This window comes from Pelodiscus sinensis, chromosome 7 (genome assembly GCF_052426305.1).
Source record: "Pelodiscus sinensis isolate ZL-2025 chromosome 7, ASM5242630v1, whole genome shotgun sequence".
In the NCBI taxonomy this organism is placed as follows: Eukaryota; Metazoa; Chordata; order Testudines; family Trionychidae; genus Pelodiscus; species Pelodiscus sinensis.
In genome coordinates this window covers 75,600,685-76,567,500 of record NC_143058.1, presented here as the reverse complement: position 1 = coordinate 76,567,500, position 966,816 = coordinate 75,600,685, and the positions used below count along the sequence as shown (strand labels likewise).

At 43.3% G+C, this 966,816-nt stretch overlaps 2 protein-coding genes and 1 long non-coding RNA gene across 14 annotated transcripts in view; 1 reads left to right on the top strand and 2 right to left on the bottom strand.

Moving 5' to 3' along the window:
- The window catches only part of NRP2 (neuropilin 2), a 131,212-nt gene extending 106,198 nt beyond the window's left edge, over nucleotides 1–25,014 (bottom strand). For 5 of the 6 annotated variants that reach the window (XM_075934330.2, XM_075934329.2, XM_075934331.2 and 2 more), the window contains exons 1-2: nucleotides 24,508–25,013; nucleotides 4,387–4,564 (exon numbers count right to left, since the gene is read on the bottom strand). In XM_075934330.2, the coding sequence (XP_075790445.2) occupies nucleotides 4,387–4,564; nucleotides 24,508–24,580 (251 nt within the window). In that variant the 5' untranslated portion in view covers nucleotides 24,581–25,013. Of the gene's footprint in view, nucleotides 1–4,386; nucleotides 4,565–24,507 lie in introns of all 6 variants that reach the window. The other variant, XM_075934328.2, reaches the window with a different exon arrangement.
- Nucleotides 25,015–69,781: 44,767 nt separating this feature from the next.
- On the bottom strand, nucleotides 69,782–687,830 carry PARD3B (par-3 family cell polarity regulator beta). 7 transcript variants are annotated; one of them, XM_075934321.2, is made up of 24 exons: nucleotides 687,577–687,829; nucleotides 687,371–687,497; nucleotides 640,052–640,153; nucleotides 491,021–491,192; nucleotides 457,724–457,833; nucleotides 413,009–413,100; nucleotides 403,497–403,583; nucleotides 398,957–399,082; nucleotides 394,597–394,949; nucleotides 393,093–393,232; nucleotides 391,453–391,581; nucleotides 366,219–366,404; nucleotides 356,003–356,173; nucleotides 350,253–350,382; nucleotides 343,266–343,371; nucleotides 341,739–341,854; nucleotides 317,689–317,733; nucleotides 261,091–261,297; nucleotides 259,346–259,583; nucleotides 207,639–207,749; nucleotides 189,499–189,801; nucleotides 142,167–142,302; nucleotides 113,925–114,004; nucleotides 69,782–74,096 (listed from the first exon to the last, which is right to left on the bottom strand). In XM_075934321.2, exons 2-24 carry the CDS (start codon nucleotides 687,488–687,490, stop codon nucleotides 73,736–73,738), a joined length of 3,621 nt encoding a protein of 1,206 aa, XP_075790436.2. In that variant the 5' UTR covers nucleotides 687,491–687,497; nucleotides 687,577–687,829; the 3' UTR covers nucleotides 69,782–73,735. The 7 variants fall into 7 exon arrangements, with proteins under 7 accessions (XP_075790436.2, XP_075790440.2, XP_075790439.2 ...); XM_075934325.2 differs by lacking the exons at nucleotides 687,371–687,497; nucleotides 687,577–687,829 and adding an exon at nucleotides 529,287–529,355; XM_075934324.2 differs by lacking the exon at nucleotides 207,639–207,749 and having other exon boundaries at nucleotides 687,371–687,830.
- LOC142830256 (uncharacterized) lies at nucleotides 70,431–87,053 on the top strand. The gene is made up of 2 exons (XR_012905407.2): nucleotides 70,431–70,535; nucleotides 86,810–87,053. It is a non-coding gene; the product is annotated as an uncharacterized LOC142830256 (long non-coding RNA).
- Nucleotides 687,831–966,816: the final 278,986 nt, after the last annotated feature.

Below are 966,816 nucleotides of genomic sequence, written 5' to 3'. Positions count from 1 at the left end.
CAGCCGCAGAACTCTGTCCCCACAAAATGTATAATTCTAAATACTTCATTTTAGATTTAACTAGCATGAATAAAAAACAGACCATTTATTTCATAACTATAAACACGTGATTTTAATTGTATGTATCGCATAATTTAAAAATTAAGGCTGTGTCTACACTGGCATGAATTTCCGGAAATGCTTAAAACAGAATACTATTCCGTTTTCAGTTTTTCCGGAAAAGGAGTGTCTACATTGGCAGGCTGCTTTTCCGGAAAAGCCCTTTTTCCGGAAAAGCGTCGGTGACCAATATAGACGCGCTTTTCTGGAAAAGAGCCCCAATCGTCATTTTCGCGATCGGGGCTTTTTTGCGGAAAAGACTACTGGGCTGTCTACACTGGCCCTTTTCCGGAGCAGTGTTCTGGAATAAGGACTTATGTCCGAGCAGGAGCAGAATAGTTTTTCCGGAATAGTGGCTGATTTTGTACAGTAGAGCATCGTTGCTTTTCCGGAAATTCAAGGGCCAGTGTAGACAGCTCGTAGCTTATTCCAGAAAAGCGGCTGATTTTCCGGAATAAGTGGCCCAGTGTAGACACAGCCAAACTGTTTATCAGAGTGTGTAAGTAAGGGCTGGGGATAGCAAGTGATGGACAGGAGGAGAATAGAGAGGGCGGGGCTTCAAAGAAGGGGCGGGGCAGTAGATCTTCGCCTGTTCTGAGATTTAAAAAGTGATCTTGGGTGTAAAAAGGTTGGAGACCACTGCCCTAGAGAGCAGCTTTGTCTCACAAATTGATTCTAACCAAAGTCTCCCTCCAGCTACAGCAAACAAACACAAACTTTTTTTTTTTGTAAGGCTACAAAACTGCTCACCCACTAAAAAAAACAACTTGGAAAACTTAGCTGCAATAGTGACTAGGATTGTAAAATCCCATTTAATTCACTAATAGGTTAAACATAATTTTTAACTTGTTAACTGGGTAACTGCCTCCCTGTGGCAGGCAGGGAGCTGCTCCAGCCACCACTGTTTCATCAGAACTGGTATCTTTCACTCATGAAAGGCATGTCTAAACTACAGGTTTCCTTCCAAAAGGAGATATGCAAATTTGGTGCTAATTTGCATATCTTCTTCGCTTTTTCAAAAGTGAAAGTAGACACTGGACACTTGCCCCAACTCAGCGCCTTGCTTCCTATTGCCTAACACGCTTTGTCCACCTCATCCCTACACCCCATGCCCTTTGACCCTTTAACATCTGACCCCTACAGCCCATGCCAACACTTGACCCATGACCCCATCAGCCCTCACCCAACACCCCTTTGCCCTCGCCCCACCCCACATTGCCCAGAGTGAGGCTGCCCCTCTAGAGAGTGTGGCTGTTACTGCCACGCGGGCAGAGGGAGTGGCCGTTGGCAGCATGCACTCCCTCCCCCTTTGCGCCCCCATGGCTAGAAGGGGGGACGCAGAGCCCTGCCCAGCCACTATTACCAAGGGGTGAGGGAGGTGCCTCCTTCTCCACCTTCTCCTGCTGCTGCCTCAACCCCAGCTCTACCACCAGCAAAAGCAGCCACGTGGGCATGGGGGGTGGGGAGTGGGGAGCCCCGGCCGGCTGCAATTACCGAAGGGGAAGGGAGGTGCCTCCGGCAGCCTCCTCAGCCCCAGCACGGCAGCTGGCAAACGCAGCCATGAGGGCAGGGGGAGCGGCCATTGGTGGTATGTGCACTCCCTCCACCTTCGTGTCCCCTCCCTCCCCAAGCGCGAACGGGTTGGCGGGGAGGAGGAAGGAGGGGAGGAGGTGTCACCTTCCCCACCTCCTCCTGCCACTGCCTCACCCACCATGGCTGCCGGAGCTGCGCTACTGTGGCTTGAACTCGGGCAGCCGCCGCAGCCCAACAGCTAGCAGTGGTGGACTGGCAGTAGGAAACCTCTGGTTTAGCTTGCCGATTAGCCATTCTCAACACTAACTGTGACAGCTGGTGACTCCTGCCACAACTGTCTCCTCATCCCCATTTTAGAGATGGGAAAAACAGGCACCGAGACAGGGAGCAACAGTTTCTGGGCCAGGCTTTAGGCACTGAGCACCTGCAGCTGGGGCCAGCTTTTCCAAAAGAGCTTGGCTCCGACACAGATTGCAACAGGGCCAGATTTCCAGAACCTTCCAACACACTGGCTTTGTTTGAGAAGTTGGTGCTGCCTGGGGGTGCTAAAAACTTTTACAGTATTGGCCCTAACTTACCCAAAGCAACAGAATGAGTCAGTGACAGAACCAGGACTCTGAACTCGTAATCACATATCAAACGCCTCTCTATGTACTGACAACTAATATTACCGAGCTCTTAACAGGGGTTTCACCAGTAGATCTCCAAGTGCTTCACAAGGGAGATCAGTTCCCGTTTTATACAAGGTCACACACCAGGGCAGCCCAAACACGCCATATTAAAACCCTGATCATGTCCCTCAGTATCTTGGTTATGTCACCGGTGCTGACAGTGTGCTTCCTGTTCTGGGTTCCTGCTTTTTCCCCTCTCATGTACATGGGTCTGATCTTGCAAAGGGCTCAATTTCCTCTGCGTTCACCAACTTCAGCACTGGTTGGCTCAGGGCCGATGCATATTTAATGGGGTCCCATTCTCAGCCTGTGTAAAGCAGCATACTTCCATTGAAGCCAGCGAAGCTATGCTGATGTACACCTCCTGAGGAACTGGCGCCACAATTATTAATCTTCAAAAAATTCACCTAGGATTTTGCTAGACTTACCAGCCAGAAGTCTAGCATTATCTGGAGTCAGTAGGCCTGACCCTATAATCCAGGCCTGAGCAAAATATGGTCTGCGGGCTGTATCCAGCCAACCAAGCCACCAGATCTGACCTGCGGAGGCTGCGGGGAGCCCCAGGCAAGCTCCCCGCCTGCCTCACCTTACCCGCACGCCGCTCAGAAACACGACTGTGGGCCGGTCTTTCTTTAAAAACTGTGAGTCCGGATGGGGGTGGGGAAAGCGTTAGGAGCTGCTCCTGTCTCCAGCACAATCCCATTGGCTGTTTTCTTGCCAGAAACTGGCCAATAAGAGCTGCCCGTTTCAATAACAGGTAGCCACAAGCACAAGGGGCTCTAGCCTGTGCTGAGCGAGGCAGGCAGGGAGGCTGATTCAGGAACCTCTTCTGGCTGGTAAGTCTCCTGGCAGAGCCAACCTCTGGCACCCCAGGCTCTCTCTTCCCCAACCCTCTGCCCCCCACTCCTACCCCCTTCGCCACATACCCAAATCCTCTGCCCCCTCCTATATCCATGTACCCTCCCGGATCCAGCACCCCAATCCTCTGCCCCAGATCACAGTCCCCTCCTGCCCTAGCTCACAACCCAAATCCCTGCATCCCCTCCTGTATCCCAATTTCCTGCCCTAGGTCACAATCCAACCCCCTGCATCCCAATCCAGTGCCCCAGATCACAACTGCCTCCTTCACCTAAACTCCCTCTCTTGCCCCAAGCTCCCTTCTGCTCCTACCTCCATCCCAAACTCTGCACCTCCTTCATTAATATCATGGAAGAGTGCGGTCCTCAACCATTTTCCAAATTCTTGGAGTGGCCCCCCATCAAACATACAGCTGGTCCCCGAGTTGTGAATGGTCAACTTACGACCGTTCGCAGTTACAACCGAAACTATCGTAAATGGCAGACCCCGAGTTACAAACGCGATCCACACTTATGAACAGCGCGGTCGCGTGTAACTCAATGGGGTCCGACTTACAAACAAACCAAGTTACGACCAATTGCTTGGTCCGTAACCAGTTCGTAAGTCGGAGAAAGGCTGTATTGCCCACCCCTGCTATAGTCTCATATGTGGATACTTTCATAAATCAAAGGGAATCTGCGTGTGAAAAAACTCAGCCCATTTTAGGAGACCCTAAACTTTTCCACATTTCAAACATCCCAATAGTTGGTCATGGGCTCCCCAGGGTATGTACTGGATTATACATCCACAGAGACACATCATTAATTCAGCCTTCCATGGTGCCCACTGATGCTGTTAATTATTTACTAGCTGCTAATTGATTTTCCTGGATATCCCGCTTCCTGATCTCTCCTTAAAAATCACAATTCACCAAGTGCAGCAGAATCAGCAGCAGGACAGGAAACCAAACTAATACTTCCCATGAGCCAAGGAGCACTATGTATCAGATACCGGAGGCTGGAATTCACTTTCCCTTTGCGTGTGACGGAGTCACACAACAGCCTGCTACAAGGTAAGCCAGACACCTGCTTACTTTGAAGGACGGTGATATAATGAGGTATGCTTAGGAGACAGGAACCGCCACTCAGTTTCCTGTTTCTGGGAATGATTGGTCCTCATGTTACTAGATTAAGAGAGGAAGAAGAGCAGCTTATCTAGTAAAGAAGAAGAGGAGGGAGGCTCGTACTTGCAGTCATGTTTTTCAATTTCAAAGTGAGGGTTGAAGTTGAGGATAATCTTCTGATTTGCTTCCGGGGCGTAAATGATCCACTCACAGTTCTGGTGGGAGGGGTAGTCCTGTGGGTATCCAGGTGAAGTGATGTAACCAGCCTCCTTCGAATTCAAACGACCCCCACAGGACTGAACTGCAAAACAACCAAGAGAACAAGTGGCTGAAACTGGCTCCGGAACTTCAAAAACATGGCCATTTACACCTCTGGCTGTCTGAGAAAGGCCTTTTACAGAGGCAGCACAGTCTGCAACTACAATTATTATACACAGTATTCCCTCCCTCCTCCCCCGCCACACACAAACACATGCCATATTTCAGATAGACTAGAAAAGAGCCATAAATGTTCCTGCCTACACAACTGCAGATTTATTTAAAAAGGGGCAGTGAGATATCAGATCATTTGGAGCTGCTTTTATTTTCTCCCCTCTGTTGGCTCCTTTACAAGCTTTCTATGGCACTCTTCCATAGAAACCACAAAGGCACTGTACAAACATTGCTGGATGAAAAATCACAATATTCTCCTGCAATTTAGGGAAGTAGCATCATTCTAACATTGCAGGGAAGGAAACGGAGACACGGAGGGTTAAGTGACTTTTCCAAGTTCGCACAGGAACATATCCCTGATCCCTGTCCTATGCTTTAAACCACAAGACAGTTTTTCCACTCCCCTCTTCTAAGTAGCTCTCTTCTCTGATTTGTCTCTCTTCTCTTGAAATTCTTCACGCCAGTGAAGCAGTTGGAATTGCAGACTCTGATAATCAACAATGGTGGTTTTGTGGCCCAGAAATGGCCTGGTAACAATTACATATTGAGCAAAGAAGCACTTTCAGCTTTGGGTAATAAAAGGCCCTAGAGGACGATTTCATCTTCAAAAAAACATTTAATCTTATGAACACCACAAATCTGATTTATTATTTCATTACTCACTGGGAGGAAAATCTGCATTACAGAGTCAATTGATAACATACTAAGATTCCCAACAAAGTCCCTTTCTCTATATTTTACATTCCTTGATTACCCCAATCCCAGGAGAGCCACCACCACTGCATGCCACAGCTGGCTCCATCCAGTTGATGGTGCTGCTCTCTAGCAATCCAGTGGGGGTTGCCAACCAGATGATGCTAAGCCAACAGCATCAAGTGGCCACTATAGAAAATGCTTCAGTTGCCTTCCCAGATGCAGCCAGTATTCAGCCAATAAAGAGTTAATGTCATCCTGTAGCTTGATCCCTGGTTCAGAGACGGGCTGCTTCCTCCCTGCCACTCCCAGCCCAAACTAGAACAATGAAATAGAGACAGTGGGAGCAAGTGCATGTGTGTGTCCAGTCATTCCTGAGCTTTAAACCAGCCCTGTTAAGGGACGGAGTGACCTCAATTGTCACAGAAGCCACCCCCCACTGAACTTGTGGGATGTTTGTGAGTAAAGGCTGAAATGGTTCAGCCCTTGCGAAGGGTTTAATGTAATAACCACAGCAAACCGGGAGGAAAGAGCCAAACAAAGGGGGGAAAAGGAAATGCCTCCGAGATTTTGTGCTGCTGGCATCAGTCATGCTTCAATATCACCATCTGCATGAAGCAGCAAGGCCTTGTGAATTATAGATTGCCTCTCAGCAGCTACCCCACAGGACCGGATCTTCTGCGCTACAGATGCAGTTCAGTAATTCCCCAACCTGGCAATATTATTGTCTGCAGCATTGCCCTCTTAGACAAACAAACAGCTTGTCCAGTGCTCAGATGCATAGGGGAAAGAAAGGGTGCGTGCATAGCACTTCACAATAGCTGGACGGTGAGGCTTTAAAGCCATGCCACATCCACTCATTTCAGCTCTGATGTGCAAATCTGCATTAGATCCCAAAACAGAGCCAGGGCATTTCCTTTAATGGAGATGTACAATCTTGTACTCACTGACAAAGCACAGGAGGGAGTGTGATCTCTAGCACAGATGAACAATTACACCAGGTCTTACACAAAGGCAGAGATAATTAGCCCATCACAAATGAGCCCACTTCTGAAAGTTACTCCCGCGCCTCTTTAAGCAAACCAAATTACATTCCTCTGGGTGCTGAGTGCACTGTATAAACCACAGGACACCACTCATACAGGTTTTGTAACATCTTGTTAGTCAGTGCCACTGGAAATTTAGGCTTATCCTTTGGGAAGATTTAAGGCCAAGATCCTTAGCTAGTGCAAAATGGCCTAACTCCACTGATGCCAATGGAACTACTGTGACTTATGCCAGATGAGGATCTGGCCTTAAACGTGTCTGAGTGTGGAGCAGCAGCTGTCCTGTAGGCTGCAGAGGGTGTAATTTTCCAATTTGTATGCTCTTCTGCCAGCTCTTGGCAGGAAAATCACAGCCTGGTAATCACCTTGCCCTGTGCCAGTCTTTCTGCAATGAGAACCGTACAGCCAGCTCATGCTACAACTTAACTTGCTGCCTCCTCTCTGCAAATTCTCCAGAAAAAGAAAAAAAATCCATGTGCAGTGTACAGACACAGAAGTGAACAATAGGGACAGGAAGCCGCCTCAAAGGAGGAGGGGTGTTCTGTCCTCCCCACAAGGGAGTAAGCCCTTCCTTTGACACAAAATAGGGCTATTTTTATCTCCTCCTACTTTCCGATATTCAAAATTATATTCCACCTTAAAAATAACTCTCTCCTCATGCCTTCAAAGGAATTGCTGTGACTTTTTCCTTTCCCAAATAAGACGAAATGTATGACAAAACAGTTAAGAGCTAAGGACTCATAAAAACATCTGGTTTTGTTCCGCAGAGAGCTTGCTCAACACTAAAACATTTACAAACGCACATTCTTGCGCAGATCCCTTTCTCTCTCTTCTGAAGCACATGCACCCACATGTGGCTATGTGGATTTTAGACAGATAGGCAGACTCAGAAGCATGCGCATGCCTGAGAGAATTCATCTGTCTGTCGATGCTGAGATATAATATGTGTGATTCACACTTTACTCATGTACACACTTCCACACACACTCATAAAAATCCACACACAATTTGCACACACTCACACTCTAACAGAGATAACGACTGTTTTTCTTGGAAAGGGTGACACAATGACAAATTCAATCCTTCCACTCCTCATCATCTTCTTTACAGCTTTCTCAACATGCTTACCCACTAGACTGGTACTGCCAACTAATCAGAGGATTCCACCAACCTTACTCATGCTGAACTGTGTGACTATTCAAGGGGTAGTACCAATTAAATCAATAAGACCACTCATGCATGAAGAGACTCTATCACGTGAACATGGGTATAGAATCTGATCCTTCTTTCATTCTTGGTACAGAAATCTACTTTCGCTCCAAATCTTAGGGTCATACATTGTCATGTAAACTCATATGAGGTAGATAGGACAGGACTGACCAATTCCATGGGCTTGATTCTGGTCTCCCACCAGTTTTAACCCTTAGTATTTTCACTGATTTCAGGGGAGATAGTACAGTAAAACTCCATTAGTCCGGCATCCAATGCTCCGGGACTCCTGATGGTCCGGCACCATCAGGAACCCGGAAGTGCTGGGGCAGCCGGACAGGCTTCCCCCATTCAGCTGCTGCTGAAATTGACCAGCAGCTGAATCGGGGAAGCTGGGAGCAGAGCAGCTGGGGTGCTGCCGGGTTGGTCCCGCAGCCCCGAGGGGCAGTGCTATGGGACCAACCCGGCAGCACTCCAGCTGCTCTGTCCCAGGCGTCCCCAAGAGCAGCTGGGGTGCTGCTGGGTTGGTGCTGTAGCGCCGCCCCTTGGCGCTGCGGGACCAACCCGGCAGCACCCCAGCTGCTCTATTGCAGGCATCCCCGATTCAGCTGCTGCTGAAACTGACCAGCAGCGGCTGAATCAGCGACGCCTGGGGCAGAGCCAGACTATCGTATGGGGGGGCTATGAGAGATCTGGGGTGGCATCCCCTCCCACCCCACTCCAGACCCCTCAGAGCCCCCCCTTCTGATAGTCCGGCATATCTGATAATCCGGCACCCCCTGGGTCCTACAGGTGCCGGATTCTCGGAAATTTACTGTACTGATATAAACCGGGTAGGTGAGATCAGAATCAGGTCCACCGTTTTACACCCGAATTTCATTTACAGTTACAGTCTAAAAGGCGAACTGTAACTAAACAGAATGAAACAAGCAAACAGATGGGGGTGGAGAGCTGCATTTTTCAGCCCCATAGATACTAGGGAGTTTGACTATGTTTCTCTTTTTTACTGTGACTCACTTGCTACTCTAACTGAGCTGGGGCTGCCATGGCATTCCATCCTTAGCAGCCCCTCTGAAATAGAGAGAGTTGCAAGGAATATACACGGCGGCGGCGGCTGGTTCATAATCAGTGCTTATATACTATGATGGGAGATATTAACATCAGCAAGATGAGGCCTCATAAAGCAACCTTGCCTGACCAAATGGCCATGGAGGGGGATAGACAATTTGATGCAAGTGTCACTCCAAGTTCCAGTGGATAAATGCCCTCACCACAAAAATTCATCACAAAATGGTCATCCCTTGTGGGCAGCACCACTCTGAAAACTGAAATTACAGAGTCCACTTAAGCAGCATTAACTAAAGGGGGCAAGTTTGTGTGTGGACAAGGCCTGAGTTGCCCTTCCCACCCTGGAGTCTGTCTATGCAGGTCAGGACTTGAGGCACATGGGCTGGAAAGGCTGAGGGAAGAGGGCAGGGCTGGCGCTTGAGCACTGTATGGTGTTCAGATTAAACAGAAGACATCAGTCTTCAGTGCACTTTGGCAGCTTTCGCCAGCCTTAAATACACTTAATAAAATTAAAATGAAATGTTAAATATTAGCCAGGTCTGTTAGGGGCCTGGCACATTCTTCCACTCAATAGCTAAATGTGCTGTTTGGAACCAGCTTTCCTGATGCTACCACCAACCCAGGCTTGCTGGAGGAGGGGAGCTAGATCGAGGGTGGCGGGTCAACCCAGCCCCAATCCCTAAGAAACTCCTCTAAACTAACACTTTGCTCTGGCTAGGGTAGGGGCAGTTAGGAGAAACCTCTTCTTGCTGAAATTCACAGGGTAAGATCAGCCCCTCACATGCATGTGCACGCTACTCCCTTTGAAGTTGGCATGGCAAGCATTACACAAGCAGATCAAAGGGTCTCAGGGATCTGCCTAAGCGATTATCTGAGAGGGCCCTGATGTGAAATCTTGAGCAAGAGGGTGTTCTCCCACTGAGTTTTCTGTCAATTAAACCCCACCAGATTTTGCTGACATCACAAGAGTAGGGCTCAGTGCATCCTCTGATCTTGACTGTAAAAAGCAAAGGCCAGTCCCAAGTGTAACTTAAATGAACCCAAGCCAAAGTGGGGCTTTTCAAAACAACCACACATGCTGCAGCCGCTCAGAGTTAGTAGCTTCCGACATGAAACCACCAATCTATCTTTTTGATTTGCTTGGATGTATTTGGTTACGATGCTTTCGTGCAAAAATAGCACACGACGTAGGAGCAGCTCCTGCTCTCATACCAATTCAAGGAAGGAAACAGCGCTGAGACATTCCAGCACTGGATAATCAGTGAGAGATCTGCTTGCAAGAAGAGCATGGAGCAGCCTAGGAAAACCATGACCAGCACTTCAGAACTACCAAAGAAGAGGATGCTACCCAGAGGTCCTTTGGCTGAACTCAGTGCATGCTCGTGTAATCCACACACCTAGGCTATGTCTGCACTGCCCCCTCGTGTGCAAGAAAATATGCAAATGAGGCAAAGCGGTGAATATCGCTGTGCCTCATTTGCATACTTAATGAGCCACCATTTTTGCACAAGGGTTTTTTTTTTAAAAAAGCGGCAGAACAGCTCTTGTGCAAGAGGGGTGTTTTGCACAAAAAGGAGCCGTGTAAACGGCAAAAGCCCTTTGCACAAAAATGGTGGCTCATTAAGTATGCAAATTAAGTGTGGCGATATTCACCGCTTTGCCTCATTTGCATATTTTCTTCCACAAGAGAGGGCAGTGTAGAGGTAGCCCTAGTGTGGTTCACAGTCCCATGGAGTGGCAGTTACAGTCAGTACTAAGAGCACCTGGCTTAATAGCTCAAGCTGTAGAAACTCCTACACTAAGCTCCAGAGGTCCCACGTTCAAATCTGCCTGGTGGTTGTTACACTGGGACAGGACTTTGGGGTGTAACTTAAAGCCATCTCACTGAGCAGACATGAATGATCTATGAAGTTCATGTACGTAACCTGCAAAGTCCCAATGCTTTGATTTAAGGAGCTCCTCCCACTAGCTGGGTGAGACACAGGCTGTCAGAGTCCTAGGAGAGTGAGAGTCAAAGCTCCCAGTAGCCAAATAGGGAGCATCTGCAAAACTTCAGGGCTTTCCAAACCAAAAGTTGCAGCCTCAGTTTCTGGAATGCTGCCCCTACAAACTGTGCCTGCATCTAGCCCACAGACAGCAAGTCAGCTTTATCTTGGTCAGAGATCTAAAAGTGTAACCAGTTAGACAATAAGCTGCTGCTTAATGGTTCCAGTTAACACTTAAACTCCCATGGGCTGCGGGTGGGACTGGTGGCCAGAGATGCCAGGAGCCCATGGCCAATGGAGCCAGTTCTGCTGGCAGTCTGCAAAGCAAGCAGCTGTGGAGACCAGAGGCCAGCAGGGCCAAGAGCCCACAGAGGCTGGCAGCCCAAGGGCCAACGAAGTTGGTGGGGTTGGCAGCTCACGGGGCCGTGGTCCCATGGAACTCGTTTAACCATGGAACTAATTTAAATTTTAATCAGGTAGGGTCTGTCTACACTACAGCACTAATTCAAACTAACTTAATTCGAATTAGTTAATTCGAACTAAGCTAATTCGAACTAGTGCATCTAGACCTAAAAACTAGGTCGAATTAGCATTTTGCTAATTCGAACTAGCATGTCCACACTGAGTAGACCCTGAACCGAGGTTAAGGATGGCCGGAAGCAGTGCCGACAGGGCGTCAGATTAGGACTCAGAGCGTGGAGCTGCTGTCTCAGGCTAGCTGAGGGCTGTGCTTAAAGGGACCCGACCCCCACCCCGGAGAGACAGTTCTCAGGGGTTCCCCAGTAGCAAAGCAGTCCTGTCTTGGATTGCCCTGAGTGCCCACACTCAGCACATCACAGCACTCGGCCATCAGCCCAGCTGCACTTGCCGCAGGCTGCCATCCGGGGGAGGGGTCAATCAGGGGGCTGCAGGAGAGCTTCCACCCCAAGGAGCCCGCAGAGCCACCCGTCCTCCCCATCGGGGGCTCGTACCCCATTCCTCCCTCACCTCCTTCCACTTACCCCTCCCTAGCCCCCCTTCCTGATGTACAAAATAAAGGATATGTGTGTTCAAAAATAGAAACTCTCTTTATTGAACAAAACTCGGGGAGACTGGGAAAAGGAGGTGGGAGAGGGGAAGAGAGAGGGTGGGAGAGGGGAGGGCAACTAAAATGATCAGGGGTTTGGAACAGGTCCCATATAAAGAGAGGCTAAAGAGACTGGGACTTTTCAGCGTAGAAAAGAGGAGACTGAGGGGGGATATGATATGATAGAGGTCTATAAAAGCATGAATGGTGTGGAGAGGGTGCATAAAGAAAAGTTCTTCATTAGTTCCCATAATAGAAGGACCAGAGGACACCAAATTAAATGAATGGGTAGCAGGCTTCAAACTATTAACAGAAAGTTCTTCACAAAGCAAATAGTCAACCTGTGGAACTCCTTGCCGCAGGAGGCTGTGAAGGCTAGAACTAGAACAGAGTTTAAAGAGAAGTTAGATAAATTCATGGAGGTTGGGTCCATGGAGTGCTATTAGCCAGGGTGTAGAAATGGTGTCCCTGGCCTCTGTTTGTGGCAGGCTGGAGATGGATGGCACGAGACAAATGGCTTGGTCATTGTCTTAGGTCCATCCCCTCCGGGGTAGCTGGTGTTGGCCACTGTCGGCAGACAGGCTACTGGGCTAGATGGACCCTTGGTCTGACCCAGTACAGCCATTCTTATGTTCTAAGCTCAGGGCTCAGGGTCGGGGATCTCACTGGACCACCCTGATTTTCATGCAAACCTGCTCCTGGGTGGCCAGGCTGGCAGCCATCCTGCCCTAGACAGCCACCTGTGCCTAGTGCGGACGTTGTGGATGAGGTCCACGATCTCCGCACTAGACCAGGCGGGCGCCCGCCTCTTGCGGCCCCGGGCAGGCTCCCAGGAGCCGCCAGCCTGGTCCCGGGAAGAGGCGGAGGGCTGGGTGGCAGCGGGTGGCTGGCTCGTGCCATGCCAGGTGCAGGGTCTGCTGGCTGGGTGCTGGCAGGCTTGCACCTGGCATGGGAACCATAGCCAGACTGTGACCCTTTAAGGGCTCCGGGGCCGGGAGGGGGGTAGAAGAGTTTCCCTGGTGGTGCCCAGAGTGGCCACCAGGGAAAGCTGGGGAGGGCTAGCCTCCCACTAGTTCGAATCAAGTGGCCACAAAGCCCTTAATTCAAACTACTTAATTCGAACTAGGCATTAGTCCTCGTAGAATGAGGTTTACCTAGTTCGAATTAAGCGCTCCGCTAGTTCGAATTAAGTTGCATAGCGCCTATTAAAGTTAATTCGAATGAACGTCTGTTAGTTCGAATTAACTTTGTAGTGTAGACATACCCTTACAGAGTTATTGTTTTTAAGAGGTTTTTACATCCGTAATCTGGGTTAGGAATCTCTCTCAAATGCATCAAGTACTCTCAAATTAGGAATAAATGAGACCAAAGAGCAAGTGTTCCCCATTTTCCCAGCCCGGGAGAAAGTAGGATGTGAGATGTGGGCTCTGAGATCTCTGTCTGAGGGCAAGGAGACAGGAGAAGAGAACGCGGAGTTGTTGCTCACTGGCTCCTTCCCTTCCAGCTGCACTCCTCATGTACTTTTACAAAAATGCCATGCACGCTGCAGCCTGTGCTCCTCTCCCTTCTTCCTCTCAGGACCAAAGATTTCTGCTCTTCAGAATGTCACACAAAGGGGAGATGCCCTAAAGCAGAATCTCTAAAAATGTGCTTAGCATCCACCAGAAGCCAGTTCTCTCTTCCTCCCGCCCCTGCTCCTCCCATTCACTGCAGCCCCATGGATCAACTGCTCCCCCAGCCTCCCAGTGCCTACTGCCCACCACAATCAGCTATTTCATGGTATGCAGGAGATGCTGGGAAGGGAATGGAAGAGATAGCATGGGATGAGAAGAACTTGGGGGGGTGGGAAGTGGGGTAAGGGCAGGGCTTGCAGCAGAGTGGGAACAGGAAGAGGCAGGATGGGGTGGAAACTTACAGGAGGGAGTCAGGTGGGGGCACGGCCTGGGGCAGAGCTAGGGGATTGAGCATGTCCGGGTCTGGAGGACACTGGCGCTAAGTTTGTTAGTATTACTTATCACAGCCCCCAGCTCACTACTAAGTGTGCTATGAAAAGCAAAGATCACTTTTCACATCATTATTTTTATTACTGGGGCCGGAACAAGCCCACATAAATAAATTACAATGATTTGGATGCGTATGTGGGAATATTTAATTAACGTTAGGAAAAACAAATACAAATTTTAGGAAAAGGTAACAGCGCAGCCACCAAAAGAGGCCACCAAAATTTCATGGTAAGAGCCTGTGCCTTAAAGGCTCCTTTTCATGCCAGCAGGTGTACACTTACAGCTCCGTGCGGAGAGGATCCTGTCAGACTGTGCTCCCCTTGTGACGAGCAAAGCGCCTTCTGTTCCCAATGACATGAAGGACAGTGGACGGTGCTCAGCGACTCCTAAGGTTAGACTTCGAGTCTGCAGTTCACCAAAGTATCCCCATTCAGTAAAGCACTTACGCATGTAGTTAAGTCCTGTTAGAGTCAAATGGCTGAAACAAGTCTTACAGGCTGCATCTACACTGCATCTACACAGGAGATATCCCAAAATAGCTATTCTGCGTCTTTTGAGCACGCCCGTTATTTCAAAATACTGTGTCACAAGCTCACTATTCCGACATCCCTGTAAACCTCATTCCACGAGGAGTACGGGACATTTCAGAATAGCGATTTATTTTGAAATAAGTGCTGTGTAGACAGAGCCAAATTTCAAAATAAGCTATTTCAAAATTGAGTGAAGTAAACTATGCAATTTGCGTAGCTCAAATTGCGTAGTTTATTTCAAGCTATGGGTGCAGTGTAGACGCACGCTTGCTGAATAGGGCTTGGGTAGAAAAAACTAGTGTCCTAATGTCCTGGTGGATTCGTTATTATGAAACCATCCACGGTGCTTTAGAAGTATCTATCTAGGTTTTTATAGGAGCACCCATCACAGAGCTACCTGAGCCACTACCATATGATAAAAACCTCACCCCGGAGAACTTCCAGTCTAGGAGCATGAACAGAGATCAAACTCTACACGTGGTATCTGTGATTTAAACACTGCTTACTGATCTGTCAAAGAGACAGCCAGCACAGGAGAAAGCTAATAGGGTTAGCTATTTTAGCCCCAATAGCGGAGGTCATATTTAACTGAGGTGTCATATTGGTCTGATTTCTGTTGTGGGATAACGTTTCAAAGGCTTCCTGAACAACTTCCTGATCCAGATATACACGTACATGTAAACATACTTATTTAGCTATACAGCACCTTCTGTAAAACGATCGCTAAGTGATTAAGCATGTGCACAAATTGTGGGGGATTTTATAAAATGGGAAGTTCCCCAGATGCCATCCTTTCCCGTCTGAGCCCAAGCTGCTCTTAGAGTTAAACCACAGCCACAGCTAAGCTGATTTTAACGGCTATGTCTGTGATCTGAACTAGGATTTTGTTTTATTCCAAGTGACTTCAGCCTGTCACGAGACTGCCTCATAAAAACTCTGTCTGGGCTTAAGCAAAAAATAAATGAGGCAATCCATCAGCCTAGGAATGCAGCCATTTGACCACTTCCTAAGGCAACTGGGAAGGGATACAATATATTTACTTACTTGTACTGGACATCAGTGAACAGTGAACTCCTGGAAACTAATCAAATGGAACTGTTCCCTGTGAACTTTTACAAGGAAAAATCTTACTAACTTTCTTTTAAAAGATGCTAAAGATTTCCAATCTTGTACCCTTCCTTGCTCCCTTAATCCAGGGAAGGAACTTAATAGAAACCTAACACTGGGACAACTAGAAACTGTTCCTTGAAAATCACTGGGCCAGAACCTCAACTGGTGTAAATCAATGGAGCTAGACTTATTTACAGCAGCTGAGGATCTGACCCCCTAGTCTTTACAAATTCTCATTTTGTTTTTAAAAATGTTACTTTGATGAGATTTTACATCATAGCCATTTCACATAATGCCACCTACATTAAGCTCATTATTTGTCATCTGATATCACAAACAAATGCAATTCCAATAGGGCAACTGATCTAATAGTGTTGATTTATATTTATGTCCACTCTTTTCCGGGCCTCACTGCAAATGTAATTCTGGAGCCATTGGTGATAGGTCTGGAATTACAATTCATAGCTACTCCAATTGTCATTTTAGTAGAAGAACAAACAACATTACAACTTTCAGGTCAATGAGGAAAAAATAGCAGCTGTTTCCACTTGCTTTTGCATTATAATTCCAAGCAACTGAAATTGTATAAAGGCCTACTACTGTTTCAGAGTGATATCTAGCACCCACAGAGTGATTTTCACGTGTAGATCTCAAAACACTATGCAGAGGTGGGGAAACTGAGGCACAGTGCAGTGAAATTAATTGCCCCAGGTTGCACAGCAGCACTTGAAGTCAAACCCAGGTCCCCTATCCACTATGTTTCTGGGACAGAACATGTAATAAGCAAAATAAATGTGATCCGCCACCCACTTGATAAAAGGCTTGTTTGGGGATGGTGAAAGACAATTAAGAGGCAATTGACCTTCATGAATTAAGGAAGGGACCCATGCATTCACCTGGGATATATGTGTAAAGAGCTTTGAGCTCTTCTGATGACAGGTGTTATATAAACTTTTAATTTTTATTAAATGATTGCTCGTACTACAATGCCAAAAAGGAGCCTGCACTTTACCCATGCAGCCCCTATCTCCGTAACACCTTCCAGGATCATCTGTCTTATTTCCTTCTGTATCCAAACACTTATTTTTTGCAATTCCAATCCAGTCAAGTGCAGTTCCCTTCCTCCTCCTCATGGGGCCAAGCTCTCCAAGAAGATGCCTTATGAGAAGCTGTTCAACGGCTTTACACTGAGCATTTGGCACTGTGTCGTCCACCAGGCATGCCAGTGACGTGCTAATGTGTACCACCCCACTGGAGACTATCCCCTACTATAGTCTTCCTCCACTTTTCTGGATTAGTTCATGATTCTTTTATGGAGACACAGGAGGGGGTGATATTATTTAAGAGCCTTGCTGGGCAAAAGCTATTTTGTGTTTTGGACGGCTCTCTCATATGTAGCAACTGCTAACCCTTAAAACCAGAGAAGAAGTTATTACGCATTCTGGAAAATGCCTTAAATACATTGCTCCCTGTCGAGCAAACATTCAGTGGTCAGGGAGGAGGAAGGAAAGGAGCTGAGGGGGAGTGGATGAGGGGGTGGGGGTGGCATGCATATGGATGTGGAACTGTGCACATGACAACATTTCTTTACATCTCTCTCTCTCCCCCTTTCCAACTCCGGAAGAAAGAATTCCAGGCCAGAGCTAGATTCTGAGGGATCCCTCTAAGAAGAAACACAAGTAAAATAAAAATGAATGGTGCCTGCATGGAAGCCTCATGTCTCATTAACCCTATCATTTAGACGTGGCCAGAGAACGAACAGTGGCTCAGAGCCAGGTTCTCAACCATTGAGTTCAGGATGTCGGAATAGGAACTACCTGTATCACTTTTGTCTCACCTAAATAGAGGGGCAAATCAGAAAAGACTCAAAACACAAGTTGTTCAAGCTTTGGGTCCTATTTTTCTTGAATCCTCAAGTCTGAAGGGGGAAGAACAATTCAGAGAAAAACTCCACCCGCTTTTATTAATGTGTAGGTTAACTTTGCATGCCAGCTAATACAGTCTTCATCATGATCCTTCCCCACAACACTTGAATCACTTCCTCTACATCCCTCTGAAAAGGAACAGTTCTAAAAAACTATTTTTAGAAAAACTAAAGGCCCAAATGAAAATCCCTGCCACAAAACAAAATGCGCAGAGGAAGTCAAAATGATAGCAAGTCATCTGCACTTTGTAATAACACTGAGTCCTTGTTTAACAGCCAGAATTGTGGCCCAATCCTACAAGCCCTTAAGTAAGTAGTCCCACTGAATTCAACTGGAGTTCTTGTGTGAATAAAGGTTTACTGGGATAAGTTCTTGTTTTTGAAGGAGAGAAGAACAGACGGATCAATCTGGACCAACTCCTGAAATCCCCTTTCAGACAAAACTCCCACTGAAGTCAGTTCTTGCGTCTATCACTGCACAGGGAGAAAGTCTGGAGAACAACTTGGACCTTTGATTCTGAGGATGATTAAAACCATGCCACAGTAGGCCAAACCACTGCAAAACTCTGCCAGCAGCTACTCTGATCTGTGGGGATGCTGCTACCACAGTTTCAACCAGAATAGAAAGGATTTTGAAAATAACCTAGTTATTCCTTCATTATAATTAAAAATGTGTCAAAGGGCCCCTGTATGATGATAAAACTGGAGCTGTTCATGCCTTCCCTCCACTCCCTAGCATGTACATTCTCTCATCTTTCCCTGCTTTCTGGATGAGAGACCCCAAGCAGGAAACCCCAAGATGTGAGGGTTGCCTCTGCCACTTCACATCACAATGGAAGAAGGCTTAACAGCTTACGGTTTTCTCTAACACGCCCCCTGCCCTTACTGCTAAATGACGGCTTCAGTATTTCAACTTCAGATCGGATCACAGCGTTCAGATACATACGATGTATTTATACAGCACAGCTGGTCTGTCAGAGGTCACATAATTTGGCAGCCATCCCAGTGCTTAAAAATTAATTTTTCCTTATTAATACAACTGAGGGTCCCACAGGATAAGATCCCAGCCTTATCTGAGCCTGACAGCATCCTAAACCCTGTGAAGGATGCTTTCTCCTCTAAGGCTATCCGAAATACAAGACCGCTGTGTCCTGGAACCCAACTGCACCGGATCTGGTTAGGAAACCAATCCAATGGCCAGTGCAGAGTGACATTTTTGAAGTGGGGGAGAGCTACGTTCTCCAAGCACAGCCTCCCAAAACTGAACTTTCTGATCTCAGTCCTGTTAGCCCGGCACAATGTACTTAGAGCACAGAGTAAATAACGGGTGGAGGAAAAATGTGGAAATGGAGATGGGAAGTGTCTCTTAGAGCCCTCTGGGGGAAAGCATGTCTGCCTGCTACAGCAGATGCCACAAATGATGATAATTCTCTACCAGAAAAAAAGTTAGAAAAACAAATACCCCCTCGACATGGGTTATATTCCCTCCCTGAGCACATTACTCATATGTTTTAAAGAAGCTCCTGGCAACTGCTGGATTCCAAGCCTAAAAATCCTCTCCCCTCCAGTAAGGTTTCAGCTAATAGCACAAGATTTTAAAAAGCAAAGCAATGTGTGCGTGTGTGAGCTGCCCACACATGTGTGCATGGAAGTGGGTTGTTGGTTCTGCTAGATTACAGAAGTCATTTCTAAAAATACCAGCTTTTAGGAAAATATTTGAAAGTCTTTCCAAGGGAGCATTGCTCAGAGCTGCATAAACATCATCTGAATCATTCTGTACTTGGGTCACTCAAAACCTTTACTTTCTTATTTGATTGCTTCTGCAACTAGCTGAGGAAAGATGAAAAAAAACACACAGACATCAAGCCATCAGATTTATCTTTCTAGGGTCTCCAACCCACTCCTGACATAGTTATTGTTTGTCTACAAACAAATTGCCAGCTGCACTGTTTATCTCTTACAGTAAAAATTACTGCAAGAGGTGGGTTTTTTCCTTTGTGGATTATCATATTATTGTCTATTAAAAAATCTCTCCTCTATTTACCTCCCGTGGGGGATCTTAAAGAGGAACTTTCATAATGGGGAAAAGCTTTCAAATCAGACATCAGACTTCCAATATAAATCCATCCACCACCTCTGACATGTTTTTCTTACAATGTTTGCTAATTACTAAAATTACTTGTATATAAATCAGGGTGTGAGCCATGTCACAGTTTATCTTCTCTTATTGGATTACACAGTGATGTCATATTCCACTATTTTTGATATCACAACCATTTCCTTGACAGCAAATATTCTGATGTCAAACAGGATGAACTTAACTGCAAATGCAAACAGCACCAGCGGCTGGGGAGAGGAGGAAGGCACTCGCCCAAATATTTTTATTAAACTGCCTGGCACGAGAGAACAGTAATGGGATTCAGAGCCCTTCACCTCTAGAAACCTGATTCTGTATCTGCTCAAGGACATGAGGGCACACAGCACCTAAGAGTATCAGAGTTGTGGCTGCTCAGTGCATTAGAGCCAAGGTGCTAACCTAGCACCTTATGCTCAATCTCAGCAAGGACCACGTGTCAATAGTCAATGGAACTCCTCATGTGAATAAAACAAGGATTTGGCCCTGAAAGCTGTGACCATCCAATTCAGGGAGATGCTGAACACCCCTTCCACCAGAGCTCTCCCATCTCCCTAGTGGTCAAATAAACTTTTCCTAACCACCCCCGTAAATTCCAAACCCCCTCTAAATTCAGTTTCTGGGGAAAAGTACTGCTGTATATAAGAACATAAGAACGGCCATACTGGGTCAGACCAAAGGTCCATCCAGCCCAGTGTCCCATCTGCCAACAGTGGCCAATGCCAGGTGCCCTAGAGGGAGTGAACCAAACAGGTACTGATCAAGCGAGCTCTCTCCTGCCATCCATCTCCACCCTCTGACAAACAGAAGCTAGGGACACCCACATCTGTGGACTTGTTATACTGAACAAGGGTGTCCACCCACAATATCCCCTTTCAGACTGTGACAAAACCCTTTCCCATAGGTGCAGGTGACTGCATAGCCTGTCTCGGGGGAGAGGGAAGCAGAACTTGCAGGAGGGATCTGTGGATTTCTTCACAGGACCTTTTTTATGAAAAACAACTTGTCAGTTAGTACCATCTGATCCACAACAAAGGAAATAAATGTCTTCTTTAGGCGTGCTGTTAGGAAAGTTTAGGGATAACTGCGTTGACAGAAAGGTCCAGAAAAGGGATGAACACTGTCAGTCAGTCATGGGCACACTTCCACAAATCCCCACCAGGGCATCAAATGATGTCAGTTAGATGATCTTATAGTTGGGGGAGGAGGGCTCTCTGGTAGGGAGGGTCTATGTGTACATTTTCCCTCTAGCAGTGGGTGTAGTTTTGCCCTCTAATATCAAGAGACAGGGGGAAAGAACCTACTACTATAATCAGCTCTAGATCCCTTTCACCTGACAAGCCTGGTCATTTTGGAGCTGAAGGGCAGTTGTCCCACCCTGCAAGTGTATTTCAGTAATGGTGTCCACTCCCTGCAGCACAGATAGGAATTAGGCTGAGGGGCTGTGTCCAGACTCAGGGGTTTTTTCGGGAAAAGTAGCCTTTTTCCGAAAAAACTTCCCCTGCGTCCAGACTCAAGCCGCGTTCTTTCGAAATTAAATCGAAAGAACGCGGCTTTTCTTTCGATGGCGGTAAACCTCATTTCACGAGGAAGAACGCCTTCTTTCGAAAGTTCCTCTTTCGAAAGAAGGCGTTCTTCAATGTAAATAGGGCTTCTTCAAAAGAGAGCATCCAGACTCACTGGATGCTTTCTTTCGAAAAAGCAAGCCGCTTTTTCGAAAGTTCAACGTGCAGTCTAGACGCTCTCTTTCGAAAGAGGCTTGCAGTCTAGACATAGCCAGGCTGTACTGGCTAAGTGAAGGGATGTCCACACTTCATCACCCCTACTAACTGGCAGACGGTTCAGAAAAGCCCATGGCTGAATGGGCAGGGACTGTGAAGTCCCACACGCCCCCCTTAGAAGTATTCTGTCTGGGTCGGGCTTGGGCACGGCGGAAAGCCTGTGTTACCACAACCTGCCCCAGGACAGAGAGCAGATTTAGTTCCCAGGGCTGTGGAAGCTGGTGCCTAGGTTTCATAAGCACTAAATTCACAGAAAAGAATACTAAATAATAGCAGAAGAAACTCAAGGCGCCTGTGTGAACCCTGCCCTTTGGTCGAAATGAGCTAGTTGCTGCTAGCATGGCACGTCCCTTGAGGAGATAGCACTAGGTGCGTGGACATCCCAGCCACCGCCATGCTACCCAAACTAGGCTCGGGCTCCTCGGGCGGGCGAAGAATGGCAGCTCAGCCGGCCCGCGCACACGGAGCGTGATCACAGCCCCGCTCTCCCCAGGTGGGTTTTCTAGAGTCCCTCCGCGCAGCTAAGCAGCCGCCAGACTTCCCCGCTCCCGCGGAGCAAATGCGAGCCCCGCTCGCTGACTGGGGGGGCGGGCAGGCGGGCCCCCTCCTCCGGCAGGCAGAGACCTGGAGCAGCAAGGGCTGGTGGCCGGGCGCGGGGGAAGCCAGGGGAGGTCCCCCCCGGCCAATGGGCTTCCCTGGCTGAGCTCCCTCGCCCCCGGCTTAGGCGGGGAAGCGCCGTTCACACTCGCTATGGAGCTGCTTGGCCGCCTTGCTCGCTGCTCCACTGGCCCCAGCAGATGGATCCCGAGTGGGGGCGAGGCTGCCTGGGCACGCCGGAGAGGCAGCAGCCTCCGGCCTGCGGGGGAGGGAGGGTTAGCGCCAGGAGGACCAGGAAGCCCAGCCTCGCTAGAGGAATGAGGCGGGGTGTGTGCTCAAATGCGGATCCCGGCCCCGGCGGGCTGCCGGCCAAGCGGAGGGCAGCCGGGGATCTGATGCAATGTGTCTGGGAGCCATCGCGGGGGGATGCTGCATTTCCCCAGTTGCTGTTCCACACACACACACACCCTCGGGCCCAGCTGGTCCAGGATCACACACACACACACACACACACCCCTCGGGCCCAGCTGGTCCAGGATCACACACACACACACCCTCGGGCCCAGCTGGTCCAGGATCTCACACACACACACACACACACACACACCCCCTCGGGCCCAGCTGGTCCAGGATCCCCACCGGGGGCAGAGGCTCGCCCCAAGAAGTGCCTGGTCCAGGATCCCCACCGGGGGCAGAGGCTCGCCCCAAGAAGTGCCTGCCACTCCCCCTGGCATCACTCCTGGTTCCCCCCCAGCAGCAGCAGCAAGCCCCTCCAGGCCTCTGCGCCGCCCTGCGCTTCGCAGCTGCAGAATCGACCCTGCGCTGGAGACGATGTGCAGGGTTTCGCTGGACTCCCCCCCCCCACACACACCCCGTGGGGCTGGCGGGAGTGTAACCCCCATTTAAAGGGTTTCCCTTAAAAAGTTTCGCGCCTGCTGCAGGTTGCGCTGGATCCTGCCCCGCGACGCTCCTGGCCCGGGGCGGAGGGGGGAGCGGTTAACCCGGAGCAAGGCAGGCGGAGCCTCGGTGCAGTAGGTGTCCGCCCTGATCCTGCTTCCCGCTGGAATCGCTGGGAGCAGGATCCGGCCCCGGCCCAGAGAGAAGCCCCACGTGCCCCGGGGAGAGGCGCAGACGGAGCGGGCCGGGGTGCGCTCGCTGCATTTCTGCGCGGCTGGAAGCTGGAGCAGCCCCGGGGCGCTTCCTAGCCTGCAGCCCCGCCCAGGGGCCTCGCTGCGCTTTCACATCCAACCCCCTCACCATCCTGCGCCCCAGCCCGACTTGACCGCCACGCACCGCAGCGAGCAGGAGCCGAGCTTCAGCCCGCCCGCCAGAGGCTCGCCACCCGCCCGCGAGAGCCACAGTGGCAGGGGCCCTAACGCGTGTCACGCAGGCTCCTCTCTCAATGCAATCATTATGCCCACTGGCATGCAGCGCGCCTGAGCGCGGAGCCGCGGGGTGGCTGGTGCTAGCTCAGCCTAGCCCCCCGCCGCCCCCGCTTGTCCGCGAGTTGCACGTGTATTCTCCCGAATACTGGCGAGACCCTGTAGGACAGGTGAGGTTTGTGTTTATTTTTGCGGGGATTCCCCCCTCGCGATCTACGTTATCAGGGTTTCACTCACTGACCAGCGGCTAATTATCTGGCCAGATCGCCAAGGGAATAATTAAACGGAATGATTTTAGTGCGCCCTTCAGCAGTGAGGAGGGGTGTTGCCACACTCCAGTCCCTTCAATTACACGGCAGCCCACACGTATTTACTGCATGTAATAATTAAACAGTGGATCGGAATGTGATTGGAGCCTCTTTGTTTCCCTTCTCTCAACACAATTTGTCTTCATCCCTCCACTCCTCTCCCCCACCCTCTCCCACCCCCTAGCCCCCCGCTTTTTAATTCTGGCAACTGCTTAGGGCCGAATTCCATCCAGAAAAGTTTCGAACCACTTCAGAGGGATCCTGAGACCTCCGAGGTCCGCACTGTTTGTTTTAGCTAATAAAAATGTATATGCACTAGCTTCTCTCCCTGGAAACGCAGACACTGAAGCTGGGGAGGGAGGGAAACATCCCTAGCTGCTCCAGAGTGGTGCATTTTATTAGACACTAAGCCCAAAAATGATCTTCTGACCGCCATGTGGGCTTTTTGAACGCCACCCCCGCTTAAAAACATACCAACTTTTTCATATGCAAAAAGTAGGTTGCTTTTCTCCCTTGCCCATTCATGCCTTATTTAATTAGACTGGGTAAATGTATCTACAACCGAGTGGCTATAAATTATTTATGCCTCTCTGGCTGGGTTGGGAAACAAACTCAGGGGAGATAGGTTCTGCTTCAAAACATTTAAAAAAATCCCCTGAAAACTGTAATGCGAAGGCTTTGTAGTTTTTTTTCAAACCCCTTTTGATTTATTCCATATGTGACATCTGAACACAGCCAAAGCCTGTCTCCGTGTGAGCGTGCTTCAAAACAGAGACACCCAGCCCTCACCACGCTACAGCCAAGGGGAGAAAAGTTGTGTTTCCAGCAAGGGGACAGAGTCCTGGCACTAGCGAGGCAAGCCTGCTGCTGACTCGTGTAACGGGAAAAGGCCAGCTCCTTCCCTGCTTCCCTGCTTGCTTTCAAAGGCAAAGGGTTAGCATGTACCGCTGAGAAAATTAACTTTTGTGGGTCTTACCTGCTTCTCCTAGCGCTCCGGGTCCAGGCAGGCACAGCGCTAGCAATCCCCAGACAAGAGGCAATGGATCCATTTTAGGGGAACGAGGGGGCTTCCCTCCCCGCTGGCTCCTAGGGGCTTTCCTCGGAAAGCGGGACTGCACCCCGCGCCGTAGAATTTCCTCGGCAAATGTTCCTAGTTGCCTTTCGCTCCTTCCCTTCCTCCGTGCCGTGGCGCCCTGCCTTCCCCCGCCGCCGGCGGGAACCCCCTCGCCGAGGAGCAGAGCCCAGACCCGGGAGCTCGGGCAGTGCGAGGCTGCTCCCCCGACCGAAAAGCACCCGGCTGGTGCGTGCGGCTGAGCGCCAGCCCCTCAGCGGGTCACTGCCTCGGACGCGCCTTCCTCACCCCCGAGAGCCAGCGGCAGCAGCGGCTCGCCCCGGGCATCGCACCCGCCCGGCGCTGGGCTGGCACCCCGGCTCCCCGGCGCTGGGCTGGCACCCCGCTCCCTGGCGCGGCTGCGGCTCCCCCGCTCCGGGCTGGCACCCCGGCTCCCCGGCGCGGCTGCGGCTCCCCGTTGCCCGGGAGGTGCGGGCGCGCGTCTCTCCCGGGAGAGGCTCAGGCGCGCCGGGCTGGGAGCCTGCCTGTGCCGCCCGCCCGGCTCCTCGCAGCCTTTTCAGGCCGCCGCGCGTGCATGTCAGCGCCGAGAGGCAGAGCTCTCCGCTTACACGCTCGCCCAGGGCCCGCCCCTCCCGTGCGCCCCACTGCGCGGCTCAGCCCGCGCCAGCCCTGCAGGGCTGCGGCACAGGGGCACCTGCCTCGGCCGGGCCACCCCCGCTTCCCCTCGTGGGAGAGGGAGGGGCTGCCTAACCCCCGGTAGGACCTGGCCCCTGGAGCTACTGGACAGCCCCCCTCCCGCCAGCAGTAACAGGCTGGGAGGCAGATTAGCTTCTGCCTCCCAATGCCCAGACAGGCAGATCAATGGTCCCTCCAGCCCAGGAAAGCATCTGCCAGGGGCTCTGGCCAGCTGCTCCAGAGAGAAAGAACCAGCAGAGCAATTGTCAAGTGACCCAGCCCCTGCCCTCCAGCCCCAGGACCTGGCACTCAGAGGCTAGGGCCACCCAGAACATGGGGCTGCGTCCCTGGCCGTCAGGGCTAATGGCCATTGATGGATCTATCCAACACTTCCACTGGCTGAAGGGATTTTGCTTGAAAGCACAGGCAAAATAAATACAGGCAGAACCACCAGGTTAAGCCCATGTAGGCAAAGGCAGCTAGTTATATGGGCCCTTGGTGCCTGTGTTCCATCAATAGTCCAGACTGTGGGCTCAGCTCAACCAGCGGCCCCTGGCCCCACGTTTCAGGGAGACGCAGCCTGAGGAGTTAGTGGGGGCCAGGCTGCCAGCAGCAGCAAGCAACCCATCCCTAGCCCACACTTCTCTGTCCCATCCCATTCCACCCCTTCCCACGAGGCCTGCCCCACCTGTTTCCAGCATCCATCCAGGAGTCGATAGCACAGAGTACAGCACAGCGGGCGAGGGCTGGGCTGATTACTACCACTGGCACTAGGCTCCCCTCACTGATCCCCATTAACCTTCTAGACCATCCCCCGAACCATGGGCACTGGAGTGCTTGCCCCAGTGTATTGTATGGATAAGAACATAAGAACGGCCATACTGGGTCAGACCAAAGGTCCATCTAGCCCAGTATCCTGTCTACCGACAGTGGCCAGCACCAGGTGCCCCAGAGACGGTGGACCGAAGACAATGATCAAGCCATTTGTCTCCTGCCATCCCTCTCCAGCCTCTGACAGACAGAGGCCAAGAACACCATTTTCTCCCCTGGCTAATAGCCTTTTATGGACCTAACCTCCATGAAATTATCTAGCTTCTCTTTCAACTCTATTATAGAGGGGACAGCTCTGCATGGACCCATTCCAAGTACCACCAAAAATTATGCAAACTTAGTGCCCATGCAAGCCATTGGTGCACCATTCAAAAGAGAGATGGGCATATGAAAATGTAGTGACTGCTCTGATGTAACCTCAACTATACCCAAGCTTTGCAGTATAATATAACCATTATAATGCTGCAGCAGATGACCAGATGAGACAAGGTCAGCATCTAAAGAAAGTAACTGTAGCCGTAAATTCATCTGGCATCCTGGTTTAAATCAAACCAAAACACCCAGACATTAATTACTCTTTTCCTTATACCATGAAAGAAAAAATGTTGCTGTTAAATAATTACATAATAAAAAATACTTCTATTTTTCATAATGATCAGGAAAGCATTAACTAATAATTAGTAGATTTTAAAAAAGTAACTACACGTGCTGATGTGTAAATACTTTTTGGAATTTTTATGGGACTTTAGCTAGGCATGAAATGGAATTGTTAGTTCAAGAAAAACCAGCCACACAAAAAGCAAAGACAAGCCAGTTGAAGAAGAGGAGAAAGGAACACAGGAAGCAGTGAAGAAACATTTGTCCTGATGATATGGTGGTCACAACTATTCTAAGAAGTAGACAATTTATGCCTAATAATGATTTTTTAAAAAGATGAAAACAATGTTGACACAAAGCCCCAGGCTAACCATTTTTGAAACTCTTCGGCTGGATTTTTGAATTTTAGGATGAGCTGGTGGGTTCCAAGGCTGTCTTACTTTAATAAACATCATTACCACATTATCACAATGGCTGTAAACAGCAGCAATAGCCAAAATGATTAAAATAATGACACCGTTCCAGGGCTAGTTTTCATTTAGGTGAGACTCCATGCAGAAGTAGGACACACAAAAAATGTTACATGGGGACACATCAGGACAAGAATTTCTTATGCCCATGGGCAATTCTGAGGGCAAATTGCTTTCCTATCTGCATGTGCTGCTGGAGGGGGAAATCCAGTGCTTCCATTATGTAAGAATCCCTGTGACTGTTTCCTTTGCCCATGCTTTACACTAGCCTTATATAATACAAATTAAACACTCTGGGTGCGTCTAGACTGGCAAGATTTTGCGTAAATGCGGCTGCTTTTGCACAAAAACTTGCCAGTTGTCTACACTGGCCGCTTGAATTTGCGCAAGAGCACTGACTTTGTAATGCATAAAATCAGTGCTTCTTGCGTAAATACTTTCACGCTCCTGCTCAGGGATAAGTCCTCTTGCGCAAGAATACTTGCATAAGAAAGCCAGTGTAGACAGGCACCTTAATTTTTTGCGCAAGAAAGCCCAATGGCTAAAATGGCCATCGGAGCTTTCTTGCGCAAAAGCGCATCTAGATTGGCACGGATGCTTTTGCGCAAAAGCACTTTTTGCTCAAAAGCATCCTTGCCAATCTAGACTCTCTTTTGCGGAAATACTTTTAACAGAAAAACTTTTCCGTTAAAAGTATTTCCGCAAAATCATGCCAGTCTAGACGTAGCCTCTGAGAAAATAAACATTCTCTTTCTCATTTCATATACATTATATCACATAGGTGGCAATGATAGCTACATGAAGAATCCCATTTATTCTACAACCATGTGATAAACTGATGTTCTTTCACATCTTTAACTGCTTCACCTGCACTCTGTTCCCTGATCTAAAAGCAAGACTTTTAACATACCAAACTTCAGAGCAAATTTCAAAGTAATTTTTTTTAAATAGCACAAAAACATTGAGTCTCACCCCAACCTCAGTGTAGAATCTCCATCCAGATTACGATGACTAAACAGGCCATACTGGCAGTTCTCATTGGACCAGTAGCAGTTTTAAGAGTAGGTACTTCTCAGTCCTATTTGAGCCCAGGTATTCGCTACAAATTTAGGTTGGTATGACTCCATCTCTCAGGAATATGGAAAATCCTCATCCTGAGTGACACAATTATACCAACGAAACTCCAGTTGTGGACAGCACTATGTCAATGCAAGGGTTTTTTTCCATCAACTTAATTATTGCCTCATAGGGAAGTGGGTTACCTTTGCCTATGGGAAAAGCTCTTCCGTTTGCATAGACAGTGTCTTCACTAAGCACGATAGTGGCATAGCTGCACTGGTGCAGTTGCAACACTGTAAGTGTACAGAAGCCCCGAGAGCTGAAATTTCAGGCTAAGGGTACAAAGTTGGAGTAGACCCCAAAATCATGACCACAGATGTGCAGAAAAGTATTCATAAAGTTGTTTAAACAATCTAGTCTATATTTCCTATCACTCAGAGGTCTGTGTGTGGTAATTTAAGGTAACCTGAGTTTACTTGAGGTCGATTAATTAAAAAACAAAACAACATGTACCAGTTAAAAGCATTGGTTACCAAACAGAAACAAAATACATAACAGTGTGTGGGGCATAAAAGTTTCACTAGAGTTTGTTTGCGGTGATGGACATAACTTACATGTGCTCCACTTTATAATACCATCTGCACACACACACACAAATAGGTATTGATTCGGTTACCATGAACATCAATAAGACCCCGATCCTAAATGCCAGATGCCTACCTCTTAGGTTTAGGCACCAAAGTCCACTTACAGACGTCACTGCCATCCATAAGACTCTTGCCAATTCTTATACATGCGTAAACTGACTTAGTGCCTATGTTCTTGCAGTGAAAGTTTTCCCAGAGCCTAGGTTCCTGTCTCTGAGTATGTGCACTGCCACCTCCCCCTTGACATTCGGACCCCTGCCTGCCACCTAAGCCCCAGAGCGATTCAAAAACCAGGCAGGGGAAGATAGATTTTTGCTCACCTGCCTTTTGGGTCTCGATTTGGCAGGCATTGTCAAGGACTACCTGTTCAGACCGATCCTCTTTGATACCTCATTCTGAGTCTTCCTCTTAGGCCTGATCAAATTTCCACTGAAGTCAATTAAAAGATTCCCATTTTACTTCAATGGGAGCAGAACTGGGTCCCATATTTATTGCGTTTCCAGTTTGAAAATATGTGAATATTATTTACTACTTGCTAATGGTTAGATGACTAGCAAAGTAGCAAAGTGTGATTTTTAGAATATAAATAGTTCTCACAAATCATAACACAGATATCAGAGTGCTACCGAAATCCACAGAATGAATCATTCCTCTCTTGAGATGTGTATCAAAAGAGCATAGAAAAAGGAAAGGTTACCAAGCCCTAATCAGAGAGAGAGCCGACTTTGCTTTGGTCCTGATCTTGCAGAGCTTACAGTATATGAGCAAAATTCCCATTGACTACACTGAGTGTTTTATCTAAGAACAACGAGTTGTCCTGTGGTACTTTTAAAGACTAACCAAAATATATAGAATCAAGAGGTCATGATTCTATATATTTTGGTTTGTCTCTAAGGTGCCACAGACTAACACAGCTACCCCGCGGAGATTTTTTTTTATCTGTCTAAGGTTTGTCTGATTGCGTTCTTTACAATTTGAGGGAAAGCAATATTTGTACAGGAATCGCTAACATCATTTTTCACTGTAGCACCACTCATCTGCCACTGAGTGAGAAAGGACGGTAATAAAATATTAGTCATCAAATCTGAAATTAGCTGGTGCACCCTAATGAGTTCTCCCCATCAGTTTTTGGTATCTCTTCATGGTCTCTACCCACCAGTGGGGGCTGCCATGGATTTAATATCATACCTGGATGTATTCTTTCCAGAATGTGCTATTTTTATTAAAGACATAGCATTGCCCAATTCTGAAAGCTTCACTTTCCACCATGTGACTTTAGGAGATGAAGCAAAAGTTGATGGCACCTACTAGTTTGGAGGTAGGCAGGGGTGGGTCAAATATCAGATGTGAACCAAAAGCCAATGGGAGCTTTGCCATTGATTTCAGCACAATATGACCTACTTTGAGCTGAAGCTGTTGAGTCCTAACATAGATTTAAAGGTTAGAAGGGAGGGACCACCAGAGCATCTAATCAGCTCTTGTTCACAACAGCGTCTTTGCTGTGGCTCAGTGCAAAATTTAGGGCTGGATTTTGCAAGCTCACCCACATGTAGAACCCCACGGGAGCTCAGCACATAGAAGGCTCTTAGCATCAGGCTCATTATGCTATTTCTCTGGAATTTTAAAGGCTCAACAAGTGTTCACCAGACATAGTAGGGATGGCAACATTTTTTCCATATTTGACTATAAGAAACATCCACAAAACCTCACTGAAAATGAGACAATATGTAATTTAATTGTAGTTTAATATATCATTTATTGCACCAGCTGCATTAGATTTGGTTGAAAGAATTTCACAAAGCATTGGTTACAGTTTAGATACAGTGGAATTCTCCCCCTCCCACTCCTCTGTAGCGGAGAACATGAGCCTCCTCAAATATTGGCTCTGCCTTATTTGTTCTGCTCCTGGCCAAAGGGCCAATATAGGTAGGTTTTCTCTGGAACACTTTAGCGCTGCCCTTTCCCCTAATTATCTCATCTTTTCAACTAGCAGTCATCCAATCACTTTCCTTTGGCACAGCAGCTTTCTCCCTGACTGATGCCATGTACCATCAACTGTCCAACAAGAGATGCTAGTAAGATAAGCAACCTTCAGCCTTACAACAACACCTTTCTTCACACATATTTAAAAAATTAATCAAGGATGTGTCGTGTATTTTTATACCATTCTCAGGGCCCCAGAGCAATGAGACAAAACAGGCTGTTTCCTGCCGCTATATCAAGACAAATTTCCTTCGGACAGTGGACAACATTACAAAGCAAGCAAACAAAATGGCAGGGCTGAAACACTGTTAGAATTCAGAATAAAAATAGATACCTGGGCCTGCATGAGGATATAAACAGAGATTGTGCCAACATTAAGTGAGAGATGGAGCAAAGATTCTGGGGCAACACACGTAGTTGTCAGAGCACAGGGCTGGGCCAGGAGACCTAAATTCCCTTACTGACTCACCTTGGGCCTGGAATTCAATTTTCCCATTACGAAATAATGCTTCCTTTGTAAAGTACTTTGAGATCCACAGGTGAAAAGCGCTGTACAAGTGCTAAATATTAATTATTACTATTAGTATATCATATCTGTGACTATGTCTCAATTTACGGCCACAATTAATAATTAACTAAGTGTCCTATGAGTTTATGAATTTAAATAGGGTCAGCAGCTCATTTTGGAAGTTGTACACCTAGAAACATGTACATAGAAACATGAATACAATTTGTGAATCAGTGTTTCTATGTGGATACCCTTTGAGTTAGCAGTTTGGTTATTGTTTCACTGCCAATGCAAGAGCTGCTAATTTGAGTCTGAAAATAGTGATTGAAAGGGCAGGGTTGGGGACGTTGACCTTTTGCTACTGAAAATGCTTCAGAGTGGATCAACTCACACCCACACTAGTTATTAGTTCTCAGTCTTCCTTGCAATACTTATTCCTACACAGTTTACTAAAATGCCATTCAAACTTCAGTCTATCGGGTTGGGTCCACCCTCCCCACTTGCTTTGTTAATAATAAAGTTCCTTGTTTGGGGATAATACCCTTATTTTTTGCTTCCCCATCTTTACTGTTTTTAAAATACAACAATGCATACATTTCCCACCTCTACTCAGACTCATCTTTATTACCCATCTTAGGGCATTCCTCTGTTTTTCCTTCCAGCCCTGAGCTGTAATGTACCTGGGAACCATCAGGGGGCAGCTGTGACCAAAAAAGAACACAGCAGAGAAAACAAAGGGGAAAGGAAAAGAAGCGACTAAGAAGGAAATTAAGGAAATACAGTCAGGCAAATCAGGAAAGACTTGGATGAGGAATATAAGGAAGAAAATATAAGAAGCGAAAAAAAGAATAAAGAAATCCAGAAAGAGAGATGAAGAAAAATAATCAGAACCACAACAAGGGAATGGGAAAATGAACCAATAAAAAGAGATGTGTGAGAGAATAAAGAAAGCGAACTAATAGAGTTAAAATACATAATCGGATTAGCAGAGGGAATGATTCATCCTTGCTCTAGGAGATGTATCTCTCTCTGAGAGGACTTTAAACCCTGAGGTTCCACTCTCTGAGCTGGGCTGTTCAAAGCCTGCTCTGAGCTGATGTGTCTGGGAAGGGTTTGTGATACTAAAGAAAAAAAGCTGCATCTTCAGAGTTAATAAAAAAGCTTTCAGACTTCGGCAAGCTGACTAAATTAGGCTGCGAATATAAAGGTGCCGTATTATTTCTCAATTCAGCAGCTCTGTGAAAGGAGGGAATGGATTTCTTTTGAAGCAGCTGCAGTATAATCCAGGGCTTTCGGGTATACTTCAGCCAAATGCGCTCTCTTGGTTTCAGCAGGTTAATTTCATTAAAGACTCCATCCACTGCTTTAATGGGATCCCCACTGGGTGGGTGCATTAGGCAGCAACAGCCCCAGTGGGACAACTGTAAGCTGGTGGTTTGCATGAGAAGTGGAATGAAGAGGCAACAGGGAGCCTGGGATGCAGGGGCTGGCTATTGTAATAGCAAGCAGGACCTGGAGCTACACTGATGGTTAATGTGGTCACTGACCCAAAACCCCAGGTCAGACCAAACCCTAGGGAGGTTTGGGTCTCGATCTGAACTTCCCTACTGCCCCAATCTCCTCATGAGGAACAAAGTGGTTACAGTGTTTCTTTAGTTCTCCTTTCTCTGTAGAGCAGCAGCTGCTGTCAGGAAGTGATGTTTACCCTCCAGGGATTGTTTTCTGCAGATGATGCAGGGGTGGTGATGAAGGGGGTTTCCCTTCTGAAATCTGACTTCCCCAATTCCCTGAAAGAGGGGACATTTGAGTTTACCCAACCAAGGGCTGCAAAAAGAAGTTTCCAGAAACCCAAGGACCACAGTGAGAGCCTAATCCACAGCAGGGATGTGAATTGTGAACCCATCTACATGACTGACATGCACAGTTGTATCCAGCAAAGAGACCTTTGTTACTCTGTGGGGATGGGACTTGAGCCTGCCATCCTTCCCTCCCCAGGAGGAGGGCTTAGCCCCTAATCCACAGCAGACCCCACCCCATTACCTCATTTTCAGGACATCCCTTATCCCACCTTCTACTGGATGTTGGCTGTCCCATCACTCCCTGTGACGGCAGGACTTGAACCCATCACCCTACCTGCCCCAGGCACACACATCCCTTATTTACCTGGGGATTGGGGAGGTGGAAAGTGGAACACACGGGGTGCCAGCTTTCAAGCTAGCCCCCTGCATGTACTGGCTCCCAAGAAGCCACCTCCCCCGTCCTCTCAAGCAGAGGCAGCAGCACGGGGTGAGGGCACGCAGAAGCTGGTACATGTGAGCAGCCAGCTATTAAGATGGCTCCCCACAAGTATGTGGGTGGGGGAAGGCAGCTCTGCAGGAGTGTAAGTGTGTGTGTGTGTGTGTGTGTGTGTGTGTGTGTGTAAACATACAACTGATGTGAAATTGAGCAGTTACACATTTACCTAAATAAGCGCATTTTACCATCCCTAATCCAAAGACTAGGCTTCCAATCATGTCCCCACTCTTTGAATCAGACCCTCATTTGCAGGAAAGGGGGTACATAGCAGCAGGCCCACTGATGGGGGAGGAGCAAAGGAGGCAGCTGCCCTCAGGCCCGGTGATCTAAAAGGGCCTGAGCTCCCTGCCACCGCTACAGCAGAAACAGCAGCTGCTGGAGCCCCAGGCTTTCTATATCACTGCCAGAGCCCACAATGGCCCATGCCGAGCCGAACTGAAGGGCTGCCTGGGTCTCCACAGCCAGCTCCTCTGTTTTAATGATGAGGAAGGTCACTAGCCACACCGCAGTGTTCCTTGATCCTCCGTTTATCTTCTCCTGCCTGTGAGTAACGAGGGTCTGACTCTGCTCCCAGTAGTGTCAATGGCAAAACCTCCATGTGGCAAATTGAACAGGTATAGGACTGGGCACCTAGACAAGTACAGTCACAAACCCAGGGCATGATCCAAAGCCCATTGAAGTCATGAGATGGTGGCCATCCATTGGTGCCATGGAGATTTGTCTGAGAGGGGTAGCCATGTTAATCTGAATCTGCAAAAACAACGAGTCCTGTGGCACCATAGGGTACGTTTAGACTGCACAGCTATTTCTAAAATAGCTATTCCAAAATAAATTATTTTGAAATAGCACGTCTATGCTGCAGGGAAGCCCCAAAATTAGTCTGAGGCAGGCTTCTCTAATGTAGATGTGCTATCTCAAGTTAAAGCCCCAGGAAGCACTGGAGAGGAATAACTTAGAATAGCCCCGATGAGGGGCTATTTCGAAATAGCAGCAGTGGAGCATCTACGCACGCCTTATTTTGAAATAGCTATTTCGTAATAGGCGTTGTTCCTCACAGAATGAGGTTTTCAGATTCTGGAAAAGGCTGTCCATTATTTCGAAATTATTTCAAAATAACAGAATGGCTGTGTAGACGCTCGCATTGTTATTTCAAAGTAACGCTTGTTATCTTGAAATAACGGTGCAGTGTCGACGCACCCTTAAAGAATAGTACATTTATTAAGGCATCTGATGAAGTGGGTTTTATCCACAAAAGCTTATGCCCTAATAAATCGTTTCTGAGTTGCCACAGGACTCCTCATTGTTGCTGAGATTTGGGTGAGACTTGCAAACACTACAAAGCAGACACATTTGATCACTGTAAGCAAGGCTACTTTTTTAATCACCTTCAGATCCCTCCTTAAAACTCTCCTTTGCTTTGATGCCTACTAAAAATGCTAACAATTCGGCTGCTGGTGTGCAGGGAACAATACTATCATGCTGACCAATATTGTCTCATTGTTTCCTTGTGCTCCCTCATCTGTCTATCTCCATCTGTTGTCTCTTGTCTTATACTTAGATTGCAACCCTCTTTGGGCCAGAACTGTCTTTTTGTTCCTTGTTTGCATAGAGCCTAGCACAATGGGATCCTGAACCAAGGCTGGTGCCTCTAGGCACCACAATAATACAAATAATAAGCCACACCATTGGCTTCAGTAGGGCTGTTCATGGATGTAAGCACTACACATGGGTAGTAAGTGCTGTTGCAGAACTGGTCCCTAACTGCATAGTATTACAGGGGGGTTGCTAGCAATCCCATTATCACACCTCTTTAAAACACATGCATTCCTAAACCACATTATCACAGGGTCATTTCAACTCCCTCCTGCCTGAAACTTGGCAAACAAATTCCCAGCCAGAAGCAATTTATTCTTTCTTATAAACAAAATGTCATTACCATTATTTTGGCACTTGGTTTGATAGATCCTGGCAAGAAAATACATGTGTGTATTTAAAGATGCTTTTTCTTTTCTTATCATGTTTTAGCTTTTGACCTCTCCTCTCCTCTAATATTCATGCACATTCTGCAGTGTATTCTCTTTGTGATGCAATCACATAGCTCTTTCAGCCATGAACAGGCTTCATATACATCCCTCTGGCAGATCATACACTCACTCTTCTGGACCATTAGGATAGGGGATCTTTTAGGTTCTGGTTTCTTCATATGATTTTTTTTAATTATTTCATTTACTATATACATTTTTATTATCTGAGATACAGCAGCACCTCAAAATTATTGGGATTTCATTCTGTTCAGCACTGTACAAACATCAAATAAAAGACAATCACTAAGGTTGTGTCTACACAGCACAGTTATTTCGAAATAACAATGTGTGCGTCTACACAGCAATTCCGTTATTTCAAAATAATTTCGAAATAACAGATGGCTTATTTCTAAACCTATAAACCTCATTGCACAAGGAATAGCACTTATTCTGAAATACCTGTTTTGGAATAGCAGTAGTGTGGACGCTCCACTGCTGCTATTTCAAAATAGCTCCTCCCCAGGGCCATTCACTGTACAGTAATTACTCCGCAGTGCCTCCTGGGGCTCTAAATCCATGTAGCACATCCACATTAGGGAAGCCTGCCTCGGACTAATTTTGAGGCTTCCTTGCAGTGTAGACAGGCTATTTTGAAATAAGCTATTTTGGAAAAAAATTCCAAAATAGCTTATTTCGAAATAAGCGTGCTGTGTAGACAGACCCAAAGAGTTTACAATTGAAATAGGCCAAATAGAAACTAATAGCCAAACAACACAAATGTGACATATGCATAGATTATATATGCAACATTTGCTGAGACTGCAAAATCCTGGGGCAAGACCTGTCTTTTTGTCATGTGTGTGCAGTGCCTACCACATATGGGGTCTTTATCTAAGCTGAGGCCACACAAATACAAAAAATAACAGGGGGAAAGTACAGAATGTTATTAGTTGATAGTTATGTCACAGGATACATCTACACAGGGCTAAAAGATCTGTGGCTGGCCCAAGTCAACTCACTCAGGCGGGTAGGGGTCAGGCTCCAGGTCTGAAAAAAAATTGCTCTGCAGATAAATCCAAGCCTGAAACTCTTACACAGCACTTTTTCCAACACAGAGTCTGGGCCCGAGCCCCAAGAGACTGAGTCATCTGACCTGGGCAAGATGCAGCTATGCTGTGGGTCTTTTATCCCTGGGTAGATGTATTCACAGAGTACGAGACATTTTCCAGCTTCTCAGGGAGGGCTGGCGCACGCCCTGAGAATTACACAGTCTAAGAACCAGTTAATTTCAGAGTAATAGGATGATCAGATTACCTAGTCTGTCTCCTGTTTATCACAACAGGTCCCTGCAAACCCAACAACCAGAGCTATACCAAGAGCTACCCTCAGCAGATTCTGCAACAGGAAGAGTACAGGAAGCCCCAAGGTACAAACGGTTTTGCTTTCCTTCTATTCATGTTTTTTCATGAATAAACTAACCTTCCCCCCCCCCTCATTCCAGCCTGCAAATATCAGATTTAAGAGATTTCCATCCGCTCTACTGAATACTATGCTGTTTGGAGACGAGTTTCATCATTAAGTACTGCCACAAGCAGCAAAGGTAAAAGGCAACCAGTGAATTCCAAAGGGAGCTGTCCATAGGCCAACGAACCCAAGAAAGGCCCTTCACACCGTTGGTAAAAGAGGGGATGACAGAGGGGAGAAGACCCAATCAACCAGATTCGAAGTTAGAGTTAGCATGGACCTTGAGCCAAAACATGAGTCCCCCTCCCCCAGGTGTTGGGAGACTTCAGTCTTGCATTGGGAGCTGACTTCGCAGCCTGAGTCTGCTCATTATACCCGTAATGGCACGTGACATCGACTCTCTGCTGGGCTCTGACAGGAGATGGTTTTAATGGGTTAAAGATTCCCCTCATAAGAGTTTCTCTGAGATGCGCAAGACCCTTCAATCAGGCCTCGAATATTATGCGCCGCCCACGCACAGATACTTAAGTGCTGGTTAGCTTCCCATTATGTCTTCTCTCCTGCTCCCCCATCTCACAGGCGCTGAGAACTCACGCCCTTCTGGTCAAGGTGGATGGCAGGTGGCTCCCAGTCCGTGCTGCTCACTGCCGAGTGGCTCCTTCCCCATCAAAGGAGCGAGCGCATCTTCTCTTCACATGCCTAGGCTCATGTTCTGCCATGGATTCTTTTCAGCAGAACTTCCCATTGAGATGAACGGTGGAGCCTGCTTAACACTCAGTGGCATAACGTGGCTCCTGGCATGGAGTACGAAATACAAAGTTCCCTAGTGGGCTGGGATTGGGAACCACACCTGGTTCTCTCCAGGTTATTGTGTGATGGGCCCCATGTTTTCTAGTCCAAGCACATAAATCTGGCTCCAAAGGGAGATGCAGGCACTTGGCCCCTCTGAAAAAACTCAGGCAACTCATTTAAGACTATTAATATGGATTTAGAGGCCTAGTTTTAGATGCTCACATTTTAAAATGTTGCCCATAAGTGCTTGGAATTTGTAAACAAAAATAAAATAAAATTACACCTAAGGGAGAAAGGGCGCACTGAGAGGAAGAAAGTTAAGGCACTGGACTGGGAACCGGGAGAGCTGGGTTTAATGGCCACAGACTCTCTAATGACTTGGACATGTCACCTGTGACCCAGACCAATTGAAATCAATCACCTCTGGGTTGGACCCTTATTCCCAATGTGGCTCAGTTCCTCATCTGTACAAGAGGGATAATAATCCATCCTTTCTTGCCTAGTGTCTGTCTTTCTTTGACTGACAGCTTCCAGTGGCAGAGACTGTCTCTTGTTCTATGTCTGTATTGCACTGGACACAGATGCTACTGCAACACAGGTAAGAACAATTGTAGTGTCTTTGTAGAACCTCCTCTCTCTGTGAGAGGTTCCATGTGTCAGCCATGGTTGTCATACATGGAGGGTTTGGTCACTCTGTGTCTGGAGTGAGCGGTGCTATGAGCCTTGCTATCAAGAATATATGGAGCAAAGTTGGTATGAAACTCAATGTCTTGTGGGTGTGTGCAAGCTTGATGGTAACTGTGGGGATCATTATCATCAGAGAGACTGAGGAATGGCAGCTTTTAGTTAACAAATGAAAAGCTGTATTTAAGTCTCTTTTGCCACATTGTGATGGCAGTGAATAAAGGCTTTTTAATATACTTTACAGCTGCTATTTCATAAGTTTTCTGCCTCACAATAGTCTCTGCAGTTATGAGTGGGAAGTTGTTGCAAAAGCGCTTTGTTTTTAACACTCCTATTGAAATAATACATATTAATTGCTTCATTCCTGAGTTTTTTGTTATGGTGGAAAATTTAGGAAGTGGCGGGTGGGGTAAATTATAAGTCAGCAGCAGCTGGGAGGAGGGCTGGGGAGATAGTGAGAGCGGAGCAGGGTGTCTTGGGAGAATAATGAAAGAAGAGACTGAGACGACTCACTAGACAGACTTCTGAGCAGCATTAGAGTGCTGGGGGAAGGAGGTAGAGCATAGAACTGCAGCACAGGGGTTATGAACAGAGTGGGCAGCTGGCGTCACAGGACAGAGGTTAAAAGGCAGGAGCTAGAACAGAAAGGAGAAGTCAGGTGGGGTACTGGGATCAAGGAGCAGGGGGATGCCAGAGACCTGACTGGGAGAAAAGCAGCTAAAGGTAGAAGGGAGGACCTTTATTCTGCAGCAAACAAAAATCAATATCAGTACAAAAAAAAAAGAACACTAATTAATAATAGTAGGAACTTTCACTAGCAGGGCTCAGAGTGGTTTGGAAAGGTGGGCTAGTCTTAGTAATACCACTGTTTCGAAGATGGAGAAACTGAGGAACAAAAATCCTTATATGCACCATGCAATTATTGGCACAGTGGTCAGAACACAAATCTCCTGATTCTCCCACTACCAACAATAGAGCACACTAATCCCTATTCACTTTCATAGAATCATAGAACCATAGAGCTGGAAGAGACCTCAGCAGGTCATCAAGTCCAGCCCCCTGCTCTAGGCAGGACCAATCCCAACTAAATCAACCCGGCCAAGGCTTTGTCAAGCCGAGACTTAAACACCTCTAAGGATGGAGACTCCACTACTTCCCTAGGGAACCCATCCCAGTGCTTCACCACCCTCCTACTGAAATAGTTTTTCCTAATATCCAACCTGGACCTCTCCCACCACAACTTGAGACCATTGCTCCTTGTTCTGCCATCCGTCATTACTGAGAACAGCCTCTCTCCATCCTCTTTGGAACCTCCCTTCAGGAAGCTGAAGGCTGCTATCAAATCCCCCCTCACTCTTCACTTCTGCAGAATAAACAGACCCAACTCCCTCAGCCTCTCCTCATAAGTCATATGCTCCAGCCCCCTAATCATTTTGTGCTTATGAATTATTGTGCTCCTAATGAGAGGAAGAATTACTTGAGTGGTGTTTAGATGGTGCTGTTGCTAGCACAGATGCAATTGCTGGTCATTGACTGGCTGAATATTGCTGTTCACCCCCATTGGTATTTCCATTAAAAAACATTGCTAAACTTCTTTTTTTGGGGGAGGGGGGGAGAGATGCAATCTGTTTCTGCAATTACAGTTGCTAAGGAATTGGAATTGAAGTCATAGTCATATTACTGTAACTCATTACAGCTACTAATTGGACACTCATCTGACAAGCACCTTATTGCTTAACTGGGAGAAAGAAGACAATTAGGGACAAAACAAAATTAAACAACTCCTTATGGCTAGAGGTTCTAGCGCATAATGCTTTGCATTGTTACACACTTGGATATTGGGAGGCACCAGCTAAGCCTAGCCTTGGGCATTTGCATCTACATCTCTGCTGCACTAGGATGCTCGTAGAATAAACCCAGGACTAAATTTCAGAGGGCCAGAGGATTCACAGCAATCACTGACTTTGCTGGGGGCTGTTGGTTTGCAGCCCCTCTGCAAGCCAGATCCCAAACTGCTTGTGGCTATTGAAAATGCAGTTACTAAAGATCTTCCCTTATCCTCCCCACCCTGGTAGTGGTAAAATAATCTGTTGTTTGTCTGTAATTGATCAAGCATGAATATCCAACTCTACAGTCTTATAACGAACTAATCACTCTACATCAGGGCACGTGTTCTGAGCTATGCGAGACACAAGCAGCTGTCATTCCAATGGATATTAATTTATATTGTCGCTCATTCTCGTTCTCTATGCACAGATACACAAAGGGAATGGGATGCCAGCGGGAGCTTTACATGAAGACATCTGTATGAAAGGCAGACAGTATCCGCACTGGAGAGATTGCACCTGGACTTTCTTTTTACAACAGCATAACCAGTTGCTTCCAGGCTCTCTGCTTTGTTCCACATATATTTTAGTTTCCTCCCTCATTCCCACCTCGACCAATCATTGGAAAATGAGATTCCAGTAAGGAGGGACTTCTGTGCAACATGTAAATGGAAGTCAGAATTCAGGGGTATTCTGTATTTGATCCAAATTGGGGTGGGTGGGGGACAGGAGGTGGGAGTGAGGCTAGGAGTGGAGACAGAGGAGTCTACTATTTGGAATCCAGTAGAGTCCAAAAAAGAAAATGGCTCCTCAGAGACAGAAATGTTCAGTATGCCTAGATGCTGACTCCACTCCAGAGAACTTCTGAGATCATAGACTCTTATAAATGTAGTGATAGAAAGGACTTCCAGAGATCACCTCCCATGGTGAAGCAGGACCAAATAACCCTAAACCATCTTTAATAGGTATTTGTCTATCTTGTTCATAAAAACCTCCATAGGTCTACAATCTCCCTTGGGAACCTCTTCTGGTACTTAGCTATCCTTAGAGGTAAGAAGTTTTTCTTAATATCGAACCTAACTCTCCCTTACAGCAAATTACGCGGATTACTTCTTGGCCTATTGTATGCAAAGATGGAAAACTCTTGGTCACTGTTTTCTTTATAACAGTCCTGAACATATTTGAAGACTCCTATCAAATCCTCTCTCAGACTTTTTTTTTCAAAATTAAACACACCCAGTTTTTAACCTTCTCTCATAGGTCAGGTTTTCTAACCCTTTAATCATTCTTGTTGCTCTCCTCTAGATTCTTCCAGTTTGTCATCTTTTATAAAGTATGGCACTCAGAACTGACACAATATTCCAGTTTTGGTATCACCAGGGTATAGTATATCAGTTGTAGCCTTGTAATTGTGTAAATAATAAGTCAGTTAGTTATAATGAATGCATGTTATAGCAAAAGGTTTGGATTAAACTTAAACACAAGGGGTGCGTCTAGACTGGCAAAATTTTGCCAGCTGTCTACACTGGCCGCTGGAATTTGTGCAAGAGCACTGACTTTGTAATGTACAAAATCAATTCTTCTTGCGCAAATACTCCGATGCTCCCGCTTGGGAAAAAGCCCTCTTGCACTTGTGCAAGAGGGCCAGTGTGGACAGGGAAGAACTGTTTGTGCAAAAAAGCCCCTATGGCTTTGTGACGGGAAAGCCGATCCCCGCACTCCACCCAGCTGGCTGGCAGGTGCCGGCAGCTGGGGAGGACCGGAAATGGCCGCAGTGGGGGGTCCCGACCCGGGAGACCTGATACGCGGGTGACAGGCGGGGAAGGGGAGGCCAAAGCTCTGACGATTGTCGGCGGCCCAGCGGCACCCGTCAACAAGGGTAATGCTGCCGCTGCCACAGGCGGACAGGGGCTGACTGCCTGCGCAGGTGCAGGCGAGCAGGACACCCGGCGGGAGGGCACTAGGACCCAGGACGGGCTTCTGGGCACGGTGAGCATAGGAGGGCGGGACACCGCCCGGGACGCCCAAAAGGGCGCACGCGGAAGCCAGAAGGGGGGAGGAGAGCAGGGGCTGGCTGTGCTCTCACCCCCCCACAGGTGGAGACGGCACGCTCGGAGGAGCCCCGAGCCACGGTTCCCCCAGACGCCGAAGCTACTGACGGCGAGGGACTCGCAGGGGGGGCACGGAGCAACCTGACAGCAAGCGCCCAACCCGGCCGGGCTAGGGGCCGGCCAATAACAGACCAAGCAGCCAAACGGAGGGCGGCGGCGTGTCCAGAGACCCGAGACGGCGAGAGTGAGCCGGGGATTTACCTGGAGAGACTAAAAAGGGGAGGGGTGCCGTAAGGCAGGACTGCACAGACCTCGCCAGAGGCTAAAATGGCGATCGGGGTTTTCTTGTGCAAAGTCGCATCTAGACTGGCCACGGATGCTTTTGCGCAAAAGCATCCGTGCCAATCTAGACGCGCTTTTGCAGAAATACTTTTAACGGAAAAACTTTTCCGTTAAAAGTATTTCTGCAAAATCATGCCAGTCTAGACGCAGCAAGATGTAGGCCTCAGACAGGCCAGGCAGCTTTGTTAACTTAGTGTCAGCTCTGACTGATGTTATCATGTTCTGATGTTAAAGCAAAGGGATGGAATATTTTAATACATAATGATATTAATATTAGGCAAGGCCTTGTAATAGATAAAAAGAAGTTTAATGTTGAAAGACTTTGTAACTTTGTTAAAGTGACTAGAAATACCCTTTTGTCCCATGCTGCAATTGTGTAAATGTATTGTTTGTGTGAATGAGAGAGAGAATGTTTTAGGAGAGACAAATGTGATGGACACTGCATGCCCAAATGGTCAAAGGATGGGCCAGAGACTCAGAAGCTCCAAACAATTATCAACTAAGTGAAAGCACATTGAACATGCAGACTACCAGGGCAGATTGATGATTTTGCTGTTTTGCAAAGCGATTACTGCTCATAATCTATCATCTTTCTCCTCAACATTTTACAGATGAGCTTATACTCCAGGCCGGTATCGCCCTTGGCTGCCATGTCTCTCCACTTGGCAAGAAAATCAAGCATTTGCTGGGTAAGACTGCTTCTGGACTCCTCTGGCTTCTTCACAGTGGCAGCAGTTTTATGTTTGTTGAACTTTGCTAAAAAGCCATAGTAATTGGAATCATTATCTTTGATTTTGTCCATTTCCCATGGCTCTGAGTTGACAGCATACTTTAACAGATCTGAGCAGAACTGTTGTACCTGCATGCAGTGCCTAATTCTCACCTTCACCCTTTCTTCCTGTATGATGTTTGTTTTGACCCTCTCTCTAACCAGTCCATGATCTGACTGTATATAGACAGCCAATTCTAAAATGTCCATTACATCTGTAACCAGTTGCCTCTTGTCCACCAGGACATAATCAATTTCCTTTCTTATTACATCATTTAGCACTCACCACAAGTCCATTGCCTTCCAACCCTCTTCTTGAAGAAGGTGTTCATGATATATAGACGTGAGGCTTCTGCGTAGTCAACCAGCCTTTGGCATCTTTCATTTCTCATACCCAAGCCATATTGTCCAATGTCGTTTTCTCGTTCTTCTACTACACCCATCTTGGCACTGAAGTCATCAAGCACCACCATGTATGTTGTTTTAGTCTGAAGAATCCTATCAGGTTCTCCATAGAACCTTTCCATTTCTTCATCTTCTGCAGTGGATGTCAGTGGAACAAAATGCAGCGTTTTCGTTGATTGCAAACTTTCCACCACTGTGAAAGCCCATCTCTTTAACACCAGTACCCTTCCGGTAATGCTGTATGGCTGCGAAACCTGGAACACGGCACTTAAAGAAGAATTAAAGCTGCAAACCACCCAAAGAGCAATGGAAAGATGCATAGTGGGTGTAAGTAGGCTACAGCATGTTACTATCAATGATTTGCGCACAAAAAACAGTGTCAACGATATCATCCAAGTTATGTACAATCAGAAAAAGAGATGGACTGGCCATGTAGTGAGACAGAGACAGCAGATGGACATATAATCCATTGGTACTGTGCAAGGGCCCCTCTTACCCAGGCCACCGCTGGAGCTAGCCTCTCACTCCCAACCCCAGAGTTTGGGGTTTGCAGCAAGTCTCTGCAGTAGGAAGCCCGGCCACACCTCCTCGGACTCCTTCCCTGGCTGTTTCTGTTCTAATGCTGGAATGAACTGCTCTTTAACCTTTGGCTGCCTGTCTCTCCTTCACCCCTCTTCCATCCTCTCACTCTCTCCCCCTGCTTCCAACTGCTGAGGCTTTTAAAGGTCTTCAGCCAGTCAACAGAGAAATCAGCTGGCCCCAATCTGCCTGAGCCAGCTCCTTCCCAGCTGCATCTAATTCTCCTGCATCCCTCTGCTTCTAATTACAGGTTTTTACCCTTTTGGGGCTGCCTTTCCCCCCCTCTGCAGCAGCTCTCTGGCCTGACCCTGCCACAGTATCCACAAGACATAAAAAAATCATGAGGAAGGCCTTCAGCACGTTGGATGGTTCCTTTATGGAGGATTCATGGAATGATATGGACGAGAACCACACAAAACTGGACGGCGTGGGAAAAGTTGCAATCTGCATTGGTGGTGAGACTATTCGCATTGATGAAATCACAGATCTTCCAAGTATTTGTTAAGTAGCAAAGGGTGATTTTGTCTGACCCTGCCCACTTGAATACATCAACTTATTTCAATATTATTGAACCTGTCCCTTCCCTATTCCGGCTTGTGTCCCTTCACCTTTATTGTTATGTTAATTGTGTTAAGCATTCGGTCACAGTTTCTCATTTCAATGAAGACTGAAGCAAAATTTGCATTAAAAACTCTCTCTGCCTCCTTGGTGTCATCTGTCATTAGCACTTCTTACCCTCCAAGTAGTTAAGATACACACTTTTCCATCTTCTTTCTCTAGCTCCTAATGTTTTTATGGAACTTCTTCTTACTATCTTTTAACTCATTTTGTGCTTTAGCCTTTCTTCTTTTGTCCCTATAAGTTTGTGCTTATTCTTTTGTACTCCTCCATATTTCTATTTTTTGTAGGATTCTTTTTTGTTTTTAGGATCATGAAAGAACTCCTGATACACCCACATTGGCCTTTACTTGTCTGTCCTTCACATCTGGGTAACTTGCAGATGTGCCTTCAGCAAATGGCCAACTCTCCTGGTGGTCTCTTAGATTTTCTTCCCAGTGATCATACCTATCGGTTTGTAAAGTTTCCTTTTTTGAAGTCCATTGTCCTTATTCTGCTGCTCTCATGTCACACCTTCCTCTCTTTTGAGTTTTAGAACTAACTCTATACAAATCCATTCACTGTAACTTCCAAAGAGAAAAAGGAGGAGGAACGACTCATCCTCTGCTACTCTGTAAACTCCATGACCACATCCCCCCACTCCGAGGAAAGCAGCAGCCAAAGGCACAAGCTTGTGAGTCATTGCTGTCTGTTGCTTGTTACGCGACAAAAACAATATGTGACCCAATACAGAAACAGTTGGCTCCCAAATAGCCATGTATGTTTGTTTAGATTTGCAAACAAGGCCTACCTACCTACAGCTGCGGCCAGTTTCTGGTGACTCCTAAAACACATCAAGCACCACTACAGGACTCACAAAATATTAAGAGAGACATTAACGCAGACAGAAACTCTTTGGCTAGATACTTGAGTGTGACTTTAAGCAAGTCTCCCAGCTTCCTTAGCAGAAAAAGAAAATGCTTATGCCTCTCACTGGGTGTTGTCCTGAATAAACACATTGTGTTAGAGAGCTCTTGCTACTGGAAGTGTCATCTGTCCAATGAGACACAAAATTAAGCTCATTACTATCTGTGGTTATTAAGGATCCCAGGGGATTGTTCATACGTGTAGAGATATTAGTCCCAATGCGCTAGCCATATTCCAGCATGGGCCACATTACATTCTGCCTACCAGTAGTAAGGGGATTCAATTTTTTTTTCATTTGTCATCTTGAACTGTTGAGTTGCATTGCTGGGCACTATTAAACACCTGCCATGTTTCACCCTAGAGGCAGATGAACCTTATTATCATTTATACTGTGGTAAGACCTAGATGCTCCAATCAAGGATCAAAGCCTGTACTAGCAGACACTGTGTAAACATCTAACAAAGAGAAAGGCCATGCTCCCAAAGATCCTACAATCTAACCAAAGACATGGAGAATAGTGATAGTAAGCCATCCTCCTATACTTTGGGCAGAAAGGCACTGATTCTATAAATGTAAGATGTTGTTATTCAGATTTCTCTACAATTTTTCAAGACTCACACTGGGGATACATTTTGTCGCTGTGAGGCACAAACTTCTTATGTCTGAGCTATCAGAGTTTTCTTTGCCAAATCTAAATCCCTTGCTGCTTCCACATTATTTGCCTGACTTCCCACTGCCTTGTATCGAGTGAAGTCAGGACCTGTGCCAAATAGATGTAAAATGCTACTATTGGGGTGAATGGAGAATTGGGATGTGATTCCCCCCCCTGCTTTTTACTCATATAAATGATAGTAGAGATGCAGGGCAGGGGGAATTGAGCATATACAAGAATTCATTCTGTATTTCCTCTTTCCAGAGTTTACAGTTGCTGAGGAGATGACAAAATGCTCTTTCTTTTTAACTCCCTCTTCAATTTTTTTCTGCTTCTTGGAGAGTTTCGACTGCAGATTTCCCAGGGCTGGTTGTTGGAGTTACCCTTTTATAAACAGTAAACAAGCCAAGACAGGCTGTACAGGGGCCATGTGAAATGTAAGCAATTCCCCCACCAACTATCAGAAATATTGCATTGGAGCAGAAACCATGTTTGTAGTGCCTGCTCTGTGCCTCTATGCTGCAGTCCCTGCTTAGAATGGTTAAGGATCAACAGCAGCCAATGTTGCTGGGCTAGACTAACCCTCCTGAAATACAGAGCGTCTAGCATGTAACCTAGGAACGCAATGCAGTAGGCTGGTCTAGGCCAAATGGGCCTTTCTGTAGGCTCCCTCAGCCCAGCCTTTTTGTGTATAGCGATCAGCTCAAGCAAGGACAGGCTGTATTTAAAAGTCTTCTCTTTCTTTTTCCTTTTTGTGGCTAGATGCAGGTCCCCAGCCAGGGCTTCATCTGGAATTGTCTACGTTTCAGACTATCCGCTCACTAGCATCAGTCTACAAAAATGGTTTTCAGTCACACTATCAGCTATCAGAGGCCTTCAGATCTCTGTCTCATTTAACATCCCAAAGCCAAGATAGGAGAACATCACATCTTCTGTTCCCCTATCATTCAGTCTTTCCCCAGGAAACGTGTATTCACCAGATTCTCTGTTCCATCACCAACCTCCTGGGTCACCCTCTCCCTCAATTAAGAAATATTTTGAAAAATCACAAGGCACACGAAAGTTCATGTTAGGGGTTGAAAATCCTTTGGGCAGGGAAACTTTTTATCCACTGTAAAGTGCCAAGCACAATAGAACCTCAGAATTATGAACAACGGAGTTACAACTTAACTGACCGGTCAAACACACACCTCATTTGGAGCCAGATGTACGTAATCAGACAGCACCAGAGACAAAAATTCCCACGAAATCCCCAATACAGTACAGTGCTGTATTAAATTTAAGATACTAAAAAAATAAAGAGAAAACAGCTTTTACATCTGCACAGTAAAGTTTCAAAGCTGAATTAAATCAATGTTCAGTTTTAAACTTTTGAAAGATCATAACGTTCAGCATTACAAATATTTCAGCCTTATGAACAATTTCCATTCCCGAGGTGTTTGTAACTCAGAGGTTTTGCTGAACTCTGAAAATGGTCACTAAGGCTTGGTCTGCACTAGAAAATTAGGTCAATTTAACTACTTCACATGCAGCAGTAAACCGGATGGTTCAGATTATTTCTGACAGCTGAAGAGTGACTAAACATGCTACCTTTTCTTCCCAGCCTGTGTGTCAGCAGGATAGTGCAAGTAGCAAAGGGTTCAAGCATTCACGAGTAGCCTTGGTAATCCAATCGCCACAACACTGTGCTCCTACCAGAGACCAGAAAATTAAATGAAAAAACAATTGCAAACAAAAATGACATTGTAATGGCTTATTCTGCATCTCTTCCAAGCCAGAAGCAAAAAGCAGCATTTCAGTTAAGCTATAGCTACTGCATCTGTTCTGCAATTCAGACAAGCTGAGCATTCTTCAGAAAGCAAACAGCCAGCAAAAAAAATGTGAAGGATAAAGTGGTGTTTTAATATATGTTTTCAGATTTAATTATCTAAACTGCTAGACATAACCTAGGCAATTCCTTTGGGTTTGTCTACGTGGGAAAATGTAGTGGCATTACTATATCAGTATAATTATACCATTATAACTCCCCCTGTGAACACTTATTCAGAACTGTGACTTTTTTCAGGTTTGCTGAATCTGCCTTGGAGTGCCAACACATTATTCCACGTAGCTTGCCCACTTGTACTTTGGGAGCATTAATGTTTACTTCTCTTACAAGAATGTGTGAAGTTTATTTCATTAATATACATTTAGAACGTGGTTTGAGATCCTCAGAAGAGCAGCGCTTTAAGTGTCAAATGTTGTTATTGCTCACAGATACTATGACTGGATGGGCCGAATACAGTTCCATGAAGGGTCATTTTTGCAGTTCATCGCAACACAGTCCGAGGGAATACATATATGACCTCTAATCCTGCAAACTTATACACACTCATTCTCCCTTGATGCACGATGGGACTACGGCAACTCATGCATAAGAATTTACAGCAGGAAAGCATGGGTTGTTAGCTGCTGCAGACCACTGAAAGATGCAAAATGCTATCATCGAGTCAAATTATATACTTTCCCAGTGAACTGTTCCAACAGGATAATTATTACCCTCATAAAAAGAAAGAGAAGGGTGATACCGTACATCAAAATGCAGGCACTACAGCAGAGGCCTCTCTGTAACAATTGGCAAGTCCCCTGCGAGAGGCGAAGGAGTCATTTGAAGAGTCCCGCTAAATACAGGATTCTCACCAGATCAAGCCAACATTACGGAACTGTGGGGTCCCCTTCTCTGGGGCTCTTGGTTTGCTAATAGCTACACTAGCAGAGAGATCCAAAATCAGAAGGAAAACACCAGACTGCCTGCTAGTGAGAACAGATGACTGAAGCGCCGCAAGGGGAGGAATTGGAAGACACTCTCAATACTTGCCCTTTCCCGCCTTTGCTGATCCGCAATCTGTTACCGAATTAGAATCAAACTTCGCCTGGCTCTCTGAAGTCTCTCTGTATGACGGTCTGGTCTAAGGCTAATGAGCCGATCAAAGGGCCTCTTTTGCTCGGGCTTGTGTGCAGGGGGACCCAGATGAATACACTTCAGAAACACAAGGCACTCTGTGATGCCCTGCACACGGGGGAGGGGCAAGGGGCGAGGGGACAAAGAACAGAGTCCCACCCGGACGGACGGTGTTTGCCTGCAGCAGCAGATTAGAAGGGAGCTAACTGAGACAGGCGAGGGGGCTGGAAGGAAGGAACTTTGCAGGGAGGCTGCCCGGCCAGCTGCTAGAACCCCATGCCGGTGTCAGGGAGGGATTTCAAAGAGGCAGCGCGGAGAGGCTGGTAGGTGGGAGAGTGACACATTCTGACTCTCCGCAGTGGGGATCTTGTTGTTGCCATCCGTTTCTGGAGTCTGCATAATTAAGAGTGGCTGATCAAAGTTTCGAAGAGACAGCACACTTCTCTTTCCTGCTCTGTCACAGCGGCCACTTCCCATTCAGAGGGCGCACGAGCCAGCCTCCCTTTGTGTGCTTGGCCCTGCTCAAAGACCAAGCTTTCCTGGTCATCAGATGTGTTTATTGTCGTGGAAATCTCATTCTCCCTGACCTGGCTGAGTGTGATCAGCTTCCTGGCTTTGTCTGGATTCAACTGACTGGAACCCACTGCTCCTTCAGCTGTGCCTACCGTACTTCCTGGGGCTGAGCTGAGGGGATGTTTGCCCCCTCCGGAATGGAGGAGGTCAGGGCATCACCTTCTTGCCATCCTCACCTGGACACACACACCCCCTTTGGGGGGCCTGACATCAGTTATTCTTGATCAGCAGATGTGCTTTGCTTTAGCACATCCAAGAGGATTTTGCAGCGGGTCAAGGCTGGTTGAAGGAAGCTTCATCAGGAACAAGGTCCATATATCATCACCCTGCATCAGAAGGACAAATTGCCAAGTCCTCGCAGCGTTTAGTATTAAGTGGAGGTCATGTGCCTCTGGCATTGATCCGGCATGAAGCAAAAGGACAAACTCGCTCAGAAGGGCCCCTGGGACTGTAAGCTCTCCAGTCACACCCCTCTCAGTGAAAGCCAAACCGATGATCCCCAAACCTGCCTAGTGGGAGTCCGGTGGTGGCTGTCGCTCAGGAGTTTGGTTAATAAACGGAGTATCTAGGGGAGATTCCAGTGCAACCCAGCAGCAAGGAACCAGTGACTTGGGGTTTACCCAGAACTCACTCACACTATCTGAGCCGCTCTGCAAAATCAATACTGGACTTGAAACTCTGGGAACCAAGTTCCAGGCCCCGCCCTTCCAACCAGGCAGCAGTACCATGAGCTTGGTATTCATAACCCAGCATCAGGTTCTACCATGTTTTCCTCTCCCCCGTCTAGAGAGCAGGATGCTTACTGGGTTCCAGTCCTGCCCCAGGGAAAGGAATGTGTGCATGGGAACCAGGCAGGCAAGGTTTCCAACACCAGCGCCTGGCTCTGGTTTTAAAATCTGCAAACTTCTCCTTGTTTTCCCTTATTCTCCCTTCTGGGGTTTAACAGGTCAGTGCAGGGATAGCTAGCGAGCAAACTCTCCACTGTGAAACTTGTGGAAGTCTCCCATTCTCACCTGATGCAGCTGGACAGACTGGCGGCGTTTTTAACCATTGTCAGCTAACACAGTGGGGTAAGAACCCATCACCACCAGGAGCTCCGCAGTCATTGCTGCCCCGTTGGGCTCTGTGTACCAACAGGGTGGGTGAGCATGGAAGGTTTTCAGAAACCCGATACATTCCTCATCATTTAGCCCAAGAAATGTTTGCTTACCTGAGTTGGGTCAGCCATCCAGGATCTCTGTGTATCCAGAGACTGACCCCTGCACTGAGCGGCTGCTGCTTGGTTTAATTTCACTTCTTGAAACTCCAGGTTTTCCGGGAGTTTTGTTTTCCAGTGATATTAATTAATCTTAAAAAAAACCCCCAAAAAACCCTGCAGAACAAGTGCATATATATTCTTGAGATCGCAAGAGAATGATCCGGGCTCCACAATACCAGTCTGATTTTTTTAACTTGTTCTTTTCCTGCACTTACCCTCCCACAGTGTTACATTAGCAATCAGGCGATAAGGACACACTGAAACATCTTCATTTGAGAATGCTCCCAGAGGCGAGAGATGTGAACAGAGCCCACACCCAGCATGGTCATTAAATAGCATGTCCCCATAAACATGCAGGACATAAAATGCATGCAAGACTCATGAGCACAAAGACAAAGGCACACACACTTTACATAGATATGCTCCACTGACTCCATACACCCCCTCCCCCCCCCCCAAATTAGAATCACTAGCTAGGAAAAAAGGCAGGCCTTAGTGCACGCCAGATGATTTTACACTCAGTAGGGGACTTAACATTTGGTAGTTTGTGCTTAATTAACATGTCGGAAATCTGTCTGCCTCCAAGTGGATCCTAAAGGCGTGACTGTGTGCTCAGCTTGAATTAGAGCTAAGTCATGTTTTCACACTGGAATGGTGTTCCATTTTGTGAGACCAGACCGTATCACACTTGGTATGGTGATGCAGGGAAGGGTGAGCAATAGGTTAAGCAAAGCCCTGCTCATTGGTTAGGTTGATGTGGACCTATTTTTAAACAAAAGGGGTAATAAAGTCATGTGGCCAAGTAAGTTACTTGGCAGCAAGACGATTAATGTGAATTTTCTAGTTACATGAAGGCTGTGTCTAGACTGGCAAGTTTTTCCGCAAAAGCAGTTGCGGAAAAACTTGCCAGATGTCTACACTGGCCACTTGAATTTCCACAAGAACACTGATGATCTCATGTAACATTGTCAGTGTTCTTGTGGAAATACTATGCTGCTCCCATTCGGGCAAAAGCCCTCTTGCGCAAATGCTTTTGCGCAAGAGGGCCAGTGTAGACAACTGAGAACCGTTTTGCGCAAAAAAGTCCCGATCGCGAAAATGGCCATCGGGACTTTCTTGCGCAAAACCTCGTCTAGACTGGCACGGACGCTTTTCCTGCGCATCCAGAAATATAATTTATGCTATCATGTGCCGAAAGTGTCTGTCTGCTATGTACATTGGACAAACGTCTCAGACACTTTGCCAAAGGATCAATGCTCACAAAACAGATATTAGACAGAATCACAAAGAAAAAACAGTTTCTTGCCATTTCAACCAGAAAGGACATTGTCTCAACGACTTGATTACCTGCATCCTGCTTCAAAAGCCTTTTAAGACTGCACTTGAAAGAGAATCCTCTGAACTGTTATTCATGCTTAAATTCGACACTTTACACCTGAGTCTGAATAAAGAATCTAATTATCTTACTTATTACAAAGATAGCTTCCCCAATTATCACCTCTAATATCATTAGTTCACAGACATTTACCTCCCCCCTCCCCCCGCATCTCCCTTCTGTTCTGAAATTTGATTTGTCCTTTTCATATGTGTTCATTTTTTTAATTGTATCCTTTGGTATATATGGTTGTGACTATTTTCTTCCACTATTTGATCTGAGGAAGTGGGTCTGGCCCACGAAAGCTCATCACCTAATAAACCATCTTGTTAGTCTTTAAAGTGCTACATAGTCCTGTATTTTGTTTCTGCCAATCTAGATGCTCTTTTCCGCAAATGCTTTTAACGGAAAACTTGTAGATGTAGCCAAAGTGTTTCCAACTGTGGGATAAGATCCAACAGGACTTGGAGAGCCCCCTACTCACATCCTCCACTCCAGTCTCCCTCCCACAGCTCTCTGCAAAGCCCACATCCCGCCCTGCTAAACAGTGTCATTACAAGATAAACACCAAAGCTAAATTCAGCAATAGTTCCCATACTCCCGCTTCCACCAGCACAGAGCAGGGCACATTGCTTGCACAAAATCAATACTAATAATTAAAGGTCTGCAAAGCTGCTAGCTGACAGAGGTTGGTCTCCTTTAAATCAATGGTCACCATCCAGTAGATCAAGATCTACCAGAAGATCTTGGAGCCTCTGTCAGGTGATCCTGACTGGTTTGGCGGGGAAGCTCTCAAGTTCTGGTACTTCCGTTGCCCCTTCACCTATTGTCATGCTGCTCCTACCCTCTGCCTTGGAGCTGCCATTTGGGAGAGCTGGAAGGGTGAAGGGGGGGCACTGATGTCAGGGTGTCCCTCCTCCCCTCACTCCGTACCCTTGGGCATCCCCTCCCATAGTCCGAACCCCTTAGCCCAAGACCAGAGCCTGCACCCCAACCCCTACCTCAACCCGGTGAAAGTGAAAGATTTGGGGAGAAGGGGGATGGAGTGAGCAGGGTGAGGCATCTGAGAAGGGGTGGAGCAGGGCGAGGCCTCAGAGGAATCCAGGCAAGGGTTTGAGGTAGATCTAACATTGCACTTAAATTGAAAATGTGATCTTGCAGTTAAAAAGGTTGGAGACCCCTGCCTTTAAATCGATGAGCTTGTTTTTTAATAGACGTGCTTGTATTCAGAAGCTAAGTGCTCACACCAGAGAGATCCTCAGCTCCATTCGTGGCTTTGCCACTGACCAGGCTTGGTGCCGATGGGCAAGTGCCTCAGGTTTTCAGATGGAGTCTCTGTGGCAGAGTGCTCAGCCTGAGGCACCTTGGGCCTGGTTTTGCAGCAGTGCTGAGTACTCACAATTCTGGATAAAGTCAGTGAGGACTATGGGGGCTCAGCATCTCGGACAAATCAGGCCCAATTGTTTCAGAGTAGACCTCTCCAGAACTGAGGCACTGCATATCAAAGACTACTTTGGGAAGTACTGGCATAAATCCCTCAGCACCACCAGTTTCCTTGCCTATAAAATGTACAGTACACCATCTCCCTCTCTCAAAGGGGTGTTCTGAGGCTTGAAAGCCTGATACCCTTTGAGGTGATGGCTGCCATCTTGGCTGACACCTGGAACCTCTAGAACTAAACACAAGTTCTACACAAGCTTAAGGTCTGTCTCGACAAAGCTCTGACTGGGATGATTTAGCTGGGACAGGTCCTTCTTTGGGCAGGGGGCTGGACTCAATGACTCCTGAGGTCACTTACATAAGAACATAAGAACGGCCGTACTGGGTCAGACCAAAGGTCCATCTAGCCCAGCATCCTGTCTGCTGACAGTGGCCAGCACCAGGTGCCCCAGAGAGGGTGGACCGAAGACAATGATCAAGCGATTTGTCTCCTACCATCCATCTCCAGCCTCTGACAAACAGAGGCCAAGGACACCATTTTCTCCCCTGGCTAATAGCCTTTTATGGACCTAACCTCCATGAATTTATCCAGCTTCTCTTTAAACTCTATTATAGTCCTAGCCTTCACAGCCTCCTCTGGCAAGGAGTTCCACAGGTTGACTATACGCTGTGTGAAGAAGAACTTTCTTTTATTAGTTTTAAACCTGCTACCCATTAATTTCATTTAGTGTCCTCTAGTTCTTCTATTATGGGAACTAATAAATAACTTTTCTTTATCAGCCCTCTCCACACCACTCATGATTTTACAGACCTCTATCATATCCCCCCTCAGTCTCCTCTTTTCTAAACTGAAAAGTCCCAGTTGCTTTAACCTCTCCTCATATGGGACCTGTTCCAAACCCCTAATCATTTTAGTTGCCCTTTTCTGAACCCTTTCCAAGGCCAAAATATCTTTTTTGAGGTGAGGAGACCACATCTGTACACAGTATTCAAGATGTGGGCGTACCATACTTTTATACAGGGGCAGTAAGATATTCTGGGTCTTATTTTCTATCCCTTTCCTAATAATTCCTAGCATCCTATTTGCCTTTTTGACCGCCGCTGCACACTGTGTGGAATTTTCAGAGAACTGTCCACGATAACGCCAAGATCTCTTTCCTGATTTGTCGTAGCCAAATTAGGAGCTCCTTGCAATGGGTGCACACATACACCGCCTGCCCACATGGCAGGTAATCATACATGTTACACTCAATGCAATAAACAGGATAGCCCCCACTCTGCTGCTGGGCTTCTGTCTCCATGTTTGTAATGAATAAGTTTAAGTATAAACTGGGATTCTTTTTAAACTTCTGGAGTATAGATTATTCTAAGAGTTATGTTTTAAAGAAGGACAGAAGTCACTAGTGCCCTCTAACCTCCCCCTCCAAACTCTCCTGTTAGCTCTCCCTGGTCGCTGAGTCACAGGCTTATATAGCTCTGGTAGCCCCTCCCCCTGACTGAGCTCAGCCAATTAACAGAGGCTTCTAGATTTCATACCTTTTAGAAGCTCCTTCAAACAAACAAACCAAACAAACAAAGCAAAGAGACAAACACAAGCTCAGCACACAGCAAGTAACTCCCCCCCACACAAACACACACTCCAGACAGCCACTTACCACAAGGGTCCCGTTTTTACTCCTCTTTTGCCTGGAGAACTCCCTCTCCAAACTCTCCTGTTAGCTGTTCCTGGTCGCTGAGTCACAGGCTTATATAGCTCTGGTAGCCCCTCCCCCTGACTGAGGCTCAGCCAATTAACAGAGGCTTCTAGATCTCAAACCTTTTAGAAGCTCCTTCAAACAAACAAACCAACCAACCAACCAAAGAAACACAAGCTCAGCACACAGCAAATAACTCCCCCACACACAAACACACACTCCAGACAGCCACTTACCACAAGGGTCCCGTTTTTACTCCACTTCCAACCCCATGAGTCTATGATTGTAAGCTGAGGGCTGTCCCTAACTTATCCCTGGGAACAGGGCACAGAGCAGGTACATTGTGTAACACACAGGCCAGTGGGTCACACAAAGCTCACTGGAATTAGGGTTGGTTGAGCAAAAAACAAAAACAAAAACAAAAACAAAAAATCCCAACCCCCCCCCCCCAAAAAAAAAGAGTCACTGTGTCTTTAAATCCCCAGGCTCCCCACTCCCCCTGCCCCTGCCAGATGCGGCAGGGGAGGAATGTCCCAAGCGGCCTTCCATCTGAGAAAAACAGAAAATACCAGACATTTTACATGTTCGGTACTTTCTGTTTCTTTTACCGGACAGAGGCCACAAATACCAGACTGTTCGGGCCAATACCAGACACCTGGCAACCCTCACCAGAGTCAGTGAAAAGACTCCCATTGACCTTTGCGGGCTTTCATCAGGGTTCACCAGCTCTGTAAAGCCACTCAGATCTCAGAACAGAAAGTGCAATGAAACCACAAATCCTTCCTTTTTGTATTTGGACTTCGCAGGTCTGATTTACAAACAACAGAGAAGAACTGAAGCGCTGAGAATGAAAGGCAGGTTTATTAACCAAAGTGCTCAGCATCTTGCAAACCTATGCTCTTTGGAAGGCATAGGGCTAGGCCCACCATTACCCTGTACTGTACCTCATATTGAGAGATAGCTGAGTGGTTTGAGCAGAGGCCTGCAGGGTTGTGAGTTCAATCCTTGAGGGGGCCATTTGGGGTAAATCTGTCAGGAATGGCACTTGGTCTGGCCGTGAGGGCAGGGGAGTGGGCTTGATGACCTCTCAAGGTCCCTTCCAGCTAAATTAAAAAAAAATGTATCCAAGTGCCACTAGGTGTAAAATACTACCAGAGCAATGAGATTTCACACCCATCGAAATTGCTGGCAAGGGGGATTTGGGCCCCTAAATTACAATGGTATAGAAGTAGTGAACCTGCAAAGCATACAGGTTAATAACTGGCCTGCAGGATCTTGCTCCAGGTCAAGCTGTCCATTAGTCAGAGGCATTCCTCATTTAAAAATGCAGCATGTCAGTCAAGCCATCCAGCTTAAAGCAATAGCAAACTGAAGGCCCACTTGCCCAACACCAGGCCTTCCTTAAACAAGAAAATGATGACCATGTAAACATCACAAGGCTACCATGGATTAATCCCCTCAGCAATTTACACCCTTTAGCAAAGCTTATCCTACAGGTCTGGGATAGAACTAGAGATCACTTCTTTTTCATCATCAGTGTCATTCACTGGAAATAATCCAGATTTTACACCAAAGCAGAGAGCTTCAAGAGTGGGAGAGCCATGCAATCACATGGTTGGCCAGCTATTCTCTAAAGACACTTTTCTAACTCACTTTAACTGGCGCATTGTACCCTCGTACAAGTACTTTCAAGTTAGACTTCACGTTTCTCAACTTTCTTCTAGAAAACCTGTTTTATACAGAAACCTAATTTAACAGAAGCGATGGCATCTGGTCAATTAGGAATTTATATCAATCTTTGCAGACAGCTTTTCTAACAAAAAAAAAAAAAGACCATCTATGACATGCTGGATAAACAAATCACCCCCAAGAAATGGGATTTGAGCCAGAAAAGAGGACCAGCAACCTCAGTCTGTAACACAATAAAATAATTTTATTAAGATACTATTAATGGTACCTCAATGACTGTGAGGCTGAGAAATAGAGAGATTGAAGGAGTATAGATGTGGCAAAAGTTGTACAAAATATTGTATGTATATGGTGGGCATGTCCAGTCACATAAGAGTATTGGGACGCGCTTTGTAACCAAATGTCGCAAACTGTTGGATCTTCATTACACATATGAGCCTTTGGTAACCTTCCTGGGACTCCCTCATGGAAACGGTCACACAAAAGGGAATGAAGAACTAGCCTCTTATCTGCTAGTAGCTGCTTGACTATTGGTAGCCTTTCCTTGGAATACTTCTAGTACTTCCGACCATTGAGGAAGTAGGGGAGGTTGTTATGAAAAATAAACAAACTAATTATGCACCCAGCAAAGCAGACATAAGACAGATAAAGACTTAGCTATTTGGTTCTCTCTTATTTAATACTCAAAGTATATTCACCTGGAAAAGGGCCAACATGCCTTTCCAATTTTTTTCAATATTAATAAAGCCCTGCAAATCTGTGCATAGCTGCATTATAGCCACAGGTCATTTTTGCAGATGCAAATGTGGATATGAAATTTTGTATATGCGCAGGGCTCTAAATATTAACATTGGATAGACAGACCTGCTCTGTTAAGTATGTGCCTATAGTGATTTTAGTCTATTTAATAAAATCACTAGACATGACATACTACAGGTGGTGCAGAGATGCTCATTCTCTAATATGGTGACACTCTTAAGCAGAAAGATCTGCTGTCTTTACTCCTATGTAATGTCTCTTTAAACTAACGCTCACTCGTGGCAATTATGACCGCTTTGTTGCTTTGTATTTTGAGGGAAAGCTTTGTCAGCTTGTTAAAACTTGCTAAATAAAAATGCAGCAGGTGACTTTCCCCCCACCATCATGTGTAATCAAACTGACTGTGAGCTCAAAAATGACTGGCCTCCTAGTCAGGCAGGGCAGGGGCCAGGTGCGAGAGGGAGAGCGACAGGACTCCAGGACGCAGAACCACTGAGAGAGCTGCAGCTGGACACAGCAATCTAGGGGGAGGGAAGGGGCACCCATAGTTCCTTGAACTCCTTAAGATGTCAGGTAAACTGATGCAATAGAAAGGGGAGAGCTTAAGCCGCCAGCCCAGCCAGTCAGCACTGAGACTGCAGGACAAGAGACTCTGAATGTTGCCTCAGCTGGCCCAGGTGTGGCTCAGGTCACCAGTGCGGATCACTCTAAGGACTCTGTCCCACCTCTTCCTGAGGACTTCCCAGCAGGCAGGCTAGAGAGCATGTTCCCACCACCGTGAGTGGAGGGAGGGAAGCAAGGAAAAGGGAAAACAAGGAAGTCAAACCCCAATGTCCACACTGACTAAGGACAAAGGCCTAGATGGGAAAAATTCTCCCACCTTAGAATCATAGAATCATAGGACTGGAAGGGACCTCGAGAGGTCATCGAGTCCAGCCCCCCGCCCTCAAGGCAGGACCAAGCTCCGTCTACACCATCCCTGACAGATGTCTATCTAACCTGTTCTTAAATATCTCCAGAGAGGGAGATTCCACCACCTCCCTTGGCAATTTATTCCAATATTTGACCACCCTGACAGTTAGGAATTTTTTCCTAATGTCCAATCTAAACCTCCCCTGCTGCACTTTAACCCCATTACTCCTTATCCTGTCCTCAGAAACCAAGAGGAACAAATTTTCTCCTTCCTCCTTGTGACACCCTTTTAGATATTTGAAAACCGCTATCATGTCCCCCCTTAATCTTCTTGTAGCTCTTCTCTGTACCCTTTCCAATTTCTCCACATCTTTCTTGAAATGTGGCGCCCAGAACTGGACACAGTACTCCAGCTGAGGCCTAACTAGGGCAGAGTAGAGCAGCAGAATGACTTCACGAGTTTTGCTTACAACACACCTGTTGATACAACCTAGAATCATATTTGCTTTTTTTGCAGCAGCATCACACTGTTGACTCATATTCAACTTGTGGTCCACTATGACCCCTAGATCCCTTTCCGCCATGCCCCTTCCTAGACAGTCGCTTCCCATCTTGTATGTATGGAACTGATTGTTCCTTCCTAAGTGGAGCACTTTGCATTTCTCTTTATTAAATCTCATCCTGTTTACCTCTGACCATTTCTCTAACTTGCTAAGGTCATTTTGAATTACGTCCCTATCCTCCAAAGAAGTTGCAACCCCACCCAGTTTGGTATCATCTGCAAACTTAATAAGCGTACTCTCTATCCCAATATCTACATCATTGATGAAGATATTGAACAATACGGGTCCCAAAACAGACCCTTGCGGAACTCCACTTGTTATCCCTTTCCAGCAGGATTTAGCACCATTAACAACAACTCTCTGACTACGGTTATCCAGCCAATTATGCACCCATCTTATCGTGGCCCTATCTAAGTTATATTTGCTTAGTTTATCAGTAAGAATATCATGCGAGACAGTATCAAATGCCTTACTAAAGTCTAGGTATATGACATCCACCGCTTCTCCCTTATCCACAAGGCTCGTTATCCTAGCAAAGAAAGCTATCAGATTAGTTTGGCATGACTTGTTCTTCACAAACCCATGCTGGCTATTCTCTATCACTTTATTACCTTCCAAGTGTTTGCATATGATTTGCTTAATTACCTGCTCCATTATCTTCCCTAGGACAGACGTTAAACTGACCGGTCTGTAGTTTCCTGGGTTGTTCTAATTCCCCTTTTTATAGATGGGCACAATATTTGCCCTTTTCCAGTCTTCTGGTATCTCTCCTGTCTTCCATGATTTTTCAAAGATCATAGCTAAAGGCTCAGATACCTCCTCTATCAGCTCCTTGAGTACCCTGGGATGCATTTCATCAGGACCTGGTGACTTGCTGACATCTAACTTTCCTAAGTGATTTTTAACTTGTTCTTTCTGTATCCTATCTTCTAAACTTACCCTCTCTCTGTTTGTATTCACTACGTTAGGCACACCTCCAGACTTCTCGGCGAAGACCGAAACAAAGAAGTCATTGAGCATCTCCGCCATTTCCAAGTTCCCTGTTACTGCTTCTCCCTCCTCACTAAGCAGTGGGCCTACCCTGTCCTTGGTCTTCCTCTTGCTTTTAATGTATTTATAAAAGGTCTTCTTGTTTCCCTTTATGCCTGTAGCTAGTTTGATCTCATTTTGTGCCTTTGCCTTTCTAATCTTGCCCCTGCATTCCCGTGTTGCTTGCCTATATTCATCCTTTGTTATTTGTCCTAGTTTCCATTTTTTATATGACTCCTTTTTTATTTTGAGATCATGCAAGATCTCCTTGTTAAGCCAAGCTGGTCTTTTGCCATATTTTCTATCTTTCCTACACAGTGGAATTGTTTGCTTTTTGGCCCTTAACAACATCCCTTTGAAATACTTCCAACTCTCCTCAGTTGTTTTTCCCTGCAGTCTTGCTTCCCATGGGACCTTACCTACAAGTTCTCTGAGCTTATCAAAATCTGCCTTCCTGAAATCCATTACCTCAATTGTGCTGGTCTCCCTTCTACCTTTCCTTAAGATCGTGAACTCTATTATTTCATGATCACTGTCCCCCATACTGTCTTCCACTTTCAAGTTCTCAACTAGTTCCTCCCTATTTGTTAAAATCAAATCCAGAACAGCTTCTCCTCTGGTAGCTTTTTCAGCCTTCTGAAACAGAAAGTTGTCTCCAATGCAGTCCAGAAACTTATTGGATAGCCTGTGCCCCGCTGTGTTAGTTTCCCAACATATGTCTGGATAGCTGAAGTCCCCCATCACCACCAAATCTTGGGCTTTGGATAGTTTTGTTAATTGTTTAAAAAAGGCCTCATCCACCTGGCTAGGTGGCCTGTAGTAGACTCCTAGCATGATATCACCCTCATTTTTTACCCCTTTTAGCTTAACCCAGAGACTCTCTACACAGCTATCTCCTACGTTCATCTCCACTTCAGTCCAAGTGTGTACATTTTTAATATACAAGGCAACCCTCCTCCCTTTTTTCCCTGTCTGTCCTTCCTGAGCAAGCCGTACCCTTCCATACCAACATTCCAATCGTGCGTCCCATCCCACCAGGTTTCTGTAATACCAATTATATCATAGTTGTATTTATTGGTTAACAATTCCAGTTCTTCCTGCTTATTACCCATACTTCTCGCATTTGTATATAGGCATCTAAGATACTGATTTGATCTTGCCTCCCTGTTGTGCCCTGACCCTCCTTTCTCCTTGCTATTATAGGCCGTAGTCGCCCCCATTTCCAACCCATCTCCCAGTCCCGCACATTCAGCACTTATCTGTGGGCTTTGCTCACCTGTCCCCGTCGAACCTAGTTTAAAGCCCTCCTCACAAGGTTAGCCAGTCTGTGTCCAAACAAGGCCTTCCCGCTCCTGGAAAGGTGAACTCCATCCCCGCCAAGCAGTCCTTCCTGGAAGAGCACCCCGTAATCAAGGAAGCCGAATCCCTCCTGGCGACACCATCCTCGCAGCCAGGCATTCACCTCCAGGATGCACCTCTCTCTGCCCGGGCCCCTACCTTTGACAGGAAGGATCGAAGAGAATACCACCTGCACCCCAAACTCCCTCACCCGTACTCCCAAAGCCCTGTAGTCACGCTTGATCCGCTCAGTGTCACACCTGGCAGTATCATTTGTGCCCACGTGGATGAGTAGCATGGGGTAGTAGTCAGAGGGCCGGATAATCCTCGACAATGCCTCCGTAACATCTCGGATACGGACCCCTGGCAGACAGCATACCTCTCGAGATGAGCTGTCAGGGCGACAGATGGACGCCTCCGTTCTCCTCAGAAGAGAGTCTCCAACCACCACTACCCTACGTTTCCTCCTCGCAGTGGTGGCAGGAGACTGCTCAACCTTGGTGGTGCAAGGCCTGGTCTCCTCCACTGTGGGGGGTGACTCCTTGTCTCCTGCAGAAAGTAAAGTGTAACGGTTATGTAACAACACAGTGGGAGGGTTAGGAGCAGGGGTGGAACACTGCCTGCTGCCGGAAGTAACCAGCTGCCAGTGCTCACCCTGCACCACCGCCTCCTCCATAAGTGGCTGGTCAACAGTCCCACATCCTAGGACAGTGACCTCAGTGGACTCCACAGGAATACTGTCCTGGAATTCCTTATGGCCTCGAATGCTCCTCAGCCTGGCCACCTCCTCCTGTAGCTCTCCCACCTGCTGCCTGAGAGAGACCACCAGCAGGCACCTTTCACAATGGTTGTCTCCTCCAGCCTGGATATCAGTCAATGGGAATTGCAAGCCACAAATACTGCAAGACCACACCAGGACCTGGGTAGAGGCATCCATGCTCAGGTTCTCTGTCTGGATACAGGCACAGGTGGAGGAGACAGGAGAAGTACTGGCACAAGCGCTTCGGGTCTTCATCACCATCAGTCACTCCCTCTGCTCAACTCCCTCTTCAACTCCCCTGTCTGCAGTCCCCTGGTCGCTCTGCTCTGGCTTTTTAAAGCCTGCTTGCCTAGGTCAGGCCTGCCCCCTTCTGAGTCACACAGGGTCTGAGTCACCTTAACTTAGTGTTTTCCCTGCATTCAATTTGGCCAGCACCAGGGGGATCAGACTCTATAGGAACCAAACCTCTCAGAGGATCTTACCTTCTCCACAGGGTCGACTGTCACGTAGCTCAATTAGTCGCAGGAAAGTAGAAAACTCCAAAGAGGCTCCTCCTTGTACTCACGTATGTGGTCCTGGAATATCTCAGCCCTCAAAGGACTCAACTCAAGGAGACTCCTGGTGGCAAAGCCTGAGGTGGTCTCTGAGATTGCCCTGCTCTGCATCCTGTCCTACCTAGCCGTTGTCATGGTCTCTCTATGAGGTCACCGCCTCCCAACCCCCTTCAACCAATAAGATGAGGTTCTGCAAAAGGCCCTTGTGATGTCACTGACACACCCACCCCCGCCTTGCTCTTTACGGTGGGGAAGGAAGAGGGATGACGTGGGACAGGAGAAAGACACAGGGATGGAGGTAATGGGGCAGGCAGGGGACAGTGTGTAGAAGAAGCGGATTGGGAATTCAATTAATGATGTTTGTGATTTTGTCTTTATGTGAGCTAAGTATGTGGGTCCAAGCAATATTGAACTTTGTAATGTACACAGAGTCAGCCTACACTAGACACCACCATGTCAAAGAAAGAAGGATGGCAGAAATTGAAGGAGGCCAGAGAAAGAGCAATGACAAGCTGTAGTGCTGAAAGCTACTCCTTCTCTCCTAATGTTTTTTCCCCCCATTAAGGCTGGTGGTGAGGAAAATCCAGGAAAATAGCAGCTCAAATGAACCTGCTGCACCTGATGTAAAGGAATAGCCTCCTGTCTCTGTGACTTCTGTAGCTGCAGTCTCACCTCACTCCTCTGAAGACTTTCCCAGTGATGATAATAGAAAAATATCCTTCTGCAACGATCCAGGCGAGTGGGACATGACTTCTCAAAATCTCATTGCATATTGGACTGAGAAGGATCCCCAGAATTTAGATGCTAACTTTTCATTGACAAAGCAAGAATACACCAATCAGAATCAATGTTTGCATTCGTGATGCCCTAACCAAAAGATTAGCAAGAGAGAATGGCTCATCTATTCACCTTCAAAAAAGGAAGTGTACTGGTTTTATTGCTGCCTGTTTTCTGATTCCAAAAAGTGGGAAATGTTCCGGCTTCATTGATTGGAACAATACCCCATGCATTACCAGTCACACACACTGAGTGAGCAGTGTACATTGTCAGGTAGCTGCTACAGAACCCGAAAGAAAATTAGTGGTAGAATTGAAACGCAAATTGAAAACCAGTTTTGGGAAGCTCGTGCTTCTTGGAAGAAAATTCTCTCGTGCAAAGCTGAAACCATAGTTTTTCTTGCCAACCATGGTCTGCCATTTTGTGGCTCAGATGAGACTGTTGGATCTAAACACAATGGACATTAACTTGGTGTTCTAGAGCTAATTGCAAAGTTCGACCCTTTCTTAGCTCAGCACATCAGTGAACACTCAAATTGTGGAAAAGACCATTCATCACATCTATCAAAGACTAATTGTAATGGATTCATTAGATTGTTGGCAAAGACGACACTATCTACATCTGTGTCGGAAGTACCCAGATACTCTTCCAGTAGAATTTAAGTAAAGAATTTCTTCAATTTGTGGAATTCTCATCACTCTCAGTTAGAGAAAGAAAAGATGGCGAAAGCGTATCTATTTGTATGCACCCAGTTATCACTGAACCCAATGAGAGAGAATGTTTCCCATATGTTGAAACTGCATATTACAGTTGTATTTGTCACTAATGATCAGTAACTGTAGTGAAGGCTGTTCCTTCTCTCTTCTAACAAGGGTCTAAAATGTCCTCTGATCTGCCATGACTCAAGAACACCTCAGTGCTTTGTCCCTCTTGGGCACCGAGAATGAAATTGTCAGGTCTTTGAATTACAATGACACAATTCATTACTTTGCAACAGTTAACGCTAGGAAAACAACATTTTTTGAAGAATTTAGTAAATAAATGTTTTAATTTTATGCAAATATGATGACTTAATAATTTGTTTTGTGATATGTAATTCATACTGAGGCCCTTCCCTGCCATTGGCCCCTCATAACCTGACTGTGCCCCATTTTGCCAGATCCCTAGACATGAATATTACATGTCTGAACTGGGCTCATTGTGTTTAGGAGAAAACTGCTGGGAGCATTTTGAACAGGAAAACTGGATGTGGGGCCAATAGGGGCCAATATGCAGCGAGGCATGTTTCCTCTTTTATTTTCAAGTCACCTTTTCAAACCTGCTGCTCTTCTGTATGCACAGAAAAACATGGACATACCCAGGCTCTTAAAGCATGAGGTTTCTGCTTTTAAAATCTAAGCTGCAATTTAAAGCAGCACTTTGTGGGGCTTTTTAACCCCCCTTCTCCTCCCCACCCCCTTGGATTCACAGATGTGACGCATGAAAAACTCCAATTCAGCAGAGCAGCTCCTAGATTAAATCACACAGTGTAGGTGAGGCTTGGCAGAGTAGCCGACAGCTCATACTAATAGGACCAAGAATTCAAAGAATGGGGTAGATTTTAATGTGAGTTTATGTTTCTTCTAATGAATTTTAATGGCAGCTTTCACTACTGCTTCTATGATTCATAAGAGAAAATTAAAATCCTACCTTGAAACTTATATGACAATGCAGTTAACATCTTGCGGTTTCTGGCATTATCTCTGAGAACCTTTCAGTCCCATTTCTATGGTGCATTGTTTTCCTCACAAAACATATTTTAAATATAAAACATTGAATGCTCATTGCTTCTTTATAGCATTTTTATTCATTACCTGCTGGAGGCAAAGGGCATGGGTTTTATATAGAATTCTCAATTGAATGTCTTATTTTGGAGTTTTACTCGACTGGACATGTTTCCCAAGAAATTATTTTCTTTCAGATGCAGATGTTCTTCTGGAAACGTGATGCAAGCCAGTTTCCATTTAGGGCCCCTCTGTGCTAGATTTTTTGCTGCAAGAAGGGAGGCTGGGTGGCCAGTTTTCGACTGGAATGGGACCCTGAGAGCTTCAGTCAGCACCACTAACTGGACTGTCAAAAGTCCAGCTCATGGTGCAATTGCGCTAATGCAGACTCCCTACCTGTCTTGGCTCTGCAGGCTCCCAGAAACTGTAGCATGTCCCCCCTACCAGCTCCTACACATAGGAGTAGCCAGGGGATCTGCATGCTGCCCCCACCCCAAGTGCCAGCTCTGCAGCTCCCATTGGCTGGGAACTGTGGCCAATGGAAGCAGCAGGGCAGTGCCAGAGGACAGTGCTGCGCACAGAGCCACCTGGCCTTGCCTCCGTGTAGGAGCTGGAGGGGGGCTTGTCTGGAGCTTGAGATAAGTACCCCCCAGAGTCTGCATGCCTGATCCCCAATCCCCTGGCTCTCCCAATCCCAGCCCAGATCACCATCCTGCATCCCAAGCCCCTCAGACCCAGCACCAGCAGAGTCTGCACCTCCAACCAGAATCATAGAATCCTAGGGCCGGAAGAGACCTCAGAAGGTCATCAAGTCCAGCCCCCTGTTCAAAGCAGGACCAACCCCAACTAAATCAACCAGCCAGGGCTTTGTCAAGCCAGAATTTAAAACCTCTGGGGATGGAGACTCCACCACCTCCCTAGGTAACCCGTTCCAGTGCTTCACCACCCTCCTAGGGAAATAATTTTTCCTACTATCCAACCTGGACCTCTCCCACTGTAACTTGAGCCCATTGCTCCTTGTTCTGCCATCTGTCACCACTGAGAACAGCCTCTCTCTAGCCTTTTTGGACCCTCCCTTCAGTAGTTGAAGGCTGCTGTAAGGGTGTGACGACGCAGTCGGGGTTCCCCCGTTCCTGCACCCAAGAACAGACTCGGCCAGTCGTAGACTAGAGAGGGGTTTATTGTTCCTTCAGGATACAGCACAGCACATATGTGATGTGGCTACAGGGGCCAGGGCCAGGATGCCTCAGACCCTAGGGTTAGGGGTCCATCCCCCTATGCCCCCAGCTTATTCTCTTCTCTCCATGCTTCCCAGACAGCCACTGCCTCCCTCCCAGGCCCTGCCCCTCCAGCCAGGTGCTGGTCTCCACCTTTCTCCCTTTGTCTCTCTCCCTGGGAGGCTGAGCCCAGGGCTGCGTCTACACTGGCACCCATTTCCGGAAATGCTTAAAACAGAACAGTTTTCCGTTATAAGTATTTCCAGAAAAAGCACGTCTACATTGGCAGGATGCTTTTCCGGAAAAGCCCTTTTTCCGAAAAAGCGTCTGTGCCAACGTAGACGTGCTTTTCCGCAAAAAAGCCCCGATTGTCATTTTTGCGATCGGGGCCTTTTTGCAGAAAATTCTACTGGGATGTCTACACTAGCCCTTTTCCGGAACAGTTTTTCCAGAAAAGGACTTTTGCCCGAACAGGAGCAGCATAGTTTTTCCGGAAAAACACTGACCATTTTACAGCAGATCGTCAGTGCTTTTCCGGAAAAGCAAGCGGCCAGTGTAGACAGCTGGCAAGTTATTCCGGAAAAGCGGCTGCTTTTCCCGAATAAGTGGCCAGTGTAGACACAGCCTAGGTGTTTGGGTTAATACACATTTGGGAGAGTCAGTGAGAATCTCACATCACAGCGCAGGGGGACCCTGGGTTACAGAGCAGACAGTCCCCCACTACGCCACAAAGGGTGAGGGGCGCCCAGCACCCTGTCCCAGCTTTGGTCCCCCTTCTGTCCTTTGAACCCCTGTCCCTGCCTGGAGCATCTTCCTACACCCAATCCCCTCATCCCCAGCCCTATTCCAGAACCTGCACCTCCCCCACCCTGCACTCCAATCTCTTGCCCCAGCCCAGAGAAAATGAGTGAATGAGGGTGGGAAGAGTGACAGAGGGAGGGGGAATAGATTGACCAGGGGCGGGGCAAGGGGTTTTGGTTTTGTGAGAGTAGAAAGCTGGCAACCCTCGCTGTGAGCACTGCTAGCACTGGCTTTTTGGATGTGTGGCTTGTCAAGCACCTTTTAGGCCCATGCCAAAGTTATTCCTCTTGTACACGGTGATCACAGCATTGTCCCCAGGAGGGATATTGGATATCATGTAATTGAATAGTCGTGTAACCGTATGCAATCTCAGCGGTTCTAGCTGCATGACTCATTAAAATAGATGAGACTCGCTTGGTTAAAACCCCACATATTTCTTTACGCAAAGAGGAAGCAGTGATGGAAGCATGATGCAGTTTACGCCCTGTGAGCGCAGTTCCCAGGGCAGTAGAGTGCTGCATTTGGGAAAACTTGGAAAACAATTTGCCTTGCTTCTCTGGCAACTACATTATTTTGAAATAATGATTATTGTGTTTTCTACTCTGCCTATGCCTTCTAACTATCTCTAGCTAGCTCTCCGGTTATCTTTAGCAAAGGGGGAATTTGCAACATGCATCAACACTTTATCTACCATCCAGCTTTAGCTAAAAGTCCCAATTCTTTGACTGGAGACCTTTCAAAATTGGTGTCCGTGTGGATCAGAAGGTAATGTGTGCTAAGAAGAGCATCTTCCAGTGGCCAGGCGTCGCATAGCGGCTCTCAGTTTCACATCTTCATGGCCCTTGAGAATTCCACACAGACTTTTTTCTGGCCAATATCATCCCTGCCTGGAGTTGGTTGAATAACAGGAACAGTTCAAAATACAAGATGCAAGGTTCCAAAATAAAATCTTTCACCACATCCCCAAAGTTCATTCTCTCTGGAGTCCTCTATCACATCCGGAGCTCTTGTTCTTTTCCTGGCTGCTGTTCACAAAGCCACTCCTAGCCGAAGCTCAGTTTTCTAGGTCTGCCTTCCAGCTTAAAACTCTTCTTCTAGTCAAGGGTCTCCTGCTGGCATCCCCTCTTGCTGCAATTCCTCTGCAGCCTCTGCTACATCTTCCTTTATAAGATTCAGGTGCCTGCTTTTAACCCAGCTGGGCAGTATTCAGTCACAGGTACACTGGACCCTGTTCCCTCTTAAAGGGGGTCAGTCAGCAGATGACAGGAGTTAATGTGTCTGTGAAAAGTGCCATGGGATCAGGACGTTGGTTTTATAACACATCTGGAATGTCCAATAGCAGAGCATCTCCTACAACACTGCTGGGGCACTCATTCAAAGCTGGCTCTCAAGGAATCAAAGTTAAGTGTAATGAGTCATTATAACCATTTCCTGCAGCCATGCCAGATTTTCCTTGAAGTTCTCCCATAAATCCTGACCACCCCAGATCACAGACCAAGAAACTGAAGCCTTCAGAAGTGCCAAGAGGCAAGAGAATCAATATGCAAACAGATGGTGGTTTATAGTCTTAAAGCCTTTATTTTAATGCAAAATAAAACAGGTAAAATTTATATAGTTGCATATAACAACAATGAAAAATCATTTGTGGTACCAATTTTTTTATTTTCAAATTTGGTGTTGAACCCTCAGTGCCCCATGATTTCACAATATTTTGTATTCAACACACACAACCAGAGTCAGGTAAAAAAGCCAAGACCAAAGAGAAAAGCGACGGTTCAACAAAACATCCTGGTTTATATGTTGATAGTAAACAGGTCTCCATTTTGGGAGGAGCAATTCCATTTCAGTGGAAGACCTCAGGATCAGGAGGCCCCAGAAGAGAAATCAGATGGGATTCACTCAGATTTCGGAAAACCAAATCTTTGCTGATGCTTATGAAGAGGAGGAGGTAGCACTTTCGCTCTATACAAAAATTAGGCAGCATGTGACGCTATTTCTAGTTTGTGTGAGCTGGTGTTTAGGGCTATGTGCATTATTTAGGGAACAAGGGTTGTTTTTATTCTTGGGTCCCTCCCTTTTCCCCCAGAGTCATCTTATAATAGTAGTTATCACAGTGGTAATGTTTCCTCACGGACCAATGTCAGTGGATCACTAGTGCTTGGTCACTCAAAGTCACGGATTTCTATTTGTATCACTAAATCTTTCACAGACACAGTCCAACTGCCCCTTCACCAGAATCAGAAAGCAATGTGGCAACTCGGCCAACCCAGCCCAGCAGCGTGGGGAGTCGCAGCAGCCCTCCTGGCATGCAAGTAGGTTGCTTGTTTAATCTTGACTCCCACTACTGTGCACATGTACAGTGTTCTGGCTCCTGCAGTAACCAGGGTTATCCTTGCAAACTCTCACGGCAGGAAGGTTTTTGCTGGATTGGCACATTTTTGATGAGGGAATGTGAGGCAACTATGTGTCAAGAGCATTTCAGACACATAACACTCCAAAGCATATGGACATATGGGGAAAAGAGCAACCTGTTACTTAACGGCTCTTTTAGATTTTGCAAGTGGTGTATTTTCAACTGTCAGTTGTAGCACCTCGTGAAATTTGCACGGTACATATTTTCCACAATATGGTGCTAAAGTCGTACATTTTACATTGCACAGAAGCAGACTATATCTACAGTTGTTATATATCATACTTTACAAATACTGTACCTCTACAAGATATTAAATCAGCCCAGACGAGCCCCCGTGATTAATGAGATGGGCTGTAATACCTTTTGCTTCTGTCCCCCAGCAAGGTCAGAAGTTTTCTCCTTCATAGCTTCCAGCTGTATATGATGCATCCATATATATTATATTAGTGTCTACTTCTTTCTATTTTTAAGTTTCTTCTGTGTTACCTGTTGGGTAAGATTAACAACTTGCAAGGTGCTTGTTTGATCTGTGCGCCCAAACCAAGTGGTGCCATTGCAGTCAATGGGAGCTTTCACAGGAGGCATCAGGTTACATAGAGACAACTGAGCAAGCCCTTCAAAGGCCATAAATAACCCAGAAGCTGTTTCCATCCTGGTTTTATTTGGCCCTGGCTCATGAAATACTGTAAATGAGTTCTGTAAGCTGTGCTGTGCAGAGGAGCATTTGAAGGGTTAGTGGGTAATGAATGATAAGGCAGTAGCTTATATCCAGAGCTGTTCTTAATTGTGGTCAGGCTTGATCAAGCCACTGTCACAAATACAGAGTTTCTTTACAGCTGGATCAACTGTATTTGGGGATGTATTAAAAAAAAAAAAAAGGAAAACATTTTAATTCACTTTCACTTCACTTTAGGTGGACCTTCATGCTAGCAGCTATCCTAGGGCTACCAAATCTTTATTAATTGGGTATATCACAGTACCACCCAGTACAGAAAGCCTGTTCAGCGATGCCTGTGTGTGGCATATACCCTACACAGTGTTGTCGAGTGAAACGGGAATGCATCTGATGATTGGAAGGGCCCTTTCTGAGTGCAGCAGTGTAAACCGATGAGACCCAGATTCACCATGCACTCTAGAGATCAAATGAACCCTTACCAGGCCTGACAAAGGGATACACACCCAATGAATTGGGAGGGGACCTGTGTAATGAATCCTGGTACATGTGCTGCATACCAAATGGCGTGAGCCAGGCCAGGTCTGAGGCCTCTTTCTGAGAGGAGAGGGTTCAAATTAGCTTCTGATGCTTCCAAAGCCAGAGCTTGAAGAATTACGGATGCTCAGAAGCTACTTAAAATGTGTTTCCAGTTCCAGGCTCTGTGGCTCCCTAAGCGGTACTTAACATGACAAATCACTGAGAGAAGCATCCAAGCAAGTGAAACCTGCTTAGATTGGGTAGTAAATGTCTGTGGGCTGTGAAGTCGCATGGCTGGGAGGGACATTTCAAACTGCCTCAGGGCATCTTTAACTTCCCCTCTAAGCCTGTCAGGCCACCTCCTCTTCCTTCTGCCCTAATCCAATGTCTTTGGAGAACTGGGGGAAAGAGGCTAGATCCCTCTCCTACATTCTCTCCCTCTCTCCCCATTTGTCCCTCTCCTTGTCTTCTCTTTCTCCATCAACCTCAGCTTCTCTCCTCTCCTACGTGTTTGAAAAAGCCTTTATTGTTTCAAACCATTCTCCTCATTCCTGGTTTCTTTGTACCCAGCTTCTAAAGCAATCTCTCCTCTCACATACTCATTCTCCTCCCCACTCCCTGTTGCTTTTAAAAGCCTAAAATCTCCTCTCCCCTCCCCTGGCAGGTCACTGCCATGCAAATTGGCGTTTGGCACTTAGCACGGAATCTGCACTGCCAGAGGCTGAGTTTCCTTTCTTGAATGCAGTGGGTCCTGCATGAACAGGTGAGAATTCCCAGGGCAGGAGCCAGGCACGGTCACAGCAGGTGAATAGGACAGACGCTTACAACTACAGATTCAGAATTAATTAACTGATATGCCAGAAGACACCTTTATGCAAACCTGAGGAGAGTGGGGGCAAATAGTGGATTTGCCCTGCCTGATCCATCTGAATACTTGATGGAGCAGCATCTTTAATGGCCCTACCGTACTTCACGCCTAAGGCCAGGCATAAATAGGATTAGCTCCACTAAAGTCCAGGAAGCTACACTTATTGACAGCTGCTGAACATCTGCCCCCAGGCGTTGCGTTTAAGAGCTGTGCTCTGTATGAGACAGACACACGGGTACAGACAGACAGACTTTTTTTCAGATGGTGCCTCTTCCCCTAATTATCTTGTAAGGTAGTTTTATAAATACTCTCCAAACTGCCCGACAGCTGATGAAGATTATTCCGAGTCCAACTGTACCATTAGCAATATGCAAAGCAGATAAACTTGATGCAGACCTACTCCAAATATGAGGGCTACCAGATGTAAGCTCCAGCAAACAAGCAGAAAGAGGGAGACAGAGGCAAGATTAAAAAGCAGGGACTACGGCATTCCCCAAATTTTAAACAGCTGGTTAAAGTGGGAGATGAACAGCATGGAAATCATGTGTAAACTCACTGCTGGACGTGGCACAGACTATACAAGATTCTTTGCTCCTGAGAACAGCCTTGCAGGCAGGGAGCACTGTACTGCATACGTGTCAGGTCACGAGAAGGCTTCTCTGATATAATACTCCTGTGGTGTGGATCCAACGTGGACTCTCGTGCTAATACCACTGGTCTTTTACCGACGGTGTGCTGTGTGCCTGTGTAGCTATATGTGGTAAATCGCCCTGAGCTGTACTAACAGTCACACTTACTTTTTAGCCATAACTTTCTATTTTTAACTGGTGTTAAAACATTTGACTGTTAGGTAACTCACGTACCTAAAAGGCACTGTATCTTAATTTGATATGGCCCAAGATTCCTATGAACCTATTCTGAGGCCGGATCAGTAAGAACGATTCCAGTTCATGTGCCATCCCTACATGCAGTTAAGCTTGTGAGGACCAAAAGCAGGAATCCTCCGACCCAGCCCATGCTGACAAAGTCCAGTTTTAGGCTATACAGCTGCAGTCATGGGATTCTTCTGCCTGGAATCCGGCTGTCTATATTGGTATTGGTCCGGGCTGCTCCCACGCTGTCTGGTTCGGCTCGTTTCATTGTAAGCTGGCACTCTGTGCATCTGGGGAGGTGAAGGTGGGACATCCTGACGGAGGGGTCCCTTGTGCTGGGTGGTTAGGTGTTGGGCTGGGTAATACGGGGGGTATCGCAATTCTGCTGCCCTCAGATCTTGTGCGCGAGAGTAGTTTCCTTTAGAGGGGTGGACAGCAGGCTGCCCTCCTTGGTAGTATGGAAGATCTCTCTCTTTGTACATCACCCGTGGCCCTGTTAAATACTCCATGGGTTCTGCAGGTCCACACCTGGGGAGGAAGAAAATACATCTAGATAAATAAAGCAAAATTCCAAGCCAGCAACACACTGTAGTTAAAGTTCTGCATTTAATGTGGGACAGGAAATACCAGTGACTTGACCTGATGAGTCAAAGCAGAGCTAGAGAGTGAAAAAACCCTCCCAGCTGCATGCTGCAGTATCTCTAATACACAGGACACTGGGCGCAGGGGTCCTGCGATCATCATGGCCCATCAACAAAGGAAGAGCCCTTCAACTCACAAAGCTGGCCTCCTTTCATCCATTTGCCATAATGGAAACAAAGACCTTTAAACAATGTGTGTATGATTGTGTCTTATCTAGCCTGAGGATAAACAGATGAGTTTGGGCTACAGCTTTGCAAATCCCGTAAGCCTTCTGTGCACAAATAATCACACCTTCCAGCCTTGGCTCACTTTTTTCTTCTAATATGTCAGACTGTGAAATTCTCAAAACACTGTAGTGGGAAATTTTGGAACTCCTGGAAGAAACACCAGGGCTGTTAGGATACAGTATTTGTGTTTAATGGGCTAGCCGCCAGTGAGGTTTCAAAACCCCCCTGTGAGTTGGAGAGTCTGATGTTAAGCCTGTTCTGTAACTTGTCTGCATCCGTAAGGGTTTGGCAAGCGCTGGTGCATGTGAAAAGCAGCACGTGATTATGTAATCCCAGCGGATGTTCTATAAAGTCCTCTTGTACCTTTCTGTCTTAAATTCCATGATTTACGCTAATGAGGGATTGCTAGTTCTCCTCAGCAGTTTAATGTGTGATACTTCTAAAAGGCAAAAATAATCCTTGTGCATAGATATGTCACCGCAGCATCTCTTACAGGTCAGCACAATTAGCAGTTTTACCATCGTGGCTGCAAATGTCCTTATACTTCACTAGGGCAAAAACTTCCATTGACTTCAGTGGAATTTTTTGCCTGAGTAGAAGCCCAAGGAAGGCTTCAGGTATTCTAACCCAAAGAGAAGTCTGAAAATGTGAATCAGTAACACCTGCTCTGGGGCACAGGACTGAACTCATCAGCTGTTTCTTTAAATACATTGATGTGGATTTATTAAGCTAATCTCTATTGTAAAAGATATGAGGTGTCCAACTGGCTGCTGATGACTTGCACTTCCTCCACCAAGTCCTCTCTTCTCACACAGTGCTTTTATAAGCCTGCCTCTCATTTCTTAACCCATGCTCCCCTCCCAGATGCCATCGAAAATTGTTTTGTATGAAGTGAAACACAACATGTGTTTTTCTGCTGCACTCGTTTAAGCCCATGGGGTAAATCACAGACATAGGCAATGAACAAACATTATCTGCCTTGAAATGAACCTACAACACTCCCCCTGGAATCGCTTAGTGCAAATGTTTCCTGTTTAAAATGGAAAGAGAGAAAGGAAGAATTCCAGGCCTTGGACTTTTAGGACCCGATGGTCCCCAGAGACTTTTTGCTTTAAAAACACAACATTATAAAAGACAGACACTCCTGGTTTGTTCAGGAGACAGTCCAGGCAAAGTGCTGAAGAGGCCGAAGCCACCCTCTGAGATACTAAAAGGACTCTTAACCCACATGTGTTCAGACAACTGGCGCGTCTACTCTCACACATAGGCCTGGCCACAAAGTCTCACTTCCGCAGCAAGCCGCAGGACTGCTCTGGGTGTTTCTATCAGAGGGGGTGAGAATGATGACGAGCCAGCCACACTGTGCATGGCTACTGGAAGCTTGTCAGTATGTGCAAGAGGAATTAAAAGCTGAAGCAGTTGTAACTCAAGTAATAAAGGGAACAAACGCGTGTGTGTCATACTTGGCATTTGTTTCCAAGATCCGAGAGAAAAGGGTGTTCATCAAGCTAATGCTCATATGTTTCAATATCATTTTTCTTAGCTGTTCTCATTAAGACAGAAATATTACTAATTGTGTTTTTAAAAAACTCTAAATGATGCAAATGTGCCTAGGACAGATGCACAGCCCAGTGGGAGCCTGAGCCATTTTGAATTGGACCCTTGATACAAACTCATGATGAACTCATGATGTTAAAGTATTTTAAATGTAATGGGTGGGAACCAGATTCTGTCAAAGCTGCAATGACAGCTGCTCTGGGAACAAGCAGTCATGCATCACTGCTTGCACCCTCGTGTCTCTTTACTCTTCAAGGGTCTGGATGGCAAAGGCAGCACGTTATGTGTCCACACAGCGGGGAGGAGGAGAGGAGGCTTTGGACAGAGAGGGAATGGCTTCTTTTCAGACGTGTGACAGAGTAACATTTGGGAATGAAGAATCCAGATTCAACCACAGAAGTACTGAAATGAGGTTTGATGGCCAATTTTCCCCATGCAGAGGGGAAGTCCCTCTTTGGGGGGTGAGTACAAATGGATGAGCTATGCCTGTGGGGCCAGGGACTGTCAGTTGGAGGATGGGAAGGAACGGACGGGGTCAGGCATGATTCCACTCCGAGAGACCCTTTGGAAAAGCCAGCGTGTTACTATTTCTGCAGCTTCCTCCACACTTTGGATAAAAGCAGCGCACACTTAAAAGTCGTCTCTGAGGGCCAGGCCTGGGGAGGCTATCGGAGCCCTGGCAAGTCTGCTTTGCTGGCAAGCCTCAAGGAGAACGATCTGAGGAAAACTCAACAAAGAATTCTTTGTGGATGTGTTAGCCCCCTTGCCTGGATCCCTTCCTCAGGGATGACCCAAGCCATTGTTCCTATTTCTAATAAGCCCTGGATGGTGAAACTGAACTGTTCCCTGATGATTCATTCTAGATCATCTTATGATCCCTTCTGGCCTTATGCTCCATGTTTCTACTACTCCCCTCCCCCCACTTCATGCTTGTTAGATTATTATGTGTGATTTGCTCTCAGATCCAGGCTGCTGGCATTAAAGGGAGCCAGAGAGTGGTTCAAAGTACTCTGGAGCCTCCACTCCCTACCTCATGTTAACGTTAACCAGCAGTTAAAAATGTGTAAGACTTATTTTGTATAAGTGCACAAAAAAAAAAATCAGCTTTTTAAGCCTCTACACTCCTCCGACTCACACACCAACCTGCGGCATCTTAAATGTCGTTCCCAGGAAGAGCTGCCCTCACAAGAGTAAAGGAAGAAGTGGGGGCAATTTCCAGGAATGGTGATTCCAGAGGTGAATGCATTGCTACTTTGAAACACCTCAATTTTCATCTGACCTTATATTGTCTGCTTGTGTGTGTTATTACTTTTCTTTAAAAGAAACCCCATAAGCCAAACCAAACACCTTTGTAATTGCAGCCCCTTGGACATGGTGTTCATTTCTGAGTAGAAGCAAAACAACTCTGCATTTTCTCTTGGCACAGGACCTAATGAAATTCTTCCCTCCCTCCACCCGCTCTGTTTTTGTTAGCTCCTGGGGGGGTTCAGAGTTCAGAACGCTGGCTCACACCTCTCCGGTGACCCACAGATTGTGGGTCAGATCAACAACTTGAAGTGGAAAATCGCTGCTCTATGGGACCCATCCAAACCTCACAAATTGGGTCAAGCGGGTCCAGCCACTCCAAAGGGCCTGATTAGGAGCATGCCCTTTAGGAGCACATGCTGAGTGAGAGCTGAGCGGACCCTCAGCTGTTTGCTTTCTGGTCAGTTGTTTGACCTAGGGACCAGTGGGCTTAATGGCTGGCTGCAGATGGGGAACTTAAACAACAGCACGGAAAGGAGATGATCTTGTAGTTCAGTCTTTTACTGACTGGCTCACTTGTGCATTTCCCAGTGAAGAGCAAAGATGCAGGACCAGCTAAGTTACTATAGTTCTTGTCAAGGAAGTTGCAGAAAGAGAGAAGGGCAGGAACATGGTCTTCAAGGAAGGAATCAAACAAAACCTTTAGCACAGCCTGAATACTCACTCCCCAAACAGTGACAAGATGTAGGCAATGTGTCTTTTAAAAGCCTGTTTATTGAATTGGGATGATGGGACATACTATTCCCCACTCTCAAGGGCATGTCTAGACTTGCTTCCACTTTCAAGAGAAGATATGCAAATTTGGCACAAATTTGCATATATTCTTCCAATCGCTTTTTCAAAAGAGGTTCTTTCGAAAAATAAAGTAGTCTAGACACGGTTCTTTCGAGAAACCCCTTTTTTGAAAGAACTGTTCTTCCTAAAAAAAAAAAAAGAGGTTTACATGGTTATTTTGAAAAAGGGAATTTGCATATCTTCTTTCCAAAGTGAAAGCAAGTCTAGACGTGCCCTCAGAGAGAAGGTATGGCACAGACAGAGGTCATGCCAACTTCCCCTCATTCCCTGATAACTTGTTTCAATCCCTAACCTATTGGTTCGGAGCTGTGTTGGTTGACCTTTAAAACACTGATCAGGTAGGAATTGCGATCCATTTCTGTAATTAGGAGCCCAATAGAGCCCTTGTTTTAAAGGTAACCTGCAAAGGATGATTAAAATATTGTGCCTGTGCCGTTTGCTGCTTCTTGCTGATGGATAAAGAAGGCCTGAAGATGTTTTTCTTTTCCAGTTTGTTTTTGTGACATTCCCTGGCTTTGCTATGGATCTCTGAGAGCTTTCAGGGCTGTTTACATGTTAACTGAAAGGAGCAGAATCCTTAAGGAAGCTCTTGTTTTTCCAAAAAGTTAATTTAGTGATTAAAATTAAATGGGTGTCATTGAAAAAGTTGCATATAAACTACAAATAGCTTTCCTTCCCACTTGCTCAACTTCTGCTTTCTTGGGTCTTGTGATGTCCCCATTTCAGTAATTCTCCAGTTATCAGAGTGAGAAAATGTTTCTTCTGCTCTGAAGAGAAGTTCTTATTGAGATACCCCTCAAAGAGTCACATACTCAGTAGCTAATGGAAACCTACACTTGGCTGCATCATCTTTTGCATCCTTTTTGATGGAAAAAGGATATGCAAGACTTTGTCTTTGTTTGACGTGTAAAACCTTGATCAGTTAGGAACTGTGATCTATTTCTGTAATCAGGAACCCAAAAGAACCCTTGTTTTAAAGAATGATTAAAATACTGCGCCTGTGCCCTCTTCTACTTTGTCTACACTGGCACTTCTTGGGCAAACTTGCTGTTCAGGAGTGTTTAATAGAATATTCCTTCCCCCAAACCAATGAAAAACGCTGCTGTGAACAGGGCTTTGTCAGCAGGATGAGAAAGCGGGTGCAGCTCAGGGAGCAGTGAAAGTTTTGGTCAGCGGGAGAACTCTCTCTTGCCAAGAAAGAGCAGCTATACTGCGTGCCTTTCAGCAGCATAGTCATTCCACTAAAAGCTGTGTGGTGTAGCCATAGACTGCTTAGAGAGATCCTGGGTGATCGCTTGAGGCTACAAAAGCCATGATGGGAGTGCTCAAGAAAACAGGGTCATAAAGGACCCTGCATCACAATGGAGCGATACATATAAAGGGCCCTAACTACATTGAAAGGATATAAAGAAGATAAAAACCAAGAACAGATCCAGGAATGAAACGAGGCAAACAATCTTACAACAACATACAAAGTGCTTCTTCTGAGAGTTTGCATTTAAAACTACCTCCAACTTATATTTTTAAAAATCCTGGTTGCAATGTAGTCGGTCCCTCTCTCTCTCTTTCGCTGATATTTAAGGTCCTGGCCCATAGCAGAAAAAGCAGTGCTGGCTCTAGGCGGTAGCACCAAGAACTTCAATTGCTGAATATTCAGTGTGCACATGTAAGTGGTATAAGTGCCCCTGTAACTCACACATATAGCTAAAAAGTTGATGCAGATTTTAAAAAAGTCACTGCATTGTTCGTGGTTTCATTAAAATCTGTCATTTTGCAGGCTGGTTACTCCTAAAAACAAATGTTCTGTGCCATTTCAAACCAACATGTATCAATGAAGATAATGGTTTTTGCATTTAAAAAGCTGGAAAAACTCCCAAATGTTATATCGTAGCATGAAGAGGAAACTGCAGCACAATGCTCTGTTGTAGCTGCCAGTGAAGACGCTTGTACCTCTCAGTAGAAGGCAGATGTCTAGCAATGTCATGCTAACCTCAAACATACCACACACAGATTATTTATGGGCTGAGCTGGTGGAGGTGCTGTCTCCTCCTGTTCTTTTATCAACAATGCGTGACTACAAAATCAGATAACGTAAACTGATACAATCCTCAAGTCTCATGTAGCACACGCCATGCAGAGAGAGCTGTTTTTAGTTGGAGGACTGTGTTTGGAATTCCTTCCACGACAGGTTTCCAGTTACCAGACCCTCATCCCTACTGCAGGCATGAATGTGGTTGGACAGGGTTAGCAGAACACTTTGCAATGGATATTACATAGCTTTGATTTCTATAGGCTTTGCAGACCCATAAAAATAATGATCATTCATGACCTATATTACTGGAAAAAATGGAAAAACACCTACTTTTGCTACTTGTATTTGCTTTGGATTGCAAGGAGAAAAGGTACATCACAGTTTGCTAGGAATTCAATCAGGGATATATTACGGACACAAAGCAGATACCTAGGGCCTGATTCTCCTTTCACAGAAGCTTTACACTGTTGAAACTCCTCTGACTTCAATAGTTACCCTAGACTGGAAAAGGGCAAATCTAGTGCCCATTTATAAAAAGGGAAATAAGAACAACCCAGGAAACTATAGACCAGTTAGTTTAATTTCTGTGCCAGGGAAAATAATGGAGCAAGTAATTAAGGAAATCATCTGTAAACACTTGGAAGGAGGCAAGGTGATAGGGAACAGCCAGCATGGATTTGTAAAGAACAAATCATGTCAAACCAATCTGATAGCTTTCTTTGCTAGGATAACGAGTCTAGTGGATAAGGGAGAAGCGGTGGATGTGGTATACCTAGACTTTAGTAAGGCATTTGATACGGTCTTGCATGATATTCTTATCAATAAACTAGACAAATACAACTTAGATGGGGTGACTATAAGGTGGGTGCATAACTGGCTGGATCACCGTATTCAGAGAGTAGTTATTAATGGCTCATAATCTTGCTGGAAAGGTATAACAAGTGGGGTTCCGCAGGGGTCTGTTTTGGGACCAGCTCTGTTCAATATCTTCATCAACGATTTAGATATTGGTATAGAAAGTACGCTTATTAAGTTTGCAGATGATACCAAGCTGGGAGGGGTTGCGACTGCTCTGGAGGATAGGGTCATAATTAAAAATGATCTGGACAAATTGGAGAAATGGTCTGAGGTAAACAGGATGAAGTTTAATAAAGACAAATGCAAAGTGCTCCACTTAGGAAGGAAAAATCAGTTTTACACATACAGAATGGGAAACGACTGTCTAGAATGGAGTACGGCAGAAAGGGATCTAGGGGTTATAGTGGACCACAAGCTGAATATGAGTCAGCAGTGTGATGCTGTTGCAAAAAAAGCAAACATGATTCTGGGATGCATTAACAGGAGTGTTGTGAGCAAGACACGAGGAGTCATTCTTCCGCTCTACTGTGCGCTGATTAGGCCTCAGTTGGAGTATTATGTCCAGTTCTGGGCGCCATATTTCAACAAAGATGTGGAGAAATTGGAGAGGGTCCAGAGAAGAGCAACAAGAATGATTAAAGGTCTAGTGAACATGACCTATGAAGGAAGGCTGAAGGAATTAGGTTTGTTTAGTTTAGAAAAGAGAAGATTGAGGGGGGTTATGATAGCAGTTTTCGGATATCTAAAAGGGTGTCACAAGGAGGAGGGAGAAAACTTGTTCATCTTGGCCTCTGAGAATAGAACAAGAAGCAATGGGCTTAAACTGCAGCAAGCGAGATTTAGGTTGGACATTAGGAAAAGGTTCCTAACTATCAGGGTAGTCAAACACTGGAATAAATTGCCCAGGGAGGTTGTGGAATCTCCATCTGTGGAGATATTTAAGAGTAGGTTAGATAAATGTCTATCAGGGATGGTCAGTGTTTGGTCCTGCCTTGAGGGCGGGGGACTGGACTCGATGACCTCTCGAGGTCCCTTCCAGTCCTAGTGTTCTATGATTCTATGACTGACCCTAGCGTAAGAGTTCATCGGCACAGTTTTTGCTACTCCAACAAGTTTTGAATACACTTCAGAAACTAGTATAAAGTGGTAAATTCCAAAATATATGTGTACACATTAAACCTCTCTGGTCCAGGACTCTCTGGGTCCAGCAACATCCATGGTCCAATAGGATCACAGATGTTGCTAGACCAGAGAGCCCCTGGATAAGAGAGATGCTGGGAGGTGTTGGGAGTCTGGTGGCAGAGGGCCTGGCAGCCAGGAGTCTGGCCAAAACCCGGAGCAAAGCTGGTCCAGTGGCCAGGGGCTGCTGGCCAGGAGTGAAGCTGGGTTGGGGGGGGGGTGGTGGCAGCTGGAGGACAGCTGGGACCAGAAGCCAGGTGGGGGGTGAGGGGTCTGGCATCAAGGGGTCCAGTGGCTGGAACCAATCTGGCAGCCGAGAGCTAGGCCAGGGTGGGAATGAATCCGGTCCAGAGGCCAGGAGCCCTGGCCAGGGCCAGGAGTGGAGCCGGTCGGGTGGCTGGGGGGCTTGAAATGGAACTGGTCTGGATGTTGGGAGCCCTGGCCAGGGCCAGGAGCAGAGCTGGTCTGGTGGCGGGAGTAGAGCTGGTCCTACAGACAGGAGACTGGCAGCGGAGTTGGTGGCCAGAAGGGGAGCCTAGTCAGGCAGTTGGTGTCCCTGCGGAGAGCCCAGAGACCTGCAGCAGAAGGGCTGGAATTGATCTCCTTTGGTCTGGCAAGCTCCCTCGTTTGGGACTCTCAAGGGTGCTGGATCAGGCAGGTCCAATCTGTGGTTGGATCATATATGGGTGCTAATATTGGTATGGTAATAGCAGAACAAAAACTGTGTACAGATCAGCCTTAAGTGACTGGAAAATCAATCCATTTTCTCTTTGAAAGCATATCATGGTTAGCCACTAACCAACCAAAAATATTAGAGATGACTGGACACCAGCAAATGCTTGTCAGAAGTCTTATGAAAACAGCTTCTGTTTGCAGGGCACATTTTAAGGAAACTTGATGGTTGGCAAACATGAGGCAGAAAAAGAAGGACTTGGGTGGACAACGGTACCACAGGTGGATTAAAAGGATTATTCAGCCACAAAGAGATTGTACAGAAGAGATCGCCATCGTTGTAAACCTTCTGTAATGGAGACACCACAGAAGCAGCAGCAGAGGGACACATTTGGAGAGGTGCTGGGCACCCCGAGCTCCCACTGAACTAATTAGAAGTTGAAGATATTTATTAGGTGCCCAGGGCCTCTCAAAATTGAGCCCAAAGCAGGGAATTTAGGTCCTGATGACAACACAGACCACACAGACCAACAGAGGCACAAAAAGAACAAAAAACAATTAATTTAGTGACCTGATGGAATGTTTTAAACTTCTACCATGAGATGACAATAACACAGGTTGTATGATGTCCCCAGGGAGTGTAATGATCCCTTTTGCATAGATGAGTACCACTACAATGGCAATTGTGCTAAGCCGCTTACAGACAATAGGAACAAACTGTGCTCTATTCTGGCCAGCATTAGAATTTATGGAGGGATTTTCACAAAACACTCAGCATTGGCTAAACTCTGCTCCTATTGAAAGTATGTGTGAAACACCTATTGATTTCAGTGGAAGGACTTGAACCACCTTCTGAAAATCCTCGCCCTGTGTGTAAAAGCCACTCTCCTTGTCTACAAATATCAAGAGCCATGATAATTAAGTAATTAGGTGAAAAACCAAAAAAAAACCTCCAAGCACAGTGGTTGGTATTCTGTAAGTACCTGATACAGATACAAGACAACTGCTCTGTAATCTTCCCTCGCTTGCTCCCTCTCATTTTGTTCATATGCTCTCGAGCGTGGTAAATCTCCTCTGGTGGGGTATATGGAATAAAGAACTGCCTATTGAGCAAGACATTTCTATTCTGTGATCTTTTCAAGCTTATAGGGGGTTTTAAATAGATCAGAAATTTAAGTGGCAAGTCATTACCACATATGTCATTTCAAATGTTCCTCATTATTCGACACTGACTAATGCCTTGTGAGTCATTAACCTCTTGGCATCAGCAGCCCAGTCTCAATACTAGGTAGTCATGTCTCTTGCACTGAAAGCCCCCACATGCTATCATGTGAAAGGCCTGGATTAGATTTTCAGGTCCCCTTGGCCTTTTGTTTCCTAGATCAGCGTGGGCTAGATGCTCACTGTAGAGACAAAAGTCCTCAGCTTCTTGTAAGCCTGTCTTGCATCACGCCGCAGTTAACTTCTCTGACCATGCAAGGGAGTTATGCTCTAATGGGAATCCTATCAACGTGTCCAAACATTGTAATGGATCCTTACCACCAGTGGGCAAGTGTGAAGCCAGGGGAGATTTTGTGTCTGGAGGGAAAAAAATCAAGTTATATTCCGAGTATAGAAAAATCCATTTTTATATAAGGAATCTTGTATTTTCAAACCTTCAACAAATGAAGTTTATGTAAGGGGTTTATTTTCAGGATTATCAGCCCAATACAATAAAAGTCACTTATTTTCTACTAATTGTTGAAGGGTTAAATCAAGCTCAAACATCTCAAACTGACAAAAGAAAAGAAACTTCAGGACCCAGCTGAATATTACATTTAGATTTGGACTTGCACCCAAGGATAACAAATACTGAACAGGTGCAACACTGCTACACTGTGAGTGATGTTACACCAAAGTCTCTCTGAAAGATGTTATTTATATTCCATGAGCCGCTAGGGGCTTCCATTTAATATTAGTCCCCCACTGTGTTAGGCACTGTGAGAGATTGCCTCTGTCCCCAAAAGATCATGGTCTAAAATGACAAATCAGACAAAGGGTAACAGAAGGAAAGAAAAGCAGAGAGGGGAGAGGTCAGGTGATTTGACCAAGATCACACAGCAAGTCAGTAGAAGACCCAGGAGTCGAATACAGGTTAGTCCAATATCCTACTCAGTCCTGCTGCTTTTCTGGGTGCTGCAAAGATAGAAATCAAAGGCCACAGCGTGTTTTTAAAAAGGTAATCCCAATGCCCCATCCACAATTTCTTCTATTAAAAAGGCATACACTCAGGCTGTATGCAATGTCCAGAGCCGCACGGGAGCTATTGCTGTATATATAATAGTTTCTCCGTTTGCCTGTACATTCGCTGAACTACAAGTATCCAACTCATTTTGTACAGAGCTCTAAAAGTCTCTAAAACCAAATTCCATTCCATTCGTCATGTGGAATGAATTTAAAGCACAGTGATTATTCAGCTGTGCTGTTAAAATGGTTTTCATCAAATAACAGACATCATTAAAAGAGTCTTTCTAAGTAATAACAACCGAAGCTAAAGTTTTCACTACTCCACCCTTGGGATCTGAACATCCAGTCTGATTTTCAGCAGGCTACTACAACCTGTAAGATGCGTTATTAATGTTGTTGCCAAGCTTTTTTTTAAATCATCCTTCATCTAAATTAAAACACTTAAAACAGCCCTCCCCACCGCCGCCGCCATGATAAAGGGTGGTTGTCAGCTATACCTCCCATGACACAATCTGGGAGGGAAAAATCATCATTCAATACATAAAGGAGATATCTAGTTGGAATAATGGTAGTAGGTTATTTCCCCCTCCATTTATTTTTGTTTCTAGATTCAGTTAAACTCACTGAGATATCCTATTTTGTTTTTCCTTCTGTGCAGTAAAACCAACGCTCAAAGTCCTACGGAAGCTGACAGTGGCTTTGCATAAAAGCTTTTCTGGTCTTTCTTTAGATGTTATTTCAACCCACATTGGCTCCAAGCCTCTGATTTATTGATTTGTTCCTGAACAACTCAAAGAAACTGTAAATCCATCCTTTATTCCCTATGTCTAATTTTGTTTGATTCTAGACTTTTACTTCTACCAGCATAGGGTATTGTTTGTACAGACTCTAGATTTCTCAGCATAGTATGCTCCACTAATGCTCCACTAACCACCCCTTCTTCAGCCAATCAGGAGACATCAGCTGCAATCATTTACATCTAATGGTTTATAACAGAAGTGACCGAACCTATAATTTTACAGCTGCAGTTAAGACACGTACAACATGTGTCAATCTCCATATTTGTGAAGGCGAATCAGGTAATTATACCTGACAACTACTCCCTTTGGATCCACAAGCGAGGTTAAAACTTTGGGGGGTGGGGTCCCTCATGTTTGGCCCAGATATAACGGGGGTAAGTCCTGAAACCATTGCACACCTGTGACCTGGAATCTCCTAGGCTGAGAGGACAGGAATGCTCAACACAGCGCATAGAGTTGGCATAGCTACGACAATGTGGGTGCAATCACCCCTGGAGCGGGGGTGCTTTTGGGCTCTTTATGTTAGCTTTCTTCTTCAAACCTCCCACTGCTACACTAGCCTCAGTGCAGCTGCTTCTGGGGAAAACCTGTAGATTGGACACTATCTTGCTAAAGATTTTACGCTGCCTACAGAACTACCCTTTTTATATTGCTGCCCATCACCATAGTATCTGACCACCTATTTCCCAGTGGACTTTCAGGGAGTCTCTGCCATTTGTCCCTTTTCTGGCTCAAAATCGAGGAACAAGGCTTGGCGTTTTTACCATCTGATTCAGATCAGACCAAGTATAGCCCTCCTGTTACATTAGAGAGAGTGCTGTACACGGGGGGTTTAAAGAAAAGTGCCAGTGTAAACACCACCACCTTTCATGGAAGGAGAATGGTCAGTGGACCAGCCTAGTCATGGATCCAAGCTCTCTCACATCTCAACCCTTCTCACACCTACAGGGATGCAGGAAGCCCTGGCACAGCAGAGCTCTGAAGATCTGTCAGGACATGGACTACTTGGGGTGCCTTTCCAATCCTGCCCTGTTCCTTTCCACTGCACAACTGCAGTTGAGGAAGAACCAAGATATGTCCCCAAGGATTGCAAAAAGTTTGCTAAAAGTAAATGTATAATACTGACGGGATTCAGAGCTAGAAGGCTGTAATCCTGTTGTAGTGATATAGCACTACTAAAAGGTTAACCCGTTGCTCTGTGGAATGGGTTGTTGTGTCCTGTGTCTGTCTGAATTCTCTGTCTCTTCAATGCCTTTTATAAATACTGTATGTAATTAATTTTTACCAGATGTTAAGCAGCATGATGGAGTGTGATCTTATCATTCAACTGTATTCAGTGGTTTTCCTTGTTTACAAAGTTCTCACTATTCTCTAAAATGGCAGTATGGGATGGTTTGCTTATTTGATTAGATTAAGAACCTAATTCTGGTAGCAGAAAGCATACTGTACTGAAGAGTGAGAAATAGCAGTGAATCCATTTAATTCTTAAAATCCCACCTCAACACATACAATGTAATAGCTTTCTCTGTGTGCATCTGACACACACACACATCAATGCATTGTTAATTTGAGACTAACTGCCCAAAATTCAGGAAATTCAAGATATAGTTCCCACAAGCAAGTGTAACTCAGCCCGTTGTGCATATGTAGCATTTTACTATTCATGGCATTAATTGTAATGCTTTTAGATATATATATGAGCAATGTGGCCTGTTCACAGATGTGAAAACCATAATTGCTGATTTTTATGCTCTTAATCTCCACATTAACCTAGCGGAAGTATTTTCTACATTTTGTTGCACTTAATTTCCTTATTTAAAAGAGTACGATGGAAATATAGAGATTGGTACATATTCCTAGATATTAAGCTGCATGCACGGGATCTTTCCCTGCAGACTGAAGAGGTTCATGCCTTTCGGTCCATATGGTGTAACAACCAGTGAATATGTGCAGGACTGAACACACTGGTCCCGGACACATCTTCCAGTGCCTGTTCACCTTGGATAGCCTCACTGATCTCTCTTTCATGTGCCAGGTGTACACCCTCTGACCCACTGCATATGTAAACCTCTATGCCGAGAGCAGAAGTAGGGTTTGCCCAGAAGTGAGGGAAATAGAAGAAAAAGACCCTCCTTAGTTGAACCTATTAAGAATCTGGAATATATTTCAGAGGGGGTTAAAGAAGGAATCTCTCCATTTGGCCAACTAGTATGTAAAGAATGTAATTCTAATATTGAAACAAATAGTTTACATAATGAATCAATCAAAGAATTATCTTAGCTCCAGTATATTTAAATCAAGGAAATCATCACTGACAATAAAGACCTATTAAAATAGCTCATTTTAAGCCACAGTTACAAGGCTGCTGATTCACTAATGAATAACAAAGGTCACTTCAATACAACAGAGTGCAATGTATTTTTAGACCTTATAGTGCAACATATCTTTGTGCAGGATGTTTGTAAAAAGCATCAGGGTGCTTCCCAGAGGGAGGTAGAGTAGAAAGAATGCTTTACCATGGCTGAACACAACAACTCTTCCAGAGGCAGGAAGGAGAACAATGCAATGAACTTTGGAACAAGGTGGTATAAATTAATTGTGGTCTGATCAAAAAATTTTAATAAATTTTGGATTAAGCCTTTATAAAGGGAAATTATATTAAGAACATAAGAACCAAATATATTCATGAAATATCTGTATCTAGAGAGTCCCAAGCCAATACTGATCATTAAGGCTCAAAATCAACAACCTAATGGAGAAAGTATAATCCTCAAAGTACTAGATTTGGATTAATAAGAAAACTCATTCTGCATTGAGAAGTTTTGTTACATTCTTTTCTTCTAAGAAAAGAAAGACTCCAGTAAAATGATTTTCATACTTTCAAATAAAGTTTCATTAAACTCTGGAATTCTGCATGCAATCATGAAGGAACAGGATATTGCACTTAATGAATCTTAATTACATTTATTGAATGTTGTATCTAATTTAATTAAGAACACAGGTATCAGACTATTTCAGTATGTTGACTCTGACAGTGGTCATTACTAGATCCTTCTGAGAAAGTTTCACAAAATTGCATTGTGGACAATTATGGCAGAACCCACCAAATAAGGAAGCTTTTTCCAGCTTCCTTAGTTAGTTGTTGGCTTATTCCCCAAAACATAAATTGAACCTGAACAAAAACAAAAAATGAAACCACAGATTTCTAGAATACAAATCTGCAGTAAGAAGAGGATCCAAAGCTGCAGTGCCATATATCTCAATGGTACAATCTGTGTGTGCTATTAGAAGTTATTAAAACCCAGTTTTAGAGATTTTAAATATGAAATCTTGAGATGAGCTAACATGGCAAAATTGAGATCTTGATTGAGCATCCATCCCCAAGTTCTAAGGTCTGAGTTTTGGGAATCAGTAAAGTTCATCACAGAAATAATTATCAGCTGTGACATTTAGACTCAAGTCTTTACTCTTCCAAAGTTTAGGTGTATTCTGACATGGTTTTTACTCAGGCCCATCTGTGGCTACGTCGAGACTACAAGCCTCTTTCAAAAGAGAGCGTCTAGACTGCAACCACTAAAGTCTGGATGCTCTCTTTTGAAAAAGCCCTGTTTGCATTCAAGAATTCCTTTTTTCAAAAGAGCACTTTCGAAAAAAGGCGTTCTTCCTCATAAAATGCGGTTTACCACAGTCGAAAAAACTGCCGTGTTCTTTCGATTTAATTTCAAAAGAATGTGGTGGCAGTCTAGACACAGGGGAAGTTTTTTCGAAAAAAGGCCACTTTTTTCGAAAAAACCTTGTAGTCTAGACACACCCTGTAGGACAAACATCGTAAATGCTATTTCCAGTAGAAAAGTTTAAATGTTCAATCCTGCCACCCTCTTTTTTGAATAAGCAAAAGATCAAAATACGGAACATTCCACATAATACCAATCACTTGATAAGCACTTAAAAAGAACCTTCTTGCTGCTTTCCATATGGAAATAGGACAAGAAAGCATTACTTTTCTAAGACTGCAAAATGGTTCTCTGTGTACCAAAGAAGTCCTTTTAAACTTTTAACACTTCTGGTGCAAGCTGATGCAACTGAAAATTAAAAGTCTAAGGAGAAAAGATTAGGGTTAAGGGTTTTTCATTGATTCCCCCCCTCCCACCTCCACACTGGGATTAAAGTGATTTCCATTGTGACCGAACACAAGATGTAATTATAATTTCCATTTATATTTGTGGACTGTGTACAAAAGTGTAATAATGGACAGTCGAACATTTTCCATTGTCCATTAAAAAAAGAAGAAACGTTTCTGATGAAATCTCAGTAAAACCAAGGAACCACTGGAGTAATCTCTCACTAACAGAGCTTTCCTTAGATGTTTGATAACAAAAGAGAAGGGAGAGCAGCCAGCTCGTCACACAAAAGACTTGCACTAAAATGACATTAGGGTTGACACTTGCTCCAATAATATCAAAGAAATTCTGCATTAACAGTGCAAACAAGTGGATACATAAATAGTCATAGAATTCAGCAAATAGTTGGTTTCATTATTGTTTACAATGTGAAATGGAAAATACTGCATTAATGCAATGTTAAGGAGGCACAGTTCAAATGGAAAAAAAAAAAAAAAAAAACCAAACGAAAAACAAACCAACAACCCAAAACAAAAAGCAAACTAGGAGATGCAAATGCTAAGTTTCTGTGAGTAACACTCACTTAACCATATTGCACCTCCTGTGAGTTTTATAATATGCACACAGGCCCTCTATTTTCAGATTTCATTGTTACATTTCCTGGGAATTTGTCAGTGTTTCGTACTTTTTTTTTTAAATGGGCAAAAAAGGATGCAAAAATTAACATTACAGTTTATTGGGTTAATAGTGAAGAATAGGTGATAGAAAAAAGCAACAGAGGAAAAAATAAGAGTACTGAAAGTAAAAGAAATTCAATATGCATGTGTATATATATGTCTTCCACTAATTGCCTTACTTTAACAGGGAGCATCACGTCTGCACTTAGTCTAGCTTATTATTAACATAAACACCTCTCTACCTAATGTAATGAATTGGAGTTTCTTAATAAATTAATATTTTCATGTATCAGTGTTCCAAATTTCAGTGAAATTCTATTAAAAAAAGAAAAACAGTTTTATAGAACCAAGGAATTTTTCAGTAAAAATCAGTAAAAACTGAAAATGAAAGCTTTTGGTGTGCATTTAGGCTGGCATTTTTCAAAGGCACCTAACAGAGTTAGGTACCCAATTTCTATTGAATATCAAACTTTTAGTTAAAGTTAAGCCTGTGCTGAAGTACTTTGTTGGGCCTAAAATCCAAGTTGTTAGCCCTAGCTCAATTCCAACTGGTAATTAGATATGACTTACAAAAAATTCCTAGTACTTTCAGTTGGACAAGCGCTACAAACTCTTGGGTAGTATTAGTGTGTATTGCTAAACAACTTTCACATTCCTTTGCCTTGGTGGTGGCATTATAGCCACATGTAAAATGATCCTGGGTACAATTTTCAGAAATGCCTTAGTAACATAAGTGATATTGGAGATGCAAGATGTACTGTCGAATATCTGTCATTGGATCAACTTCTGTTGATGACAAAGACAGGCTTTCAAGCTTATATGGGAGCTCTTCTTCAGTTCTTGGCTTGCAAAAATTCTGGACAAACAAGGACTACAACGATACTGAAAATAAGTGAGGCTGAACAATTGTATTCTTGATATATGTAATTGTAAAGTGTATTGACTATTTTGGGATGTTTAGATTAAAAGTACTGTGTAAATGTCAATTTTTTGTACATTAGAACCTTCTTGTGTTCATTTTGTATAGTTTTATTTTGATTTTGCTCTGTATCCGCAGTATGAATTATTACTTGCTATTGGTTGTACAGCATGACAGTACATTTACACCTGATTGGCTGTGTTATTTTTAACTGAAACTCCATACAGTCTTGGTTTTTATATATATATATAATATATATATATAGCTTCTCTGTTTTTTAATAAATGGAGTCAAAATTCATAATCAAAATGACAAACCAGTCTTAACAAAAGGGGTGAAATACTGGCTTATGAACACAATGTGCTGATACATTGAGCCATATAAAAAGTCATTCTCATAGATTTTCAACTGTGAAAGCCCGCTGAGATTGTTTTTGCTTGCCAGATTTTGTTGCATCCTATAGCAGATTGTACTGCTAAGTTCCTTTTGTTGACCTCAACAAGAAAGGCTGTTTTTTGTCTTTAAATGACAAAAAGCTTCTATTATTAAATATGTGAGGACCTCCTCCCACTGACTCCAGGCTCACGGTTAGCATAGGGACTTTTTATATAGCCTTGCTTCTGCTAGTTCTTCTCTTTTCCACCATGCTTAGCTGCCAATTTCCAAAATTCAGTCTGACAAAACCTAACACAGTGCACATTTTCCTTGTCGAATTACATCTGAAGTGGAACAAAAATGGTAGGTAATTCACTTTCTATTAAAGCGTAACACCCTCCTTCTCTCACTTCCTATGGCTGTTATATAGTGGACATGTTTCCATGTTCTGCTTTATTTTTTCAGCTGCTGCAAGAGTATGGGATATCAATTACGTTGTGCACCGAGGATGCTGACCAGAGGAACAGCTCCCAGCTCACATTACTTTTCACCTCTCTATCAGTGGCTGTAACATTTAAATTAATGCCTATTGGAGTCTTCTCAAAGCAGCGCTCTCTCTCCCTTTTTCCATTAAATGGAGTGGATTAACTCTTTTAAAAGTAATATTTACCAAAATGGGATACTTCCTGCTCAGCTTTTATCACACTAAAAAGGAGCACTATGCTAGCAAAGTGAGGCTTGCTGTAAAATAGATTAAAATCAGTAGCAAGTATGAATTTTGTTAACACCTACTTAATCAAATACAGTTGTATTTTAACTTTGCTCCACGACACATCAAGATTTTAAGTGCAACAAGATACTAACACTGCTTAAAGACTCAGTTAATCTTTTAATTTATTTACTGCTTCCAAAATGTTATTTAAAACTCCAGAATAATGGCATATGTATTATATATGCAGACATGTTTGAAGTTTTTATTGGCATGAATATGGCATGGCCTCATTACTTATTAATATTAGTTGTGGGGAAGTCAGAAATGAGTTATGCAAATTGTCCTAAATTAGGGTCAATGAAGCCTTTATGCTATTTCACACCATTGTATTTTGTTTGTGTCACATTTTGAATAAAAAATTTAATTGAATTTTTTGTACAGGCCTCAAAAAACAAAAGAATTAATCCAAAAATACATTTAAAAACTCAAGAAATAATCCAAAACTTTTGGATTAGAAATGAATGTTGCATGGTACAGGAAAGCAGGGATTTTAATGTCTGTAATGGCATAATGGAATACGGCATTTATTGCCACCTAAGAAGTCAAGAGATACGGGATCTTAATATTGTTGGTCCAATACTGTTACTGATCTGAATTAGGGATGTTAAATATCGGTTAACTGAATAGTCGATTAACCTCTTGAATTCTTATCGGCAAGTCAACTAGTCTATAGTCCCCAAGCAGCACCTGTCTGGGGGAAAGGGGTCTGAGCTCCCGGACCAGGCATGACCCGGAACTGAACCGAGCTGCCTGCCTACCTGGCTCCTAATATGCTTTAAATACAGAGCTGCCGTGGGGGTAGGTCCAGGACTCAGTGGAAGCTGGGACTGAGCCAGCATTCTAAAAAATTTACTGAGAAGAGGTGTGTGTGTGCATAGAGGGGGGAGAGGCGGGGGGGGGGGGGGAAGGAAGGAGAGGGAGGGAATGCCTGTAGTCTATAGCATTAACCTATAAGCTTTTGCTTATCCATTAATCGACTATACTTTTTCAGTCCAGTTTTAGTTTATTTATATTTGGGGAAAAGATAGAGGGAATGCTGTTGAAGATTCTTTTGTTCAAAAAACCAAATAGTTGTTTGAACGGTTGGAATGCTAGCAGTAATCCTGGGTTGGTTGGCGGAGTATAGATAAGAAAATCAAATGTGTAAATCCTGTGTGTTACATAGCTCCAGAGTTTAGTTCATTGTTCTGGAATTTACTGCAGAGTTGAAGAAATGAAGGATTTTATTGCAGGGATACATTTAGGCCTGATCCAACACCTCCTGAAGTCAGAGGGACTATTTCCAGTGATTTCAACTACCCTTAGTTCAAGCTTTTTCTATTACTCAGTGTAAGTATGACAGAAGCAGATTCTTAGCAAAGACCACATTTGGATACTATGCTGATGGGTGTAATAAAAGAACCATGGATGGATAAACGGAAGAAGAGAAAGATGGATGAAAAATAAAATTTAGAAAACTGTCTTGACATGTCAGAAAACTGTCTAATAAGTTCAGAGAAATACTGCACTACCAACTGCTTTTACTATTAACTTCTTTAGCAATCTCTCTCGATCCCAAATTAACCACCTTTAAATCACTAATAAATCTCTCCCCACAAAGTGGTCATGGCTGCACTGAGATCACCAATAACAGCATAACTCTCTGATAACACTATTTTTTAAATAATTAAATCACCAGATCTGTTCTGTGAAGATTAGATAAAAGCCAGGTGACAGGCTGAGGTTATGAAAACCAACAGCACCCTGCCTTGCTCATGGACAACACCACTGTAGTGTTTGAACAGTTGTTTGTTTATTGGATCTTGACAGAATGGGAAAGACATTCATGGATTATACTGCTAGGAGTTTGCTGAAGAATACTGATGGAGCGAGCTACAAAGTGGGGCTTGACTATGTTGTGTGTCACAAAGGTATGTATTGCTGGACTCCTTCCTTCTGCCTCTGCTAGCTGTTTCTATCAGGTATTCCTGCCACTTTTCATTACTGAAGGCCTGTCTCTCATCTTCACCTCCAGGTCTATTTCTCTAGAGAAAGTGAATCTCAAGAGCTTGGGCTGGCAGAGTTGTCTTTTCCTCCACTTATTTTAAGGGAACCTCAAGGCAAAACACAGTGCCACTTCCTTGCTTTAAAAGTCCAAGGTCTTGGCTGTTTCAAATTTAATTTATAATTCAGCTTAAGCAGCTATGTTTTCTGCCTAAGTATGCAGATCTCCTATTTATGAACCATCCTGTTGAGTTTCCCAGTCTGTTGGTCTCCTAGGCAATTTCAACATCCACGTTGATAATGCAGAGGATACACATCTGCATTTCGTAGCACATCTCATTCCCCAGGTTTCACTTAGCATGTCACTCTGTTGATATATTCTGTGGGACATACTCTTTGTTTTTTAATTTGCATTCACTTATCTGTTTTTCACAGATCCTTCATCTCAACCTAAAACGTTTTCTACTGACACTTATTTCTTTCATTAATGTTTAGTTCCTGAAAATTTGTTTTGTTCTTGTACTCGCTGGAGGGCTGGCTAATGCAGCTTTTTTTTTCCGGTTAATGAGGCCACATCGCCATAATTTCACTATGTATAATATAATATTAACTCAAATGCCGCTCTTTGGAGACAGCCTTTTTCTAGATCTCTCTTTTTTTTTTTTTTTTTAAGCAGAATTTAGTACCTTTGTATTTACCGGGAGGTCTTTATGCTTTGACATACACTAAATTCTCTACAAGACTCATGCTTTTTGTACACGTGACACTTTAAAGAATATTTATTTATCCCAACTAATATCTACTTACGACCTCGGCCAGCTGTTTAGTTTCAAAATATTAATTGACTTTTAAACCATTCCATATTGCATCAACTGGCTCTTCGCTGAGAGCAGTTGAGTGACTTTATTAGAAAAACCGACAAAACCCAACTCTGTCAGCCCCCCTCTCCACCTCCAAAGTATTCTTCTGGGAGATCTGTTCTTTAGTTTTTGTTTTTTTGTAAGAAATATCCCTGTTCCCGTAGCATTTTCTTTGCTAAATTTTCTTTAGTTACTCCCATGGAAATTGCAGGGGTGGCCTGACAGCTGCACTTCATGATTTGATGTCTTGACCCTTGACCTTCTTGACTTTCTAAAGAATGCCTTTCAGTATTAAAGACCTAATTTGGCTTCGATAGGAAGTATCTTGTTAATTTCAACTAATGTTCCACTGTAAGGAAGCTGAAATTACTCCCAAAAACAAACTATTCACTTTCAAGTTCTACTATAAGATCTTCGTAAGTATGATCCTGTTTACAATCTTTAACTCCTCTTTTTAGACGAGAGTTTTGGAGAAGTCATGTCTGCTTAGATGCAAGCCCATTTTGAGACAGATGTGTAAAATAAACAAGAACCCCCCCTAAATTATTGCCTGCTTTTTTATACCTGACTTGAAGACACTCATTATTTAAGATAATAAATACACTTGTCTATGCACTTTTGGGGATTAGATTTTTGACAGTGTTTCATAATAACTTAGAAGCCATCAGTGTGAAACTGTGTCATGATTTCACCATACAATTTTGCATTTACCAATATGCAAAAATGAGAGAATCTCTATGTTTCAGCTTTGTATGGTTAGCATGTATTGGCATGAGGAATTCCATTCAGGATTTAGACTCTGTCCTCCTAGAAGTATGATGACATTCCTGATGGTTCTGGCTTTTTGGAAGCTTTTGTAGTAATGAGTTTTATTACCTGGCAGTGGCAAGTACAATAAGTTCAATTGTTAGATTCTAGTATGATTTTGGATTTAAACTAATCTTTAAATGAGCATATCAGCTCAGTTCCCCAGCTAGTGCTCTCTCATGGAGGAACAACTTCTTTTTTCTCTGCATGTATTTCATCTTGGCTGTTTTATTGCAACTTTTTTCCTAAAGGTCCTTGAGTAGGACCAATATTCCCATTAAAACTGATTCAAAACGCACCTGTCAGGTCTTTAAAACCAACTACACATATTTCACTTATACAGTAATGAAATCATTGCACGGAAAGCTCTCAGATTTGAAGATTTTGCAGTATTTTCAATAAAGGGGGTCATCATATTTAAAATTATACCTATCTTATCCAAGTTATTAACAATACAGGTCATTAAAATTGAAAATAAAAAAGATATCAAATGTTCCATTATAAATGCTTCTCATTTATTATTGACACTTGATTTGGCTTGGACAATTAAGTTAGGTTATTCACTTTTGCTCATAGTTAGTTCTCGTTATATTCAAATTCTGATGTTATATACTAACACAATCCTCTCATGTTTAGGTTTGCAATACTGAAAGTGACAATTAAATTCAAACATATAAAACAAATTTCCATTCATAATGCATTCTGGAATTCCCTTCTCTCCAATCACCTTTTTACACATTTAAAAAAAATACAATTTAAATTCTGGGCCTAAATTAAGTTAACAGTATGTCAGTGTTGCACTTTACAATCCTTGTTGACGCCTTTGTTATGCTAAGACTGGTTTGTTTTCTTTTCCTGGCTTTTCAAGACAATGGGTGGCTAAGTTTTGTAATTACCATGAACCTCTAATCATTGGGTACTTTTTTTTTAAACCAAAGGCAGATTGGCATTTATAATCTAAAATTAAATGTTATTTTTGTAAACTCACATTTAATTAGCACAGTTAAGTGTCCTTTCCTTGACTTCAGAAGCATTTTAATTCTTATAAGAAATACCGTCCTCATCATAATATTTTTTCTGTTGTATTGTAAAACCAAGACATGATGAAACAGAAAACAACAACAACAGAAAGGAGCTAGGCAGAGTGGAGATCAGATAAATATCATACTAGAATGACTTCATGAGACCATGACAAAAAATACAATGAATAGAAGTGTGAGCCTTGCTATGAAAGAACCCTCCTTTTGGGAGCAAACATGGAAGTCTATACAAACATTACAGTCAGGAAACGGACACAGAGCTGGTATCAAAGGAGGTTCCAAGGTTCTAGATACTGAAGAAAAAAAGTTACTTATTAAGGATGTTAAGTATCGGGTAACTGACTAATCAAATAGTTGATGCATTTTTGCATCGACTATTCAATTAGTCGATAGGGCGCCTCTGCCTTTGAAGTGTAGCAACAGCCATTCTGGAACCAACTCTACCACTCCCACCTCTACGAGCAATGACACCTCCTGTATTAGAAAGTGCTCATGAGAGGAGTCCCTGAAAAGGGTCTAGGACAGGTGGCAGGAAGGCAGGAGGGAATGAAATGGGATAGAATAACCCACTCCTACCATGTCTAGTATCCAGGGGTCTGATGTGATCTGGGACCAAGCATGGTAGAAGTGGGAGAAACGATTGCCAATGGGAGGAACTGGTTTGGGGACTGGAACTCCTCCCTTGGGCGCATCTTCAAAATCCCGACTTGGGCCCCTGCTGATTGGAAGGAGAGCCCGAACCACGGTCAGAATCGGACTTCGACCTCCTTCTATTTCTTCCCCCCATCATTGTTGTGGCCTCTCCTCCTGTTAGGATCAGGCTTATATTCCTGCTGGTAGGGCTGTGAGGGGGGACTACTATTGAAGGGATGCCTCAGAGGAGTCAAGTATATATCCCCCAAAGACTGCAGGGTGGCCCTTGAGGCTGTGCAGCTTTGTGTCAGTCTGCTCTGAGAAGAGTCCAGCTACCTCAAAGGGAGGTCCTGGATCATGATTTGCACTTCTGGTGGGATGCCCGACACTTGCAACCATGAACGGTGCCACGTTACTATGCCAGTAGACATTGTCCATGTGGTGGAGTCTGTGGCATCCAAAGCTGTCTGCAGAGCCATGCATGAGATGACGTTACCCTCCTCCTGCAGAGCTCTGAACTCTTGACAGGAGTCCTGCAGGAGGATATCTTTAAAGTTATCAATGGCTATCCAGGTGTTATAAGTGTACCCTCTAAGCATCGCTGGCTGATTGATGATGAAATGCTGCAGTCCCCTCTTGGCATTTGCCTTTCTGTTCAGCAAGCCCAGTTTCTTGGGCTCTTTACTCTTAGGTGTGGGGCCAGGCTAACCATGCCTTTCTCTATGGTTGGCTGCCTGGACAACCAAGGTACCTGGGGTGGGTGTGCATATAGATGTTCATGCCCCAATTGTGGGACAAAATAGCGCCACTTTATCTCCTTCTGAGTTGGTAGAATAGATGCTGGGGTCTGCTACAGGTTCTTTGAAATTATGGTCACTGTCTTGTTGAGTGGCAGTGCTACCCTGGCTGGAGCATCAGCCATGATGCTATCGACTATTGGGTTGGTTTCCTCCATAACGTCCTCGGCCTGGACCCCCCAAATTGCCGAGAACAGGAGCAAGTCGAAGAGGCCCTTGACCACACCAACTCAGCCGCTGACTCAGAAGAGTAGTTGGAAGCTACCAGGGCGGTGCCACTGACAACAGTGAGGGGACTGGTGCCATGGCTGGTGGTGTGACACTGCTGTAGCCAGCAGCCTCTACTCATTGTATAATCCCAGTGCTGGTGACTGCACCAGCAGCAGGTGACAGGGTGCACGGCCTGGCAGAGTGAAAGCCGGTGTGGTAGATGGTGCTGCTAGTCTTGGTGACAGCCTGGTCACCACGGCCAGTGCCGGAGCATTCACGCTCTCCCCGACCTCTGTCGTCGGTGCCAAACCCAGTGATGACATCAGCTCAATGAGATCCCAAGCTGCGTCGAAAGCATCTGGCATTGAGGGCTGTTGGACATCTTTCATAGTTATGTCTTGTAGTGCTGGACTAACCCCCTCCGTGCCAAGATTAATTGGTGCCCCACTGGCACAGGAACACCAAGACACTGGGGGGGGGGGGAGGGAAAGGGCTTCCGAGTGTCCCTCCTGGTGCTGCACTCTATGCCCATGTCTAGAGGGGATCTACCCCAATGGGTCCTCTTCTTTGGCACCAGTGATTGAGAGTGGTCTCACGAAGAGGTGCTCTTGTTCAGTGCTGTCAAAGGCCTCAGGGCACCCATGGCCTTGCACACTGATCCTGGTGCGCTCCAGACCACCAGTGCTGACTCCAGTGCTGGTGGTTGCAGGGCAGATTCCATCAAGAGGAGCTCGAGTCTGGAATCTCTCTCCCTTTTAGTTCTGGGCTTAAAGCCCTGGAAAATCTTGCAGCTGTCTGCAAGATGACCTTCTTCCAGACACTTTAAGTAAGCGTTATGGGGCTCACCACGGGGCACAGGTTTGGAACACTTAGAACTGGGCTTGAAATCATGCGGCCACGGCATCCCCTCCCCAAGAGCAAGAAACAAAGCAGGAACTCCTGCTGACTCTTCATCTACTAACTAACTAACGTAAACACTACAACATTAAGAACTATCTACAGATAAGCTGAGGGTAGACTTGCCAAGAAGCTGAGATCGCTCCAGCTACCATCGCAGAGGTAAGAAGGAACTGAGGAGGTAGAGGGTTAGCAGGGATATATATACATTGATATAGTAGTGCCACTGCAGAGGGCTCCCCAGCTGGCTCAATGGGTACCATTGAGGGAAAACGCTTCTGACACCCGAGCATGCAGTGTGCGCACACCTGCATGGAATAGACAGGAGCAAGCACTTGAAGAACCACCTATCATTTTAATCTTTTCAGTATCAAAAAAAAATATTTCTACCCTAAGGAAGTACCCTGGAGTACAGGGGTCAGCAGGCATTTTCTGTTCTACTCAACCTCTATGCTGGACTGCAGCTGGAGTGACTAATGGTGGCGCCTTATTCCCCAGTGTCTTGCACACTGTAGAAGGGGTCCCTGTATGGGACCAATATATGTTAATGCAGACAGGGGACCAAGTAAGGGGTCACGGGACCAAGGTACATGGTTCCAGTAGCCAGACTGCACCAGTGGTATGGAAAAGCTGCAGTCCTGCATCTTGGCTCCAACTGAGGATACTGTACTTGACTGTTTCAAATGGTTCTCCTTGAATGATTGTGCATATACATCCCTCACTTTTGCCCAGTTATACCATTATGAGGTCCTTGTGCACACTACAGGTTGAAATTCTCTAATCCGGCACTCTCTGGACTGGCAACATCCATGGTATGGCATGATTTTAGTTAGTCACATGTTCACTTATCCTCGGTGTAGCCAAGTTCCCCACAGTCCCATAAAGTTTGTTTTCAGCCACCAGTCCTGGCTCAGTGTTGCTATTTAGCTCTAATTTACCCCAAATGTCTTCTAAGAGCCCGGCAATCAATGGAAGTGTTAGTAAAGCTGCTAAACAATACAGACCTCCCATGGTTTGGCAAATTCTCTGCTTTGGCACCATCAGGCCTCGATGGTGCTGGACTACAGAGGTTCAATCTGTACAAATTTTAACCAAGTGATGGAAAACGATGCGGTAACCTATCTTTTGCCATGGTTGTTTCTACATAGTAGGTCGCCCATAGGAGTGAGGTAGAGTCAGTGATGTCATTCAAACAGGAGAAGAATATATATCAAAATATATTAACACTGTATCACTAAGATATAGGATAGAGTGGTCAATGGGAAGTGATTAATTGTCACTTATCCCAGGATAGAAAATCGCTTACATTTCTACAGAAATGTTCAGAAAAAAATAAATGCAGCTAAATCTGAGTTACTTCAACCTCAAGGTTAACATTTAAAATTCTATGATGACTGCAACAGGCGAGTATATTCTACTGAACATCAAAAGGTGACAGAAAGCTTTGTACAAATGCATGAGATATACTCAGTAAGACAGCCTTCATGACTGAACAGACCTCTGATAATTCTCAAGACATGTCTGGACTTAGATTAATAAATTATTTCAATACGGATAAAGATTTGGCAAGAATTTGACACACTTATAAAATATAACCGATGGGTTATTCTGTGCAGTTTCCTTTGTCCCAGGTTGTTGCTATCAAAGACCCAGTGGTGCCAAAGATCGATATTTTGAATGCTGAATGTAATATCATTGCCATCCTCTTGCATGTGCTACATCCAGCGTTGTAGTAAGGAAATGGAAATCCAAGGCAGTGTGTAATGCAGATATGAACTGAAGAGATAAACAATGGAAAAGAGAAGAGCAGATAATTTGTAAGCACTAGGAAAGTGATCAGAAGATAACTACGTAGAACACCACAGGAATGATATCATAGGAAAGACTGATGTTTTTAGGTTAGCTGTGTATCAAACGAGAGCAGTTTGCAATTAAATGCCAGTCAATACAAATCAAACACAAAATGTAATGGATGAACCACATGGCAGTTCTATTCAAGGAGGTAGCCATTTTTAATTGACAGATAACTTTTGTACTGATGCAAGTTTCATGAATTTTAAAGAATTATTTGCATGAAAAGAGGGAAGTTGCCTTGGACAGTGGTAGTGAGAGGCAATTCCAGGAGATGAAGGCAGCATGGAGAGCAGAGGAGATGAGAGCCTAAGTTATGAAATGACAGGTGCGGAGGGGAAATACTTGCGGTACACAAGGGAAAAGCAATGGAGCTGCAAAATAAGAGCAGACTTCACAATTTTGAAAAATAGCAATTAGCTGGAACTTGATGAGGAGGCCAGTGTAGCTTGACAAAGAACCTGCACTCCTGTTTGTTTCCTTGAGGGCCTCCTTTATGGGGGGCAGCTGTTATGGAAACTTTCTTTTGCTCAGAATGATGGGAAATAGCTTTTGTCTAAGGGTGTGTCTATACTGCACCCCTACCTCGAAATAAGATATGCAATTTGCATTATGCAAATTGTGTGGCTTATTTCGAGGTAAATTCAAAATAGCTTATTTTGAAATGCCCCTTAACCCTCTGGAATGAGGGTAACCAGGACATTGGAATAACCTGCCTGTTATTTTGAAATCTATTTTGAAATAATGGGCTGCTTCAATAGATGCGGAATAGCTATTTTGGGGTACTTCCAGTATCCCAAAATAGCTCTGCAGCGTAGACATAGCTTTAATGATGGTGAACACTACTTCACAAACTGTCGTACAGGGAAGGGTCCAGCCGCTTTGACAATGCTGTCTTCATGCCTTTAGTGAGAAACTTAAACAGCTCAGTTCTTTTCATTTGTCCAAGGTTAGGAGATGAGTTGATCACAGTGTACAAGCCTGACCAGAGATTTCTTTAATTTAGCCAAAAAAGGCAAAACATGATCCAAAGTCTGGAAGTTGAAGCTAGACTAATTCAGTCTAGAGATGTGAAGGACTAGTCAACTATCTGATAAGCAAATGCTTATTGCATAGTTTTCTGAATAGTCGCTTCCTCACCCCTTGCTGTGTCTATCAGAAAGAGGCAGCAAGAGGGGGGAAGGGAGTATACTTCCAAGTGGCAGCGCCACATAGACCCTAGGGCCAGACCCCAGGCTCCACGCAGCACTGCCACTTTGCTGCACACGGCATTTCAAAGTGGCAGAGCCATGTGGAACCCGGTGTCAGCTGGGGACTTTCCCACTGACCCCGGGATTCATGCAGCACCACCACTCCTGATGCAGAAACTATGGGGTAAGACTCCAAGACCTGCTTATTACTATGCAAGACAAGACTAGATGATCAGAATGGTTCAGTCTGCCCTGAGAAGCCCTGAGAAGCTGTGATGCCTCTTGTACTTACTGACCAAGGGAATGCAAGTTGCACAGTGGATCCTGAACTGAGGCTCCTGGCAATGCAATGGCAATGCAGTATGCCTCCACTGTGCTCTGGAGCCAGTTCATTCATTAAATCCATTTATAGATTTCACATCTTTAGAGTGCATATTATATTGAGTATAAATGCTCTTGTGAATGTCAAGTGCTGTTCTCCTTGGCCACAGAAATGATCGATACAATCCGAATTCATTTTTTACTCTTTACAGTTATTTTTAAATGCTCTTTTTGCCACAAATGCTTGTTCTTGGATCACATAAAGAACCCCAAAGAACTGAAACATTTGTCCACTGGTTTAATGACATAAATACTTCTCAGGTGAAAGAGAGAGATGGGTTATTAAAAGTAAAAATTTTCTGGCTCCTCATATTATGGGAACCGACTGGCTAAGTAGCAGTTCAACAGAAAAGGACTTGGGGGTTACAGTGGATGAGAAGCTGGATATGAGTCAACAGTGTGCCCTTGTAGCCAAGAAGTCTAATGGCATATTAGGGTGCATTAGAAGGATCATTGCCAGCTGATCTAGAGAGGTGATTATTCCCCTTTATTTGGCATTGGTGAGGCCACATCTGGAGTACTGTGTCCAATTCTGGGCCCCCCCATTATAGAAAGCATGTGGTTGCATTGGAGATGGTCCAGCAGAGGACAACCAAAATGATGAGGGGAGCACATGACCTACGAGGAGAGGCTAAGGGATTTGGGCTTATTTAGTCTGCAGAAGAGAAGAGTGAGGGGGGATTTGATAGCAGCCTGCAACTTCCAAAGAGGTTCCAAAGAGGATGGAGAGAGGCTGTTCGCAGTAGTGAGGGATGGCAGATCGAGGAGCAATGGTCTCAAGTTACAGTGGGGGGAGGTCTAGGTTGGATATTAGGAAAAACTATTTCACTAGGAGGGTGGGGAAGCACTGGAACGGGTTACCTAGAAAGGTGGTGGAATCTCCAATCTCCAATGCTGTCAAGTCCCAGCTTGACAAAGCCCTGTCTGGGATGATTTAGTTAGGACTAGTCTTGCTTTGGGCAGAGGGCTGGACTCGATGACCTCCTGAGGTCTCTTCCAACGCTGGGATTCTATGATAATTCCCATATAGCACCCCGAGGAGCATAAGAACCAAGACCGTCTCCTTCTAACAGGGAGGAATTAACACTGCTTAATAATAACATTCAGTCAGCACTACTGAGCCTTAGTCCTGGAGCATCACAGAACTATTGAGTGCCAAGAACTATCTTTCTTGCAAAGCTTCATGTTCTGCCTTTACCATTTTGCTTCCCTTCTGGAGATGATCTTGCACAGTGTAGTATGAGATGGGAACCTGTCACTAGCCTGCCCCAGGATCACACCAAGAACTCAGTAAGCAGCATTTACTTCTCTTGATGTTTTTAAATAAAGCCCATAACCTGGTACTAGCTTTGGTAAAAACTTGACCACATGAGTCAGGTGGATACTGATTAAGCTACTCACATATTAAAGATTGTTTCAAGGCTGTTGCTGACTTTTTTAAAGAGAGAGAAATATTTCAACTTTCAATTAAAAAAATAACCTTACATAGAACAGATCCTGCCCTGAAATCAGCAGAGTTTTATCACTGAACTCAATAGGAACAGGATTACACCCATATATTATAAATTCTTTGCTTCTTTTGTTGAAAAGGCACGCACACTTACAGAACGCCATTCTCTCCAATTCTGCTGGGAAACAAATATCACGAGCAAATGAAGCCACTTTGATTTACAGCAGCTAAGAATCTGACCCACTGTACTTTGGGTCAGCTACTGAGCACTCACAGGAAAGGGTGATGTAAACATGAGATCATAAGGCCAAGTGATATGGGTGTTTAAAGCTGGGATTTGAACTGTAATGAAAGATACAGCAGCAGAGCTTAGGCATGCTACCAATGACAATCATGCATTCCTTGTCAATAGCCTTGCACACCTTCGCAGATGAATGGCATAGGCACAGGAACGAGGAGTTCGGGAGCTCCCGGCCTAGCACACTGGGTTTTCAGCTGCTAGTCCTGGGCTCTGGGTTCTCCACTGCTGTCCCGTGTTAGAGCCCCACGTGCCAGGAGGCAGCAGAGCCCTTGGTTCGTGCAGCAGTAGCCAAGAACCCAGCTCCCAGGGTCCCGGCAGTTGGCCCCGTGTGCTGGGGCTTTGCTCTTGGCCTCTGCTGGGGATGGGGAAAGACAGGAGTAAGGGGACTCAGCACCCAAAAACTGTGTCACTGCTCATGTGCCACTGCTGAATGGGTGCCCATGAAAGGTACGGTATAGTTTTCAAAGTAATGTGATAGTAACTCTAGTTCTCTCTTGCCTATTTCAGAGAGATGCCAAAGCTTTCCTATTCATTCATTCCAATCTCTCATGCCCTCCAACAAGGCTCTTGCTTGTTGCCAGAGAGCAGTAACAGTTTTATTGCCTGGGCATCTAATTATTCCAGCTATTGTGCTGATTTTTTACCCAAGAGAAACCAGTCACAGCCCAAGATTGGATGCCTTCATTTCTGTTGCAGATGTATTCTCCCTTCCTCCCTGGGAATTTTGAAACTTGGCTTGTCTGCTTGATGAATTTAGGTAAGTCCTACATGCTGGTGACACTTTTATAAAGCTATGTAAGATTAGAAATGGGATTAATTTGTTAGGAAATGGTCTCTGCAACCCCATTCCACCCCCACTTTCTAGTCCTAAAAGCCAGCTGATTACATTCAATTCCTCCCTTTTGCATTGATTGGCTGCTCAAAGGACGGTGAGAAGGATGTTGGTCATTTATGGTCGAGTCAGACAGTCCACCTTTTTTACCAATTTCCCACAATGTGCAAGTTGATCTCTGTGATCATACTGCCCAAGATGAGCTATGGGGAAACATTAGCCTATTCCACACAGCTAATTAGCAGGATTTAGGGATGGGCCAATCAGGCTGCAGTCAAGCAAAGGGCATCGGAACGAGGTCTCTAATGGAGAATGTGAACAGCACAAACTAACATGCCAGCAGTGTGCAGGTGGGACATGCGGCTACACATCCCTTCCAGATCAGATGGAAACAGCACTCTCCCTCTCCCACAGCTGTTAGTGGTTTGGCTGAAATTCAACAGCTGGATGCACAGCAAGTGAATACAGCTAAGCCCAGAAAAGGAGGCAGCAATACTGGGGAAGAGAGGAAAAGAAAATACACTGAAGAACATGCCATCTCCATAATATCACCCCCCAGGAAGGACTTCTATTGACCTTAAGGTTTTGTGCTGCTGCCCATTCTTCATAATATCCGAGTGCCTTCATTGTAAAATAGATTAGCAATCGGAGGGCAGATCTGCCAGAGGTTTTGGCCTTGGTGTTCCACTTGGACTCATCCGTACTTCTGGATATTCAAACAACCAGCTCTACAAAAGTCCTCATTTCCATTACTAGTTGCCAGGAAGTCTGCAGTCTATTCTGCTGGATTCAGACTCTGCCCTGGGGACCTCTGGGCTTGGTTACTACACTTCTCTGACTCTCAGAATCATAGAATGCTAGAACTGGAAGGGACCGTAAGAGGTTATCGAGTTCAGTCCCCTGCCCTCATGGCAGGACCCAGTACTGTCTAGATCATCCCTGATAGACGTCTCTTAAATGTGTCTAACCTGCTCTTAAATATCTCCAGAGATGGAGATTCCTCAATCTCCCTAGGCAACTTATTCCAGTGTTTCACCACCCTGACAGTTAGGAAGTTTTTCCTAATAGCCAACCTAAACCTCCGTAGCTATAGTTCAAGACCATTGCTTCTTGTCCTATCCTCAGAGGCTAAGAAGAACAATTTTTCTCCCTCCTCCTTGTGACACCCTTTTAGATATCTGAAAACCGCTATCATGTTCCCTCTCAGTCTTCTTTCCAGACTAAACAAGCCCAATTCCAGTACTCCAAGAAGCACAGGATCATTGTAAAATAGATTTACAAACAGAGGGCAGATCTGCCAGAGAATCCTGTACTCTGAGGATCTTTCAAAAAAGGGTGGTTTTTTCGAAAGAACCGCATCTAGATGATGGTTTCGCTTTTGAAATACCTTTTTTCAAAAGAATGCTGACACGCAATTATGCAAATGAAGCACGGGATATTTAAATCCCCGCTTCAATTGCACTTTTGATTGGCCTAATTTACATCCCTCTTTTGAAAGAGGGATATAGTGTAGACACAGCCCCTCTTACCACCACACTTACAAGAGCTATTTACAATTGGTTCAGAACACAGCAGCCCAACGGTTGAACACCACATGCAATCGAGAGCACATCACCCCGACACCCTGCTCTCTCATTTATGGAAACACTATGGAAGCAAACTATTGATATGGTCTGAACTCTGCCAGAGAGGGTGCTGAGGCCAAAAGGTACTGACACCCCAATGAAAGTACAGTGTGCCTCCCTTTTTACAGAAACTCGGAGGGGTAGCCGTGTTAGTCTGCAACTTTAAAAACAAGTAGTCGTGCAGCACCTTAGAGACGAACAAAAATATATATTTGTGAGCAAAACCCACTTCATCAGATGAGCCCTCTTTACAATGATCCCCAACAAAAAATGATGACAATGTTCTAAATTCCCTGTTATAGCCAGCTGAACACTCAAAGCCTGTTAAGGTTTAGGGTATGGAGTCTAGTTTCCACTAGCTACACTTGAGGTATTGAGAAAAACATGGGGAGATTAACGGCTTGAGTCAGATAGAATTACTCAGGAAAAAACAATTGGGTGCCATTGTGAGTGGCCCACAGGAATTGCCTAAGAAGAACGTAGCAGCAGTTACAAAAGCAAACAAGACACAGAGTGCAAAAAGAATAGCATGAAAATATTGGTGAAAACACTTTAATGCCATATGAAAGAATAATAGCTGTTCTTGATTTGATTTTAACAAATAGGGAGGAACTGGTTGAGCATTTGAAAGTGGAAGGTAGGTTGGGTGAAAGTGACCATGAAATCATAGAGGTCATGATTCTAAGGAATGGTAGAAGGGAGAAGAGCAAAAGAGAGACAATGGATTTCAGAAAGGCAGATTTTAGTAAACCCAGAGAGCTGGTAGGTAAGGTCCCATGAGAAGCAAGACTAAAAAGAAAAACAACTGAAGAGAGTTGGTAATTTTTTAAAGGGACATTAGTAAGGGTCCAAAACCAAACTATTCCATTACATAAGAAAGAGAGAAAATATGGCAGGAGGCCACCTTGGATCAACCAGGAGATCTTATATGATCTAAAAATAGAAAAGGAGTCTCATACAAAGTAGAAACTAGGTCAAATTACAAAGGATGAATGTAAGCAAACAACACGGGTATGCAGGGGCAAGATTAGAAAGGCAAAGGCACAAAATGAGCTAAATCCAGCTAGATGCATAAAGGGAAACAAGAAGATATTCCACAAGTATATTGGAAGCAAGAGGAAGACCAAGGACAGGGTAGGCCCATTGCTCAGTGAAAAAGGAGATACAATAACAGGAAACTAGGAAATGGCAAAGGTGCTTAATGACTTCTTTATTTTAGTTTTCATCAAGAACATGGATGGTGACAGGATGCCTAACATAGTGAATGCTAGTAGAAATAGGGTAGGTTTAGAACAAGTTAAACAATTACTTAGAAAAGTTAGATATCTGCAAGTCACTAGGGCCTGAATACTCAAGGAGCTGATAGAGGAGGTATCTGAGCCTTTAGCTATCATCTCTGAAAAATCATGAAAGTCAGGAAAGATTCCAGAAGACCGGAAAAAGGCCAATATAGTGCCCATCTATAAAAAAGGAAATAAGAACAACCCAGGAAACTACAGACTAGTCAGTTTAACTCCTGTACCGGGGAAGATGATAATGGAGCAAGTAATTAAGGAGTCCATCTGCAAACATCTGGAAGGTAATAAGATGATAGGCAACAGCCAGCATGTTGAACCAACCTGATAGCTTTTATTGATAGGATATCAAGACTTGTGGATAAGAGAGAAGCAGTGGACGTAGTATATCTTTGACACAGGTCTCGTGACCTTCTTATCAATAAACTAAGGAAATACAACCTAGAAGGGGCTACTATAAGGCGAGTGCACAACTGGCTGGATACTAACTACCCTCTGAGAATGGTTAATAGCTGAAAATCCTGCTGGAAGGGCATAACAAGTAGGGTTCCTCAGGGATCTTTTTTGGGACTGGTTCTGTTCAATATCTTCATCAACGATTTAGATGATGACAGAAAGAGTACAATTATTAAGTTTGCAGATGATACCAACCTGGGAGGGGCTACAAGTGCTTTGGAAGATAGGGTCATAATTCAAAATGATCTGGACAAACTAGAGAAATGGTCTGAGGCAAACAGGATGAAGTTTAATAAGGACAAATGCAAAGTACTCCACTTAGGAAGTGTAGTCCCCTTACTGAAGGTGCCTCTGACTTTTTCTGGGAGGATCCTGTGTGCTGCAATCTAGCCCTAGGGACTACAACTCCCATGTGCCCTTGAGGAAACCAGGAAGAGAAGGCTTGTCTGGGCATGTGGACAGAGGGTCTCAAGAGTCTGGGGGCTCTCCATTTTGGGACAGAGGAGCCAGGCTGCAGTGGAGGAGCCTTATCCAGTCCAGGAACTGTTATGCTGCAACTAAAGCCCGGGACTGAGAGCCTTTGGGACTTGGATCTAGCAGGCTGCTTCTGGGGCAGCTGATTGCCCAAGAGGGGAGAGACACTGGCTGTGCCTGTGGCTCAGAAGGACTACACAACAACCAGCACACAGGAGGAGGCTGTAAGTAAATAGGTTCTTTGGGAAAGTGCTGCCTGGGACAGACCTCAGATATATAGACCAACTCTGGGCCCAAAGACAGGCAGAGTGTCCAACCCAGGGAACCAGTACTGCTGGCATTTGGTGGAGCCTGCTTTGCAGCTGGCTGCACTGCTTGGACTAACACACACACAACCAGGGCTGGATCACCCAATAGGCAGACTAAGCACATGCTTAGGGCACCAGCAAAGCAGGGGCACCAACCCCAACCCACCCCCCCGAGATTTTACGGTATAGTATTGTTTTTATTTTGAATGACATGGGGGGGAGGGGCATCATAATCTTTTCAGTGCTTAGGGCCTCTAAAGGTCTTAATCCGGCCCTTCACACAACCTACAGAGAACCTCCACTCCAGCTGCAGATCTTCAAGCATGCCCACGCAAGCAAGTGTCTGGAACTCTGAGTCCAGAGGAGTGCACACTCGGGGGTGGGATACATGGTGGCAGTGAAAATGCCAGCTAGATAAGTCCCTGTTACTTCTGTGTACTTTGTTAATTGATTTTATTCACTGTTAATCTGTTAAACCCTGTTTCTTTAAGTTGTTAAGTAAAGGTGTATTCATTCTAATGTAATCAATTAGATGGATATTATTTATAATTTGTAATTTGTTGTTCTGGAGTTAGATCCAGATTATTGCTGGAATAATTTTATTCCTGTAGGCTCCCAAGGCACACCATTAAGTGTGTACAGGGCCAGCCAGGTGGAGGCACCACCACTGTATATTCTTTATGAGCCAGGGACTGCAGCAGGGGAGTGAATCCCCAACTAAACAACATCACCAGTGGGGTACTCAGGATCTCCTTTTATGTTAAAACCATCAGGTGCCCAGGCACACCTGTGAGTGTGACCTGCTCATGAGTAACCTGGGGAGGAAAAAGGGAGTTACAGAAGGACCAATCAGTTTCACACATACAGAATGGGAAGCAACTATCTAGGAAGGAGTACGGCAGAAAGAGATCTAGGGGTCATAGCGGACCACAAGTTAAACATGAGTCAACAGAGTGACACTGTTGCAAAAAAAGCAAACATCATTCTGAGATGCATTAACAAGAGTGTTGTGAACAAGGCACAAGAAGTCATTCTTCTGCTCTACTCTGATTAGGCCTCAATTGGAGTATTGTGTCCTGGTCTGAACACTTTTACATTTCAAGAAAGATGTGGAGAAATTGGAGAAAGTCCAGAGAAGAGCAACAAAAATGATTAAAGTTTTAGAGAACATGACCTATGAGGGAAGACTGAAAGAATTGGGCTTCTTTAGTTTAGAAAAGAGAAGACTTAGAGAGGACATGATAGCTGTTTTCAAATTTCTTAAAGGATGTTACATGGAGGAGGGGGAAAAATTGTTCTCCTTGGCCTCTGACCTTAAATTGCAGCAGGTTGGACAGTAGGAAAATCTTCCCTACTGTCAAAGTGATTAAACACAAAATAAATTGCCAAGGGGTGCTGTGGAATCTCCATCACTGGAGATATTTAAGAGCAGGTTAGACAGATACCTGTCCGAGATGCTCTAGACCAGGTCTACTCAACTTTGGAAGCCCCGGGAGTCACAATGATACACACAGCACATGCTGAGAGCCACATCTTCAGTGTGGTTGCATATATGTGCAAATATACGCAAATAGCTTATTTCACACTGACGGGCATGAACACAAAGCACTTCCTACAATGCCCTGGCACTTCCAGCACCTCCTCCCGGGGGACTAGAAACACTGACACCCTGTATGTGTCTGTTCCAGCCATCCCATCCACTTGTGTTTTTCAGTGCTCACCCCGCCTGGGAGACGCCTTGCCATTGTGGAGTGTGTTTCCAGTGGGGGCCATGTTCAAAAGATCCCACCTGTGGACCGCGTGTTCAGCCCCTTAAGCCCAAACTGCACCGCGGGCCGCAAAGAAACGGGCCGCGGGCCACATGCGGACTATGGGTTGTATGTTGAGTAGTTCTGATCTAGACAGTGCTTGGTCCTGCTGCGAGGGCAGGGGACTGGATTCGTTGACTTCTTGAGGTTCTTTCCAGTTCTGTAATACTATGATTCTATATTTGGATTAATTATGGTCACCCTATCCCAAAAAAGACATAGCTGAAATAGAGGGAATTCAGAGATGTATAATGTAAGTGATTAGAGGCATAGGAAGACTACCATGTTATAAGAGACAGAAAAGAATAAAACTGTTTTGTTTGGAGAACAAATGAATAAGAAAGAAAATGAAAAAAGAATGCAAAACAATGAATAGCGTCAAGAAGGTTTGTTGCACACTGCTGTTCAAATTTTTCTCATATTTCAAGAACAAGAGGATGATCAATTAAATTGAAAGACAGTAATATTTAAAACTGATAAAAAGGGTTTTTTACTCTACATGTACTTAACCGGTGGAACTTTCTGATGAAAGGTATAACTGAAGACAAGAACTTAGTAGGATTGAGAAAAAAGAACAGGAGAGATGTATGGATAATGAGAACAGGAAAAATAGAAAACATTGCTGGGAATCAAACAACACTATGCAAGCAGGGTTGCTATAGCGGTGTTAGTCGCAGGATATGAGAGGCAAGTCGGTGAAGTTTTTACTGAACTAGCTTGTGTTGACTGGAGACAGACATTTCAAGCTTCAAAGAACTTTTCTTCAGGTCCTTTGAGGCTTTGCAGTTTCCTCCACAGTAGAAGTAGGTCCAATAAACAATATTACTTCACCCACCTTGTCTGTTTAATATCATGGGACCAACGTTACTGCAAACCTCCAATACAAGTCACCAAAAGGCAGTCATTAAACCACAGATGCATTCTGTGCATTAAGCGACACAGCACACATTAAAAAGTTCTTACTCAAGTCCAACAATGCTGAAGTTTGAGAGACAGCTTTTCTTAGAGAGGTTGAATTATTTTCAAGCAATGAAATATTATTTATATTCTAGTTCATAGCAGCATGCCATATTACATTAAGGTTAATCAGCATTTGCCCTACCACCGTTAGAAACAAACAGTCAAATGGAAAAACTAGAAGAATAGATGTAGCTACAATGCACTCATTTATTTCCTAAAAACACCCACTGATGTGCCATGATCTTTGGGTCCCCAGGAAACATTGCACAGATGATTATCTCACCAACATATAGGAACACTTGCTCCTCCACATATCTACCTAAGAGCCACTGTCTCACTTAGCATGTTTGGAAGGTAAATATTCTCTATTTTTGTTTTCTTCCCACTGCTGTAACCTTTCTTCATTTCTTTTTCTAGCTTGGTGATTCTCACACACTGCTATTATAACTATAGCTCCCACAAAACGTGGACTGTAATGTTTGAAAGGCTCCTCTTTACCATGCCCTGCTGATTCCAGTCTACAGCTGTTCATCATCCATTCGATAATAATAATAATAAAAGTCTGAAAATTCTCTCCTGTTTCCAGTGGGACCAAGTTACAATATAAAGCTACCATATTGGAACAGGATTGCTAGTCCTTCCCGTAATGGTGGCACTATAGGAGCTGTCAGTCCCGCAGTACAAACTCCTCACAGCAATGATCCGTCACTATCAGATATTATTTTAGCACTATAAACTTGGTCACAGTTATGCCCTGCTAAGACCGGCTATAACTCTAGCACAATAAGCTTCCTCAACGTCATGTTCTTTCCCTGTGGATCATGACTCTTGCTGACACGTTCAATGAGAACAATTTTATTTTTTTAAATCAACTGTCTAAATTATTAACACAGTGATAAAAATGGCACTAAATCATCTGCAGAAGGCAGCGAGAAAAAATTGCACCATAATCTCTCATTTCAGAACCAGACAGCTGTTTTATGCAGATTTCCCTAAAAATAGTAGGGAGAATCAGTGCATGGGGAAACCTTAGTGATGTACCTGGGTAAGGATGCATATTGCCTTTCCATCCCTTCAAAGTGGAGATTGTGTGAACTCCCATCTGGACCTTTTCCAGACACCTGTGGAGAGAAGAGTAATTAGAGATGAAGATCAATTATACACCCCAGTTACTGACAATGCATCTCAAAATGATAATCGGAGAACAAATGATGTAGCAGCAGCGTGCCAAAATCAACAAAAGAAAGGCAGAGGCTCGGAGAATTCACAAATCCCTTTCTTAAATCTTATCACTGCTCAGAAGAAAGGGTTACGTATCAAAGGACTCTTTAGAACAGGTACTGTCCTCAGTGCAGTTCTTTTGGCAGTAGGCCAGCAGAGATACTGTAAACTTTTTTGGTTAGTCTCCCATGCAATTCAGTAAAATTAGGAGATAAACCTGATTATATAAAAGCATCTCTTAATATTGCTGAGTAATGCATTCATTATTCAAAGAAAAGATGAGCTTACATACTAGGTCCACATCTGTTTATCATCTATTGTCGATTTTTCTACAGTAAAAAAATGTGCTATAAACAACCTTTGCTTTCATTCATAACACAAATCCAGCAGCTTTGCTGTTGTAAAACTGAATATCCAACAGGGATGTCAGTGCAATTGTCATGCCCGAGTCTAATTTCAGAAGTGAAGCTCAGTGAAAACATCAGCTCTCTACTTGGTTTGTTTTCAAGATGGCAGCTGTAGTTGGCTGGAGTCTGAAAACCTAACAGGAAGACTTAAACTAAGGTAGAAATGCTGAACTTAGATGCTTTTAGCTCACCAGAGTTCTCCCTATTTTACTCACTCGATGCCTGTTGATGGTCCAAGTGTTAAGAGCTTTGTTAAAATGCAGCTATTATTCTTTTCCATCATAAATGCAGAAAGCTCACTGACTGCATTCAGTGTATCCTACATTAGTATGTATTCGTATTCTGGCACTGCTAGAATCAGCAGTTTTATAAAGCAATACACCATGAGACCATTTAAAATTCCCTTCCCCCTTTACAAATTAATGGCAGAAGGGAAGATTCAATGCCTTTGCAAACACTTGTTAACAATGCATTAAGAAGAAAAGAATAAATCACACTAGCCTTTCTGTAAACGTCTGAAGGCAAACAAACCAAAAGTAAGATGTTTTCCACATTCTACAGGTTAGGGCTCCCTCCTGTCAATCTTGTAATTTATGCATAATACATCGGTTTAAAGAGATTTCAAATCTGTGGGGATGGAAAATTTGTGCACTGAATTGTAATTAGTCTTACTTACCTGTACACAATGTTTTCATGTACAATATCTCTTCGGCAGAGATCCATTGCAAAAAAAAAAAAAAAAAAAAAAAAAAAAACCAAGTCCAAAGCAAACAGATGTATTATCAGATTAAGTTGCTAAGCAGGTTTCAGGAATCATTGTAGACTAGCAGCCTTATACCAAGACTCTACATCCTAATATTTGGGAGTTAATATTAGTAATAATCCAACCTTTTGCTAAGTGAACAACTTTTTCTGGAGGGGCCCTTGACTAATATCTCCGATTGAATCAAAATGGTTAGAAGACCTTAAGAGGTTGATGAGTACCAGAAAATAATCATCTCTGATTTGAAATGACCCTACTTTAACAGTGCCTCACTTAGGGAAAATAAATCACTGTCATAGATTTCCAAATGTGGGTAGAAGGCTAAACAGATTATTTTGTTCATTTTTCCACCAGAAAAAGTGACACACATTTTACACCACAAATGAGTATAAAAATTCACAGTCACTTCAGCTGTTCTCACACTTCTAATTTGAGCAGTTTGGTAATTTTCTTTAAATAGCTAAGTACTCTGGTGATAGACAAACCCAGAACTTTTTGGTATGTTTTGAGGAAAAGCAAAGCAAAGAAAACATATTTAAGCTTTTGTTTACTGAGCCCAATAATCATGTAAAATACTGCCTCCCTGCTTGATGCAAGACAGCGGATACAAGATAAATTGTACACGTGACGGTTAATTCCAAATTCTACACCAGAATGCAAGTTTCCTGGTGATTACTTTTCAGCCTAATAAGTGTAATAGCAGTCAATGTACAGCAACATGAAATGATGACATTTACCAGGTGTTTACCAAGAAAAACTTATGTAGTCACTATGCAAGTAAAAAGTACTTACATTAGATGTGTGCATTGTAACAACCTGAAGCATCAATTTTCTGATTGTTTCTTACAGAGAAAATAAAATCAGATGCCTCCTGCCAGTTCTGTTTGTGTATGTGCTCTGAGATACAGTTGCCATAGAAACTAATTGTGGCTACAATTTCATAAATTTGGCTCCACATAGCTGATGAGTACATTCCTGTGAATCCCTTTGACATTTTATAGGTTTTCATTTTATTTTGGAGGGGATTTTGTTTTACTTCCTTTTATCTTGGGAGGCCCAGGTGGGGTGGCCGGGAGATCCTGTAGTTGCAGAATAGCCTGCTCAGCACTCACTGTACAGTGGTGCTGGGCCAGCCTGCCTGTTCCAGGCATTGTGACCTAGCAAACGGGATTGCAGTCCCTTCCACCATGATGAGTGGATCAACCCAGTGTGACGTGTGCACCAGGTCATAACACCTGGAGCAGAGTCCAGCCCCACTGGATGGAGATACTACTGTGAAGTTAGTTTTTTGTTTTATTTCACGTTATTTCAGTTTCCTGAAAAACATGAGGTTCTACTGATGGTTCTTTGCATCCACCACAGAACTGTACAATAAGCTCAGAGAGCAAATTCTGTGTCTTTAATTAAAGACTCGGCCATCCCTTCTCATTTCCTTTTTCCATCTGTCTACACGTTAGTAAAGATGATATATTGCTGAATTAAAAGTAAAATGGCTTCTGAAAGAAGACATTGACCTGATGCTCTGGAAATGTCTGCTTCTTTAAATTCTTAGCTATGTTCTGGAAACACTATAAAGGATGGTTCTGTATCAACTCTCTTTGGGATTAGTTAGGCTAATAATCTGCTTTAGAAGGACTAATTTAATAAGATCAAGCACCAAGTAGTAAGAACAAAAGTTGATCTGCAAGTCCAAACACTGGTACACAATCAATTTTAAACACAGTATTTGCTTGCCTTAGATTAACTATAAATAATTAACTATATTAACTCAGAAAAAAGATTGGAGAGGCCACTATAGACCTCTGCTCAATTTATAAAAGAGGTTAAAAAAAAAAAGCAAGCAAAATACTAGGATGCAAAAAGAATGGGATAGAGAATTATGCAGAAACTATTATAGTGCAATTAAATAAATTAGTGGTATGACTGTATTAGAAATGGTGAAAGTACTGGAAGCACATGAAGAATTGAAAAGATCAGGACTGAGTTTAGCAAGAAGATGAAAATTTGAGAGGACAGAGTAAACAAACTGTATACAATAGGTATATTAAGCATTTTTATTTACTCTCTCAAAATGCAAGAGAAAAGGAGCATCTGATAATTGCCTCTGTTTGAGACTAGAAAGCAGATTATATAGATCGCCTGTCCAATCCCTACATTCTTCTGTCATGTGCCAGGTAGATTTCTTTTCTGCATAATTAGGAATATTCCTGTACATGTATCGTTTTCCTCCACTTATATCTGCCGTTAGCAAACAAGGGTTTTACTGTAAAAATAACTCACTTTTGGAAAATGCATGGCAATTCCTCTGCACCTTTTAATCAAAATAATGCCAATATAGTAGAGGAAGATTAAAACACAAAATGAAGAGATGCATGGAGGCACTCTGACTTCTAATTGTTCAAAATTCACAAACTTTCACGTGGGGCTGATCGAGATAAGCATAAGATACTGCTGTAGTAGAGCACACAATTTCCATGGGCAGGTGGAATTTGAATTTGATTGAAGGAGAAAAGCTGTGAAAAGATCCATATTATATGTGCTATAATTCAACCCACATTGAGAATGTGAGTATAATTGGGGGGGAGGAGGGAAGAGATGTAAATTTAAGCTATGGCCCTGTCAACTATAATTGTTGTATGGTACTTGATCTGAGATGTCTAAGAAGAAGAAATGATCAGTTAGTTGCACATAATTTCCTAACTCTGCTAATTCTTCCAAGGCAAACTGCCCTAAAACTAAAAATTAAGTAAATATACACATATAGTCTAAACCCAGCGAACAAATATCTTTGATCAGCAGAAGGTCTGTGCTGGAATGACAAGACATGAGTTGTCAAGTGCCAGCAAGTGTTGTTACGAACTGACTGTTAACTGGGTATCTGGAAATACTTTCTTGGTGTTAAAAAAAACCCAAAAAACCAAACCAAACCAAACCAAACCAAAACAAAAAGAGGATGGCTACAAGCACACGGACACTTACTCTCTTTCATGCTGAGAGTGAGACTGGTTTGAAAACAGTCATCTTACTTCTTTTGCTCAGGAAGGATTTAGTTTCATTTATTCTTGTCCATACTTGACTTGTCATTGGGTCTGTTCTCTGAATTCATCATAAGTTTAGGGAAAAGAAATCTACTTAGCCAGGAACTATTTGGACTATACCATTTAACATGGGGGCAGTGAGCATTTCTGGTGTTGGCTGGGCATTTTTTGTACAAATACATTATATATTTACACAGAGAGTCCATTACATTTCTTAATGTAGGGACTGTCTATGTATTTGTGCACTGCCTAACGTGAAGGGGGTCTTGGGCTATCATTGGAGTCCCAAGGTCTTGTCTTATTCTCTTCCCATAATTCCTCACTCTGGATGGCATTCTACTTCTCTCCTAGGATCTACCTAGACTACCTGATAGATCTTGATTTCCCTGGTGAGCTATTGGAGGACCCGGATATGTCCTTTCAGCTGGCAGTTAGAATGGAATTGTAACCCAGTGTAACCCAACTCTCATGCTAATTGAAAAATCCCAACTTCCAGTGAACTACACAAGATCAGCTGAGGAGCAGAGGCAGAATTTTAAAGGGGCAGCTGGGGACTCCACAGCTGATCTCCAGTTCCACATGGCATTTTACTAGAACCCGGGGTCAGCTGGGGACTCCCCAGCTGATCCTGGGTTCTGGGGAAATGCCGTGCAGAGCCCGGAATCAGCTGTGGAGTCCTCAGCTGACCCCGGGCTGAACTGCCCCTTTGAAACACATGGAGACGGTGTTTCTAAGGGGCAGCTGCCGCACAGCTGATCCCTGGCTCAGCTGTGAGGTGGCTACTCCTTTGAAACGCCACCTCCGTGCATTTCAAAAGCGGCAGTGGAGACTGGGGTCAGTTGGGGAGTCCCCAGCTGATCCCGGGCTCTGCCTTGTGCTGCCCCTTTGAAGCACCGCAGCGGCACTTCATAGGGGCAGGGCAGCATTAACACCCGCGATTAATGCGTTAAAAAATTTAATGCGTTAATCCTGGACTTTGTTAATTGCAGGTGTTAACCACATGTCAATTGAAAGCCCTAATACAAAGCCTTTACCTGGGGAGGGGTAGATCAGATGTCTGTAGGACACACACAGGGCTTACCTAGCCCACAAGGGTGATGGGAGACTTAATGGGTGGGACCCAGCACATGAGTCCTTAGACTTTCAATGAGACTTGTGCTCCTACGTTATTTGGCTTTTTTTGAAAAATTCACCTAGTATCTTCACAGCACCCTGAGCTCTGTGGACAGAAGTCTGGGAATAAGCACAGCATGCTATATGCTTTACTGCTTTGTACATTTCTTGTTAAAGGGCTTGCTCCAGATGCCTGTCTGACCTCCCTGCTTAAAGCTCTGCTTTTGTCTGGGAGGACATCTAATCACAGGGGTTGCAATTCATCATGCAAAAAAGAGCCACGGTAAAAGGAATTTGCTCTTTGACCTGCAGGTCTCCTCTCTGCTGAGACACACTTGGATTTTGTTTTCTATTAGCTGAAAATTGAGAAAAACTGAAAGAGGTAAAAATGAATTTGCCCCTATTTCCTCCTTGATGTTTTGTACCACAGATCAAAATTCAAAACTCACCAGTTTTACCTTCAGAATTTTAACCATTGACACAACTGTAGTAAATGGACATTAAAAAAACCAGCATTTGATTTGATACGTTCTTCTTTTCTAGACAAAGCAGAAGAAAGGCGTTATACAGGGAGAGGATTTGGTGAACTGAAGGAGTTGGCCTAGGTGATCTAACAAGTCTTTTTCATCCCTGGATTCTCTGATACCTTCATTACTATGTCTTCCAAGACCTTTATCCATGTTCTTTTTAATTTTTAAACCAAAAGGCAAACATTTAAATTTAAAAATTCTAACTGTGTTCCTAGTTCAAAAGAGTTTTTCTGATGTTTTCCTTACATTCAGAAAAAGGGATGTATTTTGGTTTCCTGGTTTTGCAATGGAAAGTTGAAACAGTGATTTTGCGTTATTATAACACTCATCATTTCTCCCTCTAATTTAGATGGTTTTTAATAAAGCTCCATTGATTTCACTGAAAGAAATCCCTCCTGGCAAAAGCAGAACACACACGCTGATTGCTAAATATGCAGCAATTATCATATTCAGCAGCACACTTTAATATCTTATTTATAGATGTATCTATCTATAATTTGGTTTAATTAAGTTGCATTGATTTTAATGACAGAAGCAGTCCTCAAAGAAGGGGTTATATGATCCCATCAATACCACTCTGCCATTGTTTGGACATAGGATAGCATCTTCAATACTTTTCCGTTGTATGCTCTTTCCTTTTTCAAGTGGCTATGATGGCAAACCCAAATGACGTTCAATGGGAAAATCTCAGAATCACCTCTATTTTACTGAGATCACTTTTACATTCCACTTACATGCTAAACTGACACACACAGTAATTTTGGAGAATGAAGACAGAATCAGTGCTTTCCATGTCCTCATGGACCTGACTGTGGCTTCTGAAGAATTTCTTGCATTTCTTTCTACTTGAGATGTAATTTTGAGTGTGTAATTTTATATTTGAGTTTTTAAATTATTATATGATGTCCTGAGTGTCTTATGTTGGGAAGGCAACTAATTCTTACTCTTTGCATCTCTTTGACAGCTCAAAACAATGAATACGTATTTTAGGGACTTGATTCAACCAATGGCCCTGTGTGGGTTGACCTCTGCATTTGCACAGAGCCCCGATGTAGAGTCAAGGCCTCATATATTTTTAAATAATGCTCACTGGGTTCAGGTTTATTAGGTGCCAAACATTCTGGACTGATCCAGTGAAGTACTTAAGCATATTGGACCACAAGTTGAATATGAGTCAACAGTGTGATGCTGTTGCAAAAAAAGCAAATATGATTCTAGGTTGTATCAACAGGTGTGTTGTAAGCAAAACTCGTGAAGTCATTCTGCTGCTCTACTCTGCACTAGTTAGGCCTCAGCTGAAGTACTGTGTCCAGTTCTGGGCGCCACATTTCAAGAAAGATGTGGAGAAATTGGAAAGGGTACAGAGAAGAGCGACAAGAATGATTAAAGGTCTAGAGAACATGACCTATGAAGCCAGGCTTCATGAACTGGGCTTGTTTAGTTTGGAAAAAAGAAGATTAAGGGGGGACATGATAGCGGTTTTCAAATATCTAAAAGGATGTCACAAGGAGGAAGGAGAAAATTTGTTCCTCTTGGTTTCTGAGGACAGGACAAGGAGTAATGGGCTTAAAGTGCAGCAGGGGAGGTTTAGATTGGACATTAGGAAAAAATTCCTAACTGTCAGGGTGGTCAAATATTGGAATAAATTGCCAAGGGAGGTGGTGGAATCTCCCTCTCTGGAGATATTTAAGAACAGGTTGGATAGACATCTGTCAGGGATGGTGTAGACGGAGCTTGGTCCTGCCTTGAGGGCGGGGGGCTGGACTCGATGACCTCTCAAGGTCCCTTCCAGTCCTATGATTCTATAATATGCTTATCTTTAAGTCTACTTGTAGTTCCATTGATTTCAATGGATCTACTCGCAGGCTTAAGTTAGGTGTGCGTTTACATGCTTGACTGAATTGGGGACAGAGCACTTTGCTCTTTGCAGGATGAAAGGCTATGACATTAAAACTGTAGTAACACCTCCTTTGCCCCCCAACTATTTTTGACAATGTTTGTCATAGTTTGAACAACATAAAACTCTTCTTGAACTAATCCTGAGAACTGAGATAAGACCTGTCTCTCCCCTCATGCTTACTTCCTTTTTTCAATAAAACAGGAGCCATACATGTTCTCCGCCCGTTGGGTGGTTTGGGGTGGCCACCCAGGCCCTGTGCTTTGGGGGTCCCATGGCATCTCCTCAACAGTCCTATGGATGGGATCTCAGAGGATCTGGTGCAGGCAGCAGCTGGGGTTGGCCCTCCCCGACTCACTGCAGTGGTGGGAGCTGGGGAAAGCAAAGCAATGCAGCCCACCCCCCAGCCTGCTGCACTCTGCTTTACTGCAGTGGTGGCAAGCAGACCTGGCCCAGGCCCTAGCCCGCTGTGTTCCCCCAAGTGATGCAGGGCTTAGGGGAACAGAGGGGAGCAACTTGGGGCCGGAGCACTCTGCTTCCTGCCACTGCAGTGGAGCACAGTGGGTTGCTCTGGCTCCTGCTGCCACGGTCAGTGCAGGGGAGCCTGATCTTTGCTGCCGTCCAAGTCAAACTTCCCAGGTAGCCCCCCAGGTGACCCTCTGTTCAAATTAGTACACAGGAGCTACACTGATTAACCTTGTTGACAATCTGGCTCAAAATGTTTAGGACAGCAACTATTCTGGAAAGCTTTAAAACATTACGTCTCTCAATCTCAATGTATCACCCACTCTTTGTGTGTATATATTTTTCACGCAGGGTGATAAATAAGCACTAGTTTTCTAAATCACTGCATTTCAGAATGCATCACCATTAATTTTATAAGAATTATCCATTTTAAAGAATTATCCACGTTAAAATGCAAGGGCATGATCTCAAGGAAGAACTCCAAGGCAGCTATGCTAGCGCGTTTTCAGTTTCTGGTCATCATTTTTCATTCCCTGATTATCACTAGAAGCGTTGATTAATAGTTATGTTCATGCTGCTAGAATGCATTTCCCTTGGGTGAAGAAAACATTATTGTATAAAGAAAAAAGATAATAATCACACCATCCTTCCTCTTTCCCATAAAAAATGCACAGAGACAAGCACATCAGAGTTACTGATGATCTTGGTTTCCCTGGTTAGTGGTTTTGAACAGTTTTGTTTAAAAGATGAGCCAAAGCAGTCAGAACATTAATTTGACGATCAGCTTGCTAGACAATTAAGTGTTTCTTAATCTCATGAGCCCTCTTCTTTTGGAAAACAAACAAGAAAGAGATATAAACAATAGGGCTTAGACAATGGTGTCATTGATGTACAATAACTTTGTTTTCAGTATCTATCTTGCTTAAAATCCCCAAACCACCAAGAAGCTTCAGTGACATCTGTGCATCAAACTTGAATCTAGTAGGGCTGATTAACTTAGTGTTTGTTTTTCCACCTCAGTAAGGCTCTTATTCATTGAGGTGAACTCATGATTTAGATTTAGATACAGAGAATAATACTGTATAAAGACAATAGACAGACACTACAAGCACAGATGGAAACTTTAAAGGGGGAACAGGCTGTTCCTATGAAGTGGTTGTGTTTAAAAACATGGCAATTGCTGTAGCTAAATAGAAAACGCGATCTCATCATTTGCCATATCTCCTATAAGCAAGCAAAGGGAATTCAGCAAAGGAGAAAAAGAAGTTATAAGAGAAAACAAAAAAGGATCCCCACTCTGAGTGGATATTCGGGTTTCTGAATCTCCATTGAACAATCCTTGAGAGCTATCAGTTTCCTTTATCCATGCGAAACAAGATCATTTCCTGGCCCCTATCTTTCTCCCTGGGTGGCTTCCCATTAATCCTATAATGTATTTTTGTTCATTCTACCTCTTAATTGTCTTTAATGAACACCAGATTGGTAACATCCATACTCACAATACTTATTGCTCACAGTTAAAAGAGAGAAGCAGAGACCCTTCAAATAATTATAAAAATGTTAATACTCCCTTCATCCCTCCCCCCAAAAGGTCAGTATCATATCAGCATTATCTTTTTCTAAGCCAGTAGGTACATTTCAATTACTTCAGCATGGAAGCAGATCAATTCACAAAGTCTTATCATAAAGCTCTCAGAGGAGGAACCATTTAATTTTGGCTTTACTTTTTTGGGGGAGGAATGAGGCCAAGGGGCACAGGCCAGCTCCCTTTTAAGTATGTTACAATATAGTGAGAGCCAGTTCTTTGCATCCTTCAGAATTACCTTAAATCTAACTCTTTTTGTTAGCCTATGATTGAGACTAAGCCCCTTTTTGCTCCTCCCCAGTCTGCATTCTTTGCTTTTCTCCTCACTGTAATTAGTTTACAAGACTACTTATCCACATGATTACTGCTTTTAAATTACGGTCTTCTTTTCTGCTACTCCAGTTGATCATCTTGCATCATTTTGCCTTGCTTGCTATATACATAGTTCTATACAGCATTTTCTCATTATGTTCTCTCTTAATAAAGCATTTTGAAATCCTTTGTATGAGAGACACTGTATGGAGTAAATTGAATTGAATTTTTTTCTCCAAGTCAGGGGCTTTTCAGCATCTTTCTTCAGCCAAGTGACTTCAGCCAAGTGAGCAGAGTTTACAGCACCCAATCCAATATGCAATGGCTACTCTTTGCAAGCACATGCACAATCTTTCATCTTTACTGGGGAGAATAGGATTGTAAAGTCAGAAGCTGGGGAGCAAACAGGAAAGCACCTCATGATTTATATCCATTATGTAGATGGCAGATTAAAGTCTCCAGCCCAGTTTCTGCAGCATTTAATGATCAGAATCCAACTCTGATATTCTGCCATATCTGCCTGCATCTGCTGTTGATGCTGGATGAAAGGGAGGGTGTTAGAGAGCGAGGAAAACAGAAGGGCATGGAACAAAACTTCAGCGCAAGTGGTGGAAATTGACAGTGAAAAGCTTTCTTCAGTTAGGCAGACTCACAGGGGAGAGAAAGCCTTTCATTGTCTATAAAATCGTGCCTTGCTGGAGGTCCTCAAGAGTGGAAGAGGTAGCCTAGAGGCAGTAAATCTCTGACTTGTATTATTACATTCTAAACACTTAGCTACTGTATCAAACAGTGCACTTCCTCATGGAAGAAAAAGAGGAAGAGGAGGAAAATCAGAAGAATGAAAAAAAGCAAGCTGATAAAAGTGGAAAAGAAACCACCTCCATAACCCCGCCTTCTGCCCAAATAGCTCATGTTAAAGAAAACAGCAAACAGTTATCATCAAATTGTTAAAATTTAACCCCAACCCCTTCGATTGTGATTTAACAGCACACTGGAACAGCATTTTTAGAATTTCAATGGTTAGTCTGCACTACAGAGTATTAAATCCACCGTAATCCTGTTAAACACAGAGATGACTAAAGAGAGTCTCTCTCTTGAAATGGCATTATGACAAAAGCTCTCCAGACTGCAAATTCAATATGGCTAAAAAAAAAATCCCTGGATTAATACTGAGTAAACTGCATCAGCATAAGCAGGTTTCAAGAGCAGTTGCTTTCCATATGTTCTGGCATCAGGTTCTTTTGGATTCCATGGTACCAGTCTGCAAATGCTACAGACATTGTTTCTCTTGGTTGCAACTGCTGTTGGGTGGTGACCTTCTTTTCTTGCTGATACCAGTTGAGCAGTTGGTATAGTTTCTCCGTGATCTGGTACTGTCTGTTGTTTGCTGGTACCAGATGGATACCAGATGGGGTATTGTGGGCAATGCCTTCCCTGTGTTCCAGTTCCAAAATCACTGCTGAGAGGGTCAGTCTTGTCAGTTCGTTGACTCCTAAGTGGCACGTCAAAGCCGTATTTTGGAAAATTTCAACATCTGTTTCTTACTCTGAATGACCTTAAAATGTTATATTCATACTTCCCTTTACCTAGGTGTTACTATACGCCTGCAGGAAACTACAACCCTCCAGCAGCTTGCAGACATAAAACTCATTCATTGCTAATGGCAGCTCCAGAAGCTACCACCTCAACTACTCCTGTCAGGACTGAATGTGAAGTATAATCAATATATTATTTTTCTGTGATAGCGCCACAATATATAAGTTCAGAGATACAGTAGGGCAGCTTTCAAACAGTACTTTTAGTGGCAAAATGGAATAACAAGAAAACAAGTTTAAGTGTGTCAGGGATACCTTAATACTGAGCACGAAGCATAAGAAGGAGAAGAAAAAAAGAGAAAAAGCGGTGGAAGAGACCCGTTATGAGCATTAATTTTTAATTTGGGTCTTTCAAGATGTTAACCTGATTGTCAAACTGAAGAGAGAAGTAAAAAGGTCAGTTACTGGTTCTGAATGCTGTTTACCACAATTCCCTCCAATGCTATTTTGTAAGATTTTTTTTTCTAAGTTTACTTAAGAAAGGCATGCTTAGTTAAATTACCTATACACTCAGCAGTAGAATAATGTCTGATGGAAAATATAGCTGACATCAAAGCATATTCCCCACCCCCCAATTTGCTTCATAGAGAAGTTATGATAAACAGGTTATGTGTTCCCTAAGGTTACCATGGAAACTCTTTCTTTTCAGGCCATCATTTACAAAGGTAACATTTGCATTAAAAAATGATGGAATTTAATTTTTTTGTTAGACTCAAGTGGGGTCATGCTACCGTACAGTATAGCTATTATTTCAAACTTGGGAACATATGTTGAAGGGAAAGATCTATTAATCCCTATAAGCACCTGGGTGACCAATTACTGTTTAATTGCCAACTTGACAGGTATCTCCCTGGCAAATTAATGGAAAATACTTTGAAAATTAGCTTCTAAGGCAAACAGAAATGTTAATACCAGATCTGCTAGTTGGTAGCCACCAAACAGTACTTTATTAATTCCCTGTGTACTCATTCCTCAGGAAACATGGAATTAAGAATGTCAAAATTTTGTTTTGCTGATGGCAGGAGAGATATGTAGGGCACGGTAGGGCATGGTCATGTACTCTGAATTATACATGTGTATCACTTTTGTGGCATATATGTTGTAAAATTAAATGTAATTGAAGTAGAGGGATCTATGTTAAATAGAAGCACCAGTGTAGAGTGACTGCAGAGTTACGCTTTGCTTACCTTGTTTTGAATGACCTAGGGAAAAATGGGACTTCTGACATTGACTTCGCTTTGGTTAAGATTTAATCCTGATCTTTATCCGCTACTGCTGCAATTTGTTCTTAGGAATACCTTAATGTGTAAAACTTATCCACTCCTGTTATAATCAGGAATGCTGACCAGCACCTGGTGACTAAGGGGTTAACGCTGTGCATAGCCAGGTATCTAATCAGTCAATAACAATGCAGGTAGGAATTTCAAACTGGGCCAAAGGAGTCTTTATCTTTCCCTCCTTTGTCTGAAAAGCAGAGAAGTTTCTTCCAGGTACTAAGGGAGATGGAAAACACTTCTCTCCCCAAGAAAGGACTTTTTACAATGTGTAAGTAGGGAAAAGTTTAACTAGTCCATCAGGTTTTGCTGTTTTTCTGGTTTGGGAATTTGGAACTAATGTCTGAGCTGGTTAAGTGTTTGGTCTTTCTTTGTAACTAAGTTTTAACCCATGGGGTTCCTTGAGAATCTTTATCAATTAGTGGTTCTTTCCATCTAGCCACTTTACTATGCTTGCATTGTAGTTTTGTTTTGATAATAAAAGTTTTTTTTTTTCTAATTAACTGGTATTGGTTGATTTGTGTGTCCTGGAAGGTCTGTCTGTCCTCTGTTTTCCTAACTCCAAGCAAAACGGAGGTTGGGGCGGGGGAGAGTTTTACCTTAGGGAGGAGGCTTCCCATGTGATCTCTTCCCTGGTTTTCTTAGAATTACTCGGGTGTTAGCAGCAGATTTCCCAAAATCCAGGTATTAGGATTTTTGGGGGAAGTTTTTGTACCAAAGCCCGTTAAGACAAGGTTTTGGGGGTGTTTCTTGCGGGGCCCCACTTCTGCATTTGTTATGTTAGAATGGGGAACAGCCTTGATAACTCTACTTTTTGCCTCCATGTCCCAAAGAAACTACTCTCATGTTAACTGAATATGTTGAATAATCTACAAAGGGACACATATTTATGACTATATTATTCACAATAATGCAATGTATAATAATTATGACAATCATGACTTTTGGCACAGCTGATATAAAGCTGAGACAGTTAAGAATAGAACAATGTATTCACCATCAAAACTGGACTAAAGACTATGTCAGCAGAAATCCTGCAATACTCCTTTTTTTACAGTCATACACATGAATAGCAGATACTGATGACATTAATATTATTGCAGAATTTAATATACTGTTGGGAACTATTGTGGAGACCTAGCGCTTTGGAGTTAAGCTATTATACACTATGACCACTTGGACCTTAATGGAGATATAGAATAACATAGAATCATAGAAGATTAGGGTGGAAAGAGATTTTAGGTGGTTATCTAGTCCAACCCCCTACTCAAAGAAGGATCCATTCTGTAGCGGGGACCCCGACACTAGATGCAATACTCCAGATGTGGCCTCACCAGTGCCGAATAGAGATATCTGCTGGCAATACTCCTACTAATGCACCCCAATATGCAATTAGCCTTCTTGGCAACAAGGGCACACTGACTCATATCCAGCTTTTGATCTACTGTAATCCCCAGGTCGTTTTCTGCACAACTGCTGCTTAGCCAGTCGGTCCCCAGCCTGTAGCAGTGCTTGGGATTCCTCCATCCTAAGCATAGGACTCTGCACCTGTCCTTGTTGAACTTCAGATTTCTTTTGGTCCAATCTTCCAATTTGTCTAGGTCACTCTGAACCCTATCTCTATCCTACTGTGTTATTTACCACTCCTCCTTGCTTAGTGTCATCCGCAAACTTGCTGAGTGCCAAAAGAGGAAGTAACAATGGTTCTTCAAGGTGTGTTTCCCCATGGGTGCTCCACTTCAGGCGTCCGGCTCGTCCCGGTGCCGCAGGTCAGAGAGTTGTCAGCCGTAGTCCAGCCGGACAGTGCATGAGCGGGAGGCGTCGCGCGCCCTTTGCACTGTTTCTGAGTGCATACCCAGTCCGGCTCCCACCAGTTCCTCCTAATCGGTAAAGATCTGAAATACAATAAGAGGGGAGGAGGGTAGGTTGTGGAGAGCCCACGGGGGGACACACCTCGAAGAACCGTCGTTACTGCAGAGGGTGATTAACTTCCTCGTCTTCTTCAGGTAGTGTCCCTGTGGGTGCAGGACTTCTTGCATCAATAGGCCATTGTGAGAGGGGTCCCTGAAGAGGAATGGGTAGGAAGGGGTGGTTGGGGGAGGAGAGAGAAAGGGAATCGTATAGCCTGATGTGATTAGCTCTCGAACCCAACCGTCAGTGGTGATGGCAAACCACCCGTGTTGGTAGGGTTGTAGCCTGTGATGAAATAGGTTCAATGGTGGCTTGTGGGTAAGAGGAATGGTCTGCAGTCCCTCGACTGTCCTGTCAAATTAGCTGCCTGGTGTTCTGGGTGTTTTTTTGGAGTGGTCTTCCCTGTTGTTGAGGGTCATATGGTCTAGACCTCTGTGTGGGATAGGAGAGAGGTCTCTGTCTGGTATATGGTGTATATCTTTTTCTGTGGTAAGGTGGTGTGTACATCCCAAGGGTTCTGAGCGTTGTTCTTGTATCTTTACCGGAATGCAGTACTTGATCTGTTCTTTCCACAAACAATCTCTGTCTATCAAAAGGGAGATCCTCAACTTTGGTCTGTAACTCCTTGGGGACTGCTGTCTATTGGAGCCAGGAGGATCTGCGCATCACTACAGAAGTAGCTGTAGTGCGTGCTGCTGTATCTGCTATGTCCAGGGCGATCTGCAGCACCACTCTTGAAGATGTATAGCCTTCCTGTACTATGGCATTCAGTAGCTGCCATTTATCCTACGGGAGATGTGGAATAAGGGCTGTCAGTTTTGTGTAGTTGTCAAAGTTATGATTAGACAATAAGACCGCATAGTTTGCCATTCTGAGGGTAAGCGTTGTGGAGGAGTAGACCTTCCTCCTGAAGAAATCGAGTCACTTCCCTTCTTTATCAGAGGCCAGATTTCTATACTGGGGAGCCTTTGCTCTCTGTTGGGCAGCATCCATTACCAATGAATTGGGCTGAGGATGCATAAAAAAAACTCTATGCCTTTGGATGGCACAAAGTATTTCTTGTCTGTTCTTCTGTTTGTTGGTTGAGCAGAGGCTGGAGTTTGCCATATCTCATCAGCAATTTCTAGAATTGCCTCGTCCAGGGGTAATGCCATCTTGGACTTCTGGGAAGGCTGAAGGTTTTTCAGGAGCTTGTATTGTTTTTGTTGTACTTGAAGGAGTTGTTCCTCCTGTGAGTTGGCCACTCTTTTAAAAAGATCATGGAATTGGTGCAGGTCATCTGTAAGGGATGAATCGCCGGGAAACACAGCATTGTCTGGGAAGAGGATGACTGGTCCGTGGGTGATTCATAGACTGGTTTTGCTGTGTTTGAGTAGTCGGAGGAGTAGATTGACGTGGTGGTAGTGTGTTTCCTAAAGGTGTGGGAGGTCTCGTGGGCGCATCTGATGATGTAGGCAGTCTACTATGAGACCGTTGGCTTGCATGATGGCTAGGGGACCTGGAATGTGAGCATTTGGTAAGGTACTGGTGGCGACTGTAATAATGGTCATACTCATGGTGGTGTCTTGGGCAGTAGTAGAGTGAATAAGTTTTCCTGGTGGAGTGATAGTGTCTAGAAGAAGATGATTTAGTTGGTGACCTTGGTGATCTACTCCTTGAGTGCGACTGGTACCGGGATCTCAGGATAAGGTGAGTACAAGTACTGGTGTGAGTAGCCGCGGTGATGTTCCACTGATCTGGAATGGATGTCGTGATGGAACCGCACCGGAAGTGGGGATGGAGATTGGGGATGCGGTGAGAAAGCTGATGCTCCTGGACTCGGGGATGGTGTTAATACCCTCCTAGATTTATGTCTCGCCTTTTGGTGTATTGGAGGCGAATATTCTTGCTCCTGCGATGCAGTCTGAACTAGTGCTGCTCTCGGTGCTGCGTCAAGAGGATCTGGTGCCGAGGGGCTCGGTGCTGGTGTTACAGGCAGAGCTGTGGGGCTTTGTGCCGAACTTCTCTGCGACGAGGGAGACCTCGGGTCTGCAGTTGGTGCTGAGAGGGTCGGCGCCGTGGGCGGTGCCAATGTGGTTGACGCCGCTGTAGGTGGAGTAGGTGCTGCTGGCCGTGGTGCTGAATGCAGTGCTGAGACAGACAATGCCGATGATAAAGCTTGTCTCCTCGGTGCTGGTGCCGAATCTGCTCTGGGTACCACAGGCACCATCGATGCCGAGGCTTTGGATAGTGCTGGGCTTGGTGCCGAGGTACTCCAGCTCGTGGGATGCTTTTCCGTGGGAATTCACTAGGTGGAATGTTTTTAAATTAGATATTTGCATTGTTGAGGTTGCTCCCGATGTGCTGGGATTATCTCTCACACTCAGTCTCTTAGAGGACAAGTGGCGGGGAGGGGATAGTTTACTTCTTGCTGTGGGTGGGTAGTTATGTCTCACCTGGTCTGGTGGCTCTGGCACGGAGGCACTAGCTTGCGGAGGCTGCAGGGCCTTATTGAAAAGCAGCATTTTTAGCCGCATTTCATGGTCTCTTCTGGCCCTCACCGTCAGCTTGGCACAATGTGGGCATTTTTGAGGAATGTGCCCTTCTCCCAAGCATTTTATACAGCTCAAGTGCCCATCCAATGTGGGCATCGGGTCTCAGCACTCTGTAAATTTTTTTGAAGCCAGGTGACCCCGGCATGGTTATAAGTATGGAGTAAAGGGTTCTATACAGAGGGAATAACAAAAAATGTATTTTTTAAAACTCTAATAACTATATTAACTAATTAACTAACTGTATGACTAAAACTATTACTAAAACTATGACTACAGCTATCTAATACAAATTTTTTTCCCCTCGGGTCTGAGGAGACGCAGTTCGTTCTGCCTGCGACTGTGGATGGTAAGGAGGCACTGGTGGGAGCCGTACTGTGCACGCACTCAGAAACAGCGTGAAGGGCGTGTGACGCCTCCTGTGCATGTGCAGTACGGCTGGACTACGGCTGAGAACTCTCTGATCTGTGGCACCGGGACGAGCCCAACACCTGAAGTGAAGCACCCACAGGGACACTACCGGAAGAAGAACCAACTAGTCATCCAGATCACTGTTAGTAGTAGGAATAGAACCCATATCCTTCTGCTCTAAAAAGCATTCAATCCTTTACCACTCGAGTTAAAGTAGAATTTCATTAGATATTACCAGTGGGGGACATATGACCTTCAATTCAGCAGCAGCACAGAATCCCCATGACAGTGGTCTGAGAGACACATTCACATTCACTAGACCATTATTTAAATCAACAGAACAGAAAAAGGTAGCAAAAACATAAACTGTGGCATTTGACATGCTAATTGCCAAATAAATAAATGGTTGATCAGCAAGAATCATAAAAAGACAAAAGTCAGCTTAACATCATAGTTGATCCCTCAGATCATGTTACTTTGAACAAGTGTCTATTCTCATGACTCACACAGAGTCCTTTATTTGTAGTGGTAAATTCCTAAGCACAGAGACTTAAAAAAAATCCAATTTACTAAAGCATACATAGACATTCAAGAAGATTTTTAGAATTAGAAATGCAAACACAAAAAGAATTCACTAGGTGGAATGTTTTTAAATTAGATATTTGCATTGTTGTGGTTGTCATGTTAGACTTAGGCTATCTGAAACAAAAAGAGTGAGGTAATTCCATTTATTGAACCAACATCTGTTGGTGAAAGAGACAAGCTTTTCTGCTTCACAGAGCTCTGTGGTGACCTGAAGGAAGAGATCTTGAAGCTCAAAAGTGTCTCTCTTTCACCAACAAAAATTGTTCCAACAGAAGATATTACCTCATCCACCATGTCTCCTTTTTTAATGAGATCACATTTTCAGCAAAAAGTGCTCCTTTTTCCTAGCTCCCAGGGACAACTGTCGTTCGTCACAGAAATGTGGACTGAAAATTGAAAAAGAGAACAAGTATCCGAGAGAAGAGCCACAGTCATGTATCAGCCTGACCTGGTAAATGGAGTTTTCTTCTCCATTTGGGTACTATATTTTAATGCTGTCTTGTCATTAGACTAGTGTCTGCACTAAAATCCTTACATTAGAACTGATACATTTATCCATCCAATCTCTCAGTGTCTGAGTCATTTACTTTATATTTCATTCTAAATAATTATAACAAAGTTGCTTGTTTGTTGAGAAAAAAATCAAGTCTCTATATATTCATAGATAATTGCTTATGCACAACATCCAGTGATACATTCTAATTACTTTTCACATCTTTGCAGTGAAGAAATCTTGAACTCTTTAGTGTTCTCAGCTGCCTGACAAGAGCATCATCACAATACTTTTAACACTCAGTGCCACTGGACTTGTGGCTCTGATGTAATTTAACAAACAGTTCTGCAAATGCATTTTGCAATGAACATTTCCTTCACTAAAACTGTAAAAAGGTAAGTCCAAAAATTATTTTGAAAATATATTCTAAAATATCTTCAATAGTCACATATTTAACAATCACTATTTTATTTTTACAAATCATAGAGCTGTACTTTGGCACACTTTCACTGAAATTGTTGCTCTGTGTGACCCAACTCATTTTGGCTTCTACTTTATTCCATGAGTTCTGTATAAACCACTGTGGGCTGCTGCACTGAGGTTATTCTGAAAGCTGCTTTCAGTTACCTTAAATGGACAAAGTTTTGAAAGTCTTTACTCAAAATGCCTATTGATGTCAGGAAGCGTTCCTAAATAACAACTGCAGGAATATGGACCAACATTCTCATTGTACAGTAGCTAAGTAATAATTTCCTGGATCTTCAGTGAGACATGTTAGGGAACTTGACAGAGCAGTATCACATAAAAAATAAAAACATACAACACAAGAGATATTTATTTAGACCATTGCTAGAGTTAGAAGCCAAATCATAGGGTTTTTTATACATACAATATATATTTAATATTAAAAGTAAAGCCCTTCGCAACATCCTACCATATGGGAAGCTGACTTTGAGCCTTCATTTTGGTCTATCAGACCCCAACCTAAGCGCCACATGCTCCTTGCAGGGCAGAAGAAACTCCACTCACTCCCTCGTCCCCAGACCAATCAGGGCCTGGAGGAGGGGGAGCACGCAAAGTTTCCTCTGTCCTGCCTCTGCCCTGCAAGGAATGTGTGGTGCTTCTAAACGCTGCATGCTCCCCTGCCCCCGAGCTCTAATTGGCCTGGGGACAGAAGGGCGAGCATGTGAAGTTACCTAGGGGGAACCTCGGGGGGGAGGGGGAAAGACTTCACATGCTCTCCCACCCCCAGACCAATCGTGGTCTGGGGGTGGGGAAGCAGAGAAATATCCCAGCCCCACCCCTTCTGCTTGAGGCCCCGCCCCTTCCAGTGCAGCCCAGAGCCACTTCAAACAATTTCTGAAGTGGCCCCCAGTAAAAAATTATTGCCCATCCCTGGTGTAGATCATCCCTGACAGTTGTCTGTCTAACGTGCTCTTAAATATCCCCAGTGATGGAGATTCTACAAACCCCCCCCCCCCCCCCATGGCAATTTATTCCAGTGTTTAACCACCCTGACAGGCAGGAAGTTTTTCCTGATGGTCAACCAAAACCTCCCTTGCAGCAATTTAAGCCCATTGCTTCTTGACCTATCATCAGAGGCCAAGGAGAACTTTTTTTCTTCCTCCTCCTTGTAACGTCCTTTTAGATACTTGAAAAGTGCTATCACGTCCCCTCTCAGCCTTCTCTTCTCTAAACTAAACAAGCCCAATTCTTTCAGTCTTCTATCACAGGTCATGTTCTCTAGACCTTTCATCATTTTTGTTGCTCTTCTCTAGACTTGCTCACAACACTCCTGTTAATGCATCCCAGAATCATGCCTGCTTTTTTTTGCCACAGTGTCACACTGTTGATTCATGTTCAAAACTGGACACAATACTCCAATTGAGAGGCCTAACTAGTGCTGAGTAGAGCAGAAAATGACTTCTCTTGTCTTGCTTACAATACTCCTGTTAATGCACCCCAGAACCATGTCTGCTTTTTTTTTGCAACAGTGTCACACTGTTTTGTCTCATGTTTAACTTGTCATCCACTATGACCCCTAACTCGTCTTCAGCAGTACTCCTTCCTAGACAATCACTTCCCATTCTGTATGTGTGAAACTGGTTGTTCCTTCCTAAGTGGAGTACTTTGCATTTGTCCTTATTATTCTTTATCCTTTTTATCTCAGACTATTTCTCCAGTTTGTCCAGAATATTTTGTAGTCAGAGTTGTGAGAAGTTGTATTTGAAGCTGTCTTATGTGGGGCATTGACTTGCTGGAGGTCAGAAACTGAGCTGTTGTACAAGGCTGGAGTATATTTCTGCAAGGGGAAGGGAAGGTTCAAAGAGAAATAGTAGCTCTGGCAACTTATTCATGAAGACTCAAAATTAAAATCCCAATCCTCTTTTAACTTCTCAGTGATTCATGCTCTATCGTATAAGAGGCCAGCCTAAGAAGGGGCATATTTATAAGTGCATATGCAGACACACACTCATGTATAGAAACAAGTCTTAGGGGGTAGCCGTGTTAGCCACATGCTGGATTTTCTAAGAACCACTCCACACATGAGTAAAAACAATGAGGAGTCCTGTGGCACCTTAAAGAGTAACATTTTATTTAGGAATCAGCTTTCATGGGCAAAATCCATGAAAACAAAGTGAGTTTTTGCCCTCAAAAGCTCATGCCCCAATAAATCTGTTAGTCTTTAAGGTGTCACAGGTCTCCCTCATTGTTATTACCCATATATTGAGTGATTCTTAAACAATCCTGTAGGTGGCTGAACTAGAGATGGTTTGTTTAAAAAACAAAACAAAAACAAAACCACCTTCTCAAAAAGGCTGCTATCTTACCACTCAGATAAACCACATGGCCCCACTAGCAAACACAAACCCACAAGGTCCAAGCTTTAAAAGGGCAATTTTTCTGCACGCAGAAAAAATGTACCCCCAATTACAGGCAAATGCCTGCTAAAGCATACAAGTGCTTATGCATCCCATAGCATAATCACTTATTCAGTAACTCCACGGATCATCAAAATCACCAATTAGATGTTTGTTTTTGATGTCCCTTAAACAATTTAAGTTCAGTGGCTTTGTTTGTACTTAAAAATTATAAAATAAACCTCTATGGTTCTTAATAATAATCAACACATACAGCAGCTGTCATGTTTTTTGTGATATTGTGCTCAAATTCTCAGTTTGGGAGAGACGAGATGATCATTCACTAACTGCAAGAGATATGACCACTGCAGCATGTGTTAATATATTAAGTTCTCTCGAGTGTGCTGGGAGCTCTTTAAAGATGACTTCATCCATAAATATGAGAGTCATTGCTGATGTGTCAAAGTTGTAGTCAGCAGTAAGCAAAGTAAAGAAACAGGATATTGTTTGCTTCCGTGTATTTAAATCATTTACTTGTAGGATATAAGAGAGAGACTTTAATATTTGCTCTCCTTAAACTCCAACTTCTACATTTATATATTGCAAAAAGCAGTATCTTGAGTTTTCAGAATAAGCGACGCTACATATTATTGGAACTCAACATAGTTTTTAAGGCATGAATGCTACCCCTATGGAGTTTATTAAGATGGTATGTAACAGTACTGACAATGTAAGCTAAGAGCCAACAGCATTTCAGATTCTGCTCTGGTTTAGATATGCTGTGCCTAATTAAATGTGGGCATAAGTAGGAGTGACTCCAAAGAAGGTTAGGGAATTATTCATACTTACCACTGCTAATCGGGTGAATTTGGGTCTTCCTGTGTGTCCTTTCTGGAACAGTTTTTTTTTTTCATATGAGGTTTGACTAAGATTTTACCACAACAATCTTCTTCCATTCCCCAAAAACCAGAATCTCATTGCTTAGGGCAGATGACATCGTTTCTGAATTATCCCAATCCCAACTCTTCACAGGACAGACAGAATTGCAGGAAAGTTCTTGATTGGTAAAACACATTTTAATAGGAGGTTTTAATCTTCATTATTAATAGGATGCTTTTGTAACACCACAAATATTTCTGAATGCTAGTTTTCAAAGTTGCTTAATTCTAAATGAGTTTTCTTTTCCACTAAAAAGAATTAAATTGCATCCAACTGTGCAGTAGTCAGTAACGGTTCAGAAAATCTGGAATTCATAGGCGCTCTCCTATGGTTTTCCATAGTATATAAAATTGACATTTCTCCCATTGCACTAGAAGTCAGGAATGTTATTATTCTAGAAGTTGGAATTTTGGTTTTTAACCAGGATCCAACACAAACGTTTGTGGTTTTTGGGAACCTAACCTGCTCTAAACTCAACATCCTGAAGCTGGAATGAATTGCTCATTAAAACACAAAAAGCTCCTTTTCCACTCCAAAGTAAGTATAGAAGCTTTTGACACGATATGGAAAAATAATGCAGTTCTCAAACTTCCTTTTCTCTCTCTGATTTTTTTGGTTTGGACCTTTGCCAGACGCACAACAAACTGCTTGGCCTTTTACACAAATGGGTATGATTTTTTTTGTAACCTTAATTGGGAACTGACAAAACTCAGTACACTGCATATTTGCTTGAATCAGAACCTGTTGATAGATAGTATATTAAGGCCTGGTGCACAGATCTGAGTAGAGATCAGATAGCTGAAGAATGGAATTTTCCCTTTCATTTTCTGTCAACATATAAAGCTCATTTGTAAATTAGGATAAAAAATTATAAGATCTGCTGTGTACAAGGTATCATATAGAATATTGTCAGGTTGCTGCAGTTACCTACAGGTGAAAAACCACACTCAATTAGTAATGAGTTCTATGCAGTCCTTGGAAGAACATGATCAAAACAAGGCTGTGGGAAGAATTTAATGTCAAAGTGAAGACAGAACTGAAGTTTTAAGTAACAGGATTGGTATGAAATCTGTGAAAAAATCCAGGTAAATCCTCAAATAGGTTATTTATTCTGAGTTTTTCAAACTTGTGAACTGTCTCTCTCTCATGTGCACACACTTTATTGCCTTATTAAACATTCCTTTTCCCTAATTTTTATTTTCTTGTTTTAGTGAAGCAATGGGAAAGACAGCGCCCATAAAATGCTCCTGCTGTAACTCCCTCCAATTCCTAATGGGAGTGTCTTAAGTCCCTATTGCCCATCTCTAACACAGTTCCCTTTGATCAGCAGGCTCACTTTAAGTCAATGAGATTCTTTAATGGGCTTTGATCAGGCTCTTAAACCAATATGCTCATGAAAATGTGCATTATTTAACTTGCACACACATGCACACACTTACTGAAATGAGAACCGATAGTCTCCAGTAATGCACCCAATCTATTACCAGTGGACTTCAGTTTTATCAATGAAAATAAAGCAACATACATTTTTTCCTGTTTACTTTCTAGTCAACATCTCTTTTTACTTAATTGGGCCTAGAGAAGTAAAAAAATGTTTCACTTTAAACCATCTAACCCTTATAAATCTGCCTTATGTTTTCTTCAGAGTTATGAAGTTGGAAAGAGAGACAGAGACAGAGGGAGGGACCAACCAAAGAGCGAAAAACCAAACAAAAAATAAAAAAGAAACAAAGTATCCGGAAATAATTTTGAAGTTTTATGCTAGATAGCTCAAACTGTGCCATATAAATGTATCTTTTTATGTAGACATGCTAAACTGAATTATTCAGCTGTTCCTTAGAAAAAGAAAAAAAACATACTGAGGAGGGAGAGCTGAAAAAGAGCGAGGGAACAAAAATATATACAACAACAAATGAGAAGAACAGAGGCGAATTGAATGAAGAGAGACTAGCAACCTTATTTAAAATGAATTTTTGACCTTATTTTTAAAACATTTATGGATCCCAATTGCCTGTCATGAGATTATGTTCCCTTACAATGCTGGCTTTTCAGCTGGCTCTGCACTTTAACTTGATTTATCCCATTTTTTAAAAAGTGGATTGTTAGAAATACCCTTTCCACCAGAAATTGTCCCATTACAGTGTCAGCTAAAGGCCACTTGTCAATGTCAGCTTTATAAGATAGAAATGTGTGGCATGAGCTCTCAGACTTATTTTTGGAGGATAATCCCCAGTGTCCATCTCTGAACCCACTGCTTTGCTGTGGACAGTGTCTTCTTAAATTATTGGATGTTATTTTCTAATTTATCTGAATATTTCATTAGATGGTTTATAGTGATTACAGCAGCTGCTGCACATTAGCAAGACATCTTAAAGGAAAGCGGGCTTGGGTATCATGCTGACTGACAAAAGCATAATATTAAGCTTACCTAGTATTAAAAATACATCAGGAGGCCTCTCCTCTTCTCCAGCTGTGAGAAGAAAAGCCCATGAAGCTCATAACAGCAGGATTTCCTCCTGCTCAGCTGCCTCCTGCCTCTTTAAGGGAGAGATCTGACTAAAGTGAGTTTTTATTTATTTACAGTGATGGAATTAGTCATCAGATTGTCTCTTTGCTGGTGAATAGAGGCTGAGTAAAGCAGCTGTTACTCATACCAGCAGTCTAATGGCCCTAAATCAGAGGGCTGCTCTTGAACTACCAACAAGTGTGAGGAGAAATGGAGCGGCAGCCACTATTTTTCCTGAACCAGCATACGGGGCAATAGTGAACGGGGGAGGGAAAGACTGAGGGAAACAGGAGGTTTCACTCGTATAGCCTCCCAGTTGTTGGCACTTTTTAGACAAGGTCAGGTGTCTTTGAGACCTTACAAGTGACTTCAACTGGTTGAACTATTAAGGTGTTGCAACAAACTTCTGCCATCAAGGTAGAGTATAGAACAAACAATAGATAGCAGGTCTTCCTCTCAACAAAAACAGTTAAAAATTCATGCCTTAGAAAGACGAAAAGAAATAATTTTGATGCCTCTAATATTAATCAATCAAAGACTGAGAGCTTTAAAGCTCTCTTGAGTACTTTGATTAAGGACATCTTGACTCACAGGAAAAACGAAGCTTTGGAAATCAGTGATCTTTGGGCATTACATTTAATAGAAAAGACTTAAAAGGGATTACCTGTAAGGGACCTTTGTGAATCTTTGGAAATTATATTGGGCCATAAATCTGAACCTCTTCGGAAGGGTAATAAAGCCTTATCAGTTTCAGCTAAGAAATAGAAATCCTCAGTTTGCTCTAGGTACATCATTGCCCAGGTATGAAGACACTGTCAAGTCACTGATTATTTCTTTAGCCTCTGTCTTTGCTAGACAGACATTTAATTTATATTATAAATTTTGTTTGTAAACAGTTTTTTTAAAACAAAGAATGGAAATGTAATAGATTTTCAAATTTGGTTCACTGACTCCAACTCCACAGACTGCTTGGGATATTTCTGAAATTAACTCAGGAAAATTGTGGCTTTATACAATGTCACACACACAATGTAATATACATTTTGTGATTGTGATAAAGCCACATTCTGCTTTTTGTTTTGTTCTTTTAGGAACATAAGCACAGTGACTGAAGATTTCAATTCTTTATTCTAACGGATAAACTGGCAAGTTTGGGGAATAGTGGAAACACTGATGATATTAATACAGGTTGGACCTCACTGGCCTGGCACCCTTGGGACCTGAGCAGTCCTGGATGAGGGAATTTGCCAGACCAGGGAAGAACCCCTGTCTCTGTCTCTCTCAGCCTGCCGCCCCTCCCTGCCACTGGCTCCTTCGGCCCCAATGTTAGCCAGGTAACACAACTTCCCCGGCTCCGCTGCCATAATTGCTGTTCCAGCCCCACTACGGGCATGGCAGGCCTGGGCCCGTTGCTGTGGCCCCAGTTCCACTGCCAGCCAGTACGCTGCGCCAATCGGGCTGCCGACCTATGGCAGAACCAGACAGGCTTCCCCTGCTGGGATGCTGTGGCATGGCCTTATTTCCAGCCAGGCATCCTTAGCACAACCCCACTGCTGGGTTGGCATGCACTGACTGCACTGACCTGTGCTTATAACATTATATTATACTTGAGTTCTAACAATTTTTAAATTATTATATGTTTGTTTTTTAAAATAATGTTTGAATTTGGCTTAAATTGCAGCATGTTGTACAGCATGCCAGAGATTTGCATGCCTGAATATTGGTTGGCTTCATTTATTTTTAGAGACAGAGTGCACACCTGGAATTCTTGCTCAGGAAGAATTCAGAGAACTGCAGGACTGATTCCATAATGGTCTCCTATGATATTAAGATAAACCATATATGTAAGGCATCAGAGGGGTCAGGAGCACTGCATTCAATTGGTGGCTCTTTCCCACACTTGGATGGTACACCTCTGTACACTCACTGCACTTTGTTCCCCACCATTCATAGCTGTAATAAAGGGAAAGGGTTATTTTCCTACTAGATATGTTAATAGACTAAACTCAATCCTATTGGGAAAGTACGGTGAGATCCTCTGAGTGGAGGCTCTACAAAAGGGCAAGGTATTAATTTTTTCACTTAAAAACAATGTGACCAGGGGACACAAGGGCAGTATCTGGCCCAGACTGTAAGGACCCCAGCACCGGTATGAAAGGGAAGGATGTAAGTAACCTTGGCCCCCACACTTGTGCCTCCGTATTTCCATATAGTACTCAGACACAATTTGAGTCTGTCAATAGCAATAGCAGGATGAGCAGATGGACCATACTGCATCCTCCTAAGAGATCTAGTGCAACCATGTGTGCCTCAAGATTTTGGGAGAAATCATGCTGTCTGGGAACCTTCTTGGAAGTTGCCTCTGGGCCAGTGCTTACATCTAATGCCAGGTCTACACTACGGGAAAAAGTCGACCTAAGATACTCAAATGCTACTACATGAAGAGAATAGCTGGAGTTGATGTACCTTAGACTGAGTTTTTGCAGCATCCCCACTGCAGGAGGTGGGGAGGGGGGACATCAGCGGTCAATTTAGCAAGTCCTTACTAGATTCACTAAATTGAACCTTGGAGATTGATCACCACAGCATCGATCTCCTGGTAAGTGGAGACAAGCCCTAACAGCAGGTAGACATGACAACATTTGAAATGTCTCACTTTCAAGTAGAGTTTAATTGATATAAATGATTTGTTTGATGGGCTGGAGTTACTTACAAAATCCAAATATTCATGTGAAACTGACATAGATACAAAGTTTCTGGAAAACAAAACCAAACCAGCCAGTGTCTTCTGCAAGCTTTCCATATGGCAAAAAGATTTGCTGATTAGCATTTTGCCGCAAACCTACCCAGTATTGATCATAATCAGATGGCCGTGTTCTCATCTCATCATCCTCATAGAAAGGTAAGCCGTCTCGCCTGGCTTGATGATATTCCTTCCGTAACTTCTGGATGCGGTCTGCATTCCCAACAGCTGGACAACCACTGGAAAGTAAAATAATAAATTACATATGTACACTGCCCATCCCCCATATAATGCTGGTACAATGTGATAAACATACGAGGCAGCTCCGATCCTCTCACCTGTATTCTACACATGCATTCCTACGAACAATCACATATGGCTACTATGTTTAAATAAACAACAAAATAATTATAAACCACAGAAATATTTACTTTTTCACTCTAAATATGGAATCTTCCTTGATATTGCATTTGGCTGAGGTAAACAATGCAGGCATTCAGATCTGGAGCACTACGAGCCTTTTAGTCTAATATTTCATTAGCTCTCCGGGATAGGCACAAACAGTTCTATACCATAAAAGAGGTGGAAAACCCAACCTCAATTCCAAAAAAAAACCTAACTAGCTTGAGAAATAGAAACTCTAAAATTATGATATTATTACATATGAAAGAGTAGCATCGGGTAATTTTGAATGTTTGTAAAATGTATTTGACCGTAACACTGTAAAGACTTACGTATGTGCATAACTTTATGCACGGAGACTAGTTGCAATCGAGTCAACAGAATGACTCAATGCATGTGTTCAGCACATGCATAAGTCTCTGCAGGAGTAGGGATGAATACATTTTACAAACATTTAAAATGGCCCGATGCTTCTTTTCCATGTATAATAATATTACTATTTTATAGGTTGACTTTTTTCCTGTTTCCCAGGGTTAGAACATTAGAAGCACTGTCTACATACCTATTTTTAGAGTACTAGCACAAACCCTGCTTGTCCAAGTCTATGGAATGTTTCTAAAACAGATATTTTGCAACATACAGTATATGGGACTGTAAGAGGTTGTCTGTAAACGAGAATAAGATTTTCTCCCAAGACCTCTGAGAGTGAGGGATCATTTTCCAAGATGGGTTGTACATTGTGTATAATGCACCAGAGGGGTCTGAGTTATGGACTATAGGTAATAACAAGTGGAGTTCTGTTATTTTCTCTTTTGGGTCTATCTTGAAGTAGTTCATGTCTGGGTACTTTTTTGGCTTTGTGACCATCTTGGAAAATGATTCCTCACTCTCAGAGGCCTTGGGAGAAAAGCCTATTCTTGCTTATAGACAACCCCTTAACCTGAAACAAATTCTTTCCGGTAACCATGCTACACAACCACATCATAAGTATCCAGGAACCCAGCCCTGCAACCAAACACGATACCAACTCTGCCCACATATCTATACTAGCAAATTCATCACTGAAGCCAGCAACATAAGCTACCAAATCAAAAGGTCATTTGACTGCATATCCAGTAATTTGATCTATTCCATCAAATGTCAGCAATGCCCCACTGCTATATATATTGGACAAACTGGATAGTCTCTGCAGGAAAGAATCAATGGATACAAATCAGATATACATAAAGGAAACATACAGAAACCTATTGGGGAACACTTTAATCTTCCTAATTACTGTTTAAAAGATCTTCAAGTGGCTGTCTTGTCACAAACCAATTCTACTAGCCAGATACACAGAGAAGCATTGGAATTAGAGTTCATCCGCAAATTCAATTCTCATGCTAATGGACTCAATCATGATGAAGGATGGCTGGGACACTAGCTACCTAACAGTCAATGAAGGTGCAAACAGCTCTTTGTGTAGATTCCTATGTCAGGAAGGATACTATCAATTGACTTTGATTCTTATTTGCTTCGTTTTAACTACCCAATCTTTATGTACTTACTGATTCCCTCTACCTTCCTGATTTTATATACCCTCTGCTCCCTGTATTCCATACCTTCCTTTTTTCCCCTCCCTCCCCTCCTTCTCTCCTATTTATTTTGGGTCTGCACATCCTAAACTCAAAACTCCGGTTTTCTGAAGAAGTGGGCCGTGCCCACGAAAGCTCCTGATACCATCTACATGTTTTGTTAATCTATAAAGTGGTACCAGACCATTTGTTGATTTTTTCTGTACAGACTAACTTGGCTACCCCCTGAAGTTCCAGGAAAATATAAATTAAAGATGCTTTTGAAAGAAAACTTACTCGTTTAATAAAGGCTGACCTGAGCAGTGTGCCCTATCTTATGCCTAACGTATGAACAATAAGCATAGCCTTTGAAGATGAAACCCCCTGAAATTTTTCTATCAATGCCTTTAAAGAAATACTTGCTTTTTAAGGCCCTCTTTATATTGGGAGAAAACTTAGAGCTATGCTAGTGTAGCATAAAACAGTTTCACTCACTCTGGAGTAATGGAAGATGAATATGATACCTTCTCCAATGCTCATGCAAGTTCTGAATTTCAGCTTGGCTCCTGACAATTATGTGAATATATGAACCACATTCAAACTCACCAGATGAATTCAATCAGTGCTGTGCAAATATCGCATACATAATCTATTAGTTTACCCCAAAGAAACTGAAGCATTGAATTCAGGCAGAATGAAGTCATCAGTAATAAAAAAAGAAACTGATAAGGCAATATTAAAAAAATCCACAATTTTCTGACATTTGCAGGGAAGATCATACGTTGCCTGTAAACTATTCCCCCATCTGCCTATAAATACATAATTAAAATATGGGTTTGATCAGATATCAGTTCTCAAGTAGGAGAACAGTAGAAGAATACCAATTCAAATGCTTAGGATGCATGTCTGCTTATGCTGAAAAGCCTGACCTGACAGAAGAAATATATAAACAATCTGCCAGTAAAAGTCAATTTATATTAAGCAGACCCACTGGAATGCCTCACTGAAGTTTGTGAATGCAGGAGACTGAATTACTGCAGGCGCAAAATGTACACTTTGGAACTCACCTCCTGAAAGAACTAAAAATTACCACAGACTTTGTCACTTACACAATTTACTGCATAACTTATTTCATTGACTTAGCTTCTCACACGATATGTTCTTCACATACAGAGTGAGACAATGCACCTCATCTCACACATTCACACACAAAAAAATTAAGGCAGCTATGGAGTTGTTACCTGGTAAGAAAAGATTTCAAATGAGGTGCCCACTCCATACAAAGCCAGAAGACTTTCAGATTTCAGACTAGCAGATTTCAGAACGATTTTCATTAATTTAATGAGACTGAATCAGAAGTGGCTGAGGTTGGCGTGAATGACAGAAATGTAGGCTTGAAAGGAGCCTGCAGAGGTAATCAACTCCAGTCCCCTACCCTGAGGCAGGTTCAAATAAGCCTAAGTCATTCCTGACAGATGATTGTCCAGCCTGATCTTAAATATTTCCAAGATGGGACTTCCTCAATCTCTTGGAAGCTTTAGTGCGTAACTGCTCCTATAGTTTGGAAGATTTTCCTAACCTAAAACTCCCTTGCTACATATTAAAACATTACCTTTAGTGGACCTGGAGAACAACTGATCTCCACCCTCTTTTTAACAGCCCTCAACATTTTGAAGACTTGTATCAGGTCCCCTCTCGGTTTTCCTTTTTTAAGATTAAACATGCCCAGTTTTTTTAACCTTTTCTTATAGCTCAGATTTTCTAGATCTTTTAACGTTTTGATGTTCTGTTCTGAACTCTCTCCAACTTGCCCACTTCTTTTCTAAAGCGTGGTGCCCAAAAGTGAATACTGCACTCCAAATGAGGCCTCACCAGTGTCAAGTAGAGTAGGACAATTACCTCAGTGTTTTACACACACATTCTGGGATGATATTAGCCTTTCATACAACTAGATCACATTGCTGACTCACATTCAAGTTCTGATCCACTATAATCCCTCGACTGTTTCCAGCAGTACTGCCACGTAGTCAGTTATTCCCCATGTTGTAACTATGCATTTGACTTTCCCCTCCTAATGACAGCGCTTGAGGTTATTTAGGCTTCTGTTACTCTGGAAGAGTCAGTAAGCCCTGAGAAAGAAACTGACAGGGAGCATCTGCAGCACCACTCTTTGTTACTGGCAGATGAAGTCGGGTATGTGGTCAGCACTGGATCAGCTGGCTGTCACCCATTTCTCCTTTCTGTCATCACACCTCTATTCAAAGTGCCTCTCTAGTGCAGCATGCACTGGCTCCTGTATCCCACAGGGAATGTGGAGAGGTGCTCACTCAGAACGAACAGACGCTGGCTACCAGAAGACCTCACCCTGACACATGAGAGCACATCAATCGGCAGTCTGTTGGAAGACCCTGAATCCAGGGGTGGAGGCAAAGAGGGTGAAGAGAAAGGAAGACACTGCTGAGGTGATTTTTGTACCTTAGGTGTCCCTGGGGTGGGGTGAGAGTTGAAATATACCTTCATCCCCACTTTTATAATCTTTTTGGAAGGGGAGTTGCACTAATACTATGCAAACAGAAAGTTCTTTCACACCACATTTGCTTTATTCATGACGTTCATCTCTGTTGTCTGTGGGGCTTTGTTTAGCTTGATAGGGTTCAGAAGGAGGCATCAGGAGGAAACACATGTGTACCTTGTGTCACTTTGTTCTCCTCACAAAAACTGTGAAAACAGCAAGACATTTTGTACCATGTTTGGCTTGTTAACAGTTGTGTGTGTTTCATGGTCACAGAATAATTTCATGCATAGATTTTTCAAGATTTCACATCTGTTCTGGCTTCATACAGAAGCCACAATACAGCCGGGAGGAATGCATGCAAGGGCTGTGCATATGGCTCCTAAGGGGGAGTCCTGGGATCCCCTGTAACTGCAACCTAGCCCACAAATCAAAATGAGAAGTTTGCTGTATGCCAGAATGGCTACCCTGTTGTGTTTCTGTAAAGTAACTCTTTCATAGGGATAGGCAGCAGCAGCTGGCCTAAAACTCAACCAGGAGGGGCAGTAGGTTGCTGCTTTTAGTTTGCAACTACTACCTCTACTGAGCTGCAATAGAGGGCAGTTTGGTCACCTGCTCTTGTCCATGCTTGGTCCCATTCCCATAAAATAGGAGCTGGGAGAGTAGCATGAGATGGGACCTGTCCATACCAGTTGGGAGAGATTGGCTGCTCTGCCCTTCAGTTGCTGCTGCTGCTGAGGCAGAAGTGCTCCTCCCCCAGCCAGACAGCTCTGTATGTGGAGCTCTGAGACCCTGGCTGGGCGAGGCTGATTCAGCTGCGAGGCCTTAGAGGGAACCTGGCTGTTGCTGGTAGTAGGGGGCCTGGGTTCACTTCCAATTCCTCCTCAGATGGGACCAGAGAGCTGTGGTACTTGACTCTTTCCCCAGCATGCCAGAAAGTCAGTGTCACAGTGGTGACCAGCAAACAGACCTGCCTGCCCTGTTACCTCAGAGTTGTGCTTTCACATGCTTCTCCCACCAATGCCCTCTTTTCACTTCCCATTCAGGAGGGTATTAAGAGTTTTTTGCTTTGTTTTCCTGAGACAGAGCATAACCTTGCTCTCTCCTCCCTTATGAGGTCTGAGTGATGCACAGAAAATTCGAATACATACGGTCCCTCGTGTGTTTTCTGTTATGGATCAAAACAAGGTAGAAACGTTTGTTTTTACCTTTTTCAACTCAAAACATTTCAAATACATCAAAATGAAATGTTCTACACTTCAACATGAAACCAGTTGAAAAAATCAAAATGGCACATTTCAAAATACTGGAAACTAAATTTTATGAGATTGCCATTCCATGAAAAATTGCAACATTTTCCTTATTTGGGATGTATTATTATTTTTATTTTGAAATTGTGCAATTCCAATTTTTGGCTTGCTTTGTGGCAGCTTCTCAGACAGAGTGTGTCCACTAGACGTCTGCCACCCAGTGCATTCTCCAACTGAGACTGAAGATTACAAATGGCATTCACAATTTTGCACAAAGATAGCATTTGAGACAATTTGGGGGCATGTAAAACAATATTACATTTTATTCCATTGACTTTCTTTCTGAAGCGTTCAGTGGAGCTAGAGAAACCAGCATGATAATAGCGTTTCACAACATGACACACAAGTTAATTTTTTTTGTGGCATCGATGCATCATCAACAACATTTAACATGTATTTTTATGGCTTAGATCTGGCACAGAGATTTCAATGTCACTTGTTCAAGTAAAAAATGCCATTTTTATATCATGCAATGTCTTATTACATGTAACAAGCTGGGGAATCTACATGTACAACTTAAAAATTCTGATCGATATTATGAATTTGGCATCATGAAATTGCTGTATCACAGAATGCTGGTTTGTGTAGCCATCATGGCTGACAGGAGGGTACACAACAGACTTAGGACAATGGAGGGAATCTAACTCTAATGACTGTATGGTCACTGGTCAAGAGCAGTATCCTGGACAGCTCCCAGATGACTTCAACCTCAGGCTTAAGACTGCTCTGTAATGGTTAGGAAACTGTGAATGGGGAAATCATTGTAGTGTGTTTTTTACATAGAATTCTATATTATTCATGAAATTAAGTACAGAGCAATAATTTTAGATTCCTGTGCAAAATTATGTGTCACATTATTCATATAACCCATAGAGGAGGCTGGAGTCCTAAGTGTGTTTAAGCTATGGGGGTATTCTGAGGGTTCATCATTAATTCCAGGGGCTGGGCAATAGGCAACTCTTATGGGAGGGTGCTAGACAGAGGATCTGCATTTTAAGAGTGTGCCTAGAGCCCGCAAGATAGGGACAGTGCATGTTCAGACTCCAGAGGTCTCAGATACCTAGGCTACATCTACACTGCAGGCTGGCTGTGCAAGAACTTTTTGCAGACGAGATCTTCCGCAAAAAGTTCTTGCACAACAGCGTGTCCACACTGACATGTGCTTTCACAGAATGGCCATCAGAGCACCTGTGCTTTTTCCGATAGGGGTTTCTTGAGCAATAAACCCGTTGTCTGTCCACACATGCCTTTTTGCGCAAGAGCTCTTGTGTAAAAAGGCTTATTCTGCATAGAAAGAGGAATAACTCTTGCACAAAAAGCCCTGTCTTCTGATGATCTACTGTACTTTTTCTTGCACGAAAACATGCTTGTAGTGTGGACACTGTGAGTTTTTGCACAAAAACTCTGCAGTGTAGACGTAGCCCTAGGGATTCAATGGATGGGTCCTTTCACAGCCCATTTAGTGGCCAAGAGGAGACTCTCAGCTAGATTTGTGTCTTTGCACTTGTTGAAACACACTGCAAATTACAAACAAATGCGGCCTGTAAGGAGTCAGCTGTATCATTTAAAGACATACTCAGACATTTCTAAAAGAAGATTTCCTTTCTAGCGGGTTTCCTATATGTATTAATATTGCAAAGGTTTTCTTTTCAGTCATTTACCTCAGGATCTAATTTTACTCGGTTGACTAGCAGCCTATAAGCAACTTGGGGGTTACATTTTTCAACAATTGTGAAAAATGAATACTTTGCTGAAGCTTTCATTCACAAATGAATAAAATACAAACTGAATCTCATGTTGATTCAAAAGAGTGGGCTGAATCTTCCATTCACTACCTTTAATAATACAAAACTAATTATATTATAGCTATTGAAGAGAATATGCTGCCTTGAGCATGCATATAGATTATAAAGAAATACAATAAACCACATATACATTAGCATTGTTCATCTATTTCACCTCTCATTTAAGACGTCAAGACCAAAGCATTTCAAAGGATACAGTATGATGCCAGCATTTATTTCCATTCACCAAAATGTTACATTTTTTATCAAGGTATTTTAGCAACCTCAATAATAGAAAGAGAAAAACGGTTGAAAAAAACGATAAAATGAAAATCCGTAGTGAGAACATAATTCTACAATATTTCAACTTTCATCTTTGTCAGCCACTGAAAGAAAGATAGTTTAGGAAGCAATGAGCTTTTGTTATTGACATCTGCACTTGAGTAAATGAATGATATTCCAATAAAGGACTTGTCAGAAAAATTCTCATTGACAATTCCAGAACCTGCAAGATAACAAAGCAATATCTTTAAGTTTCATATAGAGACAACTCAAGTTTTAAGGATATACATCAGGCATTTACAAGCAAATCTAGGAAATGTAAATCTTTAACATTTTAAGCCATGGAAATTCCATGAGCTTGATGGACTCTGTAGAATTTGCCTTTCTGCTCTGAGCATGTTACCTTGTGTATTTATGTAATTACAGACATTGCCAATATAAAAGGGGGCTACAGCAGCATGCTTAATTTGGCAACTCTTGGAATACATGTTGGATTCTGGGACCAGAGTCTGGAATTCCACTTAACCATTTGCATGGGGATATATTAAGAGGTGTGTCTATACATAGGCTGATAGACAAGAAGCAGATAAGTACATGCATAATGCTATATCTATAAACATGCCCAAATACATATAAAGCTGCATGCATGCACAGATAATTAGAAGAAAAACAAAATCAGAGATTACAACTTAATTTGTATGTTTAAATCCACATACTAAAATTTCTGATGAACATCCTTGACTTATAATTTGCTCTATAATACCTAAAACAAAAGTCATAAAAGTTGCTCTGCCAAACATATGCTGTCACCTTTCAATTCTGCAGACTAATATAAAAGCACTACAGCCACTTAGATCCAAAAGGTCAAAACCTCCTAAAGCAGCACATGACCATCATTTGTCTGGATGTAAATTGAGCCCTACTGACCTTATAACATCACTGCTGACCATTTGACATGAGGAGCTTAGTGAACAGTAGGTATATAATATTCTTAGGCTCTTGTGGATTCAATTTTTTTTAAGTTCTTTCTTTCTTAGTCTTACCAGGTCAATTAGCTGTACAATTAACCTTTTCCTGCTCAAACCAGTTGACAATGTGTTCACAGGAGCCTTATGGAATTATTTCAGACTGACAGATAGAGTTTCCCCCAAAAAACTGTTTATAAATCATCTTTGTGATTGGATACGAAGAATCCATTATTTTCCCCTCTTCCTTGTGACCTGCAGCACCTTTTCCTATTTGTGGTGCCAGATGGCCCAGACACTCAGGCTAGGACCATCTCTTCATCCAGGGCCACATTTTGTCTCAATTTTTATTTCTTTTACAACTTGTAGCTGATGATCACAATATGATATGAAAATGAGATGTCAATCTCCTTTTGCCTTAGAAAAACAAAATTATCAAACAAAAGCATTAACCTCATCATAAACAGGTATACAACATAGTCTGTAACAGGAAAAACTTAAAAACAACAGTCTGGTAGCACTGTAAGGACAACAAAACATGTAGATGGTATCATGAGCTTTCATGGGCACAGCCCACTTCTTCAAATGTCATCTGAAGAAGTGGACTGTGCTCACGAAAGCTCATGATACCATCTACATGTTTTGTTAGTCTTTACAGTGCTACCAGACTGTCTGTTGTTTTTAAGTTTTTCCTGTTTCAGACTAACTCGGCTACCCTTCTGAAAGGTATAAAAGAAAGAGTCATATGTAATTCTAATTAAAGCTGATTATTTGTGATCAAGTGGGAGGGAAAGACAATTTTTCAAAGACATTTCTTGTGCGTAACAAGCATGTATTCCTTGTGATGGAAAGTGATTGTTTTGTTCTGCTAAATTTAATATGCCTGTTAGGGGAAAGCAATCACTAGATTTTAATTAATAAAAAAAGTGGCTTACAGTTCAGTCTTGTTAATGGCAAAGCCTGAATTTCTGGCATATGAACAGTTTACTTCTGTCTTGTTGATCTGAGATTTGAATGTGTCTCAGAAGCGTTAAGGAGAGAGGCAGATTAGGAACTCGGATGCTGACAACAACTGAACTCTCCATAAACAATACACAGTGAAAATAATGAAAAACAGACTTTCCCGGCATTTTCAGTAGCCTCTAGACAACGCAACAGTTTCTGGTTTCTTTGGTAAAGATTATATCCATTATGCTTTTTATCCATCATGATAAAGTCACATGCTAGGTATAATTGAGGGCCTTCTCTCTCTGAGGTAATTTCTTTTGGATTTACAAGGCACAAGTACTTAAATTGCCATTTCTGGCACTTTGTATTAAAATAAGGTTTTGTTCTTTTTTTCTTTTACTGTAGAAAAGCAGCTGGCATACTTGCGATGTATAGGTCACATCAGCACAGTGTGTGCATTTTCAACCCTCCCACCCCATTTACAGCCATTCTAACAATTCAACAAAGCAAATGCTGAACGCTAAATCGTTGCAAGGAAACAGTTATATTTCTTAATGGTTATCATTCCTGTATACAATTGGCAACTAAGTTTTTCTAAATTTTTTGTTTTTCTGCTCTAGAGTTTGTTAACCATTTTTTTAAAAGGCAGAACAATTAAACAAAACATTTTAAAGAATTATGGGAAGAGGCTCCCTTCCAGGACATTTACTACAAAAGGCAAAAGTGGAAGGATTCTTGGGTGACAGTGCACTGCAGTGTTAATTTCTGAGCGCTCATGTGAAGTATGGGATTGAGGATTTGAGAACTCAATCATAGCGAGCAATGCAATTCATATCCTAAAATACATTTTGCTGAAAACAACAAACCTATGGCTGACTTTATCTTTTATGTCAAAGAAAACACCTCTTCAAGTAATACACAAGGGACTACATTCTGCTCTGTTACATACATGCAAATCCACACTATTTGTAGACCAGCAGGAACTAACTCAATGTATGGTTTCTTTCTACAATACCTGGCCTATACAGAAAATATTGTACATTTAAAATGTCACCAATGAAGTTTCCTAAACTTAAAAGTTACAATTTACTGAGTTTGTAACCCGTCCAAGAAATAATTTACTCCACTCTTCTTAAAAAGAAAAAATTATTCCCTGCCCAAAATGTTGGGAGAGGGAGAGGAGAGAAGATAGATCATATGGTCAAAATGCATCCTTATTATAAAGTGAGTTTTTTAATGGATGATTACTACTGGGATAGCATTAATCTAGTATTAGGACTTTTACGGGAAAAATACAAATGCAATTTATCTCCTTAACTGTCAGCTGCATTTCTAGAGCTTTAAAGTCTGTAGCTTCCAGGGGCCTTTTGTCTTTCTGCCATGGCAGGAATATCTTGGACAGCTGTAAGAGCTTTGTAAGCTATCTTTCTGAAAATCCATTAGCTAATTCAAGGAACCTAATTAGAGCTGCCATTTTGATGGAGCATACTGAATGCTTAGTACAAACTAGTAACACTATCAATGTTTATTACAAATCACAAGAACCAAAGCTCTCAGAATCACATGATTATTATTAATGGCCAAATACACTGTATTTATTAAAACACATATAGTGTAAAACATTTATACAAATATACCAAGAGCACACACTATAGAATCATAGGGTTGGAAGAGACCTCAGAAGGTCATGGAGTCTAACTCCTTGCAAAAAGCAGGATCAATCCCAACTAAATCATCCCAGCCAGAGCTTTGTCAAGCCGGGACTTAAAAACCTCTAGGGATGGAGATTCTACCACTGCCCTAGGTAACCCATTCCAGTGTTTCACCACCCTCCTAATGAAATAGTTTTTCCTAATATCCAGCCTAGACCTCCCCAACTGTAACTGGAGCCCATTGCTCCTTGTTCTGTCATCCCTCACGACTGAGAACAGCCTCCATCCATCCTTTCTGGAGCCTCCCTTCAGGAAGTTGAAGGCTGCTGTCAAATCCCCCCTCACTCTTCTCTTCTGTACATTAAATAAATCCAAAATCGCTCAGCCTCTCCTTGTAAGTCATGAGTTCTAGCCCCCTAATGATTTTTGTTGCTCTCTGCTAGATTCTCTCCAAAGTGTTCACATCCTGTCTGTAATGGGGGGACAAAGAATTGGACACAAAATTTGAAATGTGGCCTCACCAGTGCTGAATAAAGGGGAATAATCACTTCCCTAGATCTGCTGGCAATGCTGCTATTCTAATGCACCCCAATATGCCATTAGCTTTGTTGGCTATAAGGGCACACTGTTGACTCATATCCAGCTTATTTTTTTCTGCACAACTGCTACTTAGCCAGCAGTGCTTGGGACTCTGTACTTGTCCTTGTTGAACCTCATCAGATTTCTTTTGGCCCAATCCTCCAATTTGTCTAGGTCACTCTAGACCCTATCCCTGCCCTCAAGTGTATCTACCTTTCCCCCAGCTTAGTGTCATCTGCGAACTTGCTGAGGGTGCAATCCATCCCCTCATCCAGGTCATTAATAAAGATGTTGAACAAAACTAGCCCCAGAATCGACTGTTGGGGCACTCTGCTTGACAGACTCAACCAGACTTAGACGTTCATCACTACCTGCACAGCCAGATAATCTAGCCAGCTTTCTATCCACCTTTCAGTCCATTTATCCAATCTACAATTCTTTAACTTGCTGGCAAGAATATTGTGGGAGACCACATATCAAAAGCTTTGCTAAAGTCAAGGTATATCACATCCACTACCTCCCCCATCTCCACAGAGCCAGTTACTTTGTCATAGAAGGCAATAAGTTAAGTCAAGCATAACTTGCCTTTGGTGAATCCATGTTGACTATTCCTGATCACTTTCCCCTCATGACCAGATAGAATAAATATATTAATAAACATGGTAAAATGAAAGTAAAATTTAAGGATAATTTTATATAAACTGTTGAAAATGAAAGTTGCTTCCTTTGGTGATATCTGTATGTGCATTAAAGAAAGCAAAGCAGGCTAATGGTTATATATTTTTTATGTTTTTACTGAGCAGCATGCTGACAATTTGGAGAGAATTTTGTGCTTCCCTCAAGAATGCTCCCCAGCTGGAACCATTTTCCAGCTTCTCTTACATCAAGCACTCCAATCACCATACTGTGCAGACATTCACACACATTCCAACATTGCACTGGTTAGGGCGTCCAAAAATTCAAAGAGAATTTGCACTGTTGAGATGTAACTGAGTTTTGCTGCTGACAGCAACAAAAACGGTGAAGGGAGCCAACAAATAAAGACATCTGGAGTAATGCTCTCCTACGCTTCGCTGTATAACAAGCCAAATATAATGAAAGAACAAATCTGGACTATTGAAAAAGTAGTGGATATATTGCCTGCTCCTATGAACATCAGCGATTGAATGAGATTAGGCTGTACTAGCATACATGTTGCTTGGTAAATAAAAGTAAGTTATATGGAGACTTCGAATCCTTACAATCTGAAATTCAGACAGGCTGATATTATTTATTACTCTTTCCAGTTGATGTGTATCTTCACATACATCTAATTTTGTCTACCTTCTACCTTTATGTACCACCAAACACTGAAATTATACAAAAAGGTTTTGAATTCAGATGCAACATGGATGTTCAGAGATATGCTTAATACATATATCACTAAAGTGGGCTTAAAAGAGTTACTCCCCTGGTGAAGTTGCAGTTCAAGGGACTGAAACCTTGCGCTTTGCCATGGGTGGTACAGCAAGACAAATTCATTTAAGCTGTCAAAATGATAAGGTCCCGTTTTCAAGCTATGGCTAACATCTACGCCTGATCACAGGTGTACACATGACAGACGAAGAACTTTCTCTCCAACTGAGGCATAAACAGATTTCACGTCAGGTCCAAACATTGTCTCGAGTGCATGTTGCATATGCACATCTTCTAGAAGCAACAACAAAGAGGCATTGCCGTAACAGCACAAAGCCATCTTTGTATAATGCACTGCCCAAGTACACCACAACCAATGATTTAGTTGTACTCCAGATGGAAAGGGGACTCATTCAGTTTTTACCAGAGTTGTTGACTCGAGTCCCACGACAAACTCGAATCCGACTTATGTCGCCTAGGTGAATCAACTTGAGACTCGACTCAGGTTCATTGTTTGTGACTTGAAACTTGACTTGAGACTTGCTAATTTTGTTAAATCGACTTAGTGAAAAAATTGTCTGAATATGCCGATACTGATGGCTTGTACAAAAATGACTTGACATTTTTAAAATTAAGACTTGAGATTCGACTTGGGACTTGACTCAAAAGTGACTTTAGGGACTCGAGACTCGAACTGTAGTGACTTGAGATTCGACTTGGACTTGACAATGACGACTTGAAGACAACGCTGTTTTTTACATCATTAGCTTCTTACATGTGTTAAATTTAGTCAGTGGTCAGTGCTTAAGACACCCCATAAATAGTGTAGAGAAAGGAACAAACCATACACTTCGGTTTGGAGTTGGAACTTACCCCAAATGGTTAGATCCAGCATTTTGGTTCGGAGCTCTCTCTAATGCAGTGTTTCCCAATTGGTGCTCCGGGGAACCCTGAGGATCCGCGAAGCGAAAGCAAGGGTTCCGTAAAGAGCTGGCACTCCCCCGCCCTCTGTTAAAGAGACAGAGCCATGGCGAGGGCTTTTTTTTTTTTTTTGCTCAGCAAAATGTGGCAGGGTCCCTTTTTTTTTTTTTTTTTAAGGCAACTATAGGGGTTCCATGGCCAAATAAAATTGGGAAACACTGCTCTAATGCATATCTTTCAGTGGGTCTTCCTCTCCTTCTTAACTCTTTCTTCTTCAGTAATACCCGATCACACTGTTTCTCTGACCATCCTTAGGAATACGATTTACAAATCTATCTTTCCATGCTTGACTTCTCTGTTTCTCCCCTCATTCCTACATCTCCACCTGTCTTTCTGACATCTGCTGGATGCCTTACAGGCTAGGATGCCAGCCTCATCCACCCATTTGTTAGCTTTTCATACCAATTCTTCCCCTAGATGCGCCTTACACATAAATAAAAGTCTTCTCTAGTATGTAAAGTGACAGCTTCCCCCACCTTCACAGCAATCCTGGAGACCCGTCTCTCCAGAGATGGCCATATAGCAGTCAGTCAGTTAATAATGGCTGGATTGTGAGGCAAATCGGGATAGTATACACATCCTTTATTTTTTTTTTGAAAGTTTTAAAATGCTAGTGGATATAGTGCATAGTTTATTAGAAATAACTTCATTAAAATATTCATACTGGAAAGTCAAGCACTTGAAAGAGATCTCCAAAATCAGACAAAGATCTCTATGTAGTTTCTCTCTTTCACCAACAAAAGTTGATCCAATAGAAAAAAATTCTCCCTCTTCCCACTCGCTTGTTTATTGAGTACATGAAAACTGTAAGGTTTATAATTTGGCCAAATTGGGGTAAATTTTTGGGGGCTAAAACACATCACTGACACCCCTGCCAAATTCCAAACCCTGATTCAAAGCACAAAGGCACTACAGCTTACCCAATACTAAATATGGTTAATTCAATGTATTGTTCTCTAATCTCGTTGCCAAAATATTGATAGATTGAAAGAACTCAATCTATTTAACAAAGAGAAAGTGAAGGAGCAACTTGATTAGACTCTATATAGTATCTGCATGGGAAACAAATATTTAATATGGGGCTATGCGATCTGTCAGAGACAGGATACAACATGTCCAATGGGTGGAAGTTGAAGGTAGACAAATTTAAACTGGAAACAAGGTGGAAATGTTTGCCTGTGAGGGTAATTAAGCAATGGAACAATTTACAAGTATTGTGGTGGATTCTCCATCACTGGCAATTTTTAAAATCAATATTGGATGTAGCCGGGGTGACGTGCATGGGGTGGGTGGGCGAGAGAGGCAAAGGGCAAAGCCTCTGGGAGGCCCCAGGAACTAGCAACGGGGGCGGGGCTGGTGCTCATAGCAGTATGGGCTCCAACTAACTCAGCTTCCCCTCCTGGCTACACTGGTCCACTTCCTGCTGGGGAGTGCATGCAGAGCGGGGGAGGAGTGGTTCCACCCCTCTCCCAAATGACATGGCCAGGGGAGCAGAGCGGGTTGGGGGTCTCGTGCCTCTGGTTCCCCCACTATTGCTAATGAGAGCTGTGAGCCCTGCTGCTGGCACCAAACCCTGGCTAGCCCCTTGGGCTGCATGGGTCGGGACAAGAGATATGAGGGAAGAGGTGGGGTGGGGCAGGGCCTTGGGTGGAGAGGGAGTAGTCCCTTCACTGCGCCAGGCTGGAGCGGCACAAGAAGTCACGTGTGGAGACCAGTGATGTGGCCTGTGCCCCATCACCCCTGTGTTCTAGGAATCATTTTGGGGGATTTCTATGGCCTCTGTTATAGAGGAGATTGGACGACAATTCCTTCTGGCCTTGGAATCTGTGAAAACAGATAAACAATTTTAACTTTTCAAAAAAAATCAGCCTAAGGCAGACCCCAACATGGGAAATTTTAGTCTGAATGGTTAAAGTTCCACCAAGTTACAAGCAAATGAAAATAGGATCTTATAATGGAAAGTGTCACTAGCAGCTCTGCTTATAACAGTGGTATATATTTGACTGTCTGATACTTCCCCCACTCTTCATATGTGAGCTGTCTTCTGAGATTGTAAGTTTCATGTACCAGGAACGGTGTCATCTTATATTTTTGTACAACATCTAGCACAATGGAGCACTAACCTCTCAGCACTATGTACTATAAATATTTCATAACATCAACAAATCTGAGGGCTGGCTAGGTGAGCAGGTAGCACTCCTCTATGTGTTCCATGAGAAACTGCAGTCAGCTTAATGAGATAGCTAATTGACGAGTGCTACTTCCTTCACTTGTCCATTAGGATAAGTACAGCACATAGATATCTCACCCATCAAAGACAAGAAAATGCATTAATTTTGGACTTCTTAGAGCTGCTAATAAATCTGACACTGTCTGGCAGTTTTCTTCATTTCCTACCATTTGACAGATACTGTGATCACAAGTTACAGAGAATGTATTTTCCTCTGTGAAATTATCATTCTAATAAAACTAGCCAGAAGGAAACATTATCAAGGTACAGAAGCAGGGTATTATTTTATTTTATTTTTAACTTTAGGAGGCTACTCTGCAACTGTCTGTTGGTGGGAGCACAATATAAATTCATAATCCTGCACTGTGCTGTATATATGAATTTATTATAACAATAAACATACCAGGTGCCTGGTTTTGCAGCAAAGTTAGTATTCCTCTCACAAAGTCAGCCTGGTTTTAGACAGACCCCTTACAGTAAATCCCTGTGACTTTTTTTCCTTCTCTTTCTCAAACTGACATTTGTGTGAAATCAAGCAAATTCTTCCTCATAATTTTTCATTACTAATGGCTTCTTTTTGGTACGTGCGTTTGAGAGGAGGGAAGGCAAAGGGCAGGAAAATCAGTTTTAAGTGCTCTGCAAATGATCTTCCTGAATCTGGGCCCCATAAATCCTATCAAATGTTATATTTCATCAATAGGCTGGAAAAGCTTTTTCTCTGCAATGATGAAGCCCAGCTTTAGAATTTATGGTTTCATTTTAGAAATGGACTATAAAAAGAGGCTGACTTAGCTGTCTATCAACTGAACCTGACACTAGCAAGTAAGGTGTGGGCTCTCCAAGTGTTTGTATATATAATTGTGGGTATATCAAATCACGTATGTGCATGCATATATACCCACCTTTTTAACAAAAACTGTTCTTGTAAATGCAGAAAGGTTTGGTAATGATGATGACAGACTAATCTTGTGTGTCATAAGAATCTCTGTTCTCTAGTGTCACACTTTTTTTCATTAACTAATAAGTGTATCATTCTTCCTAAAATCCCTCCATTCAAACTGATAATAATGCTTATGGAAATATCACTTTTGACAAGAAATATCTCCTTTGATCATTGTAATTTCCTTATGAATTTACATTTGGAAGGGCTCTAGCTAGCTAAATCCCAGAGTTGCTTGGTCAGATACCCTGGTGATGGGGATGATATCTGAATCCAAGTGGAACAAAAGGGAAAAACAGTCTAGATTAATTCTTAGGTAGGATTATCATCACAAATTACCATGATCTTTGCTGCTCAGCTCAACCTGAAATGTAAGTGTTGGTAGTGACACAAAGCCTATGGGTCTTGTTTATTGTAACATGATGGAAATGTTAGCCTTTGGGAACACATCTGAAGCTGAATACTGAATGTTAAAGAAGACTTACAGAATGCTGAAGTTACATTTATTCCAGGCAAAGAATCAGAAAACAAAGAAATGATCTCTTCTCTTGCTGCTGAGGTAAAAAACTAGGTAAAATTTAATACTGAAAACTAATTTTGGAAAATGTGAAGGGTTATTAGGTAATTTCCTAAATAAGCACTTAAAACAAGCTGCTGATATTGCTCATTTATTGTCAGTAATGGGATATGCCACCTGTGGCAATGGGCATCCACTTCTCCAGTGTTAGCAGGCAATGTAGCATATTCTGAATGACACCACCTGCCACCACGGGAAGTCTTCTCATAGAATTTAATAAAGAGTTAAGGCTAAAATTGTCCCTTGACTTTCCTATAGTGCAATTGACTGAAGTGGGGTTGCAAGGAGTGTACATCAGGGCAGAACTGAGTCCTTATACATTAGACACTTTGGGTTGGATTAAGGATGCCGTGCTACCTTATTGCTGGGAATGACCTTTATTTTATCATCATATATGGACCTCAGTCTGAAGTTTTGTATTTACATTTACATCTGTTTCAGTAGTATGTTTCTAGTGAATACAACTTAGTATTTGGACAGGGACTGTCTTTTCATTCTGTATGTACTGCACAATGGAGTTCTGCTTTATGACCCAGGCTTCTAGGGATTATCATAATACAAACAATAATAATATGAAACACAGTATATTGAAATGCAATAGGTGATACCCTAAAATATAAAAATGGGTGATGCTGCCGCCTCTTTTATTTGAATGAGATTTCTTGTTACCAGAAGACTCCTTTCATTGGTCTTAACCAGAGGATTCAAGTAACATGTCTACTGAATGGTATATTTCTTACTGCGGGGATGGATATTGGCACTACCCAATAACAAGTACAGATGTGGCTGTGAAAATATAATTATAATTTTAAAAATATTTTCAGATTCCAATAGAATGATCCAATTTAACATTAATATCTATGACCATTAAAAAAAATCCCAAGATTAAACAGTGTCTCAGGTAATTATAAGTGAAAGGGCTGTACAGGGGAGGAGTAATAATTTTGGAAGTGCAAGAAATATACATCCACGTTTTCTCTCTTTCCCTCATAGTATTTTACATTTGTTTTTGTTCCAAGATTTCACTTTAATCATGTAATTCAGGTCTTCCTGACTGCTCATGCAATTTCCAGTACCTAAATTAACTTTTCTTTAGGCAAAATTCCCTGTCTGTCAATGACAAGAAATGCACCATCCACATTTTCTCAATCATTTCATTCCTAATTGACTTAATTTTTCTCCTGTTTTCTATCTTTACACCTGTTTTTCTTTTATTTCTCTCAAACTTCACCCCCCTCTTTTCATTCTCTTCGTCCATTCCTTCACACTCAGTCTCGCCAGCACTATCATCTCTTCTTTCCTCCAGTTCTAGTCCTTAGTTTCATCAACAAAAACTAGACCTTGTTTATAATAGGAAATGTATAGTTCAAAAGTAATAAGATATACATAACCTTACTCTTCTTGGTCTCAAGTTTGAATCGGATTGATCAATTGTGACCAAAATTCACTACCATAATATGGTTTTTCAGTGCTGTTTATGTGAAATGCATTGCTTGTCTTATTCCAGTTTCTATGAACAGCATACTTGCCTAACTACAGGCTTCTGGAAATTTCTCTGGCCTTGAGACTGTTTACAAAACCCTAGGATTTTCAGTAGTACAAAACATAAAATAAATGATTATTATTTGTACTGCAGTAGTGCCTAAAAAGGCCTTCCCTGCCCCAAAGAGTTTACAATCTAAGCATGATACCACAGGCAGATACAACAGACAGATGGCAGAGCACAAGATCATGGTGAATATGGATGGAGCAGTATGTTTGACAGTGATGTTGACTATATCAGAAGAGAAAGGGAGAGAACGGTCTTGTAACAAAGACAGTTCATGAGCCTGAGACCCCCTGTTGTCTGGATTCTCTTTGAAGTCTACCATTTTCTTGAGAACCTGGAAAAAAAACAACTGTGAGGAAGGGTCAGCCAAGAGTAGGGTATGGCAGCATGTCAGGGACCCCTCCAATCTTGCACCCTTGTAGCAGCAAGAACAGACTCTGCCAGCCAGTAGAATAGGGAGGGTTTATTGCTTCTCCAGGGTACAACACGCCCCCTCAGTTTAGTCTAATCCCTTCATGTTTTCCAGCCAGAAACTGCCTCGCTCCCGGATCAGGTGGCTGTCTCCGCCTCCCTTCCTTTGTCTCTCTCTCTGGGAAGAGTTTTGCTAACTGCTGAGGCTGGGACTACATGTCTGGGCCAATACACATGTGGGTGAGTCAGTGGGAATCACACACCACAGCGCAGGCGAACCCCGGGTTGCAGAGCAGACAGCACCCCCCCCATGTCATATTGAGTCTCAGGCATTTCAATTTCCCAGTGTAGGTAGTAATGATGGACAGATGCGTATAACACAACTATCAATCTCAACAGAAAAATTAAGGACCAAACGAGCATAAAAATGGATCAAGGCTTCCAACTTCAGAGTATCACCCACTAAGGAAGTTCCTGCAGAGCTGGTTGGATGCACTTTGGCAGGTTGGATTGAGGGAATTTGCACTGCTGACCATCGGTTCAATGAACAGAGAACATCATTGTTTAGTGCTATCTATCCAGTATTCTTCACAAGCAGTAATTGTAGGGAAGAAATAAGGCTGGGCCATAAAAACTGTACATCCAGACTGAAAAATAATTGGTATCAGGTTTCCATCTGATGTATTTTGTAATGACCAGTGGTTTAAAATCCCAAAAGAAGTAGATTATTACTGTCTAAAGCACAATCAACTTAACATTTCTCATTTCCCTGGAAACCCATTTTTCTATAATCAAATGGATTTCTGATCTTATTAATATGCAAAATTACCCTCCTTCTCTTTTCATCTGATATACTATTTCCTATGAAGTAGTCATTAAGACTGTTCCATCAATTGGCTCCATTTACAGGAAAGAGCAAGAACAGAGATACCCTCACCAGCTTGCACTTCTCCAATAGAAAGCCAGGGACATACTGAATATATGCGTTTTAAATATACCCTGAAACTTCAGGGGCACAGTCTGGAAATCAAGCCTGATCTTGATCCTATGTGCTTTCTCTAATTTCTTAGGCTGTTTGGCACCATCAGTTTTGTATTTTATTCCAGATTTCTGCTGTATATTTATTAATATAGGAAACAAAACAATGCACATGAAGGAGACAGCCACAGAACTCATATCCATGAAGGAAACACAAGAAAATGTCCAGATTTGCATCGTAATACTATGATCACTTGTAAAATGTTGACCTGATTCTGTGCCTGGTAAAAACAACAGCAAAGGTTCCACAACATCAGGCCCTATGAGAACTGTGTCAAATACAAGTTTACCACTATGAGCAGAACATTACAGAATTATTCAGTACTGACTATGGTAGTCATGGAGACAATAAGGAAGTGCCTATGGTTCACTCATCACACTAACTAAATTACCAAATGCTAAGGCAGGATCAGTCAATTTTTTGCCCTTTAAGGCTGTCTAGACTGAAGGCTTCTTTCAGAAGAAGTTTTTCCGGAAGAGATCTTCTGAAAAAATTTCTTCCGAAAGAAAGTGTCCACGCTGCAAAAGTGCATTGAAAAAGCAATCTGCTTTTTCGAAAGATAGCACCCACACTGAATGGATGCTATCTCGCATGTAAGCTGTGATTACTATGGGCAGAATGGCCACCAGGACACCTGTGCTTTTTCCTCTTTCCTCTTCTTGTGAATGAACTTCCTCTTCCCCCTCCACACATGCCTTTTCTCGAAGGAGTTATTTCAGAAACAGACTTCTTCCTCACAGAAAGAGGTTTACCAATGTTGGAAAAAACCCTCTGCTCTTTCGATTTTTTCCCCCAAAAGAATGCAATTGCAGTGTGGACGTAATTGAAGTTTTTTTCAGAAAAAAACCTCTGTAGTGAAGACATACCCTTAGAGAAAATACAAAAGGTGCTATATCAATGCGGTTCAACTGAGCATTTCAACAACATACACTCATGTGGGTGCAATCTGGACCAGTGGGCAAATTTCCTTGAAGAAAACAGATCATATTGCAGTGCTTGCAAGAGGTATAAAAACAGAATCCTGGCAGAACTGTATTTCAACTTTTCATTTAATTAAAAGGGAAATAACATCCTGAAGAATGTATTAGCTTACTCAGGTATTTCATAGCTGTTCCAGAGGATTGTGGTCTTCATCAGAAAACCGTTTTGAAACTAGCTTCCTAGAGTTCTTATCTGCATCTTGTCATTGCTTCTTGGCAGGAATATATGCTTGGATAGTAGATTTTATAATTCAGATATGCACTCAGTGTGCTTTTTTATGAATTCTTAAAAACTGCAACAAGATTATGGGTAAAATACTGGTTCTGTGGAAATCAATGACAATGACAAAGTAGCTAAACACTCACTGTATTGCTAGCTTGAGCATCAGCAGCTCTTGAGTGTCAATGATGGGTCAAGCTCAAGTGTGAATCACCACTTACTGTGTGTGTGTGTGTGTGTGTGTGTGTGTGTGTGTGTGTGTGTGTGTGTGTGTGTGTGTGTGTGTGTGTGTGTGTTCGTGTTCGTCCACAGGAGTCAGGTTAGGGGCAGCACTTGAGCTATACATCAAGCAAACACTGCAGTGAAGACGAGCCCTAAGATTCACAATGAACTTTGTGTCTGGAATAGAATAAATCCAATTCAACTCTCTCCTTGTTTTTTATGCTGTAGGTCATTTTCCAAAAGATCAGCAACAGGTTACCTCAGTCTGCTATTGCAGGAAAACTTACATAAAGAGATGAATTTCACAGGACGCCTAATATGCAGACTCATCCTGGTCTCTAGTTGTAGGTACTTCCAGAGACAAGAAGGGACTTCTGTGTGGAATGCTCCACATGATTGGGTAACTTTAGCTTGGAGATTGTCAGCTGTATGATATTGTTTAATCATAGCTGCTATGATGGAGTACCCAGAAGAACAGAGACAGAGAGTGATGCACACACAGATGGTGTCGGGACCTAGCCCATTAAGAGATTTAAAGATCAGAACAGACGCACTGAAAAAGATCCAGAAATATCTAGGTAGTCAGTGTAAGGTGCAGTGCATCACTCATATGCACTTGGCCTTAGTCTAAAGCCCATGATACCCCATCACAGTCCCCAAAGTCTAGATTAATTCTGTGCACAGACTCCCCTCTCACTCCTTTGACACTAAGCATTTTCACCTAGACTGGGGATTGTCTCAGAGATCAGTTTAGAGTAGGCAAAGTCCATGAATTAATGAAGTCAGGAGATAGGAAAAAATTATATTTACCTATCTCAATGGTGAACTGAGAAACTACTGTAATATTTGTTAATTGTGTGAAGATCCTAAAATGACAGACTCTCTCTACAGAAGCACTATTAATTATTTTTATATCTAATGAAAACAACACAATTCAGAAAGAAGGATTCATACTAAATCCAACACGGTCTGCCCACTGAGGGGCTTTGTTTGACTTTCTTATTTTTGAGTAGTGCATTGCTCATGTTGAAATCTTCCAATGCACACTACACCATATATACTGTAAATCACTACCAAGGAAAATATTTTAATTAATAAAGACTTATTAATCTATTCACACTTAATTAGATTTTCTTACTCTCTACTGATTTGGTAAAACCCTTTAAAAAGTATTTGTCCATAAGGAATAAATGAGTGCTACATTGGAGGATACCAGCATCAACAACACTGATGGACAATCCAATACACTGTGCAACCATTCCCCCCCCCCCTTTACATATAACTGCGCATATCAGTGTGATAGTGATGCTTTTGCAAAGAGGGTTTGACAACAATAGAGAGTCCCCTGCCTGCTAAACAAGAAGTGACAACTCCATTTGAAAGCTGTCCCTGGATGTGTTTTATGCACAGAAATTATCTGTGACAGTTCAGATCAAAATAGAGTTTTCATTTCACATGGGAGGTAAATGGACGATAGAATGGGTTACTTTAAATGCTATAGTCTAGTCCAATTAACGTTGCAGACAATTTCTGATGAATTTCCTCTGTATTACTATTTCAAAACTTTGAAAAAAAACATAAAACTCATTTTCCCCAATAGCATGACTTTAAAAGAATAGGTCAAAAGGTAAAAAATACAGTTAACAAAAAACAGTCCTGCAGGAATATGGCAAAAAAAGCTCAGGTTACACTTATCTGGCTGTGAAACTAATGAGCACAAAATGGAAAAGAAAACATCACTTCATCATTCTTTACATGGAGATCCCAGGGAATAGTGGTGAAATCCGGATCCCTCCATCGGAGTTGACAGGAGTTTTACCATTTACTTCAATGAGATCAGGATTTTATTTTAGGATTCAGCCTTCACAACAGACAATATGAGTCCATAGGCAACAATTATTTTCACTTCAGGTTCCATAAAGGAAATCCACACCATCTGGAGTAGATAAAGGTAACAAGGACACAATTTGCAATTTTTTCCAATGTCAGATCTAATGGTTCATTTTTGCCTCTGATATTGAATACAAATTTCTGTGTATTCTGGAAAATTATACCTGCTGATTTTCAAAGATACACATTCTTAAGCACCAGTGTGCTATTTTAGCTGAAATAAGAGAACAGAGTTTCAAATCAACAATGACTGCACATGTTACTACAGTGTGGCCATTCCTTTTCCTGTACTTTATACCACTGCAATTACATGTTTACTATATAAAGCATTTATTAACTACATTTATGAGGATGACTACCTGCATTCTGATCCTGGGATATCTTATTTCTTTCCTGTACACGTGTGTTCATGTATATTACTTTTAAATCAACAGGTTGATTTTCTGACCATTTTAAATAACTATTCTATTAAAGCAAATTACACAAGTCAAGATTTACCCCTGCATTGGTGAAATTTTGCACTAGTGCATATTGCAGAATAAGGCTCACTATCATCTTCTTACCTGCCAAGCAGAGTTGGTGTGGAAATTAATGTTTTGTATATTGCTTTTAAGATGTAATGTGCTACATAAACACTACGTATTATTATCAGATAAGTGCTAAAACAAGTGAGTTAGATCATCCAAAACAAGTGCCAACAAACCTTATGTCATGTATTTTATGTCACACTTTACAGAAAATGTATTCTGAAATTTTTTGAATAGAAACATTTTTTCTTGGTACTCTTTTATGTTTTTCTCCATCTGTACAATTAGACAGCCTTAGTTACCATGGCTAGACCTCAGACTCAGAGAAGGAAAAATGAGAAAATATTTGAAAACATTTTTAATATATACCAGAGTGGGAGCAGCTAATTTAGACCCTATCATTTTATATGTATATAGCTGGGATTTTGTTTCCCAATATGCCTTATTTTACATTTATCTACACTGAATTTCAACTGCAACTTTTTTGCCTACTCACTGTTTTGTGAGCTCCCTTTGCAACTTTTTGAAATCCGCTTTGAACTTATCTTGACTAATTTTGCAAATTTTGCCATTTCACAGTTGTTACCTTTTCCCAGAGCATTTATGAACAGGTTGGTTTCAGAGCAGACCCTTATCTTATGGCTCACCACTATTTACCTCTTTCCATTCTGCAAACTGACCACTTAATCCTACTCATTGTTTCCTATTTTTTATTGATTCATGAGCACCTTACTGTGTTTAAGAGCCTTTGGGGAGGGGTCTTGTCAAAAGATGTCGGAAAGCCTAAGTATACTATATCTACTGGATCACCCATACCTACGGTTGTTGTTCCCCTCAAAGAATTCTAATACATTGTGCTTCACCAATTTCCCTTTACAAAAACCATATTGACTGTCCCCAATAAATCATGTGCATCTAAGTGGGCACACCATGGATAGAGCCATTATGATATCTGTACAGAGGCATTATGATATTTTCTGTCCCTTTCCTAATAGCTGTTAATACTGTTCGTCTTTTTGACTGCTGCTGTGCACTGAGCAAAGTTTTTCAGAGACCTTTTGATGACGACTGCAAGATCTCTCTCTCTCAGGTAGTAACAGCTAAAATTTAGAAAAAAAAACCAAAAAACCACCTGAACACATTTTTTAAAATGGTTTTTTCCCACAGGACATATGTCAAGGCTGTTCCCCACTCTGGAACTCGGAGTGCAGAAGATGGGGTCCCGCAAAGAGCTCAAAAAGAAAAAACACACCTTTGCCTCTACAGGCTCTGCTTACAAAATCTCCCCAAAGTCAGAGATTCCTTGCTCTGAGAAATAAACAGACAAGTTGCCACCAAACCAGCAGTGAAAACTTGAACCCATCCCTGGGGTACCCCAAGCTCTTTTGCCCTAAAAGAGCTTGAAAAAAGAAAAATAAGCTGTAGTCTCGAGTAGCTGACCTTAGTCTGAGACAGACAGACAAACCTCTAGAACACAAAAATCAAATAATCACCTTTAAAAAGTGATTTTTATTACAAAACAAAAAATATACTTTATAAAACATACTTGGTTGCCAGATGTTACAGAGCAACTAAGGAAAACAAATTAAAATACAGAGGACAATCTCTGGAAACAATGCTAGATGATAAATGGGGAGGGGAGACAGATTCACACAGAGCAGTTCAAACCAAACCACAAAATAAAGAAAAATTACCTTGAATGCAAATAGATTCACTTCCCCCCCCCCCCCTTTACTTACTTCCAATCTTCTCTTTGTTCAGTCCACTTCCATACCCCGAATTCCTTGGAGGCATGGTAGTCCTGCCTGGGTTTAAATCATTCTGTCTCTCAACTCCTGGTTTTTCTCCCCCAAACAAAAAGAAGCAGGAAGGATACCTTACAAAATTCAAATTCCAACACTCTATTTTGATTGGTTCTCCCGGCCCCGTGGTGTTGACCCTTGCTAGCTACCTGAGTTAAACCCCTTAGTGATCAGGTGCTGGTGAGCACTTCTCCTCTCCATTACAGCAGGGCTACTCAACATGCGGCCTGTGGCCCATTTGTTTGCGGCCCACAGTGCAGTTTGGTTTTACGCGGGGCTCAACACACTGCCCACAGGTGGGATCCTTTGAACATGGCCTCCGCTGAGAGCACATTTCACAACAGTGCAGCTAGGGTTGCCAGATAGTTTCAACAAAAAATACTGCACACACTTGACATTACATCACAATCTGCATTACATCTTATTTAGAAAATACCGGACATTTATATTTTCTCAATTCGTTTCCCAAACAGAAAGCTCAAATACTGGACTGTCTGGTTCAAAACTGGACACCTGGCAAACCTAAGAGCAGCATCTCCCAAGCGGGGTGAGCATTGAAAGATGCAAGCGGATAGACTGGCTGGAACAGATGGGTACAGGGTGTTGGCGTTTCTAGCCCCCATGGAGGAGGTGCTGGCTGCTTAGCCTTGTGGGCAGAGCCCGAGAGGTGCTGACTGGCTCTCACTGGCCACGTTTGGGTCTGGTGGCACGGCTTAAGGCTTAATCTTTGTATTCTTGCCCATCAGTGTGAAAGAAGTTATTTGCATATATTTGCATGTATATGCAGCCACACTTAAGTTGTGGCCCTCCACATGTGCTGTATCATTGTGGACCCGGGAGCTTCCAAAGTTGAGGAACCCTGCATTACTGCATATGTATCTGCAATCTAACACTCAAATGACCCCAAATTTGGGTCCCAAGTACTACTGTATACTCTCCTGGTACACCAAATTTCAAAGTCAATCTTTAAAGAGGACTTGTGATAGCAACACCACTATAATGAAAGTTGTATCACAAGTCCTCCTTAAAGATTGACTTTGAAATTTGGTGTAGCAGGAGAGTATACAGTAGGATTTGGGACCCAAATTTGGGGTCATTTGAGTGTTAGATTGCAGATATATATGCATTAATGCAGGGTTCTTCAACTTTGGAAGCTCTCGGGGCCACAATGATACATTATGGAAAAAGCAGGAAAAAGCAGGAATAAATTAAAATGCTATATTCTCTAAAGGGATAAAGCATGCAGAAGATATGATACCTCAAGTCTTTCACTAGCCAAGAACTGAATACGGTTAGTCTTGAATCCGTGGGAAGGGATAGATTTTTCACATCTAGGAAAATACATTTTTGTATGAAGGTTTTTTTTTTTTTTTTTTTTTTTAAATAGAGGTCAGAAACTGTACAGAGATTTGGCATATTTGAAATAGTGCTAGCAGAGATGAATTAGTGGACAGAGTGCAGGTTAGATGATCAAAGACACAAAATAAATATTGTCACGTGGGCTCATCTGGTATGTGTGGGAATAGTTAGTCTAGATCAACTTGGTTTGGTAAGGACAGACTGAGCTACTGTATATCATTGATAAAGAATTGGCAAGTTCGCAGTGGCACTCCAGAATGAAAATTAGATTTCTGCCTGTTCAGCTGTGGAATCAGAATATGTTGCTAAGGAGCACAAGACTTTTCAAGCTTTGCAAGCAAGGAGGTCAAAACATCAACACGGATGCAGACAGTGGCATTTATAGAGAAAAGAAGGAAAAGATCAACTCTCCCCCTTTATCCTCCCTTTTCTGAAGCAGCTGCATAAATACTGTATAAAACATAAAGCAAGTGTCTCTTGTATTCATTCCAACCAGGTATAGCAATAACTGAAAAAAAGAAACAATACTTTCTTCAGATGAGGGACTGCAATCTGTTTGCCTGTAATTTGTGTACTTACCAATCAATAACAATTAGAAGCAGGCGCTTTGCTGATTTAATGGTGTTCCCCAAGCTTTCCTACACTAACCCATACCTCTGTCACATTATTATGGAAGTAGCTGCTGATTTGTAAAGCAAGGACTTGCATTGCAACTAGCTTCCTCTATCATTACCTGAGAACTGAGCAGAAGCACTTCAGGTTCCCTGGTTAGCAGAACATTTACTGCATGAAAGTGCTCAATTAAAGCAGCCCTTTCAGACAATTACTGCAACTGAGACACGGGAAAGAGCCCCAAAAGTGTAATGTGCTTTCACCTCTTCATCAAAGCTGTACATTTTCTAGCTGGGAAATAACAAAGCTACACAAGAATAACCAGGTTATTCTGTTTTCAATATTTTCTTTAATTCTCTTCAGTCATTTACACAGTCACCCTATAATTGTGTCCCCAAATAGCAAACTTCTAGACTGTCCTAAGACTCATAATTTGTTTCCCATAGATTTTATGTAGATACCATCATGATTATCTGAGGCCGATTCCCGTTTATGAGGTAATAACCATTTCCTGGGCTGAATACTACTCTAAGGCTTAAGGGAGACATGTTTATGGTAGATAACTAAAGTATATCCTTCAGTGTTAGAGTTTAACACCACACTAATAGAAAACACCCACAAGTTACTATTGAATATTTTAATTTCAAATTAAAATGTTAAGTGAACAGAGAAAATCAACCACAATGATTGACTGTCAAATGAATGAAGGAGTGTTTGAAATGTTAAAGCACTTGTTTGGCCCTTTCTTGCTCCCCCCATCCTTCCTACATCTTCTCTACAAGTCAAGAAGAGCTGAGCACACACCTCACTGAATTGAGAGGAAAGAGCATGGATTTTTCTAATGCAAACAATGTAAATACAACATCTCACTGCCATTCTGCGGCGAAGAGGTTTGCCAGCTTGTGGAACAAGAGAGGATCAGGACAGAGATGGGAGGAAGGAAATGCGCCAAAGACTGAATGAGCTTCTCCGCCTCCCCCACCTCATTATGCATTACCATTTCAGACGTTTCTTAACCTAGATTGCTTTGCTTTTTTTAAAAAAATAAAAAATTGTTTTCATATTAAATTTGAGAGTTTTTCTCCTTCAGCCTGAAGGAGTGACAAAGAGAGGCAGTCACCTGTTTTGTAGATAACTGGACAGTATAAAATGTTTAATGTGAACACTCTCTGTTAGGGTATGTCTACACTACAAAGTTAATTCGAACTAACAGACGTTAGTTCGAATTAACTTTGATAGGCGCTACACAGGCAAACCGCTAGTTCGAACTTAATTCGAACTAGCAGAGCGCTTAATTCGAACTAGGTAAACCTCATTCCACGAGGACTAAGCCTAGTTCGAATTAACTAGTTCGAATTAAGGGCTGTGTAGCCATTTAATTCGAACTAGTGGGAGGCTAGCCCTCCCCAGCTTGCCCTGGTGGCCACTCTGGGCACCACCAGGGAAACTCTTCTGCCCCCCCTCCCGGCCCCGGAGCCCTTAAAGGGGCACGGGCTGGCTACGGTGTCCGGGCCAGGGGCAAGCCTGCCAGCACCCAGCCAGCAGACCCTGCACCTGGCATGGCACGAACCAGCCACCCACTGCCACCCAGCCCTCCCCCTCTTCCCGGGACCAGGCTGGCGGCTCCCAGGAGCCTGCCCAGGTCCGCAAGAGGCGGGCGCCCACCTGGTCTAGTGCAGACATCGTGGACCTCATCCACGACCTCCACACTAGGCACAGGAAAGTGGCCGTCTAGGGCAGGATAGCTGCCAGCCTAGCCACCCAGGAGCAGGTTTGCATGAAAATCAAGGTGGTCCACTGAGACCCCCGACCCTGAGCCCTGAGCTTAGAATGGCCGTACTGGGTCAGGCCAAAGGTCCATCTAGCCCAGTAGCCTGTCTGTCAACAGTGGGCAACACTAGGTACCTTGGAGGGGATGGACGGAAGACAATGACCAAGCCATTTGTCTCGTGCCATCCCTCTCCAGCCTTCCACAAACAGAGGCCAGGGACACCATTTCTACCCCCTGGCTAATAGCACTCCATGGACCCAACCTCCATGACTTTATCTCACTTCTCTTTAAACTCTGTTCTAGTTCTAGCCTTCACAGCCTCCTGCAGCAAGGAGTTCCACAGGTTGACTATTTGCTTTGTGACGAAGAACTTCCTGTTGTTAGTTTGAAGCCTGCTACCCATTCATTTCATTTGGTGTCCTTTAGTCCTTATAATATGGGAACTAATGAAGAACTTTTCTTTATGCACCCTCTCCACACCACTCATGCTTTTATAGACCTCTATCATATCCCCCCTCAGTCTCCTCTTTTCTAAGCTGAGAAGTCCCAGTCTCTTTAGCCTCTCTTCATATGGGACCTGTTCCAAACCCCTGATCATTTTAGTTGCCCTCCCCTCTCCCACCCTCTCTCTTCCCTTCTCCCACCTCCTTTTCCCAGTCTCCCCGAGTTTTGTTCAATAAAGAGAGTTTCTGTTTTTGAACACACGTGTCCTTTATTTTGTACATCAGGAAGAGGGGCTAGGGAGGGGTAAGTGGAAGGAGGTGAGGGAGGAATGGGGTACGAGCCCCCGATGGGGAGGACTGGGCTGGCTCTGCGGGCTCCTCGGGGTGGAAGCTCTCCTGAAGCCCCTTGATTGACCCCCCCCCTCCGGATGGCAGCCTGTGGCAAGTGCAGCCGGGCTGATGGCCGAGTGCTGTGATGTGCCGAGTGTGGCACTCCAAGCCAGGACTGCTTTGCAAGCGGGGAACCCTGAGAACTGTCTGTCCGGGGTGGGAGTTGGGTCCCTTTAAGCACAGCCCTCGGCTAGCCTGAGACAGCAGCTCCACGCTCTAAGTCCTAATCTGATGCCCTGCCGGCACTGCTTCCGGCCATCCTTAACCTCGGTTCAGGGTCCACTCAATGTGGACATGCTAGTTCGAATTAGCAAAACGCTAATTCGAACTAGTTTTTAAGTCTAGATGCGCTAATTCGAATTAGCTTAGTTTAAATTAAGTAGTTCGAACTAAGTTAGTTCGAATTAGTGCTGTAGTGTAGACATACCCTTAGTGTTTAAAAATGGACTCCAGAAATCTAGGCTGCATCATGATATACAGATACCTGCTACTGGGTTAGCTGAAGCAATATGACTTTCCTGTGTTCCTGTCTCCTCACAGGAGGCCTTGCTTTCTCTGGGATACAACCCAGAGTGTGGTTATAAAAAAGCTCTTTTGCTTTCTGTGGCAGTGACAGTCCCCGTACAATGGCCAAAGTTCTACGGGCCTACTAACATCAACAACAAACCTGCTGCAGAACGCCATTCACCTGGAAGAGAATTTGTGCTACTGAGTCAAGCCTCTCGCCAGCAATTACTTTTGTTGCCATATGGTGCCAGGCTTCCCTTTGTAGGTGCAAGCACTCAAAGAGGTTCAGTTCCCAGGGTAGCTGCTCACTTATCACTTGTAACATCAAGTGGGTAGGCCAGAGCTGACGAGGAAATAAGAGAATGATACCACACTGCTTCTTAAAGTTTGCTGTGACCCTTTGGACCATGGGCTGTATTAATGACACCATGAACACTGGTCAAAAACAACATTTCTAAGTCCACCATCAATTGCATGCACCGAACAATTGCCAGGAGGTATCTTTCCACTTACCAGTTTTTCCATAACTCTCCAGACATCCAAATTTTGTTGTTAGCAACATACAGTAATGACTACATTTTACAACTAGCTAGATTCTTTCATTTTTCTAATGATTACAGGATCCAATTTCTTGATGCTGTTTATATTTGCCATTGATACTATTGCAATGTTGCTCAGTGTTTGCTTGGCTTTCCATCAATGACATCTTGACACTGACAGGGTCCTAAACTCTGCTCAGGAATAATAAGGTTTTTCCATTGTTCTCTCCTAATGTCACACACTTGACCCTGCATAAAGATGCCATCTTGTCTCTGTTGACTCTCACAGAGGGTATGTCTACACTACCCCGCTAGTTCGAACTAGCAGGGTAATGTAGGCATACTGCACTTGCAAATGAAGGCCGGGATTTGAATTTCCCGGGCTTCATTTGCATAAGTGGGGAGCCGCCATTTTTAAAACCCTGCTGGTTCGAACCCCGTGCAGCGCGGCTACACGGGGCTCGAACTAGGTAGTTCAGACTAGGCTTCCTATTCGGACTAGGCTTCCTCGGAACGAGGTGTACCGGTAGTTCGGAATAGGAAGCCTAGTCCGAACTACCTAGTTCGAGCCCCGTGTAGCCGCGCTGCACGGGGTTCGAACCAGCGGGGTTTTAAAAATGGCGGCTCCCCGCTTATGCAAATGAAGCCCGGGAAATTCAAATCCCGGGCTTCATTTGCAAGTGCGGTATGCCTACATTACCCCGCTAGTTCGAACTAGCAGGGTAGTGTAGACATACCCTGAGTTCTAATCAGGTGGTTCCTATTAAAGTCCTAGCCCAGGATATAGAAGGGTTTGACTGATTCTTTGAGACAGAGGAAACTATGAGCTGGGGCTGACTGGTCCTGCATGGAAAATCCTACCGAATAGCCAAGCTGGGGAGAAAGCTTAGGTTGAAGTTTATGTTTTGTTATTGAGTTAACAATAAATGTAAGCCCCAAAAGGAGGTAAATTTGCACCACAGTAAATCCAGTATCTGTCTAGTCTGCTCAGAACTCTACCTTACTTACAGACACTTAAAGGCATGTCTCCATTTCAGAATTAACTCAGCTGACTGACACCCAGGTCTGTGCATTCAGGTTAGCAGCTGCACGGCAAAGCTGTCACTGTATTCCACATTCTGCTTTGCTCACTTCCGTGTGTTGCTAGAACTTCTAGGCGCAGATTCCTTGGTTCTCTGTGCTGCAGTAAAGCGAGCTCTTCTAAGATTCTCTCTCAAAGACTGTGGGAGAATGTGTATGCTATTCTGGGTGTATAGGGTGAAATTATGGGAAAACACTGGAGGACTCAGGTTATTTAGCATGCGTCCTCACTAAAAAGCTGTCACCAGAAAAAGTAGCTAGCTAGCTCAGATTGAAAGCACCGCCCACTAAACATTGGTCAGAGATTTTTGTGTGTGGACAGAAGTGTTACTAGTAAGACCCAAGTAAGAACTTGGTCAACTCTGAAAGTGAAGATATACCTGGCAGTCAAGGTCCTATCCAGAACTCCAACCAGCTAAAATATATATTTTTTGCATTAAAGATGTAATTTAATTGTGTTCTCTTTTCTTGGAATCTCACATTTCTCTCATTCAGATCCATTTAATACATGGCCACTGATATCACTCCTCTTTACCAAGTCACAGAATCACAGAACCACAGAGCTGGAAGAGACCTCAGAAGGTCATCAAGTCCAGCCCCCTGCTCTAGGCAGGACCAATCCCCACTAAATAAACCCAGCCAGGGCTTTGTCAAGCCAAGACTTAAAACACCTCTAGGGATGGAGACTCCACTACTTCCCTAGGTAACCCATTCTAGTGCTTCACCACCCTCCTACTGAAATAAGCTTTTCCTAATATCCAACCTGGACCTCTCCCACCAGAACTTGAGACCATTGCTCCTTGTTCTGCCATCCATCACTACTGTGAACAGCCTTTCTCCATCCTCTTTAGAATCTCCCTTCAGGAAACTGAAGGCTGCTATCAAATCCCCCCTCACTGTTCGCTTCTGCAGACTAAACAGATCTAGAAAGTCACATCCACTGACTTTCCCATGTCCACAGAGCCTCATCATAGAAGCTAATCAGAAGTTACCTCATCATAGAAGCTAATCAGATTGGTCAGGCATGACTTGCCCTTTGTGAATCCATGCTGACTATTCCTGATCACTTTCCTCTCTTCCAAGTGCCTCAAAATGGATTCCTTAAGGATCCCTTCCATGATTTTTTCAGAAAGAGAGATAAGACTGACTGGCCTATAGTTCCCTGGATCGTCCTTCTTCCCTTTTTTGAAGATGGACACTACATTTGCCTTTTTCCAATCATCCGAGATCTCTCCCAATCTCCACGACTTTTCAAAGATAATGGCCAAAGGCTCCTCAATGACATTTGCCAACTCCCTCAGTACCCTCGAATGCATTAAGTCCGGACCCATGGATTTGTGTACGTTTAGCTTTTCTAAATAGTTCCTAACCTGTTCTTTACCCACCAAGGGCTGTCCATCTTCATCCCATCTTGCGTCGCTTAGCGCATTAGTCTGGGAGCCGACCTTGTCCGTGAATACAGAGGCAAAGAAAGCATTGAGTACTTCAGCTTTCCCCACATCCTCTGTCACTAGGTTACCTCCTTCATTCAGTAGGGACCCCATATCCCTCTCTGATCACCTTCTTCTTAACATGACTGTAGAAACCTCTCTTGTTATCCTTCACATCCTTTGCCAGTCGCAATTCCATCTGCGCTTTCGCCTTCCTGATAACCCCCCGGCATTCTCGAGCTATACATTTAAACCCCTCCCTGGTCATTTGTCCAAGTTTCCACTTTTTGTAAGCTTCCTTTTTGTGCTTAAGTCTAGGAACTACTTCTTCACATTTGTTTGTCTTGATCTCTCTGCTGTCTTAATCACAGCCAGAATTTTCTGTCTACCTACCCCTCCCCTATATACTTAACCAAAAAAGGCATCGGACAGCAAGAGTAACAATTGTGGGGATGGCCTTGAGAGTAAGGAAGGAGACAGAGCATGTAAGGCAGGCATGTAACTGATGGAAGGGAAAGACATGGAAATGTTGAGTAAGACACAGTCTGCTGTTTGTTTCTATGTTCAGGGAAACAGGACTTTGTATCTTTGTAAATAGACAAGGCAGCATCAAAGCATAGTGGTAGCACCCAAGAGGTGCGCACTGCCCCACTGTGTCTCTGCCAAAATTTTGATTAATAATTAGGGTGCTCTCTCATGGCCCCTCCCCATTCCTCTGGGTGGCCCTCTCTCCACCCTCCGTGGGCACCAGTCGCAACAAAGAAAATATGTAACTTACATCATCCATGGCTTCTCCTAATGTAAACAATCCTGTAAGTCAGGCAAATTGGCTAGCTCATTGGTGTAATGGGGAAACAACTCCCAAGGACTCCAAGATAAGAAGAGGGGTGAGAAACCAACTAGATATTACTTGAGAATAGAATTGTGAATTTTCAGTTCACTGACATTAAACATTTTGCAGGAGTATATCAGTTTTGATTCAACTTGCATTGGGAAAGGTTTTTTAGGTGCATTGAAATTTCCAGACAAAACAACAGAGACAGAGACAGAGACAGAGACAGAGACAGAGACAGAGACAGAGACAGAGAGAGAGACCTCCTCTCCCAAATAGCTAGCAGTTCAGGCATTCACATATTATGTGAGAGAGTCATGTCCTTATTTTTCACAAAAAACTTCAAAAGGCCTCAGTTTTGTCCTGATGTGGAACAGGAACATTTCTGAAATCTGAAAATTTGGGACAGGAAAACGATTTCCTGCCTAGCTCTAGTTGACAGTTACAGAGTTTTAATAATTTTCTCCACTTTTGATTCAGAATTAGGTTTATTATTGTTATTTAGGATTACAAACATCCCAGAGATGTGTTGGTCTGTTCATTGTTCAGCTATTAATTATGAAAAATATAAGGAAAACTATATTTCCATGCTGCTCATCTACTAAGGTAGATTTTCCTGTTCAAGAAGAACTGTTTAGTTAAATTACTAGCCTGTTAAATGGAAATACCAGAAGCTATTAGAGGCTTGCACTTTCAATATGCAAGTGACTGGCCTATAAACAAGATTTTAACAGCTTCTCTTTTGAACAGCTCTGACTGTTTAATTAATCTTCAGCCATTAACCATTCATTTAAAATGCCACTTACGAAATCTTAATTTTGCACATTATCAGCTGGTTCACAAATAGCTATCCATGAGCAGTAGTGTAATGATCTCCCTCTCTCTCTCTTCTCTTAGAGCTTACCAACCTTATAGTCAATTTTGGCTTCTTAATTAACCACATACATATTAGCATTTAAAATTAAATGGCAGGGTTTTTTTTCAAAAAAGGCTTAATGTGCATAGCAAAGTTAATACTCAGATTATTCTGCAGCATATTAAAAGATACAAAACCCAGCTTTTGGTCAAACAACCCCTGAACAAGACAGAAATTGGGACCTTTGCCCGTAGCTAGAAAAATCAGCAATGGAAGAAAGATGTGGAGGGCCATATGTGGAGGGAAGAAAGATGTGGAGGGTGATACATTCAAGCTGTATCGAAAATCTCAACGTTTTGCTTTTATTTATGCAATAAAGATGACGACGACACCATCCCTCCAATATAAGCGAGGGCAGATCCTCATACACATACATGCCTTTTGCATGAAACAAAATACAGGACTATGTAGCACTTTAAAGACTAACAAGATGGTTTATTAGGTGATGAGCTTTCGTGGGCCAGACCCACTTCCTCAGATCAAATAGTGGAAGAAAATAGTCACAACCATATATACCAAAGGATACAATTAAAAAAATGAACACATATGAAAAGGACAAATCACATTTCAGAACAGTGATTTGGTGATTCCGAAATGTGAAAACAAGCCACCAGGCTGAGTTGGTAATGGGTTTGGGATCTTGAGATGAGCAGAAGCTACAAGACACCTGCAGTTTTGGAAGAGTAGGAAGAGGCAGGAGCAGCAGCATTCCAGTACTGCCATGGCAATGGCTTCCTCAACAGGCCAGCCAGCTGCAACTGCCCCCAGCAGCAGCAGCGGTAACTGGGATGACCATAGCCGCAACAACAACAGCGATTATTATCTCAGCATCATTGCTGACAGAGCGGAAGAGCCAATAGATGAAGCAGAGGGAATTGGACTGTGAAAATTTTAGTCTCATTTTTCTTCCTGTTTATTGTTAAAGAGTGTATGGGTTTGTCTGTAAATAAAGTTGAATGCCTGTGTTCTGAATGAGACCTCTCCTATCCATCCTGCAACTGTATACGCCGGTAGGCCTCCCGGAGGGGTTCCTCTGCCTCCGGGTCAGTGGGAGACGCGCCCATCCCACTGCGCAGCCTCTTAAAATAGTCCCTGAGTCTCTAGTCCCACAGCCTGGCTTTGCCCAGGACATGTCAGGGGGTAAATAGTCCAACTCCCGGCCTTACTCCAGGTCGGGGCGAGAGGCAACTAGTCCCAGTGCCCGGCCTTGCCTCAGGTCGGGCTGAGAGGCAGCAAACCCACACGTTCCAGTCTAGGAGTCCAAAAACCCAGATGAGCCCTGGCTCTAGGTCAGGGTGGGCCAACAAATAACCCACAGTTATAAACAGTAGTTCCTTAGCCCAGGCCTTGTTCCAGGTGGGGCAGCAAATAATCAGGTAAGCCCTGGCCCTAGATCAGGGCGGGGCAACAAATACAACAACAGTCCATAAGTTCAAGAGGCCCTAGCCTGTCTTCGGCAGGGGCAGTCACTCCTTAAATAGTATGGCCCTAGCCCTGGTTCAGGGCAGGGCAGCAGCAATAGTCCTGCCACTTTAAGAGGCTGAGGCCTGGTTCCAGGCTGGGCCGTAAACAAACACAATACACCAGTTCAGAGCCCAGGCCCTATGGCAGGGTGGGGCACCCAACCAACAGTACAATGAACCCTGGCCCTGGGGCAGGGCGCGGCAACAAACAAACAGTACCAGAGGCCCAGGCCTGGTGACAGGCTGGGCTGCACACAAACACAGGTTTGGGGAAGCTCCTTGTTCAGGAGGAGGGCAGATAGTTCACCCGCAGCGGTGGTGAGGGGGAGACTGCCACCCGGTAGGTCGGGGGGAGGGGTGCAGGCAAACCCACTCCACTGCACCCTGGCCCATGGCCCTAGATGCAGCACAGCTGCTGCTGGCTCAGCAGGGGCTCCAGTCCACAATGCGCTGGCCTAGGGCTTTTACCAGCCCATACTATTCCCCGAGCCACTTCCCATCTCCCCCTCAGTGGGAACTGTACCTGTGTCTCAGGTAGGTTCCACGGGGAGTCAAGGAGGGTCTCCTCCAGCAGGAGTCTCAGTGGCCCAATCCAGGCCTCAGCTGCTTCTGATCCTCCGGCTCCAGCTGGTAGGCTGGCTGCAGCAGGCAGGAATGTCTGGGATGGTCCTCGAGATTCGGTTGGTTGGCGGGGTCTGACAGGTCCTCTGGGTCAGGCTCGTCCAGAAGCTCTGGCAGGTCCTCGGGGTGAAGGCTGGCACCAAGGTTCAGACAGATCCCTCAGGTCGGTCAGGTTCTCCGGGTTCTCGGGTACGGTTGGCGGGGCCTGCTGGTTCGGCAGGAGCTCACGAACCCAAGGGAAAGGCAAACTTCAGAGCTCAGGCGGGTCCTCAGGTTCCTTCCCTGTACGCCCAGGCCACGCCCCAGTCTCCCCTTCAGGGAGCACAGAATAGGCCTCTGGTTCCTCTGGGTATGTCTACACTACCACCCTAGTTCGAACTAGGGTGGTAATGTAGGCAACCGGAGTTGCAAATGAAGCTCGGGATTTGAATATGAATTTGAATTTCCTGGGTTTCATTTGCATAAAGCCGTTACGCCTAGTCCGAGGAGTAACGGTAGTTCGGACTAGGAAGCCTAGTCTGAACTACCTAGTCTGTGCCACGTGTAGCCGCGTGGCACGGAGTCCGCACGAGCGGACATTTAAAAATGGCGGCACCCAGCTTTATGCAAATGAAACCCGGGAAATTCAAATCCCGGGCTTCATTTGCAACTCCGGTTGCCTACATTACCACCCTAGTTCGAACTAGGGTGGTAGTGTAGACATACCCTCTGAGTCAGAGAGCAGGCCTGGTGGCCATCCTAGCCAGGTCTCTGTCTCCCAGTCAGGGAGTTTGGGGTAAGCCTTAGAGTCAGAAGCAGTTGGAGGCCTCAGTCCCTGTGGCAGGGAGCTCTGGGCAGGCCTCTGGCTCCCACCGAGGCTCGGCCCAGACTGAGCTCTCAGCCTGGCTCTTTATAGTCCTAGCCCCGCCCCTTGACTTCCAGTCAGGTGATAGGGAGGGGCTAGGCGGTACCCAAAATGGCACTCGGAGGGTTTCTTCCGCCTCTGTCTCAATGGGTGGCCAGTCTGCCCCACTACAAACTTCTCAACCAGTGCTTACAGCATGATAGATGTAAATATCAAATGCTGACAAGTAACTGCTAAATGTTAAATGCTAAATGTTAACATTAGTGTAATATTGTAATGCTTTCTTGCATGGGCATGTAGAGGTCCTTTGTTTGTGCAGGATTTCTATATGATCATTACATTATAACTGTTATGTATTCTATGTATAGCTTATTTGGATTACAGCCTGTATCTTTATTTTGCTATGCCAATTTACCAAATGTAATTCTATTGTTGTTTTCTTGCATTCTATACATTCTTTCCTGCCTGTAAGTTATCTCATTTGGATAATCAGATCTATTTTCAACGAATTTCTGTTTGTCTGACTCACCGTGATTGGAAGTCTATATCCATGTCCTCTGTATATCAGAGACTAGCACCCTACTAGTACCCTGGCAATTTCTTTAGAGTGGAACGGTACCTTGATTATCAGTTTGGATAAGATGTAAATTGAGGTTTGAATAGAAAAGTATTGTTTTTAGGTAACATAATTGGTGTAATATAATTGAATCCGACTTTTGCAATAAGATATTAATGCTTTTACTACACTCATGAAAAATGACTTAATTTCTATAGCACCTCTCATTCCAAAGATCTTGGCAAAATACTCATAGGATTACTTCACCTTCCCTGCAATGCAGCCAACACTGAGAAGAAATGCACCAACTGTTTAACTGTGTACAGGAATGCTACATACTTGAAAACAGGAAGAAAAGAAAACTATACAAAACTGAAATTACAGATGGAGTTTTAGGTAGAAGGTATGAAGCTATGCATGTTGGAATTTGGTCATGACACAACTGTTAACTTTTCATTAAGTAGAACAGGAACCTGCCTCTCCATCCCCATGTATGCATTTACATAGCAGGGGTTAACCATGTACTTCATAATAACCTGAGTAATTTTCTCATCACATGCATAGAGCACTCCTGCCTGCATTTTGAACTGTAGGGGGTTCTCGGTTAGTTTGGGACAACCCATGAGTGGGACACTATAATAAAAGAATAAATTGAGATTATTATGTATTTTTAGGCGGTTATGTATTTTTAGGAGGGAAAGGCAGTTAATTATATATCAGCTATTAGTAGCACTTATCTGGCCACAGAAATTCTCTCATTATAAGTGGCCTCATAATTTTATAAAAGTCATAAAAATGATACTTTTTTTTTAAAGTCTGATTTCTTGATTCAACTGATGAGTTTTTATTCTTTCTGACAATGACACGTAACTGGAATTCCCAGACTAAAATGAGATCATCTATGCTTTGTTTGCTGACACCAAAAAAAGAATTTTTTTAACTCATTTATTTTAGTCACACTAAGTCCCCACAAACTAAATCACTAGTTGTGAGTTAGAGGTGGGAGGGAAAAAACAGCATTTATTAAGAAAAATTAACAGCAAATAATCATGAGGGACAGACAGAGGGAAACCTAGCAAAAGTGAAGGTTACTCACCTTGTGCAGTCACTGGAGTTATTCGAGATGAATGTCCCTGTGGGTGCTCCCTGCTTGGCCTTGGTGCTCTCCTGGTGCATGGATCGGAGATTTTGAGGTAGTCCAGCATGGGCCATGCGTGCACAGTACTGCCACTATGCACCTTTGTAGTCAGAACCGTGCATGTGTGCCCTGAGCCCTCCAGTTCCTTTTTTACATCAGAGTTCCCCAACTCCAAAGTAGAGGGGAGCAGGGTGGGTAATGGAGGACCAACAGGGACACTCATCTCAAAGAGCTCCAGTTACTGCACAAGGTGAGCAACATTTGCTTGTGTCCTGAGAGATGTCTCTGTGGGTGCTCCATGCTAGGTGGCTAAAGAGCAGTTTCCCTTAAGGCGGTAGGGGCATTGCAGTGCATTGGAACACTGAGGACAGTTCTGCTCTGCCCAAAGACGCGTTAGCTCCGGCACCCTAGGCAAGTGCATACTGGTTGGCAAATGTATGTTGCAGCGCCCAGGTGGTGGCTTTACAGATTTCTGTTATCAGTAAATTGTGCAGGTATGCTGTCGAGGTGGAAACAGATCTTGTGGAACGAACTGTCAGGTGGCTGACATCCCTTGAGTCCATAGCATAAGCATGTGCAATCTGCAATCCATTTGGAAAGCACTTGCTTGGAGATTGGAGTACCCTTGGAATGGTCTGCCATGGATAGAAACAGTCACGGAGTCCTCCTAAAGTCTTTGATTCTTTCTAAATAAAAAACAAGCCCCCATGGACATCCGGAGTATGCATGGAAGTTTAAAATGAATTAGCATGTGGTTTTGGAAAAAAGATGGGGAGCTGCAGAGATTCATTCATGTGAAATGAGGAGGGAATCTTTGGATGAGTCCTTAAAGTGACCGTCTTTGAAAAATATTGTGAATTACAGCTCTGCTATATCTCCCACACAATGAGCTGAAGTGATGGAAATGAGGAAGGAGACCTTCATGGAAAGGTGTAACAGTGAGCAAGATGCAAGTGATTCTAAAGGTGGCCTGGTAAGGGTGCACAGAACCAAATTTAGGTCCCAAGCTATAATGGATGAAGAATTTGAAGTCTTTGTAGTTGGGTGAGCAAAGACTGATAAGCTAGTGATCCAACAGTGAAATGCAATGATCACTGCAAGATGTTCTCCGATGGAGCTAAGAGATAAAGCCACTTGCTTGAGGGTAAGCATACAATCCAGTACAAGTGGAAGAGGTATTGTCAATGGGTCTTCCCATCTTGACGCACACCATGGTGCAAATCACTTCCATCTGTGGGAACATGAAGAGCAGATGGACTGTTTCCTGATGTGGATGAGTACCTGCTGTAACTGATCTGAGTATTCTGAGTTCAAGAGCCATAGAGGAGCCATGCTGTGAGATGCAGTATGGACAGGTCAGGATAGGTTTGTTTCCCCTGACCCAGAGTGATCATGTCATGTTGGAGAGAAAGGCCTTACATCCTGAGCAGGAAGGGCTACCTGGGTTGCCTTGGCCATGCGGAGGCTATTAGGATCACTCAGGCTGGGTCCGTTCTGATCTTTTGTACCACTTCGGACAGTAGAGGAATCAGGGGAAAGGCATAGCACAGAGGGTACGTCTAAACTACAGGCTTTTTTCGACAGAGGCTTTGTTGACAGATACCAGCACTGTCGACAAAGTAAGCCGCGTTTTTGACAGAGTCTAGATGCTCTCTTTCAAAAAAGCACAGTTTGCATGCAATAGCGCCTTTTTTCAACAGAGTACTACTGAAAAAAGGCATTATTCCTCGTAGAATGAGGTTTACCGCTGTCGACAAAACTGCCGTGTTCTGTTGACTTACTGTTGATAGAACACGGAAGTAGTGTAGACGCAGGTATAGTTTTGTTGACAAAAGCTCATTTTTCTCGACAAAACCCTGTAGTCTAGACACTCCCAGAGAGTCCATCCAGTTGATGAGAAAATCATCCCCTTGATATCTCATGCCTATGCCTGCCCTGGTGCAGAAGTTTATGCACTTGGAGTTGTGGGGCATTGCAAACAGATTGATGGTTGGTTATCCCCATCTGAGGAAGAGGGAGCGCAGCACAAATTTGTTGAGTATCCACTCGTGATGTTGGGGAAATCGTCTGCTCAATGCATCTGCGGTGATGTTGTATGAGCCTGAAATGTGCATTGTGAAAACCCAGACTCTGTAAACACAGAATTGTCATTTGTGTGGTACATATTGCCTTGACGTAGGTGTGAGCCTTGAGGAGGCCATTGTTGAAGTAGGGGAATATGATTATCCCAAGAGTGCGAAGGTATGCTGTGACGATTGCTAGGACCTTGGAGAATACGCGAGGGCCTGTGGACAGCGTAAATCTCAGGAACCATCTGCTTGAGGGTTGGATTAGGGCACGAAAATAGGCATCCTATAGATCAAGAGCTGAAAACCAATCCCCTGTTGCGTTTTTACATACTTGTTGAGTCTTTGAAAACTGAGGATGCAGCATCAGCCTCTGCTTTCTTTTGTGTTAAAAAATAATGGAATCAAAACCTTTCCTTCTGTGCTGTAGCGGAACAGGTTCCTCTGCTCCTACGTGTAGAAGATCTTCTACTTCTTGATGAAGCTGCATTTCATGGGAAAGGTCCCTGAAGAGGGACATAGTAGGTGGGTGTGCAGTAGTGGGGGAAAAAAAGGGATAATATAATCAGAAAAGATGACATCTAGAACCCATCTGTAGGAGGTTATGGCTGCCCAGTGATGGTAAAAAGGGTGAAGTTGATTGGCAAACAATTGCTGGGGTGTGGATACCAAGAGCATGAAGTGTGAGATGTGAGTCCTTATTGGTTTTGCTGGCACACAATTTTTCTCCATTGAAGGACACATCTTCTACTGTAGACCGTATGTCCCTTGGAAATGTGGGAAGTGTGAACCAAGAAGCCCTGCACATCACTGTGGGAGTCGCAACAGATTCTGCTGTGGCATCAGCTCATCAAAGGCTGCCTGTAAAGCTGTGTATGAAATTGTTTGGCCTTCTGAGACTATGGCTTTGGACTGTGGTCTTTTGGTATCAGGTTATCATCAGCAAAGTCCATAAAGCTTCGAGTAATTCCTGTGCCGTTACAGCCACCATGGCATGTAGTGGTAGCATCGTGTGTGTGTGGCCCGTGCCAGACTGCTTCAAAATCTCCAATCCAGGCACTGGGACAGCATCTAGGCTAAGCTTGAAGCATCCACAAGGACATCTCTTGAGGAAGAACCTGAACTATTTCATGACCAACCTGTTGATAAATGCTCACCCTCATAAAAGCAAGATAATTTTCGCTTGGCTATTAAGTATCTGTTATCCACCTCCTCACTGTTCTGATGCAGACAACTCCTGACATAAGACAGATTTGGCTTGGTAATTAATGTAGTTTTTCATCCATATCTCTACCTCCTTCCCCACTGGCAGGATTTCTTTGCCTGCAGTTGACAGTATACTGGTGCAGTGTTTTTAAGTAACTGTTGGCTTTGACATCATTCTATACATTTATATGTTTACACTGAAGTTTGGCAGATTTCTTGATGGTGAATACAAACTATCTTTTGTTATTGAGACAGGAAAGATAGGCTGCCTTTGCCAGTATTAATTCTAACAGAAATCCACACCCCCAATTCCAATTTCTATAATGTGATCAAACAGGCTTTACAAGCCCAAGAAACTCAGACTCACAGGGCTAGAAGAGACCTCAGGAGAGGTCACTGAGTTCAACACCCTGGTAAAAGCAGGCCGGATCCCAGTGAAATCATCCCAGCCAGGGCTTTGTCAAGCCAGGACTCAAAAACCTCTAGGAATGGAAATCACACCACCTCGCTAGGTAATTCATTCCAGTGCTTCACCGCCCCCCTAATATGCAAAGTAGACCTCCCCAACTGTAACTTGAGACCATTGTTCCTCACCTCCATGGAGAACAGTCCCTCTCCATCTTCTTTGGAACCCCCTTTTCAGATAGATAAAGGCTACTATCAAATTCCCCCTCACTCTTTTATTCTGTAGACTAAATGACCACAAATCCCTCAGACTCTTCTCATGAGTCATGTACTCCAGCCTCCTAATCATTTTTGTTGCCCTCCACTGGACCCTTTCTAATGCGTCTACATCTTTTCTGTAATCAGGGTCCCAGAACTGGACGCAATACTCTAGATGTGGTCTCACCAGTGCTGAATAAAGGGGAATAATCACTTCCCTAGATCTGCTGGCAATGGTCCTACTAATGCACCCCAATATTCCTGCTAGCCAGTGGTAATGGACCAACCCAGGCATATCAGGTTAATTCAGGAATAACTCTGCCTCATGTCCCCCTTCATCATCAATTTTTTGCACTTTTTCCTGTTTAAGTGCTGGTTTTAGTTTTCCAGTAATTTTGCTTGTGTGGCTTGGAATTAGAGATGAGTTCATGCTAAAATACCAGCTCTAAACACTGCAACGAGACCTGGATTTGGATCCGTTTGCTGCTCATGCTTAACTCTAAAGTAAACAAAGACTACATTTAGTGGCTAGACACACTATATCTAGCCAAAACCTTAAGTGGAAATAAGATGTTCGTGGGAAAGACTTGTATATTCTTTTTCACCTTAATAGAAAAGCAATACATATCACAGCTTCAGTTTCAATGGGAATTGTAGAAATTGGTCCTGTTACAATAGAACTCTGAAACAGAACTCTAACCCTAATTAGACTTGGTGCAGCTAGCACTATGCCTAATAATGATAGGCTTCAGAGAGGGATCTGTGTTAGTCTGTTTCAGCAGAAACAACAAAGAGTCCAGTGGCACTTTAAAGAGTATAACAAATGTATCAGGGTATTAGAGCATAAGCTTTTGAGAGCTACAACTTGCTTCCTCAGATGCTGAGGAGAAAAAGACAGAAAGAAAGAAGAAGAAAAAAAAAAGCAAAGAGAGATGAGAGTGCAACCACAGTGCTAATTAAACCAGAATGGATGTGGCTAATCTCCAACAATGGTGAGAAGGTGAGAGCACCTAATCTAAGCATGTTTGAATGTGAGAAATTTCAGATTTGGATCTAGATTTCAAATCCTCAGCATTTGACAGAGTTGACATAACTTGCTCCTACGCATGGGGTGTTGATGGTGTAGAAGGGGAGATGCTTGTTATCTGCCTCTTCTCCTTGACTACCCAGCTAAGAGCTTTCTCCAATACTGTATTCAGATGAATGAGGGGATGTGACATATTCCCGCTAAACACTCACATTTCTGTTCATGTCACAAACTACTGACGAGCTATATCTCAATGACCTAAGACATATCCAAAGTACTGTATCTACACAGTCAAAACTCTCCCACGTCTGTGCTCACACAGCCCCTCAAACTCATACAGCATAGAATGATGCAGCAAGGAACCACATTATAAGCCACAGTACAAGATTAATTCTCTAACATTTAAACTGCTCCCTCACCCCATATTCCCAATTCCTGTAATGTCCATTCACCCGTCTTCCTCGCACATTCACACATAGGTCAAAAAAATTCCCATGTACATTTTTATTAGCAATATGACATTAATGAAATCATATATTTCTTATACTGCCCTTGCTTTAGAAACTTCACAGTTGTGGCTGCATCACTGAGTCACAAGGTTTTCTTTTTAATTCAAAGAAAAACTTCACCATCTTTTTTTAATGCTATCAACCCAGTCGCTTGACAGTAAGGATTAAAAATTGCTCCTTCTTTCTCACTTGGTTATTGGAAAGGCTGTGAAAGGTAATCAGTCTTGTGAAGCTACACTTTATAGTCTGCATAAAATGCCATGATTCCCAGTTCTCTCCCCAACCTAATTGAAAGTGCGTAATATCACACAGCTGGGGAAATGTAAACTGTAAACATATGCAATATATCACACTATCACACAGAAACTCATTATGAATGGGCACTGGGTGATCATCAGGACCAAAAGGGATCTAAAAACAGAATTTTGCTGAAGAATAAAACTTTTTTCTGTATAAAAGAGAAAAAATACACTTTCTCTGCAGCACAGGAATTGTATTGGAGGCAGTTCATTCATTTGGTTTGTGAAATATGGACCTTTCATTAATGATTCTATTTGCTGCTTTATGTAGACTCTTCAGGGGCACTGTTGGGGTAAGACTGCTCTTTGTTAAAAAATGTAAATCAAAAGCAAACCCATTGTACTTAATCAAGTAAATACAGGTAAATGTGGAACTGAAAAACCAGGCAATCCGCAGCCACTGGGTATCATTACCTGTCAGCAGGATTCTGTGGATGGTGCTGCTTGCTTATCTTTGCATATAGTCCTTCTAAATGCTCTCTTTCTCCTGGTTTTGTAGGGATATCGTGTGGGTATCCAAAGGTTTCTGCTGCAGGTGGAGACGATGGCCTGTAGACATTTGCTGCTGGGTATGCCTCCCTGAAGTGATTCACTCTGGCATAATTTGGGTCCATCTCATCATCATCAATATCAGGGGGGGGACTTATAGGGCTAGTGGAGTAATCAGCAAGCCCTCTTGCCTGCTTTTGCCGTAACTCCTGATGTTTTGCACCAATCCTAATTGTTAAAAAGAAACAAACAAGTTTGGATTTTCTCCAGCAATGACAGTACGCTGATGATGCATCAAACAAAATTTTAAAAACATTTCTCAGCTGTTATAAATGTAAACTATCTATATATTTCAGGAGCACAACTAGAAATCTCTAGGCTCTGTTCCTTTGGCATGCAGCTTTGTAATCATGCAAGTTGTCTTTCTGCAGTCTGATAACAGATTATTGCAGAGTACGGTGCAATTTTTCACAAACATTCCTGATAGGTGTTGTTTGCGTATGAGTGCATACACACACTTTTAATTATACATAGATCTAATATTTTAGATATATAGCTCTACTAAAGAGTTGTGTTAAAAACAACACAGGCTTAAATAGCTAACTTAATCTTCAGTTTCCATCTAAATTTGACCATAAAAATATTATTGCTTCTTTGACCCAGACATATTCTTCTAAATAAATTAACTTGCAAAAAGTGGATTAAACATGAAATAAATGTGATGATGGCACAGTTGTCTGCAAAGCAGAAGCCAAAGCAAAATATTTTATATATATATATATATATATATATATATATATATATATATATATATGTGTTACATAAATGGAAGACCTCATGCTTCATTATATAGGGGCTAGGGACAGAGTAAAACAGGGAGAAATTAATAGAAACCTGATAGAGATGAATTGGTACATGTAAGTGAATTAAAGACTATTACTGGCAGTGCTCCACTGTGATAAAGCCTTAAGTGGTATTACAAAACACTTCTGCTAATCAGTGCCATTGTGTAATCTGCAGGGAATAGGAATGGTAAAACATATCCAGGTAAATTTCAAACCCAAACTTCAATGAGTCAGCATTTATTCCTGACAATAAAAAAAAAATACAATAAAGTTCCATGAATGTGAAACTTCTGTTAAATCTTCAGCTCCTCTTTAAGAGAGCATAAACAAACAAGAAGAAAAATGACAGCAGCGTGCTGACTGTAGTATGGAGAATACCCTGGAGTAAATGGAACTTATGGAAGTGTATGATGCAGGAAAAAATGCAAGGCAGAAACAAATATCACACCGGCACTGGTTGCTGTTAAAAAGTCAACATATATCCACTGTCACTGTATCTGAAGCACAGTAGCACTTGATAGTGAATGTATAGAAAGAATAGTAAGTAGGACACTACTTAATGTGGTTCAACACTGGTGACCACCTTGATAGAAAACACAAAAACTGTTGATCCATTCTTTCCAGATACGTGCAACCAACTGGAATATGTACCTGAGGATTTTTATTATGCTTCATTAGAAAATATATTTAACAGTGTTCTAAGTAATTCTTCACCAAAAACAGCTGGGTAAGCAATCACATCCTATTTATCTTTTGCAAAACATCAAATCTTTTCTAAACATACTTAAGCATGTTAATATGTACAGTGCAACCTTGGAATACCTGCCTTTCCCCAAAAGACCATGGATTTTATGGGACAGAGATGAATATGATAACCAGACTTTCAGTGAGAAAAGCCAAGATGCATCTTGTGGTGGACAGGGGTGTTACAGAAGACAATTTCTGATGGGTGTCATTGTTCCATCTCTGCCTTCTGCCAGCTTCCTCAGAGGAAAGAGTGGTCAAGGCCTCATTCATGTAACATTTCTCCTTCTCCCATGTCACCTTCCCTCTTTCCAGAGTGAATCTTTTCATTCCCTATCTGCTGCAATGTGAAGAGGAGATTTCCCGGGGGGAAGGGGGGAGTTGTTCATGGAGAGCATATCATGGTATTGACATAACAAACCTGGTCAGTGAGATACCTGAGCTCTCAGCTAGCCTTCTGTCCATTCCATTAGCCCAGCTAACTGATATTTCATATGGCCAGAGTTTGATGGGATTTATATCAAGTGGGGGAGAAGATTGTTTTTGTAAAACTTTCAAGGCACTGGAACACATATTGAAAAAAAAGGACACTCCTTTGTGGAGGGACACATGGTTACTCTGGGGTGGAGAAAAAGGCAAGCATGGACATATAAAGTCTATGCTGAAATTAATACAGATGAAAACAAACACTAATAAGCAGTCATTGGTTTTCCTTTCTATACTGTAGTTTCAAACCTCAAGACAGCCCTGGCATGAATAATGAGTGAGAAGATGAAAATATGCAAAAGATTTCATCCTCTACGGGTTCCTGAATAAAGATAAAAGAAAGACTACACAGCAGGAGGGACCCAGCCTGCCCATGCCACTGCCACCAGAATAAACTCACCACATTTTCTGTTAAATATTTTTGGAAGAAGTTATAACCTGATAAATTCTTGGAACAAAACCATCTTTCCAGAGTGAGTGCAGAAAGGATCCTAATGTTAGGGAGTGCACACTGCACTGTGACAAAAGAGATGGATTCCCATTTGCCATAAAGCTATAGACATCAAAACCACAGGAAGAGGGTGTCACGTTGCTGAATTGGAGGGAAGCAGCCAGATCGCTGCTGCACCCCTAGGTGGGGATGTTGGCCCCAGAAATTGGTATGGGGGGAGCCATGTGGGGTATTGAATGGGAGATTATTGTTTGTTGATCTTATGTACGCTATTTATGAGTGTATAATGTCTGTGTGTGTAGGTAGGAATCTGTAATCTGTGTGGAAGCTGAATATTTCTGTGAATGTGGTTAAGCATGGCTATGGACAGGCTGAGTAGCAAAGCCCTGTGGAACAATGACTCTCAATAGGCTATGGACACACCCAAAGAATGGGATTTGTCACCTGAGGGCAGCCAGCAGGAAACACAGAGATTGGCCTCTGACCAGGTGACTTGCTGCAGACTAGAAGAGGCCAGGAAGGAGTATAAAGAGGCCATGTGGTCGACGCCATTTTGTTCTCAGCTCAGCACTTCATCCCAGAGGCAGCACTGCAGGGATTGAAGAGCCCGGAAGACCTGTGAACCCATCCTGATTGTAGGATGTGCAATAAGAACTTTTAAACCAGCAGCTGCAACATCTCTGCTAGAGCCTGCATCGAGAACTGGGAGATTCGGTGCATGTAACGTACTGTACTTTAATAACCTTACTCTCGTGCTTTTCTTTCTTGTAATAATAAACCTTTAGATATAGATTCTAAAGGATTGGCCCAGCGTGATTTGTGGTAAGGTCCAGAGGGTAAATTGACCAGGGATCTGTGGCTGGTTTCTTGGAACCGGACAGAACTTGTTCGGGGTAGCTGGGATTGGGTGCTAGGACCCCCCCACCTGTGTATGAGGCCCGGGGCCATCTGGGGCACGGATATTGCTGGGGTGTCGGAGGGGTTTTGCTCGGGAGGCTTCAGGCAGGCTGCTGAAGCGCTCTGTGAGACTGGTTTGTGGCCTGTTTGGAGAGGTCGCCAGTTGGGGGCTGTAAGGAACCCCGGATTTGAGCAATTCGCCCTGAGCGGATGCTCGCAGCTGTGCCCAGACACGGCCAGGTCCGTCACAGAGGGGTCTAGGATACTGGTTGCTCCTACAGTGACTTCCTGAGAAATCATCTTGCAAAAGATTAATATATATGGCATGTCCTACATGGGGTTATGTTTAGAAATGTAAAGATGAAAGCACTCTGTTTACCTCCTCCCCTGCACATAGCTGGTAGCTACTGGACCCAGAAAGTTTATCAATTCTGCAGTCCAAGTCTCAGAAAGTTCTGCCTTTTCCCCATTAAATGTTTTTATAGCAATTTAAGACTGTTTCAGCTATTCGGCCAAATCCTGAGATATGCTGAATATCTGCAAATATATCCAGGAAACTGAAAACAGTAGACCAGACCCTCAGCTGCTGTAAAATGGCATAACTCCATTGACTTTAATGAAGGCATTTGCCTATTGACACTAGCTGAAGAGCTAGTACAATACTTGATACTGCATATCAGGGAATTTCTACAGGTGTGTGTGGGATACCATCCATCATGGTCTTCTATAGATGACTTGGTGCAACTAATTGGAATTGCAATGGTGAACTAAACCAACATATCCCATACCCCTTAGAGATTGCAGACATGATGGTAACAGAGTAGCACAACACAGTGGCATCATGTGTCACTTGCTTTCATATTCGACAGTGAAAGTAATTTGCTCTGCCATCAATACTTGTACCTTCTGCACAACAAAAACTGGAATTAGGTTACCACAATTTTCTTTTGTTACTGTGAATGAGCCTAGCTTCTTCAAATTTTCCTTATGAATGCAGCCTACAATCACTTTCACTGCTATAAGCTGTACCTGCTCAAGAACAATTCCTTCCTTTCTATAATATGCTGACCAGTCAATGCCAGGGTATGTGAATTTCTTGATGATCAATGTCTCATCTTTTCAACAGAGCTATTATAATTGTATTAACATTTCTTTTTTCTTTCTCACTCTTTCATGGAAATCTATAAAATCTGCTCAATGATCTTTCTTTTACTCTTTGTTTTTCATTTCAATCCAAGCGCTGCCCAGATGTGAGAACTGAACGACACTGTCTATATAATTTCAGTTTTGTATCTATTTTACTAAATCTTCCTTTATTCCTCTTGTCCTATTCACTTCTATCCCATTTTCTGAAGTTTTAAATACCCTGCGTGCATAACAGCACCACGTTCTGACCCAATTCTTAGGAATATTTGTTTTCTACAAAACACACCAACAAGAGCCTGTTTCACCGTATTTCCTCCTTCTCCCCACTCTTACGGCTCTTTTGTTGCTTTTCCTTATAATTTATGGTAGTTCCAGCTCTTGCCCTCATCACAAAAATGAGAGTACTACTATTACAGGGGAGCCAAACATGCATCACAGGATGGGTCTGATTAAACAAGTGGAAGTGAGAGATTACGTGTCACTCACCACTGTGACACCAGCAGTGAAACTAAAGAGGAGAGGCACAGGTCACAATCTGAACAGTTTAGCCTAATACTAAGTTTATATAAACTTCCTGATGAGGGAATGGGAAATAAACCACACAGAATGGAGGGAAGCCAGTGACATTTCCTATGTGTATCACATATCAGTTCTGCTCATTCTACCCTGCCACCTGAAACCAAGCATCCAGTTAAATCACTGCATGACAAACACATCAGCTTCCGTTAGCTGTGCATCTGTGAAAACACAGCCCTCTCACCTTGGTAGTTAGAGCACAGGCACCTTAGAAACGCTATAGTATGTGCTGCCCTCAACTTCCTGTTATCCCGCTCTCTTACTTGTCATCCGAAACCAAACACATAGTTCCGGCCTAAAGACTTTCTCTATCTTCTAAGCCCAGAATCTATCACGCATAGCTTTTCATGACCACGAATAATATGATATGGGGCTGCAAAAGCCAAATGTTCACATTGCAGCTCAATAAGAGTACAGATACATTTTTCAAAATAACTTAAGTGACATTTTCAAAAGTGGTTTAGACATTGAAGGAGTCTAAATCTTATGGAAAGTCAATGGGCCTTAGGCTAGGTCAGTTCTGAAAAATGGAACTTAAAGTGTTTTTGAAACTTTTACTCCTATTTTCTGCTGTGGCTGCTCGGCACAGGAACAATAATTTATGGTATACAAGTTAATTTCTTCCTTAGATGTCTTTCCAATGTGATCCATTAACACATATTCCATAGCTGGCACCTTTTTTTGTGTACCACCAGCATGAACGCTGTAAGGGAAGAAACAGAACATCACAGCCTTCACATTTTTCTCTGTTGTGTATCTTAGGTGAGATGAACCACGGTTTTGCACAATGTGCACTATACAAACCAAATGTTTCCAGTTGCCATTTGTAACAACATGAACAAAACCTGCTAGCTACTGCAAAAAGGCTGCAGCTACAGTTGTGACTACGTAGACACAGCTCACAGGCTTCTACTGACAGCACTGGAATTGCTTGAGGGATCCCGAAAGGCAGATAATGTACTATTTTCTTCTAGCTAGCATGAACAAACTTTCTGCTGAAAATGTACAAGTCATACAACAATCTGTTTTATTATGTCAAGTGTAGATTGTGGGCATAATGCTGTGTAGAGTACATGGAATGCCACGATGCACACTAACAAGTAGACAATACAGTCAAAGAGAAAAATAAACCCGAACAATGGATTCCACAAAGAGTGGTGGTGGGGTTTTCAATAGAATACAGAAATACTCTTTGATAAAAAGGATTAAAATGGATAGGTTTCGCAGGAAATTTGTGTTTTAAGGAGTGATTTGAACAAGCATCAGTGAGGGAAATTCCCAAAGACAGACTAGGAGAAGCAATAATAACTAGCAAAGGTGAAGTGTAAAACAGGAACAGATAGGTAAGAGGCACAGGTCATTTACGATAATTAGCATGTGATTTTCAATTAATATAGTCAAAAGGGAGTTGCTGTGAAAGTGGCGAGATGTAGCTGGGATTTCACAAAAAGGTTCAAATCTGTGAATCTTTTAATCAGGTTAATTAGTGTAATAAATATTCTTCCATTCATTTTCTCTTTCCTTGTGTGTAGTGGAATCAAAGCCACTGCGTTTTTCCACTCACGTGATGCTGCCTGAATCTCCAAACTGCAATGATTACTCAATTTACATCTGATTTACAGTCTTAATATCTCAACTGTGATTTTACATAACATTTCAGCTTTTGTCTCTCATTTCCCTAATGCATACATATATTGAGAAAAGTGTTGTCTAGAAGAAAGTACCTCGTTGCTCCACGAGGTCATTTGGATTTCAGTTGGGTTTAATTCATCTACATAAAAATAGGCAAAAGTTTTTTGTCCATCAACCCTAATATGCAACACTTACTAAAGTGAATTGAGTTTTTCATATGATTGTCTAGGGCAATATCTGGCCAAATGCTTTAAACATTTTATTTTATTCATAATGAACATGCATGAACTTTTCATATAAGTATTAACAAACCCTATTCATAACTTGAATGTTTTTACAACCAAAAGTCTGATTTTGTTTTGTCAATCTTTTATTCTGTGGTCAGGCACAATATTTTGAAGTGGAAGGTTAAGTATGTCTCCTAATGTGGTGCTTTAGTATTCAATCCCCAAAACAATGGGTAATTAAGTAAACATCAAGGCAACTGGATTGGACCAGTGTAACTGAACATAAGAACACAAGAACATAAGAACGGCCATACTGGGTCAGACCAAAGGTCCATCTAGCCCAGTATCCTGTCTATCGACAGTGGCCAGCACCAGGTGCCCCAAAGAGGGTAGACCGAAGACAATGATCAAGCGATTTGTCTCCTGCCATCCCTCTCCAGCCTCTGACAAACAGAGGCCACAGACACCGTTTTATCCCCTGGCTTATAGCCTTTTATGGACCTAACCTCCATGAAATTATCTAGCTTCTCTTTAAACTCTATTATAGTCCTAGCCTTCATAGCCTCCTCTGGCAAGGAGTTCCACAGGTTGACTACACGCTGTGTGAAGAAGAACTTCGCTTATTAGTTTTAAACCTGCTACCCATTAATTTCATTTGGTGTCCTCTAGTTCTTCTATTTAGGGAACTAATAAATAACTTTTCTTTATCGGCCCTCTCCACACCACTCATGATTTTATATACCTCTATAATACCCCCCCCCCCTAGTCTCCTCTTTTCTAAACTGAAAAGTCCCAGTTGCTTTAACCTCTCCTCATATGGCACCCGTTCCAAACCCCTAATCATTTTAGTTGCCCTTTTCTGAACCCTTTCCAAGGCCAAAATATCTTTTTTGAGATGAGGAGACCACATCTGTACACAGTATTCAGGATGTGGGTGTACCATAGTTTTATACAGGGGCAGTAAGATATTCTGGGTCTTATTTTCTATCCCTTTCCTAATAATTCCTAGCATCCTATTTTCCTTTTTGACCGCCACTGCACACTGCGTGGAAGTTTTCAGAGAACTGTCCACGATAACGCCAAGATCTCTTTCCTGATTTGGCGTAGCCAAATTAGCCCCCATCATACTGTATGTATAGTTGGGGTTATTTTTCGTGATGTGCATTATTTTACACTTATCCACATTAAATTTCATTTGCCATTTTGTTGCCTAATCACTCAGTTTGGTGAGATCTTTTTGGAGTCCTTCACAGTCTGCTTCTGTCTTGACTATCCTAAACAGTTTGGTATCATCCGCAAACTTTACTACCTCACTGCTTCCCCCTTTCTCCAGAGCATTTATGAATAAGTTGAAAAGGATTGGCCCCAGGACTGACCCTTGGGGGACACCACTAGTTACCCCTCTCCAATCTGAAAATTTACCATTTATTCCTACCCTTTGTTTCCTGTCTTTTAACCAGTTCTCAATCCAAGAAAGGACCTTCCCTCTTATCCCATGGCCATGTAATTTACACAAGAGCCTTTGGTGAGGGACCTTGTTAAAGGCTTTCTGAAAATTCAAGTATACTATACCTACTGGATCCCCCTTGTCCGCATGTTTGTTAACCCCTTCAAAGAACTCTAATAGATTAGTAAGACAGGATTTCCCTTTACAGAAACCATGTTGACTTTTGTCCAAGAAATTATGTTCTTCTACATGCTTCACAATTTTATTCTTCACTATTGTTTCGACTAATTTGCCCTGTACTGAAGTTAGACTTACCGGTCTGTAATTGCCAAGATCGCCTCTAGAGCCCTTTTTAAATATTGGTGTCACGTTGGCTACCTTCCGGTCATTAGGTACGGAAGCCGATTTAAAGGATAGGTTACAAACCACAGATAATAGCTCAGCAATTTCCAATTTGAGTTCTTTTAGAACCCTTGGATGAATGCCATCCGGTCCTGGAGATTTGTTAACATTAAGTTTTTCTATTTGTTCCAAAACCTCCTCTAATGACACTTCAATCCGGGACAGTTCCTCAGATTCATCACCCACAAAGGACGGTGCAGATTCAGGAATCTCCCCACGTCCTCAGCCATGAAGACTGAAGCAAAGAAATCATTTAGTTTCTCCACAATGGCTTTATCGTCCTTGATTGCTCCTTTTATAGCTCGATCATCTAGGGGACCCACAGGTTTTTTAGCAGGCTTCCTGCTTCTAATGTACTTAAACATTTTGTTATTTCTTTTTGAGTTTTTGGCTAGCTGTTCCTCAAAATCTTTTTTTGCTTTTCTTATTACATTTTTACACTTGATTTGACAGTGTTTATGTTCCTTTCTATTTATCTCACTAGGATTGAACTTCCACTTCTTAAAAGATACCTTTTTGTCCCTCACTGCTTCTTTTACATGGTGGTTAAGCCACGGTGACTCTTTTTTAGGTCTCTTGCTATGTTTTTTAATTTGGGGTATACATTTAAGTTGGGCTTCTATTATGGCGTGTTGAAAAAATTGAGCCTGTAGTATTGTAATAACTAGATATCAAGCATGAAAAGGAAACAAACCACAGACTTTCCAAAAAAGCCTCTGGATTATAGTACAATTGTTGTCTCAATGAAGGATGAACCAGTGAGACTATACTACAGGAATGAACTTTGGGGTTCTTTAGAGGGCCAGCCTATGATGTATTGGGAAGTGCTGAATGGACAGTGGCATCTGGGAAAGAAGCCTGGTGACTGGAGAAAAGCATCCTCTGCCAAATAATCCATACTGTGTGTCAGTCTCACTCCCCCTGCCAATACAGTGCTCAGCTCTCAGCCAGACCATTCCAGATTCAAGACCCAGATTGGCACTGCACTGGTGTTGTCTTTTGTGGCCTAGCAGTATCTAGCTCCTTGGATCTGTCAGAGCAAATTCTGTTTTAGCAACATAAATTGGAATCAGAAAGCTCAAAAACTGCCACTTGGTTTAAATGTGATGTGAACGGTGGGAGAGGATTGCTGACATCAGTCAGTCACAGCCAGCTACCAGCCCCTCACTGTACAATGGCAAGCTTTTATTACACGGTCTGGTGTCTATAGCAGCAGCAGATCTAAAATGAGAATCATTTAGAATCAGTGGGATGGGATTCATCTGTCCTCCTGTCCAGTGCAAGTGCCGCCAGCGTAATAAACAGAAATCTGATAACTTCATACTGTCAGCACAAAATGAAGCGATGACCTTGACCTGTGCAACATCATCCAGTAATTTTTTCATAACTCCTACATACCGTGCTACACTGCTATGAGCTAATAAGAATCTACAAGTAATTAACTGGAATTTTTTGAAAACTGAAGCCTTAATCAAATATGTATTCTTATCAGGGTTCCAAGGCAGCAATAAATTGGGACATTTAAAAAAACTGGGATCTAATCCAATGTGTGATCTGATCAGGGTTCAATGGTTATAATAAATTGGGACTGTTAAAACTGGGATCCCATCCAACACTTTATTTTGTCTAAAGCACAGGACCTAGCTGTACTGCAAAGTCAGGAATATTCAATGAACAGTAATGCCATGTTGGATTAACCCTTAATAAATAGTGATTCAAAAACACAGAAGTCCCAAACAAGTAAAGTTTCCCTATATTTGAGCTGGGATAAAAGCCAATTACCAAGATTTTATCAACAAATCAATATGATCATCTTCAGGCTTTTATTTTTAGTAAAATAATAATACTCAAAAGACTTAGCAGCAGGCTATCGCAGAAGCACAAACGCCACATGGATTTGTTAGCTATCTGCATGGGTAGGTTTTAAAATGTACTGAACAGTTAAAACTCTCACATATTTGTTTTTTGAACATCACAAACATCCACTTCTCATTCCAAACAATAGCTGGCAGATTGCAGCTCATGTGGCTATTCTGGTTTTCATTTTGATTTCCAGTAACAAACAAATCACCCATAATTAAATAAAATGAAATATATTCTGATAGAAGAGGAATAGATTTTCACTTACTAGTTTTCTCTCAAAGTGTTTTCTCTCTGAATGTTTTTATTTCCGTAAGATGCATTTAGTTTGTACAGGGATCACACAGCTGCAAAATTAAATTTCAGTTTGCCAAATATCAAGAACACATGTATTGATTTAAACTATGAGAAGGGCAACAAATGCTGCAGCAAATAAGACAAGGGAGAAGGTTTCATTAGCCTTTGGAAGGAAAATTCAGAATCTTCAATGTAGAAATTGAATCCAATTAACTTTCTCTAAATTTGAGATTTGTTCTTAACAACCTTTGGTTCAGGCCAGCTGCTGAAAATAAGGACCATTCTTTTTTCTTTACTTCCTTTCTGCATAAAAACTTTATACTACTTTTTGAAATCTCCAAATGAATCCCAATGAGAAACACAAAACTAAGTTTATTTTGTTAATTAAACCTACCTCTCATAAGGAACCAGTGCAGAGCATTAGTTTGTACACAGTCTGTCTTAATACTCATTAAGTCATATGCCATTTATTAAAATCACCCTGGGTGTCAATAAGGAGCTTCATTTAGTGAAATTTTATTCTTAGATTTGTAAGATGTTAGAATGTTGGAAAGAAGACTTTGGTCTCAGCAGGAACACTCCAATAAAACAAGCCAAAATTCACAGGAAAAATAGCTCTCTTTCAACTATTATTTACTTTATTCTCAGCTGAAAAGAGAATAAATTACTATATGTAAAGCTCAAGTACCTAATATATTTTTCTCACTTGTTTAACAATAGTTTTGAAATGTTACAAAAATAAAAGGTATTCCCACTGAAGGGAAAAAGCCTTGGTTGGAAAAAAAAAGTAAATGACTACCTCTTCTGGTACTTAATAATTTACTAAAATAAAATCATCTTGTTTTTAAAATGTAAAAAAAGTAACAATTTCATAGCAACTGACCACGGACATATCACGAATATAAATTTGACCTAGGTTGGTGAGCATTTCAAAAAAATTCAGCCTCCGACGTAGTATTTACTTTTATTCCTTTTATGAGCAAAGTATAGCCCTATGGAGTAGATAGCTAATTATGTCAAAAGCCTTTGAAGCACGAACAAAATTATATTTAAAATAGGGCCTCACTTCAATGAACCACTAACTTGCATTAGAATCATAGAATCACAGAATCATAGAATAATAGGACTGGAAGGGACCTCGAGAGGTCATCGAGTCCAGCCCCCCGCCCTCAAGGCAGGACCAAGCTCCGTCTACACCATCCCTGACAGATGTCTATCTAACCTGTTCTTAAATATCTCCAGAGAGGGAGATTCCACCACCTCCCTGGGCAATTTATTCCAATATTTGACCACCCTGACAGGAATTTTTTCCTAATATCCAATCTAAACCTCCCCTGCTGCACTTTAAGCCCATTACTCCTTGTCCTGTCCTCAGTAACCAAGAGGAACAAATTTTCTCCTTCCTCCTTGTGACACCCTTTTAGATATTTGAAAACCGCTATCATGTCCCCCCTTAATCTTCTTTTTTCCAAACTAAACAAGCCCAGTTCATGAAGCCTGGCTTCATAGGTCATGTTCTCTAGACCTTTAATCATTCTTGTCGCTCTTCTCTGTACCCTTTCCAATTTCTCCACATCTTTCTTGAAATGTGGCGCCCAGAACTGGACATAGTACTCCAGCTGAGGCCTAACTGGTGCAGAGTAGAGTGGCAGAATGACTTCACAAGTTTTGCTTACAACACACCTGTTGATACAACCTAGAATCATATTTGCTTTTTTTGCAACAGCATCACACTGTTGACTCATATTCAACTTGTGGTCCACTATGACCCCTAGATCCCTTTCCGCCATGCTCCTTCCTAGACAGTCGCTTCCCATCTTGTATGTATGGAACTGATTGTTCCTTCCTAAGTGGAGCACTTTGCATTTCTCTTTATTAAACCTCATCCTGTTTACCTTTGACCATTTCTCTCACTTGCTAAGGTCATTTTGAATTATGTCCCTATCCTCCAAAGAAGTTGCAACCCCACCCAGTTTGGTATCATCTGCAAACTTAATAAGCGTACTCTCTATCCCAATATCTACATCATTGATGAAGATATTGAACAGTACGGGTCCCAAAACAGACCCCTGCGGAACTCCACTTGTTATCCCTTTCCAGCAGGATTTAGCACCGTTAACAACAACTCTCTGACTACGGTTATCCAGCCAATTATGCACCCACCTTATCGTGGCCCTATCTAAGTTATATTTGCCTAGTTTATCAATAAGAATATCATGCGAGACCGTATCAAATGCCTTACTAAAGTCTAGGTATATGACATCCACCGCTTCTCCCTTATCCACAAGGCTCGTTAGGAAGGACAAGCTACCAGCACAAGGAATCAAAGAGTTGGGCGAGGAAAACCTCCTCACATACAATATTAGCATGAAGTTCTGACATACTTATGTGAAGGTTTAGTCGTGTATGCCACTACAAGTGAGGAAAGACTAAAGGAGAGCGGAAAAAAGAGAATAAACTGACATCCGAAATCCCCATTAACCAATTTAAACCCACAGTAGCATCAATCATAGAATGTAACACAGGTTTCAGAAAGAGAAGGTAAGGTTGGTTTTTTTTGTTTTCATTTTTTATTTGTTTTTTGTTTAGGTGGTAGGCTCATTTCCCAGCTCTGAAAGAAACTTCCTTTTGTAACTATGGATAAGTCACTAAATTGGCATCTGTAAAATAAAAAATATGATACTTTCCCTTTCTCCCATCCTTTATCTTTTATACCTAACCCGTAAGCTCGTGGGGCAGGGTCTGAGTCTTTAGTATATATTTTTCCAACATCTCACACAAATGAACACTTAAACTTGGCTGGGATTGCTAGGAACTACTTCTAATATAAACAATAAATAATTAGAGCTGATTGAGAATTTTGCAGTGGAACATGCCAATTTATCAAAACAAACTTTTTGCAGAAACTTATTCACTTTGTTGGGAATGTTTTTCTGGTCCAGGAAGCAATTTCTAGCCAAAACCACAGAGAAACCCATGCCAAAATAACCAACAGCCTGGTGGTGAGGGCTGGGATATGGAAGATCCAGGTTTAAAAGCCCACTCATCCTGAATTGGTGCAGGGACTTGAATCTGGTCCGTCCCCCCCCGCCGCTGGTAAGTGGCCCAATGAACATTTAATTATTTCATTCTCACATTTTTTTCAGGAGCAATTTTGAAAGCTCTTAGTTTTGTTCTGATGTGGAACTAAAATAAAACTGAAAACCTTAAATTCTTTTTGCTAAATGGAATTCTTGCTTTCTGGCCAGCAGCATAATTAACAATGATGGCATTTTATCTTCACCTTTTAGTGTAGGGTGTGTTGATGGTACAAAATTGGAAAGGAAAGGAAAGGAAAGGAAAGGAAAGGAAAGGAAAGGAAAGATGTGGAATGTCAATGTCAATAGAAGTTACACGATTACAACATTTTACTTCATACAGTGTACAGTCTAATGCCTATTGGACTTTATAAAATAGTAATTTACTGGGTAGAGGGCAATCCCACTCTTCTAAGTTGCGAATGCATTTTCTACTGGAAAACACCACCCACAGAAATCTTGTGCCTTTGGAGGGATGTCAAATGTCCAGTGTATGCAAAACCAATCTCCCCAAATCATGCCACCTTCACAGCTGTCGGGATGCTGAAATTCCCTTGATCATTAATCCTATCACACCCTTCTCTAAAATCAACGACTCTGACCTCTTCCACTAACACCTGATATGCACAGCTCGGGGTCTGAAAAAAATATGTCAGATCAATGTATACACACGTGTGGAGGAGGAGTACTGGTTAGTGTAGTAAGCCTTTGAAAAACCTGGGCAGTCAGCATTTCACTGAAATACAACCTCAAGCAGCTAAACTAAGTTTGTTATTCTAGGGATGGAACTGAGACTTCAGAATAAAAATTACTCATGTAACTATTCATGGAAAGGTAAAATTAGCTAGGTAATTAATATCACTTATGAAAGTCAAAATTAGAAAAGTAATTAATACTTTGCTCAAGGTTAGCTAGGAGATTGTTTTGTTTACAGTTCTGTAGTCTATCAGTCTACAGTTAAGTACTTGTTAGTTTTGTCATAAATACACTTTATTCTACACAAGAGTGCATTTGGGAATATGATGCTTACATTCTACTAAATCTTTAGTGAAGCTTGGTTTGTTAAAGATGAGACAACGCATGCAGAATTGCAGTTAGTGAAGTCATAGTAGCAGCAAGATCTATAGTGTAAGCTCTCCACATGGTATTCTTTGCCAATATGTGCATTAAAATCTTAGGCTTGAATTACATTACACATTATAGGATTACTGAATCTTGGGACGTAGCTATAAAACCCATCTTTACTGTCTTCATGAGCATCATCATTAGGTGGATAGTCAACAATCTAAAGTACTCAATTTCCTTTAAACTGGGTTACTTATCTTGAGGCTGATCTTAATCAACCCCTCATATCATTCTTGCACACAAACATGTTTGAGAGAAAACCAGCTGGAGTGTACACTTTTCCTTTATTACTGATAAAATCTTTGTCACCCTTTGATCAGCAATGTAAGATAGGGTTCAAGAGTCAACTAGTAGATAATCTTGAACTACAAAACATATAGAACTATGTTCTTGTTTTAGTTAGAGAACTGGCATGACTTGCTTGTATATACAAAATACATTATCTGCTTTTGGGATAATACAAGGATTTTTGCATGGTGTAAGCAGGATTACCTGAAGGAAAGAGGCTAATATTACTATTTGTTTGCTATGTGGAAGAAGAATAAAATAAGCAAGTTAAAAATAACAGATAAGTTCATCAATTTCTCAACACACCTGCTGTTCTCCATTTCACTTCAATTACTTCCAGGTCAGAAAGTTAAATCGTTATTAGGGAAGAGAAAAAGAATGAAGAAGATACTAGGCTGCCTGTTTGTAATACCTCCTTACCAACTTACTGTCAGTCACTGACTAGGATTTTTTTTAAAAGTAGTGAACACCATAGAAATGCTAAGAACAATTGTCTCATGTCCACTTGGAACATTAGCCCTTTGGACAGGACTCATTCCTTTCACTCTGCCAACATTTTAGTAAATGACACTGGCCCTTTAACAGATGGGAGACATACTTATTAGCTTTCCAGCATCCTAATAAAAGACACTGGCTTCTTTAAAATGAAGGACACATACTTCTCAAATTGCCAGCATCCAAATTGGGAATCAGCAGTTTAAAATAAAGGTGGCACTCTACTGCCTGGCAAAATCAGGGATACGCTACATAATTTTTAAAGCACATGGTATAAATCCTACCCTGCTATTATTTAATTTAGATAAACTACCTATTAAAACATTGGGTAAGTATATCCAGTATCAGTACTGCAGTAACCAGATAGCCTACGATCTCCTGAATTGAATAAATATTATTAGTAACCACTGAGATATTTTCCCCCATCAAATCCCACTACAGTAGACTTCCGATAATCCGGAACCTATGGGACCTAGGGGGTGCCGGATTATCAGATATGCCGGAGTATCGGGAGGTACTATAAGCTGGTTATGTATATACTGTATACAGTATATACTGTATATAAAGTGTTCTTAACCCTTTTTATTGCTCATACTGTATACAGTATAGTGTAATGTTTTAGTTTTTTTAACCCTTTTTTACCCTTTTCGTTCAGTTCAGCTGCTGCTGCTGTTACCTTGTGACTCATTTTTTGCCGAAGCTCACTCACTAGGCTCTTGCCATTTTGATGCCGGACTATCAGGAGTGCCGGACTATTGGATGCCGGACTATTGGAGTTTTACTGTAATTACCAAGTCACAATGTGCAATAGCCCTACAACCAGGTAACTGTTCATAAAGGGAGGGTAAAGGTCTTATGTAGCTATTGACCAGCAACACAGAGGCAGAGCTGTTCATTTAGGGCATGTCTACACTACAGCATTATTTCGAAATATCTAATTTCGAAATAGTTATTTAGAAACATCTTTATTTCGAAATAACGCGTCTACACACAAAATGCATTTCAAGATAGCAAGTGAAGGGCCTATTAAGCATGTGTGACCTTTATTATATTACAACATGAACCCAGACATTAATTTCTTCCAGAATCGTGAGTGAATAAAACATACAAAAAGGAGGAAACATCATAAAGATGAATATATTAAGGCTACAAATGAAGCATGAAACCTATTAATTGGCACCATCAGAAGAGGCCTGGAGCATTAGAAACCACTATGGAGGTTGTAGGACGAAAGGGATCCTGGAGGCCCATAAGAAGCTGCTCCTACTGCCTTTGGAAGGGGGAAGGAGGCAGGGGAGCAAAGAACACCAGAAGTAGCAGCTCTGGTAGCTTTGGGAGGGAGGGAGGGAGGAGAGGAAAGTGAGGCCAGACCCCAGGAGCAGCTCCTCTTATTGGCCCTGGGTAACATAGGCCCTGTAGAGGCGCTGCTGCACCAAGGTGTGCAGAGAATGCAGTAAGCACTCTTAGGCTACGTCTACACTACAAAAAGTGCAGAGCATCCACACTTCAAGCGTGTTTTTGAGCAAGAAAATCTACAGTCAATCGACAGAACAGAGGGCTCTTTGCAGTGTAGGTATACCTCCTTCTACGAGGCATAACTCCTTTTGGCACTACAGCTCTTGCTCAAAAAGGCATGTGTGGACGCTCCGTGGGGATTTCTTGAGCAAAAAGAGCCTATCTGAAAAAGCACAGGTACTCTGATGGCCATTCTGTGAATGGCCATCAGAGCTTTCTTGCACAAGAGCGTCCATGCGGTGTGGACGCTCTCTTGCACAAAAGCTCATCCCTACTTTGCAGACTTCTTGCGCAAAAACCCTGAAGTGTAGATGTAGCCTCCGAGAAGCAAAGGAAGCAGAACAGATACTGTTATGCATTAGCCCAGGACAGCAGCAACCTCATAATGGGAAAGCCAGAAGACTGGCCTAACACTGTTGCATTGCAGAGACCTTCTGGTCTGAGATGGCTTATCACTGGCCCAGGCCTGGAACAACTGCCCTGGCTTTTTCTCCTAACATAGAAAGTCCTTGCTTTCTGTTCTACTCAACATAGATGTTTACATGATTTACTCACCTTTCACGTTCATCTTTCATCTTTTCTAGTTCTTCTTCTCTTAGCGTGCCATGTTTGGGATTTCCCTTCTGGTCAGCTTTCCCACCTTTCTCCTCTTTCTTTTTTCCAAATCTGATTAAGACGTTAGGGAAGGGTCAGGGAAAGAGGAGAGAATTAATAGAAGAAAAATGCAATATTTACTGAGCACACAACAAAGTAACTTGGAGATTTAAGTTACCAGAACATAGTGAGCTATTGCCTTGAGTAAGGTATTTAGCAAAATAATAAAATAAATTACCAATTACTCTGATCATGGACAATTTACATAATATTTGATTATGAATGTATTTGAACCTTGAGTATTTTAAAGGCATTGTGTGTTACAGAAATTACCAGCCCTCAACAACGTAAATAAAAATGGTTGCTAAGCTTTGCTATTATTAGCATGCATTTCAAAGTAGCTGAAGGGTCTTCTTACCCTGCAAACAGGCTCTCTCATAACAATCTTCAAAGCAATCTTATGTGCCAACATACAGAGTTGACAACACATTCTACTTCTATTGGTAAAAATTCTCACTCATTTGCATATGGCTTTAATTTAAAGACACAGGGTTGTTTAAAATCACAGGAAGGTGTATTCAGCATCAAAATAAATCTTGCATTCTTACAAGATGAGAGAGAGTGAGCTAGTTCTCAAAAGTCTTCTTTTAAATGCTTCCACTTTCTGTCTAATAATATATTATTATTTAATATTTAGATTATGAGATTGCCCTGAGACATCAATCACTCCTGGGGTTCTACTGAACTATGCCCTGTATAAAGATATGCAAAACTATATTGCTTTCTTCAGAGAGCTTGTAAGAGGCTATAAAGTGGCAGAGCTACATTTAATTTCTCATTGAGTAAAATCTTTAATACACACGGCATTATGGGCCACCAAGTACTAGTAAACCACCCACGCCCCAAATCTGAAATTCTGAATTTCATAGGTCATATATGAACAGTCGTTTTTAATCACATTCCAATCTTTCAAGTGCAAATTAAGGCTAATGATTTACAAAATTATTTCTCCATTGAGGATGCTGTATTTTAACTTCATTAATATGCCTTTTCAAATGGTCAGTAACATTTCCTCAGTGATCTTTCTTTTATCCTTCTCATTTTTCATTTTCCGCCATACTGCCTCCAGTATGATAGCTCAACTGCACCACACACATTTCAGTTGTAAATCGCATCCCTCACTAGACCAAAGCTGAAATCCTGTGAATGTTCTGTCACACCACATCTACGCTTGGAGCTAGAGGTGTGATGTCCAGCTCAAGGAGACATGCTCACGCTGGCTCTCACTAATGGGTAAAAAATAGTAGCGTAGCCACAGGGAGCAGCAACACAGATTCTGTTTTCCCATAATCTGCGGGGGGAATGCAGCAGCTAGGAAGAGACAGGTAGGTGCAGGAGTTTGAGTGTGAGAAACAGTGATTGAGAGAGCATGTGTGTGTTAGAAAGAGAGATGGACACATAAGAGGTGAAAGGATATAGGCATAAAAGAAGAGCTAGAGGGGAACTTGCAGATGTTATTTCATACAAGAACGTAAGGAAAAAGCCAACCAACCTCCCCGCTAAAGCACACCCACTTTAGTTCAACACCCCAGAACTTGCAGGATGGCTGGGAAAAGATTCTGTTTTCCAGCACCTGCATAATCACTGATGATCTCTTATAGCAGTATCCTCAAGAGAGGATGCATTAGCACTTCAGTCCTGGCCCTGGTCTGACTCTGGCACTTTGTATTCTTCCTGCTTACGGTTCCCCTATAGCATCAATTACGGGTTTGTGGAGTTTAGGATTTGTGTAGAGTATTTACAGATTTGGAAAATATTATTCTTGGGCATCGTGTATAGCTGCAGGGAGGTAAAGCGAGCATGTAGCATACAAAATTAAAAAAATTTTTTTTGAACACTTCTGACTTTCAAGTCTGGGTATTATTTGTTGCTTACAGAAGACATTTCTTTTTAAATAAAATGATAATTTAGTTTGTAATAACAGCCAGTTTCATTTCTCTTTGCACAAACACAACAGTCTGCTAGTATAGCTACTGCGGCCACAAATTGGTAAGGTCAAATATAATTATAAACTAGCAATGGTGGGTTGATCTTGATGAAAACCAGTATTTCTGCTATTTTTGACTTCACCCTGGAGCTGTGTGGGTTTACAATAATTACCTTCCATACTAAATACAAAATATGTTGCTTAAGGCTGGGCAAATCTTCTGATTTTGGTGTCTTCTGTTCATTACTGAACCCAATCTATACTTTATTACTATTATTAGTAATTATTATTACAGTATATGTTTTGCAGTACAGAAAAAAATTAAGCATGGATATTAAGAGTGTGTGTGTTTGTATTTTATATCTGTATCTATCTATTTATCTATCCAACGTTTTTTAAACTGGTGTTGGATTTTTATAATCACAAACTATCCAGCATCTTTATTGATTGTATGTGTACCTCATGTTCTGAAATGTATAGTATTTGCAAAGGTTCTCGGATGTGTTCTAAATTACCAGAAATAGGCTGATTACAATTAACTTCTAGTTATTGTAATTTTGCATAATTTTGTGCAATCCAGGCTTAATATTTCTCTAACTTTTAAGGGAGAAATTCTTTCCTTGCTAACCTTGCACTGGGCCTGATTCTTTTCCCACTGCAATCTATGGCAAAACTCCCACTGAGTTTAATGGTATGGAAGCAAGCCTCACAACTGCGTTGTGTATTAATCAAGTAAAGAGGAAAGTTCTGTGAAAAGTGAATGGCTTTGGGCCTCAAAGTTTACAAAATCTTCAAATGACAAATAACTTGATTACAGTAAATCCTACATTTTATATTAAAATGATTGATATAAGTATAAAATCATTAGTGAATACAAATATTGCATACCAGTCTTTAAAAGCTCTTTCCACTACACTGTATTGCACAAAATTCTCTGAATATGTGACAGAATTGTTAATTATTCAGAAACTTACATAGCAAATGGAGGAATATAATCAGAAAGTCCAAGGAATGGATAGATTTTGCATGCCCCCCTAGACTGGTTTGTGGGGAATGTAGCTACTTAAATTAATAATAGAGGAGAAAAAACAAGCAGAAAAATTAGAAATGTATGTGACCGACACAATCTAGTGATTAGCTGGTGTAATACCTTTGAAGGAAGTTGTAGCTGTAAAACCATTAGTATGCTTTCCACCTTACAAGGGCAATATTCCAAATGCTCTGAGCACACTACTCCTGCATGCAGATGCAGAGAGAGGGATTTTCTTTACGTGATCTGCCCTCAGAAAGATGGAAATGAGTGAGTCATCCTAATGTGAAAGCCCATGTACTATTCTTGAAAACATGTTGTACTACTCAGATGGATTTCCCTTTGCTAGTATTAGCTTTACCCATTGAAAGAAATCACCGACGTCCTGAGAATAACTAAGGTATTTTCCACTGAGTGAATCAACCCTTTGAATACCAGATGTGAGATTTCTTACTGGAATGTTTATTACTATATTATGGGTTCTGGTATATAAAGAGGGAATGTTTATTTTTATAGTGAATTTCAAGAGAAATGATGGGGGAAAAATGCTACTGGACTGTTCATACTATCAACATCTTCCTCCCTTTTTAAATTTGAATATTTCAAGGAAACCTTCTGTTCTATGGTCCTGCTCTGGGGTTAGTGGGGAAAATGTCTTAAACGTAAGATCTAAAACTGTGGTCATGGCAACATTTCATTTCTGTATTGAAAAGTGAGTTTCCAGATCTCAAACGTGTTGATATTTGCTTCAAGGATTAAAAAGCAGGGAGATCTATAAAGTCCCAACACTTCTAAGCGGGAGAAACATCTGCTGTGTAGGGTCCCAAGCAGCTTGCTAGCTAAATTCTGCAATTGGGAATTCTTTAGTTAATTAGGTTCCTCCTATCGGTAGGTGTCACTGCAGTTAATAAAGAACAGAATTGCAAACAGCTGTGGTAAAAGAAAAATAATTCAACAGGGTCCAAGACATGAAAAAAAACCCCCAAACCCCAACCTATACACACAAATCAACACTCCCACAAAATCTTGACATTTATAGAAATCATTTGAAAAAAATTCAGCATGATTTGTAAGGCGTATATGATAGAAACATCTATTTCACAGTAAATGAAGAACATAAAGCCCATACTGACATTATTAAAGCATCTCCACAACACTAGAAATATAAAAATAACCTTCAAAATTAAATCTGAATGCAAGTAACAGTGAATAGGTGAGCAAGAATGATAAAGATACTAATAAAGTCTGATTTTCAGGTCCACACAGCAACTGTAAAAAGCTTATTAACTGCCACTACTGCCATGTGTTTTAAGTGACTTTATCACTCTTGAAGAAATACACTCTATAACCAATGCGGTGCTTTGATTACTTTCATACATACATTTTTACAGGGTATTAGACATCATTGTAAAGATCTTTAGTGAGTCAGATTAACTACTTGTAATTACTGCTCCAGACTCATTTTATGTTTATGTTTATTTTAACAGCAACATTAATTAAATATTTGTTTTACATTTTTAGTGTTTTTCTAAATACCTAAAAGGGTTATTAAATGTTTACTTATTGGGCAGAAGCTAAGGAAGCCGTACAGTAGTATTGGGAGTAAAGATTTTGCTGACGTCACCATACTACAGCGAATATGTAGCAGGTTTCTGAGAAGAAGCAGGCAATAGGAGAATAAGTGCATAACTATAAAGTACAAGCTAGTCATCATTTAAAATAAAGCATTACAGAAAATAATCGTCTCTCTCCAGCAAAGATGCATGCCTTTCTTTTCCTCCATGCCTGGCACCACTCTTTCCACAAACTAAGAAGGAGCAAGAGGATCTAAGCAGATTTAATTTCTTTTGCTAGCAGGAAGTGGTTAAATAGATATTCTGGGATTTTCAAGTTCATTCAACCTGCTTTGGATCATGTCAGAAGTGGCACTGATCATAGAATTATTTCCAGATGGAAGTAGTTCTAAGCAGTAAACTTAATCGAATGCTATGTTCATAGGGCTGCTAAGACAATCATAGAATACTATGTGGAAACAGAAAGTGATCTGGCCACAAGCTAATGACTTTAATCATATGCAGTCCAGGTCAATGTATTTGATTTTCTGTAACTATAAATCTGATGTGAATTTTTTAAATGAAGGCCTAAATTTAGCTGTATTTTGGTAAATCAAAGCACGCTCATGCTAACTATGTTCAAATCCACTCTGGAGGGAGTTCAATTGCAGCAATGAAATAGTGGGGTTTAACTGATTACAGGCAATAGGAAAAGGAAAGATTAAACAGAAAAAGTTGATATTCAGAAGATTTTTTCCCCTTTATTAAGGGTAAGCAGTCTCATTAAAGAAGCCTTTATTAACAACCCTGATATTGGTTGCTGATGTTTTTTATGCCAATTTTGAAAGAAACAAGGACATATTTTTTATTATATTCAACTGTTGGGAACTAGAAGAAAATGACTGATCCAGATTCAGCCCAATGGGAGTAAAACTTATCTTTTTAAGAACTCTGATTAAAAACAAAAAACAAAATTCCCCCACCCTCTACTTCTTTGATGCCCATATTAGCATCTTTTTTCCAGCATGCTGAATTAATTAGTAGAGTGACAAAGGAATTAGTCCTCATAGGATCAAAGCTAAAACCGTATTTACTGGAATTTAAAATTAAGATCACAGAACATTAACCCTCTATGTTCTATGTAACTATCTACACCACATATTATCTACCTTCTGAATTTCCTGACAAAATAAACCAATCATGCAGTATTTCTGTTAGGGAAGTTCTAGGAAGAAAAAGACTCTAGACTCAAAAGTTGCCAAACCAGAGAAATTTTCCATTAGAACACACGAATGTTGAAGTGTTTATTTTTACATACTGCTAATCATGTAAATTCAGAGGCATCATTAGAATGAAGCAAACAGAGTTCAAGGAGGATATTTCACAGCATTTGTATAAATACTTGGATAGCAAAATTGTTACTACCTTTAAGAGTCTTTCAAGAAATTCTTAGTACCAAATCTTCTGAGATGTCTGTTTGCTATAGTACTTAACAAATACATATCTATATTAAATACAGAGAATCAAATGAGAAAGCTAAATGTCAAAAGCATGACCTACATTACACAGTGAAGCTCAATAGTGCAACATCTACATGAAAAGCTATCAAAAATGGTCATCTAGGGCTAAATGTATCCTGGTTTTGGTGTTTTGGATTTTGGTGCCACAAGACTACTCGTTGTTTTTCAAGTTATAGACTAACATGGCTACCCTCCTGAGACTGATCTCTGAGGGTGGTTATTAAAGATAACAACAGTTTAATATATTTATTTTTGAAGCAAGTGATAATATATTCACATTGTATGGGGAGGCAGGAATTGTGCCTTTACTAAGTGGGGTTTTCCCGTGACATTAACTAATGGTAGGAAATCTATGACATCAAATGGTGATCATGCTTCTGTTTCCATGGTCAGCACAAACTAGTGCTCAGATCTTCTAATTAACATTTTTTCCATTTCTTGCAAGGGGCACCCAGTCCAAGCAGTGTATACCCCACATCAGGCATATCACCAAGGAAAAGCCCACAGTGCTGTAAAGCTATGATTTACAACTTGACCACAGGAATCAGAAATTGATTTATAGTCTGTCCAATCCACCAAGCTTTATTTGCTTGTCCACTAGACTGTGTAACTACCATTCTTCCAAATATTCCCATATTTTCTTCCTTTTCCATACCAGTGGCTGATTTTTCCCCCTTTGCTCAATACCACAGGCAAGTAATTACATCTGAAATGAAAGTGAATGCTGTGCTAGATATTATCCTATATGGAGTTTGCAAATGAAATCCCTGTGGTAGTCCAGGAATAACATTTTCAAAGGTACATAAATCCCATTGTTAAAAATAGTCACACTGACTTTTATTAAGTCTTGGGCTCTTAAATGCCTAAACATTATTTTTGAAAAGGGATTTGGGCTTTTAAGTCACTTAAGTGACTTTGGAAAATGTTCCCCCCTTGTTTTTAAATTGTTTCAGTATGAAATGTGAGTGTTAACTTCTAAAATGCATCATATAATGTATATGAAATCTGTGATCAGAAAAACATAACAGTGGTGATACATAGTACATTTTAATAAGACTGTAGGTATGTCAGGGAAGGTAGGCAAAAATCAGACTAGAGACAACTGACAACTAGGTTACATATCAGGCATCACTAAAGCCCCCTTCGTTTTCTCATCAGAAGGCCAATCGCGAGACACTTCATTGCCAGATCACTACAAAGCTAGGCATATTCCACAGGAAGTCCTTCCTAACCCTTTAGCACTCCAGGAAGTACTTACCTTGCTTATGCCTAATATTAGGTTAGCAGTTAAGTGACAAAGTGAGATGATATACTGTTGTGTTTATCCCCTCCCCACACACCTTTTGGACACCTATGGAACATCAGGATTAAGTGACAAAGAGGAACGAAGTTAGAGATTTTCATTCTAGTTCTCACTAAACATTTACTTATCCATCAAAAGTAACAGTCTATTGCATTTAAACCCCACTGGCAGGGTGCTGTACTCAGAACACTCGGGGTATGTCTAGACTTCAAGCTTCCTTCGAAAGAGAGCATCCACACCTCAAAACCAGATTGAAAAAGTGATCTGCCTTTTCGAAAGAGAGCATCCAGACTGCATGGATGCTCTCTTGAAAGAAAGCCCTGATTGCTATTCACAGAATGGCCACCAGAGCATCTGAGATTTTTTTCGATTGCCTCTTATTTCGAAGAATGTCTCTGTTCTGTGTCTACACACGCCTTTTTGCAAAAGAGCTCTTTCAAAAAAGGTGTTCTTCCGTGTAATTTGAGGTTTACCAATGTTGAAAAAAACCCTGCGATATTTCGATTTAATTTCGAAAGAACGCAATTGCAGTGTGAATGCAGGTGAAGTTTTTTCAAAAAAAGGGCAGTTTTTTAGGAAAAAACAATCTAGTCTAGACACACCCTCAGAGATTGAATCACAAACTTCTTGTGGGTCAGGACTGAAACATGCTAGAAGAGTAAGGGGGCTATGGCTTGCAAAGCATCTGCTTTATGTACTTGGCCTCATTCAGTGAAGTCATTCCATTATTTTTATATGGACAAACATCAATCCCCCATAGCAACTGTTTATTTCTACTAAAATATTTGTATCTAATTTTGTAGTCAAGTAACAGAACTTCAGTTAATTTGATTGTTGTCAGTGCTTTGGCCCAGGAAGTGGTGCTGCACATGGGCGTCTGGTCTCAAAGCCATGGGATCATGGTTGCCTATTTTGTATTGGCACAAAACCAAACACCCTAGCCCCACCCTTTTCCTGAGGCCTGACCTCTACTCACTACATCCCCCCTCCCTCGGTGGCTGCTCTCCCCAATCCTCATTTTCACTCAGCTGGGGCAAGGGGCTGGGGTGAGGGCTTTAAATGGGGGTTTGACTCTAAATGATGGCTCCAGATGTGGGAAGGAGTTCTAGGCTGGGGCAGGTAGTGCGCAGGAGCGGGGGATGAGGGCTCCAGCTGAGGGTGTGGGCTTTGGAGTTGGGCTAGGGATGAGGCATTTGGGATCATAGAATCATAGGGCTGGAGGAGACCTCAGGAGGTCATTGAGTCCAGCCCCCTGCCCAAAGCAGGACCAACCCCAATTAAATTATCCCAGCCACGGTTTTGTCAAGCCAAGACTTAAAAACCTCTGGGGATGGAGATTCCACCCCCTCCCTAGGTAACCCATTCCAGTGCTTCACCACCCTCCTAGGGAAATAGTTTTTTCTAATATCCAACCTAGAGCTCCCCACACTGTAACCTGAGCCCAGAAAGCAGCCTTTGGGTGAGTTCAAACCATCGAAACACACTATGTTGCAGAGGTAACTGGCAAAACAGTAATTGCCCAATTCACAAACTAAACCCAAAGCTTAAAAAAGTGTGGGATTGATTCCAATTTAAAACAGATTTTATGGGGGGTGGGTGGGGGGGAGGAGCAGCATGCCTTCCACTCTACTTGTACAGCACTCAGGATTCTCAATCCTGACAGGGGTGTTAGAGGATTGCCACAATCCAAACGATACCTACTTCTACAAGTAATAATAATCATTGTTATGAAGAATAAGAATAAATCAGCTAAAGAGAATTGAGAGCTGCTTCGTTGAGGAAGCCCTTGCTCTTGTTTTGGAAGATTTAAGCTTGGTCTGCATTACCCAATTAGACTGACCTAATTATGGAAGTGACTTCACTTAAATGTGGCTCCTGCTGACATTAATGACTTTCCATAGGGTCTTAGTAACACCACTTCCCTATGTGGTGCAGAGGCATGGTCAATGTAATCAGGTCATCTCAGCATTAATGTACACACTGCATTGCTTATTCTGACTGTTATTGGTCTTCAGGAGCTGTCCCATGATGCCCCTCACTGACAACAGAATCGATACAAGTGCTCCTGGGGAGGACGCACACTGCTGACACAAGGAACCATGTGCACGCGCACACACACACACACACACACGATTTATTAACCACAGTGGCTTTATGCCAATGTAAATGAGGTCAACATAATCTTGTAGTGCAGACATGACCTTCAAGTTGCAGCTGGACTCAATCTTAGCAGAATATGACATCTGCTGAGACTTTATTATGGACTCTGCATAGTATCAGTAAAGGTAGAGGGAAGCCTGTTACAGACATAGGAGAAGTTGGACAGAGTTGGGGAAAGGTAGAGGTGAGTCTGGAGGAGAAAAGGAAAAATGCAAATCATTAGGCTAGACTAGGGGGAAATTAACTACAGAACTTATTTTACTGAAATCAAAAGGAGAAGAAAGGAAAGAGCCAGGAAGTCAGCAGTTAATTCCCTTATCCTTATTCTTTTATTTTCCTCCCTCCATTTTCACACTCAGCAAGAAAGGGAAACAGGTTAACCGGAGCTCTCCCCAAATCAACAAATACTACCCCTTTCAAAATCCATTGTAACACTTATTAACATTAAACTTTCCCATTGCCATATTCATATTTTTACTACTTCCTTACTGGCTCTTTAAATTGCACATTATTTAAATTAACATCAGTGCCATTCCAATACTAGCAATATATGTACCATTTCAATACATTTCACAGTTATCCAAAGCACCCATTAAAAACCTTGCTCAAACCAGCGATAACCAAAAGTTAGCAGCAACATAACCTTGGTTCATGCCCTTACTAACTTCAGTTTTCCTAATCTTACTGCCTCGAATTTATCTCTAACTTCTGTTCACACTGGAACTCCATTTTCTATACTTCTCTACACTTAAGCTAGCTTAGGACAACCCCCAATTTCTACTTTACATGGGCTACACCGGGACACCAGGGATGTAAAAAGTCATTTAAAAAGGTAAACGCGTAACTGCAAACAATCTTAGCGGTTACACGTGCTGAGGGCTCAGCAGAATAAAGCTTAGTGAAGCCTCTCTGGTTTTCGCTGAGGGCTCTGCAGCCTGCTCCCCAGGGAACTACAGTGTGTAACCTGCTGTGGAAGGAAGGGATGGGTTGGACGTGCCACAAACAGGGGCTGGTCTGGCCCCTGCCTGTGGTGAGTCCCATGGAACCTGAGCAACCCCGACCCAGCGCTGGCAGGAAGCTATTCCAGCCCCTACCAGTTAACCAGAAGTGATAAGCCTCACCCCATTAAAGGTGAGGCTAACCATTTAACCTTTTACCTCCCTCTAGGACACTGTTTGCTAGAGTGCTCTACTTCTCCCCTGACAGCAGTACAGGTGAGAGACATTTAAAGGGCGTGGAAAGGAAAAGAATCAGTTCTCATATGAATGCTGAAATAAGACAGCAATTGGGAATCCAAATATTATATAATTATTTTTTAATCAGACATCTACCATGTCTCTCTTGTTTTTTTGTTCTCCCTTTTCCTTCATTCCACTTCCTTTCTTTCTGTTGTTCATAATGCTGCTTCTACTCAACGTATGGGCAGACCAGAATTTCTAAATAGAAAGTTGGGATACAGGTCACAACAGCGTACTGTGAAGAGTTTTGGTGGGAAATAGGGAAGGGATTTGCAGCAAAGGGAGACTTTTACTCTCTTAGGCTATATCTAAACTGCAGGCTTCTTGCGCAAGAAGCTTTTTGCGTAAGAGATCTTCTGCAAAAACTTCTTGTGCAAGAGTGCCTCCTTTCCCTACTATTTTTTCCATTTCCTGAACCTCTTCTATCTTTCATATTCCCTTTCCCACCTCTCTTTCCATTTTCCACTCTCTCTAGTCCCCATTCACAGTTTATTCTCCAGAGTGTCTGAAGGAGGATATAGAAATACAAGTTTTTGACACTGGAAAATTTCTATGGGAGACACCACAAGAAGGCATCAATCCTCAAAAGAAAAGAAGAAGAAGAAGAAGAAGAAGAAGAGAAAGCTCCTGAGCCTCTTTCTAATGACTAGACTAGAAGAGTATTAAAGACAGATAGGAAAAATAAGTGAGTAAGTTAGGATACAGTGAACTTTTATAGTTTAGGAGTTACTAATTGCAATATCACAGTCTCTTGTATTGCATGTGAGACATTTTTAGGTATAATGCAAAATGAAGCCAAAACCCACCACCAACAAAATCTGCTGTATTATAATTTGAAAAATGTGTTTCAATATAATAAATAATAGATGTTTTTGCTCTTTTTAACTGTCAAAATCAGGCTGCATGATAAAAAAATACCTTCCCGCTGTGGCCATAACCAGAGAGCTCTTGCACACTTCTAATTAGACACAGCAGAATGTGGTTAACATTGTTCCTTAGAGATTTATTGTTAGTTTGTAGACTCTCTTCAGTAGTATTTTGCTAATGTTAAGGTCCACTGGAGGCCAATCACAAGAAGCCACTGGGAGGAGAAATCTGTCTGCCTGTCAAAACAGTGGTTGTCAATTATAACTATAAATACAATTCCTTTAAATATCTTGGTGGTAGTAGAGGTTTCAAGTGATGCATGGATCTGAGTGATTTTCTACTGAGCTAGAGGGGCTGTAGGAGAAACATCTGCCCACATGACACAAATGCACTATGATTTTTTTCAACCTAGAGTCCAGGAGAATCAGTGTCTAGTCTTCTCAAACTCCCTTTGAGATATTTTCCCCAGAAAGCTTTACACACAGCTTCCTGTTCTCAAGAGTTTAAATGAGGCAACTTGACAAATCTGGCTCTAGCTCATTTCTGTAGCAAAACATTTAGACAGTTACAATGTTACTAAATAGGAGAGGAAATAATGGAATGGTTGAAAAATATAATACATAAAATACTGCTAGCTGAAGGCTGCAATTACACTGTTCACTAGAAGAACCTAAATTAGGACAGAACTCTGGCGCAGAGTTAGCTATTTGCCCTTTACTACAAGCACGTAATTCTCATTATATTACTAAGAGTTGTACAAACATACTGAGGGGAACATGCTCCCATATACTGTATATTGCAGGAGATTAACTGCACCTCATTCTGGGGACTAAGGGAGGTACAGTCTGTCATATGCAGGCAGCATCTCTGCTAGTTAATTAAATAAGAACCTCTGCTGTCAATCTCAAGAGGGAGCTCTTGCCATGGTTGACACAAAGCCAATTGTCAAATGTCAAGAATGGCAAGGGCTCCCTATTGAGAGGGTGACATTAAGGGAAAAGCACAGCCAAAAAAATTTAACTTATCTTTGCTCCCTTTGCTACCGAATTGATGTGGTCTTTGAAAATATTATTAGAAATAAAATTAGTTAGTCCCAGCTATGTTTACATTTTGGAAAGAATGGTGTAAATTGCCTTCAACTGAGGGTCTGGTATATGATAGCTTTGGGTACTAGTTATTCTTTCCTGAGGATAATCCAAAGTGGTGTGTATAAAAACAAGTCAGCGAGACTTGTAACCCCTTGATCACTTTGTTGCTAATTTCATGACTGTAGAGTGACCAATCAATAAAGGTAAATGCAGAGGATTATACCATAATCACAAAACATTTCTGGCATCTCAATGATAAAGCTCAAGACACAGGAAGATTAGTCCATCTGCGATACTTTCCAAAGAAAATAGGCTGTAACATGCTAAACACTTTTCTCGGTGTCTGCTTTATGTACAAAAATAAATCTCAGAACAATGTGAGGCTGCGGTCACAGCTGAAAACTTTATGACTACTATTATATAGACTACCCAAGTACTGCTATATATTAGACACAATATTTTCAACATTTTATTTCAGACACTGCTTCCCAAATACGTAAGGTTTCAATAAAAGCTTCATAATCAGTTGTATTTCTTTAATAGCTTTTTGCTAACAGTCAGATAAATTCATATTGATAGTTAAGGACATGGAAGAATTTGAAGAACAAATAATTTAGTACTTTTTTGTCCCAAACTATCCAAAAATTTTCCTTAATTTGTTCATCATCACTGATTGTTCATCAAATAATTTTTGTGAACAAATTGTAGCTTTTGGATTATCCATTAACTGCATATCAAGGTCATTTCACAGTGATCACCTGGGATATTTGCTATTTGTTGTCTTTGATTGGCCACATGGTATTGTTTATACTCCCTGATTGGATAAACTTTCCCACTAAATAAACATTTGCATTTTATAATCCTTAGTAACTATTTCTCTAAACACTTCATTTTTTGACTGAATATATTTTGGCTATAGGCCCAAAATCACCTGCATGAGAAAAGTTTCAACCATGCAAATGTTTGTAAACTGGCTTTTACACTATTTGACCAGCTGTAATGCATCCGTTCATACTTGATTAGTTATAGCTCACTGAAACTATCCAGGCTGAAGAACAAATTAGAGCCCTAATCCTGAAAAGACTTAAACACTTGCTTTCAATTTCACTGGATGTCTCCATGATCTTGTACTATGAAAAGGGTAAAATCAGTGCCTGATTTTATCTTCTCTGTATCATTCATCATTATTTGATAGCTCTCCATAATGTCTGTAGGAGAAAGAAAGAGCGTGAAGCATGGGCCTGATGCTTGAACCAAAGTAAGCAAGAGTTATGCTATGAGTAATAGACAGGCTGTGTCAAAAGCAAATGTTTGCCTCCAAGCCCGTGTCTCTTGGTCCTAGCACTGCTAAAAGCGCATGAAGTATGTAAATACATTCCATCAGGACGGTCCATGGACACCCAGCTACGTACATGGTAAAATAGTTTAAAACGACAAGAGTGAAAGCATAACAACGGGTAGCGACTGCTTTGGAGGAAAGTACAAAGGGAGGCACCAAATGTGCCATTAATGTGTAAGATGATACGTATGGTGTGTATCACAGATTGTTCATTTCTGTTTATAAATATTGGGGTACCTTGACTTTGGCCAGCCTAGGGGGCGATAATGAAATCCCTATAATCGATTGAGCCGTGCCTATTGTCTTGGGTACAAATATGTAGGGACTTGGGGGCCATCTGGCTACCGACAACTATTAATGTACTCTGTTAGACAATAAACCTGACTCAGATACCTTCATATCTTATCTGAGTCTGTGGTCTTTGGGGGCTCTCGTGAAGTCTATTGTGCCAGCTACCCACGCAGATATACTGAGGGAGCATATGAAAATGCACACACCTGAAAAGTCATCATCACTGACAGCGCAAGAGACCTGCCAGGATGCCACACCAGTGAATCCTGAATTTACTGTATCGTTATCCTGAACTACTACATTGGTGACTAAGACCGCTGATCTGGTAAGTAAGTGAGTTGTCCACTGTAGGAATCATGATCTAACATGACAGAAAACCACATGTTAGGGAACCCCTCCTTTTGCTCCCTGAAAATCACTGCAGAGTTTGATGAAACATGGGCCCACAGGATTGCCAGTAAAGGGGATCCATTGAATTTAAAAAAGAAAGTGAGAAAACATGGACTGGCATCTGTAAAGTAAAGAGTAAAAACTAAAACTCTAAAGAATAGTAATAAAAGAGCTAGAACTTTGCAATTAATGTCTATGTCAGTAAAATGCCTTAAACAGTATTCCACTATAATAGCTTCTCAAATAAATGAAAAAAAAAAAAAAAGAGAGAAATAGAGGAAGCAACACAGGCTGTTGAGCACTGGAAAGCTCAGGCTTTGCTGGCAGGGCAACAGGCAGTCCAGGTATAAGATTTGCTCAAACAAGTAAAGCAGGAAAATAAGAAATTGGAAAAAGCTGTTGAAAACTTTTGAAAGAAAGAAGCACTGTCTCCTATTGTTAAACAACAGAGTGCAAGCCCTTTACAGAGCCTGAAGAATTAGGACAGAAATGTACAAAGGTGGCCCTGACAAATTTTAAAGATGAAAAAATACAGTACAAGATTTGGACAACTTTTCCCAAATTTCATGGTGCCCTAGATGGCTGCATGTTTTGTCTAGCAGCACGAGGGAAGGAGAAAGACCTGGGTGTATAGATCAATGACAGGATGACTGAGTCATCAATTTTATACAGCCATGAAAAAGGCTAATGCAACCCTAAAATGCATTAGGTGACATATTGCCAGTAGAGATAATGAATTGTGATTATCAATGTCACGTGACACCTCATCTGGACAACTGTGTGCAATTTTGGTTTTTCATGTTGAAGAATGACAAATTAAAACTGGAACAGGGGTAGAAAAGGCCTTATAGTGTGATAAGGAGAATGGAGAACCTACTTTATGAGAGGAGATTTAAAAAGTCTGGCTTGAAAAAATGGATATAAAGTGGCATCAACAAGTGTAAATTTGAAATTAGATGAAAGATTCTAATGATCAGAGGAGTGGAGCTGCAGAATACCCTTCCAAGGAAAACAGTGGGGGCAAAAAAAAAATCTAACATTTTAAAATAGGACTTAATAACTTTATGGAGGGCATGATGAGGTTGCCTACAGTGAGACATGATCCATCCGCAACTTTTATTGGCTGATATCTCCAATCACCAGAGATGGGACACCAGACGGGAAGACTAAGTTACTGCAGAGAATTCTTTCCCACACATCCGACAGGTGGGTCTCACCACATGCTCAGTGTCTAACTGGTCTCCATATTTGGGGTTGGGAAGGAATTTCTGCTCATATCAGATTGGCAAAGATTGTGGGGGATTGCATTCCTTTGTAGTACCGAACATGGGAAGAGTAAATGGTGGATTCTCTGTAATAACTCAGCCAGAGATGATGAGTCTATTACAGGAATAGGTGGGAAAGATTCTGTGGTCTGCAATTTGTCAAAGGTCAGAATTAGACAATTATGATGGTTTAATTGGCCGTAAAGTTGTTGAGTCTATCTTTCCAAAAATTCACATTGGAACCAACTTATTTGGCAAATATTCACATCGAATCCAAATGATTTGGCAAATAAAGTGTTCATTATCAGCTCTGGTTAAAGTTTTCAAGGAACGGGTCGAAGATTGGAAATATCCTTATGACGACGGACAAGTTACTCAATTTTAACATGATCTTTATTGCACAGAAATAAGCTAGGTTATTTGTTGTAAGAATGTCTGGCAGCACGAAAGAGATGTTTATTGAATTTACCCACGGTAACTGAACTCAGAAGAATTTTATACAGGTACACAACTTTCCAGATACTGTAGTTCAGAACCTTGATCAAAATGACAAAGATTTTTGCTTAATGTTCCTGGGTATTATTATTCCTCTCCTCCAAAGACTACTGGGATGTGTTTCTAAAGATAATTTCCTATCCAGAAGCATCTGGGAAAGAAAGACAGTGGTACACTTTCCACAGCTGTTACACTGTTGCAAAAGTGGAGCAAAAGTGACAGGAAAATGTGTGACTGGAGACAGAAGAATAGCAATGATTTAATTCCTAAACCCTGGCCCCAAGCATGAAAAAGAAAAGATTAAGACAAGGGCACTTTTTCTAATGCCATTCTATAAATCAATTGTACATCCTCACCTGGAATTCAAACCTGGCCGTCCTATCTCAAAAGGATATAACAAAAATATAGGGGGTCAATAGAATGAAGGAAATTATTGGTTGTGGGAAAACTGGCTGAAGTTTCAAACGGCTGAATACTTAAGTTTAGAGTAGAAAAAAGGAAGGGACATTGCATTAGTTCAAAAAGTGGGGGAATGCAGGAGAAAGAAAGAGCCTGAAGTTTTGGTCTGGTGCTTGAACGTACAACCAATGGCTCTCATACAGTATTCCAGTCCTCTTTCAAGTACATCAGGCACAAATGCTTCTACTTTTTGTACTTAGGTTATTCATGAAAATGTTAAATAACATTGGTGCCAAGGCTAATCCCTGAGGAGCTCCACTAATAACCTTACCCCTGCCGGAGAGTTCACCTTTCAACATGATATGGTATAGCCTCTGCTTTAACCAGCTCCTTAGCCATCTTTCAATTCTTGTATTAATCTCCAATTTACTAGTAATTTCCCATGTGGAACTGTAGCAAATGCTTAACTGAAATTCAGATAGATTAGATGCATTTCTTTGTCTAGAAAGTTGGCTATTTTCTCAAAGAAAGATCAGATTGGTATGGTAAGATCTAACTTTCGTAAAACCAGTTTGTATTTTTTCTCAGTTATTGTTTAACTGTACCTCCTTAACTACTTACTCTCTTTTTCAAAATATGTGCTAAAACCTTGCATACAACTGAGGACAATCTAACAGGCCTGTACTTTCCCAGATCACGTCTTTCACCTATGTACTGAATTTGCAATTGTCTAGTTGGAGAAAATCCTTGGTATGGAGCATGCAATTTCATGTTCCTGTTCCTTTAATATTCTTGGGTGGAAATTATTTGGGACCCCTAAATTTGGTCCCATTAAGCTACTTGAGTTGGGCTTCCACCTTGGATGTGGTCATTTCTACAGTATCCCCTCTGCTGCTGTCCCCATGGTGCTCATTATTCTTTATAAAAATTTGTTTAGCTATTGGGCCATATCTAAATTATCTTTAATCTCCATCCTCAGTGCTTAAGTGGTCCCACTTCTTTCTTTACTTTCTTATTATTTATATGGTTAAAGAACTTTCCACTACTGGTTTAATTTCCTTTGAAAGATCCAGCTCCGCTTGACTTCTGGCAGATAGAACTTCACTTTAAGGACTGTAGCTTCCTATGAAATTCATGACAATGAAAAATCGCCCTTTGTGTAATATGATCGGTATTATTTAGAACAGATTGACACCCAGAAGCCGCTGCAGTGAAGATAGCTGAATGCTCTGCTCTTCCTTAGAAATACCAAGGAGGCAGAGTGGAAAGTCTGAGAATTTAAATGCCTGGACATTTTAAGAAAAGAAGTCACCTAAGGATTTAACTGCATTGAAATGCAAAACATGCTTTTTGTCACCTGAACACAAAGATTCAGATATAATTTCTAGACTTAAACAATATGGACCAAAGAAAATAGTACATGGGGGAGGAACACGTCTTTTATTTACATCACTTCAAATTAAACAAAACCTAGGAGAAGAAAATGCTTAAAACGATTCTCAGAGAAGCTAACAGAGATCACCAACACCCCGACCATCAGAATATTGACTCCCACAGAGAAGTCCGATTTATTTATATTCTGATCATTACATTTTGTTTTATTTACTAGGTAGTTTATCAACACAGTTAAATAAAAAGAAATGAGTAATGAAGTCTGAAGAGTAAACTTGCTGGGAATTCCCTTCCCCATCTTCTATCTAGTTCTAGTAGTTGCATAGTTTTATGTGTGAGAGAGTTAGTGAGTAGGTATTTATACCTTTTCCTGTCTATTTGGCTCCAGCCATGGCATGTTCAGAGAAATTTCGTTTCCCTGCGGCAGAGACAAATGACACCAAAAAGTCTCTCACTCTAGTGCATCTTTTTCCCTATTACAGCCAGAATTTGGCATTTTACAGAACAGCTGCTCACAACTAATTCAAATATTATGCTTGTCCTGCACTTATCAAGTGATCATACCAACAATACTCATCCCGTCTCTCCTGTCATCAAACTTAGATACCACACAGCCGCATTACCTTCCCAGTATCTGACCAAGATAGGGATCTGGTGGAAGCAAACTGGCTGCAATTTAATCTTGACAAGTCAGAAGTGATGACTGTCTGCCAGGGAAAGTGTTGAGATGAATGGGGAAAGGCGGTGTTTGCTTATCTGCAGTGGCGGGTTGTCTGCATTTTGTCAAGTTGGTTCACAGAACTAATGTATCCATTACCAGGCTCAGAACCCCAAGGCACAGTGGTGGTCCACAGTGCCATTGTACATGTGTGACTAGCCAAGAGACTCAGATCTGTTTTTTCTATCACAGGCCTCATAACTCATTCACATCTTGGTCAGCTCCAGGCTAGTGTACTTTAAGATCCTTGAAGAGGGTAAGTCTACAGCGCACTACAAGACCCATGGCATGGCATGGCTGCAGCTGACCTCAGACAGCTAATTCCAGCTTGCAGATCTAGAAAATTCCAGTACAGAGATTCAGGCTGCAGCCAAGGCTCCAGTGCAAGTGTAAATGTCTACAATATGATTTTATAGTCTTGTAGCCTGAGCCAGCTGACCCAGGCTTTGAAGCTCTGTGCCACTGATTTTATCTCAGTGTAGCTGTACCCTATAGCACAGGCACAAGTAGTAGGGACTCAGGCAGGGTTTGCTATGAGCACATAGTAAATCTGCTCCAGGCTCTGACTCACTGTTCACTTTTGGGTGCCATTCACGTGGTGGTAACCTTATAGAAGGGGTGGGACATTGGTGGAGCCTCAGAGGAGAGGTGGGACATGGGGAGGTGCAAGGGTGTTTAGTTGTGTGTGAACAGAAAGCTGGCAGCTCTAGGTTTGCCTGGTCCAGAGTTAGGTGATCTTCACAGTACAAGATAAGATTTTCTTCTTTTTTTTAAAAAAAGGGAGATGAGGGAAAAGGAAGAGAATGTGCCTTATCACTGTAGCAGGAATGCTTATGCTGATGATAATGGGAAGTTTTATAGGGTTCTGCTTTTTTGTAAAAGCAAGTACATATACCATGGTAAATACTTTGAAGCATTACTAAATAAATAAGTGCAAGCAGTTGTCTTCTTTTTCTGTAAAACAAAAAGAAACTTTTAAAAGCTTTTGAGCACAGGCATGGAACATACTCTACTCACCCTGCCTGATGCTAAATTTGGCTTTAATAGTGTGATAGTCAAAGGCACAAAAGGACGTTTGGTCTCCCTGTACTGGTGGAAGTTGGGGGTCTAATTCCTCGTTGGCCCTAAAATTCACCCTCTTTAAACTTTACAAGCTGATAAGTGAATTTGTCCCTTCGTGGCAAAGGGTGACAACATTCACAGATCTTGCAGTGTCCCACAAAACCTGAACTTTTGATTTGTTAGCACTGTGTATTAATCAATTCATCTGCACTGAAGTGAAATTCATTAACAAAGCCGAAGTGGACAACAAAGGTGGAACCTGGATCCTCAAGGCACTTGCAAAACCCTTGCAATATCCTGTTCTAAACCTGGCAAACTTGGACACATGCTCGGAGTATTCTGAGTAGGTGAACTTTACAGCAAGCCTTTTACTCATTTACAAAATTTTACATAAGACTTCAAGAGACTGTGAACAATTATTTAACAGGCTGTCAGCTGTGTCACATAATGTACGGAACAAAACTTTGTTGAACTCTACCCACAAAAATAAATATCTACTGGAACAATGGAAAACAGAGTCAGAATAACAGTAGGCTATTTTGCGCTGTCTTTAATTGTATGGTAGAACTTTTATTTCATATTGTGAGCAATTTGTGTTGAAACCATGAAAATATTTATTCTGCAGCTACTGATTTTACGCTGCCAGCTACCTGCTCTGTCAAATACTGCTGACTTTACAGCTGAACTTTTCTATAAAATATTGCACACAGGACCCAGTCTGTAGTTTAGCTGATTCCTGCACATAGCAAGAGAGCCACCAGCAGAATTACCTGGATGAAAGAGCACCACCTGTTGATTTCTACTGTCTCTCTCTTTGGTTTCCATGTTACCATGGTCAGTGCAGGAGCCTGAGTCAGCAATGATATTATGCTTGGACAGTGGAGCTAGGCAAGCAGATCCAAGACACCCTTACCTGCTTCATTACTAATACAATCATCCAGTGCCCTTCCTCCTCCTCCATGTTAGCTCATTTGGAGGACTAGACTTATCAGGCATTGGCCTAGAACTAGCAGCAATCAGACAAGGGTGCCCTTTGCCTGTTATCGGGAGTCCTTGCACACTTTGTTGCCTTGCTTTCACAGAGCTTCCCCACAACTACAACTCACAGGAGGATCCCAGTGCTCATATTCCCTCTTGCCACAATCCTCAATGTCTACTATTTCATATCCTGGGAATGGGCCAAGAGCACTAGTTGGCTAAATAACAGAAAGTTCATTAAATTTGCCTTAAACAGAAACTAACCCCCCCCCCAAATGATCTAGGCAGGGGTGCTGGAACAATTTTTATACAGGGAGTGCTGAGAGCCACTGAGCCTAACTGTAAACTCTGTATACAATAGAAACCACTTCAAGCCAGGATTTCCTGCAGCATCCCTAGTATCAGCAGCTAGCTAAACAGGATCTAGGTAAACAGCTGAATAATAAATAAGGAAAGCTACTACTACAGAGCTCATGCTAATATAGAGCTAATGGAAGAGTGAGAGAAATATGGAAAGCCCCATTGCTGGCATGATGGATACACCGGCAGGAAAGAAAAGGGTTTTTAATTTAAATTAAATACATTAAAACCTACTTAAAATTAAATTTGAATTGGACAAACGGGGCTAAATAGTAAACTAATTATAATATATTCAAATAAATTAAATACAAAAATATTATTAAGCAGTACACATTTGTTGCCAATTTTCAAAGAAAGTCAGACTATACTAAGCACCTGAAAGTAAAATGTGCTGAAATGCCAAACTGCCTTTTGATAGGAGTAGCCTCTTCTGCAGGTGCACAGAGAATATTTTCTTCATTTCAGTTTATTCAATTAGTTCATTTCAACAACAAGTTCATTCAAAGTGAACAATTGGGAGTTGGAAAAGCAGGAATGCTTATTTCCCACTTCCAATCAATGAATAAAAAGTAGGTTGAGAGGATGAGCTCTACTAGATCTAAAATTCTAATGGATATAATGACCCAAAAATTAGCTCAATTCACTAACTACAGATTCTTCCTTTTAAAATAAAGCAGTTAGTTTTAAATTCAAAATGTGTTTTGATAAATGTTTTTCTTATATAGCCAGCACATGTAAAGTACTTTTAGTTAATACAAAAATGCTCTTTCAGTGCATTTTAATTGATTTTGAATTTCCATCCAAATAGAGCTTGACATAAATCATCAGTAAAAAGTTAATCATCCAATAAATAAGAAACGCATCCCTATTTTCTAAGATAGCAAAAAACTGAAACATTAAGAAACAGAATAAATATAAATTAAGCTAAATAACTGCTTAAATAAATGTGCATAGATATAGCATGTCTTTCTGGTTGGCAAAATGAAGCACCAAATTAGCAAGTAGCAAAGAACAATTAGAAAACACAATTCAAATTAGTGATTTAAATCAATCTACCTTCCTTGTGAATTTCTGAAAGAGCAAGCAAGCATGTGTGAATGCCTGGTTAAATTTTACCGCTAGTATTAGCAGCAGGGGTCACAATGGAGCCTGTGTAGGCATCCTGGGGTCAGTGATGACCTGAAAGTACCTGTTGTGAATATATTCACTTACAAAACCCCCCAAACCTTTCCAAATTAAAAACAAGTATAAAAATGTGGTTTTGGGAAAATGCATAGAAAGTTGAGGCCTATATTCCACAAAGAAGCAAATGTAATGGTTACCGCTCATCTCATCAGCTTTACATCTCAGGTACTTAGCCCCCAATAAATTCAAGCACCCAGTGGAAGAGGCCAGATTTATACATTAAAAAGTTATTCCCTTTTACATTTTTAACCGTCTGATTATGATTATTCAGTTAGCATCAACAGAAATTAAAACCTCCATTGACAGTCACAGAAAACAACAAGCAAGAGAAGAAGCAGGCACTTGGAGATGAACAATGTCCGTCTCCATGGGTACAACACACCTACTGCCTTTGAAAAGACACAGACTGCGTCTTCTTACCTACTTCCAGCACCATTCCATTAGCGGTGATGAAGACCAGACAGCCACCTGGTACCACATCTCCAGGTGGAGAAGGAGGTGGTACAATGCATGTACATATGTATGTATTTGTTGTCTTAGCTATGCACATAATTATGCCCATGCACAACTAGCTAACTTTAATAATGTCCCTATCTTTTAGGGATGTAAAATCTCATTTAATTAGTTAACTGGTTAAATGTCACGTTATCCTATTTTAATGGGTTATCCTCTTAAATGGGTGTGTGGTACACTCCTCTGGCCACCGCGTGGGGGGTGGGGTGGAAGAGGGGTGGGTGTTGCTCCATAGGGGTTTGAGTGCCCCCCTGCCCACCAGATGGGGCCTGTTGCAGGTGGTGGCTGCTCCAGCCAGGCTGAAGCTCCTTTGTCTGTGGTACACTGGGCCTGCTGTGGGCCTCTCTGGGCTGGAACAGCTCCCTGGCCACATCAGGTGGGGGGCTGCCCCACCCCCACCAGTTATCTGTAACTGTAAGCATTGCCTGGTAAGGGTGATGCTTATCAGTTAAACGGTTAGCCATTCAAATCTCCTTAGTATCTCTAGACTGACTACAGACTTGATCCAGTACTCAGCTAAATGAATGAAGTTGCCCATTGACTTCAAAGAGTGTTAGACTGGGCACTCTAAATCCACAGTGCCTCCGGATCTGTAATTTCCACTCCAACTCCTCTGATGAAGTGGGTTTTATCCAGGAAAGATCATAGTCTATATATTTTTGTTAGTCTCTAAGCCCTGGTCTACAGTAGGGAGTTATTTCGGAAACCCCAAACCTATTCCAAATTAACATGCGGCACGTCCACACTACCAAGTCTGTTATTTTGAAATATCAAGCTGGTTATTTTGAAATCTGTGCTCCTGCTTTCCTAGGGGCATAACCCATAACATAAGAACGGCCGTACTGGGTCAGACCAAAGGTCCATCTAGCCCAGTATCCTGTCTACCGACAGTGGCCAGCACCAGGTGCCCCAGAGAGGGTGGACCGAAGACAACGATGAAGCAATTTGTCTCTTGCCATCCCTCTCCAGCCTCTGACAGACAGAGGCCAAAGACACCATTTTATCCCCTGGCTAATAGCCTTTTATGGACCTAACCTCCATAAAATTATCTAGCTTCTCTTTAAACTCTATTATAGTCCTAGCCTTCACAGCCTCCCCTGGCAAGGAGTTCCACAGGTTGACTACACGCTGTGTGAAGAAGAACTTTCGCTTATTAGTTTTAAACCTGCTCCACATTAATTTCATTTGGTGTCCTCTAGTTCTTCTATTTAGGGAACTAATAAATAACTTTTCTTTATCGGCCCTCTCTACACCACTCATGATTTTATATACCTCTATCATATCCCCCCTCAGTCTCCTCTTTTCTAAACTGAAAAGTCCCAGTCGCTTTAACCTCTCCTCATATGGGACCCGTTCCAAACCCCTAATCATTTTAGTTGCCCTTTTCTGAACCCTTTCCAAGGCCAAAATATCTTTTTTGAGGTGAGGAGACCACATCTGTACACAGTATTCAAGATGTGGGCGTACCATAGTTTTATACAGGGGCAGTAAGGTATTCTGGGTCTAATTTTCTATTCCTTTCCTAATAATTCCTAGCATCCTATTTGCCTTTTTGACCGCCGCTGCACTCTGTGTGGAAGTTTTCAGAGAACTGTCCACGATAACTCCAAGATCTCTTTCCTGATTTGTCGTAGCCAAATTAGCCCCCATCATACTGTATGTATAGTTGGGGTTATTTTTCCTGATGTGCATTACTTTACACTTATCCACAATAAATTTCATTTGCCATTTTGTTGCCCAATCACTCAGTTTGGTGAGATCTTTTTGGAGTCCCTCACAGTCTGCTTCTGTCTTGACTATCCTAAACAGTTTGGTATCATCTGCAAACTTTACTACGTCACTGCTTACCCCTTTCTCCAGATCATTTATGAATAAGTTGAAAAGGATCGGTCCCAGGACTGACCCTTGGGGGACACCACTAGTTACCCCTCTCCAATCTGAAAATTTACCATTTATTCCTACCCTTTGTTTCCTGTCTTTTAACCAGTTCTCAATCCAAGAAAGGACCTTCCCTTTTATCCCATGGCCATGTAATTTACACAAGAGCCTTTGGTGAGGGACCTTGTCAAAGGCTTTCTGAAAATCTAAGTATACTATATCTACTGGATCCCCCTTGTCCGCATGTTTGTTAACCCCTTCAAAGAACTCTAATAGATTAGTAAGACAGGATTTCCCTTTACAGAAACCATGTTGACTTTTGTCCAACAAATTATGTTCTTCTACATGCTTCACAATTTTATTCTTTACTGTTGTTTCGACTAATTTGCCCAGTACTGAAGTTAGACTTACCGGTCTGTAATTGCCAGGATCGCCTCTAGAGCCCTTTTTAAATATTGGTGTCACGTTGGCTACCTTTCAGTCATTAGGTACGGAAGCCGATTTAAAGGATAGGTTACAAACCACAGATAATAGCTCAGCAATTTCCAATTTGAGTTCTTTTAGAACCCTTGGATGAATGCTATCCAGTCCCGGAGATTTGTTAACATTAAGTTTTTCTATTTGTTCCAAAACCTCCTCTAATGACACTTCAATCCGGGACAGTTCCTCAGATTCATCACCCACAAAGGACAGTGCAGATTCAAGAATCTCCCCAATGTCCTCAGCCATGAAGACTGAAGCAAAGAAATCATTTAGTTTCTCTGCAATGGCTTTATCGTCCTTGATTGCTCCTTTTATAGCTTGATCATCTAGGGGACCCACAGGTTTTTTAGCAGGCTTCCTGCTTCTAATGTACTTAAAAAACATTTTGTTATTTCTTTTTGAGTTTTTGGCTAGCTGTTCCTCAAAATCTTTTTTTGCTTTTCTTATTACATTTTTACACTTGATTTGACAGTGTTTATGTTCCTTTCTATTTATCTCACTAGGATTGGATTTCCACTTCTTAAAAGATACCTTTTTGCCCCTCACTTCTTTTACATGGTGGTTAAGCCACGGTGACTCTTTTTTAGGTCTCTTGCTATGTTTTTAATTTGGGTTATACATTTAAGTTGGGCCTCTATTATGGTGTCTTTAAAAAGTTTCCATGCAGCTTTCAGGGTTTTGGCTCTAGTCACTGTGCCTTTTAATTTCTGTGTAACAAACCTCCTCATTTTTGTGTAATTCCCCTTTTTGAAATTAAATGCCAGGGTGCTGGACTGCTGAGGTGTTCTTCCCACCACAGGAATGTTGAATGTTATTATGTTATGGTCACTATTCCCAAGCGGTCCTGTAACGGTTATATCCTGGACCTGATCCTGCACTCCACTCAGGACTAAATCGAGAATTGCCTCTCCCCTTGTGGGTTCTTGCACCAGCTGCTCCAAGAAGCAGTCATTTAAGCCATTGAGAAATTTTACCTCTGCTTCTCTTCCTGAGGTGACATGTACCCAGTCAATATGGGGGCAATTAAAATCCCCCATTATTACAGAGTTCTTTATTTTGGTAGCCTCTCTAATCTCCCTTAGCATTTCAATGTCAGTATCGCTGTCCTGGTCAGATGGTCGGTAATATATCCCTACTGCTAATTTCTTCTTATTGGAGCATGGAATTACTATCCATAGCGATTCTATTGAACATGTTGATTCACTTAATATTTTTATTTCGTTTGATTCTACATTATCTTTCACATACAGTGCCACTCTGCCCACCACCCACCCGGCCTCTTCTATCCTTTCTATATATTTTATATCCCGGTATGATTGTCCCCCACAGATTTTCCTCATTCCACCAGGTTTCAGTGATGCCTATTATGTCCATCTCCTCATTTAATACGAGGTATTCCAGTTCACCAATCTTATTAGTCAGACTCCTAGCATTTGCGTACAAGCACTTTAAAAATTTGCCACTGCTTGTCTGCCCTTCCCTGATGCATTGGATTCCTTTGTATGCGGTTGTTTGTCTGCTCTGGCCCATGGTTTGCCCTCTCCCCTCCTCTCTTTCTGACTACAGCTTAGAGAATCCCTATCCATGGATTCTCCTCTAAAAGAAGTCTCCCTCCGATTTACGTGCATCTCCGCACCAATCGGCTTTCCCCCATCTCTTAGTTTAAAAACTGCTCTATGGTCTTTTTAATGTTTAGTGCCAGCAGTCTGGTTCCACCCGCTAAATTGTTATTTCGAAATAGCGTTAGTGTGGATGATCTGGTGCTGCTAATTCAAAATAACTGGCCTCCAGAGGCCTCTCACAGCTGCACTTGTGGCCACTTTGGCCACACCTGCAGGCTCAACTGCTCCCCTTCTCCTGCAGAGCTTAAAGCAGCAGGCTGCTGGAAAAGGGCTTGTGGCACATGGCCCCCGATGGCTGACATCACTCCCACAGCAACTGTGGTTGCCACTGGCTAGGGATGCAGGAAGGCACCAGCCTGGACTGATGCAAAGATCCTGGACCTCACTGAGGTCTGGGGCAAGGAGACCAACTTCCAGGATCTCTGCACCAGAAAGTGCAATGCTGATGTCTACAGCCAGCTGACTGCCAGCCTGTCTGAAAAGGGACACACTTAGACCCTTGACCTGGTCTGGCTGAAAATAAAAGAGCTCCAACCAGCCTACAACAAGGCCAGGGAGCAGAGCCCCCCAAGGACCACCAGGGTCCCAGAACACGGGGTGGTGGGACCTCCCAAATTGAGGCAGATGTCACTCCCAGCCCCAGCCCTGAGTCTTCCCTTCCCCTTCCCCTTCCCAGTTCTTTCCCCGGCCCTTCCCTGTTTTATACCCCCCCAAACAAACAGACATGTTTTTCCAAACAAAAAAGGCTTTTTTATTTGCCCTGCAGGAGAGAGGGAGAAGGGAGAGCAGGGGAAGAGAGGCATATAGGGGGAATGCAGAGGCCCCTTGTGGAGATGCATGGGGGAGAGCCCCACAGCTGGTCTTGGCTGAAACTCTCCCTTAAGGCCTCATCGGATGAGCACAACCCATTGCTGTACTTCTCAATTGGCACTGGAGTCTGGCTGCTCATAAGCCATGGCCAGCTGTTCAGCCTCTCACCCCCACCCTGACAGGAAAGTCTCTCTCTTGCTCTCACAAAGCTTGTGGAGCACACAGCAGGCCTCCACCATGAAGGTTCTAGATCATCCTTCTAACTATCAAATAATTTACACCAAAACTAGGGAAAAGGTATTGAGAAGAATCAACTTATTTTATTTAAGTTAAACTTATAGGTGACTAACAAATGCTCAGATAAGTCTGAGTACGGATCAAACTAAAATTGTGAAGATAATTACCTTTAAAGAGAGACTTCTAGAGTCATGCATTCACCATATGAAACCTATTTACAGAACTTCCTGTAATTCAGGACACAAGAAACCACAAAAGGTCTGCAATGAATTTCTAGCCATAGAAGATAATCCATAACACTGTGTAATGCAAAGAAAAACTCTGCTGGGACTTTATATTTACACACGAAGTTTCAATATTCAGTCGTTGGTTTGTGTTTGCTGTTGTACTCTGCTGTCGTAAGAGAATCTATGATTTGTAGCCACTACAAAGTAGAGCTAGTGGGAAAAATGTTGATGAAACCTAGTTTTGCTGAATTTGCTGATTTGGCAGCATGAAAATCTTTCCTGGAGTTGGCCTAATTTTGCCAGCATACCTCCGAAACACAAACAGACAAAACACTGCCTGATTTCTGGTCAGATCACCCTCTCAACAGCCTGCCTAGTCTATGGCAGTGCAACCGGAGACGCCTGGACTTTCTTGGACAACTTACCAAGTGGACTGCCTCCACTGAATCTGCGTGGCTCTATTTCCTTTTGCAGACAATTTCAAAGTTGTGGGAGTTTGTTCCTAGTCAGGACAAAACTAAATCCGGAAATATCAAAATCCTCTGCAAAATCCCTGCCCTCCCCCACAGCCGGCTCTACTGTACAGAACACTGAATTCAATTACAAATACCATCTTTTTATAACATTAACACACAAAATCCAAGAAACTTAGGCAGGGGTGGGCAATAATTTTTGATGGGGAGCCCTTAAGTAAGTAAGGGGCCAGTGGCTGCACTTTTCTGTGGATAGGGTGCGGAGTCTGTGAAGGAGTTTGGGTGAAGGGGGGGGGTTGTGACCTGGGGAAGGGCATTGGAGTGCAGGATCCAGGAGCTGGTAGGGGTGCAGGGGTGGATTTTGGCCTAGGGAAGAGGCACAGGAGGGAGTGCAGGATCTGGGAGGGAGCTGAGGGCACAAGGGGGTGGGGTAGCAGAGGCAAAGTTCTGCCAGGAGGCACTTACCTAAGCAACTTCCAGTCAAGAGCACTCTAAAGCAGGCTTCCCTGCCAGAAACAGGCCAATGGGAGCAGAGAAATTGTGCTGCATTGCCCCTGCTCCCACATTAGCTCTCATCCGGGAGAGGAGAGATTTTGCTGGGGTGGGACAGTATGTGAAGCCTCCCTCCTTCCCAGAGCAGAGAGCAGCTAGTCACTTTGAGTGACACTGTTCCATTCTGCAGGGGTGGGTGGGCCGGATCCATCCGGTGGGCCATATCTTGCCCACTGCTGATCTTAGGTATAACTTGATAATGATAAACCGTATGGCACATAGCAGCTTTAAGACTTTTCACTGTAAATCTTTTTTCAGTTATATCAATGTTGTAGGAGATGTGTAAAGAGTCTGTTTTCCCTCAGTAAACCGGGATTGTGTCTCTTCAACAACCGTATACACACCTGGACAGACACAAAGCATTTGGAAATTGTTCCTATATAGCTATACAGAGTGGAAGCCATCATGAAATGCCCTAAATGAAAAACAAGTTTAGGTCACAACTAGGCTACTTTTTAAAAAGGGTGAAAAATATGATTTAGAATGAAAAATACCTTGCAAGTCTAAGTAGAAGGTTGCGACCAACAGCTCTGTGGTACACACTAGTAAAATAGCCAAGGAATACGTCTGAGAATAGAATCATTATCTTCAGTTTCTAAGGTGAATGCCAGAACCTTTGACTAAAGGAGTAATAACTAACTTGGGTTAGCAGAAACCTTGATTGAAACCATTATGTTTCACTCACTCACTCACTGTGGCTGATCATGCCTACAAGGACTTCCTTCATTATATACGAGTGTAGGTGATAAAAGGAATACAAATGCCTAGGATAGTCAGGTCAGACTACATGCACAGAAGTGACACATTTTCCTCTATGAAGGCAGAAATTTCCAGACATGATAGATGTGTCAAGTTCTCTTTTCAGGAGAAAAGCTGTTAGAGCTCTAGCTAACCTTTGTAGCAATTCTAAATTCACAGTACAAGTGTGGGATCTTGTCTACGAAAAGCTAATATCTTGCTTCTTGCCTTGAAGTTACAAGGTCCTTTAAATACCATGACAAAATTTGTAACAGGATAGTAAGGATGGAATTAAGACAGAAGGACCTAAGAAAAACAACATCCAAACGAAGTATGACACTCCTTTATTTTGTTTGTTAAAATCGAAACAAGTTTATAACACAGAACTATGTCGCTTTGGTGTAAACAAGAGCTTTAATAATGGGAAAATTTTTATGAGATACAACAGCCTAGAGGAGAAGATTGCTTCTGAATGGCTACTCCAAAAAGTCTAATCAAAAACATTTGTCAGTCTTATCAAATACAGATACATAGATTTAGGGGCTGAATGATATCTCTTTTAAAGAGAAAGATTGGCAATAAAATTAGAGTAGATTCAAATACCTCAAAACCCAATTCATCATACAAAAAAAGCTTCTTATCATACAAAATCCTAAATATACATGGGTAGCTCTTCAAAGTCCAAACACAGAATAATGTTCAACAACTGTCTGTGTCTGATGTACTTGTAACCGAAATCCAAGTTTTTAATAAGTCAAACCAGACCACTGCTCTCTATTACAACAGCAATGCGTACAAAGTATTAAGATAACAAAAAACACTGAGACCCTGAAAAAGATCCATCTGTTCTCCACCTGCACGGAACCAACCAACTTTCAGAACTGACTGTATTTTGATAATAATAGTTTTGTACAAATACTCAGTATGATTTAAAGAAATCAGAAGGCAGCATGTTTAACTGTTTCGAAAGAAAGGCAGTCCTTTTAACCTTTCCTTTCAAAAAGAAAAAAAAATCCATATTTTTCTTGACTAAACGATACCATAAGGAGCATTTAATTTTGAATTATTTGCAAAATGGTGCACACAGCAATTTGGTGCACTAAATTTACCGCTAATTCTCACTGTGTAATTTAATCACATTTCTCTGATAGTTTCCCTATAAAATGTTAAAAAGCAAAAGATCCTAAATTAAAATTAAAATATTCATTTACCACATTGTAATGCATTTCCTTCATTTGAAGGTATTTTGCTGCTGTTTCATATGTATAATTTAAAGGCGAGTGTTTCAAAGTGAAGATTTTATTTAGAACAATTTTTCAAAAAGTTCAAGAAACATTTTTCTGAATGTTAACATAAAATAAGAACAGCTTTTATGATTAGATCCAAGCAGCCTTGCAGAGGTTTAGATATTGTGGCACTATGGTAAAGCATAAGGAATAGGAAGTGAATTTGACTCATCTGTTCTCAATGTCTCAGATGAGTGAAATGGAAAAATATGAAACATCATAAAAGGAGGCAGCATTTTAAAAGTTTTTCAGTGTTAATCTAAGATTTATTTAATTTAAGATTTATTTTTAAAACATCAAAGCTACTTTTAAGAAATATGACTAGGGTTGTCAGGTGTCCAGTATTTTACTGGACAGTCTGGATTTGGACCCTCTGTCCAGTAAAAAAAATCCAGAAAATACTGGACATGTGCAGTGTCCGGTATTTCCTGGATTTCTGGCTGGGCGCCTGACGGAAGCCTCCTCGTCCCCAATCTCCCCGGGCCAGCCGCCCTGCCCCACATCCTGGCTCCCACCCATCTCCCCCAGCCAGTCACGCTGCCCCCAACACCCCTCCCCATCTCCCAAGGCCAGCCGCGCTGCCCCAACCCCCCGCCCACCAGCCCTGCCTCTGGCCTCCCCTATCTCCCCCGGCCAGCTGCACTGCCCCCGACCCCCCCATCTCCTCGGGCCAGCTATGCTGCCCCCGCCCCCCGATCTACCCCGGCCAGCTGTGCTGCCCCCGACCCCCTACCTGTCAGCCCCGCCCCCGTCTCCCCTCCCATCTTCCACGGCCAGCCGCGCTGCCCTCGCCCCCCCTCCCAGCCAGCTCCGCCCCCCCCATCAAGTGTGTCCAGTATTTTTTCTACACCTACCTGGTAACCCGAATGACAACAACAAATTATTTAACATTATTCATTTAATTTATGAAATTTGATTACCATAACAGCACCATCACCATTGAGCTAACATAATCTATGACTCGGCATATAGTGAGACATTTGTGAGTTCTTAAATTGCTTGTGCATTTAAGTCACTGCCTGAACTTTTCAAAACTGACTTGGTCTCTGGCCCTGCCTAACTTGTTTATCAAATGGTGATAACAGTGCTTATGTTGTTTAATATTATTATTTATTATTATTACAACAAGACCAAGATGGACAAAGTTTTACACCTGATTGATAAAAATGCTGTATACAATAAACTTGAGAATTATTTGTTTTCTTGTCCGCAGTCAAATATCCATTAAGAAATTTATCTGACTGATCCACAATACCTAAATTCCTTAAACAAAATACAGGACTATGTAGCACTTTAAAGACTAACAAGATGGTTTATTAGATGATGAGCTTTCGTGGGCCAGACCCACTTCCTCAGATCAAATAATGGAAGAAAATAGTCATGAAAGAAAATGACTATTTTCTTCCATTATTTGATCTGAGGAAGTGGGTCTGGCCCACGAAAGCTCATCATCTAATAAACCATCTTGTTAGTCTTTAAAGTGCTATATAGTCCTGTTTTTTGTTCCAGCTACACCAGACTAACACGGCTACATTTCTATCACTAAATTCCTTAAATGAACTCTTGGAGAAGCAAAAGAAACAATGTTAAAAGTAGAGCTTAAGAGATGTCCAATTTCTATCTTATTTCCTGCAGATCATTTCTCTGCTGCGAAGTGTAGGCTTCGTTATTAAAGATGGACAGAATACAAGTACATTCAACAGAGGCCATTTGTTCTGAAAATAACTACCGTTTGGTAAATGGCATAATACACCTTTTAGGACCCTTGATGCAATGGGTAATGAGCCAGTGCAGTCATAAGTATACAATGTCGATGTTAAGATATTATGACTCACATTATATATCTTTACATATAAATAGATATCCATAGTTACATAATTTTTCAGCTTATGTTCCTCTTGATAGCAATCTTTTACTCTTTCCATGTATTCAACAGCTCATTTTTAAAAATAACATCAACTAACATTTTAATTTCATTTTCTGCAGGTTTTCTTTCATTTTACCCTGTCTACCTATATAAATCAAATCCTTTTGCCCATCAGTACAACTGACTATACTATATTCAGAAGCATCAGATATCCCAAAACTAAATGCAATTTCACAGCAAGTCATCAGAACGTATCTAGCTCGTGCAGTGGAAGGCAATTTAAATCTCCAGTCTATTCTCCATGCCACCATGGAGAATAACGACAATCCATAACATAAACCATTCATAGCACAGCTGAGGGGGTAATGAATTACATAGACAGTTCAACTACTCACTATTAGAAGAATATCCCAGGTTTTTAAAAGGTAAATGATCATGTGTTGGCATAATATGAGCATGACAGTATTTGAGATAGCCTGTGACATTATATGGCCTAATTTGTAGCTGAGTTCCTAGATTACGACAGAGAATTGTGACTTAATTGAAATTTACTATCTACTCCAAATGCCACAAACATCTAATTTTTACATGACTCTCCAGACTTTCTTGCTCTTTCTGAAAGCATTAGACATTTATATCAGTATCCTAAATGACAAAGATAGTTAATACTTCAGAACCTATGATCTTAAGCATCATTTCCCCGAAAAGCTATCTTCTGTTAAACTTGCATAAAAACTCCCCTTAATCAAAAGGACTGAGTTATGTTTAGAGAGACCTATGTCAAAGACTTCTAAGAATGAACGGAGACTGAACTTGTTCCTTATGTGTTGTACGTAAATGCACATTTCCAAAAAAGACTATTCAACCATCAGGCTCGAAACACATCATCATCTAATATAAACAGACTTGTTAATATGGGCCATCTGTAACCTTTCCATCATTTCCATCTAAGTATCTGCCTAAGGTCAGTTAAAGAATACTTAAAAGTTGGATTCATATCCTTTTCCCTCCCCCACATATATTTCTGCTGTTCAGAGAGAGGGATGGCAAGAAGGCCTGCAGGTAGAAATTAGACTGTCAAAAAATCAATACTCATAACAATTCTTCTGTAAATGATTTTTCAAAGTCTGTTTCACTTTATGTCTAACTGAAGAATAACATGCATACTTCCCAACTTTCATTTTAGAAACAAGCTGAGGCGGATAACTGTATCTGGACACAAATCCAGGAGTGATTAACACGAAGCAAAGTGTCATATCAGGGATTCTGGGAGGTACAGTATAAAGAGACTACTTTCCTTGATTAACAGAAAAGCATGCCAGAAAGTTAAAATTAAGAAAAAAATAGTGTTACTCAAGTAATGAAGATCAATTACATTTTAATGACTATTCTGTCCTTAATTTACCTAGGATTTGTCTTCAGTTACCTTTATTTCACGTATTCGTATGTATTACAAATAACACTAAAAATATTATGTACTCATTCATATGCTTTCTTGAAGACTTTTTTTATATTGACTAGCTATGGTTATATTAAGTGGACTTTGCCACTCCCTCCCCAATATATTATCTTGCAGTCCCCCAAGCAAAGGCAGCAAAGTTGACTAAATGTTTAGCTAAATGTTTGGATAATTTTTGAAGGCTAACATGGCTGATACAACCAACTGTAACCTTTATGTAGCTGGTAATACAATTAATGGTAACCTTTTCCTTAATAAAGGAAGGGATCAGCCATGCAAGCCCAATCTTGGGACTTATTTGTGTCCATATCTGCATGGGAAGGAGAAATCAGGTGCAAGGAGCTTTAATCCTTTTACACATGCATGCACCACGAAGCCTCATGGTGTTTGCTGCCCTAAAGAAGGGAATGGTAGAGCTCTGTCTTTCCCCTCAGCACGGCTGGCCCTCTTCAGGGCATTTGCTCACTGGACTTTTGCCATGTGACAGAAGATAAAACAAAATTAAAATTAATAGAGATTGCCTATCTCTTAGAACTGGAAGGGACCTTAAGAGGTCATTGAGTCCAGTCCCCTGCCTTCACAGCAGTACCAAGTATCATCCTTGACAAATTTTTGCCCCAAATGGCCTCTACAAGGATTGAACTCACAACCCTGGGTTTAGCAGGCCAATGCTCAAACCACTGAGCTATCCCTACCCATCATCCACAATTCATTTTTTTTCTTTTTCGGGAGGGAAAAAAAAAATCAAGATTACTTTCTTCCTGAGTCAATCTTTTAATAAAGTGAGTGGAAGCACAGAAGAAAAATATATGCAACTGAGTTTCAAGCTAAGTAGTTTCCTTATTCTGAGAACTGTTATTAGCATCCTTCACTTTTAGCCTACATACTTTCTCCTCTCTCCCCGCCCCCACACCTCGCACAGGCACACTTCATGATTTTAGCCCTTAGAGTCAACATTACATCAACTATTTTCCTAACATACAAAAACTCCCCTGGTTTCCCAGCTAGAAAATTTTACTCTGAAAAATAACAAGAGTAGAGCTGGTTGGGAATTTTCAGATGAAAAAAATGGGAAAAGTCAATTTGTCAGAATGGAAACTGTTGTAGGAAAAGTTTGGTTTCTAAATGGGTCCCAATTTGATTATTTTCCCTCCAAATTTTTTGAAATGTCCCGTTTGGACATTTTAAAAACAAAAAATTTCATGTTCAATTCAAAATGCCCTTTTGTTCTGAAATTGTAGTTAATTTACACTAAAAAGGTTAAACACATTTAAAAGGTCAAAATGGAAACAAAATATTCTGAATGATCAAAACAAAATATTTCAATGAACCCAATCTGAATTTTCTCCCACCCTCCAGAGTACCCGTTTGTGAAAATTTTTGAGATTGACTGTTTATGGAAAAAAAAAAAGATGGGAAAATTTTTCAAACCTCAGAATCTGAGATGGGGTGGGAAAACTGTTTCTTGCCCAGCTCTACAAAAAAGAAATGTTACCTTTTTACACCGCTTCCCCCAAATTCAGTTATATTAGTTTATTTTAGAACTAAAACAAGCTTTTCCTGCTTTTAGTTCCTATTCATGCAGCAGACCCAATATAGTGAATAGATGGAGAACAGAATTTTATTCCCATTTGTGAATTATCAAAAGAATTGATTACTCCATTCCAATTAACCGGCTAAATTCTGCTCCAAATTATATTCGTGAAATTCCACACAAGAGACTGGGATTGCACAGTTCTAACCAAGGCTAGATCGAGAGCGCAGGCTTCTTTTGGAAGAAACTTTTTTCGGAAGAGATCTTCTGAAAAAAACGTCTTACGAAAGAGAGTGTCCATGCATAAAAGCGCATCAAAAAATGGACGCACTTTTTCAAAAGAGGGCGTCCAGACTGACTGCATGCTTTGTCGCATAAAAGGCCACCGGGAACCACTTCAGGCAGGGCTTTAGGTCACCAGTTTCTTCCAAGTGCTGGTGCCGGAGCCTTGCAGAGACATGTGCTTCAAGAGACCCCCCCGGACTGCTGCTTCTCCTGAGTGCTTGTCTGCCTCTGAGGGACAGCAAAGCTCTCGCAGTGCTTGCTGTGGTTGCCCAGCTTTTTTGGACACCCCAGCTTTTCTCTTGGTGCCATGGAGGTGGAGCTGCCCCTGGGCATGTGATGGCCCCACACAGCCATGTTGCAGTTTTTGCAGCACTTCGTGCCAGCTGCCTTCCTGGTCCTGACCGAGCTCGACCCTGAGCTTATTCCTGGGATCCCCTCCCTGGGTGCGGGAGCTACACTCTGGCAACTGCAACCCACTGTGGAGTGGTGTTTCTGGAGGTTCGACACCAGTTCTGACTGGCGGGACCGGCTGGTCATGGAGCGGTGGGACCACCAGCAGTGGCTCCAAAACTTCTGCATGTGGAAGGCCACCTTCTTGGACCTATGTGCCTGACTTGCCCCCACCCTCCAGAGATGCAACACCCACCTGCGGCCCGCCATACCCCTGGGGAAGCAGGTCGCAATCACCATCTGGAAGCTCGCCAGCCCTGACAGCTACCGGTCAATGGGCAACCAGTTTGGCATGCGGAAGTCCGCTGTCGGGACCCTCCTCATGGAGGTAAGGCACTCTGGGGGCTACAGTCCCTCCAGTGAAGGTGAGTCCTGGAAAAGGGGGACACTCAGGAAAGGGGGGCTTAGGAGGTGGGGGGTGGAGTGGGAGTGGAGGGAAGCTCAGTCCCCAGGGGGTTGTACTTTCCCGCCCTCACACAGTCCTGCTGGTGGGGGGGCAGCCTCACAGGGGTGGTTCCGGGGGTATTTGGGGGAGGGGAGGAGAGGCAGGGCAGGAACCTCCCCAGGGTTCAGGCACTCCCTCTCTCATTCTGTTTTGTGTGTGTGTCTCCTGTAGATGGTGAGGACCATCAACTCCATCCTACTGCGGAGGGTCATCCGTCTGGGAGATCTGGATCTGTTTGTGTTCAGATTTGCTGCTCTGGGGTTCCCAAACTGCGCTGGAGCCATAGATGGGACCCACATCCTCAGAACATTGAGCGGCCCAATATATTAATAAGAAGGGCTACTTTTCTATGGCGCTGCAGGCCCTGGTCAACCACTGTGGACAGTTCACGGACATTTCTGTCGGAGTGGTGGGCAGGACACATGATGCCTGCGTGTTTTGGAACTCTAGCCTGTACGGAAAGTTGGAGGCAGGCACAGTCTTCCCCTGCCATGACTTTGCGATTGGGAACGTGCAGATGCCATTGTGCATCGTGGGGGACACAGCCTATTCCCTGATGCTGTGGCTAATGAAGCTATATACTGGACTTCTGGTCCCCAGTAGGGATCAATTTAATGTCCGCCTGAATCAGGCTCGGATCCTGGTGGAGTGTGCCTTCGGCCACCTCAGGCACACGCGGTTCAGGTGCCTGCTGACCCACCTTGACATGGGGGAGCACAACATCCCCAAGGTGGTTGCAGCATGTTGTCCTCCATGACATTGTGGAGAGGAAGGGGGAGGCCTTTCTCCTGGGGTGAGGGGAGGGGGTAGACGCCGGTCACGGGGGATGAGCCTTCCAGCAGCCGAGGACAGCTGCCATCCTTCAGGCCCATTAGGCCGGGGTGCGCATCTGGGAGGTCCTGAGGGAGAGGTTCTCTCAAGCACCTCAGTAACTCTCCAAAGAGCTTTCCCCTAGGGGCCTCTGACTTGCATCTCCTCCCTTTGCCCTTTCTCAGACCTCTCAATTAAGACATCTGTTTGGTTTTCAACAAAACGAAGTCGGTATTTATCTTACATTAAAAAAAGGTGGGTGGAAGGGGGGGGGCGTGCTCATAACCTGGAGGGGGAGGGAGGCAGCTAGATGTGTCACCTCGGGTGTGGGGATCTTGTCAGAGTTGGGGCTGGGTGGGTCCAGGGACCACAGGAGGGTGGGCAGGAGAGAGGGCTGGAGCAGGGTCAGGGATAGCAGGGGAGCCGGGGGCATGGGCACTCACCTGGGGGGTAGGTGGAAGGGGAATGGGCATAGGAGGTGGGCAGGAGGGTAGAAGCCAGGAGCAGCAACAGCAACCAGGTGTGCCATCATGCGCGGACACTAGAGTCACTATCCAGGGAAGAGAGTCCTCTCTCTCAAGCTAAGCTCCTTCCAGGAAGTTTGAGAAAAGCTTCACTCTGAAGTCAAGATAGAACTCTGAGTAAATTCCACTGTACCCTTGTAACCCAAAAGAAAACGTATTAATCATACAGAAGTTTTGTATTGGTTCAGTTGAATCACATAGGCATAATGCACAGCAACTTTGGGGGCTGGATACGACGACTCTGAAGTGAACTGAGATACCCACTGACTTTGATGGACTTTGAATCTGGCCCTGGATGATTTTGAAATTATTAAAGGCACTGTCTTCCTAGTTTTATGGTTTCACGCCAATTCATATTAGCTTGACAAGTTTGCAAATTTCCTCATAAGGTCAGAATGCTTCAGTATGTCTTCTACTAGATTAGGGGTATTATTTACTCAGCTTCAGTTGACTGCTGTTTTCTGTGGAGCAGGAATTATTTCTTTACACCAATGCAATGGGAAGTACTACAAAATCCCCACCTTTTGTCAAATGTATCATGAAGCTCTCACATTTAGATTGTTCTATTATTGTGTTGGTCTCATTAAAAATGCAATAATGTTAACATATATCACTAACAAGACTAAATACATTTTAACATAGTGAACTCTCACAGTCATCTTTTCTGGTTGTCAGGGAGGCTGAGTGGCATTTGAAAGAACACACCTCTCCACAACAAAAGAATAAAGGAAAGCATATTTCTTTGACTAGTTTACTTCATCAACCTAGTTTTTAATCAAATGCTGAACATCAGTATGTCAGTTGTATTAAGCAGCTTCAACAGCAAATGCATTCAGGTTTCTAGACAAGGAAAAACAAAACAAAACCCAACAAAACATGGTTGTGGAGCTGAAAGAATACAAAGTAGTACAGCTTGCCTTCTGCCTTGTTATTTTCTTACCAGAAAATAAGAGTTCTTACAACTCTACCATCCACCTGTCACTGGAACATAATGTTTACAACTCTATTTTCACTTTATTACCTATAAATCTGATAATCCGAGGTTAGTGCAAGGCTAGGTATCCACTACCTTCAAATACAGAACAAAAAAATGGCACAAGTCTACAATACATTACTTTAAACCTAACAATGAAGTTAAATAGTGAAGAGCTAGAGGGTACAGTCTCAGAACTACAGCTCAGAACTTTGTAAAGCCGATCCCATACATTGTGACAGGGTCAGAATAGAAGGCTATAAAAAAGTAGTGGAGGGGAGATCTATAAGCCTCAGACGGAGGAGATCTTTGTTCCCACAGTAACAGGGAGGGCAGGTTTAGAACCAGCAGAAGCAATGCTTAGCCCCGGTGTCCTAGGCTAATTAGGACTAGAAATGTTAAATATCAGTTAATTCAATAGTCGACTGACGTCATTAATTCTTATCGGTTACTCGACCATTCTACAGTCCCTGGGAGCAAGGTCAAGCAGCCAGTGTGCTCCGGCCCCACTTCCAAGGACCCCCCCTGCCACTGTGCTGCTGCCTTTGTATCATAGGCAGCAGTACAGGGTGCCAGGCGGGAGCTGGTCCACAAGGGGAGCCAGTATAAAACCAGCCCCTGTCAGGGGAGAGAGGCTTACAGTTGCTTGCAGTTGGGGCTTTTGTGTAGCTGAGAGGACAGAGGAAGGCGCTGCTAGGAGTAGGAGGAAAGGAGATAACAACCGAATACCAGGAGGATGAACTGGAGAGAAGAAAATGTGGGAGAAGTAGCCCAGGGGTCTTGGAACTGTCTTATAGCAGATGTCGGGGATTCATAAGAACATAAGAACGGCCGTACTGGGTCAGACTAAAGGTCCATCTAGCCCAGTATCCTGTCTACCGACAGTGGCCAGCACCAAGTGCCCCAGAGAGGGTGGACCGAAGACAATGATCAAGCGATTTGTTTCCTGACAGCCCTCTCCAGCCTCTGACAAACAGCTGATTCACACAAGCAGCTACTATTCCAGGACCCTGGGGGGGAACCCAGAGTGGGCCTGGGTCTGCCCGCCCCCAACACCCACCTCCCCATTCTGGAGTTTATTCTCCCTTTCATTATGCGCTGGCCAATGATGAAAAGAGCTCAACAAACAGCAAACTAAAGCCCTAGGCATGGTGCCTAAAACTGAGGGCTGCTGTGAGCCTCAGAGGCAAGCAAATCTGTCAGGAAGTGCAGGACCCACCGAGTGTTCATAGGAGCTGTGTCGTAACGCAGCCAGACTATTATTCAACTTGTGAGGCAAGTGGCAATAGGCAGCAATATATAAATCATCACAAATTATACAGCATAGTCCTCATTTACATAGAGTTCTACATAGCAAATACTCTTATGTGACCTTCCTTTTATGAATCTGTGCCTCAGTTTCTTTATTATGAAAGCCTACTTATCTTCCTTACACTATCATGGCTAAATGAACATTTGTAAACTGGTTGGGGTGATTAGACTCAATGTGCTACAGAAATGGAGGGAAGACCTACTATTTATATGTTGAAGTATACTCACAAATGTTCATATTTGGATAGTGTCCAGTATTCCAATCCCATTGTGCTGGATGATGTACAATCAAATACAGAACCAATACCTACACAATTTACATTCTAAAAAGACACAACACAACAGAGATGAATCATAGAATCATAGAACCATAGAGCTGGAAGAGACCTCAGAAGCTCATCAAGTCCAGCCCCCTGCTCTAGGCAGGACCAATCCCAACTAAATCAACCCAGCCAGGGCTTTGTCAAGCTGAGACTTAAACACCTCTAGGGATGGAGACTCCACTACATCTCTAGGAAACCCATTCCAGTGCTTCACCACCCTCCTAGTGAAATAGTTTTTCCTAATATCCAACTTGGACCTCTCCCCACCGAAACTTGAGACTATTGCTCCTTGTTCTGCCATCTGTCACTACCGAGAACAGCCTTTCTCCATCCTCTTTGGAATCTCCCTTCAGGAAGTTGAAGGCTGCTGTCAAATCCCACCTTGCTCTTCACTTCTGCAGACTGAACAAACCCAACTCCCTCAGCCTCTCATAAGTCATATGCTCCAGCCTCCTAATCATTTTGGTTGCCCTCCACTGGACCCTCTCCAATGCGTCCACATCCTTTTTGTAGCGGGGGGCCCAGAACTGGACACAATACTCCAGATGTGGCCTCACCAGAGCCAAATAAAGGGGAATAATGACATCTCTGGATCTGCTGGCAATGCTCCTCTTAATGCAACCTAATATGCATTAGCCTTCTTGACTACAAGGGCACACTGTTGACTCATTTCCAGCTTCTCATCCACTGTAACCCTCAGGTCCTTTTCTACAGAACTACTACTTAACTGGCTGGTCCCCAGCTTGTAACTATGCTTGGGATTCTTCCGTCCCAAGTGCAGGACTCTGCACTTGTCCTTGTTGAACCTCATCAGATTTCTTGTGGCCCAATCCTCCAACTTGTTTAAGTCACTCTGGACCCTATCTCTGCCCTCAAGCATATCTACGTCTCCTCCTAGCTTAGTGTCATCCGCAAACTTGCTGAGGGTGCAATCCATCCCATCATCCAGGTCATTAATAAAGATATTGAACAAAACCGGTCCTAGAACCGAACCTTGGGGCACTCTGCTAGAAACTGACCGCCATCCTGACATTGAGCCATTGATCACTACCCGCTGGGCCCGGCCTTCTAGCCATCTTTCTATCCATCTTACCATCCATTTATCCAATCCACATTCCCTTAACTTGCTGGCAAGAATATTGTGGAAGACCGTATCAAAAGCCTTGCTAAAGTCAAGGTATATCACATCCACTGACTTCCCCACGTCCACAGAGCCAGTTACCTCATCATAGAAGCTAATCAGATTGGTCAGGCACGACTTCCCTTTGTGAAGCCATGCTGACTATTCCTAATCACTTTCCTCTCTTCCAAGTGCCTCAAAATGGATTCCTTAAGGATCCCTTCCATGATTTTTCCAGGAACCGAGGTAAGACTGACAGGCCTATAGTTCCCTGGATCGTCCTTCTACACTTTTTTGAAGATGGGCACTACATTTGCCTTTTTCCAGTCATCTGGGATTTCTCCCGATCTCCATGACTTTTCAAAGATAATAGCCAAAGGCTCCACAATGACATTTGCCAACTCCCTCAGTACCCTCGGATGCATTAAGTCCGGACCCATGGATTTCTGTACATTTAGCTTTTCTAAAGTTCCTAACCTGTTCTTTACCCACCAAGGGCTTTCCATCTTCATCCCTTCTTGCGTCACTTAGCCCATTAGTCCAGGAGCCCACCTTGTCCGTGAATACAGAGGCAAAGAAAGCATTGAGTACTTCAGCTTTCCCCACATCATCTGTCATTAGGTTACCTCCATCCAGTAGGGGCCCCATACCCGCTCTGATCACCTTCTTCTTGTTAACATGCCTGTAGAAACCGTTCTTGTTATCCTTCACATCCTTAGCCAGTCACAATTCCATTTGCGCTTTCGCTTTCCTGATAACCCCCCGGTATTCTCATGCTATACATTTAAACCCCTCCCTGGTCATTTGTCCAAGTTTCCACTTTTTGTAAGCTTCTTTTTTGTGCTTAAGTTCACCAAGGATTTCCCCTGTAAGCCAATCCGGTCTCCTACCATGTTTGCCTCTCTTGCTACACGTCGGGATGGTTTCTTTCTGTGCCTTCAATAAGGCTTCTTTAAAATACTGCCAGCTGTCCTGGACTTTTTTTCCCTTCATATTAGCATCCCAGGGGATTCTACCCATCAGGACTCTGAGGGAGTCAAAATCTGCTTTTCTGAAGTCCAAGGTGTGTATTTTACTAGTCTCTTTTCTTCCTTTGGTCAGGATCCTGAAATCTACTATCTCATGATCACTGCTTCCCAGGTTGTCACCCAATGACAAATGAATAGGGAGGATGGGTATATAATATATTACTAATATAATCATATAACAATCATATTTATTATTAATGTAGTATCTGAGCACCTCAGTCTTTAGTGTATTTATTCTCACAACAATCTTGTGAGGTAGGAAGATTATCTACACTGTGAAAGTGGAGGACTGAGGCATCAAAATCAATTGGGTTACATTACTAAATACCTTTAAAAATCTGGTCTTAAGTAACTTTCCCAAGGTGACACAAACAGCCTGTGGCAGACCAGGGAACTGAATGTAGGATTCTTAAGTCCCAGGCTAACAGTGTACCCACGGGCCTATTCTTTCCATTTCTAAAATCCTGTCCTGAAAAAGCAGAGCAGGGATGAGGGGAAGAATGGCTCACAAGGGTCTGGTATTGTTAAAGCATTGTAATGCCACTTATTCTAAAATTTCAACTACTCCAAAAGTCAGCTTTGCTCCCTTTTGCACATCAGCAAAACAAAAGGTCAGCTTAGTGAAGTACTGGCAAGGCCTGACTGTCTTCTATTAAGAATGAAACATTTTTTTAAGCAACAGTTAAATAAATGGCTGCATGTCTGTAATCACTGCAACTTAAAATGTCAATTGGATTTGATATGTCATGTGCATTTAATCAATGTCTCCATATTATAAACTATTACTTTAGTTTGACTCCTTTGTCTGGCATAACTCATAATTCAGTGAGATAAGTACATTTCACTTTCTGTAGAGCTGGCTCTTAATGGCAAATACCTGTAAAACTGGAACCTGCCAGCACTTGGTAGTTAAGGAATCTGTTAGCCTTTCCATTATATGTCTCTATTTCCATACATTTGGTGTTATTTTTCTTTATATATCAACAATTATTGAGGGATAAGAAAAAGCCAAAGAAAAAAATATTTGATTTTGTTGTTTAATGGTAGAATTTGTGTCTTGTACCTATACTGTATATATTTCTTGTTGACAAAGGCTTTGACTGTACTTATGAGAAGATTGATATTCCAGAGATTGATCTTCTGGGGTTTGATTTAGCGGGTGTAGTAAGGACCTGATAAATCAAAGTCTGATGACATCTGGATCAACCCCAGTATTCCATGGGATTGCGAGGAGTAAGGGAAGTCTCTTTACTTTCCTGTCGACCTCCCACAGTGGAGAGCTAGGGAAATTTGATTTAATGTATGTCACATCTTAAAACCAATTTATTGTGTAGCATAGACCTAGCCTCATTAAAATGAGTAATGGAAAAGTGTATTGAATGAAGAATAAATATGATGTTAGAACATACCCAACGAGGAGAAGTAACAGAGAGGTAGCCGTGTTAGTCTGATCTTGGTAAAACAAAAAAAGCAGTCATGTAGCACTTTAAAGACTAACAAGATGGTTTATTAGGTGATGAGCTTTCGTGGGGCAGACCCACTTCCTCAGATCAAATTCTGAAAGTGAATTGTCATGACCATTATATAACAGAGGGATACAACGAAAAAAGCAATTCACTTTCAGAATATACCGAGGTGGAATCTGCATGCTAGACTGCCATGCTTTAAAACTTTGGTCTCCAAACTGTGGGCCATGCCCAAATAGGGGTGCAGAGACAAACACTGGTGGGGAGGGGGGACATGCAGTGAAAAATGGGGTAGCTCCCAAGGGGAGGAGGGAGCCCACCTCTGCCCCTATTCAGTTTCTACCCCTAGCTCCACCTCCTCTTTCATCCGCAGTTCAGTCTCCAGCTCTGCCTTCTGCCCAAGCTCCTCTGCTGAGCCATCTGTGCAGTAATGGGGGGAGGGGAGAGCATGGCCAGTATCCTTCACGGGGCGGGGGAGGAAAAACGTGGGCACTACTGCATTAACAGATGATGTGGACCCTGCTACTTCACACCAAGTTCTATAGTGAGTGCGGTAGCAGGAACAACATGGTGAAGTCTGTAGTTTCAGACCCTGGCTTGCCATACACTAACTAGAGCACACAAGCTCAGAGAAGCCTGTGAGAAGCTTGTCATCCCCAGAAAAGTTCTGTCTGTTAAATTAGAGCCCATATTTCAAGCAGCACTGGAGTTTCCATTTGTTTTACCAAGCACTGCATACACAGATATGAAAATTAAGCATGTGTGTGTATATTTATGTAGATAGCTAATAGAAATGAGTATGCAAATTGTCTTTTAAAGATACAGCTCTCAATTCTATTAATTTAATTACATCTTAAATAATGGTATTTTAACTTGACGTAGAGATGCAGCTATTTTATAAAGTATACTTAGCTTCTCAAAATACAAGTTTATGATTTCTATTCTTTAAAAGTAATCAAGCTGGACTTTGTGCTCTGATCTGTTAAGCAAATATCTCATTATCCAAGTGAAGTAATGAGAATAAGGGGTCTATTGTAGAAGTCTCATTAACATTAATGAGATTTATGCATGCATATTAAGAGGAGAACAGACCCCTAATTAAACGAATAAGTCTTTAGTAGGCAGTCTGCACGATCATTTTTAGTACAGAAAAATCCTCATTTCTGCTTTGGACAAGCTACAAACATAACTAAGGAGTTATCAGTACTATGGAGGAGGAGAACATGTCATACAGCATTCAGTTTCTTTTGACAAACAGCACAAATACAGCTTAAAATTCACTAGATGCATCTACTGCCTCCTTCTTCTGTACACACTAAAATAAACAGTTTTATTTTACTGACATATGTGTACAGTGGATTTGCTTAATGATGAAAGGAAATGAAGGCATCGTAATAGATAAACAGCTTCCCAGAACAGCAGGTCATGTACATTGGCCACTTCAACTGGCTTGCTCTACCAAACTTGTCTCCGGACACAACACAATAGGTCTTAGATTTCTTTGTTAGCTGAGACACAAACGACTCTGAAATCACCTTAATCTGATTGTATTTCAATCTAGTTGTCTCTTTTTTGTTTACTCATATATTTCTTTCCATCGCTTTCTTTATACATATTAAATCTCTCTCCAGGCAACATACTGCAATTATTCACCCTGTTTGTCTACATTAGTTTGCTAGCTTTCTCACAAATGCTTAACTTCGCAGAGCAACACAGGCTAGAAAAAATAATATAAAATATCACACCGTTACACTTAATGGAAGTCAATATCTGTATATTATGCTATCTACTTTGCAATACCATTACAGGATCAACACTGCTGGTCATAAAAAGTATCATTCCGAGCACAAGGCCTATAGTAGTAATGGGGAGGTGGGGGGAGGGGGAAAGCGGGGGCGCGGAATAGAAGGAAGGAGGGTCATTTCTCTCTTCCAACTAAAATGAAAAATAAAAGCAGTAGGGCATGTTGCTCAAAGGAAAATAGGCAAATTAAAGAGTACAAAAATAAAATATTCATGGCTTGTATTGTGAAAAGGAAAGTAAATAATTTAAGATGAATTGTTATGTGTAGAAAGTAGCATTTCCAAAGAGGAAAGAAGTGACTGTAACCAATTCTCTTTTCTGTACCTTTTTCACTGCTCTCAGCGAGACATACACACAGAACTGCTTCTGTGAACTGCAATTGCCATTGACATGCAAATCTAGTATTTTTTTTCTGATACCAATTTTATAAAGCTAATTGTATAAATGGAACTGGGTTACATTAAGACAAGAGGTTTTATTTTCAGTGGGCTTCTGAACCCAGACTGAATAAAGGATAAGAGGTTTCTTCCCTATGTGCACCAGTTTGGCTGTCTTTTTGCCACTGAATCATTAAGTACACAGTCAGTCTGGTGCTGGAGCAAAACATCATGACTATAGTCTGTTGGTCTCTGCCTACCGGGAACTAGCTATTAAAATTTCACTGGCATGGCTGCAGTCCATTAGCTAACTTACCTTCTTACCCATAAAGCTGAATGGCTACTCAGAAATTTTACAATCACTATCTGGAAAAAGTAATAACAGGACCACAGACGTGATACATTTAGTATACACTAGACTTGCAGCAGCTGCGGTGGGATCAGGGACAGAGTAGGGCAGATGTCACATTCCCTTGATGATTTAAACGTTCAGCCTTTGACTTAAATTAAAAACGGAGTTAAAACCCAACTTTGTGGGGCAAATATGTAATGACAGGCAGGATAATTAAATAACTATAGACCACAAATTAAGAACCTAGAGTCTAGCACTTATCAAACCTAGGATATTTTCTTCAGATTAACCTCTTGGTTAGGTCTGTCCAGAGCTCCAAGTGCTAAATGCTAATACTTTGAACATAAGTGTTCAACATCAGGAAATTCCAGTGCCCTGCAACAAGGGGTTAATTAACCCGCCAAAAGAGCAATTTAGAAAGGGCTTAAATGAAATTCTCTAACAATGAATGACACAATGGCCTTATTTAAAGCATAAAGTGTGTCATTACAGCACGGGGTTTTTCATGCAAATGAAGAATTCTTCAAGATGAAGAGAGTTGACTTGAGGAAGAGCATGTCTCCCAAACCTTGTCATGGCCTGAAACAATGATTAGTGCAGGAAGAAAGGGCTGAACTGAGAAATGAATGGGACACTGTCTAATCTCGCTGTTGTTATAGGTCTCTATGGAATACATAAAAGTTTAGAGTGTAACTGAACAGGAATAGTTTGGTATGTTCAAAAAGACTAACTGCTTAGTGTTAGACACTGGCTTTTCCTAACATTATGGCATAAATTCAACCACGTCTACATTAATGACAATATCGAATGCCATTGTTTATCTGTTACAGAACATCACAGGACCTCCATTATGGGTCACTTGATAAGTCATTTTGCAGCAATGTAACACAGTATGCTAAAATTCAACATGATGCTATGTGAGCTAATGCTGAAATGCAAATACTTCACTCAAGTAGATTTCTGTTCTTCTTTGGATAGAGCACATAGGGGTCATAAATATATCACTACCAACATACCTTGCCCTTACAACCAAGAATAGAAGACCAAACATCATGAAATAAAGTGTCCTGCAAACAAATGCTGGCAGACATTATTATGGTATTTTTAAAAAATGACAAATTGAGACCCAAAGGGATAATCACAGCAAATGCGGAAGCAGAAAGTTCCTGTTAAACCTTGTAAAACATAACGCTGAGTTTTTAAACAGTGATTAGAACAATAGAAACATGCTTGCTTGATGGTCTCCCTGAATCATAACTACCTGAATAAAACTTCAATCCTTGAGAAATCTAAGAGGAAATCAATTATTTTTAATTAAAAAAATCCACAACCCACAAGTAAATAGCAGATGAGCAACAGATGAGGAACTAAATGAAATCTGTTAGCAACTGGTAACAGCTTTGGTATTTTCTGTTGTTAAAGGGAGGAGGGAGTATTCACCAGTGATTCCAATATGTTCAAATATCTCAGCTGTGAGAAAATCTCAGTTAATTTTTTCATACTAAAGACAAAGGTTAGGAGTGGTTTTAATACCTTAAATGCTATTGACAAGAGAAACAAGACAGCTCACGTGAACATAGTACAGATATGAAAAATATGCAATCACTATTTACATTGTGTATCTATTATGTATTTGATAGAATTCGTCTCTCTGTCTGTCTGTTCAAGAACTCCTCCTAAACAGTAAGAGCTAGGGTCACTACATTTGGTATACAGCTTCCTCTTATCATAACCTAAAGCAGGATAAGGGTTTAGTTGTGTTAGAAAAATGGGATGTGGCTGAAATGGGATTGTTTCTGGGAAAACCATACAGAAAAGAGACAATCACCAAGAAGATGAAAGGCCCTTGCCCTGTCTAGGACTGCCCCACCCCCGAGCCTTGCACCCTTTAGTGAGGGCACGGTGGGGGAGGAGGGGCTTAGCTCCCCCTTCTATTCTTGGGGAACATTGCTGGATGTTCCCCTTCCTCAGGGAGTGAGGGGAAAGTGCACAATTTGCTGCATTCCTCACTCTGGCTGAGAAGCACAGGGACAGACAAATCTGGACCTGTCCCAGCTGGGGAACATGCACTTCTCCCCTGGCTGTGCCCGCTGGAGCTGCAGCATCCACGAAGAAGCTTGGTCTCACCTTGACCAAAGGTATTGTGGTGACAGAGGACTAGGATAATCTTCTCTTCCTGGAACAATCTGCATACTGAACCCTTCATCCCCAATCCCACAACAGAGCAATGATTTAAATGAAGAAAAACAAAAATTAATCGAGTTGAGGACCAGAGCAACGCTGAGTAAATCTTCTAGTATATATACACACACACACAAACACTTACTATGGTGTATAAAAATATTCTCCACAAAATAGCTAATGTAATTTTCCTAGCAGGTGGCGGATTAGTATGCGTCTTGATCAGCTCTTCATTAACAAAAATCTCTTAATGACCAGATCCCAATGATGCTTCTCCACTGATATTTTCCTAGACTGGGGGCAGAACCTCCTTCCTTAATATCTATTCCTCTCTTGGCAACAGCAACTCTGATTTGCTGGTTCTTTTACTATCTCTTCTAGCTGCTCCTATAGCATCTCCTCTGTTGATTCTTCCTCCCTTCCTCTGTCAATCTAGCCTAGGATTATATCCTTTGCCCTCATTCTGCTCTCACTCTACACTTTTTCTGGGCAACCTCATAATTAGAATGACCAGATCTACAACACAGTGTCTCAGGTTTCTTCCCTAGTCAACCTTTCTCTACCCCTGTTTGTACTCTTATTTTGATAACTCCTATGACAAGTCCTGCTGCCAGCTGAAATTCAACTTGTCAAAAACTCAACTCAACTTAATAAAGACATCCCACCTTTTTCCATAAATATTAATCATTGTCAGCTATCCTCTACCTAACAGAGACTCAACCTTTGTGTCATCTTCAGCTTCTCTCTCCCCGACAGATGTCCTGTCACTAAATCATACACATTTCACTTCAGTAATGTCTTACACATCTGCCTCTTTTTATGCTTTGCTGCTGCTAAAATCCTTGATCTCAAACCTTTATTACTTCAGCCTCTTCTTTCTGACTCTTCTGACACTCCCCTCACTCTAATGAATCAAAAACTTTGCTGTGAATATGAGCTCTGACATCTGATACTAACACTATATTCGTTCTCATTCTAAAATTCCTTCACTTGTGCCCCTAAAGCCTTGTTCATTCTTTTAAGGTCATTGGCTCCCCTCCACCCCCACAACTGCTGTCTACAGTTGCCCCTCTCTCATTTAAATATTATTTGAGAGTCAGTAACTAGATTCCTGTGCAGATATAAAAAGGTGGATCTGCTTCCACTAGGATCAATGTGTGATCCTTCCTGTGATCCACTCGCCTGTTTTGGCTTCTATCTGTGCCCACAGCAGCAAGCCATCAAGATGGGAGGGAGAGGAGATGAGTTGGCACGGGGCAAGATCTTGAAGGGAAGAGGCAGTGCGTGGGCAGGGAGTAGGGGTTAGAGACAGTGCAGGGGTAGGGACCTGAGGGAAAGGGACAGCGTGGAGGAGGGGCTGAGGGAGAAGGGGTTTCACATTGCATGATGCTCTTCAGCAAACAATGCCCGGCAGCAGCAACATGTGTTGCACCACAGTGGGGCAGCAGGGTGAAGTGTCAGGGCCCCACTTATTCCATTTGCTGGATGTGCACCCTAGCCCCTGCTGCCCAGGAGCATAGCCAGTGCTACTGGGCCAAGCCACGGTGGGGATGCTGGTGCTGGTGGAGGGGCCCAAGCCCAAGTGGCATGGCAAGCGGGTACTGGACAGCCTCGATTCCAGCCTATCCATCCCAATTCCAGCATTGGCTCAAGGCCACCAACCCCGAGTGAGTTTCACCCCCTAGGCTGCCCGAGCCGGACACTGCCAGCAAATAGAGCCCTGTGTGATCCACTATCCACAAAAATGGTCTGTGGATTTGCAGGACTCTGTCAATAAGAACTTGTGTGTTCTGAGACACTTAAGTGCTTTTGTTTGCTAAATGAGATTATCTGTGATTTCACTGGATATTTTCACGAGCTTCTTCAGGAAAATTTTTGGGCATGCCTGTGCTTGTATATGTTTTAAACACAAAAACCGTACCTCAGCATGGCACCAAAACCCTTCTTCTTAGTCTTCTTCTCTGGATCTTCATTTTCTTCTTTCCTTTTCTTCTCTTTGACTTTACCTTTGATCTTTCCCTTTTTCTTCTCCTTCTCTTTATATTTGTTGTCTTTCTTTATCTTGGTTTCTACATCTTCTAGTTCAGGATTCCCTTGTGGAGTTGCTTCAAAGTTCTGAGTTTCTTGAGTAGAGAGAGAGCTCTTATCAGACAGACCATCTACAGGGACAGAAAGAAAAATCAGTAAAAATGGTTAAGGACCATTTATGAGCAGGAAAATGCAAATGTGAAATCTGGAATCAGGAGATTAAAGTGCTGCAATAGTTCACAGTGCACGTTCATTTAACTGTATAATTTAAAATACAGACTAAACATATATCTAGTTAATTCAAGCAGGGCTTCTACTGTAAATTAAGCACAGAATTATTATAGTTACTTATTTTCTAGTAGTTATTTCTGGTATGAAAACCTTGACATGTGGTAAAACATTATTCTTTTCGAAACCTGGCCTGTTAACCTCCAACAATTCAAAAAAGCCCACAAGCTGGGACATAAACAGCAAGAGCTTATTTCTTCAAGAGCTTCTAAGAACCTGCATATCCTAACTACTATAAAAAACTAATGCAGTCACTCCCTGCTCTCAGCTATTTCTGATGTCTGTAAAAGAAACAGCAGTACAATCACTTTTATACTGCTTCGAGGAGACCAAGGCTGCGTCTAGACTGGCATGATTTTGCGCAAATACTTTTAACGGAAAAGTTTTTCCGTTAAAAGTATTTGCGCAAGAGAGCGTCTATACTGGCATGTGCCTTTGCGCAAAAGATTTGCTTTTGCGCAAAAGCATCTGTGCCAGTGTAGACACTCTCTTGCACAAGAAAGCTTCGATGGTCATTTTAGCCATCGGGCTTTCTTGCGCAATAAATTAACGTTGCTGTCTACACTGGCCCTCTCGCGCAAGAATATCTGCGCAAGAGGGCTTGTCCCTGAGCGGGAGCATGAAGAGTATTTGCACAAGAACCACTGATTTTGTACATTACAAAGTCAGTGTTCTTGTGCAAATACTCGTGGCCAGTGTAGACAGGCGGCAAGATTTTGCGTAAAAGCAGCTGCTTTTGTGCAAAATCATGCCAGTCTAGATGCAGCCCTAGTGTAGGTTTACTTTAGAGTTCAAGAACTGAACATAGCATTACAGTTCATGCTGTAAAACAGGGATCTCTCAATCTGGGGATTGTGACTCCCATAGGTGTCATGAATAATTTGGGTCAAGGTGTGACTGCTCTGTCCTTCCTTTACCGTTAAACAGGGCTCCTCTAGATCTTAGCTACATGGGCGGGAGCTGTGGTGCGGTCTCAGTATGGAAAAGGGAGCTGGCAAAGGAAAAACTTGAAGCTGAGTGTCGTAAAACAAACAAAACAGCAGCAAAAGTTAACAAGACAGACATTACTTAACACAAATCGAAAACAAAATGGTTACATAAACCTTTGTGGAGTCTGGGCACGATTCACTCCCACTACTGAAATCAATTAGACTTTCTGTTGAGGAAGTGCAGTGTAAGTTCACTCAGGCCCTGGGACAGCATATATAGTAATATGGCCCTAGTTCAGCACAACAATTAAGCACATCCTTAAATCCCATTATGGATATTAGTGTTAGTGCTTTATTGGATGGCGCCTTAGTCTGTACTAAGAGGTGGAAGCTTTCCAAACAAGTAGATGCCCCGGCATACCCTCTTCTGCATCTTCAGGTCCATCATAAGATTTGTCAATGGCAGCTCGGAAGCTCTCGTTACAGCCGCGACCACGGACCATGTGAGGCCTGGGTCTGTGGAAAGGAAGTTCATTTTTCCTGACTTCAGCCACAGCCGTCTGCAAGCTCTCCAATGAGCTGGACTTTTTTAAGCCCAGAGTAGGACCAAAATCTTTGCCTGGAGACTCTGGAGAAGGAAAAGCTAATGTTTACATAGAAATAAAAGTAATTGAATTATACATGTTGAACTGTATACATACAATACTCAGTGGCTTTAAAACCTGATATAAACCATGTCATTAATTTTAAAAACAACATCAAGTTGAAACTCCATGGAGATTTCAGCTAAGATTTGGGGAAACTTTAAAAGACAATTTACTGCTGTTATGCTGAAGCTCCCCTCTGATCAAACTGAAGATGAAGGTTGCAATGACTGCAATCACCCCACTCAGGACACTGCTAAATGGTCCCTGTTAGAGATGATGTATCTGTAGAGCTCCCAAAAATATTTAGGAAAACAAATTTTTGGTGTTTGGAATGGCTCAGATTGCATGAACGGTAGATATTTGCAAACAAGTTTCCAGTGAGAGTACATCTCCAGATCTCCTACAAGTCACATAATCCTTCACTTCAAGTCACATGTGTTGAACACTGCTAAACTATCAATACACTCAGCAGATTTTCCAGGAACAAAGTATAAACTTTTCCAGCAAAACAAACAAACTATAAATGTATTTGTCCGGCGATGCTGCCTCTTTCCTTTTGGAGAGAAAGAAATTAGATTTCTAGTCCTTCATTTCTTCTGCTGATGAACAAACACATCCATCTAATGCCCGACAGAATTTTTTGGGGAAGCTACTGCTAATATCGTAGCTGTGCCTCACTGCAATTTATCAAGATTTTTCACCTACAAAAAAGGATTCAAGAGATGGGAAAGCTAAGTGAGAGCTCTTGGGTACACTAATCAGGGGGAAGGAAAGGTAGAAAATGAATAGTTGTGATGCAATCTGAAATAGAATTTTGTTTTTTCACTTAATTTGTATATGACAAGCCAGGAAATGGAACCAATAAAGGCATAAAATAAAAGCAGATTATGTATTCTAAAGTGTCAGTGTAAGTCATATTAAAAGATACAGTATATTAAACAGCGTCGATAGGTGTTACTACCACAAGTAGCTGTATGACATCAGAACAAGAGACTTTCACATACAATTTACTGACTGCTGCTACTGAAGAGATTCTACAATCACAAGAAAACCAGGAATATTGATACCATGCTGTTACTTCAGCAATTCAGGAAAAAGTCTCAGTCATTTTAAGTGTCCTTTTTTTGTGAGAAATAAGGGCTGAGAAATTTTAAAAAATATGAAATTAGTAAAATCTTAAAAGAAACTGGAAAAGCTAAGCATTGGCATCAAATGTTGAATCGTCATAAAGGTCTACACAAAGCAATTTACATTGCCATTCCCTAGGGACTTTGACATGAGGTTAAAAAAATGAAGAGACAGAAACACATTTTAAGGGAAACCTTGTTGCTAGGTCACGAAGTGCAACCTTCTTTTGTTCACTAATTGCCATTCTGGAGACTACCATTATTGCCAAATTAGTGAGTGCTAAAATGGATTTAGAGCATTGACTTGCATACAACATAAAGGTGCTTAAAATCACTCAAAACGTGTGCATCAGTAAAAGGCACTGTGGTGCCTGTCTGAGGTGGAGAGTGAGGAACAAGAGACAAGGGAAGCATAATCACTGCAAAAGAAAGGGCAAAGTGAAAACCTCTCTGATCAGCACAGAAAGGGCTTTTCAGTCAGAAAACTGCTCTGATTGCCAGGTTTGGACAGGAAGCCACTACACAGCTCTCGATAACTGAGAGTATGATACACTGGAGCAGTTAAACTAAATACAACCCTGGACCTGGGCAGGGCCATGAAGCAGACTTAGGGTTAGGACTACTGTCTGACAAATGTAGGCAACATTATTACAGAGGTGATACCTTTGACTTTCATGGGGAGCAGCTGCTGCCTGCATCAGCGACAAATAATTAATAGAACATCATTAACAGCAGGATTGGAGAATGTCATGCGCAGAGTTCTCACCTCCACAAAAAAGATGTAATACATAAAGAAACTAGTTTTAAATACCCTTAAGTGGTTGTCTTATATAGAAATAAGCCAGCAAGTTCAGGCTGGAAAACTATCCTTAACTCATCAATGACGTCCATATTGATCTCTAAATAAGTAGGAAATATTACACAGAATTTGTGCTTATGTGAGGCACTAAAAGAAGGGATAAAGAGAATGTAGAATTTAAAACACTATCACACGAACTATAACCATTTGGGGTAAAATTATCCACATTATATGCCTGTCTCATCCTGATTTTTTTTTAAATGTTTCAGCTAAAATGGTTCAGCTCTTTTTGGGTGTGTCTATACTGCACCTGAAGCTCAAAATAAGCTACGCAATTTGAGCTACACAAATTGCATAGCTTATTTCGAGTTAATTTTGAAGTAGTTTATTTCAAAATTTTGCGCTGTCTACACAGCACCAAATTTCAAAATAAATCGCTATTCCAAAATGTCCCTTACTTCTCGTGGAATGAGATTTACAAGGACGTCGGAACAGCGAGCCCGCTGTATTTCAAAATAACTGGCGCGCTCAAAAGACGTGGTTTAGCTATTTCGGGATACCACCGGTATCTCGAAATAGCATTGCTGTGTAGATGTAGACTTTGTGAACAAGCTTAGGGATATAACTTTGCTGTCAGAATTCTGTCTTTTACCATGTAAAATGTAAATGAAAATGTAATCAAATTTGGCCAAGTTTCGTGACTGAAAAATCTTGGCTAGCACATGCTCAGTACAGACTTGCTAAACTTTGGGAGCTAAATTCTCCAAAGATTCCAATTGTACTGTGTCCAGCCAGGACTGCTAACAGACGTGAGGAGCAGTAGCCAAAGTCCCAGGTTCTTTATATTGCCCTGGGAACCTCAGGCAGCACTGAGGGCTGGCTGAGGGTGAAGTGGTGTGGTTTGGGCTGCACTGAGGGCTGGCTGCCCTAGCCCCACCCCTTCCCCTCAGGCCCCGCCCTTCTGGGGAGCCTGGAGAGGAGCACTGCCCACATTGCCCAGGAACGGAGAGCAGAGCGATGATGTGCCCTATGCTGTGATGATCAGTATCACTTATGCCTCGTATTTCACTGGTGAGCAGTCCAGTTTCAAAGTAAACTTTTTATTATAAACAGAACTCTGTACACAAATGTGGCAAGAAAAGACCAACTATTCTGTGTAATTGCAGCCTGCGACTGCCTTGTGCTGGTCTCCTTTGTTTCTGCCCCCAGCCATTCAGTATGTCTAAGAAAACAAAGAGTGTACAGGAAGAATGACATCTGAACACTCGCAGGAGGATTTGCTTCAGAACAGCGCTTCCTTCTTAAAAACATCTTTTGATTGAACCAAAAGATAATCAAACTATTACAAATGCAATAACTGACTCAACTCTTTTCTTAAACAGACCCCTAACATGTTTCAGTCAATGACGAGGGGGTTTCAGCAGCCTTCCCAATCTGCTGCATTGCAAATCCTCTTTTGTCAAACACTTCTTTGTAACAGACTGGCCAGTCTCATGGTCAATAACAGGGTCAGTTTATGAATTGCTCTAATCTTAAGTGAAGGGAGAGCAAACATATGTTGGTACCAAATTGTCAGGTGTCTTTGAGCAGACACTTACGATTCCTTAGAAAGATTTTGCCTTAAGCAGCGACCAGAATATGAGTGAGGTGACTCTTCCATCAATGTAGCTCTGACGGATCAGTGCAATTCTTGCCTCCTCCCACTGACAGTGCCTGTCTACACTAGTGCTTAAGTTGGCATAGGGTATGTTGCTTAGAGGGTGGCTAATTCTCCTCCCTGAGTGACATCACTTATGTCAACTTGTTCTGTAGCTTAGCATAGTTTTGGCCGTCCTTTCTTTTAGTCAGATACTTGAGTATTTATACATCTGTTGTAAATGAGTTTCGTACTTCTGACCTGTTACATACTTTGCCATTACTTTGATGTCACTATTCAGCTGCTGTCAGAAAACAATTTCTCTAGCTCTCCCCACTCATTTCCAGGTAGCCTTCATATATTCGATCCAATATTTTCATTCTCATCACTTGGAGAAACACAAACTCTGTTCCCTGCAAGAGCATGCCTAAGATCATTGAAACCCCATGTTTACAGTAGGAGCACACAGATACGAAGGGTTGCTTTTTAACTGCTTTGCTCACTGCTTGTAGCACTCCTTACAGTCTTTCATCTTCAGCAGTTTTTGTCTACGATTCATCCCATATACCTGGAGATACAGCACAACACTCATTATGTTCACACGCATGTTTACTGTCTGCTGCAGGCTATGTTTTGTCAGATGGATCTTGTTCTCTTGGGAGTGTGTCTGTCTTTACTGTGTGGCATCAGTTGGAAATCCTCAGTCATGTCATACTTTATCAAAAGCAGACACTGTATTTGTGGTGGTGCTTCTCCAAGTCCTTTATTATGTAGTGAGTGGTTTGAGAGAGTTTCTGCTTAAAGCTCTGACTGTAGTGAAAGTCATGAAAGTCATGTTGGGGTCTACTTGATTCTTTGATGCATAAGGCAAGACCCTCTCAGAAGTCAGTCTCGCTTCCAAATGTGATATTTTTGTCCCCATCTCAGAGCTTAGGGGGACTCACAAAAACTACTAACCCTGGAACCCAAGAAGAGTTAATCGGAAAACCCTGAATCTTAGTCTTCCCTGCCCTCTCTCCCTCCTGACTTGGGGCTGTTGTGCCAGGGGACTGAGGTGTCTCAGGAGGGGGCCACATTTGTGAGGGTTGGAGTTTATTTGTTGGGTGGGGGTTGCCTCTCACTTTTGTGTGGTCCCCAACTGATTCTTTTGTGGATCAGTGGTCCCCAAACCAAAACAAATAAAAAGGTTCCCCACTCCTGCCATAAATAAAGATGATGTTTAAACCTTTTGTTTTGGACATCAATTAATATTTTACTTTATTTGAAACAGTTTGGTAAACTAACATGATACAGTTAAAGAGCTTGATCTGTTTACTTATTTTAATTTTAATTAATAATATTTCCATACTTCCTGGTCATATATGGTTGTGACTATTTTCTTCCACTATTTGATCTGAGGAAGTGGGTCTGGCCCACGAAAGCTCATCATCTAATAAACCATCTTGTTAGTCTTTAAAGTGCTACATTGTCCTGCATTTTGCTTCAGCTACCCCAGACTAACACAGCTACATTTCTATCACTGGTCATATACATCCCCTTATGTTATAGCTTCAGAAGCCTAATACAAAAAATTTAGTATTTAAGGTATTTAGAGATAAGCAAAGGCATTTTGTCATCATCGGCAGTTGGCTGGTGGTCCACGGAAAGGTTTGCATTGAGTGGGGTGGGCTGCAGGCCAAAAAGTTTGAGAACCACTGCTCTAGTAAATGGCTCATTGTACGATGAAATACTTCTGAGCCAAACATATTCAAAAAGCAGACTTAGGAAGCAGTATCTGCCAAATTCTGTGTTGAGAGTGGAGATCTTGGAGCCCTTAGTGTTCAAAATGAGCTGCCAGAATCCCATCGATACATCTAATTTGCTGAAGAATTTAGCTACTGCCATTTCAGACCACAGTTTGCATCTTTGTAGGCCACTGGAAGTGTTCGCTTTTCATGTTTTTGTTCAGCTCCATTGACCTTTTCTTTTCTCTGCAATTACTAAGGAACCCAACCTTTTGGCTCTTCTCTTCTCCAAATGACACTATTTGATGTTGTTTTGTAATCCCTCTTCTAGCCTCTTTAAAGGGTTGTGAGCTTTTCTGGTCGCATGCATCACAGGTGCTGCATCTGCTCTTGAAATGTTACTGGGAGACATTCTTTTCCTGTGAATACACCTTTAGGTGATCATAGCACTACTTGAATATCCAGTTTTATGTTATCGTTCTGACTCTCTATAGCAGCGGTCCCCAATCGTTTTTATACTGTGGACTGGCAAACCCATTCACAAACTTTCGGTGGTCCATTAACATTTTATTTGCATATTTGCATATTCATTATGCAAACAACAAATATGAAAAATAAAATGTTACCAGTCCACCAAAAGTTTGTAAATGGGTGTGTCAGGCCGTGGTATAAAAAGCCCCGGTCCCAAGAGCCCCCCAAGTGCCAGCCTAAACCCTAGAGCCCCCCAACGCCCCAATACTCCCCAGTGCCAGCCACTGACCCCAGAGTCCCCTGCACCCAACCCCTCCCAGTGCCAGCCTCTGACCCTCCCACCCCTTGGAGCCTCCCACCACTAGACCCACCCCAGTGCCAACCTCCTGTTTCCAGGGCCCCACTACACCCAATGATCCCAGGGCCCCCCCAGTGCCAACCCCTAATCCCCAATATTAGCCCCATCCCAAGTGCCTGCCAGTGCCAGCCCTGACCCCATAGCCCTCTCACTACTAGCCCCTCCCCGAGAACCCCCCAGTGCCAGCTTTCTACCCTGGACACCCCAGTCCCCCCCAGTGTCAGGCCCCTGCTTCTCAGAGCCCCCCAGTATTAGCCCCACCTCCAGAGTTCCCCAGTATTAGCTTTGCCCACAGAGCCCCCACCAGTGCCAGCCCCCCACCTCTTAGGGCCTCCACCCCCAGAGCTCACAGCAGTAAACCTGCCCCCGGAGCTTCCAGTGCCTGCCATGCCCCCATCATCCAGCCACCTGCTGAGCACTGCTGCACGTCTCGCTGCTGCTCTAAGGCTGCCATGCCAGGCTTTGCGCGGCCTTCCTGCCACACAGTGAACTGCTCTTCTGCTTCCGGGAGGAGACCCTGTCCCTGCCCGCAGCTGGTTGGCTGAGAGGAAGGGCAGGACATGCCTGTCATAACAGCTATGGTAAGAGGGGCGGCAGTGGGTGGTAATGCTGCTTTATAGTATACATCCACTAACGAGATCAAGCATCTCTCCTGCGTGTAGGCAAAGTGGGATTGCTTGTATTAACATCCATTTTTGCTTTACATTCTCCTTTTGTATTTAAGTATCAGTGTGCATTTTCCCAACACTGGAATTGTTTATAGACTGTTTTTAAACTTGCACGTGCCTGTGCTTCTAACATCTTAATATCATTTTCTGTTATCATGTTTACTTGTGCCCCAGTGTCTATCATGTATCTCATGTAAGTGCCATGTATGCACATTTTATTTAGCCACACTTGAGTTTTCAGCCTCCTCCAATCTCGTGCTGAAGAAGAGCTTCACTTAAGGAATCCATTTCCGCACTCAACATGCACTTTCCTACTTTCTCTGCACATAGTATAGTGGTTGGGTTTATTATAGTTTCTACATATTTTCCTGAATGCTGGGCATTTTCTATACACATGCTAGTTACGACATTGCTGGCATTGCTTCCTGGTTTTCATTTTTCTGCCTTTGGCCCATTTTTGTGTGTGTGACTTCTCCCCTGCTGGTTAAGTTACGTTGTGCCTTATAAGTTCTGATGTGCCTTTCCCTTGGCTTTGCTGTTGTTAAAATGGGCAACACAATGGCAGATGAAATTCAGTGTTGATAAATGCAGAGTAATGAACAGGGCAAAATACACATACAAATATACATACAAAAATATACATACAAAATGACGGGGTCTAAAATAGCTGAACAGATCAATAAAGAAATCTTCGAGTCTTTGTGAACAGTTGTCTGAAAATATCTGCTCCATGCCTAGTGACAATAAAAATACTCTAACAGAATATTAGGACTCATTAGGAAAGTAATACACAAGAGAGAAAATGTCATCCAAAGCCAAAGATTTGGTGGTGATGGGGGACTTCAACTATCCAGATATATGTTGGGAAAATAACACAGCGGGGCACAGACTATCCAATAAGTTCTTAGACTGCATTGGAGACAACTTTTTATTTCAGAAGGCTGAAAAAGCTACCGGGGGGAAGCTGTTCTAGATTTGATCCTAACAAATAGGGAGGAACTGGTTGAGAATTTGAAAGTGGAAGGCAGCTTGGGTGAAAGTGATCATGAAATCAGAGTTCATAATTCTAAGGATGGGTAGAAGGGAGAACAGCAAAATAGAGACAATGGATTTCAGGAAGGCAGATTTTGGTAAGCTCAGAGAGCTGATAGGTAAGGTCCCATGGGAATCAAGACTGAGGGGAGTTGGAAGTTTTTCTAAGGGACATTATTAAGGGCCCAAAAGCAAGCTATTCCTCTGTGTTGAAAAGATAGAAAATATGGCAAAAGACCGCAGTGGCTTAACCACGAGATCTTGCATGATCTAAAAATAAAAAATAAAAAAGGAGTCCTATAAAAAAATGGAAAGTAAGCCAAATTACAAAGGATGAATATAGGCAAACAACACAGGAATGCAGGGGCAAGATTAGAAAGGCAAAGGCACAAAATGAGCTCAAACTAGCTATGGGAATAAAGGGAAACAAGAAGACGTTTTATAAATACATTAGAAGCAAGAGGAAGACAAAGGACAGGGTAGGCCCACTGGTCAGTGAGGAGGCAGAAAGAGTAACAGGAAACTTGGAAATGGCAGAGATGCTCAATGACTTCTTTGTTTCAGTCTTCACCGAGAAGTCTGAAGGAATGCTAGTGGGAAGGGGGTAGGTTTAGAAGTTAAAATAAAATAACACGAAGTTAAAAATCACCTAGAAAAGTTAGATGCCTGCAAGCCACTAGGGCCTGATGAAATGCATCCTAGAATACTCAAGGAGCTAATAGAGGTAGAGTTGCCAGGTAGATCCCGCTAAAAAACTGGACGCGCTTGTCTGGGGGGGGACGGGACCGGCAAGGAGGGGGGTGGGACTTGTTGGGAGGGGGGCGGGAAGTAGAGCTGGCGAGGGGGGGGCAGGGATCGTGGGGCTGGCCGGAAGGAAGAGGGGGTGGGAAGCAGAGCTGGGGGAGGATCGGGGGCTGTGTGGCTGGCTGGCAGGAAAGGGGGGCCCAAAAGAAGGGGGGCGGGAAGCAGGGCTGGCGGGGGGGGGGGTGTCTGTGGGCCACGGGGCTGGCTGGCAGGAAGAGGGGGCGGGAAGCAGAGCTGGGGGAAGATCGGGAGCCGTGGGGCTGGAGAGGAGCATGGGGGGGGGGGCAGAGGAAGGGGGGCAGGAAGCAGACCTGGCAGGGGGTGGGGGGTGCAGCCACTAGCCGCAGCCAGAATCCTTCAGGCTGCGCCCCCAGCGGCCCTGTTCAATATCTTCATCAATGATTTAGATATTGGCATAGAAAGTACGCTTATTAAGTTTGCAGATGATACCAAGCTGGGAGGGGTTGCGACTAATCTGGAGGATAGGATTTTGAATTTGCCAATTCAAAATGATCTGGACAAATTGGATAAATGGTCTGAGGTAAACAGGATGAAGTTTAAGAAAGACAAATGCAAAGTGCTCCACTTAGGAAGGACCAATCAGTTTCACACATACAGAATAGGAAGCGACTGTCTAGGAAGGAGTACGGCAGAAAGGGATCTAGGGGTTATTGTGGACCACAAGCTGAATATGAGTCAGTAGTGTGATGCTGTTGCAAAAAAAGCAAACATGATTCTGGGATGCATTAACAGGTGTGTTGTGAGCAAGACACAAGAAGTCATTCTTCCGCTCTCCTCTGCACTGATTAGGCCTCAGTTGGAGTATTGTGTCCAGTTCTGGGCACCGCATTTCAAGAAGGATGTGGAGAAATTGGAGAGGGTCCAGAGAAGAGCAACAAGAATGATTAAAGGTCTAGAGAACATGACCTATGAAGGAAGGCTGAAAGAATTGGGTTTGTTTAGTTTAGAAAAGAGAAGACTGAGGGGGGACATGAGAGCAGTTTTCGGATATCTAAAAGGGTGTCATAAGGAGGAGGGAGAAAACTTGTTCATCTTGGCCTCTGAGGATAGAACAAGAAGCAATGGGCTTAAACTGCAGCAAGGGAGGTTTAGGTTGGACATTGGGAAAAAGTTCCTAACTGTCAAGGGTGGTCAAACACTGGAATAAATTGCCCAGGGAGGTTGTGGAATCTCCATCTCTAGAGATATTTAAGAGTAGGTTAGATAAATGTCTATCAGGGATGGTCTAGACAGTATTTGGTCCTGACATGAGGGCAGGGGACTGGACTCGATGACCTCTCTGGGTCCCTTCCAGTCCTAGTATTCTATGAATCTATGATCATATTGCCTCTATATAAATCCATTGTACCCCCACATGTGTGCAAATTTGATCACCCATTCTTAAAGAAAGATATATTGGATTGGGAAAAATTAGAGAAGGCAGTAGAAATTATTTGGAGTATTAAACACATTCCAAATGAGGCGAGATTAAAAAGGTTGGGACTTTTCAGTTTGTAAAAGAGATGAATAAAGGGGAAGATATGACAGAGGTCCAGAAAATCATGAATGATGTGGAAAAATTGAATAATGGAAGTGTTACTTACTCCTTCAAATAACACAAGTACCAAGAGTCACTCAAATTAATTGGCAGCAGATTTAAAACAAACAAAATGAAGTATTTCTATACCATGAATCTCTGGAACTCCTTGCCAGAGGATGTTACGAAGGCCAAGATAACAGGGTTCAAAAAAGAACTAAGTAAGTTCATGGAGAACTGGTCCCTCAATTGCTGTTAGCAAGTGTGGGCAAAGATCCAACACCATGTTCTGCATGTCCCTCACCTCTGTTTGCCTGAAGCTGAGCATGAGTGATGGGATGAATCACTCATGTGCCTGTTGTGCTCAATCCTTCTGAAGCACCTGGCATTGGCTACTGTCAGATGACAGGATACGGGGCTAGATGGACCTTTGAATTAACCCAGTATGGCCGTTCTTATATTCTTACATAGAACTCAAATGTATCTGCCCCTACTGTAACCCGCTAGACCCCATCATCTTACCACGAGCTATCAAAACATATTAGAGTTCAGTGGGTCTAATTTTTGTCTTACATTTATATAGGAATTAGATACAGGGATCCTGACAGCTAACTGCTAAATTATCTATCAGAAAACTAGAGTTTTCAAGTGCCTAATTAGCTCCTGGAATCACGGTTAAAGTTGATTCCCACCCTCATCAAAATCTGAAATGGCACCCCTGCTCAGGGTGTCCTCTCATCTGCTTGGGTTTTCAAACTCTACCTTATAGAGCTCTTGCCCACTACCCTATCCAACACTTCTTCCTCATACCACCACTCCACCCTGCATTTGAATCACAGTTTGTGTGCACATATTAAGATGTTATCTTTCATAACATGATTATATATTATCCAGTCTTTAGTCTTCAACAATTGCATGGGAAACAAAGTTATTGGCAAAGTATGCTGCTTTTTGTATAAGCATTCTTTATTTTGCCAGCTTGCCCTACCATGAAAGTCCCCCTCAGGAATTAATTTTAGCAAAAACTAGGAACTTCCTGTTTTTCCCCCCAACAAGAACACTTTCATGTAATATTTTAGGTTTATTGTTCCAAAAGAAAACTGGAGCACTGTGTATTTATCTAGTAAATTCACTCAAATGCTTCATTAAAATCATTGAAACCCTTGCTAATGTGCCTAAAATTAAAGCAAAATTCAATAGCTTGTGATCACTTTATGGCTTAGCATTATTAAATATTGTGTCACCTACATAAGGTATAGTGAAATAGTTAAATATTAACTACATTTCCTTCTCACTAGACATGAAAGTGAAATTTTATCTGTGAGCTCCCCACATTCTGTCATCTTAAAAGGTACCTGCATTTATTCAAAAGCTTATCAAGGCCCTTCTCTAACAGATTAATAGTTGAGCATTTAGTCACCCTTTTCCTCAGGGTATAATAATTTAGCCTGAGACTTCACTGGAAACATTGGAACTTCCCACTATAGCAGTAAAATCTGCCAGTGGAAGAATATCTGAATCCAGATGGACGATTAAATTTTTCATTATTGATGACAGTGCTATCAATTATTAAATTATTCCCTTATGAAAATGGGAATATTTAGTGAAGGTGTTTATTTTAACAGGAGAGTTACGTCTAACTCTCAGGCAGTTTTAAAGTTAAAAGCTGAAATTGGAAAGGTGTTATTTCCTTCACCTTTCTTCCAGAGGCTGCAACAATCATACTAGTCAATCTACTTGTTAAGAGATATAGGAACTGGCACAAATAGGCAGACCAATGACCTTTCCTTTCACAGACAGTGGCCATTACCAGATGCTTTAAGATGCATCAAAACCCCCTAATGAACAATTAAGGAACAAACTACTCTTTGTGGAAGGTTCTTTCCTTCCCCACTCTCCACCAGCAATTTATGATTGGCTTATGCTCAGAAGCATAAGAATTTATATCCCTTGTACAAAATCCATCCTATTCAAGAACAGTAGATATTGTTAGCATTCACGTATATATCTTCTCCTCTTCTGATTCCTATTAAGCCGGCACGCGACAGACCAGCATTTCAGGTACCACGCTGCTGTTTGGGGGACACAGGAGCAGCCCACGCACTTCCTGGGCCTTGGTACGCAGCTGCAGGATCCCCAGGTCCCAGTCTCTGTTCCCTCCTCCCCACCCAGACCCCCATGAGTACCCTGCCCCAGCACCCACTGGCACCTTGTCCCTCGCCTCAGAACCCATTGGCTCCCTGCTTGAATAATTACTTCCTAGGCTAATTTCCAAAGTATCAGAGGACATTCCTTTCTTATTTCAGTACAGGCAGTCCCCGAGTTACGCGGCTTCGACTTACGTCAGATCCGCACTTACTCGCCCCGGAACTCGCGGGCGGCGGGACCACCCAGACGCGCAGTGGTCCTGCCACCGCGTCCTCCGGGGTGAGAAAAGCTTCTCCGGGTGTCCCTGGTCTGCTGGGGGGGTCCCCAGCAGACCAGGGACACCCCGAGCAAAGCCGCAGAGGCGTGGGCTGCCGCTGCCTCTGCGGCTTTGCTCCGGGTGTCCCTGGTCTGCTCAGGGTGTCCCTGGTCTGCTGGGAGGAGTCCCCAGCAGACCAGGGACACCCCGAGCAAAGCCACAGAACCGGCGGGGTCCCGTGCCTCTGCGGCTTTGCCCTGGCATTCCTTACCCCCAAGGGTGACAAGGAACAAAACAAAAAACCTAACTAACTAACTACACAACTATTTACAAAGTGAGAAACGGGAACCATTAAACCACCTAAGCCTAACAGCTAGAGAGAGAGAGAGACGCTCCAACGATCGACACGGCGGTAAGAAGGAACTGAGGTGGGGGAGCGCCGGCAGGGGTACTTATGCCCCGCCATGGGGGCGCCACTCCAGGGGCCGCCCTGCCAGCGCTACGGGTACCGCTAGGGAAAACGCTCCGGAAGACGTGGTGCACGCGGTGCGCACACCTACTTCGAATGGACATGAGCAACCACTCAAAGAAGAACACTTTATATACAGTATATATATAACCAGCTAATAGTACCTCCTGATAGTCCAGCATATCCGATAATCCGGCACCACCTAGGTCCCAAAGGTTCCGGATTATCGGAAGTCTACTGTATTAGTATTAAATCTCAGAAAATGGTACTGTAGGGCTTCCCAAAAATCATGCAGAGAAGTATTCAAATTACAGTGATGTATGCAAGAAGACTAACTGATTTGGTCAACTAAGGTCAGGGAGAGGACTTCAAAAGGCAAAAGGGGAGATATAATATCTAATACTCCTTTATGCCTTTGAAAATCCTCCTCTATATATACTGATGCATTTTTCAAAAAGTGTCTCCCCCATCTATTAAGAATTTGGTCAGAAGAGAAAGTAGTTGTCATTATTACCAACCTGGTATGCCAGGCACCTCAGAAATCAGATAGTCATGGTTCCTGCCTATAAGGCTCTCATAGTCATACAGTGACTCAAGTTAAGTCATGTTCACTTTTTTGCAAATTGTCTTAGTTTAACGTGATTTCATATATTTCATAAAAGTGTCACAACGTATATAGTTGAAAAGGACTTTCTCAAATTTTTACACTCAAAACTTCCTAAAACATCAACTGCTTGAATGTTCAGAACGATTTGGAAAAGAGGGATTTCAAAGTCATTGCAATTTTTAGTTTGTGCTTTTCAAGAAAGCAGCTATCAGAGAGTTTTTCTGTAGAGAGACCTTAATGATGCTATGACCCTTTCAACACTGGTTCATTTAGCAAGCATGGCAGACATTATGAAAGACTTGATAAAAGCAAGGAAAATGTGCTAAATTTCCTGCACTCACAAATAAGAAATAACATCCATCTTCTAGTTGGTGTATACTTCAAGCCAAGTATCTTAAATTAGAAGCAGAAATACCAAGTGCTGAATAATGTTACACCTGACAGATACATTTAAGAAAGAAAAATCAACACATCAGGAAATTTAACAAGTTCTCTGATTGAAAAAGTTTGCTACAGACTTAAGATTTACTGACATTTCAATCTACTTTACTGTATATGATGATTGTAAATTAGTTCACACTTGCATGATCTACAATTTCAAGTATGAATAATAGTGGTTTACAGCTTGAAGGCTTGGAAAGGATGCTGTTCGCTAGCTGAGGAAGGAGATGCATGGACTAATGCAGTCACTAAGTTATTAGTCAGAAGTGCAGGACTATGCTGTTGGGAATGAACACTGGTGTAGCCATTTTTGACAGTCTACCACTAACAAATATTGCCGTTCTCAGGCAATGTGTTAATATTTCAAGAAAAACTGCCTGTCACTAAACATGAGTTTTTCTATACATCTCTGCAAAATGGTAATGAGCTTCACACAGTCACAGAAATAAGAGTATGAATTAAGAAGAAATTTAGTTTCAAGCAAAGACGTGTTTAGCTTTGTGATGAACATTTTAGACAAAACATAGCTAAGCGAATCACTTTACAAAATTTGATGCCACTTATTAGAATAATTAGTTTTCTTTATGTGATTGCACAGGTTAACCTCTGACATAACCTTTTATTTGATACCATTGCATTACAGGCAACAAAATGTTTTTATAGGAATTTGAATCCCTACCTCAAGATAGCTTGTGGGTTTTTTTCCCATTTGGTGCCAACTGAGAGTCCTGCGTGTAGTGTGACTCCAAGAATAAATTAAGCTACTTTACCTTCTTCAGAACAGGAGAGATTTCCAAAGCATAATTTATGTTTGTAAAATGCATTCTAGAATTTAACTATTACAACCTACTAGTGGAGTATAGATATGGGAAAGGCAGAACAGACTCAAAAATCATCATGTTTCAGAAAATACGACTCTGAGTACTTTGCAAATTGATCAGTCCAAAATTGGAAAGTAGTAAGAATTCCAGTTCCCTGTGATTACAGTACTTTGATTCCTTCTCCCACCCTCCCCGATAAAGTCACAGATCTGTTTCATGCTACAGATGACCAGGGGACGTGATGCTTTCAGTAAATTAATATATATTACAAAGGCACAGACATTTAAAAAAAATGGTTTGATCCCAATCCAAAGTTGCACAGTAAATGAGACTCCCAGTGCTAATATCCATGCAACTTCACATCTCTGAATAGGAGAGAACATGGGTGGGGCTATGTAGAATACCAAATTCTACTTACGAGCACAGAAGGAGGAAAGATACTATGGGAGAAAATAAAGCACATCAATTAGACACCACATTTCTTTGAGAATTCTTTTTACTGGGAGTAGCTATAGAAAATTACATTTACTTTGCTAATTTCAGTTTCCCTTTCTGTAGTTAGTTGCACATATTTTCTTTTGAGCCTTCTTGCTCAGCTTCTCCTCTTGCTTGCTTCTAGAGTGAAATAATAACCTTGTTTTTATTATATCAGTCTGTTGCTAAGGAAGTGACCGATATTGCAAATCCACAATAATGACTTGCCTCAGAAACAAATTCAGAGCCTGATTGTGCAACGCGTTATGCACAGGAGGACTCCTACATCTGCACAGAGCTCTGGTACTTTCAACATGGCTGTGCGTGGACACAGGGAACCACCTGTGTGCAACACAATAAGGACTGAGGAAGAAAAAATTTGTTTAAACAGTCATAGCTCTGATAACCAGCAAAACAGGCAGCTTTTCATTTAAAAAAGGTGGAATGCACATAGGTTTGTTTTAAGACAGGCATATTCTCCCAGTGCAATGGCTTTGGTTTGTTAAATTTAGGCTAGCTATACATTGGAGAATACTACTCCTTTTGCAATAGCCTCAGTGTAAAAAGCATGCCCTAATTTTTTTTCGTATTATATGTGGATTAATGCCAAAGAAAGTGGAGCATCTTTTTAGAATGTTAATCATGGTAGAGAATAGTCAATCTACAAATGGGGATATTTCAGTTTAGAACAGCACAGCGATCTGGTGAGTGATACAAAGACTGACTGGAAATTTGGAGCCTGATGCTATTTCGTTAGAATCAAAGGTAAAAATCACATTGACTTAAAGTCAATGGAAATTATACTTACAGCTTTGATTTGGAAAAGCATTCCAGTAAATGCTTACCTTTAGATACATGTAAGATGGTTTATATTTAGCCAAGTAATTAGGCGTATACTTTAAGTTAAGCCTATGCTTAAATGCCACAGACTTCAGTGGGATTTAAGCATGTATTTAAACCATGGGTTCCCAAACTGGGGGGCGTGCCAAAATTCTAGGGGCGGGTGCAAGGTGACCCCAGCCCTCCCCCTCAAGTTTTGCTGCCTTGCTCAGTTCCTTTTTTTTTTTTTGCTCAACTAGTTTTTTTGTGTGTGTGGGGGGGGGGAGGGGAAGCAGATGGCGCATGAGGGTTTTACAAAAATTAGAAAGGGGGGGCGTGATGCTGAAAAGTTTGGGAACCACTGATTTAAACTGTATGCTGAATGAGGGCCAGAGAAATCACTTAATCATTTTAGGCTCTAATCTTGAAATAAGATTTTGTTTTAAATTCATACTTTATAAAATATCTATATTTGAATTAAAAACATAAATTACTAGCTTTTCAATGTTTTCTAATTGCAGCTGCTTTACAGTTATTTGCATGTGAATGCAAAAAAAACCCCAACCCTTTTAAATCAGTCATCTTATGTACAACTGATTAAATTAATAAGTGCCAAGCCAATTTTCACAGCAAGTATCAGTCTGGACACATTTCTACAAATGTATTGCTCCTCCATAAGGGGCTATGTGGTAAAAATTGCTTCAAGAATTATTTTGGGGATTAATCAAGAATATTCTAGCAACATGGAAAGATTATTAATTATTATTATTATTATTATAATAAAAAAGACAGGGTCGGAGAGTGAAGAAAAACATTTCAATGTTACTGATTTAACCCACAATTAAAAATCAATTGTATAAATTAATCTCTTTGTTGTTTCTGCTGCAGAAATTATAAGACTAGCAGAAAACCAAATCAACAAAATAAAAGAGAAAAATCTTTTGCTTATAGAAAATTTCTTTTGTACACCTGACTACTCTCTGACCAGCAAACCCTACACACTTGAGATGTTTATGAGTTCATATTAGTGCAGCTATCCTCTTCTTCTGTAACTGCCCAACAGCCACTCTAATTTAAGAAGCTCTAAATATTGTTGCCATGGGTGACACATGAACACGGAGCAAGAGAAAGCCTGGCTAATAAAAAGGCTTTCACAGCATTTCAGCCTTTGCTCGTAAGTTAAAATGTATGGTTTTTAAAATACGGGTTCTGGGTTAGGTTAAATGGCTGCTAGTAATGAAAGGAATCAATATGCCACAATATCTGAAACAGCTAGAAAACTGAATAAATACTTAATCCAAATCCACTTGGACCTGAATTAAAAGAACATAAAATACTGTATTTATTCTGTTTATCTTCCACCAGTCAATAGTTTACATTGCTGGGTTCCCTCAATGCTGCACAAGGCAAGAAACAAACATTTGTTGGCCAAGTGGCAATTAAACCCTATCTCAAGGCTCAGAATAATGATCTGGGTATTAGCCTTATCAGAAAAACACTTTTAGATTAGCAGACTACAAACACAAATGCATCTCAAGCTTTGTCTACACTGGCAAGTTTTGTTGAGGAAAAATGCCTTTTGTCAACAAAACCATGTGAGCGTTCACACTGCAACGTGACTTTTGTTGTGAAAAATGGACATTTTTGTGGCCAAAAGTTTTCCAGCTTCATGACGGACTTCTCTGTCCCGTGTCGCAGTGTGGACACCTCAAGGCGTTTTGTTGCTGATTCTGGTCTCCAGGAAATGGCCCACAATTCCCAGTCATCCACTCCATTCAGCAGTTTCAACTCCATTGCCCTGTGGTCAGCTACCTGCCCACACCTATGGATGAAAGCGATTAGTTGACTAAGCTTATTGGGTAGTTGAGTCGACTAGTCACTTCCCCCCACTCCTTGCTGCCTCTGTATCAGAGGCAACTGGGGGAGAGCAGGAGCTGGTGCTGGGAGGAGGGGGAAGTTTCAGGGGAGGCACAGGCATAGTAGGGAATGGTGGAAGCAGGGACTCAAGCAGTCTTGCTTGTCTGGGGTTTCCCACTGTGCCACCCATGGGCATCAGGTGAAAGGCCAGCTGGGGAAAGCAAGCCTCAGCCCTGCTCCCTACTGCTCAAAGCTTCTGGGCCATGTGGAGAGCCACGGTTGCCATGTTGCAGCCCTGGCCGGCACTCCTTGACAGCCAGGGAAATGCAGGCTGCCCATGCGACAGCTCATTGCTCCCTGGCTGCAGGGCTGCCTTGCCTTCCTCAGTGGCCGGACCGAGCCAGGCTGCTGCACTGCAGCCCCAGCCTTCCCCAGTGGTGGCCCCAGCCTCAGGCGGTCGGTAGCGTAGGCAATTTTGGGAAGTCTCTGCCTTCCCTTGCCAAATTACCGACTGCCCATGGCGCCACCTCTGCCTTTGAAATGTAGCAATAGCTGCGGAGGGCTCTTACTACATTAAAAAGGCAGAGAGGCAGCCAGGATAGTGAGTACCCTGCCCCACCGCTTATAGACTAATCGAGTAGTCATGGAAATTTAACTCTATTAGCTTAACTGAAATTTAACATCCCTACCCGCACCCTTGCAAGCCCCACAAAATTTAAACCCCCTTTCCTGCTGGCTGGCTTTTCTGCGCGAGTTCCTTGCAGAGGAAGACGACTGTCTGGTTTCATCCACACGGTTGTCGAGGCATTTGATGCAATGCATGAGCAGGCCCAACGATGGGAAGAGGAGGCGGCAAAAGGGGCAATTGCTCTGGGGCCCGGCAATATAAAAGGGCCCAGAGCTCCTGGCCACTGCTGCCACTACTATGGCAATGGCAGTGCCCAGAGCCCTAGACCCTTTAAATTACTGCTGGAGCACTGCATGATGCACTTCAGGCAACTATAAGGGCTGCTTAGGGCAGGTGCAGCGCTCTTCAGGTTGTGCTTACACTGGGCAGGGAGATGTCTACCAGGGTATTATCTGCATGTGGAGAAATGTGGCTTAATTAGAACTATGTTCTTGCAAAGGGCGTTTTTTTAGCACCGTCTGGAATTTCTTTTGTTCATATGCTCAGCTGCCAGCAATGCCCACCCCTTCACTTGAGATGCTTTCTGAGATGCATTCCTTGCAAGGGTCAGTGGGAAAGAGAGAGGAAATGTCAGAAAAAGGGGTTGGTAAGTGAAATGTTACAATGTACGACCTGATTTTCACTGATTCCTTTTTGTGCCTTGTGCTGAACAGCAGAGACCTTGATGGCTCATGGATCGTGTCAGAGAGCTGGCCAAGATTTGATCAGTAAAGTGCTAAATCAATTAGCACATAAGTGCAGACATTAGGAACAATGTTTGGAAAGAGTGTGCCCAGAGCCCTGGACCCAGGTTTACGATGGCATTTCCACATATTCTCACTATAATCTTGTGGTCTCGAAAAAAAGTACCCATCTTGTAGCTTTCTGTACAGGCCAGTGTTCCTGAAGATGCATGCGTGATGAACCTTTCCAGACCACCCCACATTGATGTCTGCACCATCAAGTACCACCCCTTCCTGTTGATATACTCAGTGAAAAGGTGGGTTGGTAGTAACATTGGAGTAGGTGTGCCATCTATTCTCCCCCTCTCCATTTGGGAAATCCTATGGCTGCAGAGCCAGCCACTGCATTATGCATATTTCCCAGAGTTATGATCCTCCATAGCAGAATGCGATGTATTGCCCTGCACACTTAGAATCACAGAGCTGGAAGAGACCTCAGGAGGTCATCAAGTCCAGCCCTCTGCCCAAAGCAGAACCAGTCCCAACTAAATCAACCCAGCCAGGGCTTTGTCAAGCCGAGACTTAAAAACCTCTAGGGATGGAGATTCCACCACCTCCCTAGGTAACCCATTCCAGTGCTTCACCACCCTCCTAGGGAAATAGTTTTTCCTAATATCCAAACTAGACCTCCCCCACTGTAACTGGAACCCATTGCTCCTTTTGACCTATTCTTCTTTTGACCTATGATTCTATGAAAACAGAATTGAAGAATGGAACTGATTTAGTCTTCCTCAAACCTAAACCTAAACCTAAATTTGGCTTGCTCTGTGGCTAGATTTTAAAGAGTAATCATGAAAACCCAATTTCTGTACTTATCTATGCGGAAATACGGTGTTTAAATTTCAGCCTGGAAAATTATACATTTTTCCAGAAGATGCCTTTAAATTATCTACATAAAACATGTGGAGAACATTTGAGACTCATATGCACAGGATATTTCCCAAAATATTATTTATTTGAAATTATAGTTTACGATCTTAAAATATTTTGTTTCTTGGAAAAGGATTCCAGAAAGTCAGTGTATCTAAAGCAAAAATACAGCTTTTGAACTGGCACATACAGAAGTTTAACAGAGCTATTATTAATCAAGAAAAAAGTTTGTATAGTAAATCTGTCTCCAAAAGATCTGGGAAAGGATTATGTAGGTTTTCAACAAAAGTACCCTCATCAAAGGAAGGTCCTTTTTATCCCCTACTATTTTCTAAAAAGATTATCAGAATTTTTAAAAAGTTTGATAATAGCATTTTTGTTATAGCTTTCTTAATAGATGAAACTACAGATGAATTTGCATTACATTTAATTTAATAATGGAGATTGCCTATCTCCTAGAACTGGAAGGGACCTTGAAAGGTCATCGAGTCCAGTCCCCTGCCTTCACAGCAGGTCCAAGTACATTTCTGACAAATTTTTGCCCCAAATCCCTAAATGGCCTCTGCAAGTATTGAATTCACAACCCTGGGTTTAGCAGGCCAATGCTCAAACCACTGAGCTCTCCCTCCCCTGAGGATTTTCTTTATCATTCCTAGATTATTTTTATATGCTTCAAACTTGAAATTATCTTGACACTTTTAAAATTTTCCATGTGTGATCCCAGTCCAGAGATGAAGTGTTGAGGTATGGTTTGGTTTGTTTTTTTGTGGAGAATTTTTGGAAAATTAGGAAAAATAAATAAAACCCCTTTCAGGTATGTTTGAGTCAAGAAGAAGTGAAAAAGGTCTCCCCCCCCCCCCGAAGTATAACACTTTCCCCCCTTTTCACTAATAACTCCAGAAAGACCAAAGAAAATCTTCTAAACTTTGCATGCAAAATAGAACTAGATTCCTTCTTAGGATTTGGGGACAAGGGAAGTTTAATTTTCATGTCTGCTTTATTTCCTCTAACTTTACTTGGATCTGTGTAATTTTTGCAATAATCTACAAAGCATGTCTCACAGGCAAGTGAATATGCAGACATATTTCAGATTCATTGTTAGCAATACTTAGATGAGCAATTAACAAGCAATTATCTGTCCATCCGCCCACCTGCAACTATAAAGGGATACTTGCAAATGCTCCTCAACGACAACTTTGATAAGATATAAGTAGTAAACTCAGAAAGGCAAAAGGGAAGTGGGGGAAAAATAAGTAGATGAAGATGTAATCTAATGTGTTCTTTAAAATACTAAAAATTATAGTTTTTTCCACAAAAGTGAATTGTTCTAACAACATGAAACTGGAAAAAATTGTTCTTTTAAGCAGCTATAAAAGGTCTTACAAAGTATTATACAATATGCAAAGACAGACTAATCTGACATTTGGCAGCCTTGTTGGGATTAGCTGGTACCAACTTTTTGACTGAGGCTTATAAAACAAAAGTACCTTCTTAGATACCTACATTGATATGGATTGAAGCCTAATTATATGATGTATTACTTTGTGTTTTTCAACTGCTTGGGTACATGGTTCTATCCTTCCTGCAAGAGTGTTCTTGCTCCCCCATTGGATGCACTCCTTCAATTAAAAAGTTCTTTTTAAAAAATAAAAAAAAAATTGGCAAGAGACAATGAAAGGACCAAATAAAGCTAACTTCCTCAATTTACGTAGATGGAGTTGTGTCTTACTTGGTCTACATATAGTGTAGACCAAGCCAAAGTGTTTTCTAGCCTCAGGGCCAGAGTTTGAAGGTGACATTAATATTGGTGGCATGATAAATAACACTGAGGCCAAGTCACAGTTACAACTAATAGGGGGATATGATAAATTCTCCTTCAGTTGAAATTTTTATATTAAGGTTGGATGCCTTTCTGAAAGGTATACTCTAGTTCAGCCACAAGTTGTTGGGATAGAGACAGATGGGGAAATCACTGGATACAAGTTTAAGGTCAGTGCAATGCAGAAGGCAAATCTTAATTATCATAATGGTCCCTTCTGGTCTTAAACAAATAATTTTCAGTTAACAGAAATATTAGCAGTTCCATTAAAAAGTGAGCTGATACATATGAAAGATTAATAACAGAGAACACTGAAACCTTTGCTTAGTTCAGGTACTTAAAGATGGATGATGGGTATTCTACAAGTACTATCCTAATAGACCTTGACCCAGACCACCAGAGACCATATTTAGGCCTGGAGACCAAGGGCCAGATCCTTAGTTATTGTAAATCATCAAAAATCCATATGGTTCAAGTGATACCAATTTACACGAGTGAAGATCTGGTCTTTGGTTACTCTGCTTGTACCTGGAACACATGCACCAAATTCTGGTGTTTCTTTTCGTCAGGAGACACCTGCCCACAAGGAGTCAGAGTATAACCCATTTCACATAAATTACAGCATAAAGATCAGAGGTTAACAACCACAGCCTGCATTGGAGTCATATCAGTGATTTACAATAGAACCTCAGAGCTACAAACACTTCAGGAACAGAGGTTGTTGCTAACTTGCAAACGTTCACAATTTTGAACAAAATGTCACGGTTTAAAGCCAGCCCCCATGGGCACAAGCTCCCCTCCCTCTTGCTGCCTCTGATACAGAGGTGCAAAAGTGTGGGGGGGGGGCGGAGGCGGGATCCCGGGCGGAATTGGCTTTAAGCCAGTTCCCCACAAGTGCTGTTGCCTCTCATAGCAAGGGAACAGTACAGAGGTTGAAGGGGGCAGGCAGAAGCCGATATGTGCGGGAGCTGGCTTTTAAGCCAGCTCTAGAATCATAGAGTGGGATGAGACCTCAGGAGGTCATCAAGTCCAGCCCTCTGCCCAATGCAGGACCAATCCCAACTAAATCAACCCGGCCAGGGCTTTGTCAAGCCAACAGTTAAAAACCTCTAGGGATGGAGACTCCACCACCTCCCTAGGTAACCCATTTCAGTGCTTCACCACCCTCCTAGGGAAAAAGTTTTTCCTAATATCCAACCTAGACTTCCCCCACTGTAACTTGAGACCATTGCTCCTTGTTCTGCCATCTGTCACTACTGTGAACAGCCTTTCTCCTTCCTCTTTGGAACCTCCCATCAGGAAGTTGAAGGCTGCTATCAAATCCCCCCTCACTCTTCTCTTCTGCAGACTAAACAAACTCAAATCCCTCAGTCTCTCCTCATAGGTCATGCGCTCCCGCCCCCTTATCCTTTTGGTCGCCCTCCGCTGGACCCTCTCCAATGTGTCCACATCCTTTCTATAGTGGGGGCCCCAGAAGTGGACACAATACTCCAGATGTGGCCTCACCAGAGCAAAATAAAGGGGAATAATCATTTCTCTGGATCTGCTGGCAATGCTCCTCCTAATGTACCCTAATATGACATTAGCCCTCTTGGCTACAAGGACACACTGTTGACTCATAACCAGCTTTTCATCCACTGTAATCCCCAGGTCCTTTTCTGCAGAACTGCTACTTAGCCATTCGGTTCCCAGCCTGTAACACTGCTTGGGATTCTTCTGTCCCAAGTGCAGGACTCTACACTTGTCCTTGTTGAACCTCATCAGATTTCTTGTGGCCCAAACCTCTAATCTGTCCAGGTCACTCTGGACCCTATCTCTGCCCTCCAGCGTATCTACCTCTCCCCCTAGCTTAGTGTCATCTGCGAACTTACTGAGGGTGCAATACATGCCCTCATCCAGGTCATTAATAAAGATGTTGAACAAAACTGGTCCTAGAACTGATCCTTGAGGCACTCCGCTAGAAACCGACCCCCAACCTGACACTGAGCCGTTGATCAGTACCAGTTGGGCTCGACAGTCTAGTCAGCTTTCTATCCATCTTACAGTCCATGTATCCACTCCATATTCCTTTAACTTACTGGCAAGAATATTGTGGGAGACAGCATCAAAAGCTTTGCTAATGTCAAGGCTCTACGTGCATAGTGCCTCTGCAGACCCACCTGCCCACCCTCCGTTGCCTCCTACTGAGGCAGAGGGGTAGGGGGGACAGGCAGGAGCCATTTGCCACCCAACCTCGCACTGCTGCCTCTGTACGCAGGGAGCTCAGACTCCCCACGGACAGGGGCTGCTACCACCCTGCATTGCTGCCTCTGCAAGGGAAGCTGGTTTTTAAACCGGCTCCCCTCACGGAAAGGGTCCCACCTACCACCCTGTGCTGCTGCTGCCGATCAAGAGGTAGAAGTGTAGGTGGCAGGGGGTTCTCCAGTAGAGGGAAAAGGAGCACACTGGCTGCCGGCCCCACCCCAGGAACTATCAAATAAAATTTAATGTGGTTACACGATTATTCAATTCCATGTTATCTAACATCCCTCGAGAGAATTGCCCTGTAGAAGCTTGCGATGCCAGACAAGTACCGGTCTGCTGGGAATCAATTCGGAGTGGGGGAATCTATAGTGGGGGCTGTTATACAAGTAGCCAAAGCAATTAATACCACTCTGCTACAGAGGGCAGTGACTCTATGAAACAAGTCCCCCTTCCGCTGCTTACATTTAACCAGTTAACCAAATAAATGAATTTTACATCACTACCTTGAAATGAAAGGGTAATATCATCACTGCTTTATACATGGGGAGTTGAGAAGAGATAAATTAAGGTCAAATTAAGGTTCCACTAATTCTGGGTGCCCAATTTGCCATCGAGGACTTGGATTTTCCAGAGTATTTATCATGATACAGCATGTCACATGCTCAAAACACAGTTTGCACTTATTTCAATTGCAGACCTGAATGCTCAGCAATTCTGTAAAGCAGGTCATGGGGTATTCAGTTGGGTACACAGAAAATGACACCCCTCGTACCCACCCTGACTGTTAAGCTGCTCAACGTATTCCTTTCTCCTGAAATAAAGGCTTCCCTTTACAAACTCTCAACAGGCATTTGTTAAAGAATTGTCTCCTTTGCCTTTGCTTATTTATCTTCGTCGTCAAACACTTATTTACAACCTAAAAGTACCAACTTTCACTTCTTGTTGTAATATGCTGCCCCTCAGATGTATCAATTGTATTTCTAAAGGCTAGAAGCGTCTGAAGCAGACATTAGATATCATTACTTGTGTTACTAGCTCTTTAATAGAGTCTTAAGACTAACTACTAATGACAATATCACTAACATACCAGAGATTATAGCTTCTTGCTTCCACTAACATTAACACCTCCCTCATAACCATTAAGAACAATGCACATTAGCATTTTGAACAATTGAAAAGATATTAAACAGCTCTGCTAAGCTTCTTTTCCAATGTCAGAACATCTTATTGTACCCTTTGTTACTGTGACTACTGCCACAATTTAAATTACACTTTAAGTTGACCAAATGTGGAGGAAAATAGCTTCTCTAGAGTGTTCCATGATCAGTTTAGTCAAACCTTTTTGTAACCCATACAATTATATCAAGTCTTTTATTGTATGCTATTGTTTCTTTTGTACGGATATGAAGACTGAATACCTGAACCTGAATTCCATTATTTGGCACACATCCTATTTTTCTGGAACTATTTCTGCTTCCTTCACCTGCAATATTTCTCTCTCAATAACCAATAAAATATATTATTTGCACTAGAAATAAGAGGAATTTTTTGTTAATCTAATACAAGTCATTCTATTCTAATTCTTTGGAAAGTTAATGAATAGCAACCTGTACTAGAATTGGGTACCTATCATGATCAAATTAATTACTTCAATATTTATAAAATTTCCAAAATTTTATGCATACCCTGCAGGATTAACCTGTGCTACTCAACAGCTCTCTCATTATGCTTAACAAGTATTCCAATAATTTACAACTGACACTCATATACAGTAAGTTTACCTCTGATCAGGAAACTAAACTCAGATGTTTGGAACACAAAGATTATTAACACAGATGTACTATGCACACTGAGTCATATCCCTGTCAAAAAAGGGTGTGTGCACGCATCGCAGACATGTGGCAAGAGGTAGGACATGTCTCCCTAAAATAAAATAAATGAACAGTTGAGAAAATAGTGGCCTTTCTTCAAAATTACATGCTCCCTCATCTAGCACACATGTATCCAGAGTGAAAGAAAACTGAAGCAAGAGAAAATTAGAAGCCCAAGAACATTACAGAGATACCGAATCAAAGTAGCCAAACGATGCACTTGCAGAAATCTGGAGATTTAATATTTAAATATATATGAATATGTGTTAGATGGACCAGGTTACTGCTTTGCAGATTTCTTCTGATGATCAACAGGACTTCTCTGCGCAGTAAGTCCCAAAGGATTTGGTTAACTAACCTCTAAGTCCCTTTGAATTGGCCATCCCATTAGCTCTTTAGGCATATTTACTTTAGCTATAAGACCTGGGTTGAACTTATATCCCGATACAAATAGGAAGCACCAATCCACACACAAGCTTACTTTCTTTAAATTGAAGAGTTTCATGTCAGCTTAGGACACCTGTGAGTGAGTGGGCAGATGCATCTGGTTGTACTCCCCACACTGGAAAAAACAAAATCTCTTGTCAAGGCCAGTCTACACTAAGGGGGAAGGTTGAATTAAGATATGCAACTCCAGCTGCATTTATTACGTAGCCTGAGTCGATGTGCCTTATTTTGAGCTTCCCTGCTGTCCCTGCAGCAGAAGGCTGACAAGAGCAAACTCTCCTGTCAGTTTCCTTTACTTCTCACAGGAGCAGGAGTACTGGCCGCCAATGGGGACACCTCTGAATTTGGCTTAGCAAGTCTTTACTAGAACTGCTAAATCAAACTCCGGAAGTTTGATTGCAGCGGCATCTATCTTCCCCTTAGTGAAGACACAGCCTAAGTCATCTTTAACATGCTGGCTGTGTGAGCTCTCCATAATCTGTGCTGTAGCTGAAGAGGAAAGAGAAAATGAAAAATTAAAAAATATGAAGCAGTAGTGCAGAAAATAAAGCCACAGAAATTCACTCATTGGTATCTTTCCTGCAGCTTGCAAGAAGAGCAAATTGGAGCCACTACTGTCAGCAGCATCTTAGCAGACTTTTGAATGGGAGTTGGCAGTAGGGGACCCATAATTCACTCACTTTGAGAACTCTAGTTTCCTGCTTCTCTAGAGTAAGGAGACACAACCCAGATATGAGGGAACAGTAGCTATTCCACTCAATAGTAACACTCAACATAGCTGTTCCAGTTGTAGAGCCTGATACTTCCCCCTGAAAGTAGCGGTGCAGTAAAACATAGCACTGACTGGATAATTCCCCTCTTGAAATAGAAATGTTAGTAAATAACACAACTTGCCAGTGCCAGAGATTCTACAGAGCAGATTAATTTCTCAATAAAAGGGCAAAATAGCAAACGAAGTTATTAGTAAAAATAACCAATCCATTAATTTATTTCTTAGTCTCATTGCCTCCTATTATGATTTTATTGCTTTCTAGCTTTGTGGAATATTTTCTTGCTTCAATGTCTTTATGGAATGTCTGACTGCCATCAAGCAACAAAGGAGGCTCCTGTTTCTAACATCCTTTCACACTTCTCATTGAACGCACTATTATTGTTTGTACTGTAGTGCACGGTGGGCTAGATGCTGTGAAAATACAGGACAAAAAAAGGTAATTCTTCCACAAACAGTTAATAGCTTGAGGTGTTCCCTTGCTCTTCTGCCACCCAGGCTAATTTCAAAGCACAGAGTTCTTTTTGAGTGGCTAGGTTATAGACTCCTTATTTTTGCAATGTAATGCTTTCCTTGCAGATGACTGTTTAGCACTTCATGAGCTGCAGAAGACTTGTATGCAATACATTCCTCCTCTTGATGTGCACATCACCCCAACATGCCCCCGTTTCTCTCTCTACAGCCCACTCAGAAGTTTTGCACTTTAAGGTGAAAATAAGCAACTGTTTTGATGTCAAATTAATTCTCTCAGATTTATGTTGAGATTGAACCTGAATTGTTGTTGAGATAAGTATAGTATTTCAGATGAATGGTTTGTGTGTCAGCCTGTAATTGAGTCAGTGTCAACTCCTCATAGTATCTTTCAAATGAAGACGCTAGTGGTTCATCTCTTGTGAAAAATAATACAATCATCTTGGATCCTGAAGTCAAGCATGGAAATTTCTGCTGTTGCAAGGTAAACGGTTTTTGAGAATCAATTATTCTGAGTCTGTGTTAATAGCTCTGCCCTTCCATATTTACTACAATAGGTAAATTTTCCTAATATTATACATTCTAATCAAAAGCCTATAATCTACTTCAGCACTGACAGCCTAGTCATCAGTAGAACACATTTTGGCACGGCATTAATACATTTGTATATCTAACTGTATAACTCTTCAATGTCAGCATTCTTGCCTGCTGCAGTAGGTTTGAATGATGTTCAAATTCAGTGGAGCACACTGAAGGAATTGGAAGGATAGTATTTCAGCAGTTTAATCGAAAACAGCAAGTTTGATTAATAACAAACATTGATGTTGCCATATAATGTATGACTGCTGCATTTCAATCACTAGATTTTCTTAATCTAGTTGAGAAATTAAACTAGCTATCTTGAAAACTTCAGGCTATTGAGTTATATAGAGACACTTAGAAATTCTATTTGAAATTAAAAATAATCCCCTTGAAAAGATAACACTTACTTGGGCAACAGATTCAAAATTATTGAAGCACATCCCAACATTAGTAATTCTAGTACTGCTATTAATTTCATTGTTTATTTTATTTACTCAAGAATCTACTCATGGTTTCCATTTTCTAAAACCCCCACAAAATAGGTCATTTCTTTTTATTAATGTAAATTAGTGTATCATAGAATCATAGGACTGGAAGGGACCTCGAGAGGTCATCAAGTCCAGCCCCCCGCCCTCAGGGCAGGACCAAGCTCCACCTACACCATCCTTGACAGATGTCTATCTAACCTGTTCTTAAATATCTCCAGGGAGGGAGATTCCACCACCTCCCTTGGCAATTTATTCCAATATTTGACCACCCTGACAGTTAGGAATTTTTTCCTAATGTCCAATCTAAACCTCCCTTGCTGCACTTTAAGCCCATTACTCCTTGTCCTGTCCTCAGAAACCAAGAGGAACAAATTTTCTCCTTCCTCCTTGTGACACCCTTTTAGATATTTGAAAACCGCTATCATGTCCCCCCTTAATCTTCTTTTTTCCAAACTAAACAAGCCCAGTTCATGAAGCCTGGCTTCATAGGTCATGTTCTCTAGACCTTTAATCATTCTTGTCGCTCTTCTCTGTACCCTTTCCAATTTCTCCACATCTTTCTTGAAATGTGGCGCCCACAACTGGACACAGTACTTCAGCTGAGGCCTAACTAGTGCAGAGTAGAGCGGCAGAATGACTTCACGAGTTTTGCTTACAACACACCTGTTGATACAACCTAGAATCATATTTGCTTTTTTTGCAACAGCATCACACTGTTGACTCATATTCAACTTGTGGTCCACTATGACCCCTAGATCCCTTTCCGCCATGCTCCTTCCTAGACAGTCGCTTCCCATCTTGTATGTATGGAACTGATTGTTCCTTCCTAAGTGGAGCACTTTGCATTTCTCTTTATTAACCTCATCCTGTTTACCTCTGACCATTTCTCTAACTTGCTAAGGTCATTTTGAATTATGTCCCTATCCTCCAAAGAAGTTGCAACCCCACCCAGTTTGGTATCATCTGCAAACTTAATAAGCGTACTCTCTATCCCAATATCTACATCATTGATGAAGATATTGAACAGTACGGGTCCCAAAACAGACCCTTGCGGAACTCCACTTGTTATCCCTTTCCAGCAGGATTTAGCACCGTTAACAACAACTCTCTGACTATGGTTATCCAGCCAATTATGCACCCACCTTATCGTGGCCCTATCTAAGTTATATTTGCCTAGTTTATCAATAAGGATATCATGCGAGACCGTATCAAATGCCTTACTAAAGTCTAGGTATATGACATCCACCGCTTCTCCCTTATCCACAAGGCTCGTTATCCTAAGTGTAGTTACTTCATATATGTAAGGCTTTGTCTACACTACTAGATTTGCCGCAAGAGCCTATGCAAATAAAGCACAGAATAGCATTTTCCTACGCTTCATTTGCATACTCTCTTTTGGTCCGTTTTTGTGCTAGGGGTTTTTGCGCAAAAACAGGCAGTGTGGCCAGGGCCATTTTGCGCAACCCCCCCTTTTTTCCGCAAGATCCACAGGCATAAGTATCTTGCAGAAAAAGGGGGTTTTGCGCAAAACGGCCACAGCCACACTGCCTGTTTTTGAGCAAAAACCGTAGTGCAAAAACAGACTGAAAGAGAGTATGAAAACGAAGCGTGGGAAAATGCCAATCCGTGCTTCATTTGCATAGGCTCTTGTGGCAAAGCTTGAAGCATAGACAAAGCCTATGAGTATCATTAAAGTGGAAAGAAAAATCCTGCTTCTACTGCTTTTACTATGAAGAATTTCTTTATGAAAGTTCAAATTCCCATCTTTTCACCTAACCGCGGAAAATTTGCTGTAAGAAAAGACAGTATAAGAGAAAGAAAAAAACAGTTACCTACTTTTTGTAACTCTTTTTCTTTGAGATGGGTTGCTCATGTCTATTTCAATAGATGCGTGCATGCTGCGTGCACAATTGCTGGAAGGTGTGATGAACAGAAATTCCAGCCGTTCAGTTAATTAAAGTCTTTGCACAGTAGTTAACTCTTGAAACCTAACCTTAATTGTCTTGAAGTGGGTTGTAAAGAGTCCCCAGGAATGCTAAGGAAACAGGAGGTGAGTTGGCAGGAAGCTAGGAGAGCCAATGGAAACACAGTGTGGGTTTTTTAGTTGAAAGTGGTGACTTTCCCGTTGCTCTTGTGAGACCAGTACCAAGCTGGGAGACATGAATTAAGCCATGGACCCAGGAGTGGAAAATCCATCAAGATCCATGCGTACGGAAGGTCTAAATCTTGGAACTACAGATATGTGAATAGTACAGGAAACGTTTAGTGAGACACAATCATGTCATTTTTGTTATATTGGACTTCTCTGTGCTGACACATGTAACTAACCCTTTATACTGCAACTTCCCAAATCTGGATGAGAAGGTCAGGATAGAGCGGGAGAGCTATTGATGTGTCCACTGAGAGGCTGAGCAGCATCATGAACCAATAATGATGGGGACATGTAGGCACAATGAGGATGGTGTCCACTTCGTCCTGCTGAATTTTGGGGAGGACTTTTTGTACTAGCAGGAAGAGAGGGAACACATACAGCAAGTGATCCAACTACAAAATGGGAAATGCACCTGCTCCGGAGGCATGTTGGATTTTCCTACATCTGGAAGATGGAGATACCTGTCCTGAGGGACCACTCAGGGGTGCTGAAGGAGTAGCTGAGATGATTGGCCAACACGTTCTGGGCCCTAGCAAGTATGAGGCTTGCAGGTGAATGTATTGCTGGATGCAAAAGTTCCACAGGTCTAGGGCTTCAAGACAGAGGTGAGAGGAGAGAGTACCACTCTGAATATATAGTACATCACAGCTGTATTGTCTGTAAGCGTGGCGACACACTGGAACTGCAGATGGAGAAGGAAGGCCTGGCAGGTGAGGTGAGCCACACTGATGAGCAGGGACCATAACCTAAGACCATAACCTCGGAGTAATGACTTTGCCCAGATGTGCTCCTCAACCCATCTCCAATATGTCTATGACCAGAGATAGGGAAGACTGGGGCTGGTGAAGGGAACTCACACACACATCTCCTGGGGCTGCAGCCACTAGTCTAGGGAGTGGAGAACCAAGGTAGGATCTGTGCACTGTGGTAAATCAGGTCAGAAGAGGCCAAAGGTGAAATCTGGCATACTGTACTACAAATGTGCAGACTGCCAGGTGTCCAAGAATCCACATGCAGTTTCTAGCTCTGGTGATAGGGAACCTTTGTAGATTGTGAATGAGGTCCATACGTGTCTAAAAGCAAGACTCAGGCAGGAAGGCTCTTGTTCTAACAGGAGGGCCCCCAAAAAACTCTATTTGGTGAGCTGGGACCACCTTTGACTTGGGGATGTTCAGAATGAGCCCCAGTTCAGCAAAGGTCGTTCTCACCAGTTACATATGATGGCAGAAATGTTCCCTGGACCAGTCCCTTGTCAAGGTATGGGAAGACCTGTACCTGACATCTGCGTGGAAAGTCTGACATCACTGCCATTCGCTTTGTGAACTGTGCAGCCAGGTTTCTGTCTTGTCAGAGAACAGACATGAACAGTGAAATGGGAAGTCCTGGACAGTGGTCAGGATCTCCTGAAGGGGGAGCCCAAAAACTTGGAGCCATGTTTCTCTCTGCATAGCAGTGGCCGTTGCCATAAATCTAGTGGCTGAGTTGGCAGAGTCTACTGCCACATAAAGAGAGGTACAGGCCACTATTCTGTCTTCTTCCAGGACTGCCGCAAACTCCTAGGGTGAGTCTGCAGATAGCACTTCCTGGAAATCAGTCAACATATTCCAGGAACTGTACGTATAGTGACTCAGCAGTGCCTGTTGATTCTAGAGGTGAAGTTGGAGTCCCCCAGTCGAATACAACTTATGTTCAAAGAGGTCCAACTTCTTTGAATCCTTATTCTTTGGGGGAGGCCTTAGCTGCCTCTGCAGCTCCTTGTGATTGACGACAAGTGACTCCGGTGGGATGTGTGTAAAGATAGTTCATACCCCTACTGGGGAACAAAGGAATATCGTTCAATATCCCTTGTTGGGAGGGAAGCTGGGATTTGCAACAGCACCTTAGTGACTGACTGTATAGTTCTGATGCCACCCTGGAAAGACCCAATCCTAAAATTTTGCATTCATCTTTTTATATGTCTTAGTTCATAGATCCTGTCATGTCCTACTGCCCCAGAGCACTGTTATGATTAAGATGCAACTTTGATCTTTTTCTTAATGGGACTTTTGTCTCCCTCTCTCAAGTGGGGTCTTTTGCAGGACTCACCCACATTGTTTGAAAGAAGGGGTGGGCAATAATTTTTAATGAGGGACCACTCCAAGATTTTGATAGGTGGTGAAGGACTGCACTTTTATGGAGGGGGTGTGGCATCTAAGACGGCAGGTGGAATGTACAAGGGAACTTGGGATATAGGACTAGGGTGCAGGAGGGAGTGTGGGGTCTGAGAGGGAGTTTGGGTGAAGGAGGGGGTTATAATCTGGGGCAGGGGTTTGGGGTGCAGGGTCCAGGAGGGGGTCAGGGTACAGGAGAGGATTCTGGCCTGGGGTGGGGGTATGCAAGGGGGTGCAGGCTCTGCGAGGGAGTTGTGACCTAGAGGAGGTGGGAAGAGGGGATTCAGAGGGTTTTGGTGGTGACCTGGGGCAGGTAGTTGGGGGGAGAGAGCAGGTGGGGTGCCAGAGGCAGGCTGTGACTGGGAGTGCTTACATAGACAGCTCCTAGGAAGCAGCTCTGCAGGCTCCATGACTATGTGCTGGGTGAGATGCTCCATGTGTCTCTGCTCCAGCACAGGGAGGGAGGGAGGAAGCTTCATTTGCTGCCCCTGCCTTCAGCAAAATTTGTCAGCTCCTATTTGCAGAAACTGGCCAATGGGAGTGGAGGGATTTTGGAAAGGAGCAGGGACAGCGTGTGAAGCTTTCTCCTTCCTGCCCAGCTTGCAGAGCAGTTAGTAGCCTGCTTTTTAAAGTAGCTCTGTACTTACTACTGCTCTGTAGTAAGTGTGCCAGCGAGGCCACAGGCCAAATCCAGGAGCTTGGTGGGCTGGATCTGGCCCGCCAACCACCTCTTGCCCAGCCCTGTTCTTCCGCCATTAGGTGGTGCTGACAGCTGGTCACTGAGATGGGCTGGCATCTGGGACTAATCCCATTACACGCAATCCCACATTCACACTTTTAAATGAGGTTACAGGACCCCCCCCCCCAAGTTTAAACAGAATTAAGGCAATACAAAGTCTAAAATGTGATTTTAATTACAATATGGAATCACTTTAGTTACTATGTATTTACAGTTTAAAATGGGGTTTCAGTTACAACATGGGGTTACGTAATGTCATATTGGTAGATATAATTCATTAAAAGGTTATTTTCCTTCTTTAGCTCTACAGTTTCATCTGTTCCAGAGGTGCCTTTGGAGAAACAGAGGCTTAAAAAAAAAGCAGTATTTTCCTCTGCTGTGTTTAAATTCTTTAGTAGATAAATGCCCAGGTCAGGATTTTAGGTGCTTTAATTTGCTATGTGTCCAAATTAAACCTCTTGAATTGACTATATTTTCAGAGTGCTCAACAGACCTGTGTATATGACAGAAGTTTCATTTCAGAGAGGACTTCAAGATATTGAAATTGCTTCATTCCAAATTGGAATACAACTGAACAACACTACTGGCTGAGAATTCCCCAAGTTGTTATCTTCAGGTTGATAAGTTCCATTTAGGTTTTGACTGTCTTGTATTATATCACACACTGCAATGTTAACAAAGTCTAAAAAAATAAAGTAATTTCAAAATAAAAATCAGAACAGGATGCTTTAAAATTGTTGGAACTTTTTTCTCCACTTTTATTTCAAAACAAGATTTTGTGAAAATTAACCCAATTTTGATAGAGCCAAATATAGTTGTGTCATTTTGTTCAACCTTCGTATGAGTCAAGAACTGACTAGATTGTAACCAACAGGACAAACTCCAGAAGGACTGGAAACCTACTAGGGTCTCCATGTGGAAGATGGGTTGTCGAGGTAATCTTAGCAAGCATGTAGACTGTTTTGTCTTTACCATACAGCCGCTCCCCGAGTTGCAAACGGTCGAGTTATGAACGTTCACACTTACGACCAAAGCTCCCATGGAGCCATCGTGAAGCTGGTCCCCGAGTTACGAACGCGACCCGCGCTTACGAACAGCGCAGTTGCGTGTAACTCAATGGGGTCCTAGTTAAAAACAGCTCGAGTTACGGCAAAGTGTTTGGTCCGTAACTTGGAGAGAGACTATACTTTTATCCTAAAATCAATGTATGGAATTTTATGAAAGGGTCACTGATAGCTTTGTCGCAATGCCTGAGAGAAAGCAGAAGCACATGTAGTCAACTAAGGTCCCTGCTGGGAAAGTCAAAGGGAATTGTAGGGAGACTGAAAAACTAAATCCCTGGTCTGGAGGAAGAGGGAAACACCTCATAGAGAAGTGACAAATGGAGGTCTGAAACCTAAAGGGAAACCCCTGGGGAGACCAGAGAGAGCAGAAGTGCAGTTAACTGTGATACTTCCCTTTGAAAGTCAAGTACTTTACTGTGTCAAGTTGTACATAAAAGTCACTTCTGAAAACTGCGGCCCCCAATTTGGTAATGATCTCCCACATTTATTTCAGTTTCATGTTGTATTGCATTATGCTGTTCAAAAGCTGACACATTTAACACTATTGTTAGCTACTGTTCATTTCTGTAGTAGTTTTTTGTTAATAAATTGATATTGTTTATAGACTGCACTGGGATCTTTCTACTTTCCCACTTGTTTACTAACCCTGTAATACTGTATCTACCATATGAAAAATAAAATGCAAAATTTGCATTTTCTTACTCATTTTCTAATAGGGCTCATGAAATGTTAATGAGTAGTAAAAAACACTAATCTGTATATTATCTACTCGTGTCTATGCTTTTTTTTTTTTTTAAAGAAATGATAGATGTGAGAGCAATGATTAATTGATATTTAATAACTTTAGTCTGTTTATTGCCCAAAGGGTAGAAAGAAAGAGCCTTTAATAAATATTGATCTTTTCAATATTTAATATAATTTGGATATATTATCTAATCAAGGATATTTTAACTAACTGCTGTTATTTTTATTTTGTTGTAGGTTTCAAAAACAATCAAGAGATATTTTAAATAATAGTTGAAAACACTTAGCTCTACATGTAATGTTTACTATTCTTTGTACCTGTAACATTAATAGAAAGTGTTTTGTTTTAAAAATGTATTAATTTCAGTGGGCTTCAGTCAAATGATTTTGCCATTTTGTTTTCAGAATTAAACATCTAAGTATATTATAAAGCAATGAAAGTAGAGACATCTGAATAACCATATTTTATTTCATTTCTTTTTTATGGTCTCTCAGTTTATTATAACTAAAAATAAACCTTTTGTGAACATAGGAAATTATGCCAACTGCAGACAGGCAACAAATACTGTTTTTCTTTTTTATCCTCCTGCACCAGGAGATGCATTCAGCATCCACCAGTTATTTAAGTCTTGTACTGGTCTGTTCATGTTTATGAGTGTCACACTGATAGACTTGACTTCTTTCTCTACTGCTCTGTGGTTTTTTGTTTTTGTTTTTTTAAGGTCATAACCTTTTTTTCTTTCCAGGTGGTATCCAAACACTTGGCATAGAAGTTGTGTTCTTGGCACTCTTAAAGCGTGTCCTACACATGTTCATCATTGTATTCATAACCCTATTTGATGCTTTATATTGGCTTAGTTTACTTCAAGTGTCTAAAATAGCAAGAAACTCTTTCCAGTAGACTTTGAAGATCTACAGACATTTATTTTGGAATGAGTTAATTTTATCAATTTCTTTTGTAGGTTTCTTTTACTCTGCTTTATCAAGGAGAACAGGCACGATGACTATGTTAAAGATTCATATTTTTAGTCAATGCCAAACATGCCACCTTTTCCAAATCTTTTCAAGGTTTTGAAAGTTGTTTGCTTCTTTTGATATTTATTGTTTGGCATCTAGAATATAGTTACATGTAATTCCAATACTGTAATTACATCAAAACCTCCACTACAAATCAGTGATAGACATTCAGTTCCTCTTCTGGCCCCTATGCACTACTCCCAAGAGAAAAGAGGCTTTCACCAAGGTACAAACTGGTCACATTTCTCTCCTTGTTTACCCACATACTGAAAATAGAACACAGCTTTGCTGAACTGGAGGGGAACTTGCCCTCAAAGAAAACTTCATCGTGCCATCACAACGTTGGCCTTGAGTCTACAAAACAGTGAGCAACCTCCACCTCTGAAGTTAGCAGGGAGGAGGAAATACAGTATTTTACAGGATTAGGCTCTATGTCTCCAGGCTAACTTCTCCTTTCAAGGTGCTCTGTCCCAAATGCACCCTCCAAAAATGAACCTAATTCATCTTCTTCATATTCTCTGTTCATTTTTCACACTTAAAACAATACACACTAGGCCTTTAGGAGGAATGAAAAAGCAGGAAATCATGCACAGGAAGTCAATTCAGCATTAACAGTCTCAACAAGAATTCTGCACAAGCATCAGACCATAGTCAAGAACCCCTGGGGCCAGTTGACTCTTGTAATGGACCTTAGATGTGGTGGCCAGCCTGCAAAGGAGCAACACTGAGACAGCTCTATCATGCAATAGGGAGAGGACTAGTACTAGAGAAATCACAGGATAAGTGTAAGGGTGTGTCTAGACTACCTAGTTTTGTCGACAAAAGTGGACTTTTGTCGACAAAACAATACCAGCGTCTACACTACCGCGGAGTTCTGTCGACATAACGTCGACAGAACTCCGCGGTTTTGTCGACGCTGGTATACCTCATTTTACGAGGCAAAACACCTTCTGTCGACAGAACTCTGTCGACAGAAGGTGTTATTGCCTGTAACGTTGCGTCCAGACTACGGAGTTCTGTCGACAAAGCGGCTTGCTTTGTCGACAGAACTCCATGTGTCTGGACGCAAATTGTCGACGGAAGTTTTGTCGACAATATCTGTGGACAAAACTTCCGTCGACAAAACGCGGTAGTCTAGACATACCCTAACTGTCCCTGCTAGCAGTCCTCTCCCTTGTGAAAAACAATTGCATTCCAGGCACATCCTATTGCCCTGGCACAACCAAGTCTGTAACTTGCATATGAAATTTGGTGGTCCTAACTCTTACCATTTAGGAAGAGTCTTGAACAAACAGATGGATGGACAGACAGACTCGCTCACAGACAAACTTTTTCAAATATATAGTAAATAAACATAAAAGATTGAGCCCATCCAAGTATTAGAGGGAACAATATTTAGAGGATTTAGGTGACAGGTCAGACAAGCTAAAATATAGGGAAACTGTAGGCTGAAACCTGCAAGATCTAACTTGGCTATTTGAGGTCATTTGGTTGACCTGCAAATGATTTAATGCCCTAAAATTCTGTGAAAAGATGCAGGAATGGGTAATACTAAAGAAACATATTTAGGAAAGTTAAATTTAATTGTAAAATCTACAGTCTCTCTCTGTATTAAAAACATATTTTTCCTGTGGGAGGACAGTGATGTCACCACGTCACTGCATCCTGCCGCCTTCCTTTGCCCTCAGCCACCTTGCCTCCTCCCTCCTTCCCTGGTGCTGTGGGTCAGGAGGCATGCGCCCTTCCCCCTTGCGAAGAGAAGGGGCCAAGAGCCACGTGCCCTCCCCCTCTCCCAGGGAGGGGGGGCTGGGAGCCATGCGCCCCCCCCCCCGGCGGGGGCCAGAGCTGTGAGGCCTCCCCCCTTACGGGGAGGCAGGAGCCATGCACCGTCCCTGCATGCCCAGTCCCCTCACTCACCACCCTGCCAAGACCCTGCACCCCCAGGCCCCTCACTCACTCTTTCCACTGAAACCCTGCAACCCCAGCCTCACTGCCCCCTGCCCGGACACCTACCCCCAGCCTGCTCCTTCACCCTCCCTTGCTCTTGCACACTCCCTCCATGCCAGATAATGACAGCATGTATAAGCAAAGAGAATAGGTGTACACAGAATCACTGTATAAAAAGGGGTACCTAGAACAGGCCAATTGAGCTTCCTATGGGAGACTCCAGCAGGAATGTCTCTTACATTGACAACCAATCCATGTGAGGGCTGTGTGCGCGCGTGCCTGTGCATCTCTCTCTCTCTCTCCCCTTGATTTTACTGGCAATTTAAATAAAACTACTAAAAGATAGATGGTTTTGTGATTGCATGTGATATTTTCCTACAATTTCTTGTGTTCCCAGGGGCTCTAGAGCTAGAACTAACAGACACAACTCTGTTGAACTTATTAAGACTATAGCCGCCAGAGCAGAACCCAGGGAAGTATGATTAACTATAAACAGAATAAAAGGTCACATTCCTAATAAGGTGCCCTACAGGAAGGCTTCCTACTCTGAGGCATAAGACCAGATAGGAGACATCCAGGTCAGGAAAGACTCGAGAGAGGTCGATTCCATAACTGTAAGGGAAAGGGAATAAAAAGGAGATAGATGCTTGCAGGGAGCAGGGACTAGCTATTGGGAAGGGCTGGGAAGTCCTGGAGAGGAGAGCTAAGACCCTTGCAGGGCTGTGAGACTGCTTTGGGATGCACAGGTATGTTTTGGACCTTTGGTTAATAATGAAAAAGGAATTGGAGCAGTGCTGGCAGAGGGTGATTTCTTCTTCCCTGGCTGGTGTTTTCTAACTTGTTTCAAGCCTATTTCCTGATCTCTAACAGAATCAAATATCATCCAAACAACCTGCAACCAGCTTTCTCCTTAATGGCTTACTGCATGCACATACAGACTCTTCACTATTAAAGTGACCCAGAATTGATTGTTAACTCTATTGGCTTCATCTTTAGTACTTTCCGTTAACTAGCAACTGAATTGCTGGTGATAACCAAGTTTAATAAAGTATTCAGTCAGTACCACCCTTCATAATTAATGGTAAAGATCAGGCACATGCAAAGCACAATCAGGAATACAATTTACACTGACTGACCGTAGCATGCTTTTTGTGTACAATAAGAATATTAGTGACCTTTTTGAAGCAAATTGTATGGAAAGTGTTAGGTATTATTATTATTGCAAGAGCTACTAACAATGACAGATGCTGTTTCAGGAGATGTATTAGCAACAACACAACTCTTTCAACTTTTTTTCCTCCACAATATTGCTGTGTATAGTTTTTACTATGCAAAGACATATATCAATAAGTGCTGGCAACCTATTCCTTACGATAAAACTTTATTTAAAATGTTATGAAAAGTAAACACAACATAAGACAATGTTTGAGAAATGAGCTGGAGTTGGAATATCAATTACCCGCTGCTTCCCTTAAAAAACTACATCTTAGCAAAGAAAGATGAGAGGATTTAAATAATAATAAATTCTTAACTCTGCTGAGGATTATAGATCTTTCCCTCCCTCCACACACCCAAACCTTAGACAGTAGCATTTGGTAAACAGGCAAGTTAGAGCAGAAAAAAACACACAGGTAAATCTCTGAGTTATTTCATTGCATATTTTCCAGCGGGTCAGCAATTATCTATTCTTGCTTCCCCCCAAGTTTATGCCCCCTTTTTCTAACTATGCAACAGAGTCATTCACTAATCCTCCTTCACTGATCTCTGTAAGTTAGAGGGACAGATGTATCATCTGGGAAGTTTTCCAAATTCATTAACTCCTTGGCGCCAGTGATTTCAATGTGCCCACTGCCAGCACCGGCTGTTATGCCTATAAAAACCTAACTCCTAGAGGGGAAGATTAAGAAATGAGGCACTCGACAGTGGCTGCAGGTTTCTTCATTCATGATGAACAACTAAAAGAGCCAGAGTAACTGCCAATGCTTTTCAGTCCCTAATACACTCAAGGGTTTTCCCAAACATCTGTAGACCGTTGTCCTGAACACGCAGGAGCACATAAATGTACACATACTAGCTGGGGGACTAAACATAGCCGTAAGGGGCAGATAAGAAAGACTAGGTGAAGAGAGTACAGACTAGAAGATCTGAAATTTGTACATTTGTAATTAGGTAGCCTATGGTTTTACAACTACCTGAGCAGTTTCTTCTCACTAATGGCTGATACAGGCTCTCAAGCTACTCCCTTTCCTTTATGCAGTCCACCTGCTGTAATCAGTCCCCATATCTCATCACTATTCCTACGTAAAAAGCCCTTAAAAAGCCTTATAAATGCATGGAAACAACCTTTTGTAGAATTCAACCATTTTCTTTAGGTCAGAGGATTTTCATGTAGAAACTGAAGGTTTTACCAGCCAAATTTTATCGTTTGAGTATTTCACTTTATACTTATATGCAAAAATCAGTCAACAGTTCAACAAGCCTTGATTTAGAGATTAATGTAACATCTAAATCCCCAAGATTCTACCTGGCAAATTCACCTGATTGACTGCTCCCAACATGAAGCTTAGCTTTGGAAGGTGCTGAGCAGCCACAGTAGCAACCGAAGCAAATGGTAGCTGGAAGAAGAGATCAATATTTCTAAATGTCAGACCATTTTTTCTGGATACAGCTAATGTAGGCTCGGTTCTATTTCCCATTTTACCATCACTGCTCACTTAGAACCTGGGGAAAACATTAGGTACTATTTCTTAATCTTACTCACTCACAGCATCACAGCTAGAAGCCGAGACTGAGTGGCCTGGAGTATCATAAGAGCTCGCTTAAATACTTATGTTTTCTGTTCTTACTTGCACCCCATTACATCCCCATTCCAGTGAGACTGCACTGGAGGTAAATCATTTTAGAATGTAGCTGTGTTGTGGATGTGCGTATTTCTGTATATGTACATGCAATGTCAGCGATATCATCTACATTTATATGATTTAATATAGTTCCAACCGACTGCCTCAGATGCACACACAAAAACAGATCAGCTTATGACCTATATTGAAGTTTGCAAGTCTGTCATGGAGGTCACAGAAATCACCGATTCCGTGACTTTCTGACCTCCCCGTTACTTCTGCAGCAACCAGTCCCTGGGCCAATCACACTGGCTGCTGCTGGGGCAGTTTGAGTGTGGGAGGGAGCTCAGGACCAGGGCATGGGGTTGGGATATGGGGTCATGCTTACCTCAAGGGCAGCCAATGGGAGCTGCATAAGAAGAGCTTGTGGTGTGGGCAGTGTGCAGAGGAGCCTCCCAGCCTTCCCTCCCCCTAGTAGCTGCAGGGAGCTGTGGAAAGTCTGCCAGTCTTGCAACCCTCTCATCCCCAGCACCAGTGGGAGTCCCGGGCAATGTACCACCACCCGCCTGCACCCCAAAACACCAGTGGGGTCCCTAGCCACACATCCCCAGCATCCATAGTGCCCCTTGAGCACCTGTGGCCCCTCCAGCCCAAATTTTAGTTAGGGATATATAGTACAAGTCATGGACTGATCCGGGGCTATGAGTTTTTGTTTACTGCCCATGACCTGTCCATGACTTTTACTAAAAATACCCATGACTAAAACACAGCCTTAAAAATATTAAACAAATTGAATTCTTAAATGCTAATTCACAGCATGAGACACATTTTCTCTGGCAAGTTACAGGGCATAAACTATTAATTTCTGCAGAAGTTAAAAATTTTATTTACAAATAATTGTTTCTAGTTCTGATAGCTGCTATTCAGAACCTCATGGACAGAGGTTAAACTGATAAGAATCAAGCAGCTACTTGATAAAGCTAGGGGTAGCAGCAGATGGTGGGCCTGGAGATATATATGGGGAAGGAAGACCATGTAATTGAGGTTCTCTCTCTCCCCCCTCCCTGTCTCTATCAATCAATAGGTTCTGGTGGGATATGTACGGGTGTGGCATAATAGTGCAGACTTCCCCAAAGCCTGAATCACACTTAGGAAACTTTGAAGACAGATCAGAAAGCCCCTGGTGTCTTTCACTTTGTAGAGATAGATGGACTATTCTATACCAAGACAGTTTTGATGAACAGCTCTCTCTGAAAAGTCTCAGAGGGGCAGCCGTGTCAGTCTGTAGCTGCTAAAACAACAAGAAGTCCAGGGTCACCTTAGAGACTAACAGATTTATGGGGACATAAGCTTTCGTGGGAAAAACCCACTTCAACAGATGTATTGGAGTGGAGTTCCACAGTTCCCTTTGAGAAATCTCTGACCTCTCCACATCAAAGCAGACTGAGTGGGAGGTCAGACTGGGTTCACATTTATGCCAGTGCAAAATCCAAATCAGAATGGCAAAATTTTACAACCACATGGCACAACTTGTTGTTATAAATAGCAACAATGAGGTGCAAGAGAAATAAGGGAAAAATCAGAGACATAGTGTGTAAGAATTCTCCTGCTCTCAAGCCTGAAAATGATAGATGAGCACCTGGAGCTCTGACTCAAAGCAGAACTCTGCAGAGGGGACATGAAATGTGGCAGGTTAGGAACAAGTGCAGGTAGGCGTAAGAAAAAGGGCCATGATTTTAATCTGGAATGTGCAACCAGTGAACAACCTACAATCACTCATGCTGACATTGCACCATTCCCATGTTGGATATTTCAGCCTGTAACAGATTGAGACCTCTGCATGTGTGCTTCTTCTTAGTCCCCTGTAATGTGACAGCCAATACATTCAGTCTCAAAAGAGAGGTGCTCATTTTAAACACAGGCAGGCCTTATATGAAGCAGAAGTAATAATTAAAGCTATTAACATCTGAATTATGTTTTTAATATCCTTTTGATATTATCCCCCATCCCAATTAGACTGGTTTCACTGAATTGCATACAGAACAGCAACTAGTAATGCCTAGCAATAGGAAGAAATTCTGGCAACATAAAACTATGGTAACAAAGTTTATATAACAGAAAGACAAAAGAAAAACCATGCATAGGACTGGGGCTACATCTGAACAACTTATGAATTGTGACTGATGTTGTTAAATTGTATTATGAGATGCTGCCGTATTATGAGTCCTTACACATGTGTGAATCCACCATCGCTCACATGGCCTGTAGAAGGTACGCATCAGACAGATACCATAGTAAGTGCTTAGGGCATAAAGACCCTATTCAGGAGCAAACATCTGGAAAAGTGGGTGAACCGCCTCCTTAAAAAACCACTTTAGCTGCTCCTTGGAAGGGAACAGTGCAAATAGGAGCAGTGGAAACTTACCAGGAGTGAACAAAGGAGACCAGTTGAGCAGAAGGGGTTTAAATGAAGAAAAAAACACAGGAATACAGGGAACTAAACAGGAAGAGGAAGCCTGAAGCAGGAGACAGCAAGGCCTGCACTGCTGCTTTTTCTGCTCCTTGAGCACGTGTCAGCTATAAAGTTGGATTAACAATACTGTAGAGAATTCCCTGAGCAGTGTAACCTTGATGTACTGAATTCAACACTCATTCCCAGCCCCCCAGAATAGGGATATATCTGGAGAAATGGGGCACTGTCCCAGTAATCTCTGGGTATCAGAACAGCCCCCTTGCAGATATATGCAAATTGGGAAAGACCTGAAGGCTCTCTACATAAGAGACTACTCTGTAGAGGGAAGAACATTTTGTACTGTTGGCAGGAAAAGTTATAGATGTGAAAGTGTTAAAACAATTCTCTCTCATGATGGAAGTGATTGCCTGTTCCCTTCCATGGTGGAAGACCACCCAGCCAAGCAACCCAGGAGTGTCATTAAGAAGGCAGGTTAATGGATCTCCTTGTAGCCTATCTTCAGTCTCTGGCTATGAGGATAATCAGTGAGGACCTCTAGCCATGCACCCAGAGAAGAAGTTGCTATTTACTTAAAGTAAATGATACAGCAGATTTTGTTACCTGAAAGTTCTTGTCTAAAACCAGTTTGAGGCATAAGAACTAATAAGTTCCTAGCCTGTCCCCCACTGACCCAGTGAAAAAATTAAGTGTTCGTGTAAAAGTACAGGTAATTTGGTAGAGGGGAAATGATTGCTCCATCAGTCCTAATTTTTGTATAAGATTATCTTAACTGACATCTGGAATACCTAGTTTGAGTTTCCCTTGCTAAATGAAGAAACATTAGAATATGATAAAGGTACTGTTTTTGTTTCCTACCTTCTTTCAATTCTTTCCTGGTCTCTAGCAGAAGCAAACACCACCAACTTACAATCTGCTTACTCATTAACAGTTTATTGCATCCATGTTGGAAGACACTCTTTTTGTATAACAAACAGTTCAGACTTCATAGTGAATACCCTTAGTATTAGGACAAGTAAAGGATCATCTCATCCATATTCTTCCTTAAGAACTAATGAAAGTTGGAAGTTTAGCATTTGTTCTCTCAAGCCTCCAGTCTATGATAAAATGTAACATTGCCTTCTATGACCATATCTATAGATTCTCACAGTACAGCAGTACAGTATTGCTTTGTTCCTCTTGCTTAGGCCTGGCGTATGCACAGTTTTTGCATTAGTATAATTGTGTGGGTTAGGTGTTTGATTCCTTTACATCAGTGTAGTTGCACAGTAAAGCTTGCTGGGGGAAGATGTTCAGGTGGAGCTGGAGAGGGATATGGATTTCCTGAAGGAACAAAGGGAGGACCAAACCCTGAGATGAGTTTAGGACTGGGCCAGGGTCCACAATCCAGAGAAAATGAATGAGTTGAGATGACCATAAGAGCCATGCTTTGAGATTGGGAAAGACAGTCTATACTGGGTGGTAGTGGACCCGCAAGCATAAGAGATCACCAGATGTTGGTCTTCCAGAGGCTACGCCAAAGCCTCCTACATTTAGTGCACACGACTCCCTGAGCAAGACACTTAGGGAAAAGATGCTCCAATGAATGGCATGTTGGTTCTTTTGGCCAGGCATACACCAAGAGATAAGGGACTATTGTGCTTCTTACCCTGAATGCCAACAAGCCCTCCCCCACCTGTTCCTCTACCAGTTGTAGGTGTATGTTCAAGCAGATTGGGATGGACCTTATAAGACTTCTAGAGAAGAGCAAGACAGGGAACCGGTTCATCCTGGTGATTGCTTTCTACAACAGCAAGATCCTTTCTGAGAAGATGCTGCAGTTTCCCCATTCACCCATTCAACCTGATCTTGTGACTCTGACTATTGAAAGTAAAACACAGATCACAAATTTGCTACCAAGCAGCTTTACCCTTTCGCTCACTGGTGCTCTTATGGTGCCTCTCTGTCTTACATCTATGCAGACAGGTGTTTTGGAAAATGAGACATTAAAATAGAAACAGGAAAGCTTTTTTAGCCCATTTTACTAATTAATATGTCAAAGCTCATAAAGAAGAACTCATCAGCTTTTCTCCAGAACTGCATCATCTTAAAGAGCTGTGTCAGCAAGGTCCTCAGCAGACAGTCAATACATATTAAAAGAGTTCCAAGGAGTAAATCAAAATAGGAAAGCAAACTGAGGATAAAAGGAAAACAAAGTAGTACGTGATTTTTTCTACATCTACAGGTTCTTGTAAATAATCCCTTCCTCCTCCTCCCATTATTGTTCTTCTAGTGAAGGAAAATGAAAAAATATTTAAGGAAGAGCTTGTACAAAACTGAACTAATACCTCTGGATTTTGACCTCTTGGATATTTTGGGGGTCTCATATTTTTAAAGGGGAACTGTGTGTGTGTCTCTTTCTTTCAAGTTTGTTATCACTGAGATCCAGAGAATTAAAAAATTTATTTTGATAAGTGCAAAGGGAGATGGAGATGGCCCTTCCTGAAAGAATTTTGAGGATGCCGTAATGAACACACACTGCGGATACAGGCTCTTCCCAGGGAGGACTAAGAGGGACATAATACCATGCTAATTCTTCGATTTCCATTGTGAAGAACAGAAGTTACTGTGAAAATTTCTGCAATTCTAAGAACATGGATTTTGCAATGGACTCATTTTTAGACAGGACATGTGCACAATGCCACAATAACCAGAATGTACAGTCATACTCTTGTGTTTATATATATATATATATATATATATATATATATATATATATATATATATATACACACACACACACACACACACACACACACACACACACACGGAGATATACCTATCTCAGGGTGTGTCTAGACTACACCTCTCTGCCAACAGAGAGATGTAGATTAGGCACATCGAAATTGCTAAGGAAGCAGGGATTCTGAAACTGAGTTTAAAAAAAAAAGGCAGTCTAGACATGGATCTGTCGAAAATAAAACCTTTTTCGACAGATCCTGTAAACCTCATTTTTTGAGAAATAAAGGATCTGTCAAAAAGGGTTTATTTTTGACAGATTTGTGACTCAACTGCCATTTTTAAAAAAAACAACAACTCCATGTCGAAAAAAGTAGCAGCCATGTTTACGCTAATGAATTGTGGGATATTTAAATCCCTGCTTCATTAGCAATTTTGATGTGCTTGATTTTGCATCCCTCTGTCGACAGAGGGATGCAGTCTAGACATAGCCACATAGAACTGGAAGGGACCTTGAGAGGTCATCGAGTCCAGTCCACTGCCCTCGTGGCAGGACCAGGTACCATCTCTGATGGATTTGCCCCAGATCCCTAAATGGCCCCCTCAAGGATTGAAGTCACAAACCTGGGTTTAGCAGGGTAATGCTCAAACCACTGAGCTATCCCTCACCCCCATGTTTGTGGTGCATGTAAGTGAATATAAGCCCCTGCAGGGATATCAGCCAGTAGGAGCACCCTTGTCCTAGGGAAATCTAGGGATGTTTCTAAAAACACATACTTTCATTAGGGAACAACAAAAAAAAAAGATTACTCTTTGTGGGTGAAATATATCAGGAAATAGAAATATGGGACCACTACAGTAGACACTACACATGCTTCTAATGCCTTGTCTTGGGGCATTGCTCAGAAAACTTTTGCCTAGGCAGAGGTAGACCAAGGAAACCAAAATGTGCCCAGTAACTAGTAAATATTACTTCTGCCCAGTAACTAGTAAATATTACTTCTGCCCAGTAACTAGTAAATATGCTCCATGTTGTACGTAACTAGACCAAAGGGTGAGACTCAATGATGGAAACATTTTCCGTCCACTAGATACTAGAAGTATTTTTCCTTCAAAGTTATTGAACCACACATCTCATAGAACTAGTCATGCTGAAGGAGAGAAGGGATAATTGCATTGATTGCAAGTATGTGATAATTAATTCACTAGAGAAATATGTTTAATTTCCTGAAGTCTAGGATGAGGTGGAATTTCTCCTTTTTGTAATGAGAAAACAACAGGCTATTTTATTCCCAGTAGCTGAAAATGGTTGCAGTTTCTTAACAGTTTCTCATAAAAGGGAAACCTAAGAAAGGTATGTGATGGAAACCCTGGTTTCAGGTTCAGTAGTCTTAAGTGACAGAATGTGTCAGGCACACAGGAACAGTATAAAAATAACTCCATATTCTTGGGAAAATTTCAAATACGATTATTTGCATGGAACAGTGCAGGGAGGGACGTAAGAAGCTGAAAGGAGGAATCTGCTTTTCATATTTTTTTTTTTTTTTTTTGAGCTTTGGTTTAGGCAATACTAGACGCTGATGTTCATGGGAAAAGTGCTTTTCAATCCTCTGCTAACAGAGTTGTTTCCATGTTGAGGTTAGGTAAACCCAAATGATAGCAAGTAACTATTTCCCATTTGAAAACTTACACCTGTTGTGAGTATTGTAAGCAAGACACGAGAAGTCATTCTTCCACTCTACTCTGCACTGAGTAGGCCTCAATTGCAGTACTGTGTCCAGTTCGGCACACCACATTTCAAGAAAGATGTGGAGAAATTGGAGAAGATACAGAGAACAACAACAACAAGAATGATTAAAGGTCTAGAGAACATGACCTATGAAGGAAGACAAAGAACTGGGCTTGTCTAATTTAGAAAAGAGAAGACAGAGGGGACATGATAGCAGTTTTCAGGTTCAAGTATCTAAAAGGATGCCACAAGGAGGAGGGAGAAAAATTGTTCATCTTGGCCTTTGAGGATAGAACAAGAAGCAATGGGCTTAAACTGCAGCAAGGGAAGTTTAGGCTGGACATTAGAAAAATCTTCCTAACTGTTAGGGTGGTTAAACACAGGAATAAATTACCTAGGGAGGCTGTGGAATCTCCATCACTGGAAATATTTAAGATCAGGTTAGACATCTATCAGGGTGGTCTAAATGGTACTGGGTTCTGCTGTGAGGGCAGGGGACGGGAGTCAATGACTGTCAAGGTCCCTTCCAGTTCTAGTTTTCTATGATTCTATGACCTTCAAGTCAGTGGCATTGTTACGGATACTTGCATGGCCTCACAATATGCCAACATTTTTATGGATGATCTAGGACAACTGTTCCTCAGCTCCTGATCCCTGGTACTCCTCCTCTACTTATGTTACAGTGATGACATCATCATCATATGGACCCACAAGAAGGAGACCCTTGAAGAACTCCACAGGGATTTCAACAGTTTCTACCCCACTATCAACCTTAGCCCGGACCAGTCCACAGAAAAGATCTGCTTCCTGGACACTACAGTACAAATAAATGTTGGTCATATAAGCACCACCCCATACTGGAAATCTACTGACTACTGTTATTACCTACATGCCTCTAGTTTCCATCCAGGAAACAAAACACAATTTGGGGTACGTCTAGACTATAATCCCTCTGTTGGCAGAGGGGATGTAAATGAGGCACTTTGAAAGTGCAAATGAAGCGGGGATTTAAATTTCCCACACTTCATCTGCATAATAGCGTCATGGCGCTCTTTCGAGAAAGCGCCATTTCGAAAGTAAAACTGCGGTCTAGACACAGTTCTTTTGAAAATGGCAGCCTTTTTTGAAAGATCCCGTACTCCTAAAAAATGAGTACAGGATCTTTCAAAAAAGTCTGTCGTTTTCAACAGAACTGCGTCTAGACCATGGTTTTACTTTTGAAATGGTGCTTTTTCGAAAGAGCACCATGACGCAATTATGCAAGTGATGCACAGGATATTTAAATCCCCGCTTCATTTGCAATTTCGACTAGGGATATAGTCTAGACACAGCCTTGTTGTCTACAGCCAAGTCCTAAGATACAATCAGATCTGCTCCAATCCCACAGACAAACAGCTACAAAATCTTTATCATGCATTCTTAAAACTTTAATACCCACCTGGGGAAATAAGGAAACAGACTGACAGAGCCAGACAAGTACTCAGAAGTCACCTACTTCAAGATAGGCCCAACAAGGAAGTAACAGAACACTACTGGTCCTCACCTACAGTCTCTAACTAAACCCCTCCAGCATATCATTGACAATCTACAACCCATCCTGGAAAGCAAACTCTCACTCTCACAGGCCTTGGAAGACAAGCCAATCCTTGCCTACAGAGCCCTCCAACCTTATGCAAATACCAGCAGCCCTACACCACATCATAGATACGCTCACCCGGAACCTACTTTTGCAACAAACCCTGTTGTCAACTCTGTCCACACATCTATACAAGTAAGACTATAACAAGACCTAACCACATAAGCCACAAAATGTGATACATGATGTGATATATGACAGCAATGCTCCTCTGTTCAGTTTGGCCAATATTCATGGCAGTCTCTACGATAAATGGACACAAATCAGACATTGGGAATGGGAACACATAAACTAGTACAGGGAAAATTTAACGTCCCTGGAGATTCAATCATGGATTTAAAAGTAGCCATTCTTCTACAAAGGAATTTTATTACACAATTACAGAGGGACACTGCTGAACTGGAATTCATTTTCTAGTTTGACACTATCAACTTCAGCTTGAATAAAGATATTAACTGGTTAATAAGCTACAAAGGCAATTTCCCCCACTTTCGATATCTGCATTTACATATCAAAAGGTAGGTATGAATGAAACACATCCAGCCTGACTCAATTAGCATCATTAACACTGGTCCTACATTTGACAAGTAACTTCTTTGAATGTTATATGTGCTCTGGATCTTCAATTTCCACTGCAACTCATCAGATGAAGTGGGTTTTACTCACAAAAGCTCTTGATATCTTTGTTAGTCTCTAAGGTGCCATGGGACTGTTCATTGTTTTCAAAGGATAGCAGTTGTTTTAGTCTGCCAATAATTGGCCAAAATGGCTCTAATCCCCTTCCTCAAAACAAAAACAAATAAAAGACTGGGGATTGCAGCATCTTTCATTAGGTCATCTATAGAGAATTTGGAGAAGATTGTGTAAAGAAAATTGGAAGCGTTGCTTAGGAACTTGATAATTCTAGAATATTAGCACCTTTTTACAACTGACTGCCAACAAATTATGACCTCAACAGACTCTGTTCCAGTGTTTATTGATAGGAAGACCCTCTACTTACCCTTGGTAAACTGAATGATATTGGAATATTAAGAACCTTCTCCTGACTGGGGGAATGGGGCCCTCCCAAAGACCTTTCCATCTGCTGACTCATTTTTAGAAGGTTTTTCATACTCAAAGGAGAGTCAGGGGTAACAAAATGTTCCTTCCCATCTGCAGGAATGGGACATACGAGTTGATTCTCAAGTTACAGAGAAAGAATATTTGTGATACACAGACTAGAGAAGGAAACCAGAGGAAGAATTTAAAGGGAGATCTTTTACCCTAAACTAAGGAAAGGATCTTCACTATGAAATTCCTAAATCAGGGAGCTGTGTAGTAACAAAGCTACAGCAGCTATACAAAGCTGTATAGGGCAGGTACACCATAAACTGATCTTTAAATGATCTTAACTGGTCTTTAAATACAGTTTTTTTAGACAAAAGTGTATGCAAGGAAAGCTGTGCAGTAACTCTGAGCACTGAATCAAGACCAGAAATCAATGGACGTCTCAGAGAGAAAGGCATGTCATGAGAAAAACAGAAGAATTAAACAGAGAGGGTAACCATCAGAGAGCGAAGTTGGAGGTCCCCATACATTTGAGAAGATATGAAACTCAGATATTCTGTTGGAATAGTTCTGATACATTTCTTGTGCCAGATCAGATAGAGACAGAAAGTGACAAAATGAGGCTCACAACTTCATAAGTACCTCATAATCAGAGCAAATGCTGGTGTGTGATCGACATTTCATAAAAAGCATTTTCCCTAGAGCCTTGAATTTTCATTTACTGTTTTTCTCAGGGTTAGATGCTGAAAGAATTTTATGCAGCATATACATTTATGCAGTGGGGGTTGTGGGCATGAAACACACACACACACACACACACACACACACACACACACACACAAAATTTCTTTATTTCGTACACCCACACCCGCCTCCCACTGCTCTAATGGCCAAAAAAGTGAGTAGATATACACTTGTACTGGGAAAACAACAACCTTATGAAAAGTTACACTTCGTTGAATTAAATAGAAAGGTGAAATTGTTTGAGATCTAACAAACTGATGGAAAACACAGCATCAAAATACGTAATAAGGAAAAGCACTGAATTTCATGTTTACCTACCACAGGTAAAAGTTCATCACTAAATAATCTGAGTTAACCTTGAGAGGCCTTCTAGTCCAATTGCTTGCACTCAGGCCAAGATTAAGTCTTATGTAGGCCATCCCTAATAGCTGTTTGTTTACCCTGCCCTTATACGGTTTTTCATGGACTGAGGATGCATAGCCTCCCTAGCCTGTATTCCAGTGCTTAACCACCCTCACAGGACGTTTTTCCTAATGTGAAACTTAAACTTCCCTTGCTGCAATATAAGCCCATTGCTTCCTGTTCTATCCTCAGAAGTTAAAGAGAACGCATTTTCACACTCCTCCTTGTAACAAACCATCATGTACTTAAAAACAGTGATCTTCCCCCCGCTTCCCAGTCTTCTCCAGACTAAACAAACCCCATGTTTTCAATCTCCCTCATAGGTCATATTTTCTAGACCTTTAATTATTTGTTTTGCTCTTCTCAGACCTTCTCCAATTTCTCAACATCTTTCCTGAAATGTGGTGTCCAGAACTTTATAAGAGTACTCTCTATGCCATTATCTAAATCATTAACGAAGATATTGAACAGAACTGGTTCCAAAACTGATTCCTTTGGAAAAAAAAGGTTACTTACCTTTTGTAACTGTTGTTTTTCAAGATATATTGCTCATGTCCATTCCATGTAGGTGTGCACCTGATGTACCTCCATTCATCTCTCTTACCCATAGGTGGTATAGAGGCAGGCGTCTGCCAGAGAGTGTTTGTAATTTTGCCTACCACGTTGTTCAAGGGTAGGGCCAAACAAGATAGGGCCTCCAAGTTGAGGATGTCCACCATCAGGTTGCAATCCTCCGATGCCCACTCGAGATGCACCCCTAGACTCTGTGCCAGCCTCTTGAGAAGGTCCTGGTGAACCCGAGAATCCATTCTTGACATCAATGGAGAAGCCAACTCCAGGGCCTCATCTGGGGAGGACAATGAATACTTGTGTACCGTCGACTTCTCATGCTCTTGAGGTCGCTCCTAGGCCTGGAATGGAGATGGGTGGCTCAGAGGGTCCTGATCCCTGGTCTCTTCCAATGAGGGCCTAGGGAAATCTTTCCAGGTTGATGTCACCTGGTCTGGTGCCAGTGATCGGGGAAGCAGTGTGGCCAAGGGCAGGACTGCTGGCCCCGAGTGCGAGGAGCCCACCATGGATGGGCACTCCCTTATGCCTGATGGTAGACCCATGGGTCCAGAAAGGCCACTGATCTGAGTGTTGCCACTGAGCTGACCAGTTCTGCTGCACCTATTGGCCTGAAGCGCTGCGGTGGCATGAGTGGTACTGGGAGCAAAAATGATCTTAAGATCTGGAGTGGTGCCAGGACTGGAAGCATAAGGCCGAAGCCCAGGACCGCACCAACTCCATGTCAGAGTCCAAAGAGTACTCGTTCTCCACCGCCACTACAACTGCCTCCTGCCAAGTGCTGGGTCTGGCTCGTTCTCTCCTGCGTGCGCGTGAGCTCCTTTCCCCCCACAGACACGCGGTTCCAAGCCAGCCGTCTAGAGCCGGGAGCCGCGGCTCCTCCACTCCACCCAGCCTGCTCAAAGTTGCAGAGATCTTTCTTCTGAAAGCAGGCTCGTCATTTTTCAATGTTGACACCGTGAGCGCAGGAGAGCCAGGGGAGGGGGAGGTGCTGGGAGAAGGCTTGAAAGAAGGGGTGGGCATGAGGAAGGCGGGGACAGGGGCATGAGGAGAAAGGGGGCAGAGGGTGGTGAGGGGGTGGGCATCAGGGAAAAAGAGGGCAAAGGGCACAGGAGCAGTGAGGGAAGAGGGGGAGACCAGGAGGGTGCAGGGCTAAGGGAAGGTGCAGGTGCCAGGAGATTCTGGGGGTGAAATTCACGGCGGTGCCAAAGATGGGCCCGGTGAGCGGTGCTGGGAGGAGTGACAGACCATTGTCACCAGCTTGCTCCAGTGACAGAGGCATCAAGTACTCTGGTGCTGCAGGTTGTGCCATCAGGATAGGGGTGCTGGAAGATGAGTGCTCTCTCAATTCCTGCGAGCGCATCACCGCTGGTGCCGCGGACACAGCCGGTACCAGTTAGAAAGGTGTCAATGCTGTCGAGGCCCCGGAGGAACCTGGTGCCTCCCGCACCGAGGCCAGTGTGCTGCGGGATTCTGGTGCTGCATCCACAGCCGGTGCTGGTCAGAGCACTGACTCCATCAGGAGTATTTTCAGGCGTGAGTCTCTCGCACTGGGTCCGGGGCTTAAAACTATGCCAAATCTTGCAATTTGCTGGGATGTGAGCTTCACCCAGACACTTTACGCCTGAATTATGTGGGTCCCGATGGGGCATAGGCTTAGCCCAGTCTGCACAGGGCTTTAAGTCATGAGGTCCTGGCATGCAATGGGCAAACCCCAACCCAACACTTACAGTAACTAGCTATAAAGATAAAACAATGACTTAAACTAACACGGAAAGCAACTTGGAGAACAATGGGACTCAACTAGGTGCTAACTAACTGGTACCGCTGGAACCATGCTTGCAAGCGAGATAAGGGCTCCAACAACCATCACAGGTGGTAAGAAGGAACTGAGGAGATGGAGGGCCAGCAGAGGTATTTATGCACCACTATAGTGGCGCCACTCCAGGGGGCGCCCCTCTGCTGGCCCAACTGGTACTGCTAGGGGACAACTCTCTGACAATCTGTGAATGCGGCCCGCAGACACCTACATGGAATGGACATGAGCAAGCACTCGAAGAACCTCCCTTGTTATGCCCTTCCAGCATGACTGTGAACCACTGATAACTACTCTCTGAGAATGGTTATCCAACCAGTTGTGCACCCACTTTTTAATAGCCCCATCTAAGTTGCATTTCCCTACTTTATCTATAAGGTCATGGGGACAGTATCAAATGCTTTACTAAAGTGTAGGTATACCGCATCTACTGCTTCCTTCTTGTCCCCTTATCCATTTTGTATGACTGCAGCTGATTGTTTCTCCCTAAGGGTACTTTGCTTTTGTCCTCATTTAAGTCCATCTTATTTACTTCAGACATTTCTCCAGTTTGTCCAGCTCATTTAGCATTTTAATGCTATCCAGCACTTGCAACCACTCCTAGCATGGTATCATCTACAAACTTTAGAAGTGTGCTCTCTATGCAGTTATCTAAATCACCAAAGAAGATACTGAACAAAACTGAACCCAAAAATGATCTCTATAGGAACCTACTTGATATACTCTTCGTTTGATTGTGAACCACAGAACTGGGGACTCTTCATGAATGTTTTTCAACCAGTTATACACCCACATTATAGTAGCTCCAAATAGGTTGTATTTCCCTAGTTTGTTTATGAGAAGGCCATGTAAGACTGTGCCAAAGCCCTTACTTAAGTCAAGATAAACCACCACTAAGTCCCCTATCCACAAGGTTTGTTATTGTAATAAGGCAACTACATTTTGTATAGTATTGCAACTTGTTTAACAGAATTGTTATTACAATGCATACAGGACTTTATGGTAATACTGTTGAACATAAACTTTCATTGCTAAGAAACACAGATCTTAAGCAGTTTAAGAAAAAGTAGGTCTTTCTGGTAGTACAGTCAGACCAAAAGGTGAATAAATAGGAGTGAAACGCCAATAGTGAAGGCTTTAACAGGGCTGTTTATCTTTAATATTTTGGACTGTGAGAGTGGAAAACTGAAAGTCTTCCAGGAGACAAAGAAAATGAGACATTTATATTGTTCATAAATTACAATGTTTAAGTGCTTACATTGGTTCAAGAAAAGGCAACAGGTTTTGTCTTTTGCTTATTTTAACTCACATTCTGCTCGCTTTTCAATAGATATATATTTTAAAGAAACCATTATTGCTTTTTCTGAAAATGATCCCAGCCTATTCATGCAGCTATATACACTGCCAAGCAATAAGCAAGCCCTAATTTATCACTGTGGAAGTGAAGCTATGAATTAATTTGCAAACTTTTGTGCAACCACAGTTGCTATAAGCTAGTTCCAGCTGTTGCTCACACACTGGCTACTTGTTGAGCAAAGGGCAGGTCAAGTAAGATACAAGAAAGTTCTTACCTTGTTTGTGTCCAGCCAATGAGCTAACCTGGCTTTCATCTGCCACTGGAAAAGCCCAAAAGAGAGGGACAAAGATCAGAAATTTTCTTACAACCAGTAGTTTTGGAAATAATGTCAAATCATTTTACACACATATATTCATGTTTTGTTTGTAACAGTTTGCATAAAGGCTTCCTTCCCCCGCCCTTCAAACCACCTGGGATAGCTCAGAGATCTAGAATCTGCAGTAAAACCTGTTTGAATGGAATGATTGCTTGGGGGTTTATTGGGCCATGGATCAGGCACACAGCATTGTTACACTCAAAATCCAGTTATGAGAAGGGCAATTGATTTTGTAAATACCACATTTGCCAGAAAAATCACAGGACTTTGAAGAATTGTAACATTTCAAGTCAGAGGCCATAAGTGGGGACCCTCCCATTTGCATAAACACCCACTACAGTCAGTGGACTCTGCGCATGCATCAGATCTCCTGGAAGCAATAGCAGGGGTGGGGAACCTCAGGCCTGGGGGTTGGATGCAGCCCCCAGCTTACCTGGATCAGGCTCCCGAAGCTCAGGGTCCCCCTAGCATTGGAGAGCCTGCACTGATATTCCAGCCCCCCTGCTACCTCATCACAGGGTCGGAGCGCACAAAATCTACTAGGACCCCCCCCCCCCCGCTCTGATGTGCAAGGGGAATGAGGGGAGAGTACTTTCTCCTCAGTTGGGGGCCACGTAAGTGAAGGTTTGGGGTTTTTTTCTTGCTTCTCACTTGTGTGCAGCCCCTGACTGATTTTTCTGTGGGTTAGCGGCCCACAGCCCAAAAAAAGTTGCCTGCCCTTGCTTTATAGAATCTATGCTATTTTATGTTTTGAAAACAAACTGGCTTACAACTCATACAACAAACTGGCTTACAACTCATACAATCTACACTACCTTGCATATAGACAGTTTGCGTATAGAAAAGTGAAGAACTATTTCTAAAACTGTAATTTTTCATAGTAAGTATACCTCAGTTTATCATCATATATCTGATGACACTAATTAAAACATTCTCCCAGAAGCTTGTATGAAAAAACGAATCGCCTTTTCTTAAAAATAATTGTATGCAAAAGAACAAGTGTTAATGTAATGTTAGCAGGGAAATAAGCGTTTAAGGTTGATAGCTTATTCTTAATCCCACCTGCCTACTCACTTCTTTGGACTTATGTTTGATCTCCCTTTACTGCAGAACAGAATGCCAATTACTACAAAATATAATATAATATAAACTAGAATTTATTATACAGCCTTCCCTGCAGCGACCATCTTTTAAAAGTCAATGTTTACCCACAGTTTGAGGGAAAGACCACAGTAAGATCTGTAATACAAGAGAAACTTCCTTTTCTCTCTTGGCTGAACTACTATAGAATTTTAGACACCACTGTGTGGTAAATACAGGTAAATGACTAAATTGAACAGCAACTAGTGCACATTGTGTTACTGTAGCCATCAGGCCTGGCTTGATGTGTAAGTTAAGTTTTAACAGAGCTCTAAAAGGCAGGTAAATATTTCCCCAGTTTTACAAATGGGAAACAGAGGAACAGACTAGTGAAGCATCTTGTCCAAAGTCAATCTGAAAGTCAGGGTCAGATTCAGCATTAGAATCCAGGTTACCTGATGCACAGGCCAATGATCAAGTTGCTAGACCAGAGGTGGCCAACCTGTGGCTCGTGAGCCGCATGCGGCTCTTCAAAGGAAAAATTGCAACTCCTGCACCCACGGCTCTTCTCACGGTCCCCTGCTTTGACCTTTTTCCCTTGTCTGGGCAGGATGCCACTTGACACAGCGAGCTCTGACGTTGTGGCTGGCGGAAGCCTGCTTGGACCACATGCGGCTCTTAAAGGGGCAGTGTTTTGTTTTGTTTTTTTTCTCAGCAACTTCTTTCCCTTGGCTCTTTGCACTGCATCCACCACTATTTTGGCTCTTCGTCTGTAACGGGTTGGCTGCCCCTACCCTAGACTAACATATCCCCCCACACTCTCGACATACATCATCTACGTTCCTCACGAGTAAAACAGACGTAATTCATTTTGGCCTACTTTATGGGGAGAGGCTCTTATGAAAAATGATTCGGACTATATCTACAGTAGTGAGTTTGCAGCCAAACAGCCATGCCAATGAAGCTGCACTGCTGTAAGATCCGCCACATAGCCTCTCCATGTGATAGCTCTCCCACTGACAGTTAAACTATCCTCAATAAGAAGCAGCAGCAGCCATGTCAGAAGTGGGCATGGAACACAAAAAGAGGTCTGGGCTGCAGGGCCTATGCTCATTTTTCTAGGATATATGGTCTCTAAGGAGACCAGAGTCAGACATGCTTTTCAAACAGCTCTCATGACTCAAAAAGACTGGAAATGAGTGTCATGGGGGTCAGGCTTTATGAAAATTGGCTTATGAATATGAATATGCGTAACTCAAAGATGCTTTATGTAAAATAAGTCAGGTAACATGTCACTTTAGAAGTTGTAATCCTCTGAATCTGTATATTCTGTTTTTGTGCATGTATCTTTCTTGTATGTGAGGTTACAAATATTAAACAGGAATCTCTTTAATTAGTCCACGTTTTCTAGTAAAACCATAAGAGATATTTTAGGAACTTAATGGCTTGGTGATCAAGTCAACAACCTGTGATTGGTTTTGTTTTTCCTATAAGCCCAAACTGTGGTTGACATGTGGCCAGGCCACCTGATGCTGAAAACTATTTTGGACTTGGTACTTTTCCACTCAAGGTGAGAAAAAATTGAATTGAACACAAAGAATTCCCACCATGGGCAAAAGAGATATAAAGGGGAACAAAGCAATAGGGGAATCATCAGATACCATGACACACACCCCTCCCCGACTTACCACCTAAGATGACTGCTGGAAACATCTAAGACTGAACAGAGAAAAAGATCGGGGCCAAGGTAGGAGGCTGCTTAGTTTGGGAAAGAGATGATTAGAACAACTGTTTAGAGTAAGAATTTGCATGTAACAACTTCTTAGCATAGCTTCTTAGGCTTAGCTGATGTTTTGTTTATTTTAACTTAATAGTTTACTTTGATCTGTTTATTTTTATTTGCAATTACTGAAATCCTACTTTTTATACTTAATAAAAACACTTTTGTTTATTACCAAGCTCAGTGTAAATAATTGCTACTGGAGGGTGCGGTGGGAGAAGCAACCACTGTCCCTTTCTCTCTTTCACTGATAAAGAGAGCTGATCTTATGAGCTTTCTCTGTCTAAAACTTTTACTCAGAGTAAGTCAGATTTATTTGGGGGTTTGGTTTCTTTCAGGGGTTACTTTCCTGGATGCTGCCAATGGCCTTCTGGCTGAACCCTCCCAGAACTGAGCTGGTTCAGTGTCTGTGTTGTTCTGCAGGGGGGCAGCAACTCCAACTCTGTGCCTTGACTAGGGGAGACCAGAGCTTCTGGCCTAATAGGACAGGGTGGTGAGGCGCTCCAGAAGGCAAGAAGACAGTCTCAGTGGCTTGATCAGCATCCAGGTTACAACCCCAAGGGCACCTCTGTAATCCACCCCAACACAATGAGTTTCCTGCATGACCGTTCAAACTTTGCTCCCCAAAATATATTCTTTCAAGCCAACGGTAAGCATAGAAAACTTCAGTCCCACAGGTTAATGTTTTGACAAGTTATGATTGTGTGAAAACAAGGGATTATAATGGAAACTGATTTGCAACCTTAATTATAACAGTCACTAATGGCAACCGCTATAATTTATGGTAATTACCTGAAGCAGGTTGTGTTACAGTACATGATAACTATAAAAAAAGATATCAAGGTTCATGGATTTTTTTACAAACTCTGTTGATAATTGGGTTTGCCTGAGAGTGTTTTATATTATTAAAAGGGATACATTCGTGTAACATAAGCATATCTTACATACAGGCTTTACAGAAAGAGGAAGAGTAAAATAATTATAAACTGAAAAAGTCTTGCAAAAATAAGGCCAATATGCCCTTTGTCTTTGAGAAATTGGTTTAATTCTTCAGAATTAGGTGGGAAATAGACCTCAGTCATGATTTCAGCTTACAACCTTATATGTAAAGTTATGGATGTAACAAGCACTTTACCATGATATTACAACTCAGCAAGACATTTCACATGGCATAAACTGTAAAAATATAGTTACAATAGTATGCAGATTGTGAATATGCGGATGTGTTCCATCACGCTGCCTCACATCTAAGTAAAATCAAACGTTAGTAAGATGAGTCCTGCACAATGACGACACCATTCATCTTTTACTTTTTTTTCCTTTTTCTTCAACGCAGCCTAGCCACATGGAAAGTTTTAAAGTTCAACCACTGTTGGATTATCTATGCAGAAAGGCAACTAAATGTTTTGTTTAAAGTTGTGGGGGAACTCTCACTTCAAATCATTACTAACCCAATTATGGTTGGATTATTTTTGACAAAACATTTAGAAAAGAAATTGCCTCTGAAATTATCATCAAAACTAACCATGGAAACTTTCAGCTGAAGAGGAAAATGCTTGAGAATGTTCTTAGAATTGCAAGACAGGAGTGCACACAGAAAAACGTCCCAGTACAAACAATTAACTATAATGTTCCCTAACAAGAATATTTATCTATATTTATAGCATCTGTGTGTCTGTGCATTTGGGAGTCTGTTTGTTCTAGAACTCTTCTTAAAATGAAAGAGTGAGAATCACCATATTTGTAACTTCCTCTGATCCTGACAGAAAACAAGGTCAGGGTTTTGATGCAGCAGGAAAACAGTAAGTGCCTGCAATCTGATGGTTTTCCAGACCATGGAAGGGGAGGGAGCACAGAGAGGAGGATGAAATGCTTCAGACTCACCACTGGGGGCAGCAAGCACAGGGAACAGCGACACTGCAGAGTGACCACGGGGGGCAGCCAGAGCAGAAACACAGTGGCCAACTACAGATGCGAGTCCCCCCCCCACTCTCCAGACCAGCTAAGTGTCCCCCTGCGCCAACACCTCTCCCAGCCTATGGCCGCAGTGCCGGCCATGGGGATCCCTGCCAGACCCCACCTGCACTGACCCCCTTGGAATTCTCCCCCTCCCAAAGACACTGGGGCTAGGAACCCTAGTCCTGAGCCTTACACCCGAACTCAGCCCCAGGAAAAGTGGCCCAGCCCCGCCCCCAGGGCTCACACCAGAGACAGAGAAAGTGCCTAGTGCCCCCCTTCACACAAACCTCACATGGGGGTCACAAAGTGGCCTGGCCTGCCCTCCCACCCCAGCCCTCACGCCAGGGCCGAGGAAAGCAGCTAGGCCCCAGCCTTGAACCCCACACCAGGGCAAGCAGCCTGGCTCGGCTGCCTCCCCCCACAGAACTGATGGAGGAGGGGTGGGGAAGCTGTGGCCCAGCTCAGTCCCCCAGTGTAGGTCAGGTGGGAGGGTCCAGGAGCTGTGGTCAAATCTGGCCTCACTCTGTAGGACATGCAGGGAGTTGGGGAACTGCAGCCCAGCCTGACCCCAACTGGAGGACTAGTAAGGGTACGGAAGTTGTGACCCAACCCTGCCCTCTCCCTGGAGGCAGGAGCCGCAGCCTGATGCATCCCCCCAAAACACAGGCTGGGGGGCCAGCACCATGGCCTATCTTGGCCCCCATCCCCAGAGCACGTGGCGGGGCCGGACATCGCGGCCCTGGCACCCCACAGCCAACACTGGGGAAGCCACGAACTGCCCTCCCCCAACAGATGCTGGGCGGGGGGGGGGGGGGAGAGGGAGACGATGTGCAGCCTAGAGCTACGGCCTGGCCCAGGTACCCCCCCATCCACCCCTGGAGAAGATGGTGGAGTCAGGAACCGTATCATCCCTTCCCCACTGAGGAGATGCCAGGGCCCAGAGGAGATGCCAGGGCTGAGCACCACAGCAGAGGCTCTCCTTCCCAGACCTGCCACCCCAAACCCTCCAACTCCTGGTCCTGGTGCCTTTGCCCAGCTCTCCTCACCCCTGCCCTGAGCCCCATCACACACCCTACCCTGCACCCTGCAATGCTCACTGTAATCCTTAATAGTCAGCAACACTTCAATCAGTTAATACAAACGTACACATTTGGGGAGTTGCCATGACCCATATGATTGTCTTCTGATGACAGAAGATGGCAGATTACTAATAAGCCAAAAATCTCTCCAGTTAAACACTCCCAGCTACCATTACTCTTATTACAAAGCCAGCACTAGGTCAAGAGGTAACATGAATATGCAATAAAGTTAAAATTTCCAGTATTTCATGGTGAAGTGCTCGAAGTGAAGCAGCGCTCTAGAATATGATGCAATGCTCAGTAACAGTAGAAGTAGCTATAATGGTAAAAAGGCTCATCTACTTCCTACTACTCAATCTTTGATTAATATTTCCATGCTGGGCGCAAGACAACCATGTTACGTGTTTTACATCAACTTCTTTCTGTTCAGTGGCGTATCATGCAGTGCATATTCTAAACAGGGTGGGAGTTTTGCTTCTTTGGCTACCACAATACTTTTCTTAATGGTCAGTAAATTAATTTCCAACAGTTATTTAGAAAACCAAAATCAATGCCTCTGCCAATAGAAATCAATGTTCCTGCTTTTCTGCAGATCAGTTTCAGCACCACAGCTTTCTTTTGTCAAGCTAATTTAAAGTTGTTTTGCACACACAAAAATCAAGTTACAATATCCTGCCTTTGGTAAAATAAAGTAACTGACATTGCTTCTTTAATTTATATTACTGGTTTTGCATGTGGACCAACATCTATTATTTAAAAAAAAAAAAAAAGACTTACAATGTCTATAAGCTACAGTACCATATTTCTTGTGCACAATATTACTAAAGCTTTTGCGGAGAAATTTGCATTTCTGATTGCAAAAATAAAAAAGCAAACCAACAAAACATGAATACATTTTTTGGAAAACTAATTCCTCAAACAACATTCTTAGTTTGAGGAAGCTCAACATAAAAACTTTTTAAAATAACGAATTCATTAGCTTATTCCCTAACTATACACACAAACACTGCATACAAGTTTTTTAGAGTAGACTTTTTTCTGATCTAAACATATTACAGAAAAACAAGGAAACAAAGCCCTTTCCACATAGGAAAGACATAGAACTATCAATTAATTTTAGTCAATGATGGTGCTAGTGACATGACTCTCTTGAAGTTTTTATTTTCTTGGTACAGTGCTCCCAATCTAGATGTGGGAGTAAATTATTCATAGGGATTGTGTCAAATTTTGGCTCTCTATTATCTCTTTGAATGTTTTACTAGTGGTTTCATTTATTTTTTTAAAATCTTCTACTACCTTTTAAAAGTGCTGTGGACTTTTATCCCTTCTGTTCTGGGGGAGAGGGGAGGATGGTTTCCTGTTACACGGTAGGCTACAAGTTGAAAACTCAGATGAGTTCCCTAGTCAGACGCATTTTATACACCTTCTCCTCTAGAATCTGCTGTTTCTATTGATGCTCTAATGCAGGCAAGGGCCATATTGTATTGGGCCAGGTCTACAAAGTAAGAGCCATAAATTATCCAGAGCCACTCCCATCCCCTAATAACAATGGACCTGAGGAGCTTGAGACATGCCGAGCACTGGCTAACTCTGTTCACCTTAATGGGGATTACACGTGCTGAACACCTCTCTTCATGAAGGCTAATGAATGGTTTACATGAAGAATGAGGCTAAAGTATGGCCTTTAAGCAGCGAGTGGCAAAAGGCAACATTTTCCAATGTGCCTTAATATCGGGTATCAAACCTGAGTTACTTACAGCCTGAAGCATCAAGGGTCTGAAAGACTTCCCGGATTCTTTTTCCTATCTGTACTTCTTTGCTCTAAACTGTTCTTTTAAGATTGGAATTAATTTGACAGTTTAATTTGATTATGTTCCAAGAGTCCCTGACATTGTAGATTCAATACATCCCATACGTTAGCACAAGCCTCTCTTTCCACCTAACATTACTACTAAAGAGCCACTGATATACACTCAGTGGTATAGAGTGCACAAGGACCGCATTTTTATTTTTAAATGAAAGCTTTTTGTTTGGCAGCATACCACATCACTGTACCATTTCACAGACACCAAATTCTCCCCTTTGTTTTGGTGGCTCACCAACCCATCATTCTTCAATGTTACTCTGCTAATTGAGGCCATCAGCCCTCATATCACACCTTTGTTGGGTAGCTAAATACCTTATATATTCAAGTTTTTTTTTTATTGTTGGGGTTAATTCATATGCAGTCAATGTGTGATGAATAGATTTAAGTTGTAGGTAACAGTGTACTACAGTATTATATGCTTAAAGCATTGATAAGCATACATTATTGGTAAGAGTACAAAAAAGATAGGACAGTCAAGTTAGATCTGTCAGATTGCAGCTTAGTCATATCAGGATTTAGGCCTGAAAAAGTTATAGACTCATAGACTTTAAGGTCAGAAGGGACCATTATGATCATCTAGTCTGACCCCCTGCACAATGCAGGCCACAGAATCTCACCCGCCACCTCCTAGAATAATCCTCTCACCTATATCTCAGATATTGAAGCCTTCAAATACTTTGAAGACCCCAAGATGCAGAGAATCCTCCAGCTGTGATCTGTACCCCATGCTACAGAGGAAGGCGAAAAACCTCCAGGGCCTCTGCCAATCTACCTTGGAGGAAAATTCCTTCCCGACCCCAAATATGGCGATCAGCTAAACCTGAGCATGTGGGCAAGACTCATCAGCCAGACACCCAGAAAATTCTCTATAGTAACTCCTATCATCCCTCCATTGACCTATTTACCACTGATAACAAATGGTCAATTAGTTACCAAGATCATGTTATCTCATCAAACCATCCCCTTCATAAACCCATCTAGTTTAATCTTGAAGCCAGATAGGTCTTTTGCCCCCACTACTTCCCTTGGAAGGCCGTTCCAGAACCTCACTCCTCTAATGGTTAGAAACCTTCATCTAATCTCAAGTCTAAACTTCCTACTAGCCAGCTTATATCCATTTGTTCTTGTGTCCACATTGGTATTAAGCTTACATAATTCCTCTCCCTCCTTGGTATTTATCCCTCTAATATATTTAAAGAGAGCAATCATGTCCCCCCTCAGCCTTCTTTTGATTAAGGTAAACAAGCCAAGCTCCTTGAGTCTCCTTTCATAAGACAGGTTTTCCATTCCTCGGATCATCCTAGTGGCCCTTCTTTGTACCTGTTCCAGTTTGAATTCATCCTTCTTAAACATGGGAGACCAGAACTGCACACAGTATTCCAAATGGGGTCTCACCAATGCCTTGTATAATGGCACTAACACCTCCTTATCTCTACTGGAAATACTTCGCCTAATACATCCCAAGACCATATTAGCCTTTTTCACGGCCATGTCACAATGGCGGCTCATAGTCATCCTATAATCAACCAGGCCTCCGAGGTCCTTCTCCTCCTCCGTTACTTCCAACTGATGTGTCCCTAGCTTATAACTAAAATTCTTGTTATTAATCCCTAAATGCATAACCTTACACTTCTCACTATTAAATTTCATCCTATTGCTATTACTCCAATTTACAAGGTCATCCAGATCTTCCAGTATGATATCCCGATCCTTTTCTGAATTGGCAATAGCTCCCAATTTTGTGTCATCTGCAAATTTTATCAGGACACTTCCACTTTTGGTGCCAAGATCAGCGATAAAAAGATTAAATAAAATTGACCCCAAAACTGATCCCTGAGGAACTCCGCTAGTAACCTTCCTCCAACCCGACAGTTCACCTTTCAATATGACCAGCTGTAGTCTCCCCTTAACTAGTTGACCCAACTAGTTAACCCAAGGGTAACCCTGTACCAGTAAAGTTACAAGATTATCATAAAAGATATGCTAATGGCTGATTTCATGAAAATATGTGACCATGTGCCTATCATTACCTCAGGTTGCCCTATTGTAACATCATGAGAAATTCTGCAATGACTGCAAGTTACTACAGAGACTTATTGATGTAAATGTTAAAGAGAATCAGGGGAACTAAAATGACAAGCTATAGAAAGTGGGGCACCCCAACATTATATGGTGTTGAAGTCCTGAAAAGGGAAAAGGAATTGGAATTGGAATGCATGAATATGCATAATAATTATGGATATAAGCGTAACACAGAATAAAAGGGCTCCCTCGGAATGAAAAATCCACCAGACCCTCCACAGATACACCCATCTCACACTGTTATCATTAGGGATGTGAGTCAGAAAACATTGATGCTGGACATTTATGGTATTCCTCCATCTTCATGTATGTATCTACAACATTGATCATCAGTATATTAAGTTTTTTTTTTAAATGGGAAAAGCTCGTGACTGTTTTTGTGGTTATTGCTCTTGCTCTGTGTGTGATCCTACAGGCTCTGGACTTATTTTAATAGTCGCTCTCACCCTGCTAATTCTGATACTGCAGCCCTCAAGGAAATCAAATCTTTGGCACACGCTACTATTGTAAAGATACCATTGGTAACATCAGCCCATCAACACTATGAAGGCTAGAATTGTCATTTCTAATTCTTTCTAACCTCTACCAAACCACATGAATCTCTTTCTAATGAAACACGGTACAACTTTAATACAGATCTATCCTGACTATAAAACTGCACTATGTAATTATCACTTTTCCAGGCTCCAAAGTTAATCCAAAAGTTCATAATCAAATCTGTCATTTATAAGTTAGTGCCACTGGGTGGGGAAAAGGTTTATAATGCTATTATCTTATCATTTGAACCTTATTATTACCTGTCCCTTCATGTTCACAACATCAGTACACACATATAATTGATTTTTTATAACTTGTTTGTCTAAATCAAGTACAGCCTATTCCTGACTTACGAACCGGTTACGGACCAAGCAATTGGCTGTAACTCGGTTTGTTTGTAAGTCATAGAATAGGAAGGGACCTCAAGAGGTCATCGAGTCCAGCCCCCCCGCCCTCAAGGCAGGACCAAGCTCCATCTACACCATCCCTGACAGATGTCTATCTAACCTGTTCTTAAATATCTCCAGAGAGGGAGATTCCACCACCTCCCTTGGCAATTTATTCCAATATTTGACCACCCTGACAGTTAGGAATTTTTTTCCTAATGTCCAATCTAAACCTCCCCTGCTGCACTTTAAGCCCATTACTCCTTGTCCTGTCCTCAGAAACCAAGAGGAACAAATTTTCGCCTTCCTCCTTGTGACACCCTTTTAGATATTTGAAAACCGCTATCATGTCCCCCCTTAATCTTCTGTTTTCCAAACTAAACAAGCCCAGTTCATGAAGCCTGGCTTCATAGGTCATGTTCTCTAGACCTTTAATCATTCTTGTCGCTCTTCTCTGTACCCTTTCCAATTTCTCCACATCTTTCTTGAAATGTGGCGCCCAGAACTGGACACAGTACTCCAGCTGAGGCCTAACTAGTGCAGAGTAGAGCGGCAGAATGACTTCACGAGTTTTGTTTACAACACACCTGTTGATACAACCTAGAATCATATTTGCTTTTTTTGCAACAGCATCACACTGTTGACTCATAATCAACTTGTGGTCCACTATGACCCCTAGATCCCTTTCCGCCATGCTCCTTCCTAGACAGTCGCTTCCCATCTTGTATGTATGGAACTGATTGTTCCTTCCTAAGTGGAGCACTTTGCATTTCTCTTTATTAAACCTCATCCTGTTTACCTCTGACCATTTCTCTAACTTGCTAAGGTCATTTTGAATTATGTCCCTATCCTCCAAAGAAGTCGCAACCCCACCCAGTTTGGTATCATCTGCAAACTTAATAAGCGTACTCTACATCATTGATGAAGATATTGAACAGTACGGGTCCCAAAACAGACCCTTGCGGAACTCCACTTGCTATCCCTTTCCAGCAGGATTTAGAACCATTAACAACAACTCTCTGACTACGGTTATCCAGCCAATTATGCACCCACCTTATCGTGGCCCTATCTAAGTTATATTTGTCTAGTTTATCAATAAGAATATCATGCGAGACCGTATCAAATGCCTTACTAAAGTCTAGGTATATGACATCCACCGCTTCTCCCTTATCCACAAGGCTCGTTATCCTATCAAAGAAAGATATCAGATTAGTTTGGCATGACTTGTTCTTCACAAACCCATGCTGGCTATTCCCTATCACTTTATTACCTTCCAAGTGTTTGCATATGATTTCCTTAATTACCTGCTCCATTATCTTCCCTGGTAGATATTATCTTCCCTGCTGTTTTAGGCTCAGTAAGTAATCCAGAATGAGGGGCCTACTGGGGGGGTATACCTTTCTGCATGGACCACATAGAAAACTGTTTCCACTTAAAGTCGGACCCCATAAAGTTACACACGACCACGCTGTTCATAAGCGTGGACCACGTTCGTAATTCGAGGTCCGCCATTTACAACCGCTTTGGTCGTAACTGCAAACGGTCGTAAGTCGACCGTTCGCAACTCGGGGACTGGCTGTAACTCCAACATTTTGGGGTTCATTCTCTATTTAGAGATCCATTAAGAAGTTCAAATGTTTCCCTAGTTTTTGAGAACACTGTAGCATCCATTTCTAATACTTTAACTTACAGTGTGCCCTCAGAAAATTGAACAGTATTAGAAATATACTTGTGAAGTGAGTTGGATGAATTTTAGATGTTAGCTAATACTTGGGCTCTTAGACAGTCAAAGGCATATAATATATACTCGGCATTGCTTGACAAAGGGTTCAGTATGGAGGTTACCCCAGAGAGAGGGGAATACCCCAGTCCTCTCTCACCACAGCAGCTTGGAGCCAGGTGAGACATGCTTCTCCATGGTTGCTGTGCTCCAGCGAGCACAGCCAGGGGAGGAGTGCATGTCACCTGGCTGGGGCAGGTTCAAGTTCATCTCTCTGCATTCCCCAGACAGACTGAAGAATGGAACAAACTATGCACTTTCTCCTTGCTCCCTGAGGAAGGGGAACAGCCAGCAATATCCAGTTTGCAAGTGGTGCCCTTTCAGTTTTCCAAAAGCGGGGCTTTCCCCATTTGGACCTGTTCATGACACAGAGCAACAGGAAGTGCCAGAGGTTCTGCTCCTTCCTGAACCACAGCCCCAGTTTCATCACGTATTTGTTTAATCTCTTAGGGATGAACCACAAACTCCATGCTTTCCCACCTTTCCCTCTTATGCACGGTCCTCCTCAAGGTCCACCAGGACAGAGCCTTGTAGATCCCAATAATACCACCATGGCCCTGCCATCACTGACTTACAATGCTATTGACTCTCTCAGTCAACAGATCAGTAGCCCTCCCTCTTATGTCCAGACGTGATTGCTCAGGACCACGGCAAGCTCCAGCATCCCCACCTGAACTTCCTCCACCTTATGGTCTGGAAAGTCTGTGGTTGAATCTGTTGACTCTCCAATGCTCAGAATCCATGTAGGTGGTTCTTGTGAAAAGCAGGAAACCTTCCACCTGAGCCACTTACCTGGCAAAGTGGAAACAGTTTTCTATGTGGTCCCTGCAGAAGGGTATACCCCCATAGTAGGCCCCTCATTCTGGATTACTTACTGAGCCTAAAACAGGAGGGTCTAGCAACAGAATCTGTAAAAGTGCACCTGGCCACCATCTTGACCTTCCATCCAGAAACAGCAGGTAAAAGAGTCTTTGGGAATCCTAAGGTTGGCCGATTCCTCAAGGGCCTGCACAGATTTTACCCTTATGGATGACCTCAACTTAGTCTCTCTCAGGCTTGTGGCTCATCCATTTGAGCTCATGGCAACCTGATCGCTCTCCTACCTTTCCTGGAAGGTGGCTTTCCTGATGACTGCAACATTGGCCAGAACGGCCTCTCAGCTAAGGACCTTAACTCTGAGCCCTCCATACGATTTTGTAAAAAAGGCAAGGTCCAGCTACATCCTCATCCAGCGTTTCTGCCCAAGCTGGTCATTCACGCTTTCATGTCACACTATGCCATCACCCAACAAGCAAGGGATGATGCAGCATTCAGCAGAGTGGACATACAATCAGCAACCACATGAACTCTGACCCTTGCCCCAACGAAATTGCTTGGGAGTTACCTATTGTTATGGACATGAGCAAGCACTCAAAGGAAAAAAAGGGGTTCCCCATCTATTGCAACTGTTGTTCTTTGAGCTGTGTTGCTCATATCCGTTACAAATCCCACCTGCCTCCCCTGTCAGAGTAGTCTGTCTAGAAGCACTGAGCAGGCAGTGGGCTGATAGTGTCCTATATACACGGCCATGAGGGCACCACAGCCAGCCTGAAGGGTTTCGCTACAGGAGAAACTTTCCAATGATCGTACACACGATCATATTGGAATGGACATGGGCAGCATGTCTCCAACGCCAACAGTTATGAGATAGGTAACTCCCCCGCCCCGTGCTGGTACAAAACACCTACATGTCAGAATACTTCTAGAATGTTCTGTTGTGTGTCTGGTTTGGGCCCTTGGCCTCCATTATTGTAACGTAAAAGTTGGGGGCGCTCTCAAGCCTTTTATTGCCACTACTATAGCAGTAGGGTACAGAGAGCTCTAAAACACCAGTAGATATGAGTGATAGTCTGCCCAGCTCTGTGCTGAGGGAGCCAGAATGCCTCCAGGAGCAGAAGGGGAGCTTGCCTGAGAGCAACACTACTTTTTGAAAGGTGTGGTATGTTTCCTCCCCCCCCCCCCGTTCTGACTTGAGTGATCATTCCCGCATTGTGAAATCTCTTGCTCCTTGTTCAACTTGGCCCCCAACTCCTTGTGCTGCAGGGGTGCACATATTTGGTTTTAAAAATGCCCTTTGCACTATTGTGCAAAGAGAAAAAGGGCTCCCTATGTTTTCGTTCCTAACACCCCTGCAAGGCCTGCCAGAATCTGATCCTGACATGTGCATGATTACATATAGATTACGGGCCAGGCTTAGGCCTGTGCATTATGCACCTTTATAAACCCCAACATAACAGATTTGAAACTGCAGAAATGAAAATGTGTTGTATCTTCCACTTCGCAAATACATCTGACACTTATCTCAAAAGATAATGACAGATGGGAAAGGAGAGGAGGAAATCAATAATTTCTTTGCAAGTCATTGAAAGAATGATTTTCCCCTTTCCTTTAACCACACATTTCCCCACACAGTTGTATAGAAAATAACTACAATAATAGCTCATCAACCTCAATTTACACCAGCTTTCCCCCCTTTAGCTGTATTTTTTTTCAAAAGTAATAATATATGGCAACAGGGATTTTTTTTTGTTGCTGTTCTCAAACTGGAGGGTGAAAAATCAAGTGCTTTAAAAGAAAAGGGAATGTTTTGTTGTTTGCTTATAAATCCCTTTGATTTCCATAAATTGTTATGCACAGGAATAACTTAAGCTTTGCATAAATATACTATAAAACTATATCTATGGGAACTATATGCAAAACATGAAAATGTTGCTTGCTTTAACCTGCAGCAACATAATATTGAAGGATATTGGTGTAAAGCAATTTTGTTGTGTATCAATTCAAGCAAAATACTCTGTAGGCTTGGTATTTAAAGAAACCATTTTTATGTGCACCACAACACCCATGATGAGTATCCTGTGATGCTGCTCAGAAAACCCTTCTACAACCAACAACAGACCACAGAGCTCAGTTAATTAGGCTGCATGGCCTGGAAAAAGAGGTTTTTTTTCTTGTTTTCAAATGTGGTGAAGAATTAGATGTTATAATATCATTAGACATATACACAGAGTTCTTTATCCTTGGGGCATGATTAGTGCAGACACCAGCCAACTCAATTTATGTATTTAGGGGTAATTATTAAATGAATATGCTGAAATACAGGCCATGGGATGGTCTTCAAGGAGGCGAACATTTAGCTAAATAAGCTCTTAAAAAAAAACAATGAAGGATTTAGTAGGTTACAGATCAGGCTTTCAGGCTTTTCAAGTCAAGTCATCTCAAAATTGTGAGAAGCCAGTGTTTTAGAGACGGGTGTGGGAGATCAGCTTTACTTTATTGGATTGCTTTGAGCTGGATGATGCTTTGGGAAACCATGATAGAAGTCTGAGATCCCAGGAAGGAACCAGTTCAGGGACAGAGAGTGGTACTGGAGAGCATTATTTCTCAAATGGAGGTATGTCTTGATAGGAATACGGTTAGAACAATACTTAGGGGAAGTTCAATGTTGACTATTATGGTGACCTTGTAAGTAAGTCAATCATCATTGCAGAATATAAATCAGATGTGTTTGGGTTGTGAGCAAGCATAAAACCCAGTTAAGTTCCTCAGTGAATGAGTGAAGGGACTGAAGAGATACTGGAGTGTCATCACTTTCTAATGTGCTGTCTTAACAAGAATTTGCATACAACATTAATTTGCCAAATCATCCATTGGAAGGCAGGACTTTAAAAAAAAAAAGGCATCAGACTCTCCTTTCAGCTAATATGGGGCTGAGCAAAATTATGTACTATATATTTGAGAGTTTGCATGCGTGAGAGAGAGAGAGAGAGAGAGAGAGAGAGCATGTGTGTGTGTGTGTGTGAGTGAGAGAGAGAGTTCGTACGTCTGTGTGTCTATTGGTGAATCGCTCTGTTCAAGAACTCCTAAACAGTAAGAGCTGGGACCACCAAATTTAAGAAGCAGCTTCCTCTTATAACTGAAAGCAAGGTAAGGGTTTGGCTGTGTGGGGGAGGGGCACTGAAGCGCCTCCCCCCCCCCCCCCGATTCATACAGGGATGCATACAATTATACAGAAAAGAGACAGACACAGCAGGCAGATGAAAGGGGCTGACTGAGGGCACACTGACTTTTCCCCCACTCTCCTCCACCCCCCTCTCCCGGTTCAGGAGTCTTATATTAAGAGATCAATGACTCACCACCTGAGTCCAACGAGCAGCCTGAGCTGGACTGTGGCAGGGAAAACCTGACAGTGCTTGGGACGGGTACTCCAAAGACAGAGAGCAGCGCTACAGTATCGCTGGTTTGCCACAATGCTGAATTGGGGGTGCTCCATCAACAGTGCTGCAAGAGTCGCAGGAGACTGCAACCACTCTCATGGTCAGTGCTGTGGTCTGTGTCGGCACTAGTGGTAGTGCAGCCATCGGTGCCTGGACCGGCGCTGGTGCCCATGGCTGCTGTGCCAGGGACTGCACTGTCATGGCAATAACATAGCTTCGAAGGTATCAGAAGCGGAGGGGAGGTCTAACTTGTCCTTGCCCAAACAGGAGAGTCCACCATCACCAGACTCAAAGCCCCTGCTAGGCCAGAGTAGATGGTACTGGGATCTGCAGGTCAGACTGTGGGTGCCTGATGTAGGATGCACCCAACAGGAACCTTTACACAGAAGCCAGGTGGGGGTCCTATCCCAGTCTGCTTTCTTCTTAAGTGGCAAGAGGAATGGGAATGGTGCCACATGCTCAAACCCACTTTGCGAGCTAGGGAGTAGTGACAGTGCTCTCTTGAGGTATCCTTCTTTGGTGCCAATGCATCCTGTACCAAAACCATTGCTCACCACCGTAGCCGGTGCTGCCTTTGGTGTCACCGGAGGGCAAAGAGCTGCCACCATTATAAAGAGCTTAATGCAATAGTCCCACTCTTTTGTTACGGGGCCAAATCTCCTGTAAATGGGGCACTGTTTGCTGGCCCTCTCCCAGGCACGATATGTGTGGCTCATCCTTGGGCATAGGCTTCCCACAGCTCTCACAGGACTTAAATCCCTGAGACTGAGACATGTGTCAGTCAGGGGAACTAGGAACCAGGGCATCTTCTCCCTCCTCCCCCCGAAGAGACAAGCTATAAATTAACTATAATTATCATAGAATATTAGGACTGGAAGGGACCTCGAGAGGTCATTGAGTCCAGTCCCCTGCCCTCATGGCAAGACCAAATACTGCCTAGACCATCCCTGATAGACATTTATCTAACCTACTCTTAGATATCTCCAGAGATGGAGATTCCACAACCTCCCTGGGCAATTTATTCCAGTGTTTGACTACCCTGACTGGTAGGAACTTTTTCCCAATGTCCAACCTAAACCTCCCTTGCTGCAGTTTAAGCCCATTGCTTCTTGTTCTATCCTCCGAGGCCAAGATGAACAAGTTTTCTCCCTCCTCCTTATGACACCCCTTTGGATACCTGAAAACTGCTATCATGTCCTCCTTCAATCTTCTCTTTTCTAAACTAAACAAACCCAGTTCTTTCAGCCTTCCCTCATAGGTCATGTTCTCTAGACCTTTAATCATACTTGTTGCTCTTCTCTGGACCCTCTCCAATTTCTCCACATCTTTCTTGAAATGCAGTGCCCAGAACTTGACACAATACTCCAACTGAGGCCTAACCAGTGCAGAAGTCACCTCTCATGTCTTGCTCACAACACACCTGCTAATGCATCCCAGAATCATGTTTGCTTTTTTTGCAACAGCATCACACTGCTGACTCATATTCAGCTTGTGGTCCACTATAACCCCTAGATCCCTTTCTGCCGTACTCCTTCCTAAACAGTCGCTTCCCATTCTGTATGTGTGAAACTGATTGATCCTTTCTAAGTGGAGCACTTTACATTTGTCTTCATTAAACTTCATCCTGTTTACCTCAGACCATTTCTCTAATCTGTCTAGATCATTTTGAATTATGACCCTATCCTCCAGAGCAGTCACAACCCCTCCCAGCTTGGTATCATCTGCAAACTTAATAAGAGTACTTTCTATGCCAATTTCTAAATTGCTGATGAAGATATTGAACAGAGACGGTCCCAAAACAGACCTCTGTGGAACCCCACTTGTTATAGCTTTCCAGCAAGATTATGAGCCATTAATAACTACTCTCTGAGTACGGTTATCCAGCCAGTTATGCACCCACCTTATAGTCACTCCATCTAAGTTGTATTTGCCTAGTTTATTGATAAGAATATCATGCAAGACCATATCAAATGCTTTACTAAAGTCTACGTATACCACATCCACCACTTCTCCCTTATCCACAAGACTCGTTATCCTTTCAAAGAAAGCTATCAGATTGGTTTGACATGATTTGTTGTTTACAAATCCATGCTGGCTGTTCCCTATCATCTTGCCACCTTCCACGTGTTTACAGATGATTTCCTTAATTACTTGCTCCATTATTTTCCCTGGCACAAAAATTAAACTAACTGGTCTGTAGTTTCCTGGGTTGTTCTTATTTCCCTTTTTATAAATGGGCACTAGATTTGCCCTTTTCCAGTCTTCTGGAATCGCTCCTGTCTCCCATGATTTTCCAAACATGATAGCTAGAGGCTCAGATGCATCCTAGAATACTCAAGGAGCTGACAGAGGAGGTATTTCATCAGGCCCTGGTGACTTGTAGGCATCTATCTTCTCTAGTAATGACTAATTATAACTTTCAAAACTATTTACAACTAGTTAACAAATAACCACTTCCAAAGCAAGAGAGGGAAGTAACTCTAATGACCATTTGGCGGTAAGAAATAACTGAACAGGAGGAAGATTGGGAGTGTCCTATATTCACGACCATGAGAGTGCCACTCCAGTGGTCTCTATAGCCAACCCTACAGGTACTGCTAAGGGAAAACGCTCTGACGATCATACACATGGTGTGCGCGCGCACACCTACTGGAATGGACATGAGCGAGTACTCAAAGGAAGTACGCTTTCGATCCCCTCCCTGAAAAAGAATATCAGCTCTCTCGCAAAGCAGATTTTACACACATTACTAACGATTAAAAAAAATAAAAAGTATTTTCAATAAGAATTAGGGCACTTACAATTTCACTGCAGTGAATAATGGGTCAAGAGTCGTGACATAAAAGCCGTTCTCTGTAAAAACTGATCTCCCCGTGATGCTGAGTGCGCTTCAGTTGGGAGACTCCTAGCTGCAAGTCACCACCAGGTTGGGGAGGGAGCTGGAGGAGACTTGTGGAGAAAGGTACCAAATTTCCCTGCCATGGGACTCCTACATGTGAACCAAATGCTGCACTCACGAGGGACAGGATTGTCTTTCCCTTGCAGAGCTGTGAGGGGCAGGGAGACAGGGGAGATCAGAGCCTTCTCTGGGTACCTTTTGTGTTGGGACCCCCCCCCCCCCAGCTATAACATTTTGAAATTTCATATGTAAACAGCTGAAAAGATGAAATTGAGCAGTTTTTAAATCCCCTGGCCATGAAACTGATCTAAATAGACTGTGAATTTTATAGGGCCCTAAATAACAACCACTGGGAACTAGGTATCCTACAAGTAGCTGGGGGTTTCTACAAATATATAGTCTAATTTTGAGCTCTTATGGTATACCACGTGCACCTGAGAATCATTGTTAACCTTGATGGAGACCACATGACTCACTGTATGTGTATTACAGAGACCGCAGCTAGAAAAACAGGTACCAGAACCCAACCTCTTTAGTTTCTGCCCCTGTGTACAATCAGTGTTGGAGACCGAAACTAGCTGAAGGCAATACAGTAAAATATCAGTAGATAAGTAACCTAACTCCACCTTCATGTGTGCAGTTCCCTCAACTGTGCTGAGTAGATTGAAAATGACACGATGCTGTATTTCAAGTCCCCAATAGTATTCCATTATTCCCTCTTATTTTCTTATATTAAGCATCAGTCATTAAAGGTATTAGTAATGATTTAATTTGTATTGCTACAATTGAAAAACAGACTGGTGTTCCACAAAGAGTTTCTGACCTGCACAAAAGTAGATGTGAAGGGAAAACAATGATAGCTTTAAGCGTGATACTATTCTGAAAAGTGAGTATATAACAATAGCGTATTCCTACTCAGTAGAATTGCTCATTCTATTAAGTAAGAATATTCATTCTTATTAGAGACAAAAAGGGGTTTATTATTTTATAAACTAGTTAGCTGCACAGTGCAAACCAGATAAGAGGAAGTCAGCTAGGCTCTGCTTTTTCTTGTGTCATCTGTAGAATTGTTTACTAATTTCCAATTACAGGGCTAATCAGTGACACCTGGGTAACTGCAGAGAAGACTGTGGCTGGAATTGCAAGTGAAAAAGCAACAAAAAGGAGCTGAAGTAGACTATGGGTTTATATCTGGAATATGTCTCCCTGTTACAAGTAAAATGCAGATGCCTACATATAGCCCATCTTGTATAGATACTTGTGTGTGTTCAATAAAAGCTAACGGTGGATAAAGAATATACTTTAATAAAATGACTGCTCAGAAATCCAACCTACTATTACAGATTTTCACATTTTAGTGAGTGTCTGCAACTTTCTCTGGATGACTAATACCAGTGCCCCAATTTCTTTGCAATTACAATTAAGTAATACCTGGCTTTGAGCACAAAGAGAACACTGGTACATAACAAGGATATGATACAGCATCATTTCAAAGCATATTCTAGTAAACTTTTGAAAGCATCAGAATATTAACAGCCTTGATGACTAGTGAGATGTAAACTCTCAAAGGTGGGCAAAGGAATACATTTCATCATATTTCACAAGCAAGCCTCTCAGCTAAATAGCAACGATATACAGAACTGCACAAAATTCCCAGTACCTGTGGTATCATAACATTGGCAAAATGAGCCTTGTAAGTTTTTGTGGTTGTAAGAAAGAGTTACTCACCTTGTGCAGTAACGGTGGTTCTTTTTTTAGATGTATCCCTGTGGGTGCTCCACTCTGGGTGCTGGTGCATCCTTGCACTGGCGACCAGAGACTTTTTCTAGCAGTTTCTGCCGCGCCACACAGGTGCCATTGGAATCCATTAGGCGTGTGCGTGGTGCGGCTCCACCGTTCCTTCTCTACCTGCTAGAGAACAAGGCTCCAAAGCAGGGAAGGAGGGAGGATAGAGGAGCACCCACGGGGACACATCTCGAAGAACTACCATTACTGCACAAAGTGAGTAACTCTTTCTTCTCCTTTGAGTGGTCCCCGTGGGTGCTCCACTCTGGGTGACTACAGAGCAGTTGTCAGCTCGCGGAGGTGGGTTTGGAGCCGTGGGGTAGTCACTGTGGATAGTACTGCTTGTCCCACCACCATGGAAGACGCAATCGAAGTGGAGAATGCATAATGTTGCACAAATGTGTGGTCAGATGACCAAGTGACGGTGTTGCAAATGTCTTGAAGAGGAACATTGCTAAGAATGGCAGTTGTGGAAGACACCGCCCTGGTGGAGTGAGCCATGATTGTTTTAGGTAAGTGTTTGCAGTATAAAGTATAACAAGTTCGAATACAGGAGGTGATCCATTTCAAAATTCTCTGAGATGAGACTGCCTGCCCTTTAGATCTCTCAGCATAGGAGAAGAACAGCCTAGATGAGGCCTGCCAAGGTTTAGTTCGATTGACATAAAATGCCAGTACTCTTCAGATGTCGAGAGTGTGCCATGCAGCCTGAACAGGGTCAGCATGTGGTTTTGGGAAGAAGGCAGGTAAGTGTATGGGTTTGTTAATGTGGAAGGCGGAAGGAACTTTGGGGAGGAACTTCAGGTGGGGTCAGAGTATCACTCTATCCTTTGTGAACACTGTGTATGGAGGATCAGCCATCAAGGCCGTGAGTTCGCTCATCTTCCTGCCGGAGGTTATCGCGACCAGAAAGGACACCTTCATGGACAAGTGAGACCAAAATCAGGTGGCTAGAGGTTCAAACAGTGGCTTTGTCAAGCTTTTTAGAATGGTTCAGATCCCAGACGGGAACCGGTGGACAGATGGGTGGGAAGATGTTTTGCAGACCTTTGAGGAAGCGTTTAGTTAACTGGTTAGCGAGGAAGAAAATCCCATCGATAGGATGATGAAAAGCAGCTATGGCTGCCGTGTGGACCCGTTGAGGGTGAGGCCCGACTGTTTCAGGGATAATAAGCAGTCCAACAGAATAGGAAGGGGAGCAGACTCTGGGCGTGTTGTGTATAAACAATTATACCATTGAGAAAATCGATTCCATTTGTACAAGTATGTCCTTCTGGTGGATTGTCTTCTTCTGTTAATTAGTATCTCTTTCACCGGGTCCGAACAGGCAATCTCGGCATCCTTGAAACATGAAGGAGCCAGGTGTGGAGATGGAGCTTGTGGAGGTCTGGGTGGAGAGTCCTCTCGTGATTCTGTGACAGGAGTCGTGGTGGAGTGGGAAAGGATATGGTTCCATCATCGCCATCCTGAGAAGGTAAGGATACCATGTCTGTCTGGGCCACGCAGGTGCTACTAATATGACTCGCAACTGGTCCACCCTGATTTTGCTGAGGACTTTGTGTAGGAGGGGAAAGCGAGGGAATGCATAAAGGAGAGGAGTGTCCCATGAAATAGAAAAGGCGTTTCCAAGGGAATGTTTTCCCAGAGCTCCTCTGGAGCGATAAAGATATCTAGAAAAAGAGTGAGATGTGCCACATAGAAGAATATAAAGGTTTCACTTGGTTCTTGATTCTTTGAATTTTAAAAGACTTGAAGACTTTTCTTCTTACTACCACTAAAATACAACTCAATTTTCACCTGTAATAAACCCTTGGGACTTTTATCACATAAAAGTATTTGCGTAAAAATATAACAAAACATCCCTCATCAAAAATAGTTTGCTAATGTGAAAACAATTCTCTCTAAGTTTTACCCACACTGCAAAAATTTTCTCCAGAGCTTGGATGGGAACTGGACCATAACCGTACTCCTATACAAGCATCTATAAAAATCTACTGCAATGTTTTCTTTGTTCAACTTATTGTCAATGATGAAATATGTAACTTGTCTTAAAGTCAGCTGTTGTTTAATGCAGCTTTGCCATCATCTAAATTCTAACATAAAATAACATGTTTATTGTTCTGATACAGATTTAGACATGCATGGATTATTTAAAGATAAAACTCCGGCAATTCTGATGGCCCATTTTCACAAAAGCTCTTTTCCTCAGCTGAGATTTAAATATAATGCATGGCAACAAAACGACATTTGGTGAAAAATATCCTTAATTAAACTTTTATAGAAATGGTAATTTAGTTGGATGTTATAGGAGTCAGTCCATTGTTCCTACCATGCCATCTCTACATAGAACATGCTCACTTATGTACATGTTTATGAAACACACACAGAAAATAAGGAGACACTGCAATGTGCTAAGACTAAAACGATGACCTGATGACCTCCCTTCCCATCACCTTACCAAGATCCATGCTTTTGGAGGCTTTCAGATTAATTGATTCAGGCTGCTTGGCTGGTGTCAAGGATCTGAAGCTGAAGTTCTGATCTGTTAAATATGCTGCTGAGTCCACTACAGAACTGTGGAAAAAGCCATGCAAAATATTTAAGCACTAATGCAAAATGAAGTGAGGTAATTAAAACTTTCACAGTATAAATGTATTTTTCCTTCCAGTTGTTTGCAGTCATGCATCTTAAATCAGTCTCTGATTGTCAAGTTTCTTTTGTGAGATTTAGCACCTCTACTCACATGTACTTAATTATATATATTTAAATACTGATTCTTCGTGAAGATAACTGCTGTTTTTACACACTTAATATTTAAATATGATTTTATTTAACAGAACAGAAGGGGAAATATCCAGTGCCAATAGTCTTGTTTTCCCTTCTGCTGAGCTCTATTTAACTGCCTCCTGTCTGAACTGTTTACCAAATAGGTTGCACAAAATGCAGCTTCTGCACCTGTTTCACTCTCTTTGACATGTCAACAATCTATTTGAATGATGACATTTAAAAAGACCACCACCACCCATTGCTGTTCCACAAAAGCGCCTCATAAATAAACCCATGTGGAGGAACAACATTCCGTTTCACAAAGGATTGAGATTGGAAATTTGGTTCAGTTTAGAATTGGAATGAAACCTGAAAATTTCAAAATGCTCTATGGAGGAGAATTCCCCTTCCTTCCACAAAAACAGTTTCAGCTCAATGAAAACTTTTCATTTTGATTTTATATTACAATCTATCATTCAAAATTTAAGATAATTTCAAACAAAAATAACTTCAATATGAATGATTGAAATTTTTCATTCAAAAATGTTGCAAAGTGTGTTTCAAGAATTCAATTTCCGTCCACCATCTTTCCCCAAAAGGAATTTTTAGTGAAGTAGACAATTTTGCAAAGCATTTCAATTTAGATGTAACTGCATTTTCTGACAATCTCTATGGCATGTGAGCATAAGTATTTAAAAACAAATGAGAGTAAGAATCTCTCATATCCTTCTCAATCTGTAGGAGATATATAGACAGATCATCACAAAGTAAAGCATCTGAGATCTGGCCCATAGGTTTAATTAATTTACAAAGGATTTTGTTTGTTTATGTTAGTTTGTAAGTGAAAGTATATTATACACCTTTGAGATAAAAGAGCATCATATTAAAAAGACAAAATAGATCCCAATGAAATTCACATACATGAAGTAAAACAGAATGAAAAAAAATAAGAATCCACCTGTGTCTAATGTGTTTAAGGTTACAGAAAAATTATAGGATATACTGTACTCCTTGAAAAACAGTGGATTATAAAAACATTTTTAAAAATCTGAACACCAATGAGACCACAACTATTATGGTATAGATTCCACGTCTATTTACATGTACAGTAGCCGTGCTTTTAATCAATGAAAAATCACATCACAGTTATCAGTGAGAACTGTTAACTGATTCCAGCCAGAAATAATAAAAATAACTGCAATAAAAAGTACATCCAAACCTATGATTATAATCTTCAGAAAGCTGCTCCTCGCTTGGGTGCGGGGGTATGGGAGGTGGCACTTCATTCTCACCACTACCATAGTCAGACACCGTCAGCTCTGAAACTATAAAGGGTTAAACAAAGTAGTAGCAGAACTCTTACTCCAGTTCACTGATCAATAACTTGAAGGCTTGAAGTGATGCACAAATTATACAAATACCTAAACTAACAAAGAGGGATTAAATCATAAGAAGCAGAAAGTGCACATCCTGGGAATTCCAAAGAGTTGATTTGCCACTTTGAAGATGCACATTTAAAGATAAATTCAGTTAAACTCTGCTTATAGTAAAGTGCAGTGAAGGATCTGAATTTGAATGCATATAGCCTTGCCTCCTACAGTTTTAATGTAATTAACAGTAAGTATAACTGCTTAAATTTTGTTTGAGGGCAACATTTATTACCTTCCAGCTAGACAACAAAGTGCATTCTCTGCAGACACCTCCTCTTTCTCCTTATCTGTTCTTAACAGGAGACAAGAGAAGTTGCTACTATCCCATGACAGGAGGGCTAAGCAGGAAATCCTCCTGGATCATAGTCTAAATTGCTCCTGTAATGCCATTAATGACGATCAATTTATACCAGGATGAGTTTGGCTCAAAACAGGTATCCAAGTAGTCACAATGCTTGAGAAAACCATTGTTTAACAGAATTGCTGTGGATGTCACAGTACGTGATTATAGAGGCTGGAAGAAGTACAGCATAGTAAACTCAACTGCAGCAGAGGGGAATCCTCTACAGTTCTCACCTTCTTTGCTACTAACACACACCCTCTTCTCATCTCTTTATCCTCCTTCCACTGTTTGCACTCCTCTTCGCTCTCCTCCTCCTAGGTGTTCTCCCTCACTCATCAAGCTATAATCCTGCCCGCCATATAACTCTCTCCAAGTGTGTGCCCATCTTCTCTCCTACTTCCTTCCAGTTTCAACTCCATGTTTCAGGCTTGCCTAGATCCATAACCATGCACTCTCTCATGCTCTCTGAATCCTTGCTTTCTCCCTGCAGTTCATCATGTATTGCTGCCTCACCTTGTACTGCAGCCCTGCTCTTACGGCTGCTGTGTCCTCCAACCTTTCCCACTCCTCTCAATTTAGTCCCTTCTACTTTCTACCCTATTGCTTCTTCTCACGTTCTTTTCATCTCCCTCAGAGAGGCTCACTTCCTTCATCTGATATCTGTCTCCAACTAATGTTAGCCCTTCACTCTATGTTCATACCATGTTTCTTCAATTTCTACCATGCCAGTATCTCTAATTCTACTGTTTTTGCACTAACTTCCTCATTCTTTCCAAGCTTTGGTCTGACTCAACGTGAAGAATGAGGAATTTTATTAATATTGCGTGTATGTTTATGCATTTGTTATTCTGTTCTTTTCTATATGTGCTAATTTGCACCTAGATAGGACACACTTCTAGTAAAGACCCTTATACTGATAATTATAGGAAACTAGCAGATATACCCAACATTGCTTGGGTTCTTAACTCAATTAAGGACTTGTTTCTTTTTTTTTTTAAATAAAAGGAAAATGTACATTTTTATTGTTCAAAAATAATGTTATTTTTATGAAGTAATTTTTATTTGGATTTCTTAAAAAAAGGGACTGCTAAAATTTTCTGTTTAATACTTTTTAAAAAAAATGGGAATTCCATCAAGTGTAACTTTTCCCTTTATCCCTATAAATGCTTATTTGCTATGTTTTAACAATAAAGAGCTATAGTCAATTTGGTTTCCAATAACATTTTCTTCTAGTTTTCAAACCTTAAGCATTGATTTAGCAGTGCCAAAATGAAGCACTACTCCAAATTTCTCCATTTTATCTCTTTTCTGTAAGGTTTATTAAGAAGCAATCCTATTCCAAGCTTTATCCTGTTTTTCTACCTCATCTTGGTTCAAGTGTCTTCAACATTCACTCAGTGATGTCAGTTTTGAGCACTGTACTCGATTTGGTGATTCTATCTCTTTTCTGTTTGGTCTTCTAAGAAGCAATCCCATTCCAGGCACATCCTGTTTTCCTGGCACAACCAAATCTTTTGCTTTAAGTAAAGATAAGAGGAAGTGGCATTTGGTGGTCCTAACTCTTGCCGCTTAAGAGGAGTTCTTGATCAGAGACAATCAGACAAACTCTCTAAAATATGTAGTAGAAAAGAAGAGATGTTGACAATATCTTTGTTTGGACGTCTCTCTGTGACCCACCCTAGTGGGCTGCATAAATTGAGCAGTTTCAAGAGATACAAGGCAGAGACAGACTAGGTGACTGATTGTCTGTTCCTGAAGATGGAGGGGAAGAGACAGGGATTGCTGGCGTGCTGGTTAATTCTGTTGTTCTTCCCTAAGCTCCCAAACATTAGAGTTTCTGGAGCAAGCTAGGTGTCCTTGACCTTCAGGTCAGACAGATAAAACACACGTGCAGACTGTTTGCTGGGTTCAACCCCCTTTTCTTTGTTTCTTGAGATTAAACAATACTTTGTTTGGAAAGGCTGTTCTATGTCACTGCATTAACATACTGATCACAACTACCAAAGTGAAGTCTTTCATGTAGCCAGATCCAACTGGATCTCTTGAATGATCTATGGTTGGCACACAGGAGTGCTATACCCTGGCTACTAAGAGTGGTCGCATTCACAGAGTTCCAACTGAAGATAGCTGAAGGCAAGAGGACTTGAACTTGAAGGTTCAGAGATTTGATATGGATGAATGGTACAGCTGTCCTGAACCATGCCACCTAACTCAGAACTTCAGTCACTATATTGATTTGTGATTTATCAAAAACCACAATTCTTCCCTCTCTCCCAAAGTCTCTATCTATGACCATGAACAGTTACTCTTTGCCATTATTCCTTCCTTTTCTCTGTCCTTTCCCTGCCACTTTCTCCTTTTGTGATCACTAGTTTCTGGCCAACCTCTTTTCCTCTCACACCATTCTGAATGTTTCCATAAATCCCATCCTTACTCTCCTCATTCTGTGCTACCTTCATTCCTGTTCTCACAATACTGAGCATCTCCGGAGAAAAACTAGTGACTAGACTAACTTCTTCCTCTGTGTCTTTTCACTCCCTCATTTTTTCAAGCTGCCCTTTTTCCTTTCTAGAGAGCATTACTCTTATTATGACAAAGTGACCTATACCACAAGCTCATCTATAATTCCAAATCTCTCCCTATAGGGCCTCATGCTGTAAGTTACCATATGCCCTTTGCAATGTAGTGACTGCCCTTTAATTCTCATTTAATTTACTCTACTAGAATTCAGTGGGAATGGTTGATATTTAGTACATTTGAGGTTAGTGAGGCAGATGCAGCGCTGCTAGGTAAGAATCTAGGAATACCAATATAGGATTCAGAAAATTATTATACATGTGAACTGGTCAATGAGGTTAAACTACAGTATATTGGGCTATTAAGCTTTCCTTTATGAATATAGTCATCTCATTTGATAGAGGCAGTTAGAAATCAAGCAGGAAGGCAACATCATGGCTTCCAGAGAAAATCATGAGAGCATATGCTTGAAAGACAATGGAGACAGCTGTTAGCTTTGACGATCCTATAGCCTGTATCCCATGAAGATGTATGGTTTGTTTTGCTAGGCTGTGTGCCTAGCGACAAAAAAAGCACCAAACTATTAGAAAGCCCTCTTAGGAGAGAAGGAAGGTCAGCTGACAAGGACTGTCCCAGGTGGATGGGGTGGCTTAAAACGAGGCTCTGCACAGAGAATCTGAAGAAGCAGGGCCCATAAGTGCTGGAACTAGGGATGCTGAAGGTGATGTCATATCGCAGGCTAGAAATAATTTCCATTATATGCAGAGTTTATAGTTTGATTCAACAGCTCTTAGCTTCCCCTCTATATAGATTTTTTCAGCACCACTGGCTGGGCCTGCCAGAGTAACTTCAGAGAGATGGTAAGCTCTTGGCAGGCAGACCAGCATTCAGATGGGCTTATTATTTTAAAACAGGTTCTCTTAAATGTTTTCATTCTAAATAAATAATCCTTTGCTTTAAGATGGCTGAATGGTCACTGGTTACCACTGTCATGGCGCCTGCAGGTACTGAAGAGAAATCAGATCTGCTAAAATAATTGTGGTTAAATTACAGGGAGTTGTGGCCCAAGTGCTGATCTGAGAATAGGAGAATTGCAGGATTCCAATCCCAGAGGGAAGATCTGGTTTGAGGCCAGGCATGTGAGAGAACTGTGCTCTAAGGGTATGTCCAGACTACATGGCTCTGTCCACAGAGCCATGTAGATGAGTTTACTAGACATAGGAAAATGAAGCATCGATTTAAATAATCGCCGCTTCCTTTACATCAAAATGGCCGCCGCCGTGCTGTGCCGATCAGCTGTTTGGCAGCACAGCGGGGGAGTCTGGACGCACCGCGGTGGACACGGGAAGCCTTTGTTGACCGCTCCGGTAAACCTCATTTCATGAGGCATAACGGAGCAGTTGACAAAGGTTTCCCGTGTCGACCGCGGCGCATCCAAACTGCCACCAAACAGCTGATCGGCACAGGGCGGTGGCCATTTTTATGTAAATGAAGCGACGATTATTTAGCCGTTTCGTTTTCCTATGTCTAGTAAACTCATCTACATGGCTCTGTCGACGGAGCCATGTAGCCTAGACATACTCTAAGAGACCTACGGTGGAACGGTGCAGGTAAGTCCAGTAACAGTGACAGTTGGGCTGTAGGCTTTATGTCATTTGGAGCAGGGAAAGTTTCTGGTATTGTTTTTCTAGCATGCAAAATTTTAAAAGTAAAATAGTAAGGGCAATTTTCTGTATCAATCTTTTCATGCACAAATGACACACTTCTAAATGTAGACACTTGTACATCCATGAAGATTCAACAAGCCAAGCCTTATAGGGTAGATATTTCATTTTTACAATAGTTCTTAACCAGAGATATGACAGCAGTTCTCCTGCAAGCCCTGATCATTTTTTGGATGCAAAGGAGACTTTGATGAGGCAGATTCCAGTAATCTTTCAGCACCAGAAATGTAAAATTGCTGGCACTGAAGTACTGCTTCTCGAAGAGGTTGTTCTAAAAATGCTATTTCTGTACAACAGCTTGGCAAGAAAGAAAAGTAGGGACCTGTGGGTGGCAAGTATTATTCATGCAAAAATAGACTGAACATTGGCATTTCATCATTGGATTAAAAACCCTCCTTAACTGAAATATCCACAGGCAGGACAAAATGTAATGTTTTGGCTATAACAACTGTTTTCCAGACATTACATTTGGTCTTGCTCATGTATAATAAAAAAGATCCTTTAAAAAAGTATTAATAAGCCAAGAGTCAATCTATTTTTGTTGAATTTCTAGGACAGTCTTACGTGTAGAGCAGTGGTTGGTATTGGAAATAACTTATTTGAAAACATTAACTGAGCTGTGACAATTGGTAACATAATTCAACTTCTGCCACTAATTTTTTGCATTAAGCACAGTATTGAATTGACCTCTCTGCTGTCTTTTATTACTCTTTACATTCTAGTAGCATCCAGAGCTTCAGCTCAGGACTGGAATCCCAATGGACAAGGCACTATGCCAACATATAGCAAGAGACAAATCCCTGTATCCAATATAAGATTGCAATCTTGCAACTTGTTTAGTGCAGGAAGACACATGAGCACATTCAAGTTCACTGGGGCCTTGTGGGGGTGTAGGATTTCAGATGTGCAGATATCATTGTATGATTGGAGCCTATTATAGAAGAAACTGTAAAAAGCCTAACAAATGATGTGGAGGTGGAGAAAAGAGCTACATTGATAGAATGCGCATGTAAGGAGGTTAAATTAAACAAATATTTCAACTATAAAATACATGTTACATGTATGTGCACTGTACCATTTTAGGGCCATAAACGCTGTTCACATCTACCTAAGGATTTCAGCTCTGCTATTTAGAACCGTCTTCTAGGTATCATGTGTCTTGTTTCCTTTTCTCCCGTCTAGCATTTTATTTGATCTCACTAAATAAGTCTCTCTAAAATCTAAGTCACAATGCAAAGATAGTTCACTATTTTCTCAGTAATATTTAAATATTGTGCTCCTTAGCCCATTGACTGACACCACCCATAATCTTCCAATGCCTTGGTTTATCTCTTTCTTCCTTCATCCCATGTCTGTGGTGTCTTCTCAAGAGCTAAACATCCATTCTCCTCTCACACTGTGGTGAGCTGTCTCCTTTCTTTAGCCTCTCAAAAATGTAAAACAAAGGAGGAGGAAAACAAAAAGACAAATGCTAGTAATCTCTGCTGCTAGGATCCCTCAGAGAATATACCACTCCCAAAACAGGCCTTATTCTGATTCTTACTGAGTTACTTAAGGATGTGTTTAATTAGGAACATGAGTAATCCCACTGAATGGATGAGAACACCTAATGAGACTTCTCAATGCTGAAAAAGTTAGACATATGCTTAAATACCTTATTGAGACAGGGCCATACATAGCAGCCAATTAAAAGTTTCAAAGTTTAGAATGTGTAATATAAATAGGATATTCTAATTGTGTTTTATTGTAAGGGTCTGTACCTAATCTTACACATACTTTAAGTCTTAATAAATTAAAATAGCAAACCTTATGACTACTATGTTATAGTAGAACTTCCTTTTGGATTATAAAATAGGACACAAACTAGACAATTTGCATTGTAAAATAATCACTCTACCGATTAAGGATGTATAGAAAATAAGTATTTTGACAATATATATTTTGCAATTATCATTTGTTTTTATCCAAATTTATGTGTTGGGCAGTGAGCTAGAAACTGCTACTTAAACTGGAACATGTGCCAGGAATTTAATTCACAACTTCTGAGTCAGCTCTCCCACCCGCTGCAGATCTTTGAGCCTCAAAGCGACATAGCCTGCACTTACTCTAATTAACTGTTTTTCTAGATGATGTGGATTTCTGAAGACAAAAAGAGCACTTTTTTGGCATGAACAAAGATGCACAGTACATACCTTTCAGTCTTTCCTGAGGACTATAAGTTATAAATTGCTGTAGGACAGAATCATTGCACCTGGAGACAGCGGTAAAGGCCTGACTGCCCTCAAGTGCCGGTTTTTGAAAAAGCCCGTGATCTGAGCGCTCCTGAGAAGAAACAGAACCGTACATTTTAATGTAAAAAAAAAAAATCTAACACAGCCATGGAACAACAATTACTAAATCACACTGAGGTTTGTGCATTATGTGTCAGGTATTTATTATGCATTATTAACTCTCCAGTGAGAAACATCAAAGATGTCTTCAGACCACTGCTGACCATGAAACAAAAGATTATCCTTATATTAGAAATGACCATTAAGGATGATAAACAGAGAAAAGGACTTCTTTTTTCTGACCCACAACTGGCTTCACGTGATTCCTCCATCTGCAAAGGCAGCCTGTGGCATTGTCAACATACGAGCACAGACAAATACCACTGGTACTTCTTTGCCAACTAGTGCGTATGCTCTGATGATCACACACTAAAGCAGCCTTGTAAGTCCTAAACCCACGTCTCCTAGTTGGCAGCTGAACAAATTCTTGCCACACCTCTACTCTGTTTTTCTGTTGAGATATTTCCTACCCTCATCTCCATATTGTAACTCCTAATTTATTCTCCTGACAGTTGCTGTTAAAATGCACAATTTATCAAACTGGGACAAGCTCAAAAAGGCACTTCTGTAGCTGTAGTAGGAAGAAAAATGACAAATATAGACAGTAAAATCTTTGGCTAATTATTACATGGTAGAATGATATTCTCAACATTGTAGTTTCTTTGAAAAGCCAACACATAACCACAAAGGGGCCTTCACTTGGTCTTCATTTTACAAAGCTGCCTTCACCTGGGCCAGTGGATTTCATATTGCAGGTATAGCACTTAAAAGTTAGAATATGTATGTTACAATATTTCAGTATTACTTTAACTTTTTATAAGTAGAGGATGGAATGCCAATACTACAAGGAACTGTACTAAAGAAGTCAAAGGGTGGTAGCAGAAGAATACTTCCAGAATACACGACTGTTAGTCAGCTTTTACAAGCTCTGGGTTTGCCTGAATCTGATTATTGTAGTAATAAAATTTACAGTTTTAAACAATACACTTAGTCTTGAGTATGTAACACAGGCACCAACACTTACGCATCCATTTTTGGGTACTATCACTTGTGCACATATGAATGAAGTGTTTTGGAACTTTTATTTAATAGGTGTACAGCTGATAATACTGAAAAATACATGCAACAGAGTACCTCAAAGCAGCAGAGGTGGGTTAAAATATCTTTGAAACTTGCTTTATAAGACTATAGGTTGAACTTTTCTAGTCTGGCATTCTCTGGTTAGTTAGCTTGATGTCCGCTTATCTTGGGTGTGACCAAGTTTCCCACGGTCCCATTAAGTTTGTTTACAGCTACCAGTCCTGGCTCTTAGTGTTCTGTGCTGTTATTTAGCTCTAATTTACCCCTACATGTCTTCTAATAATCCAGTAAGCAGTGGAAGCTTTGGTAATGAAGCTAGACAATACTGGCCTCCTGGGATTTGGCAAATTCTCTGGTTTGGCACCAGTCAGGTCCAAAGGGAGCCAGACTAGAGAGATTCAGCCTGTGGTGATTTTCCAGAGAAAGACAGGTTGACCATAAGGCCATCTTACCTGAGAACACTTCAGCACTGAGAGCCTACATCACTGAGCGACAACACAGACACAACTACAGACCTATTCTCATAGGGTATGTCTACACTACAGCGCTAATTCGAACTAAGCTAATTCGAACTAATGCATCCAGACTAAAAAACTAGTTCGAATTAGCATTTTGCTAATTCGAACTAGCATGTCCACACAGAGTGGACCCTGAACCGGGGTTAAGGCTGGCCGGAAGCAGTGCTGGCAGGGCATCAGATGAGGACTTAGAGCGTGGAGCTGCTGCCTCAGGCTAACCGAGGGCTGTGCTTAAAGGGACCCAACCCCCACCCCCACCCCGCTTGCAAACCAGTCCTGGCTTGGATTGCCCAGAGTGCCCACACTGGGCACATCACAGCACTCGGCCATCAGACCGGCTGCACTTGCCGCAGGCTGCCATCTGGGGAGAGGGGGCAATTGGGGGGCTGCAGGAGACCTTCCACCCCCAGAAGCCCGCAGAGCCAGCCCAGTGCTCCCCATCGGGGGCTCGTGCCCCATTCCTCCCTCACCTCCTTCCACTTACCCCTCCCTAGCCCCCCTTCCTGATGTACAAAATAAAGGACAATTGTGTTCAAAAATAGAATCTCTCAATATAGATACACTCTCTTTATTGAACAAAACTGGGGGAGACTGGGAAAAGGAGGTGGGAGAGGGGAAGAGAGAGGGTGGGAGAGGGGAGGGCAACTAAAATGATCAGGGGTTTGGAACAGGTCCCATATGAAGAGAGGCTAAAGAGACTGGGACTTTTCAGCTTAGAAAAGAGGAGATGGAGGGGGGATATGACAGAGGTCTAGAAAAGCACGAGTGGGGTGGAGAGGGTGCATACAGAAAAGTTCTCCATTAGTTCCCATAATAGAAGGACTAGAGGACACCAAAGGAAAGAAATGGGTAGCAGGCTTCAAACTAGTAATAGAAAGTTCTTCTTCACAAAGCAAATAGTCAACCTGTGGAACTCCTGGCTGCAGGAGGCTGTGAAGGCTACAACTAGAACAGAGTTTAAAGAGAAGTGAGATCAATTCATGGAGGTTGGGTCCATGGAGTGGTATTAGCCAGGGGGTAGGAGTGGTGTCCCTGCCCAAAGTTTGTGGAAGGCTGGAGAGGGATGGCACGAGACAAATGGCTTGGTCACTGTCTTTGGTCCACCCCCTCCAGGGTCCCTAGGGTTGGCCGCTGTCATCAGACAGGCTACTGGGCTAGATGGACCTTTGGTCTGACCCAGTATGGCCATTCTAAGCTCAGGGTCGGGGGTCTCACCTTGATTTTCATGCAAACCTGCTCCTGGGTGGCCAGGCTGGCAGCTCTCCTGCCCTAGACAGCCGCTTTCCTGTGCCTAGTGCGGAGGTCGTGGACAAGGTCCACGATGTCTGCACTGGACCAGGCGGGTGCCCGCCTCTTGCGGTCCTGGGCAAGCTCCCGGGAGCCGCCAGCCTGGTCCCGGGAAGAGGGGGAGGGCTGGGGGGCATCGGGTGGCTGGCTCGAGCCGTGCCAGGTGCAGGGTCTGCCAGCTGGGTGCTGGCAGGCTTGCACCTGGCACGGGCATCGTAGCCAGCCCATGCCCCTTTAAGGGGTCCGGGACTGGGAGGGGGGCAATAGAGTTTCCCTGGTGTTGGCCAGAGTGACCACCAGGGAAAGCTGGGGAGGGCTAGCCTCCCACTAGTTCGAATTAAGGGGCTACACACCCCTTAATTCGAACTAGTAAGTTCGAACTAGGCTTAGTCCTCGTAAAATGAGGTTTACCTAGTTCGAACTAAGCGCTCCGCTAGTTCAAATTAAGTTCGAACTAGCGGAGCACTAGTGTAGCGCCTATCAAAGTTAATTCGAACTAACATCCGTTAGTTCGAATTAACTTTGTAGTGTAGACATACCCTCAAGCTCCTTTTCTTTCAAGTAGCCACTGGCCAAATAACATGTTAACTGTTTTCTCCTCCTCCTTATAGTGCTCTATACCCCAGCAGTTGAATAGTATATTCAGAGTCTTTTTATTAACCTTTGTTAACAACTATATGTGCCTCTGGTGTACCAGAATTCTTTAAGGTACATTGGGGAGATTAACCACTTATTCCTTATGCCAAGAGTTCCATATCTATTACCTTTTGCAAGTATATTGCTGGATAAATCAAGCCCTGCACGGATACAAACTACTCTTACTAAATTAAAGACTGGGATCTACTGGGACAGGCAGTCTTAAATTAACAACTACCACCAAAAAAAAAAAAATCTGCTTTTCCAGCTTTTTGATAAATGACACAATCAATATCCCAACAACTGATCAGTAACCAGCCTAATTAGAGTATTCAGCTTGTAAAACAGAGCTGTCATGGAAGGCCTCCATTAGTGTCCTGGCCAATAAAACAAATAATGGATTTTTAAACATACTCTGCATGTACCAAGCTGGGACACAGCAGGCAGGAAACAGTTTTGGGGAAGGAAAAGAATGGGTCATGGCCCATTTTGCTATAGTCTCCAGCCTCAAATGGAATTACAATTGAACCAAGAGCACATCCTATAAAATTAATTTCTGTTTAAAATGAATTTGATTCAATCAAGAGCTCATTATGTATTCTTCACAGGCATGTGTCAAAATTGTTTACGTGTTTCATACATCTGGTAATGTATAAAATATATACTTTGACTATGAAAAGAAGCTTCTTGTATTTTTATTACATCAATAATTCAGTTGTAGTATTGTTGCCCAAGTTGACTTTTTTTAAAAACAGAAGAAGCTAACAATGATAAGCTTTCTTTCTAGTCTTCTCAGTAAGTGGGTTATCATTCATACCTATCAGAACACCCAATAAATATAAATGCACAATACTAGTTTTACATAAGAAACAGAGCATGAAAGATAACTCAAGTTGAAGCAATTTACTTTCTTAAATTAACAATCACTTCCCTACAATATGATTTTACCCTGACTGAAGTGGCATCTACATTGACTGTCTTAGCGTGGTAACAAGACTATAAAGGGTCTATGTCTCCTACAGGAAAAGATGTGAAAATATTGGCCAATGATCTCAGAAAGTGCCCCAGGTAAAGCACACACCTGCTTTCCTTGTTTTCCTCTCTTCTATGTCACACTGCATCTATATGAGACAACCTTTGTGAAAAGCAACTTCCCAGTGCAGTTACAGTAAAAAAAGGTTTTTTCTAATGTCACTCAAGGTGGGTGGTAAAGCAAGTTTCAATATAATCAGTGAAGTGGAATCAAGCACCTAGAGTTAACTATTCACTTCCTAAGAGAAGATAAATTCCCTTTCCCTGAGCAATCATTCTCGCTTTATATGTAAAAAATGCAAAATTTACACCTCTGCTCTCACAGGATTATTAAAAAACAAAACAAAAAGCCTCACCCAGAGCCCTATACCATGATCATGATTATGATTACACACACACACACACAGACACGTTATTTCACAGTAAAAGTTAAAATCTGCATGACTGGTAGATAAGCATCTTCAGTAGCCAAGTGCAGACAGCACATTTCTTTACAAGGATAGTAAAGTCACGCAGACAGCTCACTTGCCTCATTCCCTACAGCTGAGACCAAAAAAACCAGAAGAATTCAAAACTAGTAATTTTTTTTAAAGTGGCCTTCTTTATGCAAGTATGAGTTCACTCTTTTGGATCAGTGCAGGGATGTAAATATTTATGGAACCAGAATTCTAATTTAAACGCCATATGTTTGGTGAAATTGTAACCCTACTGAAAATAAGGAAGGCAGGGCTTGAAACTATGTAATCTATGTAATCTACTCGCCCGTGGCGAGTAGATTACAACTCGGAAGAGCCGGGTTCGGGCGATCTGTGCATGTGCAGATCACTGGACAGCACAGCTGGTGAGAGGGCTCACCGTGGCTCAGCGAACCCTGAAGGAAGGATTTCTAATTGACTTCAATGAGTCCAGGATTTCACCCACTATCTTTCTCATACAGAAACAGGAGATATTTTCCAAATGGTGGGCGGAGAATTGCCCTAATAACTGTTATGAACTGTGCATACAATTCTTTCTTGTCACAAGAAAAAGTCTAATTCGTGAACAAGTTTTATGCATCACCTGCATTTGTCTATCCAGTCTCCTGAGAACGACCAACTGAATCATCCCGCGAATGTTCCCTTCCATAGACATGGACCGCCTCAGTGTCTCCATGGCTTCATGGTTGGATTTCCCCAGAAGAGACTCTCCATTCACAGCAATGAGCTGGTCATTTATTCGTAGGCGGCCATCCTACAAAACAACCAAAACTTTGAAGTAATATTATGTCTGGGCAGGAGAGAGTCATGTGTTTCTTTCTTAGAAGCTACCTACACTTCAGTTGCAAATATTACCAAGTCTATGTAAAAGAAAGCAAGCTGGCCAATTCACAATACTGGGAAGCACAGTTCAAGATAGGTTTGCCAGATGGTTACAACAAAAATACCAGACACACTTGACATTACACCACAATCTACATTACATCTTATTTAGAAAATACCAGACATTTATATTTTCTCAATTTGTTTCCTGAACAGAAAGCTCAAATACTGGACTGTCCAGTTCAAAACCAGACACCTGGCAACCCTAGTTCAAGAGGCATCTCTTCTTGTGCACGTTACTTTTTTTTAGGAGTCCTACAGCAGAGAAAATGGAAATATGGACTCTGGATTAGAGTATACATACCACATCAGTTTAGTATGTATTGTGCAACCAAGAATGAACATTACAACATCTTTTTAAATTCTAAAAGCTCTTCATGTACTTTAACAGCTAAACCTGCTGCCATTAACAGAACTGAGGTTGTGCCAACTAGAGTAATTTTTTGTTTTTGACAAAATCCAGTCACTTTCATTGCTGGAATAATAAACATATGGGCGCTTATTTTCTGCCTTTCATAGGCCTACTGTTGCTTTTATTCATATCTGTGATTTTTTTTTAAATTTTTGTATATACCTGCTAAAAAGTAAATAAAAGGACAGAGGAATTCTTCCAGAAGTGAAGGCTTTTCTTAGAGTTCACTTAATTCACAGTTATCAAGTGTGTATCACAACTCTGAAAGAAGGAAGAGAAAGGGGCTGAGATTGAAGGAATCTAGGATGAATGGGAAGGGGAGAGGATTGGAAAGAACAGGCAGACAAGCAAGTGGGATCAAAAAGCATTAGCTTGCTTAACATTTATTTAATTCAATCATGTACTCATGTGTTGTTCAGAATGTACTCCTCAGAACTGTTTATACACCTCATGGCGGTGTGATCCAAAATATAGATACACTTTTCCATTTTTATTTTTCTATCACTCTGATGTTCAATTAACTCTTGTAGCATTGCTGCCAAGTCTAACTAAATGATTTGTGTGAGTGACAGCAGACATGACAAACCCAGTTTTCTCAAGTATTATTTTTGCTGGAATTGGGAATCAATCACTGTTACCAGAGCAGTGTATGACTAGAAAGCAGTGCCATAGTACAAAAAGGAACAACAAAGTCCAGAAAAGGAAAACAAACAGGGATGGAAAATGAGTGTAGCAATGAGGGAGTGTAATGGACAGAAGAAAATCAGGAGGATTATGACCTTCTGACAAAGGGGCCAGGAAAGGAGCACAGAAAGCAGTAGGTGCCATTTGGGAGGAATATAGTGGAAAATACTCAATTGTCTGTGTTTTATGGTAGCATGCATTTAACATACAGCCAAGGGAATATGCTACCCTCCCTCCCACTCCATAAAAATGGTGCTTTCAGATACGTGAAAGTGACGGGTAGAAAAGAGTTAACACTTTGGAACAGGGCATTTTATTACTAGGACTTCAGTTATAATTCCTTTGTGCCCTAATAAAATTCACTGAAACGAATGATTCTATTGCTTTCAATGGAAGCATGAGGAAAGAGGCTTTCTTTTTTGTAAAGATCAAACGATTTTGATTTTTTAAAAACAGACTCATGTTCTTCTCATACAATCCTTTCACTGTTCTGTGGCTGTTTCTGTGAATAAGCACGCTTGCTTAAAAAGCAATCAAAACTGGATGGACAAATATATACAATTATACAGTAGACATTTTTAAATGTTACCCTACAGATGAGACTAGAACAGTAAATTATTTAATTAATCGTGGCAGTCATAGAAATTCCTGTACTTTCTTGTTTTTGCTTTGCAAGCCTTTCATGTGAGATTTAGTATTTCTATAAATGTTGGCTGTCTTTTTACAAAGTCAGTTCTTAAAACTTCGTTTGACCTCTTTAAATGAGGTAGACTTAAATTCAAAACTCGTGAGTTATCTGACGGACTAAACAAAAGCAAAGTAGTTGTACTACATGCTCTACAATCGAGTCCATTTACAATTATTGAACCAACCCACCAACAACAATAAACAGTTGGAAGGCAGCTGAATGCTGTATTTGCAGGAGATCAGGAGAACGTTTATTTAGCACAGAGACTTTCTGTGATTTTGAAGAGTGGGGAAAACATTTGAACAACCCTCAAACTCAGATTTGCACGTGATTGGTGTTAGTATCCTGTACTACAAGATAATCCACTTGGCTCAAGACAGGCTACATGTTTGTACTGTCGTACAGTATTTGTACTTTTTCTTTTATCTCTAAAAGGTTTCTTTCTTTTTGATTAGGAAAACAACTTTTAGAATCTGCACAAATTTGTATTTTTCCACTCTATCTTTGAGCCTGAAAGTGGGTCATAGTTATTAAGAATGAAATTAAGATCTCCTTGCAGTGTCTGAGTAAATGTGATTTGCGTGGGAATCAAAGCAAAAGGTAAATTTATGCCAACCTCTATTTGCAGGCAGGCCACAGGACATCTAGCATTTTGACTGTAATAGTGGCCATAGTTTGCTCCCTCAAAATCACATTCTGGCTACTCCCTGACCACCTCTGACCTCATTCCCTCTGAGTGAACAGCTTCCTGGCATTCAGAGCGGGCGCTCTGCTTCCTGTCCAACCCCACACAATTAACCCCTAATATTTACATTACTAAAGGCTCCAAGAGGCTTGCACTCCCATTGTGGTAGGTGTGGTGCAAACATACAGGAAGAAACAATCTCTGCCCTGAAAAGCTTATAGTAGTAGTTCTACTGTATTTCAGTTACAGAGGAGGGCGTGTGTAGGAAAAGTGGGATTCGAAACCAAGCGCGCTTCCAGCATGTTACAGGACATGGGAAACTGAAAACACTACAATTAAAGAATGAGAGGATTCAGCTAAATACATTCATCCCAATGGACACTTTAACATCACACCCGCAGGTGAAAGGTGCTCTAGAACTGCAAATGTCGTGCATATTGGTAATACCTCATTTACAGCTATCCAAGTTGAAGAGCACATCCTTTGCAAAAATCAGGGACAGACGTTGATGTGGGTCTTTAAGTATGACAGTGCTTTTATCCTGTACAGTTCTTTAAATTCATTAGGATTATTTAATTTTTCCATGTCACTAATTTTTTTGTTTGTTTGTTTGGACACCAACTGCAGGAGGAGTTAAATCATTCCATGCTTATTGGTAGCTGTAGGTACACTGGATGAGTTGACATTCTCTCAAATCTATAAAATACACTCCAATTTCTTTATAAAAGCTAGCATAAAAATCTCAATTTTCCCCTATATTTTTCACAATTCCTTTACTGGATTTCTTCACAGTCTTCTAAAACAAACAAGTTAAATCACTGTGCTAAAATTTCAGAAGTCATTGAAAAACATTGGTCTGTCTTCAGACCTTCTGTCCAGACTGATAAGAGATAATACTACCCAGCCAACATTGTTTACATTTTGTACATAGCCTAATATATTCTTTTCATTCTGGAAAAGACACATTGGTGAAAGTAGTCTTTCAAACTCTGACATGTTAAAGACATTTGGACAGCATAAAAAGGCACATTCCATGAATAAATATCCAATTTGTAGCACTACATCTATTGCAGTGCTGAGACAAATTCGTTGGTCTCTTGCTGCTGTGTGTGATCTGTAAAAGGGTAAGAAATAATTTGATGACTCCAAGCTGATCTGCAAATCCTGTACTCATGCTCTTTTGAAGACAAATTGCAATTGTGTGGGAGGAGGTTGTTTTTCAAAACTGTAATATCTAACAATATAACAAAAAACAGAGTTATTTTTACATTCCAGCCACAAAAGTGAGATACTGTGAGATCATCCTCACGCCTAAAGGGTTCTGAACATCTTGATTTTGCAGTAGTCACTGTTTCACGAAAGAACTTTGGTTAACTTAAAAGCAATACATGTGCTTAAATCCAAGTTTTTTTGGTTCTAAAATCTGTACAATAAACTACAGGGGAAAATAAAAGCTTTGAATTTAAAATTCCCAATATGCAGGGCTTTTGATATAAATGATATAATCCCAAATTTACACACACACACGCCCACTCTCTCTCTTTATAAACTGATGCAAGGAATTGTGTAGTTGTTCTCACTTGGGTGACTACTGTGCTGTGCAAGAGAGCCAACCACAGGAAAATAAAGAAGTAGAAAATTTACCTGGTGTTGCTCGCATGCTTAAATCAAATAAGGATTTATTTTTCTTCATTTACAGCTATTGTTCTGGGGTGCAGGTGGGAATGAGGGGTTCAGTATGCAGACTGTCCCAGGGAGAGGGGACAACTGCAGCCTTCCCTCAGAGCAGTAGCTTGGGGACATGTGAGAAGTGCCTGTCCATGGCCACTGCAGCTGCAGCAGGCATAGAAGGGGGAGGGATGCATGGCTCCGGGCTGGGCAACAGACAGACATACAGACACACTCTCTGAAATATACAGTAAATAGCTACCCCTTGCTGGCCCAATAAATATCTGCTATTTATGTTTCTAACTATATATGGATTCTCCATACTGGAAAAAAAAAGTTTAAGCCCCTCACACAAATCTAGAACTGGGGAATAGGGAAAAATGCTCTTCCTATGATTGGTAAAAGGCAGGGAGGGGAGTCCATATGGGTAAAATTCTGACACTTGAAACCTTAGCACAGAAAAAAAACACCAAAGTGAAATGACTTTGTTTCATAGACTACCAGCATTCTTAATATCACAGAAACAGCCCCCTTTGTTTCAGAAAGGTAATAAAGGCAACTAAGTATTAAACATTCATATAAAAGCTAACACCTTGATTGATGCTACTTGGCATTTAACACCACTTGCATGAAGTTGTGTAGTTTTTAATGTTGTGAATTGTCTTACTCAGCAGCCTAGCAGAATTTACACGACTTGAATTGAAGGTGTTTCTACAGAAAACAGAACTGATAGGATCTGCTGAGATAACACTAAAGACAATATTACATTACAGATCCCAAACAGCTAACTGTACCACATGTCGAGATGATTAAGAGTCTTGTTTTTAAATTTCACTAAAGTTATCTCTATTCAAATTTTATTTGGTCTAACTGCTACTAATACATTTCCTAAACAGTAGCAAGTTATTCAAGTGCTTTTTAATAAAAAAAAGTGACGAGTCCTTACTTCCATGAGACAGATGAACAAGTCATTAGGGATGTTAGCTATTGTGTAGCTGAATAGTCATGTAACAATGACATTTTAGCAGTTACGTGACTATCCAATAGTCCGCGGGGGGAGGGCCAGCAGCCAGTGCACTCCTGACCCCACGCCCAGGGAACCCTTTGCCACCCTGCTCTGCTGGGAAGAGGCAGTAGCGTGGGGTGGCAGGTGGGAGCTGGTCCGCCAGGGGAGCCAGTTTAAAAACCAGCTCCCCGTGCAGACCGGCTGCTTGATACAAAGGCATCAGCGCCGTTTGGCAGCAGCTCCTGTCCAGGAAGTCCAAGCTCCCCGCGGACAAAGACTAGTCCGCAGCAGCAGCCCCTTTCCGCAGGGTCTGAGCTCCCCATGGACAGGGGCTGCCGTGGACTGGTCTCTGTCCATGGTGGCCCAGCCTTATCAGGGACAAAGAGAGGCTGCTTCATGGCAGCCTCTCCTGCCCCCTTCGCTGCTGCCTCTGATAGAGGCAAAGGCATGAAAAGTGGGGGCAGGTGGCACTGTGGAGCTGATGCTGGGGGAACCACGTTTTAAGCCGGCTCCACTCAGCACTGGCTCCTGCCTGCCCTCCCCCTCACTGCCTCTGTAGGAGGCAGCAAACAGGAGGTCAGGTGTGCCTGTGGAGCCAGCACATGTGCGGGGCCTGCCTGAAAGCTGGCTTCCCGCATGTATCAGCTCCCTCTATCGGGGCAGCAGCTTAGGGTTGGGGAGGCAGGCGGATCTGGTGCTCGTGGAGAGCCTACTTTAAGCCTGTTCCTCACGGGCACCAGCTCCCACTCCCGCCCGCTTGTTGCCTCTGATATAGAGGCAGGAAGGGGGTGGAACGTGTGTAGTCATCAAGATTAACTGGTAAGCCAAGGCTTATTGGTTAATTGTGTAGGCAACAACAAGCTGACATCCCTACGAGTCATAATGTTGTGATTTTTTACTGTGTTGATTTTTCAGTTCTATGCACCTGCTAACCTCAGCTGAGGCACATTTTGTCCACAATGCTAACAATATTTTGACTGACAAGTAAAAAGAATCCAGCAAAGTAGGTTTCCATTGAATACGTTATTCTCTGTCCCACAGGCCTGTTGAATGTTTCTTCTTGTAAACACTAACTACGTTTGCAATGTCACTATCTTTACACTGCTTTATGGGTCCAGCTGTATCACTTCTGGAAGTCTGGAAAGACGAAAAGCTGCCCAAACAAAAATACGAAATGAAGTGTGCTATCATGGAAAAGCCCTAATGCAGTGGTGCCCAAACTTTTCCTGTTGCGCCTCTCCCAAGAGTGGAATCCCCTACATGACTGCACTGCTGGCTTGGCTGGGATGAAGGTGGAGCTGGCCTGGGAGTGGAGCAGAGGGCAGAGTGCAGCTGTGACGGAGGCGGGGCTGGGGGCAGAGTGGAGCTGGATGGCAGTCCTCCCCACCCCCAGGAGGGGCTGGCTCAAGCTCTGCCATCCACACCCCCAAAAATTCAGCTGCACCCCTCAAGCAGGGCACATTGCACAGTCTGGGACCATTGCTTTAATGACTCAGTACTGAAGGCTATTTAGGCTCCACCTAAAGCAAGGTGTGAATCCCTTACTTAAAACAGGAACATTCACAGCCCATCTTTTAGAATGATTTCTTTTTCAGGAACTGTTATCTTCTATAGCACTTCACACTTTGAAGTGCCTTGTAGGATGATTTAAATTGTTTAAAATAGCTTTTGTCAGGTTTCCACCAATTTTTTTCAGGATCATGTATCACCACAATCTCAAGTCACAAATGTACAATTGCACAAGGGTTACAACCTACACTAAAGGCCTACATGGAGCTATTTGTGAGGAATAATTGAAAATATAGAATATGATTTTGATTTTTTTGAGGAGGAGGGAGGTAAACACAGGAGCTTCAAAGCACTGAATGTTCACAACCAGCCTCTGCTGCTTCCTACGTCATGAGGACCACCAGGGCCGGCTTCAGGAAGTGTGGGGCCCAATTCGAACAGTTTCGACGGGACCCCGCAGCAATTTTGGTTGAACAACACCTCCCCCAAAAAAACCACACACCGCACACAAAACATCCCCAACCCCCCAGGCACAGGGAAACCCTGTGCTCAACTCACCCCTCCTGCAGCACGCCCGGCACACTTCTGGGCAGGGGTGGCAGATTTGTATAATTTTTGGTGGTGCCCCATTAGCCACACCCCCTGACCCGTTAACTACGCCTCCTGACCCCCATTAACCAGGTCTCTCTCGAGGTAACACGCTTGGGCAAGATGGACACATGAACAGAAGAAAAAGGTGTCATGTCACCCCTCTCGAAGGACTTTTCCCACCATCCTCCTACCAACAGGGATTAGTTTGGCTCCCACCAAACCCCCTCATGCAACTATCCTGCAATTGCATTAACCCAATGTGTGTGACATGAACTCGGGGGCAAGGAGGCTGGGGGAAGTGTCCCCTCTAAGGCTATGTCTACACTCGTGGCTTCTTGTGCAAGTACAGCGGTTCTTGCGGAAGAACCCACAGAGTATCCACACTGCCAGCCTGCTCTTGCACAAGAGCATTTACAGTACGGCATGGTAAGAGACACTCTTTTCTAACAGGTGTACGCTCTCTTGTGCAAGAGGGCAGTGTGGATGCTCGGCAGGGATTTCTTGCACAAGAAACCCCTATGGCTAAAATGGCCATTGGAGCTTTCTTGCTCAAGAGAGCGCCCACACTGCCATGGATGTTGTTGCGCAAAAGCCCAGCTCACACATGGCAGCATGGACGTGTTCTTGCACAAGAAGCCGCCAGTGTAGACATAGCCTAAGCATTTCCTCCCATGAGCAGAATGAATTTTGTGTTGTGCACCAGTACTGAGTTCATGTGGCTTGTTTGGATGTGCCACTGTGGCACCCAAGCTATTTATAAATATTTTATAAACCTTTACCTTTTCCCTCTGCTGCCATGACTCTTCCCCTTGCTCCATCAGCTCCCCTGGTGTCTGCTGCCCCCCAGCTCCTCACCCTCCTCTGCTGTCCTGACTCCTGCCCTTCTCACTGCCCTCAGCCCTCCTGCGACCTGCCCCCCTCCACCAGCCCTTCTCTCCCCCCTGTGCCCACTCCTCCAGAGCCCCACTCTGATCATGTGAGCTACCCCTCCTCATCCCTTCTTCTAAACACCTCCCTCTACACACCTGCCCTGCCTCTCTTCTCTGGTCCTGGTCCCTCCCCTGCAGGTGTCTGCCCTTCTGCTTCGCTCCCAGAATCCCCTGGCACCTGCACCTTCCCTTACCCCTGCACCCTCCTGGTGCCTCCCCCTTCCCTCCCTGCCCCCTTTGCCCTCTTTTTCCCTGATGCCCACCCCCTCACCACTCTGCCCCCATTGCCCTCATGCCCCTCTGTGCCCTCACACGTGACTTGCTCCATCTCCACCTTTAAACTGTCCAGAGCACTTTACCAAAGCAGCGTTCATTCTGACAGAACTTGCTAGATATGAGAGACCAGGACTATCTGTCATAAACAAATAGGGTTGCCTACGCTTCAGAGGGCACCTTTAGGGGACAGGCACAAACATGGAAAGAGAAGGTGTAAGAGACAGGGACAGAGAGTTGCCTTTCTCCATGTTAGGCCACATCTCCACTTGCAGGAAGACTGATGCTGCAGCATTTGATTTAGTGGGTCTAGTAAAGCCCTACTAAATCAAATGCTGAGAGTGCCCCCATTGGTGCTGATATGCCTACTCTTCGTGAAGAGTAAGGAAAGTCGAGGGAAACTTTTCTCCTCTTGACCTCCCACTGTGAGGATGGCACCAAAGCTTGGCTTACGGTACATTGCCAGCTACGTTTTTCACTTAGTTGGAATTGCGTACTTTAAGCCATCCCTCCCTGGTAGTCTGGACCTGGCCTTGGACATTTTAAGCAGGCAAAGTTTAGCACTTTCAACTTGGAAAAAGATGTGTCCTTATTATCGTCCTTCTTTCACATTTCGCAAAGATACGAATCTCCCACAATACACACCACACACACACCCATATATGAAAGTCTACATGCAGAAGAGGCCCACTGCAGTAACCACCATTGCTCTGATGTGCCTCAGGACATCTATCAGAACTATGTTCTCCTCTTTCAGTACTTTCATACCCAATCTATTTAACATTTTTGTTGTTAAAACACCATACCATACCACCACCATACCACACACTAAGGAAATTCTCAGACAAAAAATGCCAGTAATGTACACTTTAGTTGCTCAAGTGCATTTGCTATCAGCATGCATTAAAAATTAAGGAAATCCTGTTTAGGCAACATTAACCTCCACACCAACCTCAATTCACCCCAACAAACAAAATCACAGACTCCTTAAATTAAGGCAAACGGTAGGTTTTTCAAAAATGTTTCTGTGATGATGGAGCTCTAAGTCCCTTTCACTGAGGCACTTTTGGAAATTCTACCCAAAGCCCATTTCACTCCAAAATCCACTAACCACGAAAGCTCACAGTCAATTTCTCAAAAGTCCCTCAAATGCAGAGCCTTGACTCTAACAACACTTTAAAACATTAGAAAAATACACACTTTAGCAATACAAGTCTACATCTTTGTAAGATCTCTTTATAAAGAATACTTGAGCAACATAACTATGCGGTAAAATATTGGTGTGTATGATACATACACAAATATTATGCGATGAGTTGGAATTAGCACTATTTACAAGAGTAATTTTCAGGAAGTGAGACGAGAGGTATTTCCTCACTAAAAACTGAAAGAGTGATTAAGCCGGAACCACAACTAAGCATGTGAATATCTGAAAGCTACCACAGACAAGAACTAACACAGTTTTCCCATACCTTAAAAGCTGCACCTCCATGGATAATAGATTTGATGAAAATCCCAAGGTCAGCCCCAGTCTCCCGAGATTTGTTGCCTTTCAAGCTGACACCAAGTCCAGCAGAGCCTGAATCATTTAGAGGTATCTCAAAGGTCAGCTGTTCTGTGGTCTCTAGCGAAAGAAGACTGCAGTTGGGCTCTCCTTTCTGTTGGAGAAATTGAAAGATGGAAACATTGGTGGAAAGACAGAGACTATTACACTCACAGCGCACTCTAGGTTTCCCAAATCTACGGTAATTATTTGGACAGGTTCATGTAACTAAAAATAGTTTTGCATCATAGTTCCTTTATCTAGTTAACAGCTCTTTGGCACCACAAACTAAAAACCAGCGTGGCAATTGCCTATGATTTGGTCACATGATTCTGTGATCTAACATATTTTGATAAAATATTTATAGATATGATTACATGGGAAATGGAAACATAAAAACTACGGTAAGTTTGATGCTACCACATATTTAAGGCAAGGACCCTGAATTTCAAACAGCTACCTTAAAAAATTACCCAAATAAATTCCCACTGCCTTTACATGTAATGATTGCTTATTTTAATAAAAATTACTGCAACTTTATTGGATGAATGGGTACATGTCTGGGCATTTTTAAAGTTTGGAGCACAAGTGGAAGAAACAAAATTAACAGAAAATGGTTTGTGCAGAAAAATACCATTTTAATAAGCAGAGCATGAAGTTAACATTTTTTCAAAGGTGATGGGACTGAAGTTCTGTTAATCCACAGAATGGACACCACACAAAGAATGGGAGCAGAAACTTTTCATCACTGTACTGCCAATGCTCTTTAGACCCAAGTTGGAGGTATAGTAGAACCTCAGAGTTATGAACATGAGAGTTACAAACTGACCAGCGAACAACACACTGCATATGGAGCCGGAAAGACATGATCGGACAGCAGCAGACACACACCCCTCTCCTAAAAAAAGCAAATACAGTACTGTTCTGTGTGAAATGTGAGCTACCAAAGATAAAAGGAAAGTTTTAAAAAAGTTTTGGCTAAATAAGGAAACTGTTTTTCTGCTTGTTTTATTTAAATTAAGATGGCCTAAATGAAGCATTTTGCTTCCGCACAGTAAAGTTTCAAACCTGTATTAAGTCAATGTTCAGTTGTAAACTTTTGAATGACCAATCATTACATTTTGTTCAGAGTTATGAATAACCTCCATTACCAAGGTGTTTGTAACTCTGAGGTTCTTCTGTACCACATTCATGGCTACAAGGAAATTCATGCAGCACTTCCCTGCCATCTCTGCAGAAAATATCAACACAGGTATCAATGTATGCTAATTGTGGGGCTAGTTTCTGGATAATCATTACAATTCTTTTATGACCTTAACATGTATGACTCTATCCAACAGGCAGCAGACATTTAACGCCCTACATGGGCAGCAAGAGGTATGATTAACTTGCAGCAAGAGGTGTGATTAACTTGCATTTAGTTTTTACCCTTATTGTTTATGTCAATCATTGAAACGGTATCAAATGAATACACATTTCACTTACATTTATCTAAGATGCCATTACTGCTGATGGAGAGTAACTACTATTCGAGGAAAAAAAAAATCACATGATTCAGTGAGCTAACTATGAACCTCAATTCTAATATGTACCAAATACAAATATTTATTACATTTAATTGCATGAAAGCCAATTTATTTCATTTAATTGGAAAACAAAAATGGCATGGTGTTGACACTGACAATTACCATCTACATGTCATCAGCTTATCTCCAACACTCTTGCTATACTTATGTGCTCTCTTGCCTCTGTTCACTTGAAGTAAACTTTCTGTGGGATTTTTCCTTAGGCAAGTATGTAACAAAATTATAACACGAGGAGGAAACTGTCCTATCAAACTTTCCAAAGCCAACGAATTAGAACAAATAAAGGAGAAAGGACTAGAGTGGTTAGAGAATATGACTGGATGTCTGACCTTTGGATTTGTATTGTCGTCTGTGCCAATGACTCACATCAAGTTACTAAATCACATAACCCCTGGGCAATGCCTCCCCTTTCTCTCTAGCTGAAGTGCATTAGACTGGATCTTACTGATTAACGATCTGCAATTATGAAGTGTATCACCACAATGGGGTGCTGCTGCCAAGGTGTATCACCAAAAAGGCATCTGCGGCTAAGCTGTATCACACAGTGTTGGACAACTAAGATTTCTTATGGCTATGGAATGAACTGCAGCAGAAACCTGACAATCCCAGGATCAGAGTGATTTTTAGCATAAATACTTAGATATTATGGAGGCAGGGACAGGTCTTCTGTTCAGACTATTCAAAATGGAAATGGGGGAGTGGCACAACATTTGGGCCAAAGTAAAATACCAGGACCACCGCTGTCCCAACAGAAACTGGCTTCTCACTGAAATATATTCCACAACCACACCAAACATCTGAAGTATCTCCTACAGTACCAATAGCTCCCCAAATGCCTTATATAAAATGGATCACCAACACTGGTTTCTGTACCAAATATGAGCTTTAGTTTCAACCACCAGCATAGCAAATGGAAAGGGAATATCAATGATATTTCATATAATCATATCATTTTGCACCATGAATACCCTGTGCTCTTTCTGACATTCATTTATATATTTTCTGCGCTTTTCCTCAGTATCCCTTTGATTCACAAAATAAACAGTTGCTGAAACAACACAATACATAAAACAACTCTCCAAGCCAATACAACTGCAACCTTTATGCCCCTTCAGCACAGTGCAAGAAAGCCTGGGTATAAGAAAAGGTCTTTATAGTGAAGAAGTTGGAAAACTGCCAGTGTCCTCAAATGATGACAGGAGAGACAGCATGGATAAAACATACTTTTCATCACTCGTGAACAGCTCTCTCAAGTGGTTTTTTTTTTCTTGCCATATCTCCACAGAGGACAGAAAGTTTTAACAAGGAAGCTGCAAAATACTGTTAGTTCTAGTGGACAACATTATAACTAGGCAATTACTACACATTTGTATACTGCAAATAAGTACCAACATGCTTTATCGCATAGTTTCTATAAATAATTGAGTTCAGTTCTAAACTAGATTTCTATATAAGTAAACTGCTAAGAACATGGGAAAAGTTAACCAAACACTTAAGTTTTACATAACATTTTTACATTTATTTAGTAAAGGTATTCTGTAGATTAGTGCTTTCCACTAATACACTGGGTTATCATCTTGACCGCGCCTTGGCATGTTATCTGTAGCAATGAGATCTTAAAATTTGTTCAGTGAAACAGAAATACTATTTTTTGTTTTGGATTAGGTTTCTTTGAGCTCTCCATTAATACCCAATTTGGAATCCTTATAGTTTCACTGCAGCTTTCTAAGAATCAATTAACTTTATTATAAGAAAACCCCAATAAATTAAAAGCTAAATTTAAACAACAGCTGCTTGTACCTATTACTCAAGGAACTCTCTAGACAATCCCCCTCAATATCTTTCAAAACTGCTCCTTCTCCAGCAGCACTAAACTAATCTAATAACTGCTCCTTCTTGGGAGCATATTGATATTCAGTTTTACTCTAAGTTCCAGCTACTGTTTACTGGCAGTCTGGCCCTTCTGGCTTACAGCAAGGAAGAACTGGAAAACATGGTAACATAGGGGGCATCTGTGTCAGAAGCAAAATGCAAAGAGAACTTAACTTATGCAAGTGACAAAGGCAGAGAAACAGCAGTTAATTGGTGTTTCAGGAGAGAAACTGAATCAGCAAAAAGTATTTTATATTGGAAAGTTCACTTAGTGCCACCAGAGAGAAATCTGGAAAACTGAATAGGAGAACCAGCTCAATGTACATGGGCGGCAGCAAAAGAGAGGACAGAAGTACTGTGGGAACAACAGCATGTAACTTCTAGAAAGGGGAAAAGGCCAGCACGGGAATCCCCTGATGCTATAGAGGTAAGCAATCGCTTTCAAGCTCTCTCCACAGGCTCTGCAGTGCTGAAAGCTCTAGAAGGGACCTCACAAGGAAGAAACCAGAAGGGAACACCATCTACTGGAAGGCATGGGATGCGTAGTCCTACGGATGGGGGTTCCACAGCCACCATCCCCAAAAGGAAACGATGGGTGGCGGTGGTTGGGGACTCCCTCCTAAGAGGGACTGAGCCATCCCTCTGCCGTCCGGACCTGGAATCTCGAGAGGTGTGCTGCTTACCGGGAGCTCGCATTCAGGATGTCACTGAGAGGCTTAGCAAGCTGATCAAACCTTCGGATCGCTACCCCTTCCTGCTTCTCCACGTGGGAACTAATGATACGGCCAAGAATGATCTTGAGCGTGTTACTGCGGATTATGTAGCGCTGGGAAGAAGGATCCAAGAATTCGGAGCGCAAGTGGTGTTCTCGTCCATCCTCCCTGTTGAAGGGAAAGGACTGGGCAGGGATCATCGAATTGAGGACGTAAATGCGTGGTTGCGCAGATGGTGTCGCAGAGAGGGCTTTGGTTTCTTCGACCATGGGACTCTGTTCCAGGCGCAAGGATTGTTAGGAAGAGATGGGATCCACCTAACGAAGAGAGGAAGGAGCATCTTCGCGGGCAGGCTTGCAAACCTAGTGAGGAAGGCTTTAAACGAGGTTCGTCGGGGGATGCTGACCAAAATCCTGAGGGGAGTGGGAAAGTCGGATACCGGGAAGAAATGCAGAGAGGAAGGGGCAAGAAAGGAGGACCCATGTTTCGAATGGAGAAGATAGGACAATCAACTGGTTACCTGAAGTGTTTGTAGACTAATGCGAGAAGCCTGGGCAACAAACAGGAAGAACTGGAGGCCCTGGCCCAGTCCAAGAAATATGATTTAACTGGGATAATAGAGACTTGGTGGGATGACTCGCATGACTGGAGCGCTGTCATGGAAGGGTATAGACTGTTCAGGAACAACAGGCAGGGGAGAAAAGGAGGAGGAGTTGCACTATATGTAAGAGAGCACTACGATTGCTCTGAACTGCAGTATAAAGAGGGAGAAAAACCTGTTGAGAGTCTATGGGTTAAGTTGAAAGGAGCAAACAACAGTGGTGATGTTGTGGTTGGTGTTTGCTACAGGCCACCGAATCAGGTGGATGAGGCTTTCTTCGGACAACTGAGCGAAGCTTCCAGATCGCAGGCCCTGGTTCTCGTGGGGGACTTTAATCACCCTGACATCTGCTGGGAAACCTATACGGCAGTACACAGGCAATCCAGGCCTTTTTTGAGAATGTTGGGGATAACTTCTTGACACAGGTGCTGAAGGATCCGACCAGGGGCCGTGCGCAGCTTGACCTTCTGCTCACAAACAGGGAGGAACTAATAGGGGAAGTGGAGGTGGGTGACAACCTGGGAAGCAGTGATCACGAGATGGTTGATTTCAGGATCCTGACCAAAGGAAGAAAAGAGAGTAGTAAAATACACACCTTGGACTTCAAAAAAGCAGAGTTTGACTCCCTGAGAGACCTGATGGGCAGAATCCCCTGGGATGTTAACATGAAGGGGAAAGGAGTCCAGGAAAGCTGGCAGTATTTTAAAGAAGCCTTATTGAAGGCACAGAAAGAAACCATCCCGACGCGTAGCAAGAGAGGCAAACAGGATAGGAGACCGGACTGGCTTACAGGGGAAATCCTTGGTGAACTTAAGCACAAAAAGGAAGCTTACAAAGAGTGGAAACTTGGACAAATGACCAAGGAGGAGTTTAAAGGTATAGCTCGAGAATGCCGGGGGGTTATCAGGAAGGCGAAAGCGCAAACGGAATTGCGACTGGCTAAGAATGTGAAGGATAACAAGAAAGGTTTCTACAGGCATGTTAACAAGAAGAAGGTGATCAGAGAGGGTGTGCGGCCCCTAATGGATGAAGGAGGTAACCTAGTGACAGATGGTGTGGGGAAAGCTGAAGTACTCAATGCTTTCTTTGCCTCTGTATTCACGGACAAGGTCGGCTCCTGGACTTCTGCGCCAAGTGACGCAAGATGGGATGAAGATGGACAGCCCGTGGTGGGTAAAGAACAGGTTAGGAACTATTTAGAAAAGCTAAACGTACATAAATCCATGGGTCCGGACTTAGTGCATCCGAGGGTACTGAGGGAGTTGGCAAATGTCATTGTGGAGCCTTTGGCTATTATCTTTGAAAAGTCGTGGAGATAGGGAGAAATCCCGGATGACTGGAAAAAGGCAAATGTAGTGCCCATCTTCAAAAAAGGGAAGAAGGATGATCCAGGGAACTATAGGCCGGTCAGTCTTACCTCGGTTCCTGGAAAAATCATGGAAGGGATCCTCTTAAGGAATCCATATTGAGGCACTTGGATGAGAGAAAAGTGATTAGGAATAGTCAGCATGGATTCACAAAGGGCAAGTCGTGCCTGACCAATCTGATTAGCTTCTATGATGAGGTACCTGGCTCGGTGGACATGGGGAAGTCAGTGGATGTTATATACCTTGACATTAGCAAGGCTTTTGATACGGTCTCCCACAATATCCTTGCCAGCAAGTTAAGGGATTGTGGATTGGATAAATGGACGGTAAGATGGATAAAAAGATGGCTAGAAAGCCGAGCCCAGCAGGTAGTGATCAACGGCTCGATGTCAGGATGGCAGTCGATTTCTAGCGGAGTGCCCCAAGGTTCGGTTTTAGGACCGGTTTTGTTCAATATCTTTATTAATGATCTGGATGAGGGGATAGATTGCACCCTCAGCATGTTCGCAGATGACACTAAGCTGGGGGAGAGGTAGATTCGCTTAAGGGCAGAGATAGGGTACAGAATGACTTAGACAAATTGGAGGATTGGGCCACAAGAAATGTGATGAGGTTCAACAAGGACAAGTGTAGAGTCCTGCACTTGGGACGGAAGAATCCCAAGCATAGTTACAAACTGGGGACCAACCGGTTAAGTAGTAGTTCTGCAGAAAAGGACCTGGGGGTGACAGTGGATGAGAAGCTGGATATGAGTCAACAGTGTGCCCTTGTAGCCAAGAAGGCTAATGGCATATTAGGTTGCATTAAGAGGAGCATTGCCAGCAGATCCAGAGATGTCATCATTCCCCTTTATTCGGTTTTGGTGAGGCCGCATCTGGAGTACTGTGTCCAGTTCTGGGCCCCCCACTACAAAAAGGATGTGGACGCATTGGAGAGGGTCCAGCGGAGGGCAACCAAAATGATTAGGGGGCTGGAGCATATGACTTATGAGGAGAGGCCGAGGGACTTGGGTCTGTTTAGTCTGCAGAAGTGAAGAGTGAGGGGGGATTTGATAGAAGCCTTCAACTTCCTGAAGGGAGGTTCCAAAGAGGATGGAGAGAGGCTGTTCTCAGTAGTGACAGATGGCAGAACAAGGAGCAATGGTCTCAAGTTGTGGTGGGAGAGGTCCAGGTTGAATATTAGGAAAAACTGACGAGGAGTCCTGTGGCACCTTATAGACTAACTGAAGTGTAGGAGCCGTGGGCAAAGACCCACTTCGTCAGATGCATGTAGGAAAAACTATTTCACTAGGAGGGTGGTGAAGCACCCAGGTATGACATAACATGGCATCCTGATACATCAGGAATGATGCATAATTTGTTTGTTATGACACTGATCATCTGAAGAAGTGGGCTGTGCACACAAAAGCTCATGATACCATCTACATATTTTGTTAGTCTTTAAAGTGCTACCAGACTATTTGTTGTTTTTTTTTAAGTTTTTCCTGTTACAGCCTAACTCGGCTACCCCTCTGAAGCTTTTGTTTGTATCTGTCTTTGTCTGGCCTAGCGGAACAGTGGAAAGTCCTGCCACTGATTGAGCTAGTCCACTGCTCCTGCCTCTAGTAAACAGAAAGACACTGTGTGGAGGGCTACAGCAAACCTCTGAGGTTAATACTGTCCACTAATAGCGCAAGACCCACTGGGAATAGCTTTGGCGCAATATACATACATATATGCATATATATATATACACACACACGCACGCTGCCTCTGTAATTTCCACCCCAATTCATCTAATGAAGTGGGTTTACCCATGAAAGCCTAAGCCCTAATAAATGTCAGTCTCTAAGGTGCCACAGTACTCCTTGTTTTTTTAAGGATATAAAATTTATTATTATTACATCTCTTATCCAGCACCCTCAGGACCTGACCCGTCCTGAATCAGGAATTTGCCAGACCAGACACGGTTCCCTGCCACAGCCCCCAGCTGCCAACTCTGCCAGCTGAGGAACAAGGCAGGGGGACTACTTCCAGCACTTGCCGGGCTGCCTGCTGATCTCACTACTGCTGTCCCAGCCAGACTGCATGCCGGGCTCCAGCAGCCCGCACTTCCAAGGCCCTGGTCAGGCAGCAGGGGGCTGCCAAGGGTTTGGGATCCAGTCCCAGCCCCGCAGCAGCCTACGAGTTCCAGCCCCACTTTCTGCAGACTATCCAGGGCTCCGGCCCCAAGCTGCTGGGGGCTGTCGCCAGCCCCAGCTTTGGTCCCACTTCCATGGGCTGCCTGGGGCTCTGGTCCCATGCTGCCGTCAGCCCCGGTCCCTCTGCCACAAACTGTTGCCTGCCCGATCCTGCACTGCTGGGAGATGCCCCGACCAGGTCTCAGTACGGAAGACTATCATGGGCTGCCGGGGGCTACTGCCAGCTCTATCCCCGCTGCTGCAGGCTACTGAGGCTCTCACCAGCCCCAGACCCTGCCCCATCCCACTGCTTCAGCCTGCCACTGCCACTAGGCTACTGGGGTTCTCTGATCCAGGAACATCCATGGTCCTATGCTGCCAAACCAGAGAATTCCGGTTTTGGGAGTTGCAAACTGTACTACTCCTAAGGCCTGTGGTATTTGTCACATATAATAGTCTTTTTAAAGGTTTTCATGCTTCTGAGATCATGCATCTGTCACAAAATGATCCTGAGGAACCCATGAAATGTCTTAAATTACAAGTATGGGAAATCAAGGCACTGCATTTTGATTCTGCCTAGATACGTTCATGAACCTAAAGAAAATCAATGAGCTTGAAGACTGCTTGAGTACTGAATGATTCCTTAGCCTACAGTAATTGTGGTTCTTCAAGATGTGTTGTGCGTAGATATTTCTTTTCTGGTGCACATGCACTTCATATATATGTCACTTGAATCTTTTTGACTAGAGCACCCTGCATGTCCTGCCATACAGCTGAGAGTTTAAAGAGTAAGGCAGCCACAATTTGTCTCCAGTTCCATAACTAAATCAAAACCCAGATTGCCAAAGACTGCAGCAAAATAATGGAACTTGTGGAATACACATGAGCATCTTGAAGACCAAAGTTACTGTAGGGTAAATAATCATCCTTTCTTTGAGTGACTGTCCCCATGTATTCCAGCTCTGCTGACTGAAGCAGTAACTCATCTCTTAGAGGTAGGTACTTAGCACCTAATGAAACAATGATTATAGGGCAGCTTTGCCAAAGCAGGTGTTGGATATGGAACCCTTGCCAAGGAGTAATGCAGAGTGAGGGTGATAGATGAACTCTGGATATATGCTGTATAAATCTCTGAGATTAGGATAACTCAGAGGCAGCCTGAGCCCTGATGAAATAGGTCCCAAGAAGCAGAAATGGGTCCAGCACACTGTATAACATGTTCTGATATGGTCCAAAACCATTTTAATAGTCTTTGGGTGAAGTCTGGTAGACCCTTCACTCTGCTAAGTCCTGAATAGTTTCAGTCAGTCCATCCAACAAGTGACAGACCTGATAACATCTATGGTGTGAAGGTTGGCCTCCCCACCTCAGAGGGGTGAGATATTTGGAAGAAAACAAAAAGGTAGGTGGATCAACTGAATAGGGGGTGAGAGTGTGCTCTGCTATCCTGACATTAAGGTCAAAAGCACTTGAAAAGATCCATGCTTGCTTGGACCACTATTTCCAGGATTCACTGGTCTGAGCTCATCCAGTTCTAGACCTCCCAATAAGAAAAAAAAGACAGCTCCAAAATTGGGGCTGTTGGGACTTAAGCAGCTGAAAACAGTGGTGTACTTGGAAACTGACATTCTTAATGTCTGTATCACTGCCTCCCCATCTACAAATTCATCAATTTTGAACTTTTGGGCTGTGTAGGCAAAAAAACAAAACAAAAGAAAACAGAAAAACAGAAACTGCCCCAGAATCTATAGTAAGATCTGTTTGCAGCAGCCTTTAGAAAAGTTTTGCAGTGAGGGCAGGAATGCACAGGAATTCATACATAGATTGTTATGGCAGCTGGTATTACTCAGCAACTACAGGATTTGAAATAAGTGAAAACAGTAATTTTCCAAAAATTAAACACTTGCTGTAATCAAATCTCTCTTAAATCTTATTACAGACCTCTGAAAATTCAATATGTATTAGATATAGCCAAACTGCAGCAATTTTATAATTTGTTTGATATGACAATGACAGAATCAATAGTCTCAAAATGCAAATGACTTCACAGTTATGTCAGTCAAGACAAGGCTCTTGTATGGGAATGTTGGCTCCCAAACCTGGATTGATGACTGGAGTTTGACCAAAAATAAAATCACCTCAACCTACCCTCCCCCCCGGTACTGCAAACTCTTACTCTTTAGTCAGATTAGTCAGAAAATGGTCAGCAAAGTACATGAAGGACAAGACAACTGTGTAAACTTGTTAGACATAATAGCAGAAAAACTTGGAGCTATAGCAAACCAATGGTCAATGCAGCAGATAGAATCTCTTATTTTCAGAGTGGCAGGAGACTTAGTTGAGTACATTGCTAGCTATGTGTTGCCACTGGTTTTTACTTAGCTTTAACAAGTGCATGCGAATTACAGATCCCTGACTTGTAAATTAAAAAGCTATATGTAATCCTTCAAACAGTGTAATATCTACTTAGTATTCCTAATACTTTCCCACACCTACAGGGCATGTCATCAGAGGCCACCAATACGGTATCAAGACAGATGGCATGCGTTGCCAAATGTTGATAACTGTTTAGTTGTATGCATGTGTTCCCTCTGTTTACTGCCCTTGCACTGTGCAGAGAGCTGGCACAGCAGACCCTGAGAGAACCCTGAATGACCACAATATCAGATAAGGGACAAAGGCACCTGGCCAGGTTTATGGCCAAACAAAGCACAGTAATAATATCCTGGCTGAATTGTTACAGGTAAAATAAGAATGTGTGACCACTGACAATGGACCAGTTCAGTCAGCGGTGGGACTTTCAGCTATGCCCTAGACCAGTGGTCCCCATGGTGCCCACCATGCCATTTCTGAGCACCCGCCGAGTGATCGGAGCCAGCCCCGCGGCACAGGGGCGGTGCCAGCCCCCGGGTACTGCAGCACAGGGCGTGCAGCACAGTGCATGGGCTGTTCCAGCCCTGCGCACGCGGTGTCTGGGCGTCCCCACCCCTGGGTACGCAGCACAGGAGAAGCGCCAGCCCCAGGCGCGCGACGCATGGGTGCTGCCGGCTCCTGGGCGTGTGGCACAGGACCGGTGCCGGCCTCAAGCATGCAGTGCATGGGCTGATCCAGCCCCAAGCACGGGGCGTATGGGCATGCGGCACAGGAGCGGCGTCGGCCCTGGGAATGCGGCACATGGGTGGCGCCGGCCCCGCCCTGGGTGCCTGACAGCCCCAAAAGGTTGGGGACCACTAGACTAACATAAGAACATAAGAACGGCCGTACTGGGTTAGACCAAAGGTCCATCTAGCCCAGTATCCTGTCTGCTGACAGTGGCCAGTGCCAGATGCCCCAGAGAGGGTGGACCGAAGACAACGATCAAGCAATGTGTCTCCTGCCATCCTTCTCCAGCCTCTGACAAACAGAGGCCAGGGGCACCATTCCTTGCCCCTGGCTAATAGCCTTTTCTGGACCTAACAACTATGAATTTATCTAGCTCTTTTTAAAATTCTGTTATAGTCCTAGCCTTCACAGCCTCCTCTGGCAAGGAGTTCCACAGGTTGACTGTGTGCTGTGTGAAGAAGAACTTTATTTTATTAGTTTTAAACCTGCTACCCATTAATTTCATTTGGTGTCCTCTAGTTCTTCTATTAAGAGAACAAGTAAATAACTTTTCTTTATTCACCCTCTCCACACCACTCATGATTTTATATACCTCTATCATATCCCCCCTTAGTCTCCTCTTTTCTAAACTGAAAAGTCCCCATCTCTTTAGCCTCTCCTCATATGGGACCCATTCCAAACTCCTAATCATTTTAGTTCCTCTTTTCTGAATCTTTTTTAATGCCAAAATATCTTTTTTTGAAGTGAGGAGACCACATCTGTATGCAGTATTCAAGATATGGGAGTACTATAGTTTTATATAGGGGCAGTAAGATATTCCTCGTCTTATTTTCTATCCCTTTTTTAATAATTCCTAGCATCCTATTTGCTTTTTTGACTGCCGCTGCACATTGCGTGGACATTTTCAGAGAGCTATCCACAATAACTCAAAGATCCCTTTCCTGATTAGTTGTAGCTAATTGTATGTATAGTTGGGGTTATTTTTTCCAATGTGCATTACTTAACTTTTATCCACATTAAATTTCATTTTCCATTTTGTTGCCCAATCACTCAGTTTGGTGAGATCTTTTTGAAGTTCTTCACAGTCTGCTTGGTCTTAACTACCTTGAGCAGTTTAGTATCGTCTGCAAACTTTACCACCTCACTGTTTACCCCTTTTTCCTGATTATTTATGAATATGTTAAATAGGATTGGTCCTAGGACTGACCCTTGGGGCTCGTCTACATTGGCCCCTTTTCCGAAAGGGGCATGCTAATTTCAGAGGTCGTAATAGGGAAATCCGTGGGGGATTTAAATATCCCCCGGGGCATTTAAATAAAAATGTCCGCCGCTTTTTTCCGGCTTTTAGAAAACCCGGAAAAGAGCGTCTACACTGGCCCCGATCCTCCGGAAAAAAGCCCTTTTCCGGAGATCTCTTATTCCTACTTCAAAGTAGGAATAAGAGATCTCCGGAAAAGGGCTTTTTTCCGGAGGATCGGGGCCAGTGTAGACGCTCTTTTCCGGCTTTTCTAAAAGCCGGAAAAAAGCGGCGGACATTTTTATTTAAATGCCGCGGGGGATATTTAAATCCCCCGCGGATTTCCCTATTACGACCTGTCAAATTAGCATGCCCCTTTCGGAAAAGGGGCCAGTGTAGACGTAGCCATTGGGGAACACCACTAGTTACACCTCTCCATTCTGAAAATTTACCATTTATTCCTACCCTTTGTTTCCTGTCTTTTAACCAGTTCTCAATCCATGAAAGTATCTTCCCTCTTATCCCATGACAACCTAATTTACACAAGAGCCTTTGGTGAGGGACCTTGTCAAAGGCTTTCTGGAAATCTAAGTATACTATATCTACTGGATTCACCTTGTCCACATGTTTGTTAACCCCTTCAAAGAAGTCTAATAGATTAGTAAGACAGGATTTCCCTTTATAGAAACCATGTTGACTTTTTCCCAACAAATTATGACAAAGCCTCTGAGATGCATCTTTTTACACAAAGGCAAACAAGTTATGTGTTGTTCCTGATTTATCAAGGTGCGACACTAACATATGCTGACCTTATACCTACTGCTGGTTTGATCAAAACATCCCAATCCATCATGCTGTCATCCTGACCTTATCCTTAAGATGGGTCGTTTTGTTCCTGTTGTCTTTTGGGGTGTATACTGGTGTCAGGACGCTCTGGTACTATCCCGGAATGTGTTTATATGACTTCTGCCCAGTACCTCTTATTTGTGTGTATTTTGGCAATATCAGCTCTGATTTTGTCAGACTCTGAACAGGGCCTGTCTCTTGCTCACAGCTCAACTTTGCTTTATATTAGCAAAGTTCTGACTACTTTTACTTAGGGTTCTCAGGCCTCACACCAGGCCTATGATACATGTTTCAGGCTCTCTTCTTATTACAGGGCACAGTCTAAATGCATCTTCAATCTCTTCCACTGTCTACAGTAGAAACTGTCTTCTATTTACAACAGAAACAGAACTGGGCAATTTCAAAAATAAGCAGTTGTGTTATTTCTTCTCTATGTGCTCCATAGTGTCTACCCAATATTACGCTCAATCCTGCATCTTCTGAGACACCACTTTCAATTAAACCTCCAATTTAATCTAAGAATGCCTGTTCTCATTGGCCACTGCACTTTTTATCTGTGCATTTATGATATTCTAATACACATCTCCCTGACTAGAAGAGCTGCCTTATTTATTCCTATTGTTCTTTTGCCAAAGGAGAAACTTATAAAAAAACACTAGTTCCCACTGAAGTCAGGAAGGAAATAGCATTTGTTTAACACAACAAGATGCCTTTCACTACCTGACTGATGCCCTTGACCAGCACACCATCATGGCCTCTCAATGTGCTGGCTGCCCCTTGCCTGGCTGCTCAGTTCTGATAAGAGATGCCAACTCCCTTGAGTGTCATTCAGAGCTCAGAGCAAGAGGCAATGAACCCATGGGGGTTATTTTCAACAGCTTATGAAGGAAATAAGACATTTACATGCTTTCACTACTATTTTCTGCAAGAAACCACAGAGGTTGAAGAGCAGTATCTGAATATTGAGTATTTGACAAAGAGGTTAAAAAATAACCCACTTTATTCTTTACACCATTCTTTACCTCCTATCCAAGAACTTAGTTACAATTTTTAAAAAATGTACACACTTTGGTGGCTGTTTATTTAGTGAGTTACCATAAACACTTAGGATATATTTTTGTGGTAGATATTCTGTAATGCTCCTAAAAACAGGGTAACAGTCTAATGTAAAATCACAATAAGATAAATAATTGAAGTCACTGTTGCATGTACCCCCTTACCACACTTCTACAGAACTTTTATATCCACATTTACCTACCCACAATATTGTGATAAAGACAGTTTCACATAAAGATAATTACCTCCTGTTAAAAGGAGATAGGTGAATATTATAGGGTTTGTGGCTGGATATCTTGCACATTAAACTACTGCACTGCAAGTTCATGTCATATTAGACAGAAAGGTTCTTTAGTTTGAAATACCTAGACTCTTTGGAACCACAACTTTGAGTACTGACAGAATCAGATTAAGCACCTGAATCCTCCCAGGATGATAAATTGCATTTCACATTTTACTATGTGAGACTGTGTCAGAGGAGACTGGAAAAACAAGATCCTTCAATTTCCTCTGTGTGCTTATTCAAAATCTCATGGTCTCTTTTGTGAAAGTACCATCATAAGTAATAGCTCAGAGCCTTATCGTAGAATCATAGAACCCTAGGGCTGGAAGAGACCTCAAGAGGTCATCGAGCCCAGACCTCTGTCCAAAGCAGGACCAACCCCAACTAAATCATCCCAGCCAAGGCTTTGTGAAGCTGAGACTTAAAAACCTGTAGGGATGAGATTCCACCATCTCCCTAGGCAACTCATTCCAGTACTTCACCACCCTCCTAGGGAAATAGTTTTTCCGAATATCCAACCTAGACCTCCCCCACTGCAACTTGAGACCATTGCTCCTTGTTCTGCCATCCGTCACTACTGTGAACAGCCTCTCTCCATCCTCTTTGGAACCTCCCTTCAGGAAGTTGAAGGCTGCTCTCAAATCCCCCCTCACTCTTCTCTTCTGCAGACTAAATAAGCCCAAATCCCTCAGCCTCAACTTGTAGATCAAGTGCTGCAGCCCCCTAATCATTTTGGTTTCCCTCCGCTGGATCCTCTCCAATGCGTCCACATCCTTTCTATAATGGGGGGGGGGGGGGCGCCCAGAACTGGATGCAATATTCCAGATGCGGCCTCACTAATACTGAATAAAGGGGAATAATCACTTTTCTAGATCTGCTGGCAATGCTCCTCCTAATGCACCCTTATCTGCCATTAGTCTTCTTGGCTACAAGGGCACACTGTTGACTCATATCCAGCTTCTCATCCACTGTAACCCCCAGGTCCTTTTCTACTGAACTGCTACCTAGCCAGTCGGTCCCCAGCCTGTACCAATGCTTGGGATTCTTCCATCCCAAGTGCAGAACTCTACACTTGTCCTTGTTGAGCCTCATCAGATGTCTTTTGGCCCAATCCTCCAAGCTATCTAGGTCACTCTGGACTCTGTCCCTGCCCTCCAATGTATACACCTCCCCCTAGTTTAGTGTCATCTGCAAACTTGCTGAGGGTGCAATTCATTCCCTCATCCAGGTCATTAATGAAGATGTTGAATAAAACTGGCCCTAGAACCAATTCTTGGGGCACTTTGCTTGAAACCGACTGCCAACCAGACATCAAGCCGTTGATTACTACCTGTTGGGCCCGACAATCTAGCCAGCTTTCTATCCACTTACAGTCTATTTATCCAATCCATATTTCCTTAACTTGCTGGCAAGAATATTGTAGGAGACCGTATCAAAAGCTTTGCTAAACACATCCACTGACATCCCCATGTCCACAGAGCTAGTTACTTCATCATCGAAGCTAATCAGATTGGTCTGGCATGACTTGCCCTTTGTGAATCCACGTTGATTATTCCTGCTCATATTCCCCTCTTCCAAGTGCTTCAAAAGGGATGTCTTGAGGATCCCCTTCATGATTTTTCCAGGGACTGAGGTAAAGCTGACTGGTCTGTAGTTCCCTGGATTGTCATTCTTCCCTTTTTTAAAAGATGGGCACTACATTTGCCTTTTCCCAATCATCCGGGATTTCTCCCGATCTCCACGAGCTTTCAAAGATAATGGCCGAAGTCTCTACAGTGACATCTGTCAACTCCCTTAGTACCCTGAGATGCATTAAATCCGGACCTATGGATTTGTGTATGTCTACCTTTTCTAAATAGTTCTTAACCTGTTCTCCACAGAGGGCTGCCCATCTCCTTCCCATGCTGTGCTGCCTAGTGCAGTAGTCTGGGAGCTGCCCTTGTCTGTGATGACAGAGGCAAAAAAAACTGAGTACGTCAGCTTTTCCCATATCATCTGTCACTAGGTTACCTCCCTCATACAGTAAGAGTGTTATTGCCCTTGTAACACCTAATTATTCAGCCTTTTTTTTAAAGTTATGAGACTCTGGAAAGCAGACTGGGAGACATATTGACTAGTTAAGACTAGAGTCCCACTTTAGCCAGGCACTTAATCATGCAAGTAATCCGACTAACATACTTGAAGGCAGGCATCTGGTTGAGGATCTTGCTTAATCAGGAACTAAATTTGTACACCACCTTCGAGAGTTTAGCACAGCACTGAGATGCTATCCGGGGTCTATGGAATACAGTTAGTACATGGTCAGACACATACAAATCTCATTGATTTTTCTAACTGACTTAATCACTACCATTTTAAAGAAGGGATGGATAATGAGAGCACTCTTTAGAATGATCGTTTTGTCTATCCACTTAAATCCCAGAGAGGTTCACAATAATAATTCGTATCCAAGAAGGGCTTTTTCATAGATACATTCATAGATCTTAGAGCCAGAATGAACTGGTTTATTTCTGATGAATAGATGGAAGAGGCTTGATGACACTTTCATACTGTAACCCGCTATAGCTGCCATATGGATTTATATCTTGACTTTAGAGCAAATAAATACTGTAGCCTGGATGGCTGAAGTACACAAAGCAAGTTTCTGTTGAGAGCCATATGTTATAATTATCTCCAAGCCCCAGTCTCTAAGTCTTTTGGATTTCTTATTTCATGGATTCAAGTGTGATGTCAACTAAGACTTCTGAGCTCTCAACTACTGAACGTGGTGATGCAAATACCCTCTCAACTTATCTGCACATCTTCAAGAGGCTTTTCCTAAGTGTTTGAAAATAGACTCTCCTGAATCAAAGTCCAAGAAAGCCACCCCTTAAACATCTTTTTAAGGGATACTTGAGAAAGATTGGGAACCAAGTAAAATTAGTTTTTTTGATGGGTATTAGACTGGTACACAACAGCATTGGCAAAAGCTCACTCTACTACAGGTTGAACCTCTGTGGTCCAGGACTCTCTAGTCCAGATGTTGCTGGACTAGACAGCCCCAATGCAGAGGTTGCTGGCAGCTGGGAACAGAGCCAGCCCTTCTGGCCAGTGGGGTGGTGAAGCCCACAGGGCACCAGACCTTGTAGCCAGCAGGGCAGGGAAGCTGGTGAGGCCACTGGAGCCCATGGGTCTAGAGGACCACAGAACCTGCAGCTGGTAGGGCCGCTAATGCCAGTGGGGCTGCAGAGGTCAGTGGGGCTGCCAGAGCTCACAGGGCTAGCAGGGCTGCGGGAGACTGCAGCATTGCCACAGCCAGGGGCAGAGATGCCAGGTAGCTGAGGAGAGGAGCCCAGCAGGGAGGCTGTCCTGCACTCTGCCCACCAAACTCCCTTGCTCTTGTACAGGACTGGTCCGGTCCTAGTCCAAAATGATGCAGAAGTAACACCTTCTAGACAAAAAAAGTCTTTTAAGAAAAAACTGAACTCCTCAAACAAATTATTCTAACCTAAAGAGTTAAAAAAAATACATTAAAAATACTTCATGATATGATCTCTTCCATATAGAGGTCTCCCTAAAAATGTGATACAGATTGAACCTCTCTAGTTCAGCACTATTGGGACCTGATCAGTGTTCCCTCTAAGCTACGTGGCAGCACAGTTTCATAGGTGATTAATCAGCCCCATCAACTCAGAGGCTCAGATCTGACTAACTGGGCGGGGCTGATTAATCACCTTTGAAGCTGTGCAGCTTAGAGGGAACACTGGATCTGACCGGTGCTGAAGCAGAGAATTTGACCAACCATGAAAGGTCAATAATGTCTAGCAGAATTACCAACACTTCCACTGCTTTTTGAACTCTTAGAAGACAGTTAGGGATAAATTAGAGCTAAATAACAGCACAGAACACTGAGAATTGGGACTGGTGGCTGTAAACAAACTTTATCAGACCCCAGGAAGCTTGGCGACACCCATGAAAAGCAGACATCTGCCTAACTAAAATCATGACAGATCATGGATGTTGCCACACTAGAGAGGTTCAACCTTGTAGTCATTTTAGGTAATGAACAAGGTAACTACATAACTGTGTGCCAGTACAATATTTCTAGAACTCTAGCTCAGAGGTTCTCAAAATGTGGACTGTGACCCTCTTGCAGGTGGGCCACGGGCACAGGGCTTGTCCCCCTGCACCAGTGGAGAGCCTGAGCTGACACTCCAGCCCCATAGGCCCCTCCCCGACCATGAGGATGAAGCACCAGCACCAGTTTCCCGCTGCAGGGGAAAGTGGGGCAGGCAAGCCATGTGGGCCAGATCTGGCTTGTAGGAGGAAGGAAGTGGCTCTGCACGCTGCCACTCCTTCCCCTCAACTGGGGGAAATGGCAGTGCAGGAAACCACTCAGCTGGAGGCTTTCCCTGCTGCCCCCATTGGCTGGAATCATGGCCAAAGGGAGCAGTGGAGTGATGCCTGGAAGCGGTAGGAGGCACAGAGCCAGGTAAGCACTCCTCATTTCCTTCATGCCCAGATCCTACATCCCTATACCCCTCCTGCACCTTTCCTCTGTCCCAGATTCCCTCACTCCCAGCCCGCTCCAGCACCCTCCCTCCCAGCCAGACCTTGAATCCCTCCATGCTGTGCCCATTTTGTCATCATGGCTGGTCTGCAAAAAGGTCTGCATTGAGCAGAGAGGGTTGTGGGCCAGAAAGTTTAAGAAACACTGCTCCAGCTGTTACCTATAACAGACACAGCTGACACTGCAAATACTGAGGGAACTATATACATTTAGTTCATTTAAACCAAGGATGGGCAATAATTTTTTGCCAGGAGCCACTCTGGAAATTTTTGAAGTGGCCCCAAGCCGCACAGGAAGGGGGAGGGCATCAAGCGGAAGGGGTGTGGCCAAGGTATTTCCCAGTTCCCCGCCCCCAGACAATGATTGGTCTGGGGGTGAGGGAGTGCCTTTGCCCCCACCCCATGTTTCCCCAAGGTGCCCATGTCCCTGGCATGGGAGGAGACTTTGCACACTCCCCTGCCCCCAGGCCAATTAGAGCCTGAGCGTCGGGAAGCATGCGAAGCCTTCTCCGCTCTGCCCCTGCCCTACGAACAGCGCACGGCACTTCAAAGCACCACATGCTCCTAGCACGGCGGGAGGAGGCTTCGCGTGCTCCCTCGCCCCCAGGCTAATTAGGGTCTGGGGGTGGGGGAGCACACGACGGGGGAGCAGGGGCAGAGCGGAGAAGAATTTGTGCTAGGCGGGCCGGATCACAATTTAAACCCGCCCCTGATTTAAACTATATTTCTCATGTACAGAGATACATGGGTATGGTCCCTCTCAATATGTTTTAGATTATTCCAGTTTAGTGGTGCCCCAGATCCCACAAGTAAGACTCTCTGAACAAGAAATCCTTGAGGGAAATGTGATCTTGGTATGTATGTAATCTATAAAGCACTTCAGAATGAAAGGTACTATATAAATATAAGATTTTCTCCGCATTATTTATATGAAGTACAAAATATTTGTGTAGAAATTGTATTAGTATATATTCTTTAAACGCATTAAATTTTGATGTTTATTAAGGGCCAGATTTAAAAAAAAAAACAAGATTTAATTTTTGAGAGGGAACAGTTAAATTGCTAGGGTAGTTCTGCAACTGAATTTATCTAAACCATAATTTAAGATATTTGTATATGAGACAAGTTCCTAAATTAATCTACTAATCAGGAATTTTAAATAAATAAATTATTGCAATTGTAAGAACAATCAATTGGAGGTACAATAATGTTAAGGCTAGGTTGAAATGTGGTGCCATTTTTCCTGTAGATTAACAGGTAAGAAAAACAAAACATGCTATAAATACTTAGAATACAAAAAGCAACATTTCAGGTAAGCAACAAATCTTGCTTTTGGTGAAGAATTCCAGTGTGGTACAAAGAATTAATTAGGAAAAAGCTAAAACATACAAGTTAATAACAGAGTGAGTGGAAGAAAAAGCATAACTGAACTTGCCTCTAACTGTGCTTCCTTCCATGCTGCGTAGTAAATATGTAAAAAGAGAATTCTATATTTAAAGATCAACATTTATATTACATAGATTCTTCTCCTTCAGTATTTGTTATAAAAACATCACTGTGATGTTTGTTTGTTGTTTTGCTTTGTTTTCTCCTCAAGGGATGAGGCCGTGTGCACAGAATCAAGGCGAATAATGATCGCATAGAACTGATTATTCCAAACTATTTTTAAAATAACAAACAGATGCAAAGCTTCCAGTAATGTGCATGCCAAGATTTAAAATACATAAAAACACATATCAACCTTTTCAATGCCTTATTACTTTTGACAAGTTTGGTGGAAGGGAACTTCTCTTCCACTGTGCATATACATCCTATAGCTTAAGCACTCATTAAGCATAACAAGAACATTTTAAAAAGCCACTGCCCAGGGAATGAATAGTACCATGCCACAGAAGAGTTAAAATTTAGATTATTCTAATTTAAGTGACTTTGCTTATTTTACCAACATGGAGAAAAAGGCAAATGATCTTTAAATCATTAAAAAAAAAAAAAAAAAAAAGAGTGCGCCACCCTGAGATCACAATTTTTTTTTCCTGGGGAAAAGGAGAGAAGACACACACAGATAACACTCAATCAAAACTAAGTGTATATTTTCAGACTACGATGGAACAGTAGCATTGGCTTGATATACGTTTCATTAATTTTGATAATAGTTGGTAAATCTAACCCTAACTAGTGAGTCATTTTCCTCTCTAATCTTTAAACATATTTTAGAAAATGTACATGGTACTGCACTGCTTAAACCCCACATGCACCTACAGAGTGCACTAATCACAAGCCAGTCTGTAGAGTTTGAGGTAATCAAACAATTCAAGGTCATCCCCTGAGTTTTGTAACCAGCCCCTTATTCAGCTATTACACTGTTAACTAGCAGAAATGCCTAGTATCTTTTGAATAACTGGATACTATGTGGTTGGTCCAAATTCTACTTTCCTCATTTGCTTCAATAAGAAAATCTCATAAGAGCTTCAGTCTCTTTTTGAGTAATGACAGTAACATAGAGTGTGTGTTAGGCTTTATGTAATGTATAATGTGCACACAATGGAATTATAATTAGATAGGGTTAGTATAACTAAATTCCAATCCTCTGTTATCCAATACTATCCCCTTTGTACAACATCCCCTCACCTACACCAGCAGCAAGAGACAGCCGGGATAAAGGTTAACTGCTTTCAATATCTAATTGTAATACCTGATAGCAAATTATCAGCACAAGACCCGAATGGCAATAAACTCAGATGGTGCTCCTATGCAAGCTGATACTGCTCAAAGGTTCCTGAGACAAGCTTTCATAACAAGATGCTTTGTTTTTACCCTCCCTATCACCTTACTTCAGTGGTGAGGCTCCACCTGCAGCCCATGTCTGCCTCCTTCCCTCTACTTCCTACTCCTTCCTCTCCCTCCCAGCACTTTCAGAGCACCACAAATCCACCAATTCATGCTCACCCTCCACCTCTCCATTTTATTGGAACTAGTGCTAAAGCCAGTATGTTTATTTAAACAGATAAGAACATAAACAAGATGAAATGGAATGAAAATAAAACATCCATCTTTTGTGCCATGCCCTGGAGACTGGGAAGGACTGTCACAGTCATGGGGGTCAGTTCCAAAGCTAAAGACTTTGCCATAGAAAGCTCTATCATGAGGACCCAGAGGTTTTGAACTATGCCTTTCAGAAGGGAGGTTGCCAAACCATATGGATTTTTTGAGATCACCAACAACAGCAGCTTGAACTAAACCCATATATTTAGAGCACGGCTCAAATGAAGAGGAGGTTTGCTGTAGCAGCATTTACACTACTGGTAAAAATGCCACTATGACAAACTTCTGGGTCAAATTCTACATGCAATACATTGGGTTTCAGCCTGTTCCTAAGATCATCCTTAGTAAATACTAGATTAGCCATCCCTCTACTTTTGTGCTAAAAACAAACATTCTAAGTCATTTTGTTTGTGTTTTCTTCTCTATTTAAAATGTGCTGTTGGTGGCAGAGAATTAATTCAATCTTAAAAATTTAAGACAACAACAAAAGGCACAATCAGCTAATTCTGATTTCTTTTAAAAATCTCTTCTGAGACTATTTTCAGATGCCATATGACTTCCATCATTAATCTGAACATCTGGTAGCTCAGCAGTTTTGGTAAACCATGTTTCTGTAGCAAGCTACCAAGCAGACATTACTGAAACTGAAAGGCTTCTAAATTTAGAAGGAGATGTTCTTTAAAAGTATTCAATACAGATTTCAGTTACTAAAATGTGTTATATGGTAGCTCAATGGGTTTACAAGGACTAGAGTAGGATCTAGAATTTCATTAGAAAGCAAGCATGGCTGATTGAAATAATAAATACTTTAAAAATTTCTACAGCCTCTTTTACCTACGAGGGGTTGCTTTGATTTCCAGGATAACATGGCATACAACAGATAGAAGAAAACATGATGGTAGGTAGAAAAAACAGAAATGGAAATGTTTTTTTTTTTTTTAAAAGTATGGCACACTTTAAACCCCCCCATTCATTTCTTAAGCAATAGTATTTTCTAAGTTACAGAACAAAATTGTTTTTGATTAATCTTTATTATTTTTACAAAATTGGGAAGAAGGAGAGTGAGTTCTGATCGTAAATATAGTGGACAGGTTTGTGCATTTATTTAGAAACTCTCTTTAATGCTCATACACACAGTGAATTTAGAACTCAGGATCTTTTTAAACAGAGTCTCGCCAAGGTCAGGATGGTTGGCAGCTCTGGGAATGATTAATTAGCAATGTTATCTCTTTAATTAACCTGGGATGGGTTTGACAGCATTCCGTCACTAATTTTTCCCCTGACATAATTGCTCAAGTAAAAAGGAAAATGAAAACAAAAATAGATTAGTGCAGCACACTGTATTTTGACTTTGGAACAGGCCGACATACTCAGGTAGCAGTAGCTAGCAGCTGCACAAAGACAGAGAGTCACATCACAGAAACTAACCTACTCCAGGACTTCCGATAGGACTCCAGGCAACACAAATTCTTTGCTCAAGAAAGACTAGGTGATAACAAGGAAATAAGGAAAACTATGAGAAAACATACCAAAGAGGATTGCAGAAGGAGATTGTGCTAACAGGCAGTAAAGCAAAAAAGAAAAGTCAAGTCCTGACAAAAAGGGAGAAGGCAAGTCCTTCAAGTAAGAAAACAAGCCTATTTGTTTTCTTCAAAGAAAACAGAATGAGACAAAGGCAGGAAGTGCTGTCCTTCCTTTATCCGCAGAGCTCTCACTGAAAAGCCAAGTATATGCATCAGTCAAGATAAGGGGAAAGAGATGGCCTTCTCTGAGAGGAAACAAGTATGTATCAAAGTAACAGAGGGGTAGCCAGGTTGGTCTAACTGAAAAAAACCTTAAAAACAGCAAATAATCCTGTGGCACCTTAGAGACTAATACAAAATGTAGACGGTAACATGAGCTTTTGTGGGCACAACCCATGTGAAGAAGTGGGCTGTGCCCATGAAAACGCGTGATACCATCTACATTTTTTGTTAATCTCTAAGGTGCTGCAGGACTATTTACTGTTTTTTGAGTATGTATCAGATAGCCCTCTCCACATTAATGGACTCCTCCTATGTATATAAGAATACAGTTTCACATTTAAGGTTTTCCAAAGCACGGTAAAAATCCCTGCTTTCACAGTACTAGTACATTGGCTGAGTAAATGAATGGGAAATCTGTTAAAACACTTTTAGCTTGCACATACTATAAAATTTTCTATTAAATCAAAGAATGTTTGCCAAAAACACAAGATTCTCCCCTTGTATTCCTGAGCACTATTATGGAATTTTCCCTTCACCTCACATAGCTATCACAGCTTAAGAGATGCCCAGTACCGCACAACAGCACGTTTTAGAGGCACCATCAACGTGGTGTAAGGAAGCTTCGGAGCCTGTCTGCAACCAGTGTCATTAATCCATTACTTTCACAAGCAATGAAATTCACCATACACACTCAAATTTAAAACAAAACCCTAAGCCTTTAAAAAAAAAGTCCTTTATTTTCAGGCATGCTCAATGTCATAATTCCATAATTCATTTACAGTATTCCCTTGTGAATTATACCTATGAAGTCACTTCTGGGATGAAAATCAAATATCAAAGAACTGTATTAAATAATGGGCAAAATTAAATATAAATACTTTCCCAAGGCAACCTTTAAATAATTACCCTTCACTGGCTTCTCATCCAGTGACAGCTTCCTTGTTTTTCTTAGGTCAATTTCTAAACACAGAACTAGTCTGATTCCGCATAACAGAAAAAAATATTACCAGTTCTCGAGGCAGAAAGGCTTCTTCCTGCCGCGCCACGACCAGAGAGACAGTCTCCCCTTGCTTAGTGCTTCTCAGCATAGCCACTAGTTCTTCTTGGGTCCTGCCTGTGACATCTTTGCCATTCACCTAATGGATATAATTAGGAGGGGGAAAACCAAACAAACGACAAATCTTACTAACAAGCACAGTGTTTGATTTTCTAACCTGGGAGAGGTGTGGGTCAGTGGTCTGAGCTCCAAGGAATGTTGAGTTTTAAGGCTTGTCTAGATGGTGCTGAGGCATAGATACGGGACTGTGAGTTGCAGCACACACAGAGGTGCTGAACACTGACTGCCCCCTGACTAGCAGGAGCTACAAAGTATCTAGCTTGCATTGCAAGACTCTGCTGGCAGTTGATGTTACTGCAAATCAGATACCTGTTCATTCACCTGGCAGGGTTTACACGGGCAGTTCTACACCAGCACTTCAATACGTGCTGGAATTCGCACCCCCTTAATGTGTGCTGGAGTGCCATGCACACAAAGCCCTTAATTTGCTTGCCACAGAGACTTTCCTCTCAGGCCCTGCACAAATCACTTATCCTCTTTGCTATTTTTCACCATCTATTAATGGGGTTTATAATACCTACCTGACTGAGCTTTGTGAAGGTTATTCAGTTCGTAAAAGCACTTTACAATAGCCAAGTCAGGGGTGGCCAACCTAAGCCTGAGCAGAAGCCAGAATTTACCAATGCAAATTGCAAAAGAGCAACAGCAATATGTCACCAGCCCTGATCATCTCCCCACCACCATTCACAGCACATCCTGCCCGTTGGCAGCCACACCAGTCAGTGACGCCTCCTCCTTTTCCTCCTGCCCACTGTGAGCAGCTCCTTCTCAGTGGGAGACACTGGAGGGGGGAAGCATGGGTGTGGCTCAGTGGAGAGGGTAGGATCCTAGGGGGAAAGTGTGGAGGGGGACAGCACGCAGGGCAGAGCTGGGGGTTGAACAGTGAAACCCTCTGGCCCAGTGGAAAGTTGGCACCTGTAGCTCCAGCCCTGGATTTGGTACTATGTAAGGAGCCACATATTAACTTCTGAAGAGCCGCATGTGGCTCTGGAGCTACAGGTTGGCCACCCCTGAGCTAAATATTAATATTGTTTACATCAGAACTCTGAGAGTAGCATGTAAAAATAGTCTCAGGTTATGAGTTCATAAGTCATACAAGTATGAACATTTAAAAGACAGAAAACACAAGGGATTTAAAATGTGCACTGGAAAAAAACATTCAGGGTGAACACACAGATTCTTGGATATTATTTCAGAGACCTGCTTTTCAAAAAAATGATACATCTACTTTCAATATCAGGCAGCCATTTTATCAGCTCTCTCATCTGAATGCCTTGCAAGACGTTTTTCACATGCCCCTGATTCTGAACTGTATTAGTGCACTTAAGTCAAGAAGCAGTATGAAGGCACCATGCTTATAAAAAAACACCAACAACCTACAATATGGGTGAATATGGGTTTGTATTAAAACATGTCATGCTATCTTAGTTACAGTAAATACAAATATATAGAAAATATATATATTTTTAAAGTCAATAAACTTAGTGGTTAGAAGGAAGAGGTTGTTATGGTATTCCCAGTTCTGCTAACCTCAAGTATTCTGTCTCCTGATTGCAAACGACCATCTTTGACTGCTGCCCCTTTTGGCAAAATATTCTTCACAAAAATAGGACCAGGGCCATGTACTGAAGAGTCTCTGGTAACCACAGTGAAACCAAGTCCTTCTGGACCTAGAGTGCAGACAGAGAAGAGTCAATGTAAAATTCAACAAAAAATTATATTAAAATGAAAGGAACAGCTACATTTAAAAATACAAGTATCAAGAGCAATCATTTAGCAAATAAGCGAGTAAGCTTTTAACAAAAGCTTCTTCTTTAACGAAAGCCATTGTGCATGACTGCATGGAAGAGCATTATGCCACAATCAGAAAAGACCAGTTCACACCTTGTTGTTAATAGGCATGAATTAAAATATTTCTGAATTACCCGTGTTCCAATCAGAAACTAAATGGGGGGGGGGGAGGGGGAGGCTCACTAAATACCTCTTTCCCAGGAAGTTTTGAGACTGCTTTAGATATAAATCCTTTAGAGTAACATCATCCCATAAAATATTTTGCACATCATGGTGTAAAGCAAACAGAATTATAGTAAAAATATTAGGCAAATCAGCACAAACATAGGAAAGGACATCATATTGTGTGCCTGTAGTCAATGGCATGACTGGATGACACCAAGCTGGGAGAGGTTGCAAGTGCATTGTAAAATAAAATTATAATTCAAAATTATCTGGACAAACTAGAGAAATGGCCTGAGGTAAATAGGTGATCATAATGGTCCCTTCAGATGTCAAAATCCATGAATTACAGTGCCTGAAAGCTCTACTTCAATTCATCTGTGGAGCTGCACTACACATTTTCAAAATTTCATTCCTGCATTCCACATATTTGCTCTGCTTTATTGTGTTTTTAATCTATACTCCTGACACCCTCTACATAGCTTCTTCTTCACTTCAGATTAAGTGCAAAGCCATGGAAATGTTGTATTTGTTTTTCCTGTTTGGCTCATTTTTCTTAAATCAGGCTACATCTATATTTAGACAGAGATCAATGTTGTGGCAGTCGATTTTCCAGCATTTGATTTAGTGAGTCGAGTGAAGACCCACCAATCAAATGCGGAGGGCACCCCCGTCGATGCTGGTACTCCTTGTTGATCTCCTGCTGTGGAGATCACAACAAAGTTTGAATTAAGGTACACTGACTCTAGCTACGCAATTAACGTAGCTGGAGATATGTATCTTAATTTGAACTTCCACATAAGTATAGATGTGGCCTGAGGAATGAAGTGGCATCACCATACATGAACTTCCTACCCCAACACTGTCAGACCAGCATGTAAAAACAAAATAAGGCAGGAAAAACTTGGCAAGAGTTCCTACTGACATGTTCGGAACATTGTGTTTATATTTTACTAATATAAAATATAGCTGTTGAAATATTATGCTGTTTCCATGTTACTAGTTCAGTTAAAAATTAGGGTATCAATACAGAGAACATGTAATTGTTATAGTATATCACTGCTCATTGTTGAACCTTTACCTTTCTTAAGATCTATCTTTATTCTCTTTGCATTTTTCTTGTTGCCGAAGCCCATTAGAGGAGACAGTGATGGCGAAGATGGCTTCTTACCCAACCTTGGGAGATTGGGACTCTTAGTATGTTGTAACGTTGAGTGCAGATCTGTCTCCAGGCCATTCATTCCAGACAGGTCTCTTTTCACAGTTGGTTTTGTAATAACAGGAGGCGGAACCTTTGTTTTTGGAACTCCATCATTATCAAGCAAACAAAGGGGAGCAATGACAGACTTTTCATATAGCTCACGATTATATGGAGGAACCACTTCTAAGAAGACACTTGGAGATTTCATTGCCTGACGGAAGATATCCTGAGCCCTTTAAATAGAGGCATGAAAACAGATACATCAAAACCAGAAAATCTGAGTACTGTGCTGTTTGGGGTTCAGTGCAGACTAGTAAGGGGATGAATCACAGCCTGCCACAAACCTGAATGCTTTACAATGCTTTTCTGCTGGTGTTTCCAGCCTAGGCCACTCACAGGCAGCTACCAGCATGCGAATCACATCCTGGTTCAGCAGCTCTGACCCTAGCTACTGTCCACAGCCCGACAACAGCTTCCACCAGCCTTGGTTACTACTTACAGGTTGAACCCAACACAGAAGTCTAAAAAAGGTACATGTTTTGTTTTAGATGTTTGCCCTTATCAGTCTTCTTTCTAACCAAAGTTGACTTTTCCCTCAGGTAGGACCTTCCACAGAAGACAAGGTGCTGTCTTCCCATGTCTTCTTAGGCGTCTCAGCTATATTCAGATTCCAGATACTTCAACCCCTCCATAGCTAAAGGACCCATAATTCGCAGTTTGCAAGAACTCTGGCCTCCCGAGTCTGTCTAATGAGGAACGACAAATATGTCTTCTATTTTTGATTACATATTATTTGACCTCATGCTGTGCTTCTGTTTTTAGGGAATTCCCACCCCCCCTCCATGTTAACAAGGCTTTCATGTTGTGATTCTGCCACACACAACATATACAGGAGACAGGTAAATAACTGTCTTCTCTCCTGTCTTAGGAGGAATCTCTCCCCCTATTTGGCCACAGAATTTAAAGCATAATGACATGAAGTATTCTTATTTCCTCACACAGTGTTAATTCATGCATTTCACAATGATATTAACCACCAGTGTGTCACTGAAGAAAAGACCTCACTCTGTACACTTTTATAACAGCATTGTATAAATCAGTTGATTAAGCTGCTTGTCACTTCAGGTACCTCTAGACTACAGGCTTTTGTCGACAGAAGGTTTGTTGACAGATACTGTTGACAAAGCTTCTGTTGACAAAGAGCGTCTAGACTACATCCAGTTCTGTCGACAAAGCAAGCCGCTTTTTTGACATGACAGTTGTGACGGCGCGTTGGGGTCCCCCGTCTCCTGCACCACGAAATGGCACGAACAGACTCCACCAGCCAGTAGAATGGAGGTAGTTTATTGCTTCTCCAGGATATAGCACAGCACAGATGTAATCTGGTTACGGGAACTGGGGCTAAGAGGCCTCAGTGCCCCCCTTGAAATGCGGGAGTCCCAGCTCCCTCCCCAGCTCCTTCTCCCCTGCTTTCCAGACAGGAACTAACTCACTCTCCTCCAGCTCTGCCCTCAGCCAGGGCAGCATCCATCTTCCTTTGTTTCTCCCCATGGGGGGTGGCTGGTCAGACCAGTTTGGAGCCACCTTTGCATAATGACTCCCCCCTTCCCTGCTGGGTCTTGCTACAGACAGCAGAGGTCGCCACAGCCCTAGCAAGGTACCCCCACTACGTCACAACAGTGTAGACGCAAAGGACAGTGTAGATGCAATAATGCCTTCTCTCAACAGAACTCTGTCGACAAAAGGCGTTATTCCTCGTAGAATGAAGTTTACAGCCGTCGACAAAACTGCTACATTCTGTCGACGTTATGGCGACAGAACTCAGCCGCAGTGTAGACCCAAGTATAGTTTTGTAGACAAGTAGGAATAAGAGATCCTCCAGAAAAGGGCTTTATTCCGGAGGATCGCGCCAGTCTAGATGCTTTTTTCCAGCTTTTCCCCAAGCCGGAAAAAAAGCGGTGGACATGTTTATTTAAATCCCGTGGGGGGTATTTAAATCCCCCGCGGATTTCCCTATTCTGACTTACCTGCTTTGCATGACTTTTCCGGAATTAGGGGCCAGTCTAGACGTAGCCAGAGTGTGTACTTTCTATGCCACTCCCTAAAACCACTCAAAGATTTGAAGAGCACTAGATCCCTATGGGAGCCCACTTTATATGCCCTTTCAGCTAGATAGTGAACCACTGACAACTAATCTTTGGAAATGGTTTTCCAACCAGTTATACACCCACCTTATAGTAATTTTACCTAGGTTGTATGTCCCTAGAAGGTTATGAGAGACAGATTAAAAAGACTTACTAACATCAAGAGATACAACATCTACCACTCCCCCCTCTACAAGGCTTGTTACCTTTTCAAAGAAAACTATTAGGTAGATTTGATAGAATTTGTTCTTGACAAATCCATGCTGTCAGTTTATATAAACAGAGAAGATAATGTGACAACTGATTACTTTATTTGCTCCTTTATCTCTTTCGTGGCACTGAACTTGAACTGACTGGTCTGTAATTCCCTGGCTTGTCCTCATTCCCCTTTTTATAGATTGGCGAATATAATACCACTTTCCAATCCTCTGAAATTTCACCCATCTTCCATGAATTTTAGAAGATAAAAACTAATGGCTCAGATATGTCCTCAGTCAATTCCTTGAATATTCTAGGCTGTAATTCATCAGGCCCTGGTGACTTGAAGACACCTATCTTGTATTTTTAAGTTTGTTCTTTCCTTATTTTAGTCTCGGATACTACCTCATTGTCATCCATTAAGATAGATACCCAATCGCTACTAAACTTTTTGGTTAAAACTGAAACAAAAATGCCATTTAGCACAGACTAAAAATAATGGTGAGAACACAAGTAAATCTGAGGAAAACCTACAAGTATTACCAGAGTGCAAAATGACTGTCAGGATATTTTTTTAAAATGTAATGGGCAGAAAAAATCAAATTATTGGAGCCCCCAAATGCATACTTAAAGAAATAACAAAACTCAACAAAAAAAAGAGGGGCTAAAGTCTCTATCACACAGCAAAATAGAATTGAATCTATTAACACTAATCGAAAAAGGAAATTCACAGTAGAAATGTAGAAAACCATTACGAACCCAGAAGTATAACAAATTGTCTTCTAGGGTTCAAGCTGAGGAAGAAGCAACCTTTCAGGGCAGTATTCAAAAACTTCAAATTGGGAAAAGAAAATGTAATCACCAACACCTTTTCTAGATATTAAAGGACCCTTTGCAATCAACAGCAGGACCTTACCACTAAAACAGCCAAATTCTTAACTTTCAATATCAGAAGTGATTGGAATAAGCAGTTTTAAAGCCCTGTCATCTGACAAAGGCATCAAATTTTGCACCCCTGATTCATTGCAGGTGATGGGGCCAGGTAGTAAAGACAATTATCATACTCTTGTAGGTTACATGGTGTCAGAAGGAAATTAAATATTTGGCAAAAACTGAGCAAGTGAAGCCTCCTGAGTCTCTCAGTTTCAAAGGGAAACTGTCAGAACTAGCATTGACTCCAGTGCTTCCAAGTATTGCAGAAAGCAAGAGCATTACAGAGAAAATAGAGGGTGACATTCTCCACACTGTTACAGGCTGAAAGGCATTCATAGTCTACAGGATGTTCAGGAGGAGGCAGAAAGGAGACTATTTCTACACAGTTAGAATACTAGAAATATCTTAAAAATGGAAGGAAACTAAAGATGAAAAAAATGAAATGGGGGTGAAGGCACTGATGCTTTAAAAAGTTATGCAAGCTACATCTTCAGCGTGGAATGGCTAAACAAATACTAAGAGGTGATAATTTAACAGCTTATAACTTTATAAAATGTAAATGCAAAGGAATGAGAGAATTTATTTAGGATCTTCCAAAGACACAGATAAGGAGTAATGAAATGCAATAGCACTGATGAAAGGAACAATTTTTAACACTGAACAGTAACTTCTCAACTGAGGTAGTATTCTATTGTTCAAATTCATTAAAACTGGAGTGGACAAAGCAATTTAGAACACACGGTAGGATTTTCCCAATATTATAATTTCTATTATTTGAGTCTATGATGGGAACTATATATTACTGCATTTGGAAGTTTCATGAATGAGAATTATGATGCTTTAGTTATATACATATTTTATGGTACTTTACTTGAAACACGCTACATTAATCACCTCAATAAATACAGCATTATATAAAATTCTTGTGATTAACAGAATCAATTAAGTAATTAAGTAGCACTCACTGTGCAAAGGTTTTATCTGTGAGGTCCACATTGTTAATTTTCACAATACACTCATTTTCATGGAAAAGATCATCACGTCTAGACCTGCTGTTCTCCTCAATACCACGGATAAATAGTCCTAGAATCCTAAAAAGCAATAATAAAGCTGATGATTATTATGCATTAGATTTGTATACAAGACATTTACAATAATTACAAATAGATATTGGTCTCTATTGAGGAAGGAACAAATTTCTTCTTGTGGTCTATTAATCACACCATACTAAGTCATTAGTCTAAAGGAGAGATTCCAAATTCTATTTTCCATCAATGAACAAGGACTCCAAAAAGAATATGAAACCAGCCAGCATAATTTTAGTCTGCTGACACTATCGGTAACCCTTCCTAACACTTCAGAAAATGCCAACTGCATTAACCAAGCGTTGGAGAAATGGAGGGAAAACCAGCCCCATTCTTCCAGACAAATGTTAGGTTAGAAATAAGATGGAATCATAACACGGAAAAGGTTAAATTTAAGTGCAAAACAGTAGTTCTAATTATACTAGAAGAAAAATACAGAGGAAGGAATTGGAAGCCTATTTCCAATGAGGGAAGGACAACATATGCAAGAAATCATCTCTTTCCAGCCATGTCCAAAGAAACAGAAATTAGACTAATCTTCCTGTATTAAAGCCTAGGATTCCCTGAAGCTCTGCAAAGCACAGTTAAGAGGCAGCATGCATTTGATACTAAAATTCTAAAAAGTCGTCACCAGGAGATCTGCGTCATATACCTATGGACTTCTTGAACATTGTTTGTCAGATCAATTAAATTCCTACTGACCCACAGTTTCCTCACATGACAAATGAGATCAATATTGTGAGGTTTACTATATTAGTAGCTGCACAGTGCTTTCAGAAGCTCAAATAGAAAGTGTCGTGAAAGTACAAAGTAAATGACATAAAAAAGAATCAGACTTCTGTCTTTGATAGGCTGATGTCCTTCTCATAGCATGCTAAGCACAAATCAGCAAACTGGAAAGACTTCAAGTGAAAAAAACCTGTATTTTTCTGAGAGTGGGGTCTCACCGAGTAGTCAAACATTCCATATAACAGAATACTTTGTGCATACGCAGACCCCTTATAATCCTGTTTTTATACATTAACTCTCAAAAGCCATCTATGCACCAAATAGATGACATTTGGGATATGTCTGCACTGCAATGTAAGCACAGGTTCAAACCTATGCACCACTCCCTCCCACATCCATAATCATGCTAACCCATAGCTAGGATCATAGGTCTCCCCCTACCTCCCCTTCAACGTAGATATTCAAGAACTGGGTTCTTTAACCCACGATATACTGACTCAGGTTCCATTAATCCTAGACATAGCCCTAGAAACCCTTTCCCTTGCTTTTACTCAGTAAAGCATCAAGATATAATTTTGATGTTCCTTTATACCATTACTATTCATCTCATTATTTAAATTTATCATGTAACAGAATGGCCAAATATATACGTTTTGCTTAACTACAAACATATATTTTTTAAAAGCATGCATCTTCCACTCATGAACATTAGTGGAATTTTGCATTGTAACAAATGTGTCATGTACAGGATCCCCCTACAGTACTGTACTGTGATAAAGAAAGCTTTTTATTTTGAGGAGTAAGGGAAAGTTGCTATGAATAGCAATAGAAAGAGCCAATTACCTGCAGCCAAGGAGCTAAATGTTAAAATTTAATTTAAAATAATTACATTAAGATTCAATCTAGTAAAAATATGGAAATTAAAGAAATTGAAAACTAAATCTGTTACTATGATCTTAACTAATCCCACTGTGCCAAAACACTATAGCCACATAGTACTGTAAGATCACCAACCAGCCTGATATTCCCCATACGAGTTGAAGTATCTGAACACACGGGCTGAGTTAAATATGCTATGACAGTCTAACTTCATTACTTCAATTGCATGGAGACTCAACTTCAACTTTACTTTAATGTGATTTTTTAATTTAATTTCCTTCTTTTATGGTAAGTCTAAGTGCAAAAAAAAAAAAAAAAAAAATTTCAACTAGTTGTTGTTAACTGGTCCATAAAGCCTAAGTGCCAACCATGTGGCTCAAACTCATTCTGAAAATAAAACCAAATAAAACAGGATTGCAATGAAGATGCCTAAATGTTATTCACTGAAGATGAATACATGTATTAGTCTAATATTGGCGAGCCAAAAGACATGCCAGGCCTCTGGGCAAAAGGAGGTGAGGGGTAGCTCTGCGCTCCCAGAAGGGGTGGCGCTGGGGCAGCTACCCATACCGTGTCTTTCTCCCCCAGTGGCAATTTAAATAGTTTGGGGCTTCAGCAGCTGCCACAGCAAATGGCAGCCATGGGCCCCTTTGAATTGCCAGGCCCCAAGAAAGTTGCCCCCTTTTACCTCCCTCCGTCGGCAGGCCTGGTGTAATAGCAATACTATTCCTTAGCAAATACCAGTCAACGTGGATGTCCAACATGACTGATAAAATGGGGTCTTTCATTAACAGAAACAAAATGGCTTCTTTTGCTGTCTTGTGTTTTGATGACTTATGAAATGTATATGCTAGTCTCTGTGGGTATGTCTACACTAGCCTCCTAGTTTGAACTAGGGAGGCTAATATAGGCAATTGAAATTGCAAATGAAGCCCGGGATTTAAATATCCTGGGCTTTATTTGCATGTTCCCGTCCGGTTGCCATTTTGAAATTCCACTAGCCCGAAGTAACTGCTACATGCGGCAGTGCAACGGTAATTTGAACTAAGTCCTTAGTTCGAATTAACTGTTACTCCTCCTGGAATGAGGTGTAACAGTTAATTCGAACTAAGGACTTAGTTCGAATTACCGTTTCACTGCCGCGTGTAATAGTTACTTCGGGCTAGTGGAATTTCAAAATGGCGACCAGAAAGGAACATGCAAATAAAGCCTGGGATATTTAAATCCAGGGCTTCATTTGCAATTTCGAATGCCTACATTAGCCTCCCTAGATCGAACTAGGGGGCTAGTGTAGACATACATTGTTAGATTAGGTAACAGGAGTAAGTGGTTAAAACATTCTGGTATTTTACGAAGATTCCAGTACAATTCTGCCAACTGTCATTAGAATTTCTCAAGACAACTAGGTAAACAATCAGCCTGTCTGTCAAAAAATAGCTTGCTGTAAGCTATGCTCCACAGCATTTGTAAACAGGAATATTAACATGCACACAAAGTAGGCCAAGGAGCTCTGCTGGTAATTCAGTGAATTCTTTTAAAGATGAGCCCTTACAGTTAGAATTCAGCATCACAATAACAATACTGATGATACTGTGCAGTTTTATGGTGCCTTCCACTTGAGGATCTCAAAATACTTTAGAAGAATTAGCAAATTAAGCCTCACTATGCCCCCTAATAAGGAAGTATTACCTATATGTTAGAGATGGAGAAACAGAGTGACTTTCCCAAGGTAAAACAGGAAGCCTTTGACAGAGCCCATGACAGAACTCAAAACTCCTAACTTCAATCTTTCCTCCTGAAATAAGGTAATGACATTTTTTTCAAGCAGCAGATGGCCAGCCTGCTTTTCAATTTGGCAACTAAAATATGCCAGTCTATCTAAACTCTTAAATCCTGCTGTGAAAATATTCACAAATAGATTATCTTAAAAGGAAAATACAATTTGTCCTCCTCACTTCTGAAAATCAATAACTTAAGAAACATTTCTCTTTATGGTTAGATTGTGACCTTTTTAAAGTTTGTAATTACAACTGGCCTAATACAAGAAGCAGACATTTTATAAAGCAATGCCATTTATGACACTAGCAATTTTCCATCCCTGTCACAGGGCTCTCATTCTGCCAGCACTACAAATTAGCTCTTTGGCAGAAACCTCCTATGTCAAATTTCAGTTTAGAGAAAAAAATTATATCTGAGTTACATAACTTGGAAAATAGAGAGTTATAATGAAAATGCTGACATGTTCTCAACTACAGTACATCAATATGAACTTACCTCTATGGTAGTCTTTTGTGATTTTAATAAACTATGTTAAATTCTTTAAAATTAAAATAATCTTACCATGCAAAAGGAAAGTTTGTGGTTTGTACCTGCTGAGAACTTAACTTGAAAGGTGACTTGCTTGAAGGAGTAAATGACTAGAAAGTCATTTTGACTTTTTAATGTCTGGTCTGCTATTTAGCAACAAGGGTTCAGGGATACAAATTCAATTGGACAACAAAACTCTCTCAGGAAGTACAATAATCTTAACAAGAGACCATTTTACTATGTTTTCATTCAGAAAAATAAATTCAGAGACCCTTGAAAGTGCAAATATAATGAACATGTAACAAAAACGGATTTTGTTCTTGGAAAATACACACAGAATAACAGATGTCAGCGAAGGAAGAGAGTATATTGGGCTTGGTTATTGGCTATTAAAATAGTTTTAGCTCCCCTTCATGCTTTCACAGTAGATATATATCAAGAGAAATAAACACAGCTGACATCTTTTTCATTAACATGCTTCTCTAAAATATGGAAAATATCTTACCTTCCACTCAGAGATGAAAAGAAGGGTACTACATGTATTCCCAGAGGTCCACCTTCCCCAGAAATCTCTACTGTTCTTGTCATACAACTAAGAAAGAGGGAAGAAAAACACAAATGAAGCTGTACTAAGGAATGTATAGAAAAAACATGTTAAGGCAGACAAGAAATGCAGTCAAGGGAATTTAAGTGCAGAACTCAACATAAGATGTTGAAGCTGGAAATGGTTGACTTAACATCTTTGACTTTGTAGGTGAGAATTTATATGTTTTGAATGAGAAATGAAGTAGTTATTAGTAATGCCCATAGACATTAGTAGTCATTTACCTAAGAGCTTGTCTATAGAAAATAGACGAGAGCAGCTATTGCAGAATGAGCTATAGCTCCCCATGTGACCACTCTATTCTGAAATAAAAGTTGTTTTATTGAAGAGTAATTGTTGTTCCAGAAGAAAGTGACTTATTCCATAATAGAATATCCACAAAGGGAACCATTCCGGAATAGCTTTGACCAAAATAGCTATTTCAATCAATTTCCCTATGCAGACAATCCCTAAATATGCATACAATATGTTAAGGACATTTAATCAAACCAATATGAAAAACAGCCAACATGTAATTCCAACAAAGTAAGCCACACATTGGGCCCTCAATTACATGCATGCAACCCTGCTGATCAAAAAAGGCAGAATTTGAGCATCTCAAGACAACAATTTGGCCCACTTTAATGGGAAATAATTCCTTTAAGAAAATCTTTGAGATCACCTATGGTGGCTCAAACGTGGAATATATTTCCTTCCTGCTAGTTGCTGGAGACCACACTAATATTTGTTGCCTCTCAATAGTTCAATGAGGGTCACATGAAACCCTCATGCAGATTTTTTTTAAACACATGGCTTCTCAATAGGTATTAATGTAAACTATGCATCAGAAGTTGCTAATATGTAGAAAGAGGCTTTCTTTCTCTCTTTCTTTTTCTCTTTCAAAGTTGGATTGACATAAAAACTCAAGAACAATAATCAAGTTGAAAAATGTTTCCACTCTCTTTGCCCAAATCCCTATGCCATCTCAAGTGCTGGAACCGTCAAAACAGTGCTGAAAAAAACACAAGGGAAGGTTCACCTTCTAACAAAAGTCTGGTGAATGTTTCTTCAACCTTAAACAGATGCAAATTTAATCAAACTACATTAACCAATGGATGTCACCTCCTGTTTAGGGAAAGTGAGACGCTAAACCAGGGGGATCACTTCACATATTGCTAAAAGTGAGTCATCTACCTTCTTTGGCCAGGAAGAGGACACTGATTGCAATTGAGCATTGACAGATTTAGGTATTTTTTTCCCCTAATGAAGTACATTTCCTGGTTAAGATACTTTATTCGATTGAATAACGATGACTTGGAAGCAACTTGTCTTAGGAATCAGATGGGAGATGGACAGCTTATATATTAATGTCATTATTCTGCAAACACTTATGCTTAACAGTTATTCATGTGCTGAGTATTTGCAATATTGAGACCTCAGACAGGAAGAACACATTTCCTATATGCACTAGGAGAAAAAAAAATACTTTAAACCTTTTTCTTCAAACCAAAAAAAATGATCACAATGCCTCATCTCATCTAAATCAAATTTTACCCCAAGATATTTTGGTTAAGAAAATGTTAAAAAAAGAGGAGATATCACCCTATAGAACAACATTTGAAAACTCTTCTGTGGGAGAGTAAAAATATTTCTTTATAGGAAAGTAGAGAGCAGTAGTTACAGATTTTGCTGAAATAGTTTTTGGAGCTGATGATCATGTGAATGCAGAGCCAGCCCACATCATTTTGGCACCTGAGGTGGGGAGCTCAAATGACTCCCCCATGCCCTCTCGCTTGGGCCAAAACTTTGAAAGGTCTCAGTTCTCTGGGTCTTAGTAACTCCTCTCCTCCCCGCCCCACAGTCTGGCACCTGAGGCAGCTGCCTCAGTTCGCCTCACGGTAAGGCCAGCCCTGCATGAATGAGCTCCAAATTTTAGTCCTCATATTAATAAATTCCACAGGCACAGTTATGTATAGATAGTAGACGCATGGGTTCACACCACTTACAAGCTCTGCTGACAATGTGCTCACAGGCCTTATAATTTCTAGATAGCTGAAATTTAAAAATTCAGAGGAAAAAAAAGTTTCCCCACAGCCAAAAATCCAGGAGTGGGGCCCACAGGGAGAGCTCTTTATAGATTCTGCACCACCCACTGTACATACACAAAAAAGGTGAAGGCTCTAAAAATGGGTAAGCAAGACCTACCATCTCAGTGGAGCCAGGAGGAACAGACCCTCACAAAATACTTGTGATGTTTGCCTTAACTATGTTTTAAACCCATCTTACACGTCCTGAGCATTTTAATATGTTTACAATTGAAAGAGCAGGTCTGACCCAGTATGTCAAAATAGTAATACTCTGTGTGTGCCTTCCAGCAACAAATGGGAGCTTTGGAGCATTTAGTCCCCACACAAACGATATATAGAATGTGCATCTGTGTGTTGCTTTTCTAGGTTCCATAGCACCAATTAGGTCTATTACCAAGACTGTCCTTATCAGACTTTCAACATAATGGATACACAAATATCCAGATAAATTCTCTTAAGATTCAAAACAAACCTTTTAAGATATTTATTGGAATAAACTTTGATAGGCTTTCAAGGTTTGTCCCTCATTATTAAAATCATATTTAAGATAATTTAAGTATGTCTGTGTCTCTCTCTAAAGCTATTGTGCTAAAACTACTACAGCGGTCTACATTAAAAAAAAAAAAGAATATCTGCCCTATGTTACCATAGTTGGTAGCCGAGCTCACAGTCTGACATATCATGGACAAAAGGTGCTATTAGAATTTAATGTTTAAATTCTTCACTTCTCTATGTTTATTGATTTCTCTCAGATCCTTCACAGTCCATCATATTGACCATAATGGACGTATATACACATTGTTAAAATGTTGATCAGTATTGTTTAATAAAAATGCAGTTACATGCATGCCTGGTAGTTCATCTGAAACACAACAGGCAAACTTTTCAAAGTTGAGGGCCTAATGTTAGGTGCCTAAGTATGTAATCTGATCTTCAGAGATGCTGTGCACCAACAGTGCTTTTATAGTCAAATACCTGAAGCTTTTTGTTTTCCAAAATACTGTATTAAGAATTAATGTTTTGTGAAATTTAAAATGGGAAAATAAATCTGATGTGTTCCTAAGCTAAGGCATTCTACATAAGTTTTTCAGAAAAGCACAGACATCTGACCTGGACTGTCCATAGGATTTGTTCAGACACAACCAATGAATTAAAGCCTGTTCTTTTTGACCTTCATAAAGGTAATTCGAAGATCCACGCATTGGTGGAATTCCCTTTCTTCTGGGGAATATGACAGACTGGATCCTGTTTGCCTCAGGGCCAAACTGAATAACTAAGATAAAAGGTCAAATATCCACCATACTTTACTTATTTCTTCAGCTCAAGTACAGTTACAGCCCTGTCTAGCCTGTGTGCCAAGTAATTCTTGGCACAGGTCGAACTTGGGGAGGCAGCATTTTTGGGGTTGATAACTATAAATTTAAAGGAAATTTGTAAGAGGAAAAAAATGCAGATTATGAAACTGCTGCCTCTGGAACTGACTGCTCCAGGGCAAGCAGGAATGTATTGGTGCAATCCTGAGCACATCTTGTGAAGTCTACACTGACCATCAATAGATGAGAAGCAAAAGAAACATTTGCTCCCAAATACAGGGAGATTAAATGTATTTACTTGAACTGTGCTTTTAATCCCGTTTGTGTTACACAAGTATATGCAGCCGTATCAACTGCTGCAAGCATTGCACAAGGGAAAACATCCACAAGGAGAAAGCATCCACAAACACAGGCTGTGCTGTTTGCTTGGTGAGTGAAGGGTTGTGCTTTTTCAGGGGGCAAAAATGCTCTTTGCCCAATTACTAATGGGAATTTCAGAGGGAATGTGAATGAGCCAATATTTTATTTATATATTATACTAATGCATTTGCACATGCAATTCAATTTCTACACCAAACCTGGATTTTTTAAAAGCTTCCAGCTGACACTCACTGGGTGTCAGAGTTAACTGCACCCAGGATGTTGGGCTCTGCTTCTGGGCCAGGCAGTCAGTTAAACGTAGTCAGAAGACAAAATGACTTTTTCTTTAAAAAACAAAATAAAACAGAGATGGTTAGAATCAGTCCAAAATTACCTAAGACTCAAAAGGAGAGTCTTTAGGTGAATGATTGCTGTGGAAGACTAAGGGAAAGATCTTAACAGGAAAAGGTAGTAGAAGATGCTTTTTTAATGAGACGAATAAGGCAGCTGAACATTCAGAGGATGGTGGGAGGCGTTCCAGACAGAGACAGGACTACAGACTCTCTCCTCTGAGAGGACAGCAATGCTCCAGTCAACTCACCCTACATTTGAAAGGATTTAAAAAACCTCCAAAATCAATTTTAGAAAGAACCTCCTCCTTCCCCACCTCATGTATGTACCTAAAATGTATTTATCTAGCAGAGACTCAAAATACTGAGCACCAAAAATAAAATTCTTTCCACTAATAACCTGTTTTTTGCTTTATTCACATTAGATCAACAGTCTATAGATGCAAGAAAGAAATCATACAGCTTCCAGGCACTGGGTTTTTACAGTACATTCCACCTCTGCTTTCCAGGCTGTCAGGATACAAGAAGACAAAGAACAAAAGCAAAGTGAACAGAGGAGGAGAAGGAAGGTGTTACAGATATGCTTTATTTATATATTCACTGTGGTTAAATCAAGTGGGTCAAGGAACTGTGACCCTTGCTTCTGATAAAAAGAAATGGAAGGCAAGAGGGAACAAGTGTAATTAAACACTTAATGAATTATCCATGCATGAAATATTCTCTGAATTCCAAATGCAATATTAATAAACTCAATATCTACTTTCAAATGGATGAGGTTTATTCTTTGTTAACAGGATTATTTTTACTATGGAAAAAACTTCTTAAAACAAGGTCTGCAAAAAAACCACTTCTCTTTCCACATGATGTGCCAAGGGGTGGAATGTCAGGGCTGGTGATAAATTCCTCTGGAAATACTGTAGAGTTAAGTGTTCCTACTACTAGCTATAAACCCTTGCACTCAAGTAGATCCAGACAGAAAAGGGGAATGGTAGTGAGGAAGAACACCTGCAGTATTTTTTCTAAGTAGACAGTATGAATTCAATTTTTATAAGTGTTTACTGTATTTATACATATTTATTAGAGCATTTATTACTGAACAATGGAATGTGGCTGGAGAATGACCTTGCCCTGATGAAAGGTGGTATACTGAGGGTCCATCATTAGGGCTTCAAGCTCACCCACGCAGTGTGATGGACTAATGGCGACTAAAAAGGCCATTTTCAAGGACAAATCAATAGTGAACAGGTATCCACCTTGCTAGGTGTTCAAATCATTTGCCCATTACGTGCCATTAGCACTAATTTAAGATCCCAAGAGGGAATTGGAGATTTTATAGAAGGATAAGAATTCTGAAGTTCCTTCATAAAGCAAAAATTCAGTAGTCCTCCAAGAACTAAATGTACTTTTAAAGGAGCTAAGGGAGAGTCCTACGTTTTTGAGCGCTAGGAGATATTTGAGTATATATGCAAGAGCAGCTGATGGGGGTGACAAGATGATCATTGCACCATATTGAGATCTGGTGCCATTTGTGCAAATATGTTTTTCTAGTAGACCGACTGTGGCAATTGAGAAGAATCTCCGGGACACGTGCAGAGCAAGATGGTTCAAGTGGGGTCAGTCAGCAAGAAGCCATGCCCGAAGTTGCAGGGTCTGAGCATTGGGGTGATACAGTCATCCATCATTCTATGTGATCAAGCAAGGGACAGGTGGAAAACGCCAAGAGGGAGCTATTGTCATTTGAGAAGGTAAATAAACCACAGCTCTGCGGGCCAACTGGGGGCTATTAGAATTAGTGTGGTTCTGTCCTGTTTATTACACGGAAGAGTGACAGTGGTGGAAAAATGTATATGAGGGGTGCATCTCACTTTATCATAACGGCCTGGGGGCCTAAGGACTGGGGGCTGAGGCCCACTCTGGAAGAGAAGCATGGGTGTTTGGAATTGCTGCTGATTGCAAATAGGTCTATAGTCAGGGACCCACACTGGAGGAAGATGTGTGTGCTGGTGCTCTGGAGTCAACTACTGGCTCTTCCTCCATGATCTCAGGGTCTTCCTCTTCCTTTGCTATGGATTGATTTGTTGACTGAGCAGGGGAAGCCTAGGATCTGCGTGCAGGAGCTGTAGGAATGATTGAGGCTGTTGAGCCAGGTATATGGCCCAAGGATCCCAATAAGGCAAATTGGATGGCATGAGTATTGGTAGGGGCAGTCACTGAGGGATTGCCCATGAGGTGGATGCTGTGTTGGTTTCAGGAAGGAGTGCCTGTGGTGTGGAAAACCAGGGAGGAGTCTTCTTCCTCATCACTTGAAGGAGGAGATGCTGATCCCACTGGTGTGGCGACAAGCTGAAATGGGAGGTATTTGGTGTGCCATCAGTGCCGAACAGCAGTGTTCTGGGTACCGAAGTGACTAAGAGGCCTGAACTGGCAGTAAAAGTCTGCGCTACCAGGAGGTTCCAGAGGAAACACTGGGAAGGCAGGCTGTGCCGTCAGTGCTGAGTATTTCACATGTACCACTGGTGCCATCAGTGGCAGTAAAAAGGTGCTCAGTCCTTTGCTCCTCTGGCCGTCTGGATGCCAAACATGTGCTGTGCCTCATGGCCCGGTGCCTTGGGTGCCAGGGGCCGATATTTTTTGAGAGAGCAAACATGAATAAAGACATTGGCTGGATGGCCCACTACATTCCACATCCTAATGATATAAAAACCAAACAGGGACACTCTATCTGATTCCAATTTTTTCCTTCTCTCCCCACCCTCCATTGAAGGTGCTACAAGACTGTGTTGTTTTTTAAGTTCTTTCAGAGAAAGTTAGACTAGTTCAGAGTATGATCAGCTTATAGGCATGCTACATGATAATGCTACATGTGAATGTCCACAACACAAATTATATGGAGGATACAAAGATTAAATGCAAAAATAATATAGCTTCCTTGACTAGAGAAAGAAAGATGTGCAGAAGACTTCATGAACTAGACACCTCACCTTGCAAATCTAATTTACCTGTGAAGCACCTCCATGGTACAAAAAGATAAGTGATTGATAGCTGGAGATATATACATTTATGAACAATCTTGAGTAGCAGCAAGGTCCTGGTTATCTTGATAAACAACAACATGTCAAACAACAACAATATGAAGTTGTTTTCAGGGAAAAAGTTCTATAATTAAAACCATACTGGTACAAGCAAAAGGACAACAATAATCATGCATATATCATAAGCAGGGTTTGATTAATCCCAATTACAAATTAATGGGATCAAGAGACATTAAACAAATGAGTGCACAGATTTCACCTAATTACATCAGGTGAAAAAGGCTGTAGAAACCTTTAACTAAATTTCATAAGAAACATTGGCAACCAAGCTAACTATGTTCAACACATGCCTGATGAACACTAATTAGCAAGCATATAGCTTCAAGTAGGGATGTTAAAATTCATTTACTCAAGTAAACATGTAACCACTGACATTTTCAGCGGTTACATAGTTACACGTGAGGGATAGTCAGAGAGGGGTAGGTGATTCCATAGGAGCCGGCTTAAAAGCCAACTCCTTGCGCACACCTACTCCCATGGAGGAAGGAGGGCTGCATGTAACTATGCATGTTAACTAATGAACCCAGGCTCATCAGTTAGCTGTGTAAATGGTTACACTTTCACATTTCTAGACTGAAGACCTGGCAGGTGCATAGCAAGCTGGGGGGGAGGGAGGGAACTTTGATACCCTTTAACCACAATGCTACCATTCTACAAATAGATTAGTGTCAGAAATCATTTAAAGAGACGCTGGAAACTGCCACATCCTGCATGACCAGAGCCCAAAGAGGGAGGCTAAACCAATCAACCAGACAGATGGATTGAAAACCATGGCCTTCCCCATTGTTCATTAAAAAAGGAGGAAGCCAGACACAAAGCAAAGTGGCAAAAACAGAGAAAGAGGGATAAACAAACATCTGTATTGTTTGGGGGAAAGAATTTGGTGATGTGCCAAAAAAGAAAAGATGATCTAGTTGTTTGAGATGTCATTCGGGGCCTGGGTTCAATTTCCAGCTTGGAAACCGACTTCCTAGGTGATCTGGGCAAGTCCTTACCATTGGTCTCAGTTCCCCCACTGTAAAATGAGGAGAATAGTGCTTCCCTACTTCACCCAAGAATTGTAAGGATGCACATTAAGCACTGAGAAAGGCTTAAATATTACAGTGATGGGAACCATATAAGCACAAAGATAAAAATAGATAAGAATCCTCATGACAGTGCTTACTACAGTAAGGCAAATTTCAAGAGATTAATAATCCTGAGACAGACTCTCAAAACTCATGAGATTGGTGGCTCTCTTGCTAGCTATAGACCCAGCCACAATACGAGATGGTGATCATTTTGAATAAGCGAAAATTCGTGAATTGGCAGCCTTTCATCATGTCTTCAAGTTAAAAAATACCCCAAAACGGCTAGATATGATTTTTTTTAAAATCACAAAAGTTGGTAATAATGTGATCAGATACACACGTGATCAGACTTCAAAACAAAGATTATGCAGTGCAGATAAAAAAGATATTCCATGAGCAGGTTGCCATATGTCTAGAGGGGATCCTAAAAAAGAGTGTGAGAGAGTGATTAAATATCCCTGTGGCATATATCCCTACTCTGTAGGAAGGATAGGGATGGAGACATCTCTGTTTAGTGCTAGAGTACCGTAAAACAGTACAGAAGACATACAAACATGGAAAAAAAAACAAAATTACTGCTTTGAACAGCTTAAGATAAAAGTCTGCTAACGTGAAAAACAGGATAATTTAGACATAAGAAACTGGAGACAATTTCAGAAAAAATCAGTGTAATAAGTTTACATGAAATATTAAGGGGGTCTTTAAAAGTAGAAATGGAAGGTGCTCTCCAGGACTGCGGCCACCAGCCTGGCTCCCAGGGAGAAGGCTTCACTGAGCATATCTGGCACCGTTAACTGACAAGCACCCACTTATCGATTAAATGGTTAGTCGTTTACACTCAAACATCCCTACAACATACACTGCCGATCTTAATCTTTAAGCAGCTTATGAAATGGATTAAAAAGCAAACTACAAACATATAAAGGAGTATCATATTTCTTCCTTCCCTCATATCCCATAACCAGTCAAACATACAAGTCAAAGTCATAAAGATTCATCATCCAAGGGAAAAGATACTCATACATAAAAGTGCTTATGTATGCAAGGGGGAGTGAATTTTCAGGATGGAAAAGGTAAAAAAATAAAAAAATGTAACAGTCTTCTCATCTTGCATGCTGGCAAGCACATTCATAAATCAATATTAAACAGAAAGTGTTCCTACCTGAAAGTGAACTTGGCCTTCTGAGATGTCAGCTGTTCAGTGTGCCCAGTGAGATCCATTTCTCCATCTTCAAAAGATAATAGTGTTGCACCCTATTGAGAGATTCACATTTTGAAACAAAATACGTTTTTATGGGTTTGAAACAACAGCTGCATTATATCTGAGTTTCTACTTAAAATGGAAAACAAGAACATGCAGAAGTTCTCTCAACATTCCAACTGGCAGTGAGAATGAGGGGTTCTCTTCAATATATAGAATGAGAGGCACTATTTCTGTGAGGACTTGGTATCTGAGGTATTTTCCTTATTAAACAGCATTCTTCATGCTTACAATGACTTCTTGGATTAATCTTTTGGAAAGTCCACGGCCATTATTTGCTTTCAGAACAATGTTTTTTAATGGTCTGTGCATTTTATAATTTTCATTTCTCTCTTATGCTTAAGTTTATTTCTTTGAGTAGTGAGTTCTAACCTGAATGCCTAACCTGTTGTGGCTGGAGTAATCATCCCTTTGGTAACTGTGCTCCTGGAAGTGGCTGGCATATCTCTGCAGCCCCTGAGAAAGGCAGAGGAGGGAGTCTCCACCTACTGTCTTTGCCTGCAGACACCACTCCTGCAGCTCCCATTGATGAATAATTGGGAACCGTGGCCCGTAGAGCTGTGGGCTCAGTGCTTGTAGGTGAGGGACAGCACATGGCACTATGGAGCCATTGCTATACATGCCAGCTGCTTCCAGGAGTGGTGCAGGGCCAGGGCAGGAGTAAGCCTGCCTTAACCTCGCTGCTCCCACCCGTAAGTTGTCTCAATTAAATGGTGCCCAGCCAGAGCCTGCTTCCTGAACCCCTGTCCCAGTTCTTAACTGCCTCCTACACCCAACCTCCTGCCCTAGATGCGAGTCCCCCTGCACCCAAACTCCTTCCCAGAGCTTGTACCCTGAAACCCTTCCTGGACTCCAATCCTCCTCCCTGGCTATGCCTGGAGCCCTTCCCATGCTCCAAACTCCTTGGCCCAAGACAAGAGCTTGCCCCCCAACCTCCTACCCCAGCCTGGTGAAAGTGAGAGAGGATGGGGGAAGAAAAGGGATGGAGTGAGCAGGGTGAGGCCTCAAGAAGGGACAGAGCAGGGGTAGGGCCTCAAAGAAGGGGCGGGAAGGAAGGGTTTGAGGTAGATCTTACATTTACTTAAATTGAAAAAGTGATCTTGTGGTTAAAAGGGTGGAGACCACTGCTGTATAGTAATCAAGATCACATGTTACACAGTGCACTAGGTCTATATTACAGAATGTCAATCACCCCTGCCTAAACTTATTTGGCTTGTTGAAGTATTTGATATGGCACTTTCCCTTTCATGTTGTAGTTGTCCCCAATTCCTCATTTTCTTCTCCTTCCCTTAGTGGCTCATTCCTTCCCCAGAAACTTATGGTCCAGTGGTGACTCTGATATAGTCAGTGCCTGTCAGTTCAGGGTAGAACGATATCAATAATGAGAAAAAACTGATTCTACTGATGCTCTGACTCACTTAGCCATCTTGTCCCACAAGTCTAGATCTCTGGTGAGTTAACCAGAAGCACAACATACTGTGTCACCAAAGCACCCTCCACGTTCAACGGACAGTGTAGGAGCTGCAGACTAGAGCTTGCATCCTCTAAAAGCTGCTTGGGAAAAGAAAGAACCATCTGGCTTCCACTATCCCTTTTGTCAGTGGATGAGGAGGAATGTCTGCAGGGAAAGGGTTGTGGAGAATCACCAAATTCTCAAGGAAAGAAAGTGCCTGAGGCGGAATTTTTCTAGTGCTTCTGAGCTCCATGGAGGTATGGTGGAGGTACCCTCTCTTATGCAGATCTGGCTTCAAACTCTCACTTCTTCCAATCCAGAGTCACTTCCTCAGCTCATGATGAACTGGTTGTCTCTGAAGAAACCTAATAGCTTTGCCTCTTCTTCAGTATCTACTTTGGCAAATCATACTACAGGGAGAATATTTATGTGGTAAAAGCAATTTTTTGCAACAACTTCATAGAAAAGGATGTTACACAGCCATTTGACCAGACACAAAATATATTGTACATAGAGACCTGACATTAACAACAAAGAACTTTGGGAACTATTATTTAATTTCTGTTCCAGAACCTCATATTCTTTGTGCTTGCCTTTTTCCTTATTGGGAGAGGGGGAAGAAGTATCAAAGAGATAAGACCACTGTCAACTTGTGATGTATTAGCTTTAATGTACTGTACTTCACTGTGACCCTCATGGCAAAAATGTAAACAGAGCAAAATCCATAACAAAGACCTTCTCTGAAGAGGTCACTTCTGCCAGCTCTGTAACAGGAACATAGCTGGAAGATATAAATCTTCAGATGTCAACGTACAAAGAGAATTCAATTCATTGTTTGATCTTAACCAGATAAAAAACTAAAGTTAATTCTTTCAATGGGTACACAGTCTTGCAGTATATAGTCTTATTAAGTTGTCTTCAGATAACCAAAGAGGCAAGGTTATATACCACATCTAAAAACAATATCAATGCTCAATAACAGTTTATGGCCTATGAAGAAACTGTGTTATAACTTTCCATTTCTCACAGATAATTTTGTATCACTGATATTGTTGGAGTCAGACTAACTGGTGTTTCTATAATTTCAATTACTCATTGATCAGTTTTTCAATAATGAGGAAAAAAAGATGGATTTGTTTAACCCCTAGCTTTGCAAACTAAGCTTGAAATCTGTATATCAAACTTTTTTTCTTGTTCTCAAATTATTTTGTAACTCGAATCTAAAGTATCAATAGAATTGTTACCTAATCTGCATAGAAGCCAACTCATGCCAATGTAGAACAGCAAAATGAATTCACCTAACAAAAACAAAAGGTATCTTTGGTCATTAAAGTAAGTAGATAAGACTTTGTACACAAAGGAGGCAGATGTACTGATGTTTTGCAGTCCTTTTCATAGTGGAATCACACTTAAGGGACAATTCCCTATTAAAAGTGTAGGAGTTCCCTATTCTGTATTCTCTCATAAATCAACAATGCAATCTCAAACAAAGGATAAGTGATGCAAATCTGACAGTCTCCAAGTAATGACTTCCACTTCCTGGCAAATCCAGTATTTGCAGTAATAAGGTCCACAAATAGACAAACTTAATTAACAGGAATGTAGTAAATCTAGTAACTCACTAGCAATGCAAACATGGTAATTCCAGTACTGAAGTGGCTTTTGTGTTTGTATAGGGTTGGCAATAGTAACATAAATAGAAATATCAGAATTTAATCTCATACTGTGCCTTTTACTCACATACATTCCTACATTTGAAGACATAAAATACCTTTTTGATCACCTGGTCTGTGGCATAAGAGACCTTAGAATCCCACTACCAAATTCAATACATTTGAGCTGTACTCTCAACTCAAAGATACAAGGCATTCAATCACAATAGTCATTATTAGGAACTGATGTATTAAAACCTCTTATTGACAGAGGGTAGGCAGATCAGAACACTGAGTTTACAATTTGAGAAGTGGCATGGAATTTCTTGTTCCAGTGCGATAATCACCAGGAAGGGGCCAAAGGGAATTCCATATAATACCTCAGCTAACTTGTGGAACTGCATTAGGTTTAAACCCATCACCTTCTGGCCAAACGTTAAAGTGCTAGGGAATAAGCTTATGGCAACACGAGAACCATATTTTAAAAATAAACAATTCCACAACAATACCTCCAAGGCTGATTTTAGACTTTTCAACATCAGCAGAAGTAATAACTGTGCCACCACATAATTTAGTCAGATTCAACTGACAGCATAATACAAAAACACTACAGTTTTTATTTTGAAAATAAAGGGTATAACATTTAAATCATGTGTAGAGAGTAAAGTCATGAAACAGCACACACTGAAAAACAGAAAACATTTTTACTTCCTGCTTAAGAAATGTAAAGAAAATGCCATTAAAACATAAAAAGCTTCAGGATCTCTACCAAGCATTTATAAATCTCAACTACCCACCCAGAGAAATAAAAAAGCAAATTGAAAGAGCCAGACGAATACCTAGAAACCATCTACTTCAAGACAGACCCAAGAAAACCAACAATAGAACACCACTTGTCATCACCTACAACCCCCAACTTAAACCTGTCCAACACATTATCAATAAACTACAGCCTATATTGGAACAGGATACCATACTCAAAGAGGCTCTGGGAGACAGACCCATAGTCTCCTATAGACAACCACCTAACCTCAAGATGATTCTTACCAACCACCACAGGACATACCACACTAATACCAACCCTGGTACCTTCCCTTGCAACAAACCCCGTTGCCAGCTTTGTCCACATATTCATTCTGCTGATACCATTATTGGACCTAACCAAGTGAGTTATAAGATCAAGAACACATATTCCTGCGCATCCAGAAATATAATCTATGCTATCATGTGCCGAAAGTGTCCGTCTGCTATGTACATTGGACAAACATCTCAGACACTTCGCCAAAGGATTAATGCCCACAAAACAGATATCAGACAAGATCACAAAGAGAAAACAGTTTCTTGCCACTTTAACCAGAAAGGACACTCTCTAAATGACTTAGCCACCTGCATTCTGCTACAAAGACCTTTTACATCTGCACTTGAAAGGGAATCCTCTGAACTGTCATTCATGTTAAAATTCGACACTTGCCAACAAGGACTTAACAAGTCTTTGAACTTTCTCACCCATTACCAAGACAGTTTCCCCAATTATCACCTGTAATACCATTAACTCACAAACATCCCACTCTCCCTATCTTTAATATCAGCAATTCACAGACACTTACCTTCCTTCCTCCCCCTTCCCACCCCCCCACATCCCCCTTCTGTTCTGCAATGTGATTTGTCCTTTTCATATTTGTTCATTTTTTTTAATTGTATCCTTTGGTATATATGGTTGTGACTACTTTCTTCCACTATTTGATCTGAGGAAGTGGGTCTGGCCCACGAAAGCTCATCATCTAATAAACCATCTTGTTAGTCTTTAAAGTGCTACATTGTCCTGCATTTTCCATTAAAACTGGTCTTTCAAATTAGGACCAAAAGGGGAGAAAATGAACCTTTTGTAATAAAGTCAACTTCAAAACTTATCCTCTTAACCAATACTGTGAAAACACATTGAAGTGCTTGAAAAAAAAATATTCCTTTGGCTACAGCTCTCAACTTGTGCACAACTCCATGCACATGAGAGCATGCAAACCATTAACTGAGATATACTGGAAAAACCTCACCCCCTCAAGAACATGTACTATCATCCCTGCTCAACAGTAAATACTGTGTTTAGACTTGCCATACAACAAACACGATACTGTACTGAAAAGACAGCGATAACCAGGTGAAAAGGTGTAAAAGAATTTTCTTCAAGGCATTCTCATCACAGTCTTACTTATGACACTCTAGTAGCAGCAGGAAAACAAACTGAGGAATTCTAACTAAATAAGAACTGATCAGACTTGATGAAACAATTAGGAGTCCCTAGAAAGACAGTTCCATTGATAGAACTCTCTAATGGAATGGAAAATTATGTTCAAGTCAATGGGAGATACAAGCCTGGTTCCCAACCTCCATAGGAATTCCTCCACCATTGTTTTGAATATTAGCATTGACTGGATGATGGATAAACTTAAAGAAGCACCTTAGGACTGTATCTAGAGAACAGTCTGCTAGGAGGCTCCTTTCCTTTGGGATCTGCCATGACGATAATGTCCCCAAAGACAGTCTCGAAATCATAGACTGAGTTGAGAGAGTAGCCTGAGGAAAACCCCATGTGGCAGCCCTACAGGAGAAACATTTTACACTCATGGCATAAAATGCACTTACTACAATCTTTTATCAATCTGAAGAGTACAAATAAATACATGCAACAACCAGGGGAATGAATTACACATACAGAGTCTAAGATGAAATATCTTGATTTGAAATTTTATTTTAATTGAAAGAGTTAAAAGTGAAAAAAGTTATTTGAAGTTCAAGCTTACGGTGCTGCATCCCTTGAGGACACTGGCTTTTATTAACAAAGGAGACTCAGCACCAGAAAAATCTTAATCCTAAAAGTAAAAGGTCACAAAGCAGCAGCAGCAGGTTACAGCTCTTTACTTCCTTATTTGGCCAATAGCAGCCCTCCTTTCAAAAAAGTTCAGAAGGAGTTCAGATCTTACCAATCTAACGAACAGAACCATGCAGGGAAACTCATGGGCTTAAAGGGATACTTAGTTTACAAATGCAGGAAATGTATCATCTATTGCTCTCACAACAGACAAGTTTAATTACCACATTTAAAAAGTGAACATTTTTAGCAACACTTTCAGGATCACGGGAACATTTCTGACAGCCCGAATGAGTTTAAACACTGAAGGTCTATTTTTAGCTTTAAAAATAAACACTTTCATAAATATTCCCAAACCAATTAACAGCAGCTAGCAAGTAAAGGTGTTTACATTTACATAGTCAGGATTAGACCCAACAATTAAACTCCATATAAGAGACAAAAGAGCACAAGCCCACTTGACTATTAACGGGGCAATACAAATATGTTCTGTTTATTTTTTAAATACCTTAAAAATAAATCAGTTGAACCACAAATTGAGAACTGCTTTAATGTTCAAAAACACATGTTGCACCGCTTTTAAGATTTTGATAGAGTGATCAAAGTAGTGCATTTCCTCAAAAAAACCTCATAATTTTTCCATCTTGGGGGGTGGGTGGGTGGGTGTGTGTGTGTAGAGAGAGAAAAAAACCCTTTTCCACCTTGTTTTGTGTGTGTGTGTGTGTGTGTGTGTGTGTGTGTGTGTGTGTGTGTGTGTAGAGAGACAGAAAAAAACTCAAATTAAGTGCTTTTTGTTGAATTATAAGAAGACACTGATTATATTACAGGTCAAAAATCCCTAGAAATACTGGAAAAGGTTCAGAATTCAAATCTTAATTTAACTGAATTGTCCTGCTACACCCTATTTTAAGTTCCTAGTTTTACAACGGGCCTAATCAAAACCTTGGATGCTAATATATCTTAATTTTAGGGTGAGAAAGACAGTTGGGAGGAGGTATTCACATGCAGGACTCCCATCTAAATAACTGTTGCGGCATTATTTCTACAAAAATACTATTGGCATTTAAGGTTTCTAGGTCTAGTCCAGTATCATTAAGGTAAATTGTTTAACAACATAAAAGCCTGTATGACATTGCTTACCATTAAATATTACCAGTTACCCAAATGAGTAAATTTTAACTGGTTATTAAAAAAGCACCACAAGAAAAGTGAACATAGGGCGTCCTCGCTATAAGTCCAATATACATTCCAAAAAACTAGGACTTATAGTAGAACAACTTAAAGCAGGGAATTTTTTCCCCACGGCTGACTTCCATCTGCGCAAATTGGGGGAAGTGTTTTTTGCGCAACTTGAAATTGGGTAATGGGGGGGACTTATAACACATCAGTTCCTACAAACATCAATGACCTTAGTGTGGAACAGATGTCTACTGGGGCAACTTACAGCGGGGATGCTCTGTATCTATGAACATTAAACAGACAGACATGTATTTTAAATGAACCTTTAGCTATTTCTTCAGTCTATGGAACAAGCCTATTTTAAAGCTAGACAACATATTGAACAGTGATATACCTTACAAAATAAGCATATTTTATAAGATACGTCACTCATTAGCCCTCTCGTCTTTGTAGAAGAAAGAATGAATCAATTAAAAAAAGACATTTCGAAACAGCAAAGGAAAAGCAAATCTGCTGTGTATTAAACACTTTTAGTGAACTAGATTAAACTCATTTAGGTATCAGAAACAAAAACTATTCACGTCAAGATCAGCATTTCATCTGTTCAGCTAATCTTTCAACATTAGACTATCACCACCATGTCTGTCTCTACCCACACAGTACAAAATAAAAGCGGGGGGAGAGGGGGAGAGGGGAGAAACTGTCTGAAATAGATGTTTGCAAGCAGAAGGTTTAGTACTGCATATGTAGAGCTAAAAGACCTCCAGAGAATTCTGGCTTCATTTTAACACTTTGCTATTTATTTCTTCTATAAAATTCAAACATGAAACTAGTCTTTTAAAAAATAGGCAGTCATAGAAAAAAGTTTTGCTGAATATGCTCTTAATTGCAAAGTCCATCTCAAAGATGAAGATGCAGACTAATCAACATCTAATCTGCCATATTTTAACTAATATTTTTATAACAGACATATAATTTAAAAAGAATGAAATATTTCTAATTGTACAACATCCATTCATCTACAAATCTGATAAGACTCTCTTAAAATAAGCCAAACTAATCTACACACCAGTCAACAAAATATTGCTAAACTGAAGAAAAATACTGCAAAATTTTCTACTGGACTTTTCCAGTCTTTTCAGAAGTGTCCTTAATGTAGATCATTCTCCCACAATAAAAGGGGATACATATTTTTAAACAGGCTCCCTTACATATTAAACCACAATATCCTCTTGATTACTTGAATAAAATTCATTTGAAATGGATAGTTGATGGAATTCTGTGGCATCTACAAATGCAATTACTCAGTTGAAGATGATTTTAGTGCAGACAGCAAATATGAGAATATGAATCTTACTGCATTTCAGTTTGTCAATTAAAATATATTTCACTGGACCACTCAGTATGATTTGGGAAAGTAGTATGAAGCCAGTCGGTAAATGTTGCACTTTCTCAGACCTGATGAGGAACAAACCCAGACAAAGGGTGAGCTGCAGCAGTATTGGTTTTGGAGTTGTTTATTGGTACTGATACTTAAGGGTTAAGTGGTATTCCCACACATACATCACATTTATACTGGCAGTTTGGAGACAGGATGCAAGTGCAAAGTAGATTACTTTAGATTTCACAGGTGGTTGGGAGTGCTGGCCAGGCATCAGCTTCCTGGAGACCCGGCCATGAGGTTCTTTAGGAGATCCCTTTGGATCCCTTTGGGAGATCCCTCCAGGCTTTACTTTCTCTAGGCTGGTCCCAGGTTTCTGCTGTGTCGTTACATCTTGTCCAAGAAAGAGACTTCCACCTGGCCGCTTATCACATTAATTTATACACTTGCAGGGTCCTTCCTTGCCTTAAAAGGTAGCCGAAAGCAGGCCTGCCTTAACACTGAGTGTTTCTCATTTACACTTCCACACTCATTCATGAATTACATATATATTCATAAGAATTCTATTTAAACAATATAGCTCCTAAGCAAGCACCTGTTCTTACCGATTTTGACATAAGAGGGAAGCTACTTAAACTGAATTTGAAAAGGTCTAAATCATCTTAGCAAGCATCTGACAGAGAGATCTCAGAAAGATAAAACGGGAGGAACATGTGTTTATGTCCAGCCAGCCACACTCCAGTGGCGAAGGGGAGTATGTGTCAAGCTGGATACAGTAAACTGATTAAGCAATGGGCTAATTTTTTTAAAAAGTAGAAAAGTTATACTTCAGATGTAACAGTTCTTAACTCAATATGCATGCAGTCTGACATTTAATAACTGTACAGAGGAAGGCCATTTAGACTTCCAGCAACATGTGTAAGCTGAGGAATGGTGACAGGAACATTCCCCCTCCCCCTCCCTCACCTCCACAACTAGGCAGGGTTTTCTGGATCTCTGAATGTGCCACTAGAAGTTCCAATTCATCAAGATAGTTCTGAAGCACATGCCTGGAAATCAATGAGGCTACTCATGTGCTTAAAGATAAGCATGTGCTTAAATACCTTCCTGAATTGGTGTCAGCATGAGAATTGGGATAAGGAAGGAAAGATCTAATGGTTAGGAACATCTTTTATGACACCATCATTAAAAAACAATAGGAAAATTTGACAAATGGAGGTGGGGGAGAACAAAACATTCAAATGCAAAAAATTACTGGAAAGGAAAAAATCCTGACCTTATTTATTTTAAATATCTTAATCAGGACTTAGTTATCAGTTACTAATTTGGGTTTGCACACATTCTTTGTGAGTTTTCGTTATGAGTATTAATCGTTATGGTCAATAATTTTAAATTCTAAATTAATAAAAATATATACACACAGTACGCTCAATATATTTTAAAATTAAACCATGCTGTTATTGGAAAGTTTCTGGTACAGTATAGTAAAAATTCTATCCAGCTATACTACACAAGGGCCAATGTAAATACAGTATTTAAAAATTCAAGTATTGCACAACACTTGCAGAAATAACATGAAAAGCTGGATAGAGGCTGTCTTGTATCTTGCCCTAAAGTACTGAAGGCCAGGGAAATGGTGCGGATAGTTGAATGTAGTACAACTATGTGTATCACAGAGATCTTTGTACAGAGCTATAAAAAAATCTGAGATGCTGCACAAATAGTAATTTTTTAGCTCCTTTAAGATGATTATACAAGGGTAGAGTAAATTATGCATTTCAACATATCTAAGTAAAGCAGGGATCATTTCTGGTCTGAGGAATTGTAACTAGTGCACACTGTATTGGTCTGCCATTAAACTGAATAAAAGCTGCCAGGGCAAACAAACACAAAACTGACAGCTCCAAAATCAAAGGCCTCTTACCACCTAAGATAAAGGAAATTCTCCATTAGCTGTAATAATATTAAGAGTTTACACCTTTTTTAGGCAGCTGCTTTGTGAAAGAGGCTAGGAAAACTAGACCTACTAAACCCTAGTGTAACGAAGTGCATGGCTCAAAGACAGAGAAAAAATTAATAGTAATATTGGTAAAAATCTTCAGAAGTGACCTCACACCACTCCTCTCAACATAAAACATGTCATGACTTAAGGCTAGCACTTGAGAGTTGAGAGCTAAAGCGCTACACCACTGTAGAACAGAAGGGCTCTTGTACATTTCAAAAGCAGAACCACCAGCAGAAGGAACAGGCAGGAGCGGGGACTGAAGCATCCGCTCACACTAATTCCTGCTGTGGCTCTGCCTCCCCTGCCCCCCACAGAGATGGTGCTGGGGGGAACCAACTTTATCAGCTCCCCCCAGCACTAGCTCCTGCTCCCCCACCCCATCTGGCTGCCTCTCTCTAATAGAGGCAGCAACAAAGGGGGTAGGAGGAGAGTGAGTAGTCAAATCGACTATCTGATAAGCATTAATCAGATGGTATTATGAGCTTTCGTGGGAGCAACCCACTTCTTCAGATGAATGGAATGTATGTAGTGTAAACATGGCCTGAGTATTTTCGAAAAAACGGCTGTTTTGGTTTCCAAAAAAACCTTCAATTACGTCCACACTGCAATTGCATACTTTCAAAAGAAAATCGAAAGAACAGAGGGGTTTTTCCAGCATTGGTAATCCTCTTTCTACAAGGAAGAAGCCTTTTTTTTCCAAAAGAGCTCTTTCAGAAAAAGGCGTGTGTGAATGGGGAAGAGGGAGTTCTTTAGAAAGAAGAGGAAAGAGGAAAAAGCACAGCTGGCCTGGTGGTCACTCCGTCCATAGTAATCACAGCTTAAATGAGCGATAGCGTCCATTCAGTGTGAACGCTAACTTTCAAAAAAGATAAATGCTTTTTCAATGTGCTTTGGCAGTGTGGACGTGCTCTTTTGGAAGAAGTTTTTTTGGAAGATCTCTTCCTGAAAAGCTTCTTCCAAAAGAAGCCTGCGGTCTAGACATAGCCTTAGAATTCCAGATCAAAGAATAAATAAAGGAAGGGGGAGAGAAAAAGAGGGGGGGGGGGGAGAAGAAGAAGAAGGGAAGAGAGTGAGAGAGAGAGTAGATGGTTCAAATAGTTACAAGAGTCTGATAAGAAGAATTAGCACCTCCATTGTTGGGTTTGTTGGTTAAATCATTAGGACAGTGGTTCTCAACTCGTTTCAGTCCACAGACTACCAGGCCAATCAAAAAATGTTCATGGACCACCTCTAGCACATGTAGCACAGGACGAACGACATAGCAACCACTCAACACGATGGCGGCAGCTACACTGACGCTCAAAGCCTCAGATGGAAGTTACTGGCAACACAACGCGGTTGCATCCGAGGTGACGCTATGAATGACGTGTCACGTGCTTGTGAACACGGCATAAGACAGCCTAACGGTGGCGCCTGCACACGCTGTGTGACTTTCGACAATGTTCCTGTGGACCACTAAAAAAGTCATCATGGACCACAGCATTAGGACATGGAAGGTAGTGTGCAAGTCAGCCGATGTCCCTGTTCATACTATTTGCATAATAATTAAACTTGTGAATGAAGTTAAATTTCAAACTTCCCCTGTATATTTGGTTTGTGGAATTGGTTTGAAACAATATGGTGACTTGGAGATCCATTAAGGAGTGTACAGGCAGATTAAAGTGTTCTCCGACAGGTTCATTGTTACTGCCTTTTCGGATATCTGATTTGTGTCCATTAATTCTTTCCCGTAGAGACTGTCCAGTTTGGCCAATATACATGGCAGTGGGACATTGTTGGCATTTGATGGCATAGATCACATTAGTGGATGTGCAGTTGTATGAGTCTCTGATTTGGTGGCTGATGTGGTTGGGTCCAGTGATGAAATCGCTAGCGTAGATGTGTGGGCAGAGTTGGCACTGGTGCCGATTTCAGGGGTGGGTTCAAGGTGTTGGACATCGGTGTGTTGGAAATATTCCTTTAGGCGAAGGCAGCGAAAATAGTCTTCCAGATCTCCACAGAACTGAATAATATTCGTAAGGATGGTAGGGAAGAAGCAAAGTCCTTGAGATAGCCCAGCAGAGGAATCTGTCCTAAGAGAGTGGCTGGATAAGTAGACAATGTTGCTAGGGGAGCTGAAAGTATCGAGACTGAGATCCTGAGGCAGTTTGGATAGTTTATTGTCCTTTTTCTTCTGAAGGGAGGAGAAATGATCCTTGTAGGTGGTTTGTTGAATTTTAGTGAAGTCTGGAAATGGTGAAGTGTAAAGCTCCTCCTTAACCTCAGCGGGTCCTATGATTTTAGGTGGATTACTTGCCTCAGAGGATCACAGCAGCCCTCAATTTAGACACAGTGTTTTGCTGTTTGTTGAGCAACTCTCATCATTGGCCAGCAGGGAGAAAAGAGGGGAAACCAAACTTCATAATTTTCACAGCCCCTTCCAATAGTAAAGGGTAGAAGAAATCCTTGTACCAAAACCAGTCTCTTTCTAGTACTGAAGTGGGAAGTTAGAGGGGGTACCCAGGCCCACCCACTACTCCAGGTTCCAGCCCAGAGACTGTAATAACAGTTGTCCGTAATGTTTTTAGTAACAAAACTAAAAGGGGGAAGGCCCCTTCCCCACAGTCTTCTCTGGCACCTTCCTTACCAGAGGTTCTTCCTCCTGGTAAGTGCTTACACTTTCTTCTCCCAGACTCTCCACCACCAGGAGTGCTCTTCCCCCCATACATTTATTCTCATCACTTCCTTCCTCACACACTGAGCAAACCAAGGGGAAGCTTTTTAAACCACTCTCAACTGGTTTTTAATTGGTCCCCAGGTGTTCTAATTACTCTGGCTCCCTTGAGTCTAGAAGACTCCTAATTGGTTCCAGGTGTTTTAATTGGCCTGATTGCTCTGACTGATTCTAGAAGGTTCCTGCTGGTTTTGGATTAGCCCTTGTTAGCTACCCTGAGAACAGAGACCTATTTAATTTGGGGCTAATATATTTTCCCTCCACTACTCTCTTATAGCCTTCTTGCCTGACTCTGTCACAGTAAATAATGAATCACTTACCCTAAGTGCTTCAAGAAAGAATAAAGATAAAACCCAAGACAGAAAGCAGATTTTTGAGCTCATGTAAATAAAGTACTGAAAGCACTGTTTAGAGCCAGATATCACATGGACAGGCACTGTGGATGGTTCCAGCTGTGCAAATGTACTTTTTAATTTTAATGCCTTATTTACCTTTTGGTCTTTTAATTAATTTGAAGTGGATTTAATAGAAACGTGCTAGATTAGCAGTCCTGAAAATCCATGACTTAATTTATTTATGGAGAATATATGCCAACACTAAACATCAGTGCAATACAGTGAAGAACCAGGTATTATGAGTTTAAAATTTACCATTCCAACTGCTTCTCACACTTGGACATGAGACATTTGTTTTCAAGTATAGTGCATAACCTTTGGACATTTGCATTCCCGTCAGAGCAATTGGGGGTATTCATATGGGAGCAAAGATCATTCAGCTGAGTTGGCTCCATAAACACCTCTTTCTGAGCTGGAAGGGAATACTCTTGGGGCAATAAATAAATGCAAAAATTAGCATTAATTTCTGCCAGGAAGTCTACCAATTGGTCTCAGAGCAAATGAACAAAACTTAATGTCATCGCCTTCCTGCCTGACATGCCATCTCCAGTCCCTCAAAATTCTGAGACCCAAACAACGGTTTATATGAAGGACTTTCCTGATGAGTTGAAGGGGGAGGAAGAACAGGAAATTATTCTATCATGCTCCCCACTCTGCACTTATATTAGTTGTGGGTAATTTGTGCTCATTTTCCTTTGCTCCTCACTGCAATATAAAGCAGTGTCTTTGAATTAAAAAACATAGAATGGAGTATGTTATCGGAGACAAAATATGTATAATACTTCCAGAGATGTATCAATAAGAGAGGGTGGATAGCCTATTTGCAGTTTGTGATATCTGTCTATTAAACAGAACTAAACTGAGCAGTATTGATCCTCCACATTTATTAGTAGTAGCACCATGGCACTATGGCAAACTTAGTTCCTTTTCAGCATTTACATAAACTGCAAACAAATTCGCTTGTAAGACTTAAGCAATGAAAGGTAGTAGAAGAATACTAAAATATTCACAATGGAAATCTCTGTTTTATTTATCTAGTATATTTACAACTGAATGGCTTACACTGGCAACATGGATGCATACAATATGAATTACCAAAAAAACCCTTAATACATTTATTTTCTTTTCTGTACTTCAGATATACTTTTCTCTTTGTATTTCTGCCACAAGCAACAGAAAACACCACTAAATGGCACTATTTGGGGACGGTACCTTTTTTTGGATCAATAGCATATGGAGCGCAGGAGAGAGCTGACTCCTGGGCTATGTCTACACTATAGCTTATGTCGACAGAACATATATCATTCAGGGATGTCAATAAATCACCCCTCCGAGCAACATTACCTCCACCAACAGAAGATCTGGGTGGAGGGCTTCTTCCACCGATGTAACTACTGCTGCTCACAGTGGCGGTTTTATTATGCTGACAGGAGAGCTCTCTCCCATGGGCATGGAGTCTCTTTATCAGAGACAGTGCAGCTATGCCACTACGGCCAGGATACATGTGAATAAGATTTGCAAACAATAAGTCTACAGTTTGGTTTCTTTGTCAGTTGGTAAAGAGTAATAATCACATCCCCTTTAAAAATAATCACTAAAAGCAATGTACAAACCAAATCAGGGTTATTTCTTCATCAAAATGTTATTTAATGTAGTTAATGTTCTGAATGTATCCTGTGCAGTCATGCATGCTATTTCATATCTCCAGTCACTGAAAAATGGAATCCAAATTTTAGTATCACCACGCAACTAAGGGAGGAATATTTTCAAAATGATATACAGTTACATGGAAAACTCTTTACAAATTTAGTTAGTAACAACAAATTAAAATCTACACCCTTTCTTTAACAGCAACCAATGTGCATTCAGTGTGATCTGAAATGCTTGAAAGTACACTTATGGTCTCAAAACTGACTGTACAAATGACAACTCAGTGTCATTCCCTTCAGTTAATCCATTATCAAATTTAGTTGAGTTTCAGTCAAAACAGGAATTCTGTTTTTCTTTTTTAAAGAGACATACTTTCAAGCTTAATCTGGTGTCTGAAAATCAACCGATCGCAGTGTAAAAAACATGTGCTGGAAACCAGCTCCTCACCATGAACTGCAATAAGCATGGCTAAAAATGGTTTCCAAATGTCAAAAACCCAGCCAGCTTCCAGTTTTGCCCATTATTAAGATTTCAAAGTAAGGGTTTTTTTGTTTTGTTTTGGCACTTCACCACCAAAAGTTTCAATTCTAAAAGCAGAGCCAGCTTAATGCTTGTGACATACAAAAGAGAGTGGCTTGCTTTTCCACTGTTCTCTTTGTTCTGCACTGCGAGAATAAGAACATCAAGTCTTTCAGGTAAGTCTTCAACTCCTAATATCCTATAGTAAAGGAGGGCAAAAGTTAAGCTCCGTGTACATGAGAAAATTGTGTTGATTTAGAAACTTACTTAAATCAAACAATCCACTGATGTGGGGATGCCATCACTTTTAAAAAAACAATGTTCCTTATACTGATTTAGGTTCAGGTGGTAAGGGTGTGACTTGTCTCATTGTAATAAACTCAGCAGATAAAACTACAATGGTTTGAAGCAGGTAACATGGACCTCACCTTCCAGCACAGGGAAGCCATTTGACATCAATCACACCACTAGCCGATTATGGTCCTACACCTGGCATTCTTTGTTATGTTCTTGGAAGGATCAACTCTGTGTAGCTGAATCCTCTGATGCCATAGCTCCTATACCAATCGTCCTGCCCTGCTGGTAGGGCATAGGAATGGTGGCTTGAAGAACAAGGCACAGCAAAGGTGTCCCCATGAAACACTGACCCCTGGCTGCAGTATCAGCCTCTCGGGTTCAGACTGAGAACTGCTTTCTAGTGAAAGACCACGTTTTCTAAAATTCTAAACTTTCCATACCTTCTTGGAGTGTCTTGAAACTTCTTATGTCTCATAGGGGTACTTCATAGTCGTAGTAGGGCAAATTTTGTGTCATCGGAGCAGAAGATTGAGCCTGCCCATCCCTCCCAAAAGTAAAACAGCATTTCACAAAATCAACAGGTTTTCATAACTTCTTTTCAGTGCACCTCAGGCTCAAACCATTGATTTGACCGTCCCCCAACTACTGACAGTCACTCAACATTACTCTTAGGTAGCGAATGGCACTCACTCTCACTTTAGGAAAGCAATATAGTGGACCTGGGCCTAAGTGAATTGCCCAATGCCACATAGGAAGTCTGTCATGGAGCAGGGAATTTAATGCAAGTCTCCGAAGATCTAGATCTCAACCATCCTTCCTCTTGTGCTACCCCCAGATAAGTCTCCTTCAAAAACCTGTCCCCGTTGTCTCCATGAATCCTCTCCCCATGCTCATCACTCTGCACAGCTGCCTCTCTATGGGGAGATGGAAGGGAGAGCATCAGGCCACCTGAACAGAGCGAGACAAGAGAAGGAGATGATGGAGAGGCAGTGAACATGCAACCAGTGCTGGGGCTGTACAATCACTGACAAGGAGCCCCTGGCAGTAGAGGGAGAGAGCGGGGCTGAGGTAAACGTGGGTGCTAAGAAATATTTAATATGTCAAATCTTTCTGAACGTTTCTCTAAGGCTACCTGATTGTATCTTGTCCCTTTCAAGAATATGAAGTCCAGCAAAAGTTGTGCCTTTGAAAATCATGAAACAGAGATGAGGCACATGTCAACACCACTTGGGAACCGTGCCACAACAGGCTCATACTAGGCATCCTTGTCCTCCGTGGAAAACACTTAAAGAGTCAGGCACATGACAACTGTGGAACACAGTCTAACACTGCCTCTTTGCTAAAGAAAAACTTGTATTGAGGGGAGCTCTGCACTTGAGCTGCCTACACGGCACCGAAATTTCGCCTCTGCCTCCAAACAACCCCACTTCTACTACATTTCACAGCACTCTTCACCTTCTTGTACAATCAGTTCACCCTTACCAACAGGATACCATTTCAAACTATACTTTGACTTCGCCATCAATAACCTACAGACTCTCATATCTCCTCTCACAGTTGACAAACCCTCTGGCAGGAAGACCCTTGTGCACTAGTGCTGACAGAACCTACAGACTAGTTAGCTAAAATGAGGCAGAGTGTATTGCTGCATCTGTAAAAAAGCCAAATAGGAGTTGGGATGTGTGGAGTGTTGATATTCCTTCCCCTCTGGTGGAAATGGCTTCTCAAAGGAAGAAAGTATAAAGTTACCAACTGTTAGAGAGGAGTTAGAGTTCAATAGCAGTCAGTGCTAAGTGCGTCTCAAATAGGACTGACTACTTCAGTTCTGAAGAAGTCAGTCCTAAGTTAAGTATTTCCAAGGCAAATCAGGAAAAGTACTTGCTAGGCTCCCTCAGAAAGGGGCAAATTGAGATATGTGCCATTCAGGATATTTTGAAAGATGATTTTCTAGCCTCCAGTTAACCTCTGACGGAAATAAAACACACACAAAACTACAAATGACTTGAAGAAACCACTCTAACCAAGGTCTCACAAGTAGCAGACAGAATATCAAGGTCTACATTTTTGAGTATGCAGCAATCCAGCCCTCTATAAAATGTAACGAGAAAAGAGGGTAACCAAAAAGCCTCTTTCCCAGAGAAATAAGGCCCTCAAACCCTTCTGTGCTTACCCTTATGTTACAGGCTGAACCTTTAACCAACACCCAGGACTGGAGAACAAGAGTGAAAAGTCTCAGCTACGCCTTGTATTTTAAAATGGGCACACGCACACACATGCCCCCTTTAGATATTGGGGTTTAATTTAAGCCCTCTTCCCCCTTGTGGGGGCTAATGAGGACTCAGAGATCTGCCAATAACGGACATGCTGTCAAGACATTTCACAACAATGAATAGTGTCATCAAAAGGTATTTTGGACATACTATTTATGTGACACTATTTACCAGATCAAACAACAACTGAGGAAGCATGAAATTAAGAACAGAAATTAAAGATTTATCAGATCACTTCAAAGAAAATGACTATGTATAACACATGATCTCATCTGGCATTTACATCTTAGCCCTTGCCTCCCAAATACAGATGAGGATTCAGTCTCATAAGAAATTTAAAAAACTAGAGCTCAAAAAGCCCCCTAAAATGTTATCTGGTCATAAGGAAAATAAAAAGCTTCACAACATTTCCCAGTATGCTACACAAATCCACATGGTCCCAAGTTTATTCCATAGCATAGTGCAGGATAAAGTGTCCCCCATTAAACACCGATACATTGAACATGTTCGTATTTACAGAATGAGTGTTGCCAAGTGTCCCGTTTTGAACCGGACAGTCCACTAGTTGAGCTTTCTGTTCAGGAAACAAATTGAGAAAAGAGAAAATATAAATGTCCAGTATTTTCTAATAGATTGTGATGTAATGTCAAGTGTGTCCGGTATTTTTGTTGAAACCATCTGGCAACCCTATACAGAATCTATCCTCAAAGACATGTGAATGCCTCAAAAATTCACCAGCTATGATCTTCCTGGTCTACTTTACACATGGATAACTGGCAAGCAAGCTATCCCAAGGCTAAACTATGGCAATAGGGAGAGGAAGAAAATACTTGCCTCCTCCTCTTACCACTGTCTAGGCAAGATATCTATCTATAGCTACTCTGAAGAGGAGGAAGCTTTAAAGTAGTCAGGTCTACCAGTTCTTTCAAGACTCTATCCCAGGGTGGACTGGTTTAAATCAAAATGCTTTAAATCACAATGTAAATCACTCAGAGACAACCACTGATTTAAATCAAGTTTCCCACTTCACATTTTTTAAAACAATAGTGCAAATCTAAACACTACACATGTTAATTTGCAACTCAATACAGAATTTTACAATATCTTGGAGAATATACTCTGTAATTTTTTTTATGTTTACTTGATTTTTATTAGTCTTAGAGAGCATGTAACATGAGCTTTTGTGGGCAAAATCCACTTCTTCAGATGAGATGATCTTGCATGTATCTCATTTGAAGAAGTGGGTTTTGCCCGCGAAAGCTCATGGTACAATACATACATTTTTTGTTAGTCTCTAAGGTGCCAGAGGACTACTTGTTTCTTAAAAGTGGTTTTTATTAAATTTTTATTAATTTAGGAAACAGTACCTCTCCAGTCTGGCACACTCTGGTCCGGCAACATCCATGACCTGGCATGGTTTTAGTTAGTTGGATATCCATTTATCATAGGTGTAGCCAAGTTTTCCCATAAAGTTTGTTTAGAGCCAACAGTCCTGGCCCTCAGTATTCTGTGCTGCTAGTTAGCTCTAACTTAACCCTAAATGTCTTCTACAATCCCAGTAAGCAGTGGAAATGTTAGTAACGCTACTAGACAATATTGACCTCCTCCTGTGTCTGGGCATATTCCCTAGTTTGGCATCAGTCAGGTGTTGAGGGTGCTGGCCTTTAGAGCTTCAACCTGTATATAATATTACCGGTCTCAAGCAGCAAACTCAGCAACAGCGCGTTATGAATGGTAAAAACTAAATCTCACACACAAACACCATAGCACTTATATTTTATTAAACTAAATCTTAAATGTTGCAAAAGTGTTTCACATCTGCAACTGGAGCAGTGTCCTGAGTTGCTGGCTAACAGTTGTCCTTAAAATCTTTTTTTTTTTTATTTCCAAAATTTAATAACTATAAAAGACAAGTCAGCACAACACTAAAAGTTCAGTATCCTAAAAATTGTACAACTGTCTTATCTACCCCACTCCCACAGTCATTTTGATTCATAGACCAAGACAAGTTTTCTTGCTTTTTCAACTCCCAATTGATTTCTTAGTATGGATTCGCTCCAGCCTTAACACGTATTATGACATTACTACGGCATAATTTTGAGATGTCCAGGCCATCACAGCATCATCTTCAGAGGTTAGGTATCTACCTTGATATCTGGGGTCAAGAATGTTCACAAGAAAATGAGGTGAAGTTAGTGCTCAATCCATTCACTTTTTTTTAATTGCCTGCAGTTTAACTTTCTGGTGAGATATTTCTTTTGTCAATGTCTCCAGAAGTGTCTTCCAAATTTCAACAGCATCAGCAATGCAGCAGCAATTTCTCTGAAGTTTATTTAAGAGTACGGATAATAGGCTTCACTATACTGAGAATGTCCTGCACATTCCTCTTTAATCCAATGTTAGATACTTTGGATGAGATACTTCCTTCTATTTTATACAGTTTGCTTCACAACGATTTATGAGAATAGACCAGTTCTTAATAAATTGTTCAAAATAATCAGTAACACATTCCGTCAAACATTCTGAGGGAGAACTAGTTTGGATCCTGTTGCTCTCTTCAATGAAGCTGAAGCAAAATGGTTGTCATGAAAGTATTTTATAATTCCAACATCTTCGTTTATTCACAGAAAAGATGTACTCAAGCTAAGCACGACTGGACTTAGGGTGCGTCTGCACAGCATCCTAAACTCGAGATAAGATTAGCAATTTGCACTATGCAAACTGAGTATCTTATTTCAATTGAATATTGAAATAGTATATTTCGAAATCTGGTGCATCTACACAGCATCAAATTTCAAAATAACATACTATTTTGAAGCAAAATGCAGGACAATGTAGCACTTTAAAGACTAACAAGATGGTTTATTAGATGATGAGCTTTCGTGGGCCAGACCCACTTCCTCAGATGTGGAAGTGGGTCTGGCCCACGAAAGCTCATCATCTAATAAACCATCTTGTTAGTCTTTAAAGTGCTACATTGTCCTGCATTTTGCTTCAACTACCCCAGACTAACACGGCTACATTTCTATCACTATACTATTTTGAGACATCCCTTAGCCCTCATGGAACGAGGATTACAGGGATGACAAAACTGCATGTATGTTCAACAGAAATGGGATAGCTATTTTGGGATACTTCTGGTATGCCAAAATAGCCCTGCTGTGTCGACATACACGTAGAGTGTGCTTACATTAGGAGTAAGCCCCATTGAACTGATTGGCACGTCTGTTTTTTGAGAAAACAAGTATAAGATGGGGTTCCCTTGGGAAAGCTTAGTTATGCTTAAGCAAAATAGACAACAGACTTAGATCATCAATGTTATGGTCTCTCGCCACAATTTTCTAAAATTGAGAGTATGTATTATGTTATAAAAAAAGAAGTCAACGACACCCAATGGCAACTGGTAACTCTAGATTTCTCTTGCTGCAGTTTTCTGCACCATATACTTGAGTGATAGAGTCTAAACCTAGTTAACTAATTAAACAAGCCATAAAGATTAGCTAAACTAACATCCAACATTAGAAGCAGCTTGGGAATTTACTTGTTAAATAACACATATACTAAAAGGCACAGAGAGAGTCTTGAACAATGATGCATTGCAAAGGAATTATTTAAGTTACTAACCAGTTGATCCACATTGTTCTTCAGTCATATCCATATATTCATCCACATCATTTTCTCCCACTAAACAGTTTTCCTAAGGAAGTTTCATTCTGGAAACTAGACCCTACATCTTCTTGCTCTGCTTACATTTGACTTATTTTCCTTTTTTACCCAGGAAATGAATTTTTACAAAATATTCCCAGCTAGGTCTCACTTATACCCAGAAGCCATGACAGTTTTTCTGTGGCAAAAATGTGGAGGAATATAGGAAGCTGTGTGTGTACTGAATAATGTCTTCTCTTTTTCCCTCCTGTTCACTCCACTGTTCATTTCATTCTGCTTCCATCCTTTCCTATATATTGTCTCTCTAGCTTTAACTAACTCCTCTGCCTTTCATGGACCAGCTACACCAGTATATAAGCACAGAACAACAACAATGCTATCCAGCCTGTGTCTGTCTTTGCACATGTGACTTTAGTCCGCTGAGAAACAGAAACTGAAAGCCCAGAACTTTCAAGAAGCAACAGCTGGTAGTTAGGCTGGACAGAACAGAGCCATTAATTCATTTTTATGAGATTAAGGGTAGATGTAAGCATGTTGTTAGATTTAAATTGCAATGATTATTAGTCAATCATTTATTGATGATTAAAAATAAAATAACTGATTTAAATACAAATATTGATTTTAATTTTTAATCAAGTTTTAGCACCCTGCTCTGTCCCTTCCAAGTCTCTGATGTCAGCAGGTCCAATCAAACAATCTCCTTCATTACAGCACGACAAAGGCAGGGAAAGTTTAAGATAACCAACACAAGTAAAACAAGAGTCCAATGAAAGCCTAAATTAGAGATGCAAGGGGGTTACCAGATACCCAGTAAGCATTGCCTTACCAGCATGCTTACCGAGGCAACTGGTTAACTCTTGCCCTGCCTGACCGGAGCAGCCTGCGGATGGTGGGCTGCTCCAATCTGGCAGGGCCCACTGTGCCATGGGCTGGTTAACCAGTTAAACACATAGTTTAACCAATTAATATATCAAATAGGATTTTACATCCCTAGTCTAAATCCCTTCAAAGAATTAAGGACTGACATTTAAACGTGAGAAACTAGACCGTCCTAGATAGAGCTCTTGACCTTGATCCTAATCCTCACTTGGAACCAAAGCAACTCTGTCGCATTTTAATTCTATACAATTAAATTGTAGTATTTTAATTTTGTACAATTCTGTACATAAAAGGTGCACTATTTCAAACTCCTTTTAGGGTTTGAAATTGCAACTCAGATGTTACCCTACATTTGAGGGTATACGAGTGAATATTTATACTAAATCTATAAGAGTTGACTCATATAACTAAGACATTAATACTACTGGCTTATCTTAAATCCACAAGGTAATTTAAAAACACAAAGAGTGATCACCTGAGAGAAAATGTCTAACAAATCCTTCTGAATCCATGAAAGTATTTTCAACCTCTACAGGGATTAAAAATATATTATAAAATAGCCTTTTGTAAAATGCTTTTAGTCTTATGTTAATTATTAACTGCTTTTTGAAGTAACAGCCTGGGTGAGTAAATAATTTGACAGCATGGTGGTATAAACCGCAATGGAAAAAGCAAAATAATTATTTTATGAAAAAAGTGATTGAGAGGAAGTAAGGTGCACTGAAATTTTTTAAGCAAATACAAATCATCAGATGGAAATTGACTAGGAACAAACCGACACGGCAACAATAAAGCCATATGGATTAATTAGGGTTGGAATATGATAACAAACAGCGTCTTGTATAATATCTCCTACTGGTAAAGATTATAAATACAAAGGGACCAATCACAGGTACTGCAAGAGCTGCTACTAATGTGTCTGATTTCTAATTAATTCAAGAAAAGTAAACAACAACATGATCCCCATTGCTAACTTCATTTTCATATCATACAGGTATGTTTATGGACTAAAATCACTTCTTTGGGATTACAGAAGGAATTAATTGCACTACAGCTATAAACTAATAGAGCTGCATCCTTAATTGCAACAGCAAGGGTCAGGGAGTAGACCATTGTTGCTTTGGTAAGCATGACAAGTGACATGAGCAAATGAGAACTGTTCAATAAGAGACAAGGGAACAGGTTATTAGATTGCCTGCTTCTTGTGTACCTCCCTAAACAAACATGAAGTGTTCTATGGCTCACTGCTCTCCCATTTTTCAGACAGGGAAATAAAAGTGAGCTGGAAGAATAGCTCACAATAAAATGGGCTACCAGAAACAGTATCTGTTTTTAAGGAAATGCTATGACTTATGGCTGTGGCTTCCTGTAAACAAGATATTCCCAGCAGCATGTGTAGTACTGATGTCTATGATACAAAGTGAAAGGAGACATCTAATCTATCTCCTCTAGTGCCATTAACTAGTCCCACCATCTCTCGTGTCTCTGTAGGAGATCTTCGTTTGTTTCAATTCCAATGGAAACAGGTTCACAGTGACAGAATAGCCCTGTTTTCTTTGCTTCCTTCAACTAAGGGATAGGCATATCTCAGAGACACATTAAACTTCATAGGATAGCCTGAAGTGACAACATTTCAGCGTCATATAATAAGATCAAACACAATTCCAAAACTCTTGTTAGTAGAATTTAATTAAATTATTTTATCAACTTGATCTTTCCACACTGAAATCTCAATCCAAATAAATCACACCATGACAATCAGGAAAATTCCATGTTAGCGATCACCTTATCTAATGCACTGAATATATAATCATACAAATCCTTATATCCGAGTAGCATGTAAAGCTGCTGCTCATGTTACTAGGTTTGTGGCTTTCCCTTCAGGTTTCCATTAAGTGCCGGGGACACATTTTTAAAAAAACTGGATGTAGTTACCTATATTTTAGTCAGCTTCTTAAATAGCATCTGAGAATTTCCAATTCTCATCACCCACTGAATGTGCCTAAAATGTTGGGCTGTACTCAGCAAGACTGGAAAACTGAATGCTATAGTCCAGTGATAATTTCCTCTCCTTGCTCCATACAACGACACTGTTATTGGAAAATGAGTATGCAGTTAATATCCAATTGTTCCCAAACTATCTTGGTCTGAGCTGATTTTCTGAGACTGTTCTGCTTGTTTATATTTCTAAAATCAGTTAATTCTTGGCAATGGCAGAAAAGGAAAGGAAGCATGGCAGCTTAAAGTCCGAAAGTAGCTCCTAAACAGTACAGTCACTCAGTGCAGATGTGCCAGGGAAATATATGGGTGACTAAAAATTTTGTTTTGCACAGGGACCAGAATAATTAACATGATATTATGAGCATGTCTTCATATAGAAATGAAAACACATCGAAAACTCCCCTTACTTCCAATGTGCAACCTCATATGCAATGCACTCCCCTCCAGCTCCTCAAAATCTTACTGATCAACTTTTACTTCAGAAGCCTGTAATCTATTACCACCTTCCATTGTTCTATGGTAAGAGTTAAAGATTTGTCTGCGATTGAGTTGGAGGAATAGGGGGCCAGATGGAGGTTGGAAATAATGAGTCTGAGACGGAGTATTTAGGATAAGGTTTGAGGTTCATCTAACTATTAATGTTGCCTTAGCTGGTGATTTTCTTGATTTTTAATGGCTATATTGATAGGAAATTTACATGAGCAACCTTAAATATAAGTTAAAGTGTGTGTGTGTGTGCGCGCGTGCATGAGCACGCACGTGCGTGTTATTTAGGTTTTAAAACCACAGTTTAATAAGCTTATACCTAGCACATAGCAGTTTTGTTTACCACTTGATTATTTCAAATATGGATAAACCAAACATGAATTATCCTGGCCTGATTAGAATTGGAAATACTTCACAAGCAGAACTGCTGAGAGAACAACAAGTGTATGCACCTTAGGAAAACAGAACTGTCCTAAACTAATTGAAACAAATAACTGGTAAAAATATATTTAAAGCTAGTAGGCTGTTTTGTGCATTGAGGTCAGACATTAATGTTTTCCCACCTTCCCTCATGAGATTGTAAGGTATTTCCCACCGAACTTTTTAATATAAACAATTGTTTTCAGGCAACTGTACTTTTCTTGCAGTTTTGCACTGCAGTTTCTATTTATATGCATACTTAAAAGCCTCAAAAAGAGTGTAGTATGTGAGTACCTTCCATGTATTTAAAAACTGTATCTCTCATTCTTTCTTCCCAGAGTATAGGAGAAACAGCTTGCGTGTATGTATGTGCATGGACATCACAGGTGTGAAATAAAAAAAGGGCTATATTAAGGTGAACAAAATGTCTTCTAGTTTGTGCCAAAAATGTTCACATGAAGCAGTCAGAATGAAACACTCTGGTGCACTTTGCAATTCACACTGACCTAGTTTGCACTGCAGTGCCATGTAGACACAGCCCAGGAGAATTTGGGGAAGAACACGATGGTGGTTTCTTCTTCTTGTCTTGCAAAAGAGTTGAGAAAGAATTAGGTTCAGAGTGGAAGGAGACTTGGTTTATATCCGCTGGTGGTGCTAAGCCTCGCTTGAGCAAGAGACGATGCTCTGCTGCCTACTGGGAAGGGGAAGTGCGAGTTACTACTTTCATAGTCAGGGCAGCGAAGCCAACAGACCGAGGAAGCAGAAATGGTTCTTGGTAGCGGGGAGCAGATCCACTCCACTGCTTCTGGGAGGTTTTTGTTCCTTTGTTTGGTGGGTACTTCTCATTGATGAAAAGAGGTTACACAGGCAGTCCCTGAGTTACGTGGATCCGACTTATGTCGGATCCCTACATACGAATGGGGCTTTTCTCGCCGCGGAGGAAAAGCGAGAAAAGCTGCTCCGCGTCTCCCTGGTCTGCTGGGGGGGGGGCGCCGTCCGCGTCTCCCTGGTTTGCTGGGGGGGTGCAACTAGTGCGTCCCCCCCCACCCCCCAGCAGACCAGGCTTTTCTCGCCGCGGAGGACGCGGGTGGCGGGACCGCGGTGCTTCTGGGCGGTCCCGCCGCCCGCGTCCTCCACGGCAAAAAAAAGCCGCTCCACGTCTCCCTGGTCTGCTTGGGGGGCCACACCAGCAGACCAGGGAGATGCGGAGCAAAGCTGCGGAGGACGCAGGCGGCGGGACCGCCAAGACACGCCGCGGTCCCACCGCCCGCGTCCTCCGCGGCTTTCTCCGCGTCTCCCTGGTCTGCTGGGGGGGGGGGAGGGCGCAACTAGTGCGCCCCCCCCCCCCCAGCAGACCAGGCTTTTCTTGCCGACGCCTGGGACAGAGCAGCTGGGGTGCTGCCGGGTTGGTCCCTGCAGCGCCGAGGTGCGGCGCTGTGAGGACCTACCCGGCAGTGCCCCAGCTGCTCTGTCCCAGGCGTCCAGATTCAGCCGTTGTTGAAACTGATCATTGGCTGATTCCAGGAAGCCCAGGGCAGAGCAGTTCTGCTTCGGGCTTCCTGTAGTCAGCCGCTGGTCAGTTTCAACAGCGGCTGAATCTGGACGCCAGTTCCGACTTACGTACAAATTCAACTTAAGAACAAACCTACAGTCCCTATCTTGTACGTAACCCGGGGACTGCCTGTATGTGGATGACTAAGATTTTCTAAGCTGTCTAAGGGACTGGGATGCTAAATTCCTATTAAGATGCAAAATGAGTGATATATCTACAAATATGCATATGTATACAAATATATGTACGGTTTGCTAATAAAACATCATTGGCTTATGCTGAACAGGTTCTTTTCTGTGTTGGCTGCTGTGGAGAATGGAGGAGAAGAGCAAACCTGAAGTACCGGCAGAGGAGATTTTAACCTTTTTCCAGGAAACAGCTGCTTGGGGTTTCTAGATGCTGGGGGGATGTTTTCTTCCCCTTCTTGAACAGAAGGAAGGCAGAAGCAGAGATATCCAGTGTTTTATAAAAATTAGACTTCAGAGCATGCAAATCAGGGTTTCATAACAACCTTAGCTATAGAAAGACTTTATCTACATATGTTGCATTTGCAGCTATGACTTTATAATGGTTTCCTGGCCTATTAGCTAGTATAGATGTAGCACATGTTCTGCTCCACCCATCTCAGAAAATAAAACTAATCACGTCTAAAAACTAGTTTATGTTGCTCTGTTGTAAGTAAACAGAAAGAGTCTGGCATAGATAAACTAATTTCCACCTGTTTCTGCTTACTGCATATACAGTAACTCAATTTAGATTGATCGGATAACGTCTGCAGACTTACTACAGTGGCACAAGGCTACTACATCCATTCAGATTATTTGAAAAAGCACCAAGATGAAAAGTTGTTTGTGTTCCTTTCAATTTTATTTTAGCTCTTTGTTTATCTCCCCACTTCAAAGCTTTTCCAGAATGAGGAACAGTTTCAGTATCTGACATCTTTGTAAAATTAAAACAGAAAAAGTGGGCCAGCATCTAGCTGTTTTAACTGGCAAGGCACAACAGCCTTGAGTCAGAAAAGACTGTTTATGAGAGCACACAGTCTAATGAACCCAGGAGTGCCATTTACAGTGGGGGGAAAACATACTGGAATAGAAGCTACACACTTTCAGTACTATTGGCCTTATTTTGCAGGAGTCTTCTTCTGTTCCCCAGTCCTAGCTGTGTGTAGAATACAGCTAGCTCTCCACATACTCACTCATTCTGGTTACAATTACAAACAGAACTCAAAAAAGGTAGACCCAATTTTTAGTTTTAATTACTTGAAGTAAATGGGAGGAGGAAAAAAAAAAAAGAGACTATCGTCTCAATCCAACAAAGTACTTACGCATGTGCCAGTTAGGGATGTAAAATCCCATTTAAAATGTTAACCGGTTAAACTATATGCTTAACCAGTGAACAAGCCTGCCATGTTGCCAGTCACACTGCACTGTGGGGGGGGGGACTGCTCTGGCCAGCCAGGCGGGGACTGCCATACCATGCCTTGGGTGGGAGGCTAGCCCAGCATGGCAAGGCAGAGCTCACGGCACTTGCTCCAGCCGGCCGGACTGGCGGTTAATCAGCCATGCCAGTAAACATGCCAATAAAGCAATGCTTACTGGACAGCTGGTTAACCGGTTACCCCTTTACATCCCTAGTGCCAGTTAGACTATTCAAATCCTCAAAGTTAGGCTTATGTATACAAACCTTGTTGCATTGGGGCCAAGTGATTGCACATCATAAAAGACATTTACAGTTTTTAAATGATCTTTAAAATTCTCCAGGTAATGACTGGTTGACTTCCTGCTGGAATGATCATTTCAGTGCTTCCCGAACACAATTATACAGGTTGGACCTCCCTGGTCTGGCATCCTGAACGAGGGAATTTGTTGGACCAGAGGAGATCCCTGTTATTGGCTCCCCAGACCACCTTTCTCCCCACTGCTGGCTCCTGTCCCCTTCCTCCCCCCCCCCCCCCCCACTGCCAGGCTTCTGCTGCCCTGGCCCTAGCCCAGCTATTGGGGCTGCCATGTTCCTGACCCCAGTCCCATTATTGGGGTTGCCATGGCTGCCGTATCACTGACACCAGCCTCACTACTGCTGCTGCTGAAAATGCCATGTCCCCAGCCCTGTTATTGGGGCTACTGTGGCCCCTGCTGTGCTACCGGGGCTCTAGCGCCAGTCCCAGCCCCACTGGGCTCCGAGCCACCAGCCCTCTTGCCACTGGAGCTCCCAACCAGGACTGCCTGGTCCAGGAACACTGGTGGTCCTCCCAGACCACAAATGTTGCCAGATGAGGAAGTCCTGGTTTTGGGAGGTCCAACCAGTATTTTACTAGAGGATTAAGCTGGCATTGCTCAGGTTCTTAACTCAAATAATTTTTGTTTTTCTTCATTTAAATTATCACTCTAGGCTGGGACTGTAGATGAAGGGTATAAGTCTGCAGCCTGCCCTGGGGAGAAAGGACAACCCCAGCCCTCTCTCATTACAGCACCTTGGGGCCAGGTGAGATAAAACACTGGGTGCAAAACTTATCAAGGGAAACTCATAAAAATAATAAATGAGACCACTTATGGCCGTAAGAATTCTGTAGCATAATATTTTAGCAGACTAGAGACCTATAATTTGATAGGCAATCTAGGCTAGTGAGCTAACCACATGAGTGGCCCTTCTTTATGTCAGCAAACCACAAGATTCTCGTAACCAAGACTGTCTCCGAGAATAGGGTAGTTTTGCTAACTGTCCTTGTGCACCTAGAATTTGCAGAGCATGCCAACTGAACCGTAGCAGCACTTTGACTGGATGCAGAGGGAGAGCCCTGCTCTCTCAGTCAATGTTGTGTGCAGTCAGCATGCACCTCACTTCATGTGCCCTTACATGTCACTTTAGTAATACCAGTAGGGAAAAATAACGATGTGCATGGAAACCAGTGTAATGTGGCAAAGGTAAACGAAACATCCCGCATATCACACCTACAACACTAATGGGCCACATGCAGACCACGGGCGACAGGTTGCCCACCACTGTTCAATATAATTACGTTTCTTGCTTCAACTACAAGATGGGGGGGGGCAGGTGTTTGAACAACAGATGGGCATTAGACCAACATTTTTGATCATTAAAGGCACCTTCAGGTTCCAACTGACTCTGCCAATTGTGAAGTAACCTCAAATTATTAGGTTGGACTCGATGCTTGTGTTTTGTACTACTGTATTTTTACAAAGTTCATTATCCCAGAAAATGATGCCCTTGTGGAAGGATGTGGAAACTATTGATGCCGTTGCATCGACAACTGTGGTCTCATAATTCTGAGTGAAGATTTCATGTTCCTGTATGGTGAATACAGGAATTTAAAAACAAAACAAAACAAACTTCATTTACGAACAGAACAGAAAATTCTTTGGAGAACGGGAATATCAGTTTTTGACAGACTGCTGTAACTAAATTTGTTCCTAAGAATACTAGCTGTCTGACATCTTTGTGGCTGGCACATACAAAATTTAATTCAATTTTCAAACCAAGGAGAAGATAACAACATTTATTTCTTTTACTGGCAAATGGAAATATTTCTCCTTCATGGCTTTTGAAACTATTCTATCTTTCTCCTGTTCCTTGGCTCTCCTCTTTCCTCAATGTCCTTGCAACTTTTAAAAAACAAGCTTATAAAATCCCACTTGGAATATGTCTGTCCTGGGTCAGAAGCAGATAATTAATTTTTGCTCCAATGGAAAATGTCAAAAGATGAGGAGGATGAAGAACAGCTGGTCTTCGGTTAGCACTGCTGCTCACAGAATGGCAATCACTGGAAGACAGCATGTTCCAGTTGATGTCTGTTCTCCTATCTTGCACAGAATGTCCCTTTACTAACCCTCTCCCAAACTCCAGATTGGAAGAGCAGTCATCTTATTTCCTAGGGCACATCCAGACTGCCTGCAGCTTTCGAGAGAAGATATGCAAATTCGGCACAGATTTGCATATCTTCCTCTGATCCCGTTTTTGGAAGAGTTTAAAAAAAAAGTCTAGATGTGGTTCTTTGGGGAGGAAAAAACCCTTTTTCGAAAGAACCCTTCTTCCTAAAAAAATAAGGTATATAGGATTCTTTTGAAAAAGTTTTTTTTTCCCCAAAGAACTGCTTCTAGATTGCTTTAAAAAAAAAATCTCTTCCAAAAACGGGATTGGAAGAAGATATGCAAACTTGCGCCGAATTTGCATATCTTCTTTCAAAAGCTGCTGGTAGTTTAGATGGTTTCCTAGACTTACATTAAGCCAGCAGAAATGGAGGACTCTCCTTTCAGAAAAGGTAACATGTATACTCTTTTCATAGTCTATTTCATAGTCTGCCGTTAATAATGCTAAACCGCAGAAGAGGGAAAGGAAAGAGCCTAGTTTATCTCCAATATTATTAAATGTAGAAGTGTGATTGCCTCAAATATGGGGTTATTTAGCCTTAGACGAGGTGAAGCAAACCTACCCTGTACAGAGGCTCTTCTATTTTAGGTTACAGGGCCAGGTAACCACGTCTCAGCCAACTGCTTAAGAGTCAATAGTCTGGATGCCAACAACTATTGGGAGAGTAAGACAAAACTATTTTAGGTCTCATGATACTCCTCCTATCAATTCCCTTATGTTTTGCAATTTAAGCATGCAAAAGACAACTCAGAAAATGACTGTATGATCAGTGACTAATTCAAGTAGGAGCGATATTCTGCTTAACTGTATATTTTACTCATAAAACTCAAAGGTTGGGACAGAGGTGTCTGGATTCAGATCTAGATTAAATTAAGGCTCCAGGGCTGAGTCAAGCCAATGACGCTGTGTTTGGTATCTCCACAATCTTGTAGTTATTCCTGGTTGGTTTTTCAACTACAGTTGTAGAAAACTTAATGATCTCAGCTGTTATTGGAAGATTTCTCTTATTTGGGCCCAAAACTTTATTTCTCTTGTGAGATTTCAACTGCATCCAAACTGGAATTGAAAAATAGGCCCATCCTACGTACGCCCAAAGCCATACATTTGGCTCTAATTCCTGATTATCCCTCACCACATGTCTTTCAAATTTAAAGGTGTCTAAGATTATTCATTCCAGCAATGATGTCAGTATTATTAGTACAAATGCAAGTGACATTGAAAGCTTTCTTATCTGACACTCTGTTAAGCAGAAAACTTTGCTAACTAGCATTGCCCCCAGCCACAATTACCACTGCATCTTCAGGCACATGTGCCTGACTCACACCTGTCCAGCTACCCATTGCAGGGCTTCTGACAGTTGGCACTGCTGGATAACATTATCAGCCTGTGCAGCCGCCTCCTTCAGCGTGCCTCAAGCACCTGTATACTATGTCAATTAGAGATTGAAACAAAGCCATTGAACTCTTTAGCAATGGCATAGAGAACTGACGTAGAATGTGAGAGATGAGCATTATATTTCACTACACTAACATGTGTTACACTAAAATGTTTGAGCCCAGTTTTTCCTTGTATTACATATATTGGTTAAGGTTAACCACTCGGAAAGATACTTGCCATTACTCGCAGAGTGGCTCATCAGATGGAGATTCCACTTTATTTTAACAAAAATTTCTAGAGCTTATATAGATGCAAGAACTGCATGAGACATGTTGACTGTTTTCCACTCCAATTTTTAAATTTCAGAGTCAAGCTTGTCCGTGAAGTAACTTAGTAATATTTTACTCTAATGTCTGTCCAATAAAGTGGTGATGGTGCAATTTATGAAACCCAGGATTAACTAAGCTGCCAATATAAACCTTTCCCAGATGGAATGATAATATTTGGTAGGATTTCTAAGAGGTAGGGGAGAAATGGAATGTGTAAACAGACTGAAAGCCAGTCATGCTTTTGGTGAGAGAGGTCTCATCTCCCTCACCTGCATTTTTATTCCTTTCTCTCCAAAATATGCTTTTTTTTTGCACTGAGTCTGACTCTTCACTGCCTTCGACTTATACAATCAAACTGCACAAGGTAGAAAGTAGTGAACAATCAAGCCCTAGAGTGCTTTTAAGTAAGAGCAGAAGCTCAGTGAGTATTTTACAACAAAACAGCAAACCTCTAATAAGTACAGCTCCACCACCAAGCAACATCTCCCTTTGAAACCCTTTATGCATCACATATTTTTGTTGATACATGTTCATAAAAGCCAACTATGTTTCTCTCGTTGAGAGCCCTCAAATGATGTAGAGTAAAATGATCATGTTAGATAATTGCTGTTGCTTCTGCTGCATGTACACATTTAAAGTGTGAGTAAGCATACATGTTGCTAATAATTTTACTAATATTGCAACTGAATTTAGTAGTTCTTATTAAATTTCACTAAAAGATCTAGAGCTTTCCGCCTCAAATAAGGAACATATGTAAATGTATTTATCATTGCCCTTTTATCTCCGCTAATCCCTACTTGGTACTCAAAACCGCAGGGGAAAAAAAGTAAAATCTGATGTTCAAATAAAAAACCTTAAAAAAAAAAAAGTCCTGTAACATCTTAGGGTATGTCTACACTACAGTGTTATTACTAAATAGCTTATTTCAAAATAATGCGTCTACACACAAAATGCATTTTGAAATAGTGCTTTGCTATTTCGAAATAGCGCGTCCACACTGAGTGGACTCTGAATCGCATTTAAGGCTGGCCGGAACCAGTTCCAGCAGGATACCAGGTCAGGACTTACTGTGTGGGGCTGCTGCCTGAAGCTATCTGAGGCTTGTGCTTAAAGGGACCCCCCTTGGCCAACCAGTTCTCAGGTTTCCCTGCTTGCTTGTCAACCTCAATGAGGGACAGCAAAGCATTTTGTGTCTGTGTGCTCTAGTTGCCCTCACTCGGGACACCACAGCACTCCGCAACATGGAGCCAGAGCTGCCACTGGGCACTCTGGTGCTTCTCTTGGATGCGTTGCTGTGAGCCTGGCTGCACTTCCTGCAGGCTGCCATCCGGGAGGTCCATCCCTGGTCTGCCCCACTGGGGGCTTGTGCCTCATTCCTCCCTCACGTCCTTCCACTTATCCCTCCCTAACCCCCCTTCCTGATGTCAAATATAATACACGTATTTTCATGAACACAAACTCTCTTTATTTAACAAAACTGGCGGCGGGGGGGGAGGGAATGAAACTCTGATGAGACTGGGGAAAGGAGGCAGGAGAGGGAGAGAGGGGAAGGGGAAACCTGGGAGGAGAGAGCTGGAAGGGGAAAGCAAGGGGAAGAAGGGGGAGGGGAAGCTCAGGGATCAGGGTTGGGGGTCTCGTCGGACCAACTTGATTTTCATCCAAACCTGCTCTTGGGTTCGCATGCGGCCTTTGGTGGCCAGGCTGGCAGCTCTCCTGCCATATATGGTCATGTTCCTCCGTCTAGTGCGGAGATTATGGACATTGGGGGCATCCCCCCCAAACCTGAATAAGGTCCATGATCTCCGCCCTGGACGAAGAAGGCTCCCGCCTTCTCCAGGCCCTGGCAGGCTCCTGGGAGCTGGCAGACTGCTCCTGGGGAGTGGTGGAGGGCTGGCAGACAGTGGCTTGCTGGCTCATGTTTTGGGGCCACTGGGTCAGGGGCAGTGACTGATGGCTCTGGGCTGGCAGGCTTGGAGCTGGCACCGGCACTGTTGCCATAGTCTACCCCTTTAAGGGCTCCGGGGAGAGAGGAGGAAGAGAAGTGTTCTTGGATGAGGCTGGAGGCCCCCTATTTCGAAATAAGTGTCTACACAGCACTTATTTCAAAAGAGCTATTTCAATTTTGGCGTTATTCCTCATAGAATGAGGTTTACCAAATTCGAAATAAGCGTGCCGTTATTTTGAATTTATTTCGAAATGGTGGTTTGGCTGTATAGACACTAGGAAAGTTATTTCAAAATAAGGGCTGTTATTTCTAAATAACTTTGCTGCGTATACATACCATTAGAGACTAAAAAAACATGTAGATGGTATCATGAGCTTTCGTGGGCATAACCCACTTCTTCAGATGAATGGAGCAAGGGATAAATGATGTTCAAATAGTGCAAGCAGTAACAAAGAATTAAATGCATCTTCCCTCCCTAGCATAAAAGGCACTTTCACCTTCCTTTTCAGTTGATCTGAAATCTTGCTGAGTATTTGAAGATAATTTTTAAAATCTGCTAGCCTTTCTTCTGAAATAGATGCAGTTTCCTTTTGGCATAAATCCCATATCATACTGTACAATAAAGGTAGAAGAAAAACTAATATAGCGTTGAGAAACAAGAGGAAAATCAGGATGAAAGAGCAGCTTTTGTTAATATGACAGTCCTCAGCTTGCTATTCTTTATAAAAGATACTTAAAAAGTAGCATTTTTTGCGGTTTAGAATTGCCAGACAGCTTTGGCTTCTACAATACCTCACACCAATAACTTCAAAACTAACTCACTCCAGATGTCCCTATGATCATCTAATCAGACATCAAAAGCAGTACACTGACAAGCTCTCACACTGATTATAAGTATTCTATATATGTTTCCACAGCATAAACACACACATACACACTTGCTACTTTAAAAATATGATTCATCTAAATCAGAATTCTATTTTAAAACACATGAACGATTATGAGACTCCCCACAGACTCCCAAGATCCACTACCCCTGAAGCTCCTGCCACCATGTGGAGTGCAGGAGGGCTTGACCAAGGCTGCTGTGCAGTGCCAGGTCCCTCTCTTGGTGACTGACAAAGCTGCGTGCTCAGGGGATGGAGTGCCATGGGGGGAGAGGGTGGGGATGATGGGGGAGTGGAGGGGAAGGGCCAGGCTTGGGGGCTGGTAACTGACAGCCCCTCTCCTGACCCGCTGGGCATCCTGGGCTGAATTGCGCAGTTGTTCAAACCAGGATTGGCCTGCAGGCTGGGCATTTGAGACCTCAGATTTCAATTAAGAAAATTAAAAGCAGCACTTTTCTTCTGTGATAGTAAATTTCAAAGCTGTATAAAGTTACCATACTGCTGTTGTAAAATTCTGAAAGAACCATAACGTTTTGTTCAGAGTTTTGAATATTTGAGAGTTAGGAACACTCTTCTTTCCCAAGGTGTTCACGACTCTGATGTTCTACTACATACAGATCAAAGCCCTACCACTTTATCACTTGTATTCTTGCAAAGTACCATACTTTCAGTTCTTCCTGTTGTCTTAGTAAAGAGGAAAAGGGGCAATTGCTTTTTTAAGTTTAGGGAGGCTCACTACAACAAAGTTTGAGAATACCTACAATACCGAAACAAGCCCTTTTATGCCTATGTAAAGTTTAATCAAGTTGACCAATACTAGATAAATCTCAGAATATCAGGCTGTTCTAATCTTTCTTTCACCTTGTTACTGCAAAGATAAATAAAATGTGAAGCGCATAAGGGTCAGGGAGAGGTGTACATAATTAAGAGAAAAACACTACATAGTTGTGTTGCTTAGAATCTATATCAAGTATTCTTGGCTTATCTCTATACAGTATACGAAGTTTGAGGTCTAACTCAGCTTTAAGCTCCATCCACAAAGAAATTAGTCTGACTCATGTCAGGGACCCCTCTGGGTTCAGCCCCACAAACCCTGCTTGAGTCTGCAGAGCCTGAGCCCTGCTGTGACACAGGTCAAAGCCCAGGCATTTTTCACTATAGACAGAGCTCAAGTCTACATTGTGAGACTCGGGTATGGAGAATGCACCGATGCTACTCTATAGCCCTTCAATCGCAAAACTTTCCATGCCAGGGAGGCAAAACAACCTCCTGATTTATTATACATCTTCTCAGAATGTAACCCTTTATACTGTTCAACTGGAAACACAGTCAATGCTCAGGTATTACATGTCAGCACAAGTATTAACTATGGCTGTCCCGCTGCGGGCGTGCTCAGCAGCTTTGCTCCCCGTCTCCCTGGTCTGCAGGGAGACGGGGAGCAAAGCCTTGGGCTGTCCCGCTGCGGGCGTGCTCCGTGGCTTTGCTCCTGTCCCCCTGGTCTGCTGGGAAGGGGGGCTGCAGCTAGTGCCCCCCCCCAACAGACCAGGCTTTTCTTGCCTATCCCTGGGGTAGAGCAGCTGGGGGCTGCCAGGTTGGTCCTGCAGCGCCGCTCTGGACCAACCCGGCAGCACCCCAGCTGCTCTGCCCCAGGCGTCCTGATTCAGCCGCTGCTGGTCAGTTTCAGCAGCGGCTGAATCAGGACGCCTGGGGCAGAGCAGCTGGGGTGCTGCTGGGTTGCTCCAGTAGTGCCGAGGAGCCGCGCTACTGGAGCAACCCAGTAGCACCCCAGCTGCTCTGCCCCAGGCGTCCCCAAGTCAGCCGCTGCTGAAACTGTCCAGCGGCTGATTACAGGAAGCCCCAGGCAGAGTTGCTCTGCCCCAGGCTTCCTGGAATCAGCCGCTGATCAGTTTCAGCAGCAGCTGACTTGGGGACGCCTGGGTTTCTTAAGTTGAATCTGTATGTAAGTCAGAACTGGCATCCAGATTCAGCCGCGGTTGAAACTGATCAGTTTCAGCAGCGGCTGACGCCAGTTCTGACTTACATACAGATTCAACTTAAGAACAAACCTACAGTCCCTATCTTGTACGTAACCCGGGGACTGCCTGTATAATAAGAGTGTAAGAAATGTCATAGCTACAAAACTATATCCAAGCAGTTGGAGGTACAGGCGAGCAATCAGACAGCAGAACAATGCAGCAAGCAAATCTTCAAAGTGGACACCAGAAAAGAAGTAAAGAAGTTAAAGCAGTTATAATTCAACTTTTACTAGTTACTCACTGACTGTTTTAAGTATTGAATTTGATTCTATAATTAATAGCTTCATGTTCCCCTCCCATGTGTTGTGAGGAGAGATGAATAAAACTGGGACTTCTCAACTTAGAAAAGAGGAGACTAACAGGGAAGATGATAAGAGTTTTATAAAATCACGACTGGTGTGGAGAAAGCAAAGAAGAAAGCAAAGTTACTCACCTTGGTGCAGTAACTGTTGTTCTTCGAGATGCGTGTCCCCGTGGGTGCTCCACTGTACGTGCTGGGCTTGCCCCGGTGCTGCAGTACGGAGATTTTTCACAGCAGTAGTCCAGCTGGACCACGCATGCGCAGGGAGCATCTTGCGGCATTCGCGCCCTTTTGCACTGCTCGGTCTGGTCTGAGCCAGTTCCTCGTACCCACCTCAGTATCTGGAAAATAAAACGGACACAGACTCCGAAGAGGGGAGGTGGGCGGGTAGTGGAGCACCCACGGGGACACACCTCTCGAAGAACGACAGTTACTGCACCAAGGTGAGTAACTTCGCTTTCTTCTTTGAGTGATGTCCCCGTGGGTGCTCACTGTAGGTGTCTGCACAGCAGTATCTCCCCCCCCCCCCCCCCCAATATCATTAAGGTAGGAGATATTCGGAGCCTCTATCGATTGGCAGATGAAAGAACTGTGGCTGTTATGGATTTATCTAGCAGCCATCTATGCTGTACAGCATAATGTTCTACAAAGATGCGATAGGACGCCCACGTGGCTGATCTACAGATGTCAGCAAGGAGAACCCCTCTCAGAAAGGCAGGGGAGGCTGAAATGGCTCTAGTGGAGTGCGCTCTGGGGCGCTCAGGGAGCAGTATTCCCCGAATCGAGTAGCAATGGGTAATGCATGACACAATTAAGTTATCTACTATTTGAGAAGAAATGGGTTTGCCCTTGGAGTATTCTGCCAGGGACAGGAGAAGACCGTCAGTCTTTTCAAAGGGCTTAGTGCAGTCTATATAAAAGGCTAGAACTCTACGTACGTCTACAGTATGGAGCACCGCCTCCTTAGCGGAAGCATGTGGCTTAGGGCAGTAGGCAGGTAATATGATGGGCTCATTAACGTGGAAATCGGAGCATATCTTAGGTATAAAGGCTGGGTGATGCCTAAACACAACAATCCCTCTGGAAAATGGTGTATAGGGGTATGGCCATCAACGCTGATAGCTCACTGACTCTGTGCGCAGAAGTGATTGCGAGTAGAAACACCAGGTTCTGGGTCAGGAGCTGAAGAGGTATTGTAGCTAGCGGTTCGAATGGTGGAACCGTAAGGGTCCGTAGTACCAAGTCCAAGTCCCACAGCAGAGGGGGTGTGCGCAAGGGTGGGTTCAAATCTGTTAGACCCTTGATGAACCTCTTTGTAAGGGTATGCGCAAATATTGAAAACCCCTCTATAGGTTGTCAGAAAGCTGCTATTGCCGCGAGATGTACTTTCAGTGATGCTAGAGCTAGTCCTGTGTGTTGCAGGTCCATTATATAGTCCAGAATGGTAGGAATAGGAATAACGAGTGGGTTCATGCGACGGTCTGAGCACCAGACAGCAAACCTCGTCCATTTAGTCAGGTGTGTATTTCTCGTATTATGTTGCCTACTGTGTAGGAGGACGTTTTTAACACTCAGAGCATAAGGCTTCAGTAGCACTCAGCCAGCTAGTACCACGTTGTGAGGTGCAGTGTGTGAAGCTGCGGGTGGAGAAGGTGGCCGTGGTTCTGGGTGAGAAGTCTCGGGAATAGTGATAGCTGGTAACATGGGCAGCGGGACAGTTGCAGTAGGAGAGGGAACCAGTGCTGCCTCGCCCATGCCAGAGCTACCAGAATCACTGTGGCACAGTCTGTCTTGATCTTCTGCAGCACTCTTGGAATGAGAATTTCTTGTCTGCCTTCATATTTGTAGGTAATACTGATGCTGGGGTCTGCCACAACTTGCTGGTGATTTCTAATATGGCCTCATCCAAGGGGACAGCCAACTTAGGAGCATGAGACATCTCGAAATTTTTGAATAGACGATGCTGTTTCTCCTTGATCTGTGTCAGTTGACTCTCCTGGGAGACTGCTACTCTTTTAAAAAGCTCCTGAAATTGCCTGAGCTCATCAGGGGGAGAAGTGTCCCCTGGTATAACCGCCTCATCCGATCAGTAGGCGATGTCTCAGGTTCATGCGTCTCCTCCACTAGGGGCTGCCCTTCCTCGACGTGAGGATGGGGAGGGAGCGGGGACCTTGAGCCATACCCCAAATGGGATAGGTTGGTCATAGGTGAGTGTCCCGCAGAAGAGTCGTGTGTCCTGGATCTAGGAAGTGACCCGGACGAGCGGTAATAAGAACGGTGGCATAGAAAATAGGTCCTGTAATACGTGCGGCTATCATATGGGCCCCAATAATAATAATAGGAGGAACGAGATGACGAGCACTCGTAGTGATGAGATATGCTATAGGAATGCCTGTATGAGGAATTAGGCAAACGCGGTGACACTGAGAAAGAGTAAGACCTCCGTGGTAAGGGAGAAGGGGAGGTGGAAAAACAATGATGATAATGATGCACCCTTGGTGGGGTCAGGAATGGAGATTGGAGGTGCTCGCGGAAGGGGAATGCTTTGGGTGGTGACCACCTAGGTGACTGAAGAGGTGGTGGCAAGGAGGGTTCTGGAGAAAACACTGGAGAAGGGGAGCGTGTAATGGACTCTGCTCTTGTGGTGTCTTGTCTGTAGCCTTCCTCAGCTGCAACCATCTCGGTGCTGAGGTCGGTGCTAGGTCATCCACCATGGGAGGCGGAGTCATACGCACCGATGCCATTTGCAGTGCCGATAACGTGGGTGCCACGCAGACGAGCTGGTCTTCCGGGCAGTGCGACACTGGAGTCAGTGCCACGTGACGCTCAGGGGGAATTGGTGCCACCCTTGGAGTCGGTGCCAGCGGTACGGGCATGACTCGAGTGGAGCTTGTCGGTGCTGACGGTGCCGATGTTCCGCGAGCGGAGCTTGACGGTGCTGTAGGCGTCAATGCCGATGAATGGCGTGGGGTCAGCACCAAAGAGGCGGATTTCAGTGATTTAGACAGTGCTCTGTGCACCGTAGACATGCCTGAAGTGCCTGGTTTACTGCCAACCCTCAATCTGCCGTGTGAAGTAGCAGGCAGAGAGCGGGTCGGAGACGGCTTGCTCTTTCTTGACAGGGCAGAGGTTGGAGAGGAAGCCCTTCATTTCTGTGGCTCTCTTGATGGCTGCGGGGGGGAGGAAAGGGGAGGCAGAGCCTTCAGGCTGAAGAGCCTTGTCAAATAGGATCAGGCATTGTTCTAACACTTTCTTTAGCGTAACTTAACTTTTTTTTTTAAACAGGGAAAGAGTAACAGAGAAAACTGGGAAGATAACTGAAACTTAGCAAGTAAGGGCAGCTAAAACTTATGCTAACTAACTTAAAACTGTAAATCTTAACTTTAAAATGTTTTTTTTTTGACAAACAAGAACAGAAAGGTAAGTATAAAGTGGGTTTGAACAATAAACAGCTTGAATTCCTCACGAACTAGAAGGGATCCGAGGAGAGAAGCTTCCTCTGTCTGCAGCCTGAGGTGGTTCAGAGGAACTGGCTCAGACCAGATTTGCTGGCTGGGAAGGGGGGTGCTGCACAGTCTTGTCATAAAGGGGTGGCATGTTTACATGTCCTCTGTTGCTCTCAGGCGCCAACTCCCACTGCTGTAGGAGCAGCAGGGAAAAGCCTGAAGGGAAGCAGCTCTGTGCATGGCCGTTCCTCCAGCTATGGGGAGAGGGAGCACGCAGAGTCGCTTCCTATTCCATACCATGGATGTTCCCAGATCAGGGACACCTGGAGTATACATGTGGGAGAGAGAGGAGGCCGCACAGCATAGGAGGAAACTGATAGAACATGACTACAGGTGGAGGAAGAGCGAGAGCAGCAAAAGGAACTGTTCAAGATATTATTTGCACTCAGAGTTACTACATTGCAGGTTCTACCACCACCATTAGCTCCTGCTACCTCCTAAGAGGTATGCAATCATACCCTACAATCTGCGTGTCCTCTGGACAATACAGGGGGTGGCTGGAACATGTCACAGGTAATGAACATTACCACATGGAACAGAGAAACATACCTTGTGCCTTCATCCATGTTTGCCTAGCCACAGCCCTCACGTGGACATATTATGGCAGCTGGTCTGTCTTTTTAATTCTTACAAGTGAATGGAAATATACCTGTACAGAATAAAGTATTGAGTTTCCATTCATTTCCCACAGCTGGCTGAGCCACAGCCATATCCAACGCAATCTCAAATTCCATTTCATTCCTCCTCATGAATGGGACCATAAAACCCTATTATGCTTGCACACAAAGTATCCTGGATTTCCACTGCACACGTGGCTACAACCCGAGTCATGCCAGGCGCACCATCTGATTGCGTGTACTGGTTCAGCTATTCATCAGTACCCTGGTAAAAGATCCACCCTTCATCTTGAAAACACTTTGCAGAACACAACATGAAGTCACAACAACAAGGATTTCATGACAATGAGTACTTAATATGTAGCTGAACCTTCTCTCCCCCCATCCTCCGCCAGCTCCTCTGAAATCAGGGTAAGGTTTCATGAGCCAAGACAACAACAGGTAAGTGCTGTTTTCCCTGACCGGAGACAGAGTAGAGAGCCCCCAGGGTCATCTCTTAAAGAAGAATAAATATTTGGCCCTACTAAACATATTGGACCAGAAGTGTCATCCTTTAAAAACAAAGCTACATGAAAAAGTTTCATTTTAATGCAGTCTCCTAGCTCTAGTTTCTCAGATTCTACCTTCAACCACTGCACTTACAAATTCTACAAATCATTCTTAAAATCACTAGAAAAAAAATTTTTTTTAACTTTGCAGTGGTTTTAAAATAATGATATTAGGCAACAAAGCATTTGCCTGATTTTTTTAATAACATCTTTTTATTTTGGAAAGATTATTGCTAAATCTTTACATCAAATAAAATATTTAATTCATATCTATGTTTACATGCCATATTAAATTATATGTAAAGAGAACAAACAATTGAGTTAGGCTGGGGCACGTGAACATACATACAATTTATGCTACTCTTCAAACACTTAATCACAAAAGCTGATATTTTAAAATTACAAATAACGGTGGAAGAACTGGAGGAGGTTCTGACCCTTTTTAACAAGGGCTTGAAACATGAAAAGGTGGTGATTAAATATGAAACTTATCCAAAATTGCAAATTACACATCCACAATATATAAAATGAAACCAGTTTTGACGGGTTTCATGAAAATATGAGACTAGGTTTAGCCATAGGAGCAACTCTTAAATTGATCTGACTCCTTAATCTTTAAAATATGCATTAAATGAAGTTTAAACAGCCCATTGATTAACTCAGAGGTCAGCTAAAGGTCTTCTAGGAACAAGACAACTTAAAAGGAGTCATAATGTGTCCCCAGTCAGATCAGAGAAGTCACTGTGGATGGATTCCTAGCCTCACTGAAGTCACTGAAGGGGGCATCCAAAGAGGGTGGAGATAGGCTGTACTCAATAGTTGCAGATGACAGAACAAGGAGCGATGGTCTCAAGTTGCAGTCACCTCTGCCCTGACACCTGCACTGCAATCCCCTGCACTGAGATCTCTCACACCTTCTAACCCCCAGCACTGACTCCTGACCTCCCAACCCCTGCCCTGCGCCCTTCACCCAATCATCATTTCAATAAATCATCTCTGCCCTATACAATCATCATTTAAATAAAGCTTATACATTTTTCTTTTATTTAAAATCAATTATCACTGTTAAGGACCCCAACGATATCAGGCAAGTATACTAGTGCACATACACTTATGTGATGAATATCTACAGAATCTAATAAAAAAATTGATGTTAAATTTGTAAATAAACCTTTTCAAATGTGACCCAACTTCAACTGAAACTATCTTGCTTTCAAGAATCTGCAGTGAGCCTGAAGCACTAGCCCTGTGAGGCATAAACTCCCTGGACATCCCATTAATCTTATTTGTATGTTAGCACTAATGCCTAATGAGAACAGCTATATCAACATTAAAGTGATCAGCAATTAAATAGTCTGTAAAATCAGGAAGTGTAGGCCTCAGAGAATGGTGACTAGATGTGGCAGGAGGAAAGACATACAGAGTGAAGAAAACAGGGGAAAAAAAACAGAAAGGAGGATAAAAAAAATAAGGCTACTTATTGGTGGTGCTAAAAAAAGAGAAAAACGTGCTACTGACTGATGCTGAATTGGACTATATTGTACAATCACTAAAAGATCAATTACTGCACAAAACTCATAGTCTAGTTTCACTCTACTTAAATCGCCCATTAACGAAAGGAAACTCACTGTGAGTTAAAGATGTCATATAATCTCAAAATTATACTCTCCCTAACAGTATAAATAGAGATGGAATTGGCCTTTTCCATAGAACTGGCTTGAGACAAAACAAAGCTATTTATATGCACAAGTAAAAACAATTTCACTTTTCCTAAAACCATAAACAAGCTGATACTTACAGTCACAACGGGTATCAGACCATTGTCAGTGGGGTGTGCAGCACCTGGGTAGAAGTCAGCTGGTGGGCCCATCGATGGGTCACTGCTCCTCCTCACCAGCAGCGGTGTGCCTAAAAGGTAAAATAAAACGTCAAGGAGTCAAAAGACCTCCAGGGTAAAGGTCTGTGCAATTACTGGGCAATACAATTCAAAAGACTTACAGCCTATTTGTTCGTGCAAGCTTCTTGTTTTACTGGTGCCTGTAAATTATTAGGCCCGATAACATGTATTAGCCACTGATATACAGAAATTACAAAATCTGTAGCTCCAACCTCACAATCCTCAACAATGGCAACGGTAAATTAACCAAATGCATGCTGAAATAAAAAACTGCTGGCAAGCAAAGTGACATTCTTTGAAAACCAATATAACCACCACTGCAGGCTTTATGACCATATGTATCATCACATTCCAGTATGGAAACCATATGCGCACTTGAAGGAATAGTTCTATAGGGTTCAAAGACTCTGCTAGTTTTGTTAGTTTTTGTGGATAAATAGCAGTTAGGTGTCCAGATTGACATCTTCAGATGTACCAACAGCTTTTCATATCTCAGGTTAGCTGATTGTTTTACTGTAACATTAGCGTGGTAGAATGGGATCTTACGATGACATTTCAGTAGTTCTTTCTTTTCATCAAGGGTATCCCAATTACTCAAGCCTATTATGCAATGCACTGAAAGATTATAATCCCCCTATTCAACATGCATGTATGAGGCCATTTGGACTTATGCAATGCCAAGAACAGAGAGAGAATATACCTTTCTAAAGCCATGTCTCCACCTGCCGTGCCAGACACTGATCTTCTGGTGTTCGATTTAGCAGATCTAGTAAGGACCCACGAAACTGAACCCTGAGGGCACCCCTGGTCAGGGCCAGTATTCCTTCATTCATGATGAGTAAGGGAAGCCACCAGGAGCATTTACTCCCACTGACTTCCTGTTATTTACATAGCTGGAATTGTGTACCTTAAAGCTGTCTTTCCGGATCTAGTACAGACCTGGACTCAGCCTCTTTTCCGTGAAATTGACATGGTACATCTCTGTCTTCCCAATGCCTGACTCAGAAGGGGCCTGAGGCTGACAGACTCAGTCCAAAGAAACAAAGCAATGGTGTTAGGCAGACATATCTAGAAGTTGTAGTAGTAGCAGTATCGGCTCTGCATTACTGAGATTGCCTAGATCCTATGTCAAGAAGTTTCACAGCCCTGGCAGTTTTTCCTGCTGGTCCCTGACTTGTACCTGCATCCGTGGACAAATGATGAATGTGTGTGTATCAATGAAAACTAACAGAACTAGCAGAGTCTAAATAAAAACTTGGCTCAACCACTGCAGCCATTTCTCTCTGATTTGGATCTCATCAAAGTTATTCATGCCTTTATGACTGCCAGTGTACTCATTCTGGGTTACCTCTGAAGACCACAATGGTATCAGTACACATATGATTGTGACATTCAAATCCATCTGGATTGGTATTCATTCCAAACATACTGCTCATCCTTGCCCTGCAACTTTACCACTTTTCCTTAACCTATCACGTCTTAAATCTTCCCTTCCTTAGAAAAGATATTGAGACAGTAGGTTTGCCTCTCTCTAGACACCTTTGACACTAAATATTCAAGTCGTGTTTTAGACTATCAATATCCCAGAATCTGCTCTATTCCACAAAATTAGCCATACATGTTTCTGCTTGTGAAAATTACTTGTCTTTCCTCATCTAATTTTGACCTCAGCATAGTCACTGCAATTGGCCAATTCAATCCTTTAGGATACATTCCATGTTTGTTTATTTCCTGTGAAGGTTCCACTCCTACCGGCCTTCAGTGACAAACTCATGTATGTTTCAAGACCCCACCTCTGTTGCACTCCATATATGTCAGAACACTGCCCTATTTAATCCATAGGCCTATTTGCCTTTTTGGTCATCCTATTTTTTCCCCCTTAACTAATATTTTAGTACCAATGATATTATGTGTACAACTTTTTACTTCCAACTTTCATCTGTCCACTTTTTCTGCCTGCCTTCAACAAACCAAACAACATCTTCACCTCAACTTCTTTCAGCCACAGATACAATAAATAAAAGAGCTTATATTGGGCATAAGAAACATCCTCAATTTTACATAACTCTTACCACCCTTGAGTCTAAACTTCGTTGCAACTACACAGTCTGTAACCATGGCATCTTTCTGAACTCTAACAGCCTCTCAATCTCCCATATCACTCATGTCTTACTTTCTCACACTTCCAACTGCTGCAGTACCTTTTCTGTGGCCTCTTCAAATGACAACAGACCTGTAGAGCATGTACCCAATGCAGCTGCCAGCCACATCACTTCTGTCCTCAAAGAACCTTGTTGCCTCTCCATTTCCAAGTCAAATTGGCCCTCTTTTTTTTTAAGTTCTCCATAGATAAATTTCAGCCTCTCTCAATAATCCAATCTCTCTTCACACCATTTTTTGGTGACCCAGGAATAACCTTTTTGTCCCTTCATGCAGTTTCACCCTTGTGAATTTACCACTGTCTCCTCAAAAGCTCTGGATGACAGGACTGACTGTGTCACTTTGCCCTATTGACACAATTTATTTCAGTCCTCAGGTGAAATAATCTTCCTCCTTTGCCTGTATCTCAGTTTTCCTCTCGCTCTCCCTACAAGTACTATTCACCTGCACAGCAGTAACTTTGATATTGGACTATTCAAAGTGAAACTAGTGTTAATGAGCTCTGTCAGTCAGCTTTCTGGAATCTTGCAGGACACAGGATCACTTACTTAGTTGCTCATTTTGGAGCATTAATTCTCACTCAAGAATACAGTGGATCTCGATTCACAAATATATATTAAAGCTCAAGAATCACAACAGTAGTTAACTAGGTAATTATCTGATTTACACAAATATGGTGCTTGATCATTTGTATATTGATAGTCTGTCAGACGACAGTCAAAATATCAAAAATATTAAACTTGAAACTTGTGATTCATAATGGAAACTCCAGCTGAAACTTAATGGCAGATTAATTAATGGCCTTGACATAATTACATATGAAGCATTTATTGTACAGACAACCCCACAGCTTCAAAGCATTCAGACTTGTTTTTTCAAGCAACTTCTTGATTGCTCAGATAAGCTACTTATTCTTTAAAAGAAAAATTTTCCTTGTAGCAATAAGCAGTTTCAAAAAAAGCTGTCTATAATTTCCTCTCTGTCTCCTCTTCCATAATGATTTCAAAACACTCTTGAAACATTACAGTATGAATCAGCTGGTGCCGTCTAATCGACCATTCCCTTTTTACGTAATGTAAACACCACAGAAGAAAGATCTCTCTGTAAACAACCAAGGCTACTGTCAGACTGGTATTTTTGTTAGTTTCTTCCATAACCCAATGACTCTTATTTGAACTCCACCTCATACACTTTTTAAATTGAAATATAACTCCCCCTCTCCGGGTCACACAGCAATATTTGCTGAGAGGGAAAATATACCCAACACCAATTAGCATGGAAGAAAAACATCAGTCCCAACCCCTAGCTTACACCTCCCTCCAAAACCACACCCTCTGCAATGTTTCCCTTTTTGTATGGTCTTTTAGTTGGGATTGGTCCTGCCTTGGGCAGGGGGCTGGACTTGATGACCTCCTGAGGTCTCTTCCAGATCTATGATTCTAGGGCTGCTGCTTCTTTTCCTTGTCATCCCATCATTTCTTTATAGATTTTCCTACATTGTGCACACTTTTTACACCCATATTTTAAGAGGCTGTTTTCTCTTGCTGCTTCTGTCTCAAATTACACCTCACTTTTCTGTCAGATTTCAGCCACCCCCTAAATACACACAAGCCTTAGAAAGCTCATCTGAAAACTAACAACTAATTACTCCAGTCATCTGAAGAAGTGGGCTGTGCCCACGAAAGTTCATGATGCCATCTGCATGTTTTGTTAGTCTATAAAGTGCTACCAGACTATTTGTTGTTTAAGTTTAGCTAGATAACCTATGAGCCAAAAGGCACGGACAACAGATGGGAGCTGGCTTACTGTCCAAAAGCAGTGCCCACCTAAAGAACCACCCCCTTTAAATCTTTTAGCTGTGAATATAAAATGTGTTAGTGCCTCTACCAGGTTGTTGTACCTGGACTCCTGCTCAGAAGCTCAATCTTCCAGCTTCTGGCTAGTAACTAACAATCTGAAGTCTCTAGTCCCCCCAAGACTTCTGGGAAAAGAGGCATTCTGTTTCTTTCATCCAAAAGCTTCTTGGCTAATAGAATTAACTGGAGTGTATTTGTTATTCTAACCTTCCCTTAATTTTTCAACAACTGCAAGTTGGTGTTTCCTACTCTTCTCAACTCATAGCCTGTTTTCGAGACCTCTTGCCATTAAAATATTTTAGAAATCTCAGCTCAGATGCAAGCGTTTGGTTCTCCAGGAATAGCTTTTCCCCCCAAGAATTGGTGATATTAAGACAAAAGGCAAACATTTCTACTATTTGCAACAGCTCCCCTGAAAAAGAAACCCCATCACAAAACGAACAATGCATGGATTCCTTCAAAAGTGTTAATGGTATGCTCATATTAAGTAAAAATACTTTTAAAACTATGTAACTGTGCCATGTGGTGTATAATTAAAGTCATAACAGTATAATAGGCCAACTACTTAAGAGCTGGAAGGAAAATGGTTCTCTTATTCTACAAAAAATTTAAAGATTTCAAAAAAATGTCCAACCCTAAACTGAGACATGGTCAAAAACTTTCAGAGATAATCAAAACCAATTTTGGATTTTGTCAATTACAACATTTCATTTTGATAACTCAAACATTTCATTTAGGATTCTGACCACTTAAAAATGTTGATCTTTTTGACAAAAAGGTCATTTTGAACCCAAAACCAACAGTTTCAAAAAACATCAGAATGAGACATTTCAATAATTTCTAATTTTTTTTTAATTTCAAATTGGGAGATTTGTTAAAGACAACTATTTCCTGCAAATAGTTTTGGTTTGACAAATCAGCATTTTCCAACTGAAAGCTTTGGCAAAAAAATTCCCACCCAGCTCTACCACTACTCCACTATGCTGCTAGAGTTACTAATTTTCTTCCTTTGATACATTAAACATATAATTTTGCATCAACTCAAGTTAGCTTACATTTCTGCTTAACATCTGCACATTTCCCACTGAACTCTCAAACAGTCCCAATGTTAGAAAAGTTGGTAAGCAACATCAACATCAAACTGAATCTAACAAACTAAGAAAGGAAAATTGCAACAGAGAAATCAACCCAGACCCAGTTAATCCTATGATTCTCACTCTCTCAAGCTGCATTTATGCATGGCTCATGAACCATATTTCAACTAAAGGAAGATGCACTGTTTATATAATTGCTGCTTCTATGGCCTATGCTATTTGGTATTGCAATAAGTATAGCTCTCATGAAAATGTACAGTTTTAGCTTTTGATTATGAACTGAGGAAAAAACAGTCAAAAACTGATGGTTGCACTGGCTGCCTTCCATTTTCTTCTTCACTTCATAGAATAAGAGGTTAAAGATCAAGTAAAGCTGCAGTATACATAAGTGGTAAAGAATCTGAAACATATCTATATTGATATTGATACACAGTGAGAGATAACTACAGACCTATGTCTGGAAGTGGAGCTGCAGCTTGGGGAGGAGGAAAGAAGATGCAAACAGGGGGCCAAAGCTGTGGCTGCAATTGGGGGTGGGGCTGGAAGCTGGGCCCATGCCCAGGTGTGGTCTGCTCCTGGCTCCAGGCCAGAAATGGAGATGCAGCCAGTGGATGGAGTTTGAGCTAAGCTATGCCCTGGCTGAGACTAGAGAGGTTGGGTGCAGGCTGGGGCCAGAGTAGAGTTGAGGGTGGAGAGGGGCTGGGTAGGGACTCCTATCACTCTGCGCTCCCTTAGACCATCCTTGACACTTCTTTAGGGGGATGCACCCCACAGTTTGGGGACCTCTGTCATAAGCCCAAATCAAAAGTATCTCAAAAGCCCTTTCCCAGCTAAAGAGCGTGCTAACAAAGCCACAGAAAGTAATCAAAACCTAGCAAGTGACATTCATTCAATCTTATCTTATTGCAATAAATACAGTCAAAGCCATTTACTTTCTGCAGTTAAATGGCCAGCTATGGAAAACACAGATACCTGAAACAATAAAAGACATTCGAAAAGAGTATCTCATAAGAGACATCCATTCGAATAAGTCACTGGTGATAACCCTGTGATAGAGAAATCAGCGGTCTATTGTCACTTTTACATAGAATATAACACTAGAACTGGAAGGGACCTCGAGAGATCATGGAGTCCAATCTCCCGCCCTCATGGCAGGAATTATATACTTAACAAAAAGTCTGAAAGCTAAAAAGAATTAAAAAACTGAATTAAGGATGTACATAGGCTTGGAAGAATACAGTACAGTGTTTTTGATAATTTTGATGGATAACATCCATGTTTACTTTAAAGATATTTTTAGATCGTCATCTCTTTAAATATTCATAGTTGCACAAAATTATAGAGGGGAGAAAATGTTGAGATTCAAAAACTTAAAGCTTTTAAACTATTACAACAAATTGTCAATATCACATCAAAATACACCAAATAAATGTCCTTAAATCAAATTCTAATACAATTTCAAGTAGCATTTTTCTTACTTTGCCTATCTGTAAATTTCGATTAGTACCGATGGAAATATTTTTTCATGGGTTTGTGTGTTTGTGGTGAAATCAATGTTTACTAACTTTTACCAATAAAAATTGAATCCTAGCTGCACAGTACTCGTGTAATTCCAGCACAAACATCTGTTAATACTTGTGAAAAAACATGGACCTTTTAATAGTGATACAGATCGTACTAGCATTGGTTAGAGAATGTAAGTATAATTAAGAAACTGTATATAATACCTTGATAATACATACAGTAAAAGGATGGTGTGTGTCTATTAGACATACATATCTTAAATTTATTCCTGAGTATCTCCCTCAGAACACTGATAATACAAACTGAGCAGCATCTTTTTTCACACAGCACAGATATTTTAGATAATTGGACACTTGTTAAAAAAAAAATAAGGACAGGCATTTTTCTCATCAGTTAGATAAGGAAGTGTTCTTGTTAACATATTTGGCTTTTTTGGAGGGGCGGGGGGTGTTTCTCCTCTTTGCACTCCTTTTATTTACTTATATTTCTGTATTATTTTACTTATGCTGAGGCATTGGCTTTGAATATTTATTACAATGATCCATGGAAGATCAGATATACAATGTAGTTCTTTGCTTTGAATACCAAAACACATAACATCCTTTTCTGGATAGGTCACATCATCAGATATCTACAAACACTATTGTTTGCTGGGAATATATTTGGTAGCATTGTAAAACCCCAAAACTTATTTTCAAGAACTGGCGGTATTATCTCATCTTCTTCCATGAGATGATAAATTCTAGATGGCCTCTAAAGATGGACCCTATCATTGCAAATGACCCCTTGTGACCATATTTTATAACCTCAGTTAATTCAGGGAATTTTGTCCTACAAATTTTAGTGTAGAACCCAAAATTCAGCATCCTATTAATGGCTTTTAAGTATATATGGCTGTGTCAGCATTATTGTTATATATTTACATTTTACCAAGGCTGATAAGAACGTGCCCTGCAATCTTTCTCTCTAAAAGTAAACACTGTATTATCTAGTTTCAAGTCATAAGATCAATCATTTTCCATTTAACTAGCATCAACCTGCCAAAGGATTAGTATCTATAGAGATTCACTATTAGCGGTACATTTTCCCACAAACCCTTCTGTTTTGGAAAGAATTTTTTTAAAACTGAAAAAAGCATATGGTATAAACCAAACGAATTTTTACACTAAGATTTTAAATTAATTACACTAGGGAAAATAAAGGAGAGCAGTTCTGCTATTTGAGCCCAATAAATAACTGAAAGATTTGGATAAATAGAATGTCAGAGTAAACATTTCCAGACAGACTATATTTAAGAATTACTTTATTTTTATTTTAGAAAAAGTTAATTAAATAAGTTTATGAGATATCAATGCACATTCTAAACAGTTTACTTTCCTCTCTAAGAGGGCATGCCCTATGTTGGATCAAACTCACCACTTTTCCTGGGGTTTGTCTTTAGAGAAATTAAATGAGCAATAATAAAATGAAGTCTTTTCCAAGCCTTCTCCTAAAGTTGTTTGTTCTTAGAGTGCCTTGCTCAGCACAGTTCAGCCAAATGTCTCGTTTCTGTCTATATTACCTGTAAAAACTGATTCTTCCTTTTTCTATTTTAGGTGTTGTGGGGCCTGCTTCAGGCCTTGTCCCCAGAACAAATAAGTCACTTTCTATAGTGGTCCACTGTGGCACGTCATAAACTGAGTGCTGAATACGTGAATATCAAATCATATAAGGTGAATTTGAAAATGAGCTTCATCTTTATGGTGAATACAAGCAAGCGCCTACCGCACTAGTTTGGAATGAAACAGCCCAGAAAAGTAATGTTAATGTACAAATACAAATATCACAGCTAAGTCATGTTAATGAGTCTTAACTCTCTAGTACATTGGATGTTGGTTCACAGATGCTTTTACTTTTTGCTTTACCCCCACTTCACTCTTTCTCCCAGGTCCTATTCTCACCCTACCTCTTTCTGCCCTCTATGGTCCTTCCCTCATTCTGCCTCTTACTGCCACTGCTTCATCCCCTCCCCTAAATTTACACCCCTGCAACTCTCCCTCCTTCCAAGTGTCACTAGCCAGACACTGAACAGCTGATCAGCAGTCCTGCCAAACAAATGTGCGTAGTGAGTGTGTAGCACCCTACTTTTTTTTTCCTGTGGGTGGAACAAGCCCAGGCACACACGGATCTGGCATCTGTGTCTTTGTTAAAGAGATGAAAGTAAGCCTGGATGGGCTAGCATGGCATACCAGTAAGAAACTGGCCACAGGTACAGGCCAGCTGGTACATAGCCAACATTAAATTGGGGTATGGGCCTGGGTGAGCCAACCAGCATCCAGGTCCAACACAGCCCTCACTCTACTCCTACCAGGACATAAGGGCTTGCCACCTACACCTGGTGTTCCATCTGGCCCCAGAAGTCTGCGCATCCTGATCCTTCTCCCCTGCAGCAGTGCCTGGTAGGCAGAGAGGGGAAAACCTCTGTGCCCTGATCACATTCTGCAGATAGAGCACTGATGGGAGGTGCAGGCCACACCTCTATGACCCAACCCCACTCCTCCATGGAAGCACCCAGTGGGTGAAACAGGGCAAGTTCCCAATTCCCTCCCCCCAACAGGAGCACCTGGCATACAGGTGTAGTGGGGGTTCTTTTGTACAGATCCCTGCGCATTTTCTGGGGCCCCTGGCCAGAGCGTCCACCCCTTCCCTTCCACTCCCCCAAGGCTGGTTGGAGGGGGGTTAGAAGTGGCTCCATCACTCTTAAACCCCTACATCATTGCCTGCCCACCTTTCCCCTCCTGCCGACGCCACAGCAGTGCCTTAAGGACTGTACTGGTAAGAAACTTAAATTACTTTCATACCCTGGGTTTTTCCCCAAATAAAAATGAAGAATGACTGTAGGGAAAAACATACATGTGTAGATTCAGTACCATAAACTGCAAGGAGGAGATTTGTAATAAATCATATACAAAATTAAAGTCATAATTTCAAATTTTGTTCCTGAGCACAGAAAGGCTGACTGTGATGGGAAAAAGCTGCCCATCAAGTATGTATCAAACTGTCGATTGGAAAGGTCATTCCAATGACAATTACTTTCTTGATTGGCTCTGCATTCCATATTCACCAGCAGACAATAAATCACACACACACCCCTAGAAATTTTAGAACTGCCTCTGCTCAAATCGAAACTTTTATCCAGTACACAAAAATACAAAACAATATATGTCTGAAATCACAGTCTTAGTGCATTTAGATAATTATTGGCTGAAAAATACTTGGCATACTAAATAGACATTAACAACCACTCAAACTATGACTCATAATGACTTTTAAATACAGGCACTGTAAACAAAGCAGGTATTACAAAATAAAATTTTGCTCAAATCCAGGAAAACACGTTACTACAACTTGCATACTATCATAAGAACCCTAGATAAAATTAGAAGCCCAGTTTGATTGTCAGTCATGTATTACGCCTCTTTTAGTATCCAGCAGATAGTGTGTGGTTCTTAGTTTTTTACAGGAATTCCATGTTATTCCAGACACTCAATGCATTTTCAGACAATACATATCAACTAAGATGGTTAAATTAACTCAGCCTTCAGTCTCATTACTTAATATCACCAAAGGCAATGTGCATTTGTCCCAATGTACTTAAAATGTAACTCTCAGTAGGCAGTTCATTCTAGCCTCATTACAAAACTATGCCAATTTCTCTTATATTGAGGCACCTTTATAGATTGAAGCCAATTTTAATTACTCATAATAGCAGCTATCTATCTAATTTAGGATGTTTGGCTACCTGACTTACGTATTTGTATAGTGCATATTACCATGATATTTAAATTCTCATAGGTAAAAGTATTAGATTAACAGACTGGGATGAGGCAAACGATTAGGCAATTGACTCAATCCAATCTTCCAAATGCAAGTAAATCCGTTTCTAAAGTATGAACCCTTTTTCACTAGGGATGTAAAAACCTGTTTAATTGGTTAACGGGTTAAATATATTATCTAATAAGGGAGGTGGGGGCGGCCTGCAGGCAAGGGCTGCTCCAGCCCCGCCAAAGCAGTCCTTGCCTGTGGCCGGCCCCTATGGGGCTGAAGCAGCCCCTCCCCATGGTAGGCACAGGGCTAGATTAACAATTAGGCTAGTAAAGCTACAGCCTTAGGCCCTGATGGTCAGGCAGGGCAGGGGCCAGGTGCGAGAGGGAGAGCGACAGGACTCCAGGAGGCAGAAGCACTGAGAAAGCTGCAGCTGGACACAGCAATCTAGGGGGAGGGAAGGGGCACCCTTAGTTCCTTGAACTCCTTAAGCTGTCAGGAAAACTGATGCAATAGCAAGGGGAGAGCTTAAGCCGCCAGCCCAGCCAGTCAGCACTGAGACTCTGAGGGGTAAGAGACAAAGTTGCCTCAGCTGGCCCAGGTGTGGCTCAGGTCACCAGTGGGGATCACTCTAAGGACTCTGTCCCACCTCTTCCTGAGGGCTTCCCAGCAGGCAGGCTAGAGAGCATCTTCCCACCCCTGTGAGTGGAGGGAGGGAAGCAAGGAAAAGGGAAAACAAGGAAGTCAAACCCCAATGTCCACACTGACTAAGTGACAAAGGCCTAGGTGGGAAAAATTCTCCCACTTTAACCTAGTGTTTTCCCTGCATTCAATTTGGCCAGCACCAAGGGGATCAGACCCTATAGGAACCAAACCTCTCAGAGGATCTTACCTTCTCCACAGGGTCATCTGTCACATAGATCAACTAGTCGTGGGAAAGGAGAAAACTCCAAAGAGGCTCCTCCTCATACTCACGTACGTGACCCTGAAATATCTCAGCCCTCAAGGGCTGAGCTCAAGAATGAGAATCCTGGTGGCAAAGCCCAGGGGTCTCTGAGATTGCCGGGCTCTGCAGCCTGTCCTCCCTAGCCGTTGTCATGGACTCTCTATGAGGTCACTGCCTCCCAACACCCCAACCAATAAGATGAGGTTCTGCAAAAGGTCCTTGTGATGTCACTGACACACCCACCCCTGCCCAGCAGTGATAATGTCTTTCCCCTGGCCAGCCCCTTTGCATGTATGAGATGTTCCCCCCGTGCCACATGCCACCTCCCCCCCCACACACACACTCAGTGTTAGTTCTGGGGATCTAAGCTCTGCAGACTGTAAAGCCATAAGAGATGGTTCGATCATCTAATATGACCACTCCTGCATATCACAGGCAAGGCTGGATCAACCATTAGGCTAATAAGGCTACAGCCTTAGGCTCTTCCATGGGTTAGGCCTCCTGGTCAGGCAGGGCCCAGGCTAGATGAAGGAAGGGGAACAAGAGGACTCCAGGAGGCGGAACCATTGAGTGAGTTGCAGCTGGATGGAGCAATGTAGGGGAAGGGAAGGGGCACCTCCTGACTCTGTTTACTGCTACTCAGCTTTGCTCCTATGTAGCAGGGGCCCCCATAGGGTTTCCCCCTCTGTCCTCCCGGCTCCTGTTGGAGCCTGGTACACTCCTGTCTGCCTGATCCTTCAGTCTCTGCCCCAGCCTAGGAAACAGACCCCAGCCAGACTTGATGGATCTTTTGAGATGCTGATTTTCAATGAAGTCTTTTTGTTCAGGGAAACCCAACAATATCTCTGTTTTGTCCTGGGCATTCAAAAGATGAAAGGCTTTAGATTTAGTTTATTTAATATTTGTACACTGATTTTGAAGAGCTCACATAGATCAGATGGTTGCCCAGCATTTTTGTACTGATTTTCCCAGTGATGATAATATACAAAAAACCCTTTTCCAACTATCCAGGCAGGTGGGACATGACTTTTTAAGATCTCATTGCATATTGGACTGAGAAGGGCCCAGGGAAATGCTAGAATCTAGAAGCTAACTTTTCACTGACAAAGTGAGAGTGCACCAATCAGAATCAACATTTGTATGTGTGATGCCTAACAGAGATTGGCAAGAGAATGGCTCATCTATTCACCTTCAAAACAGAAAGTGTGCTGGTTTTACTGCTGCCTGATTTCTCATACGAAAAATTGGTGAATGTTCTATGAGGCTTCAGTAATTGGGAGAATACTGCATGCATTACCAATCTCACAATGAGTGACCAGCATACATTGTCAGTCAGGAACTACCAAAAGAATGGTAGTGGAAGAATTGAAACCCAAATTGAAAGTCAGTTTTTGGAAACGCATGCTTATTTAAAGAACAATCTCATGTCACGTGCATATTTGAAACAGTCATTTTTCTCACTGAGCGTGGTCTGCCATTTCCTGGCTCATATGATATTGTAGATCTAAACACAATGGCGATTACTTTGGTATTCTAAAGCTGATTACGAAGTCTGAACCTTTCTTAGCTCAGCACATTAGTGAGCAATCAAATCGTGGAAAAGACCATATGTACATCATATCTATGAAAGGCTATTTGTAATGGATTCATTGGACTTCTGGCAAAGAAGATGTTATCAGAGTCTGTGCCAGAAGTACCCAGATAATCTCCCACTGCTCCCAATAGATTTCAGTAAAGAATTTCTTCAATTTGTTGAATTCTCATCACTCTGGCTGTGTCTACATTGGCACCCCTTTCCGGAAAAGGGATGCTAATGAGACCAGTCGGAATTGCAAATGCTGCGGGGGATTTAAATATCCCCCGCGGCATTTGCATGAACATGGCTGCCGCTTTTTTCCGGCTCGGGGTTTTGCCGGAGACAAGCGGCAGTCTAGACGGGATCTTGTGGAAAATAAGCCCTTTTCCGGAAGATCCCTTATTTTCAAGTAGGAACCCTACGCCTTTGGAGTGAAATACTTTTTCCTAATATGTGTGTGTGTGTGGGGGGGGGGGGGGGGGGGAAATTAAGTGCAAGTAAAATCAAGAAGCTCTAACAAAAATACACACGCATACATTTTTAAGGGTGCTGGAAGAAGTTTTAACAGCATGAGCTTTTCCTGCTGCACATATTATAAAACAATTGGAGTGCATCTATGCAGCACACTTACCTCGAAATAAGCTACGCAATTTACGCTATGCAAATTGCATAGCTGATTTCAAGGTAATTTTGAAATAAAACTATTCCAAAACATCTCTTAGCCCTTTTGAAACGAGAGTTACAGGAATGCCAGAATAGTGCACTCATTTTTTTGAAATATATTTTGAATTAACAGGCTGTTTGAAAGACACAGAATAGCTATTCCGAGATACTCCCGGTATCCCAAAATAGCTCCGCAGTGTATACGTAGCCTTACTTTCTTTCATCCATTCCATTTTACTAAACACAGTAGTTGGGGTTCTCAGTGCGTAGAGTGGCACATCATAGAAAGTTTTTTTTTTTTAAATCATCATCTTTCATTCACACAGTCACTCACTAGTACAAGAATCCTGGATGTTAAATTGTCAGTAGTACAGTTAATCCACACCCTTAAACATCAGAACTGAAATATTATATCAGCATGAAAAGAACTTAATGCCTTATCTTAAGGCATTACACATTTTCAAAAGAATTACCACTGCTTGTAGACATTCTTTTTCTCCCTAATCTACCATGCTTAAAAGAGATTTTATCTGCAGGACTGAAATTTGGAGTCTGATTAGATCTTGGTTAAATCACTACATCTGCCAGATGGAGACTGACGTCAGGGCCTACGATCACCTTGGTCATCCTGGAGCACCTGTTTTAAATGCTCCACCAAGGAAATACACTGAATTACTGCTGATTGTTGAGATTTATCTAAACTTGAAACTTACCTTTTTGTAATCCAGTGGCACCTTAGAGACTAATCAAAATATATAGAATCATGAGCTTTCATGGGTAAAATCCACTTCACCAGATGAGTTGGAGTGGAAATAACAGAAATAGCTAGACCGACAATCTCTGTAGATGAATTCCAGTTATGTAGACTTTTAAATCCGTGTTTGAGAGACCACCTAAGGCACATCAGGGGCTCATACGACTACACATCCTCTAATGCATATATGCCATTGAGTGCCACCAATGCCCCTCTGCCATGTATACTGGCCAAAGTGGACAGTCTCTACCACAAAGGATAAATGCACACAAAACAGACATCAAAAATGGTAGCACACATAAACATGTAGAGGAACATTTTAACCTGCCTGATCACTCAGTCATGGACTTAAAAGTAGCCATTCTTCTACAAAGGAATTTCACTAACCAATTACAGAGAGAGTCTGCAGAACTGAAATTCATCTACAGATTTGACACAGTTACCCTGGGCTTGAACAAAGACATTAACTGGTTGGCTCATTAGAAAGCCAATTTCTCCCACCTTTAACATCTGCATTTCCACACCAAAAGCATCCAGCGCACTTAATTAGTCTCATTAACATGGGACCTACAATTGACAGGCACTAGTTTACTCGTTTTTAAAATTACAGACTCACACACCTACCCCTCAAATTTTTTTTTTTTACAGTTGTGTATCCATGAAATTATGCTCTGCAACATCTGTTGCAAGAGCAGCTCATATACACCACATTGTTATTTCACAATAAAAGTGTATTTTCCTCATCACTGCTGCCACATGGCACAGCAATGGTTCAAAATCAGTAAATGGTGATAAATATCAACAGGCTGGAGCAAGCACAGCTGAAGTTGTGCAATGACATCAAAATCAGGGCAACGAGGCTCCTGAGGAGGAGGCTGCAGCTGACTTTGAGGGAACATTTCCCCTAGATCTTTTCCTGGAGCAATCTCACTTGGAGTGCTATTTTGGGTCTTGAGCAGGTAGCATTAGCTAGTGGGACAGGATAACGATACAGACTTGGGATGATCAGCAGTGACAGCAGTACTTCCAGGTATCAAAAGACACTTCACTAGAAATCCATGCAGAGCTTGGGCAGGAGCTGCAGAAGCACAACTACTAGCACAGAGAAGCAAGTGGCCATTGTTGTTTGAAAGCTTGCAATAAATGGTGTGTCCTAGATTGTGGAGGTTTCAGAGGTAGAGGATTACATGGGATGTCTAGACTGCGGTGCAGTCCTTGATCAGAAAACAGTCAAGAGCAGTATCTGCCTCATCTTCATCCTCTGCAGTGCCTCTGTGAGGATCTAGCCATTTTACTCACCTTTCTTCTTTGTCTTCTTCCATGAATCCCTCCCTCCACACCTCTGCCTTTTTATCTCCCTCCTCGGATGCGCACAGAAATTCTTTGAGTTCTTGAGTTTCTTTCTATACAGATTGTGCATAGTTCACTCAACACTAGCACCCCATCCTTGGTCGCAACTAGGGGTCAGCTGCAGAGGGGAGCGGGGAGCTGAGGTAATTGGAAGGAACATAGAAAGGCAACTAGTTATAGTCAAAAATCAGTTTCTGTGCCAAAAGTGATAAAATATTGTTTTTCCTCGCTTTCAGGATTCCATTCCCAAAGGCTCTTCTCAGTCTTTGGCGAGCCTGAAAGTGGTAAGATGTTTTCAGGAACCTGTACTTATGAATGTCCCATGGGTCTTAGACTCAGGGAGAATGCTGTGGGATGGTTGTTCTGCCAACTTGAGAAGAGTAAATAAAAGCTCACCAATGGGATAGTGGCAGAGCCAGGTCAACAACTCTATGTGCACTTCTGCAGGCTGTCCTTACTTTAGTGGCTAGCCCCTAAAACAGAGAAAAGAACCCTAATTCTATGAAAAATACAAGGGGCAAACTGAGAAAATGTGCTGTGCTGCTGTTTGCCATGATGGTGCCCCTGTAGCTCATGCAGGAGTGGAAGGGAATCACAAGCTATACTGCCAGCAGAACTGTACAACTGTGCAATCTCCTTGGACCCTGACAAATCAGAACACTCACTCTGGCTGAAGTTTTCTTTTCTGGACACCCACAGGTCAGCACAAAGTTCACTGTAAAACACAGAATTTTGCAAGTAGCACAAAGCAGAGTGAAATCCTTACAGCTCTCCCTATTATTATCCTTCGTGTTCTTATAACCCAGACAGAGATCCTTTCCCTGACTGCAACATTACCCAGGATACAATCGGGACTATTAAACATCTGTGTCCCCTCAGTTCTCCAGCCTGGGCTGAGTTTTTGCACTGGTTTACTGTGAGAGCAACCACTCCTGGTCTGCCAACATAAGGCCTCCAGCATGTAAATTACTTCCAGATGTATTTATGCCTGCTATAGCCAGACACCCATGAATTACACTGCAGGGCAATACCAGCAAACCCTCAGCTCCAGAATCTCCTCTGAAAAATATGCATATTATAATTCCCAGCACCATCCTGGACAACACAAGCTCATGTAAAGTCTGTCATTCAATTAACAGAAGAGGATATGCACAAATCCTATTATCTGAAATGAAGTTTCCAAACACTTCAATCCAAGCACACTAGTTTTGATAAAACAATAAAGCAAGTTTATTATCTAGAGAAAGATAGATTTTAAGTGATTACAAATACTGATGCATAAAACTCACAATTGGTTACAAGAAAATAAAAGGTAAAATGCAATGAATATCTTAAGCTAAACAAATTCAAAACAGAAAGTTTCCCTCGCCTCATATTCTAGCAGTCTTACTAGCTGAATCATTCAGCCAAAATCCCTCCCCAGCTCAGTGATCCATTCTTTGTCCTTGTCAATGTCATAAGCAGAAATAAAGGGAGAGAAACTTTGGGGCATCTGTTCCTCATTCTTAAGAGTTTTCTTTCTTTGAAAAACCATCTCCAGCTGAGGGTTCAGGAGACAGATGTCTGTAGAGACAGGAGCTGTTTATTTTCCAAGATGTATATTTCTCACTCACACCCTTTTTGCTGCCAAAGAATGGCCTCTTGACCAGGTGATAATCTATTTGATCTTGTTGACACCTGGCTAAAGTGTCAGTTTGCCTTTTGTTACTGAGGAACAGATTTGTTCCTGGTTTTGCAGACTGGTAATCTCTCTCACTAAATGTCATACAACAGAATCTTATAACTTTACATATAACATGCCACACACCTTTTACTAGGACAATAGTGATCAGAGAATGATGAGTTTTCAAATGGTACCTCATTATGCATACACTGTACAAAATCAGCTATTGGTTTGTAAGAAAGGGTGAACATAAGGGCACAAGTGATCACACTAAGCCATTGGTTTAGGCACAGTTGTACCCCCTTTCCTTCCTTTGCTTAGATGGCTGCTTTATAACTGTGCATTTCAGTGGCTATAATTAAGACAGACCTGTGCATGCTCCTCTTGCCAAAAGGCAATGAATCCCAGGATCGCCGCATCAGACCATGATGAAGCATCTGATCAATAAATAGGAGTATAACACAGTTATCTAAACTCTCCAGTGACTGGAACTGAAAAAGACAATACCTAGCTGCACACAAGCATTTAGATAGAGAGGTAACATTTGGTCAGGATGACCCCAGAAGAGTACAGCCCACTCAGGCTGGGAGTGTGAAAGAACAGTGGGAGGCGTTGGCAGATGGGCAACAGCGGTTTCAGGGCAAGGGTGCATCCACCTCTACTTCATCCCACATCTCATAACCCCACTTCCAAAGTAGGTTTAATACCCACATTGAAAAAATGTGTTTGTGGGTAAAAGGCACTTAAACGTTACATAACTTAAGTTCTCTTGTAACAATTTCATGTGTAGACAAGCACTTAATGAAGCAGCAAGGAAAGAGGCTGGAATGCTAGCTGTGAAAATCCTCACTCCAAGTGATGTCAATTGGGTATAGAAAATTTACACATTTCTACATGATGATGACTGACGTGAATTTTTTTATTTACTTTAATGTCACCCAACTCTTGTCCAGTGCCACCAATCTGAGTGATGTGCATTGTTTTGAAACCAAATTGCCCTAATTTAATTAACATCAAATTTCCTAGGATAAGGAATATTCCATTGATTTTTCTGAAAAACACAGATCGTATCCAAGATTATTTGGATGAATCATGCACTTCGGGTCAAATAAATTGCTAAATAGGTTTTATCCTGCTTTGCTCCACATAGTTTAAACTAGATCCTGGCCTCCTCATGAGAGGATCTGGGCCCATTTTTGACAAGAATAACTACTTCTCTTCGTGAAGGCAGGTTACCTTTAATCACAACAAACATCTGCCTGAACCAATCTGGTTTTTAACCTCACCTGTAGCTTCACTTTGTCTAATCTCCCATTTCTTAGGTAAGGTTAAGTTGGGAATGAAGACTCCCTAATCACTTCACAAGCTCCTAGATATAATTGAACCCTATGGCCTTTGGCATGGCATCTATTACTATTACAGCACTAGTAATAAACCTGATAGCTTCAGAACTCCTCCAGGCAATACCAATAGGCTTTGTGAGTGAGTGGGAAGGAATCCATTACTCCCTTTCAAATAAGCCTCAAAGTGTGAATAAAGCACTTGTTCTTCCCATCCCAATACTTAGTGTGGTTGCATCTTGTCACAGATCTCATTAAGCATATGCAGAGACCTCCTTAGCCTGAAAATGAGACTTATATGCCTGCAGTTGCATTCTTCATTTGCTTAATGTCAACTGAAACACAGTTCTCAGTACTAGGGTAACAAACTTATGAAGAAAGCAAAATAAACAGTGCATCTATGGAGGAATCATGGCTGAACCAAGGAAAACGAAATCTGGGTAGTTTAAAAAGAATAAATTAAATGATTCTTCCTTCTTTCTAAAACTCTTGCATTTCTGTGCTGATCACAAACAACCAGTAAAAAGCTGCTTCTTCGAAAGCCAAAGTCTCACAAAAATTAAAAACCACGTAACGCCCTCAAAATGCCAAAGTTTCACTGGGTGATAGAAAGTGAGAAAAGCTTATATGCCAGCAGGCAAACTGTCTGAATCCCTTAATTGTTATTTCCAATTTTATGTTGGTCAAACTGTACAATGCGGCATGTTAATGTCTATGGTACGCAGACTAGATTAATACATTTTAAATATATAAATGAAAATTTATGAATTTGGGTTCCTAGATTAAAAACAAAAAAAGGGGACTGTTACCATGGGACCAGGATTTTTTGCCTTAATTTGACTAGAACAGCTCAAAAAAAATATGAACATGATACTCAATCTAAAATATAGTTTTTCATTGTATATTTTAAAAACCAACAGTGGCTGGTAGAACTTTAACAGGGTTCAAAAAAGAGCTAGATAGATTCATAGCAGTTGGGTCCATAAGAACATAATAATGGCTATACAGGATCAGACCAAAGGTCCATTCAGCCCAGTATCCTGTCTGACAACAGTGGCCAATGCCAAGTGTCCCAGAGGGAGTGAATTGAGCAGGTACTGATCAAGTGATCTCTCTCCTGCCATCCATCTCCACCCTCTGACAAACAGAGGCTGGGGACACCATTCCTTACCCATACTGGCTAATAGCCATTAATTTACTTAACCTCCATGAAGGTATCTAGTTCTCTTTTAAACCCTGTTATAATCCTAGCCTTCACAACCTCCTCAGGCAAGGAGTTCCACAGGTTGACTATGCACTGTGTGAAGAAGAACTTCCTTTTATTTGTTTTAAACCTGCTGCCCATTAGTTTCATTTGGTGGACCCTAGTTCTTATATTATGGGAACAAGTAAATAAATTTTCCTTATTCACTTTCTCCACACCACTCATGATTTTATAGGCCTCTATCATATCCCCCCTTAGCCTCCTCTTTTCCAAGCTGAAAAGACACAGTCTCTTTAATCTCTCCTCATATGGGACCCGTTCCAAACCCCTAATCATTTTAGTTGCCCTTCTCTGAATCTTTTCTAATGCCAGTATATCTTTTTTGAGATGAGGAGAACACATCCGTACACAGTATTCAAGATGTGGGAGTACCATGGATTTATATAAGGGCAATAAGATATTCTCTGTCTTATTCTCTATCCCTCTTTTAATGATTCCTAACATCCTGTTTGCTTTTTTGACCACCGCTGCACACTGCGTGGACGTCTTCAGAGAACTATCCATGGTAACTCCAAGATCTCTTTCCCGATTAGTTGTAGCTAAATTAGCCCCAACCATATTATATCTATAGTAGGGGTTATTTTTTCCAATGTGCATTACTTTACATTTATCCACGTTAAATTTCATTTGCCATTTTGTTGCCCAGTCACTTAGTCTGGTGAGATCTTTTTTAAGTTCTTCACAGTCTGCTTTGGTCTTAAGTACCTTGAGCAGTTTAGTATCGTCTGTAAACTTTGCCACCTAACTGTTTACCCCTTACTCCAGATCATTTATGAATAAGTTGAATAGGATTGGTACTAGGACTGACTCTTGGGGGACACTACTAGTTATCTCTCTCCATTCTGAACATTTACCATTTATTCCTACCCTTTGTTTCCTGTCTTTTAACCAGTTCTCAGTCCATGAAAGGACCTTCCCTCTTATCCCATGACAACTTAATTTACGTAAGAGCCCTTTATGAGGGACCTTGTCAAAGGCTTCCTGGAAATCTAAGTACACTATATCTACTGAATCCCCCTTGTCCACATGTTTGTTGACCCCTTCAAAGAACAGTAATAGATTAGTAAGACATGATTTCCCTTTACAGAAACCATGTTGACTTTTGCCCAACAAATTATGTTCTTCTATGTGCCTGAGAATTTTATTCTTTACTATTGTTTCAACTAATTTGGCCGGTTCTGATGTTAGACTTAACAGTCTATAATTGCCAGGATCACCTCTAGAGCCTTTTTTAAATATTGGCGTTACATTAGCTATTTTCCAGTCATTGGGTATAGAAGATGATTTAAAAGATAGGCTACAAACCATAGTTAATAGTTTCGCAATTTCATATTTGAGTACTTTCAGAACTCTTGGGTGAATGCCATCTGGTCCCAGTGACTTGTTACTGTAAAGTTTATCAATTAATTCCAAAACCTAATGACACTTCAATCTGTCACAAGTCCTCAGATTTGTCACCTAGAAAGGACGGGTCAAGTATGGGAATCTCCCTAACATCCTCAGCCGTGAAAACTGAAGCAAAGAATTCGTTTAGTTTCTCTGCAACGACTTTATCGTCTTTTAAGTTCTCCTTTTGTATCTCAATCGTCCAGGAGCCCCACTGGTTGTTTAGCAGACTTCCTGCTTCTGATGTACTTAAAAAACATTTTGTTATTACCTTTCGAGTTCTTGGCTAGCTGTTCTTCAAACTCCTTTTTGGCTTTTCTTATTACATTTTTTACACTTAATTTGGCAGTGTTTATGCTCTTTTCTATTTACCTCACTAGGATTTGACTTCCACTTTTTAAAAGATTTTTTTTTACTCTCTCTCTGCTTCTTTTACATGGTTGTTAAGCCACGGTGGCTCTTCTTTAGTTCTACTATGTTTTTTAATTTGGTGAATACATTTAAGTTGGGCTTCTATTATGGTGTCTTTGAAAAGTGTCCATGCAGCTTGCAGGGATTTTACTTTAGCCATTCTACCTTTTAATTTCTGTTTAACTAACCTTCTCATTTTTGCATAGTTCCCCCTCTTGAAATAGGTGCCACAGTGTTGGGCTGCTGAGGTGTTCCTTCCACCACAGGAATGTTAAATGTTATTATATTATGGTCACTATTTCCAAGCGGTCCTGTTATAGTTACCTCTTGGACCAGATCCTGCACTCAGGACTAAATTGAGAACTGCCTCTCCCTTTGAGGGTTCCTGTACCAGCTGCTCCAAGAAGCAGTCGTTTAAGGTATCAATAAATTTTGTCTCTGCATCTTGTCCTGAGGTGACATGTACCCAGTCAATATGGGGATAGTTGAAATCCCCCACTATTATTGAGTTCTTTATTTTGATAGCCTCTCTAATCTCCCTTAGTATTTCAAAGTCACTATTACTGTCCTGGTCAGGTGGTCGATAATAGATCCCTACTGTTCTATTTTTATTAGAGCAGGAAATTACTATACATAGCGATTCTATGGAAGATGTTGATTCATTTAAGATTTGTACTTCATTTGATTCTAAATTTTCTTTCACATATAGTGCCACTCCTCCACCCACATGACCTGTTCTGTTCTTCCGATATATTTTATACCCCAGAATCATTGTGTCTCATTGATTGTCCTCACTCCACCAGCTTTTTGTGATGCCTATTATATCAGAATCCTCCTTTAACACAAGGCACTCTAGTTCATCCATCTTATTTTTTAGACTTCTAGCATTTGTGTACGAGCACTTTAAAAACTTGTCACTTTTTATTTTTCTACCCTTTTCTGATGTGTCAGATTCTTTTTTACGTGAATGTTTTTTGTCTGATCAGGCCCATACTTTATCCTCTTCCATCCTCTCCTGACTAAAACCTAGAGAATCTCTATCAATAGACTCTCCTCTAAGAGATGTCTCTGTCCGATCCACGTACTCCTCTGCACCAATCAGCTTTCCCCCATCTCTTAGTTTAAAAACTGCTCTGCAACCTTTTTCATGTTAAGTGCCAGCAGTCTGGATCCATTTTGGTTTAGGTGGAGTCCATCCTTCCTGTATAGGCTCCCCCTATCCCAAAAGTTTCCCCAGTTCCTTATAAAGCTAAACCCCTCCTCCCTACACCATCGTCTCATCCATGCATTGAGACTCTGAAGCTCTGCCTGCCTACCTGGCCCTGCGCATGGAACTGGAAGCATTCCTGAGAATGCCACCATCCTGGCTATTATCCAGGATGGGTAAGTATAGTATCCCTAGCCTCTGTTTCTCTGGAGGACAGTGACAGGGGAGGGATCACGTGAGGATTACATGTTGTGTTCCCTCCCTCTGGGACATCTGGTATTGGCCACTGTTGGCAGACAGGATACTGGGCTGGATAGACCGTTAGTCTGACCCAGTATGGCCATTCTTATGGTCTTACATTCAATTTTCATAGCAATGTACTAATAATAGAGATGTATTAATATAGACTAAAACAAGGAATCAAGAAACACAAACTCTGTGAAGCTAAAATCAGCACCAAAAACATTTGTTTAAAAGGACTCAAATACCCAGAAATTATATTATAATTTCCAGATAAAAATACTTCTATCTTAAAAAACATACAAGCTTTGAAAGCCTGGATGTTTCAGGTGTGGAGCCACTTTCAAATACATGACAGAAATCAGGATAGAAAGTCATTTACTTCGTGATGTGCCAGAAGACATATATACTATTTGCTCCTATGTTTCTTTATAAAGAGCATGGCTGTAACACTTTCATTTTCATCAAGAAGGTAAATTTCACACGTGCAAGTACAACCCTTAACTTCATGACTCAAACACAGCCAATACCAACCTTAAGTCACAAGCCCATGTGCATAATGCATATACACTGATTGAAAAAGTGGGTTGTGCCCACGAAAGCTTATGATACCATCTACATGTTTTGTTAGTCTGTACAGGATCAACTTAAAAAACAACAAATAGTCTGGTAGCACTTTAAAGACTAACTCAGCTACCCCTCTGAAGCTTTTGAAAAGACAAGTTATCTTACAAACCTTTAGCTCTCCAGAGAAGAGGCACCATTTGTTTTAAAAAGCACTAGTAGGCTTTAATTGATCATCGCAATTACTTAAAACCAAATTAAACTGAATGCTGCAGAGGAGAAGAGCTATCAACTATACTGTCATCCACCTAAAGCATCTGTCTTAACAGTGCACAGGAATGGCTGATACCATCACTGAGAGAGCTGCTTCCAAAGGTGAAGAAAGAGATCAAAGTCATATTTTATTTAAAAAAGAATAAGCAATGCTTCCTCAGATCAACACAGGCAGCTCACGTTTTCCTAGTATATTTGCATTAAAACTGACTGGCTTCTAAGAAGAGATTTGTATGTGCACATTTCCTTGGATTAGAAGAGGAATCATTACCACATGCACACAATAGACCAAACGTAGGCAGCAAGTAAAAATTACAGAAAAAGAGAGATGTTCCAAAGCAAAAGGTGAATAGAACAGTTTTCCCCACATGCACGGTATTTCTTAGTCTATTTGGGAGAATGTTCATGCTTGAGTAAACCGGGTTAATGTGAGGGGTGAGAGCCAGTTCCCCCCTTCGCTTTCAACTCCCCCGTTACCCAGCCTGGCTCTCCACGTACCTGAGTAGGCACAAAGGAGATGGGTGGGCACAGTTTTGTCGGCAATGGCTGGGGGGGAGGCGCTGAGCTCTAGATGACAGTCTTTCTTCTCTATTTCATGACTCCAGCATGGAGTCTGATTTTGATAAGACAGCCCACTGCCAACGTAAATTACAGTGTCTACACATGTGCTGCATCATCCCAACTACATGGACATAACTACTCTACCTCCACAAGATATGTTATTTCAAAATAGCTTATTTCAAAATTTGGCACGGTCTACACAGCACTGATGTAGAAATAAATCGCTATTCCAAAATGTCCCCCTTACTCCTTGTGGAATGAGGTTTACAGGGATGTCAAAATAGCTAGCCCACTATATTTTGAAATAGCAGACACACTAAAAGACACTCAAAGTGACATGCCCATATGATAGATTGTCTATAAATAATTATATTAGTGCTTTCTTTTCTGCAAACGTAGACTGAAAGGGGAAAAAACAATTGGCATAGGGTAAAACCAAAAGACTAAACTTTTAATTTTGCCCTTTCAGTTCCAGTATTCTTTCTGAAGAAGACAATTTAGCTGATAATATTTTCATCTTAAGGTACAGGAAAGCACTTAAGTAATGGAGTATATGCATATGTAATTTGCCAAGAAAAACCTACCTCTAAGATGAAACATGACAACTTTTACGGGTCTAACACCACTACAATAGCTAACAACAAGGAATGTAGAGTACCAGTCAACTAAATATATAAAAGGAATTTATCTCCTTTTCTATTAACCCTGCCAGCAAACTACCACTAACTAAAAAGAAGAATCACTAAATGCACAATTGAAAAAAAAATATCAAACAGTAACTCAGAAAAAAATGCAAAAATTCAGAGAAGTAATAAAAACTCAACCATTTCTATTGTTCATTTACAATGTTTTCTATGGGTTGTTTCCGATTCCCCGATTTTTATCAATTATGAATGTTTGTTAGTATGTTGTATACTTGTATTACAAACCACACAGATAACATGCACCTGCCTGCAAAGCATTTCATACACTACATTCCTATGCAATGTAATTATACACACACATTTTACATTATGCCTAGCCACAGACATTTTTAATCTACCAAATAGGATTTTATGTGTAGCTAGCTCACTATACCATCTGACATTATCAAAGGAGGCTGTTAGAGGGAAACCAACAGCAATGGCAAAGATGAGGTACTATCTTAGGAGCTTGGGGAAACAACTGGGAAGCTACAATTAGTCTCCAACTAGTCTGCCAAGCTTTATTCCTTCCCATGCTGAATTTAGGATCCCAGGAGATCCTAGCCGAGGCAAGAAGGAGGATGATTGTCCATCAGCTGGAGGATAGTCTGTGATAGAGAGACAGCATTCTGCAGCAGCAGTCTGATTCTCTAACTTCAGAGATGGAGGCAACTGGGCTGAATGGAACTTGCCTAACAGTGAAAGGAAAGATATAGGATCACATAAGGGAAATATGTTTTTTTACTGTTTTAACACTTCCCCTAAACACTATATACTTTGGGGTAAAAACAATGTTTGTTTTAAAGAAGCTGGTTTTGAGTCACGTTAACCGGTTTGCTGGTTCCTGGGGTGAAGAGGCTTAGTTGTCAAGAAAGAGGAAGCCTGCCACCTACAGATCTAGTCCAACAGCAGTTGGTGCATGGGCTTGGTCTAAGTCTGTTTGCTACCTGACGGATGCACTCAAGCTAGACTAAAAGGTGTTTAAAACACAGCTCATCCTGTAACAGACATGTCCACTACTGCAAAATGTGTCATTTTGTCTAAAAGTTGTAGACGTATTGTACACAAATGAATACATGTATTATCAATACGTTCTAACTTCAGAAGCAATTAACATTGTCCCCTCTTTCTCTGTGGCTGACTGGCAAAAACCTGGCTGAGCTATAAAATAATACCGTCACAGGTTTCACAATCTTTTTTTAATCTTTGTTGCCTTTGTATGATATTTTTCAAATTGTTGATTCTCCTGTTCATGGCTACAGACAGCTGTTATATGGTAGTAATTTCATTTTAAAATAATTCCTTTAGACAAGCATTTTGACAATGCTGAAAGTTCATAAAGCAGTCTTTAGTAAAGAAGAGTGAAAAAAGTTCATCTCTATTGAAGGCGGGGGGAAAAGTTTCATGGATGCTTTGTTGGTTCTGCCTCTTTTTTTTTTTTTTTTCATTTTAAAGAAGAAAGTAGTTTCCATAAGCAATGAAGTGCCCCTTCAAAGTGATACTCGTAATATGTCAGGAACAAAAACTGGCCCACCTGGTATGATCAGAACAGTCTAAGCTTTGCCATGATGCAGGCTCTGTAGTGCCAGTGTCATTGGAGAAAAGGCGTGTCAAGTGCTCTGTCCAGGATAACAGAAGGGCATTGCCCAGTGCTGTTCCGTGGCAGTATAAACTGAACTTCTTGTTCATCTGGGAACTGAAAAGGTGCCAGGACGGTGTTTCCCACTGGAGGTGGACAGCAATTTTGTCTAGCATGGAACTGAGCATGTCCCGCTGACCTAAGAGGAAGTGGCTGCTGAGACTCTCTACTACAGAGCTCTAAATACATGGTAGGTATGTTGCCAAACGTCTGATGTGGTTTCTGAGGAACAGTTCCATAAATAGAATGGCTCTGTAGGGAGGAAGACATTTTTTCCCCACTGTGTGTGTTTTATGCAAAAGATGTTTGCTATGCTGGCTGACATCTGGATTCAACAGGGCAGTGTACCTGAAAGGAATGCCTTGCAGGCTATGCAGACTGCCCTTACCTTGAGGGGACTGATAGGAGTCAATGTTCCTGCTAATCTTTTCCATTCATGTAAAGAATACATTTTTATGTGCATCGAGGCATATGCAAATGTGCATCACCAAGAGAAACAACAAAACCTAGCTGTGGACGCTCTGCTAATCAGCTGGGCAGAATGTGAATTTCTTGTTAGTGGCCAGACAAGTGCTCAGCCAGGGAACACTGGTAAGGAGTCCACGTGTCTCGTGCAGCATGACCACTCACGTGTGCTCCCCAGACTATAAGGCATGCAACCATAATCCCAGATGCATCTCGTATCGGTGGAAAGAAAGGGACTCCCGCATGCACTTGTTCTGGGTTCATCTACCATACAAAAACAAGCCATGACCTTGGCAGGAGTTGCTACCTTAGTATTCTTGCTGTCTATGTCTGTAAACAGGCTGGAGTCAGGCCTGTAAACAACAGATGTGAATCCTGCTGAACAGTCTTATACAGATATATGAGGCCACATGTCCTAGAGGAGGAAGAGATCGAGGCTGTAGTTGGAGGTCAGAGGATGACTTGTTTTATCAGTGATTTCTTTTTAACTGTTCATAGCCTGGAATCTGTTCATGGGGAGGTAGGCCTTTGCTGAAGTCAAGTCTAAGACTGCTCTTTTACAGTCTACAACTTTTGTGGAAGTCAAAGTACATTTTTTCCTGTTTGTGTTGATTCCCACTGAAGCCAGGAGATGGAGCAAGGGCAGTATTGCTGACTGAACTACTCAATTGGATCTGCCCATTAAGAGACAATCATCCAGATTATGGGAGGGAAGTCTAGTCCTTTCATCTCATATGAGCCACCACCAAGAAAACCAAGTGCTCTTGCCTGCTTAAAGTAGTGGAACTCACAAGTACAAAAGTAGTGGCCTTGTCCCACTAGGAAACTGATGGGCATTCTGCCAGATGGATGAAAATGAACATGACAATAAGCATCTTTTATGTCAAGAGTTATGAACCATGTGTCCTTCCTCCAGCAAGGAAATTACCGATGCCCATTTTACCATGTGAAATTTCGATTTGTAAATAAAGATTCAGCTGCTGTATATGAAGAATGGGTGTGCCGCCACCTCCTCTTCTCTTCAAAACTATGAAATATGGTGTGTAAAATAGCCTTTCCCTTGGTGTGAACGCTGCACTTGCTATATAGCAATGCCCAAATGTTTTGGGATCATACTTCCCCTTACAACTACCACAGCACCCTCCCCCCAAGCTTGACTTTTGCAATTCATATTTTCAATATGTGTTTTTAAAAGGCAGGTTTTGTTTTAGGGTAACTCAGTGCAGGCAGACTGCAATGGCTGTCCTAATATTCTTATGATGTATATTTGAATTATGAATTGAAGGAGCTTGGGGCACTGGACTTATTCTTGAACCCAAGTACCCTGCAGTGTACACAATATACTGGAGTGTTCTCCATTTCACAAAACAAAGAAAGGCAAAACATCAGGGGAATCAGCTCTGAGCAGAAACAAATAAGGACTCTTTCCCTTCCCTGCTACAGTCCTATCCTCATCCAACGGAATGGAGACAACACTACTGTTCTTAAAGAAAGTATGGTTATGTGAAAGTATGTAATCAGAACTTTATTCACATACATACACACAATGAAAGAAAAGTACAGAAACACACACACAGACGCACATAGGGAATGAAAGAAAGAAAAAGTACAAAATTACCATAGCTAACTACTTAGGTCATTACTCTATGGCATGAATAAGACATTAGACTAAGAAAAAGAGCCTTGTCCTCAGTGTGAATTGTTTGGTAACCAGGCTTAATAAGAAACAAATAAAATAAATGCTCATGACCACATTGTGATGTTATGGCTCTAACTAAACTGACCCCAGTTCCCCCAGTGAATTTCAGTCCTGGATTCCAAAGACTTAAGCAACAAAAAACCACTACATACTTGCTTTTTAGTTTGAATTCAGACACTGTGAGCAGAAATAACCTGCTTCGATTCTTCTATGCGTGTGGTGCAAGGGTGTTTGTCTAGGATCAGATGCCAATATTTAACCTCATATTGTAGGCATGGCAGATACTTAAGATGCTGTGGGCTAATTAAAGGCATCACATTCCCTTTCATTTTCTTAAAGACAACACCAAAAAAGGGTTCAGCTTTTTTATAACAGTGTATGCAAATGCTTCCATCTGTTTCTCTGTGCAATACATTTGATTTCATTAACAGAAAAGACATTAAATTTTACAATCAATAGCTGTACAATTATCTATAAACTGCTAAAAAGAAATATATGCTAAATATTATGAAAACAATTTGATAAAAGCCAGCATCCCAAAACTTTTTTGAAAAAATGTTAGCACACACATGGAAATAAACAAACCCTGAGGTGCCCTGAGCTTTAAAGTCAAATATAGGGTTGTTTTCTAAATAAGATCTCTTTCAAGGGTCAATTGATTTGTTAACAGAAAAATGACTATCTACTCCTTTAAACAAGGGGATTTGGGTATGGGGAGGAGAGAGGTGAAAAGGGGGCACGGTAGTTGTTGACTCATCATCTAGGAATAAAGGGCTTGAAAAGGAGTAGCACAGCACTGGGAGCCTCTCTCTTTACACACCTCAACCTCAACCTGCCTGTCTTTCCGGTGGTAAAATACCAAGTTTGGTCAACAACTGCTGTGCGTAATACACCGTCCATTCCTTTCTTAGAGGTGCTGGGAAGGTATTTTTTCCTTAAACCCATGTCAAATATCTCCTCTTCTTCTTTCGTCATAGCCAGACAACAAGCATAACTCACTTGGTAAAGGGAAAACTAAAATCATAGCCTTAGTACGATTGGCTGGAAAGCACTGATCACAAAGAAAGATGAAATAAGTAATTATAAGATAGAGAAGAAAAACAACAAAAGGCATTACCGCTAGGCAAATGTCTAATTAAACTACCTTATTATGACATAGCTAATAAAAATAAAGACTGATTAACTGATACTTACAATATAGTTTCTTAAATTTTGTATGGATTCCCTCACTTTTTTTTTTTTTTAAACACAAAAGAATTTAGTCACTATAATCTATTTATTCAGCCTCAAATGGTAGTATTCTTCTAGGGACATCATTAAAAATACATCCATCATATGGACAATATGGTGGATACAGACTTCTAAAGCAATGAGTATAAAAAACACACTATAACTATATATTTTGTCCCTTTTAACCAGATAGATATAATCCCTATTTTAAGGTAAATTCAGAGACATTTTCATGGTTAGAGAACTCTGACAGATGCTTAAAATACACTGTCTCCGATCCTGAAAAGTTACTACATAAAAATAGTTATCTTCTTACTCCAGGGATTGCTCACTATGTACATTCACAGTCATATCTTTCTTCACTGAAAACACTTTTTAATTTTTTTTCCTTCTGAAAGCCAAAGCAGAATCAATTCAATAATTACTGCAGGCACTCCCAATCTGTGGCACATATATTCCAGTGATATTCGAGACATCTCTAAGGATATACGGGAAAAACTGTGTAATGTTATATTTTATTTATTGCATATTCAGAGTAGTGTACTCAGACAAAGCTTTAAAAGTCTGTAGGAATTTATTACATAAAATACAGTAATTAAGGTACATCAAGATATGCCAATGAAACACAGATGGAAGTGAGGGACTGCAGTCCCTCACTTCCAACTATCCATTCCAAGTTCAGAATGTAAGGCTTTTTTTAAATTTTATATGGCATACTGTATCTGTTCGTAATACAGATAGATGTCTAAAGTGCAGGTAGTGTTAGGAACAACACACAAAGTATCACTGATGAGAAGGGATTGGGTACACAAGCAGCTCGTAGATCTCAAAGAGGATATACAATAAAAAACTTTGGAAACCTCTGAATCTGAGGATGCACCATATTTTAATCTAGCTCATAGCTATCAATACTACTGATATCTTATTTTATTTGCATTTTCAATTCAGTTCATCTTTCTTCAGACTTGTTGTAACTGAGGACAGCAGACAATAGACTTGCACAGATGACAATGAGAGCAAAATAGCTTTGCAGAATTTTTATCATCAATGAAACGCAAAAGCGAGAAAGTAAAACAGGCAGACTTTAAGAATTCATTTTAAGTTTGTAGGCATACAGTTAGAAAATCCTTAATTTTAACTAAACCAATCTGAAATACAATCATTGACCGAAATGTGGAATATCAATATCCTCATTTCTACTTAATTCCATTTTAGAGGAGAAATTCACTTTTATTTCCAGACAACCGTTTGTATAGATTGGAAATTAATTGGGACCATAATTGATTGATCTTTTTAACACCATCTTCATTTTCCTTAATACTCCAGAATATCCTAGCATTATTTCCGTTATGAAAATGAAACTGTTTGGTAAATGACATGTGGTGACCTCCAGCAATGCTAAAATTAAAGGTCTACTGGATTGCCATTATGAACAAAAATTCAATTTAGTTGCTTTACATAAGTTTGCATGAGGCTACAACATGAATCAGAATTCCTCCCCACTCTCAAGATGTGAATACACTGTTGAGCTAAGACAGAGCACGTTTACTGGTCTATCAAAATATGCTTCAGGGAGCTTATGTGAACATTATTTATTTTCCAACACATGTTGAGGTATCTTTAACATTTCATATTGTATCTTATGTGCATAATACAGAATGTTAACTCATTCCATTACAGATCTTTCACACAGATGAAACCTTTCCATACATATCAAGAATACTATTCATAGCATTCTTAAATATATGGAAGTTGCAGCAAGAATACATCATTTCCTGAAACTCCAGGCCCAAAGAAATCCTGAAGTTGAAATTACAAACACTGTGAATGACCTACTACTACAGGTTGAACTTCTTTAGTCCAGCAGCCTTGGGACCTGACTAGTGCCAAACCACAGGAGGTCAATATTGTCTATCAGCATTACCAACATTCCTACTGATTAATGAGCTCTTGGAAGATATTTAGGGTAAATTAGAGCTGAAGAACAGCACAAAATACTAGGAGCTGGGACTAGTGGCTTTAAAGAAACTTTATAGGACCATGAGAAACTTAGCCACATCCATGATAAGAGGACATCCAGTGAACTAAAATCATGCCAGACCACAAATGTTGTCGGATAAGAGTGTGGCAGACTAGAGAGGTTCAGACTGTACAATGTAAACGTTAATCTGGAAGTTTTCATTGACTTCCGTTAGATTGAATACTTTTCCTGGGAGGCACAAACTTATTTTCCAATAAAAGGAATGTTGGTGGAATGTTCTTTTTATCAGTCTTTTCCTCTTGTTTTTAATTAAATTAAAACAAACCAAACCAAATGCAAAACATTCCATTTATCATATGGTCTACCTTTAAACCAACAAAGGCACAAACATTTCAGACCCAAGATTGAAATTCTAATCTTAACCTACCCGCATGTGCTCAGAAATTTTCATCTCACATTATTCTAGACCTCCTAGAATACATAATCTGAATAGGGTAAAGTAAGGCAAGCTAGTAGCCTTACTTCTCTCTTTTTGTGTTCTAAGCCACATATTTGGAAGGATCTCTTTCCATTCAAAAATGTAATATTGATGTCTAGTAGAAAAGATGTCATTAATTTGCTGGCTATTTGTCAGACAGTGCTGGTGCTTTGAGGATACACAGGAATGTGAGTCACCTTCAATCTGTTTTTGAAAGATTCTGTGTGGCCTCACCATAGCATTATCATCAGTGAAGCCAGATGCAACAAATAAACACCATGAAAATAAAGAGGCAAGAGAGCAGTAATGCAGAAAGGCTATGGCAGATAACCCTCCTAGCTGAAGATTAGCAATCAGTTTAAAAATTGGAAGACAATGCACACTTACCCAATTTCAGTGCAGAAGAAGTCACCTCAATCTCACCACCAATTGGCTGAAAGGCGGCCAGCTGTGCAGTCACCTCGGACTCAAAAGGGTCTGGGCTGAGCCTGTCTGTCAAACTGTCATTGGTGCAGTCAGTCTTATTGTGCAATTCTTGTTCATCATACACAGCAATCAACTGTAAAACCAAAGATATTACAGTTTATACTTAAAACATGGCTGGCACGGATTTCCAGTACAAACACTGTCTTGGTGGTACAATACAATTATCAAGAAGATTTGAAAATGACAGATGATAGAGGCACAGATTCAGGAAAGCATTTTCGCTCATGCTTAAGCCTTCGGTGGAACTTGCACATGTTCTTAAACAGTGACCTGAAAAGACATGCTTTTCTGAATCAGGACCACAATGTGCTGTCACTATTAGTTAGCAACTTAGTATAGTGGAAAAAATATCTTAGGATTTTAATTCCAAATATCTAATTAAAATAATCCATATTTCAGCCATAAAAAAATAAGACTTATCTGAAACACGGCTTCTGTACTCCTCAAGGCCAATGTTCAAAAAATAAAATGGGGAGGAGAAATCCAGTTAGCCAAGTTTAAACAAGTTTTTAACAGATCTCAAAGTACAATGAGCACGTACATGTACGATAAATTAGGGGTATAAATAATTTCTTTGTATTCAGTTTATCTTCTGGTAAATGAAAAAGGACAATAGGGGAATGCTGTGTTCTTACAATATTATAAGGTATTTACAAGACAGCATGGCCAAGAATACAAAATAACATTTCACGATCTCTTATTTTTTCACTTTTAAAATCCTAGTGTCATTTACATTGGAGAGCTTTTGTGAATTAAATTTAAGGAACATGTGTCATGTGATCCATGCTCAGTGTATCCGGACTTGCGTCAACAGTAGAGAAAGTGATTGCAACAGTAGCAACAACTTCATAGTCAGTGTGTCCATTGAGGCACTTCTCTCATTCTATACTTTCAATAGACATATGCTGCCCACTGACTGGTTTCTACAGTTTAGGGTGTACTTTTAAGATTTATTAAGAGATTAATTTTGTGTCTACTAAATTTGAAGGAAAAAAAAAGATCACCATTCACTTTCTAGTTATCTCCAAAAAACAAAGCAATAAGATTGGCATTATTTTTTAATGTATACATTTTACAGAGTTTGTGCGTCTGTCTGCGAGTCCATCCATCGGTCTGCAAGTCTATTTCTTCAAGAACTCCTCCTAAACTATAAGAGCTAGGGCCACCAAATTAGGTACGCAGCTTCCTCTTATCCTAACTTAAAGCGAGGACAGAGATCGGATGTGTCAGGAAAACAGGATGAATGTAGAATGGAATTGTTTTCCATAACATGGAAAGGGAAAAGACTGGTTGGAGGGACAGCTATATTGCCAAGTGACCACATGGGATGGGGCTGTCCAAGTTGCTGGCCACTGGACCAGGTAAGTGGCCTCTCTGTCCCAAACAATGCTAAACGAGGGGGGGGGGGGAGGGCGGGGAAGGGGTTGTTCCAGGAATCTCCCCAATCACCACCCCCACAGCTAGGCTATGCATACGGGGTACCCTGTGAGACACTGGAGCTGGGAACCATAGCCTGCTCCCCCTGAAGAGACACCTGCCAGAAGAGAGGCCAGGAAGCATCAGAGGAGATAGCTGGAGGCTGGGCCTGGGCCCCACCCCCCTACTTCCTGACCAGATGGAGGGCAAAAAGGGGGAGCAAGTGGGCAGGACCAGGCTATGGAGACCTACCCCTTCGCCAGATAAACAGGAGGCAAGGATTAGCTGGAGGCCAGAGCCAGACTGTGAAGCCCTCGTCATGCCTCAGACAATCAAGAAGCAGGGGTTGGCTGGAGACTGGGGCTGGCCTACGGCACCCTGCCCTGCCGAGACAAGCAGGGGGCAGGGGGCAGCTGAAGACCAGGGCCAACCCCCAAGGCTGTGTCCCCACTTATGCACCAGCTGGAGGGCTCAGGAGTGCCACAGGTGGCCTGCCCCCGCCTCCAGACATGCTGGACAGCAGGGCCGACCTATGAAGCCCCCCCACTCACATACCTTCCACCTCCAGCCTGGGGTCTTGTATCCTCCATTTCCTGCTCTGAACCTCCCACACAGCTAACCTCTTGCCCTGCCTCCAGCACCCCCACCTTCCTGCTCTGAGACCCACCATTTAAATAAAACATGTACATTTTCCTTTAAATTAAAAAAAAAATGTTACTACAGTTAAGGATCCAAGCAACATTGGATACCTCTGCTAGAGTGAGTGTGTGTGTGTGTGGGGGGGGGGGGGGAGGGAGGTTTATTACTGTGCACACAAATACCCACGTATATAGGTATGCCTTGATGATTTGTAAAATATTGAAGCAAAGAGACATGAACTAAAAAACCCAACTCATTTGCCTAAGGGAATAAAAAAGTATACAAGATAAAGGAATGAGAAACAAAATAAAGGAGGGAATAAGAGGAGTTAAAACTGAAGTGCTTTAAAGGAAGAGACTGACGTTTTTAGGTCTTCCACTCATTTATAGTTTGGTTGTTAGAAATGTGTCAGTTTATGTTTACCGATACATATTCCAGCGATACACAGTATATCACAAATAATTAAGCAGCAAACCTGTTTCCCTTTTTCAGAGAAAAACAACTTTCTTTACGTGACCATACGTATACTCTTACCAGATAAAATCTGATTTGTATTTATCCTGAATGTATCAGACAAGACTAAGGGTATGTCTAGATTACATGCCTCTGCCGACAGAGGCATGTAGAATAGCCTACCCGACATAGTCAATGAAGCGGGGATTTAAATATCCCCAGCTTCATTAAAATGAAAATGGCTGCTGCGCTGTACCGGCTCAGCTGACCATCAGCACAGCACGCGAGTCAAGACGCAGATCGGTCGACAAGGGAAGCCTTTGTCGACCGCTCCCTTATGCCGCGTGAAACGAGGTTTACAGGAGCGGTCGACAAGGGCTTCCCTTGTCGACCGATCCGCGTCTTGACTCGCGCGCTGTGCCGATGATCAGCTGAGCCGGTACAGCGCAGTGGCCATTTTTATTTTAATGATGCCGGGGATATTTAAATCCCCGCTTCACTGACTATGTGTAGTAGGCTATTTTACAAGCCTCTGTCGGCAGAGGCATGTAATCTAGATGTACCCTAATTGTAGTAACAGACACCTTTTTTTTGCTATATAAATTATAGTAAAGTATAAGAAACTACCAAGTTCTCTCCATTATAGTATCTGTCCAAATACATAAATCCAAACGGGGGGAACTAGAGCGAGACATACACATCAAAACCATAACAAGAGTGGGGTTGGAGTTCTTGTTTGCTAAATAACTATTTACATTAATGTAATGGGGGAAAGCTATGACAAACATGCATCACACATTTTTTCATGAATGTTGTAAACCATCATTCATAGTTTAAGGAAGTTCACAGTTCTCGGTTAGCTTCCCAGAAGACTTCCTGTGATAACTTTCCTTCACTCCCCAGAATTGCAGCTTTTACTGAAGGAAAAGGAGAGTGAGACAGCACTAGAACCGCTCGCTGAAATCTCTGAATATCAACACCAGGATTTGAAACTCAATTTGGCATTTGATGGGTAAATAGTGAAGTGATGGTCAACAGGCATACTGCTCTGTGTTGCACCAGACAGAGTTTCTCTGTGGTTTCATTCCCCAGAGCATGACAATAGTGGAATATCTTAATGCAACAGCCCACATATTTCAATAATATTTTATAGTAGTAGTAGCAGAACATAAAGAACATAAGAACGGCTGTACTGGGTCAGACCAAAGGTCCTTCTAGCCCAGTATCCTGTCTACCGACAGTGGCCAGCACCAAGTGCCCCAGAGAGGGTGGACCGAAGACAATGATCGAGCGATTTGTCTCCTGCCATCTCTCTCCAGCCTCTGAAAAACAGAGGCCAAGGACACCATTTTATCCCCTGGCTAATAGCCTTTTATGGACCTAACCTCCATGAAATTATTTAGCTTCTCTTTAAACTCTATTATAGTCCTAGCCTTCACAGCCTCCTCTGGCAAGGAGTTCCACAGGTTGACTACACGATGTGTGAAGAAGAACTTTCTTTTATTCGTTTTAAACCTGCTACCCATTAATTTCATTTGGTGTGCTCTAGTTCTTCTATTTAGGGAACTAATAAATAACTTTTCTTTATCGGCCCTCCTCACACCACTCATGATTTTATATACCTCTGTCATATCCCCCCTCAGTAATAGTACTACTACTACTACTACTACATAATTGTGCAGCACTTTTCATCTGTAGATTCTGAAGTATTTTACAGGAGGTAAGTAAAGCATTACAATCCCCATTTTACACAACTGTAAAATGGGAGTCAGAATGAATGAAACATCAGCAGTGGTCATAATAGTATATTATTGCAATGTATTGAGAAATAATTGCAATGTAGTAAAGAAATTCTATATGGTATAACATGCAATACCCTACCCACTAGCCAAAACAGGGAGACAAAAAATTCATTATTTCCATGTTTCATTCACCTTGCTCGCTACCAAACAATCAAACCATGTATAAGATACTAATTCTGATTGTTGAAGTTATTTATGAGCCAGGCCTCAGCTGTCTTTGAAACTGTCTCTTCCCAGGTACAATATCAGTTAGACAATGGCAAGTCTGGAAAGAGAACCCAGGTCTTAATTCCCTAATTGAATGTGGAGATTGCAAATGAGTGGGTAATTCTGACCAAATCTACATGAAAAAGTGGGATGTAGTCCCCAAGTCAGACTAAATCGGTATAGACATTTTCTACTACTGCCATTATTTGAGAAACTAGTAACAATGATGAGTATCAAAGTCTCTTAGCTGTCTATTGTATTGTCAGATTCTTGTCATATTACAGTAATTAGTTATAAGCATTTCCATAACAGTCATCACCAATTAAGTTATTTGATCTGGACCTAAACTCCCATCTTTTGCACCATATATAAGAGATATTTCATGCACTGAGGATTCTAGTAGCTGAAAAGTTTAAGATTTTCCTTTGTCAATGAAAAAACTAATTTATTAAAAACATTTATTCAAGAGAGCTACTCCATTTACATCAGCACCTAGTTCATAACCATATTAACATTACAAATGCATTGCTAATCAATCAAAGCATTATAAATATAAACTTTAGCCTTTCAAACGGAATGAATACAATTAAGGATATGCAAATTAGCTATTTGAAAATAATTTTTTGTAATTGACTGCTTGTTTCCAGTATGGAGAATTTTTTAATTGGAGAATATATCACTATCCTCTCACATCAGGAGAGAATTGATGGTCTCCAAACAAGATTTACAAAAAAAGTACGTTTCTAAATATTTTCATGTTTTAAATTGGTTCAGCTGCTCTTTAAATAGTACAGTATATTAAAAAAAGCTAAGCTGTTATGTGGATCAGCATACTAATTCTTGAAATATCAGTATCAAAAGATTATTCTATTAATACAGACAAATAATCTACAGAATGTGATCCCAAATTCCATTGATAAAAATTGTCCACTTGATATATTTGTTAAAACATTTCCAGTTTTTTAAAAAAAAGTCAAGGAAAGAATTTACAAGTATTTGCCATCATGGAGTAGATTTAAAAGATTTTTTTATATAATTAGGACTTAAGTTCTACACATCATATTAATCTCTGCTGAAATCTAGCTCCTTTTACTAATCTATCAGTTACCAAGATAAATAATAAATTATTGGCCCCATGACACTTTTACTTCTTATTTTGCATACTTAAAAACCTATATTTGTGGCAAACACCAACCATAAAGGAGCAATATTGAATTATTCCTTTTTTTTTATTATCCACAACAGTAGTCAGTATGTGTGGCAAGCTTATTGTAAAACAAATTAGTAAGGTCAAATTTTTATTTTGGAAAGATCTCCTATGATATAAACATATAAAGACATACAAAAACTACCAACATATTATAATTATTCCAACTGCATGATTTATACAAAAACGTGTATAAAATTAAGCAAATATATACCCAAACACATAGCACTACAAATATACATTAAACAAATACATATATTTATTATATACTTGAGACAGTTAATTTGTCTGTGAGCGAGTGAATCAATCTGTCTGTTCAAGAATCCTCCTCCTAAACGGTAAGAGCCAGGCCCACCAAATTTGGTAGGCAGCTTTCTCTTATAAAGAAAGGGAAGGCTTTGGTTGTGCCAGGACAATGGAATCTGCCTGGAATTAGACTGTTTTTCATAACACAGAAAGGGAATGAGCCAGAGTTGGGGACCAGGACAGCTATAACCTCATTGGGGCTTCTCACCCACCTCAGTCAGCGTGGTCCCCACTGGGGCTGATACCAAAGAGCTGCCACCTGGCCAGCATGGCCCCCTCTGGCTCCTACACCCTCACAGCTTCAGCTTCCTTTCCTGTGGGCCCCCTCCCCCCCAACTTTAACTCCAGCGCGCGCGCACACACACACACACACACACACACACACACACACACACACACACAATCCCCTGCCCTGAAGGACCTGAGGAACGCCAGATAAATCTTCTAGTAATCTTATATACAAGTAGGATAAGTGACAATGGGAGGAAAATAATGCCATTGAATGAGAAGGACTGAATACAAAGCAGCAAAGTATTGCACCTGAGGGGTTCACTGGCCCAGTAAGATGCAGAAAATTAATGGAATGGTTCATTTAAGAGTCAACCAAAGATAAAGTGTTCCCACATTCTTGCGCCCCATAAGAAATGGCATATTTTCCAAGGCTTGTCAGTCTTCCATTCTACTCTCTAAATAGAACCTTCAGTAACTGTATGCTCTCCCACTTTGGCAGTGTGTTTATACATGCAAACTGTGTTTATTAGTATGCAACAATACAAAAAGAAGCAAACTACATTATACGTTGCAATGAAAAATCTGATTAGTTACAAGTTTTAACCAAGCACAATTAAACCTAAATAATGTGAAGTTTCACAATTTCACAGGGAAAGAAAAACAAATTATCACCTTTGAATGAATGGTGGAACATTCACACTTATTTGAAAACATTTGTCTATCTGTACCTCAACAGAAACTGGCTTTTGTATTCTATGTACACCATTTTAAACAAAGACTTCATAATGATGCATTTTTTAAAAAAATGCTTTTGATAACTAGATTAGTATTGTTCACTTTTTTTAAATAAGAGTCTTCATGGGTACAGGAACAAGCATAAACATATAACTTTACTAATTTCAGCCAATATAAGTGGAACTAAAGAGATACTTCTATTTCCTCTCCAACCTAAAACATTCTTCATATTGACAGTGCCACTTTGGTGTAAACCTCTAAGGAAAATAACAAAACTTGCATGCAATTAAACTCATCAGCTTTCAAGTACTGACAGGTTAAAAATCATTTAAAAAGTAAATGTTTTACCTATATTAACAACAGACTAAAAGGAGGGATTAAAAAGGAAGTAGGAGGATACTATTCAAATACACAAACAGGAGTCAGGTGTCCAACTCCCGTTAACTTTCCATTAGTGCTGGGAGAATAACCGTCCTCTGCATCTATGATAATAGTCTCCAATTAGAATTGCCAACTAATTAATTGCATAAAACCAAGTGCTCTCACCCTATGCTCTCGTCCAAAGCTCCTCCTCTGCCCCACCCTATTTTTTGGGTCCCACTCTGCTCATTCCACTCACTCTCACTGGGCTACAGCAGGCGGTTGGTGTGCAGGAGGGGATGAGGCTTCTGGCTAGGAGTGCAGACTCTGAAGTGGGGCAGAGTATGAGGGATGTGGAGTTTGAGGGCTGGCTGATGGCTGGGGCTCGGTGTTGAGATATGGGCTGTGTGAGGGAGTTAGGATGTGAAAGGGTATTCCAACCTAGACCTGGGGATTCAGGCTCTAGCCAGGCAGTGCTTTCCTTAAGCATCTAGACAGTGGTGCAACATAAGTCGGATCCGCGTAACTCGGGGACTGCCTGTACTGGGCCCATTCTAAATCCTTTAGGAGACATACACCCCAACCATTTACCTCCATGCGCTCTGAAAACTGACCATTTAAGGAAACAAAGGGTAGCCATGTCTTTCAACCAATTATTGACCCATGAGAGGACCTGCTTTCTTATTGCATGACTGCCTACATTGCTTCAGAGCCTTTGGCTACTGACCCTGTTAGTGGCTTTTTTTAAAAGTCTAAGTACTATACTATGTCCATTGTCCCCATGTATGTTGACGTCTTGGTTACACAAGCACTCTGGATCACTGGTGGCTTCATGTATTGACAGTACACTCTGACAATTATAATTCACCCTATTAACTTCCTAAATACGTATCACCAGTGTTTTGGAAATGGCAAAGGCAGTGTGCTGCAGAATCTTCAAATCTTCACAACAAACCAAGTTTAAACTTTGTCATCATGTGACCAAGTGTTAATTTGCAAAATAGGCAGAATACAGATTGTTTCTAATTCCTAGCTCTCAAGCCCTCTGAGCCATTTTCCTTCAAATCTGGCCAAAATTCACATTTCTGACCCATCATCTTGTGTACCAGCTGTGCATATCTAACTGATTGATGAATCTGCATGTATTCATTTCAGTCCAATTTTGAGCTTGGTTAGCATGGTGACAGTAGATTGAGTAGTTAACACAGATTTGGGGCAAAATTTAGCTGATGAACTCTTCATGCATGACAGTTATTTTCTTAAGCTGCTTAGCGAGTATTTTAATACAGTTATGTAGATCTATAGTAACAATACAGCCATTCCTTTAAGGCTGACTGTAGGCTGCTATCCTGACATATATAAATGCTTGTGCTAAAATGTCAAGGGTTTATAATTACGATGGCAGATGCATAAAATACATAAAGCACAACTTCTTAGTGTTGATTGAAGTAAATATACCAAAGGACATTTCTCCTTTCTTGCGTAAGAAAATTCATATTTAATGTTATTTGTAGGCTGTCATACACATTATGTTTTCACGTGAGACTATTTTTGAGTTTTGCTTGATAAGAAATGTCCTTTGTTTTCATTTTTCATCTGTCCCAGTAAAAAAACCAGAGGACACACTATTAGATGGAAAAAGAATTGTTGGCTTTCTGATCTACCTTCACACTGATTATGGTCACCTATAATGATTTTATAGAAAACTGACTGGTTTTGGAGAATATCTTTTGGTCAAATGGAGATACAACAATAAAATTGTAAGATAATACATATGATTGCCAAATGAATTTGACAGCAGTACTACAGTGGTTCCTATAAAATATGCAGTTTTTATTGTAATATGATGTTTGAGTCACAGCAATATATCTTTATTAAATTGCCAACTCTCCAGGAGTATCCTCGAGTTTTCAAGTATTTAAGATTCCTTTTTAATTATTGGGAATGTCTTGTGATGAAATCCCCAGGAATACATCCAATCAAAATTGGTAACCCTGACCTTTATAGTCAGAAAAAGACAGAGATAACCCACAGCACAGTATTTGAGGATAACTGTTGGTAAATATTAATTTGCTAAAAATGAGGCCACTGTAGAGCCTTATTTGCCTCACAGTATTGTTCTGATGCTAAATTAAACGTTGGTGTACTGTCAGGAGATCCTCCAAAGGAATGCACTATAGAATTTCAAAGTAGTAGAAACACAAAAGTGCACATTCTAAAGTAAGTGGACTGAAAGGTATTTGGAATGAGCATAATTCCATTTAATACATGAGCAAGAGAGAAAATATGAACTGTTTGTACCTTTGACAGTGTGTGTTCTGATTTTTAAAAATATAGCATGCTAAATATAATCACCTGGTTACTCTCTCAGTAAATCTGCATATCAAATCCAAATTAGAACTTATGTACAGTACTAGATATTTTTCTGTAACTGTAATACCTCTTTGTTCTCTCTTTCATTCTGCTTAAGGCCTTCTCTCCATTTTGGACACAAAATTAAAGAGCAAGCCTTGGAAAAGAGGACTGACATCTTGTTTTGTTCCAATTTAGATAGCTTTTTCTTAATTTATACAAACATGAAATTCTATCATAAAAGGACACTATAACTTTTCAGTTAGGATAAACTTCAGTTATTTGCTTCCTTCAAGCTTGTACAGGTTTTGCACAGCTATTTACTTGGCCTTATTTGGTATTCATGATATAAGACAGCAAAAAGTTGCTGTGCTTCTCTGTGAACTAATTAAGCATTTATCATTTTACTGTTTTATTCTCTTTATGGTTTTCAGTCCTAATTTGTAAAAATCATCACTTTTGGTTGGTTATCTTTATAAAATCAGAGCAAAAAAAATCTTTTTAAATAGAAGCTAGATGCTATTAAAATAAAGAGGGACTGATATGGCCTGGGGGAACTTCTAACAGTCTGTGTCATTTCCTGCCCCCCCCTCCCCCCATATGATTCTTAACGTATGCACCAGGTGTGACAACATGGTCTATTCTTAAACCACATTTGTCACCCTTTGTATGTAATATAGATGTTAATTTTATTTTCAAGGCTGACAAATAAGATTTTGGTCTTGTTTTTTGTCAACTGATGCTAGGGTTTAGTGGGAGGAGGGAAATGGAGATAAGGAGGCTAGAGGGTGTAGAAGGAAAGGAGAAAGAAAAGAAAAGCATACTTAAACTGGTCAAGCCTAGGAGAAAATGTAAAACCATCTGTATAGCACAACACGCATGGCAACTTCCATTTGTATGTGCAGATTTGATAAATCTTGGGGTGCTGCCAACACATCACAGAGCTGTAATGCTATTCTTATCCATGCAGAAAAACATTCGTTATTTACAAGTGCCATAAGTATTTGTCTGACTGATGTCTGGGTTAGCAAGTCTGTACCATTTGCCCAGACTACAACAGTTTATATAGAACTGAGTGTCATTATGACGCGGATAAGGCTGTATACAACAGTAAAGATGAGGCTACAAATTTCTGAGGGCCCTCCAACACGAAAAGAGTATTCTAAGGAATTCCTGGTGTGTTATAACATCTACAAACACTTTAAAAAACCCACTTTATATTGTCTTATGTGCACTGTGAATGATCTTGTCTTACACAGGAAATAACCCTTAAAAGAGTGCTGATAGTGACCTCAAGCAGGCATTACCCTTAAAGAACCCTCTAAGAATTCCTTCACTGCATTCTTCATTGAAGTTAACATTCATAAGAGGACAAAAGTGAACAGGAATTGCACAAAACCTTCAGATTTGGTTAAAGTAATTGGCCTGGTCCTAAGGTTCATATTACCACATAAATTAATAATTGACTGCATATCATAGAATCCCAGGGCTGGAAGAGACCTCAGGAGGTCATCAAGTCCAGTTCCCTATCCAAAGTAGGACCAACCTTCGGTAATATTCAATTAATGACACACATGCTGCCTTCTGTTTACATATTTGCTTTCGAAAGGCAATGATATTAAATTAAAAAAAAATTTAAAAAAATTAAAAAAGATATCCACATCTAGAATGGGTGAAAAAGAAGATTTCTATCAAGCTATGCTCTTGTTAGGAGAAGATCAATAAAATGCAAAATCATGTAACATTTACTAATTTTTTTATTAGAGTTGTGATCCTAAACACTATATTTCTTTAGAAATATTAGTTTTCAAACAAACTATCAAAAAGAGAGACTTGAAAAAATATTTTGACTTGACATCTTAATGCAGCGTTACTATGAAAACAATGAAACTAAAAGTAACATTTCCACAGATAAAGTCACAGCTCTAGAAATAACAAAAAACCCTTCAGTGACAATTACTCACTTCAGCAATCAGCTCGTAGCAGACATCCTACTGCTGCTTTGCTTATTATAGTCCGTAAAAGAATGGTCTACATGATGCAAATTTCAGTCAGTTTTCTTTGCTTACATTGGCTTCCTACAGCATAATTTCATAGTTAATTTTCACAATTTCTTAGTAAACTGGGATTCTAACATCACACCCAAAACGCATAACTATATTAAATACAATATTTAAGATGCTATCATTCACAATACATTTCAGAATACAACTGATTAAGAAGTAAGGTATGCATAGTTAGAGACAGATGTGTGTGCGCGCATATATATTTTATGTGCACATGCACACATAATGTTAGATATTTGTGAATGAAGTCTTCAAGAATTCACCACTTCCTGTTTACTGCAAGTGATACAGCACTTGAATTTCATATTCTGAGCATGAACATCTCCTTCCCAAACAGAATACATATGATGAATAATGAATATTCAGGAGACTGCCGTATTAGGAATACTTTTATCCCAAATGAAATGAAATGCAGGATTCACAAAATAGCACTAAAGAATTTCTTCTTTAAATCGTGCTATAATTGCCCTTCTCCCCTGGATTCTTGAATTACTCCTAGATGTCAGGTTGTTTCACAGCACCTTTACTTCATGTGCTTTGCTGAACATGTCATGTTCATGCCCATTTTTGTCATACTTAGTTATAGAAAGTACAGCATTGTAATACTATGCATCTCCAGTATGAACACCTGCTAATTAAATCAATTTAAAATGCCTATTATTTAGGAAATAAAATTGTTCAAAATTGACAAAAAAACTAATCCAAATTCCAGATTAATATTATTTGATACCAGTCTGACTTATGGTAAGTCCACATATCTTTACAACAATTTTGCATGCTTTATGTTTGATCTAATTAGATCAAGTTCTCTACCAAATAATGGCACTCTTTGGGAATAACTGCATTTGAGTGGGGAAAGCACATACAATACATTTAAAATCGCATTTTTCTCTGATAATTACTAGCCATTTAAAAGATATAATTTATTCGTGAAACATGGAAAGAACTTTTGGCATTCCAACTCACAAAATTGAATTGTGCACTGGACTCCATAATTCTATGGTTTCTATGTTAATCAAATTCTACAGTGCTCCCAAAGGGTGATAAATTGAAACACTGTGGTCAAAGACAAAGTTTCCGATTCCTAAAATTATATGTATTTGATAATGTTTTCAATTGAGAGTATATCTTAAAAGTAGTGCTTTACTATTCGATCTAGATTCTTCATGATGAGAAGCATTTACACATGTAAATAGTTCTCCTGAAAACCATTCAAGTCAATGGGTCATATGTAAGTGCTATTCAAGGCGAGTAATGGTTGCACAATCAGATCCTCCATTACTTCAACATCACTTCAACAAGTTCTAAAATCTTTACTTCATTTAAGACAGCTGATATCATGTTCCTAAAATCAATTATTAATAATAGTTAAGACAGGATATTTCAGTGATTACAAATTTATCCATTATAGTACAAGAGGGCACCAATAAAAACTGATCTTCTACTTCACAGTGTATTGTACTCAATTATCTCCTATTTTAAGTAGGAAGTGACTGAAGATACCTAAAACAGTAAATTCACCTAGTTCTGTCTGCAATACAGCACCTCTAGTGGATTAAAATATTGCAGTGGTAGAGGTTCAGCAATAAATTCTTATGACGCTTTTAAAGGATTAAAAAACTGCACTACTCTGAGAGTAGAGACAAGTCATTTTACTGTAGCCACTGGGCCACACTACACCACAAGTTGTCGCAAGTAACGACTCTGACTATTGAGCCACCCTGCCCCGGGGATTAAAGAGGGTGTTACTGACTTTGGTGGGCAGAGTTATAGACATGGACTGGAGAGCAAAAGTGTAGACAATACAAGAGTGCCAGGAGTGAGACAGGCACCCTTACCCCACACTTGGTGGTGACTTTACCTCTTCTCTGTTGCAGAGATGGATACTGAAGCATCTTTTTATCTCTTAGGGCTAATCTAGACTGCATTCCTCTCAAAAGAGGAATGAAAATGAAGCAGATAAAAAATTCAAATGAAACACGGATTTACAAATCTTGCGCTTCATTTGCATAAATCACATCCGAGTGCTTTTTCAAAAAAGAGTTTTTTGAGAAAAAAGTCTAGACGGGGTTCTTTGGGGGAAAAAATTTTTTTTTTGAAAGAAACCCTGCACCTGAAAAAATGATGTGTGGGGGTTCTTTTGAAAAAGCGTTTTCCCCTCCCCAAAGAACCCCATCTAGACTGCGGGCTTTTTTTGGAAACCCCTTTTACAAAAAAGCACTCAGATGCAGTTATGCAATGAAGCACGAGATTTGTAACTTCATATGAATTTTTCATCTGCTTCATTTGCAGTCCTCTTTCGAGAGAGGATTGCAGTCTAGACATAGCCTAAAAAGAGTTCCCCTAAAAGAAGGCTGGTCAACAGCCATGTCAATCTGGCAGACCAGGGGGACGGGGAGCAAAGCAGAGCAAAGCCGCAGAGCCTGGGGTTCTTAAATTGAATCTGTATGTAAGTCAGAACTGGCGTCCAGATTCAGCCGCTGTTGAAACTGATCAGTTTCAGCAGCGGCTGAATCTGGACGCCAGTTCCGACTTACATACAGATTCAACTTAAGAACAAACCTACAGTTCCTATCTTATACGTTACCCGGGGACTGCCTGTACATTATTTTCCACTGAATGTAAGTTTTTAGTACAGCAAAAGAGTATATATTTTAAAACTGTATAAAAATAATTAGCTACCCTGCAAAATTATCTATATCCTTTTTTAAGCCTGCAAAGAACATCTATAGAAATTCCTCAAATTTTTCCCTTAATGGAAGAAATGTTTAATAAACCCATACTTCATTAGTTAAACCTCCTCTATTTCCATTTACCAATATTTCAAACCGCCTACATTCTAATTCTGTAATTTAAAAACTCTCCAATAGTGCAGGGCCCCATCAATTAAAATCCACTGAATATTAATTGCAGCTCTGTAACTATGCAATGCTGTACTTCACTCATCTGCACTAGTTTCTTTGTAGGTTTTATTTATCTATAGCTAGGGATAATTTTACCCTAGGCAGATATGTGCACAGAGCTCTGTGTTTTTTATTAATTTTAACGATGAGAACAGTTATTGTTAGGAAATTATTGCAAGTACACTACTTACTGAAATCTCAAAGAAAGCGTGCCTTCACACCAGAAATGTAAGATTTGAGATGGAGGACTCTTAAAAAGCTCTTACTGCCTTGAGTGCTTTGACCTTCCTCCCACTGGAACTGGGGCTTCAGCTCATCTAATGATCCATGACATTTTGCAACTAATTTTTATTAGCAAAAAAAGCAGAACTTTTGTATTTGCCCTCTGCAACGCTGAACAACATAATGACAATACTATACACAAATGTGAACATTTTATCTTTCTGAAGTTGGACCAGGTAGGTTTCAACAAAGAAAAATAATCTCAACATTGTTGCCTGAATAGTATCATGAACCATAAAACAGTATCTTACCAAGAATTTCAACCTAACTGTTAAGGGGGGGAAACACTTTTCAACTGACCCACACTTCACCAATAGACTAAACATTATGGGCACCAGCTATTCTTTCTCTCTCTCAGGTTTTGTCTACTTTATTCACCTAGGGTACGTCTAGACTACCGCGTTTTGTCGACGGAAGTTTTGTCGACAGATACTGTCGACAAAACTTCCGTCGACAAAGAGCGTCCAGACACATTGAGTTCTGTCGACAAAGCAAGCTGCTTTGTCGACAGAACTCCGTAGTCTGGACGCAATGTTACAGGCAATAACACCTTCTGTCGACAGAGTTCTGTCGACAGAGTTCTGTCGACAGAAGGTGTTATGCCTCGTAAAATGAGGTATACCAGCATCGACAAAACTGCTGAGCTCTGTCGACGTTATGTCGACAGAACTCAGCGGTAGTGTAGACGCTGGTATAGTTTTGTCGACAAAAGTCCACTTTTGTCGACAAAACTAGGTAGTCTAGACACACCCCTAAATACCAACACATCCTTTCAGATCTTATAGTCTCAACATGGAACACACTCCTACGTCACAAACAAAGGATTATACAAAGAAATACAGTTTGAAAGGGGTCTCTTACAAGAAGGCAGTAACAGACTGAGACAGAAGTCTCACAGGTGTGAGATCTAGTCCCAAGTGCCCATTGTAGAAAAGGTTTGCTAACTTTCCAATCTGAGGTACAACAGAGATTGTATGACGCTGAAAATAGAAATGCAGGTCTTAAGCAACTAACTGCATAGCTGACAAGTGAAAAACATTCTAAAATATATGCACCTTTAAAAAGTCGAGTTAGATAACAGACCCACACATAGATTAATGTGGATTTTTGTGTGTATGTATCATTAAGAATATATTTTTAGACAGACGAGAGAAAGTCTTCAGTTACCACACTAAACAGCTATAACTTTACTGGGGAGTTGTCTACACTACCGAGTTTTTACGGAAAAATGGCCGTTTTCCAAAAAAAAAAAAATCTTCACTTACGTTCACACTGCAATCATGTTCTTTCAAAAGAAAAATCGAGAGAATAGAAGGGCTTTTCCAGCATTTCTATGAGGAAGAAACCTTTTTCCGAAAGAGCTCTTTCAGAAAAAGGCGTGTGTGGACAGGGAAGAGGGAGTTCTTTTGGAAAAAGAGGAAAGAGGGAAAAGCACAGGTGCCCTGGCGGCCACTCCATCTATAGTAATCACAGCTTAAATGCGAGATAGCGTCCATTCAGTGTGAATACTATCTTTCAAAAAAGAGAACTGCTTTTTCAATGCACTTTGGCAGTGTGGATGCTCTCTTTTGGAAGAAGTTTTTTTGGAAGATCTCTTCCGGAAAAGCTTCTTCTGAATGAAACCTTCAGTCTAGACGTAGCCAGAGTTGCTCCATCATTTGGGGGTCACTGCTGTTAAAAGGAAGTATCATATTAGGTACCAGTATTTCAGGGCAAAAGTACATTATGCTGAAACTAAAGAAACTGTATAATTAAAATAATTTTACATTTCCACTGGTAGCTACCTAAATTTTTATACATCCAAAAGAGATCAAGTTTCAAAGTCTTTGATTACTTTACATGACACAAGAATGTCCATTTGGAAGCACTATTAAAAATTTCCCATAAAGCAAAACATGTAAATAGTATACAGGCAGTCCCCGGGTTACGTACAAGATAGGGACTGTAGGTTTGTTCTTAAGTTGAATCTGTATGTAAGTCGGAACTGGCGCTAGCCGCTGCTGAAACTGACCAACCCAGCAGCACCCCAGCTGCTCTGCCCCAGGCGTCCTGAGTCAGCCGCTGCTGTCACTGACCAGCAGCGGCTGAATGGGGACCTGGGGCAGAGCAGCTGGGGTGCTGCCGGGTTGGTCCAGTAGTGCCCAGAGCAGCGCTGCAGGACCAATCGGCAGCGCCCCAGCTGCTCTGCCCCAGGGTCCAGAACAAAAGCCTGGTCTGCTGGGGGGGGGTGGGCACACTAGCTGCGCCCCCCCCCCCCCCCAGCAGACCAGGGACACGGGGAGCAGAGCCGCAGCAGCAGCGGGGTGCCGCGCCTCTGAGGCTTTGCTCTGGCAAAGTCTCAGAGGCGCGGGACCCCGCCGCGGCTGCGGCTTCAGTCCGGGTGCCTGTGGTCTGCTGGAGACGGTCCCCAGCAGACCACAGGCACCGGGACTGAAGCAGCAGCAGCGGCGGTTCCCCGCGCTTCTGAGGCTTTGCTCTGGCAAAGCCTCAGAAGCGCGGGAACCCGCCTGGTGCCCCTTGTCTGCTGGAGACGGTCTCCAGCAGACCAGGGGCACCGGAGCAGTTTACGAACGGGGCTCTCTCGCCCCGGAGCTCGCAGGTAGCAATCCGCCACCTCGACCTCCGGGGCGAGAAAGCCCCGTTCGTAAGTGCGGATCCGACATAAGTCAGATCCGCGTAAGTCGGGGACTGCCTGTATTGGGAAAAATGTATTGTACAAAACATAGCTTTGGATAAGTGCTACATACTAAGTTTGGTAGGAGTTCAACAGATTAAGAGCACCCATAGTATCTACATATATCACAAGGAGGCTACCAATATTTATAAAACTTTAATATTTACTCATTCATTTATATTTAGTCACTAAAAATGACAGCTATAATGGGAAAACTGTAGAGCTATTCAAGAACTAAGCATAAAACTCCAAAGAAATAATTTTAAATGAAGGATACTGAAATTCATTTCCAATCCCCTCAAAAGACAAATAGCTACCACTGACTAGTCAGAAATCTGTAACGTTTTGCTCTCCATTTAAAAAATTCTACAACCTGCTTAAAGTGGGAGAGGGAGGAATAAAAATGAATCATCAGACACTGACCACAGAGAAGAAATTCTGTTATAAATTATTTGGATCTACTGAACCAGTAGTGATTATAATCTCCATTTTGTTAAAAAAATATTCAAAATAGATAAATAAAATGCAGCAGAGCTTGGTAAAGATCACCAGTTTAGCCTCACTTATCTATTGCACATCTGCCATACCACATTATCTTACTACTCAAGCATCATTTTTGCATTTCAATGTAGCAGCTCTATCAGATTAATGCCCAAGATATTTCAGCTGTGTTGCAAGTAAGTGAGTGGACATACAGGAATATTATGCATGGCCTGTAGTACTGACACTAAGCAAAGGAAATGTGATTAGCACCAAATTGCATCTGACAGGGGAATCAGAAAGCTGTCAAACACAATGACATGGATTCAGTATTTAGAAGGTAAAAGGGGGAATAAAGAAGCTGGCCAGTCTGGCATGGAGACAGCAATAAAACACAACAGCTATGATAAATTAATTCATTTACTTATGAAAAATTAGAGGCTTCCACACACAGTTCTCATTTATAATCTTGTCAATCTGGCTGTGTAAATATAAAGCTTATATAGCACACACACTGAAAAAAAAAGGAAACAAGCTTAGAAGAGGAGGGAAAATATGTTTAATGAAATCAAATCATTTCTTGCTTTAAACCATACTGGATTGAGCCTTTAATAATAGTGGCTAATGCAAGGAGGCATTATAACTGTTATTGTGCTCACTGAAAACATACTCTGTTAATACTAAAGTAACTCTGAAATGAAGTACTCAAAAGACAAATCAAACTGTAGAAGCTAAAATGTCTATTGAATGGGGTACCTAAAAAGAGATATTGGGAGAGGACAAGAATGGAATGTCTCCATAGGATTAACTCTTGACAGAAGAGCAGGATCTGCATCAAGGACATGCTGATGAAGTGGCTCTTCTAATGCATTTAATAGATTTGAACACAGAAATCCTCTCCTGGAAAGATCAAGTTTTCCTGCATCCTTCTGCCCACAGAAATGTCAGTCTTAGAAGGTTACAAGGAACTCTGTTCTTGGCCACTAGGAGACCATGGCTTGAAACATCAGGATTTATGTGGTGACTGCAATGTTTGCTTCTCTATGTAATTTTGCTCAAATAAAAGTGTTTAACGATGGGATTATACAGAGTCTATCCTTTCAGAGGGATGCTAGTAATCTAGTAACTGCGGATGAGGGCCAAAGAATGGAGACCAAACTAAATAAGAGGAACCTACTTTGCTTCAAGCTAAAATATAATCTGCCACATACCTAAAGAATCTGATGGGACTACATAGTCAAAATGCAAAGACACAGAACGAAAGCAAAGAAGCTCCTTTGTGAACGGCTGTCAATGTCAAAGAGACTTAGTTTTCAGGTTGTGGTATTTCGTGCACTTTCCCTTTCAGTGGCCATACAGGCTTTCTTTCAGCTATGGATTCCATGGCAACTAACCTCAGATTGTCAGAACCAGAACAACTTACACTTACAGGTGATTATTTTACGGTAATGTTTTAAAGACCCTTGTCTCATTTTTGCAGATCCAACATTTGCTTCTGTGGAAACAGCAGTTGCCATCCAGAATTGTTAAAACTCTGCCAAATTTCCTCAAGGGTTCCCCAGTGAACGCTGAGACTACTATGTTTCAACCGTACACCTACAGGCATTAGGATCCAAGACTGCACACACACAAATGCAGATTTGAAATATACAAAAACAAAGAGAACTGACTAGGATGGTTAATTAGCTGAGAAATCCTGACTAGGAAGTTACTCTGGAGTCAACAAATAAAATCCAAACCTGTGTTAGATAATTAGTTGCTGATTTGTTTGCACTGCAGCCTGGATGATCCTTCAATAGTTTTGTCTGTGAATAGATCATGAAAATGCCAGAGGACGTTCCATTAGTACATGTCTCACATGTATTAATCAGGAAGACAGCTTTTTTTCCTTTAATTTCTATATATAATGGTACTTTAAAAGAGTAGAGAATAACTCTGCTGTTTACACTAATGTTCTTTTTTTTGGTTCAATAACAACAACAACAACTACAACAAAAAAAGGGGGCTTTAGCAGTCCATAGTAGAAGGAGCTATTGAGGAAAGCATGGGAGCGGTTCTGTTTTCCCAGACCGCACATATCTTTCCTGTTACGTCTAGATTATATGGTATTTTCATATCAAAATTATGTTAAATTCTATTTATATAAAGTGAACTGAATATGTAAAAATAATTTCTGATCCTAAATTTAACTTCCCAACATTCTGGATGAATTAGCAGATCCTCATGAATGGTTTGGATAAAGATGTTCTAAGAACAAACTCTGACCTTTTTTTAAAAAAATAAAACAGTTTTATGTGCTTAATTTAATGAATATATTAATTTTACAATATACAGCTGTCATTGGCAATGTGTGCCAAGGATATATTACATGTCAGTACCTGAAAAAAAATTATTAGAATACTGGTGCACATCCTTTTCCCCCATTACCAGATGTGGAATCAGTCCATACTCCCCCTCCATTGGTGCACAGTTAGCCTAGCACAGGAACTTGGACTAGTGATATAATGGGGGTGGGGAGAACAGGATGGGGGTGGAGCTGAGGCTAAAGGTAAAAAGCGAATGAGGGCATTGCTAGGCTGGGGATACAGTAGCAGGCACAGCAAAGAGGGTTTGGCCTGGATCCTGCTGCAGTCCCTTGTCTCCCAGTGTTTCTCTCTGCCCTCTTGTGGAGGGTGCCCCACAATTTGGTATTTGAGGTTTGGGTCGTCCCCCCCCCTAAAACTTGGAGAAAACCAGGTGTTGCAGAGGATAAAGAGAACAAAGAAAGAAAAAGACAAGCTTTGGACTGGTTCATGTCTTATGCTCCTTGTTTGAATCACCATCCTCTCCTCTTCATCCTTTTATGACTACAGGGAAATCATGGTAGATTAAAGTCATTTCTGTGTATATGTGATGTTGTACTGCAAAGAATTCCTCAGAGGAATTCATATAATCAGTTCCAGCCTCTTCATTAACTTAATGTATATATCTGGTTATTACTGGCCAAGATAACTATTGATTCCTCCTCTTGGTGGCTTTGTTGAGTAATATAGCATGGGGGGAGGGTGCATTATGGAAAGAAGCATTTTTATTCTGCGTTAAACTATCCCTGCTTGTGACTTAACTATTTTGTGAAGCTAAGTGTTTCATACTCCACTATGGAAATACATTTGTAAAGTACTTTTTAAAAAGATGTGCCATTCAGTGCTGTGGCTATTTTTAGAAGTTACATTTTGTGAATAATTGTTGAAAATATTAATAAATATATTTGGATTTATGCCAATGAAACTTTTGGTAAATGAATACTTGAGGTTAGATTTATATGATTTATGGAAAGGCGTACACACTTTGTCCACTTTTTTCTCTTTTCCTATTTGCTCATTTCCACCAAGTGGATGTTGAATATAATTAGTTTTTCTTTCTATAGAAGTTTGGGATTGTTTGGTTTTTGGTTTATTTTCTGGAAATCAGTTTGATACTGATTTTGGAATACTAAAAACTTCCAGGTTTTAATCACGTGAAAGATTTATCTATAATTAACTAGCAATGCTCTTTTCAGCCTTCTGTGAAAGAATGCACTTTCAATTCTTTTAATTGCTTCTAAGGAGACGGAAAAAAAAAAATTCTTGACCCATGGAGAAACCAAAGAAAGGTGCTCTCCCAAGATACGAGGAGATTGGAAAGCACAAATTAATCCACAGAAATACGTTTTTTATATGGTACACAGCAACATCATTCATTGCTTGAAGCTCCATCTAGTACCTCATGAATGGTTGGCACAACAGAACAAGTAACCTTAACTTGAAATGTCCCTGCATTTGCCTATTTAAATCATACCTTTCTTAAATATTCCCAAGTACAATTTTGTTTGTAAAACTTTCAATATAATAAAACCTCATAAAACTATGAGAGTCCCTGTATTAAACCAAATCACTTAATGCCATTTATTGTTAAGAAAATTAGAATTTAAAAAAATATTTACAAACTATATACTGATGGAGGAAGTTACTTGTACTGAATTAGGTTACAGTAAAGCTCCACTTAAAGCAACTGTTAAAATTGACTAACTACTTTCCAAAAAATCCAGTTATGATCTGTTTTTTCCCCAAAATTTGAAAGGGCTTTCTGTTCTTCTGTAGATGTTGTTAAGGGCCTTTTCAATAAGGGATAAATTGACTGTACCAAGGGAACATTACGAACTATCTCTGTAACGGTGTTTGCATAAACTTAACGAACAGGAAAAAAACTTGTGACAGACTAACTTGGCCACCCCTCTGAGGCAGGAAAAAAAAAAGTCATTCGCAATGGTGAGAAGAGACAATTTTAACATAGCATACTGTCTCCTTGATGACTGACCACCTTCACAAACTATGTGTCCCACCTTGTATAAGGTTTACTGAAGTCATCCTTATGTAGTTTTGGGGGCAGGAAGAAGAAATAATGCCTACTATATGAAAAATATGTACAACACAGATTTGGAAAAGATAGGATGATTTGGAGTGAGTGACTATGCTTTCAGCTCATTTAAATCCATTTTTCCATCACTAAATGACAGCTCTGTCTTGGATTCCAGGGACATCCTGTAAATTATTGGGCCCAGTTATACTTTTATGCTACCATGTTACTGAGAAAAAACAAACCTATTTCCCTATAAGTCCTGTGGAGGTGCTACTTTGATCCCTGCTTTCTTGAACTGTGTTCCTAAGGTTTGGTGACCATGCTGCATGAAAGTTCTCTACATATAATTAAGTTTTGTCTATTTGGAGCATAGGTAAGACAGCCTTCTTTGAGAGCCACATCATAAAGGAACCATTCTTTTGGATTCATGAAGTTTTCAGTTTGCTATTTTTATTAGAAACAGCATGCTAATATACTAATCCACTATATATACACAATATACATACTACTATACTAATCTCCATGGAATTCAGTAGCAATTACACGCCAGATAGGTGATTCCACCCTGAAAAGTGACAATCTTCATTAAAATTGCATTGTAATTGATTCCAGTTTAGAATAATTAGAATAATAGAATACTAGAACTTGAAGGGACCTCAAGAGATCAAGTCCAGACCCCTGCCGCATGGCAAGGCTAAGCAGTGTCTAGATCATCCCTGACATATGTCTATCTAAACTGCTCTTAAATATCTCCAGTGATGGAGATTCCACAGCCTTCCTAGACAATTTATTCCAGTGTGTAAACACCCTGACATTGTGAAGCTTTTCCTAATATCCAACCTAAACCTCCCTTGCTGCAATTTAAGCCCATTGGCACAAGGGAATGGTCAGATGCAGTTTGGTACTAAATGTTCAGATTTCTGGTATACAGGCAGTCCCCGAGTTAGGCGGATCCGACTTATGTCGGATCCGCAGTTACGAATGGGGCTTTTCTCGCCCCGGAGGACGGGAGTGGCGGGACTCCCAGATGTGCCGCGGTCCCGCCTCCCGCGTCCTCCAGGGCGAGAAAAGCTGCTCCCCCCCAGCAGACCAGGGAGACGCGAAGCAAAGCCGCGGAGGATGCGGGCGGGACCGCGGCGCGTCTCGGCGGTCCCGCCACCCGCGTCTCCCTGGTCTGCTGGGGGGGGGGGGCGCGCAGCTAGTGTGCTTCCCCCCCCCCAAGCAGACCAGGCTTTTCTCGCCAATGACGCCTGGGGTAGAGCAGCTGGGGCGCTGCCGGGTTGGTCCCGCAGCGCCGCTCCTCGGCGCTACTGGACCAACCTGCCAGCATCCCAGCTGCTGTGCCCCAGGTGTCCCCAAGTCAGCCGCTGCTGAAACTGACCAGTGGCTGACTACAGGAAGCCCGAGGCAGAGTTGCTCTGCCCCGGCTTCCTGGAATCAGCCGCTGATCAGTTTCAGCAGCGGCTGACTTGGGGACACCTGCGGTAGAGCAACTGGGGTGCTGCCGGGTTGGTCCCCACAGCACTGAGGTGCGGCGCTGCGGGGACCTACCTGGCAGCGCCCCAGCTGCTCTGTCCCAGGCGTCCAAATTCAGCCGCTGTTGAAACTGATCAGCGGCTGATTCCAGGAAGCCCAGGGCAGAGCAACTCTGCCTCAGGCTTCCTGTAGTCAGCCGCTGGTCAGTTTCAGCAGCGGCTGAATCTGGACGCCAATTCCAACTTACAAACAAATTCAACTTAAGAACAAACCTACAGTCCCTATCTTGAACGTACCCCGGGGACTGCCTGTACTATAAGATTGTAAAGGTTCTCACATATTCTGTGGTTGTGTCGTCACTGATGCATATTAACATCATTGGACAGATGAAGTGTCTTTCATAACTGCCCATTTCAATGCTTTATAAAAATCCAATATGAAACAATTAAAATATCATTTGAAGTTTAGGGTTGTGAATTTGACTTATTTAAAGGTTCAGAAATCAGTTCAGAAACATTCAATAGACTGACTTGTTGCTTCCTAAGGATATTATTTCTTCCCTCTGGCCATTCAGTGTTGCTATTAAAATGCCATATGAAGATGTGCCCTCATTATCTAAAAAAGTTAAAATACTGAGAAACATTCAGTAATATGGAGTTCAGAAAACTAAGAGGTCCATATTTGATTGCTAAACTGGGTTACAGTCCAGGCAACGTCTACCACTAAAACTTAATTCTTTGTAGGTTTGTACAGACCTGTTCCAACAGGAGATCGAGAAAACATTTAATGCAGACTATATAGAATATACCAATGGAGAAGAAATTTCCTCTATAGAAATATTCAAGATTTTTTTTATGTAATTATTTGGAAGAAACAAAATACAAAGTTATTTGTGAAAAGTACTTCACCAGTTATTTGTGAAAAGTACTTCACTAGAACTTTCACCTTAGTTCCCTTTTCTCAGTTTCTAGCTAGCAGTATGCAGGATCTTCATAACCATAAGTGCCAGAAGGTTAACCTGGGGAGTTGGAAAATGTAGGTTCTGCAGCAGGCTAGAAGGGGGTTTACCCAGGAGCTTTTTCTATGGGCAAGTGGACAGCTTGGTTAGATAATGAATAATTAAATTATGTGACTGTCAGAATAAAAGTGTCTATAAGGCATTCTGCATCCTTTATCTTGTCAGGTTTAACCTGGGTGGGCAGGGGTGGTGTCCCTAGCTTCTGCTTGCAGAAGCTGGGAATAGGCAACAGGGGATGATCAACTGATCATTATCAGTTCTGTTCATTCCTTTTAAAGCACCTGGCATTGGCCACCGTCAGAAGATAGGATACTGGGCTAGCTGGACCTTTGGTCTGACCCAGTAGAGACATTCTTTGGAACAAGGTGTGTCTCTTAGTATTTGTTTGTGTCCATAAAGCACCTAGCACAGTTTGTCCCGAATCTTGGTTGGCACTTGTAAAGCTTACTTTAATACAAATTAGGGAAATTAAAATGCTTTTAAGTAATCTTGTAACCGCTGAACATTTCATGGTTATACGCAGAGCAGCAGCTGGCTTTCTGGGCACCAGGAACTGGCTTTTAAGATGGTTCCCTGCGCATACTGGCTCCCACTTGCCCCTCCTGCGCTGCTGCCTCTGATACAGAAGCAGCAATGTGAGGGGGCAGGCAGCATACCTGAAGCCTGTATTTAACTATTAATGTTAACCAATGGGTCCAGGCTCATTGCATACATGGTTAACCAGTTACACTTTCTAATAACCATAACAACATATTCTGCCCAGTTTTAAGTGTGGAGAACGTTCTTCTGATGTTTGTGGGCCATATGTAAAACAACTGGACTCCAAATGTTTTTGCAGGTTCAGCTTTGGGTGCCACTTGAGCTTCCTAAGTAAGACAACAGGGTCTCAAAGCCTAGTGCGTGTTAAATGTTAAACTGAAGATAAATTAATATACATTGTGTCTTCTTACACAATCATTTTTTTAAAAAAAATCAAGTAAAATATAACATTTTATCTGAGCAACATCTTGTGTACTATTATACCTGATTTACAGTCCCAAATTTTTCAAAAAGATCTATACCTGGAGCCCAATTTCCAAGTGTGATCCAGCAAGTTTTGACTGATCTTAATTCCACAAAACAGCAATTGGCGTTAACTGTGAACCACACTTAACAGGAGGCATTTTGGAAGATCACAACAGAATGTGAATCACTTCTGATTACAAAGTGAAATTACAGCAAACAAACAAAATCCCTCACAACCTTATATTTCAAAATGCAAACCAGAACAAGTCTAAGGAGGAAGTTGTAGAAAATAACCCACCCTCCCACTTTCCCTGGTTAAGATCTTATGTTTGTACAGCTCTTCACGAAGCAACATATGGTCTAACGCTAGAGCTGCTAGGAGACACTTCATTCAACAACATTCCATCACACACCAAACAAGCTTGAATCATAACCCACTGTTTTTAAGGAAACCTGTAAAAGTTTTGGAATTTAAAACACTTTTCAGTAACTTCTGATTAATAGCATGACTAGGTTAAAGTAAAGTCCTATTGTCGCTTCATAACCACACAATGTAGCGTAGCCATTCTCCCAAGCGAGCACCACATACAAACAGCACCTTAAATTTTGAATGAGAAAGTCTTTATCACGGGTATACGCTTCAGTAAGAGACATGTAACTACAGTTATGGGGGGGGGGGGGGGGAGAGGCAGTGTCTATGGAAAATCATCCAGGTTTCCACTTCTGAGATCTGATACTTTACACTGAGTGATTTAGAAGCAACCTGTTGGAAAACAGTCAAGTATCAAGACAGATTGGAGTGGGCATTGCCCGCACTGTGAGATCTATAAGTCTGTGCCAAATAATGAACTGTATTCAAACTTTGATGTTTGACTGTTTCTTTGAAAAGGTTAAAAATAGCTATGTTGTAAACATTTGCTTTAATATCTACTGTTGAAACACTACACTGCAGAGGGTCAAACAAAAGTGTCACCAAAACGTTCTCCTTCATTTAGAGGGAAATTTCAGTGAAACAATGAATTAAAAGTCAACCAAATACAACAAATCATTTTACCTTAAACAAACTTCCAGCTCCACCCAACATTATTAAAAATTATTATAAATAAACTAAGAAACAGAGGTTCCATCTTCCAACGTGCTCAGCTGTCTGCCCATATATCAGCAAAGCATGTATACAAGCATGCTTAACTATAAAACATCTGAACAATCCGAATTAAGTCAATGGGTCGATGCATATTCTTAAAGTTATGCACTTTTGCTTATGTATTTGCTGTTCTAGAGACAGAATGTCAGCCCCGTTGCAGGATCCAGCTTATCGGACGGTTTTAAGGACTTCAATTGCAGCTGACTATCTTAAGAACTATTTCATGATGCCAATCAAATCACTGACAACTTTCTGTTAAGATCATGTCTCATTAACTGTTGCAACTGACAACACTACTGCCAAAGTAAATAAGAAAAATTCTAGAAATATATTTGCAACAAAATGGTTGAGAGAATTCCACATCAGGATGGAATCTGGAAATAGATACAAACATTACTGATGTAAGGAAGCAAAAGTTTAAGTATATGTGCAAACTTTCCAACTTGGAAAAGAATTAATGAGGGAGGAACAGTGAGTGAAGACAAGGAGGAAGGACAATTAAGAGGAATTTTTTTCAAGTACGTAGATGAGACAACTAAAAGGATTTGTGAATACAGTGCAGTCAATGGGTATTTTCACTCTGAAAAAATAAAGCTAAATTTAGGAAAAGTTTTAAAAGAAAAAAAAAATAAACCTGGTGAATACTGCTAAATGGAAAGAAGCAGCAGCATACTAAGGGTACGTCTAGACTATATGCCTCTGTCGCCAGAGGCTGGTAGATTAGGCTACCCGACATAGTAAAATGAAGCGGCGATCAGCTGTTTGTCGGCTCAGCGCGATATTCTGGACGTGCGGGTGTCGACATCAAAGGTATTTGTCGACCACCCAGGTAAACCTCCTGATTATTTAAATCGCCGCTTCATTTTACTATGTCGGGTAGCCTAATCTACAAGCCTCTGGCGACAGAGGCATGTAGTCTAGACGTACCCTAAGTAAGCATGAAGTAACTTTGGGAGTTACTGAACTGAAGTTATGAGCTGAACAGCAGAGTTATTTTTTGATTCACTTTTTATTTACACTTCAGCTTCCCAACAATATATCTCAACACTACTTTTGTTTTCTTTACTCCAACTGCATTTTGAAATGAATCCCTTGGGAAAGTTTTGCAATAATGGGACGGACTGATGAAAACAAGTGAAGCTAGGCACTTTTCAATAATATTAATGACACTCCTAACTATTTATCTACAACTATATTTTAAATGAAGTTCCAAAGTCAACTTTTAATTTTCTATACTTTTGAGTAAAATGCAACTCTATAAATACTGAATTATAACATTATCTTGTGAAGTATTTTTCTATATTTATTAAAAGTAATTATTTTGATAAATTTACTCATTAACGGTATCATCATTTAATATTTTATCAAAGTTGCTAGTATTTTTTCCCTATTGCAATAAAACCACAAAGCATTAACCCGCATCAGATAGCAAACGCACTGAGTGTGGCCACTTGAAACAGGCATCAAGAACATGCAGGTCAGGGGAAACAGGTATGCCAGGGGAAGGGCCAGCTCTGGAGAAAAAATGAAGTAGCCCATTTATTTTTAACTTCCCTATTACTGATGGCAGGAAGCCAAGGGACAGGGAGAAGACTACGTTTTTTTTTTAAATATGGAAGAAATTGGAAGGATTAGGAATTATTTATGGAATTGAAAAGGCACTGTTGTTGCTCTGACTCAAGCCAAAGGCAATAGAGAAGGACCTGGGGATGATTGGCTGCGCACAAGAGATAACCGTTCAGAGCAGCGGGAATCAGGCACTACTGATATAAATATATGATCCAAAGCACAGCATGCCAAGACACCTAAAATGGAGCACTCACAGGGAGACTCCTCCAAGAAGAATGGCTTATAGAGAGTGCTACTGATAACTTCATGGACATCATGATGGTGCCAATAAATGTCAGAGATTTTCCTCTCACCTTCTAATAAGATTTTGGGTGGGTGGGGGTGTGTCATTATGTGATCTTAATAGTTTGTGTTACTTTCCTAGGCATATGGATGGATGGATGAACAGATGAATATAATACACACAGAGAGAACTGGTATTCTTCAGTGTTAGGGAAGTAGCACCTGGCTCAGAATCTGAGGGACAAACTGTACTTGTGATGTTGTTCCTGAAGCATATGTTGATCCATCAAAGGCTGCAATGTGCATCTGAAAGGTCTTGGTATCAATAACATATTATCCCTTTTTAAAAGTTACTGAAAGTATATACATCAGGAGCAACCAACCATACTCAGGAGCAATGAAAGCCAAAGGGAACCTCTGTGAAGGAATCTACATCACCACTCACTTCCCAGAACATGCTGCAGACTCTCATGCACATCTGGAATTTGGACAAGAGTGACTGCAGGCATTCCAGCAGTAGCACTGTCAATTCTACTTCCTCTCTTTCTGGGTCCATCACCTGTTCCAGTACCTCTCTCAAGCTTTCATATCTTCCACACATGACAAGCATTCTAAGCGTGTTTGAATGGACCAAAATGTGTATTATAATATTTAATCCTCAAACAATTGTGTAGGAAAATGTCATTTACCTTTGTAAAAGTCCTAAAACTCATGTGCATGCACAAACAGAACAACATTTCATCTTGAGCCTAAATAAGGCTTGTCAATCTGCCAGACCAAGAATCATGGTGAAAAATCAAAATCTGGGTTGGAGGGTCAGTAGGGCAGAGATACACATGTACAAGGGACTATTGTGCAAGAGGTCAAGAGCCAAGTAAGCACCTGCACTGCAGTTAGTTCCCTAGATTCTTTGTTTTTCAGAATAATGGAGCAAAAGGATTCTTTGATGCATTCCTACCCACACTAAGGGACTCTACTAATACCTGAAATCCTTGGGAGAAGGTAGAGGAGAGGAATCATCTGCAATAAGTAAGTTTACGTAAATCACTGTCATAGCATCACCTACGTTTGACATAAAAATCTATGCTGAAAACAATTTGTTGTAATAACTTTTGAAAGTATTATCACTCTAATAAGATGAAATCAAGATATTTAACAGTCACTTTTAAACCTGAAATAAAAAAACATTGTTCTTGTTGTAACAAGCACTTGTGCACTCTCTCTCGCTCTCTCTCAATATTCTACATAAACAGAAAGGCTGTGTCTACACTGGCACCCTTTTCCGTAAAAGGGATGCTAATGAGACACTTCGGAATTGCAAATTCCGCGGGGGATTTAAATATCCCCTGCGGCATTTGCATGAACATGGCTGCCGCTTTTTTCCAGCTCGGGGTTTTGCCGGAGAAAAGCGCCAGTCTAGACGGGATCTTGCGGAAAATAAGCCCTTTTCCGCAAGATCCCTTATTCCTACTTTCAAGTAGGAATTTAAATATCCTACTTGAAGGTAGGAATAAGGGATCTTCCGGATATTTAAATCCCCCGTGGAATTTGCAATTCCGAAGCGTCTCATTAGCATCCCTTTTCCGGAAAGGAGTGCCAATGTAGACACAGTGAAAGAGTGTAATATGAAAATGAGACCTATTGACACAAAACTGGTGAGGTATGCTAGTTAAATAATTCTAAAAAGTAACAATTTTTGCAGTCTTGTGTATGAACCTGAGTCACATGAAATCAAAACAGAAAAATTAAATAAATGTTATGCTTTACAGCAACATTTAAAAATGAAGGCCTAAACTGTCCTATTAAAATGAACACTGCCATAACATCAATATAGCATGTCTATCCCACCTCCAAAATTAATATAATAAGATTTACTGAGCACAGTTTTCTAGAAGTTGGGGGAGGGACCCAAAAATGCCATGCTAAGGATGGTTATAAGAACGTGAAGGATACACTCTTCTGTTCAGTCACTATTTTCAATGTAATTATACAAAACAGAAACCAAACCTCAGCTGCAGCGGTTTCCAAATAATTTTGTAGCAAAGAAAAAAGCTTTCTATTTAAAATGTCGAGCTAACCAATGTAATACAGGATTCAAAAGGTGTTTTTACTTCCATTATTTACACATTCTTTGTTTATTAAAAATAGAAGATTTTTCAGATGTTGAAGTACAGTAACTACAAGCCAGCTCTGGTCATGTCCCCTGAATGTAAAAAGATCAATACGGAACCTCAGAAAGAAAAATATTAAATTTCAAAACACTTTTACATAGCTGTAGGCCTTAGTAAATGCTGGCCCTGAAGTGGTTTTTATTTTCACTTCCACCTCACACACAAATTCCAATTTTACAAACCAATACTTTTTCTGGGGTTGGCAGTTTGGGACTTGCTTCTGTCTCCCCTAATAGCAGACAGATTTGAACCACAGTAACATTTTTAAAGTAAAATTTTAATCTGGATTTTCTTGTTCGGGGTTTGTGGGCACCGTGCCAAGACACTGTCAGAACTAAGGGAAAAATCACCCTTTCCAATTTCTCTTAAGTATACTGCTTGATAGTAGTAAGAAATGAGAAAAATTCAAGTGCAGAGAATACAGATGACAGCATGGATATATTATTTTTGTGTCTGTCATGTAGTGGGGGGGAAGAAGGGCCTGAACTTTGATTTTCAGAAGAGGAAGTTACTCACACTGTATACTAACTGGCATTCTTTGAAATGTGTGTTCCTATCCATGCTCCATTCCAGGTCAAGCTGTCCCTGTACCTTTGATTGGAGATTTTCACAGCAGTTCCTATGCTGGCCGCCCACATGAGAAGCCAACCTCATGACCTGCCAGTGCTTCAATAGGGTGTTCACGGCACAGACTCCTCAGTTTCATCTCTACAAAGGAGCATGCCCCACAATCTGAAGTACCTGGGAGAAGGGCAGGTAGTAGTGATCTTCACGTGATCCCTCTCATGTCAACCATTTCTAGACAGAGGCTAGGGACAACCATTCCTACCCATCCTGGCTAGTAGCCATTGATTAACCTAACCTCCATGAATTTATCTAGCCCTTTTTTGAACCCTGTTAAAGTCCTAATCTTCACAACATCCTCTGGCAAGGAGTTCCACAGGTTGACTATGTGCTGCGTGAAGAAAAACTTCCTTTTGTTTGTTTTAAACCTGCTGTCCGGTGACCCCTAGTTTCGATATTGTGGGAACAAGTAAATAACCTTTCCTTATTCACTTTCTCCACACCACTCATGATTTTATAGACCTCTGTCATCCCTCCCAATTTAGTCTCCTCTTTTCTAAACTGAAAAATCCCAGTCTCTTTTATCTCTCTCTTCATATGGTACCCATTTCAAACTCCTAATCATTTTTGTTGCCCTTCTCTGAACCTTTCCCAATGCCAATATATCTTTTTTGAGATGAGACAACACCTGTACGCAGTATTCAAGATGCGGGCCTACCATGGCTTTATATAGCAGCAATAAGATATTCTCCGTCTTATTCTCTATCCCTTTTTTAATGATTAATAACATTTTGTTTGCTTGTTTGACTGCTACTGAACACTGAGTGGATGTTTCCAGAAAACTATCCACAATGATTCCAAGATCGCTCTCTTGAGTAGTTTAGCTAAATTAGTCCCCATCATATTGTATGTATAGTTAGGATTATTTTTTCCAATGTGCATTACTTCACACTTATCAACATTACATTTCACTTGCCATTTTGTAGTCCAATCACTTAGTCTAGTGACATCTTTTTGAAGCTCTTCACAGTCTGCTTTGATTTAAACTACCTTGAGCAGTTTGGTATCATCTGCAAATTTTGCCATCTTACTGTTTACCCCTTTCTCCAGATCATTTATAAGTAAGCTGAATAGGATTGGTCCCCGGACAGACCCTTGGGAGACACCACCAGTCACCTCTCTCCACTTTGAAAACTTACTGTTTATTCCTACTCTTTGTTTCCTGTCTTTTAACCAGTTATCAATCCATGGAAGGACCTTCCCTCATTTTCACATTTGAGTTCTTTCAGAAGTCACTCGTGGTCCCGGTGACTTGTTACTGTTAAATTTAGCAATTTGTTCCAAAACCTCCTCTATTGATACCTCGATCGGAGACAATTCCTCAGACTTGTCACCTAAAAAGAATAAGCTCAGATTTGGGAATCTCCCCAATATCCTCAGCCATGAAGATTGAAGCAAAGAATTAGTTTAGCTTCTTTGCAATGACTTTATCATCTTTGAATGCTTCTTTAGCATCTTGATCATCTAAGGGACTCACTGGTTGTTTAGCAGGGTCCCTGCTTCTGATGGACACCCCGAGAGACACACATCTCAAAGAACATCAGTTACTGCACAGGGTGAGGAATCTCTTCTCCTTTGAGAGATGTCACTGTGAGTACTCAATTTTGGATCTTGTAAGAAAGCTTCTGGCAAGACTGTTCTACTGAAGCTGGTGTCCAAAGATGGCCCCTGCATGAGAATGTAATGCTTAGCAAACATAAGGGCTGATGCCCAACTGGCCACCTTGCATATTTCGGACAGTGGAATATTATGAAAAAGCCTACGGAAGTGGACACGTATCTAGTAGTGTGTGCCTGATTGCTGTAGGAGGCTGGACTCATTTCAATAGCTCCGGGTGGAGTTAGTTTTGCCCCACAATTGTTGAGTGATAGATATAAAGAGCTTAAAGGTTTGTTGAAGAGGCTTAGAAGGATAATGCTGTATGAATGTCAAACATGTGCACTGCTGCTTCAAATGCGCTGGTGTATGGTTTGGGGAAGAATAGGTTAATTCTTAAGATGGGGACAGAGGAACGGAAGAAGAGAGGGGAAAGAATGTTTCTGCTCATGTGAAAAATATTCTACAGATCAAGATATAGAAGTGGAAATAGGAAATGGAATATAGTATGAAGACAAAGACAAGGCATTTGTTTTCATGTAAATCTACAGTGCAATATTTATCATGGTGTTGCAATAAACTGTTAATGTAAATAATTTTAGTAGAGATTAATACCTGCTTTGTGAAAATGTGTGCATATTTTGAGAACCAATTAAAAACAGTTTGTGCAGCTCATCTGACACTATATCCAACACGGCTGAGTCATATGCTATTTAAGATCTACCATGGAATTTGGCAAAAAAAGATTCTGGCTCAAAAATCTGCTGAGTTGCTTCTTTATTATAGAGACCTTTCTTGCAGCATACAAAATCATCTATAATATTTACAGCACCTGCGTGCCTGTGCTATTAAACATCAATACAATCTGTGTTTATATCATCTCCATACTAATCAGATCGATTACTACTGATATATTGCCTTGTCATGCCATCGTAATACTAATCAAACAAATGGAGCTGCAGGAAGATGCATCAGATATTTAAGTATTTAACAGGATACTGTTAGAAAAAAAGAAAGGAATGTCACTGTGCAGCTCTATCGCAGGAATTAACAGAGCTGCCAGAGTCTCATAGATGTTACAAGTGGTGCTGCAGCAATTTTTTCAGTAGCTACCAAATAGGAATATAATCCAGTTTGTAGTGATAAAACAGACATGAAAAGGAAATATGGTTATTCATTCTGCTTCACTTGCAAGAGCCAGTGAAAATATACTACTTTAGAATATGCCAACATAATACTTCCTGCATTGACCCTTGATAATACTTACTCCATGAACCATTTTTTAAAACTATGTACACAAAAAAGACATACAACATGTAAACAAAGAACGCACACATTTTTATAGAAAAGAGTTTTTCCCCTACTAATAATTATCTATTGTACCACTCCACTGTCAAGAAATTTTACATTAAATAGTCACTATCTTTGAGTTTCTTCTTACAACAACTAAACCATTTCAGGAGCTCTCAACCTGAATTTTCCTGACATAAAACAACGTATTTTAGAGTATGTACACAAAATAAAACTTTTGAAAGCATTTCCATATATTTATAGCACCACTGGGTTTTTTTTTTAAAATAGAAAATACACAAATACATATCTTGATTTAATACAGAACATTAAAACTATTAGGGCAATTTATTTTCAATAGTTCCAAAACGGACTAATACTAACTATACTGGAAAATCTAAAAATTAAGAGTTACATTGTTTTAAAATCATTTTTAGACAAGTAATTTAGTTTTTTTCCCCCATTCACAAAATAATTAACAGGTGCATTTGTTAAAGAAGTTAAAATTTTATGTTAATTATTGGATGAATTTATGCTAACACTTCACTCTTAGGGCACATCTACAATAAATGGGAAGGTCAACTTAAGATATGTAACTTCAGCTACATTAATTATGTAGCTGGAGTTGATGAATCTTAAAATCACTGTCTATACAGTGGGTGGGTTGACTGAGACAAACACTCCCATCTGCTTCCCTTACTCCTCGTGAAGAGCAGGAATACCGGCGCTGATAGAAACACCCTCTCAGCTCACTAGACCTGCTAAATTGAACCCCAGAAGATTGACTGTGGCAGCATCGACCTTCCATGTAGCGTAGACATGGCCTTATATGGCACATTTCATCTTAATATCAGAGTACTTCACAAAATAGTACAGTGAAATCTTCTAATGGCCAAAATACCTGTTCTTTGCAAACTGTTCTCCATCTTTATTTGTAAAATAAAGAGAAAAGGGAGAAATTGTTAATATTTATTAAAGTTAGCATTTATGTGGTGTCAATTATATTTAGAAGAAATTTATACTTCATTAAGATAAAAGAAATGATAAAAGAGTTATTGTTTACATTTTTGCTATTGTCACAGGGTCCATTCATGCAACCATTACTGACGTAAGAGTCTATAGGATCAAGTCCAGAGCTTGACAGGAGACACGTTACAGAAAAACTTGTTTACATCCTGATAGCTGATTCTTGAAATAAATAAATAAATAAATAAATAAATAAAAATGTACAGCAGCATGGAAGTACACCAGTCAAATATTCTAAAACACTGCAAAAATAGGACACCGTTCTATAATTTCAAAATAGACACAGGAACTTCTAAATATTGACATTGTTTCGTAATCTTTTAAGTATAGTGTTCACTATGGTAAAAATGGATGAACAAATTTCCAATTTATTGGAATAGCAGTAAGAGATAGCTACAGATATAGATATAGACGTGCTTGCTTTGGCAGTGATTTATATCACTGCCATTCCAATACTATTACTGAAAGTTCTCTAAGCAGAGAGACATTTAAAAAAAACCTCACCTTTTCTATTTTCTGCTACTGCATAATTAAAAACAGTCACGGGGAAAAGATTATGCAACAACAGTAACCAATCTAAGTTTCTTTTTAAAAGTTACTTGGAAGAAAACACAGATGGCACTCCAAACAACAATATAAAACATACTTAAAAATAAAATACCATCCTCATTGTGGGACCAATAGAATCCAGGTGGTTCAACTGAGTGCTAAAAGCTGCACTAATCTGCACTTCAGATCTCAGAAAGTATTAACACCTGATACAGTTTAGAAAGGAGGAAAAGAAAGTATGCATGTGTGAATTAATAAACAAATACTTTTAAAGAGCAAAAGAAGAAACACTTTTACACTATCAAATATCTTCACATGGGAGGACTGGAGAATTCCTATATTCACCATAGGTTACAGGACCGTGCATATTCATGTATCTGTGTTCTGCATAAACAATTAGGGATTTCTAAATTAAAAGAAGGCAGAGGCAATTTTATTTACATAGATCACATTTTGTGTAATTCCTTCCCCAACTCTTTCCATCCATCCCAACACTTTTTTAAAACTATGAGAGTCTCTTATGCATAACACCAGTTCATCTACTTCTGCTGCTTATACCTCACTTAAAATCCTAGCCTACAAAGACATCAGAATTTTTTGGCCTTATCTACACTTATTGAGAAACTGACATTCCAGAGATCAATCTCCTGGAGATGGATTCAACAGGTCTAGTAAGGACACGCTAAATCAACTGCTGATGATGCTCCCATCAACTTGGGTATTGCACCACGTTATGAGGCGTGAGGGAGTTTGATGGAAACCCCCTGCAGTAAATCAAACTAAGGTATGTTGACTCCAACTATGCTAGTCACAAAGCTGGAATTGCATACCTTAGTTTGAATTTTCCCATTGTGTACTCCTTGCCTTAGCTGCAGCAGAGATTATTAGGATCACACTGATCAGAGATGGAATTACATAAGGTGGTTCTCCTATGAACCCCTCAAATTTCATTTTTAATTTTGCCTGGTTTCCACTCAGAACTATGACTTGAGCCATACTTGCTTTAAACTCATTAAACTGGGCCTGGATTTTCAGGTTAGTGAGAAAAAGCAGGGGTGTTTCATCTAGTTCCATTATGAAAGCTGAACGCTAATCTGATTATGTTGTCAAACTGAGGATTGTGAACTCTCAATAACAGAGACCCTGTTTTCATGCAAATGCTACTTGCAATGAAAAGATAGGAAAGAAAATGTCAGTAGAATTGTTCCTGTAAGCAAAATGTTTTTCAAATGCTTTCATGAGGTGTCAGCAGCTCTAATTAAAAGTGGATCGTACAGTGAAGCAATGCAGTAGCAGGAAGTCTTCAGTCAAAGCTGTTATACTTGAAATTTATACAGAGGTGAGCAACAGAAGACTGCAAACAATAGCCAGACACGTATGCACAAAGGAATCATACCATGATATATACAATTCAACTATCTGATGGGTCACGTGGTGGTAAAAGTCCAGCTACATAAAACAATATTGAACATATACTTGTAACAGAATTCTAGCAGCCTGTTTCTCACTCTCAGAACTCCAGCAATGCTTACTTCTGAAATCACAACAATTACAGTGGCCACTGTATCCCTCAAGCCTTCTAGGACTCAGTGAGGAATAATACACTAATAAATGCAGTTATAAATATAGGCGAGACCATCATGCAAGCCAATAAAACAGCATGAAAACAGCAAACAAAAATTTAAGTACATTACGTGCTAGAAGCCTGCTAAACAATCAGTGGAGCCACTAGATGATCGAGGTGCTGCAGAAGCACTCAAGGATGATAGAGATGAACACATTTTGTTGGTGAAGAGCCAACATGGCCTTTCTAAATGGAAATGATGCCTTACCAATCTATTAGAATTCCCTGACGGGGTCAACAAACATGTGGACACAGATGATTGAGGGGATATAGTGTATTTAGAGTTTCAGAAAGGTTTCTCACCAAAAGCTCTTTAGGAAAGGAAGCAGTCATGGGATAACAGGAAAGGTCCTCTCATAGATCAGTAAGTGGCTAAAAGATAGGAAACAAAGGATAGGAATAAATGATCAGCGTTCGAAATGGAGAGAGGTAAAGAGAGGTGTCCACTAGGGAGTCTGAAGCAGGACCAATGCTGTTTAGCTTATTCACAAAGTATCTGGGGAAAAAGGTAAACAAGGGGGATCTCACAAATTTGGCTGTGCGAGCAACAGAATGATAATGTTAATAACTTTAAAACACTGCACATTTGAAAACATAATCCCAACTACACATGCAGAATGATGGAGTCTAAATTAGCTGTTACCATTCAAAAACAAAGTTTTTGGAGTAATTGTGGATCACTTTCTGGAAACATCCATTCAATTTGCAGCAGCAGTCAAGAAAGCTAATGTTAGGAGCAATTAGGACAGGCATAGATAATTAAAGATAGAAAATACCATGCCTCTATGTAAATCCATGGCACACCCACATCTTGAAAATTGCAATTAGACCTGGTCATCCCATCTCAAAAAAGATATTGGAATTGGAAAAGGTACAGAGAAGGGCAACAAAAATGATTAATGGTATGGAATTTCTTCTGTATGAGGAGAGATTAATAAGACTAAAACTTTTCAGAGAAGGCCAGAATTATAACAGAGTTCAAGAAAGGAATAGATAAATTCATGAAGTGTAGGCCCATCAATGGCTATTACTCAGGACGGGTAGGAATGTAAGGCCATGCTGTGAGTGTCCCTACCATCTATTTGCCAGAAGCTGAGAGCAGACAATAGGCGATGGAACACTTGATGCTTGCCTGTTCTGTTTTTTCCCTCTGAAGCATCTGGCAAAATATTGGGCTAGATGGACCCGTTATAGCCATTCTTATTTTCTTAAAAGAGATGAGGAATACTTTTGGGATACTCACAAGCGAAAGTATAAATACCACTGAAAAAATCATAATAAATATATCTGTTTCAGCAACGTTCTGTCAATGTTTTTCAAATAAATAAATAAAAGCTCAGAAGGAGGATGACTCAGCAACCACAAGACATCTAAAACCAAACAAATGGTCTTTAAAAATGTATTTTGATTCCTTTTGGTAATGTGTGGGCTCTAACGCAGAAAAAACAACACTATAGAATATGATGCAATGATAGTACACTAATCATTTTGAGTTTATCCAGCATCAGTAAAAAATTATCCAAGACTGTCCATTAATTGCAATTAACTCACATGATCAACTCAAAAAAATGAATCACAATCAGTTTTAATTGCACTAGTAAAATACAAACTATTGATTGAAATGTATTAAATATTTTGGATGTTTTTCTATATTTTCATACATTGATTTCAATTAAAAGACAGAATACAAAGTGTATAGGGCTCACTTTAGATTACAAATATTTGAATTGAAAAATGCAAAAAGAATATTTTTCAATGCCTCATAAAAGTACTGTAGTAAAATCCCTATCATAAAAGTGCAACTTACAAATGTAAATTCTTTTACACAACTGCACTCAAAAACAAAACAATGTTAAACCTCAGAGCCTGCAAGACCACTCTGGCATACTTCTTGTTCTGCCAAAACAGTGCAGACCACTGCATGTTCATTTTTATCATCTGAGTCAGATGCAACAAGTGGAATGTTGATTTTCTCTTCAGACTATCTTTTCGGAGATCTTCCAGAAAAACTTTTCGAAAGAGAGCATCCACACAGCAAAAGCGCATCGAAAAAGCGATTTGCTTTTTCACGAATCATAGAATCATAGGACTGGAAGGGACCTCGAGAGGTCATCGAGTCCAGCCCCCCGCCCTCAAGGCAGAACCAAGCTCCGTCTACACCATCCCTGACAGATGTCTATCTAACCTGTTCTTAAATATCTCCAGAGAGGGAGATTCCACCACCTCCCTTGGCAATTTATTCCAATATTTGACCACCCTGACAGTTAGGAATTTTTTCCTAATGTCCAATCTAAACCTCCCTTGCTGCACTTTAAGCCCATTACTCCTTGTCCTGTCCTCAGAAACCAAGAGGAACAAATTTTCTCCTTCCTCCTTGTGACACCCTTTTAGATATTTGAAAACCGCTATCATGTCCCCCCTTGATCTTCTTTTTTCCAAACTAAACAAGCCCAGTTTATGAAGCCTGGTTTCATAGGTCATGTTCTCTAGACGTTTAATCATTCCTGTCGCTCTTCTCTGTACCCTTTCCAATTTCTCCACATCTTTGGATGCTGATTGGATGCTATCTTGCATTTAAGTTGTGATTACTATGGACAGAGTGGCCACCATGGTACCTGTGCTTTTTCCTTTTTCCTCTTTCCTCTCCTTTTGAAAGAACTCCTTCTTCCCCATCCACACACGCTTTCCTCGTAGAAAGAGGTTTACCGCTGTCGAGAAAAAAAAAACTGTGTTCTTTCCACAGTTGCAGTATGGACGTAAGTGCGGTTTTTCTGGAAAAACACATGTTTTTCCAGAAAAACTCTGCAGTATAGACATGCCCATAGTGGTTCTGGTGCAGTTTTTACAGAGTGTTGCTCTTTTAAGACTTCTGAAAGCATGCTTCTTCCCTCATCCCCCAAAGATTTTGGAAGGCGGGTCAGATTTTTACACCTTGGGTCAAGTGCTGTAGCTATCTTTTAAATCTTACACTGGTAACTTCTTTGTCAACTCTTCTGTGAAATGTTCTTAATTTGAACAACATGTGCTAGGTCATTATCCAAGACTGCTATAACATGAAATATATGGCAAAATAAATTTAAAACAGAGGAGGAGACATACAACTCTCCCTCAAGGCATTTAATGTATTGTTTTTTAACAAGCATCATAAGCATTGAAATATATCCTCTGGAATGGTGGCCTAACCATGAAGGAACATAGAAATGGTTTATCATATCTAGCATATAAATACCTTGCAACACCAGATACAGACATGCCCTGTAAACGGCTGTTCTCACCTTCTGAGGACATTGTAAAAAAGAAGGAAGCAGCATTGTTTCCCATATATGTTAATCACAGCCCTAAAATTATGCTAATTTAACAGAAGATTTTTTTTCTTTAAAAGAATCCAAGAAAACAAGCAGCTCAATAAGTTAAACCCAGAAAAATCTGTAAATTTCAGTGCTGCCGGCCTACTGTATAAAGTGGCAGAAGAGGAGGCATTTACCTACTTCACAGAGGTACTGTGACTATTAATTAATGTTTGTGAAGTTCACTGAAGCTGAAAATTACCATATACTACACTAAATATTAATTACTACTACTACACAGTACTGAAGTTGTTAGCATGCGCTCATTAAAGATACCTTTGTCCAACAAATCAAATAAATTCTTAGTACTATACAAATGAACACTTATTACATATAGACACACTATGACCTAACAAGTATCATCATTATGTGTTATCTGTAGTTTATATATAAACTCTCAGTGCATCTCTCTTGAATAAATTAGTCATGCCATGCTTTAAATGAGCCTGGGGTTCTTTTAAATTATGCCTTCTGGCTGGTCACTGTACCATTTCAGTTCTATTCTTAAGGGCCAGTATACCACCTAAGAACAGTTAGAAATATTATAAAACATTGATTCAGGAACTCAAGAGAAGTACATCAATAAACAGAAACACTACAACATATTTTCCCTAAAATAATTACAAGATGCTGGCTCTGCTCCTAAGCAATTATTATATTAGTTTGCCCCTGGTCCCTACAGGGTTATGCAAATTTAAAAAAAAAAAACTAACTATCCTGTCCATGGGCAAGTAATTTGTGTGCTGAAACATATCAGCTGTAAGTTCCTGTGAGATAACAAGACTTTTTATACACTCCACTGTATTTTCAAATGCTATGGGGAACATATAGGCAACTAGCCAAAAGAGATGGAGATAGAGAGGAGCAGATGACTTTGAAGGCCTGTGGTTACATTAAATCTTTAGCTCCTCCTCTAGGCTTTTTCTCTCAGGATGTCAACGCCAGCCTTCATTTACATGCTTTCAGTCTCCCATACCCTATATTGAAAAAGCAAGAAATTATATTAAAACTAGTTGTCTAGAAATGAGCGATTCAAAGAACAGAAAACACCTGTTAGCAGCTAGTGCTGAGGTAAACACATAATGGCTCACACCCTTCCTCTTTACAGGAAATACCATTTATCTCCTGTTGAGAATTTCTATTGCATATAAGAAATGAAGCTCACCCAAAAGCCATCAAAATATTTTTTCCTTTTAAGGCTGAGAAAACATTCCACAATTTCACCAATTATTTCAAACACAGCCATACTATTGCTATTCTCCAAATGAGCATTCCTTCGAAACACCAGTACATGACAATTTAAGCCTCTATAGTGCCTGGCCTCTAGGTATAGTTGGCAAACTCTCATCTAAAATTAATCTGGTACTAGGAAGATCAACAATCTGAGATCCAAAATCACAACATGCATCGAACTCTCCGGGCAGACTCGCCCGGTAAAAATTTCTACTTTTCAGTCTTAAAAATGTAAATGGTCAACCCTCAGATTGTTTACCTAACAAACTTTACTCAAAGGTTTAAATATTTGAAATCTACCAAAATCTTAAATAAATCTGCCACCATCACAGCACTGGGCATTCACATTCCCCAGATAGATTCTTTCCTTCTCATCCATAGACCCAGAATCCCCTTCCCTCTTGCTCCCCTTCACCCATCTGCGTTCTCTGACAAGACCGCTTGGAGCACAATCTACTTCCCCACTAAAGCAGAAGGAATTTTCTGGTAAGATTCTGTAAGAAATACACAGTACTATTAAAACATAATTTAATACATCTAAAAGCTAGAAACAGTATTAAAGTGCTCAAATAATTCAGTGCCATTGAACAAGGATCTGGTGTTGTCAACCATTCAAAAATCAGGAGAGTCCAGACACAAACAATTATGATATCTTAAAAGTTGTGAGATTTAAACAAAATAAATTCTGGGTACGTTTTATTTGCTTTCTGGCTCTAGAGCCTTTAGAACAGGGTCGGGCAAAATATGATCAGGAAAGCCAGCTGCTGCAGGGCCATGTGAATCTCTGAATGCTGAGAGCCCAAGGCAGGGGCAGAGGCTTCTCACACTACTCCCGCCCCCAGTAGCTCCCACTGGCCACTTTCTGACCAATAAAAGCTGCCTGTTTGCAGGACAGGCAGCATATGAAGTGCCCCCCCGCGCCAGGCTCACAGTGTTTGCAGCATAAACATAGCCTTTTTAGCTCCTGTGAAAATGTACAGGGACGTGGAAAGCTGGGACCCTAGCTAAAGAACCTGCTGAGCTGATGGCTAGGAGCCACCCAGATAAGGTCTCCCAGCCAGAGTCTGTCTCTGGCACCCCAGCCCCCTCTAACTCTCTGTCCCCTTTATTCCCCCTACCCCATGCAACCCAAATCTTCTGCACCCCTGCTCCAGCCCCCAGACATCTTTCTAGACACTGCAGCCCCTCTTACCCCCCTCCTCAGGTCACAACTCCTTCCCATACCTTGCACCTCACTCCACGATCCCTGGTCATAGGCCAAATTCCTGTACCCCCTGCTGTCCCAGGTTACAACCCCTCCCAGACCCTGCACCCCCTCCTGTACCCCAGTTCACTGTCCCTTATCACAATATCCTCCTTCACACAAACATCCTCCTAGATCCCACACTCCAATTCCTTACCCCTTCTACATGCAACCACTATCCCAGACCCCCGCACCTCCTTCATTAATATAATGGAAGTGCATAGCCCTCGACCACTTACCAAATTCTTGGAGTGGCCCCCCATCAAAAATTACTGCCCACTCCTGCTTTAGAGGCTACGTTTCCATACTTAAAGTGCCTGAGGTGTCTAAGCTCCAGTGTCAAGGCATCCACACAGCTGCTTACAGCTAAGTCCAGCAGCTCAGCACTCAATACACTTACGCTCCACAAAGATTCACACACGAGGCATTTTTCTGCCTATGTGATCTTTGGGACCTAATTTACGGGCATTCTGAGAGCACACCATAACACACATCCAGAGATCAGAACACAGGACCAGGGTTCTCCCCTCTGCCTGAGTTGAAACAGCTATTTGAATTACAGGACAGTAAGAAAGGTCATAGTGAGCCAGACTAATGGTTGACCTAGCCTAGTATCCTGTCTCCGACAGATGCTAGTACCAAATGCTTCTGGCAATTGGAGGTTTTGGGGACACAGAGAATGAGGCTGAGTCCCTGACAGCCACTGAAGGACCTATCTTCCATGAATAGAGTCTTGTGCGTCCCCATTTCAGGCTGAGGACTGGCACTGAAGAGAAGCTAGAAGGTGAAGAGGACTGGTGGGGAAGGGTGGCAAATAAACCATTTTCCTTCCTTTGCCTTTTATATAAATAGCTTTAAACAATAAAAAAAAATTCACTGAAATTCTAAAAAAAATTAAAAAGATTCACAAACAGATGCAATAAACCTGTCACAACTTCTATGCAGTAGTTTCATGGCTGCCAATGCTAATTAAAAACTGAAAATATCTGACCTACACCTTACTTTCTTTTAATAACATAATGATCAAGTCATATAGAAATGTGCTAATTTTTGCAGTTTTTAAAATTGAAAAGCCATCATTTTATTAGGCCATTAGATACCATTTTCTTACCTCTTTTCCTGGCAACTAACTGTAAATGAAATGTTCTGCAGCAATGAAAATTATAGGAGTACATTTATAGCAGCACTCTTGTAAGCTGATGGAGATAAGGCACAAATGACAGAGGGCAACTACAGCACCCAACAATTACAACCTCCAGGTTACTTCAGAATGTAGAATCTTCTTTTTAAAAAAGTTATTCTTGTAAACCTGAACAAGTACAGCAGATGTATTATGTGTGTCGTATTGGTGTTGCTATAATTTGAATTTTTTTAAAGCAAAATATTTTAAATTTGTTCAGTTTGTCGAGGTTCCCCTTCCCCTGCATACTCCAAACAGAACACTACTACCTCATACAAAAAACCAAGATAAAAAAGAATTGAAAGGAGTTTCTTCCACTTCATTTTAACAATACTCCATATTTTGTATGCCTCCACTCAAGAAAAAAGAAAACACAAGGCAAGCTATCAATCAGTTGCACTACTTAAAGTCAAATTTTTCAAACCTGAATGGCCAAAGGTAGCTACTTAAGTGTGCAGGTAGACCTAGCCATGTGAAGGGCCTGGTTTACAACAGGGGAAAGAAATGCCTGAAGATGGGATCTGTGGGTGCTTCTCAGGTTACTTATTTTGGCACTTAGATATGGATTCAGATGCAAAACGAACCATGTTTGCCAGCTTTGGCAAAGTACATACTTCTGTAATTTAGAGCCATTTTCAGAGTACAGGCAGTCCCCGGGTTACGTACAAGATAGGGACTGTAGGTTTGTTCTTAAGTTGAATCTGTATGTAAGTCAGAACTGGCATCAGCCGCTGCTGAAACTGATCAGTTTCAACCACGGCTGAATCTGGACGCCAGTTCTGACTTACATACAGATTCAACTTAAGAAACCCAGGTGTCCCCAAGTCAGCTGCTGCTGAAACTGATCAGCGGCTGATTCCAGGAAGCCTGGGGCAGAGCAACTCTGCCTGGGGCTTCCTGTAGTCAGCCGCTGGTCAGTTTCAGCACCGGCTGACTTGGGGACACCTGGGGCAGAGCAGCTGGGGTGCTGCTGGGTTGCTCCAGTAGCGCGGCTCCTCGGCTCTACTGAAGCAACCCAGCAGCACCCCAGCTGCTCTGCCCCAAGAGTCCTGATTCAGCCGCTGCTGAAACTGACCAGCAGCGGCTGAATCAGGACGCCTGGGGCAGAGCAGCTGGGGTGCTGCCGGGTTGGTCCGGAGCAGCGCTGCAGGACCAACCCGGCAGCCCCCAGCTGCTCTACCCCAGGGGTAGGCAAGAAAAGCCTGGTCTGCGGGGGGGGGGGGCACTAGCTGCAGCCCCCCTTCCCAGCAGACCAGGGGGACAGGAGCAAAGCCTTGGAGCACGCCCGCAGCGGGACAGCCCAAGCGCGCCCGGGCTGTCCCGCTGCGGGCGTGCTCCAAGGCTTTGCTCCCCGTCTCCCTGCAGACGAGGGGGACAGGAGCAAAGCCGCCCAGGCGGGGGGAGTCACGCTGCCTGGGCGGCTTTGCTCCGGGGCAAACGAGCAAAGCCGCCCAGGCAGCGGGACTCCCCCCGCCTGGGCGGCTTTGCTCAGGTGTCCCTGGTCTGCTGGGGGGGGGGGGGGGTCCAGCGGCTTTGCTGGACTCCCCCCCCCCCCCCCCAGCAGACCAGGGAGACCGGGAGAAGCTTTTCTCGCCCCGGAGGACACGGGTGGCGATCCGCCGCCCGTGAGCTCCGGGGCGAGAGAAGCCCTGTTCATAAGTGCGGATCCGACATAAGTCGGATCCGCGTTAGTCGGGGACTGCCTGTACTTCAAAACAAAAAATAAACATTTAAAACACTGAACTAAGCTAAATAGGAGCTAGCTATTAACTTACCTTCAGTAAATTATCAGAAAACAGGATAACAAAACCAGAATTTCCCTGTTAAATTGTAGGCTCACAGGACTGGAAGGGACCTCAAAGGTCATCTAGTCCAGTCCCCATGTCAGGACTAAGTATTATGCAGATCAACCCTGATTAGTGTTTGTCTAAACTTCTCTTAAAAATCTCTAGTGATGGAGATTCCCTAGGCAATTTATGGCAGTTCTTAACCACCCTAACCGTCTACCTCAACTGCTGCAATTTAAACCCATTATTTCTTGCCCTAGCAGCTGAGGTTAAGGAAAACAATTACACACACCCCTCAATTCTGAGATTAAGGAGAACAATTACCTTCCCCTTCATTCTCCTTCTAACAACCTTTTACATACTTGAAAATTATGATGTCCCCTCTCAGTCTTCTCAAGACTAAACAAATCCAGTTGCTTAAAATTTGGTTTTTCCCCATATAGGTCATGTTTTCTGGCCTTTAATCAGTGTTCCTGTTCTTCTCTGGACTTTCTCCAATTTGTCCACATCTTTCCAGAAATGTGGTGCCCAGAACAGTACGCAGTACTCCAGCTGAGGCCTAATCAGCACGGAGTGGAGCTGAAGAATTATTTCTCTTGTCTTGCTTACAACATTCCTACTAAAACATATGTTCCATCTTTTGTTCCCGTGAGAATCATTGTAAATGTATTCTGAGAAATATATAGTCTACAAATAAGAGAAAAAGGAATCAGTTCAAGATGGACAAAATTACTGTAATGCCTAACAACAGAACTACTATGACAAATACTTAAACGGAGAGGCTTCAGCCAATTTTATTTATGTTTTCACATGAATAAGTTATTCCAAAACAGACCCCCATGTCACATTTAAATATTTAACAGCTAAACAGCCTTTATTATCCTATATTAACACACCATCAATTACCCAAAAAGGTTGCACATGTATTTGCTGCAAAATATAATATATTTATTAAATTGCAGTTGAGTAGTGTCCCAGTAACAACAATTTATGAACTAGCACGCAAGTGAAGACTTAAGTTTGGGAATAAGTTAAAGGATTACTGCTTTAAAGTACTGTGGAAAAACAAGGTGGGTAAAGTAATATATCTTTTATTGAACCAATTCCTGTTGGTGAAAAAGACAAGCTTTTATTAGGTCTAGGTAGCTCAAAAACTTGTTTCTTTCACCAACAGATGTTAGTCTAATAGAAGATATTACCTCACCCACCCTGACTATCTAATACCCTGGAACCAACATGGCTACTCCACCACTTAAAATAATGCAGTATTCTACAGCAATAAAAAAGTATACAGTATAGTACCAGTACTGTGCACAGAACATTACTATGTAATACAGTAATATTTGGACACAAGTTATGCAAATTAGAATTAGATGAATCAGGAGATTAATAATAGGATATGAAATCTCTTTCTAGGTTGTCAGTTCAAGTACAGCCTGAGATCAAAGTGACCAAAATTTGTCACTATCTAATGGTCAAATGATGACCTATATTAAGAAAAATTAGTGCAGAAGGATCATTTTAGGACCAGAAAGCAAAAGGGACTTTCAATGAAATTAAACTGTTAAAAATGATCAAAGAAAGCATTTTAAGAAGCAATACATAATAGACCTATGAAATTCACTACTATAAAATACTGAAAACAAGGGCTTAACAGAATTCAAAAATATGGTTGTCTGCCTATATGGATAATGAGAACATTCACGCTGTGGATTCCACGGTAACATTGGAAAGGGTTGAACATGGATAAAGATATAAACCCTTAAATTTCAAGCATTAACTGAAGGGGATTAGAAAGCAACTTCAACCATGGGCAAGGTATTTTGTATTAGTTACTGGAGATGTTAAAATGCCTGTTATTAAGTAACCATGTGGTTGCTGAAAATTTCAGCAGTTACATGGTTACCTATGGGGCAGCAGTCAGCTCCTAGAAAGCTGGTGTGCACTAGCAGCCAGCTTTTAATCTGGCTCCCTGCGCTTATCAGGAGTCTGTGTGTAACAGTCCACATGAAAGGATAAGCCCAGATTCACGGGTTAACAGTGTGTGTGGGGTTACACTTTCTTATCCCATATATGTGGATTTTATATCTTTCATAGCAAACAGTCAGAGACAGGCAGTCAGAAAAGTTGCACCACTGATCCATTCCTGAAAAAGGAGAACATTCTTATGGTTTAAGACACCAGAATGGAATTCAGAGGAGTTAAGTTTTGTTCCAGAGTGCATTACAGACTTCATGTGTAACATTAAAACCAGGGCTTTTGTACCCAAGTACCCCATTTGTAAGGCATGGATACTACTACCTCATGGGGGGATTTATGGTAACAAATCCACTAAAACAAAAAGATCAAGATTTTAAATGCTGTCAAAAAGCCTATAAACAAATTAAAACTATTAAAAAAAAATCTGATCCACAGTGTCAGTTATGTTGCTACATAAAGAAAAGCTTCAGTCAAATACCCAGTGGATGTTCATGCACATCAGAAAACAATCACATACCAATACTGAAATACTTGTTGGCAATCCAGCACAGGATTTGAGAGTGAACTACACACTTGCTCTCAGAAGTGGCCCTTCCAGGGATGAGGCACATCAGCAAATCTTACACCTAGGAAACTTTGCACACTCATTGCATGTTCGGCACACAGAGGACTTCAGTCGCCATGGCTGTCCACATAGCAGCATCAGAATGAAGTACAACATCCAAACCACCACAATAATGTTTGTGTAGAAATTCTATGACCTTTTCCCTGTTATCTTGCAAATAATCCATAGCCTGGCGCCATTCACCTCTGCGCCCTCCAGGCTGAAGGCAAGTTGACATATAAAAAGGAAGAGTCAAAGTAACAAGAAATGAACCAACATTTAGAGAGCTAAAGCACACCGTAAGAGAGATAATTTATTCCCATACCACTTGAAAAATTAACTAATTTCAGTAAGTTACTAGCATGACTATCTAAATACATAAATAGTAGAAGGACATTACTAATCCAGTTACAACATCCAACAAAGTAATTTGTTACAATTAACTTATCAGAGGAAGCAGGTGACCTTTAATAAACTACCATTTTAAGAAATACACAGGAAACCTATTTGAGTAATAAGCCAAAGCCCGTCTATCATGCTAAATGCTCACATGCCTCAGGTGCTTTTCGAGGCACAAGGCAAAATTATGGGAATGGCACTGTAGAGAAGAGGATGAGCCAGAAAGCGCTTGTTTACTGTAACCGTTCTGACAAATGACATTCTGCTACTACTCATCATGCCCCCTACACTTATGAAGAATGGAGCAGTTAATTATCTATACCAAACAAATGCTTTTAGAAAAGAAAAAGCTGTTTATCAGCTTCTTCAAGTTGTCTGCACTTCCAGCCTCCTCTACTTGCATACTTTTCAGACAGGCCCTATACGTGCTACCATCACATTCACTCTCCTGGCAGTTTCAATAATGTCTGCGTTCATCAGTGGAGCACACTTTTCAAATTAGAAAAGCAAGTTAGACAATGTCTCTTCAGTTAGAGAACATTTATGAGCTAGTGCATGTTTCTACTTTTCAGAAGCTTCTCATAGACAAATGACACATACTGAAATTATACCTGATCTATGCACCTGTAACTGTCAGGAATCACCTTCTGACACCTCTTTTAGAAGAAAGGTGGTACAAAATGTCTTAAACTGAGAATTCTGGTAGGGGCTACAAATGAATTGACACACAAAGCCAGGGACTTTTCTTCGTCTACAAAAGATCTTATAGCTCCATCTAGCTCTGCATAATGGAACTCAGTTTCAGCATCATTTGCATGTAATACAAATAGTGACTGTGTAACTGGCATTAATGTGTTTTTACTTTTTTAAAAAATAAAAACAATTGATTCTAAACATTTCCTTTATTGATATGACTATTCTGATCTTTTCCTATTTAGGTAACAGTCTTGCCAAAACAAAGGGAGAGGAATTAGGCTTTTCCTGCTTTTAATCTACAGATGTTCTGCAATACCACATTAGTTTCACATGCGTTTTACCTACTCTAATTCAAGACGAGAAAAGATGAACCCCTTTCCAAAGTTATCATTCACTGATGTAGCAGCATTAGATGCACCTGAGCTACAGGATCAGTACTGCTCAACAAGTCAATAGAGGCCTCAGAGAAATATGCAGACTGTAAAACAATGGAGACTAAATTCTCCTAAACATGAGTTAGTTCTCCTGCACGAGTTAATCAATATCTTTGTGAATGTTTAGTCCTGTGCATGTTAAATATTGGAAAATGTGTCCTTGAAATAACATGTGCAACTGGAAACTATGTCATCAGTTATTAACTTTTAAAATGAAACATCCTTGTTACTGTTACTCATTCTGCTGCCAAACTTATCCACTACTTTTATGTGATATCTGCAAGAGGTGGTGTCAATAAAAATATATGCAAAACTCTAGCGGTTAAAGAGAACGTTTAAAAATGTTTACAGTATTTTCCTCAATTTCTATTTTTGACAGTACTCATTTAATTAGGAGTTTAAGCTAGACCGAGAGCTTTGTCTACAGGATTGAGACTAACTGAAGCATCTATGTCTTGACATCATATTTTCTTGTAACAAGAATTATTAAACTGATTTCTGATGTAACTTCAAATAACACAGCTCACTTTAAACAGAGTAGCATTTCACTGATTTGTATGTATGACTAGGAGATGCTCTGTGAGTTACAGACCTTTGCAAACCAGTCAAAAAGCAAACTATATTAAATACCCTAGGGTTTTGTTCTGTAGTACACACATTTACCTCATTTTGACACTTGTAATTTACAGTATTTTTAAATCATAGCAGGTTCTATATATTTTGCATAAGTTATAAAGATATAGGCTGTGTCTATACTTAACAATTTAAAGCACTTTAAACTGAAAATGTGGCCACAGCACTCCCAGCACCCTATGTAAACCACTTCTGAGAGGGGAGTAGCCTGCTTCCTGCTGGCACTTTACAGCACTGTAGCTTTCTGAGCTCAGTGGGGTGGCGTTGTTTTCACATCCCTAAGTCAGAAAGTTTCAGTACTATAAAATGCCAGTGTCAACTTGGCCTTACTAACCTAAAATCTGTCTACACCAACGAGAGGCTAGAAACTATGCTCTTTGTGAGACTGTGGTTACTTTGGGTACGTCTATACTACAAGCTTCTTTCGAAAGCAGCTTTTTCAGAAGAGATGTTCCAAAAAATCTTCTTTCGAAAGAGAGCGTCCACGCTTCAAACGTGGATTTAAAAAGTGATGTGCTATTTCGAAATATAGCGTCCATGCTCATTGGACGCTCTCTCTCATAAAAGGCCACCCAGAACCACTTCAGCCAGGGCATTATGTCAGCAGTTCCTTCCGGGTGCTGTTGCCTACGGCTATCTGAGGCGTGTGCTCCTGGGGTCTTCCCAAGTGCTCAGGCACCTCCTCTCATTCTGTTTTGTGTGTTTCTATGTTTCCTTCTGCAGGTGGTGAGGGCCATCAACTCCATCTTGCTGCGCAGTGTCATCCAAGTCGGACTTCTGGACCCCGTCGTGACTGGATCTGGTGCCCTTGGATACCCAAACTGTAGAGGAGAGATCAATGGGACCCACATCTCGATACGTGCACCACAGCACCAAGCGCCCAATATCTCAACAGAAGGACTACCTCTCCATGGTGCTGCAGGCCCTGGTTGACCACCTGGGACAGTTGCAGAGTGTCAGGCTGGGCACACAATGCCTGCATATTTAGGAACTCTAGGCTCTACCGCCGGCTGGAACATTCTTCCCCCAGCAGGACATTGTGGTTGGGGATGTGCAGATGCCAAATTGCACCGTGGGTGACATGGCCTACCCACTGATGCTGTGGCTCATGAAGCCCTACACTGACCACCTGGAACTGAGCATGGAACAATTTAACATGCACCTGAACTGGGTTCGCATGCAGGTGGAATGCGGCTTTAGGCGCCTCAAGGCCCGGTTCACGTGCCTTGACGTGGGGAAGCACAACACCCCCAAGGTGGTCTCTACATGTTGTGGGCTCCACAACCTTGTGGAGAGCAAAGGGGAGTCCTTCCTCCCAGAGTGGGGGATACAGGCTGGTGGCAAGGGGAGGCTGTTTGAATAGCTGCGGACAGCTTCCATCCACCAGGCCCATCACGCTGGGGTGCGCATCCAGGAGGCCCTGAGGGAGCAGATCTCTGAAGGAGCCTTAGATGGAATCTTTATTTTTCCAAATTAAGTTTCCTTTCCTTGTAATTTAGAAACTTCTTTGATGAAAACAGTTAGACTGCTTGTCTGACCAATTGCTGAAATCCCCTATAAATTGGTGTTTTGTAAATTACAGTACATTTGACTGTAGATCTGAGACATCTTCCTGTTTTTATTTGTCATAGCAGTCTGTAGCAGATACTCAGTCACTTCTTTATTTTCATTCTTTAAATTTTTCCTTAAAGGATTTAGTCATTGGCAGAATGTAACTTAATAGCACTGTACATAATTTTGACAACCTCTCTTTTCCCTTTATCACTTCATCTCTCCTTTATAGCTCATATTACTTGCAGTATAGTGATAAACTTGTTATGAGAATCCTCCCAATGACATTTCTATTATGTTCTCTAGATCCTGCATCCTTTAATGTCACTTCACTTCCAGTTCTAGCTCGTGTGTCACCTCACATCTGAGTAGTTAAATTGTGCTCTGATTCTTCCTATTTTGTTTCAAAGATCTTCTATCTTGTCTTGCTTTATATACTAGAAGCAAAGAGTAGATCAACTGAAGACATGAAAAGGACCTTTTTCCAATTCCTAGGAACACCTAGGAAAAAAAAATCTATATTTTGAACTTAGTAGATCAGTATTCCTTTCCTATTATTATTGGCTTTTAAACTTAGTTCCCCTTCCCTCCACCACTCTGTGCTAAAATATCTTCACATTTTTTAAAACAGGACCGAGTCTTAGATTATATTCTTTGAATAACAATATACAAGTAAAGGACAAGTAGATGTATTTAGCTTTCAATATAGCCATGCCCAAACTGTTTAATAAATGTTTAATACATCATTCAATTGATACAAAAGAGTTTTGAATTTGAATACACATACAGATGTGCAGATATCACAATTTCAGCACTCAAATTAAGTCACATACTTCCAGTGAGTAAGAAGGATGTGATGTAAAGTATGTGCAAATTTAGTCCTTACTAAAAACGATTAAGAGTCCAGAAGAAGAAGTGTTAGAAGCAAGTTAAGTAACTAGTTCTGACTGTATTTTGGCCACCCACTGTGATGGAGAACAACAAAAATCAAGAACTAATGATGTGTGGAAAGATTTAAACCACAAGAGCATGATTTACTGACACTAGAATTTTCCCTTATCCTTTATGTCACCAAAATAAATGAAACATGTATTTCGGTATTTGGACTGGGATTTTCAAAGGAGCCTAATGAAATGAGGCACTCAACTTCCATTGACTTGTAGTGGTACTGAACACCTAACTCCCTTGGACCCATTTGAAAATCCCAGCCAAGTGAGTGCTTGTGAACTGTCACATTTTTATGTGTAATGGTTTCAACATCCCCTTGAAGCCCCTTAAGGAACTTTTCGATAAATTGTATACGTTTTGAAATGTTCTGTTTAATAATTTATTATTACAGTCAAACACATTTTAGCATAAGTTACATATATTTTGGCCTTCCTCTTTCATATTTTAAATCATTAAAGTGAAAATGCCAAACAATGTATCATAAATACATTTTTTTTTAAATCCTTTAAATTAAGGTCAAATATTTCTCTAAATGAAACAGAATAAAAGTTCAGGAACTGATCTGGATGATTTTAAAGAAGCATGTATGCTTATAATTAATAATGCAGGTGGACATTAACAACACTGTCATGCTAACTTTGTGGCTAGAACATGCTGTTTTCATGTTAATCTATTTAAAATTCCTTAGTTTAAAGCATGAACAATAAGGGCTATATAACATTCTTTTAATGAGGTTAAACTTTATTGTTCCAATAATATTCTCCCTGACACTACTAGGAAATTCTCTAAAAACAAGTGAGTTTTAAGTTTTGCTGTGGATTATACTCTAGGGCAGCGTTTCCCAAACTATGGGCCCGGTACCGGGCCACGGGAAAAAAAATGCCAGGCCTCAGCGTGGCTGCCGGGAGCAGAGCAGAGCGGGGCGAGCTGGAGGGGGAGGGGGTTGAAACAGCCACCGGGAAGCAGGGTTGGAGACAGCAGGGCTGTCCCACGGAGATCCGGGCGTGCAGGGAAAGCAGGGCTGGGGGGCAGCGGGGATGTCCCACAGATCAAGGCAGCAAAAGCAGAGCTGGGGGCAGCAGGGCTGCCCCGCAGAGATCTGGGTGGGCGGCCGGCGGAAGCAGGGGTGGGGATAGCGGGGCTGTCCGGCGGAGATCGGGGAGGGCAGGAGGCAGAACCAGGGCTGGACAGGAGCCAGTGGAAGGCTGGCCGGGGGAGGAGGAGGGGAAAACCAGCTGCCGGAAGCAGGGCTGGATGGGGGCGGCGGGGCTGGTCGGGGTGGTCATCAGGGGAATGGGGCTGACTGGCCACTGGAAGCAGGGCTGGATGGGGGCGGCGGGGCTGGTCATCAGGGGAATGGGGCTGACTGGCCACCGGAAGCAGGGCTGGATGGGGGCGGCGGGGCTGGTCGGGCTGGTCATCAGGGGAATGGGACTGACTGGCCACCGGAAGCAGGGCTGGATGGGGGCCGCGGGGCTAGACTGGGGAGATCGGGAGGAGAAGGGGGGCGGAGCTGGACTGACCTGGGCACATGCAGACCCTGCAGATGAGTGAGTCTGGCCGGGGATTCCATCCCCCCCCCCCCCGCCATATACCCTCCCTCGAGTAGTTGCGAACCACCTGGCAGGTAGACACGCTCAGGCAGTATGAGCACATCTACCAGCCAGGCAGTTCGCAGCTAAGGACTGATACACCTCATTATAATAAAACTTACCTAATTAGAAAATACCAGGCATTTCATGTGTCTGGTAATTTCTCAATTTCTTTCCTGGACAAAACCTTCAAATATTGGACTATCCAGTACAAAACCTGACACCTGGCAACCCTAACCTTCCTTGCACTCTCCCTGCTAGCCAGATGCCCTACCCCCAATCTGCTCCTGTTCCCGCCTCCTGGAGTGCTCATGTGGCGTCGAGTCCCCCAAGCTCTGGCCCAGGCTGGGTGGAGGATGTGGCCAGGTGAAACTCTGAAAATTTATTCATTTTTCAATTTTTTTTTAATATGCATTTCCATTTTTGAGCTGCAAAAAACAGTACTGAAAAAAAATGGATTCCAACTAAAGTAAAAAGTTTGGGAAACCCTGGTCTAGCCAGCTTTCTATCCATCTTACAGTCCATGTATCCACTCCATATTCCCTTAACTTGCTGGCAAGAATATTGTGAATAACTGTATCAAAAGCTTTGCTAAAGCTGGCACTGGGGGCTTTGGGAGGACCAGAAACAACTTATTTGAGTATTCATCATTTGCTTAATGAATTTGCAAATATGCAAATGAATGTTACAGGTCCTCCAAAAGCTCGTGAATGGATTTACTGGTCCCCGTGTCAAAAAGTTTGGGAACCCCTACTCTAGGGATACGTGTATACTGCACACTCTTGCACAAGAAAATATGCAAATGAGACGGAGCAGTGAATATCATCGTGCCTCATTTGCATACTTAATGAGCTGTCATTTTGCACAAAAAAACCCTCTTGCGCAAGAGCCTTTCTGCCTGAAAAAAGCGGTAGAACGGCTCTTGTGCAAGAGGGGCATTTTGTGCAACAATGATGGCTCATTAAGTATTCAAATGATGGAGATATTCACCGCTTCATCTCATTTTCATATTTTCTTGTGCAAGAGTGCGCAGTATAGACGTAGCCTAGGGTATTTCTTTTTGGGTCTGTTATTACAATGAGTTTATGTAATGTTGATGGTAGCTAACCTCTTTTCAGATCATTGTTTTCTGTAAAGTCCCAGAATAATACAGCAGGGAGGAGCTGTCACTAAGGTGGTGCACTGTGGGAAGAGCTGGAAGAATCAGAGTGACAAGGAATACGGTGCTAGGAGAGGCCATTTGGGGAAGTGGCCTCGGGAAGAGCTATAGCTTTGGTAGTGGAGGAAAAACTACATGTTGCCATTGCCTTTAGGGTCCCTGGGGATGGACCCCAGAGTAGGGATGTAAAGCATTAGTAAGCATCACCCAGTTACAGGCAGTCCCCGGGTTACGTACAAGATAGAGGCTGTAGGTTTGTTCTTAAGTTGAATTTGTATGTAAGTCGGAACTGGCAAGGCATCCTGATTCAGCTGCTGCTGAAACTGACCAGTGGCGAGAAAAGCCTGGTCTGCTGGGGGGGGGGCGTACTAGCTGGCTCCCCCTCCCCCACAGACCAGGCTTTTCTCGCCACGGAGGACAGGGGCAGCAGGACCGTGGCGCGTCTCGGCGGTCCTGCCGCCCGCGTCCTCCACGGTGAGAAAAGCCTGGTCTCTTTGGGGGGGGCGCACTAGCTGCGCCACCCCCCCCCCCCCCCGAGCAGACCAGGGAGACGCAAAGCAGCTTTTCTCGCTGCGGAGGATGCAGGCAGTGGGACCGCCCAGACGCGCCGCGGTCCCGCTGCCCGCGTCCTCCTCGGCTTTGCTCCGCATCTCCCTGATCTGCTGGGGGCCCTCCCCCAGCAGACCAGGGAGACGCGGAGCAGATTTTCTCGCCGCGGAGGACGCAGGAGGCGGGACAGTCACGGCGCATCTTGGCGTTCTGCTGGGGGGGGGGCGCGCAGCTAGTTCGGGGTTCCCTCACCCCGTTCTTAAGTAGGGATCCGACATAAGTCGGGTCCACGTAACCCGGGGACTGCCTGTAATTGGTTAATGTTTACATCCCTAACCCAGAGTAGCGGGCATGTCTGGACGTCCTCCTCCCTCCCCCAAACCTCTTCCCACACCACCACAGACACAAACTCCCTGAGAAGGAAGACAGACCATTGACTGGCCTATTGCGAAGGTGACTCAGTAGGCTGTGACCCTTGCCTCTAGAAAGAGAATGCCCTTTTCTTTATTTTCTTCCATGATAAATGTGGTTAAACACTTAGGTCATTAACATAATTTTAAACCATAACGTATTCCCAGTGTCCAACAGGTCATGCAAGAGAGTTGTTTGTGACAGAGTTTTAAAATTGTAACTGAACTTCTTTGCATGAATTTTTCTTAGGAAGCAACAATGCTGAGTTATTTCTTTTCCAAGATCAACTGCTCTGCTAAAAGGGGTTTTATGGTTTGCATCGTGTATGTAATAATGGCTATTCCTAGAATGTATTTTCTTAAATATCTCCCACAAAACCTCTAGAATGACTAATTTAGTAGATAGCCCAGCACACAGCAATTCTAATTATTTGCCTGACGGACAGGAGGGGTAGTTCAAGAAAGATTTATTTCAGAATGGGGTCCCCATCAAGTATGGGTTGGAGTTGTTTAATGATAGTCAATAACTTCTAAAAGTTCTGCTTTTCATCACCTCTAACTCATCAGGAAATTGTGCCCATTCATCCAAGATGAGAATTTGGCCACAGTGGTATTATGAGAATGGGTTCCTGCATGGATTATTTTATACCCAGTGCCAATGAAGATTCTTAAAGAATATAAACCATCTGTCATTTTCTTGCTGGATTAAACTCAGTTCTCCAGCTCTGCTGTTAGCAGGAGGTTGGACTTGATGACCTCCTAAGGTTCCTTCCAACCCCATGATTTTATGAAAAATGGTTGTCTCTCTTTTTTGAACTAGATCTCTTTTCCAAGGATTATCCTCCTATAAATTAATACAGTTTGGGGCTACAACTCATAGCTATACTTGTCCCTGATGTGTTTTTAAAAAAAATAATTAAAAAAAAAACTTACATCCCCTTCTACCCTTTAATTTTAGGGTACATCTGTCTACACAGCAGGCTTAAAGTCAAATTAAGCTACACAACTTCAGTACATCAGTTGCATAGCTTAAGTCGAAATAGCTTAACTCGGCATTAGGTGCTCTCTACACTGCACCTTACTCCTCCTGAAATGAGGGTTACCATGAGTCAGAGAAAAAAGTCCTCCAGCTCACCATTTATTTCAAAATAAAGGCCTGTAATGTAGATGTGCACTATGCTATTTCAGAATAACATCAATTATTCCAAAATAACGCTGCTGTGTAGACAGTTCAGTGACCAAGTCAGAAAAAAATTAGTGGAAAACCCTGATCCAACTATTAAAGGAGATCCAAGAGGGGTATACTGGGTTAGCATTTTTCACTTTCAGTATCTTGAATTTAGTCCTCTAATATGTTGACTACTTACCAGGAGCTACAGATAGACTGATGCCACAGACCCTGCTACTCTAGCTTCTGCTGCTGAGAGCTGATTTTGGAGTTCATCTTCCTTTTCATTAGCAGTTTAAGAGAGTGCAAAGCAATTTTCATTTCTGAAAACTTACAATCATTAGCTACAGAAAGAGTTAGAAGTTCCAAGAAAGTTACCAGAAGTCCATATTCTTATCTATCATCTTTCTTATAACCAAAACAAAAATTCCATAGAGGTAGGGAAAGCAATTCAGTGATTTAAATGGTTATGGAACCAAAAATTATGGATCTGAAAGGACTATCTTAAAGAATTTCGCTGAGAGAATTCTTATGAATACGCACACTGCTGGATTGCTATTCAGCACTATACAATCTCAGGACACAGTATTGACAAAAGTAAAATAATGAATACTTTTCAAGCAAGAAATCCTAGGCCAGCACTAAAGAAACAGTTAACCTGCATAGCAACAAGAAAGCTTAATACAACTATTATTATTCTCTCTACCAAACACTTTTCTCTTTTAATGGAACTGCAACCTCAAGCCATAGAACAAAAAGCTCTGCCACTATTATTTTTGTCTGTCTGTTCACTGGGTTACTTAAGGGTAGATATAAACAAAACAACCCAAACTTATCAGAAAAAGTGGCTTATTTCTCATCAAACATAGCAGCATGCTATAAAATATATTATAAAATGATTCCATTATTTCAACTTAACAAACATTAGCTAAGTAACTATTCTGACATCCTCTCTTGAGTTTTTGGAGCTAAAGCATTATCATTGAAGTGCAATTAATATCCTGCTCTGTAAAAGAGTACACACATACTAAAAATGGTCTGCACTTAGTACCTTTCTGGGACTTGAATTTATTGTTAACATTTTATCAAAAACCGTCCTAGACTGTCTTAACATTGTCTATTTCTAGGGGTTTTGTTATGGGATCCCTCTCTGTCTCTGACCCACAGTTTCTCTCTCTCTCTCTCTCTCTCTGAGATGCTCCAACTGATTTTTACCTCTTAAATATGAGGTAATAGATCTCACCATCTGACCTGTCATTTAAATCAATTCTCAAAATGAGGAGTTCTATGGCACCTTAGGGTACAGCTACACTGCACATCTATTCAGAACAAACTATTCTAGAAGAAATACTCGGAAATAGCTTATTTTGAAATAGTGCGTCTACACTACAGGGAAGCCTCAAAATTAGTTCAAGGCAGGTTCCCCTAACGTGGACGAGCTACCTCATTTTAGAGCCCCAGGAAGCACTAGGGGTAATTACTCTGCATGGCCCTGGGGAGGAGCTATTTCGAAATCATAGCAGTGGAGCGCCCATACTACAGCTATTTTGAAATAGCAATTTCAGAAGAGGCGTTATTCCCCATGGAATGAGGTTTACCGAAGTTGGAATAAACTGTCTGTTTTTTCAAATTTATTTTGAAATAACATAATTGCTGTGTACACACTTGCATTGTTATTTCGGAATAACAGCCGTGATTCCAAAATAACACTGCTGGGTAGATGCACCCTTGGAGACTAAGGCAGGGCGGGCAATAATTTCTGACAAGGGGGGGCCACTTCACAAATTTCTGAAGTGTCCCAGGGCTGCCCAGGAAGGGGTGGGACCAAGACACTTCCATGCTTCCCCACCCCCTGATTGGTCTGGGGGTGGAGGAGCATACAAAGTATTTGCCCCTCCCTTCCGCCCACGAGTGAACTGCCAGCTGTTCTGAACAGCTGGCTGTTCCCTCTAAGTACCCATGCCCCTGGCAGTGGGAGAAGACTTCCCCCTTGCTGCCTCCAGGTCAATCAGGGCCCAAAGAGGTGGAGCAAGGGAAGTCTCTCATTCCCTGCCCCTGCCCCTGCCCTGCAAGGGAGCACTGCACTTAAGAGTCAACCGCCAGCTGAGTGGCAGATAGAGGCTGACTTTAAGTGCTGAACCCCTCGCAGGGAGGGAGGGAGACTTCACACACTCTCCCTGCCCCAAGCCCTGATTGGCCTAGGGATAGGGGAGCACGTGAAATCTCCGCCCACCCTGCCCCCATCCCGCAAGGAGCATGTGGTGATTAGAAGCACCACACCCCTCACAGGGTGGAAGGAGACTTCACACGTTCCCTGCTGCCCCCAGGCCCATCAGGGTTTGGGGGCAGAGGGAGCATGCAAAAAGTCCTCCCATCCTGCCAGCACCGTGCAGTGCCTCTAAGCACCATGCACTCTCTGCAGGACAGGAGCAGGGCGGGAGGAGACTTTGCGTGCTCCCCCTCCTACCCCGCACCCAAACCCTGACTGGCCTGGGGATGGGGGAGAACATGAAGTCTCTAGATCCCTGCCCTTGGCTGTGGAGGCTTAGAGTCAACTTCCAGGGTTGACGCTAAGCCCTACACGCTCCTCGGTCCCTAGGCCCTAATTGGCCCGGGGGCGAGGGAATGACAAAGCCTCCATGGGCTGGATGAACTCGCTTGGTGGCCCTGCAGAGGCCCTTTTGCCCACCCCTGGACTAAGGACACATCTACACAATAGAGCTAAACGCAAAATAAGCTATGTAACTTGAGCCGTATTTTCAGCAGTTACACAGGGAGCGGCAGGCAGCTACCCAGGACCCAGTGCACACGGAGAACCAGCTACCAGCTCCTGCATGCTCCCCTGCACTGCTGCTTCTGTATCAGAGGCAGAAGTGCAGGGAAACAGGCAGCTTCCCAGGAGCCGGTGTGCACCTTGAGCCAGCTTTTAAGTCAGTTCCCCATGCAGCTCAGGAGCCTGCACGTAACCGGGAACATTAACCGATGAACTCACGCTCATCAGTTAACCACGTACACAATTACACTTTCACACCCCTAGTAAATACCTGATAGATCAACTGCTGATCGTGCTCCTGTCAACTCCAGTTGGGTCATGAGGAGTAAGGGGAGTTGACGGGGGAGTTTCTCCTGTCAATCCCCCACTAGGGATGAGGAGGACTAGTCGACTAGTCACATTCTTCCCCTCCCCTCTTCCCCCTGCCCCACCACTTTTCTGCCTCTATCAAATAGAAGCTGCAAGAGAGGGATATTTCAAAGTGCCACAGGGAGCCCAGGGTCAGTTGCTCCATGCAGCACTGCTGCTTTGAATGCCATGGAGAGCCCAGCGTCAGGCTCCTTGTGGCATTTCAAAGTTGCAGTACCATTTGGCACCTGGGATCAGCTGTGGACTCCCCAGCTGACCCTGGCCTCTGTGCACCGCTGCTGCTTTGAAATGCCACGAGGTGCCCAAGGCCGGACACCCCACAGCATTTCAAAGAGGCAGTGCTGCACGGAGCTCAGCTCTGTGTGGCGCTATCACTTTGAAACGCCGTGGGGAAGCCGGGATCAGCTGGGGACTCCTCTGCTGACCCAAAGCTCTGTGCACGGCTGTCGCTTTGAATCACTGCCATGGTGATTGAAAGCGGCAACCCAGTACGCAGCCTGGAGTCAGTGGGGGAGTCCCCAGCTGATCCCAGGCTTGAGCGCTTTCGCTTTTGAAGTATAGCAACAACACTTCGAAGACAGAGGTGCCCTACTGACTAATCAAATAGTCAATGCAAAAATGCATCGACTATACGATTAGTCAGTTACCCGATACTTAGCATCCTTACTTTCTAGAGTGAGGACGCCTCAATAAGTTGAGCCAAGATGCATCAACTTATGCTACTCACGTAGCTGGAGTTACGTATCTTAGTTTGGCTTTGCCCCACAGTGTACGCTTGGCCTTATAACAGAATTTAGTCCAAAACATTATATTACTTCATCCACCTTGTCTCTATACTGCATACTTACTGAATCGACATAACTGCTTCCTGATGCTTGCATCTAGCTGTACCTTGCAATTGTCCAGTCTAAACATAAGTCTGACCAGACTCTGCTTAACAAGGGATAGTTGATGGCACCATCGTAACAAGTAGTACAGATTTAGATAATTTACAAGTCTTAGATTCTTTAAATAATATCAAGAGTCCTGCCATCACACAAAGTACTATTACTATTTCCTAAAATACTTTTAAATCCATTTTCTAGAATCATTGTTTGTGAGCTTCATGTGATTCTCCTGGATTCATACGGGATGGTCTCATTCCAATTACGTTATATGCAGAACTTTAAGTAAGTCAGTACTTACAGCAGAATAATTAGAACTCTTATACAATTAAAACTTAAGACCCTCGAGGGCACTGCATTTCTGAAGATTTACTACTTGTCTCTGGTACATTAAGGCACAAGCCAAAGGCAAATTTACTTAGCCTTTTGGGAAATACAATCATCGACAGAAATTCTCTGCTTAGGTCAACTCAACTGCCGTTGTATCTGAATCTCTTATGCTTGAAAATCATTTTTTGTTTAAAACGCCTGCACATATTCTTGAACCATCCTTGAATTAAGGTGGCAGGGTGATAGCGTGGGAGGGGGCGGGCGGGGCGGGAGGGGACAATGCCAAGCTAATTCTCTCTTACATTTACACACACAGACTGAGTTTAGAAAAAAAAAAACAACAATGGAACTCTGGAAATAAAATATTAGGTTCAATTATGTGAACTGAAAGCTGTCGTAAGGGAAAAGAGCTACAGGTTGGACCTCCCTGGTCAGGCACCCTTGGGACCTGAGCCATCCTGGACCAAGGAGTTTGTCAGACCAGGGGAGGTCAATGCTCCCCAGCTGGCTGCCCAGCTGCTGGTTCCTCTCCCTGGAGCTCCAAGACTGGGGCTTCCCACCATGTCAACACTGGCCCGACTGGAGTTCCCCATCCTGCAGCTGCCAGGAATCCCCAGGGTTCCCTTGCTGGGCCTCCTGGCCCCAGTCAGCCCCACGACCTTCGGCAGTTCCAGAGGTTTTCTGGTGCGGGCTAGCTGGATTCCCCAGGTTTCCTCAGCCCAGGACCACCAGACTGCTGTCAGCCCCCACTGCTTCTGTGGGTTCCCCGGCCAAAGCTCATGGAGCATTCTGATTGTGAAGTCAATATACCTGTAATAGTAAATAAGGCCAGAGAAAAGAAAATATCAAAACTCTTTTACAGATTTTTGAACTCCATTGTGTTCTATTGAAATACAGGTTGAACCTCCCAAATTCTGCAACATGCGTGGTCTGACAGGACCACAGATGTTGCTGGATCAAAGATCCATGGAGGCTGGTAGCGTGAGCCAGCCAGGAGAATGTGGAAGCTGGGGATTCCCCCTGGGTCAACAGCAGCTGGGGCTGGGTCATCCCTGGCTTCCTAGCCCTGCTGCCATCAGGGGTTCCCTGGTTGGGTGAGGGTTTCCCAGCCCCTGCCTGGCTCCACTGACGTCAGCATTCCCAGCCGGGGGGGGAACCCCCCAACCCCCACATTCTCCTGGCTGGATCACACTCCTGGCCTCTGGGGATCTTTGGTCCAGTAACATTTGTGGCCCTGTCGGACCACAGGGGCTGCCAGAACAGAGAGCACCGGATTTGGGAGGTTCAACCTGTATTTCAATAGAACACAATGAAGTTGAAAAATCTGTAAAAGAGTTTTGATGTTTTCTCTTCTCTCGCCTTATTTACTATTACAGGTATATTGACTTCACAATCAGAATGCCCCATGAATGGACATCAATAAGGTCACATCTCAGGATAAGGACAAATAATTCAGACTCCATGGCTAATTAGGCATGTCTCTCTGCCAGGGCTGTCCAATTTAAATGGAAAAATCAAGTTATAAATATTTGTGGAAATGGAAGAGAACTGAAATTACTAACATTTCATAAATAAATCTCAAGTTTGAGGTTAATTGATCAAAATTGTACTTTAATAAAATTATGCATTTGACTGTCTGGTCTTTTTAAAACACCATGACTTTAAATGACTTATTAAGTAACTGTGTTATTTTACGGAGCACTTGTATTAGATCAGTGGCTCACTTTACATGGTATTTGTAACTATGTGGATATTTTCCTTTATAACCTGAAGATTTTCAATAAATAAGTTTTTCTGTCCTCAAGGTAATGGAAGAAACTTTTGTATCAAATAACTATACATGATAAATTATGATAAATTTGTAGCCAAATACATACTATTTAATATACTTGAGGGAATTATTTGGCCTCAGCATTTCCTTTTATAATAAAAAAAAAATCAATAAACTAAAAAGAACACAATCTTAAAGAGCTTTTAATAAATATTAAATGTGTTAAATATTTTAACTCCACAAACAAAAACGTGACAAATGTTTACAAATTGAAGATTTTTTCTCTATACTGTATCCGTAACTTAACTCATGTTAAAAACATATTTTAGGTTTTGCAATGTGAATATAGCATCTCTAAAAGACTCAAAACACTCAATACTAGTAGGAAAAATTCTGACAAAACATTTTTTCATGAAAAAGTACTGATTCATCAAAATCAAAGTTTCACTGCAATGCTTCAGTTTTAACAAAGTTACTCTGGTTTCAAAATCTGCCTCGTTTCCTGTTAGCTTACCTGATGGGTTGCTGGGGAGCCCAGGTTTCCAGCAGGTCTGGCTCCACGGCAGCACACCAGAGGACTCCCTCAAAACCCAAAGACTTTCGGGGTTACCCAACGATCACGTGGCCCTGAAGCAGGACTCCATCCTCTTTACAGAGAATTTTGAATTGTTTTTTATTTCATTTGGAATTAGAACTCAAATTTCTGAATAGCAAATTCCTCCACGAAACAGCATATCTTTCTCCACTCAACTCTACGATTAATGCAACAGATAGATACAATTTCTGAAGGTGCCTACAAATACAAGTCTCCTTCTATTCAAAATATATAAATATATTTTAAGACGACCAGTTCAACATTACAATACTATTCAGATACTGACTAGATGTTTAAATTCCATTCAGAAGCAGGTTATTCTGTGGAACTCCTTGCCTGAGGAGGTTGTAAAGGCTAGGACTATAACAGGGTTTAAAAGAGAACTAGATACATTCATGGAGGTTAAGTCCATAATTGGCTATTAGCCAGTATGGGTAAGGAATGGTGTCCCTAGTCTCTGTTTGTCAGAGGGTGGAGATGGATGGCAGGAGAGAGATCGCTTGATCATTACCTGTTCAATTCACTCCCTCTGGGACACCTGGCATTGGCCTCTGTCGGCAGACGGGATACTGGGCTGGATGGACCTTTGGTCTGACCCAGTATGGCCGTTCTTATGTTCTTATATTCCTATTTGTTACCTTTGAGATTTGTCTATCAAATTAGTTATGTTAACACTGACTTAACCTCCTGGGTATATGCGCATCAATTATTCTGGCCTAAAATCAAGTATTAAAAAAAATGTTATAGATAACCAAGCTTTATTTGATCATAAAAGTTAATTTCAAGTTTTACGTATGTACCAAATGTATGTATTCCTTAATTTTTACAATATGAAGGTATCAATATATTGACACTGTTCTAAAATGTAAGCCAATCTAGAAAGACAGCATTGCTAGCAGCCTGAACACACTATTGTAAAGTGCTTTGAAACTTCAGTTGAAAGGCACTTTATGTTTTAATTATTTTATTTTCTGACATTATGGCTGTCGGGACATATTTCTTCCTTGATTCTAGAATTATTTAACCTACTTTAGTACCTTTTTAAAAAAAAAAATTATTCTAGCATTGCAGGAGATAGCTACTAAATTCAATACTAAACCAAGAGTGATTCAATTATATTCATAAATATCTTTGTAAATTCTACCAACATATGTTCACATCATCATACAATAAACAATAAAAACTGTCAAATATAAGGATTTAGGAACTTGACGAACAGAAAACAATATAGCATATTCTACTCTCCTACTCATCAAAAGTAATTATTTTCCCAAATTTGTTTGGTTATTTTTTGTTCACAGGGTTTGGGGTTTGCTTTTAAATTTTCCTCTCTTGTTAATCCACAGTACAATTTACAACACTCCACAAAAAATGTGAGTAAACTACTCTTCTATTTCGTTCTGTACACATTTAAGAGAAGATTTACTTCTTTTTTTTTAAGAAAGTAAACAACTTGGTCTACTTTTAATTTCACAGCACATACACATATGATCCTTCAGTTATCTCTCTCTAAAATTTCGTAACTCCCTGGGAGTTCTAACTGCCTACTTTGTGACATCAGAGATTGGCTTGATTTAAAAGAACGTGACAAAAAATAAATACAATATTAATATTTCTGAATTATTTTCATCATGCCAAAGAATACCTTAGAAATGATAAAAACACAATACAACACTTTTTAAAGTTATTTTCAGACTTCAGCAGTAAATTCTTCCGATAGTAAATTTTCTATGAAGTTAACACAACAACAGGGAAAGTGCCAGCTTAAGGTTTATTACCTCGCTTATTTAAATTCTACATACAACACTATGCTTCGTATATTATTCCTACAACTTTTTACAATGTTAGGAAGTTAATTTCTAAGATTATTTAATTGTATTATTGCAGCTCTTCACTGAAACCATTAAAGTAAAAAGAAATTTCTAGTATTTAAAGGACCACATTTATAGGCCACACAAAGTTTGGTCTTTTCAACAGAAATACCATCATGGTGGCTACTTGAAAATAACAATCAGCATCCAAGTGCTACTCAGCATGAGCCTAAGCGAGTGCAGGTAACATTGCCACAACACTGTACCTCTGCAGTCAGGGATGGCACTCCAAAGCATTAACTCTCAAACTGTGGGTCAGGACCCCAAAGTGGACTGCAGTTCCACTGTAATGGGATCACCAGCACTGGCATTAGACTTACTAGGGCCTGAGGCCGAAACCAATGACCCATTGCCCAGGGTAGAAGACAGGCTTTGGCTTCAGGCTTTTGGGCAGCAGAGCTCAGGTTACAGGACCCCACTTAAGGCTTTGACTTTGTGTTTCCCCCATCCCTCCATGGCGGCAGGGCACAGGTGGGCTCAAGCTTCGGGGGGTGGAGGGGTCACACAGTAATTTTTCTTGTTAGAAGGTGGTCTATGGTGCAGTGAAATTTGAGAACCCCCTCAACAGACACTAGTATCCTAGCCCACTTGTCTGTCCACATTAGCTGCAAAGGAGCAGAACAACAATTAAGGGTCTGGTTTTCTCAGATGCAGAGCACTTGCAGATTTCATAAATGCCAGCTAACTTTATGAAGGCTCTATATCTTTGTTCAGTATCTGAACAGCAGACCTTAAATGACCTGCAAGAATTTCATACATATGAATATTTGTATTAGCAGGTGCACATGTTAATACCAACCTGTGCAAGAATTTCTAAAGATTTATTTTAAGCATGGAGAGAGAGAGAGAGAGAGAGCCCTTTCCTCTTCCTTTTGTTGCCCACAAAGTTGACTCCGGTAATCAGAGGAAGGGCGGGAAATTCGTATCCATTATGAACAAAGTTAGCTTGGACACATGGAGTGCCTGATGCACTATTTAAGCCAGGGATGCGCAAGATGCAGCCCAGGGCCAGATCCAGCCTGTGGACTGCATTTGGCCATTTTCTATTTAAATCCTGCTGCCCATGTCCCCAAATTTCAGGCAGAGGCTCAGGCAGCAGGATCCTATTTAAATGGCTCACAGCTCTCAATTGCACTACTGACGGGCTGGAGACATGACCTTTTAAATATCTGTAGCAATCCCAGGCAGCTGCCAGGCAACACTGTAGTGGCAGAGCCAAGAGCTGCAAGTTCTTTCCTATTTTTTTAATTCAACACATCTAGGCCCACACAATTCTAGGAGGGAAATTACTCTATAGGCCCCTCTCTTTCCGCTTCAGGCCCCTCCTCTTGCTGGGGTAGAGCCAGTCTGTGATCACATTACAAAATTTATTAAATGGCCCCCTTGCAAAAATTATTGCCCGCCCTGATTGAAGCTGTAATCCTAGTATCTCCAGCACTCTGGCTCTGTGTTACCAAAACTCTACAGTTGCGTGTTCAAGCACGTATGCAGTTGAATCATGATGCTACTTTCTAAACGTCATACTACTATAAGGGGTAAGTAACCTGCTTCATTTTCCGGAAAACAGAGATACCAATTTTCAGAGCTATCAACACTAGCAACATTTATTTTCTACTCTTCCAAGTAACAAAGGTGGAAACATTGTCAAAGACTGGGGTGTCAAAGAAGCAAATGTTGGAAAAAGTTTATAAATAAAAGAACAATAATATTTTTGGCCTCAGTATTCTCAATAAAGTCAGTGTTGCTATTCACATGATTAGTTATGCAGGTGCTTTCCTGGTTTAGGCCTCAAGAATGAAGTGTCTTAAATTTGCTATCAATCATCAATACAGTTTTCTTGCTTTTACTTTCAAAGACCATCACAATTTAGCTTTGCTTTTTTTAAAAAAATCAAGTACGTAATCCCTAACTGTAGGGTCCTGAATTAACCTAAAAAGAACAATACCACTAAGACTGAAGGGAGCAGATTGCAGTACTCAAGGCACATACTGAAAGGTTTCTACCATCAGCAACTCTTATTGATTGAAAGAAATGGATTTCTACCTTTATAATTCTTGTTTAATACACAATCATTGCATTTTCACTCTGGTTTTCTTTCTCTTTTCCCTAAACTTAACAGATGTGAAATGAGTTCTACCAAATAATACCAAATGCAATAGTCTGTCCTTTTTCATATTGCAAAGAAAATCCAGTACTCTGGCCAGCTGATTAGCACAGCACACACCTAAAGCAGGAATCAAACCAGTTTGTCTGTGATTAAATTTTATTTACTCCCTTCACATAACACTAAAAGACTTACCCCTCAGGACTACAATCAAATTGCCTTAGTTATCTGCAGCACCACTTTACTGCTTTCTAAATCAATTTAATCACTGATTGAGTCTTAGACTCAAGCTTTTGCAATGAGGCAGTTAATGCAATGCAAGTGCTAACTCTGATCTAAAAGGAAAAAAAGAAATAGTACCAGTGGTGAAATGTCAAAATTATTTATTATTAAAAGTAACACAAAAAAGCCTCTGATTTACAATACCTGAGAATGATTACTGACATTATGCAAAGATGTTTTCATCATCATGTAGTTACTTGCACAAAAAAGCACGCATACACGCACCATTGAACCAACACCAGAAAAGTTTGTAGATCTAGTTGGCCTGCATGGCTTCCTTCAATACCAAATTGACTGTTACTTTACAAATTTTTTTCCTTGTCAGGTTCATTTTTCAGTTAATCCTATCAAATCAATTTTTGAGTCAATGCCATCATGGGGAATTTCATTTGAGATGAAAATACAGAAAATATGTAGAGTGGAGAAACTACTCTTCCTAATTAATATGCAGAATAATTTTAATGCTACAGTGAGATAAAGTCAAATACGCTATCAGGAATTCTTGGGGAAAAAAACCAAAACAGGATTTCTCGAGAGAAACCTTTAAAAAAAAAAAAAAAAACATGCACACACTAATTCTTCATTAACTGAATACTGAACTAATTTGTCAGACACAGAAATCTAGCAACTGTTTACACAGATACTGTCCTCTGACATTAGAAAAGAATGAGCTTTCATTGTTGAGCCATTCAGGTGGCAACAGATAATTCACTATCTGATCTTCAAGTTTGGAGAAGTTGCTTCTTGGAAGTGTTTGTTTTCTATCAATGCTACCAGGCACACATGATATTAATGATCAGGAGACAACACAAAGTAACATAACATGTTAACATTACTACTGTTCTGGCAAATCTTAGCTAAATGGAGCTATGTCTATATTACCAGGTTATTTCGAAATAATAACGCTTGAAATAACTATTTCAAAATAAGCTTATTCCTCTTCACAAACAGGAGTTAGCATTTCAAAACAACACGCTTGGTAGTGTGGACATTCGCTTTGCTATTTCAAAATAGCAAGTTATTTTGAAATAACTCCCCAGTGTAGACATGTTCTAAGAGAGCTCATATTTTTACTATTCAACCCTCACGTGACAACAACAAGCAAGGATATGTTGGTCTTCAGAAAACAAATATAACAACAATAGCTGGTAAAAGGGCACATCTAGTTGTGTCAAACAATGAATTTTGAAATAATACCTGTTCAAATATTTAGTGTTGATTAACATTCAAGTGTTATCAACTTCAATTAATGATTTCTTCATTTGTGTCCTATTTCCAACAATGGCTATTACAGCAAAATGCTATGGTTCTACAGGTGAGACCTGTGATTATGCTATATTACCATTAAAATAATGAACAATTTAGTACTGTATTATATTCTCAACACAAATCTATACATAAACCTAATTTTTTTAAGTAGCCATCAACTGCATACATGACAGGAACTGTCAATCAACTCTGAACTGACTACATTCTATTTTTAATACCAATAAGGAAAATATTCCAGACTCAAGTGGCTGAGAAGTCTTATGCCTGTAAGGCACTAAGGCTGTGTCCAGACTCGGGGGGAGTTTCGAAAAAAGTAGCCTTTTTTCGAAAAAACTTCACCTGCATCTAGACTGCACCCGTGTTCTTTCGAAATTAAATCGAAAGAACGTGGCTTTTCTTTCAACGGCGGTAAACCTAATTTCAGGAGGAAGAACGCCTTTTTTCAAAAGTGCTCTTTCGAAAAAAGGCGTTCTTGACTGCAAACAGGGCGTTTTTGAAAGAGAGCATCCAGACTGCCCGGGGGCTCTCTTTCGAAAAAGCAGCTTGCTTTTTCGAAAGTTCCGCTTGCAGTCTAGACGCTCTTTTTTGAAAGAGGCTTTTTCGAAAGTATCTTTCGAAAAAGCCTCTTTCGAAAGAGGCTTGCTGTCTAGACATAGCCTAACTTAGAAAGGCTTGTCTTATCAAGTTTTCAGGTGCATATGAAAAGCAGAGACAAATTGGCAAATCTGTTCATTAGTCAAAGGGAGAATGAGTAAGTGATATCCCAACAGGATCACTATTGCCAACAGTAGGTCTAGTCTCATGCAAATCTTTTCTTCAGCTGGTCCCTACAAGTGAAGTACAAAAAACAGACTTGTGACAATCAGGGTGCAGACTATGAAAGTATATTTATATATAAACAAACAAAACAATCAAGCTAATGAACAGCAACTTTCAGAGCACCCTGAGGGACAGTCTGCACCCCCGGAAATCCTCCTTGGCAGTTGAGGCAGAGAAAATGAATTTTGGTAATGTAAGGGAAGCCAAAAGTAATCTGTGTGCCTGTGAAAGCCAGATCCTCTAGGCCTGAAATCCAAAAGCTACTAGAAACTTGATGTAAAGATCTACTTCCTAACTTGCTGAAATAAAAGTTTTAGTCATTTAAAAGCATATTTTGTTTTGCTTGTAATCATACTCACATATTTTATTCTTGCTTAGCATCACTTGAGAATCACCTTATTATAAAGACTAAAAATCTGTTTTATTACAAAAGAAAAGTGATTTTTCAGCTAACCTAATAGCTCCATCTTTTTGGAAGTAACGAACTTAATTTCTCCAATGATAGGGCTTGGTCACTGTATTGGAATTAGATTTCACTGAGTGCCACCTGAAAGGCAAGAATTAGACTTGTACGGCCTTGAACAGTTTTGTTAGCAAGGCAGCTACATCAAGGAACTGACAGACATTCTTACTAATGCAGAGTGCTAACACACTGGCTCAAAGTTCTGAGAGTCCAAGCACCTCATCACAGGGCTCCTTGCATCTTCCTCCACCTCCCGAAAGCCACAATTGGTTATGATTGGCCTTTAAGTGGCAGTGCTACACCCTGTTTTATGAAAGATTCAGGTTGATGAGATGTTTAGGCAGGCCTGCTGATGGGTGGTAGGATATAAGGGGGAGTCAAAAGGGCCGAGGGCTCCGGACTGCCATTACAGCTACCCAATAAGCCATGGGCGCTTCTTGGATCAGAGCAACGCCACTCCCCCACCTTGCGCAGGGGCCTGGCAAGTCCATCAATCCCCCTGGCTTTAGGGCTCTTTCCCAGCTGGTACAAAATTTAGTGATCCTCCCATCTGCTAAAAAACCACCATTGTACAGTGTCCTATCACACACAATCAGTTTCATTTGAAGCCTCAGCAACACTCAGTAAACTTACCAAATTTTCCAACCTAAATAATGGAAATTTGTGTTGAATAGCTGCAAATGCTACTGTACCATATGTAAAATATTAGAGTCTAACAGGGATAAAATCAGAAATGTAGATATGACTCCACAAACCAATAATATTGTATTGTGTGATAGCCTGGAAGCCTCATACAAGGACCCAGGTCATGCTACACATTGCATAAGAATGTAAAGAATATGGTCACTGCTCAGAGAGCATAAATTCAATACAATTTAATAGCAAATGTTAATTATTCCACTAAATTAATGAAAAGTTGTTTGAAACGTAAAGGACTTTACCATTACGTCTATTCACTTGAATGAAGGCTGTAATCAATAGTTATCACACCTTTTTTATGTAAGAAACTAAATACTGGAAATAACTTGTTTTGTATAATGTTTGGTAACTTATTTTTGTAATGGTGACCTAAAAAAAACCTGAACAAAAATGAATGGTGTCTATAAACTAAGACCCCCCCCCCATTACAGACTCAGCCTATTATCCAGGATGCCTGCATGAGACATTCAAGGTGGTTAGGGAATATGAGCAAGGTAGAGCATGGAAACAGATAACACAAAAAAGAAAATATTTTCAAAACAGAGCTACAAACAAAATATTTTTAAAAACTGACTTAATATACTAATATATATCCTATACTAATATATATCCCTCAGAGCAATCTTAACAGCAGTGCATGTTATAATAATGAATCCAGTGTAGTGAGAACCCAAGGTAAGGCAGACTTAAGAGGAAGCTGCATACTGAATTTGGTGGTCCTAGCTCTTACCATTTAGGAGGAGTTCTTGAAGGATATATCTATATCTATATCTATATCTATATCTATATCTATATCTATATCTATCTCACACTCACACTCACACTCACACTCACACTCACACTCACACTCACACTCACACTCACACTCACACTCACACTCACACTCACACTCACACAGATTTGTCTTAATCTCTGCCTGCTTCAAGCACCCATTAAAATCTTCAGATGTGAATTTAATAAATTCAAACAAAGAATTAATACATTTTAAAAAGTCTACAAGCAGCTGAAAAAAAACATATTGCTCAATTCCTGTAACTTGTGTGTTAGTTTTTTTTATAGTTGTGAAATATATTACTCCCTTAAAAACCAATATTTCATTTTGAGAGTAACAGACTGTACCTGCTACAGGGGAACAAACTGGTAATGTAGAGAAAGCAGACGGTTCCTTAATTGGCTTTGAATTTGGTTTTCATGCCTCCACAGACAAATTTTTGGTGGTGCTTAGACACACCTAATCTTACGACTATTGCAGATGGACATGTTGTAGGCCAATGACCATTTACTGAATCCTATAAAATTGTGTATATAAAAGTGGCCAAATGAAGTTTCTGCAATTAAGGATGTGTCCCTAATTACATACTTGACATATGTAAGCAGAGAAGAGATCTTGTTAAACAAAGAATAATTTAGTAAAGAGTTAGCATTCCAAAAATCCTCAGAAGGACTTGACGACTGTAGATGTGCACAGGAAAAAGCTGGAACCTTCTTAAAAAGAGTTGACACACACTAACAATAAGCATTTGATATGAAAAGAAATTTTGAAAAATACTTGACTGGAAATCCCAAGTTTTCAGAATATAGTGAGGAAGACCACCTACAGAACAATCAGCAATTACATTTTTTATAAAACGTTTCATAAAACGGAAATTCCTCCCCTTTAGGAAAACACAGGTTTTCCCCTATCAATGTTACAAGAAAAAGGAAATGGCTGGAAAAGAAGACTCCTCTGAGAAATCATTAACAATGCCTCAAATTAGGAGGCTCCAACAAATCTTATAAGAAACCCTCCATTTTCTTTTATTCTTATGCTGAATACTTGCTATTAGGGATAGTTTACAGAGTGACAAGTTGTTTTGGGGTTTAAAAAAAAGTTAACATTCCCAAATATCTCAGAATCAACTAAAAACTAAGAAGTCATTTTTGATTAGCAAAGGTTCTCTAGATATTGATGACATCCACTTATCTCCTTTTTACTTTGTACATAAACACATTATACAGATTAACTGGCAGCTTTAATAGAAAGAGATGAAACAATTTGACTCTTCATTAACTCCTAGAAGAATTAACTGTCAAAAAAACCCCAAACAAGTAAATAAATAAAAACTAAATTCAAGAGGCTAATTTTCAATCTCTACTCTCACCACTCCACATACACAGCTTGTTGCTCAGTTAATAGAATTATTTAAAATTTTGTTCTAAATATTGAGTTTTAGGTTTTTTTTGTGTGTCATACCTTAATAGAATATTGGCTGATTCCTTATTTGAAAAAAATACAGACTTAGCTCATAAGAACGGCCATACTGGGTCAAACCAAAGGTCCACCTAGCGCAGTATCCTGTCTGCCAACAGTGGCCAATACCAGATGCCCTAGAGCAGTGGTCAGCAGTGGTTTGAGCACTGGCCTGCTAAACCTAGGGTTGTAAGTTCAATCCTTGAGGGAGCCATTTAGGGATCCGGGGCAAATCTGTCAGGGATGGTACCTGGTCCTGCTGTGAGGGCAGGGGACTGGACTCGATGACCTCTCAAGGTCCCTTCCAGTTCTAGGAGATGGTGTATCTCCATATATTATTAACAAGTAGATCGGGATCTAGCGGTAGATCTTGGAGGCTCTGACAGGGGATCCTGACTGGTTTGGCCAAGAGGCTATCAAGTGCACGCACTTCAGCTGCCCCTCCCCCTACTGCTGCGCATCTCCTGTCCTTTGCCTTGGAGCTGTCCCTTCAGGAGCCTTCTGCTTGCTGTGCAGGGGAAGGGAGGGAGAAGAGGGGTGCTGATGTCAAGATGCCTTCTCCCCCAATCTGTATCCCTTCTACACAAAGCAGAGAAGGGGCACAAAAGGACTTGGGGGGGAGTTTGTTGGCTGCTTTAGGGAGTGGTCCAGGGCAACGGGAGCCTGCCTTAGCCCCACTGCACCACCAACCAGGAGCCACCTGAAGTAAGCAGTGCCCAGCTGGAGCCCACATTCCGAACTCCTACCCCAGTCATGAACCCCCTCCTGCACTCCAAGCCTAGACCCGAGTACCCCCGAGTACCCCTGCATCCAAAGGCCATCCCAGAGCCTGAACCTATAACCCCTCCTACATCCCAACGGCCTGCCACAAGAGCAGCTCAGAGCCCCCCTCACACTCCAGATCCCTTAATCCAAAACCAGAGCCTGCTGCACTCTAAACCTCTGCCCCAGCCTGATTCAAGTGAGTAAGGATGGACAAGAGAGGAAGGATGGAGTAAGCAGGGGCATGGCCTTGGAGAAGGTGTGGGAGGGAGGTGGGGCAAGGGTATTGATATTTGAGGTAGATCTTGGACTGCATTTAAATTCAAAAAGTAATCTTCTGCTTAAAAAGGTTGGAGACCACTGCCCTAGAGGGAGTGAATACAACAGGCCATCATCACATGATCCCTCTCCTGTACTCCATTTTCAGACAAACACAGGCTAGGCACACCATTCCTACCCATCCTGGCTAATAGCCATTGATCCACCTAATCCCATGAATTTATCTAGTTCTTTTTTGAACCCCGTTAAAGTCCTAGTCTTTGCAACGTCCTCTGGCAAGGAGTTCTACTGGTTGACTGTGTGCTGCATGAAGAAAAATTTCCTTTTGTTTCTTTTAAACATGCTATTAATTTCATTTAGTGACCCCTAGTTCTTATATTGTGGAAATAAGTAAATAACTTTTCCTTATTCACTTTTTCCACACTAGCCATGATTTTATAGACCTCTATCACATACCTCCCTTAATCTCCTCTTTTCTAAAATGAAAAGTCCCAGTCTTTTTAATCACTCTTCCTATGGTACCCATTCCAAACCCCTAATCATTTTTGTTGTCGTTCTCTAAACCTTTTCCAATGCCAATATATCTTTTTTGAGATGAGAACACCACATCTGTACACAGTATTCAAGATGTGGGCATACCATGGTCTTATATAGCGGTATAGACCTCTATCACATACCTCCCTTAATCTCCTCTTTTCTAAAATGAAAAGTCCCAGTCTTTTTAATCACTCTTCCTATGGTACCCATTCCAAACCCCTAATCATTTTTGTTGTCGTTCTCTAAACCTTTTCCAATGCCAATATATCTTTTTTGAGATGAGAACACCACATCTGTACACAGTATTCAAGATGTGGGCATACCATGGTCTTATATAGCGGCAATAAGATATTCTCTGTCTTATTCTCTATCCCTTTTTTAATGATTCCTAACATTTTGTTTGCTTTTTTGACTGCTGCTGCACACTTATGGGGAGATTTTCAAAGGTACTTACGGCAGGTAGGCACCAAATACTCACTGATTTTTCATCAGAGTTGGGCACCAGCTAGCCCTTCATATCTTTACAAAACTTCCATTTTTAATTCTAAAAAAGCATTTTTTGATGTTTTAATGGGATATAAATGCAGAGGAATTTTGCCAGCCATCTGTAAATTCTGAATTTCATAAGGAAGGCTTACCTTGAGAAAGTGGATTTTCTTAGATGATGTAATGAGTATCGTTGTGACTGTCTCATCTCAGGCAAAATGGTCACTGAAGTCACTGGAACTTGTATTATTAATGTATTATATTTATAGTCTTTATAACAAATGCTGGTTATTGCTATTTTACTTGAAAAAAATGTATACACAACAATATATCTTACTTCCAAAAGTTGAAGTCTATTTAATGCTTCAGAGATTTTGAAATAAATGTAATAAAAAAGTGTATGTGACATTGTCGGCTAGCTCCTCGTTTTTAGCCTCATACCAAAAAGGTCAGTGAAGCTCAACAGCTCATCCCTTCCACCAAGAGAAGTTAATTCTATTTAAAAAAACTGCCTTACCCATTCACCCTCTCTCATTATGGACCATAATTATGAAATTTGAGACCATTTTATAACAATAGCCCAGAAACAAAATAAACCACACATTGTCTCCATGTCAAACGCAGTGCCTCAGATGAAAGGAACCCAGCTATATTTATGGGCTCATCCTGAAATCCTTACTTAGGAAAATACCCAAAGATCAGAGTTTTGTCTTTGAAAATCTAAGTAAGAACTTGAGAACTTTTCTGATTATGAAGAATCCCAGCACTGGTCTACACACTGCAGCAATGTGTACTAGAAGGGAAGAGATTTTTAAAGCACAAAAATGTGCTAGCCCATAAGGGTCTTGATGGCACGCACTAAAGTTCCCAGTGCATGTGAATGTATTCCCATAAACTAATTAGGGAACTTTTAGTACAGGCAATCAGGATCCCCTGATGCTAGTCAGTGCATTGCAGAAATCACAGAGGTGAAGCAAGCTGAAAAAAAATCATTGTTTTCCTCCCTCACCCTAGCATCTCCATAAGGAGGAAAACCTTTGTTCAGTTCCTCCCATCTTCCTGTGGAACAGTTCAAACCAAGGCGTTAATTAGAATCAGGTGACCACATCACCTGACTACACTGTCCACGAGTCAGAAGCAGTATGTGACATTACAAGGAAGGCCAAGACAATTCACATTCCATTGTGCTACCTGAGTAGACATTAGGCCCTGTCTTAATCAGAAAGATTAAGCCAGCAACTTAGAACATAGCATAATAATCAGGACCAAATCCTGTTCACATACTAAATCCAAAATACTCCAGTTTCTTCTTCATCAGCATCATTGCAAATCCCCAAGGGACATAGACAGAATTCAATCTGGATTGATCTCTAGTTAGGGTTTTTGCCCATCTTGTTCTGTATATATAATCGTTGGCCATTTTATTCACCCACTAAAGCTTTTGGTGACCATATGATCACTGGACATATAGCAGCATTCTTTGATAAACATTCTTCATGATTCATTGGTCTCCAGTCCAAATTTTATGTCTGTATCAAGAAAGCCACAAAGACCAAACCACGTGCTGCAGCTGCTGGTTTCAACTATGACTATACTCAATTCTGATCTTGTCCTTAATATAGAGAACTGACAAACTCAATGACAATTGAAGCTGCCTATCTGCTGCTCTTCAGACTTTGTCAGGGTATGTCTACACTACAGAATAAGGTCAAATTACGATATGCAGGGCTCGACAAATTCTGGAAAACCCTACTTGCCAGACAAAAAAAGTGACTCGCCACCCTCCCCCCCAAAAAGTGTTTTTAATGGCATAAATTCCTAATAAAAATAAGAATAGTAATTACTAATAAGTTATTAATAAATATCTTATAAACTCTACATTTTCTCTCTGCTGCCATGTCTCCTCCCCTTGCTCCATCAGCTCCCCTGGTGTCTGCTGCCCCCCAACCCCTCACCCTCCCCTGCTGTCCTGACTCCTGCCCTTTTCACTGCCCTCAGCATTCCTGAGACCTGCCCCCCTCCACCAGCCCTTCTCTCCCCCTGTGCCCACTCCTCCAGAAGCCCCACTCTGATCATGTGAGCTACCCCTCCTCATCCCCTCTCCTAACACCTCCCTTTACACACCTGCCCTGCCTCTCTCCTCTGGTGCTGGTCCCTCCACTGCAGGTGTCTGCCTTCTGCTTCACCCCCAGAATTCATTGGCACCTGCACCCTCCTGGTGCCTCCCCCTTCCCTCACTGCCCCTGCCCCCTTTTTCCCTGATACCCACCCCCTCACCATCCTCTTCCCCCATTCCCATCATGCCCATGTGCCCTCACACATGCCTTGTTCCATCCCCACCTTCCTCATGCCCAGCCCTTCTTTCAGCACCTCCCCCTCCCCCTGCCCCTCTCGCCTCCAGTGCCCTTACCCTCTCTTCTCACAGCATCACCCTATCCCCCCTCCCAGTGACACCTCCCCTCCTGCCCTTTTCCTCATTGTCGCACTTGGCCCCCTGGGGTTTGTGTCTCCTGCACCCTGAGCTGGGGGGGGCAGGGATCAGGGGGGCAGGGTGCGGGGTGCAAGAGTGGTGCAGAGCCAGAGAGTCACAGGGAAGAGGGAGAACAGGGGATCTGGAGTGCAGGGGAGGCGCAGGGAACGGAGGGCGCGGATAAAAAAGGGGCGCGGGGCGGGTGCAGCAAGCCGGGTGGTCAACAGGGAGTGGTCTCTCGCCGGCGAGGGGGCTGGGGCCGTGGCAGGACTGGAGCCGGTGGGGCAAGGCGGGGCCTAGCTGTGCCGCGCGCCGCAGCCAGCTCCCAGGGACACGCAGCCAGAGCCGAGCTGCCATGGCCCTTTAAAACTGGCAGGGCCATGTCACGCCAGCGTCCTGCCCTCTGGCTCACACCCCGCCTCCTTGCACCAGAGCTGCACGCAGGCAGCCCGGCGCTGAGAATCACCGCACCCCCACCCCCCGTGGCGCTCTGCTCCTCCACTGGCTGGCGGATCAGATGGGGCTGCGCCGCCCGTAGTGCAGCCTTCGGCCAGCCCGCCCCTGCACTCGCCAGCTGGTAAAATCTACTCGTCACGGGCGAGCAGGCGAGTGTATTTGTCAAGCCCTGACAATACACAACTTCATCTATGTTAATTGCATAGCTGAAGTCGAAGAATCTAACTCAACTTTTGGCACTGCCTACACTGCAGAAAGTTGAAGGGAGAACACTGCCTTCAACTTCCCTTACTCCTCCTGGAAGCAAGACTACCAGCATTTATCAGAGTGCCCCCTCAGTTCGAATTACAGTGTCTTCACTAGACCCGCTAATTCAAGCCCTGGAAGATGGACAGTGGCAGCTTTGATCTTCTCTGTAATGTAGACATACCCTCAGTGCCCTCATTTCATTACTCTACAATAAAGTTGACATAACCCTGTCTCTATAGCTCCATCACATCATTGCAAGCTTCAAATCATGATATTGCCAAATAGTCCACTAAAGGGCCCAAAGCATGACAGCATCTTTGCTATACAATCATCCACTTCTTTTGAATCTCCTCCAGTATCCTCCAAATATTTGACAGTTGCTAAGAGCTTGATGTCCCAACCTGACAGGTTAATACTGATTGTATACTGGCAGTAATCTGGAACTAGAGGCTGCTCGAAGTTGCTTTAGTAGTTCTGGCAGGGAATTTGTTTTATAAGGATTCATAACCAGACAAATGTGTACTGCTTCTTATCCAATCCGATCAGCAATTAACTGTATTGTTTTGCCATACAAGAAAATATCACTATATTTGAGATCTCAAAGCAAAACAGTGTTCATATCCATACCTTCTAGGGTCAGTACACTCAGGGTACGTCTAAACTACACCCCTCTCTTGGCAGAGGGATGTAAATTAGACGTATCGAAAGTGCAAATGAAGCTGGGATTAAAAATACCCTGCGCTTCATTTGCATAATGGCGGCTGCCGCTTTTTTTTTTTTTTTTTTAAATGGGGCTTTAAAAAAAACCCAGCAGTTTAGACGGCCATTTTCGACAGAAATGCCCCGTTTAAAAAGATCCTGTACTACTCATTTTTTAGGATATTTCAAAACGGGGCATTTCTGTCAAAATGCCCCATCTAAACTGCCGTTTCTTTCCGAAAAGCCCCGTTTCAAAAAAAAGCAGCAGCCGCCATTATGCACATGAAGCACAGGATATTTAAATCCCAGTTTCATTTGCACTTTCAATACATCTAATCCCTCTGCCGACAGAGGGGTGTAGTTTAGACATACCCTCAGAGTGAAGAATTTTATTCTGAACAACCACCTGCAACAATCTAATCAAGTGTCGTTGTAGCTGAAATAGCCAAAAGTTTCTCAGCCGTGGAGACTAAAATGATCCATGAAACAACCACTCCAGTATCCTGCAGGTTGGTAGCAAATGTAAATACTCAAGATTCACACTGTTGTATCTGAGAGCAGAATTTGGCTTTCAGTGTCCAAACTCTTTTTACAATTTCAACTGAAGCAGTAGGCTTACTTCTGAATCACATAGCAATAATCACAAGTTCCTAGTTTATTACTTAATGAATAAAAATACAGTACGTTTCAATTTGCTTATATTAACTCCCCCTGCATTCTGACGAAATTTGAGTTTCATTCTTCAGTTCTGAGAGGTAGGACTGTAATTAAGGTGATTACTATGAAGAACTCAGGGACACATGGACTTCACAATAGCAACATTACTTGTACAAGTTTTATATTACAGAGGGGATGGTTTGTTCCCCAAAATTACAGCTCAATAGTCAATTCTTCCTAGCTTGTATATTCTATATGGAACTCTGTTTACATTTTTAAACTGATTTTGAAAGCACTAGAATTGGAATTTCATTACCACAAATGAACAGTCTTCACCACCATTATTGTTTCATGTGCAATAGAGGATACATTTATTAAATTCCCCTAAAACACTCTGGAGTTTTCTGTCCATTCCATCAATGTGAAAAAATCTGAAAAAAATGCATCAAGACATAACTAATGTTGGATTACTCACATTAGTTCTACACACAATAATATTTCAACAATAGTGAATATGGATCACTGCTTTATTCTAATTTCTATATAAAATACCGCAGATTTTTTCTCTTGGTGTTTATTCAGAGGAAACAAACACACACTTATTACTAGTTACTACAGAAGTTAATGATGCAAACAAATATAACATGAAAAAATATTATATGGAAATTGAAGTTTCATCCAAACAAAGTGAAAATGAAATTAATGTTATTAATTTTTACAAAAGTATTTACATATTTTCTAGGTAGCACTTGAAAGACAAGGTTATTCTTTCCATTATTTCTGAAACTTTTTTCATTTGAGTGATGGATGTCAGTCTCTGTACTAGTGTTCAGAGCATCTTCTATTTATGCATGATTTTAAATTGGTATGTGTTAGAAATTAACATGCAAGTTCATAAACTTATTCTTCACATTTGGATGCCAGTGTTACACTCAAATCAATTAAATGAGTTGGAAGTTCTCAAATTTAGTCCCCAGTGGACACTTGTCTGCATTACAAAACTTCCATACAACATCGCAGAGTTTGACATCTGACAGCTAATGATGACGAAAACTGCATTAGCAATGTATCAGAATATACCAGGGAACATGCACTGCTCTTGGATCTAGTCAGAGTATCAGCAGTGACAAAAACATACAAACACAACAGCAGCAAATGTAAAATGAATAAAATTCAAAATATCTTATTGCCAAGAATTAAGGTCTATTTAATGCTTCAGAGAAATTGGAAATAAATTTCTCTCAGCCATTTCTGATCGTTTGCAACCAGATAGCACAGCCATTGCTTGCAAAGTGGAAAGGATTATAACCCAATTCTGCCTAACTCGGTTCAATTTGTTGTGTTCGCCCCCCCCCCATGAATCAGGAAGCTAAAGTTTTGCAGCTGCACTGGCTCAGTCCTATTCTCCAAACTCCATTACACATGGCAGTACAACTGCATTTAGCAACTCACTAAAGCCACCACTCCTAATAATAATGGTAGGAATTATGGACTGTGTATCATAGAATCATAGAACCATAGAGCTGGAAAATACCTCAGAAGGTCATCAAGTCCAGCCCCTTGCTCTAGGCAGGACCAATCCCAACTAAATCAACCCAGCCAGGGCTTTGTCAAGCCGAGACTTAAACGCCGCTAGGGATGGAAACTCGACTACTTCCCTAGGTAACCCATTCTAGTGCTTCATCACTCTCCTAGTGAATCAGAATACAGGGATAAAACCTCAATTGTGAAAGATGATGCAAGGGGTTAGATATGTACCAGTTGTCAAAAGCACATCTGCTGTGCAAATGTACTAAACTGTTACATGGATAAGGAAGACCTCCAACCATTTTGTAGAATTATTGTCCATGGAATGGTTTTCTTGTACAGCATAGAAACACACTTACTATCTAAATTAACTTGCCATGATGCAAAATAAAACAAAGCAAAAACTCATAATAGCAGCAGGTTCAATCACACAATTGCAATAATGGTAGGGGACAGTGATTCTCTCTTCTTACACAATATGGCTACTACCCTTTCAGTCTGACTTTGAACAAGCAGTGGTGCCAAACTAAGGTTGTAATATTCAACCTTCACTTGATATTTATCTCCAGGGTAGAAAATAATTGGATGTCGCACCTATTAACTCAATTTCATTCTGCTAATTATTCTTTAGTAATATTCTCATTTTTCCCCGTCAGCACTGCATTTTAAACAGGATTAGCATATGCACGGCTGAAATTATTTTCAAGAATATCACATAATACAGTAATTACTCTCGAACTTCCTTTTAAATAGTAGGTAAAAACAAATCTCAAGAGACCGATTTATACTGAATTTAAACATCCCCACAATTTCTACCTTTTTACTTTGAAATAAAATTAATTTTTTTTTAAAATACCACCTTTTCTTTTTAGAAATAAATTTTGCCATTATCAAAACGTAATCAATGATAAAATTTCAAATACTAGCAGTAACCAGATGCATGAGCCCATTTCAACTACACAACTACCTTCCATATTTGTATTGTTTCTACACAAAGCCACAGAAACCCCAAAACTTTTTTTGTTATCTGCGCTTACATTTGGTTCTCCAATATACTATAGTTACATTTTCACTCCTTTTGTTTCTATTTTGATTAAGGGAAAAATTAATTTGCAGTTAAATGTTTCATGTTCTAAATCAGTGGTTTTCAAAGTGTGGTCTGTGGCTGTCTCTCAGGCGGGCTGTGGACTCAGGACCCCTTCCCACTCCCCCATAGCGGGGAGTTCGCGCTGGCGCTCCAGCCCTGCATCCCTCTCCTGAGTGGTTGGAGCACCAGCAACAGCTTCCTGCTGCAGGGTACGGGGGAATGCCAAATCTCCTGGACTGATGCAGCTTGTGGGGGGAGGAAGCAGCTCTGTGCGCTGCTGCTCCTCATCCCCACGGCTGGGGCTGGAGGAGTAGCAGCTCAGGAAACTGCTCACCTGCAGGCTTTCCCTGCTGCTCCCACTGGTCAGAATCATGGCCAATGGGAACAGTAGGGAGCGGTGCCTGGGAGTAATGGGGAGGGTGTGTAGAACCAGATTAACCCCTCCACACCTTCCTCATACCCAAGCCCCATACCCCTATCACCCTCATGCACATCCCCTACCACCGAAACCCCGCATCCCCACCCTACACCTGTACCCTCTCCTGCCCAGACTTCACCCCCACCTACACCCCACTTCCTACCCAAGACTTCCCATCCTCAATATGCTCCTTCACCTCACCTCTCATCCAGACACCCACCCACACACAGCCTGCTCCTGGATCCAACCTCCCAGCCAACTCCCCACCCTGCTCCTGCATCTTACCTCTCACCCAGATCTTGCATGCTCACCTCCTCCTGCACCCCACCTTCCTCTCAGATCCTGCATCCCCATCCCTATCCCACACCCTGGCAATCCTCCCCCACACACTGAACCCCTTATTTTTGGCTCTACCCAGAGCTTAAGGAGGCCCACAAAATCTTTAGGGAGCCTGGAAGAGTTAATCTGGCCTGTGGGAAGCCCTGAACCTCTGTCCTCCCTTCCCTCTTTCCTGTTTCCCCGAGGGACTGGAGTGCAAGGGAAATGATGCATCTCAGTTGGGGGCCACATCAGTACAGCAGTGATGTTTGGGGTTTTCGGTTTGTTGTTTTTGGTTTTTTTTACTTTTGTGTGGCTCCCGACTGATTTTTTTGTGGGTCGGTGGCTCCTGACCCAAATAAGATTCCCCAACCCTGCCATAAATAAAGATAATGTTGAAACCTTTTTCTGGACATAAATTTATATTTTACTTTATTTTAAAATGAAGTTTGATAAACTAACAATAAAGTTAAAGCACTTAATCTGTTTAATGATTATGATAATGTTTAGGAGGAGATCTTGAAAAAAAACAAACTCACAGATAAACTAACAGATGCACAAACTGTCCCAAATATATAGCAGATATGTAAAGATCTTCACAGAAAATTAGACACTAGGGTAAGAGCAATGATCAAATTTAATATACAAAAAGAAACGGGAAAACAAATACCATTGTGAACTCCAGTGCAACCCTCAGCCCTATAAATGCCTAAGGGAATAGTAATAACAAGAAAACTATTAGACTATTCAAAATACAATCCATGAAATCTAAAGCAACTAACATTTTCTGCCAAATTAGCAAAAGGGACCATTTGTAATAGAAGAACAAAGTAATTCTGTGTGTAAATGAGAAATATGTTTAATCTTTTACCACTCTACCTGAACTGGAAGAATCACTAGGCATCTTACAATTAAAAGACCCTCCACACCCCAAAGTCGCCACCCACAACCTCCTAGAAGACTATCCAAAAATACAAATGAGTCTGCAAACCAGACAAGTATGAGGAAACTAAGAAATTACTGGTTATATATCTTTAACATTTCTACATACATTTCTGCATTTGATTGCTGTCTGATTTATTGTTTAGACTTCAGAGGATTTGATTTAGAACATAACAACATAAGAACAGCCATACTGGGTCAGACCAAAGGTCCATCCAGCCCAGTATCCTGTCTGCCAACAGTGGCCAATACCAGATGCCCCAGAGGGAGGGAACACAACAGGTAATCCTCACATTATCCTTCTTCTGTCACCCATATACTGACAAATAGAGGCTGGAGACACCATTCCTACCTGTCCTAATAGCCATTAATGGACCAATTTTTTATTGGTAAATTATAATTTCAGAATGGATGCAAAACTAGTCAAAAATATTTCCATTGAGAATAATCAAAATTGAAGCATTTGTTATGTAGAGTTAGTGTAAGGCCATTTACTTTGTGTACTTTGACATGTGACATTGACAACTTGTATTTTAACAGCTATAAAGCTTTAACTTTTTGTATTTTAGTGCCTGCTATCATTAAATAATTGTCTGATTTCCTTATCACCACCATTACATTTTCATAATAGGGCTGTCATTTAACGCACGTTAACACAGGTGTTTCCATGTGGCACTGCCCCTTTGAAACGCAACGCAATGTGGAGCCCAGAATCAGCTGTGCAGCGCTGCCCCTTGGAAACACCCACATGGCGTTTCAAAGGGGCAGCGCAATGCGGAGCCTGGGGTCAGCTGGAGTCTTATTATTGTTTAACTGCATGATTAATTGCGCAATTAATTTTTTAATTGCTTGACAGCCCTATTTCATAAATGTGAAAATTGAAATAGATAATAAATGAAAAAGGTACTTTAAAGTAAACAACCATATTATCTGTCAAAATAATAAAATATTAAATTCTGCAAAGTCTTTTTTCATAATGGGTGTTCAGACGGAGTCTCAGCTTTAGAAAAACTGTGCAATTTTAGTAAGTGTTTAAATTGCCTACATATTAGAAAAAATGTTTCTATACAAGACATTTGAGTCTATGCAATATATAGACTTGGCAAAATTCAATTTTTTTTATAACTTTGATAAATTAAATTGAGTGGGGGGGAATCAATATCAATTTTCATAGCTGCAGAAAATTATGAAGGGTCACACACTTGTGTAATAATTCCACACTGATTATAAAGCTTTAACATTTTGAATCTCAAAATTGTCAACATCACATCAAAATACATAAAACAAATATTGATAAACCAAACTAATAAGTTCTGAAATTGATTTTTTTGTCTGAATATTTTGAGCACGAATAAACAGTTTTGTCTGAACAGTGAAAATGTGTATCTAGATTTACAGCTAAAGTTGAAATCACACATGTACATAAAATTGTATAGTATATATGTTTGTGTGTGTACACAGACAAGCATTCTAAATACATGTTGTATATAAAGGTTTTATCCTCATGAAGTTGGTTTGGTCTTGTTCTTCACAAGAAGCAAGCCACCAGTGATACAGGTCAAGTCAATAATGATATAGTTTTGAATATGGCACATGCTGCACAGAAATTTTACAATCTATGTCCCTAATGTATAAAGCCTACTGCTTTGGGATAGCCATAAAAGCCTCTTAAAATGACCTAAAATGGATTTTATGTATATAAAAATTAAAAGTCAAAAGACTAGTGCCAAAGGTGAAGCTTGTTTTCATTTTTTTAAAAAAGGGATGATCTACCCCCATTCCAAAGGGATCTAATTTTTTTTTTAAAAGGGATGATCTACCCCCAACACTGTTTGTAATACTGGGAAGAAGATTAATAGATATTTCTAGAGAAGGTAAATGAAACATTCAAAGATGCATCAGAAATACATTCATCACACATTTGGGTAACATCTCAATATACAGAGCACGTGCGCGCGCGCACGCGCACACACACACACACACACACACACACACACAAGTTAGATATTTTAAATACATAATCTATTACATAATCACGCTATTTTTTATTAGACACACAAGAATGAAGTTAGTTTCTCTTACCACTAGTGACACAGGGCAAACCAGTAATCATTAAACTAGGGATTGGTTGTGAACTGTTCCTTCTCTAGAGAAGAACGAGACCTTATCACCTAGAGAAGACTTTAATTGTTTGTTAGAGAGCAATTCCTCTTCTGTGACGCAATGACATTCTGCCAGAAAAGCTCCTGTGACTATAAGAACAACCATACCAGGTCAGACCAAAGGTCCATCCCACCCAACAGCGGCCCATGCCAAGTGCCTCAGAGGGAATAAACAGAGCAGGTAATCAAGTGATCCATCCCCTGTGTACTGAACAACCCATGATACAATAAACTACACTGCTAGGAGAAACAGAAACAAACAAGTCCTCCCCTGCACGATAGCGTAGACAACTGTTTCTCTCTGATGAGCGTTTAACGCAGTGTACTGCATTCCTATTGACAATCTATTTAATCTAGGCTTCTCTCAGGGCCAGACTGATAACCCTTACTCACATAAATAGCAACACTGATTTCAATGGAACTACATGTGCAAGAGGTCTCCAGTGTGGCTAACAGAGCCACAATCTGGTCCTGATGAAGTAAACTATGGGGCTTAGAGTGATAATTAGAATAAGACAGAAGTTATTTTATTAGAATTTAAACATTTGGATGCATCTCAAACAAATGCTGGTTCTATGCCTTTGCTCCTCTAACAGTATCTTTCATGTCCGTATTCTTGACGGCAGTGATAAATGCTGACTGCCTGTGAAATGTTTCACTACTATCTGCTAGCTTGTTCCTTCCATGCTAACTATTCATGTTAGGCATCTTGCAACTGGCCCCTCGTAATCTGTAGGCAGCCAATTCCAAGTCCTCTCTCACCATAGATAATAGTCTCTCTCAACTCCACAGTCTGTCCTGTAATTGGATTTCCCTTCAAAATAAGAAATTCCCATATATTGATACAAAAAGTCATCTGCAGGGGCATATCAATAAATAATGCCTAATTCTTACACCACGTTTTTCATCAGTAGATTTCAGAGTGCTTTTCAAAAGAGATCAAGAATCACTCTCAATATTCAGATGGAAAAACTGGATTTTACCTTATTTTCTCACTGTACAGCATATTTTGCATCATTGCATCACAGGATATAATTTTCAAAACACTTGTGAGTACACGTGTTGCATTCTGATAAAATGTGTATAGTGACAAGGTTAAAATTACTAAAAAAATAACAGCCAATTTTCAAAATAATGTGTAATTCTTGTTCTCTGAAAAAAGCAGTTTCACTATATTCTCATTTTCAAACCACACCATTGTACACAAGTCTGGGTCAGATGGGATGCTAAATATTGGTTAATTGACTAGTCGAGTAACCTCATGAATTCTTATCGGTGAGTCGACTATTCTAGAGTCCCCGGGGGCCGGGCTGGCAGCCAGTGTGCTCTGTCCTCACTCCCAAGGAGCTCTCTGCCACTCTGCACTACTGCCTCAGTATCAGAGACAGCAATGCAGGGTGCCAGGCAAGAGATGATCTGCCAAGGGAGCCAGTTTAAAAACCAGCTCCCCGTGCAGACCGGCTGCCTGTTGTCCCGCGCTGCTATCTCGGATAAAGAGGAAGCATCACAGGGTGAAGGCAGCCCCTGTCTCGGGGAGGGGGGGAAAAGGGTGAGCGGCATGGGTCTGAGCTCCTTGACCCAACGTGAGCTAGAACTGAGCGGAGCTGCTGGCCAGCCTGCTAAAAAATTTCCTGGCCGGAGGGGAAGAATGCATGTAGTCTATAGCATTCACCTATAAGCTTCTGCTTATCAGTTAATCAACTACACTATTACATTCCTAGTCTATACCATGTGTGCAAGACGAAGATGGGATAACATCCCACACACACACACACACACACACACACACACACACACAAGACTCTTCCTAATCTCTAAAAAAAATAGATTCATTTAAACCATGATATTTTATGTCCAAAAGAGGTTATCATTAACTATGGTAACTTGTTTACCATATCAATGTCCAATCCACTTTTTTAATCTTGCTCAATGTTTGGCTTTAATGACATTCTGTAGCAAGGACTTCAACAGTTTAACCACAAACTTATAGGTCCTGTCCAAATCATGAAATGACTCTCCACTTATAAGACAACCATTTTAGGTTCAAGTTACTCCATAACCTGCTCTGCAAGTATGACAGTTATCAGGGAGAGAAAAAATGCTTACACGTTGGACCTCACTGGTCCACCACCCTTGGGACCTGAGTGGTCCTAAACCACATAGTTTGCCAGACCAAGGGAGGTCAAGGCTCTTCTCTAGGCATACCCAGAGCGTAGGCTTCCCTCCCCATTTCTGGTACCATGCTGGGGTTCCCAGGGTCAGCCTCCTCAGGCTGGGATTCCCCTCTCCGCCACGGTTCCCGGCCAGTCTGGGGCTTCCCACTGACGCTGCGGTTCCAGACCCAGGCCATGGATCCCTCTCGCCGGCCACTGCAAGCCCCATTTCCACTGAGGATTCTCCCTGCTGGCTCCCACAGGCCCTACTTCGACCGAGATTCCCAGCTGAGGATTCCCTGCACCTGCTGCCAGCTGAACTGCTTCCTGGGGTCCCGGCACGTGCTAGGGATTCCTCCTGGCCAGCACCGGCCCCACTGCTGCTGAGGTTCCCAGCCAGGACTGGGGATTCCTTTCAGCTGCCACAGGGGCACCCCAGGACTGGACTCCTCACCCATCGCAGGATCAGCCCGCCAGCCTAGCTGGGGCTCCCCAACAGCCGTGAGCCTCCCAGCTGACTCGTGCTCCTCACCTCCGGGGTCATCTTGTCCAGCAACATCTGTAGTCCTTCCTTCCAGACCATGGATGTTGCCAGACGAGAGAGTCCTGGATTTGGGAGGTTCAATCTATACAATTGTGCATTAATTCATCCATTAAGCAGAAACTAAACTCATAAGTAATTTAGTGATAGGATAAAATGTTCCCAAGTTCATAAGCAATGTGCAACATTCACTGCTTCACTAACTTAAAACAGACGCAATTTCACTGACCTCAGTGGTGTTATATGATTTATAACAGTGTAAATTAAATTCAGAATGAAGCACAAAGTGTTACAGCTGAAGCATGTAACAGAACAATAAGATTGCCACATAATTAGATTGATCACCAGTCCAACATCACATTATATTATGCATATTAAAATGTAAACATGAACACTGTACTTGTAATATCTGCAAGTGAATTTAAAAAATCATATATCTATTTAGTCATCTTAAAGAATATCACTTATTACTGAAGAATTAAAACGGTTATAAAGTTACTGTACAATATAATGGATGCAATTTTTGCATGTAAGTAACAAAAAGCCCCAAACAAAAACAACTTATTACAAATGACATCTTTTATATAGATATTCCTTTGAAAAGTACAAATTTCTGATATCCACAATAACTATAATTTGAACGCCTAAAAATCAATTTTTTGTTTAACACAACAAATACTGTATGACAAACATTTTTCATATGGTAACTAGTGAGACTAAGTTCCTACCTAAGCAAATAATTTTCTTTTAAACGTACATTTACACACAGGATATAACTTCATGTGGAAACCCAAAACTGAAAATATATGCTTTTTTGTATTTTCTCTATTAGCCCTGCAGAAATATATTAGATTTATTTTAAAGGAAGCAGGTTTCCAGATGGCCAGAGCAACCATGTCTGTGACACGCCCAGGCCCACCACAGACAAGGGCTACTCCAGATGACCCCCTGACCACAGCGGGCCCCAAGGTGCTAGAGCTGCTCCAGTCCCCACTGGTTAACTGGAACCAGTTATAAGTGATGCTTACTGATTACCCTTTCACAGCCCTAGCATGCACCTATTTTTTGAAACACTTATGTTCTGGCTTTGAAATGCTGCTGTGAAAATAAGGGTTACTTTGTAACTCCCTAGAGACTAACCAAAAATACATAGATGGTATCATGAGCTTTCGTGGGCATAGACCACTTCTTCAGTTGCCAAATATCATTATTTCCCATCTGAAGAATGTGGCTGTGCCCACAAAAGCTCACGTTACTATCTATATTTTTTTGGTTAGTCTCTCAGTTGTTACAGGACCATCGTTGTGTTTTTTTAAGTACTTTTAGTTACAAACTAACATGGCTACCCCTCTGAGAATCTATAGCTCCCGTTCTTCTTGCGCCTCACTGGCTATAGAGTAGGTTCTTCCTTAGAGTTTCTTTGGGCAGGCAATCCTGCTAATACAGTCAAACTCTCCTCCAGAGAGTCTGCTACCAGTGCTTCTCAGGGAGAAAATTGACAATTAGGGCCCCGGCTCCTATTCTCTCCTTCAGACAGATTCAATTCCCAGAGGCCACATCAGCCTCTCCCACAACTCAAATGTATTCTAGTTAGTTACCTTTATATTCACTGTAGACAGCTGCTGGCATTTTTTTTTTTACTAGTCATCATAGTTAGTATTTAATACATTCTTTTAAAGGTACTCTTCCTCCTATCCACTGTTTCAGGAATTGATGAAAGGCTGGCAGTTACCATTTGAGTAATTCTAGGAACTCTCAATCTGCTGTGGAGCCCAAAGTTTGTGCTATTTGGTGTTCCCCAACAATTCACACAAGCATTTTGTAATTCTTCAGAAAGACAGGAAGGGGAGACCCCCTCTCCCCGCCAGGCTAAATCTATACTAAAATATAACAGGAAATGTATCTCTTGATAACCTCATTGTTTAAAAACTAAAGGATCCAGAATTATCGTTTTTAGAAAGCTTTTCTTTATTATTTTAAGACTTGCACATTTTTAACCAGACACTCACAGGCTGAAATGCTTCTAAATTCCGTAATTTTAGCTAATAACTACTGTTGCTTAGGTTTCTATAGTTACTCATGAAAGGGTCATGACTATCTGAAATGCATAAGTCTCTCTCATAATTAACCGCATCATGATAGACTGACAACATTTAATGATTAATTAGGCTAAGACCTCAAATTCTTAGCAGGAGGTAAAGCACTGAATCCCACCATGTACACAACACTTGTTGGAGTGAAAGAGAACACAAAAGAGATCTAAATTTTAAAGCACAGGTCTTCAAATAAGCTAGTCAAATATTAATATAACGGTCTCTTTTGGTTCTGGCCACACAGGAAATAGAAAATCTATGCTTATAAAAAAGCCACCTACAGTACTCAGCAGGTAGCTGCAGTACATACTTTCCCCCAGTACTGTTCTAGAAATGCACTTCAGTCCTGCCCTCTTTGCCTTTGGGTCCCTACTCCCAACAACTTAATGTAATAGGATGTTTTAGTCTCCATGACATCTCCTCAATACACTTCCAAACTGAAAACAGCAAATGTGCTGAACTCCTGTACTTTCCAACAAAAAAAAAAAACACCTGACTAATGGGACACTATTAAAATCAGATAAACTTCAGACATGAACATGAATCATACTTGGGAGTAGACACTACTGTTGACCTGCATGGGATATATTAATTTTTCCTGATTGTTTTGTTGATTCAGACTTGAAAAATCTTGGTATTTACCACACGCCATTTATTGCAATGTATTGTTACACTGCAGTATTTTCAGCAAAATGCTTCATTTTGCACACGTGCACGTAATGTCACAAAACGAAGCACAACACTTCAAAACGATTAACATTGCTACATATCTACTTCAGCTGTGCCATATATTCACCAGGGGAAGGAAAAAAATGGTTTGAAATGTTTAAGAGTTGTAAAACACATTTCAAAAATATCTGAATGTCTCAATCTGTCCAAGCACTTATTACATAGAGACATGATGTGCCCTTTCCCAGGGCCCCCCAAATGCCTTAAATTACCACTCTTAACCCTACATCCTAACTCTACAATGAAAGACTCTTTTCTTGGGGTAATCAATGAACTTCCAGGTGGATGCTCAAAAGGGACAGAAGACATGTCTCCCTCTCTGGAGGCTCTAAAAGTGTTCCAAGTGTATAGCACAGAGCCTCTGGAAGAAACGGCAATTCCATAACATATATGGGAGAAGAGAGAGACAAGCAGAAAGAGAAAAGGAAGATTATCCATTAAAGAATGTGGGTAATGTATCATTCTCATCACATTTACATTCTTTTGGCAGTCACTCGATAAGAAGTAGGACATCTTCCTGTCACCATCCTCTTTGTGGATCCGCTGATGGTTGACCATCCTGATTCCGGAGCAGCAGGTCTGATCACAAAAGGGGTGGGTACTGGTGGCTATTGGAGGGGCATAGAGCAGTTTTTGCTGCTCTTTTCTGTTTCTCTACCTCTCCATGTCTGTGCTGCTCGGGACCTCTCAAATTGTGCCACCCCCTCACAGATTACTACTCTCCACTGGGGATGGTCCTGGGCAGGTTCTCCCAAGTGCTGACACCGATGCTGCACTTTTTCATGATTTTCAAGGTGTACTGTCGGCAGCTTCCTTTGGAGCACTATCTGGAAGTGACTGTCTGGTGAGGTCCTTCAAACCTTGTACATTGAACTTTTGTCAGATCAGTTTCTTTTGAGTTCTCCATTTGGTGACAATCCTAATCGCCATCGTGAATCGGATGAGGCAGTGATAAGTCCAGCAGTCATAAGCACTAGTCACTGCACACATGAGAAGGACATTGCAACGATCACGAGAGCGGACGATGCCATAATCTATGAGGTGCCAGTGCTTCAATCGAGGATGTTGCCATAAGGTCTAAAATTTGTTCTTCTGGTAGAAGCGGGTGTTTGTGATGACAAGCTCATGTTCAATGCATTTCATAAGAAGGAGCACTCCATTGGAGTTGCTATTGCCAACTCCTTTTCCAATGACGGTCTGCCACAAGTCCACATCTCTCCCAACCCTGGCCTTGAAACCTCCCAAAAGAATGATCTTCTTTGGGGATGTCTTTCGAGACCGTGTCCAATTGGGTGCAAAATTTCTCCTTCACATCATCTTTGGTGTCTAAAGTTGGTGCATAAGCACTCACAACAGTTGCCTGCTGGTTTTCGGCAAGCTTTGAGCAGACAGTCATGAGATGCTCATTGATGCCGATAGGGACTTCAGATAGGATCTTTGTCAGTTCGTTCTTGATGGCAAATCCTATTCCATGAATTTGTTTTTCTTCTTTAGGGGTTCCTTTCCAGAAAAAGGTGTACCTTCACCTTCTTCTTTTAGCTGCCCTGGAGAAACGCATAGACCAAAAGAAAGACAGCTATGTCGATGTTAAATCATCGGAGCTTGCACACGATAATTGTTGTACGTCGGGTCATCCACTGTCTGGATTGTCCATTAAAGCCCAAATATTCCATGTTCCAAAATTCACCCTTCCATTTTGACCGCACAGAGGTGAACCCACTGGACATGGTTATCCAGTCAGGGAAGTTAAGGTGGACTATGTTTAGGGCACCTTTTCTAGCCCCCTCCCTATATGGGGTGAGTAGAGCAGATCCTAAATAGAGCTGCTCAGTTGTGGATGCAGCTGCCGGACTCTTCTACCATCTTGGTCCTTGAAACAAAACAATTGATACTCATACCCACAACCTACACTTAAATTATTTTGATTTTAGCACTTTTAAAAGTAATCTGATTTTCAGTATGAGTAAATGAAATCCATTCCCTTTCCATTTACCAATAAGAAGAGAGCGGTAGCAAAGCAATCCAACTTTAGAGCAATCTGTCTCCCACATTCTTTGCAGTTTGCAAAGAGCAACTTCCGCATAGCCCCCTCTGGAGCAAAGATATTACAGCTTCCTTGGTTCTTTACCAATGGGCATCGCTGACAGGTTTGGTCTCAGGTTTGACCCCCTTGTGACTGTCAATTAATGTGCTGAAATACCAGCCTATTTTCCTTGCCTTCTGGGTGCTCTCAACTCTGTGCTTCTGTGCCAAGCCCTCCAGCCTCATCCAGCACTGACACAGAACTAGAATCACATCCCTTTGCAGTATAATACAGATACAAATCAGCTCAGCTCTGGGAAGGCTCAGCCAAAGAGACCTGCCTCAGCATCCAAATACATAGTCTCAATGTGACCGGAACCACAGATAAATTGGTCTTACTCTGCATAAAGTCTTATGCAAGGTAAGCTTATGTTCACCCTCTTTCTCAGGGGAAAGAGATATATGCAAAGATTCCTTGCAACCCTGGGGAACAACTACAGTAAAACTCCAGTGGTCCGGCATCCAATGGTCCGGCACCATCTGGAACCCGGAAGTGCTCCGGACAGCCGGACAATTGGAGCTGCTCTGCCCCTGGCTTCCCCGATTCAGCCGCTGGTCAGTTTCAGCAGCAGCTGACTTGGGGATGCCTGGGGCAGAGTAGCTGGGGTGCTGCCGGGTTGGTCCCGCAGCACCAAGGGGCGCATCCCCTCCACTCCACCCCAGACCCTTCATAGCCCCCCCTTCCGACAGTCTGAAATAGCTGATAATCCGGCAGATATTATCGGAAGTTTACTGTACTTACATTGAGTTTATTAATAAACAAAACTGATTTTGTAAGTATAAAAGGTAGGATTTATGTAGTCATAAGACACAGACTGAACAAAGTAAGTTATTAAGCAAAATAAACAGGCAAGCTAAGCTTAATACACTAAAGAAACTTGTTACAAATATAATTTCTCACCCTAACTCCTATTTTAGGTAAGGTCCGTCTCAGGCCAAACATGCCCTTGCTGACCTGATCCAACAGTTCTCTCCCACCCCTGCTGATACAATGCTTTTGTTTACAGGTGTTTCAAATATATCCTTAGGGCAGAGATGCATTTTGTAAAGCCAGCTGAAGACCATCACTGTTTACTTCCATTACCTTGTATACAATTTCCCTAAGGTGGGAAACTGTTGTTTGATTCCCCCAACTCCTGGAGGAACAGTACAAAATTCAAGATGGATTCCAGTACCAGGTGACACAGTCACATGTCTTTGTAGTACCCCAGAGTTCATGAGTCAGTAGCAGCAGAACTTGATTACAGGAAGACAATTCTCCCCCAGTCAATTGTCTCTTGCTAATGGGCCATTAGCTCTGTGTCTGGCTTCTTCATTATTGTTCCTGATGGGCTGGTAATAGGTTTTTCCCAACATGAACACATTGATAATAAATCTAGAGTCAATATTCCTAATTTCAGATACAGAAATGGTATATGCATACAAATGGGAAAGTCTTATTCAGTAGATTAAACCTTTTCCAATGATGTATTACATGAGGCATTGTGCATAAAGCATAGTTCAGTTATGTCATATTCATGTTCATAAGCATACACAGCACAATGTCATACTCACCCTTAACTGGTAAGTGGACTGGCCTGAATGTGTGTCAGTCCAATTCGTGCCTTCACTACAAATCTACCACAATCAAAACAACATTACAAGAAAATAAAACCAAGTACTTTGATATATGGAAACCTGTCTATAAGGAACCTACTTCACATAATGGCATCAACAGGCATCCAATGGTAATTACGATATTTTTGGTTACAACAAACCAGGTCTGGATTTGAACAAATGACGTAGGGATGAAAGACACTCTTTATGGCATTACTGGGGCCCTACAAAATTCACAGCCTTGACAAACGTCTCTCAGACCATGAAATCAGGTCTTTTCCAGTGAAATCTGGCCTTAAGTGCTTTTTCCCTAAAGCAAATTTCAAGCAGAAACTAGCATTTCAAAAATAAGGGACCCTGACCCAAAAAGGAGCTGCAGTGGGTTACAAGGATATTGGGAGGAGGGGCCTGTGGTATTGCCACCCTTACTTCTGCACTGCCTTCAGAGCTCAATGGCCAGAAAGAGGCATCTGCAGGCCAGGCATCTAGCACTGAAGGCAGCAATGCCAGCAGCAGTGCAGAAGTAAGGGCAGCAATGGATGTCAGAGAATTGCAGCTGCTGGCCAAGGGCTCACCTCTGCAGGCAGCAGTACAGAAGTAAAGGTCATAATACCATGCCGTTTCATCTTTATTTCTACCATGCTGTTAGCAGTGGCACCATCTTCAAAGCCGGGCTCCGGACCAGCCGCAGCTGCTCTCCAGCTACCAAAATCAAGGCAGAACCGCTGCCAGCTGTAGCACAGAATTAGGGGGGACAATATGATGATCCCCTTACAATAACTTTCCAATGCCTTCACCACCACCTTTTGGGTTAGGAGTCCTACAGTTACAACACTTTGACATTTCAGATTTAAGTATCTGAAATCATGAAATAATGATTTTTAAAATTCTATGGCCATGAAATTGACTAAAATGGACTGTGAATTTTGTAGGAACCTATGCAATAGCAACCACTTGACCCATCCACATAATCTAAAATAGTGACTTTTAACCAAGAGTTGGGGTCCCTTGCAGGTCCTGCAAGCAACTTTCAGGGGGTCATCAAGCAGGGCCAATGTGTTAGACTTCATGAGGCCCAGGGGAAAAAGCTGAAATCTAACCACACAGGGCTGAAGCCTGGGACTCTGAGCAATATACTTCCATGGACCCTGTGGCATGAGGCACTAGGCAGCTGCTCTGCTTGTTGCCCTGTAACACCAGCCCTAGTTTTTATATGCAGAATACTAGTTATTGTGGCACAGGTGGGCTGTGGAGTTTTTAATAACATGTTGGGTAGGGGGTCCTCAGAAAAAGATTGAGAACCCCTGATCCAGAATATATTCTAAATACAACCCATGGACAGTTTAAGGATTTCTACTGAGCAAATCTTCCTCCAGATTACATTTAGTACTTGGAGGGGGAGACAAAATCCATACTTAAGCAGGAATTAAAGAAAACATTTCATAGGACAATAGACAGTAGAACACCACTTGTCCTTACCTATAGTCCCCAACTTAAACCCCTCCAATGCATTATCAATAACCTACAACCTATACTGGAACAGGATCCTACACTCCGAAAGGCTCTAGGGGACAGACCCATAGTCTCCTATAGACAACCACCTAACCTCAGGAAGATTCTTACCAACAACCACAGGACATACCACATTAATACCAACCCTGGAACTTTCCCTTGCAACAAACCCCATTGCCAACTTTGTCCACATATTTACTCTGGTGACACCATCACTGGACCTAACCATATCAAGGATACATATTCCTGTTTATCCAGAAATATAGTTTATGCCATCATGTGCCAACAGTGTCCTTCTGCTATGTATATTGGACAGACTTCTCAGACACTCTGCTATGTATATTGGACAGACTTCTCAGACACTTTGCCAAAGAATTCATGCCCACAAATCAGACATCAGACATCTTCACAAGCAAAAACCAGTTGGTTTTCATTTCAACCTACCTGGACATAGTCTTAACGACCTTACTACATGCATCTTACTTCAAAGAGACTAAAACCAGATTACAGAGGGAAACTTCAGAACTTTCATTTATGCTTAAATTTGACACTTTGAGCTTTAACAAAGATGGAAGGACTTTAGTCCACTCCCCTTTCTCCCCCTCCTCCAGGCTGAGTCTGGCTCATGCTAATTACCTTACCCATTAAAAGATAGCTTCCCCACTTATCACCCCTGATTAGCCATCCATTGACTCAAATAGCTATTCCCTCTCTCCTTCTCCCTCTCCCCACCTTCTGTAGTAAATCTGATTTGTCAGTTTTAAAATGGGTTCACTTTTTTCATTGTATTCCTTTGGTATATATAGTCATGCCAATTCTCTTCCAGAACATGATCTGAGGAATTGGGTCTGGACCACGAAAGCTCATCACCTATTAACCCATCTTGTTAGTCTTTAAAGTGCTACGGGGGTCAAGAAAGAACTAGATAAATTCATGGGCGTTAAGTCCATCAATGGCTATTAGCAAGGATGGGTAGGAATGGTGTCCCCAGCCTCTCTGTCAGTCTGGAAATGGACAACAGGAGAGGCATCACTTGATTACCTGTTCTGTTCACTTCCTCTGGGACATCTGGCATTGGCCTCTGTCGGAATACAGGATATTGGGCTAGATGGACCTTTAGTCTTACCCAGTATGGCCATTGTGATACTTATATGTTCTTGTGCTATAATGCCACAAAGAAGAGTAGCAGGAATAAAGTTTGGTAATCCAGTTGACAAAAGTATTAACACTGCACGAGTCATTTTTTCAGTACATATAGCAGGAAGCTTCAAAAAGAAACTTTTTATAAAGTGAAGTGAAGCTTTTTTATGAAGTGAAATTAAACAGAACACTGAAATAGGGCACTTCAATTTGAATAGATTTTAGATGTAAGAGTATTTCAGGCAAAATTAACGCCATGCTTTCAATATCTGTTTTAAAAGTTTCATAACAGTTTTCTGAATACAGAAAAAAACTAGCCATATTTGCATGTTTCTATATTTATGTAATGCAACATCATTTACTAAAAACTTTAAGTAGTTTATACTAATTGTGCTGAACTGTGTTAAACTATTCTTGCATATTATCTGCTATCCCACTTAATCTATATTCTAATTTCCTTATATTTTATATCTGACAGGTGGTGAGGCCTATGCATTTGATCCAAAAACATACTGAAGTCAACGGGAGATTTTATGTTAACCTCACTGAGCACTTGATTAAGACCTATATTCCATTTGCTTCCTAACAAAAACCTGGGAGTCAATCCAGCAATTGAAGCCAAGAAATTAAACCATTTTTATCTTAACTTTGCACTAATTCTGAAACTAAAATAGTTAAACAATTTATTTCTTAACCCTTTGGGATCAAAAAACAATTTGGCTTTTACTGTGAATTACTTGAGCCAATAATTATGCTCCTCTGCTAGCATTAAGTGAAAAAACAGTAAAGATGGATACTGAGTGTCACTGTGGTGGCCACTTCCTGATCATCAGAGGTCCCCGTGCAGTACTACACTCTACCAATGTCTCCCCTCTTCTTGGCCCCTTAACCCTGCTGTCTGTATTTTTTGCTTCACGGCCAACTGCTTCTTTTATTTTGCCTATGTCTATTTCTGTTGATTAGCCAACAAATGAACAACTTCTTCCATTCACTATATCCGACAGGTTCCATGCTTTCAATTTCCTTCCTTGATGGGAGAAGGACTGCAGGATCTTCCCAACTATGGTAGCTGTAACTGAACTCGTATTCTCCCGGGTGCCCCCTTGTGGCCTGGGGTCATGCAACAGACAGACAGCCTCCGTTGCCTCTCAGACTGTTTAAACCCACTGACCACAGAAAAATCAATTGGAAGCCTCACACAAGTTAGAAGCAAACAAAAAAAAAATTTCACTGCCTGTTGCCCAGACTGAGAAGGAGAAAGACACTCTGCATAGTCCCCTTGCGCCCACGATAGTAGATTTTGTGTGCTCCAGCCCAGCAGTGGAGTGGGGGAGCCCTGAGCCTCAGGGGCCACATCTAGGTAAGCCAGGGGCTGCATCTGGCCCCTGAGCCTGAGGTTCCCCACCCCTGGTTTAAATAAAATTATCTCCTCAAACTTCTTCTTGGTCAAAAACAGACTCCCATCTTTATTTTACATTCATAAACCTGTTTCCAAACAACGTAAAACTCAAAATTTCAAAACAAAATCCATTCCTAATTCCACGTAACACAAGTCTTCTCTTCCATCTCCTACCTGCTTAGAAGGCAAGGTATTTTCCTGCCCGGAGAGCTTTGCAGTCCTTCCCCTGCTTGGTAATAGTCTCTCTCAGGTCTCCCTGCTGAAGGCATCTCACCTGATCTCTGATTCTTTCCTGCAATAGCCTTTCCTCACTCCTTGCAGACTCAAGCACTGCTTCCTAAACTTTCCCCTTCACTGCAGCCACCTGCTGCTCTTTATAGGGAATTACCTGATTCAAAGTAGTGAGCCTTATTCTGCAATCAGGATCCACGAGCCCCAACCCTACATCCACAACAGTAATTACTTTACTTCCTCAGTATAAGACTAAAAGCTTACTGTTAAATGCTCAGTAATGTCATTGTTTGTTACAAAATTAAAAGTCAGAAATGAAATTTTAAAAGGCAACCTACCTAACCCTAAGTTTCGGATATAACACTGTGTCCAATACACTGAACATATACACTATCACCTCTTTTAAAGATGTTGAAAAATACGTTATTCAGATATATTATACCCTAGTCCAAATCCTGGGTACACTAAGTTATTTGTATTAGACAATCTAAAAGCTTGTCTAATGGGGAAGGAAGGGGGACAGAATGTCTGCAGATTGGCATGGTAGTTAATTATATTAACGTAAACCTGTCTTAAGAGCATTTTATATATTAAAATTATAAGAAAGAAAGTGAAAGAAAAAAGAAAGAGCATTTTAAAACCTTGTGCATTAAGCAAGGCTGCTCTGATATCCATTCAACCCTAGTGATAAAAAGCAAGAAAGGATAACAGCAGAATGCATAGCTATGAAAAGATGTTTTTTAAATCTTAAAATATGTTTTTAAATCAAAATAGAAATTTTAAATGTCCCATGACAAACTATAATTAACCATTAAGCCACGGTAATGTACACTAGAATTCTTATTACCAAATTTTCCAGATAGTAAAGCTGGCAAAACTACTTCTCCAATCTCCACAAAACATTATAGTTCTTTACATACTACACCTAATTCGCAATGGATACAGATAATTTAAAGGCTACCCAACTGCTATCACAAAAACAGGAAATCAAGACAAAGGATGAGAAAAATGGAACTCATTTTAAATTGAAAAAAAATCTATAAATTACTGTAATTATTTTAATAGCCTTTTCAGAAAGGACACTAACAAAGGCCTGGTTTTCTCATGCATGCGCATACGTCTCTGGTGATCCTTAAGAGGGCTAAGGGCTATTCTTATCTACAATTCCTACCTAACTCTTGCAATCTGCTGAACAATAAAGCTAATTTATATCATTTCAATTCTTCTTTTGATTGAACTTTTTTCTTTCCTCAACAAAAACATTACAATCTGTGACTTCTTTGTTATCAAATGCAGAGCTCATGCTGTTTGCCAAAATTGTACAGCAGATTTTTTTAAAGGAACTGTTTTTAAAAATAGCATGGTACGAAAAGTGGAAAATCATTACTGATGCTTTTCTAAAGCAGATTAAGTGTGTTAATATGAGACAAAACCATCATACAGATCCATGTAATAAAGAAGAGACACAAAAGCAACCACATACCTCAGCAGGAGAGCTGTAAAGATTTTTTTGAAACAATACTGTGCTTCACAAGCGCAAATTTACCAACCCTTTTCTAAAATTCTGGAGCATCTTACTGGAAGTTACATTACTCTTTCATGGATATTAAACATTAATATTTCATAGATATTAAAACAAACTTCCAAACAGAAAAACAAAGGGTTGAATTTTAAACAAGGTTTCAGAGAATTCTTACTTTAAATTTAAAAAACTAGTTTTCTTTATATATAAACTGCTCTTCCATGTACATATGAAGAGAGGCAGTCAAGTGAGACATAACTGTTGCAACCCTGTCTGTTTTGTCCACTATTTGCCTCTTCGGTCTTCTGTGGTAGAGAGCACTATGGGCACAGCCCAGGAACAACTATTTTTCAAACTAGGGATGTAAGCAATTAGTCAAGTAGACTTATTGGTAGTTGAGTCACTCCCCAACTACTCGCTTTCCTCCTACCCCTACTGCTGCCTCTGAATCAGAGGCAGCAAGAGTAGGGAAAGCAGGACCCGGTGCTGGAGGGAGGGAACAGGGGAGGCAGAGGCTTAAGACCCAGCGGGAGCTGAGAATGCTCAGTCCTGGCTTGTGCCAGGTCTGGGACCTACCTCTGCTGCAGCTCTGCATTTTAAACATAGTAAGAGCCACTACTACATTTAAACTACAGCGTCACAGTGGTGGTAGGTCCACAACCTGGCATCAGCCAGAACTGAGTAATCCCAGCTCATGCTGGGTCCCGGACCGCTGCACCTCTGCATTTTAAATGTAGTAAGAGCCAGGCACACCACTTTCAAAAGATGAGCATGTGGGAGGTTAAATTCATTACTCTGGCTAGACACCAAAAATCATGAATTAGACACTGGATTTACAGTTTATTACAATCTGTAACCCACTCACCCCTTCCTTTTCTCTTCAGAAGATAGAGGTGTTAATGCCTTGAATGGTCCCTTTTAGTATGTACTAACAATTTATGCTAAACAATATGTTCCAGGTTGCATTTTGTTGTGATTCCACTAGGTGTTCCTTTCACTGACCTAAAGTTCTGTGTGGTTCAAAAACGAATCCCTTCACAAACAGATGTTACCTTACCTATTTTGCCCATATTAATATTACTTTTACATCTGGAACATATACCTACTAGTATCTCAAAGCCTGCAAGGGCCAGAATTTGGCCACATAAATATATCAGTGTCATTACCCTTTTTTAGTTTGCAAATAAAAGTAAGGCAATGACAACGAGGTACAAATTATAAAACATGAAATACCGAGGCTGTGAAACCGAGACACCAAGATGGCATTTTATTGTCTGATTATATTAAGAATACATTACACACACACACACAGATCTAGATAGTATTCTATTTCTAATGTTAAGTTCCTCATTTTATAGATAAGCCTGCCTGCTCCTTTATTATTGTCTACAGAAATATATATAAAGCAAATATTAAGCATTCAAATGTCATTCAAGAGAGTATTTCTATCTTGTTAGTCTGGAAGAAATAAAGTCTACAGTTACTACCTGAAGGGATATGGAAAAAATTAGGATTCCAGTAATGTTTATTCTCATTCTCTTTGTCTTCCCAATCTTGTATCTGAACTATTAGTATTTTATATTTATCCAGGACATACGAAAAATTTTCCTCATCAGAGACTTCAAATCCTTAAGTGTTCAACAAAATCCATAGACTATTTAATTAGTCAATTAGTCGATACTTAACATCCTTAGTGAGGAGGAGAATCTGCAGGATCTCCATTCCAGACGCAGGAACACGGACATATACGGCCAGATGGCCAATAGCCTGGCCACAAAGGGCCATACCTCGACCCAGGAGCATGTTCAGAGTAAAGTGAAAGAGGTCTGACAGGCTTACTCCAGGGCAAGGGAGCACAGCTCGTGCTCTGGGGAAGAACCTCGCCCCTGCCCCTATTTTGAACACCTGCACCACATCCTGAGGGACAGTGCAGCCCTTTCCCCACCCCAGTGACAGACTCAGGGCTGGAGGCATCCATTGTCACCCACCTGATGGTCCCAGCCAACGAGGAGGAGAAGGACACAGCTAGCACCATGACCACCATCATGCTGGAGCCGGTACCCCAGGGCGTGGGTGTGCTCAGACATCCGCTGAGGCTGGGGAGGGATCATCAGGTAAGTGGTCTTTGTTTTCTTACACAGACAGGGTGCGGGTGGCAGGCAATGAGGGGCTGTGGTGTAATCGTTGCTCAGACATCTCAGCCTGGCCATTGCGCTGCAGTCCGTGCACGTCGATACAAGTGCAGTGCCAGTCTGCACTCCAGGAGGCAGCACTAGAGCACCCCTGGGCTCTTGCTCTCAGGCTCTGGGGAGGTCAGTCACACTTCTGACCCTCAGATGGGATACCCTCCCACCAAGAGTCACTGCGAGAAGGAGGCTGGGGACAAAGACACACACACACACACACACACACACACACACACACACACACACACACACACACACACTCTGGAGCGTGTGCATACCTACATGCTCAAAGCAGCACCCTCTCCCAGGGACAGAGCTGCCAGGCACAGGTGTGTGCTGCTCACACACACCCTACCAGCCCACTCCCCCAGCAGCCAGGGATACAAGGTCTCTCCCATAGGTGAAGAAAGCGCCAGCCTCCAGCTTCTGGTAGAGGCTGGAGTTGCGGAACATGCGAGCATCATGTGGCTTCCCCAACCAGCTGACGAAGATGTCCGAAAACTGGCCGCAGTGGTCGACCAGGGCCTGCAGGACCATTGAAAAGTACCCCTTGCGATTGATGTACTGAGCTGCCGAGTGATCTGGGGCCAAGATGGGGATGTGTGTGTGCTGTGAATAGCCCCTTCTGTAGTAGGAGAAGCCCCTGGTGGCAAAGCCGGTGACAATGGGGTCCATGACACCCAGGCGGATGACCCTATGCAGCAGGATGGTGCTGATGGCCCTGACCACCTACAGAAGGAGACAAACAAAACAGAGAATCAAAGGGGGTGCCAGAGCCCTCGGAGGTGCCAGATCCCACCCACTCTCCCCCCACAAACAACACAGGAGCCACTCCCTATGAAGCATCACCACCCCCCGGCAAGTCTGTGTGAGGGTGGGACTGCAGAACCACCCGGGAAAAGGGCTTCACCCCACCACCCACAACCTACCCCTAGCACCCTGTCCATAGGGTCCCCCTTTCCAGTACTCCTCCCACCCCACCCCATTGGGACTGCAGTCCAAAAAAGCCATACCTGCATGACGAGGGCCCCGACTGTCGATTTCCCCACATCAAACTGGTTCCTAGCGGATTGTTAACTATTGGGCGTGGCAAGCTTCCAGATTGCTATGGCAACCTGCTTCTCCGAGGGGATGGTAGGTCGAATCTACGTGTTGCATTGTGTGAGGGCAGAGGCGAGCCAGGAACATTTCTTTCCTCATGAAGAGTTCTGGAGCCTCTGCTGGTCGTCCCACTGCTCCATGATGAGACCCTTCCACCAGTTGGAGCTGGTGTCCAGCTGCCAGAAATGGCCCTCCACAGAAGGGTGCAGCTGTAAGACCTGTGCTCCCATACACAGGCTGAGGGTCTCCTTGAGCAATTTGGGGTCATGTTCCTGCAGGGCCAGGAGGGCAGCCTGCAGAAACTGCAGCATGACAATCAGGGGCCATCACACAGCCAGAGGTAGCTCTGGTTCCATAGGAGGGAGTACTGTGGTGTCCAGAAGCAGGGCAACCAGAGCACGCAGTAGAAATGCTTTGCTGTCCCTCAGAGGTAGGCAAGCAAGCAAGCAGAAGAACCTGAAAAACTGCTGTCGGGGGGTCCATTTAAGCACCGGTCTCAGATAGCCTTAGGCAGCAGCTCCAGGAAGCAGCTGCTGACCTACTGCCCTGCCTGAACTGGTTCCGTATGGCCTTAAATGCGAAACAGCATTCAATCAGTGTGGACGCTATCTTTTGAAATAGCAAATTGCTACTTTGTTGCACTTTTTGCGTGTAGATACGCTATTTCAAAATAAGCTAATCCGGAAGATAGCTTATTCCAAAAGAAGACGTACCCATAGTTACTCTTCTTTATATTGTATTGTTGACACATGAATCAAATTAAATGCCAAAAATAAAAAAGCAAAATAAAATAGGGTCGCAGAGCTTTTATCTACCATTATGCAAAATTGTTTTTGAGACTGAAAGCTAATTTATAATATATCCAATATATGCTACACAAGCTAAAGTTTCTGGAGTTTTTTGACTTATGAGTGTCTCAGAAAGAGTATGATTGTGGATACCACGTATAGTAAACGAAAGAAGTTCTTGCCTCATGAGGAGACTTATATGGAAGAAAGATGAGCACAGCAATTCAATCAATAAAAGCAATAGCAAGCAGAACTCATAATTTCTTTAAAGAGCTACCCATCTGTCTGATCCAAAGTATCTGAAGATGTGATGTTGACCTCTATTACAGATCTACAGCTAAAATCAAATCTCTGTTAGGTGCAATAATTCACAGACCTTGTCTTTTCAATGGGTAACTTCAAAAGAATAGATGAATTGGCTGGAAGGATGAAATTAGTTATGTGCAGATCAAATGTTATCAGTTAGCATTTGCACAGTGGGAATCATTGGGCTTATCCTCCTTTAAGTTTTTATGAAATGCCTTTGGCTCCTCTGAAGAGGATGAGAAAGTACGTTTCAAGCAGCTTGCCAACATTTCAGCATAATCCCATTTTGGGCCAAAATGCTGACAAGGGTCAGGAATTCTCTCTGAGACTCACTAAAAACCACCTCTAGTTAAACCCATATTATAAAAATTCATCAGACAAACTGTACAAAGTACTTGTGGAAACACAATGAAGTTTCCCACTCCATGCAACCTAAAATTTTAAAATGTAAGAAGTCTTTTACTGCTAGAGAAAAGTTGTTGCTATTGACTTACAGAGGGAAATGTCTAGGGGTCCTGCCATGAACAGATGTGTACCACTTTAAGATTTCAACCTCTGTTTTCATTATACTGCAACAACTCAAGTACAATAATATTGTGATATACTGATTATTTTGTATCTGTTCCTAATATTAGACATGTAACAGTATGGTTTACCATGTAAGTGGGGCATGCATTGCATATTTTTATTGAAGACAAGTTAAAACACTGAAAAGGCTGAGGAATACTACTGTATGCTACTCTCTGAAATGCAAACAAAAAATGCAAAACACAAAACAAACCCAATACAAATGCATCTGCATGTGATGTTATTTTCTGAAAACCTGGGAAGGAGAATTTTCGTGACTGACATGCTGACTATAGAACCTGAATTCTTCCCTTCATTCCTGAAATGACACAGTATTTTCCCTTCAAATGAGACATGTGAAAAAACTTAGACATGAATGAAAGCAATAACAATCTGGAAATAACAGGTTTTTACTCAAATTTATGCATCAGATATTAATACAAAAGATACTGCTCCCGTTAACTGAGAAGATTTTTTTCAAACCATATCTAATAATGCCTATATGAACAGTGTAGTTAAACTACTCTTTGAAAAATAGTTCCCTATCAAAGCTTTTTCCCTTTCACACATTTCAACCCAATTAGGGACATGAAAGTTTAGTGTGAAAAAGACAGTTAATTTTAGAAAATTTATGCATAAAACCCAAATGTGTTTAATTACTTCAATATTTCCCACGTGTAGGAGAATAATTTATAACCAGTCTGTAGAACAGTACTCTAAAAAGTGAAATCCAAGTTCGTGAGCAGCCCGTGTAGAGCTATCAATTGGAAATCAAATTAACCGTTCACTTTTATTCCAAATTTCATCAGTTTTTAAAGGTGTCTGCAAGAATCACAGGATTCTCAATATTGTGATATAAAATCACATGAACTGACAAACACAGTGAGGTCCTGAAAGGTCTCTTCTTAGTGTGCTGGGTGCTGTACAAGACAGTTTCCCTACTGCACAAGGTTTCAATATAGAATTGACAGAGATGGTACAAGGTACAGGGAAACTAAAAATGAGGATAGAACATTAAAAAACACCAACTAAAGAAAAAAATTAGTTATCAATCCACAGAGTGGATAGCAGCTTCACATACTAGACTCGGGAGACGGGGTCCCATTCCTAAAGAACTGAATGGAAATGGGAGTGAAAGAAAATGAGTATTAAAGCAGGTCTGAAAGAATAAGCAATAAAAAGGTGAGGGGAAAAAAGCTTTATAGGCTTGGTTCCTCCTCGCATTCCAGTACACACACCTAAGTGAGTATAAAACAGGTAAGGAGGTATTATTAAAACATTCAGACCTTTAGTTTTACTCTATAAAGCCTTTTGATGGCATCCAATTCTACTTACATTTAAATTTATTTTAAAAATACCTGACAAAGTCAATAAGGGACACTTACTGCAAACTCAGCAACCAATATAAGAAGCAAATAGTCAATAACAAATATAAGACTATATGCTACCTACCACCTAGAGGTTGTAGGAATTTACTATGAATGGGCACAAACCTCAATTTCGTGAAGAAAAGAGTGAATGCATAAGACCCTTTAGTCCTGAAAAAAAATTAGCTCTTTTTTTTTCCCCCCATTCCCTCTTCAGCACCTGGCATTGGCCACTGTCAGAAGACAGTATACTGGACTAGATGGACCTTGGGTCTGACCCAGTACGGCCGTTCTTATGAATAACCCTCCAGGCTATTCGCTTGCAATTTTAAAAACAAGTCCAAATTTTTCAAAGGAGTCAAATTTAGGCATTTCCCCCATATGCACATAAAAATGGGCACTTGCCTGCACAAAATTGGTCATTTTTCAGAAGCAGTTAGGTACATGAACAACATTTATAGGTACACTTTTTAGAAAGCTTTTTGAAATTTTTCCCGCTCCCAGCCCACTGGGACTCTCAGGCTAGAGTGTACAACTGCTCCGGCTGGGAATGGCCCGCGGGCCAGGAGTTTGAGATCTCTGGTCTAGATGGCGCTTGATCCTGCCATTGAGTGTGGGGACTGGATTTGATGATCTCTCCAGGTACCTTACAGTCCTACAATTCCATTTTCAATGTTCCATTTATTTACAAATTTAAAACATCTCTTACTGCTGTACTTTACTAGCTCCATTCATAGTTATAGTAGAATGTATGTAATCTGGATAAATATTGGAACATACTGTATGTGAGCTTAATTGAATAAGAATTCTATTGCAATCCACCATGAATTATAAGTCTATTTTTAAAATGCCAACAAACTGTTTTATAGGTAGATAAGCAAAGAAATGGAGTCTCATCTGCTACTGAATATTTTTTCCACAACTCTACTACATTAAAAAAAACATGCAAGCATATTTTGTATTGTCTAATTTGGATACTTATCTAAATTCTGTCTCTGAATCTGAATAAGTATAGCAATACAAAAAACCAAAATATATACAAATTAAGGATTTGGAAGAGCAAATGAATCTAAAATTGTGCAAAAAAAGGGAGTTACTCACCTCGTGCAGTAACGAGTGTTCTTCGAGATGTGTGTCCCCGTGGGTGCTCCACTCTAGGTGAAGGGTCGCCCTGAGCCGCAGATCGGAGCTTTTCAAAGCAGTTTTCCCCCTGTTGAGCCACGCATGCCCAGAGGGCGTCTCGAGCCCTTCCCGCCCTCTGCAGCGCGCGGCTCAACCCCCTCCCTTTCAGTTCCTCGTCTCCGCCCGAGTAGTTTAGACTCCGTGCAGAGGGGAGGAAGGGAGGGTCGTGGAGCACCCACGGGGACACACATCTCGAAGAACACTCGTTACTGCACGAGGTGAGTAACTCCCTTTTCTTCTTCGAGTAGTGTCCCCGTGGGTGCTCCACTCTAGGTGACTACAAAGCAGTGTTCAATATATGGCTGGAGGGAGCCGGAGTCAATGTTTAGCGGTGGTAGAGAGCACCGCTGTAGCTACTGCTGAGTCCTGTGTAAGTTGCGGTAGGATTGCATAATGTCTGGCAAACGTGTGATCTGAAGACCACGTTGCTGCTCGGTAAATATCCCTTAAGGGGACATTGTTCAAAAAGGCTGTAGAAGCGGCCGTGGCTCGAGTGGAATGTGCTCTTGGGGGGCACGGTAGTGGTCTATTGCCCAAAGTATGACACTTGACTATGCATGTGGAGATCCATTTTGAGATTCGCTGTGATGACAGGGGTGTTCCCTTAGAACGCTCAGCGATTGATATAAAAAGTCTTTCAGATTTACGAAATGGTTTTGTTCTTTCCAGGAAGAAGGCGAGAGCCCTCCGAATGTCCAGGGTATGCAGAGTGGCGTCCTTCTGTGATGCATGCGGTTTCGGAAAAAAGGTAGGTAGTACGATTGGTTCATTTACATGGAATTCTGTACAGACCTTTGGCAGAAATGTTGGATGAGGTCTAAGTATGACCCTATCCTTCGTAAAAACTGTGTAGGGGGGTACTGCCATTAATGCCCCAATTTCACTCACCCGTCTAACAGACGTGATAGCCAATAAGAAACAGACTTTCATAAAGAGAAATGGGAGTGCTACTGTAGCCAGAGGCTCGAAAGGAGGTCCAGTAAGTTGGTGGAGAACAAGATTTAGGTCCCATAAGGGGGGTGGTGCCTTATGGGGTGGGTATACGTTGTGGAGCCCTTTAAGGAATCTTTTAGTGATAGGATGGGCAAATATGGAGAATCCATCAATGGAAGTATGGAACGCTGTTATTGCAGAAAGATGTACTCTTAAAGAAGAAATTGAGAGTCCTGATATTTTAAGGTCTAGAATGTAGTCCAAAATCATATGTAATGGTGCATCACGGGGTTCTATTCTGGTTCGTTGGCACCAGAGGGAAAATCGAGTCCATTTCTGTAGGTAAGTTTTTCGAGTGGACTGCCTCCTACTGTGGAGGAGGATATCTTTCACTTGTTGGGAACAGTGATTTTCTATCTCCGAGAACCAGAGAGTAGCCAAGCCTGGAGGTGTAGGGTGTGGAGCTGTGGGTGCAGTATCGTTCCATTGCTCTGAGATATTAGGTCTGCCCGGTGAGGTAGCGGGTAAGGAGGGTGAACTGCTAGTCTGTACAGGTACGGGTACCAAGTTTGGCGGGCCCACGACGGGGCTATCAGGATGACTAGGGCTCCGTCTCTGCAGATCTTGCGTAAGGTTTTCGGGATTAACGGTATGGGAGGGAAGGCATAGTGAAGGGGGGCTGTCCATTTGATTAGAAAGGCATCCCCTAGGGAATGTTTGCCAAGACCTGCGCGTGAGCAGAATTGGGGGCATTTGGCATTCTGGGTAGATGCAAAAAGGTCTATGGATGGCCATCCCCAATGGTTGAAGATTGAGTTTGCGACCTCCGTGTGTAGCTCCCACTCGTGATCTGAGGTGAAGTTGCGGCTGAGTGAATCTGCTCTGGTGTTGTTCACCCCGGGCAGGTAGGATGCTACCAGGGTGATCTGTTTGCGTATGCATGAGTTCCACAGGCGGATAGCCTCTGCACAGAGGGAGCGGGAGCGGGCTCCGCCTTGCTTGTTTATATAGAACATTGTGCAGATGTTGTCCGTTAGAATGCGGACCGTCTGATTGGCAATGTCGGGGGCGAAGTGTGCGCAGGCATTCCTTACTGCTCGCAGTTCGAGGAGATTGATGTGTAGTCGTGCCTCGGATGGGGACCACCTTCCCTGAACGGCTTGGTCGTTCATATGTGCTCCCCAGCCAAGGAGGGAAGCATCTGTAGTAATCTGTACAGTGGGTTCGCTCTGTTGGAATGGAACACCTGTGAGGAGGTTGTTCGGTATCGTCCACCACCGTAAGGAAGCAAGGACGTTTGGTGGAATAGTCACCGTCTTGTTGAGGGAATGTCGTGACGGTATGTATACACTTGCTATCCAGAGTTGGAAGCATCGGAAATGCAGACGAGCATGGTGGACAACGTAGGTGGTGGAAGCCATGTGGCCCATTAGCTGGAGGCAAGTAAGAGCTGTAGTGGTAGGAGTTGTAAGCATTACACTTATAATTTCTTGTATCGTTATGAAACGTTGCCGAGGTAGGTATGCTCGGGCTGTAATTGAGTCCAGGCGCGCCCCAATGAACTCTATATTTTGAACTGGGTGCAATGTTGATTTGCTTTCGTTGAGTAGAAGGCCTAGACGACTGAGGAGTGATGTGGTCGTACTTATCATGGAGGCAGTTTCGTCCTGTGTTGAGCCCTTCAAAAGGCAGTCGTCTAGGTAGGGGAATATGATGACATTCTGGCGTCTGAGGTATGCAGCGACGACTGCTAGTACCTTTGAAAATACCCTCGGAGCTGACGAGAGGCCGAAGGGGAGGACATTGTATTGGAAATGATCCTGGCCGAGAGTAAAGCGTAGATAGCGTCTGTGGGCGGGATGGATAGTTATATGGAAATACGCATCTTGTAGGTCGAGGGCTGCGAACCAGTCCCCTTGATCTAGCGCAGGAATGATTGTTGTAAGTGTGACCATTTTGAAGCGTTGTTTCTTGAGAAACCTGTTCAGTTTGCGGAGGTCTAATATTGGCCTCCAGCCTCCCGTTTTTTTCTCGATCAAGAAGTAGTTCGAGTAAAACCCTTTCCCGTGGAACTCTACTGGTACTTTTTCTATGGCTCCGATAGAAAGGAGGCGGTCGATCTCTTGTTTTAGTAGAGTGTCGTGAGAGGGGTCCCTGAAAAGGGACGGGGTAGGGGGAAGGGTAGGTGGGGTAGTGGTAAATGGGATAGTGTATCCTACTCGAATTATTTCTAGAACCCAGCGGTCCGATGTTATGGATTCCCATTGTGGGAGGAACGGCCGCAAACGGTGGGTAAATAGGCAGCCATGTTGTGTTATTGCTAGATCGTGAGGGAGGTAGTGCAGACCCTCGACCACGACTTCAAATTTGCTGTTTGGAGGACTGGGTAGTTGGTGGGCGACCTTGATTAGGTCGTCTTCTCTGAGGTCGTTGCCTTGGCCTAGTGTCCTCATAGGGTCTCTGTGGCCGGTTGTATTGCCCATATCTATAACGATTGTACGTATTATATGGGGTGTATCGCCTGCGTTTGAAGGGCGGTGTATACATGCCTAGTGTGCGAAGTGTGGTTTTCGAGTTCTTACTATTATGTAGCATTTCATCTGTAGAAGCTGCAAATAATTTTTGTTTATCAAATGGCAAGTCTTCTACTTTTGGCTGAAGTTCGCGGGGAACTCCAGATGATTGTAGCCAGGAAGTTCTGCGCATGACTATTGCAGTGGCTGTAGTTCTAGCGGCTGTGTCAGCAACATCCATTGCCGTCTGGAGGGCAGTGCGAGCGATGGTGTGGCCTTCGTGGACTATTGCTTTCAAGATGGCTCTTTTGGACTCAGGGAGATGTGGTATCAGTTCTCCGAGCTTCGAATAATTATCAAAGTCGTGATTCGCTAAGAGGGCAGAATAATTTGATATTCTTAGTTGTAGCGTAGAAGAGGAATATATTTTCTTTCCAAAGAAGTCTAGCTTTCTATGTTCTTTGTCGGTACTGCCATTCTTGTATTGCGGTATCTTCGCTCTTTGCTGTGCAGATTCAACCACTAAGGAGTTTGCTTGTGGATGCGTAAAGAGGAAGTCATTGTCTTTCGGTGGAACAAAATATTTCCTATCAATCTTTTTGTTAGTCGGTTGGATGGATGCTGGTGTCTTCCACAGATCTTCAGATGTTTCCATGATTGCCTCATCAATCGGCAGGGCAATTTTACTATGCAGCGTAGGATGCAGGTTCTTTAATAAGTGATGTTGTTTCTTTTGTACTTCTTGTAGGGAGACATGCTGACTTGTTGCTACTCGCTTAAATAGCTCCTGGAACTGTTTGAGGTCATCCATCGCTAGGGTATCTGATGGTATCGCTGCATCGTCCTGTTGGGCAGTCAGGTCATCTGGGTGAGTGACGTTTATAGATTGAATGTCGGATTCATTATCCGAAAAGCGCTCCTCCTCCTCTTCCTGCTCTGTGTGTGATGCAGGGGGTAGGGGCTGTGGATGAGGCAGACCTCTCCGAGATGGTGTGGAGTGGACTGAGGACCGGCGTCTGTACGGGTCCCATTGGTCCCAGGGCCCCCATTGGGGTGGATAAGGTGGGGGCGGGTAAGACCAGTAGGGGTGCCACGGGTTTTGTTGCGGTCCAGCCCTCTGATAATAGGAACGAGACCCTCTTGGCGACGTCTGTCGCGACGAATATGTCGTATGGCGGTCATCCTCTAGAAAGGGAGCGCCATGAAAGGACACTGGGGACACAGATCTGGCAGGGGAATGCCTTGCAAAGGATGTCCCTGGTGAGCAGTCAATGGGAGGGGGGCAGGGCTGTTGCTGCCTGCTGTGAGAGTCAGACGGAGTCTTAGAGAGCTCTGCAGCAGACTCCCGAAGAAGCCTCTCATTGTCTGTTGCCGGTGCCGGTGCCGAGCCCTGGTTTGTGGTCGCAACCGGTGCCGGCTGTGTATTAGCCTTGCTTTGTTGCGGTGCGGGTTGTTTTAGCGGTGCCGTTCCTTTAAGCGGCACCGGGGTTTTTCGCGATGCCGGGGCTTGCAGCGGCGCCGCGGTTTGAAGCGGCGCCGGCTTTTCTTTTCGCCCGGGTTTCTCAGTGCGTTCCCGGGAGGGCTCAGAAGCAGCGCGCACCGGCGTTGATGTGGACCGCGAGGATTTTCCCTCTGCTTTATTAGCAGGGGTCCTCGGGTTTCTTTGCCCCTCTCCCTGGGTTTTGGGGGAGGAAGAAGGCGGGAGAGAGCGAGATGGTGAGGCTCTCTGCCTCGTAGGTTTCGTTGGCAGGGGGGTTTCATGCTGCAGTTCCCCCTGCTCTGAAGGCTGCAGAGTCTTATCAAATAAAATCATCCTCAGGCGGAGCTCTCTATCTTTTCTAGCTCTCGCCGTGAGGGAAGCACAGTGTGTGCAGCTGCGGGGTGAGTGAGCTTCCCCCAAGCAGCGGATACATTTCGTGTGGCCGTCAGAAGCCGGCATAGGCTCGCGGCACTGGTCGCATTTTTTAAAGCCTGAGGAGGCAGACATATCTTGCTGCTTGTTTCTTTAAAGTGTTGGTATTTCGTTTCTTTTTCTTTCATATGGTTTATGTGTTTTTCTCTGGCTGAGGAGCCAGGAGAGAGAGAGCTCCGGTTTACCCGGGGCTCCGGTCTGAAGAGAGTTTTAGTCCCCGAGGGGGGATTTTGTTGTCAGTTTCGTTCTTCTTATAAAAAATATTTTGTTATTATTATTTCAAAGAGAAAAATAAGGGAAACTAACTTGGAGTAACAGGGGAAAAACTATGTAACCTAACTAATAGAAAATACAGTCTGAGAGACTGTGAGGGAGCTCCTGCTCGCTCCGTCCGCTGACGAGGGCGGTTAAAGAGGAACTGAAAGGGAGGGGGTTGAGCCGCGCGCTGCAGAGGGCGGGAAGGGCTCGAGACGCCCTCTGGGCATGCGTGGCTCAACAGGGGGAAAACTGCTTTGAAAAGCTCCGATCTGCGGCTCAGGGCGACCCTTCACCTAGAGTGGAGCACCCACGGGGACACTACTCGAAGAAGAACTGCCTTTTCTACTAATTTAAAGGAAGGTGGGCCTCAGACCAGTTGCAACTGACTTTTGCACAAAGTCCTCTACACCAAAATTTCTCAGCATAAGTATAGACTCAATAATATGGGTTATTAATACCAGTGTAAATGAAAAACAGCACTCTCACATGAACAAGTTACATTGTAAACTAACCAAAAAATTGTATTTTCAACATAAGAAAACAGTTTAGAGTAGCCAGTGCTTTAATACTTACCTTACTCCTCTCCATATAGCTTTACCTTTTAGTGGTGGAGAGGCTTGCGTGTTCCAATGACCCCCAAGAGCGACACTGCCTGGAGTCATGTAGATTTGTTTGTTCGGCAAAGGGAAATGAAGCCGCGATTTAAATAATCGCGGCTTCATTTAAATTTAAATTTAAATGACTGCCCCACTCTGCCGATCAGCTGTTTGTTGGCAGATCAGGGCAGTCTGGACGCTCCCCTGCTGACATGAAAGCCCTTTATCGACCTCCCTGGCAAACCTCATCTTATGAGGCATAACGGGGAGGTCGATAAAGGGCTTTCAGGTCGGCGCGGGAGTGTCCAGACTAGCGTGCTGAGCCGACAAACAGCTGATTAGCTGTTTGTTGGCTCAGCGCGGCAGCCATTTAAATTTAAATGAAGCCGCGATTATTTAAATCGCAGCTTCATTTCCCTCTGCCAATCAGCCTAATCTACATGGCTCCATCAATGGAGCCATGTAGTTTAGACACACCCAGAGAGTGTCCAACCAGAGTGACATATAGCTATCATTGCTCATGGACTGAACTGGTTTAATAGATATTGCTGCCTTATCTGATACTAGAGGAGCTGCTGAAGGACAGGTGAGGGAGGAGGAAGGAAGATGCACCTACTTCTGGAAGGGAAAAATCTTTAGATGAACCTCAATTGTATGGAGTAGGCTTTGCTAGAAAGAACAAACATGTAATCTGCCAGTAGGCACCAATGAGTGGCTTCTGACACTCCGATTGAGGCTTAGCAAAAAACAACAGGTAATTACTGTGAGCACCTATGCGCCAACAATGGATGCCAATAAGGACGTAAAGGAAAGTTTCTACTCTCAGCTGGAAACCATTTTATTGAAGACCCCCTAAAGAAGATAAAATCATTCTTCCGGAGATTTCAATCCACGTGTTGGACGAGACTCAGACCTGTGGAAAGGAAAAATCGGGAAAGAAGGAGTTGACAAAAGCAATTCAAATGGAATCCTGCTCCTGACCAAGTGTGCTGAACATGAACTTATCACAAACACCCTTTTTCAACAAAAGGACAAGTCCAAAACATCTTGGAGAGATCACAGTGATGTACTTCTCACAAGAGCAATGACAAGTGTGGATCAGTGCTGGCTTGATCATCACCTCATTCACTTCACAATGAAAATTAGGATCATCCCCAATGGAAGCTACAAAAAGAAGTAGATCAGGCACAAGCTGAAGGTTCAAGAGCGAAAGGACCCCATTACGTGTGACCACTTCCAAGCAGTCTTAGAAGAAAAGCTTCCATCAGAGTTTCCTGGAAGAAATTGAGGAACATTGGAGATAGTTGAAATCATCAATACCTGTGAGGAAATGACAGGCTATCACACCAGACAGCATCAGGACTGGTTTGAAAAGAATGATGTTGAAATCAAGCAACTCAACAATGAGAAGAGAACGGCATTTTGTGCTTCGCAGAATGATATAAATTGCAATACAAAGAGAGAAGCCCATGCTAAGGCAAAGACGGAAGTCCAATATAAAACCAGAGAACTCAAGAACAAATGGTAGACTGATAAAGCACAAAAACGCCAACATTTCGTGGACACCCATAATACAGATGGTTTCTTTAGTGCCATTAAGGCTGTTTATAGGCCAGCTTGTCTTGGCATGAACATCCCTCATTCTAAGGATGGAACCACACTTCTGAAGGACAACAAACCCATTAATTTTAACTGGAAAAATCATATTGAAGATCTTTTTTTTAATCATAATTCTATGGTTGCAGATGAAGTTCTTGAGCAAATCCCTCAACCAACAACCTTCTAGAATTGAGCTCGGAGACCTCACAATTTGCATGAGGTATACAATGCCATCAAGCAGATGAAGAACAACAAGGCAGCAGGTCCAGACGGGATCCTGGCTAAAATCTTTAAAGACTGTGGACCAGAGTTAATTTGGCAGCTTAGCCTGCTTATCCTTAAAATCTGGATAAAGGAGGAAATACCCAGCAAGACAGGGGATGCCTTGATTGTAACCCTCTTTAAGAAAGGGGATAAATGGACTATGGAAACTATTGTGGTATCTCTACTTGCTGTTGCAGGCAAAGTTCTGGCATGGGTCTTTACAACTCATCTTCTGCCTGTCAGAAGAAATTTTACTGGAGTCAGAGTGACTTCCAACCATGTTGCAGAACTGCAAACATGATCTTCTTCTCACAATAGCTGCAAGGAAAATGTTGGGAACAAAACTGACCACTGCATGTGGCTTTTATTGACCAAATTAAAGCCTCTGACTCAGTGAATCACCGTGCCCTTTGGACTAGATGTTTTGATAAATACATCAGTGTCCTAAAGTTGTTTCATGACAACATGAAAGCGACTGTTCTGAGCAGCACTGGCTCCCAGATTGAACCTTTCAAACAGGAATCAAACAGGGCTGTATCATCGCCCCAACCATGTTCACAGTCTTTATTGCCATCATTTTCTACCTAATTGTTGGGAAGCTCCCAGCTGGCACTGAAATAATCAACAGAATGGATGGCAAGCTGTTTAGGCTTAGCAGGCTGAAAGCTAAGAGTAAGATTTCCATCACATCTATCATAGAACTTCAGTATGCTGATGACAATGCAGTTTTTGCCCACTCTGAGAAAGATCTTCAAACTATCCTGAATGTGTTTGCTGATGCTTACGAAAATCTTGGTCTCACCCTCAACATCAAGGCCACCAAAATGCTCCATCAGCCCTCTCTAAACGAGGTACCATATGACCCATCTATTAAAATCAATGGAGACACGCTGAAGAATGCCGATCATTTTCTCTACCTTAGAAGTTTTTTTTCATCCAAGGCAGAGAGTGATGTAGAAATCCAAAATCATCTGAGCTGTGCCAGTGCATCCTTTGCTCATTTACAGCACACGGTTTCTGAGGGTCACAACATTCAAACAGACTCCAAACTTTTTGTCTATCGAGCCATCACTCTCCCAATTCTATTGTACAGGTCTGAAACATCACTTGAAAGTCTTTGAGAAGTATCACTAACGCTGCCTCCGCAAGATCTTGAAGATCAAATGGGAAGACAGGTGCACTAACATTAGTGTTCTGGAAGAGGCAAAGTCTACCAGTATTAAGGCAATGATCATCCGTCAGCAACTTTGCTGGACTGGACACGTTATTCAGAAGCCAGACCAGCACATTCCAAAATAGGTCCTGTTTTCTCAGATGAAAGAAGGATACCGTAAAGTGGGAGAACAACAGAAGCATTATAAGGACTTGATAAAGGATAACTTACTTAAAGAAGCACAACATTGACATTGACACTTGGGAGACACTCGCCCAGGATCACTCAAAATGGAGACAAGTCCTATGCAATGGCTCCCTGCATTTTGAACTTGCCCAGCAACAAGCTGAGGAGGATAAGAGGTGCAGGAGGAAGAGGAGACCGGCTTCTAGTCATGGTCAACAGCCTCCTGCTGTACCTGAAAACATCTGTCCTCACTGTAACAGAAATTGTGGTTCAAGGATTGGCCTTATCAGCCACTTGAGGGGCTACAACTCCCATGGAAGATGATCATACTCGGCAACAAGTGATCACCAACATCATCGCCGTCATCATCATCACGATTTCCCTTACTTCTGGAAAATTCGACATCTGAAGTTAAAATTTGCTGTTGGTTATTTTCTGCTCAAACTACTACCTTTTAAAGAGAATTAATTCTCAGCCTTCTAAGATTAGAAACATAAAAGAATCCTAACCAAGAAATCTAACAGTGATTTTGGGAAACAGGAGCTGGCAAGTCCACGACAAATAAATGTTCTGTGCTGATCAGCAGCAGCTGTTCAAATGCTCTTGGAACCAAGTTAACGAAATCAACAGTGTCAGTGCACAATGAAATGCTGAACTGGTCACTATTTGTAGCAATACAATGTTCACTTAATAGAGAGCCAAAGCACTATTGCTACATTTGTGCACAGTGCAGGCACAGTTTTCAGGAGCCAACAGCTCCAGTTCTGAACTGACTGTGATATAGAACAGGGAAGGACCAATACTAGAAATCAGGATCAGATAGGGAAGAGGGGAGCGAAGCTGAAGAAGGTGGTGACAGAACTATGACTCAGCTTCTGCTCCTAAGGACAAGGAAACAGCTGGCCATAACTATGGGGCTGAAAAAGATGAACCTTCCTCAAGAATGCTGCAGAACTGGGAGCTGAAGGCAGGGGAAGGCACTGAAGGGAAGAGGAAGAGAAGAGATATGGAGATAAAGCATTTAAGATAGACAAACAAGAAAAGAGAGGAGTAAGCAAGATTGAAAGAGCTATAGGACACGGAAGAAAAATGGAATAAGGAAAAGGAAGAAGGAAAAGAGAACTTACATTTCAAATATATTCTCCTCAGTTTAAGCCATAGAAATATTACCATTTTCAATCTTCAACTGCCTACACTAGCATAGCAACCCCTGTGGTAGTGGACATTTCAAACATGGTCAGACATGGTCAACTCCTTGCAATTCACCACAGATAGTCTACTGCATAAACTGCAATTGACGTGGTTTAATAAATCCACTGTTGTATGTGAAGTGACAAACCATCTGACATTTAAGATGTCCCAAGGCACCTTAGTAACTGGCCAAACTATGTCACACTTAAAAACTTGCCAGTGTTTTGCATTAGGTAAGTCGCTTGCTTGTAGCATTTCCTTCAACATAGGTTCTCACACTTTTTAGTTTAGACTATATGTTTTAGTAGAGCTAAATTGTTTGGGATTAACTGTTCTCTAATTTCCTTTACTACTTATAGAGAACAGAAAAGGAATTTAGTTTCATTATATGCAGGAAATAGAGGGAACATTATGTATTTTTCTCGAATCTTGAGTTTTTAAACAAGAAGCCACTATACATGAACTGAACATGTCAACTAGCTGTAGTACTTGTCAAGTCATGCAACAAACTCTACAAGTAGGGTGCACAACAATGACAGGCAAAAAACTGAAGTAAAATTTGCCCCTCATCTCTAGTCCCTCAGTCGTAGATCTCAGTCTGCTGAAGGCAGCAGAACCAGAATACACAACAAGATGCTTGTTCTCTTAAATTTAGTGCTGTTCTCTCATCTTTTAACATATACAGAATATTTCAATAAATACCTTTCTACAGAAACAAATTCATATCAAGTATGTGTGTTATGTACACATGCTAAAGACAGAAAAGAAGGAAAAGGGATGGTAAGCAATCTGAATGAAAACAGTGTCCTTTTTTTCCCCCACAATCAAAGATAGGAGTAAGTTACCTGGATACCAGTCCCAGGTATCTGCAAAAGCGACAAGGAGTCCTGTAGCACCTTATAGACTAACAGATGTCTTGGAGCATAAGCTTTTGAGGGCAAAGACCCACTTCATCAGATCTGCAACACATGGGCGAAGTGGGTCTCTGCCCACGAAAGCTTATGCTCCAATACATCTGTTGGTCTATAAGGTGCTTCTTGTTGCTTCTGCAGATCCAGACTAACACGGCTATCCCTCTGATACTAGTCCTAGGTATGATGACCATGTGTTGCATGCTTTAAACAAGTCACCCTCCTTGAGACTCACTTTTTTCCACCCCATGTGAACCAAGAGTGATAAAACTGACTACCTCACAGAAAACCTGGAAGTCAATTACAACTTTGTTAAATATTTTGCTATTTTTAAATAAAAGTTAATAAAGAACTACAAAATACAATGACCACCCAAGAATGCCAAAGCCAACTATGGAATTCAGTCTTTCGCTCGCTCACTCTCTCTTTCTCTTCCCCTTTAAAAAAATTATGTACACCATTCCTCACTAAGACCACCGAAATAACAAATTACTCATTCCAAGAGCCATCACTGACAGTTTTTCTTATCTTTGTGGCAGTTTTTCTTATCTTTATGGCTCTCCATAAAAGGATAGTTTCTTAATAGGATGGGGGCATACAACATTTCAACAGTTTAGTTTTACAAAAAAAAAAAAAAAAAAAAAACTTTTCTTTAGTTTCTCACACACTCTCCATACACCTCTATCACCTCAAACTTATTTCCACTTTTGTTCTCTGAAACAGTTATTTTCTCTGTGAAATTGAATGAGTTAGCAGTGCAATCCTGCAAATGTGAAAACTGTCATATTTAAATTATACTGTAATTTTCTTAAGGTTTAAAAAACTGACTTAAAATGCAGCAAAATCACTCTGCGAAAAAAGTATCCCAGTCTTTGTTTTCTTGGAAATTCCCAGGTTTACATGTGGCTTATAATTTCCTGTATATATTTGCACACTAAATATTTCTTATGGTATGTTATCTTAGACTATAATTATTTTTGTTTTAGGTGCAAATATTTGTAATAAAAATATAAAGTGAGCACTGAACATTTTATATTCTGTGTTTTAACTGAAATCAATATATTTGAAAATGTAGAAAACATCCAAAATATTTATAGTTAATGGAATTCTATTATTGTTTAACAGTGCAATTAATCTCGACAGATCTAACTGAAATGAATACTAATGAATACTTGTACTACACTAGCTAGGGACATTCCTATAAGCCTCAAAGTGACGAGATTTCTAAAGAAAAGTGTAAGGTTTTCAATATTTACGTATATAACCAACAATGTGCTAGAGCAAGCACATCATTTAGTCCACATTTCTTGCTGCAAACACAGAAAGTAACAATCAATTCCACAACAAGACATTTTTATGGGAACCATATTTCAATATGCCAGGGGAATGAATGACAAATTTGGGACTGAAGTGACAACGGATTAGCCAACAGTTTTAAATATTCTTTGCTATTACTAAAACAGAATTCAGTCATTGCACATTGATAAAGAATTTCTTATATTTGCATATGCCTTTTTATTTTTTAACCAATCACCAGAAAGATGCAGCTACAAACACCACACACTTATATGGAGTGTTGGGAATGGGGGAGTTGTTTGTTTGTTTTCTGGCATAATACACATATAAACTACACTAAGGTCAACAACAATACTCTCACTATTTTGGGGGCCTAATGTAATTTCTAAGACAAGTATCAGACAAGTAAAAATTTAAGTTTCTTAATTTAATTAAAAATATCTTCATTAGCACTCCACCAATATCTTGTAACATTGTTTAAAGTTGCACAAAAGCAACAATACTTTTGTCAGTTACATGTGACTATTTTGCCAAAAATATATTAAGAACCCATGGATGTTAACTCTCACACACTCCTGAATAAAGTGAAGAGATATTTTGGAATATTCTACACCCATGTCCAAAAACCTGACTGCATCTATATCATAATCTGTGCATTGAGTTGTTTTAACTAGATGTAAAAAGTTGCGTGGGAAAGATCTTCCTTTGGGAACATAGGGCACATCTAGACTGGTTTTCACTTTCGAAAGAGGATATGCAAAAATCGGCATGAATTTGCATATCTTATTCTGATCACATTTTCGAAAGAGGATCTTTTAAAAAGGAAAGTAGTCTGGATGCAGGGGGGGTTTTTTTGGAAAAAAACAATCTTCCTAAAAAAGGAGGTTTATATGGTTTTTTCGAAAAAGGGATTTTTCCCAAAAAAACCACATCCAGACTACTTTAATCTTCGAAGATCCTCTTTTGAAAATGCGATTGGAAGAAGATATGCAAATTCACACTAGATTTGCATACCCTTTTTCAAAAGTGAAACCAAGTCTAGAAGCGCCCATAGTGTTGGAAAAAACAGGGTATGTACTAAGAAGATCTTAGATAATTCAGAAAAGGCTTTGAAAGGGTAGTAAATGATGGCTAGCTTACACGGAAAGGTGGTGACAAAAAGCATGCCATTTCTGAAAATTAGTAGACTCATACAAGGAGGGCTACCTATACATCAAATAAATACGGCATGGAATTAGAGGCATATGTTATTTTTCTGTACTGAAATATTTTTATTTTGCACTCCTTCTGGACATTCAAAAGAGGTTAGAAATGAATAAATATATTCATTTTCTCTACAGTAGAGCATAACAAACAATTTGTACATGCCAATGAATGGATAGTTATTTTATACTACTGTATATTAAATTGCACTGTATAAGAGGTTTACCAAGTGGATAATACTTTAACATGGAATTCTAATACAAACAAGTAAATGTTGAGGAATTTTTTTTTTTTTAAATTGGAGCAAGGAGCACACTAGGGGAAATTTCAAGCATTATAATTCACAATAACACTTAGGCTACGTCTAGACTGGCATGATTTTCCACAAATGCTTTTAACGGAAAAGTTTTCCGTTAAAAGCATTTGCGGAAAACAGCGTCTAGATTGGCACGGATGCTTTTCTGCAAAAGCACTTTTTGCGGAAAAGCGTCCGTGGCCAATCTAGACGCGCTTTTGCGCAAAAAAGCCCCGATCGCCATTTTCATGATTGGGGCTTTTTTGCGCAAAACAAATCTGAGCTGTCTACACTGGCCCTTTTGCACAAAAGGACTTTTGCCTGAACGGGAGCAGCATAATATTTCCGCAAGAAGCACTGATTTCTTACATGAGATCGTCAGTGTTCTTGCGGAAATTCAAGCGGCCAGTGTAGACAGCTGGCAAGTTTTTCTGCATAAGCAGTCGCTTTTGCGGAAAAACTTGCCAGTCTAGACACAGCCCTACTATACTGTTTCCAGTACAGTCAAATCTTAGGTATTTAAAAAATATTTCATATACTATTTTTGTGGCACGTTCAATAATGCTACCTTTTATAACTAGAAACGATGTAAAGTTTGTTTGGCTGAGAATACATTCTCCACAGATTAGCCACTATTACTAAACAAATGGCTTATAAAGCGGGAACAGTATTTATTTACATTCTATATAGACAATTGGGGCAGTTTAAAAGTAAATTCTACTTTAAAATAGAGAAGGTTTTTGTTTGAATTTTCTAGAGATCTTTATCATAGCAGACATCAGAAGCCATAATACTGCACAAATATGGGAGTGGATGAGGAAAAATACTGCTTTCAAACAGATGAACTTCACTTAGTCTGGAATCCTCTTGCTTTTTACATGCCCATATATTACTTATGATCTAGCAGGCAAGATGATTTTCAGAATGTGATTGTTTTCTTCCCAGGCAGATTCTGCAGTCTCTTCCCCCCAGTTATCTCTTGTATTTAATAGGTTTTACCCTGTAATATTGTGGAATCATCTCTACACCCATCAGTTGTTTTTAAGTAAGAATGCCAGGGTTCTAGATGTTTTAACCTCAGGTGCTAATTTTCTGTACACGGCCAACTGTTCAATTTCCTAAACTCTGTTGTGGAACGGTTAATTAGCTTTCAGATAGTCCCTTTATATTTGCCTCCAGACAAGAGTATAAATCTTCCTTATTTCCAGCAGGTGGAGACATGATTTTTTATTTTTTTATTCATTTAAAAAAAAATTGTGGAAACATCACTGACCCTGTAGAAGAATGTTTGCTGGCTTCCAGGTTCTGTTTAAGGTTTTTATTGCTGCTTCATCTATCAGAAAACTTTATAGCAGACCTTAACAAACCTGACCAGAAAGTGGAGTTGGAGGGAGGAGAAAGATTTACACCATTTTGTAGTATACATGGAATATACTTGGACACTACAGGTAGAGGGCTATCTCCCATGGTGCTGAATGAAACTCAGAAACCTCATTCACTCTTGTCTACCATTTTCCTTGCCAGCTCTGACTCCTAAAGCAATACAAAAAAAGAATTACAAATGAGATGACCCAAAAACGGCAGCCTGGGATTCCTGGCATCCAAACACTGCAGCCAAGGTTGCTGCCACATCCAATCTAATGTCAAACAAAGTTACTGACCAAGACACATATACCACTCAGCAATACCCTGACCAAATCTGCCCTAATCTTTGAAGAATTCTGACCTTATTTAGTCACATTATCATATTATTGTATAGTTGACTTATACTTTTGTTTGGTTCCCACAGAGCATAGGGATGTTAAAATTCATGTATTTGGTTAACCATGTAAATGCTAAAAATGTCAGCAGTTACATGGCTACACACAGAAAGCCTTTTAAGCTGGCTCCCAGCGCACAATGGCTACTGTACCATGCTGCTGCCTGTATCAGAGGCAGCAGCATGGGGATAAGGAGCCGCATCTAACTGTTTGGATAACCAATAAGCTCATGCTTATTTTCTAACAGTTTAAACTGCTATACTCTTACATCCCTATCAGAGAAGATGAGTAGGCATAGGCGTGTGCACGGGGTGTGCCCAGGCACATCCTAATGTCTCAGGCCAGCTAGCGGCTGCTGGAAGAGGAGGGGGATTTGTGATGGGGCGCTGCAGCCCCTCACTTTAAATTCTCCATGGCCATCTACGGGGCACTGTGGGGCAGAGAGAATGTATGCACAGCATGCTCAAATGCTGCGCAACAGGTGAAAGGGGAAGACGCCCGGGCGTGGCATGACGTCACAGCCCAGTACTTTAAAATCGTGCAGCCCAGCTCCAGAAGCAGCAGGGGCCCGACTACAGACGCAAGCCCAAGCCATTTTTATGCCCCAGGCCCCGTCCCGGCAGCACCACGCGGCGCTCCTGAGGCGCCCCAGGCTAGGGCCTGGCTGGCCGGTAGCTTGGGCCGGCTCTGACTCTAGCCCCTCAAACTGGAAGGCAGAAGCCGAAGGTAAGGGAGGGGAGGGGAAGGAAAGGGATAAAAATAAGAGGAAGGGGTGGGAGAGGAAAGGGCTTGTGCTGAGGGGAGGGGGACAGGTCAGGAGAAGAAAGGGGAAGGCACCAAGGGACAGGGTAGAGGAGACACAAATGCCAGGGGTCCAAGTGGAGACAATGAGGAAAAGGACATGAGGGGAGGTGTCAGTGAGAGGGGGACAAGGTGAGGTGCTGGGAGAAGGCTTGAAAGAAGGGGTGGGCATGAGGAAGGCATGTGTGAGGGTACAGGGGCATGAAGGGACTGGGGGTAGAGGGTGGTGAGGGTGCGGGCATCAGGGAAAAAGAGGGCAAAGGGGACAAAGGCAGTAAGGGAAGGGGGAGGCACCAGGAGGGTGCAGGTGCCAGGGGATTCCGGAGGTGAAGCAGAAGGGCAGGCACCTGCAGTGGAGGGACCAGCACCAGAGGAGAGAGGCAGGGCAGGTGCGTAGAGGGAGGTGTTAGGAGAGGGGATGAGGAGGGGTAGCTCACATGATCAGAGTGGGGCTCTGGAGGAGTGGGCACAGGGGAGAGAGAAGGACTGGTGGAGGGGGGCAGGTTGCAGTAGGGCTGAGAGCAGTGAGAAGGGCAGGAGTCAGGACAGCAGAGGAGGGTGAGGGATTGGGGGGCACCAGGGGAACTGATGGAGCAAGGGAAGAAGACATGGCAGCAGAGGGAAAAGGTAGAGATTTATAAAATATTTATTAATAACTTGGGTGCCACAGTGGCACATCCAAACAAGCCACATGAACTCAGTAATGGTGCACAACACAAAATTCATTCTGCTCATGGGAGGAAACTCTTAGAAGGAACACTTCCCCCAGCCTCTCCGCCCCGAGTTAATGTCACACACATTGGGTTAATGCAATTGCAAGATAGTTGCATGAGGTGGGCTTGGGGGGGCCCAAACTAATCCATATTGGTAAGAGGATGGTGGGAAAAGTCCTTAGAGGGGGGGTCACATGACACCTTTTACTTGTCCATATTGCCCGGAGAGTGTTACCTCCAGAGGTGTGGCCAATGGGGGCGTGGTTAACAGGGGTCAGGAATGTAGCTAATGGGGGTCAAAGTACATTTTAAAAAAATTATTTGGGTGCACACCCTAATGAAATGTGCTGCACATGCCTACATGAGTAAGTGTCCTAACTTCTTAACAACTAAACTGAACCTGAGGGAGACAAACCATGTCTACTTCCAAGTACACATTCTCTTGTCAGAGAATGGATAACATACTAAAATCAGTCATTGCTTTGATGCAACAAATTCTATCATAGTTGTCCCACTCAGCATCTTGTTTACATGGTCTATTATATTCCCTTGGCTGCAACCTTTACCTTTTTGGATAGCTTCTTGATTATCTAGATTTCATCTGTGAGGGGACTAATAATATCCTCCAAACCAGATTCATACCTTTTTTAGTTAAAAAAAATCCTATATTATATTGAAAGCCCTAATACAGACCTACATCAGAAACAAAAATGGGAAAGACAGAAACCAGCATAATCAAGATTTCTTGAATTGTAATGCATATGTTAGGCTATTATGCCATGGAGTTATGAATGTTTTAACCTTTGTTATTTTGTTTTGCAGCTGAAGTGTTTTATTCCTGGATATCAAATTACTTCTCTGCAGAGAGATATAACATTTTAAATGTAATAGAGGTTTTTATTTCATTTTTATGGCTAATTAGTTGAACTTTGACAAGAAAAAGCAGCATTAAACACTGGACCTCAAAACAGCAATTATGTTAGTTTGTTTTTTAATGGGAAACTACAGCCATATTGTGAAGCTACTGTTGCAGCTGTACACCAAGTCAGGGGAGGAGAAGGGAATCAAAATGGAGAAAGACCTGAATTTTCAAATTATCTCAAGATAATATTCTGCCTTTTTAGCAGAATGTAAAAAATGAGAGAGACATATAAAGTGTTTGTACTGAAAAAAGGTCATGCAATGAAAAGTATAAGCTACACAACTAAGTTTAGGGAAGAAACGTAGTTACTTAACTGATCAAGTGTTGTCAACAATGGTAATACCAATATTTTCTGTTCCTCAACAGTGGCAACAGTAAGAAAAACATGTGAAGTGAAATAGAGTTGAAATCAAGAATTCCTTGAAATGAAGGATTGAAAGGAAAACTAAGTCCAATGATCTGAAGATAGGCTTCAGCTCAAGAGAAACATGTATTTTTAAATAAGTGACAGAATTAGCACAAAGTTAACCACTTCAATTAAGTTGAAAGATTTACATTTATCATTAAGTTCCTGCATTTTAAGATAGAAAAGCAAGAAAAGACTCATTTTTTACCCTTCCATTGTGGCTTGGATACATTCCGTGTCTTGTACAAAGATCATATTACACAAAAGCATAATTTAAAAATATAGGTTAACTATGAATGATCTTATTGTTATGTAAGCTGCATCCTTCAGTCTCATTTTCATTAAGACTATATTATATATACCGCGCTTGAACTTCTGCAGTATGCTATTATAGATGGTTAAGATTCTAATTTTCAACACATTCAGCAATGTTGTCTGGAATATTTTGAAACAAACACACAACAACCAGGGCTTGTAACAAGTCAATTTGAAGAGTGAATTAAATGTAAGTCTATCGTCCCAACCGTCTATAGTTGTGCAACCTCACAGAAAACAGGTGTATACAGAAAAAAAAATGCCTTTGTGTAAGCCAACAATTTTTTTTTAGTTTGCCCAAATTCAAATTTAATGGTATCAGAGAGCACCATGGTGTCAGACAAGGCAAGGGCATTAGATAACCACCTGCTTTCTTCCATGTATTTTGACTATGTAGACAGAATAAATACTAATAATATTCTAGCTAAACTATTTTGCTTCAATCACTAAGTAGTTTAATATTTAATTTCTAATCTTCTATTTTCATTTGTAATTCAAATTACTATGCACAGAAAACAAGGCATGTCATGGAATATCCCAGGTTTTACCCAAATTGATCTCTTAACCATTGTTAACCTGCAAGGCACTGCATTTAGCTGTATGAAACAGAAATCCAACATCTTTTTCATGAAGAAACTTACACAAATACAAACAGACATCTTCCTCTCCAAGTGCAAACAGATGAACATCATTCCCAATGGACTGCAAGTGAAAAATCCATTATAACCAACACACTAAGGACGCAATAGTGTAGTCGATTAACCAATTAACCAATAAGCAAAAGCTTGCATCAGGTCCGAGACCTACCCCTGCTCCAGCTCTGCATTTAAAGTGTATTAGGAGCCAGGCAGTTCAGCTCAGTTCCGACTCACACTGGGTCCAGGAGCTCAGACTCAGTGCTCCCACTCTGTGCTGCTGCCTCTGTATCAGGCAGCCATTCCACGAGGGAAGCCAGTTTTAAAACCAGCTGGTTTTTAAGCTGGCTTCCCTTGCGGACCAGCTCCTTCCTGACACTTTGCGTTGCTGCCTCTGATAGAGGCGTGGCAGGGTCCTCCTCGGGAGCGGGGCCAGAGCACACTGGCTTCCACCCCCACCTCCGAGGTCTACAGAATAGTCGAATAAACAATAAGAATTCATGAGGTTAATCAACTATTAAAGTAACCGATATTTAACATCCCTACAACATATTACACAAACTACACTGAGTGATTGTGCCACATAATCTCAAAGAAACTGAGGAATCACCTAATCAGCATTCTATAAAACAAATAGGAGAAAAATCAAGAATGAGATCTCAAAACTAGAGATGCTAAAAGAAAATCAAGCTTCCACACAAACTTTCCACATGGCTGGTCTTTACAAAAACAAGACCAGTCATTTACAATGCTCATTTTACTTCCCTACAGAAGAAAAAAGATAAACTATATGCCACAGGGTACTAGAACTATGGTACCCTTCAAGTCATCAAACAACACTATTAATCTAGCCAACCATACATTTAGTGTGCCAAAAGAGTCAGTCTTATCTTGGAGACTCTTTCTACTCCACCCCAGTCCCCCACATACATGATCCAGTTCTGTGGTGACTTGTGAGCCTATTTTCTCTGCCTCTGACTGAAGGACTATTCCACACCAATGACCAATACACTGACCCTTAGGATCCCTCTTACCACACTACAAGAAGAAGTCTACTTGGACTCCTGCTGATGGTGGAAATGACTGTCTGGAATTCTACATTGATTGTTTCTATAAATGTGCATAGGCTGACTGTAGTGGTTGGAGTCAGCAGGAGGCCACGCTGACTCTCAGTAAGCTCCAAGTACGGAGCCTCAAGGCCTGACTGCTGGCCAATTAGCAGTTCTAGTGACCTGCCCAGATTCAGGGCCAGGCGGCAAATTAACAGTTAAACAGTAATCTGGAGGGCTCCCCCACAGTTCGGGGGTCTGGGCCCTTGGTCAGGGCGAGACAAGGCAGCGAACAAACAGTCAAGCAATATGAAAGTCCAATGGCACAGGCCTGTTCACAAGCTAAGCCAGGAGTTGGCTCTCCTTGCTAGCGGAGAGCCGACAAGCGCAGAGGATTTGCCCCGTGGGGGAAATCTGCCACCCAGGGAAAAGGGTAGCAGGGGAGGATAAGGGCCCTCCCTACTCCACCGCGTCCCAGCCCAGGGCCCTAGTAGTGGCGGCGCTGTGGCCACTGGATCAGTGGGGCTCCAAGGTGTAACGCGCTGTCCGGGTCACTGGGTTAGCGTGGCTCTGAGCTGCAGCTTGCTGCCCAGGTGACCTCCATGTTCTCAGCCGCCCCGGGGTCGGCTATCCCTGGGCCACTTCTCTGTTGTCCCTGGTGGCCTACCTGGCTCGGGTGTCGCTCCTTAAAGTCGGCTAGGGACAGAGGTGGTGGCACCGTGTCCACAGGCTCAGGATCCGGGTCTGTTAAGGGTCCAGGCGGTCCGGACCACTCAGCTGGGCCTAGCAGATGCTCAGGGGGTCCGGATAGACCGGTGGATATGGGCAGTGGCTCCCACCAGTATGTCTCAGAATCCCGGTCCAGTCACAGTTGGGGTGGTCTAGGCCAGAGTTCAGGACCTGGTAGTGGCCCAGGTAGCCCAACCCAGTTGTCTGCTGGAGAGCAGCGCAGCAGGGCCCTCCAACGCTGGGGCTAGGGAAGAGCCTCTGCCCTGCTCGGCAGCCAAGCTCCAACTGAGCTGGGAGCTTCCCTTCTTATGCCTGCAGCTCTAACTTCCTGTTTCCTGTGGGAGGGGCTGGGCGACTATGGCACTGCCCATCAAAGCATTTTGAGGGATGTTTCCTTCTCCGGGTCAGTGGGAGGCTGACAAAAGGAGTGTTGGAGTTATCATGAATAGGTCAGATTATGAACAAGAAATAGTGAGGGAGGCATTGGACACCAACAGGCATTGAGCCCATTGTTGTTGATGATGCTGATGAAGGTGCCACAGGACTGCTTACTGTTTTTAAAGTTACAGAATAACATGGCTACCCCTCTGAGGTCTGGTTTACACTACCTGGGAAGGTCAAAGTAAGATATGTCGACATACCTTACATCACATTTCCTTGCGAGAAGCCAACAGGAGCAAATATTCCCATTGGCTTTCCTTACTACTTGGGAGGAGCAGACGTACCAGTGCCAACAGGGGGGCCCTTTCAGTTCAATCCAGCAGGTCTATACTAGACTCACTAAATGAAATCACAGAAGATCGACTGTGGCAGCATCAAACTTTTATGTAGTATAGACGTACCCTAAGACTGTTAACCATAGTTTGTTACAAGAGGGAGCAAGAGAAAAAAAAAGCTATTGCAGGAGACTAGAGATAGAGGATGAGGACAAATTACTCTCAAAGTCTCCTGAAGGACAAAGAGTTTCTGAACTCACATTGGATGAAGCAGCATTACTAGCACTACTCTGCATCGCCACAGCTCAAGCAGCAACAGTGCCCTGAGCTTCTTCCGTCTGCGCAGTGGGCAAGCCAGGAAACAAACTGTCACCAGGGCTTCATCCCAAGAGGGATCAACTTCCTCACAAAATTCCATCTGGTTAGAACGCATGTATGTAGCGAGTACCTCTGCTCCAAATGTCCCACAGAAACCTACTGAAAAACAATCTTCAACCATTTAAGAGTGGAACTACTGCTGCCTCATTTGTACTCACCAATTGAAGTTGAAAGAAGTATTATGCAGGAATAAGTTTCATATCAAATGTGAGAATTCCAATGAAAAAGATTACATAAAATTTTAAGAGAGAAATGATGCTGCCTTAATCCACTTCACAACTGGACATGTTCCAAGTCCATTAATCTTCAGTGTTCAGGCAAGATTACTTAGACTTGATGTTAGCATTGAGGATAACCATTTCTGTTCTTTGCTCTATCTCATGAAGCATCTGGCTTATAATAAAGCCTACACATGAGTATATTATGACTATGAGTATACTTCCATTACGAAATATCTATTACATATTTGCAAAATGTTTTACTACTGAATTTATTTTAAAAAGTGAGCATTTGAAATCTAATCTTTCAGAACTCTTTTCTCTCAGAAAGCATGTACATATTTTCACAAACCACATCCCTATTTAAACTGTGGAAAGTACTTACTTCCAAATGTGTATGTTGTTTGACTTTAATGTTTACAAATGAAGCGTTGCATATCCCACAAGCAAAATTTTAGGTTCTGTTTTTACGGTACAATACTTTTCAATTGATCCCTCCATTGATGCTCAACAGTGTTGTGTTCACAACACATCTTTCAACTCCCCACTTTCCCCAACCACTTTCATATATAAGGAGTTGATAAAAAGATTAAAACTGGGGAATGCTAATAAATACTACTACATGTAAACTTACTCAAGTGGTCTGCAGTTCTTGATATTCCTGTTTTCATACTGAGGATTTTATAAAGCTTTAATAGTTAGAAAATTTCCAATAATGAAATTATTCAGCCTGAAAGTCTTTTTTTTTTTTTTTTTTTTTTTAAAGAAAGGAAAAGGAAAACACCAAACCTGCTTTGTCATCTGTTAGTATGGTTTTTTGTTTATTTTTTTTAAAAATCAACTTGGCAAAAATATCTCAGGAAAATATTTGACCTACTCAGAGTACATTAAGGTTTTCATGTCATTTTAAATGCAACAGATGCTAGATATAAAATCTCATTCTTCATATTTGAACAGGCAATGAAACTCCAATTATATTAACTAATAAAGCAGGCTGATATATTACATGATTAGTGCTAGTCACAGACCCATGATAGTCACATTTTTATCAGATATATTTTCTAATCACCAAAGTTTTTAATTGTACAGATTGCTACTATGAGCTTTGAAATATCTGCAGTTATTTATTCAAGATACGTGCTTGATCCTTCTGCATCTCAAATGATCCTTTAAAAAAACAGAATTCATAAAAAAATTAGGATAAAGGATTTTTATTATTCCAAAATGTGAAAAAAAATAAATAATAAAAATATTGGAATTCATAAGTTGTCCTTTCTATCGCATTTCCTGTAGTGCAGCTGAAATAATCAATTATTCTTTGCAATATGCCCTAAGAATACCTATTTTAACAACATACTATGTCACCTGAACTTACAGCATTAAACTTCAAAAAGTTTAAAGATTCATGGATGAAAAGAGGTTAATTTATTCAAACAGGAAATGCAATATGGCTCTAAATTTAAGTGATTTTTCTTTAATGTGATATCTGTACACCTGGATGCATATTTCTGCTTATGTGGCCATGAACACTGTGAAGCACATTATAAAACATGAAGTCTAACACAAGAGAGTGACTCAGTACCCAAGTATTGTATACTGTAATTGCATACCTTGGAATGTAATACTACACTTATTTTAATGATTAGACTAATAAGTTCTGAACTTCCAGCTTATGTGGGTGCAGTTTCATAATTACACAGCTTGAAATCCTCATCATCAAATCCAACTGCTCCTGAAATTCAAATCATTTTATCATCTTGAATAATGCATGGCACCTCTCCAGCAAGAAATTATAACAGATTTCATAAAAATGCAGAGACTCAGAATATATATTCTGCAAGAAACAATGAGCAACTAAGCAACATTTAGTCCAATATGTAATCAATTTTACCACATTTTTCCATCTAACACCCATGGCTCAAATCTCATCTCAAGCAAACCAACTCACAACATTTGAAATACAGTAATTTTCATGGCGTAAATTCTTCACAGAGATGCTAAACTACACATTCTGTTCCCTAAGGGTATATCTACACAGCAGGGCTAAAGTCGAGTTAACTACACAACTTCAACTACATCAATTGCGTAGCTTAAGTCAAAACAGCTTGACTCCGCTTTTCGTGTGGTCTATAGAGCAGGAAGTTGAAGGAAGAATACTCTTCCTTCCACTTCCCTTTCTGTTCGTGAAATGAGTCAGAGTAAGAAGTCCTCCAGCTCGACCTTATTATTTCGAAATAAAGTCTTGTTGTATAGATGTGCACTATGTTATTCCAAAATAACGCAGCTATGTAGACATACCCCAAGTGTGCACAACTGACCCCATGGTGCATCACCTCTTCCTCCCTTCTTTTCCCTTTCAACGCTGTGTTGGGGGGGATGTTTGTTTTTAAATATAAAACACAAACTAGATGAGCTTTTCCCAGGCATGGCATTTTATTATTTAATTAAAAACAAAACCAAAAAAAACCTTCTGTTGCAGTTGATCAAAAAGTTAACAAGCTAGGAACTAATGATCATTTCATATCAAAATTATGCAGAATTTACAACATTTTTACATGATTTCAATACAAAAATCCAATGAAAAAAAAATCACTAGTTTTAGCAGAATTTTGTTTTGTATTTTTAAAACAAATTCAAAAACTCAGACACCTCAGAACCTGCAATCCAATACAAACCAAGATGAGAGAAAAAGGTCCTCACAGTCCCTGCAAGGAAAGAGAGTGTAGAGATTCCCATTGCTCTAGTCCAGAGATGGGTAGAGTACCAGCCCGCAAGGGCTAACCTCTGGTGTGCCCCCACATCACCACACTTACCTGTGCCTCTACAGGTACAGGCGATTACAGCTCCCATTGACCACAGAATGCCGTTCCTGTACATGCAGAGGTGCAGGTAAATATAGTGGCACTGGCCCACCAGGGGCTAACACTGTTGAACCACTCTGGTTTTATTGCCCACCCCTGCTCTAGTTTATAATATTCCAAAAGGTCAATCTTTTTCCAAATTTAAAGGTCACTGATGAAATATTGGGAAGAGCTACTAGAACAGCTCCCACTAATGTAACTGTGCTTGGGGGCTGAGGGGGTGAGAACGGTGAAGGATGCTTTTTTCTAATTTAAAGTTATTTTCTTTCTTCTAATTCTCTTCCTTCTAGAGAAAGATACCCCTAATTAGGCAGCTACATAGTCAGTAACTAAATACTGTGGCAATATTTATTCCTATTGAAGGATGTTTTGAACAAAACTTTTACTTTAAAAATATGCAAACGAGTCTCAAAACATTTTTATTTTTCATTCTGATTGCTGAGAATTTGTTAAGAGCATGTAAATACCATTTATTGACATTTTCTTAATATGGGTCAAGATTTTCATCCCCAGAATTTAAATAAATAGTAAACCATGAGGGAGTATTTAAACTCGGGGCAAACAATGTTGCAGTGTCATCTTACATATTATCGTGGTTAACTTAAGTATATCTTTAGACATACGTTATACAGAACAGAGAACCACAGACTAGTGTCCTGAATGTAGCAAAGCTAAAAGTGGAAATACTAGATGACATCTTTTAGAAGTCACAGTGGTATTACTAGGAATAATCAAGCACTTTTTAAAATCAAAAGTCTATAGGAAAACACAAATCTGAAATAATGATTTTTAGTCACCAGTTTCTGCCACACAAATGTTAGGATGTACTTTGCCCCTACATACATTAGAAGATTAGATCATTACTGAAACAACACAAAAGATGACAGCAAACTCCAAAGAACAAAGCAGCACAGTGCATATTTTGGCAGGCATATTAACTGTTACCACAAGATAGCACCTAAAACTGGTCTGAAAGGTTTTTTTTAATTGGTTACTCTTTACATACTCTATTACATTTTTCCTTTTCCATCCTGAAAATCCTTGACTTTAGAGCTGTTAATCTCTATATCACCTCTTCAGCACCAAGAAACTTAAAATTTAAGAACTGACTGCCCTTAGAAGAACAGTGTTCTGAAACAAAGCATTTTAGAAACTTTCAACACTACAACTAGAAGCCCAAAGTAAACTGGAAAAAAAAAGTTTGATACACATCAGTTTTCTATGTACACTTGCAGCAATAGACTGTATGTCAAAAATTCAGTCCAGAATAAGGATGTTAAGGACTAGTCGAATACTCGAGTCGACTAGTCACTTCTCCCCCACCCTTGCTGCCTCTATCAGCAGGGCTCGCCAAGCAGCGACAAGCCCCGCTCGCCAGCCGTGCGGAACCGCATGCTGCGCATGCACTAACCGCACTGCACAGCTGCGCCAAGCTAAAATCTATTCATCACAGGCGAGTAGATTACATTAATTGTCAAGCCCTGTCTATCAGGCTCCATGCAGTGCTGCTGCTTCGAAATGCCATGGCAGTGTTTCAAAGGGACAATGCCGCACACCTGATTCTGGGTTCCACACGACGCTGCCCCGGCGCTTCAAAGGGACAGCATTGCATGGAGCCCAGGCTCAGCTGAGAACTCCGGCTGTTCCTGAGCTCCATGCAGTGCTGCCTCTGTTGAAATGTCACCAGGGTGTTTCAAAGGGGAGGCACTCACGATTACATTTTTTAATTGCTTGACAGCCCTACTCAGAACCATAAATGGCAGCGCAATACAAGAGGACCAAAGGGAATGAGGATTCCATCATGGCATCCGCATCCACTACCAGTTTCTTTGCCTGGATCCCCAAGTTATGGACCACGCTGCACATCAACTGCTGGAGGATCCTGCTATCTTCCAAGGTCAATGATAGTGAAGTGCCAATGACTGCCTCACTGGGGGGGAAATGAGAACAATGGCATTGGCCCTTGGCTTTGGTCAATGCCCTCAGTGATAACATGTTGCTTGAAGGGCTTGGCATACAGCTAGTGCCAAGGTCACCGATGCCAAGATGGCCGATGCTGAGGAAGACTGTACTGTGGTCAGAATGGCTTGCGTGGCACAGCTGTTGCCATGCAGGCATGCTGACACTACCAATGCTGACCTAGATCTCTATGTCTGGCTGACGATAAAACCAGAGAATCACACAGTGCACTCCAGGAGGCTCAGAGGGCTGTAGGGAGGGAATGTACCATAGTCCAGGAAGCACTAAAGGCTGGCCACCCATGTCCCACCCTTCCTGAAGCACAGAACTGACTCCCTTCCCCCCACCCCCAACCCACACCCCTACCTACCTTGCCCAGCGGCCTAGCAAGGCTGTCAGCTCCCTTGCCCTCCCCCACTTGCACATCTAGCACACCTTCCCCTTTGAAATTCCTCATCAAAACTCAATTCACCTGAAAGTGAATTTTGAAATACTTTTTTTTTAAGAGTCTACCAAAAAAAAAAAAAAAAAAAAAAAAAAAAAAAAGCCACCACATCCAACCCTCAACAGCTAAGAGACATACTCAGCCCTACAACAGGGACCACAATAAAATCAGTTTCATTGTCAGCTGAGGATTCCTCTAGCATTTGAATATTATCCAGGTGGTAGAGTATGTTTCTAGATACCATAAAACAGACAAACAATAATATTTGTATTGGAGAATTTATTAGGAAGCAATTAATTGATATTTTGCATATTTAATTAATATATAAGCAGTTGCATTCATTTCAACATCCTTTGTTCAATGCTGTTTATTGCAGTCATCTGATGTTCTTTGAGACGTGTTGCTTATGTCCATTCCACTTAGGTGTGTGTGCGCGTGCCATGTGCATGAGTTCAGGAAGCTTTTTACCCTTAGCAGTACCCGTTGGGCCAGTCCAGGAGCCCTCTGGAGTGTCACTGGTATAACCGCGCATATAATCCCTTGCTGGCCCTCCACCCCCTCAGTTCCTTCTTGCCTGACATTCCAACGAAGGGTAGATGGGTGGGATTGGAATGGACATGAGTAACACATCTTGAAGAACAACAGTTATGAGGTAAGTAACTGTCTTTTCTTCTTCAAGTGCTTGCGTAAGTCCATTCCACTTAGGTGATTTCCAAGCAATACCCACGGAGGCAGGGTCGTAATCCAAAGCAGAAACCGACTGCAACACTGCATTGCCTACTGACACTTCCTGCCTAGTCTGTTGCATAATTGCATAACGGTTAGCGAAAGTATGGACAAACGACCATGTGGCCACTCTACAAATGATCAGCACCTGAGCCAGGAATGTCATTGAGGAGGCATGGACCCTGGCAGAATGCACCTTGAGAGGCGGGGCCAATCTCCTCTTTAGGTCATAACATGCCCAAATACATGCCATAATCCAAGATGACAGGCACAGAGGTGACACCAGGCAACCTTTCATTTCGTCTGCTATAGACACAAAGAGCTGAGTAGACCTACAAAACTGTTTTGTTCTTTCTAAATAAAAGGCAAGGGCCCTTCTAACATCTAGTGTTTAGAGGGCTCTCTCTTTCTCATCTACATGAGGTTTGGGTAGAAAATCAGCAGTAAAATCTCCTGGGACATATGGAACATTGAAACTATCTTCGGGTATGTCTACACTAGCTCGTTAGTTCGAGTAGGTAGGCAAATGAGGGCAACCGGAGTTGCAAATGAAGCCCGGGATTTAAATATCCCGGGCTTCATTTGCATGTTCCTGGGCGCCGCCATTTTTAAATCCCCCTTAGTCCGAACTAACTGCCCGCGGCTAGAGGCAGCAGTTAAACGTTAATTCAAACCAACTCCTTAGTTCGAATTAACTGTTACTCCTCGTGAAATCTGACCCTGGGATCTGACCCCAATAAGAGCAGAACCGGGCGCACTTCTTGTTGTTCTGGGATGCGAATAGGTCTAGCAGGGGAGTTCCTCACCTCTGGAAAAGAATGTGTACTACCTCTACCTTGAGAGGCCACTTGTGTGATGAGAAGGCCCTGCTGAGGCGGTCCACTAAGGTGCTGCAGGACCCCAGGAAGTAAGTCGCGTGCAGGTGAACCCCCTGTACAACGCAAAGGTCCCAGAGGACTAATGCCTCCTGGCAGAGGGGAGAGGAACGAGCACCACCCTGTTGGTTGATATAATACATCGCTGTCATGTTGTCCGTTAGAATGGCAACACAGTAGTCCCTCAAACAGGGCATGAATGCCTGGCAGGCCAGACGAACCGCCTTCAACTCTGACACTGATGTGTAATCCCCTCTCCACCATGTACCACATACCTTGCATCCATAGGTCTGCCAATTGGGCTCCCCAGCCAGTATCAGTCTTGCCCACATGCTCAGGGTTTAGCTGATCGCCATATTTGGGGTCGGGAAGGAATTTTCCTCCAGGGTAGATTGGCAGAGGCCCTGGAGGTTTTTCGCCTTCCTCTGTAGCATGGGGTACAGATCACAGCTAGAGGATTCTCTGCATCTTGGGGTCTTCAAAGTATTTGAAGGCTTCAATATCTGAGATATAGGTGAGGGGATTATTCTGGGAGGTGAGATTTTGTGGCCTGCACTGTGCAGGGGGTCAAACTAGATGATCATAATGGTCCCTTCTGACCTTAAAGTCTATGAGTCTATCAGAGGCATCTGTCACCAGCTGAATCAAGGGAGGGGGCCAGACAAAAGGGATCCCGCAGCACATTTTGCTTTCCCTCAGCCACCCGTCCAGCTTTGACAGGATCTCCGGAGGGACGGTAACCACAGTACCATTGTGGTTGCGAGCTGGCCTGTAGACCCTCGCCAACCAAGTCTGAAGGAGTTGGAGGCTCAGCCTGGCATATTGCATCACATAAGTGCATGCCACCATGTGGCCCAGTAGCCTCAAACAGTGTCTCACCGTTGTCATCGGGCCAGCCTAGACGCGTCAAATAATATCCTTTAAGGCCAGAAATCTGGAGCTTGGAAGGGACGCCCACCCCATCGTAGTGTCTAACCTTGCCCCCACAAATTCTATTGTTTGAGTGGGGATGAGGGTGGATTTTGTTTCGTTCAACGTAAGACCCAGCTGGGAGAAGGTTCTCCTGGCTAACACAATGTGGGACAGCAGCTGGTTCCTGGAATGGCCTCTGATGAGCCAGTTGTCCAGGAAGGGGTGGACGTGAAGCCCGCTCCTCCTCAGGAAGAAGGCCCTCTTTGGATTTCGGGAATAAAACCCCTTTTCCCTGAATGCAAGGGGAACCTCTTCTACTGTCTCCAAAGACAGGAGTGAAGAGACCTCCTGACGAAAAAGGTATTTGAGAGAGGGATCCCAAAGGAGGGGAAAGGGATTCCACATCCAACTCAGAGGAATATTCCGCTGTGGACCACAGAGGTGATGCAGACGACAGCTGCCAATGGTGCTGACTGTGCTGCGCCATAGTTGACAGTTTCCCCCGGTGCATCAGTGGCGGTGCCAGTCGGGGCACAGACAAGGTCCCCGGTGCCGGGAGACGTGGCACTGAATAAGCGGCTGCTCTAAACCGCACCAGATCCTGCACCGGTAGGGCCAGTGCCATCAGTGTAGTCAGTGCCAGGCCCAATTCATGTCCCAGTGGTGAAGGAGGCGGTACCAACGGCGATTCTGGCCCCAAGGAAGATGTGAATTCAATTAAGTTTCTGGCAGCCCGGGAGTTACCCCCTCCACAGACAGGTCCTGGGTCTCCGGGCTACCCGTCTGCACCGGGCTCAGTCTGCACCAATGGTGCAGTGGAGATGAAGCCTCAGGGAGTTCCTCTCGTGGATGCGCACCTTGGTCCCGTCTCGAGGACGATCTTCCTCTTCACGCCCTCTTACACACACTCAGTGCCGGGGACTGGAATCAGTGCCTCAGCAACAGCCAGTGCGCCGATGCCAGAGAGAGCTTTGACATGTGTCCTGTATCGACCCCGGTGCTCTCTTCACCAACAGGACCGACTCTGGTGCCGGGGTTGGAGTGCTGACTCCATTAGCATCAGAGGGGTAGCCGTGTTAGTCTGAATCTGCAAAAGCGACGAGGAGTCCTGTGGCACCTTATAGACTAACTGAAGTGTAGGAGCATAAGCTTTCGTGGGCAAAGACCCACTTCGTCAGATTCCATTAGGAGTAGCTTAAGTCTAAGCTGAGGACTAAAAGAGAACGGGACTCTAAAGGACTTACAAATCTTACAGGATCTGTCAGACGGCCTTCTCCCAGGCACTTCAAGCACTCCTTATGCAGGTCACCACAGGGATCGCAGGCAGGGTTTGAAGCCCTGGGCCCCAGCATGCCCCTCCTTCTCTCCCCCCACCGAGGGTGAACAAGGGGAACACTAACTATCCTAACAACAACTCTAATGAACTATTTACACAAGATAAGAGTGCTAAGTCCATACTTGTGATCGCAAGCCAAGCATTCCAGCAACCTTCTAAGGAACTGAGGGAGTGGAGGGCCAGCAGGGGATTATATGTGCGGTTATACCAGCGCCAATCCAGGGGGCTCCCTGGCTGGCCCAATGGGTATTAATAAGTGTAAAAAGCTTCTGGAACTCATGCACACAGTGAGCGCATACCTACGTGGAACGGACACAAGCAAGCACTCAAAGAAGAATCATCTTAATGGATACTGCTCTTATAGATTTGTATCTTAAAGAAACTCAGAATTGTATGCGGTCTCCTTCCTGACAGCGTATTTGAAAACATGTACCTATTAACATTGGGACTTCATTTCAGTTTTAAGCCAAATGTCTTAACTTAGTGTCTTAAAAGGTGAACAAAATACAGCATTATATTAAGATCTTGGTTCTTGTGACCCAGTACACTGACAATAAGAATCATACATCTTTTTCTGTCCACTTCTTAGAGAAGTGTATGTAATGCAATTGAACTGTTCTAGATCTTCAGCAAAATGAAAGAAGCAGTAATGTTATTATATACGTGACTATTGCTAAGATATTGGAAGTCTGTATGTTTACACTGTTCTCATTTCAACCAGGGCTGCAGACAGATGGCTAGGGAGGGGCAAAAGGGGCAGTGCGAATGGAGCAACTAACACGGGGCCTGGCAGGGGCACTAAGGGCTGAGAGGGGGAGGTGGGTGCAGTTGTGGCAGTGCTGAGTATCCAAAGTTTTGGCCCTTCCAGGAGCCCGGACCCCAGCCACCCCTCCTCCCCCGTTGCCCTGCAAAGTCTATCACCAGCTCTGATTTCAACTTACGCTTAACTTCTTCCCTAACGCTCTTCTTTGCATTCACAGGGGCAGATTGCACGGCCTCTACAATCACTTTTCCAAGCCTCACCCAAGCAACTACTAGAAACTTTTGCCACCTGCAAACAAATCCCCAACGCCGCCTTTCAAGCTACGTCCTAAGGAGAACCTGTGCAAACCCTAATATTGTCTTGTCAAACACTCCTTCACATCCCACAGTATGAAAACTCGCCCATACCAGTTCTGCCTAAGAGACCTCATCGGCCAGTCATACTCATTTTCTAACTTCCATAAAAACTAGGAGGCTGTTACACCAACTTTTCTCCAGTACAAGTATTACATGTGCATAATAGGTATGCACATAATTAGACTCATAGAATTCTAGGGCTAGAAGAGACCTCAGGAGTCATCAAGTTCTGCCCCCTGCCCGAAGCAGGACCAACCCCAACTAAATCATCCCAGCCAGGGATTTGTCAAGCCGAGATTTAAAAACCTCTAGTGATGAAGATTCCACCACTTCCCTAGGTAACCCATTCCAGTGCTTCACCACCCTCCTAGTGAAACAGTTTTTCCCTAATATCCAACCTAGACTTTTCCCACTGTAACTGAGACAATTACTCCTTGTTCTGCCATCTGTCACTACTGAGAACAGCTTCTCCCCATCCTCTTTGGAACCTCCCTTCAGGAAGTTGAAGGCTGCTATCAAATCCCCCCTCACTCTTCTTTTCTGAGGACTAAATAAGACCAGATCCCTCAGCCTCTCCTTGTAAGTCACGTGCTCTAGCCCCCTAATCATTTTGGTTGTCCTCTGATGGACCCTCTCCAATACATCCACATCTTTTCTATAGTGGGAGGTGGAGCAGAACTGGACACAATACTCCAGATGTAGCTTCACCAGTGCCGAATAAAAGGGAATAACAACTTCTCTAGATCTGCAGGAAATGCTCCTCCTAATGCACCCCAATATGCCATTAGCCGTCTTGTTTAGATGGAGATTATATTTTCTCATCAGAAAACCATAATGAAATGTCTCACTTTAAAATACTACTTCTACCTGCACAATGGAAAACTAAGCCACATATAGAACAAAAACACTGTAAACAATATTTAGGTGGGGGAGGGGAGGAATTGTTCATAGGGTTACACATACAACAGGTTTAACCAAAAACTAAAACCATTTCAAAGGTGGAACATACTCTGCTAGGGAGATCATCACGTAACCGACTACACAGTTAACCGATAAGCCTGGGCTTATCAGTTAATCTTGTCAAGTACATACATTTCCCCTCCTCCCCCCCTCCCCGCCGATGCCTCTGTATCAGAGACACCAAGGTGGGGGTAGAGGAGTGGGAGCTGGTACCCATGAGGAGCTGGCTTTAAGCAGGCTCCCCATGAGCACCAGATCCGCTATCCCCACCCCTGTGCCGCTGCCTCTGAGGAAGGTCAGGCTGGTGCCAATACAGAGGCAGCGAGGGGGGCAGGCAGAAGCCAATGCTGGGGGGAGCTGGCTTAGAAACCAGTTCCCCCCAGCATCAGATCCATGGTGCCACCTGCCCACCAGCCCCCACATTGTTGCTTCTATCAGAGGCAGCAACATGGGGAGGGGCCAGGAGAGGATGCCGTGAAACAGCCTCTGTCCACAGGGAGCTTGGACACCTGCAGACACGGTGCTGCCACCCCACACCACTGCCTCTGTATCCACTCCTAGGGAGCCCCCTGCAACCTCAAGCTGCTGCCTCTGTATCAGAGGCAGCAGCACAGAGCAGCAGGTAGCCAGTCTGCACAGGGAGCTGGTTTTTAAACTGATACAGAGGCAGCAGCATGGGGTAGCACGGGGCTCCCTTTGGTGTGGGGCTGGGAGTGCACTGGCTGCTGGCTCTGCCCCCGGGGATTATCAATAGCCATGTAACCACTAAAATTTCATGCGGTTACACAACTATTCAATTACATGGTATCTAATATCCCTATACTCTGCAACTGAAAAAATAAATAAATAAATAAATAATAAAACACACCACCACATTTGTCCATGACAATCTCTTGAACTTTAAAAACTGGTCACTGCATCTTTGTTCCATGTTTGGAATTTCAGATTTCTGAATACAGTGAATAATTAAATATTCAGGTATTCAACCCTCAAAGAAAAAGATCTATTAAATAGAACGCAGTTCACAGGAGGGATTAAATGTTTACTCCTTGTTTCAAGTGCGTGAATGGGGGCATTCAGCTATAAGAAATTTTGGGATTTTGAAATAGGCTGTTAACTGGTTATAGGAGCATCAAGTAACACTCAAACATCATGACATTTAAGGGGAATAAGGATGTTTTTTGAAAAACTGGATGCTTCCTGGTTTTGCTACTTCCTTTTTTAAGAGCTGAAGCAAATACACTGCTATTGGAATTATCTAGTCTTATTTTTCAAGTCATTTTGGAGAATGTAAATACAAGTACATACACAGAAAAAGTGAAGATGGCCATCCTTGTTCATGTATGCCATTAACTTCTCAAAATACCAGCCTGCTGTTCTAAATTACAAAAGAGTCTAGTATCATAAGCTTTTGTGGGCAAAACCTACTTCTTCAGATAAGAAAGGGGGTTTTGCCCACAAAAGATTATATAGTTCGTCTCTAAGAAGCTATAGGACTCCTCGTGGTTTTTTTAAAGTTATAGACTAACATGGCTACCCCTCTGAGACTTTTAAATGAGTCTAAATAAGCGAAAAATCCCCAAAGAGACAAAAGATCAAATATGTCCTAAGTTAGCTTGTCACTTCCCTGCTTGTAGGTAGCATTTTCAAAATTAAGCCACTTGACCTTGACACTTGCTTTGCCTGGCATTCGTTTTCAGAGAAGTTCTGTCTCTCATTTGGTCCTGCTGTGAGGGCAGGGGACTGGACTCTATGACCTCTAGAGGTCCCTTCCAGTTCTAGTGTTTTATGATTCTATTATTCTCCAAGAATAAAAGGACTCCAGTGGCCTGGTGATTCAGATTGTTGTTATGTTCTTCCCTAGCAATTTATGTATGCCAGGGTTCTCTCTAAGGGTACGTCTAGTCTACATGCCTCTGGTGACAGAGGCATGTAGATTAGACTACCCAGCATAGGAAAATGAAGCAGCGATTTAAATAATCACTGCTTCATTTACATTTAAATGGCTGCCGCGCTGAGCCGATCAGCTGTTTGTCGGCTCAGCGTGGTAGTCTGGAAGCTCCGTGGTCGACATCAAAGGCATTTGTCGACCTCCCGCTGCTTCTGAGCAATATCAGATTTAAAAATATGTTACCTATGATTGTTCAGAAAGACAAACTAAAGATTTAGGTGCTACACTGCTTTTTGGATTTGTTGTACACATACAGCCAAGACAAGCGCGAATGCTAAATGCCTAGAAACAACTATATGAGCAGAAGTTACAACAATTCTCCCATTTTCCTTTGAAGTGTCTTAAAGTCCTGGAACATTTTCTGTTCTGATTCTTACTTCTGTCAAAGATACAGAAAGAACAAAGTGACAGAGGTGAAAGATCTAAATTCCATAATCATTTCCTGAGTTATCCAAATCTCTACCATAATATCTAAATGAAATTATTTCAAATGTGAGTTACTATTTCAATATAAAACAAGGCTTCGTAGGTCATAGATAGGGTTACCAGGTGTCTGGTATTGTACCAGACAGTCCAGTAATTGCGCGCGCTGTCCGGTAAAAGAAAAAAATAAGAAAATAGCAGACATGTGCAATGTCTGGTATTTTCTGATTTTTCCATCTGCGCACCGGATGGAAGCCTGGCGTGGGTGGGGGGAGTGGCTGGGAGTCCCGGCTGGGAAGCGAGGCCACGCTTGCCACCAGGAGCCCTCAGTCGGTTGAATGTGAGGAGGAGGGGAAGCCTCCCAACAACTTTGGTGCCCCCCACCCCCTTTTTTCCCCCCCTTTCAACAAAATTTTTTCTTGGTGGTTTTTTTTGGGGGGTGGGGGGGTGTTCGGTATTTTTGTTTCAGCCATCTGGCAACCCTAGCCACAGACACTAGTCTGATAAGGTGATTAAGCAGCAATACTAGGTATTTTTATTAGGGATGTTAAAACGCATTTATAACTGCTGAAATTTTCAGCGGTTACACGTTTACACGCAAGGGGGAGGCTCCCCACATATACTAGCTCCTGTCTTCCTCCACTGCTGCCTCTGATACAGGAACCCTGTGTATAACCATGCACATTAACAGACGAGTCCAGGCTCATTGGTTAACCATGTACATGAGTTCACGTCCCTAATTTTTATGAAAGCTTTTTCCATGTAAATATAGAATATATCTTGGGTCAGGAATTCCCAAGCTGGACACCCACAGAGTTCTAGATTCAATTTGCTGATTGGGAAGGAAGTGGTGCCAACTTCACACTATACTATAGCACTATGCAGGATAAATCCGTAAGGCTCAACAAGCCTTGTTTTAAATGTAAGTTAATCATGGATTAGTTCTGTGGGAATGGGACAGAGGGAGGTTGAAGAAAAAGGAGGGAAAGGTAGGGCCATTGGGAAAGCAGAGGGGAAGAATCCTTACAGCTGTGCTGAATACAATATCAAGACGGGGAAAAAAATAGAAAATACATTGAACCACTTTCATTTAAGTGCCTAAATAAAAATGTAGGTAATTCATTGTAGCCATCCAATTACACTAGAATTTCTCTTTGTTTCTGCAAACATGTCATGATTAAACACTTTAATACAGTGGTGGGCAACCTCTCATAAGTGCTTTTCAAATTTTCCTATAGAGGTTTAAAAGTTAGAAATATTACTGGCATAACATTAATATCTCATCCAATGCCACATCCGCTCCTTACCAAAAAAACCCACACCCAGTTTCATAAAACCACAAGAAAACCATAATGTCCTCATTTAAAGGGTTAAGTATTTTAAATTAAATACCAATTTTATGTGAATGTATCAGCTGTTTTGATCATACATTTTGCTTTTGCAGTAGCGCTAAACAAAGAACATAGCTGCAACATGTCTATGCAGATATGTTTGATTTAAGAGTACTAAATACCACGCCACACTCTTGGCACTCAAATACCAAGCAAGTACATATGGCTATTAAAGGCCCACAGAAAGACAAGCACAACATCATATTTCAAACTCTGCAGCCACCACCTCTCTCTTTATCTACCTTATCTTTGTCCTCGACAACATCTGCCAGCACATCATCTGGGTCCAAGATCCCTCCATCTGTATACTCGAGGTGGTGAATGTTCACCCAATAAGCAGGATCCTGCAGAAGAATAAAAAAACCAAGGTCTTTTGTCAAACCAACTTCAGCTTTTTAGCTCTATAAAGCCAGTAGAAATTTTTTTTATTCTATTTTTACTTCTCTCTTCTTTAGTAAATAACATTCCATTCTAGACATACAATTTTGGTTCAAGAATTCAAAGAAACACCTATGATACAAATAATGTGAATTTTATGTCAGATTACTACCAATTGAATGACGTCCAATATATTAAGATTTATATCAGCATTGACTTAGCATACATTTTAAATCTGTGTTTACCAAATACAAGTGAGGTGAGATGGATTTTACACATTATAAGAAAAATTCAGAGAAACAATGCTATATCACTGTAAATCACTGCAATTTAGAAACAATAAAATTTCTGACAACTTGGAAAAATGTTTATATAATTTTTCAAAACACACACTCAGACTTAGATCCTGCAAACATTTTGCAGATGCAAACTCTATTTATACACTACCCAGCCTCACCCACACCATCCACCAAGAACTTCCTGTTATGGAAAGTCAAGCCTCTCCTACAAGAGCAAGAATTGGTAATAGGAAACAACAAGCAATCCTGTGGCACCTTAAAGACTAACAAATATAACATATTGTGAGCTTTCAAGAGTAAAATCCATTTCATCAGATGAGACTGGTTAATCAGCACTCAAGCTGATCCTGTATGTGTCCCTAGACTCAGTAGGCAGAGTTCCACACCAATGCCAAGCTGTGACTCTCATGTGCCTTTGGACTCCGTGGAATAAGCTTAAAGTACTACCATCATACATGGTCAGCTTGTCACTACTCCACATTCTCACCACAGCCGTTCTGCTAGTAACCCATTTGAAGAGCAAACCCCTTAAGATACGAGGGTGACACAAGAATCTTTAGTTTAGATACAAGGAGTGTTATTGCAGAATGAATGGGGAAGCCAAAATAACACCCCCAAAAGGAGGAGGGGAAGAAAGAGAAGCAACCAGCTTAACCGCGGAAGTTATTTATTTCCTTGTAGTAGCCATAGAAACAAACAAACAAACCAACCAGTTACAGTATTAAATCTAAATTAAATCTGATTACAAATGCTAGGGCTACCAAAGCAAAACTGATCACATAAGGTAGGGTCAGGAGACTATACTGGTGGAAGTGGGGGCAGAGCGAGAGATAGCTCATCACTCAGTGAAGCTTGAGCTGATCAGAGTTTCCTGATGGTGATGGTAACTGGGGGTGGGCAGGAGTGTGTGTGGAGGGGCGGGGGGGTCCAGAATAGTGGAGACAGGCAGCACAGAGTGCCAGTATGATTAGTATGGAGAAGATGAAGTCCCAATGGAGTTGATGTAGAATTTAGATCCAAGCATCAGAAAGAACACTTTCATGGAGAGGGTTTTTTGCTGTGATACAATGGTTTAAGGAACACTAGGTGATTTTGCAAGCAAACAGATGGTTCAAAGGACTAAATAATAAAAATTGATCATTCTTGGCTATGGGTGGTGTTCCTTCTAGGGAGCTCATAATGCAATTAGGCAATATTGGATACCAAGAGAGCAATTATTGCTATAATTGGTCTGATAACTATTGTTCCAGGTGTGGGCAGACAGGGGTTCATTAGAGCTAGACACTACCCTCTAAAGGTATTGTTTAACAGGTTAGCTTTTTAAACAGGAATTTACTTTCTTCATTCTCATTCATTCCCTACTTCATTCTGGTTCATTTTCTCTGAGGCCCCTGGCATTGGCCACTGTCGGAAGACAAGGTACTGGGCTAGATGGACCTTTGGTCTAACCCAATATCGCCCTTCCTATGTTCTCCAAACTGTCCACACCTTTCTTGAATCATGGTGCCCTGAACTGAACCTAATACACTCACTGAGGCCTAATCAGTGTGAAAAGAAGAATTATTTCTTGTAAGCAAAAACGCAACACTGCTAATGTACCCCAGAACAATGTGTGTTTTTTTCCTTCTCTACATTGAGAAACTGTTGACTCTCATTTAGCTTGTGACCCACTATGTGATCCCTGTCTGCAGTACTTCTTTCTAATTAGTTATTTCCCATTTTGTATGTGTGAAACTGATTGTTCTGTCTAGGCATACCGGAGCGGTCGACAAAGGATTCCTTTGTCGACCGATCTGTGTCTAGACTGCTGCGCCATGCTGAATCAGCTGATTGTGGGCACAGTGCGGAGGCCATCTTTATTTTAATGAAGCTGGGATTATTTAAATCTCCGCTTCATTGACTATGCTGGGCAAACTACTTTACATGGCTCCGTTGACGTAGCCATGTAGTCTAGACACACCCTTAATCTCGCCTCAGACAGCAGCCATTCCATACCCCTAATCATTTTTGTTGCCCTTTTCTGAACTTTTTCCAGTTCAGCTAAATCTTTTTGAGATGAGGCAAACACATCTGTATGCAGTCTTCAAAATGTGGCTATACTATGGATTTATACAGAAGCCATAAAATATTCTGTGTCTTATTCTCTCTCTCTCTCTGATTCCTAACATTCTGTGTTGCTTTTTTTGATTGCTGCTACACACTGAGTGGATATTTTCAGAGAGACATTCACAATGACTCCAAGAACTCGCTTTAGTGGTAACAGTTAATATAAGCCCCTCATTTTGTAAGTATAGTTGGGATTATGTTTTCCAATAGAGATTATTCGGAATTTATCAGCACTGAAAGTCATCTACCATTTTATTTTGTTGCCAAGACACCTAATTTTATGTGATCCTCTGAAGCTCTTCACAGTCTGCTACGGACTTTACTACCTTGAGCAGTTTAATATCATCTGCGAATTTTGCCACCATACTGTTTACCCCTTTCTCCTGTGCATTTATGAATATGTTGAATAGGATTGGTCCCAACACAGACCCCAGAGAATGCTATTAGTTACCTCTCTCAATTCTGAAAACTATCTTTTTCCTAACCTTTTGTTTCCAATCTTTTCACAAATACCGATCCACAAGAGGACCTTCCCTCTTATCCCATGACAGCTTACTTTTCCCAAGATAAAACAAAAGACAGAACTATGTAGCACTTTAAAGACTAACAAGATGGTTTATTAGGTGATGAGCTTTCATGGGCCAGACCCACTTCCTCTTTTGTTTCAGCTAGACCAGACTAACACAGCTGCATCTCTATCACTATTCTACATGCTTTGCGCAAGATCGATTTCCAAAACGCCCTTGACAAGGCTTAAGTATATTATATCCACTGCATCCTCCTTTCCCACATGCTTGTTGACTCCCTCAAAGAATTCTGATACAGGTTGTACCTACAAAATCCGGGACTCTCTGATTCAACAACATCCATTGACCGGCAGGACAAAAGGTGCTCCTGGAGCAGAGTGCCCCGGAGCCTAAGGGCAGGAGGATCAACTGAGTGGGACATCAGAGTTGGCAGCCTGGCTGGGGGGAGCACAGGACCAGGGTTGGAGCCTTCCAGCAGCCCCTAGGAGTGCAGGGCCAGAGTCCCGTGGCTTTCTCCGACTGCACAGGGCCAGGGCTGGGGCTGCGCAGGGACAGGGACGGAGACCCCCAGCGTCCCCAGGCTGTGCAGGGCAGGGGCAAAGCCCCGTGGCTTTCCCCAGCTGCATGGGGCCAGGGCTGGGACTATGCAGGTATGGAGCTCTGCAGTTTCCTTCAGCTGTGTAGGGCCATGGCTGGAGCTGCAGGGGGCCGGGGCCAGAGTCCCAGCCTGGCAGCTGTTCCTGGCTGCATAGGAACGGAGCCCCATGGCAGGAGCTGGAGCTCGTGCCACCCAGGGAGCCAGCAGTAGGTACGCGAGCAGCCCAGCCTGGTTGGGGGCGGGGGGGGGGAGAGGGTGAGGCAGGGTTGCCTGCTGAAGCAGCCTGCCAGCAGCGGATAACAGGCTCGGAGGCTGGTGGCAAGAGACCTCCCCTGGTCTGGCAAATTCTCTTGTTCAGGACTGGTCAGGTCCCAGTGATGCCAGACCAGAAAAGTCCACCTATAGATTAGCAAGGCTTGACTTCCCATTACAAAAATCATGATGACTCTCCCCCAAACAAATTACTTTCATCTACAGGTCTGATAATTCTGTTCTTTGCTACAGTTTTAGCCAGTTTTAGACTATAATTGCCCAGATCACCTGTAGAGCTCTTTTTTAAAATTGGTGTCACATTAGGTATCCTCCAGTCATTAGGTACAGAAGCTGATTTAAAGGATAGATTAAAAACCACAGTTAGAAGTTCTGCAAATTTTACATTTGAGTTCTTTCAGAACTTTTGGGCAATCCTAGAGACTGATTACAGGTTAGTTTACCAATTTATTCCAAAACCTCCTCTGAAGATACCTCAATCTGGGACAATTCCTCAGATTTGTCACTTAATAAGAATGGCTCAACTTCGGGAATCTCCCTCATGTTCTCAGCTGTGAAGGCCAATACAAAGAATTCATTCCATTTCTCCATAATGACCGATCATCCTTGAATGCTCCTCTAGACTCCTGATTGTCCAGTGGACCCACAGAGGTTGTTTAGTAGGCCTCCTGTGTCTGATATACTTAAAGTTTGCTATTACTTTGAGGTTTTGATCCTAATAATACACTTACAAAATGCAACAATCTGTATTATTAGCAATAGATGCTTATCTCCAACCTTTTCCATGATCATATAAAATAGATCTGTAAATTATTAAAATTGGGACATGTTACTTAAATATTATACTTGAAAATTACACAAGTTTCTGTGGGGTATTGTATTTATACCAAAATATCTTTAAAAAGTTATACATGGTATGCTATTTCATAAGCTTTCTGTACACAGTTTTAAGAGCCTTTTTATGGGAAAACAGCTGGTAAAAATATTTTTGTTTTCCACTGTTTGTATCTATTTGAGATTTTATAGCTTCTGCCCTAGATGTTAATGTTTTAGAAGCAAAGCTGTGTGGTCCTAAAAAATGCAACATGCTGCCCAAAATACAAGACCCAGATGAACTAAAAGCCACCCCCACATGCCCTAATAAAAAAAAAGTCTTAAGTTTTCTAAAACCTGAGCTACAAAAAGAATCAAACAACAGAATGCTTGTGTGGGTGGGCATAAGAAAGAGAGAGCAAGCTCGTGCATGCGTCTGACACAGCACAGTTACCTTTTCCCACAAGCATCCAAAGAAAAATATTGTCAGTATAAAAGTTGGCTTCTCTCTCATAAATAAAATATACAAAAAACAAATTAGAGATTCAAGAGTAACCTTAGCAGACTCTTCAGTATTTACATGTGAGCAAAGGGAATTGTTAAAATTTATACCAAAATATAAAGATTAAATTTACACTATTCCATTAGCAGAAAAAATAAGTTTATTGATGTATGCGTGGGAGCAACTTTCCTCCTTTGCTTTGCACTTTTCTCTACTTTGTATAGTAAGAGACCAGCACTAGGTGGAACATCATGATCTTATGAATGAACTTCAAAACACCACTGCATTCATCATTTGGCTTTAAGAAACCACATTTTACATTGATGTTTCTCACAATTTTTCTGCAAAAATCACCCATCCATTCCACATACATCTCAAGTCTGAAATATATTTTACTCCCCAAACATTGCTATCGAACAGGAGGGGAGGGGGGAATGGGTTTCCACCAAAAGCTTAAAGACAGAAAAAGGACAAGTGTAATAAAAAATAACTCCAAAAACAAAAATCACAGCCAGGGTTTAGAGTAGGAATAGGCCAAAAAGCAGTTCCAGCACTTCTCTGATGATACCATTAACAGCTCAAGAATCTATATTTTCCATAAAGGAACAATATAAACCCTAAGGGCTAGACATTTTAATTCAATAGGTTCTGTATGATCTTCTCAGGAGTTATTTTGAAATAAGGGTACAGTTTAGACATAGCCTTAGAGTTTTAGTAGTAAAGGTACAGACTGAAGCAAAGGAAAAACAGTTTCTACATGATAAACAGTCCACTGTAACAATTTGTAAAGTTTGTTAAGTGAAATAGCACCTTCCTTCCCACATATTCAAAAACAAAAACTATTTCTTATCAAGTAATGATTTGTTAATTTAATATTTTACCACATCCTTGCTTAAATTTTCATATACAATTAAAGACAGGGTACATATGTCACCCCAATTTTGCTTAGGATTAGGATGGATTAATTCACATGATAACATTTTGAGTCAACAGACTCAACTGTTAGAAAAACGAGGTTTATCTTTGATGATCCTTTATTCAAGGATGATCTCTACCACAGATTTATATATGGGTCCTGAGATATTCAGGAGTTTGAATGTCTGCAGCAGACATTTCATGGCAGGCCAGCTGTGAGAAGTTCTTTTCCTTTCTTCTCTTGCTCTTTTCAGCTTCAAGGACAGACTCTTCTCCTCCATCAGGCAGTGGCTCGCTTTGAGATAGCATCCGTTGGGGTTGGTTGACAGCTTGCTCAGCGTGGCTTTGTAGCATTTACTCTTGCCACATTTCTGACAATGGATAGACTGAGAGGAGAGGACTTGTTTTGGAAGGCAAGTTCTGGAACCTGCACACAATATATAGTCCAGCAAAGTTGGTACATGAGGATCGTGCTTCAATGCTGGTGACACTGGCTTCAGGAAGGATGCTGGCATTAGTACATCAAGGTTTGTACCCCAAAATCAGTAGCCATGTCTTCTAAAGGCAATTACTGTATTTTTAATAAAAACAAAACACAAGGATGAATGTGCTCGCTTTTGTTTATTCAGTTTTCAGGAGCAAAGCACTGGAACAAGAGCTGGAGACAGATTCGTGCACTGCACCCACTGGCAGGCAGCCAGTTCCTCCAAAGGTTCATAACTGGGCCTCAGTGGTAAGCATCATTCTGAGTTGGCATAGAAGATGATGCACACATTATGGGACCAGCAGATGCCCCTCTTTGGCTACCATAAAGCAGCTATCTGAAATTATTGTACACATGGGTGAAATTAGTTTTGGATTTTTTAAAGGTGTTGAGTAATCACTCATATACACTGCCCCGCAGTCTGGACCAAACAGTTTTGAACCAAACTTCTGCAGTGTTCACTCTCGGATTACAGTGCAAGCATGAATTAAAAGATTCCTGGGGGCGAGGGGGGGGGAAGCATGTCTGCAGCACCCTTGGCTTGAAGTGGCTTCCATTACAGTTTGGTTCAACAGTTCTCAGCACTCTCCTACACAAATTGTTCCAGCAACTCTGATTAACCCATTGGTCCTCTTCAAGCAGGACTACAATAATCCAAACTAGGAACCTTTTAGTTCAAGCCTACAGTGTCCACACAGGGAAAGATATAGCACAGCAGCTTGCTTCATATCCCATTGTCCTAACTGTAAGGCAGTATAGGTGTAGTCATAATTATTAGAGAAAAAGATACCTAGGATAGGTGTAGATAAATTTACCCATGGCTAATTGTAAACTGCTGTGAAATGCTGTAGCATTAGGTGTGACAGATCTGGCAGACCTTTACAAATTAAGCCAGCTATAATGTATGTGAATTGGAAGGTCATTAAACTCATATGGGAGCAGGGAGGATGGGTGATTACACACAAAAAAAAATATTTGGTGCTCAGCTTTTGAGGAAAGATAGGGAACACCTACCAATTGCTCTGTGGAAGTGACAACTCCCTGACCCCATTTGCTACTGTTCAGTTGCAAACTAGTTTAGAGTGGGGAAAATATTCTGCACTTCTGCAAGCGTGCAGGGCAATAAATCCCAATTTAATTCATCTCAGCATCTCTCAAACATACATGCACATTAATAAAACTGTTTAATAGTCATTCTGCCTTAGGGCTGCAAGTCATGTTTATGTTTAACATCACCACTTAAAGGCTGTTTATCACTGAATTCCTTTACATGAGGGAGAGCATTTTAGGAATTACAATGCAAATATTTACCAAATGATGAATTAGAGCCAGGTCACAAGGCCTTGATTCACTCAGCCAGTAAGTTTAGGTTTTGCTAAAGTTATACAGCAGCTAACTTCAACAGGAAAGAAGTTGCAAGCTATCAGCATTAAAATGCTGCATTTTATTTATTTTAGTCAAAAGCAAAAAAAAAAAAAAAAAAAAAATGGCAAGTGCCTTGTGACAAGGTGTACCTACCCCGTACTGAGGGACAGGGAGTTACCCTGGCCCAGCTGGCCAAAAAGGCCCCACTCCCACAGCCCTGCTGGGCATGCTCACAGGGGAGAAGGGGTATAAAAAGCCCAGGGAGCTTCTCAGGTGGGGCTGATGGCCAGAGGGGAAGGAGCTCAGGCCTGAGCTCCAGAGGAGCCCCAACAGTCATGGCCTCTGCCTCTACCGTCACCGCCACAGCAGCAGCGGCCAAGGAGGCCATCCAGAAGGGAATAGCAGGAAGCAGCCCAGGGTAGAGGATTGTCCTCCTAGACCTTGGCATGTCGGCCAGAATCCCCGTCGAGCAGGCAGAAGAATCCTCCACTGTCAGCAGGGACCTGGCTTGGTACCCAGTAGAGTGGGTGGGCCTGAGTTTCCCTACCTTCCCCCCCACAACAACCCAGCTCCCTAGCAGTCGAGAGGCTTACCTGTGGACTAAGCCTCAAAGCTGCATATACCCTGATACAGGGAACCGTGCCTTGGGACTAGGCCTCAGGGCCATATATACACACTAGAAGGGGGAAATCGTGCTTTGGACTAGGCCTCAGGGCCATATGTACCCTAGTACAGAGAACTGTACAAGGAACAGAGCCTATGGGCCATGTTTGCCCAGTGGAAAGGGGACAATGACCCAGACTTTGGGGTCTTCCAGGCCATTGAGGGGGCTTGCCCCATAACATGTCTGGACATAGCATACAAGTACATTAAATTTATATTGTGCACACCAAGATAGTTTATTCACTCTTGAGTCTGGAGCCTACTGATGGCCACTGTATTGACAGAACCAAATTAAAAAAAAAATAGCACCACCCTTATCCTCATTTGTTTCAAGCTCATATAATCTATTCAGATAGAAGTAGCTGATCCTTTTTTCCCCAAATACTGGACTACACTGTCACTTACACCACCCAAAAAACTGAGCTATGTAATAAGGACTATTAAGTTTAACATTATGAATAAAGAGAATCTTACTAAACATGTTAAATAGATTTTGAGAAACTAGTCCTCTTATACAATCTACAGTGCTGTTTACTCATCTGACAGTTTGGGATTATTGATTTAGTGCCAATCTTTGCATCACACATAGGTCTCTACTCCTGACCAAATTCATTGTCACGTAAAACAGGTCAAGGACCACGAAATCTGGTCTTGGGTGGTTTTACCCTATACTAAACTGATTTCATGGGGAGAAACAAGGTTTCTCAAATTGATAGTCATGACCAAAAAGGGAGTTGCAAGTGGGTGAAAGTTACTTTAGACTGGATGTATATTGCCACCTTTGCTTTGGCACTGCCTTCAGAGATTAACCAGGTGCCCATCTTTGAAAGCAGCACTCCACCAGCAGCTGTGGCAATATAATACCATGCCATCCTTACTTCTGTGCTGCTAATGGCAGCAGCTTTGCCATCAGAGCTGGACTCTTGGTCAGCAGCTACTTTCCAGCTGTCCAACTCAGGCAGTATAGCAATCCTCCTACTTTTTTTTTTTTTTTTTTTTTTTGAGGGGGGGGAGGAGGAGGATCAGGACTACTACAACCCTGTAAAATATCAAAATGTAAATAGCTGAAGTCATGAAATATGATTTTTTTAAAAATCCCATGACTAAAGGCCAACGGACAAAGAGGGCTATGAATCTGGTAGTGCCCTAATTATATAGCACGCACACACACACACACACACACACACACACACACACACACACACACACAAACAGTCTTTGCCTTTATGAATGTACAGTGCAGTGGAAGATTCATAGAGGACAGGGCACACTGAGAAATTCCGAAATGGGGATGACTTAGAGGTTCTTCTGCAGTTTGTGCATGATTTGCTTTAAGTATCTTATGTCACTAAAGGGTAAACTGTACACCCAAGTAATGACAAGAGAGGAGCTCTCAGGAGGTGTGTTTAAGCTATTGGGGAATCTTGGTTAGGACTGCTGGATCATCGCGTCCCACTTCTGAAAGGGATACCAGACAGAGTATATGCGCTTAGAGCCTGCAGCCTACCCAGACTGAAGGAGCACTCATAGCACACAGATAAAAGTGTTGGTATTAACCTAGTAAGCATATGGCAGGGGCATATTATCATAGATGTAAAAAAACATCTATATTAGTTCTTTATGGCTCCTAGCAACACATACAATAATAAAGTGAATAGGAGAAGGGTGTGGAATGTTACTACTCAGGTAACATTATCCCTGATGATGCCATAGCACAACTGGTGGCTGAGCTCTGTGACTTTATTCTCACACACAATTATTTCAAATTTGGTGACACTACATACCTCCAGACCAGTAGTACTGCTATGGGCACCTGCATGGCCCCACAACATGCCAACATTTTTATGGCTGTCCTGGAACAACGCTTCCTCAGCTCTCATCCACTCATGCCCCTTCTCTACCTACTCTACATTGATGACATCTTCATCATACGGACCCATGGGAAGGAAATGCTGGAAGAATTCCACCACGATTTCAACAGCTTCCACCCCACCATCAACCTCAACCTGGACCAGTCTACACGGGAGGTCACTTAATGGACACCACAGTACAAATAAGTGACGGTCACATAAACACCACCCTACACGGAAAATCTACCGACCACTATGCCTACTTTCATGCCTCCAGCTTCCACCCTGGACACACCACACGATCCATTGTCTAGAGCCAAGCACTGAGGTACAACCGCGTTTGCTCCAACTCCTCAGACAGAGACCAACACCTACAAGTTCTTCAACAAGTATTCTTGAAACTACGATACCCACACAAGGAAGTAAGGAAACAGATCAACAGAGCCAGACATGCACCCAAAAGCCCCCTACTGCGGGACAAGCCCAAAAAAGAAACCAATAGAACACCACTGGCCATCACCTACAGTCCTCAGCTAAAACCTCTCCAACACATCAGTGATCTACAACCCATCCTGGACAATGATCCCTCACTTTTACAGGCCTTGGAAGGCAGGTCAGTACTCACCCACAGACAATCCGCTAACCTGAAGCATATTCTCACCAGCAACTATACACCGCACCACAGTAACTAACTCAGGAACCAATCCCTGCAACAAACCTTGGTGCCAACTCTGCCCACATATTTATACCAGCGACACCCTCACAGGACCTAACCAGATCAGCCACACCATCACTGGCTCATTCACCTGCACATCTACCATGTAATATACGCCATCATGTGCCAGCAATGCCCCTCTGCTATATACATTGGCCAAACCGGACAGTCCCTACGCAAAAGAATAACTGGACACAAATCAGATATTAGGAATGGCAATATACAAAAACCTGTAGGAGAACATTTCAATCTCCCTGAACACACAACAGCAGATTTAAAGGTAGCCATCCTGCAGCAAAAAAGCTTCAGGACCAGACTTCAGAGAGAAGCTGATGAGCTGCAGTTCATCTGCAAATTTGACACCATCAGCTCAGGATTAAACAAAGACTGTGAATGGCTAGCCAGTTACAAAAGCAGTTTCTCCTCTCTTGGTGTTCACACCTCCAGATCAGCTGCTAGAAGTGGGCCTCATCCTCCCTTATTGAATTTATCTCGTTATCTCTAGCCTGATCCTGGCCTGCATATTTATACCTGTGTCTGGAAATTTCCACTACATGCATCTGATGAAGTGAGTCTTTGCCCACGAAAGCTTATGCTCCAATACATCTGTTCGTCTATAAGGTGCTACAGGACTCCTTGTTGCTTACTCATGTAAGCACTTAAAAGGGGGCATCTGGAATCTGGCTATTTGAATGTCTGATACTTAAATGACACTTTTCACAAAGAGAAAAAAAAAGTGTTAGTTTATTTAGTTTGACTGATCCAGGACACAAATAAATGAATGGGGTGGAGGAGGAAGAAAACCATGAGTAAAGATTCCTATATTAAATTATATTTAATTTCTATTTGCATTACAGATTTATTTAAATTGATTTTTTTTAAAAAAATCATACAATTAAACATGTTCATATAAAAATAATGCAACTTGTACAAGATTCCATCTTTAAGCGTTTCAATAGTGTCCCACCTAAATCAGTGTCACAATCTTTCTGTGGTGACATTTTTGCAAAAAGGTGATAACTCCTGATAGATAATGTAGCCTAAGGATGTTGTATATCAGTATTTAGGTACAACGAATATTTTAAAGCATTACACTTAGACCACAACATGCAAAGGAGAGAGACAAGAGGAGAAGGGGAAGAGGTTACAGAGAGGAAATTCATGTAGTCTACAAATAAACACTAAAAAAATAAATTTAATTGGAGAAAGAGAATGTGACAATCGTTCTTCAAAAGTTCAGAAGCAGTACTGAGAAAAGTAATTGTACAGGCAGGAATAAGACTGTGTCTTCTTACAGCTTTGTCTGTTAAGTTTCAGGCACAGCCACCAAAGTACTGATGTAGCACAGCCTCCTGCTTTTTTTTTTAAAAAAACCATGTTATCTAAACCTGCTTTTAAGCAGATCTAGAAAACACAAAAAAAGCACACGTCAGCAGATTATCCATTGCTATCAGTGACGGAAAATTTTATGAATAATCTCACTGTACAGAAGACTGTTGGGGCACATGGATAACAAGTTCTGAAATCAGCAGGGAATCAGAGCAAGGGATTTGCATACTATATAACTGAGAAATAATCACTTCACATCTCTGCTGATTGTTAGGCCCCTCAGCCAGATCTAACTGCACATCTCTGAGTCAATAACTGAATCCTGACCTTCCTACAGAACATAGCAAAAAGGGCTTAATATTAAAATTGCCCCCTGTGGAGTGATCACATATCAAAGAATAACTGGAATGCCTATACCCAAGGAGGTACAGTTGCAATTGCTGCAGAAGTCTTATATCTAATTGACATTACATTTAATATTTTTAAAATATATATTAATTTAAAATGTAAGAGAAACTAACTGCAGACACCCTTTCTGCAAAAGAGATGTAGCAGCTGCAGTTTATTCCACAAAAGATAGAGGTTTCTAATCCAAATGTTGATCAGACCCAAATATGATCAGTTTATGATGCATGACCGATTACAGGCTAAGGCTTAAAAAATAATTATTTGCCAGTGGCAATTTTTCCCTGCTCAGTCTCAACTTCTGCAAAATATATATATATATATTATTTTATTTTTTGCAGAAGAGCCATCACAAATTTAAGTTTCCAGATCTCACTGTTGAAGACCGTTTCCAAATAGGAACTCAATTAAAATCACTACAGCATTTTATTCCCCTCCTTAGCTTTTCAGAGCATCAGAATCAAGAAATTAGCAAGACTGATTAGTTTTGCTGCTGCCTTTCAGAATTTCAGTTGCACGGCTGCCACACAAGAACTATGCCCTGGCTTACAGCTTTTTGGCAAAAACGGGTACTGGCATTGGAGTTTGTCTACACTTGAAACAGCAGCAGCACAACTCTAGCTAGGCCACTGTAGTGCCTTTACCATTTTGAGGGGCTCTCCTGTCATGGTAGTTAATCCATCTCCAGAGAGATGATAGCTATTTCTAGCAACACTACCCCATCTGTACCAGAGGATGTCAACTTAACTATATTCTCAAGAGTGTGAACTTTTCCACATCCCCTGAGCAAGGCAATTGTGTTGACCTAACTTTTTAGTGTGCATCAAGTTTTAGTCTCAACCTTCTGGGCCCGCCACCACCAAAGAAGTAATAAAAGACAAGGTGGGTGAAGTCATACCTCTTATTGGACCAAATACTGTTGGTGAGAGACAAGCTTACATAGAGCTGTTCTTCAAGTCCAGGAAATGCAACAGACATATCACTTATTTTTATTCCTCCTGTTCCATGCCTCTCTTGTGCCTCCTCCCTCTGCCACAATTTTGGTATGGTCCCCTGAAACTTATGTTAACCAGTTTCACCTTGTATTTACTAGTTTATTACACTAAGTTTCACAGACCTGCAGAAGACCCTTTGCAAGCTTGTCTCACACCTGTAGAAGTTAGTCCAAATGTTGTACCAATAAAAGCAAGCAGGATCTTATGAGGGGGATAAGGCAAAAAGTCACATTTATTGTAAAGATAATAATAAAGAATAAAGAAAAGACAGAAGCAAACAACGTTGTTAAACTACTTATTCCTATCACTACTTAACCCTTATACACTTATATATAAACATCCATTCAATCATTCATTCATCCATTCAAGTTCTGTGTATTTGTTATAGTTACCAGCCTGGAAGTTGCTTGTGACAGAATACTGGCCAGGTATTCTGTACACAAGTGATGGGAGTGGGGAGCGAAGTCCTGATCAGATGCGCATCTGAAGCTCCTGGTAGGCTGGCAGCAGAACCTTGGACTCTGACTCCATAGTCTTTTAGTCCAGTTCTTATAGGAATTTCTTCCTATGCCAGTCTAGGGGAATTGCTGCATCATGCTGATGTCCAGGGTGGCTGTCAGGTGCTCGTCAGTGATCTCATAGGGTGGACCTCCAGTACTTGGTTTTCTCCACTTGACACCTTTTGGTTGCACTGGCACCTGACGCCTTCTTCAGCCCTTTGTTGCTGCATTCTCAGGCTGGCACCTCTCAAAACCATTCATTCATCGTCCAAGCACTGTCTCTCTTACATACATTCCCTAATTAATGTTTCACATACAGTATTTTGTATAATAATAACTTTACATATACAAGAGTTGTAGTTACAAAAAGTCACAAAAGTTTCTGGGTGGCATTTCTTAAAACATTCTCTGAGTGCGGAGTTAGTTACTGTTATAGTTACAATGTTTCACTTCGCGATTAGGGTTAATTGCTTCACAATGCTTTGAAGAGAATGGGCGTCAATTGTGTAACAATAAGTCCTGGGATGAGGTTTACCTGGGTGGTCGACAAATACCTTTGATGTCGCCACCCGTGCGTCCAGACTATCGCGCTGAGCCGACAAACAGCTGATCAGCTGTTTGTCGGCTCAGCGCGTCAGCCATGTAAATTTAAATGAAGCGGCGATTATTTAAATCGCTGCTTCATTTTACTATGTCTGGTAGCCTAATCTACATGCCTCTGGCGACAGAGGCATGTAGACTAGACGTACCCTGTGATTGGAATCTCTCCTGAGCAGCTGCACAATGCCTCTCATCTGATTAACAGAGCACCCACAGTTGGGTATGTGTTTCTCCTGGTGGTACACATGCACATGCCTCTGTACATCATTTATCCTGCACGTGGACAGAAAAAAAATCTGTACAAAATGGAAAAGATTAGAGGGTACATTGTTAGAGACAAAAACAAAGTTCTAGTTGAAGCGCCAGCATTTACTCTTCTTGCTGCCTTAGGCAAGCCAGAACTGCTCTCAGCCTCAATTTCCCCATTAGCAAGAAGACGACACTGCTTATGGCAATAGTTCAGCAAAGGACTCAAGTACATGCATAAGCCCTATTAGGATACATCTACACAGCAGTGTTATTTTGGAATAACTGACCTTATTTTGAAATAACTAAGTGCACATCTACACATCCGTTATTTTTAAAATAATTTCAAGATGGAGGACTTCTTACTCCAGTTCCTGAAACTCTCAGTTCACAAGTGCTACATCTACACTGGCATGATTTTGCGCAAATACTTTTAACGGAAAAGTTTTTCCATTAAAAGTATTTGCGCAAGAGAGCATCTATACTGGCATGTGCCTTTGCACAAAAGATTTGCTTTTGCACAAAAGCATCTGTACCAGTGTAGACGCTCTCTTGCGCAAGAAAGCTCCGATGCCCATTTTAGCCATCGGGCTTTCTTGCACAAGAAATTAACGTTGCCCATCTACACTGGCATCTTGCACAAGAACAGTTGCGCAAGAGGGCTTATCCCTGAGCGGGAGCATCAGAGTATCTGCGCAAGAAGCACTGATTTCCTACATTAGAACGTCAGTGTTCTTTCGCAAGTACTCGCGGCTAGTGTAGACAGGTGGCAAGATTTTGCGCAAAAGCGGAAAGTCACCTATCCTCCAAAGCACTTGCAACCCCCTCCCAGCTTGGTATCATCTGCAGACTTAATAAGTGTACTCTCTATATCATCTAAAAATCATTGAAGATATTGAACAGAACCAGTTCCAAAACAGACCCCTGCAGAAGCCCACTTGTTATGCCCTTCCAGCATGACTATCAACCATTAATGACTACTCTCTAAAAACGGTTATTCAGCCAGTTATCCACCCACCTTATAGTAGCCCCATGTAAGATGTATTTCCCTAGTTTATTGATTAGTAAGGCATTTGACACAGTCTTAAATGACATTCTTAAATCGAGGTATATCACGTCCACCCCTTCTCCCTAATCCACAAAGCTTAATATCCTATCAAAGAAAGCTATCAGATTGGTTTGACATGATCTGTGATATTAGGGATTAACTGTGGGTACACAAATTTGCAGGGAGACAATAGCATTGGGGTCTGTTATTTCTCACCTCTATATATTATTTATTTAAAGATATTTTTGCTGTTAACAAGCATGTTATCTCTAGAGATACAAATCCACAGTGTGATAACTGCAAAACTGAGCAGCTCTGATGGGATCTTCTAGACTCAGCACTGAGTCCCACTGGGTAAATAGAAAGATTGACCTAATCCAGGGGTCCCCAACGCGGTGCCTGCGGGTGTCATGGCACCCGCTAGGGCATTTATGTGTGCCCACGCCAGTGTTTTAAAAGAGTGGTCTTCAAAGTCCAGCAGGTGTGCGAGACTATCGGAGGGAGCGCATGCTGCCGCGCAACAGCTGAGAGGGGAGACGCCAGGTTCGCAAGACATCCGAGGGAGCGCACGCGCGGCGTGTTCAAACGCCTGTGCAATAGCCAAGAGGGGAGACGCCCAGCATGCAGTAACGTCATGGCCTGGGACTTTAAAAACCACGCGGCCCAGCTCCAGGCCCAGCACGTGGTCTGGCGTCTCGGAAGCAGCTGGAGCCGGGCCCGATCACACACTCAAACTGGAAGGCAAAAGATGGGGGTGCAGGAAAAAAGGGGGAAGGAGTGGGAGAAAGGGCTTGCGCTGAGGGGAGGAGGGCAGGTCAGGAGAAGAAAGGGGAAGGCACCAAGGGACAGGGTAGAGGAGACACAAATGCCAGGGGTCCAAGTGGAGACAATGAGGAAAAGGGCAGGAGGGGAGGTGTCAGTGTGAGGGGGGATAGGGTGATGCAGGGAGAGGAAAGGGTAAGGGCATTGGGGACTAGAGGGGGGAGGGAGAGGTGCTGGGAGAAGGCTTAAAAAAGAAGAAGGGGCATGAGGAAGGCGGGGATGGAGCAAATCATGTGTGAGGGCACAGGGGCATGAGGGCAACGGGGGCAGAGGGTGGTGATCATCAGGGGGGAAAAAAGAGGGCAAAGGAAGCAGGGGCAGTGAGAGAAGGGGGAGGCACCAGGAGAGTACAGGGGTAAGGGAATGTGCAGGTGCTAGGGGATTCTGGGAGTAAAGCAGAAGAGCAGACACCTGGAGGGGAGGGACCTGCACCAGAGGAGAGAGGCAGGGCAGGTGTGTAGAAGGAGGCTTTAGGAGAGGGGGTAGCTCACATGATCAGAGTGGAGCTACTGGAGGAGTGGGCACAGGGGGGAGAGAAGGGCTGGTGGAGGGGGGCAGGTCTCAGGAGGGCTGAGGGCAGTGAGAAGGGCAGGAGTCAGGACAGCAGGGGACAGTGAGAGGTTGGGGGCAGCAAGCACTAGGGGAGCTGATGGAGCAAGGGGAGGAGACATGGCAGCATATGGTGGGGACATGGTGGTGATGGGGAGAGAGATTTAAAGGTGCCATGATTTTTCACAGGAGGGGAAGGGGGGAGAAGAGAGTGCTTTTTTATCCTCAACATTTGGACACCCCCCCCTTTTTAGTAATGTGGAATTGTTTAAAAATGAATTGCAATATAATTAAAATAAAAATTATCCAGCTAAATTAAGCTTCTATCACATTTACCCAATTCACGTTTAATATGAAAATAGCCTTCAATGTGCACATTTGACGCCTTTTTTCTATTTTCTCTCCAAAGGGGGGGGGGGGCAAATAATTTTAATACCTTTTACATGTAAAATGACCTTTTTTATCTTATGGGACTCATATATTATGTAATATTAAATGTTTTTTGTATTAATTAATGTACAAATGCAAAATAAGCCTTGAAAAACTGTTGGCACCCGCCACACTCTTCTGAAAACATGAATGTGCTATTGTCCACAGAAAGGTTGGGGACCACGGACGTAGTCTATACCAGAGACAGGGAACCTGAGGGCTGGATCTGCCTCCCACCCCCATAAGGGTCAGGGTTCCCCTCCCCAATACTGGGGAGTTTGCACTGGTGCTTCATCCCCACCACAATCCCCACTGCATAGCTGGAGAATACAAACTCTATTAGCCTGGGGGCCCCCCAGGCTTTGGTGTGCGAGGCGACTATGGGGAGTGTCTTTTTGCTTCTCATTTTATGTGCAGCCCCCAACTAATTTTTCTGTGGGTCAGCGGCCCCTGACCCAAAAAAGGTTCCCCACCCTTGGTCAATACAGAAGCCTCTGGAATCCCATAGGGATGTAATAGTATAGTCAATTAATTGATAAGCAAAAGCTTGCAGGTTAATGCTAGAGACTACATGCATTCCCCTTCCTCCTCCCCTCCGCTCCCCACTCCTTGCCAGTCAGTTTTTTAGCAGGCTGACCAGCAGCCCAACTCAAACCCAACTTACATTGGGTCCTGGACCTACCCATGTTGCATCTCTGCATTTCATGTCTATTAGGAGCCAGGTGGGCAGGCAGCCAAGCACAGCTCCAGCTTGTGCCAGGTCCGGGAGCTCAGACCCCTTCCCCCGCCCCCTTGCCCCCATGACAGGGGCTGCACGAGGACTACAGACTAGCCGACTAACCTGTAAGAATTCATCAGGTTAATCGACTATTCAATTAACTGATATTTAACATCCCTAGAACCCCATAAGATTAGGTCCCTAATCCATGAACTATTGGATCTCATTTATAAAAACTTCTCTTAAGGAAGTTTTTGGAGAATGTCGGGCATAGCTTCCTGGTACAAGTGCTGAGAGAAGCAACCACGGGTCATGTGCAGCTTCACCTGATGCTCACAAACAGGGAGGAACCTGTAGGGGAAGTAGATGTGGATGGTAACTTGGGAAGCAGTGATCAGGAGATGGTAGAGGTCAGGATCCTGACCAAAAGAAGAAAGGAGAGAAGCAAAATACACACCCTGGTCTTCAATAAAAACAGACTTTGACTCCCTCAGAGCTGATGGGCAGGATCCCCTGGGATACTAACATGAAGGGGAAAAGGAGTCCAGGAGAACTGGGGTTATTTTAAATAAGCCACATTGAAGGCACAGGAACAAACCATCCCAATGTGCAGAAAGAAAAGCAAATGTGGTAGGTGATTTAGCCTGGCTTAGCAGTTAAATCCTTGGTGAGCTTAAACACAAAAGGGAAGCTTATAAGAAATAGAAACGCGGACAGATGACCAGGGAGGAGTATAAGTATACATCCCTGCATTCTCGAACAATAATCAGGACGGTGAAAGCACAATTGGACTTGCAGCTAGCTAGGGATGTGAAGGAGAGCAAGAAAGGTTTCTACAGGCAAGTTAGCAATAAAAGAGTGATCAGGGAGGTAACCTAGTGACAGATGGTGTGGGAAAAGCTTTTTTTTTTTGTGTGGCCTCTGTCGTCATAGACAAGGTGAGCTTCCAGACTACTGCACTAGGCAATGCAGTATGGGAAGGAGGTGGGCAGCCCTCGGTGGAGAAAGATAAGTCTGCAGAGGACTCTAAACTGGGAGAGAGGTAGATACATTTGAGGGTAGAGACTAGGTCCACAGTGACCCAGACAAACTGGAGGATTGGGCCACAAGAAATCTGATGAGGTTCAACAAGGAAAAGTGCAGAAGAATCCCAAGCATTTTTACAGGCTTGGGACTGACTAGCTAAGTAGCAGTTCAGCAGAAAAGGGCCTGGGGATTACAGTGAGGGTATGTCTACACTACAAAGTTAATTCGAACTAACAGCCATTAGCTCAAATTAACTTTAATAGGCGCTACACAGGCAAACGGCTAGTTCAAACTTAATTCGAACTAGCGGAGCGCTTAATTCGAACTAGGTAAACCTCATTCTACGAGGACTAACTCCTAGTTCAAATTAAGTAGTTCGAATTAAGGGCTGTGTAGCCACTTAATACGAACTAGTGGGAGGCTACCTCTCCCCAGCTTGCCCTGGTGGCCACTCTGGGCACCACCAGGGACACTCGTCTGCCCCCCTCCCGGTCCCGGAGCCCTTAAAGGGGCACCATCTGGCTACGGTGCCCATGCCAGGTGCAAGCCTGCCAGCACCCAGCCAGCAGACCCTGCACCTGGCATGGCACAAGCCAGCCACCCGCTGCCACCCAGCCCTCCGCCTCTTCCCGGGACCAGGCTGGCGGCTCCCAGGAGCCTGCCCGGGGCTGCAAGAGGCAGGCACCTGCCTGGTCTAGTGCGGACATCGTGGACCTCATCAAGGTTTGGGGGGAAGCCTCCAACGTCCGCGACCTCCGCACTAGGCACAGGAAAGCGGCCGTCTAGGGCAGGATAGCTGCCAGCTTGGCCACCCAGGAGCAGGTTTGCATGAAAATCAAGGTCGTCGAGTGAGACCCTGACCCCGAGCCTTGAGCTTAGAACATAAAAACATAAGAATGGCCGTACTGGGTCAGACCAAAGGTCCAGTAGCCTGTCTGCCGACAGCAGCCAACACTAGATACCCTGGAGGGGATGGACCGAAGACAATGACTGTTCAGAGCGCAAGTGGTGTTCTTGTCCATCCTCCCTGTTGAAAGGAAAAGACTGGGCAGGGATTGTCAAATTGAGGACGTAAATGCGTGGTTGCGCAGGTGGTGTCGCAGAGAGGGCTTTGGTTTCTTTGACCATGGGACTCTCTTCAGGAACAAGGATTGTTAGGAAGAGATGGGATCCACTTAACGAAGAGAGGAAGGAGCATCTTCTCAGGCAGGATTGCAAATCTAGTGAGGAAGGCTTTAAACTAGGTTTGTTGGGGGACGGTGACCAAAACCCTGAGGAGAGTGGGAAAGTCGGATAGAAATGTAAAGAGGAACGAGCAAGAAAGGAGGACCCCGATTCGAATGCAGAAAATAACCAGTTGATTGCCCTGAGGTGTTTGTACACGAATGCGAGAAGCCTGGGCAACAAACAGGAAGAACTGGAGGCCTTGGCCCAGTCCAAGAAATGTGATTTAATTGGGATAACAGAGACTTGGTGAGATGACTCGCATGAGTGGAGCACTGTCATGGAAGGGTATAGACCGTTCAGGAAGAACAGGCAGGGGAGAAAAGGAGGAGGAGCTGCACTATGATTGCTCAGAACTCCAGTACATAGAGGGAGAAAAAACCTGTTGAGAGTCTATGGGTTAAGTTTAGAGGTGCAAACAACAGCAGTGATGTTGTGGTTGGTGTATACTACAGAACACCAAATCAGGCGTATGAGGTAGAGGAGGCTTTCTTCAGACAACTGAGAGAAGCTTCCAGATTGCAGGCCCTGGTTCTCGTGGGGGACTTTAATTACCCGACATCTGTTAGGAGACCAATACACAGGCAATCCAGGAAGTTTTTGGAGAACATTGGGGAGAACTTCTTGGTACAAGTGCTGAAGGATCCAACCAGGGGCCGTACGCAGCTTGACCTGCTTACAAACAGGGAGGAACTAATAGGGGAAGTAGAGGTGGGCGACAACCTTGGAAGCAGTGATCATGAGATGGTAGATTTCAGGATCCTGACCAAAGGAAGAAAAAAGTAGTAAAATACACACCTTGGACTTCGGAAAAGCAGATTTTGACTCCCTCAGAGACCTGATGGGCAGAATCCCCTGGGTTTCAATACCAGGACCTCAAGTTACTTATCACTTATTGCTTTACTCACCGTGGTGACTTTAACGGTGTTAGATCATTTTTTAGGACACATCATACCTGAGAAAGTATCAAGTCAAAAAGGAAGTATGTTCGAGGAGTAACATACATACAGGTGATGTTCAAAGAATAAATATACAAACAGCCTAAAGTAACCTGGGAGAAACCCTGCATTTCACATATTTGGAGGGGAAAAGCAGGGAAGATACACGCTAAAGGGTCTGAGGTAGTCTCTGCTCCACACATTTCTGTTCATTCATCACCCCAGGTCTCTAAAAAGCTTTATGGGGGGGATCCACTATTTATGTGGGGTGGGAGGGTGCATCTAAAAATACATTGGAAAGTTTGATCTGTTCATGTTCACAACTATGCCTGGAATTAGATCTAGGAAAAATATGCAAAAGTCATGGGAAATACCCCCTAAAAGTATGCATGCCACTTGATTTGCTACCAAAATATGGATACTCATTCTTTGAAATCATGTAATTGTTTCTCTTTTGTTCTGAAAGATGAAGTAATCATAAGATGGATATCCTAACAATATCCAGTATACGAACTCCACACACACACACACACACACACACACACACACCCCACACACACACCCTGATTTGAAGCAAAATTAGAGTGTTACAATTCAATATAAGGACAAGTAGCTGGTTATTTCTACAATTTTAGAATATGTTTTCATAATATACTCAAGACAACATCTGAAGCAAGCAAAATAAGTCTGAAAAGCTGATTTTCCTACTCCGTATACTTTATGTAAGCCAAACTTTTCTAGCATTCCTGACAACTACAAAATTGATATGAAAAATTTACCACTACAAAACATTGTACTCAATTTTTACCATGATAAAAGACAGAGGAGGGAGAATAGAGGGGAAAAATCCTCCATTTATCACAAATAAAAGAAGCAGACCTGGGAGAGAAGAATATTTACAAGGCCATTTTAACACACTTGGAGTTAATGCAGTAGAACTCATTCTCAAGCTCAACAGAATGCTTAAGCTAGCAATGCACACTCTAGGAATTCATAAGAGATCAACGAAGTCAATCTTGTATGAATGCCAGTGAATCACACATTTTGTAAAAATCTTTATACCAGAGTTGTCAAACTCAGGAGACAAAATGAAGGGGTAAAACAAACAGCAGTTCTCTTGAAAGTTACAACCAGGGATCACTCTGCCTACTGGATATGTTAAAATAAATCCCAAGTAAGGCTCTGATGATGTATTTTTAACACCTGCTCATTAACTCAGTTTACTAGAGTTTAGTGTTGACAAATTTGGTTTCACCACACTGTGGTGCTGACATGCTGGGGCTCCACCTCTCTTTTGGCTTATTAGCAAAAGGGAGCTAATTGGACAGAGCAAAAGTCACGGGCTACACAAATGGTCCAAGCTCACTCAGGAAGATCATAGTAGACTGAACACCTGTGTCCAAGTTTATCGAATTAACTATACGTCTAACTGTAAATTCAATATATAGGGAGCTCTTGGCGGGGCGGAGGGGGGAGGAGGGAGTCAGCACTCTTCTGTGGCAAGCCTCTTGTAAAAGACTGTGGGTCACTGCAAGCTGTGTTCACCCAAGAAACTGACCATTTAGTTACAAGATAGAAGAAGAAAATAGCTGGAATCTTCTTGGGATCAAAGAATTAGATCAGCAGGTAGCTCCTCATGATTTTGAGAGATGTAAGTGGCTAAAGCAAGGCCAATAATCAAATAATAATTGTGGCTCCAGTAAGAATGATTTACAAGTTGTTATTCAATCTGCAGCTATGAGATCATTCTGAAAGACAGATACTCTACTAAATCATGCAATAAATAAGCACGTCTTGACACTGAGGAATAAAAGGCAATCCTCTCTAGAGGATAAGCAATAGAGAGAAACACTTTCCTGAGAGAAGATGACAAAAGGTATCCTGTCCAAGTAATCATATGGCTAGTCTTTCTGATCGTCTCCAAATACACAAGGTTTTAAAAGAAAGACAATCAAATATTTGAGAAAGATTAGCTATTAAAATACAGGCCCAGATAGACTTGTGCATGCAATTCTCACCATGGGAACACAAAATCCCTTTTAATAGAATCTTTTTTAAACTGCATACCAGTTTTTCATATTCTCCTTCTACATTTACAAGATGTTACCATTACCAAACAAACACAAAACCCTTACCTTTATGTAAGGAAAAAAAGGAGTCAGACCAGAGACCAATACGTGTATCTAGTATGTATGCTTAACTACATTACTGTATCATTTACATAGGCAAGTATGCCTAAGATACACGTTTCATGTAATTTGAAAAAAAGTTATCATTCCCACAACTCCAAGAAGACCCCTTCCACATGTTTCCAAAACATACCAAATTATTTTTTTTAAAATGTCCTCTAATGTCACCATGAACACTTAACTGAATTGACCGACTTGTTAAGCAGCTATAAATACCTTGGAAAAATAGTTCACCAAGTAGGAATATTCCTTGCAAGTAGGAATAAGAGATCCTCCGGAAAAGGGCTTTATTCCGGAGGATCGCACCAGTCTAGAGGCTCTTTTACGGCTTTTCCCCAAGCCGGAAAAAAAAGCGGCAGCCATGTTTATTTAAATCCCGCGGGGGATATTTAAATCCCCCGCGGATTTCCCTATTCTGACTTGCCTGCTTTGCATGCCTCTTCCGGAGAAGGGGCCAGTCTAGACGTAACCCTGGGGTCATAGTACTGCAAGTTAGGGAACCAAATGAAGAAGCAGAGTAACAAGCACAAGATTTCAGATTCAACAGTGGGTAAGGTAGTCAAAGCTGTGGTAGCTGCTTTGCCATATACTTCTGTAATAGAGGGGGAAATTGACAAATGTGTGAGGATGGCAGATAAGATGATGAGAACAGAATTATGGAATTGATAGAAAGGGGAAAATGATGCATAGGGAAGGGAGGAAAAAAAATTAGCACAAAAACAGGGAAACATTGTCTGGGAGAGGATGGCACATTGCCCTCGCACCAACACCTTAAGATATGTACTGTGGTACTTCTGCTAAAAATTCACAAGAAATATTTTACCTAGATTGGGAACCATCTTTTCATCAAAAATATCAAACTTTATTCCTTGTCCAGAAAGGCAAAAAGGTTCAGATCATCAGAACACAATTGAGATTTAAATCGTATCCATAAAAAAATTGGAAAGTTTGTATCTTCCCACCATATGAAAGAGAGAAAATTAAGAAGTTAAGCAGAACAAAAAAGAGTGTGCTTATTAAGTTTGCAGATGATACTAAGCTGGGAGGGGTTGCAAGTGCTTTGGAGGATAGGGTCATAATTCAAAATGATCTGAAGTAAATAGGATTAAGTTTAATAAGGACAAATGACAAGTACTTCACTTGGGAAGGAACAATCAATTTCACACATAGAGAAGCAACCATCTAGGAAGGAGTACTGCAGAAAGGGATGTAGGGGTTCTAGTGGACCACAAGCTCAATATGACACCGTTGCACACACACAAAAATCATGATTCTAGGATGCATTAACAGGAGTGTTGTGAGCAAGACACGAGAAGTCATTCTTCCGCTCTACTCTGTGCTGTTTAGGCCTCAATTGGAGTATAGTGTCCAGTTCTGGGCACCAGATTTCAACAAAGAGGTGGAAAAACTGGATAAGTTCCAGAAAAGAGCAACAAAAATGATTAAAGGTCAAGAAAACGAGATATGAAGGAGGACTGATTAGTTTAGAAAAGAGAAGACAGAGGGGACATGATAGCAGTTTTCAAGTATCTGAAAGGGTGTTAGGAGGAGGAGGAGGAAAAATTGTTCTCCTTGGCCTCTAAGGATAGACAAGCAGCAATGGGCTTAAATTGCAGTAAGAGAGGTTTTGGGTTGGACATTAGAAAAAACTTCCTGTCACGTTGGTTAAACACTGGAATAAACTGCTTAGGGAAGTTAAATATCTCCAGTGATTGGAGAGTCCGCAAGAGCAGTTTGGATAGACATCTATCAGGAATGCTCTAGATCAGTGTTTCTCAAACTGTGCTCCGTGGAGCCCCAAGGCTCCGCGAGACATCTCCAGGGGCTCTGCGAGGTTAACAAACTGGAAACATCGATAGGTACAACAGATACAATCAGTGGACTGCTGCGACTCTGCATGAATTTTTACGCATGAAAAGGGCTCAGAACCGCTGATCTAGATGGTGCTTGGTCATGCTGCGAGGGCAGGAGACTGGACTTGATCTCTCGAAGTCCCTTCCAGTTCTAGTATTCCAGGATTCAGTCTTTTACTAGATATGTGACATTTCACTAGAAAACATTAACGTATACAGGCAGTCCCCGAGTTACGCAGATCCGACTTATGTCGGATCCGCAGTTACGAACGGGGTTTGCTGCCCGTCTCCCTGGTCTGCTGGAGACCAGCGAGACGGGGAGCAAAGCCTCTGAGGACGCCGGCAGCGGGACAGCCGCAGCATGTCTGGGCTGTCCGCTGCCCGCGTGCTCCCCGACTTTGCTCCACATCTCTCTGGTCTGGGGAGACAGGGAGCAAAGCCGGGGAGCACGCGGGCAGCGGACAGCCCAGACGCGCCACGGCTGTCCTGCTGCCGGCATCCTCAGAGGCTTTGCTTCCCGTCTCGCTGGTCTCCAGCAGACCAGGGAGACGGGCAGCAAAGCCGCGGAGCACGCGGGCAGCAGGACAGCCGCGGTGCGTCTGGGTTGTCCCGCTGCCCCCGTGCTCCGCGGCTTTGCTCCGGACGCCTGTGGTACAGCAGCTGGGGCGCCGCCGGTTGGTCCCGTAGCGCTGCTCTGGGCTCTACTGGACCAACCTGGCAGCACCCCAGCTGCTCTGCCCCAGGCGTCCTGATTCAGCCACTGCTGGTCAGTTTCAGCAGCGGCTGAATCAGGACGCCTGGGGCAGAGCAGCTTGGGTGCTGCTGGGTTGCTCCAGTAGCGCCGAGGAGCGGCGCTACTGGAGCAACCCAGCAGCACCCAAGCTGCTCTGCCCCAGGTGTCCCCAAGTCAGCCGCTGCTGAAACTGACCAGCGCTGACTACAGAAAGCCTGAGGCAGAGTTGCTCTGCCCCAGGCTTCCTGGAATCAGCCGCTGATCAATTTCAGCAGCAGCTGACTTGGGGATGCCTGGGGTTCTTAAGTTGAATCTGTACGTAAGAACTGGCATCCAGATTCAGCCTGTTGAAACTGATCAGCGGCTGATTCCAGGAAGCCCGGAGCAGAGCAACTCTGCCTCCCTGTAGTCAGCCGCTGGTCAGTTTCAGCAGTAGCTGAATCTGGATGCCAGTTCCGACTTACATACAGATTCAACTTAAGAACAAACCTACAGTCCCTATCTTGTACGTAACCCAGGAACTGCCTGTACATTACTTTTTTCTGCTCATCTGTCCGTGTAGAAGTAGTCTGATGGAAAAGTAATCAAGAGCTAAGTTTTTGCATTTAAATCTCTGGAGGTGGGAGTGGAAGAAGGGGAGAAAGTTATATTGAAGGTGACAAATCTCTTAGTGACACTAAAAATTTTGAAATTGCCATCATCGAATCAGAGAATGTTAATGAACAGGTTCATGAAACAAACTGAAGTATATTACAACATGGAAGGTTGAATAGCAGGATATCAAGATTCTTACTTTGGGAACATTGTGGACAAAGTTAGGAACCTTTTAATACAGATGTGAAACTATTTTAATATACTTTAAAAATAGGAAATCAGGATTTCAAGAAGCTGACGAAAGTTGCTATATATTCAATACATAAAATTCAAGTTTTTGATGCAATGACAATGTTTCGAAGGTAGAGGTCTAGCACTAACAGCCTACTTGCTTTTTTTTAAATAAATTTATTTATTTATTACGAGAGAGGTACATGGAATATTCACATTCACTGTTCCCCATCCCCAAAGGATATCACTGTAATCAAGTATATATAAAGGCTTAGCCAAAAAGGCATTGCTTAACAGCAAGGTTATTGTTGAAGCAATATTATGTTAAGTACAAGTATCACTAAACTTTGGAAACTAAGTATTTCAAGCATAAGATCATTATGACAATATAGCAAAATGTTACATGATGCCACTAGGACACACTGAAAAGGACAGTTTAAACAAACACAGTGATACAAACCAAATTCTTTTCTCCAATAGGACTAACTTCCCAAAGCTGACAACTAGTAATGTTAAATACCGGTTTATTGAATAGTCAAGTAACCTCATGAATCCTTATCAGTTACTTCACTGTTCTATAGTCCCTGGGGCTGGCAGTAAGTGCTCCATGGCCCCACTCTCATGAAACCTCCTCCCAACTCTGAGCTATTGCCTCTGTATTAGAGGCAGCAGCACGGGGGTGGGAGCTGGTCCATGAGGGGAACATCCTCTGACACAGAGTCAGCAGCGTGGAGTGACAGCAGCCCTTGTCCAGGGTGGGTCTGAGTTCCCGCACCTGGTGAGAGCCAGAACTGAGCTGAGCTGCCTGCCTGCCTTCCTAGCTCTTAATACACTTTAAATGCAGAGCAGCAGCAGCAGGGGGGGGTCCCAGACACATCCGGGCTGCTGAACATCCTGCTAAAAAAAAAAAAAAAGTTTACTGGCAGGGGGTAAAGGAGGAAATGTGTAGTCGATTAACTGATAAGCAAAAGACTACACACTATTACATCCCTACTGAGAAAAGAACTCCTAAGTTTCTTCACAAACCCTAACCTCTCAGCTAGCAGCAGCAGAATATCCTCTACAACATCTAGTTGCTTTCTTTTGTTCTAGTCTCTCTATTGATAAGCCAAACAGTTAATCTCTTAAAACACAAATGCATAAAAAGTTTTATTTCAATCCAGAAAAATGGAAGACACTTATAATCACAACAGCATTCATATCTGAATGATAGCTAAACAGAAAGGAACACGAAGGATGCAGCCATCTGGAAACATTGGTATTCTTTCACATTATCTGTTCTCAAACCTATAAGACAAAGGATCATAGGATGGCCCAAGACTCTCATTTAGTAAGATGCTCATTTCAAATCCTTAGTCATTAATAAACATTGTCAGACCCGCAATAAAAAAGGATAAGCAGTTATCAGATTCTACCACCTTCTTTCAGTTCTAAAGAGAAACTTTATCACAAGTGTGCACCTAGATCAAGTATCTTGATATATTTTACACCCAAATGCTAAAGCTAAAATGTGTTTTATTTACAATGTTGTCATATGCACAAAAAACAGGAAAACGCCACTCCAGGTATTAACCCTGAAGTAGTGAACATTTATTAAGAGTGTGTATTTTGCTTATCTGGAGAAAGGCAGAGTAATTTGCCAATGTACATATGGAACTGCGACATTCATGCTGGTGTGAGACAATGTAGGTTATTAACCTATACTCAGTGTTAAACAACACTTATCTATTGTATTATTGCAGCTCGGAAAGATGTTAGAAACCAGAAAGAAAACGACACCAACATACTTCAGCATTATGCCTTTCTCTAGTGACGTAAGATTTTTTCATAAAAAATACATTCCATAAACAAAAGTAAAAGCCTTCTACTCCCTTCAGTTTCCTTTCTGACTAACAATTATCTACTCTTCCCACACACTCCAAATCCAACTGGTCGGAAGATGCACTTTGCCTTTTCCTGCTCAACAATTAGAGTTCAGCCCTGGATGACTCCTACCTCACATGAAAAATATATAAAAGTACTACTGAAAAGCTATAGGTTATCCATTCTGGCAGTTTAGAAGACAGAAGTAAATCACATACAACAGAAATCAGACACTGAGAGCAAAGTTATAACTGGTGAAAAGTAAAACAGTACAGGTGTCATCAATCTTTCTCCAAGCAATTTGAAGTCTAGTGTTTCAAACAAACTAGAAAACAAATTCCGTATTTCCAGAAACAGCTACAGAGCTTTTCTAGACATTCTTCAGTCAAAGAGCTAGTAATCTTCTCTCATAGTAGACACAAATTGCTAGTTTTAACTGAGAAAAAGAATCAATGAATGAGAGACCCTTGAACTTGAAGGAAGCTTCCCTAAAAATTACTTCTGGAGGAAAAAAAAAAAAAAAAGCTTTGAAGTGGGTTGTAATCGAGTAAGCCTTTTGTCACCTTTGAGTATCTAATATGGAATCTTTTTCATTCTCAATAGGTTATTCCATCAGAGTTCAAATTCTCCTGGAGCCTACAACAGGGATTGGGGAACCTATGGCCCATGAGGCTTGCCTTGATTTCCCCAACATAAGGCTCTGGGGACTCCTTCCCCCACATAGCTGGAGAGCCAATGCCAACTCACGCTGACCACTGTCCACATCAGGCCTACGGATCTGACTGATAAAGGGGAGGAAGCGGCTCTACGCATTGGGCATTCCCCTTCCCCCTCGCCTGAGGGAATGGCAGCATAGGGAAATCCTGTCCTTGAATTCATTTACAGACTCCATCCCCATTGAGAAAGTTAAGAAGAACGAACTGACTAATCGTGTACTTGATACAAATTGTATCAAGCACACAATTAGTCGATAAGCTGTGGCTCTGAAGTTTAAATGTAGTAGAAGCCAGGAGTCTAGGAAGCCCAGCTCCTACTACATTTAAGATGCAGAGCCACAGCAGGGGTGAGTCCGGGACCTGGCGCAAGCCAAGACTCAGCAGTCCTGGCTTGCGCCAGGTCCAAGATCACCATGGCTCTGCTTTTTCGATGTAGCAAGAGCCTGGCAGAGTAAAAGGCAGAGCTGCAGTACAGGTGGCTCCCAGAGCCAGCATGAGCTGGGAGTGAGATGTTCTGGCTTGCGCCAGCTCTGGGACCCCAGGGCTCTCCCTCAATGCCCATCCTCCCTCCCCCCCGCGTGCGCACAGTGGAGATGGTTTGGGGGAAAACCTGCTTTTAAACCAGCTCCCCCAGCATGGCTCCTCCTCCCCCCCTCCCCTTGCTGCCTCTACTACAGAGACAGCAGGGGTGGGAGAGGGGAACGAGTACTCAAATAGTAGTAACCCCCGCTAAAATCTGATGCACTTACACAACAATTCAATTACAAGCTAACATTCCTACCTAAAACTCCCATATTCACCACTGGCATGATTATGATAGGTTTTGTATACTGCATGCCTTAGGAGTTATGTTAAAACTCAGTTATTTGAACCTTAACAGCCTGTTTGTGTACCTTTGTATGTAAAGTTATGAAGCACTGCTTTATGTGTTAGTGTAATAAGTTGTGAATTTGGGAGACACCCACAGTTAGTTTTCCAACAGCGACAAAGGAGCAGCCATCACTAGACAGATAGGCTAGGATGGCCCATCAAGAAGAATCCAATATCATCTTGGAGAGAGCACATATGCAATGAGGGCTGCTTAGACCCCCACATTATAGCAAGAGTCTATTTAGTAACTGGAAGAAACTATAACAGGTGTATCAACAGGTGTGTTGTAAGCAAAACTCGTGAAGTCATTCTGCCGCTCTACTCTGCACTAGTTAGGCCTCAGCTGGAGTACTGTGTCCAGTTCCGGGCACCACATTTCAAGAAAGATGTGGAGAAATTGGAAAGGGGACAGAGAAGAGCGACAAGAATGATTAAAGGTTTAGAGAACATGACCTATGAAGCCAGGCTTCATGAACTGGGCTTGTTTAGTTTGGAAAAAAGAAGATTAAGGGGGGACATGATAGCGGTTTTCAATATCTAAAAGGGTGTCACAAGGAGGAAGGAGAAAATTTGTTCCTCTTGGTTTCTGAGGACAGGACAAGGAGTAATGGGCTTAAAGTGCAGCAGGGGAGGTTTAGATTGGACATTAGGAAAAAATTCCTAACTGTTAGGGTGGTCAAATATTGGAATAAATTGCCAAGGGAGGTGGTGGAATCTCCCTCTCTGGAGATATTTAAGAACAGGTTAGATAGACATCTGTCAGGGATGGTGTAGACAGAGCTTGGTCCTGCCTTGAGGGCGGGGGGCTAGACTCGATGACCTCTCGAGGTCCCTTCCAGTCCTATTATTCTATGATTCTATAAGAGGGACAGTGACATCACGCAGCATCTCTCCCCCTATCTCCTTTGAACTAAAGAGAGGGGGTTCCAGACTGGGAAAGGAAAAGCCAGCCTGTGTACTGACAAACATAAGTTGCCTGTAATGTCTATTAGAGCAAAATGCTACTGGATTAAAAAAAAAAAAAAAAAAAAAAAAAAAAGCAGCTGAGTCTGTAGAATTTAGATTGGGGTTTGACATTTCTTTCTTATGTAACCAACTGATTGCTATGCCTGCTACTTATAATCCACTTAAAGTCTATTTTTCTTTGTGAATAAATCTGTTTTAAGTGAAAGATAAAATAATGTGTTTTGGTTGAAGTTCTGGGGGAAATCACAGCTTAGATGGCAAAGGCTGGTATGTACCCATTTTCCTTTGATAAAATGGTGAATTAAGCGATTCTGGAATAATGCAAGACAGTATCTCTCAAGGATACAAGGCTGACGTTATTGGCTCATGCCTCTCCCTGTGTTTCATGAGTGGCTGAGAGAGCATTCATGCACTTTTGCTGTGTGAGTCTCCCTATACCGATGGCTAAGTGATCATGGCACCTAGAAGGGCTTGCTGTTTGCCACTGGTGTAGCATTGTGTCTCAGTGATATGCCAGTGACAAACATCAGGCCATTACAAGAGCTAAGATCACTCAGCCGTCAGCATACGGAGAGGCTGCAGAGTTAAAGTGGCACAACAGTCCCATAGTTCTTATTGCTATCTGTATTATCCTGGCACTACAGAGCTCCAGTTACGGACCACAGCCTCATTATGCTAAGCATATTGGCATATATGTTTAATGGCTTGAGACTTTCCTAAAAGTTTTAGGCTTTATGAAACTAGAACAGAATTTTTTTTTCGTGTGTGTGTGTGTGTGTGTGTGTGTGTGTGTGTGTGTCACAACTGAACTCTGTCAGAGCATCGTCTCCAAAAAAATTAACCAAGAAAAAAAAATTACTTCTTTTGTGGTCATGTTCAGTAGGGTGACTAATCTAGAGGAAATTATTACTGCAGGTGATGAGTTTTCAAGGCAGATTGTAAAATGTTATTTGGCTGGTGCATTTTTTTAAAAGGATAATTTTTAATATAAATAAGATCTTATTTAAATGCATTTCTTTTTAAATGTTAATAGATTAAAATTAATACCTAACCTTACTTTATAATATCAAAATGATTTAAGTAAATAAAAGATTTACTGCACCAATGAGTTCTCTGCAAATTTCAATAGGTTAAAGGGTCCTATGACTTTTTTTAATTACAATCAGAATCATGAAGAAAAACATCTAATTTTGATGTCAACTCAAGCTTTACGAATATATTGCAACAGCATGTAATTCCTTAAGTCATTATTTTCAGTCTACAAATGTAGCAAAATGCTGATGTTTATATTGCAACTGATCTGGAATTTGTTGATGAAACTGTCAGAAAACATCAGTGTGTTGAAACTAAAGATTTTTGTAGATAGGATTCAACAGGCCTGAGAATGGAGAGTTCAGCAAACACTAACAAATGCTTTCTGATCTTTACTATGACACAATACACACCTTTCATTCTGAATTTGAAGCTACTGCACCTCTATCAAGGGTCTTCTTCCCCTGGCTCAGGTCATTTCTACACTGAGGAGTTATTTCAAAATAACTCCCCTTATTCGAAACAACAAGGCAAGCATCCACAAAGCAAGCCCTTTATTCTGAAATGATTTCAAAATAACAGGCTTGTTATTTTGAAATATTCCTCATGACAAGCAGGAGTTAACGCTTATTTCGAAACTTATTTCAAAACAACATTAAAGTGTGGATGCTCAGCTGGTGTTATTTTGAAATAATTGGCCTCCAGAGACCTCTCTCAGCAGCACTTGTGGTCGCTCTGGTCACATACCAGACAACTCCAATGCTCCCATTCTCCTCCAGTCTTTAAAGTTGCAGGCAGAAGGGAAAGGGCTTGTATACCAACCGGAGCCCTGCCAGCCCTGTGCCACACAGCAGCCTGTTTTTGAGCCACAGCAGACACCAGTGCTCCCCTCCGAGCCCCCTGTGGCTGCCAGCACACCTGCAGCCACCTTCCAAGACCCTGGCCAGGTGCAAAAGAGCACACCAGTCCAGGCCAGTGCCGAGATCCTGGATCTCACGGAGGCCTGGAGCAAGGAGACAAACCTCCAGGATCTCCGCACCTGAAGGCAAAATGCTGACATGTATGGCCAGATGGCCGCCAGCCTGGCTCAGAAGGGGCACAGCCACACCCTATACCAGTGTAGTGTAGGTGTGCTATTTCAAAATAGTTACTTTGGGAATTATTATTTTGAAATAGTTTCCCAGCATAGACATAGCCTCAAGGGTGTTCATACTGCTTCAGTTTTCACCACTTTCGGGATCGCAGTCTCAACATTAAACAGTTGCTGCTTTGCTATCACAGCACACAAGCTCTGGCCCACATTCCACAGCTTCTCCCTCTCAACTACTGCCTATCTCCAGGCCTTATAGAATTCAGCTATTATTTCCTTATTCTGGCACACTTGGGATTAGATTCTACAAGCCCAAGAACAGCAATTGCCAGAGTGGCACCTTCTTGGTTTTATCCGCCAATCCCTCAACATCTTCCCTTATGCTATCATACACCTACAGAACCCTTAGAGGACCATATTACTTTAAAGAGTACTGTTGACTTGCTGGAACTAGGCTTATGTATTGTCTGACAGCACATAAAGTTACCGACATGATACACAGTAGTTACCAAATCACAAAAAACCCAAGTCAAAATCCTGACCCCCCCCCCCCCAAAAAAAATCCACACACCACACCCTGGAGTTCCAATGTTCCATCTAATATTGTCCATCGATGTGCAGAATAAATTTTCATGTGCACCTGACATATGTGTACCACCAACCAAAGCATTAGCGCTCTGCAAAAAAGCTGGGTAGCATTTGAATTTCTGAGCAGCCACACAAGTGCACAGCTTACAGGGAACACTGTCTTGCAGAAAGATTTGAAGTTCACTAAATTCAAGCCACAACTGGGCAGTCACAGGAGCAATACCTAAAACTACAGGCCCTCGAGTAAATATCCTGAAAATGACCTCAACGCAGGTGTTTTGGGTATAGACAAATTCTAAACACTCAGGAGATGGTATCTTGACTAAAACTGTATGTGGTCTGAGACCCAGAGATTATCACTTTTACAGCTAAAACAGTCAAAACCCTGGATCAAGATCTATTTGCAGCTACTACTTCTGTTATTGGCAGAGTCCAAAAAAGATGCTGAAGGCTTTGTTGGTTGCCTGCAGATCAGGACTCAACAACCTTGCCAGTGTTGAATACAGATCTTTGGGCATTTAAAGAGACTGACTTTGCTCAGACAACCAAATTCAAGGCCAAATGCAAAAACCCAGAGGGTTGTCAAAGACATCACAAATCCACTCTGGAGGTGACAAAGGCACTAAATGTTGGTGAGCTTTGCAACCAATAGAAGAGGTGGCAGCCACAAACCAAGAGATGGAAAGAGAAGCATTGGTTGCAGGGCTCACCAGCAAGTGCCGCTATCTGGGCATTCAAAAAAGCGTGAAGAATTAAAAGCCAAAACAATCCACCTTCCATTCTTCTAGCTCAGGGGTTCTCAAACTTATTTGATTTGGCCCCCTTCTTGTTCCTGTAGTAGTTTATACCCTCCTCCTGCCCTGAAGTACATATACCACCACCCAGCTCCGAAAGCAAAGCAGAAAGTAGCAGCTTCTGGCTAGGCAACCAGATATGAAAGTAGTGCCATAACAGAACAGAAGTAGGGGTGGTAATTCATCAATATCACTTTTCACAGCAGACAGCCCCTCCAACAGCCAGAGCCTCACCACCTCCCAATGAGGGACTGGAGCAGTCATCTTTATCCTGGGTCCCCAGGTGCACACAGCACTTCAGCACAAGTTCCATCCACAGGGGCTGACAGCTAGAGCTCTTAAAATAGCGCACAGCTTTGTCTGAGGTTTCCACACTTCTGCTCTAACTGGACCCTTAGTCTCATCCATGCAGGTCCAAATCTTTATAAGGTTTGAAGGGGGTCAGGAAAGGGGTCACAAAAAACAAGGAGAATCCAAAATGTGATGTGAGGAGAAATAAAGTGTCACTTATTCAATGGTTGTACTGGTATCCATCATTTGCCTCAATCTTTGCCCCCTTACATTGAGCAGGAAATATGCACAAGAGGAAGCTGCAGAGAGCTACACAGGAGTATTGTCACAAAGAATAACTATTCTGCATTATCCTTGCTAAAAAGTAAACACCAGAACCACTGCTGGGACACTCCTTCCACCCTAGGTGAGTCAATATTGCCTCAAAGCAAGCTATGGCATCAGAGACTGGTGAGAGGCATACCAAAGCAACATGGACACCTCTCCCCCATCCATCTTGTCATATCACTCATTAGGTTTCAATTTTTTAGAGCTTTCTGATGAAGATCAACCAAGTATTGAGACAGGTGATGGCATGGCAATTCCATTCTCCACATTTTCCCATTGTTAACTTTTTCAGAGCATACCCACCACTCTGAACAATTCCATTAGCCAAGCTCTCACATAGAAAACAAATGATTTATCACCCTTTACAAACAGCAGTGGCAGTGGCTCAAAAAACAAAACAAAAACACCACAAGTCCTTTAGGCTGCAATCCATAAGACTTTGAGCAAGTATTCCCACCATTAAAGCTCTGACTCACCTGCAGACAGCACTGGCCATTTAAAAATCATAGTAACCGGCAATGACAACCTTTTATAAAGGGATAAAGGAAGGAGAAATCTAGGTGCCAGTCTGCTGTTGCTTGTATATAGGATTTGCATTCAAGCACATTGCATTTTTGTCTTAAACGTGGAGACATTTTGCTTTAAAAATAAAGGTCTCTATTCAGCAAAAAAGCTGCTACCATAATCCTTAGGAAGTCAAAGAAGAACTGATTTACCCTTCAAAGCACAGGAGTTTCACAGGGTGCAATATAAAGTGAGGGGATTATGTGGTAGTGCTACAGCATGAACAGACATCAGTTCTGAATCCATGTGCCATTGGTGCAGAAATGATAGTTTTATCTTAAATAATAGTGAAAACATTGATCAGACTTTTCAGCAGTGTGCCATAAATCCTCCAATAGGTAAAATCCATTAGACAACCAAGGAAACATTTGTGAAAACAAGACTTTTACACTTTTTTGCCTCACATAGGAAACTTGATCCAAAAGTCCCTTCAAATCCAACCACTGTTTAATATTATAAATGCTCCTTTCCTCACAGTTTAAAAATAAAACTCTGTAACAGACTAGGGGCTAACTTATAAGTGATAGACCTCAGGATGCTGCTGCAGCCCCTGACCTGAGATTGTCTCTATCATGTACAGGATTACAGTTTCATTAGTAAACAAGGTTCCATAGAAAGCAATAAGAAAAGGAACGAATGAAGGAGAACTGAGAATTCAGACAGGCTTATCTGAATAATAAAGTAAAATTAAACAAACTTCTCTAAACTAGCACTCTTGGGACCTGATTGGTATCCAACTACGGGAGGTCAATATTGTCTAGCAACATTGGCTACACCCATGATGAGTGGACATCCAGCTAGCTAAAATCATGCCAGACCATGGATGTTGCCAGACCAGAGAGTGCTGGACTAGAGAAGGTCAACAACTGAAGTCACTGTGCGCAGTGACTTTCAAAGACTTACTTCCTGACGGAATTTCCTTTAACGTGTGCAGGGATCTGAGGGTTCACTAATATTCAAAAATTTGTTTCTGACCAAGATGTTCAAATCTAACAATATTTGTTTTATTTCATAAAACTGCCTTGGAATATTCTTTATATGGACAAGCATGAAAGTATGAAAATTACAGTTTAAAAACACCTTTTGCATTGTATCAATTGCTATAGCTCTTTGGATCCATTTTTTTAAGGTTAAAAGACAGACAGACACTTTAATACTGAAAGATGTCTAGGTAAGACAGGTCTTTATACTGAAACCTGCAGTTCTTACGGGACCCATTCATTAGAAAAGCCTAAAGAATGCTGTGCTCCATGGGGAAAGATTTCTGATAGTCTGATACAGGACTCAAGGCTCTTCACAGTGTGGTACAATTCAATTGACCCACCATACAGAACAAATATGGGAGGGGATTATATTTCAGATCAAGTTCATTATTGTTAACAAAAAAAAAAGAAAGACCATCTAGTAGCACCTTAAACACTAAATAGTTACAAGAGGCTGACAAGAACATGAGTTTGCACTTGGAAAGGAAGATGACCAACATGAGATTCTACACAGACATCAAGAACCATTAGCATCTTCATTGTTTGGTTGGTTGATAATATGTAAACCATCCAATATCCCAATTCATACCATTTTCATAAGAATTAAATTTGTGAATGAAGTTAAGTTCCAACTCTTCTCTGTGTATTTGGTTTGTGGAATTGGTCTGAAACAAAACAATGACTTAGAGATCCCTTAACGAGTGTCCAGGAAGATTAAAGTGTTCTCCAACAGGTTTTTGAGTGTTGCCTTTTCGGATAAATGATTTGTGTCCATTAATTCTTTCCCGTAGAGAAGGTCTTGTTTGACCAATATACAGTAAACTTCCAATAATCTGGCACCTTTAGGACCCAGGGGGTGCCAGATTATCAGATATGCCGGACTATCAGAAGGGGGGGCTATGAGGGGTCTGGAGTGGGGTGGGAGGGGATGCCACCCCAGACCCCTCATAGCTCCCCTTACAATAGTCCGGCTCTGCCCCAGGCGTCCCTGATTCAGCCGCTGCTGTCAGTTTCAGCAGCAGCTGAATCGGGGATGCCTGCAATAGAGCAGCTGGGGTGCTGCCGGGTTGGTCCCGCAGCACCGAGGGGTGGCGCTACGGCACCAACCCAGCAGCACTCCGGCTGCTCTTGGGGACGCCTGGGGCAGAGCAGCTGGAGTGCTGCCGGGTTGGTCCCGCAGCGCCAAAGGACGGCGCTGCGGGACCAACCCAGCAGGACCCCAGCTGCTCTGCCCCGGGCTTCCTGGAATCAGCCACTGATCTGTTTCAGCAGTGGCTGACTTGGGGACCCCTGGGGCAGAGCAGCTGGGGTCCTGCCGGGTTGGTCCTGCAGCGCCGAGGGGCAGCACTATGAGACCAACCCCGCAGCACCCCAGCTGCTCTGCCCCAGGAGTCCGGATTCAGCCTGCTGGTGAAACTGACACTGCTGGTCAGTTTCAGCAGCGGCTGAATCCCACGCCTTGGGCAAAGCAGCTGGGGTGCTGCCGGGTTGGTCCTGTAGCGCCGCCCCTCGGCACTGCGGGACCAACTCAACAGCACCCAGCTGCTCTGCTCCCCGATTCCCCAATTCAGCTGCTGATCAGTTTCAGCAGCAGCTGAACGGGGGAAGCCTGTCCCGCTGCCCCAGCACTTCCGGGTTCCTGATGGTACCGGACCATCAGGAGTCCCAGAGCATTGGATGCCGGACTAATGGAGTTTTACTGTACATTACAGTGAGGCACTGCTGGCATTTGATGGCATAGATCACATTAAATGTGCAGTTAAATAAGCCTCTCATTTGGTGGCTGATGTGGTTGGGTCCAGTGATGAAATCACTTGCATAGATGTGTGGACAGAGTTGGCACTGGGGCTGATTGCAGAGGTGGGTTCCTGGAGATTATGATGAAGGTGAAGAAGTGGGTTGTGCTCACGAAAGCTCAGAAGACCATCTACATGTTTTGTTAGTCTTTAAGGTGCTAATAACCTATTGGTTGTTTAAGTTTTTCCTGTTACAGACTAACTCAGCTATCCTCTGAAGCATTGTTGTCAAGTAACTTCAGCTACTTTGAAAAGTTGTTTGGCATTTCATGCAATATCAATAGGATACATACTGCCGGACGTTTTCAACCTCTTGTTAGAAATCATATTACACTGACATTTTATACAAGCAAAAATATTTCACCTTTGTGGGGAATAAGTATTTAGAACAATTTATTTCAATTTTATTCATTGTCAGAAGCTTTTTTGAAGATGATAAAGCAAGTAATCAATGAAGGAGCGCGATTGATTTGGAAGAAGTGAATGGATAATAGAAGTTTTGCTTACCAATTGTCTCTCTGTATCTTCTGTAAATCAATTTAAACTACATAGATCGATGTTTGTCAAAATGAAGGGTGAACTGCAATCAGTTCTTAAAGTAGTAGAAGCCCTCTGACAGAATTCTAGAAGGAAGCAATTTTCAATACAGGCAGTCCCCGACTTATGCGGATCCGCACTTACGAACGGGGCTTTTCTCGCCCCGCAGCAGACCAGGGAAACAGGAGCAAAGGAGCAAAGCCACACGGGCGGCGGGGTCCCTCCGCCTGTGCGGCTTTGCTCGGGTCTCCCTGGTCTGCTGGGATGGGAGGGGGCGCAGCTAGTGTGCCCCCCCCCCCCGAGCAGACCAGGCTTTTGTTGCGGGACGCCTCGGGTAGAGCAGCTGGGGTGCTGCCGGGTTGGTCCTATGGGAACCTACCGGGCAGCGCCCCAGCTGTTCTGTCCCAGGCTCCACATTCAGCAGCTGTTGAAACTGATCAGGCTGATTCCAGGAAGCTGGGGGCAGAGCAACTCTGCCTCCAGCTTCCTGTAGTCAGCCCCTGGTCAGTTTCAGTGACAGCAGCTGAATCTGGAGCCAGTTCCGACTTACATACAAATTCAACTTAAGAACAAACCTATAGTCCCTATCTTGTACGTAACCCGGCTACTGCCTGTATTGAGTCCTCTAGTCTAGCTCTCAAACACTTCATACAATTCTCAACACTGAGCTTGATAAATGAAACTGAAAATTTTATAGACCCTAGAATGATCATATATATATAGAGAGAGAGAGAGAGAGAGAGAGAGAATGCACATTTACAGTATGGTGGATTATTCTTAATGGACATTTTCACCAATTTCATCCATCTCTATTTATCTGATAGATTACCAATGCCTAGGTGTGTTTTAAGCAAAGCACTCAATATTAACTAAAGCCAATAACCTGTTCACTTTTTACTGATCAGAGCTGAAAAGATGGCATGACATTACATTTTTCAAGTTAAAGTAAAGAAAACCCCACAGGACAACATCTTATACGACCAGTTTGATTTTCAGCATGGAGGCAGGTTTTCTAGCCAACCAGGGAAGGGGGAAAAACCTTAATTAATATAGCAGCATTAATGGGAGTGTTGAAGTGCATCCGGTAACCATTATTGCTATTCCTTAAACTATGTTTCAAAAAAAAAAAAAAAATTCCCACACAAATGTGTTACTGAAATACCAAAACCGGTGTACTATCACACCTATGATGTTAGTCTGAATAGGAAACAAAATACTAAAGAAGCTCCCACCCACTATTGTGCTTATCAGTGGGCTTTATCAACACACAAACATGGGAAGAATAAAACCATTGTCACAGAAAAAGCTTATGTCAACATAAAATATCCAGGTGGTTGAAGTGAGGGACAAATTACCCAATAATACAAGTGTGTTTAAAAAAAAAAAAAGAGGACACAGAAGGTTATACTCCTCACTATTACTGGAAATAGCAGTACCATTGTCAAGCTTATCTCTGTATAAACTCTTGTTAAATAGAGAGGTTAGTGAAGCAATTTAGTTTTTCCCTCTCCCTTATTTATCGGGAAGAGGACTTCTCGTCCTATACTTGTCAAGCAGTCACCCATAATAATGTAGGGAATCTGATTTACCAAATTACACTCCAGTGTATTAGTGTGCTATTATCATGGGCAAACTTGAATGCTGAACAGCTTTAATTATGATTTTCACATACAAACGTATATATCAAATGCCCCAAAGGCAAATTAGAAGTGTGATAATGAATTGCAGTTTATAAGATGACAAGAGGAAGTTAAGATAGGTAGGGGATGAGAAATTAAAAAAAAAAAAAGTTAGAAGTGTTTAAAACCAGAGCTTGAAAATATGTAAATTATTCCTAACGTGGAAAGCAGATAATAAATACAAATGGCATTAAAAATATAAAAAGAATGAACAATTTTAGGGCACATAATTTAAAGGGCCTGCAAAAGCTAAAATCTATTTCTGGAAGAGGAAACAAGCAGTACACATACTACATACCATTAATATTCTGCCTCTATTAATATTGTAGATTTCACATAACTTCCTCCTACTTTTCTGTATGCTCATAGGTTAAGACATTTGAGCAGAGTTATGCCATTTTTTTAATTTCTGTATTTGACATCTCCCACATCATCTGTGAAAACTTGGACTGTTTTTGCAAATCAGAGACTTAGCTTTTTGTTCAAAATATTTTTTTAAAGCTTCTGTTGTTAAAGAAACTGCAAAAGAACATTTAGTACTCCTTCTGCTGGCTGCTTAGCAGCAGCTAGATACTGCTCCAAAAGCTGTGATTGCTGGGTTATGTGGCACGCATGAGCACAGAGATGTGTGTGAAGTTAAAGTACTATTTTATTATTTAAAAAAAAAAAGGGAAGGTGACAATCCATCTACAATATTAACCCTCTAAATCCATGGCATCCAAATCTGAAGCAGTAGTCACTAGAGCGGCTACTGCTATAGCGAACAAGCCCCACACAACTGACCAAATAGCCACATTTGGCCAATGGCTAGCCCGTTAGTCACCATAGCTCTAAGTATTTGTGTATCACTAGCACTCTGCTGAAAGTCAGTCAATAAATCACTATTGCTTATCAAAATGTGTGACCATTGTATTGCCTTCTCCGCTATGTTACTGATTCAAATCCAAGGAGTTTCGGTAATCAAGGAGTTTACCTTTGTGGAATTAATTAGTATTTTTGGTATGGTTTGTTAGAGGCTAACAAAAAAAATGTAGATGGTATCATGAGTTTTTGTGGACACAACTTTCATGGGCTGTGCTCATGAAAGCTTGTGATACCATCTACATTTTTTGTTAGTCTCTAAGGTGCTGCAGGACTATTCGCTGTTTTTTTACATTTTTTTCCAGTTACAGACTAACACGGCTTCCCCTCTGAAACTTCTATATTGAAGGACTGACACGCATTCAAACAGAGTATGATCATGTCTGCATGCAAGGTTCTTTTCTATTATATAGCTTGACTGTTCTTTTATGAAAGTGAGGACAATTTAAAGGAATGCTGTACATTTTATTTCAAAGGGAGATAAAGTAAATGTCACTGTCTAAAAGAAGAGGTGTCATTTCATTCTGCAGGCTCACTGCTGTTCCTTTCTACTGAACATATGACAACAGAAGCTCAGTATTTTATCAAGTTAAAATACCATTAAAAGCCTGATTTAAGAGACAAAGCAATACATAGTTAAAATTTTAATGTGCGGCCTTAAATAAGGAGTTCCTTTTGCAATGAAGGCAACACAAGACATAATTGAAGCATTGCCCCTAACTTCAGTTCCCTCCACATGCAAAAACCTCTAAATGTAAGTACACTGGGTTTTTAACTCAAGTTGACTGACATCAAAGCAGGAACTGGCTAAAACTTAAGTGAGCACAGCACATCAGCTGGTAATACAAACATTGTACAGTCTAGACATAGGCTAATATTGCTCAAGTGCTGTGAGTTCCTAAGTTACCTTCCCAGAATTCCCCCTGTGCCCTGAAAAAAGATAAAATCTCCCACATCACTGGGAAAAGATTCAGAAAAGTGACTCAGGTTACTATTAGCTCATTATAGGCAAATAACAGATTTTCCATTTCTGGCAATTCGGGTGTGGAGGGAAATCGTTATTCAGGATCAAACTAAACATTTAGATTTTGACTATGTTAAAGTGTTGGAGTACTTTTATCCAACATATGAAAATCCTGGAACAAAAATTCACTTAGAATTTAAAAAAAAAAAACTTCTTTAAAAAACAATCAGAGGAGTAGCCATGTTAGTCTGGATCTGCAAAAGCGACAAGGAGTCCTGTGGCACCTTATAGACTAACAGATGTATTGGAGCATAAGCTTTCATGGGCAAAGACCCACTTTGTCAGATGCAAGTTTATGCTCCAATACACCTGTTAGTCTATAAGGTGCCACAGGACTCCTTGTCGTCTTTAAAAAAAAGTGTCAGAACATTTAGATTTTAAGGTGGGTTCCCCCACCTTAAAAAAAAAAAAAAAGAGAACACACTTCTGGCAAATATGCAAAATGTTTCAGTGTCAGATATATACTTTTGACAAACCCCAAGAGACTTTTGCATCATCTCAGTCAATATATTTCAAATAAACCTTCAATATAAGGCAATATGTGCTTGTGTTATTGTTGTGTGCAAATTAAGATTTCCTCTGTGTACTTATACCTAGTACTATAGTATCAACACTATCCCACTGCCCTCAGCATTATCAAAAACTGGAATTACATCAAGTCAATGTATCAAGATTAAAAAAAAAAAGTGAATGCAAAAGTCAAGTTGTCAGTTCATATCAATAGAATCCCCAACATGGAATGAAAACCTTACCTACACATTATGAAGACTAACTATCACATTCATTTAAAAAAAAAGGGAGGGGGGGCTCTTTTCTGATTTATTCACTTCTCATTCTGTAACCCTGATATACTCAGCTCCTGTGTCTATTTTTATCCTCCCCTATCCCAACACTACATACAGTACTTCTGTCCCTTGCCTCAGCCCAATTGCCCAACTTGACAGTAGCGATGTAAAGGGTTAACCTTTTACCTAGTAAGCATCAGCATTACTAGTATGCTTACCCAATAACTGGTTAACCAGAAGCCCAGCCAAATAGGCCCCCACACCCACGATGCCTGGCCTGGCAGGAGGAGCCCACAGTACAGCAGGCCCGGATGGACTGAAGCAGTCCCCTTCTAGATATTCCAAAGGAATGCAGTGTCTGTTCTCACAGCTTAACCTAAGGAGGCAGAGGTACTGAATGTAAAATAAATATTATTTAATTATATACAATGTTGCTGCAGCCTCATACTACAGAGTTCTGTGTAAGCTCCAAGTTGGTCTCTCTCACCAACAGAAACGTTAGTCCAAACAAAGATAGCAGCTCATCCACCCTGTCTCACTTGATTAGCTAGTTAGGTATTGAAGAAGAAAAAAAAGTTTGACCATCTGGCTAAAAGTTCCTTTCCCCTCTCAGTTGTTCAGTCTTCAGGGTTCAAAAAAAGAACTAGAAAATGCATGGAGGATAGGTCCATCACTGCTTATTAGCCAGGGTGGGCAGAAATGGTGCCCCTAGCCTCTGTTTTTCAGAGGCTAGAAATTGGTTACAGGGGAGGGATCAGTTAACCACCCAGTTCATTCCCTCTGGGGTACCTGGCATTGGTCAATGTTGGAAGACAGGATACTGGGCTACATGGACTTTTGGTTTGATCCAGTGTAAGTATTCAGAATGGAGAACATAAGAACAGCTAAGTAATTTCATTAATTCTCCAGCCACCATAGGAAGACTTCTTGACTAGGCAGAATCTGCATTTCTAGAATACGGGTTTTTCCTTTTTATTTCTTTTGGGACGTCTTTAAACACCACAAAGCAGCAAGAAGAGAGCACAAGGCAAGTTTTGCAGGTCACCTTGAAGCCTTTCCTCATTAGCTGTTCAGATAACTCAGCGTTTTAGTCCAAACTTCACCACCATAAGTAGAGAGCTGAAGCGAGTTAAAAAAAAGTTTAACTATGCCAAAAGTCATTTTGTTTATTATAAAGTCTCAGTATTAATGTGAAGTTCATGTATATTTGGACAGTTTGAGCTATCCCCATTGATAGTCCAGTCTAAATAATATTTGCTAATTTCCATACAAGTGAATATTTAGATACACATGGTGTACCAGTGTGTATAGAAAGAGAAAGAACAGAGATCTTGCATCAGGAAGTATTTTACATACTAGGCAAAGTACTACAGGTGCTTGCGTAGCCAAACATGGAAGTCACTGTAACCTCTATCATGTTTAATACAGATTTGTACAATAATAAACATATGTAATTTGTACAATAATAAACAGCACTTCAATAGAAGTTTTCATACATTAATAATCAAAATACAATAATAAACATAGCACTTCAATAGAAGTTTTCAGACATTAATAATCAAAATACTCTTGTGAGGGGGAGGTAAATATTAGAATTCTAATTTTACACGAGGCAAAAAAAAAAAAAAAAAAAAGCAGAGAAGTCATACACTTTGGGCAAAGTCACAGACTCAGCAATAGAGAAGTAACCAAGCCTCCTGGATATGACTGCCCTTTTGCACTCTGAATCCGTTAACTTTCTGAAGATCCAATCCTGCAAGCCCTTACTTATGGCAGTAGTCTTGTGGGAACCGTCTCCATGAAAAAACAAACTATTTATCTGAATTAGAGTTTACAAGAATCAGGTCTTTGAACAGAAATTATTGGTCACTACCAGAGGAATTATTCGCTGGCCATTTCTACTACTTTTAATCTCAACCAAACCAGTTAAAGAAGCCTTGATAAACATGGTGCCATCACTATTCATGCAATATCCCTAGGATCACAAGGTCTGAGCCAATCTCTTACCATATTACATAGACTTTATTGTGGATAAAGTAATTATATTTGCATAGTCAAGGCTCGACAAACCGTGGCGAGATCTACTTGCCAGCCCTGCACCGCACATGCACCAGACTGGGACTGTGCATGCGTGCAGCGCCGGCCAACGGAGCGACCAGCTGAAATCTACTCACCACGGGCGAGTAGGAACAGTGATTTGTCGAGCCCTGTGCATAGTGATCCCAGATGTCACGCTGGAGGGGTGGGGAAGCCAACATGCCAATTTAGTCCCTCTCTGCTCCCTGTCATCCCTCAACTTGCCTGCTCCTCCGCCGCCCGACCCTCTTCCATCTCCACAGGCTGGTTAGTGCATGCGGGGGCCTGGTCCCAAACTAGAAGGGATGGGGGAAGACGCCGTACAAGCTCCTGTGCCCCGGGTCAGGCTCAGCTGTGTGCCAAGTTGGGAGCCCTGCGGCAGGCAGGAAGGTGTGCAAATTTTGCCTTTGCCCCCAGGCACGTAATACCATCGCGATGCCTCTATATTTGCAGAACAGCCACTGTGCACAACACACTAGACACTGGAACCATTTAGAGGGTGAGCCATTGTACGTAACGTAGGGAGTTTAGTCTATATGAACAGTTCACACAACTCTCTAGCAGTGCTGTTCACAGCACTAATCCGCCAGCCGCTGGCTTCTGGGTGTTATTTACTATAACAACTGGTGAACCCAACTTCTAGGTACAAAGGAGGAAGCTGCAACTCGTTGTGACCCGCAGAGTCACTAGGCCGGTCACAGCCATCTGCCCCTTCGACTGCAGCCCCCTCAGTGTCCGTGCGCCCCTCGGGCAGCTACTTTACCTCATAACCCAGCGCAGGGCAGCGCGTGCTCGCGGCTCTTACCTTGCCCTGGGTCCGGAGGTATCTCTGCAGGGCCTGCCGGGTGAGGTCCCGGACGCGGAGCCGCCCGTCCTTACAGGGCACCACGATGCCGGTCCTCCCGAAGGAAACCGTCACTTTCATCCCGCCCGGGGGCGCGGAGCGGAGCAGGCCGGGCGCGGGGCGGGGCCCCGGTGCCGGGAGCAGGTGCGGGTGCGGGGAGCGGGCCCCGAGCCCCCCCGGCCTTGGCTGGAGCGCTGGGCCCGGCCTGTCCCGGAGCGAGGGAGCGAAGCGCCAGCGGGGCCCGGCCGGCTGCCCGCAGCCCCTCCCCGCGGGACAACGGGGCGGGCCCCCGGCGCGAGCTTCGCCCCGGGCCGGGGGGGGGGGGGGGGCGGCTCCTCCTCGCGCGGCTCCGGGCCCCCCCGCGAACTCGGTGCCGCCCGCCCGGGCCGCGGCTCCCACAGCCGGGAGGGGAACTTCGTGCGGCGCCTCCGCTCCCGCCGGGCCGGGCCTGCCCGGCTCTTAAAGGGGCCGCAGCCCCGAGACACCGGCTTAGCAGTCGGGTCAGGGCCTGGCGCCACGGCAAGCCAGTGCCCAGTGCAGATCTCTCCCGGCTACGCGACCCCCGCACCGCTACACCCCACCGCTACACCGCTACACCCCACCGCACCGCTACACCCCACCGGTACACCCCCACAGCTACACCCCACCACACCACTACACCCCACCGCTACACCCCACCGCTACACCCCCACAGCTACACCCCACCGGTACACCCCCACAGCTACACCCCACCACACCGCTACACCCCACCGCTACACCCCCACAGCTACACCCCACCGCACCACTACACCCCACCGCACCGCTACACCCCACCGGTACACCCCCACAGCTACACCCCACCACACCGCTACACCCCACCGCACCGCTACACCCCACCGCTACACCCCACCGCTACACCCCCACCACACCACTACACCCCACCGCTACACCCCCACAGCTACACCCCACCGCACCACTACACCCCACCGCACCGCTACACCCCACCGGTACACCCCCACAGCTACACCCCACCACACCACTACACCCCACCGCACCGCTACACCCCACAGCTACACCCCACCGCACCGCTACACCCCACCGCACAGCTCTCACACAGCTACACCCCATCGCACCGCTACACCCCACCGCACCGCTACACCCCACCGGTACACCCCCACAGCTACACCCCACCACACCGCTACACCCCACCGCTACACCCCACAGCTACACCCCACCGCACCGCTACACCCCACCGCACCGCTACACCCCCACAGCTACACCCCACCGCACCGCTACACCCCCACCACACCACTACACCCCACCGCTACACCCCCACCACACCACTACACCCCCACAGCTACACCCCACAGCTACACCCCCCCGCACCGCTACACCCCCCCGCACCGCTACACCCCACCGCTACACCCCCACCACACCACTACACCCCACCGCTACACCCCCACCACACCACTACACCCCCACCGCACAGCTCTCACACAGCTACACCCCACCGCACAGCTCTCACACTGCTACACCCCACAGCACAGCTCTCACAAAGCTACACAACCCCCACACAGATGCCTTGCCGTTGTGGTGCATGTTCCCAGTGGAGGCCATGTTCAAAGGATCCCACCTGTGGGCCGCATGTTGAGTAGCCCTGATATGCAGGCAGTCCCCGGGTTATGTACAAAATAGGGACTATAGGTTTGTTCTTAAGTTGAATTTGTATGTAAGTCGGAACTGGTACATGTTGTACCCCAGCTGTCCCCGATTCAGCTGCTGCTGAAACTGACCAGCAGCTGACTACAGGAAGCCTGAGGCACAGCTGCTTTGCCCCAGGCTTCCTGGAATCAGCCGCTGGTCAGTTTCAGCAGCGGCTGACTTGGGGACACCTGGGGCAGAGCAGCTGCGGTGCTGCCGGGTTGGTCCAGTAGCGCTGCGGGACCAACCCAGTAGCACCCCGGCTGCTCTGTCCCAGGCGTCCAGATTCAGCCGCTGTTGAAACTGACCAGCAGCGGCTGAATAGGACACGCCTGGGGCAGAGCAGCTGGAGTGCTGCTGGGTTGGTCTGGTAGCGCAGACCCTCGCGCTACTGGACCAACCCGGCAGCACCCCAGCTGCTCTACCCCAGCTGCTCTGATCAGTTTCAACAGCGGCTGAATCTGGATGCCTGGGACAGAGCAGCTGGGGCGCTGCCGGGTAGGTCCCCGCAGCGCCGCACCTCGGCGCTGTGGGACCAACCCGGCAGCCCCCCAGCTGCTCTACCCCAGGCGTCCTGATTCAGCCGCTGCTGAAACTGACCAGCAGTGAGAAAAGCCTGGTCTGCTGGGGGGGGGGGCGCACTAGCTGCGTCTTCCCCTCCCCCCCAGCAGACCAGGCTTTTCTCGCCACGGAGGACGGGGGCGGCGGGACCGCAGCGGCGCGTCTCAGCGGTCCGCTGGGGGGGGCGCAGCTAGTTTGGGGTTCCCTCACCCCGTTCTTAAGTAGGGATCCGACGTAAGTCGGATCCACGTAACCCAGGGACTGCCTGGATAGGGTTTACAGTTAGATTCAGTGGCTCTTATCACCCTCACTATAAAACTGTTCCAGCACAGTTTCTTCATGAAATGCTGAGGGAGATTAGAGAGGCTATCAAAATAAAAAAATAATAGTGGGGGATTTCAACTACCCAATATTGACTGGGTACACATCACCTCAGGATGGGATACAGAGATAAAATTTCTTGATACCTTAAATGACTGCTTCTTGGAGCAGCTGGTTCTGGAACACACAAAGGGAGAGACAATTCTTGATTTAGTCCTAAGTGGAGTGCAGGATCTGGCCCAAGAGGTAAATATAACTGGACCACTTGGAAATAGTGACCATAATGTAATAAAATTTAACATCCCTGTGGTGGGAAAAACATCTCAGCAGCTCAACACTGTGGCATTTAATTTCAGAAAGAGAAATTACAGAAAAATGAGGTTAGTTAAGCAGAAATTAAAAGGTACAGGGACAAAAGTAAATCCCTGCAAGCTGCATGGAAACTTTTCAAAGACACCAAAATAGTTTCTTCCACTATTTGATCTGAGGAAGTGGGTCTGGCCCACGAAAGCTCATCACCTAATAAACCATCTTGTTAGTCTTTAAGTGCTACATTGTCCTGCATTTTGCTTCAACCAGCCCAGACTAACACGGCTACATTTCTATCACCGTAATAGAGGTCCAATTTAAATGTATACCCCAAATTCAAAAACACATTAAGAAAACCAAAAAAGTGCCGCCGTGGCTTAACAACCAAGTAAAAGAAGCAGTGAGAGATAAAAAGGCATCATTTAAAAAGTGGAAGTTAAATCCTAGTGAGGAAAATAGAAAGGAGCTTTGTCAAATTAAAGAACTCCAATGTGAAATTGCAGAACTATTAACTGTGGTTTGTAACCTCTCCTTACAATCAGCTTCTGTACCTAATAACTGGAAGATTGCTAATGTCACACCAATATTTAAAAAGAGCTATAGAGGTGATTCTGGCAATCACAGACTGGTAAGTCTAACGTCTGTACTGGGCAAATTAGTAAACAATAGTAAAGAATAAAATTGTCAGACACATAGATGAACATAATTTGTTGGGGAAAAGTCAACATGGTTTCTGTAAAGAGAAATCATGCCTTTCTAATCTACTAGAGTTCTTTGAGGGGTCAGCAAACGTGGACAAGGGGAATCCAGAGGATATAGAGTACTTAGATTTCAATAAAGCCTTTGACATGGTACCTCATCAAATGCTCTTAAGTAAAGTTAGTTGTCATGGGATGAGAGCGTATGTCCTCTCGTAGATTGATAACTGGTTAAAAGACAGGAAACAAAGAGTAGAAATAAACAATAAGTTTTCAGAATGGATAGAGGTAACTAGTGGTGTCCTCCAAGGGTCTGTACTAGGACCAATCCTATTCAACCTATTTATAAATGATCTGGTGTAAGGGGTAAACAGTGAGGTGAAAAATTTGCAGATGACACTAAACTGCTCAAGATAGTTAAGATCAAAGCAGACTGTAAAGGGCTTCAAAAAAATCTCACAAAACTAAGTGATTGGGTAACAATATGGCAAACTAAATGCAGTATCGGGTAGAAATCGCAATGAATCCAGGGCAAAATTATTTGACTTTGAGGTTCAAAGAATCTCAAAGTGAAATATTGGGAAGAGGTGATGGTGGTAAAGTCACACGAACTCAGGCAACGGACACAACCAAAAGAGAGACAAGGTAGGTGAGGTAATTTCCTATGCTGTTATAGAAGGAGAGGTTTCTGTCACACCGTCTGTCACAGAGAACATCTGAGAAGACTTGAGAAGTTTCTAGGGAGACGCAGGCCCCCAGCCCCACCTACAGCCGCACCCCCTCCACTGAGGCCCGGCCCCCACCATGGGGAGGAGAAGAGCATGAGTGTGTGTGCCCCAGTATCCCTGGAGCAGTAGGGAAGGAAGAGGACACACGGCCCAGCCTCCCCGCCCCAGGGAGCAGCAGGGAGGAAGGAAGCCACATACACATGCCCCTCCCCCACCCTGGGGAGGAGAGGAGCACCACACCCCAGCATCCTCAGAGCAGCAGGGAGGGAAGAGGCCACATGGCCCAAGCCTCCCCGTCCCCAAGAACAGCAGGGCGGGAGCCAGCCCATGCCTCCCCAACCCCAGGAACAGCGGGCCAGGAGGAGGCCACATGGGAGGGGTAATGCTAATATCTTTACAAGATAATAACTACCGCCCATTGTTTCTCTAATATCCTCGGATCAACATGGCTACAATATTGCATATAACAAAGAAAAGATTTCAATTCCTGGTGAACTGAAAGTAGCAGATTTTGCACAACTTTTTATTGACTCTAGGAATGTCTGCCACAAGACTATTGCATTTTAGAACTAGAAAAAACAAAACAAATCATTTAAAGCAGCCACTGAAAATATAGTAGTGCTGGTGTTGCAAGCGTTGAACATGTATGAACCTGAACAATCATGCCCAATATTTACAAGAATGATTATTGTTATAACAATTGTCCAAGTCCTTGATCACTGGGGACATTGATTACCTGGAAAAAATTACTCGTCCAAGTTGCACTTCAGAATTCCAAACCAGCATTAACAGGATCAGATACACATTTGACATCCACCAGCTCAAAAATCTGTAGAAGGGAACAGGATAGTAATTATGGCGCAGGGGAGTAGGTGTTAACCTTTTGCCTAAGTTATGTTATTTTAACCCAGCATTTTAAAGACATATTATTAAAATTCTCTCTTCACAAATGTATAGACGTAGGGAACATTGATGTTTATGTTTTTTTAAAGCTAAGCAGATGGAGTTTTAACTAATTAGAATGGAATCATTTCTCTTAGCTTGGACAGCAAAAGTCAATGAAGTCAGTCTCCCTTCCAGGTTCTTAGGGCCACCATGTTTCCTTTTTAACAAATAATAATCCTTCTGCAGTGTATTTTGTTTTTTTCAGACATGTTTTAGTAGAATTCAAAAATAATTGGGGAAGCATTTCTGTAGTTGGTAAGTTTTATAAGGCTAATGTATTACAAAATTTCAACATGGGTCAAATTTAAAGTGGATGAGCTACCTTTAATACATTAATACGGCCTTGCGAAAAGCAAGTTAATAGTTGTGAGTACGTCTAGACTGCTTGCCTTTTTCGACAGAGGCTTTGTCGACAGATACTGTCAACAAAGCCTCTGTCGAAAAAGCGTGTCTAGACTACAACCAGTACTGTCGACAAAGCAAGCCACTTTTTCGAAAAAGTCTAGATGCTCTCTTTCGAAAAAGCACAGTTTGCATCAAATAGCACCTTTTCTTCAACAGAGTACTATCGGAAAAAGGCGTTATTCCTCATAGAATGAGGTTTACCGCTGTCAACAAAACTGCCGTGTTCTGTCGACTTACTGTCGACAGAACGCAGCAGTAGTGTAGATGCAGGTATAGTTTTGTCGACAAAAGCCCTCTTTTGTCGACAAAACCCTGTAGTCTAGACACGCCCTGTGATGCAATCCTTAGAACAATTGGGACCAAATTCTTTGTTATCTAATTCCATTAATGTCAATGGATGTAGGCCAGTAGAGAATCTGGCCTTTTATAACTAGATAGTCCTGGACCTAAAAATGTGTGTGATTGAAACATACAGTATTATATGAACGGCAATACTAGGTAGATTAGTGTGAGCCAGAGTAAGGCAATTCATGAGCCTAGGTTCAATGTAACACAGAGCTCCTCCATGGCCCTCTTTCCCCTACTTGAATGGCAGTAGAAACACATCAGTGAAACAAAAGCAAAGGAACAGAGTTTCCTTCTTTCGTCCCTTCTCCCACCTATCAGAAGCACCACTCCTTTCTCTCCAGGTGGTAGCAAGATGACCCCCAGTACTTTCGGCAGCATTCAAGGTTTGTCTGCTTGGGTGAGTGGGCTGAGTTCACGCTGCTCTTCTCCTGCCATACCCAGAGTCATATGCTGAATTAGTCTTGGCAGGGCCTTCCAAATCAGTGGGTATTTGAGTTAGCAGCTTAGGAAGATGAATGAGGCAATTCAGACATCTCAGAGCAGTTATTTCAGGCTCTCTGCAGATTCAGGCAGATATTGTATCAGCTACAGCTGAGTCCCTGAGTCATGTTTGCATGTTTTCCATCCTCAGCCAATGGGAAGGAAGGGGAGAGGGTTTTTGTGGGTTTTTTTAAATGAATACCAAGATTCTATTATAATCACATGGCCCCAGAACCTAGGTCTTTGGGCACTGGTCTATGTCTTAATTCAGTCCTGATTATAGATTACAGTTTGCACCATTCTGTCTATTTTGTCAGCATTTTAATCTTATTCAAATGATAAGGGAACAAATATAAATTTCCAACATTTTGTATTAATGGCAACTATGTGTCATCCCATGGGATTTGATAGGCGCTGTCCCTCAGGGATCACTTTCATCTCCATGTAGTTCAATGTAACAGAGGCCAGCAAACTGACATAGTACACTGATAATATGCAACAGTATATGTGCTGTTCAATCTTTATCCTGTTGGAATGTGGGGCCAAAAATTCTAGTGGGTTATGTTGGAAGTAGCCTATTCTCAGCCCAAGAAAAAAGGGCCAAGAAAAAAATAAGCAATAATTTACAAAGGAATTACATTAGAGAAAACAGCCTATTACAAAGCTGCACCCTCAGTTTTGATGTTTGGCAACTCTTTCACTTTTAAAATAAATATTATTAATTAAAACAAATACATGGGTATACATTGGCCAAGTTACAGCAAATACAAGGGCTGATGTTACCAGCCAAAAATATGTCTGTAAACTGAACAATTAATGAAACATGTAATGTATAAAATAACAAAGGAAAACAGCAGTAAAAACTGTAAGGTAAATATAATCTGGAAATGACGGATAGACAGTAGGCACAACACAGTGGTGCCCTTTTAAAAAGCTCTTTTCTTTATTTTAAAGGATTGCTGGTTTTCGGGATTGCCAGTGTAGCTCTTTCCCATTCCCATTTAGTGGGTAGATAAATGAATGACTCAACTTAAGGCCTATCTTGGGCTGTGTCCAGACTCAGGGGTTTTTTCGAAAAAAGTAGCCTTTTTTCGAAAAAACTTCACCTGCGTCTAGACTGCAGCCGCGTTCTTTCGAAATTAAATCGAAAGAATGCGGCTTTTCTTTCGACGGTGGTAAACCTAATTCCACGAGGAAGAACGCCTTCTTTCGAAAGTGCTCTTTCGAAAGACGGCGTTCTTGAAAGCAAACAGGCTCACTGGGTGCTTTCTTTCGAAAAAGCGGCTTGCTTTTTCGAAAGTTCCGCGTGCAGTCTAGACGCTCTCTTTCGAAAGAGGCTTGCAGTCTAGACATAGCCTTGGTGTTTCTCTCATCTCTGTGCTTGATACTGAAAGCAGTCTGTTGAACGTAGTGTTAAAAAATCCATGCATGAAATAGAAGCTGCAAAATTTCCACGGGTTGTCTTTATGTCACATGACAGGTTTTCAACAGTAATATGCCTTCATGACCCTGAGGCTGGACAAATCTAATTCTCCCTCAGCAAAGCTGTTCCATTGCTTGTAGTGTGTGCAGAATTGAGTAGTATATTTGTTCACTGATTTGAGTAACTGTGATGTCTCACCCAACCTCTGTTTTTACAGCCTGGGACTATGCCTGTGGTGATACCATTTATGCATCCCCTCCACCCCCTTGCTCAAAGCTATATCTAAAAGCACACTCTGGCCTTTAAAATAAAGAAAAGAGCTTTTTAAAAGGGCACCATTGTGTTGTGCCTACTGTCTATCCGTCATTTCCAGATTATATTTACCTTACCGTTTTTACTGCTGTTTTCCTTTGTTATTTTATACATTACATGTTTCATTAATTGTTCAGTTTACAGACATATTTTTGGCTGGTAACATCAGCCCTTGTATTTGCTGTAACTTGGCCAATGTATACCCATGTACTCGTTTTCATTAATAATATTTATTTTAAAAGTGAAAGAGTTGCCAAACATCAAAACTGAGGGTGCAGCTTTGTAACAGGCTGTTTTCTCTTATCTTATTCCTTTGTAAGTTATTGCTTATTTTTTTCTTGGCCCTTTTTTCTTGGGGCTATATTATAAAATCCAGAGATGATCATAAAATCCTAGGGCTGAAAGAGACCTCAGGAGGTTTGTACAGAGTGTGGAAGGAACATAGACAACAAAACTAGTGATGCCCAGGGACTGAAGAGAAGAGATTCTAGTACACAAGAGCACAGACTAACTCCTCCTCTATCAGCATTGCCTGAATGCACTTCAGTCTCTGCAGAGAGTGAGCAGCACATAGTAGAAGTGAAAGTTACTTCTCCTTTTTCTGGTGGGAATATCTTCAGTGCCTGAAAGGATAAGGTGAAGCATACAGCATCCCATGACCCACAGAATCCTAGCTATAAAGGGCTGGCTTAGGAGGGGTGCCAGGTGTCTTGCATTACTTTCACTTCCCTCTTTTTTACAGTGGTTTGCTCACCTTCATGCCTCCCAATGGAAAAAAGCATAAGGCCCTTGATTTGTTTTCTTTCTCTACTCTGTTGCTCAGCTATTCCCACAGGTTGTCTAGCTCAGCATTCTTTTGCCTTCCTTAAACTGTTTCCTTCTATTTCATTTTTATTGATTTTTCCCCTAGAATTTCAGACAAACGTTACACTGTCCTTTGCAGTTGAAGGCAGACTCAGCTATAACTCTTACCCTGATAACTCCAGCTCAGTCCAACTCTAGTCTCTAGCCACATAAGAAACCAAACCCAATCAATGACACCTTTAAAAATACAGCTAAATGGGGGGTTAAATGCAGCCTACAAGAAGAGAAGTTTTGTAACATCACATAAGTTCAGCTCATACCAGAATTCATATATATACTAAAAATGGAATAGGGTCCAAACATTCTAAGGAGCAGGACTGCCTATTAACTGTAATCTGTAAAGGCCTTCTATGAGTCCTCTCTATTCCTTAAACTTGGTGTACAAAGCCATCTGGGACAGACCAGATAAACACTCTGCCTTCCCTTCATCCTTTTACCAAGTATACTTCCAAGCATTATACTTTTTCCATATGGCTTCCATTTCATGTACATGTCCAAAATAGTCCAGCTATAATTTCTTGACTTCCTGTGATAGACAGTCTAGATCTGTGGTGCCTTGCAATACCTTACTGTTGTAGCTCCCAACCTAGACCTCTCACAAACAGCTTTCTAGCATGCGGTGTCAGTGTGTTACTGCAGCCTGACAGTCACAACTGGCTTTCACCAGTTTGGATTATAATGCAGTAAATCCTTAATACATTCCAGCCATGTCTACACTAGGGAGTTATTTAGAAATAAGTTATTTCAAAATAATAACTCCTGAAATAACTGTTTTGAAATAAGCTATTCCTCTCCACAAGCAGGAGTTATTATTTTGAAATAGCACACCCTTTATTTCAAATTAATGGGTTTGGTATGTGGACACTCACCTTGTTATTTGAAAATAAGGGAAGTTATTTCGAAATAACTCCTCAGCATAGACATGCCCTTCCAGTCCTTAATTTTCCACCAGAAATATGTCTTGTTTTCCCAGCTCTTTCCTGGACATTGCAAATATATACACTACAGACCAATAGCAATACTTTACTAATAAGTGTGTAATTGTTTAGTTAGTGTACTGTCCCATGATTGCATTGTTAGCAATCGCACACTCTTAAAAGTGAGTTGCTAGTAATTGCAGACTTACAGTTCTTTTCTCTTTGGTTACAAAATGAATAACATCTAGCCTCAACAGACATCAACATTTACAAGACTTTTTTGTTTGAAATCTTTTTTGCTTCTTCTCTGAGGGCTCAAGGTTCTTTCTTTTCTTTTCTTTTCTTTTTTTTTTTTTTTTGGACAATATCTAAACATTTCACATCTTCCCTGCAGTGAAAAAATACATTATATCAAGCTTTAGTAAAGTTTTTCCTGAAGTTCACCACCGTAGTTTATTTCCATGTACTTCTATCAGGACTCCTGCTATGTCTAGACTGCAGGCTTCTTTCAGAAGAAGCTTTTCTGGAAGAGATCTTCAAAAGAGAGCGTCTACACAGCAAAAGCACAATGAAAAAGCAATGTGCTTTTTTCTAAAGATAGTGTCCACATTCATTGGACACTATCTCTCATTTAAGTTCTGATTGCTGTGGATGGAGTGGCCACCAGGGCACCTGTGTTTTTTCCAAGAGGCCTCTTCTTTCGAAAAAAAATCCCCTCTTCCCCGTCCACATACGCCTTTTTCCGAAAGAGCTCTTTTGGGGAAAGGCTTCTTCCTCGTAGAAGGAGGTTTACCTCTGTTGGAAAAACCCCTCCGTTCTTTCAACTTTCTGTCGAAAGAACACAATTGCAGTGTGGACATAAGTGAAGTTTTTCCGGAAAAACAGCCTTTTTTCTGGAAAAACTCTGCAATGTAGACATACCCTCTGATATTTATTCATGCTGGGTACCCCCATCACATACCCTGAAATCTTTTGGAAGCTTTCTAACAACAATTCACAGGCTACATGAGTTTTGCAGATATTGCTGTCACTCAAGCACTCCTGTTTTTTTAATGGGGTTTCACAGGGGTAAGTGAGAGGAGAATTTGGCTTGTTTCTCATTACCATATGCTTTCTGGTCACACCTACCCAGCCTTTGTGTTATACATGTCTGCTCAGTCATTTTATCACATCCTTGCTGCTTTGGCATCGCTCCATGTTCACTAATCAGTGTTTTCTCTGCGGCAACAGCACTCAGACCTATGAAGCTTGAACATGTGGAAGTCAGGAAGAGATTTTCCAAACTCGTCATAGACTATGTTTATGCTGCCACTGATGTCGGCAAAACTTATGTTATTGGGTGGGGGTGTGAACATTCCACCGCCTTGCGTGACATAAGTGATGCTGACATAAGGACTAATGTGCACAATGCTATGTCAGCAGAAGAGCTTCTCCCACGATCCTAGCTCCTGCCGTTCGTGAAGGCAGGTTTTTTTATGCTGATGGGAGAGCTCTCTCCTGTCAGTATAAAGTGTCTTCACCAGATGCAATGCAGCAGTGCAGCTGTATCGGTGCAGCTGTCCCACTGCAGCGCTATACATGTAAACATGGTTTTAGTGTGTCAGGCAAAGGGCTAGAAGCATCTCATCCTCCTGTGACTGGAGCTGTTTCTCCCTTGTATTATTGCCATCACTCAAACCCCCATTCCCACTCTCTCCCCTCTCTTTGCCATTACTTCTGCACCTTTATTCTCCCATCCTGTGATCTTTCTCCCCACATTAATATAATGCTAACAGCAGGTATGTGCTTTCTTTGCCTCAGCTCACTGTGCAGATTAGTGGCAGACTGTCTTTTCACTTATATCATTTCCTGATTCTTCCAGTCTCACAATGAGACATTTTCAGAGGCTGGACGCAAGTACAATACATGAAGAAATTCAGCTCTGCAGCATCAAAACCAATCAGGGAATTCTTGTAAGTGAGATGCGGCAAAAATCAGGAATCTGCCATCATCAGTGGGATATTTAACAGACCATGTGTGACACATTGAGCTTGAGCCCAACATACAGCACTGATAAAAGGGAACTATTGACTGCTTTGCAAAATATTGCATATAAAAATGCCAACTAAAAAGTTTTGACCTATGCAGGGGAACTCATGCTTTCATCAATATACTACTGCTGTGCAGCCACCAATTAGCTCTTGCTTAGTGATAGGAAAACTAATGAGAAGTCCTGTGGCACCTTAGAGACTAAGGGTATGGCTACACTACCCCCCTAGTTCGAACTAGGGGGTAATGTAGTCATACAGAGTTGCAAATGAAGCCCGGGATTTGAATTTCCTGGGCTTCATTTGCATAAAGCCGGCACCATTTTTAAATGCCGGCTAGGTTGGACCCCGTGCCGCGCGGCTACACGTGGCACGGACTAGCTAGTTCGGATTAGGCTTCCTATCCGAACTAGCTGTACACCTCGTTCAGGTGCGCGGCACAGGGTCCGACCTAGCCGGCATTTAAAAATGGCACCGGCCGGCTTTATGCAAGTGAAGCCTGGGAAATTCAAATCCTGGGCTTCATTTGCAACTCCGTATGACTACATTACCCCCCCAGTTCGAACTAGGGGGGTAGTGTAGACATAACCTAACAGATTTATTAGGGCATAAGCTTTGGTGGGTAAAGTCCACTTCATCAGATGAATTGGAGTGGAGTTTAAAGAGGCATGGGTGTATATATAAGGACAACAAAAAAGAGGTGTATATATAAAGACAACTTGTATAAATGCGGCTGATCAACTCACTGTGGAAGTGGCTCATTCATAGTAGTTGATGTGGAACTGTGGATACCAAAAGAGGGGGAATTGACTCTGTAGTCTGTTAATTCATTACTGAATGTCCAAGGAGGTTAAAGTGTTTCGTACATCAGTAGATGTACAGGTGAATGAGCCCCTGATAGTGTGGCTTAACCCTAGCCACATAAGCCACACCATCAAGGTCTCATCCAATTGCAAATCCACTAATGTGATATATGCCATCAAGTGCCAGCAATGCCCCTCTGCCATGTACATTACCTTCTCCACAGGGTCGACTGTCACGTAGCTCAATTAGTCGTGGGAAAGGAGAAAACTCCAAAGAGACTCCTCCTCGTACTCACGTACATGACCCTGAATTTCTCAAGAAGTAAACTCCCAGTGGCAAAGCCTGAGGGGTCTCTGAGATTGCCCTGCCCTGCAGCCTGTCCTACCTAGCCGTTGTCATGGACTCTCTATGAGGTCACCGCCTCCCAACCCCCTTTAACCAATAAGCTGAGGATCTGCAAAAGGCCCTTGTGATGTCACTGACACACCCACCCCTGCCCTTCAGGGTTAATGTCTTGCCCCTGGCCAGCCCCTGGCAAGTATGAGCTGTTCCTCCTGTGCTATCTGCCACACTCAGTGTTAGTTCTGGGGATCAAACAGGCTGCAGATGGAAATACCGAAGGCTTCTCAGTGTGCCACTCTCAGTTTTGCTGAGCTTTGCAGACTGTAAGGCCATAAGAGATGATTCGATCATCTAATACAACCCCACCCTGCATATCACAGGCAAGGCTGGATTAACCATTAGGCTAATAAGGCTACATCCTTAGGCCCTGATCAGGCAGGGACGGGGCCAGGTGAGGGACGGGGAGTGACAGGACTCCAGGAGGCGGAAGCACTAAGTGAGCTGCAGCTGGATGGAGCAATGTAGGGGGAGGGAAAGGGCATCTGCTGTCTCTGTTGTCTGCTGGATGGGCCCTGAGTTCCTCCTCTGTCCCTCCAGCCTCAGGGCCCCTGTTGGAGCCTTGCACACTCTTGTCTGCCTGATCCTTCAATCTTTGTTTGGAAAAAAGAAGATTAAGGGGGGACATGATAGCGGTTTTCAAATATCTAAAAGGGTGTCACAAGGAGGAAGGAGAAAATTTGTTCCTCTTGGTTTCTGAGGACAGGACAAGGAGTAATGGGCTTAAAGTGCAGCAGGGGAGGTTTAGATTGGACATTAGGAAAAAATTCCTAACTGTCAGGGTGGTCAAATATTGGAATAAATTGCCAAGGGAGGTGGTGGAATCTCCCTCTCTGGAGATATTTAAGAACAGGTTAGATAGACATCTGTCAGGGATGGTGTAGACGGAGCTTGGTCCTGCCTTGAGGGCGGGGGGCTGGACTCGATGACCTCTTGAGGTCCCTTCCAGTCCTATGATTCTATGATTCTTTGCACCAGCCTAGGCAACAGAACCCAGCCAGACTTGATGGGCCTTTTGAGATGCTGCTTTTCAATGAAGACTTTTTGTTGGAGGAGGGCAAAGAACCCAACGGGGAGAGAATAGCTTTGTTTGTCCTAGTCAATCAAAACCCGAAAGGCTTTAGGTTAAGTTTGTTTCATGTTTGTACACTGATGTTGAAGATCTAACATAGTGCAGAAGACTGCCCAGCATTTTTTACTGTATTACTTCTGGCTGCCTGTTACCAGCTTTTTCTTACTGAAAGCTTTAAAACAACAAATGCAATCCACAGCTGATGCACTGTGTACAGGACTCGTGCTTAGACCTCATGTCATGTCAGAGCTGCTGATCTCCCAGTCTAGAATAGATAGTTCTCTTACCAGGAGTGCAGGGACCCAGACTCAATGACCTCTAGGGCAGTGGTTTTCAATCTTGTGGCCTGCCTGCAAACCTTTCCATGGACCACCAGTTGCTAACGGAAACTCGACATCAATTGCATAACTATGCCTGAACCATTTTGCTAGTGCTGCAGTTAGGGAGAATGGTGTCATTTAAATTATGGAACAGATGAAGCGTTTTAACTTTCTCATGTTAGTTTATCAAACTTCACTTTTAATACAGTAAAATATTAATTAATGTCCAACACAAAAGTTTTCAACGTTTTCTTTATTTACAGAAAAGGCGGGGAAACTTTTTTCGGTCAGGGGCCACTGACCCACAGAAAAATCAGTTGGGGACCACATAAGTGAGAAGCAAAAAAACTCCTCCAAAAGCCCGCAACCCTCACTGATGTTGCCCATCTTCTGGCACTCCAGCCCCATTCCAGGGGGAGTAACAGGGAGGATTGAAGTTCAGGGCTTTCCCTAGGCCAAATTTACTTTTCTGGGGTTCTGGGGTTAGTGGATTTTATGGACCCACCAGGCTCTGGGGTGGGGACAGAAATGAGGAGTTCAGTGTGTCAGGGGTGACAATGAGTGGGATAGGGATTAGGGTGCCTGAGGGGTGAGGGTACAAGGTCTGGGCGGGAGGTAGGGTAGAGGAGCAGGTTCGGAGAAGGGTGTCTGGCCAGGGAGGAAGGGGCAAGAGCAAAGGAAGGTGCAGTGTGTGGCCAGGGGAGAGGGTGTAAGAGCAAAGGAGGGTTCAGAAGCAAACTGGGGGTGAGTGTCTGGGAAGGGGGGGCAGGAGTGGGCTGCAGGGGAGGGTGTCTGGATAGGAGGGACGAGTCAGGAGCAGGCTGGGGTTGGAGGGTCTGTCCAGAGGGAGGGTGCAGGAGCAGGCTGGGATGCGGCGTCTCGGCAGGGGAGTACCTGTGAGGCGCTGGGGCCATGGGGCTTGGGCATGAGGAGGCGGGAGGTCACTTATTTGTTTTCATGCCCTGTGCAGCTCCCAGGCTCCATGTCCTAGGCACAGCCTCCCTCTGCTCCCAGTGGACAGATTCTGGCCAGTGGGAGCAGTGGGAAAAGCCTATGGGCAGCACGACTGTGCTCTGCTGTTTCCCCAGTCAGGGAAGCAGGAGAGGGAGCAGCAGCATGCGGGGCCACTTCTGGCTGCACTTCTTCCTTGTCACAACTTTCTTCCCCTCCCCCGCTCCAGCAGGAAGCCCGTGCTGGTGTTCCAGTCTTGCATGAGGGGGGAGAAAAGGCATGGGGCTGGAGAGCCAGTGTGGGCTCCCTGCTATGGGGAGAAGGAGGCAAGGATGAAGGAAGGAGGGGATGGATGGAGGGAGGAAGCAGGGCAGCTGAGCTCAAGCTACGAGGTCACAGTTTGAGAGCCACTGCTGTAGACACGGGCGGATGAGTGTGCCGCGGGGCCCTGGGCAGCGAAATTTCATGGCCCCCCCCTTTGACATGGCGCATGCGCGGGGCCTCGGGAAGCGCGGGGCCCGGGGCAGCTGCCCCGCTCACCCTGCCCTAAATCCGCCTCTGGCTATAGAAGTACCTTCCTTCCAGTCCCATAATCACTTTAATCTATGATTCTAATTAGAATCATAGGGTTGGAAGAGACCTCAGGGGGTCAATAAATCTCAACCCCCTGCTACAGCCTTGCCAAAACAAAACCAACCCCAACTAAATGGTCTCAGCCAGGGCAGAGCTAATAAATACAGAGGAATTGTATTTATGTTTGAGGCTCCTAGCTACAGACAGGACCCTGTAGTAGATCCCCCTGGCTCTTAAACAATTTTGTCTTCATGTGATCTAAGTATGTGGGTCCAAGCAATATTTAACTTTGTACACACACCGGCCTACACTAGATAACTGAAAACACCATGTTGAAGTAAGGAGGATGGCAGAAATTGAAGGAGGCCAGAGAAAGAAAAGCGAGAATGCACCAATCAGAATCAATGTTTGTATGTGTGACTCCTAACAAAGAGATTGGCAAGAGAGAATGGCTCATCTATTCACCTTCAAAAAAGGAAGTGTACTGGTTTTATTGCTGCCTGTTTCCTGATTCTAAAAAGTGGGAAATGTTCTGTGAAGGCTTCATTGATTGGAACAATACTGCATGCATTACCAGTCACACACGGACGCTATGTCTAGACTTCAGGCTTCTTTCCGAAATAGATTTTCTGAAAAAATGTCTTCCTAAAAGCAGTTATTACTATGGGAGGAATGGCCATCAGGGCACCTGTGCTTTTTCCTCTTTCCTCTTCTTTAGAAAGAACTCCCTCTTCCCCATCCGTACACACCTTTTCCCAAAAGAACTATTTCGGAAAAAGACTTCTTCCTCGTAGAAAGAGGTTTACCAATGTCGGAAAAACCCCTCTGTTCTTTCTATTTTTTTTTTTTTGAAAGAATGCAATTGCAGTGTGGATATTAAGTGATGGTTTTTTTTGGAAAAACGGCCATTTTCCCAAAAAACTGTAGTGTAGACATAGCCCCAGAGTAAAAAGCGCCCACTGATTATGCAAGACAAACATTTTTGACTGGCTTGCTAGCTGTTTCTTGCCACTTTCCTTATTTTAATATACAGGGTTTGATCCTGTCATGCTAATTTTGTTTGTATTTGGATTCATTATTAAATTACTTTGAGCATTGAATAACTATTTTTAAATATTATGAAGTAATTTTATTGGTGTTTTTAGAGGCTTTTCAATTAATTTAAGAAGTGTGAAATTTGCCATTTTTATGAGAACCCATGAAATCTCTCTCTTTCCCCATGACTTACAAAGTACGGATTTTCCATTGTAAGGTTAATAATTAGTTTTTCATCTGTTTCCACACAAATAATGGTGATGTTACAAAGTGCAGAAGCTATAATTCATAGACTTAATTTTATGGCCACTTAAGAATGCATTCCTGCATGACACCAAATGCTTTCTATAGGGTGCTGAGCACCATTCACGCCTACTGATATCAGGGGGAGTTGAGATCACTCCCAAGAGGGCCAGCTCTTCATGGAGTGTTTAAAGTTTTGCTTGATATGTGTGGGTAGGTTTACATCTATTTTATTCTAACCCTAAATAAAAGCAAAGTAGGGCTGGTTTTTATTACAAACTGGCATATGTTTTGGACTTCTCTTCCTGACATCTCCACCCTTTCTACAAACTTTGCTTGTCCCAGGAGTGCTTCTGACAAAAGGGTCTTCTTCAGAATTGTATCTTCTTATTCTAGGGGCCATCTATTCCTGTTCTCCTTTCAGTTCCAAAATAGTTAAGAGGAAATGAGTTGGATTCTGTTCCTTCTTGTTTATCATCAACAGAATTGTGTGCTTAATTAAACCAGGTGCATTTGTGCAAATCGTATTCATGGCTTTGAGATTGCACAGGCGTCTCTGAAAGCAGAATTTGATGATAATGAGGCTACACTGTTGTGTACATTCTCCTCTTCCCCACATCCCAGCCCCAATGGTAATAAGGGATGTGGAAAAAATTCTGCTTGATTCTCAGCTTCCTGGAAGAGTCTACAGGGCTGGCAGGTGAAAACAACATCTTTTTGGCTTAAAGGGTACATCTAGACTGCGGGTGTTTGGGATACCTCTAGTATCCCGAAAAAACTTCACACGTCCAGGGAACGCATTTGCTATTCCTCTTTTTTTTGCAGAAGAGCAGATACACTCTTTCAGAAGCCCTGTCTTCGTTGTTCCACAAGGAAGAAGGGATTTTCTGAAAAAGGGTTTTTTTCCTACATTTGGCCCAGTGTAGATGGGCCAAATTTTGGAAAAGCCTCTTCTGAAAAAAAAAAAAAAAAAACAATTGGCAAAAGGTACATGCATTTTGCATACTTTTTTCTGAAAAAAAGTTGTAGACTAGATATAGGCTAACATTGATCATTACCTTCAGGTGTAAATCACAAGAGACAAACATGAAACTCTGTATTGCCATTTTCACCGTTCCTTTATGTACCATTTAGTCAATCTACACCTTCCAACAGGACGCTGTACAATAAATACATTTTATTTGGGGATGGGGGTTGCAGTCATGTTAATGCAAAATTAAGCATGCAAGATTTTCAGAAGCCATGATGGGCAAAGGTGCATTTTTTTTTATTCACACCCTAAAGAACTTTAAAAAGGATGCTTGTACTTTCCAAATTAAAAAAACTAAGTAAAAAGCATCTTTGGCTAGAGCTGAAATATGGAAAACTTCAACCCAGTTGGTGATTTTATTTTTAAAGTTATGATTGTTTGAAAACAAGGGGCTTTAACAGAAACAGTTTCGCAACTTTGATTATAGCAGTTGCTATCAGGAAACCAACATAAGCACAAACAGATTGAGTCAAGAAAGTAGACAGTTTTAAAGTAATGTTGTGCACCAATGCTACACTCTTGAGCATAGTATAAAAAGACAGTAAGGGAGAGGCCAGAAATAGGAGATAGTTGAAAACATGGTCTAGCGCAAAAGTGATAGTATATGGGACCAGTGAGAAAAAGGAAGCAGCAATACAGGCAGTCCCCGGGTTACGTACAAGATAGGGACTGTAGGTTTGTTCTTAAGTTGAATTTGTATGTAAGTCGGAACTGGAACATATTGTAGGGGAAACTCTAGCCAAACATTTCTCCAGAGCTCAGTTTTATTCTCCCACACCTCACTTCCCTCAGTCCTTTATTCTCAAGCTGAGGTGTCTGCTGAGAAAAGCCGCTCCGCGTCTCCCTGGTCTGCTGGGGGTGCTGGGGGGGGAGGGGGGGGGCGGCGCTAGCTTCGCGTCTCCCTGGTCGTCTGGGGGGAAGCAGCTAGTGCGGGGTTGCCTCACCCCGTTTGTAAGTAGGGATCCGATGTAAGTCGGATCCATGTAACCCGGGGACTGCCTGTATAAGAGTGGGAGGGACTAAGAATGGAGGCAAAAGAGGCAGGAGCCCAGAAAGAAGAGGGTAGCTGCTCAAATTTTCCCAGAATGTAGGACTGCAAATATGGTGCTAGCAGAGCTGGGTTAAATTTAACATTCAGTGAGATCAGTTCTGATGTTAATACAATCACCACCAAGTGGATTTGAACCTGGGACCTCTGAAGCTTAGTATAGGAGTCTCTACCCCAGTGTTTCTTAAACTTTTTAAGACCAAGGAACACCAAACAATTTTTTATGAGGAACACCAAGGAATTTTGGTTGAACAAAAAGCAAAAAGGTTGGGGGGAGGAGGGAAGGGCCGGGGGAAAGTTATTGAGCCAAAAAAAAAAAAAAAAAAAAAGTCACTTGCCCCTTTAAGGGTGGCCATTTTGAATTCTGTTGTTCTCCACAGCACACCTCCGACTGCCTCGCAGCACACCAGTTTAAGAAACACTGCTCTGCCCTCTAAGCTAAAAGCCAGCTTGCTCTCAGCCCATGCTTTAGAGGTCTCTTGGTTTTATCTGTTGCTGTGGTCTAGGTGCCACTGCATGGGCCAGTGAACCACACTTGGGTTCTCTCTACTCAGCTTCCCTCTTCCACAAAAGCCTATGCACGTGAAGCACGGATTAGCATATTGCCGCACTTCATTTGCATAATTAATCAGGAGCTGATTTTGCTCATTTTTTGCACATTTTTTGAGGAGTGCAGGAGCTTTTTAAACAGGGCATTTCTGTCAAAAATGCCCCGTCTAAACTGCCTGTTTTTTTCGAAAAAGCCTCATTTCGAAAAAAAGTGACGGATGACATTATGCAAATGAAGCACGGGAAATTCAAATCCCAGCTTCATTTGCAATATTGACATGCCCAATTTACATCCCTTTACCAAAAAAGGGATGTAGTCTAGACACAGCCCAGGTGTTTGGGTTATATTAAAATTTCAAAAAGGATGTTGAAAGTACAGCCCTGTATGGATACAAAATTGGTATCCATATCTGCATTTGCAAAACTCAGCCACGGATATCCATGGATAGCTGCAGATTGGAAGACTGTAAAGGGTTTAGAAAAGAGTTACAATAATTATGTCTAAAACAAGCCTTTAAGCAGCTTGGTCTCTTTGGTGTATCCAAGAGAATGTTAAGAGATGACTTGGTCATGACCTATTAGAACCTATACAGGGACAAGATTTCTAAAGTAGACAGTTCTTCAGCAGAAAAAGGCATAACAAGATCCAGTGGTTGGACGCGTTATGCAACAATTTGCCCCACATAATAAAATAATGATTTCTCTATTAAACTTCAGCTCTGCTAATGGAGTATGTTACAATGAAGTCAGTTTTATGTGAGAGGCCCTGAGGTGTTGCAACAGGAGGTTTCTCATGCAGTGCACCACAGTAGGGAGTATACTTCAGAGTCTGATGACATTATTTAATTATGCTGATGTATCACAGTGTTCTCTATATTACCTGAATAGGGTATTAATACTCTGCATAGGTGGTTATGCATGAGAAACTAAACAGTACGGAACAGGAGGGTCAATTGCAAACAGACATATTTAGCAAGATTATAAAGAAGAGTGTTGATGAGCAGTGATTAAACACACAAGTGGGGAAAATGTAGTGATTACAGATTTTGAAATACTATAAAAAACAAGTGGTATTTTACATTCTGTGAGATGGAAAATGCCTGAAATGAAAGTTCCTCTGCGGTATTTATTTTAGTTTTGAATGCTTGCTACAGAAAATGAAACACCTAGGGGCATTTTTTTTTCCTTTCTTGTTTATATTAAATGAGCTCAAAATGGAAAAAAGGCCTCCCCCCTTTTTGGCCATAAAGTTTCTTGCAGTAATTGTGATGCCTACAAAATATTTCCGGTGGGATTCATTTTTGTTTACATATCAATCCTTCAATCTTTTGTTAACCAATCCTTACATTCCAGTTGTGGGTTTGAATGCATGATGCCAACTTTTGAAATATTTATTAAAACGAACTATTTATAGATTGTGAATTGGGTTACTCCGGTTTGTATAGTATTCTCAGTATGATAGCTGGAACACTTTAAGAGGGAAGATCCTATTAACAAAGACCCAGATTTTCCCTTTTAAGAGCTTAGTGCCTAAGGAAAATTGGTGCAACTAAGAAACTGACTTGCAATACATGGACTGAGATCAATTTGGAGCACACAAAGATGTGATTTGACTTTGGAAAAGCTTTTGAAAATCAGGCATAAATGCTTGGAGTGCCTCAGATGAAAACCACTGCAATACATGTGCAAAATAATTATTATCTTTTATTTCTTCAGAAAAATCATACCAGGATTCTAGTATCCATAAGCATTAAGTAATATCAAGACTAGTAATCTCATTTCGAACTTTGAGGAAAATTTCCATTTTGATGCACCAATTTCCATATGCGGGAATTCAGTGCTGTAATATTCTGCCCTGTCTGTGCTCCCATTAGGTCTATTATAGCATTAGAGCCTTGTCATCTTCTATTACTTCTTGCATTTCTGGTAAAGTTAACGCTTATAAAACTGCACAGGTAGCTATGAAGGTGAAGTATTGTTCTGTTACCAATAGTATATATAATGTTATTGCACTAATGGGTATCTTGAAATACAGTCTGTTGGGTTATTTTCTTTCCCTGGACCATATAAACTTATAGCTATTACATACCTTACATTTCAGCGTGCACTGTCATGTTGAACTCACAGTGGTGCCAGCTCTCAAAATTTTATTCGGGGTTTCATGTATTTGGTGTTTTACTTAAAATTCAGGTATTGGAGTCAAGAGATTACAAGAAAATTGCATCTTTCATTTTAAAAAAAAATGCAGTTTCTGGTCCTGAGAGTTTCTGAGAAAAGCCTGAAATTGTGAGGCACAAATACTCAAAAACTAGGAGGCAATTTAAAGATATTTCATGATCCCTGAGGGCCTGAGTCATGATTTGTAACATTTGTGGCTGGCAGTATATGGAACTGGCAGGGTGGCTGGGCATAGATTCTGAGTATAAATAGAGTTTCATAAAGAGCTGTGATCTCATTTATACACCTAGATGGCTAGTAGGCTGCAAAGCACTTGGTAGATCTGCTTACAGCGTATGCATCTCACCCATGTACTGTACTTTCACCTGGCTTTGCTACATCACTATTTGGGATCGGTATGCACCTTCATTATGTCTGATACGTCATAATGTTTTTTCTCTTCATCTTGGGTCACTACAGAGAAATTGGTGAGACGCTCATCAGTGAAATTCTATATTGCCTCCTCATGGTGCATGCTGATATTCAACATGCTTTCCTATTTAATGCCTTTTAAACACCAGTCTTCTGGGATCAAATCAGGCACCTCTTGTGCTTAATGCACAAGCTTCCACAACCGGAGCTAAAGTACACTTTCCTCTTAGCCATGGCAGTAGCATACTCATCAACATCTATCTGGTGTAGACTCCACTAGAGGGCGACAGAGTATTACAGTGGGTGGGCATGAGTCACACAAAGGGTGTGTCTAGACTACAGGGTTTTGTCGACAAAAGTCCACTTTTGTCGACAAAACTATACCTGCGTCCACACTACCGCTGAGTTCTGTCGACATAACGTCGACAGAACTCAGCAGTTTTGTCGACGCTGGTAAACCTCATTTTACGAGGCATAACGCCTTCTGTCGACAGAGTTTCTGTCAACAGAAGGTGTTATTGCATGTAAACTGTCCTTTGCGTCCACACTACCATGTCGACAAAGCAGCTTGCTTTGTCGACAGAACTGAATGTAGTGTAGACGCTCTTTGTCAACAGAAGTTTTGTCGACAGTATCTGTCGACAAAATTTCTGTCGACAGAAGCCTGTAGTCTAGACGTACCCAAAGAAACATACTATAGCTATGTCTACACTTTGGACAACAGGAGCATGAATAGCAGTGTGCACCAAAGTGCTTCACCGTAATTCCCCCTACTGAATGCTGGGGACACGAATTAAAAGGTTCCTTGTTTGCAAACTAGGAATCGTTTCGTTTTCTCCCACAGCATCCACACATAGGCGTGACAGCTCATACTTTGGTGTGCACTGTTATTTACATCTCTGTTGTCCAAGTGGCATGGCAGTGTAGACAAAACCTTCAATGACATCTTTAAGTAGTGTTGTCTGGTTGATTCTCTTTTTTTTTCCAGTCACATAAGAGATTAGGTCCCCATTGTATAGATTCTGTACAAGTGCATGGTAAGAAATTGCCCTGAAGAGATTACAGGATAAATACCAAAGACATACAAAGGAAATATTTACATTTCCTGTTTTACAGATGTGGGAACAGAACTCACTTGCCCAAAGTCACTCAGGAAGTCTGAGGCAGAGCCAGAAACACACCACCAGCTTAAAATAGTAGTCTAGTGTTTTAACCACCAGGCCAAACTCCCTCAGTGCGGTGCCTGCTTTTCCTCTTCTGGGGGGAAAACATGGCCTCATAATGTAGGTGCTGCTTTAATGGATTCACATTTGCCTCTGCTCATTCTAAGCTGCTAGATACTCAAATTGCTCTGAAAGGGTGATAATGTTTTTCCTGACTTTTGCTGGAGATTAGAATTAGGTTCCGGGTGTTGGAAACATGTTGTATTGCTTTTCTGATATTATCTTTAAAATTGTCAACAGCTGAGAATATTCCCCACATTAATCTTCTGTGCTCTCTCAAGACAACATGGGCAGAAAATGCTTTTGTCAAATAAGTTATTGGTAGAAGTTGAGAGGGTCACTTTAAAAATCAACCTGGCTTGTAAAAGACAGCTTAACGGCACCGTTTACATTAGGTGAGTTGTATCATATAGTCCTTTGCCTATCAAAACTCCGATTGCAAGCAACAGGATTTTTAAATGAGGAGCCAGCCATGGTATTGCCACGAGTGCTGATCAATGTGCTTCCCATAAAGCAGACAGGAAGGCAGATTGTGAGTTTGAGAGTCACAGGCTACCTGCCAGGTTCCCCTTGCTTCTAGCAGGAACGTACCTTGGGCTATAATCTACACAGTGCCACGGCTATGTTAGCTGGCTTGCTCCCTGCCCACTCTTCCGGGGGAAGAGGACATAACTCTGCTGAGGCTGCTTTCCTTACGGTGCTGCTACCCATGATCCAGGAAGCTGGTGCAAAAGAGTAGGGGAGTGTCATAGGGCTTCTTGTACAGCCATGCTAGGCAGAGCACAACTTGAATACAGGCTTATGAGCATCCTTAGTCTTCTGAGTTCCATGATTCATCGCCCCCTTGGTTTTTTAGATGAGATTTCACTTGAATGGCTTTGCAGTGGGATACTCTGTTTAGGCTACGTGTTGACATCGTCAAAGGTCCTACCTAAAACATAGAAGAGCATCTTTTCACATAGCAGCTTTCACATGAACTGTCATGAAAATACTCAACTGAGGTAGGGTTGCCAGATGGTTTCAACAAAAATACCGGACACACTTGACGTTACATCACACTCTACATGACATCTTGTTTAGAAAATACCGGACATTTATAGTTTCTCAATTTATTTCCCGAACAGAAAGCTTAAATACTAGACTGTCCAGTTCAAAACCAGACTCCTGGCAACCCTAACAGAGAGGCTGAGAAGGTGCTTTACAAAAAGCAATAGGGATAGAGGCAGGGAGTGTAGAGGAATACCTGCAGTCAGGTAGGAATGGAACATGACAGCACTTTCCATGGCTGTTTTGTTTTACTGACATATGGGCATGAACTAGACCCTCCTATCCAAAGTCCTTCACATTTCTCCTGCCACTTTCATATCCCTGGGTCAAAATTCTTCTAGAAAGTTACAATTCAGGATCCATATGGGATGACTCCGCTTTTGGCTCAAAAATTTACTGAGAACAGTTGGCCTGTGAGGAAATCTTGTGAAAGTAGCACTATTGATTCCACAACCTCCCTGGGTAATTTATTTCAGCGTTTACCCACCCTGACAGTTAGGAACTTTTTCCTAATGTCCAGCCTAAACCTCCCTTGCTGCAGTTTAAGCCCATTGCTTCTTGTCCTATCCTCAGAGGCTAAAGAGAACAATTTTTCTCCCTTTTTGACAGCATTGGCTTCATACCTGAATCCTAGTGCAGATACCTTCATACCAACACTGAACCTAATCTTTACCCAGACATTGCTTCTAATACAGGCTGAACCTCACTAGTCTGGGACTCTCTGGTCCAGTAACACATCTGGTCTGGCATCATCAGGGACTCCCTGGGGGCTTTGGGATTCGGGCACACATGGGGAAAAACAACATGGCAGGACCACGGATATTATTGGAGCAGAGAGCTGGGCTGGTCACTGGGAGTGAAGCCCAGTGGCCAGGGCGAGGGGCTGGAGCTTGGGGTTGGCCGCTTGGAGCAGAGCTGGGAGTCAAGAGGCCGGCAGCAGTGGGACCAGCATTGACCATCATTGGTCCAGCAAACTCCTTGGTTCGGGGCCAATCAAGTCGCAAAGGTGCTGGACTAGGTAATGTTTAGAATGAGTCATAGGCTAGAGCGAACAGGTGGTTTTCAAGGTGATATTTGAAGTGAGGAGAGTGCACCAAGGGGAGAAGGAGCATGTCAGATAAATGAGTAGCACCTGTGGAACATCTATCACCTGCCGGAGTGAGCACTGCTGTAGCAGGTTTCCATTTCTCACATCCAATGTTTGTCTCTTTTAATGTTTGAGCAGCAGAGTGACCCAGCCTGCACCCTCCATTGCCTTCAATTACAAAGACAGTTGCAGGGCGTTTCTCTTATCTCTCTGGTAGGGAGTCAGACTGCCTGGGACACCTGGCACTTTCAAGGTTGATGTGGAAACCCTTGGGTAAATATCACTTTTGAGGTAACTTTGATTTCATGTTTTCTTTAACATGGCTACCATTCAGTGTGGCCTTTGCATCGCCAATATAATAAAAGCACTGGTGTTCAGTGTACATGTTTCAGTGCATTACATTCTTTTCCATCTGGCTTACTCAAGGAGAAAATATCTGAAATGAATAGCATGAAGAGCTGTTCAAAGTGACTGGGACTGGACAACTTATACAAGAGGAGATCTTTTATAGGACACCCATTTCCGTAAGGAAGACATCCCTGGCCATTCTTGTATTACTTTAGAACATTTCTCACACGGGGCTTTGCATTGCTTTTTCTCTTTCCTTAAAAGCTTCCTAATAGAATACCTGGGCCAAAGGTTTGGGTTTTTTTTTAATGGGAACCCAAAGTTAAGGGCCTTTATAAGGATGTAGGTGCCTAAATAATTGGCCAGATTTTCAAAAGGACAGAATACTCCACATCTTGGCTCATTATTTAGCATCCTAAATTTAGGCTCCCGTTTTTTAAAATGTTGGCTTCTGTGCCATATTCCATAGCTTCAGTTCAACCCATCTCTCATATGGACCTAGAGTTAGGAAAATATTCCTAATCGGGTTGCTTACGTTTCAGATGCGGCTTAAGGCCCACTGAAGTCAGTGACTTAAGCACATGCTTACAGTTAAGACGGGGCTTAAATGCTTTCTAGAGTTATAGCCACATTTACTAGTTACTTTTCTGAATGAGGACAAATAACATCATGATAATCCATGTTAAATTTCTTTGCCCATATGAAGTATTTCTACATGTACAGGCAGTCCCCAGGTTACGTACAAGATAGGGACTGTAGGTTTGTTCTTAAGTTGAATTTGTATGTAAGTCAGAACTGGCGTCCAGATTCAGACACTGCTGAAACTGACCAGTGGTTGACTACAGGAAGCCAGACGCAGAGCTGCTCTGCCCTGGGCTTCCTGGAATCAGCCACTGATCAGTTTCAACAGCAGCTGAATCTGGACACCTGGGACAGAGCAGCTGGGGCGCTGCCAGGTAGGTCCCCGCAGCGCCGCACCTCGGCGCTGCGGGGACCAACCCAGCAGCGCCCCAGCTGCTCTGCCCCAGGCATCGGTGAGAAAAGCCAGGTCTGCTGGGGGGGGGGGGGTGCACTAGCTGTGCCCCCCCCCCCAGCAGACCAGGGAGACGCGGAGCGGCTTTTCTCACCGCGGAGGACGCGGGCGGCAGGACCGCCCGCATCCTCCGCGGCGAGAAAAGCCTGGTCTGCTGGGGGGGGGGGGGCCGCACTAGGTGTGCCCCCCCCCAGCAGACCAGGGAGACACGGGAGGCAGGACCGCCGAGACTTGCCGCGGTCCCGCCGCCCGCGTCCTCCGTAGCTTTTGCTCCGTAGCTTTCCCAGCAGACCAGGGAGACGCAGAGCAGCTTTTCTCGCCGCGGAGGATGCGGGCGGCGGGACCGTGGCGCATCTGGGCGGTCCCGCCGCCCGCGTCCTCTACGGCGAGAAAAGCCCCATTCGTATGTAGGGATCCGACGTAAGTCGGATCCACGTAACTCGGGAACTACCCATACTCACAACTTGCTGACCAATCATTATGTGGCATCTGTGGATTTTTTGGTGGTTGTATAACTATCTGAAATTTATATCTTATATATTCAATGTTTTCTTTCCAATTAAAACTCTCAGCCAGAGCAGGCTGGCATCTTTCAGACTCTTCAGTCACATTCTCAGAGAATGACACATGATTGCCATGCACCTCAAAACCTGTCTAGTGGAAGGATAGCATGATTTTTCCTTTCATGTCCCATGCACTCCTTACAATCATGAACTTCTCAGAGTCTTATATTCCTTTTCTGAAATTATAGCACCGTAAAGTGATGTCTGAAGCATCAAATATAAACATGAGGAAAACCCAATATTAACCATATCACTTACAATAAATGCAAAATCAAGTCTCTACATTCTGCAATCTATTTGCTCTTTCAGCTAAATTGCTTTGTTTCTTAGGCTACGTCTAGACTGCAAACAAAAGCCGGAAAAAGATACGCAAATTGCATTTTGCAATTTGCGGATCTTTTTCCGCTTTTTTGGGGGAGGGGAAGAGGCTTTTCCGAAATTTGGCCCATCTACATGGGGCCAAATTTCAGAAAAATCTCCTCTTTTGGAACATCCCTTCTTCCTCATACAATGAGGAATGCAGGACTGCCATTAGAACACTTCCGCTTTTTTGGAAACTGTTTTGAAAAAGCAGACACGTTCCTTGGATACCAGTGTAGACATTGCCTTATTTTCTGCCTCTTCTTTCTGACAGCTTTCAACGTTAGGAGAGTGCAATATATTATTAGTGATTGTGACATAGTGGGGGTACCTTGCTGGTTGCTATGCTGGGCAGTGGGCTGTAGGTGACCTCCACTGGCTGCTGTCTGTAGCACAGCACAGCCGGGCCTGGGGTGAGTCATTATGCAAAAAGGGTCTCTCAACCTGTCCAACCAGCTACCCCCCCGGGGAGAGAAACAAAGGAAGGTGGAATGCCACCCCTGGCTGGGGGGCAGGGCTGGAAGAGAGTTGGTTAATTTCTGTCTGGTATCATGGAGGAGACAGCCTAGGGAATGGGGCTGGAATTTAGGGGCCCAGTCTTCCCCATCTCAAGGGGAGGGCTGAGGCATCCTAGCCCCAGTTCCTGTAACCAGCTTACATCTGTGCTGTGCTGTATCCTGAAGGAGCAATAAACTCCCTCTATTCTACTGGCTGGTGGAGTCTGTTTGTGCTATTACGGGGGTGCAGGAGACGAGAAAACCCCAACGTGCCGTCACAGTGATATCACTGGATTCTAATTCTGTCCTTTCTTATTACACCTCACTAAATTTCCTTTATTGCCTTGAGCCAATGTTTGTATTTTAAGGCTTGATTCTGATCTCCAAAATATACCCAAAGTGAAACATGCGTGCGCTGCGAGCAACTAAAAACAGCCTCATTATCACAATGTTACTGCTCATCTTCCAAAAGGTGCTTGAAGACAGATATGTATGTATGTAAATCCAAATTATAGTTGAAAAAAGGGGCATGTTTTGATTGAAAAAACCCCAACAACATGTATTAGCCATGGAGAGGTTGGGAGGAAAGAATTAGATGTTGAGCGCATGTTCTGAGCACAGTGTAAGCCACAGGCTGTCTCCAAAGGCTGTTCCAGTTTAGGCACCTAAATATGTACCCTGATTTTTATCCCAGTTATGCTGATTATTTCCAGTGCCTCTCTTTGAGTTTAAAAAGTAAGCCCTGGCCAGAGTTCCAGATGTTCCTCAGATCAGGACACAGGGAAACCCTCCCTGATGCAGCTTCAAGTTTTATGGTCTCCCTGTTCAGTTGGGTACTTGTTGATTGGGAGCAGCATACTGCTGTCAATGCAGAACACTGTGGATCCAGGTTCAGGATCTACAGGGACTTACAGTATTCTTGACTTGAGCAAACATCAGTGTGGCTTACCCAGTTAGAAACAGAACTTGCAACCTTTACTATCGAGATTCTCCTGAGCAGCAATGCCACTGAAATCAAATTAGTTACCTCAGTAGACGACTGATATAAGCATGTGGAGAATAAACCTGCTGCCTCATGCGTGTAAGATTAGAGGAAGATATAAAAACCCCACTCTCATAGGATTTGGAAAGAATGATTAATTTATGAGTTAGGATATTCTAATAATATTACAGCTATTTCACTTTCAAAGAGTGTAGATAAAAAAATCGTAGCTATTTTTCTATAATTTACATGCATTTTCTCAAGGAAATTTGTGTTAATATTATTCCCAAATTGTAACCCGTAAATCAGACTCCATTCCTGAAATTAAAGATCTAACAGACTTATTAGTCTCCTTTCACCTGAAGGCATTCTTCTAGAGTTAATAACATAAATGCAATGACTATGAGGCCATGAAAAAAGGAGTGAAACTTTATAGTACTGTCGGGGGGCTCGCCCCTGTCTTGGGGTTGCCACCCCCATCCGGGGCCTAGTTCGGCCCGTCTGGGCCTAGCCCTCAAAGTACAATGCCCCTCTCTTAGGGGAAATACGGCCCACTGGCCTCGTTCCAAAGTACAATGCCCCTCTCTTAGGGGAAATACGGCCCACTGGCCTCGTTCCAAAGTACAATGCCCCTCTCGTAGGGGAAATACGGCCTCCCAGCCTAGTCCAAATCAGTGCCCCAGTGCTAGGGGAAATGCAGCCCACCGGCCTAGTCCACAGCTCCGTGCCCCTGTGCTAGGGGAAATACGGCCCACCGGCCTAGTCCACAGTTCCATGCCCCTGTGCTAGGGGAAATACGGCCTCCCGGCCTAGTCCACAGTTCCATGCCCCTGTGCTAGGGGAAATACGGCCTCCCGGCCTAGTCCACAGTTCCATGCCCCTGTGCTAGGGGAAATACGGCCTCCCGGCCTAGTCCACAGTGCAGTGTTTGTTACCCTGGTCCCCACTTGCCGTGGCCTTGGGCAGCAGGGGTAGGGGGGCCCGGGCCCTCCCTCTCCACCGGGCCCCGACCCAGGGCCCTAGTAGTGGCAGGTGGTTCCCACCACTGGCTCGGCGGGGGGGGGGGGGAGGCTCCTCCCCGCAACCCCCGAGCCCTCAGGGGCTTCTCCAGCTCCCTGCCCTGGGTCGCTTCCCCCCCTGCTCGCAGCCGGCCGCGGTCCCACCTGTCAGCGTCGGGCTGTAGTGGCACTTCCCCTGGCCGCCTCCGAGGTGGCCGAGTCCGGTCCGGTGCCCGGGGGGTCGGTCGGGGGCCCCGGCGTTGGGGCCGAGCCCGGCAGCAGCCCGCTCAGCTCCCTGGGCGACTCCTTCTCTGGCCAGGGGTTGCTAGCTCCAGCTCTGGTCACAGTCTGCCCCTTCTAAGCAGGCCAGCAGCCTTTTGTACCTTGGCTCCCTTTGGAGCATGCCCAGTAGGGCTGTGTGGGTGGGGCCTTCTCTGCCCCCGGCCCCAGGTGGTTTCCCTGGCCTTGAGTGCGGGGTGGGGCAGCCCCGTCACAAGTACATAAAAAATAGAAGGCGATCCTTAAAGGTGGGGGTGGGCGAGAAAGGGAATGGTCCGCATGAAAAGCTAACACTGTTTAGTGATATTTCACTGAACTAAGGAGTAAAGAAACTGATGATAATGTTTTTTGTTTTTATAGTGACTTTCATTTCAGGAAGTCAAAGTTCTTTAGGGACAATTAATTGGTTACACTGCAGCCCTGTCAAACTGGTAAGAGTTATTATCCACTGAAGGCACAGAAAGATAAGGAGACTTGCCTAGGGTAATACAGGAAGCCTCGGGCAGGGCCAGCAATCAAACACAGCTTCCCTCCTCTCAATCCAGTGCCTTAAGTGGAAATGAAACGTCTCTCCTAGTCAGCAGTTTTGTGAAATCCATAAGTTAAATTAAAATACAAAAATTGGTGTCTGTCACATTTGTGTCAATGTTTGGGCTTCTGCTGCCACAATTTTGGTTATTAATAATAACAGCATCAAGCTGACACTGATATTTTATCAGTAGTTCTCAAATCATTTTTACAATGGAAGTCAACATCATAATCTCCATTGTACCGACAGCTATCCTGAGGTGCACAGAGATGAAGTAACCTGCCCCGGTCACCCGGGATACAGGCTAGTTGCAGCATTGGAAATAACCTAGATTTTCTGACTCGCAGTACATTTCACAACATATTAGGATGACAACATTCTATTTAATTCTTTTTCTTCATGCCTAAATAGTTCTGTGACTTTTGAATTAATTTCTTCCACCCAAGACCCATCCTTTCCTTTCAGCCCGTGACTTAAATGGCAAGCCAAAAGTAGCCACCGAAGCAACTCTTACTGACCTCTGAGTTCTAGAACGATATAGTCATTCTACTTCATGCTTCAAACACAGTATACAATTCCATGATGGGAACCAGTTTTTAAATATAATGGGATTAGAAGATTTACCTGACATTGCTTGGGTCCTTAACTCAATTACATTTTTTTTAAATAAAATGAAAATGTCCATGCTTCATTTAAATCATTGCTCTGGGACGGGCCTAGGGATGAGGGGCTCAGTACGCAGGCTACCCCAGGGAGAAAGAGGACTACCTCTCCACGCTCTCGCTGCCACAGTTTGAGGCTAGGTGAGATGTGCCGCTGCATGACTGGTGCGCTTCAGTGGGAACAGCCGGGGGAGGGGTGCATGTCCCTTGGCTGGGGTAGGTCCAGGTTCATCTGCTCCTTGCACTCCTCAGCCAGAGTGAGGAATGCAGCAAACTGTGCACTTTCCCTTTGCTCCCTGATGAAGGGGAACAGCCAGTAATGTTCCAGTATGAATTGGGTGGGATCTTCAGCCCCCCACTCTGTAAAAGGTGCTGGGGGGAGGGAGGCTCAGGGCTGAGGAAGTCCAAGGTGGGGTAAGGGTGTGCACCACTAGCCAGTCCCAGGTGGGGGAAGGAGTGCACCACTAGCCAGTCCCAGGTGGGGTAAGGGTGTGCACCACTAGCCAGTCCCAGGTGGGGGAAGGAGTGCACCACTAGCCAGTCCCAGGCGGGGGAAGGAGTGCACCACTAGCCAGTCCCTTCCACCTGCCTGGTGATTTTGTCCCTTTTCTCTGTAGTTTTATGAGAAGCAATTCCATTCCAGGCACATTCATTTTCCTGGCATAGCCAAACCTTTACTTTACATTAAGTTATGATAAGAGGAAACTGTCTATGAAATTTGGTGGCCTTAGCTCTTACCATTTAGGAGGATTTCTGGAATAGACAGACAAACAGACAAACTTTCTCAAATATATAGATAAAAGCATGAAGAAACTCTACTGCATTAAAGCTGTAATGGCATTGGAGAGGACATGAAATGACATACAATTACCAATTAATCAATCCATCAACAATTGATTTTCACTTGGGAGAGGAGAGGAAACTCCTGGAGAATCCTTCTTTGCTCCTCTTCTTCCTCCAGCCAAGGAGGGCTGGTTGTATCTCTCGCTGCAGCCCAATAACACAGTGTAATACTATACACCAGATTCTTCATAGATATGTTTATGATATGATTATAGCATATCCACGATGTATTTTATGCAAGATAGGTCATGTGAGATATCATTGGAAAGGTTATGACTTATTGTCTGCATGTATCATTTCTGTATCTGACTATGTATTAATTAGAGGCGCGTTTACACCTTTAGAACACCCACCAAACAGAATGCAATTAGTCAAGATGGCTTGCTGTGAGTAAGAGAAATTAGAGAAAACAATAGATCTCAGAAGATATTTATCACCCACAGAGAGGTATTCCCAAGGACTCTGTAAGCAATCTCTGACTCACGGCTGCTGCAGCCCTACAGAGACATGTGACTGAGTCACCTGGTGCTGGACTCCATCTTGGAAAACCAGTATTTTCTCCATTGATGAGCATGGGAAATAAAGTTGCAGATGAAAGTCTTCTGCCATATACAAGGGCTATTTAAGGCAGGGTAGTGACATCATTTTGGTTTTTCTTTGCCTCCCCACCAAAAGGGACAGAAATACCTGGAAACAAGAACTAAATTGGGATTGGGGGTGAAGAGTTAAGCCCAGGAGAGAAGGGTTTCTAGCTTGTGAATGAAATATAGTAATTTTTTAAAGCTGCAGGGCAGTGCAGCTGGCTTTTAAGAATCTCTGCAATCTGCCTAAAATAATGTTTAGGGTAAAAATTTGCCACTTGTACCAGTTTCTTTAGTATTTTAAATTTAGTTTGCATGTTTGTTTTATTTGTTCAGTAATCTGCTTTGATTTGTTTGCTATCCATTATAATCACTTAAAATCTATTTTCTGTAGTTAATAAACTTGTTTTTGTTTTCACTATAACCTGTTTGTGGAATTCATAACTGCGGGGGCGGGGAGGTGGAAGGAGCTGTGCATATCTTTCTCTACACTGAATTTCAATGAGCTTATGCTGTGTAGTTCTTTGTGCAGTGCAAGATGATATGGTTTTGGATTTACACTCCAGAGGGACTGAGCACTTCAGTGCTGGACAATTCCCTAGTTGAGCTTTCCCATGCAGAGCGGATCTCAGTGTCTGTGTGAAACTGAAGCTGGGCGTGTCCCTACCTGAGGTTTTGAGAGCAGCCCAGGGTAAAGAGAACCCAGGCTGGCGAGTCAAGCAAGCTCAGTGGTACCCCAATCCCAAGTGCAACCCTGAGGGGGTGAACCTTCACACACAGTGGTTATTTAAAGCTGGCTTAGAAATTGTCAACAAAGTGTTTGTTCATGAAACTTTTATGGGAAAGTTGGTTTCAATGAAACTGTCATCGGGATGGTTTCTCAGGTATAGGACGGACTGTCAGTTCAAAATCAGCAGGGAGTGGGGGAAGGAGTGTTACTTACCAGCTCTATGTTCTTGGGGAACCAGAGCATAGTATCCAGCCTGTCTGATTCACAAAAGACCTCCCCTCCTCCAGGTTCTGCTTGAACCAAAGTTGGTCAGAAGAAAGACTTACTGAAAGCAATTAAAAGCCAGGGGAAGACTCACCTAAATCCCTCCAGAAACTCCTCTAGCCTCAATTACATCAAAGACAGACAGAAAAGGCATCTCCATTAGGCTACATCTATACTGTGCTCTTTTACGCAAGAAAATATGCAAATGAGGCAAAGTGGTGAATATCGCTGTCCCTCATTTGCATACTTAATGAGCTGCCATTTTTGCGCAAGGGGCTTTTGCACAAAAAGGAGCTGTATACACAGCTCCTTTTTGCGCAAAACCCCCTTCTTGCGCAAGAGCCATTCTGCTGCATTTTTTTAGAAAGAACTGCTGTTGGGCAAGAGGTGGTTTTTGCACAAAAAGGAGCTGTGTAGACGGCTTCTTTTTGCACAAAAGCCCCTTGTGCAAAAATGGCGGCTCATTAAGTATGCAAATGAGGCATGAAGATATTCACCACTTCACCTCATTTGCATATTTTCTTGCGCAAGAGAGCTCAGTATAGATGTAGCCATCGCGTATAGAATGGAGAAGAGACAGTCCAACTCAAGAACTGCATTGAACTCTGGGACCCCAAAAGCAGGGAAGCATTGCCTGATGGGAAATCTCTGCTCCAGATGCTAACGAACCCATGCACCCAGGTCCATAATTATACGATCAATTCTATCCAAAATAATAAAGCTGGCTAACTGCATTATAGGTTTCCTTGAAGGAACACCACCTATATCCAGAAATGAGCAGTGCTTATAGTCTGAATAAACAACTTTGATATACTCCCTTAAATCATCAATTTACCCATAAACAAATCCAGTGTCCTCCCTTCAGCCATTGTTCTTTCCCTATAAAACCCCTAGCCATGCTCAAGCGAAGTATTTTAATGCTTGGATCCAAATTCTGCATCAGTTCCAATGGGGACTTCATCTTTTCTTGACTGAATGTGCTGGGGACTCTGCTTGTCTCCAGTCCTCTGGCCCCTCAGCCATGCGGGAACCCCAAAACTCAACACCACCTGGGAACCCCAATGGATTAAAGCTTTCTGGAGTGCTAAGATCCACACCTCTCTCTCTCTCTGGATAGCCTCCAAACCTTGTCTTATGTGCTCAGTTACAGTTTGCTAGCTTTACTTTTGTAATCAGATTTGTTTTGTTGCATGGTTATTACCTGGAAATAAATAACTTTCATGGCTAAGCTGGTTGCTTTATTCACCCTCCCTCCTTTTTCTCCTTTCTGCTCCTTTCAGGGAGGGTTTTTTTTCTTCCCCATTCGCTCTGCAGTAATACTCCTTGTACCTAAGCTGAAGGTCCCTGCAGCACCCAACAATCCGGTGGGGTTTACTCATAAGTAGGTTACTAGCAGAACGTCTGTGGCGTGAAAGTGGGGATAGGGAGATGCTGAACCTGGAGGAGCGTATGAGGGGGGAAGATCTTAAAGTGGTGGTTAGCCCAGACTACTGAGTCCCAGGGCACACGATGGTCCCAACTTGGCATTGCTGTCCAACCCAGCCTACTGAGCCAGGGACATAGAAGAGGTCAGCTTGTGAGCGCTAATTAACCAGTCCTCTCAGGCATGCTCTGTTAGTGGGGGGGAGAGGGGATGTGATTCTGGGATGGGAAGAACCCCGTGCTGGGGAACCCAGGCCTGGCAGTATAGCTCCATTGGGAGGGAACTGCCCAAAGGGAGAAGCAGAGCTCCATGTGAAAACACAAGTGACAAAAGCAGCACAGTAACAGAATTATCAAAGACCGCCCTCCCCCTGGAGGAGTAACTCTAATAAATGAGCCTAGACCTCGAAGTAACAGGCAAATCTGATAACAGTTGGGGTGTAGAAACATGGCCACCCCCCATGTGTAGGTGTCTTTGTGTGTGAGAGAGAGACAGAGACATACACACCTTCTTAAGCTTGGGTCTTTCACATCAGTGCAATACCCTAGTCACTGAGCTAGTAGCCATTTTGGTGTGGAATCCCAACGTCACATGGGAAAATGCTTGAAATCCTGAGACATTCCCATGGGATGGGAAAAACATTTCCACACACACCCTACTCTCGGTGTCAACCAGAGAGCATTTAAGGCAGCCAGCCGTCATGCTGCTCCTAGTTGTCCCCTCGGCCTCTTTTCACAGAAAGAGTTTTGCCTTGGAGAGAAGGAATGTAGCATTTGCCCCTTTGTTTTCGAATGCCATACTTTAACCTCCTGCCTCCATTTGTTGTTGCTGCTTTCCCATTTACAATTATTGACTAGTGGAGTTAAAAGCCAGAAGGGACCCCTATTATCATCTAGTCTGCCTTGCATAATACTACAATGCCTGAGGTGGAAGGAATTATTCTTCGATTCGAGAGATCCGGACAAAAAACGGCACTTTTCCAAATGCACATGGAATATTCACTCTCCTAAGAGAATCTTTATGTTATGGACCCAGATCCTGAAGGACATTGCTGGGCATTCCTGTCAAGGCAAAAGGCCAAATAAAACAGCCACCAGAGATAACAGGCTAACTAGCAACCCGCTACCAGGTCAGCCACGGTGTAATGACAAAGGGAAATATAGGCTCAATCCTCCCTACAAGCCAGTCCCATCCTTGACAGATATTTCTGAGTTCAGACTTTTCCTTATGTCTTGGCAACATTTGTCTAGCTTGGCACAGCAGTGAACTCTCGTTGGCTCAGATTGATGGGGATGTGTCTGAAGTGGTGATCACACACAACTGAATTACTCTGCTTTATAGGCCTTGCAAATGTGACCCGAGATGGAATCTTTTGCTGTGGCGTTTGCCAGTTGACATTAGTTAATCGACTGGTGCCAAAGCAGATAGTTTTTAATTTAGTCAGCAGAGAAAGGGGGAAACAATTGCTTCAGATGACCCCCGTGGCCACTAGCAGAAAGAAAGTTTGCAACTCACTGGTTGGGGTTGTTTGTGAACATGAACTCACCTACTAACTGCAAAACACAAACCAGTGGGATCTCCTGGTGCTGCAGGAGTGAGTCTCAGAACCCAGGTCTCTTGGCTCAGGGTGAGAGGGTTACAAATAGCACTGCAGACATGCAGGCTTCACCTGGAGCCCGGGCTCTAAGACCATCCCTCCTCACTGAGTCTCAGCCCAGGCACCAGCCTGACTGTCCACATTGCAGTTTTTTGCCCCATCCTGTGAGCCTGAGTGGGTGACCCACATTCTGAGGCTTGCCGCTATGGCTCTTTTTTTGCAGGGTGTACAGCCAGCTTCCTGTCCAGCCTGCTGATTTCTCATGTTACTGGTGAATCAGGCAGACTCAGTTCAAATGACACATTTCAGGGTCTGACCAGTCTCCTCCATTTCCATTCACTTTATCCAAGAGCACCAGGAAGGCAGGCCACTGGGCAGATGACTCTAAAATACTGATACTCAAAGCAAGGTAGACAGGCTTTGGTGAGTCTCTCATTGTATGCTTGGTAGGTCAGCTGCCCGAGCAGGTAGCAACCCAAGTACCTGCTGACTGTGGGTAGCCCTTTTAATCAGAGATGCAGTGTGGTGGGTAGGAGGTTTATGCTCCTCCCTGAGCTGAGGCAGTTCGTAAGGAAGCATCCCTTCTCTTCCAAGATCTGACCCAGAACCTAGGAGGTATCAACAGTAGCTGGCCCCCAAAGGAACACAGAGTTACCCTCCGGGGCTATGTCTACACTGGTGCGATCTTGCGCCAGAGCTATGCAAATGAGGCTAAGCGTGGAATATCGCTGAGACTCATTTGCCTATCTATTGAGCGGCCATTTTTGTGGAAGAGGCTCTTGCACAAGGAGCTGTCTACACTGCCCCTTCTTGCACAAGAAAAACCCTCTTGTGCAATGCCGTTCTTCCTGAAAATAATCAGTGTCACAGCATTGCGCAAGAGGGCTTTCTTGCGCAAGAAGGGGCAGTGTAGACAGCTCCTTCTTGTGCAAGAGCCTCGTCCACAAAATGGCGGCTCATTAGATATGCAAATGAGGCTCGGCGATATTCCACGCTTAGCCTCATTTGCATAGCCACCAGCCTCCAGGGAAAAAGAAGAGGCAACTAAAGCATCAGTCCCAACTAGACGCAACATACAATCTTATTTCCTCAGGAACATTCAGGTTTGATCTGTCCTCTTGGGCAGCCTTCTGTGTCCTGGGCTGAACTGCTATCTCTTCATCTGTATCGTTAACTGGAGCATGCTCCGCAAGGTTGGAGGGGCAGAGCTACTTGGGCCCAGTACTGGCTGTCAGCCTCCCCATGCCCAATGTGGGGTTTGTGCATCTCATCGCACTCGTACGGTCCTTAATGGGAACATTGCCTTTTCAGGCACAAACGAACAAAAGCTGGAGGGGTTGAGGCACCATGATTTCAATTATTCATGGTTAATATTAGAGTGTAAGATTTAACATCCAGTGCATTGTGCATATAGGGCTAAAGTGATGCTCCATCTATCATGTTTTAACTAGCAGTGATAAGAGATTAATGGCCACCCCTGTCACCTGGGCAGCTGCTCACTGGGAGCTGCTATTCAAGGTCAGATCAAATGGTTAGGGCCATTTTTTAAAATCTAGGCCTCCAGTCATTCAGAAGATGGGGTTTGTTTCTGCCCTGCAACAGCCTAAGAAGAGCTGTGAAAATAATGAAGGTAAAAGCTGTAGGCATATTTTATAATTCATCGAGCCATGAGTGAACAGTTTAAATTAGAGCAAAATAAGGGAATACAGAATGTTTATTCAGCCAAACCAATGTTTTCTCTAGGATCTAAAAAATACTTAATAATAAATGACAACTCCCATCCCACAGCAAAGCAATAATTTAAAACTAAATTTACATTGTAATTAGCCTTTCAGAAACGTGAAGAACTTCAATATAGACGTCCATTAATAACCTCACGGCTGTTGAAAGGCTGTTCCACCCACATGTGCTATTTAATTAAACTCAGAGTCCCTCATTCATACAAACAGACAGTTATGAAGAGCAGGTGGTTCCTAATTTGAAGATAATGGATAGATGGATCTTGATAAAACGTCATGGCCTACAGTGAGATGATCTAATATCTTGCTTGTACCCTTGGATTTTTTTTTAAAGTTAGCTTTACATTTCTCAGGAGGGCTACAAAATTTAGCATTGCTAACACAGACTGTACTGCACATTAATTTTATTTAATAGCGCAGATTATTCTCCACAACGAAAAACTATTAAAAACCACTAGTTAAGAGTGGCTCATTAGTGAAGCCACAACATATCTCATTGCTAGAGTGGCCTAGGGACTCCCAGTCACTCGCAGAGCCGATTGTGACGAAGTTTGCAGTGAAGCATGGGAGAACTCTGCTCTTCAGGCTGCCGGGGCTGTGTAGGAAGTTGCGATTCACTGTTGTGGCACCGTCTGCTGGCCACTATGGAAATGAGCTCAGTCCAACCTCAGAGCACCCTCTCCTGGAAGTGTCTTGCCCGCTATTATCTTTTGTCTGTTTGCCAGTCATCAGGACCTGTGTCCTACCCAGACCGCAGAGCCCTTCCCGCAGGGTACCGCCCTGTGGCAGTGCCCCCACAGTCTTGGCCCGCCCTTCCCAGGGAACCTCAATCCCCTATAGCCACCTTACCTCAGTGACCCACTGCCAGCGGTCATCTAGCCTCTGCCACAGGGGCACACGGCTGTCTGAACCTGCCAGTCATCACTGGCATGGGGGTGTGGACCTGCTGCCTTCTCCTGCCCTGGCTGCTCCTCTGCAGCCCCAGCACCTCCCTGGGCCCCTGTTGCTGGGCCTCAGCCTGGGGTCTATTCAGGTCTGAGCTCCCCAGCAGTCCTTTCCCCAGCATGCTCTGTCCAGGGTACCCTGCTAGCAGGCAGACTGGTCCTTCTCCCTCCAGAGCTGGAGCAAGAGTGTCCCCCTCCTGGCCAGACAACTTCTCATACAGCCCCACCCGGCCCTAATTGGCTGCCTCAAGCCCCCTCCCAATTGGCTCCTGGCTTCAGCCCTCTCCTAGGGCTATTTTAACCCTTTTCATTCCAGTGTGGGGCAACCCCATCCATGCAAGTTCAAGTTCCCTTATCATCCCCTACCACTGCCCTTTCACAAGGACACAAGCCCTAGACGCTTCCTTTCCCTCCTTGCACATCCTCAGGGGGACCTCAGGAGAGAAGGACATCTTGGAGGGAGGGAAAGAGAGGCTGGGCAGAGGTTTTCCAGCTATTCCATGGCATTAATAACCTCCTCCCATGTTTACCGGTTCTTAAACTCTGCAGATCTACGCATATGGTGAGTACGTGGAGGTGTGATGTTCTGTGGGTATTTCACACAGCCCCTGTGATGGACCAGTTGCACCAAGAGCATCACTGGCTGGCTTGTTCACAGATTGACAGTAGCCTCAAAGGCAACAGTGTATTGCACTAGGAGAGCTGGAGGGGTGGGCTGCAGGGAGAGGATGAAGGAGTTGAGAAAGAACAGTGACAACCACAGAACAAAAAGCACTCTAGTTCCTGTGTGTGGTTGTCGGTATTTGTGTTACATCAGGCATACGTAGTGTATTGTGCTACTGTCTGCCAGCAGGAAGTATTCTTATTAAATACCATCAGTCTGTGGGGACGCATACGAGTGAAATACAGTGAGACTATGATGTGCTTTTATAGCAACTCTACTAACGATTTCAAAGCACTTGCCAGGATATCAAGTTACTGCCAGGGAAACAGAGACAGGGAGAAGTGCTGTGCCCAATGCCACACACTGAGCAAGGGCAGAGCTGGATTTTGAGCACAAATCTCCGTATTCTTAAGGTACGTCTACACTAGCTCATTAGTTCGAGCTAGGTAGGATAATTAGGGCAACCGGAGTTGCAAATGAAGCCTGGGATTTAAATATCCCGGGCTTCATTTGCATGTTCCCGGGTGCCGCCATTTTTAAATTCCCCCTTAGTCTAAACTCCGTGCCTGCGGCTACATGCGGCATGGAGTAGGTAGTTCGAATTAGAGATCCTAATTTGAACTACTGTTACTCCTCATGGAAGGAGGAGTAACGGTAGTTCGAATTAGAATCTCTAATTCGAACTACCTACTTTGTGCCGCGTATAGCTGGGGGCACAGAGTTCGGACTAAGGGGGATTTTAAAATGGCAGCACCCGGAAACATGCAAATGAAGCCCAGGATATTTAAATCCCAGGCTTCATTTGCATCTCCGGTTGCCCTAATTACTCTACCTAGCTTGAACTAACGAGCTAGTGTAGACATACCCCTAGTCCTTTGCTCTAACTGCTAGATCATGTTGTTTCAACAGTAACATTTAATTATTATTTAAGAGTTTTAGGGGAGCTTCTGATGCTCTGGGAGGGTCAATCAGCATATCTGGGCAATTAAACAAGGAGCTGTCATAAACAGGCTGGGACGGGGCTCCCCCAGCATTTGCCAGAGAAAGGAGGAAGGGAAAACAAATCCAAAACCTCCACTAGAGACATGTTTCACACATGGGGAGTGCCTCCAGGGCCAAGACAGGTGGTGCTCCATTGGACACTTACCCCTTCTTAGAATGAGGCTGAGACAACTCACCCAGGGTATGTCTACACTACAGAGAAGATCGAAGCTGGCTCTGTCAATCTTCCAGGGTTTGAATTAGCGAGTCTAGTGAAGACCCGCTAATTCAAACTCAGAGGGGTGCTCCAGTCTCCATGGTGGGGGGCTGCTTCCTCACGGAGTAAAGGAAGTAAAGGGAGAGTGTTCTAACTTCGACTTCCTGCAGTGTGGACAGTGCCGAAAGTCGAGTTAAGCTACTCAGTTAACGTAGCTGCAGTTGCGTATATTAATTTGACCTTGTCCCGTAGTGTGGCCATATCCCAAGAGAGAAAGGATAAAGGAGGTATTACCCTCCTGCAGTGCAGAGGAAACAGTCAACGGGGATAGTCAAGCTGTAGTGCTGAGACTTGAAGCAGCTAGGTGCTATGACTATGAGTCGATACATGTTTAGCCAATGTGGAAACTCAGTGACAGGCTATCAAAGAAGGAAGAGAAAGGCTGGTGGATATCACAGCAGGGCTTCACCGAGAAAGATGCCACACTTTGCACTGCAGCTGCACTAACTAATCCAAACAATGAAGTATTTAAAGTCTGGGAGACTACTTACACCAGCATAAAATTAATCTTTTATACCCAATTCTAACAGACATTTAAAGGGAAAATATAATCACTGTGTAATCAATGGAGTGAGTAATATGTACAGGTTGAATAATGAATGGCTTTCTGGAAGAAAAGATATTTTTATGTATGACTTCTGACAACTAAGGCAGCTTGAAGCTGCAGCCTGAAATAAATAGCCATCTTATCTTTAGCAAGTTGAATGCTTCAAACAGCACAGGCAAAGACATGATAACTCCCATCTCTTATGTTTTGGACTCTTCTTTTTGTTGCATTGTGTTTTGCCTCCCACTGTTGCTGGGTCAGCTTCCATTTTTCAGGGGAAATTCTTTAAAAGGTGTTTTTGTGTAAAGAAAAATTTCCACAAGAGTTAGACTTTTTAGACTATATCCGTTGAGCGGGGCACTTATATCTATTCAGTGTACCACTCACACTAGCAATTTACTATACTAACACCCCAAGCAAAAGAAAAAAAATACAGATCAAAATATAATAGCTAAAGCCAGTACGACAGATGTTGATGATTCAATAAAACTCTTGAATTCATACTTCAGGAGAGACAAATTGCTCTTAACTCCTTTTTCTGAAACTGGCTTTATACAAATCAGATAATCTCTTCTGTCTTTGACCCCTTTGCTCCTCTGCACACTGTTCTGTTCACCCAAACACCCAACCATGGTTCTTTCCCTCCAGTCTTTCCTTCTGTTTCTGCAGCTTTTGTGCTATGTACTTTGGAAAAAGTTCTGTGCTGAATTCCTCCTCTTTTAAAGATTATTCTCTCTTCTCTAACTGTATTCCTCTAGCATGCAAAGGCTAACTGTGCGCCAGCCGACTGCCCTGCTGACCTGCCATGGGTAGGACTGGCACCTGTCCTCATATTCCTTTTTATGATCTTTTGAAGCTGTGAGCCACCTTACCCCCCAAAAATATAGACCCCAGGAAAGTGTCAGCATTGTTCCCCTCAGTACTAACAGTCAAATCCAAATCATGGATGAAATTAAATAAGACCACAGTTATTTAAGAGGGAAAATAATGGATAAACCCAAGAAGCAAAGAAAAGCATTTCTTGTTTCTCATCTAGGAAAAGAGTCCAAATGCCACTAAGTAATCTTCCTCTCCTGGAGTTCCAGTCCAGTCTTGTTTAATTCCATCCTTGTATCACTTCATTGGGCTACATCTCTTACTCCTAGTTTTAGATTTGGTCCCTTCCTTGTATTTTTTCCTCGTACACCTACCAATCCTCTCCTCACTTTTTTTTTGACCCATACTCAGCTTCACGTCTTTTTCTACGTATCTACCTACAATCTATGACCCCAATTCACTAAGTTCCATTGATAACCACAGGTCTTAAACACATGCTTAAGTGCTAATTTTAACAGGGATGCTTTTACTGAATCAGGAGCCATCTTTGGAATAGCCTCCCAACTCCAACAAGCACCTTCTCTGCTCTTCAGCTCCCTGCTTATGGATGCTTGTTTCATAAAGCCTTTTGACATCACAGAGGAGACTGTTGGCCTTCCTACACGCAGCTTACATTTAAAGGACCACCCTCTTTATACTTCTGTCTGACTTACAACGTAAGCTCTTCAGGGTAGTTTTAATTCTGCATTCCTTTACCGCACTACATCACTATGCGACACAAATACAATCATCAGGGAAGCTGCAAGAGGAAGCTCAAGGATGAACCAGACTCTCTGAAGATGCTCAGAGTTTGCCACTTAAGAGAAACAATCTGATAACAATTTATTTTCAGGTATTCTTTAAGCAAATTGGAAGGAGGGTGGAATTTGGGGAGGGAAAGAGCATCACAATGGTAATGAAGGTGTAAATATAAATGAATCTGGGGATTCCAGTTTCCAAAGGAATGGAAGAAGATTTCCCACAAGAATATGCTACCCAGGGGAGAACCTGTGCTCCTGAGAAGCAAAGAGAGTTATTCTCTTCCCTGCTTGCAGCAGCCAATTGGAGAGACAGTCTGCAGTTCTCACCTTAAATTGGCAGGCTCTCCGATTTATTATGTTTGGACAGCACAATTATAGAATTTCCATATACTTTTGAAAAATGCCCCATTGAGTCGATTTTTTTTTCTTTTTACAGATTGCCCAGAAAATATAGAAATTAATGGCAGGCTGATGTATTAGTTTGTTCACAAAACCGCTTTGTAGCTGTTATTGTATGGACCCCCTGGCAGTAGACTACGGTGTCAGTTTCTGAGAAAGATGGAAGAATGTGCCAATGAATTCTTCTCTCACAATGTTTCATTTATTACTGAGTCTGTGTGAAGGCTAACATCTCTTTCCTCTGCCAGCATCACTGATGTAATCTCTTCTTCTGTATTTTATTCTCTAGCTAGGCTTGCATTCTTCTTCTTCTAGCAAGAGGGATAGGTACTTAGAGAATGAGTGTAATTAGTTTGAAGATGTGGTGGCAGTGCACTTAATTGTTATGTTGGATTTGCTGTCAAAGGACTCCTGTACCTAGGGCTGTTGATGAATACGCCTGAAGCAAAGTGATTTTTGGTCTCTTAGAACATCTTTATTTGAACTTCACCTTGTTGATTACAATATCATCATCAGAAGTGTTTGATAACCACCCCTAGCCACAGAGTGACCATCAGATTTCAAGGCAGCTTAAAGGGATTTTATCTAAAAGAGATGCATATGTACAAATAAGCATTGGACATTTAAAACATAATAATAGTCACTTTTTTACATATTAAGAAGTTAGAGATGGACCCAAATGAAGACCATTGAACTGAGTACCAATAGTTTCTGAAGAAGTGGCTCCAGATCTTGTGTATAGTAGGTCAAACCTTCCTCTATTAAACACAAATCAACATATATGCTGTGCTTGGGTCATTATGACTTATTTTCCTAATAAAATGAGTTCCTACTACAGGTCAAACCTCTCTGGTCTGGCAACATCCTTGATTTGGCGTGATTTTAGTTACCATATGTCCATTTAACACGGGTGTGGCCAAGTTTCCCATGAGCCCATAAAGTTTATTTATAGCCCCCAGTCCTTGTTCTCAATGTTCTGTGCTGTTATTTAGTTTTAATTTACTCCTAAAGGTCTTCTAAGAGCCCAGGAAGCAGTGGAAGTGTTGGTAATGCTGCTAGATAATATTCACCTGTTGTGGTTGGGTAAATTCTCTAGTTCAGCACTGAGCTGGTCCCCAGGGTGCTAGACTAGAGAGGTTCAACCTGTACGGTTAGTACTGAACAGCCAGGGCTTTCTTACCCAGAGAAACTGAAACTATACCTCTTCCAATATAACCTTCCAGTGTAGTGGTTGTGTTCTGGAATAAAAGTGACATTCTGCTACAGTTATGCTGGTAAATGGCTCCATGTACATCAGCCCTCAGTAAAGCTATGGAAAAGTGAGCTGGATTCTATTCTGAATCATGCATAGTCAACTCAGTTCTGATGGCAAGATCTTTTATACTAGTTATATTATAACAAGTATAAAGAATATATATATCTTAGACTTTGAGATTCCAGTATGAATTTGCAGTGTTGACAGGAGGAAAATGTACTTTTGATTTATCATCTTAGCAAAATTGATACAGAAGTCACTGTGATAGGATAAATGTGTCATTTTAGAGTCACTTTGACTATAATCCTACTTTAATTGCAGAAGATACAAAATCAGTGCCAAATGGAAGCATGGGAAGCATTTTTAAAATCTTTATTACTGACACAAAAGAAGCCATGAGCTTATTCTTTCAGATTCTATACATTCATAATATCCTGTACAGGTTGAACCTAGGGTGACTAGATGATCTTAAAAAAATACCGGACACATTTGATCTCAGATGGCGGGGGGGAGGGACAGGAGGGGAGCGGATCTGGCCGGGAGGAGGTCGGGGGGAGCGAGGCTGGCCAGGGGAGATTGGGGGGGGAGGAAGGGGAGAGAATGGTTGGCAGGAAGCAGGGCTGGCTGGGGGAGATTGGGGGAAAGAACCGGCTGGCGGGAAGCAGGGCTGGCCGTGAGGGGGGAGGGAGGAATGGCCTGGAAGGGGAACCAGCTGGCGGGGAGCGGGGCTGGACCAGGCGCATGCAGATCCCGGGGTGCTGCCCGTTCTGCTCGTGGTCCCGGCGGGGCGCACAGGCGAGTCCAGCCCTGGGGATTCCATCCCGCCCCAGCCCTGCCCCCCTCCTCTCTACTGCATAGTTGTGTACTGCCTAGCTGGTAGATACGCTCACGCACCTACGTACTGATACTCATGATAATAATAAAACTTACTTAATTAGAAAATACCGGCCATTTATATGTCTGGTATTTTCTCAATTTGTTTCCCGGACAGAAAGTTCAAATACCGGACTGTCTGATTCAAAACTGGACACTTGCCAACCCTAGTTGAACCTCTCTAGTCTGGCACCTTCTGAATCTAGCAGATGCCAATCCAGAAAATTTGCTGAACCATAATGAGAGGTCAATATTGTAGAGAGTGGATCTCTTTATTTTTGTTTCACTGAGGCAAATAACTGGAACAACGCTTGCAATGCTGCTTAATAATGTATGACTATACTGATACACCCTATATAAACCTACTTCTAGCCAAAGCTTACCAGCTCTCTTCATAACAAAGAGTCTGTGTTGTTATACAATTTTATTGTATTGGCACAAAGAAATATGTAGAGAAAGCATAAAAACATGCTTACGCTTAGCAGCATCACCAACACTTTCACTGCTTGCTGGTATCTTAGAAGACATATGGGGGTAGTTTAGAGCTAAATAACAGCACAGCAGAACACTGAAAGCCAAGACTGGGGGCTGTAAACAAACTTTACAGGACTGTAGGAAACTTGGCCATACCCAAGCTTAAAGCAGACATCCAACTAACTAAAATCATTCCAGACCATGGATGTTGCTGGATCAGAGAGTGCTGGACAAGAGAGGCTTAACTTGTACATTTTTAGCAGTATTTCCCCAGAAAGAGAAGTAAAGTATATCTACAAATTGTTACAACTCTAAAGCAACAGACGGGAAAGACAGTATCGATTTCAGTACGACTGAGAGTTTTCCACTAAGCATAATTTCAAATGAGAAAATGTAAGTCCTACAGTTTAAAGATTTCCCTTCCAGTAGTAGCTTGAATATTCTTAATAAGTATGGCCACAGCCTAGATTGTCATTGAGACATTCCTCATGTATTATGGTCCTTTTTTTTTTTTTTGACCCTGGAATAGTCCCACAACTATATTCAGGTGGCCAAATACTGTGTGCAGAATTCAAGTAACCATGGCAGTCCAATCATTTTCTTATGCCTTGGGATCAAATGCACAGAAAACAACCAGCGTTAAACAACTGTGTTTGGGGAACAAAATTACAACTTAAGAAGTTTCCCCGTCAGCCAAGCTTAGGAAAAAGCTACAGCTTCCTCCTTCTGTGAAAATTTAAGCCATAGAGACTGTATCTCTGCCAATAAGCTTTAAAATCAGAGACTTCTCAAGTGTTAAACACTTTTTGGATTTAGAAAATTGAAAGCACATGGTTGCTGTATTAAGAACCAATTAAAATGATATTCCAGCATGAGAGGACTACTAAGAACACTGCTATAATCAGTTAAAATGTAATGGAATTTCTAACCTTTTTTCCCCCTTTTTGGAAATACCAAGGGGGAACCCTGGCCCAGCTGGAGTTTTGCCATGGACTTCAATAAGGCCAGAATTTCACCAAAGGTTTTGAAACAAGACCACTTCAACCATTATATCTCACACACTAGGCAGGGGAGGATCAGATGGGTCCAGTAACACACTGGAGGTGCTGCTACCTTTAAAATGAAGACAAAGCTGAGTTGTGAAGGAATTAAATCTAAGCTCTTCTGGGCAGTTGTGGACAGCTGCTCTGTATGCATTCATTTATTTTCAAATTACTAGGAGAGATGAAGTTGCACAGTACCAAACCTATATAACTATGCCATGATCTCCTTCCCACCCCTCCCCTTCTACGGTTTGTCTCACACAATTTGCTGGGTCTTTTCTTAAACTAAGCCCCGATCCTGCAAAAACCTATGCATATCCTTAACTTTGTGCGTTATGGGTAGCTCATTGAAGCCTGATACTTTCAAATTGAGTGTTTTTAGCCTGGGGCCTCAGACTGTAGACTCCGCAGGATAGGCAACCTAGCTTCCTGTGAGTTTGTACATTGCCAAGCACAATGTATAGTACTAATGTGGCCACTCACGCTCACCAATGAACTCTGACTCTTTTTGAGGGAGGTTCTGGCAGTGGTGGTCTGATCAAGTTTCACTTAGAAATATAGGGTTGGAAGAAACCTCAGGAGGCCATCGAGTCCAACCCCCTGCTAAAAGCAGGATGATCGCTGTAGGTAAATAAGAATGGGTGTTACAACCCCTAGAGTACAATAGCCTTCTTCTCTTCCTAGCCTAGTATGGTGATGATATAACTGGGTGCTCTTAAACATCTGGGGCTCGTCTACACTGGCCCCTTTTCCGGAAGGGGCATGTAAATTTCACCTATCGTAGTAGGGAAATCCGCGGGGGATTTAAATATCCCCCGCGGCATTTAAATAAAAATGTCCGCCGCTTTTTTCCGGCTTTTAAAAAAGCCGGAAAAGAGCGTCTACACTGGCCCCGATCCTCCGGAAAAAGTGCCCTTTTGAAGTAGGAATAAGACCCTCCGGAAAAGGGCACTTTTTCCGGAGGATCGGGGCCAGTCTAGACGCTCTTTTCCGGCTTTTTTAAAAGCCGGAAAAAAGCGGCGGACATTTTTATTTAAATGCCGCGGGGGATATTTAAATCCCCCGCGGATTTCCCTACGACGACTAGTGAAATTTACATGCCCCTTCCGGAAAAGGGGCCAGTGTAGACGTAGCCCTGCTGTTGGATGATATGCCTTTGGTATATGCAGCTTGTAATACGAAAGGGGGAAGGAGTTTGAAAGGTACTATATTAATACAGGCGGTTTAAAAGTGAAAAAAGACGATAGCTTTTCAAGTGTGCTTTCTGGAGCACTTGGGAGTGGCCCACTGAGACTTGGCAGGTCACATGGTGCAGGCTCTCTCCTCGTCTCCAGCTGCTAAATTGTGTTATGACACTGTTAAATACACATCAAATAACTCCTTGCTAATACTTCCCTAAGAAAATGGCTTTCATTACCTCAAGGAAGTTCCACAACTGCAAGCAGGAGGGGGCTGATCAACAAGACTCTCTCTCTACTAACATGTGGTCTATTTTCTGAAAAGCTTCAGAACCCTTGAAATAAGATGCTGTAGAGGCAGAAAGAAATTATATTTTCAGAACACTTCTGTCTCTTGTGCAGCATTCCCAGTTCGATGAAATAATAAGCCCTCTTAAGGACCCCCAGTCTCACTAGCTGAGTCCTGCCATTGGCCAAGATTGTCAAAAGTGACTATTTTTGTTACACCTCGGCATTTTGTTACACCTCAGTCGCTTTTGAAAATCTTAGAAATGGCTGTGGGACTTTGCACAGGTTTAAAGGCTCACTTGTGTGGCTTGCCTTGCTGGGCTGGAGCCAAAAAGTACAAAGCTGCATAGTAGAGATGCAGAAGTTTGGGAACATTGTTAACTTTTTAGGAATATATTCTCTGTGTATTGCTCAAATCCCAGAATTTCCAGGTGCCACTTCCTAGAAGTATCAATGCACATCCCTTCTAACATGCAGTGACTCCTACAAAAACAAATATTTGACTCTGCAATGCATCTGTGAGTAGCAAAATGTGCTCAGAAAATAAAGGATGCCTGAAAGACTTACTGCGAATGCCCAGGATACCTGCAAACCACTTATTTCCCTCATGCACAGCACTCCAAACAAACAAAACAACCCAGTAGAGACCAGTACTGGTACTGACTTCCCTACTGAAAGTGTCACAGACAGAAAGCTAATTCAAACTGTCCACTTGTCAATCACACAATCACATGTGCACACAACTAAAATGGAAGTGCCTGGCATACAATCCACTGGCCATGATTATACCTTCCACATGGGTTTTGTTTAAAATGGCTATGTCACCCTCATCTGCCGATTTCAGAATTTGAACATATGATAACACAGCTGACCAGGATGTCCTTGGATTTGTGCCTTTCCCAAGCAACAGAGGATTATGTCCCCCTTGCAGGAGAAGGAGCACAGATCACAATCTGAAATGTGTAACAAGGCTATGAGAAGCTTGTGCATTCCAGCCTCATTATGGTGTTTGTCAAAAAGACGAATGAAAGTTGTGCCATTTTCGACCCTCATTACACTCTTTGTCATCAGATTAAATATGAGACTTTTAATGTCTCTGTGAATTGCAATGGCGTGCTCTACTAGGGTGACCTTTTCAATATTCTGTGTTTTGATTGGCTGGCATTTCCACTCCTCCCCCACCAGTAACCCCCACACAACCAGTTGGAAGGGATGGAATGGGCAGCCAAACAGAATGCAGAATAGTGAAAAGGTCACCCAGGGTTCTGCCCCTCCCATTGTTCACGGAATGTATTGCATCATTAACATTCTTAGAATCATAGAATCATAGAATCATAGGACTGGAAGGGACCTCGAGAGGTCATCGAGTCCAGCCCCCCGCCCTCAAGGCAGGACCAAGCTCCGTCTACACCATCCCTGACAGATGTCTATCTAACCTGTTCTTAAATATCTCCAGAGAGGGAGATTCCACCACCTCCCTTGGCAATTTATTCCAATATTTGACCACCCTGACAGTTAGGAATTTTTTCCTAATGTCCAATCTAAACCTCCCCTGCTGCACTTTAAGCCCATTACTCCTTGTCCTGTCCTCAGAAACCAAGAGGAACAAATTTTCTCCTTCCTCCTTGTGACACCCTTTTAGATATTTGAAAACCGCTATCATGTCCCCCCTTAATCTTCTTTTTTCCAAACTAAACAAGCCCAGTTCGTGAAGCCTGGCTTCATAGGTCATGTTCTCTAGACCTTTAATCATTCTTGTCACTCTTCTCTGTCCCCTTTCCAATTTCTCCACATCTTTCTTGAAATGTGGCGCCCAGAACTGGACACAGTACTCCAGCTGAGGCCTAACTAGTGCAGAGTAGAGCGGCAGAATGACTTCACGAGTTTTGCTTACAACACACCTGTTGTATGAGATATGAGAAGACAGAGAATAGGTACCATCTAAACCCCCGCTCACTACTATGCGACAGGTGAATTGCAAGGTTTTACTTACTAAAACAGCAAAAATGAAGAGCCAAAAATCCAAACAGTCTTCGTGCTACGAAACAGCTGCCTCTAAGTAATAACCCCTCCAGTCAAGCTCAGGTTTGTTAAATACATGGAAAAAGCAGCTCTGCCGGCACTCCCCTTCCTAATCGGGGCTTGTCTACATGGGAGAGCAATGTCTAGAGCCTGATTGCTAATGGACACTAATGTGTTGCGTATCAGTTGCTCTGTGTAGGGATGGCCCACAGAAAAATCAGTCGGGGGCTGCATACAAGTGGGAAGCAAAAAAAAACCCAACTCGTCACTGACTTGGCCCCTGAATGAGAAGGGGAAAGACACTCCCCACATTCTCCTCCCATACCACACAATGTGGCTCCTCAATGCTGTGGGGGACCCTCAGGATTGGGGACCAGATCCAGGCAAGCCGGGAGCTCCATCCAGTCCCCTGGCCTGAGGTTCCCCTCCTACTGAAGGTCTACAGACAATTTAATATACAACACGTGCTTTGGAAATCACAGCTCTGGAGGCCACATTATCCCAGCAGGTAGACAAGCCCTCAGGTGCAGGGTTCTGTGCTTGAAATGAAATAGGTGGCTGTGATCTCATCTAAGTCAGGGGAATCCATTTTTTTTGTCAAAGTCCAAATTTCTTGGTCAAGGTCCAGTCAAGGTCCGGACTCCAGAGAAAATAATTTTAAAAATGATAATAATGGTAAGAAAGAGTAAATAAAAAGATTGGGGAGTCTTTTCAAATGAGTTTGGCCATGCAGATTTCACTTGTGGTCTCTCTATGGACTACCCCGATCGAAATTGTAACCTCAGACACATAAAGTTCAGGAGGCTGAGGCAATGTGTGCAGAGGATTCTGCTTCTTCACCAGATTGTCACAAAGCTTCCCTTGAAGCTCCCCTTTTGCAGGATTTCCTGTAACTGAGAGGGCAGAAAAGTTAATACAGTCTCTGAAGTGCTCCATGGTCTCAACGGGGATGGAGGGACATCCATAGAGTCACGAGAGGCTGGCTCCACAGAGATGGCTGACCTCTACTCCACATGGCTAGGGGAAATTTACATTTAAATGTGTCCCCTAGGAGGGAATCCCAAGGACACCATCTGTCACAGAGGAAGGGCTGGCTGTCTTGTGTGGCTGTCCAGTTTACAGGACAAAGGTGGAATCCTGAATTTGAGCCTTGACAAGTAAATGAAGGACAAACTCCTCTTCCCTCTCATCATGTAGAAGAAGAAGGATGGCTCTTGGGCAGGTCCACCAGGAGGGAAAACGCCCATAAAAGCTCCTCTGCTTGTGATATTCACATAGGTGCTACCCATAACTGAAGTCCTTCCTCCTTCTGGCAAACTTCATGGTACCTAGACACCCCAAAATATTGAACCACAGAGAAAATACCATGAGCTTTCTAAAAAGATGTAAGCCTGGGCACAGTCGCATTGTGGGTACTCCTTGTGAGGGAATAAGGTTGTCAGTTATTGTACTTAACAGGCACAGTCTGGCCCTGTATGTGCATAAGGTTACATTCTGAGGATCCTGGTTTATAGTAAGCCATATAGTGTATCTTTAAGCAGACATCCTGGTTGCACTAGTACAGTCAAACTTTTTCCCTGTTGTTTTTGTAACACAATCAAAGTCACGATGCATAACAGCTCTGGCCATTGAGGTGGTGTGCTGGGTGATTTTGCCTGTGACCCTCACTTCCTTTTTTTACACCGTTACCAGAGCCATATGGACTTTGTGTGCAAATTGTGCACGGTGCCATGGTGAGATTTCATAAAGATCTGAAACCATATGCAGTAACGGATGCAAAAAAATCACACTGTGTCTTAAAACTTGATTTGCTTTGGATAACAGCCCTAAAATACTGCCACAAAAACATCCTGGGGCTTGATATTGGAAAGTTGTCACTTTCCCCGAAAGCCGTCTGTCATGGTTTCTCAGCAGCTGCAGTTGAGCTCCAGGACTCGACTACGCACTCCCTGGATTAGTGGACACACAGCCCCACGTGCCTGTGTTTTGTTCACGGGGGTTCTTTCTCTTCAGCAGGGAATTTGATAGTAGAAACACCAGCACAGTTCACATTGTCACAGGTCCCGCTCAGCTTTGAGAACCAGGTGTGCTTGAGCAACTTCAGCCAGTTACGGCCTGTGTTTCTCTGGAGGAACTGTTCTTTCTCCCCCAAACCATGGAGTCTTTTAAAAAAAATCTACCCCGAGCCTGACTAAAGAGGAGCTATGCAGGTGAGGGGAACTAGGAAGAGATTCCTCGGCCTTCTGTCAGCTTGCAGGAAGCGCTGGAAGCGCTCGCTCCAGGTAGGAGTTCAGCACCACCACAGCAGCAAGTCCATCCACGTGGCTGCAGCAGGGCCAGTGTCTGGTAAATCCTGCTGTTCATGGGGGAAGATGAAGCTAGCACCGGACCTGTCCTGTCAGCCCCCTTGGCAGGGACCCAACATTCAGCAGCCCCATGCACTGGAGTTCATTGGCCACCAGGCCTCAGCTGCCTGCTCAGGTTGGAAAGACAGTATTTGCCCCCTGCTGCAGGCGCTAACCGCTCCTTTGGGCAGCATTTATAGCAAGGGATGCAAGGAGACTTTTTCTGTATCCTGAGCCCTGAGACTGTTCCTTTGATTTACAACTCTTTTCCAGGCCAATGTTTTCTTCCAATCACGCCTTTCCAATGCAACTTCCTTCTCTCGCCTCTCTCCGAATATGCCCCCCCAAACCTCAGAATATAGAAATGGATTAATCATTTTAAAGAGAATTCAAAGCAGCACTATATAAAACAATGGCCATGCTTCCCGGGGGGATTTGAACTGTGTACCGAACCTCAGACCTGCTCCGCACACAGATTTTATCCCATGCTATATACACAATGCCAGTGTGGGGGGTGGTATGTTTGAAATGCAATAGTTACCCCCATACAACCCCAACCACGAACACAAGTATTTCACTGAGTGGGCGCTTGACACTAATGTGACTTATTTCCCCATTTCACCACTGGAGTGTGTGTACATGGCCTCAGAACACGTGAACACCTTTTAACAAGCAGAGCTGGCCTTGGCATTTGAAATATTTTTGCCTGTCTAGCAATTTATCCTTCTCCCCTCTCTACCCCAGCATGTCCACTGTAATGGCGCAGCAGTGGGGCCGGACCGAGGATGTTGCTAAGTAAGATGGTACTAGTCATGCCTGACACCCCAAACTGAAATGAAAGTTGTGTCTGGGGCGATTGTCCGGGTCTCCCTAGAAGGAGAGGAGCCCTGTGCTTCTTCCTTTGAGGCCCAGTGATCAGTTTGCATCTATTTTGCAGGCTATCCTTGCAAAGAAAAGGGTTAGACTGGAGATTTCCGTGTGTGTGTGTGTGTGTGTGTGTGTGTGTGTGTCTCTCTCTATCTCTCTCTCTTCAACTGAAAGCTGAGATCCTCCTCCGCTGGGCGCCAGGTTTCTCTGTGCTAACAAGAAGCTCTTGTGTGAGAGCTGAGATCCTCCTCTGCAAGGCCCCTCCAGCTCCACGGTGACAGTTGTATTTAAAATCTAAACACACATCTTTGCTCAGCACTAGCTGTGAAATAATTCCTCCCCCTAAAGGAAGCTCCTTCAGTGTATTCCCTGTGTTTGTAGTAACAGACCTTGAACATATAAACAACTTCACTGCGCTCTCCAGTCGAGTCAATGCCTGCCGGTAAGAGCCTCCCCTCAGAGAAGACATTACAGAAAGGAATACATCTAATTCCAAATCCTTGTAAGTGCTCGAGATATTTAAAGCATTAATCAGTAATTAATACAAATAAGAAACTCAATCTCTCGCATCATTAATACTAATTATGCTTTACAGTTGTATTTTCCAAGTAAAATGACAAGCAACATACATATGGAGGAGGCTGGCTGACAGAGGTGCAGAAATAGGAAAGCAACTAAAATGAAGGAGAAAGTAAAGTGATAGGGAAATTTGAAAAATCAGTGGTGATAGAAGAATACTTCTGTTACCGACCTGCCACCTCTCGGAGAGGTGGGTTATCAGAATTGATGGGAAAAGCCCTTCTGTCCAGTGTAGAAAGCAACTTCACTCTGGCAGAACACTTGATGTGCTGCTTTAGTGTAGGTGTCACGCCGACAGGCAGAACCAATGTTGGGACCTCTGGAGCATATTAGTGCTTGAGCTCAGAGCCAGCCGGCTTTCAGCCAAGGCTGTAGAGCAAACTCATTCTCTCTCTCTATAAGTGGTCTCAGTGACACTACACCGGACAGTGAACTACACCCTGCAGGTGTACTGGTTATATAGACATACTCTAACACCTACTGGTTAAACTGATATATAGCTTCCACCCACTTTTGTTACCACGCCTTTGGGCTACCCGTCTGTGAGTACTCGAAGGGCTTACTTCGTTCTCTCGCTCCAGCGCATGCGTGCTCACTCACAACCCTGCGTACTAACACAACACTTGAGAGCGATAGGGACTCTCTTTTTATAACGAGTGTTTTTGTGTCTGAACTTCCTTTCGCTTCACTTGGCCCAGCCACAAAAGTGCAGGTTGGCTGGCTGTAGCTGGTCCTTAGCCAAAAAGCAAACAGAGGGTGGAAAGTTCATAAGAAGATTTGTCTCTGCCGTTGTACAATCTTCCAGGGCTACTGAAGCATCCATTTGTCTTCTGTTGGAAGCTAGTTCAGAGCTGGATTAGCAATTGCACAGCACCTTATAAAGGTGTTGGAAATATTGCTCTAAACAAGCATATTTCGTGCTCGGAAGTGCTTTGTAGTCTACCTATGCTTAAAGGAGCTACAGCCTGTGCATAATAAATGGATATAGGGCCATTAGACAAACATTTCCCAACCAAAACACACAGGTTCTACAGCTGCTGCTGTCCTTGGAGGCTAGAGGAAAAAGGATATCTCTTTGTAGCAACTGTTGGCAAAGGCTGAGTTTTCAATGTAGATTACTCTAATGCTTCACATGATATCTGTTCTGTAGCAAGGCCTCCTTCTGTGCCAAGGCCAGTATTGTTTATTTATCTCCATGCCCTGCCCCGTACTGGAACGAGACTATCTGACCAGCAAAAGGCCAAATCAGGGGCATTCATAGAAGCTCTTGCAGACTACACTGCAGTACAGACCTTCAAACTTGATGAAGGCCACTCCTGTGTGTGCATTTAATGTAAAAGCAAGACCTCTGCAGATCATGGCTCTATGTAAGTCTGAAAACACTCTTTGATTAAAATATAGAGCTTCAGCACTGGCTTTAGGCGGAGGATGATCCATGGTATGAGAGGAAGCATAGTCTAGTGAGAGCATACTAGATTGCAACTCAGAAAACCTGGGTGTGCTCCTGGCTCTGCCACTGACCTACTATGTGACCTTCAGCAAGTCATTTCTTCGCTGATTCAGTTCCCCTTTCCCCCGCCTGTCTTATCGACTTATTCCTGTGAACACTTTGCAATTTGAACTGTCTGTCACTGGGCATGTACAGTGACTAGCACAATGGAGCCCTGTTCTCAGCTGGGATCCCAGGCATCATTGTAATACAATTAATATAAATCACTTTTATGGGACTACAATGCCGCTTTCTATGGGGTTCTGACCAAAAGGATACATGCAAGACCATCGTGCTCAGTCCTTGAATGTAACCAAATTGTACAGTGAGCATGAGGCTTTATAAGAAGGTTCAATTTCATAGGAATAGCCATGGAATGAAGAAAAGAAGACAACATGTGATAATTATCCCTTCATAAATGCCTGCTAGCAAATAGCTGGTGGACATTATTATTTCTACTGTGACCGTGATCAAAATGTGCAATGCGATCTACAAACACAAAGGCAATCCTAGGCTGGATCCTCCTCTGGTGTGATAGGAGCTAGCACGTTAACATCACCGGATTTCACAAGGATATACAGTGCTCAAGTTCTGGCCTTTTATAGTCACCGTGCTAAAGAATTCACAGTCCTAAAAGAGAAGCTGATAGGGGAAGAAATTCAACAACTGAACTCATCCTGTTGACAAATGCCATGTGGTCTTGTTGATTCCATATTGTTGTTGTTTGTTTTTATATACACACCATCTCCACATGCCTCTTCCCAATCATTACTAAAACCAACATCACTCACATGTTTGACTAATGTTAATTAGCTTCTGCCCATCCTTCTCCACATGGCAGTATCATATGTCCCCTGCCTGAACTGCTCATTTAGGGCCTGATCAAAGACCCATTGTGGGATCTCACTGATTTCAATGGATTTTGGATCAGGCCTGTGACAATCTGTGTGGGATTGTTCCCCGGGTCACAGTCTACTGCGAAAGCAAAGGTTTCCTTCTCCATTACTTTGTGTTCTCATGAAGGCTGGCAAGAAACTTGGGGTTTTGCTGCAACTGATTTTTTAAAAAGTTCGCAGAAACAGAAGCGGGTGCCACCATAGAGCAAGATATTTTGCAATGTTACCAACTCAATACATGCTGCTTCTTGTTGTTCTATTTGTGAAGTGGATTTCTCTTTCTGTTGTGACAGCTTTTGTCTTTGCACCACTGGTGCACAACTGAGGAAGAGATCTCTGAATAAAGGAGCAGCTTTATTTTCCTGTAACAGAAAGATATGCAAGGCTTTTCAACAGGAGAATAAAATACAGCCACGCTTTGAAGTCTCCTTTGTTTTTTTCCCTCTAAGCTTTACAACCTTACTTATCTGTAAATAAAATAGTTATGTATTTTTTTCCTAACACACTGCATAAATACATCTTCATGCATCCAGGAAGCTGACAGCTGCCCTCTGAGATACAGTATGACAGCTTAAAATCCAAGAATCAATCACTGAGATATAGTGACTGTACCCAGTTTCCACTAGGATGTATCACGGAACCCAGGAGCTAGCTATTTGAGATATGCCATCATCACTCTGATAGATTAAAGCACCACAGCCAGGAAACAATTGTGTAGGGAAAAAATGGTATCATAGATCTGCCAGGTTACAGCACGGATGCCAGGAGCCAACCAGGGGCAGGCTGTGCTGTATCTCTGTTTCCAGAAACCTACAGAGAAGCCTGATGACAGTTCTGTTCTCAGACAGCCCCATTATGACCTAATTAGCATACATGAATTGCAGATTTAAAGCATTAAAGTGATGTACAAATCATTAATTTTTTGTCAAATCCGTGTCAGCCTTGTGTATGCCTTCCTATTTTAATGTTGCATGACAGTGAAAAGAAGCCTAATCCTCTGTATATAAAGAGGAGAGATTTGGGGTAGCAGATATAATGAGATCTATTTAAACACTGTGTATTTTTCAGCTTTGAGTAGATCTCTTTGGGAAAATGCTACACTTGTCCCATTAGGGTTAATTGTGAAAGAATGTAAATATATTCAAAACCCTAGAGGAGATGTTCCACGTTATCTGTATGAAATAGACGGAAAGCTGACTTAATATGAAAACCTCTTTTGAATTGTGAGGTAAATAAAAAACATACATTTATCACATGCATACAGGCTGGGCCTGATTTGAAAACAGATGAGTGTTCATACCTGCCCTCCACTGAAGTTAGTGCACACAATTTTTGGTGTGCAACAGCTCTGAAATGTCAAGCAATATGCATGCAAGCACAAGCTCAGTGCAAACATTTGACCTTATTAATATGATACCAAAATAAACATATCAAGTCCATGTCTGTTCCACTTACTTACAAACCAAATCTAGCTCACACAGCAGCACCAGAGGAAATGAGGACAGCTTTAAAGATGGCGTTTATCCTCTCCAGTGTCTGCGAGGCTCTCCAATATTCTCCGCAGCCTGTGATTAGTTGCTCTCCCAGTTGCCACGCACGTAATCAGGCTGGAAGTGTTTTGGGAATTCAAATCCACCCCTTTTGGCAGTCCTTGGGCTCCGAAACTGACTGTTTGCTCTCGCCAGTCAGATTTCCCCTGTGTTTGCCCTCCTTGAAATGGGCTTATGCTAAAAACAAAATGATAAAACCACTATTCTGGGCTAAGAAAGCTATTTTCTATAAGAGCCCTCCGACCTCCCTATTAGAATCTCATCCTGGTCCCATTTCATTCCACTGATTATCCCTACAGAACAGTTTACATTAAACCTGCAGGATGAAGCTGAGCAGTTCCCCCAAAGGAAGACTTTTATTTCTTACTTAGCGCTGTCCATATGCAGGAAGCGTAGAGTGAAGTACTCACTGACAGTTCTGTGTTGACTTTCATGCATCTTGAGCCATGCGGTCATTGACTTCAGTGGGGCTGGATGGGGTTTTGAGTCAGGGAGACTTAACCTGTAGGCAATACCCAAGCCTGTCAGGAGCTGCAACCAATAAACTATTTATTCACTTCTGAGTGATCACATAAGCATTGATGCTGGCTGGGTCTAAAAAGGGTCTAAGGGTATGTCTACACTGCCACCTAGTTCGAACTAGGGTGGCTAATGTAGGCATTCGAAGTTGCAAATGAAGCCCGGGATTTAAATATCCCGGGCTTCATTTGCATCTTGCCGGGCGCCGCCATTTTTAAATCCCCCTTAGTGCGGACTCCGTGCCCACGGCTACACGTGGCACGGAGTAGGTAGTTCAAATTAGGCACGGAGTCCGCACTAAGGGGGATTTTAAGGCGGCGCCCAGCAAGATGCATATGAAGCCCAGGATATTTAAATCCCGGGCTTCATTTGCAACTTCGAATGCCTGCATTAGCCACCCTAGTTCGAACTAGGGTGGCAGTGTAGACATACCCTAACAGAGTTAGGCACCCATTTCCCATGCCCGCTGGGTGCTGAGCTCCTAATTCCCTTAATATCCTTTAACATTCCCAGCTCCCTCTGCATCCAAGGTCAGAATCCCACCCAACAGTCATGTCTTGGAAAAGCCCCAGACTTCCCTATGATTCTGAAGCAGTAGTTTTGAGCAAGGGACCTCTGTTTCAGTTCTGCCCGTTTCAACAGTCACCAGCACTTTTGGGTGGATAATTTCTCCTCCAGTTCCTTAAAACAATTGCTGAGCAATGGATAATCAGCAGTGTAGCAAATCTTTTCTGACAGCAGCCAAGTGCAGAAATAACTTTCTTCTGCCCAGTGAAATAGGATACAGTGGAATGGAAGTGCCTTTCAGAAATGTGTTTGAAAAGACACAGCCATGTTGTTTGTATGGCTTGAGAGATCCCTGGCATGTACTCTAAAGTGCCCTCTACATCGCATTATTGACAACCCAACGGATTTTCTACTAACCATGTATAGTTTGTATAGTAGGCATCAGAGCATTTTCAGTATCCTATCGCAAACCCTATTATCTGGAGCAATAAGGAACCAAGGCTGTGAATTAAATCGCTGTGTAGCTTAAGTGGTTAATATGTTGACCATTCCTTTGAGAGAATGTCATTGCAACCTGTTAACAAGTCAATTTGGAACAGCCAAGGTCACCTTGTTGTAGTGTAGGGCACCCTTTTCAATCAGTATGGCAGAGGTAAGGAGCTAAGGCAGGGCTGGGTGAAATACGGCACGGGAGTCTGCCGGGACCCTCAGGCCACCCTGCCGGGACCCTGAGGCACTCAGCTGCGTAGTTTAAAGGGCAGTTCGTGGGGCTCACTGCTCTGCAGGGAGAAGGAAGCTTCCTGTGATCTCCCCACCCTCAACACAATCCTTAGCTCCTATTGACCAGAAACAACTGGCCAATAGGAACTGTCCCTAGCCAATCTCTCAGCTCCTTTTGGCTGGAAACAACCAGCCAATAGGAGCTGAGAGATTGGCCTGCGGAATGGGGGCAGTGCACATCTCTTTCCCCTCCCAGAGCTGAGAGCCACATGGAGGGAGCAGCCTGCAGTTTTACGTGATCTGGGGCTGCCACAGGCAGGGAGCCCAGCCTGCCTTCGGGGTGCTATAGGGCTGCTGGCTTAGGTAAGCACTTCCCAGTCAGAGCCTACCTCTGGCACCCTGCCCCTCCTGCACCCCAACTCCCTCCCACAGGTCACCATCCAAAAACTCTGCATCCTTCTTCCCCAGATCACAACTCCCTCCCAGACTCTGTACCCCCTCCTATACCCCTCCCCCAGGCCAGAATCCTCTCTTACACCCAAACACCCTCCCAGACCCTGCACCCCATTCCTCTGAACAAGTCACCACCCACACCCTCTGTAGTCTGTACCCCCTTTTCCTCTTCTCTCATGACACAGCTTCCTTCCAGACTTTGCACCCCCTCCTAGTGCCCCTCTTCTAGGCCAGAATCCTCTCCTGCACCCATACTCCCTCCCTGACTCTACACCCCAATCCCCTGACCCAGGTCACAAGCCCCTCTTCTGCCCAAACTTCTCAGACCTTACACCGATTCCTCTACCCCAGTCCCTTACCCCATGTGCCCTTCTGTTCCCAACCTCCATCCTAGACCCTGCACATCCTCCACAGAAAAGTGCGGCCCTTGACCACTTTCCAATATCTTGGAGTGGCCCCCTGCCAAAAAGTATTGCCCACCCCTGAGCTGAGGGCTGATGAGACTATATGAGAAAGGAGCTGGCAGGGAGGGAGGATGGTCTAGTGGTTAAGATAGTGGACTCAAGTCAACTTTGTCATACTATTCCCACCGCTTTCTAGCTATCCCACAGTTGTGGGGCTCTGCCCTTGCAATGTAACTAGACAATGCAAAGGAAAGGTGGGAGGGGGAAAAGCGTAAAGAGTGGCAAAGACTTGCCGCAGTAGGTGACTGCTATTCCAGGGCCCTAGCCAGTAAATCAGACTCACTTTCAATTGACGCCATGGTGATGTTTAAGGGATGCAAGGATTAGAGATTATGTGGGGTAAAAATCTTTTGTATGACTCCTCTGCGTTTCGTGTGTTTCAACACACTTTGATTCATTTGCAGTATTAACATTTGTACCACACCTCGAGAGGGGAATATGGAAATACATGGGAATGAATACATACATACCTGACTACAGACACACCAGTGTGGTCAGAACTGAGCGGTGGGGGAAAGTATTACACAATAGGCACAGTCTCAAACATGGAAATGGAGTAAGTCTCCATATCCTTATGCACCGAGGATGAAAGACAGCTCTTTTCAGAGCAAGGGCTAGCCAGGGTTACCTGGCCAAGAGAGCCCAACCCCTACAGCCCTGCTGGACATGCTCCAGCTGGAAGCCAGCTACAAAGGCCGCAGGAGCAGCTCAGCTGGGGCTGACCACTGCTGTCAGAGCTTCGGAGGAAGAGCTGTGGACAGATCAATCCGCGGAGGCCAGTCAGTGGGAATGGCTGGGGAAGTCCCCACTGCACAGAAGAGTGGCGAAGAAGGTGGCTGAGGTGAATTGGGTAGGAAGTAGCCCAGGGTGGGGAGTGATTATTGACCCTGGCAGCTAGGCCTCATTGCCCTGAGGGAAGGGTGTGATTATTGTCTCTGACCTCACCACCCTTCAAGGGGGGAGGGGAGGCGTGATTTTAGTGACCGTGGCTGCTAGGCCGGACTGCCTCATTGCGACAGGGTGTAATTATTAGCCCTGAGCCATAGGGACTGATAGATATACAGAGTGGAGCACTCTTTGTGAGGCCTGAGCAGCCTAACGCCTTGCGTCTGAGGGGGCCAGGCATGCCCACTCCATGACAGACCCACACAACAAGGTATGTTAAAATCTCTGAAATTCAGTTTCAACCCTCAGGGGACTCCAATGGCAAGCAGACCTCGTGTGGTCCTCTGCACAAAGTGACTTTCACCCCCCTCTCTAAACACTTAGGCGCGCATGCTAATACAAATAGGTATGTGGGTCAAAAGTGTACGTATCTGAAGAGGCACCAACATGCAAGTGAATTCCTTAGCTGTGTATTTCCATCTTTGGCTTTCCTCCCACTGCTATGGACATTTGCATATTAATCATATCATCAGTAAAAGATCTTGGTTCCCTGCCTTGCTCACTCATCACCCAATAATTTGGCCTTATATACACAATACTACAGGATCAAGTCCAGTGTCTTAACTGATCAGCTGTAGTGAATTTTGTTAATAGAATCCAGGCCTGACCCTTCAGTATCTTTGCCAAAATTTTATTATCCAGCCCACTCCTTTGGGGCTCCCTCCGATTTCTTATGGACTAAAAATAATAGAAATAAGATTCATGGAACACGGCTCCTCTCCTGAGGTCAAAATCCCATGGAACCACTGAAGCAGGATCAGAACAAAGCCCGCTAATTAAGCAGCAAAATCCCAGAGTGTGCCAGCTGGCTCTGGGGATTTTTTAATTTCATTAATTTGATAGCTGCTGCGTCATCTCCTGCAATAATTGGTGTGTTGAGCCTATCTCTGTGCTCTTGTGAGAGAGAAGAGCATGGCAACTCCATTTCCTCTGAGTTCAGACAGTCTAGATGAAGATTACACTTAGCAATCTTCAAAAGGCATTATTTATCAAGTAGCTTTCTGGGAGAATGCTCAATTCACACCCATTACCAATACAAATTTCCCATGTTGTGTTAGTTAAGCTAGTTGCTACTATCGTAACTGATCTGGCAACAACTTGTCTACAAATTCCAAATCTGTCTAGCTCTTTATTTAGCTCAAGAGGGTTAGGATTATTAGTCAGTCTAGGCATGGGATTTGCACAACTGTGGATAAAAAAGAGTTGAGACATTTCACCTTTATATAATAACTTATGTCACATTGGCCACTACAATTCAACAGAAAACACCTGTGAGAGCTCCATATTTCTATCCAAACATCAGAAATCTCATAGTATATTTCCACAATCCAATGTATCCAACTACATCTGAGTTAAAATAAAATTGAACCAAAAGAGGTATGATGATCTAAAGAAGTAAAGTCTTAAAATTCTTGGTCATGTTCATGATCTGATCCCATTTGAGTTCTTCAACTCTCAGGCCTATCCCAGAAACAGTCACCCTGTTTCTGGCTTTAAGATACCTTTAAATATTATGAGAAGATTGTTCCCTCTTCCTTCTGTTGTCCCGGGCATCAAAGAACAAAGTCCGTCATCCATCAAAGTCTACTGAGCCAAAAAGGAGTTTGGTTCCCATTTTGTAATTATGCCAGCCAATCCTAGGATGGCAACAGAGAAAGGCATTTTATAAGTAATGGCTGCTACATTCCCTATTGGAATTATTGTCTTAAATTTGTGTCACAAGAATCCCACCGACTATATAAGCCAACTTCTTAAAACACAGCACCAGTTTTTCTCTTGTTTTGGAACACAGTGCGAACAGAACAGTACAAGGGATTTGCATTAAAAGGAAGACAAAGAACCATTGACTTATCAAAGCCTCGGACAGTGGGTCCCAAACTCTGAGTCATGCCCCCAAATGAAGTGAGCAAATGGGGTCAAGGTGATCTCTTCTGTGTGGAGGAGACCATTTTGTTCCTTACAGCCTGACCTCAGATGTACAGTGCACATGAGGTGCATGGTGGATGAAGGATGCCATATTGCTCTATAAAATGGCATCCTCTGCATAACATGACTTTGCGTGCATCATTCCTATAAAGACACATTGTGAGGAAGGTGCCATTTTGCACTTCAAAATGGTGTCTTCCATGATGTTGTGGTCCCAGCGGGAAATACTTCATTAAAATGGGGTTGTGCAAAGTTTGGGAGCTCCTGGCATAGGACAAGCAAGCACAGAATTCAGTTTGTTCTTTATTTATTTATGGTAATATTCCTGATATTCAACACATGGGTGTCTCCTGGAGACACAGCTATGCAGTAGACTTGGGTTGTTGTTTGGTTTGGGTTTTTTTGGTGTCCGTGAAAAAATGTCTGAGTTTTCCATCTAGGATCATTAAGCATGAAAGTCTGGGGTAGGAACTCTTCATAGTCCTTTGCCCTTCTAAGAAGTTTTTATTCATCCACAGTGGGTTTACTGTGCTTAGATGCTCCCTTGGGGCATGTCTACACTGGACAGTTATTTCAAAATAACTCCCCTTATTTCAAAATAACAAGGTGAGCATCCACACTACCAAGCTTGTTATTTCGAAATAATAACTCCTGCTTGTGAAGAGGAATAAGCTTATTTCGAAGTAGTTATTTTGGGAGTTACTATTTCAAAATAACCTGGTAGTGTAGACATAGCCTTGGTGGTGAACACAACCTTAGATAGAAAGATACATCCATACATGGGAATTGGAAGGACTTAAAGCCATAGCTGGGTGCTTAAAGCAGCATCCTACGTCCATAGCAATGGTCTGATTTTCAGAAGTGCCATGCACCTGCAAAATGCACTGAAGTCCCTCGGCACCTTTGACAGTCAGGCCTTTTTATTTAAGGCACCTGAGTATTAATTTGAGAGTTTGATTTTGGACCCCCAGCTTTGAAAAGTTTGGCCTTCAGATGCAAAGCTTTTGCTTGTGTGTGCAATCCACATTTTGAAGGTTATTTCTGCCCTGAATCCTTCACTTAGATTATATTTGCAGCTACAGCCCCAGAAAATTCTTCATGTTGTCTATAAGATCAACATAGCCATTTTCTTACCATAAAATATTTAAACCCACTCTGCTGGGGCGGACGTGAAGGAAATAGATAGTGTTAAAAATGGGCAAAACAAAATCTTTATCTTACAGATATTTTCATCAATAACTAAAATTATGCAGCTGTCTTCAGCTAGATCAGACTCACTAACAGTGCAGCTGTCAGAAGACTCAATGAAAATATATTCATTTAAAAACAGAATTTCTTTGTAGGTGATGATGTATTTTTTCCCACCCGAGATAATTTCGGCCACTGGGAGAGGTTACAGAGTTCTGAATGGTTTTTTTTTTTTTCAAATTACACAGTGAGTAGTTGAGGATCTAAAATGTTATGTATTCAAACTAAAGGGTTTTCAAAACAGAGTTGAAATGAACAACAAGTTCAAAACAAGGGTACTAGCACCTTGTTCTGCCCTTTGGCCTAGCAGGCTGTGTCTTTACAAACTTCCAGTGGAGATGTGTATGTGAAAATAATCTTGCCATTTCTCACCAGACCTGCACAAACAGGCTGTGCCAAATTGCAGCAGTCCCGAGGTGGGTGTGTATGTGTGTGTGTGAATTAAGGAAGGGGCGCCAGTCCCCTTTGTCTTAGCACAAAACCATTGGAAGCAACTAGAATGCCACTGTTAGGGGATCCAGAGTGCAACGCCAAGGCAGCTGGTCCATAGGGTGTTGTGAGTATGTTGCTGGAATCCACACAGAGGATGAGAGAGAAGCCAGAAGAAAAATATGAAAGCAAGGAGTGTGGGAAGCTAGAGAAAGAAGTGGGGGAGACCTGGGCTACTAACTTCAACCATCCAAATATGAGTTAGAACCCCCCAAAAAATCTTGGCTTAAAAATATATGACACATTCTGAAGTTTTTGGTCCACTGCCATGGGGGCTGGAAGTCTGGAAGCACATGTACTGAAAGCTGAGATGCTCATCAAAGTCCTCCATTCGTGGAGCTTGAATGTTAAGAAACCCACATTACGGCTGTGTCTACACTGGCCCCGTCTTCGGAAGAGCCATGCTAATTTAGAACTTTGCAATAGGGAAATGTGCGGGGGATTTAAATATCCCTATTCCAAAGTTCTAAATTAGCATGGCTATTCTGAAGAAGGGGCCAGTGTAGACACAGCCTACGGGACTCTCAATAAACTCACTCGAGCTGGCATCTCAGAGAATCAGACCAGGGTGGATGGAAGAGAAATTTGAGGAGGAGGGCCAGGAAGTGGGCTGGAAAGAGAAGGATAACCCGTGGGGGCAAATGACGAGTGTGACAGGAGCAAAGGAATTAGCTGGGGGGCCTGGTTCAGGGTGGCAGCAGGAATTAGTTCCCACACTCCCATCGGCAATGGGAGCTGGAGTGACCTGGCAGGCTGCTCCGCTCCGCCCTGCTGCCCATCTCCTGGCCCACTGCGCTCTGCTTCACCGCAACAGCAAGAAGCAGAGAGTGCCGGCTCCAGGGAACGCTGCTTCCTGCCGCTGTGGTGTAGTGGAGTGCAGCCGGCTGGAAGTGGGCGGCGCGGCGGAGGGGAGCAGGCGGCCGGTCACTCCAACTTCTGCTGCCTCAGTGAGTGCAGGAAGGGGGAGCAACCCCTGCTGCACCCCACACCAGGCCCCTGGGTAATCCTCTGTCTTGCATCACTTGGGGAAGGGACTTGGGGTACAATGGCAGGACGGAGCGAGGGTGGGGTGGAGTGGAGCAGAGGCAGCATGGGAGCAGAGGCTGGGGGAGAGCTGTTTTGTGCTGCATGCCTAAGGCAGTGTGTGTGTGTGTGGGGGGGGGGGGGGGAGTTGCTCCAGGCCTCACACCTCCCTACGGATATCCTGACTGTCACGTTTTGAAGCAATGCTCTGTGTGTGTGCGTGTGGTCTGGATCAGAGAGTGCTCACAGACATCCTGATATAAGTGGGGGAATGGTCCCGCTATTGTGGGGAACTTTCCTGGCTTCTATACACCCCGGTGAAATGAACCAGCGAAAGGATCCGAGTCCCCGCTCCCACTTCCTTTACCCCACGGCTCCCTGATCCTGAGGGCTCCCCCTCCACTCTCCTGAGTAGCAGAGCCCTTGAAACCCCAACAAGGCTGGGCCCAGGTTTCCTGGGGCTTAATCCCTGACCTTGTAGTCACTAGGGGCAGGAGTTAGGGTGTCCCCACTCCGAGGTGCTCTCTTTACACTGCAGGCCTGGCTGGCCCAGTGATCACTTCATAAGGTTCAAAGCAAATACAATTTATTAAACAACAACGGATTAAAGAGAAAAGAATAAGACAAAATGAGAATGGTTAAATGAGAACACACAGCCCTGCCCTGTAGCACAGGGACATCAACACAGCAGCCTGCAGAGTGTAAGGACAGTCCACAGACTCTTTCTTAGAGGCCCTGGATATGCTGCAGGGGGGGCTACAGGCTGGACACGCTAGCTCTGGTAGTGACCACACAGTCTCAAGCTCGAAGTGGCCAGACCCCTCTCCCAGTCCAGAGCCTCTCCCCACACTTTGCTGGTCCCAGGTGCTCACCACATCCAGCTGCAGGCTGTGCTGCCTGGCCAGTTCCAGCTCCTTGTGTTGCTTCTCTGTTCCTTTTGGCTCTCTGAGCACTGCCAGTCTGCTGCTCAACACAGGGTCAGCGCTCCTTGAGCTGTGTGTGCCTGGCTCTGCTGCTGCAAAAACTGCCCCTCAGCACAGCTTGCTCCTCTTAGCAGTCTCTCAGCTCTCTGTTCCTTTGGCAGGACTTCTTCTGCACACAGCTTGTTTGTTCAGAGAGAGAGAGAGCCAGAACAATCCCAGCTTACAGGGAGGACCGGGCCTGGCCTCTCCCCTTCCTCACTGGCCTGTCCAACCTGTCAATCAGGCTGAGCTGGAGTGTTGGCTGCTTTCAGTCAGTCTCATGAACTCTTCCCCTTCAGATACTGCAAGCTGGCAAACCAAAAACTCCCACAGAGTTTTAGTAAGGGGTAACAGTCCCCTTACACTGAACTAAGTAGTTTTTCTGGGACCCATGGAAATTTGACATTGGAGGAATAATGCTTTTGTGTATTGAAAAGGAGTTTGAAATTACAAGTACAGGTTGAACCTCTCTAGTCTGGCACTCTCTGGTCTGGCAACATTCATGGTCCAGTGTGATTTTAATTAGCTGGATGTCTGCTTATTATGGATGTAGCCAAGTTTCCCGCGGTCCCATAAAGTTTGTTTACAGACACCAGTGTTCTGTGCTCTTATTTTGCTCTAATTTACCCCTAAATGTCTTCTAAGAGCCCAGTAATCTGTGGAAGTGTTGGTAATGGTGCTAGACATTATTGATCTCTGTTGGTCTGTCAAATTCTCTGGTTTGGCACCGGTCAGGTCCTAAGGGTGCCAGATAAGAGAGGTTTCACCTGTATGACCTTAATTTGATGTATCCACAAATCATCTTTAGTATTTTTAAGTAGTCAGTTTTAAAGGCCATCACTTATTCTGTACCTATCATAAGTCAGCGAGTAAAACAGGCTGAGTGTCAGTGGTATATTTCAGCTGCTTTGCACCACTCTAGTGACACAAAAAGACTCATGGTTTATGGCTGCTTTGCATTGCCAGAGCAGTTCAAACAACCAGAGCACATACCAGCGAGTCTGGCCTATAGTATATACAAAATAATTCTTGAAAAGGTATTTTTACAAATGATAAACTCTCTCTTCCCTGGCATTATTCATATCTATAGGGTTATCTGACTGCAAATAAGTCTGAACCAAATGCAGCAGCACTTTATGAAAATAGAGAAAATATATCAATGCACGTTGAGCATAATTGGTGCCATCTGAAATGATGAAGAGCTACTAGCCGATCTTTATAAAATAATACTTTGCATATATATAATGTCTTCCATCTGAGATCGCAGCACACTTTGCAAACAATACTGAATTAACCCTCTCAATGCCCTTCTGAGGTAGTGAATTAGTACTACACCTATTACACAGATGGGAATGTTGAGGCACGGAAAGATTAAAGACAAGTGCCAACATTTTTCAAGTTGTGTACCTTAAAGTTAAGCACTGAAATCCATATTTAAATATCTTTTTTTAACTTTTATGGGAGATATGGGTTCTTGTCATCTTTTAAAACAGGCACATTATTTTCATGCAGTTGTACCTCTCCTGTTCATTAGCCAACTATGAGGTTGTTCAACATAAAGGAAACCTAGTGACTTTTTATACAACCTTGGGAGGCTAGGCTTGAGGCTCCTTTGTGTGCTCTGTGTTGTGTGTCAGATCAGACCCGCCCTGACAAACCACCAGGAACAGGCTTTATTCTGTAAAGAACACAGAACAGGATCACAGTTCAGCACCCCTCCTCTCTTCTTGCAGCCTAGTGCTCCCAGCTCAGTCAGTGCGGAGACCCTGCTAGGGCCAGAGGGGACATCCCGGCAGAAACCAGGAAGTTCTTGGGCTACATAAACGATTATGGATGCAGACACTTAATTTGGCTTAAATGACTTGTCCAGAGTCACTTAGCGTGTAGGAGAGTTGACAAAATTCTTAAGTCAAAAGACCATTCTCTCTTTGATAATTCCCTCACCTAAGTATTAAGAGCCTCTAATTTATCACATAGGGTATGTCTACACTAGCTCGTTAATTCGAGCTAGGTAGGCAAATCAGAGAACCGGGGTTGCAAATGAAGCCCGGGATTTAAATATCACATCCTATTTATTTGCTATTTTTTTAATGATAGTGCCTATCATAGATGTAAAAGCTTGACCATGACGGAGAACATGACTAGACTGAGCATTTTGCCACTTCCCTTTCCCACCAGTGACTTTGGTAAAATATAAGCTCAGCCTGTACTGAGCTCCCTGCAGGATCAGAGCCTCAGAGAAATGGGGATAGGAGTAGGGTTACCAGAGAAAGGAGTAAACAAGCGTTGGGACCAGAATCTCCTCTCATTTGTACCCATTTTACAGTGGTTTTACTCCACTGATTTAAATAGAGTGGTTGCTGGCTTACACCTGTAGGAAGCGAAGGCAGCCCTTAGACAGTTCATGTTCTTTGGACAGGTCTTGGATGCTGGCAGAGGGGGATGAAGGTGAAATAAATACTGATAAGGACTGAGAGAGAAAGTGTCAGATGGATCACTTGGCAAACAACAGTTGCTACTAATTCATATCGTGGTATTGGTGTCAGCTTCTGAAAAGAATGATCACCCACTCGCCAGGGTAAAGATAAATGGTGCCATTCAAGAGATAGTGTGTATATTTATGTAGGGAATTGAGGAATCAAACAATGAGAGAAAGTGGATTATAAAAAATTGTCGAAGAGTAATACTACTTGGCAGGTTAATTTCCACCATCAAATAAGTACACAGTCAGCTACTCTGTTTTTCACAGGACATAATGTCATCTGCATTGATCTGTGTTTAGTGTCTGATCAGTAAACTAAATCTGTTTTTTCTCTCTCTTTTCTCTCCCTTGCTCTCTTTCAAGACAATGCATTCTTTCCCTAGTTTCTCAATTAATGGTTTGAAAGAAATATTTACTGAACAAATGTGGAATGCATCAGAGTACTTTGCAGAGCTGCCAAGAGGTCAAAGGTCTAGACTAAAAATGATGTCGAAACAATAATTAATTAGCTGACATTCCCAAAGCAAATTTTCTAAGAGAGTGCCGTTGTAAATCAAGACACCCTGCCAAATTGACAGGAAAATAAGTAATGAGGGACAAGGGTAGAAGAAGAAACGAGGAAAGAAAATGTTTAAGAGCAGAGCTGTTTTATTTACACTTTGAAAACTATCTGATCTTTTCCAGACATTGTTCTATCCCCCAAAGAAAATTCTTCTTCGTTAAATAATTTCTAGCTGTTTTCAATGGCTAAGCCACACACGATTCCATCCTGGGTAGCTGATCAAAGGACTTAAAACACACTTATAGGACTTCTGGTCTGGAGAGGCCAGCTGTTTTAGGGGACTCCTGGAATATTCAGTATTGCACACACAGCAGAATTTCTTTGTGTAGGAAGGGCATTGAGTGCTCTACCAGATTCTCCATGCAACTGTAGTGATCATTTTGAGAGCTGGTTGAGTGAAAAGGGTGAAAGTGAGGTCGATGAGCAAATCAGTTCCTCTGTCTATGGATCCTTTTTTCCTTTTTGGTTAAACGATTCAGGAGTGAGGATAAGATGAAGACAGAGGGTTCCTGGCTGGTCATGGCCTCATCAGTGTTATGGTTAATCCTTCTTAAAAGTGACTGTTGCTTTAGGTGGGGTCAACCAGCACCTTGCTTGCTTAAGGACCGCATACTCTTGCCCAGTTCTGTGGCACAGAAGGAAAGAGCTATTAGAAGTTAAGTAGTAATGCCCCGGCATTAGGCAACTGAGGTTGGTCCATGCCACACAGGTGAATTAGCCAGGCTGAATGTATTAGCCTCTGAGGCTGTGTCTAGACTGCACAGTTCTTCCAGAAAAACATACGCAAATTGCGGTGTGCAATTTGTGTAGCTTTTTCCACTTCTTTTTTCAGAAGAGGCTTTGCCAACATTTGGCCTATCTACACTGGGCCAAATGTGGGGGGGAAACCCTTTTTCGGAACATCCCTTCTTCCTCGTAAGACCCTGAAAACCTCATATCCTGGAAAAACTCTGCAGTCTAGACATACCCTGAGTAAGCAGTCTCACTTATTTTTTTTTTCAAAAGGGGTGTGGGAATGAAAAAAAAAATGGAAAAAAATAAATTCAGCAGGCATGAAGGATGAGATTTCCAAAACTGCAGCAGGGATACCTAGTTCCTGTTCAAATTTATAAGAGAAAATATCAACCAAAGTGTCCATTTATCGAGATGGGGATGGAGGGAATCCTGCATTGTATACTCAAACAAGACTCCGGCGGAAGGCAATGGGAATTTTGCTTTACTGAGGAGCACAGGGCAGTGCTGTAACTAATCTAGTTTTAGCCGCATGCTTGTAAGTTTCACCATCTTCTTCATGGAAATCATACCATCTTGCCCATTGGTAGTGTCATGAGCAGCCTATTTTCACACTAGCAAATATTCTACTCCTGCATTCGTTTTTACACATGAATGTTCCCTTTTGTGTTACAGGGAAGCTGTGGCAGCAATTCTCTGGGGAGGCTGCTGTAATAGATTCACAAGGTTGACTTGTTTAAGTGGGATTTCACTGTATTACACAGAGGATTTTTCCTAAGGATGTGATTATTCCAGGATTGATCCTACTGCTGTGTTCTGACCACTCTTGGCTTTGTGCATGCGTGGCATGGGATTAGCCCGCTGCTGTTGTATAAAGTGACTCAGACATGTTGTCTTACTTATTATCATGTGCTATTGTAGATCACTTTACAGGGGCAACAGCTGCAGCCATCACTCCCACAGTTATATCATTATTTGGTATGTCAGACACAGCTATAGGCTGCCGGCTGCAGAACACTGATTCTTCTCACTTGTCAGTACTTTTATTTCCCCCTTCTTTTTTTAGTAATAAAACAACCCTAAGTTCCAAACAAGTGACTACCCCAGTGACTGGAGATAAAACTCAGAGGGACTGTATGACATCATCACTGCTGAAGCTTTCTTCCAGGGGTTGTGATAAGTAATTAGATAGTCGGCATCCATTGAGTATCCCGCTGACTTGACTCTGGATTGTGGGCTCTCTGCATATCTGAAAAGCAGGCTCCTGTGTATCCATTGCTGAAGCTGCATGCTCGGCGCGTAGCAGAAATGTCTGGTGTTGCTCTCAGTATCGACCTTCCTTGACTGATTAATCCAGGAGTGCCCTGACCAGCCACATGTATCCAATTTATAAGTAGTGTATTCCTGGTGCCACCAAACGTGAGCACTGGCATTGCTGGGGGGTGGGGAAGGGTGGATATCAAAGGCTGCTGCATTGTGAGACTACAGCAGACCTGCAGACAGGTGGTGGAACGGAGATGTTGCTGGATCTCAACACAAGTCTTAGCTCAGTGGGTCAGGCAGGGCCATCGTTAAGCCTGTCGAATTCTCTCCACTGGCCCAGCCACTTGCCCACAATAAAACTATCCTGTCGCAAGGTAGCGGAGAGCAGCACCCGCAATGCTGGTGCAAACCCAGCGGATGCAAAGAGCTCTGGTTTCCCAGCCGTTATAAAAGGACTTGCGAACTTTGTGAAATGTCTCCGAGTAAAATGAAAAGGGTAGATGGTGCCACGTGACAGTCATGGCCCAGAGGTAAGGGCTTAAAGTGCAGGGGTATCTCCAGGAATCTGCAAAAGACTCAGAGGTCTCCTCTTAGGGCTGGGGGAGGGGAACGGCAATGGGGGTGCAAAAAGGGAATATTATTAGTTCATCAGCACTAATTACCTAGATCAGATACAAAGCAGCCTGTTTCTCTCTCCCTGGAAGGATAATAAGGCTGTCACGGGGAGGGGAATGTTTGATACATCCAGTTCTCTTTTGTAGTGGAATTTGCCACAACCGAGTGCCCAGCGCTGACTGGAAAGAGTGTGTTTGGCTTAGTAGATCTCCCAGAAAGCACAGGAGGAAGCTATAGAAAACAGCATTTTACAACAGCTTCCTCCCCGGCCTTCCCTTCCCTTTTTTTGTTTGCAGTTGAGGAAGAACCAGGGAAGGGGGTGGGGAATCCAGCCTGTTAACAGATGGCAGCTGACACTTCTATTGTTTTCTAATTAAATAACACCCAGTCACAAGAGCACACCCAAATCCCCCACAACCAAGGCCACTGGCGCCTCCTTCCTCATTAAGAAAGGGGCTCTCCATGAAACCAGGACTCCAGGGTTTAGCCTCCTACTTTCAGGCTCTTTGTCTAGAGCAAGGATAGCACAGAGCAATGCAATGTGGGTCACACCCCCTTCTCTTCTGGCTGTCAACGGGCAATAACAGAGAAACCTAATCTGGCTCCTTTTTTTCCTGCATTCTCTAGGCAGGCGTGAAGGCTGCTGTTTGTTCCTTCTTTAGGACCGACAGAGAGATCTCATAACAGTTTATACATTCAGACACCCAGCCTGATTTGCAGCAGCCTTTGATACCAGTGACCACAAGGATTTGTTGACACAACTGGGAGCCTTAACAGAGGGGGATGGGATCACATTTATTTCACTGTCCTCCTTCCTTATACGAGGTCCCTCCATTGGACACTGGCTCATACACCTAGGGTACGTCTAAACTACATGCCTCCGTCGACGGAGGCATGTAGATTAGACAGATCGGCAGAGGGAAATGAAGCCGCAATTAAAATAATCGCGGCTTCATTTAAATTTAAATGGCTGCCCCGCTCTGCCGATTAGCTGTTTGTCGGCAGATCGGGGCAGTCTGGACGCGCCGCATCGACAAAGAAGCCTTTCTTGATCGGCACAGGTATGCCTCGTGAAACCAGGTTTACCTGTGTCGATGAAGAAAGGCTTCTTTGTCGGGGCATCGCGTCCAGACTCTCCCGATCTGCCGACAAACAGCTGATCGGCAGATCGGGGCAGCCATTTAAATTTAAATGAAGCCGCGATTATTTTAATCGCGGCTTCATTTCCCTCTGCCGATCTGTCTAATCTACATGCCTCCGTGGACGGAGGCATGTAGTCTAGACACACCCCTAGAGTTCTCCCTCCTGTGAGGGGCTCCACCCGTTCCACTCTTCTGAGCATTCAATCCTAGTGAGGCAGTGTTGGCTGCAGAGCTGGGGGCAAGTCAAAAACGTTTAGATCGTGTGTCTGTTCTTTACCCTAAGACAATGGGATGACCCCTGGTCCTAGGTATCTGGCTGTGGTAAGGACTTGACTGAAAATGATCTTGCTAAGACAATGGGGCAAGGAGGATGTCACCTCTGCAAACTTGCCCATGTAGTGTGAGCCAGGTATGGAACTGAGGAGGGGCCTTGGCATTGCGGGTTACCCCTTTCACACCAAGTGGTAGCAGTGCCTTTCTATATGTGGTTGGCACGCTGGCTATGTGCTTTTCACTCATTTGTGGATCTTGCCTTGATCACTCAAGCCACAGTGGTAAGATTAGGTTGCATCAATGAACATACACCTAGTATCCTCCAGGGAGCATCTGGAAGTTTCAGCTGATGTGGCCTGTGTACTCAGCAGGTCTGGTGCTCAGGGCTGCTTTACCCCTGGGCTTTATAGACTAGAATGATCCAGCCTGGGAACATAATGAGGGGCTCCTTTCGGTGTTCCTTCTATTGCGAGGAACTTCTGTAGAAAGGACCAATCCTAGTCTTACTGCTAGGATAGTGCAAGAGACCTAGCATGAATGGATTTGTCATTTGCATTGTTCCTCCTTGTAATTTGACCTCTGGAGTCTGGCGGTCCCATTCCGTCCCAACCAGCAAATAGCCTCGTTTCATCTGAGCCACCCAGAAATATCTCAAGTCTCTTATTCCACACGTAAGGAGTTTGAAAAATGTGTGCACGCAGCCATTTGGGGGTATTAATTCCTGGCTTCCCACTTATCATATTTTGATTGTCTCTCAAAGAACAACAACATATTTTAACTCTTTGCAAATGAGTTGGCATCCTGTTGTTATGGTAACTAAAATTCTAAAAATAATGCAAAGAAAAGACCACCTTTAATTGATATCAGGAGAAGTTGTTATGGTAACCAGAATTTTAAAAGTAACTAGGTTAAACTATACTTTTTATCCAGAGCTTTGCATAAACAAATTCTGATTAAAATATCAAGTTTAATTTAATCAGTTAATTAATGTCACTAAATGTCATTTATCTTATAACTCTCATTTATATTCAGTGCAATATTGCCTAACTTACTGAATTCTAACTGTTTTGCCATCAGTCTAGTATTTTGGAAAAGATTGACTACATTTATTTTTGGGCATGGAGTAGCTGAAATGTGATTTGTTGCTTTTATACCTTGGGGGGCCTGGTTCTAATCTTGCGGATGCTAGTGCAAACCAGAGGTAGCGCCACTGAAGACAACTAAATTACATCGGTGTAAAAGTGATGCAAGTGAACTCAGAATCAGACCTCAAATTGTTATTGTTTGAGTGTCGTGTCAATGCAAATTGCCCTTGGATCACTTCCCAGGCCTGACCCATCCCTCTCTGTTTAGAGTTACTGTCTCTGGGGATGCCTACACTTTGCATTGTGAGTGTGATTTCCCCATGTGATGCGGTCACACCAGATGGCTACAAGAAAGTAACAGAAAGCAGCTATATTAGCCCCAGATTAAATAAATCCCTGTTTCTCTTCCTTTCACTATCCGCATCCAAATGTCCTGCATTCCAGGCCCTGCACTATCGTGCTCCTCTTTAAGTCTCCATTCTCTCTTCAGTTTCCACAGGTTTGTAGAGCTTACGGCCAGAAGGGACCATTTGGATTGTCTAGTCTGATCTCCACATAGCACAGACCATAGAATTTTCCCAGGAATTTCTGCATTATGCCATAACTTCTGTTTGAGCCATCGTTTTATTTTACAAAGACACCCATCCAGTCCTGATTTAAAGACTTCAAGTGCTGGAGAATCCACCTTACTCAGCAGTTAATTACCTTTACTGTTAAAAAAATGCATCTTATTTCTGTTTTAAATTTCCAGCTTCCACCCACTATGGAACCTCACTATGCTTTTCTTTGCTAAATGAACAAGCCCTCTATCATCAGAAATCTTCTCCCCACATCAGTACTTACGTATCATGATCAACTCAACTTTCGTTTGGAGAAGCTAAATGGACTGAGTTTTGAGTCTCTCACTGCAAGACAGGTTTTCCAGAACCTGAATAATTCTTCTAGTTTGAGCTCATTTGCCATTGCCAAAAAAGCAAACATGAGTCTGGGATGCATTAACAGGTGTGTTGTGAGCAAGATACGAGAAGTCATTCTTCCACTCTACTGTGCGCTGATTAGGCCTCAGTTGGAGTATTGTGTCCAGTGCTGGGCGCCACACTTCAAGAAGGATGTGGAGAAATTGGAGAGGGTCCAGAGAAGAGCAACAAGAATGATTAAAGGGCTAGAGATCATGACCTATGAAGGAAGGCTGAAAGAATTGGGCTTGTTTAGTTTGGAAACTGGAAGACTGACGGTGGACATGATCGCGGGTTTCAGGTATCTAAAAGGGTGTCACAAGGACGAGGGAGAAAACTTGTTCTTCCTGGCCTCTGAGGATAGAACAAGAAGCAATGGGCTTAAACTGCAGCAAGGGAGGTTTAGGTTGGACATTGGGAAAAACTTCCTAACTGTCAGGGTGGTTAAACACTGGAATAAATTGCCCAGGGAGGTTGTGGAATCTCCATCTCTGGAGATATTTAAGAGTAGGTTAGATAAATGTCTATCAGGGATGGTCTAGAGCAGTACTGGGTCCTGCCATGAGGGCAGGGAACTAGACTCAATGACCTCTTGAGGTCCCTTCCAGTCCTAGTATTCTATGATTCTATGATTCCCTCCTTCACCCACTCAGGTTTTTCCTTTCACTTATGCCGCCAAATTGTCCATGATTACCCCACTTCCTCCTTCCCAATTCATGCTTCAGTTCCTTTGTCCTCAAGATCAAACATTCAAATGCACTTTTTTCCTAGGGTACATAATTTATCCCGCAGAGAAGTGTTAAGTCAAATGATTAAATATCTGTGAATAAAAAAAAAAATCTTGCCAGCATGCAAAATGTCCTCATTCATTCAGTCATACTGCTGCTTAGTATATCCCATTCTTCAGCCCTCATTTGTGCCAGGGCCAGTTAGACTGAAAGTTCTTTGGGGGAAGGTACCTTATCTGTAAAGCTTCCAGGTCACAGCTGAATGCAATAAACAAATTAATAATGAACATTACAATGTCAAATGCACATAGCGTGGTGGGTGGGGGGAGTATGTGTGTGAATGCATAAGCACAAACAGTCATTCACAGATATAGATCAGCTAATCTATTTCCCTCTCTAGAGATACTGTATTCGATCCATAAACCAATTGTAGAAGGGAATGTTTTTTTGTTGTAATGAAATGGAGTCTTCTCTGAGCACAAGTGGTTCCACTTCAAGTGCTGCTTCAAGTGCTGCTTCACAAATTAAGCTTGTAATTCAGTCTATGGGTTTTTTTAAAAAAATCCAAGTTGCCAGTCAGAGAGCAGCACATTTCACTCCAGCTTATATATTTAAAAGAAAATCTTCCCTTTAAATGCTTGTTTGTGTTTCCTGATTTGATTGGCTGTAATTGTCCGTGTTAGCTCTCCCACTCAAACATATATTTCATTCACTGCTGCACAGGGACAGATTTCTCAACTTTTGGCAACATTTACCTCTCCCTACAGCACATCTTGGCTCTGGTATTTTGCTTTCCTTACTTGTGCAATATTCAGCTGAAGTTAATGGGAGGCTCCCTGCCTGTATGGAAAGCAGAATATTACAGTTGACGTGATGAGATCACTTGTGTGGCTCTCAGAGGAGAATTTTGCCCAGTGCTGCACATTTACTTGCCAACCTATTTACTGTAGTCAAGGAGCTTATGCTTACGTCTCCAGCGCTGCTCTTTCAAAAATAGCAACCTCAAAATCGATAGTCATTTATTGCCATTGTGGGAAACCTGTAGAAAATTGAAGGGAAGACAGCCATAAAAAAATTAACATACAGACCTGGAATTGATGTATAGCAGCCAGGGAAGATGCACAATACCAGATACATACCCCCACTGGCTGTTGTTGGAGGACGTTTGTTTGGAAATGTGAGGCCAGTATACAGTACAGCAACTGATGAGAAGTTGCAACCCATGTCTGTAGTCACTGTATTTAGTGTACTGGGTATCATACTCGGTACTTTGGTCATTTAAAATATAGTCATTAAAACCACTTGTAAAACAGAGGTTTTTTTCTGGAAGAACTAGTGCCAAAATCAACAACCCCCTTCATGGTTTTTATCAAGATGTCTGAATAAAAACTAAATCTATTTCAATTCTGAAATGCACCACAGGGCCTCATGGGACATGTAGTTCAGAAGCCTCATGCTCTTCTACACCCTGGACTCTTTATTTGGACTACATATCCTGTGATGCACCACAGTCTCCTATTATGGGGAGAAGAGGCCATATATCATGGCAGTCCTATGGCCATCGTGCATCATGGAAGATGCAGTTCGGCTGGGAATCCTGGTCCACAGAGGAGAATGGAATCACAAAGCACACAAACGCAAACACCTATAAGACACAAGCACAGCATCTGAGAATAAAAAATATTTTGGTTTTTTTGTTCATTTTTTAGTGAAGCATCAAAATTTTCCATGGAAAGCCTACCACAATGGGGTCCTGGCCTGACTGAGGCTCTTATGTGCTGTCGCAATGTAAATCCTCATAATAAACCATAATTCTTGAGCTTTAGAAACTGGATTGGTTGTAACTAAGGAATCTTTCTCCCATCTCTGGAGCACATGCCTTGGACATATATGATCCTAGACAAAAAGAACTTATGTACATTCACCTAATATTCCATGGGACCTCCGTGCTAAAGGGCTTTGCTGAATTGTGGCCTATTTCTTTCCCAGCATATCATTTCATTTTCTGCATTTCCTTTCCAATCTGTTACGGATGAGTAAATGATTGATCATGGGTGAATGGACAGATCATTATCAGCCAGTGTGTCCAATCCATGGGAGTAGAAGTGTGAATCCCTGGACTAGTAATTATTACATCCGACAAGTGTTTAGAAGTATTGATCTGATCTGCCTAAATAGCAGCTAGTTTGAGGCAATGCACAGCTGCCAAATTACAGTGGGACACAACAGCTGGAGACGGTCAGAGGAAGCCAGGAATTACTTAGCTGACTCCCCTCCAAACCATGTTTGACATGACATTTATCTTCTGCCTCTGAAAATCGTTCTCTCCAAGTAAGTGAGGGTATGTCTACACTACCACCCTGGTTCGAACTAGGGTGGTTAATGTAGTCAATCAAAGTTGCAAATGAAGCCCAGGATCTAAATATCCCGGGCTTCATTTGCATCTAGCCGGGCGCCGCCATTTTTAAATCCCCAGTAGTTCGGACTCCGTGCCCGCGGCTACACGCGGCACGGAGTAGGTAGTTCGAATTAGGCTTTCCTCGTGGAACGAGGTGTAATGGTAGTTCGAATTAGAAAGCATAATTCGAACTACCTACTCCGTGCTGCGTGTAGCCGCGGGCACGGAGTCCGAACTACCGGGGATTTAAAAATGGCGGCGCCCGGCAAGATGTAAATGAAGCCCGGGATATTTAAATCCCGGGCTTCATTTGCAACTTCGATTGCCTACATTAACCACCCTAGTTCGAACTAGGGTGGTAGTGCAGACATACCCTGAGGGTGGGTATGTGATAGGTTGGGGGTGGTTTTTTTTGTGTGTGGAACAAACAAATTTTGAATGAGCAGAATCAGAGTCTAAAATGGTGCAAAAGCAACCCCTGAAGTAGTTAGAAAATGGGAGACATTAAATTCGGTGTCTTCCTACCTTCCATGTAGGAAAGTGTCCATAGCTCCAGGAGCGGTGTCAGGGATTTACTTATCTCAGAGAGGAAGAACTCCCTTCCCAGAGCACGCATTCGCCACAGGTTGACACTTCCCTTGACAGGAACAAAACAGAGCTTTCATGTTAGACATCTGTGGCCCATTGCTTGCCACCTTCCTCTCTGGAGTGATTGTACCGCTGCAGTACCTTATGGCAGTGCTCTGGAATATCCTACCCCATGGAGTACTCATGGATTTGTGTGGCTGAATGCTCCTTATGACAACTTTAGAGTGGAGCAGGAGCTCACTTTTCAGTGCCAGCTGCCTGAATGCAGGAATGCAGTGGACGGGCTGGCCATGCCCTCACCCCACCTGGCTATGCTACATTTCCTCTTGAGGTTTATGGTATTCTCCTACCATGGCACAATAATCTCTCACTTGAGGTGATGTGAGGTGTGTACTGTATTTAGTTCCTGAGTGCTGTGCTGGGAGAAGACATTTGAAGTTACTCTAGGGAGATCACTAGCTCTGGGGAGCTAAGAATTAGGACCAAATGGGCTTGAATTCTAGAAGCTTCTGTAATACAAAATGATCATTTCTGGGTGGCACCATTATTGCATTTGACAAAGTGGTTTTTTAGCCACGAAAACTTATGCCCAAATACATCTGTTAATCTTTAAAATGCCAAAAGGCTCCTTGTTTTTGTAGATCCCAACTAGCATGGCTACTTCTCTGAGGCTTGTCACATTATTCTAGTTCACGTTATTCTAGGTAGTCTTTCGGTATTATAACTGTAGGCTGAAATTATTAACAACTAGCCTTACTCGGCTTCTAAATTGCAGTGGGAGTAGACAGGCCAATGATGAGCGTTCCTGGACAGCCCAGCTAGTGCTGGGTGGAGAAAGATAATTCTGTTCCTTGGAGGATTTTAATATTGTGAAACCTGGTTTTGTTCTGATTAAAACTTCAATTCTGACTCAGTCCACCTGGTGGACCACCCCTGGACCAGGGATGCTGGAATTCCTGGGATTCCATCTGCAGGGCAGTCCACGTGGCTGGGGATCCTTGATTCTGTCAGAACTGTAGCAAAATTGAATTGTCTCCATGGAACACTTCAATTTTGCCAAATCAGCAAATGTTGCCAAAAAAATATTTTTGTCTGAATTTTTTTGGACCACCTCTAATCCCAGCTTTACTGTCTATGATGCCCTAAGGAAAAATCTCTCTGTACTTATCGGGGGTGTCCAGCAAATATGCACGGGAGAAGCATAAAAGTTAAAAAAGTACTTTCATTTCCTATGATAAACTGTGAACAAGACAAGCTACCCACCAATATCCTTGATGCAATGTGTACATTTGTTATAAAGCATGAAATAAGGCAATTTAAGGGAAATTAGAATTACTATAAAACATTTGTCTCCAACCTGTTCCATAATAACATGGAATAACAGTGTGGTCAGATGAATTTAAATTAGGCTTCATGTAGTACCATGTAATCGCCCTTTTTAAAGAAGCGATTAGATATCAGATAGTTACATATGTTCTTACCACAAATACAGCAGCTCAATACCTAGCTGATAGGAGGCCATATAAAGTAAGCTGGAAGGAAGATCATCCAATACAGTTACTTGCTTTCATACATTATTGTTCTACAGGTTGAAACTCTCTTAACTGGGATTCTCTGGTCTGGCAGACCTGGGATGTTCCAGGACCAGAGAGTCCCCGTGAGAAATAGCACTGGGAGCCCCGGAGGCTGGCAGGGCAGCAGGCACCCACGGTGCACCAGCAGGGCTTCCCGGCAGTGCAGTGGGAGTCCCACGCGCGATAGTGGGGCTGCCAAGTAGGTCAGAGGGAGCCAGGAGCACAGAGGCTGCAAGACTGCCCGGCATGACAGCAGGAGTCCAGTGCAGCAGCGAGAGCCCAATGTGCGTGGAGGGTGTGGGGCTGCCCGGCATGATAGCAGGAGTTGGGAGCAGCAGTGAGAGCCTGGTGCACACGGAGGTGGCAGGGTTGCCAGGCATGGCAGCGGGTGCCGTCAGGGCAGCGGGGTCAGCAAGATGGTGGAGCCGGCTGGGAGGCTGCTGGTGGGGCCAGGGCTGAAGGGAGCTGGTGGCAGAGGGGCCAGATCGACTCCTCCTGGTCCGGCAAAATCCTTCATCCAGGACTGGTCATGTCCTAAGGTTGTAGGTCCAACCTGTAGAAGACTTCCCAGATGTTGCTTGGGTCCTTAACTCAAATAAGCTGTCCCTTTCTCCACTTCTCCCCCTGCTGACCCAATGGGGTTATAGCTGTCCTGGTCCCCTTGTCTAGCCCCTTGCTGCCTCCCTGTGGTCATTCTGCAGTATAACTGTCCTTCCTGCCAGACCTCTCCCTTTCCATTTTATGAGAAACAATCGAATTCCAGGCACATCTCATTGTCCTGGCACAACCAAACCCTGATCTTGCTTTAAGTTATGATAAGAGGAAGCTGCATCCCAAATTTGCCCTTACCATTTAGGAGGAGTTCTTGAACAAATAGGCAGGTGGGCAGACAGATGCACATTTCTAAAATATATAGGAAGATGATTCATTAATCATATTGCTGGAGTGCCCGGGAGCCCTCCTCAAAGACCTCATTATGCTAGGTGCTGCACAAGCAGAACAAAAAGACAGTCTCTGCCCTCAAAGCACTAACAATCCAAGTCCCTTGTCTTTTATTATTTGTTGGGGGCATTGTTCTGTTCTAAGGCATGAAAATCTGCACAAAAGTGTCATTCAAACATTTTGGTTTTGTCAACACTTTTCTCTGAAAAGTTCAAATTGGTTTAAGTAAAACGTAGTTTTGTTTGAAATCGTATTGTAACCATGTCAAATGATTCAGGGCCCAGTCTTGCATTGCTTATTCCCCCACAAATCTCTGGGCTGTCAACAGAAGCTGGGTTTTGACATTACGCACAGCCCAGAAGCGGGAACAACTCCTAGGGTGTGAGCATTACTCCCCCAGTGGTAGCCCAGAGAGGCCATGTGACTCTCAGACACACACCTCTGAGTCACAGTTCTTTCCCCTTCCCGTGGGTTTGTGATTTTCTGCCCTCCTACATCACCCCAAATGACAGCCACCCCACGCTGGATCAGAGTCCCCAGCTGGCAAGTGAAGGATGGTAGAGCTAAGACTCTTCCATTTCAGCTCACATACACTAGGAAGGGTGAGTAAGCCTGCAAGCAGCATGTGCCTGGACCCAAGATCTGCGTGAAGAGACACGATGGAGCTATTACTCCAGTGCACCAGCATTTTGTCCAAATCCCAATCAGCACCTGGGAATGCTGGCTGCAAGATTGAGTCCAGCAGTATTTAAGTGCAGTCCATAGTGTCTTGACTCTCATATTTGCTTGGCATTGCCTATACCATTGCTATGTTTCTGAATAATCAGACATCTAAACGTGAAAAGAATTTTACAATGGAAATAAGTTCCCCCTCCCCAGTTTTGCTATTCTTGCCCAGAGGAGGAGTGCCTCTCTCCCCCAATAGCCCGTCAGCACTGACTTAGTGCTAAGCAAGGTGACAGCATCTGTTGAAGGGTTTAGCTGCAAAGGCAGGAGAGGAGTTACCTGCCTACATTTTGAGCTGCTGCCTGGGTGGCAGTTGTCATAGACAGCCTAGCCAGCAATATTTATGTCTGAGCAGACAGCTCTCTCCATAAATATTGTTGTTTGTGGGTAAGTGGGTAAATGTTGGAAATAAAAAGGGCTCTTGAAAGGACGAGTCAACTGCATAACATCCCAGATGTTCCTGTCTGAGCATCAGGAATCAAACTAAGTGCTGCAGGCAACACAGATGCACCTCTCCTGGGCAGACGATAGGGAAATTAACGTACAGATTCCAGTGGAGACTCATAAAAAGATGCCATCAAGAATGTCAAGTGGGACGTGAGATGGAGTATATGCTAGACCACATCACTGGCCCAGCAGGTCCATTAGCTTTCCAACAGCAGCAGCCAATTCCTGATGCTTCAGAAAATGCAACTCCCTTATATTACCTCGAGGCAAGGCCCTGGTTCAGCACACGCGCTAACCCCGGGCCCAAATGAAGAAAGATTCAAGATCCATTTCCCACATCAACTGGCATTTTTTCATTGGCTGCAGCGAGAGCTGGTTTGGGCCCCTGCAATGATCTCCCCACGCTCCCGGTCTGTGAACACATTCCTGTGGCTCCTCGCAAAATGTCCACAGTTCTCATCGTCTTCTTGCTTCGTGGTGGCCTGTCTGTGAAAGTGGCTTAGGCTCAGCTGTTTCTGTTCCCACCGGAGTCAGCTCTGGCCCCAGGAGCCCCTGCTGCCTGTCCCCGTGGAGCGGCTGGTGGAGAGGCAGCCAGAACAACAGGTGGGCTTACAGCGAGTGGCAGGTTGGAGACGGGGAGCAAAGCTGAGGCATAACTGATTTTTCAGTTTGGTGGTCAAACAAAAAAGATTGGAAGAAAAAAGAGTGGCTTGTTTCAAACCCAAACGGAATAGTTTTCTATTTTTCTTGCTGAAACAACTGAAAAATTTCAGGTGGGGTCCAATGACATATTTTGAGCCTCGTTTTGAAGTGGCGTTTTGAAGGGAAACTCATTCATTTGAAACAAAATGTCAAAGCAAATTGTTTTTAAATGATGCTGCCAGGAGCTATTTTGACTCTTTAATTCCCCTGCCTTGTTTTTATTCATCCCAAACTATAGACCAAAATCAACCCAAACTCACAGGCTACATCTACACTGGCACCCTTTTCTGGAAATGCTTAAAACGGAACAATTTTCCGTTATAAGTATTTCCGGGAAAAGCGCATCTACATTGGCAGGATGCTTTTCCGGAAAAGCACTTTTTCCGGAAAAGCGTCCGTGGCCAATGTAGACGCGCTTTTCCGGAAAAAAGCCCCGATCGTCATTTTCGCGATCGGGGCTTTTTTGTGGAAAAGACTACTGTGCTGTCTACACTGGCCCTTTTCTGGAACAGTTTTTCCAGAAAAGGACTTTTGCCCGAATGGGAGCAGCATAGTTTTTCCGGAAAAACACTGACAATTTTACAGTAGATCGTCATTGCTTTTCCGGAAAAGCAAGCGGCCAGTGTAGACAGCTCGCAGCTTATTCCGGAAAAGCAGCTGCTTTTCCAGAATAAGTGGCCCAGTGTAGACACGGCCACAGTGTTTCGGTCACTTCAAACCCAGCTCCAAAGGAGAACCCCAGGGAGAGGAGGAACAATGGAACAAGGGAAGAAAGCCAGAAGATTGTGAAGGATTAGGGCCTATTTTATCACACCTACTCCCGCTGGACCCGCATTTGCTTGTGCTGAGCCGCTACCCTGCCTGGGAAATTCTATCTGGAGCCTTCTCACAGATCCCAGAGAAGGCAGTTTCCAGCAGGATTAGTCTTTGGAGGTTGTTCTCTTTGATTTCAAGCCTACTTAACAAGCCAATATCCCAAGTTTCCCTGACTCTGCCCTCAGTGTTTGTACAAGCCGTGTAGTCCTTTCCCAAGCCTGTCCCTCCCACCGCTAAATCCATCAAACCAGACTTTCCTGGCTCTTACCTCAGAGTCTTAGCAATAACGAGATTTCCCACAGACTCCCTTCTGGATATTTTTTGTTGGAAACCGTTCCCCGCTCCAGCTGCGGGCCATCAGTCATTGGCCGCTGCGCTTTCTGGCTGGTATTGTGGGCCTCTCCTCCATTTCCTACTACTTTCTTTTACCAGGCTCAGCCAGTTACGTTTCAACTCCTTTAGCCAGGTGCTGCTGGTTGGGGCTAATCAGCCGGCCTACCTGCTGCTGGTCTCTGAACTCACAGGACTGTAGCCCTTGCATTTTCTCAGAGAGAAGAAAAATGGCGGAGATGAGGGGTGAAATGGATGGCTTAGGCCAGGTCTGCACGAGGGAGCAAAGTTGAACTAAGATACGCAACTCCAGTTACGTCAATAGCATAGCTGGAGTTGAAGTGCCTTTGTTCTGACTGCCGTGGTGTCCCCACTGCAGACGTCACTTACTTTTCTTGAGCCAGTGAAGTGCCAGAGTTGATAGGAGCACGAGACATCCTATCTCAAAGCCCAGGAGATTGATGCCTACAGCAGTAAGTGTAGACAGGACCTAAGAAGGACATAGCATGGAGGACAGACTCTAGGGATGGTGTCTGCCACAGCTCTCCCCACCACGCTGTATGAAATTGTCGTAGGGATACAAATATCCATACCTCAAAGATGCTTTGGACAAAATACCTCATGTAACCTCTCCATTATAATATGTCAATCAGCTGGATCTGTGTGTCTGATTCTGGTGTATGTGTCCTTTGGTATATATGGTTGTGCCAATATTTGATCTGAGGAAGTGGGTCTGGCCCACGAAAGCTCATCACCTAATAAACCATCTTGTTAGTCTTTAAAGTGCTACATTGTCCTGTTTTTTGTTTCAGCTACACCAGACTAACACGGCTACATTTCTATCACTGTATCACTCTTGTATGTAAAGTTAGAAATATGGGGCATGGAATGGTTTATTGTTTTAAATGTACAAATGAAAATCATCAAAGGTGTTTCCAATGCTCGGATACCTCATTGTCTGAGTAATCAACTTAATGACCTGTAAACAGCCTCCTTCATCCTTTACATCGAAGCAGTGGTTGGTCTTAGGAAGACATGTGACCACCCCAATTGGTAGGATCTGGCCAGGTAATTTTCCATATAAGGGGGAATGTAAGGACAAAGAATTCCCACCAACAAGGAAGTTTATTTAAGATGGAAAGTTTTCAGACTCTTTGACTGGCATGACACACTCGGGGGAATAACCAGAGATCCCCAGGGGAAAAAAAGATCTTCCCTGGCTTGGAGTTTTAGTTGAAATAAGAACAGTTTTCAAGTAAGTTTGCTATAAACTTTTGTCTTAGAATTAGCGATGGGTTTTCTGTTATTTTAAATTTGTAATTTACTTCGCTCTGTCCATTTTCAGTTGCAACCACTTAAATCCTGCTGTTTGTATTTAATACAATTATTTTTATTTACCATCAATCCCAGTGTAAATAATTGTTACCTAGGGGAGCAATCAGCATATACAGCCTCCTGTCATTGTTAAAGGGGCCATGCCTGAATGGTTGGTTTGGGATTCCGATCCCAGTTGGAGGGTTAGTTTCCTGGATGCTGTGCCAGAAACTGCTTTCTCTTCAGAGCTGAAATGATTCCATGTCTGCATCACTCTTTGGGGGGGAACAGGATGGATGGATGGACTGTGATCTCAGCTCTGTGCCTTGGCTGGGGGAGACCAGGTGAGCTGGCCCAGCAGCACAGGGCCGTGAGAAGCCCCAGAAAAAGCAAGGAAGCGAGTGTTAGTGGCTTCGTCAGCACACCGTGAAGCAGCCCCACGGGGATTCTGCGAGGCCAACAATGTTTGGGGAGGACTGGTTTACAACCTGCTGCATGAGAACTAGTCACCTTTGACAACATTATGGCCAAGAAAAAAAAATAACAGAGATTTCTTCATCTGGAGAAGTGGGTTTTGCCCACGAAAGCTCATGATCCCATCTACATGTTTTGTTAGTCTTTAAAGTGCTACCAGACTAATTGTTGTTTTTTAAATTTTATTTATAGTGAGTGAGGTCTGAAGAACCAGGCCTTCCATTTATTCAGAAGGAGCAAGTTTAGGACTTTGCTCACGTGGTAAGTGTTAATTGGTTGGAATGAAGCTAGCAAAAACAAGCCCTCAGACTGGTAGAAACTAGAGAACTCAGCTGATGGGGTGGGGGCTGAAAATCATGAGGTGTCATGCCTGTAACTATATTAGATATATTAATGATCACATATGGTACAGAGAGAAGGCAGTGTGGACTAGTGGGCAGAGCTGGGTTCTGGAATTTTGGGTTCTACTCCTGGGTCTGCTGGGTGATTTTGGCAAAGACACTTCATGGCTCTTTGCCTCAGTTTCTCCATCTGCACAGCAGGAAGAATGATATTCCTTTGTTAAGTGCTCTGAGTTCTATGGCTGTAAAGTGCCTTATGAGAACTGAGAGGTATTGTTGTATGTAGATGGATGTTTGAAATATGTATTGATGAAAGTGCCTTTTGTTTTGCACATATATATTCTTACTGTGGGTTATGAATCTGGGAGTCATATAGATGACTGAGATATGTAATGTCACTGAGATATGCCTAATATTGTGGTATCGTCCCTTTACTTCAGTTTCAGCTTATTACACCCTTGATGTCTCAAGATCTGGATCTAACAATTGGTCTGCAGAAATGGGTCTGAAGTCTAGGGAGCCCTGGTTAGATCCAGTGCTTTGGTCATGAAATGCTGGAGAAGCACTGGAGCATGTATTAACACCACAGAGATTTCTCCTGTTTCCTGCCTTTATAGAGAGAGGCTGTGTGATAGGGTGGACAAGGCCTTGAGCTCAGAAAGAGCCATAGATAAGTCCTCCAGGAGGCTAGAGGGGCTCTGGAGGAACTGGCCAATCAGGGGGCAGGGAAGCCTACAAAAGGAGCTACAAAGAGCAGCAGCTGTCAGTGTGGGGCAGAGCTCGAGGTGGGCAGACTGTGAGGCTGGCTGAGGAGGTTGTAAGGGGGAGCCCTGGAGGTGATACTCTCACTGAGTGGGGAAAGAGACTGAAGGGAAACAGAGACAAACTTGGAGACACCAGCAGAGAGCACCAGGATGGGCCCCTCGGAAGGGATTGTGATTACACAGAATGTGACTCGGCCGGAGAGCTGAGTAGCCAAAAAGGCTTTTAAAGAGGCAGTACAGGCAAATGCACTCACCCAGAGGGGGGAGCTCGCATGAGGTGAGCGCCACTCTGTTATAGGCTGCTGGAGCTCTTAGCCTTACATATATTATATCTGTAAGTTTTCGCACCACTTCATCTTGTGTCCTCAGCCTAGGGCTGTTATTCCCTTCTTGCCTTCCATGTATTACTAACCAGGAGTAATTGGTCTGCAGAAATGGATCTGCAGTTGCATCCTGATTTGAGGGGCAGGTGCTCCTGAGACAGCTCTGCTATGGAAAGGGTTGAGAACTACTTAGCTACACCAAGTATGGGTTGTGCTTTGATCTAACAGCTGGTGGGAGGGGTGAGTGAAGTAGACATTTTCTTTCTGTTCTTGGGGGTCCATCTCCCACTGTTACTCCAGGGACCTGCATCCCAGTAACCTCTCATACTCACGACAAGTGCAGAACAATTCTACTTACTGTTTTATACAGCGGGCCTGGTAGAAAACCCATTCGATGCTTAAGAGTGATACTCACTATATAAAAGCGTGTATGTGCGTACACATGAGTGAATGCAGTCTATTGCTTGTGCAACACTGCACAGATCCCAGCTGGAAACAGCAATGCACAGCTTGATCCAGAGAGGGAGAAGGAATGCTGGTGAGCTGTAGTCCTTGTGGGCCGGAGGCAGGTAGGCAGCTTGCGAGACAACACGCTCAAGGAAAGGGGGCTAGGAAGTGGCCCAGGGAGGCTTATGTGAGGTGCTGCAAGATTCATAGACTTTAAGGTCAGAAGGGACCATTATGATCATCTAGTCTGACCCCCTGCACAATGCAGGCCACAGAATCTCGCCCACCCACTCCTGGAATAATCCTCTTACCTATATCGCAGATATTGAAGTCCTCAAATGATGGTTTAAAGACCCCAAGATGCAGAGAATCCTCCAGCAAGTGATCCATGCCCCATGCTACAGAGGAAGGCGAAAAACCTCCAGGGCCTCTGCCAATCTACCCTGGAGGAAAATTCCTTCCCGACCCTAAATATGGCGATCGGCTAAACCCTGAGCATGTGGGCAAGACTCATCAACCAAACACTCAGAAAAAAGTTCTCTATAGCAACTCCTATTTTCCCATCAATGGCCTATTTACTACTGATAGTGAAAGGTCAATTAATTGCCAAGATCATGTTATCCCATCAATCCATCCCCTTCATAAACCCATCTAGCTTAATCTTGAAGCCAGATAGGTCTTTTGCCCCCACTGTTTCCCTTGGAAGGCTGTTCCAGAACTTCACTCCTCTAATCATTAGAAACCTTCATCTAATTTCGAGTCTAAACTTCCTACTAGTCAGCTTATATCCATTTGTTCTTGTGTCCACATTGGTATTGAGCTGAAATAATTCCTCTCCCTCCCTGGTATTTATCCCTCTAATATATTTAAAGAGTGCAATCATGTCCCCCCTCAGCCTTCTTTTGGTTAAGGTAAACAAGCCAAGCTCCTTGAGTCTCCTTTCATAAGACAGGTTTTCCATTCCTCGGATCATCCTAGTGGCCCTTCTTTGTACCTGTTCCAGTTTGAATTCATCCTTCTTAAACATGGGAGACCAGAACTGCACCCAGTATTCCAAATGGGGTCTCACCAATGCCTTGTATAACAGCACTAACACCTCCTTATCCCTACTGGAAATACCTCGCCTAATGCATCCCAAGACCATATTAGCCTTTTTCACGGCCATGTCACATTGGCGGCTCATAGTCATCCTATAATCAACCAGGACTCCGAGGTCCTTCTCCTCCTCCGTTACTTCCAACTGATGTGTCCCCAGCTTATAACTAAAATTCTTGTTATTAATCCCTAAATGCATAACCTTACACTTCTCACTATTAAATTTCATCCTATTACTATTACTCCAATTTACAAGGTCATCCAGATCTTCCTGTATGATATCCCAATCCTTTTCTGAATTGGCAATAGCTCCCAACTTTGTGTCATCTGCAAACTTTATTAGCACACTCCCACTTTTGGTGCCGAGGTCAGTAATAAAAAGGTTAAATAAGATTGGTCCCAAAACTGATCCCTGAGGAACTCCGCTAGTAACCTCTCTACAGCCTGACAGTTCACCTTTCAGTATGACTTGCTGTAGTCTCCCCTTTAACCAGTTCCTTATCCACCTCTCAATTTTCATATTGATCCCCATCTTTTCCAATGTAACCAATAATTCCCCATGTGGTACTGTATCAAATGCCTTACTAAAGTCGAGGTAGATTAGATCCACTGCATTTACTCTATCTAAAAAATCTGTTAATTTCTCAAAGAAGGAGATCAGGTTGGTTTGGCACGATCTACCTTTTGTAAAACCATGTTGTAATTTGTCCCAGTTGCCATTAACCTCAATGTCCCTAACTACCTTCTCCTTCAAAATTTTTTCCAAGACCTTGCATACTACAGATGTCGAACTAACAGGCCTGTAGTTACCCGGGTCACTTTTTTCCCCATTTTTAAAAATAGGAACTATATTTGGAAGATGGAAGAAGCTGGATGGGACTTGGGTTTGGTTTCCATCTTGTGCCCCAATCTCTCCCACTGCACCTCCTTGGCGAGGTGACCACTGGGAACTGCAATCACTAGTGGTGGATCATGGGCCGTTCCCACTTGGCTACTTGTCTAAAAGTCTACAGGCACCCCACAGACTTTCTGTTCACCAGGGCTGCTTCTCTATCCCTCAGCCTCTTGTGCACTGGAGGGATGGCTCTCTCCCAGCTGCTACTGTCCAGATATATTGGCAAACCATTTTGTGATGGAGTGCCCTTGCTTCCTTACCACTCACTCACAAACCTGCAAGAGTCTGTAATTCTCTCAATGGGCCTCTCAGTCTTCGCTATGAAATAGCCAGTTCTACTCTAACAGTGCCCTTCAATTGTCCTTCCTGTGGCCTTGTGATATGAATAATACTCCCACGGAAGCAGAGGGAGCTAGCAGAGGGCTGGGTCCAATCAGCTTCTTGACACATGTCTAGTTAGCCTCGTCTAATCCTACAGCAGGTAATATTTCTGTTTTGAGGCATCTTATTGCAGATATCTATTCAGAGACTGGCATGGACAGCCAAAGTGTTTGGAAGAATCACACATAATGTTCTGGCATTCTCCTCCCCTCTTCCGCTCTTCCCCTCTCTGGCCAAATTAACAGTGACGACCTTTTAAAGAAGGCTTCATTTGGGCCCTCTTACTACCAGAAATAGTTGCCCACCTAGAATGAAGCTCTGAGGGCAGTTACATTGCTGAGGTAACTCTCCATGTTGCATCCATGGCTGGTAGGGTTCTACTGAAAGAAGCCTATGATTGTTAACCGCATGGCATCTCTAACTCGCCCTGTGAGGGCACAGTGGAAGGAACCACCAAGGGAGGAGAAGTCGGGGCAAGATGAAAGGATGTTTTTATCCTGGCCTCCCCTCTTGCAACACTGTGCTGGGTTTCAAACACATTTCAAACTGTCGGGGAAGAGAAAAAGGCGATGAACTTGAAGGCTATGTCCACACGACAGGGTTTTTGCGCAGAAAGGCATGTGTGGATGCTCCAGAGGGGTTTCTTGCGCAAGAGTGTCCATGCAGTATGGACGGTCTCTTGTGCAAAAGCACATCACTTTTGCGATGCACTTTGAGGTCCGACACGCTTTTGAGCAAGAAGTTTTTGCGCAAGATCTCTTTCACAAAAGGCTTCTTGCGCAACAACCCTGCAGTGTAGACGAAGCTGAATTGTATACTGCCAGTCTTCTTTTATTTTCCTGCATATTCAAGTGGTAGGGGAAGGGGAAACTGTGGCTTGGGACATCATTTTGGTGGTGGGTTGGAATACATTTTTAAAAAGAGAGGTTTTAAAAGGAGAATGCTAAGCAGATGGAGAAGTGACATGCCATTTATCCAGATTTTGTAAAGTAATGAGCTAGGTTCCTCGGTGATCAATCTCTCCCCTTCAATTAACTGCAATAAATTTCTCATAAAATATTCTAAACAATGCTGGACTTTCCTCATGTCGTTCATTATTTATGGGCCATGTTTATTACACTTGTCCTTAAAGCAACTTTATCTATTGTGTCTTATTTCTCAGCCAGGAAAACAAGTTGAAGAGTTACCTCCACTGAATGTTAGCTCCGCTACCTTTCTTGTAATACACACACATACTGCCCCTTAGAGGTGATGTCCTGCCATGACCGCTGGAAAAATCAGAGCTATTAAGACATTCTTTGATTACAATGTGTTTATGCCATTTTGACCGGTGGGGGTGGGGGGTATTAAACCTAGGATCTATGCAGTACTTATGAGGGTTCACATTGTTCACATCAGATATAGAATGCCATTATGAATTTCAACAGAGGAGTTCCACATTTACAGCAGTGTATCCAATGTGCCGTAGGTTTGTTTCCTGAAAGTGCGGTCATGTCAGGATTTAGGAATCACAGTTATAACGGCAACGGATTTCCAGGTGCCACTGGACATCGCCACAGTGGGACTACAAGAAATCCCATTTTGACTGGAGTTGAATTGAGTTGTTGCCATCCTCTTTAACAAATGAGCATGGAAATGATGAGAAAGGAAACAGCAGGCTAACGCTATTACTTCATCAACTGCTATAACAACCAACAAGCCCATTACTACTCGACTTTGCACCTCACTGGGGGCTCTGTCTCCGCAAAACGATGGGGCATCCTCATGGAATGTAAGACAATGACAACCCAGCCAGGTCTCAGCCACCCCCAGGGAGGTGATCTCATATCTAGCTCATCTCTGTCTTGTATCCTGATGGAATATAACCCTCCCTCCCTGTCTCATTCTTTTCATCAGCCAGCTGTCTCAGACCTCACAGGCTAGAAGCAGTACCCGACAGACAGAGGGAAAGTGTAATCGAGGACCAGAAAAACACTTTCTCACGTACGGCTGTCTGATCTGACAATTTCCTTAGTGAAGGCTTTACATTAAACAAACCACTGTGTGCATTTCCAAGTGGGGAGTGAGCAGGGAGCTGTATGAGAGGCTAAGCTGCCATGTAAACATACTGGGAACGGAGACATTGGATTTAAAGAGAGAAGAGCTAGGAGTACAGAGGAGCGCCTGGACTGAAAAAAATTGTGAGCTGTTCATTCAACTAGAACGGGTGTAACATTAAGTCACATGATAGACGTTGAGCTCCTTGCTTGGCCTTCTGCTCTCATGCCAGCAAAGGCTGGGAGTGCTGTAGAATACGTGAATCTGAGGCCACGAATTGCAGAGAATAAATAATTCAACATTTCCAGGTTTTTTTTAATCTATTAGTCATCCCAGAGCATTGGCCAAATTTCTGTAAATAATTGGAGCCCTGTAGCTTCATTCTGAGCAGCTCTGTGTAAATACTGGATTTTCCAGATACAAAAAGGTGGATTGGGCCTGTGGATGGGTCTGCTCCCTGATGAGGTAACAGAATCAGGTTGTGGTGATTGGAAATGTAACAATTGATATCCCCTCTCTGTTTAGAAAAATGTGACTGAATATGCATGGAAATGTTTCTACAGTGTCGGCTCTGGGAATAAGTATAGACCGAGGGGAGGAGGGGCTGCTCCTACTGCAGCCTTCCTCTTGCTTCTTCAGGACTAGAGCAGTGAACTTCGCAGGCCTGAAAATGGCAAGGGGTGAAGACAATGGGGTGCAAGTGATATGAAGAAAAAAGAAGCTCTCTCTGCCAGGAACACAGCCTCACCAGCAAATCATAGGAAGATATGATCAGCTACGAAATAACACTGGGCCAGGTCTCCAGCTCTGGCTGCCAAAAGTGTGTGTGGCTGTGTGTGTGTTTGTGTGTGAGGGGGGGGATAGGAGCTCTTATGCTATTTATGCTACCAGAGGATCCTACTACACTTGACTGATCCACCGTTGGCCAACTACAGTGCGACATGGCTCCAGAATAGGGGGAATCCAGGCAATTAGGTCCAGTAGTTCAGCTCTAGCCATGAAACAGGCTTCTGTACTCTGCTGGTCTGGTAACATGGATTAATATTTGTACTGGGAGGATGCTGGGACCATTTATTCCCCTCCCATCTAATCTTCCAGTCCTGGGCCAGTGTCAGGATACAAGGGTAACACACCCTGGGAGAAGTTATGGAATGTGAAGGGTGTATGTACGGGTATGTCTACACTACAGCATTATTTCAAAATACCTTATTTCGGAATAACACGTCTAGACACAAAATGCATTTTGAAATAGCATTTTGCTAGTTCGAAATAGCGCGTCCACACTGATTAGATGCTGAATCGCATTTAAGGCCGGCTGGAACCGGTTCTGGCAGGGCATCAGGTCAGGAGTTACCTTGTTTGGCTGCTGCCTGAGGCTATCTGAGAACTGTGCTTAAAAGGACCCCTCCCCCCAGACAGCCAGTTCTAAGATTTCCCTGCTTGCTTGCCTATCTCGCTGAGGGACAGCAAAGCATTTTGTCTCTGTCTGCTCTGGTTGCCCTCACTCAGGACACCACAGCACTCTGCAGCATGGAGCCAGAGCTGCCCCTGGGCACTCTGGTGCTTTTCCTGCATGTGTTGCTGCGAGCCTGGCAGCACGTTCTGCAGGCAGTAACAGTCTCCCTGGTGTGCCCCACTGGGGGCTTGTGCCTCATTCCTCCCTCACATCCGTCCACTTACCCCTCCTGAACCCCCCTTCCTACTGTACAATAAAAGTCACGTGTTCATTACAACAAAGCCTCTTTATTGAACAAAACTCAACTGGGGGGGGAATGAAACTGAGGTGAGATTGGGGAAAGAAAGTGGGAGAGGGGAGGATGGAGGGTGGGAGAGGGAAGGGGAGAAACCCAGGAGGAGGGAGCTGGCAAGGGGAGGAAGGGGGAGGAGAAGCTCAGGGCTCAGGGTTGGGGGTCTCGCCAGCCCAACTGTCTCCCAGCACTGCAGGTGAGGGAGCCTCAGTGTCCCTGGGGGTGTGGGGAGGGTGGGGAGGAAGGAGCAGGAGGGGGAGAAGGAGTGGGAGGAGGAGTGGTAGCTGGGGAGGCAGCAGGGGCTGAAGTAGCAGGAGGCAGCAAGCTCTGCCCCAGGGTCAATGACCACTTGGGGGGCACGGACCATCCTGCTCCCCAGGATGCGGTCCACGGCATCAAAATAGGGGCAGGGGTCTGGGTCTACCCCTAGTTGGGAGCTGCCCCCTGTGGCCCTGGCATACATCTGCCGCAGCTCCTTTATTTTCATGCGATCCTGCTCCTGGGTTCACATGTGGCCTTTGGTGGCCAGGCTGGCAGCCATCTGCCTGTAGACGGTTGTGTTCCTCCATTTAGTGCGGAGATCATGGACATTGGAGGCATCCCCCCAAACCTGAATTAGGTCCATGATCTCTGCACTGGACAAGGTGGGTGCCTGTCTTTTCCAGCTCCTGGCAGGCTCCTGGGAGCTCGCAGACTGGCCCTGGGGAGCAGTGGAGGGCTGGCTGGCACTGGCTGCCTGGCTCATGCTGGGGCCACTGGGTCAGGTGCAGTGACTGCTAGCTCTGGACTGGCAGGCTTGGAGCTGGCACAGGCACTGTGGCCAGAGTCTACCCCTTTAAGGGCTCTGGGGATGGGGGGAGGAGAGGAGTGTTCTTGGTTGTGCCCAGAGTGGCCACCAGGGCACCCTGGGAAGGGCTGGAGGCCCCCTATTTCGATATAAGTGTCTACACAGAGCTTATTTCAAAATAACAATTTCGAAACTGGCGCTATCCCTCATGGGATGAGATTTACCAATTTTGAAATAAGCCCTCTGCTATTTCGATTTAATTTCCAAGTAGCGGTTTGGCTGTGTAGATGCTGGTAAAGTTATTTAGAAATAACAGCTGTTATTTCGAATTAACTTTGCCGTGTAGACATATCCTATGTGGGGTGAGGTTTGTTTTTAAAACACAGAGGAGCCTTAGTGTAAAATGCTCTGCCTCACAGAGCGGCTTGTTCGATAATACTGTAATTAGCAATAGGTTGTGGGAGATTGTAGCTCTTCTTGCAATTAACCCTTGAGAGCCCCTGAGGTCAGTGCAGAGTTCATCCCCACCAGGCCCTGCTCCCCTGAGGAAGGAATTTCCACTGTGCAGGGAGCAGACTGTGGCATTCTGGTTTGCTCAGGATTTCCTGAGCCTGCAGCAGCGCATGCCAACTTTTTCCAGAACAACGCCCTGTGTATTGGTAGTGAAAGACTCTGAAGGTCCCCCTTCCCCCGCACTTCCCCTGCTTTCTTTAAAACTCGCTTTCTTCCTATGAAGTGATTAATGTATAGCATTAGGAACTGCCCCCCCACACACACACACATACACACACATGCACATCCTACCCACCAGTCGTCAGAGGAGGGTGAGTGGACTGATGTCATGTGAATCATCCCAGGCTTCCGCATTTTGAATCTGAGAAATGGCTCCTCAAACTGGGCAGTGTGGTGGGAACGCTTCCTGATTCATGGCCCTAGCTGGGCCTCCGCACAGCAAAGATCCATTGGCTGGAGGACAGGTCATTTGCATCCGAGCCACCTCTCCTCAAAGAGAACACCCGGCTCTCATTTGACACTGCGGTTTATGCCTGTGCGGGCTCGCTCTCCAATAAAGCGTTTGTGAGGTCTTCTAACAGTGTCTTTACCTCAAAGAAAGAGTCCCATAGAGTTTCCCTCTGGGCACAGGATGGCTGCATTAACCTCATTCATCCTCCTCTAGCTATACCATTAATGAAGTGTTTTAACTGTGGCTATCTTTTCCTTTTCCTAGTTGCTATGTCCCAGATGTATTACAGGGTACTGCCTTGATCCAAAACCTCTGCCATCGTGTTTGGCTCGTGTCTGACCATCACATCCTGGTCGGGAAGTGTTCTGTACCAGTTCCTTTTTATCATTCTTTCAGTGAAGTTGGGGGAGTTTCCTCAACAGGAGTAGGATCAGGTGCAATCCAGATTCAATAGCGTCTTTTTAACAGATTAGAGGCTTTCCTGGTTAGGAAATAGAAATGCATTAGTGCGGTCATAAAGAGGAATATTCATATTAGAATGGGTTTGACCCAACTCCCATATCCTGAAAATTATGGAGGGCTCTAAAACTGGACATGGGTCCAAAACTGTGTCGTTTAAATCCATCTCTTAATTAGGTGTCTGTAATTTTTGAGATCCTGACACTGGGCTGTTGGGTTAGACTGTCTTTTCCTGGCAGGGGTGGTCCAGAGTTTTACCACTGGATGTACTCTCAGACATCCCTTTCATGGCATTGGAGCGGCAGCCGGCTGCACTGGGACACTCCTGTGAACATATTAAACTTTGCCTTGGGAAGAAAATGTAGCTGGGAAAGAGTTAACACTTTCAACACTCAGTGAACAAATTGCTTCACTGGAGGCGGGGGGAGAGGGGGCTCTCAGAAAATTGGATGTCAGTGGATTATCCCTTCTGAAATCCATGGATTAGTGGGCTTGGAGTGGGCATCCAAGTGGAAAAAATGTAATATCACTGTGTGTGAGGGGAGAGACTGCTCCTTCACTCCAGCTCAATTACAGGGCTCTCCTATCACGGGCATCAGACGATGCCTATCTCACTGCCTTCTTCTTTTAAAGTCTCTTACTGTATTTTGATTAAATATTTGAGGGCCGTCTAGAATTGTGAAGCTTCTTGCCATGGGCAGAGTTTTGGATAAATCTTGTTGTTTCCTCTATTCCTCCTCCCCCTCCCCCCCACACACAAATACAGCAATAATATCGGCTCTAAACCCCAATTCTGCAGAATTTATTATCTCAGTGTGAATGAAAAGTCTTTCCCCCCTCCCCACCCTCCCAAACACAATCTCAGACCAGAATCTTCTCCCAGATCCCCTGGAGAATGGAGTTAAATGATGGAGTTAAATACTAGAACACTCAAGGAAGTGACTCTAAATTTCCTCCGGTATAATGGAGATTTTGGAGTGCAGACTGGGGGTATGTCTACACTGCAGAGTTTTTTTGGGAAAACGGCTGTTTTTCTGAAATAGCTTCACTTACGTCCACACTGCAATTGTATTCTTTTGAAAAAAATCGAAAGAACAGAGGGGTTTTTCTGATATTGGTAAACCTCTTTCTACAAGAAAGAAGCCTTTTTCCGAAAGAGTTCTTTCGGAAAAAGGCATGTGTGGACGGGGAAGAGGGAGTTCTTTTGAAAGAAGAGAAAAGAGGAAAAAGCACAGGTGCCCTGGTGGCCACTCCAACCATAGTAATCACAGTTTACATGTGAGATAGCGTTCATTCAATGTGGATGCTATCTGTTGAAAAAGCAGATTGCTTTTTCGATGCGCTTTGGCATTGTAGATGCTCTTTCGGAAGAAGATTTTTCGGAAGATCTATTCCGGAAAAGCTTCTTCCGAAAGAAGCCTGAAGTCTAGACATAGCCTGGGAGGGAGAACTACTGGCTCCCTCAGTATTTGGTATGCAGCTTCCCCAGAAATCTCAGTGAGGTCTCCATGGAAGACATAATGCAACCTACAGCCACGTCAGCAGTGACAATGTTCATGATATCATCACATCTCTTGTGATATTTCTGTTTTTGCTTCAATTCCAGCCCTGATGCATTGCAGAATAATGAAGCTGGAGATAGACCAGAACTGCAGACTTTCTTGGTTCTAGAACTGGATCTGAATTCGTGAAAAGTTCTGTGGATATCTGCATGGAGGAATTTGACTAAGGCTCATCACTGTTTTAAAAGCTTTCCATTTGGGAAAAAAGAGAAACTCTGCTGAGAGAAACCAGTCTCTATTTTTTCTCTTCTTTCTAGTGAAGTTTGCAGCAAACAGAGCTTGTAAAAGAAAAGAAAACAAAACAAAACACTGTTGTCCATAGAATAACAATCCAATGTTGTTGGGATTATTCTTTAAATCTTTTCTCCACCGCACTAGGACAGGAAAACATTTCTCCTTCCAGACTCACGCTATACTGCACTTTGCTCAGTGCAGACCTGTGCACTCAATCAAACAAGCAAGCCAGTCCTGCCTTACAAAACTCTTCCCTGCCATAAATCCGACTCCTGGCTTCAGAGGGAGACAGATGAACTCTTAGGAAACACAGATCAGGGGACAAGTTCCCTTCTGTCCATGTGGTTGTAGTTAGTTGCATTGCAAGCTCCTCGGGGAAGGAACTGTTTCTCGGTGCATGCATCGTGCCAAGCACATCTTCACTATCACTAAATAAATAGGCAATTAGAAGAATCAGCAGAATTGTTTCTAAATAAAATATTTTGCAGAGCTTTCCAAGAGACACCATCTGGTCTCTAAGGTACAAGGCCGATCCCATATGCATTTCATTTGGCACCCATGAGCATTCCTATGGGATGCACCAAGCTAAGCGTGTGTATGTGCTTGCCGAGCTTGGGCTCCTACATTTGTAATTTTTCAGCTACAATATTTATGTAAGGAACCTAAAGAAGTGCAGCGTGCTCTTTAGCAACATGCGCCAAGCCCAGGCCCTCAGGGATCAGCAGCAAAGCATTGCAGACAGCTCATGACAACTCTTATTTTAATGCCCAGTTTTAACAAGGCTGTTTTCTTAATCTTCTCAGCTGGCTGTCGAAGGATGGCATCCTCCCAGCCCCCTGGCAGCTGAGAAACAGCAGAACAAATCTCACTCCTGTTCAGAGCTGAAAGTGAAAATAAGGTGCGAGGAATCTAGGGGAAGTTGTAGCATGCATGGCAGATGTTGTTCCATTTTGCCGAGTAATCCTCCCTGTGTCAGTCGCGTGACAGACGACATCCCGAGAGAGGTTAATGTACACGGACAGCACTTGTTAGGGATTTTTTTTTGTCAAAGGAATATGACAATAATGTTACACGTGTACCAAAACCAGCAGGATGAGAAAAAAACCATCCAAACGAAGGAAAGGGAATATCAGAATGAATGACACATCAGCTGGCCACATCACACCTCAACAGCTGAGCTGAAGCAATGTAAAGCCCAAAGCACCGGTTAATGTGGTGGTGAGTCAAAACTGGTGTCCTAAGACAACCCAGGCACTTCGCCTCTGCTTCCTTCTGTGGAAATTTTGACTGGCACGTATGCTTCCTCTGATGAGTTTTGCATGAGGAAATGATACAGGAAGGTAGGAATGCTGGCTTTCCAGAGCTTAATTTCTAACATGAGGTATGACTGAGCATACAACTCGATACAGAACAAGATTGGTGTAATTTTTATGTAGCTATTGGTCTTTAATTTTTCACCCAGTTATCAATTAAAAAATAAGTGAACAGAAGCATAGAATACTAACGTGTCTGAGAGGCGCATGCAGCTGCTTGCATAAAACAAATTTAGACCTGGGGAAAAATAATCCCATTCTCTCGGTGACAGTTATGAGGACAAATTCACAAACAGAATTTGCACATTTCTTTTCTTCCCCTCGCCCTATCACAAACAAAAACTGCCAACCTGTTAATCAACTCCCTGATGGCAGACAAATGTTTCAGGGAAACATGTGCCAGCTATCCATTGACATTGGCCAAAATTCAATAGGATGGAATGAATTGATGCTGGCATTCCATTTGGTGCAATGCAATATCTGATCAATAGCAAGTAATTGGACATCACTTTGTGGAAGAGAAACTACTGAAGCTGTTACATCACTATGAGTTATGGATTATATTAATCACTGCCAAACTGTTTCATCAATGTAATTTCTTTTCATCAACATGTTGTGGCATTTGAAACGTTGGACATAAAACCCTCTGTACTGTATTAACTCGAAATTAAAAGCTGTGCATCCCAATGAAATGTAACATTTGTTACCATGTGGGAATGATGCTATCACATCATTGTGCAAAGTTACAGAGTTTGCACTTTTAATGAACAGAGAAAAAAATACAGAAGAGTCAAACAACAAGAGCTCATCTTGGCTGGGGGATATGCACTCACATACACTTCCCTTCCAGTTCCTCCTTTTTGATTGTAATCAACGCGGAACCAGCAGGGAGAAATCCATGTTTTCCTCCAGCTTATGCTAGTTCCCAGGTGTTTGCAACTTAGGAAAGTACTGAATACATATTAGGAGGGCGGGTTTTGAGAACAGACTTTTGGGTTGCCTCGCTCTTTGCTTGTGCGAGGTAAACACTGTAAATACATACACCTCTTTCAGTACAGGTAAGTGAGGCCTCTGATGTTGTGACACGTTCCCCCCACTTTGTTCTTCAAGTTTGTAGCTATTAAAGTGTACCTTTTACTACCCAAATGTAGCTGTTTGCCAGATGAGGTAAGGCTCCATCATATCTATGGATATGTCTAGAATGCAGGCTTTTGCTGGCAGAGAGTATGCTAATGAAGCGCTCATTAGCATTTGTTGCTCTGTCATTTGCATATTCTTTGCCGATGCTTTTTGCGCAAAAACCATCAGTGTAGATGGGTCCGTTTTGCGCAAAAAAAAAAACCCCTTTGTGCAAGATCCTTATACCTCCTTTTTTGAGGGTTTTTTTGCACAAAATGGACCTGTCTACAAGCTTGTTTTTGCACAAAAACCTCTTGCACGAAAAGCATCGGCAGAGAATATGCAAACGACAGTGTGACAAATGCTAATGAGCGCTTCATTAGCATACTCTCTGCCGGAAAAAGGCTGCAGTGTAGACGTAGCCTAATGGTTAAAGGTTGCTTTTCAGTCAGCACACATAAGGGGTAGCTGTGCTATCCTCAGGAATGATTTCTGGTTTTCCACTCTTTATTACTGTTTTCTGATTTTCAATAGAAATATTTATGCCCTTGTCAGGTGGGGTGGCCAGGTGGTTATAGCAAGAGATCAGCCAACAGGACTCTTGACCTCTAGAAGTCAATTTGCTTCAGTCAGGAATGAAAGTTAGGCTGGACATTTGGGATCAAAAGAATGGAGGAAAGGAAGCCTCTGGCATGCACCCCCTCTACAATTTACAAACATCTATTTGGGTACTTATTCACTTAACTGGATTCATAGGTTTCTACCTTTCCCTATCATCAAACCAAACAGATCTATTATTAACAGGATCATTAGGGGAAAGGGAATGAAATATTTAGACTAGAATAAAAGTAAATGGGAAGTAAAAATTACTTTAGTAACACACTGATCAGTTATTATATTGCCCTGACATCTATGTAGGATATTTACCCTATTACCATAGCATCTGAGCCCTTTATAGTCAGTGCGGCAGGGTTGTTACCCTCATTTTATAGATGAGAAATGGGGGCACAGAGAGACTAAGTGACTTGCCCAAGATCACATAGGAAGTATGTGGCAGAGGCTGGAATGGAACTCATGTCCCTCCTTGGGGCCCACACCCTAAGCACTTAGCCATTCTTCTGCTCCTTGCACAGCTGAGCTCGTAGAACGTGTCTCATCAAAAAAGAGCAAACGGTCCAGGTCAGCAGTAAGAATGGAAAGGAAGAGGTTTGCACACAGGGTCTGGTGTTCAGATGCACTGAGCTCCTGCCTCGTCCCTTGGCACCAGCAGAGTTGTGAGTGTCAGACCTCAGGTGGCTGAGACCATTCTCTGTGCTCTTTGTGTGACATGAAGACTGTGGGGGAAGCTGTGGTGAGAGGAGATGATCGTATTCATTGAGCCTTGCCCCATTGACTGTTACTTTGGGGCTTGTCGTATTTTGTGAATCGTTTTCTGAAACCCCCAGCTCCTGGGGCAGTGAGAATCTCAGTTTTTCATTTAACGAAAACTAAAATGTCTTTGGCCCTAGAGATGGTGGAGAAACGCTTGAGAACCTAAACCCCAAAGGTCCAAGCAGGCCCACCAATGTGGTGGGGGAGAAAGGAACAACTGCCCAGCGCCTGGCAATACAAAAGATCCCAGAGCTCATGGCAGCGGTGGCTGGAGTGCCATGCCCTTTAAACTGCTGCCAGAGCACTACGCTGAATGCTATGGGCAACACTGAGGATTGTCTGGGGCAGGCATGATACTCCTCCAGGCAGCACTGAGGGCTGCCTAGTGCCTAGACCCTGACCTTTCTTGGGGCATGGAGCAGGGCACTCCACCACCTGGCCTAGGGAGCCAGTGGGGCTGTCAGCCCCCCTGGGTTCCAGAAACCCAGAAGGAAAATAAAAGGAATTTTACATTTGCATCTCTTTCAAAATACATATTTTTAAGCCACTCTCAGTATTTCTTGTGGCCTAATGATTTTCGCAAGTTTGGGATTGGCAATGCTGGTCATGTTTGCATTTGGGTTGAGCTAAGCTCTCAGAAAACTTTTCAGTCTTCTTGCCTCTGAAGAATTGGATTGCAGATGATGTAAAAGCAAACTGTGCTGTGAGACTTCCTATACTTCCTGCGTCTAGCTGGGTGAAAGTACCAAGGACACAATTCAGGAAAGCACTTAGGAACAGGCTTTTCAAGTCCATTTCTGTTCTGGAAAATACATAAGTATGTTCCTAAAATACTTAAGCACATGCTTAAATTGAAACCTTTTTGTAAATCCCAGTGTGATAGGCATACATGCTTAAGAATGTAAGACCGGACAGACCGGGTCCATCTAGCTCAGTGTCCTGTCTTCTGACAGTGGCCAATGCCAGGTGTCCTTGAGGGAATTAATCAAATAGGTACTCATCAAGGGTATGTCTACACAGCAAAGTTAGCATATATGTAGTAGCCCAATGTCTGTGACTCTGTAACGCTGCAGTGTCAGGAGTCACCTCTAGGGGGCACTGTTGCCACGCACCGTGGCGCATGGCTGAGTTCTGCACCGCACAGCCGGGCCGCCGCGGGGGAGCAAGCAGTGTAAGCGGCCGTTTGGGCCCCATGGTCCCCATGCAGCACCCCCATAACCCAGGTGCCATAACCACCTGGCCACCCCACCTGACAAGCACCCCCATTTACGACAGCTTTGGTCGTAACTGCGAACGGTCGTAAGTCGACCGTTCGCAACTCAGGGACCAGCTGTATTTCGAAATAACTATTCGATATTTCAAAAGAACTCTGTAGTGCAGACATACCCCGCGTGATCCATCCTGTTTCCCATTCCCAGCTTGTCACAAATAGAGACTAGGGACCCCATTCCTGCCCAACCTGCCTAACAGCCATTGATGGATCTATCCATCATGAATTTGAACCCTGTTATAGTCTTGGACTTCACACCAGCCTCTGGCAAGCAGTTCTCCAGGCTGACGGTGTGTTGTGTGAAGCAATGCTTCCTTTTGTTTGTTTTAAACCTTCTACCTATACATTTCATTTGGTGACCCCTAGTTCTTGTGTTATGGGAAGGAGTAAATAACTCTTTTGTATTCACTATTTCAACACCAGTCATGATTTTGTAGACCTCTATTATATCCCCCTTTTGTTGTAGCTCTTCCAGGCTGCAAAGTCCCAGTCTTATTAATCTCTGCTGTGTGGGAGCTGTTCCATACTCCTAATCATTTTAGATGCCCTTTTCTGAACTTTTTCCAGTACTTGAAGTTAAGTATTATGTTTTAGCAATTTCCTGAATGGGGATGCTTTCCTGGCTTCTGGCCAACAAATATGGTATAAATACACTGCTTTTTTGGGAACAAAGAATGCAGGCCATACTTACAAGATGGGGGTTACTGGGAAGCAGGGACTCTGAAACAGGGATGTGAAGGACTAGTCGCTCCCCCCGCCCTTGCTGCCTCCATCAGAAAGAGGCAGCAAGGGGGGAAAAGGAGAGCGAACTTCAAAGTGGTAGCACCACTTGGAGCATGAGGCCAGACCCCGGCCTCCATGCGGCGCTGCCACTTTGAAACACCGCATGCAGCCCAGGGCCAACTGGGGTATCCCCAGGCTGCACGCGGTGTTTCAAAGTGGTGCGCTGTGAGGAGCCCAGGATCATCTGGGGACTCCTCCACTGACCCCAGGCTCTGTGCGGTGCTGCTATTTTGAAACACCACAGAGAGCCCGGTGTAAGGCTACATGCGGTGTTTCAAAGCGGCAGCTCCACATGGAGCCCAGAGTCAGCTGGGGACTCCCAAATTTTCCATCACTGGTAAATTTTAATGCAGATTAAATGTTTTACTAAAAGACATGCCCTAGGAATTATTTTGGGGATGTTTTATGGCTTATGCTATGCATGAGGTCAGACTAGATTACAATGATCGCTTCTGGCCTTAGAGCAAAGGTAGGCAACCCTGTGGCCCATGGACTCACTCTCTGACCCCTCTCCCATGAGCCTCTCATGCACTAGAGTACTGGAGTCCCACACTTACCTGCTCCTCCCCCCCACTCCAAGGACTTTTGAATCAGCTGTTTGTGGCATTGCAGCCATAAGGGAGGGAGAGTAGCAGGTACAGAGCATGAATCAGGTGACTTGTGTGTTCTGAAAGTGCTGGGAGGGAGGAGGAAGAGCCTGGAAGTGCAGGGCTCCAGTGCCTTAGTGTGTGAAAGGTGCATAGGGGATGGGGGAAGATAGAGGAGGAGCTGTGGGGCTGCAGGTGGAACCCCAGTGGGCTGTGGGCTGCTGAAGCTCATTGAGTTGAAAGAGGGACACTCCTGCAGCCTTCCCACTATTTGTGGTTGCCCATCCCTGCCTTAGACTCTAGGAATCTATGACTGCTGGCTAGAGAGTGAAAGCATAAAGGAGTCTGGAAATGAAAAAACTCAAGTAGATTTTTTAAAAAAACTCAAAGTGGTTGGACTTTTAACTGGCAGATCAGAGAATTTATTGCACTTGGTTTTTTTCTGAACTGGTTTGACCTCTAGAAAATATATCCAATGTTTGGTTTTTTTGGAAATTGGTCACCAAATGAAACTATGTAATCAAATCTGATAATAAACTTCAAGTTAAAAATAAGTCAAGGAGATAGGCCAACTCGTGGGGCTGAACAGAATTGGGGGTTGAGGAACAAGATCTCGGTACTGATTGGCTATGACTTCTTTCGAGTTTTTATGCCCCCTATTCTAAAAGGATGGTAGCCATGTGTACTGGCACAAGAAAATATCTTCTCATGCCGTATGAGTCCATGTGACTGTAAAGTTATTTGCTCTGTTCTGTACCTTTAAGGCTGAGTTGATCTCAGTAGCCCATCTGCAGGGTGGGCACCTTGAGTGCTGAGTCCATGATAGTTGCTGTCACAGAACAGGCCATAGACATGACTCCAGTTTTACACTGGTCTGTTTCCATGAACAAAGTTTGCTCTCCTTGTTCCCAAACAGACCACATAATCCACATGCGAGGACCCCAGCATGGCGCCCCAGTGAAGTCAACAGCTGAGAAACAGGTGTCTCTGCTGAGATCTGATTGGGGAATAAAGCTTTTTTTAGTTACCTTTCTCTGTTTCATTCAGTCAAAAACAAGCCACCGCAGTTTGACTATGGAACCCCCCGCCCCCTTCCATAACATCTGTATGCGAACATCGTTCAAACCATCAGCCAAATATTGCCCTCAGTGACAGCTCCACAAAATGCACCTATTTTGTAGAGCTGTGTTGTGTTGCTCCTGCATTTATATTAAGTACTTATTTTAGCAACTAATTATCTAACAGCCATGCAGAGGGTGGGCCAAAAATGTAAAGTAGCTTTCATAAAGGCAACCAAGACCCAAGGCTGTATCTGTGCAGGAGAGACTACACCTAAATGCATTCGTGATAAGCCATGAGAGTAACTTGCCTGAAAAGGTCAAAATGCAATTATGAGGGCTGTAATGATTGTGCTGTATCCCTAATGCATTCATTCCAATGTGGCCTCAGGATGAGTTATAGCTAGGTATTTTAGCAGTGGCTTAGACATATTAAAACAGATGACTGGCAGCACTTGTAAAGACCATAACAATGCAAGTGAGTAAGTGGCCATATGTAACACAAGAACGATGCTCAGTTATTCAGAGGAATCAGCAAAGAGTTCTGTTCATGGCTGAGGAAATTTACTGAGTGGCCATGAGCTGCTTGTCACATCACTGTTCCGTGCCTCAGTTTCCCCATTTGTCAGAGGGGATGATTCTATTTTTCCACTTTTGAAAAGTGGAGACATCTATATAAATGCAGGGTGTTACTGCGACTGTGCTTTCGTATTGTATTTCACTTTGAGGACTGTATGGGATGAGAGTTACAGAAGATGAATAAATGGACTATATCTGGCCAGGTATTGATATTGTATTCATCACCATGGTACCTGGGCATCTTACAAATATATATATAAAATATTCCAATCAATATTATGTTTTCCCATCTCCTATTGATACAGGCATGTTTTTTAACCTGTACAGGCTTCAGAGAGCTCATAAAATCCAGTAATTATCACTGCATGTCCCCTATCAACTATTGGTCACATTCATGAGTGCAATTTACTTCCCCCCTTTCATAAGACAGTATTAATGATTAACAAATAATTCCTACGCAAATAAAAACATTGAACAGAGGAGACAATGACATAGGTCACGTGGAGCCTGCTTTACATGCTCTGTGATGTTGTCTCCTATTATAAAGCCCTGTAGGATTTCATAGGAAATCACCATCTCTCTATACATTTTTGAGCCAGCCTATAGAAATGAGAGAATTAAAATCACGGCTGTAAGAACAGAATGGTTCAAACATACGATAGAAAGGAGACTCGTCTCTATTTAAATTAATGGGGTTTCTATAGAACTCCATTACTTCGTGTAGAACCCTGCCAGTTTCATCCCTATTAAATTCTATGAGACTTTGCCCTTAAGAATGGGCTGGAAAAGAGAAGAGAAAAGAGAAGAGATCACACTAAAGAGGCAAAACAATTTATCATCTGAATTTAGCCCCCATCTGCTGCAGTTCCCTTTCCTAAGAACCCTGAGTATAGGGAGATTAGGGCCACTCCATCGAACAGGTGTGTGTGTGGGGGGAGCCTACCCCTGGTGCATTTATTGACATCAGTGCAGAAGAGGGTTGGCAGAGGGCAAAAACGGGTGGAACATTAAAGTGGCCAGGATTTGCACATTACATGGTGTCTGTTCACTTACAAGTAGCTATTCAATGTTCTCTTTTTTTCCCCTTGTTTTTCAGCATGTGGTTCTCTGGCGTATTCACTCTGTACTGTGTGAGCCCTTCTCCGCAGACAGAATCACTCATAGGCTTCCCTCAGGAGCTCACCCTTCTGGTACCCAAGTGTTTCACGTTCATTTATTTCCACCCAGTGAGGTGAGGGGATGGCGTTATCCCCATTTTACAGAGAGTACAGAGAGATTAAGGTGAGAAGAACTCTCTGATTTTGAGTGCCTTGTTAGAAACACCGGGGATCTGATTTTTCAGAATGTGTAGCATTGTACAACACCTATTAGTTTCAAAGCACCTCACCACTGACAGCAGTTGCAGCTGGGAGTGCTAGTATTTCTGCAAATCTGATCCTGGGGTCTAATCAGGGACCCAGTGACCCCCTCTGGAAAGTCTGGTGTAAATGACTTGCCATAGGCACAGACAGAATTCCTAAGGCAGCCTTCAACTGCCTGACTCAGGAGACCGTCCTTTCCCGTCCTGCAGTCTCCAGCTCCATTCACTACCCACCTTCCAATGTTTGCAACACATTAAAGAAGGGATCCTACAGGCCATCGCCTCCTTCTCTACCCAGTCCTGGTTCATCCCACAGACATCCAGCCTCAGCACCGATTGAGGCAGAGATCTCACAGGAAAAAAAATAGTATGTGACTAAGAAATGAAGGGCTGTTGCCCATTACGTTGTGTAATGTCGTTTGGGTGTGTCAGTTCCTAACTTTTAAAAAAGGAAATGGAAAAAATACTCAGAAATCACAAGAGTTGGCCTCCACATGGCTCACGTGCAGGGTTGGAATCTTTCGCTGCACCTCACAGACCTCTGCCGTCTGAGCTGGCAGAGTGAAGGACAGCAGGCACGGGCTGTAACCCTCTGCCGACCAGCACTAGAGGGGGACTGGACACTTTGCCCAAAGGTTGCACTGATATTTGCTGGTACCCTGGCATGATGAGACTAAGGAATTGTAGGTTTCATCCGGGCTTTGAGGAGGGGCATACTGTAGCGGACATGAGCTCGTCTGCCTATTTGTACCCCAAACTTGACCCTTTCTGCCCCCATCCCCTCCATCCTCTCCCTGTCCACTCCTTGTCTCTCCCCTGATGCTCTGGGATGCATTGGGGGGGGGGGGGTTCACCCAGATTGGTGAAGGGCTTTTGTCAACACCTACCTATAACTCGGGGTGCTCAGAGCCCTGCTCCCAGCCGCCTGCTCACAGCACAATGGCCTGACCCTCAATTCCACCAGCTTTGTTACACCTCATATCTCTGAGTCCCCCCCCCAAAACCCTCTCCACTGCAGCACCCTCTCACTAGGCCAGGAGTGTGCAATTAAAGGGCCCTGGCTGAGCCACCGCTTCCCACAGCTCCCATTGGCCAGGAATGGTGAACTGCAGCCAATAGGAGCTGTGAGCAGCCACCTCAGGTAAATAAAGCGTCTGGCGGCCCACCAGGGGCTAGCCCTGGTGAAGCACATCCAGCCCGCAGGCTGCTTAGACCCTCACAGAAGTTATTGTGTTTGCTGTCCCCAAAGAGAGAGAACGTCGGCCTGTTGGTTTGGCTGCAGATTTTACCATCCTAACAGGCAGCCCTGAGGTGGTTTTGTAATCAAACAAGAGTACGTTTATCAACAAAGATCAAACACTGAAGGGACATGGCCTGCAAGCCATTGCAGGAAAGTCCTGCCCAACCTCTGGGCTGGAGCATGCTCACTGCGGCTACAATCTTTGGTGAATTAAGCCGTGTTCAAGGAAGTCTCTCCTGAGCATGTGCAAACTGCAATTTTTCAGAGGCTTAGGTTACGCAAAGGGTATAGGCACATTTTCACAGAGACAGAAAAAAGCAAATCCCTCAGACAGGAACCACTTTCCCGTCAAATTTCAAGTCCCTGCTCCAAAGCATGGGAGCACTGGGGTCATTCGAAGCAAAAGGTCTACATATTGTTTTAATACAAACACTATAACATAGTTTTCTCCAACCTGGTTCTTGGAAATGGCTGAACCCTGTTGGCTGAAATTAAAATAATGTCAGGCAGATACTTAACTATTTGGGCTGACATTTTTCATGCTAACGCCTGGCAAAGTAAAAAGAAACTGAAAACAGGGTCTTCTAATGAGACGTGTCAGGTGAACTAAACGATAGGTTGCACTACTAATCCCTCCAATAATATGCTTTTGTGTCCTAAGTCTCATAAATATAGATATGTGTTATCCATGTCTAACTTTTCTTAAAATCCTGCAAATTTCATTGGCCCAGTAGTAACTTGTGACCAGCGAATTCCACCAGTTAACGATGCCTTCTGTTGTTATGCTAGGAGCTGATGGAGAGTTGAGTCAATTGTTGGCTGCGTTATTTTATACCTTTAGATTGGAAGCTTCTAAATTGTATTGTGTGAACCTTTCGTTCCAGCATTATCAATCACATAATGAGTATCAGCACCTGTTGGACTTTCTCTATAGCATTTAATGTGCCTGTATACGTCTGTCACCTCCTTGGGCATTCAGCTCCTTGCTTTACTAAACAGTCCTATTTTTGCTTTGATCTCTTCCGACCTAATTTTCTTTGCCCTTCTGGGGGACCTTTCCTATTTCTGAAATATCCTTAGAGAGAGGGAAAGAGTTGTTTTTTGTTTTTTTTTTTAATTTTAAAACCCGACAGTTTTTAGCAACACCTGTCACTGCTTCCATCTCTCCAATCAGGGAGCAGTGCTTGGGTCTGTCTCAGTAGGAGCTGACAACTTGATGATACTTCATCAGCATGGCTCTCCTGCTGAGAAGTAAATTGAGACAAAGGAAATGGCTCTTGCTATTGGAACGGAGGGGAAATCAGATTTTCTAAGTTATTGTTAGGGAACTTCTATTATATGTTATCTTTTAATACAAGATTGGGGGTGGGGAGGTTGGTTAATTTAGGAGTGGACAACATCTCTTGCTTGACTGTGTCCAGTTCCCTTCCTTTTCTACAGGCTTCTCTCAAGACTACATGAGTCTATATTGCTGTTGGGGATAAAATGTAGGTTTTGTGGCTAACGGACTTGACTGGGCCGTGAGATCTGTATTCTGTCCTTGACCCTGTCAAAGACGTCCTTGTGTGATGGTAGGCAAGGCAAGTAAGCCACGATTAAGCAAAGCACTTAAGCATGTGCTTGACTTCACACAAGACTTACTAATGTGTATGGTTTTTGCACCCCACATATTGCAGAGGTACATCACAGCACACGAGACTGCTCATTTCTTTAAAGTGAACAGGTAAATGTAGAATGCTCTTGACTTTTAAAAAAAAAAAATCCCTCGGGTTTGGGGCTACTCAACTTTGGAAGCCCAGTGGCCACAACTTAAGTGTGGTTGCATATTCATGAAAATATATGCAAATAGCTTCTTTCACACAATGCCCCGGCGCTTCCAGCACCTCCTCCCTGGGGGCTAGAAACGCCGACACCCTGTACCCGTCTGTTCCAGCCAACCCGTCCGCTTGCATCTTTCAATGCTCACCCTGCCTGGAAGACGCCTCGCCGTTGGGGAGCGTGTTCCCAGTGGAGGCCATGTTTAAAGGATCCCACCCGCGGCTGTGTATTGAGCCTTGCACAAATGTAAACTGCACTATGGGCTGCAAACAAACGGGCTGCGGGCCGCATGTGGCCCATGGGCTGCGTGTTGAGTAGCCCTGCTCTAGATTATGCAAAATGCAGACTCTAGTTCTCCACTGCCCAGGGGACGTTTGCAGAATACAAGCCCAAAGAACTGGACTAAGGGTGAAATCCTGACTCCATTGAAATCAGGAGACGTTTTCCCAGGGACTCTGGTGGAACAATGATTTCACCCCAGATCAAGTCAACAGGAATCATTCTACGGATGTTGCATGGAGCTGGGTTGAGCCCTTATGCAGGAACACTGTCTAGATGTCTGGTAGTGCACAGGGGTATAACCCCTGCACTCAGGAGTCCTGGTCCCGACCGAGCACAGGAGTAGTTTGGAACGAGGCGTCTAAAATCTGACCATTTTAAACATCAGCTGGAATAGCTCGGGTTTGTCATGTGATCAGACTGCACCTGGCCCTTTCGGGGAGGGTGTCAAGATGGAGTTGAAGAGAGAGTGCACTCTCATGAAGGCGAAGAAGAGGCCCCCCCCCGGCTCAGCCTCATCAGCCGCAGCCGCCCCCCAGGAAGTACCCGGGGCTGCCCACATAAAGATCCCAGCACTCCGGGGCCAGGCGCAGGCTCCGAGCAGCCGGGCGCGGGGCTCCCTGCTCGGGGGATGGGGCCCCACCGCGACTGAGCCCCTGAACTCCGGTCCAGTGAACCGGCTGCCGGGAACAACCACCATGGCTGCGGCCTGCCCCGCCGGGCTCAGCGTCACCAGCTGCAGCCGCCCTGCGCTGGGGCCAGGCTCTCCGTCCTCCCAGTGCCCTGCCCCACCCAACCCTTCCAGCGCCCCAGGGCCAGGCGCAGGCTCCAAGCAGCCGGGTGCGGGGTTCCCAGCTCAGGGCGGCCTACGTGGGGCTCCCTGCTGCCCTGCTCCTCCTGCGGGCCGGAATGCTGCCCCTGGCAATGTGCCGCCCCAAGCACCTGCTTGGTTGCTGGTGCCTGGAGCCGGCCCTGGCTGGCCGGATCAAAGCGCCGCTCTGCATGGCTGCACCAAGCCCCTACGAAATTTTCTGGGTTCTAAAGTTTTCTGGATAGTTAAGTGCTGGATGGTGCAGGTTTTACTATAATTATGGACTCCACCTTTCCTACTTCCAGTTTTACATTCTTCCTCTTTCACAAGGCCATGAAACACCCTGGCTGTTGGCTGGGAGAGTATATTGATGGTGCATGTGTATTACCTTGGCTTTCAGGTTCCTGGGCATGCAATATAGTTTTCCCTACCCGGGTCCTGTGCATTTGAAACGACGCTGGTTTTATGGCGATATGATCACATGAGTAAGGCCTTGTCTGCACTGGCACGTTTTGTCACCAAACTGACAAAAGCCTCCGAGCATTCACACTGCAAGGCGAGAAATGTCCACATGGGGATAAACGCCTGCAGCATCTCCGCAGCTGGCCTGGGTCAGCTGAACAGGGCTCGTGGGGCTCAGGCTGTGGGGCTAAAAATTGTGGCGTATGTGTCGGGGTTCAGGCTGGAGCCTGACCCTAACTGTCTATACAGCAACTTTTCAGCCCCAGAGCCCAAGGTGCAGTCAGCGGACCTAGGCCGGCTCTTGGTGTTCTCTTCCCATGTAGATGTACCCAGGGATACAGCCACCTACACAAGCCCACTGATGGGCAGGGGTGAAAGAGGCAGTTGTCCTGGGTCCGGCGATTCAGAGGGGCTACTGCAGCCCTGGCAGCAGCCGGAGCTCGGCCCTTTAACTTGCTGCTGCACCCGGGGTGCTCCCAGCAGCTCTTCGAGCTGCCTGCGGAAGTGGGGTCATTGCACCGCAAGTTCAAGGCAGTGCTGGGGGGACGCAGTGGTACAGGTGGTGGCCACAGTCCTGCCCCTTCTGATTGAGCCCCTGCCCCTTCCGGGGGCACGGAGCTTCCCCCTCCTACATCTTGCCCAGCGGCTCATGCAGCACGTCGGCTCCCCTGCACCCACAGCCATGACCAACTGTGCAAACAAGACCTTCTGGAGAGGGAAGAGAACAGAGTGGGAGAGGGAGACAGAAAGGCTTGAGGAGCACCAGACTGCCCTCTGAGAAAGCAACCAGGAGACAGTGGGGGACTGCAAGCTCCACACTTGACAAGCAGACAAGACTCAATTTCAAGTGAGGAGCAATGATTTCACCTCACTGGCCCTGCTCCATTTGTTTGCAATCAGGAGAAGCAGAGATTCCAGAAAGACCACACTGAGAGACAGTGTCCTTCACGATGGCCACAATCTGCAAGATGTTCCTGCTGCGTAGGCGCCAGGTAACAAATACAGAACGACTGTAGTCTCAGTACAGAAGAGCACTGCAGCCTTGGTGATTATTAGGTGCCATGCTATGCCCCTTAAGTTATTCTACGGCTTCCATCCCTGGAATGTCTGAGAGTGTCTCAAACTGGTCTCTCTTATAGCTATCTGCTGTACAGGCAGTCCCGGCTTACGTACAAGATAGGGACTGTAGGTTTGTTCTTAAGTTGAATTTGTACGTAAGTCGGAACTGGTACCTATTGTAGGGGAAACTCTAGCCAAACATTTCTCCAGAGCTCAGTTTTATTCTCCCACACCTCACTTCCCTCCGTCCTTTATTCTCAAGCTGAGGTGTCTGCTGAGAAAAGCCGCTCCGCGTCTCCCTGGTCTGCTGGGGGTGGGCGCTAGCTTCGCGTCTCCCTGGTCTGCTGGGGGGGGGGGGGGCGCTAGCTTCGCGTCTCCCTGGTCTGCTGGGGGGAAGCAGCTAGTGCGGGGTTGCCTCACCCCGTTTGTAAGTAGGGATCCGATGTAAGTTGGATCCATGTAACCCGGGGACTGCCTGTACAGGGAAAATACTTTGTCTGCAGACACCTGCAGAAACCTACTTGGCGTCTACTTGGAATGCTGGACCAGGATCACTGAACACCTCACACAAGAACAAAAGGCTACAAATTATATCCCTAGTACAGGAAAGACAAGACATTAGGCTGTTAAAAAATCTTTTCTCAATTAAAAAGAGCTATCCTGGACTTACTCCTTCCTTTAAAAATCATGATCTGCCTAGCTCTATAAATTGATGAAGGAATTTTGACCATTAAACTTAATTGATACTGAATTTATAGGAATGATCTTAAATCATGTTGCTATTTTCTTTGAAAATTAGCTTTGGCATTGCATTTCTCTTTCCATCACTGTGCAAGGCAAAGTCACATAGACTGAGGAAGCAAGATTAATGTGTACAGAAGATAAAGCACGCTGAGAAGGCGACATCTGAGGCAATGCAAAGGATGTTTCTAGGAAGCATAAAGAAGAAGAAGTAAAACAGAAAATAAAGACTGACTTTTAAGTAAAATCAGCAACAATTTGGATTTATATAGCACTCCATATGTTCTGCATGAATAATACTCCAAGGCACTTTAGAGTGAAATAAGGTAAGAACGCTCAAAGTAATAAACTTAAAAACAAAATCTTCAAGATGTTTCCAGCTCTGACTAGGTGAAACTCTTCCCTTTGCAAGACTTCGGGAATGGTGTTGGGATGCTCTTGTTTTACCCAATTGACTCTGGAGTGACGCCATTTTTGCAGTGATAGAGCAAAGACAGCCTGTAGTTGCCTGGCTTGTTGGTTTTCTTGCTTTTCTTTTTTCTTTTAATGTTGTGGCACAGGTTTGAGTGATTAAAAAAGGTCAGAGTGATAATATTCATAGTGATAGATAATATTCATAGATAGTGATAGAGCACTATCACTGAGGCAGTTATAGAAGAAAGTGGGCCTTGGGTGAGGGGCAATGCAAAACATTGGGGGATCTGGTATTTAGGTAGTTAGCTTGGTTTGTTTCATTTTAGGAAGGAGAAAAACAAGAAAGCTCTTCTTTAGAGGCCTATCTGGGTGGATTTGCCCAGATCTTGTGGTGAGAAATAAAAACAAAACAAAAACTCCACAGCATAAGATTTACAATAACAAATGCAAATAATTGTAGCACGAAACCACCCAGTTGTCTAACATTGTAGACATGAATCATGCTTAATCTAAGGAACTCTTCGGCCTCCAAGAGGGTGTTTGAGGATCCCCAAGGTGCAACCTGGGACCGTGGAACCTCTGTGCCCCCTTTACTCATTATTCTGAGCCGTCTCTCAGGCTATGTCTAGACTATGGGGGTTTTGCGGGAGCACCCATAACCCGCTGCTCATCATTTGTATAGACTGGTGCTACTGCACAGAAAGCATGCCATGGGAGGTGACACGGGAGAGGCTATGACCTGTTGAAACCCACCAGTCCATCAGGATGTGTATATCATAAATGCCTATGAAGTTATGAGGTTGTGATGTATGGTTGTCACTAAGGGTACGTCTAAACTACATGCCTCCGTCGACGGAGGCATGTAGATTAGCCAGATCGGCAGAGGGAAATGAAGCCACGATTAAAATAATCGCGGCTTCATTTACATTTAAATGGCTGTCCTGCTCTGCCGATCAGCTGTTTGTCGGCAGATCGGGGCAGTCTGGACGCGACGCGCCGACAAAGAAGCCTTTCTTGATCGGCACAGGTAAACCTGGTTTCACGAGGCATACCTGTGCCGCTCAAGAAAGGCTTCTTTGTCGGGGCGTCGCGTCCAGACTGCCCCGATCTGCCGACAAACAGCTGATCGGCAGAGCGGGGCAGCCATTTAAATTTAAATGAAGCCGCGATTATTTTAATCGCGGCTTCATTTCCCTCTGCCGATCTGGCTAATCTACATGCTTCCGTCGACGGAGGCATGTAGTCTAGACACACCCTAAATGATGCTGTGAGTAGAGGAACAGTCCAGATATTAGATTCGCAGAAACAAAGACAAAGGAGCTATCCAATGCCCTGGTGGGTGTCAAACAGCCATCAACAGACATTGTCCGGCAAGGGATTTACAATTCAATGACTCAGTCACACAAGGCCATGCCAGGGGAATTGCTCAACCTGGCATAGTGACTCAGCAATGCCCAGACATGCCTGGACTTATGTTCTCCCAGCACACGGATGAAGGATATAAAAGAACACAGTGGCCCCATGCTTCACCTTTTCTCCTCCCCTACTGATGCTGCAAGCAACAAAGACAGTCAGAAGACCAAAGACTCCAACAGAGGAGACTGGCCCAGGTTTCAAGGGTGAAACCTGTGTATTATGAACTGCAGCATCCAGTGGTGTGAGAAAACTGCTTGATCTAAACAGTGCCTGGTGTCTAGCTGATTTAAGATTTGTGTGGTTCTATTGTTTTCTTTGGTAACTTTCTCGGACTTTGTGAATCGCTTAGAATCTTTTATACTCAATAAACGTGTTTTACTGGTTATCTTTATCAAAGAGTTTGCCTGAAGTCCTTGGTAAATCTGCTCTGAGCATAAAAACGGCCATACGGGTCAGCCCAAAGGTCCATCTGACCCAGTGTCCTGTCTGCCCACAGTGGCCAATGCCAGGTGCCCCAGAGGAATGAACAGAACAGGGAAAATAAGAGGTGGCACATGATTCCTGTAAACACGTGATAGAGCTAAGAACAAAGGGCTCACTAATATTTTTCAAAGATTCTCTGGCTGTCAAGGATGCAGGGAAGTGTTTCCTCAATGCGCGTGTTACACCAGTGGCTAAAGTAAAACTGGCCCTCCCAGTCGCTTCCAGAGCAGTCAGGTTTGCATGCTCCTGAAGCCTGAGGGCTGATTGGCAGGTGATATATATGTCCATGACATGCAATATCAGTGACTTCAGGGGACTTATTACTGATTATGTCAGTATTGAATTTGTCCTCTGGTTTCTCACTCCCTGGGTTGCAAATGCTTAGAGGTAAAACATGCATTCACCTCCCGGCCAGGGGTAAATATTCCATCATGCTCTAGAATACCCCTTCCAGATGGTTACTGCATGGCATTGACAAACATGTGCAACCTAGTACACAGAGAATAGGGAGGTATTGTAATATGGGGGTGAAGTGTGAGGAGTCTCATGGGGTGAAGAGAATGGGGTCATATACCACATGGTAACAATACTGTTTTGTTTCTATTGGTTGAATTCACAATATCACAGGTTGGGCTTCTCATCTTGATCTATCCCTTTAGTATTATCTGGAGCATCAATACAACCAAAAAGGATCTTACCAATATTTAGGACAATCTGATGAAGGCTGAAGATGATGTCACTGCAGTATGATGTAATAATTATCTCTCATAGCAGTTGGTGCTTTAAAAAATGGCTAATTTCTCCCTTCCTTCTCACCCTTTGGGTGCCTTTTTCTTTTGGCTAGGACCAGGAATGCAAATGCCAAAATAGTGTAACAGATGCTGACCTAGTGGAAAAGCCCAAACTGCAACTCTGGGCTCTTCTTCGTCTAAACTTTCCTTGGGTTCAGGAGCCTTTGGACTTCGAGCTTTGGTGTGTGATCTACAGCTAGCAATAAAGTTCTGATCCAGATCTACACTTTCCCACACCTGGTGAATGTCCAGGACAATCTAATTTCTGGCCCCATTAGACTCAAGACATGCCAGAGAGCTCAGGAGAGAGCCTGTTTCAGCATGATTTCAGGCCAAAGAGAGGCAGATAAGGCTCCAGACTTAGCCTCCAAACCAACTGCAGCTTGTTCTCTACTAGTAACGACCTCAACAGTCGTGAGATTTTCCTCTTGGTGAGAGCACCGCTAGGTAAATAACTATCCTGCCCAATTTTCCCATATATTTTGAAGCCTCACCAGCATTTTTCATTTTTTCCCATTGCTTTTCCCTAATTGCATTCACTCAGAAGCTACCAGAGCTTATCCACCTTTGAAGTAAGCTTAAATAAATGCTGTTAGTCGATGACTATCAATCCTACACAAGTGATTGCATAAGAAGATAAGTTTTCCCAAAGCTGTTTGCTTGGGGATAGGCGTCTCTTTTAATGGCAGGTTTATTGAATATGGTGCTGTTTATGTGCTATTATTATTTGTCCTTCGGGGATGGTGATATTATATTCGTCTTGCTGGATTTCATTAGCACCTGGATCTCTCGTTGCAATTAGCACAATGATACACTGCCTCTGCCATTCCACCTCTTGCCCCTGCTAAAGAAAAGACTGTGAAGAGAAAATGTGACCTTAACAGCAATATAAAGGAATAATGTTGACCTGTACCTGGTACAGATTTAATGGGAAGGGCTGCATTAGTCAAACAGAATGCTTCCTATGCAAACAACCTTCCTTAACATTAAAAAATAATTCATATCATGGAAATGGTGTCAGGCAACTCTATTAATGCACCAACCTGACGAATGTTGTAAAAGGGGCTGCAAATGGGATATATCATTCAACTGCCTTGACTAAGATCATAACAAGAATGGGAAGGAGGACAAATGTTACTTATTCTGGATATAGTCCCAGAACTGTAATCTCATTGTTCTTCATGGTGAATTATAGAGGAGTGCTGAAGATGAGAATATGATTTTATTTGTGTTATGTATTTTAATCACTTTCCTTTGCCACTAAACAAATTACTCACTGTGAAATGCTTGCAAATGGGAAGTATTAGTTTTGAACGATGAAATAAATGGGCAGAATGGGGCTGGAATGTAAGAATGTTCTGCTATGTGCACTGAAATGTGAAGAGATCTCTGTCATGCTGTCATGGCTCCTTCCCCACTCTGACACGATAAATGCAGAAGTGGGGGCTGCAAAAGTACCCCAAAACCGTATCTTTCCCGGTGTTGGTAAAAACTTCCCCACATCTTAACAACCTAGATTTTGGGGATAAAAACTCCACTGCTACCACCCACGTAAAGATAAGAAAATCAGGGGAGAGATCACTTGGGAACTCTCACCCCTAAAGTACAAACCAGGACACAAAAATTAACCAATATCAGGTTAAGAAAAAGGAAAGAGAAAGAACGTTTATTATCCCCACAATACTCCTGTTGCAAGCATAATGTCTAGATGGAAAAGTAACAAAGTAACATACTGATGGAGGGGAAACCCACCATGGGCAAGGAGCTTAGTTACAAAGGAGAGCAAAACCCATTTTTAAATGCACAGACATCAGATCCCATTTCCCAAACCAATAAACAATAAAACCTAACGGTTTTATCTAAACTTTACCCTACTTACAGACAGTGAATTCTTTTTCTTGGAGGGAGACATTCTGTCTGTCTCCCTCAGTAGCTGCAGAGAGACTGCCCCAGAGACAAAGGAGAAAAAAACCCAAAATTCCTTTGTCCCAGTTTGAAATTCCTACCTACATTCCTATTGACCAACTCTACCTGGGTTAGGTATAGTTAACCCCTTAGTCCCCAGGCTGCTGGCCATCTCTCATGATTGTGACACATGTGGAATAAAACTCTGCTCTGGTTTACACAAGAGCAGTTCCTACTCGCTTGCTGGGGAGTTAGTGTCTTCATCCAGAGCCGAATTTGGCTGTCTGTCCTGCAGGCACCCGAGGAAAGCATGTGGTAGGCCTCTTGGAGAGGATTCTGGAAATGGAACCACAGAAGAAAAATGGGTAAATAGTTGAAAATCTAAAGATGGGAGCCACAGTGCAAAGGTTGTGGCTGTTAAGACATATTGAACCACTATCTCTGCTGGAAGGACTGGTTGTAAATTAAGCGAAGACAGTGTACCTGCTTAGGCCAATTGCAAAATTGGGCCATTTGTGTGATGGCTGGTAAGACGAGGCAACATTTAAAGATACCTTAGCAGCTTAATGCGAGGTTGCAGAGGCTGCCACTGGGAAGTGGAATAGGTGTCTGAAATGACTGGCCAGAGATTGTTATAAAAGTTATTTTTTAAGTAACTGCCTGTCTCTTTAAAATGTGCGTATGTAAACCCCTAGGTTTCTTCTGCCTCCTTAGCCTGGAGTGCCGTCAGATCTAAGGCAAAGCTAGCTACTAACCCCTTCCCAGCTCTGTGTCTGATGTCTGTTGTAGAATGGTACCTGGAGAGAGGTCCAATGTGACCACCCGTGAAACAGGTTGCTATGACAACACCGAGACTGAGACACAAGCCTGAGTACAGAATTTATACAAACCCTTTTTCTAAGTTACAGACGGATTTGGGGGTCTGCAAACAACTGATCACCCATAAAAGTAAGCGAGAACATCAGTGTGCTCTCCGGTGGGATTGCAGCAGGGGTGCGCATGGGATGGTGTGAAAGGAGGTTTTGATTCTGGGTCTGGGTTATGGTCCCCTGGGCCACAAGGTCTGAGAGCGATGGAGACATGGCAATCAGTTGAGTGACACACATGGCCAGACGCATCCCAGCTGGGCAATTAAGGGGTGGGATTTATGCCCTCTGGAAAGGGTTCTGTCCAGGCCTCCAAAAGGGCCATGGGTGTGATGAAAGGCTTTGATGTGTAAAGTAGGTGTAAAGTGGGGGAATCATGGTGCTATTTGTCAAAGCTCTGGGAAGTGAACAGCTGCATCATCTAGGAAACATACAAATGAATTTTATTAGAGTCCCTGGGTTACATTTACAGTATTTCAGCCCAGAGAACACGTTCTGCTGACAGAAATACTATAGCAAAGAATGGGAAAGAGGGCTATATATTTATGACTTAACTCTTGTAATGAAGGGTTGGAAATCAAGCTTGGACGATTACCGGTAAATCTCTCATGATTGTGAGCAGCCTCTCATATGGGGTTATATTCTGTTACCCTTCCTATTCAAAGTGTATGTACGGCCATATGAGGAAGGAGAGGAAGGACTTTCTAAAACTCTTTCTTTAAGAATAGCTGGAGGTCTCAGACAATACAATGTTTCTGTTCTGATATCTGAAACACCCGTGTAAAGTAAGTTTCTAAATCCAATGAAGTTATTTTGGATTTACTGTGGTACAAGTAAGATCCAAATGTGTAAGTCTAGGATGTGAAATTGCTTTGACACCTTCCTGACATTAGGGATTTCAGCTTCCCGCCTCAGAGGAAAGAAATAAAATCAACAAAAGTGATCAAATCATGAAATATTGATTTCCCTTATTTAAAAACCACCACCATGCTCTGTAGTAACGGCCCCAAATGCACTTTACAAGAGCCAGTCTAGGCCTCTGCCATGGGGAAAACAATAAAACTTAAAATGCAGAGTCCACCCCATCACTGCTCTTATGCCCTGACTGACTATTCCTTAGGACGCTGAGTTCTGGGAATGCCATCATGAGCATGCCCACTGCCTCCCAGCTTTGCTAGCATAGTGAGGCCTGTCATCTTCCTGGCTAAATCCCAGAAAGGGGAGAGCCTGAGACAGTTGTGTGGCCTGAAGGCATCTCTTAGATTACCTATAACCTAGAACAGAAACATGTATTGTCTGAGACCCCAGCTATTCTTACAGAAGGGTTTGAGGTAATTTGGGTCTGGGTTATGGTTCCCTGCTTATCAGTGTCTGAGAGACCCTAGCCAGGCAGTGAAGGATGGAGATGATTTGGAAAAAGTTTGCTCCTAAGGACACGCATTGCAGTGCCAGAGATATTGCATCTTCCTGGATGTCCCAGCAGGTGAATGTCTTCTCTGGGTGGAAACAGGCTGAATGAGCTGCCTATGTCCAAAATGCCATCTGATTGATAGCTTTGATCTCTCCCCCATTGAGTTGAAGAACCACCTCCTCCCAAGCAGTTCACTACCATCTCTGTGGTGCAAATATGGCTCCTCCTCCTTTCACTTTGCACCTTGGCTCAGTCTTGTTGCCACAGAGCTAGTTTACGTGGCCACACAGGGTCCTTACCTTCAGGTAAGGCCAGGATTTTGTCTTACAGTATTTTGCACTGTCAGGGTACGTCTAAACTACATGCCTCCATCGACGGAGGCATGTAGATTAGACAGATCGGCAGAGGGAAATGAAGCCGCGATTAAAACCAGTAAACCTGGTTTCACGAGGCATACCTGTGCCGATCAAGAAAGGCTTCTTTGTCGACGCGGCGCGTCCAGACTGCCCCGATCTGCCGACAAACAGCTGATCGGCAGAGCGGGGCAGCCATTTAAATTTAAATGAAGCCGCGATTATTTTAATCGCGGCTTCATTTCCCTCTGCCGATCTGTCTAATCTACATGCCTCCGTCGACGGAGGCATGTAGTCTAGACACACCCTCACTGTGGAATTTTATCTTTTCCTTTAGTTCTAAGAGCTAGGAAGTTGGTTCAACACAACTAAGCTGTCAACATGCTGTTCTCACACACACACACACACACACACACACACACACACACACACACACCCTGCAAGTGGGTGTGCGTGCACATACACACACATTCCAAGAAGATTTGGCAGAGAAGGAGTTTATGATCCACTGATCTTATTCTGGACTCCACTTTGGCTGGTTTAGCAGCCCAGGCATGGTTTGCTGTGTTCCCAGCCTTGCCGGGCTCCAGACAGCAGCAGCTCAACAGACGGTTGGCAATGATTTCAGCCTTCCTGTTCCTCCCAAAACAAGCATCCTCCCCAGGCTTGACGGAGAGCCTAGATACTCTTCAGATCTCTGGGGAACAACGTGCCACCACACTCACTGCTTTAGCTCCTCCAGCCTTGTGTCTCTGGTGGAGGGATGGGTCACAGAATTGAAACCAGAAGGAGAAGGATTTTGGCTTTCTCTATTGGGAAATGTTGACTTTTGCTCCCTTAAGCCTTTTATCTGATATATTTGGAGACTAAACAGCCTTAAAGGGCCTTCCCGCCCATTGCTCTCTGTTCCAATCTGCTTTTGGTCACTTTCATTCATCTGTCCATGGCTGGCTGCCTGGATTGATTTTGGACTGAATACATTTCCTTGCATTACTCACATATCGGACAAATAAGTAATCTGACTAATCAGAATGCATTAGCATGCAATGCTCCAACTACTGAAGGACACTTAGAATTCAGTACACTGCATCCAAGTGTCATTCTCCAAACCCCGTAGCTATATGCTATAAACATACACATGTAGACTAACCTAACCTGCAGAAACACAAACTCTTAGATCTGCACCTGCTTTCTTTTTCGGATCAAATATTTTCTCTGTAATGAAAATGACTGACACTTCTTTTTGCAGTTTTAATTTACGTTTGTTTTTTTTTCAAAGGCCCATTAAACATTTCCTTGAGATATTATCTGGTCTTGAAAATATTTCCAAGTCTTCAAGTGTAATGTGGACCTTTGAAGAATTTCTCAAAACACTTCAGATGGACGCTCTGCAGATTTAGACAAACCCTCTCCTCCCTCCCAAAACAGTATTCTTTTATTAGGGATACTAAAAGTCTTTGAAAGGATGCTAAAAATATACTTTTATCACAAGTCATCTGTACAAGCCAGATGTCAGGTATTTCTTTCAATTAAGAAGAAAAGCCTAATTTACTGAGAATTAGATCTAAATGAGATGCCAATCAAATTGCTCTGGCACTGATCACAAAGTGTGACCCCTGCTGCATTACAAATATTAGCAGCAGCGTCTCTTGACTCCTACTGGCACCAGGGAGCCCTAATCTGAGAGAGGGGAGGGCACACAGCACCGCTCAGGACTAGATGCGTTGCCTCCAGGGTAGTTGGGACTGTACTGTGGCTGTCAAGATGTAGCCTTTGTTGAGGATGTCTGAGCAGAGGGGCTTTGACAGCTTTCCAGCTGACCCAGCGTAGTCTTTGTGGCGGTAGTGTGGAGGGCTGGCACACCCTTTAACACAATGCAGCATGCACCGTGCCATGCATTATCCTTCCAAGCCAGCACAATGTGGAATTGGGGGGAGGTCTTGCCCCCCTACCCTTTGTGCATCTGCACGGGCTCCATCATAATCTTTCTCCATTGCACAATTTACCATACAGCAAGCAGCCAACATTTTCTATGGAAGAGAAGCCCCAGAAGGGCTCAGCTTTGGCTTCCCAGCTAAGCAAGGCATTCAGCAAGAAAAACAGCAGACACACAAAACCAATTAGCTGAGGTTCATGAGGGTTTCCCATAGAGATCTGCTGATACTTCTCCTATTCTTTGTGGAACCAGATTCACTGGAGCAAAACTACACTTCCATATGGCTCTGGAAGCGCCGGTGGGGTTTACAAAGCCCAGCTGGCGCGCGGCATGACGTAATTTCTGTAGGTGGGCAAGCTGGAGACAGACTGTCGTTTCAATGTTTTTGGACAAGGATCCCAGCCTCAACACTTCAGTTTTATCCAGACACTGGTATCCCTGCCTACCAGCTTTCCAGCTAATCTGTTAGAGTGGTACTGTTCCCACTCTGAATGTGGCACAGTATGTCAATTGCAACCAACACATAGATGCCAACCTAAATTGGATTGAAAATAGCCGGCAGCAGTGCCTCCTGCTAGTGGACAAATTGCCAAATCAGACCACATGCTCTCTTCCTAGAGATCGGCATGCCTGAAGCTTTTCCCATGCTAAGCTAAAGGGTTTGGAGAGGGGATCATTCTTCTAAAGAGACACAGAGGGAGAGGGAGTATCTTTTATTGGGCCACCTTCTGATGGGGAGAGAGATGTGTTTTCAAGCTATGCAGAGTTCTTCTTCAGGTCTCGGAAAGGTACTCAAAGTGCTACCGCTAACCACAAGGGGAGCCAAATTATTTTCTGTTCACCCTTGTACGTAGCTGTGAGGTGCTGAGTACCTCCCCCAGACCTGAAGAGGAGCTCTGTGTAGCTGGAAGGCGTGTCTCTTTCACCAACAGAAGCTGGTCTAATAAAAGATACTCCCTCCGTCTTCTGGCCTCTCTGGCATCCTAGGACCAACGCAGCTTCTCAAGCACTGCAAACAAGCCCTTCTAATGCACGTACCTAAGCAGAAAGGCTCACTCACCTTCACTGCTTCAGAACTTTGTATGTCATGTCTAGGGCATGTTTTTAGTCTTCTTTTAATCTTCTTTCACGCAGCTGAGGAAGAGGAAAATTAAAGGCCGTGCAGAGTCCATCACAATCACACCTCTTTCCTTTTGAAGTTCTTCTCCCTCATTCACACCCTCCGATGAATATTGGCTGTCCACCAAAGATACAGATCTCTGCCCTCCAGACCACCATGGTTTTATGTTCTTGAACATATGGGCTGTGTCTAGACTGGCCAGTTTTTCTGGAAAATCAGCCGCTTTTCCGGAAAAACATGCCAGCTGTCTACACTGGCCGCTTGAATTTCTGCAAAAGCATTGACTTCCTACTGTAAGAAATCAGTGCTTCTTGCGGAAATACTATGCTGCTCCCGTTCGGGCAAAAATCCTTTTGTGCAAAAGGGCCAGTGTAGACAGCTCAGATTTGTTTTCCACAAAAAAGCCCTGATCGTGAAAATGGTGATCGGGGCTTTTTTGCGCAAAAGCGCGTCTAGATTGGCACGGACGCTTTTCCGCAAAAAGTGCTTTTGTGGAAAAGCATCTGTGCCAATCTAGATGCTCTTTTCCGAAAATGCTTTTAATGGAAAACTTTTCCGTTAAAAGCATTTCCGGAAAATCATGCCAGTCTAGACACAGCCATGCCGTATCTATGGTTTGGTCTTCTGGAAGTACCAACATTCTCTAACACTTCAGTGTCGTTCCAGGCAACAAAGCCGTACGGGAATTTTTTTATGCACATGATGAAGTCCACTAGTTTAGATGAAGCCTCAGTAGGTAAAATATCCTACCGACAGTGCCAAATCTAGCCTTGGTATGAGCAGATGTCACATTGTTCAGTTCTGCATAGCATGAATACTATCAATTTGCCCTGGCATGGAATTGGGCCTGTAAGGCTACATCTACTTCACAGGGTTTTTGCACAAAAATGGCTGTTTTTGTGCAAAAACCTGAAGAGCGTCCACACCTCAAGTACATTTTAGCACAAGTAAATGTACAGTAAATCAAAAGAACACAGGGGTTTTTGCAGTGCGGGTATTCCTCTTTCTACGAGGAATAACTCCTTTTTGCACAAGCGTTCTTGCGCAACAAGGTGTATGTGGACGGGCAACGGTGGGGTTTGCGCAACAAGAGACAACAAGAGGCTCCAGCTCTGTAAGACAAGAGCTATGCAAAGCAAATGTTTCCCTCAGCACTGGCTGGATGCTCCCCCCTCCGGCAGAGCAGAAACTGTGAGCACTGAGGAAATGGTGGGGTATCAGGTCAGAACTATCACGTGTTACTTTTCCATGTTTGTCTTTAGTGCGGCCGAAGCCAAGAAGAGCCTGTGTAGAAGGATCAAATGGAGCCAGGCATGGTTGACTGTTTCCTCCCAGGCCTGTGTATATATAGACTCTGGAGCCCATTTAATCTATAGCCTTTGACTCATAGAACCTACAATCCTAGCGTTGAAAGAGACCTCAGGAGTCATCGAGTCTAATCCCCTGCACAAAGCAGGACCAACCCCGACTACATCATCCCAGCCAGGGCTTTGTCAAGCCAGGACTTAAAAACCTCTAGGGATGGAGATTCCACCCCCTCCCTAGGTAACCCATCCCAGTGCTTCACCACCCTCCTAGAATAGTTTTTCCTAATATCTGACCTAGACCTCCCCCACTGTAACTTGAGCCCATTGCTCCTTGTTCTGCCATCTGTCACTACTGTGAACAGCCTTTCTCCATCCTCTTTGGAACCTCCCTTCAGATAGTTAAAGGCTCCTATCAAATCCCCCCTCATTCTTCTCTTTTGCAGATTAAATAAGCCCAGATCCCTCAGCCTCTCCTCGTAGGTCATGTGCTCCAGCCCCCTCATAATTTTGGTCGCCCTCCGCTGGACTTTCTCCAGTGCGTCCACATCCTTTCTGTAGTGGGGAGCCCAGAACTGGACGCAATACTCCAGATGTGGCCTCACCAGTGCCAAATAAAGGGGAATAATCACTTTTCTAGATCGGCTGGCAATGCTCCTCTGAATGCCCCCTAATATGCGGTTAGCCTTCTTGGGTACAAGGGCACACTGTTGACTCATATCCAGCTTCTCATCCACTGTAATCCCCAGGTCTGATTGCATCTGTCAAGCATTGGAGTTCAATGCATTTCTTCTCTCTCATAATACATGGGTTGTTTTTTTAACAGAGGATGAGGAAGGAATGGTGCTGCCATATGAAATGGATGCCTTTCAGTACTCACTTTTGAAACTCTTATCAGCAGTATCCGACACGATGAGATGTCTCACATGTGAGGTAGAAGTTATCTACCAGAGAGCTGCCTTATAAGAACCACATGGATTACATGCTTTCTCAAATATCCCAGTAAAATAAAACCAGTTTTGTTTTGCCCCAGAGGGGTAACCCACATGTATGATAACGGAAATTCATGAAAACATTGTCAAGATTTTTCCCGTTTCTTTAACTTTAATTTTGCTGCAATTTTGAAATTAGAATGCATTCAACCAGTTGTGAGAGAATACTCCACAAAGAATACAGAGTAAATGCTGTGCGCAACATAATACGGACAAAGTAGAGATAACTGAGTAAAAAAAAAACTTCAGGCATGGCTAGACCACCTAAATTCAGTTAAACTGGTTTTCGGAGCTGTCTGATCTGGTGAATTATGCTTGCCTGGCTGTGCTGCAGGCTGAAAGGAAAATGAGTGAATATATGGTGGCGGAGTAAAGTAATTAAGATGCAGACGTTAGCGAGAAAAGATGCTATTATATAAAAAGTAGGATAATGAAGAGAGACAGCATGTTTATGACAGTGAAATTAGTCTAAACAAAAAAGAAAATATTACAGAAATGCTATGCCTGTGTATCAAAGGGAGTGAGAAAAAATTGTGACTGAACTAGTAAGAGACACTAGTTTGAGCCTTTAAAAACTGGGGTTGCAAACATGGAGTCTCATCACCTACACGGTCTCCTGAGCAGCCCATTTATCCAGTGAAAATAAGGAAGTAGTGGTTGTGTTTGGGTGTGGATCCATATTTTCTGTCGGTGGGTTCAAAGTCATCTCAGGGCTGTAGTCTGAGTTGGCATTTGGCAGCGCCAAAGTCACATGAAGACTTCACAGAAATGTTCTGATCTGCTGATTGCATGAGACTTCTGACAGCATGAATGGTGGAAATATTTGTCTGGAATCTCCCAGGGAAGTCTGTTAGAGCCAGAATCGAATTGTATCTCTTGGGGGACCAGAAAACTAGACCATTCGACTTTTGTATCCAACCCAGATCCAAAATGATATTCATACCCAGGGACTCCAATCCAAATGCATTTCCCTCCCCTCCCCCAATCTTTTCTTACCCTGTCAAATGTAAAGGGGTCGGGGATTGTGGCTGTGCTGTTGGCTCATCTGCATTCTAACTGTATTAGGGGCAATGAACCTGTGCTGCCATTTTCTTTAAGCTTTGGACTGCATTCAGGCTCTGGGTAAAGCTATATAAAATCTGCTGCACTCTGCCTCCCCTGCCATCATAGATTTGTTTTCCTTCCGCTCTAACAGAAGCAGGTGTGGCTTTTGTGCTTTCACTCCAAGTGAAATGGACTGGCTAGCTGTATGAATTTCAGGGTGCTGGACTGGCTGAAGCCGTGGGCAGAATCTCATTTCAGTTCTACATCATCCCTGGAATCCCAAGTCCTCATCTCCTTTCCTTTCCTTTCCTTTCCTTTCCTTTCCTTTATTACTCACTGGATCTTCCCCTTCCTTCTCCATGATCCTGACTTCCCTTTTCTTTTCCTCCCCCTGAAACTAGATATTGTTCAACAGACTCAGGAAGGATCCTGTTTTGTTTCTGTTGCTTATAGCACAGTTGGGCGTGCTAAGGTTTTCTGTATGAGCAGAGATTGGGCAGTTCTCCAGGACCCACATGGGAAGCAATCATAATCTCGAATCTTTTTGCAAGTCCCTACCAGCATCTCACTGCCGTTTGCTTTCTTTGCAAGAGTTGATTTCCAAAGGGTCCTCAAGTTTGAGACTGCTGGTATCTTCAAAAGAAAGTAAATCTGTATCTTGCCTGGCCGTATCAAGGGAAGGCATGGTTGTTTCTGGCAACGGATGCTCTTTACAGTTCTATTTCGAAGTGTAAGTCTGCCCTTATTCACACGGGGTGGGATAAACAGCCAGCTTTTTTCCTGATTCCAAGACAAACAGATCCTGTGGATTGCACGGGTTGCATCATGCAGCTGCTGAGAACACAAGGGTCTAAACTTCCTAGCCGTCAGGCTACAAATGGTTTTCAGACCCTTTGTGTTTGCAGACGTGTTCCTATGGAACAGCTGGCAAGTGACAGAGTCAGACATTCTAGAGACCAGCCCACAGAAAAGTCATCAGCTGAGGCTGCCAAGGGACCTGAAACTCCCAAACAACTGAAACAGCCTGAAGGCAAGACATTTAAGAATTTAAGGCCAGAATGGGCCACCAAATCATGCCGTCTGATTATCTGGGACAGGATTCGCTCCCTTGACAGCCCTGATTCCTTGCTCCTCTCTGATATGTTGATGTCTGTCGGGGGCGATTTCAGCTTCTGTATTCAACTTACAATGTGGGTTCCTTTACCTCGCTGAGACAGTGTCACAGCTGACAGAAATCTCCAGATCTAGTGGAGAAAAGCCTCCTGCAGTGCTGTCTGGAGGGGCGCATGGCCTACCTCCAAGCAGACTGTCAGAAACAAGGTGGACACCCAAACTGGTGGGATGTTCTATAATTAGATTTCACGACATCCGTAACAAATGTGAACTCCTGGATCATTAGAACAGTCTTCCCATGAAGTCACAGACACTCCCCATAGACTCTGTGGTTTATCTTGACACCTTGGTAACCTGGACTTGGACAAATTGTCACTCACACCGAAAATCACACAATATGTGGGTTGCTTCCTGTCCCAAGAGACCTGTCACTTACCCCAGGTCAACTGGTACCCTAGATCTTACACCAAAAAGAGGACCTGTCGATCTTACACCGAATCTTACACCGAAAAGACGTCTCAGAGGGGTAGCCATGTTATTCTGTAACTTTAGCAACAATGAGCAGTCCTGAGATGATGGGACGTCCAGGATTTCCAGGTTTATGGATCTTGGGTAGCACTAAATCTGGTCCTACAATTGACAGGTTACTGCATTTGCTGTCTATATACTCTGGATTCTGTAATTTCCACTCCAAATCATCTGAATAAGTGGGTTTTACCCACGAAAGCTCACGATACAATCCATTTGTTAGTCTCTAAGGTGCCACAGGACTGCTCATTATTTTTAGAGAAAAGAAATAAGAATTATTTGCAGGTTCAAGCAAGCAGGTACATACAACAGAGTTACAATCTGTATCTGAAGGGTGATAGAGCTGTTGTGATCTCTCAGTTCAAAATGTCCTTCAGGGCAAACCCGAGGATCTCTAGTTTAGTGTTTCTTGCCCTATGAGAGTTCAAACATCAAAGAGATTATGAATATTCATGTCCACTATTTTTTCCTTCTTCTAGCATTCAAATCAATGGGATGAGACCTTCTGTATGCACTTCTCCCTAGATGGATGGAGCAATTAATGAAACTTTTGCCTTTTGATGGCCCACTTAATTTTTGATAGTCTTACTGGATGGGAAGGTGGGGCCAACAGTTTCCACGTCTAGTTTCACAAGTTCAGAACAAACATATTCTCTAAGGGTACGTCTAAACTACATGCCTCTGTTGGCAGAGGCATGTAGATTTGTTTGTTCAGCAAAGGTAAATGAAGCCGCGATTTAAATGATCGCGGCCTCATTTACATTTACATGGCTGCCGCAATGAGCCGACAAATAGCTGATCAGCTGTTTGTCGGCTCGCCGCTAGTCTGGACGTTCCCCCTGTCGACATCAAAGCCCTTTGTCGGCAGCCCCGGTAAACCTCATTCCATGAGGCTGCTGACAAAGGGCTTTGATGTCGACAGGGGGAACGTCCAGACTAGCGGCGAGCCGACAAACAGCTGATCAGCTGTTTGTCGGCTCAGCACGGCAGCCATGTAAATGTAAATGAAGCCGCGATCATTTAAATCGTGGCTTCATTTGACTTTGCCTATCTGTCTAATCTACATGCCTCTGACGACAGAGGCATGTAGTCTAGACACAGCCCAGGTTACAAAGCAAAACTTACAAGGGAATATGTAGCATGGAATACAGATATTGCAAGCGAGATGAATGTACACACCAGCAGTACATAGAGTCTCAACACAAAATACAATTCTAACAAGGTTGATAGTTTTTGTTCCAAATGGGTAACAAAAATGTGCGCTGGTTTGGCTTCCAGCTATGAGTTTGCCTGTTCTTAGCTGATGCCTATCACCTTGGCCAGAGCTAACACACTTGTTTATCAGTGTTTCACTTCCACTTAAGCTTTAATTGCTTACTCTGGGTGCTACAGCTAAGACTTAAATCTTCAATCATGCTGCTCGCTGGAATGCAGGGTCAGGAATGAGGGGTCTTTGTGCTGAGGATGGCACAAACATACCAATGGGGAAAGTCCTGTCTTGGGTTCTGCCACTCTAGGTCTGTGTCTCCCTTTCACAACGCACAGAAGCAAGTTCTAAATCTGACTCTGAGCTCTAACTGTAAGGCTTAGATTGTGCAGAGCAGAATTGCAGCAGGGCCTGTGAGCAAAAGATGCTGTAGCAGAAGGCAAAGCTGAGAGTAATGGGAGCAGGTGTCTGGCACCTCTCAGAGTTGGAGCTCGTTCCCTGACATTTAGAAGGCATAATGGCTGCACAGTTCCATGCCAAGTATTGGGAGTAGGAGATTTATCTCGCATGTGCCCACCTACTTGCTGCATGTGGACATTTGTTCTCCCACCCATCTAATTAGAAAAATAGAGTGTAGAAAATTAAGGGGTGGATTTGTTGTTTTGTTGTGGCTGTTTGAAGTCAAAGTTTGCTTTGCTGCAGAACATGATGATTTTTATAGGCACAGCGTTGTCTGTAAACCCAGCATTAGAGTTGGCTATTCCCAGGAAGGCTTCCAAGAGGAGAAGCGATGGCACAAAATGTCACTGTGTGTCTGCGTGCAGGGGGGTGCAGAGGTCAGAATTATCGGCTTGGCCTTTGCTTTCCAAAACTGAATGCTTGGGACAGCCTCGCAGTTAGAGATGGGCAATGTTAAACTGATCTCTTGCCTCTTCTCTAGACTCAAAAGTTAGTTTTGTTGAAGAAAAGAGCCTTTTGGCGACAAAGCTGTGGGGCCAGGCACACTGCAACACGGCTTTTGTGGGGTAAAACGCCCATTTTCATTGATAAAAATGTCCAGTTTTTCAAGGGACGATTTCTTCCCTCCCTGCCCCCATGCTGCTGGCAAACACGCAGTGTGGACACCTCGAGGCGTTTTGTTACTGATTCTGGCCTACAGGAAGTGGCCCACAATTCCCAAGCTGCCGCTCTGGTCAGCAGTTTGAACCCTGCTGGGGTTACCATATTTGAACTGTCAAAAGAGAGGACACGACTGCAAGGTGAGCAGGTAGTGCAGACAAACGCCCTCTCAGGACTGCCCTCTTCCTTGACGTTCAAATATGGTAACCCTGAACTCTGCTGCCCTGCAGCCAGGTGACCAGCCACCTGCCTCTTCCCCTTGCAAGCCCTGTGAAATTGAAATCCCACTTGCTGCTGCCTGGGCTCAGCGTGCCTTGATCTTCCGAGGTGTCCATGCCTGGCCCTTCCCGAATGTTCTCTCTAGGTCAGAGGCTCAGGGCTCTGTGCAAGGAGCTGCCAGACTGGGCGGGGCTGCCGTGCAGCTTAGAGGGAGCACTGCCAGGCACCGACTGTCCTGGGCTTGGACCGCTGCAGAGCTGGTGGGTCTGAGCAGGGCATGGGGAGTCTGTTCAGTCCCAGACGCAAGTGACCCGTAGGAACTGGGACACGAACGGGCACATTTCTCAAACCTTGTGTGCAAAGGGCTACGGGTGGGACGGGCTGCAGTGCGGAGCGGAGGTTGAAGAACTCAGACCAATCATAAGTGAACTGACACTTCACCGAAGACCTGCCTTTTCTGCCAGGAGCTGGGCGCTATCCTTGGGGTGCCCCCACCTCCACCAAGAGCCCTGTGGATACTTCGGAGGGCACGGAGGCAGTACACAGAGGACCTAACCCAGAGGATGAAATTGCAGATGAAGAGGCTGAGGTAGATGAGGACCAGGGTTCCCCCAAAGGTTGCTGAGTGTGTCCAGCAGCCAGGAACTGTTCTCCGCTGCTGATGGACATAGCCAGTCTGAGCAATCACTTTCCGGGGCCAGGAAGCAGGGAAGAGATGCAGGGAAGTGGCTGTGGCTTGTGGAGCACAGGGCTGAGGGCATGGAAAAGTGGGAGCCTGGCTGTGTTTGTGGGAGCTGCACACATCCCTGTGCAGCTAATCGAGATGGCTGAGCAGGATGCTGGTGCTCATCATGATCTCAATGGGAGCCTGCAGGGCGAGGCTATCAAAACTTCTCCTGAGGCACATGCAGATTTTCTGGCACAGGTTCCATGGCAGGGCCGCTTCGTCCATTGCAGGACACTAGCACGTACCCTTCATCAATCCCTTGAGCAGGAACCAAAGCAGACCCGAGGTGGGCTGCATATGGAGCATGATGAAAGCACCTCCCTAACCAGCTGGCAGGGGGCTTGATTGCGTTTCAGTGTCCTGTTTTCTGATGAATACAGGCACAGTTCTGTGATGGTTCAGCACTTTTATGTACCGTTTAACAATCTCACAGACCAATCACTGCCATCCCAGGTGCAGGCTTTAAAGGCATGTTCCTGGCTACGTGTTCCACAGGAGGAACTGGAGGATCTTACAGCCTGGAAGCAACTGTAACAGAGGTTCATTTCAGTGCCCTTCATCATCAAAGTGCTTCATCAAAGCTTCCCTGAGGCTACTAGCAGCCCTTTGAGATCCTCCGACAGCCATAGAGTCACCCATCTGCCGTCCAGCCCAGGAAACTCGAGAAACGTGCCGCTCGCCTGGAGCTAGAATTCAGGACGTAACCGAGAGTCTTCCGGGACTAATCAAGCCCTCGGACTGCAACACCTTCCCACTTCTCCATGTAGGAACCAGCGATTCTGCCAGGAAAGACCTTGATCAGGTCACTGCAGATGAGGAGGTGCTGGGGAGATGGATCAAGGAGTTTGAGGTGCAAGTTGTATTCTCATCCATCCTCCCTGCTGAAGGAAAAGGCCCAGGTAGGGATCGCTGAATTTGCTCAAGGGTTTTTTTTTTTTGCCTCTGTCTTCATAGAGGAGGTCAGCTCTCAGACTGCTGCACTGTATGGGGAGGAGGGGGCAGCCCTCTGTGGAGAAAGAACAGAAAGCATCACTCAGAAAAGTAGGCTCTACACAAACCCTTGGGGCTGGATCTAATGCATCCAAGGGTGCGGAGGCTGTTGGCTGATGTGAGTGCAGAGCCAATGGCCGTTATCTTTGGAAACTTGTGACCAAGTGGGGAATGTCCTGGTCTTTCCCTCCAGAGTGGCCCCTCCAATTCACTTTCCTTCTCTGTTACCGTCAGCGTCACAGCTCTGTTGGTCGGCCCTTTCGGGCTCATCTTGCTCTCAGTGCCAGAGAGCTGATCTAAGCAGTGTCAGTGGGGTAGGCAAACAGTTAGGAACAGTTCAGACCCCTGCCCCAGAGCATGTTTGTGTCTCAGCTCAGTCAGCGTTAGAATTAGGGGTGTTGGCGTGTAGTCGTTTCCATGAATAACCGATAAGCCTGTGTCAGAGGCAGCAGCGTGGGGGTGGGCGGGGGGGACGGGAGCAGGCGAGAGACAGTACACACAGCAAGCTGGCTTTCACGTTGGCTCTCTGCATGTATTGGCTCCTGTTGAGCTACCTCTCCTCCTTCCCATGGAGCTACCTGCCCCCAGTGCTGCTGCCTCTCTAGCAGAGGTGGCAGGTGGGAGCGGGCTTAAAAGCCGGCTCCCCATGAGCACTGGCTCTTGCCTGCCTCCCCTTGGTGTAAACATGTAACCGCTAGGAATTCCAACAGCTACCCATTTACACAATCGCAGGTTAGTTAATATCCCTAGGTAGAATTTTATGAGGAGCCTGGAACTTTTTGTTCTCTGGTTCAGACAGCTGGGAATGCATAGGCAGAGGAATCAGGATGGGTAGTTGTCAGTCAGCTTTTAAGAGGCTGCTTGTATCCAGGACTATCCGGATATTAGCACGACACCTACCAAAGCTGCCTCCCAGGCTTACGCACGTGGGTGGGCAGTGACTTCGTTTGCCACAGCACTTCACTGTACGGAAAGGAGATCTGACTAAGCAACGAGAGGCAATTAGTGTTTCTGCCCGGGCGTTCCTAGCTCAGAGAATCCTGCCGACAACAATGGCGAATTCCTACAGGAATTCAGGGCCTGTCTTTGACAGGGACTGAGACCACGCTAGCCACTGGAGCCAATGGGAACTGCAGGTTCTCCAGCTAAAAACAAGGCCCTACATGCTGGCTGAATTGGGCCCTTTTAGACAGATGGCTAGAAAGAGTCTAATGCCCGGACACTGGCCATGCGTGTGGCTTTGTGGTTTCTTAGCTGTGAGCTGGAACAGCAGGAAGCTTTTCCTCTGTTCATCCTCCCTCCAGGCCTTTCTGAAATACAGTGTGTGGAAACCGTATTGGCAACAGCTCCCTCCTTAACAATAATCAGACCATATTGGGACAAAGTATTTAAAGTATGTAGCAATGTGGGACTTTTTAGAACGCAAGCTTTAAAATATGCAGGGCAAGGCTGCAGGAGTCTTCCTCCGAAGGAACCGAAGCCCCTCTCGGAGCAGAGTGCAACCGCTTTTCCTTCTAATTGCTGAGGCCTACGCTGTGAGGCGGGGGGCGATTCTGCCCACACATATCACTTCGTGGCCTTTGAAGCGCGAGAGTGGCATTTGTAGCTGTTGCATGAAAAGAATCATTAATAAATTGGGCGCTAAACACCTGGGTGAATGCAACAGCCTCCAGCGGGAAATGTGCTGAAGGCGCTGGATGTGGCACTCGGGTAATTGGCAAACTGGTGGTTTACTTGTCAGCATTGAGAGTGGGCGCGGTAGCTACCTGGGGTGCGATTCCATTCAGGGAGAAATCTAGGGTCTTTTAATTAAGACAATTGGTGCAACATCATTTCATTTAGACTCATCCCGGGCTTTAAAACAAGATTGAAATCAGTCCAATTAGGGCTGCTGCTTGAGTGCTCCCGGCAGAATGAGAGAGGGGCATGAGTTGGGAGAGCACTTCGTGAGGATGAGGGCCTCCCATTGACTCAGTGACTCGAGAAGGGGCCAGTCATTGTACCCTCTTAATTAAACTTTAATTGCTGAGATTGGCCAGACTCCGGTCATCTGAAGAAGTGGGCTGTGGCCACAAAAGCTCATGATCCCATCTACATGCTTTGTTAGTCGATAAAGGGCTACCAGACCATTTCTTGTTTTTAAAGTTTATTTTATCTCACTTGGGGTGTGTCTAGACTACATGCCTCCGTCGACGGAGGCATGTAGATTAGCCAGATCGGCAGAGGGAAATGAAGCCGCGATTAAAATAATCGCGGCTTCATTTAAATTTAAATGGCTGCCCCACTCTGCTGATCAGCTGTTTGTCGGCAGATCGGGGCAGTCTGGACGCGACGCGCCGACAAAGAAGCCTTTCTTGATCGGCACAGGTATGCCTCATGAAACCAGGTTTACCTGTGCCGATCAAGAAAGGCTTCTTTGTCGGCGCGGCGCGTCCAGACTGCCCTGATCTGCCGACAAATAGCTGATCGGCAGAGCGGGGCAGCCATTTAAATTTAAATGAAGCCGCGATTATTTTAATCGCGGCTTCATTTCCCTCTGCCGATCTGGCTAATCTACATGCCTCTGTCGACGGAGGCATGTAGTTTAGACGTACCCTTGGAGAGGGATGTGTTCCCAAAAAGGACAGCCCCCTATTAGAACAGGCTCTCTTGTAGTTAAAGACAACATGGACCAGGCCTGCAGAAGGTGTTGATAACGTCTAGAGCGCCTAGAAAAAGCACATCTTGCCCAGAGCTCACACTAGGCAGGCATTGCTTTGAGCAGTGATGAGTGGGCAGGGCCAACAGGGTCACATGCCATCCCCGAAGTCCGGTGGGGAGGGCCGTCCCATGCGGCTGCCCAGGGAGGGGATGCTGCCCGGCACGGGGCAGCGCAGCGGGACAAAGGCACCCTCCCGTGATACACAAGGGATGTGGAGGGTCCAGCCCCAAGTAACATAGGATGGGGAAGAGAAGAGACGGAAGGGGGAGAGTGTGGGGACCCCATCCTGGGGGCAGGGATGAGTCATGTGGATGAGTCACATGGGGAGGGCACTTCCCCCCCTTTAGTTGGTGCCCCCCTTTGTGTCCCTCCCACACTCTGCCTCAATCCAGTCTGTGTCCAGCAAGCAGCCTGCAGAAGATAATCAAGTCTCATGCTTGGAAACTGCTTAGGATCTGAAGCTGCTATTCGAAGTGCGTATGCAAGAGACGCCCAGCACTGGAACGCCACCATCTCTGCAGTGCAGGGTTGTAGTCATCTGACAGCACCACCATCTGGCACAGGAAGTGAAGGACCCAGCAATTGAGGGCTATAAATAATTAGGCGGCAATGACCATCATTTCTAGTCCTCCCCGGAACTCTGCCAACCGGAATCCAGTGAGTACACGCAGATGAAAGACTCAGGAAGCTGCATCTCAGATTAGCAAGGGGCAAATATACAATGCCAAGGATGCACTGATCCAGTAGGGGAAGTAGGTGGGTAATGGCCACTCCTTAGTTTTCCAGTGGGCTTCTCTAAACTGAGCATTTAGCAATGACGGGGCAAGTTTTAATACAAGTTTAACACCAGTAGCTAAAGGAAGGCAAGAATGTTTATGTCTGCGTTAGCTGGTTGTGATTAATCCTAGATACTCATTCAAGGGTTTCCCTAGTTTGGAAACATCCATTCAGAGCAGCACAAAGCCCCAGAAGGTTTTCTCCACCATGTGATTATAGCTGCGGGCGATGCTTGGGGAAGAGAAGCTTGAACACATGGAGGAAAACTGTTGGCCTGCAATGAAAAGGTGCAGGAGACGTTCCCAGATGCGGCCCAAATAACACCTGTCTCTGCCTCAGGAGGGAAATGAACTTTTTTACCTTCCTCCTCTTGACCCTGGCCAGTGTCTGTCTGTGAACCAGGGTTAAGACTGTTCCTGTTCTGGAGCAACAAAAAGGAGAAAAACTCTTCCTCTTGGAAAAGGACACTGTTCTCTGACAGGAGGGGTGCAGGAGAAAGGGGAGGGGTTGACAGAGTAAGTATGACAAGAGGACTAGTGATTTTTTTGGAGAGGCCAGAGGAGAATGGAGAAAGAAATGTCAGGGAGCAGGCCAGTAGTAGGCACCAGAACTCCTGTAGGAAAGAAAAAGGAAAAACAAATCAAATCCTCTCGTTTGCTGCCCCTTGTAATTTTACAGAAATCATCTGTAATTCTCCCTGGAGTCCCTTATTGACAGCTGGCAGATGTAGAATGAGAGAGGGTCCCCAGAATGACTAATCACCAAGTCACAGCTGGAATCTGTATGAAGATACTGGTACAGTCAGGAGAGGAGCTTTTGCTGCCACATGGTGGCAGAAAGAAGAATCTTCACATTTTGCCTTCCTCCTCCTAATCCTTGGCCAAAGAGATTGCCGTGGGTTTTGTGCTTTCCAATAAAAATGGGCTAATTTTGAAAAATGAAAGCCAGGGAAAAGACACCGGGCAATACAAGTAATATGGAGTTCATTCCATGTGGAGCGTCCTCCTTTCTAACCCAGATAAATGCTCACGTGCCACAGGCTTATCAACAAGTGGTTTTGAACAGGTGCTTAAAAGCCTGTGTCTCAGAAACAGCATGTGAATGGTACCTCTTATTGCTATGGTTGCTATAGCAAGCTCTTGTTCTTAATTGAATACCACAGTAAATAATACTTTATAAGCTAGGGGAAAAGGCTAGAACACCAGCTAGAAGTGCCCAGAGCCACTTTAAATTACTCTTTTAGTTGTTGTTGCTAGAATTGTACATTTTGTGCTGTTGGGCACAGAATGGGAACACCTGTTTATTTTGTTATGATGCTTCTTTGTCTCTAAAAATGCCATGAGATATGTCATGTGCATCTGAGTTCTTTGGTAAACAAGGAATAGAATGATTAATTGCATTTTAAAAAGGCCCCTGCTTTTCAGTTTAAACCCTTTGCGGGGGTTTCAACTATATTTAACAGGAAAATAGGACTTAAGATGCCTCTATTGTAACTCGTACCAGGTGGTGACTCCAGGGAGAACCAGAACTTTTTTTTTTTTTTAAGTATGAACAGCCCTGTAACCTTATGATCCTAAGACATTCCAGTCAAAGAGCTCCACGTGCTCGGCTGCCCTGGAGAGACTCAGAGAATGCGGGCAGAGGAGGAAGGAGTCCACTCCCTGCATAACAGCTGAGAGTAACAGGGATTTCTCATTATCTGGAGAGAGGGAAGAGGAGGAAACTGCCTGCCTGATGACAAACAGTTGTGAGGAAGGAGACTCAAAGGCTCCTGTGGGGAAACCCAAGGAGCACTAAGGTTACTAGAACCGGGAGACTCTACCTAGTGTGCTGTAGCCAAGAAGCGAGAGATGAAATGATACATGCGAAGCAGGTGCTGAGCCATCAGCATGGGCTAAAGACGAGCCTGGTGGTTCAGGCATTGCAGTGTCCCAGCTCTGCTACCAATTCCCTGTGTGACCTGGGCCAGATCACTTTATCTGCCCGTGCCTCAGTTTCTCATTGGTAAAATGGGATGAATACTTCCCTGTTTCACTGGAGTGCTATAAAGCTAAATTGACTAATGCTCAGATGCTGTGACAGTGGGGGGCTGGCTGTGAGCACATCTGCTATAAGCCATCTATCTCAGGAAATAAAAGGCCCAATTACTCCTCGCTAACTGTTTCTCATAGATGCTGTCTCCTCATTAACAGGCTACATCTGTTTCTTACTATAATTAGCTCACAGTTCAATAGGTAGCACCAGTCTCTTACACCTGTACTACAATCAACATGGAAATTACAGAAACGCATGTTCCTCCCCCCCCCCCCAAAAAGAAGCTTCAGTTACACACATTGTTAAGCACCTAATAGAAAACAACTGTGTGTTAGAATCCTTGCAGGCTGGAATTAAAATGTCTCTTTGATGGGTGCCAGTTCCCTTTTCCAAACCTGCACGCCATGCCGGGGCTCTCTGGATTCAAGAGGAATGGGAATACCCACCAGCCAGGGATCAGGCCAGAACGCTTTATTCCCAGCCACCTGTGCAGTGGAAGGGGAAGAGAAGTGGGGGTGGGGGTGGGGTGTACACCAGCTGGCCCTGCTGCTACAGAGCTAGAACTGAATTCTTCGGGGTGGAAGGGTGTGAGATCTGGGGTCACTTCCTGCCAAGTTTGTTCCGAATGGGAGGGGATATGTAATTGCACTGTCTCGCTGTACCATTAGTGTCAGGACTCATTAGGAAGCCAATCCACTCAGTGGCAGTAGGCACACAAAGAAAGAGCCAGCCAAAGTCTGCAGAGCGGTCGTTAGACGGGAGTTGGTGGGGGGAGCAATTGTAAAATTTCCCGTCTGGGTAATTAGAGTCAGCAGGGAATCGGATCAGCTACAGCAGGGCTTTCATTTCTCTCCGTGTCATTTTAGCAGGATTGGCAGGTGCTGCTTTATTCCAGGGGTGAGGTGATGCGCCTCTGTCATAATTCACAATGAGAAATGATCAACCCTTGGCCACCATGCTCCTGGAGTGGGCTGAGCAGGCAGGTTGTGATTACTATTGTTATTAGTATCCTGTTAGCACAGGGAGGCGGGAACAGTGCTTTTGGTGGGACTGCCTCTGAAAGCGGAGGGGAAGGGGAGTCATACTGCAGGCTGACTGGCAAATGTCGATTTAAAAAGTTGGTAAGGAGGGAAGTTGAACGTTTCACTCTCCCTAGGTTGGGATCCATTTGTTTTCTGCAGAAATGAGCACGTGTGCTAGAAGGGTTATTCCGTGTGCAAACACTGACAGTGTATTCGCTTCTTTGAAAGAAAAATGGCAGCAAGACCAGTTAACTGACTCAAATATACAGTAAAAAAATATGAAGCTAGTGACATTTTACACATTGCTTATTACTGGTAGTTAAGAGGTTAGCTTTGGACTGCAGAGCTGGAGCAAGACCTAATCCACCTCTCGGCAAGGCCATAATTTATTACTTGATTCAAATCTATGGCAAGACCATCCCAGTGACTTTGCTCAGCTTTGGCTCAAGGCTTTAGTCCCCTGAGAGACCTAGGGGATCAGATATTCAGCTGATTCCCCATGTGGTCCCAGTTGGAAGGCCAAGGAGCAAGTGAAAAGCCGAGAAAGAGAAACAGAAATGTAAACAGGACCCTTCTTCCTCCTTAGACGTCCTCCCCTCCCCACGCTGACTTCTGTATCAGATTGGCTCTGTGTGCAAGTCACAATTAGATGTTTGGCAGCCGTGCTGCTTAGCTGTAACCAGTATCTGAAAATCAAACTGTTCTTTCTGCTTCATCCATCAACAGCAAAAGGAAATAGTTAGAAATTAAAACGTAGCTGATTGGCAAATTTGTTGACTATGCATGAGGTGGAATAAAACACAGCTCACTCTTCTGTGATGTTTCTGGCTCCATAGTCCTAATCATAAACTCTTGGCTCTCCCTGCCCAGTATACCAAGCGCTCATGTCTCTTTTTCACATGTTCGATTGGTGACAAACTAACAAACCACAATCACCCCGTCCTCTCCAGATTTCTCGGTGGTCCAGCTCAGAGCCCCGAAGTGCACAACCCCGCTGAGCCCTGCCTATGAAATGATGGAGCCAGAAGCAGCACCAGCTGCTGCATATAGCTACAGAAAGGGTTTTCTCAGCAGGCCAGGCTGACACAGAATACACAGATATAGCTGTTGCTGCCTATTATTCCCAAAAGGAAGACCGGCCACACGTGGAAACAGGAAAAAGTTGCAGTTCCACTGAGTCTACCCTATTGAGAAACAAAGGAAATACAAGCTAGAGCCTTCTTACTAGCCCCAGCCTCGGCATTTAATTGCCTGCTACTTTAGTCAGAACAGTCCCGCCCCCGCTGCCCATTCTGGGGCAGGCCGTCTGTCTAGATTGCTTTAAATCTGATTTGGGATTTGAGCGTTATTTGGATTAACTCATTAGCGGAGCAGCGTTCTGGCAACCCCGCTAATCTGTGGCAGTGGAGCATGGCCCTGTGACAGTATTACCCAGCAAATGAGAAATCTAATGAGATTAGGGCTTCCTCCATTCAGACAGACAGCCCTGTTTGAATGGTCTTGTGTGAACCGCTGTGGCCTGGGAAGGGAATGAGGTGACCCGGACTGCGACAGGGCAGCTGGGCAAAGAAAGGCAGAGCTGCGAGGCTGTGCAGGAGTGTGAGCAGAATCCGGCCTCCTTTGCTTCGCAGACACCCACGGGATGGGGGACTAGGGAGGTGCACTTTGGCCCGATCCATGAGGAGAGCTTTGCTGGTTTTTCCTCAGGGCAGAAGAACTTCTAATGCCACAGTTATTTGCATGTTGCAGTCGGGAGACTCCGCGCAAGATGTGCCTGCCAATGTGTGTGCCTAACAGTTGGCTCTGTTCTAAAATTACACACACAACATTCGCTGCCTGGAAACGTGCCACTCAGACTTTCTGTTTGGTCTTAAACAGCAGCACCACGAGTGATCTGACGCCTCTCCTGACGCTGCTGCAGAGACTTGACCAGACAATGTACGTTCCCTTCAGGCTGTAGGTTGATGCTCAATGGTTGGGATCTTTGAGCTTGCTCTCTGCCCCAAATGAGGGCTGAGGGGGAACCTAAAGTTTCCATGATCTTTGATTACTAGTAACTGGACACTTATGGGAAGAGGGGGAGGAAGCAAGGTGCCAGGGATGCAAGCCACCTCTTGAATTGTACTCGCCTGCCACCCAGTGATGGCTCCTGGCACTCACAGGTGCTGGCATGATGTATCTTGGCAGCTCCTACTTGTCAGTACTATAAATGGGCATTTCCTGGTGCTCCCTGCAGTATTCCTTCCCTGATTACTGAAAAGGGGATTCAGGCCCTGCCTAAAGTAAATATGTTTTAAAATGGGGCGTAGTGGGGAATGAATATCTAGCTCCCTTGCTATTTCTTTCTTGCTGGGCTCCAACAGGAAATCAGCTATTGAGCAGTCAGCACAACAAGGAGTCCAGTGGCACCAAGAAGACTATCAATTTTATTATGGTATAATGAAGGGATCCCTACTCTCTGTTTCTTTTCCTTTTACTTCATGCATCTGAAGGGGCGGCCTGTCCATATAGGTGAGCTAGGCGGTCGCCTAGGGTGCCATGTTAAATGGGGCGCCAAACGGTGGCACAATATCATTGAGGGGTTTGGAGGTGGGGGTGCCAATTGCATGGTTCACCTAGGGCGCCAGTTGCTGGCAGCTAGTCTAGGGCCGCCCTTGTTCTGACGAAATTAATACAATTTTTATTTTATTCATGCCCGACTAAAATTAACAAATAGTCTTGTGGCACCTTAGAGACTAACAATATATATATATTCTCATGAGCTTTCATGAACAAGATCGACTTCATCAGACAAGTTGCCCACAAAGGCTCGTGATACTATATATTTGTGTTAGTCTCCGAGGGTATGTCTACACTACAAAGTTAATTAGAACTAACAGCCGTTAGTTCAAATTAACTTTAATAGGGGCTACACATACAAACCACTAGTTCGAATTTAAATCGAATTAGCGGAGCGCTTAATTCGAACTAGGTAAACCTCATTCTACGAGGGGTAACGCCTAGTTTGAATTAAGTAGCTAGAATTAAGGGCTGTGTAGCCACTTAATTCAAACTAGCTGGAGGCTAGCCCTCCCCAGCTTGCCCTGGTGGCCACTCTGGGCCAAACCAGGGAAACTCTTCTGCCCCGGAGCCTTTAAAGGGGCACGGTCTGGCTACAGTGCTTGTGCCAGTTGCAAGCCTGCCAGCACCCAGCCAGCAGACCCTGCACCTGGCACGGCATGAGCCAGCCACCTGCTGCCACCCAGCCCTCCTCCTCTTCCCAGGACCAGGCTGGTGGCTCCCAGGAGCCTGCCCGAGGCCACAAGAGGCGGGCACCCACCTGGTCTAGTGCGGAGATCGTGGACCTCATTGAGGTTTGTGGGGAGGCCTCCAACATCCACGATCTCCGCACTAGGCACAGGAGAGCGGATGTCTCGGGCAGGATAGCTGCCAGCCTGGCCACATGCAGCCCAGGAGCAGGTTTGCATGAAAATCAAGTTGGTCCAGTGAGACCCCCCGACCCTGAGCCTAGAACATAAGAATGGCCGTACTGGGTCAGACCAAAGGTCCATCTAGCCCAGTAGCCTGTCTGCCAACAGTGGCCAGCACCAGGTACCCCAGGAGGGATGGACCGAAGACAATGACCAAGCGGTTTATCTCGTGCCATCCATCTCCAGCCTTCCACAAACAGAGGCCAGGGACACCATTCCTACCCCCTGGCTAATAGCACTCCATGAACCCAACCTCCATGAATGTATCTAACTTCTCTTTAAACTCTGTTATAGTTCTAGCCTTCACAGCCTCCTGCGGCAAGGAGTTCCACAGGTTGACTATACGCTGTGTGAAGAAGAACTTTCGCTTATTAGTTTTAAACCTGCCGCCCATTAATTTCATTTAGTGTCCTCTAGTCCTTCTATTATGGGAACTAATGAAGAACTTTTCTTTATGCACCCTCTCCACACCACTCATGACTTTATAGACCTCTATCATATCCCCCCTCAGTCTCCTCTTTTCTAAGCTGAAAAGTCCCAGTCTCTTGAGCCTCTCTTCATATGGGGTCTGTTCCAAACCCCTGATCATTTTAGTTGTCCTTTTCTGCAACCTTTCCAAGGCCAAAATATCTTTTCTGAGGTGAGGAGACCACATCTGTACACATCACTGAAGATATGGCGTACCATAGTTTTATACTTCCCCTCCTTCTTCCCCTGGCTTCCCCCTTCCAGCTCCCTCCTCCCAGGTTTCCCCCTCCCCTCTCCTACCCTCTCTCTTCCTCTCTCCCACCTCCTTTTCCCAGTCTCCCCAGAGGTTAATCCCCCCCCCCCCCCCCCAGTTGTGTTAAATAAAGAGAGTTTCTATTTTTGAACACACGTGTCCTTTATTTTTTACATCAGGAAGGGGGCTAGGGAGAGGTAAGTGGAAGGAGGGGAGGGAGGAATGGGGCACGAGCCCCCGATGGGGAGGACTGGGGTGGCTCTGCGGGCTCCTCGGGGTGGAAGCTCTCCTGCAGGGCCTCCTGGATCCTGACAGCCCCCCGATTGACCCCCCCCCCCGGATGGCAGCCTATGGCAAGTGCAGCCGGGCTGAAGGCCAAGAGCTATGAGGTGCCGAGTGTGGGCACTCAGGGCACTCCAAGTCAGGACTACTTTGCTGTCCCTCATCGAGGTAGACAAGCAAGCGGGGAACCCTGAGAACTGTCTGTCCAGGGTGGGGGTCGGGTCCCTTTAAGCACAGCCCTCGGCTAGCCTGAGACAGCAGCTCCACACTCTAAGTCCTAACCTGATGCCCTGCAGGCACTGGTTCCAGCCAGCCTTAACTTTGGTTCAGGATCCACTCAATGTGGACATGCTAGTTCGAATTAGTTTTTAGGTCTAGATGCACGAGTTCGAATTAGCTTATTTCAAATTAACTAATTTGAATTAAGTTAGTTTGAATTAGTGCTGTAGTGTAGACAGACCCTAAGGTGTCACAGAACTACTTGTTGTTTTTAAAATTACAGATTAACACGGCTACCCCACTGAGACTCTTAGACTGAATAAAATCGTTTGTCGTTAAGATGCTACTGGATTCGTTGCTATTGCTGAAACGAACTAACACAGCTTCCCCTCTGAAACCTGTTCAGTTCCTCCCCTGTCTACAGCTGGAGGATCTTTGCAATGAATCCAAAGCAAGTACGCTCACAAAGTGACCCTGAAACTGGCCGCGGTTCTCAGACTAACGCACTACTAGAGAGATCCTTCTCAGACCAGGCAGAGCTGACCTCAGACGACAAGTTGGGAGAAAATATCAGCCTTCCCCAGGGGCATTGGAGAGATGACAATGCTCCTTTCCACCCCACCCCTACTTTCATGGCTACCAGTCATCACAAATATACTTGGATCCAAAAGGTGAGGGGCAAGTGGGAGCACTTGCTTGGAAAAGCAACTTTTAGAGTCGTGTGCCTGTGGGTTACAGACAGCTCTGGGCAGCAGCAGGAATGTTTCAGTGGCTTCAGATAATCACTTATCCACTTCCACAACTCATAGAATGCCAGGGCTGGAAGAGACCTCAGGAGGTTATCGAGTCCAGCCCCCTGCCCAAAGCAGGACCCTCTCTGCCACAGGGCTAAGAACTGCCCAAGAGACAAAGATGCTTGCTTTGTTTCTTTTCAAAGTCCAGTCTAGATTATTTCGGATTTTTTTCAAACACATCTTAACTGTCATTTCACCAAAGATAAAAGGGGCTAATTGAGTGGTTCAACAGACAAAAAAAGAAATCCAGTTGCAGATGATTGTTTTAATTAAGCAAAGTAGGAAAAATTAGCATGCTCTTGAAAATCACATTTAGTTCTGACTTAATAAGCAATGGTCACTAGCTGATAGCAGTGACACATGGGCTTAAGCTGCTGTATAAGTGTGTCTTGTTGGCTGGAGAATTTAATAGACCCATAGGCATTGTTACTGAGGGTTGACATTCAGCCTTGACAATAGCACCTGGATTTATCTAGGCAATCAGACATATTGAGCTGTGGATCTTTAACATGTGGGTAGGGAAAGGGATGGCTGGTCATTCCTCTTTCCTGTTGTGAAATAGATTTTTGATGCTAGCCAAAGACAAACGGAAGAGGGGGAAAATATTGTGATCAGATGGAATTCTTCAAAATGTGAGGTGAGGTGGGTCATGTGGGAACAATGCATTTCTAAGCATTTCTAAGCATTTCTAAGGTGTTGATAGCAAGAAAGTAGAAACCTATTTGCTGAAAGGGGTGCTTAAGTTCCATTAATATGTACTGCATATCTTTGACTGTTCTGCTAGTCAAGTATTGTGTTAAGTGGAAGAAAAAAACACTGTCGCTGATTTGCATTTTGTTATTAATTCAGAGAAATGGGGGGGAAGGAAAATTGTCAGCAAGGTGCCTTAGTGAATCTTTATACAATAGGAACAATTTCTGTATGGGAAGCAAATACTTTAAAAAAATCAGTAAAATGAAGAGAAATGTAATTCAGAGCAGCTCTTGTACTTTGTCTTCATATAATAATATGGGAAAGCCTGTATTTCTGCACTCTGCAGTGAATTATGGGGCACCGTGGTAGAACATATAGGAGAAATACAACACAATGGGCGGGGATGTCCCATTAGGATGCTATAAGAAATTCTGCGACAGTCTAAAAATGGCACATTTCATTCATTAGGTTATGTACCCCTGCTTTCGACTCAGGGACAGCTGAAGAATGTGAAAGCATCTTTGGAATCCATTAAAATGGGCTCTCATGTAAATGTTTTGCTGAATGGGTCTTTATCCCAGTATTTCAGATCTGCAAAGGCAGTGCAGTGGAAAGGGTGCAGGGCCAGAATTCAGAAAACCTGGATCTATTCCTGGCTCTGCTGTGTGAATCTGGGCAGATCTTTCTTTCCCTGCCCTTATCTATTTGGATGTAAATGCTTTGGGACAGGGATGGTCTCCTGCTATATATATACAAAATCCAACAGGAGGGGGTTATGATCTTAATTGTGGCCAGGAGATGCTGTAGTAATATAACCATCCATAAGGGGGTAATGTCCTGATCTGTATGGCTACGTCTACACTGGCATGATTTTCCGGAAATGCTTTTAACAGAAAAGTTTTCCGTTAAAAGCATTTTCGGAAAAGCGCGTCTAGATTGGCAGGACGCTTTTCTGCAAAAGCACTTTTTGTGGAAAAGCATCCCTGGCCAATCTAGACGCGCTTTTCCGCAAAAAAGCCCTGATCGCCATTTTCGCAAAAAATAAATCTCTGCTGTCTACACTGGCCCTTTAGCGCAAAAGTTTTTTGGAAAAAGACTTTTGCCCGAACGGGAGCAGCATAATATTTCCGCAAAAGCAGTGACAATCTTACATGAGATCGTCAGTGCTTTTGCGGAAATTCAAGCGGCCAGTGTAGACAGCTGGCAAGTTTTTCCGGAAAAGCGGCTGCTTTTCTGGAAAAAGTGGCCAGTCTAGACACAGTCTATGTGTATTGTTCGGTAGGTTGGAAACAGGGTGAGTCCTCTAGGTACTGATGGTGCTAGACATAAAATCAAACAAATCAGTTGCTTTTGGGCCCAAGAGGCTCTGGGGACCTGCTTCAGTATTATCCCCCAAATACAATTCCACATGGGCTTTCTAATAAGTGTGTAAGTATGTGTTGGGTTGGTATATGTTTTGGTTTGTGAAAATAATGCAAATATTTTAGGGGATGAGTGAGGGGCACAGAAGAGGAGGAAAAATATCTCTGTTAAAGGGTCCAATGAGCTAGCACCATCTCTGCCTGCAGATGTGTTTACCACTATTTTGTGGGAGAAGATAGCTCTGTGGTTGCTAATTGTCCTTCTAAATCCAGACTAAGCAAGCAGGGGAGTGAATATGAGGTAATGCAAGAGAGAAAACTTTTTAAAAAGATAGTATAATGTATGACTACCTTAACATTTGAGGAAGCTTCCTAGTGTTAAAAAAAATCTCAACTGGAAATGAAACAGTGTGTATATATACACACACAGAAATCACCCCAGAATAGACCTTGTAATTTCTGTTACTATGTGGTGTATCTGTCTCTACTAACAGATATCTGCCAGTGCATCTCAATATGTCTGTAAATATTCAAGGTTTTGGATTTAATGAAAAATACTGTCTCTATAGAGAGGAAAGGTAATGGTTTACATGCAAATGTTACAGTGCTATCTTTTGAGTATCTCAGGGAAAAAAAATCAAACCACAGCCTTCAGTCCTATTTAAATAAAAATAATAAAAAAATCACTTTGCCTCAAGAGATCCAAAAAGCTGAATATATTTTCCTAGCTGATTGATGCTTTTCCATTTATTTTTAAATGTAATTTTCCCTGGGTAAGGAATTGTTCTCCTGAATGTCAAGGAGGAAATATTTCCAAAATCATATTCTCTGATTGGCTGGCTGGAGCCTAATCAGATAGCTCTGTTGTGAAGAGGGGATGCAGAAAGCAAAGAAGGGAGCGATTTGTCACGCTGGTTTTCCAGACATTGCTAAGGAGCGGCTTTGTAATGCCAGCCTGCCAAATCTCCTGGCCACAATCAAATTACTCCCCCCCCCCCACAATGTACATGCATACGCACACCCTAACCCTTCAGATCTATCTCTGACAGAATGGTTATTAAACAAAATCTCAGCCCAGGGAATTATTAATCGCAGAGATTCATTTCTTTATCAAATGTTATGGCCTGGAGGGAAAGCTCTGTAAGCTTTCAGAAAGACCATAGCACATTAATCACTGACACGGGGGGTGCGGGGTTGGTATTCTCAATACTTGTCAGATCAGATGCAGGGGATACAGAGATCAAAGCAGCCGTTTGCTGTTTGGAGGGTGAAGATCTTTTCCCCCTCCCTGTCCCCCCTCCCTGGTTGTGTGTTCTCCTTGAGATTTTAGTTCAACAAGGCTCTACAGCTCCGAGATCTGTGCTGATCCTGCCAGCTGTGTTAGAACACTGGAAGGATCAGAGGGGCTGTTATAGGTAGCACATGCTATAAACATTGTGCCAAACACTTTTACAAGCACTCACTGCATTTTGGGTGCCCGGCTTGAGCCAGACTTTCACAAGAGCCGCACATGGAAAACTAGCTGAAGTCAATCAGAGCTGCTAAGACTCACCTGGTAAAAATCACTCACGTCTTTTCCAATCCAGTTAAACTAAGGCCCCCAAATGCAGATGCCGTGTGTCAAAAGTTTGGCTTTTCTGGAAGTTTAACCTTTAGTTCACATCTGTCTAATTTTAAATTACTGTCACAATAACTGTGAGCTGTATCTTTGGTCAATTAAGATAGTGTTTTACAGTGCCTGCGGCTGGAAGCACTTACCCTGTGATTAGTCAAATTGTTAATTAACATTGACCTTGTTCACTTCAATCCTGTGATCTTTAACCCTTTAGTAAGTGGGGAGTTGGTTGCTGCTGGCAGAGTTGAGATGCTTTGTGAGGTCTATAGGCTGCTATTTAGCTGACCCTCTCTGAAAGGTTGGTATATCATGTCGAGCAAGAAGCCTTTATCATTACAGCCCCAACTACCCTGCGCCTGCATTACCAGTTCTCGCGCTATCGCTTTAGATCTGCTACCGAGCAATTTTTCAGACTGGCGAGGTTGAGTGGTGGGTTTGCATGCACAGATCATTACCCCTTATTCACATCAATCTCTTCCTCAGAGCAGAAGGATGATTTTGTGGGGAAGGCCCAAGAATAGAATACAGGAAACTAGGGTTCAGTTCCTACCTTTGCCTGTCATCTGCGGTGACCTGAGGCAAATCCACTTAAGGCCTGAATGCTTAAGAAAGGATAAATGACAAGAGCTTTAGCTGCACTCATTCTGAGTTTCACATAGTCAGACCCTCTGTAAACACCTTTCTTCCATTTCTCCTGCCAGTGAAACCCCCTTGGTGGAAGTATTTTGTCAGCAAAAGTGCTGACAAGCAGCGTTCCACTAGCTGACTTTTAGCAACAGGGCTGTGCCAACGCAGCCTTGTTGCTGAAAGCTGTGTCGTGTAGATATGCCCAAAATCTTGTATTAGGGGGCAGTTTTGCCAGTTAGTGGTTTAAGTCAGGAAAAGAAGAACATTCACACATCCTAATCCACTAACCCCTGAAACACACTGGCAAGTAGTTTTATCTTCCTTGTTAGAGTATATCAGAGCCAGCACCTCCAGCCTCAGACTTAATGGATTTTTTGCTAGGACAGTGCAGTAAGAATGATTAGAACAGAATCTTTGCATGGGGGATTGCACACTTCCTTTGTTCCATTACATCGGTTTTCTCACCTTTCAGCGAGAAGCTATGGCTGGGTCTGTAAGTGGGGACTGTAATCAGGATCTACAATCCTCTTATTAACAGTTCAGAGGTGTAATGGATCTTTTGAGCTTAGATGCTTTTTTCATTAACAACTTTGCTGCTGCTTTTTGTACTGGCCTCGTTGGCACAGCATCCATGCACATCAGAGCTATTGGTGATACCCTGAAGACCATGGTACAGGCTTAGTCTGGTTTTTGGAGGTTTTTCCACTGCTACAGTATCATTACTCATTGAATGTCTCTCCTGGTATTGACCAGCTACTGAAGGAGCAGGGTCTTCATCAGAATTAGAGGCATGGCTGTGTCAAACAAGGTAGGACTTCAGGAAGTCTGGATTCTGGCCTTTGGTTTGGGGTGATTGCTGATACAGTGTAGCTCTTCTACAGCACTTACTGCTGGGTGGCTATTTCTTGGTATCTAATGAATTCAGTGTTAATACTCTATATTGTGTATGAATTGTGTTACAGTAGCACCTCGAGGACAAAGCTGAACTAAGGCCTTCATGTGCTAGGCCCTGAAGAACTGACAGTTAGACAGACGGCCAAAGGGTGGGGAGGAGAAAGAAGCACAGGGAGGGGAAGTGAGTGACCTGACATCACTCAATGAAGTCAGAAATAGAGGTCACTGAGTCCAGTGCCCTATGGACAGGCTCATGCAGCCCTCTGCTGCCGCTTCAGACTAACACTGGCTTTCTACAGGAGTTTGCTTTTAAAAGTGTGTCCCCAGGGGTTAACGAGAGACGTAGTGGCCATATCTAGACTAGGATTTTTCATTTAACATTTCCCATTGTCGCAAAGCAGTAGTTGGAGCCCTAATGCAGGCAGATCCTCAGACAAGTGATGGCACTTGTAGCCCTGTATCGTCCAGATCTACTTTGAGCGGGGTTAGATGACAGCATCTAGGGCTCCTATCCTTGTGTCATAACCAGGACACAGGCAGTCTGACCCAATGTTCAGAGCCGGAGTTGAGCTTCAGGCTGTCAGATACCAGGAGGTCAGAGTCCAAGACAGCTAGAGGGTAAAGGTTACCAGGCACAAGGAGCAGGCAGTAGGAGCAGCTATTCCAGGGGAAGCAGCCCTGAGCCGGGAGAACCCAGTTGCATGGAAAACGTACTGTTCCTATGCTTGGGTTAAATAGAGGCTGAGGACTCCACCAGTCATATCCCAGGACTAGAGTCTTCAGTTATAGTTCCGTTCCTCTTCTAGCAGCTGTCCGCTAGTCAATGGACCTGCCTAGCTTCTAAGAGCCTAGTGGACTGGGTACAAAACTGTGGTCCCTGATGTACACCGCTGGGAAACTTGAGGGGAAAAATTAGTATAAAGTCTCCAAGAACTGCCCCAAAAAATGACAGAATGAGAAAAGATGGCAAGGAACTCCAAGTGCCCCCCAAAGCAAACACATTAGGCAACATGATAGCAGATGAAATTCAGTGTTGACAAATGAAAGCTTTTTGGAAGGAACAGATTAAACTAATCACACGCTGATGCGTTTTGATGGAGTTGTAAGTTCCCTGGAAAAAAACCTTGATGAAGATGTCAATTCAGAGTGAAGCACTGGTCAAAAAAATCCCCAAAGCAAATAAAATGGAAGTCTGTATTAAAGAGGGGGGAGAGAATACCATGGAATATATTACAATGGGGTTACATCAACGGATGTTACAGCTTACGCATAGGTACTGAGTTCATATCTGATTGCTCCATTTCTAAATGGCTATTGTAGAGAGATCCAGAGAAGTGCAAACAAAATTATGAGAAACATGGGATGGGGGAGGGAGGGATTCTATGCCAGATGGGATTCCAAGGACTAGGATTAGTTGGACAGGAAGCAACAAACTAATGGGGAAGATAGGAGATAATGGATTTCATCCTGTCACTAAGTGCAAGGTTGTTCTGGATGAAACAGGAAGGCACAGACTTAAATCAGGTCAAAGGAAATACATTTAAAATGCAATCTGTAGGCAAGATGCCCTGTTTGGGTCTCTGTATGCCTGGGAGACCTTGGCTCAATTCTCTATTCTGCAACATTCCTGGGTAAGTCCCTCTAGTGCCTCTGTGCCATGTGTTTCCACTCTGGAGAGCCATACTTGATCTCATGGGGAGGGGCGGGGTGAAGATAAATACATTAAGACTTCGAGGGGCTTTAGATAATGGTGCCTCTAGAAATGCCATACATAGATTCTTTACCAGGCCTGTATGTGCTTAGCACTAAGTACTTGCTGGAGGAAATACTTCAGTCCTGGAGGAATGGTCCTTTAAAGAACAGCCTAGCACTGGATGGTGTTTAGAGTTTTGCTCAGATGCATTTTGTTCTGGCTTAATATCTGCCTAAAAAAAACCCTGCTTGGGAACACTATCTCTTGTGTGCTCTGCTCTCTTTGTACGTCTCATACTCCCCAATGCACAAAAGTTTGGACTTGCCAGTCTCAGATGAGATCTTGTGATGGTTGGGGAAAGGAAGCTGACTTTTTTTTATCCGCCATCTGTTTTTTGTCTGGAAGCCGAAATATTGTTGAGGCTCACAACATTCAGTGTATCTGGGGAGCACATTATCAACAGAGAATCCAAGTCCAGTTGCGTCACTTAGGAATTAAACAAGTCCAAAATGTTATAACTAAGGGTGCGTCTACAAAACAAAGTTATTCCAAAATAACTATGTGAGCGTCTACACAGCACTTCTGTTATTTTGAAATAATTTCAAATTAATGGATGGCTTATTCTAACTTCTGTAACCCTCCTTCTAAGAAGAATAACGCCTATTCTGAAATGGGGGTTGTGTAGACAGGACAAAAGCTGTTATTTCAAAATAAGGGACCTCCAGCCCTTCCCAGGGTGCCCTGCTGGCCGCTATGTCCACACTCAGCAAAACTCTATTCTCCCCTCCCTTTCCCCGGAGCCCTTAAAGCCGCAGCCTCAGCAGAAAGGGCTTGTGACACGCAGGAGGCCTTGACAGCCCTGTGCCACCCTGCAGCAGTCCCTGCCTCGCTTTTCCCTCAAAATGAGCCTGTCTGCAGCTCCCACCCAGCGCTCCACTGCTCCCAGGGAGAAGTCAGACAGCTCCCAGGAGCCTGCCAGGGGCAGAAAGAGGCACGCGCCTTCCTGGTCTGGTGCGGAGATCCTGGACCTTATGGAGATTTGGGGAGATGATACCAACCTCTAGGATCCCCTCACCAGGTGCAGGAATTGGATGTCTATGGCCAGATGGCTGACATCCATCACACAGGAACTGATGCAGTTGAAGGTTAAGGAACTCTGCCAGGCATATGCCAGGACCAGGGAGGGCAGCTCCCGCTCTGGGACAGAACCCCACACAACTGTCCTTATTTTAAAGAGTTGGGCCACATCCTGGGGAGCGGGGCAGTTCCTTCCCCCGCCACCGCGGTTGTGGACTCCAGGCTCGAGATGCCCGTCGTTGTCCTCGAGGGGGGGGTAGGAGGAGAGACGAGGAGGAGGAGGTGGTGAAGGAGCCAGACGAGTCCAGCACCAGCAATTTCCTGACCCTGGAGCCTGTAGCCCTCCCTATGGACGTGTCCCAGGCATCAACTGAGGCCGGGGAAGGAGCAGCATGGGAGTACCATCACGTTCCCTCCACACAGTGGGTGGTGGAGGGGGTGGGCAGTGCGGGGTAGCTGGGTGCTCCTCACTTCGCCTGGGGCCTTGAGGCACATCGCCTTGAGGCCTGGGGATCGCGCAGCAGCTTGTGCACATGGGAGCATAGAATCATAGAATCATAGAATAATAGGACTGGAAGGGACCTCGAGAGGTCATCGAGTCCAGCCCCCCGCCCTCAAGGCAGGACCAAGCTCCGTCTACACCATCCCTGACAGATGTCTATCTAACCTGTTCTTAAATATCTCCATGTGCCATGCCACTCCTGGCCACACATCCCCCCCCAGGAGGCTACCACAGAAGACCCTTGTGCTATTGGCCACAGGCTGTCTGGAGAGGCCTGCCATGCTCGTGACCCTGGGATGGGACACCCTCCCTCCACAAGCCACCCCTAGAAGGAGGCTGGGGACACTGACACACACACTCAGCAGTCCTGCACATGGGCATGCCCACACTCTCGGGACAGCACCCACTCCCGGGGCCTCTGTAGGAATGCGTCCACAGGCCATAGCACACATGGACTTGCTCCAAGCACGTCACCTTCGACTGAGCCGAGAACTGCCACTCTTGGCTCAAAGTTGAGGGCAGGGCTTCAGGCACAATATCCCCTGGGATGACCGACCATCTCTCTTTATTCTCCGTAGCTGGACCAGCTGTGAGAGGAGGCTAGTCAACACCACCCAGGACAGCCTCCCACGCCCAAGGGACCCGGAGGTGCCGGAGACCCATGGATGAGTTCCAGAGGCAGCACCTCACGGCACTCCTATCCCTGGGGCAGACCATCCACTGCAGGCTCCAGGAGGACATCCAGCTGTGGTGAGACACCTGGCGGGAGCTGCTGGAGCAGGGCCGCTCCCTGTGTGCAGCTGTGCAATCCGTCATTGCCAGCATGATGCCTGCTCCCACTCCCCCCTGCCATTGCTGTAGCTCCTCCTCCCACTCCTGTTCCCCCTCCTGCTTCTCCCCCAACACCCTCCCCACCCCAACCTGTGGACCCCGAGGCCTTTGCCCCCATGGTGGTGGGATCAGCAGAGCCAGGCGCCACTCCCAGCCCTGAGCCTCTCCTTACTTCTCCTCCCCCTTCCAGCTCCCTCCTCCAAGGTTTTCATCCTTCCTCCTTCCCCCTCTCTCCTCCCCTCTCCCAGGTTCTTTCCCCAGTCTCTTGCACCCCAATTAAAAAAACACAGATTTTGTAGTTTTTCAAAAACAAATTTGCGGTTTATTTTTTCACCAGGAAAGGGGGGAAGGGAGGGGTTACTGGAGGAAAGGCAGTGAGGCGTGAAGCAGAAGCCCTTAGTGGCCCAGGGGAGAGTGTCACTGGGCCCCTGGGGAGAAACTCTCCCTCAGGCCCCCCCCATGCACACGGCCCCCTGATGGGCCTGCCGGCTGGCAGCAGTGCGCAGTTGTTTGAAGGCCCTGCCAATGCGGTTGGCCTCCGCCTTCAACCCTGGCAGGAATGCCTCCCCCACGTTGTGGAGCACACAACGCAGCCACCACATGTGGAATGTTGTGCTTCCGAGGTCCAGCCAGCGAGGAGGCATCTGAAACATGCCTTCAAACGGGCAAAGGCGCCCTCCATGACCACATGGGCCCTCCTGAGCTGGGCATTGTAGCATTCCCAAGAGGGGTTGTGGTGGCCAGTGTATGGCTTCATGAGGCCTCATCCCCCACCAGGCAGACGGACATGTCCATGTCCCTAACCCTGACGGTGCAGTCAGGGAAAAAGGTTCCGGCGTGCAGCTTCTGCAACACGGTAGAGTTTCTAAAGACACGTGCATCATGCGCCTTCCCCAACCATCCAACATAGATGTCAGTGACCCAGCCCCAGTGGTCCGTCATGGCCTGCAGGACAATTGAAAAGTATCCCTTGAGGTTGATATACAGAGATGCCCGGTGGTTGGCGGCCCGGATGGGGATGTGGGTCCATCTGTAGTCCCCCACAGTTGGGGAAGCCCATGTTGGTAAACCTGGTAATGATAGTGTCCACGTCGCCCAGACGGATGACCCTGCGCAGCAGGATGGTGTTGATGGCCGTGATCACCTGCAGAAGGAGACAAACAGAGAATCACAGGGGTGCCAGGGCCTCTGAGAGTTTCCCCAGTCCACCCTCCTGATTTCCCCCCCACACACACACACACACGCACTCATCCCAACCCCTGGCAGGGAGGCGGGACCAAAAAAACCTCCTGGGGAGGGGGCTTGCACCACCCCCATCCTCCACCCCCATCCTTTCCCTAGGGAAGCCCATTCCTTCATTCCACCCCCCTCCTAGGACAATAGCCCGAGAATGCCACACCTGCACGACCAGGACCCCGACGGTTGATCTCCCCATGCCGAACTGGTTCCCCACAGACCAGTGGAGAACTTCCAGAAGGCAAGGGTGACATGCTTCCGAAGGGAGATGGCGGGTCTCATATGAGTGTCCCATCACTTGAGGGTAGGGACAAGCCACTCACAGAGCTCCATAAATGTGTCCTTCCTCATTCTGCAGTTCTGGAACCACTGCTGGTCTCCCCACGGCTCCATGACAATCTGGTCCCAGGAGTTACTGGGTAATATACTGCCAGGAGAGCTCTCTCCCAGTGGCATACATCATCTGCACTAGTGGTACCGCTGTGCCACTGTAGTAATTCTAGTATAGACTAGTCAAGAAAACCTATTGGAGACCAAAGGGGGTAAGGCAATGGCGAGGGGGAGTGTGAGACGTGGCTGTAGAGAGGAGCCCCCTTATGCTCTCCTGATGCCCTCCCCGGAGTGCTTCCAGAGGGTCTTTCAATGTGATTCAGGATCCATTCAGTGTGGACATGCTATTGCGAAATAATTCTGCTCTATTTCAATGGTGCCTTGTAGTGTGGATGCGCTATTTCGAAAGAGTTATTTTGGGAGTTATTCTGAAATAAGTTATTTTGAAATAATTTCCCAGTGTAGACATAGCCTGTGTTCCAATCTCATTGCTACTCAGAGTCCCAAAGCCCTTTGTAACACAACTCCCCTTTCAGACGGGCTAAATGTCTGCTACCCAGTCACACTGCAAGTTTCAGTGGCAAAGCCGGGATTGGAAGCAAAGCATGAACACGCTCCACTCACCCCTAGATCAAGCACCTTTCCACACTTCAGCAAAATGCCGCCTTCATTAGAAAAAGCTCTTGAAACAAACAGATGAAGTGCACATAATATTTTTACTCCTCAAAATCTGGAATACTATATGCCATTTACATGGAGTCATTTGAAATTGCTCCAAATGAAACATTACACTGTGTTGTGCCAATGCTTTAAGTCTTCGTGCTAAGGTTGTAACAACCATGCTTGCGCACGCACACTCACAAAACCTCTCCAGTCAACAGCATTCCAGATTTAAATGTGGAAGGAACATAAATCTGTGGTGATACGGCAGGGCTGTGAGAAGCTTTCTGGGGGAGAGTACGTGACTCGGTGTTCATGCATGTAAGCAGCATTGATGGAAGCTGAAGCTCACAAAGTTCAAAATGGAAATCAGATGCAAATGTAAAGGAAGGGTAATCAGTCATGGGAACTTATTACCAATTCGGCTACGTCTACACTGCGCTTCCTGAGCTAGTGTGACTATAAATAGCAGTGGAGCAATAGTAGCACAGGGAGGGGCAGCCGAAGTATGGCTGAGCCGTGCTGACCAGAAACCCATCTGAAATCTAGCTGAGCCATGCCTCCACTATCACCAATGCATCAGCACTGCTCTTGATAGTGAATTAGTGGGACCCTGGGTGCCCATGTAGCCAGCCCCCCATAACACTGCAGTGATACTAGTGCAAGGTGTGGGTGACGGATGGCCATGAATTGAGTTTAACAGCTTGAATGTTACTTAAAACTGTGTGCCTGCGTGGGAGGAGGGACCAGCGTGCTTTGCTCTTAGATTCCATGGCTTTGGTGACATGCTAAGGGCCTGATAGCACGTTACCCCAGGACTAGCCAGCATAGCACCTCAAACAAGCATTCAGAGAGGATATTTGTCCACCCCATCCTTGCGTCTTCCTGCCGGGTGTGCTTAGAACGTATGGGGGGCATTGTCCTTCTCTTCCCTCCTCAGACCAGTGTGGGGGGGAGGGGAAGGTGATATAACTGAAATGGCCTTGCATCTCACTCTGAACATGGTGAGATGTGGCCTCTTCTGATGGGAGTTCCACAACTGTTGACCCCTTGAGCGCTGGCTCCTTTGCTTCAGTGAGTTTTCCTCTGGGACTGTCAACTCCATGTCTGCTAGGGTCAGGGTCTGCCAGACCTAGCCAGAGCCAGAGTACAACTTTCCAATATAAATGTCACCCCCAATTTTGATAAGATTTGCTTTTGCTAGAGCCAGAGCCGGCCTTAGGCCGATGCAGCTGATTCCCCAGCGTGGGACCCCACGCCCAGGGAAGCAATGCACGCGCAGTGCGCCAGGAGCACAACGCTTGCTCGGGGCCCTCGGGCACACGGCGCATGCGTCGTGACATCCTGGGTGCACAGCGCATGTGCCGTGCCCCTGGGGGGACCACGCATGTGTTGTACTCCCAGGCCATTGTGCATGTGTGGGCGCACAGCGCACGCGTCGTGATGGCCAGGACACACGGGGCATGCGTCGTGCCTCTGGCGTGCAACGCATGCGCCGTGCCGCTCGGGGCCCTGCGCATGTGCGGCCCCACCCCTGGAATCGGGCCCCATGCTCTGTAGAGCCAGCCCTGGCTAGAGCTTTAAGGTCTTTCTACGCCCCGCTGAAGTGGCAACTCCCCTCCATGTGTGGGCCAGTATCGGCCGAAAAAGCTCCCCTCAGTCGGCAGAACCGCGGCTACACTTTACTTTCTCTTTCTACACTGAGCCTGATCGGCACAGCATCGGAATGCAACTGAGAGCGCAAACGAAGCCTGGGATATTTAAATCCCGGGCTCATTTGCGCTTCCCAAGTGCTTGATTTGCATCCCTCTGTCGGCAGAGGGATGCAGTCGAGACGTAGCCCTAGAGACCAATAGCAAGGTTGTCAGAGCCTCCGATTCCAACTTACTAACTTCTTAAAATTCAAGGGGGACAAGAAGTCAGTAAAGAAGAAAGAGGGGGAGAGTGTGAGCCTGACTAGAAGGTGGAAGGGAAGAGGTACATGCTAGGACCTTCTTCTGGGTGATGGAACACCATCCTCACAGGAACATTTTTGAAGAGTCAACAAATTTAATTTTGGGATTGGGGTGAATTTTGAGGAAAGTCTCTCTTTTATCAAACTAATGCATTCAACCTTGCCTAGGAACAGAGATGCATTTAAGAATACGCTGCTCCATTCAGCTAACCAACCCAGGAGACCAATGAATTAGTTGATTCCAAGAATAAAACATCGTGGAAAGGATTTGATATATGTTTGAACTGAATAAGCTTTTTGCCTGAAAATTACAGCAGGTTTGGACGTACTTTACCCAGTACAGATGGAATGTTTGGCCTCGGTGTGTTTCAATTCTGAATTCTGAGATCCAAAATGAGTGTTGTCACGTGCTTATTTCTCTATAGTGTACAGAACCACTGTATGCCTGCAGTCCAGTCTCTCCCTTTGAGAGCTGCCTCCTGGAATTCTTCAACCACCCCATCTTCTTGTCCAACCCTGTGGTGGTGTTACATGAGCTAAACATGTTGGTCCAGCTAATGTTACCTGCTACACAAGCTTATGCCAAAGGTATTTACGGGAATTCAAAACGTGCCCCAGAGGAGTCCCTCCTTTCATTAACGGCTTGGCACATTTGTGCCATGTGTGCGTAGATGCGAAGGAAAGGTAAGGGCCACATAGCTGCTATATGAAATATAGGCCTCGGTTTCACCTCAATCTCAGTGTTGTGCATTGAAAGAGTCCCCCCATGGGCAAACACCCTGACATGAGCATCTTGCTTTGTGACCTCCTTTAGATCAGAACTTTGTGCATGGAACGGGAGTAGTCGCGCAAGAATCTCACCTTGATGCTACTCCCTTGGTGCTACCTGAACGTGGGGTTGGAAGACGGAGAAGGGGGGTTGTTTTTGACATTGAGACACATACTTGGAATGTTTGGGGTTGTTGTTTTTTAAATAACTGGACCCTGGTATACTCCCCCTCCCCTTGGCAAGACCCCCAGCTTGCCCTCTTTTCTCCTCTGGGAGGTCCCTAATCTATGTATCAGTGGCAATCCTATAATCCCATATAATTATATTAGTCTCAATAGCAGATTAGTTTTAAGTGCCCCTACAGACAGGGAGCTGTCAGCTCTGCTATTGTTTTCTATCTAATGTGATTCTAGGCAGCAAAGAAGAAAAGCAGCTGAGAGCCCTCTGTCTCACATTACAGCCCACAGTTTCTAAACCAATTAAGGAAAAGGGATTTACAGTCAACTGGATTAGAGGCTTTGTTTATATCATCCCATATTTCTTTTTCTAATGCCTTCCATTTTCTATCTATCCTTGTAATCAACTATTCTTTCCTCTGCCTTTTGAAACACCCACCTCCTTACCTATCCATTTACCAACACATCTCATGTGTGTGATTTCCACCATCTGTCTGGCTAATTTTACCAGACTGTCTCATTATATTTGTGTGGAACACATATGGTATATCAAGCCTTTTGCGTAACGCTAAGAGAAAACCTAGTGGCTGATCTTTGACAGCTTTCAAACGGATCTTACCAATATATGAGTTTCTGTGCACAGGGTCAGGTAAATACTCTAGTTCCATCAGCAAATATAGCCTGCTGGAATGTGTAGCTAAGAGCCCAGGGAGCTTGGTATGGCAAGAGCATATTCTATCCTTATCAAGCAGGGAAATGGAGCCAGTAAAACCCTCTAATGTTCACACATGAGGAAGGAGATAAAATAAGACTCCCATGGTAAAGTGGTAAATGAGATCAAATAGGTCACGGGTTTGGCCCAGAACAAGCCAGCTAATTAGCAGACCAGGGACAGACCAGGATACCCAGGTGTAGTACCTGCCTCTGCAATTAGCAATGGTGATTTCAATAAATGAGGTTGCAGAGTAAGAGCCTGTTCATGCTGAGTAAAAGTATCAGACTCAGGGGGCCCGAGTGCTAATGAGTGATCTGGTTCTGTGCTAAAACAAAACGGCAATTTATCTGTTACCCAATCTGTGCCCATAGCAGACCCACAAAACAAACTGTTACCCCAATCCATAAGTGCCTGTAATGCCTTAGCTAGTGCCCTACAGCAGAAACAGCCTTCAATTCCTAATGCTGAGCAAAATTCTTGCAATGGAGCATTAGCACATTCAGCTGACCATGATTTTGATGCTTACCCAGCTGGTGTTAGTCTAGCAGATATCTAACTTTACAGTGTGTTCCTAAGGCAAAACTGGTTTGAGGAGCATTTTTATTCTGAAGGGAGATTTTTCCATTGAATTCCATTTCCAAAGAGCACTTTTTCCTTCCCATCAGCTCAATATTTAAACAGGTTTAAATTTTAAATCTCCGTCACTCTACAAACCCACTTAGGTTTTTAAATTACAGTAATTCTTCCCCAGCTTTCATTTTTAAAGCAATGCAATATGTATAATCTATTCCATGAATCTTAGATACGTTTGGTATTCGGATGCTGTGCAAGTTGCTGCCTGGCAATGAAGCTTTGCCGTGCAGGTGAGCTCTTCCATTCCAGGGCAATAGCTCCATTATAAACAGGTTTTAAAGGACAAGAATGAAAAGTGATAAACCAGGCAGATTGCAGCAGAATCCAGCTAAATGTCTCTCTCAAAATGTATTGTTCCTATAGTGCTCTTGATGCTTAGGAATGGCCGATATTCTCTCTTCTGACAGTGGCCAATGCCCAGTGCTTCAGAGGAAATGAACAGAACAGGGCAATTACTGGGTGACCCCTCCCCTGTTGTCCAGTCGCAGTGCTTGGCATTCACAAGGGACTTCTAGTGCTTGGGGTTCCATCCCTGACCATCTCGGCTAAAGCCATTGATGGACCTAGCCGCCATTAACTCCATTCTTTTTTTTTTTTTCCAATACTTTGCACCCTCAAAACATCCCCTGGCAACAACTTTCCCAGGCTGGTTGTGATTTTTGTGAAGCTCATCCTTTTGCTTGTTTTTAAATCTACAGCCTATTTATTTCATTGGGTGACCCTTGGTTATTGTGCTCCATGAAAAGGGAAATAAAGCTTTCCTATTCACTTTCTCCACATCATTCAGGATTTTATAGACCTCTACCCTATCTCCCCTTAGTCACTTCTTTTTCCAAGATGAACAGTCTGTCTCTTTAATCTCTCCTCCTATGGAAGCATTTCATATCCTTAATCACGTTTGTTACCCATCTCGGTACAGTCTCAAATTCTAATATATCTTCGTGATGTGGTGACCAGAACTGCATGGAGTATTTGAAGTGTGAGAATGCCATGGATTTATGTAGTGGCTTTATATTTACTGTCTTCTTATCTATTTCCTAATGGTTCCTAGCATTATGTTAGCTGTTTCTGACTGCTGCTGCTGATGTTTTCGGACAACTATCCGCAATGACGCCGAGATTTTTCTCTGAGTGGTAAACAGATAAATTAAACTCCGTTGTTTTGTATGGATAGTTGCATTCGGTTTTCCAACATGCATTACTTTGCATTTATCAGCCACAGGTGATCAATAAAATGCAAAATAGCCCTCCTGAGTTTGCAGAGATCCATTTTTAGTGTGTAGAGTTCAGTTCTTATCACCTCAATGCCACACAGAGGTTAACAGCTTTAAGGAAAGCTCTGAAGAGAGGGACATGATTGGAGATGTGAAAAATTAACAAGCTAGGCTAAGACTTTCAAAAGTGACTATTGATTTTTTTTTCAGCCTCTCTGTTTTTGGCTTCCCAGCCTGAGAGGTCTTAAATGGGCCTGATTTTGCAGATAGTGGCTGTTGTGTTTTTGCTCGTCGCAACAAAAATAATATAAAGAAACCACACAGGTACCGTTGGGTCCCAAATAACTGTTTACTAACTCTACCCATTTATGCCAGACCTCGCTGCATTCACGCTGTTCCTCTGGCTGTCTCGCGTCTTCTAAATTCTAGAACACAGTGAGCACCACTAGTGGGCTCCCAAACTATTTAAAGAGATATTAGTCTTTGCTTGTACACCACAGCAGGTGCTGAATTAAGAAACCTTTAAGGGGCCTGATTTTTTTCCAGTTTGGCACCTGCTATCAGTAATCACTTTAATCTTATCCTAATTTTTCACCCGTGCTATTTCTATGCATGTTTGCCAGCAAAGGTGTAGCCCAGTGGTCCCCAACGTGGTGCCCGTGGGCGCCATGGCGCCCACCGGGCCATTTCTGTGCGCCCGCTGAGTGATCGGGGCTGGACCTGGGCGTGCGACACATGCGTGGACTTGCCCCCAGAGGCGTGGTGCATGGGCTGTGCTGGCCCCGGGCGCGCAGCATATGGACGTCCCTGCCCCTGGGCGTGCGGCACAGGAGCGGCGCCGGTGCCAGGCATGCAGTGCATGGGCTGTTCTGGCCTCAGGCGCGCGGCGTATGGGCAGCCCCACCCCTGGGCGTGCGGCACAGGAGCGGCACCAGCGCCAGCACCAGCCTTGGGAGTGCAGCGTATGAGTGGCCCCGCCCCTGGCCCCGCCCCCCGGTGCCCAGCACGAGTGGCCCCGCCCCCCGGTGCCCCGCACATGAGTGGCCCCGCTCCCCGGTGCCCAGCAGCCCCAAGAGGTTGGGGACCATTGTAGCCCTAGCAATGCTGGGAGTGCTGCTGTCATACACATGGACAGGCTCAGGCATTTCCAGCCCCTCAGTGGGTATCAAACGGCTGGGCTTAGTCTCCACTTGTGCGTGTGTATAACATTGCTGTCACTGGTGCAGGTATGCACCAGATTTACTAGTGTTGACAGACTGAGTTGTGGTTATCGCTTTCAGAGTGTAATAGCCTGGGAAAATGGATGTTTATGAACAGTACAAGGTTTTGGTGTAATTTGAAGATGCGGCTGCCATGGTATATTGCAGTTGGCTTGCTCAGAATCAAATCTCTCCTTGATAACTGCTGAGGGTAGGCACTTCCTACTCATCACTGGGGGAGTCTAATATCAAGATACTTAGTTGGCAGAGAACGGGCAGACACTGGAGAGAATTATAAAGGAATACTCCGTCATCTCTCTTGATGATGACCTTCAGTGGCAAAGATGGGGGCAGCGAGCAGGCACAGGACACTGCAGAGTGCGTACTGGTGGGGGTAGTCACACCAGCACGAGACTGACTGGCTGGGTGCACGGTTCTGCATATTGCCCACCAGGCCACCTAGGGGTAAAGTTCTTCTCCCCCCCCCCCATAGCTATAGGGCTTGAGCATCACTCTTCCTGCTATGGGGCCTGGAGATTCCTCCCTCCCCCATCTATGGGGTCCTGCACACTCCTCTGCCACTCCACAAGGACATATGGGCTGTGTCTAGACTACATGCCTCTGTCGGCAGAGGCATGTAGATTAGACAGATCAGCAAAGGCAAATGAAGCCGCGATTTAAGTGAGCGCGGCTTCATTTACATTTACATGGCTGCCATGCTGAGCCGACAAACAGCTGATCAGCTGTTTGTCGGCTCGCGTGCTAATCTGGACGTTCCCCCTGTCGACCTCAAAGCCCTTTGTCGGCAGCCCCGGTAAACCTCATTCCACGAGGAATAACGGGGCTGCCGACAAAGGGCTTTGATGTCGACAGGGGGAACGTCCAGACTAGCGCGCGAGCCGACAAACAGCTGATCAGCTGTTTGTCGGCTCAGCGCGGCAGCCATGTCAATGTAAATGAAGCCGCGATCATTTAAATTGCGGCTTCATTTACCTTTGCTTAACAAACAAATCTACATGCCTCTGCCGACAGAGGCATGTAGTTTAGACGTACCCCTGGAGATTCTCCTACTTCCCCCGCCCTGTGAGGCTCCTACAGGGCCTAACAATTACCCCCCTTCCCTCCCCTCACACACACATACCAGGGGCCTGGGGATTTCCTTCCCTTCTCCCACCACCTACACAGCTCTTCAAGAGGCCTACGGATGCCCTCCTGCACACATGCCAACATGCATGCCGCCTCCTCCTTATAGTTCCCAACATAACCCAGCCAACCGTTTCTTGAGTTACGCACCTGAGCAATGCTGGGCAAATCTGCACGTGATCTATAGAGACTATACCTGGTTTTCATTGCTACTTATATAAGAAGCCTCACGTCCCTTGTTGGGAAGCTGGTCTAAAGCATTACAGGAGAAGGGCTGTGACATCACAACTAACCAGACTGAGACTTAACCTACTAGGAAGGATGGTTAGTCAGACAGCTGAAAGGAGCCCTACAGAGGAATTTAAAAAGACTGGCACCGAGTTAGTCTTGCCTCGTGACATGAGGTTTACCGGAACAATCGACAAAAGCTTCTCTTGTCGACCGTGGTGCGTCCAGACTGCCCCGCCATGCCGCCAAACAGCTGATCGGCACAGCGTGGCGGCCATTTTGATGTAAATGAAGCGGTGATTATTTAAATCGCTGCTTCATTTTCCTATGTCTAGTAAACTCCTCTACATGGCTCCGTCGACGGAGCCATGTAGTCTAGACATACCCTAATATTACAAATAGCAGAACACCCAACCCTTTAGAAAACAGTAAAACAAATGGTCTTTTAGGAATTCTTTATGCATCATATGAAGCAAAGACAAACACCCCTCCCTCCTTTTCCGGTCACAGTTCAGCCCTAGAGACACCTTAAGGAACTAAATCTGTTAATTATTTTCTACTTTTGGCACAGCAATGTTTTAAGTACTTCAAAAGCACTTGTGGACATCATTGACTACTTGGTAGCGACAGGCTGCGTCTACACTAGCACTTTTGTCAGCCAGGGATGTGAACAAAAACCATTCCCGAAGCAACAGAAGTTTCAATGAGAAAAGCACCCAGGGGTGGAGGTGTATCTCCCACTGAAATAGCTATGACTGCTCATTGGGGTGGTTTGAGCATGTCAACATAAGAGTTTGCTCCTAGTGTGGCTACACAGGAGACCTGTGCCATGGAGCGCTCTGTCATGTACAGAGAGCCTGACAGTAGAACAAAGTGATGAATTAAGCGAATGACTGATAAATGCAGAAAGCAAACTTCTCTAAACCCAGTGCACAAAACAGTACTAAGAAATGTCACATTTCACAGGTAGTGAAGTTTCCCCCTACACCTGTTTTTTATAATGTGTTTCCTTGTATTTGGCCTTGACAACAAAGTTCCTCATGAGAGCTTTTAAACTTCATGAACATATACAAATTCAGTTGCCTACCTGGTATCATATACAGGCAGTCCCCGGGTTACATGGATCCAACTTACCCCATTTGTAAGTAGGGATCCGATGTGAGGCAACCCCGCACTAGCTGCTTCCCCCCAGCAGACCAGGGAGACGCGAAGCTAGCGCCCCTCCCAGCAGACTAGGGAGACTCGGAGCGGCTTTTCTCAGCAGACACCTCAGCTTGAGAATAAAGGACTGAGGGAAGTGAGGTGTGGGAGAATAAAACTGAGCTCTGGAGAAATGTTTGGCTAGAGTTTCCCCTACAATATGTACCAGTTCCGACTTACATACAAATTCAACTTAAGAACAAACCTACAGTCCCTATCTTGTACGTAACCCGGGGACTGCCTGTAGTTACTATACAGTCTAGAGGTGATTTTAAAAAGACATCCCTAAAAGTAGAGCTTTTTACTTTGATTGTGATGAAATTATGATTCTCTTTTATGATTAATTTTTTGTTGGTTGCAAACCCCAGAGATTTGACAGCACACAGCAGCAAACACATCACCAGAAACAACCTCCCATTAGCTCATACATTCAGCAAATATTCACTGCGTATACCACTCTGAGAAATTAAGAAAAAGGAAGGACAGTGTCATATCTGGAGTTTGAGGGAGGAAAGAGGGATTCAAAAAAATAAACCATCAGGGGGATTCAAGCCCTAACAGTCACAGAATATTTGCCTGGTTTATTTGTAATGGCAGTGAAGATGGCTTTTGTTTTGGGGAATATTTAATTTTTAATGTGGAGACTCAAGTGCAACCTTGCAGTGACAGTGTGGGAGAACTCTATTTGTAAACTCGTGGCAACCTGGGGAGGTCCCAGACAATTGGAGAACGGCTAATATGCAGGCCCATCTTTTAAAAAGGGAGAATGTGGGGAACCACAGACCAGTCAGCCTCACCTCAGTCCCTGGCGATATCATGGAGCGGGTCCTCAAGGGATCCATGTTAAAGCACTTGGAGGAGAGGCAAGTGATCAGGAACAGGCTTCACCAAGGGCAAGTCATGCCTGACCAACCTGATTGCCTTCTATGATGAGGTAACTGGCTCTGTGGAGGTGGGGAAAGTGGTGGACCTTGACTTTAGCAAAACTTTTGATATGGTCTTGCCAGCAAGTTAAAGGCATATGGATTGGATGCAGGGCGAGGTGGAAGAGCATGAGGGGTCACATACCCCAAATGCCATGGGATGGGAGGGCCCAGCCAGCAGGAGGACTAGCAAGGAGTGGGGGGTGGGCTAGCACCCACAGCAGGGGTTCAGCCCCCACACAATCACCAGCAGTGGCAGGAAGCAGCCCCAGCTGCTTTGTTTTCCTAGTGAGATGCTCTGGGAAAAGGGTGGAGCTGCCATGCAGTCCCTGGCAGGAACAGAGCAACGCAGCTGCGAGAAGCAAAGTGAGCTAGGGCCAGCTTGCTCTGCTTCCCCTGCTACCGCTGATGAGTGTGGGGTGGGGTAGACCGCTGCTGCCAGTGCCGTACCCCAGCCCCACTCGTCTCCTGGGCCACCTTGGTTGGGGGAAAGAGGCGAGGGTGGAACAGGGGCAGGCAGAAAGGGCAGGGAAGAGGTAGGGCAGAGGCAGAGCAGGGGAGGGGTGGCGCAGGGGGACCCTGAGGCAGAGGGGGGGTTGTCCTCGCCCTTCCCCAAGCTGTGGGGGTGTCACAGGTTCCACCACACCAATCTATTAGGTGGATAGAAAGCTGGCTAGATTGTCAGGCTCAACAGGGTAGTGATCAGCAGCTCAATGTCTGGCTGGCAGTTGGTATCAAGGGGAGTGCCCCAGGGATCAGTCCTGGTTTTGCGCAACATCTTTATTAACGACTGGATGAGGGGACGGATTGACCTGGACAGATTAGAGGACTGGGCCACAAGGAATCTGATGAGGTTCAACAAGGACAAGTGCAGAGTCCTGCCCATGGGACGGAAGAATCCCCAAGCATTGGTACAGGCTGGGGACCGACTGGCTAAGCAGCAGCTGTGCAGAAAAGGACCTGGGGATTTGCAGTGGACTTGGTAGAGGCCTCACCACCCCTTCAGAGAGTTGGGGGTGAGGGGCAGAGACCATGGAGGGATTGGCAGAAATACGTTGTCACCCCCTGCGTTCTACGGCTACTACCAAGGAGGGGCAAGCCCGCCTGGCTGCAATGTGCATCCTGCAGAATTCCCTCTGCTGTACATTCTACTTTCCCACAGGGTGCAGGGATTGGGGCCAGAGCTTCCCCTGATACATGAAAAAGCATCGGTGCTCTCTTCAGTGCAGTGTCATGAGGCGGCAGCAAGGCCTGCAACAAGCTGGGCACAGACAAGCCACGGCACATGAAACTATTCCTTAGGTACTGGTGTAGGTCCTAAGCTTTCTGGTTTTCTGTGGGGCCCATTGCTGCAGCCATGTGGTCGGCAGGAGGAAAGGCGCACACTTCTGCATTTGTATCAAGCTACACTTTCCCTTTCGCAAGCAATAATGCTGCTGTTTTTCAGACTCCAGGAAACTCTCCCTCCGAACTTCCGAGCCTCGAAAGCCATTTCCTGTCGATACATCTTATCCTGTCATCAGAGCTTCTCACAGCCGTCCTCATGGGACCTCACTCCTTCTCCTGATGAGCCTGCTCCTCTGTGTTATGTTCACAAGTAGATAACGCCCTAAGTAAAAGACTGCTTCAGCAAAACCGCCACGTAGAGCTACTTTCTTTCTTCGGCTCCAGATCCATAACACAAGCACCAAGAAGCAAAGTGAGGCAAAGAAGGCGGATCCCCAAGGCAGATGGGATCAGCTCACCCCACTTTTCCCTGTGTGGCAGCATGTGGGGTACCCCCCGCTCCTGCACCCCATCTGCAGCAAAATGAGGCTCTGCCAACAGGTAAACCAGAGAGGCTTTACTGCTTCTCCAGGACACAGCACAGCATAGGCGTGATGTGGTTACAGGAGTCAGGTCCGCAGGCCCCTGCACTTTCAGTACTCAGCTTCGTCTCTTCTCCGTGTTTTCCCAGCCCAAAACTGCCCAGCTCCCAGGCCCTGCCCCCCAGCCAGGTGTCCATCTCCGCCTCCCTTCCTTGGTCTCTCCCCCGGGGAAAAGCCTTATCATCTGCTCAGGCTGGGACTAGGTGTGTGGGCGAGTCAGTGGGAATCACACATCACAGTGCAGGGGGACACTGAGCAGGGCAGGGGGACACTGAGCAGTGCAGGTTTACAGAGCAGACATCACCCCCACGACGTCACACCCTAAGCTGGCTCTTTGCAGTCCCACTCAAAACCCAGCTCACACAATCCCTACAGGCCTGCAATGGAGACCGGGGCGGGGGGGGGGGGAAGAGAAGACGAGAGGGGGGAGGAGGGAGAGTCTTCTACGGTTTAACGCAGCCGTCTGTATGCCACCATCTAGAATCTCTGCCTTTCTGTACTGATCCAGAGATGCTGCTCAGTGCATCCTCAAATGGGCAAGTCTCCATCTTGAGTCAGATCTACCTAGTATCCCAGACCTTGCGCTTCATAGGTCCTCATGCTCCTTTTTCTTACTGATGCTGCTGACAGCCCCCACTGGTGCCCATCTCACAGGGACACAGGGTGGTGAATGCTTTCGGATGGGCTTGGATCCATAGACTGAGTCTGATTTCTACATTTGAGGGGAAAGCTCAGTCAGGCCAATGGGGCCTTGTTGTGGGGGGAGAGAGCCACATCTCCTGGAGGCTTACAGCTTGGGGGGCAAAGTCCCCCTATTTTTCCCCCAAAACTACACTCATGGTTGGACCACCTGGTATGCCCAGATGGCCACCAGTGTCTGTATGTTGGCCTCTGACCATCTGGCAGCCTGCTCCTGGGAACGTCTCCAGGCACAGGAAGACTGATGCAGAATGCATCTGCTGTGGAAGATGTTGATCAGTGGGAAAACAGCACACAAAATGAACTCTATGGGGTGCACAAGGCTATCTTTTACAGGCAAGTAGCTTCTAGCCACACTGAATGCAGAAAGGAGATTAGAAAGGCCAACTAAACGGTGTCACTGTGGCATAACAGAGCGTGGACTATAAGGTGAGCTTCACTCTACAGAGCAGTCAGTCTGGCCTTTTTCATGAGTCCTAAGTTCACACACAGATGAGTTTTGTTTTGAAGGGAGGGAGCTGACTGAAAGAAATAACATCTTGTGTGAATTGTGTCAAGCGATGGGAGTGTGTGTTTGCTCGCTGATTTTTCTGCAGATTCAGATGGAAGGTGCCTGTTTAGTGTTGTAAATCCTTCATAAAGTGATGAGAGAAGAGGCCATTAAAAGTATTATTGCAATTTACATAAAATAGAACATGCAATATAGAGTAAACAAAAAGATTTGAGTGGATGGTGTAATACAAGTAGTACTTTCAAAGTTAGCAAGGAGATTTCACAGCATGATTTGTGAGAAGTGAGAAATCAATTTCTTTCACTAGTTTAGCTTTATTTTCTCTTTGCAAACTGTCCTTGAACATATGTTTGTAAAAATCCATGTATTAGAAGTTATTCAGTGACTGGTTTGTGATTCTATCAATCTATGGATTTCTCATTTATTATTAGCTGCTACTTCGAATATTCAATATTTTAATTTGCTATTTGTGCTGCGATCACCTGAGTCACATTGCTGAACCCTGAATGGAAGAACTACAACATGGCAGCATCTCCAAAAATACTCATCTGGCTCAATATCTGCATGAGCGGTTGCACCATTTTGTTTTTCAGACTAAAAACAAATGATGAGTTCTACAGAAAATGACTGAGAGCAAGCACCCACTATCAAATCCATTCTTAGAACATGAGTACGGCCATACTGGGTCAAACCCAATGATCCATCTAGCCCAGTACCCTGTCTTCCAAAAGTGGCTAATGTGCTTCAGAGGGAAATGAATAGAACAGACAATTGTTAAGTATTCCATTCTCTGTCGTCCCCTCCCAGCTTGAGCCAAACAATGGCTAAGAATATTAAGAGCATCCCTGACTATCTTAGTTAATAGCTATGATAGGTTTTGGGGGGCGTGTGACCCTTCATGTCCCTCCCATGCATTGCCCTTGGTAGTAACAGCTAATTTAGACCCCATCATTTTGTATGTATAATTGGGATTATTTTCCAGTGTTCATTACTTTGCATTTATCAGTATGGGATTTCATCTGTCCATTTTTGAGAGCTCACTTTGCAACTTTTCATAGTTTGCTTTGGACCTAACTATCTTGAGTATTTTAGTTCTCTACAAATTTTGCAATCTTGCTTTTTCCTTATTTTTCAGATCATTTATGGATATGTTGAATAGCACTGGTCCCAGTATAGACTGCTGGGGGACACCAGTATTTCCTCCTTCCTGAAAAATTACCATTTATTCCTGCCCATTCTCTTATGTCTTTAAAACATTTACTAATCCCTGGGAGGATCGTCCTTCTTATCCAATGACTGCTTACTTTGCTTAAGAGCCTCTGAGGGATCTTGTCAAAGGCTTTCTGAAAACCCACGTACTCTATATCTACTGGATCACCTTGTCCAAATGTTTGCCACCATCAAATAATTCTAATGGATTGCTAAGACACGAATTCTCTTTACAAAATCAAAGTTGACTCTTCCCCAACATATGGTGTTCACCTGTGTTTGAGGATACTGTTCTTTACTAGTTTCAACTGGTATTAAAGCTATGCTTACTGGCCTGTAATTTCCAGGATCACCTTTGTACATGTCCACTTTTAAACTGATTTCACATTATCTATCCTCCAGCTATCTTATACAGAAGCTGATTTAAATGATAGGCTGCATACCATAATGCGTAATGTTGAAGGAACACAAATATGTCTTGGGTGAATACCCATCTGGTTCTGCTGACTTATTACTGTGCAATGTATCAATTGATTTCAAAACCTCCTCCATTGACATCTCAGTCTGGGACAGCTTCTCAGATTTGTCATGTAAAAAGAATGGCAGTGTGAGAGAATCTCCCTCAAATCAGCGTAGTTTCTCCACAATGGCCCTATCTTCTTTGAGTGCTTCTTTAGCACCTGGATCGTCTACAGCAGAGTTTCTCAACCTTTTTTTATAAATTACTTCTGTTAAAAAAATTATAAGCACCCCCAGTACCTACAGTTTGACAATTTTTTTCTACCATTGCAACACATTTGTTTAAACAACTTAATTGTAGCCGGACAGGCGATGAAATGTTTGGGTGTAAAATGTACAAAAATAATAAAGTGCTATAAAACTTAAAAATTCAGTTCTCCAAATTTCAGTTGTATAGACGTACCCCCACCCAAACTTCGAGTACCCCTAGTGGTACTTGTACCACTGGTTGAGAAACACACGTCTACAGCATTTTGATCATCTAGAGGTCCCACTGTTGGTTGGCAGATTTCCTGCTTCTGATGTATATACATTTGTTTTACTGTTGGAGAGTTTTGACTAGTTGTTCTCCAAATGTTGTTTGGAGCAAATCTCTTTTCATGGTCCAAATCTACTCATGAAGTATAAGGGAACATCATGCATCACTAGAGAGTACAAGATGCTGGAACCAAGGTGACTGATACTTGCAAGTATGATGGTCATGTAGCTAAAGTAAATATTAAACCTGACACTCCTAGCAAAAAGCATTCTGCTATCTGTCAGACAGGGTTTCACTAAAGAACGCCAGATAGCCTTTGTCCGTCCTTGACAAAAGCCATAAAGTGAGCCTACGGGAGCTGCCTTTTGCACGGCAGCCTGAAAGTTCTTAAGTCCAACCTACGCCTAGACCTCTCCATCAGCAAAGTAAAAGTCATAGACCCCCTCTTTTAAGTATAGCTCCCAGGATGCAGCTGTATTTTTCATACCTGCTTCCTTTCCCAAACACACTTTCTTTCAAAATTAAAACCAAATTCTCTCTCAGCACGGCAGCCAGAACTCACATCACAGGCTGGCTCATGAGGCAGAATTGTATTACTACTGCTTAAAAAACATTTAAACAAGCAATATCTCATTAAGTGGCTTTGCATTTTCTGACTTCAAACAATGCTATTAAAGCAGAGCCCAATTCTTAAGATTCCTGAGCCAGGCAAGGTTGCGTTTCTTTCCTTCCCTTTAACTCCCCTCTTCAAAGTCCTGGGGACTACGGGTGTTTTATTTTACTGGCTGCTTTACAACAAGACAAGGGGTTGAGTTCTAGGGGTTAAATATCACTTAAAACTTCAAAGCAGCTCCTCTGAGAGGAGGGTCTTTGACTTTGCATCTGGTTGAGGGAAACACATGGAAAAGGTTACCATGAGAAACTGCCTTTCCCAGCTGCTGCTGCTCTTAAATTACTGCTGTAACAGCAGTAGCCCCAATCACTTGCACATGCCAAACTATTTTTTTTTTTGGCTTATTTGAGTCTGTTCAGTTCCTTGTAGGAATGCCCCCGCCCGGGTCTCTCCAGCCTGTCCAGCTCCTCTTGAACAAGGCAGGATGACTCAGGGAGTTTGTGGAACTCGGGGCAGAGCTCACACATGGAGTTTTTCAAAGTCAACAGCGGCCTGCTTTGGGAAGGTGCTTGTCTCTGCATGAATGCCGCCACACAGCAAGCAAGCCTGCTCCTTTTGAGAGACAAAAGCCACTGTGCTCTCTGCCACAAAGCCCATGCATCCTGCCTCTGGCATGGGAGGCCCAGTTGCGTTAAACAACATGGAACTGCTGTTCCATGCCATGTGGGGACAATTGCCAGTTACTGGATCCATGTCTCCTCCCCCACCTTGCTACCTTCAGCACCTCCAGTCGCGTAGGTTTTCTCCCCGTCTGCCTCCTAACAGCCTAGCAAGGAAAGTGCTTTAATTACATTCAGCTAGCAGACAAAAGGGTTAGTCGCTCAGATGTAATAGGGTGTAATGGCTCCTCACCCCACAGAGCGCTCAGCTAGCCATGCATTGCCTAATCAGATGCGGAATCACGGATGGGCGGAGCAGGAGAAGGAGGCAGTAAGAATAGTGCTGAGAATAATTGTTAGCAGCCCTGAGCATCTCAGGGCATCTGTACACTGCAATTAGACACCCACAGCTAGCCTGCGCCAGCTGACTCGGGCTTGGGCTAAGGGGCTTTCTAATTGTGGCGGAGATGTCTGGGCTTGGGCTGCAGCCTGAGTCTTGGGACCCTCCCACCACGCAGGGTCCTAGCGTCTGGGCTCATGCCCAAGAACAAACATCTACACTGCAATTAAACAGCTCTTTAGCCCAAGCCCTCTGACCCTGAATCAGCTGGCACGGGCCAGCCCTGGATTTCTAATTGCAGTGTAGACCTACCCTTTGACCTCATTTCCTGGCGCATAAGCAGGGCCCTGCAAGCTTCAGCAAATAAGGGATTCCCGCACCAAGCAATCACATCAGCCCCGCTCCCTAACTCCTCATTGCATTGGCTCTCTGGACATCCCGACTCCGTTCCATTGGGGTTGTTGGGTTTTGGGGGGTTTTTTTACATGGATTGTGTAATGGGGTCGACTCACCAGCATGGCATCTTCAGCAAGGTGACGTTTTGGAATTAGCTGGCTGTTCTGACACACCCCTTTCCTCTGGCATCTCCCCCATATCCTCCATCGGTACAGCATCATCTTCACTCCGGTCTTTGTAAGCGCCCCCTTCCGGGGAGGGGGAGAAGGTTGTTGTTCTTCCTCCACTACACTCTCCGGGGTCCTCCCTACTCTCTGGGACCCCCAATTCTTCTACCAGGGAACACCCAGTTCCTCTTGCCTGCCTCAGGAACACCCAGTTCCTTCCAGGAACACCTAGTTCCCTTGCACCCTCCAGGCCTCATTGACCCACTGCCAGTCTCTCTCTCTCTAGCCCCTGTCTCTGGGCTGACTGCAAATTCAAATCCCGGGCTTCATTTGCAAGTGCGGTATGCCTACATTACCCCGCTAGTTCGAACTAGGAGGGTAGTGTAGACATACCCGAAAAGAGGAAGCTGCAGATCAAATGTGGTGATCCCAGCTCTTACCATTTAGGAGGAATTCTTGAACAAACAGACAGACATACACACAGACAAACTTTCTCAAATATATAATAGATTGTTGGGGAGATGGTGAAAATGAGTTAAAATGAATCCAAAAATAGTCTCTTCTAATTTTATTTGTGGTTAAAAAAGTATTTTTTTAAGTCTACTAAATGCCTTCTTAAGAAATCAAAAGGAATTATTTTAAAGTCTGTTGCTTACTCACAACATTCATTATGGTAATGCTACATCATACTTAGCCAAGCTACTCTCTTTGATCTGCTACTATGGCCTTTTTGCCTCTTCCTTCAGCTGATCTACATTTCGTTGGTGTCAGAGTTTTTTGAGCTGTTCTACCTCTGGTTTGTTATATATGGTACTTGCCCTGTGGAATTACAGAATCTACTCTTCAGGCTGATTTAAAAATCAAGGCTTTAAAAAGTTCTTCCTTTATGAAAAACTCAAGAGCAGTTGATAAAATATTGATTAGCTGATACACTCCGTCTCTCTTTTTTTTTTAATTCACCACTGTTATCTATTAAACATTATTTCCTGTAATATCGTGCGTTGTTCCTCTTCTTCAGCTGGGATTTATTTGTGTATCTTTAAAAGGGCTTGGTTTATTTTAATGGGCGGTGTTGTGGTAATTTGTTCTTGTCAAACAGTTTGGGCCATGTTATATGACACATTCCAAAGAAGTCCCATTTGTCGAAAGCACCCGTCTTTAGAAGCTTCAAATTAGAGCTTTTCAGTGTCAGATTCCTTTTGTTCCAATATTTGTGTGTGGATTTAGTGCTCATGAATGGCAGTCGGATTGACAGCCCTAGAAACTCCTGCCTAGGAGGGGAAGAGGACCCTGTTTTAATCGGCATTACTGAAACATGGTGGAATGACAAAAATCAATAAGATACTGTAATTCTTGGCTACAAACTATACCCAAAGGACGGCTTAGATCACAGATGTGGGAAAGTAGCACTACACCTGTTAGACTTCATAGCATCTAATAAGGTAAGATTAAAGTAGAGAGGCTCACACAACAAAGACTGTGTAGAAACAAATCCTAAATCATAAATACACTAGTAGGATTATGTTACCAGCTTTCTGTTTGGAAAAAGGATACTTTCTGAATATTATTAAGGGCGATCACAGGAAACTGTCTAATAAAAGAATAACAATGGGGGATTACAACGAACCTCATAAACTGATCAAGTCTAGAGTAGCAATGTTTCAACACATGTAAAAATTGCTTCTTGGAACAGCTAGTGTTAGGGGGCCCAGTAGGTGCAGTAACTCACATCAATCTTAAGAAGCTGCAACAGGAATTGGATACTTAAGTCATTATATAATAGTGTCCCAGTGTAATTAACTTCAGGTCATTGGAGTACCAAAAACTATCAGAGTGACACTATATTGGAGAAAGGGGGATTGCAATTAAATGAAGAAATTAATAAATAAGAGATTAATGTATGGGAAGGGCTACATGAGACTTCGTAAGAGTCTAACCAAGGTAAAAGAATAAGCCATATGATGGCAGATGTTTGTCAGCACTGATGGTCACCTTCCAGTCTGCATTCCCTTGTATGTGTGTCTCTGGAATACGCTAGTGTTGTGCTGTCTCTCTTTGAGGTGGGGTAGTGAGAAGTGAACACCACATTTTGAGACGGAACCTGCCAATGACTTACGTAGTGGCATGATAACATTTTCAATATTTTCTGTCCTATCCATCATCTATTAATTGTGTTTGCTTTTTTGGCCAGATGTTTTTCACTGAGATGTCCTCAGAGATGCCTATGTCTTCTCCCTTATCAGTTATAGGTAATTTAGCTGTACTTCTCACCCTGCCAAAACCTAAATGGGGATGAATAGTTCAAATTATTCTTTCCCTTGTGTAACTCATTTATTAAAAGTCATGCAAACTTGACTGATTGGAGGCCAGGTCTATAGCCGGTTTCTCTCTTGTTTGGGACCATGTGAAGAGAATTACGAAGTTCCAGCCCTAAGGAAGGGAAAAGGCCAGGATGAAAAGGATGACAGGAGGAGCATCGCAGACTGTGAGGCTCATATAAATGAGTCCTCTTCTTTCCACTCCAGTAGACGGAGGCCAGGATTTCTTGGATATTCTGGTAGGCTGAGTTTACGCGTGGATCTAGGCCAGGCAGATGGCATCTGTTGCCTTTCAAGGCACATGCTTCTTCAGAAGCCTGTCAATGATTTCCGCTGAAATGAGCTTTCAGAGGAACTAGTCTGGGTGTTGAGAACAAACCAGGCTTCTTTAACTAAGCCCCCCCTCCATGAGGCAGAGCATCTGTGCAAAGTCCACCTTGAATGTGTGGGGGTAAGGTGGGGAGCCCCTGGCTCACCCGGCTCAGCGGGGCAATCAGTCCACTCCTGGTGGCCAGGAATCTGGAAACCCTCTCTGTTTTCAGGTCTATCGGGGATTGATAGGGTCTTGCCCACTGGGTCCCAGCTCCAGCCCTCAAGCTAGACAAGGAGAGTCAGGGTTTGTTCACACTGGCAGTGCCTTGAGCTCCTTCCTACCTTCCCTTGGGCCTCTTTAGGTTCTTCTTCTTCCCAGCCCTTGTATCCTACCGCCACGGTTAAACAGCCAGTCAGCAGTGGCTGGAAGTGCCTGTATTAACCCTTGGCTTGTGGGACTAGTGAGGGGGGTATGTACATGCCCTCACCCATTGTCTCCCCCCTCCACCGGCGAGGGGGCTTGTGCAAATGGGAACATTTTGCTGTGAAGAATTTCCCCTTGTGTTCAATGGACCTGAGGGTGCTTGTGAATCTACCCAAGGATGTTTGGAGAGAAAATAGAGACAACTCAGTTGAAACACATTGACCTAGGAGAGTCTCTGAGAGGGGAAATGGGAACATGATCAATATACTGCTAAAGGACCCCTGCTCATTGCTCTCAACCACCCTCTGGCCCGGCTGGAGGTGTGGGGGGGGGAGGCGGGTGGTAAGAGCTCAGTCTGGGCCACACGGATAGGAGGGGACTGAGATGTTGGCAGAGCTCTGGACCCTGGCCCGAGCCCAGAACCCCTCACCCTTTCTGCTCCATCAGCCCTGGAGCGGTAGCAGAAGCAGATTTTTCTGAGGGCCCCAAATTGGCTCTGGTGGCATGAGGTTAGAGGAGGCTTGGTCCCCCCCCCATTATGCACTGCCCGTGTCTCTCCATAATAGGAGTGGGTGGTGACTGAGGGATTTGTTTTGTTTGCTTGTTTAGTGTCTTTCTTCTGATTTTTCACAGAGGGGCTAGGGCAAAGCCAAGCCAGTTGTGGATTCAGGTGTTACATAGGAGCCCTGCACTTACAAGGCCTGGTATTTCAGATGCTGGGTGCTTCTCTTCGCCTTGTTTCCCATCCCAAATCTAACCAGCCAGAATCTTTAGGAGGTTGTCTGCCACTTGGCTCTCTGGAAAGCAGCTGACTGCAGATACATTGCAGAGGGTTACCCTGCTTCAGGTCTCTGCTAGCGGGTGGGGGGGGGGAAGGGGAAATTAGCAGTTTCCTCATGCACACCACTGTCTCTAGAATTAGAAGCTGACCCTCATTATTGTTACCGGTAAAATTAAACTGATGCGCCAGTCATCCATGGCAGGCGTCCAGCTCTCTGCTCCTGTGGGGGATTGCCCTTTCCTTTGAGCTAAGCAGGGCTGGATGCTTTCCAGGAGGGAAGGAAAACCCACATCAAGCTGCAGGGCTTACAGATGCACCTGCATGCCTTTCAAGGAAGAAGCTTGCTATCAATGAAACAGCAGAGGCTGGAGAAATAAATCACAGGTAATAATGGAGGACATCTCCTCCCCAGCAGATCTATTATTACATCATCTAAGATTCATGATCAAACGGCACGTATGGGTCTCCCATGCTTGCTAATGTAGCTGCCTGGTTCGTTTTTCATTAGAGCAGCAGGCCGGGTGTTTTGCTCTTGGAATTCCAGTTTTATTACCAAGTAATCCAATGAGTCTGTCAGTTGGGACATGTTGGAATAGCAAGAAGGACTTCTGCTACACTCACATCCTAGTGCAGCGGGGAAAGAGGTGACCTCAGCCGGCCTCTGACATTCTCAGTAGTTGAGCAGAGAGCAGCTTGTTCCATTCCCAGGTGAAGATTTGATTTTTAAATTAGGGGCCAGTTGAGTCAATCGGTCATGAGGCAGGTTCTTCCAGTAACCTATTGCCCATAGATAGACATCCCAGGCAAGGGATCTGGAGACATCCCATTCTCTCCACCTTGAGAAAGGAATGCTGGTCACATGGTAAAGGAACAAGATCGGAGACAAGGTTCTCTTCTCACACCTGCTCTACACTTGCTGTGGGACTTTGGGCAAGCTAGTAGCCTGCCTGAGTTTTCTGTTGGATACTGTAAAGAAGTGTCCCGGAGCACTTCTTACTCCGACTCCTGTATCCCTCATTTTATAAGGGGTAAGGGAAGTGGAAGGCAGAGTGTTCTTCCTTCGACTTCCTGCTGCGTAAGACAGCACTTAAAGCTGAAATAAGCTATTTCGACTTAAGCTACACACTTGATGTAGCTCATGTTGCGTGGCTTATTTCGACTTTCACCTGCTGTGAAGACGCTAAAATAAACTCATGTTAAAGCACACAAATATTCTTGGCTTCTCCGTGTAAGTTATTGTATCATGTATCAAGCCGTAAGCATGCTGAAATATGCTGCACAAATACATAAGAAGCCATCCCCTTGCCCTGGATATTGTGTACAATCTGATGGAGACAAACTCTGAGCAGACAGTCGGTGGAAACTTCCCACCGCATCACGCACCTTCCAGTACAAAAGACCCAGATCAACCGTTGTGCATGTGGATTATAAAAGGCTGTCGCAAGGTTTTCATCCCTAAGGACGGCAAGTGAGGAGCTGTGGACAATGAATGTGAAATGGTATCTCTAGCCTCTGGCCTGGTTCCTTGTCTCCTAGATGCCTGTCTTCTTGCCTAAACAATGAACACTCGAGTGTGAAGTGCTTGCTGCTTCAACATCTGCACTTGTCCCCAAGGCTGTTCTCCTCCAGTCATGTTCGGCCTTGATCATTCAGTGCTTCCTAAAGAAAGGAACGAGAGCTTCACAAAGAGCCTCCTTTTTAACATCAAGTGGCTATGTGAAAAGCAATGGCAAGATAGGCAGAAGAAAAGCTCGCCTCCCCCCACCCCCATTAAGTGGTGCTTCTGTATTTATATAGCTTCTCAAATAAGGCAGCACTGCTGCTTGGTCATTTCTGCTCACCAGCTCCTGCTGGGAACATCTTACTGCAGTTTTCAGTGGGCTGTAAATCTGAGATAGCAATTGAGACTCCGCACAGACCAATTCCCATTCCACCTGCAACTGAATTTGGGCCCCGAAGAATTTTATTACGGGCATGCAAAAGCTTCTTTGGGCTGTGCACCAGTAAAACAGCACTCTCCCCAGGACGGTTTACCAGCCACCAGAAATCTCTAGCACACAGCACATCCGTGGGAGCTGGGGTGTGCTGCTACAGAGACAGTGCACAAAACGAATGCAGAACCTAGAGAACAGCTGAAATCATGCCAGCGTGGGGACTCTTCGTCAGTCTTTTAATGTGATCTACAGCATCTTGGCAAAGGGGCTTTTCTCATCTCTGATCATGCTACATCAGTCCTAGCGGGGCCTATTACCTTATTATTACCTCACCTTTTTACTACAAATGAACAAATCTGTCCCCCTACCTCTGCAACTTCGCATGTGACAATCACGCCGGTGTGGTCAACTCCAAATGGTCAACGGCTGATCTTTGCCTACTGTGCATGTCACTTGCTAGGGGGATGCATGAGTGATGCAGTGTGTAGGGCACGTCTCCCTCCAGCCTTCCCATCTCGCACCTTCCTCCCCCGCTCTATGCTATCTATCAAACTAAGGAAGGAGAGGTTCAAGCTGTTGCCCATGCCAGACAATCTGGGTACATCTGCATATGGCTGGAAGTGTAATTTCCAGTTCATAACGAGGTACACAGTCTAGCCCTGCTAGAGTTATTGTGCTAAATGTAGCAGTAGACCCTCCCCCAGCATGTACTAGTCACTGACGTACACGCCTGCCCAAGACCTTAGGTAAACACTCAGATGTCTAGATCACACCGCCATGGCTATGCTGCTATTTTTAGCACTCTAGCTCAATCAAAATGAGCACTTGCATCTCCCTGAGCTGGAAACTACATCTCCCTGCTGCTGCATTGTAAATGTACCTGGTGGTGGTTTTTCCAGTAGAGGGTTTCCCTGCTCTTTGAAAGTTGACCCTCCTCTCACAAAAATTAAAATGTTGTGATTTCTTCTCCTGCCCCAGCATATGATGTTAGTAGTTTACCCAAAATAAAGTGGTGATTGAGAGTCGATTATGCATAGTTTCATAATACAATGATTCCTCTCCTTTCTTACAAACTTTGAGCAGTGAACTGTTTCGAATGTCAACATTAAGTGCACGATTGTGTCTTTTAGAAAAATGGAAAAGTCCAAAACACCCTTTCACCCGTCGGCAAACACTTCACTGAGTCTTTGTCCTCGAAAGAACCCTGCACACCTTCAAAAGACTAGACTGGGAACGTAAGTCTAGACAAGTTATGAATTTAATAGAGAAACTGGTTTTTGTGATTCATTGCAGCAATCTGTAACCCACTAATACTACCTCCTCCCCTTTTTTTGGCGCTTCAACTAGGTAGCCTCGTCACCTGGAATGATGTCTTGGAATATTGTTAATGGTCTGCTTCACCTTGCAATTAGTCGTGTCACTCTGGTACCTTTTCCAGACCTGCAGAAGAGCTATGGGCATCTGGAAAGCTTGTCTTTTTCCTCAGCACAAGTCGGTCCCCAAAAAATATCCCCCTGCTGCCCTTTCTGACATTAACTATCATCCCTGGCAGCACCGATTAAAATGCATAGGGCGTTCACAGCTCTCAGTTAGTGTTTTAGACTCTGCAAGCTCAGGCAAACATTGCATGAGTTATTGTCAAGCCCCATTTTCAAAGTTCCCTTCGCATCATAACAGCTGGAGGCTTATCGTAACAAAATATTGAAGCAGGAACATTTGACCATTAATTCTTCATATTCCGCCCCCGAGAATATGCCCACACTTTGGAAAATGTGGATTTAGTGCGCTATAGCCAATTTTTGATCCTATGAGATCAATAAGAGTTTTTTCTCAGTGATTTTATTCAGACCATGATTTAGGGCTTCTTTTATATTGGATAAACCACTGCTGCTTCCCCTTTAAAGTGGTGACTTCAGCAGCTCATATTCAATATTAAGGATTTTATAGATTGGGCAGAACTGCCATTAAATAAGAAAGGGGGCTAAATAGCGCATCAGGCTCTTTCTCATGCAGCGGCAGTTTAAATTTCAGTCGCCGCTGCTCAGAGCACGGCTCACTGAACTTTTGCATCTCCATGTGCTAGGCACTGGCCATTGCCATTTAAAAGTGGTTGTTCCCATGTGGGAATGAGGCAGCGGTGGGCAGCCGCAGTTTTGTGCTGTTGAGATCAGATGTGCTGTCCTGTTAATGGACTGAATTTGCAACAGGCCGCTGCTGAATGCCTTGCTGAAATAATGCAGCTCATTGCCCCTAGAGAGCATTTGGGGGGAGAGGAGAAGGGGGAGAAGCAGGGCTGGAGACAAGGGAGCGGAAAGTAAACAAACCACCCTGAAAGCAGGAGAAAACCAGACAACTGGAACTAACCTCCCTGATTAAGACAGTACAGATGGTATACTAAATAATGCAGGGCAGGGCATTATCCTCCCATGCTTGTCAGTGTCAATGCAAGGCTCTGCTGCAGAGCCCTAATATCCTAGAAAAGTCAACTCTTGTTAATTTCACCCAGCAGTCTCTACAAAGCAAGCTCCTATGTCGCTGGGTTTTTACGCCTCAGGAAAGGAAGTATTTGCCTTTAAAATCAGTCTGAGCTGACTTTCCACTGTGCACAGCAAATCCTTCTGTAATATATTTTCACGAGAACCGTTAAGTTTTCCATCCAACCTGCCAGAGACAGTGTCTCACAAGCTGCAGTAATTATCCTGACAAGGTCAATTAGTAAAATGAAAAAAAAATGATACCGTAGCTTGGCCACCGGTTTTCCTTTTACTGCTGTTTCTCTGCAGGCTGCTCTTGGCACGGATTGACATGGAAACTGCATTGCACCAGAGAGAAACTAGCTTGATGCCAGAGGGAAAGTAATCTCCAGGCAGAGATCGCTGTTGTGCTTTGTAGGTGTTCGGAGAAGGCCCGCTCCCTCCTGGAATAGGGCCAGTAGTGGTACTACTGCTAATAGCAGTCACATGAGCAGCCTTGTATTTTCTACTATTCAAAGGCCTGAGAGACCTACCTGTGTGGTAGTGGTTTCGATTTCCTAGTGAGAGACCAAACCAGAAGAATAAGAGGAGGCCGAGACTGTTCCTTCTTTACAGAAAGGGACTGAAATAAGAGAAATGTGAATTCCCATACATTAGATATTTGATAAGTAATAACAACACATCAAATTTATCAGGCTTTGTAAAGAATCCCTCTGGGCCTGTAGATGAGAAGTATGTGCTATATCTCTGCAGGGCTCATACTAAGGAGTAAGTTCTTCAGGGAAAATAATTCGTGTTTTAGCTCATTTTTCTTACAAAGTTGACATTAACATGCATCATTACCAGATAAATACTTCAGCACCTCGCATGGGGAGTCAGTAAGGCCTGGTGTACGAAACGGCGGGAGGCTGCAGTGAGATACGCAACTCCAGTGATGTAAATTGCATAGCTGGAGTCAACATATCTTGCATCACGTTTCCGTGCCGTTCACGCAGTGGGAGGCTGATGGGAGCAAATGCTCCTTTGACTTCCCTTACTTCTCATGAGGAACAGGAGTACCGATGCCGATGGGGGAGCCCTCTGAGTTCGATGTAGAGGGAAGATCGACCGGGGCAGTGTCGATCTTCCACATAATGTAGACGTACTCTAAGAGTGGTACCAGCTGGAGTCCTTAATCTTTTGGCCAGTGAGTGAATGAAACAGAAGGAAGAAATTAGAAAGAAGAAATTGTGTCCTCAAGATGTCTTTCAATTTCATTTAATTGTATCCTTTGGTATATATGGTTGTGACTACTTTCTTCCACTATTTGATCTGAGGAAGTGGGTCTGGCCCACCAAAGCTCATCATCTAATAAACCATCTTGTTAGTCTTTAAAGTGCTACATTGTCCTGCATTTTGTTTCAAGACAGAGAATCTCTTGAAATCTTGTTTTTTACTCTGCTGGGTCCTGGAATAACTTGTAATTAAAATTTTAAAAGAATCTTATGCTTTTCCTTCAGGCTTATTCCTTCCACATGTGGAATTGAAACACCTCGTCTCCTTTCTCAGCTGAAGCAGGGAGAAACAGCTAAGGATTGTTGACAGATATTTCCCCAAGCTTTCAGTCATTTTATTTGATTTTTTAAAATAAACATAGTTAGAGTAATGAGTGTTCCCCCTATTGAGGGCTTTAGCAACTCCAGTTTTACTTAGACTCACAAATAAGTCTTTACAAACCTATCGCTCCTGTTCCTGGCACGTGATACTAGCCACGGTGTTACAGATTTGAGGCAGGCTTAGTTATAAATGCGAAGTCAGCTTCAGAGTATTGCTGGAGTGGGAAGCTGTTTGGAAGGAGGGGTGATGTATTCAGGCTCGAGTCCCAGGAAAGGTTCTGGATAAAGATTCAAAATAACCTCCATTACTTGATGAGTCAGCCAAAGGGGATTCCGATGTTCTGCACCTTACAGCAGCACCAGTGTTTCCCATGTTTTTGAAAGCTGAGCCTCTCCCCCAATTCAGGAAAACCCTTCGCATTCTGCTTCCCCACGGCCATATGCAATAAGGGCCTATCTATATTTTAGATATTCATAATCCAACATTTCCTCTCCTCCTGCACATGCTTCAGTGAGCTGTGAAAAAGTTAACAATGCTGGCATTTAAAGTATCCGAATTCTATTAACATGAATGGCCCGTTCATATCTTACAGCTCAGCTGGACATCTGATTGGCTGCACTCAGGGGCTGTGTCCAGACTCGGGGTTTTTTCGGGAAAAGTAGCCTTTTTCCGAAAAAACTTCCCCTGCGTCCAGACTCAAGCCGCGTTCTTTCGAAATTAATTCGAAAGAACGTGGCTTTTCTTTCGATGGCGGTAAACCTCAATTTACGAGGAAGAACATCTTCTTTCGAAAGTTCCTCTTTCAAAAGACTGCGTTCTTCAATGTAAATAGGGCTTCTTCGAAAGAGAGCATCCAGACTCACTGGATGCTTTCTTTCGAAAAAGCAAGCCGCTTTTTCGAAATTTCTCCGTGCAGTCTAGACATAGCCAGGGAAAGCTTGCAAAGTTCTTTCCACAAACATACCAGCTAGAGAGTTCCGTGAAAAAAGAACGGAAGCTGAAGTTTGGGAGAATACTTGAGAGGCCTTTTTACTCCTTCCAACCCCAGCGGAGGGGGCACGGAAGGCAAAGCCCCACACTTAGGGCAATGCTTATGTAATGTCCCATCCCAATGATGTCACTAGGAATTTTCTCACTGCTTTCCGCGGGACCATTATTAAGATACTCTTCTATATGGGACAATACGCTACTGCTCCCCCTTTCAGGTAATGAGCTGAATGATCTCCGCTGCTTAGATTCAATACAGAATTGTATAGTTTGGACAATGCTGCCCCTAAAGTAAGAGTAGGGAACCACACTGGTGTATCAGAGGTTTTCTCACAACGCTGCAGTATACCTTTCTGTACCCATCAAGAAGAAATAAGCCGCATTGTAAAACATGACTGGGTAACTGTAGAAAATTCTACACAAAGCCACTTACTATGCAATTGACTGGCGGGTTTGTTGACCAAAAGCCTGTACTGAGCTGTCAAGGCAGAGAACATGATGCTTTTTATTGGCTCAACTTACCACATCTTGAATATACAAACTTCAGGGCTTTCTTCTGTGGAGGGCAGTTCACACAAAAAGCAAGTATCTCCCCTGTGAGTGGAACTAATTTCCATCCAGGTGTTGAGGTTTTTTTGTTTTGTTTTGTTTTGTTTTTAAACTCTCCCTGTGGTGTAACTTTGCTTTCTCTGATGGTGTACTGTTCAGGAGTGAATTTTCCTCCAGTAAAACCCTTCTAAATATGTGAGCTCTGCCAAAAATACAGCCTCTTGCAGTGTCCTTCCAACCATTCTTGGTCAATGTTCAGCAAGCGGATGCAGAATTGGCCAGTGCAATATGGCAGGGCTCAGTGTTTGCAGGGGTAAGAAACTTGCCAAAACTTAGAAAACAGGTAAGTCGCAGTGCAAATACTAGTGGCACCTGATCAAGTGACCTCTGCATAAGAGTGCTACCCGTTGTCATTTATTTTTCATATCCAGCAGTAACTGTGCTTTACAAGTAAGTGCACCCATCCTGCAATTGGATCCAGGTGCTGAATTGGGACTTCTATACAATTCATCCACAACTAGCGGAAACCCTACAACTTTTTCAAGAACGTGCCCAGGGTGAACGTGAAGCATACAAGACAAAGTTGAATTGTTTAAGGGACATTCACAACTGGTAAGGTTGGCACAGTGGACAGTTTGTTGTCATTTTAAAAGACAGTCTGTAATACAGGCTGGGATTCGCAAGAACACTGAGTATTGGCGTTGTACCATTGTTTCAAAAACTGTTACAAACACTCTACTGTATTGAGATTACTGGGGATATGGAGCATAATCCCCTAGAAACAATTCAATGAGTAAAGACTTTTGTTGTAGGAACAAAAAATTCAGTTCTATGGACTCAAATCATTCTAAGGAGCAACACCACTATAAAGTTCTATCTGACGTAATGTCAGATGGAGAGACTATATAACTTTCCATTAATTATGATCACAGACGGGGGACAGAAAATCAAATCCAGGTCTTGGCTGAGAAAGTATTAAAGCATGATACAATGCAGTGACGTGTCACTTGAGCCAGTGCCACAGTCATGCAAAATGAGAGAAAGCTCTGCTCTGATCCTTTATCCACAAGACAAAAGAAAGAAAGAAAACACATTCTAATAATAAAGAAGTAAAAACATCCCTTTTATTACAGCCTGATTATTCTGACCTTTATGCAATGCGTTATTGACAATTCCGTTAACATTTATTTAAATTTAATTTCCCAGACCAAGGCATGACAGAAAGTAAAATACGTTAATTTCAATTGTAAAACTTTAATGCATCTTTGAATTAATTGGGCACTGTCTTCATCTCAAATAAAATAAATGGGCTGATAATTAATTAGAACCTCAGGGAACAATGGAATCTGATTGGCTAGAAAAAGAGAAGTGACCTATAAAAGGTCAAGATTCTTTCAAATAATTTCTTTGTCTACATGCTTTAAAAAAAAAAGAAAAGAAAAGAAATCTATCTCCAAGATTAGATTAGATATTCTGATTTGATAAATAACTTCTGTCAAGAGAAGTATGAGCTGTGATGAAGCTTAACTCTTTGCAAACTCTGGACTCTGCTTGCAAAGGAGAGATGTTTCTCTGAGCCCCAGTTGTATAATTTTATTAGCATTCTCTGTAGCCTGGCATGGCTTTTCTTGCCTTCCCTTTCCATGCTGTGTAATGGGAGCAGTCAGCCAGTCTGCCCCTCAGCAGAAGCAAAGGCTCATGGTGGGAGAGGGAAACTTGTGATTTCTCCCCCTCTGTTTTTCTGTACTCCATTCACTTCTTCTGACCTGTCTTTTCCTCCCCAGGCCCTGTGCCTCTTGACAAGGGGTGGACGGAGAAAGCTAGAAGGCTGCTGCTGAAATTCAGCTGGCATTTCCACCCTAAGTGGGAGGCTTCACCTCTGGGCCACAGTCATCCTTCGACAGCAGAAGTGCTCAGCCTGCTCTTGAAGCTGGCCCTCCTTCCCAGCCACGCGAAGGGCTAGTCTGAAGGCAGCAGAGCACCCCGTTCCAAGGATACGTTTGCCAGCTAGCCCCTCAGTGCAGCGCAATCTAGCTGAGCTTTACGAGTTTCCAGGTCAGCGAACGCATCCGGAAAGTCGCTCAGGGTTGTGCTTGATCCCAAGGCCATATCCCGCCAGACTGCGGCAATTCCACCACTAGCTTTTTTATGAACTTAAAAGTAGTGGCTGAGCAAGGGGTTAACTCGCACGCTGCGGATGCTGCCACCCTGGTCCACGCCGTCGTCGCAAGCAGGCTGATTGTCACAGAGCTGTTTCTGCAAAGATTCGGCCTCCCCAGCTCCCAAACCAAAATCATCAGCTAGACTTCCTGCTGCGCTGATTAAATCAATTAGACGCCTGCACTATGTTCCCTGGGCTGACTCCCAATTCAGCAACGATAAACTGCCGAGCCTTACCTGAGGAGCCCCCTTTCCCTCCTCACTGAAGTGCCTGAAAGCCTACCTCGTCTGGGAAACATTCCAGTTACAGCGACCACATGCCCCTCTGCGAATGCCTGTTTGGCGCGTGTTTGTATTGTAATGACTTTTATTACAGCATCACTCCATAAGCCCTCAGGAGCCAGACTTGTCAAGAGAAAAGGCAGGTGCTTTCAGTGACTGCGCAAGCACTCACCTCAGCCTCAATCTGTGCGTCTTGAAACCTCCAATTCCCAGGGGACAAAACTGGGGACTTAACCTGGCTATTAGCATAGCCACGCCCTCCCAGCACTGCATTGTCTACTTTGCATAACCACTCCCATACAAGGAGCTGGATACATGTCTCCAGCCACATGTGCTGCTAGGCTCTGAGAGATTTGTGTGTTTTATTGAACCCAACCCAGAGAAGACAACCGGGGCTCAATCCACAGCTCTTATGAAGCAATGTGCTGATAGAGGGATGCAATTTGTTATTTTGTTTTAGGGTGTGTCTAGACTGCAGAGTTTTGTCGACAAAAGTGGACTTTTGTCGACAAAACTATACCTGCGTCTACACTACCGCTGAGTTCTGTCGACATAACGTCGACAGAACTCAGCAGTTTTGTCGACGCTGGTAAACCTCATTTTACGAGGCATAACGCCTTCTGTCAACAGAGTTCTGTCCACAGAAGGTGTTATTGAATGTAGGGTTGTGTCTAGACTACAGGGTTTTGTTGACAAAGCAGCTTGCTTTGTCGACAGAACTCAATGTAGTCTAGACACTCTTTGTCAACAGAAGCTTTGTCGACAGTATCTGTCGACAAAACTTCTGTCGACAAAACCCTGTAGTCTAGACGTACCCTTAATGCTTGGTTTAACTGATTTGGATCCATTCAGCCAAATGAAATCTTCTGATCTGGGTCAACCCAATCTAAACCAAAATATCGAATTTAGACTTTCCCAGTGGAAAAACAAAATTGCAATTTTCCTAGAGAAAATTCTGACTTTTTTCAAGAAACTACTTTTTGCCAGGAAATCATTCTATCCAGCTCCAGCCAAGCACATATTTCAGAGGACAAATGGCTCTTTCTGTTTCCCAGTGACCCCATCTCCATGCTGAGAATTTGATTCTGTGAATCTCCACAATCACTTCCAGCAAGCTCTGGGTTTTCTTTTAAAGTATGCTCTCTAAGTACTAACCACGCTCAACCCTACTTCACTCATAAGATCTGACAAGATCACATCTTGAGATGAAATGGCTGCAGGAAAAAAAAATACAAGTGTACTGCTATGTAAGTCATACTTAGCACTCCTCTCATACATCACAGGTCAGGTTTCTATCCTGTACCTATCAGTAGTGACTTAGAACTGCAGCTACACCAGAAGAATGTAAAAAGATAGGTAGACAATAATAAAGGAAAGAGAATGGAGTTTGGCTGTACAGACATACACCCCACTCTCAGGAGAAATAGTGTGTATGAAGCAAAACTGAATTTTGTCCTTGTTATTCTAATGCAGGCATGACCGTGACTGCTGGCTCTTGCTGGTCAGTGCGTGGCTCTCCATTGCCTTGTGTGACTGCTTGCACCAGGACAAAGCACACTAGCATGATCTCATTTTACATCCATTTTGCTCTCACTTTCGAGAGGGAACAGGGCTGCACGTGGAGCAAAGTGGAAGAACTCGGTTGTTACTTGTGTAATGGATTAGACACGCGTGTTATTGAGAGCAGCCGGGATGATGCATCTGTATGATCCAGTGCAGGCCAGCCTTGTCCAGGATTCTCGAGCCCGCGCTGACAAGATCAGGTTGTGCAATTGGCATAAGGCCTCCCAGTCAGGAAGATTTCTCTCCCCAAAATGAAATCATCTAATGTTTTACCCGATTCAGTTGTGACCTGCAAGTGTTAAAACCCCCTAATCACAAGGCTCAGAATCCTTACCAGCCACTCAAGTTGCTTTCTTAATGTGAGCCCTTTTACAATGATAATGATAGTCTGGCCTTGCGGAGCACCCACCAGCTATTACATCAGCTCAGCAGGATTATTCTGTATCTCTTTCCCTTTGCACTGAGGGGCTCTTTAGCATGTAGACGACCACTGCTGCATTTAACAGCTTCATTAATCCCATTGTCATTTCTTGCCCTATACAAAGAGAGCGAAGAATGAATGCATCACTCTGCCAAGCAGGCAAAGGTTTCATCATGCTGCCTGGGCAGTTAGAAATCCCTATAGCCAACATGTAGTGCGGAGGCCGGCGGAGCCAGTTGTGTGTGTTTGCCAGCCTGCTGCTGAACTGTGCTGCAGGTGTTCTCTGTAAGAGTGACACATGTTTGAACCAGGCACCCTGTGAAATCCGAAAATGTGCACTTCCTCTGCTTTGTCAGCACGGCTCCTCTTCGCCGGCAAGGTTTTCAAAAGCACGAGGGAAATGACTCACCCGGCCGAATGTGGGAATTATCCTGTTTAGCTGCTCTGCTTTATCCTGTCAGAAAGCCACGATGAAAAACCCTAGTCACAAGAGACCAAAGGGGCTCCCGCATGACTGACAGACACCAACTGTTTGAGAGCGCTCAGATCCTGTTGTCGAGAGGAGTCTGACCCTTGCGCTGCACCTCCATTTATCATCATTTCAATCCAGTTGGAGGTCTTTTTCAAAAGCCTCCATTTTCTTTCATCCCTTTCCCTCTCTTTTACCCTCAATGCTCTCATCTCCTTTATGTTTACTCACTTTTGGAAGGGAAAAAGTCCCCACCCTAAACCTTTTTCATTCATTTAAGTGGAAAGGGATCATCTTTCAGAAAGCGCCAGGCCAAGGATGGTCAAATACCAGCCGATCTGCCAGCATTAGCCCCTGGTGGGGCCCCACACTGCCATATTTACCTGTGCCTCCTAAGGAACGGGGGATCACAGCTCCCATTGGCCACAGATCACAGCTCCTAGCCAATAGGACCTGCGGAGAGTGCCGGTAAATATAGCGGCAATGGCCCACCTGGTGAATCGCCGACTTTTATTACCCACCCCTGGTCTAGGCTAACTCTTCCCTGTCATTCCTGTCAAAGGGCGGAATTACTCCACTGAAGTCAATGGAATCAGGTCAGCCCTCCTCAGCTGAGTAGTTCTTGTTTTATTTTTGTTTTTTAATTGTTTAGCGATCACAGTCTTGCCAGACTACAGCAGGGGCAACAGGCTCTACTACATGCCACATCAGGCCCAAGCTCCTCCACACCAACCCTTATTATTATTACAGCTGTGCCTCCCTTGGGCTTGGGCATTCTGCCCCACAGAGCCAATAATCTATGGCCCTTCCTCATGGAGCGCTTGAGTAACTTATAGACGACCGACATGCTTTCTGTGGGACCCTCGTTCAGCGCCTGAGCTACGCCATCAGCCTTCTTCTTTCCATGGGATGCCTGCCCACCCTAGAGGAACTGCTCTTAGCTGTGACTCTGCCCTTTCAACCTGAGACCTTGCTGACAAAGGGGCTGGTTATGGGGTGGCTCTTGTGCCCTTTAGAATCATAGAATCATAGGACTGGAAGGGACCTCGAGAGGTCATCGAGTCCAGGCCCCCGCCCTCAAGGCAGGACCAAGCTCCGTCTACACCATCCCTGACAGATGTCTATCTAACCTGTTCTTAAATATCTCCAGAGAGGGAGATTCCGCCACCTCCCTTGGCAATTTATTCCAATATTTGACCACCCTGACAGTTAGGAATTTTTTCCTAATGTCCAATCTAAACCTCCCCTGCTGCACTTTAAGCCCATTACTCCTTGTCCTGTCCTCAGAAACCAAGAGGAACAAATTTTCTCCTTCCTCCTTGTGACATCCAGAACAGCAATAGTTCTGGATTTGAATTAGAGCAGTGGTGGTGGGTTGGGTTTTAATGGAGGTGTTATCTCTATTAGAAAAAAGCCTCATTACGGACTTGCATTTGGAGGTAAGAGCTTACGAAGTGCCATGGAACGTCTCAACCAAAATAGCAGGGGTCAGCATGGGAAACTATGTCTGGGATCTTTCATTGTCCATGGATTTATGAAGACAACAGAGAAAAACCGTGCAGAGGGCCGTTGGCTTTCATGACATCATACACCAGAGCCACTCTGTCCTGGTGTTGACCGGGACATTATCACAGTGCGCAAGGGCAGGGGTGGGGTAGGGGGGGCGTGCACTGTGACTGGGAACATGGAGATGCTCCAAAAACAAAGCAAAGAAGAAGCAGGCTGCTAACATTTTAGTGCGCATACATTTGCTTTGAATGCCCAGTATAACTGCTACCTCCACCAAAGATACATAAATGAAGAGTGGGCCTGCGGTAGAAGAATGGATCTAGAAATCAGGCAGAGCTGAGGTCTAACTCTGGTTATGTCTACATTGCAATGATCTATCAGAAAAAGGTACGCAATTTGCATACCTTTTTCCAATCGTTTTTTTGGAAGAGGCTTTTCCAAAATTAGGCCCATCTACACTGGGCCAAATTTCGGAAAAGCCTCCTTTTTCAGAAGAGCCCTTCTTCATCGTGGGAGGAGGAAGACAGGGCTTCTGAAAGAGCGCATCTGCTCTTCTGCAAAAAAAAGTGGAAGAGCAGACGTATTCCCTAGAGACGGAGTTTTTCCGGGGTACCTCGGGTATGCCAGAAAAACCCCATAGTGTAGACATAGCTTCTGACTGTGACACTGTACCGTACTCTCCAGTGGCACAAAGGGGGCATGAGGCTGACATGATTGGCCTCACACAGATTCCTGGACACCACCCCTCAAAGCCGTAGTACTGGGGGGCTGTAGACAGAACCCCAATATGCATCAGCTATTTCCAGCTGCTGGACCAACATTTTGCCATTGTGCAGGTTGAAGTACAATTTGAAACAGTCTGTAAGTCTTTCCACAGACTCAGAATGAGTGCAATGCAAAGGTGATGTAAAGAGTCAGACGTCGGTGTAGTTGGACAAATAATGTCATTGCCTCAGTTTCCCCTTGTTAAAAACAGGACAGCTGTGAGAAAGAATTAGATTATAAAATGTGTCTTGTATAATGCGTTAGATGCAAGTGCCGAGCGTAAGGATGAGAGCTGAACCTCAAATGTTTGGTTCCAGTAAAGCATTGCAAAATGCTGGGTGCTTGTCTGAATTGTCTGACCCTGGAGGATCTGCAACACTGTACCAGAAAGCTGACGGAAAAGGGATTTTGTGGAGGAAAGGCACTTTCTGTTCCAGTTCATGCCATAACCAGGACGTACAGAGCTGTCCACAAGCAAAACCCACTGAGAAAACGTGAACCTTCAAAGGTTCAGTTCAGATTGTATCCAAGGTCATGGTGATGAGATTTGATTAGGTGTGTTCTTACCGGCTCTGCACAGCAATTCATCTCCCCCTTCACATAGCAGTGTTTTCGTGTTTCCAGTGGTTTCTAGATTTGAGTGCCTCTTCATCCCGTGGTCGCCATTGCTTTAAGCAATCAGTGCATGTAATTTTGGGCGATAATCCCAGTACAACTTGCCTCCTCTACAGAATAGGGTGCTGGAAAAAAACAGCAGGAAAGAACCTGGGAACAAAGAGTTTGGGTGGTCAAACAGCTCCAGGGTAATCGCAAGCCTAGAGGGATGTGTACAAACTGTACCATTCATGAGTGCTGGAGGATTTTTTATTCTCTCCTTCTCTTCCCATCCTGCCCCCATTCTTTCTAGCTGAAATAAAACTCATAGAAATAGTAAAAGCACGTAGCGAGACTCTCATCGTACATGGGACAAGAATCCAGTCTGAGGGTTCTGCGTTGTCCAGTTCTTCTCTACAGTGCTACCAGGAAAGCCTTGATACAGTACAGTGTGTACCTCCCTTAGCCGGGACCACGCATGTTCCTGGACCACTGAGCCTAGGAAGAGGGAGGTCTGGCAGCAAGGCAGGAGCACTGTAAGGGGAACCAGTGACTCAGTGTGTGGAGAAGGAGAATGGACAGCATGGCGGGGAGTTCTGGCCCCAGGGGACCTCCCTGGCCCCAGCGGCTGGGGAGTTCCAGCCTGGCTGCAGCCGTGGACCTCCAGCCCCAGCCAGGGAGCTTTGACTCCGGTGGCAGCCAGCCGGCTCCAGCTGAACTCCAGCCCCAGCCCCAGTGACAGCCAGGGAGCTTTGTCCCGGGCCACGGAGCTCTGTCCCCATCCCTCTGCCCTGGCCCTAGCCGGAGAGCCCCAGCCCCAGCCACAGAGCCAGGTGGCTGCAGAGCTCTGACCCTGCGCAGCTCTGGTAGTGGTGCTCCAGCTCCAGCAGCAGTGGGGCTGGGGGAGAGCCCCAGGGGGCTGAGGCAACAGAAGGGGCAGGCTGGAGCCCTAGCCTGGTGGCAGCACAGCCACGAGGGGAATCACCTTCTCTGGTCTGGCAAATTCCCTTGTTCAGGACCAGTCAGGGCCTGAGGGAGCTGGACCAGCAAGGTCCAACCTGTACAATAAAGGTGTGTCTAGACTACAGGGTTTTGTCGACAAAAGTCCACTTTTGTCGACTAAACTATACCGGCATCTACACTACCGCCGAGTTCTGTCAACATAACGTCGACAGAACTCGGCAGTTTTGTCGACACCGGTAAACCTCATTCTACGAGGAATAACGCCTTTTGTCAACAGAGTTCTGTCAACCGAAGGCGTTATTGCATCTACGCTGTCCTTTGCGTCTACACTCTCATGTTGACAATGCGGCTTGCTTTGTCGACAGAACTGGATGTAGTCTCGACACCCTTTGTCGACAGAAGCTTTGTCAACAGTATCTGTCGACAAAGCCTCTGTCAACAAAAGCCTGTAGTCTAGATGCACCCTAAAGGTTTGGGAAAGTCTACTATGCAGTTGACCTGGGGGAGAAGTTATTTATTGTCTGAGATGTTTAGCCTGGAATTCTGCTCACCCACCAGGTTCTGATCTTCGTGTTAATTCCAATACTTATTCCTACCTATTTACCTGTTTATTCCTCAATTTATACAATTCGCCTATAATAAAATATTAGGTGCATGAATAATCAATATTGAACCCGGATGACAACATTGAATATAAAACCTGCAAGTGCTAAGATTTTCCCCACTCTGTTTAGCCTTTTAATAAAACCTGGGTAAATAAATTTTACAGGGCTTTAAAAACATTGCCGCTCCCACCACAGATTTGCATGGTATAAATCTCTCCCTGGAGGGATACTAAAGTTGTCACTTACCGAAGAAAATTCTTAGCACATCACAAATGAAGTAAAACTTGAATTCTTTAATCTAGCAGCATTTTAAATGACTCCCAGGCAAACTTTTCTGAGGGACGAATATTGTCTTTTAATTAAATGTATAATTTAAAAAACCTGAAAATCATGAAACTGATTAACTTTGCTGGCTATCACATGAAACGTAAATGTGGTCCTACTCTGAACAGTGTTTTGGTGACTCTGGAGCCTGGTTCTATAGACCTGTCCCCAGTGACTGTCTGCTGAGTGGAGTGAGAAAAGCACATGTCGCTGCTACGTAGCTCTGTTAGCGATGGGAGCCAGAATAACCATGGGAGAGGGGGTCGGTTGCTTTTTCTGCATTGTCAGCAGAATATTTTGCAGATTTGGAGTCTTTTGCGCTTGTACAAATCCAATATCCAGCCACCCGCATGGTACCAAGACTATAATTTAGGCTGCAGAACCTTCATTCAGGCCTGCCGATGTGGAGGGGTGGGGCAAAATGCTCCGGACCTAGCAATTGAAAAGGGGGCTCCTGGCTGCTGGTGCTGTTATGGCAGCAGAGGCAGTGATGGGGCCCCAGCCGCCTTTCAGTTACCAGCAGGGCGGTGGATCGCTGCTTTGTGCAGCTCTGAGGGCTGGAGCGGGAAGGGGAGTCATGTCATTAAGATCCAGGTGGCATTAAGGGCTGACTGGCCTTTTCCCCTCCCTTTGGCCTTCTGCCCGGGCATGAAGCCAAATCACTCTCACCCTGCCCCGGGACCCTGCTGCCTTCATTACTTTTGCTGATGTTGAACAGAACTCAGGTTAAATTTCCAAAGCTGCAGTTGGGAACACGGCAATCTCGAGGCTACGTCTACACTGGCATGATTTTCCGGAAATGCTTTTAACGGAAAAGTTTTCTGTTAAAAGCATTTTCGGAAAAGCGCGTCTAGATTAGCCACGGATGCTTTTCTGCAAAAAGTGCTTTTGCAGAAAAGCGTCCTGCCAATCTAGACGCGCTTTTCCGCAAAAAAGCCCCGATTGCCATTTTCGCGATCGGGGCTTTTTTGCGGAAAAGAAATCTGTGCTGTCTACACTAGCCCTTTTGCGCAAAAGTCTTTCGGAAAAAGACTTTTGCCTGAACGGGAGCAGCATAGTATTTCCAGAAAAGCACTGACGATCTTACATGAGATCGTCAGTGCTTTTGCGGAAATTTAAGCGGCCAGTGTAGACAGCTGGCAAGATTTTCCGGAAAAACTTGCCAGTCTAGACACAGCCTCTATGTATCACTTGAGCAGATCTGATTGCTAAAAAATAAATAATTAAACACAGAACCCCACGCGGCATTTTGTACAAACACTTTTGCGAGTCTCCCTTGCTGAACACAATCCCATTAGTATGCCTTTTGGGGGAGAAAAGTAAACAAATCGCAACAACTAGTTTATTCAAATGTTACCTTTTTTTCCCTAATCGAAAATAATTACCAAATTGTCCTATTGATTTGTTATTGATTTTTTTGTTAATTGGTTTATGGCAGGCATGTCCAAAGTCCGGCCCGCGGGCCAATTGCGGCCCGTGTTCCGGTTTAATACGGCCCCACAGGTAATTTGGCAATATCTATCTTTTATGGCCCCCAACGAATCCATATGTATTGAGATGAATACATTGTAAAATCTCCGTTAATGTCAGTTGGTCTAAATCAGTTATAAATATATTTGGACACAACATGTATACTTGGTGTTATGTTCCTGTTCATATTTTTTTAACTTAAAAGTTGACAGACAACCTTTATTACCAATAATATGTAATGTACTTTACAATGTTCCTGACATATATTTCAGCTTCCTGGATTTTTTTTTCATCTGGCCTTCAGATATGAAAGGCAGAGTGATTTAACACCTGTTTAGATTTGTCATCCATGTGACGAAATGAAAAGTATGCCGTTTGCAATAAACTTTGCATAAAATAGTTAATTTGCATTTAATTTTAATGGTTCAAAGAATGTCAGGCAAAATGGTCGGCCCTCACACATGTTCACTTCATCAAATCTGGCCTTCTTTGAAAAAAGTTTGGACACCCCTGGTTTATGGAATAATCCTTAGAATTCAGATTTCTTGCTTTGAGGACTTTCACAACTGTGATGCACATTGTGAAGTATGTAACTAACTGGTGTAACGTAACAGTAAACTTCTTACTAATCAATAACATGCAAAAGTTGAATGATATGCTCTGCTTTAAAATCTGAAATTTGTGCAGTGGATGTTAGTTTCATAAGTCACCCAGTGAGAGCTCTGAGATCTACCGACATGACTTATGTAACTCTCAGATATCATGTGGATTTTAACTGGGATGTTAAAGACCTAATTTAAACCATGCAAAACATATCTAGGGGCTATGATGATTTTCAGATAAATGCTTGTAATAACAATGTAAAATGGTGCTGGAATTTCTTGCATACCTAGGGTTTTGGGCTTTGTTTCACTAAAAAATTAGTATCAGATATAATAACGTTGTTTTGCAGGAAAAGAATTCTCAGCCTCAAGTCTACCTTGATCGTGTTTTTCAAATAATAATTCATTACACATCCAGCTTGCTAAGGTGGGGATGTTTTGTTTGTGCTTGTAGCTCTAAAAAATTGCAGAATGTATTTTTCTTGTATCCTTAGTGAGGGCATGTTTCATCAGTGGTGCCGGGAGAGTTTATAATGTCCATGAAGTCTCAAAGATAGCTCTCAGGCAAACCGTGCACACTCCTCAGTGTCAGCAGGATACTACCTGAGGCTTCAGTGAAGTTATGAGCATCAGCAGCACAAATCGTGGAGCTAACTGTGGTAAAACTCACAGTCCATTGCTCTCTGGATTCATGTATTCCATCTTTGCAGCCCAGTGGACTCCCAGCTGTTTGAAGTTATCCTGGCATGGCCCTCATTAAGATGAGTAACTAACTGCCCATCATGTGCCAGGGTTTGGAAAAGACTCAAAGATTTCCCACGGTTCTGATAGACTAGCCAGTGTGCCTGTACTATGGTGATTAGCACAGGATACAACCTAACGAGAACAACACTGAGCGCGTCAGTAGGGCAGAGTGAAGAAACTCCTTTTTTACTCCCAGTACTGGCAGCAGTAACATTTACACCTGCTTCCACCTGCTCGGATTCTGACCCCATGGCTGTGGTAGCAGATGCTAGTAAACCTGGAATCCCTGAGTCCTTTAGTTATTTTGCTGCCCTTCTCTGCAATGAGGAAGCGACATGTGAGGCCCAATGAGATGATCATAAAATAAGCCAGACGTTCCAGCTGCTTTTGAATGGCTACAATAATGTGCGTTTAAGGTAAATGGGTTACTCTGAAATGCAGCCATCTCCTATAATGTGCTGCTTGCGAGGCTTTGCCTAGTCGCTGAGGCAGTGGTGCCATAAATGCTGACATCAGGTGCAGGACTCTGCCAAAAAGAGATCTCTCCCATTGCTTCGAGACTAGCCCAGTGCACCATGCGAGTGAGACTGGCTCACTGCTGGCTGCTTTATCCACAAGCCAGCGGTGAGACTTGTATGTTTCTGCTCAGCACTTTCTTAGCACATCACCAGTACATTCAATAAACACACGGCAGTGATGCCAGAGACCACGGGAGGTGGCAGGGGGCAGCTTCTGGAGTCTGCGTGTAAGTCTTTTGAGCATGCTGTCTTGTGTTGGTACACCAGACAGACACGGGCTCCTGCTAGAAGTTACTTTTAATATCTGGCTCTCGGTTTGGGACGTCTTTTAACAGCATCCCTCTTAGTTTGCTTAGCCTATCCTCTGACCGACTGTTATTTACAGCCCTATAAAAACACTGTCTGGCTTGCAAGTGGCCAATCAGAGGGCTTCACCGTACCTAAAACTACTCCAGTAGCCTTCTCCAACCTCCTTTCTATCCCCGGCTTGTTTCTGGTTACCAAGCAGAGACGGCGGCCATTTTGAAAGCCCGTGGTCACCCCATCACCTTATTGGGCCTTTATGGAGCAGCCTAGCTGTAGTCAAGTCAGTCAGTCAGTTAGTAGGCCTTGGAAATGGTTAAACTGTATTGCTTCCCCTCCTGCATCTGCTCGGTGGCAGGGCCATGTCTCTGTTCAAGGAGTGTGCTTGTTCCTGTCAAGGAAGGAATAACGTGGCTCCGCATGCTGATACCAGTGACACAGCAGAGATAGATGTTGCTGCCTGAAGCAAAGCAAAAGGCAGCCCTCTTTCCTTAGCTACTGGTGCCGAGCTTCTGCGGATTAGCTGAGGCCGCATTCATTGCTTGGAAAATAAAGCAGAACCCAAAATCTGGACTCGATGTGAGTGCTGAAGGGTCTCCACATAGCTCTGCACGGCCCAGCATTACGCCCTTCCCTTCAGGAGTTGTGTGTGTGTGTGTTGCAGCAAACAAACTCCATGAGACTGGTTATCCAAGGGCACAGGGCAGGAGCTTGGTTTTGCGTGTGGACAGGAGGCAAGTAGAAATAGAACGATGCTTGCGCCAGAGCAAGCTGAGGGCTGTTCCACATGTGACTTGGGGTCGCCATGTTAGTCTGCATCCATAAAAACAATGAGGAGTCCTGTAGCACCTTAGGGTATGTCTACACTACCACCCGAGTTCGAACTAGGGTGGTTAATGTAGGCAACCGGAGTTGCAAATGAAGCCCAGGATTTGAATTTCCCGGGCTTCATTTGCATAAAGCCGGGCGCCGCCATTTTTAAATGTTCACTAGTGCTTTATGCAAATGAAGCCCGGGAAATTCAAATCCCGGGCTTCATTTGCAACTCCGGTTGCCTACATTAACCACCCTAGTTCGAACTAGGGGGGTAGTGTAGACATACCCTTAGAGACTAAGGGGTTTATTTGGGCATGGGCTTCTATGGGCAAAAACCCACTTGGTCTGTTGTGTCACTCTCCACTCCCTCCCTCCATGACAACGGGCACCTGGTGCATGCTGATGACCAGTACCATGGTCATTGCTCTGAACAGAACTGGCTCAGAAATGAAGTTCTGCCTGTCTGCTCCCATGCCCCTGAAAAAGCCACGGCTAATAAATAACTGACCACTTTGGCATGAGCAGTGACTTCTTCCCCTCACACGGGCTTTGCTGCTTGCTGTCCTCCAAACAAAGCCTGTTCTGCCCCCTTTTATCACAACGTACTCTGCTTGTTTCAACAACAATATATGTCCACCCAGCAGCCCACCGACAGTATGAACAGACCTCAGTGCAAGGCCAGGGTTGAAGTATCTGTGTTAGAACATGTTGCTTTGTCCTCAGAGTACATGTGTACAGCAGTTATGGAGCAGAGTTTCCAGTCTTGCTCTGAAATGCTGAGGGAAATACCAGTCATGTGGGACTTTCCTTGTGGGATTTTTGACTTAGCCAAAACAGGATGCTCACAAGTCTGGGGAGAGAGCTCATTCATGGGAGATTTCAAGCTCCATTTGCAGCTGTTTGTGCCTTTCAGCTTTTCATTTTCAGGCAGGGAAGAGAGCCGTCTGAGCTAGACTGTAAGAACCATGTTCTTCTCTCCACACTAACAAGAAAAATGGCAGTAAGCCACTGATGCCCCTAAGCTGGGTAAGAACATGGGGCTTGAAGTGTAGAGACACACAGTGTTATGGCCTTATCTTTTCCACTTACATTGACAGAGCCAAATTCATTGGTGCACCACACATTGGAGGTGCTGCCGGGGCTAGTTTGGACCTAGAGCAGCATGAAGCAGCCTTTGGGCCTCTCCACCATGCACCTGAGTGCCCATGGCCCCTCTGGCCTAGTCAAGAACCCAGGAGTAGTCTCAGGCACAGACCTAGTTTGCCTCTTGCACTGGTACTCCAGTAAAGGCTGGCAAGGAGCTGTTTCTGCCAGCTGTGGACCTGCTGGAGTGGCCCCCTCGATGTGGGGAAATCTCCAGAGAGTCCTTTGGCTGCTCCTTTGTGTAGAGCTGGCCAAAGAGGTCCAAGAGGCACCATGAATTCTGCCACAAGATTAGGCCAGTGTCTCCAGGGGCAGGACCTCTACCCCTCTCCCCCCCCAAGGAGTACTTCTCCATCCTCCCTTTCCTGCCGGGAGGAGAAAAGGAGCCTCCCCATGAGTTTTCAAGCACTCGGTAAAAAAATATCACAAGAAAAACACACAGAGGATGGTGATTCAGCAGGTAATGGGAATGTGCTCTCACATGCTGGCCACAGAGCTGCAGACGCCCACATATGTGGAAACATGCCAATGCTTGCAACCACCGAGTGGCTTTCCTGCTTTTCTCTCTATTGCTCCTATAGAGATGGAGTTATAGGCCACTCTGCTCTTTTACTGAGTGCAGGTATGGTGGGGAAGAACACATGGGCATGGCTGACTCCCCTTCATTCACTTCTCTTCTCATTTGCCTGGTTGCTGCTGTTTGTAGCAGGTACCAGTCCTCTTGGCATTTTATTCTGCATGGCTCTGTTGACGGTGATGTCAACTCAGATGAGATGCACAAGTCTCATCTGCTGATGTCAGCACCAAGGGAAGAGAAGGAAATGGTCTTTTTGCCTAAACTGTTGTAAATCAGCCCAGTAAACCAGACTATACATTATGCTTTTGTTAGACTGAGAGTTAAATTACAAGGAAATGAATGGTGCATAATAATTCCCTGTGTCACTGAATTCCCTGCTTCTCAGCAAAATGTTCTCTCCCACAAACAGGTTTGCAGCACTGGCCTTATCACTGTGGAAAAGGCGCTATCTAGTGGCTGTGATTTGCAAAAGAACTGCTGGGTGTGGGAAGAGACACAGCTAGTAGTGGATACAGAGAATGGGGTATTAGGAAGGGAAGATATGTTCTGATGGGCCATAATATTATCTCTGTCCTAGATGCATTATTCTGTTAAAGTCAACCTAACATTTTCTGAAGAAAACTCATGGACTAACTTTTCTGACACGTCAGTTTTACACTGACGTCATACCAGGACCAGCCCCAGATGAAATGGTGCCTCAGGCGAGGAGCATCTTTAGCTCTTCCCTGCCCCCATTTTGTTAATATCTGAATATCTTATATTTTATTGTACTTGAAACCCATTTTATGGGTTTGATGCATGATTTGTTGTCATATAAGATGATAAATTTGCACACTGGGATCTGTAAATCTGTATTTATTTATGCCATATATATAAAACATGTCGTTTTCAGAAAGTCTGGAAGTTTCCATGAGATTCTGCAAAGATCGGAACATTCTAGAAGGTAAGAGAAAAATGAATCCACATACAGAATACTTGAAATGTTTTACTTCAGATTTCCGCTTTCCATTTTATCGGTACCAACAAAAGCAGCACCTCAAGCACAGAGGCCCCTCCACGGCTGGCACCCTCTTTCAAGCCTGGGTCACCTAGCCCTAAATCTGGCCTGGTATAGTACTATTGCAATCAACAGAGTTACTCCTGATTTACTTTGATCTAACTGAGACTCACATGATAAATCTCTCTCCTGTGTATTAATACATTATTAACTTTTAAAATATGAACTCATATGTGTCAGGTGTTTACAGCTGTATTCCAGCTGGGATAAAGTACTAACCAGTAATTCCATTTCTGAGAGGTAATGTTACATTGATTTCATCGTCCACTTGCATCAAGTGATTCTAATAAACATGTAGCAGCAACAATTCTTTCAGAGACCCATTTTCTTCATCAGAGCTTGATGATTTGAAGATTGCAGAATTAATTTGTATATCCAGTTGCCTACTAAATCTTTAACAGCTGAAATTGAATAATGAACTACAACAAAGCACTGCAATACATTGCTTGAAGTAGACCAGTAAATATACTCTCCATTCAAGCACTACATTTAAATGCCCAGTTCTCTCAGTTTTCAGCCGCGTGTACACACACATGCATACACACTCATTGATGTAAGCAAATGTATCCTCTAATGCCAGAATTTGTCAAAGGAGATGCCCGTAATTAGTGCAGATTTATGGGGATCTTTATCTGAATACTGTAAAAACTGATGATTATTTTTTAAAATCCTTGGGGTTACCTAATAGTAAACGTCATGAGACAATATCTGAGTCTGGCAGGTGACAGGAATAAGAGATGCTCTGTGAATAATTCTTCCTCCTCCAGCACAGAAAGGGCACTTGGCCCAGTTCATGCTGTCTGGCCCAGTGTAGACTTCACTTCGAGTCCAGGACCTGTGCTAGGCAAGGAAAGGGAACAAGGCCTCCTGGGGGAAGAAGTGAGCAGAACCAGGGTTCTGAGATGCACATTTTCCTCATTTCAGGTCTCCAGAGAGGCTGACTACAGTCTGGGTCTGTATTATCTTTTTCTGTGGAAGCTTCTCCTCACACATTGGTCCTGAAGGATGGCCATGGGAGTGAGGGGTGCAAGGGAAAACTCCCTGTACTGCCAGGGACTTGGTGGGGAGTGAGGAAATTCGTTGGCCAGAGCCGATGTAGAAACTCAAGGCCTTTATATGGATGTCCCTGGCAACCTGCAACTTGCCTAGGATCTGTAAGACTTTGACCTCAGCCCCATGGCTTCTTTCTGGGTGGGAAGAGACAACCCCATATATGTATTGTGATCTGGGCAAGAGAATCCCTCATATCTCCCTCTCTTGGGATTTTGCTGCATGGAGGACAATCTGGTACACACTGTCGTCTTCATATATGATCAAATCCTTCAGTCAATTGGATCCCAATGCTCATATTGGAGAGTGGATTTAGCTCTTTACGTGTGACAAAGATTCCTTGTTGGGATATCATAGCAGATTACACTGTTAGGGGTGAAGCTGCTCAGAGCAGAGAGGAAGCACCTTAATGTCTCATGGATCTTTCCAGTGTCCCTCCCCTCCCCACACCATGTCACAAGGGGAGGGTGAAACAATTTATATATGTGAGCCAAGGAAAAAAGGAAAACCATTATAAAGTTCGGAATGCTATTTCCATAGGAAAACAAGAAACAATGTATTTACTCTGGAAATAATAAACACTAAGGCTAGTCTAGGCTGCATAGTTAAATCGGAAAAAGATATGCAATTTGCAGTACGCAAGTTGCGTATCTTTTTCTGATTTTCTTTTGAAAGAGGCTTTTCCGAAATTTGGAGCATCTACACCATGGTGAAAGAGTGCATCCACTTTTTCGAACATTTTTTCAGAAAAACGGATGCGTTACTTGGACACAGCACTGCTTTTCCGAGATACCGGAGGTATCTAGATGTAGCCTTATAGTCTAGAGAAATGTGGCTTTATTTCTAACCTCATCTAAATAATTTCTTGATCAAAGAGACTAACTCTTCATTTTCTCCATATGAAGTCAACACCCTCTCCCCTTTTTCAACCTTCTTTCTATCAGATGATTGCTAGAACTTCACACTCTTATGAAGCTCCTTCCATGAGTTCCAAGCATCAAAACACAATTCTACCTCCATCTCTCAAGCTGTAAGCACACACATTTCTCTGGTTTCTCTTATCTCCGCTGGACGTCCCATCACTTAAAACTCCTGCATGCCGTCAGACCAGTGTAACACTTTGTGGTTACCTATTTAAGAAATCATAGGTCATCAACAAGGTTTGAACCTGCAAAACTATCTGTAAGAAACTGGCAATTAGAGCTGCAAGGCCCAGCTACTTCCTGGTCCCAAGCATTAAACTGGTGAATTATTTGCATCCTGATGGTATGACTTAATAGCCCCATAATGACAGTTTTCTAGAAAAGCCTTGTTTTGTAGATTTTTCAATTGCAAGCCAACAATAGCAGCACAGGAAGAATCAGCTGAGGCTTATGAGAGGTTCACACTGTCACTTAGCACCTTCATATCCATATAAAACCTCTCAAATCTATTCTTTTCATTGTACAGAAATGTACACTTAGATAATAAATAAACATGTAGGAGTAAATGTGAGAAGAGATGCTGCTGTAGAAAGAACTGAGTGTCCAAGACTAAAAATACAGAGAAAGAGGGAGCGAGAGATAGCTCTTCACTTGAAAACACTTTTTCCTCTTATAAACACTGCAAAAGAGAATTTCATAATTACAAACTAATGTATGTGGCTTTTTTAACAAAAAAAGGCTTTGTTTCGCAGCCGCACCATATGTATCACATGCTGCAGTTGCTATGGTAATTACTCGTATTTTATTGAATAGCACTGCAAGGGGTTATACAAAAGTGAACTAAATGGACCAAATGCTTGTTAGAATGAATATGCCCAGTTATGTATAAAAGGTGCTATGAAGCACTGAAAGAAAATAAGAGAGGGGAGGGGAAGGAAGGACATTTAGAAAGCCAAGACTGACATTGTTCAGCCATTTTCCTTTTATTAGAGGAGGCACTCTGTGACCCTTACAGTTAAAAGGAAAGCTAATATGTCAGTCTGGGGCTGGTAAACATATTTATTTCATGCATTTGCTTTTTCTGAACCATACCAGGTGGAGCCAATTATAAATAAATGAATTGGAGAAGAGCCAAAATTAGGACCCCTAATTTCCCCCTTCAGATTTCAAGAGGTAGGTTAAAATCACCATATCTGAATCCGCTCCTACCATTCAGGTTCTAAGGTGAATCAAAGAACAGAAGGGGCCAGTCTCCTCTTCAGGTCTGAATTTTTGGCTTGATATTTCAAACAGAGAACTTTGGTTGAGATGGTGGAAATCTTGTGAGAGCAATTCACTTGTGAGAGCAATTCACTTGTGAGATTGCAGCTCCCAAGATTTCCGGGCTGGCCAGTGCTGATTTGGCCTCAGATCCTGGCCTAAACATGATCTGCATCAGAACAGTGCCTCACTGGCACATTTTTGAAATAGAATATAGCAATTAGCAAAGCTATCCATCCAAGGAATGTTTCTATGCAGTGTAAATAAATTAACAGGAATTAATTAATTCAGCTAATTAATTTGATTGCAGCAAATTGATAAAATTTTACCAAATGCACAACATAAATTATTTGTCTGTATGTTATCTGTATGGAGATCATTACTTCTTCATGATATCCAGGTCACAGATGAAATACAAGACCGTACTGTACTGTAAAATAAAGGGAAATACACTTGATGACGTATGGCATGATGACCTTCAATGGCAAATAGTTTAGGAGTTTATGCAGTTCAGCTTTCAGAATGTCCACATTTTATACAGTGAGTACACTTCACTTAATTGGGACGAATAGTCATGGATGTGTTGAATCTGGATCTTTATTTAATTTTGACACCTTTGATAAATAGGGCCAAATGAAATTTTATCATGAGTTGATAGGCTGGGCTCCTTCAAAAGCTCTTTGGGTAAAGATCATCCCTTTGCTGTGTATTTATACTGCTTCTACCTAAAGAGGGTTCTGGTCCATGACTGGAGATCTTAGGCAAATAATACAAATAATTAATACAAATAATAAATAATATCGTATTTTGTCTAATTGTGCCCCCACTCAAACATCCTGGGTAGGAAAGCTTGACTTAGACTCTGTGATTGGGGTTACTCTTCTCCCAGGAGAGGTGCTGGCAAAGAAGAGAGAAAACATCCATGCGATGAAAAGTGTAGCTCTGAGACGGGGAAAAACACACACATTTTTCAACGAGAGGCTATGCTGAATAGAGGGCACTTGGCTGGGCTACCTTCACCCTTGAGGAATCGTAAGGGCTTCCTTGTAACTAACACCATGGAGTTGTTTTTAAACTGAATCGGACTAAAAAGAGCCATGTTGCTTAAGGAGAGATTATAAAATTGGGTTAACTCCAGTTAGCTTAGCAAACCCTTTATCTTGACGGTTAGGTGGAGGGATCCATGGACTCTCAAACACTGTCAAGTCAACGCATCCTTAGCGGTCCTGGCACCTCCTGAATGCATGTGTGGAAGAGCCATTTGGCGTGGGGATTTCTCAGTACTGTGTAGAAACAGAGGGGTCAGTTGCCCTTGCAGTGCGTACCCGGAACCCAGCTAAGGTCTATCCTAATGAGGTAGGTGGCAAGCTGAGGAGAAATGGACAGGCTGAGTGGAGGGAACACAGCACCACAAAGCTGCCAAAGTACAGTAATTCCTCATTTCACACTATCGAGATGTTTCAGAAAGTGATTGTGTTAAGTGAAAATGTGTTATGCAGGGTCAATTTTTCCATTGAAAATAATGGAAAAGGGGGGGGGTTGCGTTTCAAGTGGTGGTGTCTGTTGGAACTGGGACATAAGGAGACTGGGTTACAGCAGGGAGGGGAGGTGTTTGGCTCTGGGGAAGGGAAGGGGAAGAAAGGGGAGGGAGATTGGGTTGGGAGTATGCCCCTGTGACGGGTCTGCCAGGACCCACACTGTGTCCGGCAAGGGGGGGTCACCAGGGAACGGCATGGCAAGTGACGAACCCTCCGCCGCTTGGCAGGGAGGCGGGGGAAGCCCTGCACAGCCGCCATCAGTGGGCTGGCTGGGGAAACCCAGCCGTTGGCCTGCAAGCGGGGGTGCAGGAAAGGGGGCAAGGCGTCCGGTGAGGGGGAGTTCTCTTTGAGGGGAGGACTCTAGGAACATCTGGGGGAGTCCCAAGTAGTCAACCTCTATTGGGAGCAGGTCTCTGGAGGCCAGTGCAAAGGAACAGAGACTCAGTTGGGTTCCTAGTGGTACGGGGGTAGTTCTAGGAAGTTTCTGTAGCGGAACAGACTCAAATGCCCTCTGGTGAAGCAATGGATGGGAATCTCTGCAAGGAACCACCCTGCTGTGGGTTTTCTCAGGAAAGGGAGGGTGCCAGCACATGCTGTGGCTCCATCCACATGGGCTAGCTACACTTCACCAGACCGTGATGTGGCCCCCACCGTGGCTGATACGCAGTGAAGACCAGTTATCTGGGTTGCCAGAAAGGATTAGAGAGAGGAAACTTTATTGGGATGTCGTGCAAGGAACAGATTTAGCCCGATGACAATGAACTGTGTCTTCTCTTCATCATCTAAGTTGCTTTAATAAGCTGCTCACAGGGCTGCCTCATTTAAGAGGATGAAGCATTTGTGCTAAGTTAGGTTTGATTTCACGGTGATCTCCCCCCTTCCCTCCCCATTGTGAAGCGCTTTCCTTTTGTGCTAGGGAGGATGCGTTTCGTCTGAGCTGGGGATTTGGTCTGCCACCTCGGAGTTACATCCTCCAGCCAGACGGAAGCAGGATGCTGCCTCCAGCCCCTGCAGCCAGACACAGCGATGCCTTTAGCTGCAAGCAAGCAGCTTCTTTTGCATGGGAGGCTGTGTCCATCTCTCCACCAACTCACACTAATTATGTCAGCTTGTCTTTCACGCAGCCTCCTCTTGCTTCTTTTTCTAAGCCCACATCTGTGACTACCAATTAACACAGCAGTGAGTTGCCGTAGCACCCCCAAGCAGGCCAGCCTAGCCTTAATGGTTTTCAAATACTGTTTTGACCTGAATGAATTCCCTTTGTTGGACAATTATAGCCTTATATAGTCTATAATTACAATGGGGGGCTAGGCCTGTGGATACCAGTGAGCAGTGATGTATTGAGAACACACAGTATTACAAGGCTGTCAATATGCCCAAATAGTCTCATTTAGATCATTTTAAAATGTTTAAGAAATCATTAGAGCTCAAACCAAATGCATGAAGTGTGATTATCTGCTCGCTGCTAACAGGAAAGCTTGTCACTTCTGTTATGCGAAGCAGACAGCACAGCAGCAGAATTTATTTTTAAGCAGCGTGTGACATAAATAGCAATCTTAAAGGGTTTTGCCATTAAAAACACCACCGGAGACTCAGCTGCAGTCCAAAGGACCTTGGGAAGCAATGTTTCGAGAAGAGATTGCAGTGGAACCCATAAAATATTTAGCTGAGGCTCTGAAGACATTGTGCTTGGCTTCCCAGAATGACACAAGGGCACCTGGCCATGCATTATTAACAGCTGTAGAGTTGAGCCGTGGGAGGGGCATGCAGCAACAGAGAAGGATGCAATGTGGATGTGGGGCAACAACAGTGTGTAGGAATCACGTCAAAGAATAGAGAACAGTATTTAGCAATGGAAGAGTGCCTGGACGGTACTTACCGACGTAGGCCAAGGCTGGCAAGAGAAAAGGGTACATGAGGGAGACCTAGTGGTTGACGGAATCAGAAATGCAATAGAGAACTTCACACCTCGGCCATGTCTACGCAACGCGGAAGTGCCGCAGTCCATCTTCCAGGGTTCGATTTAACAGCTCTAGTGAAGACCTGCCCATTCAAAAGGAGAGGGCTCCCCTGTCAGCGACAGTACTCCTGCTCCTCACGAGGAGTAAGGGAAGCTGACGGGGACACGTGCGCCCGTCAACCTCCCACTGTGTGGCTGGCATGAAAATGCGATTTAAGATATGTCAACTCCAGCTACATAATTAACACAGACCTGGCCCTCTTGTTGCAGTCAAGTAATTGTTACTAAAAGAAGATAGTTTGGAGGGTTATAGTGAGGACAGTTTATTTCCTAGCACAGGAAACCCTCACTATTCATGGTGGGTTTGCTCCTGGCACCTCCACGCATGGTAAAATTCCCGAATACTGGGAGCTGTGGCTCTTGACCAGGAGCTGCAGTGAACTCAGCAGGCTGAAAGAGACATGCAGATACGCGGAACCATGAATAGGAATTCTGCGAATCGGGAGGGTCTCCTGTATCTATATCCTATCGACCATCAGCAGAAAGGCCAGGGACTAAGGACTTGACTGGGCTACAGGCTGGTTCTTTGACTTCAAAGGAATGACTCACATACACAAAGTTAAATACATGTAAGTGCAGTGCTGGACTGGGGTCTGAATGCTCAGCACAGATCAGATCCTGAATAGGGTGGGAGATGGAGTTATCTGTGCCCTGTAAGAGGCAGCTCCCTTAACGACTGATGCATGAAGACGTCTTGCACTGCTACTTTGGATACTGTACCTGTGCTGAGGATGGAGGATGGCTGTCTCCAGGACTGTCAACCCTGAAGCTTTCATGAACGCTTAATGTACTTGTAATGTTAAATCTATTCCATTATTTCCCAAGTCTGTCTGGATGAATTAATTTCCCAGAATGACTGCATGAATTTTATGTGTTGGTACCATGTGAAAGCCATTGACCTGGAGACATGCAATATATTTTTGATTAAGCAAATATGTGATCAGCTGACCTCCACAATCAAAATGGCAAATATATCTTCGCTGAGCTTTTAAAGGGAAATGGAAATGTTTAATTCATGTAGAGTTCATTGAACATGTAAACTTAACCTAGAAACAAATCACTAGCTTCATCCTGAAAGAGCATCATTGCATGGGCACACGATCATGCACAGTGGAGATAAATTCTGCTGCTCAGTGGATAGCCCACATGCAGGTTATTGACCCGTCCCCTAGGACCTAGGTCCAGAGTGATTGCTGATGTGAGTCGGACTATGTGTGTGTGGATGCCTGGTGTGCAGTGTAGGGATACACACAGTGGCTGTGTCTACACTGGCATGAATTTCCGGAAATGCTTAAAACAGAATAGTTTTCGTTATAAGTATTTCCAGAAAAGAGCGTCTACATTGGCCACAGATGCTTTTCTGGAAAAGCCCTTTTTCCGGAAAAGCATCTGTGGCCAATGTAGACGCGCTTTTCCGGAAAAGAGCCCCGAGCATCATTTTCGCGATCGGGGCTTTTTTCCGGAAAAGACTACTGGGCTGTCTACACTGGCCCTTTTCCGGAATAAGGACTTATGCCCGAGCGGGAGCAGCGTAGCTTTTCCGGAATAGCGGCTGATTTTGTACAGTAGAGCGTCGTTGCTTTTCCGGAAATTCAAGGGCCAGTGTAGACAGCTCGCAGCTTATTCCGGAAAAGCGGCTGATTTTCTGGAATAAGTGGCCCAGTGTAGACACAGCCAGTGAGCTTGGCGTCAAAGCCGATGTCTGTCTGGGTCAGGCAGGGTGATGAGGTAACACAAGAAAGGAAGTAACAGAGAGGGGTTGGAGGAGGAGATTAAGGTCTGTTTTAGCCATGTTCAACTTGAGCTGATGACTAAATAGTCATGACTAGATGTCAGAAAGAGAGGCTAAGAGTTTAGTCTGGACAGCAGGGAAGATAGATCTGTCAATCATCAACACAGAGATAACAACTTGTTTGCTCCCTGTTTTCTGTCATGGCCTTTCTTTGGCTTAAACATCAGTGCCTCTATATTACCCTTATTGATAAGTGTATGTCTACACTAGCTTATTAATTCGAGCTAGGTAGGCAAATGAGGCAACCGGAGTTGCAAATGAAGCCCGGAATATAAATAACCCGGGCTTCATTTGCATGTTCCCGTCCGGTTGCCATTTTGAAATTTCACTAGCCCGAACTCACTGCCGCACGGCTACACGGCAGTGAAACGTTAATTCGAACTAAGTCCTTAGTTCGAATTAACTGTTACTCCTCATTCCACGAGGAGTAACAGTTAATTCTGTTCAAATTAACTAAGACTCATAGACTCATAGACTTTAAGGTCAGAATGGACCATTATGATCATCTAGTCCCGTGGTCCCCAACCCGGTGCCCGCGGGCGCCATGGCGCCTGCCAGGCCCTTTACGGGCGCCCGCAGAACAATCTGCCCTGACCTTGCTGGCCCTGGCCCCGCGCGTGCCCTTGCCGGCCCTGGCGCTGGCCCTGGCACTGGCCCTGGGGGCAGCGCGCGTGCCTGCACTGGCCCAGGCTGCGCGGAACCTGGGCAGTCCCTGCCCGGGATCATGGCACATGAGGCTGCTGACCTCGGGTGTGCGGCACATGCTTGGCCCTGCCCCCAGTCACGTGGCCTGTGAGTGGCCCCGCCCCCATACGCGCAGCGCGTGAGCGGCCCCGCCCCCAGGCACCCGGCAGCCCCAAAAGGTTGGGGACCACTGATCTAGTCTGACCCCCTGCACAGTGCAGGCCACAGAATCTCACCCACCCCTCCCAGAATAATCCTCTCACCTATATCTCAGATATTGAAGCCTTCAAATACTTTGAAGACCCCAAGATGCAGAGAATCCTCTAGCTGAGATCTGTGCCCCATGCTACAGAGGAAGGCAAAAAACCTCCAGGGCCTCTGCCAATCTACCCTGGAGGAAAATTCCTTCCCGACCCCAAATATGGCGATCAGCTAAACCCTGAGCATGTGGGCAAGACTCATCAGCCAGACACCCAGAAAGTTCTCTATAGTAACTCCTATCATCCCTCCATTGACCTATTCCCACTGATAATGAATGGTCAATTAGTTACCAAGATCATGTTATCTCATCAAACCATTCCCTTCATAAACCCATCTAGTTTAATCTTGAAACCAGATAGATCTTTTGCCCCCACTACTTCCCTTGGAAGGCCATTCCAGAACCTCACTCCTCTAATCGTTAGAAACCTTCGTCTAATCTCAAGTCTAAACTTCCTAATAGCCAGCTTATATCCATTTGTTCTTGTGTCCACATTGGTATTAAGCTTACATAATTCCTCTCCCTCCCTGGTATTTATCCCTCTAATATATTTAAAGAGAGCAATCATGTCCCCCCTCAGCCTTCTTTTGGTTAAGGTAAACAAGCCAAGCTCCTTGAGTCTCCTTTCATAAGACAGGTTTTCCATTCCTCGGATCATCCTAGTGGCCCTTCTTTGTACCTGTTCCAGTTTGAATTCGTTCTTCTTAAACATGGGAGACCAGAACTGCACCCAGTATTCCAAATGGGGTCTCACCAATGCCTTGTATAACAGCACTAACACCTTCTTATCCCTACTGGAAATACCTCGCCTAATACATCCCAAGATCGTATTAGCCTTTTTCACGGCCATGTCACAATGACGGCTCATAGTCATTCTATATTCAACCAGGACTCCGAGGTCCTTCTCCTCCTCCGTTACTTCCAACTGATGTGTTCCCAGCTTATAACTAAAATTCTTGTTATTAATCCCTAAATGCATAACCTTACACTTCTCACTATTAAATTTCATCCTATTGCTATCACTCCAATTTACAAGGTCATCCAGATCTTCCAGTATGATATCCCGATCCTTTTCTGAATTGGCAATAGCTCCCAACTTTGTGTCATCTGCAAATTTTATCAGGACACTTCCACTTTTGGTGCCAAGATCAGCGATAAAAAGATTAAATAAAATTGGCCCCAAAACTGATCCCTGAGGAACTCCGCTAGTAACCTTCCTCCAACCTGACAGTTCACCTTTCAGTATGACCCGCTGTAGTCTCCCCTTTAACCACCTCTCAACTTTCATATTTATCCCTATCTTTTCGAATTTAACCAATAATTCCCCATGTGATACTGTATCAAATGCATGTAGAATAGTGATAGAAATGTAGCCGTGTTAGTCTGGGGTAATTGAAGCAAAATGCAGGACAATGTAGCACTTTAAAGACTAACAAGATGGTTTATTAGATGATGAGCTTTCGTGGGCCAGACCCTATTTGATCTGAGGAAGTGGGTCTGGCCCACGAAAGCTCATCATCTAATAAACCATCTTGTTAGTCTTTAAAGTGCTACATTGTCCTGCATTTTGTATCAAATGCCTTACTAAAGTCGAGGTAGATTAGATCCACTGCATTTCCTTTATCTAAAAAATCTGTTACTTTCTCAAAAAAGGAGATCAGGTTGGTTTAGCACTATCTACCTTTTGTAAAACCATGTTGTAATTTGTCCCAATTGCCAATAGCCTCAATGTCTCTAACTACTTTCTCCTTTAAAAATTTTTCCAGGATCTTTCATACTACAGATGTCAAACTAACAGGCCTATAGTTACCCGGGTCGCTTTTTTTCCCTTTCTTAAAAATTGGAACTATATTAGCAATTCTCCAGTCAAATGCTACAACCCCTGAGTTTAGCAATTTATTAAAAAATTTGGCTAATGGACTTGCAAGTTCATGTGCCAGTTCCTTTAATATTCTTGGATGAAGATTATCTGGGCCCCCCAATTTACTCCCATTAAGCTGTTCAAGTTTGGCTTTTACCTCGGATATGGTAAAATCTACCTCCATATCTTTAGTCCCATTTGTTAAGTTACCATTATCCCTAAGCTCTTCATTAGCCTCATTAAAGACTGAAGCAAAGTATTTGTTCAAATATTGGGCCATTCCTAGATTATCCTTAACCTCCACTCCATCCTTAGTAATTAGCAGTTCTACTTCTTTTTTTGTTTTTTTTCCTATTTATATGGCTATAAAACCTTTTACTATTGGTTTTAATTCCCTTTGCAAGGTCAAACTCTACCTGACATTTAGCCTTTCTCACTTTGTCCCTACATGCTCTAACCTCAATAAAGTAGCTTTCTTTACTGATTCTTCCCATTTTCCATTCCTTATATGCTTTCTGCTTTTTCTTAATCACCTCTCTGAGATGCTTGCTCATCCAGCTTGGTCTAACACACCTGCCTATCAATTTTTTTTCCCTTTTCTAGGGATACAGGCTTCTGACAGCTTCTGCAACTTTAACTTAAAATAATTCCAGGCCTTCTCCACTTTAAGATCCATAATTTCTTTAGTCCACTATCCCACCCTTTGAGGGCTGCAGCAGGGCCCGCACCTGCAGAGTTTTTATCCCTGGGCCTTCCTGGCCCTCAGCATAAAGGAAGATGTATTAGGCTGAAACTCTGGGCCAGTCACGGCTGACCAGGAAGCCCTCTTCTAGCCCCATGGAGCAGGGAGCCTCCAACACTCCCTGCTCAACCCTTCCTTTAGCAGGCTGGTGGTTCCACCACTCTGAGTCTCCTTATCACTGGGTTGTTTACTCCCCTCCCCTCCCCTCCACCCTCCTCACTCTCTCACCCCGTCTCAGTCCTAGGGAAGGCTTTTTAAAGAGGCCCTGTGGCAGCCTGATTCAGCTCACCTGGCTCTTAATTAATTTGCAGCTGCTCTGTCTCAGGTGCCCTTTTTCTCTTTTAACAGGTCTTTTAACCTTCCCTGTCACAGTGGGCACAACCCACTTCAGGTGAATGGAGTTAAGGGGTTCATGGGACAAATAAATAGCAGAGACAGAGAGGGAATGGGGAAGGAAAGAAAAGGAAAAAACATTGTATAAGAAGATGATGTCTGTTTGGATTGCTGTGTGCATGTCTCTCTCTCTCTCTCTCTCTCTCTCTTTCATGTATTTAGATGCAGTCTGCAAAAAGAGACTGGGAGATTTAGTTTTAGAAGAAGTTTCTTCCAAAGTTAATAAGGGAAATATAAATCAGTTGTTTGGTTTTTTGTTTACGCTCCTGGACAGTAAGAATATAGGCAATTGCTATTCCAAGTATTTTGTGGAATATATAAAATCTTTATATTCATAGAGGATTTGTTTAACTGAAGATTATCCAGCTTGCAAGGAATTATTTTGTAGAAAATTAAATGGCTCTAGCGCTTTCAGTTGATGCCAGTGCTTGCCAGCTGCCTAGGCCAGTTCCCTCTCCCTAATCACAATGCCCATAAATATCTGGGAAACTGTCCATTATAAGCAAAGTTTCCATCTGATGCTTGAAACCAGAGGAAAAACCCATTTGCTGCAGGGAATCTGTTTATGGCCATTGTCTCCGACGGTCCCCGATAAGCATGTGGCATCAGGCTAGCACAGTGTGTTGGACACAATGAAAACATTGCCTGCTTTCAAAATTTCTGGTTCCCCAGATGGAGGCCTTTGAAAGTAATTTAGTGTTGCCCGACTCCCTGCTTTCAACAGAGTGTGCAGTCTGGTACCATCTTGCCACGGTGTCTGAATGGAAGGAAGGATCCCATTATAAATGCCGAACAAAAGGATCTCCCCATCCACGCTCTGTTTTTACTAAACTAATTTCTTCACTTTTGAAATGGGGAAAGTGGGTTCTCTCTGCATCCTGCAGCCCTCGCTCCCAACCCCCTCACTCTCCTGGTCCTTGAGGGCATCATGCTTCTGTGGTGAACAAGAAAGTAATATTCCTTTTGCTTTCCACTTGTAATGTGAAGTTGGATTGTCAGATTGACCCTTTGCCACCAGCGGAGAGTCAAATGGCATCGGGTGAAAGTGGGAAAACGTCATCATTGCAATATTTGCGTCATTGGGCACTGTTATCAGCCGTGGATTTTGGACACCTTACCGCTCCCTAACATCTGGCACAGATTGCCCCCTCACCACTGGAACTACCCGAAGGAAGCTTGCAGCCCAATGTGGCTTTTTATGCCTTTAAATAACAATAGTGTATCCGAGTCATCTGCGGATTGCACCACTGTCCCGTTTACCATTGGCTTCATCTCATGCAGGAGAGAGAAACATCATCTTAGAACCATAGAATCATAGAGCTGGAAGAGACCTCAGAAGGTCATCAAGTCCAGCCCCCTGCCCAAGGCAGGACCAATCCCAACTAAATCATCCCAGCCAGGGCTTTGTCAAGCCGAGACTTAAACACCTCTAGGGATGGAGACTCCACTACTTCTCTAGGTAACCCATTCCAGTGCTTCACCACCCTCCTAGGGAAATAGTTTTTCCTAGTATCCAACCTAATATTCTAATATCTTATGGTGTTCCCAGAAGAGCTGCCTCTCTGAGACACTAGTCTAGGGAATAACAGCGCAGGGGTAGCAGCAGTCAAGCCAGAGATCACTTAGGCACCAGTGCTGTTTCTGGAAAGCACAGTGTCTTCTCTACCGACGTGCAGGGCCTTTGTGTAAGGTTGGCAGCCTGGTTTGAATTAAAGGAGTATTTGGGGTGGCGTGCGGGGGAAAAGGCAACCCCCTCATTTGAATAAAAACCTGAAAGCTCAGATAACAAACAACATGGTAGACCACATGTTCTGAACGTCAAAGCAAACATGTTGGTACGAATTCATCTGGCAGCCTAAAGCTGACTGAACCCGGGGTGTGTTTGGAGTCTATAACCAGATCTGGAGTTTGTGGTTTGCCCCATTTCTTTTGAAGGGGCTGAATCAAATCTTTAGACGCTAACACCCTGAATGGTGGGAGGTATTTTTTGAAACCCAGAGCACTGTTTGCTATCACGCCCTCTTTTTAATAACAAAGTGCTCTCTGTGTGTTAGACTTGCTTGAACAATCTGGATTACATTTACACTATGAGGCAGGTCTGTCACAGAAGGGAACAGATGTTCAGGATGTATTATAAATGCACAAACTATGTCCCACCCATAATTTGTCACCATTTTACCCATAATGGTCTGATCTTGCAATTATTGTTATTTTTCAAACCTTTCACTGCACTAAGAGTTTTGAGCATGCAGGGCGAGGGACCAAATGTTGAGTCTGCACATTCCCCAGTTACTGCTACTTTTAAAACTGTGACTAAAAGGTAGTATCCTTTGACACGGCATCCCTTGATGAACAAACAACTGCTGGATAATGCTCAGAAAATGCATTTACTGAACTCCATTTTGCAGCCAAACATGTCTCCTTTATTGTTCCTTTTGGCATTCTGCCCACTATGTTGATCCATTTTCAGACTTATCCCTGATAGACAGACACCCTCCCTCCCCCACCCCCACTTTATATACTTCAACACAGCTGGATATCCATCTAGCTGCTATACCCTTTGCTGCCTTCTTTCTGCCCTTTCTTCCTTGGACCTCATAAACCCAGTCTGTCAGAAGCTCTAAAATTACTTTTTCTGTGAAGTTAAATCTTCAAAGTCCTTTGGAAATCTTGTGTTTGAAAACTCGTCCTTTATCACATTTGGGATTAGCACCAAAAAAAAAAAATGGCAACACAGTTTTTCTATTCCTAAGAAAATAGCTATTAACCTTCAGAATAAAAGCAGGGACTGTCATAATGATTAACTTCCCCAAGGAAAGTGCCAGAAAGCTGGAAGCCTGGACAAAGCAGAGACCTCACCAACAAGTCTCAGAGAAAGAGAGAAAAAAAGAAAGCTGCCTCTGTAGTTAGCAAGGAAAGTATTAAGGTTGGACCTAAAGTTGAATTCCAGATTCAAACATCTCCCTACTTTGGATTCATAAAAATTCCAAAACTGTGATTTACAAATGGTCCCTAACTTTATTATGGGCAAAACCAAAATTCCAGTTCTAAAGATTCAGGTTTCACCTTCCGCTTCCAAGTGTTGTGGCTTAAATCCATGTCTCAGTGAGACAGATACAGATAGACTGAAAAGTGCCTGAAGTAGAGCCTTTTGGATCACATTTACGCTTCAAGATGCTCGTGATTAGCCTTTGGAATAAAAGGGCGGTGTTGGCCTTAACTTTGTTGTATTTATAAACCTCAGACTATGGTTGGGCTGCTTAGATGTCTCAGGAGGCCAAAAGGAGATGGCAATAAAATAACAGAGATAGTATAACAATAGCAAACCTTGTCTGGGTATTTTGCAAATCTCTGAGGGAAGGAAAACCCTTTGCATTTCTAGAATTTAGTGTCCGTTCCCTGACCCTCTTTACTCTCAGTGAATAGACAATTCATGGGAAAGGGTGACAATAAGAATGATCGTCAAAAATCACACAATCATTGTATGACGCTGTGAGCTTTATTATCTATCTTATGCCTCTAAAACACTAATTATTGAACACTGTGAAGCTGGGACTTACAACTTATTGAAGGTTTTATATTATTTCAAATTAACTCCTCAAAGATGACTTTACAAATCAATGTTTTACTTCTTTTATCTAAAATGTAATTAATTGAGCCTTTGCCAAACCTTGGAGCCACGCAGTCTCTCTGCCATGTTTTCAGAGCCAGAGGCTGAAATCAGACAACATTATAGGCCCAGTCGTGTAATGCTTTGAAGCTATGTTGCTCATATGAACTTGCTATGGGATGATTGACATGACTAAAGATACTCATGTGTTTTAAGTGTTTGCAGGATTGAGCTCATGGTCAGTTTATTTGGGCCCTTTTCCTGCTCCCATTAGAGACAACAGTAAAACTCCTGTTGACTTCACCACTGCAGGTTGTGAGCTCACGCTCCCTTTACTGATTAAACTGCTGGAGTAGGCATGGGGGATCGACGCTTACCTACATATTGCTCAACATGCTGACCATGGTGGCATGTTCTCACTGCCAGCACAGACACACTCTCTTGCGCAGTGGAAAAAAGGTGAAATCCTAGCAAAAGCTGAAAGTAAATTAAGTATTTCTAATCAGCGCTAATGGTTGCGTAAAATGCCCCTCTCATGGGAGTAAATGTGGAAACAATGCTGCTCTTGCATTGCAATCTGCATCACCTTTTACAGGGATTCACTTAGTCCGATGAGGCTGGAGATGTGTTGTGTTTTGAGTCAATACAGGGCCACCCCTGCACACTTACGTATTTATCAGTTTTCATTATCCTAGCTGCAGATTTCAATGACATATTTGCATCCATCTGCATGGGCACACGATACACCTCCTACGTGACACAGAAAAACTGCTCCCCTTCGTGCTCTTCCTGCAGTTTTCTGCAGCACTGGGAGCCGCTGGGCTGGGTACCTCCTGGCTGACTTCAGTTAAGCGACTTGACAGCTCGTGTGGAATGAAAAACATGGTCAGCAGAGGCTGTGTTCCCACACTCGGACTTTCCAGCAGACCAAAGAATGACGAATGGTTTGGTCATTCCTGTTGATGAGGACATCACAAAACCTGCCCACTGGTGTGCATTTCCCCCAAAAAAAGAGGGGGGAGGGGAAAGCGTTTGAAAGCAGAGCGTTTCATGTTTCCCTTTGCTTTCATCTGTCCACAACCGTCGTTCACCACTTTAGGGAAAGGCAGCAATCAGTGCCATTCCTGTGTGGCTTGGGTACTGGTGCGCATGAGGAGATCACACAGTACTTGCGACTACAGCTTGGACATGTTTTGCTTAAGTAAGGGGCAATCCCAAAGGGTTGTTCACATGACATCTCCTGAAATATGTATTAACTCCTCTTGGGGAGGAAACTGAATGGGGTCCTCCCTCACAGTCTGATTGGGTACCCCAGAAAAACCCACCCCCAGCGACACGCTCTTGGACACATGTAGTCATAATAGCTGCTGGGTCCCAAGAGGCCTCCAGTTCTATCTAACCCTACACTCCTCAAGCTGGGGATTCCACCCCCGGTGGGTTGTGACCAGGTCTCAGGGGTTGTGACCCCCTCATCTTTATTTATGACTAGAGAGGAGAAGGGTCCCGACTCTTTAATCTTCGGTAACTTGAAGACCCTGTGTGATAGGCTGAAAGCGCTGGATCCTCTTTACTTCAATAAATGTATTTACCTAGCCCTTAGCACCACAGCATCCGGCCAAAGCCCCATTTTCCGGGCAGCTCTGCCAGGCTTGGAAGCAGACAGCAAGGGGTTAAGTGGCTGGGGAGTGGATGCAGCTGGAGTTTGTTAACCTATGAGGCCCAGCTGGCCCATATGAAAAGAGGAAGAGGAAAGGTGTGGGCCTGGCCTGGAAAAGCTGCCTGCAGTGCAGGAAGGGACTTTGTTGGCCTACTGAGCCATGTGAACTTTTATTTTGAAACCTGTTTATGCCCCAGAAAAGCAGGGATTCTTATTTGAAGCCCTGGAGTGAAAGGAATTAGCCCCTTTGCTCTTCGGGCAGCGGGCTGTTCCCATGGCGAGGGGAAGACCATGTAGTCACAGTTCACTTCGATTTTTCCATAGTGCTGTAGCAGCTAGCACCGATGCTCATAGCCATGGTGGCTACAGCCTAGAACAGGGCAGCTGGGACTTGTCTCTCCTTAACCCCCTCAAGTGGCGTATTTGGACAGGAAGCTTTTGAAGAAGCTGAACTCAGAGTCAACCCTCGTGCACCTTAGGGCAGGGATACTCAACACACAGCCTGTTTGTTTGCAGCCCGTGGTGCGATTTGGGTTTACTTGGGGCTCAACATGCAGCCCGCGGGCAGGAGCCAAAACAGAAAAGTAGTCCATATAATAGTCTTATATGCGTTTTAGTAGTTAAATTTCTGGACTGCCATTGTTTATTAAAAGTGCTGTCAGATGGGTGGAAATGGGGTAAATATTGCATTGTATTAATATCAGCAGAACTGACTTCAACGGGGCCTGCGTGTTGTGTAGTCTTGCCTTAATATTTGTATTCATGCCTGTCAGTGTGAAAGAAGGTATTTGCATTTATTTGCATATATATTTTCATGCATATGCAACCACACTTAAGTTTCAGCCCTTGACATGTGCTATGTGTATCATTGTGGCCCCCAGGGCTTCCAAAGTTGAGTAGCCCTGACTTAGGGGGTCCTACCAAAGGCAGAATTTGTGCTCACTTGCAGTGCGACTGCTCAGGCTCCATGTAGCAGGCAGAATGAGGGGCTGGGGTTGGTGGGAAATATTACATGCAGTGAAGCACCCAGGGTCTGAACCCCCTCTGAGAACGTACATCCCTCTCTGTGAATCCCTGCCCAAAACACCTCTAGGCAGCAGGTGCTGCTGCCCTCTGCCCTATTGCAAGATCTCACCCTTCTCAGGCTGAGGGACGCTAGCAACTGTTTCCTATCAGCTAAATGTAGATGATAGGGATGTGGGGATAGACTGTGCGGTCTTCTCCACTGCTGGCAGAACCCAGTACTTCCCCCTGCAAAGCCCTTCTGCTACTCTTATCCAGACTTCCGCAGGAATGTGCATCACCAGTAGAAACAAAAACCTAGCTGTTGGCACGCTGCTAATCAGCTGGGCCACATTTGACTCTCCTGAGTGGCCTCGCTTACAGGGAATATTGTAGTGAGATGCCAACTTTCAGGTGAGATTCTGCAATGATTGGCAACCCAAAGATCTGGGTTCAATTCTTGCCTCTGTAACCATGGGCAAGTCATTACATTTCTCTGTGAAATGGAGGAGGAATCTTTCCTTCCTTTTTCACACCCCTGGTCTATTTTGACTGGTAGCTCTTGGGAGCTGTGAGCGTCTCTTGTTATATGCATGTCACAGACCTCAGTTTGGGTTGCTAGGTATTACCATAATACAAATAACAAATCGTGTGGGGGAATATCGCTGTGGGAAGTGACTGGAGAAGCAGTCCACCCCACTTTCTCTTCTTTGCCCCCCAAAATTAACACCTTCCCCTGGAGAAGTGTGGGGCTGCCACGCTTCCTCTGACAACAAGACTCACAGGCAGAAGTTCCATGCAAGGGAAGAAGGTGACTAAGGATCTGCCTGCTTTCCCAGGAGGGGACTGAGTAGCTGAACCCGAGGGGAGATTTGGTGTGAGGAGGCGTGAAGATTCAGAGTGGGTCTTTTGCCAGAAATGATCCCCTTGCTCATTGATGTCTCTGAAGTGAAAACTGTGGCAAAAGATAGCTAAATACAGCCCACAAGTGCTTGTGAATGCTCATCTGAACATAACTCTGTGAATCCACTCTGTAGCCATGTGGGTCTCTTTTTGCTTTCCATACATGCCTGAGCAATTTTTGATTTGTAAGAATGTCCATACAAAGAGGGGGCATCATTCATATTTAGACAAATATGTATTTACACAAAAAGTTCTCGCTAGTTGGCTTCCAGTACAGAATGTTGGCCAGTGAGGAAGAAATACCACATGACAGCAGTGACCAATCAATAGCATGATGAATGAATATCTTAAGCACTAACTGTGACAAATAATTTGCAAGCAACACATGGGATGAAATATGTTTGCATAACCAATTTGGTAAGTAATATCAAACAAATTAGTGAAGTCTAAATCCATGTAGTCGTTCCCAAATAAGAAACGGGACTAAATTCATCAAATAAATTGCTTGCTGCAACTACTTCACACAAAATGAAAACTGTTGATTTGATGCTATTAATAAATGTATGTTGATATCACCAGACCCGACAGGTAGAAAAGCCAATCTGTAGAAGTCCACCTACAGATCAACCCATCAAAGGGCTTAGAAACTGTAACAAAAATGTGGAGCAATTTTTGATATTTCCGCATTCTTCATAGTACACAATTGTGCAATTAGAATAACACATCCATATCTAGATATGCAAGAGCTAGGGGAAAAAGACCCCGGGAATTCATCTTCTTTGTTCTAGCCAGATCTGTCTGCTCAGGTCTGCAGTTCTGATCTGTGGAGCCCTGCGTGGATACAAAATTTGTATCCGCATCTATCTGCAAAAAATTAGCCATGGATTCTGCTTCCATATCCGTGGTAGCAGATATCTGCAGATTTCCAGGGCTCTACTGATCTTCTCCTCTCCTTCCAACCCCTGAGCTCACTTAAATATCGCTATCGCTTGGCAAATGCAGATTTATGGCCCTGATTCTCAGTTCCCTGCCTAGGACATCAGTTTACCTTTTCACTTGTCCAAGTCCCAGAGCTCACTGCTCTTTGCTGTCCTGCATAGGGTGCAGCAGGACTCTCGTTTGAACCATCCAGGAGTTGTGAATTAAAGTAATCTTTCAGAGAGCCTGATTCTGTCTCATTGCAATCAGCAGGAGCTTTGCCTTCACTTCAGTGACAGCCAAGTCTCGCAGTTTTGTATTTTATTGTTTACCATGTCAGCTTTATCTCTAAAACGTGCATTGGTATGCCAATATTTTACTTTTCCCTTGAGTTATACCATAATACCATTTTCTATTCCAAACAGCCTACCTCTGGACAAGTATTTCCCCCAAATCACTGGAATTCAAATGTAATTTTGAAATTCTTTTTCCTGCCCCGTCAATAGCTTTTTTCATGGCATTCGCTTCTTCTGGAAGGGAATTGTGCATGTTTGTTTGTTTCTCTCTCTTGATCGCTTTTGTTTTTGGCTTGCATTTCCCATTGTGATTATCCATGTACATTTCTAATTAGTTTTCAAGCACTGTTTATATTTGCCTTGATCTGTAGATATCTGCTCATGCATGTTCATAGCATTGTCTTGGTTTGTGTAACTGGCAGCTTTTCCACCAGGCTTCTATTAGCCGTAGTCATCCTTGAATAAGACAGCTAAGTTCAGCAGTTAAGGAAAGGGGCTTGGGGATGGATGTTGGAAGACGTGCTTGGTACGTCTTTCAGTGTAGTTCTGTTTTTCTTTGTTTTGTGGCTTGTTTCTTTATACCTCTCCCTATGAAACCTTCTTTTTCTTTTTCCTGAACAGTTGTGCAAAGCATTCTGATATTCCAGACACAGATCTGTGAATGGCTACCAGCCACAGCCCAGGGCATTGACTTGGCTTCTCTGCAAACTGAAAAACAAATATGAAACTCTTTACAGGAAAAATAGAAAACTTTCTCACCGCTTTCAGAACCCCAGAGAGGTTCTGTTTGGCATTTGGCTACCTCCCAGTGGTCCTTTCTTTGGATTCTAATTTCCCTCTGTCCCACAAAGGCTTTTTTTTTGCCACAACAACACTCATTGAACTCTAAAATCAAGAAGATATAACATTTTGCTCGGATTCGAGAATTTTCCTGAATAAACCAGCATTTGCTGCCCCTTATGCACCCTGTCTTCTTTCAACTCTTGCCACTGATCAGTGGCTCTGTATTTGGCTTGCAGGAAAAATGACCTCTAGTTGATAGAGCCCTGGCTTGGTACTCAGGATGCTTACTTTCTATTCCCGGATCTGCCATTGTTGGCCTGTTGGGTGACACCTCAGTTCAGTAATTGGTGCCTCAGTTTCTTGAGCTATAAAATGGTAATTTTGTTGGAAATTTCCCAGACAGCTGGTGATAAAAAAGCATTAATTTTAGATCTGAGAGGTGGTGGTTTTATTTGTTATCAATCATTGTTTAGTTTGGAAAAAAGAAGATTAAGGGGGGACATGATAGCGGTTTTCAAATATCTAAAAGGGTGTCACAAGGAGGAAGGCGAAAATTTGTTCCTCTTGGTTTCTGAGGACAGGACAAGGAGTAATGGGCTTAAAGTGCAGCAGGGGAGGTTTAGATTGGACATTAGGAAAAAATTCCTAACTGTCAGGGTGGTCAAATATTGGAATAAATTGCCAAGGGAGGTGGTGGAATCTCCCTCTCTGGAGATATTTAAGAACAGGTTAGATAGACATCTGTCAGGGATGGTGTAGACGGAGCTTGGTCCTGCCTTGAGGGCGGGGGGCTGGACTCGATGACCTCTCGAGGTCCCTTCCAGTCCTATGATTCTATGATTCTATGATTATGCTCCAGGTGACTGCAGAATTCTACACAAGCTCTAAAGACCATTTTATGTGTCTGCTTCGTCTGTTTCCTCCTGACAGTTAGGGAAGGTTTGTGGTTTGTGGGGCTGCTTGAAAATCTTGGGCCATAAACTTTATCCATGACTAAATGGCGATTTTCAAGGAAAGTGGCTGCTTTGGTCAAAACTTCCGAAATCTAAAAGCCTCAAAAACTTTCAGTGTGGTTAGTGGGCATTCTCACTGTATCTGACTCCAGCCTCTGGGAAGTGATGTCTCCCACAATAGCCTCACCAACCCCATCATCCCACAGTGCCGTTGTACTGATGGAACAAATCTGGGAAGGGAGCGAGAGGGTTATGAGAGGAGACATTCTGTCCAGTAGCCAGGTCTAATCCCACACAGGTCTTTGAAAATCAGGACAGGTCCAATACCATACAGGGCTTTGCATTGCAGAATATCCCTGTGCTCAGTAATACAGAGAAGCGAGTATGGGGTGGGGAGAAAGACATGTTCCCAGTGACCTGTGTTGTTGGGATGCCATATTCTGAACTAGCTGGAGTTCTTGGGGCTTCTTTTCTAGATTATACGTAGAGAACTGCAGTAGCCCAGGCTAGATGTTACAAATGGTACTTTTATCATCTGCATGCTTCTGGCACTTCATTACTTGCTGTCTCACCAGATCTTCCAATATCTCCATGTAAACATCGGGGGGGAATTGAGCCTGTAAATGAAGGCATGGCTGTCCACAACGCTTCTTTGTTTCTGTCTGAGAGGATGAAGCGGAGCCATTTCAGAGGCTTTTTCCATAGGCCAAGTTTATTAGGTGTCTATTCAGTCTCTTGTGTTGAATTGCTCATCAGCAGTTATTTGTGCTTTGCTGCGTGGGCTCAGATATAAAACCTGCTGCATTTCTTCCTGGAACATCCCAAGGTAGTAAACAAGGAAAAGCAGACACAGGGTCTTTCCTGTGCAGGACCGGCTGCAACGTCTGTGGTTTCTCACTTCTTCGTGCATTCTTACCCTTGACCCCCGTGTGCTATCCAGTTCCCTCTGTCGGATTCGCCTGAAAGTTGTGATTTCCTCTCCTGACAGGCAGCAGGAAGAATAGAAAGCTGTTGGGCAACCTTTGCTCTGAAAGGACTGGAGGGCTATTAACAAAGGCACGCATGACAGGCCTGGTTTAGGAAATACAGATAAGATCAGGAAGAGGGAGGAAAGCAAATAATCTAGTAGCTGAGGGGGTAAGGACCATTTTGAAATTAGCCCAGACACGCAACTTTAAAAATTGCCCTTTCCCTCCATTGTTGCCTGCACAAAGGCACTGCAGACTGGATAACATCATTTTCATTATCGGCTGATGTGGGTCACAAGCCCTTCAGTTTTGAATCCAGATCTGAATTTGTCAAGTTAGGGGTATTTGAATTCAGATTCTTGGTTCAGGACATGAAAGAAAATACCATTCTCTTTGAATCCATAGATCTCAACGCATGTTTGTTATGCAGACAGGAGAAGTGACTTGTCACACATTATGCAATAGATCAGTAGCAAAGCCAGGAATGGGAACCTATGTTACCTGATTCTCAGTCTAATGACCATGTTGCCTCCAGGAAGTCAGCCATGACACACGACTAGGGACTTTATCTTTTCTACAACTCTGAGCTGTTCACAGCTAGGATTTTGAGGTGGGCTATTTCTAATTATCAGTGACTGGCAGATCCAGAGCAAGTTTGGAAATTTTTGTTTGTTTGTTTGTTTTCATTTGGGATTTAAAAAAATTGTGTTTTCTTTTCTTTCTTCCCATCACTCCAGTTATCAGATCTAATTTCTGATGCATCCCCAAATCAAAATCCCAAAGTGGAATGTCACAGTCACATTTTCCTAATGTCCTGATAAAATCGCCCTCTTGCAACATCTTTCTACTGAGGAGACTTTTCTCATCATAATGTAACATGACAATAGCACCTCCATAAGGCCTGGTGTTGCGATTATATCTCTTACATCCCCGCAGTAACTGTTGTTTAGTACGGCTTGTCAGGCTGTCAGATAAAGGCACACGGCTTTCTATAAGGAATTATTAATGAAGATTCAGCTAGTTTTCTGCTGGAAACGGATCACTTCACTCTTCATCTCACTGACTTTTTACATTAGAAAACTAAAAATAGCCCTGGGTTTATAAGGAAAGACCTTCAATTTCTGGCAGTTTTTGCCTTGCCTTCCAGTTGTCTGTTCAGTTTCTTGGGAATAAGGCTAAGTACGCAAACCCTTCTTCTAACTGCAGAAGGCAGAACATACCTGCACCATAAACACGTGCACAAGGTTATATCCCTGCATGCTGAACACGTTCAATCCACACACACCCTTCCTCCACCCAAAGGCACAGAACTCTTGTAAATCACACTTTTGAAAAATGAATGAAGCCAGTGAAGTGCTAATAATACCAGCCAGAAATGAGTTTGCTGCTGCCACGAGCTGTGCAAATTTCCCGAGTCTGCTTAGAGAAGACCCCTCAGCCCATTTCTGCAACAGGGTCCCAGTGCGGGTCCTCTCCTAAGTAACATCTTACCACCCATCAAATGGTGAGCAGGGACGGATTTCTGAGGTGAGCCATGGTCCACTAGCTGCTAGGTTGAGGCTAACAAACTCAGCTGTGCTGGTAACCCAGAAAGGGTTTGGACTCTGGGTTTTAAAGATGAGAGTCAGCCCAGTTGTAAGCTTGAGTCAGAACTGTTGCAGAAATGGGCGGAGGGGGTCTTCTCTAAGCCCTGCAGTTAGATGTGTGACGTACCTAGGCTCCCCGAAGCACTGGGTTTCAGACACCGAGAGATGTAGCCTGTGATTGGCTGCTGGTATCTTTGTGTCTTCATAGTGGCTTCCTCCTCAGCTGGCGTCAATGAGCTACCAAGGTCAGTGACGTTACAACCATTTGCACCCGCTGAGGCTTCGGCCCAGCGTATTAGTCTTTTAATGATGCTGGAGAGTGGGCTTTCCTCTCAACACACATGAATCAGGTTCCCATTTCAGAGGTCATGTCTGAAATGTCCAGATGCTTCCCCTTCATTTGTCCACGGCATTTTGCTGAACTCGTTCACCCCATTCTGTCCTGGAGTATCTCATCCGACTAGAGTCCATGGAGCACACGTCTCAAGTGTGCTTCAGCATTGCTCTACCTGCCACTTTCCTGGGACACTGGCTGCTCTAGAAACTCAAGAAAGGGGAAGTAGGCCAACCTCCAGGTCCTGCCAAAGCGCCTGCCTTTGGTTCCACATGATTTAACGGAACTGACTGATTCTTTGGATAAGTCAGGGCTGCACTTTACCTTAAGTGGTTTCCAAAACCAAACTGAGTCCATTGGTTTCTCTGAAATATGAAGCAAAACAAAAACACACAAAAGTTCATGTGTTGTCACCAGACAAAAATTTGCTAAGAACCAGCAGAAATGAGGAGTTAATGGGTCCCATATGTGGCAGCTATGAAGTTTTCCAAGAGATTTCTGAAAAGATTTCCCTAGAAGCAAATGAGCTCAAAACCCATTTTCCTGTCAAACAGGACAACTAGCATTCCAGGACAACTGGCATTCAGGTCACATTTTCTCCCATATTTGTCTGTAAACACTGGAGAAAACTTGGACATGATTCCCACTCTATAAAGAGTAGACTCTACTATTTAGTCCCCCTAAGCAATAATATATTTAAAGATTTAAATAGTTTCCTGCAAGGAGGATTAGGCCAGGACTTTAGATACTACTTAACTTTGAGTGCGTCTTGGAGAGAGGTCTAAATGTTAACTGTTTGGTGAGATATTCACCTTTACCAAAAACACTGTGCCTAACATCTCATGCCTTGTTTCCAACACTTGACTGGCAATTTAATCACCAGACATTCCAGTATCACCACTGAACCAGGATTTCCATCTTTACTGGCAGTGAATACACATGATAGCCACTAGCCAGACACACAGAGAGGAGAGCTGTTATTTCTTCATAACCGCGTTCTGAACAGCCAAGACAAGAAACATCACAATTTTCATTTTCTGGCATTGCTTCTCTGAGAAAGGTCAAACCGCTGGAATGCATTGCTGGAGAGAGGGGGAAAAAACCAACCAAGGATGCATTTCATACAGGATGTTTGGGATGGTGATGTATGGCAGTTTTGCTAGCTTGGTTTTGGGGCCCTTGTCCTGGTGAGGGTAATATTTAGAGAATCTGAGTTGGACCTCAGATCATCAGACTGAGTGGCTTACAATCATGCCCTTGGAAGGACCACCTCTCTGTCTGAATACAAGAGGCAGCTACCACTAATGGAACTCAAGGGGCCGGGCGTAGAGAACTGCCTTATTAGCGTGTTAGAGCCACTAATGAGATCACTGGGCCAAAGGCGATCGTGCCCAGTTCACCTTCAGACCTCATTGCAAAACTCCCCTCTTCAATAAAACTTTCCCCAAGAAAACCCAGCAGTGTGCTTCAGTGTGGGAGCCAACAATGAAATCAAAGAGCAGGACAGATAATTGCTCTCCTCTTGGGACAGAGCCCCCTATTTTCTTTAACCTTCTTTAGAAGGGCTTTAACCTTTTTTATGGTACCCACATATTGTAAGAGATAGGTACTGTGGAAATACTAATAGATAATTTGTCATTTAGTCATACTGCCTCAATTCCCCGTGCCTCCTAGGCATATTGGGAGCTCAATTCATTGTTCATAGTGCTTTTTGTGATCTTCAGTTGGAAGCACTATAAAAGTGGCATCGATATTAGGGTAGAGAAGGACAATAGAGAAGATAGGAATTGGGTAAGAAGCAGAGGCAGGTGGGAGAAGCAAGGCATATGTGGGGAAATAGAATGACACTATCAAACTGTTTATGTAGCCAATTATGCTGAAACAGACAAAATGAATGGTAGAAGGAAGAACAGCAAAATAAAGACAATGGATTTCAAGAAGACTTTAGCACACCACAGAAGCTGGTAGGTAAGATCCCAAGGAAAGCAAATCTAAGAGGAAAAACAATTGAAGGCAGCTGGCAGTTTTTCAAAGAGACAGTAAGGGCACAGGAGAAAACTATTCCACTGAGTAGGAAAGCTAGTTGGTATGGCAAAAGACTGCCCTGGCTTCACCAAGAGATCTTGAAAGGTGTAAAAATCAAAAAGAAAAAAAAGTCCTAAAAATGTAATTTGACCTAGTTTAAAAATAAATAGCACTAGTATGTAGGGACAAAATTAGAAAGGCCAAGGTAAAAAACAAGAGAAAACTAGCTAGAGAAATAAAGGATAACAAGAAAACATTCTACAAGGACACTAGAAGAAGACGACCAAGCATGGGGCCCATAACCAAGTGAAGAGAGAAAAACAATAACAGATCATGTGGAAATGGCAAAGGTGCTTAACAACTTCTTTGTTTCAGTTTTCTTCAAGAAGGGTGATGGTGATTGGACACCTAACATAATGAATATGAGGGAAGATGGAGTAGGTTCAGAACCTATAATAGAGAAATAACAAGTTAAAATTAGTTAGGCCTGTTAGACGTCTTCATGTCACCTGGGCATGATGAAATGCATCCTAGAATACTCAAGGAGCTGACTGGAGATTTCTGAGCTATCATTGAAAAATCATGGACATTGGGAGAAATACCAGAATATTCAAAAAGGATTTCTCCATCCTTAAAAGGAAATAAGGGCAACATAAGGAATTACAGTCCAATCAGCTTAACTTCTGTGCCAGGAACAATAATGGGGCAAATAATTAAGGAATCCATTTACAAACATCTAGAAGTTAATAAGGGGATTAATAACAGGCAGCATGGATTTGTCAAGAACAAATCACATCAAACCAACCTGATACCTTTCTTGGACAAGCCTTATGGAGAAGGGAGAAGCATTTGATACAATCTCACATGGTCTTCTCATTAACAAACTAGTGAAATACAGCCGAGATAGAGCTACTATAAGGCGGGTACATAACTGGTTATCAATCATTCACAGTCTTGCTGGTAGACCATAATGAGTGGAGTTCTACAGGGATCAGTTTAGGGACCAGTTCTGTTCAATATCTTCACTAATGATTTAGATCATGACATAGAGTATCTACTTATAAAGTTTGCAGATAATACCAAGTTGAGAGGGGTTGCAAGTGCTTTGGAGATGAGGCTTGTAAAGGACTCCACTTAGGAAGAAACAATCCATTGCAATCACACAAGATGGAAAATGAATGTCTAGGAAGGAGTACTGTGGAAAGATGTCTAGGAACCAGTGGACCACAAGCTAAGTAACAGTCAACAGTGCAAAAAAAGCAAACACCACTCGGGGATGCATTAACGGAAGTGCTGTAAGCAAGATATGAGAAGTAATTCTTCCACTCTACTGATTAGGCCTCAACAGGTGCATTGTGTCTACTTCTGGGTTCCCCAAGAGGCAGGTGGAAAGGCCAGAGAAAAGCAACAAACAATATTAATGGTGTAGAAAACACAACCTATGATGAAAGATTGAAAATACTGGGTTTGTATAGTCTGGAAAAGAGAAGACTGAGAAAGGACATGACATAGCTTTCAAGTACCCTAAAGTTTGTTCTCCTTAACCTCCGATAGGGAAAGAAGCAATTAAATTGCAGGAAGGGAAGTTTAGGTTAGACATTAGGAAAATCTCCCTGTCAGGGTTGTTAAGCACTAGAGTAAATTGCCTTGGGAGGTTGTGGAATCTCCATCACTGGAGACATATAAGAGCAGGTTAGACAAACATCTGTCAGGGATGGTCTGGATGGTGTTTGGTCCTGCTGTGAGGGCAGGGGACTGGACTTGATGACACCTTGAGGGCCCTTCCAGCTCTATGATTCTATAGCTATTCTAAAAAGGCTCAATCCTTCCAGATGCTGAGAAGCCTCAACCTCCCATTCAGTGCAATGGAAACTGAGACTGGTCAGTCCTTAGCAACTTGCATAGTCTAGCTCAGAATTAAGAATATGGGTAGAACCATACTCAGTCAGACCCACTGAAGTCAGTGGTGCTTTGCATGAATGTAATCAAGGGTCTGTGTAAGAGTGGAGATGCTTGAGAAATGGCTGGCTCACAGTGAGTCGCTGTATCTGTACTAGTCCAACTCGAGTTCCAGATTAGCCAGTTGAGGAGGTCAACCTGGAAGATGAGTGAAGAGTCAGCATGACCCAAGGAAGCAATGGAGAATTCCATCTGACATCTGAAATGACACAGCCAGGAAAAAGGGCTCCGCCAGGAGGGGAAGCAGTAATTGTTTTTAGCATAACAGATAAGAGATTAGGCCTCCCTTCTGCAATCTGCCATGCTGAAAACAATAGCTTCCTGAGCCAATATTAAATATTTAAATTGAAGAATGTAATTGTCCAGCCTCTCTCACTCTGTCCTTCCCTGGGGAAGAGGAGGCTGAATTTCCCTTCAGCTTAATTTAATTTTGAACTCGAGACGTTCACACTGACATTTTTGCCTTCTTCATCTGATCATTTCTACACAGATTGGCCAAGAAAATCCCTCCTACCCCTCACCCCATATGGAGTATTCAGGGGCGCAGCAGACAATGAATGCCTGTGGAATGCTCACTCATTTGCCCTCCTTGGGGGTTGATGGCTGGCAGGCTCTTAACCCTCTCTCACAGCAGGGCAGATACAACTGGGAGACAGGAGGGTCAATTATGGAGTTTCCTCTCTCTGAAACAAGCTTTGCAGTTTGTCTCCCCTGAAGCACTATTGCCACGCAGGGGTTCAGAAGCACGGCTTGGCTCCCATTAAGATTCGATTCGCAGTGTGGAATGAGAGTCTGTGGGTATTAAGTGAAAGCTAGTTTATTTCAGGGGAAGCAAAGTACCAGGCCCTTTGTGTATCTTTACATTCACCCGATGAGTGGCCCACACAGACCTGGTGCCCTGGGACAAATTAACCTCCTCTCAGGCTTCCCCATCCCCTTCCCCCACAACAAACACACCAACATGTAAACCAGCATCAATACTCAATCCAATTCTGTGCCTTGTTTATTTTCTCTGCGTGAGGTGGATTTATTTTGTTTCCCCCGCTCCCCGCGAGCATCTGCACCACTTTCTCACACACCCCTCTCCGCAGGCCTCTAACACTTACACACTGGAACAACAGTAGTAACTAACATTTGTGCCTTTGGCAATAAAACCACAGGCCTCCCAAACCCCAAATGGCAAAAAGACATTTCCATTCCAATCCCAGTTTTAAATTAAACTGTAATGAAAAATCAGCCATGGCAGCTGGGGCCAGAGATGGTGATTGTGTCTAGGAACAAAAAAGGAGGAAAGGGAGAGAGACAGCAAGGGAAGCTCAGTCTGGTAATAAAGCAGCTGGTAAACCTTCAAGTAAAAAGAAATTAGAAAAACAAATCTAGTAGAGAGACAAACAAAGATGCCTGCTCTTCCTCACAATCACAGAGAGACCACAAATCAGCTTCCACTTTATGAATGGGTACTGGGGGGAGGGGAAAATATTATATGGTCCTGTGCTGACATCTGGAGGAGAGAGATGGGATTATTGGGTCAAATCTATCACGGGTGTAGTTCAATTGTCTTCAGCAGTTACACAGAGGATGGGTTTGCCAGCAGGAATCCTCCCCCCCTGCTTCTTTTGGCAGCCTTTGAACTTTACTCATTCTCACTCTGAAGAATGAGTAAAGTTCTAGAATTCCGGAAAGGGGAGATGAGGGGGATACTGATCCTATCCTTGGCCTTTTCTTTCTGACACATCCAGTCTGGTCTGTAAGTACAAGGCAGAGATAAGCAGGGGAGCTGGTCACAAATCTGTGTGTCTGGGGGTGGGAGGGAAGGGTTCATTGAAAAACTGAATGTTTACAGCCAGAAACAAGCCTTTTGCCTTTTTGCAGAAAAGTTTCTCTAGGCTTTTTTTTTTTTTTACAAGAGGTCCATATTTGCCGAGAAACGCTGACACTTTTTGTGGGGCAAAGATGCTTTGGCAAAACATTTTTTGCCCCAGTAGGAAGTACTGAAAAAACAGTGCACATCTTTGAAAAAGAAGAGATCTGTATCCAATGTGAATTTGTTTTGCTTGGTTTTATTTCTTCCCTGATTCAGTAAAAAAGGAACACCTTTCCTTTTCCGTAGCCCTTCCTGGGCACGCTTTACAAACAGTTATGTGAACGAACTGCTCCAGTTCTCCTCCTTAACCTATAATTAATGTATACAACAAGCCAGTTCTTAAAATCATGTATTGTTTATTTTCTCCCACCCACAGTGTTCTTTATTTTTATTACAATAGTACTAACAATCAGTACAAACAAGTTCCCGCCCTGAAGGGTTTACAATGTAAATTGACAAAACACACACAGGGAGGGAACATAGCAGTACACAGAAGTGAAGTGACTTGCCAAACATCACCAATCAAATCAGTGGTATAGCCCGATGGTCCCTCAAATATTAGGCCAATGTCTTATTCACTGGACAACAAGATTTCCTCTGGCCCTAGCTGCCAGGAAGAACAAATGGACCTGGTAGTGTTGGGTCATCTATATAACTGAGTGCCTAATTCACCTGAACAGCCAGTATTGCATATGCAGCATTTGCCTGAGCAGTTTCTCACTTTGCATGGACAAATGTAGCAATTGTGCATTCATGTTAGAGGTGGAAATGAACAATTGCATGCACATATTTTAGTAAATCAGGCACACTTCCTAATAGATTGAATGTGGTCTGGGGCACAAAATATGGTTGTCAACAATCATTAGTGGTCCTTTGAGATGAAAGTCATACACGTATGAATATTTACATTAATTTCCAATTCAAACACATTTGCTATTTTTGTTTATACTGTTTTTATGTAGCTTCCAGTGGTATCAAAAAAGAAAAATGAGTTGTAGCTGTTTGCTGAATTTTCACTTTGGATTACTTTTAAATGGAGTGATCAAAAAGAGTTCTTGAATTTTGGAGCTATGTCCATATTTAAGCATCTAAACAACTGGCTTGAGTTTTGAAATTACCCAGAATGGTTTACTCTGAAGTTATGGCAGGTTCTCCTTGCTCAGCATGATTTGAAAATTAGGTGTTTAAATATGAATTAAACATATTAAAATTAGGCATTTAAATATGAAGCTTATGTTTAGGCACTCTCATCTGAAAATCTCAACCTGTATATGTTATGTTACATGGTTTTTGATTTGGGTGTCAGTGCACTTTTAAAAAACCCTACACATTCCAAATCTATTTGGCTACACAACTGCATATAAATGTTTTGTTTAGTTCCGCATCTAAAATGTTTTTCCTGCCTTTTGATTTATTGCTTTGGGCAAAGCTCCTGTGTATATTTGATTTGTCAGAGAGGCCAAGGGAGTTAGATGTCCAAGTTCCATTGAATTTTAGTGCACCCACCTTCCTTAGTCTCATTTGAAAATTGCATCCAAAAACGCAGAGGGGGAATTTTCAAAAGTGCCTAAATGTCAATTAATCACATAGATACTGTACTTTTAAAAATTCCATTCCTAGCGCTTCACCTGATGCCTTATCCTGCATTCTTGATTTTAAGGAAGCGTCACACACAGTAAACCTTTGCATTCCTCTTCTGGCTCTTGCAGTTCTTTCTCCCTCAACCACTACACATCTGTGCATACAGTAGTTCAATGGTTCCAAAGAAGAAAAGTCCTTAAATGAAGCTCTGAGCATCTATCATCTTTCTATTTAGTTGGCACGTATATAACAGATGTCTTAATTAGCTAGGGCTGAACCTGTAAAGGTTCAGTCACACAGATTGGATGAGCACCCAGTCATTCAGAGACTTATTTGAACTTTATCCAGATGATCCAGACCTCTAGCACAGGCAAAACTGGGTAACACACTCTCAGGAGCATGCTTCCTGATCGGGCTGCTATGGCAAGAATTTACTATTTCCAAATCTCAGAGGAAGTTTTGATTCTGGTTGCTTATTACTATACCCAAGCCTGATGTGCCTTCACTAATTTTATTGTCTTCAAGTCCAGAGATCAGATTTTTTAAGATTCAGCCAAGAGCGGAGCAGTATTCCACAGCTGGGTTTCCCTCCCTGCTCCCCATTTTTGTTTCTTTGATAAGGCATGTTGGGATATTTGCATAACAATGTGCTTTATAAGTTGCTGCTGGATTGCATTGGGTCCTTTTGTTTGTTCAGTTATTTGTTGCCTTTCATGCTTGTCTGTTGGCACAGGGCCAAATTCTGCCATCTTTTGTGTGCCAATAGCTTCCATTGATTCCAAGACAATACTAGGAGCCAATGGGAGTTTCCTATTGCTTTGTGCATCTGGGGGCAGACCGTAAACCTCAATCAGTGACTCTCTCATTCTATACACAGCTTCAAGCAAAGTGCTTTCAGAAATCAAAATAAACCTGTGCGAGCATTTCAGACGGATACAATCTGCACGGTGAACCATTACTTTTGGATAGCTTAGGTTTCAAACGACTTGCGGAGACCACAACTGGTTCCTTATCATTATTTTCAATTGTATAACCTTTTGTTGGATAGTCACCCCCCTTGGCAATGTTTGGGGCAGGTTTGCCAACCCTGAACCATGACAAAAAAAGTTTCTCAGTTTGCTTTGCTGAGGGTATTTAAATTACAGGAGCACGTGTCCGTGTAGATTACTTAAAAGGTCTAGAGCAGGAGTGGGCAATGATTTTTGACTGGGGGACACACCAAAGTTTTGGAAAGTGGTCAAGGGCCATACTCTTCCATGGTATTAATGGAGGAGATGCGGGGTCTGGGATGGAGGTTGAATGCAGAGGGGAGCTTGGGGTAAGGGATTGGGGTACAGGAGGGAGACTGGATTGGGGTACAGGAGGGAGTTTGGGTGAAGAAGGTAGTTATGACCTAGGGCAGGGGACAGGAGTGCAGGGGTTTGAGATGTGCCCTAGGGTGGAAAGGAACTGTGATCTGGGATAGGAGATTGGGGTGCCAGATCTGGGAGGGGGTATGGGTGTAAGAAGGTGACAGAAGGTTTGGGTATGTTGGGTGGGGGGGCAGACAGTGGCGCAGCAAGAAGGGTGGAGGGGGTGCCACACTAGGGGGTCACCAATTTAGACTCCCTCCACTCCCTCTGTCATCTCTCGGCTTGCCTGCTCCTCCTCTGCCCGCTGCCACCAGCTGGAGCTTCCTTCCCGCCCCCAGCCTGACCCTCCTCCATCTTCACCAGCAGGTTAGTGCACACGGGGACCTGGCCCCAAACTGGAGGGAGTGGGGATAGATGCAGTACAAGTTCCCACCCCTCCTCCCAGGGTCAGGCTCAGCTGTGCGCCAGGTTCGGAGCCTCGCCACATGGCACCAGTGGGGGGGGGGGGAGGCGCAAATTTTGCCTTTGCCCCTGGGCACATAACACCCTCCGTATGCCTCTGGGGGCAGAGGGTTGGGGCAGGAAAGGGCTGGGGTGCCAGAAGCAGGCTGTGACCAAGAGACTTACCTGCCAGCTGCCAAACTAGCCTTCCTGCCTGCAGAGCTTAAAATGTTTCCCAGCCAGTCAGCCTGCCGGGCCATGTGCTTCATTGAATAACTGAGCCCAGGAGAACCAGGCTGTGGTTCTTCTTGGCTGCCTGCATATTCCAACAAGCAGCTCCCATTGGTTGGTTTCTGGGCAGAAACCAGCCAATGGGAATGTGCTGGGTTCTCCCCCTCCCGTCCAGTTTTAAAACAGAAATGGAGCCCTGCAGCCATGTTCCTGCATGGCGCTCAGGGGCAAGCAGGGGAGCCTGCCTGAGGCACCCCACTGCCTCTGCAGGCCGGATCAGGTGGTTTGGCAGGCCAGATCTGGCCCGTGGGCCATATTTTGCCCAGGCCTGGACGAGAGGGCCTTTTATATTGTGGAAACAACCCAGTGCACACACAAATATCCCCACAGCTTTTGGGCTACTCTGAACTGGGAATATTATGTGGAATAATAGTACGTGGAATATTAAATATAACAGAGTCTAATCTCACTTCCATGGAAGTGCCATGGACTTCAATGAAAACAGATTTAGGCCCCAAATGACCATCCCACATGTTCAGCTTTGCCACACTTTTCTCCTGACCAGTGCAGCTGAGGAAGGCTGGTTCACTGGATGATGACTTGGAAAATTTGTGTCCATTTCCTGGCCCTGCTATCGACTCCCTGCATGACCTTGGGCAAGTCATTTAATGTCTCTAGGCCTCTGTTTCCCATCTATAAAATGGGGATCATTGTATTACCCTTCTTCCACCACGTTTTATACATTTTGATGGCAAGCTCTTTGGCACAGGAGCTCTCTCCCACTGCGTGGATGTGCTGTGTCTAAAACAATGGGGCCCCAGCTTTGGGTTGGGTCTGTCACTGTAGTATACAACAAGACTGTAACAAATAGTTCTTAAAACCAAAGCAAGGAATATTTGCTTATTTGACTAATAGCCCTTTCTTCTCACCTTCAGAGCACTTTACAGGCATTAATTGCTTACTCCGATAGTATTTCTGTGCATTAGATAAGTGTTATACCTGCAGAGGCCTTGGGGCTGGAATTAGAAGTGAGATTTGATGTCAGAGTTCCCGGATCACTGGACAGTTTCCAGACCACTACACTGTTTCTCAAGACTTTAGACTTCCATGGCCTACGGGACTCTTATGTGGTAGAGAACTGGGTACTAATCTCCAACACCGCAAACACATCCAGCATTGGAGTGTATGCAGGGGATAGCCCCCAAAGCACTGTTGCGTTCCAGCTGTCCCCAGCTCCCGAAACAGCTTTTTACAGCCACAGACATCTGGTGTAGTTGAGAACAGTCCTAAGGCTTCTGTAAAAGAAACACTGGGACCAGCCCAGCTAATCAGATTTTTTTTCCCTTCCCATGGAAAAAAAATTCATTAGAATTACAAAAGCCCGCTCCCCCCCCCCCCACCTCCACTCCTCCCCAAGCAAACATTTTGGCAATCTGTTTCCAAAAGCTCTCAAAATATTTAGCTGAAATTTAGCCAAAACTTTTAGGTTTTCAGGTTTTCAAAATTTCTGATTAAAAAATAGATAATTTTGTTGTTTTTGAGAAAAGCCAACAATTTCCACACAAAAAACTACTGTAATTGAAACCCCAACTTTGCACTAAAAAAAAATGGACAATTTTTACCCAGCCTTAGAGGTCAATGCTGGCATAGGACTGGCCCCAAGATTAAGGACCAACTTCTTTGTGGTTACTGCTGCTGCTCAGCGGTGCGTAGCGATTATTGGCTGCAGCAGAGAACTGAGCCTGTTACATCAGAAGCAGGTACACAGCACTAGGGTAATAACACAGGAGTCTGGAAATAACTGCACGCTCTTGCAAATCCGTTAGACAAAGGACTCCACTTTTCCCAGAGCCATTCAAATCTCTTTGCCTCTAGCTCACAACAGGAGAATATGAAAGTTTACAACTCTACATATGAAAACCTTTGTTGCCTCATCTCTAATAATATTGCAAGTTAGCAGACCAGAAGTAGCTGGTATACAGGGGGGCCAACAGATGTACTGGGGTCCCCTGAGCAAGGTGGAGGAGAGCTGGCTCTGTGCTACTGGAAGGGGCGTGGCCTAAGCAGAAGGGGCAGGGCTAGGGCAGTCATCCCTCAGCACCACCTGGAGCATACAGTACTACACTGCACTCTCTCCCTTAGGCAGCCAGGAGCATGCCACTGCTCCATTGGGGAGGGAGGTGTTAGGAGCCCCAGGTCCTTTTGAAATGCCAAGCCCCGGGGGCACCTGCCCTCTTTGCCCCCCCTCAGCAGGCCTGCTGGTCTATCATTGGAGGGAGGGAGCTGTTACTGGTAGATTAAGTGTAACCTTGAGTGGGCCAAGCTTTTCTTCCTTCCTCCAGTGTCTAAGAAAAACTCCACTCCCATAGCAAAGAACTGGAGACCCAGAGCGCGGTCTGTAAGGGATTTCAGCAAGGACCGCCCAGTGTCAGCCTTCCTACATTCAAATTCCAAAAGAAACTAAAGACATCAATGTAATTAAATAACTTTATAAAATCTTATGAAGAAACAAATAATAATAAATTCTTACAACATAACACAGCTATTGTATAGCCTGCAGATATTGCCTACCTTCAGCAGGTCCCTTGCCTTGTTTCACAAATGGGGGAGCCAGCTCCATCCCTGGGGTCATCTTGTGTTGGCCGTCTAGCCCCTTGCAGGGATGGTGGGACTTGAACCCACCACCTGTGCTCCATCAGGTGAATGCTGTATTCCCTGGTCCACTCCAGAGCCCACCCTACTCTCAGCGGGGTCCCTTATTTTGTGTTGGTTGTCTGGTCACTCCCAGGGTGGGACTTGAGCTGTCAAGGGGGGCAAGACTGGAAGCCAGCCCCCACTGTGCTTCCCAGGCACATGCCCTATCCCCTAAGCCACTCCAGGGCCCAGGCCACGTCCCTACCTTTCCTGGGGCAATATCTTGTTGGCTATCTGACTGCTCCCAGCATGGGCTGGGTTGAAGCCCACCACCCTGGGCTCCCCAGATAATTACCTATTCCCTAGACCACTCAAGAACCAGCCCCACCTTTGTACTTTCAGGGTGTCCCTTATCCTGTCTTCTTAATATGGGAGCTAGCTCCATCCCTGGGGCAACTGGTATTGGCTGCAAGGCTGCTTCCTGAATAGGTGTAAATCAGGGGGCCCCGATAATCTTCATCCAAGAATAGTAAAGGAACTGGCACATGAAATTGCAAGTCCATTAGCAAACATTTTTAATGAATCTCTAAACTCAGGGGTTGTACCATTTGACTGGAGAATTGCTAATATAGTTCCGATTTTTAAGAAAAGGAAAAAAAGTGACCCGGGTAACTACAGGCCTGTTAGTTTGACATCTGGGCTACGTGTAGACTACATCCCTTTGCTGTAAAAAAGCTCCAGTCTAGACGCTGATCTTGCAGAAAATAAAGCCTTTTTCGAAAGATCCCCTATCCCTCTGGCGCTTTTTTCTAGACTGGCGCTTTTTTCCGGCAAAGCTCTGTGCCGAAAAAAAGCGGAAGCCATTTTTATGCTAATGAAGCGGGGGAGATTTAAATCCCCGCTTCATTAGCAATTGCGATAGGTCTAATTTACAACCCTTTTACGAAAAAGGGATGTAGTATAGACGTAGCCCTGTAGTATGCAAGATCTTGGAAAAAAATTTGAAGGAGAAAGTAGTTAGGGGCATTGAGGTTAATGGCAACTGGGACAAATTACAACATGGTTTTACAAAAGGTAGATCGTGCCAAACCAACCTGATCTCCTTCTTTGAGAAAGTAACAGATTTTTTTAGATAAAGGAAATGCAGTGGATCTAATCTACCTCGATTTCAGTAAGGCATTTGATACGGTACAACATCGGGAATTATTGGTTAAATTTGAAAAGATGGGGATCAATATGAAAATTGAGAGGTGGATAAGGAACTGGTTAAAGGGGAGACTACAGCAAGTCATACTGAAAGGTGAACTGTCAGGCTGGAGAGAGGTTACTAGCAGAGTTCCTCAGGGATCAGTTCTGGGACCATTATTATTTAATCTTTTTAATACTGACCTTGGTGCTAAAAGTGGGAGTGTGCTAATAAAGTTTGCGGATGACACAAAGTTGGGAGGTATTGCCAATTCAGAAAAAGATCGGGATATCATACAGGAAGATTTAGATGATCTTGTAAATTAGAGTAATAGTAATAGGATGAAATTTAATAGTGAGAAGTGTAAGGTTATGCATTTAGGGATTAAAAACAAGAATTTTAGTTATAAGCTGGGGACACATCAGTTGGAAGTAACGGAAGAGGAGAAGGACCTCAGAGTCCTGGTTGATCACAGGATGACTAGGAGACGCCATTGTGACATGGCCATGAAAAAGGCTAATATGGTCTTGGGATGTATTAGGCGAGGTATTTCCAGTAGGGATAAGGAGGTGTTAGTGCCGTTATACAAGGCATTGGTGAGACCCCATTTGGAATACTGTGTGCAGTTCTGGTCTCCCATGTTTAAGAAGAATGAATTCAAACTGGAACAGGTACAAAGAAGGGCCACTAGGATGATCCGAGGAATGGAAAACCTGTCTTATGAAAGGAGACTCAAGGAGCTTGGCTTGTTTACCTTAACCAAAAGAAGGCTGAGGGGAGATATGATTGCTCTCTTTAAATATATTAGAGGGATAAATGCCAGGGAGGGAGAGGAATTATTTAAGCTCAGTACCAACGTGGACACAAGAACAAATGGATATAAGCTGGCTAGTAGGAAGTTTTGACTCAAAATTAGGTGAAGGTTTCTAACCATCAGAGGAGTGAAGTTCTGGAACAGCCTTCCAAGGGAAGTAGTGGGGGCAAAAGACCTATCTGGCTTCAAGATAAAGCTAGATGGGTTTATGAAGGGAATGGTTTGATGAGGTAACATGATCTTGGCAATTAATTGACCTTTCACAATCAGTAGTAAATAGGCCAGTGGTGGGAAGATAGGAGTTGCTATAGAGAACTTTTTTCTGGTTGTCTGGTTGGTGAGTCTTGCCCACATGCTCAGGGTTCAGCTGATCGCCATATTTGGGGTCGGGAAGGAATTTTCCTCCAGGGTAGATTGGCAGAGACCCTGGAGGTTTTTCGCCTTCCTCTATAGCTTGGGGCACGGGTCACTAGCGGGAGGATTCTCTGCATCTTGGGGTCTTTGAACCATCATTTCAAGGACTTCAAAATCTGAGATCTAGGTGAGAGGATTATTCTAGCAATGGGTGGGTGAGATTCTGTGGCCTGCATTGTGCAGGGGGTCAGACTAGATGATCAAAATGGTCCCTTCTGACCTTAAAGTCTATGAGTCTAGGTGGAGTGGGGGCTAGCAGGGATTTAAGTCCACCACCACCCTGTGCTCGAGACACTGATGCGCTATCCCCTAGGCCACTCCAGAACCTACTCCACCACCCTCTCTTCAACAGGTCCTTTATCCTGCTTTTCCTAATGTGGGAGCCAGCTTCATCCCTGGGGCAGCCTGTGTTGGCTGTCTGGCCACTCCCAGGGCAGGTAGAGTGGGGAGAGGGACTCAAGCCCCCAGCCCTGCACTCCCCAGGAAAATGCTCTATCCCTTAGGCCACTCCAGAACCCAGCCCACCTCCCTACCTCTGAACCCTTTGGCCCAAGACCAGAGCCTGCACTCCAACCCCTTACCCCAGCCTGGTGAAAGTGAATGAGATTCGGGGGATGGAGTGAGCAGGGTGAGGCCTCGGAGAAGGGGTGGGGCCTCAGAGAAGGGGGGAAGGAGGCGGGGCAAAGGTATTTGGGTTGGAGGTAGATCTTACATTGCACTCACATTGAAAAAGTGATCTTGTGCTTAAAAAGGTCGGAGACCATTGTCTTACCAGCTCTGTCAGTTTTTCAAGCTCTTATTGCTGAGCAGTCGTCCCTCCAGGAGACTGAAGTCAATGGCCAACTGACATGAATAATCAGTATGAGGAAGAGGTTCAGGATTACAGCCCCAAGCCAATTTGGACCTACTTGATCACACAATGCAGTGGGGGTGTGGTGGGGAGAAGTGGTTGCCCACTGACCCAGGGGGAGAACCCCTTCCAGAGCCCTCCCGGGCTACAGGGGATAATACAAATTTTCATGAGAATTAATTAATTCTTGACTATGAACCAAATGCTTTGAGATCTTTGAATAAAAGTTACTGTAGATGTAGAAAGTATTAATATTTTAGTCAACAAATAACTAACTCCTGCAACAAGTTCCTTATAAGATAAAATTGTGTTCATTCCATTCAAAATAGATCTTCTTTCCTCCTCAAAACTTCCCGTGGGTTAAAATCTCTAGAACACTCTTTTTGTCTTCTTGAGAAATTCAGACCCATGTTTCTGAAGCGACATAAAGGCAACAATAACAAAAACCACTTTTTGGTTTTTTGCTTTCTCTGCTTTTTGCAGCAGAAAATATAAATCTCCGCTTTTACTGTTCTTGATCCTCTACTACACAAGTCATTTCAAGTTCATTTCAGAGACTGACTCACTAGTGGGTTTTTTAAAGCTATAATTACAATGCGTCTGCTTCTTTCCCATTGGGTTGAGTGGTCATCATTTATCCGTTTTCTGTACTAGGCGGGGGGATAATTTGACAGAAGCTGTAATTTGTTGGAGGAAGCCAGGGGCTATTTGATATTAGCACAGAGAATGATTAATCAAAGTTGGAGTGGTCGACTAACAATAAATAAGGGCTGAGGTCTTTAGCAGGGTGAAACTGGGAAGTGGGTGTTGACTAAAAAAATGTAACAGGGTCCAGATAAGTGAAGGAACTGTTGGAGTTTTCAGGCCTATAATTTTAAAGAGACAGCACTAGCATCACAAAACTTAAAAACTTATGGGCTGTCCCCTAAGCATAGGTGAAAGGCGGTGGATGTCAGCATGATTAGATAATACTTAGTCAATTGAACACCAAGAGTGTGCTTGGCTGTGCAAAGATGCTCCAAAGAGTTCACTTAGAAATCACTGCAGAGACATAAATACGCCAGTTGGGTGAAAATGCTGCAGGGGGTTTTAGGATTTGTCTCTATGGTGGATTATTACTTCTGTGTTGACTTGACAGGAGAGATGCGTGATTTGAATGATGAAAGTGTGTATCGGACATGCAAGAAAGAAAGAAAGGCTTTAAGAGAGAGCACAGCCAGGAGAGCCGGAGAAGACAAAGCAGGGTGCAGTTAGGTGGGACGATTAGGTGAACAAAGGAAGTGACCTTGACAGATGACTTTCCTTGAAGAACAAAGGTTTAGGGTTACCTGACGTCTTTCATTTTACAAACCCTTGCCAGTGAGTGCTAGCTGAGGCCAGGGAATTGTTACATGCATGGGGACATCTGATGGAGTATTCACTCAGCACTCTCCGGCTGGGCAGTAGATAGAGTCAGGACTCATGCAGGCCATGGTGAATAGAATAAGCAGTCACTGATGTTTTTAATGCAGTTATTTAGAATCCCTTGCCTGTTATTAACCCATTCTACCATTTCTCAGTCAGCATTCACCACTTACATAAGACTTACATCACACTTACAAGCTGTGTGATCTGACCAGCTTCTAGTTATGTTGAGAGTAGGGGTGTGACCAGGTAACCGGAAAACATCACCCTTAATGGAGGGTACTTGCCAGGTAAAGGTCAATTGTCACCGGGGAGCAGCCCTGCACAAAGCTGTCAGCACCCAGCCCATGTGGGGTGGGAGTTCGAAGTATCACGTGGAGCTGGAAGAAGCTGGAATGGAGCAGCCCCTGTTTAATTAGTTAACTGGTTAAACTTAACATTTAACTAGTTAACTAACTAAATGGGACTTTACATCCCTAGTGGAGAGTTCATCAGACAGGCTCAGAAGTCCGTTAGTTTGCTGACAGAACTGGGGCCTGACCCCGGCTCTCTTTTGCAGTCAGTGGGATGTAACATCAGAAGTTCCAATCCTGCCGTGTAGATCTGTCCAGGTACTGAAGTCTGCACATGGGCAGGAGTGTACCCCCATGGATTTAGCTGCGAGGCTGAGGAAAGGCAGGTAAGCCGTAAGCTACAATAGGGAGTGTCTCAGCAGGCCACTGCGTTATGCCTCAGATGTATTCCTCTTGCAAGGCAAGGGCTGTGTGCTTCTAACCAGCCAAGAGCTCCCCAACATATAATACAAAGTTAACTTCATTTGTAATAAAAAATCCCGGCAAGTCAACCAATGAGCAGCAATCGTTCTGTTTCTACGGTTGCCTGTTGCTGCAGTCTGAGGTGCACGGCACAGGTTAGGTGGGTGTGGAAGGCAGGTGCAAGACCATTATCGTTCTCTGGAAAGGCTGGTTTGGTCAGCACACTTTCCCCTTTATCATCGGCACTAGTGGGCTTGACAGCAGGAGCAAGGTAGTAGGTAACATGCATTTTACAAAAAGACAAGAAGAACATTTGCAGTTGGCTGGCTTTTTCTTTCTTTCTGGATCCTCGGAAGAGTTGTGATAGGCAGCTGCTCTCGGTCCAGAGCTATAGGTAGCTATAACCCATAACGCGCTGGGCAATTGCCACAGTGGTGAGCTAATGCACCCTATAGGTAGCAGTGGAATGGAACCTGGTCTGGTCTGTTGGGAAGCAGGTCCCAGCCTTCGCCACGGCTCTTCTTCAACAGGAGCAGGAACCAGGAACAGGAAGAGAGCGAGAGCAGAGCCGCAGGGTGGAACAGCAGAGAGCCCGATCCCTTCAGGAGAGGAGCTTATAAAGATCCCAAGGCGGGAAAACAGTAGGAGCGTCTCTAGTGCACAAGGTGTAGTGTTTGGTGCAAATTAGTGTTCCTGGTGCAGATTTTAGTGCTGTGTGCAGAGCAACAGTGCTGAGTGCACAGCCGTGTGCAGATGATGGTTTTTGGTGGCAAAGTCCTTTAGTCCTTTGGGTTTCATTTTAATTTCTGTGTGAAATCCAAGACTCCATTTTTATTTCAGTATCTTTATGATTGTAATGTCCTTGATCTTAATGCCATAATTTACAGTCAACAGATCACTTTGTAACCACCCTGTTCTGTTCCTTCCTTCTGATGCACCTGGCATTGACCACTGTCGGAAGACAGGATACTGGGCTAGATGGACCACAGGTCTGACCCACTGTGGCTTTTCTTATGTGATGTGCCTAAAAAACAGATTCAGTTTCTGCAATCAGGTTGTTGAGGGCAAGTGGCCAATCCCAACCTTCACTGTCCATTTTCATATGCAAACACCTAATTTGTGCTTGCAGTCACAGCTGTGGTGTCCATGCAACGAGGTGTCCACAGGTTTGGAACCTGAGCACTTAAAAAATGGTGACTCGGTTTCCTCATCTCTAAAGCAGTGACAATACTCGCCAGTTTCACAGGGGTGCCATGAGACTTAATTCCCTAATATTCCTAAATCACCTTTAAATTGCTGGAAGGAAAATGTTATCAGCACATACCGTGTTATTATGCCCTGTACTAGTTAGAAGTAGCACCGACCGAATGCATGATGTATTTGAAAATACTGTTCCTGTTATAATGCCAACAGCCAGGGTAGCTGTGAAGAATTCATTTTTATGTCTTTCCCTTTAATTTCATCATGAATTTAAAAAAAATTCCAGAACGTGTTGCAGCTGCTCCAGCATTAGCAGCCCTGAAATAGAATGTGTTACTTAGCAAAATACAGCTGCACAGGAAAAAAAAAAAAAAAGAATTGATTAATCCCTCAAGATGGTTAGTCGTGTTTTAAATTCAGATTGTTTAAACTCAAATATGTTTGCCTCCCAGCTATTTTTTAGTTATGCTCCTCCTAGAGCGGCAACAGTTTTCAAGATCTGCATTAAAAATGAACACCGTCCACGCAGCTCAACACCTCCGGCCGCTTGTCAGCTTCTGCTTGTTTCAGTGTCACAAGCTGTGCATCTGAGATTGCTCCTTGGAGGCTCTTTATCCTGTATGATGTAAATAACTATTCCTAGCCTCAGGTTCTTCCACCATCTTTGATCATGTCATCGTGAAACTGGCCCTTGCAATGAACAAGGGATGTCATACTAACATTATTAGAGTGTGGAGGAGCACATGGTATATTTGAGCACATCAAGGAATACAAGCCCTGGGAGAGAAATAAGAGACGTTCAAAAGTTTCCCACTTGATTATTGCCAGTTCAGACACTGCCATTAAAGACGCTATTCCTGGTTCTTTGTCCTTGTAGTGTTGTAAAGTCATTGCTGCATCATGAATCTAGGTGTCTGAGTTCCTCGCACTATGGCTCATACATTAAAAAGCCAGTTGTGACACTCAGATGGAGGCATTCTACTCCCACTGATTTCACTGAGCCTCCCCAAATGCTGTCACCACATGACAGAGTCCAGCAAGGTTGCACTAATGTGGTTTTGATTTGAACAGACATAACCATTGGATTCAAATTTTACATCGGCTGTTGTGGAGCCCACAGGACATACACACAGCCCCAGGATCAGTAGAGCAATGAAGTGACAAAGTCACTTTTGCATTCCCAATTTCTCAGCTGCACTCAGTGCTCCTTTGCCAGCTGCTGGTCCCAGTTATCAGCAGACTTAAGGGCCAGATCGGGTGGTGGTGGCGGCAGTGGCAGCAGCATCTGCTCTTAGGGCAGGTGGGGCTCAGGCCCTCAACTCCTGGCTCCAGAGACACGCACCTTATCCACTGCACCAGTGGAGGAGCCCTACAACCATGCTACCTTCACAAGCCCCCATCAATATATTTCCCAGCAGAGGGCCTGGAAACCAGACGTTTTTGGAAGGGAGTCAATTTGCTGTTCTCCCCCACATCTGACTCCCCACAAGCCCTGCCATATGATCTCTGTTTGGTGTTGGTAGGTGCTTGGCTAGAAGGCAGGTGGACCATGGGAGAGATATTCTTGATGGAACAGTCCCCTTTCAGACCTGCCTGGATTTCCCAGCAGTATTAGCTTATGAGGAACCCCACTCCCATCTCCCCAGGCAACCAATGGGAGGTGACTTCTGAGAGCCTGTGCTGCTATAGGGGGTGTGCCTGGGATGGCAGTAAGCCACCAAGTCAGTGCCTCAGCTGTCATACTCTGACACCCATGTGATTTCTCCCACAAATATTGGCATAGCCATGGATCTGTGGTGCGAGTACCTCTTCCTGCATCACGGGAAGGAATGTCTAAATCATAGGGAACATAGGAAATTCATGGAGTTTCCAGAACCTCTCCACAGGTTTTTCCTGATGCTGGTGTGATCTGATCTTAAGATCTAGAAAGAGAGAGGCACCTTTTGGCCCACTTATTGTAATGCCTCCTTTAACACTACTTGCATCACTGACTTGTACAAACACAAGCTACTTGACATATTGACCCAGGTGGCTTTCCCTATGTCCCTCCACTCACAGAAATCCCACTAGCTTAATAGTCCATTTATCATTTGAAAAAAATATGACACAGGGCTCTCTTGCCTTCTCATACAGCGTTTTTCTCTCCCCCTAGCTACTTTCCTCACCATCACGTTGTTTCAGCTTTTTATTTAGCAGCTCCCTTTTCTGCTCCTGCTAATGTATTCCTTGAAATGCTTCCTAATGGCTTTTTAGAGTGTCTGCTCCTTGCTGATGCCATTCATGGCCCTAGCTCAAGTGGGTTATAGTAGGTTGGGTTCCTCTCTCAGAAGCTGCACTGTATCGTAATAAGGGCTTCCTCCCCTGTTTTTCTAAAGGATACAGATTTGATTTACCTAGCCTTTCAAAAAAGTGATGAGCATCCAGGTTATTTTTATTGCCCCCCGGTTCTGTGCCTCGTTCGGTAGTATCCTCTTTTATAAGTGATCAGAACTGCATTGAGAATTCCAAACGTGGCCTCCACAGGACTTAACCACTGTTATAATAATTTCCTGAGACTTATATTTGATACCTCTATATTAATGTTTCCCAGGGTTTTGCAGTGCCAGACCACTGAGGTTACATTCCTTTCCTCTGTTTGTTGTTTTTCATCTCCCAAGGTTGGCGCTCTTACATATTGACCTAGTTCCCTCACATGTTTCTGCATAAACCAACCGTCCCCTCATACAAGGCGAGGCAAGCTATTCTGAATTGCATTCCCTTCTCGTCCTTTTGTACTGACTGGCTAGTGGCCCCTCTCAGACATTGTGTCATGTGAAACTGGCAGGTTTTGGACATGAAAATGAACGTTAAGACGTTAAGGGCAACTAAAATCCCAAGCAGGATATCTGCAGTCAAGTCATTTTCATTCATGTTGATTCAACACTCACAATGTGAGCTAACTTTTCTTTCTTTCTGTTGCCCATCTTCCAATGGCTAGGGGTTAGTCCGTGGAGTTATTACTTGTTTGTAACTGTTCCTGGAGTACCTCAGGCTTATCCAGCTCCCACTGGTTTCAAATGGGAGCCAGATTGGCACATAGAGAAAGAACTGCTGGCTGGGTTGTCAGCAGTTCGATCCAGGAAGGGAAAGGATTGAGGTTTTAGCGAGTTTGTTCAGGGTCTTTTCCCAAGAGTGTGTGTGGAATGCCTGTCTGTTCTTTGGCTAGAAAATATGTGTGTGTTTCAGATCTCTTTCCTTCTTCTAAACCTCAACAAATGGTGCTTTAAAAATGCAAAACTGCAAATGATTAATATTCCCTTTCCCAGCTTTTAAAGTTCCAAATCCGAATTGGTAGGCAAATCCAAATCTGTGGCAAGAGGAGCCTCTTCAGGCTTAGAAAGTCATTGCACACAGTTCATTAGACTTCAGCCTCCGAGGCTTTGTCTACCCTGCAGGGTTTTTACACAAGAAGCTTTTTGCAGAAGAGATCTTCTGAAAAAACGTCTTGCACAAAAGCGTGTCCACACCTCAAAGTGCATCACAAAAGCGATGTGCTTTTGTGCAAGAGAGCGTCCACACTGCGTGGGCACTCTTGCGCAAGAAAGCTCTGATGGCCATTCACAGAATAGCCATCAGAGCACCTGTGCTTTTTGTGATAGGTGTTTCTTGTGCAAAAAGAGCTTGTTGAGCGTTCAAACATGCCTTTTTGCGCAAGAGTTCTTGCACAAAAAGGAGTTATGCCTCGTAGAAGGAGGTATGCCTACACCGCAAAAAGCCCTCTGTTCTGTCGATTGACTGTAGACTTTCTTGCGCAAAAATGTGCATGAGGTGTGGACGCTCCGTGGGTTTTTGCTCAAAAATGGCTGGTTTTGTGCAAAACCCCTGTAGTGTAGACATAGCCTGAGAGTACATCCATACTGCAGTCAGACACCTGCGGCTGCCCAGTGCAAGCTGACTTGGGCCACCTCAAAAGGTCGTAGAGCCAGGCAGCAACCCAAGGCCAGATGTCTACATGCAACTAAACACCCCAGCAGCCCAAGCCCTGTCAGCCTGAGTCAGCTGCACTGGCCCCGCTGTGAGTTTTTAACTGCAGTGTAGACATACCCGGAGTGCTATTTGCCTCCAAAGCAAGGTGGTCTGTAGCGCAGAATGAGTCTTTCTGACTCTTCCCCGCACTGTTATGTAATGTCCACACACATGCACAGTTTGCATTGCCTTCTCCTAGACAAATACACTGTAACAGGTATGTCTCCTGCCTTAAAAAGAGTGCACCGACTGGCTGGCGCAAGCTCTATTAAAATCTTCGTCTCCTATAGCTTGTGCCACTGCCTGGCAACAAGTCACAGTGCGACAGCACATACGCAGGTGAAAATGTGATTGTGAGTGGTGTGATCACAGCTCTGGGTCCATGATTGTTTCATCGCAATGTGCAATTGTCATACAGTTATCAAGGAGGGCCGGAGGGGCTAGGGCAAAGATATAGTAGAATGGACTTTGTCGGTGTACGTGTAGAAGCGATCTGACCCTATTCAAAGGTCAGTAATTAATTCCTTTGCATTGCTGTATTGATTTTACACTCCGATGGTTAATCTGAGCCATCCGACATAGGGTGGCTTCCTACTGCCCAAGACACTTTTATCTAGCTGCTTGGGTGACCCATTTCTCCACAGTGTCTGAGCATCTCTTGATCATTAATACTGCCTCTGTGAGGCTAAATCCATTACCTGGGGAACGGAAGCACTAGAGAAATTAAAGGGCCTCTCTAAAGTCACAGCAGAACTCTATCATTGAATCAGGATTTGAATCCTGTTCTTTTGAATTCCAGTCCCAGCGGCCTGGCCTTGCCCCTGCCCCCTTCTAGGAAAATGTGAACCGTGTGCAGACCCATCAACAGTGGAGGGAGAGAGGAGACAAAGGGGCACTTGGTCCAGGGCCTGGTGAGTCAAAGGGGCCTGGAGCTCTGCCCGCAGAGCCCCAGCCCCCTTTGAGCTGCCAATGATGCGCTGCACTAGGCACTCCACAGGGCTCTGAGGGCTGCAGCGGGTGTGTGGTCTGGGCGGTGCTGAGGGCTGGCTGCTCCGGGCCCTAGGGTTACCAGGTAGACCTCCCCTAAAATACCAGACACACTTGATCGTGGGCGGGGGGGAGAGACTGTCCCGGAGGGGGCAGGGCTGGCTGGGAGGAAGGGGGGGTGGGAAGCAGAGCTGGGGGGGGGATTAGGGGCTGGGAGGGCTGCCGGGAGGAGGGGGGCTGGAGGAAGGGGAGCAGGAAGCAGAGCTGGGGGGGATTAGGGGCTGGGAGGGCTGCCGGGAGGAGGGGGGCTGGAGGAAGGGGGGGGTGGGAAGCAGAGCTGGGGGGGATTAGGGGCTGGGAGGGCTGCCGGGAGCAGGGGGCTGGAGGAAGGGGAGCGGGAAGCAGAGCTGGGGGGATTAGGGGCTGGGAGGGCTGCCGGGAGGAGGGGGGCTGGAGGAAGGGGAGCGGGAAGCAGAGCTGGGGGGATTAGGGGCTGGGAGGGCTGCCGGGAGGAGGGGGGCTGGAGGAAGGGGAGCAGGAAGCAGAGCTGGGGGGGGGGGGATTAGGAGCTGGGAGGGCTGCCGGGAGGAGGGGGGCTGGAGGAAGGGGAGCGGGAAGCAGAGCTGGGGGGGATTAGGGGCTGGGAGGGCTGCCGGGAGGAGGGGGGCTGGAGGAAGGGGAGCGGGAAGCAGAGCTGGGGGGATTAGGGGCTGGGAGGGCTGCCGGGAGGAGGGGGGCTGGAGGAAGGGGAGCGGGAAGCAGAGCTGGGGGGGGGGATTAGGAGCTGGGAGGGCTGCCGGGAGGAGGGGGGCTGGAGGAAGGGGAGCGGGAAGCAGAGCTGGTGGGGGGAGGGTGCAGCCACTGGCTGCAGCTGGAGTCCAACAAGCTGTGCCCCCAGCAGGCACTCCTTCTAGCTGCTTGTACCCCCCGCCCGGTTTCTGCACGGAACCAGAGGCTTCCAGCTGGGAGGCGGGGCCGCGACTGGCACTGGGAGCCTCTGGTTTGTGCAGAAGCCGGGCGGGGGGAGTGCCTGGGAGCCCCTGCCCCACCCTGCCTGGCTTTTGCATGCGACCACAGGGATCTCCGCCTTCCAGTCACTCCCCCACTCCTGCCCCCGCCCCCGCCCCCGCCTGGCTTCCGTCCAGCGCCCAGCCGGAAATTCAGAAAATACCAGACATTGCACATGTCTGGTATTTTCTGAATTTTTCTACCGGACAGAGGGTGCAAATACCAGACTGTCCGGTAGAAAACTGGACACCTGGCAACCTACCTGGCTCCCGCCCCTTCAGCCTGAGCCCCCTCCCCCCCCCGTACCTTGTCCCTAGGGCCCATGGTGGCTGTCAGCCCCACTGGCCTCATACAGTCTAAGCTTCCTGGCTTTGCTTACCTATTTGGAGCGTCAAAGGGGTAGCTGTGTTACTCTGTAACTTTAAGAACAACAAGTGGTCCTGTGGCACCCTAGAGCAGTGGTCTCCTGTGTTTTTACACCCAAGCTCACTTTTTAAATCTCAGAACAAGCAAAGAGCTACCGCCCCATTCTTCCCCCAGACCCCGCCCCTTCCTTGAAGCCCCACCCTCTCTGTTCTCCTCCTCTCCATCACTTGCTATCCCCAGCCCTTATACACTCTACACTGCCACTTTTTTCCCAATTCTTATGTAGGAAGAGGTTTTTCCAAGATTTGGCTTGTCTCAAATGTTAGAAAAACCCCTTCTTTTGGAATCCCCCTTATTCCCCATGGAACGAGGAATATAGGGGTGACCGAAAGAGCATGTTTGCTCTTCCACTAAAAAACGCAGAAGAACAAATACATCCCTGGATGAGGAAGAGTTTTTCCGGGATATCTCTGGAATCCTGGAAAAACTCCTGCAGTCTAGCTGGACCCTCACTGGGTTGAGACAGGATGTGTGGGCTCTGGGGTGGGGATGAGGGATTTGGGTGTGGGAAGGGGTGAGAGGTGCAAGCTCTGGGAGGAAATTTGGATGCAGGAGGAGGAGGAGAAGGGGATGCTGGCCTGGGGAGGGGGCTCCAGGCTGGGGAGTGTTGGGGTCAAAAGGAGGGTTGCGGTACTAAGCAAGCCACAGGCTTGTGGCTGTGAGGGTGCAGGAATTTGGGTTGGGTATGCGAGGGGCGAGGGGCAGAGGGTTCCAGTGTATGATAGGCTCAGATCTAGGGTCTGGGGGATGGGGTGCAGGAATGTTATAATGCTGCCGACAGATGGGGGCTTGGCCCCAATTGGGGGTTTGTTGGCCTGGCTTCATTTTTAAATAAAATACTATGTCAAACACAAAAAGTTTCTGCGTTCTTTATTTCTGAGAAGGGCAGGGAACCTGTTTTGAGTCAGGGGGTCACTAGCCCACAGAAAAGACAGTTGGGGCCACACAAGGGAGATGCCAAGAAAAAAAAAACCTCCTTCCAACCGCCCCCCACCCACCCCCCCGAAGCCTCACTAATGTGGCCCCAACTGTGCAGGTGGGAACAGGGGACATAGTACTGTGGAAGGGTGCTAGTGGGTGCTGGGGCAGGGGACAGAGTGCTGGAGTGGGGGCAGGGTTCTGCAGCAGGGCACTGGGGAGAGGGGACAGGGTGCCGAGGGGGAGGGGACAGAGTTCAGCAGCAGGAGACAGGGTACCAGTGGGAGCAGGAGACAGGCTGCTAGGGTGGGGGCAGGGTTCTGCACCAGGGGACAGGACGCCAGTGGGGGCAGGGAGTCCCCTGCACCAGCCTCCTCCCAGGACTCCCGCCTCCCCCCCATCCCCCGCAGAGGAAGGAAGCCCCCGCGCGTGCCTCCTCTGGAGCCAACTCCCCCTCCCACAGAGCAGGGAAGCCCCCGTGCGTGCCTCCTCCAGGGCCAACTCCCCTTCCCACAGTGGAGGGAAGCCCCGGAGCGCACCTCTTCCAGGGACCCCCCACACTGCAAGTTCCGGCACGCCACAGACCTGAGCGAGGGGAGCAGCCAGTGCACTTCCAGAATCCCCGGACGTGGTGTGCAGCTACAGGACTTCCGTCCACTCAGCAGGAAGCCGGCACTACCTCCATTTTTGCTGGAGCTAGGTAGTGGGGCTTCTTGGGGGTGGGGGGAAATGAGGGGGTCCCCGAATACCTCGCAATTGACTAGTCGAGCTCTCACGATCGACCAGTCAATCATGATCGACTGGTTGGTGACCACAGCCCTAGAGACTAACCAAAATGTATAGAATCATGAGCTTGTGTGGGAAAACCCACTTCATCAGATGATTCAGAGCGGAAATAACAGAAAGCAAGAGAGAGAGAGAGAGCAGAAAACGTACCTGGGCCCCAAGGCAGTTAGTCATGGAGTTCTACTGGTTATTGTTCAGCATCTAAACACCTGCCCGTGCGTAACAAACAATCACTAAGAGCGCTGCCTGCTTGGCAGCAGGGCGTTTGTCATCCAGAGAAAACACCACAAACAGCGTGAGATGCTAAATCGCACGGCAGCTCGGGAGCTCACCTTCTGCCTCGGGGAGCCTGAGTTTAATAGAAATACATGGTCGGGGGAGGGGGGTGGCTGAAATTCCCCCTTGGAGCTCCCCCTCCTGGCCATTGGCTGTCTTTTCCGTGGGAAGACCGGGCAGGAAAGGGCTAGTAAGCTCTTGCAGGTGTCACAGTTTGCATAATGCTGCTCTTGCTGAGCCGGTAAATACCAGGGCCTGCCTGCCCTCCAAACACAGTGTTGCAAGCTGAAATCCTGCTTTCCTGGCGCAGCCCCTAAGAAGGGGTGCTACTGAGTTCTGCTGCCTGGTGGACACTCCATGAGGCCCTGTGTTTGAGCGGGGCCCCTTCCCTGCCCTTTGAGAGGGTGCCGCGTGCAGCCCTGTGCACAGACCAGCTCTGCTTTTACCATTCTGTTGGGGAGCTTAAAGTCACCACGGGCCAGAGCCCCCCTGTAGCCATGCCACTTGGGGAGTAGCAGGGCTGATTCTGACAGGGGAAGCAGGTTTCAGGAAGCCTCTCTCCTGCCTGCCGCTTCACATCTACACGGGCCTGGGCGCAGTCCTGCCTTTTGAGTTTATTTTCTATAGAACGCACCTGGACCGCGTGACTTTTCTGTGCAGAAAAGCTGCTCTCCAGCCACGCTGTCCTCAAGGCTGGGAGACAGGAAATGCCAATTACATGCACTGAAGACAGATTAGCTGATACACTTCAGCTTTCCCCCCACCCAGGCATTATAAACCCACCCCACAGAGCAGCTGTGGCCGCAGATGGCCTTTGACTTCCTGCGTGACACCATTCCCTCCACCCCATCCTTTTCTGTCACTCTTTAGCCACAGGTCTTTTTGCGGATGGAACCTGAAACAGACGTTCCCCCTCCCCTCTGCCTGCCTCCCTCCGCCATGCTCTCTCTTGGCTCCCACTTGATCATTGCTTGTTTGGCCTGTCAGCTCTCCTTGTAGCCAAGTGACCTGCCCACAGTCATTCCGTGTTCTTTATTGTCTCGCTCGCATTGTTCTCTGGGGTGTAGTACCCCACTGCCAGGGGCGCGCTCTCTCTCTTTCAGGCTGAGTTATTCCAAGTATCAATCACTCCACAACCCACCTCGACTGCTATTAACCTTCTTCCTGTCTTCCAAATCAAAACCCATTTCTCACTTGCATATGTCAACACCAGCAACAAGCATCGATTAAATGTCCATCATTTTTAAAATACACATGCCTGCTACTCTTGCTTGTCTCTTAATGCCTCCCATATGCTCCTCATGAGAGTAGAAATTTCCCAGTTTGCTTCCTCGGGAATGTCATTCTTCATTATAATAAGTTGCCCCAAGTAAATGTATTCATCATCTTTTTCTATGACAGCCCCGTTCTTCCACTACGGGAAATTGAACACTCAACCATATGGCCGGGCCAGTAAACCTTAGTGCTTGCTTGCTCAATTGCTTTAACACATTGCTGCCTTCAGACAACATTGTGTTTGCCACTAGCGTGGCGGGTTTCCACCGACGTATGCATTAGGCATGGTAATGGAAGGCTGGAGATGAAGTGAAACTGACAATGTGAGGAAAGAGCAGTGTGATCCAATTAAGTTCTGCAATTCACTATTTTTACTCTTTTGCAAGGGGGAGGGAACCTGAAGCTAATTCATCAGAACATGCTACATCATTTGCCTGCTGAGCCTCCATATGACACCCTTCAAGCCCTTAACAATGCAAGAATTCAGAAGGACGAGGTCTGCATCTGCAATTGCCGCAGCTGAGCTCTGCTTGTGTGCAGCTGGGATCGCTCACCGCCCACTCCTAAGCCCATGCTGGGTTTTGTCTAACTACCACTGGACCGTCAGCTGCTGGGAGAGGTTCCATTTTCTCCATATCTGTGTTAATAGCTTGCTCTCCCAACCAAATCTTGATACATTGAGCAAAGTGCACTCAGTAATATGGGAGGAACACGGTATTTCTTGGTCTGGGAGTCCTGGGACTTGTTCTTATTTTGACTTCTTGCATGTCAAAGAGAAATGCAAAGTGCTCCACTTAGGAAGGAACAATCAGTTCCATACATACAAGATGGGAAGCGACTGTCTAGGAAGGAGCATGGCGGAAAGGGATCTAGGGGTCATAGTGGACCACAAGTTGAATATGAGTCAACAGTGTGATGCTGTTGCAAAAAAAGCAAATATGATTCTAGGTTGTATCAACAGGTGTGTTGTAAGCAAAACTTGTGAAGTCATTCTGCCGCTCTATTCTGCACTAGTTAGGTCTCAGCTGGAGTACTGTGTCCAGTTCTGAGCGCCACATTTCAAGAAAGATATGGAGAAATTGGAAAGGGTACAGAGAAGAGCGACAAGAATGATTAAAGGTTTAGAGAACATGATCTATGAAGCCAGGCTTCATTAACTGGGCTTGTTTAGTTTGGAAAAAAGAAGATTAAGTGGGGACATGATAGCAGTTTTCAAATATCTAAAAGGGTGTCACAAGGAGGAAGGAGAAAATTTGTTCCTCTTGGTTTCTGAGGACAGGACAAGGAGTAATGGGCTTAAAGTGCAGCAGGGGAGGTTTAGATTGGACATTAGGAAAAAATTCCTAACTGTCAGGGTGGTCAAATATTGGAATAAATTGCCAAGGGAGGTGGTGGAATCTCCCTCTCTGGAGATATTTAAGAACAGGTTAGATAGACATCTGTCAGGGATGGTGTAGACGGAGCTTGGTCCTGCCTTGAGGGTGGGGGGCTGGACTCGATGACCTCTGGAGGTCCCTTCCAGTCCTAGGATTCTATGATTCTATGTCCCCTTTCACGTGTGGCTCCTTTTTCAGAAGACTGTTGATGGTGTGTACAACCACCTGTGACACCGGGTTGAAATGGTGGTTGTACACACCATCAACAGCGTGTTGTTCCCACATTGTTCCCCTGGCTCTCAATGCTAGGTAGTCCTTTCCTCCTGGTCACTGCTTCACTCCTTGGGCTAAATTCAAACCTGGCATAGACAGACACAACCCCATTGAAGTCAAGAGGCTCACACCTTTTTACACTACAGCTGGATTTCGCCCCTTTTCTCCAGGCCCTTTTTTTCTCCATTTACTGCTTTTTCACTTCACTTATATACCTGGGAAGACGTCGGGCCAATTTATATTCTCATTTTTATGCTAGATGTACATTAGTGCTTCTGATTGACATTGGATTATGGTCAGAATCAGGCCTCTGTTTATGACTCTTCTTCCGTTGCTTAGCCATGATTTTTTGGTCCCTCAGTGTAAATTGGAAGCATTCATGCTGAGGCCAACGGGATTACACGGGTGAAGAGAACAAAGGGTGAGTCTGTTTTTGTGATGTATAAATTGCTAGTGGGAGGTTTCTGGGGGTGGCTGTGTAAGTGTGTGTTGTGCGTCTCCAGATCTGCTGCACAGAGGATATGGGTCCGTTACTGATTGCAGCTTCAACCTTTTAACGGTAGTTGGAAGATACTTTTGGCTCTGGAGATTCCTCAGTTCTGCCCCCACTGTGTTTGTCCTACTGGTGCCACGTTAGGGTGGGAGTGTAGAGTTACATCCCCTCCCTTACACCTCTTTCGTGCCCCTCAGATGGTTGCCAGTTCTCCTGGACCAGACCACTATTTGCGGCAATGGTGCCCGGTCCATATGGTCTGGGAGAGTTGGCAATCCTAGCCCCTGACTGCCCCAGGCTGGGGCCGCTGCTGGAGACAATTTCTGAGCCCCACACCCAGATGGTAGCAGAGCCCTCAGGCCCAGTGGCCTGGATCCCAGGGCTGGTGTGCTGTAGAACCCAGGGGCATGGCGCAGCGGGCAAAGGGACTCTGAGGCTGGCAGCAAAACCAGTGGTTCTGAGAGGACCCCAGAGGCCCAGTGGAAGCCTGTGAGGGCCAGCTGGAGGGCGGGAACCAGAGCTGCCAAAGCCGGTGATGGTTCGGCAGCGGGGCCAGGCCCCAGGCGCAGGGAACCTGCCACTCCTACTTCCCATGCCTTTGCAGCGCTGGCTGTCAAGCTGGCACCTGCTCTGGCATCTCACCAACACTCCGAATGAAATTCACAAGACTACAGCTGCACCTTCTGGGAATTCCACTGATCTTGGAAGAGGAGAACGTTGTGATGTCAATGTTACTCACAGCTTCCAGGCGTCAGTGGGAGCTGGCGTCTGTCAAACACCAAGCCTGCGTTTTTCATGACATGCCCTGTGTGGATCATTTAAAACCTCGCCATTTCAAGCTTTTCAAAACGTTACTGGTGGCTAACGCAGCAGCCTGAAAAAATATTAGCCTTCCCCAGGCGCCGGAGACGACTGCTTCACAGTCTCGCGCTCATTTCAATGCCACGGCTTGGAACCCAAAGTGGGTTGCAGCACCATTCGCGGTGGTGGTGCTGGCTAAGCACTGACACCGGGCTCAGGGGCTTAGCAACAGGCAAAGGGGGTAGTAAAATTGCGCTCAGTAATATAGGAGGAACCTGAGCACACAGTAAAATGATGGTTCGCATCCAGCATGGGGCTCGGAAAGGAACCTGTAAATAACCCTAGTTTTAAAGGAAAAATGGATGACAGTTTCTCAAAGCTGGCGAAGGAGTTGCGAGGCTGTCACCCAGGGAAAAGAGCTAGGGACTTATGGCAGGGTGCTAGGACAACCTCCATGAAGATGCTAGAATCTTCTCTGACAAAATCCTACTGAGTCCAAGGGGACTCAGAATCAAGAAACGCCTTTGGCCACACGGAGCCCATAGCAGCACTATGGCTGCTCGCTTTTTAAAATGAAATCTGAGGCTCTTCTATGCATCACTCATTCCCCTAAATCAGAGCAGGAAGCCCCTGATCTGCTACTTGGCCATATAAGTAGCATCTGGCATAATGAATACGCCCTTCTAAACTACTTCCTAAACTTCAGCTGGTCGCTGATCCAGGGAGCCGCTCATATGCACCAGCAATGGCGTTAGTCCATCACACCTGCTATTCTAAGCGTAGACTATCTCCGGTAGGATGGAGATGGATTTAAGAGCAGTCACTACCCTATAATTTCTGAGAAAATGAGAATGCGTCAGGAGACAGAATGGGTAATATTGGCACTGAAATTAGTTGTGGGATAACATTATTTTCCTCTGAGTGCTCTCTGTGCGTAAGTGATAAAGCTCCTCAAATGTACAGGTCATGCTATTATTTTCAAATATACAGCGCAATCACTTTCTGACTAGCTCTAACAGCCATGTACTGTCAGAAGAAAAATCTGCACCTGACCTGGAGTATAGCTCATTCCTATAACGTCAAAATCAGCTGAGAAGTACCATAAACGATGCCAATTTTTACTGATGTTTATGAAGAACCTAGTTAGGGTGGTAGATGTGAACACAGGGACACTTGGAATTTAATTAGAGTTCATCTCACATGGGCCATCAAACAGCTAATCAAATAATGATTCCCCCTTCAAAAGAGCAACAAGCCAGCATGAATAAATCCAAACTGACCCAAACCTTTCAACAAAAATGTAGTGAACAAAACCCAGACCATTTTATCACTGGGGCTTGTAAATATTTGTCCAATTCTTTAGAATGTTTTTTGCCCATTTATGCCTTTTGGGTTTAGCAGGACCTGCAATAAAAATGGCAAAAAATCGAAGGGTATTAAGCCAAAAGCAAATGGAGGCTACTTTACTACTTAATAAGAGCATCCACACAGGGGGTTCATGGGTTTTCATAATGCACTTTAACTCCCCACCTTTAGTTAATTAACTTTGTTACTGTGTAGACAAAACGTGAGTTTTATCCCTCACTTTTGACCGCTGGCATGGCTAAATCTGAAGAAGTGCACTAAAATATTAGTATTGCTTTTATTTTGGTGTTTAAAAGGCCCACTCAAAATCAGGGGCTTATTAAGATGGCCACGTAACAAATATGTAGCAAGAGAGAGTCTCTTCCCTGAAAGGTTTGTAGTCTAAACAGACAGGAAATGCAAAAGGTGGGAGAAAGGAAGCAGGGAAATGTGTGCTCAGAGGGTTAGTGCAGGGCTGAGCATCCTGATGTTGCCTGCTAAGATCACATCATCTCATCTCTTGCACAGTCACTTGAGAACTTAGGGCTTGGCCCAGTTCCCACCAACTGGCCGGGTTCCTCTAAGGGGGAGTAAAGCTTCAGGGAGAGGAGGGAGAGAGTTGAATGAAGGCTCTTATCGGGAGTGAGGGAAGCTCTCCAGAGCAGTGGTTCCCAAACTTTTCAAGCGTACGGACCCCTTTTCAATATATTAAAATTTCACAGACCTCCACCCTCTGTGGGGGAGAAAAGAGAAGAAAAGTTCCTTACATGTAAATCTTTCCACTGACCCCCTGCAGTACCATAGTGGACCATAAGGGGGCCCATGGACTACAGGTTGGGAACCACTGTTCTAGAGTGGGGGGGGGGGTTGAGCACCCTAGCCATGGCCTGCCCCCTTTCATTGCCTCTTCTCCCCATGCTCCTGTCCTCATGCCACCTCTTTCCTTGAGGCCCGCCCTTGCTTGTTCCTCTCCCTCCCTTCCACCCGTCACTCACCTTAGAGATGGTGAAAGGTGGGCGAGCCATAGTGCTCTGCCCCCCCATTCCAGCACCCCTGGGTCGCATTCTTTTACGTAAACAATAAAACTTGCTTTTCAGTGAAGGCGCGTGGCTGTCTCTGGGCTGTGCCTCTGCCCCTAGATGGCTGTTTGAACATTCTTCGGTACAGTAGGGCCCCACCCTCTCTGTCCCTGTTGGAGGTGTCAGCTTGCAGCTCTACTGCATGTGTGTAGGGTCTCCCTTGACATCACCCCGGTGACCTGAATGTGGTTTGCCTACTGGTCTCTTAGACTTAGGAGCCTGCCTGCTGTTTACATTTCCAGTTCAGCTCTGCCTCCGTCCCAGGAGCAGTCTAGTGAGCTCTTAAAACCTCTGTAAACTTGAGGCTCTCACAGTCTGTGCTTCCCCGGACTCAGTGAAGTGGACTCTGACCAGCCCAAAGCTAGACTCAAAGCGTCCAGTTAGCCCAGCAGGGCTCCTCCAAGTCCACCCTCCTGCTCCAAAGTATTCAGACACAAAACCTCCTACTGTGGTTTTTCCATGCTGGGCCCTGCTTGGCAAGACAGCCCCGTTTTACTCTCAAAATATTCCAGGGTTGATTACCAATTAGCCAACCCTTCCAGTCTGCCCAAGGGATCTCAGAGAAGCATTTCTGTGTGGTTCTGGATTCAGAAGAAGCCCCTTTCCTCAAGGAAAAAATGCATGGCAGCCACTTGCAGCCAGACAATAGGACGGCAAAAGAGCGGCTGTTGGTTGCTAGAGCACAGCAACACTCCAAATCCCACCGCTTGTGCTCTCTCTCCCCTTCATTCTCCTCAATGCCCAGACTTTGTACAGCACAAACCAAACGCCTCATGCTGTGCCATGCTAGATGCCTTATGAAAATAGGCTTATGAAGTGAATGACAGAATGGAGATGTGCTTTAGGCAAGACAGCTTACGTAAGGTATCCCTGGCAAGGTTCTGATTTCCTGACGACAATTAGCCCAGTCGTATGCAGGTGTCATGTTTGCACCTGATGTTCTGAATCCTGACCTGGCTGCCTGTATTTCATATGTGCTGTTCTGAGACATTCTCACTGCTGACACTGCAGGGACTACCATGGAAAAGCCAGACAGGTCTGATTGCCCATTAGCTAGTACAATGGGCCCTGAATAGGCTTGGCCTTCCTGGGATGCTCCTGACCCATGGATGATGGCATCAGGTGACCTGGGAACCTGATACTAAACTGCATATTGGTCTGCTGAATGATCCTGTAAAGGAGAGGGGGGGACTCAAGCAAAGATTTCTGACTATATGGAAATTCTACATGAGGTGGGGGAGGAGAACACTGATTATCTACAGCTTGCCTCGCCTCTGCCTCCCCATCCCCAAGAGATACTTGAAAACACCTGGAAACAAAAGCACTGACACTTAAGGGAGGGGGTGAGAACTGCTGGACCCAGGCCAGAAAGGACACCTCTGACCCGTCAAGGACTCTACCTGCAACAATGTCTAGGGTGCGAGATTATTGTTTGGAACCAGATGTACAATGAATCTAACTTAGATTGGGTGCTTTGTACTATTTTCTTAGTATAGTAATCTCCTTTGCTCTGCTTCTTACCCTCGTTGTCCATTTAAAATACTCTTTCTCGTAGTTAATAAATGCTTCTGGTCTGTAATATAACCCTGTTTATGTAATTTCGAAGTGGGGGTGTGGAAGAGGCTGTGCAGGCCTTCCTTCATGCTCAGGAAGGAGGCCAAGTTCCTATTACTTTGGCTTTGTATGTGTGTTTGTACTTTGGGGGGGACGTCTGGGTGCTGGGACACGTCCCGTAAGCAGAGTCTCCCCAGAGCTGATTTCAGTGTCTGTACTTCTGCAGCCGGGGGTGGCCCTGCTTGTGAGCTTTGCCGGAAGAGGCGCCAGTGCCTGGCTCAGCAGGACAGGGTTTCAGGGACCCCAGGCTGGAAGAATAGGCTGACTCAGAGGTACCCAAAACTTCCGTTGGCATCCCAGGGCCCCTACCTGTCACCCTCCCTTCTTTAAGGGGCATACAATCTGGGAGGGAGACAATTTTTTTCAGACTTGCAGTGTGCACAATATTCCCGCTAAGCAGGGAGAGAGAGGAAATGAGTCTTGTGACTGAAGTCCTAGTCTATTTAGATGTTAGTCATTTAACATTGTTCATGGTTTTGGCGCTGTGCACAGAGGTGCTCACACTCATAGCATTTGCAAAGAACAACACTTCTTAGTCCCTCCATCCAGACAAAGAAAGCACTCTGATGGGTTTTGTACATTCATATCGCTCATCCGCTGTTTCTCCAGCAACTAATCTGTTCCCCCCCTTTCTCTCTCATTCTCTCTCTAAAATGCCATATGTATAGCTTGAGGTTATATTGGAACCCATAAATTTCCTGTGAGCCACAAAACATTAAGCCACTATTATCCTTATAATTTCATTATCTCCATTTTTACCCTAAAACATTTCAAGCTAAATTGAAATTGAGCACCCGAGGTTTTCCTGTGAAGTTTATTTCCAAGACATTATTGACGTATTGTTGTAAAGCCAGAATGTTTAAACTCAGCACTTTCTAAAATGGCCTGATTTATTAGAGCAGAAATGTTTTTATTAATAGGATTGTTCTTATCTTTGTGTGATGCTAAGCTGTGTATTTTTAGTACAGTTTCCAAGAACAAACATTGAACTTTCATGAACTTGTTTCTATTATTTCCCATGTATTATCTCTTGAAGATGCTTGCCTGTTAGGTTTTTTTAAACTATGACTTTAAGTTGTATCTTTCCTTTGTCTCAATTCTCTATTTGGCCTCATGTTCTTGTTGTCACCGTCTGTCTCTGATACTTCATTTACACTGCTAATGGCTACCAAATGTTCTCATAGTAAAACAGATTGATATTTTACTATATAAGATAATGAAATTGGAGAGATTTTGTAGTCTGGTTGAAATTCCATGGTCTATGTTATGGCACAGGTCAGATAAGTGTATCACAATGGCCTTAGTATCTGTAAATCTATGTCATATTCACCTAATATTCTTGAGGTGCAACTTCATAGACTCAAGATTTTAAGGCAATAATAAGGGACAATAATAATCATCTAGACCCACGTTTTTAAAGATCAAGGGGATTTTGGCTCCAATGCACCTAATTGACTTTCAAAAATGGGATTTAAACTCCTAAATCAGTTAGGCATTGTAACGCTGAGCATAGCCACCTTTGAATCCACCTAAATCCTCTCATTTGACCTCCTAGATAAAACAGGCTATAAAATTTCTCTGAGACAATTTTGGTTTGAACTAGACACAGACAACTTCTTCCAGAAGAGGGCTTTTGCTTTTAGATTCTCCCCCACACTCCCTGCTAGATTATCTTGAATCCCTGATTTGGCCAATGCAATGGACTTCTTCTGCTGCTGTTTATGTGTTATACAGGATTTTAAATTAAGAAAACAAAACTAATTTGGGTAAAGGGGAAAAGGCCAATAGTTACTATAGTTCCTGCTAACATTTCCCTTCCTTCAGTGAAACAAACAAAACATTCCGTTTTCTCTTAAAGCATTTAGGAGCATTCATCCAAACCCATTCCTAGTGCAGCAATTCATCTGTAATATGGGTTATGACAGAGCATGGCTTTGTAGGTAAGAGAGCTAGAAGAGATGGTTCGTTTTACAAGCTAGCACAGCCTGCCTCCCAGTGGACAGCTGGCTTTTACACAAGCACCAGTCTTCTTGGCAATAACTGTTCCCTCTCAGGCAGGATTCAGCAGAGAGGCCAAAGGCTGAACAAAGAGATGGAATCACTGTGTTGTGACTAAAAGTGAGCCCTTAGAGTCAGGTGCAAAGTGCAGAGGAAGGGAAGCTGCTTACACTGTCCCTGTTCCTGGTATATGAGGTGAATGTTACTCTCTGGGCTTGTCTGCCTGGCACCATTGCTCAGCACTAAACTCGCTGATATCTCTGTTCGCTTCCATTTAAAACCCTCTGTTGTTTCTCACAGTCTTTACACTCAATAAACCAGGGGTGGATGAGAGTTTTGCGGGGCCCAGGACAGCACAATTTCTCCGCCTCCCCCCCCCCCCCTTGGAGAAAAAAATTGAAAAAAGGCATCAGATGCACAAATTTAAGGCTATTTTCATAGTAAGTGTGAATTGGGTAAATTTGATAGAAACTTAATTTAGTTGGATAATTTTTATTCTAATTATATTATAATTCATTTTTAAACAAAATTCTGCATTAATAAAAAGGGGAGGGATGTCCAGATGTTGAGCAAAAAAAGTGCCCTCCCCCCCAAAAAATAATCATGGCACCTTTAAATCTCACACTCCCCAGCCCCACCAGACACGGCAGGGCAAGAAAGTCCCAAGTGGCTTTCCAGCTGAGAAGAACTGAAAATACCAGACATTTTACTGGTCCGGTATTTTCTGGGGGTTTTCTACCTGACCGAAGCCACAAATACTGGACTGTCAGGGCCAATACCAGACACCTGGCAACCCTCGTCGTAACTCGGGCCTGCATTTACAATAGGCCAAAGACGTAAGTTGGGGGATTTTGGCCCCTTCCCCACTACAGAAAAAGGTCATAATGGTGGGGGGGAAGGGTCGTAAATCGGGCTATTTTAAAGCAGGGGCCTCCTGTGTTTGTGGCAGGGGTGGGAAACCTCTGTTGGGTTAGGGGACACTGATCCTACAGAAAAATCAGCTGGGGACTACACAAGCGGGCTGGGGACCAGCAGGCCTGGAGCGGGTCAGGCCAGGCGTTTGGACTGTGCCCCAGGCAAAGGATTGAGGTGCAGGGTCTGGGAGGAGGGTTATGTGGGTGCAGATTTTGGAGTGGGAGTGGCTGGGGGGGGCGGACACTTCCCTAGAAGCGCTGCTCGCCTGTTTCTCCCACAGGAGCTGCCGGGCCATGTGCTGGGGGATTAAAAGCCCGAGGGGAGCGGTGATTGGTGGGTTCCCGCAACTGCCATTGTCCAGGTCCGGCCAATGGGCTTGTGCGGGGGGGTGGAAGCAGCCATGAGGGACCCTCCCCTGCTGGCTCGCAGCTCCTGTACCACGAAGGGCCCCGCCACGCTGCTCTGTTCCACGTGGGGACGGGGCTGTTGCTGCCACGCAGCCGGACCCGGCCAGCGCGGGGTTAGCTCCGGCCGCTGCAGAGCCTGTGCGGGCTGCCTGCTGCGGTGGGGGCGGGGCTTGAGCGTCCAACGCGCCACGTCGGGCTCCCCCGCGGGCCCCAGGCTGCCGACCCTGCTCCGAGCAGGTCGGGTGAGAGTTTAAACACTGGTGCTGGCACAGGGCCTATTAAAGCGTGGGGCCCAGCTCGCCCTGCCCTATATCCACCGCTGCAATAAACAGTCTCTCTCAGTCCCCGAGCCTAGACAGTGTAAGGGTCCTCCTGGCAACCTGCTGGTGCTAGTCAATAACAAAAAAGCCACATTAGCTCTGGTCCAGAGGACAGAATTCATCAGGCGGTGCTCAACTCGCCCTGTTCAAGGGCACCTAGCCAGATTTCAAGCCTTAACCTCATAGGAGAGGTGTCCAAGTTTTCCCTCACTACGGCCAGATCTGCCTGTGGTTGCTCAGACCCCATGAACAAGCAGACAGCAGCTGCTTTGCTAAGGGCCTGGTGCCCTGTGTGAGCTGGGAGGGGCTGAGCCAGGAGCAGAAAGCAGCCACACTTGTTCAACCAACACCCGTATTCACTGCCAGCCACATGAGGGCAGTGCTGCAGAGGCCTGGTGCTGCCTTGTGCCTTTCCACAGTGTCAAGTTCAGCAAACCTCAAAGCCCTCCACAGCAGGAAAGCCACAGGGGTATTTGCAGGTGCAGACACAGCCGGGGTGTCTCAGGGCAGCCAAAGCCAGACCCAGGACCACAAAACTTACTGAAAACTTAGGAAAACGGCTATAAAAAGGAGCTGCTTTGCTAGTTTTCAGTTCTGTCATGCCAAGACTCTGGAGCATCGGTCTTGACCGATAAAGCCCCTCTCCTGCCTGTCCGGGATCAGTCTGAGCCACACACTGGTAACGAGAACATCGACTGGTAGAACAGAGTGTGTGTGTGTGAACTCTGTGTGTGTGTGTGTATGTGTGTGAGAGCAGGAGTGGCTCGAGGCCGGCTGTGGCAGCTGGCGCCCTAGGCGGAAGGTGCGATCAGCACCCCCGCCTGCACAGCTGTCAATGGCTGTGATGTCATCATCGGGTGCCCAGGCACCCCGTGACGTCATCATCGGGTGCCCTGGGCTGGCGGCGCCCTAGGCGACCACCGAGTCTGCCTAGGCTCACGGGCCGCCCCTGTGTGTGAGAGAGAATATATGATAGCTACTTCACTATGTATTCTTAGGGTACGTCTAGACTACCGCGTTTTGTCGACGGAAGTTTTGTCGACAGATACTGTCGACAAAACTTCTGTCGACAAAGAGCGTCCAGACACATTGAGTTCTGTTGACAAAGCAAGCTGCTTTGTCGACAGAACTCCGCAATGTTACAGGCAATAACACCTTCTGTCGACAGAGTTCTGTCGACAGAAGGTGTTATATGCCTCGTAAAATGAGGTATACCAGCGTCAACAAAACTGCTGAGTTCTGTCGACATTATGTCGACAGAACTCAGCGGTAGTGTAGACGCTGGTATAGTTTTGTCGACAAAACTAGGTAGTCTAGACACACCCTCAGTAAGTGCAGCATTACTAAGCATACTGCCTTTTCCCTTAAAAAGATCCCTGGTGCTTCTTATAAGCATAACACTCATCCCACACCTCAGATCACCTCATGAGGCCCCTGCCAGCAGGCTAGGAGCTTCGTCTCCAAGCTGGAAAATAACAACTGTGCCCATTCCCTGAGCTGAATCTGCCGGAGACACGCCCATTGATTCTAGGCAATTCTCCTTGGCAAACGAGCCTCACGTTTCTCCCACAGGTCTAAGCCGTACGGTACCACGTTCCTGGCTTGGCAGGTTTTTTCTGTCTCTTGGTAAACAAGGCAACTTCTCAGGTCGGGCTAAACCTGCTTTTTGTCAGGCAGCATTGACTCCCCAGCATCCTGCCCCAGCAGTGGAGGGGAAGCAGAAATACAGTGCGAGGAGAAGCCATTTAGTGGCTGGCAATCCCTGGTTGTCTGGCCTCAGCGATTGGTCTGCACGGCTGGTAGGTAGCACTGGGGGTGTATTTGTGTTTAAGTTGGCGGCATTTGGCTCTCTCCCAAGTCACTGCACAAGAACCCAGCTTACAAGGAACCCTGATGTTAAGCCTCCTCCCCCCAGTGCTGACAAGTCTGGTAGCATCAGGCAGCTGCAGGGAAAAGGTGCTTAGAATGGCCGTATTGAGGTGCTGTAATAGAACAGTTGCTCGGGAGGCATCGCTGAGAGGGTCAAATCAGGGTGAACTGCTTAGAAACAGGGCTACTTACAGCCCAAGGCTGGGAGTCCTTCTCTACAAGGCACCAAACCAGTCACAAAGAACACTTCAGCTGCCACTCTGGCCCGCAAGGGGTCATACAGGAAATCCCTGTAGACACCCCAGCTTTACCTGTGCCACAACTAGTGCCACTCCTTAGACAGATCAAAGTTTAGAAAGCCAATCCCACTAGCTCAGAACAGTTATCTCCTGGTCCCAAAGGGCTAGCTACAGTCTCAAGTCAATTTATACCTAGGCTCTTACCCAAAAGAGCACGCTGTGCCAATCCTTTAGAATCTAAAACCTAATGCTTTATTAATCAAAAGAAAGAAAATGTTGAGAGTAGAATTGTGAAAGAAAGCACATTGCATACATCAATCACCAAGTTCTTGCTGCAGGCTCTTAGCAGAGATGTTTAGGAGGTTTAGATTGGACATTAGGAAAAAGTTCCTAACTATCAGGGTGGTTAAACACTGGAATAAAGTGCCTAGGGAGGTTGTGGAATCTCCATCTCTGGAAATATTTAAGAGTAGGTTAAATGTCTATCAGGGATGGTCTAGAGCAGTACTGGGTCCTGCCATGAGGGCAGGGGACTGGACTCGATGACTTCTTGAGATCCCTTCCAGTTCCAGCCGCTCTCCGAGTTACGAACAAGTTACGGACCAACACTTGGTCCGTAACTCGAAGTGTTTGCAACTCGGATTCCATAGAGTTACATGGCGATCGCGCTATTCGTAACCGCGGATTGCCGTTCGTAACTCAGATCCGCATTTACGACCACTTTGGTCGTAAGTGCGGATGGTCGTAAGTGGAGGTGGTCATAACTCGGGGAGCAGCTGTATTCTATGGTTCTATGATTCTATGTAACAAACTGCTGGCTTAAAAGTCCCTGGAGTTTGTCCTTTGTTAGCATATGAGTAGCAGAGACCGAATCAGCTAAGCGGAAACTTTCATTAGACACCTCACTCGGTGCCCTCTGCACAGAATTTGGGGCAAACACAGCAGTGGGTGCAACAGTGATCTGTATTTTCCTATTAAAATCCAATCACGTGACAAGGGCACAGGAGGGAGATGCACCTAATCTGTCGGAACCTCATGGGGAGTATGTGAGGAGGAGCTCCCTGCTTTCCTGAGCCCAGATGAACCCCAAGACTCTGGCTAACACAGGTGTAATGGACGCAGCACAGAGATGGCCTGGAAACTGAGGCAGAGATATGGGTATGACGGGTTGTGGTAACAGAAGACCCCTTAGGGCTATTTCCCAGCATGCTGACAAAACCACTGACACTCACCTCCTTGCTCTCTGAAGCTTCTCACCACCCTGTCCTGCCCAGCCATATCTCCTGGTCTCCCCCAGCCACGCCTCAGAGCTGAGATCACTGCCTCCCCCACCTTCCCCAGCCCAAAGAGCAATTCAGACACAGAATCACTTCAGCTCTGAGGAGAAAGCTGACACAGCATCCAGGAAACCATCCCCCCAACTGGGATCAGAACCCCAAACCAACCATTCAGGCAAGGCCCCTTTAATAATCAAAGGACGCTGTATACACTGATTGCTCCCCCAGGGAACAATTCTTTACGCTGGGATTGATGGTAAATAAAACAGGATTTAAGTGGTTGCAAGTGAAAATGGACAGAGCAAAGTAAATTACAAATGTAAAATGAGAGAAAACGCATCGTTAGTTCTAACACACTAACGCTTATTGCAAACTTACCCTAACATTGTTCTTGTTTTTTCTCCCATGAGGGCTCGAGTTATTCTCCTGGGTCTGTCCAGCCAGACATAGAGCAAGAGCCTGAAACCTTGGCATGTTAAATCAGTCCAGTCTGAAGGAATTTCTGGGGGAGGGAGGGTTCTTTTTTGTAAATGTGGAGCACAGGGGTGGGTGAAATAAGCCTTCCTCCAGCCAGCTGGAACATGGGGGCGGGAGGCTTGGGCAGTGCACGGCTCCTGCCTTTCCCCGGCTGCCTGGAGCACACTTCCTTGGGTCCCTACAGGGGTGTGCTTGGACCTTTTGCACATCTCCTGTGTATGGGTCTGATTCATTGGTTCCAATTGCTTCCAGAGGCTTCAAATCTTGTATGATTTGCAGTTACCTCACAGAAGCAAGGTGCTACCTGGTATCAATTGTACTGGAGCAGTCTCAGCTGGTGAGAGAGAGAGAGAGAGAGAGAGAGGTTTTCAAGCTACACAAGAGCTCTTCTTCATGTAAGGGGACTGTTACCCCTTACTAAAACTCTGTGGGAGTTTTTTGGTTTGCCAGCTTCCAGCTTCAGAAGGGGAAGGGTTCATGAGACTGACAGACCCCAGAGACAATGGAAAGCAGCCAACACTCCAGCTCAGCCTGACTGACAGGTTGTAAGCGGGGATTGTTCTGGCTCTCTCTGAGCAAACAGAGAGCTGAAAGAGTAGTGCAAGCTCTGTGAAGAAGTCCTGCAGCGACAGAACCAGACACAGACAGCCCGAGCAGTGCAAGCTGTGTGCAGAAGAAGTCCTGCCAAAGGAACAGAGAGCTGAGAGACTGCTAAGAGGAGCAAGCTGTGCTATGGGGCAGTTTTTGCAGCAGCAGAGCCAGGCACACACAGCTCAAGGAGCGCTGACCCTGTGTTGAGCAGCAGACTGGCAGTGCTCAGAGAGCCAAAAGGAACAGAGAAGCAACACAAGGAGCTGGAACTGGCCAGGCAGCACAGCCTGCAGCTGGATGTGGTGAGCACCTGGGACCAGCAAAGTGTGGGGAAAGGCTCTGGACTGGGAGAGGGGTCTGGCCACTTCGAGCTTGAGACTGTGTGGTCACTACTAGAGCTAGCGTGTCCTGCCTGTAGCCCCCCCCCCCCCCCGCAGCATATCCAGGGCCTCTAAGAAAGAGACTGTGGACTGTCCTTACACCCTGCAGACTGCTGTTTTGATGTCCCTGTGCTACAGAGCAGGGCTGTGTGTTCTCATTTAACCATTCTCATTTTGTCTTATTCTTTTCTCTTTAATCAGTTGTTGTTTAATAAATTGTATTTGCTTTGAACCTTATGAAGTGATCACTGGGCCAAGAAGGCCTGCAGTGTAAAGAGAGCACCTCGGAGGGGGGACACCCTAACTCCTGCCCCTAGTGACTACAAGGTCAGGGATTAAGCCCCAGGAAACCTGGGCCCAGCCTTGTTGGGGTTTCGAGGGCTCTGCTACTCAGGAGAGTGGAGGGGGAGCCCTCAGGATCAGGGAGCCGTGGGGTAAAGGAAGTGGGAGCGGGGACTCAGATCCTTTCGCTGGTTCATTTCACCGGGGTGTATAGAAGCCAGGAAAGTTCCCCACAATAGCGGGACCATTCCCCCGCTTACGTTCAGGGCTGGGACACGTATTGAGTCAGTGTCACTGCCAAATACAAGAGGGTTTAGCACAAATAGTTAATTCATTTTTCAAAGGACCACTGACGGTGCAGTGACCCCTTAACAACTCTCCAGTGGTGGGCCAGTTAAGGGGGTCACATTGTTTTAATGAGCCAGAAATCCAGTGTGTGTGTTCAGTTCCTATGTAGCCTCTAGCAAAGGCATGAAGGTAAGTTCCCAGGCTCCGTTTGGTGCAGCTGTTGTTCAAGATTTCTCGGAGGGCGAGGCCGGAGGGAGCCGATCTGGGATGGAGTTTGGGTGCAGAAAGGACCTTGCAGTATGGGACTGGAGTGTAGGAGAGGGTGTGGGGTCTGGGAGGGAGTGTGGGTAGAGGAGGCAGTTGTGACCTCAGTTAGGGGACTAGGGGGCAGGGGTCTGAGCTGTTAACTACAGTAGAGGATTAGAATGTGGGGGGGAGGGCTGAAGGTTTGGGCTGTGACATGGGGCAGGGGATTGGGGTGCAGGAGGGGGGCAGAGGGTTTGGGCTGTGACCTGGGGCAGGGGATTAGGATGCAGGGGGAAACTGGGGGTTTGGGTTGTGACCTGGGGCAGGGGAGTGGGGGTGCAGGATAGGGATGTTAGCAAAAGCTCACAGGGTAATCAAGTAGAGTATTAACTACTCACTTCCCCCTGCTCTGCTGCCTCTAGGAGAGGCAGCGGGGGAAAGGGGGGAACTGAAGCAGGTGCTGGGGAGAGTTGGCTTAAAGCCATTTCCCCCCAGCACTGTCTCCGCGGTGCTGCCTGTCCCTCCCCCCACTGCCTCTATCAGGCAGCCCCTCCACATGAGCAGGGGCTGCTGCTGCTTCCCTACTTTCCAGTGCAGGATCAGGGAGGGAATATGCGGGCAGGAGGCGGGGCAGAGGGTTTGGGTTATGTGTGGTAGTGGGGCAAAGGGTTAGGGTGCCAGAGGCAGGCCCTGGCTGGGAGATTGACTTGACTCCCAACTAAGAGCCTTCTCATGTAAACCTGCCTGCACTGGCTGTAGAGGCCATGTGGTTTTTCAACAGCTAGGCATCTGATGGGAGAGGGTGGTTCACAAGCTGCCTGTTAACAGGAAGTTTCCGTTGGCCGAATCTGGCCAATGGGATTGTGCTGGCAGTGTGTGAAAGCTCACAGGTGTTCAAACAAGCCCTGCTGCAGTTTTCTCGGCAGCGTAGGGGGAGGTGCATGGCAAGGTGTCTGCCTGAGGTTCCCCACTGCATTCCCAGGCCAAGGGTATTTTGCCCAGACCTGGTCCGTACTCTGCTCCCACCCCACCCCCAGAGATGGCTCACCTGTGGCCATATGAGAAGCCATGTGGCATGCTGGGAGTTGTAGTCCTGTTTTTCTTCCCCTGTTTCCCTCCCCACGTTGGGCGGCACAGAGGGACGGCCTTCTCTGCTGGTGCATTGGGTTGCATTGCAGGTTTAGCTGCTGCTGCAATCTTTGTGTGCCATCTACTGCTGGCTCTGATGCTGGCACTGGCTGCTCCACCAATTCTGGTTCTTGGGCTGGTTCTGTCTGAGTTCCAAGACAGAACCAGCCCAGTTGCCTGGGGTCTGGTCCCATCTGGGGGTATGTCTACACTGCAGTGTTTTCCCAGAAAAACAGTCGTTTTTCCGGAAAAACTACACTTATGTCCATACTGCAATTGTGTTCTTTCAACAAAAAGTTGAAAGAACTGAGGGTTTTTTCCGACAGCAGTAAACCTCTTTCTATGAGGAAGAAGCCTTTTTTCCAAAAGCTCTTTCAGAAAAAGGCATCTGTGGATGGAAAAGAGGTTTTTTTTTTTTTTTTTTTTTTTTTTTTTTTTTTTTAAGAAGAGGCCTCCAGGAAAAAGCACAAGATGCCCTGGTGGCCACTCTGTCCATAGTAATCACAACTTAAATGTGAGATACTGTCCAATCAATGTGGACATTATCTTTTGAAAAAGCTGACTGCTTTTTCAATGTGCTTTTGCTGTGTGGACGCTCTCTTTCGAAAGAAGTTTTTCTGGAAGATCTCTTCCGGAAAAGCTTCTTCCGAAAGAAGCCTTCAGTGTAGACAAAGCCAGGGTGTTTGGCCCTGGGGTTTCTGGGCCCTTGTAGAAGGCTCAGGAATAGGGGTAAGTGTGGAGGCCGGCTTAGCCCTGCCTCGGGGGATCATTTCCACCCTCTTGGCTTGCCTCACATGGTTGGCTAAGTCCTCTCCCACCAGCACAGGAATGGAATAATCGTCATAGGCTGCAAAAGTTCAAATTTCTGACCAACCCTTGTACTTTATGGTCAAGTTGTCTGTTGGCAGGTCAAAAGAGTCTGCCTTGAAGGGTTGAACAGTTATTTGAGCTTCTGAGTTGATGAGTTTAGGGTCTACTAGTGACTGGTGGATCTGTAATATTTGTGCTTGTCATTAGAGCAAGGTAGATTGCTGGAGAATGGTGTGGGGGGGACTTTCCTTGTGGTGGTGAGCGTTCCCCCCTGCCAGGTAGACCCTTGGCTTGCCCCCTGTGGTGGCATACAATCTCTGGATGCCCTTTCTGGTATCCCCACAAACTGCTATTACTTCTGTTCCTCTCAATCACCTCCACTCACCTGGCTCCAATTTCTCTCTGCCTCTCTTATGGCTTTGGGTTTCCCATACAGGATATATCTTTATACCTCTTGAGAAACACCTCTAGGAACTGTTCGATTCTTATTAGGAGAGAGAACTTCCATCGTCTTAGCATTTGCTGCTGAGATCCATGTGTCTTAGTTTTTGTCAATCTGGTAGGCATGCTGAGTGAATACCACATCTGGTTTCCATCTTAGGGCTCTAAAACAGTGATAGGCCTGTTCAAGGATGAGCCCCATCCTAATTCTGGCCTTTTTGAAAAAGAATTGTTTTCTCTAGGCATTTCAATTGCCACTTCTGCAAGGTGTCCACTGAGTTGTCCCTCAGCTCCAAAATGTACTGGTCTGTGGAGAGATGCTGGACCCAAGAAGGCCTCTCCATCTACCTTGTTGTCACCAGTTCCCCTAAATCGTCCCCTCCTCCCCCCGTACGAGCCGAACAGTGTCTATGACTCTAGGCGTCTCTATACGTGGTCTTTTCATACTGGCTCTCTTCCGGACCGGGTTTGGGTTCATGAGGGCCCCTCGAG

Excerpts from the sequence above, each read along its gene's own strand:
- PARD3B (XM_075934321.2), bottom strand. The coding sequence starts at position 687,490 with ATGAAAGTGACGGTTTCCTTCGGGAGGACCGGCATCGTGGTGCCCTGT. Across the intron at positions 366,405-391,452 it reads CCTTTCTGCCTCGAGAACTG|AAAGGAGAGCCCAACTGCAG; the intron begins GTAATATTTTTT and ends TTTCTCCAACAG. Across the intron at positions 74,097-113,924 it reads CAATATGCATCCTTACCCAG|GTGTGGACCTGCAGAACCCA; the intron begins GTACATCACTAA and ends CTTCCTCCCCAG.